This window comes from Calliopsis andreniformis, chromosome 10 (genome assembly GCF_051401765.1).
Source record: "Calliopsis andreniformis isolate RMS-2024a chromosome 10, iyCalAndr_principal, whole genome shotgun sequence".
Lineage (NCBI taxonomy): Eukaryota > Metazoa > Arthropoda > Insecta > Hymenoptera > Andrenidae > Calliopsis > Calliopsis andreniformis.
This window is the reverse complement of record NC_135071.1, coordinates 19,075,341-20,195,563: the sequence shown is the minus strand read 5'-3', so window position 1 is coordinate 20,195,563 and position 1,120,223 is coordinate 19,075,341. Positions and strand designations below refer to the sequence as shown.

At 40.0% G+C, this 1,120,223-nt stretch overlaps 115 protein-coding genes and 9 long non-coding RNA genes across 247 annotated transcripts; 67 read left to right on the top strand and 57 right to left on the bottom strand.

Moving 5' to 3' along the window:
• The first annotated feature begins 3,871 nt into the window (after positions 1–3,871).
• On the top strand, positions 3,872–118,907 carry Carpa (Carbonic anhydrase-related protein A). 2 transcript variants are annotated; one of them, XM_076387438.1, is made up of 10 exons: positions 3,872–4,481; positions 64,890–64,937; positions 82,980–83,116; positions 93,745–93,936; positions 106,588–106,683; positions 109,681–109,747; positions 117,719–117,870; positions 118,220–118,345; positions 118,616–118,664; positions 118,769–118,907. In XM_076387438.1, exons 1-10 carry the CDS (start codon positions 4,427–4,429, stop codon positions 118,816–118,818), a joined length of 972 nt encoding a protein of 323 aa, XP_076243553.1. In that variant the 5' UTR covers positions 3,872–4,426; the 3' UTR covers positions 118,819–118,907. The 2 variants fall into 2 exon arrangements, with proteins under 2 accessions (XP_076243553.1, XP_076243552.1); XM_076387437.1 differs by having other exon boundaries at positions 118,751–118,891.
• Positions 118,908–177,157: 58,250 nt separating this feature from the next.
• On the top strand, positions 177,158–180,460 carry Rpn1 (regulatory particle non-ATPase 1). Its single transcript, XM_076386288.1, has 4 exons — positions 177,158–177,332; positions 177,461–178,188; positions 178,268–179,838; positions 179,906–180,460. The coding sequence occupies exons 1-4, from the start codon at positions 177,255–177,257 to the stop codon at positions 180,205–180,207; spliced, it is 2,679 nt and encodes an 892-aa protein (XP_076242403.1). The 5' UTR covers positions 177,158–177,254; the 3' UTR covers positions 180,208–180,460.
• A 318-nt stretch (positions 180,461–180,778) lies between these two features.
• LOC143184260 (VWFA and cache domain-containing protein 1) lies at positions 180,779–185,237 on the bottom strand. The gene is made up of 3 exons (XM_076386287.1): positions 182,646–185,237; positions 182,180–182,558; positions 180,779–182,097 (listed from the first exon to the last, which is right to left on the bottom strand). The coding sequence occupies exons 1-3, from the start codon at positions 185,235–185,237 to the stop codon at positions 181,565–181,567; spliced, it is 3,504 nt and encodes a 1,167-aa protein (XP_076242402.1). The 3' UTR covers positions 180,779–181,564.
• Positions 185,238–185,941: 704 nt separating this feature from the next.
• Positions 185,942–188,991, top strand: LOC143184374 (transmembrane protein 64). The gene is made up of 4 exons (XM_076386565.1): positions 185,942–186,185; positions 186,381–186,979; positions 187,052–187,213; positions 187,290–188,991. The coding sequence occupies exons 2-4, from the start codon at positions 186,449–186,451 to the stop codon at positions 187,452–187,454; spliced, it is 858 nt and encodes a 285-aa protein (XP_076242680.1). The 5' UTR covers positions 185,942–186,185; positions 186,381–186,448; the 3' UTR covers positions 187,455–188,991.
• A 137-nt stretch (positions 188,992–189,128) lies between these two features.
• Positions 189,129–198,051, top strand: LOC143184373 (uncharacterized). 4 transcript variants are annotated; one of them, XM_076386562.1, is made up of 16 exons: positions 189,580–189,654; positions 189,771–189,865; positions 190,030–190,427; positions 190,502–190,642; positions 190,714–190,930; positions 191,018–191,137; positions 192,150–194,845; positions 195,294–195,440; positions 195,520–195,688; positions 195,752–196,544; positions 196,616–196,933; positions 197,003–197,201; positions 197,263–197,423; positions 197,485–197,610; positions 197,690–197,836; positions 197,911–198,051. In XM_076386562.1, exons 3-16 carry the CDS (start codon positions 190,058–190,060, stop codon positions 197,995–197,997), a joined length of 5,691 nt encoding a protein of 1,896 aa, XP_076242677.1. In that variant the 5' UTR covers positions 189,580–189,654; positions 189,771–189,865; positions 190,030–190,057; the 3' UTR covers positions 197,998–198,051. The 4 variants fall into 4 exon arrangements, with proteins under 4 accessions (XP_076242678.1, XP_076242679.1, XP_076242676.1 ...); XM_076386563.1 differs by lacking the exons at positions 189,580–189,654; positions 189,771–189,865 and adding an exon at positions 189,129–189,430; XM_076386564.1 differs by lacking the exon at positions 189,771–189,865 and having other exon boundaries at positions 189,550–189,654.
• A 1,108-nt stretch (positions 198,052–199,159) lies between these two features.
• Ms (neuropeptide receptor myosuppressin) lies at positions 199,160–204,597 on the bottom strand. The gene is made up of 3 exons (XM_076386566.1): positions 204,432–204,597; positions 199,813–200,033; positions 199,160–199,558 (listed from the first exon to the last, which is right to left on the bottom strand). Exons 2-3 carry the CDS (start codon positions 200,021–200,023, stop codon positions 199,470–199,472), a joined length of 300 nt encoding a protein of 99 aa, XP_076242681.1. The 5' UTR covers positions 200,024–200,033; positions 204,432–204,597; the 3' UTR covers positions 199,160–199,469.
• Positions 204,598–208,766: 4,169 nt separating this feature from the next.
• Positions 208,767–214,639, top strand: LOC143185306 (acyl-CoA synthetase short-chain family member 3, mitochondrial). The gene is made up of 12 exons (XM_076388232.1): positions 208,767–208,887; positions 210,975–211,140; positions 211,211–211,500; positions 211,950–212,046; positions 212,145–212,353; positions 212,830–213,058; positions 213,197–213,307; positions 213,374–213,573; positions 213,644–213,789; positions 213,904–214,126; positions 214,191–214,366; positions 214,453–214,639. The coding sequence occupies exons 1-12, from the start codon at positions 208,773–208,775 to the stop codon at positions 214,546–214,548; spliced, it is 2,058 nt and encodes a 685-aa protein (XP_076244347.1). The 5' UTR covers positions 208,767–208,772; the 3' UTR covers positions 214,549–214,639.
• A 1,474-nt stretch (positions 214,640–216,113) lies between these two features.
• Positions 216,114–220,293, bottom strand: Erf3 (eukaryotic translation release factor 3). 6 transcript variants are annotated; one of them, XM_076388239.1, is made up of 7 exons: positions 220,011–220,293; positions 218,446–218,633; positions 218,059–218,179; positions 217,511–217,973; positions 217,121–217,427; positions 216,600–217,032; positions 216,114–216,448 (listed from the first exon to the last, which is right to left on the bottom strand). In XM_076388239.1, the coding sequence occupies exons 2-7, from the start codon at positions 218,533–218,535 to the stop codon at positions 216,405–216,407; spliced, it is 1,458 nt and encodes a 485-aa protein (XP_076244354.1). In that variant the 5' UTR covers positions 218,536–218,633; positions 220,011–220,293; the 3' UTR covers positions 216,114–216,404. The 6 variants fall into 6 exon arrangements, with proteins under 6 accessions (XP_076244354.1, XP_076244349.1, XP_076244350.1 ...); XM_076388234.1 differs by lacking the exon at positions 220,011–220,293 and adding an exon at positions 219,193–219,783; XM_076388235.1 differs by lacking the exon at positions 220,011–220,293 and adding an exon at positions 219,360–219,779.
• A 43-nt stretch (positions 220,294–220,336) lies between these two features.
• On the bottom strand, positions 220,337–224,487 carry Dis3 (exosome complex exonuclease RRP44-like protein Dis3). The gene is made up of 13 exons (XM_076388231.1): positions 224,307–224,487; positions 224,059–224,232; positions 223,837–223,994; positions 223,578–223,756; positions 223,274–223,500; positions 222,922–223,200; positions 222,550–222,834; positions 222,239–222,476; positions 221,891–222,149; positions 221,361–221,825; positions 221,109–221,277; positions 220,752–221,030; positions 220,337–220,617 (listed from the first exon to the last, which is right to left on the bottom strand). Exons 1-13 carry the CDS (start codon positions 224,358–224,360, stop codon positions 220,450–220,452), a joined length of 2,934 nt encoding a protein of 977 aa, XP_076244346.1. The 5' UTR covers positions 224,361–224,487; the 3' UTR covers positions 220,337–220,449.
• A 288-nt stretch (positions 224,488–224,775) lies between these two features.
• Positions 224,776–233,497, top strand: Sara (Smad anchor for receptor activation). 4 transcript variants are annotated; one of them, XM_076387168.1, is made up of 13 exons: positions 224,776–225,504; positions 225,707–228,004; positions 228,077–228,156; positions 229,180–229,357; positions 229,819–230,037; positions 230,104–230,226; positions 230,300–230,464; positions 230,526–230,685; positions 230,751–231,166; positions 231,241–231,484; positions 231,566–231,686; positions 231,789–231,950; positions 233,196–233,497. In XM_076387168.1, the coding sequence occupies exons 1-13, from the start codon at positions 225,447–225,449 to the stop codon at positions 233,349–233,351; spliced, it is 4,380 nt and encodes a 1,459-aa protein (XP_076243283.1). In that variant the 5' UTR covers positions 224,776–225,446; the 3' UTR covers positions 233,352–233,497. The 4 variants fall into 4 exon arrangements, with proteins under 4 accessions (XP_076243283.1, XP_076243285.1, XP_076243284.1 ...); XM_076387170.1 differs by having other exon boundaries at positions 224,777–225,504; positions 229,243–229,357; XM_076387169.1 differs by having other exon boundaries at positions 224,777–225,504; positions 229,846–230,037.
• Positions 233,498–234,421: 924 nt separating this feature from the next.
• On the top strand, positions 234,422–237,801 carry LOC143184546 (peroxisomal N(1)-acetyl-spermine/spermidine oxidase). The gene is made up of 3 exons (XM_076386864.1): positions 234,422–234,825; positions 235,125–235,665; positions 235,745–237,801. The coding sequence occupies exons 1-3, from the start codon at positions 234,642–234,644 to the stop codon at positions 236,586–236,588; spliced, it is 1,569 nt and encodes a 522-aa protein (XP_076242979.1). The 5' UTR covers positions 234,422–234,641; the 3' UTR covers positions 236,589–237,801.
• Positions 237,802–237,937: 136 nt separating this feature from the next.
• On the bottom strand, positions 237,938–243,991 carry LOC143184547 (excitatory amino acid transporter 1). Its single transcript, XM_076386865.1, has 8 exons — positions 243,797–243,991; positions 243,150–243,412; positions 241,132–241,532; positions 240,860–241,054; positions 240,593–240,779; positions 240,095–240,523; positions 239,874–240,008; positions 237,938–239,789 (listed from the first exon to the last, which is right to left on the bottom strand). Exons 2-8 carry the CDS (start codon positions 243,167–243,169, stop codon positions 239,642–239,644), a joined length of 1,515 nt encoding a protein of 504 aa, XP_076242980.1. The 5' UTR covers positions 243,170–243,412; positions 243,797–243,991; the 3' UTR covers positions 237,938–239,641.
• Positions 243,992–249,068: 5,077 nt separating this feature from the next.
• Atg10 (Autophagy-related 10) lies at positions 249,069–253,537 on the bottom strand. Of its 6 annotated transcripts, none has more exons than XM_076387961.1 (5): positions 253,435–253,537; positions 250,457–250,578; positions 250,104–250,344; positions 249,266–249,434; positions 249,069–249,193 (listed from the first exon to the last, which is right to left on the bottom strand). In XM_076387961.1, exons 2-5 carry the CDS (start codon positions 250,562–250,564, stop codon positions 249,103–249,105), a joined length of 609 nt encoding a protein of 202 aa, XP_076244076.1. In that variant the 5' UTR covers positions 250,565–250,578; positions 253,435–253,537; the 3' UTR covers positions 249,069–249,102. The 6 variants fall into 6 exon arrangements, with proteins under 6 accessions (XP_076244076.1, XP_076244078.1, XP_076244075.1 ...); XM_076387963.1 differs by lacking the exon at positions 253,435–253,537 and adding an exon at positions 251,805–251,859; XM_076387960.1 differs by lacking the exon at positions 253,435–253,537 and adding an exon at positions 251,542–251,755.
• Positions 252,803–267,692, top strand: Ssdp (Sequence-specific single-stranded DNA-binding protein). 3 transcript variants are annotated; one of them, XM_076387954.1, is made up of 14 exons: positions 252,803–252,994; positions 253,954–254,026; positions 254,111–254,172; positions 254,248–254,332; positions 254,411–254,452; positions 254,535–254,621; positions 256,456–256,563; positions 257,318–257,392; positions 257,467–257,515; positions 258,242–258,271; positions 259,289–259,500; positions 259,615–259,785; positions 259,893–260,093; positions 267,487–267,692. In XM_076387954.1, exons 1-14 carry the CDS (start codon positions 252,939–252,941, stop codon positions 267,589–267,591), a joined length of 1,356 nt encoding a protein of 451 aa, XP_076244069.1. In that variant the 5' UTR covers positions 252,803–252,938; the 3' UTR covers positions 267,592–267,692. The 3 variants fall into 3 exon arrangements, with proteins under 3 accessions (XP_076244069.1, XP_076244070.1, XP_076244073.1); XM_076387955.1 differs by lacking the exon at positions 256,456–256,563; XM_076387958.1 differs by lacking the exons at positions 256,456–256,563; positions 267,487–267,692 and adding an exon at positions 261,260–261,586.
• A 4,472-nt stretch (positions 267,693–272,164) lies between these two features.
• Positions 272,165–272,626, top strand: LOC143185185 (uncharacterized). The gene is made up of 2 exons (XR_013002874.1): positions 272,165–272,429; positions 272,494–272,626. It is a non-coding gene; the product is annotated as an uncharacterized LOC143185185 (long non-coding RNA).
• Positions 272,627–273,827: 1,201 nt separating this feature from the next.
• Spz6 (Spaetzle domain-containing protein 6) lies at positions 273,828–278,912 on the top strand. Its single transcript, XM_076387705.1, has 8 exons — positions 273,828–274,109; positions 275,787–275,979; positions 276,057–276,174; positions 276,245–276,355; positions 276,424–276,531; positions 276,628–276,894; positions 277,096–277,378; positions 277,507–278,912. Exons 1-8 carry the CDS (start codon positions 274,086–274,088, stop codon positions 277,612–277,614), a joined length of 1,212 nt encoding a protein of 403 aa, XP_076243820.1. The 5' UTR covers positions 273,828–274,085; the 3' UTR covers positions 277,615–278,912.
• Positions 278,913–280,760: 1,848 nt separating this feature from the next.
• On the top strand, positions 280,761–291,106 carry Glcat-p (Glucuronyltransferase P). Of its 4 annotated transcripts, none has more exons than XM_076387708.1 (5): positions 280,761–280,828; positions 285,931–286,139; positions 286,727–287,123; positions 287,401–287,558; positions 287,966–291,106. In XM_076387708.1, exons 2-5 carry the CDS (start codon positions 285,939–285,941, stop codon positions 288,362–288,364), a joined length of 1,155 nt encoding a protein of 384 aa, XP_076243823.1. In that variant the 5' UTR covers positions 280,761–280,828; positions 285,931–285,938; the 3' UTR covers positions 288,365–291,106. The 4 variants fall into 4 exon arrangements, with proteins under 4 accessions (XP_076243823.1, XP_076243822.1, XP_076243825.1 ...); XM_076387707.1 differs by lacking the exon at positions 280,761–280,828 and adding an exon at positions 281,105–281,132; XM_076387710.1 differs by lacking the exon at positions 280,761–280,828 and adding an exon at positions 281,327–281,462 and having other exon boundaries at positions 285,931–286,109.
• A 30-nt stretch (positions 291,107–291,136) lies between these two features.
• Positions 291,137–293,470, bottom strand: Alg10 (alpha-1,2-glucosyltransferase Alg10). Its single transcript, XM_076387704.1, has 4 exons — positions 292,869–293,470; positions 292,408–292,750; positions 292,195–292,334; positions 291,137–292,120 (listed from the first exon to the last, which is right to left on the bottom strand). The coding sequence occupies exons 1-4, from the start codon at positions 293,043–293,045 to the stop codon at positions 291,383–291,385; spliced, it is 1,398 nt and encodes a 465-aa protein (XP_076243819.1). The 5' UTR covers positions 293,046–293,470; the 3' UTR covers positions 291,137–291,382.
• Positions 293,471–295,415: 1,945 nt separating this feature from the next.
• On the top strand, positions 295,416–298,646 carry LOC143185017 (annexin B11). 5 transcript variants are annotated; one of them, XM_076387700.1, is made up of 9 exons: positions 295,426–295,511; positions 295,744–295,802; positions 295,996–296,733; positions 296,853–297,029; positions 297,094–297,298; positions 297,373–297,525; positions 297,598–297,771; positions 297,859–298,040; positions 298,116–298,646. In XM_076387700.1, the coding sequence occupies exons 2-9, from the start codon at positions 295,785–295,787 to the stop codon at positions 298,164–298,166; spliced, it is 1,698 nt and encodes a 565-aa protein (XP_076243815.1). In that variant the 5' UTR covers positions 295,426–295,511; positions 295,744–295,784; the 3' UTR covers positions 298,167–298,646. The 5 variants fall into 5 exon arrangements, with proteins under 5 accessions (XP_076243818.1, XP_076243815.1, XP_076243814.1 ...); XM_076387699.1 differs by lacking the exon at positions 295,426–295,511 and adding an exon at positions 295,518–295,655; XM_076387703.1 differs by lacking the exon at positions 295,996–296,733 and having other exon boundaries at positions 295,416–295,511; positions 298,116–298,642.
• A 210-nt stretch (positions 298,647–298,856) lies between these two features.
• Positions 298,857–301,804, top strand: Taf5 (TATA-box binding protein associated factor 5). The gene is made up of 11 exons (XM_076386806.1): positions 298,857–298,988; positions 299,130–299,315; positions 299,393–299,595; positions 299,670–299,866; positions 299,931–300,135; positions 300,209–300,328; positions 300,393–300,538; positions 300,619–300,756; positions 300,827–301,020; positions 301,090–301,381; positions 301,475–301,804. Exons 1-11 carry the CDS (start codon positions 298,926–298,928, stop codon positions 301,687–301,689), a joined length of 1,959 nt encoding a protein of 652 aa, XP_076242921.1. The 5' UTR covers positions 298,857–298,925; the 3' UTR covers positions 301,690–301,804.
• A 932-nt stretch (positions 301,805–302,736) lies between these two features.
• On the bottom strand, positions 302,737–338,831 carry LOC143184574 (uncharacterized). Its single transcript, XM_076386908.1, has 11 exons — positions 338,693–338,831; positions 309,734–309,950; positions 309,137–309,243; positions 308,647–308,783; positions 307,828–308,028; positions 307,067–307,410; positions 306,780–306,999; positions 306,351–306,656; positions 305,682–306,257; positions 304,873–305,603; positions 302,737–304,789 (listed from the first exon to the last, which is right to left on the bottom strand). Exons 2-11 carry the CDS (start codon positions 309,937–309,939, stop codon positions 304,414–304,416), a joined length of 3,204 nt encoding a protein of 1,067 aa, XP_076243023.1. The 5' UTR covers positions 309,940–309,950; positions 338,693–338,831; the 3' UTR covers positions 302,737–304,413.
• A 7,551-nt stretch (positions 338,832–346,382) lies between these two features.
• Rfc3 (replication factor C subunit RfC3) lies at positions 346,383–348,098 on the bottom strand. The gene is made up of 8 exons (XM_076388078.1): positions 347,928–348,098; positions 347,802–347,866; positions 347,601–347,728; positions 347,363–347,525; positions 347,137–347,296; positions 346,855–347,066; positions 346,705–346,782; positions 346,383–346,639 (listed from the first exon to the last, which is right to left on the bottom strand). The coding sequence occupies exons 1-8, from the start codon at positions 347,963–347,965 to the stop codon at positions 346,497–346,499; spliced, it is 987 nt and encodes a 328-aa protein (XP_076244193.1). The 5' UTR covers positions 347,966–348,098; the 3' UTR covers positions 346,383–346,496.
• Positions 348,099–348,278: 180 nt separating this feature from the next.
• LOC143185241 (26S proteasome non-ATPase regulatory subunit 6) lies at positions 348,279–350,478 on the top strand. Its single transcript, XM_076388073.1, is given in 2 exon segments — positions 348,279–349,461; positions 349,602–350,478. Coding segments are annotated over 2 exon segments (1,890 nt in total). The 3' UTR covers positions 350,309–350,478.
• Positions 350,323–355,895, bottom strand: Spd-2 (spindle defective 2). Its single transcript, XM_076388080.1, has 18 exons — positions 355,795–355,895; positions 355,575–355,702; positions 355,379–355,507; positions 355,162–355,313; positions 354,782–355,092; positions 354,551–354,723; positions 354,028–354,486; positions 353,717–353,962; positions 353,427–353,635; positions 353,107–353,370; positions 352,564–353,036; positions 352,318–352,494; positions 352,035–352,248; positions 351,788–351,964; positions 351,540–351,723; positions 351,120–351,457; positions 350,862–351,046; positions 350,323–350,779 (listed from the first exon to the last, which is right to left on the bottom strand). The coding sequence occupies exons 1-18, from the start codon at positions 355,893–355,895 to the stop codon at positions 350,443–350,445; spliced, it is 4,257 nt and encodes a 1,418-aa protein (XP_076244195.1). The 3' UTR covers positions 350,323–350,442.
• On the top strand, positions 351,311–352,564 carry LOC143185246 (uncharacterized). Its single transcript, XR_013002884.1, has 2 exons — positions 351,311–351,444; positions 352,238–352,564. It is a non-coding gene; the product is annotated as an uncharacterized LOC143185246 (long non-coding RNA).
• Positions 355,896–356,206: 311 nt separating the features above from the next.
• On the top strand, positions 356,207–358,569 carry Dus2 (Dihydrouridine synthase 2). Of its 3 annotated transcripts, XM_076388075.1 has the most exons (6): positions 356,207–356,527; positions 356,611–356,824; positions 356,897–357,410; positions 357,503–357,748; positions 357,826–358,167; positions 358,236–358,568. In XM_076388075.1, the coding sequence occupies exons 2-6, from the start codon at positions 356,635–356,637 to the stop codon at positions 358,345–358,347; spliced, it is 1,404 nt and encodes a 467-aa protein (XP_076244190.1). In that variant the 5' UTR covers positions 356,207–356,527; positions 356,611–356,634; the 3' UTR covers positions 358,348–358,568. The 3 variants fall into 3 exon arrangements, with proteins under 3 accessions (XP_076244190.1, XP_076244192.1, XP_076244189.1); XM_076388077.1 differs by having other exon boundaries at positions 356,207–356,824; positions 356,897–357,313; positions 357,511–357,748; positions 358,236–358,569; XM_076388074.1 differs by having other exon boundaries at positions 356,208–356,824.
• A 217-nt stretch (positions 358,570–358,786) lies between these two features.
• On the top strand, positions 358,787–362,955 carry Hay (ATP-dependent DNA helicase hay). 2 transcript variants are annotated; one of them, XM_076388072.1, is made up of 16 exons: positions 358,787–358,951; positions 359,125–359,336; positions 359,409–359,519; positions 359,601–359,750; positions 359,823–359,993; positions 360,070–360,261; positions 360,338–360,435; positions 360,504–360,610; positions 360,678–360,974; positions 361,043–361,311; positions 361,427–361,591; positions 361,672–361,858; positions 361,926–362,074; positions 362,152–362,268; positions 362,349–362,485; positions 362,557–362,955. In XM_076388072.1, exons 1-15 carry the CDS (start codon positions 358,918–358,920, stop codon positions 362,475–362,477), a joined length of 2,388 nt encoding a protein of 795 aa, XP_076244187.1. In that variant the 5' UTR covers positions 358,787–358,917; the 3' UTR covers positions 362,478–362,485; positions 362,557–362,955. The 2 variants fall into 2 exon arrangements, with proteins under 2 accessions (XP_076244187.1, XP_076244186.1); XM_076388071.1 differs by having other exon boundaries at positions 362,349–362,955.
• A 1,947-nt stretch (positions 362,956–364,902) lies between these two features.
• Positions 364,903–366,212, top strand: Glct (ceramide glucosyltransferase). The gene has a single exon (XM_076388079.1). It carries the CDS (start codon positions 364,906–364,908, stop codon positions 366,100–366,102), a length of 1,197 nt encoding a protein of 398 aa, XP_076244194.1. The 5' UTR covers positions 364,903–364,905; the 3' UTR covers positions 366,103–366,212.
• A 21,675-nt stretch (positions 366,213–387,887) lies between these two features.
• LOC143184519 (uncharacterized) lies at positions 387,888–389,347 on the top strand. Its single transcript, XM_076386813.1, has 2 exons — positions 387,888–388,337; positions 388,821–389,347. Exons 1-2 carry the CDS (start codon positions 388,178–388,180, stop codon positions 389,276–389,278), a joined length of 618 nt encoding a protein of 205 aa, XP_076242928.1. The 5' UTR covers positions 387,888–388,177; the 3' UTR covers positions 389,279–389,347.
• A 139-nt stretch (positions 389,348–389,486) lies between these two features.
• Positions 389,487–392,322, top strand: Eaf (ELL-associated factor). Of its 2 annotated transcripts, XM_076386811.1 has the most exons (7): positions 389,487–389,971; positions 390,040–390,441; positions 390,802–391,033; positions 391,121–391,354; positions 391,511–391,797; positions 391,886–391,988; positions 392,052–392,322. In XM_076386811.1, exons 2-6 carry the CDS (start codon positions 390,291–390,293, stop codon positions 391,984–391,986), a joined length of 1,005 nt encoding a protein of 334 aa, XP_076242926.1. In that variant the 5' UTR covers positions 389,487–389,971; positions 390,040–390,290; the 3' UTR covers positions 391,987–391,988; positions 392,052–392,322. The 2 variants fall into 2 exon arrangements, with proteins under 2 accessions (XP_076242926.1, XP_076242925.1); XM_076386810.1 differs by having other exon boundaries at positions 389,487–390,441.
• A 186-nt stretch (positions 392,323–392,508) lies between these two features.
• On the bottom strand, positions 392,509–395,929 carry Chpf (Chondroitin polymerizing factor). Its single transcript, XM_076386809.1, has 7 exons — positions 395,787–395,929; positions 394,911–395,682; positions 394,536–394,843; positions 393,874–394,464; positions 393,524–393,799; positions 393,266–393,449; positions 392,509–393,178 (listed from the first exon to the last, which is right to left on the bottom strand). The coding sequence occupies exons 2-7, from the start codon at positions 395,554–395,556 to the stop codon at positions 392,865–392,867; spliced, it is 2,319 nt and encodes a 772-aa protein (XP_076242924.1). The 5' UTR covers positions 395,557–395,682; positions 395,787–395,929; the 3' UTR covers positions 392,509–392,864.
• Positions 395,930–396,247: 318 nt separating this feature from the next.
• Ecsit (evolutionarily conserved signaling intermediate in Toll pathway, mitochondrial) lies at positions 396,248–397,628 on the top strand. 2 transcript variants are annotated; one of them, XM_076387784.1, is made up of 3 exons: positions 396,375–396,393; positions 396,500–397,207; positions 397,275–397,628. In XM_076387784.1, exons 1-3 carry the CDS (start codon positions 396,390–396,392, stop codon positions 397,574–397,576), a joined length of 1,014 nt encoding a protein of 337 aa, XP_076243899.1. In that variant the 5' UTR covers positions 396,375–396,389; the 3' UTR covers positions 397,577–397,628. The 2 variants fall into 2 exon arrangements, with proteins under 2 accessions (XP_076243898.1, XP_076243899.1); XM_076387783.1 differs by having other exon boundaries at positions 396,248–397,207.
• Positions 397,629–398,828: 1,200 nt separating this feature from the next.
• On the top strand, positions 398,829–399,710 carry LOC143185069 (uncharacterized). The gene is made up of 2 exons (XR_013002866.1): positions 398,829–399,209; positions 399,362–399,710. It is a non-coding gene; the product is annotated as an uncharacterized LOC143185069 (long non-coding RNA).
• LOC143185066 (uncharacterized) lies at positions 399,514–401,197 on the top strand. The gene is made up of 8 exons (XM_076387790.1): positions 399,514–399,575; positions 399,640–399,757; positions 399,857–400,118; positions 400,182–400,304; positions 400,380–400,470; positions 400,610–400,743; positions 400,836–400,968; positions 401,032–401,197. Exons 1-8 carry the CDS (start codon positions 399,555–399,557, stop codon positions 401,080–401,082), a joined length of 933 nt encoding a protein of 310 aa, XP_076243905.1. The 5' UTR covers positions 399,514–399,554; the 3' UTR covers positions 401,083–401,197.
• Positions 401,198–402,224: 1,027 nt separating this feature from the next.
• LOC143185142 (uncharacterized) lies at positions 402,225–404,415 on the top strand. Its single transcript, XM_076387878.1, has 12 exons — positions 402,225–402,247; positions 402,283–402,356; positions 402,408–402,577; positions 402,655–402,780; positions 402,843–402,960; positions 403,013–403,274; positions 403,349–403,450; positions 403,484–403,615; positions 403,707–403,878; positions 403,959–403,971; positions 404,067–404,212; positions 404,291–404,415. The coding sequence occupies exons 1-12, from the start codon at positions 402,225–402,227 to the stop codon at positions 404,342–404,344; spliced, it is 1,392 nt and encodes a 463-aa protein (XP_076243993.1). The 3' UTR covers positions 404,345–404,415.
• Positions 403,926–406,567, bottom strand: Mus81 (mus81 structure-specific endonuclease subunit). Its single transcript, XM_076387780.1, has 5 exons — positions 405,832–406,567; positions 405,553–405,766; positions 405,259–405,471; positions 405,061–405,174; positions 403,926–404,992 (listed from the first exon to the last, which is right to left on the bottom strand). The coding sequence occupies exons 1-5, from the start codon at positions 406,542–406,544 to the stop codon at positions 404,747–404,749; spliced, it is 1,500 nt and encodes a 499-aa protein (XP_076243895.1). The 5' UTR covers positions 406,545–406,567; the 3' UTR covers positions 403,926–404,746.
• Positions 406,568–406,757: 190 nt separating this feature from the next.
• Shc (SHC-adaptor protein) lies at positions 406,758–410,446 on the top strand. 2 transcript variants are annotated; one of them, XM_076387781.1, is made up of 12 exons: positions 406,758–406,898; positions 406,959–407,150; positions 407,263–407,388; positions 407,480–407,550; positions 407,713–407,773; positions 407,851–408,024; positions 408,097–408,260; positions 408,335–408,570; positions 408,650–408,802; positions 408,885–409,012; positions 409,086–409,196; positions 409,287–410,446. In XM_076387781.1, exons 3-12 carry the CDS (start codon positions 407,290–407,292, stop codon positions 409,419–409,421), a joined length of 1,332 nt encoding a protein of 443 aa, XP_076243896.1. In that variant the 5' UTR covers positions 406,758–406,898; positions 406,959–407,150; positions 407,263–407,289; the 3' UTR covers positions 409,422–410,446. The 2 variants fall into 2 exon arrangements, with proteins under 2 accessions (XP_076243896.1, XP_076243897.1); XM_076387782.1 differs by lacking the exon at positions 406,959–407,150 and having other exon boundaries at positions 406,760–406,898.
• A 402-nt stretch (positions 410,447–410,848) lies between these two features.
• On the top strand, positions 410,849–412,117 carry Frg1 (FSHD region gene 1). The gene is made up of 5 exons (XM_076387791.1): positions 410,849–411,064; positions 411,135–411,211; positions 411,292–411,584; positions 411,655–411,854; positions 411,932–412,117. Exons 1-5 carry the CDS (start codon positions 411,006–411,008, stop codon positions 412,077–412,079), a joined length of 777 nt encoding a protein of 258 aa, XP_076243906.1. The 5' UTR covers positions 410,849–411,005; the 3' UTR covers positions 412,080–412,117.
• Positions 412,118–412,233: 116 nt separating this feature from the next.
• Positions 412,234–413,040, top strand: LOC143185068 (uncharacterized). Its single transcript, XM_076387793.1, has 2 exons — positions 412,234–412,714; positions 412,820–413,040. The coding sequence occupies exons 1-2, from the start codon at positions 412,235–412,237 to the stop codon at positions 413,024–413,026; spliced, it is 687 nt and encodes a 228-aa protein (XP_076243908.1). The 5' UTR covers position 412,234; the 3' UTR covers positions 413,027–413,040.
• Positions 412,875–415,051, top strand: LOC143185064 (mitochondrial thiamine pyrophosphate carrier). Of its 4 annotated transcripts, none has more exons than XM_076387788.1 (5): positions 412,875–412,959; positions 413,512–413,675; positions 413,734–413,889; positions 414,155–414,357; positions 414,423–415,051. In XM_076387788.1, the coding sequence occupies exons 2-5, from the start codon at positions 413,556–413,558 to the stop codon at positions 414,889–414,891; spliced, it is 948 nt and encodes a 315-aa protein (XP_076243903.1). In that variant the 5' UTR covers positions 412,875–412,959; positions 413,512–413,555; the 3' UTR covers positions 414,892–415,051. The 4 variants fall into 4 exon arrangements, with proteins under 4 accessions (XP_076243903.1, XP_076243902.1, XP_076243904.1 ...); XM_076387787.1 differs by having other exon boundaries at positions 412,916–413,036; XM_076387789.1 differs by lacking the exon at positions 412,875–412,959 and adding an exon at positions 413,288–413,408 and having other exon boundaries at positions 413,734–413,770; positions 414,207–414,357.
• On the bottom strand, positions 415,052–416,778 carry LOC143185063 (glyoxylate reductase/hydroxypyruvate reductase-like). Its single transcript, XM_076387785.1, has 4 exons — positions 416,281–416,778; positions 415,789–416,109; positions 415,254–415,711; positions 415,052–415,191 (listed from the first exon to the last, which is right to left on the bottom strand). Exons 1-4 carry the CDS (start codon positions 416,466–416,468, stop codon positions 415,064–415,066), a joined length of 1,095 nt encoding a protein of 364 aa, XP_076243900.1. The 5' UTR covers positions 416,469–416,778; the 3' UTR covers positions 415,052–415,063.
• Positions 416,779–416,859: 81 nt separating this feature from the next.
• Positions 416,860–418,618, bottom strand: LOC143184590 (bifunctional methylenetetrahydrofolate dehydrogenase/cyclohydrolase, mitochondrial-like). 4 transcript variants are annotated; one of them, XM_076386926.1, is made up of 5 exons: positions 418,479–418,618; positions 418,209–418,367; positions 417,908–418,092; positions 417,466–417,834; positions 416,860–417,379 (listed from the first exon to the last, which is right to left on the bottom strand). In XM_076386926.1, the coding sequence occupies exons 2-5, from the start codon at positions 418,280–418,282 to the stop codon at positions 417,030–417,032; spliced, it is 978 nt and encodes a 325-aa protein (XP_076243041.1). In that variant the 5' UTR covers positions 418,283–418,367; positions 418,479–418,618; the 3' UTR covers positions 416,860–417,029. The 4 variants fall into 4 exon arrangements, with proteins under 4 accessions (XP_076243041.1, XP_076243044.1, XP_076243045.1 ...); XM_076386929.1 differs by having other exon boundaries at positions 417,472–417,834; XM_076386930.1 differs by having other exon boundaries at positions 417,466–417,753.
• Positions 418,619–424,075: 5,457 nt separating this feature from the next.
• Positions 424,076–486,751, top strand: LOC143184482 (uncharacterized). 4 transcript variants are annotated; one of them, XM_076386741.1, is made up of 4 exons: positions 424,076–424,239; positions 425,814–426,020; positions 485,405–485,735; positions 486,163–486,751. In XM_076386741.1, exons 2-4 carry the CDS (start codon positions 425,945–425,947, stop codon positions 486,749–486,751), a joined length of 996 nt encoding a protein of 331 aa, XP_076242856.1. In that variant the 5' UTR covers positions 424,076–424,239; positions 425,814–425,944. The 4 variants fall into 4 exon arrangements, with proteins under 4 accessions (XP_076242856.1, XP_076242860.1, XP_076242858.1 ...); XM_076386745.1 differs by lacking the exons at positions 424,076–424,239; positions 425,814–426,020 and adding an exon at positions 475,097–475,318; XM_076386743.1 differs by lacking the exons at positions 424,076–424,239; positions 425,814–426,020 and adding an exon at positions 477,792–478,016.
• A 3,444-nt stretch (positions 486,752–490,195) lies between these two features.
• Positions 490,196–497,032, bottom strand: LOC143184332 (RCC1 and BTB domain-containing protein 1-like). 4 transcript variants are annotated; one of them, XM_076386472.1, is made up of 11 exons: positions 496,912–497,032; positions 492,452–492,944; positions 492,130–492,329; positions 491,890–492,030; positions 491,597–491,828; positions 491,403–491,530; positions 491,078–491,347; positions 490,883–491,007; positions 490,727–490,824; positions 490,536–490,666; positions 490,196–490,471 (listed from the first exon to the last, which is right to left on the bottom strand). In XM_076386472.1, the coding sequence occupies exons 2-11, from the start codon at positions 492,537–492,539 to the stop codon at positions 490,331–490,333; spliced, it is 1,554 nt and encodes a 517-aa protein (XP_076242587.1). In that variant the 5' UTR covers positions 492,540–492,944; positions 496,912–497,032; the 3' UTR covers positions 490,196–490,330. The 4 variants fall into 4 exon arrangements, with proteins under 4 accessions (XP_076242587.1, XP_076242589.1, XP_076242590.1 ...); XM_076386474.1 differs by having other exon boundaries at positions 490,536–490,657; XM_076386475.1 differs by having other exon boundaries at positions 492,738–492,944.
• On the top strand, positions 492,938–496,728 carry LOC143184331 (transcription initiation factor TFIID subunit 6). 2 transcript variants are annotated; one of them, XM_076386471.1, is made up of 9 exons: positions 492,938–493,355; positions 493,443–493,761; positions 493,825–494,228; positions 494,297–494,500; positions 494,568–494,750; positions 494,827–495,043; positions 495,128–495,480; positions 495,542–495,648; positions 496,710–496,728. In XM_076386471.1, the coding sequence occupies exons 1-8, from the start codon at positions 493,176–493,178 to the stop codon at positions 495,635–495,637; spliced, it is 1,956 nt and encodes a 651-aa protein (XP_076242586.1). In that variant the 5' UTR covers positions 492,938–493,175; the 3' UTR covers positions 495,638–495,648; positions 496,710–496,728. The 2 variants fall into 2 exon arrangements, with proteins under 2 accessions (XP_076242586.1, XP_076242585.1); XM_076386470.1 differs by lacking the exon at positions 496,710–496,728 and adding an exon at positions 495,749–496,234.
• Positions 496,895–506,371, top strand: Cib (thymosin beta cib). 2 transcript variants are annotated; one of them, XM_076386477.1, is made up of 6 exons: positions 496,895–497,034; positions 504,755–504,907; positions 505,040–505,153; positions 505,833–505,946; positions 506,036–506,149; positions 506,233–506,371. In XM_076386477.1, exons 2-6 carry the CDS (start codon positions 504,778–504,780, stop codon positions 506,262–506,264), a joined length of 504 nt encoding a protein of 167 aa, XP_076242592.1. In that variant the 5' UTR covers positions 496,895–497,034; positions 504,755–504,777; the 3' UTR covers positions 506,265–506,371. The 2 variants fall into 2 exon arrangements, with proteins under 2 accessions (XP_076242592.1, XP_076242593.1); XM_076386478.1 differs by lacking the exon at positions 505,040–505,153.
• Positions 497,419–498,222, bottom strand: LOC143184334 (uncharacterized). The gene is made up of 3 exons (XR_013002758.1): positions 498,112–498,222; positions 497,644–498,030; positions 497,419–497,573 (listed from the first exon to the last, which is right to left on the bottom strand). It is a non-coding gene; the product is annotated as an uncharacterized LOC143184334 (long non-coding RNA).
• Positions 499,211–502,958, bottom strand: LOC143184335 (uncharacterized). 2 transcript variants are annotated; one of them, XR_013002760.1, is made up of 5 exons: positions 502,757–502,958; positions 501,746–501,946; positions 500,662–500,868; positions 499,916–500,468; positions 499,211–499,305 (listed from the first exon to the last, which is right to left on the bottom strand). It is a non-coding gene; the product is annotated as an uncharacterized LOC143184335 (long non-coding RNA). The 2 variants fall into 2 exon arrangements; XR_013002759.1 differs by lacking the exons at positions 499,211–499,305; positions 499,916–500,468; positions 500,662–500,868 and having other exon boundaries at positions 501,550–501,946.
• A 1,353-nt stretch (positions 506,372–507,724) lies between the features above and the next one.
• Positions 507,725–508,066, top strand: LOC143185193 (deubiquitinase otu-like). Its single transcript, XM_076387975.1, has one exon. The coding sequence runs from the start codon at positions 507,725–507,727 to the stop codon at positions 508,064–508,066; it is 342 nt and encodes a 113-aa protein (XP_076244090.1).
• LOC143185190 (uncharacterized) lies at positions 507,983–511,371 on the top strand. Its single transcript, XM_076387971.1, has 12 exons — positions 507,983–508,299; positions 508,378–508,516; positions 508,588–508,757; positions 508,827–509,201; positions 509,276–509,435; positions 509,517–509,583; positions 509,656–509,899; positions 509,973–510,074; positions 510,145–510,185; positions 510,258–510,330; positions 510,407–510,721; positions 510,794–511,371. Exons 1-12 carry the CDS (start codon positions 508,083–508,085, stop codon positions 511,357–511,359), a joined length of 2,469 nt encoding a protein of 822 aa, XP_076244086.1. The 5' UTR covers positions 507,983–508,082; the 3' UTR covers positions 511,360–511,371.
• A 1,170-nt stretch (positions 511,372–512,541) lies between these two features.
• Nfrkb (nuclear factor related to kappaB binding protein) lies at positions 512,542–518,668 on the top strand. Its single transcript, XM_076387969.1, has 12 exons — positions 512,542–512,679; positions 513,222–513,470; positions 513,538–513,770; positions 513,845–514,110; positions 514,245–514,597; positions 514,685–515,019; positions 515,104–515,349; positions 515,430–515,663; positions 515,727–515,948; positions 516,019–517,729; positions 517,808–518,140; positions 518,222–518,668. The coding sequence occupies exons 1-12, from the start codon at positions 512,674–512,676 to the stop codon at positions 518,666–518,668; spliced, it is 4,635 nt and encodes a 1,544-aa protein (XP_076244084.1). The 5' UTR covers positions 512,542–512,673.
• Ip3k2 (Inositol 1,4,5-triphosphate kinase 2) lies at positions 518,669–526,558 on the bottom strand. 2 transcript variants are annotated; one of them, XM_076387974.1, is made up of 5 exons: positions 526,079–526,558; positions 520,984–521,064; positions 520,497–520,871; positions 520,209–520,421; positions 518,669–519,905 (listed from the first exon to the last, which is right to left on the bottom strand). In XM_076387974.1, exons 1-5 carry the CDS (start codon positions 526,427–526,429, stop codon positions 519,573–519,575), a joined length of 1,353 nt encoding a protein of 450 aa, XP_076244089.1. In that variant the 5' UTR covers positions 526,430–526,558; the 3' UTR covers positions 518,669–519,572. The 2 variants fall into 2 exon arrangements, with proteins under 2 accessions (XP_076244089.1, XP_076244088.1); XM_076387973.1 differs by lacking the exon at positions 526,079–526,558 and adding an exon at positions 521,265–522,368.
• Positions 526,559–526,795: 237 nt separating this feature from the next.
• Positions 526,796–529,228, bottom strand: LOC143184683 (uncharacterized). Its single transcript, XR_013002800.1, has 2 exons — positions 528,960–529,228; positions 526,796–528,856 (listed from the first exon to the last, which is right to left on the bottom strand). It is a non-coding gene; the product is annotated as an uncharacterized LOC143184683 (long non-coding RNA).
• Positions 529,229–530,130: 902 nt separating this feature from the next.
• LOC143185191 (uncharacterized) lies at positions 530,131–535,324 on the bottom strand. Its single transcript, XM_076387972.1, has 5 exons — positions 534,986–535,324; positions 531,832–532,826; positions 530,886–531,207; positions 530,569–530,809; positions 530,131–530,381 (listed from the first exon to the last, which is right to left on the bottom strand). The coding sequence occupies exons 1-5, from the start codon at positions 534,991–534,993 to the stop codon at positions 530,229–530,231; spliced, it is 1,719 nt and encodes a 572-aa protein (XP_076244087.1). The 5' UTR covers positions 534,994–535,324; the 3' UTR covers positions 530,131–530,228.
• Positions 535,325–535,601: 277 nt separating this feature from the next.
• LOC143185141 (uncharacterized) lies at positions 535,602–544,929 on the bottom strand. The gene is made up of 54 exons (XM_076387877.1): positions 544,599–544,929; positions 543,833–543,973; positions 543,262–543,756; positions 542,915–543,181; positions 542,608–542,830; positions 542,248–542,534; positions 541,884–542,017; positions 541,589–541,684; positions 541,478–541,541; positions 541,352–541,431; positions 541,195–541,299; positions 541,003–541,142; positions 540,859–540,935; positions 540,781–540,803; positions 540,714–540,716; positions 540,581–540,593; positions 540,461–540,535; positions 540,408–540,411; positions 540,333–540,357; positions 540,208–540,284; positions 540,093–540,142; positions 540,010–540,028; positions 539,870–539,897; positions 539,794–539,817; positions 539,697–539,719; positions 539,511–539,594; positions 539,421–539,457; positions 539,231–539,308; positions 539,092–539,161; positions 539,021–539,032; positions 538,938–538,949; positions 538,790–538,869; positions 538,697–538,748; positions 538,572–538,640; positions 538,496–538,524; positions 538,380–538,450; positions 538,342–538,344; positions 538,283–538,287; positions 538,232–538,236; positions 538,089–538,180; positions 538,003–538,040; positions 537,920–537,951; positions 537,727–537,868; positions 537,608–537,631; positions 537,530–537,537; positions 537,406–537,477; positions 537,332–537,363; positions 537,227–537,270; positions 537,080–537,184; positions 536,838–537,032; positions 536,630–536,766; positions 536,409–536,550; positions 536,206–536,327; positions 535,602–536,130 (listed from the first exon to the last, which is right to left on the bottom strand). Exons 1-54 carry the CDS (start codon positions 544,729–544,731, stop codon positions 535,693–535,695), a joined length of 4,836 nt encoding a protein of 1,611 aa, XP_076243992.1. The 5' UTR covers positions 544,732–544,929; the 3' UTR covers positions 535,602–535,692.
• A 653-nt stretch (positions 544,930–545,582) lies between these two features.
• Positions 545,583–551,274, top strand: LOC143185224 (putative RNA-binding protein Alsin2). 4 transcript variants are annotated; one of them, XM_076388032.1, is made up of 5 exons: positions 545,583–545,740; positions 545,916–546,010; positions 549,780–549,878; positions 549,969–550,669; positions 550,756–551,274. In XM_076388032.1, exons 1-5 carry the CDS (start codon positions 545,680–545,682, stop codon positions 550,832–550,834), a joined length of 1,035 nt encoding a protein of 344 aa, XP_076244147.1. In that variant the 5' UTR covers positions 545,583–545,679; the 3' UTR covers positions 550,835–551,274. The 4 variants fall into 4 exon arrangements, with proteins under 4 accessions (XP_076244147.1, XP_076244150.1, XP_076244148.1 ...); XM_076388033.1 differs by lacking the exons at positions 545,583–545,740; positions 545,916–546,010 and adding exons at positions 548,240–548,276; positions 548,353–549,315 and having other exon boundaries at positions 550,756–551,265; XM_076388034.1 differs by lacking the exons at positions 545,583–545,740; positions 545,916–546,010 and adding exons at positions 549,052–549,118; positions 549,267–549,315 and having other exon boundaries at positions 550,756–551,265.
• Positions 551,275–551,602: 328 nt separating this feature from the next.
• Positions 551,603–555,362, bottom strand: Pli (E3 ubiquitin-protein ligase pellino). Of its 2 annotated transcripts, XM_076388030.1 has the most exons (8): positions 555,141–555,362; positions 554,130–554,298; positions 553,464–553,646; positions 553,159–553,390; positions 552,887–553,087; positions 552,524–552,811; positions 552,098–552,429; positions 551,603–552,035 (listed from the first exon to the last, which is right to left on the bottom strand). In XM_076388030.1, exons 2-8 carry the CDS (start codon positions 554,162–554,164, stop codon positions 551,909–551,911), a joined length of 1,398 nt encoding a protein of 465 aa, XP_076244145.1. In that variant the 5' UTR covers positions 554,165–554,298; positions 555,141–555,362; the 3' UTR covers positions 551,603–551,908. The 2 variants fall into 2 exon arrangements, with proteins under 2 accessions (XP_076244145.1, XP_076244146.1); XM_076388031.1 differs by lacking the exon at positions 554,130–554,298.
• A 794-nt stretch (positions 555,363–556,156) lies between these two features.
• On the bottom strand, positions 556,157–559,532 carry Cbp80 (nuclear cap-binding protein subunit 1). The gene is made up of 6 exons (XM_076386736.1): positions 559,418–559,532; positions 558,670–559,138; positions 557,917–558,583; positions 556,855–557,835; positions 556,663–556,776; positions 556,157–556,585 (listed from the first exon to the last, which is right to left on the bottom strand). Exons 1-6 carry the CDS (start codon positions 559,455–559,457, stop codon positions 556,472–556,474), a joined length of 2,385 nt encoding a protein of 794 aa, XP_076242851.1. The 5' UTR covers positions 559,458–559,532; the 3' UTR covers positions 556,157–556,471.
• Positions 559,533–559,943: 411 nt separating this feature from the next.
• On the top strand, positions 559,944–561,264 carry LOC143184690 (uncharacterized). Its single transcript, XM_076387111.1, has 4 exons — positions 559,944–560,261; positions 560,341–560,519; positions 560,622–560,805; positions 560,887–561,264. The coding sequence occupies exons 1-4, from the start codon at positions 560,163–560,165 to the stop codon at positions 560,926–560,928; spliced, it is 504 nt and encodes a 167-aa protein (XP_076243226.1). The 5' UTR covers positions 559,944–560,162; the 3' UTR covers positions 560,929–561,264.
• Positions 561,265–561,860: 596 nt separating this feature from the next.
• On the top strand, positions 561,861–562,491 carry Cpr4 (cuticular protein 4). Its single transcript, XM_076386577.1, has 2 exons — positions 561,861–561,901; positions 562,071–562,491. Exons 1-2 carry the CDS (start codon positions 561,881–561,883, stop codon positions 562,458–562,460), a joined length of 411 nt encoding a protein of 136 aa, XP_076242692.1. The 5' UTR covers positions 561,861–561,880; the 3' UTR covers positions 562,461–562,491.
• Positions 562,492–564,174: 1,683 nt separating this feature from the next.
• Lds (transcription termination factor lodestar) lies at positions 564,175–567,678 on the top strand. The gene is made up of 9 exons (XM_076387876.1): positions 564,175–564,338; positions 564,424–564,593; positions 564,638–564,883; positions 564,933–565,114; positions 565,190–566,537; positions 566,603–566,946; positions 567,020–567,187; positions 567,263–567,462; positions 567,531–567,678. Exons 1-9 carry the CDS (start codon positions 564,175–564,177, stop codon positions 567,676–567,678), a joined length of 2,970 nt encoding a protein of 989 aa, XP_076243991.1.
• On the bottom strand, positions 567,556–570,694 carry LOC143185216 (cationic amino acid transporter 2-like). The gene is made up of 11 exons (XM_076388020.1): positions 570,665–570,694; positions 570,301–570,547; positions 569,862–570,146; positions 569,566–569,670; positions 569,101–569,479; positions 568,888–569,027; positions 568,720–568,822; positions 568,500–568,648; positions 568,263–568,429; positions 568,087–568,195; positions 567,556–568,023 (listed from the first exon to the last, which is right to left on the bottom strand). Exons 1-11 carry the CDS (start codon positions 570,692–570,694, stop codon positions 567,896–567,898), a joined length of 1,842 nt encoding a protein of 613 aa, XP_076244135.1. The 3' UTR covers positions 567,556–567,895.
• Positions 570,695–571,726: 1,032 nt separating this feature from the next.
• Positions 571,727–573,175, bottom strand: LOC143185213 (UPAR/Ly6 domain-containing protein cold-like). Its single transcript, XM_076388018.1, has 4 exons — positions 572,677–573,175; positions 572,501–572,620; positions 572,195–572,373; positions 571,727–572,120 (listed from the first exon to the last, which is right to left on the bottom strand). The coding sequence occupies exons 1-4, from the start codon at positions 572,726–572,728 to the stop codon at positions 572,034–572,036; spliced, it is 438 nt and encodes a 145-aa protein (XP_076244133.1). The 5' UTR covers positions 572,729–573,175; the 3' UTR covers positions 571,727–572,033.
• A 511-nt stretch (positions 573,176–573,686) lies between these two features.
• Positions 573,687–601,390, top strand: Pkc53e (Protein C kinase 53E). 12 transcript variants are annotated; one of them, XM_076388001.1, is made up of 14 exons: positions 573,687–573,817; positions 574,897–575,108; positions 587,244–587,275; positions 587,916–587,998; positions 590,685–590,796; positions 598,104–598,232; positions 599,215–599,368; positions 599,467–599,707; positions 599,818–599,949; positions 600,014–600,279; positions 600,352–600,553; positions 600,728–600,916; positions 600,986–601,126; positions 601,191–601,390. In XM_076388001.1, the coding sequence occupies exons 2-14, from the start codon at positions 574,912–574,914 to the stop codon at positions 601,341–601,343; spliced, it is 2,031 nt and encodes a 676-aa protein (XP_076244116.1). In that variant the 5' UTR covers positions 573,687–573,817; positions 574,897–574,911; the 3' UTR covers positions 601,344–601,390. The 12 variants fall into 12 exon arrangements, with proteins under 12 accessions (XP_076244116.1, XP_076244122.1, XP_076244120.1 ...); XM_076388007.1 differs by lacking the exons at positions 573,687–573,817; positions 590,685–590,796 and adding an exon at positions 594,879–594,987 and having other exon boundaries at positions 574,769–575,108; positions 599,467–599,695; XM_076388005.1 differs by lacking the exons at positions 573,687–573,817; positions 590,685–590,796 and adding an exon at positions 594,879–594,987 and having other exon boundaries at positions 574,769–575,108; positions 599,821–599,949.
• Positions 601,391–610,242: 8,852 nt separating this feature from the next.
• Cv-2 (crosveinless 2-secreting protein) lies at positions 610,243–627,092 on the bottom strand. The gene is made up of 11 exons (XM_076388019.1): positions 626,943–627,092; positions 620,140–620,286; positions 617,441–617,526; positions 615,710–615,812; positions 613,702–613,878; positions 613,453–613,635; positions 612,922–613,181; positions 612,424–612,583; positions 612,157–612,344; positions 611,534–611,928; positions 610,243–610,586 (listed from the first exon to the last, which is right to left on the bottom strand). The coding sequence occupies exons 1-11, from the start codon at positions 626,959–626,961 to the stop codon at positions 610,331–610,333; spliced, it is 1,974 nt and encodes a 657-aa protein (XP_076244134.1). The 5' UTR covers positions 626,962–627,092; the 3' UTR covers positions 610,243–610,330.
• Positions 627,093–635,834: 8,742 nt separating this feature from the next.
• LOC143185139 (protein PTHB1-like) lies at positions 635,835–642,912 on the bottom strand. The gene is made up of 13 exons (XM_076387875.1): positions 642,638–642,912; positions 642,429–642,517; positions 641,863–642,127; positions 641,324–641,610; positions 641,002–641,132; positions 639,799–639,976; positions 638,803–638,855; positions 638,610–638,748; positions 638,304–638,543; positions 636,966–637,252; positions 636,668–636,838; positions 636,198–636,335; positions 635,835–636,074 (listed from the first exon to the last, which is right to left on the bottom strand). The coding sequence occupies exons 1-13, from the start codon at positions 642,910–642,912 to the stop codon at positions 635,835–635,837; spliced, it is 2,493 nt and encodes an 830-aa protein (XP_076243990.1).
• A 700-nt stretch (positions 642,913–643,612) lies between these two features.
• On the top strand, positions 643,613–644,620 carry LOC143185212 (dynactin subunit 5-like). Its single transcript, XM_076388016.1, has 4 exons — positions 643,613–643,753; positions 643,818–644,005; positions 644,162–644,273; positions 644,350–644,620. Exons 1-4 carry the CDS (start codon positions 643,706–643,708, stop codon positions 644,545–644,547), a joined length of 546 nt encoding a protein of 181 aa, XP_076244131.1. The 5' UTR covers positions 643,613–643,705; the 3' UTR covers positions 644,548–644,620.
• Positions 644,357–650,613, bottom strand: LOC143185209 (ionotropic receptor 75a-like). Of its 3 annotated transcripts, none has more exons than XR_013002877.1 (10): positions 649,943–650,119; positions 649,619–649,782; positions 647,816–648,163; positions 647,401–647,516; positions 646,271–646,441; positions 645,939–646,180; positions 645,675–645,883; positions 645,337–645,614; positions 644,575–644,923; positions 644,357–644,496 (listed from the first exon to the last, which is right to left on the bottom strand). XR_013002877.1 is itself a non-coding variant. In XM_076388013.1 (10 exons), the coding sequence occupies exons 2-10, from the start codon at positions 650,106–650,108 to the stop codon at positions 644,632–644,634; spliced, it is 1,986 nt and encodes a 661-aa protein (XP_076244128.1). In that variant the 5' UTR covers positions 650,109–650,119; positions 650,560–650,613; the 3' UTR covers positions 644,528–644,631. The 3 variants fall into 3 exon arrangements, 1 of the variants encoding a protein (XP_076244128.1); XR_013002878.1 differs by having other exon boundaries at positions 644,361–644,496; positions 644,571–644,923; XM_076388013.1 differs by lacking the exon at positions 644,357–644,496 and adding an exon at positions 650,560–650,613 and having other exon boundaries at positions 644,528–644,923.
• On the top strand, positions 646,039–656,798 carry LOC143185214 (uncharacterized). 3 transcript variants are annotated; one of them, XR_013002879.1, is made up of 4 exons: positions 646,039–646,121; positions 655,335–655,734; positions 656,414–656,576; positions 656,663–656,798. It is a non-coding gene; the product is annotated as an uncharacterized LOC143185214 (long non-coding RNA). The 3 variants fall into 3 exon arrangements; XR_013002881.1 differs by lacking the exon at positions 656,414–656,576 and having other exon boundaries at positions 656,663–656,762; XR_013002880.1 differs by lacking the exons at positions 656,414–656,576; positions 656,663–656,798 and having other exon boundaries at positions 655,335–655,833.
• Picot (putative inorganic phosphate cotransporter protein picot) lies at positions 656,710–677,902 on the top strand. 2 transcript variants are annotated; one of them, XM_076388015.1, is made up of 8 exons: positions 656,710–656,922; positions 673,557–673,747; positions 674,593–674,829; positions 675,409–675,496; positions 676,253–676,479; positions 676,677–676,826; positions 676,921–677,295; positions 677,600–677,902. In XM_076388015.1, exons 1-8 carry the CDS (start codon positions 656,838–656,840, stop codon positions 677,783–677,785), a joined length of 1,539 nt encoding a protein of 512 aa, XP_076244130.1. In that variant the 5' UTR covers positions 656,710–656,837; the 3' UTR covers positions 677,786–677,902. The 2 variants fall into 2 exon arrangements, with proteins under 2 accessions (XP_076244130.1, XP_076244129.1); XM_076388014.1 differs by lacking the exon at positions 656,710–656,922 and adding an exon at positions 666,819–667,050.
• A 3,852-nt stretch (positions 677,903–681,754) lies between these two features.
• Arp10 (Actin-related protein 10) lies at positions 681,755–683,886 on the top strand. 3 transcript variants are annotated; one of them, XM_076388089.1, is made up of 6 exons: positions 681,755–681,864; positions 682,196–682,374; positions 682,454–682,606; positions 682,679–682,963; positions 683,040–683,319; positions 683,387–683,886. In XM_076388089.1, the coding sequence occupies exons 2-6, from the start codon at positions 682,295–682,297 to the stop codon at positions 683,720–683,722; spliced, it is 1,134 nt and encodes a 377-aa protein (XP_076244204.1). In that variant the 5' UTR covers positions 681,755–681,864; positions 682,196–682,294; the 3' UTR covers positions 683,723–683,886. The 3 variants fall into 3 exon arrangements, with proteins under 3 accessions (XP_076244204.1, XP_076244203.1, XP_076244202.1); XM_076388088.1 differs by having other exon boundaries at positions 681,788–681,952; XM_076388087.1 differs by having other exon boundaries at positions 681,788–682,374.
• Eif3f1 (eukaryotic translation initiation factor 3 subunit f1) lies at positions 683,880–685,489 on the bottom strand. The gene is made up of 5 exons (XM_076388090.1): positions 685,298–685,489; positions 684,841–685,010; positions 684,590–684,772; positions 684,208–684,423; positions 683,880–684,130 (listed from the first exon to the last, which is right to left on the bottom strand). The coding sequence occupies exons 1-5, from the start codon at positions 685,404–685,406 to the stop codon at positions 683,957–683,959; spliced, it is 852 nt and encodes a 283-aa protein (XP_076244205.1). The 5' UTR covers positions 685,407–685,489; the 3' UTR covers positions 683,880–683,956.
• A 72-nt stretch (positions 685,490–685,561) lies between these two features.
• On the top strand, positions 685,562–691,757 carry LOC143185248 (DENN domain-containing protein 1A). 4 transcript variants are annotated; one of them, XM_076388086.1, is made up of 15 exons: positions 685,562–685,917; positions 686,460–686,615; positions 686,705–686,842; positions 686,901–687,036; positions 687,106–687,159; positions 687,242–687,499; positions 687,571–687,672; positions 687,772–687,999; positions 688,076–688,252; positions 688,362–688,394; positions 688,748–688,802; positions 688,868–689,048; positions 689,111–689,243; positions 689,701–690,387; positions 690,572–691,757. In XM_076388086.1, exons 1-15 carry the CDS (start codon positions 685,901–685,903, stop codon positions 690,986–690,988), a joined length of 2,772 nt encoding a protein of 923 aa, XP_076244201.1. In that variant the 5' UTR covers positions 685,562–685,900; the 3' UTR covers positions 690,989–691,757. The 4 variants fall into 4 exon arrangements, with proteins under 4 accessions (XP_076244201.1, XP_076244200.1, XP_076244199.1 ...); XM_076388085.1 differs by lacking the exon at positions 689,701–690,387 and having other exon boundaries at positions 685,628–685,917; positions 689,114–689,243; XM_076388084.1 differs by lacking the exon at positions 689,701–690,387 and having other exon boundaries at positions 685,629–685,917; positions 686,901–687,033.
• Valrs (Valyl-tRNA synthetase) lies at positions 691,709–697,091 on the bottom strand. Its single transcript, XM_076388081.1, has 18 exons — positions 696,730–697,091; positions 696,271–696,444; positions 696,052–696,179; positions 695,816–695,980; positions 695,542–695,743; positions 695,190–695,478; positions 694,992–695,116; positions 694,764–694,909; positions 694,485–694,689; positions 694,240–694,413; positions 694,056–694,177; positions 693,884–693,992; positions 693,528–693,803; positions 693,123–693,458; positions 692,886–693,041; positions 692,612–692,815; positions 692,267–692,542; positions 691,709–692,185 (listed from the first exon to the last, which is right to left on the bottom strand). Exons 1-18 carry the CDS (start codon positions 696,895–696,897, stop codon positions 691,970–691,972), a joined length of 3,471 nt encoding a protein of 1,156 aa, XP_076244196.1. The 5' UTR covers positions 696,898–697,091; the 3' UTR covers positions 691,709–691,969.
• Positions 697,092–697,434: 343 nt separating this feature from the next.
• Nup133 (nuclear pore complex protein Nup133) lies at positions 697,435–702,315 on the top strand. The gene is made up of 19 exons (XM_076386891.1): positions 697,435–697,588; positions 697,663–698,002; positions 698,082–698,399; positions 698,490–698,660; positions 698,734–698,863; positions 698,937–699,113; positions 699,188–699,347; positions 699,451–699,619; positions 699,685–699,844; positions 699,921–700,033; positions 700,101–700,207; positions 700,289–700,505; positions 700,571–700,714; positions 700,785–700,986; positions 701,056–701,215; positions 701,273–701,468; positions 701,546–701,740; positions 701,815–702,031; positions 702,115–702,315. Exons 1-19 carry the CDS (start codon positions 697,491–697,493, stop codon positions 702,246–702,248), a joined length of 3,408 nt encoding a protein of 1,135 aa, XP_076243006.1. The 5' UTR covers positions 697,435–697,490; the 3' UTR covers positions 702,249–702,315.
• LOC143184564 (uncharacterized) lies at positions 702,312–707,950 on the bottom strand. The gene is made up of 16 exons (XM_076386892.1): positions 707,821–707,950; positions 707,684–707,757; positions 707,484–707,598; positions 705,473–705,665; positions 705,119–705,387; positions 704,889–705,059; positions 704,661–704,819; positions 704,424–704,591; positions 704,186–704,364; positions 703,892–704,118; positions 703,674–703,816; positions 703,406–703,606; positions 703,220–703,345; positions 702,977–703,128; positions 702,699–702,900; positions 702,312–702,630 (listed from the first exon to the last, which is right to left on the bottom strand). Exons 4-16 carry the CDS (start codon positions 705,493–705,495, stop codon positions 702,482–702,484), a joined length of 2,169 nt encoding a protein of 722 aa, XP_076243007.1. The 5' UTR covers positions 705,496–705,665; positions 707,484–707,598; positions 707,684–707,757; positions 707,821–707,950; the 3' UTR covers positions 702,312–702,481.
• On the top strand, positions 706,270–710,172 carry LOC143185138 (uncharacterized). Its single transcript, XM_076387874.1, has 16 exons — positions 706,270–706,449; positions 706,568–706,617; positions 706,705–706,900; positions 706,984–707,149; positions 707,219–707,391; positions 707,468–707,626; positions 707,702–707,862; positions 707,941–708,278; positions 708,363–708,474; positions 708,561–708,690; positions 708,766–708,905; positions 708,982–709,182; positions 709,283–709,432; positions 709,501–709,655; positions 709,734–709,950; positions 710,027–710,172. The coding sequence occupies exons 2-16, from the start codon at positions 706,578–706,580 to the stop codon at positions 710,170–710,172; spliced, it is 2,484 nt and encodes an 827-aa protein (XP_076243989.1). The 5' UTR covers positions 706,270–706,449; positions 706,568–706,577.
• Positions 708,711–712,531, bottom strand: LOC143184565 (RCC1-like G exchanging factor-like protein). Its single transcript, XM_076386893.1, has 8 exons — positions 712,267–712,531; positions 711,807–712,067; positions 711,449–711,737; positions 711,202–711,374; positions 710,926–711,087; positions 710,715–710,842; positions 710,525–710,656; positions 708,711–710,463 (listed from the first exon to the last, which is right to left on the bottom strand). Exons 1-8 carry the CDS (start codon positions 712,373–712,375, stop codon positions 710,386–710,388), a joined length of 1,332 nt encoding a protein of 443 aa, XP_076243008.1. The 5' UTR covers positions 712,376–712,531; the 3' UTR covers positions 708,711–710,385.
• A 517-nt stretch (positions 712,532–713,048) lies between these two features.
• Positions 713,049–717,097, top strand: LOC143184779 (uncharacterized). Of its 2 annotated transcripts, XM_076387242.1 has the most exons (4): positions 713,049–715,443; positions 715,558–715,609; positions 715,691–715,894; positions 716,084–717,097. In XM_076387242.1, exons 1-3 carry the CDS (start codon positions 713,561–713,563, stop codon positions 715,892–715,894), a joined length of 2,139 nt encoding a protein of 712 aa, XP_076243357.1. In that variant the 5' UTR covers positions 713,049–713,560; the 3' UTR covers positions 716,084–717,097. The 2 variants fall into 2 exon arrangements, with proteins under 2 accessions (XP_076243357.1, XP_076243356.1); XM_076387241.1 differs by lacking the exon at positions 716,084–717,097 and having other exon boundaries at positions 715,691–715,971.
• An 84-nt stretch (positions 717,098–717,181) lies between these two features.
• Positions 717,182–730,026, bottom strand: Hyd (E3 ubiquitin-protein ligase hyd). 5 transcript variants are annotated; one of them, XM_076386358.1, is made up of 30 exons: positions 729,281–730,025; positions 728,209–728,409; positions 727,809–728,121; positions 727,526–727,734; positions 725,980–727,451; positions 725,746–725,900; positions 725,378–725,663; positions 724,999–725,289; positions 724,782–724,914; positions 724,474–724,696; positions 724,165–724,403; positions 723,967–724,088; positions 723,655–723,884; positions 723,426–723,589; positions 723,019–723,347; positions 722,534–722,942; positions 722,048–722,396; positions 721,740–721,956; positions 721,617–721,655; positions 721,188–721,420; positions 720,612–721,115; positions 720,236–720,418; positions 719,719–720,090; positions 719,439–719,624; positions 719,025–719,147; positions 718,731–718,940; positions 718,283–718,641; positions 717,994–718,200; positions 717,534–717,912; positions 717,182–717,414 (listed from the first exon to the last, which is right to left on the bottom strand). In XM_076386358.1, the coding sequence occupies exons 1-30, from the start codon at positions 729,340–729,342 to the stop codon at positions 717,202–717,204; spliced, it is 8,412 nt and encodes a 2,803-aa protein (XP_076242473.1). In that variant the 5' UTR covers positions 729,343–730,025; the 3' UTR covers positions 717,182–717,201. The 5 variants fall into 5 exon arrangements, with proteins under 5 accessions (XP_076242473.1, XP_076242470.1, XP_076242471.1 ...); XM_076386355.1 differs by having other exon boundaries at positions 721,617–721,956; XM_076386356.1 differs by having other exon boundaries at positions 721,617–721,956; positions 725,005–725,289.
• Positions 730,027–730,314: 288 nt separating this feature from the next.
• On the bottom strand, positions 730,315–733,474 carry LOC143184919 (mitochondrial import inner membrane translocase subunit TIM44). 3 transcript variants are annotated; one of them, XM_076387520.1, is made up of 7 exons: positions 733,418–733,474; positions 732,749–732,913; positions 732,436–732,681; positions 732,161–732,365; positions 731,950–732,098; positions 731,510–731,873; positions 730,315–731,428 (listed from the first exon to the last, which is right to left on the bottom strand). In XM_076387520.1, exons 1-7 carry the CDS (start codon positions 733,418–733,420, stop codon positions 731,181–731,183), a joined length of 1,380 nt encoding a protein of 459 aa, XP_076243635.1. In that variant the 5' UTR covers positions 733,421–733,474; the 3' UTR covers positions 730,315–731,180. The 3 variants fall into 3 exon arrangements, with proteins under 3 accessions (XP_076243635.1, XP_076243633.1, XP_076243636.1); XM_076387518.1 differs by lacking the exon at positions 733,418–733,474 and adding an exon at positions 733,103–733,227; XM_076387521.1 differs by lacking the exon at positions 733,418–733,474 and adding an exon at positions 733,103–733,227 and having other exon boundaries at positions 732,436–732,659.
• Positions 733,475–733,547: 73 nt separating this feature from the next.
• On the bottom strand, positions 733,548–736,150 carry LOC143184927 (uncharacterized). Of its 2 annotated transcripts, XM_076387535.1 has the most exons (3): positions 735,731–736,150; positions 733,997–735,656; positions 733,711–733,893 (listed from the first exon to the last, which is right to left on the bottom strand). In XM_076387535.1, exons 1-3 carry the CDS (start codon positions 735,931–735,933, stop codon positions 733,861–733,863), a joined length of 1,896 nt encoding a protein of 631 aa, XP_076243650.1. In that variant the 5' UTR covers positions 735,934–736,150; the 3' UTR covers positions 733,711–733,860. The 2 variants fall into 2 exon arrangements, with proteins under 2 accessions (XP_076243649.1, XP_076243650.1); XM_076387534.1 differs by having other exon boundaries at positions 733,548–735,656; positions 735,731–736,149.
• A 3,114-nt stretch (positions 736,151–739,264) lies between these two features.
• On the bottom strand, positions 739,265–746,147 carry LOC143184851 (popeye domain-containing protein 3). Of its 5 annotated transcripts, none has more exons than XR_013002826.1 (10): positions 745,959–746,144; positions 745,565–745,739; positions 745,204–745,465; positions 744,684–745,051; positions 743,922–744,079; positions 741,811–741,913; positions 741,547–741,687; positions 741,292–741,454; positions 740,344–740,610; positions 739,265–739,874 (listed from the first exon to the last, which is right to left on the bottom strand). XR_013002826.1 is itself a non-coding variant. In XM_076387372.1 (9 exons), the coding sequence occupies exons 3-9, from the start codon at positions 745,424–745,426 to the stop codon at positions 739,807–739,809; spliced, it is 1,221 nt and encodes a 406-aa protein (XP_076243487.1). In that variant the 5' UTR covers positions 745,427–745,465; positions 745,565–745,739; positions 745,959–746,147; the 3' UTR covers positions 739,265–739,806. The 5 variants fall into 5 exon arrangements, 2 of the variants coding, with proteins under 2 accessions (XP_076243487.1, XP_076243486.1); XR_013002827.1 differs by having other exon boundaries at positions 739,265–739,871; XR_013002828.1 differs by lacking the exon at positions 745,565–745,739 and having other exon boundaries at positions 745,959–746,145.
• Positions 746,148–746,345: 198 nt separating this feature from the next.
• On the top strand, positions 746,346–747,490 carry LOC143184786 (centrosomal protein 20). Its single transcript, XM_076387249.1, has 4 exons — positions 746,346–746,459; positions 746,646–746,706; positions 746,970–747,179; positions 747,269–747,490. Exons 2-4 carry the CDS (start codon positions 746,679–746,681, stop codon positions 747,409–747,411), a joined length of 381 nt encoding a protein of 126 aa, XP_076243364.1. The 5' UTR covers positions 746,346–746,459; positions 746,646–746,678; the 3' UTR covers positions 747,412–747,490.
• A 104-nt stretch (positions 747,491–747,594) lies between these two features.
• Positions 747,595–759,337, bottom strand: LOC143184514 (uncharacterized). Its single transcript, XM_076386807.1, has 16 exons — positions 759,010–759,337; positions 758,205–758,388; positions 757,883–758,117; positions 757,542–757,781; positions 757,288–757,454; positions 756,842–757,207; positions 756,501–756,762; positions 756,172–756,415; positions 755,732–756,041; positions 755,592–755,661; positions 755,219–755,506; positions 754,863–755,135; positions 754,464–754,757; positions 751,036–751,284; positions 750,716–750,949; positions 747,595–750,564 (listed from the first exon to the last, which is right to left on the bottom strand). Exons 2-16 carry the CDS (start codon positions 758,368–758,370, stop codon positions 748,137–748,139), a joined length of 5,826 nt encoding a protein of 1,941 aa, XP_076242922.1. The 5' UTR covers positions 758,371–758,388; positions 759,010–759,337; the 3' UTR covers positions 747,595–748,136.
• Positions 759,338–763,108: 3,771 nt separating this feature from the next.
• Positions 763,109–765,069, bottom strand: Sccro3 (defective in cullin neddylation 1 domain containing SCCRO3). Its single transcript, XM_076387054.1, has 4 exons — positions 764,900–765,069; positions 764,463–764,631; positions 763,983–764,290; positions 763,109–763,849 (listed from the first exon to the last, which is right to left on the bottom strand). Exons 2-4 carry the CDS (start codon positions 764,542–764,544, stop codon positions 763,250–763,252), a joined length of 990 nt encoding a protein of 329 aa, XP_076243169.1. The 5' UTR covers positions 764,545–764,631; positions 764,900–765,069; the 3' UTR covers positions 763,109–763,249.
• Positions 765,070–765,764: 695 nt separating this feature from the next.
• Positions 765,765–773,765, top strand: Obe (activating signal cointegrator 1 complex subunit obelus). 2 transcript variants are annotated; one of them, XM_076386688.1, is made up of 13 exons: positions 765,765–765,783; positions 765,917–766,037; positions 766,147–766,302; positions 766,419–766,510; positions 766,571–766,719; positions 766,832–767,080; positions 767,175–771,362; positions 771,449–771,940; positions 772,009–772,199; positions 772,273–772,441; positions 772,518–772,775; positions 772,857–773,205; positions 773,308–773,765. In XM_076386688.1, the coding sequence occupies exons 3-13, from the start codon at positions 766,172–766,174 to the stop codon at positions 773,403–773,405; spliced, it is 6,366 nt and encodes a 2,121-aa protein (XP_076242803.1). In that variant the 5' UTR covers positions 765,765–765,783; positions 765,917–766,037; positions 766,147–766,171; the 3' UTR covers positions 773,406–773,765. The 2 variants fall into 2 exon arrangements, with proteins under 2 accessions (XP_076242803.1, XP_076242802.1); XM_076386687.1 differs by lacking the exons at positions 765,765–765,783; positions 765,917–766,037; positions 766,147–766,302; positions 766,419–766,510; positions 766,571–766,719 and having other exon boundaries at positions 766,892–767,080; positions 773,367–773,765.
• A 224-nt stretch (positions 773,766–773,989) lies between these two features.
• LOC143184452 (protein MEMO1-like) lies at positions 773,990–778,209 on the bottom strand. 5 transcript variants are annotated; one of them, XM_076386692.1, is made up of 10 exons: positions 777,901–778,209; positions 777,456–777,511; positions 777,104–777,366; positions 776,830–776,911; positions 776,688–776,756; positions 776,445–776,557; positions 776,209–776,320; positions 775,891–776,110; positions 775,670–775,774; positions 773,990–775,556 (listed from the first exon to the last, which is right to left on the bottom strand). In XM_076386692.1, exons 3-10 carry the CDS (start codon positions 777,153–777,155, stop codon positions 775,419–775,421), a joined length of 891 nt encoding a protein of 296 aa, XP_076242807.1. In that variant the 5' UTR covers positions 777,156–777,366; positions 777,456–777,511; positions 777,901–778,209; the 3' UTR covers positions 773,990–775,418. The 5 variants fall into 5 exon arrangements, with proteins under 5 accessions (XP_076242807.1, XP_076242806.1, XP_076242805.1 ...); XM_076386691.1 differs by having other exon boundaries at positions 777,456–778,209; XM_076386690.1 differs by lacking the exon at positions 777,456–777,511.
• Positions 778,210–778,577: 368 nt separating this feature from the next.
• Rga (CCR4-NOT transcription complex subunit regena) lies at positions 778,578–782,459 on the top strand. 7 transcript variants are annotated; one of them, XM_076386840.1, is made up of 10 exons: positions 778,583–779,063; positions 779,379–779,419; positions 779,770–779,832; positions 779,941–780,419; positions 780,575–780,801; positions 780,933–781,175; positions 781,253–781,514; positions 781,603–781,710; positions 781,787–782,012; positions 782,077–782,459. In XM_076386840.1, exons 4-9 carry the CDS (start codon positions 780,094–780,096, stop codon positions 782,004–782,006), a joined length of 1,386 nt encoding a protein of 461 aa, XP_076242955.1. In that variant the 5' UTR covers positions 778,583–779,063; positions 779,379–779,419; positions 779,770–779,832; positions 779,941–780,093; the 3' UTR covers positions 782,007–782,012; positions 782,077–782,459. The 7 variants fall into 7 exon arrangements, with proteins under 7 accessions (XP_076242961.1, XP_076242960.1, XP_076242957.1 ...); XM_076386846.1 differs by lacking the exon at positions 779,379–779,419 and having other exon boundaries at positions 778,578–779,063; positions 780,677–780,801; XM_076386845.1 differs by lacking the exon at positions 779,379–779,419 and having other exon boundaries at positions 778,582–778,887; positions 780,065–780,419.
• On the bottom strand, positions 780,944–784,982 carry LOC143184529 (malonyl-CoA decarboxylase, mitochondrial). Of its 2 annotated transcripts, none has more exons than XM_076386836.1 (11): positions 784,690–784,982; positions 784,478–784,618; positions 784,272–784,412; positions 784,042–784,194; positions 783,820–783,973; positions 783,611–783,750; positions 783,403–783,538; positions 783,127–783,339; positions 782,945–783,050; positions 782,684–782,862; positions 780,944–781,082 (listed from the first exon to the last, which is right to left on the bottom strand). In XM_076386836.1, the coding sequence occupies exons 1-10, from the start codon at positions 784,894–784,896 to the stop codon at positions 782,742–782,744; spliced, it is 1,512 nt and encodes a 503-aa protein (XP_076242951.1). In that variant the 5' UTR covers positions 784,897–784,982; the 3' UTR covers positions 780,944–781,082; positions 782,684–782,741. The 2 variants fall into 2 exon arrangements, with proteins under 2 accessions (XP_076242951.1, XP_076242952.1); XM_076386837.1 differs by lacking the exon at positions 780,944–781,082 and adding an exon at positions 781,891–782,016.
• Positions 782,608–783,660, top strand: LOC143184533 (uncharacterized). The gene is made up of 3 exons (XR_013002772.1): positions 782,608–782,775; positions 782,951–783,075; positions 783,170–783,660. It is a non-coding gene; the product is annotated as an uncharacterized LOC143184533 (long non-coding RNA).
• Positions 784,983–785,474: 492 nt separating the features above from the next.
• Positions 785,475–789,235, top strand: LOC143184530 (uncharacterized). Its single transcript, XM_076386838.1, has 7 exons — positions 785,475–785,668; positions 785,762–785,922; positions 786,670–786,823; positions 786,894–787,433; positions 787,495–787,785; positions 787,864–788,099; positions 788,445–789,235. Exons 1-7 carry the CDS (start codon positions 785,611–785,613, stop codon positions 788,481–788,483), a joined length of 1,479 nt encoding a protein of 492 aa, XP_076242953.1. The 5' UTR covers positions 785,475–785,610; the 3' UTR covers positions 788,484–789,235.
• A 679-nt stretch (positions 789,236–789,914) lies between these two features.
• On the top strand, positions 789,915–799,450 carry Raptor (regulatory associated protein of MTOR complex 1). 2 transcript variants are annotated; one of them, XM_076386949.1, is made up of 23 exons: positions 789,915–790,235; positions 790,336–790,438; positions 790,724–790,965; positions 791,040–791,186; positions 791,253–791,437; positions 791,515–791,574; positions 791,667–791,767; positions 793,007–793,140; positions 793,232–793,615; positions 793,699–793,773; positions 793,853–794,110; positions 794,189–794,332; positions 794,414–794,669; positions 794,765–794,806; positions 794,998–795,143; positions 795,225–795,322; positions 795,401–795,503; positions 795,584–795,747; positions 795,822–795,992; positions 796,078–796,319; positions 796,390–796,554; positions 796,633–796,915; positions 796,994–799,450. In XM_076386949.1, exons 1-23 carry the CDS (start codon positions 790,077–790,079, stop codon positions 797,187–797,189), a joined length of 3,858 nt encoding a protein of 1,285 aa, XP_076243064.1. In that variant the 5' UTR covers positions 789,915–790,076; the 3' UTR covers positions 797,190–799,450. The 2 variants fall into 2 exon arrangements, with proteins under 2 accessions (XP_076243064.1, XP_076243063.1); XM_076386948.1 differs by having other exon boundaries at positions 795,395–795,503.
• Positions 799,451–801,281: 1,831 nt separating this feature from the next.
• On the top strand, positions 801,282–833,326 carry LOC143184537 (putative phosphatidate phosphatase). 4 transcript variants are annotated; one of them, XM_076386852.1, is made up of 8 exons: positions 801,282–801,577; positions 814,535–814,686; positions 819,677–819,778; positions 820,461–820,660; positions 825,475–825,532; positions 826,081–826,257; positions 827,293–827,388; positions 833,064–833,326. In XM_076386852.1, exons 1-8 carry the CDS (start codon positions 801,514–801,516, stop codon positions 833,106–833,108), a joined length of 894 nt encoding a protein of 297 aa, XP_076242967.1. In that variant the 5' UTR covers positions 801,282–801,513; the 3' UTR covers positions 833,109–833,326. The 4 variants fall into 4 exon arrangements, with proteins under 4 accessions (XP_076242967.1, XP_076242966.1, XP_076242968.1 ...); XM_076386851.1 differs by lacking the exon at positions 833,064–833,326 and adding an exon at positions 832,695–833,034; XM_076386853.1 differs by lacking the exon at positions 833,064–833,326 and adding an exon at positions 827,460–827,577.
• Positions 833,327–842,574: 9,248 nt separating this feature from the next.
• Positions 842,575–926,371, bottom strand: LOC143184540 (uncharacterized). Its single transcript, XM_076386857.1, has 15 exons — positions 926,250–926,371; positions 909,085–909,257; positions 871,010–871,174; positions 855,200–855,336; positions 853,555–853,843; positions 852,217–852,485; positions 851,004–851,162; positions 850,126–850,320; positions 849,223–849,611; positions 848,520–848,753; positions 846,276–846,455; positions 844,957–845,104; positions 843,849–844,118; positions 843,305–843,639; positions 842,575–843,062 (listed from the first exon to the last, which is right to left on the bottom strand). Exons 2-15 carry the CDS (start codon positions 909,089–909,091, stop codon positions 842,723–842,725), a joined length of 3,117 nt encoding a protein of 1,038 aa, XP_076242972.1. The 5' UTR covers positions 909,092–909,257; positions 926,250–926,371; the 3' UTR covers positions 842,575–842,722.
• On the top strand, positions 863,258–865,643 carry LOC143184765 (uncharacterized). Its single transcript, XM_076387222.1, is given in 7 exon segments — positions 863,258–863,518; positions 863,520–863,699; positions 863,772–864,047; positions 864,113–864,281; positions 864,646–865,299; positions 865,379–865,533; positions 865,566–865,643. Coding segments are annotated over 7 exon segments (1,773 nt in total).
• A 24,094-nt stretch (positions 926,372–950,465) lies between the features above and the next one.
• Fng (Fringe glycosyltransferase) lies at positions 950,466–1,013,963 on the bottom strand. Its single transcript, XM_076387370.1, has 9 exons — positions 1,013,007–1,013,963; positions 1,011,517–1,011,759; positions 1,008,393–1,008,441; positions 1,005,385–1,005,487; positions 983,648–983,807; positions 967,139–967,224; positions 955,944–956,109; positions 954,229–954,314; positions 950,466–952,558 (listed from the first exon to the last, which is right to left on the bottom strand). Exons 1-9 carry the CDS (start codon positions 1,013,289–1,013,291, stop codon positions 952,501–952,503), a joined length of 1,236 nt encoding a protein of 411 aa, XP_076243485.1. The 5' UTR covers positions 1,013,292–1,013,963; the 3' UTR covers positions 950,466–952,500.
• LOC143184906 (uncharacterized) lies at positions 967,731–968,729 on the bottom strand. The gene is made up of 2 exons (XR_013002839.1): positions 968,164–968,729; positions 967,731–967,755 (listed from the first exon to the last, which is right to left on the bottom strand). It is a non-coding gene; the product is annotated as an uncharacterized LOC143184906 (long non-coding RNA).
• Positions 1,013,964–1,014,420: 457 nt separating the features above from the next.
• L(3)mbt (lethal (3) malignant brain tumor) lies at positions 1,014,421–1,021,713 on the bottom strand. Of its 2 annotated transcripts, none has more exons than XM_076386600.1 (17): positions 1,021,129–1,021,713; positions 1,020,552–1,020,759; positions 1,019,571–1,019,865; positions 1,019,237–1,019,476; positions 1,018,527–1,019,152; positions 1,018,294–1,018,453; positions 1,018,040–1,018,211; positions 1,017,780–1,017,957; positions 1,017,511–1,017,697; positions 1,017,219–1,017,436; positions 1,016,918–1,017,146; positions 1,016,647–1,016,836; positions 1,016,447–1,016,568; positions 1,016,016–1,016,379; positions 1,015,856–1,015,930; positions 1,015,477–1,015,786; positions 1,014,421–1,015,399 (listed from the first exon to the last, which is right to left on the bottom strand). In XM_076386600.1, exons 2-17 carry the CDS (start codon positions 1,020,756–1,020,758, stop codon positions 1,015,274–1,015,276), a joined length of 3,699 nt encoding a protein of 1,232 aa, XP_076242715.1. In that variant the 5' UTR covers position 1,020,759; positions 1,021,129–1,021,713; the 3' UTR covers positions 1,014,421–1,015,273. The 2 variants fall into 2 exon arrangements, with proteins under 2 accessions (XP_076242715.1, XP_076242714.1); XM_076386599.1 differs by having other exon boundaries at positions 1,017,511–1,017,709; positions 1,021,129–1,021,712.
• A 1,155-nt stretch (positions 1,021,714–1,022,868) lies between these two features.
• LOC143184408 (uncharacterized) lies at positions 1,022,869–1,026,320 on the top strand. 2 transcript variants are annotated; one of them, XM_076386609.1, is made up of 4 exons: positions 1,022,869–1,023,835; positions 1,023,916–1,023,971; positions 1,025,753–1,026,081; positions 1,026,190–1,026,320. In XM_076386609.1, exons 2-3 carry the CDS (start codon positions 1,023,924–1,023,926, stop codon positions 1,026,008–1,026,010), a joined length of 306 nt encoding a protein of 101 aa, XP_076242724.1. In that variant the 5' UTR covers positions 1,022,869–1,023,835; positions 1,023,916–1,023,923; the 3' UTR covers positions 1,026,011–1,026,081; positions 1,026,190–1,026,320. The 2 variants fall into 2 exon arrangements, with proteins under 2 accessions (XP_076242724.1, XP_076242725.1); XM_076386610.1 differs by lacking the exon at positions 1,026,190–1,026,320 and having other exon boundaries at positions 1,022,869–1,023,971; positions 1,025,753–1,026,035.
• Positions 1,026,191–1,040,241, top strand: LOC143184400 (uncharacterized). Its single transcript, XM_076386598.1, has 22 exons — positions 1,026,191–1,026,344; positions 1,026,633–1,027,208; positions 1,027,285–1,027,395; positions 1,027,471–1,027,562; positions 1,027,742–1,027,834; positions 1,027,984–1,028,087; positions 1,035,525–1,035,589; positions 1,035,727–1,035,886; positions 1,035,960–1,036,102; positions 1,036,170–1,036,374; positions 1,036,434–1,036,595; positions 1,036,669–1,036,950; positions 1,037,174–1,037,422; positions 1,037,497–1,037,672; positions 1,037,738–1,037,887; positions 1,037,963–1,038,245; positions 1,038,301–1,038,510; positions 1,038,581–1,038,731; positions 1,038,803–1,039,025; positions 1,039,088–1,039,217; positions 1,039,285–1,039,405; positions 1,039,482–1,040,241. The coding sequence occupies exons 2-22, from the start codon at positions 1,026,652–1,026,654 to the stop codon at positions 1,040,186–1,040,188; spliced, it is 4,374 nt and encodes a 1,457-aa protein (XP_076242713.1). The 5' UTR covers positions 1,026,191–1,026,344; positions 1,026,633–1,026,651; the 3' UTR covers positions 1,040,189–1,040,241.
• Positions 1,028,261–1,031,659, bottom strand: LOC143184410 (electron transfer flavoprotein beta subunit lysine methyltransferase-like). The gene is made up of 2 exons (XM_076386611.1): positions 1,031,053–1,031,659; positions 1,028,261–1,028,877 (listed from the first exon to the last, which is right to left on the bottom strand). The coding sequence occupies exons 1-2, from the start codon at positions 1,031,534–1,031,536 to the stop codon at positions 1,028,540–1,028,542; spliced, it is 822 nt and encodes a 273-aa protein (XP_076242726.1). The 5' UTR covers positions 1,031,537–1,031,659; the 3' UTR covers positions 1,028,261–1,028,539.
• On the top strand, positions 1,033,942–1,035,412 carry LOC143184407 (uncharacterized). The gene is made up of 2 exons (XM_076386608.1): positions 1,033,942–1,034,284; positions 1,034,594–1,035,412. The coding sequence occupies exons 1-2, from the start codon at positions 1,034,232–1,034,234 to the stop codon at positions 1,034,919–1,034,921; spliced, it is 381 nt and encodes a 126-aa protein (XP_076242723.1). The 5' UTR covers positions 1,033,942–1,034,231; the 3' UTR covers positions 1,034,922–1,035,412.
• Positions 1,040,242–1,041,550: 1,309 nt separating the features above from the next.
• Positions 1,041,551–1,048,213, bottom strand: Madm (MLF1-adaptor molecule). 2 transcript variants are annotated; one of them, XM_076386605.1, is made up of 11 exons: positions 1,048,085–1,048,213; positions 1,047,107–1,047,193; positions 1,046,372–1,046,596; positions 1,046,152–1,046,282; positions 1,045,960–1,046,054; positions 1,043,857–1,043,940; positions 1,043,484–1,043,771; positions 1,043,249–1,043,408; positions 1,042,973–1,043,159; positions 1,042,774–1,042,893; positions 1,041,551–1,042,678 (listed from the first exon to the last, which is right to left on the bottom strand). In XM_076386605.1, the coding sequence occupies exons 1-11, from the start codon at positions 1,048,211–1,048,213 to the stop codon at positions 1,042,373–1,042,375; spliced, it is 1,812 nt and encodes a 603-aa protein (XP_076242720.1). In that variant the 3' UTR covers positions 1,041,551–1,042,372. The 2 variants fall into 2 exon arrangements, with proteins under 2 accessions (XP_076242720.1, XP_076242721.1); XM_076386606.1 differs by lacking the exon at positions 1,047,107–1,047,193.
• A 235-nt stretch (positions 1,048,214–1,048,448) lies between these two features.
• On the top strand, positions 1,048,449–1,050,483 carry Elp5 (Elongator complex protein 5). The gene is made up of 2 exons (XM_076386607.1): positions 1,048,449–1,049,339; positions 1,049,604–1,050,483. Exons 1-2 carry the CDS (start codon positions 1,049,279–1,049,281, stop codon positions 1,050,407–1,050,409), a joined length of 867 nt encoding a protein of 288 aa, XP_076242722.1. The 5' UTR covers positions 1,048,449–1,049,278; the 3' UTR covers positions 1,050,410–1,050,483.
• A 62-nt stretch (positions 1,050,484–1,050,545) lies between these two features.
• Positions 1,050,546–1,054,828, bottom strand: Anchor (integral membrane protein GPR155 homolog anchor). Its single transcript, XM_076386604.1, has 11 exons — positions 1,054,671–1,054,828; positions 1,054,283–1,054,405; positions 1,054,085–1,054,207; positions 1,053,723–1,054,012; positions 1,052,842–1,053,653; positions 1,052,551–1,052,765; positions 1,052,346–1,052,485; positions 1,052,110–1,052,272; positions 1,051,870–1,052,038; positions 1,051,604–1,051,790; positions 1,050,546–1,051,511 (listed from the first exon to the last, which is right to left on the bottom strand). Exons 3-11 carry the CDS (start codon positions 1,054,183–1,054,185, stop codon positions 1,051,198–1,051,200), a joined length of 2,391 nt encoding a protein of 796 aa, XP_076242719.1. The 5' UTR covers positions 1,054,186–1,054,207; positions 1,054,283–1,054,405; positions 1,054,671–1,054,828; the 3' UTR covers positions 1,050,546–1,051,197.
• A 1,429-nt stretch (positions 1,054,829–1,056,257) lies between these two features.
• Positions 1,056,258–1,062,609, top strand: LOC143184403 (uncharacterized). 6 transcript variants are annotated; one of them, XR_013002769.1, is made up of 7 exons: positions 1,056,258–1,056,986; positions 1,057,613–1,057,867; positions 1,057,959–1,058,151; positions 1,058,343–1,058,556; positions 1,058,627–1,058,769; positions 1,058,856–1,061,492; positions 1,061,879–1,062,609. XR_013002769.1 is itself a non-coding variant. In XM_076386601.1 (6 exons), exons 1-6 carry the CDS (start codon positions 1,056,646–1,056,648, stop codon positions 1,061,415–1,061,417), a joined length of 3,708 nt encoding a protein of 1,235 aa, XP_076242716.1. In that variant the 5' UTR covers positions 1,056,258–1,056,645; the 3' UTR covers positions 1,061,418–1,062,609. The 6 variants fall into 6 exon arrangements, 2 of the variants coding, with proteins under 2 accessions (XP_076242716.1, XP_076242718.1); XR_013002768.1 differs by having other exon boundaries at positions 1,058,856–1,061,580; XR_013002766.1 differs by having other exon boundaries at positions 1,058,856–1,062,083; positions 1,062,188–1,062,609.
• Positions 1,062,610–1,067,112: 4,503 nt separating this feature from the next.
• Yme1l (ATP-dependent zinc metalloprotease YME1L) lies at positions 1,067,113–1,071,753 on the bottom strand. 3 transcript variants are annotated; one of them, XM_076387260.1, is made up of 13 exons: positions 1,071,579–1,071,753; positions 1,070,918–1,071,046; positions 1,070,417–1,070,836; positions 1,070,127–1,070,334; positions 1,069,967–1,070,061; positions 1,069,632–1,069,875; positions 1,069,387–1,069,519; positions 1,069,056–1,069,293; positions 1,068,716–1,068,958; positions 1,068,480–1,068,626; positions 1,068,131–1,068,295; positions 1,067,807–1,068,044; positions 1,067,113–1,067,668 (listed from the first exon to the last, which is right to left on the bottom strand). In XM_076387260.1, the coding sequence occupies exons 1-12, from the start codon at positions 1,071,603–1,071,605 to the stop codon at positions 1,067,856–1,067,858; spliced, it is 2,238 nt and encodes a 745-aa protein (XP_076243375.1). In that variant the 5' UTR covers positions 1,071,606–1,071,753; the 3' UTR covers positions 1,067,113–1,067,668; positions 1,067,807–1,067,855. The 3 variants fall into 3 exon arrangements, with proteins under 3 accessions (XP_076243375.1, XP_076243374.1, XP_076243376.1); XM_076387259.1 differs by lacking the exon at positions 1,067,113–1,067,668 and having other exon boundaries at positions 1,067,796–1,068,044; XM_076387261.1 differs by lacking the exon at positions 1,067,113–1,067,668 and having other exon boundaries at positions 1,067,796–1,068,044; positions 1,069,967–1,070,049.
• A 525-nt stretch (positions 1,071,754–1,072,278) lies between these two features.
• On the bottom strand, positions 1,072,279–1,074,148 carry LOC143184440 (uncharacterized). 6 transcript variants are annotated; one of them, XM_076386667.1, is made up of 5 exons: positions 1,074,094–1,074,148; positions 1,073,571–1,073,735; positions 1,073,276–1,073,486; positions 1,072,914–1,073,030; positions 1,072,279–1,072,824 (listed from the first exon to the last, which is right to left on the bottom strand). In XM_076386667.1, the coding sequence occupies exons 2-5, from the start codon at positions 1,073,724–1,073,726 to the stop codon at positions 1,072,625–1,072,627; spliced, it is 684 nt and encodes a 227-aa protein (XP_076242782.1). In that variant the 5' UTR covers positions 1,073,727–1,073,735; positions 1,074,094–1,074,148; the 3' UTR covers positions 1,072,279–1,072,624. The 6 variants fall into 6 exon arrangements, with proteins under 6 accessions (XP_076242782.1, XP_076242783.1, XP_076242785.1 ...); XM_076386668.1 differs by having other exon boundaries at positions 1,074,089–1,074,147; XM_076386670.1 differs by having other exon boundaries at positions 1,074,118–1,074,129.
• A 103-nt stretch (positions 1,074,149–1,074,251) lies between these two features.
• On the top strand, positions 1,074,252–1,076,813 carry Kpc2 (Kip1 ubiquitination-promoting complex subunit 2). Its single transcript, XM_076386663.1, has 9 exons — positions 1,074,252–1,074,523; positions 1,074,731–1,074,879; positions 1,074,947–1,075,140; positions 1,075,222–1,075,382; positions 1,075,450–1,075,661; positions 1,075,747–1,075,940; positions 1,076,066–1,076,256; positions 1,076,318–1,076,456; positions 1,076,544–1,076,813. Exons 2-9 carry the CDS (start codon positions 1,074,740–1,074,742, stop codon positions 1,076,690–1,076,692), a joined length of 1,380 nt encoding a protein of 459 aa, XP_076242778.1. The 5' UTR covers positions 1,074,252–1,074,523; positions 1,074,731–1,074,739; the 3' UTR covers positions 1,076,693–1,076,813.
• Positions 1,076,814–1,076,964: 151 nt separating this feature from the next.
• On the top strand, positions 1,076,965–1,078,826 carry LOC143184441 (coiled-coil domain-containing protein 25). Its single transcript, XM_076386672.1, has 5 exons — positions 1,076,965–1,077,093; positions 1,077,226–1,077,273; positions 1,077,356–1,077,447; positions 1,077,530–1,077,912; positions 1,077,995–1,078,826. Exons 1-5 carry the CDS (start codon positions 1,077,069–1,077,071, stop codon positions 1,078,074–1,078,076), a joined length of 630 nt encoding a protein of 209 aa, XP_076242787.1. The 5' UTR covers positions 1,076,965–1,077,068; the 3' UTR covers positions 1,078,077–1,078,826.
• Positions 1,078,410–1,080,385, bottom strand: Tgt (tRNA-guanine transglycosylase). Its single transcript, XM_076386665.1, has 7 exons — positions 1,079,916–1,080,385; positions 1,079,763–1,079,852; positions 1,079,533–1,079,686; positions 1,079,310–1,079,442; positions 1,079,066–1,079,227; positions 1,078,828–1,078,996; positions 1,078,410–1,078,754 (listed from the first exon to the last, which is right to left on the bottom strand). The coding sequence occupies exons 1-7, from the start codon at positions 1,080,066–1,080,068 to the stop codon at positions 1,078,410–1,078,412; spliced, it is 1,206 nt and encodes a 401-aa protein (XP_076242780.1). The 5' UTR covers positions 1,080,069–1,080,385.
• Positions 1,080,386–1,080,496: 111 nt separating this feature from the next.
• On the top strand, positions 1,080,497–1,081,514 carry Lamtor2 (Late endosomal/lysosomal adaptor, MAPK and MTOR activator 2). Its single transcript, XM_076386673.1, has 3 exons — positions 1,080,497–1,080,698; positions 1,080,796–1,080,958; positions 1,081,240–1,081,514. Exons 1-3 carry the CDS (start codon positions 1,080,631–1,080,633, stop codon positions 1,081,387–1,081,389), a joined length of 381 nt encoding a protein of 126 aa, XP_076242788.1. The 5' UTR covers positions 1,080,497–1,080,630; the 3' UTR covers positions 1,081,390–1,081,514.
• A 2,033-nt stretch (positions 1,081,515–1,083,547) lies between these two features.
• Inc (BTB/POZ domain-containing protein inc) lies at positions 1,083,548–1,086,689 on the bottom strand. Its single transcript, XM_076386980.1, has 4 exons — positions 1,086,492–1,086,689; positions 1,085,856–1,086,152; positions 1,085,604–1,085,732; positions 1,083,548–1,083,956 (listed from the first exon to the last, which is right to left on the bottom strand). The coding sequence occupies exons 1-4, from the start codon at positions 1,086,687–1,086,689 to the stop codon at positions 1,083,927–1,083,929; spliced, it is 654 nt and encodes a 217-aa protein (XP_076243095.1). The 3' UTR covers positions 1,083,548–1,083,926.
• Positions 1,086,690–1,087,280: 591 nt separating this feature from the next.
• Positions 1,087,281–1,090,265, top strand: LOC143184620 (glucose-induced degradation protein 4 homolog). Its single transcript, XM_076386981.1, has 4 exons — positions 1,087,281–1,087,575; positions 1,087,971–1,088,138; positions 1,088,219–1,088,451; positions 1,088,771–1,090,265. Exons 1-4 carry the CDS (start codon positions 1,087,429–1,087,431, stop codon positions 1,088,832–1,088,834), a joined length of 612 nt encoding a protein of 203 aa, XP_076243096.1. The 5' UTR covers positions 1,087,281–1,087,428; the 3' UTR covers positions 1,088,835–1,090,265.
• Positions 1,090,266–1,091,246: 981 nt separating this feature from the next.
• On the bottom strand, positions 1,091,247–1,092,598 carry LOC143184621 (uncharacterized). The gene is made up of 3 exons (XM_076386983.1): positions 1,092,094–1,092,598; positions 1,091,675–1,092,009; positions 1,091,247–1,091,606 (listed from the first exon to the last, which is right to left on the bottom strand). The coding sequence occupies exons 1-3, from the start codon at positions 1,092,419–1,092,421 to the stop codon at positions 1,091,415–1,091,417; spliced, it is 855 nt and encodes a 284-aa protein (XP_076243098.1). The 5' UTR covers positions 1,092,422–1,092,598; the 3' UTR covers positions 1,091,247–1,091,414.
• A 1,376-nt stretch (positions 1,092,599–1,093,974) lies between these two features.
• On the bottom strand, positions 1,093,975–1,096,227 carry Rab40 (RAS oncogene family member Rab40). Its single transcript, XM_076386702.1, has 4 exons — positions 1,095,778–1,096,227; positions 1,095,405–1,095,598; positions 1,095,086–1,095,308; positions 1,093,975–1,095,022 (listed from the first exon to the last, which is right to left on the bottom strand). Exons 1-4 carry the CDS (start codon positions 1,095,935–1,095,937, stop codon positions 1,094,715–1,094,717), a joined length of 885 nt encoding a protein of 294 aa, XP_076242817.1. The 5' UTR covers positions 1,095,938–1,096,227; the 3' UTR covers positions 1,093,975–1,094,714.
• A 279-nt stretch (positions 1,096,228–1,096,506) lies between these two features.
• On the bottom strand, positions 1,096,507–1,098,414 carry LOC143184503 (developmentally-regulated GTP-binding protein 2). Of its 2 annotated transcripts, none has more exons than XM_076386790.1 (5): positions 1,098,276–1,098,414; positions 1,097,694–1,098,001; positions 1,097,172–1,097,602; positions 1,096,884–1,097,085; positions 1,096,507–1,096,809 (listed from the first exon to the last, which is right to left on the bottom strand). In XM_076386790.1, the coding sequence occupies exons 1-5, from the start codon at positions 1,098,337–1,098,339 to the stop codon at positions 1,096,723–1,096,725; spliced, it is 1,092 nt and encodes a 363-aa protein (XP_076242905.1). In that variant the 5' UTR covers positions 1,098,340–1,098,414; the 3' UTR covers positions 1,096,507–1,096,722. The 2 variants fall into 2 exon arrangements, with proteins under 2 accessions (XP_076242905.1, XP_076242906.1); XM_076386791.1 differs by having other exon boundaries at positions 1,097,253–1,097,602.
• Positions 1,098,415–1,098,729: 315 nt separating this feature from the next.
• Eif3l (eukaryotic translation initiation factor 3 subunit L) lies at positions 1,098,730–1,100,754 on the top strand. Its single transcript, XM_076386635.1, has 3 exons — positions 1,098,730–1,098,869; positions 1,098,941–1,100,401; positions 1,100,474–1,100,754. The coding sequence occupies exons 1-3, from the start codon at positions 1,098,849–1,098,851 to the stop codon at positions 1,100,606–1,100,608; spliced, it is 1,617 nt and encodes a 538-aa protein (XP_076242750.1). The 5' UTR covers positions 1,098,730–1,098,848; the 3' UTR covers positions 1,100,609–1,100,754.
• On the bottom strand, positions 1,100,653–1,105,229 carry Elg1 (enhanced level of genomic instability 1). Of its 3 annotated transcripts, none has more exons than XM_076386634.1 (6): positions 1,104,207–1,105,229; positions 1,103,832–1,104,133; positions 1,102,381–1,103,569; positions 1,101,891–1,102,308; positions 1,101,647–1,101,799; positions 1,101,318–1,101,441 (listed from the first exon to the last, which is right to left on the bottom strand). In XM_076386634.1, the coding sequence occupies exons 1-6, from the start codon at positions 1,105,097–1,105,099 to the stop codon at positions 1,101,436–1,101,438; spliced, it is 2,961 nt and encodes a 986-aa protein (XP_076242749.1). In that variant the 5' UTR covers positions 1,105,100–1,105,229; the 3' UTR covers positions 1,101,318–1,101,435. The 3 variants fall into 3 exon arrangements, with proteins under 3 accessions (XP_076242747.1, XP_076242749.1, XP_076242748.1); XM_076386633.1 differs by having other exon boundaries at positions 1,101,432–1,101,519; XM_076386632.1 differs by having other exon boundaries at positions 1,100,653–1,101,799.
• A 164-nt stretch (positions 1,105,230–1,105,393) lies between these two features.
• Positions 1,105,394–1,107,930, top strand: LOC143184870 (chitobiosyldiphosphodolichol beta-mannosyltransferase). 4 transcript variants are annotated; one of them, XM_076387422.1, is made up of 7 exons: positions 1,105,394–1,105,695; positions 1,105,832–1,105,919; positions 1,106,031–1,106,174; positions 1,106,241–1,106,488; positions 1,106,556–1,106,726; positions 1,106,805–1,106,919; positions 1,107,021–1,107,930. In XM_076387422.1, the coding sequence occupies exons 1-7, from the start codon at positions 1,105,419–1,105,421 to the stop codon at positions 1,107,232–1,107,234; spliced, it is 1,257 nt and encodes a 418-aa protein (XP_076243537.1). In that variant the 5' UTR covers positions 1,105,394–1,105,418; the 3' UTR covers positions 1,107,235–1,107,930. The 4 variants fall into 4 exon arrangements, with proteins under 4 accessions (XP_076243537.1, XP_076243534.1, XP_076243536.1 ...); XM_076387419.1 differs by having other exon boundaries at positions 1,105,832–1,106,174; positions 1,107,021–1,107,279; positions 1,107,648–1,107,930; XM_076387421.1 differs by having other exon boundaries at positions 1,105,832–1,106,174; positions 1,107,021–1,107,279; positions 1,107,589–1,107,930.
• LOC143185137 (uncharacterized) lies at positions 1,107,382–1,107,873 on the bottom strand. Its single transcript, XM_076387873.1, has 3 exons — positions 1,107,579–1,107,873; positions 1,107,445–1,107,507; positions 1,107,382–1,107,389 (listed from the first exon to the last, which is right to left on the bottom strand). Exons 1-3 carry the CDS (start codon positions 1,107,871–1,107,873, stop codon positions 1,107,382–1,107,384), a joined length of 366 nt encoding a protein of 121 aa, XP_076243988.1.
• A 102-nt stretch (positions 1,107,931–1,108,032) lies between the features above and the next one.
• LOC143184871 (NHP2-like protein 1 homolog) lies at positions 1,108,033–1,108,947 on the bottom strand. The gene is made up of 2 exons (XM_076387423.1): positions 1,108,771–1,108,947; positions 1,108,033–1,108,578 (listed from the first exon to the last, which is right to left on the bottom strand). The coding sequence occupies exons 1-2, from the start codon at positions 1,108,771–1,108,773 to the stop codon at positions 1,108,198–1,108,200; spliced, it is 384 nt and encodes a 127-aa protein (XP_076243538.1). The 5' UTR covers positions 1,108,774–1,108,947; the 3' UTR covers positions 1,108,033–1,108,197.
• A 3,258-nt stretch (positions 1,108,948–1,112,205) lies between these two features.
• On the top strand, positions 1,112,206–1,120,014 carry Sf3b3 (splicing factor 3B subunit 3). Of its 2 annotated transcripts, XR_013002812.1 has the most exons (14): positions 1,112,206–1,112,279; positions 1,112,739–1,113,194; positions 1,113,399–1,113,571; positions 1,113,657–1,114,153; positions 1,114,229–1,114,394; positions 1,114,645–1,114,813; positions 1,115,632–1,115,783; positions 1,116,032–1,116,187; positions 1,116,399–1,116,690; positions 1,116,769–1,117,435; positions 1,117,546–1,117,662; positions 1,117,842–1,118,220; positions 1,118,297–1,119,519; positions 1,119,623–1,120,014. XR_013002812.1 is itself a non-coding variant. In XM_076387181.1 (13 exons), exons 2-13 carry the CDS (start codon positions 1,112,798–1,112,800, stop codon positions 1,118,783–1,118,785), a joined length of 3,654 nt encoding a protein of 1,217 aa, XP_076243296.1. In that variant the 5' UTR covers positions 1,112,206–1,112,279; positions 1,112,739–1,112,797; the 3' UTR covers positions 1,118,786–1,119,568. The 2 variants fall into 2 exon arrangements, 1 of the variants encoding a protein (XP_076243296.1); XM_076387181.1 differs by lacking the exon at positions 1,119,623–1,120,014 and having other exon boundaries at positions 1,118,297–1,119,568.
• Positions 1,120,015–1,120,223: the final 209 nt, after the last annotated feature.

Below are 1,120,223 nucleotides of genomic sequence, written 5' to 3'. Positions count from 1 at the left end.
TAAATTCTAATGCTCATAAGTGAATATTTCAGTCGCGCAAGCTAATCGGTTATTCTTGATTTACGTAAAATTAACCGATTTCATCCTTTTCCTTTTCCCTCCCGTTTTCTCTGTCTATTCCTCGGCAAATGCAAAGTGTGGGAGCCAAGAGTTGGGGGTCAGGGTGGTCAGGGGTCCGTAGCAGGGTGGCTCATCCGAAATTTCGATTAAATGGGATTTCGATATGCGCGAAACATGTCCCGAAGGGAAATTTACCGGGTGTTGTAGAGCGAGGTGTGCCCCTCGAACGGAAACTGGAGAGGGTAAGGGTGGGGGGGAACGAGGCAGTTTTCGCCGATAGAGTCGTTGGCCATTCGGCTGGATAATGCGAAATGAAATTGTCACAATAATCGTTGGCGAACGGTATACGTCGCGGCTGGATAAACTTCGACAGTTATACGGGGTGGTCAGTTTATCTGAACAGCATTACTGTGGTAATTCGTGCGATCCAAGGGGTGAAGCAGGAATTTCGAGCAAGGGAATAATTTCCCTAGACCTCTGATCATTTTCCACAGACCATTCGTCCTACTCTTATATCGAGAACTCTTCTCCTCAATTAATTTTCAGTTTCAAATGAGTGGATGAAGAGAAAAAAAAGTGTATGTTTTCCGATTGTCGAAAAACCTTGTACCATTTTTCACGGTTTTTGTCCTATTGAGAGGTTTTGGAAATTCATGAAACTTTACACCGTTTACTAACTTTCTGCTCCATCAATATTTATATTTTTATGGACCCCCTATTTTGTTCCAGTTTACTTGGCTTGTAGATATTTTTAAATTATATGGATTATCTGGCAGGGGTGTGGGACCGGAAAACCCGTTTGTTTTTGCCCTCCCCTGCGTCGCAGTCCGAATTCGGTGGACAGCAACGGTCGGGGGCCGTTAAAACATTAATTTTGTTCACGACTCGGAACAGTGTTAACGCGTCGCGTTAATTATTAACGCCTCTGCTTTCAAACAACCCCTTCAGCCAGGGAAATCCAGCAGCCTGACCGATTCAATATTTCACCGCGTCGTGTTTCTTTATTGCATGTCGTAAACGGATTGTTTTCGGTTTATTTGCCAAGATATTATTATCAGCCTCCCCTCGCTGATGCTTATCCACCTTGAATAATTCATCTCCTGGAATTAGAAAGCGCTATTTTCTTTAGGATTAACATATATAAACAGAGACAAAATTTGGAGCCTCCCGAGTCACAAGACGTGGTTAGTAAATGATAATAGATCTAGGCAATGTTTGAAGACAATGACTGAAATAATAGGGGATGTTATTTGCCAAACAATAATTGTTCGATAAATTAGTAGCAGTTCAATTAACCAGATAACTAATTTTTTCCTTAAGTAGTACTTTATCAATTAATTATATTAGAGTGTTATGTAACTCTTTATCGCATTTCGTATTTAAACAAGCCTACGAAATTGACGGTGTTAATTTATTTATTTCTTCTAGCAAGTTTCAGTTCATAACGTATTAAATTATTGCTATAGACTGAAATTACATACAGGCAGTTGCCCGAAGTGTCAATTAATAGAAAGTGATCCATTCACAGTAAATTAAATTATGAAAGTAAACAAGCTCTAAAGTACCTATATCGGGAAATTGAATAAGATTGGGAGTCGTAATTAGCGGAACAATTCGTTCGATAATCGTTTCGAAATTTACTTCCTGGTTCAACGTGTTTCGATATCGACGGGGAAATATTGTTCGGGGACGGTTTCATCGAGCAATTTTGTAATTTATTCCGTCGATATGCATGCAAATGAATAATACGCCATAAATGTATGACCCTTGTGGAAGCGCGACCGTGTCTGCTGTCAGCCTTTACAAATATTATCTGGACTATAATATCACGCACATTTTGTTCAATTTTACGCGATCATATTCGGACTGACACTTCGTGTTTGACTCTCTTGACCGACATATCCCCTAAAACAGATTCAGGTTCGTCGCTTCTCTCCTGTATCTATTCGAAAAATTGTATAGATTTAATAAATACTATAAAATTTATTTGAGGCGATTTCGATTAACTCTTCACAAGCATCCGATCCTACGGTATAAAATTCCGCCACTGAGCGCGAAAAGGAATTTCACGCCCTCTTATGCACGTGGCTCGAACCATCACGGTACCAGCACCGATTAATGAGAGGGTTGCTTTTTATATTTCCCATTCTTGCGTACATTTCCCGCGCGGATCCGAAAATTGATCGACGTCGAGGGCGCGAATAAAGGGAACAGGGTGAGCGAGAAAAGGCGGAATATCGATATGCGGGTGAAGTAAAACAGAATCGAAATGAGACAGGGGCCAGGGCTTTGGAGGGCCTTCGATCAAAGGGAGAGCTATGAGAAACTTTTTTTGCGACAAATTCGTCTGCGCCTCATTCCGCTCGGTTATTGCGCGAACTGGCTAAATCGTAGCGCGGTAAACTGCTCGCCCCTTGAAAGGATTATCGAGGAATTCTTTCGTCGAATCAGATAAAGCTTCTTTTATTTTTTTACATATATTTCCCTTATGGTTTTCCCATCAAAACAGCGACAGATATTCACCCTGTAGCCTGATTGTTGGAAAACCAGATAACACTGACAGTGGATTATTTCAATTCTTCCCAAATTGGATTTGACTGTGTTAGAACATAACGAACCGTTCCTTTGTTAAATCAGGTACGTTTATATAGGTCGGTGATTATCAGTCACACTAGCACAGATACCGAATAATTATTTACATCTATGGAGATAGCGGGGTTCACGGCGTTGCTTTGATACGGAGAAATTAATTATTAATTACATTGATCGTACGTGATGTGCGGCTCGTTAGTACACGGCTAGCTTCTGTCACTCTCGATACGCGATCGTGTTGTAGAGATTAATTAGCGATCGTGATGAATATCGCTACCAGCAGAATTGTTCTTTCGCTGAAAATGAACAAGATACACAATGAGGTTGCTCTTTGGGAACAGGCAACATCTCTGTCCCGACTTTGCTCCATATTTCAGTAGAAAAATCATGAAAATTAGTAGCAGAGGAGTAGCCAGGCCCATGGGAACACAGAGCTCAAGGTGGTTGGGTATACGGAGTCGAAGGGAGAGGAGTGGCCGTTATACTAATTCGGAGGGTGCTCGTTAACGACCCCTTTGAGGTCATAACTTTTGCCGCTCGTCGTAGATGTATGCGTGCGCGAGTCTGGTGGCTGCGCTTTACGTGCTTTCTCTCTCTTTCGCCCCTCCATCCGCCGCCTTGACCGCTACTCAGTCAGTCCGCTCGTCGAAAAGCGTCGCGACGCTTCCAGCGGCGAGACGCGCGTTACTCGCTGCCACCGAGGGCGCATGACCGTCCGATCAGCGCGCGGACCTGTCGTGTGGCGGCCAGCTCCGACCTGGTGGGGGTGAGAAACGTGCTCGTCACCCTCGAGGAGCGCCTCGAGAGACTCAGTAAGCGCCGCGAGTTCGCCGTCGCCGGAAGCGTCTCGTGGCGTCTGCGTTGGATGTGTTCGCGTGCCGCGAATCTCCAGCGCGCCACTTTTCGACTGTCTTCTGTTAGGTGGAAGTTCCACGAACAGTAGTGGCTACTTGTTTTGGAATAATCGGTGGGGAGGCAGCCAGTCGATTCACCGAGGGTCTCGGTCAAGTCTCTGGAGAGGCTAGACAGGAGGAAAATTTAGTTACTCTTCAGTGGTCACGGATAACAGGAGCCTGGCACAGCGTCCTGTGATGCACTCTTGGAAGACCAGGTCTCTGGAGCCGTCTCCAGGATCCGTCTCCATCGGGTTCCTTTGATCATTAAAATTCGAAGTGATAGAGACGCTGTGGTAGAAAGTAATTACATTAAAAGGTATCCCTAGAGCTTGACGGCGGAAGTCTGTTCTCAATTCTTGAGGAAGCCGAGGACCGCGGGGCAGTTGGCTAGCTGACATCATCAGGAACAAACGAGCAGATCGAAGATTTGGAGAGGATATCATATTCGAGGGTTGAGAGACAGTATACGAAGCACCGTGGACGGAGCGTCCCGTCGAGGGTAGAAAAGCAGCAGTGCCTTGGGGGGACGAGCTGTGGAAGACTAAGCGCGAGGAATCGGATTTCGATCGGCTCTCGAGCAACCAAGTCTCTCTAATTAATTATCGACCCTCTCTGCTAAGGCCCCGTGGAGCCCGTGGGCCTGGAGCCGCTGAGACGTCTCTTCCAGGATGATAACAAGCGTCACCGCCACGGCGAACCTTCCTGCGTCGTTGGCAGACTGATCGCTAAAGATATCTCGACAGAGAGCTTCCCTTTACGGCGATTGAACAAACGATGTCCGACAGGGACAAGTGAGAGGCTCCCTTTTGCGCGTGTTCACTTTTTTTCTGTGCTCTGTCCGTTTCCATCTCTCTTCCCCTCTGCCCCAGCAGCGGAAGATGCGACCGCGACACTTGCTGCTCTGCCTGCTGGCAGCCGCCGTCGTCGTCAAGGGTGAGTTTTTGTATACCTTCTTCCACGTTCTGACCGCTGCGAAGGGGAGACTTTTTCCCAGCCGTAGGATAGGGAAAGATGAAATCTGCGTATTGTCGTCGGTTGCCACCGAAAGCTTCAGAGCGTCTCAGTTTCCTCGGGTTAGGAAGGTCTTCCTTCGTCCCCGGTTTTGTACGACGTGATTTATCGGGGAACTTTCGCGAGGATATTTTGCGACCGTTCCAGGGGAATTGCGTTGCGACTATGAGGTGTTTGCGAGGAGTAATTGGGAGCTTGTTTTAGCAGGCCTTGAAGAATGGGGGTTAATGCGTCTTTTAGTTTGTCAGCGATGCGTTCTGATCGTCGGCTGCGGGCATTGTCTGCCTCAGATTTGCCAGGAACGCGAGGGATGGAGTTAATTTTTCGCTAAAGAAATGCGAACTCGAAAGTACCGTAAGGCGGCAGGGAAGTTTGGATCTGAACCGGCTTGCGAGTGAAACTTTTTAGGGGTTACTCTTTTTTTCGCGCAGTTTCTTCTAAATTACTTGATAAACTTGCAGAAAAGGGAGCTCCAGTTTATTTCGGGGAAGGAAAAGTGTGATTCGTGAAATATTAATAGGGTCAGGAGTGTTTAAAGTGTATTTCTGTTGAAGTTTGGTGGGAAATTTGAAAAAGACCGAATGTTGATTTCTCTTAAATTGATAGGTAATTCAAATATTTGGAATACCCCAATCATATATTTCCTCTGCAGTTATAAACGTCGCTCTCATCTTCAAAGCGATAACAAAGAAAAATCTAAAAAGAAAGTTTCTTAACCACTTTTCAATATCTGTTACGGGAGTTTTCAACTATTCTCAATTGAGTAATACTGAAAGTTTCCGAATTGAGCGGAAATACGCGAAGTAACGAATATTGTCTAATCCGAAGTTTTTGATCTCGAAAAGAAGCCAAGTACCGCTCCTTGAAAAAGTGTTATAAAACAAAGCTAAAACACGAACGTCGGTTCTTGAACGCGGACGTGTCTCGAGGAAAATGCTTCGCGAGTGGTGTCGGTTTACAACGAAACAGTCAGAAGGAAAATAAAAGCTGGAACATCCGGGGGAGGGGGTTAACGCGCGTCGTTTTTACACGCGTCGGCAGATTTTACGGCGTGCCGACCCTCTCCTCGTAATCTAAGCGAGAACGTGTGGGCCCCGCGGTGAGGGTGCAGAAAGGGTGAGCCGTGGGGCGGGGCGGGAAGCAGCGAAGAAAAGGGGATTGTAAAAAAAGCCAACGCGGATCGTGGGGTGTTAACGCGCGCATTAACGGCCCTCTCGTCCGGGGAAATAAAAAACGATATGCATGGATGGACGGTGGATTTTCACGTCGACCTTACAGGGATGAGATAAAAAAGGAGCGAAATCCGCAAGGTGAAAAAGTACCGCGAATCCGTGAAAGTGAATCAAAACGCGTTGTTTTTCCCCGTTTTTTCCCCCTTCCATTTTTTTCCTCTCTCCCTTTCCCTCTTTGTCGAGAGAACCGATGTCGATTCGCTTTTGCCGGGGAATGAATGAAAACGCGTGGCAGTTTCAAGAGTCTGTTTTCCAACTGCTTTTCCACCCCTCTGTTTCTGTTTCCCTTTTCACGTGCACGTGTCTGCCTCCCTTTCGGCTTCGTTTCTCCGGGAGATTCATTTAGCTGATACTTGGCTAGGGGGATCGATCGTGTTTCTAGGAAAATCGACCGAGTAAACGTAACGGGGAAAATTGCGCAGTTTGCATTCAATTACTTAAGAGTGTTCCACGCAATAAACAAGGTCACTGTGTCTAATGAAATATGGACTCCCGACTGGTCGTTTAATTTCGTTTGCCTGACCATTTTCCCCTTGCCGATTTTCAGGGGGTTGTTCATTTTCTCACGCGGGGTTGTTTTCGCTTTACTTTCGAAGGATGCCGCAGCTGAAAATAAATTTTCGCTGTTGTTCAGTGGGCGTGATTGCCAATTCCATTGCAAAATGTTACATGATGTGATTGCGCTGTACTGAGAAAGAGGGGAAACAACTTTGTAGTACTTTTCGTGTCATCAGGAAATTATGCTTTAGTTTTATTCAGTCACCTTTGACACGCTAATTTCAGTTTTGTTGGATCTTGTTAACTTTTTTCAGATTCCTTTTTTTTTCTTTTTCAAAATTTCGCGTGCCCTGCAAAATAAATGGCCGATCAACTGAAAACGTCCATTGACTGTCAGGGGTAAAAAATGATTCGTTATTGACTGCGTGTGCAAAAAAGAGTGAATAGATAACCGCGACGGAAATCAATCTAGATAGAGGTTGATGTCGGCAGGGTAATCTCAGATTTATTTTTATTAATCCTAGGTGATCGTTCTGGTTGGCCATCGAACCGCGAATCCTATCCCGTGAAATTTACCAAAATATTGCGATCGTTACGGTGTTTTCGAATATTTGGCAGCGTGCAAATATTTATGGGGAGGGAGGAGAGTTCCTCTAAAGCTGCATACTGTATCCAGTCGAAATGAAGGAAGTAAATTTCCCTCTATTTTCAGGCATATCGACCCTCAACCATTCGTCTTTCCTACATATATTTCATCGAAGTCTCTACTCGACTTTACGATCCGACGAGCTTGTCGATCGAATAGTATTTCCTCCAATAACTGTTCTACTAATAGTATAAAAGTATATGCAATCTCTGTTTTAACGTGAACGATTTTTTGTGCATATCATATTGCATATAAAAATGTTTCTATTTTTCCCCAAGTACGAATTTCCTGTAACAAGTGTATCGCCGCCTTGAAAATGAAACAGTGAGGCACATTAATATTTAAGATGTAGTGGTTGCGTTTAAAAAGTCCCTAACCCACGAATGGTCCGTCTGAAGTAGGTACTTAGGTAGTATTATCTGTAATCTCTTACCACTTTTCAGGCCGCATAAACCGACGCTAACTCGCTCGCTAATGTGATTACGGTCTTGTATTTCACTCTTTCGTGCTCGTCTCGTTAATAAATTGCGTGAAATCAGATTTTTAATGTCGCTAAGACTAACCTAGTGGAATATCTTGATAAGCACGTATCTTGATTTTCCTTCCATAATAGCTTTAGATCAGAATCATCGTTTTTGTTACTGCAATAGTATTTTATGTCTGACGGAGGAAATTGAACAAAATTTCCATATCAACAATTACGTTTTCAAAATTGTGAAACATACTGCAAAACTAAAACTTTTATTTTCTTGAAAACATTGCGTGCGATTCACTATCTGTCCTGTCTCTGAGAGCATGAATCATCGGGATGAGCTCATCAAGAAGTACCTCTGAAGATGGAGCTTCATCCAGACACGTTCCCACTTTTCCCTTGTCAGAACTCGTAATGAAAAAAGATAAGGGACGAACACAGCCAGCGTCATTGTTAAGTCTCTATTTCGTCTGAATATTCAGGGCTTGGCCAAGAATAAATGTTGCGTCAGGAAATCGAAAAATATGGTCAACTTCAAAACCTAGCTACGAGAAAGTTTCCGATGAATTCTGTGTCTGTTCGTCCCGCTTGCAAAACGTAAAAATCAAGGCTTGCGAAGAAAATTTATTTCCTTCCGCAAAGAGAAAGTTCGAACGAGTTTCTCCAACGCTGTTGTGGAATTTTCGGAAGCAGGACAGGCAGATCGATTCTCTGACCTCGCGAGCGAGTATTATGACGATTCCAATAAAACCTGAGCTCTGGCATTTAAAGTTTTTAACGTTCTATTCAGAGACTAAGAATTTTATTCGTTGACACAAGGAGCTGAATAACGCTCGAAGCAGTACTTCGATAAATAGGACCTCTTACTGCTCTCACGAAAGAACTGTCGATTATACTCGATAGATAAGAGGGTGAAGCATAGATTTGCGAGGGCAGAGGTGAAGCAAACATTACGCGATAGAAAAGATCGTGATCTGTCGTGAGCGTTCCGGTTTAACCATGGAGTAAAACAGGTTACGCGTGCTTTGGGTCACTTAAAACTTGAAATCGAACTACAATGGTAAGAAGCAGCATATTTCTGCAACGAAAGGAAACGCGCCCCATCGACTTCATACATTGAAACGCATTCAAACAAACAGTTTTCCGAAACGCGATACAGTATTGTCTCGCGTGACTTTGCCAGCGTAGTCTGCTGCTAGAATATCCGGGGAACATCCGAGGATCTGTCTGAGATTCAGACCTTCTTGCTTCTCTATAATAAATTTCGAGCTCCCGCATTATCGCCTAAGCGTGTTCTCTCGATCGAACCTTGTCGATTGTTATCGTTGTTATTGACGCGAACCACCCCGTAATTAGACGTGAATGTCGCTAAAACGACCAGCTAGACCAAGGCGTGAAGTGGCTTCTCTGAATATTTCGAGTGCAGGTGTTGTGCAAGGATCGTTGCTTTGAATGTTGGCTCAGCTTTCCTAGCATCCAGTTACTAAGTCTAATAGCGAATACCGCTGAAACCTAATCGGGTTATCGCTAGTCGAAGGTATTTCTGTCTAAAGGCAACTGCAGTGGACGTTTAACATTAGCATAGCCAAAAAAGCAGGGCTTAGCAGTTCCTCAGGGACAGGGTGTTTGTAGACAGTGTACTCGAGTTTTCAACCAGCTTCGAACCGCCTTACGCAGGCCCAAATCGCTCGCCAATTTGAAATGATAATGCCCCGAGGGTGGTCGGAGATAAATAGCGGTTGCATCAGCGTTCTTCTCCCTCTTTGAGGCCCTCACGAGCCACTCGAGGCCACTCGAGGCATCGCGTTGCCAGTCTCAGGCCTCCGTGATGCGCGGCAACTGGCGTGGATTTCTGCTCGAGATCACTGATTACGCTGATAGCAGGGCAAAGTCGCGGTTAATGGCAGGCCCTCGAGATCGATGGGAAACTCGCGCGTCGAACACAATAAAGTTCAAGCAAAGAGTGAAGATAGGAAAAGGGGATCCCTTTGTGGGACTGGGAGAGACGGGTCAAAGGGCTCTGTTCGAGCCAGGCGTTCTACTGTAGCTTGGGAATAGTAGCTTTCGAGAACAATCAGGAGTATTATTCGCATCATTATTTCAACGCTTTGGTTATTCATAGTAGTCTTCTTAATAAGTTAACAATTTTTTTTCTCGACGAAAGATGAGACGAGATGAGAGAGATGAGAAGACAAACGACAAGAGAAATCTCTTATTATCCTGACTCCCATTTTTTATTCTTTTTTTATTCTTTTTTTTATTCTCGTCACATGTCGGTGTTCCTGATAAGGCCACATCGCGTAGTAGCGTGTTTACAAAACGCAAGTGCAGACATAAATGTTCTAGGCTACTGAGAAACCTAGAAATCCTGTCGGTGCGATCGTACATCACAGGGAATGCAAAATGGGCGTCGTTTCTCGCACGGAAGTGTTCACCTGTAACGCGTGAGAAACAAGGGTCGTAGATGGTTCGCGAGGCGACTTTAATTCTACACTGAATTACGAAGCAAGAAGGGAACGGAAATGAGAGGAAATCTCGGGACGACGGAGGGTTTCATAAGCAAGCAGGGATCAGAACGAATTCTTTGCAACGCGGCGAGACGTCTTCGCTGTAATGCGCAGCATGTAATATGCAGTGCGCAATATGCAAGCCCGGTAACCGAATAGAGTCGGAAGGACCCTGTGGCATTCGTAATTCAACGACGACGCGATTCGAAATGGCGGGCTGGAGGACGTGAACATAGGGAGCGTGAGAAAAAGTACCTATCTAAGTCACCCTAAAATTGACTTACACGTGTGTTCCTTGCTTCGCACAGAAAGAGATAAAAGTAATGAAGCAATATTCCGAATTAAAAATTGTTAACTTGGGAGGTAGATAAAGAAAGTTCATCGTTCCTGAACGGCTGGTTTGCAGCTTGGAATAAATCGTGGCGACACTCGCTAACTGGCGAGGGTGGAACCTCTCGAAAAAAGTGAACAGGCTCTCTACGGTATCTCGTATTTTTCAATTTTCCGCTTATTCCGAAGCCGCGGCTTAGCGCCTTGTTTTTTCGTTCTCCTCTCGCGAAATCCCTTTCATTTTCATGCGTGTTCGAGCGCGTTAACGAGGAAAAAAGAGACAGCCGCGCGTATCGATCCCGTTCAAATGCTTCGCTCGCCTAATATGCTCGGCTGCCTGGCCAAATAACGCCGATTCGCGACGTCGAGGGAAAAAGGTGGCTGGCTCCGTTCGTTATCGCGGCGTTTCGCGTTTCGAGCGCGAAAAAACTTCTTTCGGTCCCGTGGGAACCCGCTGGATGAAGCGATTCGACATTGACGCGATAATTCTGCCTTTTTTTGTGGTCCATCGGGTAATCTCGTAAATATCGAAGCTCCAGCGTGTTAAATACTGACTAAATGCACTTCAAAATTTGTGATGTGCTGTTTAGGATGAAATTTGTTAAATGGATGATCATTTTAGTTATTAAAATTGTATGAAACTCGATTGCTTAGCACATTAGTGGCATGCCTGACCAAGCACGGGTTTTTTTACTTGCTCTATAGGCTTTGCTCTTTCTTTTCTTTGTCGTGTTAATATAACTAATTATTTTTTTTTATTATTTTTGTAACAAATATTTCTGTGCCCACTAAAATTATCTCTGGTAGTGGAGTGATTCAGTTAACAGGTTGCTGGCACGATAACTCATAGTTTCGCGGGTTGATTAGGGATCGTGATTTCTAATTTATCGTAGGCGCGTGGGTATGCATTCCCTGATAACGATTCCAGTACATAATTTCGGTTTAATGTAAACGATGCGCTGCACCTAAAATTATGAGTAGTATTTATTAATTGGAGGCTTTTGCGATTATGTACCGTAGAAATATTTGCAGACAGAAATATCTACTTGACGAAAATATGGACTAATCAAGCGTCCAGAATTTCGAAAATTTCATATATTTCAGCGATACCGCTCCTCTATTAAATTTTATATGAATTTATGCAAGAACGAAATCGTTTGTTTCTTGTCCGTAATTTACGTAAAAAAAGGCGAGAAGCTCATTTTCTCACGGCTCGTTTGATTGCCGCGGCGTATCGCGTTTTCAGCTTGGAAAAATTCGTCGAGTCGCTCCGAACCACGTGCACCTTCTGTTGTTTTACGGTACGTTTCCTGCCAATATTCCTGCGACGTTCCTGAACGTGCTACGCCTGGGTTTTCACCTGGACGTGTTACCTATGTAATCCACCGCGCGGAGAAACAGCCCGTTGTACCTCGTGAAATTCTACCAAAAAGCAGTGTTCGCGATATCGAATCTTGTCGTTGCATTTCCTCGATTGCCAGGCTTTTCAATTCGCAGTGTGTCCACGAATTCATGCTATAAATCCTGCATAAGGGATGTAATAAAACAGTTGGTGAGTTTGGACAAAATTTTATGAAACAATTGTACAATTATGGAAAAGATAGGGGCGTTATAAATTACCATAAAAGTAGCACTGTGTCTAGTGTAGCATTAATTTCCTGTCACGTTAAAACGACCACTATTACAGTCGCAATTTGTGGCTAAAATTCGCACGCAGCCTCGGTGTTAATCTTCGTTTCGCCATCGTCGAGCCTTGGTTTCATGTGTTACGTGTCGTTGGTAACAGCGTCAGATATAGACATTTCGTTAAAAATTCTTTGCAAAAGCTAACTTCAACTCTGGCCACAAAAAAGTCGTATATTTCTTAAAAAATTGAAACCTGCCTTTCGCAAAATATAAATTCAAGTTTAGGTCCCTTTCTCACAAAAAAATTCCACCTTCGAACTTTCAGAAACTTCCAGCGAACGAAGATTATTCTTAAAAACGTTCACTCGTTCGTGAAATTTTCCATAAAAATCTGCCTCAGCATCACAAAAGGGAAAGATCCTCGAATCGTTTTCGCGCCAAGCCCTAAGTTTCCTCGCGAGAAGCAAATAAACTAAAATTTTCCTGTTGGAAATTCGCTATTCGACTTCCACTCGGCGCCCCCTGTAAAAATCCTTCGATCTAAATTCCGCGCCGAGAAGTTGTCTAAGTCCGAAGCTCGCCCGTGAAATTCATTAAATTACTGAGAATTCGCAGCGGAGAAAGGAAACCCGCTGACTCCCGCAGATTTTATATATCGTCTCTGCCCTCTGCTTCTCTCTCTCTCTCTCTCTCTTCCTCCCTTCTTACGAGTACATATCGTTTCTCCCGAGATTCCTCGCGCTCGAAACGATTAACTGAATTCCTTGGGATCGCCGTGCACGTAGCCACCGGGGGCGAGAGGGGGAAGGGTTGGAGGGACTGCTGGCATCCTTCTTGCCGCTCTTCCATTGAATCCTAACCCCTTGGTTCAGTTTACACGGTCGGCATCGCGTGGACTAATTAATTTTCCCGGTGTCCTCGATGGAACAGCGTCGTTCGCGTTCACCGCCATCAAAGATGATGAAAACGTAATAAAGGCGTTATTACAACGATTTCACGGCTTAGTCGGGGCCGAGCACACGAGGATTATGGTCACGGATATAGGATAATAAGGATCCGAGGAGGTAAGGACGAGAACTTGGACGCACGTGACCGGAATCGTGGTCCGAAGAAAGCTCGAATTACTTTGACAAACTCTCGCCCGACGATACGTGCTTGCACGCGACCTCGCCCTCCCACCCTGTTTTCTTCTTCCCTGATGCATCGGAGGGGATCAACCATGTCTATCCTGTCCTCGAGCTGGTATTAATTTCTGTCGTTGAAGGAACCATACTCTATTCGAGGGTTCCTGCTTCTCTTAGAACACTTCGTGACAAGTCTCTAGGCGCCCTTGATTGGGGTTCTTCGGGATTGAGCAAGAAATGTGATAAACGTTAAGACTGGATAAATTATGCTTTTAGGGTCGCCAAAGGTGGGCTGAATAGTTTGATCAGAGGATATATTAGCCAGGAACTTTTGACTCGTTCCAGTTCCGAAATAAATCCACTATCATCGTTCTATTTTTCCCTGACCAGCACCGCGCACCCAACCAGCTGCGTGTACTACAGCTTCTGGAGATGCAGCCGTTCCTCCAACTCGTAAGTCGTCAGACTGGGAAAGGTTGGAAGAGTTACAGCGAATGGCAGCCGTGGAATAAAAGTAAGGGAGTAGAGGGGCGGGGAACACTTCGAACTATCGCGGATGTAAAGTTGCTATCGGCGGCAGACAGCCAGTCAGACGCGGGGAGCGCACTTCCGCCTCTATCGTGGAAGGAGCAAGGCTGACGGAAGGGGCGGCAGTTCGTTCATTGTTTCGAAAGAACTTTTCGGCGGGAAAAGTTGGCGAGGCGATACAGCGCGGGCAACGACGATGCTTTTTAGAAGTTCCATACATTTCCCTGGGAATTCGGGTCGCGGTGTTCCCACGGGGCGGCTTTTAACGCTTCGACTGAAAGAATTATCGTCGAACCTATCGCCGGGGACGCGGGCGACTTCCCGAGTCACGTATCCTCGACGAGGATCAGATTCCCTGGTACAGGGTTCTTCTTTTGCCCTACGAATAGACTAGATAAGATATTCCACGCTTTCACGGCCTTTGCCTTCTTAGAATGGATAGTTCGAGGTATGTAGCTGCTGGTTCTGTCCTCTACGGGACAGCTTCTTTTTGTGTTTCGATGGGTTCGATAGAATTGCAGAGGCACAGCGACGTCGATAGATATCTCTCGCTGTTATCAAGAGTTTGGGGTTTTAGGAGTAGACTTCTTGTGCATAGTGAATTATTTGGTATGTAATTGATAGGCAGAAGAAATGCAGAATGGTGAATCGGTCAAATGTAAATGTAAATACAGTTGTTGAATATGTGTGGTACATTTTTGGTTTCTATTCTTCCTGGAAGAATCAGGAAAAATGAGCTTCGATGGTCTTCCTGGAAAGATCAATAGACATTAAATCACTGACCTGGTAGATTACGGTGGAACATGATTTTATTCTCGTTTTCGCTCATACCTTACTTTCCTCTTAGAAGACACGCTTTTGATTTACATTCTACCCACTTGATCTTCTTTCTTTCTATTTTACGTGGAAGCAAGATGAGTCCTTCCCTTCGTGGAATGAAAGGTTCAGGAATCGTCGACGAATTTTTCACGCGGTGGTGGAAACAGCTTGGAAAAAATAATCGAAACATTTTCGTCGCTTAACTGAGATTTAGCGAAAACAGATCCATTTTGCGTAATGAGTTTTGCATATATGAACGTATTTCTGTTCGTTATTATTATGATAAATCTCGCGAGCGCCATGGAAGTCTATAATTTCTGGCTCGGTCTTTTGTTGCAACTTCCACCTCCGCCCCGAAGCTGTTGTTACCACCCTCTTCGTTTCCTCATACCCCGTTAGTCGACTTACGACTTATCCCCAAATCCCATTTCTCCCTATTCAGCAGGAAACAGGAAAAGCTACAGTTTCGCAGACATTCACGGTTGGATGTTCTATCACAGGAAGTAGACGGAATAAAGTTTCAAAGCAAGATTTCGCTGACCCAACAGTGGAACCGTTTTTCCCTGTCCGTTTGAGGATAATTGTAATGCTTTAATTGATTGTTTGATAGCGATAGTAAGGAGCTAACCCGATGTAAATAATTTGATAACTTTAGAGACTCGCGTCTGGGAAAAATTGCAAGAACACGGTAGAGAGAGAGAGTAACGACTGAAATTTCGTGAAAAGACTAACTGGATTAATAAAATTCAGCTCTACCAAGTAACTTTCACCAGAGAAATTTAGTTGAAATTTGCTTGGTCGGTGAAGTTCCTAAAATTAATTTTACCGAAATTAGCTTTTACTGAAATCCTCTCCAGCAGTAGATAGTCCCTCAATTTTGTCGTAATTTTCATCTAAAATGATTTCATCGTCGAAGATTTCACCCGTATTTGTCTTGTATTAGTCGGATCTCCTTGTAAGCAGTTTCGAGGCAAAGTAATTGTTATTCGGTAGATCGTAGAGCTCGCTGGGATAAGGTTCACTATCAGCAGCGTGTCGGAGCGCGATTGCCAACGGCGCCCGTTAATAGCGCCGAGAAAACGAAGGTGGAATTAACCAAGGAACTTTTAAAATCGATGGACCTTTAAAGCGAAGTTCGCGGTTATAACCCAAGTTCGGCAATAGAATTCCTGAGTTATGGTTTATTCGCACACGCGAGTGCTCTCCTCGCGATGAAAGGCAGAAAGAAAGTAGGATGACGGTCGAGGCGTTTTGCCTTCTCTATTACTTTTTACACTTTCCTCTCTATTTTCAACGCTCTCGATTCCTCTGAAACAGACAAATTAACAGACACAATGCCAGAATTAATAGAGTAATTAAGAAACCTTATAAAATAACGGTCTTATTAATGCTCCCTCAGCCGTAGTTAATAACTTCACAAATTCTCAACATTTCTGCCCCACCCCGTGATGACTCTCCTTTCATCGCGAAGAAGGCAGGGGAAGAATAAAAAGATATGGCTATCCTAAAAGCGAAGCGTCTTTCACCGCAGACACTGTGAAAGAAAGATCTTCGAAGGATCCAGGATAACGCGGAGTGTACCTTGCAGCGCGTAAAAAAACTCATCGGGAGTCTGAAAGGAGTTCGGTTTAATTTCAAGGGACCGCTGGAAAGAGTCACAGCCGGCGCTCGGGCGAAAAGCAAACGGCAGTGAGTTGGGGGTGGGAAAACTGGAGGATGGCTCTACGCAGACGGACACGGTTCGCGTTGTCTCCTGTTCCGTCACCGTGAATCCACGGGCTAAAAGGGGACGAGTGACAATAACGGCGGAAAACCATAACGTCGTAACGCCAATAAAACCGTACTGCCGACAGCCGGAAATGAAACGAGGCAGTAAAGCTGCCTCGAATGCGCCGCGATGCATATAAGTTCCCATTTGTTCCAATTTGCCTGGCTTCATACGAGCCCCTTGTCCGACTTGTCTTCTGAATTGTATTTTTTGATTGACAGACACTCTTTGCTTTTGCGCTCCGCTTAGCGAAAATTCTAGCTGCTGTCAGGGTGTTTAGTAGGGTCCTTCAGGTTGGTTGAAAGGGTATATTTTGGTCTTGAAACTTGAGAGGGAGATTTGAAGAGGTGTATGAGAAACGTAAGAGCAAGAAAAGCTCGAGATGTTCGAGGAACTTTAACGTTATACATTTATGAGAAAAAGTTGTAGTTTTATGTAACATCTTGTTTAGGTTGGATGTATCAAAGCAAATGTCAATCATGAATAATAATTATTTCACTTCAGTAGATATGAATTAAATATAGGCAATATTGAATTGAAACGATTCGAATGAAAAGGACCGCAATTCACACTTGAAAGGTTAATGAGTAATATGTCATGAGTATAATTCCTCGTCAATTTCATAACCATGTGCTTTATAAAATTGATTTGAAACTAAAGGTGCAATTGGCAGGAAGCTATGTAGCGACCAATTTTGATTTTATATTATTCGAAGTGGGAGTAGTCGATACGAGGGGTTGTAGACGGCTTAAGAAGACGCGCCAGCAAGTGTCGTTCGAATTTAACTAGCAATATCGGGCGTATATTGGTGTCGTACGGGCCCGTATCAAATACACGATAAATTTTTAGTACCCGATTATTCTGGGGTCGATTTGAGCGCGGCTATCCAATAAGTTTGCATTATTTATTTATTACCCGGGTCCCGTGAAAAGGGATTTGTCGAGAACCTCGTAAAAGTAGTTCTAGAAAGGGACGATATTTCAAGCGATTGTATCGCTACCCCTAATAAGAAACTTGGAGTTATTAAATAACGCTCCGAAGGTTATCGATAAAATGATGTTTTAAAAATCCTCTCTGTATTCACGTGTAAAACAATTGTCGTTGATTTCACTTATATTGCAGATTATAAGAAATATGATTACGTTAGGAGATAATAACAAAAAAAATTTACTTGGAGCAACGACAATCGAGGGCTAGATGGATTTCAGTGGGTGTACAGTGTTCTCCAGCGTGAAAGAAGTAACAAGAAAGCTTGGGGCATTGTTCGTTGCATTGCCATGGATAGGTTTCCGATCTACAGAATTATTTTCCAATTATTTTCCCTCGCCCGATCGCTCTACCGTGCATCGGCCCACGAAGAACCTGGATCGAACGAATTCATTTTTGTCCCATGAAAGAAAACGCCCCTTTGTATCCCTTTTCCTCTGTGAAGTTATTTTTCTTAGAAGAAAGGTCCAGTTTGATTGGATCGTTTCGGTTCGACGATGCTTCCGCAGCCCTTGATGATCATTTGATTGCCTTTACTTCGATAATTAGTGCAAGAACTACGCGTTCTCTTGTTTTAAAATCTACTTTCTCCCTTTCATTCGACTATTCGAAAGTAAAGGCCTCTTTAGGAAATATTTGATAAGGACTGCATGAAGCCAGCCCGATAATTAAAAAAATATGTCCTAAAATAGAATTGTAATTTCGATTTCCGATTTGCTCTTAATAACAACTGCAACTGGAATTTTGAATATGAATAAAACTTGACAGAACAGAGAAACAGTTTTTAGTAATTGAAAAGTTAATTAAAAAAGCTACGTTTGTTTCGTTGACCATTACAGTGCCCTCCTTTTTTCAATTAAAAAGAACCAATACACAATGAACCTTCAGTTCGAATCATGATGTATCGCATGTTCCTCGAACTCTGTCGGTGACTACGTGTCTTCCGGTTATGGGGGTTGATAATATTAACGGGGGTCGTTTTCGTGGGCAGGATTCGAGAAAACTGCGAAATTGGCAACTCGATGCGACTTGATGACATCAGCAGCGGTTCGTTCGTTCGGATATCGGAGTTAATGGGACAAAATATCATCTCCCTTCCTCCCCTCCCCGTCCCTGGAACAGATAAAATGATACGGGGATGCTTCGACGGAAGCGAGCGGATGCATCGAATCGACAACTCTCATGAAGCCGGAAGTACTTGATATTCGTGGCCAGTTCAATCACCGACATGCTGATTGGATCGTACTTATTAAATCCCGCTCGTCCGGCGATCGATAAAATATCGTCGGTTATTTATTTGCTCCTTTCCAATTAAAGTTCCTCCGTATCCTCGCGGCAATCTGTCGTCTGCTCGCCGATAGTTAGTCACGTGGAAAATATTCTGAAGACGAGTAATCGCCGTCGTGTTATTTTCAGTTTCTTCAGAGCAGTCCTCTGACTTATCAATATCGTATCGAGTATCGAGTTGATTTCATAAATTGATAGTACAGTAAGTTCTCGTTATATGGACACCAGATTTTATTCGATACATGTTCATCGCAATCTTCGTCGGTTGGAGCAATCAGGGTTGCCCTTGAAACGTGATTTTAATCACAATCAGTTGGCTCGAGTCTGAGGAAGGTGGAAAATATAGGAAATATAGGGAAAGGGTTCAGGTATCTGATTAAGGCAATTTAAAATAAAAGAAATAAGTTAGATTTGAAAGTTAATTGTCCATTTCAGTAGACCAATCGATAGTAATATAATCCATCTTCTACTGAAGCTTCCTTCTGGCAATACTTCTCGTCAGATTTGGAAGCCTCGGTGGTATTCCGTGATTAGACTGCCCTATATCAGGGCTAGCATGTATCGAAGGCGAACGATCTCTCGAGTGGCCGTGCTCGAGTTTCGCAAAACGGCGCTCGTCGAGATCGTTGATATCGGTTGACTGATCGACCGACTCCAGCTGGCCGCCGTTGAAAAGCAGAAAATGAAGGAAACGCGCAATTCCGCGGGCAATTTCGTCAGCTTCGCCGTTAATTCACTTGCGAAGCTATTCGGGCATCTCTAAGCCATGCGGCAAATGACTTCTTTCGGGTTCCCTTTCCCCTGTGTCGCGCCGAGAAACCACCCGTCCACGGATAAGACTGCTGAAGCGTGCAACACGTATCCCCAGCTCCTTCTTTTTTCTATTACGCGACATTTACCCCGGGAAAATAATGCCCGCGCACATTTCACTTGCGTTATCTACCCGCCCGACCCGCTTCCCACGTGCGGCCCCTCGTTTTTCGCTGGCCCGCGAGCTGAAACATGCCAGCCGACTCCTACCTGCGTCGTTATCTGACGAGCACCTAGCAAAAATCACGATTCTGTGACGAGTTTCCCTTGAAAATCTGTTGCGGACCGTGTAAACTCTGACTCGCTGGGGAAACTTCACTCTGCTATTTTCTGAACTTAGGAATATTGTAGTAAAATGGAACAATAAACAGTGCACGAGTTTTTGTCTTGAAAAATGGACACAGAATCTCTATAAACTCTTATTGTGAACAAATCGCATTGTGATAGCCATTTGGCCAGGCAGTGAACTAGTTGAACGGTACGAGAAAGAACTCGCCTAAAACGAAAGCTGAACAATGAAATAAAGAGGGCAGAACGAAAATCCGAGGAACGATACAATCGTATTAAACGTATGGAAGACAGGGACCACGAGCAGTGAGAGAAAGGGAAGAGGAAAAAACAGTTTAATTGTAGCTCACTTCACCTTTTGTCTTGAAACGAACAATTAACAATTGTGTGTTTCTCCAACCTGGTTTTGTTGCTCGAGCTTATAACGTTATGCAAATTTGGTGGACCACTGGAGGAGAGGAATTTTAATCAGAGGTAGAATACGAAGTCTCAATGTTCTCTTTTAGCTCTTCGAATATCTGTCAGCTGCCGTTCGTCTTCCGTAAATGGCACGAGGAACATGTGTGTTTCCTAATCTGTCTTTGTGACGTAATGAACGTATACACTCTCAACGATTCGATGGCAGCTACAGAGAGTGGATAGTGTGAAGTCTTCTTGACACGATCCATTTTTGGAAGCGCAATTATTAGAATATGGTCCGTTTTCTAGATGAACGAGTCTGAAGTATTTCAAGGGTTTTCCAATACTTTAGGAAAGAAGAGAAAATAAGATATGCTGACAACCACGAAAAAGAGATGCAAAAGTAAAATTTAAATTCAAAAATTGGAAAATTTGAATATTTCAATATTTGAATATTTGAAAATTTGAAAATTTGAATATTTGAAAATTTGAAAATTTGAAAATTTGAAAATTCGATTATTTGAATATTTGAAAATTTTTTAATTTAATAATCAAGTTGTCAGCTCCAACTCGATGTCATTTTCAATTCATCCAACAATATTGTTCCCACAAATTGCAGTAGAAATGGCTGTTTGAAGAGTGCTAATGGAAAATATCGCGGCTACCGCCTATCGATGCATTCTGTCTAATTAAAAATACATCAGAAACCAGCTTCTTATGATTTACACACGGGCGAAATTAGATTTCATTTATCGAGACGTGTTCGAGCCTTCTTCACTCCTTCGAGTTTCGTCGGATTGGCTCATACATGCGCCTCGATTATTTATACCGAAAACTGCCCCTCGCGTGAAATTAACGCGGCGAATTCGATTTTAATTCGCGAGTCGCGAAACTCGCCGACTACTCGCGGGCTACGATTAATTAATATTTTTAATTAACGCCGCTGAGAGAAGGAGAGGTCGACCAAACCGCTTTCCGACGATTAGCGAATTATCGCGCCTGGTTTGGGTAGAATTAATTCAGTTAATTCGCATGATATGATTTTCCAAGTTTTTTCGAAGTGCCATTCTAAAATTTTTGGAGTTATCACCGTTAGTGTATTCTTATATTTCATGGATATAGTACGTCAGAAGTAAATCTTATGAAGTTTTGATCGCTGCGGTAGCGTTTGCGGTAAAAAAGCTAACGCACTACTTCTTGAACCTGTTTTATTTTGCAATATATTAGGCGTTGAAGTTTTATTCGACAATATTTTATCCTAGTCTGATGTGGCTTTTATCGTCAAAGTAGAGGAATACGTATACGTATTTATGATGACACGAAGTAGTACAACCAAGTATTAAATTTTCCCAGTAGAATAAGACAGTACACAGTCAGCCATTGCTTATTCCCTGGTATAGCAAGTAATAGCAACTAATAAATTAATATTTGCAGATGGTTTAATATAACTAAGGAAAATTTATCGCAGGAAAGTAATTGTTTATTACATATACTATACTATTTACGAATTGTTCTCTCTGAATTCGCCATACGTGACGTGTTACAACTGAGCCAAGCTATGTTACGTTAAAGAGAGATTAGGAAAGCCAAGTACTCGTGAATGCATTGTACTCCCGTGGCAAGATGAACGTCAAGCGACAGATATTCAGCGTGTTTGCAAGGTTGTCTGGCCAAATGAAACCTCTGAGGAATTATGACGAAGAGGGACAGCCCAGGAATGTTTCACTTTTGCAAATTGTTTGTCTACATTTTGAAATGCGGAATTTTCACAATTACAGTAATTTAATATTCTAATATAGTATAATACAAGACATATATTGAATTCTCTGACGAATGAAAAGAGAATCCTATTCAAACCTGAATGCTTCTTTCAGTTGTGATTCATTTAGAAAAGTATTGCTTCTACTGTTGTTTCCTGGGATTTGTTTTTTAAACAATAAATATATGGTACCGATACGTCACTGAAGACATTTAATTTCTTCCTCTGTTTGCCTTTTGAAAAAGCAGCCTGTTTAAATTGAGGCAGGAGCCGATGGGGATCATCCCTGAAAATGTTTTGAAATTCAATAACCCGTGTTGGGTCGTATAAATGGGCGAGTCGTAGTCGGCCAGCGACGCGATACGATTTATCACAATAATATCTCGCATTTCGGTCGATCACGGTGAACGCTCGATTGTTAACTGTCACGTGACGACGCTTGTTTAGCGTTCCACTATTTCGAGCGCAAATAAAACCGATCTCCAGCCTTTCACTTTATCTTCCTTTTTTTGCCGCACTGTCGAATTGCTCTAGTGGACGTGCAACGACACATTTTGACCAAAAAAATTGAATAGAGACAAATAACAATGTTCATGTTGAATCAGAAGCTATAGAACTTCCACAGAGTTCACTTACAATTTGATACAAGATACACCAGTGGACAATGAAAAATACGTTTTGTGTAAATTTCTTTTTGGTTCAACAGTTGTTCACGAATCTTTGAAGCATCGAGCTTAAAAGGGAAATCATCGTTCTCCTGTTAACAACAAGAACTGTACTTTCACTCTTTTATTGTGAAAAGGTATTTCATTAACAAAAGGATCGTGAACACTTTGAACCGCTTACGAGTGACTTCCTCACCTGTTAACGAGCCATTGATATTTTTCACCTTCGACTTTCCCATTCACGATATTCCCGTCGTTTCGAATGCCTTGTTAAAAGACCCTCGTCCCATTATTTAAAGGCAATCGCTCTGACAGCGCAAGAAAAATGCAACGCGTTCTAAGAAGGCATCGACAGTTCGTTCACACGAACGAGGAGAGCGCGACCAAGGAGTATCACGCCCCAGTAGAATTTGCATGAAAACATAATCGATCAACAGTACTGCGAATTTGGAACGAGCTTTTTAAACGCGTACACTTTTCTCGTGGTCAAACATGTTTTGTCTCTTTTTTACCGATGCATGTTTTTTCACATTGACTAAGGGAAGGGAGCAGGGAAATTCAGTATTCAGGACTTCGCGTGTTCTCAATAAACTACATGCCTGCGCGCGCATGGCATGAATTGTGGCGGGAAAGGGATTGAAATATGAAACAGGGAGGAGTTAGAGGGAGCAGGAGCATCGAGAAATGTGTAAAAGGCGTCGAGGGAGCGAGTAGGATGAATTTCTGAAATATTTTTGTGAAGAAAATTTCGGGAATTCGTTGGGGCGCAACATGCCACAAATTCTTGCTGGAAATTTACGGATCCTCGACGAAGTCTCGGTCGAGCTTCGCGTGAGGCAGAGGGGATATAATTACGACACTGGACGTTAGGCAGGGATGGCGGAGGGGTGGTCGGTTAGGGGGTGTACAGGAAAAGAAGAGGGTCTCATTCGTTAATACCGTGGCAGAGTTACGCGGAGGGGGGTTAAAATAACGAGAGTAAATCGATACAATAAAGCCAGAGGGCGGTGTTCAACTTTTAAGCAAATGCTTAGCCGCAGTTACCTCGATAATCGTGCGCTAATGGCGACTAAGGACGACTCGTTATTCGCGTGTAATTCTTCGCTAACGTGGGGCAATATTTACATAAAGATCCCCTGGGATATCGGGCCGAATAACGATTACTGCTTCGAGTAAAGTAGCTTGTGGTTCATAAATTGATTAGCTTGGGGAAAATTTATTTGTGGAATCAGTTTTTCTCTGCAGACTGGTTTTCATCGACAATTCACATTTTTCATAAGTCAAATCGTGTTTCATTTATTGTCAGAACTGAAACGACCTGTTAACGTGTTCGTGCGAGAAATTTAATGTTCATTTAATTACTAGAGATACAAAATTTATTCGATCTCGAAAAACGTTACACCCAATAAATCTTCGCTTATAAAATATTTGAACGACGGAATGAAGTGACTGGCAATGCGAGGTATTCATTCGTCGTGGCAATGCGCCACAATATTCCTGGAATAAGTAGTAATACCCTGGTCAGAGAGAAGGCTAGTCGATAATTTGAGGGATATGCTATCGGGCTGGTTGTTAATGCAAAGGAGTGGTCGTTGTTCACCTTAGCGTTCGATGGAAGGCTTCGAAACTTTATTATACTTCGATGTCCATTATCACCATATAGACGAAGTGTTATTGTGACTTTATTATGCGATAAAGAATAAGACGTCGGGATACATTTTCGCGAAATTTTACGTGCTTTAAAAAAGAGGGTATAGTGACACGAGAAATTGTTATTTTATAGCAAATTATCTGTTGGATTCTTATTTTATGGTATTTTATATTGAGGTTTAATCTTTGAAATGCAGCAGGATCCATATTTAATCAGACGCAGTAGTATAACTCAACACATGTCGTCCGCAGTGGATGGAGCTGTATATAGTCAGACCAAAGTAGTATCTTTAGACATCGACCAGAGGGAAGTTAATATTTGGAAGTGAGTTCGTATTAAATTGTTAGGAGAGCTACTAAATTCTGAATTTGTATTAATTTACTCTTGGCAGTGGTATAACATTTAATTAAGCAATGGTTAGTGATCTACATCATCACTTTTGATACTCCTTTTTTAGTACTTTTACTACGCATTCTTTTGTGAATCATAAAATTCATAACAAACGCAGTTAGATTGAAGCACTACCAGTACGATTACGCTATTCAATAAAATTTCTACGTTCATATACGAAAATTGCAAGAATATACACAATTGCACTGATAACCAACCTCGCTAAACCACTATCTCTGTTCTTTTCGATCACTTTTATTTCTGTCTGGCCGCGGGCAGTTATTTCAGAACTCGTTTCGCTGATATCGCGTATGGACGTATTCTTGCACTAAATATAGTCGCCAGGGATACGTGATGTCGCAATTTCGTTCATTGGGCGTCGAAAAATAACATAAATCCTCCTGCTACGAAAAGATTCATCGGTGACGACGCCACTACTTCCACGTCACCATTTCTGTAAACTTGTCGAACAAAAACTGCGCATAAACTCGTAGCAACCACAGCTAGAATCCTCTCCAGTATTTTCCTTCAACCTCATCTGGCCTGACGAATAACGCGGACAGGCGAAAGGGGTGGAAGGGGCGATGACAGCAGAGATGACGGAATTCGGGGGCAAGTTTCATCGCGGGGGCAAACTGCAAGCATCGTTCATCGAGACGCGCAAGAAAGTGGAAGGAAGCGGAGCAAAGGGCGAGCAATGTTTAAGGGAATGGGGAAATGGCGTGGTGACAGAGCATAGGGTGTAGGTTTACACTTGGCCCGTTAAAAGGTCCGCGCTCGGTCGCCTTTATGAGAGACCAACGAGACGAAATGGAATTGTAGGTTCCCTTTCACGACACTCCCGACCCTGCTTGCCAAACAAGAGGATCGAAGCGGGCCAATGGCCCCCTGAACCGCGCCAAGATTTCTTTGATCGGCTTGCCGCGTTCTAATCGATCCGCCGAGCCGTGGGAAGGGTGCGAATGATCGTCGAACTCCAAGACGTTCTGTCTGCCTCCCTCGAATTCGTTCATTTCGTCGTTTTGCGCTCTGGTAGAAAAACGGGAAGGCTGCCTGAGGGAAATGTAATTGAAGGCGACCGTTGAACGCTTGCCATGTCGTCAGTGTAAGGCGCTGACGATTTTGCGTTATTTGCTTGTTAATAGCCTTAGCGAATATTCTTCGAGGCATCTGATGGAGCTGATCAAATATTATGAAAGCAATAAATGACAAATTTATTGGCGATAATGCAGCTTGAAATTTAGTTCAGTCTTTCTACTTCTTTTTATTCATTTGAATATTAGCTTTCGAGGAAGCGAATATTGAAATACCTTATTCCTGCGTCGTATACATTTTTCTGTAGAGTTCCAGTTTAAAGGAACTTGTAGGAATCGTTGTGTATTCGCCAGGGTTACATCCCGCAAATAGTTTTCACCGTTTGCATCGAAATTCTCGTTCGGCATGGGCAAGAACCTTGAACGCGTTAATGGTCAAAGAAGGGCGAGCGTCATCTGCATGCACGTGCGGTGATTTTCTAATCAGCTCTCTTCGTCGTTGTGCATTCAGCTACGGTGAAAAGGGTGAACGCTGAAAATATACGGTGAATTGGGTTGGCCTCCACGATCCTGTTTTATTGTTCGCGTAATTGCGAAAGGAGATGTGCGTTTTCGCGCGATGATAAACTTGATAGAGTAGTATAAGAACGTTTATGGTCAGACGTGGAATTTTACTCCTCAGAATATTTATCAGACATGTAGAGTCGAAGAAGTTTGGAATTGAAATATTTTAGAACTTATAAATGTATCGAATTGTTAGTTAATGCAAAAATATGAAAAACGTGTTTGTTTGAAATTTGATATAGCTGAGCTAAAATTATTTGAAGACTGCCTAGTGCCTATAATTCCCAACAATATTATTTGATAATTTCTGCGAAGAGGAACGTTACGAAACGAACGAGGAAACCTAATTATGGCTCGAAACGCGTCTAAAAGTTGAAGTGCCAATGAAATTCAATGAGCGAACATTGAAGGATCGAATAGAAATGGTCGGGTAAAAATCTTGGGAAATGATTGTATGTATGCATCGATTGGACAGGATGGTGGATAATTAATGCACGATTGTACAATCTATGAAGACGTGTTCTCGCTCGAACGAGGTGTTGAGAATTCATAGTAGAATATTGAACATCGATATCGAGAGTATCAGAATGTATCGTTCCTTTCCTCTTGTTAAAGAGAATAAGTTCGCAGCAGCCCAAAAAGTTAAACCCGACAGAATTTTTTGGCTGGGCGCATTCTTCTTCTGTAGCTCGAATTTTTAAGTAATGGCTGTGAAGATAAAAATTCTGAACCAAGATGAGTTCATCAAACCTTTTACTACACTATGGGCAAGTTTTTACTGTGAAGAATAATTTTAGGAGAGATAGAGAATAATACGCTGAGGCATGGTTAGTTTTAATGGGATGCTAATCTAGAAGTTTAGCTGCGTATTGTTGGCATCTGGTTCAAAGTAGTACAGTCGTCTCTTCCTTAAACGAAACCTCTGTGCAAGTAATGTGAGAAGGTGCTGTATTTAACGCGAAGTTCTCTCAGAATGGAAGGTCGATGAAGTTCTTCTACAGCCACACCTACAGCAAGAATATCGAAGCACCTTCGATACTTCTCAGTTTCATCTCAAACAGATAGACTTTGCCTATTCTGGCTTCTATTAGTTTTATGATAATTAATTTTCTTGTTTGAGAGTAAAGTCTTGAAACTACAAGAGCAGAAAACGAAGGTTTGTGCATCATTGAGTTATACTACTGTATCAGTAGAAATAGTCAGTCATAGACAGACATCGGCCAGTAGCGAATTTTCAAGATCAACCATCTTGAAAGTGAATCATCGTAGTCAAAGGGTTTATTTCGTATATTTTCCTTTATTCTTCTCCATATTTTTATTTAGAATCACTTTTACGTTCAGCAAGTAAATCATCAAATCCATGATCCGAATAGGAGACAGTCTCTCTTAAACTCTATTTGCGATCCTCTGTTAACTGTCCGCGTTTCGTTTTTATAAATCCTCTGCGCCCATAAATCCACGATCTTCGCAAACAAACAAAAAACCTGGAAGTACATGCATGTGTAGAGGGCGGAGACTAACGAACACGATAAGTCTGGCCCTGCAAACATTTTCATCGCTGAGATACTTTTCCATTATTTCGCGAGGCGAGCGAAAGAAACTTGGCGCCACTAAATCTGTTCCGATACCATTCTCAATAGTATTACCAAGAAAAGCTCCATTCATAAACCATTCGGCATCTTTCGAACATTCATGGACAATGGTATAAATAAACATTGCTGGTACGAAACGTGCGCGAAGCAAGAATATACGATCGCAAAAACGTTGAATTATTACGTTTGCAGTTTATCTGTAGCGGCTTCAGTGGCTGAGCTGACCGAGTGCTCGTCGGATATTCATCGTGGCTGCTGATTCACGAAAAACCGACTAATAAATGTCATTTTGGTTTATCAGTCAGGGTTCATTAGTCCCAAGAACAGCGTGTCTGTGGACAGCGTTGACGACGAGCAATGTGAGCGGAAGAAAAACTCGCTGTCGCGAGGAAGTATGCAGGCTACATAATGGTACTGGCTACCAGGTGAAAACAAACACGAAAAACACGCTAACGGGATATCGGACGGGATGGTGGGTCGGCCAGCCATCCACGCAGCCACTGGAAGGGGTTGCTGGAGCGTATCGCTGCTAATGCATGTACAACGACGCTGAGAAGAAGAATTGGTAATGCTTGCGTTGCTGGATACTGCTACAGGAGTGGTAGTTTTGTTAACTTTTATTGAGAAAAAAATCGAAATGCATTATTCTGAAGTGCGAAAATCCTTATTTATAAATGCTTAACGCCTGGAGAATTCTTCATACGGTAACTAATGGAAAAATTAATGCGATTTCGTTGGAAATGAAGGTACACGCGCCGAGAGATTCAAGCGTTTCCAGCAGCTCCGTAAGTCCACAAGCATGTGTCAACTCTGTCGGCTTAATTAATTCTCCACTTTTCTCTTCCGTTGCTTCTAAGGTTCCCAGCTCGCTCGTCCCTTTTTACCTTTACAAACTCCCTTTAGCTGCTCGAGCTTACCTCTAAGTTGCTCCACCAGCAGTTGGCCAAGATGAATAGGATGTTTCCCTGCATCGAGACAAGGAATGCGCTATTTAATTCCACGATCTGTCAGTCTTCTAATTTATTACAGAACTCTTAATTATCGCTTCGACTGGAACACAAATAAACAACGAGGTAAACAGTCTACGTCGAACACGCTTTCCACTCGATACAAATTGTTCATCCTGTGATCAATTGTTATTCAACTAGATGAAACTCCTTCGAGAGAAAGACAGACTGAGAACAGAGTGTCTACCTCTAATTAACCACGAGAATTCTTACTACTCCTCTTGCTGTAGAACAAGCATAAGCAAAGACATGGAACATGAATAATTCATCGCCAACATGTTACTCTCGGAAGAGAAAACTGTTTTCATCGTCTGCGAGAAGACATTTCCCAGGAAACAAGACACAAAGAGGAAACGGAAGATTCTTTTAAGTACACCAAGACCTTGGCCTTACCTTAAAGGAGACATCTGTCTTCTACATGTCCTTTGCCAGACCAAAACAGGATCCTCCACGTGTTCTCTGAGTGTAAACAAAAATCAGAGCGCACTGATCTCCCTGGAAATAAAAGCAACGAGGGGTCAATTCGCGACAAGAGAAGGCGGAAATTGAAACTGAGAGGAAAGCGGAACCGATGGCTTTTAAAACGATTTTAGCTCGACGAGACGAGCTAGTTAAAAATTGAAGCGTAACCAGTTTCCCCGGCAAAGGAAGTCCGGAATGCGGGGCCCGCATTGGAAATAGACTCCTACTAGGAAATCAGCGAATAATGAAACGGCCACCGTGAGACGAACGTGCATGGGCGGATGTGTTTCCAAGTGTGCACAGGGGTTCATCGGTATGCGCACGCATCGCGAGCGTACGCCTCGGGGAACCTGTTTGAGTCGACTGGCAAATTGAAACCGTGGCTGGCGTGTCTGGCATTGCGCCTGGAACCTCTCATCGAACGTATTAATTCGACTGAAACGAATCAAAAGGGGAAAGGTGAGAGGAAGGAGTTGGATCTCTAGAATCGAGATTTGAAATCCTGAAGGGAACACCTTAGAATTCGAAAGCATCTTGCAGTGATACCGGGAGCGCTTTGAAGATGACTCGAACCTCTTCGCCAGACTAATGGAATTGGGTTCGTCATTATAAAATATAATTTTTCTGGAATTTTGTTCTGAGAAAAATCAGCTTGGGAAAAATAATTTGTATTCCATAAAAATGATGCTTTAAGCCGAAAGAACACGAAGCGAATCGCTGTCTCTACTAATCTATCTATCAGTAAGCCTCTTTCATCTTATCTCTACCCCTAACGGAGAATAATTCTGGGTCATGTCATGGACCCGAGCAACAACACGTTTCCCCTGACAGTCTCATCCCCACAAGCCGACAGAGGACGCAGGGATCTCACCTAAAGGGAAGCGCCTCTCTGATGTTTTCATCCCCTCGTTTGATCGCGCATAACAGGAGGTTCGAAAACGGTGGCGTATCTCTCGACGAGATGAAACGACGACGTCGGTGCGGTGTGTCCATCAGTGGCAGCGAACCGGCAAGCGGTATCGCGAGCTGGTATCGTCTATCGGCCCTGTATTATCTCGGGCAGCGCTCGCGCAAATGGCGCGAACATCCGCGAGACGCCTTCCTAACTTATCGTCATAGGAAGTGGCCCACCCGTCCTCCTTGTCGACGAGCCTTCCCCTCCGTTCCGTTCGCCCCTCTCTTCACCCCTCTCTTCACCCCTCTCTTCACCCCTCTCTTCAACCCTCTCTGCTCCCCCTCTACCCAGACCCGCCAGCAGAAGAGCGTTTTTCCGCTTTATCCGGCGTTGGCGCGAAGCAAAAGGCCCTCCAGAGGTGCTGGAACCTTTGTGAAATACACCCCGAGCCTCGTCACCCCTCCCAAAAGGGAAACGCTATTTTTCTCTAGCTCCCGTGTGCAGGCAGCACGGGGGTGGGATGGGGTGCAGTGAACGAGGAGGTTAATATTTTCTTACTTGAGTGTGCTCTCTTTGCGTTATAGCAGCGAGCTGCTGTTTGTGGTTAGGGTCGCCTTGTGAATAGATTCATCGAGGGTGCGTTTGAGATAGAGGGTCGATCCTGAGTGGAGTTTTCGAAGGAGTGCGAAGTGAGAGCGCTAGGGAAATTGGCTGAATGGGGAACGTTCTATAGGGTGTGACGGAAATAACGTTTGAAGCACGTGGTGGAGGCTGAGGGAAACGCTATCGGAATTCACGTTTTCGAGAGTAACGCGGTTAATACTGGCATTATGTTTTATAGGGATCGTGCGAGTATATGGGGGGTGTAAGTCTCTGGCGCTGTGGCTGGCCGCGAGTTTCCCTTCCGTCCGTTACCTACTCGTATTTCTCTAACTTCGTTACCACAAAGAAGCGCGGAGCTTCTTTTCCCCTCGTACAATATTTTCCAGATGCTTTCCAGCGCTCAAGGAAATCTCGGTTCCGCGCTGCATTCCCTTCCGAGAGTTTCGGTGTGTACCGTCTGATAAGTCAAGAGCAGAGTTTGATCAGATTACTTGGAATTAATCGCGCGTCTTTTCTTTCTCTCGCGTCCCTTCTCAGTTCCTCTGTACTCGAACTAATTTTCCAATTTTCGAGATGAAAAGAGCTTCTCCCTCGCGTGATAACCACTCTTTGTTTGAGATTTCATAAACTCCAGGGGAAGCCTATTGTGCTGGTCGTGCTACTTTCAGTTTAGAAGAAATGATCGGCGATGCAATATTGAAATTCATTTTTCTTGCTAGTAGAGCCTTTAAAATGCAGATAATACATGTACGATGCTACTCTTTCGAGAACAGTATGCGTTGGTTGCTTAAATAGGTTGCCTTAAATAGAGGCAAAGACGATAGCTGAATGCTGCACCGCAGTAAGTAGAGTCGACTTGTGATCCTAATTGAATAGCTAATACAAGATAGAAGGGGGAGAGGTTTGACTGGAGAGCTGCATGTATCTGGGAAGAATAAATTGGTCAGAGGGGTCCTGCTTAAGTAGTACATTAGCTTTCGGTGAAAACTTAATTCACCGTCGCTAAGGGGATCCACTTATCCTGTCTAGCAAACGAATATATAATCTCTCCGCTCCCTTTCCAACGCTTCGCAATATTCTTCTCCCATCTCGGCGTCATCTTTTGCATTCCTGGCCTCTTATCCGCTTTAGAGAAGAGAGCCTTGAAAGAAAGTCTTCGGGAGCTTTCAAGTTCTCTCCTCCCCTTCCATCGTTTCTCCCTTTTCTCTTTAGCTTACGTGTAATGAACAATATCAGTCACAGTTAGTTTTGTCATGGTGAATATTTGTTTACTTTCCTAGTGTTTCGCGACTAGTATTCTCTCTTCTTGTTCTCTTTGTTCCTTCCTCGTTTTCTGGTTCTCTTGGTCTCCGATCCTGTCCGCTGCTTCGACAACCTTAGGCTGGCGCACTCTTCAGATTATCCAGCTTAGCTGAAACCGGTGAAAGTCAACGAAATCTTCCGAGATGTCTTTATCTGGAGGAGGAATACCTTTTAGAGGGAGAGATTCTTCTTTACGTGGTCAGAAAAAGAATCTGATATTTGCGGTCAGACAGAAAGAAAATGTTGAGAAATTTTTTATTGAATCGTATTTGGGACTGTCGAAATCTCTAGATCTAATAGTGAACGTGAAATGAATAATTTGACTTCAACCTTTAATATTTTTAATATTCTACTATTGTTAATTTAATACTTGTACCGTAATGTGTTTGGGTTGGCAGAGTGATTCCTAACAAATGAATAATTAGAGGTATATAATGAAGTTAGAGAAATGAAATGAATTATTTTTGCAGCGACCCTCTGTATGGTTAAACAGTAGCAAATAATCTCGTTTTATGCGAAATGCAGCTGAATTAAACTTATACTTGGCTTATGATATGGAAGTGTAATTCGAGCTCTAAAATGTTCTAAAATGGATTTTGCATAATAAAAATGTACTATTCTCAAAGTTTCTGTGAATTAACACTGTTAGCATACCGAAAAATATTCAAGTTGGAACAAATCTGTTAATCAAGTTAGTAGTAACACCCTAAGTAAAGGAAGAAGCTGGTACAAGATACACGTTCCACGCACATTGTTCTAGTACCAAATATTTTTAACAGAAAGGCAACATTTAGTAATTTCAGAGGATTTTCTGAGCTTTATAGCTTAAAAGTTTTCCGAACTCGCGTTCCGCGTAATTCCGGAGTTAGCGAGCGTGTACAGAGGACGAGAAATCCGGCAACTAATTGCTTGGAACGTTAAAACGAAGCGAATTGCTAAAATCTCAAACACTGTAGGGTTATGTATTTAATTTACCCATATCTGAATTTTTTCCTCGCTTATTAAGAAAAAATTCGACAGTTTCTAGTAAACAAATATGTTATATAATACCGGGACATTGCTGTAAAAGACACTAATTTATTCGTTTTCATAGAAGTACAGATTTAACTTCGCCCAGTAGTATAACCCCCTATACGGTCGGACACTCTCTGAGTAGTGTAACCAGAGTCTCTGTTCTGGCTTCCAGCAAGTAGTACATAATTAAATATCTCATACACCACAAAAGTAGGTATCGCTTTCGTATAATAGACATGTTTTTTCTCTTCATATTTTTTATTGCTGCCTGACTTTTGTTACACCATTAACAGTTAGAATCATCGAGACACCAAAGTACGAATAATTCCTTAGAATCTCACCAACTACGAGTACCTTTGTATTAAGCTATTATTTTCCCGTGACGGTCTCGGTCTGTGCATTATTCCCGTGGCATTCTTAACAATCTGTCAGCGTGAAAGGGGCGAGAAAGTCATTACGAGAGAAAGGAGGATTCGCGCGGCATAGTGACTGAAGTATCAGAATGTATAGACGCAACGGGTGAGAATGGCGAAGGGTACACAGGCAGGGAAGAAGAAATTCAAAGCGCATTATATAACAGGGAGAGAAATTCGCCTTCTGAGAAAACGTAGAGCTTCTGTGTATTTTATTCTCGCTGCGGAAAAATTTCTAGGGGCACACGTGCTAACTGTTCCCACTTCTCTTGAGATCACGTGGAGACTGAAGCTAAAATTAGAGTAGAACTCTAGAAAGTTGATTAAAACATGATTATTTAGATTTAGTCGACTAATTCCCAGCAGGTACCACAGCTCCATCTTCTGGTCTTCTCTCTACCCTTTTCTCATCTCCATTTCTGCTTCACTTATTCACCCCCTCGCTGTTTCTTTCGATCATCCCTGTATAAACTTCCTCCCATTGGTAACACAGCTCCAGCCCCTCGATGCGTCCCTGCAAATAGTCGTCAGTGGAGCGAGACTCCGGGGTTTAGCATCCAAATGGCGGCAATTTGCAGCAGGTGATAAAGGTGATAAAGGTGACACAGTGGTTGCGATCCTGCTACCAGCCGCCCAGCACTGCTACAACAGCCACCCCTCCTCGACCGCCCGCCGAGGTGCTAAGCTCCTAAATAGCTACCCCCTAGGTTGGGTTCGGCGGAGGAGAAAACGGCGGTTGGCTGTACCCAGGAATGGAGATAGGTCTCGGTCACACCACTCGATGAAGTAATTTTCTCCAAGACACTGTTGATTTATATTGAAACGCTTCGCTGCTTCATGAAGATAGAAGGAGAGGGATAAAGTAGGCGGATGAAAGGTAAATGAGGTGAAGGTGAGGGATGGAAGATGAGCTGAGATTTCTTCACTCGAATACTTCGACTAGCACGCTATATTCACTAAAAAATCCCTTCGTAACATACACTACGATTCTGATTTTAAATGTATCTTTTTTATTTACGAATACTTTGAGGAATTGTACATTATTTTTTTACGATACGCTGTCAGATATTGTTGAACCTAGAAAGAGATGGAAAATGGATTAGAATGAAGGTGTTAGAAAATTCTCTGAAGGTAATTCTCAGGAGAGAAATTAGGGAACAGATAAAGTGCGAACACGAGGATGGGAATTGCTAGGTGGGGTGCAAGACGAGGCATCAGAAAAGGACCAATATGGTGGAGGGAGAGGAATCCCTGTATTGGAAAACAATTGAAGTTGGTAATCGCAGGTTCGGCGCGTGCGAATCACAGTGTCTCCTCTCTTTCCTCTTCTCGTTCGTAGCATCCTTCCAGCCCGTGATGACGTGCAAACCTAATATCCGAGAGGGTTGGCTGGCTAATTTTGGGCGAAGCCTAATGACCTCGAACGACGCCGGTGCTCATAATCCTCCCCTTAACTGATTATCAAAGCCAACCACCGAGACTCGTCTCAAACACTATCTTGTCTTAAGCTGTTATTGTGTTCGTTCTCGTTACAACATGTAAGTTCTTCTTTTATCTTTGTGCAAAACAGCAAGAAAGATACTTGAGAGGGGAAAAGACATACCGGATATCCAAGCATACATTTTTTTTCATTTAGAATGAAATGCTACAGCTGCTTTAAAGTCTCCAGGCCAAGGAAATAATCTGAAAATTGATGCGATGAGTGTTCAGCGTTTGCTGTTCATGATCAACCATCCTGTCCATTGTCCTGGCCGCGTCCAATTACAGGGCACCGGCTAATGAGACGCTTGTTTCCATAACGTTCTGTTTAAGCGATAACCAGACCGCCGTCTCCAAGTTGCCACGAAATTCAAGGAATTCGCATCGTCGAGGTCCTTCTGAGGATGCAATTTGCACCTCGAGTAGTAGTTGCACAGATACACGCCAACCTCGCCGCACCGCCTCTCTCGCCGACTGACGTTAATAATACTAGGCCCTAATTTAAATTCCTTTGATCGTTAACCAGTTCTGATTAATTGCTTTGCGCAGAAAGGGTGGAAGGGAAGGGGTCTTTGGGCTGCCTCGAAATGAATCGATACTTTGTTCCCGCGAACGGGGTTCCCACCACCTTGGAGAGTTGGGCTCTTATTGTCCTCCTTAGGCGGATTTCCTGCTTCTGTGAAGGTGTGAGATTAAAAAGAAGGAAAGGACGAAGACTCAACTCGCTCCCTTGTTTCTTTCTCTAATTCGTCGTTCTCGTAAACGACATTTTGGAATTAAAACGGACTAGTGGGATCCCAGGGGCTTATCCCATAAGAATCTTTCTAGTTGCTGCCCGAAAGCATAATACATGGTAATTTCTAAGATAGGAAATGAGAATGCAACGTCGTCAACGTCGATTCAACGAGTCGAAGAATAATTTCCACCGGTCTGAATCGCGACGCCTGTCAGAATTTCGCCACATGATCAAGAACGTCGTCGTTCTGACTCGCGTCGCCTTCCTCGACGAGGAATGAGGACGGAATACGAAACGCTGAGGGTCGTCGAGGGTTGTCGGGCCGCGGGTGGGGTGGGTCTCGAGCTTTTCGCACGGATACCCCCGTGGGACGCGAAGTTCGCGAGGCATCCCGTCCCCGCGGCTTCCGGAAGCGTAAAATGTTTTCGAGAGAGGACTAAGGTCGGCTGGTAGCGTTGTCGCGTGAAATAAAACCCGCGCGAGCGCGTAGGGACGCGGCTGCGAAATTTCTCCCCTTTTCCACCCTTTTCCACCCTTTTCATTCTCGTCTCTTGCGGCTTTTATACTCCTCGCCGCGATATGTTAATTCGACGGAAACTGTGGAACTGTTGCGCCACAGGGAAAGGGGCAGAACTGCTCGACAAGTTAATTTGGGTTAGAATGAAAATTCTTGTGGATTTGACCACCTTGTCGACGTGAGAAATAGGAGAGACTCTCGACATTAGTGACTGTAATAGTTTCTACGAAGATATTTTGTATGTATTTTTAATACATACAATAATAAGGGATAATAAGGGAGGGCACAGTTGCTAGGATTAATGTAAGAAAGTAGGTAGTATAGTTAGTATGGTTCCCTGCGCAAGTGCAAGCTGTAGCTTCCTGGATCCAGAGAGAAATTGTGTATTTCGAAGTATCTTCTCAAGGGAACCCTTCGCTCCTTCCAGAAACTTCCGATCACTGTTTGTCTTTGCGATACTTAGTTAACCCTTAGACAAACGCCATAAGCTTATTACCAGCGGAAGACTACAGGCATAATCACGCGTAACAAAATCAGATTGCTACGTTAAGCGGAGTAGGATAAAGCAAACACCAGTAGTACCATAGACTTAATTATCAGGATTTGTAATTTTTTGTCAGCTTTATGAACCACCTTCTTTTTCTCGGCCCGCATTTGAGAAGAAAAGCATCTTCGGAGAATTCTCATTCAAGGACGTAAAAGTAGACGCTTGACTCTTATAAATGAGACCTGGCTGAGTGTCTTACGATTTGTTTTCACGAAGTTACAGCAGCTCAAACATTGACCATTTTTTCGGCCTCTGGATCATCACGGCATTCTGGTGCCTGTGGCCCACTTTTCCTTCAAAGTGCGATAATTCGGCGAAAAAAAATCGTAGATCACTCATTCAGGTCTTATTTTAAAGGGGAGGCTTCAGGCTTGTAGCCTACTGTAAAGTCAGTTGTAGAAAAAATTTATCAAGCTCCTGACAAGCTTTTGAACTTGGAGGATTTTCGGAGGAAAACCACCCTCTCTTTTTTGGTTTCTAACTGAAGAGAAAAATGATCTTGGTCCAACCCTTGGACTAACCCTGGGTCAGTTCTGTACCTCATCGGTAGTGGGATCTGTAGGAAGTAGAATTTCATTGCATATCTCCCTTAAAACAGGCGATTGGAAAATTTGTTCAACCCCCTTCGTTTCCTCTTCGTTGAGTCTCCCTTTTGATGTTCCATAATCAGTTAATTAGAGGGTGAATTTGATGAGATTATGATCATTTGGTTCAAGCGTGATCGTGTTTCGATTGTATCACCGCGAAGTATATAGTAAACCTCGTTTGTATCGCTTTCATAATTTCACGGGCTTCGTTTGATCACGTTAATTAGCACTCGTTGACTCCGCTGTATCGGATCTGTTTACGCGACGTGGCCAAGAATCGGAAAATTCTTGCGGCAACTGCTAGCTCATCGAAGCGAATTGTTGACACTGGAGTTACCGATATCTACCAAAGAAATTTTGTTGACTCATATAGATACCTCTATTATGAATCGTACAGCCCCTATTTCGAGGGAAAATTGGAACAATTAAGCAAACAATAACCATAATAAGCTATGTGTCTCTGTGGATCGTTTTATATTGTAAATACGAACGAGCTAGCGTTATTTGCAGTGGCAAATATTGATCGATTGCGATGCAAAAGTGATTGACGCGAGCGTGATCGATGGCGTACGTGTTTCGAACTTCCGGCCCAGAGAATTTCGAGCTTCGATAGAGGGACAGTCACGGATTCTATGGGAAATTTTGAAATTTTATCAGACCCGTGTAACCGGCCACGTGGAAAGTATTTTTCGGGTCAGCAGCATCGATACTCATTTGTCATCGTTCATTAAGGACTCGAGAGTGCCCGCAGTGTCTCTCTATTAATTAATTGCGAATGGAGTTTCCACGAGTTGGATTCTTCTGGGAGTAATGGATCTCTATAGTGACCAGTTGAGTTCGATTTTCTCATTCACTCTAAAGTAGCATTAATTTAATTAATATTTTATTTTAGATCGTCGAAAAATTGACTATGATGTCAGCCGAGATATGTATACACGAGGACAGGCCACACGACCGATGCATTGAAATAGTTAAAATCCCTATACACCTGAAGGAAATGGACTCGTTTAAAAATGTAGGATCTTCCGGTTAAAACCTGGAGTAGGGCGAGGGGTGGCAAAACATACGGCGGGGAATGCGAAAAACGCGTTTAAGTAAAACTTTTACGAGAGTTTTTCGAGCACTTTACAGAGAGAATTCCTTGTTGGTTTTATTCGAATTCCTTGCCCGTTCTTTAGTCCCTCTATTGCCGACCCATTTTCGTGCCTGCCGAATCTGGTTAACAAGAAGAGCAGAATTTAACGAGATACGTTGAGCGTATTTATTTGCAAATTTCAAAATACCATCGACGTGTTACATGACCATGTTGATGTAAACGAACGAATGCATTATGTTCGATTTGCAATGTTTTCGTTGTATAATAATCATCGGGAGCTCGGGTGCAAGCTAGCCGAGCTAGTTTTCAGTTATACAAGAGAAATATTGTGTTACGATAGTACAGTAAAAACACGGCTGTATGAACAGAAATTGGCTCGTATTGTTATGTTACAGATATTTCGGGGGATTTACATTTCGCAGCGGCGCATCAATTACGCTATCGTTTATTAAAACGGCGTCAGCTACAAGCTTTATCTGGGGTCATAAATTTTATTGCTCTCTATCTCGTGTCGTTAAACTGACATTCAACCCTCGATAGCTGGAATTCGATTATCCTGTCATATTTGGGTTCAAATTTCACCTCGCGATTCTAATCGTCCTCCTGAAAGTGTATTAATCTTTGAATGACGAATAAGAGATCGTGTTTTTATTGATATCCCCCTTCAGAGCGATGCAATTAAAGTCTTGGAACGCGTCTCCACACTGAAACCTGTGAATCCCATTTTCCCTGAGTTTTCCAACAAGGTATAACCTTGAAATTGCCTGGTTAGCACGTCGGATACAAAAGCTGCTGAAAAACGCAAGAGGCTTTGCACTCACTTTTTTTTTTATTCGACGTGTTTGGACGAAGCAACTGGGGGTGGGCAGATGGGGTAGGGGAGGACTGAAAGGGTGTACGCGTGGTGGACGTATAATGGCATCGTCGAATGTTCTTTGTACCGAAGGCGAAAGGGACGGGCGCGGCGAGGGAGCCGCAAAAGGCTCGCGTCCTTTCTGGCGTATCGCCAGTGCTACGTATTTGAATGCAAATTCAATCGAGCTCCGGTGAATTTTGCAACGTGATCCCTCACGGGACCGAAGCGAAGCTGGGGGTGGCTGGGGTACGGGGACGTCATTAATTCACGAAAGATTCGCATGGCAAAGGTGGCGGTGCCTGGGTCTTTAAAGAAAAATTAATCCTGCTCCTCCTGGAGAGGCTGCTGGATGAGATTCAAGGCGTCAAAGAGTCGGAAACACCCCTACTAGTTTCTCGGGGAGTTCAATTAGGCGAGACTTCTGTGAGAGGTTCGTGAAACTTTTTTTCAGGAGGTCCTTATGCGAAGAAACATGTTTTAAAGAATACGTGGATTATAGATACTTAAGAAAGAAATGATAAATTCAACAAATATTTAATATTAGCTTACGGGATTAGAAATGGTTGAAAATTTAGAGATAACATTCGTTTAGTCCATATTTCTGTACCAGCTGCGACAAAGTTGCTACCTTGCCAAGTGAAAAGTCATTCCCCTGCCCCAGTAGTAAATACTGCCTCAACAGACAGTAAACAGACAGTCACAGGTCTGACAATCTTTTCCAATACACGGGAGGGGACTGCCCCTTTTGTAAGGTCATTGTTATTCGACAAAGTCAGTCGTACTTTGACCGCCGAACTAACAACATCTCTACAGTTTAGTGATGTTATCGCCTAATTTATATGCATTAAATGTTATCCATTATGGAATATAATTGCAACTATTAATCCTAAATGTATCTAGTAGCTATTGTTCGACATAAACACATTAATGCCTCTAAATTAATTTCTACAATTGAAATACCAGCACAATCATTAGCAAATTATACATTAGGATTGTTCATAATACAAACCACTGAATAAATCGAAGAGTACATAGAGTTTTCATGTGAAATAAAATTTCATATAAAAATGGGTTTATACATAAACTCGTGGAGATCAACGAACGTCATTCATAATCTATGCGAAATAGCCTGCATCACGTTTATGTCATATATTTGTCATAGGCGTCGTTCGGGTAATTTATAGTCGAACATTATCAATCGCTTGCAAACTTGATAAATTGCGACGCGTGTTTTGTACATTAAATAGTTGACCTTCGTACGATATGGTCATTGACCTCTGAACCAGTTTGTTCCTAGAGGCAATAGGTTTCTGCCTAAACTTTTTCCTGTATTTCCATCTCGTATTTGGTACTTATATCTCCTGTTCACAGTGAAATTAGCTTTCTTTCTTGAAGTAGTCACGTAACAGATACTTGTGCCTATCAGTCGATGGCCAGCGTCGCTCTGACGCTTCTTGGATCGTACATAATGCATAGCGCGTGAATGATTCGCGATGAACGAAGGAGGAAGCGCGATCCTTCATACGTAAGATAGTGACTTCTGGTGCAGCGCGCTTTCGCATGACCGCGTGGCTGTCCATCGCTCGGAACGAAATCGCGCGGTTCAATTTCACGGGTCAGGGATCGCCACGCGTGTGAAATTTTCCAACGATATACCTATGTGCTCGCGCTCGCGCAAACGTTCGAAGGCCAAGGCATATCGTACGCGGAAAAATGTGCCACGTTCACTGAGGAATATCGATATTCGCTGGTTCCTCCTGAATTTTTTATACGCTTAACACAGCTGGAAACCAGAAAATACAACCTTTGGTCCGAAGTTCAATCACAGAGGTATAGAATGAATGAGCGTAACGTGTTGGGGAAAGTAATCAGAGTTATGGAAAATTGGAACATTATTCAACAAGTGAAGATCGTGTATCCTGTGAATTCATCTACGAAAATAGGTTCTTTGAAATTGTATTTACTGCTCGAACAAAATAGCTTCTATCCTGTCAGTATAATCGACGTTCCGTTTTCAGGAAAGAGAATAATCGCGATTATTTCGCGAGAGGTCTCGCGTTCAGCCTGTGCCCTCCTGCTGATCGAACAGAATCGAGCTTTTCCGGCCAAAGGATCACAATTTACAGTGGTTGAGCGTTTCGCGGGCCGATTGACGACTTCTCTGTCGAATCGGCGAGCGCGTGGAACGAGAATCGAATGGGGTTGCAGTGAACGAGGCCAGTCGAATTCTGGGTAAAATTTGAGCGGGGGAAACGTTTTCAATGGGCCTCTGTGCCCCTTTGTTTTTACATTTCACCCTTCTACTGCCCCTTCGTCTTTCTTCCCTTTTCTTTCGCCTCTAATTCACAGTTTCGCGAGCACCAGCAACGAAATCGATCGAGTCTTTTTTCCACCGTTTAGTTCCTTTTTTTTCCTCTAGTCTCGTTTGTTCTTCGCTTGCCTGTGAACGGGTTTAAAAGGGTTCCCAGGCGCGGCTTAAAGCGTTACAGCCTCGAATCCCAGCGTAACGAAAACACTTGCTGGGACCTGGAGTCCTTTCTTTTTCGCGTTCCCCCGCGAGGTCCACCCTCTGTTGCGTTATTTATTTTTGATTGTAATGAAACGAAGGGGATGCTGGGGATCGCGTGCCGTGCTTCGTTTCGTTGCAGGCGTTCATTTTGCTCGGTCACCGCCCGTTGGCACGATGATAGCGCGCGGAAATTAACGATAGAGCTCGGGTGAAATGTAGGTTCCAAAGAACGTATGGCTGCGCTGCTCTGCGGTGTATATTTTTGATGATTTATAATGGACGAAAACGAACTTCCGTGGTTGAGGGATGAGAGAAGCACTGTGTTTTGCGATTGGAAAAAGTAGATTGAAATTGCGCGATAATTTTGTTGCTTTTCGCGAAAGGGTATTGTAGGACTTTGAATATTACTGTGAACAGGTCGTTTACAGGCGGTATACTACTTTTGGCTTATTATAAATTTCTAACATTCGAAATGTTGAATTCGACAGGTGTACTTGGCGAGATTTTCTCTCTCGTTTGCTGCTCCCGCCGTCTGTTCTTTAACGTTTCAGTTAATCTCGTCGCCGCACAGTTTGGCACGTCATTAGCATAATTAGCGGCACAGTAATTTCTGTTTAACACTTATTTCGAGGGAATTTCTGCGTAGCGACCCTTAGAGAATTGGACTTTCATTTCGTTGTCAAACATTAGCTGTTTCAAGGCTAATTGCCTCCCTTCCATGTTGGCCTGCTTCGTGTTACTGAATTTAATTGATTCTAAAGTCAATTTGTCGGAATTATTTCGATATGAAGGATCGTTGAGATAAAGTTGACTACCTAGAACATTTCATCGCGATAATTCACTCTTATCATTTGCCGAATTAAACACTTTTATTTCACTTTTAGTTAACTTCTCTTCATTTCGAGAATACCCTGAAATCTCCTGTAAAATATTCCGAGAGATTAAGTCGAAATCCTTTGTATTAAAGTGAAAAGAAAAATGTATTCAAAGACTGTCCGAGTGATCCCTCTTCTCGAATCCACAAAATGAAATTGTCCATTTCTTGAAACGGTGGTTAACCTGTTTCATAGATCAGAATCGCTGAAAGTTCAAAGGAAATCCCGCTCACAATTTCATCGATATTTCTGAAAATTAATTCTCGGTGGATTCGGAGTTTATCGTGGCTGAATGAGCCAGTGCTCGAAACAACAACGGGTATTGAAGCGAACTTTTCAATCTGGAAATATTGCGCAGTTCCGAATCAATCAGCTCTGATCGCGATACGAATTTTGACGGGACGAGGGAAGCTCTCTCCGTGGATATTCGCGATTGCGAAGGAGAGAACGATATCCGTGGCTGTTGTGTGTATATAAAGCCAACTATATCAGACACGGTTACCCTGCTGGATTTATGCTCGCATAGAATTCAGCGTCTGCTACGCGGCTCGGTGATTTAGTTTGCATCGTTCACGAGGGGGGGATTTACAGCTGCCTGAAACACCCTATTTTCGAAAATTGACCTTCAAATCGAACTTCGACGCGTATTGATTGATAAGCAATAACCCCGTGCCACCGCCCGGGGAGCCGTCGTCAAATATTTGGTCGTGTGTTTGCGCAGGAGGGATATTCGAAAGCGTTTGTACGAAAACAAAGCATGGAAATCGATGCACGTCCCGCGAAATAGCTCGATTTTCCTAATTCAACCTCGAGTTCTCGTGCGATTCGCGACCCACTCGAAATATAAATTACCTCGCGAACCCTGCACCCCCTGGCCTCGTCGAATTCAACTTTCCTTTCTGCGAGTGACCGAATTACGATTTCAATTCGATTCTTCGATCGAGTTTCGCCTGAAACTTTCTCAACTGACATTAGCTTCGATCACCACCGCTGTTATAATCGATCAAAGTCTGAAAATCGTTTTCAGTCGACCCATTTTCGAGATAGCTACAGGCTTCAAAAGATTCTCTAAATTATCAGTCAGTTTAGCAACCCTTAAATACGTTTGACATCCTCAGGAGATAGTTAGCGCCATAAAGACAGCTCGAAAGTCCCGAGGAGACTAAATGTTCTTGTCCAATGAGCCAGGAAGTAGTCAGCCAGCTAACCATTCGCGAAGGATACTGGTTTAATTGGAAAAAGGAGACGAAGGATAATTTCTCTTTTCGGTTCAGAGGCACTGCTCTCCTTCGCCCTTGCAGTCTGCTCTCTGTGTGCCTCGCAACCGTGGAGAAGTAGTTGTCGAGGAAGTATTTGCAGGCGACTGTACAGAAACCCAATTTAGTCTGCGGTCAACTAATCCTATCCCACTACATACCATCAGTCGATAGCTTCGGGCTGAAGTTTCTCTCGCCTCTAGCTGTGTCCTTCTTTCTCCTTCCTTCGTCTTCGTCCACGCTGTTTGTTCTGACTGGGCGAAACTGTTCGATTGCCGCGGGCTTTGGCGTTTTCTGAGACCTCGAGATTTCTCTGTCGATACCCTCTTACTTCTCATAGAAATCTTTGCTCCAAATCGCGGTCTGGGTGCATCAGAAGGTTCTGTAAAATTCTAGATAATCGAGAGGTCCAGTGCTTCTCTCTGACGACAGGGAAATCGTAGCAGCTATGAGTCGCTTTCGACACTCCACAGTTATTTTGTAAATTATTGCTTTACGTCTATGAATCACTTCGTGCTTAGAGGACGCTTGTATTCAGTCGTAAAATTTTACCATTTTGGTCGTGCACCGTTTAGTCGTAAAAAGATATGCAGCCCGACATAGATGCAGAGAAATAGACGGGTCAAGATGGCAGAATACAGCATATAAACGGATATGGCATCAGTCGACGATGACCCCAGCCACTGTTCAGGCACGCTGATGCGACATAGTTGGTGAAACGCTGGCGAATAGTTTCGCCAACAATTTTCCCTCCCTATTTTACGGCGCGACGCGAGAACGGGCTTGTACGTGATACCGCTAAACCGACGCGGAAACGACGGGGTCGCATTGCGTGTTTCCTAGCTCGCGGCTTTTTCCTCCTTTCCGCGGAAGAAAAAGCGACGGCTTTCGTGCGACCAGCGAGCTTAATGACGCCGAAAAATGGACTTGCAGAAATTACGCGTTTCGAATGAAACTCGCGGCAACTCGCTACACGGCCATCAAAGCGCGCGAGGGTGCACTCTCGCTTGCAAGCCAGTCCCTCCGTGCCAGGTGATTTATGGGAGACCCTCTTTTAAGCTTCCGCGAATTTTTTAAAGTGGAGGTCGGTTGGACGTGCGAGGATACCTTTCTTGTTCCCTGAACGTGAGTTTTTGGCGAACCTTGTGAAAGAACTCGATGGAGTTGAAAGTAATTGTTATATGTGGTGTGTAGGTGGGATTCGTATCAGCGTGTAAAAGGGAAATTAGACAATTTTTTAATCTGAGAGTATTTGAAATTTCAAATTTTCCAATTAAATTTAAATTTTAAATTTTAAATTTCAAATTTCTGTAACGGGTAAAAAGCTTTCGAAGCAAAAAACCGAGCATTCCAATTCCATTGACTGAGCGTGCATAATTAACACAGTCGCGTGAATTTCTTTGCTAGGAGTTCCGAGTTCCATCGTGGGATTTGTTTTTGTAACGGCACACGAATGCTCAGGGAAGCATTGTAACTCGATTAACTTATCGCGGGAGAAGGTCTTGGTCCCTTAACCAATCAGGTTCGATTATTCTGCCGGTTTACCGTGACTAACTAACTCGTCAACAGTTCACGCGTTATGCGCGCTTGGATCGATCGGATCGTGTAATCGATGAAGCCGATTACCTGGACGGCTAATAGTTAACCGTATAAATCGATCAAGTAATAAGTACTATTGACCGAGTGATTTGACCTCCTACACTGTCCTCTCTGCCCTGTTCTGTAATTAGTTGATCGCGTTAGTGGGATCAATTGACATATTGGTCGCTTAGTTTAACCAGTCAGAGCAATCGTCCGACAGTATTATCTTCATTATTTAACTACTGCGATGTACACAGGGGGTACGTAAATCTAAGTATGCTGTATATGAACGAAGCATAGTATATTTTTAGAGAACAGATACCAGAGAATATTGGGAAGGAAGACGAGCTTAGAGTGAATCATGGTGGCGAAATCCTGAGAAAATTTGTATATCGCGAGATGCAGAAGTATCTCGTTGTATTCCGTCACTATCCCCTTGTATTTCACTCTCCGCGATTCCCATATCCCCGTGCACGATAACGTCCTCCATAACGCGGAGCATCCTCTCAGAAAGCAGGGCAAAAGTTGCGCATGTTTCATCATTCGTCGCAAATCATTTTACGGCATTGTCCCCCCTTCCCATTTCCAAGTCAAATGCTCCCAAGCACCTACTACCTCCAGAATCCATTTTTCAACGGGACGAAGACTTGCAAAGTCACCTTCGCGGAGCTGGATCTCGATGCAAGAACAACTGTGGTCGAATCGACTCTGGTCCCCTTTCAAATGAAACGGCGCAGTAGTTACCCTTGAGAGAAATATTTCCTAGGTTCGTCCTCGCAGTCAGAGCATTCGGCGAAAAGTTTTCTAAAGCTTTCCTTGGCAGCTTCGAGCTTTCAATTTCCATTCACGTTGTTATAGCTTTGTCAGAAGGGTGACGGTGGTCGTAGGGTTGAACTGGCGCAACCATTATCGTTATTATCCTCGCTAAGCAGCTCCATCGTTGAAACCCTCTTCTCGAATTCTCGGGAATCCACGAGGAATTTATCGGACTCGAATACCGAAGGGGACGAGGGATCGAAGGGGTGCGCGAGAAAAAGGAAGGACGAAATAACGGTGCGCGACCTTATTTCGACGAGGTATTTGCATGGCTCGCAGGTATTTCTGCAAGGGAAACGAAGCTGCGCCCCGGAAGCTCGGGGGTGGAGGGAAGAAATTGCGTTCCACGTACGCGCGCGCTGCCTCTGGTCACCCTGTTGTGCAGCCCTTCCGACGAGGAATTATCCTTTAACGTCGACGAACGATGGTCGACTTTGCGCATGCCGTTGCCTTCTCTCTACTCACTCGACCTCTTAAATTGGGTACCATCGAATATCGTTTAACTCCCGATTACTTCCAGTGCATTCTCTACTTATTTCAGAGTTTATGGGCTGCCAGTATCGGACCAATGTGTTTTTCTGTATTTCTTTTTGTTAGAGGTATAGAGTACAGACTGCATAGACTGTTTTATTAACTCTTCAGAACTGAATCTTTCGGACTCCATAGAATTGAAAATAATGTTACAACTCTTCGAGCTACAATGTAGAATGCTTCCAGGTATTCGCGCGTCTCGAAAAGGCGAGGAAATATTTCTCAACTGACTATAAATTCTCGGTTTACTCGATGCCAGGCATCGGAGATGGCGATCGTATAATCCCCTGGACGACACGGACGTTCCAGCGCGTTCCATTGGCACCGATAATAATTATCCAGGCGAATGGCTCGAAAATGTGTAGCCACCGCGGCGAACAGTAGTTTCGTCGGTTCGAAACTGCGCGTGATACGAAATTGCCAGCATTCTCCTGCGATCGCCGCGTCGAAGAGCACTGTGGGTGCGCGCTGGCCGCGAGACAGGGGACAAGGTTCCGCCAGAAATTATCCTACATTTCGAAACCCTTGGATTACCCTTATCGCGCGACCCAAATTCAAGCCCTTCCATTCCCAAGCGGATTACCGATCCTCCCTGCGTGCGCGGGCCCGCGCGCTCTAACATTCCCGAGAAATCCCAGCCCGAAACATCCTGCGAGGGTTATGGAGATACACAACGATGCCTGTACACGAGCAATCGTCCGCTCCGAGGTACACCCCTGTCACTTAGGGAACGGAATCGAAGCTGCATGTAGTCTGTCGCGATAGCAGGTCTGTGAGGTTTGTATAAAGTGAGGCTGAAAGGGAGCGATGTCTTGCTGTTTCGGGAAAACAGAGAGGAGGTAAAAATAACAGGGAGACCCAATGTTGTTGACAAGTCTCGGAGTGCTTTTAGGGTTGTCTGTCTGAGGTATTTGCGGTCTCATGTTTTGATGCTGTGTTAGAGGTAGGGTCTTAATGTTCAGTTCAGAATGTCTGTAAAGAGACCTCACGGTTATCTCTAGTATACAGTAATAAAGAAGTTTATCTTATTGAACTTTCGTTTCTCGCGAGGCATTTGATAGAGAAAAACTCGAACACCGTGTATAGGGGATCGCAAATAGCGTCGGAGGGGTGGGAACGTGCACATGTGGGGAGAGTTTGCGCGCGCAAACTCGCGACAGACGGAACCACTCGTACGCATTCGTAAGCGGCCACGCGGAGAGAGGGCGTAGGGGAAGCGGAAATAGAGGCATATGCAAACGTATGCCGTCAACGAGGGTATTGTTGCCGACTCCCCGTTGGCATTATTGGATTAAATACACTGGAGTATCCGAAACAGTGAGACAAACGGCTGGCCACAACGAAACCGCGCTTGTCAGTGGTAATTGGCTCGATGAGCAATGATGATTTCCGGTTTGAATCGTGGTAATTTAGTCGTGGCTCTCTGCAAGCGATAAAATGTTGTCTTTCGGTATGCTCAGGCTGCTGGATTTGAGAAACGAAAGAGCTTAATGTTACTTATGTGGGGAGTGTAAGTTTAAGTAGTATAAGTCGAACATAGTCAGACGCCTCATAATATGAAGATCTACGATTTACTCGTATAAAATATTTGCCAACTTTTGCAATCATACATCGGATGCGTGTGTGTGGTAATTGAATCCAAACTTTTGAAAATTCCTTCAATGCACTAGAACGTATTTGCCAGTTGCGTCAAGCAAATCAACTGCATCCGTCATAATCCTGCCATGTCAATTGCAGTGTATAGCCTTTGAGGTGTTATGGTTGAAATGGTAAAGGACTGAGGGACAAAGGACAGAAGCTCGAGTCATAGTCAATGAAATGAGTCTCTTTGTTTAAATGATGTGAATTAATTGTCTGCTTCCTCGTTGGAGTACTATTCTATACTATCAAACTTTTAAATAGCTCGGTGACAACAAAAGTTTTATCATCGCTGAAACTTCACAGTGTAAAATAAACGTAAAATGTAGTAGCTGCATGAAGCAAAGGTACGACTTAATCATCAACTATTCACTTAACTCACGCTTATATGACTTTCATCGCTATAAGCTGCATACGTATCTAGGTGATTAAGTAGTATATGGAAGCATAAGCCAGACATACTGACTACAGCATTAAGCTTGATTCACACATTACGCTCAACCAGCAGCTGGCAGCAACTTCGTCTTTGATGTACGCTTTCCTTTCAGCAGGATTATTAATTCTAAATAATTCGAATTTAAATATTTCCTTCTCTATATTAATAACACTTCTCTGCCCAACTTTCTCTCCTTCAGTGACGTTCCATGATACAAATACTATTGAAAAATTCACGTCACTGACCACTGCTCAAAATTTCAAGTCCCCAGTGTACAGCACATTCCCCCAGGCTAAGAACGAAAGCTCAAGGTAGTTCCGCTCCCATCTTACTACTTTTCAGCCCACAGAACGTTCACTGTGAAGCGACCCTTAAGGGAGCGCACGATCGTTCGGCAAATATACGCGACAGGAGAGGCACAGGACCGCGCGTGTACATAAACACGCGTTGAATACGTAAACTCTCATCCCCGAAACAGGTACTCGCGTATCAGGCGTGCTAGAAACCCTCTCGTGCTTGCCAAGCGGAAATGGACGCGTGCGCGTGCGAACGACTGAATCGTCGTCGGTCCACTTACTACTATTGGATTAAATGCACCCCTAATACTGACAGACGTCTAAATAGAACCACGATTCGTTGACCGTGCGGCAGGGCGATCCTCGGCGCGGGTTCTTGCAAACACCAGAACCTTTCCACCATTTTCTCAGGACTCGACAACGCGGGGAAAGGAGATCGCCGTAACTGTATGGTCCCTCGACACGGTTTCTCAGAATTTTCATCGCGAGCACTCGGGGGAAACTTTGTTCCATCGAAGTCCGTGGAATTGGCGAATCGAACGGTTATGTTTATTCTTCGTGACGATGTTGGGAGAGCAGCAGCGAGCTGTAAGCTCCTCCTTTTTTGATGAACGCAGCGGCGAAATTGCTGCAGCACGTGTTTCAGCGTTTCTACTGAAGGGCGATATTTGCCGAAACGTTTTGCATTAAAGATTTCGTTAAACCAAAGGCTGGATTAACTTCAACAATTCTTTTTTTCGTCCGTGTACAGGGCGTTCCAAAAGAAACATGTACACTAGGTTTCTTCAACCCTTACTTCTTCTCTGTCAACGGTTTAAGGTACAGCTAATCAAGTATGTAACTATATTGATATGCACAAGCTTTCTCCATTGATTCCTGCACTTAGGCCGTCTGTATTGAGCCAGCCTGTACATAGTAAACCATCCGCGAAATTTAGACGAGGATGGTGGGAGATTTTTCGGGCATTCTAGAGTGGTCTAGTTTTGTAACGACCACCGGGAGTGTATAGAAAAAAAACATAACGCGTCGTATGAATAGTCACGGTTCGTGAGAGCACTGTTAAGCGCACGTGAAACGCGACTGGAATCGAAACGACGAGGGGTGGGAGCGCGTACGTGCACGTACGCGTCGTCGTCGACGGGGGAATTGTTGGTGCCGTCGGTCCCGTTAGTATTATTGGATTCTGTACAGCCGAATAAGCCATCAGCGAGGACAAGCATCCGCTCGAAATCGTGTTCGTTACGCAAATAGTCGCGCGTCTTTGTTATTACACGCTACTTCGCCCAGTGACGTATTCGCTTTGTGCCCAGGACGTGTTCCGACGTACGGCTGGTTCCACGCGATGGACTCCTCTGCAGATCGAATTAGCCCTCCCTGTATGCTGTACGTCCTTGGAGTGTTTCACCAGCAGAAATCGTTTCTCTTCGACTTTGTGCTCCCATTTGCTGCAATAATTTCCTAATAATTCAGACAAGCAGTGTTCTTGTCCCTCTAACTTTAAACCAGCTACACTGTGTCACATAGAAATTTTGATCCCCTCTTCACAGATGCATTTACAGTCCACGGGTACTTGAGTCATTTGTTTCTGAATTGCTGTGATTTGTTTAAATTGTGTTCGGTTATAGTATGGGTAGAATTCACACGTAAAGCTCCCTGGAGGTGGGAAATTTGTTTTCCTCTAATTAGAAGCGTGATGTGGTTCAGTTGAAATTTTGAGTAGCATGTGCGACTCGTTACAATGCACGGATTTACAGGCGTGCGATTTGCAGCAAACGCTTTGTGTGTGCGCGTTCGCGCGAGCCAATTCGACGCACGCTTAGCGTCACTGTGGAATGAACAAAATTGGATTAAATACACATAGGCGATCGAGTGCGTGTGCAACGTAGTGTCGCTTATTATCCGCGAATAATCATGGGAATCCTCTATACAGTTGACTTTGATATTTACAGCAAAATATCAATCCTACATAATTAGTTTATCGTATTACCTGATCCGTGGAGTTCAACATTGAGATTGGAAAAATGAAGAACAGAATATAAGACCGAATCATGGTTAATTAACTTCTATGTTTCTTCTCGATAACACACTACTTGGAAAGAAGCATGTTGTCTGATCATAGTCGGCTCATTTCACTGAATTACTTTGCGCATCTATTACGTTGTCACGTTGTCGAGCTACATCCTTTAGCATACGCGAGCCGGAGACTTGATTGTGTTAAGGCGTACGTCAGCAGGAGAATCATCGTCGTTCCCGTCGGGATTATTGGATTTAATGCACTCGAGTAACCGATCGTGTAGACAGCAAACACTAATGCTTCTCGTTGAAACGGGGTTTGTCATCCGCAAATAGTCACGCGACCTGGCCATTATAACTCAGACAGTGTGACAACGAAGACAGACACGCCTGAGACTCCCCTGCTAGAACATTGATCGCAAAATAGTGTCTGTCCAAGATAAATAATAACAATATACTAAGTCCTTCCCTTGGAAAACTAAAACTAGAAAAAAACGATCGCGTAATCATTTTCTGTTTTTTTTTAATTGGTGTCTGTACCAAAATTTTATCTACAAAATTGTAATTGCAAAACGTCCCGTTTATGTTAGCCACCGCGAATTTACTCTCAACGATTATTGTAATGGAACGACGAGTAGGTACGTAAAAGGCTGGCGGGACCGTCTGTTTCGAGAAAACGTTCACGCGAAATTCAACGAAAGTGGCTAGCCGTAAAAGGGTTAGATCCCCATCTCGATCTCAGGTAGTTAACATTCGCGACGCGTTTATCCCTTTCTCGTGATGTTTATGAAGGGGATGAAGTGCGCTGGCGTTCCCGCAGAAAAAGTAACGCAATGTTTGTCGATGGTCTATGCTAATCGAGAAGCCCATAATTTCTGAGTAGCGGGCTCAGCAAGGGTGCTTTGACTCCGCCAATTTTCACGAAACCAGGAGCTGTTAATTGGATGATCAGTACTTGTGATCGGCGGTCTCGAGTGTCGCACACTTTGCACCGACGATCCAATGAATCTTATCAAAAAGTGACGAGACTTCAGAGGTTTTTTCTATAATTGTATTTCTATGTTTATTAATACAAAACGATATTAGTGACTGAATTACCAGGTCGAGTTTCGATTGTTCCACATCGTTGATTAACAAACTCACCTTCCGCTAATTAATATTGTTACATGTTCAGTCTAAAGTGCTCCCAGAGCATCCTCTAATAATCGAGACACTGTACTCGTGTCACTACATTATTGTGCACTGATTTTTTCCTTTCAAGCAAAGGGAAGTAGCCAAGTATTTGAGTATAGGTCAATTATCGTCGATCTATACTACTGAATACTATATAATATGAAGTCTTTTCACATTATTCTGAACATGCCATCAGTTTCCCTAGTCAGAAACTGAATTCGTCAAATCGAGGGACCAATCCCCCGTCTTCCAGCCGTAAAATTCGAAAGTTTTCGGCGAGTAGGAAGGGACAGGTGTCATTTCGCTAAAGGTTAACGGAGTAGGCAGCGCTCGGTAGGGGAAGGCTCTCAGAGCGCGAGGCAACGTGGCGTGTGCAGTCTTCTTCGCGAGGTGTGCCCATGATGCGTGTTGTGGGCCGTGGGCAGAGATTGCCAGGGACGACGGGGATAACTTCGTTCGGGTTAGTGGTGATTCGATTTACCTGGAAGGCCAGTCAGGGCCAAGTGTACAACACGTTGCAAGCCGGGACAGCAATATGTAATCCACTTTAACCACACACGCCGCCTCTGCTCCCCTCTTCCTCAGTGGATGTTGTTACATCAACCGGGGACCCTTCCTCGACCGAGTATCCTCTTTTCCCCTCATCCATCCCCCTCGTCCCGCTGCTTCTTCCGTCGACCTGACGGGGTTTAAGCATCTCGAGAGGTTCCTCGCGTTACCCAACGGCGGGAAATTGATTTCCATGGTAGCGGGCGAAGGTTAAGGGAATCGAGAAGTGCTGGACGATGTGATCCGTGAAAATATGAGAAATTCTCAAACGACGATGTCGACGCGTCTCTCGGCGTCTGTGGAAACGTTAAGAATACCTTGCTGGTTCTAACAATTGGACCTGTGATTTGCTGTTGCCGATTGGTGCTTGTCTACTAGGCGTCTGGAGGATTTAATAGAACCTTGATACTCTGGAATGTTGTGTCTCAGATTTCAAGCCCGAATCTCAGTACGATTTGGATTTCGGACGGCGACATTACGGGTAATTGGTATTGCCACAGTTGCAAGGGTACTCCCAAGAACGCATAAGACCAGCACGTGATTGAAATTTACATTGCCTTCTTGCATTAGCCGTTTTCGAATGCATCCAGTGCGCTTGGACGTGTTTTTCCTTTTTAGATTTGCGATAAAATTGTAAAGGGGAAAAATGAATAGTTTGGAGGACGAGTTTGATGTTGGAGAGATAGCAGAAAATGTTTTATAATATTGAAGAATTCCCCTCTATTTCGTTTTTTCTTCGAAATCAAATTTTCGTGGAATACAGAGCATCCTTCGTTGATAAAGTCTTCCTTAATTCTCGAGAACCGCTGGCTCTCCAGTATAATCCCGTTTGTGTTGGGGGTTATTCGATTTATCTGGATGGCCAGAGAGGCAGGGTCAAGTGTGCTGTCCGCTGCAAGCTGGGACAGCAATATGTAATCCATTTTAGTCCGGTCCCTCTCCTTGTAGGCTCGAAAGAGCCACCTGCGAGAACTTTCATTTATAACGCTGGATCAGCGCGTAAAGCTGGCATCTTCCAGCAATTCGTTTCCTTCCAAATCCACATAGTAAAGTAATCGCTGGAAAAATTTCTAATCTTCCATTGGGTACACTTGAGTACGAGAGATTCTAATTTGTAATGCATATCTTTAATCTGACATTTTTTTAAGTCCTATATTTTAGTGCTATCTACTTTTTGGACAGTTTTAGAAGATAAGGTACATTAGTTGAGAAAATAGCTGCGACAGAAGTAGTGGTATCTAAAGGATTGAAAAGTTAAGGTTCGAAACAATCGATAGGAGCTGAATCGCATGTAACGCGATAGTGTGCAATAGTGAACTACGCATTGGTGTCACGGCTGATATCGGATACCCGTATCACGGGTCTTATAGATAAATCGAATTGTTGGTAACGCGCACGACGTTATCCTCTTTGTTCCTGTCAATCACTTTACTCAAGCGCATTGTATTTTACAGCTATGATTGCGGGACAACAGATTTATGCAAATAGCGTGAACCGAAAATGCAAGACCAAAGCATTTCCTGTCATTTAGAATATTATTAAATAATTCCACGTTCAGTTGTTACAGTTCTCTCACTTTAGAAAGAGAATATTATGGAAACGTGGAAAGTATTATGAGCAGTGTCAATGTCACTTACTGAAATTCGAGCCGTGCAACATTTTTGCATTTACTATTCATTATATACCGCCTTTCTTTGATTACTATTCAAATGATAATCTGTCCTGTGCTTCTTAATGGGATGGAAATTCATGACATGCGGCTCCGTAGTCGCGAAGTGAAGTTTGCGAGTAGAAATGAGGGAGAGGGAGTGGAAATGAGGCTCTGTCCTTTGCCTAACTCGTAAATTCTAAGCAGCTTAAGTCACAGACCGCGCAACTCGATCCTTTTCTACGTTTTAATACTATTGATCGTGACAACTATCGTTGATAGAGATGTAGTTACGCTCTATCACTTGTTCCCTACGCCGATGTTCTTATTGATGTTACTACTGAATTTACTCGTCCCTTATTTTTCTCTGTTTGGAATCGTCTAAATAACGTACGTCCTGGAATTATGAATTCTGAGGATCGTCATACGCGTAGCAAACGATTGTTCTAAGGAAACAACTGTACGTAGTTCGCATTGTGATTCATAGCAGTATAGATAGCGAGCTGAAGACCTTGAAGATACACGGATGTCTCAATAAAGCAATATTCGAGCACATCTACTATTTCCTGCGTTTGAAATTGCACTGGGGAAAGAATAGGATTTTCTACGTCTTCTATAGAAGAATTTAGATATAGATGGAATCCACGTAAAAAATAACATTTCTCTCAATGAATATAAAATATACTTTCTCTATAATTCAGCAATTTTATTTAAAAAAAATTAGACCGACATATTTCTCCTTCTGACTTTTTCATTCATCGTCACAATCGAAGTGAACCACCTGTGCCTCCTCTGAAACAAAGATGGAGAAGCCTCGCCTATGGCACAGTTTGTGAAAGCATCGTCGATTAAGCGCAACGCCAGCCTTCAACTAGTTATGATAGAGTTCACCCTTCGTGTCGACTCGAAGTTTTCAAGTGTTAGCACTTGTCACTGGGATGCTTCAGCCCTGATAGCGTGTAGTCCGCAAACACAGATTCCTTCCACGGTCGTTTGCTGAGAACTTGAAGGATCCACCTTGCGGTCTGAACTCCTGTCAGCCGAATTCCTTGAGTTCTGATTGCCATGGATCTATCTATGCCTCTGATTGACGTTGGCCTATCGATGCGACTTCACCTCGACCTTGCAAGTAATTTCTGTGGGCTTGAATTTCAAGAAACTATAATTTCATATACAATGCTCAGATATTTTTTGACCTCCTTAAATATAACAATAATTTTAACTAAAATAATTTAATCAATAAAAGTTCCTCGTTCCTCTCACTTTCCAATAATTTCCTTTTTATAGAGCAGGGAATAACTGAGCGTCGTATGTATGATCCTATACTTCACGAAATGTAATTCAGACCTGACTCGGTTTCTATACACGCTGAATGAACTTTAATACGAGCTTGAATGTTCTATATAAACCCGTAAGAGTAGACATGGCGAATCTCGTCCATTCGTCGAAATAAAATGACCATGTGCGCACTGAAGACATAGCTCACGAGCTCATCATACATTTGTAATTAGGACGACGCCCAGAAAGCACTTGTCGCTGAAAGGGTGAGATGGGACACGATATTAGTTCATTTTCGTGTCTTAATGTCATCACAGTGGCACGTGTTTACGAGAGTATATTTACGGGTATACATTGCAACACCACTTTGCCTGTTTCTCGTTTTCTTATCGCGCAGTCCTGCTCAGGAACACAGAATTCGGGGTGCTGGAAAATTATCAGGTTTCAGAGAAGAGAGCTTCGAATCACTTGGGTCAGTGAAATTGAATTAAATCGTGGAGTTTATTAGGGAGTTTGAGAAGATTATTAACAGAGTTTATAATTTAATATACAGTATTCTATAATATTTATTATAAAAGGAATGATGAGAATGCGCAGGCACGGTGAAACAAAATTTCCATAAATACCTTATTTACAATAAAAGGAGACTTGTTTACAGAGTTCGCTAATCGAAGCCATTGGCGCGACTCGTTATCATCACAGACATGTTTATTGGCGGAAACCATTTTACCAGTACCTCCCGATATTCTCCACGTGATTGCTCCACCGACGAAGAAAGCACAAGATTAAAATTTCATGATCGAACCCACCGAACCCGGAAAAGTCGACTTTTCATGGAGAAACCTTAGGTATCCACAAACACCCTTGTCAACATAAATTTTCTCGTAAGTTCCGTCTGAGTTTCGATTCAGCCCATGAAGACTGTTTCTAACATTAGTAATTCTAACATTATTAAGATTGAGAACTGTGCTTTGAGCAACGTACCTGTGGATATTCTACTGTTCTCAGTAGTACAGTCAATAATACAGTCACAGTAGAACAGATCAATTTTAAATATCCAAACAAATTCTCCACAAACATTGTGCCATGAAACTAACATTTCTTTTCAAAAATTACATCAGCTCCCGTCGATCCTTAATATTTTATTAGCAACAAAACAAACCGTATAGGTTTCACGGAATGCAAATACAGCAGTGAATCTCAGCCCCAAGCACGACAGCAAGTGTACATTGAGGCGAAAACGTTGGGACAAGGCCACTTGCGACTGCGGTTTGACCTCTCAAACTTCGCGCATTGCGATTTCGAGGGTCGAATTGGAACCGTGGTCCCCAACTATCAGCCTCGATACTCAACACGGGCGGAAGCGAGCCATAATAAACAACGGATCTGATTCCGTGGTAATAGTATTGTTCCTGGCGGCCGAGACAGTTCGCAGAACTATCTTGGAGAAATTGTTGGCTGCATGGAATGGTGTTTGGCAACGATTACCCGTAATAATTTAAACATAGAGGATGGACAGTGTCCTCCACAAGGGAGTGCGTTTATCCAGCTTCGTTCTAGGATGCATTTTAAACGACAACTGCTCCAAGAGCTCCACTTTCCTCTTTTAAGTCGAAGATACCTTCGAAAGCAACACTAGAACTGGATAGTGGATGAAAGCTTTGCCTCCCTCAGTAGAATAGAATTTGGACCAACGTTTGATGTTCGCCGACTTTAAGCTGACGCCCGACGATATTCCAAATCGAGAGCAAGTTTGTGTTGCAAGTTTGCAAGCTTCTTAGGTGTTTGGTTAAAACAGGATTCAGCTGAAGCCTCACGGCAAAAACAATTGATTTTCTTGGCAGCTTCTTCTTTAAGGGATGCTGTCGGCTAAACGAACGTTCGTAATGTTGTTTGAGAATTCGGCGTTTACATTAATCACAATACTTGAGTGGAAATTAAAAAATCTAGTGTCCTCAAGGCGGAACATGAATGTCAGCCGCATTAATTGCACGTACTTTCATCGAGAACGATTTTTTCCACTGACTGAGGGTGACGAAATCAGTTCGATTCAGCCCTGAATTGCCCTCTGACACCATACTCGACGGAGGTGGAAGAAAGAGTTGAAAGAAGGGAGCGTAGAGGAGGGAGAGCCCTCGAGTAAACAAAGGAGGAAATGGGGTAAATAAAAAGCAACCGTCGGGAGGAGGTTGAGATTCGAACCGTTCCGAAGGCTGCTGTGTGTGCGCGAGCGAACACGTCACTCCACGTACACAGGGTTCGTACATTAAGAAAAGCAAACCGGTTGGGGAGCACGACTCGCCACACGCTGGCGCAGACATAAACTTCCATCCCCTGTCCTCGCGGGGGATGAACAGGACCGAAGGAAGGGGCTAAGACGCGGCTGAGAAAGGAAGGAGAGCCTCTGGCTTCAGAAACGTAGCACGCAGAAACAGCGAGGATAGCGGGGAGAGGATGGAATGTGGGGTTATATAAGAGGTGGAAGGAAAGAGAGTTGGTCATTGGGAATGGAGGAAAGTTGCGGCGAAGTAATCCGAGCCGTGGACTTTATAGTTTTGTTTATTCCCTCGCATACAATTACGTTGATGACGTGGAGTGAAACCAACTCAGACCTTTTATCCCTCGACTCACTCGACCCCTGTCTCACCCCTCAGCAACTGTTCTCCACCTGCTTTCCACGGCTCACCAGCGACGGTTTCGTTAAAACAGTTATACTAGCAGCGTTTCAGACGAGCATTCCGAAACGAGATGATTAGCTACGTTGTCCTCGACGAATTCTCTGAGTTATCTCGGAGACCTTATCACTTTGAGTACAACGCTAGAATCATTAAATATCTTGTCACTCGTATTTCAATCTCTTTATGTAAGTAGATTCCATATTAACTTGATATATCACATATCTGATATGAAGTCGTTGGCAAGCGATGAAACAGTGATGGTAGACGTCTTCATCTGGCTTCAATTGTACTTTGATCCAGAGATTCGTCAGCAATGGTGCGTGAGAGGGTGACTCGCGACGTGTTACAGGGAAATAACGCGTCGCCGGGAGCAATTCGACTAACTTTTAGCGTCGGAATTGCGGGGCTCGGTCGGAATAGTTAGTTGGTACGATTATTCGCGTAATGAATATCGTTTAATTCATGGCGTACGCGCGTCGAGCATGGGCTGAGCCGGAGGAAATTGTATTCCGCGGCAAGATGTAATGCGCCCGTGCGATTATGTTACCCAGCAGGCGAAACCAACTGCGCTCTGGCCCTTTAGATTACAGTAGTAATCGTTTAGACCAGAAAAATGTTTATCGAGAAACGTTTCCATTGCAGCAACCTTCTTTACTGCTGCTCGAATCATAAAACCATAGATAACGTGTTCTAACAGTCGTATTGTCATAGTACTTGGGAAGGGAAATGACGCAAGTTAAATATATAAAAATATGGGTTCATAGAGAAGAAAAAAATATAAGGGATGCCTTAAAGGGAGAGAGTGTAATGTTCACAGATCGATGGCTCGTTGTGAAAATTGTAATACGCTCCCGGGGGTGTGCGTAAGGGTGCAGAAACGCTTACCATGCTTAAGTTCACAAAGTCAAATAGAAAGAGTTGCGATACAGGAGAAAATGAGGGTGAGTGCTAGCCGAGAAAAGGGTGCGGAAAAGTTGCGAGCTGAATTGTAAACCACCCTGAACTTTCTGCCTCCTCTGGTCGTTGCCTGAGGACGGGCTGAGCTCGGAGTTCGAAGGGCGATGGGAGAAGCTTCCTTCTTTAAATTACATTTGACCACTCGTTTGGACACCCTTCTCCTTTCAATTCTTCCCTCGTCCGCCCGTCCTTTCTTCTCCTCCTATGGTTCTTTCATTCCAGACAGACCGAGAATTCGTTTACCACCACCGTTTCGTGCATCTATCCAAGAATAATTTTTACGTGTTCTTTTAGGTGAAAGTCTGAATAAAAAATGTTAGGAGAAAAACGATATAGGTCTAAAATTTGGATGAAGTGAATCATCAGCACAGTTTCCAATCTCGACCAAACGATGCAGATAAACTGCAGCAAAGGAAAGAGGGGCTCGTTTCCATAAATTCCATCATCAACGTCTCTCCGAGCCGCCCACGCGATCGCCCTTATTATCGTAATGTTGCAAACGCGTCCGGTAATTTCTGGTCGGCGGATCGGGCAGCAATTAATATCACGAAAATGTTTCGTGCAGCTCAGCTCGGTAGAAGTAACGAGCATCTGCTCAAGGATACGATCTGCGCGGGGTTAGTTATAGACTTATTTGATATGCCCGGTTGATAAAAGAAAGAAGGCAGAACCGATAGGTATCTACGGCCCTGTTATTTGCCGAGTCTTATCTGGGTGAAACGGACCAGCCCAGCCGGGACTATGTAATTTCGCGTACGTATGGCCGATCGATATCGTGTTTAATCGGTATATCAGCCACACGGCTTGCACTTTCCTCCATATCACGGAATATTTGCTTAAATCATCGCTGGGGTTGCTTTAATTCGTGCCTCCTCCATCGGGAGCCGACTTTCGATACGTGATTCAATCTACCTTCGGCTGCGGCCACCGCGTGCTCACTTTCGCCTGCGTTGAATTAATTCGCGAGATTGTGGAAGCTGCGATTCGATTCCGTACCTCCATCCGCCTTTCGTATCTTCGATTGCTTCGATCACTTTGCTTCCAATTTCGACGCCGTCCGCGCGTACCCGTTTAACATTGATTTCAAACGTTTCATTTAGCAATAAAAGTTACGAATGCATCTTCCTCCGTCTGCCCCTTTCTCGCCCCTTTCTTTGTCGGCAGTTTCCAGGGAGAGCGCTTTAAGCATTCACTCTCGTTCCTTTGTGTCTCTAACCCGCGCATCTATTCATTTCCCCGCGGATTAGTTGCGCAAACTGTCGGTTGTTTAATTATAATAACGGGCTACGCGGTAGCCGCAATTTCTCCGAAAGTCGGAGCCTGGCTGAAAGAGAGGAGCGACTCTGCGAAACGAAAATCAACCGGTAGCGGTGGATGAGGGTAGGGCGGAGGGGGATGGAGAGAGGTAACCCTCTCGCCTTCCGCTTTCAGCCGACGTAATATGATTTCCCGTTGGTAGCGCGCATTTTTCACGTTTCACTTAAACGAATACCCCTGAATGCTGCCCCCTCTGCCGACCACTTAACGTAGCAGTTGCCTTTTTAGCGGCAGTCGTGAAAACGTAATCAAGAAAAAGCGTGGCCCGTTACGCTGGGAGCGGCGGGGACAGGGGTGGGATACGGTTTTGCATACCGCTGTACCGCGGGAATTTTTGGGAAATTTCCTCCATGCCGTTGGGCCTACGACGGGAAAACGCAGCTGCGCCACCCTCGAGAAAAAGTGGAAATAATTTCGGGGCTGAAGGCGCCGTATATTACCCACGCGGTATTCGCTGAGTTTTCTTCGTCTGGACTTTATCTTGCCTCTGTCGCGGCTGCGAATTAAACTGTGCTCCTGAAGGTTTCCCTTGGTTGATACAACTGTGAGTAGAGGGGGATTAATTTCACAGGGGATTTAGTGTGTAGAAATACACGTCTGAACACATAGAGACCTTTACTACTTAGGCAACAATTATTCAGAATTTTCAAAGGTTTCAACTTTTCAGTTTTCAAATATTCAAATTTTTAAATATTCAAATTTTCAAATATTCAAATTTTCAAATATTCAAATTTTTAAATATTCAAATTTTTAAATATTCAAATATTCAAATTTTTAAATCTTCCAAAAAGGTACGACACATTCGAATTATCGAGACGTTAGTACGTTATAACGTATTTGTACACTACTCGCAATAACGTTAAATTATTTCCGCAATTTTCCTTTTGCGAAACGCAACAGCTGCATAGGAATCTGTATCTTACAATTATGGTGTACTGTCGACCAAACAGCCTTACCTTCTCCACGAGCGAACACAATGAATAACGCAGAAAGTTTCTTCTATATTTTAACAAAATTTCACTCGAAAAGTATTCAATCTTCAGACAGCAAAGTGTCATTCGTTCGTCTGCAATTATTTTTACAAGCACTGGCAGCGATGGTACTTGGCTAATTCCGTGCTATGTAGTTTAAAACGCGGAAAAGTCACGCGATGGGGAAACGTACGAATAGTGAATCGAGTTGAATCGAATCGGTAGTTAACAGGTTCGACACGTCCGTAAGTTAATCTAAGCTGTTGCGTGTTTCCATTTCGCATTCGATTCGCGAGAAGAAATTCCATCTGTTTCGACAACAATTCAATTTAAAGTTTAGACGAGTCTAGATACCATCAAGCGCTGCCACTATTATCGATCGAGGATACTAAAACCCTTATGTTTATTTATTAGAAGAAGTATAAATTTGGACAAACCAAGAAACCCATCTATCCCCTCAGCAAGCGGAAGAGGTCAACGACTGAGGCGACAGACGTCTGAAACGCCTGACGTGTCGTGCACGCGAGGAAATCCGCGACACCGCGATTTCGCAGTTACCCTGCTATCGCGCTCGAACGAATAACACGCGTATTGCAATGCGTGAGGACGTACCGTGGCGCGTGAAACAGCTCGCGGATCGTACGGCGCGGAGAAATGGGCTGAGGGAACGACCGACGGAAGTTTGAGGGAATTACGGGGCCAATAAACCTCTTTACTGCGTTACGAAGGAAGCCATCCACTTTATTCCGCGGCGGTAGTGCCGTTTTAATAAAAAGTATCGCGCCGCGCGCGTACCAGGAGGTGCGAAACGGAGCGGCAGCTGGTGACGCGGGGTGGCGCGGGGCGTCGCGGCGCGCGACGGTGTTACGTTTAATCCGACCATAATTTCGCCATTAAAGTTAACAACGTCTCCCGAGAGCCGGCAGTTACTTCACGGTTGTCGTTGAATATAGAAATTTTGGTTAACCGTAATTATGCTGCCTGCGACCCCTGCACACCTTCCGTCACGATCCTCTCCGCGAGCGGAATTATTAATTCCTCGACCTCGATCTCGCAGTCGGACGCTTATTTCGCTGACCGTCGGAGGGATTCTGCGGGGACGCAGATTACGTTCCCTTAACGCGATTATCTTGTTTTTGAGACGGTTTTAAGTACTGTGGATTTTCGAATTGGGTTACGTATAGGTTTCGTTACTGATTTTCAAGCTATGAAGCAGTCGCAAGCGTTTCGATTCTTCTAAGAGCGATGGCGGACTAATCATTCGTTAATGGATTTTTTAAATAATCACGTGGCACAGTTCGAGGGAAACCTCACGCCTGCATTGTGTCGAGCGCTGAGCGGGCGACGCGTTGTCCTCTAGCGCGGAAAATATTATTGAACAGCTGCGAGAAAGGAAATTGCAGCGAAGCGAACAGGTTTCAGCGCGATACCCGTGAAAAGTGTAGCTAGGGTGAAATTACTGCGCGAGGGAAAAAAGAGCAGAAAAGGGAAGGTATCTCCGTTCTCCGTCGCTTGACTTTTCTCTCCTTTCCTTTTTCCCAACCCTCTCTAGCACGCTGGAGTAGACGTCTCGTCGCCCATTCATGCGTTCGATAGATACGCTCGCGCGTTTATCGATGCTCCTCCCCTCTTCTGGGTTTTCTCGGCTAAACATGTCAACCCTGATTTCCCTCGCTCGACATTTAACGCCACTCGTTATGAGGGTAACCGACGGGGAATGCGACGAGGAAATGGCACTCGATAATCCCTCGCACCTTTTCAGCTCCTCGTCTTTCGAATCACCGAGTTACTCTCCTTGAAATTTATCGACAGAATCGACACGTCACATTTTTCAGTCTCCACAGTTTTATCCTCATTTTAAATAAAAACTACTTTCGCTAATGTATTTCCCTGTAACACAGAGGAGGCACGAAATGATTGCCAGTAGAGTAGCAAGATGATACGTCGGACGTTGGTGTGTGGTTGTCGTACGATGAAGAGGGTAGAGAGAGCAGGGCAGGGAGATCAGGATAGGCTGAGAAAGTTTTCCAATTTGAGGCAATTAGTTTGCCGTACGGGACTCTGGATGGCATGCATCCAGATAATCGAATATGGGTCACCGTCCGAAGTGGAATGGGTCGCGCTTTGGTCAGACCGAAGAGTAGGATGGCCATTAGACAGAGAGGAAGCGAGAGAGTTTGACGTGGGCGCGTGGACGAGGGTCAACTAGAAGCCCAGCCTGAAGCAATAATTGTTCGAGGGAATCTCGAACTATTCGATACGCTTAGGGCATTAAAACGTGGCTGCGATCGAGCGTGGTCTCGCGGAGGAATTTGCATAGAGAAAAACGAGGAGCTGGCTCGATACTAGTGGCTGGATCGGTCGCTTCTAGAATAGGAAAAGTAATGAATATTGAACCAGAGGTGGTAATGTGGAAGATAAAGCGTTCATTCGAACGAGAATTCAATTTTGAGAGAGTCACGGTGTTAGAAACGAACCTCTGTTCCAATGCGCCGAAGGGATTCCGAATGGAATTTTTTATAGGGTTTTAACGCTGCGAAAATTCTGGACAGCGATTCCACTGAGCTGATTGCTTCCGCTAACTTTATCGCCAGTCTCGAACGGACGGTGCAACAAATTTAATCTACTTGTAAAACAAGTTTTTATGAACCATTACAACTTTACGAATTACAATATCTTCTACTGTCTGCAGGATTCATAGTCCTTCATATTTTGAGCGCAACTACTCTGGAATGTTTCGAACAGTGTTCTAGTAAAATAAAAGCCACCTATATAACCAGAATTAAAATTCTCTGACCTACAACGAAATGGTAGTTACATATTCCAACAATTTCGCGGATGTAGAGAAAAATTCTGTTGCAGTTTGCTTCATAACTCAATTCTACTCCCAATTGGATAGCCTCGATCGTCCAGCAAAACTCTTGAGAAAATTCCCAGCTAAGATCTCTTCTGGATAATCGATCGATCGGTCACTCGATACTTAGGATTACGATTGATCGATCATGGTAGTGTGCCTCGTGATAGAGCCTCAAAGTTTCCCTCGACTCCTTCGAAGTTTCTCCTAGCTATGCAGGCCAAGGAAACTGGTAAATTGCTAATACAACGTGCAAGGATTTACCAAGAAAAATGTTCGGGTCGCGTTCAAACAAGAAGTACAGTACTACTGGGATCGTTCAGTGTCACGCATGAAAGGCAGAAATCATTCCCTTAATAGCGACTCACTTCCTTTCGACGAATCCATTCCCCCAACTTCGTTATTTCGTGCCACTTGTTAGAGCAGCCAAACGTTCACTAACAATTTATCTAATTTTGTTTCAGAATCCCAGGCCAGTTGGGACGAATGGTGGACGTACGACGGGATCTCGGGTAAGACTTCAGAATCCAATTAAATAATTTCCATGACTTGAAAAAAATTTCATCGTAGGGGTAGGGGAGGAGTTCCACCAATTTTCCGCGTTATCAGACCGAGCAATCGCCTGTGTAATTGCGAATCGATAACCGTCAACACGAAGCCCCCTATAGAAAGGGAAACTCTTAATCGGCACGAATTAATTTCCATTAATATTCGTGGATTTCACGATCGATTGCATGAAGTTCGTCGAAGCGACTGCCAACTGGCTTCCGAAGGCGAGTGTTCAGGGAATAATGAGATATCGGAAAGACTCCGTTTGAAAATAACTCTTTCCCTTCCCTTGTCCGCGAAACGCGCGGGTTAATATTGGAAAAGTTTTATGACGAGCCGATTACAGAATTACTATTGCGCCTATGGCGAACAAACCTGTTTATCTGTCGAGTAAATTCAGACAGAAATACGCTAACATTTCTGAGATTCCTTGTCGAGAGGTTCTTCACGCTCTTTTCCCTTGCTTCGTCCGGCAAAGCGTCGAGTTAGACTACTAGCAGAGAGATATAATAGAGTGAGGCATAAATCGCGGAGGACAGGAGACGTTGATCAATTTCCATCATGGTGCAGCATGGCTGCCGCGCATGGGGCTCCTTAATTTACTTAATTCTAAGTTACGAGCCCATCGAGTAGCTCGTGGCGCCTGCACGAATTTTTTAATCTCGCCCGTCCTCGGGCAAGGCGGGTCGCGGGTTTTTATTAAAAATAAGGCGGCTGCCGATAGGGTAGCACTCGGGCGCGTCGAGTTTACTGTTGTTTCCCCATGTTGGCCAGCTGTCACAAGAGAAACAGTGCCGTATACTCAGCCAAGGAGCCGACGTATAAAGCCCCCGAAATTCTCCTTCCGTTCCTCGTTCGAATCTCTTTTTATCGCGCCAAAGTTTCTCAGGCTACCCTAGTTGGGCGATCGCGGTGAAACGAGGATGTAACGTCGACTTGCCGAGACGTCGTTAAATGTGAACTGGTTCGTGGAAGCGAGGGAAACAGTGGTGTTTGGACTTAACCACAGGGTGATCTTCAAAGATAAGAAATTTGCAGAGCTGCCATACAAGTAGTTACTTCTTTACTTATTGTAGATTAAAATGCTTACTGTTTAGTTTCGTTGGTCGTTCTTCTCTCGTCTGGCTACCACTGTACACTCTACTTCCGAGAACTTCATAAATTTCCTCCTTTTCGAATCTCTGTGCAGCGTCAGATCCACCAAACCTCCTGCTGACTTATTACACCCCCTCGTGGGAGTTTGGGAGTAGATTTTTAGGGTGCATCTAAGCCACGAGTCTCATATCGGGGACAGATGGCTGGGCCGTTTTACAACCAATAACAGACTCCCTGGTAGAGGCATGTATCTGCCACGACCCTCTACCTGCAGCGCGTACATCCTTGATTTCGAGGCTGGAGAAAAATATCGCTACGGAGTTTGCTCTTTCCATACGCGCAGTGCAACGTATAAATATGAGCAGAGAGGAAAATAGAAAAGAATAGTATTCAATACGAGGAAGATAATTTGCTGCAGCATAATACTCTTAAAGTAAAAGCATAGATAAAATGAGGGGAAAGTGTTTACTAGAAACTTCAAGATATTATGGTGTCATAACTTTGAGCGGCCAAGAAAAAATATTCTTTCCACATTTTATCGAGCCCTTGGAAAACCCAAATAAAGTATTTTGAATGGCTGTGATACAGAATTGCCAGTCCTTGCAATGTGTGGAAAGAAAATTTGCAGGTCTCGTTTCGAATGGGAAGAAAGGAAAACCGTAGGGAGAATATTCGAGGGCAAGAAGACGCAAGAACGAAAAATGCTTCAATAGCACCGGAACTTTTCTACGAGCAGGATTAAGTCAGCCACTCCGTCGGGCTTCTCGTCTTTCGCCTTGGTACGCAACTGGTAGCACTGCCAGGGCGCTGTGCTCTGCTACTTGAAGAGCACTTTTCCGGCCCCGTGAAAGTACTATTCCAAAGTGAAAATGAAATTTCTGCCGCGAGAGAAGGGCGCCACTCTTTGCCCCTCTGACATATCCAACCCCAAGGGACTTAATGGTACGCTTGTTAAATGTGCCAGAGACCGGCTGCAAGAGGACCGAGATCTTACTTAACCTTGTAAATAAGAGAGTTAATTAAAAATTTCTTTTCGACGGGCGCTGAGGGTGTTAATAGAAAAATCGTATTACAGGCCCCTTAAATTCTCGTGTTGGGATATTTAATTAAAACTGTTATTTAATTTTCCTGATGATACTTAATTTAGAAAGCTAATACCCCATGAAAATTAAAATTTTTATTAATTCATGTATACTGGCAAGTAGTAAAGGTCGACGGAATTCCAGACAGATTGTTAAGTAGAATAGGTTCGTGTGTGGTCAGACGCTGGAAACGCAACTTTTAGTGTTTACGTATTGATTGTAATATTTTTCTGACGAATGCATTCTACTTTTTCCATTTTCAACAAAATTGTTATATACTAAATTAAAAGTGTGCAATCTACTTGCACGAATTTATCGGTATCAAACAGCACAATCGCGTTACCTGGAAATATCGACTGCGATGGGGTTAAAAAATGTTCTATCGGCGATATGTACAACGTCAATCGTTATAATCCCGGGTCGAAACGGCTGAATGGAAGAATCCTAACAAAATCACCTCTCTCTGCTGTTATTAATGTCGAAATGGACGATTAACTTCCACTAACAGCAGAAAAAAGAAAAAGAGCAGGTTTAATCGCGGATAATGTGAAAGGACGCGCGATAATTAAAAGTAATTGCACATAAATAACACAAACTCGTCTAACTCTCCTTCTCTGCGCTTCGATATTTTCAGAATACGATTCATTAACACTCTTATGTTTCCTCCGACACTTTTATCACGTTTCTTTATTGACAATCTATTTTATGCGATATTTATCCTGAGAAAAATAACGATGCACAGAGATTTAAAAAACATTGAAATGAAAAGGTAACATTTCGAATTTTTGTGATCAGTCCAAGATACTGTGCCCTTAAATCTGAAGTACCAACAATCTTTTTCAGCAAGCTCGTCTTCACCGCGATCAAGTTCCCACTCATTGTTACGAACAACAATGAACATTAACGCGATATCATTGTTACAGAATGCCCGCTTTCTTCGAGTAAAATGCGCCTTCTCCATTATAATGGGATTGTCTCGTTCGCGTCAGTACTTTCGTTCGCGCGCAGACCGCCGCGAACATTGAATTTTTTCAAATATTTCAAAGCGGCGAACCGCGAACACGTCTGGCCCTTTTGAAAACTTATTAACCGCGCGACTCTTTGTGAATCTAGCTTCGTTACCGAGTAGCGGGCCACGATGAAAGCTGTGCCGCTGCCAGAGAAGAGGTTTATTTTATAAATTTGAATGAAATGCAACAATCTCGCGTTTCTGTTACCACGCTGGAACAAATAAATGTGCGTTGGCCTGGTTTCTGGGAAACAGGCAAGATTGGCGGGCTCTCGCTTGATAATACGCTTTTCAGCAGCTCTTCTCGCGATTCGCGGATCGATAATCCCCACGTTACCTGGGATTGTATTCATTTTCGCACCGAGGAAATGCTTGACAATAGGAAGGACAAGATTTCGATTGCTTCAATTAAGAAATCAATTTTCCTCGCATTAGTTTTCTACTATTGTAGGCCAGTTAGGCGTGGCGTTTTGAAAATTTTCATTTGAATTTATTCGTAGCTGGAATGGAGGCTGGAGCTTTTTTCTATGTATGGAGATCGATCTCCATGCGCTATCCAATCGATCGTATTTTTTGGAGGACATAGCAACAACTCACGGGTTGTGAATAATTGAAGGGGACAAGTTGTGTTCCGTTTCAGTGAGTAGAAAGAGCAAGAATTTTCCTTCAACGTTAACATTTCAATGACATTTGACAGCGGCTGAGGGAGTCTCTATTTTGCTTCTACGCTCGCAGCGTTCCGATGAATATTTGATATTACATGTCTCATTGCTACAGCGACATTAGACCTTTCGTTCGAGATCGTGTCCTTAGCGAAGAGGCAGGCAAAAATGTCACCAGCAAATATAGAATCCTCTGCTTGGCTTTTTCACGTTAGCCCTCTCAATTAAGAATTTAGCACGTTTTAACTAATCCTTAATTTCATTTTGGTTTTCAGTTTGCGTCACTTCCTGTCGACATTTAAATTATTTGTGCGCTGCAAATTCATTTCTGTATCCTGTCTTTAGTATCTCTATTAATATTCTGAGTTACCTGAGATCCCAAAATATTTTCACGCGATCTCGTCTCCAGGATATCATTCGCTGCAGTCTCACGAAATACCCAGGTGTCATGGTACAAAGTGTCTGTCAACGTTCTCGAAAGTTGCCACAGAGCATCACATAAGTTGGCGTATTAAGACGCCAACTGAAGGCAACTTGCTCGCGTACGCGGAAAATAGAATGTAACGCCCAGTCACGGAACGATCGGCGCTAACAAACCGAGAAAATGCAGAATTCGTTGAAATTTAATTAAACAACGGAGACAATTACCAGTCTATAGAGAATCCAACGCGACTTTCCTTGGATTAAACCTTGAATACTCCAGTTCACGAACCTGCTTTCGGCGAAACTTTATATCGGATAGCTTAAAATAGCTTTGGGGGAAGAAATAATATTGGTAACTTTTATATTTCAGAGTATCACCAATGAAAAATGAAATCTCTTTAGAAGAGTTCTCAAATCTTCTAAACCCTGTCCACCATGACGACATTCAGATGGTTATGCTGGTACGCGTTCCCCTGGACACCGTTCCGAGGATAGAATTCCGAGAATGTCACTAATTCAGCAAACGGAGTGAGAGTTGACCGCGTGCTTGCATATGGCAATGGTGCTATCGATAAATAATCGAATTTGCCTCGGTAGGTACATCTTATACGCGGTTTACGTCGATAACAAATGCACCATGAATCATCGAATCTAGGAATTTATCTCGTGAGAAGTTGTTATTGAAGCTATGCAGAAAATTTCTAAAGAATTGGAAAAATCAGGCAAGAAAACTATTCATGTCTTGAAGAAAGCTTTTAGCTCTCAATATTAAGTTTGAACTAAGCATCATCCAACTATTGGAAATGCATACGATGCATCCATTTCCGTAGGAGTCGGGCCAGATACTATTTTTCCGAAGCGAGACGCAACAAGAGTTTTTGAAAGTTGGAAAGTAGGACGAATCCATGAATAATAGAGGCAAATGAATATTCGAATAGCTCAGAAAGCATGGAGGGTGAGGATATTCGTAGACGGAATGCATGAAATAAGATGAATGCTTCCGAATGATCCCGAGAATCTGTAAACGGAACAGGATATCTAATTCAATGCGATACGATACCGACGTTTATCCGACGAGAAAATTCCAACGAGAACAATAACGTTTCCCTAGCCAGTCGTGTCGCGTTTTTTGCGAAATAAAACTGCACCACTTTTACGAGATACGTAAAATTTCCTACGGACGCATTACCAAATACGAAAGAGAGTTCACCTCGTGATCCCTGGAAAAATCAGGAATTCCTAAACATTTTATTACGGTTTCCTTGCTTGGCTATGTAAATAGAGTCTTCAGAATTGTACAGAAGCCTTTCAAAAGTAGTTCCTCCACTTCACCTTCCATCCCTCCGAATATCGTTATCCAAGGCTCTGGATTGGCTCTGGATTCGATCTAACGACCGAAGCACCAGCCAAAGTTGAGCAGTAATTTATCTTCCCAGCAATGTGTCAAGCATCAGAGCAACATTCCAGTGATATAGATCGATAATTCTCCGAGCACGTTTCCATTCCAACATGCATCCTCGATGGCAGGACAATCGAAACAAATGAACTGCATGATGAATGCACCAGAAAGACTATCAGAGTCGACAAATTCCATCTTCCAATTATGCCAGTGCAAGTAGGTGATCTAAGAACAATGGGAGTTTAATTCTTCTGAACATTTATCGCATATCTGTTCCATTTGCAAACCCTTCAGAATATTACTTCAGAATATTATTCAGAGACGGTGCATTGGGTAAGCTCTTGCCGCGCTCCTATTGCGCCTTTAGCTGGACTTTTCAGCTGGGCCTTTCTTCCCAGAAACCGTAGCGAGCCTTGAGTCAGCACGCTCGTATTCAGCGCGAAGTGATAAAGATGGAAAGTGGCCCGGCATTTGCATGTTTATTCCGCTTCTTTAATTCTGCCCTCGCCGCGAGACTCGACTGCGCCGTTTCCATCCGGAAAATATGTACGAAAGTGGAAAACCCGCTCGTTTCACGTTCACGGGGCCACCCTGACGCTGTTGTTTCATCCTCTTCGCCTCTGAATGCGCGATCCCAGCGTATCGTGGCATTTTCTCACGCATGGAAATTAACAAGCGACAGCTTGCACGCGGAGACTGAATAGGAAAACGATGCACGAAATCGGGGGGAAATAAGCACAGTATTTCCTAATTGCAGCTACGCTTTTCCTCTTTCTTATATGTGCATACAACAGAGATGAAAAATACTCGAAGAGGAAGTTATCAATATTATACAAGTACATGTTTGCAACTTGGATTGTGCTTCAACATGGTTTCTTCTGTCATGTGTAATTCTGTGGGTAATAGCGGGTAATAATCCAGCAAGTTTAATTAGTGGTCTACTCCACCGCAGGACATTCGACTTTTCTTTCCGTTTTCGCGGCCTTTCCGCCCCAACACGAGCGAAACCCGACAGAACTTTTCGACGACCGAACCAGCCAGCACCGACGAGCACTTCTGAACAACTTCCCTTGATTAATTCCTGTAATTTTATTTGTCCTAAAACATGGTCCTTTTGTCATGCGCCGTTACATTGTTCCCCGAGCAGTCGAGTTCGCGTTTACCTTTAACTGGTGTGTTCGGCTGCGGAAACTTCGCTGGAGGAACGCAGACGGCGAAAAATAACAGTCATCGGAACGACGTGACGGTCCACTCGAGTGGACATTAATAAGCGGGGACAACTCGCAATGGGGTGGAAAATTATTCATAAGAAACGTTCAAGTATCCCTTATTGATTCTGACGAAACTTTGTGGCTCTTCAGAGAGAGAGCTATGATCCATTTACCTATCGTAAGCCAAGTTTAGAAGGTAAAATTTCTTCGAAAATGTAAACTCTCGTAGGTGGTTCCTAGGGAATTACTTGAGGAAGCTAAAAGCGTTTTTAAAATAAGATAAAAGCGCCATCGAAAGTTGCCCACCTTTAATCCCTTCTTGAAGACAATTCTCTCTCTGTAGCAGTCCCCAGGCTATCTGTTTACAATCACACCGCTATGCCAGAGCCCCCGAGGAAACCTGCCTCTAAACACACCCTCTAAACCACTCGCTGGCTCGGGGAATAGCATCCAGCAAAGGGAGAGAGCTAGCTAGCTGGAAATTAGAAAAGTCCTCTCAGAGCTTGTTCGAAATCCGCGCACCGCGTATTTGCCCTCTCGAGTACGTCGCTAGTAACGTATGCGCGCAATCCAGAGCAGCTGGCTGGATGAACCAGGAGAGCTGGTTCTCCGGAAACATATTCTATGCATACATGCATGTTCAACACCTGCGAAGCACTGGCCATCGTCCGGCCAGGATGTGAAATTACGGCATTTAAATAATTTCATTTAATCTTCGCGCTGGCCTGGCTTCACCCCCACCCTCCTGGCTCTTCGCGTTGCGTTCTTGCGTTTCACGTTCGACGTCCGAAATGTTTTCCTGCTGTAATTTCGCGGTCAGCCGAAACAACGATGGAGACTAGACACGGTGAAAACGCCTTCACGCGTTCGTTACTCTGCCTCGTTTCGCGGGGATTAACTGGCAAGCCGATTTCCTCGCGATCCATTCCCAAAATATCGCTGGAATTTCGACAACTGCTGCATTAACGCGGATTTAACCCTTAATTGATATGGTCAGGTCACAGCATTTATTCTATACCACTTTTAATGCTTCTTGTATAAGATGTTAATGAAAAGAGGATTGAATCTGTAGAATCTGTAAACAGTGATGTCCTTTCTTAGTTCGCGTCTTATATTTTCGTTCTTCCACACAACTTGGATAGTTTCTTGGCATCGTTGTATTAATTAATAATTTACTGAGGCCATTTTGGTCGTTCCCCAGCTCGATCGATATTTTCCAACGAAACTTCCGACTCGGCCCTTATAAATTTTCCTTTTACAACTTCTAAATTTCCCGTCGAAGCATCTTCGCGACCTGGCCAGGCCAACAGAGAAACGAAGAACAGAGAAAAGGCGTTGTGCAAGTTTCCGGCTGACGAAGAAGAAAAAAGCTGGAATCCGGTTAGACCTGGCCGTCTTCTTGCCGGAAGTTTTCGTAATTAATCGGACACAAAGTAGTCCGAGAATTCCACCAACTCGGTTAATTTGATCCATCGGATCTAACGTCGACTTTGTTGATTTCCTAGCCAGCCACCGACTGACTGGATTTTCCAGCATCTTTGGCTGCTTCGTAGCGAAACCATAGTTACATTTAGGAAATGGAAATTATCACTTGTAGGTTAAAAAAGTGACTTTCAGAATTTTATTGATTTTATAGAAAGTTAAACGCTTGAAAATATTTCAATATTTAAAAATTTGAATATTTGAAAATTTGAAAGTTTGAAAGTTTGAAAGTTTGAAAATTTGAATATTTGAAAATTTAAATATTTGAAAATTTGAAAATTTGAATATTTAAAAATTTGAAAATTTGAAAATTTGAAAATTCGAATATTTGAATATGAAATTGAACAGTAATCCAGTATTAATTTTCGCCCACTAGTTATTATCTCCTCCTACGTTCAATTTCGGAAATCTTCCCTATTGAATTTTCCCAAAATGTTAGGGAATTTTGTAATTTGGTCGGTCAACCGATGCAGCTGCTGCTTACATTCAAATTCAATTCGTTCGCGTCGGTGTTTCACCAGCCGTATGATGCGTGTTGCTGCCCTATTCGGGAGGGGAATGCATTACTGTGGCTACAGGAGCAATTACCTTAGTTAATTAACGAATTTACAACTGCGACAGCGACGGTGTGTAAATCGGCATGTTTCGCGTAACGCCGTTCCGCGAATTCGGATCGGACCGATATCGTTATCGCGCGCGGCCGTGTAAGCTTTTCGAGGGCTTGTTGTTTGTATACAGCTTTTCGAATTGCTCGTAATTCCAGCCGTTACTATTAATTGCCTTTCTACGCAATTTTTCTACTCCTCCCTCGGCTTTTTTCGCTTTTGCGCTCGTTCTATTTCCACGATGATTTTTCTAGTTGACAGATACAGAGGAGACTCTTTTATAGGAATTTCAGTTTCGCCAAAAATACGCGGAATTGTTAATAAACATCCTGTATTTCATTTCGACAGGCTTTTCGAGGACAGTCACGTTGAGATGACTGTAACTATTCAATGAACCGTACAATTCAATAGAAATTAAATAGTCCAGTGTTTGTCATTAGAAGAAGCTCGATGAAACGTCAACAAGACGAATAGTTTATGCAAATATCCTCGTTGTTCGATGGAAAATCGGCTCTTCAATGATATTGTCATTTAGCCGTGGGCTGCGAACACTTGCGATGCAGCGACGTTGATTAATTAGACCGCGGTCATTAATTAGAAGCTCGACAACCTAAATGGCGCGAAGACTAGAGACGTGATCCACAGAACGTTGCTAGCCTTTCCAAGTATTTCATTTCAAGCCGTTATCTGTCCTTCAATAATCTCGAATCTAATCGTCGAAAGATAGGACAGTCTGGACTCTGCTTCCTGCACGAGTGCTCATGAAACTTTTTTATTGGCCACTCTGAAATTTTTCAAAGCCCGACCCCGTTACCTTTTAAACCAGTAGACAAATGCGACTGGTCCTTGCCACTTAAAAAAACTGCAGTTTTTTTTTACTGAGCACTATATTTTATTATCTTAATTGCTCACTCGCTATCAAACGTTTAACTAGCACAATTACTTCATTAATTCCTTCAGCGTGTGCAAAAGTTCCTAAAAAAATTGTCGAATTAAATTGTAGCTTGTACAATTGTAACTTGCGAGCCTGTAGAACAGCTGTTAAAGCGTTAACACACAGTGGATAGCAGTTCGAGGCGAAATATTTTTCCCTTAAAATGGAGCTTTGTTCCAGGGACACGTTCTAAGAGGTCCACGACAAGTTTCGCGGAAAGTTTCGCCCGAATCGGGATAGCGTGAAGTTTAAAATTATTTCGAATGTTATCCGAACCGTGATGGGCTCGGGAGCTCGAAAGTCTCCGGAGCGCTGCAAATCTTGAAAGCTTTGAATGCGTTACCCGAACTTTCGTGGCTTTGACAGTCTCAAAAATTCTGATCCCGAAACTTTTCACCGAGCTTCCACTCGGGGAAAAAAGCGAAACAAGAAATCCGTAATCGTCTGTATTCTTTCCCTGCCAGTACTCGATTCCAATATACACTCTCCTACAGAGTATCTAAAAAATCATATTTGATCCCTTGAAGAAGTAGAAACCATCACCATTCTTCACTCCCTCATTTTTCCGCGCTATAGTGTTTATCAAGACAGAAGGATAAATCTTCTCATTAGCTAGCAGCTTGACTAAAGACCAGAATAATGGGAATTACCATCTACTCTCGTGACCATTTAATTTGGCTGTACCTGTACAACAAGGATACGCGAAACAAATCGATTTCTATCGACGAAATGAGACGCCCCGCCGTCAAAATCGAAACACGTTCCCATGGAACGGGAGGCAGCAATGTTCGAGAAAATTTTTCTTCGAGACACGTATATAGCTTGCTCCATCGGTGGCTCCTCGATTCCATGGGAGAGTCTCGTTTTCACGGGGCCAAGGGGAAGAGATTTATCGTCTCCGTGAGAACACGAAAAGTGTCGCAGCCGACCAACGAACTTCTGCCCAGAGACGGAGGGTGCAAAGGGTCGACAGACTTGCCCGAATCGTGGGACTCATCGATCGCTCGGTTATCTCTTTTTCACAACCGTGCCGACCCTCTCCTTCCTCGGGCTACTGTTTGTATCGCGGGGCGAAGCAGACTGTCAAATTAATCGAGGATATTAATGAAGAAGGATGAAAGCGATGCCCCGAGAAATATATTATCAGGCGTAATTTAATTAAGCTGGCGACTGGTCTTAGCGGAGCTCGATTTGGCGAGTGTTTATTTATTATTAAAATAATTGAAAGATTTCCTCGGACTGCATACTAAATACTCAAATGAAATGATTGAAAATAGAGTTGACTGTAACATTGTCCATTGGATTAACCTCAGGAAGTAGTATAATTCCCTTATAATCTCACGCTCAGTAAGTGATACAACTACGTACATGGCCGTACTTTGTAAGTAGCGTGTCGTAGAATAAGTAGAACAGCCTCGTGCGTGGTCGTACAATTTGTGACTGTAAAGCAGTAATGCATGAACATTTTTAAAGGCATATAGAACTCTTCAAAAGTCTTGGAACAATTTTCTTTCATATAAATCAAGTGTTCCAAAAACATTTCAATTAAACAGTGGATTATATTCCCTTCACTTCTAATTATAATCGCAAATAAATTGAACCAGGGTCGAATCTTCCCCTAAAATTCAGATCGGCGAGAATATTCCCCACGCCTGCGGGGCTTTTTAACCGTCTTATATTCGTGCTTTTGTTTCGCGTCTCGGCTCCGTGAGCCGAGGCATCCCCCTCGTTATTTTAGTTCCGCGTTCGCTCTGATACTTCCGCCTGCATCGCCGCCTTTTAGGGTGTAATCATTTTGTTTTTGAATATTTCATGCATATCGAGATTGATCCGGATGGGATCGAGATCCGGCAAGGGGAGGAAAAAAAGGTTTATGGAAATAGGTCCCTCAGCTTTTCCATGCTTTAACGTAAGTAATCCTTCCGCCGCCGTATTTGCATACATTCCATGTGCGTTCCCGGAATGCCGCGGCGCATTTCCGACTCTTTTCTCCTTCCCCCTTTTCCCTCCTTCGTTCCCCCCGGCCGATAAGACTCGATCTCGGGATGTAAAAATGAGAATTAGAGATAAGGGACAAATGCAAACGCTCGGTTGTAATACGTTCGAAGCACGGATCCTATTTCTTGTATGCCCTTCTGCTTCCTTTACTGTCGCTTTCCAGTTTTCTGCCTGGAAGAAATTGTGGGATGAACCGTCACGGTTTGGCGGAATTATTCTATTCGAGCTGAAGCTCGGGTAACGATCGAAGGGTTTCGTTACGATCTGTGATAGAAAACTGAAATTTCAAATACTCCACGTTATGTAATATATTCAATATAGGGTGCTGCTGTATTATTGGGTCCCTGGGTTGGGTAAATTTTCGTGTTTGTTATTTCAATAGACCGGCAGTACGAATTTCCGCGGCAGCGATATCGAAAGAACAGCTCCGCTGGGTTTTATCTGCTTTAAGAAAAGTATTTTCTTTCTCGAAGCATTCGCGACCGTCTCATCTGGAGGAATATTGCCTGCTGTCTGGTTATCGATAGGGCTCGATTTTGAGAGCAAATAGAAGGGTTCGATGTATCGTGTTACGTATCGACCATACTTATGTGTATCATGAACAAATCGACTCGAAAGTGAACTTCTTGGTGGTCGGAAAAGAGGGGTTATTTTACATATTGCGATAAAAATAAAGTAAAACTCCAAATATGGCTATTCAAAAGTTCAGTAGATTGTATCAATTATTCTAATTGCTCCGGTATTCCTGACGTACGCTTTTTGAAGGTCATCCAGTTTCCTGTAGGTGTATAAATCATTCACGCGGCCCATTGTATCGATTCACTGAAAATTACCCGGTAATTAGCTGCAACTACGAATAGAAGAAATGGAACGAAAACCACGGTTACCTAAAATTGCCTGAAATGTCAATTGATTCCAGGAACGCCGACTGGCAATGAAACTTTTAAAAAGTACAATCATCTCCGTCCTCCAAAGGTAAAACATTTTCGCAGAACCGTTCGTCCTTGGTCTTCGTTCACTAAAAATACCAAAAGCTTCGGAAAGCTACCGCCCACTGATCCTCCCAGAACCTTGCGTCATCGTCCAATTGCGAGCACACAATGCTCCGACATCGAAGTGTAAATATCCCCATCCATCAAGGGTGTCGCTCGTCAGCCCCCTCCATCGACGATGAGTCGCAACATTTCCGCGAAATTGACGGAGAAAAAAGCTGCGAAATCCCTGGGAGAAAAAGCCTAATTAAAAGGCGGTGGATTAAAGGAGGGAGAGACCTTCATTAGCGTGTAGATTTTCAGCGTTCTAAAAACTACCACCCCCGTCCATCCCCGGACAAAAGATCCCCGGCCTGGGAAGGAGGTTGGTTGATTGGGGCGCGGCAAAATGTATTCATGTATGCATATGAATTCAGTCGTCGGTAGGCCGAGGCGTCGCGACGCCTAGACACGTCGATGTCTGCGGGCTAAAGCCCGATCCGCTGAAAAACATCTTAATTGGACTTGGCTGGCCGTTCTCGCGATACCAATGGACCTTCTATCTTTCATGGCGGGAACCTCGAGGGCTGGCTTTCACCCTCTCGGGGTGTCGACTTATCTTCGACGATCCTCACACCTCCCTGAGTCGAGATTCTTCGATAATCTGGACGATCCTAGGGGCGCCGAATATTTCAGACCTCTTCTCTTGGATGAGAGGATCTTGTGTTAGGATTTCTTGAGGCAGTTGTTGAGAATTGGGGTAGTTCTTCCATTGATAGCACGTGCTTTTTTATAGGGGATGAATCGATGGAATTGTTCACGATCTTTCAATCCTTTTTAATCTCGTTTCAAGTACTTATCGAGAAGATTCTGTGTACCCAAGGGGGTGAGAAAGTGACGCTATGAAAATAAATTCAGGACAGCCTGTAATCACGTTGATTAAGGAGAGCGAATGCAGCAGGGTCGGTGTCCCCTCATTACGAATTATTAGGTAGCTGGATGGAGTCCCGCGAGGGGGACAGGTGGATAATTAAAACAGGTGTCGCTGCAGCGGACCGCAGAAGGGAAACTACCAAGCTGAAAGGAGGGTGGCCCACAAGAGGGATCAACATGCGTCCAAGTCGCAGCGGGGAGGGTTTCGAAGGGGTTGGTGGAAGGGAGTAAGAAGAAGGGAGGTCAGAAGGTAAAAAGGAAGGCAACAGGATGGAGGGAGACTAGAGAGGAAGGCCGTGTTAGCTTCTACACTTAATCACTTTTGCTAATTGCAGAATGATTGCTCCGCGCTTGAAGTTTCAATAATGGGGTTGTTACACCCCTCCGAGCAGAGCTTCGTAACTGGTTATACACTGAGCAAGGCTCCCCAGCTATCACCCTTTCTCCCGTTATCTACCGCCCTGTCCACCTCCCCGTTCGACCCCCTCGCTCTCTTTCCCGACTTCCTCAGGTAGCGGCTGATGAATGCCATAATAGTCTACCTGCCTTCGGGTGATAAGAAAGTAATCATTCCATCTGGCCACCGTTATTCCATTACTCTGGGACGAGTTCTGCCTTCTGCCTCGCCCCCTCTGGTCGATCCTCTTGCTCGCCCCCCACTCCCTCCGCGTGCAGGCTCCCACGGAGAACGGACGGTTGGTGCTAATTATGCAATTATGGCGGTGAAGGTGGGCTAAGAGGGTCCCTCGGAGCAGAGGCTGCCTTCGAAAATGAAATTTCTCCGCGGTGGCTAGCAACGACGTCGTTATAAATATCGAGTTAATGTTGCGTTGCCTGATGAATAGCGACCTCTGAACGTGATACGCTCCCGCGATAGTGTAAATCGTCGAGCGTGTTAGTCGGTGAAAGCCTCTGTTTTGAAGTGCTTCGGACCTGTGGACGTTATTAGTGAATCGTTTCGTAAGCGACTTCTCGCCCTATCTCGGTTGTGCTAAATAAGTGGACAGTGATAGGTTAAGTGTGTGTATTTACATGTATGTGTGATTCTGTGAGGGTGGAAATGCGGGAGAAGATTAACTTCAAATGTAAGCAGAATTTTATTACATAATTTATTTACCGAACTGCGTCGCCAACGTCATCTTTGGTATCGCATGAATCGTAATGAATTTCTCTGCGGAAATTACGTGTTACATAAAGCGGAATATGATAATATTTATTTTTAATCAGATAGCCCGTGGTCACGGGCAGAGACAGATGATAGTGAAACAAAGATATAGGAAATTTAATAGGTTATATATAATTTACAAAAAACCGGCTTTTCAATTTGTGATACTGTTCAGAAATTAAGCAGATACTGTAATACAGGTTCTCCTGTGTTTTAAATGAGAGCGATCATTTTGATCAGGAAAAAGAGGCTGTTGTTTAAATGTAAATTTTACAAGTAGCGATTGAAAAAAGCAAATCGAAGCAATGCATCGGGCAGAACGAATTAAAACGGTATATCGAATTTTATTAAACGCAGATGAAAGTTAAATGCATAAAGCGTGCTTCTTCGAAAATGAAATTCGTTCGAATAATAAAATTGGAAGTTTACCAAATACATATGTTGGAAAATATTTTTCATCGATATACATGAAAACATTTTTCGAAGCTCGTGTATTCGATTTATTGACATTTACGACTGTTTGTTAAATTCTCGATTAACTTTTTGATATTACCGTGAAACGGATTAATTCGTGAGGAATAGCAAGCATTGAATAAGTATAAGAATTCGTTAAAATAAGACGGAGATACCGTATGGTTATACTACTTATTTCTTTAAAAGTCGTCCTTTAATTACTTCATTCACGGCTTGAAAATAATTAGACACAAATGATTACTATTCCACTCCGTCTATATCGAGAGAAACATGAAATACCCTGAATTTCTGGATTTCTAACTAGCCCCTAAAGTAGAGTCAACATCCCTATTGCAAATTACTTGGCTGCTTCATCGTACAATGCGTTTCGTTTCACACAGTTGTTTGCTTACGTATGAATATGTACATGGCTGAAATTGTGCGCCATATAAGCATGGTATTTCATCCCCTGGCTTGTCGTAATTTCGCATTTGGCTCTCGTAATTGTGTCCTCTCTGCAACCCATCTACCGCGACGCAAAAGATTTCTTAGTGAAGGAAGAAAGTTTCCAAATCAACTTCCTCAATACTGAAAAAAACCCTGTGCCATCAAAAGGGACCATAAAATATTCTTGCTTCTCTTAAAAATTAAATTTTCAAGACCACTTATATAATTCTGTACAATTTTTGAAAAAGGGTATTGTTTTTTTCTTCCGTTCAAAGGGAACAAGGGCAAAGGGTATATATATTGAACGTGTCGCTCGACGAGGGCGGGTATTGCACCATGAATGGGGTCAGTTGCGTCGATATCGCAGCGATAAAATGTCCCAGTGCAGGAACACGTAACGCGAATTGCACGCAGCCGCGTGTATCGACATTGACCCCCTATACAGACAGTTTATCAGAAGGGATTGTAATTTTTAATTACTCTCGCGTGCCGCGGTGTCGTTACGCTTCAACCCCCAACACACTCATCCCCGCTTTTGTTGACACGTGAAAGAATCACACACAGATATCTAGCCATTCTACATGGGGAGCAATATTCCTCTGATGAAGAGAATGTTGAACGCTGAGTGGATTTCGAGTGGCTATCGGAGGATTCGCGGTGGCTAATGAGGGAATCAAGGATGTTAAATGTGGCTATTAAAGTGGCGCATGATTGAGCGATTCGATGGGGTGAGAAGGTTTAAAGGTGGAATTCAAGGATCGTGATTGAAATCGACGAAATTTTAAACTTAATTTACGCGTAATTAAAAAACGGGAAAGCAATTGTTGATTGAAGAATTTGAAGGAAAATTTGCAGTAAATTTTTTGCTAAAATTATTGAAGTACTTTTTTATGGAATAATACTATTAAAAATGAAAATACTGATTTGATGGATACTCCAGAATTTCCTTCGCTTAATCATTCAAGAACGAACGTACAAGCTTCAGCATATGGCGAGTTATGTACCGAATGAAGATGAGGAGGCATTATGGAATAGTTTGCCAGAAAACCACAGCATGTATGGATCGTAGCGCAAGAGTCTCTTTGTGTAGAACGTCGCGTGCCGTCACGGTGGCAAATTTCCGTGCTGACGTGCCTGCCGCCTCGGTTATACGAGTTGTTTATACGAGCAATAATTTATTACTTACCCCTATGACGCTGGAGATCGTTAATATCATAGACGTCAGAAGGGGAAGATGGAGAATGCTGCGGAATTGTGCTTAAGCAAAAGGGTGCCTCAAGTGCATCTGCTCAAGTTTTAATACTCTTCACGGCCTTCACCATTTTTTCTACACATTTTAAATTCTTTGTAATTTATTCTTATCTCGCGCTCTCAATCATTTCAGAGTAGTAATCGTAATTCACATTTCCTTTAAAACTAAATCTCAACAACTAATCGATTACTTAATTAATTATATCAGAATGATTAACAACATGTTAGAAACATCAGTCTACAAGTTGTCGCGTTTCCAATTTCCACGCCGAAGTTCTTAAAAGTTTGAGGTGAACCACGACCGTGAGTATTCCCAACAGGTGCAACCGTCTCCCTTGGGGTAAGAGCCGTCTTGTCGTATGTCAGCCGTTTGGAAATTCGAAATTTCTATAATTTCAACTTTTCCGGCTGGCCAGACCTTTGCTTGCGTCAACTTTTATTCGGTAAAAGGGGTTTCGAACTCGTTTCACCGTGGTAGAGCCAACAGGGACCCAGCATGGAGCCTGCGGCCTCCTTCCGCTCGCGTTTTCCGCCGTCCCTCTGAGAAATTTAACTTTCCTCGCGTCGGCCACGGGAATCGATACCAAGAATGCTCTGGCTAACGAGTCGTTCTCTCGAATCAGCCCTGTATCTGTCCTTGCTCAGCAGTTCCCCTTGTATCGAAGCTAATGATTCCATCATCGCTGCGACGATTCGTCGGATATCAGCGATTTTTCTGTCATCTTCGAACTATTAAACGACATTCATCCCCTGAGGGTTTTAAAGGCAGGGATTATTCTTCAGCTTCCTTTTATTCGAGGAGTCAATTCAATCGCATTAATTCAGTAAAAATAATCTCATCTGCAAGAAATATTAATTAACTGTGCATTTTCATTCTGCTTGCAGGTCCTTCGTTTTGGGGTTTAATAAATCCTCAGTGGTCGCTGTGCAGCAAAGGGAGGAGACAGAGCCCCATCAACATCGAGCCCGACAAGCTCCTCTTCGACCGCCACTTGAGGCCGGTGTTGGTCGACAAACACAAGGTAATTGATCGAGTGTTTCTCTTTTTTTATTCTCGACGTGCTTTAGTCTCGCCATATCCCTTTACAATCGGCGCAGTGAAGGGTTGGATGTCCCTAGATTAAAGAAGAGATCTGAACGTTGAGGCTTTGACGCCCAAACAATATTTCGTTGAATTTATAAATATTTCCTCGGGAAAATTTACGAACTCCTTACTAAAATCTACTTACATTGTTTCTGTTTATTTGTTTCTACGCGTAAGCGTACAAACTTTCGCGAGAAGGGGCATTCGATGGTCCATCAATTGCAGAGGAGTCAGAAAAAGAAAAAGTATCGTCACTTCTGTCGGAAACGGAACGTTAAAGTGAAAATTAACATTTTTCGGATGATTTATTTTACTGGGGACTTCTATCGGAGGGCGGGGGTGGGAGCGTATTCAACTCGGTACGAACAGCTTCGCCAAGGGTATTCCCAGAGCTGTCGCCGTCTAGTAATGGATTTCGAATTCACCGTGGACTGCTCTCCACTTTCTCTCTGTCCATTTTTCACTGGCTGGAGTTCGTTAATTCGATAATAAATCCATTAATTACTAGCCTGACTATTTAACGTCCCTCCTCTTCTTCGCTCGCCCGCTCACAGCGGCTGTGTCCGCGGTAATACCCTCAAGGCTTCAGAAACACTAATCTTCCATTAAGTAAACATTTATTCATCCCCCTCCCCGCGGTTCGTCGTCCCCCTCCGCGAAAGCTCGCTGATCTAGAATTATTCGGGGGATTCGCTGTCGATCCTACCGACTGTCACAATGACAGAGACGATGACAGTGGCTGACTAGAGATACAAACATTTTCAAAAGGATCGATTTTCTTTGAATTATTTATCGTGTGAGGTGGAATTCTATATTCATTCATATTGATTCCTTTACAGAATTACTGTCACATGAAATATTTATTTCTGGTTTATAGAGGACCATCTCAAGTATCTCAGATTTTAGTTTTTAAGGTGATTTTATAAAAAAAACGCCCCTGAAACAGTAGCCACGAACAAATCAGGCAGCAGTGTCATTAATATCATTGGAGCTTCGACACCTACCGAACCACCGTCAATTTCCCCGGTTTTCCTCGCCTCCATTTTTTCCCCGACGCATTCCATCGAGGCCCAGTTGCGTGAAAATTAACGCAAAAACCGATTTACGCCCGGCTGTTTCGCGACCCGAAAATCGATGCAAATCGAAGTCCGTGGCCGCGTAAATATGGTAAATCTCGTCGATGCGACTTGCAAACAGCAATATGTCGTCGATTGATTAATCGTCGAAAGGTAATTAATGGTGTACAGAAGGCGAGGGAGGAGGAACGATACACGGCGTGCAATTTTATTCGGAATTTTAATATCGTTGACTTCTATCCCTGAGAGGAGCGAGCTTTTCGCATCCCTGAATATTCATCGAAGGAGATTGGAGCTCTGCTTTTCGAGCTGCCTCTCTCTCCTCCAGGCTACGCGTATTTGCAGGAATTCTTGGATCGTTCGAGCCCCGTCTCGTCTACATTCAGACGCTACGGCAATTTGTTTAACGGTTCAGCAACGATCGCCCGCCCCGAAATGATTATTCGCGAACGGGACTGCGCTGCAGCACCAGTCACGAGTCGAATAAATATTTATTCGACGAAGAACGGGACTTTTTACGCGGGATTGATCGACTCGTCGACATTCACGAGGGTCAGTTAAATTATTTATAATTCCTGATGAATTTTTACACCCTCTTGGCCACAGTGTTCCTCCATTTTTGATTGGGTACAATATTCGACATAGTCGGGTTGAATGGCAACTTGAAAATAAAAAGAAACTTTGAAAATGACGAATGCACGTTTATAGATACAGTGACTCGCTAATTTTCACACAAAAGATTCTAGAGACAGTTTTTTATATTAACATTGAGGCAACTAGATGAGTGGTAAAGAAAAGGGGTGAAAACTTGGCAGGTAATAGAAACAATACACCATATTAATTCACACTTCAAGGAGTATAACAATGTCGATAGCAAAGTAGGTATTAAATTAATGTACCATCAGGCTATGAGAAGGGGTGAAGAAAGTTGGTAGCAGTCTCATTCTATGTGATCCTTATACAAGATTAAGGTCTCCTTCGTAGGAACTGTAGGTAAGGCTCTATCACGAGATCTCACGCGCGTGCTTTTATCGTGCACTTGCGTGAGGTAACGCGACACGAGAATTTTACGTCTGTTTCAGCCTCCGAACAGATGCGAAAGTGCACCTACGGAAATTGTTTTATGCAAATCACGCGCGACTGCCTCGTGTTCTTGACGAAATGAACGTCGATTCCCTTCGACGCCTAGGAATATTCAAAACCGACACAGAATCGCCTCGAATCGATGAAACTAGTATTGCATCGACACGGTTTGATTTCGTTTTTTCTATCGAGCGAGCACAATGCACGATATCAAAATTACAGAACAGATGGACGTGCCGTGGAAATTCTGTTTTCCACTTCTCGGTTTCGTCCCTGCAAATTTACAAATGGCTGAATTCTAAACATCTATTTCGCTCGCGAGATTTTCAAACAGTAAACTGGATTGGCATTCTCCATGGAGAATTGTTATTCCAGTAGCATAGGGGAAACGTAATATGAAACATGTTAAATGGTGCGATTTCGCCACTCTTCTCTTATAGCCCTCTCCAAGCCGAAAAATGGACAATCGGGGGTGACTTCCCGTCTCGATCAGCCTTCTACTCACGTGCCAGCAATCAGGGAGTCAGCTGAGACGTCCACGTGATTCGTTTCCGTCGCGACGTGATTCGCGTTGGCACGTCGTGTATACGTAACAAACGGAAACGTTCCGCCTTTGAGATAGCGAATTCGCGCGTCTATTCACAAAGGCTGGACAAAGCGCACGTGCAGCACCCAGCGCGGAACACCGACGGACGATGTTTCTCAAAAGACTTGTCGGCTGTTCCGCGTGCTTTCCGCGACGAAACGTTTCCGCTTGGCGTCGCGAGGGAACTTTCTTTGAACGGGCCGCGAAGAAAGAAGGCTCTACGTGCCTCTAGCGCCGAGGAACCTCGCAAAATTGTTATTCGCCGACAAATTTACGATGAATGCTTGTGTGACCCATTTCCACGTTCCCCGAAAATATTCTGCAGCGATCGTGGAAAACTGGGAGCGATAATTCTGCCATTCGAGTCCTTACGCAATCGAATCGATTCACGTAACTGAAAAACAAATTAGAAGAACCTGAGAAAGGACTAAGGCAGAAAGAAAGTTTCCCACGTAATGAAATAATGTCGCCTCGGAGCGCCTCGTGCCTCGATAATTACACAATTTCGTGGACTTCATCCTCCCCCCTGCAGGGCTTTATTGTTACGCGTTCCAGTTGCACATCGAGGTCTGCTCGACTTCAAACGGCGCACAGGCGTGTCAAGTTCCGCGAGTTTATCGAATAATAACACTCGGCGAAGTAGCATTCGCGCAAATACTCGACTCGCGAACCTTAGAGCTCTAGCTGGGCGACTGTTGTTTACATCTCTACCCTTTTCTTTATTATTAACCCGCTGCTTCGTCATTCGCGGCTAACAATTCTTCCATGATACCAGAATCCTTCTTGCTTCTTCTCGTTACCGTCTCGAGTTTCTTGCTGACGCAGTAATTAGCACGTTGAGGTCTAATGGGCGATTTTTATGGAGCTACTTTTTACTTGAGCCAAGCTGTGTCATTACACAGGCGATAGTAAAATTTCAATTCTTAAAAAAATATTCTGCCACTTTCTAAAGTTTGAGAATTAAAATTGTCCAATAATCTGAATTACAATAGGACTGAAATCCACCATCCTCCTCGAAGAATTCTTCAGCAGTTTCGCCCGTCCCCTCGTTTTTGTGTAAAGAAGGGTGGAGGGAAAGGCACTGGGCAAAAAGAATCGCGCATAGTTCGAATTTGTCGGGCAGGACACAAAGTGCCTTCCGCGGAAACGCCCGTGAAAAGGTTTAAACGCGCACCCGGGGGATCGTTTGCTCTTCCTCTCTTTTCTTCTTTCCACCCCCTTCAGGCCCGACGCCCCCTCGGCGCAGAGTCAATCTTTCCGGGCGTAAGTAGCCGACTTTCTCACGAGGCGAGCTCATCGGATACATTCTGCGCTTTGAAACGAGCCACGGCCCGGGACTCATCATTGTTTGGCCCACCCCCAGCCACCTGCCGTCACAAAAGCGCCAAAGGGAGCGGCCACCCCTGAGCACTTGAAGCCGCATCGGTTAGCCACCCTCTCACGCGTTGTTTAACCTAGAGAATCGAGGGCTCGCGAAAAAGGCGCGCCACTGACGCGTTATTTCGACGGATCGGCACCCCTGCCACTCGTTTTTCGCCACGACTCGAGACTTCCTGCCAGGCTTCGTTCTCCACCCCCTCCCTGGGGGTGGTAAGAGCACGATTTCTGAGGGAAGCTCGGGCTGCGTGTGAATATGCGATGAGAGGGGTGTGGGATCGTGGGTCGTGTTGATGGTTGTTCCGTGTTCTGCCTTCGTGTTTGTTGTGGAGGCTGATTCGAGCACTTGCTGGTGGTCGAGGTTATTGTTTTTAGAGGGTATGGGGAAGTGGCGGTGAAGGGTGAGTTCTATAATGAGGACTGTTTTTTGAGATTTGTAGAGAGTATATGCTCTAGATAGCATTTTAGGTGGAATTTTTTATTGGAATTTTTTTATGTTTTTATTTTTATTTATTAGCCTTTTTATTTAGGGTAACATTTTCATTGAATTTTCCTGGGACTCGCTGTCCGGAGACGTCTAACTATCCGTGGATTATTAATGCGACGAGTCTCCCTGGTGTCCACGGGAATTAATGTGCCGTTTCGAATATTAATTTCTAAGGAAGTATCGCGATGGGGGACCGAATGGATCCAGCCTGACGCATCCCCGTAATGTAACTATTAATCTTCCTTGGTATAAGCGCGCATGGTAACCGAGGGCAACACGACAATGGACAAAACCTTGATATCTTCAACTTGTCCCGTTCCATTTTGCCCTGCTCCACTTCCATTCCAACGTCTCGGTGGCCGGGATTGCGACGATAACGAGGACAGCTTTGTTGAGGAACAGCAGAGTTCTCTATGGTCCCCTTTGGCAATGCTGCAGAATTCAAATTTTTATTTGGCGAAGCAGATCGGAGATATTCGCGAACAGTTTACTTCGTTTCGATTATGTCTGATCATATATAGTTTATTCTACTGAACGACGTTCGCGAAACGCATTGACTCGTTCTACTTGGTCTAACGCATACGCAATTCTACCTACTCCATTTAAGTGGTTACCTCCAAAATTCACCCTGAAATGATTGATGCAGGTCTGTAAAATGACGTTCAAAAATGGGACACAAGTTCCCTCGTGTATGTCTGCACAACACTCGTCCTATTCTACTGAGCAGTCTTACCCAATCACGTAGACCAAGTTTACTCGTTGCAACTCAGTTGAAACTTCACTAGCGTTGTAATTGTGAGTGCACTTACTGTTTTAATACAATTTCAACTTGTAGAAATCGAAAACCTCTTCTACCCTCGTTTCTAATATACAAAAAGTAATATAGAGAAATACGTTCGTTGACCTGTAACCAATTCAGAATCCAATACAAGGCTAGTAGGAATTAGTGCTAAAATACCGAAACTCTGGCCTAGATTAATCCGAAACGTTGAACCCCTCCATGCCAGATTGGAGTCACCCTCGGATGAACTGAAAGACACGAACGTGACGTCCGCTACCGCAAAGAAAAAACCCAAATCTGTCGAGATTCCTCGATCGTCGACCATTCGAATCGCCCTTAGTCGGCAGAAGTGTCCTCGATCTCGTCGGGGGTTGGAAAAAGAGGCGGGAACGTCGTCAGGCTCGACTACGGGCCGGAAACCGCAGTGACGTCACATCTGGTCCCTCGCTACTTAAACACAACCGCCGGTCGGTTTCGTAGCTGCCCTCTCCTCCGCCCCCGACGACGAGGGGGTGGCTCGTGGATTTATACGGCGTTTAACCCGGTTTAAACTTTGGCACTTAAATTAAACAATAGAACGAACCGCGCCACCCGCTATCCGAGTCGAACGTACGTCTTCGGCTGAGCTTTCCTCCCCCTGCCCGACCTCGCGATCCCATCCACCCAAGCTGATTCGTTCCGATTCACAGGAACGTCTACGGTCGCTAACATTGTCGGACAGCGTAATTTCGCGATCGAGCCGCACGTTTCAAGGGAGCCTTGATTCTCTGGACTTCCGGTCGGGGGTTCATTCTCGTATGTGTGGCAGCGGGACACGGGGCGTTCTGAAATATCTTCAGGCTCAGCTCACGACGAACCTGGGTCACGATTTATTGACGTTTCGTTTGAATCTCGGCTGGATTTGCCGAAAATTTCGCAGGTCTGGCAAACGATGTGTCTTTTCACTGAGAGAGTAGAGAAGCTGTGGTGGTAGAATATCAATCGGAGTGATTATGTAGGATTCAATGACTTTACTTTATTGGACACTGGAAGGTTAGTTAGTAGGAAGTTTAACAAATACAGACATGGAGACGGGAAGAGGGTAGGGACCTTCTATTTATTTAACATTTCCATTTCTATCTTATTTTCTGGGGCTTGTCCGACTATACGTTGTCCTCTTCTACCTGGAAGTCTGTCTGGTCCTGTAGAGTCTCATTCTACTCGCTCGAGTGAGAATAAACGGCCGTACTTGCCCTCGTGTCTGACCGTACGTGGTCCTATTCTACTGAGCATCTGTCCACGAATATGTAGAGATGTTTTCCTTACTACATGGGTCACTTCACCAAATTTATCGTCGAAAGTGTACTTAATGCACAGTCTCTTAGCGCTTAGTTTCATTTTTTATTCAAGTTATTATTGGTTTATTTAAAATTTTATGGATAGAAGCGTAGATCTGTGCATTTTGTATCACTCGAGTAGCTCTGGACTATTTTAGCAAATCTTTTCCATTTGCATAGAAGAACCTATAGAATAAGGAAACAACAGAGATGCTGAAGTAATCCAATTTAAGTGGCAATTGTGGGTATTCTTGAAAACTTAATTTCTCAAGATTCATTCGGAGAAGTATAGTTATCGAGCTGTCCCAAGTTTTGCAGCCATTTACACCCACCTCCCGTCTCAGTTACAGGGGTGGCTGTTGTTTAACCGCGCTGCCCGCAGGCAAACAAATACAGCTGTCTATCAGACCGGGTCTGTAATCTTCTTTCTGCATCTCCCATTTTCCTTGGCATCGGCTGTATCTCTCTTACGATTCTCCTGGAAATCCAAGTCAATTACACCATAAGTAGAGCCGTGAAAAGCTCCTGTATAAATTCAGCTCAGTACTGGCCATAATAGAGACCACAATAAGCGCCTCCTCTCTCTCCGCCGCTCCGACGGAATTCTGCGGGCATTCTTTATCTATCGAGGGGGGTAATTGAAGCCGTGCGTTTCGATAAACTCGAGCAGAAGGAACCTTTGCCCAGGAACTGTTGCGTATATAAATCGCCGTAACCGCCGTATAAACAGAAATGGTTGTTAGTTAGCCCGCATTCCCATTGTTCCATTCCTTCGAAATGGGCTTCGTCGAACTCCATGCTACCTCTTGCTTAAGTTGAATCACGGATAATGCGATTGGGTCTCGATGTGATTGCATTGTTACCTTGGAGGGATATTGAAAATGGCCTTCGAGAGATTCCGAAGTGGTGTTCGCTCGAATTGTTTGCTTTTGGGACGATTAACTTTATCTAAGGAAAGAAGTAGGATCGTTTACTACTGTTCTGGTTTCCGAAACAGTGTTCGCCATCCTCCAACTTCTCCCGACAAACTTTGCTATACGTCACACGATCACAAGCGACATGTCCAAGCATTACTCCCCAGAGAGAAAAAAATATTCAAGGGGTAGAAAACTGGCATCACTTTCGATTCTTTTCCACCGTCGAGAACCCAATTCTTGAACCGCCAATACCCTCTTCGCTCTCCATCAGAGGGGTAAAGCCGCCCCGTCGATCGCGGCTGAAACTTTCCTTTGATCGGTCGGAAACTTCCCAGCCTCTCGCCTTCAGCCCCCGAAAAGAAACTTGCCAGTCGCATTAATCACCGACGCACCGATGAACTTAGCAAGCGAAAATTCGCCAAGGTGGGCCACCCCTCTTGAATTTTCCACTCCTAGCGAGGACAAAACGTGCGAATTTCACGATGACGATTGTTCACCGGAAACAGGGGGCGTTAGAGGGGGCGGTGGTGCGAGGGATGATCCAACCATGGCTGAACTTTGAGCCTTCGTCGGAAGAACGGCGCCCTTTGTGCGAATTCTGCCTCGCAGAACCGCCTCGCGACTCTTCTTCCGGCATCCTCATTGATCCTGGTTCGAAGTTAGCAAGAATGGTTCGCGAAAGGAGGGAAAAAAGTTCAGGATCTATCTCGGTAGAGAGAAACGAAGTCGTTGGGGAACTGAGATCGCGAGGGTGCAGACTTATCAAGAAATAATGAATTATGTACCTACCACTGGGTCTTCGCGTCTTGGAACTGCTTTTGTGACTGCACAGGGTATCTGGAAAATCAGAGATTTCTGTGGGGTCAATGATAACGAATATAATAATGAAATTCTTATTATTGATCTGTTCTACTGATTCTGACTACTACTACTTATTTCTTCTGTCATACTCAGATACGCAATATTTTTTCAGTCAAAGGACAATCCAGCAGAATATTCGATATTTTCAAAGGGCTACCCTGATATTTATAATCAGAAATATTAGAAACGAAGAACTTCTTTCGTCTCGTAGCGTTGACAGGCAGAGGACGAAACAAGCGCGATGAAACAGAAAGGACGAGGGCGCCTGGGCTAATGGGCGGTCAGACGATGGGTGGATAAAGGGCAGAGCTCGTCAGGAGACGGAAATCTATTGCAAAATAATAAGTTATCTCGGCCCCGGGTCGGCTTTTGCCGACGCGTCGTCCGCGGCTGGTTCCTCGGCCGAGGTTACCTCATTATTTCTAACTGATGACGCCATAATTCAGCTTTTCGCGACGTACAAGAAAATGGACTTCCCTGCCTCGTCTTGCACCCCCAGCCAACCAGGCGCCGCGCGACACGCCGTGCACAGTGTCTCTGCCCTTGCTATTCCGTCCAATTAAATGCCTAATCAATTATCCGACGTAGGTTAGTTCGCCGCGCTTCTTGCTCGTACCACCCAAAACACGTCCTCCCCCGTTCCACGCTTGCTGGCTGAGCGTGAAGGCCGAGAGAATTGCAGCGGCATTGAAAGGATCGTCCTGGGAACGATATTTTCCGCTTCGATTAGAGATTCAAGATATTGACCCATACACGAAAATGGGCTGGTTGTTTGGACACTGATTGGCTCCATTTTTAATTTGCGCTTGCCCCTGGAGGATGGGAACATGGAAAAATACACACGAAGAGCTAGTGTTGAGAGATGTCTTGAGTTATGGGAGATTAGTTCTAGAACATCTGAGGGAGTAATAGATATTAGGGGATGTCTGACTACATGCTAACCAATTCCACTTCAACTCTATATTGCGTTACATCAGAATTTTACTTGAAATATTTTTACCAACATAGTACACTAACGAAGACTGCTAATGAAATTTAACGAAACACTCTACCTGGATTATTGCATCGTAATGAAGGTTCGACGGAGCAATTAAGGAAAAATTAGGGAAATTAGAGAAGCTCGAGGGTCGAGAGTGAAATCGATCAAGAGAGGCTCATTGAAGATAGCTTGATCGTCTATTAATTTTTGGTTGAGTTACAAGTGCGCCGACGAGATTTTATGGTAGGAGGGTCGTAATTTAATGGACGTGGCTGTAGATTGAAATTTTATGGGAGCAACGGTGATTTAAATGAAAATGATTTGCACGGAACGCGTAATACGGGATAATTACGTTTCGTGCAGAACTTAATAGAGTTACGCGATTTTAATTATATCCCGTGGATCCGTGCTTTTCTTTTCTGCGTTCGACCGTTTACATCCACCGCTATCGACAGTTTTATTTCCACAACTCCGTGATGGAGTCAAGTGGCAACGAACGTCGATCATAATGACGATATTTAATGGTAAAGAAGAGCCTGAAACTTTCAACAAGTTAAATATTATTTGACAGTCGACATTATACAGAACCGTATAGGGCATGATCAAATATTTCTTTACCATATATTATCATCTGCCTTATCAGTATCTCTTTTTCAAACAGCCTCCTTTCTGCTCTACCCATCGAACAATCCAAATATCGCTCTCCCCAGCGAAGATCATTATTTCCAATTTCGGTGTCAATAACGAAACCAGACACATGTATCCGCAGGACTCACCGTCGAAATTCCTGAATATACATTTCTCTCGCGATTTCACGCAATTAACGTACGTTCCAATTTCCCGTTGGAGAAACGTCGCGACGCGGTATCAATACTGCGAACGCATCCCATTAACCGAGAACCGATTTAACATTATAGCCTGGATACAGCCCCGCGCCTCGTGATTTTCGATGCCACCTGTGTTGCATGATTCTGTATTCCAAAATACGCGTAAGCTGCAGAATGCATTGTGCTCGTATATTCAACTTCTAAGGTTAATTAATCTTTTAGATTAAGCTTGTGTTGAGTTTAAAAATTTCACTCACAGTAGTTCACTTTTTTCAGGTTTCTGGACACCTGCATAACACAGGGCAATTTTTAGTGTTCAGAGCGGACCGAGAGGCAAAGGTACGAGTCAATATAACGGGAGGCCCACTGGCCTATCACTATCAGTTCGAGGAGATTTATATTCACTATGGGATGGACAACGACCACGGCTCGGAGCATCGCATCAATGACTACGCTTTTCCTGCCGAAGTAAGTGGAACTGAAATAAAATTTCAAATACTTTAGTTGAAATTCCTTCAGATTAATATGAAATAGCGAGACTTCTATGAGACCATAAACAGAATTTAATATCGACGATCGGCTGTCCAATAAAAACTAATAGAATTCGTAGCATTTAAGGGAAAAATAAAAATCGAGGTGATGTAGAGCGGTAAAAGGATTTTTTCTCGCAGTGACCGAATTGAGATGATTAGAGGGAATCGGTGATTTGGCTTTTAGAATAGCTGAAAACCATGATGTCGGTCTTTAAATATAAATTAATTAACGAAAAATTAACGTCAGCTTCGATTCCGAGAGGGATCTCCCTGCGTATCACTTTTAATCGACTGGGGAACAATATAGGTCGCGTATTTCGGCGGTCTACGTTCCATTTTCCTGGCCAAAAAGTAAATTCAATCCACTTTTGCTTTCAATTATCAACACAATGAATCATTCCTAGCGCTCGCGTTCTCTCGGTTGAATCCCTCTGTTTTTCTCTTCTCTTATTTTCCCCTGGTCCCAGATTTTTCATATTCGTTTCAATCTTTAGAGGTCAAAGTAATTTCGGGCTTTCCAATTGCCTGATGGAATCGAACTAGAAAGTCTAATAATTCTCCGTTCAACTAAAATCTTACTAGTTAATTGTGAAATGGAAGTTGGGTAGTACTAGATCCGAAAGATATACTCTGGAGGATTAACCACGAATGAACTAGAACCAATCGCTGGATCCCGCACAATGACGGTGGCTGACGTGGGCTGATGTTGGCCAACTTGCCGACACAGTTAATCGAAATTAATCAGGGGTACCAGCTTGACAACGGGACAAATTAAACATTCGTTAAACGCCACGCGACGATAACCCAATTAACCGCGGCCCCATCATCCCTCCGACGAACAAACTCTCTCTAAACGCGACCCAATTTTCGTAAACGTCGTTGGCCCGCCGACGGACGTCGTACGCCACAACTATGGACACTAGTTTGGTCGAGTCAGTAGAAATTTGCTCGTATCAGATATTTGATTAATGATTTTTATTTCTCTCGAAATTTTCACAAATTCCATTTTTGCAACAGTCACATAAAATAGTCTCCTAAAGCTAAAAAATGTCATAACAGGAACCGTTTCAATCAAATTAATATCAAATTTTTCGTCGAATATCAATGAAATACTAAAATAGCGCGACTCGATAAAACTCTGTCAAAATTCCTCGATATCCATTTACAAAATCGATTTTTAATGAACTCTCCCGTGGCAGGCATCGAACACCGAATTTTTCTCTCAGACGAACATGCTGGTAGCAATATCATCTATTATCTCAATCTAAATTCTAGTTTAATATTGAAGCAAAACTGTTCACTTTTGCAAAATTGTAGCAGCTCAGAGATCGAAGTTTAGAGATCAAACATTCAGAGATTAAAATTAGTGATGGTTTTTTACTGGGAAGTGTATGATAATTGATACCCATGTGTATAAAATACTATTTTATAGTGTATTTGCAGTATTTGGCTTTCGAGTATTTCTGATAGGTGAAATATGACTTCTGTCACGCCAGGGTTTACCCAATACTGATATAAACGTTTCACAACAAAGGGGTACTTGCTCCCAGCTACCAGCTTCACATAAATACAGATTCTCTGTAATAAAATTGTCACGCAAGGAAAAAGCAAGTTACCTTCTACACCGGAAATCATTATTTCTGGCTCGACTCGTCGCATCGACGCGGAAGAGATCGATACGCGGTTAATCGAGCACATAATTCAACCGCGATACGCGCACGGATCGTACGTGTTCGCGGGAGCGAAATCCGCACGCGAGCGGCAGCAATCAGCGACTCCGCCCGCAGTCCTCTGCGCTCTTCCAACGCTTCCTCCTCTTTTTCGTCCTGTTTCACGCCGCGAACAGCCTAGGCGCTGTAACTCGCCCGCTTGACGAATGAACTCGCGAGCGTGTACCAGCGGAACGATAAATTTCCGAATGCTCGTTGCCCGCACCGCTGGACGCCTGCATCGCGCTGGACGCGGTCCTCCTCGAAGAAAATCAACCTGCGCCGCTGTGTTATTAATTGATTCTGGGTGGTGCTGCTTGCCAATGCGAAGTCGTGGCTTTTTGCTCTGGATGGAAACGTTTAATCCGTGAGGGGTTGCTGCTTGACGAGAGATTGATTCATTCGCTTTTTTTATGTGGCTGATCTGAAAACTGATAGTATATTTCAAGGCAAAGTTTTTGTCTGAATAGCTTGGCTCCATCCACTGGAAGAGGCTGTATTGTATAGCTTCTTTAGATATGATTGAGGGCTTAATATTGGTCAGAATATATTAGTGTGAGTCGTTATCTAAGGGTTGAAGTATTCATTGATACGAGATGCCACTGCTGGGTCCAGTTTAGGGTTTTTATTAATCAATATTATTCTGAGTAGTGGGAAATAGTATCTACAAGTAGTACAGATCAATCATAAATGACTGATGCGCTCCCACTGCTATGAATAAATATCATGCCATTAATTTCCCAATATAGATCACCATATAAATCGCCATATATCGTCTCTAATGTTCCCAGTAGTGCAAGTCAATAAATATTGAATCATTAATGATTCCAATTAGCAGGAGTCAATCCTATAGCACTTACTATAATTATTAATGGCTGTACGCACGATGTGTTTCGTGGAACATTTCCATCGTCACTGGATTATCATATGTAATCATCTTCATAGTGCTTCTGTCTTCCTTATGCTTTCCATGCAACCCAATTTATTCAATGCTATGAGGTATGAAAAACTCAAGCTTATAGTTTGAAGTCTAATATAAAAGCAATTGAACTTAACGATGGAAGATAACTAGTCAGTTACAATAAACTAGAGACCATTTTGCCACTGTCACTCAACTGTTTTTAATGATTCAGTATTCATTGGCTTAAAGAGATTCAGAAATGGGAACAAGGGCAGAGCAATTTGAAAATCCGCTAGAGTAATTCCTTCCCCCTAATTATTTATTCAGTTACACGCACACCGCCTCTAATTGAGATAATGGAACCACTACATTCGAGTAATCGATACACCAAAATTAGCCACGAGCAACAGTAACATACGCTTCCTATCTCTCCCTCTATTCGTGTAAAAAATTCACCAGGGTCTTTCGTCATTAGGCGATAGATTACGATTGTCTGAGTAAAAATAAAATTTTAATCCCGAGTGACAAGGTAGGAAAACTGCGCCGATTCTCACCGTAAACCGTCCCCGTAATTTCCATTTTTATTCGAGCTCGCGATGCACATCTGCGCACAAATTGGACACGATTTAAACTGGAAAAAGAAAGTCGACATTTGACCGCTGCACGAAAGACACGGGAAACTGGAAGCTCCTGAAAGTTGACGCGAAATTAAAAAGGAAATTGAAACGAAAGCATCCGACGTCTCCGAGTGCATTGGAATTCCATCGTAAAAAAGATATAAAATTGGAAAAAGAAAGTGAATCCTTTCCCGAGGAGAGGTTGAAGAAACCACCGAACCAGTCGAAGAATCTGTACCTGGCCTAACGAAGGTTCGCGAGTTGTCTCCACCTTACCCTCGATCGGGGAAATCAACGAATAGGGATAGAGGACGAAGACAGTAGTGCAGACGGTAGGTCAGAGGGAGGCGAAGGGTCTGGTTGAAAGCCCTACGAGGACAAGAGGATTCTCAGAGGCAGCAGCACTCGAGCGAGTCTGAGCCATTACCGGCATGTTTGAGGGACGAGGCCGCTTTGATGCCGAAAGCCTACTCGAGAAGGAGCTGATGGAGCGGCTCGAGTGCCTCCTCGAATGGCCCATCCTTGTCCCCGCGCCCAAACCGGATGTCCACACAGCGCGACTCACGAATTTATGGGCAGCGCAGCTAAATTGGGGCCTGCCTCACACCTCGGTATTATTGCCCATTAATTATCGCGGACTAACTGGACCGCCTCAGCGTTGATCAGTTCTGGGAGGATTCGTTATCGAATGGGGAACTTGGGAATTTTGTGAGATTGCCACTTCAGGGGATGCATGATAGGTTAGGTGATTTAAACCAGATCTATCTGAGATAGAAGCGAACCGTAATGCAGAGCTAATTTAGGCAAAATTGAAATATAGCTTAGATCCAACTCATATCCAATTCAAACCTGGCTTAGACCCAACCCAGATTCACTGGCTAGATAATGTTAGACTCTGTACAGCGACATGGAAATATAATTTTGAATCACGCTGTATATATAATCTCGATCACAGCCTACCTATATATTCTTATCGAGATCTGCTTAAATGACGAAGCAATTTTCAATGATCAACCACGCGATTGTGTAATAATTACATGGGAATCGTACCATAATTTCGAGATATTTCCGCTGTTACGCACAGAATTTGCTTTGTAGCGTTCTTGTTTACAGTCTGCCGCGTACTGCCCGATATCCACGCGGATCCATGTTCTCTTTATCAGCAGCGCCGATTACCGCCCTTGTTTGCTATAAATACCGATATGGGGTGGATCAAAAGCTCCCGATTCGGAATGGAAAAAAGGGAAGGGAAAACGCTAACCGTATCGCTTCTTTATTACCTCTGCGCGATAGAAACACCGAAAGAATTAAAAATGCAGGCCGATCCACCAGTAAAAAACATCGAATGGCAATATTCTGTCCAAATGAACGTCAACAATCCCGACTCGCGAGTTTGGCAAATGATTGAAAGGTATTTGTGAATTTCAATGGTTTTTCAGCGTGCGCGAATTATCCTGCTCGATGTAATTTAGCCACATATCGAAATCCACTATTGATACCTTATTCACTAGGTTCCCGATTTATCTATCTCTTCGACGCATGCAAAAGAAACAAAAGTTCTATTCTCTTAACAGGCTTTTCAGCAAGGTGGTAGATTGGAACAGTTACGCGTATTCTGGTAACGTTTTTCTACCATCTCTGTATTCACCAATTTATATTCTAATATCGTCTGAGGTAATTAATTGTGGTCACGTCCAATCGTAACTCGCTTTTTGTGTCCTCTCTGGACATAGCGCAGTGAAACGCAGTCTCCACTCAAACGTTATTTAGATACCGCATATTATACGAGAGGAATCCTCATAAAAGAATAAGCTCCTTAAATTAGATGGTGGCATAACGTGGACGAATTTCGGGTCGGGAACCCATTGGGCGTAGCTGCGTCTAATATTCCGCGGAATTAATTTCGTTCGACTAGCGTAAAACTGAAACGCGCGATCGATGAAGCGCGATTACGAATTAAAACGAATGCTTCGACGTGATCCAAATATGAAATAAGAAGGCTACCCGTGGTCAGCGTAAATATTTTAGAGATCCTCACGTGACAATTTATCACGGGAGGAAGTTAATAGTATATCTGAACCGTTTGACATTTATCGTCGAACGATATGAAGATAAAATATTGTCGATGATACTTGACAGAAAGACGGGAGGAAGTGGAACGAAATGGTATTTTTAATAGCTTAATGCCTTGAAATAGTTACCCCGTGAAATAAAAATAAATAAATAGAAGAGTAAGTAAGTTATCTCCATCAAATTCATCGAGGCACATTATTGGATTCTTCTTCCAGTGATCGAAGATAATTCCTCTGTTTTAAAATTCTAAAAAAAGCAAATAATAAAGGAAGCAAATAGATTACATTACTTTCCAAGAGTTTCTATTTTCCCAAAAAGTTGTTGAAAGCACTGGTGTCTCTGTGACAAGAGAGAACAACATCCTTTCCCTGGCGCACATTTCTCGTTGGGGATAGGTCCCAGTTCGAGTTTTCGCGCGGATGTGACGAAGGGAAAGGCGAGCTCTCGAATCCGGAAGTCGGTTCTTTCGGGCACGCAAGTAGGTCGAAGAAGAAGTTGAGTCGGGTTGGCTGTGCACGGTCGGGCGCGAATGAAAAGCTTCCATGACCATTCTCGAGGAAATTCCATCAGACACGCGAAATCCACGGCTCAAGGGTGCCTCGAGTTCCTCGACTTTGTCGTCGAATTCTACACCTTTGAAGCCTCTTCAGCTTGGCCCTCGTATCGTTTTCCCCTTGCGCTAAGTTCGAATTATGTAACCTGTCGACGTGGCTGACATTCTTTCCATTGATTCGTTAGGGGATTCCACAAAATAATGCAGAGATTAGAAAAGGAAAAAGTTACCTATTATTTCTATACGAGGTTCAACAATGAAAGAACTTTATATCTGGGTTAGTTCATTGGGTTCTTAAAGACAAAATCACGGCCGCAGAATCGATCGATTAATTCTAGTACAGGTCAAAATAGATCAATTGCTATGGAAATCGGGACCCTGGGATCCTGAGAACCCACTCGTCGAGCATGGGCATTTGAGTGGAGGCTGTCCACCCTGGTATGCCCCTAATGGTCAAACAGCGTGCGACAGGATTCGAGTGCTATTATTATAGCAGTAGGGAGGTCGCAAATTGACAGCCGTAATTGGTTTAATCTCTACGCGAAGTTGGTCCTGGGATCGCTTGGAAATCATTAAAACTTCCACTGACCGAACATGGCTAGGAATCTCGTCACACTCTCAATATTATATGAATATTTTAACCTACCCTTGTTTCGTTGTTTTACTAACAAAATGAAATTCTCAAACGTTCTACGTCTGTTCGAGCCTCTCTCTCTCTCCTACCTCGTGCCCCAGATTCAAACACAATTACGAATCGTCCGCGCAATTTATGCGATCAGCGTCATGGAATAATTAGCAACAATGTTGCAGCTCTCGTCGATAGTCGGATGATACGAATCCCTCCGAAATAATTCTGCAATATTTGGTTACTTTTTGGGCACGATAACTCCTTTTGCGTTATTACCCACGTTCGCATCGACAAGATTAAACCATGAAGTTAAATTACACAGAGGTCAAGCGCGACGAACGGAGAGCTCACGTATTGAAATCAGAATATCCTCGATAACACGTCCACGTGCGATAACGCATATTTCAATGATAAATCACCCTCCATACCTTTATATCCACGCCGAATACCTTTCGACAAACCGTTGATTACTCAACGATCCATTCGGTACCAGGCATCATGCTCGTGCCGCTTATTACCCGCGAGTAGATTGGAAATGATCAGTACGCAATTTATGCAGACTACTCGATCAATTGCCATCATTTTCACTAGATTTTTTTCTCTAGGGTGTTCACAGAATACCAGACTCACCAGACATTAGTTGATAAAAAAGAAGAGAGAGAAGTAAACAGGTTCCTAATCTGACCGTACCTTTTTACTTGAGAATCTCTCAAAGTACAGATTCCAGGTGTTTAGATATCTATGTTTTATTTTTTTGAGGGTGTACGTCAATGTCTGAAGATTAAAAAACTGTCGGTGCACGTATAGAAATGGGCAGACAATAGGTTACAAGTACATTTTCAAGGATCAACCTGCAGCACTTGTCAACACACTAGTCAGACAAGAGGTAAGCGTCGACGAGGGATTCCCCACTTAGCGGCGAAGCGGGGAAGAAGTTAGATCAGGAACGGTGGCGCAAATTTGCTTAATTATTCCGCGCAGAGCGTTAACCAGTCGAGAGGGCAGGCCGCGCGTTCCCGTAATTGTAGTGGTCGTTTATAGTTGAACGACTCTCGTCGCGTTGCAATTGTCTGTTGTCAGGAGTGGTACTCTTACTTCCGGCCGGCGTTGAAAGGCTATCAACTCGAGAACGCCACGATTTTTTCCCCCTCCAAACCGTCGAACCGCGACGGTTTACTTTGAACTTCCGAGCGACCGTTCAAGGGAAGTCCTTAGAAGTTCTTTCTTTATGAAAACTCGGTTATACGAGCCCAAGCAGTCAGTGGTTTTCTGCCTGTCCGTTGAATTGTTGTTTAACGAGTTTGTTTGTTGAAATAAATTACTGGAAGGCGTCTTCTGAAGGGTTTTTGCTGTTAGACGCTCAGAAAAACGTGGCAAACATTTCTCTGCTTAACTTCTATCCAAGGAGTCTCGGTTTAGGAAGCACTATTGCTCTTATTTGAGTTACCACTGTGATATTCTGCACGGTGTCATAACCGTAATTTTTTATTTTCATTTTGTGGTTGCAATCGGGGTAGCTAACTCTGCTTGACGATGGAAACACCCTTTTAAGAACATAAGAGCTTTCAAATATTCAAATTTTCAAATTTTCAAATTTTCAAATATTCAAATTTTCTGCTCCGCTTTCTTATTTGCCATCTGGCCTCCACCGCACTTCGCGCAACCTTTGAAATAAGTATGCCAGTGTAACCTTGCAACGATAGCGAGCCCTAGCTTACTTTTCCCCAGCTAAAATCGTACGTGCACCACGGGGATCTACATATGAATGTCAGAATCCCAGCGGCTGCACGTACACATGCATCTACATATTAATGCACGCGCGGGCTCTGAAGCGCTGTGCGCATTGTCGCGTCGCGTTTAGATGCATAGGTACACGAGTGCCTCAGTGCACGCAGCACTCGTGCGTTAATATAGAGAGGCTGGCGTGTAGCCGTGGGGTGGGAGAGGTTGTACGGGATTACAGCTGTATATCTATCACGCTGGAATACAGCATTGTGCGAGAAATCCTGATGGCATGCCCATAGGCCGCTAGCGACGTCGTGACGTGCCGTCCCTAACGCCCGAATTATCCTTCAGATCCTCAACTCTCGCGAATTTCCACTGGAAGACGACGAGGGGATGTTTTCGAAGCGATTCCCCACAAATATCCACGCCAGTTTCTTTATTCTTCATTTAACCCCTTCATCCTAGACATAAATCGAGATAATATGCTTCGCATCCATGTTAGGTAGAAATCGTGAATGGCTCGAAAACCAGCAGAAAAACTAGCTGCGAGTTACCTGTTTTCCCAGCGCGCGAAGTTCGTTACATCGATCGAATTTGCCACGGTCCGTTCACTGGCTGACATCGAGATTCGTTATCGTCTCACGGAACAAGATCTCGTCGCGCCATCGGGGCGCGGAACAAAGGGGGTTGCTTGAAATTCGCCACGTCCCGGGAATTCTGGATTCAGATCGGATACGTAGACTCCATAGCTCTACCGAGTGTCTTCGCTCGGTGAACCGACCGATAACCTCGTGCCACCCTCAGAATTTCCTACTTACCTCTCGTCCATGACTCAGGGCCTACTCCACGTCCACCTTTTGCTTTGCCTGCTACTTTGCTGCCGTTACAGCATAATCACTCAGCCTGAAACAGTGGCCAAGATCTGCAAACGGTTCGTAGAGTAGCTGTGAAACGTATTGAGTCGATTCAGACCCTTCCCTTCCATTGCTTTCGAAAGCTGACAGTAATTATGTTGACTCAGGTTTGATCAAGTGTATATAAAATACCAATTTAGAGATGAAGGTTACTGAATTTTTCCAATTTTTTTCGCTAACAGGAAAACTTCGTTTGGTAGGTTTCACTTTGATTCTTTTAATGCACAAATATTGTGTTTTATAGGAGAAACTGTTTTCTTTTCTGCAAATTACAGCTCTTGGTACACGCGGCGCAGCTTCGTTAAAACTTTATCGGTACATTATTAGGTGGATTGGAAAATTACGCGGATGCTCCGTATCAATAAATTAACCGCGCCGCAGGACGTTCTAAATTGCATTTACTATTTCCCTGCAGGGCATTAAACATAGAACGACTTCCGTAATCGCAGTTGTACTAGGATTCGATTACACTGCTACCTAAAATTTAATTAAATCGACACACCACCCCTCGGGCTTGGACTTTTCGGGTACTGTTCAATGGTGGAACGAAAATTGTAAAATTCCATTTGCAAACTGCAGATATGCTATTTATTTCCCTTGTTAACCATGACTAGTCTTTTTCTCTTACGCTTTCAAAAATATTTCCATTAAAATAGCACGAAATGTAGCAGACAGTTTAATGAATTTCCTACATCTATTTTTCCCTAAAACGTTCCAAAATTATGACCACTAATTTCTGTGGTAGTATAAAATAATCTCCTTTTAAATATACTACGCGTCTGGTCATTAACCGACTTGTACTACTTGCTCCCTTTACGTCCCCTTCTTTTCTCACAAACTATTTCAAAATAAATCGTACCTTCTAATATCTTCCAAGAATACCATCAAAACAATTCCAGACAATCCTCATAGTTAACTGGGAATGGCGTATAAAATTTCTTATCAAGCAAAATTACACTAGCAGCGATGGTCGTAACACTCGTTAAACCTCTCAGATTAAGCAGAGTGTTCTCCGTAACCAAGACAAACGAACCACCCCTCGCACTTAACTCTCCCTCCTTCTGGGCACAGCAACAGCCAAGATAAAAGTGCAGCCGACGCGCAGGGGAGACTCCGCATTTTCTTCTTACGTTCTGCGTGAGCAGCCCTCCGAAAACGGAAGGATAATTCCGTGGGGATGTGGCAGCGGCTCGAGAAGGCGACACGGGCGCTAGAAGGGGTGAGGAAGCGAATCCGTGTAGGATGCGGGGAATCTTCCCCTTTTCTGAGTAGCGCTGGTCGTACTTTGATCAGGCGCAGTGGATTTACGCTCATCCTCGGCAATCTGCCGTCTCTCCCTTTCTCCCTTTCTCCCTTTCTCCCTTTCCCTACCCATCGCCGAGTACCACGCTCGCTATGCCCCTCGCACTCCCGACGTCCCGTTCTCCGTGTTGCAACAGCAACGTCTTTGAAGCACGACCCGTCGCGTCGTAGGCATCTCAACAAGGCCGAAGCACCGCCGGAAATGCCATGGCAATACCATTACCGGTTGAAAGAGATAGCACTCGGGGTGTGGGAACAGTGGTTAAAAGTCGATCTCTGATTTTTCGAAGCGTTAGCGTCATTTCAGGAGTCTGGATCGCATTGCTTTCTTAATACGTGGCTTGTCTGATTAATTGTAGGGCTACTCTACTTAAATTGATGAGAAAGGGAATAATGGGCCAAAGGATGAGTTTTAATATTTTTCATAGGTGATAAACGTTTAAAGTAGGATAGGCTTTCTCAGGCTCTTGCAGTTTTGTTGATGCTGGAAAGAGGTATAAATATTATCCTTCAATGAATATTTCAGTCATCGAAGAATTCGTGCAGACGTTCCACGCGAATACTTTTCTCTCAGAATTACTTTTCTCGACCACGTGAAACACGGAATTGAAATAATTGCCCGCGGCGAAGTACCCCTCGTTGCAAATGATCATTCCCCGAGCAAAGGGGTGGGCGTTTCGCGGATGGGTAGAGAAAGGGATGGAAGGACGCTTCAGTTTGTGTTTCCTCGTCTCCCTTTCGCCTCCATCCTTATTTGTTCGCGAGCTCGAGGCTTGTTTAAAAATTCTGACCGAGTGTTTGCGCTATCGAGCATCGTCGCGAAAAATAAAAGAGGACGAGGGTTTCGCTTTGAGGATGTGGCAAGTAGACAGACCAAAGATTTATGGCGACGAGTAAGTCTGGAACCTCTCAAAAAGTATGGATATAAATAAGGTGCATTTAAAAGACGCTGAGACTTGTTTATCGTCGTAATGAATTTTCCAGGAAACTTCGCAATATCTTCTGTAAGTCACTGACGAATAAGTGTCTGAAATATCTCTTGACTTTCTACTTAATAAAAGTAATCAAGAAAGTCGCAGGCAATTGAAGGTTAATAACAGAGAATTTTCTGTTTCTTTCGTGCATTTTAATATCGAACAAGCAGCATATTGATATTGTAACTTCTCATTTAACTGAGATCAATTTAAAGATTCCTTATGCAAAGAGTTCATAAGAACAGGTTGCATTCTTTTTTCCGTAGCTAGAAACTTTCGGCCTTTGCCTTGCCAAAAAAATATAAACCCTAGTTTCTTAATTTTACGAGAAATAACGGAGTAGCAAGAATGCAGGGGAGAATCTGTATTGATCCAATATTTATCGGACAAATACAAGGCGGAAGGCGTTTCCGTCTTATCGAAACAAGATTCTTAATAAAAGATCGTGGCATGTCGTTGAAAACAGTAGCAATGAGTGGAATGTCTCCAGGAATTTTTATTACTATCCGAAGTAAAAATACACGACCAAGTATCTGAAATTATAATCTAAAGTGCCCCTGTTTCTATACCAACCTTTTAATATACGTTTCGCAGCAAAATTAAAAGGTCATTAATTTTCGACCAAAAAATTGTCCATAATCGAACTACTGTAACTTCGTGAAAAAATATTGTAAAGAGGTGAGCCAAAGCTCATTCTAAAGGCCAAACCCTCTGCTTTCTCACCCCTAAATTGAATTTTCTTGGACGCCCCTGTATTCTCGGTTGTAGGGTAAAAAACAGAGGGTGATGTCTTCTCAAACATCATCCAAGTTCAAACATTTGTACAGAGCTTCATTTTTCGCGATCCGTTTGGGGTGAAACTATTCTCAAGTATTCTCTGAATGTATTTACGCAAGCGTTCACAGTGAAAAGATCAACTCCCTTAATATACGAAACCCTTTAGAAATCTTTGGAGGATTAATTCGTCGGAAAATTAATCGCGCAAAACGAAGCAAGTAGCAGGGTCTCGGCGAGACGCAACAAGGGTATTATATATTGTTGGACAGCACAAAGCGGTGTTGGTCGGGCCGGAATTCGTTCGTGCGAAGACGAGATTTGTCGAAGCAATTACCCCTATCCGTGGAAATACGCGGAGGACTCTCGATTATACGTGGAAATAATTCACCCCCTGTTTTGGTGTTCCATTCCAGATCCAGGTGTATGGCTTCAACGCGGAATTGTATCACAACATGAGCGAGGCGCAGCACAAGAGCCAGGGCCTAGTCGCGATCTCGTTAATGGTGCAGGTAAGGTTTCGCTAATACCATATACATATAGTACCAGTTAGTCAAGGATGTATCTGTCGAAGGTAGAGTTGCTTTTCCATCTCGAAATAGTAGAAATAAATAATAAATAAATGTTCTGAGAAAATATTAGAAATGTAAAGCCTGTGTTACGACTGGAAATATCTTAATACACGAGTCACATATCAAACGCTCACCATAATGTCTCAAAGATAAGGGGAACGTTTCCTAACTCCAAGAACCGATGCAAATTCTCAGAAAAGTAGAGCTGGCATTACGTAGCAGCGTCTCGTTTCCGTGATCGTTTCCAAATCGTTAACCAAAATCGTCGGTCGCGAGCCGCGAAATTAACGACGCGAGACGAGCGAAGCGAGGCGAGGGGAAAAAGAGGAACAGAGCAGGAAAAAGTGTCCTCGTCACGCGACAGAGATTTCTCCTTCATAAAACATGCAATGGGTTTTGCGGTCTATACGGTGTTTACTCACGGAATAAATCCCGAAGTTCCGAAGGCACCGGTCCGTCTGGCGTCGTCTTCCCCCTTTTCCACGGTCTTTAGCAACTGCAACTGCCGAAACGTGCGACCGTGAAAGAAAAGGAGGAGCGGCAGAACGAGGGTGAACAAGGGTGCACAATAGAGGATGCATCACAACGAAATCCTTTGTCCAACTGAGAAGTTGGAGGAATGCTGGTGAAGTAGAAATTGAGGAATGTTTTTCAAGGCATTAAGACACTTCTAAAAGCATATTCTCTTCTTCAAATGAACTATATTCATCCACATTCGTTTCAGTACGTCCTACAATATTGTATCTACTCGACGTCTGATTGCATACAGGTGTATACTACTTAATGTCTGTATGGAGGGATATGGATCGATTCTACTGAAGCGAAATATTTACTAGCGGAGTTCCTGACTGAAGTCGATCTCCTAGAGTACCCTAAAAATTTTCTACGCACGATTTATAAGTCACAGATGGCCTGACAGTGGAGTATACCTGGTGTGTCTTGCCTTGGAAATGAGCAAACCTTGCTCATCACTTGCTACCAGAAAATTTCAGCACACATGTACGATCCATCCCCCACGGAATTACCACTCAATCGCCTCTAGATTCAAATTCGAACCACCAGCAAAATCCACTTAAACGGAATCAATTAGCCGAAGAAATCGCATTGGCGATAATCCACCCTCTTGATTCTCGAGCGATTACGAGCGAACGGAACGCCAGGCGGGAACGTATTAATTAACAACGCTCCATGGCTGGAATAAATTAACAAACGAAGTTGCGCGGCCGCGTAAATTATCAAATCGATGGGAACGGGGTTGCGATAAATTAACGAATGCGAGAGTGGGAACGAGAAGAATTTTCGAACGATCCCAAAGCGGTCGACGCCGCGGCGGCGGCGCCCCGTTCACGGCGAGACTTTAACAGGTGCTCGATCTCTCTGGTTCCGAGGTGAAGCCTGTAAAAGTGTGTCGCAAGGAGAAAGGGGGCGAGGCTGTGTGTTGACGGCTGTAATTCAAACGGATTATACCCCGGGGGTGTCTGAGGGATGAGATCCAAATGAGTTGGTACTAGCGCTGCCTGTCGGTGCTCGAACAATCTAGGACCTAAATGAGCTCCCGGTTATTTTCACTCAGAGGCTTGCACCGTCCTGCCACCGTCGACCCTTAGAAGGCTCGTAATGGTCGTTTCCGTAGCCTTTTTGTTGGCTGGAGGTTGGCGGTTTGGTCGGTGTTCCTTGACGCCTGAGTGTTGCTCGGATCATAATGCAGAACACAGGGTAAACTCGGAGGGGTCGAGTGCCGCTTACGTCTATTGGAATTTGCTGTCGCGGCAACGAGCAGGAAAATAGCAGAAGTTTAATTTGAGACGGTGTTACAGAATCGGTAATTAAAACTGTTCGTGCGTTAACTATGTTGAAAATGAAGCAGTAAGTCTCGCTGGCAGACTCGGAATTGTAACTCCAGCTTGCCCTCTTAATATTTACTGTAACATCTACTCTTGATAGTAGTCAGCAGACAGTATTTATCCATATTGTTGGTTTATAAGATTAAGTTTAAATTAATTCACAAGAGGAAATGCTTCCAGAAAGTAGAATATCATGGCCTCTCGTCTCTTCGTTAAATTGTGCAATAGAAATTCCTTAGTAAATTAAATTACGAGGACGAGGGAGATTAAAATGACAGCGTTTGTCGTACATTTTTAGGAAGGAATGAAGACATCTTTACCCTGAAGTTACGCTTCCAGAGAATAGCATAGTACTTCAGTAGTATCGTCCAATATCCCGCCAGACATCGATTCAGTAGTATAACCCAGTGTGTGGTCAGCCATCTAACACGTATAATTCTATAATACGTATCAAAATGAAATTCCACATGAAATACAGATCTCTATAATGCATTTTAAAAAGAGGATCTGCTTTTAGAAGTGTCTTAAAGCCTCGTGGAAAATTCCTGAATTTCCACTTCACCGGGATCCCTTCATCAACTTCTCAGCTGGATGAGGGATCTCGTGGAATACCATGAATTCCTAAAGTATAGTTAGCCTACACTTCGTTAATATAGTTAAGTACAAGTACCGAGGAAGTAACGAAGGGGTCCAAGTTCCGGCAACAAGACACTTTGCTCGAAACAAGGACCGAAGAGAAAGAGGCTGCGTGTGAACAGTTAGAGGGCCGTTCCATCATGGAAACGACGAAACTCCTTGATCCATCGCACCGCGGCGGTCGGATGAGCTTTTATTATTTATCATTACTTTAGAGTTGGCCGGCCAGTTTAGGTCGCTTTTACGGGTTACCTTTAATGGCGGGCAGCGGGGAACTTTCGAAACGACTCCTCGCCTTCGCCTCTTTATGCGCTGCACTTAGCAGCGTCGAATAACCCTCTTTTCATGGGAAATCGATGGAAAACGTATTAGGGTATAGAGGGGCTGGCGAATGGGTGTTGCATGTAGCCGATATGTCGCGTCTCGACGCTCAAAGAAATCTGCTTGTCTGTTTCAGCTGGGCGAGAGGCTGAACCCGGAATTGCAGATCATAACCAGCGTGTTCAAGAAGGTTATTCACCGCGGTGAGTACAAATATCTGTATTTCACTCAGTCCTACTTTCGAGAGGTTCAATTAACGTTACACTTTTTCAATACACTAACAGCTGAGTGAAATTTTAGTTTTTTCGTTCGCGGTTTGAAAAAAAAAATATTGCGTTCCAATGAAGCTTGCACTCGAAAAGCTTTTTTTGCGAATCGTAAGCTGATTCCATCCCCTCTGGAAGCGACAGTAAAAGGGGGATTAATAGGGCGTTATTTTTAACAAAATAACCGGTGAATTTTATGCAGACCAAATGCCAAAATATTTGTTGTCAAAGAAAATTCCCATTGGCTCGCTGCCCCTGATACATCGCAATTCCAGGCTTAGTGTCAACACACTTCTTCCTTTCAGCGAGCCATCGATACGCATTTACGCATTAACCCGACCTGGAGTATCCCTCGCAATTATAGGCTTTCAACTCGCTAGCAATCTCTGTTAGTTTCTGCTCTCACGATGGAATATTAATAGTTTCGTTCACGCGATAGTGTATAGTGATTACGGTTTATCTTCTGTTGTGTCTATTAGCGATTCTGAGTCGCTGTGGCCGACTATTCGCGGGGATTAACGGCAAATGCAGTGCATCGAGGCCTGGCAGGCCTGCCCAAAGAGAACCCGTAACACATCAGGCTCTCAGAATACCAAATGCAATGCCAGTCAATCTCATTCCCTATTTACGATAAAAATCCCACAGCTCGATCCTCCGATGATTGCCCCAGCAAACGTTCAAGCGAGAGGTTCTCAAGTGAATCTCCCGCGACCGTAGTTAATCTACCCCAAAAGACTTTCCTCTGCGTCCCTCTCGAAGGGCGTTGAAGTCGTCTCGAACACACGGTCTAAGACACCCTCGCTAACTCCCGTAATTCGGCGAGCCTAAAAATCCCCCGAGCGACGGGGGTGGGCGGCTGAAAAGGGAGAAAGCAACGATTCAACGTCACGTGTCCGCGGTTGAAAAGACGCGACCGCAATTAGTGGACCGTCAAAAGGCCTTGCAAAACTACGCGGAAGAGTCCCTCTGGGATGGGAACGGCGAAAGGCGTGCCAGGGTGGCGACAAGGAGGAAATGGGCGGAGAGGGGTGGAGAGGGGTGGAGAGGGGCGGAGAGGGGTAGGAGAGAAAGTGGCGCGCTTTGCGATGAATACGCGGGTTCACGCACCAAATACCGTGTGGGCCGGTTCAGCGAGCCGCGGTGGAAAGTTGGCCGCAGTCTGTCGCTGGGATAACCCCGGATAATAAATAAAATGGTGCCAGGAAAGGGAGTGTGCCGACGCTCCCGGCTACGAGGCTGGCTGGCGAACAGGGGGGGAGGCGAGGAACGACAGGGGGACGGGAATGCCGCACGACCCGCTGACTCGAGAGGGTGAAAAGTCGAGGGAGGGAAAAAAGAGGCGGAAGAAGAGGCGGCGGGGAGAGGGACAGGGAAAATGACTCTCTTAAGGTAACGAGTCACTTCGCCGCGGTGAATATCCGTGCCAGGTTCCTCGAAAGGGCGAGTTTATCTCGTCACGGGACTCGATATTGTGGAATATTTCGCATAGAAGTGGGAAAAGGGGAGAAAGAAGGAGGCTCTGCGAAGAGAGGGTAATCAGATTCAAGATGGGATGGATTGTTCAGATACGGTATTTTATTTTCAATTGCAATTCTCTGGAATTAGGATCAGATTTTCTTGAGATTGCAGTCAATTCTGTGTCTGAGATTAACCCTGCTAGGATTCTCCTGAAATCCTTATTACCAGCGCCTCATTATGAATTCAGTTGCTGAGCTTGTAATGTAATATCTATAGTTCCACATTTTTTTTTGCACATACTAGTAGTATTAATAATAATAGCTATATGAACCGCTAATGAAACGAAGGGTAGTCATGAACAGACAGACACTCCGAATATAGGGATGGGTCACTAAACGGTTCGTAGGGGTCGAGGGTAGTGTCGATATTCCCAGAGGGTGTCCCCTGTTAAACGATTCGCTGTAGAAGAGTGGCTGTGCAGCTTTTTACCCCGTACAACCCGATCAACACGGCAGGGGCTCGATTTACAAGGGACAACGATGTCACCATAGCCATTCTGTCTTGTGTGCATAAATCCACCTACGCGAGCACCGCTTCGCGCGCGTACGTGTGTGTATTTTAATCAATACCCTGTTGACACCGCGACCACGGGACATAAATCATGAGACAATGGGGAGTGGATCGGGGGTGGGGTTGCAGGGAGGGATCTAAGTATTCCATTGTCGTGGACATACTCGTGGCGTGTGTGGGCGTCAGGGGATAGCGACTACAATGGGGATGGTGGTTTCTCGAAAAGTTGCAAGGTATTTATTGCGAAATTTCGCAAGATTGTATCGGGGCTTCCAGTTGCAAAGGGGTAGGGTGGTTCGTTGCGTGATTCTACGAGATCCCTACTCATTTTAGGGATGCTTATCTGGCTGAAGAGATCTAACTCGATAGGGACGAGCTTTTTAAGCTTTAATATGCGAATAGAGGGATACCTACCCTTAAAAATAGGATTGTCTCGCGATTTCTGTGATAAGTTCTTCCATCTGGCGTTGACGATAGAAAGTTATATAGTTATATACGTATAAAAACTGTGTTTAATTATCAGTCAACATGGTCGAACGAGAGCGCAGAACGAAACCTTGGCCAGCTGCTGCGTTCTCGTATTTACAGACAAAATCGTCGAAGTAGAATTCAATTAACGGCTGGAGATTAAATGAAAACAGGATTAAATGCTATTGTTTCGAAGTTAGCCACGATTACTTTGAATACAGCCCTCTACCCTCTCGTTCCAGAGATTTTCCATTTCCATCGAAGGGAACAATTAAACCATAGCCGATGAAAAGAAAGCGGCAAGGCTGTTCCTCGCCAAGGCTTTTCAACGAGATGAATCGGGGCTTCGGAATTTTTTTTTAACTACCAGCAAAAACGCGATATCTTGGATAAATTCCAGCGAATGTATGCACTTTACATCATTGTCGAGAGATTATGTCGCGCGCACACAATCCGCACGCGTTCCAGATCAAGTATAAGCGTTCCCTGGTGTATCGCGGGGGCCGCAATGTAAATACCAAGTGTTAATATTTATGAATCAGTTTAATTCAAACGTTTCGACCGACTCGCAACAAGCGCGCCGCCAACGAACTCGTCGATTCGCGGCCACGATATTCCTGCCTTTAATTCTGTGTTCCCTCTTAATCGCTTTACCAAAATGCCCATTAACGACGTACTTTTTACGTGATCTCAAAAGCACTCTGCTAAAAATTCGATTACATTATTTATTCAGTAGATTTTGAAAATGATATCATGAGCAATTGCGTGTAAAATAATAAATAATATAGAATTCGATTACCTTGGAGTGAGAAAGTTATGAATGAAATTGAATGTGATTTAAACAATTAGAGTTGAAGATTCTTATTGATCAATTTTGAAATTATTTAGCAAGGTTAGCGCACCTAAAATAAAATTGAATAAATGTCGGTGACATGCATATGAGAGTTTCGCGAGGTCTGTCTTGAAGTATGGCAGAACCTTGTGTATCTTTCACCGTAAACGGCTTCGTAATATATAGGAACAATAAAATATCTGGGGAGACGAAGGCAAGCCACTGGGACCGAATATGAATACAGCGCGCGTCTATGCGTACCCTTTTCTGAAGCGAAATGAAAAATACGACGCGTTACTCTGCCGAGTCTCCGAGCAAATATAAAATTTCTCACAGGCGTTTTGATCGTCCGTGTGATTTCCTGTAGCGTTGGCGTTTATATTAACTTCCCTTTCGAGAAATAAGAAATAGCACTGAAATAGCAGATAAACTGTATTAATCGTTTCAAAATATCTACTCGACATATCTTTCTCCCAATTAAATTCACGAAATATTCATGCAAAACCCTCTACAGATTTACGCTAGACTCCGCAGAAAGAATACTGAAACACGGTTTCACAGTTGCATGGGAAATGCTACGGTTTTCTGGCCAGGAAAACGGATCTGAACCAGAAAAATCCTGTCCGTCGTCTTTCCGAGCCACTTTGCGTTGAAAAGCCGTATTATCTTCGAACGCGAGTCAGCCATGCCACGTACAGCATGCATACAACGTGTATTTCCACTTTGTCTCGTCTAACTAATGGCCGAGCTTTTGTCTCCCGACCCTTCCGCTTTCTTACTCGCACCCCCTTTCGAGCAACTCGATCGTCTCGCTGAATTGAAATTCACCAATTCACGTCTCTTCGGAATTCCCTGAAATTCAGCAAAACAGGTACTCTAGAAAATATTAACCAAAGAAAAAGAAGTCAAAAGACGCGTCAGAACCTAGAATATTTTTAATTTTTTATTCCACGTCAACTTCACCCCACCCCCACTCTATATTTGAGATTTATTCAGAACACAGAAGGCGTCTCGAAAAATAGTGAGCAGTTCTCTGTTCACGTCTCGCAAACTGGCAGCCCGAGAATTTCGTGAAAGCTCTCTAAACGGTAGAACCGCGCCCCCTTCGTTGTCCAGGCCAACAATGACCGCTTGACGCGCTGAGGAACTCGCTGTCATCCAGCTAGTCAGTAGGGCACGTGAGCCATTGCTGTTGGGAGGTCCCTGAGCGTTGAGGGGCGCATGTACACGTATGAAACGCAGATAATAGATGAAATATTCGTCAGGAATGCCTGCTATTAAGCGAACACCTCTGGCACTGTGTTTTACAACCACCCCCGCCACTGACTGTTACACCCTTTGCTAGAATAGGACCTGTGCATCACGTAGACGCCCTTTACCCCCTTGCTAATGAGGTCTAAGACTATACATGTATACATGTATATACATATGTATACATGTATATATGTACTGTGCCACGATGGTTAGATGCAACCCTCGCGAAGGGAATGCATGACGAAAGGCAAGATTGCGAGGTATCCATTCGAAGCGTCTCCATCTTCTCCCCCTCTTCCCCTGTTCCTCTTTTCCTGACTGTTTCCCTAACGCGGCTCCAGTCGATAGAAATATTTTCCACAGTCGTCGGGGATGGGTCGAGGAATTTATCACGGTGACAGACCATTCTCGTGAACCGGAGGCGATTTTTTTCTTCGACGTGCTGCGGCGCTTCGTTTACGAGGCTGAATGCGTCTGGTGCAAACTTTTCGGCGGATTTTTTAACCATCGTAGGCTGCCTTTGAGTAGGAATTATGGAGACAGCGTAGAGCATGCTAGCAGAGTCCAACTAAATTATGCAAAGTGTTCGACAGGAGGTTGCACAGTTTCAGAGGTACTTCTACATGCCAAAGGAAGACGAAAACCAAGGATAACAAAATTGTATTTGAGGCTTCGTTTCTAAGTTATTAATTGTTAGAGAGACACGTAAACTGCGCGTGGAGTGTGCCTGACTTGGTTATCTATTCTACTGGCATCGCTGCGACTGACCTGGCTACTGCAGGCGGGCAGTAGATTAAGTCCCAAGTCAGACACATCTCACGCAAACTTTATTCTTCATTTTCCTCCTATTTCGGCAACATTTCTGACATTTATTTCACGTTTGGTAATCTATGAGGACCTTAATCCTCCCTTTTATGAAAAAAAAGTTCTTCCATCGATTTTGCAAAATCCCACTCTCTTTATTAGATTTTTTTCCGTAAATTGACTCGACCCGATTTCAATCTCCCGCAGGATGCACGCTATCCGAAAAGATATCAAATATTCTGATCAGCCGGGAAAATTAGAGAGCGTGAAATATGAAAAGCCAAGAAGTGGAACGACACCCTCGCAGAGGAGCGTCCAATGAACAAAGCGTATCCGTTTTCCCTGCGGCGAGGGCGACGAGAAAAGCCGCGGGAAACGAAAGCATTCTACCGGCGTAAATATTTAAAACGATTCTGAACACGGAAACGCGAGCTGGTCTCGCGATTCGAGAAATCCCGCTGGGAGGATTCTCTCTCGCGCGCGCCACCGATTCCGAGTAATGAACGCGAAAAATGCTCCATGAATCATTGGGAACGTTCCGTCAGACGTGAGTGGAGAGGCGCGAGTTTGCTTTCCCCAAGGCTCTCGACTTATTGTCTAATTGGATATTCGACAACAGGTGGGAAGAATTTTAAGAAGCGATTCCGTTGGTCAAGGAACCGAATGAAAGTCGAGGAAGTGAATTTAAGTATTGAAGTCTTCGCTGTTAACATCGTTGATTGCAGACGGTTCGACTGATAACAGAATCCTGATCCATCGAGCAGGAGTTTTGAATAGACTTGTAAGGGGCTCGTTCGACAGCGTGTTTCCTTTAAGCAGAGCTCGTTCTGTTGGAACTTTCACTCGAAAAACTTGCTTGTCAAGCCGTAGGCTAAATCTGATTGTTGGAAAGTTCTAAGTTGTTCCTTCTGCCTCCTCTCAGCGAAGAGGAGATCCATCCGCGGAGGGAGGTGAAAGACGAATGAATAAATCTCGAAGTGAATAACGTTAAGCGTGGAAACAGTAACTTCAACGCCAATTTATTGAAATGAAGTGTATTCTCGAAACCACTTTAAAGGAAATTTCATATTTTTCGGCACGTTTAATAAAACATCAGAGTACCTGTTGCGCACCTTCTGCATTATCATTTATCTTCGAATTATTTGTTTAAATATTCCATTCAAATTTTATAGCAGCGAGTATTTATGAAACGTTCCCTGAAATAATTATTCAACGTGTGTTTAATCCAATGATTATACAAGTTACTTGCATTTTATTTACACGCTTCCTTCGTTAATCCAAACACCTAGCTCGAATTTCTATCGAACAGGGATTTGCGTCGACGTACCGTCCATATATTGCGATTATCGTCGCTGTCATCATCATTATCCTAGGTGTGCTCCTAGGCCATTAGGGTGGGTCAATTTTCTTAAGAGCTATTCGCGTTGTCCAGAGCGGTGCTCGAGCGCCACGCAAACAGCTGGACAGCAGGACGTGCGCCCTGGCCGAAGAGCCCTCGTCCAGCCGGAAATATCGGCGATGGTCACGGCTCAATTTGATAATAGATAAAGGGAACAGCTCCCCGTGAGATTAGCCCTGGATTCCATCCAGTGGTGTTCGAAAAACCGTGGAACGTGCCCTTTGCTTTATACCCTCGCGCAGGTCCCTCGTTAGGGGGCGCTCGAATGACCTGAACGACGTATAAAAGTCAAAGGAGGGTCCTATGAAAAGAAACCCCCTTGGAAGGTCGTTAATCGAGGCTTAATAAAAATCGTGGAGAGTGAGGAAAGCTTCCTTGACGCTCATAACGGGTTGCATCTGTCGCGACGTCGCGACGCGAGCTGGCTATTACTCGTATCGAGTCCGTGACATTAAGGAGAGAGGAGCAAATGGTGGCCTGACACAACGGATAAATGCGCAGCCCCCAACCACCCCCACCCAGCTTGTTCTCCTCGTTCTCCAAGGGAGAACATTTTTAGGACACCATTCACGCCGCTTAGAGTAGCAGGAGAGCTGTCAGCCTTTTATCCGCGAGTACTGCTTCCTCGACCATCCCTCTGCCCAACCCTCAGACCCTTTCAAACCCCCCCTTCCGCCATCTTAGACGCGCGCTTGCTGCTTCGACGCGTGTCTCCGCGTTTATTTTTATTTATCGCGCGCCCTGATTCCCTTCTTTCTACAGACGGGGTGGAGAGGAGAAGGACGGGATTCCAGGGGATGATAAATAACGAGGAGGAAGAAAGACGACGTGGAAATATCAGCTGTCCCACGAATCAAAGGGAACGGGAGTCTTTATGATTAATGAGACGCGAAGGGGAGAATTGGGTAGCTGCTTGCGTCAGAATGTTTTTAAGGGATTAATTAATTAATTGTCTGTGATAAAGGGAGAGCGCACAACAGAATATAGTACTGTTTATTTAGTACACATAGTGTAATAGTACAGAAAAATGGACGAAAAGCTTGATGACATGATAATATTTATTTTGGAGTGAATATTCGAGTGTCGCGTTGAATTCGAATGAGAAAAAGTGTCTTCTGTGTAGGGGATGCAGCGCCTGTTCACTTATCCCTGAAGAATCTCCTCCCAGACACGAATGGTTACATGACTTACGAGGGTAGCACGACTCACCCTGGTTGTTGGGAAACGGCAGTGTGGCTGATCCTCAACAAGCCCATCTACGTTACCGCGCGAGAAGTAAGTGATCTCGAATGCCAATTTATTATTCAGATCCTCCTGGCTTTTACTACCCTTCTATTGATTTGTCAGACTTCCTGACTTTCGTATTTGGTTTGAGTTCCTACTCTGAAATTAGTGCTCAATAATCTCAGTCGTTTCGGTATTAATCCCAAAAAATAGTAACCACAAAATCTTCGGTTAATCCTTGCTTTAATGAAAACTGTATACGTTTGGAAATGCAGTAGTCTCGCCACGCTATTCCTGCATTTAGCTGCTTGCCATTACTTAACAAGCTCCACTTTATGGTTAAATATTGAACGAGCTGAATGGGGGCATCGTTACAACGTAATCCTAATCCCATTTCCAGCTTTACGCACTAAGGAAACTAATGCAAGGTCCGGCCGCCACTCCGAAAGCACCCTTGGGGAACAATTCGAGGCCGCTGCAGGATCTTCATTACAGGACTATACGAACGAACATCGATTTTCGCAAGGTGAATTGCCCTTCTGCTTTCTCTCCTATCCTTTAGGTCTCTGTGCACACTAATTTTTCATCGGCTAATACGAATAGTAACGCGAGGCTAGAATATCGAAATACACCCTTGTAAAAATCCAATAGTATTCAAAATTAAAGAAAAGTAAAATGCGAAAAAAGTTGGACTCTTTTGATGAATTTTTAATGAAATCCTCCTCTTCCTTAGTTAGTATTTTTCGAGTGAATCATAGAGCTAATCGAGAACTGTGCTTTGCCTTTCTGTCAACAGCGGCCGGATGCAAAGTGTCCATCGATGGCGCAGGACATGCACTATAGAGGTAACCCAGGACATTATCCAGGCTCTAGAAGCCCCCGACCTTCCTACCATCTCGCGAAGGGATCGTCTCGATGAGAGTCTGAAAAGATGACTTTTTCTTTCCAGCGAACACGTGGCAGGACGATGGCTCCCTATCGCATAATCGCATCGTCTGAATCGACGTCGACTCGTGGCCCACGGCTAGGAAACAGTATTCTTTCCCGAACGAAAACGGCCTGATAATCTCCCTACGAAAAGAAAACCGCAAAAACGAGTCGAAATTAATGTATAAAAGTCAGGGTTCGTGGTTCAGGGAGCTCGATCGTCCAGTGACAGACGCTTTCGAATGGGACAGAGAGGGCAGAGGTACGTGGTCACTTCCAGACGTATTAATATCCCTGCTGAAAGGCTGAGAACTGAATAAGTAAACAGATAAAAATGGAACCTGAATCGCGTCGATGGCAAGGATGAAGCCAGAGTTTCCTTGGCTGTCGACGCGACGATTAGAACGAAGGAATAACCAGCAGAGCTTTACGTGTTTCGATAAAATAACGATTTGTGGTCGATCCTGCCCGTCCTAGTTGTGAAAAGGGGAAAACCGACGAGCTGAGAAAGACGGGCACGGATTCCGAGGCCGATTTCCTTTCGAGATCCCCGAGAACCGATCCTTACTGGGATGATAAGTGTGTTCCCTTCGCGACGGGAATTTGTATTTGCCGCGCGAATGCGTTTAGGAAATCGTTCCCGTCATTCTTTCGCCGCTGCCACGATGGATGGACGCAACGAGTGCGCTGGTGAACAACGCTGTGTCGTGCGACGTTTTTTGGTGTTTCGAAGGTAATTAATCGTTTAACCCTTTGCCCCGCGTAATTATTTGTGCGTCGTATTATAGAAGTGTAAGGAGTTGAAGCTTCCTAAGAATTAATAGAATAAGACATTGTTGAGTTCCAAAGATAGTCCAAATATTCTTCACACGTTGGCTGTCATTGGATATAATAATATATAGTGAAAGCAGAGTTCTCAAATTTGTGTATTTCAATTCAAACAGTATAACATATTATTCAATTTTTTTTAAGAAAGCAGTGACAAAGAATTAAATTGTTGACTGGTGTACTACAGGGTAACAAAGTTGCAACATAGTTAAACATGATTACAATGGCAGTTAACATGTGGAGCTGTACATGAATATTCTAAGTACCAATTATCTCATCGACAAACAATTTCACTGATAGGTGGTGCAAAGCAGACTGATGGTGTTAATTTTAAAGTGACAAGAACAAGATTCCTAAGCTACCATCCATTATTTCTCTTCTTTCTGTTTTATTTCTTGTGGCATTTGGTTTCTGAAACAGCTGAAGTTGAAAATTCGTGAGGTAAGTGCACCCTGTTAAAATTATTTTTTTTTAACTTCTTTTTCTAAGTGATAGTAACATTACCACAATGATAAAAAACCAATCAGTTTGTCTTGAACCACCTGTTCACTTCGAACCGACGACTACCAATGGATTTACTATTAAAGTAATGTGACTTTTCCGTGTCCCTAATTTCTGTAACCCCAGAATCGAACAGAAAATCGTGTGCCTGTCGCTAGCAGCTAAAGAATAACGCTCGGTTCGCTTCCCTAAATATTGTGTACCCGTACGTTCCTCGATAAAGAAACACCGTGCGTCAGAAACGAGGGGATAAATCGTCGAATTACTTGACAAATTTTTGTCAATTATTTTGTAGCCAATATACGTAAACGAGATGCAGAATGAACGATTAGAAGCGCGTAAAGACGAACAGAAAAAACGATAAACAAGCATGTATATGTATGTGAGTGGAAAGAGGGTTGCAATAGACAGACAGTTGAATTTCACGAACGATTCCCTTGGCGGGAGGAGCGATTCCGCGAAAAATGGCTCGATTGTTTTGGGGATGAAACGGGGGAAGATTCGGGGCGAGGGAAATAGAATGAAAGAGTCGTGCGCTAGACCAACCGAAACGCGAAAAATTATTGGGTTGTTCGTAGCTTAGCCGATGGACGAATGATCCAGCGCTTTTGTATATAAAGACACACAGAAACACTACAGTGTAAGAAAACTCGTAACAAAGAAACTACTATCGACTAGGCATAAGATTAGGGAGACATGAGCAGAGTGTGTATAGAGACTAACGTTGTATTATACGAAAGTGAACGTTTAACGATTGTGGTTAATGAATAACGATAATAATAAACGCAACGTTATATTGTACGACAGTAGTATTCGTGCTGTTAATTTCTCGTTTTGGTTTATTTTTCTATTTTATAGTGCATCTCCTCGAATAATTTTCACTGAAAATTGAAATAATTATTCGAAGATATGGTCGATCCTGAAGGCAATTTCTTTACCGAGGACGAAGCCCGGAGGACGAACGAAAAATCCGAGTACATTGACAAATTGTCCGAACGAAATTGGGTCGAGAGATGGGCAAAGTTCGCGCTTCGTCCTGAGACCGCACCTTATCCTTCATTAATTATCCTTCCTGGCCATGGGGATGAACTTCCGATGACACTCACTCGGGGACCAAGGTAAGTGAATGTTATTTTCCAAAATTTCATACTTCTGCCAATTTGTATGAAAATTTATTTAAATGTACGTAGAAACACGTACATAGTTATCGCAAAATTAGATTAATAAAAAATATCAGCGCGAAGAATAAAATGATGCCTAACGTTATTAGATGCTAAAAGCTATTACTAAAGTATGTCGCATCTATTTCATTCCCGCTAACTTGTCAAATAACTCAAAAACGCTGTACGCGAATCCCCAAGTGCATCATCAATCCAGCCAAGAGGCGAGTAGTCAGAAACACCTAGGATCGATCGTTCGCGTTTCCAGCTGCATGCCGCTGGTCAGATTAGCGATGCACTCGTGGTAGTGTATAACTCTGTACGCAGAACAGTCGTCGTAAGTGAAACAGGAAGTCGATCGACGTTAAAGCAACCGGTCTGAACGTCTCTGTCGCGATTATGGTCCCGAAAGTGGCAGTGACAACGTTGACTGTGTCAACGTTGCTCGAGTTCCCTCCCGACAGTTGTGACAAACGAAACAGCCAAATATTCAATTTGCGCGCCGCTCCGGGACAAACCCGCGGAGAATAGTTTACGTCAGACAATCCTGACAGACTTATCGGGATGTGGACAACGTTTGACGCGCTGAATTAACGTGTTCGTAGCCGTGGAACCCTCGATCGCCCCACGACCGATCAAACACCGACGTTTTATCTCGTGCCTGTCAATTAGTCGCTTCCTGTTTCTGCTATTCGTCGCGTTTGGCCACGCATTATCTATTTTCAGGCTTGTCGAGCTCTACTAACTTGCTTTAAGCTCACAGCAACTGATAAATTGTGTTTGTTTTCATTTTAATTATGTCTTTCCATTTTGGTCGAGTCTTTTATTGAGCTTTACTACTTGTTCAATATCCTGAGGGAGTAATTGACGCGCTGTTCTTGAGCAGTTTGAAATTTTGGATGAAGAGGGTTAATCAGCTTTCATGCTAGGATTTATAGAGTCAGTTGTAATTGTAAAATAGAATTTTGATTGCCGTCGAAAAAATTCTGATGATCCTCGATTCTTCTAAGCACTTAAACTCCAGTTTCGTCTTCGGTGCTATCAGCAATTATCTTTAACGAGAACGTTGGGGCTTGAGGAAATTCGAAAATCTTGCTGACACGAATAAGGGTTGCGGGAAACTTGGACTTTTAATAATATTTTCTTGGAGTTGCTGAATCTATGTTGGGCAACGAAGTCCGCGGGTATTTTATTGATTAACTACTCAGTTGCATTGACCAACCAGGAAAGAATCATTTCAGCAAATCTCCACTAAAATCAAAAGTAAGAAATCCTTGAGAAGATCTCCGTCAAGACTCCTTTAAAAATCAGTAGAAAAGCCTGCAGAAAGCTCTCTCGATAAAGAACGACCACCTAAAAGAACTGTAATATAATGTTTCAAGAAGAACCTAGAGAGTAGAACTCTGAAGGACAATCGATACACGAGCAACCTTATTGTCGCTCATGCAAAGTAATGAGCAACTAGATCCCATTTGCGTCAGTAATTACACGTTGTGACCTGGTCTACCAGGGGAAGAGTTTCCTAGCCAAGAGAGGAAGGTCGAGGATGTGCTGAGTGGCAAAGTCGAGCGCGCGCGCAGGAGGTAAGAGGATGGACGAGATATGCTTACGAAGCTTAGCAGTCTTCCGTGAGACAGAGAGACCACCAAGGGTGAATCCGCCGAGGAAAGAGGAAGAGATCTGAAGGAGGAAGAAATAAGTGCTCGGTTGAAGGAGGGAGGAAGAGGCCCTTCGCGATCTTTTATGGAAATTAAGGATGTGATTTCGGTTCCCGCGAGAACAAGTTTCATCCAGCTCCTCTCACGCTGCCTCCATTCGACGATCCTCCGAGGCCTGTTCGTGTCTGCGGTTCGCCATTTTTTAGAAACCACTCCGTCGACCTTTGGCGTCGATTTCCCTGAAACTGTAAATTGATTTCTGGTTCGACGACAGTCTGGAAAACGTGGCTCCGAGGAATACTCTCTCTCCTCGTATTCACTGCAATTATCTAGCCCCGTCTTACGAAGCCATTATATTACTTATGAACAGACTTTAAAGAAAAGTCGAGGGTGGAATATAATTTGAATTGAAATTTGGAAATGGACACCGCGTAAGCCTGTGAAACGCTCACAGAGTCGAATTGTTCGAACGTGATAAATCTGTTAGGGGGACTTGGTCCCTTTCAAGGCTGCTGGAAAATCGTTTTCCAGGCGGCCATTGTGGCGAGTAAGCCGATTCCTCGTTGTTGAATAGAAACGATTTGGTCTCCTGCGATGTACACGCCCCAGAGTATCGAGGGGCTTCGTGCAGCATCCAAAGGATCTAAATCACGTTTCTGTATTATGCCACAGAGGTATCGATAAGCGGAAGAATGCTAGCGTCTTTGTTCTCTTTTGATCGTTCGCAACGAGGCTGTCGAACGAGCCTCAACCTCTTCCACAAGTTACAGCAGCGAATAGAGTAATTCATTAGAGGGTGAATTTAACAAGAAACCCTCTCCCTCTAAACTATGCATGAGACAACATTCATTTTCACAGAAATTTTCATCATGCCTGAAAGCCAAAACCTAATTCATTACTATTAAAGCTGAAGAAGCCACATATAATTTTATACCTCAGTTTCCACAGTATGTGATGCTATGAAAATTACCTTAGAAGGATCCATAAACCAACAATCGAGCTTCCACTGACAAGACCAGGATCGACACCCAATCGCTGATGGCGCAGGGTCCATGAATCGCCACCCCATAAAGTCTTAATTTTCCGAATCCGCGAGAAGCGTGAATGCAGAGGGGGTGGAACATCGAGGAGAAGAGGGATGTCCTAGGAGTGTAGGAGCAACGCTAAAACTTATCGTCGTCGTCCTTTACACCCGATAGACATGGGTAGACCTGGGTCTGATCTAGTCTGGCGAAGAGGACGACGGGGGATGGGAGCGTCGTCGGTGGTTGAATGGAAGGGGGTGGCCGATCATGACTCCACAACGCGGCGAGGAATTATGGATACCATTATACGGAGGAAAGATTAGAGGTCCTCGTAATATTTTTATTACCTCATTTCACACGTACGGGGCCGCACACGGACCTGGTTAGACACAAATTGTGTCGGAGTAGATCGTATCGGGGGTGGTCACCCCCGCTTCGGTTCCTCTCCGCGCCAAGGAGAAATGGAACAGTCGGCGAAGTAGAAGAGAGGGATCAGAAATTTCTGGTTTACTCTTCGCGATTGAACGTAGACCTCGTTGATCATAATGAATTAGATTCTTCTCGTTAACCGAAGGTCAAAGTTGGGGGAGTTAAATAGAAGTTTCCATCAGTCCTTCATAATTTTGGCTCTGCGACTGTCTTGCGTGTGATGTTTCTGTAAAAATGGGAATGAATCTGTGGAAACAGCAATTTGAAGGGGAAGTACAGGCGAAGAAATTCGCCTTCGATCGCGAATGACAGGACTGACAGCGACACGGTAGCAGTGTTTTACGTTAAGAGGGGACAGTGAAGACGCGTCACCGCGGAAAAGCATTGTAAAGTTTCGGTCGTTACACCAGCCTCGTCGCTTTATTACGCTTTATGAAAAAGCACTACGGCCCTGCATGTTTACGGCACTTTTATTACCAGAACAACTGTTCATCGCAAGCCGAAAGCTCCCGATAGTTTCCCTCGCGTTAAACTTCTATTAACTTTTACGAAACTCCCGGTTCCCATCGTCGCGAGTGCATTAACGTGGACCCGCGAATTTTTCGCGAGACGCTTTACTGGGCTTATCTCGGCTGCTGTGGTCCCTGGTGGAACGTGTACTTACGTGGGTCTTGTGTCAGGGGGAGAATCGATTGACTTATACTACTAGCACTGAGTGAATGAAATGAATTTATTAATCAATGACATAAATTTCAAATTTCCATTATACTTTCAGTTCCCAGGGGTGTCTGATTTTATTGGAAAGTAATCTCTCAGACTGCCAGCTCTAAAATTCTTATTCATTGTAAAATTTTTTATTATAATATTTGATGAATATAATACGTAACTGAATATTGAAGGTAAAATGAGATTCATTTTGAATGGGAAAGAACTTTAAGGTGGATGGATTAATATAAATTTCGATGTTAGAGAATAATAATTATTAATAATTTGTGTTAAACAAAATGAGGAAGTTGGTAAAAGCTTTTGTAGGTAGAATTGTAAATTAGAATCGCTATAGATAGAACATATTGAATTTGCGCGCCTGTTTCCTCGTAAATTGATTCAGCGGGATTAATTAGCCAATCAGTTATGAGCACCTCTCCACTTCATTCTTCGGTGAAGGTATAAATACAAATTCGGGACCGTCAATTTCTCAGTTCCTTCTCTGGCTTCGCCAGGGACGGATCTCCCCGAACCCTCGGGTTCCCTTGAGTGGGCATCCCAAAGGGTGCTCACTCAAGGAACAAGGGTCCTGCACACCCACCCGACCCCCACACCCACCCCCCACCTTTACCTCAAAAATCATCTAAGTCTTCCCTCTCTCCTTTCTCATCTCCCCTCTTCAACCACTTCAACCTAACCCAGACCTAACCCAGACGCACCCCCGCCCCCACCCCACCCCCACCCCCCCCACCCCCTTTACCTCAAAAATCATCTAAGTCTTCCCTCTCTCCTTTCTCATCTCCCCTCTTCAACCACGAGGGAGGAAGAGAATAGAGGAACAAACAAGAGAAGAACAGAGCTTCCAAAAAAAGAAGATGAGGGACAATAGCATATTTGTAATGGAAACTAGACGTCTAAAAAATAGTGGGAAAAGTGAAAATGAAAGTGAAGGGAAAGGGGGACATGTAGAGTTTCGGAAGAAGTAGAGCTAAAACTGTTTGTGCGAACTTGAAGCTGAATGGATTAGTGTTTGTACCGATGGAAGCATTCTCGATATCATTTCCAGCCTATGTGTTTAGTCGTGTTCACCTCAGTAATCTATTTTCGTATATACATCCATTACTTCATTCGTCCCCGCGCTGCGTGACCAATTAAATAAATTGCACGATAGCCTGTAACAAAATGGAAGAAAAATTCGTCCAGGCCAATTTTGGATAATACCTACCGGGTATCGACACGTGGCAATACTCGAAATAGTACTTTACCAACGTAACAAAAAATGAACGATGGAAATACCAGATAGAGATGAAAAATACGACACAATCAATGGTGCACGGTCGACGTCCCTTTATTGGTAGAGCACGCACTCGCGTTTATGTTTAAATGACTTCTTGCGACACTTCATATTCGGTTCGTTAAATTGAACTACTCATGCTTTCAAATGAGATTACAGAAAGAATCGTGATCCATAACAACAATGCACAGCGTCTAACGTATTTATAGTGAAGTAGCCCATTGGTAACATTCCTCCTTGTTCTCACAAAAGAGTAAATTCAATTCAATTTGTATAAACGACAATCCAGCGCCAGCTATTCTAAGGAAAAATAATTACTTAATACTGGGGGTTTTAGTGAACAGGAGTTAGTCTTTAAAATATAAATTGTAGAAGTCCTGTTTCGCTCGTTAAACAAGTAAATCTATTGTTCAGTAAAAATCGTGCTATTTTTTTATTGACCACTGTTATTTTTCATTTAACGGTTGTACGCATTTTTCAAAGCGTAGTTTGCGACGAGCCAACTGTGGAAATAAAATATTAGCTGTGTATCCCATGTCCTAGTAAATTTTTTTCTTCGCAGAACGGAAAATTTTAAAAATTGATGTTTCGACCTGTGGAAAAATTGCACTCTTGCTTTAAATCGTAGTAGAAAATTGACTCTGCCAATACAAATCCTTTTAAATTTGCTTCCAAAATTCTGTTTGAAACATTCAATTCTGATGTCAGTAAATATCCAAAAAAGAAGATTGGAATACAAGTAAAAGAAGAATTAAATTGTATCGAGAGGTTCTCGCGGAAAGTCCTCGTGGTGGCTCTTCCCCGAAAATACTCAGAACTTGTGCAAAACAACTTCCTCGAAGGAAACGTGGAAAACGCTGAACGAAAAAGAGACGGGAAAAAGAAGAGGGAAAAGCAGAAGACTAGGAAGTTTAGAAGGAAAGTTTTCAATTCTCTTCGCCACTTGCGATCGACAAAGAGTATCTCTCTTTCCTTTTTCCCTATCGCTGAAACTTTTCAAACTGTCATGTTTCCGTGTGGCTCACAGCTCCTTGAATATTTTCCGAACAACAACGATTACTAGAACACGTGTCGTGACGCTCTTCCTAATTTTTGCTATGACATTTCCACTGGCAGGGTCACTGGATCGGAATTCCAAAGATGAAAGAATCTTTTCCAATAGCACTCAATCTGTCTTATCCCATATCCCTCAGATATGGGCCCTCTTAAAGGGCCCTCAGATCTTGCAAAACCTTCGTTTTAGGAAAAAAAGTTCGATTTCGTAAAAGGAAGTAGGTTTTGAACCCTTTTCGGAAATGAGAAACTGGATTTAAGTGGTATGGGTATGGCTTTAGTCAGACATCCTTTCTACTACTTTTCCGCGTGACTTTTCTGTTTTAGGATTATTTTAAATTACTTTTGGAAGTAATAATAGATCACGTCTCCCACAGAGAGCTCTTACACGTCTTTCATTGCTAATATATATGCTTAACTCGTAAGAAAACTCGTTTTTCGCGCACCGAGCGCGACTTGCTTCATTTTTGTTGTCTACGGATCGAATGAAGACACGCGTGACTGAAATTCACCAAATAGACGATCAAGCCCAGTGTTCGACTTCATGGAGTACAAAGGGAGCACGTGAAATAATATTATATTCGCACGGTCGATCGGGGTGGGTTGCATGCCTTAACGAGTCGTCGATCAACAATTTCACGGATTCAGCAGCGGTGAAGCGGGGGGGAATTAATTTCCCTGGAATTTACGGATCGTTACTCTGTACAAATGAATGTTGACGCGAATTTTCATACAAGCGTTTCGAGTGCTTTTAACCAACAAATCGGGGTGAATTTGTAACGTTCGACGGGCAACGGAACGCTCCCCTGCACTTCCAATAATTAATTCGCTAAACGTCGAAATCGTTCGGCCGTTACAATGTAAAATATTTGACTTGGTGGAATTTCTTGAAACGCGAAATAAAATTGATGCTGATCTCTCGAAAAAAAGATGAAAAGGGAGCGAGGGAGACAAATGCACTCGAATGAAAAAGTGATTGGAATTCTTCGCGGCAAATGTTCAGGAATATTTTGCGCGACATCGAAGCTATCCAAAATATTTTCGGCCCCGCGTGCCTGAAGTTTGACAAAACATGAACCCCACTTCCAGTTCCTCCGCGCTGCTGGTTACTGCTGCAGTTTCTATAACTGGGTTACAGTCAATGCGTTTTCAGGAAACAGTAGAGTTTTACGACATCATCGTGTTATTCGAAAAACTTCTCGTTAAATGTTCAAGCATCCGTGAGGAAAGCTCATTCTTCTGATCACCTCGTGTTGCTAGCCATACCAACAAAATTACACAAACACCTAGCAAGGTATTCGATAAACGTCGTAGGTTCTCGAAGCTCTCGAATATCAGCGCGACGCATAAATTACGCAACGTGGGTCCTTGATTCGCAGGCGTTTAAGGGGCTAATGGAAATTTAATGCGCGCTCTTCCTTCGCGGTAATAATAAATAACCCCGAAGATAAGGCGGTCGATAAGAGTGCCAATGAGTCGAAGCAGTCAGGTTAAGGGATGAACAGGGCAGAAATGGCGGCTCGATAGGGAAAGCTCGGCTTTCAGTAGCGTCCGTCGTTGCGCAACCGGTCGTCCATCGGCCCCGAGGCGAAAACGACAAACGAAGATAACTCGAATAAATGTAAGAGGGGAACGGCTGACTTTTCTCTCTTAAGTGAAAATCGATGGAGTCTTATTGTGTGTGTCGAAGCATCCGAACGTCTTCGCGAAAACTCGCCGACCCGTTTCTCTCTCGTTTTCCTCTTCTCATTCAGTTAGGGCTCCTTTTCAGCCGTGTCCCCTCGTAAAATGATCGAAATTCGATAATAGTCCGGGGCTGAATAATTTCGCGCTATTAAGCGCTTTTCTTTTCGCTCCTCGTCCTTTCTCGATATCGCGTCTGCATTATTATAGGGGTCTTCCACTGTGGAGGATCGAAGAGGAGCATTTTACAAAATTAGAAACTCCATTCATCGTGATCAGTTTATTTTATTCCCAAATTTTATACAGTATGTGCAATCTGGACTCTCGATATTCTGTTCTTGGAGAAATATAGAATACACAGTTGATTTGTAAACGCGCGTCGTACAAGCAAGACGGGAGAGTTTCTCGTTTTTTATTCGTCGGGTCGGCCGTTACAATTTTTCGCGTTTCCACCGTGGAAGGAAAATTCCTCTCTGGAACGTCGCGACCGCGCGTAATTCTGTCTTTTTTGAGCTCCCAGCGAAGCGCCTGAACTTTGAGCCTGTCGACGCGGGCAATATTCATGCACCGACCGATGTGTGAATTTTACATTTCAATCGAAGCGAACTGCAGCGTAGGAAGGCACGGAAACGCGTTCCCGTGTCGGAGTAAACCAACAGACGTCGTAACTTTCGTATAAAGCAACAACAGTTGCCATCGCTAGGAAATAACGGTAAAACTGTTCTACCCCGCCTCCTGGAAAATGGCCTCGAAATAACGCTAACTGGCTCACCAATTAAAATCAACGTAGATTAATGTAGTTCGAAACAATTGAGAGAAAAATGTACTCTGTAAATTACGTGAAATTAATATACCGCAGGGAGTGAAATTAATTGACAATTTCAGGCTCGACAGTGTTGTTACAATAAAATACATGTGCAGAGCAGGTATTCGTTTCCTGTGCAAGTGTTTTATGCTGGTCTTTTTAAATATGCTACTGGTAGAATAGGCACATAATAAAAGTTTATTACCATCGCTACCGAAATTTCTACAATACAGTGTCATTAAAAAATGTAAGAAAATTACAATTTTTTTGGCACAAAGCAATTCAAGCAGAAAAAGATTTTAATCATTCAAGCATTCGTTAGTGTTCTACAAACGAATAATCGAAATACATAGAGATTGTGTGCATTAATCAACAACAAAGTTTCGGTTTCAACTAGGGAAAAAATCGAAAATTGGGAAGGAATGGGAGAAGTTTATTATCGGAAGACGATCGTGGCCGGCCGAAAGATCAGAACTGCTAGATACTTCTTCTTCTGACGGAGTTTATAAAGAAAAAAGGGCTCCTTTCGAGGCTGTAAAAATTTTACGATGGCCACGTTATTTCGTGCAGTGGTCTTTATTTACCCGTAAAAGTTTCACGGTGTTATCACACTTCGCTGCTCGCACCAGAGGGACGAATTGTTTCATTGGTAAGTGCTCGGCCATTTTTACGGGCTGACTAGAGCTCCCCATCCTCGTCCTCCACTACAAGAACAAAAGGAACAATTTCGGACCTTCTTAGGAATTAATCTTCTTCTTTTTTTTTCATTTATGTGCAAAAAATAGAGAAATTTAATTATATTTATGTTCTCGCGGGTGCAGTTTGCTCGTGAAAATATCGTGTAATATAATGTAGACTCCAAATATAATCCATTCCCAGTGGCGCAAGGTGATCAGACAACAAGTATTCAGGTCATTCGAAGTATCTGAACCGTATTCGGTATTCACGTCCACGCTATGTCAGCGATCCCTCGATTCCGTTCGGCCATCGTGCGATCCAGGAATGCGAAATCCCTGAAACATTCTGCGAGGAGGACCATCAACGCAGACTATGAGATCCAGTGTTGTTGGAGAGAGACTGGACACGGTCACGTCTCTGCAAACTAAACCGATTATTCGATGACATAAACTATTAGTTCCTCAACTAATGAACTCGCTTCATTTCGAGTGTAATTCTTCGAAAAACTTGTACAGAGTTCATTTGTCATTAATTTTTCTCGGGTATCGAACTGGCATTCGAAATTGCGAAGTCGATCGCAATTATTTGGATTCGCAGGTCCATTTCAGCGTGCACGCAACGCGTTCTGAAAACAAGTCAAACGAAGCTCGAAACAATGAAATGTGCGCACCCCCTGGCGCCCCATTGTACAGCTCCGAGGAATCGGTGATCGATTTGGCAGAAATTCTGCTTGTTCGGCTCGATTCGCGAGTTGTTTCAACTACAGTCTGTTAAAAAAATAAAAGTGACACTAACTCCGTAGGACACAAATGTAATTAACAAAAATATCTCTTATTACTTGAATGAAAATTGTCTAAAAATTAAAAAGAAATTTATGGAAATTCAGATATTGTCTTGTGGGAAACATTTTATACGAAACGCAACATTATCGAAATAACTCGATTGCAAGTCTCGATAATTCTTGGACGCATTGAAGCTCGAACGAACGAATGCTCGAGTGTCTCGCTACACCAATGGAATTTTTTCCCTGAATCGCCTACCGTACCGAATTTCCTGAATCTCGATCCACTAGCCCCAACCCATGGGTAGGTGTTTTTTGCGTTAACGCGACGGTTGGTTGAAAATTTCGCTCGGACACGTAGTACTTTCCCTTAATGGGCCACAATTTCCCCCGACGAGGAGAAGCGTTTCATAATTGACGAGTATTCGCGCTTTAACCCTCGTTACCCTTTCTCTTTCTCTCTCGTAAATGTACCGCCGAGTTTCGCGGCGCTTCGAAAATCCAAAAAGTCACGTTTCTAGATAGATAACGAAGCGTCGCTTATTACCGCAACGCTTAATTGTGCTGGGAGTTTTCCTCGAAATAATTACGACGCTACTCGAAAATATTCGCCCTCGTGGTAGCAGCAGGGGTTCATTCTTCTATTAGGTTCTCTACGATTAACACTGAACTTAAGACGAAGTTAGAACTGGAGGAACTTTCGAATTCGATTGATTGGGCATTCCACACGCTTGCTTCTTCAAATCTATTTGCTGAACAAATGAATTGAAACGCTTTCTGAGCTGTGGCAGAAAGTATAGAAGATCCTCGACAATTAAATGGTCATAAGGTCGATCATACAATCACGGTGAAGGAATGAAACCGGATGGAATTAAGCTCTTCGTGTTTCCCTTGGATGGATCGTTTCCATTGGCGGTGTTTTCGCGATGCACCGGAAGTCTCTACGGCGTATATAAAGAACTGGTTATAGAGTATCCGGCGCCAGGTTTTACGACGTGCTTCCTCCTTTTCCACTCGATCTTTTCCGCCAGAGTCACCCTCGCTTTTCACTCGGTGGCTCTTCATTAAATCCACGGTGGGATTTTGAATCGGTAGTCTAGACAAGAAAGGAAATAGTCGAAAAGTAAAAGTTGGTAAACATTTATGAGATAGAAGGAACTAGAATTCTCTGGGTTTTTAAACCTTTCTAAAATATTTGGGCTACTAGCATAAAACTAACTCATTCGTTGTATAGAAATTTATGAAGAGCTATGAAATATATGGAACGTTTTGTTTAGCGAACTATAAACTCCTGGCTCGTAAATTTTTCTTTCCAATATTATTTACCAAGGCAATGTCTCTTTTTATATCCTTTTCAAGTCCACAGTTTCCTTTTTATAAACACGCTGTAGCAACCGTTTTCACGCTTAACGTTAGTCACTCTGTCAGACGATGAAGTTTTATCAAGGAAAGTAGGACCTTTCACGTAGCAACAAGCGTGCAGGCTTCCCATTAAATATCTCCTCATTTCCGCTGAACCGTTCGCTTCGCGAGGGAAAAAGCTACTCATTTTAATTACAAGCCTCGACCACTGTGTCAGCAGGAAATACAGCTGAAGAGAAACTCTTGCATAATTCACTCCCATAAACGCTACTTTATCCCTCGATTTTCCATCTTCCATAAAACGCAATCCACTGTACAGTTTCCTTCCATTTGCGTCAGAATCGAACGACCAGCGTTCACAATCAGCTACAGAAGGGGTCAGAGGCTCGCAGGACATCTCGGAGCCAGCCAGCTTCGCCAAGTGGTGGAGCATTCGAAGAACCATGGAGCATCCGGCGCCAGGATGACGGCAAGTGGCGCCTTTCGGTCTGCGTCTCGCTGTAACTGGCGCCAACGTGGCTCCCCATGGATCCAGAGCTCACACCCACCCCCGCAGGATCCCCAGAATCCTCCTTCAGCTCCGTCCCTCTTTCTACATCTCCCTCGATCCAGCAGCCCTTCAATCCCTCGCTCAGGAACTATGCTTGGGCTATCCAAACGCATCCAGCCAGCCAGGCGAGCAGCCATTCCCCCTAAAACAAAATCTCAAACTCTCTGGAACTATGATCCTACCAACTATATTGCGTGATCGTTCTGTTCCCGTGCCCTTTCGACTCTAACCACCCCCGTCCCCTGGCGTTCTTATCACAACAGGCTAGCTCGTCTTCCTTTGGTATTCGGCGTGGTCGAGGGCAAAAGGAGCCAGCGTCGACTATCGATCGTATTCCACACGGAGAATCTGTTTACCCGAATTTCGCGCGTCTTGGCGAAGGAAATATTCCGTGTACGTGAGAGCGCCGTGCTGTGGTCCACCCCCAACCAGCCCCCGACACATTGAAGCGATTCTTTTTCACCGGGTCGACGCGACGCCCGATCCCCCGCACGCTGATCGTGCTCGACCTTTCTCTTGCCTGGCAGTTCTCGATGCCAAGTTTCCTCTATCGGGGAATGATGAATTCGAAGCTTTCGGGAGAATGATATTTGCGACAGAACGCTGCAACCAAGGGGTGAAACGCTCGGCGGGGGAGGTTGTGTGGCGCCAGGCTGCGTGGCTAGCGATTCGCGTGGTGAGTGTTCTTCTGGCTGTTTCTTCGAGCTCTTGATCGTAGAATTCTTACCTTTTCAAATTTCTTACATGTGTTATGGAACAACCTGTATAGACATTTAAATATTCAAAGCTTTAAAATTCGAAAATTTTCAAGTTTCTCTCGCTGGAAGCACTGAAAGGACTAATGAAATTCTAGTCTTGCGCTCTACTTAGGTGGAGTTCACTTTTCCTGAGTGCTTTCAAGTGAATTCGTTTGAAATGCTCCTGGCAAATCGTTAGAGCGATTGACGTCTAAGAAATTTGCTCAAGTAGCGTGGTATTGTAATGCACGTAGAGTGGGCAAGCGATCGAAAAAGGGCAGTCACGTGGCCGTACGTGCAGCTGGGAGACCCTTTGCTTAGGAGGCTGCATTAGGCGAGGGCTAAGTATTCCAGCGCGTTTAGTATTCTGCCGCCATTTGATTCCTCGGCTTGGGGTACGTGGGCCGCATTGTTTTCGAGGCTGACATCTCGCCGAGTCGAATAGAGAGGGTCGAATTTCGCGGGAATTCGCTCGAGGTATATTATCATGGACCCAGCTACAGCATCCTTTTGCGTTCTTTGCTCTCTGGTGCTTTGTTCGCTCTTCAAGCCTTCAACTAGCTCTGTGGGAGTAATCAATAATAATAATAAGCGTCTTTGTTGCATCGTGCATGTAATATGCGTTGATGATTCCGGAAAATCTGGTGAATGAAAGCTCTCTTGAGACGTAACTAGCGATAATGTTCTTCGGAGCTTTATTTTCTTTTTCTTCGAATCAGAACTACTGCGCTTTGGGTGGATCGTCCTCTCGTTCCACATTAGACGAACTAAATTATTCATGAAATATAACGAGTGCATACATTTTCCAAGACAACGCTTTTGCGTTTCCACAAAGTGCTAATTAAAGGTGCAGCGGGCGCGGCGGCACGTGAGAAAGGAGGAAGAACGCGAGCGCTATTTTTACACCTTTATTTCCTTGTGAATTCACTTTGGAACAGGGAACTTCGTTCCACCTTCCCTTTTTAAACTCTTTCCCACGGATACGCGAAAAGCCTTGATAATTTTATACCGTGGCGCGTCGTTCTTTTGCACCGCAATTAAGGACAGGCATTGACAAGCTGTGAAAGTATTTCTTGTCTGTGATAAGCGTGATTAAAGGTAACGCCCTCCTATTGGTAATCTTATTTCGTGTTTCGATTGTATAATCAAACCATTACTCCGTTTTTAACCCAATAAGAAATGCCAAAAATTTGCTTCCAGAAAAACTGTCTGTGATGTGGGTAGAATAAAAACCGATTCTTTGAGTCCTTCTTCACGCGCGCTGCACAGTAAACCCCACAAATAGAAATGCAAAGGTAAAATGCAGCAAACTGCGCCAAAAATGCAGACTAAAAGCAGGGCAGGCATTTAAAGAAAATCAAGTAAAGTGTAAAGACCGCTTTTGTAATCCAGTGTTTGCAGGACACAACTTCGAGTAATACGGTTAAAAAATTGCCGCAGTTCTCGCTCGGTGCCATAAAAGAAAAAATGACTCGGGAGAGGAAAAAGAATAATCTAGAATTTTTTAACGAGATATATGTATAATACGCTCCACCCGAGCGAAATTTGGAAGGACGCAAAGTACCAAAAAATCTCTAATGCGACAGAGAAAAAGGTATCCGTCATTTGACCAACAAAGAAGGCCATCATAAACGAAGAGAAAACAAGAGATTGAAGTTAGTGAAAAAGTGGTGGGAAAGGGATGGAAGAGGAGCAGGAAGACACGTCTGGTGCAATTAGTCGAGACTGCAGCTGAGGATCCATCATTTTTTATCTGACAAGCGACGACGCCTGTAGGGAGCTAGAGTTCGCACACAACGGGGAATTAATGGAGCACGCGGAGCACCTCTGTTCGTTCCACGCGACAAACACGACAGCAACCAAAATCAAACAGTGTTCCATCAGTTGTCAGCGTCGATGACGTCCCTCGAGATGGAAAAACGTGGCTTCCACTGACGCGAATCTCAACTCGTTAATTGCTTCAGACAAGAGCTTCATCAAAGGTACTCGTTTAAACAAACTCAAATTAAATATCAGATACTCCAACTATTTGAAATCCGGAAGCACATGGCAGCATAGAAGACCTCCTACACGCCCAGAAAAATACGTTTCCATAACTTTCTCCCCCCTCCACGTGCCCATCTTCCAATTACCCTCACTTCACCCCCCTGGATACCATGAAGATCCCTCACTTTCCCCCTCCAAGAGGTGGGTCCTCGAAGATTAACGTATCAAGGAACCTGGGATCACGTGGCGGCCCCGCAAGGTTAATCTCGCGTTTAATCGACGAACAGAGGCACCGAGGCAAGCAGAAGGTCGCCAGAAGCAGAGAATGTTCGCCAAAGGGGTTGGCGCGACAAGTTTCGGCGGCCAAAAGCAGTCGCGGCCGACAAGGCTCGCGTTTTCATCCCCCGTACCTGTTCATCCACGTTTGTGTGCACGTGCCCCATAGTTACGATGCAGGGATTGCGGTTCCTGGCGCAGGGGTTGGGGAAAGAACAAGGGGGTAAGAAGACGACGGAGTGGGGCACGTACGCACGGAGAAGATTTAGTATTCGCGGCGACCGTGGCTGGTTTATACTAATGTCTTGGGCAAGTTGAAGCTACATGACCCTGGAATTAGTATAATGCACCCCTGGCGACGGTTTAGGCAGAGAAGCTGCTACAAGCTGTTCCATTTTAATCTTCCCTGGCAATTACTGCCAAAGCGATGCTTTATCTGAGCTTTTTCAATAGTTCACGTCGACCTTTTATCTTAGTAACATGTTTAATTAAATATAGTTTGGAATAGTTGTCTGTTGAAGTATCCCACCGTCAAAGAGTTGACGCAACACTCGTAAGAACTAGTTATTGTTCTGATCTGAAGAAAAATTTCTAACTTCTTGCACGAACAAGCGAGATCTCAAACGAGGAGGCAGAGGAGCATTTCAAGGAATTTTTCTGGCCCGCGGAAAGAAGCTCCCTGATTTCCATTTCACTGATCGCGCACGTCCGATCGATAATTATCGCTACAATGGAGCCCCGTTCGCATAACAATCGGCGGAGCTCACAAAAGGTGTCCACGGGCGACTCGTTACGAATAAATTAACCAAATCGCGAGCCAGAGTGGACGTCGGCGACATTATTATTCGCGGGATGGTCGTGGACCATTCCCACCCCCCCTTTCAGCCTCTACCGTGAAATTCCCTGTGGCACGACGCCTTAACAAATCTAATTCCGGTTCTCGAGACGCGTCTCGAGCCTCCTTTTCCCATCCCCCGACGCCCACGCCTCCTGCCCCTTCACCCCCGTTGCGACGCTTAGAGTGCGCTCGAAATCACCCTACCCCGATGCTCCTCCTCCTCTCTCACGATCTTATCCATTGCCGCATCGAGATTTCAAAGCATTGATAAAGAAGATGCCATTCACCCACCCTTTGCCCCTCTCGGCAAGACGATGGAGGTGGAGGGTAAAGTGGAAAGACGATCCGAGGATGAAGTGTGGTGGGGGTGGAACGGCATGGAGACGATACAAAGAGCCAGCTGGGGTACCCGGGGGTAGATTCTAATGATGCCGATGTACCCCACGGCGAATACCTTCGACGATAGCTGGAAAGGTGGATACGACCCCCTTCACAGGGACCTTTGTACCCTCTCGCGACGATACTTTTCTCCGCTCCTCTGTCGGACGTTCTTCTGATTTATTTGTTTCTCTGCTCGAGGGGTTTGTCTTCGTTATTCTGGACCGTCGGGAATAATGGTCGATCAATTTATTGTTTAATGACGAAACTGGCGATACATTGTATCAGTAATTCGTACACTACGACTCGATGTAGGCTGAGTGCAGTTTTTTATTTTCTTAAGTCAGTTGAGGAGAAATAGCTTGAGGAATCTTTATAATTATTTGTTATCTTCCACCCCTTTGAATAATAATTTCATTCCTTAAGGGCAAGTATCAGCCCTTTATTTTTTAAGAGGTATGCGAACTTCCTGCGAACAGCAGGAAGGTATCGTGATCGTTCTCCATTGGTTTTAGTTCTAACATACGCGCAGGGGGATTAAAGATCTCTGTGCAGGTAGCGGGAATGAAAAGTAGCGTTTCAACGGGGTGGGATTTAAGCCGGCAAGCGTGTAAAACGCACAAAGACGTCGCGGACAACGCGAGTACCGAGGTAGCAAAATGGACTGTATTTACTTGGAAGAGATTGCAGGTTTTAAATCCGTGGAATTATAAGAGATTTTCCACGCGTGGTGAATGCCGCTCGCTATTTCGCTAAATACATCCACGACTAAGATTTACCTTCGAGCAGGCGAGAAATTTTACTCGAAATGACAGACACGACGTTGAATCCATCAATATTCTATAAAGAAATTCGATATCTAAGAAAATCCCTGCTCTCCAGCCTTTTATTGAAGCATAGCTTTTACAAAATTATTCTGAATATTTAATCAGTGGCTTGGAAAAATCTACAACCAAAAAAATATCATTATTTGCGATAAAATTCTCAGAATTATTAGTATTAATACGTAGAAGGCGTGGAATGTTATTTTTCTAGTGTCTGACCTAGCACGGGGATATTCTACTTACGATGCGTCGACCCATTTACAGGTTTATACTACTTCCTTCATTTAGAGTCAATTATAGGGTTATACTACTTGCTTATTGCTTAATCATACATGATGTTATACTACTTACGAGTTGTCTGGCATATACAAGATCATACTACTTCATAGATCTAATTAGTCTTTCAGCTATTTAGCTGAGAAATTTTTTGTCATAATACTAACACGAATTAACCTTAGAAAAATGTGTCACTCCAGCTAGTTCAGAGGAAATGCGAAGCCATAAAGATTGTATCATACCTGACGATAGGGCACAGTGGCAGGTGCCATAACAGTTGTACTGCTCACCTAACGACAGCCGATTTAATGGACAACCTGGTTCGGCGGGCGCGCGTTACTCCACGAGCGAGCTGTCGCATTGCATGCGACGCATGGGACGACGCGCGTTTTCGTTATTACGCCACACACCGTCCGGAACTTCGTTTATAATTAGGACGGGGCGAATGGTAATCGGTTTATTTAAAAAGCCTTTTAGCGAGGTGCACTTCAGAGCTTTGATTTTAACACGAGTTGAACCGCGACTCGCGACGCCAGGGAAAAACAGGAAATATCTGCTGGAAAACGTGAGATCAGAGAAGAGACAAGAAAGATTGCAATCATTCCGCTTACAGAAAAATTTACCCTCGAAGTTATTAACCTCCTGGATGGCCTACTATATGCTGATGATTATCTAGCAATCAAATGTGTATCCTCTGCTCTTTTCAGAGATTGGAAAGGGTTCAGAAGCTCGCACAGATGCTCATTTCTTCGGTTATATTCAGAAGAATTCTTCTAAATAATTTTTCAACCCTTATAAAACACGTATGAAGCATTTCACTCAACAAACGCAAACTTTCCAATAATATAATGTTTTAGTTTCCCGTCTACAGAGCTTGTACACAGAAAAAAGCTTAATCCTCGCAATCTTTAGCAGACATTTCCTCGGTGAAGGGTATATCATATTTCCCCTAACTTCTTACCTAAAGACCGCTCCGTTCCAAAGTCCACGCGTTTTTCCTCGGCCGAAACACTGGCGATTGCGCCGCGATATAAATTTACCTCGGTGGCTGCCGTCGTCTCGCATCTGCATCTCATTCGCTTCATCTCGCGTCGCTCTTCAACCCCCATCGCCTTTTTGTTTGTCCTTTTATTTGACAGTTGACACGCGACGTGCGTAATGGAATAACGGCACAGCCGAGACGGCAGCCCGCGTGACGATCTTGATTCCCTGTCGGAAGGCAAACTTCAATCACTGCCACCGAAGACGAAGGGCGAAAGTTGATTTTCCCGCTAGCCGTCGACTGCCAACGAACGAATCTGCGGCAAAGATTCCGCGAGGAACTTCGTCTAGTGAAGGCTGCATGCTCTGCCTCCGCGAGATACCTGCACGTTTGCAACGCCGCGAACATTCTCTGTGCAATGGTCTGACAGAATGGAAAAGAGCGAAGTAACTGGTGAACGAGTGTACGCGCCCCTGGCGTTCTGTGCGATCTGATATTCGCTATGGAATTGAACTATTTAATCGACAAACAAAGTGAGGAATGAATTTTTAATATTTTTAATACTTCGTAGAAAATTGCTGAAAGTGCATGGAACATGTGCAGTGGAAGTAAATTTGCACTTAAAAGTTTTGTGGAATAATATTGGATTACAGGTATTTAAAGATAGCTTTCACATTCCATTTGATTTTCAAATATATATTTTCCGTATTGATATTTATGCTCTGTATTTGCGTTTATTTTCGTGGTGTCTATCGTTTTTATAGAATATTTTATAACATTATCATGCAGAAAATAGTCCTAGTTTAAGCTAACCGAAAATTGACGTTCGTTGGGAACGAGAGGAACCGAAAGCGAGCAGGCTCCTTTCGGAAGCGGTCGTGAAAATCTCGTGGCACGTGCCGATTTTCATGGTGTCAGTCTGCATGACGCGTGATTCCTCGCTTTCCAGCCGATCGAGCTTGGAAAACGGGCCACGTTTAACCTCCCCACCGAAAGATATTTCCCTCGACCCGCTTCCCTACGTGGATGCCTTCCCGAACAGACTAGACGCAGCGCCGTCAGAGAGAAATCGGCTTTTGGAAGAAGCCGATTGGGAGCAATCGTTTTCGATACACCTGCAAGGTCGTAGTCTTCATTTTTCCTGTGGAATTCTAAGCCTTACTCTTTTCTTAACATTTATAGGGGGACGATCGTTTCTCTCGTGCCTCTTGTTTATTAGCCTCCTTCAAGTTACAGGTACTTAAAAATATTATTTAATGAGGAGTAGTCTTCGCAAGGAGCTATAAAAATGTCTTCGTATTTTTCTATTTTCTGGAGAATTCTGGTCAGAAATATTTAAGCCTTTCAGTGCAGAGTTATTGAATAATTTTATATTTGAAAGAGGAAATTCTTAGTGGAGTCTGCATACGAAATTAACGAGATTATCTTGCTTTGCAGGGGAAGCCCGAATCAGACTCAATACGATCGTCGTTTGTGATTCATTTCTCGCCGATAATCAGTCCTTTGGCAAAACTTTTAATCCGATCAGCTTCTGCCGGGAAGTGACTCCACCCCTTAAAATTGATCATCTAACTTCTTATCTCGAGGTTGGCGCGGCTTTCGCGCGAAAAACTATTCGTGGACCAGCGCGAGCAGAGATTTATTTGCGGCGAGCAGAACTCCATCGCGATAACGGGGAATGGCTACCGAATCCGAAGGAATAATTACGTGGTAATTAACCTGAAACGTTGGACACTGTGAGCCCATTACGCTTGCACTAGGTTCACTGGGAACTGGATCAATTCCCTGAAATTAATATATTCGGTACCAGCATACTATCCCAGAATTTCAGTAAATTCTTAACGATTAATCGACAACTTAAATTACAATATCTGACGTAGCTACTTGCGATTTCACATTGATATTTCTACCTAGAAATAAAAATCTGAATAAAAAAGAAGTAAGACAAATGCTTCTATACTTTTTTCTATAAATTGAAATATTTGTTTTAGTCGAGATTCGTCTGAAATATTTCCAATAAATTTCGCTTGAAGTATATCCAGAACTGATCTAGACTCGACGCAGTATCACGTACGCTGTTATTAAAAGTTAACGTCCCCTTTATGCTTCCCAGGCATCGTCCATCGAGGCGGGGGGTTCGAAGACTCAACAAACAGTGTACATTGAGGAAAGAATTTCATCCAGCGCCGCGTAGAATCGCCGTTCGTTTCGATTCGAGCGAAGAAAGTGGAAGATGAAAGGGGATGGTGGCTGAGGGATGAAGGGGTGAAAGGAGATACCCGTCACTGGGGGGTCTTTGAACTCATTCACCGCGCTCGCATATCCTCTGATACGAATTCGCGACGTTCGCTTTCAGAAACGAAGCCCCATCCGCCACCCCCGTCGCGGTTCTCGCCGCGAGCATACGTGCAACCCTTGTCGCGTGCGAGACGCCGTGGAAATGTGAAAGCGCGTGTCCCGACGTTTCCCTTAATATTCCTTTTCCCAGTCCCCTCTCGCCGAGGGATGTTCACGTTCGTTGGTAGGAGGTGGATTATCGAAGAGATCTAGGAAAAAACGAATTCGTCGAGGGAGACTAGGCTGGGGAAACTAAAAATTAGTATAATAAAATGGGGGGAAATTGAACTGGTCCGCGAAATACCAAGAGGCAGTAGTCGAAAGGAGGGAAAAGGGGACCTAGACTGAAAATGTCGCCGACATAAAGCAGATAGAAAAAGAGGATGAAGGAGCTTCCGCGAGTGTATTATCGCAAGAAGTGTGAGACTGTGAAAAGAAAACGTAGCAAGCAGCGTTATAAGAAGATTTGAAGAGAAAAATCTAAGTCGGAGGGTTTGAAGGAAATAATACGAAGAAGCGTCCGAAAGAATAACGAGATATGACTGAAGGAAGCCTCGGCGGATAGTCGAGAGAAAGGAAGCGAGGATCTGCGTGACTGTGCTATCGCTAGAGGCAATTGAAAATTGTGGCTGAAAATAATCGACCGAAAAAATACAGAAACTGGAAGACGACGCAAGTAGAATCGGACGGTGATGAACAGACGACGAAATACCGCTCCAAAGAAAGAAATCCAAAGCTACAGGAGATGAATAATAGATTGCCAGGTTAACGACATAACGAAAAAGGAATGTGCGTGTAAATGAAAGGGAGGGAACGAAAGCTGGGAGAACCCTAGGAGACTATGATATCATTTACGCGCGTCTTTGCTTCTCTCCGAGATAAAGGGAAAGGAAAACTTCTGAAAGGAGGAAGGGACGAAATAAGAAAACAAAAAACTGGAATGGAGGATGCTGGAAAGGTGGAACAAGAGCGCCGAGGCTGGCGCTGGAGAAAGATAGAATTTATCAGGCAACGAAATAAAAGGAAGTACAATGCGAGAAAGGAAGAGGGGAAAGCAAAAAGCTTGAAGATAACAAGATGAGGAAGGAATGGAGAAACGCGACAGAGGTTCCCAAATTTTTTTAAGAATACATCAATCTCGGATACACCAAACTCCAGATACTTCAGACATGAATTTCTTACATGAAAGATATAGAATTTGTATTGCATCGTTCTAGGATTCCACGATCAGAAATTTCTTTTTTTCTTCCATTTCTATGAAGGGATTGTTACGATAAATTTAAGCGTTCAGTGGAACAAGTGCTTCGCCGTTAATTTCACTCGTCGTGTAGACTCTCGAATCGCTCGAAATTTGGATTTAATGCGCCCCTCTAATGCGGAAAACATGGTCCCCTGTATTGCGAACCCCTGGAACAGACGGTATCTGCATGCGTTTCTGTGTACACGTCAATTTGCGAAATAAGTAAGCCGCCACTGGGGCGCAGATGGTGCAGTATCGAGGAAGCGCAGCCCAACATCCCGCTCGCGGAAGCACGCCACTCGCTCCTCCTACTTAGTTTTAACGACGCGCAGCGCTACTTAATGAAGATAATTAAACGGATCCCGTCGATGCAACGGCAGATAAGGTAACCATCATGGGTATCAATCAACAGGAATAGAGATGTTATTACTGATCGATTGACTATTTCGCGAAAGCTGTTTTCAACGACGAATCTCCCATTTCGGGAGCCATTGTCGATTCCTCTAACAAGCTCCAAAAAGAAATGAAACGAAGAAGATATTCGGTGGATCGATTCCTCTACTCCTCGAGAAATCTTCGCTTTTAGAGATCCGTTTGTTTCGTTCCAAGGCAATAGAGGGCTGGCAAATGCCGCTGCCTTCGTAATCTGATTAAAAGCTTAAAGAAACATTCCATTCCCAGCGATAATAACACCATATTAGCGCCTGTTTGATACGGGCAGCTCTTGGTTCTTAGAAACAGAGAATCGTGCATTGCTGAAGTGCTCGCTGAAGAGAAACGCTTTACTTTGACTGCCAATTACGACTGTGCCATTCGAAGGGTACGGTTCATTGCAGGTATCATTTAACCGAAGAAAAACGCCTGGAGGCCCCACTAGTCTGATGGTTCTGGAGATTCTGAAGTTCCCAGCATCCTCTGTGTAATCGCAGCACGTGAAAGTCTTCCAGAAGAGCCGCGTATTCTTTGCCTGTAGCCAGGGAACGCGCAGTTGTGTACAATATACATGAAGAAATGCAGGAGCCACGACAGGGCTGGAAGGAAGGGTGAGAGACGAAGGGTTGGGCTGAGTTAGATGGGTATTTTACGTTTGAGGGGTCGGTAAGCTCCTGATGTATTACTGGCTGAGCCTGCGGAGTCAGCGCTGCCGGTCCAACAAACTGGACAATCCGATTTTTTCCTCCTCCTCCAGCTCTCTCTTTCCCTCTGCCGCCCCTTCCTATCGCCCGTCCGCAAAAAGGAAGGAAAAAGCGGAAGAAACGAAGAGAAAGAAATGAAGATCCATCCCAGGGAATCTCGAAAACGTGCAAACGTACCTCAGCGCGTGAAGATTCCCAGCAAGATACAAATTGTAATCCGACTCGATTAGATTTCGAAATTAACGACGCCAGTGGTTGGATTGAAGGGTTTCGCAAGAGGAATCGAATTTCTGTTGGAAAAGCTTCTCAGGATTCTTCTTTTGGGTTTAGCAAGCTCGATTTTTTAGACCCGTGAGTTGCAAGAAACTTTTATTGTTAGTGACGTCCATTGCACAATTAGTTGAAGCGCAAACGAGTGATGCTGGAGGTTGACAAAAGATTTATAGCGGGCGTACTGTTCTCGAAGGGAATTCTGGCTAGAGAGTTTTAAGTTTTCGCAACGTCGGTGTTGGTTTACTGCTGCGCACGGGATTTTGTCAGCAGCGTCTCGCAAACACTGCAGTTTACTTCATCAGAAGCTGCTCGACACCGATACACAACTTCAGAATACACGGGAATCCTGTGGGCTTCTGAAGGGATAAAGAAACACAAACATTCCAAACCACTTTGTTTTAAACAGTATTGTTCTAGAAAAAATATTCTTTGAAAAGGAATATTACTATCAAGATCTCTACAATAATATAAAATGTAAAAATCTAGAACTAATTAAAGCAACCAGACATTTAGGATATTTAAGAATATCAAAACTCTCATCTAGAGCTCAAGATTTACTGCATCCTCGCCGATGAAATTCTCGAAACACGTATCAGACCGAACGATATTAAACAGAAGTACGATAATCGTCGTTGGAAGGCTACATCCTCGCTTTGCCCGTGGAGATTTGACCGATGCAACTGATATAACTGAGAGCAGTCCAAACTTCCTTTTCCTGCAAGGGAAGTTCGACGACCTCGATGTTGCCATCGGGCTACAATGAGCCTAAGGTAACCACGAGCAGTGTCAGTGTTGTTCCTGGCGTAGTTGGATGACGCCTGACCCCGGGTTTCCGTCGCTCGCAGAGCCACCTTTGAAGGGAGTCCCTAGTCTGACAGCATAATGAGTCTTTCTACTTAGACTACATCCTTCCGCGAATTCTCGCTGAGTTTGCCCTTACGTGGTTCCTCCGCTTGAACATCTCGTCCAAGAACGACGAACTGCCACTGAAAGAATGGCGAAGACTGTGACCCACTGTGACTTGGAGCAGCTCCGAGAATTTTGTGGAGATCGAAACGAATCTCTGAGAAGAAAGTGATCTCTCGCTTTCGGTGAGAGTTTGGACTTTTTCTTGAACATTTTTCTCCTTATCAAAAACACGTTGTATACAGGGTATACTTCACCGAATGGTAAGACAGTAAATGTCAGGAACTTAATTCAGTGGCGAGAGAAATGAGAATTTTAAGGGTGTTAATCTTTTTAGCTATAGTTTATGTATAGAGAAGGTTTAGATTTGATCCTTTCAATGGGGAGAGGAGTAGACGTGTTTGGAACTGTTTAAAATGTTGCACAGTTTATGGAGCGAGAAATATTCTGAGTTCCTTTTTTTTTTGGGTTGAGGTTCCTGTAAAGAGTTCTTTGAAATATCGTTCCCATATGTATCTTCTGACGACCATATTTCCCGCGCTGCATTGATCTGTAAAATGCAACTGCACTTTCCTTCGTCGTTTTTCTGCCTGTCTTTTCTAAAAGTGTCAAATATAAAATGTATAAAATTTACCATACTGATAACATTTCGGTATCAATTCATCACATATCTTTTTTACAGGAGAGAAAATAAAATATAATACCCCGATGAATATATCACGCGCTAACTTTACAATATGGTGAAGCTACTTTATTAAAGGTAGTATTACTGCCGAGTCATATATTTCTCGAACCTACGACACGCGTTTAAGAGCAGCTTCCTTCGATTACCCCTCTCCCCTTCTCGGTTTCGACAGACCGCCATGAAAATGCTCGCGAAGAATGTTCCCTCGATAAGACCGATTGGACAGGTCGTTCTATGAGAACGTTGTTCCCTTGAATGGCGTGCGAACCAGGGGCCAAGAAGAACGGAAGGATCGTGAATTGGAGGTTGGCAAGAAAGAGGACGCAGGAAAGAACGAGGAACGTAAAGGGACGGGGTCGAGGGGTGAAAGGGCAAACGTGGCTGGGCACACCGTGAGATTCTTAGATAAAATATCCAATTTAAAGTTTCATCGTAATTTTACGATTCTTGGAAGTAAATTAATAGTATTATCTGCCTGGTGCCGCCGACCCACCCCCTTCTGATCCCCACCCCCCTTCTTCGTCATCTTCGTTTCCGTGGAAAGTCGCCCTACCGCGGTGAACCCGAACTCCGCGAAAGGAACTTCGAAAATAAGCAGCCTATTACTCATTACCCGTCGCGCTTATCGGAGGGCGTTTCCGGGAGATCCTTCCGATGGCCAGGAAGTTGGGAGTTCGCGGAGGGTGTTCTGGCCGAAAGGCTTCCGTGGGACTTTTATAGCGGCCCCTATTGCCGAGCCCCTCGAAAAGAGTCGATCGTGACTCCGAGATACTCGCCCCGTTTTAGGGGTGATTTATGGTCTTGTTGTTTGGCAAATTGAAAGGAATTTTGGGCTCCCGTTTTGCCTTCGAGGGTGGAGGGTGAGTTGGAAAATTGGGGCTCTCATTTATAATCCAAGCTTGCTATATTAAAATCGCTGTCCAAGTAAATGGTAATTTCGAAGTATTCATAATAGCTTGATTATCCACTGTATACGAAACTATAGGTATTTATTAATTGCAGCCCTTTAAGGGATCAAAGTATTTTCATCTGTTGAACTATGTAGCAAGTGTGATTTCTAGTTAAAGAGAATTCCTAAAATACTTGCAAGGCTAGCCCTCAGCTATGTAATACCTTAAATATAGTATTTCGCAAACCCTCGCGAAATCTGCTCAATTTTCATGGGCAGAACGCTCTCCGTGCCGAGGAATTTCGCGATTTCTCCTCGGATGACCCTCCTTGTTCAAAATTCAATATCGTAGAAACACGTCGCCCGATATTATGATATTTCTAAACTCGTAATACCAGGCTGGATAACATCCCCTGGCATGACGTGAAGACGCTATGGGAAGGGGTGGTTGTTGGTCGGTGAGGGTGCACAGGGGTTGAAAGTCAGAAGTCAAGAGACGGTACCATATTGGGGAAGCTCTAACACAAAGTCACTGTAGCCGAGGCTCGCTCCATAGCTGGCGAAAACATTCTGACTACGTTTAATATCCACATAGCTGTTATTATAACGGGTGGCTCGGTCATTTCCAACATCTATACAGACTGCCTCGCGGGAAGAAAGTCTCTGTAATAAAATTTTCTCGAGGTAGTAGAGTGTCCAGATCGCATTAGCGTCTCGACAGTGGATAATTACTACGTTAAGTCTGTCGAACGCGAGAAGAGGTAAAGAAGGATGTCGTTAAAGAGTCGGGACACGTCTTCTTTTCCTTCGAGCAGTTAAATTCAATTTACACGGTCGTCGTACACAGAAGAAGCACGGGGATGGGAACGGCTATTTCACCTGGGGGACGCCTTTAAGCCGAAACGTGCCGCGATAATGTAACACGGGTCGGATAATGGAACTTATGATATATCATGGCGACGGTATGGATGGGATGATCCCGCTTTCACCCCTATAGCCCTCTCTACATGTTGTAATATCTTCCTATGAAGAGGCGCGGATGGCTTTTACTCGGCGACATTGTGCAAATTAAAATGTATCTGACGCGAAGCACCAGCCTCCACGTCGATTTTCTGCTCGAATTCGAGTCACAGAATATTTGAAAAATTAGTTTAGTGTAGATACTGAGTGATACAATTTGCAGAAAAGCTGAGATGTACTTTTATGTACATTTTTCAAGTCCAGAGAAGACTAGAACAGTACCCAGGTATTAAGACAACGTATAAAAAGGTCCCTGGTCAGGGGTCATCGGTTATCAGCAAATTAACCATTGAAATCGGGGGTAACGAACGCGCTTACAAATCGCGCGACCGCAGAGTTAAGCTCCATTCATCCGTCGTTGAACATCGGCGCAACCGAGTCCTCCTCTCCCGTGGCTACGTGAGATCCGTCGTCACCGCAGGGCTTAAACGGCTTTAAGGATTTCTCTGGAGGCGCGAAACGTGCCCCTTGCCCCGTCGACGATGCTCTCTTTTTATACACGATGCAAATCCCCTTCCACACCGGCTACGTAATAACGAAATTTGTCGAGAAGGATAAATAGATTAGCAGCGAAGAAGGTGCTGGATGAAAAGGAGAAACAACCAGGGGTAGTAAATCCTAGGAAATTTTAAACGGGGCTATCGAAAGGGGTGGAACGTCAGTAGGTCACATGGCATTACTAATAATAATATCTAAAAATTTTTACTGCACTAGATTCTATTTTTAAGCCCCCTCTTTGTTACACCTCAGCTCCAGAGAAAACCTCAGCAGTACTAGGAGATTCTAGACCAGGATTTCTCAATTCTATAACCCCCTCCACTATTTTTTCTTCCTATCCGCATTTGTCTTTCCTTCGCATGGCCCGAAAAATTCAGTATCAGTACCCTTAGGTTCGAAATGGCTAGAGAAGCCCTGGCCTAGTCGTGAAACTCAAAGTTGCCTCGAGATAAACTGAACGCCTGGAAACGCTCGGAAACTATCACGGCCGACTTTCATCTCTCGAAATCACCCCAGTAAACCCCGTCGTTTCCCCCTCGTCGTTCATAACAACGCTCGAATCAGGCGAAGTGTAACGAGCCCGTAATGCGACGAGCATGACGAGATCTCTCGGTCGCCAGTCCTCGAGCAATCCTCGCGTTAGTCGAACACGCCCCTTCCGACGGGGGCAGTCGACCCCCCTCTCCATCGAAATGAACCGCAGACAGACAAGCGAGAGGCAGCGCTTTCAGGCCCTTGGCTTCTCGCGGCGCATTAACCTTAACGACCTTTTAGCGAGTTCTTTTTTTGAAGCGCACCCGCGGGGATGGGTCGGATTTTTTCCTGCCAGTTCCTGAGATTGCCGTGTCGCCAGCTCAGCGCCTCTTAATGTTGCCTTTTTCCTGTCTTCCCATCCTGCCCTGGCCACCCACCGACGCTCATTTTTCCTCCGCCCAGCCTAACACGTACACCGTGGCCCGCGACTCCGGTTTTGATGTACTATTAGCGCTTTTTCTTGCCCCCTTCCGCCCCCGTCCTATTACTCAACGACATTGCCGCGAATTTCGTGTTTTAAAGGGAGTCGAGTGGCACGGTTGCGCCTACTACTTTGTCAAGGACATTCGGTTCAGTGGGATTTTGCTGGTAAATGGTATTTGAGAATTGGGAACGAGAGTGGTTTGTTAGGATCACTGGAGATTCTTCTCAGACACTATTAGTACTATTAATATTCAATACACCCTCCGTTAACCGACCCTGGATTATTCACAACTTCTGTTATTCGAATTATAAATATTCGATGTACAAATAACAATAGCCTGGGAGAGGTAAGCAAACTAACAATCAAAATGTTGCTTCAGGTTTGAATCTCCTGGTATTTCAGATAATCGAGGTTCTACTGTATTAGCAATTCCGTGCTCTGGGTCTCAGAGGGTGGACTCTGATTCCCAGAAGCGAAGAATCATAAAAAATGTAAAAATTGTCGGAAGATCCATGCAGCGAAAGTAACAGAATTGGAGTCTTCTGCAAATTCCTTCCCCGCATAAATTAACGTCCCCTGTTCTCGGTTGGAGTGCGTGACAGGCGAACAGTTACTAGAACAGAGGAGAAAAAACATCCTGTAAGAAAGGGTAAGAAGAGCTGGGAGCATTATGCAAAAGATCGTTTTCCCACAGATCGTAGGAAGGATACGGGGCTATCCTCGCTTCCGTATAGGAGATAAAAAAAGGGACGTGGCGAGCGTGGCCAAGGAACCGAGCCTAATGGGAAGTGGAGGCTTAATTACAGGTTGGGGCGGATATTAAGGGTATGCACGGCAGCTCAGTATAAACGTTGCAGCTGTCGTGTGTGTCTATCGGCCGAAATTGACTGCGATACGTGCCAACAACGGGAGAGGGGGCTAAATAAAGAGAGGGAAGGCAGCCGAAAGTGAGGGGGTGGAGAACAACGCGGATAAATTGACAGATAAGTGGCTCGGGGGAAAAGCTTGGTGCAAATGGCAAGGTGATAGCGCTTGGGGATGGAGAAAGAGGCAGAGAGGCGCGGGGAGTGGTGTTTTCCTGAAAGATGTCGCCACGGCATTAGATAGCCATAATTCAAATCCAGTGGCAGCGCCAAAATAAACCAATTAGGCTCGTGAACAGGCGGATATTAAGATCCAGCCGCGTGATAGGGACACGCCTGACGCTATCGTCTTTTGTCGCGGCGCACATCAATGGCCTCGCGGTCCGATTTTACACGCGTCCTCGCCGTCACGTGCCGCAGAATACACAAACAAACGGGACAAACATTATTGCGATATTGGACACATAGGCGCGCGACGAGCAAACCTCTTTAGCACAAAGCAAATGGGGAACGTTGATTCAACAGGGGAGGGGTTAGTGGAGAAAGGACTGCACGGTCCCCTGTGATTCACAGAGGGATACCAATTTTGGGGTTGTTCAATGGTCGTTGTTACATTTGACTCTTTAGACGGATATCAGCCACCTAGCTAGTAGTATACTCCTATATATTATCAGCCATCCAGCAAGTAGTATAACCGTATATAGGCTCGAAGTTTTAGGAAGTAGTATGACTCCGTATATAGTCAGACGCTCCCTGAAACGCTATTTCTAACTCTTTTTTGCTAAAACCAAAGGTCCAAATTGTTTGAAAATTTATATCAGTGCTTCCTAGTTTGTTTATAACCCAGACACTTACAGTTCAATCTCCTCTGTGGTCTTAATCCCCTTGATCGTCGAATAAAAGGCGAGCGTACAAATACTCTCGATAAATCGTAAGCAAGATCGCCCAAGTCACGCGAAAAGCTCTTCCTCCATTACCCTAATGCGATTCCTGGCAATCATTTTATAGTATCCGTTTCACTGTAAATACAAGATTATAGACGCATAATTACTTCTCCTTTTGTAGTTCATTTAAAATTCCATGCATCCCGGAAACGATGCGAATATTTCTTGTGAAGATGCAATTGACAACACAAATTTTGATTCACTCTGATATTTAGTGTTCCCTGGGTGTATAGAGATTACAGACATTTAATTAACTGTTTCAACATCAGTCAAAAGCTTATCGTTTGTCTTTAATTTTTTAATCTCGCAACAAACTCCCTCTATGGAACCATGATGCGTCCGTCACACTGTATTAAGGTATAAATTTCGACGCAGCAGTGTAATAATTCTGCTATTAATCTTAATTTAGGCGCTTCTTATATCCCCCTTTTCTGGACTCCATTTTACTCATCGTAAATAGCGCAGCCATCGCGTAGATAAGCCGCTGTAACGTCGTTGCAGAAATTGTGTATGAAACTGTGATGTCGTTATAAAAGTTTTATCGGATAATATTATTTAGCGGCTTATCCAGATTTTTATCCGTCGCCTGGAGTATATTATCGCTCGTGTAGCTGCGCCCTACGATATCTTCAAATTAAGAGCTGTAACAACTTATACCTCCCTAGCAGACCATATTCACTTTCCATTAAAACTATTGTTTAAATGCTAACACCACTAGTTTTCACCTTCTGCTGTTTATTACGATTCAAGAAGGTCTGATTAACTCAGAGGTGATTCACTGCTGACAGCTAAAAAAAGCAAGAGTAGCAAAAGCGCTGAAGTATAAGGATACTCGAGGACAGGGATAAAAATTACAGATCCAACTCGTATATATGCCGTGAAGATGGTCTGCTACTGACTCCTCCTGCTAAGCTTGCCAACGCCTTTCGTATATAATAGCCATATAAGTCTTCTAGGTCACCGTACAATGAATCGCCCGTACGTATGTGCCCCTGGAAAGCTCGATTGTCTTACTGTCACGCGCAGACAGTATCCAACAATAAGTAACACTGCCCCCTCCCATATAGAACCATTTCACCTGCATGAGAAGAATTCCTCTGCATTTCTTCGATCAATTACCAGAATAATTTAAATTATCAGGAAATAGTAGGCGTCGGTAAGTCCTTTATTTCGACAAGTATCGATAAAAACAGAAACACTAGCGGTACGTAGCCACATAAAGTATCCCCTAGAGTGTTCTTGTCGTTCGAGCCGAAGTGCGAAACTATCGAGGAACTCGGCGAGAAATCGCCAGAGGCTCGTCCTTCAGCGACGTCGTCGAAACAAGCATAATCTCGCTTCGTTTCGTGTCAATGCAACGAAAAACTTCGAATAGATCGGCTCCCCCCTGGAGACTTCTTAATTGCGAATCTTTCCAAAGAAATATCGCTACTGTACAACAGTCGATCTGCTGCGACAAAAGCCTCCCTCCCCTAACGATATTTCTCTTACCTGCGGTAGAATCATTCCAGCTGAGAAATTGGAAAATAACATTTGATACATACGTTTCGAATGTTTATGCCGAAGATGGATAAGGTAGCCTCGTTCTGTGGAAGCTTTGTTTAAGATTAGAACCACTGCGCGACATCAAACACAAAGCTCAAGGAACACAGCGTAGTTAAGGTGTTGAAACCTACGAAATTGGATGGCCTGACAATCAACAAACCCTGGCTGAGTGAGACACTGGGAGTCTTGGTTCAGGGCGACACACGACCGCCGTGGGGGCTCCATGAACGGGTCAACTGCATTAAGCAAATCCTCCAAAGGAAGGACACCCTTTGGGCAAGCCGAGTGACCGATCGCCCCCAAAGCGATCACAATTTTTCAATCCAGCTTTCGGAAATTGAAACTCCGCTGAGAACTTCGCGGCGTTTGGCGAGTAGAAGCGGAACGAACGCACAAAGGCAGCAAGGAGATAACGGGGAGCCACTGGCCGCAGCAAAAAGGGCAAAAGCTCGCGAAGGGGACACGAGCGAACTCTCCCCCACAGAAATTGGATATTGAAAGTCCGCAAAGTACTGCAATCAGAGCTCCGATTAATAGTATCCTTTGATTTACACGCGGTCTAACTTGCAAAAACTTGTGGGAGGGACTGGAGAGGCGGTTGACAACGAATCAAAGGGGGTGACGTTTCGGAGAGAGGAGAAACGCAGAGGTCTTTCAACTTTTCGCATCTTTTTCTTGGCGCTTAGAGGGCTCCTCGAGGTCTGGCTCGATGGCAACGAAAACGGGGAGGTCAGGGGCTGGATCGTTGAGCTTTCGTTACATTCTTGGAAGCTGTTCAATTTCTTCCAGAAGATGTGCGAATGAAAATGGAAACTGACCTTGTGGGTAATATTAATCTAGGTGGTCATGAATCATACTAGTGGTAGTTCGGAACAGAGGCCAGAAAACAAGTAAGAGAGTTGAAATTTATAAAAATTTGAATATTTGAATTTTTGAATATTTGAATATTTGAATATTTGAATTTTTGAATTTTTGAATATTTGAATATTTGAATTTTTGAATATTTGAATTTTTGAATTTTTGAATATTTGAATATTTGAATATTTGAATTTTTGAATATTTGAATATTTAAATATTTGAATATCATTGGCGCAATTCGTCAAACATTTTTTCATATTTTATTAATGAAAACTGTCTGTGCAGGGTCCGAAATTCCCTCAGAACGGTCGCATTTGTCCAGAGCAAAAGGTTTTCAAGCCTTCTGTATCGTCATTTCCATTCCTCTCTCTCCCATGGCAGTCCCTCCATCTTTATTCTCGAAGGGAAGCCCAGCACAACTTGTCGCTATTCATTTACCCTTTTCCAACCCCTGGGGAAAACGATCCCCTGGCACTCCTGCGGGACACTTTCAGCCGCCAGGCTCTCTGCGCAAAGGCGTTCCAAGAAAGCGCGAACGATTGGGATTGTCTCGTCCTTTGCCGACGAAAAAGACGGCCCAGCTCGACACGTCGGAAGAGGAACAAAGGATCGCGAGCGTTCCTTCGGGAAAAAATCGATTAAAACAACCGTCGATGTTCCCTTTGCGAGGATCATTAAAATATCGCCCCTTTGAGCTTGCCTTTTTGCGCACGTTCCAAGGGCCTTGCTTTGCTTGCAAAGTAGAGGATGTTCCCTTTGAGGTGGGACAATTTTTAAACTTACCACGGCAAGTTTATTTCTTGGCCATAATTGACGTAGTAATTGGTAGCTGTTACCATAACTGTAAGGTCTGCGAGAAATAATAAGCAATTTGCTGATAAATGAACGAGAATGAACGCTTCTCATATCAGCCAAGGGTTAATCAGCAAATCGATCCCTCGGCTGCGATATCCTCGTGATATCGTGTACTCGAAAGTAACGCGAGCGGAACGGCAGGTTCCTTAAGTTTGTCAGGGTCTTTTTCGAAATCCGTCCCCCGTAATCCACCTTCGCTGAGTAGCCCCGTAATCAGGTGAAGTAGGGCGCTATAATTACAGACGCAATTTGTTTCGAGCGTCGATGCACGACTGCTTAGAAGTAGCTCAAGGATCATCGTCTGCGCTCCGCCTCTCCTGTTCCGCCTCTCTGAATGCGAGGAGAACTGGGAGAAGTAAATACCTCGGGGTGAAACACTTCTGAAATAAACGGTGAGCTTCGATCGGTCGGCACTCGTGGCTGGAGAACTTCTGGAACTCGAAAAACGAAGGAAAAGCCTCTGTACCCTCTTAAAAAGAACGAATAATCTTGCACCGACTATTTCTCTGACAGTCCCTCGCTTCCTAGTTTATCTCAGGCACACGTGAGTTTCACGAATCGACTCCTGACTTCATCTAGAATTCATTTCAGCGTTTACTTTTTTTGGACGTCTTACCTAATATTAAAACAACATACTCAAATGGATTTCGACGATCCTAGTGACAGAGATCAACCTGTCAAAGAGGTTGAGTCTGAAAATAAAAAGTAGTGGCTTTTTATGACACAGGAAGTACACGATACCGTTACAAACGTCGATGACTAATTTCTACTCAGCGTTAATGTGACGTCTGAAACGGCCAACTCAGGATCAGTGGCCTCTCCGAGAGGCCAGCCTTCCGCTGCAACCGGAAGCCTCGTTAATCAACGAAGAGTGTATAAAGTTTGAGAGCAAATAAAGTAACCGCGAGACGTGTCCCGATGTGGAAAATTACTTTCGCGATGATGATGAAGAGGGGACTGGATAAGAGGGAATGGTGGGGGAGATATAAGACGAAGTGTCGACGGGTTCCTAAGGAGCGACTGAAAATAAGAAATGTCATTAAAGTTTCTCCAGAGTACATCCGTCGATTCTTTCCCTATCACGGCTCCCAGTTTCGAGTCGCAGTTTTTCTTTCGGTTGCCACTTCTTTGATTATTCTTCGGCCTCATCGACCACCAAGCCCTGACTGTCAGCTATTTGCATTGGAGATTCAGGGAGATCAGAGAAGAGAAGGGAGCTGACGGTGGTTACCGCGACCAGACCGCGACAACCCCCTTTTCCTTCCTTCTGCTCGTCCTTTTTAAGTTCCTCCTCCACTTCTCGCCGCCAGGAGACCTTCTAATTGCGAGCTTCTATTCGTTATTCCGAACACGAGAAGTGTGACACTGCTTTTGTCATGGCTGAAGCTTACTTTAATATTCCACTCTCTTATATCTCGTTCTCGGTTTTTACGTAACGTAGTATCTAGTTTAGAGAGGGTTGAGTCTACTAGATTTCTTGATTTTCTTTTTACTTTGATCTATGGAGTGAGCCTTTATCCTATTGATTCCCAAGATTGCGTAAACGCAACGAAAAAGTCAATATTTTAGAAGAGTAGATACTATATCTCTATATAAGAGTAGATACTAATGTAAATTCGCTAAAAAAAAATAGCAAGTAAAATGTCGCACTTATGCAACTTTAAGCTTTAGTGTATTAAATTGCCTCGTATGATTATTTCTAGTAGATATTTTACTCTTCGATAGACCTTACGCTTTTCTGAACAGAAAGTAGAAACGCTGGGACAGAAGTATCGAACACAGCGAATCAAGTGAGAAGCAAAGGCGCGTCTTTATTACCGCGACGCGTTATCAGAGGCGCGCGTCGCTCCATAAATACGCAGAGAATTAAATTTCACGGGTTCGCGTTTGTAAATCACGCGCAAAACGTCGGCGCCAGCCAACAGGAAGGGTACGAGTGATTCGATTCATCCCCCGTCGACGTCCTATTCCACGACGGCTCTCCCGACGTCTTTTTTCACCCCTCGGCATTCTCCGCCCCCTTTTCTCAGCTTTCGCGTCTAATAATTCCCCTTATCCGTCGACGCAAGCTTGCTGATAGGATTCGCAGGCGTGGAAATACGTTCTGCCTTCTGATACAATATGACGTCATGAATAATAATGTTTATGCAGGACTCTCCCGACAGAGGAGGCTGGTTACACCGGAAGTCCATCGACTTCGGGCGTCGAATTAGCAATAGAGACATCGCGAATGTTAAGAAATATTGTGGGATTCTTAAAGATGATTGTGGAAATAGAATTGGTGCATTGTGAGTGGTTTAAGCAAGCGATATTTTCGAGTATACTCCAATCTGGAGGGTCTAGGTTTGGACACTCTATGATCCTTCAGAAGATAAGGGTAGTGGTTCCAAGTAGCACCGAAATGTGAGTAAGTAGTTTCTAAGCTTTCTGGAGTGGTCTCTTTAGAGGATGATTTACCAATTCTGCGCTTGTAGCTCAAAAATGAAACTGCATATATCAAGAAAAATTCACTAAAAATACATCACTGACCGTAATAAATATTTATTACTAGACATGTCTCGTTCTTATGGAAATGTTGTTTCTTCTTTTCTGATATATTAGTAATAGTCTGGTATTTTATTATAAGTCTATAAAGGCACTCTCTCGAGTGGAACAATGAAATTTACTCTCGTCCCCCAGTACAGTAGTTTATTGCCCGCGGTTGCAAGCCAAATTTACTTGAATCGCAACGAGAAAAGAGGCTGCGCCTCGTGGCGAGCAGGGGCGAACAGCAATTCCGTTTCGTTAAGCAATTCCGACGCGTTTCGTCCGATAACGTCTGACGGTGGGCCCCGCTCTCATAACAAATGAATTTATTCGGGCGCGCGTTTACGCGGCCGCCAGCCACGCGGAAAATTTACAGGGGAACTGCGCCAGGGGCACGCTTAGATACCGGAACACGCCGACTCCGCGAAATTTCCGCTCCCTTTTTGCCCCGACGCGGCTTTGTTTGGCTATTTTAAAGGCACCGAGAAGTCGCGGCGATTTTTCACTTTTAATCTCACGCCCATCCCGCCGTCCACGTCCGAGCGACTGGCTGCGACCCAGGGAGGGAAACACTGTCCTTGGAATTTTTTAATATTAATGATAATTTGATTTATTAATGCTGACTCTGGCTCAGCACGACCGTACTATGTTAGAATGGTAATGGGAGAATAGATTGACGATATAGGAAAGAGAATGTCACAAATTTCGGAAGTTCATGGGTAAAAATCGTCCTTAAAGGCCAGATTTATTGATTAAATATTACCATTCCCAATATACTGGGGATACGTTTGTAATAGCTATAACACGCAACGATAAATATTATATTAACATCGTGCAATCGGGTTTAATTACGTTTCCATCGTTGTTAACGTTAATGGGAAATAAATATCGATGCTCTTTCGATTTCTATGAAAGCCGATGATTAATTGTTAATCATTAATGCTAATATTAAAATTAACGAGGTCGCTTAATGCCGGTGATTCGATTCGTATTTGGCTGTGGCCGATTAATTTCAATAATGCATGATTTTTGCTCACTTTTCCCAGCTTAGTTAAACTTTCGAGCCAATAATGTTCGTGGTGACAATTTTGCATGCACCACGCGTGTCATGCACAAAAGAACTAGGAGATAAGACTAAGAACTACAGGAAGGAACTAGGTACTCGAGATCGTTCGAAATCGGCTCGAATCGATGGAACTCCATTGATCCCCAGTAATCGATGGAAATATCATTTCCTGGGCATCCTTTTCGACCCTGCTGCCAGGTATTTTGAGTTAACCCGGCAGAGATCTCGAGGAATAAGTTTGTCCCAGTCGTCTCTCGATATTCCGCGCGCGTACGTTGCAAACGAGATTTCGACCAGGGATCGTCCTGGAGAAAAATTTTCAGCTGGTTCGTGAAACGTCGTAAAAACGGACGTTACACGTACTGCAAACTATCTTAGGGTATTCTGAAAGGACGTGTCAGGGGATGGCCCCCCTCCGCGATTTGCATCATTATCGGCCGACTCCCAAATGGGTCACGACACGTTCTGGATCGACAGAAACAAGGGAAAAATGCTTTGAACTGTCGCTGAAAGACGGTTCTAGGCGACTTTTCGCTTCCTTTGGTTATCAGTGCATCTTCAGTTCGGTGCAGAGGAAATAAAATGAAGATTATAACTTGGGTAAGGGCTTTGAGGAAGAGCTCTGAAAGTTCTGGCTGCTCCAAAGAAAGTTTATCCAAAAGATTTTTTAATAAAATTGAACTAGGAGAAATTAGAGGTAGACGCATAGTGGCATATCCAGCTCTCGTCTGACCACACGCAGACTTATTCTACTTGCGCCTCTGTAGCTTTTAATTCTCTCATGTTTTACCATACTTTTTTATTACTTTCTATGTTAAATATAACTCAACTGGCAATTTCCATTCCCACAGAAATGTCCAATATTTAACAACTTCAAACTTTCAACCCCAGAAGGCGTCGAATTTTAAGCTTATACTACTAGTTTTGAACGATTACTGTTTCCTTTATTTTTGGTACCTTTCACAGTCTAAAACTTGTACAATTAATAATAACTACTCCCTATAATCTTCCTCTCTCCATTGCGAAGAATTCCAAATCGCGAAATCTGTTCCTTTGTCGCGTGTTCTGAAGTCGGCGCAAGGGGAATGAGAACGTAACAGACAGATGACGATAGACGCGAGGACGATTTTAACGAAAGCAGTGCCAACTGTGAAAACAGGCTGCGGCCGTCTTTCAGGTGGCACTTCAGGTGTATAGTTTGCCGAGATTTCTGAACAACCACTGTGGTAAGGTCAATATTTTCCTTGGGAGTTGCGCCTACCTCGAGAGCTGCACCGCACGACTGGAACCGTGTTTTATCTCGGCCTCCTCCGAACGGGCAACGTATGGCGCGAAAGAGATAATGAAAAGAGAAAAATCGAGCGTGTACCGTGTGCCTCTATAGAGAGAGCAACGCGAGGAAAAAAGAAATTTACTCGCGAGAAAGGCCTGAAACGATCAATACGCGAAACGCAAAAGCGAATGGCATTGAGTGCTGCTATTACAATCTCTTGAAATCCTTGCCATTCAGCGGATAGTCTAAATTTCCTCGAATAACTAGTCGTTGAATATTCCATTGCTTCCCTAACGATTCTTCCTAAAGAGACATTCTATAATAGCAGTAGAAATGTCCCTGCCAAACGTCCCAAATTTCGGTAAAGAATATTCTCCTCTCTCAACCCTTCAGAGCAAAGAGAACTGTAGACTAGAAAAAGTTCCAGCAGCTCGTCCACTCGAAAGACAGACTCTGTCGATCATCCCCCAATTGTCGACCTACCCTCAAGCGAAAGTGATAACCACGAGATTCCAGGAATATCCTTCTGTCAGGATCGATAGGGCAACCTTGAACTCCTGCGTAATCCTGGCGGTGTAATAAGGCAGTCTCAACAGAAGCCTCCTCTGTTCGCGGTAAGAAGCCACGGGATTATTTTCCGATGGTATCGTCCGGTTTGGATAACCGACGGCGCTGGAGGGCAGGGCGGGGTGGGGATCAGCCGAAAGGAAGGAAAGACTCTATCGTCGCCAAAGTGGTCTCGAGTCAATCGACGGGAGATTTGAATCTCGGCCGAGGAAAAGAAAGGGCATCAGACAGAAACTGGATTCTCCCGAGGAATCGAATTCACTTCCATCCGGCGAAAACGTTCTCGAGAACTCGAAGGGATCCTCGACTTAACCGGCCATTAGACTTGCGGCCCTGGCAGAGCTGAAATACGGCCGGCGGCCGATCTGATAACATGCACGAATCTATTACACGTGAACGTACACACGTTGCGAACGAAAATTGATTATCCTACGGCTCGGTGGAAATTAGTTGACACATTGAACATTAGGGTCAGTCGTGTGCGGGAGAAGGAACTGATTCCGAGGAGGCTGTTGGTCGAGCAGTGCTAGTGCCTTGGAATATAGTACTGCCTTGGAAATTCATCAAGAGACCTTATCCAACTGGTTTTCGAGGGTGCTAGATCTTCTAGTCTTCGAATAAAAATAGCATACTTTTTGAATTGAGTGTCAAGGAAATAAAGGTACCTTACAGGGGGTAGCAAGGTCCTAGCATCTTTGATTGTATCTCATCTCGATCTATTTCTTCGAGAAAAAAATAGATGTACTTTTTTGTAGGGATCGTAGAGCCACCTGTGATTCAAAGTGAACGTATCAGAGGGGAGACACGTACCTAGTTGTGGTTGGGGCATCGAAAGAAAGGCGTTTCACGGATCGTTCGTCTCGGAAATCCCTCCTCGTCGACGATCCTGCGGATGCTCGTCCCACGGCTGGTGTGTCCTCGGCTAACCACGCTACCAAGCAGAAAAGGCCTCGACACATAATCGATATTCAATCACGTACGACGACATCTTCGTCGGTTGCCCTAGTTCCGAAACAGGCGGTGGTTGGCGACGGTGGTTTTCGTCGTTGGTAAAACCGACTGAGACGAAGGGGAGGGGAACAGGCCCGACTGAGGGTGAATTCTGGAATTCCAATATGTCTCGCATAGCTGCCTAATGGTGTCTTCTCGGTTTCCTCGACGACCCTTGCACACGCCAGAACAATTTTTCAGAATGTAAGGACGAAGTGAAAGTGAAATATTAAATTAATTTATATCTATTTGTATGTGTAAAATAATGCAATTCTACCTCTCATAAAAGGCATTTGTATTCTTCGTTCCGTCAATCGAAAATAAATTGTATGTTCCGAATTCCCATTTATCTGAAATTTAATTAAATTCGTTCATTCCAAAATAAAGAAGCAAATAGCTGACGTTAATTGTACGCTGTGCAGGAATTAGTTGCGTTTAATAGAATTACGTAATTGAAAATTGTTCAATTAAAATGTGGCCTGTAGCATAAATGAAATTAACTCGGACTCGATTACCTTCGATCGGAAATATCTGACAAATACACTCTATTTTTAATTATTTAACAATATTCTGAATGACTTCGTTCGATTCAGGCTCTTTCAACGAGACCTATCTCGACAAAAAATCGCCCTGACGTAGTTACAATTTTTGTCTCCTATAGTCAGGGGAAGTAAAAACTAGAAGAACGGAGCACAATTCGCGTCTTACCACCTCCTCCCTCGGTTTACGTTAAATCAAGCAATCAGCTAAAGTGCACCACTTGCCAGCAGTTTCCAGGAGAATGCCGATTCGACTGGATTACCTTTAATCCTTCGAACGTCGATATCGCTATTCTTCGAGCGCCTTCCAAAACGCGCCTATCCCTAAATGTTATAACAGTTGTGCAGAATGTATGGAAGACGTACACTTTTACCAAATATTGCAAAGCTAACCTGCACATTAATTGATAAGCCATAAAAACGGTTAGACAGAGTGCTTAACAACAGGTGTCAGAAATTTCAAGGGATGAGATCTCACAAATTCTACTTAGTAATTCAGTAGATTAAGTCGTGCAAGAGTCAGCCACGTTGAAAAACTTATTTCAGGTTTGAATTGCTTGTAAATAAGAAGTAGCTATCTTTTAGAAGTTTACTGAATTTTCACGAGATGTCGAGCACAGGACTCAGTCAGCCCTCTATCTAATCATGCAACTCTGTGAGGGTGGAAAACAAGGGTTCCAGCAGCCCCCAGTATAACTGAAACGTTGATTTCTACCACGAACGGCTGTAGATGGATATCGGGATGGCGAATTTAATATATGTGGGGGTCGATTCACCCGGAATTAATTAAGACTGTTCCGCTAACGTCGATTACTGTCATTTAGCAATGGTCGATAAGGAATTGCTTCGGTGGTCCCCGAGACGGCACCTCGGAAGATTTACTCGCTGGTTTCTTGCCTGAGACTCAAAAATAATTAGGGCACATGAGGTGGATCGATTGTGCGTTAATCTCGACTGGGAATAGAAATAGACAAACTCCAGATTTCGATCATTTTCCTATTTCCATTCCTTCTCCCACAGATTACAAAATGTATTACATAGAACATAGATGTATATATCGCAGATGATATATGTTAATTATTTCACAGTCGCATAGTTGACGAATGATGAATACTACCCAATCCATATTAATTAATTACACAGCCAGCTCTCGATAAAGTTCCCGTGATAGGTGATCTGCGTAATTGGCTTGACGCTTTACATAATTGTAACACGAATGAATATTTTATGAATATCGCAAACCCCGATGAAAATAGCTCAATTCTATTTATAACAATGCCTCCCACAGGCTAAACGAAATACGTATAGTCTCGTTCTTCGACTAGGAGCTCCCTTCTTTTCAGATTCACCCATCGAATCGATCCAATCCCGATCGACCAATTTCTCATCTCAAAGAAAGCCTGCCATCTTAAGTGCGAACAGAGGAAGGGGAGAGGCGGTGAGGGAGTAGTATTTAGCGAACGCCAGGGCATCCGTCGAAGAGGAATCAACGAAAGAGTCGCGTCATCGTGAAAAGCAGCGACGGAAACAGCAATGACCCGTGGAAAGCGACGAGACATTCGTACGGCAATCAGGCTGAAGCACGAGGGACCATTCAAGTTGTGGGCTTTCATCGTCGCCTTACAAGTTCCTCCACTTTCCCCCTCCCCCTCCTCTTGCAGTCTCTTCGCGGCTTTCCGCTGTCCATCCACCGTTCCTTTCTGCTCCTTCTTTCCAGGCGCGGAACCTCCCTTTCGTCACGGCTTTCACGCCCCTCCACCATCCTCCCCCTTTGAGAATCCCTTCCGAACTGTATATAAAGTGGCGCTAGCTAAATTGGAAACCGCAGCTTTGTCGATGCCATTGCTACTGTCCCCCCGTTCTCTTTGCCCCGGACAGTTTCTTTCCTCCCCATTGAGCGCCTGCTCCCCACTCGAGAGCCAGCGACGCCGTGGTCAAGATGGATCGTTGTTAGAGTTGACATTGGGGCTGGATTTATTGGCCTGGGTCTGGTCTTCGAACTTCCCCCAGCCACGGGGCTCGACACTGGAAAATTCGTCTGTCCCAACGCTTTGATAACTTTTTTCACGCCGAGGAGCTTCCGTAGGTGAAGGGTCGCCCGATGAGATTCTAGGCCCCCTGGACTTCGTGGCTGTCTGAAGATCTCCTGAAGTCCCTTAGAGGAAACCATTTCCAGGCATCGTTAATCTCTCTTTTCCCTCCAATTGTGCTGCGATATTTTGATAAGAACATTTCTGTACATATTTATATAGAAGAGGGCAGTTTTGCGCACGAACTGCACTCTTTTTTCAAATGGAATCATTCTCCTCTGTGAATACCTCTTTTTAGTTATGACGAGATGAATGTATAATTTAATTGAGCATAAAGGCTCGTGGAGGAGGGACTTCGAAAGCACAGTATATTCTCGGGGTTCTCCAGCAAAATCTATTCGTTTGGTGGTTGTGAATTCTTGGGTAAAGACTTCTGTTCTGTTGGCCACTGTAAAGATTCCACTTTATAAACCGAGGAGCGTTCGAGTGCTCACGTTCAAACATTGCTCGCTTCAAACAGCCCCCGCTGGCGCAGCGAATTAGTCGCGTCCTTCTGCAAACCCCTTTCCCCAGCCGCGTGGTTCCAGTTAAGTTCCGAGAGGGTTGGGAAGCCAGAAAGGTGGTCGCGAGGTGCGAAAGCGTACTCAAAGTATCGAGAAGCTGGCTGCCGCGGGAAAGGGAAAGGGAGAGGGCGTGGGAGGGAGAAAGATGGCGGAGCCACAGCTGATGGAGGCGAGAGAGAGTTTTCCTCGGGAAAAACACGTCTTCGTCTATTTCCCGAGGCGGAGGGAATTCTTTGTGTTTTTAAATTAAGTTAGCCCACGGGAAAGGCGTACACCCAAACTTTTTCTTCTACCCTCGCCTTTCTTTAACCCCCTTTCCTCTCACAGGATATCGGTCTCCCCTCCCTCACGAATTTTCCGCGCTTTTTTCCAGTGGGAAAGCCTATCGCGATCGTTTCATAGAAAGTGTCTGCCCCTTTGCTCTTTATATCTAGGTAAATTGCTAGCAATTTGCGATAATTTCACGGAAAACCAATCGATGTTCCCTTTTCTTCTTTTTTTATCAGTTGTCGGTTTTATAAGAGACGCAGGTGGCTTAGGAGAAGACACAAGGATGACAGGTTTTTCACTTGCAAACGAGACGGGGTTCATAACGTGACGATACCAGATTCCAGGCTCTTAGGATCACGTTCGTTTATATTCAAAGGTCCATTAGCCGGCTGCGTTAATTAATATTTAACTTCCTGACTGGGGGCAAAGGCTAGGTATTTATTACGCTTTGTATCAGGTGTCCGTAAACTAAACTCGACTACGTGGTTATGATGGCTTACTTCGGTTAATTTCCAATTTGTACATTACACAGAAGACGAGGGAGAGCCCCATGTACCCTGTATTTCGGAACTTTGCTTAATTCTCAATCAATAGCTTTAGTAAACACGCGAGCGCCGGGGATTCGTCACTAGAGCGAACCAATCCATTTTCAAAATACCATATAATATAATATAACAAACAAGGTTTCCAATTGCCTAAAAGCCTAGAAACGTGGAATAAAATGAGTCACGAGTAGATTCGCTGGGCAAAGTATGCTGAAATCTTCAGAGCAGAACTGAATAGGAATTTCTACTAAACTGTATAAAAATTCCCAAAGTTCTTACTGTTCCAAAAAAGGTTTAACTAAAAGAATTTTCAATAAAATGCAGGTAGGAAAAATTAGAGACTCGTATGTGGCTTGTCTGACCACACACGGTCGTATTCTACTTACAACTGCAGCTTCTCATTCTCTCGTGTTCTACCGTATTTTCCAATTATTTTCTACCTCAGAAACGGGCCGAATTAGAGCAACTCTTCTAGCGCGCCACTTAAACCGTGTCTGAGCATAGACGGATCTATTCCACTTGACCCCTACAGCTTCTCATTTTCTCGCGCTCTGCCATATTTTTCTATTATTTTCTGTCTCAAAAACAGCTCGACAGGCGATTCCTACTCGCACAGGAATTTCCAATTTTGAAGCTCCAGCAGCAGGAATTAAACTCCCCCGTTTCAGCAACGTCAATCGCCTCGATTCCGATTCGAAAGAAAAAGAGAAGAAGAAACGGCAAGGCTCCTTAGAGAGAAAGAAGAAGGCAGGAACGGAATCAGGCTAGGTAAACACGTAAAACTCGCCCGCTCCCGCGAACCTTCAATCTCCTCGCGTAAGTTCCCGCTCCTCGGCTGTTATCTTATCGATTGACTTTATTACCTAAGTATACTCGCTACGCGAGTAGCTCTGGGGAAACGAATCGATCCCCTCCCCCTCGATGGCAGACATTGAATCGACCATTGGCGCGGCGTCTAGTCATACCGTCCAGGCACCGCGCCAGATGAATGGCACTTTACGAGACCACGGTGCGTTTTCTACGTTTGCGATGCCTGGATAATGGCCCCTCGAACGGAAGTTTCGATTAATCGAGGGGACGCCGCGGCGTCGCCTGGCATTTCGAAATACTTTGTCTGGCTATAAGAGGAAAATAAAATTTCACCATTTTCTGTTATTGAACTATTCAATTTTCGGTAGTGGAAATTGCTTGAATAGTTGAAATAAATGAAAGAGTAATTAGAGTTATTGCGGATGCCTGTCCCCTGAGAGGAGACTGGAATATTTTGGGAAATGAAGCAGCGAACGGAATAATAACAGAGGCTCATCCAAATAGGATACATCAGCACGCTTCTTCTCTGAGGCGTCATTCTCTCTGCTCACCGAGCAGAAAGGCTCGCATAAGATAAAATACCAAGAAATTCCATTCGTAACGAACCGTTAAACGGTTCCCTTCGGTCGATAAGTAACTCTGATCGACTCCCTTCCGTCTCATCGCTGCCATTATCTTCGATCTTGTACGGAATTCGGCTCTTCCTGGCTCTTCCTCGCCAACTCAGTCGACTCTCGATTATCAAAGATCTCGAGTCGAAATTTCCCTTTCTGGGAGCACCTCTGACGATTCCTTCAGACACTTTGTCTGACAGTTAGTTTACCTTCGAATCAAGTGTTTCGAAACTTTCATACTATCTTAAAGAACGTCAGAAATGTGAGAGTTTCAGTGCAGGTGAAAAAAAAAATGAAAAATAATTCAATTAATGTTTTAAGATGAAGGAACTCTGGCTCTCCCACGTCGATACGTCCACCCACTTGATTGATTACTTACGGCGGAACTCCGTGCCCTTCTCGACACTTCAAATTGATGCGGTTAATAATCCACGGGACGATATTTCGCGCCTTAACACTACACTCTGTTAAGTCGTCGACTGATTTCATCTTGTTAGCAGCACTTCACTCGTTATTGACGGCGCGATTTAATGCGGTCGGTGCTGCAGTATTGATAGCCGTGCATTAATCTTCAGAATGTATAAACGTTTAGAAACGGAATATCGAGTTATTTAAACGAAGACGGTTCCGCGGGTTGAAATTCATAATGAAATTCCGTCGTCGTTAACCAAATGGAACTTAATCGGTGCCTGGCGGACTCTCGCGAACGAAAAGTTAAACGACTACTTTGTTCCAGACTTTCTTCCGTCTCATCGCTGCCATTATCTTCGATCTTACACGAAACTCGCGAAGTTCTCCGCATTTTGGACGCTAAACCTGGCGAATGATACCTGATCACGCGATACAGTCCTGGAATTTATGCACTCAATAGAATCCGAGTGTATGTCAGTCTCAAGTTTGACTTTTTCTGTCCATGAGGGATAAGTTTTTAACCCTTAAATACACCTTCTCTTGAAAAAATTGTCAAATGTTAAACCCTTTAAATTTTCAAATATTTCATTTACAAATTTTCAAAGCCTTTTTATATATTTTTTCGAGTTCTCTATATCTTACTTGTTGAGGTATACACCTTGGCGTAACGAGTGTCAGTGTCGTCCCACAAGTGGGAACGCGGCTGAAGGAGTTCCTCCGTCGTCGATTTGTGATAGCAAGCATCAAGGTATTCATCAGAGTCGACCGTGAAGCGTGTAGCAAGGTATTCGCCAAGGCACAGGGACCAGAGGATGGTCTAGGAGAGCGATTGAAACGAAACAGGAAGGAATCGAATGGAACGGAGCTGTCTGGTTCGGGACATGCCTTTGTCTGGACGGTTGACAGAGTTCTTTCCCTCGCCGTTTTCTTCCTCTGGACGGTGATTCTCGAGCTTTTAAACGTGTCGTGACCAACACGCAACGAAGCCTGCACATGGATTTCCTTCGAGACGCTTCTCCTTGACGCTCCTCGTTGCTTCGAGACGGTCAACGAATCACCGGCGGATAAATCTCTCGTGGAGGACGACCGAGAGAGATTAAAAAGGCACCGATGGAAAGGCTGAACGAGGCTACGAAAGAGAGGAGAAAAGACGAGAAATCTGAACGTTAAGCCACCTTCACGATTACAAAAAGTACTCATTAGACCCCCAAGATACTATACTAAACAAATTGCAAATTTCTAGTTTCATTTTCTAGGCTCAGAAAAATATACAACACTTGGTAATTCACTAAATACCAAATTGCAATACTTCGCCAAAGATTTATCACTGTTCCTACCATTTCGTCGAATTATCCTCTTCAAGTAGAACGCGAAAAAGCATCCATTTAGTTTTTTCGTAATAATTACTGTACATCCACAAATCAATACAGCAATTCACAATGTTAGTCCACCAATAGAAAACGGGTGCATCCAGCAGGGAGTCTAAAACGATTCGAGGCATATTTATAGCGAAGGTAGTTGAAGGAATCCGCGGTATCTCCGCATGATCGAGAGTCAGGCTCTTCAATTAAACACAGCCGTCGATCTCTCCCCCCTCCTCGGCTCGCAGAACGTTCGAAGGGTAGGTCGAAGGCCGACAGAACTCGTTCTGGCAACTTTATGGAGATCGATGCCTCGGAAATAAAAGCTCCGCTATAACCGCGCTTTCGAGCAACTCGCAGACGCCCTGGTCCAGCGAGGATGGAGTGCCGGCGAAGATTTGCCTATTCCATTACTGGGTAGCAAGCCCCGACCCTCCTGTTCCGATCCGATATCCTCCTCGGGCTTTCGAGCATCGTCGCGCCTCGTTCGAGGGAGCTATTCTGCGGCGCACAATCAAACTTGCCGATGAATATAAATGCCAAGGGCAAAGCGACTTAATGCCACTTCGCCGAGGGTCTTGGTCGACTTCCAGGCCACCATCAATCTCACTTCTTCCAGTTTGCTGCCGCTTTGTATCTTGCGACCCCCCGCCGCTGCTAACTGGAGAACCACTTTTGCCGAACCTATCGAGCTCCGTTTCTTTCATTCCCTGCGTTATTGTTGCGCGTTTTGCTTCGGGACTTTAATTGGCGGTTGTATAGAAGAGGCTTCGTGTCACATGAATGACAAGTATACTGACTGTTCCCTAACAAAGAGGTCAGAAATTGTATTTGAAGCCTCGTTTCTGTAAAAAATAAAGCTAAGTACGGGAGAATTGGCTGTCTGACTTCGATCTTATTCTACTGCCGCGGATATCAGTAGAATGGGTCCTGAAGTCAGACACGTTTCGCGTGTAGGGGAAATCGGATGGTGGATTTTTTAAAGCAACCCCAACCTAAATACATGTGTGCCCCCTTCTATGTGTAGAATCGTCGAATTTTTTAAGGATTTTGTAGAAAATTACAGGAATTTATTAAAAAGGAAATTGGTCCGAGTGACCGACACAATCGATATTCCTGAGTCATAGCCGAGGAATGATTACGTCAAATAGGGGTATTCGTTGTTGGAAATTCGATTGAAGTGAGCATCGTGGGACATAAGCGCCTCGAAAATTTGAACACGCCATCGAGCGAGGTTTTATCGGGTTTCGACAGAGGGAGCGGAGGAAAGACGAGAAGAACGCTGGAAACATGCAGGAGGCGGCAATAGGATTTCGTGACAAGTCGATTTGCCATGGAGCAAAGTTCTCGGATTCGTCGCTATCGTCAGCGTCCTCGTCCTCCTCGTCGTTGTACTTTACGCGTGCTTTCACGCTTCCTGACAACGTCTACGGGCAAATTTCAGGTATTCCAGGCATTCGATCGGTGACAGAAAATGGAACCGCGATAATCGAACAATAACTCGAGGAACATCTTTATTATTCATTTTTTCTCTATGACGTCTGTCGTGATTTATGTTCCTTTTACTAAAAAAAGTTAAATATCTCGACAGAATCGCTACGCTTTCACAGCTGTAGACTATAATTTTAAACAATTTTTGGCAGAATGCTACAACTGTCTTCAACATAAATGTTTATGAATAGACGAAGTGAGAGATCGTTTTTTATGGAAGAGATCTAGTAGAGAACAGTGAAGAAGTAAATGATATGCGATTTGGTGAAAAATACACACGTTGCACGGTTTCAAATGAATTTTCATGAAATTTTACGATGAAAATTCATAGAGGAGGGGTTGGAATCTGCGTTACGTATCTCAGACACGATATTACGGCATACAGTACGCTGTTCGCATGACGCGCGAAACGACGTCGCGGGCAAAAAGGATTAAAGAAGAAACGTGACTTTCTTCCTTTGTATGCGAAGCACAAGAATGCGCTTTAAAATTCAAATTCGCGCGAGGCGGTCGCGGTACGCGTGAAAACTCAGGCTCAAAGGAAAGAATATTCTGCCTTTGCACCTGTCACGTAATTAATAATAACAAACTGGTGCAATTTTCCGCAACTTTGTTAACCTAAAGATTCATTCTATCTTTACATATAAATCACATTTCAATTTAATAGTACTGCAGTCAGTATTATAACAAATCTAAACTCAGTAGAATAAGTCTCAGATCAGACATAAGAAAGCTAGTAGAATAAGCTCCAAGTCAGACACAGAAAAGTCAGTAGAATAAGCATCAGGTCAGACACAAGAGAACCAACAGAATAAGCTCCACGTCAGACACAGCAAAGTCAGTAGAATAAGTCTGTAGTCAGACACAAGAAAGCCAATAGAATAAGCCCCATGTCAGACACAGTAAAGTCAGTAGAATAAGTCTCAGGTCAGACCTCAGCGAAGTCCCTGTATAAAATAAACGCCGAGTATCAACGCAATGATAAAGACACAGCCACGTCCATGAACTATTATCACGTGTAATCGCATCAAGAAGAACAATTGACATTTAGGAGAAAAAAAGTCAATGGGTAATTAATGAAACGAAGAGAATAAACGACCCAGAGAGCCAATAATGAACGCCAGGTTTAATTGAATCCTTTCTGGGAAGTTCATAGAAGGCGTTAAACAAACTATCGTCATGCCAGCCACGTGGGAGAGCGCATTCCCTGGTAGATCCCTATAAATCCTTTTCTCTCCTCGCGCGTCTCGACCTCCATCTTCTCCGTTCTCCTCGAGCAAGGTTTTTCACTGCACCCGTTCAACCCGCGACTGCCAGGTTCCGGTCTGGAATTTCCGGCTTAACTTAAGAGCTAATAGCACTGCTACACTTTCTCCTGCAACTGCTACAACTGATCTAAACCCTTTCTTTCCCTGTACCTTGACTAATAGTCAGTCCATCGATTAATATTCTATCTTCCATCGAGAAATATATTGAGTTTGTAAAATAATTTGATCACAAATCAATGAATGGTCATCCTAGAGCAGGGTTTCTCAATCTTAGCGGGCTTTGGCTTTTGACTCTTATGATATCTTTCTTCTTTCTTTTTATTCCTATCTTGTTTTCTTGTCCCCATCCTTCTTTTCCTCACGTCACCTCGAAAATTCGTGACATATGGCCCTCATTGAGAAACCCTGGATAATCTCGTGTTACAGTAACACCATGGACAGGTCATTTTCAGGACTGTGATCGTCAAGAAAACAAGGACGAAGGGAAGTATAAGGGAGATCCAGGATAAAGAATGGCAGAGAGCAAGGTCTTGCTGAATATTCCAATGCACAGAACGATCGATAAATAGACGCGATTCCTAGGAAGCCATCCTACGGGACCATTTCTCTGTCTAATCTCTCTCCTATCCATTACCATCGCTTTCCTATTCGAAACGTCATCGATGGCTCCCTTTCCACTCCCTCGATGACAAAATACCCATATGCTGAAGGTGTATCTGTCATCAAAGGACAGTGATGACACGGTGACGTTTAATGTTGATGGTGTTAGATGTGTGGAAGGATTTGAGGATTTTCCCTTTAGGTTGTTGAAATGCTACTGAAATTAATATATCATTTATTTTTTTATTCTGACTCAGAACATAAAATTGATATTGAAGAAACAGATTTTCCACACAATTATTTATTTCTGTATAAATATAAAACTCAACTGAACAGTTAAAATAGTTAAAGATGGCAATCTTGTCCAAGTGATTACAGTACAAGTTACAACAATTTAAAAAAAGAATGGAGGACTGTCGAACCATTTTATAAAATCGTTTGTGCCTGAAAATCTTAAAAGTTTTGCAAAGTTTTAAGAGCCTCGGAAGTCTTGAAACCCTTGAAAGTCTCAAGTATCGCAAGATTGTTAAGAATCTTGCTGAAAAGAGGAATTGGAGTTTGAAGAAAATCTATAAGTAACATAAAAACAAGACGCTATCTTTTCCCTGTTAGAAATATTCTTCAGAGAGCACAAAGATATTGCAACTCCTCATAAAGTTCGAAAACATTAGATAAGTTAGTCCTCACCTCAATGCTTTAGGATAATCAAATTTTCCAAGCACTTAAAAATGTCCAACTCTGTTCTCAGAATGACTAAAAAATTACCAATGAAATACATGAAAATAAAAAGTCACATTATTAATCAAAAACAAGTCTACTGCCATCAGCAACCTCTTCCTTCAAACCCCTTCTTCGACAAATAGCATTTGCAAGGTACCTCGATCTTTCTATTCGATCTGCGATCTATTCCACAATTCTTCTCGTTAATTACATCCTTGATAGAAGCACAGTCTCTTTTAGAAGATTCGTGAGTCGTCAGACGATCCTCCTTGGTCCACTCACACTCGGTGCACCTCTCCTCGGTGCAAGGTGCATCCAGCTGTTTATTCACAAAGTGATCCAGCGGATTAAGGTACTCAATTTCCAGTTTCCTCGACACGGGTCCATTGATCGCAGCCTCGTTCTCTTTGACGAAATCAAACAGTCCAGCCACCTTCGGATCTACGCTCGTCTTCGAGTCGAGCAGATTCAGCTGCATCGAGTTCAGCAACACTTCGCCAGGAGGATACTTGGCCCCATAGTGATCGCGCAGGCAGGCCTCGAACGCCTTGTACCTGTATGAACTATATGTCCAGGTGATATCCACCACAGGTAGCACCTGGTTGGTCTTCACGAACGTGGAGGAGTGTCTTGGCTCTTCTAGTTGAGATTCTATGGGTTCTCTCTCTCTGACCGATCCACATGCCACTGCTGGTGAAGACGAAACTGTTCTCAGATTGCTTAACAGTAGTTTAGAATCAGACTTCCTTTCAATCATTGCTGAATTGTTTGAATAGTAGCTTATGAGGGGTGTTGACTGTTTATCTGCTTCATCCTGGCTCGCATAGTAGTGAAAAACTGAACACAGTTTCCTGGGATTCGCCTGGATAGAGAATATTTAGAGTGAGAGTGATTTGGAAAAGTAGAATATTCCTCTGTTATGGGATATTAAACTGTCTCTAATATATATAAAAATTCGCAATCTCGTTATCATCTAACAAGTGATCAATGAAATGAAGAATACTAGGTTAAAAAGGTGACAATGACACACATGAGCTCCATTACCTAATCTTTTGATAAAACATTCTCAGGCTGAGACTCATTCTCTCGAGAACTTCTCGATATAACACTGGTTAACATTAATGCAAACTGATGTGCCATCGAATACTCTTTGCGATTAATCAAATCTATGACAGGATAACCTTCGAGCAGACTTCTCTGAAGAAAAATCTGCTCAGAAGTCATGGGAATAGTAAAGACAGGCGAGAGGGTTACGTACAATTAGCATCTGTAGCTGGATGACAAGGGGGAACATCAAGATTAAAGTGAATATTAGGGCGCAGATGCTCTCCATGATGAAAGTGACAAATCTTCTCGCTTTTATGAAAAGACTGAGATTTTCCCCGATTTTCCGGGCGTCTTCATCGCCTCGCCATTCTCACCATCGATGGGATACATTGTAAGCTTTTATTTAAAAACCCCATCGAACATCGGGCGCCATCGGTCACCCCCGGGGGTTGTGATCGATTTTCGCGACACGGAGAGACACACCGCGGCAGGATGTAAAAATCTGTCATTTGTTTATGGAAATTCGACCCGAGTACACGCAACGAAACGAATTCTATTCCCTTTTTGACCGTCCACTGGTCAAACATTACCTACTACATATTTTCTACTATTGCTAGCCAGGAAAAATGACAAAACGATAATTAACCCTTTATTGCACAATTAGATAAACAGAAATATAATGAACTACTACTATATTAAAACTACAAGTTTCTAAAAAAGTACATAAGTACATAAAAAGTATCGTTTCCGTAAAGCAGCGGAGAAACCCTGGCAATAGAGGGCAAATAGAAGCCGTGGAAAATTGCAACAAAGCAACGCATTCTTCTTAGTGCTCGTGGAAAAAAGGGGGGACAGCGTCCCCGCCGAAATTGCAACCACTATTGCGAAATGAAAGTTTCGAAATGAAGATTTCCAGCTTAACCTCGTCTCCCGGCGTTTGTCATCCCATTTCATAAACATCCCAGGGGAGGACGTTTTCATTCGCGTTCGGTATTCGCTGTCTCGTCTTCCCTCGGTGTACACGGGCCGCGGTAGAGGGTGAATGGGGACACGTGAACACGTCAATCAGTCTAGAGGAGGGCAACAGGGTCGGAAGAAGCGTCTCGCGTCTCGTCAACCAGCTCCATAATAGGTTGGCAATTTAGGATAGGTCGAAACAGACAATACCGCGTCCTTCGAAGCGTAAATCATGCCAAGGGAGGCGGGAGGGCACTGTAAGAGGAGAATGGAGGGTAGCAGTGCATATCTTAATTACAATATTCCCACGGGCTGAACACAGAACTCTTGCCCAGCCCCGCTCTCGCCCCCTCCCAGCTTTTCCAGCTAGCCTGTAGGAATTTAATTAATTTGCCAGTGGCAAGCAGGCTTGCTCCTTGTCGCCACCCTGAAATATTGTATCCTTCCCACCCTTTAAAAGCCAACGGCAACCCCCTCGAGCACGCCGTATCGCTTTTACCCTCTTGACTCGGCCACTAGTGGCTCGTGTTCGCCTGCGACGCTGGATGCACACACGCCAGACCGACTTAATTGTCCTCGGTACTATTGAATTTCGCTTAAGATATCGACACGGGAGCTCTTGTCCACAGTGAGAAGGACATTCGAGGCCCTAGTCCTTTTAATCCTCCCTAGTACTCCTATTCTGATAGCTTTCAGTCATTTGCATAAATTATCAAATAGTAGATTTATTTCTTACCTCTGCATTTTTTTTCGGAATTACGTGATTTTCTGAGAGCACAGGGGTTCGTTTCGTTGTAGAGGGTATATTTTTGAAAGAAACACCTGTTTACTTAGATGTACGACAAAGAGAAGTTTAATTCGAGAGGCATGCAAAGCAGTGGCGGATACAGCGAGGTAATTCTTATGTCGTGTATGAAACGGAATACGGATAGAACGGTTAAACATTGTTCCCCTGGAATTAATATTGCGTGAGAGCAGGACATAAGCGGCGTCTGCGGGCTGGTACCGGTGCTCCACTACTTTTTCTTTATTCAATCTAAACGTCTTACCAAGGACCATGTTATCCAGATAATCGCTCGACCGTTTCTGCATACACCATTAGCTGGAAAAGAGCCCTCATTTCCTAGAAAAAGTGTGGGAAAGTTTATACTAAATATTCTTCGTAAATAGAAAAGTTCACGAAACAGTTTTCGATAATATCAAACTAAAAGAGTTCTAAACTTTTTCTGAACATCCTCTATAAATGGCGAAAAATTCCAGGAAAATCAAAAATAAAGACGCATTCATTGAAATCGCTAATGAGCCAATCAGCCGATCGTTAATAAGTTTTCATTATTTTCCCTTCATATTCGCTGAATTGATAACAATGAATCAACCCCTGTAACACGGTCTACTCTGTTTTAAAATCAGGGAAAACCTCAGTAGCTTCATCAACCTCTAAAAAAATACTAAATAAGAATTAAAATTCACTGTGTTTCCTTCCTTCTTTCGTCTCTGGGCCAAAAAATCGTCCTCATATGAGGGACTACCGTACGAACGCTCCCAGAAGATTTACTCTCAATTGTAATTGCTCAGATTACCATCATTCCCCACCAAGGCACCTCCAAAACGAGGAAAGTCAATTCCACCGCCTACGCATCCATCATCGTCGCGTCAATCTCAGATTACCGCGAAAGAAAGATCCTCTGGAGGACAAGATGAGCACAACCTCCGTGGCGCAGAATTCCAAAAAACTGGCCACTTAGTCGATCCCGAAAAAAACATCGAGGTCCTGAAAGGGCTCAACTCGAGAAAGCAAAGAAGGGAGGATGGATTGTGGGCAGGGGAAGAAGTGAGGGTGAGATGGAGGGTGTGAAACGACGAAAAGATGGATGAAGAAAAAACGACGTGAAAGCGAAGACGGTTGGCCATCCGCCTCATCTGCCGTTGAAAAGGTGAGAATCTTGATTTGAGTGAGCGCTTTAGATCGGCCCCGGCAGGAAAACCCGTAAAAAAGCTCGCAGAACGCCAGGAAATCCTTCGGCCGAGCCATTAACGGTGATTTCACCTTAAGCCATCGAATCCCTCTTCTTCCGTCGGTGTCTTCTAGTGTCAACCTTATTCCAAATCGTCGAGGCGCCTCTATAAGCGCGCTGATAACGAAAAAAATAAAAGTTAGAGGCGAAGTGCAATTATAGACAGGGCTATTACTTTTCGAGGAGAGCTAGTGCAAGGGCTAATCCAAGAGCTGATCCAAGGGCTAGACCAGAGATTCTCTCCCCAGGATCCCTAGGGCCATTCGGACCCGCTGGAGGCCCCGACACGAATAAGATACTCCTCGTGTTCCCCCAAGAGTATTTATACCCTCTTGCCAAAAGAAGGGGACCAATGAGACAAGTCCCTCAATAGTGGAAGTTACGAGATCCATGGAACGAGGAATAATTAAAGAAGAAATTGATATTTCCCACAAAATAATGATTGTAGTTGTATTGTTTCTAATAGGGTTTAAATGATAAACTAATCCTAATTATGAATTATTCCATTTTAAGCATGTACCATATGCGCCACCTGGTCAAGGTAGATGGTACTAAAGTGTTCCTTACCTCGGTCAGATGGCGCACGTGAGTTCTTCTCAAAGATGGCACAGTTGAAATGATCACAGACTATACGTAGAGATGAGTGTTAAGCATCGAAAAGGGCTATACTAGCGCCACTGGTAACAAGGAAGAGAAGCTTGTCATTAATCATGAGTTTCAATAAAACAGCTCAATATAATATTATGCTTTCAAATATTTTGAGTTTATCGCTTTGCGATGATAAATTAAAGTATCAAACCCAGAACTAATTAAGAAGTTCATTTCTCTTTATATTCTCTTTAGTATGGTTTACATGAAACAGAAGCGTAAAAATACACGATACACTTCTAGTATGTTTGTAGTTTATGCTAAGTAGCAGTGACTCGCAGTTAGACTCTACGATTATTTTAACCTAAGTTAAACCAACAGTTCCTAAAGGAAGTCGAGGTTTCTTACTTTATAGACATTTTATGAAATAATTGAGGCAAAATGCCGGGAAGCGTAAAGACAGAGCCGAAGGCAAATAAAGAAGTTAGAAGCGGAAAGGAGGCAGAGAAAAATGAATTGGTAAGTTCTGAGCCACTGTACTACCTGACGTTAAACAATTTGTGAACAAAAGACTTTCCCAAAAAGATAACATAAATGTTCCACGTCCATGGAGTATTTCTATTATATTCTTTAACATCATATTTTAGTCGGAAGAAGATAAACTTTTACAAGAGGAACTAATTCATCTTGTTGAACGTCTCCAAGATTCGAATACCAGTTTACATTATCCTGCATTGGAGTCACTAAGGTCTCATATTCGTGCATCAACTACATCCATGACTAGTGTTCCAAAACCGCTAAAATTCATGAGACCCCAATATGATACTATGAAAGCTATCTACGAAAAAATCACAGATCCAAAAGCTAAGAAATTATGTTCAGATATTATTTCTGTTCTTGCTATGACAATGGGTGAAGGGAGAGAATGTCTGAAATACAGACTTACTGGATCTGCATTAGCCATCGGAGAATGGGGGCACGAGTATGTTAGGCACCTATCTGGAGAATTAGCTGGAGAATGGGATGAGCTTACAGATGATGCAGAAGCTGTTAGCAAACAGTTGATTGCTTTAGTACACCAGATTGTACCTTATAATATGGCTCACAATGCAGAAACCGAAGCCTGTGATTTGCTCATGGAAATTGAAAGGCTAGACTTATTAGAACAATATGTCGATGAAGGTGCATATCAAAGAGTTTGTTTATACCTAACAAGTTGTGTACCTTATGTAGCAGAACCAGAAAACAGTACTCTGCTTCATGCTGCTGCTAAATTGTACAGGAAATTTGGTCAGTACCCTCAAGCAGTGAGGTTGGCCATGCAACTTAATGACTTGCCCCTTATTGAGGATATATTCACCAAATGCACAGACCTGTGAGTGCAATCATTATTAATTAGGTATTTATATTAAATTTATATTAGTAGATTAATAAATTTGTAATCCTTCTTACAGGTCCATACAGAAACAATTAGCATACATGTTGGGAAGACAACAAATTTTCTTAGAATTGCCTGAATCTACTCCAGAGTATGATGACCTGGTGGAAATAATGTCAAATTCCTTATTAAATTACCATTTCCTCAATTTGGCGCGTGAGTTGGATATAATGGAGCCAAAAACGCCCGAAGATGTGTATAAATCACATTTAGAGAACTCTAGACCTTCTTTCGGCAGTGGTCAAGTAGATTCTGCCAGACAAAATCTTGCAGCGAGCTTCGTTAATGGTTTCGTGAATGCAGCTTTTGGTCAGGACAAATTATTAATCGAGAATGGAAATAAATGGTTGTACAAAAATAAAGAACACGGCATGTTAAGCGCAACAGCAGCCCTTGGTTTAGTGTTGTTGTGGGATGTCGATGGTGGTTTATCGCCAATAGATAAATATCTTTATTCCTCAGAGGATTACATCAAATCTGGTGCACTATTAGCTTGTGGTCTTGTTAATTGCCGCGTACGAATCGAATGCGATCCTGCTCTAGCTCTTCTTTCCGATTATGTTCTACACAGTAGCAATACTATGCGCATCGGAGCAATCGTTGGTCTTGGCTTGGCGTATGCAGGTTCAAATCGGGAATCTGTTTTGAGTCTTTTAATCCCCGTGCTTAGTGACCCGAAATCCAATTGGGAAGTAATAGGTGTAACAGGTCTTGCACTAGGAATGATTGCAGTTGGTTCTTGCAATGCTCACGTCACAACTACGATCATGCATATTCTTATGGAGAAATCGGAGAGCGATCTCAAAGACACATATGCGCGATTCCTGCCTCTGGGTCTTGGTTTATGTTTCCTGGGGAAACAGGAAGCAGCTGAGGCTATAATAGCAGCTTTGGAGATAGTACCTGAACCTTTCAAATCAATGTCTACTACGCTGGTAGAGGTATGTGCCTATGCTGGCACTGGAAACGTTCTGAAGATTCAACGTCTGCTCCATATCTGTTCGGAGCACTATGAACCATCTAATGAAAAGGAAGATAAAAGTGACCGCAAGGATAAAGATAAGAAGGAGGAGAAAAAAGAAGAAAAAGAGAAAGATCTTAGTTCCAGGCAAGCAATCGCTGTGCTGGGTATTGCATTAATAGCGATGGGAGAAGAGATCGGTGCTGAAATGGCGTACAGAACGTTTGGTCATTTGTTACGTTACTGTGAACCTGTGATACGGCGATCAGTCCCCCTGGCTCTTGGACTTATATCTGTTTCTAATCCAAAATTAAATATACTCGATACATTGTCTAAATTCTCCCACGATAGTGACCCTGAGGTCGCTCTAAATGCAATTTTCGCGATGGGTCTGGTCGGAGCAGGAACCAACAACGCTCGGCTGGCTGCTATGTTAAGGCAACTCGCTCAGTTTCATGCAAAAGATCCAAATAATTTGTTCATGGTTCGCATTGCACAAGGTTTGACGCATCTTGGCAAAGGAACATTGACATTATCTCCCTATCACAGTGATAGACAAGTATTAAGTCCTGTAGCCCTGGCTGGTCTCTTGGCTACCCTCATTGGTTTCCTCGATGTGAAAAATAGTAAGTATATTATGGGATTTTTTCAGGCACATCAGTTACTCGAAACTAATATCATTTTTGCTTTCAGTCATTCTTGGCCGATCACATTACTTGTTATACACGTTAGCAGTTGCTATGCAACCTAGGATGTTAGTGACATTCGACGAAAAATTGAATCCTCTCGCTGTGCCTGTAAGAGTGGGTCTAGCTGTAGATGTTGTAGGCCAAGCAGGAAAACCAAAAACTATCACTGGCTTCCAAACACACACAACACCTGTTCTGTTGGCTTACGGTGAACGAGCAGAACTTGCAACAGAAGAATATATTCCCTTAACACCAATCATGGAAGGTTTTGTAATTTTAAGAAAAAATCCAGACTTTGTACCTTAATTACAAGACTAATTATTAAATGGAAAAACGTATTTCATATTATATCGATTCTAATATAAAAAATTAAACGAAGATTGTTGTGTGTATGCAGATCATTCTCTGACATATATCATTTATACATTAAACAGTAGACTTCGAATACCACGGAAACTTATTTTCTACAGGAATCGCCGAAACAATTAAAAACAGAATAAATCAGTTTTGATAATTTTTGTATTTTATTTACTATAATAAAATTATAATTTTAACAGCAGTTATATCTTAGTGATTGAAATACTGATAAAAATGTTCAGAAAGTAATTATTTTATATTTATAAATTAAGTATCTTCGTTTATAAGAAACCTGCACTTCGTTTGTAACAGATACCAAGATATTGGCAAGATACAATTACATGTAGTCAATCTAGCACGCGTATACATATAATGTAAACCCAAGACAGTGAATCTTGGTACATGTTTTTCGTAAATGCATTACAAAAGTTAGTGTAAACCTTTTTCAAAATGTATCTCAATGTATAAAAATGTAAATAACTTCATTATTAATCATTATAAATTGATCATGATTTTGTATCGATCAATAAAGTCTTTAATAAAAGTCTTAAAACAAAGTAAATCACGTACTATACAAATAATTCATTTGTGGTAGACTATTTGACTCTTAAAAATTCTGTAAATATAAAAATATATCTATTCGTACGTTTTATATCAATTCGATATTATATAGTATATTGTGCTGAGTATTTAAGATCATAAAAGAACAATTTTGATAATGCAGGATGATAAAATGCAAGGTTTGTTTCTAGTTGATAGGAAAAGTATATGATTGCCACATGTTATTCGAATACTCGAGTACTCGATGTATAATTAATGAGAACAATGTTAGCTCTAAACGTAATGTCTAAGAAATGAAATAATATCGAGATATCAATTATGGCCACTTAATCAAGTTTTCATCTAGATTTTCTATTCTTAATATTAATTGAATGCTCATGAACTATATATACATAATTGCGCGTCATGAATACTTATAACGATAAGTTTAATTTCATCGTTTAATTAGGCAAGATATCAATTAGTAAAAAAATCATCGTTCATTCCAGTTATTTAAAATATAACTTAAACGATTACAATAATACCAACAGATGTACGTATCTACGTACTACTAGACATTTTAGAAAACTAAGTACTTTATAAACAACGTTATAAAAGTAATAAACTCTTCTAAAAATTAAAAAAATATTTTACACGTGCTCCATAATGGAAACTGCTACAAAATTTTCGCTTTTTCTGTGTTTCTGCTTTCCTTTTATAAGGAATGAAACTTGGATCAAATTTCTCTTATTGCGTCTTACTTTCGTTAGCAATAATTTGCTTCCATGTTACAATGAACTGTAACAGGTGCTAGAACATGATGTGGAGATCCTAAATGAGTTGTTGGGGAGGGAAGACAACTTGATCGCCTTCTTAAATCAGGCTCCGTATTACTACCGACTACTAACAATGGCTCAGCGAATGTTTGCTGCTCAGAATCATCGTGAGGAGTCATCGTACTGTATCCGTGATCGCTGTCACCACTAGGTGGCTTTCTGTAGTTCGTAGAAACTCTGTATGGCGATATAGGAGCTATACCATCCCTCATTAGAGAATCTAAATTATTTTTTGTTTGATCCAACTCCATAGGTTCCACATCCCCCTCCAAATGAGTCATACGTAACATGTCTGGTGAAGTATGAACATGTAAGCACTGATGTTCTAAACCTGATTGCACGGAACGTAGTCTATAACAAAATAGTATAACTCCTAGTATCAATAGAAATGCCAGTATTCCACCAGCTACTGGACCAACTGATGGCCACTCTCGCACTGTAAATTCTTCAGTCGATTGGGAATCTACAAAAGGTAAAGTATTGTATGTATAGGCAGACAAGAAGATACTAAAAAAGATTAACGATTAAAAAACATTCATATTTACTGTATGTTCCATCGCTGAGGGGCATAGAAGATCCTAAGAGACCTCTAAAACATCGAGACATATCGCTACAAAACGGAGCATGTAAAGGCGTTTCTCCGTCATTATCTACATGGCACCACTGACAACCCACAATTCCTAGGCACTCATTTTCTGTTTTAAATGCTTTGCAATCAATGGACGGACATGTTTTCAAGTTAGCAGACTGTGTACAAGATATCTGCGAATTCCCTCCTTGTTCATACGGTACTGGACAAGGTTCTAAATCATGCATATCGTGTATATTGTACTCTGCACAGTTTGAGAAGTATAAGGCGCACTCGCACGGGCATTCACATTCAGTTTGCTCCATTCTTTTGCAATTTAAGCACGAATGATCCAGCTGTAATATAAAGTATAATATTAATATTTTTCTTCATTTTTTAAGGGAGCAAAAATATCGTTAGAGTATAATTGTGTTGTTACTTACTGTGCTACATGGACAAAAAGCTCTCAATAAATTACAAGTCACGTTAACAACACCTAAAAATACATTAGTTCCTGGTACTGCTGCTACTTGGTATTTAACACAATGTTCACCATGAACAATATTTGTAAGAACTTCATCTAAAGATATATTAAACTGATAATATCTTTGCACAGTACCATCTAAGTAATTTGCACAGGCTTTTTTCTTTACAAAAAGTTCATGGTTTAATATATCGTTTGCAACTAGTAACTCTTTATGAGTCAAGTGTTGTTGCTCAATTTTACCAGTTGGTTCTAAGAAAGTTGGATGGGATACTAAATATCCTTTGTCATCCATCAAAAAGCACTTTACTGTAGAATTATTACAAAATGGAAACATTTCTTTCAAAAGTCTTGATATAAAACCTATAGGTACATCCATAGACAGAATTGCTACAGTATCATCATGTGTATTTGACTTAGAATTTCGATGAACTGTGTGACTCAAAGTAACAACATATCCTGAACCACCAGCACCGATGTATGGAGGTGTGAAAATTAATTTCCCAGAATGTTCCAGTGCTTTCCCATACCACATCCTTCTCTTAGGATCAAAACCAGAATCAAACATTATTCCTGGATATATTTCTAAAACTCCACTGACAGTACCAACAATATATCTTCTTATTATAAATTTATTTAAAGCACTTTCTATGTGTCTACTTTTAAAGTATCCCAAAATTTGAGCCAGCATGGCTACATCTGACTTTACAGATTGATGTAGGCCAGGATTGGCAAGAAGACCTGTTAAGTCTTTTAAGTATGCCATATAACTTTGCATAGTTACAGTAGATCCAGTTTCCACTAGCTTCAATTGTTCTAGTGGTGATTGGAAACACCATGGAGAGAGATAAACTACTCCAGTTGACAAAGTTGAAAGTTTATTATTGTAAGTGCACAAAATACCTTCTGGCATATCATGCATTAAAAGATCAAGACGATGATGTAAAATATTTGTTGTTAATGTTGGCACAAACTTTGCAACTGGCAATGTACTTCCATTTGTTGCTGATACTAAACATACTATTAAATCTTTGTACACCAAGTGTTTCCATCTATACCATTTCTGTTCCCCCAGCCTGGTTTTTACATTAATGATACCTTCTTCTTGTTCAGTCATCATTGCTACTGTTTCTGAACTAATATTTTCTATGTGTTGTAAGTTAACTTTGAGAGGCTGATCTATCATTGTTTCTACTCTTGGAAATTGCTTGTGAATCCAAACTATACCTTTACTATCAAACAGTACAGGATATACATGTGATCCAAAATTGAAATATGTTAAATCATCAACAAAGTTTCTTAAATGAACATCTAAAAATAACAGTGCTGTATCACTAATGTGTCCAATTGACAAAGTCATTGTTTTACTATATAAATCAAAGTATGGATCAGACAAATAATAATCTTTCTTATGGTCCTCAGAGCATTTCAGATCAGCAAATAATTTTGATATTTCATATCCTAATATGTTTTGTGTTGGACGAACTATAATACTATCATTGTGCTCTTTAATATTCATATGTGGTCCTTGATCAGATAGAATTAATATGGTTTTCAAGTAACCATTCACTTTTCCTTTAGAAATCATGTTATTTATTTCTTTTATATGCAATGTCATTTTAAGCGTATTAGTCAAATGTATAAACACTATTTCACCCTTCACATTCTTCAGTAATTTACCAAAATCAAATGCAATAGTCTCATTTGTTTCTGTTCTAGTTAAGCTATGAACATAACGTGTCAACTGAAACTTATTCACATCTGTAGCTCTTAATAAACCATCTTTACAATGGATAGAAGCATTGTTAGCCAGACCAACAATATTAACAAAATCTGTCTGAGACAATACATCAATTATTGTTTCTGCAGTTATCTGAGCCAAAGTAATATCTCCTTCAGACATAAATGTACCATGCTCAAGTAGCAAAAGTACATTCTTTTTTGGGCAATACTGAGACAATAAAAGAGGCCCAATATTGTGACCTAAACTAGGTGGACCACACACAGTAGCAGGATACATAAAGGGTAGTAGATGTAAATTTTTCCATTCCTCATTCCTCTGATTAAGTGCTAATGTTTGTATAATCTGAGAACAAAATTCTGACAGTTTACTCGATATTACATCGAATCCATTCACAGAATTGGTATAAATAAATTGGTCTCTGTTCTTCTCAAGAATTGGCAGTATAATATTGTAACTTTGCTTAAGAAGGTCTGCATAGGATGATAATTTGTTGTTCAATTTATCAACCAACAAAGTCAGTCTCATGTTTAAACTGCTCGTTTCGTTCACGAACTCCATCGCGTCGAGCATCTCCTGGAAGGACGCTAAACCGAGTTCTGCATCTGTGATGGACCGAAACTCATTTGACAGCCGAACCACGATGTCTCGCAAACAGGTCCCATTCAGCGGTTCAGCATTCACTTGTTTCCGAAGGGTTTTACCAAATTGACACTGCACGTCAATGTTCGAATCTTCGCTGGCTAAACTGTGCAAGTTCACGAGCACAGTCACGACAAATCCAAAATACAGAATCCTCTTGACAACCATTCTGTTTTCTGTCACTTTACGTCTCTTGCGTCTCGTAACCTTAAAAATTCGTTATGGTACTGCACCGATGCAACAACCACCACAAAACAAGGTCGACGAGTGTAAAGCCGAGCAATAATAGGGCAATGTAACCCTGCTACTTTCTAACTGAAATACGATCGATGTGTCCTTCTTATTACTGTATAATATATCCTGAGGTATTAGAAGTTTACAAACCTCTCTTTTTTGTATCAGTATTCCCAGCAATTTTTTTCCAAATTCTTCATGTCGACTAGTTGAAACCGATATGGAAACCAGAATACATAATCGCGATTATAATTGAGAAATAATAGAAAGTTTCGCACACATTTCCATTGAAAGAAGTGTAAATAATGTTTCCCTCCATTGACCATAATCGTACCTACACATTTCGATTTTTATTTTTTTGGCGCAAAAAAAGACAAGTATACGCAGAATTTCTAGCCGAAGACTGTCCGAATATTTATTAAAATGAAACAGTTTTAAAGAAAAATGCTAACTAAATTAACGCCAACTCTAATTGCTACAGGTACTGACAGATATGAAATACCTTCGTAAAATCAAATCTCTTGTTTTGCTGATTTGAATATTCAAATAGTGCATACGTAAGGCGGGAATATTTAAATGAGGCTGAAGATTTCCATTGAGAACTTGCGAGAATCGACTTATGTGCGTGGCCCTCTTGTGACAAATCCACTAACTATTTTTGACACCCTATACAGTTTGATGCAAGCAAGAATCGTAAACGAATTTTCAATTATTCTTTGACGTGGTTATGCGACTTGTACTTTTTATTGGGGAATTATTCCAATAATCAAAGTGAAAATGCGTAGAAGCATACCGAGAGAGAATAACTAATACATTTCTTCTCGTAATAGTGATGAGGAGACACAAAGTTTATGAGATTCTTTATTATGATAGTGTGATGAGGTAAAAATAGTTTTACTGCACATTTCTTATTCAGACGATTTTCTGCCGATGTATAAATTCTACTTGTTTTGTTCCTATGTAATAGAAATTTATGAAAACATTTATAATTATTAGTATTTTGTACATCAGTATGTATCAATATACTTATATCCTATATATTTCAATGTATCATTTAATATTATTTTTTTTAAATAGGTTGTAGCAGAGGGATGACAATTAAATGACTGCTTCCTTGTACATAATGAGGGATAAGTACAGTGGACATGGATATAATTAATATAGAGGATATAGATACTGGTGTTCGTCCATCTAAAAACTCTACATCAATACATTGCAACTGTATAAATTCTAATTCAATATGCTACATTGTTGTAACAGTTGCAACTCTGGCCCTTTTAGGAGCAATCGTTTTTATATGCAGAGACTATATTAAAGTGTTACTCTATTGGATTGAACATCAGAATATATGGATTGTTGCTATAATATTTATTGCTCTCTTTACAGTGGTCTCATTTCCCATTGTAATTGGCTATTTATTCCTCATTATTGCTAGTGGATACCTCTTTGGTATTTTGAGAGGTATTATGATGGTAGTACTATCTGCCAATCTAGGAATAGCCATAGCCCATGTTACCCTTAGTGCATTATCATCAAAATTGCCTATTGGAGCACTTTTACACAATGATACTGCAAGAGCTATACTCAGAGTTATTTCTGGACCACAAGCTTTCAAGGTTGTTCTGTTTGCAAGATTAACTCCTATCCCTTTTGGTCTGCAAAACACTATTTTTGCAGTATGTACATCTCTTAAATTAAATTACATGTAAAACTACATGATAAAAACAATAATGTTTATAAATATTTAGGTGAGCAACATGGGTGGTATTCAATATCATTTGGCTAGTGCATTAGGCTTATTACCTGCTCAAATCATTAATATTTATTTGGGTAGTAGTTTACGATCTATGCAAGATGTTCTTGAAGATAGATCAACAGCAGCAACTGGTTATGTTGTATTCTGTTTTCAGGTAAATGCAATATAATTTTTGTCTAGCCTCCAATTTTCTTAATAAAGGCAATAAAAAGTACTGTTTCTATTTTCAGATTTTAATAGGTATATCACTGATGGTATACGTTGTACAGAAAGCAAGAAGAGAACTTCAATTAGCATTATTGGAAGCTGATCTTGCTTCAATAGCTGACTCCTCCCATTACCTTCTTGACACACTACCAGATACTAAAGTAGTTTTAACAAATTTGATTGCCTAAGACTTACTGAAAGTTTTACTTCTTCAATGAGTACCTGCATGATTCATACCTAGCAACATCATTCACATTGTTCATGGCTAGCCAAAGAAACAAGGTGTGGTATATGTTTAATATTAAATTTACATATTGATACTTTATCATTCTTATTTAGATAACAATTATTTTGTTCAATCAGTGTTCCAACTAATTTCATCAAATTATGCAATTTAGTATTTCAATTTAGTATCATTTATTCATTAAGTAAATAACTACACAGTCATTTCCTCCATGTATGTATAATGTTACTGTAAAAGAACTGAATATTTTGTGATACAAACAATAAGTAGAAAATAACTAATTAAATATGACATTCAGAAATCACAAAACAAGAACAGATAGCATTTCGCATTTACACATACTTTCTGCAACTAATTTAAATATTTACAATTACTAGTTTACATGTTTTGTGCCAAATCTACTTTGCAAATATTAAAACTTTTAGAAAATTGTTTTAGTTCAATTGAAACAATTTTGCTGCATTTATTACAACAAATTGTTTAGGTTTCTATTTTTTTTTGCCTATCCATTATATTACGTATTTATAAACACGTCTTCCAACAACTTAAGTAGCTAAAAAAATCGGCAAAAAGAAATTGCAAATTACATTAAATATCGAGGTTGCTAAATGTTACAAACGGAATCGATTATTTGTCTTCAAATAATAAAAAATAATCTATGCATAATGTAAACTGAACTTTTGGACTCAAAACAAAGCATGTAGGATTTGAAAGAAGAGAAATTGAATCATTGCTCTGCTATATATACATATAAATGATGATAGATAACATGTTAGCTTACATATTTAAGATGTAGCATGTAAAAAAATATTTATGTTTGTGAAACATATACAAACTCTAATTGCATTTGTGTGAACATAAGTAATCTCAATATGCATTTGATTGGAAAGACTGACACTACAATAGTTGATATCATTAAACAATTTCTACATTATGTGTATCAATGTATGTAGTATTATTCAGATAACAATGCTTGTTCTTATATTATTTTATTCTTTTTATTTAATTTGTGATTTCAAAAATGCCGAAGATCATATTCTAAAGATACTAGAAGATAGAAGAATTCTGTTCCATAAATTAGGATTAAAGAATTAGAAAATTATAAAAAACTTCAATAAGATACGTATTTGACTATTTGAAAAATTAAATATATGATAATTGTATTTGAAAACCTAGGCACTTGTAACAAAAAGATACATATTTACATCTAATTATTCATTTTCATTATCTACCAATATTGTGACCAATTAGTTCCTGTACAAAATGTTACAGTTACACAGTATGCATGCTAATTAAAGTGTCGATAACAATAACAAAAAAAAAACTGCATTGTATAAAATGTAATATAAATTATGTAAAACATACATAACTAATTGTACCAAATAAACAAATAATTCTTCAGTTACATCGAAATTTGTAGTAATTAAGATAAATGATTTGGGTGCAGCAAATCAAAGTTGAATATTCAATAAATTTAACAAATATAATTGTGTTTTTTATACTTTATCCTTCTCCCTCTTATCTCTACCATCAATTTTAGTTGACAAATACGAATACAGAGCCGGGTATGAACTTCCTAACTTTACCGACTTTAGTGATCGGGTTGTACGTGATTTTCAAAGTCAACATTTGTAAACGAGAGGGCGTAAAAAAGTCATTTGTATTTTTATCAATAAAACTTACTCGGCGGATAATAAAGTTTAAAAACTTTCGAAACAAAGTACAATATGTGCAACATTCCCGTAACCTTAAAATAGAAGTATGCAATATATGAAGATTCAAATCACACGATGTTTTGCGGTTAACGCAATGAAACGTAGAAATTCCCTAAAGAGCAATAATCTGGATTCTTTCCAATTCCAATTATAATGTTCTTATATACAATATTCAGATTTCGAATGTTATTGGTAAAACAGTAGGGTAAGCTCAAGGATACTAACGAGGATGTAGTAATCAATAAACTTAGTAGTTAATATCGTTTGTAAAGACTTCACATTATATTTGATCGTGTTCATTAGATTAAAATATCATTTAGAGTTTTTCATTTCACCTGCATGGTAAAATTTGATCAAAATGAACTAATCAGTTTTCGTCGGGTGCCTCTATAAAGATAAACAAATTGTGTGATGCATCGATTTGAAAATGTAACTATAAATAAACGTCAGTTTAAAGTTACGCGTAAGAGTTAGATTGTAGTTTGCTCTAAAATAATTAACGCGATGTGTTCTATTAAGTATTAAAATTATACGCTGTGCTGCAGCTTTTGCAATAATATCACATGTAAATATTTACTGGCTCATAAAATGCATTCGCAACGGTAATTGGTGATGCACTTCACCAAATGTTTTAACGGAAGTGAGTATTGCACCAGAACCCCAATGCATTTTATAGTTTTGTTTCATACAAATAAACATGATTTCTGAGTTTGCAATATATTGATATCGTATGTTGCAGTAAATGCTTTGTTATTACATCACAAATGATTACATATTACAACATTTCTGTGTTATTATTTACAGAGTTCTGTTAACAAATCCATTGATCATAATGCCCGGTAAAATAAAAGTAAAGGTACTGGCAGGACGTAACCTACCAGTAATGGATCGCTCAGGTGACACAACAGATGCATATGTAGAACTGAAATTCGGCAATGTAACATATAAAACAGATGTATGCAGAAAGTCACTTAATCCTCAGTGGAATTCAGAATGGTACAGATTTGAAGTTGATGATTCTGAATTGCAAGATGAACCATTACAGATCAGATTAATGGATCATGATACATATTCTGCAAATGATGCAATTGGTAAAGTCTACATAAATTTAAACCCATTAATGCTGCCTGGAGTTCCACCCACAGTCAAAAACATTTGGACTTTGGAAGCAGCTATGAGTACTAATGCTGGTTCTCAGGGAGGTCTGTAAATAATCTTCGTACTATTCAACATTAATAACAGTTGAGTAATTTTAATAATTTTGTCATTATTCTAGGGTCAGTCATGACTGGATGGATACCAGTGTATGATACAATGCATGGTATCCGCGGTGAAGTAAATGTTATAGTTAAAGTGGAATTGTTTTCTGATTTTAACAAATTTAGACAATCCTCATGCGGAGTACAATTCTTTTACTGTAAATATATGAAATATTTATTAAAAGCTTAAAACTGTCTCTCAAAATTAATTTGATTAATGGTGTTTCAGCACCAAACATACCTCATGGATATCATACACAAAGTATACATGGTTTTGTAGAAGAACTAGTTGTTAGCGATGATCCTGAATACAAATGGATTGATAAAATAAGAACACCTAGGGCATCAAATGAGGCACGTCAAACATTATTTTTTAAACTTAGTGGAGAAGTTCAAAGGAAGATTGGATTGAAAGCTCTAGATCTTGGTGGAAATGCTGTTATAGGGTATGTTTATGATAGTGTATTAAAAATTACTTTTTAGCTATATTAAAAGTTATTTAGAGACTTTCCAAATTGTTTCCTAATATATAGGTACTTACAAAACTTTGATCTGGAAGGTGAATCTGGTATTGTGGCTAGAGGTATAGGTACTGCTGTTACTCTTGTAAAGTCACAAGATATTTTAAACCTTCCATCTGAGAATATTGAAGAGTAAGTACATGTTACAGTTTCCATATTTTTAAACACTCTAACTTTTCATATTCCAATTATGAATTAACAGTATTCTAAAATCCTAACATTCATTTAAGTGTTTTTTAACATAATGAAGCCAATAGTATTGAAAATATACTAAAGTGTTCTGTGTTGTGAGTTGTAATGCTGATTATTTAATTGATATATCTGATACTTTTGTAGAAATGTAATATTCGATTGTATACACTGCCTTTTATTAACAAAATGCATGTAATTAGGAATGTCCAGCAATATGAAAATGAGCATTTAAATTTTATGAAACTAGTTCAGAATCTGGTGCGTATATTTATCAATTAAAACAAGTTTTATGAAAGCTTATATTATGCAATATACTAGATAGAAAGTAGCTGCTGTTGAATTTATTGAATTCAATTAATTTTGCTATATTATGTAGCGTTCTATTCCATACAGTTCATTAATGACATAGAGTGCATTAGATCTCGTTTGAACTTCTATATAGAGGGTGTCCTAAAAAAATGTTATCTGTGTAAGGATTATGGAATATTACTGGAATATTTTATATGATATTTTACATTACCGTTGAACTTTAAGAAAAATTTGATTCTAAAAAAGTGTGCAAAGAATATTGTAGTAATATTTTATAAAATTCTAATCAGAGTATCGTTTTTCTAGGACACCTGGTTAATAGACGCTAGATCGAGGTCTGATGCGCGTGCATAAAAACGAGGGCGAACTGTGTAAAAAACGGAGCACTACAGTGTACTGGAAGTAACTAGGTATGCTACACGCGCATCCAACTTTGATCACTATGAATTTAAAGAATTAATAATGAATGATTCTTTTTGCAATGCTTCTTTTTTTCTTTGGTTTCTTCTCTTACAATCTATTTCAGATACTCAGTAAACCGATCTCATTTGTATTTTAGAAGAGTTACATTTTACATTTCTATTATTTCAACACATAAATTAATAGGTATTTGTCTTTTTATTTATCTGCATGTGTTATATAGGGCATTCTTTTCACAACACAAAGCACAAAAGGAATGCGGACTCGATGAGAGTATGCCGGTATATCCTTTTACTCCTACACACATTTCTGATCCTCATGTTGCGAATGTGCGAGGTACATGCACAAGACATAATCTCCCTCATTCTGCAAAGACATTTAAAAATCCCAAGCAAACTACAAAAATTCATCATTCGTGTGACGAGTCCGAAGATACAAAGATTGTTGAAAGATTTCCGAAAAAAGGTGGTTTAAAAAAATCTGCAGTCTCTTATACAAGTTTATCTGAATCATTGATTCAAGATGAGCGTATAAAAACGATGCTAGCTCTTGAAGATGAAAGAGGCGAGGGTAATAAAAGTATATTAGATGTTCGTATGAAAAATTTAAAAAAATTATTCAATTCAAGTGACAGTGAAAGCAAAATTATCGGTTCACGTATGAGTACTTCAGCTAGATCTTCGATTGTGAGTATTCAAAATCCACTAAAAGAAAAATTGTCCAAAAAAAGTAAGAGTAAAGAAGGTATAACTGCTCTGCTGATTAAATCTTTACATAGTGTACCTTTGGAAAATGTTACGGAAAATCATGACACCTGCACAGAAATTTCTCCTAATAACACGAAAGGAAATATTGATTCCCAAGAGCAACAAAATGTCTCTAATAATCATAAAAATGAAGAACAAGGGGAAGGAGTTAATAACAAGAATGATGTTCATGTTACTGAATCAAAAGTTCAAGAAAAAGGAGAACATGATTCTTCATTTGAAGAAAATACACCTAGCTCTGATGGATTCTCGGATGACTCTTCAATCGATAGCACTAGCTACGATATTCTGCATGATTCAAAATTTTCAAGTGACAGAGAATCAGAGATACATAACAAATTTATTAAAAGTGTTACTAGATCTAATACTTTTCCTCCATTGAGAACAAAATCACAAACTAGATTGCAGAGAGTAGACAGTGATACACGTCCCCTTCGCGAGGAGAGCATACCGCATCTCACTAAATATTTATCCACAAATCAAATATTGCCTCATTTAAAATTCACTATAAAATCGCAAATGGAATTCGTGAAAAATTCATGTCCAACAGTGGACAAAAAAAGAAGGAAAGGAAAGTCTACAGTACCACTGACTATAAATATTACCTCTAAAGTTGTATCAAAACCAGAATTTACTAAAAATGTTGAGGGCGAATCTTTACAAAGTCAACAAAGCACGGATAATTCACAAGACTTCAGCTCTCCCCTCGCAACAAGTACACCAGTAGAAATTCATCCTCCTTTTTTTGCAGAGGTTCAAGAACGTGACTCTGCATTAATTAACACTGAAAACGAATCCACTGTTAATATTAATGATTGTGCGAAACGTGAAATATTGTCCAACCAACACAATGAAATTCCTGTCACACAAGTATGCACAAAAAATGTTTCTGACTACATTGAATATAATCAACATACATCAGCTGATACTGATAACATAATCGATGATTTATCTTACGCTGATGAATCTGAACTATCTGTTTCTGCATATTCCTTACTCCAAAGTGCAAGTGACACAGACAGTAAGGATAATAAACTAAAACTTAGACGCCAAATATACAAAGGGATAGGAAATTCTTCCTTTTTTGAAAAGAAAAATAATTATCGCCTTCAAGACTCTTGTGAAGATAATGAATATTTAGAAAACTTTATGGCATCAGCGCATTCGCTTCCATCAATACATAAGATCCAATTTCCTTTGGCTATAAAATCTAATGAAAACGAAAACATGGATAATAAAATGGTAGAGTCTGCATCTAAAACTTCATCTAGCATTGAAAGTTTAATACAATCTTCGTGCAATGATATAAAAGACGTAATGCATACAGATAGACGACATCGTATGTTAGACTTGATGAGAATTATTGATACAAAGATGATGGAACAACCAGAACATCCAGAGGGTAATAATGACCGACATAAAAGGAAAAGACGAGATAGAATAAATAAGAACATCACTCATAGAAATTTATGTAAAAGTTTGCATAATCGATGTCTAAGGAGACGTCTTGAACATTATAGACACGCTGAAGATATGCACCTATCGATAAATCTTCCCGGAAATGAATCCATGCCAGCACCACTTACACCTGATTCCTCCTCATATAATTCCTCTCTCGAAAGCATAATTACCAATGACATGTTAATTCAATCACGCTTACGCAAAACAAGAGAATCATTTCGATCAAAGAAAGGCTTTGTCGCTAAAGGATCTTCAGTCGATCCAAATCTTCATGAAATTACTGTCAAAGAATTAACCATAGATACTCAAAGTAGCGATTCACTTCGAAACAACAGTAGCGTTATAGAAATGAAAGAACTAAAGTCAAAAGACACTAATGTTTCGATATCACCCACATCCATAAATCATGCCGCGCATAAGAGTCATAGCATTTCTAATATGAATGAAATATCAGATCACAACGAATTTACTAATATTACTAACAGCGCTAATATGACTTACAACTCGTGTGTGTCCCGTCCTTCCCCAAATCACAGGCAACACGACGAGGCATCTCTAAGTCCATCTTATCCACTTCCGGCTGTTCCTCCTATGGTCTCAAAAGTATGTCAGTTTTCAACAACCAAGACTCAACCTGCTGCATCATTACATAGAAGATCCAGTGATTCTGATTTGAGCATCACCCCCAAAGGTGAGCTTCTGAATTATATAAAATAGATACAATTCCAGTAATGCACTTCACCGCATCTAAGTTTTAACTTGCTTTTTTAATTAAGTATGTGTCAGGAATAAATAGAGCTATTTCATATATTCATTGCATTTCGGTAACTTATTGCAGGCTAAAATTACAGGATGCCTCATAAAGTGAATTATATTCAACTGAGAAGAAATTCCTGAATATAGGTAATCATTTTTTAATTTATGTACGATTAAAGTTTTATATTTAACGTTCTTATAATTCCACATTGTTTGCTTTGTTCGTTTTATATTCAAATGTAGCAAAGGGAAAAGATATTACATTTTTAATCAAGGAATCACTTTATGAGACATTCTTTTTTAAAGAACTGTTTTATCTTTTGAAAAAGTGTGTGTACTGATGCTTTATGGCAACTGAAAACAAGTAATAACATATGTTATAGGTAATTCTTTTGGAGCAAACGATAGATCAATAACTGGACTGAAGGCATCTGCTGTGATAAGAACTATGAACCAAGACGCATTCGAAATGTTGGAGTATCCATTTATCACTATGCAACAGTATCCACCAGGGTTTATTCTACATGTCGGTAAGCACTATCCTTGAACATTCACAATTAAGCCTCCTGTAGGCGTGTATTCTTTAGCGTTATCTTTTTATGGAGACAGGTGGCCTTGTAAGTTCAAGATCAGTTAAACTGCTAGAGCGGATCAGTAACTTAGAAGAACCTGAAAGTCGTGACGCGTGGTGGAAAGAAGTCAGAATGGAAGTTCGATCACATGCAAGAGCACTAGCGTGCAATGTAGTTATTGGCTATAGAGAAGAGACTAGCATTTGGTAAAAATTCACTAGAAAATATATTTTAACCTTGCGCCTTACTCATCATCTGCTTTTTTACAGTGATGATGTTTGCGTACTGAATGCATATGGTACTGCAGCAGTAATTAATCTTCACAACTCGAATCAAGATACAGACAACGTTTTCTTCAGCAAAGGACAATCAGGATCTGTTACAAACCCTGCAGAGGTGGAACGTGAGAAAGCACAGCAGAAACCAATTCCCGTAAAAGCAGAGAAAACTGAAACCGATGCTTCTGCACCAGCTACAACGCATCAAACTGGCAAAGTGAGACTTACTTCGGAGAGTAAAGATCAAGACGTTCAATCTCAAAGCAAATGTAGCTTCTGTCATCTACCGTACAACGAGGCAAGCGTTCCATTTCGTGTGAATGTCTCAAAATGCGCTATATGCAGACGCGCTAGAGTACCAGATGTGATGTTTACTACTATAGAGCTACCGGACAACTTATCAACGACTGGACGAGGATGCATTATACAAGCCACCACATGTAAAACGAAAAAAGATTTGAGGGGTGAATTGAACGCCAAGGAGATATCAGACTGTTTGCCTTTTTTAGAATACGAATTGCACAGTTTGCTACTGAACAAACTGAAAGTAAAAGGAATGAATGCGGTGTTTGGCTTGAAGCTGCAAGTTTCTGTTGGAGAGCGGTTAATCATAGGGATGGCAGTGGGGACAGCTGTTTACTTAACCGCATTACCTGCTCCTTCTGTCCCACAGATTGCATCTGGCAATTCTTGGCACAAAGAGGAACAATTAGCAGAAATTCAGAAGACTCTAGTTGATACTGTTATGCAGAATAGAGAATTTTATCGACTTAAACCTACTGGGGTAGGTGTACTGTGTATTATATAACTTTCTTAAATGGTGTAAAACATTGACGAAGGATTTGCTTATTACAGGATGTAGAAAATGGACGTGTTACAACTTCTGATACCGATGAATCGGACGAAGATTTGCCTGATTTAGATTTTAGCGTCGGTCCTAGAGATACTTGTGTGTTGGAAGTGGATGATATCGAGGATATGGATAGAATATCATTGCTCATGGACGACAGACCACCTGACGACTTCCACGTCGTAAATACTCAATCGATCCCTGGTCTCGACGATCTGGAGATCGTTAGAAATCTACAGATGTTCACTCAGATCTCAAGAACGAAGATTCCTGCTGGGCAAATTGCATCAATGCCCTCAAAATATTTTGCTAAGTTACTGCAGGTACTTTCAGATCACTCAGCGATCAATTTCCAATCGTTAAACACTTAATACATTGATCTCGTCTTTTAGTCTGTATACTTCAAGCTAAGAAGAATGATACCCTGTGCGCTTTGCGATATGCAATTTAAATTGGCGCTTCCCGAACCGGATGAAATACAGTTCACAGTAATTGGCATGGCACTTGGACTAGGGGATCCAATAAAAATAAATAAGCCCAAGAAAAAATTAATCAGCCATTCTGTTAGCAAAGATCAAGTAAAAAAATCAGGTATGATTAAATCACATTGATTCTTAATATACTTCAAATACTATGTGGAGTACTGTTTTAGATGATAGTGAAATGATATTTAATCTTGACGTGGACCATGCTGAGGTTTCATCTGACAATAGTATTGCACCAAACCCTCCTGCTTTAATTAATACGTCACTGAAACCCAGACCCCGCTCACCAATGCGAACGAAGCTTCACACGACGTCTAAACATAAACATGTAAGGTTCGATTTAAATGATTATTTTACAGAATAATTTCCATCCATTTCTCCTTTTACAGGTGCCTTTAAAAGGAAGATACGGTGTAGACATAACACCCCTATCTTATCTACCGGGTGGTCGCATCGAGAGGTATTTGGGAAACTTAAATTTTTTCTTTATTCGTGAAAGCACGTCTATCAGAGAGGTTCGTTTTGTGCTTCAAAATTAACATATAATTAAAGCGATAGACCTTGTAAGTTTGAGGAATTCCTTGTTCGTTTCAGAATGGTGGTTTGAGTGGATTTACGCACAGTTTTGTGATGGAAGTTTTAGCGATTGTTCGTGCGCACATTACAGCTTTGGGAGGCAATGCAATGGTGGCATTTTTCATGAGTAAGTGTGTGCTTCTTCACAGTCCCCATAAGAATCAAGTAAGTATAATAATTGCTCTTTCATCTGTAGAGTTATTCCTGATCGTTCAAACATATTTTTATGTCAATTCTAGGGTCAGTGTTTGATAAATGTAGGTGGAGATGTGGTGTCGGTGTCGTACTTCGCGGATGAAAAGCATTGTGGAAGTTCAAATTGCTGACCCCAACCTCCTCATTCTGCACCTCCATAGCTGCATGCCGACAAACAATTCCGAGAATTCGATTTCTCGATTAGCAATATCAGTCACCTTGGACGAAATATAACTCGTGATCCTGTGATAGGATAATAGGGCTTGTAAATATTGACATTTTTTAGTATAAATATGTGACTTCTTGAGTCATGAGAATTCGGTCGTCAATAGATAAGCCGATGATTAAGTTTTTGTCACTTAGCCAAATGTTTTTGTTAATGGGCATTGTGTTCACATGACGCGCACATTCGATTCAAGTGATTCACGAGAGACACTCGTAAAAGTTCTGGAACTGCTTTGATGATGATCAGGTGCCTTCAGAATTGTACATAAAGTTTGCAGATAATCTTTTCATTCAATGAAGTAACTGTTGTCTGTTGCATAACAGTGCAAACTCTATGATTCGGGCATCTGAGTGTGGCTCAATTTTTTTGTTAAATGCTAACTAGATGAGACTAGTTGGCTTTTTATGATGTAGTATAGAATTTCAATATCATTTTAGGAAATTTTGGTAAAGGATTAAAGTAATAAGAGTTATAATGATCTTATTTTTAAAAAAAGTCTGTAAATAATAATCTTATCAGTAAATATCTAAAAAGCTAGCGAACCGAATTCTTTGTAATTGTATAGATAGGGCATTGAAAAAATTTCAATTTTACAATCTTTATCATTTCAAAATGGTTAACTATGTTCTTAAAATTCCAATTCCTTACCATTTACGAGTTGTTCTATAAGATATTGGATTGTTATGCATGCACCTTGAATCTCTTATGTTTAATTGTTGAAACAAAAATTAAATCCATACTGCATATTTGCATCATAAAATGGGTTTACCTTTTATTTTTGAACAGTCATTAATTATTTTTCCTTTTTATAACAGATATCAAATAAAATTGTCATCAAAGCAAACTATCTACTTGTGTTATTATTTCTTGAGGATGCAGATAATTGAATGTCTTTCATAATTTGGTTTCACTTAATAGACATATATTTCTTTCATTCAATAACTTTATTATTTGAATTATTTTAAAATATTCACTGCAATATTTACTTTTTTATATTAAGTTATATCAATGTTAAAAAGAAGTTCAAATGAAAACTAAACAATTACTTATACCCTCAAATCACATCTTAATTAAATCCTAATTTTATAAATATCTGTATTCCATAAATATCTAGTACTTTTTTATAAAAATACAACTAACTTCAAGTGAGGCAAAATAACTTTCATCAATTCAAATTGTTACTGTTTTGGCCAAGGAATTTTTTAAATACTCGTGCCTTAAAAAGAGAGACGGGGCACACTAAAACAGATAATATAATTTGCATCCACAAGATTCAAGGGTCGAAAGAAACTTGAGGCTCGATGATCAGACAAATCGAATGATGAGAGTTAAACTGTTAAGTACCATCTAAGGATAAAATATAACTTTTCGTCACGCCTAACGACGCCTTCCAAAGCGCAAGAAAACATGATCAACATCCTGTCTTTTGACGCCGCTGTCCAGCAACGGGATGCTTTCATGGAAACCTGTGAATCATAACACAATTGTTTCAATTCTACCATTTCTTTTACTCATTTTCATTCCTGGTTATAGTTACGCCTGGTATCCTCTCCACTTTTGTATTTCCATTACGAAAAACTCCAGATTTCTTACTCAAATTTCAATCTTCAAGTTTCCAAATGATTCAATTAAGCACAATTCTTAAAATCTGCTCGCTTCTTTTCATTTCTAGATTCCAATTCCTGTAACTATAACCAGACACCTCTGTACAAGTTTGTACCTGGTATATGATTTTCTTTTTCGTCGATGTAGCTTTCCATTTCTGACCCAAATTCGTATATCCTGGACAAAGCAGCGCAAACTTTGCGAATTCTTGGAGGAAGGTCGTCTAAGAATCCAGGATTGCATTGCGTAGGCAAAGCTGCCAAGGTGTTGCCGTATAATATAGCCATGGTCATCATCAGGACAAAGATTGGATACACCGAACCCATAGTTGTTTTCCTTGAATGGAATATTCATTATTTGTAACACAATACCGCAGGAATAATCTTCATTTCTCTAACTAGTTTTTCACTTTTTGCTTCTTCAGAGTCTTCCAATGCCTTCTTCCACCGCAATTACTCGGGAAATTTTATACAACGTCCACGATAAGTGGGCCAAACTCGTCGGATTGTAAAAAGCGGGGAACGTAGAGCAGTTACAGCACTCGTAAACATTTTATAAATTAATTAAGCGTCGGTCGCGAAATTACATGACAGGGGGCGACGCGCGAGGGAGCTTAAGAAAGAAGTGGACGACAAGAAAATTAGCTCGTTACTTATGAATACGTGACAGCCAAGGGAAATCAATTTTCTCCAGAGAGAAGCCTCTCATTTTATGGAAGACATCAATTCGTAACTAAAACTAACTCTAACTCGTTTCTTCCTCAAAATTGGACTTAAAAGGCAAAAAGAACGACCTAAAATATTCGACGCTAAAAGATCTGTAACGGCTCGAGAATGTCGAAGGCAGTATTGAATTCGAATAATGGTCGATAGTTCAAGGAGACGGTGGACGCAGCAGTGGAGGAACGCAAGTTGAACAGGTAAAATCGTTTAAGAGCGTCGAGTGTTTGTTGGCGCGACGGGACACGACGAAGAAGTATCGCGTTGCACAAGACGGTGCACGGAATATCGAGCAAATAAGGCTCACTGATCCGAATGTGATCTCGCAAGTGAGCTCACAAAGTCGGGAAATCGTATTACCGGACGTTACGTGCTCAGAATCTCTGATAGTTTTCGCTTTGCCGCGCGACGAATATAAGGAATGGCCACGCCAGCTAAATCCTTCGTCGCAGAAAAACAAAAGAGAATATACAAATGAGGAATGTGCTCGTGATACCTATTAGCAAGGGACTTCAATTACAGAAATGTTATCTGTATTCGAATTTGGAAAATACTTGGAGAAAAATCAGCTTCCCTTTCTCGCCTCGCGACCGAGTAAAACAGCGTCTTCGAGGAAGTTCAACTCAGGGATTAGAAAGTAGAAGCTTCGCCCTTTAAAATAAGCCCAACCTCACTGCTGTACGATTTTTTTTCGCATAGCTACAAAATAACAAAAAAGGATTTTAGCCAGGTTGGCTCTTTGGTACAGTTACGATAGTCTATCTAAAACAATGAGACAGTGTTCTCCAGCTTTGAGTCTTCTGTTAAGCCGATTAATCGAAAAGGCAGAACAAACAATTCGGCAACGTTATCAATAATTAACTAGTCCACATCAAATTACTCCGAATTACTCCAACGATCTTCTGGCGATCCCCCATGGCGAATTGTCTTTCCCCTGCTTCCTGATCCCCGAATTAAAGGCCAATGTCGTGTCCGAAACGATTGCCTTTTATCAGTCGAACCATTAATCGTATCGTTTGTTCAACGATCCAACGCGAACAGTTCTTAATCTACCAACTACCTATGTCCTACTTCTGGCGAACCGGAACTGGAGGATCCTTCAACGGGGCGGAGCGTGAATGTGACAAATGTAGCTCCGCGAGGGAACTAGTGTTCTCTGAGTCGTATCGTTTTTATAAATTCTAACTTAGTCGTAATTTTTGTTTCGTGAGCTCGCTGTTGTAGCTTTAATGGTTCGCTGTAAACGCAAGAGAAAAGAGGAAACGTTATTTAGGTTATTTACTTAACGTTATATATCTTAAGGAATTACTGTGTTTCTGAAAATTAGATAGCCATGGAGAATGGGAATAGTTTTCGGTTAATTGAATTCGAGGAACGCATCGAAAGAAAATGAAATTCACGAGGACAGCAAAGCGAAAGAAAAATTAAAGTCCTCGAAGAAGGCGAAACTTTTACGAGATGAGGTTGATATAGATATTCTTGAATATCTTGGGAGGTATATTCACAGTTACAAAGCGACTAAGAAATAATAAAGGTTGGTTTACTTTGCTTTCCAAGTTGGGAGAAGGGTCGCGTGGAAAACGAGACTGTCTGACCAAACACGACTCTTACTACTAATAATTCGATGTCTCTTCTGGCAGATCAAACGGAGATCGAATACAAACAATTGGCTTTCTTTCATCATCCATATCTAATCATAACTCCAAAACAGATCAAATAGCGAATGTTTTCTACCTTTCATTTAGAGGCACGAAAAAGAAATATAAATTCAGGAAGTTTCTAGAAAAGAAATAAATGAAAGTCAAATGAATTCGAGTGTCTTCCCCTGAAAAAATATTTGGCTTAATTGCCACCTGTGTCTTAAAGCTCTAATATATTTAAGAATCCTAAGAACACCACCCTCTGTTTCATTCTAGGAATCTTTAAATTTCCAGCAGCAGTGGGAAGCAACGAGTGTTTATCTCCCGAATATTTCACAGACACCAAGGATTGAATTTTTAAACAATAGGTAGGATTTGTTCGATCACCTACATAGCCTTTTGTTAAAGACCTACGCGAATCTCGACAGACCGAAATACTTGGACGATCGATCAAGAAACCCAGAGAGATATCGCGCGCGGGATTGTCAGAGGAAATGAACGTCAGTTCTTAATCGAGTTCGTTTCTGAAATATTTCCATTGAATTCATGGTCCCTAGAATCGCGGAAGGAGCCAAAACGCGGGGGTGGCTCGAGGCGAAACACGAATGAAGAGTGTAAAAAACAACGATGAAAACGTCGATAAACAGAAACGAATAAGACTGCATACAGTAAACAATAAAGAGCCCATATTAATCTGAAGCCTTTGTAAAAGTGTAAAAATAAAATAGTCTGATATTCTTAAATTGCTCTTTTTACTAAAACTGGAAAATTTCATAAAATTTCTCTGCTAATTCCGTAATGTTATTGAAAAAGAAATTAAGCTTTGAAATATTATATAATAGTTCTTTCTTTTATGATTAAACTCTATTCTCAGAAATTATGTAACAATTGCTTTATTCTACCAACTAAGAAATTAAGAAAGAGGGATGCCTCTCATAGGGTGCTTAATAAGAAATTAAACTGAAATTTTTCACCCCTCGAAGTTTTAATCACCGCGTCACGTACAGCTTAGCGTACAGAATGATGATGCGCCTACACCCTCATCAAGAGTGGCATTAAATCTTGAGTATAATTGATCGGCTTCTCTATAAAATCGCAATTCGATTTGGCGTCTATAACGACGAAGAAGAATGCGATACATAAGATCGCTATTGAATGATTGTTATGCATGGAAGAATGCATCGAGGCATTCGCTTAGAGATAATCGTACGAAAAAGAAACAAAGAGAGTATTTGCTGGTATGTAGGCTTGTCAGAAAGGATTTGTTCGAACAGAACGGTACGCACAATTCCATTATGCGAAGGATAATGCGATTTACAATACGATTTACAAATTGATGACATTTTAATTCTGCTCCACTAAAAATTTTGCATCTGAGAACTCCAAATGTTGATAATCCTGGTTTCTATTTAGAATCAAAATAAAAGTTGAAGGGAAGCTTGATGGAAAGCAATTTGTTCGCGAAAAGTGGAGAGCAAGAATGAGGAGAGTTCGAAGATTCGATAAAATACCGTAACTCGAAGTTATGCAATAGAAAGTGTATTCGAGAGCGTCTCCTTGACGCATTTCGTAGCGATGGTCGAATTATTCCGATTCAAGAGGCCGCGAAACGTCGCTGCAGCGGCGAGAATACATTGGAATTTGTTTCATTCTCCTGGAGGTGTTACGACGAGGACAGTTTGCAGTACAAACTACCCCTTGGGACCTGCAACATTTCCGTGGATGTTGCGACCGAAATTAATGTTTGTGCCCGCAAGGAAACTTCGTTCTTTACCTGTCGCGTGTGAAATGCCCCTTACCATGAACATATTTTACAATTTTCTCAATCCCTTTTCGACAGAATGCTATCCGAATGAACCACGTTTTCTCATCAACTCTTGCAACAAATTCTCTTGTACACCTGCCGTGTTCGATTACAGGAGAACCTTGTAACAGGACTAATAATGAATGAAAACTGAAGAAACCGTAATAACTTCATTAAGGTGTATCGAGGGCTAATAACAAAGTTGGTCAAAGTATTTAAATGGATATCAATAACGAGCCAATGTAAAACTTAGATTGAAGAATTGATTAAGAAGGCTAATGAAGACTCAATAAAGAAGCGTATGACGTACAGGGTGCTTCAAAATACAGGGCATATTTTTTTCTTTACAAGAACTATTCCACCTAATCTGATGCACTCTGTACAGCATCAAATCTGAGATTGACGAATCCTTCAAAAATTTGATTGTTCAATACGGTTCAGTATCGCGTGTACTCTTCTCAGTACACAAGACGCCAATGAAAAACTGGCAAAATTGAGCCAAAGCTGAACATCAATTTAACAATATCGCTCTGCCTCGAGAAGCCACCCAGTTTCCCGATATATCGCTAACCTGATTGCCTGGATCTCGAAGGCAGAGAGGTCAAGTTGGTCCTTCACCAGGTTCAACCGCAGCGACGATGGTCCTCGACTATTAGATGCACACGATTGGCACGCGAAGTGGTGGAACACGAGCGAAAAGATGATCCTGTCGGTCTGACCGTGGTAAGATCCAAGGGTGCGATGATAGTGGCGAGATTCGCGATGGTTCAGCCCTTAAATACGCGCCGTTTCGAGCGGCCATGCGCGGTCTCGCCGCGGCCAGGCGAAATCGCACGCATATCACACCCTCTTGTCCCCCGTGCTCGACGTACATTTTCAATTTTCCCGTGACACGTCGAATACAAATTTCATGGGAACAAGGACGTTGCGTAACCGCGCGTCTTCTTCTTAGGCCCAGCATCCCCCGCGTATCCCTTGTCTCGCACCTCCTCTCTCGTTCCATCGCGCAGCTTGCAAACGAGATTTTAACGGTGCAACAGTCGCTTCGGAACGAGACAACTTCGGAGAGACAGTGAATTTCATCAATTTTTTAGCAGTCTATCTTGGGACTGGTCTATTAAGTTGTTTCTCCTTATTTTATGGATAAATTGCGTATCTCATTCGAGGTGCGTCAGCAACTGAGAACTTCATGAGTCTATTTTTGTAGATTTTCTGTTTGTGTCATCTGGTATCTAAAAGGAAGTGATTTTATATGTCAGCATTTTCATAACGAATGTAGAGGAAATAATTTGACAAGTTCCTGTCAAATAGAAGAATAATTTGATAAGTCAACGAGAAACTCGAAGTTATTAAATAGTTTCTAATAATTCTATTGAAGATCCTTGGCTGCACTGATTGCATGATTCGTTTCTGTGAGACTGATTTAGAACATTTCAAACTTTAACAAGTTCTTCTCTTATAGTCTTCATATGTAGGAGCACGTAAGTTTCAGCTAAAAGAAAATTGATTCGTAAGTAAAATTAAGGAAACTTCATTCAGTCTTCCAACTACTTTCAATGAAGATACGAGTTTATGCTGGTTTTTCAGACATCTTCAAAAGAATGTATTTCACTTCTTCATTTTTCCAAAAGATTCTTCGCTATCCTCAATGATAATATCTTGTCTGAAGTTTCTTGTAATGGGTATATTATGGAAGAACGCTTGACTTAATAACTCGATTTTCAATGGTTAGATTTTCGATGAAGTAATCCAGCCATACTCATTCGATAGGATCCAGTTTGCCAGCACGAATTTAAAGCTCGCCGAAAGCAAGCATAAAATGCTTCGAAGATACTGTAGAGCAAATTGTTCGTATGCTTTGCAGAGAGTAATTCTACCAACGACGAAACCGAGCATCGTTAAGTAAAAAGGTTCAACATGGAAGGAAGACCAAGAAAAGTTGGTGCCTTCAAAACTTCTCGTTTAAGGACACTTACGTTCTCGTCGGATCTTATTCGAGACCTCTTCCTGAGTTTCGTTGATTTCTCGACGATTTTCCATGAATGTTTCAAAAATTCTCAAACCTCACATTCACGAAACTTAAACAATCGAAACTACCTTAAATCTCAATGAGAGTTGAACATTATGTGGTTTCACAAATAATCTATACTTGTGTAAACCTTTAAATTCGCTCATTTTCGTTCGTGATTCACCCTTGCAGGAATATGAAATGAATATCGGCACACCCCTCGAGATATTTCTCTCCAATCGAAGGAGCAAACAAGGGAAATCGACCAAGCCATATCGAATACATATCGACCATTGACTAAATGATATCACGTATGGCTATTAACGAGTAGAAATCCAGGCGAAATGTGATGCAATAAAACGAGGTGGCGACGGAACGAGTAAACACGTAAACGTTAATCGTTCACGCTTATGTTTCTCCGTAAACAGAGACTATTCATTTCGATACTAAATATATGTATACGAATAAGCAACCAAGGGATGATTTCTCATAACGAAAAACATTTGCAATACTTTTGCATGTCCGAACAGATATTCTTTCTCGATTTTTCCACCGTATTAGACGGTCAAGGTGGAGTCCAAACCAAAGGAGAGCCATCCAAGCAAGAAATACGAGATGAAAGTTCGTCCTTTCTCTCACGAAGATGAACAAATTTTCAGAAGGATCACTTCTAAAGTGAACGACTTCGCGAAACGGTCGTTTACAAAAATTAAACTACTTTTTCATACACTTGATTCCAGTTGGGTTGACGACATATGAAACCTCATATTTTTTAATAGAACCTAAAACATACATTATTTCGAATAATTTCTATATAATTTGAGGCACTTTTCCTACGACCAATTCCTTTATTCAAAACTAAGAATTATCAAATTCTAGAATTAAAATATCTTGAGGTCCTACTTTTACAACTCCTTTCTTTAGAAATAATCTGTTAAAAAATTCCTCAAGTATGTGAACAAAAAAAGATGAAAATAAAAACGAATAAGAAAATGAAAGAGCGTATTAGATAAAAAAGTGGCGATTTCGTTCGTCGAACAACGACAGTGCTCCATGCTCAATTAAATACGACGACCTACGGATCAAGATTGATTCAGGAAGTAGATCCATCACGTGACCCATCACTTTTACATAGACCAGTGAACTTGTACCGTAACTCGACAATCTTTCGATCGTGGTCAGTACAACGAATTCGTCGTCACCAGAATAACCGCGACACCCTCGATATCTTCACCGTGAGTTTTCTTATAAGCTTCGTCTAACGCGGAGAAGGATCTCGCGAACAAGGAGTCCCTTTGAACTTTAATCGTAATGGATTACCTGTATAACGATACGCAGCAACATTGACGAGAGATGTTTCAGACAAGGTTTTTGTTCTGCCAGTGATCGTACAGCGAAAATCGTTCTATCTGTGGGCCAACGGCTGAAGGATCTTCAGGATTGATTGGTGAGTGCCCTGCAATAGAAAGCAATTGTTAAAAATCTTTGAATTTTTTACTACTATTTTATAATGCTTTATTACAATAATAGCTTTTCATCGCTCGCAAATATGATTATAGGTCACTAAAAGTCTGTGAATAATTAACTTCAACGAAATGAGAATTCATTGTTTTTCAACTAGGTTTTAATAGAGCTATTGTTCTGGAAATCTATCGAAATTTTCCGTAGTGGATGTAGTTTTATGAAGAAGTTAAGATGATATACTGATTATATGAATAAAGTAATTTTCATAACAATGCAGAGAAATATAATATCATATAATTACATGCGTATTCACGGACAGCTAAATTATATGGTTTCAGGACAATCGTAACAAGGCAGTTGTTACATCATTGCGATTGTTGTTGATTTAATTTCGTTTGCATACTTTGCCCGATAAACATCAACGATGTGTATAATTTTTCGATTATGCGAACATAAGCTCTATTAGGTTTTTGCTTTAAATTTTTACTTTGACTTTTATTTATTTGGACATCAGTAGCGATATTTTTAATGTATTTTAATTGGTGTCGCAATTGATTAACATTATCGATAGAACTCTCACGCAATGCATAAAGAACGATCTGGTGTTAACATAAAGAATAAATTTTCGCTTCATTTCCGTTCCAATACACGAATTAATATCTTTTCAAAATACATAAAGTCTCTTTCCAGTCAGAAAACCCTTTCAGTGTGAATATGTGCTTCATACGTTTTCTTTTCAAGGGTTACTACCATCGAAAAACGAAATTTCAAATCTGATAGACGTAATTCGGGTCGAGAAAGGAGATAAACTATATTTTTGGCAAGCCCCTGTGAATCGACAAAATTCCATCAAAATGGTGGGTGGAGGTTTATTAGATCAGGTATACTCGGGCTTGTTTGTGATGTTATCTCCTTTTCTCCACAATAATATTTTTTTGCGTAGAATCATACGTGGTAAAATTCGATATCAGAGTCTTCAAATAAAATCATGGTTACAATAGTAAACATTAGACTGCGGATTTTTATGCAGATGCACATTTCTTTAAACATAAATAAAGAAATGGAACTTAATTAAAAATATGATTCATCCCTCGAATCCTATAATTTGTACGAACTTTTTATATTTTATACATTTCTCCATGTTATATGCATTAAAATTTCCATAAATGTATAAAGATTCGCAGTTTAATAAAAATATAGTGTAAAAATTAGCACAGTTGAAAAGTTATACAAAAAGCTTTCCAAAGATAAATGACGAAGTTTTGAGAATGCTGAGAAGGAAATATTATTGTACCATCTTCTTGTAGTGTATCTTCGGCTGAATCCAGGCGACAGGAAGTGGTGCGGTAGATATTGTGAATGGACCCTCCTGTGCGAGCATATACACATTATTGGTCCCCATAGCCCGTAACGTAGACAGCATAATTCGTGATTTCAGCGATGCTGCAGCAATTAAACACCGACTTCTTTAAGTCTCAGTCTCAGGACTCGGAGAAGACCAATTTCCAATCGCTCATCGCCGATTCGAGGACAATCCAAAAGGGCCAAAACAATGGTGAGCCTTTCTCTTTTTTGGCGATGAGCTGTTACATACCATATCTTACAATTAAATTCCTGGAATGAAGTTTTGAAGGTTGCATCCACCCGCGACCCTAAAAAGGAATGAAAAGTATAATTTCCACTCAAAAATATCGTAATGCATTTCTAGTGAGTCGATAGTATTGATGACGCATTTTGCGCGCTAACTCGATTTCGCACGTTCGAATGCCGAGATAAGTATTAAGGCGTTCCGATTCTGTGTACGTCGAAATTTCATTGTTAAGTACACGGATAATATCCATTAACGTGATTAAATTGTCTGATTGCACCTGCGAGTTTCCAGACGCTCTGTTACTGTAGCTGGAGGCATCGTAAACAATACTGTCGCGTTTCAGAACCTGGAAAGCCAATTTTTTAACGAGCAGAATAGAAACGATATTATAGGATAACAGTGTTATAAATTTATTGTCAACAAAATAGTACCCCTACGTATTTCAATGCGGAATCAGTAACTTTTTTAAGTAGGTAAAGGTATTACTGTACCTATTTAAGTTATGAGGATTTGGAGGATGCGAGTGGCAGACTCCACGACTGTCTGACTAATCCTGAAGTCTTCTACTTAAAGCACTATTCACTCTCAATAAAATACTGTTATCACGAGGCAAGTTGCCTAATGAAAATATAATGTTCTTTTTTAGTAACTCTTCACTACTCTCTAGAACTTACCTAGCTCTCCAAAATTTTTAAATTTAAATATTTAAAATTTTGAAAATTTGAAAATTTGAAAATTTGAAAATTTGAAAATTTGAATATTTGAATATTTGAAAATTTGAATATTTGAAAATTTGAATAGTTCTAACTTTCAAATCCTTGTTACAAGTTTTTTGTCAATCACCATGTATTTCCATGGAATTAACACACTATAATACTTAATTTTAGTACTTCGGGGCAATCGAAATGTTTCGAAAAAAATAGAATGCCAACCTATTCCGCACTTGTTTGCATCTTTAAACAGATCGAAAGTAAAATTTCGATTACCTTTCGCCCGATGCCGCTGTGACGAGGTATTAAGGCCTATTTCGCGCGATGCTCGTAACTCACGACACACGGAAACACAAACACGTGGGCGACACGTTAAAGGGGCGCGGGTAGCATAGGAAATTACTATGAACTCGGTACCCGTCGACGCGTAATGAATTATTCATAGGCTAAGGTAAAAAAAAAGAATATCAGTAAGACTGTTCCCAGCGCGGGACCTTTAAATATTCATGAAACACGGCCACATGACGCAGATTACAGAAGTCAATGTTACCTTAAACTCCTAATCCGATCTCTATTTGATTGTCGTTGGCGGGAAGCAACTTTTAAACAGGACTATACAATTTCACACTTTTCTGGAATTTTCCATCGAAACCATAACGAATTCCTACTTTTCTCTAACCACTTCCAAATCCTAATACTATCACACAGAAACTTAAGAATGCAGAATCGATTTTGAAATATTTTAAGCACGTTAGCGAACATCGTAGACTGTTTCATCGATCTCGCGATTGAGAAGATCGAAGATGATTAATAGGTTAAGTGCGATAGAGAAGAAGTCCATAATTGACCCTGCGTGTTTTTTTCATAATTATGATTGGTTGTAAATTTTGAGACTGACTGTACACCAATAGATGGCTCATTTCTTTTCAATTTAATCATACGAGGACCATCTATAATCTCGTCACGACAAATACTTCAATCCCTTCCCGCCAATTTTCTCGCAGCAACAGGTGTCAACAATCGATGCCATTAGCCCCCTAACGCTCAGATTTTTTTCACGTTTACCGTCTAAAAATACACAAATATATCTCCGTAGATTTATGTTCTATAAACACTATATAGAGTGCCAATAATTCTGATAAGTTATAGAATATTAATACCACGCCAGTTTAAGGTTATACTAAGACGTAAAATTAAAATATACAGATAAGGTTTATGTACCTTTTCTTATGTTCAATAAAGAGATACATAGGCTCAAGAAAGGCCTAAGTAGTCAACTATCGCAAGAAAGACAATTGGAGGTTAGTTGATTTTAGAATTTTCCCTCCAAAATTTTCACAGATTACATCCTCGAGCCCGAACACGTTCGCTGTTCTGCCTACGAAGAGGCTCACAAGAATTCACTAGAGAATCCCGAAGAATTTTGGGCCGACGTAGCGCAATGCATCGACTGGAGCAAACCTTGGGAGAAGGTTTTGGACAATTCGAAACCGCCGTTCACGAAATGGTAACGATCTCGTCGTCGAAAAGATCGTGTGAAATCGTTACTAAAATTACGTGCTCATAAAATATTGCAGGTTCGTCGGCGGAGAATTGAATGCGTGCTACAACGCAGTGGATCGACACGTTCACGCGGGAAACGGAAATAAAACGGCGTTGATTCACGACAGTCCTCAAACGTCAGTAATTCGAAGGGTGACTTATAGCGAGCTTTTAGAGAAGACGTCCTTGTTGGCTGGAGCCCTCGTTGACATGGGTGTCCAGAAGGGCGACGTGGTTATCATCTACATGCCACTGATTCCCGAGACGATAATCGCGATCCTTGCCACGACACGAATTGGCGCGATTCACTCCGTGGTATTCGGTGGTAAGAAACATATTACAGTTAGTAGAAATCATGGAACTTTTTAATCTCGAATGTGAAAGCAAACCACTGACGCCATTGACATTTAGCGCGATTTGAATTTACCGGAAGTGACTCTACCGGAAAACTTTGAACCGTTTTGGTGACGTCACAGCCGCGGAATTCAAATTCAAAATCAACAACTTTTTAGATTATAGAACGATACGTCGAATTGAAAAGAACGAGTAAAAATAGTACATAAATATAGAATAGATGGATTATAAAGTTCACATTCAGGAAGCAGAAAAGGCTGACCTATACTACTTCTACTTGCAAATAGAAAAAGCTGATCTATACTACTTCTACTTGCAAATAGCAAATAGTAATTATATTCGCAGTGAATTATACCTAGTTTATTAATACAGTAAAATTTGAAAGACCTCAAATAACTGCCTTTATTCTCTAACTTTCAGGATATGCAGCAAGGGAACTGGCTGCCAGAATAGACCACGCGATGCCAAAGGTAGTGATCGCAGCTAGTTGCGGTCTGGAACCGTCCAAAATCATTCAGTACGTCTTACCTTCTTTGAAACAGTAACGTGTTTAAGATAGAGCAAAAAAAAAGAAATTATGTAAACTATATACGTATCTATAATCCCTAAACACAGGTATACTACAATGCTCAACGGCGCCCTGAACATGATTTCAGTAAAAAAACCTCAGTGCATCATATTTCAGAGGAGAAATATATGGGAGAGTCCTTTGCTACATGATCAAGTCGACTGGGACGACGCGATGAAGAGGGCAAAGCCTCAGCCTTGCCAGCCAGTTGAAGCGAACGAGCCTTTATACATTCTATATACGTCGGGAACGACAGGTAGCTCGATATGAAATTACAGCGGCATCCGATTAGCAATTAGAAGAAGAGAGAATAAAATTCACCTCGCGAATCGGGACCTCCAATTTTATTAACTACTTATCGATCAAATTCGAAATGATTGTTCTAACCGAGATTGTCACTATTACAATATCGTTACCTTGTAACTTCTCTCGGCGTGAATTCATTAGCCAATGTTTCTAACAGCTCTTTGTGCCTGATAAACACTGTTCGAAATTCGCACTTCAATGAAAAATCACACGCGACACGGGCGAAAGTAATTAAGCAACTGAACGAACCAGGTCACATGCTTTCAATCACTTCTGGCAGTATTATCGGAGGCACAAAGTTGAGGGAAACGATTGGCCAATGAGACACGAGTGCAAGACAAAGGATTGCACTCTAAAGTAGGAGGAGGATAATAAAACCTTCCCCGAGCGAAAGGTCAATTATTAAAGTAAAGTTTCTTATCGAAGGTCAACCCAAAGGAATCTTGAGGACGGTCGGCGGACATCTGGTTACAGTTTGTTGGACAATGAAAACAGTTTATGACATGGACAAGAATTCTGTTTGGTGGGTGGCTTCCGATATGGGCTGGGTCGTCGGACACTCTTATATTTGTTATGGTCCCCTTGTTTACGGCGCGACCAGCGTGATGTATGAGGGGAAGCCCGATAGGACACCAGACGCGGCCCAATATTTCAGGTTTAAATTTGTCTAAAAGTATGTAGCGGGTGGCGGTGCACAATGAGATATTTGGAGCACACTAATTAAATTCTCTGTCTTTAGCTTCTTAAACGAATTAATTGTCATCATATCAGACTATATTCTAATTCATTACAGATTGATTGAACAGCACAATATAAATGCACTATTCTGCGTGCCCACTGCACTCCGAGTTATAAGACGCGCTGACCCAGATCTGTTGTTAGGCGGAAAGTATTCAACGAAATCGTAAGTTCTTTTAATTAAGACAAACGCCGATTACCATGAATTAGAACGCACACTTGTCTTCGCCAGTTTGAAGTACATCTTCGTGGCGGGCGAGTTCTGCGATTATGAAACCAAAGTCTGGGCAGAAAAGGCATTCAAAGTACCGGTTCTAAATAATTGGTGGCAATCTGAGACTGGTCACCCTATCACAGCATTGTGTTTAGGATACGGTCAGAACCCTAGTTTGCCAAAAAACAGCACGGGTCTTTCACTTCCTGGCTACGATAGTATGTCTTTTATTCTTGTTTATTTTCATTTTATCATGCAATTACTAAATGAACTTTATTGTCTTCTCAGTTAATATCTTACGAGAAGACGGCAGCAAGGCTGAGAATCACGAGCTAGGCAGAATTGCCATAAAATTGCCATTACCCCCTGGTTGTTTATCAACCCTCTTTCAATCCGACGATAAATTTGAGGAAGTGTACTTCTCCACTCACCAAGTAAGTTTTCTAGAACCAGAAAATTTGCAAAAGTTCGTGAAAATCGAAGACCTTCTACCTTTTTTACATTAAATAGAATATTGTCAATAATTGAATTCCTTAAAAATATGTCAGGGTTATTATGACACGAAGGATGTCGGTTACAAGGATGAATGGGGATACATTTACGTAATGGCACGCGATGACGATGTCATCAATGTTTCTGGACACAGGCTATCCACAGCAGCTTTGGAAGACGTCATTATGTCACATCCTGATGTTGTGGACGCTGCAGTAGTCGGAGTGCCAGAGCCCACAAAAGGGGAGATTCCTTTGTGTCTTTACATAATGAGACCAGGTATAGTTCATTTGAAATTATGAAATACCACGAGTGGAAGTAACGTGTCCAGTTTTGTATACAGAAACGACAAAGAACGAAGAAAAGATTAACGAGGAGCTAGTACAAAGAGTGAGAAATTCAGTTGGATCCATAGCTTCGTTCAAGATCGCTGCGGCGGTAAGGGCACTACCTAGAACTCGTTCAGGAAAAATAATTCGTAAATCCATTGCTACTATGGCTCGCTCGAAGCTAGTCAAGGTAAACCTATATGAAGTATAAAGAGATAATGCACGAAAAATATAATTTACTGTGCGTTTTTGAATTTTGTTTCGTTTTCTTTTTAGATTCCCAGCACGATAGAGGATGGGTCAGTCTTACATGAGATCAAAGAAGTACTCCAAAAACTTGGTTACGCAAAGTTAGCGCCAGATCCTCAGTGATACATGTAGTTTTAAGCTTTTACCATTCTTTTTTTATTATAAACTTTCCAATAATCATATATAAAATGTAATAAATCTATACATACGATATATAGCTGATACGCATAAAGAGTATGTGAACAAGAGACGCGTTGAAAATCCGATTACTTTTTCCTTTAATAAATATTCTTATCAGTTGCGTTAAAGAACTATTTTTGTATTGATTTAGCAACTCAATAAAGAAAATATCAAAACAATGAAGAAGAAACATCGAAGCAGTTTGAAACGGCTCATTTTATTGTTAGGCTTCTGTTCGTTACGATTCAATTAACTATTGTATAAAAAAGAATTTTTCTATACTCTGTATCAACAAGGCTATTATACATTTATACAAAACAAGTATAAGGGTAAAGGTGAAACGTGTGGCCGTTTAATATCCCAAGTATAATAATATCATATGAACAATGCTTTTTACATCTGGCATAACGTAATGAGTGTTATTAAAGGCTTCATAAAAATAAAATTTATTTTATTGTGTTTTGTTAGTAGTTTTATAGTCTTATCAAATTAAGCATAATAAACGATCTCAACAAGTTAAAAGTAAAAACGAAAAAGAGAAGAGAACAAAAAGCGAGAGCATGTCTTTAATATCCTGTAAAAAGAAAAAACGGAAAAAGAAGAAGCAGTAATAACGTGTAAAGAAAGCACTCACACAGAATGTCTGCTTTGAAAATTCTCTATATTAACTTTCCTTGCGGGTTAGATCTCGACATTAATCCTTCTTTATCGCATTATATAACGCTATAAATCATCGAAACCCTTCACGGAGAAGCACATCAGTGTGTAAGAACATCTGGTGTTATTAGAGACACGTATAGTACATCGATACAATACACGAACCTTGGCGCCGTCGAACACGAATCGTATTTAACAGAAACAGTACGTGCAAGAAAAAAGCAAATCAACCGACAATATAAGCGAGAATCCTCCTTACTGAAAATTAGTAGAGCACAATTTTTTTGTTGCAAATTTGTTTTTAATGACAATGTAATAAGAAACAGTATAATAATAATATTAATAATAATAATAGTAATAATAATTTTTATAATTATAAATTGTTGTATAACACTATTTTGCTGATTTAATTAATAAATTTCTGCATTTTTTCATTTTTTCTTTTTCGTTTCTTACCACCAATTTAATAATAATTATTCAATAATCATTATAATAATATTAATATTTTCCTTAATCTTTCTTTTATCTCGATAATCGGTAATCTCCCTTAACGCTCGTACTTAATGTCTCGCACCTCAGAAGAATAAAAATATCGTGTTTTACAATATCAAGGAGACATCGCGTTCATCGTTTGATCATCAATTAAATTCATTTGTGATTAAACTCCGCTGCGAGTGTGCTGTCATTTGTCAGCTTACCTAGTAAAAGGAACCACGCGCACTTGAGTTTTTTTTCTTTTCATTATCTGTTTTCCATTTAACTGTCTCCTTTTATCTATATAGTCAAATCTATTTGCTTTTTTTCTTTACTTCAGGTTATAAATACCCTCCCCTCCCTCCCCACCCCGAAACCCCACAACCCCGGTTCAACTGTTTTGTGTGCATACGACGCGTGTATATGTATGTGTATGTACGCCTTTGATGTAAAACATTTTCGTTTTTTCATGTGTATACATGAAGTGTATGTACGTAACATACTATTAACGATAGTTCGCGGATAGTTCATGCCGGTTCCGTTTTCGTTTTCTATTTTCTTTTTCTCGTGCGTACTGTATTCGGCTCACATCTTTATTGTATTCATCGTTTCTCGAAGTGTGATTCTTTTTTCGTTTAATCCCAATCCGTGGTCACAGTTGAGCAACTTTACTCCACCACTTTCAGCACCTTACCAATCGCAATAGTCTTATCTGAAAAATACAGGATAGAACCAGTTAGCTTTATCATCGATTACTATATTTAGATTTCTAATGCGTCCAGATTTTTCCCTCTTTAGATATCTTTACGAAACTAGAGCTGACGAATTTTATACGTAGAGAACGAATGTTTCGAGATACTCACTTTCATCCCTGAGGGTGAAACGTCCCATCTGTGGAAACAATTTAAATTTTTCAAGGCATATGACACCCGCACACTCGATTCTCATTATTGCCACTTGGTCCTGCTTGACAAACCTCGGCCTGGTTTTACTCTTGTCTCCCGTTTTCTTGTCCACCAAACAGATCAGTGCTTTTACTCTAACTTCTTCCGCAGCACAGTGAATGTGCATTACGGCACTGTAACCGGCGCAAATAATGCTTTTATGCTCCAAGATAACAACTTGCGCGTCAAACACTTTTCCCGTTTTAATAGGATTGTTGCTGTCGCACAAAACAAATCCAGGACTGACGTCCTCCTCTTCGATACCCTTCAGTTTAATCTTCACGTTTTCCCCTGGTCCAACCGATGTCACTTCTTCATCGTCCGACCACAATTGGTCTACCGTCACTGCCGTCTAAAGAAACAGAATTAAGTGCCTGAGTATTAAATTGAATTACTGATGTAATTAACAGAAAGTGTCTATTGAAGGAGGGTAATTGTACCCTATTTGGCATCACAAGCAGCGACTGTCCTTTCTTTGCTTCTCCAGCTTCGACTTTTCCCATCACCACTGTTCCCATATCCTTGTATTTGTCAACGATTGGCATGATGAAGGGTCCGTTGTTTTTGCGATTAAGCGAGGGCAAAGAATCGATGAAGGAAATGAACGGTGGGCCAGTGTACCACGTGCAGAGATGTTCGGGTATTGGATCTTTCAAGCCGTAACCGAGTTGTCCTGAGACTGGCATGAATGTAAGATCCTTTGCAGGATTGAAACCCAGTTTACGAAGATATGGCAGTATTTTATCTCTAAACGACACAAAAACGTTTGTTATCTCTCAAACGATAATGCAAGTAATTAGAAGTAATAAATAAAAGTATATTTTACATACCTGCATTCATTATACCTTCCCTCGTCCCATTCCACAGTTGGATCATCCATTTTATTTACTAATACAACCAGATGTTTAACACCAGCGGTCTTAGCCAACATAGCGTGTTCTCTCGTTTGTCCGCCTCTATCGAAACCTGTTTCGAATTCTCCTTTTCGCGCGGAAATAACTAAAACAGCGAGGTCGGCCTGCGCTGCACCACCAATCATATTGGGTACAAAACTCTTATGACCAGGCGCATCCAAAATAGTGAAATGTTTTCGTTCGGTTTCGAAGTATGCTCTACCGACTTCTACCGTTTTTCCTTTCTCTCTTTCTTCTTGGTTTGTGTCTAGGGCCCAACTCAAATACCACGTTTCTCTACTTCTTTCCTTCGCTTCTCTTTCGTATTTTTCTAAAGTTCTCTTATCAACCATACCCGTTAATGCCATAATTTGACCACCAATCGTTGATTTTCCTGCATCTGTAACATGCATCATATTATTAGCTACGTTTGAAGCAAACAGAATTAATTGAGATTTCAATCGAAAGAAAACGATGTTACTTACCAACGTGTCCTATAAAAACAACATTAACATGCTCCTTTTTACTCTTAGTATCTTCTGTTACTTTAACAGGCTTCTTTTTAGGTACTTTAACAACCATCTCTTCATCCTCTTCATTGTCAGCCTAAAAACAATTTAGATAAACAATGCCAATCATAATTAATGAAAAGATGACTAAATATTGAATCACCTAGTCAAAGCTGGTTCCTAAACTCATTTTTTTTTTTAAAATCTCAACGAAATTTACATCAGTATCAATGGATATTTGCTTCCTATTATTCTTAGGAACAAAGTTGAAAGTAAAACTATGTCGATGAAGTTTAAATAAATCAAATGCTAGACAATGCTCTTCCTATGTATGTCAGGCTATTTATAAAAGCTTGAGCATACTTCTTCATTTTCGGGAGTTAAGAGAGGATCTCCATCCACTGCCGCTTCCTCCCAAGAGTCAGCTGGTTGATGTTCGGGGCTAATATCCATTTGATCGGTAACATCCGGAGGTGGAGCCCCTCCTCCGGCAGGTGGTTCCTCCACACGGCTGCCTAATGGATCTGGTAGAATCACTGGAGTGGCATTACCTATAACACATACCATTCAAAACCAAAATTAATGTCATCTAGATTATGAATACAAATAATATACTACCCTATATGATCAATTATCTACAGTCATAAACATTACTTTATAATGTAAATAAAATATCTCTCATATCGAGTATTTATTAAAGAATAATAGATATTAAAAGAAATATAATTAATTTCAATGTGTACACATTTATCAAGTTCATAGTCTTATGGTATGTGTAAACATCTTGAGTCTAATACTAACATAGTCATCGTTGAGTTAATACTGAACGTACATGTGTTGTTTTAGAATTCTTTTTGTACAATGACTAATTAATGGATTCGTAATGAGAACAAAAACAGACATCAAAACATGAAGAGAATCAACACATCTTTAAGCATTGTGAAGCAGGGACCAAGGTGCGAAGAAAGCAACAGGGGTTAGTCACAACAGCTATTACGGAGTATCCACAATGAAACTGTATCCCAAACTGAAGCTTCCCTCAAAGAAAGGATTGGAAATGTTTCGATAAAATAAGACTCATGATCAATCGAGTTAATCCTGAAGACTAACCATGATGTATTTCAGGGGGCATAGAGGTGGTTACAGTATTCATCATGACAGCGACATTGCAGGAACTGTCGGCCGTGTTACTGTTCTGCGGCGAGGAGTTAATGCAGAATGAAGGCACGAATTCCGCAGCATTCACGTTTAGGGTGGAGAATTTGCTTTCGATGGACTTATCCTGTGGCGGAGCGATGTCTCCGTTGTCCGCCTGCTGTTCCCACGAATCTGGTGCTACACTGTTCGCCATATTTATCAGAGTTCAGTAGTCGAGCCGGCCTCGTATATTAATCGAACACGAAAATCACGCTACGCTACGTGCAGGAGTTCGTTAATAATCACGATCACGATTGGGACGGGGCTTAAAAAAATAATTATTTACGGATATCCGCGCACACACCGTACACGCGTATCGGTACCCCGCGTGCGACCCCCGTGGTCTGTTTCGTTGCTCCACTTCGCCGGAACTACAAACATCAAAACACCAACTTTCAACCTCTCGAGAACGTTCCGTTACGTTGCACTTCGCCGGCTGATTCGACGTCGCCACGAATCAGAAATCAAAGAAATTCGCCGGGACGAATTTTAATTGCGCCCGAAACAACTGACGTTCTAATTTTTCTTAAGCCTGATATTTAATGAAATATCTCTAGCTGACGATAATGTTGGCACTACCAGAATTCCACTCTTGGCGCAGCACCAAAAACTCATGATAGTGCGGAATGAACCAGGCGCGAGGATGGGCTTATCGTCGAATAGATTTTTACAGTTCGATTCCTGAAGAGTTAAAACCCGATTGTAATTTTTATTATCACTAACGAAGTTACCAGCGGATTGTAAAGACAGATCATTGTGGTTGGCCCGTGTTAGAGCCTATTTTAATGTATTTTTGTGGATGTATCGTCATAGACTATGTATGCACATAGACCTTGCGCCCTGTATGTTATTTTCTGAGACTCTAGGTGACACCAGATGGCACTAGTTCTCATTTCTGTGTCACTAGTAATATTATTAATGAAACCTAGGGTTCATTATGGCGGGAATTCGAAATTTAAGTGAAACGAATAGTGATCCTTGATTTTTACCTATTCAGTACTGCCACATTCGCCGTTTCTATGAATTTTACAAATTTTTCATGAGAAAACTCTAGGAATACAAATATTCTCGTGTTTTGTATTAATTAAACCTTCCTTTACATGTTTAAAAATCACACTGTACAAAATATAATCAGAAATAGAGCTTTGCAGAAAGAAATATGCAATAGAGCTAGTGCTTTCTCTTCTTTTTCTTTTTCTTATTTCCTCCACTTTTAGCACTGTCATCTATCGTTTTTTCTACGTCTATTTTTCGTTTGGACACCTCTGTTGTATTTTTGGTTTGCACAATACTTGAAGACTGCGCAGTTGCTGCGGTTTCTACACTGAAATCTGGGATCTGTATAAACACAATGTTACAAACATATAGAACAGATTATATATATATATATATATATATATATATATATATATATATATATATATATATACAAATTATTTATAACAAAGAACTTAGCATGAAGGACTACTTACGTATGGTTTAACAAGTTTGAATACTAATTTTTCGTGCTGTACATTAGACCTATCTAATCTTATTTGCACTAAAACAGGATCGAAGGAACGAAATACGACACCATTACAAGTTTGAGTGTGATCTTCAGCATTGTACGTAAATGTTGCCGATGACTTTTTATTGTTGTTTAAATATAGAGTTCCTTCTAAACCATATTTCGGAATTAACACTTGCAACGCATTCTTTCGTACAAAAAGTATGTACCCTTCTTCATCTTGAACTTTTTCCCTAAAGAATAACTGAAGAAACAATATATAACAGTATTAGTAAATTTAAAAGTATAGAAATCATAATTTTGGAGTATAATAAATACGTACATGTACGTTAAACGCAACTGATGCTCGACCAGCATACTGTGCCATCCTGTTTCGATAATTTAGATTATGACAAAGCTGATGATTTTTCTTTTTATCCAATAGTTCAGGGTAAGTTGCATCTGCTCCTATACAAACTGCTAGTAAACGATGTACCATGATGTCTGCATACCTACATAGCAGACAAATTATTGCTAAGATTGGAATTAAGTACCTGTACAGTATGCTAAATGCTAAGAAAAATTAGGTTCTTACCTTCGAATAGGAGATGTAAAATGAGTATAAATAGGACATGCTAAACCATAGTGGAAGTATTCACTTCGTTGATGCATTCCACTAATAAAATACACAGCTTGCATCATACAACGTGTAGCTAAGATTCTTAGCATAGTGTTGAAGTAAGGATTATCTTCTTTGTGGCACCTATCCAAGGAATCTGCTAATTCTTTACCACTATTAGCGTTTATGTCGAAACCTTGATGCTTTCCAGCTTTTATGAGAGGGTCGAAATTAGTAGGTGGTGGTTCCGGATGTCTTCTGAGTACTGCGCACTCTGGAAACTCTTCCACAATCTTCTCGGCAACCGAAATGTTTGCTAGTAACATGAATTCTTCGACCATAGAATTAGTTTCTTTTAATTTTTTTGTTTCTACGTCAATGGGATCGTGCGTTTCAGAATCAACTTCGAAGCGAATTTCAGGAGACGCTAACACTAACGCACTGTAAAAAAATTCTGTGTTAGATGAAAAAAGATATAGTGCTTCAATAAAAAATAGTATACATACCCATTTTCTAAACGTCTTTTCTTTAATTTTTTTGCCAAATTGTTAAGATTTCTTAACGAATTTGCAATCGAATCTTGTTGAAGCGCATCATCGATTTTTAATTGAGCTTGATCATAAGTTAAAGCTGCTCGGGAACAAATCACAGATTTACAGAATCTTGTCTTAATTATATTTGCATTCTTATCCATTTCCCATATACAGGAAAACGCTAGTCTTTCCTCATTTCCTCGTAAAGAACAGAGGTTTGTACTGAGCAACTCTACAGACATTTATATATTTTATTACATAAGGAATATATATAGCAAACAAAAGCAAACGTATATGTATTGATAAATAAACAATCTGTACCTGGAATCATGTGAATCCTTGTATCAACTAAGTACACAGTCGTAGCTCGTAAAGCAGCCTCTTTATCCAATGCTGTTCCCGGTCTAATGAAATGCGTTACATCCGCAATATGTACACCTACTTCTAGATTACCATTTGGCAAATCTCTACAATGAAGTGCATCATCGATATCGGTACATCCTGGTGGATCAACTGAACATATATCTATATGCCTGAGATCCTCTCTTTGGGCTATGTCCTAAGAAAAATTGAATTATTTATTTGATTCAAATCTATAGCCTATTATTTCTCCCATAATCAGCTATACATACTGCCTCTGTGATCACCCATGGCATTTTCGGTAGCGAACTGAGGACAGCGTCCGAAAATCGGCTGTGTGGAACGTCATGTTCTAAAAGTATTACTTCGTTTTCAGTGGCTTTGTCTCCTACTTCACCTAACGCCCTCACAAAATGACCGAGAGGGTATCTCGAGGTACGTGGCCATGAGTCGATAGCAACGATGATTCTCTGTTTACTCAACACTTGATATTGCCTGGTTTCAATTCTAATTTTAGGGATTTTTCGTTCAGCAGGGACAAACAAGTGCCTCACATTCTAGTTAAAAAAAAAGATAAGGTTATAAAATGAGAGTTATAAATGTAGTATACACAAACTAGCAATTGCAACTTTGTGAATGTTTACCCCTTCAATGTTGCTAGGCTGTAGTATTCCACAATATTGCCTCCAGTTTCTTCTAATTATACCAACGACGTTGCCAGTTGGCGTCTTTTGCATTTTGTTCGAAGAGACAAATTTTTCTAATACTTTTTCCGTTTCTAAAACATCGTCCACGTCTGCTTCTTCTTCATCTTGCAAAATAATGTCACTTGGAGATGACCACTGGTCCTCTGCTAGAAGTTCTACTGCAACTGTGTCACCATCAACTGCTCTATTAAGGTTGCTCCGACCTTGAATAAGAATCTGCATCCAAATATATGTAATAATTGCATACATATTGAGTCAAAAATAATGTAGGAAGTAAATAAGCGCTTACGGATTTTTCCATCCCGTCGACGTTAACATATCCCTCAAGAAAGTTTTCTCTTGATGGTTGAAATGTTCCTTGTAAAAGTTTTCTGTTTTTTATCCCTTCGTGTAGTTGATGCGGTGTAAGATGACATGGGAAAAATTCTTGACCACCCATCTCTGTATCATAACTCCGTTTGCACAATTTGTCAACTAAAAAGCCTGAATTTTCTAATGACAAGATGTAGTCCTCCACTAAAAAATATCAGTACAATCTGAAATAACGATCACAACTCATCTATGAATAAAAAATACAAAAAAATGGATCTTACTTGTCATAGCAAGTATTCCTTCTTTCTCTGCTAGTTCTCTATTTTTTACATCATCTGTTAATAGTATAGTCTTAATGTCAGAACCTAAATGCTCATTGTACCATTTTGTTGCAACTCGAATTGCTCTATCATTTCTATCATTTGCACTTTCCCCTGGATTTCGTGCAATATAGGTATCCCTTATCAAAATAATAAAAAATAATTTATAAAAGACTGTAAATTATATTTGATAAAGCAGGCTATAATATTTCTGACATACTTATGATGTTCATTAACAAACACATAAAATCTTCTATGTGTGTTGCTAATTATATCCTTCAACTTTTTGTACACATTGGAACTCCTATGTTTCACTTCTTCCAACACTGTTTGCAAAATTATAACATTGGCAATAATATCCTCTTCTAAAATATCAATCTGCAATCATACAATTCTTTTGTAACAACTAATGATCACAAAACTTAATGAAAGTTATACATACTTGATCTAAAACAATGTTAGTATCCAGCAACAAATAATAAGGATGCAACAATTTGGAGCTTGTGGCACTTATATCTTCACTGTCTAGAATAACATTTCGGTTCCTATGCTTGCACTGAGTGCAAGCTTTGGAACCACAGTGAATATCATCTCGAAGATAGTGTTCTCTAACAGTCTAACAAAATAAACAAGTTTTAGACATTATAAACGTAAATCCAAAAAAGGATACTTTGGATCTGTCTACAGTACCTTAAATACATTTCCACCTTTAGTTTTTCTGAAGAAAACTTTTGTCGTTAACATATTTGTTACATTTATTGAATATAAAGATATTTAAACAGTAACACATGTATCTTTTTGTATCAATAGAAAAAGAATATATCGCTTCTCAAATTCAAACACGCATATACATCAACCGACTGACATTACACGTGCATCGAGCTTTCATTCGCCTCCATGATGCAATCGATCATGGCAGACAACTCTAAGATGCGTAATTCCATAGCGAAATTATACGCCACAATTCTCATAAATTCCTTCAATCAATCGAAAATAAACAATATTGTAAGGAATTGTAAGCTCAATCTACATATATTTACTACGGTAGAAAAAACATTTAATCCCTTGTCATTATACGAAATCATCAATCCTATAGTGACTTTCAATCGGTAAACTACTACGTAACGATACATAATAAATTGCGTTTGATCCTAGAAGTTACATTCGCGATTATGGTCATTAGAATTTTTACATATTCATTTTCTTGTTTTTTCACTCGTCTGCTGCATTTTCGCGTAAGAAATTTTTAGATACTTAAAGTGATCGATCGATCGAGAATCTCAGAGTAGTTTCGATTCATCGATAGATTATTCATCCCTGCGCTCGTATAGAATGACAGTTCTATGGACGAGTAGCGTAGGACTATGTAACGAGGACGTATTTCGCTGTCAATTATTCCACGTGATGATCGGGAATTCATGGTTATTCTTCTGAGCTTCACGTTTCACGCTGCCGAACGTGGTTCAGGAAGTCTCGTTTACCGATGTTACGACTACTCGTCATGGATAATCGGAAAGGACCGATTCGCAAAGGCGCACGTATTAACTGAGGATACTTCGATGCAAAGTGATTCGTAACCGAACGATTTGCTCCTCGTGAGAAGCATATCGAAATATGAAAATGTTGAGGTGCTGACGCGACTGGACGCGAGCAACGGTTATTGTCTGACGTTTCGTGTCTCAGAACGTTCTCAACAGGAATAGTCAGCGAGAAATTCCAAAATTTACGTCTCAGTCGTCGTTGATGGGATCCCGTGTCTTAATATCGGAGGTAGGATAGGAAAGCTTATTAAATGACCACACGATCAGTGTGACTAATACTAACGACGCAATGGAAAAGTTTGCCGTGGATTTGGACAAGGTTCTCGACGATTTCGAATTTAACGAAGGTAAGATTTTATTTAAAAAATAGATAAGTTGTTCAGCGATTTTATTACATGTGTTCAGCGTGTTATTACGCATGTTCAGTGATTTTATTACATTACCGAAAAAAATTAGGTCCAGTGGTTTTTCTGAGGAAAACTCTTCTGTAATTATCGTAAGTTTTCAATCATCAGAGTAGGTGATTAACATATTTCATGCATTTTGCAGATTGTGCAGAGCAAATAGCATCTGTAAATCCTCCTACAAACAATGCATCATCGTCTACTATCAAGTGTAACTTGGAACCATCAGCTTTAAAAAATTATAATTACCTTTTGATAGACCCTAGGAAAGCCAACAAAGAGTTTGATATTATATCTCCTTTGGAAAGGCATAAAGATTCACAGCAAACCATTTCAAAGAGCAAATGTGTTGGGGAAAAGAATATAAGTGACAGTGTTAACTATAGTAAAGATGAAACAATAGATAATACGGATAGTGTGAATCATTTTTATACACAAGAAAGTGCATGTGATGATAAATTGACACAAAAACAGCCTGTTCCATCTTATGATACAGAACAGGTACCTCTAACAGTATACAATGATATATCACAGAAATTAATGCAGAAACAACAGAATGGTAGTAGCAGTCCAAAAATTGACAACAGATATGACAAGAAATTGAATCAGTTTAATCTGAAACCTAGTGTCAGCAATGTTTTCAGTAGTTTAAATGAATACATAAATGCTCCACCTGGAAGTTCAGATTGTATTCATTCAGTATTAGATGAGGAAGACGTACAGTCTAGCACAGAGCACAAAACCATTCTTCATGAGAGTGAAGCATCTCAGTTAACTCAAAGTTCTGTTAAAGATACTGATAAAAGCATAGCATTTCAGCAAACTGATGTGATTAATGGACGTAAAGAAGCTTTCAATCCTGGTCATCAAGAAATTCCAGTACCTGTGTCACTAGAATTGCCTGTTGCATGTAAAATTAGTATAGAAGAGGATACTACAAAGAATATTCTTGCAACAAGTTCTAAAGAAACAGAAAATGAAACTGAGCTTTCTAAAAATGTGAGTATAATTCAAGCAGATAGTGAATTAAATACTGATGTTGAAATTGTAAGTGAGAATCCACATGAATACAGTTTGGATCATGTACATGAAAGTAGTAAAGTCACAGACCAGAGAAGTGATTCAAAAGATGAGTGTGTTTGCACACAGAATTATTGTGGAGATGAATCTCTAACACAGTTAGAAGAAAGTAACAAGCAATTAGATACCAAAAACACTGGCTTCACTGATGAATATGAGAACAATGTAACTCCAAAGTTCAAACCTCTTGGATTTAGTAATATTAATGATTTATCTGAAGATGAGTTGACTAAATATTTGACTGAATTAGAGGCAGAAGAGAAATTAAACGAGGAGAGTAAGAAGTACGAAAATGTTTCAATGTATAAGTCAGATGAAACTATATCAGGAAATGTAGTCCAAAGTACATCACAAGATCAGAAAGATCAATATACAGTTATAGAGTTGCCTAAACCAACACAAAAGGAACTAGATGATAACGTGGTGAATGCTTCTCTGATTGATCACAAAAGTGAAACTGTAGATAAAGAAATATCAAAAGAATCATTAGAGAAACAAAGCCACCAACATAATGATGATCAGAGGAAAGAAAACAAATATAGTGATATTTTAGATGACACAAATAGTAAAGAATTTAAGCTACTGCATACAAATGAAGATGATACAGTAAAGCATGAAGATATGAAGATTCATTTGTCTTCAGAGAGTGAATGTATGTCTAACACAAAAAGCATTAATGATACTCAAGAACATTGTACGTATCATTCAAATATTGTTCAGGGATCATTAAGTAGCAATAAAACTACTGAAACACAGTTCGAAGAACAGAAGGAAAATTCTGTACAAAACAATCAAGTCTATGAATTAAATATGCAAAGTAGTGCAGATAATTCTACTGAAGACAAAAACTCAATGACACCTGAAGTAAAAATAGTAAATGATAAAGGAAAACATTGTGATGACACAATGCCTAAATCTATGGATATTTCCACAAGGTCAAGTATAAGTGACACTAGTGATGAATCTGAAAAACCAATACGTCCTCAGACTTTGGATATTGTTTTGCCAAATAATACTAATGAACAGACACTTGGTTCTATAAGTGATACATCAGTGGGTCAACCACAATTGGATGCTGATAGTATGAAGGAAGATCAAGGATCTTCTCCAGATGTGTTAGATAATTCCTTGCCAGAATCAAATTCCGTTCTGGGAAAACAGCCGCCATTCTGGGTCCCTGATAGTTATGCACAGAGTTGTATGCTGTGTGATGTAAAATTTACAGTGCTCAAACGACGACATCATTGTCGAGCATGTGGAAAAGTGTTATGTAATAAATGTTGTAGTATGAAATATAAATTAGAGTATCAGGGGAATATTGATTCCCGTGTTTGTGTTTCTTGTTATCAGCTATTAACAAAAGGTAATAAATAATAGTGCTTTGCATCTCATTAAAAAAGTCATTGTATGTATAACAAAATAAAATTTTTTTTAGTTGAAACAGAACAAGCTATGGGACAGTGGTCTTCTAATTACTCAACATGTATGAGTAATAATGATATTAATTCGCCTCAGGTATGTTAAAAGCAAAAAAATTGTTATAAAAAATCACCGTTTTTCTCTTTTTTAATTCCATTAATGAAGATTAACATTTGATGATCTCATATTGCTATGTTCAATATGAACTGCAAGTAGTTTGTTGCATTCTGTTGAATTACATACATATACGATAGTACAAGTCTCTTAGATTTTTGTTTAATGTAAATATTTAGAAATTTTTTTTTATCTGATCCTGATTTTTCTATTAAAAATATTTGCACTGAATAGGAAATTGTTAGGCTTAATTTTTGTTTCTATTTTTATCTTACAAATAACATTAGTGCATTTTAAATGTAAGGGAAATATGTTTCTTAAGTTATTTAAATACTAGTATAAGTTTAACAATCACCTATAACAACTTGTTGAATACTTCTTCCTTATTGTTTCAAGTCAGTTTGTAGAAGAACAGATTTAGTATAGAAACTTCACAATTTATTGCAATTATGAGATAAAAATGATTTCTGTTACTTACAGTTTATGATAAAGTCATAGTAGCATGTTTAACATGTTTGCATTGTTTTTTCTACATACCATAGCTGTACCTTATTTTTTGTCAGATATTCATTTACATACTTCAGATATAAGGCATGTTTTTTTTTAACTGTAGCATTGTTTGTGAAAAATTACTTGCCTGCTTTATATTTTAATGACAGTAAATATCCAGTAAACACAGAAGATAATACAAATACTCTATATGCTATTTTTCTACTTAAATTTTATTGATTATTCTTTATGGTATTCATGTTTTTTTTTCTTCTTTCTTTAAAAAGGTCTCATAAAATGTAAAGGAATTTTTTCATAAAACGAGTGTGACACATTAAAGAAACCTGAAATATACTTACTTAACATTAGTACATTTGAATATAATTAATGCATTATATTATCCTACTATCTTAAAAAGTTATACAAGTACATAAAAATACTGTTTTACGTGTGATCTGTGTTTACTGTGTGAAGACATAGATGTAAATGTTAGGAGTATTCGACAAATGGTTATAGGGGAGACAGCCTAATCCAAATAATCCCATGGAGTACTGTTCAACTATACCACCCTTGCAACAGTTAGCTGGTGGATTGCCGCCACCACCTACAGTCATGGTACCTGTCGGAGTTCTTAAAAGGGAAGGCGGTACAAAGAATCGACCCGAAGTTTCGAAATCTGTTATGTTCAGTGATGGTAGGTACAAGATTCATGTTATGTATTATAACTTAATATGTTGAACATGAACAGAGTTTAAGCATGAAATTTATTTCACTACGAAGCTTATTTCTGCTTAACTATCAAACGCGCACTTCATATAGTTGGTATCTATTTGGGACTATTATTCTTTTACATATCTTCTAAAAGATCTTAAAATTTTTACTTATTGAATGATTACGTAACAACGTTTAAAGAACTATTTATTCGCCATTAATATTACCTACTATTAAATCTCTAAATGTGGTAATCCTACACTTTCATCTATACCTAACACACTGTGCATCATATTTTTGGTTTTGTTTTGAGTTGAAGTTATATTCCCTTACCCAATGCAATTTTATTTTTTATTTTCTGCCTCTCTAAACTATTTACCCCTGTCACCAAGCCTGCTCCTTCCTGTTTGTTTTGGTTTTATGCACCTCTAACTAAAAACACAGGAATAAGGCCTGGCTGTGACCTGACAGAGCTAGACATGTCGTGGGACTTGAAACCATCTTACCGGAAGTCGGGAAACAAGCGGATACCGACGCCTGGGTCATCTGTGCCGAGTACATCCGTGAAACGACAGAACTTACCACGTCTGGATCCAAATACCGAGTGTTACGTGCCGCAGGATGCTAACGCCCTTCCACCAACTGTAACGATAGAATACGGAGGTGAGAATTCTATGCATATACTATTATTAACACATTATTACCATGTGTTTTACTTTATTTAAACAGAAGTAACTTACCACACTGTGATGTACGAGAGTTTCCTGTACAAAACACTCAAAAGTGAATGCAGATCACCTGTTATGTTCGCGATTAACCGGAATCTTTACGCCTATGTGAAAATATTGAATCGTGAGTATAAATAAAAAAAACCAAGTACTAAATTAAACGAACACTTTTAACAAATTCTATGCATTGCTTATAGTAAATTGTTGCATAAATAAGACGTGTTGGAACATTACATCAAAAGGACTAGCCTGTGTTGGACAAGATGAAGTTGTATTATTAGTTGAAACCTTACCCGATGAAACCCAAATACCAAAGGATCTTCTCATCTTTATTAATCAATTATATTTGGAAGCCATTAAAGGTACTGTTGGTATCGTGTATTTACCAATATACAGTATAATTTAATGACTATTTCAATATAGGGAACACTATATCTGAGTTGGGATTTTCACTATATCAAGGAGGAAATCTCTTGGGTTCTCGAGAGCATGCAGGATTCCTTTTCATACGACAAACATTGCAGTGTTTACAGAAAATTATTTTACCTCCAGCTCCCTACCTATTCGGTCTTCTAATACACAGGTTTGTTTCAGTGATTGTCTTGATGTTCAGTCACGCATGTGATTCACACTTTTCGACCATTTTAGGTGGGAAACACCGTGGGCTAAAGTGTTTCCATTACGTCTTGTGTTACGACTCGGCGCAGAATATCGTTACTATCCTTGCCCCCTGTTTTCTGTTCGATTTCGGGATGCATTATACTTCGAGATAGGGCACACGGTCATGAAGGTTTTGGCAGATTTCAGAAACTTTGGGTACACATTGCCAGGTGTAAGAGGATTAACCATTCACCTAAGGAATAGAATGACAGATGTAATGTTCCCGAAAAATCGATACGATCAAGTGATAAAAGGTTTAAACAATTCGAACGATCACGTATTAGCGTATGCTTCAAATTTCAGCATATTAGCTGATTCGCATTTAGTCTGTATACAAACGAACACCGGTGATGAAAGTAGTTATCAAACGCAGGCGATTAGTATCAACAATAAACCTAGAACAGGTATTTAATTGCGAAACATTAGTTAAATATTTGTTATGACAAAAGATACTAAAAAATTTGTTGTACCAATTTAGTTACAGGAACGAGTTTTATTGTGATTAATGGTGCATTGAAGTCATCAATGGGTCTCTCAGCCAAGTCCAGTATTGTTGAAGATGGATTGATGGTTGAAATAATGCCAGAAAAAATGGAAGCCTTAAAAGCAGCCCTGAAAAATATGCAAGACTTTTCAATCGGGTGTGGACGACAAGGAGCACCTGAGCCAGATGAAACAGTAAATATAAAATGGGTGGATAATGATGTGCAGTTCAATCTAGGGTAAACACCTCGGCAATTACTTTCACAATTCATTATGGAAATTATTAACAATTATTCCTGAAGTTTACTATTCAATTCCAGTGTTAAAAGTCCTATTGATGGGCAACAAATGGATGGTGTTCCATCAATTCGAGTGCATAATGGTACTGACTATAAGGGAACAAGAAGATTCATTCGCTGGACCGAAGTATTTATTATTAAGGTACAGTGAATAATGATGGGAAAAAGATTATATTTTTTTCTTCAACTATTACAAAAGAATATAATGCTAAACTAATACACCTTTCTTGATTTTTATTTAAAGTCTGATGATCATCCAAATGGTGTCCACGATCCTGTGGACATAAACAAATTATCTGGAAACATAGCAAAAGCAACTTGTACAGCTTTAGTGAAGTTATTGGATCTTTTAGCTACTGCTGGCTTAACAAAACTTGCTGTGAGGACAACCATTCATCCTGATAATGTAAGTACATCAAATATTGCACTATCCAACAAAATTACAACATAGAAAAATGTTGGCAAAAATTGGTCAACTTTGACTGACCACAACTCCACGAAAAGTCGTCGCAGGTTCATGATTTTTTTTTTAAATTAAAACTTGACATCTTTACTTTAAAACACTATGTATAAATTTTAGGATTAATGCATCCCTAGCACAGTAACTCCCTAAAATTATAAGGCATGTTCGTCACATTGGAAACTGCAAAGTATGATGAAATGCACAGACTTGCTAGAATTTTTTTCGGAAATGACACTTGTAGAAGCATAAAGTTCCAACCTTCCCCTTTAATTTAAAAAAAAGATCAAGTCGCTGCGATTTTTTTTCGCCAAGTTACACTAGTTCAAACAAACCCTTGCATTTTTCCACCCTATCGGGTAGTACCAATATATGACATAAATGCAAGGGTTTCTTTGAACTGCTGTAACTTAGCGAAAAAAAATCGCAGCGACTCGATCTTTTTTTTAAATTAAAGGGGAAGGTTTGAACTTTATGCCACTGCAAATGGCATCCTCGAAAAAAATTCTAACCAATCGGGGCATCCCGTCAAACTTTGCAGTTTATCATATAGAAAATTGCCAAATTTGACGAGATGTACATACTTGCTAGAATTTTTTTCGGAAATGACACTTGTAGGAGCATAAAGATCGAACCTTTCCCTTTAATTTAAAAAAAAGATCGAGTCGCTGCGATTTTTTTTCGCTAAGTTACAGCAGTTCAAAGAAACCCTTGCATTTATGTCATATATTGGTACTACCCGATAGGGTGGAAAAATGCAAGGGTTTGTTTGAACTAGTGTAACTTGGCGAAAAAAAATCGCAACGACTTGATCTTTTTTTTAAATTAAAGGGGAAGGTTGGAACTTTATGCTCCTACAAGTGTCATTTCCGAAAAAAATTCTAGCAAGTCTGTGCATTTCATCATACTTTGCAGTTTCCAATGTGACGAACATGCCTTATAATTTTAGGGAGTTACTGTGCTAGGGATGCATTAATCCTAAAATTTATACATAGTGTTTTAAAGTAAAGATGTGAAGCTTTAATTTAAAAAAAAGATCATGAACCTACAACGACTTTTCGCAGAGTTATCGTCAGTCAAAATTAGCCAATTTTTGCCAACAATTTTCTATGGTGTAATTTTTTTTAAGCAGCATATATTATTCTATTTGAAAAGGAATTACATTATAATATTCTTATGTGATAATATTAGGTGGGTTACGAAGCGGGTAGCGAAGGCATGAAATTAGCACCGATCTATATGAACAGTTTGGACAACGAATTGATTCAAGTTTTGCATAAAGCAGCGCAAAGCAGCCAGGATACACATACTGTACTTGAATTAATTTTTTATATACTTGACAATTAGAGTTTGTCAAATTCCATTTGTCTCTTCATTTTGTTACACAAATACGAGACAAGATATAGAAATAGAAGAGTTGCAACATTTGTATACTGAAAATGTACAATTCATCAAGGAATCCGTGGGAACTCTTGAACCAAGAGTTTGGAGCAAGAAAAAAATATTTTATATCCAAATACTAACCAACTACTGTAGGGCAACAGAAAAGCGCTTATATTATAAAATGTAAGGAATCGTGTCCATTGAAGTTAGAAAAGCTGCTATACAGATATCACTAGTAACTGCTAAATGGGAAGCGTTGTGAATTTAAAGTTAGGTAATTGAATTTACTTCAACTTATGCTAGATCTAACATCTTGAATTCTGGAAATTTTATCAAGTTTTCGATTGTGTATTTTATTTGAGGGACATCCGTAATTTCATATTTTTTTGTACATTATACCTAAACACAATTTTATAACGAAGCTTAGTAAGAATTTTCCGCGGCTACTTAGAACCAAAATGAGAAACTATAATTTGTTATTTACATTATGTATATATATTCGTTTTGCTGTTATTCATGTAATGTTTGTATAAAGATAGGTAATAGTACTTTTTTGATGATAAAGTATTAAAAATGTTAACATAAAATAAATAAAGAAGTTTTTGTTAATCTTCTCGTGTTTTGCAATTTTTTAGCCAATCGTCTATATTATATGTAAAAACCCATTTGTAGTTCAATGAATATTATACTCTAAGGAATCAAATAAACGAAATGATTGCACGAATACTAATTCTACTACAATCACGCTATCTAATTCATGTCTGAAAATAAAATTGGTAATTACCTAAAGCCTTAAGTATCTTAAACTCCCTCCAGTGCTTCTACTCGAAAATTATCTTCACCACGCGTTCTATCCATCAAATCAACTAGTATGCTCCAATTAAGAAGTTTCCTAATAAAATAAAATCAGTTTTTAAATTAACACACGTATATATGCAATAGGCAAGGGTAAGTATACATATTTACGCACACATACACGATGTCTGAATTGCGACGCATCATCGTATCAAGGAAATATGCAAATGTCTGTAGGGCGAATTTGTGTCACTGTCCTGTCCGATGTGCGCAATAATGAGAGCGATTAAAAGATCTTGAGTGCGTAGCAGTGCATCCAGGTACTCCAAGAAAGTACTTTCAGGTTGTAGAAAGTACACTGATCGCGAACAGAATGGAGAAACGCTTGAGTCGACTTATTCGTAGATAAAATTTGGAAGAGCTGTCCAGTTTCGTTTTGTCATTGACAGCTGATATGATATGATCATGGCGGAATCTACGAAGAAGTCGGAAGATGATAATGTTAAGTGTAAAATCTTGATTGTCGGTGCTGGTATGGCTGGATTGTCAGCGGCGAATCATTTACTGAAAAACCACGAAACGGATTTTTTAATCGTCGAGGCACGGGGTCGAATAGGTGGTCGTATTGTCGCGACGAAAGTCGGTGAGTCCTTGCTTAACCTGTCCAGAAATTTGGTTAATAATCGATAAACCTTTGATCCATCCTTCTCAATTTTTATTTCAATCGGAAGAATCGTTTAGTGTCTCTGAGAAATTTTCTGTGATCTGAAAAGTGTTCAGACTGTTTTCCAGTGACTGTTCTGTTAAAATTTTGATGAGTGCTGTGTTCATCAGAGAAACAGATTTGTTAACAAATACTTGGTAGATTCAGAGACACTAACTTATGTAAAGAAGATTTAATTTCAACTTGTAATTCAACAAGAGTGAATGTTTCCAATTTAGGTAATGAAAAAGTCGAATTAGGAGCAAATTGGATACATGGAGTCCTAGGAAATCCAATGTTTGAATTAGCTATGGCAAATGGATTAATAGATATTGTACGTATACCAAGGCCTCATAAAGTTGTAGCAGCTATGGAAGATGGAAAACAATTACCCTTTCCAATTTTACAAGAGATCTATGAAGCTTATATATGTTTTCTAAGACGATGCGAAGAATATTTTTTAAGTCCTTATAGCCCTCCAGATGGCATAAACAGTGTTGGCGCGCATGTAGCATTGGAGGCAGAGATTTACTTGTCCTCTCTACCAATTGAAGAAAGAAGAATTAGACAATTGTTATTTGATTGTTTACTTAAGAGAGAAACATGTATTACTGGCTGTGATAGCATGGAAGATGTTGATCTCCTGGAAATGGGTTCATACGCAGAACTACAAGGTGGAAATATTAGTCTTCCAGATGGATACAGTGCTATATTGGAACCAGTTTGTAAACATATACCAAAAACTAGCATTCTTATTAGGCATGCTGTTGTTAAAATTAGGTAAGGAGAACTTTGATGTTAGTAGTGTGTAAAGAATTTAAAAACCATGAGTGTCCTAACAAGAAAGATTTAATTATAGATGGCAGAGAAAAAAACATATGGATGGTTCCACAAATTCTAGAGATAATAATTGTTCCAATACGAATGATTTTATAGAAATACAGTGTGAAAATGGGAAAACAATACTAGCAGAACATGTAATTTGTACATTACCATTAGGAGTCCTTAAGGAAAAAGCTAATGATATATTTGAACCACCTCTGCCTAATTATAAACTTGATGCCATAGACAGACTTTTGTTCGGTACTGTGGACAAAATATTTTTAGAATATGAAAGACCATTTTTAAATCCTGGGGTGTCTGAAGTGATGCTCCTTTGGGATGATAGAGGACTAAAAGAAGAAGATAGGCAAGATCTTAGCAAAACGTGGTTTAGAAAAATCTACTCGTTTACCAAAATCTCCGAAACCTTGTTATTGGGATGGATATCAGGAAAAGCTGCCGAGTATATGGAGCAATTAAGTACAGTGGAAGTGGCCGATATATGCACATCGATACTGAGGAAATTCCTTAATGATCCATTTGTGCCAGTACCAAAGAATTGTTTACGCACTTCATGGCATTCCCAGCCATACACACGCGGTTCCTACACTGCTATGGCTGTCGGTGCAAGTCAATTAGACATTAATCGTCTAGCTGAACCTATAGTAGAAGAGAATGATCCTTCAAAAATCGTAATAGCATTTGCGGGAGAGCATACACACTCCTCCTTTTATAGTACTGTACATGGGGCATACTTAACTGGTCGAACTGCTGCTCAAACTCTCTTGGAATCAAGAAAGAATGAAAAAAATTCTTTGAGCCTCATTTGCGAAGACACGAATGACCTTAGCTCATGGATTCAAGGAATTTCCTTGAATTGAAAACTATAATTTATTCGAGAATCGAATCGGAAGTTTGTTCTCTATATCGACGTTTTCACATTCATGGAGCACAATTTATTACTGAGGTATGAACGATATTTTACACATTGTCGGGATGATGATAATTGTAATTCATAGATATTTAGTATTATCGCGAAACTCGTGAACTGTTTTGATTTTGTAAATACTAGCGAATTGTTTATATTATGTACATAACGATGCCTGTTTAAAGCTATTAAGACTTCTTGAATGTGCATTTTTCAATTGTACACACCATCATGCCTTTTTTTTCAATGGTTGAAAAAGGTATGATGGTATCAAATCGTATTGCAGAATAATGCTTCATTTTATGGGATCACCTAAATGTAGCGTAAAAGTTGTATATAATTCAATACCGTCTGGAACGCTTTTTATTCCTAGAGAAATTTATTGAGATGTCTGCGAATCGTTGTTAGTCATTATGACGATATAACGAAAATACATTTATCATATAATTTGCGTTTATATAATAACGATTAGAATAATATTAGAATAACATTGTTTCAGTCCGTACACAATGCAACAGAAAAAACGCAATCAAACAATGGTGTTTCCATAGAAAGTTTAGCAGTACTAATTGCCATTCGCATATGTACATAATTATGAACATATGATAAGGGCACAAAATCATACAAAAAATTGCTAAGTCATCCAAGGCTTACAGCGATGAAATTATTTTTTTTGTTCCGTTTTTAATGTTTTTATATAGAAGTATTATATACAAAAGCGCATTTTATCTAGTCATTGTATTAAGCAATTTAATTTTTAAAATACGAAACAGAGCATCTGTGGTTTTTTATGTTCTCCTTTTTTAATATATAGAATGCATCAGTCAGCCTGCAACAAAATCAATCACTGATAGGAATTTACTATGTGAACAATTTTGCATATACTTTTATAATAAAGACAATAGAGTAGATGAAAGGTCTTTTAGAAGGGTCTTCTGTGTTTGAAATGTGATAGAAATGTTTGCAATATTACTGTTTTGTTACATATTACCTTTTAAAACTTCTTTTTCGTATTTCTCAGATCCCAAACATATTTATTTTTCTGCAACTGCCACTTAATGTTAACTTTTAACAGCGCAAATCTAAAAAACAAGCGACAAAACAAAAAAGGAATGTTATATTATGCACAGATAGGACTACAACTAAAATAAATAATTTTCAGTAATTATCGTAATTAATTATTTCATAGTCAACCTAAGTACCTTCTATAAGATGGAGAAAAAGTGCAAAGTATACTTAACATTTTTTAGTAGAGTATTTTCTTTTTTAATTTAATGTTTTTCTATTTGTATTAGACACACTTTCACTGTGATAAGAGTTGCTTTATTGTTACAATTTTTCACTTACTCATCTTTGAGCAAAGACATTTTGGTACTTTTATGTATACATATAACTTTGTTTAGAAATAAACAATAACATTATTGTTACATCAGTTTGTACATTTATTGTACAAATAAATATTATACAGCATATTTTTAAGCAACTATGGCATTATGTAATTACGTACAGGTACATAACATAATAACAGGTGTAACTGTACATCAATCCGCGAGATTTATAACAATAGTACGAGTATTACTAGTTTTTGACAACATGCCTTGTCCTTGTGAGGAAAAAACTAATTTTTTCAACATATATCACGTTTAGTAAAGAAGGTATTTTATAATTAAAACGTCACTTTATAAATGTTACACATAGTACTTAATTTTTCTTAAGTTACCCCTAAACAAAGTGTTAAATAGTGAATTAATTAAAAATATAAATTGGCTATTCAGTTACATCTATTGCATGCATGGATGTAACTGTACAAAGGAATATATATAATGATAGACTTTTACTAATTTTCACTATATAGTATAATCAAATACACTTCTTTACTTACTAGTCAATAGCTGAACGCTTTTTGTCGATTCATAAATATATTTTGCTATGGAAAAACTGAACACATTCAATTGTTTCGTATGTTCTCAATTCAAATGTTATGACTAAATTATATTATAGATGATATCTTAGCAATGAAGACACAAAGATTAAGAGTATGTGCATATCATAATTTAGTATAGATATAAATTCAATAGTACTAATAGTGCCTCTAAAACAACTGTATACAATTGAATTTTATACATCCCAAGTATGTAGCTTAAAAATATGTATTATTTAAAATTGCAATTGCATCCTCTAAAGATATAAGAAAAATATCGATTTAAAAAATGCTTTTGGAATTGAACTTTTTGAAGTAAGAACACTTAGGCAGTAACGTGTTTATTGCACAGCTAATCTGTTGTAACACCCCTAAAAATATATAGTCAGTAACATAACAGATGAGATTTTTCAATTCAAAGTATGTTCTGAGTATTAAACAATTAAAACAAATTTAAAAAATTGGAGAAGAAGAAAATTTGAAAGAACAATTTTAAACTATGCAACATATAAAAAAATATGATATGCTTGAACCCCACTGGATGCTTCTTCAAATAAAACATATTAGAGAATATGGCACATAGATTATGAAATTAGCGAATTGACTAAATATTCAGTTCGACTCGCATACAATATCTCTGCGCGTTCCCACATTCGAACTTCGAAAGTGAAATTTAAATATTTCAATTGTTTTTCTTCTTACTATATTGCAATTAGAAGTAATAAATGACTACACAACCAACTGAAAGCGACCATTAAAACATGATCGTATCATTTTGTACTTCGATTGAACAAAATTCGGATCAGTGTAATTAAATATAAAACATTGATACTTCTCCTAAAATTGAAGAAGTAGAACAACTGTCACGGTAAGAGATTTCTGTGATGTCACAGTACTCGTATCTTTACAAGCTACCACATTATTGCTGCTTTCGGAAGACTATTACGTTTACTATGATTCCTCTACAGTAAATTTAAAGTTCGGTGGGAATGTGCGAAGTGTTTGAGAAAAAAGGAAAACCCAATATTTTCAGTATGCTTACGAGATACAACCTCGGATTTTGATAGATAACAGCGCTATGAATTTCATATAGATGTCGTGGTGTGATGATCTGCTCCGTTTTGAGACTGAATATTATGTGGTAGCGAAGCTAACTCATTTCTGCTCAAGTAATTCACAATTCCAGCTCCGAGGGAATCCCCTACTACGTTCACTGTTGTTCTACAGCGGTCTCTGAAAATCCAGGAAACAAGATTTAAAGTTTCATGACAATCTTCAAGCGGTCAAGAAAAGTTTGCAAGGGGAATTGAAACCTACAGCAGCCAGTCAACTGCAATGACTAGAAAAACGTCATCAGCAGGCAATCGAACCGTATCCAGAACCATTACCATCGTCACCAGCCCTGCCTGCGGAATTCCAGCTGCACCAATGCTTGCAGCAGTTGCCGTAATGCTAGAAAAGTAACCAGAATTATTTCTAGTGCCCAGAGAAATTTGAGTAATGTATGCTGCATTCAACATAAGATTCATTCTCCACACCTGACTGCTACCAGTTGCCCAAAGGTCAGGCTAACTTGTCGCACTTGTGCAATGAAAATCGCAGCGACCGCTTCGTACAAAGCAGTACCGTCCATGTTGATGGTAGCCCCGATTGGTAAGACGAATCTGGTAATTCGAGGATCGACGTTGTTTCCCTCTTCGAGGCAATTTATAGCAATCGGAAGGGTTGCAGAACTTGAGGATGTACCGAATGCCGTAACTAGCGCTTGTGCCATATTTGATATATACACGTATGGGTTCTTTTTCGTTATTACGAAGTATAACAAAGGAAGAATTATGAAACCGTGTATGAATAGGCCGATAAGGACAGTAAGGAAATACATTCCTAGCTGACCGACAACTTCGTCTAAAGACTGCATTTCAGTAATTTTGGCAGCTACTAGGAAAAGTACACCTATGGGCGACAACCTGAAAAAATTAGATTGTTAGATAATATAATATGCACTGTAATTTGTAATTACAGATGTGAAACTTTACCAAATCACCCAATGAGTTATCAACATCATCGCTCCCGACAGGGATTCGAAAAAGACCAGCAGTGGTTTTCCTTGCTCTTCCATTTTTCCTAGCGTAATACCCAAAGCTGTAGCAAAAACTACCAGGCCCATAATATTGGTTCCTGAGACGCTCTTCTGCACCGGTTCCCAGAAATCCATATTGTCGGCTGATTGAAAGAAGAATATTGAAAAAATTCATAGTTGAACAGTTACAGCTTTCCTTTTTATAAAAAGTTTTAATCTTCACCTATTGATTTGTTTTCTGGCTTCTGCATTTCGGTTCTGTGTTGAGAGATACAAGCCTCCACCAAATTCGGAGGAAACATGTTCCGAACCAGATCCATCAAAGTGTCAATAGTAGAAACATTTTGAGGAGATGATTTCGTTTTAACGTCAGGGTTATTTCCTACACCTGGTTGGATTGTGATTACTAGGATAATACCTAAAAGACATAAGATAGCGTTATGATTCACCTCTGTACCATCTTCACTATTTGAGACACTTTCTATCCTTACTGACCTAACACAACAGCACTGATTGTGGTGATCATGTAATATGCGATGGCTCGTCCTCCGATCCTGCCACTTAGAGATAAGTCCAGAGATCCAATAGCTGAGACTAAACTGGATATAATCAGTGGTAGAATCAAGCTCTTCAACATCCTCAGGAACAGATCTCCAAAGTAATTGATATACATGATTTCGCGAGGCGTCCATCCTTGTGTCCTAGCATTTCTCAGTATAATACCAAGAATAACACCACCGGCGACACCACTAACAGTCAGGATAGTCAATGAATTATGCCTCAGGCAAGCTCGAATTTTTTCTTGCCTCGTTTTTGGCCTTTTGTTTGGCTCCTGCGGGTAGTACGAAGTTCGTTCGGCGATTTTGCATTGTGTATCAGAGCCCGACAGGGGAGACCTAGAATATCAAATGAAATATCCATACTATTAGAAGGAAATAGTATATCAACTAAACGTTATTAATAGCTACTAAGTTAGTATTACATTATATATTAACTTCCTGTTCTTGATTTATCTATTACGCAATGAGTCGTAGGTTCAATCGAATAAATTACCGGTTTGAAAAAAATACAGTTCTAGGAAAAATAATCTGTCGTCCCGAAAGGAGACGATTCACACCAACAAAGGGTTAATTGCTGGTCTTAATTCCCTAACGGTGTTAACGAGACATGTCTCGTATCGCGGCTAGCCCGCTATTAAAAAAACTGAATAACCACTTCATAACTCAAAAGAAACTATAGCGACCTTAACATATCGTCATCTTGCGTATCTTCTCGGCGTTTTGCAAGGTTTGCAAATTACAAGGTGGACAAGTGTCCTCTCGTTTCTGTAAGTTACATCAGACTTCTATTTTCCTTTCATCAACAATCGAGCTACGTTCATTTGCAAAGACTTTACATTTTCATTCAATCCATGGAAAAAGAAGATCACGCAGTATGGAAATGTGTGGCTTAGGAATTTCAATGCTTAGGATGGAGTAGAGTCGGTCGACTGCAATAGTAGACAACATTCCAGATTTGAATGAATATTTTCTTTAGAGAGATCGGGACTGCTGTTTCTTCAGAAATTAATTAATTGAAGTCATTTCTGTTAAAGTTCTGGAATTCTTAATCCTCCAGAAAGACAGAAATTTTGCATTCGAGTTTTCGACGATGTGACCCGATCCTGAAGCCAATAAACGTTATTTACTAGACGTGATTAGTAAAACGTCGAGCATTGGCGTACGTGTATGCGTCCAGCGTGTAGGAAAGCACGACGATTGATAATGACTTCGCTCAGATCTATCATTACATCCCCGCGCACGTTCCGTTTCGTTTTAGCTCAACCGTACGCGAACAACGTTTCAATCTAATCGAATTAAATAATCGTTTAGGCTAACACAATGAGATTACATCTTGATTACATTGAATTCGGACTGTTCGACAATTTTGAATGAACTTCCAATTGAAGTTACTATTAACGAACAAAATCAAATGAAAAGTAATCAAAGAATCGCTCAAAAGTGGTTGTAAATTGTAGAAACACGTATGTACTCAAATTTGCTCCTCACTAAAACGAAACACATCATTTCCTCATCGTCGTTACTACGAAGGAACTCTGGTCTCTTGGCCCATGATTCGATTGAGTCTTTACAAACGACCTCGCGTTAAGTAGGCCTAAGGAGAGACGATCAGTCAAAAGTCTTGCTTACGTTGTCGTCACGACGTGCATCGTTGTCTTGTAAAGACTATTTTTGACTCTCCATGCGATTTCGAAATTCCCCGATGTAGAAATTCGCATCAACGCATCCGTCGTCGCCAAGGACGCGTCACACTGGCATATTTTGACGACACAAAGCATTGGGCAGCTTGACACTGAGCTTAACTAGCCCGCCAATTATTAAATAAGATGGTACTTTCACGACAAATCTTCCAGCGGCGTAAGCAAAACTTTTAGAAGAAGTGGGAATTATTCTTGAATACAGATATCTAATTTAACTAGATTAGAAGACTGCAAGAGAAAAGACACTACGTACAGTTCAGTGGCGACTTCCATGGTAGCTGTGGTGCTCTAGACTACGTCCGTGGTGTCAATATCACAGCGAAAGACGGCGGTCACTCGTTCGCATATAGTATCACCTCTGGTTAGCCGGAAGCGGCTGGTGCGTGCCGCGGTTCCGGTAGGGAAGGGAGGAGAGCTCGAGAAGCTCAAAAGGGATCGACAATAATCCGTTGATCCGCTGGTTCTCGATGCTGCCGACCCCCGTTGTCCAATGGTGCAGTAGCACTTCTTCGGTCACTGTACGCAACATTAAAGAAGGGTTCGTTAAGAGGCGAGAATAAGAATTTAAATGGCAAACTTAAGAAAGAGAACTCAAGAAACGGAAACAATATCTTCCATGTGCGATCTGTGCCCTTTCAAGCCGACCTAATATTCGATCAAACTATTTATTAACTTCTTTAATGCCCAAGATACAGCCTCCTGAGTCCTGCTTGCTAGAGGCGAACGCAGGTTGCGAAAAACCAGGGCACGGCTCGCACTGTGAAAGGTCAAAGCAAACCGAAAGAGTCTCAGCCGCGGAAAACTCTTGGTAATCGGTTGATGGAGAGCCCGCGGACGTAAACACGAAGAGATGCGACAGGCCAAGCAGTGTTAATGACGGTAACGTAGGTACACGCGTACCGGCTCGACGCTGGGTCGTACTTGCTCGACCAGGAGAGGATGTGTGCTGATAAAGCTCTCAATCTGTGCCACCTTGGGTGGTACGATTAGCTATGGCGATCCCCCTACGACGATCTCTTCCTGCCGTGCTGGCCTATCATCGTCAGATACATTACAAATACGCGCAACTACGACCCCATCGGGAGCACCGGGTTATGTGTCTATTGTTTGTCGCCTGTCCTGTCCTGGCCTATCTCTCTCTCCGATCCACTCTCCTCTGATCACCTCTGCCCTTCCTCCGATATACACGCAGGCGATCCCTTCCTTCCGACTTCCACTAAATTCCTCTTCCTCCGGCTTCTCTTTTGCGCGCCCGCCACCGACACGCTGATGGATCGACGCGCGCGCGACAGCACCAGCCCTCGATCGCCACCGATCTTTTCTCGGCCACTGGATCGCGATCCTCGCCTCGACGGTCCTTCTTCTTCGACCTGTGCAAAAAGGACTCGAGTCAGTTACACTGATTCACTATTTTACAGAGATGTGGATTTTTATTGGCTATCGTATTAGGTCATACTATAAATAAGGCTTCTGAGAATCATTTCATTCGCACAGAAATTAGTGGGCACTGTTCTTTGCTAGAGTCTTCTTCGCGAAGTTCTTAATTGTTTAAATTGTAATGTAAAACAGTCTTCAGTTTTTCCTTCAACAAATAAGAACAGAAAACGTATTTGTTCTCTGGAAATACAAATGGTACAGCAGTAAGTGTAATAGAAAGAGGAAACGTGTGTAGTTTTTTCGGTGGGTGGTTGTTCGAAGGGAGGAAGGAAGTTATAATATTTTCAAGTGTTTCTCGTTGGCGAGAAGGGTCGAGATAGGTCAAGTTTGTAATTGATTTCGCTCGGGTCGTGCTCTAAATCGAATAAAGAAGGATGGTACTAGAGTACCCAAACATCCTACAGTTCTTTAGAAAAGCACGACTATTTTAATCAATCTTCCCTTAGTACATCGAAGTCTTCCCTCAAAACTGTTCATAGTTGTTTAAATCGGCGCGAAGTGGGTTACTTTTCCGACTCAAGAGGAAGAAAGCCTTAAAAGATTTGCGAAGTGTTCAGCATCCATATCATTTGGAAGCATCAAGAGATTGCATCCACCATTCAGCTGAAAGACATGCCAACAAAAAGTCAGTACTTTTCAATCTGAAAAAAATCGATTTTTTTTCTTGTCTAGCTTAGAAAGTAAGATTTGCAAAGAGTCTGACGTTAAAAATTAGTTGTTTCATTTGTAGCTGAGAAATTAGACTTCAATAATCGAAGAAGCTGATGAGCCACGATCATTATTCCATAACAGCTGAATGATATCAGTTGTTCGCTGTAAATAAGCATACGAACAGCATTCTGAATAATTATTCGTTCACGCGTATTTGCAATTACTTGTCCTTGCATAATCATGATCGTAAAGTCTTCGTGTCAGCTTCATAAATATTAAACGACTTGAGGCTAGAAACTGACCAAGTTGAACCACGCGTTTCATTCTTGCGACTTATGAACGTGTGAAAATTAGATTCCCTAGAATCAGAGATTAACAGATTTTATACGGAATTGCTTCGCCTATAAAGATACAGACTAATTTCTCATGAAAGAAGAAGTTGAGAGTACAAACAGAGCTTTGTTTTCTAAAAGTTTGTTTCTCCTATTAAAAAATTTGTTGAAAATCAATAGGTGATTCATTGATTAAGCACCAAGAAACAAATAAGTATAGTAAAAGTATTCTTCTACAACACATTAATGAAGCACTTTATGGGGGGTAGAAGAGTCCATTAATTAAAATGCTAAACAAGTCCACGTGCACCCAACCTTCAGATCCAGCTTTTTTAAAAAAGAAAAAATATCTATGATTCTAGAGGGCTCCATAAAACTATTGCTTCGCTTTGAATCTCCAAGGATCGATCAGGATCCAATCCTCATTGGGATTCGATGCATGTTAGATCGGCCTCAACATGGATCGGCTTCAAAGTGTTACGCGATATATAATGTTCATTCATTTATACTACATAAAATAGCCCCACAACCACGAATTACCGGCAATTTAATGAACTATTATAGAAGCGGACCGTGACGCAATCAGCTGATGATACACAAGCGGCGATGGGATCGAATCGTGGGCGGAAACTTCGGGTTTGTCCTTTTGCGAACACTTTCCATAAACACATTCAAAGCAAGTCGGGCCATTCATAGCTAGCTGAATTCGCGAACTGGAACCTGATGCCCTATCTTATGAAACAATTCAAATAATGAATTCAATTAATATAATAATTAAAAAACAAATAGATAAGTCATGATGAAAAACGACTTACACGTCTATAGTAATGCAGAACTCTCAGTACAGTGCATCGATAAGCTTAATGTAATCAGGATACTCTATATTCGTTATCATATTAACTGACTAAAATGAATGCTTTATTGTAAGGTTTAATCGGGCAAATGGGCTATTTCTGGTGCAAGTTTTAATCGAATGGGGACATGCTACCCTTCATTCATTACAAGTAATTATATCGCTAAATTGCTTGTCCTATATGACGCAGGTAAATTTTTAAACTGAATTGAAAGGAGCTTCCAAAGGTGGACAGCGAAAAGCTCGGTGCCTTTTGAGAGGACGAAGAAGAAGACAAGTGATGCATGGCCTCTGAATGATTTTCAGAAGTGAAATTCTTAAATGCTTTGAAATATTGTACTGTCGAAATCAAACGCCCACGAAACTGCGTCAAATTTAGCGCGCTTCGACTTAGAAAATTGTTCGTTCTTTACGCATGCGCAGTACTTTCAGGTACGTCGTAATAATACTTCTTAAAACTTGAATTAGCCAATTACTTTCAGTCGCGGCACATTTATACTATAAAGTGCTATAATCATCAATTTTTCACGGATCCTTTGATCAATTTCAGTGGAGCCTTTCGGTCGTAATTTTCAATTTCGAGTAACCTGTAACTATTTTTCTCTTTGACGATCCCTGAATGAATCAATTAAAGAATTGTTATTGACCACGCTATGTAGTTTGTAACAGTATCTCCTACAGAGTGGAATCGCATCATTTGGTGCATTCAATTCGAACAATTTAGAAACAGCATGAAATCAGCGAGCGCTAATAGAGTACACAGATAATTGTGATTCATGAACTCAATTGCATTCTTGTGCAACGCAATTTATTTGTATGTACCACTATTTTCAAATTTTTTCTACTTTTCAATCTTTTCTTCCAACTTTTTCCGATTCAGAAAGAAAAAAAACTAAAAGAGCATTCTCATACCCGCTACCTCACATAATATTTATTTGAAACAATTGCTCTAAGAAGAAAAACAGAGATAAAATATATGAACGATGATTTACAGGAGGATAACGTATCTCCAAGATAAAATTAATAGGCGCCAAGAGTGTGCACGTTTGAATAACTGATATGTTTAAAGAGATCTTACGTCGTGCTCGGCACGTTTTATTTCCTTAGCCTTGCCAACGAACAGAAGTCGGACACAAAGTGAATTAAACAAAAGCTCAGACATTTTTATTTCGATATTTATTGATGCACCGAAATAACCTACAACAATCCTGTCACTGCGCTTTCCTTGTCGCGCTAAGGAATTTCAAATAAGTTAAAAAGTGTACATTTATTTTTTCCTCTCATTGAAAAACTAACAAAAATAGATGATTTCCACGTTATCTAAAGTGATTAATTATATCACACATAATCAGCAATTATTTAACCTCGAAGATCTTCCCGTTATAATCGCCAATGATGATGTCATTTCTGCTTAAGCATCAACTTTTCTTAAAATTGAAAAATTCAGCTAACGAACGAACCGATTGCAGTAGAAGTTACATAATACGCCTAATGCCGATGATAAATGAGACTAAACGATTTCCTTTAACTCGTTTGTCAACATATCATTTGCATCTAATAAAGAGACAGATGTGTGTACCTTCTATCATTGGCATGATCGTAGCGCAACTGTTTGACCATGCACAAATAGATCCAGATTGCATTTCGAGACACAGGGTACAACGCACTGACCAGAAACGCGAATAATAACCGCTGTATCCCTTTGGATGCTTACTTTCGCGCGACAAGAATAACAGTACTTTTCGTCTTGAGCTATGATTAGCTAGATTCGATCTACTGATCTCGAGATCGGCCGATAATTAGGACAGATTGTTCGATATAAAATACCGATTGGACCAAAACGCTAATAGAAATCAGGCTTTAGCGTCACCCCCCAAATTTATTGTTGGTTGACGCTTTTGCATTTTCCTATGTAATTTGATCCCTGACATACTTTAAAACTGCAAAGCTTCGAAGTACAAAATTCATGTTTTTCTATGTTTATTGAAAATATCCAGCTTATCAAGAGGCTAGCGCAACGAGATATGTTTTCAAGAATTTTCCTATACTAGGTCTGTTTTTTATACAGTTGTTTGCAAGGAGTAAGGTTGTAAAGTGTGACCCTAGCGCCTTGTGACACCTGTGATCCTGAACGAACTAATAAACATGAACTTTCCTAGGTTTAGAATTGATCTTAATCTCTCTAGTGTAACTCGATACATACACTAAAAGTAAAAATGTGAGTTTCGCAAATGTGTTGTGTAAGTTGAGTCTCTTACCTGTAACAGCTTTATCGAAGGGCTTTCCTTCGGACACTTTGGGGGCACAGTAAATTCGCACTGCTTATGCTTGCAACAGAACGTACGCGCGAAGATGATCGTGTGGATTTAACGTGTGAATTGTTACAGGCTTGTTTCAACTTGATTTAAGAAACGAAAGGTTCGTTGCAAACACGGCGATTCACTCGTTGTGTATCATGCTTTCGTGTATACCGTACGATGACAGTCGCGGGACTGTGCCACAATGAGGAGCATGTAATTTGAGCCAAGAGTTCGAAAAGCGCGCGGGTGGTGGGGAAAGTGAAAAGAGGGGAGCAAAGAACGAGTATCATGAGCCGCACGATGCTATTGGCGTTCATGAAAGTTGCTCCGGCAATTTGTCCAATCGTGTGTCGCCGTTTGAGCCAAGGCTCCGCCGATCATCAGCGCGCATTCTCTGCGCAAAGGCGGTAAATCGACAGTGAATCTACCGAAATTTTAATTACTTTTATGAAACTGCAATTGAGAGAACAAAAAGAGCGAAAATACAAACTCTGTGAGTTTGGACGAGAGCTTGACTTTGATAGGAGTTATATTATCTGTTTATTTACAGGTATTTGAACCAAAATCTTAATGAAGTTATAAGACATACTGCATAGAAACTGTGTTTGGCTTATAATACTTTATTGGAGTATCTTATAAAGTCAATTCGCAGTATTCAGGTCGTAGCTTGAGACAAAGTGCAGCTGGAGCAACAGTACTTAACCAACTCACCAGTTTGTTCTTGCTAGAAGAAATATCATAGTTAATCTTCCCTTTAATAAACACTTTAACATGTAATTTCTATTTCTCTGCTTACCTTCTATTTGTAGCTTGTAAAAGTTCACGAGACATACAAGGATGCAAATGTAAAAATGGTGTATTTAATATGGGGTGCATGGCCTGCGATAATTCCATGTACTTCAACTCTGCACCGGGAACAAGTAACTGAGCTTCTTCCACAGTCACTAAATTAATACCAGGAAAATCTATAGAGAACAATACATATCTGTGTTAAATGTTCTACTTCTCAACACTATTACAGTCTCAATGATTAACAATAAAAATTCGTATATGTACAATTATTTCATCTTCATTTTTTCACTAGAAAAGAAATAGCGAAAAAAATTTTAGTTATAAGAGAAATATTTTTTATGAAGCTGATTTTCGATCGAAATTGGCGGTATAACCAATAATCAATGACATCAAAAGAATACAATAACACAGAAACAGAAGAAATTGAGTTTTAGATATAAGCAATAGGTTGAAGAAAAGGGTTATGCATCTCGTAAAACGTAGATTTCCTTTGTTTCTTGTATTCTTCTTTTTTAGTCACTCTTGTTCTCTTTGCTAGCTGCTTAGCCTAGTTCGAGATAGGCTACAATCGAAGGAACAATCAGCATTATGTCGCCCGCCACTTCCAACAGTCGGTATATACCAGATTAAGGTCTAGTGGTGATCAGAGACCGATTGTAATAGAAGTTTCATATTTTGATGAATAGACGTTATTAAATTAAAAACATATTACATCAGGCTTCGAAAAATATATTGTTAGAAATGAATCGCGATCTCGAAAAATACGAGAGAAGGGAATCATAAATTACTCTTCATAGTATTTTTCTTTAATGAAAATATTTGATTAAATACAGTACAGTCACCTGACTTCCATCCATTAAAATATAATACAGGAACGCCATAACTCATTGACCATAGGATGTGATGTTCTGTGACCAATGGTTTTTCGATTATGGAAGGGGCCTCGAATGGATCTTGTTTTAGCTCGAAATTCAAATCATTCTCGAAACTGTTGCTTTCTACCGACGAATAGTTGGAGAAATCGATATTGTCAGCAATAAAATGCTTCCTTTGGCGAGAAACATATGCTTGCCCAGGTATATCCTGCAAATTATGTAAACATTTTCGCTGCTTCAGAAAAAAGATATCAATAATAAATTAGAAATTAGATTATTTGTATCAATTTTTTTTATAATCATTATTTAGCAATTTTCACCTTATTACCCTTCAGTTCCCATCCATCTGCAAGTTTATTTGACACATTCACGAAACTTTCAGCATTTTCAAGAAATTCCTCCCACGTAATTGTCCCTGGACCGTCCATTGGAATTTATGAAACTGAAGAAATTGTAAGTATTTAATACTTCTGACGTAATTAATGAAATATTACCTCCTACGCCTATCATCTGTAACTTTGAGACTCAAATTATGGTGTTAAAATGATAAAAATGGGAAAATAAAGGCTATTGCGAAAGCTGCAATAATGATTATGCGATTTTGCTTAAGGAAGTTCCATTTCTCAGTTCAGGAAGCGATAATCTTCTACTAATAAAACGAAAAAGAGTGGAAATCGATTTTTTTTCCATAGAGTATTTTATCGCAACTCTGGTCATTCGATAAGGAACGTAGGACGAACCTATTACAGAGATGAGCAATCTCTTTAATCATAATTGCTTTTTCTCGTTCTTCGTCGAGGGAACGACGAATTATCAAAAATTCTGTATCGTTCGACAGAAAAATCAATGGCTTATTAACTCCATGATAAAATTGAGAAAGGGGAAGCTGTACACCCGAAGGAATGGCTTGTCTCTTTTCTACCCGACCCCTCGACGCTCAGTCAATTGTCGGCTATTTTGCATCGGCAATGTTCGGTACTGTTCGGTCGTGTTCGGTTATCCCCGCTATCGGTGTACATGCGCCGATAGCTTGTATAACGTATGCGTGCTGTATATATACGTATATACTCTGCATGCAGTGATCGGCATCCAATAGCACGTAGAGTTGCAATCAGGGACGTAGCATTAACAGGTGCACTCGTTAAAGCCCTATCTACTTTTTTCTACCATTTACTTATTTGCCTGAACGAAGGAGTTCTCTATCGATCATAGCGGTATATAACAAAACCTCAATTGATTAATGATAAACGCATAAATGTAGGTTCAACATAAAGATATACAATGAAAGGTGCCGATATTTAATAGATTTGAATATACAAGAAGTCTAGATACAAAGAAATATAAAAAAGTGAAAGAAATTGTAAGGTAGAAAGGCAGCAGGACTTTGGCTTAACACAAGACTCACATCTGCAACACCTTCTCGATGAATATTTTTATTAGAGAAATACTATTAAATCATAGTCCAATTCTAAATTGACCTTTCGTCATAGTGTCACCGAATATCATCAACTCTGACTTAAAAGAACCGTAAATACTTGAGACTCGATTAAACAAGGCTCTAGTCCACCCTGAAACTCAAGCAACTCTGAAAAAAGAATCGCAATAGTTGATTCGCCGAGTCGGTCGACGAACGTAGAAAATCGTAAAACTCGGACAAAAGGCACAGACCTGATACGTCCCTGGCGTGAAAAGCAATAGCTGCGCGCGCACCCTCGAGTATCATACTGACGCGGTGTAGAGGGGGAGAGGAAAAGAGAGACCGACAGCCGGTGCTTCTATCAGTGTCCCTGCTCGCGTGTGTACGTGAGCCCACCGAGCACACGATCAAAGAGAGAGAGCGAGAGAGAGAGAGGACGATTCCGGGGCTCGTGCGTGTTTACACGAAATAAGTTCACTCGTGTCACGCGCGCGCGAGAGCGTGTGTAAAAGCGACACTGCGCCTCGTCCTCGTTCACTACCGGATAGGTAGCCACGGCTAGAGAAAAAAAACACGGGAAGAACGCGAAAGAGGAGAGGGAAATAGCAGTCGAGGAAGCGCACCGATAGTACGAAAGGACGCGGTATCGGGTCGACGGCGTTATCGTTAAGGGTTTCGAGGTATTCTCAAAGTGAACTTGAACGTGGTGGCATTCGTCCGTATCTTTAATGAGCAGAGGGACAGGGGAGTGCGGTGAGGTGAAGTGAGGCAAAGAGAGCGAAGAGAGCGAAGAGAGCGAAGAGAGCGAAGAGAGTGAAGTGACCGAGAGAGCGCAACGCTTGGGTTAGAGGACGCGCCCCTGGACACGTATTAGCACGTATTAGGCCACCGCGAGGTGGCATCAGGAGGTCGGGGAAAAGGAAAACTGCGAAAACCGAGCTGTCCTATCCTGCTGGTCGAGAGGAAGGGGGAGAAAGAGAAGAGCGCGAAGTCTGCGAACGCGATGACGACGCGCGTTCGTTCCGCGGTCATGCGTCCGCAATTCGTCGAGCCATGATGAGGAGTACTGTATCTAGTATAGGCTGCTGGCCGCGGCTGTGGCGCGACGTGTTCGTGACGTGTGTGTGACCGAAAGGGAACGATTCACGGTCTCGCCTCGTCTCTCTTTCGTTCCTTTTTTTTCCGTTTTCCGTTCGGGAACATCAGTGTGTGCGTGCGCGTATACCACCTGCATCGCTCCTGCCGAAGGCCGAGGGAACACGACGGGTTACAAAATTCGAGTTCTTCCTTGTTGCCCCGATCGGTGCGGGATCCAGTGTCGGACATTGGGACAGTGGGAACGCAAGTGCTTCTATTTACGCCGAGGATATTGACAGTTTTCAAGAATGTACGCGAAGGGGAAGGGGTCCACGGTCCCTTCGGACTCTCAGGCGAGAGAAAAGTACGTATTCGTTTATGTTGTATGTCTCTTTGAAGGAAGGGGGGGACAAAAAATTTGCCGATTGATCGACCAGTGACTCCATTTTTTTCTCTCCTTTCCTTTCTTTTCTTTTCGCCGAGCGTGCGTACCAGGTATTGGTCGGTCTGAGACCGGTGAATCGGATTCGTCAAATGATTGCTGATTAGAATATTCATGAGCTCTCGATCGGTCTCGCTCCGGAATTCGGAGCCCTCGGTTCGGGAGACGTCGATATGAATCGCGGCAAGAAAACATGACGAATGGGTCTATTTATCGCGTGACTTCTTGTCATTTTTACGGGAGATTGAGGAGATTCGAAATAGCAAGCCTTTGGACTAGTTTCCAGCGACTTTCGAACAACCGCTTCGACGATCGGCTTCTTCGGATTTATTTCGAGAGAAACGCGAAGGCGAGTTGTTTACCTGACAGCCTTCTGCAACCTGCTTTCTCGTGAATTCGACTTGCACGCTATGACTCGCTAGAATTACTTGTCTCTCGAGCCTGGCCGATTGGGCGCCATGTTTTTATCGTTTGCAAACTAAGGAGCAACATACGCAAAATATTGATACGATGACATTCGATAAGGTAGCGCTGCTTCCTCGTACATTATCATGGGGAAGTTCATTCTTTGTAGGAAAAATTCTCGTTGCGTATTACTGTTTCTTTTACGATAGAATATACTTTTAGATAGTTTTTCGATCATTCATGCAAATGTAAAATAGAACGTATTACGTAGACATCGGAGTAGGAATCAATTACCGTGTTATGGTTTACGCGTGAATTGTAGCATATGTAAATATTATAGTATTTGAAGAAAAAAAAAGGGTCATGAGTATATGTCTATTCCATGTCATTTTTTCTACATTTCTTAAAATAATATTGATTTATGTTATGAATTCTTGTTTTCATACAGTTTATACATTTTTCTTGTAACATTTCAGATTAGCCTTGTACGTGTATGAATATTTATTGCATGTTGGCGCACAAAAAGCAGCACAGACATTCTTATCAGAGGTAATCATTTTAACTTACTCCAAATCGAGCTATTGGTATAAACAATTTAGATTTATTCTAATTGTATGTCATTTTGTGATACAGATACGATGGGAGAAAAATATCACACTTGGAGAACCACCTGGGTTTTTACATTCTTGGTGGTGGTAAGCATTGTGTTATGTTAGTTTATATATATGTATAAATAACTAGATATAATAATTTACTATAAAATATTTCAGTGTATTCTGGGACCTATACTCTGCAGCACCAGAACGACGGGATTCCTGTGAACACAGTAGTGAGGCCAAAGCTTTCCATGACTATGTTAGTATATATTTGCATTATTGTATGAATGTAATTATAGTATTATGCGTTTTCATTAAAAATTTCTTTTGTTATTAGGGCTTTGTGAACAGTGGTTATGGTGTAAATGGCATTGCTCATGTAAGTTGAACATGCCTATAAATTGCTTTAGTTAATTGTTTGTTATTGATTTGACTGTTGGATAATTATATAATAATTACAGAATGCTGGTCCAGCGCCATCTCCCATAGGACAGATGCCACCCAATGATGGTATGCCTGGTGGTCCTATGCCATCTGCATTCTTTCCAGTAAGTTTTTATATATGTATAATAAATATTTCTTCTTCAAAGTGACATAATTAAAATCTAGAAAAAAATTTCTGAAGAAAATTCTGCTGTTTGTTTTGTATATTATGTGCATATATTAATACATGTATACAATTACATAAAGAGGGAAGTGAGGAAAGAAGCAAATACTTTGAATTCATAGTGAGCATTTTTTAAATATATAAGTGAATTAACATATTACATTCATGTCTAAACTGAATACAAATTTTAATAGTATAATTAGTAGATACATTTTATTATTTCAAGTCTAGAGCAAATGAAGAAAATATATTGACTGTATATAGATACACATATTACTAAATAGTGTTCATAAGTATATGTATATACATAACATGTACAAATATTTGTTATCATTGTTATGTCTAGTTACAACTCTTCATCCATTGCAACTCTACACTTGATTCAAAGCTTGTAATATTTTTTTACGACAATACGCTTGATATGTGTTAAATAACGAAACAGATTAGATATAAAAATCGAAATATTCTCACGAATTCTTTAAGCTGGAAATAGTTCTTTTATGTTTTTGTGTACCCATGAAGCTGAATTACATAAATGCACTACATGGATCATATTTAATGACTATAGTTACAAAAAACATGATCGCCGTTAAAATGTAACAAAAAAAACAGTCAAAATAATATGTAATAACATAATATTACACTCTCTAGTGATTATATCTAATGAATATGAAATGTACACATAATCAAAGTATATCAGTTTTGAAACAAGTGTACATTAAATAAGGATCTCATTGTCATGCTTGTCTACACTGTATCTGTGTACTTACTTTCTCTCTGCTATGTATCTAACACTTGTATGTGCGTTCCTCTATCATTTTTATTCTCTGATCTCCTCTTTGCATAAGTCAGGTTTCCAAAATATAGCAGGAAAGACTTGTATAGATGTTAGAAAATAGTGTTAGTTCTAACAATTTTATATAGTAGGTATACAATCAATAGCATTCTACCTTGTGCTGACTTAATTTTCATGCAAAAACCTTAAAAAAATCTCTTGAATCAATAGATTATGAGTTGCATTATTGGTTGAATTATAATAACATTCGCATATTTTTTTTTCTTTTTAAGAAATTTAATCTACTTTCATAATTTAACATTTTGATTAATAGACCTGTAATGAATGTTACTATCTTGAATTAAAAGTATTAAAATGGAAGCATGTACTAATATTCAGAGTAATCTAATTTCGTACGTGTAATATTTAAAATGCAATGATTCTTATGAACATAAATATCATGTGCTAAAAAAGTGGTGAATGTCAGCTAAGGTTGCATTTCTTAAAACATCTAATATGTTTAATATGAAAGCCTGCTTAGACAGTAGCCTAGTATCCAATACAAGCAAACCACAATTTTTTGTAGATACTACTTGTATAGACTTAATAATAGGGTACAATAAGAGAATAGAAAAGCTGACAAAACATACTATTAATGCAGTTTTACTTTGAAATATCTGTATAAAGTGAAAGATATAAATTATATTGTAAAATTTTTGTTTTAAAGTGAAGTGAAATGTCATCAAACAGTACCACATTTCATATATAAAGTCGTAATTACGAAACAGTATCGTTTCAACTGCATAAGTTGCAACGGTATCGTTTTTATTAAAAACTTCCGTATAATATTGTAAAAATTTCATTTTCGTAATTATAACTTCTAGATTTTTAAGGTGCTGACCAACATAGTATTAACACAATCATACCCGAGCCTTCTAGTCTAGCTGTTGCCTGGATCGCAGTGTTGCTACATGTCTGTCGTTTGCGTTGCTTGTTGCAGAACAACTCGACAATGCGACCATCTCCGCCCACACACCCCTCATCACAGCCATCCCCCCAGCACCCCCAGCCACCCCCGCCCCCACACTCGCAGATGATGTCCACTCAGGTAAGCCTCATTCGACACATACACTGTCACTCATGGAAAATCACTCAATCCACTTTCATTATACCATATCATTGTGTACCTATGACTGTTTGCTCGAATTTGCTTCGTCCCTATCAAACATACTTCTACTCTATAATCTTCGGCCTATGTTCTTGTAAATCTTTAACGAAACATTTAAATAGGATTCATTTGAGGATGCTTCAATGGATGCGACATATAATGTTTCTTTGCAGCACAAGCTATTTATGCTTTAATAGATTTCTTGTACACAATACATCAACACTGTTTAAAAATAAAAAAGTATTTGATTATAGTATTATCAAATAAAATTTACGGCTATTGTGCATATCTAGTTTTAGTAAATGCAGAATAGTCCTGTCAAAATTGTTATGTAAGGTAAGAAAATGCAATTACCATATAGTTTAAGAAGTTAATTATCATGTATTCTTAAGGTAAGATTTTGAAGTAAAAGTACCTTTTATTTCAGAACACTGCAACCCTTTCTTTATTGAGTATGAACCCTTATTATCTATAATCTGATTTGTGCATTAATATGTCATATACATAATGTGCACTATGATGATTTTCATCGAAGTATAAATATATAGCCTAACGTGTGATTAATTGCTTATTGCAATTGCCTGTTGTGTCAGTTTTGTGGCGTACAATGGCTGTGATTTATAATTTTGGAGTTTTTTTATACAGCAGTGTTTTAAGTGATTACTTAATTGTGAAAATTTTTAACTTGTTGCAGTTTATGGGTCCTCGGTATCCCCCTGGACCACGACCTGGAGTACGTATGCCACAAATGGCAAATGAGTTTAATGGAGTACGTATAATTATTATGTACACGTAAAAATAACTTCCGAATATTTGTTTACAAGTCTTTTTTTTTTTGTTCAGCCACCCGGACAACCAATGATGCCAAATAGTATGGATCCAACTAGGCAAGGTAAGAGTTCATTTATATGCTAGATTCACATTGATTTTTTTTCTGGCATTGACAATAATTGCGAGAGGAGAATGGCATAGACGCATGCATACCAAAAACCACACAGCAATAAATAAATCAGTAATTATTAAAAGTGGATTGGATTGCTGTGATGTGGAGTGGATTGGTTTTTGAATTGTCTAGTTACATGCAGTGGTGTAGTTTTTTTTAATTAAACAATTATAATTTATAGTTCAATCTTTACATAATGTAGTACATAAATACACACTTCTACTATCTTTCGTATATTAGAATAGATTTCGGCGTTCAAAAATTATGTGTCCAAGTAATTTTATAATTTAAAAAATATACTGTACACGAGAGGCATTGTTGAGTTTTTATAATACTTTATGATTGGACAGTATTTTGTTTCTGAAAATATTGTGCTGTTAGCTATGATATAAAACATTGAAATATTTATTTTATCTAATTATTCTATTTTACGAATGAGCATGTTAGCGGAGAAACTAACACAAATACGATTTTCAACCTTGAAAATTAGAGGTCGATTTTGAAATTAGTGTTTGTATATACAATTTTTTCAGTATTCGTCATAATGGTCTATTTTCACAGTCAAAATGTATTTACAACAATATTTACTATGCGACCGCAAAGTAACTAGACCTTACCGCCATCAACCTGACCTTACCTACCTGCCGTACTAATGTGTGCTCTTGTGTTCCTCAGGCGAAGCTGGAGAATTTGTAGGGTGGCAAGGTAGGAAGCAACCCAGCAACCAAATCACACTCACATGACTTAGTCAAGCCTAACTTTTATTTTTTCTCCTGCTCGTTTTGAAGTTTTTGTTTTTCACTTTCATCAATAATTGCACTAGCTTTGTTTCTTTGCAAAATACTTGCTCACCCGATCTTGCATCCAGTATGCCAGATACCATTCATTAAATGTCATAAAATGAATTCAGCTTTATTTAGAAAAAGTAATTCATGCCTGAATTCATTTATATAAATAATCAATACATACTTCAAACAAAAGTTGCAAAGTATTATGTAGGAGGCGTAAATAATGTTATTTTTAATAACCACATTGTAGCTAACAAAGTTACTCAATTTTTAATTACAATTATGAATTATTGTCACCCAAGTGCAATGTCAACTAAACACATAAACACTGAAATGCTTCAGATTTAAAACTCATTTGAAAATTATTAATTATTAATCAATATATGTATATGATGAAAAACGTAAAAAATGATGACTTTTAATCGAAACATTTTGTATAAACGATCTATTTTACATTGAATTAATTCGATGCACATATTGCTGTACCGTAGTGTGATCATTTTATTTAAATATGTATCAGCTGAATGATTGTCTTGTTTGTTACGTATTTGGCACATATCGCACTTCTCTCTCTTCATTACTGATTTTGAAGCTCAACAACTTGCAAAAGTTATTCAGTAGTCGCTATTTTCATCCTTTGCATGAGCTTAATTACTTCATTAATTTGTGTAGCCGCAATTACAAATTAGCATGCCATCCACTCGCTTACTACGTTACCCGACTTCGGCAAAGCATGATCTTCGTATTCATGTCTCAAAACGAGAAAGGGTAAAATTACGATACTTGGTTCTAATGCTGAATAATTCTTAAATTCACATGATTTGCCTTTAGTCCGAAAATTCACGATTAGTATTTAGTATTAACATGAAATTAGAACAGTATTAATATTCGTGTATTTAGAAGCAAATATATCAAAGATTGTTTTTGTTACTAGCTCCTCCAGGTATGAATCCTATGAACCCACGGATGAATCCTCCGAGAGGACCTGGAATGGGTCCGATGGGACCAGGAAGTTACGGGCCAGGTATAAGAGGACCACCTCCTAACAGTAGTTTAGGTCCAGGAGGGCCAGGAGGTCCTGGGATGCCACCAATGAGTATGGCTGGTCCAGGTGGGAGACAGCAGTGGCAACCTAACACATCCACGGTAAGCAAATAACTATTGATTCAACTAAGTAGACTACAACTAAGCTAACTCCCTATAACGTATAATAAATAACATTTCAAATTTGAAGAAAACGTATATTTGATTTATTTTTAGCCAATGAATTATTCATCGTCATCGCCTGGTAATTATGGAGGTCCACCTGGTTCAACAGGTCCACCTGGTCCAGGTACACCAATCATGCCCAGCCCACAAGATAGTAGTAATAGTGGTGGCGAAAATATGTATACCATGATGAAACCTGTACCTGGAGGAAACATGCCTGGTGTAAGTACAACATATTTTACTTTATCTATTGATACCTAGCATTTATTTTCATTTATCGAAGCACAGAGTTTACAGTGTTATTGATAAATCAATTAATTTTGTATCAGGACTTTCCAATGAGTGGCGGACCAGAAGGTGGTCCAATGGGTCCTATGGGACCGAACACAATGGGTCCTGTTTTAAATGGTGATGGTCTTGATGGAATGAAAAACAGTCCAGCTAATGGTGGTCCTGGAACACCACGGGAAGACAGTGGAAGTGGAATGGGTGACTATAATCTGGGTGGTTTTGGAGGTCCTGGAGAAAATGTAAGTATTAGTAGGTTCTTTAATAATTCCCTATGACAGTTACTCGACGTGTTAGTATGGACTTATATGTAATCATTAATTTAGTGATATATCAATTATACTTTATTTTAATAGGCAATTGTATGAACATTTTATAGAAACAGCAGTACTTATACAAAATTGACAATTTAAAAATTGATAAAACTCACATTAAAGCATATAAGTTCATATCGTAAATTATCTTTCTTCTAATTATTCAGCAATTAACAGATTCAGGTGCTTTTGTCCGTGAGACAGTTAGTTATTTATTCCATTAAAATAATTTGGGTGTTATTACATTTAGAAATCTTATCCTAAAGCTTACTCCAATCAACCTGGTTAATGCTTATTTAAAGTTACCAATATTTTACCAGAATTCAAAGTGCCCTCTTTAATCATATAGGCTTTTTGGGAAATTTAATTTAGATTACCTACTCGCATCTAATATCGTCATAATTGTTTGGCTCGTATAGTGTCTAACTTATTATCATACTAACAATACAGTTAATGATACAGATATAAAGTGGGTATAAAAATCATGAGATTTTTTAAACATTTAATATTAAATATAGATATACGTTAATAATTCAAAAATTCGTAGAACACATTTTTTGCATTAAAAAACCAGTCTTGGGAGAAAAATAATATCTATAAAAAGTATGTTCATTCATTGACTTTTCTACTCACTTTTTATCCAAATAAAGAGTATGAAGTAACTCTGGTATGATAGTATGCTAGGTATTCCATAAAGTGTACTATGTAGAATAATGAAGAGATTTTCGAGTCGAGAAAAAAATGACTACCCAATACAAATCCTTCATATTTCGAGAAAAAAATGTTATTACAATATAAAAATACATGGTTAAAAATTACTAGCAAATTAATAAGAAATTATGTGTTCCATGTAGTTCAAATTAAAAGCCATTTTATTTTTGACCCCATCATCTCTTATTTATTTGAATACCAGTCGCTTTATGGGATACTTTATACATGTAATATAATTGAATCCTTTAACCGTCCGCGCACAAACGGTACTACTTTATTTCTCCTTTTTTTTTTTTTACATTTCGAATTGTGAGTAGGAATTCTGAATCAAAGAAAGTATAATCAGTAATCTCGCACGTGCGCCTTCTGTTCATTTCCGACAGTTTTTTTAAAAAGTCACAAGTCGCCTTGGATCCAGCCCCAAGTTCATAGATGCCGTAGATTTCCCGGTTAATCACGCAATGTGGAAAAGAGGATCATACGCAAAACGTCGAGTTTTAACGTCGTAATCGATTAGGTGTTAGCATTTAAGCGCTCATTACGCTATTACTACGAAAAAAACAACTATGATACTCAAATTATCATAACTATATGCGCCCGCGCAGCATACACTATATCAATTTTAAAAGTATATATATATCTGCATATATATGCTTTGCTAAATACTCACAAGGTTGCAGACTAGGATTTTATTATTCTTTTCATTTTTTTTTTTTTTTTAATATATATATATATACATACGATTATTTCTATACACTTTATTATCGATATTACGATGTCCTTTTTTTTTATCGACTCTTGTCATCGTCAACGTCTGTTATTTATATTTATTTGAACATTAGCTTGTAAGCAAAGGTGCCTGAAAAACACGAACTACTGTGATTATCAATCGCATAATTGTTAATCGATTTCTAATTTTTTTCTCTGTCCTCTCTTTTGTTTATTTTTTCTTTCATCTAATTTTCATTTGTCTCATCAATCTCTTTTATTTCTAATTGCACCGCTGGATTGCCAGCTAGCGACTGTGTGGCTTATTTTTCATCCCATTATAGAGTTAGGTGTCTGAGCAGTATTAGGTTAGAAAAAGATAGGTTATGTAAGTTCATGACAAAACAATAACTGCAAAACGGTGTTGATCGAACGAGATTTCCGTGGCGTATAGTCAAACGAAAGTGATTTCGAGTTGTGTGATTATTTATTTATCTTTTTTTTCCCCTCTTAGATGTCTCCTTGTCATGTCAACAAACGTGTTCATTAATCATGCTTGCCTAACCACTCGAGTAGGATTCATTTCGATCGATTTATAAACTCTGTAATGAGGTGATCAAATCAGCCGAACTCTGATCGAGTCCCTCCATTATTTGCTCACAATTCGCTATTCGATAGCAACAAGTTTGCGTACCATCTATCTATTCACGCAACCATTGACATCGCAATATCTCGCGTGTATATTATTAACTTGCTATCTTTTTTGCTAGTGCCTTCACAGAAAGCTGCACATAAATGTATTATATTCGAAACCATGCAACGCATTTGCAAATCGAATCAAGTCGAATCAAATTTGCCAGATCTGCATTGGAGTTATCTTACGATCGGTTCCCGAAATACGAAAAAGTATAAGATATACAACGATAGATGGCGCCAGTAGCCTCTAATCGCTCGACAATTTTTCTATGACCAAGTTCCTACTAGAAATTAGATTGATATAGAAGAGACCGTGTTAATTTGTGATTGAGTTCTTCATACGCTGTAAGTTCCTGTTTTAGACCGTGATTATGTCGATCTTTTTTCCTTTATTTTCATTACTCTTTTTCCGTTCAGTCGAAACGATGACATACCGCTGAGTATTGCGAAGCGAATGGTCTTGCGATTAACTTAACGAAAGAGTACTTGGAGAAAAAAATAGCTATATATACATAATAAAGGAAGGTGTTATATATGTAACGTACGCATATGGTTACAGACGCTATATATATAACGGTAATTATTTTTGTATGGAATAAGAGTCGTAGACGGTGTATAAGTACTGAACCTAACGAGACAAATGCGACCAGACAACGAGAGAGAGCGAGAGAGCGAGAGAGAGAGCGAAATAAGTATATAGACGGGTCGATAATGGAGAAAATATCGTGTGAACCTCCCGGAATCCATCCGTCCGTAAAAATATGGTTATAGGTCAGTACCGGACTATACTGTGCTGCTGTTAGTTGTCTTTAAATTAACTTAAAATACGAAACTATCGATCGAATATATATATATATAAATATAAAAATATATATATATATTTATGCGTGTGTGTGCGTGTAAAAAACGGTTATAAGAGGAGAGAAAGAGAAAGAGCGAGAGAGAGGGAGTGAGAGGGAGGGAGAGAGCGCTAATTGCGTGTGCATGCTCTGAGAGCATCGGCAAGAACCGATGGTGATAATCGAGAACGATCAAGATCTATGATCCAAGAGCACGGTTGTGACTTCTCGAGAGACACTTAATACTTGGCACTACGTGCCATGTTCTTTATTATTTTTTAGCTTACGGTGCATTTATCCTTTTATATATACATATATAAATATATACCATACGTAATATTAGAAGCACGGCTCTTAATAATTATAACATTATCATTTAATAGAAGGGTTACGGCGCTACGAGGATTTTTGTATCGAGGAAGTACGGGTTACCAGCGCAAATTCTGTGTACAGTATTGCTTTGGAAATTGATCGAGGGAAGATATCTGGTCAGTTTGTAGGAGTGGCAGATCTTCTAGGAAATTCAGAGTGTGGTTTTTTTCAGTAGTTTATTGAAATAAACGTTCTCAGCTGTGGAACAGGCCTTAGGTGTATTCTTGTATATTTTAGATACGAAGGAGACTCGCTAGTTCCAAGAACTGGTTGAGATAAGATGTTCAGTTTCAAAGGCAAAATCCCGGACAATTTCCAAGGCATCGCAGTACTTTTTGTACTACTCGATTAGAGCTAGGTCAACCACTCGAAAAACTCTCACCGCTAGTCGTACGAGATGCAGTAGAACCTCGATTAATCGGGTCTCGATTATTCCCAGTCTCTTTTTTATCCAGAAATACGTTTATTCGCTACGCAATGGCAGTGAGGGTACAGTAGAACATCGGTAGAGACTTGAACTCTATATTTGAATACTAGAATTGTTAGAAAAGGTTCAGGATCGAGTCTAACCGGTTCATCGAGGTTCCACTGTACACGTATACAGAGGTCTCCGGTCCTATTTACGTTTTTCGGGTACGCATTCGAGACTGTCCTATCTGAACCTTAGAAACCCATTCGCGCCAAGGAAATGGAAGAAGCGATAGGAATATTACGAGCCAACCATAGCGCGAGATGAAAATCGTAACTATTACCGGGGGCATCTCTGTACCATGCCATTTCCTTTCGGCTCCGAGTTCAAAGAGGAAATCGAACGTTGCCGTGAAAGAAGACTGTATTAGTTCTCGGTAATTCCTGTAATATCGCGTCGTTTAGAGAAATGAACGCTTGCCGTTGTTCTGGAGTATTCACTGTGCCAATTAATGCGTAAATATTCATTCAATTGGGATAAAGGAGGCACACGTACACACACATACACGACACAGGAAGGAGAGCGAGAGAGACGACGACACCCGCTATATACATTATAGGATCCATGTATCTTCTCCCTCAAAGAGTACACGCGAAAGTGGAACGTTTATCGCGTGAATATCGAACGAAAGGTTTCGCGATTTGGGGCTTCAAATTCGGCACGATGAGAAATTGTGTTAACGATAAGGAAACGAATAGTGGTAGTAGTAGCCTTTTTGTTTCGTTTTGTAATAGGACGGAGAGCGTCCTGCGCTCCCTGTTCCCACGAATTTCGAGAGAGCGTGCTTCGATCGAGCATACGTGGAAGCGAATCATACTTTTCAGTGTCGATTTTACTTTTAACAACACCTACACACATATAACAGACACGTAAACACGCACACGCACACACAGGCCCACGTTGTAAGCCGCGCACGAACAGGCGAATGGCGAGAAATATTAAAAACAAAAAAAAAAGAAAGAAAGAAAGAAAAGAAAGAAAGAAGATGAAGAAAGATATATGCCTAAGCCAGGGGAGATCGAGACAATAAATGTAAATCTGTTTACACTGATAATATTGCGTTTTTCTTTTTTATTTGCTGCGTTCAATTCCGCAGGGTGCTGGCTATTAGAACGTTTATATATGACTATCTGTTTTCGTGCAATTTTTATTTTCCTCCGAGTTTTTACGCTCTCTGGTAATCACATGCCACTTGTGTTTCACATTGCGTTCTCGACCGATCACAGTTGCCCGATCGAGCAGATATTTTTGTTCGCCGTCCCAGTATCCGCGTCGATTTAAGAGTCGCTGTTCTGAATTAATAAGTCGAGTGGCTAATTCAGTCGAAGCTTCGACACAGAAACCGGAGCGTGACCTACCGCCGCTAGATTCAAAGACTGCTTTTATTCGGAGAAGCTTCTCTTTCGTCGCTGAGGGATTCAAGTCTCGGGACACAGTTCGTTCTTTTTTTCCTCTAATTTTTTTTTTTTTTCTCTTTTGTTCCCTAATCACGATGAACATGTCTATGTTTTAACACGATACACCGCAAAATTGTATCACGCTGTGCAATCTCTGTTGTATTTGTTATTCACCGAGAGGAAAGAGCACTTAACTATCATTGGCTTTTTGAAGCGAGTCTATATGTATTTGTTTTAACGTTGCTTATGTACCAGGGCGTACGAGGTGTTCGACAATAGGTGTCAGAAGTTTTGAGGGGTCATTGTATGTGCCAAAATGAGGAATAACGAAATCGCGTTCCAGGCTTCGTCCCAGAATTAATGCAGAAACGCCTAAGTACGCGTCAATTGTGTCTGAGTTGTCTTATTCTACTGATATGCCTGTGTTTGTCACGTCTTATTCTACTGATATCGCTGTGCCTGACACGTGTTATTCTATTGATACGGCTGTGTCTGACATGCCTCACTCTAGTTTCACGTCTGTATCTGGCTAGTAGATTATGTATCCAAGTCAGACATACTTCACACTCAGTACTTCACATTTCAGATGTACCTTTAATAATTCTGAAACAAGGCCTGAAGCGCAATTTTCTTATTTCTTATTTTGGAATTATTTTGGCACCTAGAATCATCCCTTAACATTTTTGACACGCTGTCATTGAACAGCCTGTAGATACACGAGTTTTGCCACTAACACCGAGCACGTACTAAGAAAATTAGGATATCATTAATGTCCGGCTGTCTAGTAGTACAATATACATGGGATAATACTGTGGAACACAGTGTTTTGTGATATACTAAACGGTCGTAAAACGATGGTTCGTGAGAAAAGCGAAAGGAATATATAATATATACCTGTAGAGACGCGAATGAAAAAGAAACAATTGAAATCTGATAGCTGTATATAGTACTAGCCTGTACTGACCTGTAGCACATGGATGCGTGAACGCAAAGCGATTGGTGGATTGCGAGATCGTATCGAGACACGATTCAAAAATGAAAAGAAAAAAAAGTATTTTAATCTGCAAAAAGAGGGATAAAAAGACATATATTTCTAGAAAAAGATACTTTATGAGGGATGACACGTCGAGTTTCTCTGTTTACATGATTTTTTCTTAACTTACAAATAATATTCTGATTCTGTCGTTCGCTCGGTGAGGTGTGCGTGAGTTGGGGGGCAGGCGACGCGCACGGATAATGGCGCAAGTGAAATTTTGTTTGTCTAATTATTTTTTTCTCTTTTTTTTCTTTGTGTGAATTTTTTTTTTGCTCGATACGGGCTTCACTTTTTTACATAACGTCCATGTGTTGTGGGTCAGAGCGCCCTTGGAAATTGTGGAACCACGATTCGTTCTTCGCACGGTTCCCGATATCGAAAACCGTTTCTCTTTCCTAGTTCTTTCATATCCTCTCTTTAAGTTCTGTGTTTCACGAGCCCAGCCCCTTCACGACGCACCGTCACCGCTGCGCTATTTATTTACGCAGCATGTCAGCGTTTTTTGATCCGAGGCCACGTGGAAATCAGCGAGTCGTGACGAATTCTCTCCTGTCGTTGCCGAACACTGTAGAACCTCGATTAATCGGTTCAACACTTGCATCAAACCTGCAACACCTTCTCAATGACCAGTTCTATTACATTATTTTTTTCAGTACAGTGCTTCCCCGATATTTAATCTTTGTTTCCTCACGAATTTATACCGAGGGACACAGCTTATCCTAAAGATACAAACTTCACAAAAAAAAGGAATGAATTAATTTGCCTCCCCAAACGCTCCAATCGTAGTTCCTAGTCTCAATCGTTGTTCTGTTGTACTCTCATCGTTATTGCACCGAATAATTGAGACGACTAATCGAAGGTTCTACTGCGTTCTCCCTTGGCACGATTGATAGCATTGTGTTCAGCCTGTCGTTCTTATCGAACAAAGTTCTTCACTTCTACGCGACCCAATTTGCCTGGCTAAAGAAGCAGTCTCGACTCGCTGGTGAAAACGCTGAAAGCAGACCAAAGAAAACGGGCAAGATGTTACCTGTGAGACGGTGACTTGCCTGACCTTTTACGTGTAACCGGCCTGGTGTTGGTTGATTCGCAGGATCAAACCGAGTCAGCGGCCATACTCAAGATCAAGGAGAGCATGCAGGAAGAGGCGAAGAGGTTTGAGAAGGACTCGGATCACCCCGATTATTTTATACAATAACTTGTCACGAGTCGTTGGACTCCGAGACCAAACTAACGTTCTCAAAGAACGAGACGCAAAACGATCATCCCTTCTCTCTTCCTTAATCCGGCACTCCTAGCTGCACTTGTACCTCCACCGCGAACCACCCTTTCTCTCCCTACTTTGCAAACGAGACGTTGGAAAAAACGCTCGAAGGAGAAACCGTGAATGGAATATAAAAATCGCAGGGAGAGAACAGGGGCAGCAGAGAGAGAGAGAGAAAGAGAGAGAGAGAGTGTGTGAGAGAGAGAAAGAGCGAGAGAAAGGTTAGCGCGTGCGTGTGTGATCTCCCTGAGAAAAGTGCACAAGAGAGAGCAGAGGGTAAATGAGTCTTTTCTCCCTCTGCGAAGCGAGGGTGCCTCGTCCATAATTTTTTCGTCTTCTTCAGATATGGAAGGGACGTACCATTTAAAGTGTAAGAGTTGTGAACTTTCGAAAGCACCGTTTCATGCAATCTTTCGTATATTTTCGCGTTGACGTACATTCTTAGAACGGTTGTACATACACACGATCATCCTAAATCGTCGATCGATGACCTTCGTTTACAAGTAGCGACAGGTAGAGCTTTAAGGTCGGCCCGAATTTATCGCCAGTCGTACGACCTTTTTCTATCATTGTCGAGACCTTCCCCAAGGGATTCGGACGGTCCAAGACTTTCAGACATTTTTTATATAGAGTAACGTTCGAAACGATTCACATATTTCTACGAGCATCAATTGGTTGAAGGACGTTCGATACCCGTTGCTGTTTGCCAATCGCGTTTTGATGTTTCATTTCGACCATCGAACCATTCGGCCATTGTCTTCTCAGATAATCTCGCATCGACCCTTCCTCGTCTCCTATTCGCGTAGAGATCCCGTTTTTGTTTCCTGGAAACGAATCAGTGCTTCCTTATTGGCTCTAAGTTTCAAAGAAAATGCTATTTTTTGTACGTGTTCTGGAAAACGTTCTAGCAGTGTAATATGTGTGATCTTTTATACGAGAGCAGTAGTTCTCCCTCGTCCATCTATATTGGTTCGAATAATTGTAGACGTTTCATCGGTTTCCTTTATCGACGGTACACGACGAGAAAAACGCAACTGTGATAATTGAAATCCACGCGGTAGACTTCTGGCACATCGCGAATACCTTGTGTTTTCGAATATTGACGACAAAACGTGCTCTCCACTTATTCTCAAGCCTGTAGCTAAAAGTCGATGAAAAGAGATCTTGTGCGCAGTAACTCTCGTTAATACTCGGAGATGATGTGTCGTTTCAAATGGACGGCGAAGGTCTTAAATAAACTGAATCATAAAGTTCGTAAAACAGGCCAACAGAGATTTGATCAGTGTCGAAATATTAATGAAAGTCGGTGTGCATCGATCAACAGGGAGCCTCGGCACAATCCCATCTCGGAAAGGAAACCTGTCGCGGTTTCAATAGAAAGCAACTCTTCGATCGTTTCGAACGACTCGTGAAGCATAGAAGTGTTCTCTCGGGTCCCACTTGTCTTTCGAAACGATGGAACTCGTATGGGTGATCGATCCCCTGCGCAAGATTGTACGTCAGCGCAGCGAATCCGCGAGCAATCGGTGGCCATCGTCGTAGCGTCGTTCTACGATCTTGTCGACTGTATTCCTTCCGAGACTAAACGCGTGTGTCGATATCTTCCACAGAACTTGTGCCCTACGATCCATGGGGAGTGCAGCGCAAAAGTTTCCCTTCCCTCCAACACGAGAGAACGCGATTCTGAAGGGGTCCCGACAGATACCAATCCTAGAGATCGGTTAACGGTGTACCATCGATACTATCGCATCTGAGGGACAGAGGAAGCGTTATTCTCTTAATTTATTTACCAGAGGAAGCAAGCTACTGGCTGTACTTGCCTCGTCTCACGTATACACAGTTCACGGAGGTATGCTTCGTGCTTAATCAAGAATAAGAGAGAATAGAATAATAAAAGGCCAGATTAACGATCGGTTACGGTTGTCCTGCGTCGATACACTCGTGTCTACGGAGGACCACACGGGCATTGTTAGTGACGTTCGAAACGTTGCGATCTCTCCCTTCCCACCCCCTCTAATCCCCACCTCAATAATCGTTCTGCACCGTGGATCGGTTTCTTACTTAACCCGAGAAGCGCACAGTATTTCAACGGCTGCGATAAGAAGTTTAAGGATATAGACGTTCGGTTATATAGAGTATGTACGATTTCATTTATTCGAGGGGAACACGAGAATTATTTGTCCAGCTGTGTTCGAGGAACAAGGGGCTACCGAAACGGTACTCGTTACGTTTAATCACCCCTAGGATTCTTGATCAGCCGTAGAGGGAATCAAGCTGGAGGCCAGTGCGCGTCGATACACCTTAAGGTATCCTCTGCAGGGTGAGACTTCAGTTCTTTCTACCACAATTTTTTTATATTTTTAACAGCGGCGGATAGAAAAATATGAAAAATTTGTGCGTTTCAAAAAATTCTTACAATTCTAATTTTTTCGTACAGAAAGATATCGACTTAAGTCTCACCATGAAAAGGATATTTTTTAGACGAATTTTTGTCGGTCGCCATCAGACGTAAAGTATTTCCTCGTTATAGCCTCCTATTTACTGTAATAGACCTGGAGAATGTGTCCCACACGGTAAACTCGCCAGCGAGCCTATACTGAGGAAACACTGTATTACGTAACTGCCAGTGTTCGAGGAATTCTCTTTTCTCGGTTTTCGTTCACGTTTCTTTCAGCGCTGTATCGTTACGTTTACGCGCTGATAGAATTTCGACGCTTTTCGAGGCCTTTACGATTTCGTGCAGTTAAGAGTCGGCGTTCCGATTGGCCATTCGCGAGTGCATTAACATGACGATAGTGAGGCGAAGCAAAAGGATCGATCTTGAAACACGAACTTCTCGCGTGACCACGAACCGCACGTAACTGTGCCTCGTTCTTCAAGTTGGTGAACGGAAATTTGGTGACCTGTACGTTATGTTTTTCTTTCTCTTTTCATTTTTCGCTGGTTATTTCCCCGTGCCCTCGAGAATCGGGAATGGCGGCGTGTGTATACTGTATTTCGACGTATCCTGTAAATGTATAAGTTGTACAAACTTGTCGAGTGCAATTCGGATTAGATGGTCTATATTGCGTTTGAATACGCGGCGGTTCCTGCATAATCACGGGACAAGTCGATCAAGTATCGAGGCCTGTTGTTAGAACCATCACGACTTCGAGTTCGGATGAAGCTTCGACGTGTACAGGGTGTTCCATAATGGTGTCAGAAATTTCGAGACGCGATTCTGCATACTGAAATAAGAGGAAAATCAAGAATATTTGAAATCGCGTTTGAGGCTTTGTCTTCAAGTTACTAGTTGCTGAAGAAATGTGTCTGACACGAGAAGATCATTCTACTGATGTCATTACGTCTAAGTCGGCTTAGGCGTCTCTGCAGTAGAATAGGTCCTAAGTCAGACAGACAATTTTCCCACATTGTAGGTATATTCTTCACGATTAATAACTCAGGAACGAAGTCATTCTTAATTTTCATCTTATTTTTTCATGTAGAATCACTCTTTAAGATTTTTGGTATCTGTTATTGAACACCCTGTATAATTCCAATTAGGAATCAATTAATATTTGGCTAACCGAGCAATTTTATTCATCTGTTATTGAAGTAAGATGCAACAACATGAAATTGATTACATTTTTTATAACTTGATATAGATACTTAATTAATGATTTTTTGTTTTATTATTTTTCCGAATTCGAAGGCACTCCTGGCACGCTATCGGGCGTCGATATTGTCGAGAATGTTCCGTGTTTGTTTTTAATGTATATTTAACTTCCTGAGAGGTGTAAGAGTTAGATAATCACAGGAAGCTCATATTTTTTTCGATGTTTCGTTTCCCGTGAATATATGTTCGATTTTACGCAATTATGTTCCGCGACGAGGAAAATGAATTTTTTGTGTGCGGAATGATTGCGGAAATTTTGCTTCTTCGATTAAAATTCTATCTTGGAAAAGGGTCAAAAGGAACGATGTATTACGGATAGACCAAAAAGCATAGCGTATCTCAATCGTCTGCAATTGAATCGGCCGTGAGCAGGTGACGAGTCTAATCGATTATCGAGATAACGAGAAAATATATTTGTACATTGTTTAAATGCGAGAGCTTGACTCATCGTAACTAGGGAGAGCAAGATAAATAAAGAATTAATATTCGATAAGGTAATTAAGTATTATAAGGGTGTCAGGTTGGCAGAAGAATAGAAAGATTCGAAGAGGAACGAGGAGAAGGAAGGAAGTTACTCGAACGAACGAAAGAGGGACTGAATATTCTACCGTGATCTAGTGGTATAAAATCGAGACGTGTGTAAATTAAAATTCGGAATCAAAGGAAATCGATGAGCCGCCATCGCCCCTAATCCACCACCACCACCCGAACCTCCATCCCCCCCAACGAGTATTTGCATCGACCGAGTAAAAGAAGTGTAATTTCGTTCTGTAATTATTTACCTGTACGGATCATTGTAACACTGACACGGGCTGTACATCTTGCGGCTGACCTCACGTATTCTTTAAATTCATGCATAATTATCGACATAATTATAGATACCTATACAAGTATAGCATTCAAGTAGCAAGTAATAACGATAAAAATAATGAAATAAATGTCATCTATCCTACAAAAAAAAATGGGAAAAAAATGAAACCTGTCTTCCGTTGTACACCTGCTCTCGTTAGAGGAAACTCCTCGACCGTTTTTCCTCCATCTTCAACGTAGATAAGACACGGTTTACGCTCGAAGACACGAAGAAGATATTCATCGTCTGGCTGCATCTTATTCACGGGTAAGTCGATCTCTTTCATATTTATTTTAAGAAAATGACAAAAGCTGTGCCTCCGTGCTTTTAGCATCCAGGTCTTTACTGGAATTGGAACAATTGCAGCATGTCTTATACAAATTTCAATGCAGTCTTCCGCGCTCTGAGTCTTTATATTTAATCGTTTTATGGGACTATAAAATATCTTGGGAGGAGGAATATAGTGAGAATTAAAAATTAATCTAAATATTGTGTCCCACAGTTTTTAAGCTTCTTGTATTTGTAATGTTGTGTTAAAAAATGAAACAGAAGAGTATAGTTCAATTACTAACACGTAGACTTGTCGAGTTACTGTTCCACATTCTTCGTTATGCTCGCCGTGGAATGATGTTCAATGAGTCGATGGCCTTGACCAACTCTTACAGCGATGTGCACTTCCGGCAATGCCCTGATATTCACTATGTACTGAAATTATTAAGAATAAACGAGTTCTGCTTAAGAGCTACTTGTATACGATTTGATATCAGAAGCATCTCCCTAAATATAAACTTGTCAGCGAGCCGTGAGCTTATAACGAAGAACCACTGTATCTTAACAACTTTTTGAGTACGATTGTTCAGAGACTAACGAGGAAAGTTTCTCAGATATTAAATTAACTTTAATAAAACTAGGAGTCACAGCATTCTACCTCTCGGTAACTGAAATGTTTTATTTTCCAATTTCTTGTAGGTAGAAATAAATTAAAAAATAAGTGAAATTAGAAGAAAAATAAATATCGATCTCGGTGATCAGGGTAAAAAGTTTTGAATGATCGATTTCACCCAAAATTTTACTTAAGGCATATATTTATTTATTTGAACGTAGTGTTAATTACAATCTTCCCCCACCCCATGTGGAAACCTGTTCAGACATTGCGTTGCATCTGGAAAGTGACGATTGTGTTGGAATGCAACGACAGTTACAATCACAACCAGCGGGGATGGTCCAAAGACAAGGACACGAAGTGTTAGCGTCTTCATCGGCGCAATCACTTCCCGCTATCTTTCGCTTCCACCGGCAGTCTATCGCGCGGGCGCATGCGCATCACTTCACAGCGCGCAATTCTCAATATTTTTCAAAATTGTCTGCCCCATTTCGATGGGATTTTTATAAAAAACAATTTAACGAATTTGAGTCTACCTTTTCGCGTTACAACCTGTACAAAAAGACAATTAAGAAAAGGTACCAGAAAGATCACTTGAATCACCGCGAAAACTGACTCACACGACACGAATTCATTTTTTCGGAGAACTAGCTTTACAGTACTACGATTTTACTGTATGTTTCGAAGCACGTAAAAATGTGAGGGACGTGGTTCTGACCTCGATTTTTTTGAAGGTCGACATCAAATATCCTGAAAGTCGTTTGAATTTGAAATTTGAAATTTTGGGGAACGTGGGTAATTAGAAGTTCTTAGTTAGTGGTAAATAATGGTGATTGGGAAGATCGTGCGGATTTGATGTGGGATGGGTTACCTTTCACGGTGACGAGTATAGGACTGAAGGCAGGTGGCTCCTTATACCATAGCACGAGTTCAATGTGTTCAGTTTTGCTATGACCGTCGACTGGTCACCAGACATCTCTGGAATAGGTCTCTAACTCTTGAATGGTATTCGATCCCACGTCGAAGAAGAAAACAAGGATATGATGGAGCTCCGAACAACTATCGTAAGTACATATTTATTTTTTAATTTAATTCAATGCTTATCTTGTTTCCTAACAGACTGCTTATTCTCGACATTGAGCGATTGAAGCTCAACGCATCGTAAATTATATTTATCTCCTAATTTTATTTTTAATAAAAACAATATCGCTGCCGAAACAGTGCAGGAAATTTCGAGAAATTAAAAGAATTTTTATAGAACAAATTGAATTTAGAATTTTGCGTTGAACAGTATTTATTTTATTTTTAACATGAATATTCAGTAGGTAATTTGTTGAACACACTGTGGTCAGATGGGAAATGAATTTTAATTAACGAAGAGGTATAATGTTTCGCCGTAACTTAAATTACTAATTCTAGGAAGCGCTCGCTCATAAATTATTAGCATAAAAAATTTGACAAATTCGTTAGACTAACGCTGCTCAATGCTTATTATAGAAATGTCCCGTATTCAGTAATCGTTGGGAACCGGTATAAAGTAATACCGTTACGCAAATGCGTAATAAACGTCATGACGGGAAAAGTCGTCTTTTTCGTCCCCTTAAATATCATTTTGCGTGCAGAAACATCGAATATTCGGTTGGTTCCGTTGGACCCAAAAAATGCAGCAATACACTGCACAGAGTTTTCAAAATCAATTTTGCTCAGAATATCCCACAAAATAAAAAATGTCAAAAAATCGCTAATATATTATTAAATTAACACTCTCGAGACTATTCTCAAACACCAACTTATATAATTTCTAGAGATATTCTTATCTTATCTACATTATGTATTTATTCAAAATCAATATGAAGTAGTGCATGTATAAGATCTCTTTGAACTCCTTGCATCTTGAGTGAGAATTACGATGATTCTTCTCTCGATGGAGAATAGAGGACAGACAAAATAGTCATGGACAAGGATTTTTATCCTCGAAATTCCTGAACGTTAAAGAGCCGAAAGAATGTAACGGCCCATGGAGCGACGTGTTAGTGGGGCAAGTCCAGCGTGCAAGACTATAGTCTCGAGTATTAATAGTCCGCAGAGCGTGGACCGAGTACCGTTAAGGCCGAATACGATACGACGTATCCTCACTAACGGGGAATACCTTGTGAGACCGAAACCGCTTAGAGATGGATCATCGACTGACACCGTGGTTCAAATGAACGATGTTTCTGTGTCATTACTCGATGACCCTGACCCTCTCCATTAATCTAGGTGCAATCATAAATCCCTATTTCGTGTCCCAATTGCAGCAAAGATTACAGTTGAAGAAGGAAATGAAGGCCAAAAATTGAAAATTGGGATTCTGCTGCTAGTATGCTAGATCCTTACCCTACTTATCAAGAGCAGTCTCCAAGGGGTCTAAATCTTTTCTTCTATTCCCTTTTTAATCCCTTGCCACACTTTCACGAGTCTGGCTCGTGCACATTCTACAATACCTTTGCTGCCGCGTGATGAGGAGTTTCCGCGAGTAACCGATCACGTACCATCGCGTGAGAGATCTATGTTCGTTCAATGAGAGCTCTGAGGTTGGCAGTTTGGGATAGTCATCCGTTTCAAATCGGCAGGGAAGGTGGTAAGATTAGGAAAGAGAATTGTACGCGAAGGAGTTCAAATGATCGATTCAATTAGGCTGTGGAAAGAATTACGTTAGAATTAAACAATGTTCCGACACGAAAACCTTGCTGGTTTTCCAGATAATACTTCTCTGCGTGTCGTGTTTCGCGGATGAATTCCACGAGATGAAGCCCTCGAAGGCAAACGACAGTGACTTGTCTGTGGAGTCGAATGAACCTCCAGAAGGATATTATGCTTTTGTAAAGTCACCGAACGCAGAACCGCCCAAAGTAAGACCGCCGCCGTACATAGAGAGCGACAAAGAGTGTTATGGTATGCATTTGAACCTCACGTGTTATTCAACTCGCGTGAGAGCCTTGAACAGTTAGATTTTTCATCCATAATTGTAGATACGGGTAAGCAGGGAAAGGGGTACGTCTCCGTGCACAATATCTGCGGAGATTTGAATAAAGGCTACATCCCACGCAATCCTATGAATCAATACTTCAATGGATCTTCTTACCCATTGTGAGTATATTACAGTTAGGATTTTCTAGTCCCCCCTTGGCTATGAGGATAAAGTTACTCCTGCTTGCAGCGCTCTGTTGAAGAATCATACCCTAAAATTCTTGAGCAAGGCTTTGCCGATACTGAAGGCTGACGATTCTTTGCCGAAGGTTGCCACGGTTCAATCCTACTCCCAGAATTCGTGAGTGTCTTTGTCTGGATAGACTAAACATTATAAATGATTTTTTATTCGTATTCTATTAATTGTAGCGTCGACACGGACGAGAAACGAAGCAGAAGCAAAAGATCCTCCGAATCAGAGAGTGCCTTGGACTCTCTCCGAAATGGTCGAAAGTTCTGCGAAAATGGCGGAGGAGTGTAAGTTGCAGAATTTTTTAAGCTTTTTTACCTTGTACACTGAACCTTTCCAATCGATTAACCACCATTTCTTCTGCCTTTTTTTATACACCCAAGGGTCTGCATGCTGTACAAGGCTATACAAGGCGAGCCACTAGCTACGTCAGCGGCTGAACGTCGGGACGAGCCATCCACTCCGGAATACCGTCAACGAACACCACCACAAGAAAAGCCAGAGTACACTGGACCACCCACACCTTGTCCAGCCAAAGTGGAGTACGCGACGCCAGTCTTCGCGAAGAATTATCAGGGAATCTGGCGTTACGTTGTACAAATACCCTATGAAGGCTACTTTACGCAGACCATCGAAGTCACCAGATGCATGTAAATATTTCCATCAAGATTCTACGATTTCTTCTCCCTTTCTCTTCTTGTCCAGAGCTTCCTCTTCTTCATCTAGCCCCAAAAAATTGGTATTGGTACCCCTAGGGGGCCATATGACTCTTGTTGAGAAACGCTAAACCTAAATCCCAGTATTTTCAAATTTTTGTCGACCAATCTCACTGTCTTGACGATATCTTACAGGCAATCGAGATGCCATTACCTGGATGGTGGCTGCCTGTCCTCGCCAAGATGGACCAGCCTGTTAGTGGCGGAGATTTTTTACCCTGAGACGATTCTAGAAGAGAACCAAAGCTCCAGGATCAGTGGAGTCAGGGACTCCAGCGTTGGCGCGCCGCCTCCTGTCCACGATTTCCAAAACTACCAGCAGTATCTGCAAAAACGAGCAGGCGAGAATGAGGTCCGCAACAATGGGGGCTCGCAGCAGCATCATTGCGACGGCGTCGACGAGATGGGATGTTTCCAGGTAAGCAAGCCATGCTTTCTGCATCACAATCAACGCGGAGTAATTGAACGAGAGACGCTTTGCGTTTCACTTAAACCAACTTGTATGGAAATTTGGTGTGTTTGCATACACTCGTGGTTTTGTTGCAGGTGAGGTTGTACTATGATTGGTTCTTAGTGCCAGGTAGCTGCAAGTGTTGGCGTCCGGATTACTTTAATCGATACGTCCGTCGAAGCGGTTCGAACATTGAATTGTGATCGAATTACCTCGGTTTTGGATTGGAGTCAAGTTCAGATCGAGAGAAAGAATCAGGATAGAAAAATGTGATGTGCCTAGGACAGGGCATGATCGATATTTTTGCACGATTACTGAATACCAGTCTTTTAACTGTTAGATATTCTTTATGGAACGAAAGGTGTTTTCAAGTTTGATATCGCTGAAATATTTTAAAAAGGAGGACGATAAGAACGCGAAACTTATCAACTTCAACAATGCACCGACGATGATTTAGCACTGTTTGCAATGTTTTCAGAAATGCTCTTTTTCCAATTGTATTCCGTATTTCGAGAAATATTGCAATCATGTGAGAACGGAGTAATGGTCGTCGATTCACGCAACTGTAGCTTTAATATGCGCGATATTCTGTTGCACTAGATTTGCAAACATTGTGCGCCTTAAGACTGAAGAGAAGTACCGTTTTTCATTGTGAACGCTGTGCGATGCACTCGATTGCATTTCATTACTAGTAGGTATATTTTTCCTTCTTTATTTACATTTCATTTGCATTTTATGTGTTCTATGTTTCTCGTAAAGTATTCTCGCATGGACTGCACATTTTTCTTTACGAGTGAAAAAAATGATTTTATAAATACAATGTAGAGCAATATTTTTATTTATTACTAATGATAAATTAAACAACAGTTAAAAGTTTTCATGTTTAAGTTGAGTTAAGGGGACTCGATGTTTCATATATTATATCACTTGTAGTTAAAACTCAGGGCAAATTTTAAACAACCTTTCTTGAAATGATTTACACTAATTTTGATATTAATTCATAAACATTGATCCCTAGTGTATAATGTGTACACATCTATGTTTTCTACTTTAATTTATTTATTATAACTAATATTAGTTAACGCAATCTACGACATTGGTACTCTGTAATATATTTATAACATGTCGAGATGAATAAAATATCAAATAATATTATAGCTATCACGAACGATGTAATGATACAAAAATTCCATCGTATTTTACAACTTTACAACTTCATCCTATTATACATATGATAGTGTCCCTTTTGAGATAAAAATTATCCAACTTTAATTGACGATAACTCCATGGAAAATCATCGTAGGTTCATGACTTTTTTTCTAAATTGAAGCCTGAAGTCTTTACTTTAAGACACTATTGTCCTGAGTTCAAGTTTAATCCACCTCTACCACTGTAATCCTTGAAATCCAAGAGTAAGTTTGTCAATAAAAATTGTAAAGTTTGACGGGATGCACTGATTTGGACAAATTTTTTTGGAGGATGCCGCTCACAGGAGCATAAAGTTTGAACCTTCCCCTTCAATTTAAAAAAAAGATCAAGTCGCTGCGATTTTTTTTCGCGAAGTTACAGCACTTTAAAGAAACCCTTGTATTTTGGTCATGTATTGGCACTACTCGATGCACTGCAAAAATGCAAGGGTTTCTTTGAACCGCTGCAACTTTGCGAAAAAAAATCGCAGCGACTTGATCTTTTTTTTATGTTAAAGGGGAAGGTTCAAACTGTATGCTCCTGTAAGCGGGAACCCCCCGAAAAATTCTAGCCAGTCTGTGCATCTCGTCAAAGTTGGCAATTTTCAATATGACAAACTACAAAGTTTGGCGACTGGCACAGACTGGTTAGAATTTTTGGGGGGAATATCGCTAGTAGTAGCATAAAGTTCGAACCTTTCCCTTCAATTTAAAAAAAAGATCAAGTCGCTGCGATTTTTTTTCGCAAAGTTACAGCGGTTCAAAGAAACCCTTGCACTTTTCCACCTTACCAGGTAGTACCCAATACATGACCAAAATGCAAGGGTTTCTTTGAACCGCTGTAACTTTGTGAAAAAAAATCGTAGCGACTTGATCTTTTTTTTATATTAAAGGGGAAGGTTCGAGCTATACGCTGCTGGAAACCGTATTCCTGAAAAAAATTTTTACTCGTCATGACATTTCATCAAACTTTACAATTTTCATTGACAAACACACTTTTGTATTTCAGGAGTTACAGTGATGAGGGTGGACGAAACTAAAACTCAAGACAATAGTGTCTTAAAATAGAAATTTCAGGCTTCAATTTAGAAAAAAAATCATGATTCTACGATGATTTCTCGCGGAGTTATCGTCAGTCAAAGTTGGTCAATTTTCGCCCAAACTTTTTCAGTGCCCTAACTTTTTTGCGCAATGCAGTAACACCTAAGCGAAAAACTTTTTCAGATTATTCAAATTATTCGAATGTGAGTCACTCGTATTCAAATAATTTGACTAATCTAAAGGAGTCTTAACGACCAAAAACAAGCATGTCGCAAACCCGCAAAAAAAGCGACGCAACTCAAAAAACTGAATTTTACCTAATAATTACTTTCGTTCCGTCTACATAAAGAGTCCCTCATTTCCCCCGAAAAACGTACATCGAGTTACGTCACTTTCTGCAAAATATAATCCGAGGGTAATATCCAGCAGTGAAGAGATTCGCCAGTACCCCGTGCCCGTTCATAACCCTCCACACACTGTACGTAGCTATCGTACAGCTGGATCAATACTTCGGGGCGCAGAAAGTCGCGGCGAGAGGTAGCAGCAATAGCGCGAGGGGGTAAAGAGAGGTGTCTCCATCGCGCGGTGTCTCCCAAGGGTTCCACTTGTTACGAACTCCTCTGAAACCAGTCCCAAACTATCCACACTTGCTGCATCCTCTCCGTCCGAACTGAAAACGCGTAAAAATCAATCACACCTTCCCTCCACATCCGCCCTCAGCTCCAACCCTTAACGAATCCCTCAGGCAAGCAGCAGCGATCGCACGCACCTGCTCCTAAAATTGATCAAAACCTGGCCTCTGCGTCAAACACATTCACCCACGTGATTCAGTGGAACGCGCGTGCATTGGCGATACCCTCGCGCGATATGCACACGAGACACGGTGACAGCGTCGGCTGCTGCGCCAGCTGAAAACGGAATAGTGGGGGGCAGAGCTACGCGGACTTAGGAACGGATATTGCAAGGAGAACGCGACGAGGAAGCTAGTTCAGTGTCGACCGACGAAGGAGGATCATCGGCTACCCTCGGGGCACTCGCTGCACCGCGGTCCCTCGACAGCCACGGATCGAAACGGCGACAGTGTAACGATCGACCGCTCTGCTGCTCGAACGAGAAAGGGAAAAGGAACGGACATGTGTCGGGGCTTTTCGTCGCTAGCTAAAAATACGTTTCGGCTGTCCGAAGACTGGTGAGAACGAAAACCGCGATGTCGGCGCGAACAGTCGCTGCTCCGACGTCGCTGGCAACGTGCTTCTGTGGGTCGTCTCCTCGGACGCAGCGATAACATGGGGATCACGTTCGAGCTAGAGCTGCTACCTTTCTATCCATTCTCTTGTCACAAGTGATTTCCAGTGATCTCTCGAAGCCACTGGGGAACATGTCAATGGGGATTATCAGGGAACCCCTTGGGAAATGTGAATCTAGGGATAGTGAAGACTCTAGGAGCAATTAGTCAATGGGGATTATTAAAGGTACCTTTCGGGAGAGGTGAGGTAAGGGTCAGTGGAGTCTGTAGGAACTATTAGTTAAATATGAGGGAAGAGATGGACTGCTGGTCCCAAATGTGCGTGAGTCGCGGGTTTCCTCGAACGCGGTGAGTCGGGACACGCGAATCGCCGTCGAAAGTCGCGAACGAGACGTTGTTAACGAGGCTCGCGTTCCTCTGTGCTCGTTAATCGCGCGAAATGACTGTGATACCTTGGCAAATGTGAAATTGTTCCTTGACGTATATAGAACACGCGTCTGTGTGCTCCAGTCGCGAGCTACATGAACGAGCAGAACTAATCGCGCCTCGTGAGTGGAGTATGAACGCCGATTATCAGGTGGGTACTAATCGCGGCTCATGAATAGGGAGTTGTGTGTTTCGTGCTTGTTGTATCGATAGAAACGTCGAAGCGCGAAGATTAATCGATCGCCGAAGCTTGTGGCTTGAAATCAACTGTCTTGGAGAATTGTAGCATGGGTAGATTGACTCAAAATAGTTACTATGAGCGAAGTTATAGAAGAATAAACTAGGAATTTCGGGATTATCGAAACGTCGAGAGGTAGAAAGCCTTCGAAACGTAAAAGACTTTCGAATTTTAAAAATTTGCAATTTTCCACTTTTTTGTGATTCGAAATTTTTTAAGCCTAGGTAGTAAAAGGAACCATCATTGAAAGAAATCGTAAAAAAATATATTTTTATACCATCAACAGTGGTTTCTGAAAATTGATTAAAAGTATTAGGAAAAACTTATACAAAATCTTATAAAATTTCAAATTCCAACTTCAAGAATTTCAAAATTAGACTCCAATCTACCCTCACAATAAATTCATTAACCACAAGGTGTACCAATCACTGTACTCCATTATGCAAGGTAGAATAACTACTATCGTATACGCAACAAAATGTAATATAAGGTAAAAAGCACAGATTTCCAGACGTTTAATGGAAGCCTGTTGATAATTTTAGGAAGCCTTCTAGGTCTTCTAGCCTTTTTCTTGCCCTCATCTGATGAGGCAAATGTAAACACAGATGTGCTGGGTTATACTTAAGATTCTCAGGCAAACTTGGGATACGTGAAAGTTGGAGTATTTGAATATTCAATAACTTCAACAGCCTGGAACATTCAATATTGAAATATTCCTAAATTTTTAAGTTTAAATATTTGAATATTTTATCGATTGTGATAGCAATAAAAAAGTAGATGTAGGTAAAATTACACTTAGTTCGTCTTTGAATGTGGAGTTCGTTTGAGGGAACAAAAGACGAGGGGTTCGCTGTACGTAAACGGAAATTCGTCGGTGCTCAGTGGCGCCACTGAATTGAGAAGATTAACAAAGGGTTGAAGAATCGTCGCTTTTCATAACCTACATTAGTGAACCGATGCTGCGGCAAGTAATTTCTACCTTATCGTCGAATTAAATCTATATGATCGTTTGTTGTTTTCACTTTTTTATGGTATTCTACACCTACACTATTGTTCTATTCCAAGGTGAGATTCGAAATCAATTGTATGTATTAATAGCATACACTATAGTTCGGTAAACGAATCTACTTAAAATTCCCGGTAAAGAATTACCATTTCTATTTTGTAGCAGGTTTTATATGGTTTAGCATACTATACATTATTTTTTGTAAACTATTATTGCAGAATATTATTCTTCTACTTTTCACACTTTTTGTTTTATTTTTCTTTAGGGGGGTGTTTGCCCATATTTCTGTATCTTGGGATTAATAATTACCCTGACGACTTTGTAGCGTAAAACACGTGTTTGAAGTAAATTCAAACCCTTACCACCTCATGTTAGTTTCATGGAAAATTTTAACAGAGCTCGCAAATTAAACTCTGTTGCTTTAAACCATGTCGAACTCCAGGGATTGTAACAGCGAAACTATGACGAGGCAAGAGTGTGTTTACTCAAGTTTTGTCATTTCCTCCTGCTAATTAGCGTTTGATCAGTTTCACAGCTGTTTTTTACCTATCCCCTCTCTAAACTATACACCTGCGCCTTGAGATTATTCACAGGCGATTGCATTCGATTTACAAATGTAAATCTAAACGTTTGCACAGAGGCAAAATTACGAGACACGCGCGATTAGTTACGAAAACGTGTAAGCTTTACAGTGGCACGTATGAGTAAGGTACGTGGATCAAATTAATAAAGATAAAGTAGCATTTTTTTATTGTTCGGTAATCGTTCGTGAGAATCCGCTGAAATTCGTCGCTTCCTCGCAAAGTATGTTTACACAAAGTCTACATAAATTTCTCTTTGGCATCGTGTGCCTTTGAGTCGGAAAAATATTGAAATTTTATCGCGACGTTGAGAGCGTCTGGAAAATTTTCTAGGAAACCGTCGGATAAAGAATGATTTATTTCCACCGATAGTTCCTTTAAATTCGGGCTGACATAGTTTCTGTTTTTCTCCTGACCCGAGTCGTAAATAAGATTGCAAGTAGACTTGGCATTGTATGCGACAAATATATGACAATAATTTATCTTATTTGGACAAGATTTCGCGTGTTAAATAGGTAAAAGAAATATTCTGCCGCTGTACTCATTTAAAGGTTGCAATTCCTGATAATGAAACAGATACGTAATCTATTTAATATGCTATAAGCCATGTACAAATATTTGATGAATTTCTCGGATGTTCCACTGATAATGCATTTGGTCTTTATAAGAACGATCATCGCTATGTGTATACATTCCGTCACGTAAGAAGTCTTTTGTCAATGCTAATTTCAATGAAAAAGGATCCTTAATTTGGCAAACGCCGAATGGCGCACATGTATTCCTTTTGTGACATGAGAGGCACACGTGCATAGTATTAACGTTGGTACAATACGGCAGGAATTAAACACTGCAAATTCAAATTGATCTAAAGAGAGGCATTTAAATGATCGTTATAAAACAAATAATTGGAATATAAGCCGCTCATATGCCAAATCGATTAACTCCACAAGACAGATGTATTTATATTTATTTGAAATATAAAGAATTAAGCGTCAATTAAGCCCTTTGGCACTCAAATTTTAATAAATTCATAACTTGAAGTTATAACTTTGGTCTGTGAATGACAGGAATATGTTTTCCAAAGATATATTTAGTAATGATTGTAATCTAGAAAACATAAAAATTATAGACATGTAACATTATCGCTACTTATCAAGACTATTACGTATAATTTGATGATTAATTTCAATGTAACTACTATACACCTAAGCATTTAATGCACTTAAGCCCTAAAACATTTCGTTTCCATTGAGCTACATATAAATACCTGCATGGAATTTTTTCAAACATAAACCGATAAAGTGCAATATGCATTCATATACTCAGTATCAAAGGTTCTCCGAAACCATTTTCCTAGTAAAATCCTTGATGTTCTATCTATTCAGATAAACAATATTAAACTTTATCTAATCGAAGACGTCTAATAAATGTCAATGTAGAAACTATTATAAATATAGTTTATTACTTATACGTTACACACAAGCGTCTTCTAAGTCTTGTTCATAAACTACTTTAGTTGTGCCGCAAGGTGAGTGTTGTTTCATTAAACAGCCCTTATTAACTATCAGTTATTTGAGAAGATCCTTTAATTATTCTGCCCGCAACTTCCTAAAACTGTGACGGATGTCACAGTCGTGATAAGATTTCAATTGTGACGTACTAAAACGACGCGCGAAACCGAAGTTTGCGAGAGAAGTACGTAATTTGTTCTGCAAGACGCAAGAGTAACAGTTGCGTTTCAGTAGCTGTGGCAACGGAATATATATCACGTCCACGCTGGTTAAATTAACATTTTCCACTATCATCAAAAAGGAGTATCGCCGGAAACTGGTATCTTATCGTTTCCCTTTACAGCTTCGGTAGACGCTTCCCAATTTAAACCGCTCATTAAGCTCTCTCGTTAGGGTGCAATTAACGCGTGACCTCGGGAACAGTGATCGTTAACAAAGTGATTTATATTAAAGAGACTTTTGTTTTTGGAGGAATAGGTTTCTCTGTGACCCCTACAGTCGAAGGGTTTTCCAGGATTTAATCCTTCGAGTACGTTCAATCAAGAAACACATAAATACATAAATCAATCGAATGTACCTATGTTGAGAATTAAGAAAGAAATAACTGAAAATAGCGTAACATACATATTAGAATCGCTGATTACAGGGATGTAACGAGGTCCAGATGAGGTATTAGAAATCGGGTGTCGCAAAGAAAGGTCAGTTTAATGTTGTCTGTCCTAAGAAGGACAGTCACTCAGGCACTCAGATTTTGAAGGCGTTGAGAGCTCAAGAGTCTGGTGTCCAAGCTACTTGAACTCGTTAGGCTGTTCTATAAGCGCTGAATTCCTTGCGACCTATCGAGCGATTGGTGCAAGACTGGTTCTCGAGCTCGAGTGTTTCCGCGAAAGCGCGGAGCACCCGAAAATCCGCTATGCAGCGCTCGCTTATCATTGTCTGTCTGTCTCTAATCTGTTACGGTTCCACACTCTCTCTCTCTCTCTCTCTTTCAGGCTCCGATATTTCCACTCGACATCGAACCTGAGATTCGAAAAGCTGATCGAAATCGCTCACCTGTTCGAACATCAATTGTAATAGCTGAAAAATGAGTAATACGTCGAGTGTACCGTGTCTGTTGTTAGCGCAACTGAATCTCCTACCGAAAGCGACTTTCGGTCGGTCACGTATGCTAATAGGCAACGGTTTTCGCGGACGAGACAAGGACTCGAAATATTACCGCTTTTAAACAATACACATTTTTATGTTATCTATAATATGTTTGAAACTGTGTTCAAAATTTACAGGTGCTGATATGATGAAGCCATCCATGAAAATGGGGGTGATAGCGTTGATAGGTGTGTTCGTGGTGTTCTACCAGTATCACTTGTCCACTGGCGTCCGTTTCGAACAGATGAATGACTTCAACACTGGTGGATCTGCGGAGGACACCCCTATGATCTCGCAAGAGGATGTAGAGAATTATGTAAGGACGTCCAAGTTTACAGAAAAAATGGTAAACTGTCGATACATCGAAGCTCTGTACAGTATCTCCTCGATATAAGCTCGCTTATGGTATAAGTCTTAGAGCGCTCCGTAGGTAAAAATCGAAAGGTATAAAATTGGGTAACTTGGGAGACCTAGTACTGACCTCAACCAATCCATCCTTCTGACTATCCACCTAAACTAGCCAAATCAATATGATAATGTCGACAGATAATACAAGCACTATCTGATGCCCTTTGTTGACCAAGGAGAGATAACATTGTCATATACTTTAGAGTTCATATTTATATCGTGACTTTTTAATAAAGCAAGTGGACTGTTTTACAAGATACTTTCGTGCGATTTTTATCTAAAAGTGTAAGAGAAGCTTATTCTTCAAACACTTTTTAGCCCGATTTTTATAGAAAATTGTGAGACAACCCTTTTCTTAAACGATATTTTAGTCCAATTTTGGTCTAAAACTGAGATAGCTCTTTATAGCTAGTGTAATAAAGAGACTATAACGAGGAAGTACTGTATCGCGTGGAATAAGTTATTTAAACCTACGAGATAAGTGGGATAAGTTATCCAAAGTTGACAAGTTCCTTCTATTTGTAGATCAAAAGCGCGGTGCGCAAAGTTCAAGAAACGAACGGACTGAGCCCAGATGTAGCGGCGTTGCTGGTTCAGGAGTTGGTGAATCACTTGAACAAGAATATCTTCGTGGCGTCAGAGAACAATACGAAGACTCTGCGACCGCAGACTCCAACCACCGTCCGAAGCGCGACGCTAACGCAACAACTTTCGAATAAGTCTGAGGAAACGGTGGAACCGCTGTACATAATCACGCCGACATATCGCAGGCCGGAACAGATACCAGAACTGACTAGGATGTCGCACACCCTGATGCTGGTGAAGAACGTCCATTGGCTGGTCATCGAGGACGCGAACGTCGCTACGACGCAGGTTACCAGGCTGTTGGAACGAACTGGATTGAAGTTCGAACATTTAACGGGTTATTGTTAAAGTTCAGATTATGGTGGAATTGAATCTGTAGTTTGGAGAAGGGAGTCAAGACCAAAAAATTGAAAATTAGGATACCCAAGCGACATGAATCTTCTCATGAAATTTACATGAGTTTGAAGGAGGAAACAGATTCTGTGATTGTTTCCTTCTTTAGAGTACTATCGTATTCTTGGACTTATTCCCTTCTTAAAACTATGCAGCGATTCAATTCAAACTTGCTTCCGGCAGGTTCTAGCCATCTTCTGATACCCCTGTGTCTCTTACAGCACCTATGCCAGAGAAGTACAAGCAGAAAAAGGGCGCGAAACCGCGAGGCGTCTCGAACCGTAATCGTGGCTTACAGTGGATCAGGGCGAACGCGACTTCCGGTGTGTTCTACTTCGCCGACGACGACAATACCTACGACATAGCCCTTTTCGAAGAGGTACAAGCTAGCAAGGCTTTTATTATATCCTTAACTAAGTCCTGTGGCTTGCACATAAAATGGTAGAGTACACTGAGGAGAGGACACCGTTAATTTCGAGTTCTGAAATGCATGTGAATTATGTCTGATTTAGGACTTATTCTACTGTTGCGTGGTTTAGTCAGGTTAGACACAGTGAAATCAGTACAATAAGTCTCGAGTCAGCCACAGTGAAAATTAGTGGAATAAGTGTCGAGTCAGAAATGACGAAGCCAGTAGAATAAGTATCAAATCAAACACACTTCACCTCTAGACATTTCTGACTTGAGACTTTTAAACCATATGCATTCTCGCTACCTCAAACTATTGCTATACTTGAAAAAAATTGTACCCTTCTCAAACTAACAACCCGATGTGAACTGTTTCAGATCCGCAAAACGAAGAGGGTGTCGATGTTCCCCGTGGGCCTGTGCACGAAGTTTGGCCTGAGCTCTCCCATTATTAAAAAAGGGAAGTTCATCGGATTCTACGACGGCTGGATCGCGGGTAGAAAGTTCCCTGTCGACATGGCAGGATTCGCCGTGAACGTAAAGTTTTTGCTTCAAAGACCGAACGCTACAATGCCATTCAAAGCTGGATACGAGGAGGATGGTTTCTTAAAGAGCCTTACCCCCTTCGAGCCAAAGGATATTGAGTTTCTCGCGGACAATTGCACGAAAGTTCTCGCGTGGCATACGCAGACGAAAAAGAACGAGCCAAGTGCGCCTCTAGATATGAAACTCTACGGTGGGACGAATCTTATTAAATTAAAGCAGCAAATAGTTTGATGTTGGATACGTGAGACTGAAATTGAGAGGTATTCCAGTTCGAGTCGATTTTTCGAGCTATTTAAGGGGTGTCGTTTACGAAGATCATTCGCGACTAATGTGACAAAGTAATTTAGTGCCTGAAGTATTGTAAAGTACGGTCAGCGTAGTAATGATCTTTTTTTAATTGATTACAAAGAATCCAAAGAAACCTGCCTCTCTCTAGCGGCTAAGAGAAAGGACAGAACACGGAGCTGATATCGCTAGCACCTAGCTCGTTTATAGGATAAAGTTAGGAATTATTTTATATGTATATTAATATTTAGGTTTTATTTTGTACGATAATTCGTACGTATCCTGTAGGTCAATGACCAATTAGCGCAAAAGGGAAGTAATTGAGTTAAAAACTAGTTGAAGGGAGAAAATAAGATGTAAGGAACAATGAGAAGAGTACAACATTTTATACACGTTATTTCTCGTTTACTATTGCATCGTAATTTGCATTCTGTAGATGCTTGAGGATAAGTCTGATACATGAATAATTGACGTTACATGATTCATGAATGGAAACGATTATGATTTCTTAAAGTAAATGAAAAAAATTGCTGTGTTTTGTGTTTAGTGTTCTATGAATATTTTTCTTCAAATTATTATTTGAGTAACGAAGAGCGAATTATTTATTTCTCACAGTACAATGCTTCCATCACGTATCAGACAGAAAATCCTAGTGAATCTACAAGTTTATTGATAAAATAGCATTTATTTGGATGTACAAAAGAAACCAAAGGACTAGTATTTCTGATTCTTTCAATTCACTTAATTATTCATTCCTTCGAATTTATTTGATGCAAAATGCATTGCCTATATATGTATATTGTGGTAAGACAAAATAGCCAATGGTGAATGGAGTGAAACAGATGTCGACGCGAAGAAACTCAGTATACCACTTTTCCTTTGAAATTTCATAAGAAATTATAGTAAGAATTGTTGTACAGTTCACGACTATATGGGTCGTGGAATGCGAATATTCATATCGAATGCATGCTTAGGTAGGATAATCAAAGAAATATATAATACAAAATACTTCGAGAGATCTACAGCAACTCTGTATCGAACAATCTCGAGCTGTTTAAGGATTTTAATTTACAGACTGACACCGCCGAAAATTTAAGTAATCATTTTAGTTTCAAATATCGTAATACAGAGTTGCAATAGGCGACTTGAATTAATATCTTAACACTGATTACCAAAATAATATGAGTGATACAGAATATCTCCATATACTTATATCTTTGAGCCATAGAAGTTTATCGTCAGTTTTTAATTATTCAAAGTTGATTGAGGATTTATTCTCTCCGCCCTTATTGTTAAAAAAAAAAAAAAAAAAAAAAACAAGAAAATAGTTTAGATGCTATGCTTTTAGTCCAACACCAAAACTAAAATAATAAAAATGTATCGCCACTAATGATCGTGTTTCTTTAAATGTGCGATACTATAATAATTTTCCATTAAATCAACATAGTAATTGTCAAGTAGCTTGGCATATTTATTATGTAAATATTACAAGATTTTGTTCAAACATTTACGATCGCGAGATAGGGAATTGTTAAGCCGATTACATTTGTCATTTTAAGCGGAGATAACTTGTGAAAGCAATAACTTGTTGTTAGGTAAAATTGGCTTCGTGCAGGATGTATATTCGCGTGCGTGAATGCTGACTTCTAAACACGATCATAAAAAGCGAATGGTACTACAGTGATGTTTAAAGGTATTCGAATTATGTTTATATAATCGCGCCGAAGCAGATACGCGCAATTTAAATAATATTGCATATCAGGTCCAAGCGCGTGATTTTTTTAATTTCATTATTTTATTTCTTTCACGGGGCACTAATAGTTAACTTGGACAATAAATAGCGACTTTTTATTTCTATAGAATTTATGAATCTATTTAGTAGCGCTTGTTATTTCTTATTCTTTAAAAGAAAAAATATTGAACGAGATGTGACAATATTTTAATCATAGGCATCGATTTTTATGAATTTAATCGCACGCTGGACCATGCGTGTGTGCTATTATAGAGCATACGAATATTCTTTGTATTAGTTGCCAATGTTTCTTTCGATTTCTTCCGACGCTTAATACAAGAATGATTAAACGAGTCTTGAAATCTCAATCGTTGTATTTCACGTGGAATTTGTTTGGCTTATGACGAAAAGAATGTTATTGGAATTAACTTCCACAGATTCTTGCACAATAAAGATTGCGTCAGACAATGGGGAGTAGACGACGATACTCATAAAAGCAAGAGATAAAAAGGTTTAGGCATAACAGTGCAAATATGTGCGATGCACATTAAAAGACTGAGATTATAAGAGTGAATTTTTTGGTAAAGTTTTTCAGAGAGTAGGAAAGGGAAGGTACAATTAATTACAGAACTATAGAAATTTAATATTGTCCAGAAAGTCCAAGTCCATCCAAGTCATTTCTATTTAAGCTCTGTGAGTATCGTTGCCTCGATTAAAACATATCCTAATTACGATATTAATGGCATTAAATTGTATAGCTGACAAAATAGATAAAAGAATGTTATACAATATATATGCAAAATTTTAATTGGCTTTTTCTTTTGTTGTTACAGTTATAGAGAAACAATTAAGTAATTGAAAAAGACTACGAAATATGAGCGACAATTCACGCTTAATTAGTTAGTTATTGTTCCTTTTAAAAAAATGTAACGAAGGTAATAAATGATGATGTGATATTTTGAGTTAGATCACCTCTATCAAAAACACCCTTATACTTTGCTAAAAAAATTTATCAAGCACATCCCGATTATTCAATGCATAATTAATCCAATAAAATGTAATTAACTTTTAAAGTACACTAAACACTTTTTGCCTCTGCATTAATTACGAAATATTTACATGTTGAAGGAGGGAATATGAAATTGTTGAAAGTCTGCTAATTTTTTAACAAAATAATATTTTTATTACAATTAAAAACCTTTTTTAGAACATTATGCTATTTGTCCAATCTGTTACCAAGAAATTCTTTGAGGGTGAGGTTGATCACTCCAATAGAATTCTTTATTAACAAAAATATAGAACTGTAGGAAATTGATTACTAATGTAGTAATGAATTCCATGATAATTTGCCAGTTTTTTGGCTTCTCAATGAGTACACGATACAAAATATATGGAATGATAAAATAGCGTGGTTCCACGAGCAACTGAGGAATGAGGACCAGAGAAACCATTAAAACATAGTTAATCTGTGTAGTGAATCTCAGATGCTTGATTCCACGAAACATTGTATACAAAGTGAAGAAGTAAACAGGTATTAACAGATACTTAAATAACTTATATCTTCCCATAAACTTATTCCAAAAATAGAACACATAATGTCTATTGTCAGCCAGCACATATGGATGAACAAGAGTATTGGAATGAACTATTACAGTTAAAACTAATAAAGAAAAACTTCCAAAGATCCAATGTTTCTGAATGAAATTAAAATAATCTTTCCAGTGAACAATCATGTATGGCCACAAGAAACAAAAGAGGAAAGCAGAATAATATAATAATTGAGGGACATGAACAGTGGGAATATGAGCTGTTTTATCTCCAACTACAATACCCCTGTTCCAAATGATAAATGCAAGAAATACTAAACATACTGTTGCATATGGAAGTAGTGCTATGCACATTTGAGCAATAAATTTTACAAACACTGTCCATCCACGATTCCATTCTTCTACTATCTTTTTCCATAGTAGCTAAAAAGTATATAATATTATGTACAAATGATGATGTTATTATTACATGATTCAAGTTTATCCTATTTACTCACTTTCAAGTAAGTTATAGAACAGGATTGTTCACGTGAAATTGATTTATTCATCTTATAATCTAGCAAGTCAAATGCATGTTCTATTGCAATAAATGCAACCCAAATAATATTTGTTTGTCGAATTAAAACAGCTAACAGACCTGTGTAACATAAGGCATGATTTTTTCTTTTGAAACTAATAATGCATTGTAATGCAATCACTTTTATACATACCTACAAAGGCTGCCATTTTAAACATTTTACGTAAATGTAATAATAACATTAATAATACTGCATTAATAGATATAATATCTGTGTAATACAGAAAATGCCAAAAGAATAAGGGTGGAAAAAACATAATATTATAGGCCACTGCAAGCCTTATCCAATTGTTCCATCTTTGCGTTAGGCCAGTTATTGAAAGTTGTTTAATTATATTGTTTGCAAGATAAAAATTTAGGAATACACCAAGTAAATTTATGAATCTCATGTAAAATATATTACAAAGACCCGAAGGTGACAAAATTAGAGCAGCTAGTAAGTATAATCCTGGTAAAGTTGTAATTTTAGGATTCCACTGAAAATGAGATATCTCTTGAATGCAATTTTGTGCAATATTGTGTACAGGAAAATAAAGTTAACTTGTTGCAAAATAAACTCCTGCAACAAAGTCACAAATAATAATAATCACGTACCTGGGTGAAATTTCCGGAACAATATTGCAATGTTTGAGGTACGTGAAAAACTTCATCAATGAAATAATGTGGTTGCACATGATTTAGGTAAATAAATAATGCAAGGACACTCGAAACAGACAATATAAACAATAATATTTGAACACGTTGAAACTGAACCTCAACTTTATGTACCATTCTTTCATCAATGAAAATGAAATTAAATGTTAAATTCTACATAAACAATATCAATTACAACTTCATGCATTCAACCAGCACACTCATATTTAATTATTTTTCCTGAATGTTCTCACTTCATTTATAATTTATCATATCGAAAAGATACACAACCATCTAGTGGAAGAGAATAGAACCTCAAATGTTTACTTTGTTTTTGCTAAAACAGGAAAATATAATTATTTAGTCATTTATTCGCATACTAAAGCTTAAAACGAAATGCAGGCACATTGCAAATTCTTATGCAACAATATAAAGCGACTATATTGTTTAATATTCTCATTCACAGCATAAATAAGTACAAACTACTTGTTCAGTTAATTATTTATACGTATGCATTCTAGAAAATTGGATACTTTGCAAAAAAGGAGATTATTATACAATATTATTATAAAGTAATAACAATGTTAACTACTGTCTATCTGAAAAATGTACGAAACTATTTCATTGTTAGCGCAGGTGTAGAGACACGGAGAAATAATAAAAATTCCTTTATTAAACATTTATCGTGTTATTTATACATAATCCAGTTAAATTTTACACAGTAACAATGTTAATTTATTGCTCTTTATATTCTTTTTAAATCTTATAAAAAGGGGCACCAGTCCTTGATGATACGATCCTACGATCTCGGAGCCGCTAGTGGCGCCATCTAGATCGCGGAATATTTTTGAGTTTCCACCCGCGCCCCCCGCGCCGACAAGCTGTCACAAGGGGAAATTAGGATCGTATCATCAGGGGCTGGTGCCCCTTTTTAAAAAATTTTTGAAATGTTAAATAAACACTGTAATAACATTATTACTGCAAAAAATGATACTGGATCGGGTAAAAGTAGTATAATAAATGTTACATATATAAACAAATCCTATAAGGATCAACTATATAGGCTGTAGCAATTAATTCATTACTTTTTTATTATTTAAGACTTTATTTGTTAGTCTCTCAAAATGTACGCATTGTTTATAGTTAACTGCTGTGATTTGCTACTGTTTTTACTACTAATATTGTTTATTTATCCATTTGTAAGCATTTAAAATATTTTTAATATTGGGGCGCCGGTCCCTAATGATACGGTCCTAATTTCCCCTGATGACAGCTTGTTGGCGAGGGGGGCGCGGGTGGCAACTGAAAAGTATTCCGCGATCTAGATGGCGCCACTTGCAGCTGCGAGGTCGTAGGATCGTAGCGTCAGGGATCGGTGCCCTTTTGCATAAAATTTAAAAAATATTAAATAAACACTGTATTTAGATTGTTACTGCAAAAAAATGATACTGGATAGTATAAAAATAGTACAACAAATGTTTAATATCTAAACAAATGCTTTAAGAGTTAACTATATATGCAGTAGCAATTAATTTATTACTTTTTCATTATTCTGAGACTTTATTTGCCATTCTCTCAGAATGCATGAATTGCTTATACGCAATCTGCTACCATTTTTACTACTAGTATTGTTTATTTATCGATTTACAAACATTTACAGGATTTCTTATATTCGGGCACTGATTCTTGATAATACGATCCTAGAGGATTTAGTTCATAGGTGCCACCGCTAGGTGGTTATAGTGTTTCACTGTCTATGTTTTGATTAAATTTTCAAATGCCTTTTTTTACAATAAATAAACAATCTTGGCGCTTGATATGATTTTGTAACATATTATAAGACCCCTACAATAATTCTGCACCCCCACGTAGCGAATAAATTAATAAATAAGTGAGTTTTTTGATTTCTGTAATTAAGAGGCCGCCGCTTGGTGGCTGTAGTCTCATAATCCATGTTTTGATCAATGTTTACAACTCCTTTTCCCAATAAATAAATAAATATTTCATTTAGATATATTGCAAAATATATTACAGAATCTCCACAAATGTCGAAGGCCCTGTCGAATTGCAAATAGCAACATAAATAAATTAACCAAGCCTGCATAGGTTAGGTGTAACGTGAAATCACTTTGTGGCAATTATCAACAATTTTTATTCATTATTTCATCATACAAGGAATTGCAATAATTTTATCCTGCAGTTAAATCAATACAATTGCAATTACAAGAAATACATTATTGTGTACATAAAGAATTATACAGTTTTGTAACGATTTAATCCCTTGAAATACAAAAAAAAATCAAATAAAGTAAGAACGTTTTTAACAGTGTATTGACAATTAACGTTCTATTCCCATTGTTAATAATCTCTGTTTTTGCCTTTGAGGGAAGTTGCACGTCATTGGATTTTCTCCTGCAGAATCTGACGTCAGCAACCGGTAAACGATTGTTTTTTCTTTGTCTCCCACTACACTCCATCCTCTTTTACAGTGACGTTTCTTTTAAAGCGGCGTTGCAATCTGTTCTGGTCCTGCACCAAATACAGTTACCCAGCATTTCGCGCGAGTTAATGATATTTATAGCATTTATTTCCGTGAAAACTTAGGTAAGCCTTATATCTCGTTGATAGTGTGTACTATCCTGAGTATAAAATTTGGTCGGACATAGCTTGTTTGTCAGTGTTTCGTAACAGAAGAGCAAAACACACGTGATTATATTTTCCCGCTTGGGCGTCACCAGTCGCTATCAGGTTTAACGAGTTTTCTCTCGATAAATTGTTCCAACCACTCCATTATTACTTTTTTACGTGATTAACAAATTGGATTTTTCAATTGTAGTTACTTTGGATACTGCTCTTGCCTTCTCTAAAACAAGGAAAATGAGTTACGGTTATCAGGTAAGCAAAGTTACTACTTAAAATAATAATTAAATATGTTATAGTTTTTGCATACAATTGTATACAGAATGTTGGACATATTTTTGACTTTATTTCAATAGGACATTGAATACTTATCAAACATTCTGCATTCTTGTATGATATTAGTAGAATTAGGAGGTTTAATGTTTAATTCTGTGCCTTAATATCAAAGGGACCACCAGTGATTCAGTTCCCAGGACATGCACCGCCACCAACGTCATTTGGGGCTCCACCTGGTACACCCTCTGCCCCTGGTGCTGCCTCTGCCCCCAATGTTCCACCTTATCCTCATAGTGGCATAGGTTTCACAAATGTTCCTCCTACATCTTTTGGAATGCCATATGGAACATCTTCTACTCCTTATCCAACCCAACCAAATCATCCTGTGTCTGGACAATATCCTCTTTCAGCACCAGGAGGTCCTCCACAACAGGCACCTTACCCTATGAATCCTATGCCTTATCCACCTCAACAGCCACAGTCTTATCCTCCTCCACAACCATCTTATCTACCTCAACAACCACAATCTTATCCACGTCAGCAACCACAACAGTCTTATCAACCCCAGCAGCCACAACAATCTTATCAGCCCCAGCAACCACAACAATCTTATCAGCCCCAGCAACCACAACAATCTTATCCTCCTCAAACTTCCACCTATCCACAGCATCAAAATTACAACATGTACCCAAATCTTCAAACTGCACCAGAAGCCCGGGAATGCTTTACTGGATCTTCTTCTTATTCTTCTGGTCCAAATACTTATTTAACTAATTCAACCTCCTACCAAGGTGGAAGCTATCCTGGGGGGCAGGGTGTAGAATTGTATTCTCCATATGGAGGTAAATCTGCCTCTTTCCAGCCTTCTGGCCCAGCCCCAGCCCCCCGGAGAAATCAGTTTGCGCCTAAGGTGAGATTGGAAAATGCATGCTAATAGCTGCTCTATTAGAATACTAATTCTTTTCAAACTATTTAGTTCTAGAAAAGCATTGTAATAAATACAAAATTGTTTACTGATTTTTGTTATAGTTGTCCCCTACTGTTGTGCCCTATCCTGATTTCGATCCCAGGGCAGATGCAGGGGCCTTGAGACAGGCAATGAAAGGGTTTGGTACAGATGAAAAGACGATTATTAATGTCCTTGCTAACCGCAGCAATCTGCAACGTCAAGAAATTGCCGTTCAGTTCAAGACTTTGTATGGAAAGGTAAAGAAATCATTTTGAGTCAATAAACAGAAGTGGAACTAACGTGTATCTTTTTTTAAAATAGGATCTTATAAAGGATCTGAAGTCAGAGACCTCAGGAAATTTTGAGAAGCTAATACTCGCTATGATGATGCCTTTACCTCAATATTATGCCAAAGAATTACATGACGCAATGGCCGGTATTGGTACCGACGAGTGCGTGCTCATAGAAGTATTATGTACAATGTCTAATCATGAAATTCGTGTTATTAAACAAGCTTACGAAGCAAGTAAGTTCTTCGCGCAACAAAATTCGAAGTAAACAATAGATACTTAAAATAAAACTTATCATTTTTGTTTCTAGTGTATGGAAGATCATTGGAGGATGATTTAAGAGACGACACATCTGGTAACTTCAAACGCTTGATGGTGTCGTTGTCTTGTGCCAATAGAGATGAGTCATTCGACGTAAATCCCGCTGCCGCGGTAGAAGATGCCAAAGAACTTCTCAGAGCTGGTACATCATTTTCTATAGATATACTGATTTCTTAACGCACCCCAAATCGTCAACCCTCGATTTTTGTTATAGGTGAACTCCAATTTGGGACTGATGAATCAACGTTCAATGCAATTCTGGTTCAAAGAAACGTGCCACAACTAAGACAAATATTCCACGAGTACGAGAACATAACTGGTCACACGATTGAAGATGCTATCGAAAACGAGTTCTCTGGCGATATCAAGAAAGGTCTCCTTGCGATTGGTGCGTGGCTATCTCGATTGCTGATCGTGTTTGTCGTTCAGATAATCGATAAATACACATACTAACGTTAAATCATTTCTGCAACAGTGAAATGCATCAAAAACAGAGCTGGCTTCTTCGCGGAGCAGCTGTATAAAAGCATGAAGGGCATAGGTACCGATGACGATCGCTTGATCAGATTAGTTGTGACACGCTCTGAAATAGACATGGGAGAAATAAAAGAAGTATTTTACCAGATGTATAATGAATCCCTAGAAGACTTTATATCGGTTAGTAAAGCTGAAAGAAGTATATGCATTGAAGAAATGGTTATATCTTAGACTAATTCTGAAATCCTTTTTCAGGGTGATTGTTCCGGTCATTACAAAAAGTGCCTTCTGGCTCTCATTTCGTAAAAAGGTTCTACCACCTTTTTCGTTGCATTTAACAGCCAATTTTCAAAAGCAAAAGTGTGTACCTCTATTTATTATTGGCTTATAATCAGTGAATGTGTTACAAACGCAAACCCCACGTGTTTCGTGTTCAAAAACTACGAATGCAATGTTCCTATTTACAAACATTTATACTCGTATGTTGACGAGTCACCTAAAATTTTTATATCCATTTCATATTGAATTTGCAAATATTATGCACATATATAGCTACTTGAATTCTTACAGAGCCAAAATATTGATGAATATATAGCAAAGATTTGAGAAATATATTCTTAGATATTAGAAAATAATTCGATACTTCTATTTTGTATTGTTTACATATATACATAGTATCTGTTACAATTATTTACACAAATAGATAAAGTTATGTAGATAGAATCTGGATTATATGAAATCTATTTTAATAATGTTCATTATATTTGGTGGGAATAAACGTGAATATATAGAAGTCTTGTAAGTGTATGATTACCTTCAGTCTTTGCGAATAAAACCAAAAGAAAAGTTGTAAAATTAAAGAAACTGGATTACAGTTTACATTTTTTATTTGAGGCATAGTAGTGCGATAGTGGCGCCACCATAGTTAGTGATGATGAATTAGAGCGCAATAAACTGTATGCACGCGCCTATGTACGCGTTCGGACGCGAGAGAGAGCGGATGTGAGTTTACGTCTAGTTGTGAACAAGTATTTCAGTTTTTTTGACATAATAATTTGAGGAAAAATGGAGAACGACAAAAGTACTATGCTGGCGGTTCTACAACTGCTCAGAAAATATAATCTAAAGGTATGTCATAAGGAATTTTGTTTACAAAATGTTTTCTAACCTCGAAGATTCATATAAACATTGAGTGTCATTTTAATAAAAATTGTTTTTATAGTGTACAAGGGCACATTATAATAATTAATGAGTATATTATCCTTTCAGGGCACAGAAGAATTATTTAAAAAGGAAGCAAATCTGACAGATGTCTCTGCAGATGAGACTCAACAAACGGATTCTGAAGTGAACAGTGTACTTTCTGCGTATAAAAGTGAAGGAGACCCTGCATTGTATGAAAAAGCGTACAACGAGTTGAAAAAGTTTGTAGAAGGTTCCTTGGATATATACAAGGTAAGTTACATAGAAAGAATATGAAGGATTATAAGACTTGCACAAATGATAAAATGTATTTTTGTTATCGAGAACAGCATGAATTGGGTACAATATTATACCCAGTGTTGGTACACATGTACCTTGAATTGGTTTATAACAATCACTCGGAAGAAGCTAAGCAACTTTTAGAAAAATTTGGTGGAAATCTGGAAGAATATTATCAAAATGATTTGAAGAGATTGTCTAATGTTACCAAGCGTGAACAAATGGCAGGAAATGAATTGACTGATACTTTTAAGTATGTAATCTCAAGTTTCATTAATTTTTAATTTCAAGAAATGTTCCTAGTATAACATATGAAATGCCTTGCAGATCTAATCAATTTATAATTAGAATGTCAAGAGATACACTGTCAATATTAAAAAGACACTTACAAGAGAAGAAACACAGTGTATTATTAAATATTATACAGGAACACCTTTATTTTGATATGTATGAAGGAGTAGCAAGAAATAAGCAACAAATTGATGCAACATCAGGTGCTATGGTTGGAGAAGCAACAAGACAAGGTAGGAGAAATATTTTAACTTTGATAAAATGAAGGTGTTTCATAGAATCTGATTTCAATTTCAGACAATAAAGCAAAAGTCTATTATGGACTCCTGAAGGAGCCAGATATTCAGTGTATGCCTCCAACTGAAGAAGAAGAAGATGACACAGGCGGTGCAGATGGAGATAAACCAAAAAAGAAGAAAGCTAAAAAGGATCCTCTGTTTTCTAAGAAAACCAAATCGGATCCAAACGCGCCACCCGTTGGCAGAATGCCTTTACCTAACTTGTAAGAACGTTTTTTAACAGCATTATTAATTATCTCGTTTACATTCTGATTAACGATATTTGTTCAAGTACAGAAAGGATGCTGATAAATTGGAGAAAGTGAAAGCTTTAAGAGAAGCTACGAAACGAGTCGTACTTGGTCCAGATACCTTGCCGTCTATATGTTTCTATACTCTTCTAAACACGGTTCACAGGTAGGTTCACGCTAAGATTATCCTTTTTATGTCGAAACGAGTATATATATAACATAAGACTTAGTGTAACAGCGGCAGAAATAGCTGAAGATTCGAGTTTGCTAGCTATTGGGTTCAGTGATTCCTGTATAAAAGTGTGGAGCTTAGTTCCACAGAAATTAAGACTGATGAAGACTGGCGAGCAATTACAAGACATTGACAGAGAAGCAGGTAATGCTTATGGATGTGATAAATCGTCAAATCTTTTACAATAGAATGAATTAAAAATGAATTTAATCGTAACATGAAAGATGATGTATTGGTGAGGATGATGGACGATCGCACGGCAGAAACGTCAAGGTCTCTGTTCGGGCACAATGGTCCAATATACAGTTTGTCATTCAGCCCAGACAGAAATCTTCTTCTTTCGTCCTCAGAGGATAGTACAGGTATAATACAATCTTCACTAAATATTTACGAAGGTACGCGATAACAGAGTGTGTTGTTGCTGCATTATAGTCAGACTGTGGTCTTTACACACATGGACGTGTGTCGTGTGCTACAAGGGACATTTATTTCCGGTATGGTGTGTCAGATTTTCGCCACACGGTTACTATTTCGCGACATCCTCCCACGACAAGACTGCCAGACTTTGGGCTACCGATTCTCATCAACCTCTCCGAATATTTGCCGGTCATTATTCGGACGTAGACGTAAGTGCACTTTCTTTGTCGCTTAATTATCTGTAAAAAAACTATGACCGTGAAATTGAGCCTTTCCAGGTAGTGCAATTTCATCCAAACTCCAATTACGTGGCGACGGGTTCCAGCGATATGACAGTGAGACTGTGGGACTGTGTAACCGGCAGCCAGGTCAGATTAATGACTGGTCATAAAGCTCCGATCTTTTCCCTCGCTTTTTCCGCGGAAGGTCGATTTCTGGCGTCAGCTGGGGCCGATCACCGTGTTTTGGTTTGGGACTTGGCTCACGGTCACCTTGTTGCTGCCTTGTCAAGCCACTCTGGCACCATTCACAGTTTGTCGTTCAGCAGAGACGGGAACATATTGGTGTCAGGTGAATATTCCATCTTTTAAGTGATTCGAATGAGTGAGTTCAAGTGATTTGAATGAGTATGATATTTTTTTATCGTGGATGTTGTGTTTGTAGGTTCATTAGACTGTACAATTAAACTATGGGATTTCACTAAGCTCGCGGAGGAGATGAGTTTAGAGGACGTGAACGTGTCGCACAATCCGGACGTAAAAACGAACTCAGAAGCTTATTTACTCAGAACGTTTGCAACGAAAAACACGCCTGTCTTGACTCTGCATTTTTCGAGAAGAAATTTACTCTTAGGAGTTGGAATGTTCGAATCCACGTAGCTAACACTATCATTTCTCGTCATCGATTTGTGGTGTTACAGATGGGATACGATCTACCATCGGTTCACTATTGTTGTAATATAAGAGCGTTTGTTAATATACTTTTTCACATTGATTACACGACTAAGCTAGTATTATACCTGTACCTGACGTTAACTGCGTTTGCTCAAGACGAACGGAAGTCGACAGACAAAGCAAATATCATAGAACTGGGACCCTGATTGACAAACTGAAATTATGACCAGAATATGGATGGACCAAGGCTGGACAATTCCATATTCTATTCTCATGATTAAGCAGCGTACCTGGTGCTGTACAGTATCATCGCTCATCTAGGATTCCAGTGCTTCCTGTTGCGTTTTCATGAGCCTCTAGATTGATGGAATGAGATGACGTTAAACATTGTCATCTTACGTCAATACAGGAATCTGAAAAGTGCATTTGTTTGAATCGCAAACTACTGTAAGGTAAAAACTGAATATCGCTAAAAACCCATTCTTACCAAACTTATTCGAAGAAAACGACCCTTTCTCGGAGAACTTAAAATCAACAAATTCTTCTCAAAAAGACTGAAAATAGGATGTAAAATGAGACCACGGTTTCAAGATAGAGATAAAAGCCTAAACGAAAATAGGAACATATTTTTAGTGAAAAGTTGCAGCAAGAAACGAGTCAGATACTATATTGCTGTTAAAAGGGATTCCAGTGACCGACATTGAACGTGTTGCGCTTATGCTATACGGCATTCATAGTTGACCGACTTTAGTCTTCAAAAGTGCATCTTTTTTTAGCAATGGATCGGTAGTATCACACAGTAAGTAAACGAAGATTTAAGGAGCTGAATGTAACTCGTTAGCTTTCAAGGTCGATAGAAACATTTTCCATTCCACGTGCTAAACAGTTCAACGCAAGGATTCATGAATCGTGTACACATGAATGCACTTTTTGTGCCATGCAGAATGAAAGAAAAAGTCGAAAATAGGGCATGAACAAATTCAATGGTGATCCAACTTTGTAGGAGTCAGAGGGTGCACACGATCAACCATGTTTTACGCGAGAAATTTATTTCCGATTGTTGATACGCTTACTTCTATCACAGCATACAGACGTAAGTTATACGCGCTTTTTATCATACGTGTATGTATGTATATGTGTACGTAGATACGTGTCCTCCGTTCTACGCTTGTGTATGTATGTCGTGTATGGTGTCGCGTGTGTGTATGTGTTTCGTGTGCATACGTGGAAACGATGACCTTTAGTAGTTAACACTTTCTCGTAACAGGATTACAATGTATGCGTTGTGTCGTTTCTGTCTCGCTCTTCCTTTACTTCTCTTTCACGCTCATTTTAAACGATAATCAACTATACATCGATCTCTACATCCCGGTCACAAGCCTCGCGCATCGATATCAAACCTAGGTTACATGTGTGGTTGTGATTTCACTATATGTTATGTCGCTATATGTTAGGTTTAGGATCGCAGTTAACGCGGGAGCATAGAACATCGGGCATCGGAGCTTCCGCTGAGCCTCGAGAGAGCTCGACTAGTTTGATACAGACTCGAACGTATTAGTGAGAAATGACGCGAGATCGTAATAGCAACGAACGAAGGCATCCTCTATGTTCCCGCATTAACAGTAATAGCTTCGTGTCTTTTTACAAAAAGACGATGAAATTATCGACGGATCGACGCAGATTTACGAACAGATCTAATCAAATGGTACGGGGTGTCGGTGATAACGCGACAGCTGGTTGATTTCTTGGTCGTGATGATTCTTAGAATAAATCGCGTTTGAACACGACAATTATAAAATTATTATAGAGTAAATAAAAGTTCGAAAGTAACAAATCGGTGAAAATCATCGGTTTTTGTTTTTTACGTTTCTAGTGATACGTAATTAGGCTTTCTTTTTTCTTTTTTTACTTGTTTCGAGTGAATCACAGTAGTTTCATTTTTCCTGCAATACGCCCCTCGTGTTTTATCTTGCCAATTCTATTTTCTGCGTCGTCTCCCGTCGTGGACGTTTCGTGGCACTTTCCCTCGGCAATCAACCGTGATAAAAATTGTATTTTGATACGAATGATGTTTCCTACTTCGTTTTAAAAGCATGTACTTAACGTTCGCTGTTTTTCCCTTCCCTTCTCGTTTTCGCCGTCACGCGTCTTTTAATCTAAAACGTGTGTTCCTATAACTACTGTGATACCGTAGCGGTTTCATCGTGAAAACCATATGCACGAGCGTTCGAGCGATTGCTTTCCCTCATTTCCTTTCGATCTACATTTTTGTGCCCGCTTTATCGATGCATCCCGAAACTCGTGAAAGTCTTTGAATCGTTTAAAACACTAGAAAACCCGAAATCTTGCGCATATTGATATATCGAATTTAAAAGTTCCATTGCTCGATCGTTACGCAAAGAATGTGTGTACGTTTCGAGAGAATCGAATGACGGCTCAACAGAGACGTAGATCATGCTCTGAAAACTTGTCGCTCGTTATATAAATGCCTTCAAATTGGTCTACGGAGTTTAATACGAGATTATTGCGTATATGTTCTTCGCGCGTCAGCGCCCATTGATGATGGTAGGGGAACCTTGGACGATTCGTCGTTCCTTCGTTCCATTTCAGTTTCCTTCGTGCGGGAGAGTCCAAAGGCCAGCGAGGTAGGCGCAATTAAAAATCCTGCATTATTCACACGGTGGTCTCGATATCAGCGATGGCGTATTGTCAACAAATACTGTCCTTTCCATAGTTCTCCAGGTACATCTCCTGGGGCGTAGCGAGGTTGTAGCGTCCGCTTAAACGGCTTCCAGTCAGTCCATTGTTATGATGAGTATGATTCACATGGAGGTGGTTCACGTTTAAGGCGACGTTTTTCTTCTTTTTACGAGCCTTGTGTCGGTAGAGGCAGTATTTAAGACAGCCAGTGGCTAACAGGAGGATGAGGAATATACCCAGGGCACCTGCGCCCACTGCTACGTACAGCAGCGTCACGCCAAAGCGATAGGAACAGTTGGCTTCCTCTTCGTCGAAGCCAGAAGGACAGTGACGAATGCCATCGCACCACAGCACTGAACTTATGCAGGCTTGAATCTCTGGACACCTGAAAAGTAAAATCGACAACAGAATCAGAGTTCTATTCTGTTTGTAAGCTCCAAGAGACATTCTAGTTGAAGTCTGACTCACCTGTAAGGACATTCCTCTTGCGGCAGTATCGTAAAGATATTAGGACCCGCGCTTGGATTAGGAGATCGCTTGGAAATAGCCATCCAAGTGACAGCATAGAATCCAGGCTCCCTCTGAAGGAATTCAACCACGAAGCTTCTGGAATGCTGCGCCATAGCCACGGTGGCATTGATGGCGCTATAATTCCAGCCACCTGAGAAGAAGTCCACTGTTCTGGCAGTGTCGACGCCTCCTTCAGGGCAAATTACACTACGCTCTTTCGTATTGGCCGCCGAATAAACGACGATTCTATTCAACGTTGTGCACTCTTCGACATTATCCAAGGTGATGCTGTATCCAGCGGTCCTCAGATAGAGAAAGTTAATCCGCGCGTCCTCTGGCTCGATTAGCCAAGGCTCGTTCACGCACTGGGTCGCGGTGAGGTCTTCTGTGTTGGTCAGGATCTCCTCCACAGCCGCCACGCCAGGGAGTCCCCGCGGAAGAGGACTTCTAAGGGAGATTTCCCCGCTGGTCCCGCGCAATCGCCGCTCTTCAAGCTTCTTCGTCGAGCATGCCTGCTCGCTAGTCTCCGCGCCTAGAGCAACGAAACGGTACTCTCCTTCGAAGAAAAAATCCCTGTAGTCCTGGGTAACATTCATCAAGGTCACAGTAAAACGGACCTCGACCACGTTGGACGTCAGTGTTTTTAAGGTGATCTTTTCACTTATATTCGAACAGAGGCAATCGCGAATCTGGACATAAAAATTAAATGAAATCAGGTTAATTTATTTCTCGACATCTTTCATTGATATCGACTGAAATAGACGTACCAGTTCCACCCCTTGCCAGGGATACTCGGCGACAACTAGCTCCGCAGTGCCAAGTTTGGCAGAGTCGCCAATTCGTCGGTCGCAAGTCCACCGATTGACAAGAGGGTCCACGTACGAGGAACATCCTTTGTCTCCGAATGTAGCTCTTGTGAGGGAGAGTTCTATTCTGTGGTCTGGTTCGGCTTCAAAACGATACACACAGCTAATGTTCTGCGCACCACCGCGTCCGTAGAAGAACACACTTTTCGGCGACGCGAACTTGCCCACCTTGGACGAGAGCGAGGAGGATGAAGAGGATAAGGAGGATGTGGAAGACGTAAATGAAGTCGACGTGGAACCGAACACGTGGTTGCAGGATGCCGCCTCGTGCACGAACTCGTAACGCAGTACGAAGCTTATAGGATAAAGTGCACTTCCTTGACGCAGAATGTGCTCGAGGGTGAGGTCCCTACCAGTCGACACGTAGCTTTCGGCGAGGCTGCAGGGTCTGGCGTGGCGACTCCCGTTTCGCAACAGGCTGTGGTCGCATAGCCTGGGAGTGTCGTCTTTGCAGAACTGTCCCATGAGGGTGACATTCTAAACAGGAAAAGAATGTAGTTCTTTTGAAGATAAAAGAACTGGAAGCTAGTCTAAGTAACAAAAAAGAAGAATATGAAAGAAAATTTGTACCTTACGCGTAGAGGATAACTTATCCAGCGTGTGATCACCGTCCCAAATGAGGAGCTTCGCATTGCAGTCAGACGCAACGTTGATAGTGGCTGCAGTATCCGCGCTAGCAGCATAATACTTAATAAAAGACAACCAAACGATCTCATTCGGTTTGCCCTGGAAGTGATAACGACAAGTCGTATTCGGGGGCAACGAGTGCTTCAGGTTTTCCAGGATCCCTGACGAACTTTCATCGCTGGATATATAGAAGTCACAGTTGCTGTTCTCCTTTACGAAGCTACGTGACTTCTCGTCCACAAAGAGCACCTGTGAATCAGTTTCCATCGCAGAGTACATGCAGGTGGAAATTGCCTAGCATCTAGAGTGCTATGTGTCGCAACCGCATTAAATTACCATTAGAAATTTAATCAAATGCAAGCAGAAAGGTACCTGAACCTCGAGCTCGAAGCCTGGCAGGAACGACAAAGGGACAGGATGAAACGGATTGTCGTAGGGAGACGTGTGGAACTCCAGGAGCATCGTGTTGTGGCTGCTGACGATGTCTGGCACGGCGTCCCCTCCGCAGAGTCTGACTAACACCTTGTCAGAGGTGGAGCCTCCGTCGTACACCGTCAAATAATCCTGTACTTCGTTGCATTGATCCCAAACTCTAGAAGAGAGAATCAGAATGTCATTTACATTCAAGAATATATTGCAGTATTGGAAGATGAACTTACCTCAGTATCCTCTGGCTATCGTCGTAAGCGTCGACCTTATTCTTGATGTGTATCTTGTGACTGTTCTTCTGACTCACAGCCAGCAGGGCTCGATGACCAGGCGGCGCTCTATTCTGCTCCACCCTGTAGTAACAGGTGACATTTCTGGGATAAACACCTGGGTAATTGGGTGACTGGAGTCGACAGGCTCGCGTGTCGCACTTAGTCAGTACGCGGTCGCAGTACGTCCCGTTCACCAGCTTCCCTCGCCACGTGGACATGCTGCTGTTGCCATATCGGAGATGAGCCTCACTGCGTTTCAGGAACTTGTAGGACAGTTTGAAGTCGAAGTTGTAGTCGATGCCCTATATCGAGGAGAAAAAAGAAGTCTGTTCAATGCCTAGGGGATTTGTAGGTGTGAAACCACTGTATCGTACGTCCCTAAAATATAGTGACTTCGTGAAAACAACAAGGGTTCAAGTTCTTTAAGGCCTCTGGCAATGAGATTTTCTGTGGTAGATCAAGTACTAGTTCTTCTAGGATTTGTACTAGGGTAGTACTAAGTCTACTAATTTAACAGTTTCTACCTGTGATACTAGAGAGACAATTTTTCTAGGAGACTAAGAAAGTAAACGTGGCCAAATAAGATACAGCCCTGGAACAGATAGAAAACATATTTGGCGACTTGCACTCACAAAGTTATCGCATAACCACTTGAATGGATCTCCCCTAAGTCACAATATTTCTGAAAGGCACTGTATTACCAATATCCTTCACATCACCTGCTCAGACAATCGAAGTAAGTACAAGGTCAGGTTGATGGAAGATGTCTCGCTGTAGTAGACGGTGTATCCCCAGGCACTCCCACACCATTGCCCTCCAGTTGCTGGGCGACCCTCTTCTCGAATGGTCATGTAACCTTCTGGACATCCTTCCGACGTGTCGGGCACGAATCGACCGACGGTGAAGGTGTCAAAGGTTAACTGTAACATCGTCTATTTTAAGCTGGAGTACAGAACAGCATACGAAGGTTTACGACATACTTTTCCTCAAGATATTATACATTGATCGATGGCGCTAAAGCTAGGCTCGCAACACAAGTGAGAGACAATAGCATCCTTTATCGAAGAGCTAAGTGAACCACATAAAAAACCACACACGAGTGGAAGAAGTTCCGCGTGAAATTACTGGCTGGGCCTGGGTGATTAAACGCGTAATGTCTTGAGTGAAAAGTTGAGGAAACTTTTCATACGCGGTGCTGGAAACTAATGCTCTGTTGCAAGAAGTTGTTCGTCGTTAAGACGGCGCTTTTTTATTTCGCTTTTAGAAGAAGAATCCCTGCAGCGAGCCGATACTGCACGATTAATCGTCTCGAAGGCGCGAAGAAAATTCATCCGACCTAGAAAGACAAGGGCAGAGGAAAAAGGGACGATGACGAAGTATGAGAGAACAATCTACTTTCTCTGGAACACAAGGTGTGCGTGAGTGACCCTTACAAAAAGGAAAATTATTTTATCGGAGACCAGAGGAACCTAGGCGGTTCCTGACAGTCTTATTCCACTTGCCAAAGACAGAAAACAGGTACCCTTTTCTTGCCTCACCTGAACTAGATCCCCAAGATCGGCGCCCGCGGCGGTGAAGTTGAGATGGCATAGAAATGGCAATCGATCCTCCCTCGGTCGACGGACTTCCACCCTGTAGGTCCGACCAACGTCGCCGTACAAGGTTCTGTTGCACACTGAAAGTCCACCATCTCTTACCATTCTTCTCTATTAATACACATCTAATTTTGAGAGGCATGTCCACAGAATTTAATTCTAAATTTATGATTCGATTTTAGATAGTGGCTAATTTAGGTGAACAAATTAAAAATATCGATTTCGTGGCGTGACTGAGATTCCTAAAGTACGAAAAATATAAAACAAGTAGAAGATCTCGGTTCTTAATAAATTTGTCCCAGGTCGTTTCAGCTGACCACTGCGCGACGTGTTGAGATATTAGAGTTGCCCGAAAAGTGGAGCGTTTAAGCTGCCAGTGAACTCGAATCCCTCGGAGGATAGAAGCCTGGACGAATCGAACGGAAGTACTCACGGGTGCAATATATCGGCTCGTCGGACTTGTCGTCACAGTCATTTCCACCGTCGCAGTATTTGTCCTGGGCGACGCAGTTTCCAGTGCCGCATAAGTACTCGGACGGTCTGCAAATGAAATCCAAGAAGAAATCAGTATTATCTATAACTCAGTGCTCAGTATTTCAAAAGAAAAGAAAAACTTCATACAATTGAAAAAACTCTCCATATTTCAGTATAGGAAATCTCAAGAATTCTCTCGAACACCATCATTTGAGGTGTCCAGCCATTAAAGGGATAACACTCAGGCCACACTCCTTACTAACCTTGGCCACACTCAGTACGAAACGAAAAAATTCATGCAATCGAGGGAAGTCTTTTCAATTCAGAATAGAAAGCCTGAAGAATTCTCTGGAAAAGCAACATGTGAAGAGTGTACGTATTAAAGGATTAACACACTTGGCCAAAAGATATTTCGCCTTCTGACACAAGTGCACCCAGGGATAAAACCACGACTCATTTGCGGCGCTTGAAGGGGCACCGTATTTTCAGACCCTCGTAACGTTAAGGCTTGACATGTCCCATTGCCGCAAAGTTCGTCTCGCAAAGATAGTTGTACCTGCAGACAGGCGCATTCTCCAAGTTGTTCGTCGGCGTGGTGGTGGCGCTCGACGTGGTCTCGGACGACGTCAGGCCCGGGTAGACCGCGAAACCCGAATATCCAGCGTAGTCGGAGGAGATTCCAGGATGGTAACTAGCGGAGCCAGCCTCGATCGAGGCCGTGATCGCGGCTGCGATCAGCAGCAACCGCCGACACATCAACATGCCCCCTCACCCTGAAAAGTTATGCCGTGAACAGACGCAGGGAACAGATAAGATTATCGATCATCTTAATACGTTTACTGCTGCTGGTTTTAGTCTTCATTTGGGGAATCGTAAAGAAGGCGAGGATAAAGACGAAGTTTTAGAGTACTAAATTCGTTATAGAGGATTTGGTTTGTGGGGCAAGGAAGAGTAAAATGAAATGATGAGGAAAAATGAAATATTGTTTTATATACGCTATTAAGCTGTTCGGGTTTGGATAGTTTTAGTTTCTAAGAGAACATCTGTTTTATAATCTATTAATTATGGTACCTTCAATGAGCTTCGTATAAACTTGAATGATTTTAAAGTTCAGTACTATTGGAAGATTGATGTCTCATATACGCAACCATACAAAAGACAAGTATATCAATTCTTAATTCTCTGTCAGCTAAAATGAAACGTAAAGGGATTAGTAATCCTATGATTATGTGAAAGCTTCCTTATTAATATGGAAGACTCTTTCTGTCAGCTTTCAACACAAATTACCCCGTATATGAAGCACCTTCAGTTAATATATTAAACAAGAGGTTCCATTGTGCTACGTCACGCAAGAGTTTCTCTATTCTCGAAGAGCGAACAGACCATTCATATCATTCGCGATTTCTCGTGGCTGGAGGAACCCCGACGCAGAAATCTCGTAAAAAGATAACCAGATTGAAGTAGTGGGAGGCTGCATCGCACGCGTGCCCGTTAAAGGCTCTGTTTATTAAGACTACGAGGGAGAATCTGGGCCAAACCCGGCCGGGAACGCACAGACCCGTGTGGAATATGGTAATTCGAGCTGCTGGAAGCTGCCTCAGCCCGCGAATATACGGGTACACGTTCTACGGAGTGTCGCCGGAATTGCGAGAGGGAAGTTACGCGCGCGCGCATGGTCAATTGAATACGTACAACTAGAACAGGGTTTCTCATTGGGAGGACATGGTCTGCCTGGGGTCCTGCCATCGAAATTTTCAGGCCATGTGAAGGAACGGAAGATGAGGACAAGAAAAAATGGGGATTGGAAAAAAGAAAGAGGAAGGAGAGTCACAGAGGTGATCGATGTTTCGAAGAGAGCCAGAAGTTAAAAAAGATTGAGAAACCCTGGTCAAGAGATACCTTTGGAGGACAGAGACCTTGTTCAAGAGGGACCTTTAGTTGAAAGACACCTCGGTCAACACAGACCTTTGGTCAAGAGAAGCGTACCTCAATAGCGGTGATATCGTCCCTAGATCCCCGACACCGAATTTTGGGGGCCACGAGAAAAAAAAGTGACGGAGACAGGAAAAAGAAATAAGGAAAGAAGAAGCTTCAGAGGTAACCCACGTTAACGAGAAAGCCACAAGCCAAAAAGGATTGAGAAACCCTGAACTCGAAGAGGAAGAAGCAAAGACGAGACACTGAGCATGTTAGATCGGGACGATTTTCTAAATTGCTCACGACGAATTATGAATGCAAGCCACGTCGTGGGTGGCCACGGTCGAACAAAGAACGACGAAACGAGCGACAACAATAACGTAACCGCTGATACGCTGCATCGACCACGTTGCCGAGAATTGCCAATGAATTTCCCTGCAGTGGTGGACCAGGAAGACAGCTCTGGAAATATTGTTTCTTCCGTTCACGATCGAGGGGTGGGGTGCAAGATGGTAGGAAGGCAGAATCGCGATGCATCTTTAAAATCAGGCTGGACCGTTATTTCACGACAAAAAAGGGGATCCAAGGGGGCGACAGGGGGAAGAGGAGGCAGACGCGGGTTAAATTGCCCGCGCAGACACCAAAATTGGGTCGGTGCACGGGAAAATCGACTGGCAGATTGAGAGGACCTCTTCGCGGCGGATCAGCCCGTCTCTCCTCCAGCTCTGCCTCCTTCTAACCCGCTGTTCTCACGCCCCCGCCAGCCCAGCGCCCCTTAGGTCGTTTTCATCGATGCGAAATTGGGGCCGGTGAATTGTCGGCCAAAAATAGGCGGGCAGGTTCGAGGATCGACGATTTCCACGGTTCCGCGGCTTCTGATCGTTACACTGCCAGGGCCGAGATGCTTGGAGAACCGGGGGAAGGAAGGGCTTCCGGTAACAACCGAACGAACGCTCCTCGCGCTCCAGTTAGGCTGTGCGCGCCATTGCAGCGCGACCAGCCGATCATGTGGATTTCTGGTTTCGCGTAAATTGAGCGTGTGTCGCCTACTCGACCCTCGTGATTGCTGTAATTGTCCCCACCTTGACGATGGAGGAGGTGGAGAGTTCTGGGGATCGTGGGTGCCTTTAGAGTGAGATATTTTTTTTCTAAGGAGGAGGAGGAGGGTGCTTAAGTGTACGTGTAAGGAAAGAACCGAGATTTTGGAAATTTGATACTTGGTAAGTGTGGACATTTAGAAATTTAGATATTCAGGAAATCAGAGATTTAAGGAATTAGATATTTGTGTACTTAGAAATTCGAAAATTCAAAAATTGAAGAATTGAGAAGTCTGGAAATTTAAAAATTCAAATATTCAAAAATTCAAAACTTCAAAAATTTAAAAATTCAAAAATTCAAAAATTCAAAAATACAAATATTTTAATTTTCAAACCTTTCAAGAGAAGAAAGTCATTAAAAAGTGAGCATTACACTTGGCGTGCTCTCTTCGTTAGTCCCCAATAGAGCTTAAGAAGTAGTTTTTATTCTTTAACTCTCTTCCAGAGTTCTCTCATAATTCCCAATCCCTTCTTCTATCTCTGAACTACGAGATATAACGATAAGAGTCTGTTAACTCTCCATAGCTCTTCATTGGACGGTAAAACCAAGGGTCACGACCTACCTCCGCGTCTCGGTTCTGTTCCATTAACATTTACCATCACTCTGTCCCTTTAATCTCGCAGAAACGGGGTCACGAAATGGTCGCAGGGGTAGGGGGATCAACTTTAAAGTCAGTTTTAGTTGGCAAACGACATGCTCCTTCTGCGTTATTGATCACCGCGGCCCATGCCGCCCTTTTCTCAATCAATCGCACGTCGGTCGATTCTCGAAAGCCCCTCGCGATGGTTAAGCGGAGGCGCAGGAACGAGGAGGGGGATTCAATAAAACGAGCATCGACGCTTCTCATAAATTCTCCCGAAGAAGCCGCTGCAACCTGTTGCTTAATTATAGCTTCTCGCGCGAGACCCCTCTTTCTGGCCCAATTGGTATGCCGACCTCGAATAATCGATGGCTCCTCTTCGTAGGTTCGAGCTCGACATGGCGCCTGAAGAGTCCATCGCGGTTCATTCTGACTTTCGTCGCTGCGTACACTGGCTCCCGAGCTCGATTCAAAAACTCGATGTGCCAGCTTTGATCTATTGAACCGAGGACACGATGGACCCCGATAGCCAGAAGCTATTCAATTCGCAGTGGAATACTCGACGTTTGACAGAGTCCACCTGGCCACGCCACTTTGTCTCGGGGATTAGGGAAAAGTGCCAGGAAAAAGCGACGATATCCTGAGAAATAAGCGATTCGACTGCTATAGAATAAATCGTACTAAACGTCGGTCGATTTTCTAACGAGCTTTTCTATTGCTTCTATACTTGAAGCCTTGAAGTGCAGTGACTTGAATTATTATCGAGTTACCACGGTCTTTGAATATCAAAATCGTGCAGAGAATTTACACCTAATCTAAAAATTCCAATTTTGATGAAAGTTTTTGTACACGTGGTGTATAACAGATTATCCATACAACAGTTGTCGCAGAAATTTGCCAACACTGTGGTGTCTAAATATTAATACGACATCTCTGTGACTTCTAAGATCCTCGAATCATATATCTGAAACTCGAGCTGAGGCATTTCCTGAGTAGGAACGTTGGCCAGCAACTGCTTCGCAGTTTCACGAATTCGACACCGATAAGGGGATTTTTTATCGTAACGAAGCGTCTATAGATTCTCCCGGTTCCTCCAGCTCCGACAGATGCAATGTGTCTAGCCTATTCTACCCTGGCGCATATACGGTCGAACGAAGTTGGACGTTGGCAGGGAAAGGTGCCAGGAGTGGGTGAAAAGAGGGAAGGAAATAAGCACCCGTACGTGGCGGAGGCGTTTCCACGTTGCCAAAAATCAAACTTTCTGGACGGTTTTCGCCGCTGGCGGCGCTCACCGACGCTTGTAAATAAAATAAAAATCGAGCCCGTGAGCCACCGTGCTTGTAAATAGCCGCATACGCGCATTCCGCGATATTATATTCAACCAGCGCTTTTCAATTGTACATTAACCGTCGGCGAAATATCCCTGGCCCTCCCCGCCGCCCTTGTCCAGACACGGTTGATTAATATTTGCCCGAAGGCGCGAGCCATTTCGCGCGGATAAAAGCGAGCTATTTAATTACATCGCGCAGGACGGGTCATTAAATAAATAAAACGGCGGCAGGAGCCGTGGCGAGATAAAATTTTCATCCTGGCAACGTGAACGAAATTTCGATGGCTTCCTTGGTCGCACTTGATCCTATCGTCGTTATCACGATGCAGTACGAAACGCACCAATTTATTCATTCGTTGCTCGCAAATTCCTGATACCGAATTTCCCCCAGCTTCTGCGCTGTGTTTTTCTTTCCCTTTTAGTATGTATATTCGGTGTTACATATGGACCTGGTGCCAAAACTTTCGTTCGATTAATTGAAATTCATTACAGTTGCGATATTCTGGACTACAACGATGGCCAAACAGGGATTTGTGATATGCGTGTGGGTCCTCTGGATACCCACTGTGGCTCCTATATTTTGGGAATTTTACTAGGAACATTTTCGGGGATCATCTTCACTTTCAGGTTTTGCATCCAAGAAGAAAAGTTTCTTCGGGAAAATTCAACTTAGAGATGAGAAAGTAGAGGCTTTGTCCTTTAAAGTGAGCCCAGGCTCACTGTCCTGCGATTATTTTTCGCGAAGTTATAGCTGTTCATAGATTGACCATTTTTTGGACCTCTGGATTTTGATACTGAAAGCACACTTTTCGTTCAAGGTGCAGTAACTCGGCGAAAAAAAATTGTAGATGAATTTTTAAAGGCTCGTTAGAAACGGGAGGCTTCAAACTTAAAATCTATTGCAAAATTAGACGCGAAAAAAATTTATCAAACTCCTGACAAGCGCTTGAACTTGGAGAATTTTTTAAGGAAAACTACCCTCTTTCTCTCGGCATGTCGTGAAGTCAAAAATTTTTTTCGGACAAGTTCAATTCAGGGGTAAAAAAGTAGACGCTTTGCCCTTTAAGATGAGCCCAGGCTCATTGTCCTACGATTATTCTTCGCAAAGTTACAGCAGTTTAAAAATCGTCGGCAGAATCAGTAGAATAAGTAAGTCTTAAGTCAGACACGTCAAAGTCACTAAAATGAATCCCCAGACACACAGATTATTATTATTATTATGTAAATGTAGTCTCTGAGAAGGATGTAAATCTCGTCCCGGAATTGTCTCATCGATCGATCTCGATAAATGAAACATGCCTCCCTTTTTCATCTAGCCACAGCTGAGTAAGTAAACGCTGGTTGGCGCGACCTGACATCATCAGGATTTTATCTGGTCAGTAATTCCTTTCCATCGACTTCACGGCGACGCGCAGCAAAGGAAAAAGTGAATTTATTCGGTACCGTTTGTAACACAGCCCTGACGAATGGCCCTCCTCGAATTCTACGTGACTTGTTTTCCGCTTACGTTGCCTTCTATCATTCCGCGGAGCCTCTCCAATTATGCGACACAGGCTCGGTTTATCCCAACTTTGAATAATTGAAATATATTTCACGCGTGACTATAACCGGGCACTTTTGTGCAACGTGGAAACAAGTCGATCCTGGCTATCCAATTTTCGTCTAAAAGGTGTTCCCAGAAATTGGACCTTGTAGAATTTGCCCCCTCTTATTAATCTCGTTGTCGAAGTTTCGACGCGGAGACCTCCGATAATCCGATACCGACACTCGATATCGAGTTACAACAGCGAAATTGAAAAATACGGACCACAGAGGATTTTTAGATTTCAAGGGCTTCCATTTCTCTCGGCTACTCTCTTCCTGGGCTTCCCATTTTGTGGATTCCCAATTCTTTGGATTCCATTTTTTCGGGATATCCCATTTTTAGGATTCCCCACTTTTCGAACTCCTCATTTTCTAAACTCCCCTTTGTCTACGCTTCCCCTTTTCGACTTCTAATTCCGTCAAACTTGTCATCATTGATATAGCAACACGAGCGAAACTTCTCACAGAAGACACTCGAATTTCTACGACACCAGTTCCCAAGTCCCGGCAAGTCTAATCTCTGTTCCACGACCACACGCACTGAATATCGATTCCCCGAAAGAACCGCCGTCTTATCGGCGTATCGCCTAAAACGAAAACGTCCGCTCAGCAGGACCAAGCCACGTCCGCGAATCGATGTCCCCCGAGTACATTCATCTTGCCGATTTCCGTAGCCAGCGCGTTTCGGCCCTCTTTTCAATCCTCCCCGCGTAATTTATATCGTCGGGCCCCCGCGCGAACGTATCGCGATCGTGCCGACGAAACAACACATGCATTACTGGGCTTGTCTATCAGAAGGTGGATAAGAGCTAGCGGCGCGACCTGGCATCATCAGGATCTTATCTATCGCTGGTAATCTCGCCCCATCGGGCTTGTATCCCGGTTCCGTGCACGCGTCATACATCACCCAGCCATATATTCGCTGCGGCTGGACCCTGGCGTTCAGCTTTTTGCGGTGGTGTCAGCGGGAACACACGAACGCGTACACAGGCTCGCCGAAATGTTATCAATTTTTTGGGGTAGTGTACCATCGCGAAAGGAAGACATGCCCTAATATTTCTGGTACCAAACCCCAAATAAATGTAAATTTTAGGACAAGGTTTAACCCTCTTGGCGCCTGCTCTTGTTACCCTTTTTATTTTGTTCATCCTCCCTTACTGATAAGTAGGGTAAGGCCTGAACATATCAGCGGCAGAATCCCTTATCCCAATTTTCGGAGCGTCCCTCCTTCAAACTACAGCCTCGCTCGAAACTCAGTTAACAAAGATCCCTTTATTTTTATTGCTAACTGACGTCAGAGGAGTTCACAGCGAGGGAGCACAGTGTTCGAAAGCGATGGTAGAAGAAAAGTTTATTTCGCATATTTCCGGTCTATTCTCTTGAAAGGGGCCCTCCCCTCCATTCGGGTCGCGCCACTCATTTCGAGGCACGCCGTATTTTCTTCAGTCCCGTTCCTTTTTCTCTCTTCTCTACATTTCCCAGTGTTCCCCCGGTGTTTCGGTCTGGTCGAATACAGAGGCTCGTCCTCCCGCGCGGAAAAGAGGAGGCGTGGGGAGGGGGGAGGCGCACGAACGAAGAATACCATGCGATTGTTAGGCGTCCCCGATTAATCTACGACTCCTTCTCCCCCACCCCTCGTACCCCCCGACTCGTCCTCTTGCCCGTGGTCGTCGTCGTCGTCCCCGATGTCAGTATAGTTGTGTCCGTCTCTCGTGATTGCGACCGACACAAAGAAACACGGTTCTGCTCGTGCAGGCGCGTTACGAAGGACGTGGATACAGTTAAGTGGGTGAGTAGAAGCGAGTGCAAGCGAGTATAAGCGAGTGTGGGTGAGACGTGGGTGCCATCGACAGCGGGGGAAGATAGAAGCAGAGGTAACTAGCTCCTTTTCTTCTCGTAGACCGTAATCAAAGTACCACTGTCCGCCTCGAAAAATACCGAGATGGTGAATTGATTGGCCGAGCTTTGTCGATCGTAGGAAACAGTGAAAGGACGAGGGGGGTGTTTTATATTGATGACCAAACCCTGTCGTGACAGGGGCCATGTTTCGTTTGTCGGGATACTTGAAAGTTGCATTCTCTATTGGAATAGTGCTTTATATATATATATATTAGATACTTCGTTGCATAATTAAAGGATCACTTTGGGCTGAAAAATTGTCGATATTTAAGCTGCTGTAACTTTGTGAAAAATAATCGTACGGCAGTGAACCTGGTCTCATTTTAAAGGGTAAAGCCTCTACTTTTTCACCCCTGAATTGAAATTATCCGAGAAAAATTGTACATTCAACGACACGTCGAGAAACGCAGGGTACTTTTTCCACGAATGTTTTTCAACTTCAGACGACTCTCAGAAACGTGATCAATTTTTTTCGCGACTTCTCTTGAGGGAAAATCAAAGACGGATCTCTCTACTTTCGAACGAGACCTTAGCGAACGATCTACGATTTTTTTTCACCGAGTTATTCCACTCTGAATGAAAAGTGTGCCTTTGGGATCAGAATGATGCAATGACCCAGAGGTCGAAAAAATTGCCAATCTTTGAGCTGCAGTAACTCCGTCAAAAGAAATCGCAGGGAGGTGAGCCTGGTCTCATTTTAAAGGGCAAAGCGTTTACTTTTTCACCCCTGTGTGAAACTTGTCGGAAAAAAATTCTTGACGTCACCATACGCCGAAAGGGAGAGGATGGTTTTTGTCCCGAATGTTTTCCAACTTCAGATGATTCTCAGGAGCTTGATAAATTTTTTTCGCGACTTCTCTCGACAGAAATTCAAAGCTGGAACCCTGCCCTTTCGAAGGAGACCTTAGTGAGTGATCTACGATTTTTTTTCGCCGAGTTATCGGACTTTGAAGGAAAAGTGGGGATCTGGCATCAAAATATCTCAATGATCCAGAGGTCCAAAAAATTGCCAATCTTTGAGCTGCTGTAACTCTATCAAAAAAAATCGTAGAGAAGTGAGCCTGGTCTCATTTTAAAGGGCAGAGTATCTACTTTTTCATGCCTGAGTTGAACTTGTCCGAAAAAATTTCTTATCTCCACGACACGTTGAAAGGGAGTGGGTGGTTATTCCACGAATGTTATCCAACTTCAGACGACTCTCGGGAGCTTGATAAATTTTTCTGGCGACTTCTCTCGGGGGAAAATGAAAGATGGATCCTTCCACTTTCGAACGAAATGTTAGCGAGTCGTCTACGATTTTTTTTCGCCGAGTTATTGTGCTCTGAACAAAAAATGAACTGCCAGCCTCGGAATCACGCAGGAATCCGGAGATCAAAAAGATTGCCAATTTTTGAGCTGCTGTGACTTTGCGAAAAAAAATCGTAGAATAGCGAGCCTGGTCTCATTCTAAAGGGCAAAGCCTCTACTTTCTCATTCCTACGTAGAATTTCTCCTCAAACGCTATTATACTCGGGTGCGAGGCGTCAAAACAAAGGTGACTTTTTTACTCTGAAAATTGCTCTAGGAGAATTTCCAAAACCTGGAAGTCATTTTAGGTATAGAAAAGCCACATGCGGCTCTTAAGCCACGGTTTGGCCATCGTTGCGTTATGCACGCGGCTTGTTTTCCACGATTTTTTGCCGCAGTGACGTTGCTACAGCCTCAGTGGAATTTTGGCGCGTGCTCGGTTACACGACGGAAGAAAAATAGATGATAGAGGAACCGCACGGTTGGTAGGAACATTTTAATCACGATGGAACAATTTCTAGCCTCCGAATTCTGCAAGGGATGGCGTGGACTGTCCCCCTTTCATTTTTTTCCCCCGAAATTTGAAGGCAAAACTGAAAAACCGCGGGAGTCCACGCTACTGCGGGAACACATTTCCAAGGGGAAAGGGTAAAGCTTTAATCATCCAAGTTGAGCACCAAACGGAAGCCAACCATCGACGGTGGAGGGGGTGCGTGTAAAAACAGTTCAGTTATTCTTCTGTTCGAGCGGAACTAATGAATTACGAGCGAAACTGTTCGGGTGTTTGATTGCTCGTTCGTGCATAATGTTTCCCTTTTTTATTTTTTATTATCCATTGAACTCTCCGGCGCCTCTAACAAATCGAATTTCCTGTGAAGAGAAGGAATCGAACGAGAAGACGATGACAGAACTCGCGGAAATTTGGGGCTGATTTTGCTTGTCATTTATGCGAATAAAATCGAGCCAGGGCACTTTGTCCGCTGACACAATTACGAAGCCAGTCGATATATCGATTATAGAGGGACGGGGTAACGTATCCGATAACAGTTCACCTGTTAAATTTTACCGTTCCTGTACAATCTGCTAAACTCACCGCCATAATGCAGTCGTCACGTGTTTGTACGGGATTAATACGCGAACGGTGCATTTATCGAGCGCGGTTATTTATTTTGCGAGATGCCCCGGGGCCCTCGCGAAATTTACAGCCACCCCTGCTGCCGCTCGTCAAATAACCCCCTACCCCTTTGCTCCCGAAAAATCGATGCGCAATCACGAAACCCAGCTACGAAATTTACCCGCGATGACGTTCCGCATGCTTTTTCCTCAGGCTTAGGGGTGAACGTTCATCGACGCAGTGAGATATGAAGTGAAGAGGGATTTCGCGATTAGAAAAAGATGATAGGAGGAACACAGAGAGAACCCCAAACTACAAGCGTTCTTACGTCGAATGACATACGTACTTCGCACAGTAAATTAGTAAATTCTCTAATTTCGAGAGCAGACTTATCAAAATTGAATCTCAAGTGAGAAAAGTGATTGATTTTCAGATTATTATGATGTATAAGTAGTTTACTTGATATTTTAGATAAGAAATATTAAAACTGAGGCAGGATGAATACTATGACTTTCGTCATAACAACACTTTGGTTTAGTCGGAGAGAATGTTTTCAGTAGAAGTGTCTCTGACAAGTCAGACAGTCACTCGCGTTCCCCAGATCGTTCTAACTTAGGTACGCATTATTCAAAGGATTATCGCGGGGGCGTCAATTCAGACGATATATTCTTCATTTTATGCTGCGACTTGTTTTCACGAGCAGAGACTTGGCAAACTAGCTCGTCGTTGAACTCTCGGAATGAACATTCGCGTCGTTCCTTTGTGTTTCACCCAGATTCGTTTGGAAACCCGCGAACTTACGTAGCCCGCGACAACGACGAAGATAAAAAGCGGTGGTGAAGTATTATTCTTGGGGAAAGAGAGAAATTAGCAGCGAGTGGAGGAGGGACTGTCGCGCGCAAGACACTCCCCCGGCCACAAAGAGGTTGACAAAAGCGTGGCGGTTCGCTGAAGAAAAATTTCTGGGCCCTCGTAATCAAGGACGTGACTAATGGACCCTAGCAGGCTGTGTCGCGAAGTCAAATAGAATGCGTGGTGCGCGCGTTAGGGAAGGTAGTTTACTGCAACGACACATTATTTAGAGCTGGGTTATTGATCACCTCGCGTTTTACCGAGCGGAACGGGAATTGCGTTTTATGAAAAAGAAACGACACGCTTTGGAAATGGGTGGCCGTTTCGAGAGATCTATTAGCTAAAAGGAAATCTACGCTCCGAGAGGAAATTATTAGACACTTATGGCTTCGTGGCAAAATTCTTCAAATTCTTTAATTATCAAATATTCAAATATTTAAATTGTCAAATTTGTCAAATATTCAAATATTCAAAGATTCAAATTTTCAAATATATTAATTATCAAACAGCCTTCAGCTCTTACATTTCTTCCTCCATCTGGAATGCAATTTCTGAACCAGAATCGTCTGCAATAACTATTTTTACTAGAATAAGAGGGAACTTGAAATAATATTCTCATGAATATCGTAGACCGAGCTCGCGAATATAACGGATCAATGATACTTATTTCGGCTTCCTAATTTCGTGGATAATTAAAATGGGCACAGCGACCTACCGCCAGGTAAAAAATCGTTATCCAATAATCTCAAGCTGCGTCAATTTCAGAAACAGTAATAAAAGCAATCAGAGAATTGCTTGAGGAGAACGGAGAAAAACAAGCAGAGGAAGAGAACTGGGAAAGGAGTACAAGCAGCAGGCACTCGATTCCATCTTTCGCGAGTTTCCAAATCATGCAGTCGTTTAAGAGTTTGAATCGCTACGAACGTTCGTCGGATCGAAACACGTCCCAAGATTTTTAAACAACTCTTGAGACACAAGCACTTCGTCAAAGTCTTGAGAGGGATTGAGCTATAAGCCAGCGAGAAAGAGGCACGAAAATATGGAAAGCGATAGATTGATAAGAGGGCTACAGGATAGGGGTGAGAGACAGAGTAGGGGAAGCAGTCTGATTAACTTTTCACCTCGCGTCATTGCTTTGAAATGGTCTGAACCACATGATTCGTGTCCCATAACTCGCTTTTCAAAAGCTGAATTGAAACATCCGATCAATACGCGGCCAACTTCAGAATTTGGGTTAATTTGCAGCTAACAAAGTTACGTTTCCTGCTTCTTACTATTTCTGGCAGAAATTCTTACAGATTTTGATCATATTTCTCTTTGTTTCGCGTTAATTGGAAAAGTGATACTTTCGTATTAAAAGATACAGTTCACATCGGCTTTGGTTATGCAAATAAACGAAGAGTAACGAAGAAATATGTCGATAAATACGGACAGATTTCGCCAACTCGAATTTATGCAACATTTAATATCTTTTATATTACTCGAAACGAGAGCGGATTATTCTGAAGTTCGCTTTAAATTTAGGCAGAAATGGATAACAAAAGAGGGAATCCATTACGCTGTGCGTATCTTTCCCAACGAATTGTGAACAAGGAGCCAGCAAGCGAAATAATTCGTTGTTTCGCAAAGCCATTGGTGCACGAACGATACACAGAGAGGACATTTCTAAATGGTTAGTCGAAACACCGAACAGAAATTCCATGCGTCACAACGCGGCGGGAATCGTGGAATCGAAACAACCTAGACGATGACCAAATATTCAAATTTTTAAACATCCAAATTCAAAAATTTTCAAATATTCATATATGCAAATATTCAAATTTTCAAATTTTCAAATTTTCAATGTTCAATTTTCAATTTTCAAATTTTCAAATTTTCAATTTTCAATTTTCAAATTTTCAAATATTCAAATATTCAAATTTGCAAACATTCAAATTTAAATTATCCTCCGCCTTAAAAAAGAACGTTTGGTTTTCGAAATCCTCTTAGGAAGATTTTCAGAGAAAATAGTACCCTCATTTTAACTCCTGGCAGCCGTGTAGAAAAACGTCCTTGGAAAAGTTAAATCCACGAGTGAAAAAGTAGATGCTTCGCCGTTTAAAATGAGCCTGGGCTCACTGCTGCGCAATTTTTTTCCACCAAGTTACAGCAATTCAAAAATCAACTATTTTTCGTCCAAAAATTCGAGAGCTCGATATTAATTAATACTCGTATGTATAAATTACTGCTCCGATAGAGTATGTGGCTTTCGATTATTTCTAATGAACGAAAAATGACTCGTATAGCAACAGGGTTTGGGCCTGTAATACCAGTGTATTACGATGCAGTAATCATGAAAGTAAAAGAGAAACCTGATCTCGTACCGAGAACGTTCGCGGGGCGCAGTAGCAATTCATACGCGAAATTTTGACCAAGCTTTTAGGAACATCCTATACACATATGATTGCCGAAGTTAACGAACAGCTTGTAGGCGAACAAAAGCCCGTTGTTATCCGGGAAAGGGTAATTGTTCGAACTGGGGCTCGCAACGTCGAATTTCCGTTCGTTAAAATCTACAGGCAGAAGCGTTTAGCCGGCGACTCTTGCCGCGCGTTATTATCCTGATAGCATTGGAACGTAAAGCAGATGGGAGAGGCGAGGCAGCGGCAGAAAAATATAACGAAATGATTAATTCCTCTTGGGTGACACCATTCAACCGATACGGGCAGGTTGAACCGCGACGAGCCAGTGGATCAGATGGCGGTTGGGAACATTTTTGAACCGATCTAATTCTTCTGCGTCCCCTCCTCCTTTCTCTCGCGGGCGAACAATAATTTATCACGTCGTAAATTTTTCAAGAGGATTTTATACAAAGGAAAGTCCGCGAGCGTAGGAGGGTATAATGGAGATAAAGAAAGAAAAATAGAAACTGAAACGGCTGGAGGACGACGGAGGGTGACGGAGAAATGTGGGGCAGAAAATGAGGGACGTCGAAGTGGGAATGAAAAGAGGGAAAAAAAAGGGAGGGAGAAGAGAGGGAGAAGAGAGGGAGAAGAGAGGGAATGAAATACAGATAAATGGACGGATAGATGAATGGATAGATAGACAGCTAGATAAACAGATAGACAAACCGATAGACCTTTTATTTCGGGGATCAGGAATAAAGGGGCGAGGAGACAGGGGAGGAAAGGGGGATGAAGAGGGTGAAGAATAGAAGCGAGAGAGCGAGGAAGAAATGGTCGAGAGAGAGCACTGCTAATATCCCGGGGGCGGTCGTGGGATAGGGTGCACCTGCGCGTATGACAGATACGCCCCTGGCATAAAGGCGACATTTAGGTCACTGGCTTTTACCGCGGCAGGCTGCACATGCAGTGGGGCCTTGCCAGTGATCGTTTTCGCAACTAGCCTTGGCGATGCCTTCTCTTACAAAAAATTCGAACTATCATCCCCCAGGATCGCTCGTTATCCCTCTTCTGTAATGAGCGTTCTGGACCGCTTGCTCGTGATACCTTCCACCCTGGAGTTCAGCGAATCGATTTCTCCCGAGTCGTTACTGGCTTAATACTATTTCGATTTAACGCTGAACATCTGATGCTATTGCTTAACGCAAGACTTTTTTCAAATTTGCCGCTGCAGAAGGCACCGCTATTTTCAGAGGCAAAATTCTACGAGTTCAGACGACTGTAGGGAGCTTAATAAATTTTTCCCGCGATTGGTTTTGCAGGAGATTTTAAGTCTGAAGTCTCCCCTTTCCAACGAGACCTTAGAAATTGATCTGCGATTTTTTTTCGCCGAGTTATTACACTTTGAACGAAAAGTGTACTTCCGGGATCAGAATGACGCTACGATCCAGAGGTCCAAAAAATTGCCAATCTTTGAACTGCTGTAACTCCGTCAAAAAAAAATCGCAGGGAGGTGAGCCTGGTCTCATTTTAAAGGGCAAAGCTTCTACTTTCTCATACCGGAGTTGAACTTCTCCAAAAAAAATTCTTGACGTCACCATACGCCGAAAGGGAGAGGGTGGTTTTCCCTCGAAAATCCTCCAAGTTCAAACGCTTCTCAGGAGCTTAATAAATTTTTTCGGGGACTCATTCTACAGTGAACTTCAAGGTGAAAGCTTCCCCTTTCCAACAAGCTCTTAAAAATGGACCTACGATTTTTTTTCACCGATTTATCGCAGTGTAAATGAAAAATAAAATCTTTATAAAGAGTGAAGTTAAACTGCCCTCTGAAACGCTCATATATCACAGACATAAACGTTGAAGGACTAGTCGTCTTATAAGGGCTCGTTGAATTTGAATTAATTAAGCATTGATCGAGGCTATAAAGAGCGCGACCCTCGTGATCGTTTGCTTAATATCTAAATGATCGTTACACCTGCACGCAAGTCACCTTGCCAGTATCGTTTCCACGTTGTATATAGCTAGAGCAAAGCCGTGCTTAGTTACGTCGATTATTTTTTCGTCACGTGCGGGGAGTGATAGCGTTAAACGTAAATAACCAGAAATTATAACGTCGATCAGTCACGTCCGACTTGAATTTACTTTAGCAAGGACCCAGTAGATTGTGCCAGCAATACGGTGGCACTTTAACGCAGCAGGCTCGGATATCTCTTCTCCCCTCACTTTCATGGAGCATAGACCAAGCTATTATATATTTATCCGTCCGATAACGTCGCTCAATTATAGAGCACTCTGCCGCGGAATATATTACACGAAGATAAATCGTCTAAAATTCACTCGTCAATTCCAATTTTCATTGGCCAGTGCATCTCCATATCAAGTTTGAATAATGTATCGCGATTAAAAAAGGCTCGCGGGAGGGCACGAAAAGCAAACGGGTCGATGAACGTGCAGGAACCTTAAAATGCAAAATTGTCCTTTCCCAGTAAATCAGGCTGACCTGGAAAGATCAACCTCCACCGTCAACTCTGCCGACCCCAAAAATTCTCCGCCCCCACCGTGAAATAAAGTGTCACGTTTCGTGTTTATCGTTAATTATCCTGCATACACGTTGGTTATGCATGCGCCGCGCCCTGTCGAAATAAATATTGAATCAAGAAATTATTGCCTATTTGCTCTCGACCTGAACAAACTCGTTTCTTCACCGCACAATAAAAAGCTGTGGGAGTTTGGGAAGGTCCATCTGGGTTTTGACAGAAACGTCTTCTTAAATATTTATACAGTTTGCGTCTCAGGAAACACAAGAAAAATTGTGGGAAGTACTTGTGTCTTTCTAATTTTATAGAACACGGAAATAGAAGAAACGAATTTCCTCCGTAGCTATTCCACAGTCTGACAACTACTCTCTTTCGTTACTTAAGGAAATCTATAATTCAATGGAAGTTTAATATTAAATGTCTTCGTAATGAAAGCTGATTCGCACAAATGCTCGAACATAGGTCAACTTATTTTTCTTTTACAATTAGATTTGATCAAAATCGGCAACCGAACTGCTACGACTGTACGCGACAATAATTCGACAATGGAGAATGGGAGGATGGTGCAGCAAGGAGGAGGGAGAATTATCGTCCCGACGCCAATTTCTGTTCTGACAAGGCTTTGTCGGCAACGACGACGCATTCCGGGACCTGTAACTGTAAGCTTGGAGACACTTCCGGTAAGGTAACGACTGTTCGTATCTAGACGCCACTAAGTTGACATCTCGAGAATGCAACTTGTCAAAAGAACGTAATCTCTATTTGACTGAGTCACAGGATATCGCTGATGCTCTCTTTAACCCTTTCGTGGCAAGTGAGACTTATATGTCCCACTAATTTTTTTCTGTTATTGCAGCTAGAATGAATTTCAAAGTCTAATGAATCAAAACAAATTGAGAATAAAAGATGCTGAAGAAAAAATCATTCAGTCACGAAAAGGTTAAATAGCGGCGTTATGTTGAAGAGTTTAACACGTTCAGATTCAAAGAACTTCAGGACAACTAGAAAAAGCTGACGTCTTAATGATGGAACGCGGTGCCGAGCGTTCTTTAACGCAGGGGCGAATGGTCGAACAATATATGGCGTTATCGATTATACGTCTATCCGCGTGGAAAAGCGAATTTCGATATCTGAAATGTCTCGCGGACGGGGATTGAAAAATGAACTGTGGCGGGAAACAAAATCACTGTGGCCTTTGAAAACGAAAGCCTCGCAGGTGGGGAACCTTTGACAGCTGAACTGAAATTAATTAATAATTCGCGGTTATTAATGTCGTTTAAATACTTTACGAAAACGCGAAGAGCGAATCGAGAGGAGAAAGAGATGTGAGAATTTGTATAAGTATTTAACCCCTCAATGTCAGTGCAGTTTTATTTGGAAAAACAGGGCAGAGGGAAATGAAAATGAGGCGAGCTATCAGGAGTTAAACAGCGAAATATTTGGACTTTTGAAAATTGAAATATTCGAACATTTTCTTTGGGAGTTCGAAAACGATTGCGTTTAGTTGGAGAAACGCGCACGCATCGTCGTTTCCAATCGAACGAAGTAAGCGAGGGGAGAGGAGGAGTATCAGAAAATGTCGACAAAGTAGAAAAGAGAGTATCGCGGATAATGGGGGCGGGTGTGTATCAGTGTGCGATAAGTTATTGCTGAATCAGTCGTCGCTCCATAGCGGGGATCAATCCCGGCGGAATAAAGCGAGAGAAACCTCGTCGAGCTACGATTCGCTTTTTCCTCTCCGACAAAATATAGCTTTGATCGTTCGAGATGAACCGTTCCCGTATATTTTTTGTATTTCTGTTTTTCAAAACACGATCGAAACACAAACAAATACCGGAATTTCTCGTTGTAATAGCACGTACCGTTTCGGCTGCGATCGGCTGCAACCACCTACATGAAAAACCTGCCCTTTGGGATCGTTTCATATCCGCGCGTCACTCCCCACCACAAATCTAGCTGAGCTTTACTTAAAAAAATATCAGCTATCGATCTATTATGGACGAGGAACATCGAGGACCGTATATCTCTCCCTTTCCTGTCCGTCCTACCAGTTTTTCGAATTAACAAATTAACAAACGTTTTAGGTCAGAGGGGCGAGGAGGCGGGAAAGGTACACTTTCAATCGACACTACTGGCCCCTTTTCCCAGCGTCCCTCTGAACGCCAGAAACAACCGCGCAACCCGTTTATCCAATTTGCCATAAATTCTCCAAAACTGACCGAATAATAGCGGGTCGCCTGGGAGTGGGGATAGGTGTAAAAGGAGCAGTCAGCTAGCTTTTTGTCAATACGTTCAACGTTATGTAGGACTCTCTGAAAAGGCCAACCGAATCAACAATGATAAATTCGATATGCGTGACGGGAATGATCATCCCCCTTCTCTCGCTCGAAAAATCGTTGAAACAAAAGAGGACGAGAGTGTTGAGGGGGGACCAGGGAGGAGGGAAAAAATAGTGGAAAAATGGCGACTCCTCCATCGGTTCCAGAACGTTTAATTCGTAGGCAGACGCTGGGGATCGCGAGCGAATTAATGCGAAAATTTAATGCAGCTGTCACGTGTCCGCTCCCACCCCCACCTCGTGGCCCACCCCCGCGATCGTCTGGTTACTAAATCTACGTATAACGTCGTTAAATCGTTGGGAAATCGTCGCGCGTCGAACTCTCTGCGCGCGTTTTGTATCTGCGCCCTCGCCGTATTGTAAACCGTGTGACCTGTTTCCGTGGGCCGCTAATTGTAATAATTTTGTGACTCCCTGGTGGCCCGTAAACGCGGCGAAAGGACGTGAATTTGAATTTCACGCGTTGTACAAGGCGTTGCAGAATCGCGGGCCGAGCGTTTCATTGTTTGCTATGGGGAAACAGGAAAGAGACTTTGATAAACGATCATACGTGTGCGCTATGTTTTGTGGTTGGCTGTGGATAGATGTGGATAGCTTAAAAGCCGAGGGACCATTATTATTTAAACGTGAATCCTCTGAGCCAATTAATTGTAGTTAAGTAGGAGAACGTTTGAACGCCACGGTGAATACTTTCGATTCGGTTGAAATTAATGTAGAGGGTGTTGAACAAGTGTCAGAAAGTTTAAAAAGTGATTCTTTCAAGTGAAATAGAATAAAAATTAAGGAACAACGAAATTACGAATAGAATTTCGTTTGAGAGGTATTAAATGCTCTTAAAACTTCTAAAATTTCCGTGAAATGTGTCTGACTCGGGACTTATTCTACTGACTTTATCGTATTTGGTTTAGGGCTTACTTATTTTACTGACCGCAGTGTGTCTGATCCATGATTCACTTATTCTACTAGTCGCGGTGTGGCTAACTCGGGGCTTACTTATTCTACTGGATTGGTGCAAGACTTACTTATCCTACTAATTTTGTTGCATCTGACCTGTCTAATACATGCTAGCAGTAGAATAAGTCTGGCACACTTGGCACCTGCAGTCGACCTGTGCACCGTTTAGAGCAGCTTCTGTGCATATAAACCCCCCTCTTTTTCATGTCGTCGTTAAATGTATATTGCGTGCACCATACCCTAGTTCAGTACGAAAATTTTCCTAAATAACGTGCAGGAGCAATAGACCAGTACGATTAAAAAATGTCACTTAAGAACGGTATATCTACAGAAAACCCAGCTTCCTTTCTGAGACATCCAAAAAAGACTAAAAATTGTGCAACAGCAAAAACAGCGATTTTGAAACGTCCTGTATAAGGGTTGTTCTCTCAACGGGCTTTTCAACACAGTACACGACAGCAGGGTCGCGCAGAAAACTGCAAGTAGATGTATTCACCCTCTGCTCCCGTGTCCCCCTCCTTGTCCATTCGCCGCCCATTCCTCTGGAGAACGCGAGCATTACCGTTTCATGGAGATTGGCAATTCGCGCGGCCGGAGAAACTTCGAAATTATTTAATTAGGAATTCTTGTTGCTAGGAATTTTACATGTGGCCCTCCCCTCCCGCCACCGTCGACATAAGTACGAAAACTAAATATGTACTTTGCGCTAAGCGGTCGCGGATTTGAATACTTCAAATCGCGAGCCTTCTCTCGCTCGACCTCTCCACGCCCCTCCTTCGCGACCTGCGTCTACGTTAGCACGAAGAATTCGCGAACTCCTACGGCGAACGTTAGCCCCGATATATTTGGCGCAATTAAAAACTTTATGCCGCTACGCTCTGGTAAACTGTTGCCAAGTGTACTTGCTCTTTTTTCCGACGCTCCATAAACTATGGGGTGTTCCGCTATTGGCGGAGCCCAGTTTAAAGGTGGACTCACCACTCGAAAGTAATAACTGAGTACGTTCCGGTTAGAAACGCCTCGCGTACGAGCAAACGAATCGATAAAAGTCACTGCGCGTTTTCCGTTTCTCGTCCGTTGAATTTCGAGGCAACTGCGAAATCTGCGCCCGAATAAATAGGCACTGCTTGATTACAGTCTCGATGGTCCTTTGGTTCGAGTGATCTCTGACGCTTCAAATTCTCAGATATTCAAATTTTCGAAATGCTTTCGTTTCGAAATTTGACGAGCCTCTGCTTTTCAGCTTCCAGATTCTGTGATACGTGGAACGAAACACCCAGACAGAAGCTTAACTGTAATTTGCCAGCTCTGTGTACAGGGTGTTCGGTAATAGATGTTAGAAATGTTAGGGAGTAATTTTAGTAGTTTCTGAGTTACTAATTTTTTAGAGAACGACGAAAACTCGTGTGAAATGTACAACTTGGCACTTCTATTGTCACCGTGCATTAATTAAGTCAGACACAGCGAAAGCAGTAGAATAAGTAAGCCCTGAATCAGACACAACTAGGCCAGTAGAATAAGTAAGTCCTGAATCGGACACCACGAAGTTAGTAGAATAAGTAAGCCCTTAATCGAACACAGCGAAGCTAGTAGAACAACTAAGTTCCGAGCCAGGCACAGCGATGTCAGTAGAATAAGTAAGTCCCGAGTCAGACACCTTTCACGCGAAATTTCGACATTGATCCGCGTAAAAAAACCATAGCGTGACCATCATATGTATCTATTATCTTTCTTTTCCCAACAGAAATATGTTACACGAACCCCTTCTCTCTCGATAAAGAAACCGCTACAGACTTAACGTGTACTATCTCTACGCTCACCCTACAACCTCATCGAGGATGAAATTCAATCCAGCCTCTCCCCTGGAATCCCACTTCGGTATATCGTTCGCAATCTTGCCCCCGTTGCTCGGCAATTATAAAAGGGGGATGCATAATTCCGCGCACGAACGCGGGAACCGCAGAGGCCCGATGGTAATCCTCCAGCTTTCTTATTTACTACGTGGGCCAGAAGACGCTGGGCGAGAGGGGTCAGGGGTGGTCGGACGCAGCGAGTCAAATTGGCCGATTCCGCGACCAGTCGAGAAATCAGATTACCGAATATTACCGAGCGCCACGGTCTGATATACGAGCAGCGAGTTCCACGTTTTACTTTTGCACAGCAATTCCATCGGTGCCCGGCTCGAAATTGTAATTGTAATAATTCCGAGCGTAACACCCCTGGGGGACGGGCGGCGTAATTATATCCGCGTTAAATGGATTGAAATTCGCGGGTTGTGAAAAATCGCGCCGCACCGTCGATAGATTCTCGGCTGGGTCGTTCTAGGGATCGCGCGTGAACTGGGAACGATTTTTCCCCGATTTTCGTACGTACAGGTGTGCACGCGTAAAAAATTGGAATCGAGGCTTGTGTATCTACGCGCTGGAGAGATTTGTACGCTGCACGGACAGATCTCGAGTGCGTCCCCTCTGTGTGTATCCTCCCCCATTGGGAAGGGCAAAACACCGTGAGAGGGGATACATATGTTCGGCGTGAGCGGGGTAATCGATCATGGAAATCCTCGTGTAAAAAGTACTCGGGGATGTGTCGGGCCCCATCGGTCTCCAAGTGTCAAACGAGAATTAATAGTTCGGCCGAGTAATGTACAACGTGTACTATAGGCTTGGCCGGTACACGATGAATAAAGATGAACCCTGGGGTAGGATAGCGGGCGAGGACGGTGGAGGAGCGGCGAGGGGGTGAATCGCTTCATCGACGTTAGAGAAACAAAGAACAAAAAGAAGCGGTGTCGAGTTGGGAGTGAGTGTTGCCCCGAAAAAGGGGAGAAAAAGAAATTAATAATCGGGGCGGGTCGCGGGTGACGCTGAGGAGGATGTAGTGGCTGAGGGGGGCGGGGAGAGGAGGGGTGGGGACGAGGATCGCGACGGGGGGAGTGGGTGACCTTTTTGAAATTCTAATTTCGTTGAAAGCACTTCGAAGCAAACGGATTTTCATTTTTTTCTCTCTCTCTCTTCTCTCTGTTTTTTCCTCTTTCGCTCCTCCACCCCTCGAACCTCCTGTCTCCTCCCCCTCCCCCCTCTCTCTCTTTCTCTCTCCTTTATCCGCTTCTCTTTAATTTTTTTTCCTTTGTACGCGCGCGCGCGCCCGCGATGAAAGACGGAAATAAACGCTTTGACGAGCGCTCGAGGCGGGTCCGAGGCTAAATAGATTAATGAGGAGAGATCGTTTCCGGGGAGCGCGATTTTATTAAAGGTGGCTCAAAGGGAATCTCGATACGCCGCGCTGTATCCTTTGGCTCGCTCGCGACGCGCTCTGTGGATTTAAATACGACGGGGGGTAGGGGGCAGGAGGGCAGGAGTGCCGCTGGTAGGTGAATGGAAAGGTGAACCGGAAATCGAGACACGCGTCGCGAGTGGAGGACACTTAAAGAGGGGGGTTGCGTGACATCTGAGCGACTTCGAAAAGTTAGAATTCCGGTTGCGCGAAGCCTGGGCTTGCAGCCTTGAAAATGGCGCGGAGATGTCATGACAAACGGGTGAAAGATATGTTTTAATGAAATTAGATTAGGGGTAAGTCTGTCGATACTTGGATAATTGAGATGTCATGTGTCCCTCTAGCTTCATATACTATTTTTTCCCTTTTTTGTTTTGTTAGATATGTTAGAATTTATGTTTAAAATTAAATAAAATTAGCATTGGTGTTCAGGTATGGGGGCACTCGCCTTACACGCGGAATTCAAATAGCATATTCACAGAGAAATAAAGTTGAATGGGTGTCTACAGAAAAGTTTATATTACAAATTTTTTAAAATGAGTTTTGACACGGAACAGGAGCCAATTTCGTGTCTGCAGATAATACATTACTTTCACTTTATTATTCTTTATTTTTCCAAACGGAACAAGGACGTATGTAACAGCAGCTGCTTCTGTAATTGCCACAGCAAGTAATGAATCGTTTTCACGTTTTTCTACACATTTTATGAAATGTAACACACGCCTTTTTCGTAGACACCGATTCAGTTGTGAGATCCAACAATTTGCTCGGCTCTGAATGAAAAAGAATGGAGAGAAACGTGACGCTCAGGGTGCACTTTTCAGAAAAGCAGTATTCGTTTCATTAACCCTTGGACGCGGAACAAGCTAGAGCTCTCAATCTCTCTGCAAACAAGAAGGCGGCCGAAAGTTTAAAACAAAGGCGGCGAAAGCGAGGCTCGCGACGCCTTAATGAACAACACTGGATCACAGTGCTACCAGAACAGACTGAGGGGTTAATCTCCCGCAAATTGTCTCATTCTTCGTCCATCGGGGACCAGCAACGTGACAAAATTGCATAAACCTTCGAAAGAAGCGTCCCGATACGGAACGATACCGAGCAGAATCGCGAACTTCCTAACTATTCTCATTTTACGCTTCCCAGATTCCGCTCCGCTGCTGTTTCTTTTCGAACAGGACCCCCTCTTCCTCTCTCTCTCCCTCTCTCTGTCTCTCTGTACACATAATCCTCGCGTTCACGAGCCCTTTGTACGTATCGGTTCGTATTCTCGGCCGCGAGACACGCCGCAAAGCTGCAAGCCTCTGGCTTTGATCGAACCGCGGATTCGGCAACTTCGCCGATCCTTTTTTTCCCTCGAGTGAGCACCACAGCACCGTAACAATGTAGAGTTTCTGCTACGTATGGGCCCAAGTGAGGACTCTGGAGGGAAGAATTCACGAACTACTCTCAGGGCCGAATCAAGGGTTTGCGAAGCCTGAGACTGGGAAACGAGTGAGGGGAGTTACACGATATTACTTAATTTTTTAGAGGAAGTTTTGAGGATAACTATTCTTTAATATTTAGATTACAGTTAATTCTGAAGATCGACAGTGACTTTTGGAGAAGATCATTATAAATTGAAATTATTTTCTTGAGTATATGGAAAAATGAGGCCCTGTAAAGGATGAGGCTTAGGGTTACAACTCCCTCTAGACACTCTTTTCGATCCAGACCTAACTACCCTGAGAGCTTTGGATCTAGCGTGTTCGCTGCCCATCTGAAATGACGAGCCACCTCAAAACTGCCAGGCATGCAGCTTACCATAAATACCTCACGCAATAGTGCGTGAGAGGCTACTTACAAAAGAGTCCCTCGCGTGATCGACACCACGAGACGCGAGAATGTTAATCCTTTCTAAAGATATAAGCCATCGACGGTCCATTTTACACAAAGATGAGACTGGAGGAGAAACAAGAGGGAGAAGAAAAGAAGGAGTTCTTCAGCTAAGATTTACGCCAGGCCGTCTGTAATTTAATACAGGATACTTCGCCGCGAAGTTCCTTCGAGAGTTACCTGTTCTGGAGAGTTGGGGGCGAGGAACGCCGCGGAACGTGAGCAGACTTTGTGTCTCGGGCATATCGCGAGAGAAATAAAAACCGAGAGAAAAGAGGATTGCAGGAGGGTTGGGGATCGAGCTCGGTGTCGTTATTCATCGACATCCCCCTCGTCCTCCCGAACATCTAATTACGATGAAAGAGGCTGTCCACGTAGCCGCGGACCCGATGAAAAATTCAATATGAAACTGCGATCGGGAGGCTGCGTTTATTCCCGCGAATCATTATCGACTCGAGCCTCTCGGCCATCCTCCCGTGATTTATAGATGGCCACACGTAACGCGCATCGGCTTGAATAATTTTCCAAGGGTCGGGGGCGGGCGAGGGCTGATGTACGATACTTTCCCATTCTCATCGATCTCCAAGTGTCAAACTGGCATTAGAATCGGCGGGAGTGGCGTACGGTGTCTTATCGAGTTCTCGAACGACTCGAGCCCTGGATAACTCGCGCCCCTGGATCACTCTAGCTACCACCCCCTTTTTGGTAGACCTGCTACAAGTGCTACAGCGTTAAGGGATCGAGCTACTTCGAAATCTGTTTCACTTGGAAATACGGAAGCGTGTAGAGGGTGAGCTTCTTAAGTAACAGGTCGAGATAACGCAAGTGGAGATGGATAGTGAAATCTAATCATCCGGATGCAGAGGGAGTTCGAGAAATTGCGAAATAGGGTGGTTTCTCGCGAAGAAAATTGACCTCGCCACTTTCGACCCACTTTTTCGAGAATGTATGAATATTAGTGTAACGAACCCTCGCCACGAGGATACCTCTTCGACAAATTTCATCCCTCTCCCTTCTTGCCGTGTTAAACGAGCCGTGTCGGTAATCAACCGCCTCATTTTCACGGTCTACACACGCTCTCGAGGCCATAAACTCCTCTGCTTCTTAAATTCGGGGTATTAGCCCCCGCTGCGCTGCAACTAACTTCGAAGACACGCCGAAATGGGGGTGAGTTCGATGGAAGTTGAATTGACTTGCGTGCAGAGAATTTTTTAACACTCCTGGAAGATGAACCACTGTCCTAATGCAGAGATGATGAGGATGGACGAGAACAGAAAACTGGGCAGTAAGGAACCTTTTCCTCTGAACAAAAAAATATGTCTGATAAAAAAGCTTGCAGAAGTTAATACATTTATGGAAAATCGAAAGCTGCAACAAAGTGCAGAAAGCACTTCCTACATGTAAAACATACAAAGTACTCGAAGTACAATATAGCCACTGTATTTATCCTACGTATCTCCAGCAAATGTTACAATTTTATTGGCCACTATCATAAGCACCTATCGACACGATAACTAAAGATTCCTTAGATTCCATTTCTCTAGCTCCACTTGTTTACATAAACATGCGCTGTGATAAAATACGAGCCTCTTCCTAATCCACGTCACCATAAATTCAAAAGCAAGGATTATTATTGAAATTACATGGCAGTCAGCAGTGGACTAAGACAGTTGAAGCATCCCGGATCCAGAGGGGTTGAATAACAGTTCGATCGGCGTCCCTGCATCCGAGGAACCGATCATCGGGCAATAATTCGTGCGTAGAGCGTCGGAAACGGTCGGGGGACGTCTGAATCGCATATCCGGCTATTTCGGTCGGATACGAATCGGGTGTCAGCTCTGGGAATCCGGCTGGCTGGTCGATCGGTCGATTATACTTGCGGTAATAGACCGTCACACGGCTACCAGAATCCGTTGTGTACCAGCTAGCTTTGAGCAGGCTCGAGAGGCGTCAGTCAGAAGCCTCTGCTCCTATGGATCCAAGATTTGCACGGATCAGACACGTGTACCCTCCCCAGTCGCGTGTCTTCGACGTGGAATTAACACTACTTCGGAGTCAAAGGTTACTGCTCCGCCATTGACTCTTCGAAGCCTCGCAAGTCTGACGTTCACGGAGGGAACATGTTGCAAGGGCAATCAGATTGCAGGGAATAAGGAATTTTAGGAACTTCTGTGTTAGGTCTTTAGCAACTTCTGTGTTGTTGTTGGAAATAATTACAGGACAATCAAGGCAGTTCTACTTTAATGGTAAAATTACTTGAAGCATCATTTGAATTCTTGTCTAACTGAGAAATTAGCGAAGACAAACATTTTACTTGTGTTAGAAATACAGAAGGGGTTTTAGTTGTTGCTTCTAGATCGCAATTATCCTATCGCGTTATGTCACGAATGTGATCACTGGCAAAAGTGAATGTACAGTTAACGAGAGCTCTGGTTTATTAAATTTCAACTCACGATTAAATATCTAGAATTGGCATCGCTAAGAAACGAGCTCAGGAACGTCTAGACGGAATCAGATTCGACAAATGAACGCTGCGAGATCAGTTCAGTCTTCGATACAACTTTGACCAACCAGTCGAGAGGAATCGAATCGGTCAATTACCGGGCACAGGTATAAACCGTGCAACGAGCCGCGTACACGGCGGAAAGGAAATGGGAAAACCGACGGGCTCCAAGGTGGAAGGCAATCGTTCTCTCTCGCGGCTCGACCGAATCGATCGTTTTCCCGTCGATTCGAACTCCCGAGCCCAAGACTCTGGCGAATTCCCTCCAAGCGAAGCAATTCTAAGATGGACCTCCACCTCGAAAGGAAATAGTATGTTGAAGAGACAGAAGGCTCCCGAAATTTGGAGAAGCTAGCTATGGCCAAAATCGAGAGTTCAACAGACACTGTGACCAAGAAGATTCTAAATATGAGATAAAATACCATGGAGCATAATTGCAAGAGGATTGAAAGCTTTCCAGAATTCAATCTTCATTGAAAAAATATCTCCACCTCGAAAGGAAATAGTATCTTAAGAAGACAGATCTTGAAAAGTTTGGAAAGACTAGCACGGACTAATTCAACAAATCAACAGATGCCACGATGAAGAAGATTCTAAATATGAGATAAAAAGAGCTTCCCAGATTGAAATCTTCAATTAGGAAATACAGAGGAACTTTAGATTGCCGGTTCGTTTTGTTAAGAAAAAATTCTCCAGTGCAAAGGGTTCTTTTCATCCTCCTTGGATTCCTGAATGCCTCGAAGAGAGGTCAAGATGAGAGCCTACAACGAATCAACGAATATACCAGGATGAAGGGTTCGATTCGGCGATAGTTATCGGAAGGTAAAAACGGTTGTGGCGATGGGAAAGCAGAGAATGAAATACTATCTTGACCCTATTCACGATTCCATCGGACTATGTGTTACGCGCGAATGAATTGCGAGCATGGAAATGCGGAGTTTTCTCCCATTCATCGCAGAACAATCGCAATAGATTATTTCAGCCAGCCCAGTCGTGTGTAGTCGTTGCGTCGATTACAAGTAACGAGGACGCTGGTCTTGTAAATCATTAGACGCAGAGATTCTTTAAGCACTCAAAGACCTGGGACGAATGAAAAGATCGCAGTGAATCTCCTCCACTGAAACTAATGAAAAACGGATCACAGTCTATCTAGGTGACAGTGGTACATTTGACTCTCCAGAATATCTCACGGTACTCATACTTCCAAGTGAACACAAAGCCCAAGAATTTCAAAGCAATAAGACGATCTAAATTCCTAATTTCTAATTCTTGAAGCGCGTGGAATCCTTCAAGAAAAATTGCTATTTTAAATTCGCTGTTTTGAATTTCGAGCAGCCTTTGAAGGGACGTCGCCTGCACACGGAAATTCCAAGGTCTAACACTAGGACAGTAGCAACCTCCTGTCAGCCCTCCCATTCTCTGGTGGGTGGCAGTCGCGCGTAATCGAAGGTGTCTCGAAGGAAAGCCCAGTCGTCAAAGCGTTCGCGTAGAAGGCTCTCGGATCAAAGGTGATCGCGATGGCGGCGCAGACGGGAGGACCGGCGTATCGGGGCTAGCAGGATATCTTGGCCCTTCAATTCTCTTTTTTCAGCCCCTTGGTCGCAGTTGCGCAATCTTGCCGCGGTTTGAACCGCTTTTCCCTTCCTTCCAGGCAGAGCCTCGGTCCTGGAAGTCATCCTTATCGCGACTAGAAATCCCCTGTTCCCGAAGTCCACCGACACCCCTTCCCACCCCCGAGTGTTTACTCGCGTGTTGGAGGTCTGTCAGCGTCGCACGCTCTCCGCCAAACAGATCGATCCCCTACGCTGTCGCTTTCCACCGATTCTCACTCGGCTTCCGACCGAATCGGTCTCCCGGGAGCTCGAAAGAAGGGAACGAGATCGAGCCGATGGCAGGGAGTATCTCTCTATCTGGCCTCGATCTCGGCCCCTTCGAACCGCGATTCGAAAGAGGCTGCTCCCAGGCTAGAAACTACAAAACGATCGTGCTCACTTACATGTCCAAGGATCGGCCACGTTGAACGACCGGCCTAGGTAGGAAGCACTCGTCGCCCAGCTTGGTTGAGGCTAGAGCCGGCTTGGCAACCGCTGACGACACGCGTGCAAACGTCCCCAAGTCGCAGCGTGCACGCTTATATTCCTCTCTGGAGTCACTGACGCGTCGTCCTCTCGGTCGTCATCTCGTCACTGAACGTTCTGTCATAAAACACAAGCGTTGATAGCGGGTGATAGCGGGTGATAGCGGCTGATAGACACTCGGTCGTTGAGGGCAGAGTCGGTAGCCAGCCCCTTGCGCCTCGCCGCGAGGAAACGGACGGAGGGTGGCTCGAGCGCGAGAGGCAGGTCAGGTTCGCGAGGACGCGGATGCTGGCCCTGGGACGCGAGCCCCGCGGGCAGAGGAGACACGGGCGAAACACGCAGCGAACACTGGACGCGACAGGAACGGAGGCCGGTGGACGAGCGAGCGAACGGAACGAGGCGGCTGAAAGCACCAGCGAAGGAGTAGGAGTGCGAAGAAGGACGGAGAAGAGGGGTGTACCCGAGTGGTGGCTGCGTGGGTGGGTAGGGGAGGAGGATTCGGGTGGCGGGCGAGGGTGGCTCGCAGGCCCGGTGGTTGTGCCTGCTTCCTTGCCTGCCTGCCTCCTGCCTGCCTCCTGCCTGCCTCCTGCCTGCCTCTATGCTCGCTTTTCTGCTTGCCTGCTAGCCTGCCCGCCTGCTTGCTCGCCAGCCAGCTCACTTTTGCTCGCCTCCGCCTCTGCCTGTGCGCCTCTACCCTCTCCTCCGTGTCTCCGCTTCTGCCTCCTGTCTCTTTGGCTGCGCAGGACCCGCCGCGACCCGGCCAAACCCAGACCCAGCGTGTAGGTACCGCGGGCTTGCTCGCTCGCTCGCGTTCGAGGTAGCTCCAGCCACCCCAGCTGCTCTATCCCCACCAGCACCCTCGGTCAGTGCTGTATCGAGGCGTCTCGGAGCCACTGGGGACCCTTCTGATGCTCTCTGCTCTTCTCTCGGACCGATTGCTGACGACTTCACCATGAGAGATGATTTCTTTCAAAGAGGTTCCTCTGAGGAGGGTAAAAGGATTTTGAAAACGATCAGGGAGGCAGCTAGCTGGACGGGGGGAATAGTTTGGAAGTATTCTAAGCTTCGAAGGTTGCTCAAGAATTTCAACTGTAACCACTGAGAATCGACTTGCTACAAGTGCTCCTGAATTTCAAGGACTCGGCTTCTAATCCTTGGAAGTTGGCTTAATGGGAATGATGCTCGTGGAATTCGAGGATTCTACTTCTAAACATTGAGAGTCAACCTGGTGGAAACAGTTCCATTGCGATCCGGGGATATGAGCCGAAATCTTTGAAAATCAATTCGCCAGAAGCGAGAGTCTGATGTTCCAAAATCCTGAATCCTGCAGCTTTGAATGCTTCTGCGTTTTGAAACTCTGAATTGATTAGGATCACAATTTCTCGTGAATTCAAGTTCTCGTCAGAAATCACACGCAGAGATTTCAGTACTCTAATCTCCGATTTCAAGGAAATACAACTCTCTCTCGAATCTCGGGCATTGGAATCGAACAGAACTCTCAGAACGACCAAGACAGGAGAAACTTGCAAGGGGGTGAGGCGTAGGCGATTAACGACGACGAAATTACGATAGGTCCATATCGTTGAAGCAGCATCCTTCTGGAGGAGGAAGTGGGGGAGGAGGATTATTAGGAAAATTTTATTTCAAGCACGCGAAAACCGGCTATTACCCTCTCGGCCGAGGAAAAACGCGAGAGCAGTCCCGACTGCTCGAAGGAGAAGCAAACCAAGACATTGCTCGTCCTACTTTCTTGCCCACTTATCCCCCACTCCTGCTCCTTCACCCCCGTCTCACCCCCTCGCACTTTCCCCTCCGTCTCCGTGCCCCTCTCCCTACGCCTAGCAGAGCTTCTTGTTTCTCACCACCTTCGCAAATGGTTCTCTTCGAATGGCCTGCAATCAAATACACCATACATAAATGGACCGTTCATTCATTCCTCCGCCGCCCTCCTCGTTCCAAGAAATTTTCAAGCGGAGCAACCTGGACGGAAGGAAATAATTAAAAGAGACCAGACTATCGATATCCGTCCAACGAGCACGTATTACTCGCCTCGCATAAATTCCCGCCAGAAGAACGACGCGAGTTTTCTTCTTCCACTTCCACCCAGCCCACCTTATCCTCCCCCCATCCCCTTTCCCCTCCCCTCCAGCCGTTCGTTGCTAATTAATTAAGAAGAATAATCGTCCGCGTTCAGTCGAGAGGATAACAATTACCGATATCAAAACGACGTTGATAAAGCATCGTTAAACGATTCGAGCGCGAGTATTATCGATTGGGAGGAGTTAGGAAGGGGTTCGACTCTTGAATTAGTCAGACGACAAGCCGCAAAGCCGAACACCGAGTCTCGATCGGACCCGAGTAATTGGCGCACTTTGAGCCTTACTTATGCAAATACGACCGGTTACAGACGGGCGCAGAAAAAGACGCGACTCGATGCAAGTTCCTGCTGTTGTTTCTTCGAATTGATCGGGATCGATCGCTGTCGAGAGCATTTGCTTCGACACTTCAATCGCCTAATATTGTTTCGATTTGTTCCGTAAGACAGTTTATGGAATTAGTCGCTATAAGCCCTCTCGCTATCTCCAGCATCCCTCTTCCCTGAAATTATTCTCATTTTCTACCAGTTTTGCCTCTGGAAAGATAAATAGGAATGAATTACGCAATGAATCAACTTCAGAGGCTTGTCTCTCACACTCTATGAACTCGTTGCAGCCAGACGCGAGACTATAGCAAGCGGAAGCTGTATCGTTGACGCCACGAATCCCGATTTCTCTCAGCCAAAAACCATTTCGAAATTACCTCGGCCAATCGTCCGTAAAACGACCCCACGTGCCAATATCTATATCGCTAAATCCACTGCTATCGCTAAGGAGTAAACAGAGTTTCGGCTCGCCTGTATTTACTCATACACGAAAGATATCCACCGCTATCTCCGCTGTTGCATAATTTATTGGGAATGCTCGTGCCTCGTAGCCAACCGCGAGGCGAAACGCTCATCCATCCGCGACAATGCCACGGAATTGTCTCCGTCTACCGCTCGAAAAGTACATAATGAGACTAAATTCCGTGGCGATGAACGGTGAAGTGCACCAATATTTTTCGAGGCCCTGCTGAAAGTGGATAGCGGAGGGGATCCACGCGTAATCATTCTTAATCGCGTTTCAAGGGCCGTGGAGAATGGAGCGTCGATGAAGAAGTAGAAAAGTCTCGTATGAACAGAGAGCACTACTCGTTGAAACGAATGGCGCACCCCTATTCTTCCATATAAAATGTTTAACGCAAGAGACGTTCCCAGGCTGAAGCAAAGCTTTCGCTGGAGAAAGATAAAACTCGATACGTCTTCCGATCAGTTCTTCCTTTTGATCCACTTCGATCAGAGACTCCTCCTGTTGTCTCCAAATAGGAAGACGCTGGATCCTGGTAGCAGGGAAACGATCAAGCGTCTTCCGTTGCCAGTTTGGAGCAGACTCGACGAGGCACGTCGGAATTGGTACACGCCAGTGCGGCTCGATGCTGATCGCGGAGCTTGACCTGGAGAGAGGAGGATGACGAAGGGGTGGAATTCGTTCGGGAGGGGGTTGGCGTTGTCGTTAGTGCCGTAAGGCAACGTTCAAGAGCCTAGGACTACTCTACCGATGACTCGGGCTCCTGCCAGGCCCAGCAGTTCCAAATTTCACGCAAGACTCTGCTCCAACTCCACCTCTGAACATGTTATATTACTGGTCACATACATCTGGCTAATGTCAGCCTTTCCAAAGCGGATTACCACGAGCACTTAAAAAGACATCGACAAATTTCTTTACAACAAGCGTCTTTAAACTGACATCTAAACACTACGCCTACGTCTTAAGTGTGTTTCAAGAAATTCGAAGCTCGAGAACCCAAGTCATTTGGATACTTTAGTCTTCCGAAGAAGGCTGATAGAAGAGCTGAAGAAAAGACGAAGAGACTTCACCGATCCAACTACAAATCCTATCAATTTTAAATATATTTGAACGACTTCAAAGCTTGAGAAGTTGGGAGTCAGTTGGGTGTTTCGGTCTTTGGAGGGAGGCTGACGAAAAGTGGGAGGTAAAGACGAAGCTGGACTATATGAATTCAACTATAAATCTCATCGATTCATCCCGCGGCAACATTTCAATCTCTAAACCATCGAGAAGCGAGATACAGGTAATCGAGCGTGAGCGTCTCCTCTGTACACGGTTGTCGGTGATATTCAAGCGACGCCTTTGTGCCTTCGTTCCTGACCGTCGGCGATCTCGCGCTCTACGCTCACAAGCCCGCTTTGTCCGCTCCCGTTAAATGATGTATCGCTGGCTGGCTGGCCAGCCAGTCAGTTCAGGCCAGGTAAACCCCCTCGACGAGTCAGTCTAAAAATTTACCTTACAAAACCGATGACATTTCTCTTCGTTCCCAGGCACGCAATAAACGGGGATGAATGCAAACGTTCCCCGATTTTGACGAGGCTCTCGCCCCTCACCTATGCTCTGCGCCATCGATTCTACCACGGTAAATCCTCCAGCGTTGCTTTCTGAACGCGCCACTGCGATTGGAGCTGAGAAACGAACTTTTGAGCCTGGACTAACTCGCTCCCGAAGAGCCTGCAATTCGAGAAACAAAAATAAGATACGAAATAACTTATATTTAGGTCGGGCGTAATACATAGTCGTAGGAGGACTTTCAAATGGTCATATCGATAATTCCTTTTATGATTAATGGCTCGCCTGGAGCAACGACTCATTCAATTTCACTAAAGCATTACTTTTAGTGAAATTAAGAGAGGAATATTTTTAATATTTCCATGTATCGCGTGAAATATCTTCAATTGTGTAGGAACGTAATCTTAACTGGCTAGTAATGGAATTATTTAGCTATTCTAGCTCGTTCGATTCATTTAAAAAGGAATGAATGACTAGGTTTGTGGAGAACGGTTCTCGAATAAAAGTTGATTCTGCGGATCGGACTTGAAAGGAGGATTAGCAATGTCAGAGTTAACGTTAGCGCGAAGATTAGATACACTGGCAAAGATGTAGTTAACCCGCGGGTCTAGCAACGCTGATATACTAATTGAATTAGTTATTTCGAGGCGGAAAGTTAAGGGCACGTCTGCGCCAAGTTTTCAAGCTGAAATAACTCGGAGAATCGACGTGCACTGCTGCCGAGGCTGCCGGCAACTTCTTATTAACCCGAAAGTTTCGTTTGATATCGAGCATGAGTATTATTTAATTATCAATTCAGGGTAGCGGCGGTGACGAGGAGTAGCGTTCCCCGTGTGCAAAACAGATCGATTCCCCGGCGAACATGTACGTGCATACGAAATAAATTTGTTTCGCAAATATAAAAGCAATAGCTCGAAATCGATTTTTATGAAATTTACATCCGAGCATTGGTCAAAGCATTACGTTTACAGCCCCCTTGTTTTTTCAGCGGACTCGTTCGTCGATAAATCGATCGACCGGTTATGCAACGAGAGTTCCAGTTAAAATATTTGAACGCTCCGCCAATTGGGGAAAAAGTGCAAGCGCGTAAAATTACGAGATATCCACTTCCTCCTTTTTTCTTTTTCGCTGTTCACGTCGGAACAGAATATTCGAGCAAATGAAATCACGTTTTTATTAAAAACTTTAACAATTATTCTCGACGAAAAAACTCTATATCTGTACAAATATTAAAAGATATAGCGTGCACTTGATTTAAGTAAACGCTAGAATCAAGCAACTTTTGCAGGAGTAATTACTTCAATTCGTGAATGATCACAGAAATAATTTAGTATATTCACTTAAATCAAACACGCTGCGTGTAGCATTCACAATGAATAGATTAATCTAGATAAAAACTTGATAAAAGTAACAGTGAAAGTGTACTAGACGAAAGTGTTGGGTAAAATAACAGAAACGAGAATTACGTACGAGAGCGCAGAAGAGTCGACAGTGTGTTGAAGCAAGAGAAATTGCGTGACGAGAGTTGAAAGAGAAGGAGAGGCAGCTAATGGGATGGCGGACTAGAGGTAGGTCATTCCACTTGCACGGATTGGATACAGCGATGCTGGGACGATTTTAGCGGTTTCGCCTCACTTTCAGGAGGCACGGCACGTGTAGTAAGCATCACGGCTGGGCACTTTCCATTCTCCGCTGTAACATTAGCGTGGAGCATTAACACAGTGCTAGCAATGTAAATTGACTCGCGCGCCGAAACCGCACGGTTTTTCGATGTACTCGTTAACCACGCTAATCGAATGATTAACATCCTCCCGTCCCGCTAATTTGATCAAACTCTTGTTGCGCGTCGTTAATTACGTCGGCTAATTACGCGAACAACTCGAATGTTTTATGGCGGTCGAGACACAGGAAATACGCGGTTAAAGCGGAAACTCTATTTTAAATCCACGGGATGACCGAACGCTGGCTCCTGCGACGCGCCATATCTCGACGAAAGTTGCGAAAATATCTCGAGTGGGAGGGACAATTAAAACACGACGCAACATTTTATTACTGCGCCCGTTAATGATCGCAGACCATTCAAAGAAACAACCACGCTCGCTTGAAATGGATTTCTGTCGACGCCGAGCTTGAATCGGGAGAATTGCAGAGGAATTACTGTCGCGTGAGCAATTTGCTGCGATACACGTCCAATAATTCGCTACATGACTAGAAGATCGAACCAGCGGCGCTGTGAAAGGATCCTTGAAAATGAGAACCTGTTTCTGAATAAGAAAATTTCACGCGAGATGAAATTCTGCACTACTTGATTCATCTGTTTCTGAACGAAACTTCAAGCTGCTCTTCTTTTTCATCTATACCAACAACTACTGAACATCCCGTGTAATTTCAATTGCCGCTACAAAAGGAACTTTGTTGGCGTGATGGGAAATATAATAAACATCCACGATTGCCTAGCATCCTGCACCAGCGTCGCTCAATCCGTCTCTCCAGAGGTGCATGTGTCTCCCTCTTTACACACCGCTGAAAGCAAATAACGCCCGATAACGCCTTGATTCAATGAAACTTTGATCGATTTGCGAAACCATACGCTTTGGACTTCCGGGAGATTTCTCCCGCGATATGATCTAGCAAGAGTTTCGAACAGCGTAAACCAATTACTAGAGTACTCTGGGGGGATCAGTGAGCATCGCTGCCACGGAAAATAGTGGCATTGCATGTCTGGCCTTTGGATATGTTTTCGCCGGCGCGATGCTCGAGCGATCGCGTGCTGATTGGGCGGTATTTGTCGGACCGCTGTCAGACGCTGTTCCACTTATACGATCGAGTACAGGCACACAATCGCATCGAATGCGGCCGAGGTACGCGGCGCGGAGAACTTATCATTTCGAGGATGAGTTTCCTATAACCCTCTCCCTCTCTCTTTCTCTGTACGCGTGAAAGGATGATCGCGATTACACGAACAAGAGGAATTTATGACCATCGGAGTTCGTAGTGACTCAACTGATTTGTGACCAAGACTTTGACAACTTATTTTTCAAGATTCATCGTCCAGATAGGACTCACGAAAGAACGTAATTTATTACGAAACAGAAAAAAAGAGGTTGGATGGAGAAGGACGGACAACGGAACGTGGAAGGAACCGTTGCGTGATGCACAATGCACTTCGTGTTGTACAAATATCGTCCTTTTTATTTGCTTTCGTTTTTTCGTAACAAAATATAATATGTTAAATTAGAGATTACCTTAACATTAATTCAGATCCGCGAACGCAGTCTACGCGCTAAGTCTCGATATCGCGGGCTTTTTGAAACGCTGAAACGAGTGCGTTCAACTGTACTGCTTCGCTGCAACCGATGGCTACTCTCTTTTCTATCTCCGCCAGTTTGATCACCAAGTCGATGAGTATCGATTCTGGGAATTCAACTGAAACGAAATGATTTAGTATTCTGTACTATTTCATTGAAGGCAAGTTGCATTAAAGTACATACTTTTATTAACAAATAAATGAAGCTCTGTTAATATGTCTTGCAACGCGAGACCTTTCTTCAGTTTAATGTCTTGTATTTCTATATAATGTATGTTAAAGAATACTGAATTCTAAGAAGCAATAATGGATAGTCGTATAGTGAAAAGGATACTGCCATAACATAATTCATATGACTCATTGAGTAACCAATTGACAATATTTTTTACGTCGATTGGAAGAGGATGGCCAACACAAGAATAAACATTGTCTTCTGTGACTGCACCAAAAGCAAGCCACGTACTCTGAAGAACATTCAGAACTTTTCTCATATCTCCTCCACTCAGCGTCATCAATGCTTGCTTTCCATCTTCTGTGACATTCAAACTGCACCATTTACGATTATATACAGGAGTTCCATTGCTAATATGAAAATTAGTGTAAAAATGTTACTCACTTCTCTTCTTTGATGATAGTCTCCAACCTTGGCAGAATTTGCTCAGATGACAGTGGACCAAATCTGAATTTTGTGCATCGAGATTGAAGAGCAGGAATAATCTTACTTAAGTAATTACATATGATACAAAATCGTACATTATCTGTGTATTTCTCGATGACTGAAACATAAACTCTGGATAGAAAATATTTTTCTTCTATAAATTACTGCAACAAACAAAACTTACTTCTTCTGAGAGCATTCTGTGCATCATTTGTCATAGCGTCTGCTTCATCAAGAATGATCAGCTTGAAGCCAGATCTATACATAGTACCCGTACTAGCAAAACTTAGAATTTGTCCTCTGACAATACCAATACCTCTATCATCCGAAGCATTCATTTCTAATACCTATACAAAAAGAGATGAAAGAGTAATACAAAAACTACGATAATTAAAGATAATATTGCAGAAGAGAAACCGAACCATTGAATTAAATTGTGCTGGAGTGTACAATTTACGAGCACAAGCAAGTATAGTACTAGTTTTTCCAGTACCAGGTGGTCCATAAAAGAGGAGATGAGGAAGTTGATTTTCATCAATGAACTTGTTTACTGTAAAAAAAAATAATCATTAGATAAATATTTTGAATCTCAGTGAATTAGCTAAATTAATACAACTACTAACTAGTCTTTATTATCTCCTCGTGAGAGATGAGATCAGTTAATTCTTTAGGACGGTATTTCTCGACCCTGAAAAGAGATGTTAGTAAGTATTTTTAAGAACTAATGCTACGGAAATTATAATTCTCACCATGGTAAATTCGTAGACGTTCCAGATTTTGCTGTCATGGCATATATTCAAGTTTTCTCGAAATTCTTTCAAAAACGTGACGTCAGGTTATAACCAATGCGTCTTCACCCGCGCATTTACTAGCATTAACTTCAAACATGGCGACAAAAGCGCGGTACTGTTTTTTTGAATCCGATTTTACGATTGGTCTATTTAATAAGATAAATTCAAGATAAATTATCGATGAATACTTCGATACTCGATTGCTTTTTGTCAAAAATAAGGTTAAAAAAGATTGCGACAACTCGAATGACATTACGAGAGATTTCTACTTTATAATTAAGATCTTGCATTTACATCAACAACACAATTATGAGCAATATGGAGTTATGCCACACAACCCCTGCCTACATCTTATTATCTAAAATTCGCTTCAAATTAGCCCTAAGAGAATTCCAAAACGATGCTAATCTAATAAATGAGTTTCTTGACATAGTGATTAGCAAGAATATGTCCAAATATTACGAAGAAGTGTGTAAAGAATTCGATTGGAACATCGACGAGGATCTGTTAAATACGATGAAGCAGGCGAACGAAGTTATCTGGACGAATCTCGAATCTTCAGATAATTCGACTCTGGAGGACTCCACGAGGAAAAACTGGCGGGAAAAGCTAGAGTTTCTCTGCGAAATCGGCGACCTCAACCACGCGACAGACATTGCTAATTCGATCTTCTTAGACGAGACAAATTCGTCCAGCGTTAGAGTCGAGGCTGCCTTCGGTTTATTTCGCATAGCTTACATGAGGAACAACTTTCGTCAGATGGGAAAATTAATCAGAGAGATAACTACTCTAACTGAGGGAGGCTGTGGATCAGGTAGCAATTGGTGTTGTCGCAATAAGCTAAAGGTCTATGAAGCTGTTTATTCTCTGGCAACACGGAACTTCTCGCGAGCCACGTCCCTGTTACTCGATTGTATTCCCACTTTCGAATCCTACGAATTATTAAGATTCAAGGATGTCGTAGAGTACGCTGTACTTTCTGGAATGATCTCTCTATCGCGCTCAGATCTCGATCGCCAGATCAATAATAATGGACTGTTGCAACAAGCTCTACTCACCGAGTCCCAGAGTTACAAGCAATACTGTGATTCACTTTACAATTGTCATTATAAGCAGTTCTTCCAGAATCTCATGTGGGTGGAGTCCGAGCTGAAGGGTGATCCCTTGCTTTATTCTCATTATCGTTATTACGTAAGGGAGATGCGTCTGAAAGCCTACACTCAGCTTCTGCAAGCCTACAGAACGATTAATTTAAATAGAATGGCAACGGAGTTCGGTGTGACGGAGGATTACATCGAGCAAGAAGTGGCGCGATTTATCACGAGTGGTAAGCTGCATTGTAAGATCGATAAGGTAGCTGGGACCATCGTTACTGTTAGTGCAGCTGGCTGCGACAGAGGTCAGGCTCCCGATGCTTCCTGCGACCGGGGACTAACCTATCAAAACACCATCAAGAGAGGAGATGCCTTGCTCAATCGATTGAAGAAACTTGGTCAAGTTATTGATTTTTGATTGCGAACAAAGATACGACCGTGGAGATCTTTGAGCAACGTTTGAGGTTAACTTTATTCGAAGTCAACTTCGCAAGTACCTTCACGATTTGAAGTATTTTTCGCTATTTCAAATCATCAGTGCCTCGATGAAATATGGCTCATCGGATTTTTAGAAAGTATCCTAGGGCCATTTATAAATCCACGATGGAGACGAAGCAGCATTTTAATTACTTGCTCGTGATAGACTTTGAAGCCACTTGTAAACAGTATGAAATGCTGGAACCCCAGGAAATTATCGAGTTTCCTTGTGCAGCGGTGTCTACGAAAGACTGGAAAGTAAAAAACGTTTTTCACGAGTATATTAAGCCAAGAGTTCATCCGGTGCTTACTCCGTTTTGCACAGAACTGACTGGCATTATACAGGACATGGTGGATCAGCAGCCACATTTTCCAGAAGTGTTTGAGAAGTTCTGTAACTGGTTAGATGAGCACAATTATTTTAAGGATGATAATAAGTGTGCCTTTCTCACATGTGGTGATTGGGATTTGAAAGTAATGTTGCCGAATCAATGTAATTGTGAAAGCATAACACTACCTGATCATTTTAAAAAATGGATAAATTTGAAGTGTACATTTTGCGACGTAACTCAATATTATCCACGAAGTTTGAAAAACATGTTTCAACTCATGGAACTTCCAATGGAAGGACATTTACATAGCGGTATTGATGATGTGAACAATATGATAAGGATAATACAAGAATTAGCAAAACATAATGTAGAATTTAAGATAAATTCGTCGCCTGGTGTTCTGAAACAGTTACTCAAACATGATAAAGTAGCTTAAGCTTTAATCAAGGAACAAATTTATTGAATATTTGTCTATTAATAATAAAAATATCGTTCGTACAAAAATGCAAAATTATAGTTAACTTCATATAATAAATATGTAGATAAAAGGCTTAACACTAACATAACAATTTACAATCGTTTTACGTTAACTCTGATTTGTACATCGAATTTACTGTTTTTTGTATAAATTTCAAGTACTGCATTCAAATTGCGTTCGATCTTTCGTTTGCACTGTATTTTCAATTGAAAGTCTCTTCTAGTGGGGATCATCCCCTCTGCAGGAACGACACTTAAGTATTCAGTATTTGACAATATAGTTTCGAATGGTTGAGCCACTGTGCAAGAACTCTTTATCGTTACTATTGCTTCCGTTCTCGTTGGCGGAGTTAAAGTTACAATACATGGATTAACTATAAAATTGTCAATATTCGCATCATGTTGGAATGTATTGCCCTCGAGGAGTGTTCTGAAAATTGTTTAATTAATCTTAAACATCTTAGTTTTGGAGCTACAAAATTCTAGGGTCAAAGAGATGCGATAAGACGTACTTTGAGGGTAAAAAACTTTCACCACTTCCTTCGTACATATGACTGTTGTCACTACAGAGAGAGTAAAACATCTGTGACTCGTCTGCACTATCTTGAAGAACGGACAAAGTTTCGTCAGCGCAGACTTCCATTGTTAGCAGTATTTCATGTTGACGGATTCCTCGACAAAGATCTCCAAGATTTTGCTATGGATTAAATTATGAAATTAATAGAATCAATTATTAATTACTAAAAATTTCTAAGTTTGTCATAGTTTACCACAGAATCTCGAATGACATTTATGTCTGGCATTAATTGTTCACTGGGAAAGGCTTTACATATTGGGTGAACTATATTCCTAAATACTTCATTCTCATTCCCACTTAATTCACCGGATTCTTTCATTTTATTGTACAGTCTACGAATACGCCAACGAGAAGGTTCATCTCCGTGAGTGATTAGTATTGTTCCCACATGGGATACATCTGATTTTCGTAACAACACTAGGTCTTCCTTTCTGGGGTGAAATTCTAAAGTCACCCATTGAATTTCCTTCGGATTCAGTAGCAACTCCGTTGGATTTACTTGCCAACTCGAAACCATGGTAGGATATACAGCTAATTACGGAATAATAATTAGAAAATAATTGACAATAGTAATAATCCTGTTTATGAATAAGTTGTTCATCTAGCAACAAACCTTTTGGTGTTAATTTGATTTTGACGTACGAACACAAATCTCCAGTGTTCTGTAATTTAATTTTGGCATTCAAGGAACCTCCGGAGTTCAAAGTACCAAGTGATAGCCACATTTTACCACTCGTATCTTTAAATGCCTCAGAAATTTCAACTTTGCTATACCCGCCGTAACCATACAAGAATAGCTGAAAATAATATATTACTGACTGGTTACAAGAATCAACTTACAGATTTGGTAGAACTATTTACCACTTTTGTAGGACGAGAATCATTATCTTCCCTTTTAGGCTCATAGTGTCTGAACACTATTTTTCCACTAGATGCACCCAACTGATGAGGACTAAAAACAACAGATAGTGTTCTGCTTTCTGAGCCCTGCAAGACTAACACAGTGGATGTACCAGCAGCTTGTCGTTCTCGTAGAAACTGAAAAAATTCGTAATATTTCGGAATGTTCGAATCATCAAATAGTTCTACAATGATCTGCATACATTACCCGAAAGTTTTTGTTATTATCTGATATAGTAGCCTGAATTTTTATTTTATTGTTGCTAATATTGCGAATAGTGAACTCTTTAATTTCTGATTTTCCCGTTTTTATACTGTTCCATACTAGAGCAGCATGAGTTGTCCTTATTGGAATTTTATCGCCAGCAACAGTCGAACCTGATACCGTGCTAATAGGTGAATTTCTTCCAGATATTCCTGATCTGTTACACTTGACATCAGTAATCAAGGGATATTAGTATTATCAACTACAGAATGTACGTTTAACTTACTTATTTGAGGCTACGCTGTGTGGAGATGATGGAGAACTAACAGATGGTAAAAACTGAGGGGTTTCACAACGAGCAAAATTTTCATTTTCTGGTTCCATATTGGAACAGAGATTCGATTCTCCAATTATAGAATACTGATATACATTATTACCAACAGTTAACTTAATCTTTGCGTGCCTAAAAGCATGTTAATATAATACAAAAAGTAGTAATAGAAATCCTGACAAATATAAAATGCTTACTTACATTTTATGAGTATCTAAATCCTGCTGTTTGTATGTTATGAAAAAGCAACCTGTTTCATTAGGCTGTAAAAGTAAATTTTCAGGGTGAACAGAAAAGAGCTTGGTGACTTTTACGGATTCATTATCTGATACAAACGAAGTAGATATCATTACAGGGATATTTCCGAGATTAATCACAGTCAGTGATTTACTTTGCTTGTTAGAAATAATCAAAGGCAGCTCTGTATCAGTTACTTGTATTCTACAAGTTCCTACTTGTACGCTAAGAGGAACTTCTTTAAGTATCATAGCATCGTCAGGGCCATTTTCCGCTTGAATGATTAAATTTCCATCATAGTGTTGCAAAGAACGCATCTCTGTATTCGTTGGTAAGATGGCTTTGCATCGAATATTCGTGGTAAATGTTTCTTGAGGCTTTAATGTCACAAATTGTACTTCCTCAGAATTGTCTAAGCTAAATATTAATGGCCCATCCTATATTAAATAAATTAATAATGAAAGATTCATAAAGCCAAGGCTGTAAATTCATTCATGAATTTATTACCTGCAGTATACTCAGTTTAATGGGAACATCAACACTGTTTTTATTCGTAATTGCAATAGGTGCAATCATTTCACTGTTTTCAATGATGCACTGAAAGTCTAATTCTTTTTTCGGGGAAGGTACTGAAACATTTATATTAATTTCCTCGGGTTTGAAGCAGATTATGTGTTTCATGATCCATTCAGACCTAGTTACCATGTCTGATACTGTTATATTTAAGACTGCTATAATTGGTTTACACATCTTCAGTACTGTCAGTGAGATCTACAAAAATTATAATACAGTTTTAAATTAACGTAAAATTCACGTGATGTAATTACCTTGGCATGCTGTTCTGAATTTGGTTTAATAAGGATAACATCTTTTGGTAATATGAGTTGAACATTCTGCTTATCTCCTTGAACTTGATTTATATTCAATGAACATATGACCCATCTATCACTTTTATTTAGAAGTTCAATATCAGTTTCTCTTGACATACCCACAATGCAATTGCATAGTTCTTCTGTATTTTTTCCAATGACAACATCTTAAAAAAATAGTAATTATAAATAACAAGAAAATCGAATAAGTGTAAAACTAAAAACACTATATTGTTACAATAGCATACTATTTAATTGAGATTCAATTCCTTGAAAATTTGAAAGGTCTTGGACAAAAGTTTCTGATTTTTCTTTATAAGAAATATTTTCCTCTTTTATAATTTCTTTCTTTCCTATTTCTTCGTTTTTTGAATCAACAGACTTTTTCTCTTGATTCTGTGTTGTGTTAATTTTTGGTACACGAGGTGATGAAATTTGTTCTTTATTGTAATGCGAAAAAGATAATTTAGGGTCTTCCAAGAGTGACTTAAAATCTAAAATTGATAATTGAAAAAGCGTTTTGAACTTATTTATTATAGTCTTTTTGAGCAAAATGTACCTTGATTAGACGGAGATGTCAAGTTTCCATTTTTTATTTCCTTTTTCAGTTCTTGGCCACTTGGATTAGAGCCAAATGATAGCATTCTGGGAGCCGAATGTTTAGCATCTACTATTTCGTTCGCAATTTTACTATCTAGGGATAATTTTGATGAAAGATTTAATAATTCTAAATTTTTTCCAAAATTCTCTATGTCCCTACTTGGAGTGGCAGGCATAGATTTTCTACTTGAAGGCAATGTATAAGTATTTCTACTATCATCCATCTGTACTGGCTTTTTCTTTTTCTTCGCCATTATAAGTTGATCCACTAATCTTCGTGGAGTACCATTTTCAATGTCCTGTAATGCTTGAGCAATACTAGTTAAACTCATAATACTTTGTTCTTCTATATCTTTCGTTGTACTTGGATTGTTCTGCTGAGTTTTATCTTTAGTAATAAATGATCCAACAGAAGATTCTATAAAAGGGAATTTTTCATATAGAACAGGAAGAATTTGAAAGTAAATTAATACCAATAATACCTTCTGTCACTATAGTAGAATCAACTAATGGTATAAGTGGACCTTTCTTTTTAGGGCTATTTATAGACAAACCAAAACTCGGTCTTTCCCCTGCCTCACCTGACAATTCTCCAAAATTTCCGCATTTTCTTTGGAAAAATTCATCAACAGGTACTTTGTGCCCAGCACAAGACCTGAAATTCAATTGCATCATAAATATAATATAAAATACATAAAACTTTAGTAACTTACTCTACTGATAAGTCCAGTTCACCAATGATACCCGAAAAACAGGATAGATTTAAATATTCCTTTTCAGTAGTTGTTGTTGGAAGGGCATATGAATAATTTTGCTGCCAAGATACTTCATCAGCTAGCATCTGACTAGCCATTTCAGAAGCAGGACGAAATTCTTCATTATTGAACTGAGCCATCAATTCAGCAGTAGTTGAATCAAATGTGATTGCATGTGCATTTTTGCTAGATGCAGTTGACAAACGTTTTTCTGAACTTCTACTTAATCCAGATGACCGTGCAGAAATCTCATTTGGCTCAAAAACAACCTGAAAATATAATTCTATAACAAGAGAAAGCCTTAATATTAGCAATTCTTTCATAAAGGTAATGCTTACATTGCTTGTTTTATTAGTGCTTGAATATAAAGTACTTTCATTTTTAGATTTTGTCTGATTGGAACATTCAGAATGACCTTGCTCCGTAAGAGTTGATGGTGTTATATCATCGGATAAATTTGGAATATTTACATTATTTTCTTTGTTTGTGTCTACAAGAACAATATCATGAATGATACTCATAGAGACAAAAACATATAGCTATAAAGAATTTTACCATATATGGCAGATGTTGCTTTTATGTCACTGCACCTCTGAAGCAATTTTCTAGCAAGTTCGCGTTCTGAGTCCAACTTGTTCTCATTCTGTGTCTCTGCATCTCCCATTTCACTCATTTCAGTTAAAACTACACAGAATGAAGTGTCAAGTATCAATATTAATACAACTTCTATGCAAAAATGAAACATACTCACAAGAATTTATATTGTCAAGTATCCCAAGAGAAGATTCATCTGATCTTTGTGCTGCATCGTTCTTCTGTACCACAGACTGTCTATAAATGGCTTCATTAATGTCACCATCGAAAAACTTACTTTCCAATCTGAAGAACAATGCATGAATTTTTATCGTAAATTATATTTCATTCTCATTTAAATCTGCTATGGTATTACACGCGTAAAAAACGAAACTTACGTGCTTTTTCTCTGAACAGTTGAAGTTGCTTGTGGTTGAGGAGTGTTTAATACAGTCACATCAATAAAATTCGCCCCTGTGAGTTTCGATGGTGTAAACATTGTCGAATTCTTCGTTTATCGCCCAATTCCAAACGCGTAAAAATTGCTCAAAGAAGAAACACAATCAAGCAGGCTTTGAGCGATTTCTGTATCGCTGAATTGCTGAAACAAAGGGGCGATTGTACCATATTACACTGTTACACACCAACGTATTCTTTGACAGTTGATCAATTTTGGCGTTTAAATTTGAAAATGTTCTCCAAGATCACTGATCATAGAACAGACGCGTATGCATTGTTAGATTGACAACCATCAAATTCTCGCATTAACGTGAGAAATTTTGTTAAAAATCGACCCTAATGAATTTTCTTTTTTATTAGTATGTCTAATTACTGCAAAAAATAATCAATTCAAAACTATATTATCAGAGGATATCTTTAAAAAAGAACTTTTCATTTAGGGGAAGATTCAAAACTCTTAAAAAATGTACAATAAAATGATAAATCTATTCTACATTTTGTCTATGGACATAGAATGTAATGAAATTGCCATCGTTTCATTGCATTGCACATGTATCAAACGATATGCAATGACAGTATGATGGCATGAATAAAATCTATGAATGCAAGGTTTTTTAATAAAGTGTAACAGTGATATTTGGAAATGTAGGAGAGAATAAGTAAAACTCTACAGTAGGTAGTTAATTATGTATTTCGTTCGGTAGTTATATTTATCTAACCACTGATTCCGTAAGTAAAATTACAAGATTCAATAGTCCTTAGAATATATTGACAATACGATGGATGAAAAAGTAACGACAGTGTTAGAACGAAGGAGACTGAATTATGAGAATAAACTCATATTAGCACCTATGGTACGCATTGGAACATTACCCATGCGTCTCTTGGCTCTCGATTATGGCGCTGATATAGTATACACAGAAGAACTCATAGATTGGAAGTTATTACGATCGTTTCGTCGTGTAAACGGTAGACAGAGATTTGTATTTTATTGTTACAAAAAAAGAAACAAATGATTTACTTTTATGAATTTATTTTTAGATGTTTTAGGAACAGTTGATTATATAGACAAAACAGATGGTACTGTTACTTTTCGAACTTGCCTCAAAGAGAGAGACAAAGTGGTTTTACAAATTGGTACATGCGATGCAACAAGGGCATTAAAGGTGGCTAAAATGGTAGAGCAAGATATTGCTGGAATAGACCTTAATATGGGCTGTCCAAAACTGTTTTCTATGTTAGGAAAAATGGGAGCTGCTCTTCTACAAAATCCAGACACAGCAACAAACATCTTAAGAACATTAGTCGATAATTTGAGCATTCCAGTCACCTGCAAGATTCGGGTTTTACCAGACACAGAAAAGACCTTGAAACTTTGTGAACTTCTGGCATCAACAGGCATTGCAGCCATTGCAGTTCATGGGAGAACTGTTAGTGAAAGGCCACAGCATGCAAATCGTAATGAAATTCTGAAAGAAATTTCTAGTAAACTTTCAATACCAGTGATAGCAAATGGAGGTTCAAAAGAAATACAGAAATACTCTGACATTTTTAGGTAATAGAATAGTTTCACCCTTTTTTGCCCTTATAAAAATGTTTTATTCAGTATTGCTTATGCAATATGAATAAAATTCTATTAATTCATAGGTTTAAAGAATTAACAGGGTGCAATAGTGTAATGCTTGCCCGAGCAGCTGAATGGAACTGTTCAATATTCAGAAAAGAAGGGTTGCTTCCTATGGAAGATGTAATAAAATCATATATAAAATATGCTGTAGATTATGACAATTCACCATCTAATACCAAGTACTGTGTACAAAATATTCTCCGCGAACAACAAGAATCACCTTTAGGAAAGAAATTTCTTAATTCTCGAACTATGGAACAAATATGGTTAGTATTATTTTCTGAAGAAATAAAACCACTAACAATTCATTATACTCCATGTTGTAATGATTACGTTATTGTAGTGATGTGTGGAACTTAAGCGATTATTGTCGTGCAAAGAGAAAAGAATTTGATGAGAAAGGATTATTAGGCAGATCTCAGGCTTCACCAATGGAAGATGACGAGAAGACTGTTGCTCAGGCGCCCCACAAAAGAAAATTGGCGGATGATGATGACGTGGTGCTAATGAACTGTGCATTTTTTCGAAACAATTACGGCACAGATCTTGAATTGCCAAAATCCATATTGCATAAATGGACAGTAAGCCTCAGGAAGAAAATGCCTTATTACAATACTCAAAACGAAGGAAAACTTTTTCGTTCTATTGTAACTGTCGATGGAAGGAAATACGGATCGTCTTTCTGGTAAGTGCATAAAAATATACGTGACGTTTTATGACGAATATGACTCTTTATCTTGAAAACATTTTCAGGGAGAAAAAGAAGAAATGGGCAGAACAAGATGCTGCATTAGTTTGTCTTTTTTCTTTAGGTTTAATCAGCGAAAAAGCTTTTGCTGCAAGTGGCAATGTACCTTCTGTATAATGAATGAATGGAAAACACAATGGAAATGATTTGTTAAAGCTCTACAAAGTCCTATAAATGGTATACATGAAGAAATTTTAAAAGAAGAAACACTTATGAAAGCCATTCTTATATTTTTTTAAAAGTTTCTCCATCAATAAAAGGACTTTTCTGTTACATAATAGTATGTAATAGTAATCTTTTATAACTCCTACTTATAATTTTATAATAATAAATAATAGATAAAAGAATAAATCCTACTTATCGCTTGTTTTAGTTAAAAAAGAAGTTTTTGAATTTGGCGGTATTTTGTTACTATATCGCCATCTAGTGGTGATATATAGGGACTAAATTATCCGTTTTGTGTTACAGTTTCCATTCTCTCTCTATCAGCAAACCAATGAAATTAAGGTTAAATGTGATTTTACCTGACGTGCGGTTCAGTACCAGTACGGTTTGTTGGTTACAGGAAGTAGAAGGAGGTTACCACATTATAAATGAAGTTAATTTAATAATAAAAGAGTACCTTCTTAAAACTATTATAGGAGCCGAGGCAGAGTGTTCACGGTTCAATAAATATATTCATAAATAATGGGTCCACCGAAACGTTTTAAAAAAGATAACGGTACGATATTTTCCCCGTAAAAAAAGTTATAATACCGAATGAAAGATGTTTTGTACCAGTTAAAATAATTTCTGTAAATAAAACTGTGTCGTTTAATAAGTTACTTCGTGCAAATATATTAACAAAGCAAAATGTATTCATTCAAAAATCATAATTGCTGTTTGTTATCATAGACAGAGGTAAATGGAAAAAACGTAAAGAAGATCCTGAGGAATATAATGATGATGATACTGTGGATGACAATGAAGCAGATGGTGTACCAGATGCAGCTAAAAATGATGTTGAAAAACAAGATGAAACAGCATTAGAAGATGAATTTGGTGCAAAAGATTATCGTTCACAAATGATTCTGAAGCCTGACTGCGCTTATAGGCCGCTTTGGGTGGTAAGACATTACCGTTTCTTTCCTCTGTTTAGTGTTATTACAAGACCATTCTAACAAGAATCATTTATTTAGGCACCAAATGGGCATATTTTCTTGGAATCCTTCTCACCTGTTTATAAACATGCTCATGATTTTTTAATTGCTATCTCAGAACCTGTATGTCGTCCAGAACACATTCACGAGGTAATTTTTACTGATTCAAATGTTGAATATGTGTAGATCAAATCTACAACAGCTATTAATAATTCAACCCTAATTTTACAGTATAAGCTGACTGCTTATTCTTTATATGCAGCTGTCAGTGTGGGTCTTCAAACACATGATATTATTGAATATTTAAAAAGACTTAGTAAAACTAGCATTCCTGATGGAATTATAGAATTTATAAAATTATGTACATTGTCCTATGGCAAGGTAAATATGTTAGCTATAAATTATTCCACAGTATCCAGTGCAGTGAAATCTATATCCCTTACTTCATTTTAGGTAAAACTAGTGTTGAAACATAATAAATATTTTGTTGAATCTCCATACCCAGAAGTATTACAGAAATTACTAAAGGACCCAGTCATACAGGAATGTAGGTTAAGAAAGAATGTGGAGGATGAGAAGGAGGAAATAATTACAAATGTTCAAAGCAAAACAAAAGTTCCACAGGTATTGATACTGGCATATAAAGATAGTTACAGTAACAGTTTGATTAAACTGAGAATCAGTTGTTTATTCTTTACAGTTTGGAGGAAAGGCGATGACTAATGTTCCAACTGGAACAACAAAACCAACTGAAGTATCCAATGACCAGACTCCAGCAGAAACGGCTACTGTTCCTGAAGATATAACCACTTTTTATGATAAAATGGATAAAGAAGATGAAGATGAAGAAGAAGAACAAGAATTAAAAACTGTCAGCTTCGAAGTAAATCAGGTAATTTTTAGTTCACATTACAAAACGTATTTACAAAACTACCTCGATGCATACATAACAATTTTTTTTTTTGTAGGAAAAAATTGAAGTTATACAAAAAAGGTGTATAGAATTAGAACATCCACTATTAGCAGAATATGATTTTCGTAACGATACCGTAAATCCTGACATAAAGTGAGTATAACTACTACACTTATACACAATCTAAGCAAAAAAACAAAAGTTAATGTATTTTATTATAGCATTGATTTAAAACCATCAGCTGTCCTGAGGCCTTATCAAGAGAAAAGTTTAAGAAAAATGTTTGGAAATGGACGAGCTAGATCGGGCGTTATAGTCTTACCTTGCGGTAAAGATAATTTTATTACCGAAAGTAAAATTAATGGCGATTACCCTAATTCTTATATTTTTGTTAGGCGCTGGTAAAAGTTTAGTTGGAGTAACAGCTTGCTGTACAGTAAGAAAACGTGCACTAGTATTGTGCAATTCGGGTGTATCAGTCGAACAATGGAAACAACAATTTAAGATGTGGTCCACTGCAGACGATTCGATGATCTGTCGTTTCACGAGCGAAGCCAAAGATAAACCGATGGGTTGTGGAATATTAATTACTACATATTCCATGATCACGCACACTCAGAAACGTTCTTGGGAAGCTGAGCAAACTATGCGATGGCTTCAGGAACAAGAATGGGGAATTATGGTTTTGGATGGTAATTCATTTTAGCGCTATGAGAAATGATTATTGAATTAAGTTGGTTACTACTTGATATATTTCTAGAGGTACACACGATTCCTGCGAAAATGTTCAGAAGGGTCTTAACAATTGTTCAGTCTCACTGTAAATTGGGTCTAACCGCAACGTTGCTGCGAGAGGACGATAAAATTGCTGATCTTAATTTCCTAATTGGGCCTAAGCTCTACGAGGCAAACTGGTTGGAATTGCAAAAAAGAGGTTTTATCGCAAGAGTACAGTGTGCTGAAGTTTGGTGTCCTATGACACCAGAATTCTACAGAGAATATCTTGGCTGCAAAATGAGCAAAAAGCTTGTGAGTAACACTTTCATTTTAACATACTATAATATAAGAAATCATTTTTTAATGGCTCTCTCTCTCTCTCTCTATATATATATATATATATATATATATATATATATCTTTGCAGCTACTTTACGTAATGAATCCTAACAAATTTCGTTGTTGTCAATATTTGATACGGTATCATGAAAGACGTGGCGATAAGACTATTGTGTTCTCAGACAACGTGTTTGCTCTGAAACATTATGCCATCAAAATGAATAAGCCATATATCTATGGTCCAACTAGTCAAGTAAGTACAAACTTTTGTCGGAAAGAAAAATAACTATTCTACCGACTTAACAATATGTAACACAGTAATGTTAATTTTAGAGTGAGCGAATACAAATTTTACAAAACTTTAAATTCAATACCAAAGTGAACACGATATTTGTGAGTAAAGTGGCGGATACGTCTTTCGATTTACCGGAAGCAAATGTATTAATTCAAATATCTTCCCATGGTGGGTCTCGTCGACAAGAAGCACAACGTTTGGGAAGAATTTTAAGAGCTAAGAAAGGTATGTGCTACTGAAACATATTCTTTAAGTCAAGCATAAAGAACACTAAATTATTAATTTTTTACAGGAGCTATCGCGGAGGAATACAATGCATTCTTTTATACATTAGTTTCACAAGACACAATGGAAATGAATTATTCGAGAAAACGGCAAAGGTTCCTTGTAAATCAGGGTTACGCTTACAAAGTTATTACAAAGCTTGCTGGAATGGATGAAGTATGTATCAGTGATTAGAAATTTCATAGAAGTCATGTAAGGAATCTGAAATTTTACTCCTTTAATTTATTAAATAGGAGCCAGATTTGATGTACTCTTCTCGGGAAGAACAGGGTCATTTGTTGCAACAAGTTTTATCTGCTAGTGATATGGATGCAGATGAAGAAAGAATTCCTGGAGAAGGACCAAGACCCGTAAGATTTATAATATATTAATAGAATACTATTCAGCAAACATGATATTATTTCTCAACCTACTTAAATTATTATTTCAGATCATGCGCAAAGCTGGTAACATAACATCAATGTCTGGTGCAGACGATGCAGTTTACTACGAATACAGAAAAGCTCCTAGTTCGTCTACAGCAAATAAACATCCTCTATTTAAAAAGTTTAGGACATAAAAAATCGCGTATGTGTATATTTATTTTCGTAGCTTGATTAAAAAACAATTTTTTACGTTGTACAAAATTTTCATTTCAGACTATTTAACTAAGCTTAACTGCACAATTTTCATATCTAAAAAATACACCTTCCTAAATTCAAATGCCATATCAGTTTTTTCGTAGCATTTCCAAGAAACTGTTTTCGAGCCATGTTTTCCAGAAGTGACAATCAATATCTTGCGAAATGTATATCAAGCATTTCGTGCATATTAGCTCTTGGTAAACTCGATATGACTGCTTACACGGTTTAACACGTTCGTCGCCACGTCACCCAGATATGGGTGACGTTGTTCTTGTTAAACACAGAAAAGGGCGACACTGACGAAGTCGTTCTCACGGCTAAAACAATGATCGAAAGATCATTCTTGTATGAGCAGCCGTCATGACTGGCAATACCACTAATAAAGACGAACATCGTTCTTACTGTTAGCATAAACGCCTGCAAATTCATTTCGTGTGACCGCTCATCGCGTCGATCCTGATTTACCCTTACAGATTCCAGGCAGTCCTCTAACCGACAAGCTTATCACATTTCCATTTTAATATAAAACACTTTATTCTTTACAATAAATCGAAGGTAATAATATAATCGTAATACTCGAGTTACATTGTTCAGATTCCTGCTTATCGCTTCTTTACGTTAAGCCGCGCCGACAGTCGGATTTGAGCCTGGCGAGAAACTCAACCGAATCGCGCTGGGCGAGGAACATGTGAAGAGGCTATAATGCAATTTAAGCAAATATAAATCCATCGCCCGGTCGACTCGAGGTAATGCGATAAAGATATCCCCGATAAATTTGTTAGTTCAATGCGATAGCATTCCCTGCATACCTACACCACATCGCTATTGTATTCACACAAAAGGCGGAAGCGTATTCAGTGGGCAACCATAGAATTCCTTATTTAATGTAGTTAGAAAAACTACAATACTTAAAATATTAGAACAGAGCACAATAAAAGCAAAAAGAAGGTAGAAAAATCACTTCATCTTTATTCATCAGTTTACTCAGTCTCTCGTTCCACCGCTTACTCTCCCAATATTTAAGTCCAATCGTAAGTAGAACTCCGTGTAGACAAACTTCCCCTTCGCCAACGCAAGGAAGCCTCGCCTTCCGATTTCGTTAAACCGTGATTCAGACCGTTTGAGACGCTCCCCTTGACTCCTCTGATTAGACTTAGAGCGTCGAACTTTCCAAAGAGGGGGCGGGAGGCGTCGAAACGGTCGGTCTGGATTTTTCATAAAAGTGGTGCGATTCGCACGCCAGATGTCAGTTGACACCTGAGCCTCGGCGCCGCGCTCGTCCTGAACATAGTCGCGAGTCCGCCGTGCGAGAAACCGGCGGCTGTCACATGCAGCCAGTTATCCCGTCGTCCCGTCCGACGCCTGCCGATGCGTCGTTGCGTGTGAGAAAGGTGCGCGAGTCTCGCTCGTGTTCAATCGCCGTTCCATCCATCGACAATTTTCCCTCTCGTGAACCGCCTCGTTCTGTGCCTCCGTACTTCGGACGTGACCACGGCCTTCGGCATGACGTGCATCGACACGCGACGCCAGTCTCGTAGCCGCCGCCGAGCCAGGGCCAGGTGAGTCCGCGTAGGCGCGTCGTCATGATGAAAAAGGCGAAACGTCGTGCAGCGTTGACGTGAGCGTGCCGAGCGGCTAGACTTAGCGTCAATCGAAGAAGAGGCACCGCCGAAGCGAGCGAGATCGAAGTAAGAGAAGAGAAGAGAAGAGAAGAGAAGAACAGAGCAGAGCAGAGCAGAGCAGAGCAGAGCAGAGCAGAGAGAGAGAACGAAGGAGAACCGGTGAGGCTGTCGCGTGGAAGGGAATAAACGAACGAAGTTGAATGCATCGGTGAAAATCGGGGAGGCTGCATCTCGCACAAAAGAGGGTGCCTCGACGTGTGCGCGCGTATACGTCAGCGATTGGGTGAAACACGGAACCTTGCCTCTTGGAAAGTGAACGTGAGTGCGGCTCGAGAAGAGAGAAGAGTGGTGAAGAGTGGTGAAGAGTGGGAGGGGAGGAGAGACCGAAGCGTGCCGGCGAATCGGTCGAGAGCCACCCCGACCGCGAGGGGGAAGCTGGCGTTTGAATGCGTTGGAAGCGGTGCCCGAGCGTGGAAGTCGCCGTGGAGACGCGCCGATGGCCCCTGCCAGGCCGTCACGACGCTCGTGATCGCGGCGCGATGGGAACGTCCAGGATGCCGCGGACGGGGCAGGATGGCGGGCATCGAGATCGTCGCTTGGGTCGGTAGAGAGGAGGGCGTAGAGCAAGATTAAACTCGCGTGTCCCCCGTCCCTCCCGCCCCTGGAGCCCCCTGGAGCCCCCTGACACCCCTAGGTCCGCGGAGGTTAGACCTCCGCGATACGCGAGAATTCTCACTCGAAGATGAACTCCATGATATATACCCTGTATGGGTTCGCGATATTCTTCATGATATTCTGGTCGGTGATGTGGATCCTGCATGTGCTGGCTCTGATAGCCGGTCGATGGAAGCTGCACCGCAAAGTCACGCAAGTGCCGAGCTACGAGACGCCTCTGCCCGGCGTGTCGATCATCAAGCCGCTGATGGGCGTCGATCCGAATCTGTTCAGCAACCTCGAGACCTTCTTCACGATGGAGTACCCGCGGTACGAGCTCCTGTTCTGCGTCGAGGACGACTCGGACCCCGTGTTGATGCTCGTGCGCAAGCTGATCGAGAAGTATCCCGAGGTCGACGCGAGGCTGTTCATAGGAGGGCGCAACGTCGGCGTGAACCCGAAGATCAACAACATGCAGCCGGCGTACGAGGCGGCGAAGCACGAGTTCGTGTTGATCAGTGACAGTGGGATCAAGATGAAGGAGGACACGCTGCTCGACATGGTCAACTACATGACCGACAACGTCGCGCTGGTGCACCAGATGCCGTTCACGTGCGACCGCGAGGGTTTCGCCGCTGCTTACGAGAAGATCTTCTTCGGCACGGTCCAGTCGCGGATGTACCTCGCCGCGGATCTCCTCAGGATAAACTGTCACACTGGTATGTCCGCGCTACTCAGGAGGGCGCCCCTCGACGAGGTCGGCGGTCTGAAGACGTTCGGCGTTTATTTAGCCGAGGACTTTTTCTACGCCAAGTCGTTGACCGATCGCGGCTGGCGCATCACCGTCTCCTCGCAGCCGGCGTTGCAGAACAGCGGACACTGCGAGCTGCATTCCTTCCAGGCGAGGCTGCGAAGGTGGGCGAAGCTACGGGTGGCCATGCTGCCCACCATGATCGTGCTCGAGCCTCTCAGCGAGTGCTTAGTGTTAGGTGCCTGTGCTTCCTGGGCGGCCAGCGTTCTCTTCGACTGGGACTCCCTTGTTTTCTATTTGGTACACATACTCTTGTGGTTCATGTTCGACTGGACGCTGCTGTGCGTCGTGCAGAACGGCTCGCTGCCGTTTAATAAGTTAGAGTTCGTGTGCGGATGGTTGCTCAGCGAGATCACCAGGCCCTATTTATTCCTCCAGGCGGTTCTAGATCCTCTGATACAGTGGCGGTCGCGCGTCTACAAGCTCAAGTGGGGTGGCGTCGCGGAAGAGGTTAAGGCGAAAGTTAAATGCTGAATCAGGCGAATGGTAATGGTCTTGATTAGGGCTGGGGTGGAACTCTACTCTCTGCCCTTTCGGTGCTCACTGGAGAAGGTGATTCCGAGTGAACGATTGAGTATCGTTTTCTTCGCCACTGAAAAGGTTCAATTCTCGAAACTCGAGACTTGAAACTGCCTTGTTTTAACCTCTTCACTGGGTAACAAGTCAAATCCCACAATAATTCCTCAGTTAAGAGGTTAGGAATTGGAGTTTCAGCGCAATTCTTGCATATATCTGAAAGATACAGGATCTTAAAAGAGAACACTAACCTACAAACTTTTTCTAATCTAATCTACTTCTCTTTCAGAAGTACCGAAATATCTTTCAGAGATCACTCTTAATGGTTGCATTATGGGATAGTTTCCTGATCACTTTTTTATCTGGATTTCTGGATTTTCATAAAAACAATGCAATTCGAAGTTTCGAGAAACCCATCCCTAGTGTTGATCCTTTTTTCGTTAGCTTTCTCTTTCTCTCTCTCTTTCTATTTCTATTTCTCTCGCGTTCTTTCGGTGCTTACAATTAGCCAAGCTTGATCAATCGCTGAGGCTCGCGACCAGTAAACGCCCATCGGCGGTCATTGAATACGCTTAACGATCTGTGATCGACGGTTTCCGCACACGAGGTACGCTCAGCGTTCAAATCTTAGCACCGAAAGGGTTCGATTAACGCATCGTGCACCGACACGTGCTTTCCTCGGCCAAAATGCATCGATATAGTGCAGAGATGGGGAATCATAAGAAAGGAACGCAGGCACGATTGGGACTAGGAAGTAACAATCTCAGACTCTCCATCTCTGCAGAGTACTTTAACCCTTGTACGCTATTCGGGTGAATCTGTTCCAAGGCTTACTCTTCATTCTGAATGCTTTTTTAATGAGAAATCAATTTACATCAACTTCGTCGACTTTACAATACTATTTACAGTATATATATATTCTTCTATGGAAATACAACTTGCGCTGTTTTCTGCGATAGAAATTCATTCAGCTGTACTGGAATAGCGCGCAAGGGTTAACAGAAGATCCGAATGAAACGGTCGGCACGATGCGTGAAGATTGATCAAATTCGCATAATTCCAGCGAGGGACAGACGGACCTCGAGCTTGCCCTTTCCCCTTGCTTTCCGAATATTCCATAAATTTATTCCAAGACCCTCGAAAGAGAGACATTCTCAATGCGAGGATAAGCGAAGCTCGAGTACTTATTATACATCGTGTCACGTCAGAACGCAAAAAATATACGCCGTATACGCAAGCCATATACGCACATTAAATAGAACGTGCACACGTGCGTGTGTGCCGCGTACTTACGTAAATACGATGACCGTGTGCGAACGCGGGCGCGCGCGCGCGCGCGCAACTATGGTTTTCATTTATTTGGCACATCGTTACTCCGCCAGCTCGTGATAACACGCTCACCGACTCGTGCAATATTGTAGACGTATTTTCTCTTTTATCAGGTGATAGGTTACATTAGCGGTAACAAAGAATGATCGATGTCCCAACCTTTTCCGTTTCAGAAGGGAAATGGAGGGTATCGAGGCCGACCTTAAGGCTTTTATCGGAACAGATCTCTTGTGAAACATTCAACGTGTTCTAATTGATACGTTTGCCGTCTAGATACGATTCTCCCGGCAACGTAATCAACTTGACGCCTCGTTGACGTAGTCTGGCTCTTCGGTGTAGACGCTCCGCGCTTCTTATTCTTAGCAATATCAATTCAACTTTGTGTTCGATGAACGCATTTACTGTTCTACGGATCCAGTTTCATGGAATATGAAACTGGAGCTTAAGGTTTTCTTCGGATAGATAGCATGGATAGGGACTGAGATTTTTGGCCACTGGTATTACTCTTATTCTATTTCTTCATTTGTATTCTTCGAAGATGAAGCATTTTCACCTCCACAAGCATTGTGCAAGATTCTATCGTTAGGAAGATTGTATTTTTTAACTTAAAAGCATGTTATAATTCTTGTGAAAGTATTTAAATTGGGATTGGCAGAGGGTTTACTCAACACTGGAAAATTCCTTGAATAGAATCAGAGGCTTTAATGTATTCTGGTTATATTTGGAAATTCGACCATTAAAGGTTGAACAATCATTATCGGTATATCCTTATTTTCCCTTCCAGTTATTAAATACGCAGTCGTAAGCATATTATATATAATCACTGTGTAATTTGATGCGGCAAATTGACAGCCTTAGTGACGTGTGGGGGTTTATTTCGTTTTATTTCACATTTTCCTTATTCGTATGTCGCAGAATGCCTCCAGGCCTTCGTCTTATCAATGGTAAATCCGTCACTATAAATTCCTATGACCCAAAAAGATTGAACCATTTGTTTTCAAATCTAATCTATGGAAAATAGTGTGACATAAGAGTCACACGAGTTGGAGAAACTCGCCTTCGGGAGTAAAGAAGTTCTTTGTTCGTTTCTGTTACATTCCTCGCGTGTCGTGACTGCTGAGGCGAAACCAGTGACCCTTTGTTTCCCATTGTCTTCAAGGCGAGGACGAATCGCCAATTGACGAGCGCTAATTATGTTTTTTGTTAAGCGCGTTCTTCTGGGATTTCCACTTAACGAAGGACACGCTTTCGTTCGCCTCGAGTCGAGCGATTGGAAACACCAAGTTATCCAAGGCTCATCTTCCGTGATCTTGAAAAGAATCACACTGAAGCTTCACGATCACGCTCAGAAGGAAACCTCGATACTCTGATTCTTCCAGTTTTCTTCAAATTATGTAGACTCATAGTACTTTTTTAATGGCTCTACAGGGTGTAACAAAAATGTCGCAGTTCCTTAAAAGGGGTGATTTAGGGGGTGATTTGAAACAACTTTTTCCTTAGCGAAAATGTAAGATGAGGCTTCGTTAACGAGTTATTAACGAAAAACACCGGCCAATGAGAGAGCGAGTTTGCCGCCCGAGCGACCGCGGTAGCGTTGGGTACGCGCGCTAGATGCTACAGTTGTACTCCGAACAAGAAAGTCGTCATACATCGAAGAAAATAGCATTAGTATGAAAACTGAAAGCGGCATAATAAATAACACCGAGTCCTTTTTTTGTTTATCACTTGAAGTGAATAATTACTTAAAATCGAGGAAAACTACGTGCAACGTAAAAATACGAATATGTAAATCTCTTATTCGCATAACGTATAAACGAAAAAGTAATACAACGAAAAATAAAGGAAGAAGAGAACAAACTTCACCTGTAGTTTGTAAACCTGTGTCACTGGGTCACTGTACCGATCCTGGTCATCGACCGTCGAAATGGTTTATGCTAGGGCACGCGTTTAGGTAATTTATGGCTTTATTGCTTTGGTTTCGAAGGAGACATGATCTCGGAGTGTCCGAACAAAGAAGGTCTGAGGTGCTTAAACTACGTGGGGGGTACAAGGAGCTTCTTTGGAAAAATTCTACCCTGCCATAAACCATTCCAGAGGTCGATGACCAGTATCGGTACAGTGACCCAGTGACACAGATTTACAAACTACAGATGAATTGCATTTAATTCATTAATGATTATTATTTTTTAAATCTAACGCAGACTACTTTCAACGTTTCTATCTTCAACGTTAATTCTCCAATTCTCCGTTCATTTCTTTTGTTGCATTGCTTTTTCGTTTATACGTTATGCAAATATTTTCACACTAATGCTATTTCCTTCGACGCATGTCGACTTTCTTGTTCGGAGTACAACCGTAGCGCCCAGCGCGTACCCAACGCTACCGCAGTCGCTCAGACGGCAAACTCGTGCTCTCATTGGCCGGTGTTTTTCATTAATAACTCGTTAACGAAGCCTCATCTTACATTTTCGCTAAGGAAAAAGTTGTTTCAAATCACCCCCTGAATCACCCCTTTTAAGGAACTGCGACATTTTTGTTACACCCTGTATATATTCTACGAAACTGTAAAATGAAATCATTTAAAATTCGTAGGCACAGAATTTTTTTTATTGAAACTACGAATTTTAGATAATTCATTGCACAGTTTCACGAAGCATAAAAAAGAAAAATTTGAATTTTTTAGAGTACCGAAGTTCCCTTATCAGCGAGTCAAATTCCTATTTTATTCGTATTCTATTATTAACTTTTCTTCGAGATTAATTTATTCTAGTGATCGAGTAACTTAAGAGATCAACTGTTATCTATAAACAAAGCGTTGACTTTTGAGAGATTTTACAAGGATCAAAGAGCGATATCTAATAAAATGGTTGTTATAGATAGAACATTCGAGAGAGGCAGACTCTTGTTTTTGAAATTCGAATAGAGGGGACGGCGTGCACCGCCGCAGGAGAAAGTTGCCGATTCAGTAAGTTTACAAGCAGAGTAGAGGCGCTTAACGATGAAAGTGAATCTAAAGCTTTTGAACTCTGACACTGTTGTCAGTGAAGTAGTCAATTAATCGCAGTGTTTGTATCGCCGAACTGATTCCATCGTCGAGAACGTTCCAAAAACTATGGCAGCGTTAATGTCTTCGGTTGAATTTCTTCCGCAAGATCGAATCGTGAGGTACAATACTCGCTACGTAAACAATACATTGAACTGCCGAATTGAAATCAATTGTATTCGTTAACGTGCCCCTCTGCTGTCCAGGAGTTTCATGAGAAAGTGTCGCCTATTGGATTCATCTGGATTTATTGAAACGCAGGCTTTCGAAGCCATTAACAATCGATAAGCCGTTTGGTCAATCGGGATTAGAAAAGGATTAGGAGAAAAACGAGAAATAATTCTATCAGATTTGAATATGGTAGGACCTCGATTAAACGAATTCGGAACATTCGAAATTTTTGTTATTTAGAGAGACGTGTATTAGATATAATAATAAGAGTACAGTAGAGTATCGATTAAGACTTAAATGGTAAAGTAATCAGAGCTGAATTAAGGTTTTCTGAGGGTTTGAGAATAAAATATTTTCAATTCTTGGGTCAAATGGTTCATAATTTTTCAAGAAGACCATTAATAAATCGAAAATAATTTTTTTTCTAAAGTATCTGCAGAAATTTATTTTAGTATATAAAAAAGACTTCGAAAAGTTCCAAGATTTCAAAATCATAACTTGTATGTAAATGTATAGAAAATAATATTGTAGCAATAAAATATCGAAGATATGTTGGATCAGTGTTATGGCCTGTGATGTAGAAATCGCGACGAGAGAGAATATTTTAAGCAAATTGCTTCGCGACGATGAAAGGGGTTCTTTGAAATATCGCATGTACTTATACGTTCCTAGATAGGATTAAAATTTACTGTCTCCCCGACACTTTCTCGTAATCATCGATCAGTGGTCCTTCGCGAAGTTTCGTTAGGCTCGTGAATTGTTTTTGCTCAAAGACAGCTTCGATTACCCTACTTCTCTAACTAGCTCTGAATTTCAATCGAAACATGGAATTAAGCACGTAGCGCCGAATATGAGCTACTTAAAGAAACGGGGGTAATGTGTCGAGACATCTCTCCAGATTACAGAGTTAAATGCACGGTATATTCCATTCATTCCAGAAATTCAGTTCATTCCCCCTTACTTGCTCAGTAACGCAATCTCCTAGTTGCCTTTAGTCATCATTCTTGGTTCAAAGCATGATAAACGTGTCACACGCGTTGTCTCAATGTTCTAACACCACAGGAATTTCTGAATATGATTACTACGTGACAAATATAGCACAGTTTCAGTTTAGAGCTCTATCAGAAGCAGACTTTTGTTTCTTTGAAAACACAGATAAAAATCATCAATATTTGCGCAAGCAGTTTCAACCTCTGATAACAGTTTGAATCTCCCTGTAAGTAATCATTCTAATTCTTTCGATTTCCGGAGATCATCTCATGACATTTCTTGCTAATTTCCTGCCCCTGATTAAGATTTCGAGGAATTTCGAAACGTGCTTATCGTACAAGTAGACTTGTAATATCTGTAACAATTGATAGAGTGGGCGATGAGATGGAAGTCGATGGCACCTTGAAGCCTCGTGTACAGCATGTGTATTTTGGGGATACTCGAAATTTGTGTACACGAAACAAACGTGATCAAGTAATAAGTGGCGAAGAACACATTTGACAATTCGTGTCATCGAGAATTTCGAGTGGTCTCGAAGCACAATGCTGTGTAGTTGTTCTACGTGGGATGGCTCCTCTACTTTCCTTCTATAATCTTCATTCTTCGAAAGAGTCTACTAAACTCCTCGGAATTTTCTGATTTCCAAAGAGAATTATAAATAAAGCTCTTCCTGTTAGATTAAATATTATATCAGGATGAATCATTCTTTTCCTCCCTAGATTAAGATATAAATAATGAATACGATGTAATAATCTCTTAACGATTCATAACTTTCCATCTCATTCGCCACACGTATTAGCTAATTGTGAGTCACGATATCAGAGTGTCATGTTTATGGATGGAATATTTTCAGAGCTGGTCTTTTTAATCAGAAACGTATCCGTTCGATCGTTCCTGCGAGAAGATTAGCTTTTGTTAGTTTATCTGTAGTCTTATTTATGTAACTTCCGTTTTATCGCATTTTCCATGAACCTATGGACCTGGAATAGTCGAAAAAACGCAGAATTTTAAAGCAATGATAGGAGGACAGTATTTTCACGCCAAGCTCGCTATCTCTGTTTTCTTGAACTCTCGTTTCTTGTTAGTTTTCGTCGAGACAAGTCTACGACTCGTCAATGCATGATTAACCTCAAGACCATGTCAGACACTATAATAAGCTCATTACTGATAACGAGATTACGACTGAATCATGGCTGTTTCTAGGAGGCACACTGTTTTTCCTCTGTGCAATTACATAATTCCATGACGTGTCAGAGTAAATGATAGCGACGTTTTCCCTCGATTTTTCGCAGATAAATTTTCAATAGATAAGTACAAGACGATGGTACGAAGGGTGTTATCATAAAAGAACTATGAATTCTCATAATACGCGATAGAAAAATAAAATCAATACGGAATGTCAATATTGAGTGTCGTGTGATGAAGTAGTCGGAAATTTGATTCCGTGGAAATTTCAGCGCAAATCAACCCAGATACGACGAAAAGTGATATTGGAAATTCGATTCGTGATCGTCCACGGACCGTCTTTATATTCCAAGTTTGCGTATGGGATTTGCGCAAAATTCTCCGCGAGGGAATCACTTTCTACGTTGAAGATGGGCCTTGTATCTTTCACCAATTACTCGCCTCCGGATTGATGCATCTCTAGCGACCAACGATAAATTAACAGGCGTACAGTGGTAATTGCATACGTGATAAAGGCCATAACACGAGGCACGCTTCAATTATCTCTTGGCGACAAAGGGAGATAGCGCGACAATTCTTTTTCCTGTTTATATCGTGTGCTCTCTGACTAAACAGCCACGTCATTTAATCTCAGGTCTTCTCTGGATCTTCGCAGAGGCCAGTCCAATTTTTCCTGTATTCTTCTGTTATGAGTCAGAATAAAGCTATGGCTCCATTGAAAAAAACAACGAGGAGCATCTTGTATGCTCCAAAATGTACCCAATGAACACTGGTTTGGAATTTAAATTCCTAACTTTTCCACAGAAATTTGTTATCAAACTAAATTTAATGTATTTATTCAAATTGGGTCCTTGACTGTACGTGGAACAGCATGAAAAGATTCCTCGTCGTTGGCTCAGTGGGGACATCGCTTAAAGTTCACGGGCGAAAATCTTGGAAAGTATTATACGATTCAGTGTGAGTGTATATCTTCGACAAGCCTCGGTCTATACCATACGTGTCCGCAATTATGCGCCCATGCAAACGTCGGCCACTAGGATCGGTGCAGAGCAAGTAAGAACGAATCGAACCGCGAGTTCACGTTCGCTATCATTACATAATTGAATATCGTCCTCGAGCGTGGCTCGTTCGGTCGAGTAATAAGTATCGTGTCTACCTCGCGAAGCGCTTGGTTGAATGGCTGAATGAACACAGTACTTGGCCAGTGAACAAAAATCAGAAAACAAGTGCCCTCGTGAATGTAGCTGAGCTGACCTCGTGCTAAAAGTAGAATCTTCGAGAAAAAAAATACGTTACCTAATTAGAGATAACGAAAAGTGTTTGCACTTCTTCACCAGTGTCCAGCACTGTAATCGATTGTTTGATAAAGGATACTAGGAATACCGTGATATCTGTTCTGATTCTTTGAAAGATAAGGTCGATTATAGCAACAAACGTACAGATATTGGAAAGCACTCGGAGAACAACTTATTCGTTTTCCGTTTTATTGAAAAAAATATATTTCAAAACCCTCGATACATCAATACAGGGTATAGTAACAGGAATGGACTAGAATTCTATTGCAGTTGAAAATAGAAGAAAATGTACTGCAGAATTTCTCACAGATGTATCAGTGGCTTATCTTTGTACAGTTTTTTAGTTTGAATTGGAGTAGAGTTATAGCACGTCCCAGTTGCTGGAATCGCCCTCTGCATAAAGCCCTCGGTTTCGATTTTTGGTCGCTCCGTTGGTTGCAGAACTGTTTGCGAGACCAAAAAGTGGAGGCAAGTAAAATTAGAAACGCTCTTTCCAAGTGCAGCCTACCAACAAAGAAAGCAGACTTCCCCAGCCATGTTCCGATGGATCGTCAACTGAAGTCACTGCCACGTGATGATGCGTCTATATGATCTTGCTAAATATATATATACATTCTACGATTTTCCTTTAATATCATTGAAACAAAGTTTCTCAGTGATTCTATTTTCGTGTTTACCTTTGTCATATCTGCTCCTGATAGAATCGTTTACGTTGGAGCACTTTTCATCAGTGAATCTCGTTTATCATGCTTTATATGACTCGCGTGTGTAGTAGCTACACAGCTTAATGAACGAGGAGAATAATAGAGCCCTGAACACCAACCATGGTGATTCTACACGGCTCGTGCTTGGCTATTGTTAACTCAGTCACTTAGGGGCAAGGTTTTTTCAACGTCGATTCTGATTGCAGACCGATGGCTCATTCTGTAGAGAGTAGTAAACCATTATCTTCTATCGCGATAACACCTAAATGCGTACGTTTGATCGTCACTATCGATTTCTCGGTCAAACTCTAAACATGAGACACGAGCTGGCGGTGATAAAAACGCTATAACACGTACATGCACATGCACGGACGTAGGCGCGCGCGATGCACCCAACCGAGACGCGATCTAAATTTGAAGTATGCTTAACCTACCGCATTCCAGACCTGACCACGAGCTAACAAACTCCACTCCGCGATTGTTCCAGCCTGACCCGATCAAGGTTTGACCTATCCTTCGGCTTAGACTTAACCCAGGCCTAATTCTACTCAGCCTAACCCCTGACCAAACACCTGTGCGTCGCGCGCGCGTACTGTGATACACGGGCTTTAGGGAACTTGGTCGAAAGACGTTTGACCGAACATGTCTCGTCGAATGGACGTTTAAAGGCTTAACCCAGGCTTAACAAAGACCTAGACCTAGACCTACACCTAGACTAAAACGTAAATCTAAACGATATCCAAAGTGAAACCTAAAGCTAGACCTAGATGAAATGTCCATTCGACGAAATGTCCATTTTCGATGAAATATCCTTCGACGAAGTGTCCAGCTACACGTACTGATGGAACTTCGAAACTCAGCTTGAAGTGACTCAAATTTTTCGTCATGTATCTATACAGGTTCGAAGTTGCCATCACTAGATACACGCACGCACATGTAGAGAAGTATACGGCGTTAAAGGGAGAGAGGGTTTATATTCGTTTCTGCATGAAATCAATCGCACACTGCGCTGCACCGTATACAGGGTGTTTCAAGGTTGAAGATGCTTGGTCAACGTGGACTGGTAGATTTATATTTCCAGAGTGAACTTTTTATTCGAATTCTGTGACTTACCTATTCTCATTTATCTAGTCAACAGTGAAGTGGTTGCCTCGTTAAGTGATCGTAAGGCGAAATGGTTCGGGTCAATTAACGAGGTCTCGGTTTCATTCAAAGTCTTCGTTGACTAGGCTCTTGTTTCTTGATTTACTGGACTAGTAGGGAGTGAAAAGGTTCTGAAAATAAGTGTTATATAAGCCTTTCATGGGCTAAACTAATTAACTCCAATTTTGATCAGTTTAACATCTGAGAGACTATAAAGATTCGAAGTGAAATATGTAGAACTGAAATGATACCATTACGAGTGAAAAAGATTCTGGCCGATATCGATTCCACAGCCTATTTTATCGGTTCTCAAACAATTCTGTATCAGTTCTATATCGGTTTTATTGGACCCATTCCCATTGCTTTCCACTACTCGGTGTCCCGAGTTCTATTTCATTAAACCCCAAGGCTCTTTTCTTTAATTTCGATTCTTTATAACTGCTTCAAAAGCTGGAATTAATATCCTAACTATTTTCAGCCCCTGCCTACAAGTCTGCGAAATTCTGAACCGTCTTTTGGAAACATTCTGTATACGAACAAGCGAAAAGAGGATCTAGAACAGGCATGCTCAACAGGAGTCCCAATCCCCACTTCTTAGGCCTGTTATAGCTACAAGCGTACTCTTGATAGATGTACAAGACCAAGACTTAGCGAGAATGTACAGTATTTTGTATCATATTCGGAAGATTAATTTTAACATATGTAAATGTTAACATCTTTGTTTAACGATATGTAACAATAATGTACATTTACGAGAAAAATTTGAAAATTCGTACGATGAATATGTATATACACGTGTATATATGTATGTACATAATTTGTTAATAATTCATAAATCGTTGAATCCTTCTTTTCCTTCAGTTCTCTAATCTTAAGTGTCCCTCGATGGATTGCAGTAGCTCTGGTAAAACATCAGTATTAGCTCTATTGCTTTACGAACTTCATTGATAGAAGGTTTCAAGCGACATAAAGCGGAACATATATTTTTTTTATCCATGTAACCGATCATAATTACTCTTTAAGGCTGCGAACGAATCGACCGTGATATCGATTTATAATTGTGTCAGAGCAAACGAATGCCCGCGCCCGCCGAGAGAGGCCAGTTGAGCATGTCTGATCTAGAACATTCGCGACCGTGCGATAAGTGGATTGAAGTTCGTGTTTTGTCTGCGGGCAATAATTAGTGATACGAAGTCTTTTACGTACGAAGACTAATTCCATTTGTACGTCGAGCTGCTCCGCGAATCGAGTGGCTCTCTCAGGACTGAATGGTGCACTCGGAGGGAAAGGAACAGGGGCAGAAAATGCAGAGCCGATGAGGAGGATCGCCGATTCGAGGAGGCAGCTCGATCGAAACGGTTGAAGTTTCCTTTATTTTTTCTTTTTTTCTCGTAAGGCGACCAGTATTTCGTAAGCACGATGGATGTATACTTAAGAGCGATCCGAAACGTGGCCAAGCGGAAGCAGCTGTGATCTGCTCTTTAGATAGGATTTCCGCGCCTTATGTAATATATGTCATCGCGACACGTCGCTGCGTCCACAGGCGTGCGTTCATTAGAGCTCTAATCCGTTCGTTCTACCCAGTGGTGTGAAGGAACCGAGCATCATGCCGCTGGCAACCACGTAACTGACTCGGGCAGCCATCACGTGGAAGCGTGACGTTCCAATACATATCCAATTCATACTTTTTTCTTCGTACATGCACATACTATACATGTTACGATTAATATATTAATATTGACGTTATTAACGAACGTTAATAACATCAATATTGCTGCCAATTGTACGATAATATTATATACAAACGCGTACTGTGCTTCGCTGACAAGAGCCCTGAGACTAACATATTTACGTTGCTGTCAAGGCTCTTATTGTCAGTGGAGCACTATACAGGGTGTCCTCGGGACCTCCCGATCGAATTAAGTCAGTGTTTCAAGTAGAGTTAAGGAGCCGTGTTAATTTTATTAGGTTTCGTAGAGAACACTGACGTACTTCGATTTCTCTTTGAGACACCTTGTATAGGCTCAATCACCACGGGACTTTCCCTTCGCTTCTTTCTTTCTTTCTTTCTTCGTTTTTATAATGAACATATTTATTTTTGCGCCACACGGTATGTAGGGAAAGCCTATTGACCCACTAGTCATTTGTTCGAGGTATCATTCGCGCATCGTAATTTATTTCTCCCAGAACCATTTCAATCCCATCCGGGACCATAATGGTGGCCTGTTGGGATTTAAAGGTTCCAAGGGAAACAGTTTGCCTGCGACGCCCACGCGGTTATCGTTTGCGAACAATTTAGATCCCGTTTGCAATTGAGCGCGTCCCAGTCGTGTAGGATTCAAACGCTTAACACGTTTCCTGCCTGCAAGCGACTTCCGCCTTCTAACTTCTTCCCTCCCCCGAGGAAGATTATGAAGTAAATGTCCCAGGAGTCGACCATGCCTCGATACTTAAAGTCTGATAAAAAAGAAACAAAAAATATATGTAGTTACTGAGGTGCAATTCAAGTGTTAAGATACGTGCACTTTTCGATTGTCCAGTTACTGGGACATTTAACATCTTAAGCGTTGCTGGGACATTTATCGAGTTACCCTCGGACTGAGTTCTTAGTATCTCTGTTTTTATTCCCAGCGAGCTCGGTCGATACGAATGCTCAGCTCGTCGAATCGTATTTGGATTTTTGCTAACCCGAGGTCGATATTGATTGGGACAGTGAAATGTTTCCATTAGGGAATAATGAACTGTTAACTGGGCTTCTAATACATCGGGCAAAGCTGCGCCGCTCGAATCGTGATTCGTTTACCGATTCGGTGAATGCTTGCTCGAAGCTCGGTCTCTCGTCCTGAATCAGCGACCTCTCGATTCGATCCTATTACCGTCATTGGCAGTAAACCGTGTTAAGAGGATTTCAAATCGCGTTACTGCACGTGTGGGTGTCCAGTCTCGTTAAACATTCGCATCGAAAGACTTCTTTCCTCTAAGCGTCGCGTAGCCGTAAGTAATCGTTACACAGCGGCTCCCCTGTCTACTTTGGGCATCCCCTCTCTCTCTTCAGCGTGGCAATAGTATGCAGAAATCCTTACTGAATCATGTTAACACTTTGGCAGCCACAGAGCCCTAGCTGGATGGCGCCTTCAGTTTCTAGAAGTCTATAGCTACTTGGCAAGGACGTAGTTCTACGTCATTTTAAGGTCGACGTAGAACTAGGGTCTCAGTGATCAGCTGTAGACTTGAAAATGACGTTGAACTACGCTCACAGTGACCAACTATGGATTTCAAAATGACGTAGAACTGAGGCCCCAGTAATCAGCTGTAGATTTCAGAATGACGTAGAAATACGTTCCCAACGCCCAACTAAGGAATTTAAAATGACTTATTAAAACTAGGTTCTCGACTGCCAATGTGTTAATTTGAATCCGCGCCACGCTGGAAGCGTCATTAACATACGACTGAATCAGAGAGGAGGGAGAGGAAGCGAGATCTCATAAATATGTGTTCGATTTTTTGTCGAAGCGACAAGTAGCGATGATTCATCGATTCCTCGGGTCCCTCGGTTCTTCCTTTCGATGGCGTTTTAGTTTCGCTAACGATCTTCAAACCGGTTTTGAACACCGAAATCCAACCAGTGCAGTCCATAAGCTAACTGTCGCTCGATCGAACAAGCTCTTTGCTACGATAAGATTATTGTCGCATTTCTGAGATTACTTGAACGCAATCGCAGCTGTTCATTATTCGCGGATTGAGAATTATTTTTCATTGTTTTCGATGCTGCTATACATTCGGGCTCTGCGTAGAATGGAACTTAAAAGTTTCCCACCGTCCTGTACGAACAAGTAATTAGGTTTATTAATTATTGGAGAAATTGTTTTGTTGATAAAGAAAAAATCGACTTGGGTGCTGGTCACATGATGGCGTTATTTATAATTTTATATTCGAATTGGTAATGGGTTTGAGTCACGCGACTGTTTGAACGAATGTTGAAAATTTTACAGAAGTGTCTAATTATAATTATTCTATTTTATTTCCCTTGGTTCGTAAATTGTCAAATACACTAATATTTGAATTCTCGATAATTATAATCAGACACTTCTGTATATAACCTTGTAAATAATTATCGCAATGAGAGATCCTTTATTATTTGTTACTTTTTATTGGGCTATTATTCGAAGAGTGGGACCAAAAGAAGTTTAACAACTTGTATTTAATTTAACAAACCGTACTAGCACGTATAACCTCTGCTACCTCCACTCTTCATTTGTTAAATTTGTTGTACTTTTAATTATTTAAAAAAAAAGAAAAACGAAATTTAACTTAATTAAGATATTTATTAACATTCATCACCCAGGTCGATTTTCCCCACCATCCTCACAAGGGTACGCGGAAGTCTCGATATTTGCCAAACATCGCCTCGAACACACGTTCTCTGTATACAAAACAAAAGCCAGTGTCCCATCAAAGGAAGAGGTCGTGTGAAGAACGATTTATCAGTCGACTACGTGAATTCGAGCGATCGGCATCTGTCGTTTAGACTAAATTATGCAGAATTGACTCGGCTGTCGCTAGAGTGGATGGGGAATATATCAAATCGACTTCGTCTGATCATACCGCCGAAGAAGGTAAATCCTCTTTTATTTTCATCGAACCGTTCCTATACTTCATATAAGCCGCGTGTGACGAGCGTAGCGAATCGAACTCGTGGAGTTCTTGCCTATCGCGTCGGTTCCAACGAGATGGTAAAGAGTTATGTTACACGGTGTCCTGAGGGTGATGCATGCCACAGGAAATAGGGTGTTCCAAGACCCACGGGTGGGAACGTAGCATCGTTACGTTGATTAACACTTTCGCTGCGATACGTACGAGTGGCCCGTACCTTTATTCCTACCTTCATTTTTCACTTCTAATGGCAACTCGAGCCGCGGTCTGAATTAAACTAGTAATTTTGAGGAGAGAATAAGTCCACGATAGGACTCTAAAGAAGGAAATAATTGTATTTATTTATTTCTTCAAACTAATGTCAATTTTGCAGCAAGATTTGGGCCCCTTGAGGACTTTTAGTTTCGAGCTTACTCGAAAATGGCTAACTTTAGACCTTATGACTCTTCTCCAACTTACGTTTCAGATAGAACAGTGGCCATTATCGTTAGGAGTAACGTGACAGCTAATTTCTTACTAGCCACTAGAGAAAGCATAATATTCTCGCAGCGAAGGTGTTAAGAGACAGCAAAGAGGCAGGTCACGGCCATTAGGATCAGCTAATAAGGGCGCGTGTGCGTCGTCGGTGTCCTCTGTATCGCGAATCGCTTGAAACATAAATAAATAACAGAGGGGAAGTGGAACTTGAACTTCGGTAAACGTTTAGACTGTGCGAACGGGCAGGAAAGAAGTGGTTAAAAGGTTGTACGAATTTTTGTCGCAAACAAAAGGAGCACTTGTTACTGACACGTAGGTTTTACGCTCTTCTAAGTCAGTGGTACCACGAAATGATTTTTGTTCGCCGATAATGTTTATAAGCGTCGATCTCGTCCTCTTTCACAATTTATCCGCGACTGTTCCTTTTCAGCTGGGGAACGACGGAGCCTCAGCCGATTCCAGATCTTTCCCCAGCCACCCCTTTTCATTTCTCGAACGAACTTCTTTACGTAGAGCGCTGATGTACATAGAACAAATAGACGAGGAGATTGCATCGGTGTAGAGGCGTAAATTCCGTGAGATTAATTCCTTGATTTCTTTACTGCCAAATGAGAGAAGGTGGAAACCGTCACCGATCGAGTGTCGTACGCTCTGCTGAGAGATACCGATAATTTGTTGTAACATTCGATAGCAATATTATGTATCTACCGTTCGTTGGTGGAGCCTGAAGCGTGAATTACAGAAGCGAGCTGTGTGATAAAGTGGTGCGTGCTTATCTTTATGTCACACGTATGGAGAGAGAGATCGTGTGTGTGTGCAACGCATAAAGTAATAGGGATATCGTGTGAGCGCGTGAACGTGTGATTTAGCTACTAATACGGGAGATCGTTTGGAACAGGCTGTTTCGAGGATCAAATTTTTTCTCGATGTGAAACGGTGGACAATCTACAATTTCGATTTCAAATTGTACATTTTTTTCCTTCTTTGTTTATAATATTTATGAAGTCTGTACATACATCTGTGTATTTATAAACCGTACTGTTTCTCTGTTCATTTTTCGTCACAGCTGGTTAATGATTTCGCCGAGGATTTTCTTTCGGCCTGCCGTTTACGTTTCTACGTTTTATCGTTCTCGCTTGGAACGTCGAAATTGCTACGAAAACAATCTTGGAGCAGTAAAGTTGAGCAATGAATTCGCTCATGCCTAATAGAGCCAATATAATAGAGTATGTACCATTTTTACCGACACGGATTTTGCGCAGCGTTCTATCGCGTAACTCTCAACGAAAATTTTCCTGCAACATTAATGGGGAAAGACGTAGCGGCAGAGGGAGGCGTTCTAAAACAATTTTCACTAACTTTTCTACAAGATTGACACGGCACGCTGCAACAGTCTCGCGAGCCTTTTTTATTAGCATCGAAGGGATGGTAAGGGAAAGGAACACAAGAAAAAAAAAAGAGAGCAAAAATAATGAAATTCCTTGCCGTAACTTGTAACACGCAATACATTGCCAATTATAGTTTATAACAATTGAATTCGGTGATGCATATATAGGCGGGTTCGAGGTCGTTTTCGATCGTTTCACTGTGTTTCCTCGGTCAATGTGAGATGACTGTAGAGTCCGCCCGTGTTCAAAACGTGATATAAACATGAACAAATAATAATAATAATCCGTTCAAACAGAATTACGTTCGACTGTACATGTTTATTAAAGTACCTGAATGGAAAAGCATCAAGCCTGTGTTTTCTCTTCGACACCGAGAGACAGATCGTGTTCTCCCGTGGCGTGTAAACGATACCATTATGCGCACTCGAGACTCCTCCCTTTTTTTGTCTCTGCATTACGCTCTGCGTGCATGTGTGAACCTGCGTGAGACCGTTTCACCATCGTCACTTTCTTCTTCTCTTATTTCTCCCCGCAAATGTACTTTTTCATGTGTGCACGGAAGCAAGCTCCCTCTTCTCCTTTTGTTTTCTTTTTTCTCTTTCTTTTTTTCATGCTTTTCTCGTTTTCTCTCTGTTCTCATATCGAGGCATAACGTTGAGTGGCCGTCACAATAGCGAGCTAATTCTTTAGAAGAAAACAAGGACTAGACGCTCGGAAAGAGTCGAGTGAAAGGAACGAGTCGTTACGTGGAATTCGCGGCTCTCGGTGTCTCTGCTCTTCCTCTCGGCTCCCCTCTCGGCTCCCCTCTCGGCTCCCCTCTCGGCTCCCCTCTCGATCATCGGCCACGAATTCTCGCGGATCCGATCGACGCACGATTGGAATGTACTGGGAGGTCTCGAAGCACCTTTCCTAGTTTCTACAGTTGTACATTATTATCGATTTCTACTATTTTTCATACAGAAAGGTAATTACGATGACTTGGACAATCCCTGATTATGGAATTAGGAATGTAGAACCATTTAAGTACTAAGATAAATGTCCCAGTAGCTGAACATGTCTTAATACCTGAACGCTAACTCTAATTTTGTTTAATTTTAAGCTTCAATTCTAATCTAGCCAATAGCAAACAAAAAATATACTAAATATTATCAAGTAGTAAGTATATTTAGCGACTGGAACGAAATTCAAATGTCAGAACATGGAATTTTAGACTGTTTACTTTTACTGGAACATGTGACATCTTAAGCGTGCAGGTACAGGGACATTTACCTCGCTGAAAAATTGAAAAGCTCATAATAAAAAGTGAAAATGGTCCTAATTCGATAACCAGGGAGTAGCAGTCTTCGAGCATCAATCAAATCATTCAAAGCACGTTTCATTCTTTTCTTCTTCTCTTTTCTATGCGTTCTTCTGACGCCTGGTGTCCTGGATACATTACACGGCTATTGCTACTTCGGTCATCGATCTGATACGTATCTGCATACATCGCGAGTTATGTTTCACTGCGGATCGCGTTACACACTGGCCAAAGAAAGTAATTTGTATTAATTTTTTCTTTGTCGTAACTCCTGGTTACACGACACTATCTCATCCGCCTACCGCAATTAACGTGACCTCTTTGCGATCCTGCGTCAACGGACGATGTTATAATAAGTTTTATTTATAATTTGGCACGTTATCGCTGCACTTAGAGTTTAGGGGGCGCCTAGACATTCGGCTGTTGAATATTTTATTATCGAGGGCTGCCCCAACGGCGAATCATCAATAACCGAGAGAAAAAAAACCAATCTCTCGTCAGCGTCAATCACGCTGCTTGCCTCGCCACGAGCATCGTGACTCACTCTTGTCAAAACAAGACCACGAGTAACGAGAACGTTGTATACATCTGTTTCGGCCGACATAAATGCGCGATGATAGGTGCTTTACTATCTTTAGAAGGAAGAGACAGCTCTTGTATGGACCGTCAAATGGTATATCAATGTTCGATAATAGTGCAACCTGGTTCCCTCCTTTTTTTTTTTTTTTTTTTTTTATATCGCGAATAGTACAATGGATATCTTCTTGATGGAGGCTCCAGATTCGTACACGATTCCCTTTCAATAGGACTTTTTCTGTTAGTCTCGTTAAAGGAGCATTGTGCATCCATCGTCATCCTCTAAATCGCTAACGAACACTTGGGGATGCACTTCTTTCAACTGAGACGAAATCCGACTCGCGGTTCGACTCATTTCCATGGGCGATAAACTGATTTTCAGTAACGACACGCTTTATTCTGTTACTCGTTTATTCACGCGATAATTCCCGCTGATTTCTGTTGTCAAAGAAAACACGGAGTGTGTATTTTTCTTTCTTGGATACGCTTCGCGGATCTACGTACGAATCGATGAGTTGAAGAAGAGTATAAGTCCAACATTAGATATTTTTAAATAATCTTTAAGTTATTTATAGACTCCAAATCTGAGGGGTATTAAATTACACGAAAAACAAGTGAACTGTTCTTCAATTCATCGATTCAGACATCCAGCTTATTTATCAAATCAAATAAATTATTTTTTTTTAGGATCTATTATTATTTTTTTATTATTATTAACCTTTAACTGGTATGGTGTCACTGTAATAATATAATGTGGTATAGTTGCTGCCATTCCATTATCAAATTAATAATGATAAATTCATAATTTTCTACTTCATTATTATCTATAAGTAATTGACTGACATTTAGCACAATAAGGTCTGTGATCCCACCATACCAATCAAGAATTAACTAAGCTTCCAGCGTTATTCTAAGTTCAATAACAGATAAAAAAATAAGTGGGGCATATATGTCCACGAAAGGGTTAAAAACTTCAAAAAGTGAGGTTAATCATCTCGGCTTGTGAACAGCTGATAGATTCGTTGAAAGAAGCTCAACGAGGAAATTACTTCAGAATGTATCGGTGACGTTGAAAGGAGGACAATGGTTTGTAATACAGTCGACGATAGGAGTCCTGGCAGCGTTTATTCGAAAGGTGAAAATCCAGATGAGTATCGTGTTGGCATTGATAAAAGAGGAAAAACTGACGCGCGTTTTCCCCGTCGCGTAACACAATTGCAACAGCTTCGTAATTTTGATCGCAGTAACGAGCAATGAGCATTTTCCAGTGGAACGATGGGGGGGAAAAAAGAGATATCCGAGCATTATACGAGTGCAGCGCGGCGTGAAGGATTGCAAACGAGGAGAAAACAATGTTTACTCCACCGAGGAATTAAACACAATCGAAGAACCGTTACGTAAGAAAGTTGAAAACCGCTGAAAGAATTCATTAACACGTATCCTAGACTTTAAGTCCTAGACAAATATATCTTTTATTTCTCAGAGAAATCGTGCTCTAATCTCAACGAATTGCGGACTTTTCAAGGGCCCATTAATTTCGTGTTATAGTTCATTGTCACAGCGAGCAATTTGAAATAGGGTTGCTGGCACCCAATGTAAAAGTGTCGGAAATTTCTATTTTTAGTCCCTCGTGGTTATAGAGAAGAAATACTTATCTAATAAATAGCGTTTAAACGTATAAAAACAGAATTCGTGTTGAATGACCAATTTGTAACCGTACATAAATAGTCTTTTAAATGATTTTTAAAAAGGGGGGGAAATAAGAGAACGATAAAGTAACGTGTGATTTCGATTACTTCTTTTGCTATACCGTAATAAAATTTGAATAAGAACGTTGTGCCAGAATTGGCTTGACGATGATTAAGTTTAACGATCGTAATAGTACGATGAACTAAAAATAATCACCTTTTAAATAATATCGCTATAGTTTTAGATACGAAGTAGTAACGACTGTTTTTGTGAATGGGATTTTTACTGGCGCGTTATTTACTATTGGACAAAGTGCATTGATACACTTGAACGTTATCTAATACGATTCCGGAGTTTGAAGGTTAAATGAGAGCCACTGACAGAAATATGCTGTATCTTTTTCACGTTTACATGACATGGATGATCATCGCGGCCTTTAAAAATGTCAAAATACGTAATCGTTGCATTAAATGAGCATGTTTAGGCGTGAATATCTGTGAGACTCTACAAACTGTTTTCCAAATATTTGAATACCTTGTTTACCGTGTCAACGCGAGAAATATGTTAATTAAAGTGAATGGTTGTCACCATTTCTAGCAATTGTGGATTTTAACCTGTGAAACGTTTGTCGCGAGATTTTTCGACCCATTAGATGGCAGCACTGAACAGATACTGCGCACCAATTCGTAAGTGCCAACACTATTCAAATGTGCAAAAAAAGTAGAAAGAAGTTTACATTCATAGTATTCTTATTACTATCATTGCTCTCTATGCATTAAAAATATTGAAGATTTCTCAACTATCGACTATCTCTTTGAACCTCCGTAGTCTATTTTTTGTTAACAGTGCAAAGTATGCAAGTTTTCTCATGAATACCAAAACATGTATTTTTCTGCCAAATCACTGGCTGCGCATATTCGTATCTCAACCAGAAATTTCCTCTACAGTAGACGTTTTCTGGTAACGTAAATTACAAACGGCAGCTAACAGAAGCTTTAAGCCATTTAATACCATGATAGTATCTAGAGAGGTTATCTAAAAGAAATAATCAACGATCGTTACCATTCGTGGAATACTGCTTATCGCTTATTTTAACCGCACGAAATCGATATTTCGCGTTGCAAAATTTGACAGAAACACGTAGAATATGGTTATGGTCCTTTGCCCTCGGTTTGAGAACCCCTGCAAACGAAATCCGAATTTCCAATGTCGTGAAGTTGTGCAGGGTTTAGGGTGGTGTAACGATTTCACGTCGTGTGCGCACGAACATTTGCCGCGATTACACGACAAGTTGTCAAGGGTAAAAATACTGCAGTACTGCTGCAAAACTTTTAGCGGAAGCGTCAACGCGCATCGGTGATGTACATATTAGTCACGCTGTCGCTTTTAATGAAAGGAAAGACGTTCACCCTCACATAGTGCATATCCTCAATGTCCCTTTTTTTCGCGTACAAAAAGCTCGCTGTCTTCCATTGCTTAAACGTCCTCAGTTTTCCGCTGCCAAACCGCCTGCCAATTTACCTCCTCTTTTTCATATACAACGATAGCTATACTTTCCATATCGATTATCTTTCAGCTATTGATTTCTCTATATCGCACAATTTCTACAAAGTATAAGAATTCTAGAATGTTTGTACATAGTAGAAGTGTATACTGCGTTGCTCGGCCTCATTTTGAAACGAGTAGGTAAAAGTTGTTTGATTTATAGTCGTCACTTTACAAATAAACGAATTGAAAATGCATATACGCATCAAGGACGAGATATCTAGTGAGTCATATGGAATCTGGATCGAGATAGACACACGTATCTGTGTCTGATTGCGAGTAGAAAACGATGCTCGTGCTGCTATCTGTGTTAAAGTTCGTGTTTTAGCGAACTTTAACAATTCGGATAAAATGCATTGGAATTCTTTGCCAAGTGCATAACCTCTCTCGATGCTTAACTTAAGAGGAAAGTTGTTTTTTTGAAGAATAAAGTAGGGACACTGTTTTGGGGCCACGTCCTTCCATCGTGATCGCATGGAAGTTTTGATGGGATCTAATGTATCCTGCGACACGAGATTAATCGAGTCAAGGAGCAAGGAAAGTTGACCATGGTTTGCCCGAGCAGCGTTATAGCACATCTAGCGAAATTTCTTGTGACGATTGGTTGCATGGCAACAGTTCGCGATCCTTTTGGTAAAACGAGCCCCTGGTCTTTCCGTGTCTTCCAAATTTTGCTATCGCACTCCATCCTAGGGATACTCAGGTTTGGTAAGGAAGCACCTTTTGACGCTTTGTATCTTGCATCTTGATACTTAACTAGTTGTATTTTTAAAACAATATTATCTGTACAGGGCCCCCTAAAAGTTACATCTTGATAAGTTAGTGGGGGTCAAGCAAAGGATTAGTTGGTATGAAACAGCATAAGGGTATTGTACTTGTCTTTTGGATATATAAAGTTCAGAAGGTGGAAAAATTATTTTTAGTTCATAGAGTTACAAGCAAATGGCATCGTTTTTGCATTCTTGCTTTGTGTCGTCAAACATTCTTATAGATTGGGTGAACATTCCAAAGATTCAATACTCTTGTAATACTATTGAGAACTTTGAGAATAGTTAGAATGTGTATTGTTTGCTTTATTGTACAACAGAAAGTTCATTCACGCCATAGTTTAGAATAAATGTAGCTGCACTTATTTTAATACTGTGCGTATTCCTTTTAGAATAAAATTATTTTGAAGAATATTACTTCCAGGAGCACCATTCGTCGTATCTACAACCAATGTAGCAAAGTACTTAAGGATCTTTTATGATTGGTATTCCAAGATCATTGACATTTTACCCTTGGCATTATTTACTGCTGGTTTTCTAAATGGATATGGGATTAATGACAAGATTTGGCTCATAGTACTTTCTTTAGGTCTTTTACCGATATTTTTTCAGTTACAACTAAGACGAAAAAAAAGCCACATACGGAGACATCAGTTATTATTGAATATTACTTTCATATTACAATTGTTAATGATTACATTAGTAGGCTTACGAAATAGTAACTACAATGTCATAAGCTTAGTTGTCTCGTATATTTTCGAACGTTTTTTCATCGACGAGTTTTGCTACTATTATAATATCCCAAGTACCGATTTAACCCAATATTGTTTGTGTTTCACAGAAATTTTTATGGTTTTGACCTTAATCGAATTATCACAGTAATTATATGAATGTACAATTAATACATTTTTATACCTTTACAAAAATAAAGTGACTTTTTATCTGTGTGCATTCTTCGTTTTAAACTTTACAGTATTTCGTAACGTACTAAATTCCCTAGTAACAGAAGGAAAAGATTCGCGAAGAAATGAAAGTCGCAAGAGAATAGGAATATTCAAAAGTTACTAGCCTCTAGAAAGCAAGAAAAAATGTGTAATTTTTTATGTCAGCAAAAAGATAAAACATACAAACTTTTTACAGAATATGACAATCATTAAAAAATTCAGTAAATATTATTTATCATAAACGAAATTAAGAGAAAACCAATAAGAATCTGTTTTTTTTTTTTTTTTTTTTTCGAACGTCATATCCGTCAGACATAACTCACGTATATGTATCCCGTCTGTATTAAGCACAGATCCTATGATAAACTTGAATTCCTATACATACTCGGAAAGTTAATTTTCGATTGAACTGTAGAACGTTCGTTACGATGCGTCTCTTAAAAGACCGAGGGCAAACGGACCATAACGTATGTTACATCGAATCAAACTGACGAGACGTGTTCGAGTCGTTACAACCACATTTATTCAGTAGCTCGTATTTCGGGGCAATAATAAAAAACGAATTAACCATAAGTGTGGATTTTCATGAGTGCAGATAACCGGACAAATTAGGTCAACGAAGAATCGTATGGTGCGAGCTGTGATAATTTCGTTTGATTTCTCTATGCCTTAACAGTTTGATTGATTATTAAAATACAGTTTCATGGTAATCGTTTTTGTACACGTGACGGATCGAACGATCAAAAGAACGAAGGGATCGTGACAGTATAAACCCTCCAGTTCCCGAAGCAGCTGTTACTGGAAAATGCGATTTCGCATCTCTGCCATATTTTGGCAGGCCAACGAATAGAACGTGCCACGAATAATCTTGATTCCCCGTGGATCGTTTATACGTCGGGCACGCTGCTCGTTCACGTTTTCGAAAGGTGAATCGAATAAAAGTGTAACCAATGAAATCGGTTACTTCAGTCCCCGAAGCAAACTTCCAAGGTATCGGGCGTGACATGGCAGAGCGACTCGGTTTGGGCCCCGAAATTCGGGAACTTAAATTGGGTCCAACTTTTACTAACAACAGATCAACAGCTTTTCATACCCTGAAATGTTAGTATACCAGTTTATTCAATTTACAAACTGAATCTATGAATCCGTTCCATGCACAGTGCTGTTTTCATACATGTAACTTTAAATGCCCTTAAGTTGTCTGCTGTTTATGTTCTTATCATAAAAAGATGGCAAGGAAAATCGTTGTTTAGAAAAATGTCTAGAACAAGTATTTGAGAAACTGGAATCCAGTTTATTTGTGTAACATCTGTTTCTCATTCATGAGCAGGTGTAATTTATGATTGTTAGGATTCAAATAAATTGTATTAAAGTGTATGGAAACGTGTCATAATTTGCTATGAACTTAGTCTACAGGTGCAGATTTGTATGTAGAATTAATTGAATACTGCCTTGTTTCAGATGATTTCAAACCAGCTAGTGTTGATGTTTCTAAAGTGGCAAGAGTTGATGTTGGAATGAACAATACAATGACTGTTACTGTACCTCACTTAGATGGTGCTGGAATACCTCATACAGTGTTCAAGGGTTCTCAAAGACCTTATCATAAAGAATGTGTTTTAATAATAGACAGAGTTACTGGAGAAATTACTTTAGAAAAATTAACAGCAAACATACAAGTGAAAAAGACCCGGTATGATTATATTTTATTATTCGTAATATGTTACACTGTAACACCTTCATTTTACATATTATCAATAGATGTTTTATTACCCTTTAGAACAGAACCAAAATCTCAATCCCACTTGAATATTCCTGGGGGAAATAGTAGCAATAGACCTATAACTCCAGTCGAAACCAAAAGAAGTCCTACACATGGAAGAGCCACTGGGAGAACAAAGGTTACAAGTGGGAAGAAAAAAGAACCTAGTGCTCAGCTACATCCTAAACAGTATAGTCCTCTTCGAGTTTCTCCATATCATGGCAAAAGTCCACCTTCTACAACAATTAATAGGTATATAGATATTCCTTGATACCAATAATTTACATTACCTCATTTGAATGCTTCAGAAATGATCAATGCAATTCCTTAGTCTTTGTTCATGTAATAATTTCACTGTAATATATTAAGATTTTATTCTAAACGTACTAAAAACACACAGAACTTTAGTTCACCAGTGCAACCTGCAATGGCACCATCGACTTTGGCTAGTTTGCCGATGATCGGCTCCGATAACGATGACTGCCCTTTATCGTCATCTGGATCATTCCCGACTATGAACCCGTCTGTACCTTCGAGATCGTCTCCTGCAATAAATGCTCAACCGATTTCAAAACCTCTTACCGCTGATAGTGATGAAGGAGCTCTTAGCGATTCTACTACAAGTAGCTCAAGTTCAGATAGTTCAGACAGCGATTCTGATACTGAAAACGTTCCTGTTTTGCCAGGAACTAATGGTATATCTCTTAAATTTTTACGAAAATTGTTAATTTCTTTAATAAGTATATTCTGAAAGTAGTAAAATCTTGTTCTTTCCTTTTTTAGGTCATTTAAACAGTACAGCTTCATCTCCTACACTAATAATGCCAGATAATCTTTTAAATGATGATTTACAATTATCTGAATCCGAGTCGGATAGCGATTAATGGTATGTATATATAAAAACTATGTAATGTTATTAGCTTTAGTAACTACATTTTTGTGATAACAGTTTTCAGAAATACTGAAAGATCTTTTGAAGATCGTGTTGCCAAACAATTACATGTTTTCCTTTGGTGTATCTTGTGCTGTATCAAGGGATTAAGGAAGATGCAATAAAAAATTGTTGATTTTGTCTTACATTATATAAAACTATGTGTACAAGAAATTTGAGAACATTACCTATTCTCAATATATTGCAGTAAGTTACGCCATATACAAATACAAAAACATTTGCTTTTTAAAAATAGTAAATATATGCAAAAAGAAGTAATGAATGCAGATGGTAACATAGTGTATGTATTTATTTATAAGGTATTAGGGATTGTACAATTGCTATTGATTAATATTTAGTGTAATTATATGATCTTTACTTTCTTATATATTTGGAAGGTAGGAATCTTGCCAAAACATTTTACATACTTTCTAGGAGAGAGACAAAGTTACATTAATTTTTTTTTTATTTTAAATCAATCCTCCTAGTTTTAAGATAACAGAAAAAAATAAATACACTCAATATTTAAATTTTGTACATGGCATATCCAATTTGTTCTTTTTGAAGTTTGTTTATGATATAAAATGTCAGATTTTTCAGATTGTGATATATGTATGCAAAACGATTGAATGACTGTATTACTTACAAAATATTTATTTAAACGAATTGTATAAATTTAATAAAGTATTCAGTATAATATGAATTTTATTATATACACATGCAAAATAGATATTTAATTATTCTATACTCTTCCAAGCTATTCAACTTTTGTACTATATAATTATCTTTAATTTGGTAATAATATTAATATATGTTATAACAAAGTATAGTTTACACAAGTAAACTGTCTCTATACGTTTTATAATCTAACACTAATCTGGCGAGTTGACTGCGCCGTCCTAAGTGGAAGTTCTTCGATCGTATACAAATTTTGTAGATATTATTATTGTAGGTACCATTGCAATCGATGTTTTTGTATTTTACTTTGAGTCCCGGCTCTACTGCACGTAGTACATGTATATTACTGAAAGACACAAACATTTCGAACAAAGATGTAACAGGAACATCTTGGGAAAGTTTTAAGAGAGATAGAATGTCTCGATCGGAGTGTACTATTGGAATGCTAGTCTCAACAGTTCTTCGCACTGCAACAAACGTGCAAATATATTTACTAAATGAATAACATTTAAGTACATTATTGATAAAACGAAAATACACAGAAAGGATCATACTTGCGTTGTAATCTCTAACATAAAAAGCTATATTATTGTAATTGTATTCATCGTATCTCCCATGATTACGATTAATATCTGTTTCAATCCCTTTCACATCATTCATGTGAACAATGTCAGGATGGAATTCAACAAATGGAATCGGGCTGAATATTTGGTACTGACTGATGGTATTCATACGAATCTGAATATAGAAATAGTAATTAAATAACGTGCGCGATTAAACACAGATTACCTATGGTTTAGTGATAGACATACTCTGTTTAAATAATCCAATCGAAGCTGTATTCCAGTTTCAGCAAAAAGTATCAAACTCTCGGGTGAAAATTTTTTTACACATAAATCTGCAATAGCGACATCCAGCATTGGATTCAAGTCAATAGTTGTCACGTTACTTGGCAAACGTATGGAAAGCCAAGTAATTTTTGACTGGTTCTTTTTATACTTCTCAGCCACCATCAAAGCATATTGTTTAATATCATAAAATATATCTCCTTTACCTTTTGAGGGAGAATTAAAGTCATACAGAAGGACCTACATAAAAGTCAATGATGCTATAATAAAACTTGGTGAAATTTTTATAGAAGTATTTAAGAAACTGAAATTACCATCATGAGAAAAGTTTTGTACTTTTTCTCCATGCACTCTATAGCATATTGTTCTAAAAATTGTAACGCAGCTTCCTTTTTCGTCGAATCGATATTTAATATTACATTCACTCTTGTATTCTCTGTTACATATGGTACAGGCAAAATTTCAACTTTACCAAGTGGCTTGCAAACTTCTATTCTTTTCCTTACTTCTTCGCCAGTGATTAAGTTAACAAATGCTAGATCAAATATGTAATCCATTCCTCGGGAGGCGTCGAACCTCTGATAACCATTCAATAATTTTTTAAATTTCAATTTCTGTTCGGAATTATAGATCACGTTGGTGGTCGTAACGTTAACTATTCTATTTATATCGGATTTCGTATCAGTTTGTAACTCTTGCACACTTGAGAAGTCTGTACTAAAAAATGTGTGAGTTTCGTTAAAATACGTCCATCGTAAAATATCGAAACGTCCAGCGGCTTTGTTCCCTGGCTGATTACCAAGGGGCCAGGAAACATCTCGCTTTTGTGATGGACTCAAATGCGCCATATTCAGAATTGCGTTTCGAATATCAGAAATCTTTTCTTGAATTTCAATGGATTTCATCTAAAATTGATAAATGGATAAAATAATACTGTTTTATACAATTATCACGTTTAGGTTTACATTGAACTTACTGCCGCAAAGTAAGTGTTAAATTTATAAATCAGAAGGTGATCATATATTGGATATATTACAAGGGAGTTTTGAAGCTCGTCTGTCGCTACTAGATCTTTGAAGTTTCGTTCGAATAAAAATGACGATTTTAACTTAGTGAATGAAAATTTCTGCCCTTGTATCTGATTGGAACAAGGTGTTGATGAAGAGTGGACAATACATCTTCCAAAATTGACATCATCTGAATCAGAGTAAGCATTTTTCACACACCAATCTAAATTGTTCTTCAAGTCCTGTACTACTGAATTGCTCAAAAGAATTCCTGAATCTGAAAGTTTATCACAAATCATTAATTTTATTAGCAAGACTGCTTAATGCAATGTTACTTATTTTACCTAAAGAACAATAAGTTGAAATATCTCCAAAAACACCCACATGAACATTTTGACTTACGCTAATTTTGGTAACAAATTGCATTAATTTTTTAGCATTGACATAGCTGGTATCCTTTATGAGAAAATAGTAATCATAATTTTCAAGATAATTGTCAATGATATATTTCAGAGTATGAAATGGTTTTAGAATGCTTCTAGTATCTGTGAATCCAACTATACCAGGGAGACTCACATTAGGTTTTGTCCCTTCAGGTATAGAAATAAAGTATCGTACTTTATCCACAATATGAGCAATTGTTTTATTGATTGCTGTATCTCTACTGTGCAAATACTGCTGACTTGTTATCACTCCCACAAAGAGCTTTTCTCTTATTCCAAGTTCTGTAGAATAATACCTTGGGCGTATCAATGTTTTTGGAACCTTTTGTGCTTGCTGCGGTTTATTATTTGTGTTTATCTTTGGTTCATATTCATCCAGATCCTCTTGATAATTTGAATAATGCAATAATTGTTCTGTTTTATCGCTATAATCATCTACATCAATTGGTATCAGCATCATACTGAAGCTTAAACCCATGCTAAGTCCAATTATTAAATACATATTACTCCAGCAATGGGACAAGAATATCTTTAGTACTGGATTCATTTTTATAAAATATGATATAATGTGTTTTAGATTTATCACAGACAATAGAGGCTTCTTTGTTTTGTTAAGAAAATATAAATTATACTTTTCGTTTAATTCTTCGAACTTTCATTTTTAATTATGATTCTGTAAAATAATACGAAAAAATTGGTTAAACTTCATTGATGATTTTTTAAAGAAGTTAAATATGAGGTACCGATTTTATCAATTCAAAAAGTAAAGCATCTTACCTCTATTTAAGATCTAATACTGTAACTGACATTCGATTCGATTTAATGTTTCTATTCTTTTTAGCAGCAGGGGTTCTCAGTGATATTTTTCATTGTTCTGTGTAAGAATAGAAGAATGCTTATTAGACAAAATAACCATAATCTACATCATAAAACGTAATAAAAGCAAGAAAAATAATAAAATAAATGTTACAGCGAGTGTAGTTAGATAAATAGAAAAGTATGCTAATTTTGTATGATAGTACGTCTGTTCTTGTATGTAACTAGTTTGTGATTCTATCATGAAATAAATGATAAATAGATGATCCAATATACAGTAATTAGATACTGTATGTATTCATTACAACAGTATGTATTCATTACAAATTTAATTATTGCTCGAACATAAAGTATAAATAATATTTTTAAAATACTAACTGCACATATATATATATAAAAGAGTTTGTTTACGCCGAATTTAAAAGGTTATATACATTAAGAATATATTGTACAATGAACATTTCAAAAAAGTAAATTTAAATGTAATTGTAAAATCCGAAATGATAGTATGAATTCACTATTAAAAACGTCCTATTTATTAAAGAACATTTTGATAACTAAAAAATGGGTAACACCGCAGTTTACATTCATCAGGTGTTTTCATAATAATCATCAAGTTTTATATAAAGATAAAGAGCCTAATGTTAACCTTATACCTTATTCTTTTGATGCAGTAAAAACAAAAGAAAAACAAGCATTTATAGATATTATACGTTTATACATTAAAGAGAATAGATTAAGGACAGGACATGTAGAATTTATTAAGAAAGCCTTGATGTATATGGATGAATTTGGTGTGAATAAAGATATAGACGTTTATAAGGCACTGTTGGATGTATTTCCAAAAGGAAAATTCATACCAACGAACGTATATCAAATTATGCTTTACTATTATCCAAAGCAACAGGATGCAGCACTTGAAGTACTTCGCAAAATGGAAGAAAATCAGGTAATACCTGACTTTGAGGTACAGCAGATACTGTTAAATGTTTTTGGTGAAAGGGGTTATCCATTAAAAAAGTTATGGCGTATGATATACTGGATGCCTAAATTTTCAAAGCTAAATCCTTGGCCAGTTCCTGAACCTATACCTAAAGATTCAAAAGTGCTTGCACAGTATGCATTAAAAAAGTTGGCTAGTATAGATGTTCAATCTGAAGTAACTACATACGAAACTAAAGAAGTGCCAGATGCTATTGATGATACTTGGATTGTATCGTCTATGAGTAAATCACAGTCAGAACTACTTGCTTTGCAGCCGACAAATAAACCCTTATTCATAGAAGGGCCTTTCATGGTTTGGGTTGCAGATCAATGCATAGACTACTTTGTATTGAAAGGAGAACCGATAAAAAGGAAGATTATATATGAGACTTTTGATGGTAAGAAAACAATTATAACGCTTTCTTTGTTTTACGCATTCCTTATGTTTTATTATTTTGTTTCCAGATGTTTCTAATTTGCAAATACCATTTTGGGAGAAGCTCCACATTAATATGCCTGTTACTATCCATGAACAAGATGATGGAGTGTATTATGCAATGTGTGCAACAGGTACATCCTCGAAAGACTCGTTGCTGTCTTGGATAAGATGCTTGCAGAAGACGAATCCAGTTTTAGAAAATATACCAATAGTCTTCAAGCTAAAATCGTCAGTCCCTCCTCTACCATCGTACATAGAAGAAGGCAGTTGTACAGACAATACACTGCAAACGTCTCAGAATGTGAATGTATTGAAGGACAAAGATTAGTATATGTAAATAATCGATTTAAATGTTATAAATGAAGTTGATTTGTATCTTATTCGTCCGCATTTCATTTACCATCTAACTACAACCTTTTAAACCAGCCACTAAAGCTTTCGAGCTTGCAAGCACCAGAGCTTTCGAGCTTGCAACAGGCAGAGCTTTCGAGTTTGCAACAGGCAGAGCTTTCGAGCTTTCGAGCTTGCGAGCGATAGAGCCTTCGAGCTTGCGGGCACCAGCGCTTTCGAGCTTGCGACAGGCAGAGCTTTCGAGCGATAGAGCTTTCGAGCTTGCGGGCACCAGGGCTTTCGAGCTTGCGACACGTAGAGCTTACGAGCTTGCAAGCACCAGAGCTTCGATCTGTGCGGCGGGTAGAGCTGTCGAGCTTGCAAGCACCGGGCCTTTCGAGCTTCCAGGCTGCAGAGCTTCCGGGCTTACTACTAATAGAACGTTTAAGCTCTCAAACTCTGAGCTTTCAGGTCTATAATCACTAGAGTTTTCGAACTTGCACCCAGTAGCACTTTCAGTATTGTTCACGCTGAAGTTTTGGACCTTGCGAGGCGCTTGAAAAAAAAAATGACAGTTAAGCTTTCATTTATTAATTAATGCGCCTGGAACTAGACAAACCGAATGACACCATGCTAGCGAGAAGCCCTTGGCAGGAGTTAGGCCATGAGAAATGATTATCATAGGCACTGCCACATACTGCCTGGTATTTAGGCAGGTAATAATAGGTGTTTTCCAGATACTAGTAATATTCCATTTAACTCCACTGTTCAACCATCTGTTGAACATTGTTCTACCATTACATGAAACTCGGCCGCGGCATTAAACATTGGAGATATATCCTTTAGTAAAGCCCGGGGATCATTTTTATTTTACATATTTTCACACGTGCTGGTATACAATCATACACACAAAGCCTCTACATTGTTCGCCATATGCGGGTAATTATCACTATGAAATAAAATTGTCACTCTAAGTATTCTATACAAAAACAAACTAAAGAATAGGTATAAGACGAAGATGAGTTTTCTATTCTGTTTTGCAGAGCTTTCTCTAAGAAAAAAATTCTTACCGACACATATTTGCCTAATGAACAATGTCTGTATAAATTATATATCTTTGCAAACAAAGCAAAATCTGGCAAATGAAGCTTTTTATTGTGTGTCCTCGATAGTCTTACCGTCACTGAACTTTTCACGCAGAAACAGATTTCTTCGCCAATTCAATCGACTTTGTTATTTTCAAAGCAAAAGAAAATGATTCTACAAGACACCAATTTTCTTATCCACCTTACAGTAATAATGTACTTCGAACTAATACATACGTAGCCAGGTGATCAGTCGATGAATAATAAAAGTTCAATTTCGCAGAAGAGAAAAATGGAAGAAAAGAAAGATTAGACTGTCAGTCAAAGCACTAGACATAGTAGAACTCTTACAGTGAGGGCATGGCAAATATTGTACGTACAGGGCTAGCCCCAAAAAAAGTTATGGATATCACTGATAGTCAATATTGTAAAACGACTAAAACGTTAATGAAAATTTACGGCCTGTGGTCCTATCAAAATTCTAAAGAACGTAAAATTCGGATTGTTTTGTCATCTATCGTAGTCGGCGGCACACTATTCCTGGAGGTAAATTTTACTGGCAACAGTACTATTGCATTCGGTAACGGTCATTTCACGAGAGATTTTCAATAAACTTACCAATTTTTGGAAGCCTTATTTCTTCGAACTGTGCTTCGTCGCACTATAAAGTTTGAAATCACCAATATCTTTTTTTCTAGCATTTATATGTTCTCTTAATGCTGTTTGTCACTTGAAATTTCTTCCACTAAAAACTGTGGATCGGAAACAAATTTCAATGTCACAAATATTTCTCAGTTCCTGAAGGTGATCCGAGACTTTCAAGAAATAAATCTGTTCGAAGCCATTCCAACGCTAATAACGACGTTTATCTGTTTAGTAAAATTGAATATAATGAACTGGAATAAAGAAAGGGTGCGTAATTACTAACGAATACATAAGAAAAGTGTTAAATTATTGAATAATTTGCAACACACAGCTATATAATCTGACGAATGAGATAGACAAAGATTGGAGGGAGCAAACGGTCTCAGACGAGATAGAGATTATAATAAATTATATGAGTAAAGGACGACTATACACTATTGTATACACAGGTAATTTTAATTTCGCACTCTTTCAGTCAATTTCTTTATCGCGATGTTACCCAAGGAAACCTCTCACCAGAAGCAATGAATACTGCGTCTGTTTTTTAGGTTTTTTATACCTAATTCTATTAGTGTATTTCTCTGCCTTATTGTTTCCGTACGTACTCAATATAGTTTCGCCTCTGAACGAAACTCGTTCTCTAAACTACATATATCCAGCGGAGTATTTCATCAATGAGGAGGAAAATTTTGTTTGGATACTAACGATCGAGACGATATCTTGTTATTTCGGCATTGGAATTTTGCTTGCACACGATACAATGTTAATTTTGTATGTGCAATACATATGTGCTATGTTTGCCATTGTTGGGTAAGGTGATTGTAGCAAGTTTGAATTATAATACTAATACTAATTAGATTTTAATTACTCTAGACATCGGTTGGAACATACTCTGTACAAACTTCACGATGAAAATTACTTATGTGTGGCACGTAAAAAAAGGATGTACACAGAATTTGTCGGAAGCTGCGTTCAAACGCACCGAAAAGCTCTATAGTTAGTATTAGGAATGATCTACGTAATAATGTACTCGTTCTTAGCACTCAAAATAATCTTTTACTTTCTGTTAAGTTTTGTGGATCTCCTGGAATCATGTTTCATGCTATCTCAGCTTATAATATTGAGTTTAAATGTGGTCTGCTTAGCTGTTACTTTGGCGAGTGTGAGTAGCGTACTTTGACTTGTAATTTTCAAACTAAGATAATTGAGGTTTTCATCTCTTAATAGAGATGTCTTAATAGACAAACTATAAGAATTGTGGCAAGGTAAAATGGTCGTCGCCCTTTTTTTCTTAATTACAGATAAGCACGTTGGCTGGTTCGATCGACTCACTTAGATTCATCTTGTACGCTTCTGGACAATTGCTTCACATATTTTATGTTAGTTATCAAAGCGAAAAATTAATAAGTCACAGCTTAACTGTTTCTAAATCTGTGTAAGCATACTTTCGTACTAAATCATTAAGATCATGCTCATTAAATTTATAAGAAATCGAAAAAAATGAACAGCACGGTATTTCTTTCACAGGTACAATGGCACTTGGTATAACATACCGCAAGAAGTACAAAAAATGTTACTGTTTATATTAAGGAGGGCTAATATCCCTTCGTATTTAACAGCTGGAAAAATTGTTGTATTTTCCATACAAACTTTCAGCGTGGTAAGGAATGCATTATAATAATGTAAGAATTATAGAAATATGAGGGAATTCTTCTTTTTCAAGGTGGTTCAAAACTCCATGTCTTACTTCATGGTCCTAACGTCATTAAATTAAAGGAAAAATGACAAAAAATATTAACTATTAGAAATATTCACACATTTGCATCTATGCTTCTATATGAAAAGATAAGAAATGAAATGTGATCAAATAAAAGCACAGAAGTTTTTGTATATAATTGCGTATTCATTATACTAATATTAAAATTGCTCCAAAGATTATAGGATATTCTAGGATCATCTTTTCATAACAACTAAACAGTATATATGTATAATGGAATTTATAGTAAATCCAAGTTTAACTTATAACTTTGTTATAAGTAATCGGAATCATTTCATTCGGGAGAACAGGGGGAATTATTTGGTATCTTAATGTATCAGAGATTTGTGGCTTTCACGGCCAAGCATCATACAGTTCTGATTGTTGAGGCTTTCGGGTGTAAGCCGTGTCCTTCTGGAATTGTATTCCCAACGTTTAGCCAGCATTGCAACTAGCTTCATCAGGGAGTCAAGAGACACACTGATACTGATACTGTACTGTATCAGAAGGACACGGCTTACACTCGAAAGCCTCAACAGTCATCTTAACTTATGTATTTCTTAATCCGTAATTCAATACCTTTTTTTTGCTCTTCGCTAAAAGGCAAAGAAAGCTGAATAAAGTATAGTCACGATAGAAGCTCGCGTCCACATCCGACTGCCCCGAGCTGCGGCTCTCGATCGAGCAACTATCATACTTTTTGCATATTTGACTATTCTCATTCTTTTGGTTCTCGTTCAAATACTACAATTAACCCCTGACTCACCCAAATAAGCACTTCATTCTCCTTCACACACTATTCTACCACTCTACCAGCATCGCAATTACTTATTTCACAAGCTACTTATACCTAGGTGTACCTATTTTTTGAAGAAGAAAGAAACATCGATCTTGAACAAGTAGGTAGAATAAATTGATATAAGTATGGGGGAAGTCAGAATATACGTGTCTACCTATCACACAAGACAACCTTCATCTACCATAATTTCGCATCACCTCTGTTGCCATTACGCATTAAAAATTTAGGTACGCTTATTCGACAGACTATGCTACTTCTTTTTCATCCGTATAAAACCATTTTCTTACTTTCTGCAGACCAATTTTGCGAACATCATTTTCCCTAATTCTGAGTGCAGCGCATTTCCAAGAAATACTCCGATATGAGCAGTAAGGCGAAAGCCACGTTTATTGTAGTCAGCACATTGTTCTGCAACATAGTTTCGCACAGTTGCTACGACTAGCAAGAAAAAACATTATTCATAAAATTAATAAGAATAAATGTATATATTCTTGTGATATTTAACTCTGTTCAAATGCTAAATAATCGTGTTCAAAATGTACAGTGCTTCAGAGAACCGGAAACGAAATACACGACATATTCGACATCCATCATTACAGAGTGTTGAAAACGTATTTGACACTTGTAGGGTATTCTCCTTTTGAGAAAGACTTACGCAGTAGTATCATCTCAGTTGTACAAATAATCAGTTCAATGCATTTGTTAGCAATGACGGTGAGTAAAACGTGTTTATACTGAATAATTACAGGAACTGGAGTAAATTATTTAATAATACATCCATGACTGGCTAGATAATACAATTTTGGATCCAAGTACACAAGAAGAATTTGGACGGAGCCGTCGAGACTCTGCCACATTTTGCGTCAGGCGGTTTATGGCTAATCCTAGCAGTAAATTGCTCTTTTAATAAGCACAATGTACGTACAATATGTTAGTTGATGTTAAGAAAAGAGAATCGTAGAACTTCGAAATATTATAGTTTAGAAAACTATTTGTTGCTGTGGAAGAAGAATGGAGACATCAATGCGAAACTGACAATGTGCAGATTCTAGATAAGTTCACCACGAAAGGAAGTAAAATTGCCCTACTATACAGAAGTAGGTACTTCTTTTTTTGAGAAAAATGGGCATCATAAATGGTATTTTCCAGGTGCACTGACAGGGTGGGCTCTAGTATTCCAGTTAACTCCTTGGTACAATCCTCTGATGGATATTATTCGACCATTAAACGAAACTCGGTCGCGAAATCAAGTACTTGAGATATATCATGTACTGGATCCCGAGACTCATTTTTATTTCACATATGTTCACATGTGTTGGTATACAGTTTTTACTGTCGTAACGATAAACGCCATAGATTCTTTAAACATCATTATAAGTCACCATATCTCTGCACTGTTTGCCATATGCGGGTAATTATCATTATGTAATAAAAAAGCAATTATATTCGGTAAAAAGCGAACTAAAGAATAATTATAAGATGAAGATCAATTTTTTTCCCATTTCGCACAATTTGTTCTAAGAAAAAAATGATTACCGACATATATTTGCCTAATGAACGACTGCCGTATAGATTATTTATTTTCATGTATATTATTTGCATAAAAATATAAATATCGTTTTTTGATTTAAATTCTTATAATGAACACAGAAGACAAATTCAAAAAGCGACAGAAATACACGATCATGTCTCGGTGGACTATGGATACCAACAAATTAGGCAATGCGTGATGATCCACAAGAGAGCTATTCAGTTTGTACCGATTAAATAAGTCTAAAATTAAACAAAGAATGTAAGACTATTACTCCATGCTAATTAATTCATATATGTTTTCTACTTTAAGGTCTTTCGTGCTTTGGGAGTCAATAAATCGGAAAACGTTTTTGTTTACGATCATTCTTAATCTAATCGGTCTCAGTGCTATAGCCTTTCAAGTAAGAACAAATTTTCTGTGGATAATGTCCACCTATAAAAGCATTGACAACTTTTGTTTAATAGACTATTATGCATCTGCATGAACCTGTAATAGCTCTTAAACACTGTCTTTTCTTCTGTGGCCAAAACTTCCATTTATTCTTTTTCACTTTGGTTGGAGAAACTATTACAGAGCATAGTTCAAAACTACTCGATGATATGTATGTTTTTAATTAGAAATAAAGATTACAATTTCTAGAATTTAAAGCGACAATCGTAATGTATTGAGGATTTTTGAACAGCTCTAGCTGCAAATGGTACCAAACGACAATGAAGGCGCGAAGGATACTTCAAATAATGCAAATACGGTCTTCTAGACCTTGCAAGTTGACTGCTGCAGGATTATACGACCTCAATACTATGAATTTTGCAGTGGTATATGCGTATATAGTAATATACAAATCTTTATAGCGTAACTTGAATAATTAATAATAAATTTCTTTTACCTTTCAGACTTTTAAAGCGTCTATGTCGTACTGTACGATGTTGCTCTCATTAAAAGAATGAATCTGCCACATTACTTAAAAGAAATGTCTTACAATTACAAGCTGCACCTATTTTAGATGAAAAATTAAAAGAAATTCGGAATATGAGGTTTAAATAATATTAATATAAACCAGTCAATATCTAAGAAAAAATCTGTCAAATGCATGATCACAAAGGAAAGAGACTGTTTTGACGTTGAGAACGACGACGTGTCATCATTTACACTTCACAGGTTCTACTCTATCATTATACCGCCCATCGCTCTGTAAGAGACACCGTCAATTTTTTTCCATGTCAATCAACTTACACTTATTTATTGATCATTCTTTTAAAGAGAATATGCGAAGAGCGTCCCGAGTTTTTAGCGTTGAAACAGTTTTTAAAAGTAAAAGAGGTACCTTTATTTATGTAAAATATTATTTATCAATTTAGGTTTTTCTTTGTATATAACTGGTAAATTGTTTTACTAAGTGTTATACCAAGTTGACGTTTTTTGTCACCACACTCAATGCTAGATAATAACATTTCCCCATTGCAATCAGGCTCTTGCAAAGCATCGATTAAGAGCTGCGGTGTTGAGTAACGTTCCGCGATTGCAACAGCTTTGTCTACAGATATTCCTTTTAATTGTAGCAAGTGACGAATAAACATCTCGCTTACCTTAAACACCTAAAAAACGAGAGATATTTATTCACACGATCGTTAATGCAATTTTTAACTGTATAAGTTTGATATACTTTTTGCTTAGATGCTGCTTTATTAAACTCTTGAAATTCCATGAGATTGAGAATATTACTTGAAATATCTGCTTGTTTAAGAGTTGCTTTTTTACAGCCTATCAAATTTTTCTCCTATAACAAAAGCAGGATTCTTCATGAGATACAATAAAGCAATTTATTTAGAATTATAAGACTTTTACCAGAAGAATTACATACTTTAAAAATATCATGCAAAATATTTGTCAATGATGATAAATAAAACATAGAATCCTTATGATTCTTTGTATATTTGACTAAAAATCCATCTTGCATTAATGTATTAATAGAAGCTTGCATCAATGATGAATGTGGTAACATTGATCTTTGACCTTTGTCATACTCTTCAATTATATACATAAGATTATCAATTCCAGATTGTTTCAGCCGGAACTATAATGAAATAAGTTCTTTCGTGATCGTACAAGAATATATAATAGGTAAAATGGATTAAGAATTTAATCATCATATTACCTTCTGTTCATAATATCTTCCATCTATAATACTAGCACTTAAATCATCTATTCGTTTTCTTTCTATTACATAGGGTAGAATTAATTCACTATTTGTAATCCTACATCTTGCAATCCATGCAAAATCACCAACTTTTAAGTGGCGTACTTCAAATAATATGCCAAGCTGAGATAATTCCACCAGTGTAGCATCATGCTGAGACTTTGTTTTACCACTAAAATATAATCTTTTAAAGTTACCATAATAAATTTAGATATAGTACAATGGAAGGAAACATACCCACAGGTTTCCTGCTTATCTACTAGTAGTATTATATCAAATTTATTTGCTTCTAAATAAATATCCTTCTGAAGACTATCTGTAGAATTAACTATACTACCTCCTGCATTATTTATTGTTTCCTTACTTGGATTTTTTGTTTTTTTAAACTTTTCTTGCAATTTCTCAGTGTGAATGTTACTCTCCTTAGTCTTCCTACTTACAAAACACTCCTCAGTTTGTTCAAATCTTTCACTAATTATTCTTTCTACAGATTGAGACCTCTGACTCTGTGTAGGCTTAGTTAAATTAGTCTGATTTTTTCTATTATTCTCAAGGTAATTGTCATTAATAACACGTTTAAAAGCATTAGCCCTTTTCTCTATACAATTCGTCTCCACTTGTTGCGATTTATATTTTTTTTCGGGCGCATGCTCTTTAATAGAATTGCAATATGTACAGGTAAGATCATCGGTACTCGAACCTTTATTTCGAGCCTTATGTTTTTCAAGTTTTTTATCTAACATGGAACATAGTTTCGTGCCAAAATGTTGTAATATTATGCAGTCTTTTCCAGACTTCAACGGTAATGGGTACTTTTTCAAGGAAACAAGCGCTTTTGAAAAATAATGTTGCAAATCGGAGTTTCTGGAGACTGCTTCTTTCCTCCATTCTTCTAACCACAACTCGAACAATGGATTCGGCTTCTCCGATTTAAGTTTCACTCTTTTCATATTGAATTACCTTTTCTGGCTTAATATCCTTAGCTCCATATTTTCATATTTTATTGAAAAAGTCAAGTTTTCGTGGGCACTGACTCAATGGTTGAGAGGGAAAAAAAGTTTCGGCATGTACAGTCGGTGAGAAAGGCAGTTCAATTATCGATAATTCGCATTTAGTGTCCATGAAATTCCGCGAGACAGCGAATGTAGCCAATGTTTGTGGTGTGGCAGAAAATGCAGACGAATACGCACTTATCGTAGTGTTCCCTTATGTCAAGTGATCACAAAGGATTCCTGTGAAATGATTACTAAGTCGAACGAGTGTAATTGTATTGTGGATATACGATACCGTTGATCGTTCACGAGGTATGATCTCATTTCCTGGTAGATCATACGAATAATAATCAAAAGTTCCTTTTTCCCCAGTTAACAGAACGTTTCAATCAGCTGCATATCCTTGTTATTCTGACGAGCATGTTATAATTATAAAGTTATCGGTATTATATAATAAATGACAACTGACAGAGCTGTTGAAATACTACTGTAAAGTATGGAGAAATGCCAGTGCAACTAATTTATACAACTCAACTAAGAAAAGCATAGAAATCTTGTTCCTAAGTATGCACATAGTTTGGGTATACATTTCTGTGTGAAATGTTTCAATTTGGCTTTAATTATTGCTGAAAGGATAGAACTATGGTTTTGTGTGATGCTAGTGTGTCTGTTACAGTTATATGAGCGTGCATAGAATTTAAAAATGGCAACTGGAGGTAGTAGTTTCATAAGTAAGCCAGCCAGAGGATGGTTACACCCAGACCACTTAGTGAGTAAAGAAGGAATTACATATACTGTTAAGGTAAGCTTTCAATATACTGCAGTAAAATATGATATCCGAAGCAATTGTAGAACTGACTTTTATTGAGATCTTTTCTCTATGAATTTTTCAGTATATAGGTTGCCTTGAAGTATACACATCTATGAAAAGTTTAGATTTTGAAACAAGATCATGTGTTGCCAAGTAAGTCTTGCAATATATCTATAAGCATATATATTTTTCACAAGCGCATCAGGCTGTATACTAATTAACTTTTTAATTATAAATTGATGAGTAGTGTTGATCAATTTAACTATTATGAGAGGGTTAGCTTATTGCTTATAATGGAATTTCATGTTTTTTTAGAGAATGCATAAACAGAGTTTGCGAAGCAGCAGGATTAAAATCTGCAGACAAAAAGAGAAGGGTATCTATTTGCAATATACTGTCTTTTTTACTCTAAAAAAGAATAGTAAACTAATATTTCTAATTCTCATTACTTAGGTAGACAGAAAAGTGTTAAGGGCAATAGCGGATAAGCCTCGCATGGAACACACAGGTGCTACAATAAATCTGACTATTAGCAGCTGTAGTTTAGCTTTGACTAACATAGACACAGGTCACATTATTGCTAAACATGAAATGCCGCGTATATCCTTTGCTTCGGGTGGCGATACGGTAAATTATCTTTCATGCATACTTCTAAATTTATAATCCCTGAAGTACTAAATGGATATAATATTTCTATAGGAGATACTGGACTTTGTTGCGTACGTTGCAAAGAACATGCAAGAATGGCGCGCTTGTTATGTATTAGAATGTGGAGGAGGATTGGCACAAGATGTTATATCCACCATTGGTCAAGCTTTCGAATTACGTTTCAAAGAATTCCTTACAAAACCGTCTTCACTACAGTAAGTGCATACTTCATACATGTATAGCATACTGTAATTTTTCTTTTATTTTGCATTTATCATTTTTCTTCCAGTCCCATGTTGAATGGCATGCGAGAAGCAGATAGAGATTACTATAACGATTTACCAGGCAAAGTACCGCCCGATATCGGTCCTCCACCTGTACCACCATTACCCACAGCATCAACCCTACCCAATTTAAAGCATCACCATTCTGGTCAGAATCACATATCGAGAAGCAATGCACAGAATTCTGCTTTGCACGATTCATTCTCATCCAATTCCGATAGACATCATCAACAATGGGCAGGTAATACTACAAAAAGATAATCACGATTATGCGATCATGTCGTAAGTTATATCACGATTTTTATTCGATTGTGTTACAGAAACTGGTAACTTAATTGACTTAAATTCGGATGGAACGACTACTGCAAATTTCAATTTACCTCCTGAACATAATTACGTGAATGATAGCGTTATAGCAGCGAATCGAGAAAGTCATCGCGATCAAACATCACTGTTTGACGTGTTTGATATGCGTAAGTGATATTAATACATTACTTCTATATTTTCTTGTAATGCAAAGCTGAAGATTTCTTCACGAACAACTGGAATTTTCAGAGCCATTTAGTTCTGCGATATCGGATATGAATAGATTAAGTCCACACTCTCAGAAACAACAACTAAAGCACGAAATATGGTTCCATGGAAGCGTGAGTCGCGCTGAAGCAGAATCTATGCTGTCTAGAGTAAGATGATTAAATAAACAGTACAATAATAATATCGTAATAGTAATGCTGTAACAATATTCAATTTTAATAGGATGGCGATTTTCTGGTCAGAGAGTCTCAAGGTTCTCCTGGACAGTATGTCCTTACGGGTATGAACAATGGTACACCAAAACATTTACTGTTAATTGATCCAGAAGGTGTAGTAAGTATTACGGCAATATTGATAGTTCAATAATATAGGATACTTTCTACTTAAAAAGATATATGTAATTTTAATTCGTTTGAATTTCAGGTACGCACAAAAGATCGTGTTTTTGATAGTGTAAGTCATTTAGTAAATCACCATTGCGATAATGTACTACCAATTATATCAGCGGACAGTGTTTTAGTACTTCGATATCCAATTCCTAGACGTATGAATAATTGATTTTTACAAAAGTAACAAACAGTGCCCGAAAGAATAAGTAAAGCTGATGTTTAGTATCGGATGATTCTGCGTCGATACTTATTGTGGAAAGAGTCAACGCCTAATACGATGCTTTCGATAGTAATTACAAAATCCGTCATTCGACATGAACGTTAAACATAATTAAAATTTGATGCTATGACTGTTTTCCTTTTAAATTATAAATGTGCTGAAGAATAGTTTATGAGAAATTCTTCTCTATATTCTTATTAAGATAAAAAATCGTTAAACCCTTATGAATAAAAAAAAGAATTAAATGTCATCTTAATATTGATAATAACGTCAAAATGCACAAAAAAATATGTGGATTCTATTCACAATGTTAAGAATTATTTCCACTTATAAGAATTGCCTAATGCAAAAACCTTTGAATGCATAAATGGCCTTCCTGAATAATTCTATCTGTGAACAACGTATAATTATTTAAAATAACAATCTTCCACTTTTTAAAATACCTTTTAAATTATTTTAAGTCCAAATTCTAGTACATAAACATCTAGAAGCTCGAAGATAACTAAAAATTGTCATGAATTCAAGCATCCAAAATTGAATATGTAGCAAAAAGAAACATGATACTTGCATTTATCTGATCCATTTGCTTCTACAAGTCTGAATATAAATTTTCATGTATGGTATTCATACACCACAAAGTGTGCCACAATTTTCTAGTAACGTTTCAGTACTCATTACTGAATAGAATAGAAATATATCTTTAATTTTATATGTAATTTGTACCATGTAGATCATGGCTTTTACGAGAAATGTTTTTGTAACTTTAGTCACTTCGCATACGACTCATGCTAGTATCAACGTGGAAAAATATATAACGATATATTTTTACGACTTTGTAATTTCCGTGTTGTATAATATTTTGATTATTCCGTATTTACAGAGTAATCTCCATTTGTAATCTCAATTTTAATAGAATAATTATACTATTTCATATTTATATTGCTTTATATTCAAAAATATATTGATTAAAGCTAGCTATGCATTTTGCTTATTGGTTCCCAAAAGTATTGGAACTTAATTCCGATGAAATTGCAATTAATTTGAGTTGCTGTAATAATATTTAGATTAAATAGATAAATACCTGACAAATATTCAAGATTAATTCGGAGGAAATGAATATTCGAATTAAAAAAAATGCACTTTTAACTTATTTCAATAAATATTAATGTGTGAACTACTCGATGTACGCTACGTATTTAACGAATTTAAAAACCAACTTCTCGGCACATATTGTGAAATATGAAGAAAAGAAAATGGAACTTGAAATACAGTATAGGAAACTTACTAAGCCAAAAGTAACTAGTTCATATGTTCTATTTGTTGTTACTGCTGTGCCTAATAAATATTGGCCATAAAAATATGCAATACCATTGAAAAAAATATTGTTCATTAATATAATTACAGAGATACGATTATTATCTAGACACGTACATTAATACAATGGAAAGACTTCTGCCTATATTATAACATAACATTTTGCAGAGGTTATAAAGTTATTAACAGTGTTAAATGCTTCAAAGTTAATCCAAAAAAATGTCAGAGTACGATAAAGTAAGAACGGGGAAACTTGTTTTGAAAGGCGAGAAAGTAAAGTATGTGTTGACTTTATCACTAATATGTTTCTGAATTTATACATCGTAATTTTACGTTTATTTTTTACAGGTCGAAAAAACGAAAATCAAAAAGACAAGAGAAAGAACATGTTACTGCTACTGATGATAAGGACATTACAGCTCATGGTATTTTAATTAATGTGAATATTACTTACATTAATCTACTGTATCATATTCTTACGAGAATGTGTCTAATATATTTATAGGTGGATGGTGGAAAGCCACACAAGTATCAGAAGTCACAGGGACAGTGGCAATAGAGTTTGGAAATCACACATATATGAAAGCTTTGGATAATGGGCTATTCACATTAGGTGCACCTCATAATGAAGGTGAAGGACCTTCCCCAGAAGAAATTTTAACAGCATTCCCAATAGGAGAAACTAAAATTGCATTGAAATCTGGTTATGGAAAGTATTTAGGTGTTGATAAAAAAGGAATTGTTGTTGGAAGAAGCGATGCAGTAGGCATGATTGAACAATGGGAACCAATTTTCCAGGTACCTTAAACTTGAAACTTTGTATGCAATATATGAAGTTAAAACAGAATATCATTTAATATATTTGTAGGACAATAAACTTGCTATTTTGAATAGCAACAACTGCTTTATATCCCTTACTGAGGAAGATGACATTGTTTGTCAAAGTAGAAAAGCTGGATCTTCAGAATTTTGTACAATAAGAAGCATAACTCAGAAAACACAAGATCCAACTAAAGACATCCCAAAAGAGGAACAAGGATCACTTCAAGATGTTGAAGTGAATTATGTGTAAGTAATACAAATAATACATAAGAAAGATTTACAGGAATATAATGATCAGATATGTCATAATACCTGTTTTTTAGGAGAAAGTTTCAGAAATTTCAAGATAAGAAGTTGAAGATATGTAAAGGAGATAGTTCAGAATTAGAAAGAGCAAAACGCGAGGGAAATTTACATGAAACTTTGTTAGACAGGAGGAGTAAAATGAAAGCGGATCGATATTGTAAATAATTTTATGTAATAAAGAATCTATGTACCTTTAACTTTAACTATTACAATTTTAATAAATTACTGATTTTTAAATATGTTCTCATTTTTAACACGCTAAATTCAATGGCTCTGTTTACGAATCATCTCGTATTATCGATCAAACGAGCACAATAAAAATGGAAGAACCGGTACGAAAATCGGTCCTAGAGCATAGTCGAGAAATCAAAAGATTTCATTTATGTAGACTTATTTTTTGTGCAAAAATTACGAGCTGCGAGGATATCATACAATTGTTTGATGCATCGATAAAAGAAAAATTGCAACACATCACAGGATTACTTCTCATTTATTCTGACTTTATAATTAATTTGATCGAAGCTTCAGAAGACGAAATATTTCGATTTTGTAACGAAATATTCACCTCTAATACAGAAATCATAGCAAATGCAAAATGTTTGTACGTACAAAACGATTCTAAAAAAAGATTTTTTCAGAAGTGGCACTATAAAAGAATGAACGATCATACCTTGAAAGAAGCAAAATTGAAAATAATCGATGATACCTTCGAAAATGCTTCTAGCATATGTAAAACAATAATTTTGGATTTGCATAAATTATATACTGAATTATGGGACACATACGTTCTGAAAAACGATGTATGTCAATATGTATTAACGTATTAAACAATTAAGAAAAAACCGCGGCAAAAACTACTATATGAAATGTATATCAATTTGTAAATATAATGAATTTTTTTACAGCAAAGTTTCATTGAACAATTAGATTTAATATCCAAAAATGGTCACTCAAGTATTCCATCTAAATCGAATGTAGAATATGTGCTCCAAAGTCGCTGGGGATGCAATTTGGCGACACTGGCGAAGGATTATTATCAATTACGGTATCCGTGTAACTTTGACGATTATTCAATAGTTTCCGCAATTATAGAAGAAATAAAATACAAATAAGTATATAAACGTATGGAAGCATGACATTTATAAACATATATAGTTGTATACTTTTTAATGATACCTTATCTGTGCTTGTTCTGCGATTGTTTTCGGAAGAAAGGACTATTTGCAATGAACAAATTTTTCATTTTATTTTTAATAATAAGTTATTAAAGATGTGATGCAATAAATTGTCATATTTATACAAATTTTGTATCGTATGCGTATATATTCTTAATACATATAATCATGTTTCGTCGTTTCCTTTATTAATGCGCAATTTTAAGTAACTTACGATAAGTGATTAAAATGTTTATACGTGTACATTTTCGTAATTTAACCGAGGTTATATTTTAGTTTCCTTGTACCAAAATAATTACGTTTCTGTAACACGTAACTGGTAAAGTATATATATTATTTGTTATTATCCTTTTGTTAAACGTTTATTCTCAAATTTATTCTCAAAAATATAATTTTTTATTAACTAATTTTTATGTTTACAGTATATCAAATCAATTAAATGTGATTTTGACATAGAAAAAAAACAATGGGTAGTTTGCTAAAAGCAGATGGTCATGATACAGATCATGCTGTGGCAGGAGCTATTAGTGGTTTTGTAACAAGATTTGCTTGTCAGCCCTTAGATGTTGTCAAAATTAGATTTCAGGTATACATAAAGCAAATGTGATTCATGATACTCTGTATTGTATTGAAAATTATTGCAGTTACAAGTTGAACCGATTGCTCATGATCATCATATCAGTAAGTATCGTTCTATAACACAAGCATTTTTCTTAATATTCAAAGAAGAAGGAATTTCTGCATTTTGGAAAGGACATGTTCCTGCCCAATTACTTTCCATTGCATATGGAATGGGTCAGGTGAATATACAGCTATTTAAATAAGAGAATTATGTACCAGTCAATCTAAGAAGATGAGAATAACTATTGTTACCTTTACATATGAAGAATAAACTGTGTAAAGTTTATTAAGTAAAACTAATTACTTTTAAATATGTTAAAGGTGATAATAATTATTACATTACTATCTATAATACACACTGGAAAAATGATTGGTAGTTTTTATGCATTCTCATAACAATTTTGATGTATAAAAGTATGTAATTGTGTTGTTAATGTTTTGCAGTTTTATTCATATCATATATTTATGAAAGCATCTGATAATTTCTCATTACTAGATGAGTGGAAATATTCCATAAAATTTGCAGCTGGAGCTGGAGCTGGTTTTGTAGCTACAATTGTATCCTTCCCTTTTGATACTATCAGAACTAGATTAGTGGCACAATCAAGTAATCATCAAGTATACAAAGGACTTCTACATTCTTGCAGGCAAGTTTTTAAAAACTGATGATATTGTTGTAGACATTAAATTGTCTTTAAAAATATCTTTTCAGTTGTATAATCCGACATGAATCTCCAAAGACTTTTTTCAATGGATTATTGCCAACTTTATTACAAATTGTACCACACAGTGGTCTGCAATTTGCGTTTTATGGATTTTTCACTGATCTGTATAAAAAATATTCTAAAGAAACTAATACAACTTTTTCTAATTCTATGGTATCTGGTAGTGCAGCTGGTCTCCTAGCAAAAACAGCAATATATCCACTTGATCTTAGTAGAAAAAGATTGCAAATACAAGGATTCAAACACGGTAGAACAAATTTTGGCACTTTTTTTCACTGTACAGGGTTGTTAGATTGCTTAAAAATGACAGTAAAAGTAGAAGGAGTAAGAGGGCTATTTAAAGGCCTGGTACCAAGTCAACTGAAAGCTGCTGCAACAACAGCATTACATTTTACTGCATATGAACAGAGTATAACAGCAATCAAAGCAGTGAGATTGTATATTTCAAAAAAGTAAAATGATTGCTGTGCTAAGCAATAATGGAATCATCTAGTGAACACATTCCTCTCATTGTCATCTGTATGAAGTTATACATATACATTATGAAATTTCATTTTATAAGTGTTTATATATTGAGATTTATACATAGGAATAATAAATGTTTCTTAATTATAAATCACGATTGTATTTATAATTGAAGTGGAGCAGGCATTTCAGCTGGTGCTCCTTTCAAAACAGCCAAAATATTCTTAGCAGTAATCTTTGACATTTCCTCTCTGGTTTCAGTAGCAGCACTACCAATGTGAGGTAGAACCACTAAAATAAAATAAAATTTGATATGGTTCTTGTATACACTAAAGCATTATCATCACACTTACCACAGTTGTCTAATTTTAATAGTTCACTATCTAATGGGATTGGTTCAGGAGTCATAACATCCAAACCAGCTGCTCTAATTGTTCCATTTTTTAAAGCTTCTATCAGAGCAAGTTGATCAACAACTTCCCCTCTACTGACATTTATAAATATAGCAGACTTTTTCATTTTCTCAAATGCATTTTGATTAAATAGCTGCCTTGTTTCTGGTGTTAAAGCTGTTGTTACAATTACAAAGTCACTGTTTTGCAATAGTGCATCAAATTCTACACGTTCTCCCCCAAATGCAGATGCTTCTTGTTTAATGCTTCTACTTGTATATAATATTTTACCAACACAGAAACCTTTTAAATTTTTTGCCACCTGAATACCAATACGGCCTAGTCCTACTATTCCAACTGTAGATCCATATAGACCTGGACCACACATCCAAGTAGGTGCCCAAGCCTTCCATTCACCCCTATGAATTACATTTTATAAAAAAACTTATACTATAGTTGCTCAATATTTTTTTTAAATTTATTTACTATTCCATACTTGTAAATGGCTCTGTTTGCTTCTATTAATCGCCTAGAAGTAGCTAATAATAAAGCCATAGTCAATTCAGCTGTTGCATTTGTTAAAATTCCAGGTGTATATCCAACCCTAATATTTCTGCTTTTTAAAGCTTTTAAATCTAAGTGATCAACGCCAACAGACATAGTGGCAACAATTTTTAACTGAGGTCCTGCTGCGTTTAAAACTTCATCATCTATCTTATCTGTTAGTAGGCAGTAAACTGCATCTACGTTTTTTATTTTTGACAATAACACAGATTTTGGAATTGGTTCAGGCTTTTCCCATAAAATGATATCACAACTATGATAAAAAAATTTATATATAAAACTACATTTATTTGGCTCAATATTTAAAAAAATGTTAGATCTGTTAAATATACATGTGCATTAAAAAAAAGCATGTGTCGCTCGTAACGATAAAAAAAAAAGTAAATATTTCTAAGGCTGTTTAAAATATTTTAAGAACACTCACTGTTCTTTGAGTAAATTTAATCCTGCTGTTGGAATATCTGGCCGAGTTATCAAGACTTTTGGGCGACTCATTTTTGTTGAGCTGCATGTAAAATACTTCGTGTCGTTCCACGTTGAAAGTTTAAGAACGGTTGACAGTGGCGGTCTTTTAGATTGTCTAGTGAATCTTGCGAAATTGGATAGAAACATATTGCTTTCGTGTTAAGGAAATATTACAATATCTTTAATATCTATTTTTATTTACAAGATCTCTTAATTGGAGCTGATACCGAAGATATAACCTTACTTATTATCATACTAATACTTATTGTAAATGGTTTACAATATTAAAATATAAAAATCGATTAAATGAGTTTCTGCATGTTGTCAATCGTAATAATAACAATCATTACAGAAGTTATACAATAAATAATATGAGGAAAATGTAAGAGCATTTACATGATACTATATTTATCTAAAGCACGCGAAGCATGATAATTAAAATTTCGGATAATTTAATGGGCAGGAAAGAAAAATAAAAAATAGGGCTCAAGAATTATCTATTTTGTACAATATAAATTATTTAAAAATACTCAGTTACTGTGCTTTATATGCTTTATTTTATCTTTAAAAAAACTTTAAAGTAAAATAATACTATTCCATTTGTAAAATACTTAGTGAAATGCATGTTCAATATGTTAAAAATCCATGATAAGCATTGAGAAGGCTGATAATGCTTCCTTAGGTTAATGTTTTATAAATAAACTTAAACTATTTTGAAGTTAGATGATTTTTCATAGCAAGTGAAATTGTATTTTTCATTGCCATTGCTACAGTCAAAGGACCTACTCCTCCTGGCACTGGAGTTATATATCCAGCAACTGTTTTCACGTTTTCAAAATCTACATCTCCTACTAATTTATATTTATTTCCTACTTTTACTCTTGTTATTCCAACATCAATTACACATGCTCCTGGTTTTACCATCTCTTTAGTGATTAGACCAGGAATGCCAGTTGCTACTACCAATAAGTCTGCTAATTTTGTAAATTTTTCTAATTCAGTATGAGGAGTATGACGATGGCATATAGTTGTGGTCATATCTAATGCACCTGGATAATCTAAAGAACAATATATTGTTAAAACTTTATGTTTTGAGCTCTGACATAATATTTCTTACAACTGTAGTGTTTGTAAAGCCATGTACCTTTACCATCAGCATGTAACTGTAATGCAACTGGTAAACCAATATGTTTTGATCTTCCCACTATTACTGCATTTTTGCCAAATGTTTCCATTTTACTCCTAATTATTAATTCTTTGATAGCTAAAGCAGTTGCAGGAACAATACCACTGCTACTTACTGTTAATTTACCTAAGTTTTCTAAATGAAAACCATCTACATCCTTATTTGGAGCAACTGCTTGGGATACTTCATATTCATCTATATGTTCTGCTAATGGCAATTGTACAAATATTCCATCTACAGCTTCATCTGCATTTAAGCGATTAATTTCATTAATGAGATCCTGTTGTACTATAGTATCTTCTAAATGAAGAGTATAGCTTTCAATTCCTAAAATATTGACAAAGAAAACAGATTGTCTCTAATATTATTTTACTTTCATCTATTTTTAATAATGTGTTACCAATTGCTTTTGCAGCATTCATTTTTCTTTTAATGTATACTTTACTAGCTGGATTGTTTCCAACTAATATAGCTACCAATGTTGGTCTCTTTTTATTCTCATTTATCCAAGCATCAACAACTGTCTTCAGTTCATTCTGAATTTCATTAGCTATCTGTTTACCATTTAATACTACAGCCTCTTTTCTAAAATGAATATAAACTTTGTGTTTCTCCAATTCAAGAAATTCATTAAGAATATTATAGAAGTTTTATAACAATGAATATTCTTTTATATAATTTGTAATCAGAAAGTTACTCACAGAACTTTTGAAGTATGGAGTTGCTTTACAAGTGATTGACTTGTTGCTGTTAAAACCTTTCTCCAGGGCAACATTATGTTTAGAACTAAGGAAATTACTTGAATAGGAAACTTTTTAAATAAAATTTTGCAATTTCAATTACTACTTTTGTTCCCCTAGCTACGAATTAAATTGTCATATCTTAATTTTGTAAACAATGTAGTAACAAAATGCAATACAATCGGTGCAAGCAACAACGTAAAAGTGTACCGAGTGTTCGGTAGAAATTACCTTTCGCATAACTAGTGAAAGGCAGTCTTGTTCTCTATTTTCCAAACGAGTTCTGCGAGTTCATTACATTTTTTCTTGCTTTATTTCCCTAAAGAAATACATGACAATATTCTCTCCAAGCGTGATCGTAACATTGCAATGTTTATATTTTACTGGCTCGGTAAAGGGGTATTGAATATCATAGCACAGACAATTGTACAGGATAAACTGAACGGGCAATACCTTCTGTCCCATGTACCATGCTTTTGGAACTCTAAAGCCCTATTACCATTTTTGTGTCACGCACAACATTAGCAACTGTGCATGAAATAAGAGTGCAGCGCTATACGTGGTAAGAATTCAAATCATAATATCGATTTGATATTATTCTGGTACACATATTGTTAATAACAATCACACACAGTGTGCACTTGTGTAAATGATTGATTTTGTAATTGTTAGTTAACGAATATGGAAATTATTAATTTTTCGTATATTATTCTTCGTTCGATTATTCTCGCAATTCAGTAATTCTTACTAAGTCTTACTAGTTTATGATGTAGACTTTAAAATTTTTATAGAGACGAATAAAAAGTATATTTTAGTAGGACACCCTGTATATTCGATGGTATGGTAGGAAATATGTCTTCATTTGCTGGCATTACCAACATCAGTGACGAAAACAGTGTTTTTTGAGCGCCCTCTGAGATTTTTAAGCGGTGGTTGTGGTAAACACATTGTGTTTTCGGCACTGCCGCTGGTAATACACACTGTATTGATAAGTATAGTCACCGCTAGATGGCTGATGAATTTGTTGGTGCTAGAATGTCGATAGATGTCTCTCGCAACTTCAATTTTTCAATCTATTATTTCTACACTGCTTAATTTAAATCCTCATCAAAACTTTACGCGTACATGCTTATGTAACTATTACATGACATAATTATATAATACTGTATTAGAATTATCTGAAATCATCTTCACGCAAAGAGTATCACAAATACTAAATACCCATCCAGGAAGTGATCATTAACAGTTTCGATATCTTCGATAGATTCTAAACAACGATCTCGTTATCATTTGCTAGAACGAACCAAGAATAAAATTCTAAAATCATATTTCCAGTAGATTACTGTAGAAAATATCACGATGCTTCAAATTTCGTAAAAGGTAAAACACCGCAATCGCGTTTCACCGCAGTCACTTCAAATTCGACCTACGTTCGTGGCCTACTTCCAAGGTCTACACGTAACGCGACGAATCCCAGCTACGATACTGTTTTTAAGCAAACACTAAGTACTTACATGTATCATTGCGTTGACAGCTGCTGAACATAGCGATGACAACCCACGTAAACGAAATAAAATGACATTTTCGACGTACGTATGCACACATTTTTCTCAATAATCACTCAGAATAGACTTCATTACACTGAAAGTTCGATTAACCAAACTTGAATTATTTATTGTATTATCGATTGAGAGCAGAATTCCAACTATAATTTACTAACAGCGTAACAAAGTATATAGGAAAATTATAATACTGTTCTATAATAAAACCCGAGCAGTTCTGGCGAGCAGGGTATATTTTTCCCGTGACGTAAGAAGCGAAAAAATGATTACGGGGGAAAACTTGTCAATCGACTCGTCGCGTTCGCGGGGCACGTGGTTGTCCTTTCTAAACCCGTGACGTCACATCGAAATCATGGTCACAGCGACCCGATCACCATGGAAACTCGCATCACGGGGTCGACACGAGTACGCCCACGAGATTTTAAAGTTCGACCGATGTACCACGCGTCGCCCACAGCTTCACGGGTGAAGTCCTTGCGATAGGTCGGGGATGAAAGCACGAGGACAGCAACAGGTAAAAATCTATTTTAAAAAAAAAAATTCGCTTTCGAATAGAATCACGGGAGCTCGCTTTCATTCGAGAATCGCGAAGTTGGTAATCAGCTCATGAATAGCGGCCGATTCTTTTATCTCATATGTTGTAGAGTAGTTAACAGGAAAAATAGAGGAAGAAAGACTGAAGAATTCCATTAAAATTTTTTGGAAATAATTGAGATTCTGATTCAATAAATCGAAGTCTTATTATGTATAAGCGAATTGTGACTCTGTTAGTCGAGGTTATATTGTGTTTCGGAACATCAACGCTTTGTTATGAAAATTGAAACTCTCGATGAACAGAAAGGCGGCCTTTCAGCGGACACTATACTTTTTTGCTGTTGCATAAGATCCGACAGACCTACTTATCGTCCACGATTGTCGCGTTATGAGCTCCCCCGATGAAGTTCAAAGAATTGGTTTCACTTCCCTTTCTCGCTCGAATGGGACTCTTTGTTCCCGAGGATGACGTGTTGCGGTAATGTCAGTAAGAAGGCCAGTATTGGAACGCACAAATTTGCATGCACTCCCTCGCTCGGTCGATAAAACAGAGTCGGCGTTACGTACGCATATTATTATTCTGATTCACGCAATAACGATTTTGTTTGCTCACGATCTTCCAACGTAGCGCCGTATTCCAATATTTTTCACAATTGCTGCGAATATGTACACCTTAGCTTATATATATTAGAGAAATGACTTTTTTACAAAAAGGGCAACGTTCGAATAACAGTGCATAAGTGAAGATAAAAGAAAAGGTTAGGGGTTCATGAAGGTCGTCTTAGCGAGGGAAATAAGGGACAAGTCGGGAAGAAAACAACGGGATTATAGTGTTCGGTCTGTAATTGTTATACTATTTTACGAAGACTCGCTTTAACGTGACTACACCGTGACGAGGGGTTTCACTTTGCCGCAATGTTGCCCGTTACTGCCAGTTAATGCATTTTCACTCGTGGGATGGTGACGTTAAATGATACGGTTTCCTGTTCGCAGGAAACTCGAAACTCCGTGAGTACCCAAAACTCCACAGCCTAACTTTACTGGAATACCCAAAAATATAGCTGGCACAAAAATCGCGCGACGACAGTCTTCTAAATGTCTCCCGTGAAACAACGTTCCATGAAAAAGATTCTATATTCGTGACTGTAAGGCGAAACGCCCTATAACGCATTTTCAAAAAATTCGGGTTAGTACCTTAATTGAGATCAAGAACATAGAATTTATACTTTTAGAAATAAAATAGAATATTAAAACAATGTTTTCATTTAGAATTAAAGGTACAAGAAAACATGTTACGTCCAACCATGGATATCAATTCTTCGATTAGTAATTGTTCTACTGCCTCTGCAGATCATAACCAATTAGATAGAAGATGTATTAATTATGGTAAATTTTTCAAGAAATGATAGTCAAGTGTCTACTCTTTAACGACTTAATGTATGAATGAGCATTCTTGTCAAGCGTCATAAATTCTCGTCAACGATAGAAACGCATTCGACGGGATTTGACGTTCGTCGGCTTGTCTAGATTATCCTCGCCGAAGTGCTTACTAGACCCGAGTGGAGGAGGTTGTCGGCACTGGCGAGCATCGGCGACGAAGAACAAAACGCTCGAGCGAGAAGGAGCGTGGACGCGACGAGGAGGGGTCGATTCGTGCGAGAGGGAAGGCGTACGTACGTATCACGGCACGCGCGACGAGGAGGGAGAAACCTTACGCCGATTCCTCTCGAGGTCGAACGAGGAACGAAACAGAAAAAGACAGACCGGTCGGTCGTTCTGGCACGTACGCAACAAACGCGACTCCGCGTCTCGGTCAGAAACGGGAGGGAAAAAAAGAAGCGATCGTGCAGTCGTTTATCTCGAACTGGTGTCGAGCCTGCGATAAAAACGGCGAAGATGCTATGGAACGATTTCCGTGTCGTAATGAAATTAAATACATATGTACGTCAAGAAAAAGCAGATTATCTGACGTTTAACACTCGAATGCGTGACTTTTTCAAGTTACATACTTTGAGTGTCGCATTGAGTTCGCTAGAAATTCTATAACCAAAAATTCTTTTTCATTCATTTTCGTGTACAGTCTATAGTGTTCCTTTTCATCTAGTAGCTTCTGTTATAATTGTAGTAAATTACTCGACAACAGACACGACAGTCTACGTACTAAGAATTGAGTTGTATTTTTGCACACAATCAGCCAAGTACGAGGTCATCGACAAGTTCGAATCTGGTGCTCGAACTTTCTCAATCGCGGCGCGTGCCCGAAAATAATTAACTGACTCTTTATCTACGCTGAGAATCGCAGCGAATAAATCTTAGCCACCTAAATCGATCGAAAACGATTCACGCATGTATGATCCGTGATCGACAGAAGAGCGCGCAAAAGCAAGGAATCAAAGTTGAAATGACGGCAGATGCGATCGGAGAAAACAATGCAAGATGGAGTAGAGCGATGGTTGCCTCGACGTAGAGAGAGAAAGGAACGTAATCGAGCTCTGTGAGGAGAGGGATAGATAAATTGGTAAATGAAGAGAGATAGGTGTAGAAGGGAGAGTGAGAGGGTTAGAGGTGACGCGAGGGAGGGAGCCGAGGGTAGAGAGAATGGAAAGGAGAGAGTACCACGCGACGCGTTTGTGCAGAGAGAGAGGGAGACGACTGAGTGAGTGAGCGAGGAGAACGGCGCAGAAGGAGAGGGGGGAGTAGATCAAGTGGCTTGGTGAGCGGCGGACGGTATCCTGTGTGGGGCAGGGGCGCGGGGGGCGAGGACAAATGACGAGGCGCGCGAGCCATCAGGGCCGTATGCTAAAAGCACGCGACATACGTTCCGGGAGCTATGGCTTGCGTGCGCGACCTTAACCCTTAACTGATACGGTTCGTAAAAGTCACGAAACTGCTATGGATTAACGCGACGCGCCGAATCGCACAGATTAATACAAAATTTCATCCATTAGGAATTTATAACGATACCTGTTCATGCTAGGATACTATAGACAGGTAACACGTACTTTCCCACTCATACTCTTAACCTCTCTTCAGAAACAAGTAACAATTCTCCACAGGTAAACGTTCCAATATCTGGACGCGTAAGACATCAAATGTTTCAATAAGTGAATAACCTAAAAATACGCGTCCCTACTACTACTACTATATGATAAATACTATTTCTTGTTCATCCATCAAAACAATCAATTACTGATAGTCGGTTACTTTATATCATTAGAGTAACCATATACAGATGTTTAGTATACATTTAGACATATTCAGTACGGTACAGATTCTTCTTTTTTCGCAAAAATTGATCGCCCTCAAAGACACCTTCTGAAAATCACACGAACACATAAGTACATATTCTGTTCGCAGAAAATTCTCCCGTAACACCATTACGAAATGACCAAATTTTAGCACGAAAAGAAACAATGGAGCAAGAAATGTTCAACCGTGCAATATTGGTCAGAAGGCTGAATCTGCTACATATATCCCTGCTCCCAAGAATCATGCGAAAAAGTAGTGGGTTAAGACCGGGAGACGCATAACTTTGCGTTTACCGGCCGGTTACCGGTAACCCGTGCTAGCTCATAACCCAGAGGACGAGGAACGACGGTGGAGCCTTCTATCGAAGGACAGAAAACGCGAACCCGCGGCTGCGCGAGAGAGAAAGGAGACGTACGCGTCCGAGGTTAGAGCGGGAGCGCGCGCATAGTGGAAGGAAGATGGCGAACGATACGGAACGGGAAAGAAGGCGGGAGCGCGAGAGAGGAACTGAAATAGAGAGTGGAAGAGGATTCACGAGTGCCTCGCGGAGTTCTCTCTGCATTAACGGTCGCAGACTACAAAGTACGAGAGAGAAATGAGAAACGTGGAGGCGCGTATACACTCGCCGATGAGACCAATACTCCTCGGTGAGTATCCACTGATTTAACCTCCATCGTTCCTTTTTCTGCGCGTACGCATTGCGCATTCATTTTCGAAAATTAATGGGAACCAAATGGATACGCGTTCTCGCGAGAAAGTCAAGGGGGGAAACGTTAAGTATATTGTTAGCGTGTACTCGATAGCGGGGTAAAAGGTGATTAAACGGGGCCGTTAAACTGTTCGGGGCTACAAACGTTCGTAAGAAACTAAAGTTCGTAAGAACGGTTACGGTCGGTTGGTAAATGCGACGTAATTAACCCCTTTAGCGTTCAGGTTTTTTTTTTACAAATTTATGGTTCGAAAAGGCACAAATTTTTTTCCATGTACTTGTATTTCGTACTTTCGCCATATTCGTGGTTGTGCCTGAGGTTTACGCAAATCAGGAATTATTTTCCGAGAAAACTAAACCTGTACGCTCTTCTTCCTAAAATTCGCAACCTTTAAATATTTTCGATTTGGAGGCAGTATGTATGTACCTCGAACCAACCACAGATACCACAAACGGTTCCATAAGTCAAGTGACAGGTTGAGTAGGTCGTCAGTCGCGCAGGGTCAGAGAAACAGTCGTCCTACGTGCACTGTATAAAAACATTGTTATCTGAACCTTGGCAAGGTGTGTGCGTACCTCGCTTCATTTCCAACTTATCCAACAAAAAGATAAAAGATTTATTTTCCAGCAAGAGAATCACCCTGCCCCTGCCGCGACTTTCGCCGTACGTACACCTGTACAGAGGAAAGGAGAGGGCAGAGACCAGCACAAAGTGGAAGTAAGACAGGGAGAGAGTGAGAGAAAAGGCAGAGGTAGAGAGAAAGGGGTGTGGGTAGGCGGTGAGGGGAGGGTCAGACGTTCTACCGTTGCTTGGAACGAGCAAGCTTGGCGCGCGGGATGCGCGGGGGTGGTGGTGGGGGTTGTAGGCAGCCGATGGACGGGTGGGGGAGACTAGTGGGTGGCAGCTGAGCACCACGGAGTGATAGGGGAAATCAGTCGCGGTTCGAGTACCGCCACGTATGCACGTTAGCGAGTTTGCTCGTCCTTTGACTTCGTGCGATAACACACCTCCCCTTCCCTTCGTGTAACCCGAAGCCCTCTTAGATACAAACACGCGTCGTTCTCAGACCTGGTCAGGTACCAAGGGTTTCCCGAAAAGTAAAAAAAAAAGAAAAAGAAAGAAGCGAAACGCTTGCGCCGTTTTTCGGCGACGAGGGGACCGCCACCAGACCAATCAGAAACATCGATGTAAACAGAGCGCAGAGTTCGGAACGAGAAAAAGAGCGGCGACGATCGACGCTCGCGATCGAGAGAGACCCTTTGTCTCGCTCTTGCCACTTCCCTCTCTCTCGCGCTCTCTCTCTACTCCCCCCACCTTCTCTTTCCCACTCCGACTCTTCTCTTTCTTTCGCTCGCGACGAAAGGACGTTCGAGATAATCCGAGCGTTTCTTCGAGGGGAAAGTCTCTCTGTATTTGATATACCAGTTTTCAATTGTCGCTCGAGAGGATTCCGCGCGCGATCGAGACCCCGTACCACGACAAAGCAAGACTATCGTTCGCTCTTTTGGCAGATCTCTGTCGTCTCGGGGGCCAAGCTCGACAGTTCAAGCCGGCACGCGACACTCTGTGACAGTTCCGTGGAAAGTGAAGTGAGAAGACTATCCGAAGGAGCCGCGAGAAGCCTGGGACACCGCGGGTCAAGATGCTCGACTTCGAACAACAGGCCAATCAGGCACAGGCTCTGGCTTCGCTCGACGAGGACTGGCACCTGCTCGAGGGTGAGTGCACGACCTTCGCAATTTTCCTTCTCTACGCTTTGCATGCTCGATAGGAGTGAGCGGGCACAGTGGCGTCGACGTTATCGGTGCAGCCTGGTTCAGGCTGGTTCAGGGGAGCCGTTGACCCTTTCGGGCATATTGCTTTCGTGGTTCGAACGTACGCCCAAACTGCGTGGCGTATTAGATAATTCCCTTGAGAAAGTTTCAAAGCACAAAGTGCTATAATATGTACAGCATTTACTTGCTACAAAACTCAGAAGTTTCCAGGGAATGGGGAATATCTTTCCGAGGTGATTCATTTCTCTCTTATCGGAGGTGAAAGAGAATGAGAGAGTAGTTCGACGAATAAGGGGAATAACGTGAAGTTTGTAATGAGAGTATACTCCGTGTATTATTCTTTACGAGGTAGCTTTTTGCCCGAAAGTGTCGAATATTCGACTAACCAGCAGCTCTCCTAGCTTTCTAGGTCAGGTTAGGCTTCTAAGACACTCGGTCATAGAATAGATATTTGTGTTGCGTCACTTGGTAGGTAGAGCCGTGTTACATGGTTCCCCAGCGAGAACATAATCGTATAATGGACGAAATTAAAGGCCCGAAATAAGGATAGGGAAAACATTAACGTTCGACCGTGGCTGAAAGTAAAGGCCCAGAGATTCGCGTATCTTATCGAACGGAGACATCGTTGAACGAAGTAAACATTAGAGGAACACGATGCTTCTCGAGGACGCGCCATTCGCGCCAACCAAGGGGCTACGTAGGATAAGACCTGACCTGCGTTACAGTCTATGGAACTCACGCGCTACCAACGTTTTTGTTTCCTTGCGCGCGGCTTAAGGGGCGGTCTTGGCGATAATTTTAAACGCGTGTCGTTTACCAACCGAGTCGAGTCTATTAAAAGAATATTGGACCGCACTAATAGTTCCATTATACGTGTATCTCCTTGCACGATACCTTCCACTTTCAGCAACTTTTTATTCATCGGTCCTTGGCGCGTATTTGCCTTTCAGTATTACTGTTCAATCCTTTCAGGACCATAAGCATTACGAGCTGGTGTCTTAGGTTTCTATTTTTTATCTTTAAATTGAAATTCTGCTTGATGTGGCTAGGGGTCTAATATAGTATAAGTCTAAACTAGGGATGATGATAAAAGTGAATGTATACGTGTATTAGGTAACTAAGGAAGTTCTGTGGCTTTTGAACTTAAAAGGTCGCTTATAATAAAAGCTCTGAGTTTTATAAAAAGGGAATTCGTAAACAATCTTCTGTTGTGAAAACACAGTTCAAAAAACAAAATTTTATTTAAAAAATATAAGTAATCTTATACTGATCAGTTTTTATTAATTTCCTCAAATTTTGGTCCACTGTAAATGTATGGAATAAGTGCATAAACCCATTGGTCCTGAAAGGATGAACCCCCTACCTCCCACATGCACTATATCACCCGCCCACATTGCGAGTTCATCAGAATTTATAAGTATAGATATTTAAAATCCTTTTTATTAAAGTTAGCACTTGCACCAGCGATCTAAGGCTATTTAGATTTTGTATCGAAAAATTGTATTAACGTGGCGCAATAGAGTGCCAATCGCGCAGCACTCGTTCGTGCAGTGTTCGAGTATTCTTTTTATCGAACAGCTGCTTCCTTGGCTGGCCTTTCGACTTCACTGTCCCTTTTTCTGACCACACGGTCGCCTGGAACAGCGTTCAGGAGTTTCATTGTGATTTCTTAATACCGACCGTGGAAAAATAACGCCAAGGACGTGAGTTTCCTGTCGCGTTTTCGACGCTGCTTCGACGCCACTGTCCACTCTGACGCAAGCTGTAACCTATTATTCTGCTATTTCCTAATGCTTCGTTAGACACGTGTGTACTACATTCAAATTATATATTACTACTGAGGAAAAAGTGGGGTTCGAGAAACAACAGAGAATTTATTTTAGATTATTGATATTCATTTCTGGCAGGGATTTCGATCGCGTGAACAAGATCGAATGCCAGCAGGGCAGACATCGTTACACTCGCCGATAAGAGGTAGCTGTGAACGCGCGAGAAACTAAATACATACGTAGTCAGAAATGTTCTTGGCGCGCTTCGAACGCGCCGCTGGCTAATTGACTTTTAAATCTGCCCGTACGTTCCATAAAATTGGGATCTGTCGTTATATTGCTAGGAAAAACGCAGGGGGGCTTTGTTCCGTGAACAATCGGACCGTTTATCGATCACTTTTTATACACCGAATTGCACTACAGTGTTTACTCGTTCTAAGCTCCTCGCTGCTTTACTATTTCTTGGAATTACTGTCCTACTTTCTCTCAGGTTCACTTCTGACGAGACGGACACGTGTATTCAATATGGTGCAATGAGAATATCACAATCCTGTGATTATTCTTTGCTAGCAATAAAAACTTGCCTTTAGTCCTCAAAATTAAAAGTCTAGTTTCTATATTAAAAACCACTTTCAATGGCGAAAGAATTTTTTAAATACCTCGAAGGTTTTATTTTCTGTTTCCTTAAATATGTTTCAAAAATTTGAGTTATCGGTATTCTCCAAAATTGTTCATCTCTTTACACGCTTCGCAAGCAGGCCATATGACGTGATAAGGTGTTATCGCAATTTTGAAGTGACCTCGGTAGGATCCACAAAAAATAAATATAGAAACGGCGTAGTATTCACAAAAGATATTAATAGTCTAGTATTTGCGTGACAAAAACGAGTAAACACTGTAGCTTAAAAATCTACAGCCTAGAACATCCATAAAATTTCTCCTTCTTTCCAGACGACTCTCTTTCGTTCCTCAAAACATGTTTTCTTGTTATATTTAGTAAACGTCATACTCTTATCGCAAGAAATACTCGTTATCACTTCTGAAGCGTGAATAATCGCGACGTGGCGAGTCGATCCGAGTGTCGTAGGCGTCGTCGAAGAGTGACGATGAAAAAATCATCAGCTGCCTAGGCTGGTCGAGTTTTAACTCGGGCAACTCTTTTTGCTCGCAATATCTTGGGAGCACTTGTCCGTTATCCGTGACGCGCGTGTCGGTTCGCATATTGCGCCACGAAAAGCACGACTCGCACCTGTTTCACAGTGCGTAAACATTTGCGAGGACAATATCGTGTTTGGCTGGCCCACCTGTCGGCCAGACACTTTTGCCTGCCTTAACGCTGGGCAAATCTTGAAGCGCGAATCTTGGGTACTTAATGGATTGGCGTTGAGTAGGATTCCAATTGAAATCAGTGCTTTTGGGTTGGCTAATTCTCTTGGGTCAAGCCTAGAAAATCGTAAATTCCATCATGGCTATTATAGTAGGCTATTGTAGAGACGTATCTTGAGATGTGTCTTTGTTTTTAAGAAAAAGACTCATCTGGTGAGGCAGCAGTATTATTAAGTGTCTGAAGATTATTTTATCCCTGAGGATATTAATATTTGTGGATATATTTAGCCATTGAGACAGAAACTAATATTTTTTACAGTCAGGCTTCATTTCTGTTAGGTTTGAATCCTCTTCTTCCAAAAAGTTTTCACTCGTCTTGAAAGCAAGTGCAATCGGTTACAAAATATCTTCCTTTCTCTTCATCAGTGGACCAAGGACGTTCCTCTGATAACTCTCGTGCAGTCGGACATCTCAGAATCTACTGAAAACGTGACATAGTTAAGAAATTGATAAAAGAAGACGCTGGGAAATTAGTTGGCGTTCGGCGAAGGTCAGAGGGTCGTCCGAATGGGACCAAATTTTTCGGCGGGTCATCGATTCGCGAAGGCATTGGCCTAATTGTCGAGTCAGGGACACACGGCAGCGTTTACGGATACGTCGTTTCGATCGTGGCTCGTTCGTCTCAAGGACCTACGAGTTCGTTCACATCTCGTCCCTCCCTGGGCCTGCCTTCTAACGCGTGCATATTCCTCGATCTCGGGGACCGTCTTTGCCTCTCGATTCTTCTTCTACGAACGTTCTCAGCGGAATCGTGCAAGAAGTCCGAGAGTTCCTCGGTCGCCGCGAAAGTCTAGCTCGTTTTCGCTGGGAACAATGAACGCGGAGAAAGGCGAGATTTTTAGGTAGGAGATAGGATCGTCGTCTTTCCCGCCATGGGGAACTGTTTATGCCATTCGTGCCCGTTGAATTTTCATCGCGCGCCAAGAGTTAAAATGCATCCGTTCCACCGAACCTGTGCCCCCGACGACCGAAACGTTTTGATGAAAAAAATGCAAACGCACGGTGGGAGGGAGAGAGAGAGTGAGTGAGGAACAGAGAGGAGAGAGGCTGCATGCGTTGTGTATGTGTTCGTGTAGGAGAAAGGGTGGGAGAGAGAGAAGAGGGAGAAAGAGAAGCGGAGAGAAAGGGAGGCAGGGTTCAGCGGCAGCACTGCGGCAGAAAACTGGTCCAGGTGCAAGCTCGATACTCACGAAGACCGTGATTCGCGTTGAATATTCGCCAACTGGAATTCCTTATTCTCGTCATCCTGGGAGCGAAACGGTACCTCTCGCTTTTCGACAATTCCACGTTTCATCTATTCTTAATAGGAATATTGTGATTAGAAATCAAAGGGAATCTTCTGAGAGTCTGTTTTCCCACAATTTTCATATCTTGCTTTAGGTGTAACCACAGGGTCCACAGGGCATAGTTGTGTTACTAATAATTAACTAATTTATAATTTTTATTTTTATTGAATCCTTTTATGACTACTGGGACATTTCTTTTTTGCTATCGAACTTAGTATAATTTTAAAAGACTAGGTAAGGAAAAAATAAAAGAGACACTAAAAAAATGTGAAATTTTTGGTGCAATCAAAAGCCTAATGCTCGATTTCTAAATGTAGGAACTTGGATCGATTATTTCAGTTTCTAAACTCGTCAATCGCTCGTGGCGACTATTTCGCAGTCATTTTTTCAATAAGAGGGAATTCCTGGTTTCAGTCACTCAAGGTCGGATCCTTGAGACTGCCAAGTGACGTCTGCTGAGAGACTGTTGTCTCTGTCCAGTCGACGGTTTCGTCGAACGTCGTTGCAGCCTATGACGCGTGCCGTGTTTTCCCCGTGCGGATTATTCCATTTTCCCGAGCAGATAAGATTAAATTGCGACTGAAGCATATTCACTTGCTACGAAACGGGGAATTTGCAGTAGCGACAAGCTTATAGCGAATTGGACATATTTTTCTTAAATTAATCTACGCGTTAGTAGCTCGTTTTCTAGGCATTGGTAACTCGTTTTATCGAGAGTGAGAACGAGAGAATACTTTCAAGAAGCGAAGGAAATACTGGTTGGTTTCGTGTCCGAGTTCTGCACGAATCGATTCCAATCCAGAATATCCAATAAGCCAAGAACCATATAGCGCTGTTATCTAGAATTATCTGCATAAGAATCTATGGAATCATCTAGCCTTTCGATGCCATTTTGTCCCACTCGATCACTCCACGACGCTCTGGCTATTCTCCATCAATTTTTAATGCTGCAAGCATGCATATCCGCGACGCTGGTAGTCCCCGAGGTGACTGTGGAAGGTTACGCAGAACAAAGATGCTGGTAGCGTAGGAAACAAGGCTCGTGGAGAGGTGACGCCGAAATGTAGGGAGACTCGCGAAGGCCTCATCCTCGGTGACGCAATAGAAAGTGGAGTCGCAAGGCTGTTTCCACTGCCGCTCCGTCTGAGCACATGCAATCCCATCGACCAGTTATTATACTATCTACTGGCTTAACTACTGCTTTGCGACAGTGTGAATAGTCGAACCACCGAATAATGGAGTGTGTAGATAATGGCCGAGGTAATCGAGGCTTTTACATTGTTCAAGAAAGCTTCACGCATCGGCGAAAGTGTTTCCCCTGTTAAGCGTTTCCCCTCGTGCCACTTATCGGGATCTCGTACGCAACCGCTGCTCAGCCGGACTTCCGGGGCGACACAGAGCACCACAGCTCTTTTTCGCCTCCCCCTTTTTTCCTTTCCCTTACCACACGATGACAGGATACTCTTGGAACTCCTTCGTTATTAGAGTCCACTTTTTGCAGAGTTTGCCTAGGAATATAGCGTGGTGAATTTAGGGCTAATGAATTGCTGTCTAATATAAACAGATAGTAAGAATTAATTGTGGTTCTCCAGAAGCCTGAAATCCTCATCTTCCAATATGTTTTTTATTCTCTGTCTGTTTAAAAATATGGGAGTCATCTCACTGTTTCATTAATTGTCCATCCACGCTGGATCTCTGGACCAGCTATATTTAATCGTACTTGCGCACAGCGGAGTTCTAAGCTCTGAAGACAGTCTAGAAGTCCTCGAGAGGGAAATCAATCAGTCTTTGAAGCGTCTCCTCTCGCGATTGAAATTTTCACCGAGCCAGTTCTTGTTACGCGACGTCTCGTGGACACCTCTTGTCACCGTTGTACGCTCGCTACATAATCGATATCTCGCCGTGCCCAAACGCCTTATAACACGGGTTATTGATTCGCAACTCCGCCTCTGCCGGCGTGTACGCGCACAACACTGGCATAATAAACGCTAGCATCCACTGACTGGCGTTAATGTCGATCTAAGAAAGATAACTCCGCCACCTGCTGACAGTTATCTCCTCGTCGGCCTTGGATCGTGCAACATCCTGGAAAGTCGATACTGTCGTGTCGCTTCTCCGCGAGATCCAGCAAAATCGCGCTTGGACATCGCTTAAATAAAACGTTCCCTTGCTATGGACTCACTGACGAGTTTATAGTAAGGTTGAAGAATTCCTTTCTCTTTTCGTTTAACGTGGGTAGTGTAGGAGTGATCAAATACGACAAGCTCCAAATACAGTCATGCTCAAATACTCCAATCTCCAGATACGCATAGATATCAAATACCCTTAGATTCCAAATACACCTAGATCCCAGATATGTACTCGTAGGTCTCAAACTCCTAGGCCTCTAATTTTTATTATTTTAATGAACTTTCGTGAATATTCCAAGTTCGGTTAATCGAGGTTTTACCATAACCTATTTATATTTCACGTTGTCGAATCGATGGATAAGCGAGCCGTCTACAAAGGGTCGTGTGATAGACGGAGGAACGGGAAGGGTATGTCGAAAGGATTAATGAAAACGAGGGTCTCGAAGTTGGGTCAATGGCGTAACCCGAGGGCGTGTAACTTGCTTCGGATTCGGCCGTCTGGATAGCTGTAATAGAGGCCTCCAAGCTTGTGTTTTTGCTCAGTGTTGGGTAAACGGGCCAGTTTTCTCATCGAACCGATGAATTATAACAAATCGCAGCGTCGAATCTGCGTGGGTGTTTTAGACTTGAGTCCCCTATAACCTTTGAACCCTTGATTGTAGGATCGACAGACTGTCCTCAGTAGCTCTAAAGTTTGGTATTAACAGGCTGGCAGGCTAATAAGACACGTAGTTCTACGGCAGTGAACCTTTTACGGCGTCAAAGCGAATCCATAATTACATTTGCATCGGTAGGGCGTTCACGTGCGTACTGGCGAGGCCATGTGCATCACGAGTCGCTAATCAATCGCAACGACCGACTTTGGGATACTGATCGATAGATCTGAGGCTCTGACGAGCTCCTGCAGCCACGTCCATTTTATGCAAATGGGGCTCAAAGCTCCAAAATCTGAGTCTCGATGCTTCCGCTCTTGCCTCGTATATTTCTCCGATGAAACGATAAAAAGTTTAAAAGTGTAATCGACTACAAATTTAATCGGTTGTAAAAATCGAAATAAAATGGTAAATGGAGAGAAAGTAAATGCGATTTAACATAAACCTGAAAAACGCAAGTCGGAGGGTTACTATATGCCAACGAGTTTATAACGAGAGGATACCTGGCAGTGTGTATCATTCGAGTGGCATTAATTGGGCCTCGGAGATATGCAACGGCTTGTAGGCCGCGTAATTATGTCGACGGTTGGCCAACATCGTAAAACATCGAATTACTATCGAGTCGAGGCCCGTATCCAAAGAGAGGAGCGCGTGTAATATCGATCGTGGCGTGGTTCCACCAGCCGATACGCGATATATCTCTCCTGGAGCCGCTCGAACCGCAGCTTTCATTAGATTTTATTACTGCCAGTGCGTGAACACCTTCTTATCGTGCAATCGAGGACAGGCGAGGTCGCGGCGCTGATTCCCAGCGTTTTCAACCTTTTATCGAACGCTGCAAAACTTCAGTGCGTCGATTTTCTAAATAGAACTCATTAGGATTCACTATCTAAAGCACAAGTGACTTATGGACGACTCTTAGAAGCAAAAGATTGTACTGTGTAACTTCTAGAACTGTGTGTTTGTCGAAAACGTAGCAACATTGAGAACGATGATAAGGTTGGAGGCCACGGAAGCACGCTTATCAGAAGACAAGATCGTCGAATCTATCGACGAACAGTGTCGAGGAGATTTCAGCGTTCTCGGAGGCTGAACAGAGCTGTCTGATCGATCGGATTCACTGGCGGAGCCGTCTCCCTCGAAACATCCTCCTATCAGTGATTACCATTGGTTTGTGGGCGTTTAGAATCACTGAATACCATCCCCCGAGATCTCAAGACGTTCGGATTATTATTGACGATAGGAGACTTTTCAGTGTTCTGAATCTTGTTAGGCAGTATTTCTTCCATATTAATCAAAAACGTGAATAGCAATCCATGATAAAAATAGTTTCTCCTAAATAATTAAGAATTGCAGTGAACATAAAATCGAGTCCATAACGAGGGAATATTGTATGTATATGTATACATATGCATATTTTGTACAAGTTCTCCAGTTCAGGGTAGTCAAAGAGTCGCTCGAGCAAATTCGAAGAGGGTGGTCGTTATACGAGCCGTGCGATCGTTTAACGTTAAAGGACACATCGTTTGTACGAGGAAAAAGGAGACACGAAAAAGTGCGCGACTGGAAAAGCTGGGACAACTATGCAAAGTTTGCAGCTCCGGTGGCAGGAAGTAAAGCGACCACTCGAAACTCGATCTTCCGGTTATCTCCTGCCCAGCGTTGTAAACCTAGTGAATTGAAACGAAATTGCCCCCATAATTGGACCCATTAAAAATATTAAGGATCCTTGAAGAGAATTTATTATTTCGATTTTTTCAATATTTCATTTCAATTTTATTACAAGCCTTTCGGTAATAAAAATAACAGACTGTACTATACCGACTCTGATTACCCTTAGAAATTGTTTCGCCAATTTTTCAACCCCAATTTCAGTTCTAATTCCATGTGAACTTGAGCAAGTGCTCAGTTGATGAATGAAAAGACCCTTTCTTATGACTTGCAAGATGCACAGCGGTCGCGAGAGGCGCGCAGGGACTCGGCAGGTTGCAGCAGGTGTCAAGACGCGACGCCGCGACCTTGACTCCTTTCGGCTGTTGTTCTTAGGAGGTCCGTGGGCGGCGTCGGGGGTGGAGGACACGTGGAACCGAGGGTGGCGATGACACGACGGTATCGGTGGCTCCATTCAAACGGCTTTCAAGCCGGATTTGAATAATCCTCGCTCCGGGAAATCCTCTTTGCTGAGCGGGCCCTTGCATCCTTCGTGTAATAGCGGTCGGATCTTTTTAACAGCTTCTCGGTTCGACGCGCACTGTTTGCAGTGACGCACAGGTATCGCTCGAATTTCGTTGATCTATTCCAATAGAATAATGAGCTAGACTCGTGGTCCTTAAACGACTTCATTTTACAAGACAAGGTAACTGAAAAAACCTTTGCAACGTAAGGCTTAAAAAATTGTAAGAATAATAAATTAATATATATTACAGCAGGTCTGTTAATAAATTAATGTATAATACATTAGGTCTGAGATTTTTCATCGATCGTATATCTTATTTAGCGCCTCTTGTCCATACTGAGTACGAAATAAATGCCCCCAAATGGGTTAATATCCGGCAGGTGACGGGATTGCTTCGCGATCGAACGAGTTGGCTCGTTAGGGCGAGCTACAAATTGGCGACGGCCCGATGTCGCCACTAGAACAGACGTTTCTTTCATTTCGAACGCGAGGCCCACTCTGTCGCGAGCCCTCTGTCCTGACGCCTTACGTTAATTGTCAGTGACGCAGAGACGTGACAAAACGCTGGACCATCTAATTATGACAGAGAGAGAAGGAAAGGCTGACTAGGGCCGAAAGTCCGCATCGTGTGACACTGTGACACGCTAAATAGGTCCTGGTTGGAGGGACTCTTTGTGGGAGGGTTCCTAGGGGGAAAGGTACTGGGGGAAAATAGAAGCTAGAGAAAAGCAGAAGAATTAAGGCGTGAACACACTATTATCACGTCACATGAACTTACGCCACATACTATATCGGATGCATTGCGTGAGTCGAGGTTTTTTCCTTGTTTTAGACCTATTTTGCTATAATATCAAACAAATTTGCTATAGTATGTAGCGTGAGGTCACGTGACGCGACAGTAACGTATTCCCGCCCTTATCTTCATGTATTAGGTTAGTGGGGAAAGCTACTAGGGGAATATAAAAGATAGAAAAAGGGGAAAGAATTATTTTTATACGTTAGATTACTAGGGAAAGCTACTAGATAAAAATAGAAGCTAGAAAAAAGGGAAAAGAATCATCTTCGTGTATAGTACTATCTCTTTTTAGCCTGACCTAGCTGGATCTAAAGAATGATCCTCACGGGAAGGCGAAAGAGCATCGTGAAAGCGAGCGGATGCGTGGTCGGTTCACAGCCAGTGATCATCGATAGAAAAATGACTGTGGGCCTGGCTCGCATTGGTCGTTGCAGTGTAGAGGCGCGTAAGCTCGGAAATCGTCGCGTTTAGTAGATCGGGGACGCGTATTTCCGCTGCTCAAGCGCGTGCCTACTGTTTAACCTCGTTTCTTCCATATCTTCTGCCTGTCCTGTTCGCGTGCTCGCCTTTGGCCACTCTTCCGATCCTCATTTCTGTCGAATATCAGTACTGGACAGTACACCATGAAAAACAATCAGACGTTACTCTTGATTTTTTTGACTCCTTATTTTGTTTCGATTCTCAAGAAAAGACTTCGATTTTGTTGGCCCCTAGATAAATATCCTGCGGATATTCATTCATGTGAACGTCAGTTTTCTCGGTTTTAAATGACACAATCAATTTGAACGAGACCATGTACACAGCCTACAAGAAGGCAAAATTTAGTGCTTTTATTGGAACCGACAAAATTGTTCACCGACTGTCGGCCGTGTGCTCCTGGCCTAAACGAACATCCGCAGTGTATAGATGACAGTAGACAGATGATCCATTTGGCCGGGCGTATCTAACCGAAGCCACGTTCACCGATGTCGCTTTTAATTCGGTAAGAAAGCGGGTTTCTGGGTCAGCACAGCGATACGCGGACCCAGGCGAGCGCCACAGGCGAACGGCTTCGTACGACTCTCGAGGAAACGACTTTCTTCGGAGCAGGCCTCACCTCCTTATAGTTTGTTACGCTATTAACATTGTTGAGCGAATATCACTGTTCATAGGGGATCCCAGTACATAATCGGGGTCATTTCGTCGAAGCAGAGTGTTTCCGCTGAAGACGGGATTGAGAACGTGACCGTGAATTGCGTCGCGATTGGTTTCGAAATCGCGCACAGATTCCTTCGTATTTGTTCGAAGCATTAATCGCCTTGCTCGATGCCATGTGGATAACGCAGAAAATTTGGTAATCTTGTCTGTGTAATACGTGGCCTCTGTAAATTGCTCGGGTTTCACGGCAGAAATATTTTTGCCGAGAGTGAAAGTCGTAGTTTCGAGACGGGGCAACACGCTTCTACGTTCTCCAGTGAGGAATGCGCACGTCGAATGGGGACCTAATCCTCGCTGTTTAACCTTACGTAAATTCGACGCAATGCTGGGTTATGCGGGGACCTGCTTACCAAGCATGGTGGACTGTACTCTGTCGTTATGAGCGCGGTATCATGTTCGTTGTTTCAAATTTTTAAATATTATATTCAAAAATTCAAAAATTCAATAATTCAAATATTCAAATTTTCAAATTTTCAAATTCAAAATTCAAAATTCAAAATTCAAATATTCAAATTTTCAAATATTTCAGTTGTGGAAAATTCAAATATTCAAATTTTCAAATATTCCAGCAGTAGAAAATTCAAATATTTAAATTTTCAAATATTCCAATAATGAAAAATTCAGATGTTCAAAATTTCAAATATTCCAGTACTGAAAAATTTGAAATTTCCAAATCCTCAGATCGCAACCTCTATAAGACATTCCAATTGAAACTCATCGATCTCCGATGTTCAAAGCAAGATCGAAGGCTCGTTTGGCGTGGCCCATTTCTCGCCACGCGCCGTTCCATCGATCGCCACAGATATCTCGTAGACCGTGTACATACTACACACACGTACATAAACGCCGTGTCGCTAGGAGTCACGAGACCTTGTGATTAACTCGTACGGTGTTTGATCAGCGTTCACACGCCACGAAATTCGTTTCGTCAGAAACGCCAGGACGCTTCTCGTGGTTTTTGAGAAAGACGTATGTATCCACGGCGGGCAGTGGTTCGTCGACGCGGTATGCGGCGAAGCTAGAGACCCGAGATCTAACTGTACATGCTCGCGGACGTTGAGCGAGGACAGGAGGAGAGAGAGGGATAGACAGGTAGGATAAGAATGTCGGGCAGCACACCGGTTGGGAAATGAATTGTGACGTGGCCTGGCATTGAGGAGAGAAAGAGAGACGCGTGCTACGCTCGAAACGAGCGCATCCACGAACGCGATAAACTGCGAGCGCAGAAAAAGCAGCGGAGAGGAGCCGCGTTATCTAATTATCCGCGCGGCCTGATTTCGCCTGCGATGACTCCACAACGCTCAACGCGACGCCCTTTTCTCTTGGCTCTACAATTTTATGATACAATATTCGAAGCGTTTGCCTAGAAACATATGGATGTACCTGGAACGATCAAGGCCTAAAAGAATTCTTTTTCTATAATTCCTTAATTTATACTGAAAAGCGCAGAATCCACAAAGTATACCTACAGAAATATCTATTGCCTGCCATAAATGGATTTCACAGTACGAGCGATTTTTCACAGAATGTTGAATTCACCCTGGCTATTCCAAACTCTCCAAAAGCCTCATTTTGTTTCTCTGTTTTTGTCGAATCGAGCCATCAGTCGATTCGACCAAGGTCCATTTGACGATTTCATTCAATTAACCTGCCGAGCATATGTAGATTACGAGAGCGTATATCGTGTCCCGCTGGTGTTTCGCGACATAACCGAAGCCCACGTCTTTGTCTCGATGTATGTCCTGTTTGCACGCGAGTCTGTGAAACTGCTCTCTCCTTTTGACGAAACGGTATTGGTACGATAAGGGTTGAACCCTACAAGGGTTCCTATGTTCACTCCCGTGACTGGTGGATATAACAGCCGGCAAAATTCTCCGGGGGAACGAGGCGAACGCGACCCACTTAGCTTGTTGATAGATAATAAAACACGGTTCCGACGCTGGAAGGTTAATCGGTAATTAAAACTCGATTACCGTCCGCGTTTCCGTGGAATATCGACCGATTTCAGTTTTCCTTCTCCACTGCTTCTTGTATCCTCTGCTCGATAGGATGGAATTAAATACGGGGACAGAATTTATTTTATCGTCCATAGTTTTTCATAGTGGACAGAGATTGTTTTTTATGGCGGCGTTTAAGCTTTCAGTATCTGGAGTACAATGACAATTTTTTAGAAACTTTCCCCAAGGCTATAGCGTTCATGGTTCCCAAGTTCTAGATGCCTCGTGTCCAAGAAATACACCGAGTCCTGAAAATACTCCGAGTTCCAAGAGCAGCCTCAGGCCCCAAGAGCAATGTCAGGTCCGAAGAGCAACCCTTCAGGTCCCAAAAGCGTGAAGTCCATAATACAGAATGGGGGTTCATAAGCCTCCGAGCTTGTCACTATCTCAAAAACAAAAATACACACCTACATGACTTAAGCTGTTTTCCCTTGTAACTATAGATTTATTTGCCAAGATAGTTGGGCCCGTCGCAGGTGGAGGGTAGGAGCAAGGGTGATCCGAAATGGCGCATACAAAGCTGCCTCCAGCCCCCTTTTTGATCTTACGCAGTCGAGACACAAAGACGACGACGTCGACCCCTTTTAAACGGAGGACGCAGGATTTCTCTGTTGACGGGGTGTGCCAATCTCAATGGCCGTGTATAATAGAGGGGTGCAGAATTACTTAGGTTCGATAATGGTTTTTTTTATTCTTTGCCCGGTTACACGTCAGCCTCTGACCGATCGATATTGTTTTATTTCGCCGGATGCCGCGACGCGAAACTCTTCTCTTTACTCTTTCGTTTATCTCGCCCCCTCTCCGCGACCACTCGAGACGCGGTAAACGCTCCGAAAGCCGAACCCTTTGTTGCGCTTAGGAAATTCTATTTCTGGGAGCACACTCCACACTCGCCCCTCTGGGATCGACATCGAACCTCGCGACTCGATCACGTATTAGTTTCTTTTGCAGCTCGAACGGGAGCGAGATTCCGACAGCAATCGACTGTCTGGAAATTAATTAATTAACTGCGTCGTGATTGACTTGAAAATATTCTCCCTGAGGATTTCCAGCTTGATAAATCGATACACGAAATATTTGAGGAAGCAGAATCGACGCCCAAGCCTGGAAGTGGATACTTTTCCAATTTTACTGTATTTAGACGTTCGGATACTTATAAAGCCTTCTGTTATTAAATTATCCACATAGCCCCACCTCTACTCGACACTTGGTCGATAGCAGTCTTGTACATAATCAATAGTTTCACTCGTGTTTCGCAGTTTTTCAGCGGGATAATAGCTATGTAAGAAAATCGAGGCCGAGAAAGCGAGTGTGTGCGAAGCAGCGAGTGGCTAATCGTCGAACGATTAATTACCAGTCAGTGTAGCGATTAGGCTCGAGAACAGGCCGAGTGATTTGCTCGCGTAAACAAACTGTAGCACCATTACGTCGTTCCTCGGCTCGTCTTAAATTTACTGGCCCCTTCCTAGCCGCAGATGTTGATTGGGAAGGGGTGCGTGTACATCAATCTGTCCACTGAGCGTATAATCGAGTTTATTCATGTGCAGGGAGAGAATTTTTGGTTCGTCCATCGAGTACGATGTTGTTTTAATCACTTGTCAGTCGCTCGTTTAACTTCTGAAGTGATGGTCTTTTGAGTAGCTAAAGTTGGATGAAGTTTTTATGTACAGTTCAACTTCTCAAATTAACATATTTCCTAATGCCTCAACTTGTAATTGCTCAGATTCTCAAATACCCTATAGTTACGAATGCCCCATTTTCATAATACTCCATTTTCCAAATACTCTATTTCTCAAACACCCAAGTTTTCAAATATCCAATTTCTCAAGAGGTCAGGTATTCCAACTATTAGGTATTCACCAACAATTCTCAACTCCACAAAGTAGCAAACACTCAATTGCATGAATATCTAAATCTCCAATAGTCACTGAAAGGAGACTTAACAAGCGGTTCCATTGGTATAATTACGGGAGGGGACGACGTAGATTTCTCAACAAAAGACAAAATTAAATCGCGAGTCACAGAGGCTAATCTCTGACTACATGGACGGCGAAGAACGAATTGCGGAGGGTTCGATACATAATTAAGGACAGCTCGATATTCCCAGCTAGGGGTTCTCCTCTGTTTCCTCAAACACCAAAATAGAGCGAGGGCCTTATTTCAGGCTGGATTACTTCGAGCAAAGGCTCCGAGCTACAGGAAGCTATGGAATCGCCTGGAATCCCAAAATCGATCTTTCTTCCATTCATTCAATCTCGCTTTCTATCAGACATTCGATCCTTCTCTGTATTTACTCTCTATAAGCTCGTAGCTACCCCCCCCCCCCCCCCCCCCCACATTCCAAGCTTTTTCTTCTTGGCATGACTTTCATTGTTCCTCTCTTCCTTTTCCCATGAACCAAATACAAATTCCCATTCCATGAATTAACTTAGCGTCTCTTGCTTTATCGCAACGAGTCACAAGACTGTAGCAGCCAAGGCTGAAGTCTTGTAATTACTCGAATATGCCAATTCTTTAAACGATAAACCGCTGCTCACGTCATCGCAATATTTCGCGCGTATTTTCCCCGATGCTTTCGCGCTCACTCGTTTATCCACGCCAATATGCAGTTCTCCGAGTCAGTGTGGCTACGCGTGCACGCGCGCGCAATCGGTCGGAGCAACTTTCAGCGTGATTTAGTTAAAACAGATAGCGAGGAGCTGAGGAGATTGCGATTGCGGGTCGACCTTAAAATGGAATTCGTACGAATACAGATGCAAATGGACGGTTCCGCGATCCGCTCAGCGCAGAACAATATTCACTCCCGTCGCCTCGGCATTAGCTACGTGCCTCCTTATCGCGATCTGACCGCGACGTGTTGCAATGGAAACGCGCGTTTGAGTCCGTATTGTTTAACTATTTCGCGACTGTTGTTGGGCAAACGTTGCTCGCCACGCAAACGAACTGAAGGCGAAGGAACAAATCGAGGGGCTTCTTTAGACAATACAGTGTCTGCAGCATGAATGTATAATTTTATTTTGGCCTCAGAGTATTCTGGAACTCGGGGTATTTGGGGACTCTGAAGGTATTTGGAGACTCTGAGAGTATTTGGGGAGACTAGAGATATTTGTGGACTCTTGGGGCATTTGGAGACTATCAGGGTATTTTGGATGAGAGGTATTTGGAAGTTGGGGTATTTAAAACTTGGTGCATTTGAGAGTTGAGGTATTTAGCTGTGGTGTGTTTTGAATTTGGTGTATTTGGAAGTTGTACAATTTAGTATTTTTATTGGGAGTATTTGAATATTAGGGTAACTAAGAAGTGTGGACATTATAGCAGCAGGGTTTTGTAAATTGACCCACCTTTTCTTGAGGAAGCATATTAATACTGTGCGTGGATGGTCGCTCGCTCGCGGGAAGATAAATAAAGACGTCTTATTTAAGGCTTTCCAGAAATTTTGTTGCTCCCTGTGGTTGAGCATTCTTTGTCGAAAACTTATTAGGTGGACCAGCCTTCGAAGGTTTCCCAGAGACCCTTTAAAACGTCGTATCTTCGACAGCCTTGAGACTACTAAAAAACCAATCGATAACCTCGTCTAAAGGCGCTCGTAAATCCACCCTGTTATCGCTAAAGCAGGACGAATTTTAAGTCTGTCAAGAATTCGGTCAAGTTACGCTTCTTCCAGGCATTTGCGTTTCGGTAAGAAAAAGACCCTTCTGTTCCTTACTTATGGAAAATTCTTCCTTCTTATTCCATGCTTGAAATTTAATTGTGAAACTATTATGTCGAAGTTTCTTGTATTCAGGTTTTCTTGAATACATTTCATTTGCATCTTGAATATCCTGAAATCCACCAAGTCTCTCATCCAAGTAACAAAAATACATTTCCTATTCTACGATTCTTACATAAAACTAGACCCTTATTAAAGTCTCGTATGAACGAACAAGGATCAAAATTAATCTATTATCTACACGTGTCGCTAGGAATGACCACCAATTGTGTCGATCATCAATGACCATGGTAGTGAATCTCTCAAGAAATCGTCCAGGAGAAAGAGAATCGAAGATTCGTGAAGCACAGCCAGACTAAAAATCGTGGCGGTCGCTTATCTCGAAAATGTGCCACATGTTATTCGGATCGTCCGTCTTTGTCCTCGTCTCAGCTCGCCTGGTCGATGTCCCTCCTTCCAGCGCGGTTCCCGCGTTTGATGGAAGCGCCAGGAAGGGAAGGGGGCAGAGGCTAGCTCCATTTTCGTTCCGCTCGTGCGAAACTTGTTTCTCCTTCCTGCACCCTTCAGCCCCGCGCTGTTTCTCCTTTTCCACAGCGTTCTCCGTCCCCGTCCTTCATGCACGCCCGAGGTTTCTCCCCTCGGCGAAACGGTGCACACACAGGGTGTCTCGAAAATGCCTCTCGAGCTTCGAACCCACATCCAGGACGTCTGGGAGACAATACTCAGACTTCGAACGCTCCCACCCGACGTCAGTGAATTTAGGATGCACATAGGAGGCATTTTCGATAGAGCTGAAATGGATTTAATGCTCGATATTAATCGAGTTTGCGCTTAAGGATACTTCAGAGTGGTCCTTGGCCTCTTGGCGTGTTAGATGCTTAGAACGTGGATTTGAATATGGAGTCTTGCTAGGTTCCTTCGTTCCTAATTCCTCCGTTGATTGTGACATTCTTCCTCGGCGGAAATAGAGTCTTGAGAAGGTGAGATCCATCGTGGAGGGAAGGAATTTTGTGTTGGTCGAAAATAAACTGCGAGGGTATTCGAAAGGGTTCGAAAGCAATTGCATCGCTATCTTTGGATCTCCCTACTTCCCGGACGCCTCTTGTGCAGCCGTGTAGAAGGGTACACGTACACGCGTGCAATATGCACGCTTACACGCGTGTGCACGCCTGCATCCTTTGCCTCGGCCCGTCGTGGCCGGCGTCGTCATCAGGGGACGCCTCGCTGAACCAGCTACACATACGTTCAAACTACAGTTAATTCTACCGATGGACGCGTGGCGCTGAAACCCGTGCGCACGTAAACGCGACCATACGTGACGATTCTTCTTCGATAACGGCACCGTTTCTAAGTGACTTTCGATGAGCGATACAGTGACTCTCAATTAGGCCACCTGCCGAATTTCCCTCTACTCGAATGTTTCAGCAGTACTGGAGGAACTTCAACGATATTGGAAACCAGCGGCTGAGGCTAAAAATCGTTCTTACATCCGCGTTATTTACATACGCCAGGGCTGTTATCAGTCTCGCAGATAAAAAATGTTTTCGAAGTAGCGGGACAGCGCTTTAATTGGTATCACTGGCGCGGTGAATATTACCAGCTTTGGCAATTATTTCGTATTTTATTTAAGGGTTTTTCTAAGATAAATAGGAACTTAAGAGCCAAAAATTCAGAAGATTTTAACTTTTTCTGTTGTCAAGGTATTAAACAATTAAGAAATGAATTTTCGAGTACCCTGATTTCTAAATACTTAAGTTCTTAAGTACCTGAACTGATTAGAGAGATTCTAATTAGTGTCTGTCGTCATTAGTCTTTTTACGAATAGCTTCTATTACCATTTTCCTACATTTTTGTGGGCGCTAGACTCGAAAACGGCCAGTAATTGAAGCAGAAAAATCGGAGTACTGCTTTTTCCTAACTCGTTTGCGAAATCCGTGCACGGTGCATCGCGAGTGGATTACTTGAAGTTATAATGCCTAGGAACGACGAAATAGAAGCGGGGAGTCGACGCAAAATCCATCGAGAGCGCACCGCCAACTTTCGAGCTCGTTCTGAAACCCTGCTCGACGCGTTCCCGGACGCGCGCGTATATACACTGTCTCTCAGTGTTTCTCCGTGTGTCTCCAGTGCTGTTTATGCTGCCGCAGGAACACGGGGTTTGGTTATTTCTGCATACATTAAGTGCCAGGACAGCCAGGTACACAATACAAGCTGATACGTCGGCGCGATTAACCCTTCGTTTTTAAAGTGCATCAAAATGTACTTTCAAATAACTGGAGAGGTATCTTTCTAATTATTTCAGGTTTTTAGGTGTTGAAGTATTTTCAGTTTTTAATATTCATATATTTTAATATGTCAATATTGCTTCAAATAATCAAATTTTTTAATATTTGAATTTTCAAATATTCAAATACTCAAATTTTTAAATGTTCAAATATTCCAACTCCCGAATTCCCTAATTTAAAATATTTGAATACTTAAATATCCTAAAGTACTTGCAATAATTCCGCCAAACTTACGTAAACTTCTAAATTTCTCAATTTTTTTCCTACTGTGTCCACCTAAATATTGAGACTCCAATTTTCGTACCAAAGCCCCGTTGGAACCATCTTACCTCAGCACAGCCTCTCAGTTCAAAATCTAATACCTCGGGGTACCTAAGGTTACCAAATTGTAACACGTAGCATCTTGGAAAAATCCTCTCGCTAAACTCGATGCAGCTCTCCCAAGAACTCGACACACATCGAATCAAGTACAAGACAAACGGAGTTCCTCGAGCGCGTTCCTTCAGTCGAGTTTTAAAAAATCACTCGTGCTGGTGTACGCTCCACGGACGTCGAGGTTACGAGGGCACACGGATCGGCCACGGCGAAACGAGTCAGAGAGAGACGAGGCAACCCATAAGCAAAGGAGACAGACAGAAAGACGAAGCCCAAGAGTAAGAGAGATCTCCACCTAGGAGGTTCCTAAAATCGAGAGGGAGATGTCCCCGAGGAGCGAAGGAGTCCAAGAGACAGGAGGAAGCCGAAAGAGATCCATCCTGAGAAACGTCAGAGCGACGAAACTTCTGAAAGAAAGAGTGAGAGAGAGCGTTGGAGAACGGAAGGTGGAGGAACGAGTGAGTGGGACCAGGTAGAGAAAGATGGAGGGGAAGACTGAGTAGCTGAGAGAGAGAAGGGAGCAAGTAGGAGGGAGGGTGCAGCGATCGGGAGGGAGAAAGGTTGCAGAACAGCGGAGACGCAGGTAAGAAAGGAGCGACCAGCTGTTTCCTCGTGTGACGTCACGCAGGTGCCTCACGGCCGGCTGGGGGAACGAAGGTTGACAGGTGGACAATGCTCCTAGCCCTCCGCTCGTATCTGAATCCTGTTTTTCGTCGCGCTCCTCTGCTCCGCCATTTTTTCACTATCGCTGGACACTGCTGGGACAATCAGAGGAGATACAGTAGAACCTCGGGTCATGATTACCCGCGATATTTAGCAGCCAGATTTTTGAGTATTCGTTGCACTTATGATAATCCAGGGACTGATAATCTCTTTGGCAATCTCGAGAACCAAGAACCTACGAATCGCCTTTGCTCAGGGTTTAGCCCTTTTTTCCTCTTTCTCCTGGTGGACGGTAAACAATACTGTCCACGCTGATTTGCTTATTTCATAATAGTCGAGTTTCATAGGCAATTTGAGTCTCTGAATGCGAAGGAATTTGCGAGAAATTCTAATCATGGGAAGGATTGGAATTATCGAAATCTCGAAGAGTACCACGAAGTAGAATTCCAGCTTTCTATTCTGCAAACGTTTGCCCCTTCGCTGCACGCGGTTCAATGGGTTCCATTGATCGACCAGGCTGCGCTGGGTCGTCCCATAAACATGGGGGCCCATAATGACGTGCCCAATCGATGCCAGAGACATTGTCTTTTCATACCAGCTACTACATAGCACTCTCATTTCGGTGATATTGTTCAGCAGGGTTTCTTTTACTAAATATTAACCCTTAATTAATTATGTCTCTAATGTAACTAGATTCGCCAAAAAATATGACTAATTTATGCGAGTATTTATACACGTGCATCTAAGTAATTGAGAGTTAATATTATTTTATCATGGTGAAGGATTGTATCAATGCATCAGAATCGCGCAGAACCGTCTGCACTTTACTCCTAGACGTAATTCATTCGAAACGATAGCGCGCGATCGCATGACGAAACGCGTGCACTGGCCAAACATGCGTCGCTCGCGTGGCTCAATTAATAAGCTCGTCGACGTGGATAAAAATAATTACTCAGGAGCGCGGCGTCCCGAGGACTCGAGCTCCGATCTCCACGCGAAACTTGCTCAGTCGATCGATCACACGCCTGGCTTTCTTCTGCTTTCGCTGCAAAGATCTGACTCGACCTTAACCCCGAAAATAGTCCTGCACAGTCATCTCAATATTGTTACCTCATAACATATTTTTACACCGACTTCGTCGAAGCAGAGCAAAACTGAGTCACTTCCCCTGTTAGGGCAGCTTTCTCGACGAGAAATGGACGATGCTTATCGAAAGCCCGAAATTCGCAGTGACCTAATACGCTGTGTCATTGACGCGTCACGCGACTGCTGTCATGGTCATGGGGAGGCGTACTTGTTGCGTAATCGAAATTTAGACTCTGATAGAAGCGAGGATATAGGAGGCAAAGCGATACCAGTGACGGAGAATCGTCGATTTGAGAAAACTCGATCTTATCTAGAGGAGACTTGCAGAGTTACGGCTCTCCTCTAGATAAAAGGCACAGATAATTTGTACTCTAGATAATTTGCTCCAGAAGGATCTCTCCTCTGTCTTCCATTTTTTTAAAGAAAAAATCACCTCTCTTCAATAACCATAAAAAAGGGATTAGTATCTCCCATCAAAAGTTACCACATAAATAGACCTTGAACCGAGGATTCGCGCGATCGTCAGGGTCAGGGGTCGAGCGTACGAAACGACAGTAAACCATCGATTTAAATAGCGCAAGGTGTTGCCATACTTGGCTTCGAATTCCCTGAGCAAGTAGGTATGCGTATGACTAACAGTGTGTTTCTTCGGCGAACAACGGAACGGGTCGGGTCACTGTTCTCCTTGTCGGGGTCGTGTGGACAGGTATACGGTCATCCTGCTCGCGCCTCTGTGCCTGCTCGCTTACAATTAGTTGCCTCCGAGGTATCCGAAGGAGGATTACTCATCCAAGCACATTGTTTTCATTGTCCTCCGAGTTATGATAGCCACAATCGATGGGGATCGATGGTGGGGGGAAAACAGGGGACACAGCTATCTGGAAGTTTCCGAGCCAACTTTCAGAGTAACAAAAGAAATTCGTTTTCATTTTCGAGGTAAGGTATTTGCCCCAGTAGTCGATCATTTAGTATAAATGTCGGTTCTTTTAATGAAAAGATGCGTTTAAAATGAAAGGAACTCTTTTAGTAGTCAATTTACATCGTTTCAATTAATAATATTTATTAAAAAAGAACTTAGTAGCTATATCTAAGGTAGTTGGCTCGATACTCAATAGCCTTATATTAACTGTGTAAATTTTGTGCTTCAGAGCCAGAGTAACCTAAGTCCATCTTTTTCGAAATTAATTTTTTACAAGATATTACCTTCCCTTTGTTTTATTAAAATAATAGGAATTTAGTCAAGTGAAGGAAATTTAGTGGTATAAACTACTTCGAATATCATGTTAATAAATGGGTAATTGCTCTCCCGAAAAATAACGAAAAAAGACTTGCCCAGGACACTGTACTTTATTAAAAAGTGTTCATCAATTTGATCGATCGCGATGGGACTTCGCGAAAGTGTTGCATTGGCGGGGCGAACGTGTGTCGCTATTTAAACAGCTGCTCCGTGGAATCTCACGTTTGACCTATAATTAAATGCGCTATTTTTCGCCGCGCGCCGATTTTGCTTCCAATGCGTTCTCGAAAGCTCGCGCTCTTCGCAGCAGCGCATCGAGAAGGTCACCGATGAGCCCAAGACACCAGGAATTTACAGACGAAATTTCGCTAATTTTTTATGCAACTCCTTTTAAAGAACACTTGACCAAAGATAGGAATTTTATTCAGTGTCGTAAGATTCGCGGAAATCAGGGAGAGGCCTGAAACAGAGATGCGCCAATCCGTGTCAACGGACGTAAATGGAAGGTTAACAAATTCTGTGTGAGTTTGCGAAAGAAGCACGAATGTTGCGGAAGCTGGCGCAGATAACGCGAAGCCAGATTCTGTAAACACTGTTATCAGTCGGCTGATCGTACGTCCCTGCATTGTAATCATGCTAGAGAAGGATAGGAGAAGAGTCGCGAGAGTCTAGCCTTTATGGTTGCTACTTGCAACCGCAGCGATATTGCTATAGTAGAGGAACCAGTTTCTCCGCTAGGGACGACATTGAAATATTGGAATAAAAAATTGATTTGTGCCTGACAAGAGTAATTTCCTTCAAGTTAGTAGTCTGTGTATTTGTACGCGCAATTTTTGAAGGAAATTGTGGCCTGTATGGGAAGATAGCTTAAAGAGAATCATACCTTGAATATGGATTTAAAAATTTGAATATTTGAGTATTTGAAAATTTGAAAATTTGAAAATTTGAAAATTTGAATATTTGAATATTTGAAAATTTAAATATTTGAAAATTTGAATATTTGAAATTTTGGACATTTAAATATTTCAATACTAAAATATTGAAAAATTCGAAAATTTTGAATATTGAACCACGTACATATTGGAATATTTGAAAATTCAGAAGCCCAGAAATTGGAATTTTTAAATATCGAATGACATGTTTCTGATTTGCCAAGCACTGTCGTGAATCTATGGTCATTAAGTAAAGTGGTTCGGGCTTCAATTACACCAGGTTGTAGTATCGATGCGTCGAACATGCTGTTTGACGAGGAGGCGCTGTCGAAGATGACCAAAGCCGTCTAAAAATAGCTGTGGCTGCTACTGAAAATAAAGACGGGAGGAGTAGTACTCATTCGAGAAACGATTGCTCCGCTTTGACGCGCTGAATCGTCTCGGAGCATCAGTTCCCGAACAGCGACGACTGCGACGAGGGAACGCGTCGACGTTTATAACTTCGCGCATCGAACGAGCCACGGACAATGGCAAAATCTATTTAACTCGAGCCTCAACGAGTCCCATCGATCGCACGCGAAATCTCGTTCATAATATTTACGGTTGCGCGCACAAAACAATTGGCAAACACTTCCATTCCGACGTGTAAACAAAAACAACCGTATTAACCGAAAATAGTTTCGATCTCTATTTTTGTAGGACGTCAATCAATCGAAGCGATCCTTCGATAAATATTATTTATGCGACTGAGAATGCATACTCGGCGCGTGAATCTTCTAACAGTAAGCGATGTATCCTACTATACTCTCGTGATATAAATTATCACAGAATTTGAATTAGTATAAATCAGGGTATTACTGTATTCTTAATATAGACGTTGACTGGAACTTCAATAAATATTCCTTTTTCAAGACCCTTAGAATGATCCTGTCAGTTTAAAATGTCACCTGCGACTCCCTCAGCACTCAACAGGATAAAATGATTATTGTTTAAAACAGTACTTCGATTGTGTTTCGTGTCAGTTATTAAAAAGGGATCAAAGAATCGAAGAGTAGAGTGTGGTTAATTGTAACGTGGAGGGTTTGATTAATGCGTTCCAGGGAAGAAGTTAATGTTGACAGAGTACACATAAATGGTAGTGGCTGACTGACGATAAATCAGGATTGTTGGCACACGTTCTTTGACACGTATTAATAACGCGAGTACAGCGACGGCGGCAGCAGTTACACGTATGGTCGTCCACTGAGAAAGATGCAAAACGCTTCGGCGCGGATCGATTACGTAACCGCGGTTTAATGATGCCCCACGATGGGATCTATCATTTCGTTCAAAACAATGATCGGCAGATTGGCTAACTATGCAATTACGCTTTTGTAAGCTGCACGTTAAAAATGAACTTTCACTTCTTTCCGTCCGCCTCGAAGGAAACTGTATCTTGGCTCGCAACTTGCCTCGAACCGATTTCTAGTCCGATACGCCTATTCCTGCTATCGCCAGAAGTCAGAAAAACACGAGTCGAATATGAGCTCATTTGCCAAATCGATTAACCCTAAACGATAAAAATTGGAAGGAAAAAAAATAAGAAATTTAGTAGTGGGACTGGGTTACTAGAATCTAAATAAAAATATTTTTTAAAATTCGATAGAAATTGAAAAAGAAGAGTTATTCACTTGACCTGTGAGCAGCTCAGATTTTTGTTTTTGAGATATCAGTACTCTGTTAGTCTCTGTTAGTTATTAATGAGCGTTACTCGTTATAATTTCGTGATTTGTTACCAGGGGGAGGGTTAAATAGCCCAGGTTATGAATTCTTAGGGTTCTTGCGTTGACTCGTTTTTATCGCCTTGAAGGTAAAACTGTAGGATTGTTTGAAGAAGTGGTGGGGAAAGGATGAGTTTATAGCGGGTGTATAGGGCGCAGTAAATATTGGATGAGGCTGAACTACTGTGTTTACCGTGCTTCCGTTAATACGAGTTGTCGAGTTCGTTTTCTCGTGGAAAATATGTTATGTATCTTTTCAACAGATTTCGAAAAGATTTGAATATTTGAAATTTCAAATATTCAAATATTCAAATATTCAAATATTCAAATATTTCAATAGCTAAGTACTTATTCGTCATCGCCCGAATTTTGACTCGATAGTAACAGCTTCCCAGCGCCCTTATGACTGAATACGAGTAAAATAAAGAAAAAAAAAATAGCGAAAACCAATGCGGGGGAAGAAGACTCTTCTCAGAAAATTTACCAGTGGTTCTAGCCACGGTACAAACATCACGGGCGCGCGCCTCTAATGAAAACGGTCGAACGCAAGTGGAAAGCCGTATTTCGTGTCGCCTCCCTGGCTTTTCTTCTCTCTTTTTTTCTCTCCCCCCCTGTCCTCGCCACTCCCTCCTCGTCGTGGCGAGCGCTCCCCTCGTTCTCCTTCTGGTCGCTCCATCGACTTTCCTAGGGATCTCACGGATAATGTATAGCTTTCATTCCTAAACCATACAGACCGCGTTCCCGGCAACTCGTGAGCCCTAATAAACAATAACTTTGCTTCGCCGGTAATTGCACATGCCATTTGCATCCTCCATCTACTCTCCTCCCTTCTTCTAAATCAAACCGAGAATATCGCCTGGCCAACGACGCACGACGTTATTAAATAACGATTCTATGCTTTAAATATTGCTTGGAAAATAAAGGGTTACTCGTTTCTAGTCGATACAATGTTTCTTTGATATGGATTCATGGGTCAGTGTGGAGTTTATGGTGAGAGACGACAGTTTACTTTGGAGTGTTGTAAGTAGATCCAAGAATCAGTGAAGTAACGATGGTTTTAGAGTCGAAAGTTTCAGAAAATTCTATTTTTATTTTAACCCTTGCATTTCCCAATGGTCTTTCAATTGCTATTGTTAAGAAATAATGGGTTAACTATGGTTTGTGAGATAGTCTAGTGTCTCAAAGACAGACAATTTTTTAGTTATGTAATTACGTATTGCAGGGAATGAGCAGTATGCGTCACAGAGAATGTTAATTACATATCCCTTAAAATTTCGAAGACTCATGACTCCCCTTCATGACCTGGAGTTAAACGTCCTCGCCGTGAAACCTGTAGAAGAATGAGGAACAGTGTTTCAGTGGCATGATTCAGGTAATGCAAGCGTAATAAGCATATCAAGCATGAGGCCATCCAAGCTGATCGATCTTCCGGCGTGACTAACTGTGAAAAGCTGTCGGCGCCGGTAGCGCCGCCGTATTCGTGTTCTGCAGTCGTACACCTCGTCTTGTAGTCGTCGCCTTCCCCCCTCTCGCAGCGTCGTCCGATAACGAGCGTGTTTTACGCACCACACCAAAATAATCCGATTACCGGGCCAAGCTGGCCTGGAAAAGGCGCCTTTAGAGAGGAAAAGGGCGGGAAAAAGCGGGAGGTCCTTAACCTCTTTCACTCGTTGCTGTTTTGCCGCTGATTCGACATCAAGTTTTAATGAACTCGCCTCTGGACCGTTTCTCGTAATCAGATTCGTCTGTTTGAAAAATCCCTTGGTTCTACTCAACATCATCCCCATTTTTTGGTTAGCATTTTATTATGATAATGCTACCAAAGCTTTCGGGGCGGTTTAACCCTTAGAATGCCAAGGTGGGATCATACTGAGGTCTCTATATACCATGGGTATTTAAATTTTCAAATTTTTAACTCCTCGAATTTTCAATTCCTCAAGTTTTCAATCCCTCCAATTTTCAACTTCTTGAGTTTTCAATCTCTCGAATTTTCAACTCCTCAAATTTCCTATATTCGAATATTCAACTTTTCAAGTTCCTGTTCGCTCGAATTTTCAGCACCTAGTTTGCATAACGCTAGGTGAAAGTTGGACCGAAGTGGTAAGGGCCGGATCGGTTGGAAGATCGAGCCTCTCCCGTGGAAAGTGAAACTCTTCTTTTCTCTGTCTCCGCGGTGCACAATTTTAAAGAATCTAACGAACCTTCCTTTTTCGAAGCCAGTCTCAACGAGAATTCATTTCCATTTCCGAAAATGAACTCTCGATAGGAGACGGAGTCGAGTCGTCACGAGGAAACATGAAGTAGCGTGAGGCAGTAGGTGCGCGCGAAGAAAGAACCCGATGTCGATAATCTTCGGGACGCCTGTTTATCGATTTGTCAAGGGACTGGTGTACAATGCCTCTTGCTGCACAACTTGTCGTCCCGAGGAGGGAACTGGGATCAGATTTCGAGGGATCGAGCACTGTAACTTCCCGTGCTCGCAAACGCGATACTCACCAGCAAATATTTGCTGATCGTCGCTCTCATCTTCTTCTTGGCCGATTCAGTTGTTGATGACACCTAGAAGAGCAGAGAGGAAGAACCTGATTAGTCCTATTTTTGTCAATTTTCTGATTTTTATATCACCTGGTACCTACAAGCAAGTGATCGTTAAAAATTCTTTGAGACCAAACATTGTTCGGTCATCATTTCTTAAACTCGCTCTGAAAATACATTGTCGCTATCATATATTAAATTTTCTAGGACTCCAGCGTATCATATCCATATGGGTCTACAATAAATTAAAATCCAAAGGGGTTAGCTAAAGAGAGCAAGGTTTGCAACTAGAAAGAAGTGTGATGAAAAATCCACAGCGTTGTCTTAAGGGACACACTACATAATAAACTGTAGGCATTTGAAAATTGAGTCGTGGAAAGTGCAGGATCGTCGGCTGGTGAGGAAGGTTAGTAGCCTAGATATAAAATAGGGGTTGGCGCGCAGAGAGCAGTGGAGCCGAGGTTCCCATTGAGAACCGTCAACGCAGCCCCTACAATCAGTGGTGGAGGCAGGTCGAGGGTGCGCCTCGGTTAACCCTGTATACACGGCATTCAAAATAATAATTTCCCACGTGTTATTAATCCTTTGTGCGTGCCACTCGTCTCCCTGCATCATTTCGAAAACCGAGTCAGGATTCAATTTTATTTCCAACGATACTGCTCCTCTTTTTTTACCTTTGAACATTGGCTATCCGCTGGCAGTTATCGCGATAAGGAACAATCGTTTTCATTCACGCAAAAGATATGGTTTCGATATAATTATCGCACGCTCGGTCGACGCTTTATCGAACTTGTTTTAAACGGTTTGTGTGACGGTATGAAGTTCCTGCTTTTCTTAAAATTCGAGCGATAAGAACTGATAATGGGATTCTACTGTGGCTTAGTACTGTAGATGGTCGAAATTATGCATGATATTCCAAATATTCACATATTTCAATTTTCAATTTTCAAATTTTCAAACATTCAAATACTCAAATATTCAAATATTCAAATATTCAAATATTCAAATATTCAAATATTCAAATATTCAAATATTCAAATATTCAAATATTTTAATTTTCTGCTACTGGAAACTTCAAATTCTTAAATTTTCAAAGTCTTCTTATGAGTTTCAATTTGTGGAACGGAGTCATTTACCTACTAGGAAATAGTTTCGCGTGCGGATTCGATGAACGTGGGTAAAATAAACAAGTGAAAAAAAGTCTAAACGCGCTCTTCAATATTTACGAATAACCGCGTCAGATTAATCAGAAAGCCTGCAACGAACGAGCCTTGCTTGAACCAGCGTCGTGCCTGGAGGGGTTGAATTGACCCCGTAACGAAATACAGTACTCGGCACACTGTAACAGAGGCCAGTGAATCGTAAAGTGATCTCGCGGCACAATGGTTGCAAATAAAGCGTAACAATATCGCGACATGCTACTATTTCCCACTTTGAAAACATTCGATTATAATTTTACTACTATTCCTCTACACAAAACATCGACACTGTATGTACTGACAAAAAATTTCAATTTAATTGCCTTTCGACTAAACAATTTCGAACACGTTTCTTCTTCAACTTTTCAATCCTAGAAAAATACCGCGAAAGTCGATTCCAGAAAGTCACTAACTCGCTAAAAAATGAATCTTCGGAAGTAGTGGAGGGGGCCTTCGCTAAATCTTAGTTTAATAAACACTCCATAGAGCGTGTTAGTGGAATTACCCGGCATTAGCCCGCTCGCAGATTAGCCGAGAGCTTAACGATCCCCTCGAAGTCCGATGAGGATCGACCGTGCGACTTGTTACTCGGCCAACGAGATGATCGCATCATTAATTCATTTGTATAATAGAAATCAAGCTGCCCGAGTTCTTCTTCCTTCTATGAGTTTTCTGCTCTGGCTCTCGTCGATCTTAAACCACGGGATCTAATTGACAAAGTGGTTGAATCTTCATCAGTTCGGATTCTCAAGTATTAGAAGTCTCAGATACTCGAATCCTCAGGAATTTTAGAACCCTCAGGTATTCGAATCTCCAGGTACTGGAATCCTCAGGAATTCAGAATTCTCAGATACTCGAATCTCCAAGTACTCTTATTCCCAAGTATTCGAATCCTCAGAAATTTAGAATACTCAGGTACTCGAACTCTCAAGTGCATTTCCATTCCGCCCATCACTCTCCCACCTCTGACAATCTCAAGTCAATGCTCAGCTTGAACCTCAGAAACATGTGCCTCCCAACAATCTCATGAATGCCCCATGAGCTCATATCGAGAGCACAGTGCATCGTCCAACGACGTTCAGCCCCCGAAGGATAGCAATTCAGCTACTAAAGAGAGAATGATTCGATAGCTGCGACACTGGTGGTCACGTCACAGTACAGGGAGCATATATAATCGTGTCGTCGTATTGTTTTCTACGAGTGGCTTGTAACGGTAGCAAAAGGCTCCGAGACGCGGCACGGGTGCCTTGCCATCAAGGTTAGGTCGTTGCATTTCGAGCGGATCGAATATGTATCTGCAGTGATCGTAATGAACGAGCAGCGTTAACGGTGCTCCCACTACCCGTGTTGATCTGCAACAAATACGCGAACTTTGTGCACACACGCGAGAATGTTGCTCGCGATGTGTGTAGTTAGGCTTGTACGTAGGTAACGTTGTGTCGATGGCAGAGGGTGGGAGAGAAAGAGAGCGGCGAGAGGAGGGTAGTAGAGCAAGGGAGAGAGAAAAGACGAGTCCATGGACTAGCGTTGTTCCACTTGCACCTCGTCCTCTCTTTTCCTCCTTTTTTCCAAGCCTCTCTCCTGCGAGCAGAGACCAAGGGGGAAAGAAAGAGAGAGAGAGAGAGAGAGAGAGAGAGAGAGAGAGAGAGAGAGAGGGCTTTTTGTTCTGGTTCGTCTACCATTCTTCCTTATACGATTGTCACGTGCCTCCATCCTCCCTCTCCCCCCTGCCTCCATCATCTGCCCCCGTCTCGTTCGCACGCTCATACGATTTTATTCCTCTTTCACGCGCACCGCCTCTTATCCTTCTCATCGAGTTTCATTCTCCGTTTCTCCCCCATGCTCTTCGCTCTTCTCGTACACACCTACTCTCCTCTCCTGCATCCCTGTGTCTCTCATTTCTCCTCCCTCTTCCCGATCGTTTCACCCCCCGTCTACGTTTCTCCATCGTTCCGCTTCTATTTACTCCCGTGTCCTGCTCAGCCCCTTCGTCAGACGTTCCTTCACCCCCTCGTCGATGTTTTCGCTAGTTCTCCACTCCTTGGTCTCATTCGGTCGCCTGCTCTACAGGGCAATTAACCCAATTCGAACGTCTCCGATCGCCAGCGAGCCTCAGCGCGGGAAAAATCGCCTCGACGAAGCCGAATCGCGACGAGGACTCGCGACAGTCGGTTCCACGGTTTTTGCATCGTGTTTTCTCCCTGCGACACTGAGCACAGTGAACCACCCGGTAGATTTTCGTTCTTCGTCTTTCGCTCGACTCCCTTTGTCCGTCCTCCTCCTCTCTGTGGTACACGCCACGCACACAGGCGACGCAGTTGCGTTCTCGACGTGTCAGTGCGGACCGGCAATCCGTGAACAGCCGGTTTAAGCCAGGGAGGAGGACGAGGAGGACGAGGAGGACGAGGAGGAGGCGCGCCGATCGATTTTCATCGTGTTTCAAAATTCTCTATGCGGATCTTGGACCAGGAACGCGCTAGCTGAACCGTGTTTCGATGTGTATTGCGGTTACTCGCTGTAGACTCGCGGGGTCAAGCTCCAGGAGTTTATAGGGAGGGAGAGGTTGGGTAGGGTTAGATGACCGATTAGTGGAGGCTGGGTCGACTTTGTCAGAGGTGTGTGATCGTATTAGGTTTTCTCATATGTAGCGACACTTGTATTTCATATTCTGTCTCATGTCAGAAGACATTTTTTTAAGAGGGGATTAAGAAGACATTTGGGAGAAAAGAGGTTGTAGAAATTAATACACTGTGTATCAGTAATTAAGTATATCCCTGAATATTGATTTTCTTGTACATGAGAGTGGGGGCAGCAGCTTTGTCTCGAGGGTCTTTGAAATTTGAAGAATGTCTGAAATTTTGAATATTTAAAAATCTGAATATTTGAAGAATATGGAAGCGTAAAACCTCTCTTGCAGGGAGAATAAAAAATATCAGAACTGCAACGCAGAATTTCCCTATCCCTCTCTGCTCCTTGAAAATAGCAACGACATTATAACCAGAGAATATCCACTAGATCAATTCTCCAGGTACACTAATCTTGGCAACTGGTGACTGAGACTAATTAAAGATTCCTTTCCCCAAAGTTCATCCCACCATATAATCGTTACTACGTCGTATTTCCTGTCTCGTCTTTCGAACGAAAATGATGTTCGAAGACGACTCGTGGGCGAGAGAGAGGGTTCGGTCGATCGGCAGGAATTAAAATATCGAGCGTCTGGAATAGAAGAGCGCGGTAGCGGCTCGAAAGCTGCGTGCAAGAGCAGCGCGAGGGAGAGGAGAGGACAGAGAGTATCGCAGAAGGAAAAAGGAGAGAGTAGTCAGGACTACTCGACTCCTCTGTCCTCGTCGCTCCTATCAATTGCATCCACTCTCTCCTCCCTCGGCTTTCTTTCTCGGCCAGCCAGGTAGCGAAAGAAGGACAGAGCCTTTTGTTCTGGCTCGTGCGCTGAATAATCCCTGTTTAAACGATTTTAGCCGATGCCTTCGTGTAATATTATTGGACGGCGATCCTTGCGCTGAACGTGGAGCACCTTTTCGGTGGGCCCTCGTCACCCTCGAAACGCCAGCGATAATGAAAGTTTCCTATGTCGTTACGTAAAGCTTATTGATCATTCCTTCTGCTGGAATAGGTCAAACCCACCTATTTAGATGTGTGGTAGAATATAGCCGTTGATGTATTGATTCGAGGACTCGTGTCGTGTGTGAGCGCACTTGGTCTTCCAGCGCTAGGTATATTTAGAAAAAAGTAGAGTTAAATATCACATTAGCTAAGTAATATGCATCCCTCGAAGCTGATAGAAGCAATGTGATTGGATCAGGGCAGATGAGTCATAAGAAGAGTATCCCTAAAGAGGTTGAAGGTTTACCCAAAAAGCTGTTCCTCCCGAATTTCGTTCTTTCTTTTCTTCTGTTACGCTTGTATATTAACGCGAAGGACTCGTAAATCTAATAAGGAGGGAATCGGTGAAAAAGTAGCAGTAGAGCGCGTCGAATGGGCATCGCTATGCAGGCAGGCTCGCGGAGCGACGAGATCGAAAGAAAGGGATGCAGCGTGAGACGGAGAAGGAGGATGGCTCGCGTGTAGCCATGGAGGAGAGAAAAACGTGAGTCAGGACTCGTTTCGTAGCGGAGCTGTTGGGAGCGTTGTACTCTTCGGGTGTCTCGTAATTGAACAGACACGAGCCACCGCCAAACTTCCTGAGTACGTTCCAGCTGGCGAGGGAGGAAAACCGTGTCCCTATTTCTGGCCTGATTCTACTCCAGCAACCCTAGGATTAGAAGCTTGTTTGTCCTCGGCCCTGGAATCCTCTTGGTTTCCGCTTTTGACCAACGATCTCCATCGTGTCTATTTTTACTTGTTGCGACCGCCTGCTCGTCGATAATCCTTGCCATCGACCGTCCACGGAATACCTTCTTATCGGGGACACGTTTTTCACTGTTCTGAGAGAACGTACCTAGAGACTGATCAACAGAAGCTTCGGTAATAAACCGAGTATATTAAATCTGCTGCTGGTAATGGATTGAACGATGCAATGACTCGTTCTTGGTGCCAGAAGTTTTGTTACCATTCGTGAAATTGAAAATTGGGAGGGAGGTTGAGAAAAGAATCGTGCAAAATATGTAGAAAAGTGTCACGTTTTATGAACTTGGAATATTTGAAAATTTTAATTTTTGAAAATTTAAATATTTGAAAATTTAAATATTTGAAAATTTAAATATTTGAAAATTTGAATATTTGAATATTTGAATATTTGAATATTTGAAAATTTGAAAATTTGAAAATTTAAATATTTGAAAATTTGAATATTTGAATATTTGAATATTTAAATATTTGAAAATTTGAATATTTAAATATTCGGAGATTTGAACTCTCAACTTTCTGATTTGAAAAAGGATAATTTTGCAGAGGACGTTGTCTCCAAAAGAAAGCGAAACTTGGACATCATAGTATTTGTTTGGACTGTACGTTTACACTACAGCTTGCGTTCGTCGAAGGCCACAGTTTCGAGGTTGAGCACGATTGGACTAATTTATTCGGAAATATTCGATGAGGATGCTTGACATTCGTGACCAACCGACACACGGATTACGATATTTCTGTCTTTTCCTACGACGCACTCTGTTCTTTTCCTAAAAGCTCAATCCTCAGCTAGTATGATCTTAATGACAAATTTCTCACACCACGCACAAAAGGCTGAGTTAATACAAATACTGTGACATCACCTGGTGATTTAAAATAGAAATCAGTAGCGTCATCCTTTCTCGAAACGACAATTAAGTCGAGATCGAGACGAACGTAGCGTAAGGAACGCCTCCAAACAGTCTGAACTTCACTTTCCACAAAAAGAGTGGAGAGGGGTCGGTTTCGATAGTCAGAAAGTCCCTCTATGCTCGACTGAATCGAAAAGTAGACTCGTCCGCGCGAGGCGCGCTCGAAAAGCGAGTACAAGCTTTGACCGTGTCTCCGTGGGATCCTAGCGGGATTACCGAAGGGTTAAAAGGGTTAAACAGCCAAGACCTTTCGAATTCGAGGGGTCCCCCTAGCCGAGAACCTTCTGCTCCTCCTTCTCCAGTTCCGCAACGCTGAGAGAGCGGCTGCTCGTCGACTTTGCAGGAAACATTGAGATTTAATATCTGCAGAAGGACGCTGTGGTGTGGCCACTGGCGGAGAAAGGAAGTTTATCGCACACACAGTGCCTCCTCAGCCACTGCACACGGATTTTTACTTCATAATTGCACCTGGTCGAAATTTATGATACCTAATAGGTACTCGTTTATTTCGTATCTTCAACATCAGATATTATTCACGTATAGAAGCCTCTACCTACATGACAAAGTCTACTAACAGAAAGTGAAAACTGAGAGATACATATAAAAGCAACTAAAACTCGATTTCAATTCAAACAGGATCCCTTTGTACATCATAGAATTTTTACTAAATATAGCAAGGCACGCAAAGAGCTGCCTTTAAAAAGAAGAGTAAACTTTCTTCAGAACCAAGATCCACTATCCACAGTCTATACCCAGTAAATACCACAGCTGGTTCCCGCGGTCCAATATTTTCCATGCGTAAAACACCGTCGAAAAGGCATCCAGAATCCCAGAATCCAGAAAGGCGAGCCATGGACATGGTCGAACGCGATAACGTCGAAAGGGGACCAGTTTCCCGTTTCGTTCCAGGCTCTCTTTCGGCGCGAACAACAGCGGCGCACGGTCGGAATCGGGAATTTCCTTGGGGTTTGATTTTCATGTTTGGCCTCGTCGACCCCGGCCGCTAACCGAGAAAAATTGCAGTGTACTCACGAAGGACGCTCGAGGAAGTGGAGGAGCCTGTGTATATAGCGATGGCGAGGCACCAGCTCGGCCCCGGACCAAGGGGGAAGGGAGAAAAGAACGGTGAACGAAAGGAGAAGGATCCCGAGGAGGACAGGCCGTGACGGAGGGGGAGGGGAAAGTAGCAAACAGCGTGAAGGGGAAAACGAGTCGGAACTCGTGTCGTAGCGGTACTCGTTTTCTTCTTACCAGCGCGTATCTCGTTGCCACGAAATTGAATAACCGCGCAATACACTCCAGGAGTGGCAGATTCCTGTCTATCCAGCGATTTCTCGATGCGCTGGTCGATTCCTGTTTATTCTATGCTCGAAGAATGAACCTCCTAGAGAGTCGTTAACGGGTTAACCTTTGACCCCTGGCATACCAAACTCCAGTACTACCGAATCCAAGTTCTGAAATTTTTAAATCGTCGAATTTTCTATCAGTGTTATTTCGTAGCGCAGACTAATTGGGAAATCTGTCTTCTTCGTTTATTCAATATTTGGCCCAGTATTGTCGATATCAACCGAGTTCATTCTCGGTCCCGTCGCATTGCGATCGCGCACCTAGTCCTACACCTTTGACTGTCATTATTCGTACACGAAACTCCGAGGAGAAAGCCACCCCTCGTTCCCTCGCTCGGCTAGGCTCTTGGTCACGTGCTGCGCGGCACAGAAGCGCGTGGGTCAGAACGTCGTTGACCGCTCAATGCGACGGATCGAACTCACCCTTCTGCTGTGTTTATCCCGCTTCCGTTTTTCAATCGGCGCCCAGGCTCGCGTAGACGAAATCGTGGTGTCTGCCGCGTACCGCGATATCGTCGAGCTTGTAACCATGGTATCGGTGGGACTCGTGATAAACACTTACTATCGAGATTAGATTCGATTCGCTTCATCGGCCAGATATTACACTGGTTTATGGACGCCTGCGTCACGCAGCGCGTGATTGAGCGCTTAGCTTTATTGCGCTATAAACAGGGCGGCGTTAACAATGGAATTAACGGGTATTGACAAAAAGTAGCCTATGTGACCGAGCTATGGTTGGCTGTAAAATGTGTCTTCGGTACATGGGTATTGGCGTACGGTGATTCTCATTAGTATTCAGACTCTACGCGTGCCTGATTTTTAAGGGTACATAAAACTCTGCACAACTTTCACAAATATATACTTGTTAACCTAAGACATTATGGTACTTGTTACTGACATTTTCTGCAATAATGACTAATTACGCTTACTTCAATCTTACGAAATTATTTGGCGTGGTGAAGAGATTAAGTAGCTGGTAACGAGTCGTGAGACTATAACACGTGGAAGCCTGTAACTTCTGCCCTTTTGTATAAGTTTCGTGCTTATATCGATCGAAGTGTATAATCTTTTCTTCTCTGTGAACGCCCGTAAACTGCCAGTGAATACATTGGGCAGGTGTGGAATATGGGCATCCAAAGGGGACGGTCGACTACGATTGTGCTTCGCCTACAGCTCCCTTCCATGCCTCAGCAGCGTTAAGCCTTCGCGCTGTACGAGCGTCCACAAATTGCATCAGCTTCGTCGAGTGGCTATAAGCTACATATTAGATTGATCGGAAACTTTCATAGAAATATCAATTCTTTTCAGGTATTTTCAAGTGTTGAACTTTCATTCTATATTATGCATTTATGTTCTATTAAATCCACCTTTCTAAGAGAACAATTCTTCTTTTATACTTCAGTGAGAACGCAAGGTAAAATTCTTTGAAAGCGTTCATTAAATTATTTTGCTTCACAATTAAGGATATACAAGGTGTCTCAGCTAAATGAGATTATCTAAATATCTATCTCATTTTTTTTGTATAAAAAAAAATTCTCAGGTTAAAGTTACACTATTTGGAAGGCATATGTAATTACAGAAAAATTTTGTTCTGTAGCTTATCTCTATTAGATTTCGTACACCGAAATCCAATGGACAAAAAATATTGGTAACGCAATTTTTTGCGTTCTTATATGCAGCGAGCTGCGCAACAAAGGCGTCGAAGCAGTCTGGCGAAAGGAAAGCGAGCGACGTCGATATCGCCTGCGAAGTGTGTCGGTCCGAGGCAAAATGAATACCGCTAGGTACAAACAAGTACGAACTCGATGCGTCTATTTTGCGCCCGTACTGCGCATCGTTTCTCCTCCCGCTTCCCTTCCACTGACCGTCTTCCCCACCTCCCGCTCTAATCGACCCTTCCTCGTCCTAACACAGGATAACTTTCATTCGAGCTCTGACTGAAACGTTACGTCATGGCTCGAGACAAAAGGCGGGCACCGAAAAGTTGGAGCATGGAGCCCCGTGGCGGCGCGTTCCATTCGATATAGAATTCCTTTAATAATGCATTCACCGAGGAGCAGCGTCGCGTTTTCGGTGCTGTCTGCGACTATCCTTTCTATGGTTTCGAGTGATTCACGCCGCTCAAGCTGCTAGCCACGCAGCCTGTCCTATTGTCTCCCACTAACCACTGCCAGCGCTTTATTATTTTTTTTCATCGATCTGTTGGTACATTCGTAAATCTTAGGTTAGGTGGAATCGTTAGACTAGGTATCTAGAGGGAAATAGAAATTTTGGATTTTTAATATTAAGATATTGCAATAATTGAGCGTTTCTATATTGAGATATTGCGAATTTTGGCAATTGAGTATTTAAAACTATGAAAATTGATATATCTGTGAATTCCTCCCAGGTCAACAATCCATACAATTATTTAACTACTCGTATCGTTGAAACTCGAGACTCAATTTCGGCTGATTTTTGTGTCGAGTATCGATCGGCCGTAATTTCGCGACTCGACGTGTCCCGTATGCTGTTCATAATTATTACGTATCGCGTATTGCACATAATCACGTCCTGGCTATCCAGACCGAAAAGCGTAACCCGACTCGTGAATGATGAGGCCGCTGTGAAACGTTTTTCACTCGTTAATTTATTACATAATTAACGATCGATAAATCCCCTACTATCCTCCATTTTTCTCAAATAATTCCCACGCGAATCGAGTCAATCGACTTTCACATATCTAGAACCTCGTTTTGATTACTTTCCCCGAGTATATTCTTCTCTCAACCAACACACACGCTTTGGCGAAGCCAACGTCGAAGACGTTCCGAGCTGGATCAGTCTCCTGAAGGAACGAAGTATCGTTTCCTCTTCGAGAGAGAAAAACGATCCCCTAGGAGTGAAGTTTTCCGCGGAAGCTTCTGAGCAGAGGACTCCCTTAAAATCGAGGAAGAAACACACGCGTCGCGTCTCCGACTTGCCACAGAAGTTCTCTTAACCCCACGTTCCTTTCCACCGCCATCCTCTGCCCTCGGTGGCTCCCCTCCGCCAGCTGGATTCTCATTAGATTACAGCGACGACGAGGAGCAGCGTGGAGAGAGAGAGTGTCCGTCATTGGAATTCGTGCTGAAGAGCAGAAGCTGTGCTTCGGCTCGAATTGTTCGGTTTTACCTGGTGAAAGGAAGAGGAAAGGGACAGAAAGGCAAGAGGCCACACAGTTCCGCCTTAATAACTTTACGAGACAGTTGAGTCACTTTTCTTTTCGTTCGACGCGTGAGTTACAACTCTGGAGAGCCTTCTGTAACATAGAGGGCCATGTTTGAGACCCAAATCTTGAAGATAAAATTCTGTGTACTGTGCACAGTTGAGCATGACTACAGACGACATCGGGAATCGGAAGGTTAGCTCGATGGCCACGATGAATATTCATCGACCGAATTATCAAACGTAATTGTAGAGTCCCTAGCCAGCAGGCGTAAAAGTGGGATCGGTGAAGGCGCATCGAGCCGACTGGAATCGACATTACCAAACAAAGGGTCGAAGGGGACAGGTTTAATGTTTCGATACGAGCGAGCTTTTTCTCCTCCTCGTCCGCGCGCAGCGCCGAGTGCCCCCGTACGGCACTCGCGTCGCGATATTTCACGTGGACGTTCGCACAAAAGCGCACGGCGCATTATCATATCGCATTACGGCACTTACACGCGCGTACATCCACTAAATTCCGCGTATGCACCATCGAGTATAATGTACCCTTCCTATCTGTTCTAAATCAAACGCGGACCGCCTACTGGTTCATTCGGCTCCCTAGTCTGCATACTCCAGTCAAAAATTCGAATCGGTCGAAGACGAGGTTCTTCGTATTTGCTACTGAACGCTGCTGTGAGCAGAGGGAACCATATGGTAGAAAACAGTTTTTTATTCGTATAAAAAAATCAATTTTTTTAGTAAGAAGACGTCTTAGTGTACGGAAACGAGTTTCATAGCATTACTGGAAATGCAATACACAGTACTGCTCATAAATATTCAAATGATTTCACAAGTTTGGAAAATTACAGGTTTATTGCTGACCATTGCTAACCATTAATTACTGCTAAAGATACAATTCCTGTAATTATTATATACTTACCATGAAGATATAATAGAAATACGAAACAGATATACAGAATATACTTAAGTTACTACAAAGAAACCTGTATTTTTCTCAACATACGACACCATTCGAATACTTACAAACAGTAGTCCATGTACTCTGATGAATATTCTCTTAAAACCAACCAAACAAAAATCAGTAAATGCTAGAGTATTTTCCTTACTCTCCCAGAAAAGGAGAAAACTCAAGAAGGCTAGTTTCCCTCATAACTTCTTCTACTACCATTACAAGACTCAACCTCGTTCAACCTTCGACTCCTCCTTACGCCTCCCTCAAAGACGTCCTAAAAAAGAAACAATCGAACGATAATTCGATTTTGACTATAGAGCAGCTTTAGGAAGGCATTCGACGGTGGTTGTCGAAGGAAAAATCGCGGTGTATCTCGTATATACCGAAGGACGTGTACGGGTTTAAGCAGGAGATATAGAAGCGACCGGTGACAGAGAGGTAGGACGTGGAGCGTCGGTGGGGGACTCTAGGCGGAATGGTCGGGGCCAGGGGTCGGTCGGCTCGTCGAGGAGGAGGAGGACAGAGAGGGGAGGACTCGGAACTCCTGTCGTAGCGGTACGACGCTCGGTCGGGTATCTCCGCGCCGCGAGCCACACGCTCGGCCGGTGTCGGCTCGCATACGCGCTCAGTCGTGCTCCGACCTCGCTAGAGTGCGCATCGTCGGTCGGGAGCTGCTCCTCAGTACACTCGACGTTGTGTTTTCTTCTATCGTGTGTACGTGACCGCGCGACTCTGTGTGCGTGCGTATCGCAGAGACGTACCACGGCGAGCTCGCACACTCACACGTATACGAACATACCCACACTCCTGTCCTTTCGCGCTTCTGCTTGACTGATCCATCGAAGAGCCTCTCTTTAACCAGTCTCTGTAGACGGTATCGAGGACTGTCTTGTGTCGCGTGCCAGCGTGTAACTGACTTGTTCTTGACGTCTGCACGAATATCGAAGGAACGAGGGACGCCGAGAGACCTAACGTGCTCCGATTAACTTCGTTCCGTTACTCAGCGGAGCAGTGTTGTGTGTACATACCGTTCCCGTGCGTGCCCCGTCGCCGTCTCTGTGTGTGGCGAAGCCGCGAGGGAGAGTGGTTGCCAGAGCAGGAAGGAAGAACAAAGAAGCGACGTCCTCCTGCCAGTGGAAGAAGAGGAGCAGCAGCGGGGCTGTAGCGAAGACTTACACTGTCCCCTCCGCGAGTACTCTCTTTCTCACCCCTTTCCGAGGATCCTCATCTCGCCGGTGTTCTCTGCTCCGCCATCGACACCGCCAGGGGAGGGCAGCGCTTCGTTTTCGTCGCAGAGGTAAAGAGATTTCGTCTGACGTCACGGGACCCGATGTCAAGTTGAGCAACCTCCGCTCCTCACGCACACGCGTCACCTCTCGCTCTGCCTCCCCCTCTGACCTCCCCTCTGACCTCCCCTCTGACCTCCCTCTCGCCACCCTATTTGTCCCCGCGCGCGCGACGATCTTGCGACAGGAGTAAGCGATACAATTACGCGGTGCGCGAGTATGACACAGCATCTATCGCCGAGAGCCAACGTAATTCTGGGAAGAAACGTCGGCGCTCGGTTTTTCGCGTGGGCGTGTTACTCTTGGGGATTGATGAACCGTAAGGCCGTGCTCCTCCGCCTGGGAGCTGCTCGAAAAATGGGGTGCAACGTTCCCTCTGCTATCGAAGGGGACGCGGCTAAGATCGCCGTTGCGCCTCTCGTGCGGGCATCGATTGTTGAGGTGCAACTTGCGATTAAGTTCTGCGACGTTGGCGGTTCGCTCGATTGCGACGAAACTTTCCGAATTCTGATGATGACTTCATTGCCGCTGGAGGATGATTGACGGAGCTGTTTTGTTGCGTGCTTGGGTTTAGGTAGAGTCTCCAAGTGTTGGTACAGAGAAATCTGGATTGAATGGTGCGAGGCAGTTTTGAAATTAGTCTTGCTAATGTACTCGATAATCGATACCTTGAATAGTAGGGAATTGTAGATCGAGGTGCTACTGTACTGTACTAATGAGAGCCTTTCGACTTCCCTTGTAACTTGAGAGCATATCGTTTTACTGGATATTATTTTCGACTCGAAATATACTTTTCAATTTTAATTACAGTAAATAACAGGTTCGCCGTTGTGGAGTAGTTTCAAGTTACCCGAAACCGGGTAACTCATAATTATTCGAAATCATTTTTTCCTTTAAATATGTTTTCGAGTTTCAACTGAAGTAACAGGTTCCCCCTAACCTCTAATGTAGTTTCACGTTATTTGCAGTCAAGTGACTTAAACGTTTCAGTAGGAGTTGACAGTCAAATTGAGTTTAGTTGGACGAAGTTATACATGGTTCGGTTTCTTCTGTATTGTTGGGGGGGGGGGGGGGGGGGGGGGGGGCAACGAGAAGCTGTTCGTTAACGTTTTATCTCATCTCTATCTGCTGTACCGACCGCTCAATATATCGTAACGGCATATCTAAATAGTTTGCAACCTTCGATTTATCGCGCCGAGCGGCTGCTTAGGGAATGCCCATTAAGTGGATTGCTCGCTATCGATTTTATACAGTTTATAGTCGGTAAAACATGATCTTGGTCAATCCGCACCTCATTTCGTACTTTATCTCAGCCAGCTTTCGAACTTGTGCCGTTTGGAATTTTTAATAGAGTCGATCGATATTGTAGAACTATCCTACTTCTGTCGCTAACCTATCCGAAACTGAACTGCGAACTTCTTTCCGTATTAGAATATGCATCGATAAAATCAATATTGAAATTAACAGAAATATGAATAAACACGATTCTTAACTGAAGGCGAGGCATTTTTCTAAATTCGTCGTTCAGTGTCAGGTTAGGTTAAGGGACGAAGAGGGATAATCTCTTCTCAACGATATTCTCTCGAAGTTGATGAGTCAGAATAACGTATCTGGATCCTGACAGTATCTTGTCTGCAGGCTAAGTTACCCTTCGGTTTCGAGCATCGACGTAGAATACTCGCAACTGACACGCGAAACGAGGTTATGAACAGAGCTTCGACTCGCTACTCTCATTTTATTTTTGCCATCTTTGCCGCGCTATGTTCCTTGAGTTCTATATTATGGCTTCAATTCTTCGATCTGAGTATGCTAATACCTCGAACTTTGTAAAACTTTAATGTTCATATTTCTGTAATTTCAAGTTATCGAGTGTTTTAAAATTTCAGATATTAAAATTTTCAAAATTTCAAATTTTCAAATTTTAAAAATTTCAAAATTTCAATTTTCTGCAGATTTCAATTCCGAATATCTCCTAATCTATTTGTACAAATTGTTTGAAAACCTCGTGGACGATATCTCCAAGTCAGCAGACTTATTAAAAACTGATCATTCGAGATTTTTCCGCGTCAGCTGGATGCAAATATTTCCGATGAACAGAAATCGCAGTAACGTAAACTTGTTATTAACGCTGGCACTGTATTAACCTCTGCTCGACCGGTAACAAGGGTCACCGATACCACCGACTGTCCAAATCTATTTTACACGTAACATAAAATGTCATTGGCCACTTAATCGTTGCATGGTCCGCTCGCCAGAAAACCGCAGCGAGTAAGCATCATATATCGAAGCCTTTAAGGTTCCCCCCTACGTACGTATGTTCTGTGCTACATTCTTCTGGTTGGTTCGCTCGCGCCTTGTCTCCGCTTACATTCAAGGACGATTTAGACGTAACTGTTCTCGCGCTCTCTCTTGCGCACGCCGCAAGATAGTCTCGACGTACTTCCAGCCTTTGGGGAGATACGAAAAGGGAATAGGAATGGTCCAATATCGATTAGAAGATTGAAAGCTTAATGAAAATAAAGTATAGATTTATCGAGATAAAGTTAATTTTAAGGACTGTGGATCGAATGATCTAGTATCTGTTTTTATTTTTGTGGATAGCCTTAAAGGGTTGCTCGACTGAGATTAGAAAAGGTTGCGCAGATTGTGTGCGCTTTCTAGTTAAGGTTACATTACAGGCCTCCTTCTGTGTCAACTTGCGAGGACGTGATCCCCGACGACTTAAAATTCAACGATGCATCGACGTAACTATTTACGACTCCGCGGAGACAGTCCCTCGCGGCGTCTCACACTCGGTCAACAGTAGATAGAGGCTTTAACGCGCATAACCAGCCGCTGAGATAATGCATCGGTCATCGAGCGCGTTTTAGCCAATCGCGGTTGAGACGATTCTATCGCGAGCATAAACCTTCCACTTTCTTCCCGTCCTCTTGACGACAGTTGTTTCGGTATTAAAATCGATTCTAAAGCTTCGAGGTTAGGAAATAGTAGAAACTCGACTACAATTACAGTGGATATGCGTTCTTTGACGAATATGTCTGAACTTGTCTCACTCATAAATAGTTCAAAATTCGTATCCACTCTAACCACAAGTTTAATCTGCACTAATTAATATCTCGTTTGAATAAATGCAATCGTATTGTACCAGCTTCTAAGGGGAATCGAAGTTCGAAGTTGGAGGGGACTAAGAATCCATGTGTTCGGAAAAGCACGGAAGCCTCGCGGCCAGATATCGCCTTGTATCGCGAGGAGCAGACGTTAACTCCCCTTTAAAATTCTACGGCAAGAGGCTCGTAACTATTTACGTCCCGGTCGAGAGAGCATATATGTAGCCACTTTCATAGGGCTACGCGACGCATCTGTCTGTGCGACTACCGAACACACGTGCACCATCAACCGTTTCTCTGTCCCGTGAACGCGCGCGCATCGAGACGACGATCTGGACTCTAAACAAAGGTATTATCGCGCATACCAGATCTGCGTTGAATTACAAAGTGACTTACGAAAGGGCATCCACACTCGGTGCTCCGCGTGTAAACGCTTGCAAAACAATCGGAGAACAATGGACGTCGGAGGCCTGCGCTAATTAACGGTACGAAAATCCCGTTTCCAGCGCCACGCTTTTTCTCGTGCGCCTCAAAAGTGTCTGTGGCTTGGACAACTCGCGAAATAAGACGAGTCCCGTTTTGGCTGAACGAGATGCAAGCTGTTCTACAGAGATATCAAATGAAATAATTGGAGAAATTAGGGCAAAGTGAAACGCTTAAGATTTAACGATATGTACGAAGTTGTTGGTGATCACAGAAATGGAAGCTACTGTCTTTTCTGAAATATTAGGTTTTTAAATATGGAGTACTGAAGCCCTGCTTCTTTCAGTATTTTTTAAAAAATTTTTTTTTTTTGGAATGAACTTAAATCTATGAAATAATTAAAATAAAAATTTAATCAAGATATTAGATAAAATAGAGACCTAACTGTTGGCAACCTATTATTGAAACAATCTGTATTATGTTTTTTGATCCGATTCGGCAACTTTTGGACAGCCGTCGAAACACATTTATTATTATCGTTTCGCGCGATAACAGCGACGCCAGACGAATCGCATCTTTTCATCGTCAGGCAGGAACGTGTTTCACAACGGGCAAGGACGTTCGATAACGATTGACAATGCCTCGCATTTATTTTGCGCCTGATTACCCAGCGCCACGTTGTTTTTTATCGAGCCTCGTGTAGAATCGCTTTTATTTGCATACAGTTCGTTATCACCGCTATCTTCTCGTCTCTGCAAAACTTGCAAATTTATGAACTATGAAAATTGATTGCGTCTTCCAATTATGCCATTCTTCATTCCTTTCTGCTATTTTGAGTCTAGATCATACGACTGTTCAGATAGCGCACACATGCTACATATAATTATTAATAATATTAGTTTGGCAAGTAAATTCGCGATCCAACTTCTCCAATTTTCGCCATCATAAATCTCGACGTGAAAAAAGTTAATTAGAAAATGTCGATTAAATTATAGACAAAAAATAAAAAAAAAAATCTTGCATCATTTCGACGAAAAGTCGAGTTCCCACGGGAAAAACTGGACCCTAAATTTTAGTCTCATATTTCGAAGCTCGACCTCCTGGTTCGAGCAAGCAGGAGTAGCATCGTTAACGTGGTTATCGAGCAAGAGGCACTGAAAACACAGAAACTCGTCGTGACGCGTTTTCCCTTGGCGTTCGTGCGAAGGAACGAAAACCCGTTAGAAATTGTTCGATGCTACTCTTGCATGTCGCGAGCGGGCGTACACAGCTTGAGTCGACGGCGCTGCGACTGTGGTGGTGGTGGTGGTGGTGGTGGTGGTGATGGTTAGCAGCGCGCGCGTGTGCACTGACAGAACAAGTATGCACGTCCGCCATAGGGCCTTTCTCGTCGTCGAGTTACGAAGCCCGAGTGGCAAGCGCGACGAAAGAAGAACGACGGCAGCGTGAAAGTAAAGAAAGTGGGCCGCTCGAAGTAGAGTTCAACTTGGTACCCACCTTCTTCTCCCCACTCCATCTCGATCTTTTCCTTCAGTTTAAGGCTCTCGCGGTCTCGCCTAATCGCCAGAAATTACGCACGGGACTATGACACCGCTATTCGAAGCATAATAATTAGAGAATAATTAGAGAAGCTTAGAAGCCTGTGAGCTGACTGGGGCCACGAGGTTATAGCGAGGTGACGGTGTGTAGAGGCGTTTTTATTTTAGCCTTTGCTCGTAACTTAATCTTCTGTTCGCGTGGAACAAAACAAACTCGTGTTAATTTCTTGAGCGATTGAAGCGGCGAGTTGGGTACGGGAGAGAGAATGGGAGAGGGAGAGACTATCGATTACCGATCGGGGTCTCGAGGCTCTCTGTACGCGATTTTGCCCTGACGGTCAGCGAAGCGAGTCTCGGCGAGTCGCGTCACTTTTACCGACGAGCACGCACGATACAGGCTCGTTACGCTGAAATGCAAATTAATCGCGTTCCATCGGAGACTGTAGAAAGTTGTCGTCAAGGTGATTGTTACGAGGTTGGCCCGGGGCCAGCGTCAGCGTCGTTAAACGCTACCATTGAAGATCCTGCTGGTGTGTATACGCTTCGTGATTATCCGCGCACGCGTTAACGCGTCCGCTTTATCGAGTTTATCGTAATGATAAGATCGGTCGGGCGAGAGCGCGCCGCTAGAATGACGTCTGTCAACATCTGCGCCCTTACCTGTGCCCCTGTATCGAGACTGTCTTCGTTAAATCCAACTCGTGCGACCTTTCGAACTGCTTCGCTCGCTAATTGCGCGTTTATTTCGGTTAATGAGATTGGAGACGACACGGAATGTCGAATCATTTCGTGGCCTGGATCGCGAGCATTTATAATTTATAATTAATCGTGTCTCGTCGCGGGAGGTGTCGAACGTGCTTCTGCAAAAATATTTGCAACTTTTCAAATATTTTAATATTCAAATACTTGATAATTCAAATATTCAAAAATTCAAAATTTCAAATATTGGAAATATTCCAATTTTTAAATATCCGCGGTAGTACTTAAAAATACTGAAATTATGCTCGAGTAATCACGAGACTCTATTACTTCCAATTGGCATATTGAAACTAGTGCAAATAGACGAACCGTAGCAGAGTTAATTAACGATTTAGTGGTAGCTGGAAAACTGTATATATTATTTGTGATCGCACGAAGCGTTTCACCCTGCTTCATTGTTTCTGACCTCTTTGAATAATATCGTCGAGCAATGGATTAGTTGGCACGATTCCATCCGTTGGATGGCTTTCTCGGGACTCGTGATTGTTGCATGTTACGAACACTATTTTGCCCAATATCTTTCTCCGCGTGAAAGAGAAATTGCTCGTCTTAAGTCTTTTTACTTTACAAATCATCTTTTACACTTCAATTTTCAGGCACGATTCTCTGTTATTAAAAGTAACAAGCCTCGCGATTAATCGAGCCCTTTGAGAGGGTTGGGCAAGCTTTAATTTGGAAACGCAAGGTTTCGGACAGATAGCAATATCGGCTAATTCGAAACTCAATTCACAGGAAATTACATTCGACGAAAGCGCAGGTTTTCGGATCGATCGTTCTCCAAGCTAACCGTTCTGGCCGCGCGTAAAATAATTCCTCGAAATATTATCTCAACGTTTTTCCCCGCAACGATTCGCGCGATTTTGCGTTCCACTGAATCCACATTCAGAACCTACGCTAATTTCCATCTACAGATTACTTCTGTTAAAACACAGAATGATCATTCGTTTGGTGATCATATCGAAGATGCAGATTATAATTATTACAGATTATCGTTCGAGCAGAGCAGCTCCTCTTTATCCCAATGCCTCTCGCCTCTCTTTTCTTTGTCACGACCACTGTGCATTGCGACGCGAAGTTACGTCCAGTTACTTCGGGCTCGCACGCAACGCACACGCGCATAATGGAGCGACGCGCACGTCGCCTCGCCAACAGCTTGACGTGCACGGAAACGACCAGACGGAAAGCATTATCCTTCATTCTTTTCGCCGAGTGGTTCGATTACTCAACCACGCGCGTTTTCTCATTCGTCGACGCGCGGACTCACGATCCTCGGGAGCCTCTATCGATTCTTGGTTAGCTTGTGTTTTTTTTTTATCTATCTCTTTCGCTCGCGCTTCCCTGAAAGTCATTACCGATTCAATCCTAGCCCGATGGGACAACGTGGAGTGGCTTTTTTTTTATAGCCCGCTAGTAGAGGCTCTTCTGAGGAACAGAAACAACATCCTTTTGTCGCTTTGTGCCTCGTGAGCGCGGTTAACCGAGCCTCGTCCACGCGACGCTCAGCCGATGCACGCTCGCTTGACACGCACGCACGCTGAATTCATTAGGCCGCGCACGTGCGTGCGTTTAACGCACGCCACTCGAGCGTCGTCTTTTTAATGCGATCGGTAAACGTTTTGTTTGTACACGCAGCCTTTCTGTGTGTAGGGAGGCGCAGCGTTTATTGCAATTCACGATTAACCTTAAATTGCTAATTGCTTGAAGGGTTAACCTTAAATTGGTTAAAGTGTTAGCGCTTGAATTATGAGTTAGTGGGAAAAGTCGTGAAATAGAAATTTGATTAGGTATACGCATTAATTCTGAGTTGTTAAGTGAAACTAGTCGTGTTTCTATTTTGAGGTTAAGTTCGCTGATGAATATTGAAGCTTGTGGAAGAAGCACATGGTTCATTTAGACACATATTAGGTTCTATTTTAAGAGCAAGGGGTATGGGTGATTTGGAAACGGTTTATTTAACGACGAAAACCGAGCGAGATCCAGCGACAGTGAGGATAACATTCCAGGGCGTAAAGAGGGGCCCGATGTAAATTTAGCGCGCTGATCTCATTCTATAGCGAATCCCTAGACGAAAATAGAGCGAGTGAATGTGTTATTAAAGTCGCGTTTAGGCTAGTTCGACGCGCGAGTGATCGGCGAGCAGCGGTTGAATCACTCGAAGAAGACGTTGAACGCGTGCTGCGTCTGTCTATTTTTTACAGGTACACAATCTACTACCTATACTATCTACTTCTGTACAGTAAAGAAAGAACTTTTATACATAAATTAATTGCTTATTTTTTCATTCTCAAGATTAAAAAAAAAGTATTACACTCTGAATAAAACCCTTTTGTTTCTAAACGATTTGAATCCAGAGGCACAGAAGTAGGGACAAGCATCCTAGTGTAGAAAAGGGAGCTCTCGTGTTTACGATGAAGTCTCGGCGAAGCAGCAGCCGTGCGTACGCGCATCCGTTCGTTCACTCGTGGCACGGGTTACGGGTTCGAGACAAGTGTGGTGTAAGGCCAGCAGGCAGCGCTGCAATCATATCGGGCGAAATTTCGGGAGGACGATGACTGGAAGCGCCGCTCAGAACTGATCTCGTTTCTCTGTCACTGACCTTCCGCGAGCGCCGTCCGCGCGATCCATGCTGCGTGCAACCCCGTGTATCGATCGACCGATTAATCGGGGACAAAGTAGCGATCGAAGGTTGCTGCGATCTTTGTTGCCGCTTTGCTCTTTGCTTCTGCGAATTCCCTTGGGGCCTCGAGTATTCCTTCCTCTGACGTGACGCGATACAGTCGTCGGTGACGCGTCACGCACGGCCATTATGCGTTAATTGCTAATGCTTGTATTACGTCATACTTATATACGCGGAGCTGGCTTCAGGGAAATCCTGGCCGCGTTAACGTCACTACCTTCGCAACGATCGATACTGCCGATTAGAAGAGGACAATTTTTGGGAAGCTTTAACTTCTATAAATTAATACTACTTTCTTTCTTTTATCCATTATTTAACAACTATAAAGAAATATATGTGTTTATATTTTAGGCACTTAGCTTTTTAGACTTCTTGGAATGAGCTCGATCTGGAGAAAAAATGATCGCTTAACTGATATCTATACATAGCTATAATAACGACATAGTATTTATTCGAAATCAGAAAAGGTTTCCATGTTCCACTGTTGAACGCAAGTGAAGGTGAACGAGAAAGCCGTAGTTTTACCGTGGAGCAAGTCTCGACGCAGTCAAATCGATTTGCCTCGATCGAAAATGGTGCTCGTCTCCGGCAGGGAGCGACAGGATCGGATATCTGCCAGGTGTTCTCTATTTCCTCAGGTTACGTGTAACGAGGGGCTAACACTGTCGCAGTGAGTTTGAGAGCGCGCTCCCACCCTTCATTCCCCGAATATTCTCTAATACCTATACTGTACAGAACGGCGTTATTAATAATATCGTCGGTTCATAGTAAAACTCTCGACGCGATCAGGAATGCAGTAGGAAACTGTCAAGGACGGTGAATAATGCTCGAAAGCTTCAAGCTCTCGGCATTAGGATTATTCCAATCGAGAGCGAGAGAACCAGATGGGCAACTCTGACGCACCCGCGAGAACTGTTGGTTAGAAATAGAATATGACTGGCTCAATAGCGACAGTATGCCCTTTTAAGTAAACAAGTGGCAAAATAATTCCCTCTAGTACAATGTTTAGCAATGTCTACACTGAGGCGACGAGAAACATTTTGTCATGTTTTGTGCAAAAAGTTAGAAAAACGTAGAACGCTTTTAAAGAATAGGTTCTAAATACAAAGGCAATAAAAAATTGCAATGCACGCATGCTCGAGAACGCACGATTTTGTAGTTGCACGCTATAAGCAACCAGAGGCGACAGAATGTTCCTCTTTGCCTCAGTATAGATGTAGCTTTTCATTCCCACGATGCTCTGCCACCGTGATCGACTTGTTTGAATTACGCGCCAGAATACACTTGCACCTTCGGGCCCGGAAAGGTTCGTGGATCCCGCAAGTGCACGCTGACCCCCCTCCCGAGCGTCATCGTGGCAAAAACACGGGCATGGCAACAAGAGGAGAGTGGTACGTCGTTTCCCGACCAGCTGGTGGAACGCGTGACGTCACTCGTCTACCTACACCGACGCGCCGCTGCTGGTCCTCACCCTCTATCGATACGTTTTCCTATCCCCACCCGAGCCTCCTCCCTCTCCCTGTCCCTACACGCGCGCCACGGTCCCTTGGCGTGTGCATGCACGCGCACACCGATGCACCGTGGCACGAGACACTTGTCAGGGCCGTATTTTCTGTGCTGAGACTCGGAACGCGAGCTCATCGAATCCCCTTGCGCTGTAATTCATTTCAATCCATTTTATAGTTATCAATTCTACTCGTAGGCTCGAGATAAATGCAGCCAAACACTCACGCGAATTTCATTTCATTCTAAGTCTATATTCTGATGATACGAAGACGAAAGAGTAGCATCATAAAATAGTGTATTTGCATAGCTAATGGTATCATAATTTAAGTATCAGAACATATATTTTTCGGCTGAGTAGTGTTCACTTAGTGGGACATTTGGCATCTTAAGTGTTCTGGTATTGCAACGTTTACAAGCTTTGTAAATTGTTGTACCTGGAATTGCAGATGCAAAGAAATTATCGATAGAGAAGAATGAAATGGTCTCGCGGTACGAGCCTGGTTATTCGTAGTGGGTACACGCGCCAGTCGGAGGGGGGAGCCGAATATCGACGACACGAGCCGACTCTTCCCCACCGCTCGACTGATCTCTCCGCGACTCGAGTCTAGGAAGCACAGAGGGGGGATGCTTCTGGCGGGGATAACATCTGCTCTTAGCGTGATTGCCGTGTATTGATATGGCTTTGCGACACGCGGCGGGCTGCGGGCAACAAAGTAAGCTTTACTGGTCATTAATGTTCCCTGCTACGTGAAATTCGAGGCCGACGAAATTTCACAGCGTTGCGATGCATTCTCCGTAACCTGACGAGAGAGGAGCTATCTTCTTCTCTTTGAGTTAATAAAAACTTGGGCTTACGTACTACATATTTTGACCCTTTGTCTTCGGTTCTACCGCTCTTTTATTTTCACTTTAGATAGTTCAAGGACAGAGTCATATGCAGAGTGATTCTTAAAGTTATTTTTTGTTCCCTTTTACATTCATTTTATGGGTGATGAGACACTGCAAATGTTAAAGTATCTTCATGGCACAAAGGGTTAATCCAAAGGCCATTAGCCACGGGACGAAACTTTCGAGTGGAGCATTTTTATCAGGTTGACTATGTGCAAGGTCCAAATCGATCCGCGTGGGATGAATCGTGTCCATGGAAGAGCATTCCAAGCGATGTCGCAATAGATCCGTGTAATAGTCGCCGTTAATGCCCCCTCACGATTATGTAATAGTTTTTGAAAAGCTGTTATACAAAATACGTCTCGTACAGTATGCCGAGTGTTACGCAATGGCCTCTGCTAATAGAAGCTGTTCTGTAATTATTGTTTTCTTTGTGCCTTTTCCTTGCAATTAATCATGCTCCAGATTCGGCGATTTTCAGGAAGCTATCGAGCAATCCTTTTTCGATCCACTTCTGTGTCGCTGATAATACGATATCTACGTACAATTCGAGTAATAACACTAGGAAGGAGGAGGGAGAGGTGATCGATTAGGGAGGGAACCCGAGGCGTATTCTGCTTCTCGATTCGTTCACGTTCGCTCTATGTGAAATCAGTGATTCGGAGAAAGTGAGGGGCGACATTCTTTTCGCGCGTTCTCCTTGCTTCCGTATCGCTGAACCATTTTTTTTAAAAGAGATCGCACGTATACACGTGCATACAGCGTGCAGAAAATTGCCAGATATTTATCGAACTTTTTAGCCTATAAATTTTTCAACCTGTTGCGTCGAGTGCATTAGTTTGTCTCGATACCCCTATTCAATGTAGTCTCTTGTCAGAATTGAAAAAATTAAAAAAACAAAAAATGTACGTAGGTAGAAAAATATTTTTTTCAAAGTAGAAGGGGAAAGATGTTACTCGTAGTAACTTTACCAGCTTTATTTATTATTTATTCTTCATTTTCGATATTATTTTTTTATGGAGGATCATTCTCCGCTCAGTTGCCCATGTTCTGACACACTCCACAGAAGGTAGCTTCTCCTATTATACAGGAACACGTATTGAAGGAAAAGTTTGCACGCGAATCGCGTTTGCACGGTGGGTGGTGGATGCAAAATGGTAAAAAGGCAAGGTCGCTTAATCGCCGCTCACGCCTCGTAAACTTAGCAAATGCTGTTCTCGGATCGATTCGATTTTACGTAAGACAGCCGTTCTTATACGTCGTGTTGCGCATGGATATACGTAATAATCGTAATCACGCGTTCCCCCGTTTCGTGCCCTCGTCCGCCCTCTTCAATCAATTTCACGATCGTCCACAGCAGCGATCCGTGGAACAGTATTGTCTCGACGCAAGCTCTTTGATACACTTGCATTTACATACTTGTGGCTAGTACCCAAATCTGTCTTAGGAACAACCAGCAACAATCTGGTCACCGTTTCGGAAATTCCTGTGCAGAGTTGAATTACTTGAAATTACTCTAATTAGCTCCGTGAGGACATAAATATTTGTATCGAGTATTTACGCGTTGTCGGACACTTTCCGTTCAGCAAGTAAAGAAGGAATATTAAATTTCATAACAATGGCGCGCGAAGCAGGCGATTCTTTTGTTGACTGGCCACGAATTGGAAACAAACGCAAATATGCTTCCGTTTCAGTCTATTTTAAGAAGCAAGTCGACTCGAAGAATCGTCGTGGTTTTGCGTTACATTTCTCGGCCGATAAGATGCCGCTGTCGTCGCGGTGGCATTATCGCGATGCCCCGCGACACTTGTAACGGTCACTCGCGACGAACAGAGCGGTTCTAAATGCGAGCAATTCTTTTCCACGATGTCTTCGCTGGCTGCGGTTATAGGAGAAAGTCGACCGAATGGTCACGGCCTATTTAACGATTGCTACGTGCAACAGCAGCCACCGTGTACACTGTGAAACGGATTTGAAAAAGGATACGCGGGGAGCGTGGCAAAACTTGCGACAGAATTTAGGAAAACACTGTGGAAAGTCGGCGATTCTTCGTGGAAAGAAGCCTAGTGCAGTCCTTCGTTAACTGAACACAGATATGTCACGCGATAGCGCGTGGTCGGTACTTACGGAGGTTCTTCTACACGCGTCAGTGCGTGTCCAGCAGCGAGCGTGATAAAAGAAAGATGTATCAAGATGAAGTTCAACGCACCAAAGCGGAGAACGGTCGAGCGCGCCTCGGAAAGGAAACTCACCCTTTTCATTATTCGAGCCGAGTAAAAGTAGTCGCGTTGGCGCAATTAACGAGCTCCGTGAATCCTCACAGAGAGCGCGTGCGTGTTTATGCATACACACGCCGCGGTACCTGTTTCTCTATCGCTCTACTCGAACTGTGGAGCGCCTCAATCGTTCTCTACAGTAAGGTTAACCTAACCCTCAAAGAAGACGCAAAAAGAAAATGAAAAATATCGAGTCCTTAAGTTCTCCGACGTTCACGCTGATCTCTGCATTTCCTTAAATTCATGAACTGAAATGAAATGATGAGTCATTGGTCGCAAAAAGAGAAAGTGATAGCGCTCCGATCGGACTTGGACCCAGCCTCGTCGCTAAATGTGCTCGCGCGCGCCTCGCGGCACGGCGTTGCGCGCAGTTGCGCGGCTGTGTGCGTACGCGCACGCTCCTGTAACCTGCCGCGGCTGCCGCGCTCTGGGCGAGGGAGGGGGGGACGGCGCGCATGCGCGAGTTGGGCGGTAGTACACGCACGGCCAGCGGTGACGTCACACGGCACCCGATAACACTTTTGTTGTCGTCGGGCTGTCGTCGTACGCGTACGCTGCGATCACGCGTGACGCAGTGGCCAGTCCGAGACACTGGCTGCGTGTCGCCCGCGAATCGCCAGTTCTACGCGAGACGAGTGCGCCGCGGGATTTTTCGACGCGATCTCCACGACGCGTGTGAACGTATGAACAGTTAGGAGCGAAGGTACCGTTGCCTCTCTGTGCTCGTCGGCTGCTCGTTTTCTCTGCCCGTGTCGCGCAGAGGAATGTGGAAAGTGTAGCGAGCGTGCGTCCGACGATACGGTTTTGCATAGTTCGAAAGTGAGTTGTAACCGCCGACGTACAATATTGTCGAATCGTGTATCGCTTTCCCCTCTGACGGCCTCTAGAGATCCCGAGCTAAGCGCTGTTACTGCCGTTTCCATGTGGATTCAGAGGGATCGAACCTGCTACGTGGATTTAATGTATCCTCCCCTACGCTAATAAAGTCGAGATTTTTGTATATGAGAAGGAAATACGAAGAAAGAGACGAGGATATTTGATGCGTAATGCGAATTGAATTTTGCTTTATTTGGAGAGACCTTTATCGGGGGTCGAGGAAAATGATACGCGCGTCGGTAGATAATTGTCGCGAGCTGAAGCGCAATAGAAGCCAGCCAGCGTCGTTGCGTGCGGACGCGCTCGGTTCACCGGCCTTACGTATTTAGAAGCGTGCAAAACTTCTCGCCGATTTCTTTTTAGCCCGCGCATTCCTTTCAAGGCCCCTGCAGGGAACGGAGCGATCTGACCTGGCCGTCTCCTCGTGCACAGACCGCTTTCTACTTTGAACGGTTCAATATGGTGGCTTTTCAATGTGTTTCCGCGCCTCGTCCCTTATCTTCCGCTGATATATCTGGTTTAAGTCGATAAAAATGATCTAGCGAGAATGTCTGCAGTGGTCTCTTATAGATTTGTGTATACTGTGTGAAATGTATATCTAAAATGATTGTCCTAGTAATAGTTATATTTGTTATCTAAATTTTTTCTATCGACAGCTTGTCATCGAATAAAATTATTCAACTGAACGTGTATTTTGTATGATAGGTTATGTTTGAAATTTTTTTTTGTTTTATGAAGATAGGATTTGGAGACAGGTTGAAGAGAATAGAGTGGATTAAAAATGTAGAATCGTTGTGGAACGATCAGCGTGATTTTTCAAGGGTTAAGTATGTCTGTTTTGAAGTGACGCGTTTAAATGGTTCTAATTCCGGCCGAGGTCAAAGCTTCGTTTAATTGCCAAACACTAACGCACGCTATGGTGCGTGATGTAAGTTTAGATGTAACGGCGCCGAAACGGTAGACATACATTGTTGCTTTGAGAACTCCCGTAAGAAAGCTGTCAAACGTTTTCATGCGTTCAAATATTCAAATTTTCAAATATGCAAACTAGCCAACTGAAAACTTGTCCAAACCATTATTTATTTTATTTATTGAACTCTAAATTCTCGAGTTATAGATGCATTATCATTCAATTACGATATGTTCACATATCGTTTCTATGTTATTCCCCATAGGAATCTTAATCGTGTTCTTTCGTGGAATAACTGTACCAGATAAAAATAAGTGGGGAGAGAAAGAAGATAGGATGCGAAGCGTGCGTATACATGTCTATAGATGCAAGTAAACAACGCACGCGAGTCAACGACTCTAAAGCAGATTTTACAGGTTAGGTAACTTCTTGTATCCATGGTGGTTTTTCCCCGCGGAGAAAGTTAGCTTAGGCGCACTTGTTAGAGCGTAAAATCGTCTCTTAATGCGCCATGCCTTTTCCCCATTTTCCATAGAGTCAAAATTGGATAACCTCGTAATAATGATCACTGTTTCAATAAAAACGGTGCGATTTACGTGGTCATCGTTAATTAGCACAATTATTGAGGTCATAGCAATTTAAATATCATATTGAAATATTGAAAAAATTACAATCCAAAAAGTGTTTTTTCAAAAACAAGCAAAAAACCAGTACTTTAAGGAATTTTTTGAATAGACATTCGAATTTCAAAGTTGAATTAGCAAAGTTTTTACGATGAGAGGTATGTTTAATAAATTGCTTTACGGCTGTTCTTTAAAAATTGCATTTTTCGAATTGTTATTTTATAAATATACGTACGATGTACTCTCAATGCTTCGTGTATTGCGACTAATTGACGAACACAACCCCCCTGTCGATTAATACCTAATACAAAGTGGAAGAATGATTTAGCAACAAGTGTCATGCGAGAATGTCGATAGACTGTCTATTCTTTCGAGGAGATAAGTTGGACGGTCGGCCATTTTGTTGTTGGCGTGCCACGGTATTTGAAATGCCATCTATCGGTCGATCCAGGAATTCCTTTCTGGAATTATTTCCGCTCCCCATGACTCAAACGGTCATTCGTAGAAAATAATTTCGAGTAGAAGTCTCGTCTTCCCGCTAAATGTTAATTATTGGCAACGGAAACGCGAGTATGAATCATTTCACGCGAATAATGTTTAAACGCCCTCTGGTCCTAGAATGTAAAACACGAGTCGGTTGAATTTTCTGTTCTAATTATAGGATTCGATTCATCCAGTATTCACATGCAATTCCTTTGATCCTCTATTCCAGTGAGCAATTTGAATGCAATTTTCAAAGCCAGCCTTCTATAACATGACTCGAATAAACGATAATGCAAAATAACATGTACTAGATTTCCGATTTCCTGAGTAATCAAAACTCTGAATAACTGAGAATCTAGATAATCAAGATCCTGTTAATCGAGGCTCTACTGTAATTACCAGCGGAATAAAATCCAGACCATGAACTGACGACTCGATGCACAGTAGTTTGAAACGGTAAACGAAACCTTTCTTCGTACGTGCAGTCGCACCGGAAGTAACCCAATCAATCACGAGACCCCAGCTGTTTCGAAATGGATGCATAGTACATTTTAAAATGTCCCACATTAAAGTAGTCCGCCACTGTTGCTTTCCTTTCTTCATTCAGTTGCTCGAATTTCGAAACGCAGTAGAATCTTTGTCATTTATAGGTTAGAATGGCGTTTCGAAGGCAAGTTTGAATCGAAGTACATGGAAACCGATCTTTCTGCGAGTTCAGCGTATTTCAGACTTCGCTTAACGAAACTCGTCGCGCTCGAGAATCCCGTTGTTTCCGTGCGCACGAAAAGTGTGTACGCTCTATAAATAGTACATTACGCAGTCTCTTAATCGACGCATGCTCGATGGTTGCAGGATCATTGACATCCTGTGACTATCTCTATGGAACCGTGTCGACATCTTTGCCTTACCGTTTTTCTTTACCTTATCAGAGTTCGTTTAGATTTTTAGGTTCGAGAAAAATATGTAAATTAGGTACTGGAAGTATTTCTAGGTTAACTTCGCAATACTTCGATATTGAAATTTTGGGAAATGCACTTACCTTGGAGGTCACATGATAATACTTAAAATGTAGATATACAGTAGAGAGAATGTAGGTTAAGGGAATTATTATTAAGGTTAAGTAAATGAATGCGAAGAATACGTGGTTTCTAAGTGGAAGATGTCCATTTCCCGCCACAGCCATGTATAACCTATCTTCTTTTATCATTTTTTATTTCGAATAATTAGAAATATCATTGTTACTATTATTAATAAAGTCACGAGTTTCATGTTCCTATTTAAATAATAAAAAATACTGTCTTCTTCTTCTATTTTGCAAATCCCTTGCTTCATATTTCATTGACCCCAACAGATTCGGAAATTCTGAAACGAGTAATTTTCTCTGATTTTCCAAAGCTCGCGGTTACGAAATACACGCTGCGGTCACGAACAGTTGTTTGCTCAGCTCGCGACAGCCCATTGTCTGTTATTTTGTTAAACTATACGCTTGAACTGTAGCATGACGAGGTATCGTCACCGATAAGATATTCTCGAGCGAATTACGCTTGACGAAGCGTTCTTACCATCGATGACAGTAGCTAATCGTTATTCTCATTCTGATCGCGCTCCTGTTACGGCTGCTAGCTTTACCAAACTATTAATATCGTCTTCCCGATATCGTTTACGTTACTAAAAAGAAAGAAAAAGGTCCTTAAAAATTTATTCTTCGATACCATGCAGCTGATACTATGAACTAAATACAATTCTTGAATTTGATTCGATCTCGTGATAATATGATGCATGTTTCGTCGTCACGTTGGTTACTCTACACATAAAAATAGTAGGACCTCGATCAATCGGCTTAAGATCAAATTCGAAATTAAAATATTTTTTTAATGCTCCATTTTGAAAATGTTATTACACTGTTTAAAATTATGGTTCTACTATCAATTTTACTGGAGCTACCCGTATCGAGGTTCTATTGTAGCGATGAGGTAGAGTGGCTCGAGAAATATTCACAGTCTTGAATAAAATTGACTAACCGACCCATTGTTTCTCTGTTTCAGACGCTAAGATGAGATTAGAGGAGGACCTTGTGATACGTAGGAGCCGACCCACGATGATTTCCGCCAAGTATCGCGCGCGAGAGGAACGTCGTCGCTTGTTGAAGATCTCCGCTGGTAAATTGAGGAGAATCGAGGACCCGGAAGCTAGCCTGTGCAGATCTGTTCTAATAAACAACGCCGTCAGGCGGCTGCAGCGGGAGAATCGGGATGAAAAGACGAGGAACTACGGTCTTCCAGTGGTCACGTATCTGAACGACTCCACCAAAGAAAACAACGTCTCCAGCAACCTTATTGTTGGCGTGACAGACGACGAGGCATCCTCGAGGAAAAGGTAAAAATCATAATTCGCTTCTTCCCTATAAAATCGAATCTTCGAGTGAACACGAATCACCAAATGCCGTAGAGACCCTCCGCGAATTTCTAGAAGTTGAGATTCAGAAAACTGGCAAAAACATGTATCTAAATAGGAAATTTGTAGATGTATGAATACAAGAGTCAAAGAACTTGGAAACTTAAGTTCATTTATACCGAAGTCCCCCAACGACCTCACCTTGGTTCGCTAGAGGTTAAAAGGTGAGCGAAGAAAACTCGAAGATCCGATGCGTAAGATCGTCTTACATAATACGCATTACGCAATTGACATCGAATCGCAATTGCGCAATATCTTGGAGTGTGTCGAGACCATGACGCGTGCATATAATATTCAGAACCATCGCAAAGCCTACAGAATCATTCTCACCGATACTCGTTGATTCCAGATTGAGCGAGGACGCGAGGAATGAGGTTCTCAGCCCGAAACGGCAGAGGCACGACGACCTGGACCTTCAGGACGACGTATTCAGCGACTTCTACATCCTCCCGCCCACGCCTCGACTGCTCTCTCACATTGACGAGGTCCAAGAGCCAGAGTCCCCGCACCACCATCACCTGGCCTATCCAGAGGATCGTCTGAGCTCAGTGGACGTGCGATCGGGAACGACGATGATCAGCACGAGCACCACGAACACGGTAACGAACAGCAACAGCGGCAGCAACAGCACGTCGACGAGCAGTTGCTGCAGCCCCGTCATGTTCCCTAACGAGCTGGACGACTCTGGCGCTCAGTTGACGAGAGCCAGCGACGTCGGCATGATGGAGGCCTCGGACGTGGTTGATCCCGACAGAATCTGCGACTTCACCAGGTTCACGGAGTCAGCGAAGAGCCTCGAGGAGCGTCTCGTTGAGCTTCAGTCCCTGGACGAGCACTTTGACCTGGCCAAGTTCGAGAGGAACAATAATCAGAGCTGTGGCCGAGCGTTCCACGACATCCAGACTTTCCACAGTCTGGTGCCAGGTCTGGAGACCTAGAAGGGAGCCCCGTGCCTCGAGCACCCGCTTCTCGTCGCGCCTGGCTCGACCACCAGCAGCCACAGCGACGATGATAAGGGCAGACGGCTTCGCGGCACACAAGAGGAACCACGGCGAGGATGAACCTAGAACTTGGACGGTGGAGACTTACTCCATACAGCTATGGCAACGCTCCGATTGCGCGTCGACCGAGACAGCTGCTCGGCTGCTCGGCCTCGGGGCGCGAAGGATGTGTTTGGTACCGAACACTCGAAAGCAGAGCCTTCCTCCAGCGGCTGCGCTTTTTTGGAACGTGTTCTTTAGAACAGTGCGAGAACTGGGAAATGTCGAGGACTCCATGCTTGGGATGGGTTGAGAGGAGATTCTCTAGTGGTGATTAAAGACTGCGGGGATTTTTGAGGATTTTGTGAACCTGAGTCATGTTTCAGGAGGACTGATATTTGAAATGAAATGTTGACACTGCTGTAATTGCTGAATATCAGAGATAGTCGTATTTGAAAAGAGGCCATCTTGAAATGTGATTTGGGTTCATGAAATTTTCGGAAATCTCGACTCGATACTGAGCAAGATTCTTGACCTGCCTCGACAATTTCGGGTTCTGGCACACTTGTGATGTTTTTGGTAATGCAGCTTGCGTTTGTCGATAGTTCTGCTTCTTCTCTGTTCTGGAGCTTGGAGAGAGCCAAAGCTATCGAAGAGATTGAACTTGGTCGTTCGGCCGCCTTCCGAACGATGGAAGAATAGAGAAAAGAATGAATGGATTTCCAAAGAGCGCAAAAGGTCACGTCAGTGGGTGGATTTGTTGGATGTTTCTCTAGGATTTCCTGGAATATTCGTATCGCGTACAGGCTGTTAAGAAAGAGTAACCCTCTGATTTTCAAGGGGCAAGGGTTGCTCATCACTTGAGAATTCAAGTTCAAATTTTTCTTCCCGTTTTCTACAGATTCTATTTATCGATCTTCGATGGCAGAGGATTGAAATTGCAACGCGTACAATTTGTCCTTCTTATTTTTCTTAAAATGCAACGCATGAATTTCACGATATCTCTGGTACATACTATTGCTCGGCAGCCTGTACATCTGGAGGATGAATACCGAAATTCGGTATCGAACGTTATGCGTACGAGTGACGTACACGGTACCAAAATGTCCCGAACCACGCATACTTTTATGTAATTTGTATATATTAGAATACGTTTATATAAGAGCACGTTAATAATATTATAAACGAGTAGAAGGACGTACTTGGGAGAAAAGGTTGAACAAAAGACGGGCGAACGAGAGACGCGTCTGTATAAAAATACTTTTAGGATAGCCGTGAATCTATGTGTAAAAGTGGTGTGTGTGCGGTCAAATGGAATAGAAATTCGGAACTGTTCCACGCGCGGTAATGCCACGATGGGCCTTAATTGTTGTTGTGCACGTTCTTCGATTTCCGTTAACGATTTTCCGTTCTCGTTCCTAGTGGCTTCCTCGTAATTCTAACTTTCGTGAAAGAGAGTTCAGCGAGAAGACAATTCTGAACGTTCCTCTCTGTTGTCGCGTAAGTGTGTTTCCAGCCGATCGTGATTGATCTAAGAAAGAATATCCCCGAATCAAAAGCATCGATGAAAATGTACCGCGAAGTGGTCATTCGATAGTATTCTTTTCTTCACGCGAAAGTATTCCTTTTATACTTCGAGAATTTATTAAGGAGGGATTTTGTTAACGTTTCCTAACGAAGAATGCTCGCAATTATTTTGTAAAAATGTTTTGTTACGATAAAACGCAACCGTGTAATGAATTTGTATACATGTCCTCTTGTATATAATTGTATTGTTTAAACGATACTATAAGTTCGAGCGATAAGGTATTAGCGTGGATTCTGCAGACACTGTACGGTGCAATACTTTGTCCTTTTCAGTTTTCCTGCACGGAGATATGTTGGGGGAACCGCGGGATTCGGTGTCAAGCGTTCGTTGCATCATTGTATAGTTACAAGAAATGCTTGGGCATCGAGTCGCACGAGTGCCACTGCGTCTTTTCCCCAACTCACCTCCCCCTACCGTTCACAAAAGTGCTAAAAAGGAATTGGATGTTCGACGACTTATTGTCTCGCGTGAATGGCGTCATGCGTGTGCTACCCTTCTTACGCGTTCTAATTTCAGTGGAACATTTTTCTACAATTTTCTCACAGCAGTTCACCTTCCATGCAAAAAGAGAAATGTATTTCGACCTCTCGGTGGTTGAAATAATTTTGGTTCATATTTCTCTCTGCGCCTCAATCAATAGTAAAAGGGTAACGCGTAACTAGGTATTATTAATCAAAGGAAGCAGGAGCAAACGATGAAGAGATGTGGAAATAACGCGAAGAAATCCAATCTTCCTTTCGGAACGCTTGAACCACGTATAGAGGAAGCTCGATCTCGATTCGATACGACGTGTAATAAGGTCGACTCAGTCTCGTGGTTCAACGCGTTATACTGTATATAGCTGCCTTAGCACTCTTAAAGTAATCAGCTATGTATAAAGTTTCATACGTTGTTTAGGTTTTTAGTACTAGTTATCCGAAATCAGTTACCAATTATACGAACAAATTGCAAATAAACTGCAAAAATATTAATACCGAGTATCTGTTACTTTTCCATTCTTCTAGATTTGTGTTTTAACATTTTCAAGAGTCGTATGGTCCACGTATGAGTTAGGACATGTTGACCGACGATTACTGACGGTACTTCCATTTCATATTTATTTAATTTACGATAGAAAAGTGTGCGCAGGTCTCGTTTCTGATAACAGCAACGCCTTCAGCAAATTGCCTTCAATATTTTCAGGATATAATTCTTTATTTTAAAAGTCAGTGATTATCATAGGAATTGTATAAAGGAATCATAGGTATAATATTTAGTAACAAAATCTAGCTTATGAAGTTATAAGTTTATTTATTAGTATTAGTCTATTTATTTATTTGTTTATAGACAATCTGAGACTCCGTGGTATTTATAAAGTATAAATATGATTATTCATTGCAAAAAAGGATTTAAACAATTTGGTCAAAATATAAACCGCAAAATACCTAGCCATCTAGCGAGAATTTTCGAACTAACGCTTTCATAAAATGCACATGAAGAAAGTGACGCCTATGTACAACTTTCAAATTTTTAGCGACGACACCTATTGCTAAAAAAATTCCAATAGATGGCATTAGTAAGACTATTCTGGAGAGTTAGTTCCTACATATGGCTGTTAGATGGCGACAGAAGTATTGTTTAGCAAGAAACTTTAATTCATAGATGTCGTCACTAGGTGGCTAAACACATATTTTCACAAATATGTAGCATAAAGATGTGGTCATAATGAATGAATACAAAGCACAAATTATGACACAAGAGACAAATGTACATGATGTGTTACTGTGTTATTGTGTAAGTCCTGGTTTGCTTAAATTGCAATTAATTTACACATATTATAAAAATCAATTAATTTTATTTAAAACAAATGATCGCAACGAGATCGTGGCTCTTAGATAATGTACTTAGATAATGTCTTAGATAACGTACTCTTAGATACATCACAGGATCAAATGAATAAGGATTATAAATCATGTTTTAAAAACACCTGCTTCAGCAGCTCTGATCAAAACAGTTTTCATTAGAGATCTATTTAGTTCAAAAAAATGTGGCGACAGTATCGCCTTAGTCATGTGTTTTAAAGTAAAATTCAAACAGTATTCCTCGAATTCCTAAAAATAAATAATATATTAAAAATGTTGGTGATACTTTGAAAAATAATACATGAGACTTTACCTTAGCGTTGTATTTAACAGCTTCGGTATACAAAATAGATACATTCTCTGCACTAATATTGTTTTTCATTATTTCTATGCAAACCCTCTTCAACCTGTTCTCGCAATAAGTATGCGCCAATTCTGCAAGTTCTTTTTAGGCAAACATATAATTGCATAATAGGTCGTGAACTATAGTGAGAAAATATTTACCTACTACATCTTTTACAGATAGATCAACTTCATCCGTATATAAGTACTTCAAGAAAGCTTTGTACACGTCGTGAGAAAACTGATCATGTTCTAGAACGCTGTAACATATATGTGTAATAAACAAATTCCATTTATAGATTAAACAAATTAACTTACTTCTGATTATTCTCTGCCCACACTCCGTGGAACATAGCTCTGAAATACTGACATCGTATTTTCAAAACACTTTTGTGGACAAATATAGATCGTCCCTCCACTTTTACAGTAAGATCGCTACTAGTCTAAAAAACAAAAAAGTAGAAATAGTACTAAAGTAAGAATTGTTCAGATGAAAACAATTATTTTACGTACAGAATCATCGAATGCTTTCCTCAGATGAACTAGTAAACCAGATTCCTGGCGATCGTCAAAGATTAGCGGCTGATGCATAACTCTGGGTGATGAATAAAGCGCGAAAGCGTCGTGCAAACATGTTAGCGGAGTAAGAAATGGAGATTTGAATGCTGTCCCTTGACACCTACCCCATATAAACACCTTTCTACATACTCCCATAGCTATGCTGATGTTGCTTTTATAGGAAGCTGCTATGTCCAACACTTGCCCCATTTCTTTCAGTTTTAACTGGTAAAACATTTATTGTTCTTACTTCAGTTGTATAATTTTATTATGTCATTACCTCAGTTGGAGGACATCCAAAATTAGAGGTGTTAAGACCAAGTTCTTCATATGTATTGGAACCCCAAACATATAGGCCTCCTAGGTTACTCAGTGCAAGAGTATGTGAATATCCACAGGCTATTTTCTCTGTGAACACAAATGGTTAGTATTTAGTAAAATTTTCATTTATCTATACACATAATGATTCAATACCTATAAAAATATCATCAGGGCGCTCAAGTTTTCGTAGGGATATATTAAATGCATTCAATGGTACATTACTTCTTCCCACTTGTTGGTTTTTATTAGTATACACTTCTCCATTATTTGTAACTAACACGATCGAGCTATAGGTACAACTAATGCAAACAACATTTAGATTACGTAATAGTGTACTACTATTAGGAATTATTTGCTGACAGTTCATTTCACCCCAAACATATACCTAAACATGTGACTAATTATTATCAAAAAAATAAAAAGCTATTTTTCATTCAAAACTGTACCTCTCCATCACTTGTCAATGCGAGAAAAAAGCTAGATCCACAAGCTATATCCACAATAGGTCTTCTAATCCAATCGAACTTTAGAATGATTGGTGTCAATTGTTCGTTGCTGGTACCAGATACATGTCCCCAAGAATACATCTTAAGCATAATTTGTGTTTTTTAATTAGTATGAAATTAATTTGATAATTCCTTTAATCATTATAAACTTAATTTTATGAATAAACAAACTTTTAATACCTCTCCTTCTTCTGTGACAGCTACAACCTGTAGTTGGTCATTACATGCAATGGTTTTAATGTTTTTATTACATAATTCTTTAACTTCCTGTGGGACCCAAGTATCAGACGAAGTGCCTATTCCAAGGCAACCTGATTCGTTATTTCCTAGGCCATATACCATTTTATCATGCGTTACGATTAAAGCACTTGTGCCTTTGCCTGAAACAAGTCCTTAAGATGTTCTAATCAAAACTTACTAACCATTTATTGTTTCATAAAGAAATTTAATGAAAGCATAAAGAAAATATATCAAAATAATATAATAAAAAAAGAAACGTTACCATACACAAAAACCATATGGATGTTTAATAACATTTCTGGCTTTAATCGATCAAAAATTGGCCAGAATCGTAACTTTTGTGGAATCATATTGACGTTTCAAAATATGATGTAAAATACGTGTAATAAAATGATTTCAACAGAATTTAAATGAATCACTCTAATACTTTAATATCATCTTATGTTTGCATCTATAAACAACGCATATTACTTTCCCATCGTCTTTTGTTTACATTCCATCCGTCCGTGATCGCGCGAATGGGTCCCATGAGAACTCAATATACATACAGTGTCACTTTCTTCATTATCGATAATTTTTTGTAAGCTTCGCGAAGTTCTGACAGTCACCAGCAGAGCGTACTGTGTATCCAATATCCATAAACGTAACTATACCATATCATAAACAGTTACTGAGCGCCACTGAGCGCCAAACAGCGCCAAGGATCGTAGGTTGCCATTTGTTAGGTTAACATTTTGTTGAACAAGATTGAAAGTCTGCAAGTGACATACAATACATTATTTGTTAACAGTGTTCACGTTAAAATATTTTTTGATACAATACTTCTTGTTACAAAATGTGATAATCCACACATTTCAATTGATGTTTGTAGCTACGCAATTACGATGAATATTATACGTGGAGGATTACTATAGAAAAGACGTGCATTTGTGCATTATCCTAATAAGCTTGGAAGTTCACAGAAAAATAAATATTTTGTGTATCGTATGGAATGCGACGAACAAAATACTTTCAAGATGAATGAAAGCGAATCCATCTATGGGACCACATTGTCTCAGGAATCAATAAAAGTGATCGCAGAAAGTATAGGAGTCGGAAATTTTCCTGATGAAGCTGCTAAAGATTTAGCTGAGGATGTTAGTTACAGACTTAAAGAAATTATACAGGTTTGTATGTTATTATGTTAAAAATAAATTGCATTCACGTTTCATCTATAGAAACTATATTTTGTAATTTTTATGCTCATATGACAGGATGCTGCTAAATTTATGAGACACGGTAAACGCCAACGTATGACTACTCATGATATTGACCATGCCCTGAAAGTGAAAAATATTGAACCAACTTATGGATTTTTTGCCAAAGACCATGTACCATTTCGATTTGCTTCTGGGGGTGGTAGAGAATTACATTTTGTAGAAGAAAAAGAGATCGATCTTAATGAAGTTATATCTATGTCTGGTGGACAAACATGGCCCAAATTACCTCTAGAAATTACATTACGTGCCCATTGGCTTTGTATAGATGGAGTTCAACCCACCATTCCAGAGAATCCGCCTCCAGTTTCTAAAGGTAATGATTTTGGTTCTACAGTATTTTTATATGCTACTAACATTATACTGAATATTCAAACAGATGTTCAAAAGTTGGAGAGTGTTGATCCAACGAGTAAGCTAGCAAATAAGAATCAAAACATGGGTGTTGGAAAACCAGGTGGAGGTGGCAAGAGTCAAAAATTACGTAATGTAGAAACTGTTCACGTGAAGCAATTAGCAACTCACGAACTGAGCGTTGAACAACAATTATATTATAAAGAAATTACGGAAGCTTGCGTTGGATCGGATGAGGCACGCAGAGCCGAGGCACTGCAATCCCTTTCCGCTGATCCTGGTTTACATGAAATGTTGGCGCGAATGTGCACATTCATCGCAGAAGGTGTACGCGTTAACGTCGTCCAAAATAATCTCGCGCTTCTTATTTATCTTATGCGCATGGTTAAAGCTCTTTTAGATAATCCCAGTCTCTACTTAGAAAAATATGTACGTATTCTTGTTTTATAATCTATAATGAGTCTCTTGTTCAACTATTTTAATGTCCACATTTATAGTTACATGAACTGATACCATCCATCGCAACTTGTATAGTTTCGCGACAATTGTGTATGAGACCAGAAGTAGATAATCACTGGGCTCTGCGTGATTTCGCTTCGCGACTAATGGCCCAAATTTGCAAGAACTTCAATACATCCACGAATAATGTGCAAACCAGAGTTACTAGAATGTTCAGTCAAGCCTTGGCTAAAAACAGTCAGGTAAATTAATAATAAATATAAAATGTGGTCAATTTAGAAGACAGCAAAGGAATAATTATTTTTTCAGACTCCTTTAGCGTCTCTGTATGGTGCAATTGAGGGATTGTGCGAGTTAGGTCCAGAAGTGATCAAAGCTCTAGTCATTCCCAAAATTAAATCAATTTCTGAACGCATTGAATCATGCATCGAGGGGCCAGGTTTGTCGAGCGTAGATAAAAATGGAGCAGGTCATATAAAGACTTTAATTGTGGTAAATAGTTTTACTACTTGCAGCTTTATTGCAATTATGAAATACCATAATACAATGATACTATACTGTTTTATAGAAAGCAGTCGCACCCGTTTTGAAGACGTTACGATCTGCGCCTGATTACGTGGAAGATTACAAACAGGATTATGGTTATATAGGCCCTGCATTATGTGCAGCTGTTGCAAAAGCTCGAACACAACCAGCAACACTAGCAACAACTGCATCAACAACGACAGCCCTAACGACAAGTCAACAAGGCCCCACTTGTACAGGAAAAACCATTGTGCAAGCCGGTAATTTTACTTGGTATAATATCAAATTATTTGTATCTACTTTAATTGTACCGATCTTTGCTCATTTCCTTTTTGCTGTTGAAGTAACAAGTTCCAGTCCTGGACAACAAACTGGACGTACAATAATGTTTGGTACAAGCAGGACTGCTGGCGGAACAACAACTAGCGGTGGTCAGAAATTTGTCATCTTACAATCACGGTCGCAAACACCGACCGCCACCAACATCAATGCAAGTACGATACAACATCAACATCAACAGCAACAGCAGCAACAACAACAGTCGCAACAACAGCCGCAGCAACAGCCGCAGCAGCAACAAGTGAAGATCGCCCAAACCAGTGTCGCCCAACAGAAAACGCATATACAAAGTGGCGCACCGAAGTTAGTGGTTGTTTGTATGTCCAGTAGTAGCCACGCTACCACTACAGTGACTCAGGTACGTATAGTGCATTGACAAGTACAGCAACAGAGAATTATTGGAACGGTATTGTTCACAGGGAAACATGACGGCAAAGACGCAGAGCGTTTTCGTTGCGCAACAAAATGTTGAGTGCTCGCTTAGTCCCGAAGAGGAACAACAATCCTTTCAGTGATAGAAACTGAGGTGATTCATAACAGTCCAATTTTCGATACTTTGTACAGAAGTAAATTCTTAACATTTATATGTTTAGTATAAGGAAAATAAAGATTTTTTATAAGTTTAGAAATATAACAAGCATGAGCTGTGGATTCGAATATTCAGTGGAGTGGAAGGGGTATATGTAACTTAACTTGAGGCGAATGGTCACAGGTCATTTTGGTTCGTGCAATCGAGTGAATCGAATCGGCATAAACGTTTATTTCTCATTTTAAGCAGTCATCATACATCACTAAATCTCTGATTTCTTTCTAATATTCTTAGTTTTATATCTTTGCTGCGTGAAAGATATTAAACGCGGAAATAGAATAATTAACTTTTACTCATATCTATAATTTCAATTCTTGTTCAAAGCCAGAAGTCTTAGACTCGAACATTTATCAAAACTGAAAAGAAACAGCGATTTCGAATTCGAAGTTGAAATCAATTTGACTTTAGAAAACATATTCAATGCGTCTCTAAGATTACTATTTTAGCCCAGCTCAAAGATAGCACAGGGTATCCATTTTACACGTCCCCAAGAAAATCGATCTACCCCAGTAAATCCTACAATTCCCAAGCACTGGAAACACCCAACGGGACTGCCATATGACATGCAGCTGGGATAACTACACGATGAGTCATTCGAGCTCGTTACCCCCTGAAAGTTTCACCCTACTCTCTTTTCTCTGTCTGATATAGCAACGGTGCTCCCTGTCCTTAAACAAATTCTGAAGCAACCTCGATATATGCTCATATTTACCAGATGCCGCGAAATATATAAGGTAAATATCGCAATACCTAAACGCCTAGGATATCAATTACCCCAGTAAATGAACAACTTAAAATTGCGTTTCCCGATATTTTAATTATATGATCCCAGAAACAGGATACCATTTCGTGACACCCGTTTTTATTTTTAAGCCTAAAATTGACTAAAATTAACGGTTATTGGGACAAATCAGGCAAAAAAGAAAATCATGTTCACGCTGAAGAGAACGTGGACTTGTTTTTCGTGCGACGAATGTGAAATCATTCTCGTCGCGAAGGGTGAGTCAGCTACCCTCGGATGACGGTCAAGGAGACGATTGGAGGAAGCGTTCAAAGGATGGTAGGAGATGTCTGATAGAGGGGAGGTGGTGAATGAGAGAACGCGATTCGCCGAAGCTCGGAGTCGGAATTCGTGGTGGGGAGGAGCCGAACACTGCGAGCGTAGGATCAGCAGAGGGAAGAGTGGCTCGCTGGTGTTACCTGGTGTTACGTGCCGCGGCATTGCTAGCCGGTCAGTCAGTGTACCGTCTCCTTCCTGCCCTTGAACGTTCGGCTGGACGGTGTTCCTTGCGCTCGCCTACCTCTCACAGTGACAACTGACAGGTCAGTGCTCTTTCTATAATATATATGTACGCATACGTTATTTCAATACACACACACACATACACACATTTTACACAGCAATTTCATGCAAGAAATTTGTTCTCCGAGTGAACGTTCTATCAGCTCGCGTGCGACCGGCTTTCTTCACCGACTCGAAGAAAGGCGATAAACGATTGTGCATACGAGTGCGTGTGTGTGCGCGCGCGCTTGTATGTGTGACTTTAACGTTGCGAAAACTACATGCAGATGATCGTTCTCGATACGCGGTCGTTCTCTGTCTTTTCGACCAGCGAGCTGGTCAAGAGCTTACCGATACCTTTTTGTCCTGATATTGATCGACTTCGTTCGGCGATCGAAAACTGAGGGGTGTGGTCAAATCACAGTACGCGTTCCGTGCATTACGAATCTCTTTTCGGCGCTGACCTATTCCGTGATCGGTTATCGGCGATATTTTTAATCGAATTATTCTGTGGTGGCCAGTCGGAGGATAGAATTAATTGTCATATAGTTTCTGTCAGATGTTGGCATGCATATTGAATCTGAAAATGCATTCGAATCTTTTAGAAAATTGGAGTAATGGAACTTTTACGAAAGATTTCTTGTATTTACCTTAGGGATGAGATATAGACGAATAATGTTTCTGCAAATTGAGAGTAACATAGTTTCGGTGTAAATTTCCAGCTGAATTTTTCGTGGAATTTTGGATGTCGCGTCCCGTCACGGGTGGGTTTCTGTATGTACATTGGGATACGATAGGATGGGCAAGGGCGTGGTTTTGACAGATGCACTCCGCTGCGCATCGGCCGTACCAATGCGTTTTTCGTTGCCGAGTGGCAAGCACATCTCCCTTATGGTTGCTCGACAATTTCCTGTCTTTCGCTGCGACGCAGATTATTAGAAAAATTAATCTGCTATCCAACCCATTCGCTTTCAACACTTAACTGATACAACTCAATCAGAATTATTTATTGGTAGGTAACAAACACTGTCGAGCATCTAAAAAAGAATTCTAATGTAGAACATAAATCGAATTACATATTACTGTAATTAGACGCGCGTAATTTTATGTATCCATACCTTCTCCGAGGGAGATTCCACAAGTATTTGCATCTTATCATGTCCCGAACGAGTTTGGTTCACTTCAAGGCGAACGAGAAACTCTTTGGAATAAGTATTCCGCAAAATCTGTTTATCGATTCACGTTGCGTCGAGAAAATCGTAATTGAAGAAAAAATCGGATTCCACATCGAGATTGGAAGTCCAAGGAAGGGCCTAAAACGAGTCGACTCGTAAGCTCAGTCTCATGAATATGTGTACATGTATCTTTTTTGTTATTGGACGGAGCGTGTAGTCGGCTGCGGCGAGAAGGAAAGGAGATTCGTGTCGATCCCACGCGATCTATTAAAAATCGCCTTTTTACCCATGACCATGAAAGCCGAGGTCGTCGATACGTTATGTAGTACATACAGATAGTTGCGGAGTTCACGAACCCCACTCTTCGACCCCCGCATTGCCAATCGATGAAACCGTCTGCCACCAGTCGACCTTCCCTCAATGCAACCCCTTGTGTACGAGCTCACGTACACAGACGTACCTGCGCGAGAGCTAATTTCATTCACGTTTCGCGACAGAAATATCCTGATGCATTTTAGAAGATTTTCAAGGTTGATCCACGCGGAGGTCACGACACGACTATTATTCGTTTCAATTTCGAATTTTCCAAGGTGTAATTAACGAGCAGGATGCAATTGGAACGACCTAAAACTGATTATTTGTTGAAATATATTTCTCAGGTCAGAAAATTAGTTTTTTAAAATTCATTGCTGTAAAGTTCTTATATCTGAATTTTAGTTATTTATACCGCACCCCCGTTAAGTATCGAGGCCGCAGGATGTCGCTCGTCGCACGGAAGCGTAATGGCGAGAGCAATCTACGATCCAGGAGATTGGGTCAGAGGGATTTCTTTGGGGGCTCTGTTCATTCACGGTGCATTCCTTGAGGCACTCGTTTCACGAGCCTTGATTGTAGGAAAAATCCCCTCACACTCGTATTCAGGCACAGCTTATTGTATACGTAATACAGCGTACCTCGTATTTCGTTTTGCTGTTTCTGCAATAATTCAATCGATCTTTGAAGATTTTGCAATTTTCAAACTCTGTCAAATATATACAATAATCTGTACTATAAAGATTTGTAATCTAGTTATCAAATATCCATCAGTGGTTTATTAGAAAAGCGACTAAAATCGCCTAGTCATCAAACTTGAAGTACCTGAAAAAATGAAGTCTAATTTAATCTATTTTTAACTAAAGTGAAAAGAGTACAGTGCAATCTTGATTATCCAAAGTACCACAAGATTAAAACCTGACAAGTAAGGTAAATCTCCCAATACCTAGACGCTTAAAATCTCAAACATCCCAGTAAGTAAACAATCTAAAACTGTATGTCCTGAGGTTCCAGGAACTGTGGATACTATTTTATGACACTACTTTTTATTTTTAACAAGATTATCTAATACAGTAGAATTGAAGCCTAAAATCGCATAAAATTAACGTTCAGATTTAAGTGTTCAGATATTGGGACCTGGTCAACTACTGGGACATTTACCTTACCTCAGTCCCAGTCGTATTCGCGGGCTGGATACAAGCGGCCGCGCCGCTTAGTAACACGTAATACGCCCCTGAACGTACGCGCCACCGCTCGATACGATACGCGCGCGTCCAGGGTTCGTTAGCCGTCACGGTCGCCCAGGAGCGAGAGAGAGGCAGGGAACCGAACAGAAACGGAAGGGAACGGGATGGGAGGCAGGATCGCGTTTACCTCGGGCACGAGCGCGACACGGAATCGCGTCGCACACGCATTTTCTAGGCGCACGACGTACCATTTTACGTGGGTATCACCATGAACACGTAGGTGGGCAGAGTGCAACCCACCGGTCGATACAGACTGTTCGTTTCTCGCACCGAATCGAACGGCTGCATACGTCACCGAAGGCCCTCCATTAAACGCGATTAGTCCTGGTTAATTGGCGGCCCGCGCCAACTCGTTAACGACCGACTGTAAAGCTGTCTTCATTGAGGCAACGAGGAACATTTTGTCGCCTCTGGTTGCTGCGTGCTCCAAAATGTTTTTATCTCGCGAAAAGTTAAGTCCACACTGAAAAACGTTTGAGTTCTGTTTCGATTTAGGGCGGCACATTCGGCAACGAGCGTTGACTTCCAGGATATATATGGAACGCTAAAAAAATTCTTCTTTCTTGCTTTAGTGGAGACATAGCTGAAGGATACGGGACCACTTGAGAGTACAACTGTCGCGAGTTGCTTTTTAGAGTCTAATTTATGAGTATACGCAGTATTAAGGGCACTCTCAGATGTATATCCCTCAGTGATCGAACGTACTTGCAGCTGGATCCAGGCAATTGACTGGCGAGGTACCTGAAATCGATGAATATTGTAGTTCTTGTATTTTTGGTTATCATTTGTATTCTGTACAATGGGCAATATAGAGGAAAAGATAGAATATGCAATGGGTGCAAGGTTTCCTACGAAATTGGCCATTTAAACGTGAATTTCGCGGGAGGTTCTATCAATCGCGATGAGCTTGACTTTAAAGCGTGGCTGTACTTACACCAACGCGTCGTGTAAACCGGCTAGCGCGTCCATGCGAGCAACCTAGTTTCCTTATTAACTCACAGACCTCTTTTCTCCTTGCGAGATCAAGTAGAATTTATCGTGATTTCTCCAGACACCGTACCGAGCATTTTCATTTCTCCTTCCGTCGCCACGATAATCCAAGATACACGTTCGAGCAGGCCACCGTTCAGCTTCCTGACTCCTGTGAAATCGACCGACTTAATGCTATAACGCGCCGCCAGATTTCACGACTCAAAATGCAGTAGAACCTCGATTAATCGACCCGAGACCCAAATCAAAGATCAAGCTGTATTAGAGAATTAGTATTAAGGTTCTCAAAGGACTTATCTTGATATACCAAGGATTAATCGAGGTCCTACGGTACAGGCATGTATATACACAATAAAAAGAGTTTCAAAATTGAACACAGGTCATACTTATTCTTAAAAATAATAAGAATATAAGATATAAGGAGCATGTACACTACTATGCATTACTATTTGACCATTATCACATTACTTAACACATATGGAATGCATTTGCATGCTCTTCTATTTGTACTAACTGATATCAGATGTTATTCTCATCGATATTTGTAAACCTCATACAGCCTGTAGACAAAACCATATTAGAAAATTCTACTTGAAGTGTAGTTCATACATTTCCAATAATGTCCATCTCCAACTACTTATGCACAGTAGTGTATGGCATTGGACATAGTAGCCTTTAAAGAGATTGATCGAAGTGAGTATCGTTACGCTCGATTCGCGTGTACCACGCGTTTTACCCGACCATGCTAGCCGCACACACAACTAATCGAGGTATCTCCTCTTCGTTTTATTACCGTTACGTGCACCGCGTGTGCGCGGATACGTTGCGCGTATGTATGTGTGCATGCACTCGATGCAAGACTCCTACACGCGTGCTACAGGGAGAGAAGAAATATTCAGCAAACAGATACGTAAAGGACGCGAGTATGCTCCATGATTGCGTATTCGTCCTCTTTCGAGCTCTCTCTATATACAGCCATGCGACCAGCTACCATATAAGGACCTATACACAGCCTTGTCGATGCTGACCCATCGTTGGAGCATGTATCCCTCGAAACGCGCCGGAGCCATCGCTTCTCGTTCGTTTACCCAATTTTCCATCGTAAATCGACGTTTTCTTCGACTGCTAGCTGACTTTCATTTAACACATTTTCTTGGCCGCTATCGACGATGCAATTGTTATCTTTTTCTTCGATTCACCAGAGTAGATATCTATCTATCGTGTTATCACTGGAATGAAATCATTTTCTAACGTGAACATCGTTCAATTTTATGAAATAACAACGAGTTGTGACTACGTTACTATGTTACTATGTATAGTAATTAATTAGTAAGCGTATAGTAAGATGGCTTAATTAGTCGTTTAGAATGCAGAAAAATCTTGCGATTATTTCGTGCAATCTTCACCCTCTGACATTTGTTTTTAAGAAACAGTCGTCTAAACGTGGAAAGTAAAACACAGTGAGTAAAACAGCGATAGAAATGATGGGGGAGAACTGAACGAGTATGAGTCATTGTGCGCTCAGTGGTGCACAAACGTTTTTAATTAAATATCCACTCGCCTCTCGTTGAACCTACAGACATGGATTTAGCTAATTACGTTCACCTTTTTTTCGCTATGCAAAAAATGAATTTTACAAAGCCTTGCTTGGTAAAACTGTTACCACGAATTCCTCGAAATTTCGTAAACGTGAAAAAATGGCAATTGATTGTGTGTCACTGGTTTAACACACACGTAAAATAAAACGCTATAAGCACCAGATTCAAAATATCATACATTTATATACGTACAAATATGCGACGAGAGTCGCTGGAACGTGCGAAGACTATAAATTATTTTTCGACTTGCAGCGAAGGGACTTTCATTTGCGTCGCAGTTATTGTGAATGCACGTTTTTATAGACAGAGTCAGATATAAAAAATAAATATTGATCGAAGATATTTCACATTATTTTCGTAAAATTTTACCTTAATTTTCCTCAGTTTTTCAAATACTTATGGTTATATGCGAGAAAGATTCTGCGTTGCAAGAATACTTACAATTCAGTAAGAAATAACGTGAAGAGGCGCGTATGGCAAGAAGCGAAGTGGAGGGAAGCACGGACCGGAAATCGGTCGTGCTTCTGGCCACTTCCGCTTCGTAACGATGATACATTACAGCAGGAAAATTTAGAGAGGAACAGCGAACACATTTTTCCTTCATACAATCTTCTCTTAATTTACATAAACACATGATGGTCCACTTAATTCTTCTGTGATTTGTGGCACACATATCTCCACTTACTTCTCTCTGCGCTTAAAATAATATTAGAAGCTTAATTAACACGAAAAAAAAATAAGAATAGAAGAAGTTCAAATATATTCGACCACGAAAGGGTTAACGCGTACACTGTTTCCTATTTTCTAATTTTCAAGGTTACTTTCGACTTTCTCAGACATAACCTTATAATTTTAGGTAAAATCCTGCGAATAATAAAAATGATCGCGTTGCATGATCTACCCTGTAGATTTCTTAATAATTAAAGACGAACACTGAAAAGGTGTTGTTTTAACACGATTTAACGCATTCAATTTCAAGGAAACGTAATTACAGCAAATCCGTTATTTTCGCTCGCAAAAAGCTGGAAGACCGGAAATACTAGACGAGCAACGCTTACCTACCTTTGCATGCGCCAGACAGTGCCGTTACTCGTTCGGAATTTATGACAGTTAAGTTTTTTTGATTTGCATCTCGCGTCAAGATGAGAAATCGTTTGTAAGTTGCATTTTTTTCGATCGTTGACGCGGGTAAACGGCTGTCCTTACTAAAAAAAGAATTTCAAAAGCGTTGAATAATGTACTTTACGTTCGACCACACATTCCAACATCTCTGACAATGAGCTTCGTAAGCTTTACGTGGAAATCTCTACTCTATCGGTATACGTGTCGATAAACACGCACACACAGAGAAAACGCAACCTTGTTTCATTCCCAGTAACACGATACAATGAACTGTCGCGTTCGCTGACATCGACACATTCCCTCGTTTTGTTATTTCCGATGTGTTTACACTTCGATCCTTGCTCAATTGTGCAAGCAACAATTCGAGCAATTACATTGTTAAGTTAACCGATGCATTTCCGGTAGTATTTCAATCGGCAGATACAAAAAATACGAAAATCATTGAAGTTGCTTCCAAATATAACTGTATGGAAAGTCGATGTATAAAAAGAGAACACAACAAATATCGAGTTTTTTAAAACAACCCAAATTAATACCCAAAATAATCTAAATTATTAGTCATTGATAGATTAACCCTTTTGTGACTTGTGGGATAATATTTACTATTTTTTCTGTATCTAGGAATTCTAGATTGACGTTTAAAATCTAGTTAACGAAAAAAGAGAGAATAAAAATAAAAATAAGAAATGCTAAAAAAATCATTTAGTCACGAAAGGGTTAACTCGATAAAAGATGAATTTTATTATCAATGGTAGTAGAAACAGAAACGTATCGCGTCTATGAAGAAAATTCAACGGTTAAATTCAGATTGATTCAAGTTGTCAATGTCATTTTTGTAATTGGAACTCTTCTCGCCACGTAATTTTATTCTCTGGATCCTGGCAGCCGAAGCGGACTCTTACGGACTGCAAAGTATAAAAAATGAAAGAACACGCGTTATTTTTAAATAAAGAATGTCACGTAGTTTATCGTAAAATCTTGTGGCATTTGAGCGTTAATAGATTCGGTTATAACTCCATTCATTGTTAACGAATAATTTGTCGAGGTTATACCTGCTCGTGGCTGCCGCGAATCACAAATCTCATGGAAATTACGTCGATTAATCCTTTCGAGTCGAATTTTTTTAAAAGACATTATTGACTGTATATATTAATTTTAAAACAAGCCAAATGGGGATATATTTATTCCATTAGGCATTTTATTATAACACGTGGCACGCATGTGTCTTGACAGACTCGAAAGGGTTAAATTACTCGCAATATGCGATCTAATGGAATGCTTTATTAATTAATAATAAGAATCTGCTTTTTATTCCAGATTAAGGGGCACAACACAGCACCATGTCGAGTCCATCGTTGAAAGACCTGCCAAAAGTAGCCTTAGACTTGAAAAGCGAATTAGAGGGATTCAATCACGGCTGCATGAAGAAAGCCGCGACCGCTGAGAAAAACGTTTTACCTTCCGCCGAAGGTATAACCGCAAATCACGTCATTTCCCGGCGTTTTTTGTTTCGTTAAAGCGTCTTTTTACATTAAGAAATATATGTATAACCCCGTGATCAGAGTCCTAACGCAAACAGTAATTCGTTTATTAAAAATGTAGACGTACGACAAGAGCGAAGGCATTCTGAATTAATTCACGATGTGGAGTCTTTTAAGCCAGATCAATTGAAACACGCCGACACGAAAGAGAAGATTATTTTACCCAACGCCAAAGGTATCGCAATGATATGTCGACCGCTGGGAGAACATGCAATCGACCAACAAATATTTTGCATTATTCTTTTCAATATTTTTCTTCACAAGCCAATACGATTACTTTCACTTTTGGAATTTTTTACAATTTTAGTTTCAGGACACGTGACTTTTAGACAACTTTCTATATTTAAAATAAGCATAGATATTTCTGCTTTGCGGAGTTAATTGATTTAACAAATCAGTAGCTAATGTATGAGAGACACGATATTTTTTGGCCGATTGTGCCATTCGGATTGTGTGGTGTCCCTTTGGTCGGTGGTAGGAATTTCTTGTGGGGCGATTCCTGGCTTCTGGTGCTTCGATCGGAACATACACGATGGAAGATCATCTTTTTTACTTCGCTATGTTGTTTCAGTAGCTTAGGAGGGGTTATTTTGCATGTACACGGCCGTTGGACGGTCGCGTACCCTGCATTATCGTCGATAATGGTGCAAAATTATGTACGCCTCGGTGATAAACGGTTTCAAAGTTATCGCAGTACTAACACGTCATAGCTTGGACTTTCTTTGCTAGAAAACGCTTGGGAACAGTTAAAACAATATTGCTTAAAAGATGTGCTCTGTTTCTACAGATTGTACAGATCTTCTTATAGCTCTTCGTACAGTTCGTTTTTCTGACATTCTTGTGTTATTTTGTAGACGTAGCCGCGGAGAAAACTCAACAAACGCTAATCGCTGGTATCGAGAAATTCGACCCGACTAGTCTGAAGCATACCGAAACTCAGGAAAAGAATCCGCTACCCGATAAAGATGGTACAGTATCGCGTTTCCAATTCGTTATACGATTTTTTGAAAAAAATACGAGTATAAGAAACTAACGCGAATTGATTTCTTTGGTGCAGCGATCCAGCAAGAAAAAGGAAAGCAACAGTTAATGTCTGGCATTGAGAATTTCGATCCTGCGAAATTAAAACACGCGGAAACGCTTGAGAAGAATCCCTTGCCGACCAAAGAAGGTGAACAAAGCTGAAATTATATCTATGGAAAGACATAGAAAGGAAAGATATGAGTGGATTATAAGGAATATTTTCTGTTTTAGCGATCGACGCGGAAAAAATACGCGCTGCTTAAACGAAGCTTTGAAAATGAAAAAAAAAAAGCACGGAAAGGAAAAGGAGCAGCGACTCGTCATTTCTTCCATTTTCTATATCATGACATTTTATAATAATTATTCATACATTGCCGACAGGAAAAAAAATAAGGAGAGAATGCGAAAAAACTGTGTTAATGTAATCTTATGATTATACTTATCCTACCGCCATGAGCGTTCCTTTCGGCGAGATGTACAAGTCGATTTTTACACGGTACTATTAACAGCGAAACGCTGATGAGGATTTGGGCCCAAACTCAACTGAAAACATGAAGTCTGATAAACGATCAGCTCAATTCCTAACGTTACCAACGTTGCATTATTTTGGGCTCGATTCAACATCCGTCTCCTTAAGCACTAACTCGCCAAAGGATGTACTTTTTATACTAAGAAAGCTCTGCACGCAGGCAAACGTTATTTTCGATAGCAACAAAATTGGTAGCATTGCATGCGTTACAGATATATCGCAATGGTACAGCGGTTGATCTTATATTTCTGTAAAAATCATATTTTATATAACGGGCTATTGTACTTTTTTAATATTTCGTACACATCGCATTGTCATTCCGATAAAAATTACGACGAATAAAAAGGTAATTTGTAAAGAAGTCTTATGATGTTTCAACCACTTCCGTTTCATATCGTATTGACAAAAAATTCGACAAAAAACTCGATTTTGTCGGGACACCGTTTCCTTTGAAGATTCTAACGTCGTTTGAAATAACGCGCGGAAAAGTAAACAAAGGAAATGTTCGTAGCTGAAACAGATTATAGCAGTGGAGTCCTTTCTGATGCAAAAAAAAAAATATCGATCACGATTGGTCGATGAGTTCGCATCCGTCCAATAATCTCATAGAAATCGATTCTAATAACAACTTCGCGAGTCACGAAAAAGGACCTGTTGCTAGTCCTTTGGTAGCCATGCTGGTATCGCGTGTGCAAAGTAATTTGTAGTAGGTTCTCAAACGTTTCGTTATCATTGACAATACCGGCTAAGATCAAGGTATCGACAAATCATTCATTTTTTTCCTAATCAGGTATAAGTGTGATTCCTTTCAGTATTTTTTCTTAATTTATTTTCGAATTGGCTATTCATAATTCAGTACACATATCGATGTCCATTATCTTTATTCGGTCGAACGAAATCACTATCGTAGATATCGAATCTTTGATAAATGTGACTGTCCCCTTGCCCATTTATGATTGTTGAGTGTTTACGTTTATTAATTAATGACGCACTTAGAGAGCGGAGTTTACAATCGAATGTCTGACAAAAAAGGGAGGGAGCCCTATCGTAAAATTTCGGTATTTTTATACACAAATAGTTTACTGAATTAGATAGTAATCGTATGTACGCAGGATCTGTATTTTTAGATTCAGTTTGATAAGTGAATGAAAGAAATGAACAGGTTCCTTAATTCTTTATTTTAACTTGTAGAAAATGGAAATATCACCTAGGAAACCTTCAAAACGTGCACAGGAACCTGTTGATGAATGGTTGCAAGTTGAAGGATATTTTAGGAAACATGCACCTAGAGATCCAACTTGTTTGTTCAGAGCAGTCAGTGAACAAATTTATATGACGCAACATTATCATATAAGAGTTAGGAAAGAGTGTGTAGAATTTATGAGAAAAATGAGACATTTGTTTGAAGAGGTAGATTTCATACACACAGTAATTGAATCATTTTTTTTTACTTTCGTTTATCAATCAATACCTGAGTGGATCATTTTCATATTTTACCTTCAATTTTATTCCTTAGAATGTACCCATTCCATTTGATGATTATCTCGAACAAATGGCATGTTTTACTGAGTGGGGTGGCATGAATGAAATTCAAGCCATGTCACTGCTTTACAAGAGAGAATTTATAATATTTAATGGTCAAAAGCAAATTCATCACACTGTTACTAATAATGGTTTCAAAGATGCAATATATTTATGTCATACTCCACAGAAGCAATATGAAACTATTTACACTAGAGATTTTGTTGCATCTGCTGCTTATTGCCAATGTAAGAACTTTATTATCTTCATAGGTTCTTTGCTTTTTAAGGTCCTATTTCAGTTTTATTTCACAAAATGATTTGCAGCTATTGTTTATCGGACTTTGTACAAGGATGTCTTTCAAATGAGTAATATAGAATCTACTGTTTATAAAATGTTACATGACCGAAGTGCTACATTCAGGCATGACAAATTTTTTCTTAAGGACAATGTTGAAATACGAGAGTAAGTTGATTAATACTTATGTTGCTAATACTTAATCAGAAACAATATAAACTTAAATTATGTGTACTTAGTCGGTTGACTGCGGAAATATATAATAAGGTTGAAAATGGAAGCTATGAGGGGGAAGATGTACAAACTATAGTAAAAAATATACCACCTTTCCCTTATAGAGTTGCAAAAGCTCTTGATCCTAATATTTACCGTAACACTGACTTTGATATATGGCATGAAATCAGAAGAGGTAATAAAAATTTGTATTAAAAGTTCTATTATTGCATTACAGAAAATGACATGCATTTAAATATTTCAGAGGTGAAAAATGCTGGGTGGACTAGGCACAATAGTCATGAATTACAAATTGGTGGTAAATGCTTAGTGCAAATGGACTTCAATGAAGAAGAATTCGACAAAGCTAATAATAATATTGTTTGCGTATCTTCTCTTGAAAAGGATATTAATAGTAATGATGCAAAAGCATTGCAGAAGAAAGGCAAGCAGGATCCCACATTTTTCTATGGTCACATTCAGGAAATGAGCAAAAATCAAGGTCCTGTATTAGTTTTTATAGAAGAATTAGGGGAGAAGAGAATTGTACCATACTGTGCTCTTAAACCACTGCCTTTAAAGAAAAGTAAACACAGTAATTGGTTACCAGTATGCAAAAGAAACGTCCTTATAGAAACAAGTTAGTTGATAATGAAAATATAATCACTATTTACACATATATTTTTATAAAACATTGATTGCATATTTTAATAGCTCAAAAATGGAAAAAAATGTGTGGCCCATCTCCGCGTAAGTTTAAGCAGTCACTTGTCAACATAAATATTTTATCAAATGATACTGATAGACATGGAAATAATAATGATAATGTTAATGACATTAACAAAAACAACTTTCAGTGGAATACCGAAGCACTGTAAATATTTCACCTGTAGTAATTAATTAGACCTGCATATCATTATTTCATTTATGACTTATTCAATAATTTTTATTCTAGAAAGTTAGACCAACAACAGGCGTATGATAATTATACCGCAGAAAAAGGTTCCAATTATTCAGTTCAGGTAATTCGAAACGTTTAATAATCGTACAAATGAGCAATACATCAAAATTAGTAAGAACGTTTCTCTTTTCAGAATTCTTCAGAAATGTATTCTACGAGAATGATTCTTGACAACGGTCAGTCTTCCGCAATAGACGTCAGACAAGAGAATGGTAAAACTCGTAAAGAAAGAAACTCATTCGCGAATAAAAATTCTGAGAATAAATTAGGTAAAAATTCAAAGTCTGATGATGTCATGAATATGGGTAATAATGATGGATTGAACTCATATTCAAAACAAAGAATACAAAACGAAGCTTACTGCCCTCCATATCCTGGTGTGTAATCATAAAATAGTTATTTTATTTTAATTTTACTAATTATTAATAATTGGTAACATTAAAAATACAGGAGACTCTGTTTGTGCATCTCAAATGGATCAAGCGCTACGCTCTGTTAATTGTTCTGTACAAAAGAGCGTAGATATAAATGGCAGTGACCTACCTCTATCAGGTATCTAAATAAATATTTTTTTCTCGTACAAATTGGGAAGATCGTATTTACAAATATCTTCTCCTTTTAGATCCATTTACATTGAGATTTTTTTACAACTTAGGATTAGAGGTATGCTTCTTACATTTAAGTTACTATATATTACTTTATGAATTAGATGACCTATTTTCAATTATTTCACAGTACTTTCGAGGTAACAGTAATTGGAATTATTTAACAAATGGACAATCACCTGGTTTCGAACAGTGGTACCAAGGTATACTGAACTTCACATTAATATAAATGTTATATTTATACATATATTTATTTTCCTTAACGAATGTGTTAAAAAGGTGTACCTCAAAATGAAGACGAAATTATGAATATTACCAGTGCGATGCAAAATTGCACACTATCACCGCAAAAGCGAGAACACGGCAATGAGCACAAAGATATTGGAATTTCATCGCCTTGCCAGGAAAATGGAGATAAATGCGTGAACAGTGCGAAAGATGGGCAAATACAGAAATCAGAGAGTCTAAAAGAAGATAGTAGGAAAAGTGGACCGCAGTCTCAGCCAGAGAAAGTAAAAGAACAGAATCCTATTAATAAAGACTCCCCTCGCATAAATAAAAATGGAACAAGTGCACGATTTAAGAAGAATTCAGGTAGTATACGCCAATGATGTTCATAAGTTTCCTGCTTCATTTAATTTCACTATAAATTAGTATTTTCTGCAGATCGACAACGTGGTGGTCAAAACTTTCCACAATCAGGCAATCAGTATTCATCCTGGGGATCGACTGCTAAGTCTCCAAAGTCACAAGAGAAAGGCGATGCTTCAAACTATCAACGTTCACGCTCACTACCTCAGGTACACGCTCCTCCTACAAATCCAGTGAACTCCTATCAAACCCCGTACATGCAACAAGGCATGTATTCTCCATTGCCGTACTATGGAAACGAGGTAGACGCGTTTGCCAATTCGTATTATCCCCCAAATCCAGGAATTTTCCCAATCTCTTGTTTACCACCCTCTGACATGCCCGATAACAACAACGTGCAAACATTTACACCGCACATGTATCCTGGAGTAGATTATGCACAAGCCTATTCGGGATTATTCCCACCATTTATGTGTCCTCCACCAGCTTCATATAACGTTCCACCACCAAACATACAAGAACACTGGTATGCAGTTGCTGGGCAACCGCATTATATGCAATATGCACCTGTGTTACCTGTACCTGCGGAACCAACGTGCAATGGAATTGTGCAAGGTGTCAACCAGAATACCTCACCTTAAACAACGTAAATTGAGTATCATCACTTCTATGTAGAAAGATATGCATATAAGAAGATTTGATTTCTTTGGGTATAGTCTTAGCGAACTCTTCGTTAATGTAAGATCTGCGTATACAATGTTACAAGAGTATTATTCAGTGATATTTGTGATTGATATTATTAATACTTCAGTTTAGAGATAGAACGACTGAAGATTCTATCATCAAAGATTTTTGATGGATAAGATTGTTAATGTTATTAGTAGTTTTGAAGCAGATATGAGAATATTCATGCTTAGAAGTTCCTATAGTGTTAATAATGTAGAAATTCGATGCCCAGCGTTCGAAATGTCTATCATACTTTATACGTTAAGTGGTGAGAGTACAAACATACTAGAGTAAAATATTAGTAACTAAAACACGAAAATATACCTGTATAATTCGGTAGATTTTTCATTAGGTACAGCTTTATCGCTGCACATATGTTGTGCAAACTAAAAAAAAAAACAAATACTTTTCTGAAGTTTTATACAGGTGACTTTTCAGTTCATTAACGTAACTTCGTAGTCGTTTATACTTTTATTTCATTTGTTACAATACTTTTTTGCAAATAAAGAACTATGCAACACGAAAATACATATCATATCTCATACCAATACATATTATAAACCATAAAACTTCTAATTGGTCATCTCTTACTTTTTTAGTGTCGGTAAGAGAAGTGATCCTCAAAGATTCACTCATTTTCAAATTAAAATTCGCTCCTTTTTGCTACCAACAAAGAAGGCTGGTAAAAACTAAATATCCCTAGGACCATTTCACGCCGTTTCAGAAATACTGTATCCCATATTTTTCACAAACAAAAATTTAACAAATATATCATCGTATCAGTTAGAAAATTTAGAATTTATTATGTCTTCCTTAATAAGAATAGATGTTATTTTATTTGCGTGAATCGGTACTGAATCAGCCCTAATCCTCCGCCATTAAGCAGCCGTGGTTATAAACCGGCAAAGAAGGTGGGCGCTCTCGAGATCCTTCATATACAAACACCGTGGTTCTGTTCGCTGTATTCCACGCCATGACTAAAATTTGTCGGAAGAGTAGGAGTGCAGTAGCTGTGACAGGTCAAACGGTGAATAGCGAGATTACTTAATATTCGCTCGATACAAGAGAAGAGTTTCACGTATCGGAAGAACGCCGAGCGATTTTTCCACAAGCTTTGGCTTTTCTCTGTTCCGTGAATTATCGTTTGCTGGCGGAGGATCTGGCTGTTCTCGACGGGACAGCAAAACTCACGGAACAAGGGTAGAGCAAGCGCAGAGAAACTGACAAAAATGGAGGTTGGTTGCGATTAATTATTTTGAAATAGATACCTGCACGATCGATAACACTGTATACGATAGAGACGCGTCGTGCATACCCTGTGTCATGTTACTGCAGAGGGGAAAATAATATTGTTTGTCCCTCGAATGTTTCTTCTGTCACCTATAGTCGAACAATTATTCAATGGAATAAATATTCGTAGAATACACTTAGACGTATCTTAGATGTTTTCCTTAGTACCTAATAATATTTGTTTTTCTTGTTAGGTATTATCTGTGTTTGTTTTCCTTCACTTATTTTCGAGTTGCTATCACTTATGTCAGGGGTGATGAACTTTTTTGCCGAGAACCACAAGAGCTCCACTACTGAACAGTTTTCCTATACCTGAATAAAACAAAAAAGTAAGGGAAGAAGGTGACTTGTGAGCAACTAGTTTCTCACCTTTGACATAATGTTGATATGTTTTCTATCAAGAATATTAGTATTCCAGCTCAATCCTGATTGCCTCTAATTTAGGCTTAATATTATGTAACTAAGTGGATGTGCATTATTTTTGCAGGTAGATGAATGCTCTGCTGGCGGAGATAGTGGTGCAGAGGAAGATGAAGATGATGTGTCTTCTCATGGCTCCAGAAGTAATAGTAGTAGTAGTAGCATCAGTGGAAGTAGTACTTCCACTGACAGTGGGGACGAGAGTGGAGAGGAACATGGTACAAGTGGCAGTGAAAGTCACAGTTCTGGAGACGATGATGAAGATGAGAACGAGAACACGGAATATTCTGTTAAAGCTGAGAGCCCAGATACATTGGTAAAATTAATTTTATTTTTAAAGTTTCCCATAGTTTTATTTTTATTCACAAATTCTTCATTTCTAGAAATGGGAAACTTGTGTTGCTGCAAACTCCAAAGTGAAGTTGCCACAAGATCTTTGCGAACATGCTGCAATTTTCAGAGAACTTATGGATTATCCTTATATCTGGAATGAATGTTTGACTGAGAGTCAGAGAGAAACACTGTGCAACTTTTTACCAACTTTCCCGAAAGATTGTGACGTTAAGGCCGAAACAGAGAAGACTTTGCGCATGCTATTTAATCGCGAAAATCATAGGTATATAAAAGTATATTTTTTTTAAATCTTCTGAATCTAAGAAACACGTCTAAATCAATCTGTATTTATTACAGATTCGGTGTGGCACCTCTGGATGCATTTCATAGTCACTTATCAGCTGGTCATTATCGACCAGATATCAGGAGAATGTGTAGCTTAGTACGCAAGGCGCAGCAAAGGCGATTACTATTCGAAGAACGGAAACGGTCTTACGAACTCGCTAGTCAGTTACTGAAATCCAGGGAAAGCTTACTATCGAACGCTTACAAGCAAGGTTTCTGTCAGCCAGCGCCAAGAACGATGTCGAAAGTTCAATGGAGAAAACCGAAGCCTGCTATGGGTAAGTTAAGCGACTGCTGTGAATCGTTTTAAAAAATTTTCTGGCTGTTTATACTTCCCCCACGCTCCAGCCGTTTGGCAGAGAAGTATGTAGTAACTTCCGAGGGACAATACTAACAAGCAATGCACCGACAGTTGAAGAGAAAACGCAACTGCGCTATTTGGAGGAACTGAATACACTGAGGACAGAGCTTGGAGTGAACGCCAAGTTAGCAGCCGACACGACATCCGAGAATGAGGAGAACTACCCGCACTACCAGCTGTCTGGGGCGAAGCAGAAGAAGAAGAGGCGTTCTTTCATGAGTTCCCAAGGATTGTCTCTCAGAGGCTTGCAACTGGATCATGAAGATGAGACGATTCGGCCTGTCTTCTCCACGTTGCAACGAGTGGAGTACCCAGCGAACAGATCGTTATTTATTCGCGAGCAAACGGAGGAAACGTATCGTGAAATGTTACTCGAGCATAAGAAGCGAAGAGCGCGTCGCGATGTGCGTTATATCATCCTTTCTTGTTAAAAATAATATGTTCTTTCCTTAGATATCTGGTTTGATAAAAGATAAATTCCATTATTTTAGATCCACCCAGAATTGAATACTCAAGGTATCGCTCTTGCCGACCTTACTCAAAGAGCACAAATTGGTCAGAAGCACAAATTATCAATTGGCTCCCTAATGCGTACTACACCAGCGAAAAAGCGAATTAAATTGGAACAATCTCCGCTGTGTCCACCAGCGCCACGGCTAATGAATTCCAATTCGATAAAGCATGAAAGCGACAACAGTGATTATTCCCATACCACGGATGACAACAGACATTCCAGTACATTGGATATGGATCAGAGGATGCTAACGCCAATTAAGTCAGAGCCTGCAGATGGATACGAGATGCATCAACTATCCAGGAAAAAATTGTGAGTATCTTTTATACTATGTAATATTGCTCTGAAAAGTGATTGTCTCATTTTTCTTATATTTTCATTTAACTTGCATTGTAGAAGTCCTGCTACACCAAAGGGTAGCAAACCTTCAATGATAACTACGCCAGAGATTAAGAAAGAAGTTGAGGATATGGAGTACGACGAAATTAAAACGGAACTTAGTACAGGAGTGAGCGAAGATGTTCCTCCTGAAGCAGAGGAAGACGAGGAGACTGACAAGAAAGAGCTTGATCTGGACAGCATCGACATGATGCAATTACCAATTCAACTTGATGATGGAATTGACATATTGGACGATGTGAAGTATGTTTTGCTTATTTTTCATGCCTTAATATATCTTGACAGAATTGGCATCTGTATTTAACATATTGATATTATTCTAGATGTGAAGATGAAGGAGTTATATCGATACCGGATAAAGAATTGAACGTTCCAGCGAACGATGATACTATAGACATCAATAATGGAGCAGAGTTGATGCAAGAAACTCACGCTTGCTTCTTTTCGTTATTGAGAGATGCCTTCACCTCGAAAGGCGAGTACAGGATGAGTGCAGGGGAAATGAAAGACGCTGTGACACAGTGGCAAGGAAATCCCATTTCACCATTAAACGATTGGTAGGTATTTAGACAGCAGCTTTATACCTAGAATCTGTATATAATCATGAATTATTAACTTAGGTATTCCTTGACATCCTCTTGGACAGCATTGGTTCCACTGGCATTAGGATTCCTTGCTGGAGAGCTTACTTACTCCCAGGACTTAGGCGATAGACAGGAACGCGAACCAGACTTGGTTCCTTATTTAGAAAACAAAGGAAGTGGAGTTTATGCGTGGATTGGAGCTGGACGAGACTCGGATTCCCGTCTGTCGGATTTGTGCGCGAAATTTTTTATGCACAAGTACGTAACAGGACCTATGAACTTATAGAAACTTTTCCTAGCGAATGAAAATTAATAAATTACATTTCAGAGATTCGTTGGCCCCACCCTCAGCATCGATTTCTTGCTCAGTAGTGTCTGTGAAGCAGCAGTCTCAAATGGCTCAGTCTGTTGCTAGTAATGTTACTACTAGTTCTGGGAATGGAAACGTAAACTCAGGTGGCAGAGTCAGCAGTCCGCCAGTGGAATCGATCAACGTCGACGGCGGTTCTGCGAACACTGTTGCAGAATGGGAGCCACCACGTGCTCTGTGGCCAACAGAATGGAAAGTGCGGCCATCCACGCAAGAAGAGCGCGAAGAGTTTAGGAGACAGGAACGTATGCGATACGCTGCGCCTCATAAAGCATTTACTTACAGGATGCATGGTTATGCATCCGTCGTGGGTCCTGTTAAAGGCATTTATCAGCATAATGTCGCCTCTGGGTTGACTAAAGCGCGAGGACACTCGTTGCTGGTGGCTGATAGGCCGAATTTTGTAACGATCTTAGCGTTAGTCCGAGACGCAACTGCAAGACTTCCTAATGGCGAGGGAACTCGTGCAGATATTTGTCAGTTGTTGAAGGATTCTCAGTACATCAGAGAGCAAACAGATAGCGATGACAAGGAAGGGTACTTACATTCGGTAGTGTCTGGTGCTTTGGACAGACTACACTATGAAACAGATCCTTGTGTTCGATATTATCCGCGGCGCAAAGAGTGGCTGTACCTTCATCGAGCTCGCTCAGAATCTGAATTCGAAATGTACCATCAGCAGCTGCAAGGTGTTGCAAAGAATAAGAAAAATGTTGCCAGTATGTCGAGAAGCAAAGCATTGCCACCTGTGATAAAACCTTCTAATGTTAATAAAGAGCAGTCTCCAAGTAACAGCAAAGACTCTACGCCGAAGAAAGAAAGGAAAATCGCAACTGCCTCTCAGCCTGTTATATCGAGGAAGGAACAGAAAAAGATCGAGGAAAAGATTGTCGTGAATGATCATTCTGCGTCGACCGAGCAGTCTGTTGTTGCTACTAGTGCAGTGACAACGATCAGCGCAGCGATTAGCTCGGCTGTTGCTGTGTCTGGAACCACTGTTCCCATTACGACTCTCCCAACTTCTACATCTATTAATACTGTCACTGTAGAGAAGGACATAACAAGTAACGAAGTAAAGCCACAAATTACTACAACAGCCACAGCAAAGAAGGTGACTAACATTGGTGGAAAACCTGTAGCTGTCGTGAAAACGAACGCACAGAGTCTGCTGCAATCGAATCAGCAACATTTTCCTCATCACCAAATTCAGGTCTCAACTTCTGCTGGCTTGCAAACGATTCGATTATCAGGGCACTCTGTGCTGCATTCTGCTCAATCAGTTGCAGCCAGTAGCGCTTCAAATAGCGCAACAAACGTGACCACCAATTTGACAACACTATTTCCACCTTCGAAAATACAAAATCAGCAACAACAGCAACAGCAATCGCAGCAGCAGCAGCAGCAATCGCAACAGCAACAGCAACAAACAATCGTAACGAATCAGGGAGGGAAGAGCATTCTGCAGACGGCTAATATAAAGCAACAGCAGTCTCAACAGCAACATGTGCTACCTGGAAAAACTTTACTGGCTTCTCAGATCAAGCTGGTTAGCTCAGGGCAAATTAAATCGTTGCTGACGGGCCATGGGCTTCAGGGTCAGACAATATTCATAAAACAGTCATCGCCTTCTGGTAATCAGCCACAGCAGTTGCAGCAGCAGCAATTGAAGGTATGAAGCTTCGCGTAAAATATCTTCGCCATGCTGTAAGATTTCTGTATTACCAAAGATTTTCTTCTTTTATTTCAGCAACAGCAACCACAGCAACAGCAGCAACAGCAAATGCAGCAACGCGTCGTAACGAATCAACAGCAATCGATACAAACCTCTGGTATGCAACGCATAATCGCGCAAATCGGAGGGAAACCGATCGCAGTGCAGATTCAACAGTCCCCTCACCAGCAACAGCAACAGCAGCAACAACAGAAGATACTAGCGAAGGTTTTAACTAGTTCAAGTGGAGGTCAGCTTATCTCTGTAGAGAGTTTGCTCGCTCAGAAGGGTCTGAAATTAGCCACCACGACCAGCCACGCTAATCAGCTTAACAGACAGGGGAAACAAGTAATACAAACGCAATATCAGGTACAGATTTGTCTTCTTGTAGTTCCTACGAGACGCCTAGACTGATATTTAACTCTACCCTGAATTTTGACACAATTTTAGGTGGTGTCTCAGGCGCAAACTCCTTCAGGACAGTCGAAGATAATAGTCAGCACGCAACAACAGCAGTCTCAACCGCAAGCCCAGACTGTTCGAATGGTGACGGCTCAGTTAGCTGGAAAACCAATCGTTTTAGCCAGTGGCAACAAGAATGTCGGTGTTGGAGTGAGTAGTAGTGGGAACGTGGTGCTTGGTAAGCAGCAGACGTCGCAACAGCAACAACAAACGCAACAGCAACCTATCATTTTACCGAGCCAACTGCTGAATATAAAGACGTTGCACGGTTTAAAAGTGATACCAACTCCGGCAGGGTTGAAGACCACTGGAGCTGCGGTTTACGCGCGAGTAATCGCGCCGACAACGATTACCTCGTCGACACAGTCGACGGGGAATCAACAGCAAACTGTTCAGACCCAACCATCGAGGAACAGTCCTTACAGCACGCCTTGACAGAATTGATATATTTTATTATGTTATTATTTTTATTGATCGTTCTATGTTCAGTTTAATTTCATGTAGGACGTTTCTGAAATTTCGTGAGAATGTAGGTGTCGCGATTCACGTGTAAAAAAGACGGAAGTAATAAACATTAACGAACCGGAATGCGTAGAATTAAGGCGCAAGTGAAGGGAGATCGCTCCTTTCATTAACACGCAGATTTGGATCAAGGCACGTCGATATATAGGCACCTAATGAAAAAAATACAGGTGGTCATTGACCTTCTTTTGTACTAAGCGTCGAATTATTTACAAATGCATGGTACGATTTTAAATACAAAACATAGTTCTTTCTTTTTCTCTCTCTCTTGTATCAAGAAGATTTCGCAGCGTCGCATGTAATGTATAAATAAAGTTAACGTAATTATGGTAGAACATTAAATTATTTTTACACAGGTTCTCTTCGCGATCTACGATGTAAGGAGCAAGTTTTACTATGAATATAGCTAGGTAGCAAGTAGCCACCGCGTCTTTGGTCCGTTTCTTGCAAGGATATCGTCCCGGGAATATCCTACCAGAATAATTCGAGGAGATTTATATACAAAATTATGCTATGTCGTATAGCGTCGTTAGGGAAATAAAGAGGACACAAACACGAGCAGTCCACATACGTGTGTCCAAGGAATAGAGGTACTTACTGCACACTCGAGATTAAAACTATTATCTCTGAGGGTACAAGCAATTAAATGCGTTTCTTGCCAGTCGTCACAGGGTTCCAGCCTAAGATCAAGTAGGCTGTGAAAGAAAAGAGCCTTCTCCGTCCCGTTTCACTGTATATCTACAAGCCTGTACCCTCAGTCGCGATATTTTGAAGCACTCTGCTAATACAATCTTCCCAAAAGGCAAATAACACAAAGTTACGTCGTTTCAGAGTTCCGTATATCTTCAAATATGTCTATCAAGTTATTTACGCCTATCAAGTATCCATCCTCGTGGTTTCCCACTTGCCACTCAGCATCGTGACAAATTCGTGGCAAATGCTGCGGCAGAGGTAGCGTCTTCGCGAAATCGATCATCCAGATACCAGCGTTTTTAGCGTCGTGGACGAACAGTAAACTAGATCCGACGACCTCGTGTGAAGCGAAGAACGGGGACGCCTTCAGCGTAGCTCTGATAGCCTTCAGACGCTGAATATACTTCGGCACTGCATGTGGATAGCCTTCGACGAAGCGTCTTAGTGCTTCGGTGACCTAGAGCCGAAATTTAAGGCGCTGTCAATTTATTTTCTCGAGAGTCGTAACTTCTGGCTATAACTCGCGTCTTGAGGCGATTTTTTATCTGAGAGCTAGATTAACCCAAGTTCACTTCTTTTTGAAAAATAAATTTTATATGGCGTTATTTTTTCTAAATCTTCATCAGACTAAAAGGAATCTATTTAAAGGAGATTTAATAATATAAATTATTTTAAATAGTATGCTTAGAAATAGGTGATCCCCTCTGAAGAATGATGAAAAAAGACTTGACTTAGGTTGGCTCTCAAAATTATGACGAACCTGGTCTCGAGTTCTAGTGGTCTTGAAATCTTTCGACGATCCTCCGTGAGCGAGTTTGATGCCTTCCACGCGAAAACCTAAAGTGGCAGTGCTGGATATCGTTTCGCGCCAAACCATGTACCTTGGCTTCGTGACCCCTTGCACGCGACGTTCCTCAGCGCTCGGTGCACTGGGGTCTACCTGCACCATCTTCTCGTACATGTCTTTCCGTAACTACATGAACATTTTCAGAGATTACAAGCTTTTCTAATTCCTTTTTACTCGAGCATTTCATAAAAACGTTTGTACCTTAGGTCTTTCTTTGGCCTTCGCCAGTTCAGACTCCAGGTACGTCCTGACACCAACTTTGCAGTCCATCACACAGGGCTGCTCGAAGTCACCCAAAAGATCCTGCAGCTGCAAGTAAGTCGACACGACTGCCCTTTTGTTCCCAGCGTCTTCGGGGGAACTCTTCTCCACTGCTTCACCCGCATCGCCGTCTTCAGCGTTTCCTTCATCCGTTTCTTTCACATCGAGAACACCTTTGAACTCAGGCACGTAAGGCCTCAAGACATCGTTCATTAACAGTCGAAAACAGGCTTCCTCTTGAGGACAGAGTTTCTTCAGAATCGTTCCTGGAGTGGGCCCTGCTCGAAAGTTGCCTTGATGTCCAGCCAATTGCACCTGAAGAATTGCGAAAGTTTCGGTGTAAATAGACTTGTTTCGTTTTACAGAAGTTGTGGGACTTTAGAGTGATTAAAATACAAATAAAAGAGGTGACTAATCGAAAACTCACCCATGGATATCGCTGCTTCTTGTACGTCTGGAAGAATGGCGTCCAATGAACAATATTCCGGAGCTTCCTCCATCCTGAAGACTGAAACAAGAACAGAAATAGCAGCTTTACTAATTTGCTTGCGTTTTTAAACCTGTATCGAGGTTCCTGTAGGTCGAAGGAAAACAGATTATGGAATATAATTATAAAAATGATTTATTGTAGGAAGAGGATGCACTAGGTGCTTTAAAAGAATTAAAACTTGGTCTTTTCGAAAGATATTTTCCACCGAAGGTTGTTACCTTCGCCGTCCTTCGATCATTCGATTTGTCCGTATAATCGGAGTCCCACTCAGAACTGAGATCGTCACCGCTACCTTCTCCCCATTCCAAGTTGGTCTGCGGCACCTCAAGCAATCGAAGATACTGCTGGTACCCTGAACAACCGTTCAAACAAACCTGTTCTCCACTGATCAGATCTTTGGTGCACTTGTTGCACCTCGAATGCCTGCTTTCACAGAGGCCAAAGTTACCACTTCCTGTGGATTTCGTATTGTTCACGTTTCCTTTCGTTTTTAACTTACTTTCTGCGTTATCTTCGCAGTTCGGCTCAACCAAACGATTCTTCTTGTTATTTTCAGTATCGAGATTATCAAGACTATCGCGATCTTCGTTGTCCATTTCATTATTTGTCTGGCTCTGAGTATCACGATCTTGTTCTTGCGACTGAGAGTTCAGGAAAGAGGGTGAAGGACTCCTAGAAGAGGAAGGCGATCGACGATCCATGATGCTCGTTGAAAATCGTTTCGAGTGTCTTCTACTCCTTGACCTGATCATCTTCCTGTGGCCAGGTGATTTCTTATCGCAGTCGTCCAAATCTGTGCAGTCTTCTAACACTGATTTAGAACAAACCACTATTTTTGGTACTGTTATCCTTTCGTAAGTCTTCTGCATTGTTTATTCTACTTGGCTCAAGTTGAATCCTACTTGGCTAAGTTGAGAACCATTTAGAATATAGTCGATTCATCTCTCAACTTTTATTCGCCTTGTGATCTTATTACATATCGCGTGAAGATGAAAACAGCTTTGTCACAGTATAATTAATAAGGCAGCGTCTGCTATATTATATACTGCAATTTGCTAAATTACTCGCTAATTTTTCCTAGTATCCTTTAAGACCGACGACCACGTCAAAGTCGTTTATTCCAATTTCATCGTATTAGCTCGTACCGTCTTTAAATACCATTAATTGCCATCCTCGATCACATTCGTAGTCATTATTTCGAACAGTTATCTAGCTTGCTTTCCCTTGAACATTCGCGATTAGCTTCCTCGACCTTTGACTCTGAACAGCTTACAGGTGACGTCTATTTTCCTTATCGAATCGTGTTAATGAAGATTAAATATCGCGTTAATGGAGATTCTTAAAATTCGTTGACTTTCGACGTCTCCCACCATCACAGTCGAATTGTTTGTCAACCGTAACCGATCTTCAGATTCCTTCAAGCTTCCAATATCTTTCTACCAACTTCTATTCTCTTTCCTAGAGAACCCAGCTATCTGATAGAGCTTCAGACGATTTAATGTGTAACAGGTCCCACGATATCACCGTGATCGACTGGAAACGACACTTTTCTCTCCGATCAACTTCGATCCTTCCCACGACGACGAACGTAATCATGGTTTTTTGCAAACTTACTGGCCAGATCTTGACCACGGTTCAAAGGAGGGGAGAGAAAGGAAGGGGAAAGCGAATGAATCCAACCGTCGCGGAATTGGAATTATTTTAATCGGCGAGATACGACCGAATCGAGACACTTGGATCGACTGGACGCGCCTGTTTGTCCACCCACGTCGAGGCTCTTCCTTGGGCCCTGTTCGAGCGTGGAAAGCGAACAGTGTGCCACTTTTCGTTGGGCAATGTGCCTGACTGTTTTCGATCGGGCTCGTCTTACGCAAAATCGATTGACTCTGCCAGTGACGTGACCTGCTCTTCCTAACTAAATCATAGAACAATACTTCAGAGTCCCTTATTAGATAGTATTCGAGTATCCAACTTTCTAGCTGCTCTTGCTTCAGTTGGCTCTGCCAGTGACCCGCCCTGCTCTTGCTAACTTAATCAAAGAACGATACTCCAGAGTTCTTTTTCAGCTACTACTCGAGTATCAAACCTTCCAGCTACTCTTGCTCCAATCTTATTCTCTCCAGTTTCAGTGCTGGTCCTATTTCTCTTCCCATTGGTCCCCAATAGATAAGCAGCTATGTGGTGGTCACTGAATGAATTGCATTCTGTCGTGGTCGCAACGCCATGGCTCCTCTCGGGCAACTAATGTCTCACGGCCTTCGAGATGTTCGCCCGAACTCATCGGTGATAACTGAGATGCTCGAGCAGTTGTTCAAACGCAGTCGCGATTCACCTGTTGCCCGTTTATCGGCCCTCGACGCTCCTCCCCAATAAACTGGCACTCGGCTCGCGCGGACGTCTTCGACACTGGATTACATAATTCGATTCGAGCGAACGTCACGCTTTCCAGCGGCGATATATTCATTTATTTTCCGTGTGTGACCGTTTTGCGTCAACGCGCTCGGGATTCCTCGGCCTTCCATGGCATCGTCGATCGACTCGACTGGCGAAACCGACCCCGGATCCAGGTTGCAGTCTACACCTGGACGCGAGTCGACGCACTCTTTTCGGTAAATCGCGTGCCTTGAGCACGTGCAGCTCTGATCGCTCACTTACGTAAAGGTGAACCCTGGAGCAGGGTTTCTCAGCGAGGGCACGTGGAGCCAGGGGGGTCTGACGCAGAGAAGTTTTGGGATCGTGTTAAGAGAAGGTGAAGGGGGCAAGAAAAATGGAGAGAGAAAGAAAAGAAAAGTGGAGAGGGACCATAGAGGTGATTGATGTTGGGAAAAGACAGCTACTAGGTAAAAAAAGTTGAGAAACTCTGTTTTAGAGCGTGGATTCTCAAGGTGTGGGTGGTGAGCCACTGGTGGGTCACGAGCAGAGTTGAGTATATGTATCTGATCTGATCTGTACATCATGAGATCGTGGATTTAAAAGAACTTCCTCTCACGATTCACCTATTGATAAGATTAGCATTCTCAGGAAAAAAACACTTGTCGAGATGGTTTTTTCCAAGAGGACAGTTTTTCATCTAGATTTCTTTACTGGAAATCTCAAGAATAGCAAGTCCAATTACTCCGACTTGGGCCTCAGTCCGTCATATCTTTACTTGTCTTTAAATTCAGATTCTTCTTCTTGAGAGTAATATCTGTAGACGTAAATTAAAGCAGTATAAGTCACATCCTCTCTTGCAGATTTCAATTAAGATACAAACTCGAGTTTCTTGACAATGTGACTTATGTCTTGCCTTAAAGCCAGAGATATAAGAGCTATTCTTCAGCTATCAGTGAGAAGATCGAAAACTCGACTCAGTCTGTCCAGTTTCGCTTTGCTCGCAAATTTGCCGTGTTGGGAACCGACGCAACGTCCATCGAAATGCGTCATCGACTAATTAACTAGCGCTCGCTGGCTGTCATTAGCGGAATTATCAGAAGCGAACAGAACGCTAGGTCGATACAGTACTAGGCTGTCTCTATGGGATTCGAAAATTGACATCTCGAAAACAGTGAACAGGCATTTCCCCTAGAAGGAATACAATTTCTCTGTAACTGCATAATCTTTCCTCTGTGAAAATTGAATTTTCAAATGACTTCGTGGAGGAATTCTCAAGTGTCCCTGATACATAAGTCGATCCTCGTAATGGTGCACACTAATGCAGCAAGTACGTGATACGCCCGCTGATTCGTTTTGCTCTTTTAAGTGTCTCCTACGCGCCTGCCACGTTTTACGACATATTAACGTCTATAAATAACATTAACGCTAACATTAATTATTCAGCTTTACGTGCTTGACAATCACACCGCTGAATTTGCGCAGGACAGGCCCGCCGCGATTCGATTATTGTGTAATCGGGCAGAATTTGGGTCTTGGCTTTATGGAAGCTTTACGATACTCATAAATTCGCAGGCGCGACTGCGCAAACTTTCTCCACGCAACGAGGGTCCCTTCGTCTTTTTTAATTGGCAATCTTCTTCTACGCTGTAGCGCTTTTTCACTCCGCCAAATTCGAACTTCAAACGACCACGCGCGCGAATTTTACAGTCAAACCTGCAAGAGCAAAGAGAGAACGTGAGAAGAAAGAAGAAGAGGAGATGATCAAGGCGAGAACCCTTGACCCAGATCAGTCTTCCAACGAAGAGATATTCAATAATATTTTCCAAGGCTGCCGTGGAAACGGCACTGGTAAAAACTGAACGCGCGTGACCGCCCGCGCACAATTAAGCAGAATCCTTGGTCGAAGTTAATTCGAGTCGCAGAATGTCAAGGTTCAAGCACAGAAGTAACCACTTGTTACGCATGAATAGCGTCCATGCTGAAGTGTTAACATCGTTAGTGCTCGAGCGTTAACACTGCCTGGTATTAACATTGTTATTAGTTCCACACGAGTCAAACTCTTTATGCGTATCGGTGAACTAATTGAAGAGCTCATACAAAAGTAGCTTTTTTTTTTGCTACGTCCTCTTCAATTGCATCACAGAGCAATCGTGCAGAATTTCCCGATGCGTTTCCAACGCCGCCGGTGGCAGAACAACATTCCAATTTTGAAGGAAACTAGAACAGGCGTAAGTTAATTGGTTCGCGTCGCTCGATTGACCAACCAGTTCGAAACTAAAAGGGAACGCCGCTAATTGAGCCTGCAGCACCGCGGCGAGAACGCTTTGAAATCCCGCAGAGCGTTCCTCGTCGCGATAATCGAAGGAAATGTCGAAGAATTTAAGGCTCGACTGTTGCACAATCGTCGATCATAAGTTTCTAATCGATCATCGAGCTGTCGGCGGCGGGTGTACATTAAATTACTCGCCAACTGTCTCACATATGGAATGAAAGTGAAACGATGGCTCGCTTTCGAAACTGTTTTCGATCTACTTCTAAAGGAATTCCGCTTGATCCTGGCTACCCTGGAAAAGAATCTGGACCTGTAGCGATCTTTCCTAATTTCTTTGGCGTATAAATATTCACAGATTTGTCTGAATTTGTTCTGTTAAAGTTTTACCTTTTTTGGACCAATCGGCGGTGGGGTTTGCTCGTCTGCGATCCCCAGCAGGCAATCGTCGCACTTGCAGTAAAAGTTGCTGCTCGAGGAATCGTTTGACAAGGCAGAATTGTAAGTGCTCGTGCTCGTTTGACTGTCCATCGAATCGGTCCTCCTCAAAGGGAGGTTCCTTTTTGCCAAGGCTCCGTGGATCTCCCCTTCGCCATCGTTCTCGCGGAGACTGTGCTTCTCTATTTTCGCGAGCAGAAGCTGCTCCATCAGGTTCAGCGTCGGTGCAGTCGATAAAGGTGACGTTGACATTGGCGAGCTGCTCTTCGCGTCCGAGTTTCCGCCTTTCTTTTCTTCCTCCATTCTTCCAATGATTCCTTTCGATATCTTAACTAATTGAAAGCTTGAGTTCTTCGAAGTTTAAAGAAGCAACTGTTGCTACCAGACACCAACTCCTTTCAGATTTTATCGTTAGCATTGTGTATTCAAAGTTACTGCAAAGTGAGTCAACTACGAGGATCAACTTCAGTGGAGTTAGGACTCCTAGAGTTCTCTATAAAGATCACTTGCAGCAGCACAAGCAAGGCAATTATGTGATCGTTCGTATTAGCGAGTGAATCCCTTTGCTGGTTAATGTTATCGTCCTTGGGAAGGAGACTGCAAAATATCTACGAGGACATGGAACGCCAGGGCCAGCATCGAACAGGCCCGGTTACACACTTTTCCTCTACTGACCCGAATTGAAAGCTTCCTGTTATTAGTTAGCCACGTATTACTCGATCACCTATCGTATATATCGCATATGTATATAGTATAACGCGCGTACGTCTCGCTGGGAGAGGGACTCGGCATTTCTTTCCTAATCGAGCCAGCGCAAGGACTTTTCCAATGATGAATCGTCTATTAGCGGAAAAGTCAGAAGCAATTTGATTATAGTGCTTCCTCTATAGTGACTTAGGTGAGACTGAGTCGAGTGGTCTGCTGTGTGATAATTTTGTGGTTGTTAAGTCTATATCTTATTTAGCCAAGTTTACTTTCTTTGACTCCAAAGGACTCGCGAATTCTCGTTTAGATAGCTGCTCTAGGATTCCGAAAAACTAGCACCAAGACCAGTCTATTAGAGTAGAAGACTTAGTACCAAGTTTAGTAGAAGCAAGACTAAAACTAGTACTTGAATTCCTACAGTTTTTACTAACAATATGTCCCTATATTTTGGGGAGGCAAAAAGAACTAGTATTTGATAGACACTGACCTCTTGAAAAGCTTGCTAACTTTTTATGATTTAACAATCTAGGAAGAGTCCTATTCAATCCTACAAAGTTTTCAAATTCCTTCAGAACTTCTGACTTCTAATTATGTACGATTTCAAAGCGTTCATTAATATTCTGTCGCAACTAATAAATCATCGAACCATCGTTCCGGCTTTCACTTATCGCTCGATTCTTGTTTCATGTTCTGCTTGATCATGTTCAATCACGGTCCCTCAGCGAGATAGTCATTAGCGCTTCGTGCGTCTTTTGACCGAAAGAGTAGAGAAAGGTCACGTTATCGACAAGGCTGTGTGGAATTATCGGTGCTGTCGATTGGGTCGATCAAGAATGTATAAGAAGAACGTACAACGAAGCGCAGAGTGAACAAATACTCATGAATATTCTAATTAATTTCACTTGCAAACACAGTACAGAGTAATTATCGACCCTTAACACCAGCCAGCTCACAATATAAGTGAATTCTGAAGGCGTGACGACTCCCGTGGATCAAGACGCGTGCTGCGCCTCGCGTCGCCAGATCTTATCGTAGATCTTCATCGGAATAACAACAGCTTATCGATGCCGTCGCTATCAAGCACTGTTAAGCATATCATTGCCTGGAATTCTAAAGATTTTGCCGCTGTAAATAACAACACGTTGTCTCTTACATTTTCCCTACGATTTCATTTCCTTCACAATTCCTCAAATGTGAATTAGCATGATTTCTTCAGTCAAGCTGAGTTACATTGACCATGGTCAGTGTTTCAGCACAAATACAGCCAGAACTTGTCACTTGTCAAGCTTCTAAAGATCAATTTACACAATTTTACGAACCGAGGAGATTCCTTTAGCAAACAAATATACCTGGAGTAGTAGCCTGTCGTGATCGACATCTCTGTCCAATATCTGATGTAGATCAGCTTTTATCGAGCCGAACAAACATTTGCTGGATTCACGGGAAGCCTCTTTCCTTCCTCGTTGCTGCGAGCTAAGGATACTCGCCGAAATCCTCGATCGAGTCGCGTCTCGTCGCACAGTGCTTCTTCCCATATCTGATCGTACACGTTCGAATCGAGAAACTGGCTGTAATTGCGACTGTCTCTGAACGCTGCATATTATCGCGTGGCAATATTTTTCGATAAAACTTCTCGTTCCCAGATCTCGCGCACGCGACAAAGTTCTTTCTCGAAATTCGAGCCGTAATCCTTATCGTCTAACACGGACAAAGGCTTTCGACTAACTGCGCATTCGGAGTAGTCGCCAGTGAATGAAGCTCACGAGAATCGTGATATCTATTCCTCTGCTGTCGAGTTGAAACTATTGAGATTCTTATCTCGTATGAAAGAGCCTATCTTGTTTACCGCTGATTTTTTTCGCAAATCTAACGTGTCCCTCGTCTGAACGATCTCCCGTCTTGACTTCCTCTTTTTTAAGTCTCCCAAGGGAAAGACGCTGATACATGATATTCTCGCTTCTTGGAAACGGTTGTGGGTGTGAATCTAGAGAATCCTGTTTTCGAAATCCTCAACGATGTTCGTATCTATAAAGAAAAGTTCACGCAGAAATTAATCCTCGTTTTCTAGTTGCTTACAAGGCTAGTTCTAAGTAAGCGGTGGGATTCACTCGCAAATGTTTTTCCAGACCTTGACAAAAATACCCGCGTATCCGAAATACATTTCAAACGAAACTGGACCAGGCGGGATTTATTTAAATCCTATCCCAGCACTTCTCACGCTCAGTCCATGCGATAAACCTTCTTCACTCTCACTGAAATCCTATTCTTTTTTTGAGTCGATAACTCAACGAAATTAGAGGATTTGGAGAACATTTTTTTTTTAGCAATCCACTGGTCACGGAATCACATCTCAACAGGGATCACTGTTCTACATTTTCTCTGTGGTTAAAAAATGCAAATTAGTTAATTTTACAATTCATTTGGTAGAGTGTTCTGTCAGAGGAACTCGGCGGGAGTCTCAATCTCGCGTATGAAATCACGCACCGCGGACTACTGACAATGACAATGAGCTGCTATGTTCTGCAGAGATGAGAGGCTCACAGCAACTGACCAGATCCCCTGGAGACAGTCACGAATAGAGACTGGTTGCGCTCACTGTCACTGATACATTTCTTAAATGGTCACGGCTACTTCATCAAGCCCTCGGCTATATTTGCACAACTTGAATTTCGATACAATAATTCGATAACGTAATACGATAAAACTTTGATTTTCTAATCGACTTTCTAGCTCACACTCCGTCATATGAAGTATGTAACATTTTTACTCAGAAAATATGATATTTAAAGGGGCAACCCCAAGCTTGTGAAATTGTTGAGTAATCTCGTTCGACGTAATGTAATGTACATTAGAGTTGCTATTTTTCAAACAGTAAAATTGTTTACCAGCGTAGACGTCGATTGAACTCGTGCGAGGAATGCAAGAAGCGGATACATACGTGCGCAACGGGTTTGAAAACACCTTGCCATCCGTATGTTAAACGAGTATGCAGATAAAGAAACAAGTATGGTCGTTTATACGTACAAAAGAATGGAATGCACAACAGATTTCAAGAGCTGCGTAAGTTATGCGCCTCCCGTCTGTCCCATTCTTACGTGACGTTCGTTGAATAGGTATACGAAGTTGGAAATGTGCAAGGTTCGCGAGTTTGCATCCTCTACTGTTCATACAAAAACGTGTTTACTTCTCTGAAGCTTCAGACTTTTTTCGGTAAATAATTAATCGTTTCTGTGACGCCGTACGTCGTGATAAGAAAACGAGAATAAAAATAGAAGAACGAAAAAGACGGTTTAGTGCATCCGTACGTAAATATATTCTGTTTAGTCCTCATTAAGCATTTCTAAGTAGGTATGCGCCGAGATGAATTCCACATTGAACGATTGAATGGTTCGTTTGTTCACAAATTGGAGCAGAAGCGCGCTGTTGCGTAAGATAAATTACGCGCGCGTTCACCGACGAAAAGAAGGGGAGAGAAACAATAATGCATCGACGATGTCGTACTAAACACAGGTTTTTCCTTCAGTGTCACAGTATTGAAATATTTATACACCTGAAATGGAACTGCGTCAGAATGGCAGACAACAAATCATTCAATACGTTCACGTAAATTCTATTCATCGTTTTTCTCGTTCTCCCCTTTTACGGCATGTTTTTCTAAACGTAACAGAGACTATCTGTACCTGTTTCTTATACATCTGTTATGAATAAAAGGTGAATAACATTAATGTACAACTTACCCTAGAAGGTTTGACTTGCTGAAGTTCAGGGACATCGGATTCGTCTCCACTGAGACTGGAGGTGGAACAATCAGAAATCTTCCTTGCTGGTGGAATATCCAGAAATTCGACCTTTGTCTTTTCTTGTAATTCTGGGGTGTCATCTTGTGTATATTGCAGGAACTGAGAGTCTAGCTTCGAGTAATAGGAATTAGTAGTGTCCAAGCACGAGTTCCTTCTGCTTCCACCTTCGTTAATATTTCTGAAAAAGTTCAGGGTACTCTTTAATACATACAGAACAATGCAGAGCTTGTATAGGTTCGTAGAAAAAGTTGTACCTATTGGCAGTGGTGCTTGCGGAATCAAGGCACAAACAGCAGGAGTCAGAATGCCGCCTGCTACGGCAAACTTGTAGGAACTGATTATCTAAAGATTCTCTTATTTCATCACAATCCAGGCAGGAACAACTACTGGCTTGACTCGGAGTTCCACTAGTCCCGTCATACTTCTCAAGCTCTAAATCATTCCTCTCCAGTTTCTCATCCAGGTAAGAGTAATCAGAGTAATCACTGACAACAACGCTTGGTGTCCTCCAATACCTGGGCCTTCCCTCATGATTTTCTGACTCGCTTCCTTCTACCATGTTTGAACCATCCCATCCTGGAAATAATTTTTTATAAACAGGTGAAACAAAGTTAATTACTATCCAGGTAATATTGCATAAAACACACTACTAATGGAGCTAGAATTATTAAGAATTAACAGTCTTAAAAAATAGCAGAAATTAAGGGACTATTTTTGTAGAGTTATAGACTGTTTCATAGAGTGTTTTAAAGGGTTTATTTTAAACCACTTCTGTGGTTAGGTATTATCAATTTTTCTGAGAGTCACACCAACTCAAGTCCACTTCCTTTTTTAAATTAGATTTTACACAGCATCTTGCTGGTTTTTCTTAATTTTGATGGAATAAAAGAAATCCCCCTGCTCTTTTGAAAAATAGTAAAAACAAATTAAGACCACGTTCGCTCTCAAGTACACACAAATGACCCTACATCTCTTCCACAGACAACAGCGTGCCTGAAACCTCATTGAAAGGACCGCAAAAAATTCAAATTCTACCGCCAGAAACTAAACTCAACAGGTCACCGCGACGAGCGATACGCGGGAAAAAAAGAGAAACAAAGGAAAGCGTGATGTCAATGACACGAGACGCGTGGGTCAGAGAAGATTGCCCCCACCGCGGGTCGAGCAACTGGTGGTCAGCCGATATTCCATCCCCCTCACCTTTTATTTGATCCTCGTCGCTCAGTACCGCGCTGTCGGAGCTACAGCACCTAGTGACCCGTAGTTTGTGCCGCTTGAACTGGTGCGCGGTCAGCGCGGCGTCCTCGTCACTGGCCGCCGCGGAGTCGAGGCTCCAGCACCGCGCGACGGAGCCTCTCCTCCTCTCAGGGTCCGCCTCGATGCCCTCGTCGCTCTGAGGGCTCTTGCTCAAAGACCTGACCACCGGCATCCTGACCGTGTCGAACTCGTCGTAGGTCTCGTTCGCCTCGACCGGATCGACAGCGGTCTCCGCCTCGGCGTCCTGCTGCTTCTTCGACCTCATCGCGCCGCTGGCTCCCCTCTCGCCGAACAGCCGCTCGAGGTCACGCGCCAGCTCGCATACCGAGGACGGTCCGCCGTCGGTCTCCACCACGTACCGATTCTCCACGATCCCGACGCGCCGCTTCCGCGAGCTCTGCGCCACGGTCCGCGCCACGCTCGGCGCTCCAGCTGCCGAATCCAACAGCTGTTTCCTCGGCTGCCGCCTCCGCCGTCTCAGGGCCAGCCGACGCTCGTTCTCACGTCGCGAGCGAGCTCTCCGAGGGAACGAGCATCCTCCTACCGACACTACCCGGCCACCCGTCGTTCGATTTGAAATACGGCAGACGCATCGCGCACCGTGCCTGAACCAATCGCGGCCGCGTCGACGCCGATGGCCCCCGCCGCCATCTTCGATTCCGTGGACCACGCGGGAGCTAGACGGGAAACGCGGCGAGATCTTCTGACCCGCTTTTAGCGATCGACCGGTTGAGCCTGATGGGGACAGGTCTTCGGTATCATTTTTCGATCCCCTGCCTTTCGCCTCCTCGCCGTGGCTCGCTTCCAAAGGACGTGGCTTCGAGGAGGATGCGTTAGTCTTCGACGAATTCACCCTCTTTTCCGCCGGTTTTTCGACACTGTCCTCGGTGCTTCGCTGTCGACCGGCGACAGCTACGTCGTTCGATGGTGACGCTCGACTGGAACGAAGAGCTTAATGAATTTCGGTAATGTCCCGCGATATTTTCCAATTTCTATCGTGTCCCGCTTTCTTTGAGATCGAGGTCAGAGCTATGACGTGATTGTTCTTTCTGGGGAAATGATACTGTGTGTCTTTCGGAGCTGAGGTATAGAAGTCTCATCTTTCTAGTTCTGACAACCTTTTTACGGCCGCTTATCTAATCTAGGAATTATGCTATTGGAGATGTTTTCTATGGAGAGGAGATCGTTGACGTTCCATTTTTATCTTCTCTGCTTTTAAGAAATTGTTTCAAGAGTTTTCTAGTTCAGAGCTTGACATATGCAAACTTATTTTTTATATAACGCAGCAAACTAGATCGTTTATGTTCAAGCTGAATTTGTTTACTGTTCTAGTTTTGTCAAAAAATCAGAGAACATATTGTGATACTTATTGAAGCTACTTTTCTTCGATAAAAATAAGAATTTGGAGAAAGTTCTGAGAAATGTGTGATTTTGTTTGTACTGTCAACTGTTCACAATCAGGTTTTAGTAAATACAGATCCATTTATCGTGGGTGTTTCGAACACATACATGAGCCATTCAGATTAAACACTATTCAGCAGTCATGCAGCAATTATACCATTATTTCTTTCGATTTTTGAAAACAGTATCACTGATTACGTTCTTCGAAGACGGAATTAAAAATTTGACAAAAACTGGAATCGATCAGTGTGGCTTCTGAAAGGCCAAACTGTACAGCAGCAAGTCCAAAGTCTCGGTGAATGATGACCCTCGCATCTCGAAACGCGTAAGACGTGTGATTTTACGAAAGCTGATTTTTCATGAGATGAATGAGTCGCAGAAAGTGGCTGGAGTCAAGGATCGAATACCAGCCGAAGAAATGCGGAGGGAGAGATGCATAGAAGGTATGCCAGGGTTGTTTCTTGCTTCTTCGATTGACGTCACAAGTGCGTCATCAGTGCGGCAAAGGAACAAGAAAGTGCGATTGAATGATCAGCTCGGCGGTTGCAGCGACTGTGCGCGCCCGACGCTCTCGTCCTATGAAGCGTTGATTCTTTCTCTTTCTCGACAATCGGTCCATTATCTTGTCAGCTGAAGTGCCACTTGGCCACTTGAGCCTATCTGTGCCCGCGACTGTTCGTTCGTTCGTTCCTATATGACTCTTTCATTAACGGAATAGCCCGTGGCAGCGCAGCAACCAGAATCACGAATATTCTCTTTTTTCCAAGTTCCCTCTCGTACCGCCCACGCGGCGCTTTTATCAGGCTCTGATGATTTTAATTGCACGCAACGCAACGTTGCACCGGTAGAAAGATAAGATTGCTGAACAGGATTTCCATTGTTATTTTCGAGACAAGGAAACAGGGCGTGAAGCGGTAAATAGAACGTCAACACGAATTCGATAAAAATCTATGCCAGGGGCTGTCAACCTAGATGGTGGCGAGCACCGGAAGTCGGTCGATCTATCGGTCATGCGCGCAGACGTTGCTCCAAAAATTGACGAATAAAATTGTACTTGCTATGTTTTTAAGTTAAATAAAGAAACTGGATGTGGTATATCTTATATTATTTATTTATTCTAATCCTGTATCATTGAACTAACTCTGATTTAATATTTGAAAAGGATCAGCGCTTGAGAAAGTTGAGAACCCCTGTCCAATTGTTACACGTTTCGTAACTATTGTAATTTTTTGCACAGAATAATCACATCTTTTTGTATTTTTAATGGACGTGTTCGTTTACCATTTTTGTACATGAAAATTCGAAAATAAGATGAGGAAAGGCTAGACGAGGCTAAACGGGTTCATATTTATGACGAAATCGGGTCAATGTCGGCAGAAGGCTACTGACTTGTTCATGTTCCAGATAAGCAGTGATGAAACACATTCTTACATCAAATTCTACGCGGACAATAGGTTTTGTAACTAATTTCCTTTCCTCGGTGGAAAATAACCTTTCAATGCTTCGATGGAAGAGAAAGAATGCTACAGATGTATTGTACCACTCAACACATTTTTCAAACCGATTTAACGGAACAGCGTAAAAAACATGAAAACTGCATATCGTTATCAATGCACGTAAAATAGAAACTATCATATTATGTAAAGTGTTTTGTCTTAGAATATCAATTCCACTCTTCTTCAATTTCTGTTCTTACCTGTTCATATTGATGCCGTGTCCTGCGTTTCATTCTCGATCGAGGATGTAGAAATAAATCGTCTCAACGGTACCGATACAAAGGATTGAACAGACAAGGGGAAATATCGATGTTCGATTTTAACGCGTAACAGATTTATAGCGCGATACAGTTTGATTTTTGTAATTGGAATAACAGCGATTCGACCGGACGTTCGCGACGTTCATTGTTAATCGCTGTCCGTGGGTGTTAACTTTGGCCGTGTTAACAGAAAGAAGCAATGTATATAATGATTGTACGTCAATCGTGGTTGATGGCTGACTGAACTCGCGATTTGAACTTGACCACTCCACGATGACTACCTATACACGAGTTCCTGTATCAAAGGAGGGGATCGATTGCATTAAAATCGGTTCTCTTAGTAGGGAAGCTTTCCACCTACAACTATAAGCGAGTTGTAGTTACAACAGAACACCTGCATCGCTAAATTTGATGCGATGCTATCATCGCGCTAGTTTCCTTCCCCAGTTGACCATGAAAATTTAATAAAGTGCTTTGAAGATTATGGCTTGGATAATATTCTTCTATTTTTACCTAGCATAACATATTAAGTAGATTAAGAAGACAAGTGGGAAAATGTAAAAGATGTTTATTTGTAACACACAAAAAGGACATTCAATTTTTTATGTACCGTTTGCGTAAAAATTCGTTTTGTCCTAAATGTTCTTTTAAAGAACTTTGTAAAACTTAATGTCAAAATGTTCTTCAGGGTCTACCATTAATGATCCAAATATTTGAGGATTCTGTGTATTCTTTTTTGATTCATAGGGTTTCACCCATTCTTTTATGGATATTCCAGTTTTTAGAGTCTCAAAAGTTGTTTCAATAGGTGGTCTGACAACAAGAATTGTCCCTTTTTGGATATTAGTCTTTAAAAATTTCCATATTTCTGTGTGTACAGATTCTGAGACATAAAATTCGAATGGATTATTCATGATAATGACATCACTATTCTTTATAATCTCAGGACACTCTTCGATTCTTTTATTTACAATCTCAATACGATCATTCATTTTGTACTTGTGTATTATGTCATGCTGTAACATGCAGAGTTCTTTATTCATTTCAACACCAATGATTTTTTGAGCATTTGTAAATGTATGTGCCTGAAAATGTATTCCCAAATAGTCAGTATGTTATATTATACAATAAAATCTAGGCTTTGACATGCTAAAACTTACCCCATACAAAACAGCACCCAATCTAGATCCTATATCAAGTACAGTTTTTCCATTTAGAGGTGGTAAAACTCTTTGGAAGACATGTAGCATAGCAGATACTGACATGGAATGTGATATGATTGCTAAAATAATGGTTGTCTATTAGCTGAATAACTCTAAATGGAGTATAATTTACTCAGTTTATGATAATACATATTACTAACTGTATTCTTTAACATTGTGAGATCCACAGTCTGCACAATACAAATTGTCCAGCTTTCCTTCGTCTATTAATACGTCAACTTCCCTATTGTCATAAAGAAATGCATCAATATGTTTGGTTGATGCAGGTTTGCAATCCGAATTCTAAAGAATTATTGAACTAATGATAACTTTTCATCTAATTACACAGTTTTAAAGTAGATCACAACACCGAATAGCAGACCTCGCCAACCAGTGGTGGTGCTATATGTTCCGATGGAAGTATACCATCGAATGGTATTTTATTTCTAATGTCAAAAATAATATTTTTTAAAAATCTCAATTGGTCCTCTTCTAAATTACATTCATTATGATCACTATCTGTAAATAATGTCAAACTGCATTAACTGTCAGTATAATTATTTATTACACAATTCCAGGCTACCACAAACCTGTATAATTTTGAGACAGAAGCTGGATTTTGGCTTCTTCAGGCCTCCAGTTATCTGCGATAAACGACAGAAAAGTTTGTTGATCAATTGCACTTAAAGAGCGCATAGTATTTGTGAATGATTTCATGGCATCATCAACAGTAGTATTACTATTAATCGAATTCATTTTTCTATCGTTTTTAAAGTTCCACTTTACTTATGATAATCGTTATTGAATGATATCATGAATTATTAAAAATAACACCATTCACTACTTTCATTAAAGTATAGTACGAAGCAAAACGAATATGATGTAAATACAAGCATGCGCACAGGGTTTAAATGCCACAATTGACTAGAGGCGACATCTATAAAATAGTACCACAATGTATCGATATAAAACTAATGGCGCCATCTATCAGACATTTCATTGAAACTATATTTTCTGCACCCCCTCGACATCATATAAAATTTCAAAAATCATTTTCGTCTTGTAATTTTCAATTAATTAGTACATCCTAATAGGTCCATTTATTAAGTGCTCGTTCTACGTTAGAAAAATTGGATGATTTGTAACTATACAGATAACGTTACTACTCTTTACTTTAGCTTCAATGCAAGGAAGTTTATCGCAATTTGATTTAAATCGGTATGTTGTTAACTAAATATTGGGAAAAACGCGTTTTTTATTTTCGATCGTATCGTTTCATGACTATATGCGCTTTACAAATTAAAACGTTATTAATTATTATGCTTCGTATGTATTGTTAATGTTGAATAAAAATGGATACAGTAGTAGAGAAAGCTCCAAGTCACTGTAATGATATAAAACATTGATACAAATTTGTAAAATCATATCGAGTGTTTAATTAAAACCAAGTTACATTAATTTTGGATTTTGCTTAGTCACGTTTCGCAACGAAGAATCCTGTACGACATATTATTCTTCTTGTTCCTTGTCCATGTGCCATTAAATAGAGTTTATAAATGCAATGGTGTATTAATGTAACGCATACTGATTTAGTTTGATTCCATTCTACCTGATTCGCTTCCTAATGCGCAGGAAAATCCTGATCGTATATCGAACTTTATGGCGTATTCACCTGAGAATAATTACAGGATAATTGTCGGTGCACTAAAATGTAGAGTCAAAGGAAATCCTGTCAAAGTATAATAAAGTGTATACAAGCAGCCCTTACTATTGTGTACATGTAAAACGCTACACTTAGGTATTATACATAAAAAACACACAGATTAAATTGTATATATCACGAGAAAAGATGCATACACGAATTCGTATTTGTGTATGCATTGTACAAAGCTGAGCACTTATTTTCTTTTGGGATCCTAGCATTACCTAGTTCCTGAATGGAGTGGCATTATCTTCCATTTTCAACGAATCTAAAGTAATAGACCGGTTCTTGAAAACAATTTCAATGTTGAGCCTACATACGTACACCTCCCACTTATTCTTTATAAAGTACAATAAGTCTTAAACATACGTAAATGTAAAAACTATTGTCACTTCCTATAAAAAGAAAAAAATAAACGGTATTATATTACGTGTTTCTTGGCAAAAAATATGTTTCATTTACAAATGAAATGATACACAGCAAATATAATGACAAATAATTCTGTATAAAAGTAAGAATTTAGTGAAGACAAAATTGATCGATCACTTGACTAAAAATGCTTGTACTTTTTAAATCTGTTTGATTGTAAAAAAACAGTTATCAGTACAAAGTTTTTATGCACGGAATGAATAATGTACAAACAATTTTGATTTATTGCAATACAAATTGGTAAATGGCAACGATATTGAAACTAATACAGTTATTAAATATTGTAAATTGCAAATAGATTATCTAGTACAATATTACCGAGTAGTAACAAATCGACTGACGTACAATTATTGAAAAATGATCGTCCGAACTAATACGTATATGTATTTATTTCATTTGATACGATAATACGATATTAATTAAGTTCAATACTATGAATGATGTATGAAATCTTAAAAGGGAGAAACTTATTTTTACGTGTAATCGTAATTCTTAATAAGATGAGCGTACAAATTAAAGGAGAAAATAGTGAAAAACGTATAAACATCATATGTCAAACTGACGTGACTACCTGAGATAATTAGTATCTTTCAGTCGTTAAAATTCTCTAAAAAAATGAAAGAAAACGACGTAACGAAGTACGTACGCTGAACACTGAAAGCAATATCTAGAAAAATATCAAAAGATATGCTTAGGTTTACTCAATCTTTTGCCTCTCCTATTGAAAATAAAAGAAGTATCGTAGTTAATATTTTTTACAGGGGCGTTTGATTCTAAATATTGCTTTTAATGTTTTCATTTTCCTTGAATGAAAGAAAGAACGATACACCGGAAGAATCATATTTTTGTTACAATAATGAATCGTATAATGTTAATTAGCACTTGTGGAATGCCTGCGGTCGATGTGATTTCGAATATTAAATACGAATGCTAAAAAAATTAACATGTCCCGTTTCATAAAACTAATCACTGCCCACGTAGACATCGTAGAATATTACGTGAATTATTTACAGTTTTAATATTATTCCACTCAACGCAATACGGTATGTGTTTTTAAAAAGAACATGGCAAAACACTTTCTACTAATAGTAAATTGTTAAAAACTATCGTTCCAGTAAAAAATATAATACACCCTTGATTCTTAAAAACGTAAACTGTAATACTATTAGTTGATTTTAGACTGAAAAGTCCGCCGTTCTGCAGAAATAATGTATATCTAGTGATTTTGTAGACTTGAAAAATGTTTATAAAGTATACAAAATAGAGCAGCATATATAAAAACATCTTAGAATGGAAAGCAGAGGATTGTGTAGATTACAAATAATGAGTACTCCTTAAAAACTAATGAAACTTAAGCGTTATATGGAGATCTGAACATATAATCAACTTAGAAAGATTAAGCATGATATATGTACAACTATTTTATGATCATAGGTAACCTTTTGATAACAGAAGAACTTTAATTTATAAACTTTTTCAATAACTTTATACTAAGAGGCAAGACAATCTTTGAACCATTCTTATTACGAAGTTTTGTTAGTTATAAGTTTTGATTTTAAAGCTATATTTCCCTATGATTTCTATATGCAATTTAAGAATTTCAATCCACTGGGAATGAAATATAAAAGTACTTCGTTATCAAGAGATTACCTATATCTTTCATTTAGAAATACATTCCTACTCATTTGATAAAATTAAATAAGTCATTGATTACTTCGAAGGTACAAAAAAGCCTTAACTATATTTCCCTCTGTATTCTTTGTACTTCCCTTAATTGATTACTATAAGAAATGTGATTCAATTATGAGAAGTAAAATTAATAAAGCGACAAGATCCAATTTCTTTCGTTTCGGAAAAGTAAGGTTTTGTTGTTAATCTGTAAAGTATCTGCATAAGCTATAGAATCCTAATACAATTGAATTAATTCTATTAATCGAAGGCCGATATGTAATACAAACGCTAGAAATTTGAGAATGTGCCTGTACATGTTACTCTAACGCCTGTATATTACGATAATACAATAGTTAACTCAGCTAGAATACAATTAGTAACTTAATTTATAGTCATTTTATTAAAATATACTTCTTTTCATACTTTCAGCGCAAATTATACCATTGAAACAATCGATTTGTTTGATTATATACAATATCTTTTCTCCTATGGATCATAAATAGTTAACGAAGGACATTACTTGTTTAAAACGAAAAGTAGTAGACTAAAAATTCAATGAAATTAAGAATGAATATACTGTATGTATTTTTCATAGTAAAAATTATTACTGTTTTTTATGCTTTAATGGAAAAAAAAATGTAGAAAAGATACGTTAAATTAGCACCATCTTCGAAACTCAACAGATAAGTTACAGGCAATGCCACAGAGTGCTCTCAATATCGCGTTCTTACTGAATTATTGCTTTTCTGCATTTCTTAAAAAATATATGAAATATTATACATAACTCTAAAAAGTCGTGTAAAAATTGCTCCGGATCGAAAACCAATCAAGCCAGACAATATTTAATTCAACTGGAAACATTCGAAGTACGTTTTGAATTAAAAAGCTAGAGATAAGAAGTCGTAACGTGATTACTACATAAGTTGCTCTAGTTAATGGAGCGTTCAATGTACAAAAACGATATCAGGACCCCATAAAATAGAGTGTCGCGTGGAACATTACGCACAGAGTGAACTGTATTGTCGTTAAAAAATATCATTTTCATTGGGTACATTTGGCAAGTATGCGCTTCTGGGTCTGGAAGATCGAACATCTTCGAGGGATAATTAAATAAAGGGCAATATAATAGGGTATTCGAAATTAACGATAACTACGAGAGAGGACGGTTCGTACTCTTCTTCAACGTGCCTCCCATTGTGACTTATTCCTTCTAGTGCTCCATCCGAATCCGAATCCAGAACCAATGATAACTTTGTTGAAACAAGCAAAGTCGTTATTGTTATTACTACTGCTGTTACTGACGTAGCCAAGGTTCGCATCGAGATTGGCCAAATTAACCGCGTGTAAAATTCGAACAGCGGACGAGAGTTGCAATTTATTTGCTGGAGAACTGAACACCAGTTTACGGTTTTGTTTTGTTACTGTTACTGTTGTTGATGTTGCTGCTGTTGACAGTGTCCCCGCTACCGCTAGTGCTATGGCGATCGTTCAACTGTTTCGCCGTTTGAGAATAATAAATATTAATCATTGCCGATACGCCTGAGATGATATGGTGTTACCAGGTGTCACGTAATCGCCGATCATCAAACTGGTATTCACTGGATAATGTGATGTATTGCCAAGGACCAGCGATTGCTGGAAAGTAACACCAAGCTGTAGCGCGAAAGACACGCAGGCAGGCGTACGCTTTAGTATCCTTTTGCAAACTTTAAATCGATTATTTAGCGAGCTATTCTATCGTACAGAGATTCCAGTGGAAACAACGGATACGATATTGGTGCAATGGTAAAACTTGGAAAGTAGCTCGCTGAAAATTTAGTCATTACACGCTTACCGTGGCTGGGGATGTGAACATGTTTGGAGTGATTCCACCGCCAATTAATTGAGCTGCCTGTGTACTTGTTGCTGTTCCTCCTACTCGACCTCGTCCTGTACTCGAAATGGAACCTGGATGAATGCATGGTTGTCCTGTGAAGTACATTCCGAAGAAAATAAAAAGGTAAGACCTTGGTTATTAAAATAAGTAATTAATATTGATAAGAAACTTATAATACAAATATCCAAATGAAAGAAATCGTGACCGTTAATAGTGTACTTAAATTTATCCTAGTATAAAAAATCGCATATTAAAATAGCACTCCTTGGAAAAAGTTATAGACACTTATACACGTAGTTGTGTTCACTAAATATTTTCTCACCTGTTCCTAATAAATTGCTAGGATTCACTGTTGCAGTCGCGTCCATAGACACTTCTCCCCACCCATTAACTGACATTCCATTGACCATATTTACTGCTTGCCTGGCTCCCTGTGCATCTAAGGTTGTCCAATAGGATTCGCTGGGTGAAGTATTATTTAATCCTGGCGGCGGTTGCGCAGCTGCTCCTGTATATCTAAAGTAAGGATTTTTCAAATCCAAAGTATTACTACTACTTTGCATGTTTGTTCCTTCCGGCCTTAGTTCTATTGTCACGTCGTAAGATTGTCTGAAATTTATACACGATATGAAGATATATTTGTGATGCATATTAGTAAATATTTTTTGTAACATAGTTTTACCTTTTGTTTGCAATAAGAATTACTTTGCCAGATAACATCTGACCACTTTTACAGAATAAAGGATGTTCTAAAAGGCAACGAACTTGGTACCAATGAGTAAGAGGTTCTGTAGGAGCTGTACTTAACCAAACCTGTTGCGTTGACCCAATAAATGCTACATCAAACCAAAATGCAAGCCCATGGCAAGTGCCACTTTCTAATATATGAAACTCAACGTCAATTTCTAAAAAATCCATAAATCAAGTATGTTATTCACGTTTCTAAAAACAAATAATATAAAAAACATGTGAAATATATGAATTTTCACCTATTTTATGTAAATCAGTCTCATTAGCAGTTTGGAAGTTTACTATATGTCTAATAGATTTAGCCATACAAATTCTGATATCAAAGGTATCAACAATTGGTTGCCTAAAGTATTCTTTAATTGCATTGTTTCTCATTGCTGAAAGATCTACACCATGGAAAGATGTTTGGTACCAAAAATTGGCTTTATTAAATTGCTCCATGTAAAGATTTTCATCAGAAAATGGAGCAATATGAAGATCTCCTCTTGAAGGGAACATCCTTCCATCTATACAATAATTATTTAAATATTATTAATAAAAATAAATAAAACAATAATCTGAACAAAAGAAATTTACGAGTGTTTACCTGGAACTAACCACTTCTTTGCATGGAGGTAAGTTTCAAGCATTCTTTCATTATACAACATGTAACCCATAGGTTCACTTACTATGCAGTCTACTTTTTCAGGTAGCTCAATTTCTTCTATTGTACCAGCTATGACAATAATCTTATCCGATAAATTGTTTGCAGCAACTAGTAACTCTGCATGATTTGCCATATTACTTGCTTCTACAGCGTACACTTTCTTTGCACCTGCCTGCACTGCAAAGAAAGATAGGATTCCAGAACCAGCACCTACATCCAATACAACTTTGTCCTTAAAATCAGACAAATTTCCTAGGATTGCACGTTGGTATGTACTGGTTCTAATATAATCTTGCATCATATTTTGTTGCTGAGAAAGGTAACCATAAAACTGGAAGTACTGCATAGCTGATGACTCTTCAGTCCTCTCATTAAATGCAGAGATTCCTTTGCCATGTTTAAGTTTCAATATTTGTGAGTGGAATTTTTTAAAATCTGTGTACAAAACATCATTATTCTTCTACTGCATCTGCTTATAATTTTATATAATAATCACATTTTATATGCTCACCTGTTTCATTGGCAAATGTTACAAGTAAACTATCGGTATCTAATGTGAAAACATAACTCCGAGATGACACACTAGAACACTCTGTACTGGGAGTTACTGGGAATTCCAATAATGTTGTTTTATCCTTCCCAGCTGAGTCTCCTATTGCAACACATGAAAAAAGAAAAACAAAAGCATTAAATGGTTCAAATCTACACAAAAACATTGCAAATATATTGTACAATCTTATTATCTTAATCTTTAAAAACAATTATCAGACATAACAAGTAGTTTATACAACAAACACAGTGTTCACATTAAAGGACAATATCAAGGAAAAGAAAGAAACAAACATACCAATTAGCGCGCGTTCTCCCCTTCAGAAGATAACAATAAAAAAGACAACGAGCTACAAATTCTACTTAAAAGACAAGCCAGAATAAAAACCTACTCGTTTAAAAAAAAAAAAAAAAAAAAGAAAGAAAGAAAGAAAGAAAAAGCGCGAAAATGAGATCATATCATGGGAACAAAAAAGATCGCGCTGTCTATAATAAAAACACCCTGGATTTATCAGAGACAACTAAGAATAAATAATTCCTTTGCATTCTAGCCTAAAATACAGTCGAAATTTTTCTAAAGATTCTATAATCATGCAGCTAGTGTGCTCGTTGCGTGTTCAAGAAAGAAAACCCGGATAAACGGTCGATCGGGTATGGTTATGTTGCCCATTCCGAGGCGACGCTGAATGGGACTCGCGAAAAGGGAGGATTTACCACTAAATCAATACCTGCGAGGAATTCGATGCTAAGACCCTGCGGATCATAGTTGATATTGAGCGTGACCGGCTTTTTGTACTTAACCGTTGACTGTCCATTGTCTGACAAAGTCGATACTGTCACCGCGCGAAACACTTTCGCCATTTTTAGACACCGCGTGCGTATTGTACACTGCAGCCCTGTATTCCGTTTATCTTGAGACACCCTCCTATCAAAACCTCGATCCCCGATGAATGATCAGCCGAAAAAAAGGTACACTCTAGGTCGCCCCTTCAAGTGGAGATCACGCAAGTGATATCGAAAGGAAACACGATTCTAATTACAATTTTTCGTGTTCGCACACCGAATTATCGACTAACCACCCTCGGCGCGTATTACACACGCGCACTAGGGTCACTAGCGCGCTAAATATATATCTAATTCAACTCCCTAGATTTGCAATAAATGTAGAAGAGACTATTCGACATGGACCGATCGGCGGGTGTAACATGCTCCGCGTATAAGCCACTGACTTCGACGGAATCTAATTGCAGTCTAAATTTTCTCGAGTTTTTTACTTTTCCCTCCTAACCTCGAAGTTAAAATATGAATTTCTGCTACATTACTGTCAATTTCTTGAAAATTGATGCTAGATTGATGGCAATTCAAATAACTTGGAAATCTGATGACCTATGATTGGTCCTACGAGTTCCTTTTGATCTTGCGATTGGTCGCGATGCATTTGGGTTGTAGCATGAAATGTATTGATTCATTAAATCTTCATTAATCGAGGATTTTTTTCTCAGATATTTGAGAGGAAATTCAGTGTAGAATATCCGTGGTAATAGTGAAACTGATTGAAATGAACTTCTAGATATGTATCAATATAAGTTCTGCAATGCCATTGGTCAGAGGACTATAAGCTAGGTCTTATACATATGCTTTCTAGAACGACCTTTGCTACTCACGCGCATACGATCGGTACCTTGGCGATATTCTGATCGATAAATACGCGAGTTGGACGATAACTCGAAACTCGAAGGCTGGCGGCGTGGCTGATCGCTCTCCCCCATTTTTGACAGTGCAGCGGAAACATTGCATTTTCTTGCAAAAATGACTGCTCACGACCAAATGCGAGCTATGCTTGATCAGCTAATGGGCACAGGACGAAATGGTACGTATTTACTGCTTCTCTAATGAAAGCACGGAGAAGTCTGTTCGATGCTATGTATTTACAATTGTCTGAGATCCTTGCACGAAAATACAAGATGGTGGCCTACATCTTCTGTTACTATATATTGCATCTATTCACTTATGGAGTATTGTTGTCATGAATGTCTCATTTACAGGTGAAAATAACAAATTTCAAGTGAAGTACTCCGACCCAAAGGTCTGCAAGAGTTTTTTGCTGGCTTGCTGTCCGCATGAAATCCTATCATCAACGGTGAGTGTACTTTCATCATTGCATATTGAAATATCAATGATATACGATTGGCACTTATGCGCTACCGTAGAGTATTTTTATATTTCCTCCCAATACTTCATGTTAACAGAAAAGCAATCAGACAATGTCAGTATGTTTGATGCTGCACCGAGTTTTTAGTTTTTCTTATCATACTTGTAATCTTTTTAGCCCACTCTGGTTACACGATACAACTGCTTTAATTCTGTTTGTAAACCCATTTCCTTTAAGCTATAAAAGAGTTATCTTAATTATCCTCATATGTAACATTGCTTTTATTGATTGTCATTTAACACAAAGCATAAAGTAATTATTTATGTTTTTATTTTGTTACATATTTGCAACATGTTCAGAACTTTGTATAATATGTAACAAAAAAATGATGAGAAGCACAGTTATTATAATATTACTACAGCAGTTAATTTATATATATATATCATAGAAAAGTTTCATGAGCTTTAGTACTACTAGCTGTGTAAGTACTATAATTTTTTTTGTAACAAAATTTAGTAATTGTGTTGCTTGATTAGCATCACATTTTATTTTAAGTATTATAGTTTGAAAAATAATATATTAAAAATATAGCGAAAGTTCTATTTTTAAATTATATAAACATTTATAAAAAGAACACAATTTTTGTTTCAGCTTTTTTTTTCTTTAGTTAAAATATAGTAGAAGAGATCTATATCTTATGTACATTTAACATCGTGTAACCATAATTACGTAGATAAAATGGCAGAAAAAAGTCTGGTTGCCCAAATTTGATAAGTACCATTAAAATCAAGTACCTTTCTTTCTCACGTTGATATGCAAACAAACCAATACTTTCTGATACACACTGGCAAATCCTTTTACATATTTTTATATACAAAACTGTTTCTTCACACAAAACGTGCATGGTACTCCTTTCATCAGTGCCGATTGGTGTAATCAACCTTATAGATTGTATAAGGAATTAGGGAATTCGTCAATTTGCGATGCGCATACGACAGCCGCGTAATGTACTTCACGAATTGATTCTGATCAATTCACACTAGATAGGCGTTGAAGTGCAATATGGGGCAGCAAATTAATAGGGAGTGATCCTTTATATGCTCAATAGATAGGTAAAAGTGGGATAATAACACTAGTGTGTTTGCTTATTCTGTAAGTGTACTGTTTAATGTTACTTATCCTACTTTTCCTCTATATCTACGTAGAGATGTATTAAAACATAAACTGTGTACTAAGGATCCTATACACTCGTGATATAACAATAGTAGCAGGGAATAATAAATGATACAACCGTAAGGTTTAAATAGAAACAATGTTCTACAAGTAAAAATAAGTCGTGACTTTTAAACGATATCATACCGCTCACGTTAGTACTGCTTCGCGCATTTCTTTGTCATCTCGTGCGAATTGGTCTAAAGGGTGTTTGTTAAACTGAGAAAGTATTTCGATTTTCGTTTCATTTAATAGACTGTCACAGCAACTGAAGCATGGAAGTAAAATACACGAATTCATTGCTGAATCTTGTCTTAAATTTGTAGTATACACTACCTTCAAATATAGCTCTTTTATACTTACAGAAAGCACTGGGGAATAGTTGAAAATGAAAATGTAAAGTTCCTTCGCGGTTATAGAAGCCAAACATTACACTTTAATATAGTGAAAAGTATTATTCTAGATAAGTTCAAAGAAGATTTAGAACCTAGTGTTCGCACAGAGTGAGATATCCCCTTTTATAATTAGCAAGCACCCTTCTACATTACTTATGTAGGATTTCCGTGATAAAGAATCGAAAACAGCTGAGTTCTGAACCAGAAACTAAACGAACAATGTAAAGATTATTGAAAGAAAAGAGAAAGGAAAAAAAACACAAAATACTTCTGGCAAATACTCGCGAGAATGACCGATACACAGGTTCACTAATGTCAATGTACCTACAGTTCTATTTCCAGAGTCTCTGGAAAAAGCAATTCCAATCAGATCCATTGTACAATATTGTTGCGAGTATTGTCCGCTCATATGTCGTGTTGTACTTGTCGCTCTCACACGCGCGTTACTGTAAGTACTGAAAATCGAAGAGGACGTACGTATTACATTCTACAATTTGATTACCTTAACATAATTCACAAGTACTAGGTGTTAATTCGATTGAGATAAAGGCGGACGGTTACCTCAGCCCCTCTACCGGTTCACCACGGTGGCGAGGCTGAGTGCCGAATGTTAATTCCGAGATCCCGAATGGCCAGTATTTGAGTTGGTGAGTAGCGCCACATTGCTGATTCATGAGACGATCTCTTATTGTCGCTTCTTACTAATAATGCCGTTTACGGCAGGTAGAAAATCAAGTTTACTTTGAAAGTATGTGTGAAAATATATGTCATCCTCGGGAGATGTAACGGGTACAGGAAAATGAAGCAGTGATCTGTAAGTAAGACCATGCGAATTGCCAAGAAACGTCCAAATTAATCAGACATTCAACTCTCGGGATTGTTCAGACATTTCCCATTGTTTCTCTCAATCAACCCATTTGTCCCTTTTTATGATTGATATGCAGTGAAACTTCAGCTAGTTTCAGCTAGTAATTGAGTAGAGTATCGTATCAAGTTATGAGATCTTGACGCAAACCATAGCTATTATATTTGGAGACAGTTCAATAGAAGGTCTTTGAGCTGGTTGACGTTTCACTGTATATTAATTTGTATAATGTTCGAGATCAGATATGACACTCAGTTTGACCTTTAATAATAAGGGATTTTGCTCATTTTTCAACGATTACTAGGAGGATTCGTATAGCACAGAATAAGATCATAATTCTAACTTCTGCTATTCTAATGTGCATTAGATTCCCCTTTGTCTGACATAAATTTCAATTCTAAACGTACCATTAAATTCATATGTGAACTTGAAATATCCGTTTTTATTGGAATAAAGAAAACCCTCGAAACCAGAGAAGAGAATTTGTTATTTTGGCAATTTGCAAAACGACAAAATGTCCACGAGAAAACGTGAGAAGTGGCATGAAGCAGAGAGAGACAATATTAGGCGGCATTACAGTACAGCGTGCCCGTTCCGTTAAAAAAATTTTCTTCAGCATTGGATGTACGTATTCAATATCGTTTTCTAAATCGTCTAGAAATTGATCATCTAAGGCAACTCGTGCCCTACGTAAATAGTATAATAAACTATTAGGCTGTAAGTTGTTTCATAGTCACTGAACATTTGAAATTAAGGTGTGTGCTGATTGTAGCTTCATTGCCATCGCATTGTCGTGTCAGGCGGAGAGGTGTTACCACTCTGTAAGTGAACATAACAAAATATTTATCTGTAAAATTGCATTTTTACTTTGTCCAAGAACAAACTGAAATATGTCAGTAAATCTGTACATACATACGTGTACTTATTAGTATATAGAAATATATATACACGTATACATATTTCTACCTATGTATATTTTCATATACGTCGTCTCTAAGCGTATACCAGAAGAGCAACTGTTTAGAAGTTCTTGCATTAAAAGCATCTTTAGACCGTGTCTTCCTGGACAATTAGGGACTTAGCTTCCGTCAGTCTAAATTATTTACCTGATTGTTGATTATCGATTCAATTTCCTATTATGAACAGCGAATTAAGAAAGTCTTGTTATTATCAAGTAAGATCTCATAGAACAAGTCGGGAGGGATTTACGTGTAAAATAAAGCCAAATAAGGTCCCATATGATGAAATAAATACAAACTAATATGTAACGATTTGTAAATCGCAGCGCATGGACCTGGGAGAATGCCCCCAGATTCACGACTTGGCCCTACGGGCTGACTACGAGGCTGCACAAAAGAAGAAGGACCATTTTTACGATATTGATGTAAGTATACTATTATATGAAGAATTACACAAGAGAATCCTACGAACTTCGTTCAAGAATCGATAAAATCGTCTCTTACTCTCTCTTCAGGCCATGGAACATCTACAAAACTTCATCGCTGACTGCGATCGTCGTACAGAACAAGCGAAGCAACGACTCGCAGAAACCCAAGAAGAGCTGAGCGCAGAGGTGGCGGCAAAAGCGAACAACGTTCACGTTTTGGCCGAAGAAATTGGTAAGAAGTTGGCTAAAGCCGAACAGCTCGGCGAAGAAGGCTTTGTGGAAGAGTCGATGAAGCTTATGGGCGAGATAGACGAGCTGCGAAAGAAAAAGAACGAGGCCGAGCAAGAATATCGGAATAGTATGCCAGCGTCTAGTTACCAGCAACAAAAGCTAAGAGTCTGCGAAGTGTGTAGCGCTTACCTTGGCATTCACGACAATGACAGAAGATTGGCTGACCATTTTGGCGGGAAATTGCATCTGGGTTTCATTAAGATCCGTGAAAAGTTAGCAGAGCTACAGAAGACTGTGGAGGAGAGGCGCAAAGAGAAACGAGAGTCGTTGCTGGACAGACGTAGAGACAGAGACGACCGTGACAGAGATCGAGATAGATCAGATAGGCGAGGTGGATTGGGTTACAGAGACAAGGACCGCGATCGCGAACGTGACAGGGACCGTGATCGTGACCGTGATCGCGACCGCGATCGAGATCGTGAACGGGATCGAGACCGTGAGCGCAGAGACAGAGACAGGAGAAAGTCAAGATCTCGCAGCCGCAGTCGTGGAAAAAGGTAACTCGAAATCGGTGATCATTTTGATTCTTGAATTTTTCTTATCATAATCACTCGATGATAACTCATCTTGCTGTTTATTTCAGGTCAAAACGTTCACGCAGCAATAGTCGCAGTCGTCGGTCTCGTTCTCGTCGCAGTGGGTCCAATGATCGGAAAAGATAAAAGTAATTGTCGTTAATGATTATGCTCAATCATTATTTCTCTTACGAAACTTCACGTGCTTATTTGTGCACATTACATGTAAAGAAAAGGAAAACGCGTTCGTTGAACATCTTTTTTTTTCTCAAATACATTGATTCGCGAATCTAAAATAAGATTTGTATATGTCTGTCACTTTATTTTATAAATAACTTAATTTTAATAAAGTGACAGAAAAGTGGCAACATCAACCAGTTTCAAAACACATTTCTGTAAAATTAGGCACACATTCCTGTTGATGTAAGAACAGGATTGAATTTATTAGATACTAATATACTAATACACATACTTATTCTATTTGATCTTGATATACTTATATACCTTTTAAACATAGTTAACTATTTCGTGTACATAAGAATAGTTTAGAAATGACTCCATGGTATTTGGAGATGTTGCATATTTATATGATTATTTGATCTTACGTAATTATCAATGAGTAAAAATGAAAATATGTTTGAAAATATACACATTTATGTAAGTATCATTTAAAGAATTGTAATCTTACATTTTCATACGTCCTTTGCTTTCTCACAAAACCTTGTTATTATATGTTGCAAATGATTGAATTAAAAATGCAAGAAATTAAATCTTTAAATGAAGGATTTTTTATTCATAAAGTATATTAAACTAGGAACTAAGGTTGAAAAATAAACATAAATAACAATAACAAAGTTTTCCTCATTATTTTACAAAGAAGAAAAAAAAATAGGCGAATTAAAACATAAAATAAACTTTTCCCTCATGTTCGCATTTTTAAATTAATTTAATAATTTCCTTAGAAAATTAATACATGTGAATAATACTGTCGTAAGAAAGGATGTATTTATTTCAAGAGCTGCGCACGTAATAATCGTCGCGGAACTATTTTGTACATACAAAAGTTGTACAAGCTTAAATTTCTATTGAGGGAGAGAAACAGAACTTTGTTTATGTACTGGTATTAAGATTATTTACATTTTATTAATTTTAATAATCCTTGTATTTTATAAGAAGTTAATGATTTCTACACATACTCACGAGCTTATGATTAAACGAACCTCAATCTACATTGTCCTGGAAAATGAGTTTCACGTATCCTGGTGTGCCTTCGAGGGGAACCGCGCAAAACGGACAAATTGCAATGTAACCATTTGTACCGTGCGGTATTGCGACCTTTTCCCAATATCTGAAACGAGCACAGTATAATAATTGTCTGCAGCCGATCGAATTAGTATGCTCAATACTAACTTAACGGTTTTCTCTGTAGCCATATGGCCGCAAGGTCTAAATGCGTAAGTAGGTGGGCCACAATCGACGTAAAATGCAGGCTCTATCCCCATGGAAAGCTTAACTACCGAACCAGCTACTAAACACATGGGGCATCTTCTCGTGGCTTTGTCTTTCTCCTGCCCCCAATCATGGTGGCCTTGCACGTGCCCACATTTCAGATACACATAAGGCTGCTGCTGAGTCGAGTCTGCAGCTGCTTTACGTGGTATAACTAACGTGTTCAGACCCACTGGACATTGTGGTCTGCCAGCATTTATAGCGTCAACTAATTCTTCTAAATCGTGTTTTGTCTGTATGAAAAATTGTAACAAATGGCTTGGTCATAAATCCCTATGAAAAATAATATCATCGTTGGTTATTAGTATTTAAGATCTGTGTAATTACCGGCGATTTTGCAAGACCCTCTGCCGATCTCCAAAGTAACGTGGCACCACATAAATCGATGAGTGTTCCATCTTGCAAAATGTTATTTTCATCTTCTACGACGTTCCCTTTCTGTTGAGCACTTCGGCTTTCCCTCAAAGAGAACACTCCACCACCTACACTGACTTCCCTCCAAAAACCACACTGTGCTTCACCACCACAGAACTGACCCCGAGGGTGCATTATTAAAACGCCATTTGTCGTGAGTCCATCGATCTCACGATTCTCCTGCCATTTAGTTGCCTTTTCCTGAAAGAAATACTTCTCATTGCGCAGATACTTTTCAATTATTTTGTACTATCAGCATATGTTAACGAAACTCACTCCTAAGAAGATATTTCTTGAACTATCGAAACCTGCGGCGTATATTCTTGCAATTCTTGGATCCGATCGATCAGCCAAAATTCGACAAGCAAACCTGCTAATTGTACTTTGAGCAACGCGTCCTTCGTTCAAACCATCGCTGCCACCCGCGCACGTGTCCATGACAACGAAATCAATGGGAGATTCGGAGGACCGTCCAACCTGTTGCATTATTTATAAATTGGACGAAAAAGGTACACAGACCATGTAAAAATTCGGAAATGCATACTAACTTGAAACATATCGGTTCCCTCATCTTCAGTGTACTCTACAATGACTGCTTGTGTTCGAGATAAAGTATAAGAAATAGAATGTTGTTTCGTATTGAGAATAGCTTGTGAACTGTGAGGCGTTTTGACAATATAATGTTTACTACGTTTTACGCCGTTCGGTACAGGCCTTTTCAAGAGAACAAACTTACTCCTCCTTCTTCCTCTGTCCCCTGGTGGGAGGAAACCATTATACCTGCCCAAATAATTTCCATGTGTTAATATTTATGCTGAAGCTTACTATAATCTTTCGGGAAGTGATATCTTACCCAAGAATAACTAACTCTCCATATTTTACTAACTGTTTTGGCTTCTCATGACGATAGCTATGAGATCTATGTGGATTAGCATGTGAATGACTGTGATTGTGTTTACTACGTGGACTGTGGGGTGCACCAACTGTTTCTCCTTCTTCCACAAGTAATGGGCTTTCACTGCTACCACCGTCAGATCTATAAACAAAAATTCTATTACTATAATTTTCCTGTGACCTCTTACTCTTTATAATTAACATATTGTGCCACCTTTCAATCCTTTCATTTTTTCCTGAATAAATAAATAAAAAATTAATAATTTTATACATGATTAGAATAGAATCTTTGGGAATAATCTTAAGATGGTGGAAGTATTTTAATTTGTACTTTTTTAAGCAAACTATTGTCTATATTGTAAAATAAAGGTAGACTGAGGATGGTAGATAAATTATCCCCTATATTCCAACACTGAGAAGGTGGATGTCAGTAACACAATTTCCATTAAGCCAGAAACTATAGTTGTTATACATTAAAGTGAAAGAAATAGTAGAATAGTTTGTGAATGTAATGATTGTTGCTGTACTATAACAGATGCATACACAATACATAATACTAAGTGAACTATTTCTATGAATTTCTCTTTTTTGCCTATAATATGTAATACGTAAACCACTTACTTACCGCGAAGGGCATGGAATACGTTTAGTTACTGGCATCCTCCTTTGAGTAAAATTTATAGACTACTACTTCCACCGTACTTCAAAAGGTATTCATAAGGATAAACAGTCTTAAGTATCTTCACAAACATGAGCAAGTACAACGCGGGAAGCTGCAAATTGGTATTTACAATCTGCAATAAGAAACAATGATTGTAACAACTTGTGGCTAAACTGCTAATGTTTTCACGTGTGAATATTTTATCTTTCTAAAGTTACAAATATCTCTGATATATGTTTTTATAAATTTCCTAATTCAATAAGACATATCAGTTAAACAGTATTAACAAATTTATTTTTTAAAAATTATTTACGAATATTACACTGTTTCATAAGTGAAGAAAACTCTAAATTACTTCTTCAGCATGTCATAATTAATCATTTTTTTTGTATTAATATTGCCAAGTGTTAATAAATACACAGTTTGTTATGAAAAAAAATTACTGTCTCACTAGATCAGTTGAATAACAGATTTATTATCTTATCCAGGTAGTCATTCTTATCAAAATACTGCACCAACTGATCATATCACTGTTTGTCTGCAAGATAGAGATTATATTAAAAATATCTCCACAATGAAACTTATGCATGCTAAATTTATCAAATGTTTATCTCAATGAAAAGTACTTTTCACTGGCATTTATCTAAAATCAAAATAACTCTAACTCGATTTATCATACATCTGAATTGTCCTAAGAAACTTCAGAAGCAAGCATTTGAATTCTACCAAAAAGAAAAAAAAATGATACCTAAAAGGCACAGAATGCAGGTGGCATAGTAAATACAAAATAAGAGACCTATGTACGTTTATCTTTCTAAAACAAAATCATTGATAGATCGATCGGTCGGGCGAAGGATGGAACAAAAAAGAAAAGAAGAAAGGAGTGTTGACCGATAGGAATCGAGATCGCGAGGGAGTCGCGGCGTACAAACAACGATCATTAACCTAGGCATTCAGAAACGATGAGCTATTTACCGTATCACCATGCTGAGCTGTCTGCGTTTCGAGAACGGTTTTCCCTGCACGTTCGGGTTCACGCGACAACAGTCAACCGTTCGATCGTTTTCACGAGCTAACGGTGTATAAAAATCATTTGTCCACTCTATAATCCTTTAATTTAATTATCCATCTCTAAATTACACTGTTACTATGTTCATATGATATTCCACCAGCTTCGCGCTGACGATCCTATTATTCATGATTACAGCACACACCGGGGAAACGCGGCCGACATCGATGACTCCCGATAGAACAAACACAAATTAACCCGCCTCCGAGAGACGTATGTATATCGTGAGATCTTACGGATCAAACGAAAGGGACCGACTTTATTCTTCCGATAATCGTTCGAAACGCACTGATTATTTGTGTGTATCTTGCATAAACTATACCCATTGAGATGGCACGGGCAACTGGGTACCAAGAGTGGAAACTCATGGGACAATGCTAACCTTAAGTTGATAATTTCAATTTTGTCATTTGGGCGGGAATTTTGAAAAGAGAGTTGGTACAGTGCCATCTAGAAAACGTGATTTCTTGGTTATTTTAAATATGTAAATAGTGTATACTAAGTAATGATATTTTTTTCTTAAAACTATATACTTTTATTATGTCTTCTAAAAACTTTTCCCCAGAACAAACTTATACGTATATTGTGTACTTTCATTAAGTGAAACCAAGTTACGTATCTTGATAACAATTGTTGTTTTTAAATTACTCAAAGGCAATCAGTAATTTCAATATCTAATCAAAGTTCTTGTGTATTTAACGATTTTTTTCATCTAAATGCAAAGTTGATTTATTTACCTTGCAAAAGTTATTAAAAAATATTTCTCGCAAAATAAAAAATATTTGCTAGAAAGTAAACACACAAAACTAGATATTTAATTACCATTATGTTAATTATACTAGATACTATTTAATTAAATACATAATAAAAACTATTAATAGAATTTTTTTTCTTCATGAACATGATTTACATTGCATTTGATTACGACTTTCAGATTACAACATTTTACAGTTGTACTTGAGAAACTTCGATTAAAAATTTACTTAAAGATAGATAAGTATGTATATCGATATTTACACCGAGATGCGATAAACCTCAATATAAAAACCGTAAACATTTATATATGTTATGTCACAAAAAAAAAAGAAATGATTTTTGTCTTATCTCATATTACAAATTTTCATAACGTTGAATATCGATTAATCATCTTACGAAAGAGATATTAACAGAAACATTGGATCCCTATTTTTCTGTTAACACAACTTATATGAAATAATATGATTATCGTAAGGAACGTTCACGCTCGTAGAGAGACGAACTGATGAAACACATCTAAGATGTGAGGGTCCAGATCTGGCGTGAAAAGCAACGTCTCCAAAGTTGATGAATACTTTTGAACTTGCTCATGATGCTGGAAAAAAACAAAAATAACAGAGTGATCGAGATTGAACTTCCTTGCTCTAATATCGAAATTATTTTACAACTTACTGTCAAAAACACTTGTTGTAATCTTCCTATAGTCCATTTGTACCAGTGAGTATTATAGTCTATGCCATCTGTATCACAGCGAACCAGATGCTCAGATAAAATCATTATAAAACGCTAAAAGAAAATGGATGTGTTATTTTAATTTGTTTTAAAAAGTTACTATTGCTATACGTTTAATATAATTGCATATACCTGAAAAATAATGAGAAATAGATTCTTCTGGTCTGCTTGCGCAGCTTCGAGCTTCTCTTCCATTCTTTCTACAACATCTTCCGAAGGTTTTTCCCTATTTTTGTCTTTATTATTATCCTCGTCCTCTGACGACGATCCTGATCTGCTTTCCGCTCTTCTCAATTTTTCTCGTGCTTCTGCTAACTCCGTACTTAACTTAGTCACATGTTTGTTCTTCTTTCGAATTGTCAGATGAAGTATTTCCCAGATATATAATTTGGTAAATTCCGATGCCATCTCTTTGGAAAATATCCAATTAGCGATTGCACTACATTCAATAATGCCAGTTTTCAAGAACTTGTCCGTCAAAACCACCATCATTTGATAATGATTCTTCCACAAGGCGTACATATTCCTTAAAATGCATATTTGCGCCTCTTCTGTTTCCGCGAGAACTTTAAAAACATAGTGAAATTTTCCTATAGCCGCAAAACTATGACTAAAACTCTTCGAACCTAGATTCAGTAAAGTCTGAACGAAAACATCGATTTTCAAAGGATTGAAATTATTGGTCTCCTCATTTTCCCTAGGGCCTGGTAACGTGTTTAACACATTTAGCACTTCTTCTGGAGTGCATTTCCGTCTAATAGAAACAACCAATTCGTGAGCTGCTGCTGTGCCAGGTAACGAACTGGCTCCTTCGGAGGTGTACTTGTAAATAGGTTCTGGCGGTGGTGGGATTAGGTCAGCGTACGATTCTGGCATCATGTCCCGTATTCTTTGGTAATACGATAGTCGCAGGGCTTTAAGAAGTACTTCTCGGATGAATTTTGGACGTGGATGTTCGGTATCACGTTGTAAGCAAGAATCCCAATCCTCCCAAGACCAGCGAAATTGGAAATTACTTAAATGATACGCAAACCACCAAACGAAACGGTCGAAAGCAGCGGCAGCCATGCTGTCTATGCGACGAAACAAGATTTCTGTTGCTTGAGCCAAAACCTGTAGTAAATGTAAGAGAGTGGCCACGTTGCAACAAGTTTCTTTGATCTTTCGAATTTAAGTGCTTGAAAAAAATCTCACCTGTGGCATTGTCGATGGTTGCAACTTGCAAAGTTCAATTAAAATAGACCCATAACATATTTCTAAGTGCTTTGGCGATGGTAATCTGAATAGTTCACCAAATATTACTTCTACAATACAGTAGTCTAAAGGTATCTTTGCTTTGTATGGAAAATTCAACAATTGGGCTGCACAATCCTTCCTCTCAAAGAAGTAATTATTGATAATTTGTCTTAAATGCTCTTCTATAAGAAATCGTTCAATAGCATGACTTCCAGGTAATAAGGGTCCTTCAGCTGGACAATCTGTGTAGTCAAACATTCGAAAAACTACTGTAGGTAATGGATAAAAATAAGATTCATGATGTGGTGGTGCCATTATAGTAGGTAAATTATGTTGCAATGCTTCACATAATATTGAATCAAATGCAAGATACGGTCTTGGAATATGTTTTTCTGCCCAGTTGTCTTGTCTAAGTTTTCTTACTTGAGCCCATAAACAATCCAAGTATTCCTCCTGAGGATGAGGTGTGTCACTTGACCAGACTCTTAATGCTGGTTGATGCTTTTTACTTCGTTTATTTAAAAATATCTCTATTGTCACCATCAGGTGATCCAATTCCTGTTCTTTCTTTTCGTATAATTCTCTCCCAACCCATGGTAATGTTGATAAAACAGCGTATACATACCTAGGAAACAATAAAGCGTAGATATTTACTTGCACTCATTCTTGAAGTTATACTGAACTTTCTATTAAATTATTTCAATGACATACCAATCACGTCTTACTTGAGGAACACCATCTTCATTAGCAGCATCTAACATATTGTCAAATAGCTGCATTAATGAACCACATGATAGTACATGACAGTTTACTAAATCAGCAAGAAATCTTAATGAATATCTAGCTACATCCCATTCACAAGCTTTCAATGAATCCTTAAACTTTTTCACCATGTAATCAACAAATTCACCACCAAAGTTGAAATTCTTTGCATTTAACAATCCCACAAGAGTTGTATAAATTGTACATTTTTCAGGCATTCGAATGGCACATTCAGTTAAAATTCTGAGTATCTTGCTCCGAAATAATCCAAGATCAGCTTCTAGTACAGAAGCCAAACCTTCTAAATTACTTTCCAATGAAGATGTAGATTTTTCTCCAACCCTCAGGATAAGTGATTCAAGTCGATCCTCAATCTCTTGATTCTCGGATACCCTTCTGCGTTTTTTGTATGCACGTTCTACAAATATTTACACCATTGAAAAACAGCTTTTGGATAAATGAATGAAGTTGTACACTGTCTTTAGTAACTCTAATTCCAACTTTTAAGTCAGAATAAACGAAACAACGAAGCGTGAAATTAATGTAAATTTTTTTGATATACTTATTATCCTACAAGTACAAAAACTATACATAAAAACAGTAAAACAAATGTATGAAGACAACAAATATTTTTCTTGCAAGACTCACGTAATATTAACGAGAATTATATAGTAATAAAAGAAATATATAAATTTACCGTATCCATCCTCCTCTTCATGAACTCTTCTACGACTCATTTTCAAAGTACTCAAAGTAATTTTATATCAATATAATTCTTATAAAGTGATTTACACTGTCACGACTACACTTTCATAAGTTTCCACCATTGATAAATAATAAAATTTTATAGATGACTGTCCCTCCTAATAAAGCTGGATTACATGCCGCGCCACAGGTGTCAAGGAAGCAAATTAAACTAGACAGCGTGGAAAAAAGCGGGAAATCTTTGGCTGGTTTGAATTTCTTGATGATTCAAACACAGAATAATTTCTTTTAAAATAATCATTAAAGAAATAGTTTCTGTTACGCGTATTGTTTATAATAAAATGGATATTTCAGATTTGAAATATTTTATTTTAAACTGAACTGATAATGTAGGATGTGACACGAAAATGGTAATAGTTCTTGAGCGCTCCGAATGTGGCGCAAGAATACATTGGACATGTCTACTCTTACTTCTATTTAGTTTATGATAAAAGCAAACTTGTAAACAATAGAAATTTTCTCGCGCTATTGTTAGAGGTGTAGGTTATCTTGTAAGACTTCCAATAATTTATGTTAATAGCATTCTGTTTGAGAATTATGAACTAGAATTGAGATGTAGTAAAGGATTAAGCATGCACATACAATGATATTATAAAATAACAAATGACAACTTGGATACATCATCGTATTTGCGCACTGTATCAGATGATTAATACTGAACATAGTTTTTAATATTAATGGATCAAGTAAATAACAAAATGTTAACACTTGCAACTTTTCAATTAACTCACCCTGAAGCACTGTCAGAGACTGAGCTTCGAGAAATTTTAGAAAATGTGAGTAATCAAAATTGTATTAGATATAGTTATTATTATTTTATCTATATTATGATTATACTTTTTCACCTATTTATAGAGTTGCATTGACTCCAGTACTTATAAAAATTTATCTAGACTTGAATTAATTGATCTGTATAAGCGAATTGCAATGCCACTTCCTCAGAGACAAGATGAACATATCCAAGATTCAGATACAAAGAAATGTGATGAAAAACAATGTTCAGTTAAAGAGTCACAGAAAAATTCCATTTCTTTGTAAGTGAAAGTATTCTTTAAAGTATAAAATTATTTCTTCTTACTATTGCTTTCAAAAGAATGTTGCTTTTGTTACAATACAAATACAAAATTTTGTTGCAGAAATAGAAATATTGTTGAAAGAAATAAAAGTGAAACAGAAATATCTCAGTCATCTCATATGAGGAGATTAAAATCTCCTGTAAGTGATCTTAAACAAACAAATAAAAGAATACATTTGTTTAATTCTAATAATTTAAAACAGTCGAATGGTATTAATAAACGTCTAAACAATGAGAAGCACATTGTATGTATATTAATCATTAATATGCATTTTACACTACACATTAATATCACTGAAAATAATGAAAAATTCTTTTTATTTCAGGATTCTCCATCAAAGAAAAGACAGAAAATTACATGGCCATAATAATATTACTATTTAGAATTATACTTTAACTATTTGAAAGTAGCATATAGATTTCAATAAACTTTTTACTGTACAGTAGCAATATATTTGAAGAAAAATATATCAATATTAAATTGATTAACATTTCTTAGCAAGTATGACTGATTTTACATGATGTATGGAATAATTATATTTATATGCGCATAACAATGTAAATAACTGTAAATAATAAATATTATAAAATAAATATATACAATGATTTTCTAATAGCTTGTAATTTATTCCAATCTTATGTCCCTTATTATTATCCCTAGAGAAATCTTAAAAATGAGAGTCCAAAATTGAAAGCGAAACGCGAGCATTCCAAAACGGATAGTTCCGACTATTTAGTATTCTTCGCGTTTCGTGTTCACATGACGGAAATGTTACAATTGCAACTGGGACTAAAATCACTCCAAATTACGCAATAGTGAAAGCACAATCATGGTAAGCCGGAAGAATTATTGATCAATTTGATCTTATTTTTTTCTATTCTGCTTCAAAATATTTGTAGCTAAAAAGAGTATAGGGAATAGCAGATATTTTTTTATCTCATCAGAAAAGAAAATGCGGGGAGGACGACGATCTTCTGACTAGAAAACATCGAGTATCTTCTCTGGATATAGCGCTTAACATTTTTTCGATTACACTGTGCAAAAATTGCCCTTGTCATAATTAATGAATGCAGCGTTATCTGAGATTTTCTTAGCTGATCTTTTCAACAGGCACGTGTGAAACAATACAAAATGAGAGCAACACTTTTTCTGCGGCAACGAAGGCGTGTCACGTACGCGCCTTCGAAGCTGTTTGCGATGCATCGAGGGCTGCGAGTATCGTCACCGTACCCCTTTCTTCCTATAAATACGTTTGCCGCTGAAATCCGAACAGTCAGTTCCCCTTTCGACTTTCGTCCAGCAGTAGGATTACTTTAAGCATGATAAAGATGGCCATCAAGGTGAGAAAAAAGTATCTGCGAAAGCGTTTAATTAGGATTAGTGACGTTTCGATTTTCGTCTGTCAATTTTCTCGTTTTTTATTTTCATTTTATTTTATCCTATAAAATATCTATAACACAAAATAATAGCATATCTTATCTTTAAAAGCACCATCTTGTAACATTGCAGAAAGTAATTGTCCTGATGGCAATTGGAGTACTTGCAAGCTGCAAGGGTGCAGCATTCCCAGTTGCAGTGGCAGCTGCGCCAGCTTTGCCAGTGGCTAAACTCGCGCCTGTCGTGCCTATTAATCCAGCGCTTAATTACGACCCCCACCCGCAATATACTTACGCCTACGATGTGCAGGACAGCTTAACAGGAGATTCGAAGAGCCAACACGAGAGCAGAAACGGAGATGTTGTTAGCGGAAGTTACAGTTTCATCGAAGCTGATGGTACCAGAAGAATCGTCGAGTACACGGCGGATCCTGTGAATGGATTCAACGCTGTTGTCCACAGGGAGCCAGTAGCTGTTATCAAACCTGCTGTTAAAGTAGCTCCTGTAGTGTTTCATCCTTAAGTCGGCTTCGTAATGTATCTAAGATTGAAGATACAATAGATTAATAGATGTAAGTAGTATCGCTGCGTGATATCACGGAATTTTTAATTTATATTAACGATATTACGTTGTTCACTCAATGTGGACGACGTATTAGCTTGATTGCTCAAAGAAATTTCACTGCTGACTTCGTTTGATTGTGTGTACAGTATCCTATTAATGAAGACGATTATAAATGAGTATATTAGCGCAGCAAAGAGTGATCATTAGCTTCCATGGTTCTTAAGATGTATTATTTTGCATGTAACTAGTCATATCATAATGTATATATTACAATGATATTGTAATTAAACATTTATAATAAAATTTTATATAACCTAATATGTGTATTTTATCTCTGATTGTCCATACATATATGTATATCGCGTATACATTTGGGAAGTAATCTGCTGTAAAATTGAAACTACTGTAATTTGTAAAAATAGGTCAGTTCTAGTCATTATTCATATTAAAATTTAATTAATAATTACAGCACAAAAAGATAAAATATAACATAGGGTTAAAATCTTGGTGATCAGCGAAATAATTTCAAAATTACGAGGTTGCAAATTTCTGTATATTTCTGTTATTTAATAATTATAAATATATTAATAATCTATGAAAGTCTCTACATACGATTGTTATTAACAATACGTGTAGTGAAAATTGTTGCTACGATGATTATTTTATGAAAACTATCAATTGTTCACGAATTATCAATCGTTCGATCTATCTTGCAAGTTTGAAAGGATTTTCAAGATTTCCCACCACCCAAGAATTAAGTTCATTGGTTGTCCTTTCTTCGAGGAAGTATAAATACCTCTGGAGGAGCACGAGTGTCTCACTCGCTGTGGGTCCTCCAGCGGGTATGGACCCTCCTCGGGATCCTGGAGGAACTTGTGGACACTTGGACTCCCCTGATGAGTGGGTGTCCTGGTCCATTGGATGCCTAGACTCCCCTGACCAGTGGGCAGCTTGACCACTGACCACTGACCACTGGTCAACTTGACCACTGACCACTGGTCAACTTGACCACTGACCACTGGTCAGCTTGACCATTGACCACTGTCCACTGGTCAGCTTGACCACTGACCACTGGTCATCATGGACCACTGGTAAGTTTTGCTCAAATTTAAAATTTATTTCTTCTATTGCCCATACCTGTACTGACCCTGATCTAACCCTTGGACTAGCCTTTGGTCTAGACACAAAACAAAATTTGAATATTTAAACTGTTCGTAATTCATGAACAGAGGTCGCTGAAAGCAGTCTTAAAATTCTGGATCGGTAAAGCAGTTAGACTGGGGATACAAAAGTCCATGAAGCAATATGTCTATCTTTTATTTGGTTTATGGTTCGATGTTTTTGAAAATCTTGGTTTAAGAACATTGTTAGCACTGGTAATAAGTATTAAGTGAGCTGTAGGGTAATTTTAAGATATTTTCATTTGCTTTTACACAAATAATTAGCATAATTAACGTTTTTAACTGTATACATCCGATATTACGAGTGCTGTGAGTCAAGTCATGTTAATATGTAGTCCATGTTCGCGCCATATTAGTCAATTCAAAAAGTTCGTTTAATTTCAAGGGGACGATTTGGTAAACGCGATTACATAGAACGCAGTGTTTGGCAAGAATTTACTTGGTGAGAGAAAATTAGTTAGTCAAGAGTAGTAGAACATTTAAAGGCTAGAATGGATGACAGCTTTAATCAGTGGCGTGATTCGCCATCCAATAGAGGAAGAAATTCCTTTGTTATTTCTGATAGTGATGAGGACTTGACTGAAAATAGTAAACAAGAAAAGGCCATTGTGATTGACAGTAGTGGAACTTTTTCTAGGAATTCAACGCCAACGAGGTAAACAATTTCCAAGTATCTTTACAGTGCTAGCAATTATTGAAAATAAATATTGTAATGTTTGATCCCTTTTTGCAATGTTTAGGTGGTCTTCACCTAAGAAATCCTCACTAACAGAGAAATCTATTAAACGTGGAATTAAAAAATATATTTTTGATGATTCTGACGAAGAAGGTGACAGTTATGATAATAGTGGTAGTTTTGTTTCACCACCCGATAGTGATCAAGATGATACGCACAATCATACTTCCAGTGGTATTATATTTTTGTTTATAGTGCAATTGCTTTATTCCTTTCAGTATTACAGTTTTATGATTTGTTTTTAGGTTCATATGAGCAGCATGTTCTTGACAGTAGTGATGAAGCAGGAGATGAAGATAGACTTCAAACTGTTACAAAGAAAAACAAAAACCATTTGGAAAGTAGTAGTTACAGCACTATGTCTGGAAGTGAGTCTAATAATAATAGTATTGTGCAAGAAACTGCATCCATCAGTACGAATACACCCAAAAATACAGAAAAACACTTTACATCTTCTAGTTTAGGTAATGTTATATATATTTTCAAATTGTAATTCTGTATAATTTGTTATAGAAACTTCCTGTTTATTTCTAGGTTCCAATATCAAAGATGAAGAAGGCACAGAAACTAAAGTTGCAATATCATTAGCAAAACAGGAAATAGGTGTTGGTAATATAGATCCACTGGTTGCACAAAAGAGAGCTCTTCTTGTTTGTAAAATGGAGCAGCTACAAAATCAGTTAAGCAAGACCAAGGTAAATATTTTATTTGATTGTTAAGGTACAAGAAAGTAGATTAAACCCATCAATAATTATACATTCTGTTTCTAGTTGCTGCTTACTGCTGGTAATATTGAGTTATTGCCAGATAAAGGTGATAAATTGCGTGAAAGCATTGCTCTGCAGGAGAAAGAATTAGAAGATATTGCTACTGAGTTAAAAAATACACCTTTGATCTCTACTGTTAAAAGTGAACCACATTCTGCTAACGACGAAGTAGTTTTCGTTACAGAAGAATTCAATGCCCAACATGAATCATATGATAATAAGTTTAATCTCTACTATGGTATGGATAACAGGTCAGGTCATTCAAAAGCATCACCTAATGTTAAAGAACTTGGAAAGCAGGCCCAAGCAACATTGAGCAAAGAATTAGCTTTAACAGTTGATAGACTGGAAGATTTGCATGGATCTCTTGTGACTAGACCTTCTGAGGATGAAAGGGCAGAGGATCCACAGGGCTTGAAAGTAAGATTGATGCCCCACCAGCAACACGCGTTAGCATGGTTGATATGGAGAGAACAGCAGAAACCTCCGGGTGGCGTTCTGGCCGATGATATGGGTCTGGGTAAAACTTTAACAATGATATCATTAATTATAGCTAGTATCGTTAAAAAGAAAATGAACGAAGGGGCTGACGATAGTGACGACGAATGGACAGATCATAAGAGACCATTGCGACATAAAGGAGGTACATTGGTAGTTTGCCCAGCATCTCTGCTGTCTCAGTGGCAAAATGAAATACTCAATAGATGTAAACGGGGAATGCTTTCTGTCGAAGTTTATCATGGTACCAATCGAGAAACTGCGCCAAAAAAATTGGCGAAATACGACGTGGTAATTACAACGTATAACATATTAACGCGTGAACACAAGAGCAACTCTACAGCGTTTAAAATTCACTGGGAACGCGTAATACTCGATGAAGCTCACATTGTTCGAAATCACAAAAGTCAGGCTTCTGAAGCTGTATGCGCTCTCATAGCGAATAAACGATGGGCCCTCAGCGGTACACCTATTCAGAATAAAGAAATGGATTTATATTCGATCTTGAAGTTCCTGAAATGTTCTCCTTTCGATGATTTACGAGTATGGAAGCGTTGGGTAGATAATAAAAATGCTGCTGGACGTCAAAGATTAGCGACTGTGATGAAGACATTAATGTTACGTAGAACGAAACAAGAGCTTCAAATAAAAGGGGAATTGGAAAGTTTGCCTGAAAAATTTATAGAAGAAGTATTCGTGACGCTCGATCCACAAGAGCAATTGGTTTATGAGAAAGTTCTGATTTATTCGCGTACATTATTCGCTCAATTTCTGGCTCAAAGAGCGGAGAAAGACCATATGTATGACTTGGCTTCTGGAAAATACGATGCACCAACGTTTCTGTCGAATCCAAGTACGTAAATCAATTAAAATTTATATTAATTGTACGCTTTATTAATCTTCTTAATTTATTTTCAGATAAAAATACACAATTTACTAAAGCACAGAATAAATTACTGGCGGTACATGCTGATGTTAAAGCGCACGAAATTTTGGTTCTCCTTTTGAGATTACGACAAATTTGTGTCCATCCGCCACTTATTCAGGCAATGCTGGATCAGGAGGACATGAAGGAAAGTGGAATAATGGAAGCAGAAAACTTGGATCCGAATCTATTGTTACAGTTGAACAACATAGCGTTAAACGATTCTCAGGAAAATGTAGAAGCGAATGAACAGGAAATAGGAGTTGATCGTAGAGTGGCGACCAATTTGCTCACATCCAAGAATCCTGTTTTTAATTCTGATCGTATAAGTTCTAAGGTGAATTGACTTATAGAATATTAAATTCTAAATTATAGTATTTGTTTCTTTAATTGATATTTTTCGTATATAGATGAAGATGGTACTGGAAAAAGTCAAGGAGATTGTAGAGAAGAACGATAAATTGATAATCGTTTCTCAGTGGACAAGTATGTTAAATTCTGTTGCGAAGTGGTTACCCTCGATAAAAGGTGCGAGCTTCAGTATGTTTACAGGCAATGTGCCCATTAAGGAAAGACAGGTATTTTGTTTTAATTCATTTTCCATTTTTCATTAAATAAATCATATAATTTTATACGGTGTTATATTCGTATAGGGTGTAATGGATGCATTCAACTCTCCTAATAAAGATCCGAATATATTACTACTTTCATTGACTGCTGGAGGTGTAGGATTAAATTTAGTAGGAGGAAATCACTTACTCTTAATAGATATTCATTGGAACCCGCAGTTAGAGGTGCAAGCTCAAGATAGGATATATCGTTTTGGACAGAAAAAGAATGTTTATATATATAAGTTAGTGGCGTTTTATATTGTTTTCATAACTGATATGTTCAACACATTATTTGATGAATATTTTTTAGGTTTATGTGTAAAGATACTATAGAGGAACGCATAAAACAGTTACAAGAAAAAAAAATGGACATTGCTCGGCACGTTCTAAGTGGCGACAAGAACTCTGCCGCTTCGAAACTTACACTGAATGATCTCAAATCTCTATTTGCTCTTTAAAGACAGTCCTTATAGTGTGATAAATGTGTTATTTATATAGTATAGTATTGTAATAATGTAAGAAACGTTTATTTCTAATTTCCAGTTTCTAATAACTTTTAGAACATGACGATATTTTTGTTGCAATTGTTCGATCGAGTGGAGTTTCATTGACGAACTAAGTGCTTTACGTTATACAAAAGTTTTATTTTTACATTAAAGTATAAAGAATAGAATGTTAAGTAATCCTGGGAAAATTATTATTTGTCCACGATTCTTGGTTGACATTATCCTCGATTAGTTTCGCAGGATTCATTCTCCTCATTTTACTGTGCCATACACCGTAACAGAAATATATACCGAGTCCTGCGAGATGAAAGATTATACTCGTAACATATTTTACGATTTGTTTGAACAGTAAACACTTACCAACTACCATCCATATTAAGAATCGCACCCACGTCATTACATCTAACATCATCATCAGATAAATATTAACTAATATACTGAGCGCAGGTAAAAATGGCACCAATGGAACCTATTACGTTCACATTCGATAAAAAAGTTTAATTAAATACAATTTACGTAATGAAAATTGTACTTACCGAGAATGCAAGTTTCTTTCCAGAAACTGGTTGAAAATAAATGAATGTGAGAATGGTAACTAAGAGGATTACGAGTACCCCAAGTTGAATTATGACAGCAAGTTTGCCAGCCATGATGTCCTCAGAATACATTGCAGCTATGATACCGACGTAAACGCATAGAAGAACTGCAAAGTAGATGTGATCAATTAATGTACGACCCAGGAAACGCTAATTAAAGATCTACATATATTCTACCATAACACATGACGAGGTACGTGGCGATTTGCGACGTTAATTTAGTAGAATGATTTAGTTTGTTAGCATTAATTAATTGCTTCATTATAAACGTGAACGTTCTTGGATCATGATCTCCTTTTTTTTCGTACGCTTCACTTTCCTCGTATCTGTAACGATCAAGAACTGTTTAAATACATATATTTTCACAGATAAATTGTAGATAAGTTAATCTTCTCACCGTAGTATGAGGACACAAGCTGCCACGATGGAGTAAGCTAACAACGTTCCGATACTCATCATATTCACAAGTTGAGTTAATTCGAATATCGCGGCTAATACACCTGCAGCGATATACACAGTTAATATTATTCTACAGTCTATATCATAATAAATGAGAAATACTAGCCTGTAAGAATTCCTGCCGAGAAGGTACCCATGAGTGGTGTGTGAAAACGTGAGCTGATCTTCCCCATCCATTCGAATATAAGCCCATCAGAGGCCATCGCATAAATCACTCGCGGTAAGGGGAACATCGCGCCCAGTAAGCTGTGAAGACAAAACGTAGATGCTTTCCCCAATGGATCATATTATTATACTCAATCCACTGAATGAATATTACCTCGCGCAGAGCCCACAGATAGCGCCAATCGAGACGACCCATTTTGCCCAGTTCCATCCGATCTGTTCGAAAAGATACGGGAACGGGGCATCTGGATTTTGTTCATAGTATGGTAAAACAGTAGTCAAGACTGTCGAGACGCCGAAGTAAGCTAGGAAGACCACGGTCAAAGAAGCAACAATCGCTATGGGAATGGATCGCTGCGGATCCTTGGCTTCCTCGCCAGTAGTCGCGACGCAATCGAAACCGATGAATCCATAAAAGCACGTTGCCGCACCTCTAATGATACCAGCGATACCATAAGGCGCGAATCCTCCAGTTCCGTAATCACACTTTTCTTCGGTACACGGAGGTTTCGTTTTCCAATTCGTTACATCAGCTTCGAGCGCGAGAAGTATGAAAGTCGATTAGTTGAAACCTCGAGTTTCCGCGTAAGTTTTATATCGTTCGATAGGATGAAATTACCTTTGAAGGAGCCGGCGATTATCACGAATAAAACAACCAGAAGGTTTCCCAGAGTAAACACGTTATTCGCCACCGAGGATTCCTTCGCCCCGAATGCTAGCGCGGCTGACCAGAAATATTCAGTTTCAATTTAATTGAATAATAACTCTTGATGCGCTCAAATGCGCTGACGTATACGAAAGAATGTTGATAAAAAAGTGAAACAGATAAAAATGATAAAGATATAGGGGCCTACTTAAAAATGTTTTGACTGGAATATTAGAAGCTTTCCTGCTACAGGTGGTGAGATATCTTACCAGAGAAGATTAAGGTAACGCCGAAAGCGAAAAAATCTGGGTAGGAAGAGAGGTGGTTGATATCGATGTGTGCTGCCGATTCAAATGCATTTCTCATGGTATTGTTGAAGAGAGCATCCACGTAAGTGCTGAGTCCCCGCACCACGCTAGCTGAACCGATGACATATTCCAGGATTAGAGTCCAACCGATTAGAAACGCTGTGAACTCTCCCATCGTTACGTAGCTGTAGACGTAAGCCGACCCAGCACGTGGAACTCTCGCTCCGAATTCCGCGTAACAGAGACCTAGATAAGGAATGTAATCAGTTATTGAATCATGGTAAGGTTTATACACCTTTTCTCTGGAATTCGCTCCTGTTAGATATCTTTCATTGAACAATATTTTTTGTCACAGTTTCAATTGTTTAAAATCAACAAGGCGTTTAGTTTTGAGTCATACCTGCGAACATCGATGCAACAGCGGCTATGGCGAAAGAAATGATTACAGCAGGACCTGCAGTAGACTTTGAAACCGATCCCGCGAGAACGTAGACGCCTACGCCGAGAGTCGAGCCGATTCCAAGTGCAGTTAGATCCAAGGTGTTTAGACATCGAGCAAGCTTTGTGTCCTGTGAAGTATTTACTTCTTTTTTCCGACTGAAAGCCTTATAAAGATTCTGAAGTTTCCAAGTCCTCATGTTGTACAGCTGAAAGAAAAATGTTTGTCTCTTTTTATATAAGAAAAATAAGAATCTTCACCCGGTAAGATCTTTTAATTGAAATGATATTCATGAATTAATTGCAATTTCTTTTTGACCACTCACCATATGAAGTGCAGTCGAAGAGAAATCCATTTTCGAATCGATAATGTTGAGCACATACACGACACACGAATGACTGACTATAAATTGAGTCTTTTGTTCGCGGCTAAAGGAGCACTAATTAAAATGTCTTTAAACCATGCTCGAAGATCGGTCTTCGCGCGACCAGACTGAATCGTTCAATTGGTTGGAATCGTTCCTTCCCCGCGAATAGATTAGAACCTCTCAGCTTGAACTATATCGGTCATCCACTTACAATATTGCTCTTAACTGATGCGAACCGATTCGATCTTCTTTTTATTTTGTTCGTTTTCTTGATAAGCTTCGATAATTTGTACTTAAATTGTTCTTTTGGCATTCTGTGACTATAAGTATGACTGTTTTTTAACTACATCCGCGTTAATATACAAATATTGGTACAGTGACTTTATTCAATGATGAAACTATGTATTTTGCGATATGTAAAACATTTCTGAAGGTGCTCCACGCGTTATTATAGAAAAATATTTTTTTTCATAATTAATTCGAAATACGTTCGTTTTCTAACGCATAGTGTCATGATCCGGCATCGACTGCACTTAAGTTTGTTGTAGAAACAAATATTATCGTTTACTTACCTGTTTTTCATTCACGTTAATTCTGTACACTCTGAGTTAGCTTTAGAAGACACTGATAAGTATGCACGAACAGTGTGAGCTCATCTCGAGAACTGCGTTTCTAAATAATGATCTGTTCGTTACATTTCTTATCTGTGCAGATATCGATTATCCTCTGAGCGGGTAGAATGATACATAATCCGATCATAAAACGATACGTTGTCACAGTTTGTTGCTCCACAGCATTCGAACTAATAACAAAGTATCAATTCTTGATTTTATCGGAAATTTTAATGCTAAAGAGTTAATTTCAAGCTCAAATAATTATTTGTATTTTCCACGAATAATTCAAAGGTTGTTTGTCTTTAATTAAGTTTATTTAAAAAATTGTGTATTACATGTATCTGTGGACGTTACACGTATTTATAATATAATCGTAAAATATTTAATAAAATAATACTAGCATCAATAAAAAATATTAAATTTTTATATTTGGACGGATATTTTGTACACTTGAATAATGGCGTAATTAGATTCATCACTTTCAGATCATTATACAGAGCATTCTATGTTCTAAATCTGTATTACTAAACATGTATAAATTAGCATAAATGGTTCTGAATGCCTGTTTATGCACAAACACAGTTTAGAGATCAAATAGCAAAACTGGGATGTACGTTAAGCTTAGCTGCTTTTTTAATCTGTAAATAAAAACTGTTGTTCTTTCTAAGGACGGAGTTGTTGGTAATTTAAAAAAAATGTTATGCATCTATTTGTCATTTCATTCTACTCCATAAGCTATACAGCACTGTTGTTGTAACAGCAAGCAATGTCCACTGTGCATGAGTTTCTTTGGCGCCAGACTAAAACAAGAAAATTTCCTATAGAATCAAGCTTGCCTTAAAATCCTAAAAATTGTATTCAAAACTCTACTCACAATAACATAATAGTTGCATTTATCTCCTTGGCAGCAGTCAGAACATTTCCAATCTTGATACCATATATACGTGCAATCATTCATATTATTCTCCTTTATTCTTTCACATTCTTTCTTAGTGGAGCATCTTTTCGATACATAGAACTGTTTCTTCGCTCCTTGAGACCAATAAGGTGTGCCTAGAAACAATAATAAAGCTTTAGTATACTAACTCATTCATCACTTCGTTCTTCATGAGTGATGTAAACATAACCTCGTCGCGACTGTCACAAGCAGAAAAACGAGTGAACAGAAAGACAAACTTACTTCCCCATTTGATTTCCGTGAAACACACATCCTGGCCTTGTTCGCAAGTTTTTGTACTTTTTAAACATTTCTCTCTGTTACCCTCCTGATCAGTACAAACGTAACATTCCAGGGTGTGGCCTAAGAAAGAATATTGATAAAGAAATACATCGAGTAAATATTATCATTGAACATACCGAGGGTAACGCAGCATGCGATGAAAAGGAGCTGATATATTAAAAATCTCATTCTCAAGTACACTAATTAAAAGAAGAAAATAGAAAAAGATACAAAAACACACGACACAGTGAGACACTCATTTAAACAGAGAGCATAGCAGAGCATAGGAAGCTATTCATTCGTGGTATTGGCAGGCTTGAAGATACCAACTTTCTGTCTAGAGTTCAAACAGGTTCAAACAAGTATCTTGCACCAGAAAGATTGATACAAATTTGAATGGTGTGTAGAAAGATTCAGGTGGAAAATTATTCACCAAATAGCAGAGATACTGCTAATCAGTATTATTTTTAATCGTTTTAATGTATGTGCTTCTGATAACGCTTTCAATATTGACTCTTCTTTTTGTTGCAGTATCAGTGCATTAAAGCATAACCACAAACAGACGATCATTAACTCATGGAGCATGGTATCTCGCAGAATATGGGCACAGACACGTGCATGGGTTTTATGGATAAGTGAGAAGTTCGTGCACGGTTACGTTATTAAAAATAGCTCGGAGGTATTATTGACCCGCGCGTCAGAACTCGGATTATAGGCTTTCCAGCAGACCGGCTTCGGGAATCGATTTGCGATCTTTAACTTATTTCAATTACGCGCCTGATAAATGGAACACACGATACAATTGCGATCGACAATTGGTTAGTATCATCAAATTCACATTTTCACACATTTTCAGACGACGCATAACCATATTCGCGAAACTGTTTTGTTCATTCGTGTTACAGGTAGCTTAATACTTGCAGATTATTCGGAATATTCAAAAGCAGAATATTTCACTTAATGCAAGTGGGTTAATGCATGCCAACCTATAGAACTTCCTTGGTCAATTAAATTCTGCTTCGGCGTTCCGATACTGCAGGTATAATTCAAAGATAGACTGCAAGCTACTTATGAAATTGTCAGTAGTATATTAATGCTCAAGAATTTTAGTAGAAATGGTCCCAGTAATGATCAAGATACGAAGAATACCGAATAGTAAAAAACAGCGAGGGCTCTGCGTTTGGAGGGATTTGAAAAAACAGTGGCGATAAAGTGGTCGAAAGGAAAGGAAGAGAAGGAGAAGTCCAAGAGAAAGGGGAGGAAGAGTTGACATCAGGGGTAGGTATTCGCTGCATATGCCTCACTCTCCCCTCCCCGGATAATTTGAACTATCCCTCGGGGTTTCGATGAGGTCGCGTTTGTTCGCGGTTCTCGCGGTCCTCGGATGTCGATATTCGAGTGCGCGGCGCAGGCTGAGCAGTGGCAGTGCCGAGCCACTGCGCCGAGAATCTAAAATTATCGGCCGCCTGAAGAGAGAGAAAGGTGGAACGATAAAGAAGGAAACCCTAGGCCAGCGAAAGGAAAGAGAAAGGGAGCAAGGGAGGGAGCTGCATATTACGAGAAAAGGGAAAAAGGGGTGGGAAGAAAGGAAGAGACAAGAGAGTCCACAAATCCAAGAAAGAGGGGAAAAGCCAGGCACGAAAAAAAGGGAGCAGAATCTCGAGAAAACGTAACTCGAACCACTTTCCCCCTTATTCCCCTCTGCTGCCCAACACTAAGTACCGAGGAAAAGGGTAGCAGAGAAGGGATGGTCGAGCGATCGAGAAACGAGATACGAACAGAGAAAGAGGAAAAAAGGAGTAGGGGGAGGAAAAGCGGGGCTCGCAGGTGGGGGTCGCGAGCGTGCGCGAGTAGGTAAGAAGAGGTGGAAAAAAGGGGGAAGGTGGAGGTGGTGTAAGAGGCTGTCGAGGGGAGGGGCAAAGGTAGCGAACCGTGGCGGTGGCGGCCTCGGGCAGAGTCGCGATCGTCGTGCTCGTCTTCGGTAGCCGTCACGAGCAGAACGTTACCTGCTGCTCGTCGCGCGACACCTCCGACCAGCCTTTCGATCCCCAGCTGCCGCGTGCACCAGCCAGTCAGCCTTTGCTCCCCTTCGTTTCCTCCCTCGCCTCCCCAGTGTCGGCGAGTCTTCTCCCCTCCTTCCCACCCTCTGGATCCTCTGCGTCACGGAAGATCGGCCGTCGCCGTCGATCCGCTCGGTCGGCTCGCTCTGCTGCCAGACGAGCCGAGGCAGGGACGAGCTGTGCGCGCGCGTGACAGTCGCGAGAAGGCCGCGGGGAAGAGTGACGCGGAAGTGTCCGAGCGGCGAACAGGCCCGCAGAGGTACATACTCCGTTCAGAGCACCGTTTGCGTTTCGTAGAAACACGAGCTCGCGATGGCGGACGACCAGGATGCCAACAACGCGGAGGACTCCCTCGGGCCCGCGGACGCGAACACTGCGTTCGCGAAGAAGATCCGCGGCCGAAAGGGGGCCCTCAAGAAGAAGAATGTTTACGTCGTCAAGAACCACAATTTCATGCCACGGTTCTTCAAGCAGCCGACCTTCTGCAGCCACTGCAAGGACTTCATATGGTGAGTCGGTCTTTCAGTAACAAGCTTTCGAGTGTTTAGGCGTTTAGGCCTCGAATGGCGCGGACCTCGTCAATTGGCCCGCACCGATGACAGTCTTCTTTTCTTCGGCTCGTGTGTCCTGTGTGCGGTGTCTGTCTGTGGTGTCTGTCTGTGATGTCTGTCTCTGATGCATGTCTGTAGGGGAATCAATTGTACGATTGTTTTTGAATACTTTTAGTAGCGAGTGTACAATGAGAGTTGCATACTGGGGAAAATAGGGAAGGAGGAATGTATTATGTACTGGTAGAGGAGAATGGGGAATATGTCATATATCGATAGAAACATATGTTGAATGTGAGATTTGTATTTTATATATGACGTTAAAAAATTGAGGCTTCTAAACTGCGAGGAGTTTAGAGAGATCGTTTAGGTGTTCTTTTCCCTGCAGTGCTGGTTATTTTTGTAGAATGTAGAAAAATGTCGACTACTATATTTTCTGATCGAAGATACTTGATCGCTTATTATTGTTTGATTTTTAAAAAATCTAACGTCACCTTTTCTCTATGTTTCTGTTTATTAACACGAGTAACTGTTATCTGTGCTCTGAAGCGTATTTGTATCTACATTCTATTAGATTCTCGATGATCATTTAATATTCAGTACTCCTCGCCTGAGCCATTTTGGTGTTTGCAGATCGCTCCATATTCACTGACGCAGGTCAGTCATTCCATTTCTCCGTATAAGCAGCTGAAATCATTCATTTTTCCAAACACGCTGATTTCCCGCGGATCTACCTCTGTACTCTTTCGTTTTTCCTCCTCGATCGATTGTTCTGCTTGTTTCACCTCGAGGGGCATCGAGCCGGGTCAAACCCAGGCTCACGACCCATCTCTGAACGTGCCAAATTTTCCTGTTTCGTCACTTCCTGACTCGTTTCGACCATTTCTCAGTCATCCAGGCCTTTTGGAGTGTTCCTGGAAACATGTCGTTTCAGAGTTCGCAGTTACTCGATCTCTCTTTATCTCTCCGCGCGGAGATACGTAAATCCAGCGGCTAGCGGCCGACAGAGTGGCCAGAGCAATGGTTAAACGGTCTGTCCTTGAGGATGCTCACGCTTCATCCGAATTAGAAACGAGAGGTCAATCAGGGAACACGATATTTCACGAGGTTTCCATTTTTCATGCTTCACTGGGGTGTCCTAGAAAACTGGACCAAACGTGGACATACTTGATTTCGTGAGTGCAATGATTAACATGACAGGTGATCAAGTTCCTCGTGTTTGCATTTATACTTCGAGTCATCGGGATTGTAGAGCATGGTTCAAGCTGCTTCTGGTGGCACAGTTAATCCTTGAGCTATATCTGCACTGAAGCAACAACGAGGAAGATACTGTCACCTCTTGTTGCTGTGTGTTCTTAAGTGTTTCCAAGAAATACGAACATAGAGAAATAGTTTGTTCACACTGAAGTAACATAATTTGAAGAGTATTTGGATCTTGTAAGAGAAACACGAAGATACTTGGAGAAATAACAATTCAGCTAGACAACAAGTGGCAACTTTTTCAAGATACGTGGAACAGCAAGAGAAAGTTCCTTCTTGTTGCCTCAGTGGAGATGTAGTTTTATCCCAAGATGCCACTCAGAGCTGAACTAAAGAGTTCGAAAAGTTCCAAGAGTCTGAGACCAGGAATTAGATTTGAAAATTTAGAAGTTCAAGACGGGAGAAGTGAAGCTCGAGAAACGAAAAGTTTGTAGGCATCCTAAAATAGAATCTATTCGAAAGTCGAAATTTGGAAACAGAAAAATTTGAAAATTTAAAGTCAGTTCTGTGTTGAAGTACAGAAGGCTCTTCTATGATCTATGCTTCAAGAAGATCTAAGATCTTCCTGTTTCAAGGTATCTCGAAGATTAGAAAGTCTGAAGAGACTTCTAAATAGAAAAATTTGTAAATTTGAGGAGAGTCTCTTTGAAACATAAGAGATCCTCCTAAGACCAGAGGTCCAAAACCTAAGGATGCCTAAGGTCCTCCACTGGTCCCACTCGACTATGCCACGGGTCAACAGAAGCCCCTGGAGTATCGTGAAGCTCCAAGGAAGGCAACGACTAACCCATAGCACGGTCACTATAACATTTACGTTTTGTTGAAACGCAGAGGCTGCTGGCGTTGACGCACAATAGCGCGCGACCCACTAACCAAACTAACTTGTTTCGCTGACATCGATTTTACCGCTGAGAACGGACGCAACAGACGTTTCCGATGTCCGACGATTCCGTTCTCGCGAGAGACTGCAACGAAAACCCGCGAAACCCTCGATCCTCCTTTTATACCCTCGGCTCGCTCCAGTTTCATTTGGATAACGAGATCGCCTGGTAATTGGGTTAAATTGTGACAAATGCGGTTAACCGTGATCCTATTCGGTTCTATCCGATCCGATCCAATCCGATCCGACTCGAACCAGAGCAACAGAAGCGACGAACGCACGCCTCGACCCTCGGCTCGCCTTTTTCCTCCCGTTCCAGCGAAACTCTGGATCAGACTCTGCGTTATTCATAGAGAAAGTTTAGACAGGCTAACGAGCAGAGCAAACGAGCATCGATCGACGTAGCATAGGTGAGCACCGAGAGTCTTCTCTCCTTAGAAAAGCTTCGTTTTCCGTGTTCGGTTACCTAACAGGACGAAATCACGTTTCGGAGGATTGGTTGCGACTGCTGCGCGAGCTCGTACGGCTTCTATTCGCGACTCACGTGTCCCGATCGACGAGCGTGACGTATTTAAAACCGTAAGTTGCTATCGCGTTATGTGGTTTCGCGTGACGAAATTTCTTTTATCAGCTTTTGGACGCCGACTACTCGTGTTCTGCGGCCGTAACCACGCGATCGAATCGTTCCCCCTGTACTTCCAGAATAATCTTTCCCCTTTGTAGAGACATTACACGGGTTTTTCAAACAGGCTGGTCTGTTAGCTGCGTCCCACGTGGAACGTATCCACGAAAACTAGCAGTTTTATCGTTCCACTTTGCTGGCGATATAATGGAATTAAATTCCATTAGTCTGGGGTAACGTTACGAGGACTGGGAACGAGGAGCGATTCACTTGCTCGAGCAACGATGTATGAAATTGCGTTCAGTTCGAGGGGAATCGCTTCAGAGGAAAAACGTATCTTCGAAACAGCGCTCACGCAACAGTCTTAAACAGAGGAAAAAGAAGACAGGGAGTGGAATCCTGTTTGCTTGGCTTCTCTACTCCCATCGATCTGTCGATCTAGAACTGATTACACGGAAGTCTTCACTTGACGTGGGTCGACTCTGACAGAGGCCAGTCAATGTTGTCGAGTTTAGCCAGGCGGAAACGAACGTTGTCAAGTTTCCTTTTAATCCACGAATTACTGTCCCTCGAGCTTCTTCACGCTGGTAACATTCGTCGAGTTTAGGAACCGGGCCACCCAGTTTCTAGTCGCCGAAAAATTACGCGATCCACGTGATCGTTAAAATAAAAGGGTTCAGTTTCAGATGAGAATCCTTGGAAAATTGAAACGTGGAAGGTTGAGCGTGGTCGCGAACACCTGCTAGGAAACGAGGATTAAAGTTGCTGGATTATAACTGTCCCGTCGGCGATGAGGCCGTCCCATGGGATCTTTCCGGTGGCTTGGAAATTCATTTACACGGGTGAGATGTTAGGGAAGGCGTCTAGAGGAAATCGAACGATCTTGATTCGGTGAAACGTTCGTTTCGAGTCTAGACGACGTCGGTTTCAATCCCCTCACGCAAACGCGCGTATTCCATGAATGCAAATCTCTCTGAGTTATTCCTGTTCATTGGAGAACCTGTTTCCCCTTATCAGAAGCAGAGGAAATAGAATCGATCGGTTTCGATATGGTTGGGCTTGTGAAAACCCATGGTGCAAGGGACGATAAATTGGAAAGGACGAGGGAAGCAGATAAACGTACTTTGTCAGAGCCTTCAAACGACGAACCAATTATTTTTGGATCGGTGAAAATATTTTTGGGCTGTCGATCGAAGACCTCCACATGGTAGAACGCTGTACGATCTGTCGAGGGAATAGTTTGTATAAAATATGGGAAGCTTCAGTTATTGTAGTGGCAATCTTCTTCAATTCCTACTGCAGTAGAACTCTGTTTATATGAAGTTATTTATGGATAAGTGGGTTCAGATGACCAGGTCGTTCATGTAACAGAAATCCAGTTGATTCGTTCCACTAGTTATGATATTTCGGTCAATTAATTGGAGTTGACATCCTTGTAAGTGGATTCGACTAAATATTTACTCGTAAATAATGATGTTGAAAATGGCAAAGTTTGGTTGAATGAGCAGACTTCCTACAATTTTTTTGAGGAATGGCGCCTGAAGGAGCATAAAGTATCCACCTTCCCCTTTAATTTACAAAAAAGATCAAGTCGCTACGATTTCTTTTCGCAAAGTTACAGCACTTCAAAGTTACCCTTGCATTTTTACATAGCGCCAATGCCGACGGTAGATGGCAAAAATGCAAGGGCTACTTTAAAGTGCTGTAACTTTGCGAAAAAAAATCGCAGCAACTTGATCTTTTTTGTAAATTGAAGGAGAAGGTTCGTGCTATATGCTCCTATGAGTGTCATTACCGAAAAAAATTGTAGCAAGTCTGTGCATCTCGTCAAAGTTGGCAATTTTCTATATGACTAACTACAAAGTTTGACGAGATGCATGGACCTACTAGAATTTTTTTCAAGAATAACACTTGCAGTGGCATAAAGTTCGAACCTTCCTCTGTAATTTAAAAAAAAGATCAAGTCGCTGCGATTTTTTTTCGCAAAGTTACAGCACTTTAAAGAAACCCTTGCATTTTTGTCATTTATTAGCACTACCCGATGGGGTGGAAAAATGCAAGGGTTTCTTTGAACTACTGTAACTTTGCGAAAAAAAATCGCAGTGACTTGATTTTTTTTTTAAATTAAAGGGGAAGGTTCGTACTTTATGCCACTGCAAGTGTCATTCTCGAAAAAAATTTTGGCAAGTCTGTGTATCCTGTCAAATTTCGCATTTTTCAGTATGACAAGCATGGTCTCAGTTTTAAGGGTTCACGATGGTAGGGCTGCACTAAACTCAAAATCGGGATACAGTTTCTTGAAGTAGAGATTTTAGGCTTCAGTTTTAAAGAAAAATCATGAGCTTGGGATTATTTTTCGCTGAGTTATCGTCAGTCAAAGTTAGCCAATTTTTATCCAAAAGTCTTCCATGCCATAATTTTTTTCGTCAGTATAATTGCCCCATATTTCACATCATCCAAAATTGCAATCACTGCAGCAGGGGTTGCCAAGTTTTTCGTACAGGAAGAGGAGACCTGGAGTGAACTTGTTTTGCAAGGATTCTGGCGTCAGCTCCAGATCGCAATCGATTTACGTTAGAGTTACAGAACCGACATTTCGAGAAGATAGACGCCGTATTTTCTCCATGTCCCTTCATCCCCGCCAGGGATAATTGAATATCAGGACGCAGATTCCACTGATCCCAGTCATTCCTCAGAAATTCAGGAGAATCCAGTCGTGTCATTGACCGCGCCTGCGTCGAGCGCTCGTTTCGCCAAAATCCATTCGATCTCGATTGTCAGAGCTGTCACAGCGGTTTCATTTTCGACAGAATCGTTGCTTTATAATTATCCGTCTGTGTGGTCGTTTCGGGGCGAGTTGTGTCGCGACGCAATCTAAAAAAGCACCTCCCACGAAAGCGAACGTGCTCTGGCTGAAGGCCAACGCGAACTGCCTGTTGAATTCTCCACCGAATGCCACCGACCACTTTCGATCCCCCGTTTATTGTTCTCGCGACGCAAAGCCAGCGAAACGATCGGCTTCGAAACGTCTTCGGGGACGCAGAACAAGTGCTCGATGTATTGTATCCCTCTCGCTGTTTGTTGTTGACCCACCGTGTCTCAATTGCGGGATTCTGTTTGGGATGCCTGCACGAACAGAAACAGGAACCCTGTGTTCAGACGCGTGTTCGCTATTTCACAGCTTCTATTTAGCTAACATTTTGCACGGTTGCTTAGAAAACGACACAAGCCAAGAAACGCAATTTTCGAGGATGGTGTAACTTTGAAGTAGCCTTATATCGAGTAGGTGAATTCTGATGAATATACTGTTTTGAACTCTGTCATTTTCCAAGCAAAGCGTGCAGAGTATATAAATACAAAATTAACGAAGGGGATAGGGGTCCCTTTGATTGACAAGGGTGTAGAGTGATTTGTTTGAAAGCAGTACTTTGAAGTATTTGAGGCATTAAGGACACGAGTTACATTTTAACAAAAATTTGTAATAGAATACTGCTTTTCTACATAGAAACGTTCTTCAAGATTATTGCAAAAGCCCTGACAAAACTTGTCAAACAACACTGAGAATCGACTAAGTAGGTACAAAATGCATAATGTATGCGCATAAATCCATACAAAACATCAAGAGTAAAATAGTCATCACGGAATTCAAAGAACAAAACTGGTTTTCTCTCAGATACTCTTATTTAAAATACAGGTGTCTATGAAGTCTATCTCCACCTCTCCCTTCTCTGTCAATAGATAATACTCCACGTACAAATGTTTACACGCCCGTAAACATTCCCCATTTATGTGTCTCTGTTTCCGTGCATCCTGTCAGGCCAGCGAGGCCTCAGCTGACAGCTTCGAAACAGCTCGCGTCGCGTAATTAGCGAGAAGAAAGACACGTTCAATAATTGTGGGAGTTTTTGGCGACTGGCCAAGCATCAACCGCCTGTTGGTCCCGAAACCTTCGAACGATTCCGCGTTGCATCAACCAGCCGCCCACGCATCCTCGACGCGACCCTACTATTTTTCGCTCGCCATTCGCAAACAGCCTGGCCCACCTACGAGAGAAGGCAAAAAGATAGCCTCGACTCGGTACTAACAGACGAGTGGCTTCTGTCACGCTCGTGGACGAGGCCCCTGGACCTCTGGATGGCGAGCTGACCCGCTCCAGATCCAAAGGTTCGCGCGGACGACTCGCGGTCTTTTCGTTGGCACGCGGGAATTTTCGAGGCTGTCGAGCCAAGGGTTCCTCCTGGAACTGGGTCAGCGGAAGGGAACGAATCGAAGCTCGATACCTTGCCGCTCCACGTGCTGTTGCAAAACAGTCGCCACTCTGAAAAGCAGGGTGCGTTAGGAGGTTGGAGGAAGCTTATTGACCAGCGGTTGGTGGAGGAGAATGTAAAACTGCGTTTGTGAGGCTGGGTAGATCATTCAGTGTGTTCAGATTCGAGTGTCTAATTATTCTTTTGGGAAGATAACCCATTGAGGTCCAGAGGCATTAATAGAAAATTGATTAGTAGTTACGTTATTAAAAAAGAAAACGTGTGTATACTCGTTGTAAATTCAGCTGTTCTCAATTTTCAAAAGTGAAAAGGAAACTGAAAAGAAAAACGGGACTCAATAATGTAAATTCGCTGGGAAAAATAAATTGAATAAAATATATTTGAGCAATTTTGGGCATCTGTAGGGAGGGATCTATCGAGTGACAAATCAATAAAAAGCGAGAGGACCCAATTAGTCTGGGACAAAGCGTTTCGCTGTACTCGATTGTCTATAGAAGTGCTCTGCGATGAAAAGTCCAGAAGCGTGGGTGACGCGTAGCGTGCAGGAGACGTGGGAAACCTGACGAGGTTTCAGCGCTGGTCGCACGAAAATATGATTTGGCGATATTGGATTTCTTTAAAAAGTACTTTTAACCTGACGTTAGCCGATAACTCGATTCTTGACGGATTGGTCGCCTGTCTGTCGCGAAAGTGGCATGTCGACGAGGTCAGTGGAATAACATCAGGTCGACTTTGCATCACATTGCAGAAATTCGCTCGCGCCTAATAGCGACATTAGAAGGTAGAAATGCAAGGGCCACTTTAAAGTGCTCTAACTTAGGGGAAAAAAATCACAGCGACTTGATCTTTTTTTTAAATTGAAGAGGAAGGTTCCAGCTTTATGCCATTGCAAGTGTCATTCTCGAAAAAAATTCTAGCAAGTCTGTGCATCTCGTCGAAGTTTGCAATTCTCTATATGACAAACTGCAAAGTTTGACAGAATGCACAGACTTGCTAGAATTTTTCTCGGAAATAACTCTTACAGGAGCATATAGTTCGAACCTTCCCCTTTAATCTAAAAAAAAGATCAACTCGCTGCGAGTTTTTTTCGCAAAGTTACAGCAGATCAAAGAAACCCTCGTATTTTTACAGCACATCGGGTAATGTCAGAAGATGAGAAAATGCAAGGGTGCCTTTAAAGTGCTGTAACTTTGCGAAAAAAAATCGCAACAACTTGATCTTTTTTTTAAATCGAAGGGGAGGGATCAAACTTTATGCTTCTGCAAGTGTCATACCCGAAAAAAATTGTAGCAGGTCTGTGCATCTCGTCAAACTTGGCAATTTTCTATATAACAAACTGCAAAGTTTGACGCGATGCATAAACTTGATAGAATTTTTTTCGAGAATGACACTTACAGGAGCATATAGTTCGAACCTTTCCCTTTAATTTAAAAAAAAGATCGAGTGGCTGCGATTTTTTTTCGCAAAGTTCCAGCACTTTAAAGGAACCCTTGCATTTTATCATCTCTCAACGTTAGCCGATATGCTGTAAAAATGCATTGACAAGTTTGAAGTGCTATAACTTAGCTATAAAAAATCGCAGCGATCTGATCTTTTGGTTGACTGTCTGTCGCGAAAGTGGCGTATCCACGAGGTTAGTGGAATAACATCGGGTCGACTTTGCATCGCTATGCAGAAAATTCCCTCGCTTTGAATGCAGGCATTTTCCACGGGATGTTTCGCGAATCCGCTCTCGAGCGATGCAGCCACTTTTTCCTTCGTTTCCGGGCTACCGTCGATCGATCGCGTCGCCGGGGTCACAGCGGAAAATTGTATTCGAAGCATGGCGAATTTCCATTGCGCTTCACCTCCTCCTCTTTTGCCTCTGCTTTCGCCGCTCTCCACTCTTTCGGCTGACACAGTAGCCACGTATCGGGTTTCGCTTTGAATTGAGCTAATTTCGCCATAAAAATCGGTGCTGACCGAGAAGAATTCTTTGTTCGAGCTTCAGCCGCCGCTCTGAATGATAGAGTTTAATCTGGATCTCAAGCTGCGTCGTGCAGAGATTTTTCAAAACAGATTTTCTATCTATAATTACAGTGGGACGATTAAGGGAAGAAGGTTGGCTAATTCGACTTTGACTTTCTAAAGGGGGCTCGTGGAAAACACGCGCATGACGCCTTGAAAATAGAAACTATCGACTGGGTATCCCAGTTGCTCTTGAAGCACGTTGGAGCAGCCGAAGCATACGGTGGCTGGGAGGGATTACGAGCAGTTGCCTCGGGAATTCAATCTTTTGTGGATGTCTGCTCAGTAATAAGGTTCTTTTGGATCTTGATACTCCTTAACTGATCTGTTTTATACAACAAAGTTAAGAAATATTTCTTTGGGTAGACAGATTTATTATTTATTAGATTTATTTAAAAATTTGAATTTTTGAATTTTGGAAAATTTGAATATTTGGATACTTGGATACTTGGATACTTGGATATTTGAATATTTGGATATTTGGATATTTGGATATTTGGATATTTGGATATTTGAATATTTGAATATTTGAATATTTGAATATTTGAATATTTGAATATTTGAATATTTGAATATTTGAATATTTGAATATTTGAATATTTGAATATTTGAATATCTGAATATCTGAATATCTGAATATCTGAATATTTGAATATTTGAATATTTGAATATTTGAATATTTGAATATTTGAATATTTGAATATTTGAATATTTGAATATTTGAATATTTGAATATTGAACTGTTTGAATATTTAAATATTTGAAAATTCGAAAGTAAGCAGCGTTTCATGCTTCGCTTGTCCATGTTCTATCATCGCGAGCGATCAAAGGGCAAAGTTTCGCTGAGTAGGATCAATCGCCTTTCGTTTCCGATGAATCGTTGATGGACTTCCAGCAAACAATTATGACCTGACTTCTCGCTTCGAGGTAGCTTGCCTGTGGGGGTGTCCACTTTCGAGAAAGTTCCCTTGTTGGCAATGCGAAGCTCATCCACGTCAGCGTGGAACTACGCGCGTCTCGACTTAAGCTTCCAAGCAATGTAGGCTAATAGCGGATTTGCTCCGTCTTCCTCCCTTCCTGGTCTTCCTTCCCTTATCCTCTTCTTCTTGTACTCCACTCGCCCTTACCCTCTCCCTATGGCAATTTGTTGCGTGCCTCTGCTCATCGTCCCCTTTCTGCTCTAAACCTCGCGTTTTGTCAGCCTTTTTCCCCTTCAAAATAGGTACTGAGGGTGAGTGAAGTCACCTGGCTCCATTGCAACCTCTCTCTTCTTGCCCTAGTCTCTCTTCTTCTGTAATGTCTACTCGTAAAGAGGTTCGAGAATTAGAAAGGGACTATAATTAGGCAGAGATGTCAGTGAAGGTATAGACATGAGTATCCCAAAAGAATGCTTTCTATTTTTATTCTACAATTTCATCTCAGTATTAACTACGATCTCAAAGTATTGGTCGCATCGATACTGACCGCGGCACAGCCGAAACGATCGAACGAGAGCGGTGGATAGGCAGATTGCCTTGAAATATTGATCTGCTCGTTGAAGCTGATTTAATCGACGGCCCAACTCAGAAGCATCGCTCAGTAGAGGCCGTAAACAAAGGTCGACGTTGAAAATGTGCTTTGGCTTAGACTACTGCAAGCAGCTAATACTTCTGTATTCCTAACATTCTTCTTCACCAAGTGCTTCCAAAGTCCTCTTCTGTATTTTATTTTCTATGACTCGGTTGACCCACTCGTGTCCAGGTCAGAGAGCAATCGAACTTGGAGAAAAAGTTAGTGCTTGTTATTTATTAAAATAAAGTTCCTCGTAAACGAGTCACTTCGCTGGGGCAAAGTTCCCAGTCACCATGCTGAGTTCCTGGGAGCAGGCAACTGGACTGCGAATTTTTATGCAAATTTCTAGTTTCATGGACACAGCCAGGAAAGTGGAGTCCAATTACAGATTCCTTTCGTCCTAAAAATATGTATTACATAAAGAGCCAGTGCGCGCGAGCGATATTTTGACACAAAATTTCGTTGCGATCATTCTTCTCTCTTCTCCCAATTATAAACAATGAAGACAGATATACGATCGCAGCGAGATCCTGCATTAAAATATCGCTTGTATGCATCGGGCCAAAGTGTACGCAACTTCTAATATTCTATACATTTTTGCACACTCTATGGATTCTATTTTCTCTGTACTCTTTGCAAATTGAAATTTTGCATAAATGCAGAGAAATCTGTAGTCAACTTCTAGTACGTTTAGAACGTTAGTCAGTGTATCGTGGAACTTTGTGTCTGATTGTTAAAGGGTTTGCCAAAGACTGAAGCGGCATTTCCTCCAGAAGGTGTCCTACTTTTCGAACAGATCTAATTTCCTCGACACCTGCGAAAATTACGTTCGAATAGCAGACTCTCGGTCCAGAGATCACTTGTCTCAGCTTTCCTTGAAATTATCGAAAGAGGGAACTGCATTGTGATCGCGTCAGCCGCTCCGAAGGCCTTGTCGCGACTCTTTCACGCTGATATAAAAACGTGTTGCGCCTGTGTCGCGCGGCGTTCTACGCGTACGCGCTATAAAAATATAGGAAGGGTCGTCTCTACGATGCTGCTGGCACTCGTCTACGACAGCGAAGTTGGGTAACCTTGCCGAGTGTCGCGTTACATGCTCGCCGCACTTAATTTAACTCGCGCATTTAACCAGCTGCGCTGGAAACGCCTCTGACTGCCTCTGTAGTCAGATGGCAACACCTGATACATCATCTTTTTTTCAAATCGAGACAAGGACTGATCCGTGTACACCTAGGTGAGATCTACGAGTTTGCAAAAAATGGTACTTGTATATTAAGTAGCTTAAGAAAAAAGCAAGGTGACAATTCATGACTTCTGGGTGTGTTTTAATAGACAGTAAACCTAATGGTTTCAATTTAAACTTGAGAAGAATTAGAAACTTGCGAGATATCAGGTTTTGTCATCTGACTACAGATCTCATGATTTAGGTACTTGAGAATCGAGTTCCTGAATCCAATTACCTGTCGAACGAACTTGAACACTGATTGGGTGGCAATCTTCTGTTTCAGGGGGTTCGGGAAGCAGGGATACCAATGTCAAGGTAAGGCGGAATCGATGAGAAAGATGGAGCATTGCACAGTGTTCCGGAAGGGCTGCCTGCTTGCGAAAAAATCAGAATTACCTATTATTGATTAGTCAATTTTTAGAGTTGGTGTATTCCTTAAACTTGGAGGATTCTTATTGTGACCACTCATATTACGTCTGTGGTTGCAAGGCAAAACGACCTATATCATATATTTAGATCAGTGCTTTCCAGTTATTAATTGCTGTGAAAACATCTAAAATACACGTGAGATGTCTCATTCAGGACCTATTCTACTGATTTTAGTATGTCTGACTTGGGACTTAATCTACTGGCCTTTCTGTGCCAGATTCCTCGCGGCTTATTCTACTAATTTTCCTGTGTCTAACTCGAGGCTTATTCTACTGATTTTACTGTCCCTGTCTCAGAGCTTTTTCTACTGACTTTTCTGTGTCTGTCTTGGGACCTATTCTACTAGCTTTGCTATATCTCTACCTGGAAAACAGAAATATATGACTCAGATTATTGTGCCTTGCAACTACAGATCCATTCTCAACCTAAAATATCACTTTTCGTGGTCAGACAGTCTTTCGGAACCGCCTGTGCATCGTCGAGCTTCCAAAGCAACCTGGACGACCGAGTTCTGCTTGTGTTTCAGTCTGTAGCTTCGTGGTGCACAAGCGATGCCACGAATACGTGACTTTCACGTGCCCTGGAGCTGACAAAGGAGCCGACTCGGACGTGAGTATCGACCATACGCATCGATCGTTCCACACGATTCTTTTGATTTATCATTCTTCTATCTCGACGCAGTTTTCTCGCGCCTTTCTCACGTTCGCTCCAAGCCGAGGACGTTCTATGAGCGATGCACGTTTCGCAGGAAAGAGGGAGAGAAAGATCGGGACGTAAAGCTTGCGTGGCCCTTTCCTCGCGCAAAAGGCGTCAGAGCAGAGGCGACGGGACGAGGTGTTAGCATCGGCGGTGCACCGACGTCGAGGTTGATCGAAGCGCGCGAACGCTGTCGAGCCTGTCGCGGTCGTTGATTAGATTACGTTAGCTCGCCTGCTGCGAGACGGACTCCGAGTATGCTTCTTCGCCAGCGTGCTCGACTAAATGCGCGCTAATTAGCGAGGAACGCGAGCACGGAATGCGTCGAGCGATCAGAGGAGCAGCATCGACGACCGACTGCGTTGGAACCTCGTTAACGCGTTGCTGACGAGGGACGTGAATCGACGTCTTTCGTTTTTGTGGCGTTGGTATAGATGTTTGACAGCGGGCTGTCAGCAGTGTGGTAGGCTGAGGTACCCAGTGATTGAGTGGGAGGAGATGCAAGTGGGGATGAAAGAAAATTTAAAAAGTGTGCTAAGGAAATGAAATAGGTACACTAATTAGAAAAAATGGTGAGCATTTGTCTACTAGCTTTTCTGTGGTAGACTCCTCCAAGCTCATTCTACTGATTTTACTGTGTCTGACTCAAGGCTTATTCTACTGATTTTACTGTGTCTGGCTTACACTCTTTCAAGATCAAGATCCTCTTTCCTGGATCTTTTATATCAATCATACATAAAATATTTGTTGTCTTATCATAATTGAAAGAGATGCTTAAGTGCACCAGTCTGGTGGTCTAATTTCCAAACTAGATCCTTAATTTTAAACTAAACACGCGGAAAATATTCATAACTGAGTCAAAGTCGATTACTGGGTACTTCACGCTGCCACACTTAGCGCGTCAGGTTAGCGATAGAAAAGTCAAACGTCGATAATAAAAAACATTTCGCTAATGTGTCCAAGTGCGTGAATCGATCAGGGAGAATCACAATGAATCAGACATCGAGGTCGTCTCTGTCGACCGCGAGGTATTTTTACGACACGATCAATTCCAGGAATTCTACTTTCTCTTGTTTTGAGAATTGGCCCAATCGACCGATGCGCGATGTTCGTTCAAACGTGCAGTAATATTCAGCTTGCGATAATTGGAGCAAATTGTGGGGCACTGATGTGTCGTGAAGGGGGAATGGATTGGTTCCAGTGGTAGTCAGAGGAAGGAAAGGGTAACGAGCTAACGAGTCGTTAAAGCCATGAGATGAGTAGGTAACCAGATAAAGGGCAAGAAGGTCCTCGGCTGGAGCGAACGGAGAAAGGACACCCGGGGCTAAGAGCTATATATTTTTCCACGTTTTCTCGCACCGCGCACGATTGGCCTAAGCGTTTTCTGCGCTTCGTTTAACCACGCTTGTAACACGGAACAATTATGCGGACGAATACAAGAAGATTCGTTGCAACGCCCGTATCGTTCCAGCGGCAGCGACGTTCGCTACTCGAGTAAATTATTCAGACTCTCCTCGAGTCGTATCAGACTCCTTGGACGCGCGGGGTCTCGAGGAGTGGCGAACGTCGCTCCGTCTACCGCGGAAGGAAGTGGTTTTTAGTTACTTTTGGAAATTTCGACTAAAACGATCAATGTCCTAGCGTCTTCCTTGGCCCTGGTGCTGATTTCCTCGTGCTTCTGTGCTTCGAAGATGACTCTTTCTCTACACCTCAACCTCCCACCCTCCGATCGCTCGTCAATTTCCCTGAGCAGCGATGACAACTCAGTCGCTTCGAGTCGCTTCGAATCTGTACATATGACGAAGAATTGGAATAACTTCGAACATGCTTCCAAGCTTAGGACTCCTGAAAGTCTTGACAAGTCTTGAATCTCGGGTTTTGTTACATCTTGAATCTTCAAAGTCTTCGTGGATTTCAAGCTCTCGAGGGATTCGATAACTCTCGAGAGCTGAGTAATAATTCAATATCTCCGTATTTTTAAGATAAAGTATTAAAGTCAGAAAAATTCCAGCTGTCATACAAGACTTTCAAGGATCTCTAGCTTCGAATCTTGCGCTTCGAAGTGTTTCATACCTTCCTAGTCTTGAGAAACTTCGAATCGCTTCGTAGCTGAGTGACGGGGGTCATCGCTGTCCTCGAGAGTCAGCGTCGACAGCCGCGAAAACAAACGACGAGGATCGACGCGTTTGGGTGTCGGTTATCGAGACGCGTTCAATTACCCTTAACAAGGTGGTCTGGGGAATAATCGAGTTGTCGCTTCTGGACTCTAAAAGCTGTTTGTACCGTCGACGATTTAATGGACGCGACGTAGTTCGTTTGGTCATAGGATCGCGAGACTCGCTGACACGGTCCACCAGCCCTGTTCTTTCCTGTTGTTGGACCATTCGTCGCTGTCCTGGGGAGGGTAGAAGTCGGTTGCCTATGATGTCGAAAGTTCTTAAGCTCGTTTGGCGAGGGACTGGTCTTGGGTATCAGGGAAATTGGCCGACGTCGATCCCATCCCTGGTCCACGTGAAATCCCCTTGTCACTGTCCCCGCGCCATAACTCCCCTCCGAGAGTCTGCGTGTGTGTGCACGGTGTAATGGTGTAATAACGCAGGACACGCGGACGAAGCACCAATTCAAGCAACACACGTACAACAGCCCGACCTTCTGCGATCATTGCGGTAGTCTTCTGTATGGTGTCATCCACCAGGGCATGAAGTGCCAAGGTATCATAATTAAAACCAACGAAAATGAAAGAAAAAAACGAGAACACGCAACCAGTCACACGCACACAGACACACGAAAAGAAAATGGACACAGACACTGTCGCACATATGTATAATTGATCGTACTTATCTTTTTTCTCCTTTCTTTGGCCCACCGTTTGTTCGTGGTGTTGCTTTGTCTTCGTCTTTCTTCCCTCTAATCTAACTTCGTTCTCTTCTAATCTTGTTCTACTATTCTTCTTCTACTACCACTATCGCCACTTCTGTCTGTCTTCCCACCCCGCCACTGTAAATACTCTTTCGCGAATCGACGCTTGGCCGTCTCTTGGCTATCGGGGTGCGTGTGCAGTGATCTGGCTAGCGAAGCATTTTGCAAGTACGGTCGAGGAGAGGGTTATTCGAGGAAGCTTCGCAATGTTCGCCCTAACTTCCATCGTACTTTCGAGTATTGAAGGGAGAGCAAAAAACGAGTAGCCTTTTTTACTCGCAATGAGGACTTTATTACTCTCTCCACACGCACGGGGACGCATCATTCATTGCAAAGGACATTGTTCTATCTGGCTGATCTGTGAGTCGAGAGGTAGCGATTCTTGTGCACTCTAGGGTCATCTGGGAATTTGTAAGATAGGCGATCACAATTTCGTCATGATAAGGTTTTCAATCATTTATAGTTTCTAAATAAATACATATTTAGTTCCCCAGATTTCCCCTGATATCACCAGGTTTCTCTAGACACCACTATATTTCCCCAGATATCACTAGATATCACCATATTTCCCCAGACTCTCCAGATTTTCCATTTTCCCAAATCTTCCATTTCTTCAGGCTTCCCATTTTTCCCCATGAATCCACAACTGGTCCATACATTTCTCATGGCTCGGGTATTTCAAGCCACTGGCGAATGTATGGTCACCTATCTTACTTCAATAGAGATGAAAGGAATCGCGAGATACGGGATTACATGACAGTGGAATTTGTCACTTTTCCAAAGGGGATTCCCTCATCGAAAAATGTTGCTCCGCAGATACAGAAATCGCTGCACAACTCTCAGACCATGAATCACTCAGCGAATCGAGCATCGTCCTCTTTCCACGAGCTTGCACCGTGCACGTCCTATGGCGGGAGGCTTTTTCGTCCTGATCCCTTTTCCGGTCCTCGTATCCGCTCTGTTCAGAGCAAAGCTCGCTACTTCTTTCTCTCTGTATATGTGTACACATTGTGTCTCGAGACGTGTGTATCGACATTACGCATTAACACGCATACATACACATATACACGGACATACACACACACACACACAGATTTATTTCTATGTGCGCACAGAAACGTGTACCTATTTACTTTTCCGGGAGAAAGGGAAGGGAGGGAGAGAAAGACAGGGCGGAGTGGTGAATAGCGAAAAGGGGAAAGGAAAAACGGGACGTGGGACCATGGGAGAACATGGAATATAGTTGGCCTTCTGTTTCTCTCTCGCTTCCTCTTTCTCTCCGTTTCCCTCTGTTGTGATCGTAGTGACGAATCTAGCGATGGGAACGACGCAATTCAATTCTCTATATCTCTCTGTGTCACCTTCGAACGATCCCATCGTTCGACAGCCGATGCACCCATCGCTAGATGCATCTTCTTTCTTTTTTTTGAACCACACTCTCACCGTTCTCCGTTTTTTTCTTTATCTCGACTTGTTGATGTGTTTCGCGTGAGACGTTTTCTTCCTTACTCACACGTTTACAGACCTCTTTTCCTCGTTTGTTATCTTCTTCTACATCGTGTGTGCACCAAGTCTGCCTTGTCCGTTGGCGTGTTCGCGGTATAGTCGTGCACAAGGTGCTTGTTTCAAGCTTGGCTTCTGGATGACGAGGCTTGAGCCTATTCGTTACGTTACTTACGTTTCTACGCGACACATAATCTAGTTTTCCCTTGTAGCTGTTCCTCGATATGGGAGCGCATAGTCGAGCGTCCAGGAACCTTGCCACGAGACCATCACATGTTGGTCGAACGCATGGGGACCCTTGACACTGGTAGAATTAGCTGCGCGATTAGTGAGTTCTTTACATGGTATCTGTCGTTGGAAATATGTTAGTTAGCCAAAATAAAGAAGCTGTAGGAAAATAGAGGAAACTGTAGGTGCTCGTGGGGGGTTGATTTTAGGAAAGAAGTCAGTAGAAGAAAGCATGATGTGATTAAACAGCGGAAATGATAAAATATCTTGGAATGATAGACTTCTTCGACTTTTCAAGACTATAGTTTTTCCTCGTCGTTTTGAGATCTTTCTTCAAATCTTTCGTTCACCCTATATAGTAGGATCTCGATTAACTGAGTCATAATTATCCATGAATCATAGAGACTCCCCTAATAATATTCTGCGAAAGATAAAAAGAATTGATCATTAACAGGGTGTTGAATGGCTCAACCGAGGTCCTACTGTAATTACTTCCGCGGTACTCGGTTTCTCTGTCCATCGAGGATACGTATAGTGCCTCACCGAAATATAGCAAGATAGCTACTGAAGCGAGACCCACTCAAATGATGTGTTATGCAATCCCCTTGAAGCAGGAGCCTCTAAATGTGTCTGCAACTTGGTGTGGTGCTGTACTCGTTTCAAGAAAATACGTAAGTGCAGCACTATACAGGGTGTTTTATAGCAGGTGTCTGAAATTTTAAAGGGTGATCTTGCATGAAACGATAGGACGAAAATAAAGAATGACAAAATTAGTTTCGCTGTGTCTGACATAGGTCTTATTTCACTGACTTTGGTGTGTCTGATTTGGAACTTATTGATCCATCTGTGTCTGGCTCAGGTTTATTCTACTGAGTCTTCTGTGTTCACTCTGACTACTACAAGTTAGCAGTAGAATAAGACTCCAGTCAGACTCACTTCATACGAATTTTAAACATTTTTTAAATGACTAATAACTCTGAAACAACGCTTCAAATACAATTTCATCATCCTTCATTTTTATCCTATTTTGGTATGCAGAATCGCCCCTAAGAATTTCTGACACCTGTTGTCGACCACTTCCCTTACACTACCGAGGGTGTAATCAGTAAATTCATGGTTCCTCCTGATAAGAAGACGACGAGGGACAGCCTTCACGCTAAGTAAATTCCGTTCAAGTCGTCCAACACGTGCGATCGCGATTATTCAATGAAACAAGTGGCCCGTACTCGAACAGTTCTCCGAGAGGGAAAGGCGAACGACTCAGGCTCGTAATATCGTCGATTTTTCTTCGTTTCTCCCCCGACACCTTTCGTTCTCAGCAGGCGAACGAGTCCAAGGCACGGAGACAAATTACTCGGAGAGGGTTCGTTACTTTGTAGGAAAGTTGGAGCTGTTACGGCAAGATGGAACACCTACAGCGATGCCGCGAGTGCCGAGACGGGGAAGAGAAAGAGCGAAGAGCACGGGTCGGAAAAAGAGTGCCGTGGAAATTAATTAAACGCTCGAGTCTGCGAGACGGAAGAAAAGCCTGGAAAATTGAGGCGAAAGGCCCAGTTTTCTTCCTTTCTCTTCCTCTTCTTTTCTTTCTTGAGGGCTATACTCTTCTGGCCTTTTCGGTCCACGTAGACAATGCTCAATCGAATTTCGAGAGTGATTACTCTGAGCGTGTTCCAGGATCCATGAAACCAGAGACCAAAAGTAACTATCTTGAACATTTTTTGGAACAGAGTCATTGAGACAGGATCGATCCTCATTGAAATAGAAACCAGAGTAAACATTATGAAGGATTAGAAAGAAGACTACTTTAACTAAATTCTAGTCACCCTTTTTTACTATCACTGTATTTAGAGTAGCAGAATAATTACTTAGTACTGTAATAAAGGAGACTATTTTAACAAAATTCTAATCATTCGTAATGATTATTCACATGCTTGTAAGGCTTGTGGTTTCTGGATGGAACCATTTTAAAATTGTAAAAGTTTTCTTCTGCAAAGGCTAGTCGTTTGTCGTGTCTCTGTCGTCTCCTCGAGCTTTACAGAGAAAAAGTGGGCTTTTAGCTTCGAGTCGCTTAGGTGGGACCTATAGACAGTCTCGATCAGAATGAAGAACTGGGTTCCCTCGGGCCCATCTTTCTTGTTCCCAGCTGAACACCGCACACAAATGGGAGGTTTTCACCTACGTGACGCCGACCTTCTGCGACCACTGCGGCTCGATGCTTCACGGTATCTCGCATCAGGGACTTAAGTGTTCAGGTATTTAAGAAATATTAACGCCAGTGGAGCGAACTCAGCTCGCCATATATCTTCGCTAAACGACTAGACCTCGCGAGCGTTTCGCGCCCCTCTTCGCTTATAGAGGACGCAGCTGGCTCCCTCTTAGCTTTAATCAATTTCCACTGAATTTATCTGGAGAACAATTTCACGGAATGATGGATGTGCGGAGACTGATGATAGAAAATTGGAGAAAATTCAAGACCTCGTAATAAAAACAGCGCTTTTCAATGAGAATGTATTCTGATGATCAGAGAAGAGATTCGGGATAAAATGGAACATAGAAATGCAATATTAATTTCTCTTATGTGTAAACTGATCGACTCCATAAAGCAGAAAATAGAGAAAGTATAAATATTTTAAAATTCAGCTTGAAATAAACGATCAAGGTGAAATGAAATTTTTACAAAACATGGAGTTTATCATCTTGGCTTCTGGATGCTACAATATTTTTCTTCCTCTCTTAAGAAGTAATAAAAATTGTCAAGGGCGGTTTTTCTTACGAGTTCTTCAATTATTCCACTAATAATAACTAACCTTGAAAGCTTATCAATTTATTATCACTCTGAATGCACAAAAACTGCTGAAATTAAAGAACCAGCTGTGTCTCTCCTTCTCGATCCGCGTCTTCAGCTCTCGATCGACAGCCCCTTCGATCTTGCGTTTATATACCCAACATACGTAGGCTCTTCCAGTACATCGATACCGCTTAATTTCGCCAAGTACCCCAGCAAAGTGGAGTTAGAAAAGCTAGAAAGCTCTTGTGCCCAATTTCGTCAAATCGCCTCGGAGGATTAACTCGAAAATGAAATTCCAGCTCTCATCGAGAGGGAATGCCTCGTGTAGTAGCCACTCTCATTTCTATGCTCCCAAGCCCGTGACCTCGAGTCCTTAATAAAGACGCCTCGCAGTAGACTGTAATCGATTCGCTGTTTAATCGCTCGTTAGTGTACCGTGCTTTGAAAAAGAAGCACAGACCTTTCGTAATTCTCTCTCCTCTGTGAACCCGCAGTATTTCGACCCCTGTAATCGTTCCTCTCGCGTAAAGGTTCCACGACGGAGCTCTTCCACCCCCGTTCACCCTTCGTTCATCGTTCCCTCGAAGCCAGCGATTCTGGAGCGAACGCTTACGACCCAGAAGGCGATTACAATTCGGGAAAGGTTTCGCTGCTCTTTCGGCCGCCTCCACTTTTTTCTTCGTCTTTTCAATTTGTCTGTTTTCTACCCCCTGCTGAGCTTCCCACGTAAAAGCGCAAAGTGCCAGGATACTGTTAGAACAGACTGCAAGGTACGTCCTCTTTCCCCTTGTTTAGCTCGTTTCGAAGGAAGAGGGGAACCTGCGTGTCACAGTTATGGCCCCATAGAAGTCCACGGCTTGGACAAGCTGTGCTTTTATTGGAAACGGTACACATATGGGCTGTTCGGCTACGAGTGGAGGGAAGCTTGAGGAGTGATTCTAGGCTTGAGCAGAAGACGAAGATTGGGGAATAAGAAAATTGCTTTTGTGCCGCAATTTTGTTTCCTAAGGAGCAGTCACGCTTAATCATCACCTCTGATCGACAACTACTGACCAGACTTCAGACATAGAAATGACAGATTTAATACAGTAATTAAATATAAGAAATAACACAGTAGATAATTTGTAAGTAATATTATTATTTCTTAAATATAATTACTGTACTCAACCTATCATTTTTGTGTTTCAAGTTTGGTCTAAGGCTTTCAATTGGTGCTGATAGTTGAGCATAACTGCTCCCTTATCTGATAACGTAAAAATAACTAAAGTAGTAGCTCTGATGACAAAATTATTGCTCTTCATAGCCTGACACCTGTTACACAATTTTCACACTGAAGATTCTGCTACTTAATTAGGGGATTCTAGTGTCAAGCAATTTTTCCCAATTTTTGAATCATAATTAACGAATAAACGCTCGATCAAAATTGCACCATTCTCATTTTAGAGTCCAGAGTCACTCTCTCAAGTTAATGAAATTTTCCCTGTCTGTGGTCGAGTATCCCATATACCAGACATCGTTATTCGCCTATACGCTCCTCGCTCGCTCACCGTCGCTTCGTTACCATCCCCAGCGCACAGTGTTAGAGGATTTTGTGACACAGAATGCCCCCTGCAGCGTTTTTGTACATAGGACACATTCCTACGATGTGGTACCTGTTTAGATAGTGCATATACGTGTTACACGTAGCTGTCGTGTCCTGCATGCTCGTAATTATCGTACCCCTACATCTATATATATTGTATGCACACCGTAGATTTGCCCTGCAGCTGGTAACGGATAATACATCCCCCTGGCCGTCATGCAACTTAATTGCACACTATTTGCAAGTTGTCTCGACCGCGCGATAATTACTCGCGTCGGCTGCAACCACTAGATCTGACTCGATTCTACACGTATGTCGACCATGTTTAACACTCGTGGACCTCTGGAAGGAGCATTGATCGACCATGTTCCATTTTCGGTACTTTCACTTTTTAGAATCGACAAATTTCAGTGTATGCAGATTTTCGCACAGTTGACTTTTCGAGTACTTGGGGGGACACATGGTTTAGAGCTTGAAGAGTCTCATACATGGAGTGTCTCATTTGAGTTTCTTCTAATTTTTGGGCCAACAAATTGGGGGATCTGATGAGCCTTTTATATGGACGATCGATGGTCCCTGGATGATTTGAAATATTCATTAGTTTGAGGTTTAAGCACGAACGAATCCTCCCGAGCATGATTTCAGAAAGATTGGTCGTTGAGTCTCGTGTTACGCTATTGGAGTGCAGCTGCAGTCTCGATCTTGCAAGATAGAACGGTTGAAGGGAAGAGAACAGAGAAGAAGTCTTCCCGTCTTGTTAAGAACGTGTCGTTGACAATAAACGAAGTAGAACTAGAAAAGAGATGCCTGTCAGTTGCAAATCCGATAGCGAAGAGCGAAACGCGTAAAGAACCGTGCCTGTCCTGCACCCCGCTGCTCGAACCAAGACTCTGAAAAGAAAGGTGGCAAAAAATCGTGCCGCCAGTCTATGGTTGCAACGCTACTTGTCAGAGAACCGAAAGCCAATGATGATAATCGATCCTGATCTAATGACGCAGCATGTGACATGAACGTACACAAAAGATGCGAGGAGAGCGTGCCAAACCTCTGTGGATGCGACCACACCGAGAGACGTGGTCGTATAAACTTGAACATCACCTGTTCTGGAAACAAGCTCACCGTGGAAGGTACGTCTTTTCTTGGAGATCACCTATATCGTGTAATCAAATAATGTGTGAGCGTTTGTGTACCTTCAACTTTGATTATTTGTTCTTGGGATTATGTTTCTCGAGATCTGTCGACCAACGAGGAGAGTGAAAGGGATTTTAAATATTCAAATATTCAAACATTCAAATATTCAAATATTCAAATATTCAAATATTCAAATATTCAAATATTCAAATATTCAAATATTCAAATATTCAAATATTCAAATATTCAAATATTCAAATATTCAAATTTTCAAATTTTCAAATATTCAAATATTCAAATTTTCAAATATTTAAATATTCAAATATTCAAATATTCAAATATTCAAATATTCAAATATTGAAATTTTCAAATATTCAAATATTGAAATTTTTAAATTTTTAAATTTTCAAATATTCAAATATTCAAGTATTTAAATATTCGAGTATACCATCTATAAATTCTTATTAGTCCATATACTTAACTTCCAATTCTTGAAACAGAACTGTTTGCCAATGGTTCTAAGGCAATGTTTAGAAAACACAGCAATGATGGCACGTTATTAGCAAAATGTTCTAACAACTGAAACGCCATGAAGAGCTATAGGGCCATGATTATTTATAGATCACGATAATCCGTTCTGCTCTATATAGGCTTCCGACTCGATCGACCGTATGCGAAATGAGTTTATAGTTCGTAAACGGATTCAGTGTTCCCACCGCTTTCCCGCGATGATTGTTATTAAAAATATCTGGAGGTCGATTTATCGACATTACCGTCAAACGTCTCCCAACGACATCAGCGGAGTATTATAACGAAGCTAAGTCTCGGCGAATGCGAGATCTTTATTATTAGATGGTTATTATCAGCCCAATTGCACAGACGTATCTCTCCCTTTCTCTCTCGCTGCTTGGGCTCGTAGAGGGTGACTTGCTTTTGCGTTTAGAACGCGAGGAATTCCGTCTGACCCCGTGATTACAGTGAAGGAGGGTCGGAACCTCATCCCGATGGATCCCAATGGCTTGTCGGACCCTTACGTCAAGCTGAAGTTAATCCCAGATTCGGACAGCGTGAAGAAGAAAACAAAGACAATCAAGTCCTCGTTGAACCCCGAGTGGAACGAGACAATCACTTTGTAAGTGACGATTTATTTTAGGATACTGGATCAGAAAGTCGTTCCGAGGAGGAATGGACCCAATCGATTGGATAACTGATAATTTCTTCTTCTTCCAGCGACCTGAAACCCGAGGACAAGGACAAACGACTTCTGATCGAGGTATGGGACTGGGATCGAACGTCCAGGAACGATTTCATGGGGTCACTGTCCTTTGGAGTCTCAGAGATCATGAAAGCTCCTGCCAGTGGATGGTTCAAGCTGCTCACTCAAGAGGAAGGAGAATACTACAATGTACCTGTGCCAGAAGAGGGCGTAGATCTTGCCGAATTAAAGGCCAAGATGCGAGTACGTTCCTCTGTAAGAATTTTTCCATGATTTTAATATTTCATAGTCCCAAATTTCAAATTTCAGATTTTGAAATTTTAAGTCTCACAGGCATTTTGACAAAACGACATTTTTATTTCTAGAAGACATCAGTCACGAAGAAGTCCACGACCACTCAGGACAAGGAGGTACCGCACAACATGGGCAAGAGCGACCTGATAAGAGCGAGCGACTTCAACTTCCTCATGGTGCTTGGCAAGGGCAGCTTTGGAAAAGTGAGTATTGTCAATTGTGCACATGGTTGTCTACCACTTGCTTCATTTTGGTAATTGATTCCAGGTAATGTTAGCGGAAAGGAAAGGTACCAACGAGCTGTACGCCATCAAGATCCTGAAGAAGGACATCATTATTCAGGACGACGACATAGAGTGTACCATGGTGGAGAAGCGCGTCCTGGCGTTGTCGCAGAAGCCACCTTTCCTCGTACAGCTGCACTCCTGCTTCCAAACTATGGATCGTCTGTATTTCGTAATGGAATACGTCAATGGAGGAGACTTAATGTACCAAATTCAACAGTGTGGCAAGTTCAAGGAACCGGTGGCAGTGTAAGTATTCCCACCTTGCGCAGAATATACTTTATAATTCGCTCTTTATATTAAATGGTACCTCTTTTGTAGATTCTACGCTTCAGAAATAGCGATTGGACTTTTCTTCCTTCATGTACGCGGTATCATTTACCGAGATCTCAAGTTAGATAACGTTCTACTAGACCAAGACGGACATATCAAGATCGCTGACTTTGGCATGTGCAAAGAAGGCATCAGCGGGGATAAAACGACTAAGACGTTTTGCGGGACACCTGATTATATAGCTCCTGAAGTGAGTTTCCCTTGGTTTCCTTGAATTTGTCGATAGTTAGAGTAATTGGCCCAATTATCTGCTTGCTCCAATCACTGGATAATGAATACATTTCTTGAAAATGCAGAAAGAAGTATGTGGGCCTTTTCTAGGCCCAAACCCTATACTTATTTAAATCTTCTCGTATTGTTACAGATTGTATTGTACCAACCATACGGAAAATCAGTCGACTGGTGGGCATATGGAGTACTCTTGTATGAAATGCTAGTAGGCCAGCCTCCCTTCGACGGAGAAGACGAGGACGAGCTGTTCTTTGCCATCACGGACAACAATGTTAGCTACCCGAAAAGTCTATCAAAGGAAGCCAGGGAGATCTGCAAAGCAGTGAGTGACTTTCTAAGTTAGTCTGTTTGATATAAAATTAGAGGATTTGCAATCTGGATTTTCTTCTAGTTCCTCACGAAAAATCCAGCGAAGAGGTTAGGCTGTGGTCTAAGGGGCGAAGAGGACATTCGTAGTCACGCGTTCTTCCGACATATCGACTGGGAGAAGATAGAGAACCGTGAGGTGCAGCCACCGTTCAAGCCAAAGATCGTGAGTATCACTGTGTGTCGATTAAACAGAAGGGTTTTAATGTTTCCACTCTGTTTTCCTTCAGAAACATCGCAAAGACGTGAGCAACTTCGACAAACAGTTCACCTCAGAGAAGACAGACTTAACACCCACGGACAAGCTGTTCATGATGAACTTGGATCAGACGGAGTTCATGGGTTTCTCGTTTCTCAATCCAGAATTCGTGCAGCACGTTTAAATCGATAGTCTTTTTCTCGATAGTTTAAACCTCGTCGTACGTTTTCTCCCTCTCCATCTCCTGGGGTTCATCTTCCTCTTTGCTACTCAGGGCTTTCACCTTCTCATCTTCTTTCTCCTCCGTCCCCTTCGTTCCTGATCGCTCTCTATCGTTGCTTTTGCTTCGTACCTTATGTTCCCGTTTAGTTGAGTTTCGACATTGGAGCGGTCAGAATAATTTCCGTCTTCGCTCTCTTCGAAAGGCAAACTTTGGACTAGCGAACAGAGAAAGGTCCTCGGTTATCGTTAACCTAGGGATTAGATTCGTCAGACGGATCTGAAATGACAAGATGTCGAGGAAAGTATGCTGAACCAGCTGAGAACAGTCCGAAGGAAAATCGTTCTGTCCGCGGTTAGACGAAACCGAGAAAAATTTCCTAATTGCAGTTCTCGATCTCCACGTATATTTATTGTTATGCTTTTACTTCGGGTAGATTTTAATGATTCTAATAGATTCCACACATAAGACACAGATACACGTACGCAACACAGTTACACGTACACGTACAATATAATATATATATATTAGATGAACGAACGAATACATTATATACGTATACATGATACGTATACATACGCTTACATACACTGTTACGATTTATCATATATTACACGTTATTCAATTTCTATCCGTGTTTCGTTAACATTGCACTTCTCGTCGGTTCAATCTTCCTAAGATAGCAAAGAAATACGTGCGTAGAATGGAGTCGTTCGACGATTCGTTCCGAACGATCAGTTGAGATTTTATTAGCGATATGAACCGTGGCAAAGGATTATCGGCGCGCGCTAGCCGTCGAGATAAGAACGAGCACGACCATTTGCCCGTTCGATCGACCATTGTTCTCGTTTAAATCATATTACTAGTTGGCTCACGAATCGGTTCTTTCGTTATCGCGGGACTAATTCGTGAAACGTCGTTGTCGTTTGATAGCCAAAGAAGAAAAAGTAAGAGGGAGTTATCGCGTTGCAGGCAACGAGCGTTCTTCACAAGTGACCCTCGTTTCTCCCCCGGTTACGTTATTCGTTCGTTCGGAACCATGGAAGGGCAACGCCTCGGTATTTCCTAAAAGCTCTTCTCGTGCCTGAAATCCTCGCTCCAGTGATATATGCCTTGTCGTTGAGTCCGTTTCGGCTCGCGTTAATATCGAGGACGAGAATGATCAAAAAGCAAGCTGTTAAATGGGAGAATATAGAAAGAAAGAAGAGGACAGTGGATAAAATTAGAGGAAATAAGCGAAATATTCCTCGATCCCATGATACGTTCTCCTCCTCGAACTTGTCTTCTTCGGTCGGCTTGCTCGCCGACGCTCGACCGTAGGATTAATTATTATAATTATCGATTAACGCGCGTAAGTGTGTCGTAGATGTAGTCTGACCAGCTCGTTCGACTTCGACGAGCGTCTCCTTCCTTTTTATACGCGTTGGTGTCAGCGACTGGTCGAGCGATGACCACAAACGTTCAGCGGTGGACGTCGAGAACTCGAGATTACGCTGGTCCCCCTTGTTGAAACATTGGAAAACACGGAGGACGTCTGTACAGGGCTGGGATACATCGGGATATGGCCGGAAACGGAAATAGCGTTGGCGACGCTCGGGGGATACTCGCGGGAATGAAACGATATTCCCCAGAGACTACTACTCGTGACCCACGAGAAGTCCTCTGAGAAGCACTGCTCCTGATGGGTTCCAGCTGACTTCTCGTGAAACACGAATGGTAATTGTTTTTCTCTCCTCGACTCTGGCACTTTTTTCTTTCCCCGCTCAAAGATATCGTTGGATTCAATCTCGAGCGAATGCTGTTAGCTTAAGAATAGAATATAAATAGCCGCGGTACGCGTGCCGTCGGTTTAGCGTTTCGGTGACACGATACGAGTCAACCAAGATAGTTTATTCCGTTGCTGTTGATCTCGTGCTAGAATTCTACCGACTGTGCGGAGAGTAGTTGCAGCGGTTAGAAGGTTCGCAATTGTTGTATTCCCCTTTTGTCCCCTTCGACCACCCCGATTGTCCAGCAATGAGAAGACACGAGTTCGCGAGTTTCGGAGCAAATCGGCTATACTGATTACGTCTCGTTTAGGGGTGTTCCAATAAATGGAGTATATCGTAACGTAGTTCTCGCCCCCTTATTCAACGGATGATCTAATCTCGTTCTTCGATTGGGCGAAATCGCGTGGCCTCGACGATCGAGTCGACTTACGAAACATGGAATACCATAGATCCTCGAGGAGCGAGTCTTAGACTTCTCGATCCTCTTGCGGTTCTGGATCGTGCTAGCTATACGTTTACATTCCAGACACGTTTTGGAGCAGCGAGGATTTTCGGTTCGGGTGCTGTTCCGTCTCGAGGTTACGCGATCTGCGCTCATGATCTATTTTTGTACCAAAAACGATGGAAAAAAAACGAAAAAAAAAAAGAAAGAGAAAGAGAGAATAAAACTCGAAAGAGAATCTGCCGTGACCATTCTAGCGATTCCTCTTTCGCATACTCGAGCGGAAACTGGGCAGAGTACTTTTTCTCGTCACGTCTGCGCCGTGACGTCTTTCGTAGCGCTCTTTTAGCCTCCACATGATTCAAAACTCGTTGTAAAAAGGCACTGATATCCATAATCGATAAACCGACAGCTACATATATCGGAAGAACGCCGACCATGTTTCACGGCCGATTTCGAGGAACGCAGCTACCGGCTAGCGTCAAAACGGCCAGGTCCAGCGATCGAGGATTTTCCAGTGGGTCCTGCAGAGGGTCCTGGAGAGCCTGGCTCGATCGCTGGACGAACAATCCAGCGTAGAGATTAAGAAGAAACCAGAGACCAAGCGACAGAGCCACGGTTTATGATTTCTTTTTCTCTCGATCTCCACACGCCTATTGCTTTCTTGTCGTTCGTTCTTTCTTTGGCCGTTGGTCGCCAGTTCCCTCCTTCCCTGCTTCTTTTTCGCTGTATGCATCCTGTCCACTGTACTCGTTAAACTTCCATTTCAGAAGGTAAGGGGTAGAGAACGATACCGCTGATATGCAGTTTCCGATAGCGATCACGTGCAATCTTGTTCGTTAAGCTCTGCATGGTTTAAGGATTCATCCTGGAAATATTAATAAAGGGGTTCCTAGAGCCCACGACTCGAAAGATATTAAATTTGATATTTCCTTTTGGTAAAAAAATTCTGTAGAAATTGTTTACTATTATATAGACTTCAAGTTTGATGTTCCAAATATCTCGAACTAATTTTTTCAGGGTTGAGAGGCTCAGTATTATTAGGGTTGAAGTCGCTGCAGCAAAGTACAGGGGTGCACGCTTTAGTGTCCTCAGTTTAGAGGTATATCTGAACAATTAGAGAAGAAGAAAAAAATTAGGATTTTATTGACCTTGGATACGAAGCTTACAGGTCATTGCAAGACCTGGCTTCCAAGAAATAAATAAAAATAGTAGTAGAGTACAAGGTGAGCAAAAGTTCGGACCCCAAAGCAAGCACCACTGTACTTCCTTTTATTTACATTCGATTTGTCTCAAATAAAACACAATGTACCAAGTATAATTGAGAAATTATAAGGTAAAATAATCAACGAGCACATTTGCTGGCTCTATTCCACTTTATTTTAATGAGCCATCGTCCAGATGTTAATTCGTGTCCTTTTCAAGGAGTGGTACCCTTCTTCCTGAGGAGGACACGATTCAAGAGTTGGCGAAACTTTGGCGAATATTAACTGCGATACGAAACTGACATTACTGATGAAATAAATGAAGATGAAAAGCTGCAGGATACTTGGAAACCTAGCAAATATAATCCGCGTAGCTCCGTTCGTTCTCGAAGCTGTAATCAAGTCTGTTGTTCTCTCGATTACACGTCGTATGACTATACACGTTCACACGTACACACACCCACACACATATTTTTAAGATGTTTTGTGCATTTATAATGTCGTAATAAAAGTTTCGAATCGTGTCATGAAATTGTTTTCTTCGTCTGTCTGTGAGGGAGAAGAAATTCGCGCGCTAGGATTTGATTTGAATCTACCGCGCGATTCAAGTCTACCAATATGGCTAACTTCAAAACATGTGACCACTTCATTTTCGTTCTAATATTAATAGAAAAAGTTTACAAGTTTTTTAGGCGTGAAATCAAAATTCTAAATTGGAAAAATAGAAGTCATTCGATTGAGATAATTCTCCGAAAAGTAAGAAAATTATAAAGAAGTTTTGAAGAAAATGGCGATAGTAGCGCCGCCTACTGGTCCTATAGCTTGATCATGCAAAAAGACGCCATTTGTGTTTCCGCTGCGAACAGGGAACGACGCTTGAACCAGCTTGAGCAGACTTAGCTCAATATAGTGAGTTTTCTCTTTCATTTGCTTTTTATTTTCAATAATTCTTTTGTATTGTGCTTCTTCTATACAAATATCTATCTGAACCTAACAATTCTTCACTCTTAAATACATAAAGTCGTTTTCTCGAGAGTACGCAACCTCATGTATTCCATTTGAAATTTAAAAACACTCATTTTAATCTTCAATGCTATTTCAGTAAGAATTCAATCTCCATACAATTTTCTAATTGCTTCTAATACTACTTAAGCCATACATTATTATTAGTATAAAATTTGTGTCATTTGATGCACAAGGGCAACTGTAACGAATAAAGATGGCGTCCCGTGTTTAATTTGGCGCCCTTTTGCCCCTTAGTTGCAGCACAGTCCGATAGAGCACAGTCGAGGCGCCACCTCGACACTAGAAACATCATTTCCCTGGTCGCAAGCGTCGTCGAAAGTTTGATCGTTCGAGCGCGGCAAACGTCTCCTTCTCATATTTTTCTCCGCGATTTAAACAAATTTTCCGTGTCGTAATTACCCACAGTGACCATAGTTACCAGTGTCGTGTCGCGAGTGATAAAACCGAGTGAAATCATTGCAGTATTTTCTCGTACTTTCTTTGCTATTGCTGGTCCCTCTCATGCAGGATGCCGGGTACCATATACCATTCAATGAAATCGTCGTTTTTAAATCGTTCTGCCGCGTTTCCGCTATTTGCGTTTTCAGTGCTGGGTGAAACGTTTACTAACGACGGTAGCGAAAATCGTGCATATTTCTCGCGAACACGCGTGAAACAATCGAAATGAGCAATCTAAAAGTGTTTCGTTGGAATGAAGCTTTCGAGAGGCTCTTTGAAACTTCGCTGGAGAGGAAGGATGACTTTGGAATGACTGCAGCTACCGAAGGATGAGGAGTTTATCGGTGAGTGAAGAATTTAATATAATTTTGAGCGCCAGACTTGCGCGAATTTGATCTGAAATGAAAATGAAAGATAACCTATCTGTGTATCTATATGTATGTTATTTGAAATGTGCTCGTGGTTGCTAATATGCTTTTCAATATGGTTGCTCATTTATTTTTGTGGAAATGATTTTTCCTGTTTTGGTTTTTTTAAATAATGAAAATGTCAAGGTTACGAACATATAAGTCATTTATTTCGCTTGTATTCGATTGGTACCAGAGTACACTCTACGCTACAGTCGATAAAAATTGGCTAAGGCTTTGGACTATCCGGTGTATTTGCGATCTCTCGCGAAAATTCGACGGCTACGTGCGTCGTACGTTTCGAGTGACGTGCACACGTGTGTCCATACTCGCGCTATGTACAGTGTTTCTTTAGTGAGTAAGATAAAAGAATAGCAACGGGAGGAGTAGAGATAGATCGAGGGTGGGAGGCAGAAAGTAGTACCGCGAAAAGGACGAAGCGAAGGGGACGCTAGATGGCGTCTCAGTTTAGAAGGCAAACAGGACGAACAGATAAAAGCATATCGCTCATTTGCTGCAGCAGCGACGTAACTCGAGTACAATCAATTTTTGAGAAATAGGGCAATGAGCTTATTCCATCTAATCTACTAATAAGTCAATAACAGTCGAGTCATTATTACAGCAAATGAGTGATCTACAGGGTGCTCGGCAACAGGTGTTTTTAAATTTTAAAAAGTGATTCAATATGAGTATTAAAGAAGGGGAAATCATGGACATCGAAATTACGCGTGAGGATTCGTTCCCATTTAATTAGTTGGTGAGAAAATTCCTAAAATAGACTGTGAAGTATGTCTGACATGAAGACTCATTCTACTAGCCTCGCTGCGTCTGACTAACGCAGTGAAATCTAGTATCTACTCAGCAGTAGAATAAGCCCCTAGTGAGACACAATTCTCGCGCACTTTAGGTGTATTTTCAGAATTAATAACTCAGAAAGGAAGCCTTAAACGTAATTTCGTCATTTTTAATTTTCGTCTTATTTTAGCTTATAGAATCATTCTTTAAAATTTCTGACGCCTGTTCTATTATTGAACACCCTGTATATGAATAAAAGAGACATTTTGTCTCGAGTCGCATTATTGGACCAAGTCCACGCATATTTATATACAATCGACAACGCGTCGTGTTTATCTCGCGCTAGAAATCGAAACGGTAACATCGACAGCGTGGAGCGAAATTTTCTCGCTACAAGCATTCGTGTGAGTGGCAGATTTTCATCGTGCATCGATTAAATAATAATCCTCGCGCGAAAGACTTCGTTCCACATCTTCGACACGGAATAGGCTCGTGCTTTATGTACACGTCATTGATGAAACTGGTATACAGGCTGTTTCAAACTTAACACGTTGACTGCTGCAGGATTTTTACTAAAAACAAAATAAATTCCATTATTCCAGTAGATGGAATACTAATCCTCAACTTAGCTATTTAAAAAAAAACATTAAATAATAATTTAATAAAAAAAATATTAAAGAGAAGCTATAAAATTAAAAGCAGACAGAAAGTATACCTTCGCTGCCGATCACGCGCCAGCGCGCGATGAGGCTCTTCCTCAAGTAGCCGACCACGCACTATCGCGTGTTAGATCTATGTTAAATCAATGCCAGCTGTGCGGATGGCATTTCTAGAACTCTACGTCGTTTCAAATGGCAGCGAAGGCGTTGAATCAAGACATAATTCTAAATCCATCTTCATCCGAGCATTATGAAATCCAATCTATTGTTTATTTCTAAAACCAATACAATTATTGTTAAATCCTGAGCTCCAAGAACACTTCACGCTTACTCCTTACAAGTGTCTAAAAAAAAAAACAATAAAAAACCAAGTACCAAAGGGTCCTTGTCGCTAATTTCCACTAAAATCCTTATCATTAAGTAGCCAACGTGTTAAGATACGAAATGTTCTCTCAGACCTTCCTAAAGGTCCAAGTCTGAGTCTAAGGACGCTCGCTATACTTGTTCCATCGACTACAACTATCTATACACTTAAGAAGACGCGGCTTAGAACGTGTTTCGCTTAAACCTAGAGGGTGGATGGGGATGGGGCGCGTTGGGGCGCGTCGGGGCGCGTCACCCTGGGATTGGTATGCTATGCCGCGAGCCTGCTCATCGGCCGAAATACTGCACGGTGCTCTAGAAGCTTTCGAGCGTCGAGGGGAATCGCGAGGGCGGGAGAGAGCCGCGAGCTGCGAGCTACCCTCTCGAGGAAGGGGCGTCGGGCGCGGGAACTCGCGAGCACATGGAAACTCTCGGCCGAGAGGAACGGTGACTAGTAGCTTTTGCGTCGAGCAGTCTCTCGCGTTCGGTTCGTTCTCTCGGAGGGAGAGGCAGAGAGAAAGACAGAGAGGCGAACAAACGGGGAGAGGAGGGTAAACTTGAATCCAGCTGGAATTTCCTATATTCGAATGTCGTTGCTGGTTGCCACGAAGTCCAAACACGCAGAATGTTTCTCAGCGGCTAGAGAGTGGTCCGTGATAAGTGGGCAATGCCATAGGGAGAGAATGAGATATCTGGGGATGTTTGAAATCTCTGGTGGACGCCAGGCCTGTTCAACCCAGGATTGAAGAAGTGTTATGATATATAAGGATTTCAAGAAATATGTTTATATGAACATTTGTCATTGCTTTTAGGAGCTGAGTTAGTTCCTGAATTATTGCCCACTTATTATGGGACAGTCTGTATATGTACCTATGATCTACTGTGTTTATTTTCTTATTATTTTTATGGTGTGTGTGTGGACCAGTCGTATAAATAACCGCAAATGTATAGAAAATCCCAGCTTCAGTCTAGGCGCACCTTGGACACAGGATCCTGTAGAGCAGGCTTTTGTAAACAGTGCCACCTTGAAAGCCTCTATTTAACACTTTACTGTGGCCAGTCGTTTCACTGTAGAGCTAATTGTTCTTTGATTGCTAAAGCTACGACTCCATTGAAGCATCAAGGAACTTCTGTTTCTCTGAAGAAGTCTCTCTTTGTTGCTGAAGGTTCCTGTAGATTTCTTTTCCTTCAGACAGAAACGCAACCTTAATATTGTTTTGATTACACTGCCAAAGGTCAGTATTGAAACCTTCAGCAACAAGAGCCAACAAGACGTTCCTCGTCATCTCTTCACTGGAGATCCAGCTTAAGTACACATCTACCAACAATAAATGACTGATGGAACTTTGGGTCTAAATGTCGATTACAGAACAAACCTTCTTTTTCCATCTAATGGACAAGAAGACAATCGACATATCCGTGCCTCAGAGTCAGACAAACTCCATTTTTGTTGTATTTCAGAAGAATCGAAAAACAAATGCGATTACTTATTACTTAGCACAGTAATGAACTAAACTGAACTAAATTCCTATTATTCTAATAAAATAAAGAGGAAGCAGTATGATCCTGTAGAAAACTAAATTTCGAAAAAATGGACTCGAGTTAGCCAGGCTCTGAGGTGCAGACATGGAATCTGTAATCGGCCTTCAGCCAAAACCGTCGATCGCTATTGTTGGTAGGTATGCGCTAATGGTTAACGAAAAGAAGCAGCCAGCAGTGAAGATTCCTAGAAGGTTTCTAGCCACTTAGCAAAGTGCTAATTTGCGCCTAGACTCACGTGCCAGCTCGCGCGATTCCCTCTCGGAAGGCACATCGTTCGCGACTCTCGAGTGCTCGAAAGTCCTCGTTCAAGGCAAACGCGGGCCGAGGGCCGTCGATCCCAAGGGCTGGTCCCAACCGGTTCGACACCTGGTCGCCTTCCGCCAGTGGGGCAGCTGGATGCCCAGTCTCTTGCACTCGTGCACGTACGCGGTGAACGACTCGCAGTAGCAGTTCTCGCTGGGGCACTCGCACATGTCCTGCAGGCAGGCCTTGTAGTACATGTTCGGGTTCACCTTCTTGTGGCACGCGTCGAAGATCTGCGACCTGAGCCGGTTGCACAACCTGCGCATCCATCACGAGTTTAGTGCTCGAAAATTCAGTTGGATCACCAGACCAAGTTTAACGTATTCGTAGTGTCATTGGGATTCGACATGGGGGCGAGACTTCACCTGTTTGCTCTAGGTATGGCAAGAAATAACGCCGAGTTCATCGAGAATTAGATGTAATTGCCTTGAGCAACGTGGAAATGTTAATTAAATTCGAAGAAATTTGCTTTTGAACGGAGCAAAGCTTTGCCATACAAATGCTTTAAAAGAAAACGTGTTCTCAATTTATTGTTAATAATGTTTTTCTTTTATGCCACCAGACGTCGTGACTTTTGTGTGTCGAATCCCAATATGTAAGTAGTTCAAATGTAGATATGCCTAGCTATCCATAAGAGCATAGTAGTTGCTGTGTCTAGGTGAAGCTACGTTTAAGTTACTTACATATTACAGTGTGAACTTGTTGAAGTTGGTTTGGTGTGGTTCATATGCAGTGCTTTTAAGTGGATCACAGTCTTAAGGTTTATATCTGGACCCTAGATCCAAGGTGTATTAAATCCATTTGCTTTCTACAGGCTGATCAGTTTATCTGGAAACCCTTTGAGAGTTTACTGTTAGCATTGTAAGTGCTGCCAACACCTATTAGAGGGTTCCCAGTTAAACTGATCATCCTGTATGTGACTTGATAAATACACTTTGACTCTAGGGTCTAGATATAGACTGATTATGAGACACAATCCCTGAAATCTCTACTGAATAAGAAGACAGTCGATACACAAAAACTTCCATCGATTCTATCTCAGTCTCCATCAATTTCTACCAGTCCTAACTTCTCTCAACTTAAGTCTCTGCTATACTTCATAGGCTTTCGTTTTTCTCTGTGCCATTTTGCCAAGAAATTCCTGCCAAAACTCCTGTGCCACCTCCAGTGTCTTCTTCCCAACTCTCCATAGCAAATCCACTCACCGATGATCTTTTCTTCCCCTGCATCGTCGCTCCCTGTCCAGGTTTCCTGGCTTGGGCCTGATGCAGCCCTTCTTAGCGCCCACTGCCCAGGACTGGCCGAAGGGCTGAGGGTCCTGGACCAGTCTGCCTCGTCGGTTTGTGAAATCATCCTTCGGTACAGAGTTGAAGTTACCACAGAGGCCGCACAATTGACCTCTGTAAGAGGTGGGCGCCGAAACTTCTAGGAAACTGATGCCATCCCAGAGGACCTTGATCCCGATTTCCGTGCTGACGATTATACTGTCCGCTGTTCGGTTCACTTCTAGTCGGTTGGCCACACGATATGGCACTGCCACCTTCTTTCCATTCACTTTTACTCGCATCCTCTGGCCGAGATTCACTTTGAGGTCGCCTACCTATGATCACATTAGTGGACACGTGAGTAGAGAGTAGTCTGCTCCTTTGATATGATGGGATGGGATCAGGATGCTATTTCGATGCATAAATATTGATAATATTCTATGGGGGGAAAGAGGGTAGAAATAAGACGATTGAAAATTAGGTATTTAGGTATGTAGGTAGATAGATACGTGTCAAGTTGATATTTCGAGTCGATTTGCATACCTATGGATTCGTTTCCCTACCTTTATCGCGATAGTTTTCGTCCACGCAGAGAATCTCGTCGCCCTGGCGTCGTTTGTCACGCGAATGCTGAACGAGTGTTGCGCGCAATCGCTGGCTAGTTGGTACTTGCAGGCTCCTTTGAAGCTGTAGAACTTACCATCGAAGGTTCGATAGTGAGGGTCACCAAACACTGTACATACGCCGTCGCCTGTGAAACGTAGTCGTATTACCAAGAATGTTCTCATGAATCTCGTGTAATTCTAATTCTACGTGTAAACGATAATTACTTTCGACGCAACGTGGACAACATTGGCCCTCAGGGTGCTCCAGTCTAGAGTTCGGTGGGCAGGGTAGATTTAACGGTGGGCACATTGGCATCGCGCATCGCACCTTTCCTTGCGTGCAAGCGCACGCCTTGCAGGAGTCAAGCTTCCAAGTTTCGCCATCCTGCCTAGGACAAAACAAAACCTTTAAACCACGAAAATCGGAATGGGATACGATAGGTTTATTTGTAGAGGTTAATGAAGTTTAGTTACAGAGGTGTTAAGGAAAATTTAAGTTGCTTTTGGGAGCTCACCTTCTTCAGAGATTAGAAGATTGAGATATTTCTAAGTATTTAAAGTTTCAAATATTTGAATATTTGAATATTTGAAAATTTGAATATTTGAATATTTGAATATTTGAAAATTTGAATATTTGAAAATTTGAATATTTGAATATTTGAATTTTTAAATATTGAAAAATATCTAAATCTTAACGTTCAAACGAAAGGATAAAATACTCGCCCCGTAAGTTTTCCCCGCATAAGTGCAGGAGGGTCGAACTTCCTCGACCTCGGGGCACTGGGGACAGCATCGCCCTGGTAAAACAATCTGGTGCTCGCTGGGGCAGTCATGGACAGGGCAGGTTTCTCTGACACACGACACAGCCGAATTGGAGCAGCTGCATCGTGTGCACTGATCCGCGTAAAACTGTTTTCCAGAATTGTAGATCATTGTTCCAAGCAAGCATGCGCCTTTGGGCGGCGACATGTGTCTTCCGCTGCCTGTTCAGTCGTTACGATCATTCAGATTATTCAGAACAGTACACTTTTGCGTGTTACTGCTATAACTAGACCGCAAGGGCGTGTGCAATTTAGAAAAATACATGAATCCACGAGTGGAAGAACAGTACAGGTCCATAGATCACATTTCGAGATACTTCATCTCAGTCTTTGCTTATGTATCTGGACCACAGAGTAAAATGGCGTATTTGGACTTGCACTGTGCTTCAACTGAGTGATTCTTCTAAGGATAATCGTAGAAATATCCAGATACCTTTGCATCGCGGGCAGCACTCCCCAGGATCGTGCACGATCTTCGAAGATGGGCAGTGCAGCACTGGGCAGGCCTGCTTGGCGCACGTCAGCCTCCCAGCGTTGCACCTGCACGTGACGCAGGGGTCCTCGGTGGTCGTCACCGATCTGTCCGCCGTCACCATTTGTCCATTCACGTGGCACCCTGTGGAACCAGAAAGACACGTCGAGAGTGCCTCCTCGCTGGATGGTTTCGCCTCGCGTTACGTACCTGAACACACTGGACAGCACTGGCCCGGGGCAGGTGGGATGGGTTTCGAGCACGGTGTGTAGCAATGCAGTCGGGACTCGGTGATCACTCCAGCCTTGCAGACGAAGATTCTGCAGGGTTCGTTCCCCTCCGTCCACTCGGTCTCCGACTCGTGGTACACGCCGTTTCTGACGCACCCTTTTCATGGAAACGCACGAGAATTTAGAAGGAATCGGAATTGGGGAAAGTTACAGTACTGTCTCGATATAGCCTCGCGAATTTAAAGAACTTCTTTCTAGTTAAGATAGTGGTGAACTTTACTCTGCTGGAAGACTTGAATAAGATCCAGTAGAATAAGCCCTGAGTCAGACACAGTAAAGTCAGCAAAATAAGTCCCAAGTCAGGCACAGTGAAATCAGTAGAATATATCCCGAGTCAGACACATTTCACTACTACCTATATTAATCATCTTCTGAACAACTAATAACTCCGAATCCAAGCCTCAAATACAACTTTGCCTATCTTCCTTTCCACCTAATTTTATCATGTAGAATCACCCCATAAAATTTCTGACACCTGTCGTCGAGCACCCAGTCCAGTAAAATAAAAAGAATACCTACTATCGAGACAACACTGTACACTGTACACAAATCGCGTGTAAGATTGCTAGAAATTCTCCGAAGCGACTGAAACGCGAATCAGTCGAAATTCCGCGGAAAAGTACCGGCGATAAGATCAATTCGGTCGCAGACTGTGAATAGTGTCGAAGAGCTAGCCGAGATTAGGCTTCTTTCATGGATTTGGTCGTGGCTCGTACGGAAACAGGGACAAGCTTGCGTCACAGGAAGCGTAATTAATAGAGAAGGAGATAAGGGGTCGGAGCGAAGCATCTGTCATGTCGATCGACGGTGTAAACAGTCGGACGTGAGGCGATGCCCAAGTTCCTCGGGTTTATCGGCGTATCGGCGAACAGAAGCGTCTTTGTGCCCCGGGAACAATGCTCCGCCCGGCCATTCCTCTCGCGCCGACTCTGTCTTCGTCCCTTTAACGCACGCTCCCCTCACCCTCTCACGATGGAACCAGAAAGCGCGAACTTGCCACCGAGTCGAAGCAATTAGAGCGATTAGGACGATTGACCTCTTAACACGGACTCTTGTTTCTTATTCGACATCTTTTGGGGAATCGCTAAACTCTGAAGCGTTGTGCATCTTATGGGGAATTTTAACATAGGTAGAAGAAAATGTACACTGTATATAATAGGTAAAATTGTAGGAAATATTGAAAATGTAGTAGAAGTTGTAATATTTGGGAGAATTTTCGGGGAAGAAAAACGATCTTCTCTTTTCTCGATTTGCAGTCGAGTAGAAAAATTAATTCGGGAAATTTCAATACGGGGACGAAAAAGTAGAGGCTTTACCCTTTAAAATGAAACCAGGCTCACCTCTCTGCGATTTTTTTTGGCGGAGTTACAGCAGCTCAAAGATAGACAATTTTATCGATTACTGGATCATTGTGGCATTGTGATGCCTGAGACACACTTTTCACTCAAAGTGCGATAACTCGACGAAAAAAAATCGTAGATCAATTTTTAAGGTCTCATTGGAAAGGAGAGGGTTCCAACTTTGATTTCCCCCTAGGAGAAGTCGCGAAAAAAATTGATCAAGCTCCTGAGAGTCGTCTGAATTTAGAAAACATTTAGGGAGAAACTACCTTCTCTCTCTAGGCCTGTTCTGGAGTTAAGAATTTTTTTCGAACAAATACAATTCAGGGATGTGAAAGTAGAGACTTGGCCCTTTAAAATGAGACGAGGCTCACCTCCCTGCGATTTTTTTTGACGGAGTTACAGCAGCTCAAAAATCGACAATTTTCTGTCCAAAACTAGTGATTTTTTAGTCTTTCTACAAAGCCTGTAATTAATACTCGTGTATTTAAAGTATTGTTTCAATAGAGCCAGTGCTCTACATCTTCCTTTCCTCATACGCCCCTCTTGTTCCAAAGCATGCCTCTCCTCCCCATCTCGTTGACGTACCTTTACACCTGTGACAGCATTCGTCCTCCCTCGGCTCCAGCAGCGTGTAACAGCCCTCGATGCTGGGACACTCTTGCTGCTTCCTGCACTCGACGAAGCCATTCTGCGGGAAACAGAGGAGACGTTGAATCTCGACTCGTTTCGAAAACGGCCGACCGAGCTGCAATTATTTCTCTGGCGGCTTATCGCGACCTATAATTAAACCCTTGGGATGGATTTATCTCGCGCGCGGATTGCGTAAAGCAATTTAATGCGCGGGTCAATGGGTGGTCGCGGCGCGTACGCGAGAAGGTCGCGGGTACTCTCGAAAATAACGAAGATTACAGCTTGGCGAAGGCGCGTTCGCGCTCCCGCGAGAGCCAGGCTTCCGTCAGCGCGCGCGCGGTGCCCGCTAGCGAAATCGAAAGGAACGGGCCCGAAGGAAACGAGCCTCGAGGTCGAGCGATCGCGCGATCGCTACCAGACCCCGATTTACGACCGTTCCGAGGCGATCGATACTCTTAGGCCGTGTCTACACTTATGGAACGCGCGATGCCTTGAGGGGGGATAACCGATACGTGCACTTTCTTCGTTTTATTACTTCTCAACGACTCGACGTGTTTTTTACACTTTTATTTCGTTTCGAGTATTCGACAGAATTTCGAGCGTACTTCAGCAAGGATTCAGCGCAAAGAAATGGTTTCAGGAGTCGTACAGGTCTTACTGGACCACCTGTTTCTGGATGGTGGCCCTGAAAATGCCTGTACATCGTAGGTAAAATGAAATAGTGAAACATTACTTGAAAAAAGACTCTAATAAAGGTGAAGGAATAGTGGTTAGCAGAGTTAAGCAGAGTTGAGTTAGTCTGTCTCTCAGGTACAGAATTGAAGAAAGAATTTTCCTGTCGAAAGGGTCTCCATTGTCATTCAGTCTTACGATGGATCTGTGTCTATGCAAAATTTGCAACCGAATAATCGCGCAACTCGCAGCTGGCACGGTCCATTCGACGAACCTTGTCTCGCGCAACCGGAGAAAACGAGAATCTCTCCTCCGAGAGTCGGCAAAGTCGAGTCAACGAACCAAACGCGCAGATAATTGCCGGTTCACCGACAGTGCTGCTAACATCGCGCTTCGAACAATTTTTGCGACCGATAGGTCTAGATAACTCATCCCGAACCGCCAACCGAGACGACCTATCCGCTCGCTTTTTTCTTCGAACCACCCCGCGAGAACGTGCGATCTTCCTCGGCCAGTCGATCGCCGAGGACCGCTGGATTCTTCCATTCGACCTCTCGAACCCAACAGAGCCACTAACTTTCACACTTTTAGCTATTCGAGCAGTCTTGAGATTCTACTGAAATTATTTCCTTCTTGCTTATATGAAAGCAGAGTTTCAGGGTTTGCGAGGAGTTTCTCATGAAAATGAGCCCAGAGAAGATAGAAACTGGAAGAGGTTGAAGCTTTGATCAGTAACCTCAGGTAATAAGTAGAAATGTATTTTTCTTTTAATATTTAGTGGATTTCTATGGAGTTTGGGCTCATATTTCTTGGGAAAAGCTCAGCAGTCTATTGATCCTGTTTTCAGAGAAACAAGTTGAGAATTCTAGGATATAGAATTTTGTCAGTCTTTACGAAACACTTTGCACAGGCTGTCTCCAACGCAGATGCAATAGAGATGGTATTTTCTCAGAGATGGATCCAGAAGGCCTGGATCTGCCGCTGTATCGATCTCTGAAAATGTGCATTCTTTACCTTGCATATGCAGTTGAAGCACTTGGTGTTGGGTATCTTGTCAACAGTGAAGTCTTCTCCTTCGACGTCGCAGGTCTCTCTGCTGCCTGGAATCAGAACGTCGCGTCGACTCGGATCACCATTGAGGAAAAAGAATACTTAAGCCGAGGCGCGTCGCCGCGGTCGCGAGATATCGATTTCGTGTCGGCGATCGTTCGCTCGATACGCCGGAAACGGAGGGTCGTTCGCGACGATCGACCTTCGCGTTCCTCGATCGAAACAAGACGAGGGGCTCGAGGCGATCGAGCGCTGTATGTGCTTGGCTGCTACTTACGTGTCTGTTTTCCCGGTTTCGGGCGCACGCTCGATCGAGAAATCGGCAAGAATCAACGAGAGATCGGCGATGGCACATGGGGGCAGCCTGTCCCAAGCGCGCTCCACCGAATACGATCTCCGCTGCTAGCTGGGCGAAGCCATCGTCAACGTCCCTCTCGGTTCCCTCGCGCACGTATTCCTGCACACTTTAAGCAACTTTCTTTAAAACGTAACCTCTTCGCGGATCCTCCCACGCACGAATTTTCACTTCGCTTTTGTGGCTTTCTCTCTAGCCCTTTTTCTCTCTCGCTCTCGCTCTCTCACGCTTCCCCTCGTCCCCTGTCGACAGTGATGGGAATTCGAAGACTCTGAAGACTCGAGGTCTAGCAAAATTGAAGCCTCAAAGCTGATCAGACTCTCGAGAGCTCAAAGCTCCGAGACATAGGTATTCGAAGTGTTTGAATTGCCATCACCTATCGCTTCCCTCGCATCTATCGCGGCTCGATCGAACCGGAAACGAAACGCACAGTGGCACCGATGGCCGAGTTCTCACAGTTTCCTCGAATCCAGGAGCCCTCGGGGTTTCGAGGTGTCTCTGGAATGTCGGGGACATGAGTCCTCCTGTCTTCGTAGAACTTTTCTCTCGTGTTCTCTTGTTTCTCAAGTGCGCAGGAATGCGTGCGAGAGGACGCGGTCTCTCGTCTCATCTTCCCTCACCTTTGTGGGCTCTCGTGTCCCCCGAAGCACGCGAGAAGGATAGGGACCACTTGATGTCGTCCTCTTCCGGTCGATCGATCGACCGAAAAGACGATTGCTCGATCGAGGAGAAACGTTGCGATCACGAGACGGTCGACGCGAGATGGTAAATGTCTCAGTTGATGAACGTGTCCCGATACGCGAACATTAATGCTAATTCTACTTTCTTTGAGGCTTAACCTTTTGAAGGAGGATGGTACATTTGAGAATATTTAGTTTTTCTTAAATTTATATTTATATAATTACGAAAGAGACAATGAAAATTTGTAGAAATAGCGTAGGAATCATCGTAAGAGTCTTTTAGTTCGCGTAGGAGTCTCCTAGTTCTGTTAGGAGCCTCCTAGTTCTCATAGAAATCCTCTAGCTCTTATAGGAACCGTCTAACTCTTATAGGAACAGTCTAACTCTTATAGGAACAGTCTAACTCTTATAGGAACAGTCTAACTCTTACAGGAACCGTCTAGCTCTTATAGAATCCGTCTTAGCTCTTCTAAAAACAGTCTAGGACTTGTAGGAATACTTTAGTTCTTATAGGAACGCTCTAGCTCTTACAGAAACCTCTAGCTCTTAGAGAACTTCCCTAGAAAATTTTCTATTGTCTGCTTTCTTTCATTCGTTGATTCTACTTGGCCTTAAGCAAACTCCTCCTTCAAAAGGTTAAACTCTAATTCAATTCAAAAGCAAAAACATTAGACTCAACAACTAGGACGTCATAATCCACACGTCCATATATCGGGACAAGATGCATTCTCAGATCGTTCACTTACTGAGACACTCAACATCTTAATCCTTAAACCTTCGACTATTAAGTCACTTCACTTACTTGACCCCAAAGGAACTTCAGAATATCCATATTCTCAGTCTCTTCGACTGGCTCCCTCCACGACGAGAGGTCCCTATACTCACTTTCTTTTACGCTGCAGGAAAAGAGTATCTGTCCCATTCTCTTCGCTCACGTCACCGCGTCGCAAACACTGTGCAGATGTTCAGAGTCATGTGCCACGTGAAAACGTACCTTTACCTCGTGCACCGTGGTTTCCCGCGCGCTGTCCGCCGAGCGAGCGCGGAAATAGATTCGGAGACGCTATTGCGCCGTAAATCGCAGCGGCGTCTCAGAGGGGCGTCTCTCGGGAACCGAGTCGACTCGCCGTTATTTCCCACGGCGTTCAAAGCTTCCGCGGGGCTGGGACCAGTCGAGATTTCGGCGGAAAGCGAAGACGGATCGGCGTCGATCATCCACGCGATTGCGTAACGCGTTGGTATCTGAGGTTTCGACTGGACCTCGCGGCGCGAGCACACGGGAGCTGCCGAGAGGAACCTCGGCCCTCCTTTTCCCGAGCCGATTCGCGGGCCTTTCTTCCTCGATCGCGAGGGAGGAGAACACCCGAGCCGCGAGCGATACGTCGACCGGCTCTCTCGAATCATCGAGCCGAGATTCGACCTGACTCGGCGCAAATAGACCGGCAGATAATGGAGATAGACTAAGAATAGAGCGTTTAAAACTCGTAAATGGAGCGTGACGCGGCTCGCGATCGAGTCGCGGCTGACTTTCGATCGCGGCTCGATCGATCGATCGACGCTGAATCGCGAGTCGCTGCTTCGAAACTCGCTGCGGTCTATTGTCGAACCTGTTGGAGGGTCAGACTTACCTATGATGCTTTCGGAGGCCTCGCAGCGACCCAGGGACGAAAGGAAGGCCAGGGCTAGAGAGATAGCTAGGAGTGTTGAAGGTAGTCGTCGAGACTCCATCTTCAGGTTTGAAGTTATTCCGATTCGGCTCCCTCGGGGACCACTTACTGAAAAAATAATGTCAGACGATAGATACAAGCGGAGTATTGAGAGGAAAGGAGCACGACAGTTATCGGGGTACAAAGTTGCTTCGTTATTATTAAGTATTTTGGATACTCAGGAGTGAAGAGATAGGTGAGGCTGGTGTGGAAAGGGAAGAGAATGGAATGTGCTTCAGTATGGTAGTATTTCGAAAATTTGAATATTTGAATATTTGAATTTTTGAAAATTTGAATATTTGAAAATTTGAATATTTGAAAATTTGAATATTTGAAAATTTGAAAATTCCAGTATTTGCGAATTCCCCTGTTTCAGAATTCTCCTATTTGAGAATTCCCCTATTTGAGAATTCCCCTATTTGAGAATTCCTCTGCTTAAGAATCCCACTACTTGAGTATTCCACTATTTGAAACGTCCGCTATTAAAAAATTCCTGGCTTCGAGAAAAAGGAAAACACAAGCAAATACAAAGCGCTATTCTAATTGTTTGAAAGGAGTCGATGGAGGGCGCGAGCAGCGAGCCGCGAGCTCTCGCGCGGTCGCCGATTATTGTCGTAACCTTCTGTCCGTGAGTATATTTGCGCTAGATCTCCGTATATTTTCACGAGTCATGTGCCAGCTGCGGAACCTTTCTTCGGAAATCCGTAACAGCCGGTTCTCGCGGTGTTTCCGAGAAAGACGACGCAGTTACGAGACACCGCGTCCTCCATCGATCCTCCGTGAACCGATTGACCGTTCCGATCTCCGCCGATCGCGCCTACGTTCTCGTTTCAGCTCTCCTCGACTCGATCGCGATCTCTCTCAGCCCTTCGCGAAACCGTTACGCAACCTTCGATTCTCTTATCATTACACCACTTGCACGATGTAAGCTCGAGTATCGAGTTCACAGAGAATAAGAAACATCTGAGGTAAATTCACTCGTTAATAACTCGCGAAATTCAACAGATGTGAAAAAAGGGAAAAAAGGGAGAAAAATTGAAAGGGATAGGAAAATCTTCAAAATTCCTATTTAAACATACTACTAGTAATAATTCCAAGAAGTCTTCCACTAGGTATATTTTACTTCACGTTGGCAACACTATTATGTCTCATTCTTAGACATGTCCTATCCACACAGCATAAATATTTTATAGATCCTGTTTCTATAACCATTACGGTATCTCTTCATGTCCTTTACTTTCCAAATCTAAACTTTGTTTTATCCACTGCTATATTAAAAATTGTCAACTGTAGAAGTTGGCGACTGGAGGATGGAAGAATCGAATCGGGTCGATTGTGGACGATTTCGCGGGTGATCGGAGAATAGGCGAGCGGGCCGATAGGCGTTCGATTTCGCAACAGCGCGATTGATCCGCGTGCACTCGTGGCCGCGACGCGCGGAATTTTCCCTCGACCGTCGCTTCGACTCGATCGTGTTTCCGTTATTATCGTTACCATTCTATTTATTACGCGACTCGAGAATGAAGCTGAAGCAAGAATACGGGAGAAAAGGGATCACAGTCTCCTAGTTGAACGAGGAGAAATGAATCTAGGAACGACAGAGGATTATGAACGCAAGAATGTTCGTAAGTAGATTGGGAATTGAAAGTAGATCGGATAGAAAACACAGCTGGTTGACTGGATATATATGAGAGGCCAGGCGCGATGACACAGGGGTCATGTGGAAGGCGAGGGTAATTGAAAGCAGAAGGGATCGAGGAAGATAGACGCTTGAGATATGGATACTGTCTTCGCTCGTTATAGTCTCACCTCAAACGAACTTTATTTCATATTAGTAACACTGATTTTACCTCAGACGAAGTTTACAGTAGAAAACAATTAGTTACATATACATATTCCGATATTTCACTTTATGTTGCGTTTAGTAAACGAGTTTTATGCCTTTATGTTGTAAGTAAACGAGTACTCATTCTTCTCTCGCCTTCAGAAAAATTTAATGAGTGCATAAAATCGACAACTGGACGAAAGAATGCTCGTGTCGCTTGAATTTCGCTGAAGTTGGGGACGAGCGAGTGTTCTTTCACTTTCTTTGAACGCACCATTACGTGTGAGGCTGCATAAAGGAGCTTATATCGAGTGAATACTGTACAGACCACCCCTCGATCCCTCGGTCCAGCGTTCCCCTATCGAGAAGTCATCCGGAGGCGATCCACCGTCGATATTAGCATAGAATCTCGCGCGAAGCTCTCCTACGGGCAGGAAAAATGCGGCCAAACCTACGAGCACCGAGCCTAGAAAGTCGAGCGAAATTTTCCGTGATCTGCGCGCGGAGAACGCAACTCGCCTCGCTTCTCCTCTCTCTTCACTTCTCTCTCTGTTCTTCTCGTCTATTCTCTCAGAGCGTGTCAGTAGTAATTGCAACTAGAACGCCTCGAATCGCCTCGAATCTGTACATTTGACCAAAAATTCGCATTATCTCGAACATATTTCGAAGCTTAGCTTGTGAAACTCTCAATCGCTTTAGAAAATTTGAGAGATGAAATAAGTCTTGAGAAATGCGTAATAATTGAAAGTCTTCAATTCAGTTCAAAGCGGTATTATTAACATAAAGTATTAAAGAGAGTTTGAAAAGTCTGAGGTGTCTTCGAAGACTTTCAAGAATTTTACACGTCGAATCATGCTCGAGGCTTAAGAGCTCTTGAGAGTTTTGGTAGCTCTAGAAGTTCTGGGGGATTCAATAGGTCTTGAAAACTGTGTACTAATTCAAAATCTTAGAAGAAGCTTCAGTATGTATCTTTGCCCAAGCAGTACCATTAACATAAACTATTAAACCCAGCTCGAAAAGTCTGAGTTTTAGACTTGGAATCATCTTCAAAGCGATTCGAATCTCCACAATCTCGAAGAAGTTGGAATCCCTTTAAAAACCGAGATTCGAACTCCCATCGCTACGTGTCAGCCTCGCTTTCCATGGTCTCGCGAGTGCCTAATGGACGGGACGAGTTCCGTTTATCTCCGATTTAGGAGCCGAGAGGATAATACGCGAGGACGGTTCGCTGGTCGAAGAAGAATGCGGCCGACGACGGACGAGGAGGAGCGGATCGGGCCAGCGGCCAGTATTCCGCCTGTTCGCGACTTTTTGGTCTCGCTGGTCGCGAGGAGACTCGACGGCGCCGCACAGGCGAGCCGAGGAGCGCGAAAAGTCCCGACCTGCGCTCGAGTTCGCCTCGGACACGATAAACAGCGAGAGAGGAGCTATCGCTGGCAACACTCGACTCCGAACTCGATTCAAATGGAAATGAAAACGCGAACGCTGGACGATACAAAGAGGGCAGATAGCGCGGCGATTATGGAGCTGGAAAATGGCGAGAAGCTTCCTTGGGATACGCTCTGGCACTGGGAAGACCTAAGGTCTTTTCAGAGAATATTCTTTGAGAGAATTGGATATTAGAAGCGTGCAGAAGTGAAGTATCATAATATAGTAGTAGTTTTCCATATAAGGGGTGTCCCAGCTGAGCTAGACGAAATGAATGTCTCGCAACTTCTAAATCAATTTTTCCGCGATTCGTTTTGCATGCTGTAGATAAACAGATTCGCTGTGTAAAAAGAAACCCAGGTGTACAAGCTTGAATATTCAGAGGAAGAGATACATTTTGAATAAAGTTCCTCTGCATTTATGGAAGCAGGAATTCGCATAAACATCCGCAGTCTAATCATTGCTATGTATACCAAATGCCGAGCACTAATGCGGGCGATTTAATTCCACGAGGCGAACGAGACGCGGCTCGTACGTGTTTCGCGACAGGGAACTCGGCTCGCTCCAGCTCGGACTCGTCGCAACTCGTTCAGACTTATTGGAACCTGTAGCTGATGTTACAAACCGTCCGGGACCGATGACTCTCTCGCAGATACCGAATCTCTGGCGCCGCGTTTGCTTTGGCACGTGCGCTCGAGAACCATCTGGCTCCGACCCACTGTTAACCCAGACCCGACACGTCGATGCTAAGTAGAGTGTCGAGAGAGAGGAACAGCTTGTGGGCAAATCGATCCTACGATTATTTCTCACTGTGATCTGAGTCTCTATTCGATATACCATTCTCTTGCTATAGAGCTTAGGATTCATTTAGGAGTTTATGGTGAGGGACGTATTTCTAGGGTGAACAGTAGTAGCAATAGCAGTTGTACTTCTTGATCCATTGTTACAATTTTCAGGTGATCTTTAGAGTGTAGAGTAGCTATGGTGAGAAACTCTCAGGTGGATGTGATTAAAAATACTGGAGAATTGTTTCTGTATTTGTTATGAGCATCGTTGATGAACCTGCTGTTGCTGCAGCAATTACTTAGGGTGAAAAGAATGTCTTGGTTTTTTATTTGGATGGTGGTACTTTGACACAAGCTTGCTTAGGATACTTCAAGTCATGGCAAGAAATGATGATCTGTGTGTACTCAGTTGGGTGACGAAGACTTTAGTTAATGAGTGCTGGGCCACTTTATTAAACTGTACCAGAAGAAAAAGAGACAGACATTCGCGAGGATAGTAGAACTTTAAAAACATTGCATGGAGTTAAAAGAGCTAAGAGAGCTCTCAGTGTTAGTCACCAAGTGGAGATCGAAACTGAATCATTCTTGAGGGTGAAGATTATTAAAGATCCTATGACAGATCTTTCTCAGCTTCCTCATGAACCAAATCAAAATTAAAGTATGGAACCAAGCTGACAGCCAAGGAATACCACAGAATCACACACTTGCTTTTACCTCGCAATTCCTCAGCAGTTCTCGAGGTCTCCCAAAAGCGCGGGAATCCACCATCGATCCATCCGCCAGGCGATCTTCTCCTCAATTCGACAGAAGAGCAACGAAATCTCTACAGAAGGAGGAAAGAAGAATACTAGGAGAATCAAGATACAAGAAAAACAGGGAAAGGCAAGGCTGCGATCTCGCGTGCACAAGCACTCGCGAGTTTGCCAGAGCACTCGTGATCGACTTTGCCTCGAAGCGACGCGATCGTTTACTCCAAGACACTCAGGCGTTCATCGCCATAGACTCACTACTCCCTAACGAGCTCACACTCTGGAACACAATCCTAATGTCACCTCACTGACCCATCGCGATCTCCCCAAGGACCACGAGTGACAGCACATACCAAAGGAAACTCAAGGTGCGAGCACATTACTGTCACGCCACGTGAACCCACGTTACATATCACAACAAATTTCTTTCACACTATAGCAAAACAGATCTAAACCAATCGAGAAACCTCGGCTCGCCCTATGGACTTGCTACAGGACGCCACGTGAAATCACGTCACAAATTTGTTTCATATTCCAGCGAATAGGTCTAAAAGAAGGGAAAAGCCTTGGCTCGCGCTATAAATTCGCCATGGTATGTAACGCGAGTTCCCGCGGCGTGACAGTAACGTGCTCGCACCCTCGTTCGATCGTCCAGCAAGCACCTGTGTCCGATTTCGCTGGTGGATCGTCGACGACGATTTCCAACGACACTAGCACCGCGACAGCAACAAGACAGCAACGCTCTGGAGGGCGGAGGAGGCGAGGCGCGCGCGGAAAGGCCGGCTCTCCGAGAGCAACTGGAAGTAAGTGGCACGAGCTGTCGCGTGCAAGCACGCCGCGGCGGAACGACAACAACGGAACAGGTGCGTGGAACGAGAAGGGCTCGGAGTGCGCGCGCGCGCGAGCGCCTCGACGAGCGTGCGTGCGAGCTGGCTCCGTGTGCGTCGGTATGCGAGCTCCCGTGCGCGAGCCGCGCACACAGAGACGTCCACTTCGCCGCGACGACGCGTCCCGTCGCGTCCCGTCGCGTCCCGTCGCGTCGCGTCGCGTCGTGGGCGAGAAGAGCGACGGGTCGGGGACGGGTCGGGGCCGAGAAGGAGCTGGGCCGCCGATCGCGACATCTAGCTCCGCATACTCAGCTGTCAGACGGCTACGCGCCGCCTTCGATCCGAGATCGCGACCGCTCGCGAGATCCTCTGTCCTCGATGCCGCGGGAAACCTGCTCGCTCGCGGGTTCTGCTATCCAGTAGAGTTCTTTTCTTATGAAGAATCGTCTCGGTGGAAGCTTGCTGCTGCAGGTACTCGATCTTTCAGTCGCTGGATACGTGGAACCTTGGCTTGTACGTGGAAAGTAATGAGGAAGATATGACGATTTTGATTCAAGTTGTTTACGAAGGGTCTTTTATGGATGCATGAAGTGCAGATAAGTGTTCTAGGGTTGGGATAGGAAGGATAGAATCGTGGAAATAGAGTTTTCAGTGGCGTGTACAGGGAGGTTCAAATATAGTGTTTTTTGAGGATGAAAACAGTTCTGAGTTCTTAGAGTGGAGACATCGAACATGCACAGCGTTTTAAATGAAGTAGTCTGTAGATGAGGAGGTCTGTTCTTTTAGTATGTAGTAGATTTCAGATTGGGGTATGTACAGGGTGGTTCAAATGAAGTGTTTCCTCAGAAACCACTGAAGACACTCATATACAGAGGGTCTATTCTATCTCTATACAACACGCTACGTTTCTAGGACCACTGCTAAGAAGGAAAACACAGGAAACTAGATTCCCTTAAAAATTGTACAAACTCAAGAGACCCCAATCTCCGTACCCATCATAAATCATCCTAAAATGAAGCTTAAACTTCTCTACAGGCCAAACGTCCAACAACTTTTCAGACACTCCTCCATAGGACTCCGTATCTCAAAATCACAAAAAGCAAGAACTCACCCGAAACTCGCTTCCCCATCCACAGGTAAAAATTCAGCCGAGCAAAGTACAGTCTCGACTCTATCCTCTAATCGAAGCTCTGAGAGTCCATAAAGAAGGCACAGAGTACTCTCGCCGCATCCTCAGCACTCACCGAATTCGCTTGGCCGCGGTCCAGCGTTCGACGGTCCTCTCTGGCAATCGGTTGCGAGCGCTGTCGCTCGCAGCTCCGTCGCTGCGCCGTCAGCGCTCGCGACGACGGGGCTACTTTCTCTTGGCCGCGGTCGAGCGTGCGGCCTCCGTTCATTTGACGATCGTTGGAACGATCCTCGGGCGAAACCCGCACTGTTCGGCGCGCACACGCGGCGCGCGGACGCCTGCGACAGCCTGCGACAGCCTCGCGAGGAAAATCGGCTCGGAGCACCGAGCACCGCGCAGCCCACGATTCCTCCGCGTCAGCTGCTCGGCCGCAGCTGCACTGAAGTTCCGTTGCGACTTCGACCGCTGCGCGCCGCGCCGCCTGCGTGGAGCAACGAGCTCCCCGTGGCGGGCGAGAGCCACCGCGGGGAAAGGCGGCTGGAGCGTCGAGCGGAGCGGAGCTGAGCGGAGCGGAGTGGCGGGCCTGCGACGGAGGCGGCGGCGGCGGCGGCGGCGGCAGCGGCGGCGGTGGAGCGAGGCTGGAGGAGCAGGAGGAGCAGGAGGAGGCAGATAGAGAGTACGCTCGCGAGGAACCGGAGAAGAGAACGGCGGAGCCGGCGGAGGAGAAACTGCGCGAGCTGGGGAAGGGAGAACGCTCCAGCGAGCTCCCGCCGCGCGCCTCCAACGACCAGACTAATTCAATTATCGTTCGAACCTTTTCAGAGGCGATCCTTCGACGATTCGTGCCGAAAGAATACTTGCTCTAGCGGTCGGGAGACACTTCGACGATGGGAAGCTTCTGGGGAGACGGATGAGGAAATGGGACGTGGTTGGGGGAGTCTGGGGGACTGCTGGGGCCACGAGTTCTTATTTCCATATGGCTGGGAATGCTAGAGGTACTAGTCGGTATTTCTGCTCTGTTTTTCGCGTGGAAAATCGTTTGCATTTGTTGTGGAAGGAGAGTCGATCTAACAATCTAACTCGAGAACAGGATTTTTGGTTGCTGATGAAGTTTTTTGGAAGAGAAACTGAGATAGAGGCACACTTGCCACAGTAGGGCAATTGTATAGTAGATATTGGATAGCAATCGAAACTTGCAAGCGAAAAAAGGGAATCAGATTAATGCTACAAATAAGTTAAGATTAGTGCTAAATCATTATCTGTACCTCAGAGCCGACGTGACTCAAGCCTCCTTTTCTTATTTCGATCAAAGTATTTCAAATAGTTCATCCTATTAAATTTCCTTCGTGTACACCTTAACAGAACCAAATTCCTCTTACTCGAACAATCTAAAAAAAGGCAGAAAAATCCTGCAAAAGCTCAATCATGAAAGAAATATGCTTACGTTAATCTGGCTCCGAGCCAGATTTTGCAGTGATGCAACTGCAATACCCCCTACCGTAATTACCGAATCCCCCCGCGATAATAACATCGCTCCAAATGTTTCTGTCTTTGCTTCTTGCATCTCTAGCAAGTGCAATCTTCCTCCCTCCCCAAGGGGGCAAGGACCCCTTGCAGTGGCGGGCCCTGAAATCTCGTTGACAAAGGCTGGCGAAGCAGAGGGAAGTGGTACTTCACTTCCAGGGTCCCCCTGGATTGATAACGGCTCAGTCGAACTGCCGTGTATCAACCTGTACACCATTATACGCAACGAGTTTATAATCGATTCGATTCGATGCGAAAGAAACGCGCGAGGTATGCGTCTCCCTTTCTTGATCCGCTGGATAGAGTGGGTGGGAGGGGTGGGTCGAGGAGAGGGGCTGAGGAAGAGAGAGAGAGGGAGAGAGAAGGAGAGAGAGTGAAAGAGAGAGCACATTACTCCCTCGGCTATTGTACATATCGAAGATGCTTATCGATGGTACTTGGCCTTTCTTCTCCGTCTATCTCCCCCTCCTGCTCCCTCATTTCTCCTCTCTATCCGCTTGCGTGGAGTACAGAGCGTGGACCGCGAGGAGCATCCCGCGTGGCCGTTCGTAACGAGCACCTGGCTCGTTAGGTCCGTTCGTGGAAGCGCGCTCTCTAGACGAGTCGAAGAAAGAATGCAAGAAGCCGATACACAGGTGCACAGCCTGCTCCGTTGTTCGCTGGAACCTCCTCGGTGCTTTCGATAATGAATCGAGTTAGGTATGCGCGGGGAGCCGAAATTTAGAGTCCTGGATGCCTCTTCGCGTCACAGTTTTTCTGTCATACTCTTATCTGTAGCGATAGCTTATAGCTTTTTTATGATTCTTGCTCTCCAAGAGCAGCCTCAGTGCCGTCTGCAATTGGAAAATTTGCTGCATTATTCCTTAGAATGTATTAGAATTCGTTGAGCATATGTGTGTATGGGCATACTTTGGTGATCTGCATAGAAATGTGTAAGAGAAGCAGGAAGGCAGCACGCAGGAGCACCGTTCTCTTTTAATGTGCCTCTGACGCTCTGCTCGTTACGTTCGACCGCGTAACGAATCGCATTGAAGCTCGGTTTAATCCCGTCGCAGCTTCGTTAGTAGACATTGTTCTTCGTCGTCCTAGACTCGATCCTTTTAGGAACGAGTCGATTCAAATCTAATCAGGTAATTTCAATCTCTGACGAAACAGTGTCTATGATTATGGAGAAAAAAATTTTCAAACTTAATTATTTCCTAAATTACCTACTAATTTTTAAGTCTTTGAATTTTAGAATCTTTGAATTTTAAAATGTTTGAATTTTCAAATATTTGAATTTTCAAATTTTTGAATTTTCAAATTTTTTGAATTTTCAAATCTTTGAATTTTCAAATCTTTGAATTCTTATGTCTTTAAATGTTTAAATCTGTGAATTTTTATGCCTTTGAATTCTTACGTCTTCGAATGCTCAAATCTTTGAGTTTTCAAATTCTGAAATATTCGAATATTCTAATGAAATATTGTTTGGACCTCAGACGAAATTGGAAGAGCCTGTACATTGAACTTGATCGCATCCCTAGTGGCGTTCCGGGTGAAGCACCGCAAGCTATCGGATCGAATCGGGGCGAAGGAAGGCGCGATCGCGTATCCGATATCGATCGCTCGTCTAGGCAGATATACGTGGCACATTGTAGCTTGGTTTGCTGGCGGCAAGGTCGTTTGAGGATTTCGCGCGCGGCGAACGCCTTTCGCAGCCTAGTAAAGGCGAAACCTCGAGCCTCGGTTTCGCGATATCGCTGCCATCGATTGTGTTTTAACTGAACGTGCACTTCTTTTCAAGCGCGTATTCGTGTTATGCTAGGCGAAAGGTAAAAGAGAATTTATGAAAAAGCGATTAAGCAAAGCAATTACATTTGCAATTGTACTCTTTGTTCTCTGTAGCTTCTATTCCTTAAAGTCTCCTACGTTCGTAAATTCCTATTTCATAACAGTATGATTTAGTCAGAATTTAACAAACTTCAGACCAGTCTTCGAAGAGTAAGAAGCTACTCTTTAGTCTATCATTTTTTTATAAAGCTTTTATTTTGAACTCTTAGAATGTTTACTTTGTAACCATTTACTTAGCTTTACTTCGTAAGAAGTAGCTCGAATTCCGCAGTGAAGAATCTTTTGCGATTCTCGGCCACGATGAAATATCGTATTATCATCCACACGGAAAGAAACCACCCTGCCCAGCGTGAAAATGTTCCAGCCGCCTTGTAAACGTAATCGAGTGGACCGCGAAATTTGTTTGAACTGGCAAAATAAACCGACTGAGGACGCTGAGCAGACGTTCCGCGTCTCTTTGCCGCGCAATTCGCCTGTATAGGCTGGATCACGAGAATGCTCGAGTATTCCCCTCGGCCTCCACGATTACGAGAAACACTCTCTGTAACAATATATTTAAACGTTCTCCCAGAGGTATTTCTCCCGGAGTTATAAAGGTCACGAGTATCTGCTCCAGTGTATAGTTCGAGTGTATCGCGCAATGCGAGTTGGAATTGTAAACGTACTTAGAATAGTTCAGCGATGGTTAAATCGTGGCTCGTGAGATCCATGTAGCTGTTCTAGATAGCACCTGTAGATTATGGGTTTTGGAAATATTCCTAGGAAAATTTTCAGAGGGAAAAACTACCTTTTCTTTCTCGGCATACAGTTAAGTATAAGAATTTTTCTCAGAACATTCAATTCAGGGATGACAAAGTAGAGGCCTTGTCCTTTAAAATGAGACCAGACTCGTTGCTGTACGATTTTTTTTCGCAAAGTTACAGCAGCTTAAAGATCGACAAGTTTTTCGATCTCTAGATCATTGTATCATGGTGATGCCAGAGCAACACTTTTCGTTCAAAATGCCGTAACTCGGCGAAAAAAAATCGTAGATCAATTTTTAAGATCTCATTCGAAAGGAGAGGGTTCCAACTTTGATTTCCATCCAGGAGAAGTCGCGAAAAAAATTTGTCAAGTTTATGAGAATCGTCTGAATTTAGGAAACATTTAGGGAGAAACTACCTTCTTCCTCTTGGCCTATCCTAGAGTCAAGGATTTTTTTCACTCAAATTCAATTCAGGAGTTTGAAAGTAGAGGTTTTACTCTTTAAAATGAGACCAAGCTCACTGTTGTACGATTTTTTTTCGTGGAGTTACAGTCACTCAAAGATTGACTATTTTGTCGATCTCTGGACCATTCACGACTCAGTCGTCGAAGTCAAACTTTTCACTTAAAGTGCCATAACTCGGCAAGAAAAAATCATAAATCAATTTTTAAAGTCTCGTTGGAAAGAGGAGACTTCAGACTTGAAATCTCCTGCAAAACTAGCCCTGAAAAAAATTTGTTTAGCTCCGTACACACGTTTGAATTTAGTAAATTTTCTCAGGAAAATCATCTTCTCTCTCACGCGTTGCATCACTGGAATAGTTTATTCGCCAGGTCGATTTGCTCGAAGTTCCGTGAAGCTTCAGTGCTGACACTCAACCTCAAGTTAGACGAGCCGTAAATTTTGCGAGGGTCGCGAAAGGGAGTCGTTAGCGCAAGCCTCGGCTATCTCTCGGTTCATCTCGCCAGCCCCCGCTGCAACTCTAACGATTTTCGTCGGATCTCCGAAGCTCGTTGGCCCCCGTGTCGAGACCTCGTCCGTCCGCACTTACGGATGATTTATGGATCCATTAGCAGAGGATCCTCCTTTTTTCTCCTTCCCTCCTTTCCACGCGAGCGAGAACGACCCGTCGCTCGCGACGTTTTCGCGTGGACGCTGGCCAAGTATCGGGCCAGCGGAAAAAGGGAAAAAAGAGGAGCGACGAGTTCGCGCGACAGCGATCGCTCGGAGGGAAACGCAAGGTCAGGTAGACGAAAACTCGAGCTCGGAGGATGGACTATTCCCAGGGGTCCTGCGCAGATATCGAGCTTCGAGGAGAGCCAATGGGCATTTAGGGTAGGAGAGACAGGGGGAGCGGGGTAATTGGTCGGAACGAGAGTCCTGAGAGGATTCTAACCGCGTGTTCCCTCTGGCCCCCTGGCCTCCATCCCCCTGCCTCGTTATCCCCGATTACCGCTCTCACGGTGACTTAGTCCTCTCCTTGGAGCTCCATTGGTGGTCCAGGAGATGGAGAATTTAGCGAGGTGGTCCGCTTTTAAATCATGCGCGCCGACAAGGGGAGGGCGCATCCGCCGAGATACGTGGGGAATTTGAAAAGTTACTGAAAGATGGAAACGAGGAGGTACTGTGGATACGTCTGATTTCTAACTTTCTCTGAGGGCCTAGGGACTCCTATCTCTTCCCATCTGACCCAGACTTTTCTGCAGAATTGATTCCCTACAGGAAGTGGGCAAGCTTTTCAGGGACTTTAATGCACGTCTCGTCACAAGAATTGCGCCCCTAGTAGCTGAATATACCATTTGGCTAGGGCTCGTTGTCGACGTCTGCAAAGACTGTCGTCGACGTGCTCCGAGGCCGAAGCGCGGTTTTTTCCTCGACAGGCTTTCGAGGTCGCGCGAGCCCAGCGACGCAATCTCGAGCGTAAAAGGAAGAAGGTTGCGGCGTACCGTTCGCACGTAATCTCGATCGCGTTTCCGGAAACAACGTATCCTGCCTTAGCCTGGCTGGCTAACGCGTGCAGCGAACAGACGAGGAACAGAGACGGGGACTCGTCGAGACAAAGAGACTCGGTTTATCGGTATGGCAAACTAATTAGCGCTGCTTGCAATCTACTGCTGAGGTGCCTGATTATCTGTGATCGCATTTTTCGGCTCCAGGCGCGAAAGTGCTCGCTGAGAAATTGAGGACTTTGTTCTAGAAATATAAAATTGAAGCTTGTCGCCAAAGAACTATAGTCTGACTCTAAAATTGAGATACCAGCAGCTCCAAAGTGTGAACGATTTTCGAATCTCCAGCCAGCGTAATCACCTAGTAGATAGCAGTGTCAGCTATTAGCTCTAGGAAAACAAAGAACTCCTTTACGGTCACCGAAGTGGCGAAGTATCGCTGCTGGAAGCTAACAGCGATCTTCAATCCAGGCGAAGTCTGTCAATTCTTGCGTAACCAAACACACAGTTTCCTCTGAAAAACAAAGTTAGCCTCGAGATCTTCAAACTGCCTCTGGCTACCAGAAAAATCTTCCAACTATGTCCATAGTAAAATACTATTCTCTGCTATCTGAATTCTAGAGATAAAAACCACAGAAACAATCAGCTGTGTACTTCGCTAAAAGTGGACCCACAGATTTATCATATTCTCAAAGTCTAGCGATCTCAGGTGGACTAGGAAGCTACTAGTGAACTACTAGTAAATTACTAGTGATCTACTAGTGAACTACTGGTAATCTACTAGTGAACTACTGGTAATCTACTAGTGAACTACTGGTAATCTACTAGTGAACTACTGGTAATCTACTAGTGAACTACTGGTAATCTACTAGTTATCTACTAGTGAACTACTGGTAATCTACTAGTGAACTACTGGTGATCTACTAGTGAGCTACTGGTAATCTACTAGTGAATTGTCAGTGAACTGATCTAAACAACTAGTAAACTACTAGTGAGCTACTAATAAGCCATTAGCAAGCCACTAGTAAACTCTCAGGTAAATCCCCAAGCGTAACCTAAGCAGAGGCAGCAGCAGGAGGCCTAGGATGGCGCGCATGTCAGAGATTACCAAGCCAGAGTCGCGACCATAATCGTCGGTGAGTCGGGGACCGCGGGATGAGAAGCCATCCTGATCGTTCTTTCTTCCGGGAAGGTCGATTACAAAGCCGCGGGCGAGTTTCCACGTAATCCGTGCTCGACGAAGCCACCGACACCGACCATCTTCGAGCCAGAAGAAGCAGTCGTGGGAGGGGCGGCGGGGCACGATCAAAGGAAGCGGGAGCGCGCGATAGGAGAAGAAGCCGAGATCCTCGGGCGGCCGCGAAGCCGCGGAGAAAAGAGACGAGAGGAGAGCGAGAGAATTGGCGCGTGCATTTGTCACTCGATGCCTCATCGAGGATGCGGTATTTCCTCTAACGCGCCGCTTCCGACGATGAATGCTCGTTCCTAGAATCGGCCTCGAACAAAAGCCTTGCTGACGCGAGGAAGCTTGAACATGGAACAGTTTTCGATGCTTTTGAACCAGGTCAATCGCTGAAGAGGAAGGGCAGAGACTAGAGGCACATGAAATCGTATGAAAAATATATAGAAGAGCACATTTGTTCACTATGCTCAATATAGCTTCGTATTATTATCTTGTTCGCAGCAGTGAGTACTGTAAGGAGCTCAGAAGATGTCAAAATATGCTGGGTTAAAATATATCGCAGCATGCGTAAAAAGATAAGCAAAAGGTGGGACAGTTTGTAACCCATCTAACCCCAAAGAGTTGACCAGTTGGTCTGGAACGTGCGTCTAGCTGAAACCTTATCAATAAGCTGCAAGAAGCGGAGCCGTCGCCAGCTGAGCACTGATGAGAGCAGGAATGCGTGATAGAATTCGCGATCAGCGCGTAATCCGCGTTTGGCGCCAAGCGGATTTTCCATAGGCGTAGCTATCCAGGACACAGAGACTTCGCGCGATTCTTCTTGCGACTATTGTCGCGACGCGTTTGATATTGTCCTCGAGTCCCTTCTGTCTACCAGATTTCTCGCCAATTAATTAGACGATCTCGAGCTGCAAAAAGGGAACAAAGCTCGCAGTGTTATCGGCCCAGGCGAAGACAGAGCTCTCGACTCGCGTTCCTTCTATTAATTAACCTCGGAAAAGCAGAATCGCGGCGCCAGAATGAATCACCGCGGCGATTCGAGTCGCGCGTTTCAGCGAGTTTGTCGGCTTGGTAGGCCGCGGATCGCGGGCCACAGACCGCGGAATAAAATTATCCTGTCGTCCAACGTGCGTCGACTTACGTAAAGGTTACTGCGTCGATCAGCATCTCGCTTCTTTTCCTGGACTCGCCTCGAGCGAATGCAGCGAGCTCTGAATTCGCGACACTCGGGGAACCTGACTGAATTGATCAGTTGATGAGTTGGAGAACAGTACAAGTCCAACGTCAGCCATTTTTAGATAATTTTGAAACTACATCTGGACCTGAGAGCCAGAGTGTATTAAGCCATAAATGGATACCAATGGAGCTCAGAGTCAAAGTGTATTAAATGAAACAAAAAGCAAGCGGGGCTTAATGGATTCACCTATCAGGATACCTGGCTGGACCCTAAAGCTAAATACTAAATCACAAAAAACAAGTGGATTTAATACACTACCTCTGGGGCCCAGACATAGAACTACAGGTTGCAATCAAGTATCTAAAAATATGGACTTAGACTTCTACTACCCTTCAACTCATCGTTCCTATGTACCTAATATCTTACAGTTCCCCAAAATTTTATTCTCTGTCATTTGTACAAGCGATGATCAAGCAGAGGCGAGATCGTTTCCTTCTCCAGGCTCGATCTCCGCGATGTTGGATCCCCTGGAGTCATCCAGTCGCTCGATCGCGTGGCCCAGTCGCTTCTTAAGCTTTCCCAGCTCTTTGCTCGTCACGATCGGCGTAATCGTACTCCACGTCAGGGACTTCGACTCCGAGGTCTCTGGTTTCCGCGAAACGAACCTGAGGAGGCTCATCAACGCGACGTCGGCGATCTCTTCCCAGTCCTAGCGCAGCTCGAACAGGTGGCAACGATCAGATTAAACTTGAAACGCGCGAAGCTCCGCGATGTGAGCGGAAGAGATCCTCTCTTCTACCTCGTCGTTCTAATTAGAGTTACGTGTACTTACCAGTTGATCGCAGGCTCGCGGTTCGAACCCTATCGCTGCCTCGATTGTTGCGTACTTTTCTTCACTTGTATTTAATCGTAGCAGTAGGAGCAGCAGCCTCATGCTGCACCAAAGTTCGTGGCCAGTTCGCTCCCTTTCCTAATAAAGAAAGTATTTCTAGATTAATGGCGAATGGTGGACCAGGGAAAAATGGACCTGGGTCACTTTTGTCCCAGACGAATGAATATTAACTTTACAATGCGTAGTGAGACATATGAACGATAAGACATATATATTTCTAATACAAAAATATGATGAATAATTTTCTCTACTATCTTTCCCTTATTTTCAGACACACTTTCCAAAGAAAAATCATTCTTTTCTTTAAGCATAAAAAATTGTATACTGTAGAGTCAGGGCTATTGAAGTCCCGAGCGCTCCACCTTTTGCCAGTACCTAAACAATGTTTCAAGTATCTCGACATTAGTTACCATTCTGGCTTTGCTAAGTTCTTCCAAGCACGTGAATGTTGCCCGATAAGTGCAGTCAAAGAGGAAGGGTAGTCCAGTATCGCTCAGAGATCGACCATTTCGTTCCCTAATAGCTCGCAGCATCTTCCTCTGTATGTTCCTGAGCTGTATCGTCAGTAGCTTGATCTCGTTCTGCGGGCACGGAACGAAAGAATGTAGCCTGTTATATCTGCTATCCAGTCGGCTGGAGGGGATCTCCATCGGTGATCTATTGGGTCTCGAATGGGGTTAGACAGCGGTTACGATCCAAGGGACGCACCGTTATCCTGTCGATTTCTCGACGAGCGAGAAAATGCGCCTCGATCCTCGAGTGCAGCAGCTGAAGGTGGTTCTGACCGATGGTCGCCGACAGACTCCCCGTCGACCTGTCCTTCAGCCGGTTGATCAGCTGTTGGACCACCAAGGTCGTCGCTAGCCCGTCGTTCGATTGCACTCGATACCGATTGCTCGCGTTGCCGGAAACGATCGTGACCGCATGCCCGTTCTGCGCGTGCCGCAGTCCCAGGGCGTTCCAGTTTTGCTTCTGGGACCGATCCCCTGTGAACTCTGCAAGCCCCTGAAGTTGTTAACAGATCCACTGCCAAGATATTTTTCTAATATTAGGCAAAGAGATACTTCGTTCTTTAAAATTAAGTTATCTGTAATTTGATGTAGAGATGAGGCCCTGTAGGAAATGGGGCCTTATATGTTCGTTATAGGAACGAGTTCAGATTTTTCTGGTATTTTATTTATTGTTAGGCAAAGAGATACTTCATGCCTGAAACTACACTTATGTCTGTTTTGCTATGGAGATAAGGCCCTATAGCAAACAGGGACTCATAGATTCCCTACAGCAAAGAGATCATAAGGAGAATATCTAAACTTCTTCGGAGCCTTTTCACATCCTCGTTCAACAAAGACGTTATTATCACGACTGTAACCATCATCGTTCACGGACCCATCTCAGGGCCCGCCCACACGCGTTTGGGTCCCCTTTTTTTCCCTTTCGCGGTCCCTGTTCGATGGGCACGATTAAGTCAACGAAAACGATCGACGAGCGCGCTCGCCGCGTCGATAAATTACACGGCGAGGAATCGGCCAGGTGCGCGGCAGGCTGCGTGCGTCGAGCGACCGAAAAAGGAAGAAATCGCCGCGGCGGGAGATGGAAGGGCCCGAGGAAACCGGGCCCCAGCTTCGGTTATCGTATTAGGTGGCCCCAACGGGGCGAAATGTCCCGATTCCTCCGATCGTAATTCCCTGAACTGTAATTTTCGAAGATTAAAGAGACCGACCAGAGGAAAGCTGGCCCAAAAAACAGAGGCCCAAGATTCGCTAGGAACATTATTCAATTGATCATAGAAACGCATACATCCTCTTATATGAATCACGAGAATAGACAAGCTTCACAGTAACTGGTTTACAAGTCATAAAAAAGAGAACTTAAAATGCAGAATAATGTCACAAGAAGTCTGAGCGTCACAAATCCTCTAAAAATTTGCATCGTCTGAGGTTTGCAGTATGCTATGGGATTCCATCATCGACTGAACAATCTTCCTCCTCGACACAAGATCCAAGGAATTCAGGGCCTAATCGGTCCCCGAATTCCCGACGAATTTACCAGGAAATAGCTGGGTGAAGCCCACCAGGGGATCGCTTCGTTTAAGTACAGTCGTAAAGGTGGTCGCGTTCTCAGGTGGGCAGCTCTTGAGCAGCAGCTTGGCAGGCAGCTGGCCCGACCTCTGGACCACGCGCAGACCGCCTGCGTCTGTTCGATAGGTCACCACCACTTTGACCTCAGAGCTAATCGGAGGCAGGTCCCCATCCAAGTACACCATCGTCTCTGCCACATATCGTTCGCCTGGAATCCTCATGTTCATAGTTCCATCGAATTCTGTATTCGAAAATGAATCCTATTAATGCTTACAAAGGTTGGAGATGGTGTAAAAGTCCTGAGTGACAACCAGAGGCTTGCAGACGTCGACGACGACCTGAACATCGCGGAGGGTGGCGTAGGAGGACAGCTCTATCGCCACTTTGCAGGAGAATTGCTGGCCCTCGGTGTCCTCGTCCAAATTGCGGTTCAAATTTCGCGCGCTTATTTCCAGGTCGGGGGAGACGTTCACTGAGACTATTAGCTCTGCGTCCACAGTGGCGTCGCTGGTTTTGTCGTCTATTTTGTGAAATAGTTTTGTTAATTATATCCCTTTTAGTTTATAGTTTCGATTAAAGTTTGGGTATCGTTTGATAGTTTCTTATAAATCCTTCATTTTTTTGACCAACTTTGACTGACGATAACTCCGCGAAAAATCATCGTAGGATGATGATTCTTTTTTTAAATTGAAGCTTGAAATCTCTGTTTTAAGATACTATATTTCGATTTTATGTTTAATGCACCCCCATCATTGCAAGCCTTTAAAACTGAAGGTATGTTTTTCGTATTGAAAATTGCACAGTTTGACAGAGTGCACAGGCTTGCCAAAATTTTTTTTGAGGATGCCGTTTGCAGTGGCGTAAAATTTGAATCTTACCCTTTAATTTAAAAAAAAGATCAGGTCGTTGCGATTTTTTTTCGCAAAGTTACAGCAGTTCAAAGAAACCCTTGCATTTTTACAGTAGATCGGGTAGTGTCAATATATAACAAAAATGCAAGGGTTTCTTTAAACTACTGTAACTTTGCCAAAAAAAATCGCAACAACATGATCTTTTTTTTAAATTGAAGGGGAAGAATCAGACTTTATGCCACCGTAAACGATTACCCCGAAAAAAATTCTTGCAAGTCCGTGCACTCGGTCAAACCTCGCCATTTTGAATAGACCATACATACCCTCAGATTTCAAGAATCGCAGTCGTAGAAGTGCAATAAACTCTAAATCAAGTCATAGTATCTTATAGTAAAGACATCAGGCTTTAATTTTAAAAAAAGTTCATGATCCTACGATAATTTTTCGCTGAGTTATGATGAGTCAAAGTTGGTTAATTTTTGCTGAAAATTTTCCTATGCCAATTTTTTTGAGTAGTGGAATTTTCACTTCCATCTGTACATATAGTGCTTCCCCAGTTGAAAATATTCCATCCTTCAAGGGTCTAGGTATAAAAAGGCATGGCGATCTCACCCGTAGTTTTGCTCTTCTTGAGCAGGGCTCGCAAATCTGAGAGCTGTTGCTCAGCAGCTGCATAATCGTACCCCCTCGGATGAAGGGGTGGCGCGACGAACAAGCCTGGTTCAGAGCCCAAGTAGCAAGCCTCCAACAAACCGTTGTCTGACAGAATCACGATGAGACCTTCCATATACTAAGAACAATTCAGTGGTCTTTACATCTGGACACTCAGAGCCAAAGTCTAGCATTAAATCCAATATTCATTCAAAAATGGCATTTTACATATTCTTTTTCATTTATAGTTACAATTAATTAATGGACAATCCCCTTGGTATAACATATAAACAGAAGAAAAGGGTATAAGAGAAATTCAAATACTTTTGCTCTCCTCTAATTTGGAAAAGTGTCTTTCAAGATTCTCTGACTTTAGGACCCACATATACATCGTTCCACGGGGACAATTGTCCAAGAGAAATTGTAGGTTTGCGAATAAAAGAGAAATGAAAACTCTTCTCTTCGTCGAGGAATTGAATTAGCGATCTAAGTTGTGCCGTGCTCAAACTGCCTGCCCTTGCATCGCGGATGTCGCGCGAATCGCTGACGTTTCTCGGTATCGAGCCAATTAACCGGCAGTTGGTCTATCTTCCGGAAAGACAACAACGGCAACCTTGCTCAGCTCTGCGCGCGACGATAACGCAAAGATAGCTTTGGAACGATAATTACCGACGACGTTCGTCCTTCTCCGCCCTCCCTCTGTCACCCATCCTCCAGTTAGTCCTTGGAGAATGGGAGTCAAAAGTTAGAAGGTTTATCGAATGGGTATCACCCATTTGTAAATATAATAGAATACAAGCACACTTTTTTATTTTACCTAGCTAAAGAGCTTTTGCCCATTAACAACAGACTTATCTACTTCCAATTATAATCCTTTTTAGAATAATTGTAAGCCTTGTAGTTGCGATATTAATTTTTATTTGAATGTCCTAAGATTAGACCTCTCAGGTCTTGAAAAATTGAAGGGTTTTGTTATTGCCCTCTGGAAGCAGTAAATTTCAATTTGCACAAAAAAAATACACAGGATCTATTTAATATGGAAAACAGGACACTTATCTTAATTTCTACATCTTATTTAGGGTAGAAAAATATAGAAAAATAGGTACAGAGCTAAGTAGCTAAAAAGATAGAACTGTTGGTAATTTCTGGACAGATTGTTCGTACCTGTAGATGGGCTCTCGCGACAGCGACCGGAACAAAAGGCAGCTGCGCCGACCATCTAAGCGTAGTGCCCTCGTAAATCATGAGAGTGCTCGTGTCGGCAATTACCAGCACCATCAGCTTCCCATCCGGCTCTGAAAGTATCGCGGTCAATTAGCGCGCTCGTTTTCTAGCTCGTTCAGACTAATTAAACGCGTCGCCTTATTTTCCATCGATCGTTTACTCTCGAGAATCGCCGCGGTAATAGTCTTCAGTAATTTGTAATGCTTTTCGCGAATCGGTCGAGGCATTCAAACAACATTCCTTTCAGATATTCGCTGATTACCGATAATGTACGCTCGAAAGCAGAGCGGCTTGTATTCGAGTCTCTTCGCGTACTTGACCGACGTGCAATTGTCCCTTAGACAGTACAAGTGCCTCTCGCCTAGGACTACTACCCCGACCTCGAAGCTGCTTAAAGTGACCGTTTGGATGTCGAGGATGGCTTCTCCGATGTTGTAACTCCAATCTGGTTCCAGGGTGGCGGTGGCTGCTTTGGCAAGAGGAGGACTGTGGTCGTCATCGTTCTCGGAATTTTGTTTGGTTCGCGCTGACTCTGCCATGCTTTGATACCTTTATAGAATTTGAAAATTTGAATATTTGAAAATTTGAATATTTGAATATTTGAATATTTGAATATTTGAATATTTGAATATTTGAATATTTGAATATTTGAAAATTTGAAAATTTGAATATCTGAGAATTTTCAGTATTTGAAAATTTGAACATTTGAGAGGATAAGAAACTCAGAGCAGCCATAATTACAAATATTCCTGGAACTTCTACAACAGATGCAACAAGTTTTACACACATATGTCAACATGCCTATAACACTCGAGGAACCAAGAAGAGCTGCCAGTGACGAACAGGTCGTTCCGCGAGATGTAGACGATCGGCTCTGGCAGCAGCCGATTCCTAAGAACTTGACTGAACGCAAACACTTCTTGCTCGTAAAAGAGAAGTGTGCCATCTAGGCATTGCACGCAGAGGAAGTCCCTGCCGCGAACTCCGCCGAAAGGTCCAGTTGTTAGGGATGCTGGGAACCGTGGCAGGGAGTGCTCGTAGGCAATTTTCATATCGCAGCGATTGACTATTGAGAAGAGGAATTAAAAGATAGATATAAATTTGAATAAAAGGGAAGGGTGGTACAGTAGTCTTCGGTTAAGGGATCTAATTTTTTTTAATTTTCCTCATATGATCTCGTTCTGTATTCTTCAGGAAACTCCTAATCAGAGGCCAAACTCATTACTCATCACTCACTGAGTCACAGGCGAAGACAGAATAATCTCCTGAAATAGAGACACAAAAAACAGGCCTCGATTAAGTGGCCATCCACGAGCCCTTAACCGCAGAACCATGTTACTCTCACGAAAAAAGGTGAACCATCGAACCATCTTCCGTGGATTCATCAGCAACAGTTGCATTGTACACGAGCAGTTTAGTAGACGTCAGCACAGCTAGTCTAAGTTCCTGCGAGCCCCTGAAATCAGGCAAACTCTGTGTCTTCCACTGAACTCTTAAAGACCTGAGTACTGAAGATTTATATATATATTTAGTACTATAGAATCATAGTTAACCGAGATTCTCGATTGCTACTCACGAGACGAATCTTCCCGCCTTCACATCTACGATGCAAGCCCCGATTCTAATTTCGATCATCAAGTCCATGGACTTGTAATTGGTGGGACTGTTGGTCTCCTCTGCCCACTGTGAGGAGGGACTGTACATTCTCAGGTAACCATCGTGGCTGCCCACCACCAACACGTCCTTCCTTTCCTCACCAAACAACGCCACCACCAGCAGACTATGTCGGTCGAAAGTCTCGTTTGCCCCGCACACTGTTCGCCACCACTCTCTTGTCTTGAACAACGACATTGTTCGCTGCTGGGTTCTGCTCGTTCGCGACACCTTCGCGGAATGCAATACCCTTGCACCGCCTACCAACTCGACTCCCCTGCCTTTCGTTGCTATGGCACTAGAACTGGAAAACATTGGGTTAGAGTCACTAGAAGGCAGTAGAAGCTCAGTTCACCTATTGCTATAGTGTCAGGACTTGAAAACACTGGCAGAGAATTAATGGGAGTTCAATTCAGTCCTTTTTCCTTATGATAGCTCCCTTGAGAGATATCGATGAACTCTTCATTATGCTCCGTCTAGTCAATTTTAGAGTTCATATTTAGAAGAATTAAGGTAATATATAATAAAGAAAACTATTGGATAGTGTTATAGAGACTTGGAAGAATATTTAAGAATTTTTTCGAATTTTTTAGAGCACAGAAACATTAAAAAATTCTGTGGACTCAGCTTACAAACAGAGATGGGGAGGAAATAAAAGTAGTAGGACATGAGTATACTAAAAAATATTGTGTGAGTTTGTATGGGAAAGTCGTCTATAGAAAATTCCTCCTTTAAGTGTATAGTTGTAGCACAGTGGTCTCGCGGAAAATTAAATCAAATTTAGCGCCACGGGCTTTCTAGTTTCTGCGCATTCCTGCAGGCGGCGACACTGTTCGTGGAAAGTAGACGCTAGGTGTCGCAGTAGGTGCTTCAGTAATCAGCTGAGTTCACAGTATACTGTGACAGGAGCGTCAAAGGGCGTCGGTTCTCCGATTTTTGTGTATTGTCAATATAGGTTAACTATAAGCGAAAGAATCTAAAAGCCTCAAAAATGGAACCACAAGATATTTATTATAGCAAGGCGGAATATGTGGAAACGGTAATGCAAATCAATAGATTGTTGTATAATATTGATATAACCTCTCGCGATTCTTGTCTTGTAGGCCTCTGGAAATAAGGTTAGCAGGCAGACTGTTCTGTGCGGTTCGCAGAATATTGTTTTGCATGGGAAAGTGATCGTACAGTCGGATGCTATTATTAGGGGAGATCTGGCGAATGTTAGGACTGGTCGTTATTGTATTATTAGCAAGAATGCTATCATAAGGCCACCATTCAAGAAGTTCAGCAGAGGGTTAGTAACTACCGATATTACTTCACTTTAAATAGAGATTGTGTTAAGACTGTTCGAGTTTGGGTACAGACTCGGACAACGTAACTTTCCACCGTGTTAACTTTTGAGCCATGAAGAATGTGTGTCTGAAATCTTTAAGAACTTCAATCTCCTCAGTGTCGCCTTCTTTCCTCTGGCAATGGGAGACCATGTATTCGTAGGAGAGCGAGCAGTGGTCAATGCTGCAATTGTGGGTTCTTACATATACATTGGGAAGGACGCAGTAATTGTATGTATTGAAAAGCAATGTATTTAACCATATTGTGTAGAGAATATATAACAGAGGTGCGCCTTGAACTACGTAGGGAAGGAGGTGTGTCCTGAAGGACTGTTGCTACATAGAGGACGGGGCTGTGGTTCCTCCGGAGACAGTGGTTCCCTCATTCACTCGATTCGCTGGCAGTCCTGCCAAATGCGTGGAAGATCTACCTGAGTGCACGCTCGACCTCATGCTGGAATTCACCAAGAATTATTATCAGCACTTTCTACCCGCCCGCGTTTAACACGACCCATTGCCTGTACATACATACTCGGTGTATAGAAGAACGTTTATTTATTACAGTTGATTTATTACAATCTCTGCGCATTTACTCTATCACACCGAACACACAATCTGCATCATTCGGGGGCACTTTAGAGGACGCCACGTCCATTGTCGGCTCATCCTCCTCCATCTGCTTCCGCTTACGATGCCAGAGATGCTCCAGTGTCAACACCAACAAGCTGAGGAGCGTCCCATAGCCCATGGAAACCAAGGCAAAGTAGCACTCGGTGAACCCTATACTGATGAAACTCGTTTGCCCGTGACACTTGGGCTTCTCCGTGTACAGTCGATACTCTTCCCTGAACTTCAGGCCTGTCTCGGTCATCAGTAAGGCTCTGGAAGTAATTTGTCATTGAGTGTGACAGGAAAACCTGAGGATTTTACTTTTTTCCACGGATAAGTTCCAACATTGCAGTTTCTAGAGACGATTTCTCAAGTTCCAGAGGTATTTTAGTGTCTATTAACACTACCTAGTGATGTATGCTATTGAAAGTCTATTAATAGGCTTCTGATAGGCAATCTGTTAAGGAAACTGCAGTGAATATCCATCCCTGAGCAACCACCACAGCCATGCATTAAAAGAAGAAAGAATTAGGACTCCCCTTTTACTAGAATCATCGGAATAGGTCTGGAAGACTTTACTTCATCCTCTTGGCTGTAAGGATTTTCGCTCAGGGCTGGATTAAAAAGGAACTCAGCCCCAAAAAATCCCCAGAGATTCCTCAGTAGCTTGCTAGTGTCTACGCACGTGTTCCTGAAGATCTCCCTATACGGTGACCGCCTCTGCATCACTATCATCGGGTACAGAATATTAAGAAAATTGATCTCCGTGATGCCACACTTCTCTTCCTCCTGGTACGTCTCCTGCATGACTTTATAAGCCGTGCTGCATTCTCCAGCATGGAACGCGAACAGCTCAGTCCTGATACGACGAAGCCCCTCCTCAAGACTCATCCAATTGCTTTTCTGACCCTTCGGTTCAATCTTTTGATCCACTATGGCTCTCCTCACTGGGTCTTGGAGCAGCTAACATTGAAACCACTGGTGAGCATGTTTCCTTAAAGAACCCAGCCAAGAGACAACTACCTTAAAATAATATCGATTATAGATAACATCCTGGGCACCCAACTTAAGAGGACCTTCGAGCAGATCAGTTACAGTCTTGATCGAATCGGTTGTAGATTGCAGCAGAGCAACAATATTGGCCGTGTAAGAGGCGTAGAGGCTCAGAGCTGCTATCAAGAGCATCAAGGTGACGATTCTAGGAGGGACCCTGTAGGGCTCATAGTAGTACCCTATCGAATTAGACCCAAGTAAGCCACCATCACGATCTATCGATAGAACACCCACCTTGCTGAGCCACAGCTCCCAGTACCACCAGCAGGTTGTCGCTGAACGTCTGCTGCGCTGGATTAAGCGACTGGAAGTACTCTGAGGTGCCTGAGCGGTACTCCCACTTGCTGGAGAGGCGGAGCAACACCAACACAAGTAACAGGAAAATGCCAATCGCTAGCCAGACGGACCGATGGAACGGTAATGTGAATATATTGCTGACAGTGGACAGCAGCGGCTGACGGAATATAAACAGCGTTCTATGCACATTCGTTTTCCCGCGATTAGCATCATCCTAATTATCTTGGGACATTATGTATAATTGCGAGATGCTTTGGAATTAAGCTAACCTGGTACGCGTGTACAACTGTACGTAATCGATGACACCGATACGAGCAGAGACGAAGAACGTTCCCGTGCCTCCTATGTCGATTTCTTGCCTCTGCAGCATTCCGGTCATGCCATTCCACGAGCCGTTCTTGTCAGGGTAGCCCCAATTGTTCGTCACTTGGAAACTCACGCTAAATCGTGAAATAATATTGGACCATTTTCTGATAAGGTGGATTCAGAGGTTTTTCTTGAGAAGGGGGACGAAATGTTTAAAGTAACTATGTCTTTGAACTCTCTTTTACAGGATTTGAAACTTGCTGTAGATTTGGTAGATACGAATTGTGTCGTTTTGGTTTTGGAAATTCACTTAGGACAATTTTCAGGGAAGAAAAATCATCTTCTCTTTCTCGACCTGCAGTCGAGTAGACAAATTAATTTGGAAAAATTCAATTCAAGGTTGAGAAAGTAGAGGCTTTGCCCTTTAAAATGAGACTAGGCTCAATGCTGTACGATTTTTTTTCACGGAGTTACAGCAGCTCAAAGATCGACAATTTTTTCGATCCTTGGATCATTGCGGTATTCTAATGGCTGAGTCACACTTTGCATTCAACTGCCATAACTCGGCGAAAAAAAATCGTAGACTAATTTTTAAGGTCTCATTGGAAAGAGGAGGCTTCAAACTTGAAATCTGTTGCAAAACAGGTTTGAAAAAAAATTTATCCAGACCCTGAGAGTAGTTTGAATTAAGCAAAAATTTAGGGAAAAACCACCTTCTCTTTTTCGACCTGCAACTGAGTAGACAAATTTTTCTGGGAAAAATCAATTCAAGTACGAAAAAGTAGAGGCTTTGCCCTTTAAAATGAGTTCAGGCTCACTACTATACGATTTTTTTTCGCAAAGTTACAGCAGCTGAAAGACTGACAATTTTTCGGTCCAAAAAGTGATCCTCTAAATTCACATTAATTCTTTATGCAGTAAGTCCATAGTTAAGAAGTTTTTCAAACTATCACACAATATTTTCAGATATTATTTAATCTTAGAAGATCCTCTCCTCTGAATCCGCTACTGTTTTCTGAGAAAGTTAGCAATTTTTCAGGGAACAATCAAAATCACAGAGGCAGAACTTGTGATAAAGGAAACAAGGACTCACGTCGCGTTCATTCGTTCCACGATGTTTAGTATCCAGGGATAATTGGCCTTCGTTATCGTGTCTATGTGCTTGTTCTTATAATCAGTTAGGTGGTTTATCGTATCGGGATCCGTCATCTGCAAGCGCAAATGGATAGCTGATTTATCATGGAAATCTACGCTCATGAATTTCCTATATTGGATGCTCGCTGTAAAAACGATTCGTTCCATACTCGAGTGTAGCGTTAGAAAACTTAAGCACGATTACAGATCAATTTTATTATCTTATCCAAGCTCACTTAGACGGCTTTATTAGTCTTAATTGCTTCTTCTGTCTTCAGATAATTCGTGTCCCTTGATCGATCGATCAGATGGAATTGAATCGAGTTTATTTATCGAAACGATCAACAAATTCGTTACTGTCATTTCGTAAATACCACCAGGCAGGATCTTAAATGCGTTCCTTGGAGATCCATCCTGCGTCGCGACGCCACCTCGAAGTCCTTCTGCCGCAAACCTCGATCCATGGTCCAGTCTCCTCGGTCCTCCACTATCACGTCATGATAAGGACTCGGTCTATAGATCGACGTCACCTCCATGAAGTCGTCGCGAAGTCTCGTTACCAACAGTACCTCGCTGTCGGGAAACACGGTCATGTCCTTGAACATTTCCGCTATTTCATTCGTTGATCGCTCGTGGCTCGAGGAATTTGCATCTTGACCAGTCCTCCGATCGCGAAGGAGAAGCCACTTGATCGGCGCGATGAATAGGTTGCTTGCGTTCGCCTTGAAAATGGACACTCTTTTTATGGAAATTCTACTTTAGAAGGAACTTGGAATGTTAACCCTGAAACCTTCTAAAAGTAGTAGTGTTTAAACAAGAGAAAATATTGGAAATATCGCGCTGTGATCGATATACACGCCGCAGTAAAAAATTAAAAGATCACTAATTTTTGATCGAAAAATAGTCGAACTTTGGACTGCTGTAGCTTCGTGAAAAAAAATCGCACAGCAGTGAGCCTGGTCTCATTGTAAAGGGTAAAGCCTCTACTTTCTCACCCCTGAACTGAATTTTTCAGGAAAAATTTGTGTACTCAGCTGCAGAACGAGGAAAAGAACGTGATTTTTCATCGAAAATAGTGTGAGTTTAAACGTCTGTACGGAGCTTAATAAATTTTTTTTCGTGATCCAATTTAGGGTAGAATTAAAGGCGAAAGCCTTCTCCTTAAGATCACCACTTAAAAATCGATCTACGATTTTTTTTCGTCAAGTTGTCGCACTTTAAATGAAAAGTGTTCTTGGGTACTGTTTCATCAAAAATGTACCTAGGGCGCCACTTCATTCAAAGTGCGATAACTGGATGAAAAAAAATCATAGATCGATTTCTAACGGTGCGTTGTAAAGAGAAGGCTTCCAGCTTTAATTCCACCCTAAATTGGATCGCGAAAAAAATTCATTGGGCCTCTGGGAGTCGTCTAAAGTTGGAATATATTCGGGAAGAAACCATCCACTTCCTCCTGGCGTGTCGTGAAGTCAAGAATTTTTTTCGATCAAATTCAATTCAGGGGTGTGAAAGTAGAGTCTTCACCCTTCAAAATGAGACCAGGCTCATCTCCTTACGATTTTTTTTGACGGAGTTACAGCAGCTCAAACATTGACTATTTTTCTGTATCTCTGGATCAGTACACTATTGTGATGCCTGTGGTACACGTTTCATTCAAAGTGGAATAACTCAGCGAAAAAAAATCGTAGATCAATTTTTAAGGTCTCGTTGAAAAGGGGAGACTTCAAGCTTGAAATCCACCATAAAAAAAGTTTAAAAAAAAATTTATCCAAACCCTGAGAATAGTTTGAATTATGCAAAAATTCAGGGACAAACCACCTTCTCTTTTTCGACCTGCAGTTGAGTAATCAAATTTTTGCGGAAAAAATCAATTCAGGGACAAAAAAGTAGAATCTTCGCCCTTTAAAATGAGTCCAGTCTCACTCTTCTACGACTTTTTTTCGCAAAGTTACAGCAGCTCAAAGATCGACAATTTTCAACCCAAAATTAGTAATCTTTTAATTTTCCTGGGAAGTGTATAATAATCAATACTCATATGTACAAAATCTTTCGAGCATTTCTGGCACATAAAATATGGCTCTTGTCACAAGAAGATTTAGTCACTGTGCTGTAGACAAAATCTCGATTGAAAAGATCGCGCTCCCATGTCAGTGGCCTCGATATCTGTTCGAACGCACCGCCAGCAAAACCTGCGTCGCATAATCGCAGTCGAGATCCAGCGCGTACAAGATTCGATGATCCCAGTTATCATGAGGCTGCGAGATAAACCCCTCGAAATCGCGGCTAATCGTGTGGGCCAATTGTCTCCTCGACAGATCCTTGGACAGGTCGATCGCCTCCTCTGCAACTCGAATCGCGCGAAATCACCTTGACGCAATTACTCGTCAGCTGGTCTGGGATCGAGACACTCGGGGCGCACTCACGCTTGCACGCCCACCAGCCAGCGTCTGAGCAATTAATCGTTGCGTAATTCGGCGATTTTTATCGGTCAGTTTTCTTACCTTGCTCGAGTCGACAGAGATGCGCCGATATCCTCACAGGTGGAACGAGGAGCCCAATTGCATCGTCCACGAATCGCACGAACGTGTCATGGCTGGCGACTGTTTCGACCTCGTGCATAGATAGACACGCGAGGGTCCACGCAGCGAAAAATACGTGTCGTTTCATTTATAGTTGATCTAGAAATATAGTGTGCTAGTAAAATTAACTCTTAACTGGTATTAATATAACGAGGTAGAGTCACTGTTATTCAATTATCAGAAATAATTAATGATAGTGAACAGAGAATTTTCAGCTTTTTAGTTCACTATCGTCTACAAGTAATTCAATGATATTTTACATAAGAAATATTAAAAATAGGGTAGGGTGAATGCTGTGACTCTATTATATTTCCTATATGCTATATAGTTAAGGACAATTCAATAGATAAATGGACATATTTGAGGCCCTAGATAAATGAAGTCTAGCGAAGCAGACAGGAGTATTAAAAGATGAGGGTTTCAACCTCTTGCAAGATTACGATTTATTCTTCTTATCCGTTTATATTAGAGGACACTTCCACTCGATGCCATAATTTACTAGGCTACATGTATTTCTGAAGCAATTGTGCCTTGATTACCTTTTCATTACGCCATCGTTGAAGCAGGAAGATACAATGACGCTTAGAAGAGAGAGCCTCGGTTGTTGGGACGATGAAAGGTGTCTCGATTTTCCTAGGAACAATGTCGACAGAGACACGCCCCCGTCTATCGTGGATTTTCAAATATTCAGGCCCTAATGCTAGACAATAGCCAGGTTCTATGGAGCCAGTCGATCGAGTGCTAGCATTTTTCGATTTCATTCGACGATTACCCATCAATTTCCCTTCCTTCGTTCAAGCAATCTCCATCGATTCCACGACAAACCGTCTATTTTGAAATGGAAACGTTCGAAGGCGGATATCTAATGAACGAGCATGAGGAACACGAACCGAGTCACGTGAACGGGTGCACGGAGAAATAGTGTATCAGATCGTGTTTGTAATATGTACCACGCTGCGCTCGTATTTTTAGATTTCCTCCCAAGACACTGTGCGATAACAGTGTGTCGATGGATTCTCGCTTTTGTGACTTGATATGAAGCTTCAGGAAGAAAGGTATATTCCATTTGTAACAATAGATCTCTAGCAGAATTTTGAGCGGAAGATGTCTCAATAATTTGAAATTAAGAAAATTGGCAAATGTCTGTTTTCTTAAATATTTGAATATTTAAATATTCTTTTATTTCTAGACATTTGAATTTTGTAATTTTTAAAATTTGAATATTTAAATGTTCGAATTTTTAAATACTTCAGCATTAACATTTTTTTAAATTTTAAATACTTGAATTTAAAAATTTTGAATACCTGCTTAAACGTTCAAAATTACTTGTGGTTTGAAATATTTGAATACTTAAAAATTCAAACAATCTTCGATCTCTTTTCTCATGACAGACTGAAATGCTCCAAAGATATGAAACTAAAAGCAAAATAGTCGTTATCGGCGCATCGATTAGCAATGGGTCCTCAGTCAGCGACGATATTGCTCTCGCTCGCGACTGAAATGGAAGGCCATCGATCTCGATCGAACAGTATCGCGACTCTGGCGAAATACCTTGTCGGTGTGACAAAGCGAGGTCTTCTAATACCTTTAGGAAAGTAATACTCATCGAAGTAGAGAGATTCGTTCACTGTCGAGTGGATATCCAGAGTCGGTCGCATTGAGGGATCGCGTGACGAGATAGTGATTGACACGTGCGTCGAGCCCACCGTTGCCAGCTTATCAGCGCGCTGTTCGGCGGCGGAGGTGAAGAGTCGAGAGTGTGCCCCGGCGGTGCACTACGCGTGCTCAGGATTACTGGATTCGCGAGAAAGTTTGCGCTGCTCGCCCCTCGTTGCGTATCGTATCAACGTCTCTGTTCCTCGATCCCTCCTGCGATGCAGCTTCCAGTGACGCACGTTGCCTCTGAAGCATTACCAACGAATCCAACTTTTCCACGAACAACCGACGATTACTATTCGGTTATCTTTTTCGTTATTTTGCGCGTTGGGAATCACTCTACGATGCAGTTTATCGCTTAAGGGGAACAGAAGTAGACAAGTACTGTTCGAGTCCTGAAAGAAGTCCTGTGGGAAGCATTGCTTTTATTGCGATCCACGAGACTTGCCTCGAGACGCATAAGAAGTCTCTTGGGAAGCATTGCCTCTAATGCATTCCACGAGTTTAATACTCTCTGAAGGACTTCTTATGGGTCACGTATAGTACTTACCACTGAATATTTTTCAGTTTACCACTGTTTGAATCTCAGAGTCTCCAAAATTTGTTTTTCTTGAAGCAGCAGAAGCAGCTTGTTAAGAATAAGTAAGCTCTTTGAACATAAAGACAGACGTCAGCGATTATCGTCATCGCGTACAGCAAGCCTGACGAACTTCTTCAAAGTCACTGGCTGTATGAACCATACCCTTAACTCTTTTGGGCACTCGGGTTTTTCACGAGAGAGGTTTTTTTAAGCGTGAGAGGGTCTAGTGGGGACCTACAGTGGGCGAGTGGGTGCCTGGTGAGGACCCCTCCAAATACCCAGCACTGTGAGGACCCCTCCAAATATCCTACAGTAGGCCCCCACTTGACCCTCATTGGCTTAGTGTAGCGTATTTGGAGGGGTCCTGACAGTGGACTCACCCTAGGCGAGTGGAGACCTAGTGGAAGGCTATCATAGTAGTGTTTGTTGCTTTCTTACACATTGCCAATGCCAAGTCGAATTCGTCTTAGAATTTCTTTCGCGACGAGCGCGTTATCACGACCAATCGCCTGCACCTCGTCACGTTCATCTGTCGCAGTATAATTATTATTTACTTTCGTCGGTTATCACGCGCTTAATCGCAGGAACGACCTCATCGACTGACTAATCCTTTCCTCTCTTTTCTCCTGCGCTCCTAACGCGTCCATGATTCGCTGTTTACTCGTGAATGAATCGTCGCAAGGAGAATTGTTCGTAAAATGTCGTGCTATACTAATACAAATGTGTCGCCGATATGATCCAGTATGAATTATTAAATAAAAAAATGATGGCATCAACAAATTTTGGGCAAAATTTCACAACTTTCACTCATAATAACTCAGCGAAAAATTATCGTAGGATCATGATCTTTTTTTTAAATTAAAGCCTGATGTCTTTACTATAAGATACTATGACTTGATTTAGAGTTTATTGCACCCCTACTTCTGTAGTTCTCGAAATCTGAGGGTATGTTTGTCGTATTCAAAATGGCGAAGTTTGACTAAGTGCACGGACTTGAAAGAATTTTTTTCGGGAAAATCGTTTACAGTGGCACAAAGTATGATTCTTCCCCTTCAATTTAAAAAAAAGATCATGTCGCTGCGATTTTTTTTCGCAAAGTTACAGTAGTTTAAAGAAACCCTTGCATTTTTACCGCAGATCGGGTAGCGACAATATACGACAAAAATGCAAGGGTTTCTTTAAAGGGCTGTAACTTTGCGAAAAAAAATCGCAGCGACTTGATCTTTTTTTTAAATTACAGAGGAAGGTTCGAACTTTATGCCACTGCAAGTGTCATTCTCGAAAAAAATTCTAGTAGGTTCGTGCATCTCGTCAAACTTTGCAGTTAGTCATATAGAAAATTGCTAACTTCGACGAGATGCACAGACTTGCTACAATTTTTTTCGGGAATAACACTTGCAGGGGCATATAGCCCGAACCTTCCCCTTCAATTTACAAAAAAGATCAAGTCGCTGCGATTTTTTTTCGCAAAGTTACAGCCCTTTAAAGAAACCCTTGCATTTTTGTCGTATATTGCCACTATCCGATCTGCGGTAAAAATGCAAGGGTTTCTTTAAACTACTGTAACTTTGCGAAAAAAAATCGCAGCGACTTGATCTTTTTTTTAAATTAAAGGGGAAGGTTCGCACTATATGCTCCTACAAGTATCTTTCCCCTAAAAAATTCTAGCAAGTCTGTGCACCCTGTCAAACTTTGCAGTTTGTCATATTAAAAATTGCAATCTTTGACGAGATGCAGGGTGTAGCTAAAATTTTTTTGGGAGATGCCGTTTGCAGGAGCATAAAGTTGGAACCTTCCCCTTCAATTCAAAAAAAAGATCAAGTTGCTGCGATTTTTTTTCGCAAAGTTACAGTAGCTCAAAGAAACCCTTGCATTTTGGTCATGTATTGGCACCACCCGGTGTGCTGCATAAATGCAAGAGTTTCTTTGAACTACTGTAACTTTGCGAAAAAAAATCGCAGCGAGTTGATCTTTTTTTTAAATTAAAGGGGAAGGTTCGAACTTTACGCCCCTGCAAACGGCATTCTCGAAAAAAATTTTGTCCGGTCTGTGCACTGCATCAAACTTTGCAGTTTGTCGTATTGAAAATCGTGAACCCTGACGAATCCATGTACAAATGGATTAAAAAGGCTGTTGTGTAGAGAACGATCGGTAACCACAGAAGAATGCAGTGAGTGGAAGACTCCCCGTGTTCGGTGTGGGCCGTTTACGACGCAAATTGCCTCGGCGTTGAGCGTTTTGTCGACCCACCCACCTACCCACGAGGTCGCGACCGCTCCTCGAGCTGGAACCACGCGGGAATCGTTTGATTTCCATTAGCGTCGCTCTCGTTAAGCGAAACTGTTCGTGCTCCGAATACGAATGCATTCAAGGAGCTTTTCATGCCGAGCGCGATTTTTTAGGAGAATCGGATCCTGGGTAACGCTCTGGATTTTTCATGAGGCTTCGAGATAAACGATGAGACTGAAACTTCTAGTGATCTTTAGAGCTGAGGGTACTTGAATACTCTGAGTACTCGAATGAATTATTATAACTTGAATTTGGATTCAGAATTGAAGTGTGAATATGCAGGGTGAGTCTTCTAACTGTGTATCACTACAATTTTCTTTATACTCTTTATTGCATGAAACAATATTTCAAACGAAAGTTATTTGCTATCGAGAGTATACTTCTTTTGATACCAAACAACTTCCATTTGAAATGTTTTCTCATGTAACAAATAGTTTACAAGAAAATTTATGTGATACAAACGAGATTCACCTTGTATAAAGAATGTATAGAGTGTTACAGAGAAAGAGGAAATTTCTGAAAACTGTGTTACTAGCCTGATTATTATTACACTTATCAAGTACTATATTTGTAAAGATATTTCAATTCCAAAATTTCTTACGTCCTGAGACACTCTGTATTTTAATATTCTTTAACTTCAAACTAAATTCACTTCGTATTCTGTTATTTTTGCGCTCATCTCGTGCTTCTATGTACACATACGCGCGTAAAGGGTTACTATAAAATTATCTAGAAGCTCGATCGCCTTGACCGTGCCAGCCAGCTGCAAGGTATCGATCCTCTGCACAGGTGTGATCAGTACATCGGTATCCACGACTATCTCGAGGCTGCTCTGAATCGTATGCAGTCGGTGCGTCGACCGATAATCATTCTTACGCAATGAAATTCGGCTGCGACGAAGCCATGACACGAGCCACGAAATTGTGTCTCTTTGGAGAAAAAGAGTCAAGAGAGGGACGATCACGAAGATCGTCGAATCGTAGAGCAGACCATACCTTCGCCTATTGGTCGAGCTCCAATCGACGATTGGATCGAGGGGACTCAGTGTTCTTGAAAAACCTGGATCCTTTGTGAAAGTTCTGATAAGATAGACAACTCGTTTTGACGCGCCATTCTGGATTCCTCGCGTCTTTTCGAGCAAACGGTAGAAAACGGAGGAAGGAGAGCAGAGAAGGGCAGTTTCTAGAAGGTGAGCTCAGTGCTGTGAGTCTCTTTGTTGGTAAGTCTGTGGTATTCTAGAAGTTTTTAATAGAAGGGTTGAAGAAAGTTAGTGGAAGAATAGTGCAAGTCCAAAATTAGCCATTTTTACATCATTTGAAAATTATATAGGTATGGACCTAAGAGTCAAAGTGTACTAAGTCACAAAGAAAGTAAGTATACTTGATACACTTTGGCTCTAGGGTCCAGATATACAATATGTACCAGTAATTCAATTCAAGTTTCCTAGATTGCATGAGTAACACCCTGTGACAATTACTCTTTAGCCTCCAACATGTAGGAAATCATAGATTGATCAATTTAATTGAAACCCCTCCAAATATTGGCAACATTTATTACAAAAATCGATAACATTGTAACTACTATCAACACTCATCTCATGGTTTCCAATTAACTAATCACCCAGTATAAGAAACAGAATCTATATTCCCCAACATAAATCTATCTTACATAAAATCTAGTCACCATAATCTCCCATACTCAATCTAACACGAAGCACAATCACGAGTCTAAAGTAATCTAACAGAAAAACAATTCCTCCTTGTACCACCCCATATATCTCCTTCCTTCGACACACAGAACAATTTCCATTAACAACCCCAACCACAACCATAATTATAACCACCATTCATCTCGACTGATCATTCTAGATCCCCCTCGTTTCTTCGAGCAGCCTCCCGAAGGAAAGATCGCGACGAAGGGCGTCTTTTAGAAGGTGAACTTCGTATCAGCAACCACGAGGGAAGGGAATGCAGGGGGAGGGAGAAGCGACGACGAAATCCTTTGATTTCGCGCGGCGATCTTATTCACTGTGTAATTGCTAGGGATAAGAGTGTAGAGGGGGGATATAAGCGACGGTGGGGCTGGTACGCGTCTTCTAATTGGTTAACGTCCGCCAGGTGTTTGCGGCTAAGTGTCGTGAGTTCGGCTGCGTTCCCAACAGTGGCAGCGAGACCGTGCGCGCGCGAACTTCTGGGACCGCGGAGCCCTACAGTCAGACGTTCCTTCGACATCGAGCTGTTGCGATCGATCGAGTTCAAGGGAAGAACAGGCCAGTTCGAGGACTGCCCAGACATGACCGAGAACGGAGTCAAGATTGACAGCAAGGCCCAGGCGAAGAGGCCTGAGGTGTTCGAGGCGGAAGTGCCAACTCCAAAATGTGAGTCGTTTTTCAATTCAACGGTGGAACTTCGGAACTGAGTGGATCCATTTTTCAACAATTCTGAGATATCTATTGCAATCTATTCTGGTAGTCTTCCTGACTTTATTATAGATATGAAAGAGCAGTCTGAAAAGTGACTTCAATCTTCTCGGAATATATGTAGACTCAAAATTAGGGTTATCGTTAAGAATAATCAGAATTGTAGGAAAATTCGTGAATATTTGAAAATTGCCACTTTCGAAGTCACATTCGTTTTCTACCTGTTGCTCGAGGGAATGTATTCAGAATTAACTCGGTGATTTAATATGCAAAAATATACAAAATAGGAAGTTAGATACACTTTGTAGTACTTGAAAGGTGAAACAAATTTTCTAGCAGATTCTGCTTCTCTAAATGTAATTTCGAGAATGGATATTTGCATAAACGTAGACAGTCTATTGGTGACACGTGGGGAGACATTTTTGGAAGATTGATACTCTTTCACCAAGCATCGTGATCCTCAACAATTGAATCGGTTGCGCCCAATAAGTGTTTTCGATTATCTGCAATTAGTTACTCCTGGGTAGCTATAGGTGCTAATGGTTATATTCGTGAGAATGAATAAGCAAACACGGGGAGTAAGCTTCCTGGCGTGGAACGGGTGTTGTGAAGAAAATCTCGAGTTGTGAATTGGATGAGACATGATTTTATTGTTTGGTCGAGTACCTGGGAATTAAAGGGGACGAAGAATTGATTGTGTACAGTATTATAGTATTTACTTGGTACAAGCTCGCGAGTTGGTGCTCGTAAGCAGTCTGTAAAAAATAGAAAGTACCCCTGCGAGGTCAAGTTATTGATAACTCGATTCTGTTTTATCAGATGTAGGGCTTAAGAATAACGAAAGTGTAATTATTTCGAGCTACCTCTGCGTATTTTGAACCTCTTCTATGATAAGTGGATTAATGTAGTCTAACATAAGATTGAAAATCTACTATGCCATTATTTGCTTCAAATAAATAATCAAAAACTCACTTTTTCCATTTAACTTATAACTTCGAGTCCATGACAGTGGTCATTAAAATTGCACCACCTTACAAATACCAATGTTTTTACTCTGTCACGTGAGAAGTAATCGTCTCTATTATTCGTCATTAAAGATAAATAATATTTTTAATGGTTGTTGCGATTTTATCGACCACTGTTGTAAAAGTTTCTTGACTAGAATTCAAAATCACCGTAAATCTAAGGGGAACATTAGAAGAGATAAGGGGTCTAGTAGCACATAAAAGTGTACAAAGTAGTCACTGTTAGGAACAAGTGAAATTAATGGTTATATCGCATAAACACGTAGACACGTAACGAAACGAATTTCATTTCCCCCTGTCACGCGAACAGGCGTTCCTCTCCTGTGATCAACCGAGGCATCCAAAGTGTCCCAGGCAAATCTTCTCTCAGCTTCGCTCCAGAAGAGAAACTACGCGAGAAAATTGCACCCGCTTTACGTAACGTCGTTATTTGCATAAGATACAGCTCTCGATTATCTCGGATTAAAGTCACGAGACAGGTGAAACCGAAACGAAAAGTCTACTTTTTCGCCACCGTTCCACGCCATCGGATCCAGCCTCTCCAACCGTGACTATCGATTCCCTTTCTATTAAGAAAATCCCCAGTAGCCTTTCAGCTTCCAATTGCATCGATATTGATGGCTTAATCCTTAAGCCAGGTTGATAACACAGAGATTAGCCAAGGAACATGAACGATGAAAATCGAAGGCAGTCTTAGCGAAAGAAAGTTTCTCGCGATATGGCGTTAAGCTCGAGGTATCCTTATCGATCCTCCGAATCGATAGCGTTCGCGACGCACAAAGCTGAGCTTCACGATCGACCGAGCAGGTGATTCGATTTACGAGAGATCCAAGGTTCCTGTGGTCCAGATGCGACTGGGATCTATTCTTCCACGATTAGTCCTTCGCGCTCCTTGTGGATCGATCGGAGACACCTTTGCTCGTGTTGTTCTGTCTGGATCTGGAATAGTCTAGTCTTCGACCTACTTGTTGCTCCGGGAGAGATACCCCTTGGCAGACGTGCAATGCAACACGCAGATTTGCCACGTGCTGCGAACCTTCGTTAACCCATTCAGGCTCTAAGTTGCGTCAACACATTCCATTCAATATTTTTTTTATAGCGAATTTCTTCATAACACTCCTGTGTAAAAGGATCTCAAAGATTAGTTTCATATTTTTCTTCTTTCTGATCTAGGTTCTACAAAGTTTTGAAAATTAAAAAAATTGGAGTATTTATAATAATAAAGGATACCAGTTTTTGTAGGCCAAAAACATTCTTTTCTGAGTCGTTTTTATTCAGTGGATGTCTGTATAGGGTGTGATAGAGTGAACATTGTCGATTGATCTATAAATCTGAAAGAGATCTTCTCTTCTAGAGACACAATTGCACGTTCTCTTGTCGAAATTGAAAACTTGAGAGACCGAAATGTTCAAGATTTCAAGTATCACTCAAATAGACGAATTATCAAAACATTGAACAAGAATTAAAAGGTAAACGTAACATAGGAAACTGTCCTGAATAGAATGGCACAATGAACATTCTCCCCTGCAAATGTTGCTACTTCGATTCGAGGAATAATAAACTTTCGTCTGAAGTAGCCGTTATCACAGCAGATATGAATCAGAAGAGTTGTATGCAAATTTGCCACGCGATGTAGGCGTGTCTGGATAGGAAAGAGCGTGTAAACTCTCGAGTGTAATATTCGAAAAGTGTTCTACGTCTCTGGACTACCTATTCGTTAATAGAGCCCCGAAGGCCACCACCTGCTGCTTTTTACGACTTCTTTATATCTCTGCGAAATACATACACAATATCATCTACTTCCGTTATGCTGAGAGCTCTATCGTCTCTTCGAGCGACTCTTTTCCAGTTCCTTTCGTCCCCAGTAATTTCTTATCTGCGAACTTTGGAAAACAGCTGTGGAAAGCAAGACGTGACTCATTCTTCGCGAAATAAACGACCACGAACATGACCATTATTAACAAGAACACATGTACGTGACTTTGTGTCGATTCTGGCAAAATTCTGGCGATCTCTTCCCGCCACTTTTTTTATCTGTCTCTCGAGGGACCGCCGCGAGGTTCTATTGTTATCTTATCCGAAGTCCCTTCTTAGCTAGACTTACATAAGTGGCTGAAAATTATAGTCACGATAGACCCTCATCTTTCTGATCTTAATCAACTTGGAGACTCGTGACGCACTTTTTCTATGTAGTTCTTTTTTATCGATAACAATGCCTTGTAAGAAAAATTTAGTCTGAATAGGGTCAAGTACCGAGAAGCTTGATTATGATTATGATTGTCGAGTCCATTAAGAGAATTCGAGGAATTGTGGTTGTAAGGGAAAACAGTGTCTATAGAGTCCAAGTTTTGTGTTCCAGAAGGAAATGTTGAAGTGAAGGAAGTCTCAGAGTTCTATTGGATACTCTGTCCCAGATGCAGACCACTGCAATGAGAGAAACCGGAATAATCGCATAGAACCGTCTCGGAACTCGTTCGATTAGGCACGTGTAAAAAAGTTGTCACCTACATGAGCGAGACAAGCGTAGGCGCTCCATGAATATGCAGCGAACTAGTTTCTCTTTCGTAGCCCGACCTTGTTGCGATATGCTTCGCGTTTGTCTACGCCTTCTTCATCTTTGTCGTTCGTTGCCACGATAGGGAAATTGACCAAGTTCTTGACTTCGTTCTTCTAGTCATTTGGAGCGTATTCTAATCACCAAATCGCGGTTTAATCTGTGTCATGATAAGCTGCAGCCACTCAGAATTCAAATACCAGTTTTAAGGTATTGGAATTCAGGAAATGTAGGACTTCGAGAATTTGTCAATTAAAAATTTGGAGATTTGAACGTTGGAGGAATAGAAAATTGGGAGATTAGAAAATTGAGAGACTAGAAAATTGAGAGGTTAGAAAATTGGGAGGCTAGAAAATTGAAGGGCTAGAAAATTGGAAGGACTAGAAAATTGGAAGATCACAAAATTAAGGGATTAGAAAATTGGGGCACTATGAAAATGGAGGACTAGAAAATTACAGGCATTAGACATTTAAATATTCATAAGTTAGAAAATTTCTACGTTTGAAAATTTAAATATTTAAATATTTTGAATTCAGTCGTGTTTAAAAAATAAGATTTCAATGCCCGAGTGACGCTTGAGTCACTAAGAGCCATAGACGAAACCTCCATCAACGAAATCTCTATTATTCAGATATTGCTTAACAGCAACAGTACGATTAATAGGCTCTTATAACGAGGTGGCACAGTACGGCAGAAGGTTGAATGAAACCGAAAGACCGGGCAGGAGGCGTTGAACGCAAAGTAGGAGAAAGAAAGCGAACGTTAGTCGATTGGTTGCCGACATAAAAGCTTCAAGTGTCTGGACAAAGTACTGTTGGAAACGGATGGGTTTTAACCTGATTCTATTTAGTAGGATGCAAACTCTATGAAATAATATCGTTCATTGGCTAAGGCGTTATCTAATATTATGCACATGAATGAATAATGAATGGACTGTAAATATTTATGCGTTTATAGGCTCTGTATTTTTAAATTCACATACTATGCAAATACATACAAATTACTGTAGTAGTACTCCAGAATTACGTCTCAATTAGTCTTTCAGTAATCAGCATTCGTAGTAAAGATAAGGTACATACGTATCAGTATATTAAGAATAGTTTCTTAGTTTATGAAAGTTACTGTCTAAGCAAAATTTACAATACTCATTTTGTATCCAGTTTTACCTTTTTCTAACAATGTCCCCACAGAAGTAGTAATTATTATTTTAACCCTATATTTAGTATAAAAAATACATAAACCACCTTACATCTCGTATATTGCAAATTAATATTACCACAGCAAAATTAAAAAACATTTCCTCTTGCACCATACTATTCTTCAAATTAAAACTCATCTGCTCTCAACATGATCTCGGCCAGTTTCGTTCTGGCATCTGAAATATCAGCTGCCATCGGGATCCGTTTCATTGAGTTGAATAATGCATATGGCAACGTGCGCGTCACTTGTCACGGATCTTCTTAAAGCTAAACGCCGAAGCCACGCATAGGTAATATTAAACAGAGCTAACTAACCGTAAATAATTAGACGGTGGCAAATTGCCGCGGAATTCTAGCAGAATCGCGACGTAATCGCGTCTCTATTTTGCCTTCCGCGCCAAATGGGAACAAAGGAGAACGAGACTCGCGCAAACGCTCGATCGTTCGCGATCATTACGCGCCAGTGTTGGATTTAACACTTGCTGTCAACTGGAGGGGCATCGGTGCAAATACAGTTCGGCTTGTGCATACCGATCATCTGAGTGTGTTGGTACACAGACATGTAGTGTTCGAGAGGTTCGGTTAATAAATATGTTTGCTTTGGAGCAGGGGTCTGCGATAGTTGGCCACGAAAGTATGTGGTCTTGTATAAACGAAGAAATATAGTTTATTTATTTTTTTCATTTACCTTTGTTAGAATGTGAAGACCACAGAAGAAGAACTCAATGAGTCACTTATGAGTCTGTCGATTTTCTCTTTTTTTATGCGATTAATTCTGAAAAATTTATTTTTTAAGAATATCGTATCCACTGAACTTTAACGTATGTAGACACTCGAAACAGGAAAGTAGAAAGTTTCCTTAGAGCAATCGTGTTACGAGTGGTTCCTCGAGTATTGGAGCAGCTCCTCGAGCGTTCGAGTTAGTTCCGCGAGCCTCGAATTACGTGGGCCATAGAAGACGATTAATCGACGCCCACGTTCAGCCTTCGTTTTGATGGATCAACTTGTCGAATAGATCTCTGCTTGCACCGACAGTGACGACAAAGGCCGATCGAAAAATGTCATCGTTTCCCACGTGGACTCGGGCTGGATCGATCGATCGATTTTTTAAGGAGCATAACTAGACTAGAATTCTACAAAGTGAATCGGCTCGTAAAGTCGCGGTGGTTCTAGACTTAGACTGCTTTGTATTCCGAGCCAGCCACGAGGTTCGTTTAAGAAACTCGACACATCGCGGATCCTTCCTTGTCCTAGACACTCATGACCTCAGTAATATGTATACTGTTCGTGTGCTTAAAAACTGACACAGTTGAAAAGAGTGCTTCTCAGAAAAAAATGGCTAGCTATCCGTAAGCTTAAGCAAGCATTATCCACTAGACTAATTAAATCAGCGAAAAAAACTAGAATTATCTAATAGCAGTTATCTCAGAAGTCTGAAGAAGCCAATCATTACTCGCGATAAATGAGTTTTACAATAAATAGAAGTATGTTTACTAAACTGCTTCACGATAGTATCTCAAAAATCGTGTTTTTGTGATATGTGTCGCAGGTGACGACAGATTCCTCGAAATTGCAAAAACTATATATTGTTCGTTCGATTCTAATATCATCTTTATGTCTCTGTTTTTGTGTTATTGTGAATGGTCATCTTTATTGCCATTGTTTGTTCCGATCCCTGGAACCAGAGTGTCAAAAGAAACGGGCCTCGGAAATGGCTCTCACGTAAGGATGACATCGTCAGGAGTCCTCCATATGAGCATTCTTCGAATAAACACTCTGAGCCTTGACACGGATCGTTTCAGGCGAAAGTTCAAACGCGAGCTAGCCTCTGTTTCTTGGCTGTTCTGCGAACTTCTACTTTGAGTGAAGTTTTTCCTCGTATTTGAAGTTAGCTGTTCAAACATACCTCTTGTTTCCTACTTACTATGAAGTACTATTGTTTTCTATTTATACCTGAATATTTATCAATTCTTTGTACAGCGTTAATAGTTTATTAAACAAATTTGATTGAACTGTGTCTGACTTGTGACTTATTCTACTGCTGACGCGCAGTAGTTAGGTTAGACACAGTGAAATCAGTAGAATTAGTCCCCAGTCAGGCACGACGAAGTCAGTAGAATAAGTCCTGCGCCAGACACATGTCAAACCTATTTCAGGCACTTTTTCAATAGTTAATAACTCTGAAACGAAGCCTGAAATGCAATTTTTGACACTTGTTATCGACCACCCTCTATATTTGCATATTTGTGAATGAGAGGACTTGGAAACAACTCTGTGGCAGTCAACGTGTTAAACCCTGCTTCTGAAAGCATCTTATGTCTCCATAAGGCCCTTACGTGACAAATGTCCGACTGGAACATTGCACTTTGACCTACATACCAAGTCACGAAACATCCAAATTACTTTAAATTTCGAGTTCCGGCAGAGCTTCCACTGCTACGATGTCGCGTGCAGTTTGTTTCGTATGTCGTCCGAGACGGACGTTATTTTCCACTTTGCCAAGTGAATAATACGTTTAAGGGTTCGGGCGTTTCCTGTTGACAGGCGTCCAACCAAGGATCGAGGTCGTACTGGGAGGAGGGGATGTGACCAAGTTGAAATGCGTAAAAAGACAGTATTTCGAAACGTAGAAGAAAAATCAAATTACTCTCCACGCAGAGTGCACCTTTTCTGCAGTCGATAAATAGACAGCCTGCATCGATTAGGCAGGTACCTGTTATATCGACAGTCTCACTAATCAGGCGTCGATAATACAGAGAAATTGACTACCATCGATACAAGCGATCCCTTCTCTGCTCGTCGTCGATAACTCTCTCTTCCTTATCGATCAATTCGAGCGCGAAAACACCGATAAGATTACGCAACTGAAGTATCAGAGTCATCAAAGCTGCCTTCTGTACCTCCATTGTAATTAGCGCTTCGCTTGACAGCCTTCTAAAAGCTTTTCGCGGAACCCAGGAAAAGATGCTTGGTCACGCTTTCCAGCGAACCGTGGCAGAGCACTTGCGCAATGTCATCGCAATGATTCTGAAATTTCACAGACTTCTTCGAATCGAATTTTCGCTGTAGATGCTCGTCATCGATGCACAACGATCGAAGAGGATTCTCGTTACGATCGAGGAAGGGCGTCAGACGACGCCTATGGCATCGCGCTCACGAGATGCAACGCACGATTTTTGGCACGCGAAATCTCGCGCCCTATTAATAGTACGTCGCGTGCCTTTATTTTCGTCGACGATTTGGCGGCGCGGTTAATACGAACGATCGTTTTCTTCCCGCGGAGAGGCGGATCGATCGAATCGATGACGCAGCTCGCTCGTCGATCGCGGAAAGCAATTTCGCGCGATCGTTCGTCGAGCCTCGGTGACCTTGCTCGATCGTGCAACGAGCTTCGGTTGAATAGACGCGACAAGAAAACGTCGCGGATGATTCACTGTTCGCCGTGGCTGCTATCGAACGAGACCAATTCTCGCGGGCTGATAAAAAACGAGGAACGATATCGCGCGGAACAAGAATCGGTCGTATTTTTCAGCGGGTCGTCGGTGTGATTGAGGATCATCGTAACGCAAGCCGCGACGCAAGCGTAATTGCGTAATTTCCAGACTACGCTGACGATGATCCGATAACGGGAACAGATAAGACTCAAGGATCCAGCGGGGATCGGGTCAGATGGGAGAGGATCGAAGCGGATCGATTCGATTACACCTGATCGCGCCAGTAAATCCATTGTTTTTTATCTTTTGATTACTGGTACTCAGTTTAGGGATAGGGAGACTGTCAGATTTTGGGTAAAAGATATTGTAACAAAATACAGTAGCGTAGTATACATACACTAGTGCGTATTACAAGCGTCGATAGTTGTAAAAGTGGTCTAAGTCAAAAATCTAAGAAATTTAATTTATCAATTATTCGGCATTGTTTCAATTTGCATTACAAAATAAGCGATAGCTTCAGCTCCTTTAGACTTTTTGTTTGGATTACATTCGTAATTAGCGACACGCGTATCTATATATCAATCGAAATAAAAATCTTATTTTCATAGAATATTTCTTTAGTTCCATAATTCTACTTAATAATAAGAATGAACAGAATCAGGATTCGAATGATAAAAAAATATCAGAACATCTTCACGAAACGCATGTTCCACCCTCAACCTTCTCAAAACAGAAATATAACACTGCAGTCTTTAAATAATTTCTCAAAGAGAGTCTTAATAAGACATTGTCTGGTTTAAATAAATAAAATAACCGTGCACGTGGGCGAGCTTTGACGCAGCGTCGCATACGCTTCATCAATTCCGCGGGCAATTTTTCGTTACGTAACTTTCGGGTATTTTTGTACAAACCACTCGCGTCAGCCAAGTACGGAAACTCTGCATAAAAACCCTCTCCTCCAAACGAATTCCCTCTCAGCCCCACAAACAACCCTACCGCCACCCAACAGAAAGCAAAACCCAAAACCCCCAGGAAAAGAAAGAATTTTCCTAGCCACAAGCACGAATCCTTCGCCAGCAGGTTTCCCTCGCTTTGAATTTCCAGCGCGAAAAGCAGCAAGCGTTGGCGCGCGACGGCCCGATTGGCGGGATCGGCTTGCCAGGGCAGATGGCGCAGGCGCGTCCAATCGTCGCGCCGCCTCGTCGAACGGCCGCGCTCCATTGGCCGCGAGCCCTCGCCCCTCCGCGCAGCCGCGGTGCCTCGCTGCGCCCCGCGCCCCGCGCAGCGCCAGTTCCCCGGAAACGCCGGCAGACTGGCACGAGGGCGCGCGCGAGAGAGAGAGAGAAAGAGAGAGACTATCGCTCGCTCGCTCCCGACCACGGGTCCGCTGTTAATCATCGTTATCGGTGCGCACGAAACCGTCAACCGATTTACCGCGAGCAAAGACCGATCATTAGCGCACAGCTCGCGTGAACTCGCGGCAGAACGCGACTCCCGAGTGTCGTCTTCGCGTCGTCTTCGTGTCGTCGTCGTCGCGTGTCACGTCGTAACGCGTGCGTGAACACGCGCCCCGCTCGCCGAACAGTTTCCGCGAACGATAGGAGACGTCCCCTCGACCTCTTCGCTCCCGAACCATCGTCTGAGCTTCGTTCGTTCGTTCGTTTGTTCGTTCGTCGGTTTCAGGGAGATTCCGCGGCGAGAAGTGTCCCGCGCGGTTGTGCGTGTACCCAGCGTTCCGCGTTGCTCGCGTGTCGAACGCGCGATGAGCAGCAACGGCAGAGCGAACGGCGAGAACAGAGGACGGAATGGCCACGTGCTTGTATGGGAGCAGCCAGGCTTGGAGGAAGAGGACAGGCCCGCGCGCAAAGGGAGAAGTATGCGCTCTTTCCATACCTTTCCTTCCTCTGTCGCTTGGCACCGTGCTATTTCCCCACTCGTCGCGACGAGTTTCGCCCTGCATTGTTTCGAAGCCGGCTCGCTTCGGGCTCGACGCTTGGACGAGCTGATGAGCTTGTGCTGCGTTTCGTTCGTGGACTTTGAACTCGATGAGGTCTATTAGAGATGGGAGTTTAGGGGACTGATTGGCCCAGAGAAATTAGTTCGGTGCTTGTACTCTGGGGAGAGGATTTCGATTCTTGGAGGTTTCGGTGGTGAGAAGAGTTCTGCGGAACTGAGAGCTAAATTGATCCGAGTCATTTGTGTTATTTCGCGGGAGAGTAGAAACACGAGTCAGCAATTTTTTTGAGGTATTACTGGGAAATCTTGTTTGATTATAATTAGACTGCTGAGCTTTACGTTTTTACGAGAAACTTTAGTCTACGAGAAAATATAGAATCTTTATTGATACAGGAAGGAAAACAGGAATTTACAGTCTACGTATACCGTAACTTGACTAGTATTTCTACTATTTTATCATGCTAAAACGAAAGCAGTAGTATGTACCATAAAGCTCAGTTTCAAAGGAAATAAACTTGAGTCGCTTTATCTCTGAAGTACAAGCTTGCAAGTTGAGCCAAGAGTTGCAAGCTCTCATATATCAAGGCGTAGATGCCTCGTGGAACCCATCGAACCACGTGCTCCCGCTGTCGCTAGGGAGTAGGGACTTTCGTGGCTGCCCTTTCCTCCCCTTAATGTCACTCTTTTGCGTCTGTCTTCGGTAGGCAGGGAACGAGACGCGGTCGATTTTATGCGTTCGTTGATGCAGTCACGCTGCCTCGGATTATGGGGATGGCAATGGCAACAGGCGAAGCACAATTTACTTGCATGGACGTAAAAATAACCACGTGTGGGTGTACTCGTACGTTCTTGTCGCGACGCGATGGTTTCGCTCGTTTTTCGCCGACTCGACGTTTCGAGCTCGGTTTCTGCCTTCCGCTGCAGCGGTCTCTTTGAGTTTTCGAGAGGGGAGACAGAGAATGTTGCAAGGTTCCGCGAGTTGATTAAGAATAGTTTCTTCTTTAGAGATGAAACTTTATCGTGGGAGTAAAATTTGGGTGAATTCAATTCTTCTGCTCTCGTTGAATGAGATTCAAGACGTTTGGGGTCTTATGACCCATATCTAGGTCAGGGCAATGTAAACGATCATTTCTGACGATTCCATTAGGTTGTTGTTCAGTTTCTGATAAAAAGATGCTTGAGTCTTGTCGTGGCTGTTGGCATACTATTTTCACTTTTTATTCGATAGTCTTAGTTACATTTTTAAAACTTCTATCGCCATGTCAAATGTCAAGTAATTCTTTTTCAGTGGATTTTAAGCTCATAAGGTCCTTCTGACGAATTGTAATTTTTTAGTCGATCTAAATGGGAGTATGTAAATTGAAAAATTGTCTTCTATCCCAGCAGCAACCCCTGACCTCGTGCTGCCACTTTTTCCCCCAGGTTCCACTGAAAGGAACCAGAATCCGAACACCTGGAACTCGTCCCAAAGGGGAGAAACTCGCTTCCTCGTTCTTTCCGCTGGCATTCGTTGCCAATTGGTTCGCTTCACAAAGTAATTTCTCTCTAACAACGAGCTGATCGATTCTACTTTTTATAAAATTGTTTATTCGTCGGCCAAACGCGTAAAAGTGGAAAAATTTATTCGCATACTTATGCATGTATCTACTGACATAAAATCATACTAAGTATTATTAATGGTTGCTAAAGTATGATTAATAAATCTGTAGTTATAAGACAAAATGGCAGAAGTCACAGCTGATAGCCCCATTTCAATGCTACATATGAAAATTTGTAACTTCAAACGTGAATTTTGAGTATTCTTGAATCTACTTCCTTTGCTCGATCACGCGATTTTAATAACCATGTCCAGAAAATAATTTGCAGGTGTTATTTACAGTTGACGAAAATCACGTATCAGGCTTTGATGTTTGCTGTTTCTAATAGCACGTATCAGTCAAATTCGAGTACCACGTATGAAAATTGAACGTGCAAATATTCAAGCACTGATATCAATTATGAAGCTGACCTGAAATAATTTACTGCTTTGCTCTAAAATTTCCTTTTCGTCATATTTGCAGCACGTGGGTATTAATATTTTTATTTTCGATGTATTTGCGAGAAAAGAGTGTTTAATCCACTATACTCGTATCACAAATATAAATTTCATTTTATAATCCTCAATTAAGGCATTAAAAGCTCAAGGCTTTCCCAAATATGTGATTCACACCATTTTGTCAAAAAGCCACAGACAATTGTTGAATAATACTAAAGTAGCTTTCCACTAAAATAAATGTAATTACCATATCCCTTTGCACGATACTTCATCAGATAAAACAGCCCTGTCCTTGAAGGATTAAAGTCCAAAATCAGATTCGTTCCACAAATGCAGATCATCTAATCAACGCAAAAATCTCAGTTCTAAAGGAAGTTTCTAAAGCTTTGATCGTTAGACTTCTCAAGAGGAGAGACGACTCATTTCATAATCATAATCGCGATAAGCCTAGATATCTCTTCGATCTCTCTCTTTCTCTGCCCCTCCTCCTCGAGTCCTTTCAACCAAGGTGAGCAGTCAAAGGTCGCCGAATACTCAGAAATCGCTAAGGGCGATAAACGTGCGAATTACGCGAAATTCCTCAGACTACGTTTCTCCACGTGGACTTTGACATTCGCTACGATTCGCTAGCCATACGAGGCGATCGTTTGACGCGGCACAAAGTGTTCTAAGCAACAGACAAAATTCATATAATTTATACATGCACGAGTAGTGTTACGTACACAGAGTGCATCGTGTAAATGGTGCCACAGTTTTCAGGCATTTCAGGCTAATTCGATGATAAATATTAATCGGTAATCAGCTGATAGCAATCTGTAACAATAAATGCTGCAGAATATCCTCAGTGGATAAAAAAATCAAGATGACCTCAATTTTTTTGCACGAAACTTTATCTTACAAAAGTATTTATCCATTTAGAGGTTTGCTTCTTCAATACACTAGCAATTCTACAAGAATATACATTAATTAATCCACACATATACAAAGCCCTACCAGTACTACAATATTACCTATGAGGCATTGAGAGTAACCATAGACTAACTCCATTACATACTAGGAAAAATTGGAAGAAAAAAGGTGACCTAAAATATAGAATATCTTTTTAATAAATGAATTCTACTACTACGATTTCAAAAAAAATATGGCATAGTGCACTTCTGCCCTGCCTCCTATAAACGTGCCTGTGTTGCAAAATATCCTCGTGCACCGATCGATGCATCTGCCTATTCTCCTCAAAAAAAAGTCCCTCAATGGTGAAGTAAAAAACTGATTAATTTATACGCGACGAATTTTTTTCCTCGCGCCCATCTACATTCGCGAAACACTGCGTCGCGCGCGTGAATCGAGACGTTCCCCTGTGGCCCCCCTTCAGCTATTGGCTCACCGCCTCTTCCGTCTTTTTCCCACTGGCAGGCGAGTTCGTCGAGGATCAGTGGTCGACGCCGTGGCACGATACGCTTAAGCTATTTCCATTGGGCGACCACGTGCTCGACGGCTGCTTCACGCCTGCTCGCCTGTTTGTCCTCACGTCCACGACATTGCCGACGGCCACTGGTTCTCGAGGTTGCGCCCAGCTTCGACGCTTCCAATCAGCCTCGAACTTGAAATCGCCGAGGCACGCAGTCCTTTCGATCGTTGCCTGCCTCCCGACGAGATTCTGTCCCGAGGGAACTAGCTTTCGATTAGGCAAGGAGATTCTGCAAGCTTTCGAAGCACGCTTGTGGGAGATAGCGTGAACGGGAGTGGGAAGAGCTGCGGGCACTTCTTTTTGAGGGAGGTGTAGGGGAAAGGAGGAAACACGAATGGGGAATGATAACGAAGCGATTTACTTATTGCCAGTCTTTTTACGTCCGCTTTACGAGGTACTCGTTTGGAAAGCAGGAATTCGTGAAGACTGTTTCAGAGCTGTGGGCACTTCTTTTTGAGGGAGGTGTAGAGGAGAGGAGGAAAAGCGAATGGGGAATGATAACGAAGCGATTTACTTATTGTCAGCCTTTTTACGCTTGAATCATGACTCGCTGATTTAGAAAGTAGAAATTGGTGTAGATTGTTTCGGAGTGATGTAACGTATACTAGGAATAATGAAATATGGTATGAATACAGAATTATTAACTAGTATACAGAAAGTAGTTCTTTGGTGTGAGTCATGTAGATTCAGATTATGAGCGCAGACCTTTTTGAGTCTATATCTGGACGTATGTGGAGTTCCTGCATATCTTCAGTATTCCCTGATTACAAGTTCCCTGTTATACAATATTACCTCATTAGGAGATCGTTGCCAACTTGAGATTATTCAGAGCGAAAGAGTTCGATTTGTCTGCAGTTTAGCCGAAATGGGCTATCGTAAAGATGAATTAAACTCAGGAGTACATCTCTCGTTATAAATTCATCATTTTTATACGAGCCTATATCGAGACAACACTGTACGTCCTATAGCTAAAGCCTGTTCAGATAAACAGTCTTATTTTTACATACTGGCACTTGTCTTCTTCATAAGATCAACTCATACTATGGATACCAGTTGACCTTAGAAACATTCCTCTCGATATAAACTCGTGAGTGAGCCATGAACCTATATCGAGGAAACCCTGTCCTGCATCGACTTTGTCCACGTTCTTCCCAGTCGATCGAGTTAAACGAGTTCAATTGAATATCTTGACTGTTTAACCCGCGACCAGGGATTCACTTGGACCGATTTTCTTCAACGAGCGAACGCCCTGTTGAAACGATCAAAGTTCAGTCTCGCTAGCCGAGCTTCGACGATCGCCACCGCGATGGAATTTCACGGTCGCTTCGAATTTCTCTGGGAAGAGGAGTCGGAAGTCGCAAGCACGATTAATCGTTGCGCGCACGTGAATACCGAGTCGAGATATGGCGCCTTAGCGATACCCCGCTGTGTCGCGATCCGAAAATAAAGCTTGCAACGTGTCTATTATTAACATATTATTATCCCGCGATCTTATTGTACTAGGAATTATAAATAAGCGACGTGCGTTCTGAGTTTCGTCGCTCACCTTGGACCATCGAACTTGCATCGAAGACTAGGATCAATTTCAGCTTAAAAATCAGCTAAACTTGCTAATACTTTATTACCTGCTCTCTTAACTTCTCTTATTAAAAGCTGGACATCCTCGTTGAAAGATATCCTTCAATTCTTACAAGAATCCTGCTGCTCGATCCTTTGGGTACGTTCGCTGCCGACAACGCGATGGCGCGTGATGGAAAAAAGGTCCTCAAGTAGCCGCCCACGCGCCATCGCGTGTGGCATCTGTGTTTAGTCAATAGCGTATTGCGTAACTGGCACACGGGAAACGACACGTCGTGTCAGACAGGTGACGTTCGTATCTACTCGAAAATTTTCTCACCGACTGTACCTCTTTAACACATCTGGCGGAAACAGGATAGTTAATCTTGACCAGAGTTTGCGGCAACTCGCGGTTCTATTAATCAATTTATAAATAAGTAATAGATGAAAGTCAGCGGTGCGAATTTCTAGCGACTTAGTGTTAAGCAATCCTGCAGTGAGTTCATAATTTTATGCAACGTCTTCTATATACAGCATGTTTCAACACCCCCTGTTTTCTTCGGTGGCGAAACGCTTGATAGGCGATTATCCTGCTCGAATTTCGCTAACTTTGCTTCGCGGCTTCTAGCGGAAACGAGCTTAGCCCTTGTAGCGATTTACGAGCACTCACCTTGTTTGCTTTTCGTGATACCGAAGATTCGTATCTTGAAACAAGCGATAAGGGATGCTAGAGTGAGAGGAAAGTGCGTTCTAGTCGATGTCTGAAACAGAGCTACTTCTAATACATTATTCTACATGTGTAAGCCTTAAGTCTGACATAGTAAGACCAGTAGACTAAGTCCCAAGTCAGCCACATTTTTACCTATCTTCATTCTCGTCTCATGCCATCATGTAGAATCACTCCTTAAAAGGTCCCTGACATTTGAACGCGCTGTATAAAAACTGTAATCATAATCCGTTACCTCCGTACTATCGACTCCCATTCAACCACTCCAGTGATAAGAGAAAGAAGTTCCATCTCCTTCGCAATGATCGAGGCTGTTACCAGCAAAATGACGCAACGATACGGGGTCGCTAACTCGATCCCAGATAATGGATAATCATTAAGAGGAAACCGATTCTGGAATCGATGTGCCGCTGTGGATTCACCCCAGCATTCGATCCACTTCCGACCATGATTAAGGAGCCAAGTGTCTTTCTGTTTGCGATACACTCGATCCCCAACTCTCGTTATCAGGCATCACGCTCCACGCTCAACGTCAACGATGACGAGCTTTTTCGTCACATCGCCGTCTCGTTTCGCAACTTGCCAGAGGCTGATGCTCGTCTGACCTGACGTAACGAACAAATATTTGCTGTTGCAGCTCTGGTGGGATCGCGTCACATAGTGACATTCATGCTGTTCCTCGGCATGGCGAACGCTTACGTGATGAGGACCAACATGTCCGTGGCGATCGTCGCGATGGTCAATCACACCGCCATCACCGAGACTGAGGAAATACCGACGAACGAGTGTGGATATGAGAACACTGTCAACGCGAGCCACAACGCAGCTGTAAGTCATCCCCTGGCTCTTCCCTCAGGTCCTTGCTTTCTTAGGAATCCTCCAAATTATGATACTTTTTTAATATACCCTTACCAATTTCTACAGTGTGGCGCGTAAGTCACTTCTCCAGGAGAAAATTGAATATCTTTTCTATTTTTCAATTTTTTCTGTTTCTTGTAATGTGAAACGTAGAAAATGGAATTTTCCTTCTTCCCCCAAATGGCTGACTCCCGTTTTCCATTTTCTATAGTCACTGTCAGTATAGCAGGAAAAGTTGCAAATAATTCTTGAGAAATAAAATTTAATAATTCCTGAAAAATAAAATTTAAATATACCCCTATGAGGTGATATTCTCTATATTGATTCGTCACAAGATACCGAAATCACTGATGTGTACAGGCCACTCAATGTCGAACATCTACGTCGCAATCTTGTTCCACTCTGAATCGATCATGTATAAAGAAATTCATACACGTGTAAAAAACTTCGCCTCTGATTAAAACTTTTATCTCTTATCCGTTTCGATAGCGATGCATTAAGAGAGCATTGTACAAACACAGACGTAGATATTCAGCAATTCGAGTCTCGTCATTTCTCGTGCCCCTCAGATTCCGTTTGACCCTTTTGCCTATTCGCCAAATCAATTACTAAACGACTATAGAAGCTAAAAAGTTCAATTCTGTACAGCATCTTCCTGCTTTAGTAAAGAAAATTTAATAGTATAAAGTACTTCAGAATCTGAGGTGTTTCAGCAAAATGCTACACAAAATTTCCATCGACTGTATCCCAGTCTGTATCGCTGTAGATGTAGCATAACTGTCTGAAGAGATAAGTAATGAAATTTTCCATTGCAGAGCGATGGGGAGTTCGTCTGGGACAGCACCATGCAAGGCTACCTGTTGAGCTCTTTCTTCTATGGCTACGTGATCACTCAGATACCATTTGGAATCCTGGCGAAACGCTATGGGTCTAAGTACTTCCTAGGCGTTGGGATGCTAATCAACTCTATGTTCGGTCTATTGGTACCGATCTCCGCTCGCGGAGGATATTACTGGCTTATGGCTGTTCGGTTCATCCAGGGCCTGGGTGAGGTAAGCGTTCTCTTGGACCCTTGAGAGACCTCTTCTTAAGGGGGTATTCTGGTCTAGACACTCATTCTTAGAAGCTTCTTTGAGTATTTTTTTTTTTGAAAACCAGTAGACTGTTTTATACTGAGCTTTTGTACATTTTAGAGTAGGTGTATAGATTATTTTTTTAAAGCAAAAATAATTAGAAGTTTACTTGATAGATACAGAGAGGTTGTACAAGGACACTTGTCGTTTGAAAAAAAATAATTTGTATACTATGGATATCTGTAACTAAATGTGCAAAAGCTCAGTAAAAAATAGTCTGCTGATTTCTCTACGAAAAAAAATGGCAGAAGAGTCTCTTAAGAAATGAGAGTCTAGACCGGAACACCTCTTTAATCTATTGTCGACCTCGCCCCTCATCTGATCTCTGGCCACGCGAGAAACGCTGTAGAGAAAGAAAGAGGAGGACTAGATAAAGATGTAAAGAGCGAGAATATGTAAGAAAAACGAACATAAAACCCCGCGTCTTCACGTTTTGAACGTTTTTTCATCGTGCGGGTGTATTTTCCTCCCCCTAGGAATGGATTATCCCTATTGCAGGGTCCAATTGTGCCTTGCACGCACGCGATGCTGGCCAAGTGGATACCGCCAAACGAACGCAGCAGGATGGGAGCCTTCGTGTACGCCGGTAAGCGAGGCCACTGCCAACTTTTAAGACTTCTCTATAGATCCTCTCGCAACCGTCTTTTCCTGGACACTCCTACTGAGGTGGAAATGGGATCTACCAGGCTGCTTCTCTCTTCTTTCCAAACTGACCGTCTCTCTCTTCTTATTCGCGCACCTCGAGGCTATTAACCCGTGAATGACTCCACATTTGTAGTGATACGTTGAGAGAGGGTGGTCCAAAAATTTGCAGACCTGTGCTATGTGCACTGAATTCAATAAAAGATGCTTAGTTAATGGAGTGTTTCGTAGATATAGTCTCGTTTGGCGAGTTTAGAGCGTGGGTTGCGTGCTCTTTCACTGTGAATCATTTTAAATTATAATCTATGAAACAATTCAGAGACAAAAAGTAATTTTTCATTTCGACGATATAAAAGTCACCCAATTTGTTCATTGATTACGATATAAAGGATTATTAGGGATTAAAGAGAGATATTTTGACACGTAATTTATTATTATCTTGCACAGGAAATTTACTATCGAATTTCACATTTTGTTTGTTAATCACTGATACAGATTATCGTAATAGGACGTCATTGTGTAGGTTGATGAGCCTGATTAAGCATCTTATATTTCATTTAATGAGTAGCATATGAGTTTGCAAATTTCGGAGCCAGTATAGGTAGGATGGAAAAATGACGGAGGGTCATCGTTACTGTTTTTAATTATCCCTTATCTGGAAATGGAGCTGTATAATGATTTTTGTTCATTTTCACCGTAGGTGCGCAATTTGGCACAGTAATATCTATGCCGCTGAGTGGTATTCTATCTGAATATGGATTTGACGGAGGCTGGCCGTCTATCTTTTACGTATTCGGTGCAGTAGGAACCATCTGGTGCATTGCGTTCCTGATAATGGTCTATGAGGACCCAGAGAGCCATCCTAGAATTGCTGAAGATGAAAAGAAGTACATTTTAAGCGCTTTGTGGGGCAGTGCTGGATCATCAGTGAGTATATCTCTTAGCCTGTGGAGATGAGAGCGGTTTTACTTGAATCTAGAAGGAAATAGGTTCATTTAATTCTTAGCATAAAAGGTGGGGTTACTCATGAACGCCAATACCACTCAGTTCCACTGTTCGAACCTTCATCCTCCACTTCCTGTCACGATTATACTTTCATGACTTTGAATATTCTTTCTATTTAGTCTCCTCCAGTACCATGGCGATCGATCGTCACCTCGCTACCATTCTGGGCCATCCTGATAGCGCACATGGGTCAAAATTATGGCTACGAAACGCTGATGACTGAATTACCCACATTCATGAAGCAAATATTGCACTTTGATATCAAATCGGTAAATAGAAATTCTTGTGCATTCTTAGCGACTCAACCGCGGTGATCTTAAAAGTCCTAAGCCTGAACTAGATAGATATTTATTAATATTTCAGAATGGAACCATTTCTTCGCTTCCCTATCTAGCCATGTGGATATTCTCGATGGTGATTTCCCACGTGGCTGATTGGATGATCTCGAATGGGAAATGCACTCACACGATGACCCGAAAAATCATTAACGGTATCGGCCAATTCGGGCCTGCGATTGCGTTAGTGGCAGCCTCCTACACTGGCTGCAACCCCTGGCTAACAGTTAGCCTCTTGACCATCGGTGTTGGTCTAAACGGTGGTATTTATTCAGGCTTTAAAGTAAACCACCTGGACATCTCGCCCAGATTCGCTGGAGTATTGATGTCCTTCACCAATTGTCTGGCTAATCTTGCTGGACTCCTCGCGCCAATCACAGCCGGCTACATAATCGTCGGAACGGTAACTAATCTTCATCTTTCAACTAGGCAGAAATTCTTAAGTGTAACGTTGATTTCTTAGCGAGATTCTACACAGTGAACTCGAGACGGTGGAGAAATTGATTTATACTCTCATTAGCGGGTTTCCAGTTAAACTGATCACTCTGTACTAGGACACTTATCCAGTTTTCTATACTTGGAAAAAAGAACTTCTATACAAGTACCGTGTATTACTGTGAAAAAGCTCGCTGAAGACTTAACGTTATACTCTGGAAGCTTCCCTCGCCAGTTTAGCTCGTGTATCACGACAGGGTTCTCGTTTTCAGCCGACGCAAGCAAAATGGAGGCTCGTGTTCATGATTTCGGCGGGCGTTTACATTTTATGTGCCACGTTCTACATAATATTCGGCTCCGGTCAAAGGCAGTCGTGGGACAATCCGGACAAAGACGAGGAGAGGCACGAGAAGCAGGGCTTGGAAAGCGTAAAAGCTGTGACAGAAACGCAACATTGACGATGTGGGTGTCTTCGCGCCACGGACACTCTTTCTCTCTTTCTTCTTCTCTGTTTCTCGGGTACAGTGTCGAACGCGCGCGCGCGCTTACGGTCGCCTGAGACGAGCCGACCAGATATTGTTCCCCGACCGATGTGTCGTTCATTCCTGCCATGCTCCTCGATCGTGCCAACGGGAACCAGCTGCGAGAAGGCGTCGAGAGCTGTCGCGAGACGAAAGCGCCGCGCGCCTTTAATCCGTCACACACACGCTGTGTCGTTTTCGCGCTTCCCTCCTCCTTATTTATTTTTTTCACGCGAATTCTCGATATAGCTACGATAAGAACGTGTGTACAGATGCCAGAGACAATTTGTATGTAGGTGTGATCGAAAGAGTGAACGAAGGAACCGTGTATCGAGATCCGTGCGCTCTTTCTTCAGCTCAATCGTTATTTTCCGCCTTCGATGCGTTCTTAGCGCGGAGGATGCATTTGGTTATGTCGATCTTCGTCGCTGGGCCCGCAGAGAAGCCATTCTTTCGGAACACGCGCGTTAAATCGCACGGTCGTGCGACAAGTAAGTCGAATCGAACGCTTTGAACGACTTTCACGACTAGAATAAGGGATCTAACAGAGAATGTGTACGTGTGAATGTTGAGTGAGAGGCAAGCGAAAGAGAGAGAGAACAAGAGGAATAATTTTACATTTTTATAGCAATCTATTTTTGTTCGATCGAACAGTTTCAAATGTGCCTTGCGATAGTCGTCAGAATTAGCAAATAATCTGCGAGAGTCAGAATAAAGATGATACCGAAGATTCTCTTCGAGTTTAACGAATCCGTTGTCGACGGGTGTTCCGTTACGCGCGAGCACCTTGAGGCCTGGTACACGCGTCCATTTCTTGGACAAACTGTCCATCTGCAGTGACAGAAATTGTACACGTAATTTGTAGTATCTCGAGTCGCTGTCTCGTGTCCAGAAAATCCATAAAAACGGTTGTGTGTACCGAGGTTAAAGAGGATCAATCGATGCAGAACGCGATCCGATCGCTTTCTGGCCCTCGAGCGCGTTCTCGGTCGTTATTGCCTCGTCCAAGGTAGTAGTGCATCGCCATCGTGTTTCGATCATTGACAAACGTGTGTTATCGCGCCGTACCACGCGGACAAGTGTGGCAGCAGTATTAAAAGAAGTATCCTCGCGTTCGTGTCCCCCTTTTGTTACACGCGTCGCGTTTTTTATCGCCGACAACTGCCATTTTGTATTGTACGATTGTAACATTGTTGGAACTGCGGGAAAACGCGGAACGTTCGACGAGAATTTCCGGTTTAGCCCTTATGTATATGAATGATGTATACTTTGAGCACTTCCAAAGCGTTTGCGTACGACACGATGCAATACAACAATGGTTTACACATATACATATTGTAGATACTATTACCGAGTATGTTTCTATTAAGTTATAAATATTCGAAAAATTATCGCGCCCCTACTTATTTATACAACGTGTACAAAAAAAAAAACAGGAAGAGAATTTACTTCGAGCATAGTAGAAAATCGAAAAAGACATTTCGAAAGAAATTCTTGTATCTGCATAGTGGAATGCATTTCCTTATCTTTTTTTTAAATTACTATTGTTGTTGCCCTTGCTATTATTATTAATACTATTATTACTATTATTGTTGTTACCTTTATTATTATTTTTATTATTATTATTAACGTGTCATCAATACCATCATTGTTATCATCGTAGTCATTCTCATTATTATTATTATTATTATTATTATTATTATTATTATTATTATTATTATTATTATTATTATTATTATTGTCAAGTTTGATGATGATTATTATTATTATTACACACGACAAACGTCCATCGAAGCGTTATAGATATGTTACTAAAGCAGGATCTTTAATTTTTCATTTTCTTCCGTTTCCACGGATCGTCAGATGCGTTCTCCCTTCTCGCGTTCAAACGAATACTTGCAAAATTTTGCTCGTAACGTTCGACACTCGTTCTAATTGATCCGCCCGTGGATCGATTTAAAGTACCTGCGTTCTCCTGTGATCATGTAACCGAAAAAAACGTGTGCCTCCAATTACATTTTTAGGAATACCCATTTAGCTTGCCGACAATTTCGCGACTTCTCGATCTTCGCGTTTAGCCAGACCAATGACCCTAATCCATTAAGGCCCAAAGTTACTAAAATGCAACATTTCGCTGGCTTATTTTTTAAGAGAGAATTTACATGATTAAATTTAGCTTAATATTTTTTGGTTCTCTATTTCTCCTTTCTGATCTACATTCTACAATGTTTTTTTAAAATTGAAATATTTACAATACTAGAGTATACTAATTTTTTGTAGATCATAGACGTTTTTCCTGGATCTTCGACATTAGTGGGACACTTCATATACTGTCTATTATTACAAAATGTATTTTTTTGTTCGATAGAATAATGCATAAGGTGTATATTGTATAGGATGTAAATTTTTTGTCAACAATACTGCATTCACGCAGCTTTGGGCTTCAATGCATTAATCGCGCGTGTTTGAAAAAAATTCCTTTACGCGTGTGCACGCTTGCATACTTGCCCTCTCGTCCGCCCGAGAATATTTAACTCTTCGTTATACGTTCACCGCGAATCACATGGAATTGAAAAACAAGATTGTTTTCGCGAAACTTTTGTACGTGATCGCGGCTCCGTGTATATTGTAGATAACGATTTGCGCGATCTGTATTTTATTTTTGCGTTCGCACATTGTACAAAACCGATCGACCTTCGTCAGGAATACATTAAATGATCGATCAATTACGCTTCGGGATCGATATTTTTATACAGAGATATATGTGCACGTTGTACGTAAAACAAGAATGACGCAATCTGTTACAATTATAAAAACACTGTATTCTTATTTTTCCGTCGGAATGGTAAAACATGCGCGGTAATGCGCGGCACGGTTGAATAAAATGTCGTTTAATTTATCAACAAATCTATTGTGTTTGATCTTATCTTTTCCCGTGACGTGACGGTATCATGCGATCGCTGCTGCGAAATATTCGCAGGAAGATTCCTCTGACTGATACGATTGCATTCTACTGAAATCTGCACGTTTCAATCTAAATACGAGAATATAAAAGTCTAAAATTGGGTACGAGTGATGCCACGATGTTGATCGCGAAAGTTGCATTCCTTGATGTCACATTTTGAAAATAGATTGGGTGCAGTGGTGACGCTATATCGCGTGGTAGAATTATGAAAAGGGGAATTAATACCTGGTAGATTGATAATTAGATTGAAACATATGAGAATAGATATCATAATTAAGATTTTGTCTGACAGTTGTAGCATAAGAATATATACACCAAACATTAATATCGTTTAGCTGTGGTTAAGAATTAAGAAATATTTAGATTAGATTAAAAACCTTTAAAAAATACTGATTATATTCTTATGTGAAAGGACTAGAGTTACTCAGTACCTCAAAATCAGTTGTTAGTTGTTAAAAAAGGGTGCTAACAATCTCCATACCAACACAAGCAGAAGATATATTAAATTGATTGAATAAACCACTTGATGATATAGAATTGACTACAGATTATTATACAACAGTAAAAACTCGTAGAATTTGTTTATTTATTGCAAAAATTGCATTGGAAGAAAAGTTTCCAAAAAACGGTATTTGAGGCGCCATCTGGCGATGGTGCTTTGAAACTAGACTTCTACCTGTAGAATTTAGTTCCAGGACGCCGCCGCTAGGGGTGCCACCAGTATGTTTTGTTTTCTCCGATTTTTGAGAGACAATACTAGTGGCGTCCCCAGTGGTGGAACCAGGAATTAAGTTTTGAAGTTAACTTTTAGTTCAGAGGCGCTACCGCTAGATGCCGCCACTAGTTGTGTCTCTCAAAAATCTGAGAAAACAAAACTTACTGGTGGCGCCTCTAGCGGCACCGCCCTAGAACTAAATTCTACACGTAGCTCTTAGTTCCATGGTGCCACCGCTAGATGGTACTACGTGACCTATTTTGCAAATATTTTGAAATGCAATTTTTGCAATAAATAAATACATTCTGCGGACTTTTATTGTTGCATAATGCTGTGGTGAACCCCCAGAATGATTTTTCATTAGTAGATTGCTTATTAACTCTTAGATTATGTATAAATGAGTCGATTATTCAGATTTGCTTAGGTTATGTATTGAAGGAATAGATAAAACTACTTTAAATAAAGAGTATTTGACTAATTCTATAGACAATGTCATACGCTTGCAATATGCAATCAGTTTTATGTGCTTTCTGTAATATTTCGAGTGTATTACAGCACTTGTCATATGCAGATTGACGCAAATAATTGATTTTCCATTGACGATAATGAGTTCCAGCATGTCGTCGGTTGTTTGTGGTTCTTTGTCAATTTCTGTTTAATTTTGCAGGGCAAATATACTGCCATCAAATTGATAAACTCTTTACTAATCGTACCATAGAAGTGGATCTGTTTCTACTGCATTTAATAGAAAAAAGAACTTGTCAAAATGCTTCGCAGTTACGAAAGCATGAGATTTTTGATAGACAGGCAGATGGTCATATTTGATATTGGCAGCGCATACACAAAGTATGTTTCCATTTACTTTTCTATTAAATATTTAATGTTCTGTCAATTAAATAATTAATATATTCAAATTTGAAACTAGGTTTGGTTACGCTGGCGAAACTACACCGCGTGGAATAATAAAAACGGAAGTCAAATGTCCAGAAACCAAGAAATTGCGAAAAATTTATGATTACACGGATACAGAAGATTTGTATCAGCTGCTCGTCGAGTTTATCCATTCATTATTTTTTAAGTAATAATGTTATTTACTGTATGCTATTCTTTATGTCATACAGGATATTAATGTTGCCTTTTTTTGCATTAGACACGTTGTGGTAAGCCCAAAAGATTCGAGGATTGTTGTTTTGGAATCTCCTTTGACTCCATCACAATTTAGGGATACATTAGCTAAAGTACTGTTCCGGCATTTTGAGATTGGTTCTCTGATGTTATTACCTACTCATTTGGCAACAATCAGTACTTTGGGTACAGATACTGCTTTAGTTTTAGATGTAGGATACACAGAAGCTACATTAATTCCAGTTTTTGAGGGTATACCCATTTTAAAAGCATGGCAGGCCCTTCCTTTAGGTGGTTACATTGTGCACAAGTAAGTTGAATAGATAATATTATACTCTTAGTTAATAATGATTAATACTGCAATAATATATGTATGTGTTTAATAGATACCTAATGGAATCTTTGAAGGAGATTTATCCAAATGTAGATATAACAGAGAAACTTGTTGAAGATATAAAAGTAAGAACATGTTTTGTTACTACATTAGAAAGGTCTGCTAAATTAGGAACTGCAGAAGCTCCTAATCCTCCTCCTGCAGTTAAATATCCAGGAATTAAGAATATTAATATACCTGGTGAAGTTAGAGAAAAAGCATTTGAAGCTTTATGGGAAAGAGATAATGATAATCTTAGTATACCTACCATGATTTTAGATTCCATCCTTAAGGTATGGTGTGAAAATAAATATTCATGGATTTTTCTAATGCTCTAACTAATTGTAGTCCTTGTTGCAGTGTCCAATAGATACTAGGCGACCTTTAGCTGAAAATATACTACTAATTGGTGGTACAACAATGGCAAAAGGTTTTGCTAGTCGACTGAAAGCAGAACTTTTAGCTCTGGTTAAGAGTCCATTATATTCAGAGAAATTAAAAATTCAGACATTCAAGTTCCATACTGCACCCAGTAAACCAAATTATACAGCTTGGCTGGGAGGTGCAATTTTTGGAAGCATAGATCTACCATCAAGGTGTCTAACAAAAGAGAACTACTTGAAATCTAATAGAGTCCCTGACTGGACCAATTTAATAGATAATCAAAAGGAGGATTCAGTGAATGGTGAATTTTGAAATGTCATTAATTCACCAGATTAAATTAAAAGTATTTATATGTACATATAAGAATGTATAATTTTATTTATTTTCTATATTTTCTATATTTGAATCTAAAAATATCATTTTTACAAGTGTAAGCTAAGTGAGAGATTAAAATAAATACGCGCAAGAGTGAAAATTTGGAATTTTTATTCATACAAATTGTATTACAGATTTTATATTACAAATCTCTCGATTAAAATGTCGGTATTATAGAGTCGTTAGTAGTGTAAGTTTCTCATTGAGTTGAAGCTGTGTTTTAATTAATTGTGAAAGTGCAACAACCATCAAGAGATCCTTAACATTACTATTGAACATTTCGTCAAATTGGTCGCTCGACATTTTCGGAACAGAATGTACCATATCGAGAAGAGCACGACCCACCTAAAAAAAAAACATCAATTTCTCAGTAACAGTTTTACTATAAAAAAAATTGAAGTAAAAAATAGCTAAACACATACTTGATTGTCTGGTGGCTGTTTAGAATTTAATACATCATCAACATATGCCAGTACTTGTTCTAACATGGAAGAAAGCTTTGCACTGGCTTCTGCTATCTGTGCAAGGTCCATCATTGGTTCTATACCACCACTTGTTTTTATTCCAGGAATCTGTGCTGGCAACTGGGTCTTAGAGCACAGCTGTAGTCCAACAACTTCTGGCTCATAACATGTGATCTAAAGAAATTATTAGAATTATTAGAAATTATATTCCATGTTCAGATAGACTAGGCAGTCCCATAGCTCCTTTTTGTTTTCTTATTAAGCCCAGAGTGTATATTATGAAAAGGACTTATGGGATAATCTAATATGCATATTAAAAAAATATCAACAAGCAACATACTTGCACTTTAACAGGTGTAAACATGGAACCTTGTTTCCCATTAGGTACTCCCAATGGAACACACACATAAGCCTTAATTCCCATTCTTGTGGTATTGGCCAATGTTGTATCCACAGTCAAGTGAACAGGGTTATTGCATTCACGAACATAATACTCATGAATAACAGAAGAATGAGTGGTAACCTGTAAAAGTCATTCAAGTACAAAATATTGCAGATACAATACACACAGAACATGCAATTATAAATTACCTCATTTCCAGTTGCCCACCAGCCAACAATATTTTCTTGCGCATTAACTCTATGATTCAAATCATACAGATCAATTCCATATGTCAAATCAGCTTCTACTTGACTTTCAGATTCTTTATGTGGCACACAGAAACAATTTGTGACTTCAACTATTCCTTTCTCTGTAGTACCTGCAGATATTAATTTAGTTTTTACTTTCGTTTCATTAAATACTGCTGCAGCTGATACTATAAGTGAACTTTAACCAGCTTTGCGCTCTATAACTAAAAAAGCTTATTTAATATATTTCTAAAGGGTAAAATGCGTATAATTGTTAGAATAATTTATTACATTGATCACATGAACAATATTAGCAGGATTTTCCTGGTAAAACCAAGGTGCTGTCAAAGTACTCAATTCAACAATCCCTTAATTCGATCACTATCACGTGTTGAAAGACATAAAACCACTAAATTACCTAATAACGTTCCAATGACTCGATGGGATTCTGCTTTTCGCCGCTCGTAAGCGTCGACAATTTGGAAAAGCACAACAGGATGCACTTTTACGGTCAGGTTAAGCGCCATGTTTCACGTTAGTTGGTTACACTTCAGTATTATCACGAGGAAATCGTAAAAGAGTCTCTTCGCCTACGTTACTGCTCTACCTTGAAATAAAAGTTACAAGAGGATAGACAAAGTATAAAATTCTATTGAATTTTAGGGCACCTTTCAAACCAGCAAGCTGCATTCTCAATGCAGTTTTGGACAACTGTGTGCTTTTTCCTGTGTGTAGGTATCACAGTCTAGTAGGCGTGATTTCGAAACGAAATGTTGCTGCTATAGTCACTTAAAGTTAATAGCTGTTATCGTGCTTGGCAGTTGTGACTCAGGAACGCGTTGCTGTTGAGAAAAAAGGGAAAGGCGAAGACAGAATATTTATAACAATAGCACGTGGAATAGTAGTAAACGAGATGCGACTGAAATTGAAGTGAATGGAATGTGTTACTGTCATGTAGCGCATACAATGACGTATAGACGTCAAGAACACTTGAAGTACTTATTTTTTTTTCACTGTTATCATGGGTTCCAGATTGAGGTAAGTGAATTTCTCGTATTCCTCTACTTGCTATTCGATCGACATCACTTTCTGTGCATGTCTATCTTGCTCTGCTGCTAGTGTCTTCATTGCATTGCACTCCTTTTTTCTATGGCAAATAAAGCAAGTGAAAGTTTACCTTTGTTTGATACAGTATTGCTCAATTGCTTTACTCAATTGCAGTTTGATGCAAGACGTTTACTAATTTGTACTTTTTCTTTATTGTTACGTTCTGGTGAACGAAAGTGAGAGTTATGATTGAATGTATGCTCGCTAGGTAGATCTGTGTTGTGTAAGAGAGACTAGAGTAGAACTGTTTTGTAGCTTTTTGCAAAGAATTTTTACTAGAGAACAAGCTATATTGATTACAGAATTGTAATGTTAGCTTTTCTTAGAACATGTTAATCAGTTCTCTAAATGGTTTGTTTAACACTGTTGTAATACCTAGTACAATAATACATACATAGAAATGCATCTATGTATGATTATATATATAAATTATATCAGACTGACAAACTAATAAGATATATGAATATTTCTAGGGACAATGTGCAACATTTATTTGAATGTTTCTGTGAAGTAGCAGCACCATTAGCAGAGAAACCACCTTGGATACTCCAAAAGTATCCTAGCTCATTCTCTGATGAGGAAATACTTAAATCAGTTCCAAAATTTGCATATCCATGTGAAATAGAAAAGTAAGTTGTTAGAAATTAAAATTTAATTGATTATGAACTAGATATTTGCATTACAATTTAATAATACTGCATTTTTATGTTTGTTTCAGTTTGTTGGTGCAGCACTTCTCATTTGTGCTCACCAATATAGACTCAAAATGGACATTTGGATTTTGCAGACATGATCCCAAAACAGATACAGCTTTGGTCATTTTGAGTGCACTACCATGGCATGAAATATTTTACAAGTAAGTGGTCTGTAAGGTGTGACATGATAATTGAATTAATATTATTACATTTGCATAGGCTTCTAAACAATATCGCAACTTTAATGAGCACTGGCACTGGTGAAGATCTTTGGAAATTTCTTGAAACTGTACATAAGTGCATAGTTCCAATCCCTGGCAGTTCTATATCCATTCCTGTTCCAAATTCTAAAGTGGTAATTAATTCGATTAATATGTTCTGTATGTGATACCTTTTAAGCAGTACATTAATTCATAATTTTCAGAATTTTGTTTGTCAAACTCCAAAACAATTTCAATTACCAAGTATACCAGAAAATGTGAGTAATGATAAATTTGCGTTGAATATTCTTAAAAAAATATTTTAGACAATATTGCTTATATATTATTTTACTATTTTAGAGAAATTTGACGGAATATTATAGCGCTGTCGATTCTCACAACATGATGATAGTGTTTGCTTCGATGTTATACGAGCGGCGAATTATCTTCACTTCAAAACGTCTTTCGAGATTGAGTGCTTGCGTTCAAGCATGCAATGCATTAATTTATCCAATGATTTGGCAACACATATACATCCCAGTTTTACCATTATCTTTAATAGATTATTTACTAGCGCCAATGCCCTTTTTAATTGGTGTACCTGCACCAACACTTCAGGTATTTAATTTATGCATACGTGTAAACCACAGATGAATAATTATATTTACATTTTTTATTATATGTTTTAGAGAGTGCACAAAAATGACTTGGGGGAAGTAGTTATCTTGGATGCAGATAATAATACCATTGAATCACCATTTCAAGACTTGGAATCTCTACCTCAGGACGTAGTTCGTATAAAAATATGGTTTTATTCTCGGAATAATGAATTTATTCTTAAGAATCGAAACACATTTTAAATAATAAAATAAAGAGTTTTTTTGTCCCAGGTGGCAAACTTGAAAAAGGCATTACGTAATAGACCAGCGCTTCTCGGAGATGGAGTGTCGAGAGCATTTCTACGAGCCTTAGTGCAATTGACTGCTGGTTATAGAGACGCTTTAACCTTGGAACAAGGACAAAGTATTACTTTTAATCAGAATGCATTTGTAGAAAGCAGGCCGTCTTCTATGCAACCTTTTTTACGAAAAATGTTGGAGTTGCAAATTTTTCAACAGGTACAAACAAAATTACTTAAGTACGCAAATATGTGTAATGGTTTATATTTATTTAATTTACTTGCGTGGATTTTAGTTTATAGAAGAAAGACTGAATATGCTTAATTCAGGACTTGGTTTCTCAGATGAATTCGAAATGGAAGCTTGCAGTTATTCCGCTAAATCTAGTAGTAAATTTATGCAACAGTATCGAGAATGGACTTACACAATGAGAAAAGAAAGTTCTGCGTTCTTCCGTAGCGTCAAAGATAAGGTGCATTAATTATTTTTCACTTCTGTTTAATATTCTCAGACATCATTTTTGAGTCGCAATGCGTAAAGTCAAAATATCATTTTGTATTTTTGATTGCCTTCGATTCCAGGCCAATCCAGCAGTAAAGTATGCAGTTAAATCAGTAAGTTTAGATGGATATTTATCAAATTCGTCATATTTTCCTCCTCGCTAACCCACACATTTATCAAATATTGTTTGTGTTATTAATTGTACTAATTTTATTTTCAACTCTAAGAACAACTTCTTTCTTACGTGCATATGTAATCATTCATTATTAAATATCATGTCACACAAACTTATTTTAATAATAATCCTTAAAAAATCAAAGTTAATGAAACATATAGTAATAAATCTAATATTGCACTACTTTAACTATTAATTAAAGCTAATTATAATTGTAGTACTATTTGGTGTGTATCTCTGCACAATTTTAATCATATTTCACATCTATTTTTATATCAATTCTGTCCACAGGTAAAAGATAAAGGAAAAGACATGAAAACAGCATACAAAGGTTTAAAATGGAAAGGTATATATAAATTTAAATTTGTAAAAATAGATATTACGACAATTTCTTATTTCATTTCACATTAGGACGATCAAGCAGAAGTGATACAAGTATGAGGTTCCATCAACCAAGATCTGCGCCTAGTTCACCTTCATCAGACAGAAGGCCTATTGATTTTACGTCTCCACCAAAATCGCCAAATGATTTTACAGCTACCACAAGTTACAGAAAAGATCGAATGCGCAACAGTAATTTCGTTGATTCGAGGTATGATTTGTATGATCTTTTAATGGTATATTTATACTTTTTACTAATTATTTATCTCACAGTAGGAAACAGTATTCAACATTGAGTCCCAGTTCTCCGGAAGAATCTGATTCCCCGCCAGAACGAGTAAACATTGATCTTATGCAAGAACTTCGTCATGTAATATATCCATTCACGCCTCCAGTCGATAGAACAGTAAGTGTATCTCCATGATAGATACTTCTTCGTGAAGTAGCCCATATAGAAACATACGTGCTCAGAGTGCAAATGTATTGTAATGTCTTGCTTACTATAATTTATATGTTCTTGTGATCGATCAGCATAAACAGCATGATGATTCATGATATACATATACTGAAATCGAGCATTTAGAATTAAGTATCACGCATGTACCGCATCTTTGAATGTTTTTCATCTCTTTTTTTTTATACTTAATAGATTTAGTAAACAGTGTTATCGAAATAATTTCCCAAGGTATTGAGAAATTTCGAAAAGGACAATTTTGAAATATTATATGCGCAAGATGTACAAGAATTAAGTATACGCCGATGAAGTGCTATATTATTTGCATACGATTTATGATTATTTTTTTAATTGAGTCCATGAAAGATCTTCATTCAACAAATGTAAAACTGTCATGCATCACTTTCAGTTGAAACCAGTGCGCAGTTTAGACAGCTTGAGACCTGCATGGAGTGGGCATTTGCGGCACGGCCCTCCACCTAGTGCAGTTATTACAAACCCAATTGAAACCTCTTCCACAAAACCTTTACCTTGTGTTCCACATTCCACCTTAATTAGCTCACTCGATCAATCAAATATTATATTAAACGTTAACGACACGTTAGATACTAATTCTCAAACCAATGTAAGTGAAACATTTTCATTCGATTCTGTAACTTCGCAATCAAGTAAAGCAGAAGAAGCTGACAAATCGCTGCTTTTAACTATTTCACAAAAGGATACAAGCAATACACAATCAAGTAACTTTTTACATGAAATTCGTCCAAGTGATTTTAATACGTTCTCATCTTTACAAAAAATGAACTCGAAACGACTGAAAAGCGAGTACGAACGTTGCTCAAAAAATGTCAAGTTTTCTACTGACGATATTCTTACAAATAATGATTCAGATACAAGCAACAATTCTTTCACCACGTGTTTAAAGCATGTCAATTCTGATTCTCCATCAAAAGAGAGCGACCCTTTTGATACGAGTAATGTATTCATACCTCCCTATATGCAACCATCAGTCTTTCAACCCACAAATGCATTGTCTCTCAATTCTCACGTTCCACCCCACACATTCAATAGAACACCCTACTCTGCGCATTCAAAGGTAAATTTCATCGTTCATTATTTGCTATGTTTGTAAATTTATGTTCGCTTCTCAATTATCATGATCGAATCTCGTTCAATGTATAATACACGTTTCTACAATGCTTTTGACTGCTGTCTCCAATAATTCTGTTACATGAAATCGTCTTATGGTCTTAATTTGTCTTTATCGTTGTTGTTTGCAGGACTCTCCTGAAGTGCCAGATTTAATTAGATTAGATTCGACAGGGAGCAATGACGATTTTGACCCGTTGCTTTCGAAATCCACGGATTTCTCAAGCTCTAAACAAATGACGCAGTCTTTGCATATTCCGGAGATGGGTGAGGGTCTTAGCAATCCCTTGTATTCTTATTTTCAACCGTTGCACAAAAGTATTGACACGCAACACAAATCTTCCGATAACATTGGCGATTTAGATCTATTGCAAGCGTACGGTTTAGATTTTAATAAATTTCGCGTGAGTAATGGCGACTCGCCGACGAAAAGTTCTACAGCGTGTAACTCATCTGAGAGCAGTATTAATAATGTTGATAATACGTTCAGCTTGACGCTGAACGCGCCTGCCATTAAGTCGCAAAATAATTGGACAAAATTTGAGTAAATAATGCAGCAAATTAACAATCACATATCACAATTGTATATAGAACGTTAGTACTATTTTTTTGTCATGCGCATATGGATAAGTATTGTCGAAAGTTTACAGGAAATAATAGTCGCTGAATGAGAGTTTCGAAAGGAACTAGGATTAACTGTATCATCATAGTCCTTAGCAGAATTGAAATATAATGATTTTGCTTCATAGCACAATGATAAAGTATGTCCTTATACAGTTTTTACATTGAGAAATCTAACAAGTAAGATTTACAACGGCTTAAAACATTTAGTATTTGTTTTTGTCGATACTTTGAATTGTTACTACGTGCAATACAGAATACAGAGAATGAGAGGGATCAAGAATTCATTGGGTGAAGAAAGAAATACAATTTCGTAGTACCTAAATAAATTCTTAAGGCATCTAATTTATATACATTAAATTCATAGTAATCATTATGTAAAATGTAGTAACATGGCAGGTAATACTGACGATGTAAAGACTTATATTATTATTTGTATATAAGTGGATGCAATTCTTTCTGTGTGATTCAGGTAACTGACCTCTTGTGTTATCTTTGATAACAAATGAGGATTAAATTGATTACCTCTTTATTACGTAATGATTATTAACAGATGGAGAAAATGATGAATTGAAGCGAATTAAGTACGATCATTGAAATTATTAGCTCATTCTTGTTAAATATTGAATATATTAATTTGCAAGATTGTTGCACATTTATTGATAATACTTTATAATAAACAAATATCAAAACCAATTTCTTTTTTACAATGCCATGATTATGTCTACATTTTCTCCTTTTTATAAACCCACCTTTATACTTCGAAGTTATTTTAATCTATAAGCTGATTATTAAAGGACAAAACTACCAGTTACTTTTCCTTTTTGGTCATAAATACATAAATTAATAAATAAGAAAAAAGTAATGTAAAAATTAAATTCTCTAACTTACAAAATTTTAATTTATTTTTACATTGCTCGTAAAGCTGCTATTGCATCACTGATTCGTTGCAATTCTCCCTCGTTGTTTATCAATTTCTCTTTGTTACTAGTTTGTACATCAAGGGGTACTTTAGTATTGTAATCAGGAACTTCCATAGCTTTTTTTGTGTTTTGTATCATTTCTATCAATTGTTCTTCTTTTTTCCCAAGCTTTTCCAACTCTTTTTTTGGATCGATCAAACCCTTAAGTATTCAGAAATAAATTAATAGAAGTTTAATCAAGCAGTTGTTTCAAGAACATTTACAATTAAGTCAGATTGTTACCTTCAACAGTAGATGAACTTGAACTTTATCAGTCACAGTGATAATAGCACATCCTGCTGGTGGTTCGTTAGTATCAATCGTCGAATAAGCCAGAGTTTCTATTAACAATCGATAGTTTGTAAGTTTCTCTTTCAGATCATTATCACTGCACACAAGAAATGCTTCGGTTTTCACTTTATTCGGTAAATTGTAAGTCGCGCGTGTGGATCGAATACTTTTTATTAATTTGTTGGCAAAATCGACATCCTTTTCTATCTCCTGATTTCTCCAAGGACTCTGCAAGAGAGACTCTTTAATAAAATACTCCCCGAGTAACTACAAAGTGATCATAAAAAATAAAAATACCTCTGAATATTCTGGATAGGGACTAACACAAATACTAGGATAAATTTGGTTCTTGCGAGGTAATCGTTGGTATAATTCTTCTGTTAAAAATGGCATGAATGGACTCAGCAATCGTAATCCAATGTCTAGTGTTCTAAATAAGGTTCTTCTTGCTGCAGATTTCATACCATTATCGCTACCTTGAAATACTGGTTTCAAATATTCCTAAAATAGTAATTAGTATTGGTATCGGTGCCTCAAAAAAAGATTTCTCGTCAGTAATTTATATACGAACCAAATAAACGTCGCACAAATCGTATAGCCAAAGATTATAACACGCGGTAGTGGCTGTATTGAAATCATACTGTGCCATTGCTTCATCACATGTCTTCACAGCGTAGCTTACACGCGAAAGCATCCACAAATCAACATTTGACTCGGTACCAAATTCCTAATAAATAAAAAATGTTGAAATATATAATCTTAGTTATAACAAATATTTTTATTTTTACTTAAATATTTTATAACATACCCGTTTTTTACTATTTCTGTTATCAACTATTTTGCACGTGCACTGAGGTAATATTTTCCCTTCTTCTGCACGAAACGAGGCTCGTTCTTGTTCGCTATACGACAGAATATGTTTGTACCAACGACGCAAATGTGGATAACTTGATACATTAACGTTCAGTTTATTGAAAGTTTGATGAACCTTCACATCAATTTGAGATGGACTATATCCATCGAGATAAGGATGATCACCCAAATAATTGTTCATTGCATCTTGCACGCACGTTTCGTTCAAGGTACACTGATACCATTTATTATCACCTATTACATCGTTGCTGTTCTGTGTGTCATTATTCACCTGTAAGAATTAGACTACGATAACTTCGATATACTTGAATACTTTTCTATGAATTATTAATACTCATACCGGTGCAATATCATCGTAATTGAAACTAGAATCGAGGTACGTAAAAGCGAATTTCGCTGCGTTCCAGATTTTATTGCAGAAAAATCGATAGCCTTGCACGCGAAGAATATCGAGATTGATATCACGACCCTGCATTGTGTAAGCGCACAGAGCAAATCTTAAAGCATCAGTACCACATTCAGGTATTCCTTGCGGATAATCTTGCTTCTGTCCCTCCATAGCACGTTGAAGCTCTTTTGGATCTAAATTGGAATCCATCAGTTGCTTGTGCAGTTCCTAAATTCACAACTTTTTCTTTAAGAAAAGTTAGCTTACTTTTTAGAAAAATTAAGATCTTGCTAGATATACATCTATACCTCCAATGATATTCCATTAATTACACTCGTAGGATCTATGACGTTTCCCAGGGATTTGCTCATTTTCCTTCCATGAGCATCGCGTACCATGGCATGCAAATACACCTCCCTGTAAAAAATAATTGTGATATTTTATGTACATATTTTTTAACACTCGAAAAAATATACATACTTAAATGGCAATTTTCCTAGTAACTTTTGCCCCAGGAATACCATTCTTGCTACCCAGAAGAACAATATATCGTGTCCAGTTTCTAGTAATGTACCAGGGTAGAATGCTCTAAGTTCATCTGTCTGAAAAAAAACTTAATTGAGATACATTAAAAAATATTGTTTAAAATAAGATTCCTACATACTTCATCTGGCCATCCAAATATCGAGAATGGAAATAGACCAGAAGAGAACCATGTGTCTAAAACATCGGGGTCTTGTTCGACAGTGATGTTATCTGCAGTTGTATTCAATTTCTTTGCTGCTTTCTCTTTGGCTTCACTTTCCGAATGGCCACTCACCCAAAACTTACTATCCACCTAAATCAATTTTTTCAGACATTTGTATTGAATTTATTAATTAGTACCATGAAATCTCTTTCAAAAATTACCTTGACACTTGCAGTTTCATTAATAATTTTGACGGAATAAGCAGGAATACGATGACCCCACCACAATTGACGCGAAATACACCAGTCTCTTATATTTTCCATCCAATGATACCAGATTTTTTTATACTGATCCGGAATGATTTTCAATTCACCACTACGAACCGCTTCCATTGCTTGTGCAGCCATTTCATTGCATCTTACATACCTATAAATACGAAGGGATAAGTATGCAACACTTCGAGAATTTTTTCCCGCTTTTAATAACATAAAATTGAATACCATTGGGGTTTCATCATTGGTTCAACAACATCTTTAGATCTGCTACATATTGGTACTACCATAGGATTATCCTTGATCTCAATGAACAAATTTCTTGCAGTCAATTCCTTTATTATGGCTGCCCTAGCATGGAATCGTTTCATACCCTGTTTAAGGTAAAGTGGTTATAAAATAATGTTATACAAATGAATCAATATGTTATGTAATTTTATGGGAACTCATAAATACCGTAAATTGTCCGTAATTCCCAATAATGGTCCCACTGTCATCAAAAATGGTAATAAATGGCAAATTATGCCTCTTCCCTACTTCATAATCATTGGGATCATGAGCTGGTGTGATTTTTACAGCGCCTAGGAAAAGGATTATGCAATCAACATAATTTATATAGAACAATTTATGTTTTTATATGCGTGTGATATTTACCTGTTCCAAATTCCTTTTCAACAAATTCATCAGCTACAATAGGTATCTTCCTATCACAAAATGGATGTTGCACATATTTTCCAATATACTGAGTGTATCTAGAATCCTCTGGATGCACAGCAATAGCTGTATCACCTAGCATAGTTTCAATACGAGTTGTAGCTACTATTATTTTTTCCTTACTGCCTATTATTTCATATGCAAACAATACCAAAACGCCAAATTCTATCTTTTCTTGATATCCTGGAATTGAAAGTAAGGTCCTGCCAGTCAATTCCATTTTATCAACCTAAAAGCAATATAAATTGGATATTGAAATTTAAAAAACTACTTCCTAGCTAAGAATCCTTACTTCTATATCAGAAATAGCACTTTTCAGGGTACAAGACCAATTGACTAAACGGTTACTTCTGTAAATTACACCTTCGTCGTGCAATCTTATAAATGCCTCTGTAACAGCACGGCATAATTTTGGATCCATAGTAAAGCATGCTCTATCCCAATCAAATGAACCACCTAATTTTCTTAATTGTAAGTAAATTCTATTCCCTTTCCTATAATGTATATATATTGTATACAAATGTGTTATATTCAATTGAAATTTTATATAGTTTATCTTTCCTTACTCTTCTTTCCACTTCCAAACTTTTTCTATAAAATTCTCTCTTCCAATGTCGTGACGAGTTTTTTTCTCTTCTTTCCACAGTTTCTTTTCTACTACTACTTGAGTAGCAATACCTGCATGATCACAGCCTGGATTCCAAAGAGTTGTACGCCCTTTCATACGATTCCTTAAAAATTATAAAAATCATTTGTACAAAATTATTTTTCTTTACATATTATATACAGAATATTAGCATACCATCTTGTTATAGCATCTTCTACAGCATTGGTTAAAGCATGTCCCAGATGAAGGAAACCAGTTACATTAGGAGGTGGTATTACCATAACAAATTTTCCTTTAGGATTTTTCTCCAAGATATTTTTCCCCTGTAAGTAATAATAATAAAGGAATACATACTCTTGAATCTTAGGATATATAAAATACCAAAGAAACTAAAACATTTCTCTGATTACATACACCATATTCAGGCTTAAAAAAGCCTTGCTTTTCCCACCATGCATACCATGCTGCTTCCACATATTTTGGGCTATATGTATCAGGCATTGCACAGGTAACATCCTTCTTTTCTCCTTCTGGTGTATCTATCCTATATACAACAGCCTCTTTGCTTTCCTTTTTCTTTTCATTTTTCTGAAATGAATACAAGTGTCATAAAAAAAACTGCTCACCACAAAAACTTTATGTTAATGTTATTGCATAACGATATTGTCAAGCCATAAATACTTGAACTACAAATTGGAACTTCACCACAGAAATATTTAGATTATAATATAAATGAAACATATGTACTTTTCAGCTGCATAATTATTGTTTCTCCATTCAGTATGAATGAAAGACCATATGGATAAAAAAGAAATTCAAGAATCAAGGACAAAAACATGCTCAGTTTCAAGGTAATGAGATTACTATTCTTACTTCATTCTTTTCTTTTACTTTAGCTGTTTTCTCAGTCTCCTTTTTCTCCTGTTTCTGTTTAAACTTCTCTAGCTTAGCCAACTTCTTTGCCTCTTTCTGCAACTGTTTCGCACTTTTTTGGGGGGCTTCGATCTCCCCATTAATTTCTTCGTTTTTCATATCAACCATTTTAGCAACAATCCTCACGCTCTTTTCTACTAAATGACTGAAGCACTATTTGACTGACGACACGATTTGGAAAGTTACAACGTCAGCCACGCGGTTTCCCTGAACCAGACACGAGGTAGCGTGTAGAATTTGGTCTCACATACTTTCGAAATACGAGAACCCATTTACTATTCTCCTCTCGTAACGTTATCGAATAAGATTGAAATAAGATGGCAACGCTTCAGGTGGTAGGAACATTAAACAGTTTTTTAAATTGACTCCTGAAGTGCCTTAATATTTAATGATACTCCCCTGGATCTCTGATACGCATTCTGATAGGATAGGCGTGGAAACTTATTGAAAACATGCCTGCAAATTTTATTTGATATGCTTTTTCTGGTATGAACTTCATCTACACTTTTTTATTTCATGCAAAGCACATGGAAGACCGTTTTGCCGGTACAATAGGAAAATGTAACCTAGGTGGTCCTTCAAATGTGAGAAAAAACAGCAAATAAATCGTTATTTAATACTTTATAAAACAGTTTAAGATACTGATGCGTATATGACTGGTTGATCACTTTTGTAAGAAACTCTGAAATAAAGCGAGTACGATGGATCGTACGAGTCTAGGAAATTCCTTAGGAAGGAGTAATTTGACGTCTCCTAAAAAACGAATGTCCATAGTGCAATCTTTAAAGAAAAATAATTCGTAAGTTTGTTACCTGTCGTGTTTTAATTATGTGAAATTATGTCTCAAAAGTACTGTCCTTTTTATTTTTACAGAGCTTTAAGTGTGTCAGGACGCTCAAATCAGTCTGTACAAATAATATGTAAGACACAGAACCACGTAGTGGAAAGTTTTGGATCATCTCTACCTGTTCTTGTTACGGAAGCTCTGACATATGTAGATAAAAATACAGCTGCTAGTGTCAATATCTCTGCAGATGGATGGGCTTGGCTTGTGTGTGGTCGTAGACTGCTTATATGGCAATGTAAAACTACAATTCATGATCCAAAACAGAAAAGGATTTTTAAAAGTCAATGTAGAGAATTATTGCTGCCTCAGAGTGATTTAGCTCATAAAGCAGACTGCATAGCTGTTTGGTTACCTCCAGGCCACCAGGTTAAAAAACATCAGTGATTTGTTTTAATATATATTTTTTTATAGTTACATATGTAGATACGTTATCTAATGTGTATAGGTGCCCAGTTGTATGGCTGTTTCACCTGAGGGTATTGTACGCTTTTGGACCAGCATTGCTCATGAAGGTTCTTCTGTTGAAACAAGTGCAGAACTGGCTGGACAAGAAGTGAATTGTCTTACTTATGTACCTGGTCACGGTTGTATTTTAGTAACAACTACATGTACAATAGCTCTGTTACAACCACAGTTTGCTAGTGGAAAAAGTAGTATTTCTTGTCAAGTTCTTAGAACAAGCCAAGGATGGCTAGGAGGTATAGGACGTAGAATGACTTCCCTTATTTTTGGAGCTGTGCCTCATTCTCCTGTTACAGAAACAGTAAGTACTAGTATTGAATTTCCTTCTCATATTTTTAAATTCTTACATGACAGAAAATGGAATTGAAAAGTATTTATTTTCAAATTCTAGAAATTGGTAAAAGTAACTTGTTCAACATTGGGAGATAGAGGGTCAAGAGTTCTCATTTTAGCTGGCTCATCTTTACAGTGTTGGTCTTTTCCTCATAATGAGCAAGAAAAAATGGAATTTGATGAAGATATTGGGCATATTGTTTTACAAGCATTTCAAAGAAAGTTTTGGGTATGTGCTTGAAATTTTATTCATGTACGAAAGGAATTTATTTTATTTAGGTCAATGAAAAATATGATTTTAGGAAAATAATGTGTGTAATCCACAAAATGTAAATACATGGTTGGTTGACATACAACCTTGTGATGAAGGAATAGTACTTTTAATGGCAGCATATCATGCTGATGTATCACCTCTAATTATTAGTGCACTTGGTAGTATCATATTAGAATTATCTCTTAATTTATTATACTTTTTAGTATACTAAAGAATTTAATTATATTATAGGTTTAATAAGTTTATCTTCTACAACGTTAGCAAATACATTCAAATGGTTTATACCAATTGAATATAAATGTGTGTTCTATAACGAGTATGTTGAATTGAATTTAGTTTCTTACCGTTTTATATTATGTGGTGGGGAAGCTATTGTATACGATAAAGATGATATATTTGTTGTAAACTGTAAGTTTTATTTGGTTATTACTAATTTAATTTATCACTAATATTGTTGGATCTTAAGAATAATATTTTTACAGGCACATCCGAACATGAAAAACAGGAAATGATAACTTTACCTCAAGGTAGAGATCGTATTCTTGGCGGTGCTTTATGTTCAGGAACTCCTGTTTTATTCACTAAGAATTTTGGATTGATTTCTATCATACCAACGGATTTTGCATCTCAGGATTTTAATACGTTTGTTTTTTCTTTATACATTGATTTATTTTATTTACTCATAAATGACTGTCATACAAATTTTAGTAATATATATTTTTATTAATAATATATTCATGTATAGGAGTTACGTCGATACTAACGTAAGCACAGATTACAGTTATCGTCCTAGTCTGGCATTGCAAAATTTTACTAGTCTCGTAACTAATGAAGAAGTTCAAGACATGTTTTATAGTTCCGATGCCGCCACACAGTTGCGTGCTGCATTTCTTCTAAGTTTACGTCAAAATAAGGTTCGTTTTTTCAAGCAATTTACCTTTCTTAAAAAATCATGTTTAAAAAAATTGTTCTATTTCAGACCCAATGTGAAGAAATTTTATCGCAACTATTTCCTTTACAAGAAGAGCCAGTTATGGATATAGATGCTAGCCTTGATACCCTAATTTTGAAAGTTGCTAAGGATTTAATAGATGACTATCCTGCAAATGATCCACGTTGGTCCAATCACAGAGACTTGTGTAATTAAATTATCTTCTTCTACATTTAAATTGAACACTTTTGTATATGTTTGAATAATTGTACATTATCGTGCAGCCATAACGATAAACGCGGTTACATCTATGCAAATACCTCACCAGTTGGAAGGAAAACAGAAAGCATTAAGTTTATTCGTAGAATTTTTAAAGGAACATAATTTATGGAACAGAGTAAGTCACTCTCTCATGTAAATATACCATAAAAATATGTAATATTAACATGTTATTTTCTGTTTAGTTTTGTGCTGTTACATATAGAGGAGTAATTATGTCGACGCCACACGTTCTTGCAGAGTATGCAGAAAAAGTAGTTGCTGCGTTAACTATATATAATCTGCAAAATAGGTATTCACAGATAATTTGTTGCGTACATATATTTTCATTATGCTTTAGTAATTGAACTATATCTTTTTTAATTATCACAAGATACCCAGATATGATAGACACCATAATAGAACAGACGTTAAGCCCTGAATCATATGTATCTGAGGAATTAACAGCGCGCGATGTATTTTATCGCGAAGTAAGCACAGTACATCGTTTTCTCCTGACTTTAGTCAATAATACATGCGAAGTAACTCAATCTGAAAGACCTATTCAACAAGTAGCACATTATATTATGCAAGCAAATGCTATATTATTGGTAAGTAGAATATAAGTAGTAATAAATTTAAGGAACAGTAAATAAAGTTTTAATTGATGATCTAGGGTGTACTAAATGAGGTGGTAAAATATAGACAACAGAATGCTGAACAATTCGTTCCCACGAGATGCTCGAATGGAATAACAGAATATCTTCCATGGACAGCAGCAATGGGCAAACATGGCTTAAGAAATTGTTTAACTACGATGGTATAACTTTTTTTCATAGTAACTTTACAGGTCGGTAAAGGAAGAAGTATAATTTAATTTTCTATTACAGTATAATTTAACTCTTAAACACGGAATAACTGGTACTAACGATTCACAAGTGAGAAACGAATTATGCGAGCAATTAATCAGTTTTATAGACTTAATATTGGATGGTAAGAAATGCCATTTAGAAAGTGTTCGTGGTACAGAGAAATTTGAGATATTATTAAAGCAATATGAAACAGATCGAATGAACCTGATCCAACCTCTCAGTAAGTACTTCTAATTAATAATAAATCATCTTCAAATAAGAAAAAATATATGTGTGAAATAATTTGCAGTAAAGGAAGAACAATATGATAGCGCTGCCATGTTAGCCGAAAAGTATTGTGATTTTGCATCCCTTATACAAATATGTGAATTAACTAATAATAAAAATCGATTAGATGGATATATAGAGAAATTTGCGGATCAAGATTTTGTAGGATTTTTATTTTCATGGTAAGTAAACCTTCTAATTCTTTTGGAAAAAGCTATTTGAATTATACTGAATTCTAGGTACGTAAAGGATGGCCGACAGGGCCAATTAGTAGAAAAATGCACACATGGTGGTACTGTTGAATTAACAGAGAAATTAGCAGAACATCCTTCATTATCGTGGGTGCAAGCTGCGCTTACAGATAATTTAACAGTTGCTGCTTATACCCTGCGTTCTTTAGCAATGCAAGAAAGTGAATTAGTTACTCGAAAAAAGGTGAAATAGATTAAATACGAATTTTATTTGTTTCATTCCTTTATACTTATTAATAAATTGTTAACCCTTTTTTGTAGTCCATGCTGTCTTTGGCAAAGTTGGCCCTTCTTGCTTCGGATGATGTTGACGGAAAGGTGAAAAGCGATGTCAAGGAAATAAATAGCGAATTGGCGCTCGTAGCTTATCAGGAAGATTTACCTGCACAAGTACTTATGACGTATGGCTACGACATAGAAAAATTACGAGTTTTTACGCCCACAGAATTAATCACGGTATTTATTTTTTCCTTATAAGTATACATGCTTTGCAAAATGCTTTGTATAATTATAATGTAACTATGATGCAGTTATACACGTCTGAAGATAATGTTATTGCGAATGAGTATGACTTTAAAAAAGCACTCGATCTACTTGAATATGTGAAACAAGACAAAGAATCTTTGAAGTTGCGAATCTGGGCGCGAGCCGCGAAGCGAGATCAATGGGACAATATAGGAAAGAATCCTGAGCAACAAGTACAAGAAACAATATTCTTTAAATTAATGGATCTTGCACACTTTATGGGTACGTTTTTGATAAACAGAAATAAGAGATTATCAATATTATATAAAATATTAAATTATAAAAGAAGCATTTTTATCGTACAGGTGGCGACGTGAATGAGTTTCTTCCACCAGTGGATGCATTATTAGTAGAGCCTGAATTAGGAAGTCTTGCTGCATCGAGTAGTTTCCAGTTTTTGATAAAGTTTGTGTACGAGTATGCATATCGCAACTATTAATCTAGCAAACTAATTGTAAGTAAGACAAGAATTTGTATTTTTTTATCTAATAAAACACTACCGTATATTTAACTCGTTTAGTAGCAGATTATATCTAATTTTATAGTCAATAAATAAAGGTAAAATATTTTAATTGTTTTATCCAATTTAATAGTTCTGTTTGTAGCATAAAAAAGTTATACAAGTATTTATCAAAATTAAAAAATTATTTTTTCACTTGTTTTGCGTTTATTCTATATACAATTCACACAAATATTAGTAATGAAAATAAAAGAGAAAATTAGTGGAAATAACATTGTATTCTTACTTGCTGAACTTCCGTAATGTAAATCTGATATTCTTGTGATAAATCGTACCTGGTCTGGTGTTTTACACTCAATTTCTGAAATGAAAAGTAACTTCAAAAAAATATATAAATCATAAAAGCGTCTTAGTATAAGCAACATTTACCTGCACATTTGTTCAAGGAACTTATATTTTGTATACGAATATATGTATGAGAGCAAGTTGGAGTGTCAGGACATACAAAATTATCGGATAAAATGATTTCTTTATGACCAACTAATTCGGTACAATTATAGTTTTGTCTTTCATTAGGTTTAGTTTGTGTCCATAAACATATTTTCATTGCACCATAGCCAAAACTATGAATCTAAAGAATCAACAGTGTAATAAGAATGATTTATTGTACTAGAATTATAAAAAAATTCAGTATTCAAGGTACACACCGTGGTTACCATTTTTTTGATATTTCGCTTCCAATGCGAGTGTAATCTGTATGTAACATATTTTGAAGGACTTACATAATCTTCAAACTGAGGAGTGAAATATTTAAAATTGCTTGTCTCCAGCGATATTGGAGGCCGTAATATTCGTGGTACTAAAAGTTAACATATAAAACGTTTTTAAATATTCTTATTTAAGAAACTACTAAACATGTTGCAATTAATACGAAAGTAGTAAAAACATACTTGTCGAAAGATATTGAGTAATGGCATCTATATTAGAATTGCTTATTAAATGATCTTCGTCTGATATAATAAATGATTTAAACAAATTCGAATTATATGGTGATGTATAATACACAAAGTAAACATCTGTAAATAGAAAGGAATTTTATCACTATTAACTACTTATAAAAACTTCATGATTTTTACCTGGATGATGGTACTTCATCTTTTGCAATAAAGTTATTGATGATTCTTTATCATCAATAGACATGTAACTTAATGGAATTAATAATACAACTACTTTCCCTAGGCTTCCAATTATATTATGTTTTTCATTGTTTTCCCAAGTTTCATTTAAATAGACAAATATTGTCTCCAACACTCTAGTATAGTTTAGTTTTGTAGGCCCTAAAAAAAGATGTAGGTTTAAGTATTTCAATAGAAGCTATAGATGCCTTATTATGAGGAAACTTACATGAAATATTTGTGAAATTGTTTAGTGTTTGGAATGCAAGTGATGGACTATTTGTAACATTTAACAACCAGTCTCCTGAAGTACCATGTATTATTCCCATTTTCGAACCATACATAGATATATCCAAATCCTGTATCAGGACCCTAATAAAGTGTATTTCAAAAAAAAAAGGTAAAACTAGTTGGTAAAAAATTGTATTCCTAGATACTGTAACTTACGCTAAAAAGTCTATTGTATATTCTATAGACCATGCACCATCAAATACAATCAATGCCTCTACTTGAGGTTGATTTATATGTTGGTAACAAGGTAATTCAGGAAACAGATACTTCTCTGCATAGCTATAAAATTTCTCAACAGTATTGTCGACCATTCGTTGCAGCGCTTCGGGAGATATGTATGCAATACTTTTGCGATAGGCTAACAGCTGAGCTATTGCATACGTCTGTTACAAGCAGTATTGATAGATTAAAATAGTAAAAATTTTACTTTTCGTTTACATCATAACGAACCTGTTCCTTTAATATGGTTTTCGGCACAGCGTGAAGAAAACTTTGTGCTCGATTACAAGCTTTAATATTTGTATTGAAAGCAACACCTTCAAACGAGTAATACATATCTAAAATTTGGCTAAGTCGAAGACTATAGAAACTTTGAATCCAAGTCTGCAAATTACTTGCAATAATCATACCTAAAATGTTTCATAAATAATATATATAATTATTTTGTTTGTCATTCGATCGTATTCACCATCAATGCCGCCTATCAACTCAGCTCGAGTGGCATCGAAATTCTCATTTGTACTTGTAAGATAATACATAGTTGGTCGTATTGTACTGTTCCAAAATCCTGTTGCTCCAAGACTTATATTAGATCCTAATACAGGTCCTTGGTAGGCTACTACTTCTGCTAAATCACCTGATTAAATAATATTTTTAAATAACAATATTGCATAATAAAAACATAAGTACTAATTGCACGTTATACCTGCAACTGTAGCCAACCATATGTTATCCAATTTTACATTTGAAATCTGGAGAGTATGAAACCACATAAATGGTTCTTGAAGCATTTGAGTTTTAGGTACAACAAAGTCAATTTCTTCTTCATTGTATTTTGGATTTTGTGTAGTTGCAACATTTGCACCTGGTAAAGAAGTAGATATGTAATGAATAGTATAAAAGTGCACTGCAATATTTTATATTAATTCTTTACTTGAGGAGGATTCGACTAAATCAGCAATTAATTGATTCACAGCAACATTTTGATGCTGAAGAGATGCAGCTATAGCCCCTATGATTGCTCCAGGGGTAATAGTACCATATGGTGTTAAAATTACTCCTTGTTGCCTTGGACAGTCCCATTGGTCAGCAAACATAATTTTACCTATGTAATTAACATTGTGTCTTTAATATTGCATACGACCGTCTTCTTCAATAAATTACCTCTTATTCTTTCAGTTTGATCAATTCGATTACATGATTTATTTTCAGTATGTATGTAATCATCTTTTATAATTGTATTTGAAATAGTCTGATGAAGTATACAGCGTTCTACTTGCGTGAGTATATGAACTGGTAGAGCATTTGCATTGCCTGAAATAATTTCCTCTATCAATCTGTGTTTTGTACGTTGTGATCCAGTCCCACTGAATGGGATCACATTGTCAGTGGCTTTTATATTCTTTTGATATTCAACACCATCAAATTTGAATCTATAGTTTATACAAAATAATTGTCATCTACAGTAATAAAGTAAGGTAATATTAAACTATAAATATGGCTATTATATTTAGGAACCTATGTAATAACGATGTCGCCATTATTCTTATATCTGTTGTGGAATATGAATGTTTTTCCAACTTTTGTATGATGTCCACTACTATATGTAAATTCAATGGAAGTTGAGGATTTAATGTTGCATTGTTTTTATAACATTCTCTGAGCCATTCTGGTATAGCAACTTGTGCTTGTGACCATATTGATTGTAATCCTACAAAACAGAGACAAAAAATGTATTAATTACCTTTTTAGTATGTTATTGCTATTTTATTATATTATAAGTTTAGTACTAATCATTTTTTAATCAATTTACAGGAAGTTTCCTGGCTCCATATTTTATATTCTAGTTTATAACTTACCACAAAGCATTAACAATAATATGATTCTATTAATAGCCATGTTTTATTTATTTTCAATTATGTTTCATACCAGCTATTAGAAATCCATGACACATGTTATTGGAAATTAAACACTAATGTCATATTTCTGGTATCTTCTTAAATATCTGTTATGACTCACAGGTAGGTATGAAAAAAGATTATGTCTTCTACTAAACCTGATAAGATAATCTTTACTCAAAAGAATTAAGTATTATTAAATCAATCTGTGACTGATTTTATTTTGTTATTACTGATTAAATATTGTTTTAAATATTGATTTAAACTTAATGTATTTGAAAAATTGATACTATTTAAAAAAAAATATTTTTTCTTATGCAGGGTAGTTTGTTAACACCTTACATAAAAGAATTAGTATAAAGTTAATAAATAAGAGTTTAATATAATATTTATTTTCAGGTATTTCAACTATTTTACGAATTCTGAAAATACTTCCTTCAACAAACACACCTATGAGTGGGGACTTGTGCTATATCATATTATCTTATCACTTTAGTGATGATAGGTTTTGCTATATCTCTGAAAAGGTGTGGTGTTGTACTTTATTGTATGAGACCAAAGGGATATCATTCAGTCTGCATTAAACGTGTGTAAAAAGTAATTATTCCATATATTTTACAGTGTTTCAAGTATTATTATTTATAATAATACATGAATTGTGTTTATTCTCTACATTATACTATCATCTATTAATATTTTTCCATATTTTATCCAGATCTAATGAAATGGCAAAGTTCTTCTATTTCTTCATTTTTACTATATTAGGTGAGTATTTTATCAAACTCTTAAGTTACTATCTTCTTGTAAGATTACTATAATTAGATTAAAAATTTTGGTTTTATTTCTCTTTAGCTGTACACGGGCAAGAAAATGCCGTTCGCAATCTTTCCCCATCTCTTCGAGAATGTTATGAAAACAAATATTTATTGCAAAGGGATAACAGACTACCACATACTTTAAATACATTTCTTGCAATACTCCGTAAAATTGAAAATACACCGGGCCTTAATATGGATTTAAGAAGTCTATCTGTGGCGCTTTTACATCGGTAACATATTTTAAAAGAGCAGTGCTTCTATCGAAACTAATTATCTTATTGAAGTAACATGGAATGTACTCTTTAATTTACAGTTTTCGCCAAGATGGAATTGTACCAAATCCTACTGTTGTCATACAAGATGGAGTAACACCTTATGCACCAAATTCTTACCAATTCTTTCGACAAGCTCAAACTCTTCGTTTGATACCAGGGAATGCTATTTCATTTCCTAACAATAGTATCACAGATGTTGAAAGGGTACATAAAAACTTTAGACCTTCATCAAACCATGCAGGCCTTTACCTAATATTTAATTATTTTTTACAGTGTACCTTACACTTCATGTTATCAAATAGCATTGAAATCTTTCAAAGAGGAGACGAAGCAAAAGTGTGCCGAGTCGCGGGTGCATACAGATATAGAAGAAGCAATAAGAATGACGATAAAATGACTGACGATACTACGATCAGTGATGTGGAAACTTTATCATCCGGTGAAATGTAAGTAAAACCAGTAATGACACAAGATTGCGAAGATAAAAAAGAACTAAGATACGTTTGTATTATTTTTATATAGAAAGACAATGACTAACCATAAAGATGGAAGTACTCGAGTCACGGTTGATCCAAATTCATTCTATCCGGAATTACCACTTAATCATCCAGATATTGCGAGATTGCTTGCATTACCACCTCGTAGTAAATGTCCTGTGGAGAATGGTGTGATAAAGACTCCGTATGTTACATATTCATTAAATTATACACAAATTATATGCAATAAGTTATATCATACTTAAGTATTTTCTTATAGATGGGGTGCAGTATCTCCTGGTTTAGTTCTTGCTGGAATAGCTTCTGCAATGCAACCTGAAACCGTCAGACTTCAAGACCTACAGCCAGACACATTACAATTTAATTATTCAAACTTACCAGAAATGCCTTTGGATAATAAGTGGATCTCCACTTTAGCTGGTAATATTATTTTAACTTCTCTTAAAATATCCATGATTGATGAATTACTTTGTGCAATGTACATATCGTTCATTATAGGTGATTTAGCAGAGGTGGCTTTAATACAAGGTCCTACAGGAGAGAAGCTTAGCGTCGGTGTAACGGGCAATTGGAATTCTACTACTTTACCACGATGGTATTTCTTGAATTCCAATGACAAGCTAGAAATGACGACTGCAGAAATTAGAGGCGGTTTGGATGGCTTAATATTGGCAAATGAAATCAGCAAATGGTACACCAAAATGCCCAGCTTGAAACTCTCACAGATTTTTGATATGTACTACAGCCCACGAGGACTTTTTGATTCTCCAATTAAAGCATGTAATCGCAGAACATTATTCACATCTGTTGCTCCAAACGAAACGATGACTGCACAGGTGATATATCTGAGTATTTGCGTGAACTTTTTTATTGATTCCAAGTATGATTTCCTCTATATTACATGTGCATCTTCCTCATAGGCATATGCTGCTGCTTTACTATTAAATCCCGATCTAACTAAAGCAACACTTGAGATGGCAGCAATAGAGAAATTCACAGTTCAAGCGGTAAATGAATTAGTAACATACATACGTAAGTATTCGTTCTTAAATATGATACAATACTTGTATGCTTCTAGAGACAAATGTATGCAAAAATTTTATTTACTTATTTTATAGCTACATCGATGAACAGTGACCTTTCATGCTCGAATACAGATATGTTAAATGATTTCAATAATGTATCTGTCGATTTAACAATTATTTTGGATACAAATTGGGCCTTCACTGCTATACAACCGATTCTTGCGTAAGTTTCGAAACGTTTAACATGAAAATTTATTCATGAAAGTGTATATTAAATTATGCAAAACATTTCTTCTAGAAATTTATTGGAAAGCATAGAAGTAAATCAGTACAATAGCAATTTCACGCTAATAAATGGTCGTGATGGTACTCCAATGATTAACAGTAGTTTCAGTATTTTGGAATTCTATGCTTATAATTCGTCACATTATGAAAACAGTAGGTATCAGAACGAAATATTACAATGAATGATAAGCTAAGGCGTGGTCGAATTACTATAAAAAATATTTTGCAGTTACTAAAGGTTTTGATTTACCTTTGTCACTCGATAAATTGATGTCGCGCCAGGCAAATAAATTGAATAATGAACGTAATCAAGGCGTTGGGGGTGCAAGATCTGACGTCGTTTTAATTATTCCATACATTTCACCTCTCTCTGAATCTAATAAAGAATACTGTTTACATGTTATATCACAAATGCGAGAGCAAATTCCAGGTAATAGTGCAAACTATATTCTTCCCTATAATATTTGAATATCATTAATAAAAATAACATAAATAGAAACTAATATACATATGTCATAATTTGGTTTCAGATACAGAAATATTGATCATGACATATGGATCCAAAGACACGTGGTCCAATTTGGTCCGGGATTCTACAAAAGATTTGTTTTCGATTGGTATCGGTGATACAAAAGGCGCTTTACAACCGATTACTGGTTTAGTTTCAAGAATAAAACAGGGTAAATAATGTTAATTTTAAGTTCTACTCATAAATTGAACGGATATTAATGTTAAAATATTATTACAGTTCCAAAGCGTTTGATTAACACACAATGTGGAGCAGATTACATTGCAACTGGACCTTCAAATTCATATAGTGATTACATAGTACCAAATGGTGTTAATTTCTATAAATTACATCCTAATTACTTCTACAAGTCTGAAGGTGTTGCAACGATAAAGGTAAAAAACATTTCTCCTTTATATAGGTATGTATAATATATGGAATATTATTTATGCAGTATGAAATAATTTCTTTAGATTGGAGGCTCTGGTTCAGATAGTCTAATTGTATGTTCATCGCGGGATCCACTCTATATTAATGCAACGAAAAGTACATCTGAAGAGTGTAGATCTATAACTGGAGACACACATAGCATTACAATTTCTTGTGCTGATGCTGCTTTTATTCATGAGTGTCCACCACTTTATATATCAGTGTCTGCTAATAGCACAAGTGATTCGACTCAGTGCACTGGTATGAAGATATGACATGGAAATATAAAAATAGTTCAATTTTTTGATACATTTACTGAACTATGCATTTTTTTCAGATCCTGGTTGCAGATTTCCTCGTATGATCAAATTCACAATATCCTACGAAGATTTATTATGCACAAGTGGTGCAAGTACAATTGCATTTAATTCTCTCATTTTATTTGTACTCTTAGGTTTTTCCAAAATATTAAATTTCATATGAATTGGTTCATAAATTTTAGAGTAAATTGCAAATTATAATTATTAGAGTTTTATATAGAATGTGTTCGACCTTTATGTAATAACATATATGTAGATTCAATTCTAATAGTAGATGTGTATACTATTTATGCATTAAGCTATGTAAACAAATCGATTTATACAGGATTTTTATAAATAATATATTAACACATTTCAATTAACAGTATTTATAAATTTAAACAAAAGGTTTACAGAGAGTAACTGTATGATCTATACCACAGCTAACCTTTTTCACTTGACCTCCGATAGTTACCTATAATATTGTTATATTCATTTAAGTTACAACTTTCTAATTATAAGTAGAATGAACTTACCTTCAGTGGAAAGAATTGGTCTTTGAAATGATTTAATCCCAGAGATCCAAACTTATTACAACCCCACATATATAAATCACCCACATTAGTCAAAGCTGCAAGCTGACTCATTCCACAAAATATTTTAACCACCTGAAAACAAATATGTAATTAATCCCTTTTGTATAAATAAAAAGAAATTTCTACTTACTTTGGTGTTTTTTTCATATGCATTTTTTCCAAACAGGACAGATGGAATTAAGGTGGGCTGTGGAACTCTTTTAACCTCAGGACCAAAACCGAGGATACCATAGCCCCATACATAAACTTCACCTGTATCTTATTCAAAAGCACAAATATATTATATAGTATAATATAAAAGCAATAATTTAATACAAAAAGCTTTTTGTATAAATACATACTATTCAAAATCATACAGAAACAACCACCACTTGCAATGTCAGTAATGTGACCAAACTGTTGTAGTGTAGTTATTTCTGTGGCAATATTTACTTGCTGAGTCTCATCCTTGATAGGTAATTGTCCATATTCCGAATTGCCCCAGCCAAACACTTTTCCTTTATCTACAACATAAATATTGGTCAACAGACTATGCAATACACTATCATTAACTAAATTATAAGCAAAACAATATTATATAATTTATTATAGTATCAATACATGAATATTGCAGATACCGCTGAGTGCTAATACACAATCTGCAACACAGGCAACTTTTATGATGTGCTGTCCAGCCAAGTCTCCTTTGACCAAACTTGGTCTGTATTCATTTCGATAATGTGCCAAACCAGTTTGTCCATCTGCTCCCCAGCCAAAAGTATAGACTTCACCAGATTCTGTCAAGAGTATGCTATCATATAGCGATAAGGAAAGATATTCAATTGTTACAACAAACTATTTCTCATGCATTAGAAAGTCTCATACCTGTGATCTTGGCCAGCCGTTACAGCTTTAATTTTTGTACCCTTGATATTAGCTATATGATGGACAACTCTACTGCTACTATAATCCTCATTTGTTATTATAGGTCTACCACATTGCCCATATGAATTGTTTCCTAATGTAAATAAACCTTCACTAGTTAATACTAATAAATGTGCCCTTCCAGCTGCTATATCTATGACTTCAGTTGAAGACTCCTTAAGTGGTAAAGGAATAGGTCTTGGTTCAGTTATTATGGCATCAGAGAACTTTTTGTCTAAGTCATTAAAACCTATAAATATAATTGTAATTAAAATATAATGTCTCACATTAAAGGATACCTTTAAATTTTTATTTTTACCTAATTGAGAGTCAGTGTTTATTCCACTTCCATAAAGGATATCTTTGTCATTAGATCGTACTGCAAAAGCAGTAAAACCATAGCCACATGCAATATCTGTTACATTGTGTCTTTCCCCAAAAGGTAATCGTTTTGGTATTGGAATATATGCAAAACCCTTTTCGTGCAAACTTCCTTTCATCATACCAAGTGCACCATGTTCTGCCATACCCCAAACATACACTCTGTAATCTCTTTGTTTGCTCACTGGGTATTGAAATACTGCAAAAGCATAAATGAATTTACACATTCAATTCTCATAAAGATTATACTTTTATGATTGTTAAGCAAATCGTTAGAAATCGTAGTGTTTCTGAGATACTGATAGTGATTCAATTACAGTTGATTCAATCCGCTTATGTCTAAAACGTGGCTTACATCACTTTAATGTCTATGTAACTCCCATTTTTGATCTTTTTACCTGGTAAAGTATCCGAAACTTTCTGTTTATTCTCCCCTTTGTTTAATCGTACATTTTTACTTCGTTTTCGTACGCTACTCTTCAAACACGTTTTTATCATATTCATCATGGTTATTATTTGTTTCTTATTATCGAAATGGTAAACGAAATTATAAAATTTATAGTTTCAATTTAATTTTACCAATTCACAATTCAATAAATCATATACAGTATAAAAAGTATCCAAAATTTCAATCGTTTTACCCGTTTTGATTATTTCGTGATTTTCAAACCCTCTTTTTAACGAGCCTAAAGGCTTCTTTTTATGTATAATATCGTTACTCCGCAGAAACTATACCTCGAGGCGGGAAATATGAATAACAAGCGATAAGATGACTCCATGACTAACATTCGAAATTCATTTCATACGAAAACGTTCTATGCCGAAAGAAACATCCAATGCCACATAATGAAATAAAAATTTGAACGTCTGTTACATTACCTGCAATTATTTATCCTCTTTCGAAAAAATATCTTAAATACATTGGACGAAATTTTTAGTTACGAACCGAATCATCAAAGTAGTCGCTCTCAGAATGAAAAACTTGAATTAATTGTTCGAGTTAAAGGAACCTGAACGAGCATTACCAGAGGGGATATTAGAAAACGCTTTCGAAACTGAATTTTCATAAATAATAAGGTCAGTGGAAAGAACGATCGCGCCCATTTGTTTGCGATACGCCTTGCCACCATCGATAGATGAAAATAGATTTTTAGTCGTCACCGAAGTCGAGCACACGGATGCTCTAGATATATAATTCGTGGCAATTCCGCGAGTGAATTGGCAGCCATTTTTAAACCGCTCGCTCGTCATTGATAGAGTACGAAAAGGGGATATGGATACTGAGAAAACGGGCTGTGGTATGGTAATATGCGAGCGAAATAAGAAGTTAAATGTAGCGTGATCGTCCGTGTCGATACTGGACGAGGGGAGAGGATTTCGTGATCGGTGCAAGGCATATATAGGTGATTCGTTTCGAGTGAATGGACGGTGCTCGAGCGAATACACTTCTTCCCCGTGAAATTGATGGAATGAACTGTCAACACCTCCCGCAGAACGAGAATATGAATTCGACCCGGATTACAGTGAGCAGCAGGGATCGGCTAATTTGAAGGCTGACACCGAGGCGAATCACTATAGGGGTGAACTGTTTCGAAAGTCGAAAGGCCCCGGCTAACAGCGATGTCGGTATTAACATGCAAGAGAACAACGAATGCAAAGATCGTGGCTCTCGAATGCTAAGTTTCTATAATAATGGCAGATAATGTGCACAGAAAGTCGCATAAGCTGTCGGATGGTAGTAGAAAAACATCTGCACCAGTGCACCGTACGACCACCGAGACGATTCGGTTAGGAGAGCCCGAGAAACTGTACCAGCCGGTTAGTCTGACCACTTCCAGCAACGTGACGGCGAACCAGTGTCGGAAGAAGACATCGTCCTTTCAGATTACTAGCGTCACCGTCGGCTGTCGCATGAGCAATGACGCCGGCGAGGATTCGAATGACGACCTGGACGAGTCCCACACGGAGGACAACTCCGTGGAGCATTCGCGTATCACCGACATCGACATCGAGACACCCAGCTATTCTGAGGACACCTTCTCCAAGGAGGATGTATTCTTCAATACCAGTAACGCTGCCCTTAGTACTGCTCCGGTGATTCCTACCAGTTCTCAGTATGGTTTGGCGATTGTTCCATCGGAGGGGAACAACGCGAACAACTCTGTGAACGACAGCAATATCAACACGTTGGACATTGCCTCTGTTACGGACAACAATATTATTAACTTATTGTCGAGTAATGCCAAGCAAGATGCAGATCTTCGTGAAGTACATTCGCACGGTAGGAATGAACGGTTCAAAGTGGTTAAAATTGAGAGTACTGAACCCTTTAAACGGGGCAGATGGACTTGCATGGATTATTTGGATCACACGTCGGTCAATCAACCTACTGCAATTGGTACCCCTAAAGTGTCGGATCCGAATGAGGTGTGCATATCCTACGGGGTGACGGATAGCGGAATTGTTGTACTAGATGCAGCTAAGCAATCGGTTGTGTCTGAAGATAAAGGTATAAGTATTGATGCTAATGGACAAGTGTCTGCACATCCAGATGTGCATACAATCGGTGTATCAAATAATCCTACAGCAGTTTCCAGTGCTAATTATGCTGTGAGCAATTCTATTCCTCCCAATGCACAGCATAATCCTTCCCAAGTTCAAACGCAAGCCAAGGTTCAGGCACCGTCGCAGATACCTCAATATTTTCAGTCTTCTGCTCAGCCTTTAGCGTCGCAACAGCAACAGCAACAACAAGGAGGACAAGGGTCCACATTACCTTCTAATCTGCAACCTACCCACCCAAACAATTTGACTCAGCCTCAGAGTATGCCTCAAGGTTCTATTCCTATTATAACACAGACTGGTAGTAGTAACGTGACAGCCCAGCAGAGTATACCTCATTCTAAAGAAGACGCGTATGTGACTGTCAGTACACAGAATCAGTCGTTACCGGTTCAAAATGTTTGTCAAGCTTCTGTTCAACAGCCACCTGTCCCAACATCTCAGGCACCTAATATTCTGGTTACCCAGCAACAACAGCAACATGTTCCTCCACCTCCTCAGCAACAGCAACAGCAGCAGCCACAGCAGCCACAGCCGCCGCAACAACAGCAACCGCAGGCGCAGCAACAGCAGCAGCAGCCACAGCAACAGCCATTGCAAACCCAGAAGCCGATAACGCAAATCTCTGAACCATTGACTGCCATACAAGGAATGCAGAGCATCCAAAACATTCATAAAGTTCCTCAGACAGGTGCACAGCAGACTTCGTCGACTATTCATGCTCCTGGAGCACCGGTACAGCCACAAGTTATACCGCCGACCCAGATGCAGCCCCAGACATCTGGAAGCAGCGCTCAGGTGCAAATGGCACAGGTGTCAGCTAGCTGCCAGAATGTTGTAGGCAGTATACAGCAAGGAAGTATGTCGTTTCATCAACCCGATCCGGAGCAGGACTCCATCCCAGGCATTGTAGGTGCATCCGCAACTCAGTCGGCGGATTCTGCCCTTCTAGAGTCTTTAACTGAAGTTACTCAAGGCAGCGACGAACATCATACCCTCGAAGATAATGAAAGGTATATTTCCTTGAACGTTCGATTCTATGAAAATGAAGAGTATTGGAAGAATTTGCGAATTTCAATTACATACATGGTCTGTAAATGAATTTTGCAATGTCATCTTTATTACAGTATGTCGGGGACTAGCGCTGTAGCAATTGATAATAAGATCGAGCAGGCCATGGTAAGCGTTCTTTGCTGGGGGCAATTACTGAATAAAGGTAATGAACGATGATGTTGGAGTTAACAGGGAATCTTTTTGTAGGATCTTGTTAAGAGTCATTTGATGTTTGCTGTACGTGAAGAGGTTGAGGTACTCAAAGAAAAAATAGCAGAGCTTATGGATCGCATTAATCAATTGGAAGCTGAAAATTCAATCTTAAAAGCACACGCGACTCCAGAAACATTGGCTCAATTGAGCCAATCAACTGCAAAATTACCCCAAAACAGTTCAGCAAGTGGTCAATAGGTAACCATTGTACATAAGTTTCTATTAATACTTTGTCAAGTACATAATGGATAATATAATTATTGTATATACCTTCACGATTTTTAGAAATTTATAAACAATGAGATTTATTATATTATACATATTAGCGTATTAGCAACATTTTTTTTAAGTAAATTAAAGATAATAGATTATTTTTTACTATTTCAGTTTACTGTTTAGGAAATATAAATAATAATTTAAATCTGTAAATTCAATTTCTTTTCAAAATGATGATCATTTTGGAAATATGTACTGTTAATGATCCTAGACAGAAACAAGGACATATATTGAGTGCATGCCAAGACTAAGCAGCATAAGTAACGGAGTTGATATTGTTTTACGATAGATTCAAGATTCTCTGAACATGTTAAAACGGAATTATATAACGATACAAAATAGGCAGCTAGACATTCCCAGATTTTTTTCCCATTACCCTCGCATTTGGTCGATTTCATCCGTGAAATTAATTGAAAAAAAAAAAAGAATTGGCAATTTAACAAAATATTTAATGTTCACAAAACATTTGAACCTTTTAATTAGATTACATGTGATCGTACGTTCTCTTATCGTAACTTTCATTCATGAAAATGGTTTTTTAAATGAAACAATGTATGTTTCATAGTTATTAGATATGAAGCCTCATATTTTGTAATCTGTACTCATGTTGTAGTCTGATTTTTTTCAATTATATGTATCATAATTAATAACGTGTTGACATCTACAGAAAAGTTACCTACTACTGGTGTGCATTAAAGAAATTTTCGACTTTCTGTCAACATTTTATGTTAAATTTTAAACATGCCTAATAAAACAATTTTTAATTGTATAAAAATTTCTTAAGTTCTCTGAAAAATTGTTAAGAATTCTTGGTGATAAGGAAGGTGGGGGGATGTTGTCAGTTGATTCATTAAACTACGATTTTTGAGAAAATTTTATTCAATCACTATATAAAGACTAAAAGATGATACTTTTTAACATAAATCTTATCTTGATGAAAACCACATTTCTTTTTGTTTTGTCAATAAGAGAAATCAGAGAATTCATAATTACTCCTTATAAATTTATAAATGTTATAAATTTTTTTCTAGGAAGGAAAAAAATAACAACGTACAACTTCTTTTTGTTTCATATCATTATCAATAATGTGACTTCTTTTTAGAGCTATTTCGCACAAACATGGTCACATAATATATATATATATATATATATATATATATATATAGATAGAATATAGATTATATATATTATTATATATATATATATATATATACATATAGATTTTTTTTTCATACAAATCCAAAGTTCTTTGTCTTGATAGCAAGAAGTAGTTTATGTCTTAATATGTGACGAGAGCTGTACAATGGAACGTATATTCGAGAAATACATGTATTTGCACTTGGTAGATGAGCATCGTCTGCTGGTCGTAACGTAATGCTTGGATTCGGTTGAAAACCATCTTCGCTGGCTGGTAATGCTGGAGATCCTGTCCAGAAATATACCTATAATACGAACAATTAAGTAAATAAAATGAAAATGCATTCTTCCTAAACCATAGTACGTTTCATAAAGAATGAGATTTAAATGTTAGAACATTTACTGCTTTAGCCACAATCCTTACCAAATCCTGTCGTTCCGAGTGCGACATCTTTTCAACGATAGACCACAACCATCGCTTGAATTTCGCTAATCTGTCTGCGGATTCTCCTGACTCATCGTTGAATGAGGTATAGGATATCAGAACAGAAACATTAATATCACCGACACCGTTTAAAAGAAGCCTCAAATCTTCGGCTGTTAAACCATCGAATGCTCCCTCCGGTAGCACGTCAAATACACCCTCTCTCATTGCATGCAAAGCTTTCTCTTGTACTTTAATCATACGAACTTCAGCATACTTTCGTACGTAATCGTAAACATTACTCGCCGTTACTTCAATGTCTCGGCCATTTGGTATAAGTTCGATCGATCCTCCCCCTTCTTCGGGGCACAAATCAATACTGAAATAAATAAATACATATTACAGGAGACCAATTCAATTCGTTATAAAAATACGAAAACCATCTAGTAGATTTTCTCACCTGAACGTAAGATCGAGAGTAGAGAATAAACTGTTACTATCCTTAGTCTCGGAATCGACAACGAGTTGCCTTAAGCTTTCGTAAATTACAGAATCAAAGAATGCAAGGTCGTGGAATCGTATAGGTCTTCCCAGAATATATTTTAATACGTGACGATTCAAAAATAATGGACACAATTCATTTTGTAGGAGACACAAGCCTATGAGTCTGAAACAAAAGTTTTCATTAATTCGCACAATTCATTACAACATTATCTTTATATTATTCTTTCTTTTATCGCATCACTAACCTGCCCACGTTCCTGAACGCGTTAAGTCGCTCATAACTGGCTCTTCCTTGTCGTGGTGTATAGAAACCTCTTTTACCAGGTGAATAGAAAAGAGGAGCATTGTCTTCTGTCTCGTCCAAAATGCTGTTCTCAATTTTCTTTTTGTTCGTTCCGCAGCGTGCTGTTAAACTGAACACATCGAGATCTAGTAATGCCTCGCTTGTGAAATCGTGACTGTGACTATGAATTAATTCAAATGCCTCCTCTACTTTTTGTCGCAGTGACTCTTCTGAAGCTTGTACCATTAACAACTGTGTAGGAGACAGCTCCAATAGCATGCCAGTTATTTTTTCTGCTAATGTAGGTCGCAAAGCATAAACCTGAAAATAGAATATCGACGATTACGTATTTGAAACGGTACCTAGAATTTTATCAGAGCATCAAAAAATGTATTTAATCAATAACAAACCTTTGGGTACAGTCTGTCCCCGAGTTGTTGCTGATGCATAGTTAAATGATTGTTATTTGAATGGCTAACAGGTAGCGGATGAGAATTGGATGATGAACTGCCAGGTCCAGAATTATTGCTTCCTTCGATAGGATCGGATGGTTGGAAGGAGCGTGCGTGAAAAGATAATGCTCTCCGCGTTTCGCGACACTTTCCCGAAGATCGAAGATTCTAGGATAAAAAAAATACCTCGTATAAGAACGAAGAACAAATTAGAAATGATTTTGTTACTTCTTTTACAAGAATCGAGCTTACTTGTCGCCTTAAATGACGATCACGATCTCTACTTTTCAGCTTCTGAAGAACATTATTATACTGATATTTTGGTCCAACTTGGGCTGCTTCAAGATTCGGCAGTTTTTCATTTGCAAGTAAAGCCTGCGGAGAAATACAGATTTGTGTTAGTTCCTTGAGACAAGCAGAAACGTGTTGACATAGAAAAACGTTGAAATACTGTGAATAACATCAATCAAAAAAAATTTCTGAATAACATTATTTCCATTATTGCAGCGTCAGCAGTTTTCTACTTGTCCTGTCATCACTGTTTTTAACATTTTATTATATTGCACATATGTAGTAAGTATAAAAACTTAATTTGCGCTACAAAAATAAAAAACGATTCTACTTCACTGGAGCGACAGTTCGTAGAGGTAACTTTTCTTTACAAACCTCTGCAATCGCAGTATAAAAACTTCTAGCAACTCCAGAACCTTCGCCAGGTTCATCCTTAAAGAACACTTTAACACGATTCACTGTCAATGGCGGCATGTTAGAGGCACGTCTATTATATACATTATACTGTGTGTTTAATTCTTTCATTGTTTGTACTAGTAGCTGTGTTCTATCTCGTTCGATCTTAGAAAAAAAAAAAAGAAAAGTATATTAGAATATAATGCATATAAAAATGAATCCTTTTTCATTGAAATAGTGAAACATTCAAACTTATTACTTTTAACAGAGTAAGATCTCTTTGTTGGGAGTTTCGAAGTTTCTCCATTTCTCTGCGGAATTTTGCTTCTTTCACGGAGAATCCTCCTAACTCAGATATAACTGAACCAGCTTCTAAACCAACATCTTCCATGAAAACTCGTCCGAATAAATCGAGAGATGTACTCCAACGTCCTAGCAAGATGTTATGCGACATGTTTGTTCCAATAGATGAAATAGCTCTGGCGTTTTCCTGTGGGCTCGTTTCAACTGTTTCGTGAGCAGATATCTCGTGGCTTGAACCAGTTGGATCAACATCCTCTGATCCATTTTGCGTTTCAACTGTTGACACAACTAGTACTTCTGGCGCTCCTGCTTTATTTGTACTTGTCTCCTTTAAGATTAAAAATACAAAATTATTGATCCGATTTATATAACATGCATTTAAAATTATTTCCTGAACTGATAATGACGTCTTCTGTATGTTTTAGTTTGAATGGAAACAGTTTGAGTAGAGACATGTATGTGTTCATATTTACCGAGACAGTTCCAGCTCTAACAATAACGCTTCTATTCGTTTTAATTACATCCTTATTGTTTTTGGTACTTCCTGCTGCTTGATCATTTTGATTATTAGTAGATACTATAATCGGAGCTCGATCGATTTGCTCCGCGACAACCGAATGATTTTCGTTCACCTGATTAAATGGTTTTGCTTTCTCCTATAACGTGCAAAGTAGATCCACATATTTTACTATCTAACACAAGATCGATACTTCATTGTAAAAACAGAAAATATCAAGGAAACGAACTGTAAAACGAGCACATCATTGACATACAAAAAGAAACAAATTCTGAGGATAAAGAAAGAAAATGAAAATGACTGAATCAGCTTTTCTATATATAAGACATTACCGTGGTTTTCGTGGATGTTGACTCTCCGCTAGCAGAAACTGAACTACGTCTTGCATCAAACGATGCCGAAGCACCAGGTCCATGAATCACTTGACTGAATGATGGTGTAGCAATATTTTGGTTATCCGTGTTTCGTACAGACAAACCAAGTCTCGTAGGTAATCCCGCCAATGGATTTTGACTGTTGCTAGCATTCGGCTGTTTTGGAGTACCAAACAGGTCCTCGCGTTTCGAATGGGGTTGCAACAAATGTGGTTGATCAGCAAGTGGCAAGGCTTCGCTCAAAGCAGTGTCAAATGGATCGACAGGTGGACAACCGAGACACAATGTGGAATCTGATCTCTGCAAGAAGGGATGCTTCCTTCCTTTTGGCGTGTTGCTGCTGTTATTGCCTGATCCACATATAGGAACTTGGAGTAGATCGGGATAATCGACAGAATCTGTTTCCAACGCTGCTGGAACTGGGGAATTGTATTCTTCTCCCTCGTCGTTATCATTCTCATCCTACGATATACACATTATTGTCAAGATCGACGATTAAACGTGACGTTTGATGAATAACGAACTCCTACAAACCTGATCGTTCCACCCAGAATAGTTTGAAGACTCTTTCTGAGATTCTCCACGCGATGACATCGGTTCTGATAGTGAGCGCATGTAATACGCTAATGCATCGAAAACGTAGGCTACATGTCTTAAAGAAGAAACATCTAACACGGGTAGGCTGTCCCTATGCTCAGCATTGTGAGCACGCATCAAAGACAGACAATAAGACAGAAATTCACGTCGTGCCAATTGTACGTCGCTACCTAGAAAACAAAATGCATCAATATTTTTTTAATAATAAAGTAAACACAATTATTTTGAAGTCATTCAAGTATTTCACAGGGTAGAGAGCACTAACTCTGTTCACCTGAAATACCTCTACTATTTTTCTACACAATAATTCTAAGTATTTAAGACACATTTACTATGTTATAAATATAGAACAAAGATGATACACACCTTCACGTTCTCTACTGTTTCTTGAAGGTTCGCCAACGCCTGCAAAACCAACGGTGAGTCTTGTAGAAGCTTGTGGAGTGGAGATATTGGAGCTCGTAGCGATACCACAGCGCTGATTCCGACCTGTATTAGATTGTAGTGTCAACGACAGAGCCGCCGTGTTCAGAAGCCCAGTAAAATTGCCGCCAGACAGCGATGGAGCATTGTTCAGTGGATGTTCCGGATGGGTGGGATCCGCACTGCGCGTTAGAGATACGCCAAATCTCAGCTGAGCTTCTGTTGCGTCCATCACCGTCAACAACCACTCCCATGTGGGTTTCAAATGTGCTTCCAGATACATCTGTAATTGTTTCAAACGTTACCATCATTATCATTTTTTACTTAAACTCGTCCAACTTATTACTCAATTCAAATTAAGCTAAAAGGTGTACCTGTGAGTTCAACGCATCCTGATAGGTGACTTCCATGAGTCGTGGCAAAAACGGTGCCAGCGTTTTGTAGTCTTGCATCATAACTAAAAGATCAGCTATCTGTCGAATAACTATTCCAAATGCGCGTGCCAAACAACTAGTAGTAGTGGTTATAGTAATGGGCTCTTGTACAGCTGCAACAGCGGACGTTGCAGCAGTGCGTCTTAAAGCTCCGGAGTCGATAAAAACGAGATTACTTCCCCCTGTCACGCGTAATCCAGCTGTACGCATACTTGATTCGCGGTTACGTATTGCCCATTGCATAGAAATGGGCGCGAGATTATTACGATGTAAATGGCCAGACGAACCACTGGAATAAAAGCGTATTAATAAAGTAATATTACACTTTGAAACAGAAAGGTATTAAAACCTTACCGATGCAAGGATTTTAAAGATACCTATATACTGTGCATACTAGTTATGCTATACTCATAGAAATATTTTTACCTTCGACGCTCCAGCTGTTCGTCGCCCATTTGAAAGTCTTCGTTGTCTTGTTCGTCGGTTTCACCAGCTTCGCTTTCATCGTCTTCCTGCTGACTTGATTCCCCAGATTCATCTTCAGGGAACAACAGAATGGATCCCATTCCGCCGTCAGAACCTGCTGTTGCACCAGTTTGTACACTGCGCTGTGCAGATGCCGCGTCTTGATTACTGTGGTTGTCGTCAGAATCTGACTCTGTTTCCGCTTCTGCCAACAGGTCGAGTTCTGTGTCGGATTCACCGTCTCCAGGTTGTTCCTCGCCTACACCTCCAGCATTACTGTCTATTTCACCCAGTGGCTGACCAGCAACTGTTCCAGAAACTCCAGATTCTTCATGTTCACTTATGTCACCATCTACGTCCATAGGAACTTCTGCAGACGAGTATTATTTTTTATTCATTGATAATATTAAGCGAGCAGATATCAGTTTTATTCGAGTAAGACATACCTTCTCCACCTTCTGTTTCGTCCATAACTGAAACGTCTCTGGCCATGTTTATATTGTTTCCTTGCTGTGTTTGCAGAGCAGCGTCCAAAGTCTGAGAGCTAACACCGCTGTGGGGTATTAAAGGATCTATGCAGAATAGTTCCTCTGAACCAGCGATCACTTCGATTGCAGAACTGGTTAATGTGAATGGTGCTGTTGGACGAGCAACGCCCAATCTTACAGGCGCTATTAGCGAGTCTGCTGTTTCACATAACTCTTCCACTGCTAACTTGATCAATACCTTGAACACTTTGCGACATTTCATCAAAGGCTGCGACGCTTGGCTGACACTAGAATACATAAGTTACAGTTAATATAAGAAATTCGGGAAATTACACTTTTATGGTTAAAAATGACTTCGTGTCTACCTTCTTCTCTTCGTATTCGGCGCCATTTCCGTCGTGAAGATAACAAATATTCGTGCAATGGATCGAACGAAACGACGTGCTACATTGTTCGCTTCTTCTTGTCGTCCAGGGACAGAATCATTTTGTAATTCTCTTATCAAGGTCGTAAGAAGGGTATCCAACATCTAAAAAAATTTGTATCGCGTTTAGCTTCTGTATTCAGAGAAAAAGTTTCTTCCTTTTTATTTACCTCTGCACTGGATTTGACCAACAGTGAGTGAGTGAATTTGTCAAGTAATGCAGTGCCGCTTTGACGGCACAATTGTCCTTGGTCACCGAATAATTGGTCATTGCCGTTTGTAGAAACACCTGACATGATCGTGCATTGAACAGCTGGCCAATCGTTCAATAATCTTTCTAGAGCTTTTCGGCTAAAACGAGGAGGTTCCAGATCGTGATCTGGCATGTCTGAATCAGTTGCTGTTGACAGAAAAAATATAACAATTATTTCTCAACTGAAATCAACGTTAAGATTAACTATACTTAAATATTAGAGAATTACCATCAGCCGAAGCTCCTTTGCGGTTTGTTGTCGTTTGACGCGCTCGAGCTGCACGGCACTGACGTTGTTCCACCAGTTGCCTTCCTACTGTCTGGACCAAGAACAGTAAGATACTCTCTCCTCTGGGGACAATACAAGATTATTAATAACACTTGTACGACCTCAACAATTTCATCAATTCTTATTTTATTAACTCACCGTGAATTCATTTTTGTGGCAAGATTAGTATTCACTACCAGACGACAGAGAAGTTGATACCTAGCACCTTGATGGCCAGCAATAAGAGCACGGCACTTGCACTTCTCCCAGCAGTCACAGTAAGCAGTGGGAGAAGTGATTTTTATTTTGCAATCGTGCCCTCTGTGACAAACACGAGCACATTCCGTGCAGCAACATAATGATCCAATTAAACCACAAGTTCTGCACTCGAAAATGTCCTGAAGAAAACAGAGAATAAATAATGCGCTAACAATGAGCAATCGTTCAAACATGTTAGATAATACATACTTGATTAATATGATCTGCACCAGTCCAAGTGAAGCTACATGTATCGTTACAACAAGTAACGAACAATGGTGACAAATCTGGATTCGCATCAGGAGGAAGTATCATAGCTGAACATTCCTTTTGATCTTTTCCAACTCTCTGTATAGTATCCAATAAAATAAGAGCTGCATGATACGCACGGACAGATACAGCAAGCATTAATGGTGTTTGATCCTGAGCGTCTCTGTTAATATAAAAAGTAATTTTTAATGAAATATACACATATTATATAGATGTTTATTTCAACAAAATTAAATCAAGGTAATTACTTTGCTGTGAGTAGTTCCTTTAGATAAGGCGCTAATACATTACTTTCACACATATACTTCAATATAAGCAATGCATTATTCCTTCTTTCAACAGAGTCTATAATGTAAGTATTATTCGAAGTTGGCCCAACGCCTGAAAACAGTACAGATAATTGTTTAATAAACGATATCGTAAATTGAGAGGACAAGAAGCAAAATAGAAAGGCGTTCAATACACTTTTACCTGATTTATTCATCATAGAGATACTGGCAGCACCAATACTGAGTAAGCTATCTTCTTCTCCTGATGTGTTATCAAACGCTTCAGGTGGCCAACTTAATGTTGGAATTGGCTCTTCAATGGGTGCAGATGCGCCGTCAACAGTATTAGAAACTAATTCACGTTCAATACCTTGATCATTTTCTTTATTAGATGTTGGTGAACACATACTAACACAAGCGTGCAAAATATTGCGATTACCATCGCAACGTTCTGTTAATATAGCTTGAATTTGTGCTGCATTGTTTTCTAAAAAAAGGAGTAGATATTCAAACTTTTATATCATTTGTTCCATACTTTTATTTTTTTTACAAATGTAGGTGATATTTATACTTACTGTGATCTTGTTCTAAGTTACAGAACACTTGTTTAACGCTGTCATAATCGCATCTTAGAATACGTGGCATGAGTAAAAGATTATCAAAAGCCAGCGCAATGACTGCAACTTGATTTTTCATATTAGTCGAATTCGAACAGTTTGGAATTGGAATAGTTGAAGCACCAATACAATGTACTGGACCCAAATCTAGCCAGTTTGGATCACGAATAGCGTTGGCACAATCTTTTGCTAATGGGTAGATAGTGCTATTTCCATCTCGAAGAATCATGGAACATTCAATACTCTGAAATATAAAACAATTATCGTTTCGGAAATTCTAAGGTAAATTTTGATATTTTTGGGCAAAGAATTCTAGTATATACTACCTCTCCTGCACTTGTGAGGCTAATATTCTGAGGTTGCAGCCCCAAAAATGATGAAACGTCTGTTGAAATATAGCAATCCTGCACGTATCTTCCGGTACTTAAATTGTACACCACGTAACTCAACTTATTCCCATTTTTCACTACCGCATGAATACCTGAAAACAATCATTCGATTGTTAGTAAAAATTCTATTAATACTATCAAAATAATGTACAACAGCTTCATAAATTGTACCTTGTCCATCAGTAGCAATAGTTAAAATACTTTCGTTCGATCCTTCCGCGATATTCACCCTTCTAGGTGTTCGCTGGAAACAATCTGGGGCCCTCGGATTCATAGATGATTTTATTACTTGCAACTCGTCTTTCCTTAATAGCCTACAGTCGGCTAACAATTTAATCCATTCTTCAGCTGTCAAATCTTTAAAGTCTGATGTATTGAAATCTTTCTCCTTAATCTCCTTCTCTTTTTCTTTCGAATCTTTCGAAAAGAATTTTACAGCGACATAAAACCCATCAACTTTTATAACTTTACCAATGGGAACAGTTTTAACGTCCTCTACGAAAACGACATCCTTCAGGTGCCACTCTTCTTCGTCTTTCCGATCAAATTCTCCCTCGCTTCGGGGCGCAACTCGCTTCTGTCTCTTGTGACTTGTTGTAATGCTGCCAGTGTCGCTACATGTGCTTGAAGCTGGTGAAGGTGGCGGAGGCATGTCAAGACGATCAGCGGTTTCTTTATGATTTGTTTTATTCATAGTACCAGTTCCGCTGCTTCCGCTTGTTTCGTGCTTATCAGCTGCAGCGCTGGGCAAATGAGTTCCAGCTGGTAATACTTTAAATCGTAAAACAGAATCTAAATTCCAAGCTGCTGCTTGCAATTGGCCTACTTTCGGAACACCATTGGCGATTGTAAATCCTATAGCTCCAGGTTGATATATAGGGCTATTCTTCATGCAAACATGCGTGCCGTAACTAATATCGTTTGATGATGCTGTTGATGCTCTGTGTTTACGTGACTTGGCCTTATACTTTTCCCATAATTTTTTACGTTGTGTGAAAGGTAATACACCCCACCAGTACAGGGCACCACTTTCAAGTCTAGCAACAGTATACAAAGCACAAGTGTGGAGCGATACTATTTTATCCAATGTAAATTCAGTGAATGTTTGAGCTGGATGTTCGAGGCGTGAAGCGACATGCCCCAAAAGTTCATCTAGCCAAGTAGCCACTTTGCCGCTTTCGGTGCTGACAGAACATCGAATTGCTGTTGCAGATATATTTACTATCGTTTCTGTTGCTAGTGATAAACTAGCGCCTTTTGGATGAAATATATTTGGATTCTCTGGGTGTCTATATGGTTCAGCTTCAGACCATTTCCATTGATACAACCGCCCTCCAGCAGAGACAGCGATTAACTCGCTGTAAAGAGAAGCAATTTGTACAAAGCTAGGAGCAGTATAACTGCTGCGCTCATGCCACCATTCCAATTCTTCTGAGATCCATAATGGACTCTGAGAAGCTAATTCTTTTTTCTTATTATCAGAGTCTTTATCCCAAGAATCTTTAAGCGCTGTCTCTAACCAGCGACGAGGTCCACAGTACTGACGATCCCTCCATCTACTGAAGCTATCGCGATCTCTGTCGCGTTCAGATACACGTTCACCTTCCCTATCGTTGCCTATTCTACGCGAAGAACTTCTTTGACTGAAAGAGTATAAAAATATTTGTAAGTGATCTCTTCTATCAAACTAACCAAGAAAGTAATAAAAGATATATACTTTCTCATTCCTGGATATCCAAACATATCTTCAGAAAACATAGAATCTGTATCAAGTATAACAGAATGTTCATTGTTAAATCCACCATCTAGCAGAGATATGAGATCTTCTGGGACATAGGTATCTGCTGCATCTTCAGCATCATCGCCTTCTTCATCATCTCGAGATAATAAATTATTCACCGCTAAGTTTACATCTAGATTTGTACGCTACAATATAAAATAAAATATTTAATTTTTTTTTACAATTAACACATACATTCGTCGAAATTTTAATGACAAACCTGTAATTCTCTAATGATAAGATTACGACTCTTTCCCTGCAATACTACTTGAGCCTGTGTAACAAGGTCTTCTGGCACAAACGGTGCAGGCACTGGAGCAATAGGACGCGAGCTACTGCCACTTCCTCCTCCCATAATTACACTTGGAGGAGGACCTATTCTACCGCTGCTTCCACTCCCCCCACTGCTACCGCCCCGTGCACTACCACGCACAAGTCTTGCTCGGGTTCTAGACATTCCTCTACCTCCGCTTCCACTGCTTCCACTGCTGTTTGGCGCAGAGTTAGAATTTCCAACATGATTTTTGCTTGTACTATAATACCAATAAAACGGGTGTTACCCTAGTATTTTTTTCTATTTGCAATGGTCTAAAAGAAACCTCTCATTCGCTTCAACTTACTTCCTATTTGGTTCATTTTTGCTTAAGTCCAATCTATCAGACAATACTGTAAATGCAACTCTACAAATTTTACGGTCCTCCGTAAGAAGAGCAATATGCGTTGGTCCAACGACAATCCGCTTCACTGTAATTTTTTGTCCACTAAATGCTGGTAAGGTTGTGAATCCATATCTGTTGATTTTATCTGCCACTTCTTTCAACCTAAAATGTATATATATAAACATAAAAAAAAAAATATTAAAAAACCATTAAGGAATTCAATTAAAAAAATGATTAAATTAAACACAGTCCAAAAATGCAATTATATATTTCACAATATTTATATCATCAATATCAGATAAAAAATATGACAAAACCCAATATACAGATATAAAAAATGTAGAATAATAATTGCAAAAAAGCTTCTACTTTTTTATTAGTATTAAGTAATAACAATAATAAGTATGCTTCACTTTTTTCTAGTACGATTTGTACCATACATGGAACCTGACCCATATATTCGGGTCATGGGATGCATGCATCGGAATCGCCCGACCCATATACGGATCAAGGAATTCTGAATATATTCCCATCAAAACCTGTAATCATGACTCATTTCCCACAATATATTTGTCATAAATCATAAAGTTGGCAAAAGAATTGATTTCATTCGTGATTCGGAATAATCGAACTTTTTTTTTGATATTATTCATATGCGGATCATAGGTAACGAGAAAAGAAAGCAAAAAATATTCCTTCTCTCGCAGCCGAGCATCATTTTACAGAAAGCATCGATGCTAATTCTCCAAGTTACAAAACGATATCCGAGTTTCGTTGAAAAAGTAACGATATGACAACAAAACTTAACGTTCGGACAATGGGCATAGAACATTCGCGTCGGATCCCCAAGGTTCGAACGCAATATTTTCCAGGAGAGCCGATGCTGGAACGAGAAGGGACACGTGCGAGTCGAAACGAAAGAGGTGCATAATCGAACGGTGGATCGTTTCGATGCAGAGGGGCAAAGAGACAAAGATGTGCATCGAGACGATACGTTAATGGGAAACCGATAACGAACGTGTTCGTCCCTTACCTATCGTTAAGCTGGTCATCCGTCCCCGGTAACGGATGCACCACGTAATGTATCGATGTCATTTTGCTCGACGGGATGAACGTTCTCAAGAAATTGGGGCGTCGTTTTAATAATTCTGTACACACAATTTCACCACACCGTCGGAACGATATTCAGCCATGTTTCTGAGGAAACAACCAGTTACGTGTTCTCGAAAGCGAACGGACCGGACTGCGTTCGCGTATTCGTAAATGCACTGAAAGTTCTCGCTTCGAACGAGCTCGACGTCACGCACGACGCTACGGAAAATAGCACGTGAATGGAACGTTTCGCGTTCTTTTCCTCCTTCCTGGAACAGGAGCCTCTAGTCCAGATGTTTCTGTGCCGTTCACGCAGAGCTTTATGGCAATGCAAAAATATGTATCATGGCGACTCTAGGTATCGACAATGGCGGAGTCGACTTTTGCGATTGTTTGCACAACGTAGACTTTGGATCGTATTCGATCATAGACTGGATTAATGGAATGTTCTTACGGTTAAACGAATACGGCACAACATTCTGGCGATTATTAACGTTCTGGATGTTTCATTGGGTTCTTTTCACCAACGACTGTCATCTATTACTCGTATGATTCGATAGGAATATCAATGGAATACCAATCAAATAGAACTATGGAGTATCAATGTTCGATTAGATAGTTGAGAGAAATTGCGCAATCACACTTCGATAAACTTATTGCAGTGTGTGTTTGCAATTGATTGTTGCGTGCAGTTTATTAGGATGACTACACTAAATTTTTGTAGTAATATTCTAGAATGAGAGGAAATCGTTTATACGAAGCAGAGATGCATATATCGAATTGTAACTCTTGTACGATTATAAAAAGACCCAATCAGGAGAAGGCTTCTTAGCACTTTTAAATGCGCGCGATTTTCAAACGGAATTGAGCATTATTTGAAACGTGATAAATTATTTTTTTTATTTATTGGAATAGTAAACATGAATAATTGTTAAAAGTATGCAGCTTCAGGAAAAATTAAACGCATAAAACAACTGTTCGTAGTAAGAAGTTTATTATAGATTGAAAATGAGTAACTTTAATTTATATATTACAATCTTTAAAAAATAATAGATAGCTTCTTTTCAATAAGCTACGCACTGTACAGTGTAACACTATAAACACGAACTTGTACATATGTACACTTATATGTATCGTAATTTGTCCTTTCATTGAACTTGTCAAACAATTTCTAATACATAACTTGTTTCAATCATAAAACGCTTACATATTTGTTGTTGTTGTTTGAAACGTATATACTCATGATGAAAGAAAACATTTGGTGTTCAATACAAGTCATTATATGTTCTATTACTTAACATTTTAATGTCAAGTTTCAAATATATACAGTAATAATTTCCCTACAAGATTTCCATTTTGCTTACGCGCGTTAAACTATGAAACATAATTGAATAACAAGCAACAATTTGAAAATAAAGGACTGTAACGTACATGACATTTGACGCGAACGTACACGGCAGTATTATACGTGCACGCTAGAAGAGTAATGTTTTATGAATTTTTCTTTGTTTTCATTTTGTATTCGTATGATTACATATGGATATACATATGTATATATGTATATATGTACATACATATACCAACCAACAGCTTGCAGAGTTCATAAAATTTCTGTAGTTCGAACTACAGTGTTTGACTGAACATCATTGTTCCATAAAAACTATAAAAGTTTTTCAGACATCTGTCAACGATGAATTAATATACACATTGCAGATCCTAATCAGGATCATTCTTTTCAACATAATCAAATTGAAAATTATGAAGAAGCACACGACGATCTTCGGTCATATGATCACGTTAATTTTTTAAAGTTCCAGTTAAACATACATACGAGCTGTACACTATACAAATTGCTCCGAACTTGTGGCACTAAGGTCAAGCAAGCGCCAAGCGGCTTTCGGATTCAGTTCTGTAGGATCACGACATAATACCCAAACGTAATTAACGCGCATTACTTTCTCTGGATCTCCTTCTACTACTTTGTTTTTTGCATCTCTAACGCACATAATTTGTTGGCACTGGAAACTAATCATTAAAACTGGTCCTTGCTCCATAACTTTACCCATTATCAAATCTACGTTATTAATGTCTGGAAAAATAATACATTACATGTTATAGGTATTGAAGAATAATACACGAGAATTATAGGTATATGTTGATATAAAAGTACCTAGAATTTTACTGTCTAAATGATATCCCAATTTTTCTACTTGCATCAATGGCTGTGCTATTAAATTATATGGGGCTTCGTGACACCAATCTTTTAAGATTTCAAGGTTTCCTCTTACCATAGCTTCAAGAATATTTGGTATAATGTCTGTTTCACAGTCTTTTAAGAATTGTACTCTATCGAAATTAGGATCTAGTTTACAAATTTCAGTCAATGTTTCTGAAAGCTCTGTTTTTTGAAACAGGCCGCCCATTATATCTGTAACCTTATCTGTTAACAATCTGGAAGCCCGAATTACAGGATTATCAGATTCTTCGTATTTTATTTTCCAGTCCAAAACTTTATTCACATAGGGATTTTTATCCTTTAAAGAAATATAGTTCTTTTGTATTCGTGTACTAGTAAATATATAATGTAATTATATTATTTCACATTTGTACCTTAAAATTTTGCCACGATTGATAGAACTTTGAATCTTTATGTAATTCAACACCCATAGCTTCCATATTTGGCTCAACTCGTTTATCGTCTACAATTTCAACTATATCTTTCCGTTTCCTCAGTTTTTTAGGCGAAACGTAAACCCGCCCTATAATATTCCATAAAAAAATTATATCACATTCATGTATCTTATTATCAAAATTATTTTACCATGCATTCCTTGATGATCCAATTCTTCTCGTACAGCTTCTGCTGTTTGCGATATTGTCTGAAATGCACTTGTTTTTCCCAAAGCTTGACTTTTTTCAGAAATTGTTTCTGCTGCTCCTTTTGCGGATTTCGTTATTTCTTCACCTAATTGTCCAGCTTTTTTACCCAATTCTGATTTGCTTGCTTCCTCCAGAACTTCTTGTACCTACATGACAAATCTTATGTACTACATAGAACCAAAAATTATAAAACATAAATGAAAGTTTTGGTCATACCTTTCCCTTTAAACTATCTAGTTTCTCCTTAATAACTTCAGAACTTTTATTTGCTTCTGATTCAACTGCTTGAAACTTTTGTCTTGCTGAACGTAGTGCATCTGACTGTTCAAGCTTCTCTGCTTCTTCTCTGAATTTCTTTAAGGACTCTTTCATCTCTTTATTCTTTTGCATTTCCTGTTTGATATTCTCAACAAACTGAGAAAAAAAACTAGGTCTCCTTGCTGGATTAGAATAAAAACGAATCTAAAAAGTTGAACTATTATTAATTGCATCTATACATTTTTGAACAATAGTTTAAAATGAAACTTACTGATAAACCTCGTAAATCTGTTATTTGAGGTAATTGTGATTGTACCAAAGCATTGTAGCTACATGCCATCGAATGATCTCTGGAGCCATTTCCGAATTTCTTTTTAACTTGTGCAGAGCGTGTAATGCCAATCAGACTGGCTCTACACACTGCAAAATTCTGAAACTATAAGAGAAATATAATTTTGCATTACTTTTTATAAAGCATAACCATCAATTTGTTTCTGTAAACTTTTTCTTTAAATATCCTATGTCATTATTGTATCTAACAACTCTGTTTTTGTTTATTAAATATGTAATCCAAGCCAAAAATCAGTCTTTTTATTATAAAATAATATGTAAGGACGACTATTACCGCATTGCGCGAATACATTGTAGTAGCGTACATAATTACTTAATTCATCAATATTTTTTACGAGATAGAAACGAGAGAGATCCTTATGCAATGTGTTTTAAAATATTACAATTTTATGATGCAATGACATGAAGAGTATGATAGTAAAGTTGCCTGAAAGAACATAACCTTAGTAGAACATGAAAAAATAACCGGTTCCATAAAGAAACATACATGAATGTGCAGATAAATAGAAAATAAAGAAATAAACATAATTAATTTGTATCTTCATACGGATGGAAAGCAACCATTCAGTTAATAATCAAAGTTATTTACCATTTTACGATTGATTTATCTACAATGGCATCAAAAATCTTCATAAAATATGCTGCAATACGCTGCAACTATGAGAAGGACATCTATCGACAAAGAGTAGGACACACTATATATAATACAATTCGACATATCAATACACAAGCAAAAGTTTTACTCTTTATTTGTTCTTTAGTACATTTATATAAATAAACATATAACTTCATAGAAGTAAATATTTATTCATACAGAAAACTGATGTAACAATTAAGTTTTTAATCCTGGTACTCTGTATAAAAATTCACCATCATCATCATAATAACAATCCTGTACCCTATAGGTCATACCTTTTTTATATATATTCCTGGGTATCTTTATGGGATGTACATAATCACATTTTGTTTCTACACTGGACTTCCATTCTTTTACATATGTATCTAAGCTGCTGGATTCAGCATCAATTACAACTACAACTTCTGATTGGCTTTCATTGTTATTAACTGCAAATGAACTTTCATTAGGAGTAATATTCAATGCTAAAACATTTATCTCTTGAACATTAGCTAGTTTTTCAGTATTATCTGATATATTTGATACATTCACCTCTTCAGCACTGGCTTGTTTTGTCCTATCATCTAGTGCATATGAAGCATTCATCTCTTCAGCACTGGCTTGTTTTGTTGTATCATCTAGTGCATATGATGCATTCATCTCTTCAGCACTGACTTGTTTTGTCCTATCATCTAGTGCATATGAAGCATTCATCTCTTCAGCACTGGCTTGTTTTGTTGTATCATCTAGTGCATATGATGCATTCATCTCTTCAGCACTGACTTGTTTTGTTGTATCATCTAGTGCATATGAAGTATTCATTTCTTCAGCACTGACTTGTTTTGTTGTATCATCTAGTGCATATGATGCATTCATCTCTTCAGCACTGACTTGTTTTGTCCTATCATCTAGTGCATATGAAGCATTCATTTCTTCAGCACTGACTTGTTTTGTTGCATCATTTAGTGCATATGATGCATTCACCTCTTCAGCACTGACTTGTTTTGTTGCATCATCTAGTGCATATGATGCATTCATCTCTTCAGCACTGGCTTGTTTTGTTGTATCATCTAGTGCATATGATGCATTCATCTCTTCAGCACTGACTTGTTTTGTTGCATCATCTAGTGGATATGAAGTATTCATCTCTTGAGCACTGGCTTGCTCTGTCCTATCATCTAGTGCATATGAAGTATTCATCTCTTTCGCACTGGCTTGCTCTGTCCTATCATCTAGTGCATATGAAGTATTCATCTCTTTCGCACTGGCTTGCTCTGTCCTATCATCTAGTGCATATGAAGTATTCATCTCTTTCGCACTGGCTTGTTTTGTCATATCATCTGGTGCATATGAAGCATTCATCTCTTCAGCACTGGCTTGTTTTGTCATATCATCTGGTGCATACGAAGCATACATCTCATCAGCACTGGTTTGTTCTTTGATATCATCTGATATCTTTGAACTTATATTCTCTGAGTTGATGGATTCTATTCGTTTTCTATATGTATGTAAGAATGTTATTGCTTTTTCTGGGGATGTCTCATAGAACTCCATTAACTTTGTTTTCAGAAAGTCATCTAAAGTTAATTTTTCTTGCTTTTTATTTTCTTTTTGTCTGTCATTAACTGATCTCTTAGAACTATTTTTTACTATTGATGTCTTTGTACTTTCATTTTCAGTTGTAGTCAATTTATTTTCATTTTCATTAGAGTTCTCTTGTGAAAAATTTTGTGTTTCATTCTGTGTAAACTGTTCTTTATTCCTATATTCTTTTACAATATTTGAAAACACTGTACTCCTTGGTTTTGGAAATTCCATTTTTGGTGGTATAAACTTCTCAGTCAATGTTTCTTCACTAGCTAAACTAATTTTTCTGTTTTTGAATTTCATTAAGTGGTTAGTTAACACAGGATCTACTACTAATTTACCAGATTTAAAATTTTTCCAGTTTTTAATCACTTTACGATCATAATTGATTATTCTATCAGCGGATGTGAATGTCAATTTTGACTTCAAAATTTTTATTATAGTTTCAGGCAAAGCTGGGAAACTTTGACTCAACTTCTCTGGTGTCCATTCATCAGGATTACTTTCATGTAACTTTTGTATTTGATCCCTTTCAGTATATGTAAGAAATTTTGGCTCTATTTCTTTAAAATATTTATCTCTAACAATATTGTGTTTCAACTTTTCTTTGGTTACTTTCAATTCCCTAAAAACAATATAAACATGTTAGTAATATATAATACTACGTTATATTATGCTTTCATATTTTTTATGTCTTACCTTTGGTACTGATTATAAGACTTGTCTATAGACATAAAATCTGATTCAAATTCATCCATATCATCCTGAAATTCTTCAGGTACCAATTCAGAGTTTTCCGATTCTGCTAATTGGAGTTTTCCTCTAATACCAGCAGTTGCAGATGAATGCTTGGTAGCATATGTTCTTAATAATTTAAGTATCACTGTTCTCACATTATTCATTTTGTAATATGAAAAGTTGTAAAACTTTATACCTATTTCTATTTTATAATACAGTTTATGTCAAGGTTAAAAAGAGTTTCAATGTATAATTGTTATACGAATATCTATATTATAAACATTAAATTGATTCTTCATTCAATTTTTCTAGTTTTTTTCAGTAATTAAGTTCTATTTCAGTTCCTCTTTCTTGTTAGTATAATTACAGTTAAATAACACAGTTAAATCTCCTTGGACATGTGGGCTTGTGCATGTACGAAAATTGCGATCAACGGGATCAATTCAGTTTAAAATAAGATTACAGCGCTACGAGTGTTAGGAACTAAAATTAGTTTTTCTGTGCATTCTCGAAAATGCGCGCGCAGTCCATTTTAAACCGAATAATATCGATGCGGATTTCATCATAAAGATAAGTTTCATACTACTTATTCCTCCTAGTATTATTTTGAAATTCTTAAATCTTTGTATGAGTTATTAAACGATAAAACTGTACATATCTTCTGATTTATAAAATGAAATTATTTATTTAAGAAGTCCAAAGGTATTTGTATTCTAATCACGTGATTACTACTACGCATTTACGTAATCACGTGATGGATACTGCGCATGAGCAGAGTCAAAAACCTACTCTTGCGCATACACGATTGTGCTGCTTCAAACAGTTTCTTCGCGCCTGTTCAGATAACAAGTTCGTCTTTCGGTTTTCGGTTCATTTTTTCTAAAACAAAAGTTTGTTTTTTCGCTATTAAACTTTATTTCCATTTTCGTAGCTTCTGTTTTCGTTATTTTGTGTTTTGATGTGAAAGTTGTGTTTGTTATGCTTTTGAGAAAGCTCTAAATAAGAAAATACTGGTAAGTGCTCGCGACCGTAGTTTTCTTAGCTTCAAGAATTTCTCACTTTAATGCTTTTGTCACTTAGTATTATACGTATCAAATTTAGCTGTTATTGTTAAATTGAGGTTTACGTACTAAGAAATAACAATATTAATAATATACTCATTGTGTGAGTTTAGAAAATCCTAATATTTTAATTTTCTACGCGCATATATCGGTATAAGTGGTAACCAGTTTCTTGCTTTGAGAATTTCTCATATGCATTCTGCTGTCACGCATAATTTTCGTGTACAGATCTCAATTATTATAATTGGATATAATTTTATGCGAGAGCATAGCAATATCGAAATTGTAGCATCTAATTTCGCGCGAATACAGGGGATATAAGTATTTATCTCAAATTTGCGTTTCTCCTCTGTTACAGATTTTTTAGTGCATTGAAAATAATGAAGACGAGTTCCTGTGTGAAGACTTCGGGTGCCGGAACGCGAAGAATAATGTAAGTGTTGTTTTATTTTATTAGAATTTGATATCAAATGTAAATCTTACTGAAATTTTGAATTTAAAATTTTAAAACGACCGTTTCTATTTTTTTTTTTTTTTTTTCAAGCCCAGCAGACACCCCCTGGGTAATTCGTCGAGCTGCCTTCATCCCGTGGGTGTTAAGGTAACGCATGTTTACTGTTCCTCTAACCATTCAAGCATGTCGTAGGATATAAAGGTCCTAATCGGCACGGATGGCTGGTTGTATTTTTGTTATTGTTTTGCGAGCATAGTAGTGCTCGTAGGTAAAGATACATCGAATCATATTCGGGAGTAAACACGTTTCTGTTTACTAGTAGTAGAGGAAAATGGATAAGATAACAGTAGGTTTTCTCTAAAACTAACTTTCTTTATTCCTTCCATCATTAAATTCTTCAATTATTGTATTCAATGCAATTAAATTTTCTTCATTTCATTCATATTTTTTTGTATTGCCTACCTATATTCTAAAAAAAGTCGATATATAACAATAAGAAACAAGAAACAACAAAGATAAGTAACAAGAAATGTACATTCATTGAATCAAAGCACTTATACTTCTCATACATACATGAATGATTGTAGAATCAAATAAAATTGCACTGTCTTCAACTTTATCACTTCAAGACTGCATAAAAACAGTCTAATTATCCAATAGAGCAAATCAGATATGCTTGGAAAGTTAAAATAATTATGAAGATACACTTTACACATATGATAGAACAATTATTATCCAACATTTAAACTAGTTACAATGTTTGGAATAGAATATACTCAGAACTATGATTTTACATATAAAAAGTCTTAAAGTATATATTACAACCTTAATTGGGCATGAATTCGATAATTAGCAACATTTAAATTTTTCTTATGCACTTTACTAAAGACTAGACAAAACTGTCTTAAAGGGTTTCTTTACTTTATTCTTTCTTTAAGATGGTATCCAATCATCAAAACCTGAGATGTTTATTTTAAAGTTTAATACGTAATACTTTCACTATTTTCATTGAAAATAATTAAAAAATTACATTTTTTTAAAGAAATAAAAATCTTCAGAAATGCTGCACACAAATAATAAAATATTCACCTTTCTGTGCGTATTGATTTCTTTTTGTTTATGTCACGTAATATTACAATAATTAATTCTAATTATACGTATCATTAAAAACTAAATTACAAATAATGCTAATGCTGTTTAAAAAAAGGTGAATGATAATTGTGATTATAATATTATTGTAATAATTTTTGGTAACTTTACAATGTTAATCATTAAAAGTTACATGTATTTTTATGTCTCTATTAGCAATGTATATCAATATAAATATTCCATAATGGTAGCTCATGTTGCAATTTTATTATCATCCAGTGCCTTTTGGCGTAACTTCCTGTTTCGTTCTTTAATTTGAACGCCATTATCTAATGGTATTATGAAATATCGTTATGACCCGCGCAATAATCCTCCAAAACTATTTAAAATAGTTTGGAAGTAAAAACGATTAATTGCCAGTAGAAACTAAAAAATATAAAATCAGATACATTAATCTAAATAAGATTCCATATTTATTTCTAGATACTTTCGTCAGATTAATTTTATTGTTTAGTGTTTAATTATAGAATCAAACTTAATATACTTAATAATATCACAATAAAATTAATTGTGCTTGTAGTATCATACTGTTAAGTAACTTCTATTGAATCACAGATGAAAATTATAAAGTACAGATGAGGTATATGATCATACATGTTGTTACAGATAACATAAAAGTAATGATACTAAATTTTATAGATAATAATCTTCATTATTTTTTTGTGAAAAAGACGATCATGTTAAGATAGTCCTTTCTAGGAAATACCAAAAAAATTATATGTAGCTCACTACATATAAGTTTCTACTGGCAACTTTCTTAAAAGATATGAATGGGCATGTAAATTAGTACACAATAGTATTGTATATATCTTAAAAAATGAATAAATGAAATGCAAGTAAAAAGGCACTATATTTGGGTATGAGAAACAATTAGGTATTTAGGCCTCCCTAATTTTTTTTCTTTACCACTTCCAATAAATCACAGATTTTTTACTAATGAAGTTACGCCTCCTTGATCAAACAAGTTCCGTTTTATTATGCGTGTAAAGTCTTATTTCTTTGATATTAAACAAATGTACGTAAAAAAAAGACAATGTAAATTATAAATACTCATTCTCAAATCAGTTTCAATGGTATTCAATAGCATATTGGAAGCATAAAGTAATATTTTAGCCATATGTCACTTTATAAACTAGAATGGAAACATTATGCTATGAACGATGAAATGTCCTTTCATTATTAACAATATTTGACTAGTTGTGGGAGAAATTATTAATTGGCAAGACAATATTTAATTGTTCCACACATAGCACTTCATGCCACGTTTTGAAAGATGTCGAATACATTTCATTATTTTACTTTATGTTATTTAAAAGGACCGATGCTGTATTGTATTGACTGTTGAGGATGACATTCATTTAACAATCATTGCATTAAACAGGTGTTTCATGATCAGTCTCTTCAATTCTTCCCAATCTCCATGCATTTGGATCCGCTGCTGCTGTAATGCAATAGTGTAACAAATTTTTAACTTATTTTGTACTCAACCTGCATTTAAATATTTGAAATAATTATAGAATTTTAGACTGACGGTATATTTTTACATAATTATAGTATATTCTACCACAATACATATGTATAGTGTGCAATACATCCGTACATATATAAACATATATAAAGAAAGGCAAGGGGAAAAAGAATTATGTGAACTTTCAGAAACGACAATCAAGAAAAAAGGAAATAAATATACATAAGGATAGTGTATTACTACCAGAACTTGTATTTTATTTAGATGGGATTAATTGTATTCACAATTTTGACAAATGAAAGTATAGTTCTACTTAATAAACTTTTGATTTAATGACAATTAATATACATTTAATATACACTTTACAAAGTCTGATAGCAATCTTATGTCTCATATAATAACATAAACAACAATAAAAAACAAAAGTATACAGGTAACTCACCTGAATACAACAACCAGAAGTAAATAACAAATGAAGTTACCAGATGATATGTATATAACTTATGGATCCATTGTAGAAACATAACATATATATCACGTACAAATTTGTGCTAAGCAATCGCACATACTGTGTCACAGGGATATTATAAGGAAGACTGAACATTGTTGTGTTGCACAGGATCTAAAGCAAGTGTACGTGGGTAATTCATATGATGCAAAGTGTTGTTCAGCACTTCTTGAGTAGTATACAGCAGCGGCATTCTCTCTTCTATCCAAAGCAAAATAAAAATATTGATGCACATTACAAAGAATATATGTTACATTAAATTTGTAAATGTGTACTATTAATACCATCACTAATCTCCGAGCACATGCACTAATTATCATGCAACAAAGAATTCTAAAATATACTTTTTATCTTTCAATTAATTGTGCTTTGTTGCACTGAACATTGAATTTAAACAATAAAAAGAGTTCAGATGGTACTTATAGTTTATATAGTTTTCAGTAATTGCATTATTGCATATTAGCTTGTTTCTCATACCTTCTAAGAATTATATTGAGAAGTATAAAATTATGTACAAGTGAAATTGTGCATTTTTAAATATTATATAAAATAAGTATAATACATGCTCATGCATAAGTACAAATTACAATAAAATTTCATAATTGTCCTGTACATTAGTGATATACAAATTTTAAACTAATTAATTATTTTTAAAACCACAATTCAAGAAATCCTTTTACAAATACAAATTATTTAATATGTACAAGAATAACATGTATAAACAATGTGAAACTTTAATAATATAAATAATGTAGTATGTTATACTCTTACTGTGAATCATGTATACATATTAATATATGTATAAGTAAACATATTATAGTATTAGTGTAAGATCTTCCATACATTTTTATTATAAAAAATGGTTAATTCAGTACTACTTACCTTGAAGTTGACGACTGATGAGAGCAGTAATACCTTGACTGTCACCAGTCTTTTTTACAACAAAAAGTTTTGTGTCAGGATCATTTTCTAAGGCGCCAATACCACCTAAACTAATTACTTGTCCATTTTGTTGTTGACTGCTAGCAGCCATTGTTTCGCTGACCTGAAATTATTGTATTTATATAGTGATTATATTCAGTCAATTTTTTAATATTTCTTGAACATTTTATACAAAAATTTTTTAACAATACACACCTGCATCAATTTTTTTACTACATCTCTTCCCAAAATATGATCAAACACTGCCTGCAGAAATTGATCACTAATTATGCTTAATTTTAATTTGTCTCTATGCCATAGTAATATTCTTGATTCCTCCATGGCTGTTATTGATACCTATAAAAATATATGGTTACTTAAAATTCGTCTAGATTTGAGGCATATTTGAGATAAAAAATTCAGTAGAATCATGAGGAACATTAGAAGAAATATACATAATTCTAAAAGTAATAGACAAACCTGAAAGTATTCATCCGTGGATACACCAAACCATTCTGGAGAATCCAGGAACTGATGTGGGAAGACAATATGTAATGCTTTTCCATTTTGTGATACTACTAATCTGAAAAAATGTATACAAAATAATAAAATCTAATCTTTTGTTTTAAAGATTCAGTAAAATACATTTCGCAGCAAAATTGAAGGGTCATTAATTTCGGGAGGAAAAATGGTCGACATTTGAGGTGTTATCATTTTATGAAAAAAAATCGTACAAGGCTCGTTCTAGTCTCTTTCGAAAGGGAAGGGATCCAGCTTTAATGTCCCACCTGGAGAAGTCGCGAAAAAAATTTATCAGGGTCCTGAGAGTCAGCTGAAGTTGGGAAACATTTGGGGAAAAACCACCCTCTCCCTCTCGGCGTGTCGTGAAGTGAAGAATTTTTTTCGGAGAAATTCAATGGAGGGATGTTAAAGTAGAGGCTTTGCCCTTTAGAATGAGACCAGGCTCGCCTCGTTGCGATTTTTTTTGACGGAGATACAGCAGCTCGAAGATTGATTACACTGTTCAACAAATTTTGACTTTTTTTCGATTTTGTAAACGTGAATAAACATTTCTTATAGATTTCGACGTGCTGATTACGAATCTGCAAACCGTTTTTTTCCAGAACGTACAGTTTTTGAAAAAATCAATTTTGAAAAAAATGACAAATTTTCAACTTTGGGATTTTTCTGTGCTTTTGCCGTAGTAGTTACTTAGTTGCTCTTCGCACGAAATGATTCTGTGGACTCTCCCGAATAAAATAATATAAATATTTATTAGATTATAAACATCGAAATAGGTTTAAATAACAATTAAAGTGAAAAGGACACCCAAAACGCACCCATTTTTGCTGATATTTTTCACTTTATTTCAAAAAGTAAGGGTCTAGGAGAAAATTTGAATATAACACGCGATAGAGCAAACCTTTCTACTAAGGAAAGCATCAAGCGAATGTTCAAAATTATTTTTGTTTTCAATATAGAAATAAAATAGTTTGGCGAAACGCGCGGCGGCGACAGTGGTACTCAATGACGGCGACGCGCGCCGGTGGACGCCTCGCCTATCGCCTGCCGTTCCGCGGACCCTATACGCATTGACGTCATTGAGTACCACTGTCGCCGCCGCGCGTTTCGCCAAACTATTTTATTTCTATATTGAAAACAAAAATAATTTTGAACATTCGCTTGATGCTTTCCTTAGTGGAAAGGTTTGCTCTACCGCGTAGTATAGTCAAATTTTTTCCTAGACCCTTACTTTTTGAAATAAAGTGAAAAATATCAGCAAAAATGGGTGCGTTTTGGGTGTCCTTTTCACTTTAATTGTTATTTAAACCTATTTCGATGTTTATAATCTAATAAATATTTATATTATTTTATTCGGGAGAGTCCACAGAATCATTTCGTGCAAAGAGCAACTAAGTAACTACTACGGCAAAAGCACAGAAAAATCCCAAAGTTGAAAATTTGTCATTTTTTTCAAAATTGATTTTTTCAAAAACTGTACGTTCTGGAAAATAACGGTTTACAGATTCGTAATCAGCACGTCGAAAGCTATAAGAAATGTTTATTCACACTTACAAAATCAGACCCCTGTTGAACAGTGTTATTTTTTCGGGCTCTGGATCACTTCACGATTCCGAGGCTGGTGGCTCACTTTTTACTCGGAGCGCGATAACTCGGCGAAAAAAAATCGCAGAACGCTCGTTCTGGTGTCTTTCGAGAGGGGAGGGATCCAACTTTGATACTATCCCGAAAGAAGTCGCGGAAAAAATTTATCGGGATCCTGAGAATCAGCTGAAGTTGGGAAACATTTGGGGAAAAACTACCCTCTCCCTCTCGGCGTGTCGTGAAGTGAAGAATTTTTTTCGGAGAAATTCAATTCAGGGGTGTTAAAGTAGAGGCTTTGCCCTTTAGAATGAGACCAGGCTCAGTGTCTTATGAATTTTTTTCGCGAAGTTACAACAGCCCAAATATCGACTATTTTTTGCCACAAAATAGTGATTCTTTAATTTGGCTGCGAAGTGTATTTACTAGATTTATGCTATAACAGCTTATGAAACTTGATGTTCTCCTGTAACATATCATAAACTTACTTTCCAGAAAGAACCAAAGACAAAGAATCAACTTTGGTCACTTTCTCTTGGGCATAAACTTCTTGATATTTCAACTGTCGTATAATCTTCATACAATTTAATACTTTTTTGAATTGATGACGTGATACTCTTAATGGCTGGAACACTGCTACATATACCTATATAGGAAAGAATGAATATGATGTATAAAATTGATATAAAATTGATTGAAATTTAGCTATTGCATTAATTAAAGAAAAGACTATAATCTTCAACTGTTTTTTATGTAAAAAGCATCATATAGGTTTTATATGGTAAAAATATTTTAATACATTCACTGCTTAGTGAACTGCAAGTTGCATTTACAAAAGATTTTATATAAAAGAAAGTATACTGTATAAAGAATTCTAGCATAATGCAAGTGCTATAGCCAAACACATAAGCAGTTTATAAGAGTTATTAAATTTCTAACATGTCTATCTAGAGGATCTAAGACAATAACACTAACTAAAATATATATCATACTACTAGTAATACTTATAGAAATAAACATGTGGTACAGTATTTAAAAAGCTTTAAAATTTGAGTCTTTCCATCTTAATCTTCTTAAGAAAACCGCTATCCATTGATCAACTTTAAATATTAGATTTGAATCATGTTAATATTTGAAACATGTTTACAAATCCTACATTTAAATGAGAATTCAATATGTGCAATATATATGAGCACTATTCTGTGACATCAAGTCAGAGAATAATTCATTTTACTGTTCTCTGAACTTACCTCTTCAACTTCCTTTGAGAACTTGATAGGCCTGAGCTTGTAAAGAAGCGTGCATACATGGACGAAGTTGATGGCAACAAATAGAGCATTCCAGAGAGCAGCATCCAGCCAACAAGCTATTGTCCAGCCCCACAAAGCAAGAAAGGCACAGCCCACGAGCAGAGTGCACCTTAAATAGAGTACACCATGTATGCCACTCGGTGCAAGGTGTGATAATAGAAAGAAGGCATTTGCTAATTGAAAGTAGATGTGGTTCACAGAAATTCCTTGATAGGGTTGGCAGGTAAGAACTCCGTACAGAAAAGTTGGAGGCACTATCGGCGAATGAGGAGAACCAGATCCTTGACTGACTACTGATAAACCAGTAGCTGCAAAATATATTTTTAAATATTAAATTTGATCGAATTTAAATATACTGATACCCATGGCAAAATAATAATTAAAACTACTTTAAAAAAAATTTAATAAAACACATGAATTCTTAGTAACACACTTCAAATGCACGTATATGAATATATACCTGCTTTATTATCTGTAGTCACATTCCTACATTCGTCGTCTTCATGATGTTTTGAAGTTGGTAGTGATACTTCTGATGTGACAGTATTGTGAGGAACATTAGACGCACCTGCATTTGTTAAACTGGCATCAATGCCAAAAAATGTCCAATATAAGAATGAAAGAAATAAGACATAAACACGCCAGCCTTCTCGGCTTCCTATAGGATCAAAACAGATCCACATCCCCGCATCACCACCAAGCTAAATCAATTTCGTCTTACTCTGCAACATTGAAACAAATATTTCTGAACTATAAAACACTGAAAGATGCAATGCACACATAACTCTGTTAGAACTGATATCAGAAAACATGTATCATACTTGTTCATAGAAGATGTTTAATTCAATATTATACACCACTCGTAAATATCCTGTCATTTGTTACATTTCTACTCTCAGCTAAAATTAGAGCTCAAAGACAAATACCATCTCGTAGATTTCAAATTAAGGAAGGGTATTTGCATTACCAATAGCTGCAGGAAGACTATGGAAACATCTGTAATATAAATTAAATAAGAGAACATGAATCCTGCTATTGTGTACAAAGAATGTGAATTTAGAAAACGTGTACAATCTATCATCGAACATCATTTACTACACTTCTAATTACAAAATGAATTTTGCATAAATTCATTTCAGGCTCTTTCACGTATAAGCAATCAAGGATATTGACGTACGTAATAAAGTATCGTATTGAAATCAATAAATAACTTACTCATGGAAAATTTGAAAAGATGAAAGCGTTCGCAAGGCATACAGATAAAAAAGCAAACTATAACGTCGAATAATTTGATAATCGAGATAAACTGAACTCGTATACGAAACAAACTTGCTTATCTAATGAACGTCAAACTAGCAGAAAGACGTTACTTTAGCAAGGACGAGCACAGGCAACGGTGAAGAACTGGGAACCAGAAGGGGGATAAAATAGGCCACGCGGCCCCTAATTTAGGGTTCGTTTGAAAATTTACTAACAAAAATTCAACTGCAACGAGATAGATTATAAGTTGGATTCCGGTTGTTAAGCAAAAATTAACTGTAAATTAAGTTATATATGGTGGGAAACATAACGGGATAGAATCTCGTATATTGAATTACAAACTTTCAACTGCGTTACGAATACGAATGATCTGCAATTTTATTAGTAATTAATTACAAATTCACCGTCAATAACATCGAACTTCAATTAAATTCTGCAAGTTCGATAGAAAAAAATGTAATTCAATTTTATCTAATATTCATTATGTATTCTTATTCCTATACGAATCACATTTTAATTTGAAACATTTTGTACGCATTTGAATTCGATCGTATACTTGAAAATAGCTTTGAATTGTATATATGTGTATGTTTGTATATACAGCACTACAGTAAACAAAAATTTTTTGAACTTCCTTTTTAGCTTACCTTTTTATTTAAGATTTACGGGATTACAATGGCAACGGAAAAGGATTTAATCAATGGTAATTATTAATTAGATAATTTAGATTCTGTCCACAGTTATTAAGCGAAAAGTCTTTAATTAATTCATTAGAATCATTTAAAAATAATTATTTTATTTCAATTTTGATATAATTACTATAAAATTCTTTAAAGAGAGCTTTTTCTAAGCTGTGATCAAGGAACTGTATACTTTTATGTTGAACCAAATCTTAATTGTTCTTTTCTACTTGTACAGTTTAAATAAAACTTTCTAATTGTATAATTAAACGATTTATCATTACAGCGGTGAGGGACTCACTTAAAGTTGATGGAAAATTAGGTTTTATAAAAGCTGAAATGCGTGCAGAAGTCATAAAATTATTAGATAGTTCTAATAAAGGAGATAAGGGAAAGATTCCTAAGCAGACACAGGACATTATGCTTTTAAATGAACTCATTAGAGAGTATTTAGATTGGATGGGATATAAATACAGCTCTACTGTATTTATCTCAGGTATAAGAGTCATAAACCATCATATACACTGAGCATAGTATGATATATTGCAGAATTTAATTTTTTAAAGTATGGCATTTTCATTTTAGAATGTGATTTATCGAAGCAACCTCTTGACAGATTTTTACTTGTGCAGAGTTTGGGTGTAAATGAAACTGATAGCAGTAAAAGTGTACCTTTACTTTGCAGTATGATAGAAACATTTAAAAACTTAAAAAATGCAAAGATATAAAATTACATTCAGATAATTTGGAAATAAGTATTACACAGATTTAAATGTGCACACACAAAATTACTCATGATGAAATAAATATTTTGCAATTAAATTGAAACTTATTTAAATATTAATTCTTTTTAGTATAAATATACAGTATTTTATATAATAAGCATAGAAATAAGTTAAAAGAATTTTGTCTTTTTATTTCATGACATCTTTTACATATTGACATTACATTATGAAAGTATAATATTGAGATATTAGAGATCTTAAATATAACTGCTGTTGCTTTCTAAAAGTATTGTACCAGATTTCTTAAAGATATAATCACCTACTGAACGCTATAATGTACATTAGTTATTGTAATGAATTTACTTACAATATTAGTGCTGAAATCAGAATGTATATAATTATGCAAAGATGTGAATATTTCAAAATCAGATATAACAATTTAAATGACATTTTATTCTCCTATTTATCATTTCATTAAATTTGTTTAATCCCAAAAGTGTTGTCCATTAAAGTAATGAATGAATAATGTCTGTTCAAAGAATCTTTGAACATTGTTAGAACATTACAAATACAAAATAAAATCTACTTTGTCTCACGTCAGATAACGATCTGGGTTTGGTGCATACAATTGTAAATAATTCTGATAGGGAATCTTATATTAATAAGCCTTCACAAAGAAAAGTATCTGTCAAAATCCTATCATTAAATAGTAAAGACACCTAACGATATCATTTATGTTTTGACTTCTTTTTCTTCTTTGCTTGTTTATTCCTACTCTTTGACTTCTTGGATTTCTTTTTATGTTTCTCCTCGTCACTACTCGTGTCCGATGAGTCTGAATAAGAATCTGAATCCGAGCTACTATCTTTTTTAGTAGACTTCTTCTTCTTGTGCTTCTTGTGTTTTTTCTTCTTTTTCTTGTGTGATTCGTCTGAGCTTTCGGTATCACTACTTGAACTATCTGAACTACTAGACGTATCCTCGCTAGTCGTGGATTTTGATCGTTTCTTAAAAGACTTAATGTCTAATTCCTTTTCCATGTCTTGTTCGTCAAGCTTAAGCTTTTTAGCAGGTAATGGCACTACTTTGCCATCTTCACCGTCTGACTCTGAATCTGATGCGCTATAATCAGGTTCAAAACTAGCTTCGTCAAGCATGCTACGTTTACGATCGGAGACAAGTCTAGGGTTCTTTCTTTGCTTCTTTGTCGATTCTACGACCGGAGGTTCAGGATTTTCGTAACTTATTTTATTTTCACTAGTGTCCAGTTTATCTTTCGAAGCAACATTTTCCTTGTGCTTCTGTTTTTTTTCCAAATTCTTCTCTTTATCTTTCTTATGCTTCTTCTCTTTCCTCTTCTTGTGCTCTTTGGATTTGCTTCTACTTCGATGCTCCTTTTTCCTTTTCTTGTCTTCTTTCGGTTTCTTCTCCCTTCTTCTATCATCTTCATCATCTCTACTTTTCAAGAGACTTACCTTTGGAATTTCATTTCTTTTAAACGTACAAGAGGATGGTGTCCTTCCTCTTCGTTCTCTGTCCCTCTCTTTCTCTCTGTCTTTATCCACCCTGTCTCCTTTAGACCTGAAATCTCCTCTAGAATCAATTCTTGGGTCTCTCTCCGACCTCATGTCATGTCGTTCACTTCTAAAATCGTTTCTATCTTTCGAACGATCACCACGATCTTTATTATCTCGTTTTCTATCATCAAGAAATACCTTACGTTCATTTCCTGGCAACAGTGACGAATCAACGCGTCTATCTAGAAGTGGTGAAATTCTCTTGTCTCTGCTACTTCTAGGAGATCGACTTCTTGATTGATTTTCACTTTTCGTTTCGCGTCTCTCTAAGAAACTTTTAATAGGACTGATTTTTCTTTCTTTATTTTCTTCCACCTTTTCGCCAAGTCTTTCCTTAGCAGAAAGCCTCGTAGGCGAATACGTTTCTGGAACTGGTTTAAATTTGGTTCTATCTAATTTGGCCTTTTTCAATGGTTCCGTAATTTCAACATTTCTTTCATTACGCCCAACATTTATAGTGACGTTTACACTTTTCCTCGGTTCCCTGTTAGCTTCAGGTTCAAGTACTTTGGGCTCTGGATTTTGGTACAACACCTTTCTACTCTCACTAATCTTTTTAATTTCAATAGGTCTAATGGCATTAATGGCTTTCTGAAAGATTGCATTTTCAGCGCGTTTCAGAACTTCCGATGTAACTACTTTCGTCGACTTGTGTTCATCCAGTTGTATCTTCTCTAGAGGAGACTCACATACTTCGTCTGATTTTTCTATCGTATCATCCCTTTCCCACTTAGAAAGTTCAGGCAGTGGGGCTAAGAATTCATCTTTTTTTGGAGACTTTTCTTCCAACAGAGTAGGTTTATCTTCTGTTTCTTTTTCGGAAAGTAAGGAATACTTTTCTGTGATCACAGTATTTATTTCTGTATCATCTAATCCACTATAAAGACTATCAATAGGTTTGATGTCTGACTTTAACTCTGGAATTGGCTTGAAATTAGGATTAGGGGGATTTGTTCCGAACTCGGTATGATCAATTCTTTCAGGACTGGTCTCATTGAATTCTGGAGGTTCTGGGTTCATGGCTAAAGATTTATCTTCAAATTCTTCTTTACTTGATTCTTGTATAGTAGTCTCGGGAGGGATACACTCTATCCTGCTATCAATATTTTCATCTTCACTGCTAGGTTTTGTGATATCAGGTTTCGTCGGTGATATAGCTTCCTGTTTAGTTTCTACTGCCAAATTCTCATGTTCTGTAGACTTAATGGGTTCATCTTTTGCAATCTCTTTCTGCCCTGATTTCTTTTCCTTTTTCTTCTTCTTCTTCTTTTCTTTCTCTTCATCCTTCTTCTTCTTCTTCTCCTTAATCTTCTTCTCTTTCTTCTTCTCCTCACCCTTTTCGTCATGATCTTTCTCCTTCTTCTTTATACGTTCAGGAGATACATCTTTTATGTCTGTTCTAGATTTCTGTGAGTAAGGTGTCAAACTTTTCCTACTCTTCTTTCTTTCTACAGAACGTCTTTCATACCGATCATGCCTGTCTCTGTCTTTTTCAGCTTCATATTCTCGTTCACGTCTATCTTTCTCGCGAGTACGACTTTTATCGTCTTGTCTATGGCGGTCCCTTTCATCTCTGTAACTAAAATAATAGTTAAAAAGTGTTAAAATATATATTACTACTTTCTTATGCGACGAGAAAATAGTATGATTCGGCTTGCCACAGAATTAAAAAACAGAATTGCTTCTTAAGATCAATTTAAGTGATGGAAGATATCAAAGGAAGTACATACCGATCTTTTTCATAATCCTTCTTTTCAAGGTGTCTATCGTCGTCTCGTCGGTCACGAGTATGCCTATCATCTCGTTCCTTTTCTTTCTCCCTCCTATCACGTTCATCTTTTTCACGTGTCCTATCTTCATGATCTCTGGATAATGGTTGTCTATCGCGTTCTTCACGATCCCTATTTAACACTCTTCGATCTCTATCGTCTCTTTCTCGCAGACGGTCATCGCGTTCGCGACCCCTAAATGAAACAATAGTTTTTGCGTAATTTAGACAATTTAGCAAAAGGGAAAAGGTTTCAAATTGTCACTGAAATTGTTCCATTACCTATCTTCTCTTAGGGATAATCTATCTCGTTCTTCGGTATCATGATCCTTAAGAGAATGATCACGATCTTCTTGATCTCTTAATATACGTCGATCACGATCATCACGCAGAGATCTATCGGAATGCTCTACACCTGGTGGTGAAAGATCATAGTAACCTTCTGTTCCTGGAGGTGCAACATCATCAAATCGTTTGTGAGAGGTATCTCTCAAAGGGCTACCAAAACGTTGTGTCGAAGGTCCAGGATATCTGTTGACAGAAAATTCATAAAGGAACGTTTACATATTTATTCAGTTTCTATTCAAAATATTATTTAAGTATTAAATTATTTTTCAATTTAAAATAAAATTAAAAATTGTTACATTTTTTATTTTATAGATTTATAGTGAAGCTATTATAATTATTACAATTCTTATTTGTAGATTCCTATCTTTTTTAAAACTTTTGTTTAATAAAACTACTCGTTAAGATATATTATTACTGATTAATTATGTAAATCAAGACGTTACAATTGTTTCAGATGTAAAAAAATTTAATGATTTCCTTACTGAAGAATTTCCGTGGTAAATTCAAACCTTTTGTATAAAAATTGCACTAAAGCTGAAAAGGTAAAATCACCTAATACCAAATATATTAAATTTATAGTCTTGTTATATCATAAAAACAAAAAATAAATAAATCAACATTTATAACTTTAATTATATCTTGAATACAATGAAAATATGTATTCATATTGATTCTACTTTATAGTATTACATAACAAATTTACTCACCACAAATGCTACCAAGCCATATAAATACTACTAAATTAATGAATATAGTATACAATACATTTCTAAATTTTAATCAATTTTTTAATTATTTTGTGAGGCAAACATTTTGTAATCACTTTTTACTTCAGCCACTGAAAATAGACAAAAGTAAATGTATTATGTTACGTTACAAATGTTGATTTGGCCCTGAATTCACCTGATTCAGAAACCATGCAGATCTGTCAACCAGCTGGCTTGCTTCCACAATCTCCAAACAGGTCCACGCTGTATACTTTATCCTTGCTTCTGTCTTCTTTCACTTTTGGTTATTTGTATATTTCATAACGTAATATCATTATGTACATGTATAAACAATATCTTATATGCATGTAAACGATAAAATTATTCATTTAACAACATAAATATAATAACAAATTAAAAAAAGGAATGTTAACAAAGATGTCCGTATTATTTTCGGAGTATTGCCTTATATCGCGTATACAAAATTACATTTTGTGCACGTAATACAATATACCGGGATATTAAAGAAAATATAATATTAAGAAATACAGTATTAAAATACCTAGTCTGCAATAAACAAGAATAAAACTCAATATTTATATAGATCTTGAACCACAGACATAATTTAATTTATCATATTATGAACCTAGTTTAGTAAAACTGATATTATAGCTTGAGTTCATAATTTTCAATCCATTTAACACATATAATAATTACTTGTATGTAAAATCTATATCTTCCTTTCGTTAAAAATGTAGATGTTAATGACATAGAGAATTCTTATACGTATCCATAGAAATTATGGAATATTTTGATGAATTTCTCCTAATTTCAATCAATTTTGTAAATATATCACAGCATTCTGAACAGCATAAGACACCATGTCCATTTCGCACTTCCTCCATTATTACTAGAGCACCAGTAGTTTGCTAATAGTAAGTAATGTAACTTACTACTTTTTTAAACTACTTTTCTCTAAAAAATTGTCTTAAATTTGCCTATTTTAATATATTTACATAGACTGATTATAGTTATTATAGAATCATTGAAACTAATTTTTCAGTTTGTTCATTTATGCCATTAAAAAAGTAATTTTATAATCAGATTCTATAGTGTTAATCAGCTATGTAAATAAATCTGATAAAAATTATTACAGGTACTGTATTAAGTAATTCGAAATTATATCAGTTTTCTAAATTACGCTATTGCAAACTGAAGCATTTAACATAGTGTAATTCAATAACAATCACAGAATTTATATCGAATAACATTCAATTAAAAAGGATTACAATAAAAATTGTAATAGCTTATCACAGTTCAGAAAGTAACAATGAGATTAAATTACATATATTTATATTAGGCCTTTTCAATTAAATGTTTTCCAATTTACATAGAAAACCTGCAGTAATAGATTAGTAAACAGTATATATTATTTTACTGTATGTTTTAATTGTACTTGCATCGTTAACTGCAAGTACTTTTTGGTGCTAATTTAATCCTTGCTCGTCATTTTTTATATCATTATAATGAACAGCTGCTACATGTACAAAAAAAAGTACGATAAAAGAATACAACAGAAAATATATGTACATACTATGTGCGTAAGTCACGCATCCGTTCACACACACTTCTGTCACTTTTCATCAAATGCATAGATCAATTTTCGAATAGTTAGAGAAGTATTGATATGTACTTTTTAGCATTATGAAATTTGTTTCTACTCTTTAAACTGAACAATCTGAGCTTTTAATATCTTCAGCATCTCTGAGATCAATTTTGATGTTGTACCAATAACTTGATAAATTCTTCAATTGAATAACAAACAAAATAACAACTGCAGTTTGTTTAATAGTGTATCTACAAAATAATCCTCAAGTTCACAGCCTATAATTAAAGTTAATTGTGTATCACGTATTTGATCACAGTCATAATTCTACATAGTATTACTCTAACAGTACGTTATATCAAAATATAATATCATTAATAAGTAAATAATTGAATAATTGATCGAAGTGCAGAGCTTCAATAATTTTTCATATTAGCCCACAGTAAAAAAATATCACAGCACACTATTATTACTATATCACTCTTACTAATTGTAAGATAAAAAATTTGAATAGTTGTATAAATCAGTTATTGTTCATTCATACCTGCAAAACCTGCTTATCAAAATTTCATTTCTATCATCGCATGTATCAACTACTTTTATACAACTATTTATGTGCACGCGCGCGCACGTATTCTGTGTATTTCATACATCCAACCAGAAAATATCTTACACTCTAACACAATTTGATTAATTATAGAGCTGAAAGAAACGCATAGATCCAATAATACGATATGTTACTACTAATGCACTCATTTTAAAGTGTAAAATACTTTTTAGTCGACTGTACTACACATGTAGAGATGTATGTATATGAATGCTATTGTATACACATATATACAAAGTATATATACATATACATATGCATAGAAATATTTTGAGAATCATGTCTGCACACATATCTTCGTTAAATATCATAAAATTATGATTTCGCTCTTGTTACATTCATCTTGATTCGGAAGCGGTCTTAACCCGGACAGCGACATAAGATACGGTAGACTGTCTGCTTAGCGTGTACATGAATTAAAGTACTATTGAGGCGGAAATACCTGTTGTAGGAATCATAATAGTCTTTCCTGTCCGTAGGTGGAGGTCCCAATGACATAAGTGGCGGTGGGTGACCACCAGTGACTAGATGTGGCAGCAAAGGTGGTATATTATGTTGAATCGGTTGGTTCCTTATTGGATATCTCGGTACTGGTCTGTCTCTAGGTGGTATATCACGCTCTCGATCCCTGAATTGATAATCATGCGCTGGTGAATCGTTATAGTAACTACTATATCCTTCTCTAGGTTCGCGTGATCTCGGACGTTCTCTGTCACGATCTCTCTCCCTTTGGAATCTAGAAACAAGTGTAGTTACGATTTCTGTCTCTACGAAGTAGGAGGAAACAATTTATTCGATTATACATCAAGTATTAAAAGCTGAATTATATGAGAACTGTTACCTTGGAGGTGATCTAGCTGGTGACCGATATCTAGAAACTATTTCTCTATCACGATCACGATCACGATCACGATCACGGTCACGGTCGCGATCACGATCTCGATCACGATCACGATCACGATCCCTATCACGTTCTCTGTCTCGATCTCGATCTCGATCTCGATCGCGATCTCGGTCTCGATCTCTTTCTCTATCCCTTTCTCTGTCTCTGTCTCGGTCTCTATCTCGTGATAGGGATAGTCTAGGAGATTGACTACGTGAATAAGATCTGGATCTGCAACGAAAATAGATGCAGCATATTTGTGGCATGTTCATCGTAAATATTGGCGCTTGAATAGTAGAGAGAATTTTACTTACCTACTAATTGAAAAGCTTCCACTTCTCGATCTACGTTTTGGCGTACGACTTCGCGCTCGAAGAGGCAAAGGCGATCTTGAAGATCTTCTCTTTGAAGGAGGACTTCGAGATCGACTTAAACGAGCTGGAAATGGTGATCTGCGACCAAAAGAGCGTGATCTAGATCTACTGTAGCTACGAGATCTCGACCGTGTTCTACTCCTTCTTCTGTGTTTCCCCAGCCTTCTATCTCGTTCATCTTTTTCTCTGAGCATTCTTTCAAAAGCTTCTAACGGGTCATCGATTATACTGAAAAATAATAATGGTATATACAGAATTCTGTAGATCATTTAAGTAATTAAACATAATAATCTAGTGAAATAAATTAACTTACCCAGGTGGATTGCCATTATGAATATTTCTACTTAATCCTGGTGGTGGTGGTTGTATTCCTCGATAACCAACTGAAGAAACACATTAGTCACATTGAATTATTAAAACTGTTCACATTTAAATGGTTAATATACTACTTACTATGATGTAAACCCCTCATTGGTCGTGGTGGTCCATTATAATTCCGAGGGGGTTGGGATGGTCTGTATCCTTGCTGTTGATAAGGTGGTCTCTCATATCGTGGAGGCCCATAGTGTGATCCTTGTTGATGGGAATACATAGGTATCCTATGACTCATATATGGGTCTGGTAATAGAGGTGGATTGTGTGGTGGTACATTAGGCGGGGGTTGATTATAACTTGGCGGTGGGATACGGTCTTCTCCTGGTGGGAAAGGTAGAAGGGGTGGTTGATTGCCTGAAGATGGTACATGTAAATGCGGTTCGTCAACCTGAAATTGTTATGGTCTATTAGTTGCTGATAAATAATTAAGAGATTATGTTAAATATTTGTGGAATCAAATGAACTTAATCTTAGGACTTTAAACGAGAAAATTTGTCAAATAAATGTGTCACACATACTGTTGGTGTGCCTGGGCGATCTTCAGTTGATCTACGCATAGCATTATCATAATGCATATTAGGTGGATAATGTGCATCGTCATGTGGTAGCCCTTGATAATTTTTCGACGGTGGCGGATTCATTAAATGTGGCATTGGAGCTCCTTGTGGACTATAATCGCTATGTTGAGAGTGTCTAGGAGATAGGGACCGCCTCCGACTTAATGGCCGTAAATTTTCTATTCTACGACCACGCTCTCCGCTTCTAGAGCATAACGAAGAAATTAATTTCAATATCGCAATCACTGTAAGGCGATCATTATTCTCATTTTATGTATATATGCCTTTACCTATCCCGATGACCATCTCTACTGAAACTTCGTCTGCGTTCTCTCGGTTGTCTTTCTCCCAAATATTCATTTTCACGTTCTTTTTTCTCACGACTTGGTGGATCGCTTCTTTCTCTGTCTCTTTCTGGCGAACTTCCAATTGCAGGAATTGGAAGTAATGGTTCTGTCCCTGGAGGTGGTGGTACTTCTGTTTCTTCATCTGTTGTTAACTTTGTTACAGTATCATTTTGCAAGTCAGATTCTGATGTCGATTCAGGAAGAGCTATTAAAAATATATAAAAAAGATATTTTAGCAATGTATCTTCGAAAAATTTAATTTTTAGCTAAAGCTAAAGACTTACTTGTTTGTTGTTGCGGAACTGCAGTAGGGAATTGTTGTGGAGTAGGTTCAAAAGTTGTTGGCTGTGATTCTGTGTATTCTTGAGAAGGTGTACTCGTAGTACTAGGGGCTTGGACAGGTTTAGTTTGACCTGATGTTTGATTTGTAGTTTGTTCAGTTTTTTGTTGTTCCACTTGTGCTGCAGATGGCCTACTTGCTTGTGTAGGTTGTCTGTATGTCTGTCTTTTTGCATATCCAGTTTCATTTTTAAAATTCATTACAGCATTTCGTAGGAAACGATTCGGAATAAGCGTTTCCGGCGAAACGTCTTTTTCATTACAATCTGGACATTCGTGTTCCTCAGATTCTAACAAAAATGTACGAATACCTATCGCAAAATACATACATGAAAAACAAGTTTATGTTAGATTATAATAATTAATAGTACATCAAAATTAAAATAATTACATTCATCACAAAATGAATTTCCACAACATGGTATCATTACAGCATCGGTTAACAGATCTTTACAAATATTGCATAATAAATCCTCTGGAATTTCTGGTTTTTCTACAGCAGGTTCTGGGTCTTGGGAAAATGGTGGTCGTTCCTTTTTGCCTTCTTTATATGCTTGACTATGTAAATAAAAAATTTTAAAAAACATTAATATTTTAAGTTTTAGTTCTTTAATTCTACTAGTAGTGTTTTATTATAGAACTCACTGATCAATGGCTGGAACAGCATATTGTCCTGTAGGGGTCATCATAGCACCAGGAACTCGTGGTCCCTCTACAGGAACCATGAAGCTTCTTGGAATACCTGTACTTTTCTTAATTTCTATAGGTTCTTGATTTGTTCCAAGTGGACAATTTTTTATCCAGTGACCAGGTTGATGACATTTGTAACAACGATAATTTGCAGGCACATCACCAGTTTGATTAGCTCCACGTATCTTCATATAGCTATTAAAAAAGAAATTTTTTACAAAGGGAAAAAAGTAGTTTTTTAAACAGAAAACTTGAACAAAAAATACAAAATAAATTTTATTTGCTAATTTGCATACTTTGATGGATCATAATCTTGCGTTGATTGAGTCATCATTGCTCGAATTTTGTCTTCTTCAGAACCATCAAGCCTAGTAAGATCAACAGCACGACCCAAATTGGTTTCGTCTTTTAAATTACTAAACGAAGGAGCTTCATTTCTATCCCAAGATCGTTTTTGTTGTACTGTTAATGGAACTCTAGCAACAATAAGGCTAGTATTTTTTGCAATCAATGCATTATCATCAGTATAATCTGGAAAATTTATATTTATATTAGAACTATTCTGAAAAAAGTAAACAATTAATACCAGACAATAAAAGATTCTTAAATGATATTTGCCTTCTTTAGTTTGTGCATTTGTTATTTGTAAATCAAAGTCTGTATTTTTTCCTATACGTTTCTGATGAAAAATAGCCTTTTTTAAATCTGCTACAGAAATGTGCAATCCATCAAAGGACACAGTGTCATAGTCCAAAGTGGATTTAAATTTATAGTGTACAGACATCTTTGTTATTTATACGTCCTGAAAATAAATATTAAGTAATAAAATTATATACAATCACTTACAAAAATAATATTGAAACAACCATGAACACTCAAAAATTAAATTTATGTTCAGTAAATGTTATACAGCTCATGATACAGCTTTAGATGCCAATGGTTACATAAATCTGTTAATTAATTTTCACAACTACATTAATCTAAATGATTAATAAATGAAAAACTTATATCAGTATACAATTTTAAAGAATAGTGAAAGAAATATGTAAGTGAAATCAGGAATAAACTTAATAAATTCGAAAATTGAAAAATGATAAAAATTAAAATATGAATTATATATTTTTAAATGTTTACATCTATCAATTCTTTAAGCTTTTCAAACAATACAGAATGCATGTGCTAATATATATGTACACATTATATCGATACCAAAAAAAAAAAAAAAAAGAAAAAAAAACGAAAAAACTGTAGAGAGGTAATACATTTTTTCATCATAGTAGATTAGCCGAAGTAAACAGAGAATGAGACGCTGTGCATCATCTAATTAAGAACATTTCGAACATCTATACAGGGTTAGAATAGTGTGTTAAAGAATAAAAGTAAATGAAAGTAAGGATGAAACGAAGTAGAAATTACTACTCACTGCAAAATGAGTGAATTCAAATGATGCAAGTGATATACGTATTTTTCTGAAGATCATACAAATATGATTTCCAACTTCTGACATGTTGCAAGGAATAATGAATTCTTATGATATCTCGTAAATCTCGAAACCGTCACATATCTAACCTGTACGCATATACCTGGGACTAACTCTGATAAAATCACGACATTACGAACAAAACACTACGACTATATGCAACATACATATAGCGTACACTGAAAAACACTAAGTGACTATAACTTAACCATGTATAATTGAGAATTGAGATGAAGCAGATTCAGATTATAGATGGCACAATCAATAGCACATAAGTATCGTTTCCTGCTTTTAAAAACAGTTCATGCAACTATCCTAATTTACTATACTTTTCTTATTGTATGTGGAAAGACTTATCGCGCAGTTAATATTGATGTGTTTCTAATGCTATATCAAATGAATGAAGTGAATTATTCGGGATTTATTTTATTATTTCTTTCGTACTGTAGAATTAGCAAAACACAAAACTATTTCGAATACACAACTGCTTCACACCAACCAATTACGTTGCTGAAGATCTAGGGAAATATATTTAATTGTACTATTGGTACAAGTTATTCACTAAAAATAACACGTAAAAATGATACCTGTTTTAACTTAAATTTTCCAGTAATTTATATAAGAATTATGTGAATAAATGCTAACATTTATTGCACAAAATATTTAACTTCAAATTTCTAATATCAAAATTTACATATACATAATCTGATTAGATATGTATGCACATAAGAATAAAAGATATTCCAGTTAACATATCATCCCAATTGTTTTTGTTGTTTTCAATAATATTTACAAGAAACTTGTCGAAAAAAAAGTTATACAGTTTGAAGAGATGTATATTATAATGAAGACATTGTTTAGATCAAAGTAGAATTAAAAATAAAGTATTTCAACATCACTTGTTTTTAAATTGAAGTTTAACTTTATCAAATCTCGAAATTGATGGAATGGTGTACATAAGACATGACCTTTAAATGACCTTGAAAGAAAATCTTGAATTTTTTTAAATGAATCATTTATCATAGAAACTAATACGTAAAAGAGAAAATATTGATCGAAATTTTTGATCAATTGTTATCAAGTAATAAGCATAACATATACATATATAAACAATTATTGTAAAGATTATTATAAATGGGATTAATGAATATCATTTCACCTTATTTTTTTATGATATTTATTAAAAATTCGTTATAAGCAATAAAAATATACAATGTACGATTAAACCTACACGCACATACGCGACTTATATTTTGTGTATGTATGTATGTATACATATGACAGCAATTTTGCAGAAGTAATATATAAAACATTGTCATATAACTTTACATATCTATAAATTTCACCTAATGACAATAAAGTAGTTGTTGTTTCAAAAGTTACTATTAGAAAGCTGAAATTTTAGTATAGAATACACACATATAAATTGAAACTACAAATAAGAAATAAAAAATAGATAAAAATTGTAAACGAATTCTAAAAAAATTTATTTTTTGTAAAAATTAAAACTCTACTTCACAAAATTATTCAGAAGAAAATTCGTTGCTAAATTTTACATAGTTATTTGTAAAAGATAATCACATAATTTGGTTAATGTTGAATTTTTTTATTTTGATTTTTTGGAACTGTTAACTGTCGATTTCTAAGATATAATATGAATATTTACAAGAAATTGCAGAATATTCAATTTAGAAAAATAATGTTATCATTTACGTTAATATGGAAATCAATGTGCATTTTTGGAAAAATAGTTTTAATACTGTACTTCTTGTCATAAACTTATCAATGATTACTTGTATTAGTTTCAGATTACATGAAACAGTCGATTTAAGAATTTTGTAAGTCATGATTTTTTTAAGATTTTAACTAAACTGTTTCTTGTAATCAAATATTAATTATATAATTAAGTTATTATGAGATCATTAGTATAAAATAATTATTTAGATAAATTTGGAAACAAAAAACTTAAAATTGTACCATGAGCCTTATTTTAGAAGTTGACTTTCTGTATTTCTCATTAAGAAAATATTTATGAAACTATTATTGTAAATTTTTATTTTTAATTTTGTCATAACAGTAAAATATATAATAAAAATGCATATTCTGATGCATATTATTAAAATTATGCCAAATTTTTAATATAATTAGCATAATATATACACATTGTTTACAATAATAGTATTAATATTCTACCAATGGTTCAGTTATATTAAATAATAGAACTTATTCGCAATACATATCAAACTATTGTAAAAAGTCTGAAAAAATTATATTTATTGACATTACCAAACTCTTTCAATTGATCATTTTTTCTGTATCATTTATGTTACTATTAAAAAATCAAATCAATGTATGAGTTCTAAGAATTGTACATTTTTTATTATAAATATCTAATGTATTAGCACTCAAGTTCTACTTATATTTATCACTTGATTTTTTGCATTGTTACCAAACGTATCCCTTAGTACAATGCATTTACAATATTCAATCTGATTAGAAGTTATCACAATAAAAACAACCCTATGTACTTCTTAAGACTGTTTCTGAAATGCTAAAAAGCGAATGTGTTTAATAAAATACATTTCTGGTGTACAGTTTTTTTTTACATAAAGCTAACTCTTCGGTAAGCCTTCAGTCCGAACACAAATTTAAGCCCTTATTAAGTCACAAAAATAAATTAATAATATGTGTGCGTTTTCTGACTTCAAAATATGCATGTTTGCATAATTTGGATTATTTTCTATAAAATAAAATTTTATTATTTTATACTAACACAGAGGGACTTCTTTAGATATTACAATTAATCCTAGTAAGTTATTTAGTGTATCAATAAAGTTTTTCACACTGACATAATAATAAAAATTACAATCAGTGTAAAATCAAATAGCACAATACTAGAAAGTAGAAAGGTAATAAAATATTTGTCATATTTTTTGTAATCATGGTTTATGTAATATGTATTACATTGTATATTTTTTCATATCTTTGTAATGCACTGTAAGTTGTATGAAAATAATTAATAGATACATACATTATTTTATTGTTACAGATTTTTATATTATATGTAAAATAATTTCTTCATTACATAAAGAAAAGCTGCCATATTTTGATTTGCTTTTAAAACACAAATATTATATTGATCTCATCTATTTTAATTGCATTGTATTAAACTGCATAAAAAGATATTTGAGACATTACATTACATTAACACACAAGTTTATAAGTCCCTCTGTGTAAGTAATATTACAGCAACTTTTTAAATGATCAAAAGTGTCTGCTTTTATACTGTACTTCTGACAAGTACATGAGGGAAAAAATGACGATGGATATATTTAAACAAATTCTTAATAATCTAAAAGTACCACTGATTAATTGATAAAGTGAGCTTATGTGAATCTAAAAATCATTTGTAGTAATCAAAACTGTAATGTATGCATATATGTAGCATATTTTTACAAACGAAAATTAGTAACTCGCATATTTTTTAACGATATATTAATTATTATTAATTTTAGCAAATAATTTTTAATATTTTCGAAAGACATGGCACTATGTACATGTGTCTAATCAATGTTATTACTTTCAAAATATGTTAATCAAAAACTCATAATAATATTTACTTCTGTTTCTAAGTATGATTAAGACTTCATTGAATCTATTGAGATTAAAAAAGGACAAAAATATAAATAGGAACATAATTTAAATAAATCATATGTCTATTTAAAATATAGACTATGATCATAAATAACCAAATCTACTTCATACTAGTGTGTTCACATCAGTTTTAAGCAAAATTACATCATGTATTTTAACAATATATAGCTTGTGAGATAAATTTTTCAAGAATCATAATATAATATGAGATATATTATTTTTTACATTTGTTCCTTTTTTCTTTTAGTACCTTCAAAAAGTGTAAAATATTAATGCATTGAGAGTTTATGTACTCATACATATTGTATCACAAATTTAGATCATAGAAATTCTGTTTCCTAATGTATTCATAAACGAAATTCTTTAACAGAATTTTTCTACAACATTTTCATAAGAATAAATAAGCAATCTTTGTAAAGAAACTATTTTTATAAAGTGGATGTCAAAGAGCTTTAAATGATTTTATACAGAAGTTAAATATGAGGTGATAATACCTTGTTATGATGAAAATTTTTTTAGAATATGAATATTAAGCTTTCTCAATAGAAACATCTTTTCTGATATCATCTTTACTAATATTCTGGTTCATTTGATCATTTTCGTACTCCACAAAGTCATCGAATAAACTTGGCCATGCTTCTGTGTCATCGTAAGCGCCAAGATCGTCGCCAATACTTTCAGCAAAGTTCAAAAACATATTCCAAGTATCTCTCGGGATGCCCCGAACATGGTGACATTCCAGAAACTTGAGCCATCTTGATAAAAGAGGTGGCTCGCGTATTGTAAAGACAAGTTTCCATAAAACAATTGCCACATCAGCGGGTAATATTCTTTGACCAGAATTGACATCCAAGCCAAAACGGAATGTAAATCGATAAAGATCTTTGAATAAATTACTATTTATGGTTAACTCTTGAACAATTTCTGGCAATCTTGTTTGTATAGCAGGTATACTGTCTACTTTCATTGCTTTTAAGCCTATCACAAATTCTTGACGTGTAAATTGGCACATCTGTTCAGCATTCAATTTCCAAGCAAGTACAAGTACTTTGAATTCATCTGGTGAAAGTTGTAAATCATTGCAAAGTCTTTCTATACCATCAGCTAAAATTACGTCTTCATATGGATCCTGTAAATGTAGAGAGGACAAAATATGAGATAGAAAAATGTTTTAATCCTTGGCAAATAATACCTGGGTCTCAGTGGGCTCACAGAAACCAGAATAGTTAAGACTAGAATAAAATAAGAAGTTAAAATTTCACCTTATATTGGTCAAATAAAGCATTCAATTTACTCTCTGATGTCTCTCTTTGTTGCTTTGAATCAGATGTCACACTAAAACTGGATGATGTTCCAGATTTACCCAATGGTGGTAAACGTGCATAAAATCCTCTTGATAAACACAAATTACTTTGTATACTATGTACAGATCCACGATTATCAGATCCTACATTATTGAATGTTGATAACGTAGATATTGATTTTCTATTTCCATTTACATGTGTTTCAGGTGCTAAGGTCCCAGTTTGTTGGCAAGAACTTAGGAATAAATTCCTAAGTTCCATTGTTTCTGTGAACATAGCAATAGTACAATGGTACAATAGTTTAGAATTCAATTTATGGACCTAATAATTGAATAGTCTCTATTTTCCTTCTTGAATACAAGTCCTTAAAATTACTAAGCTTTCCTTTTAACAACCTTTATAAATGTAGGTTTAATAAGTCACCAATGTAACAATTACCGTCTTTATGTTCCAATGACATAGATTGATCAGTGGAAGTTGGTGAAAGAGGCACTTTAAAGCACGAAAAACAGTTTCCCATTGATGCTGCCCGTACTTAAAATCAAAGGCAATTATTCCATGCATCAGTAGTTTAATTCAGTCTTACATTGGCAGTGTTGATCAAAAGCTAAACAAAAAAAGGATCATTTTGCACTAAAAGTGACAAAATATTGAAACATAGAAATACATTAGAAAACATAACATGTTAAATTTTACATCACATTAACTAATATCTACAGACTAAGCAAAGCAATGGTATTATAAAAATGCTTCATATACATGTGTGAATCATACAATTACAATGTCGAAATTTCAGTCTTTAATAAAAGATATTTGAAAATTTTTAATCACGGAAAAGATATGCAATACTAAAAAATACTAAAAATGTTCTTTACCTTATCGTTAAGGCGGATTTTTGGTCTACTTGGGTCGCTATAACCCCAGTAGAGACCCACCGCGAAATATCTCGCTTTCCCCTCATTCAGAAATTTTCACGTAATATTTAGATCTCGATTTACTCTAATTAAAATCAGTAAAATGCCGCGACTCCAATCTTTTCCAGCATTTCTTTTACATAGGTCTCTGGTTGAATTTGTACTTGGCTGAATGCTACTGTCATTTGTAGCGACGTAACCTCACCAAATAATGCAATGACAGGTATTGCTCTCTGGATGAGCTATACATTTGTTTCAACTCGGTTGATGATACATCGGTGAAGACTTTGTTTAAAAAATCACAGCAAAAAACGTACGTGTGTTCTATGTATTTCAATAGATTAACGCGTAAAAACCTTTGCGCATCAAAGCAATAACGAAATCTTTTTCATAAGTTCAATATTGATACGCCATAAAAATAATAATCACTAGTGAGGGGTATGTGATATTCACCCTATACACAAGATTCTAAATTTCGTGGAGAAAAAGACATATCGTATTGATGCATCATTCATTTCTTTGGGATTAGTTTACGACTGTATATTGCACGTATAGTTCCTTTTTTTTTTTTATCACTAAACAGATAATAGTTAAACGTTTTATTTTATTCTTGTCAAGGTATATTTTTAAATGTTTTATTATTGGTTATCATAATTTAAATTTTATTCAAATATCTCTATAATAATATATGATAATATTATTTTCTAATTATTATTTTATGGCATGAAAAAAAAGCACGTATAAGTAAACGCATACATATGTTCATATATATAATATAGTCGTGTTGAGAACGATTTTTTATAGATAAAAAAACAATAATCCATGTATCTGCATGTATCTATACAGTAGGCATGACTTTTATTAAAATGTTTTGTTAATTGTAGTATTTAAATAATGCATAAAATGAGTTATCAATTGTTAGCTATAAAATGATGTATTACATTTAATTTCTAGTATTTAAAACCATTTTATTTCTAGTGATGTTATATTAACGTTGGAAAAAAATATAAAACCACGGAAAGTCAATCGTTTAATAACTAGTATGGTAATTGCATCAGAATATAAAAATTCGCAAAATTAAAGCTGTTACATGTTAGAAGTACATAAGTATTTTAATGTTTTAATGTATAAAATGCTACCAAATCAGTAGATTTGATAAATTACGTAATTTTAGAATATTAATACAACTTTTATGCTACTTTTAATAGATAGTGACAAGCATTTTAATAAAATATGAAGGATTTACCACGAATTACAAAAGCATTGAGAACATATACAAATCTTGGACGTATTAAAAATACGCTTAATTTAGAACCAAATGATTTACTTAAAAAAAGAAATGAACAAACTGGAAAACTCAAAAGGTATTTTGTTGTCTAAGGTCTTATTTTGAAGATATTAATTTGACACATTTATTTTATGACTTATGGTAAATGTTAAACAATATGTTAATAAATGTTTATATGTTTGCGAAATGCAGTGAATTCAATTGGTATAGTTTATACAAATCTTTGTCCAAGGATGCTGTGGCACATATTAACAAATTGCAGGAAATTGTTAAAAAAGTAGTTGGTATGTATTAATTTGTTGTTCCAAGTGATAAAAGTATAATTGTTTGTTTCTTCATTTTAGATGATTATTCTCTTGAACTCATACATGATTTTACAATATTTGTTTTACATTTATTAATTGATGAGAAATGGATGACACGGTCAAAATTTAATATTTTGAAAGAAAAATCAGCAAATCTAACATTTCAGGATGCTAATGCTATGATGGAAGTAAGTGTACATTTTTCAAGCAATTATAATTAACATTGCATCATGCAGTTTTAATTCATTTCAGGAAATTACTAGAAGTACTGTTTATATTTGTATTTTGTATTCTTTACAGATAGTCTTGATGATTCAAAAATGTATAGATGAAGATACTTTAGAATATTTAAGAAATGGAAAAGAAAATATTAATATTACTAAAGTTCCTGAATCTGATGTATTTGATACAAAATTTATTTATAAGCCTGCAAGAGTTTTATGGCCAGATACAGCAAATCTTCGTCCTATGTCTCTGAAAATCCTAAACCAAAATGCTAATAATTTTACAATGAAATATGCAAAAGAGATTACAAACTTAACAACAGAAGTTTGTATTAATGTTGTTTGTTCTTATACATATTTTTAATTATAGTTTAATGTTTCTTATATTAGCATTCTAATGAACTATATTTTTATTTTAGTTTAACAAAACAGAATATAAAAAGAAATTGAAGTTGTGTCATATGAAATCTTTAGAGAGTACGACTTTTGAAGAATTTGAGAAATTTATAACTAATAAATTAAAGCATTCAACAAATTTAGAAAACGAATTACTTGACATATTAGGCTGTGAATACATAGAATTTATACAATATCTTGTACAACACAAGGAAAATATTATAGCTTTAAGTGTTTGTTCAAAAATACAGAAACAGTCTACTGTAGAAAGACCTGTGATTAGTGATCAGGTAACAGTACATTCTGAAAAAGAAAAGCAGTTATTGAAGCAAAGGCGAAAACAGGAAAAAAGGTTGAACAAAATGTCGGGTAAGCGCGAAGGAAAGACAGATTTAACGGAAACTGAATTATACTTAAATGAAAAGGAACTGCAAGAAGAAAGGCATAAATCATTATTCAAGAAAGATGTTGTTTCAAGTAGAAGCATGCGAGAAAAATATCCATTTGTATTTGATTCAAACGTAACCAGCAAGTGTACAAGTGGATATATATCAGGACAGAAAATAATGTTACCAGAAAATGTTGTAAGAAACGATACAACATTGTGTGAAGAAGTTTATATACCAATTCCAGAGTCTCAACCAAATGATGTTGAGTACAATCCTATTAAGATATCCTCTTTAGATGAAATTGGGAAAATGGCTTTCAATGGTGTTGAGTCATTAAACAGAATACAAAGCATTGTATTTAATACAGCATATCGCACAAACGAGAATTTATTAATTTGTGCACCAACAGGAGCTGGCAAAACTAATGTTGCCATGTTAACTGTAGTACATCAATTGAAGCAGCACATAATAGATGGTCAATTAATGAAAAATCAATTTAAGATTATTTATATAACACCTATGAAAGCTTTAGCAGCAGAAATGACAACAAATTTTGGTAAACGACTCGAATGTCTTGGTATATCAGTCCGAGAATTAACTGGAGATATGCATTTAACAAAATCAGAAATTCAACAGGCACAGATGATAATTACTACACCAGAAAAATGGGATGTTCTTACAAGGAAAGGTACTGGAGACACACCCATGATTAACATTGTGAAATTGTTAATTATTGATGAAGTACATTTATTACATGGTGACAGAGGACCTGTAATTGAAGCATTAGTTGCTCGAACTTTGAGACAAGTAGAATCATCGCAAAGTATGATCAGAATTGTTGGACTTTCTGCAACTTTACCAAATTATGTTGACGTTGCAAACTTTTTAAGAGTAAATCCTGCTGTAGGACTATTTTATTTTGACAGTCGATTTCGTCCAGTCCCACTTAGTCAGAAGTTCATTGGTGTAAAAGCAACATCAACCTTACAACAAATGAATCACATGGATCAAATATGTTATGACAATGTTATAGAAATGGTACGTGCTGGACATCAAGTCATGGTATTTGTACATGCACGTAATGCTACTGTTAAAGTAGCAAATGCACTAAAAGAATTAGCAATGAAAAATGAAACACTTAAACTATTTATCCCTGAGGGTCATGCAAAATTTGTAAATAAAGCTTTTGCCAAATCTCGAAATAAATGCCTAACTGAATTATTTAACTATGGATTGTCTGTGCATCATGCAGGTTTATTACGTTCAGAGAGAAATTTAATTGAGAAATATTTCGCAGAAGGATTAATTAAAGTGTTAGTTTGTACAGCAACACTGGCTTGGGGGGTGAACTTACCTGCACATGCAGTTATTATAAGAGGAACAGAAATATACGATTCAAAACATGGCTCATTTATTGATTTGGATATATTGGATGTTCTACAAATATTTGGACGTGCTGGTAGACCACAATTTGATGTATCAGGTCATGCTGTTATTATTACTGCACATAATAAATTATATCATTATTTGTCTTTATTAACAAATCAAGGGCCGATTGAGAGCAATTTTATTACATATTTAGCTGATAATTTAAATGCTGAAATTGTACTAGGTACAATATCAAATGTAGAAGAGGCCATAAAATGGTTAAGTTATACTTATTTGTTTGTTCGAATGAAATTAAATTGTAATGTATATGGAATTCTTGCAAAAGACGTTCTAGAGGATCAAAGTTTGGAAAAAACAAGAAAGGAATGGATTGATATGGCAGCTAAGGCATTAGACAAAGCTAAAATGATTCGATATGATATAAAAACTGGAGATTTTAGTCCAACAGATCTAGGACGTATTGCAAGTCATTTTTATCTGAAATATAACACTGTTGAAATTTTCAATGAGATAATGAAGCCAATTATGACTGAAGCTCAGATACTTGCTATGATATCTAAATCACAAGAATTTGAACAATTAAAAGTAAGAGAAGAAGAAATTCAAGAGCTGGAAAATTTGTATGAAAGTTACTGTACGTTTATTCCAGAAGGTGGAGTAGAAAATCTACATGGCAAAGTAAATATTTTGTTACAAACATATGTGTCACGTGGTCACGTTAGTTTATTTTCGTTAATATCAGATCAAGCATATGTTACACAGAATGCAATACGTATATGTAGAGCATTATTTAAAATTATGTTGAGACAAAATAATGCAATAATGTCAGGGCGCCTATTAGAAATGGCGAAAACGCTTGAATTAAAACAATGGAATTATATGCATCCTCTTTATCAGTTTTCTTGCTTGTCTCCAGAAATTATTGATAAATTAGATCAGCATGATTTAACAATTGAAAGATTACATGATATGGAAGTGAAAGAAATTGGAGATATTTTACGTAATCAGAAGGCAGCAGCATTAGTGAAAAAATGTTGCACAGAATTACCTGCATTAAGAATGGAATCAACTCTACAGCCTATTACTCGTACAGTCTTAAGAATTCGTTTGATAATATACCCGGAATTCCGATGGAATGACAAAGTTCATGGAAAAACCTCAGAACCTTTTTGGATATGGATAGAAGATCCAAATTCTAATTTCATCTATCACCATGAATATTTTGTTATGACAAAAAAGATGGTTTGCAGTAATCTTGAGCAAGAGCTTGTGATGACTATACCACTATGTGAGCCATTACCTGCACAATATATCCTAAGAGCAACAAGTGATCACTGGTTGGGTTGTGAATTTATGTTACCGCTCACATTTAAGAATTTAATTTTACCTGAAATATATCCTCCACATACCGATTTGTTAGAGTTACAACCATTGCCAGTTAAAGTCTTAAAAGAACCAAGATACGAGAGACTTTATAAATTTTCTCATTTCAATCCAATACAAACACAGATATTTCATTGCTTGTATCATACAGACAACAATGTTCTTTTAGGAGCTCCAACTGGTTCAGGAAAAACCATTGCAGCAGAAATTGCCATGTTTAGAGTATTCAAACAATATCCTACACAAAAGGTTGTATATATAGCGCCTCTGAAGGCTTTGGTTAGAGAGCGAATAAATGACTGGAAGATTAGACTCGATCAAGAATTGGGTAAGAGAGTGGTAGAGTTAACTGGAGATGTGTCACCAGATATTAAAGTTATAGCTAGTGCAAGCGTTATTGTTACCACCCCGGAGAAATGGGACGGCATCAGTCGAAGTTGGCAAACAAGAAGTTACGTGAAAGACGTTGCTCTCATAATTATAGACGAGATTCACCTCTTAGGAGAAGATCGTGGTCCTGTATTAGAAGTTATCATTTCAAGAACTAATTTTATTTCCTCTCACACTTCTAAGAAATTAAGAATTATTGGGCTCTCTACAGCATTGGCTAATGCAGTGGATCTAGCTAATTGGCTTAGCATTCGAGAAATGGGTCTATATAATTTTCGCCCAACTGTACGACCTGTGCCGCTAGAAATTCACATAAATGGATTTCCTGGGAAACATTATTGTCCTCGAATGGCGACAATGAATAGACCAACTTTCCAAGCGATTCGTCAACATTCTCCGTCTAGTCCAGCTCTCGTATTTGTTTCTTCACGTAGACAAACGCGTCTAACTGCATTGGATTTAATTGCCTATCTCGCGGCCGAAGATAATCCTAAACAGTGGTTACACATGCCACATGAGGAAATGTACAGAATTCTAGATCATGTGCATGATTCGAATTTAAAGCTTACGCTTGCTTTTGGAATTGGACTTCACCACGCTGGTCTTCAAGATAAAGATAGGAGAACTGTTGAAGAACTATTTGTCAATAATAAAATACAGGCATGTCAGATAATTTCATTCACAATAGTACTGGTACATTTGAATCCGTAGATAGAAATATTTTACAGTAATGTTTAATGTTTTAGGTACTAATTGCTACAGCTACGTTAGCTTGGGGTGTTAATTTTCCTGCTCATTTGGTAGTAATAAAAGGAACAGAATATTATGATGGTAAAACGAAACGTTATGTAGATATGCCAATTACGGATGTTCTTCAAATGATGGGTCGTGCAGGCAGACCTCAGTTTGATAATTCTGGGGTAGCAGTTGTTTTAGTACATGATTTGAAAAAAAATTTTTATAAAAACTTTCTGCATCAACCGTTTCCTGTGGAGTCGAGTCTATTAGCGGTATTACCAGATCACATAAACGCAGAAATTGTGGCTGGTACAATTAAAAATAAGCAAGAATTCTTGGATTATTTAACATGGACCTACTTCTTCAGAAGATTAATAAAAAATCCTACATATTATAACTTAGAAGGTTTAGAACCCCATAATATTAATCAATATTTATCGTTTTTAGTAGATAGTACACTACAAGTGCTAATGGATTCCCACTGCATTGATTTTGATGAGGTATAATATTACATTTATATTGTTAGCGCTGTTAACATCATTAATCATTTTAATACTGTTACTTTCAGCAAGAACAAATAATAGTTCCACTTTCATTGGGTAAAATAGCATCCTATTATTATTTGTCACATCATACTATGATGATGTTTGAACAATCATTAAAAGATTCGTTAACGCTAGAACAGTGTTTACGCATTTTATGTAATTCCCACGAATATAACGAGTTACCAGTAAGACATAACGAAGATTTATTAAATGAGTAAGTTAATAAATTTATTAATGACAAAAAATAAAAATTTTGGGCCTCATTAACATACGTAATAATTAAACAGGGAATTAAGTAAAATGTGCCGTTACTCAATAGAGAATTATTCATACGATTCTCCAAATACCAAAGCATTTTTGTTACTACAAGCACATTTCTCACGTCTTCCACTACCATGTACAGATTATTTCACGGACTTGAAATCAGTTCTTGATCAGACAATTAGAATTATTCAGGTATTTTAATAAAAACAATTTTTTACAATAACAAAATATAAAGCCTCTTAGACTGACATAATATATTTATTTTTAGGCAATGATAGATACAGCTGCAGAACATGGATGGTTAGCAAGTACACTTATGATAATGCAATTGCTTCAGATGGTTATTCAAGCTCGATGGTTTGACGAATCTGCAATCACTACATTGCCTCACGTAAATCCAGAACATTTACGGTTGTTTTTAGCTTTATCGACAGCTCTTCCAAAACTATGTGCCATGACATATAATAAATATAATTTACTTGTGCATGCACTTAGTAGAGAGTTTCAAGAAACTGAAATATATCAGGTAATGATATCAAACATTATTAATAACAATGTTAAATGATAATTAACCATTACGAATATAATTTGATGAAAATTTGAACAGATACACCAAGCAATACGCGGAATGCCAATACTTTCTGTGGATCTAAGTTTGGAAGGGGCTTTGTCCCATGGCACAAAACAAAAATCTATAGTATTACGACCTGATAATCCTAATTATATAGACGTATACCCGGATGAGGATTATATGTTGAATGTTGGGATGAAAAGAAACAATAGATCCAATAATTTGAAAGCACATTGTCCCATGTTTCAGAAAGGAAAAGACGAAGGGTGGTTTTTAGTATTGGGTACTATCCATGATGGAGAATTATGGGCTTTAAAACGAATATCTGGAATAAACGATCAAAAGAAATCTCAACAGTTATTATTCACAGCACCATCGAAACTAGGTAATTTTTTTACTCTTTATATATCTTTGTAGTTTTTTCTTTTAGTTTTCTATAATGTTGTGACTCGTTCTTTTTTTTATTAAAATTGAAATACTTCTTTAGGGAAACTAACGTTAACATTTTATTTAATGTCCGATTGTTACATGGGACTTGATCAACAGTATGATATACAAGTTAATGTAATACCTAAATGCAACTAAATGAATGCACAGGGAATGAAGGACCATTGAGAACATAGATACAGGGTCAAATGTCAAATTTATTCGTTTTAAAACATAAGGTAGGAGTGTACTTCCGCATACAAACTTGATTTCTTTATAATGTTGCATCCTAAAATATATATATGTACATAATATATATATCTACCATTAGAAAAAAATCGGTATGTTAGATCTTATGATAGTCATCTACCAGTATTTTTTGTTCAAAGTGTAAGATTGTTATACATATTACATAATAATAGGAGGAAGTAAGTGTGCAAATCTGGAGGCTAAAGATATTTAAGAAGTAGTTTAGTAACTATAGACATAGTAACTAAAACAATTTTTAAATGTAAGTTTTAAGCATTTATTTTTTCTAAATACGCATATAAATTTTTATATATTTTATCTTTCCTTGTTCTTTTTGTCGTGGATCTACATTTTTCATACAAATGTAAACTTTATTAGTATACAAAGATAGAAAAAGTAATATTTGAAGGATCAGTTTTATAATTTCATACAGTTCATAAATAAAATTGTCTAATCAAACTGTTAAAAGGATGTTAGTTCGATTTATTACAAACCAAGCTTTGTAAATTACGCGTAATATTTAATATGAAAATACTCTTTGTAATAAAATAATAATCCATTAGTAATAAAAGGGTAATAGTATTGATTAATATAGACTGTCCATACTAATAACGTAAAAGAGATACACATTGAATCATGGTTTTTATTTTTAACTCTCGTTTAGCTCGGGCGGAATATTCGAGACCCATTAATTAAGTATTAAGTTGTATAACAATTTTTCATTAACGTTTGATAAGACTTCTATATAGAATAAATTATATATCAATGAATCTAAGAATTACAATAATTAAAAGTTCGTAAACATATATAATTAATACGGATTATAAGTCTTTCTACTATTACCCTCCACAGTTCGCTATACGGGAGTTAAATACATATATTTCCCTGAGATAAATAATGCAATTTCTCTTAAAATGCAATGGTGTACAAAAATTTTATATATATAGAATATACTCCAACTATTTGGTTCTGCGTAATTTTTGTATAAAAAAATGTCTAAAGCAATATTTTTAAAAATGATGAAGTATTAGTACCTAATATTCTATTTCCTACATACTGAATTTGGTTTTACCCAGAAGGTACACAATTTTAATTTGCCATTCCTCTCTTGGTTAGTACATCAATACTCAGCAAAGTGCAACAAGTTCGGTACCATACAGATAACATTTGCAAATTGTGCAGTAACAAAAATAATGACTTAAAAATAAAACAGGTTTTAAACATAACAAATAATTTCATAGTAGCAGCATATTTTCAAATCACAATTACTTGATTCACGCATGATATGAAAAGATGTCATATTGTTGGATTTAGCGTTTTAACCTTTTCGTATTTTAGTCTAGAAAATAATATGGAACATAAATATACAATTTACTTTTCAAAATTATTTTAGTATATATTGATAACTTGAATCATAAGAATTTTCCTGATGATAGTTTATCATTTTATTACACTGCAAAAAGGTTAAAAACCAAATTGGCAACATTTGTAACAGATACTTTTTACAATGATCACAATTTTTTTAAGTAATAAATTTATTAAGTATCAATTCATCAACTATCTCTTCTCCATCAGTAGAATGAACTGTCTTCTTATTATCTATAAAATGCACTTTATGTTACCGCTATTTTTGTATTTATAAAATGAATTGAAGCAAAGAAATACATAAGTTCCTTCCATAACTGAAATCTGGAAGTACTAATTATGTCTTATAAGTATTGAACTGAAATGCTTTTAAACAAAATACAACAATTGACGACTACGTACGTGTATCCGCATTTAATTATTTCTCACGGTGTATAATAAGTTGTAACTCAAAAGAAAAAAAAAAAAAAAACAATAAAAAATGTCACGCTTTAGTACTTTCCTTTCTTTTGAGAACTTTTCATTTGATGATAATATTTAAAATGTATATGCATTTTATCACTCAAGAACTAAAGAAGCGCTAGCGTAACTAACAGAACTGTCATTCATGTTATTGCACTGACTGCTTTGAGCATATTTCAGAAACTTCAAATTCATTCTTTGGCCATTAGCATTCCCCTTTAAGCTATGAACCGCCTGTCAACATATTTAATAATCTTAAGATTTTATTACACTTAAGAGTGATCAATATAATTTATCAAAGTCACAAATAATTTTGAAAATTTATCTAAATAAATGATAATTATTACCTGTAATAAAACACTAATAGGATGTCGACCACATATAGTGTTACCATACTTTTTAAGGTAATCTGTAAACATTACTGGATTCAAAGTTTCTATGATGTCCGTACCCTATAAAAATTGATATTGATGTACTTAGTATTATATGAGCAACAAGATCATGTGCCATATACAGAACATAAAATAAGGAAAAAGTAATCAATATTTAATTTTAATATTTCACATACCATCTTATCAAGATTTTGAATTGATCTATGAATAGGACCACATGATCTATCATAATAAGTATAACGAAAACGTTGTCCCCAGTGGCAAAAATCTGAAGAAATGATAAATAATGTTTGTGGATCAGCCAGATATGGTGCTAATAATCTCCCATAGAGTGCTTCCCTTTCTGGGCTCAATGATCCCACTAATATAGGAATTATAGTAAAGGAATCTTTGAACCTACATTGACATAAAATAGAAACTCACAAATTTTAAATAAAGAAATGAATGATTCTAATATATAAGTGATATTAACATAGTAAACATAATTAGCATACCCTTCCATAACTTTTGCTATAAATGGCAATTGCATTTCAATGCTATGTTCCTCTTCATCTGTGTTTAAGTCCATCCATTCAAAATGTCTAGTCTCTTCAAGTTCTCTGCATACTGTCATATGAACAGAAACCTATGTTTGAACTATCTTTGATAGTAATTCATATTAATATTTTATTGATTGAATAATATATATTTTAAAGATTACTTTTAATGTTCTAAGGCATATAAATTATACCTTGTTGATCAATATGTAGATCATATAATGGAGTTTGATAAATTGAAGCAGAAGATAAAGCACAACCTGCTAGTCTCACATGATGTGAAGGGCCCAGTATAAATATTCTGCGTCTATAGAATAATATAGTATTAAAAAGAGAAGCATTTCATCCTTTGCTTTCAAGTTATACCAAGTTAACTGATACTTTGCATGAACTTGAGCAAATAAATAATAATAATATTAATATTCTTGGAAACTTACACAACTACTGGACTAATCTGGCGATACGCAAAACCAGCACATGCTCCGCAATAGCTGTAACCTGCATGTCTGTGAAATTTTGTATTTCAATAAATATCTTTAAATTTATTCGAAAAATATTTAATGTACTATATTTACTGACGGGGCAATAATTGCCCTAGCAGGTCCATGCGATAAGTCTGCAGCATTCAACCAACCCTCTAACTGCTTATTCAACTCCGAACCTGTACAGAATATTAAAAATATTTAATCTTATCAGAGATCATTCAAATATCATAAAAGATTGATATGAGATTTAAAAGATTAAAGTGCACTTGTAAAACAACAACAAAGAAATAATAAATATTGACAATGAAATTTCGAATGTATAATATAAAAAGTTATATCAATTAAAATGCATTTTGAATATTACTTACCAGAGCCTGAGTACCAACTACCAGCATGAGTTGCTCTTCTAACTAATGCCATTTTTTACTGTATTGCACTAAGTCTTATTTTTTCCCACACTTTTTATAACAAATTAATTCTTAGTTTACCGATAATCTCATAAATGATTCATATAGAGCACTGGTGTTTATTCCTATTTAAATATAAAATGTTCGTAAAACTCTATCATAAAACTATTATTTAGCCACGAACCACGCACTTCTAATAACGTCGTATCATCCGTTTGCAGATGCTGGAATGTTAAGTATGCCTTTTATGTAGAATAAAATAAAGACAGTTTCTAATGTAGTAGAATAACAAGGAAACATTTAATATATCTACATTTCAATTACGATAATATAACCATCTTCTTAGACTCTGCGAGTGTGATTAAGCCCCTTTCAACGACAGTAACAAAAAATAAACACGAAATTATTGGAAAAAACAGAAAAGATACACCGTACTGATTAACAATAACAAAAATATAATATTTATCTGTACCCCCTCCCACTAAAGCATCCTTAAAAACAAGATAACAGATGTTGCTCTGTCAAAGAAGCCGCGAACTCCCCAAATACTCCGTCTGACCCATCGATCTCGATTCCCTATCTACACTTGATAAACCACATCAAGAAAACAATGAAAGAAGACTGGAACAGAATTTGGAATTTTAACAAAAAAGACCTAGTCAACTCAATCCAATTGAGGACTTCTTCGATCCAATCCCCGATGGTACAGAAAATAAAAGAGAACGGATTGTAATGACTAGATTAAAGACGGGCCATACCAGGATCTCCCACGATCCACTACATCTTAGGCAAAACAGGACCACCTCATTGCACCACATGTGACAAACCTCTTACAATCGAACATATCCTATCCAAATGTAGGATATTTGAGCAAGGCAGAAGTAGCTGCGACATAAATCCAGAAACGGTCCTTACCGCTGAGGACTAAACAGGAAACACAATCACCTTTCTGAAGAACACAAATCTCTACCAGAAAATTTAAAACATCGGACCTTAAGTCGCTAATGACCAAGATGTCGATGCGACGAAAAAAATAAAGAAGAAGAAGAGGAACTTAGAAAAATGTTTGATGTAAAGTGTTCTTTTATTTAGCGATACATATATTATGTTCATGTGATAATACATACATTAGCAACGAATATTTATAGTTATTGACATATGAAATTTATGACATGATAAAATAATAATCCCTACAGTTTTGTATATGTACATCCTTTGGATTGGATGCTGTTTAATTTGGGGTTTTTTTCAAATGTCTTGTATGTTTATTTATAATCAGTGCATTTCAATCGAAGATACTTAAAAGAATCTAAACGTAGATTTATGGTATAATTATTAAATGAAATGTATGAATTTCTTCTCAGTTATATTAAATGTATTAATTGTTCCTAAAACATAACTGTTCTAGAGACAACGATCAACGATTTCATAGTCATATTCGAGATTAAAATTTTCTTATTCGTTGAAACGTGTGAAGAAATTCCAGAGTACTGAGATTTTCTTAATTCAAAAAATATATTTTTAACGATCACTAGAGTTGGATTTGAGTTACACTCTGTGTGATATTATCGGCTCCAGTGTATTTTGGTAGTTAATTTGAATACAATTGTAGAAATGGTTAATATGGCAGAAATTCGTGTCTCTAGTGTTGTTTAAGTTTGTGTGAAACTGAATGACAAAACAGAAGTCTATTTGTTGAGAGTATTATAACGTGCATGAAAGTTTGATCTTTCGGGGCATTTTACGTAAAAATCATTTTTGTACGGAGCACTAATCATTTCAAATAACTTTTCCCTCATCGTATTTTATTCCAAATCAACATCGACGTTTTTGTGTTTTTTTTTATGCTCATTTACTTTGTTTATTATGAATTTAATGGGTTCTTTCGTGCAGTAACTTAACCACGGATGCAATAATATAGGTAATTAACTTCAATTCATTTTTCCCTCAATATTTTGATTACATAGGTGGTATAACCTTTGCTTTCTTTGTGCTTCTTGCTAATTTCTATCATTGCAATGTCAAAATCACTGACTCTCGGTCGATGCTCCTCTGTAAATTGTAAGTTATCCATGTTGTATAATAATAAGCGTGATTTTGAAGTAATAACGAAGGTGAGAAAGAAAAAGATTCTATTAACTGTTTTCACTATATGATTACACTATCACTTTTAGTCAATCGTATCAGCAAGCTGTTACTGTTACAGTTGACACTGTACTAATTTTCATGATTATAGGTCTATATAAAAATATGAAAATTTTCCAGAATAGTACTCAGGTTAGTTGGAAGTATTTGTAAAATAAAGCATATTTTAAATATAGATTCTGAAACATCAAGATATAACGTGTAGTATAAAGAGGTTTATGTTTTATGAAACGATTAGAAGTATTTTACTTTTTAGTAAAAAATTACGTTTTAGTAAAAAATTATAAACCTCTGTGATTCTTTTTCATATAAAATACATAATTTGTTCATGAAACATAGAAAATTTAATTAAAATTATGTCAATTAGCAAAGAAGCAAACAATTTTCAAACATATAAAGATATACATACATAAACATATGTACATATTTTTAAAATAATGTTAAATATACTCATAAAAATAAATTTTTTGCTTTGATACTAGGTCCAATTATATTTCCTGTCTTCAATTTTGATATGACCATTGCTGCAAAACTACGATAAAGAGGTAAAAATTAAATAAATATAATTACTATTAAAAAGACTAAATTTTGAGTCATAAACGATAGATTATTATTCCCGTTACAAAGTTTTTGTCTTTGGCTCATCGTTACAGGTTGCTACTAGGAGTTATTGTCATGGATTTTCCTCACTTCCATGAAATTGAACAACTTACAAGTGATGCAATAGAAAACAAGTGATTGTGGTAATTGACATAAAAGTGTGTTGGTGTGCCCTAGCAGGTACTTTGTAGTGGAGCCACCAGGCTATGGCCAACCTGAACTTTGAGCAGCCTCCACGCAGTATTGCGAACGCAAGCCTTACATCGCGTGCGGGTGGTGGGGGGGGCTTAAATTCGTCGACCCTGACGGGTCATGTCACACCTACCTCGGGAATGTTCTCAGGCTCATCTGCAAGCACCTCAAGTTCAGCTAATTCTGCGGTAGTAGCTACTAACGTTTACCCTGGAGCATCAGGAACAGGCGGTGGACAAAATAGTCATCAACCTCAGCAGCAGCAGCTCTCTCCTATGGGCAGCAGGGGTCTGTTTGGGCAGAGAGCTTTCACAGATAGACGTACGATGCCTGCGGTTGGGTTAGTTTCCATTCTGGGTAGTTAAGAAAATTCATTACACCTTTATTACGTATCTAGAATATTTTTATTATAAGCTGATACCTATTGTTAAATGTTCTTATTGCATGCTGATATTTTATGTAGAAAAAATGAAAATATTTTATATGAATTTATAGAACCTCGAATCCAATGGGTAGCATGGGCACTTTTGGAATACCTCAAAGTCGTAATTACGGAACTCAAGGACAAATCAATAATTTTCATTCTGTTTTTGGCAGTGGAGGAGGCGGTGATACAAGTACTCCTCCATTATTGGATCTGTCTGAATTTCCTTCATTAACAAATAGAGGACAGGGTGATTCTATGCCACAACCTAGTCCTATGCCAGGGAAACAACCTTATGGTTTGTACCAGTCGTGACTTCAATATTGGGAGAATTATAGGGGATTAATTAAATAGATTCTGAATAATAGACTATATGCAAATTTAATGAGTATAATGATTGTATGCCATAAATATTTGTATAAATTGTAGTTGGAATGGTAAAACAACCCACGTCTGAATCAAGTGAATTTACTATGAGTTCCGAAGATTTCCCGGCATTACCAGGAACGCAAAATAGAGAAGGTCCATCACCAGGTGGAAGTGTCTCCGGAGATAAAAGTATACCTGTTGGACTTGGTCCTGAAATTGGACAAGATGTATTACAAGCGAATAGAGCACCGGGATCTGAAAAGTCTCAATCATCTAAACGAGGCATACAAACATCTCCCGATGGTACTTAAGCTTTATAGTAGTTCATTAGTTTCAAAATTCTGTGATCTTTGGAAAACTTTCATTGTTGTATTTTCTAGGGAAAGTTACCAATATACCACTGAGTATGGTGAAAGATCAATTTGGAATGGTTGGACTTTTAACATTTATAAGGGCAGCTGAAACGGATCCGAATTTAGTATCTTTGGCGTTAGGTCAAGATTTAACTGCGTTAGGTTTAAATCTTAATTCACCTGAAAATCTGTATCAAAATTTTGGTGGACCCTGGGCAGAAACACCGTGCCGACCTCAAGATATTGATTTTCATGTGCCACCAGAATACCTTATTAATGCCTCTATTAGGTATCCTATTTTCGTTACTACAAATGTCTTTTATATAAATATTACAATTAAATTTTATCTATTTTTTTTTACGTTATATTTATTTTAGAGATAAATTAGCACCAGTTAAACTAAATCGATACAAGGACGATTTATTATTTTATATGTTTTATACAAATGTTGGGGATGTATTGCAATTAGCAGCCGCGGCGGAGTTGTAAGTATCTAGTCGGTTGAATTATTTTCATATGCTGAATGAAATCAGTTCTATACGGTTTTATGTAATTATGAAGGTACAGTAGAGAGTGGCGATATCATATGGAGGAGAAAGTATGGATAACCCAAGCGCCAGGTTTGGGACTTGTAGAAAAAACATCAACATATGAACGTGGTACTTATTATTACTTTGATGCGCAAAGTTGGAGAAAAGTAGCAAAGGAATTTTATTTGGATTATACAAAACTAGAAAGTAGACCTCATCTTCCCACAAACTTTCACCAAATCCTGCCTTGACTACAGGTACCTATAAAAATACAATTCTTTTCAACTGTCGTGTTTAATAAAAAATTCGAATTCGTTTCAGATCTGCTTGCAGACCATTGTGCTGTCTTTAAGCTGGACAGGAAACAGCTATTGTATAAATGAACAAATTTAATAATCTTTAATAAAAACATAAAATTTGAAGAGTAATAAAAATGAAGTTCTTTAATTAATTGTTCATAATTAGAAATGGGAATGAGCTGGATGTACACGATATTTATACTACAATATAATTTATGTAAATGATTTTGATACACGATAGCGTAGGTTTGAAATGTTTAGGTGCTTATACATATGTAGAATGAAATACTTTCTGATGATATCATTTACGAAGGTGTTTAAAATCTTTGTAATGTACATAATAAAAATAGTACAAGCTATGAGACTAAATTAAATTTTTCAATTAAAGAAATCGAAATTCACTATTTTCATAAGTAAACCCATACGATTGTTTCTTATTCAGTTTTTTTAATAAATAAATTGCATTTTTCTGTAAAATATTAATAAATAAATTTAACTTGTGTTCTTTGTTTTTTTTGTTTTTTGTTAATTTTTGGTATTATTTTATTTGGAACCTAATTAATAAGTATACTTGTTCATATTTGGTTCAATCCCATTTCAAATAAAAGAAATAGAATTACGTAACTCACCTATGTTGTAAAATTTTAGCATACAAATATATTTTTCGGAGGAAAATGTTTTCCGATTCTAAAATTTGTGGAACAGCTTTTCGTGCTTTTTGGTAAGATTAATTACTTCTTCAGAAGCATTTATAAAGTAATTTTCAATATAGTTCTGGCCATTTTCCTCGCTATCGTTTAAGTAATACCTATGAACAAAAAGAAAACAGTGTGAAATGGACAAGTTATATTAAAATACATTATAGTAAAATAAATTAATGATTATTTTACCTATAGTTCACCATAATACCACAACTATTTGCGATACCACGCGGTGAAGGGTCAGCCATCCAGTTTACTCTCCACATAACAGCTCCATTACGAAGGTGAAAGTTCGCTACAAGAAAAAAAATATTAGTTTGGTAATCGTTTTACATATTATGATTATAATTAAAATAATCCAATGAACATACCAACTTTATTCAAAGCATAATTTCGTCTCTTTTCTTTGTACAGATACCACGCGCATGCTCGAAGCAATGGTTCTTTTAAAGCTTCACACAGCTGTTCATCATTAGTCCACAATGAATTATTAAAAGTTTTTTTTAGACTAGTTGGAATATTTTCTGCTTTCAAAATATTTTGCAAAGATTTGCATTCTTCATTTGTAAAAATGCTATTCACGTCTAAAGAAACAGTTAATTTAATATTATTAATTCTTATACTTTACAAGCAGTAGTGAAAATCACCTTGTTTTAGCTTTTCAAGCAACCAATTTGTAAAACTGGGTATTGGAGATAAAGTGGATAACTTTTGTATCCTAGGAAACTCAGACACTACTTTATTTGCTACTTCTTTAATTAAATAGTTGCCAAGTTCAATCCCCTATAAAGGAAAGTAGGTATTTAAGTGTTTATGTGATAAACAAATTTTTTTTAATTATAAATTCTTGTTTACTTGTAATCCTTTTTGTGTAGAAGTAATTGAATAAAATATTGCAGCTGTTATTTTACATTTATCTTCTTCTAGAAATGTTATTTCTTGTTTCTTATCACCAGTAATTCTAATTTTTGCTTCTTCAATGCCTTTCACAGTGTCTATAAATTGATTTAATAATTATAATTTATATTAAATACAAAATATTATTTATTGATATTGTTACATACCTGGTATTGTATCACACAATGCAGTGTGTAATACAACAAGTGGTTCTCTAGGCATAGATGGATGTGTAAAAATATAGCATCTCCTATAGGGTCCAACTCTTTGCTTCAAATCCAGCCAGTTTCTTACAGGATGTATTGCTTCATAATCTGAAACCTTAGCATTAAAAAATATTGTTTATTTGAATCCTCACTTTCTTGAAATGGATTATATTAAATGTATACCTTTTGCAATATGTCACATGCACTTTGCCAAGTTATTCTTTCCAGATGCAGAAATCCTACTGAAAACCAGAGTAACAATAAATCACGTAATGTAATATTTAACTGTTGTAGCATAATGTTTTCATCTGATTCTTTGGTTTCTAGCATTAACTCCTAATAACAAAATTAAAAAGAAATATTTATGTGTTATTCAAATTCAGAGTAAACGTGTAAAAATTATAATTACTTACTATGATATCAGTTCTCAAATCAACTAGAAATTTCACACCATGTTCGAGTCTTCCAATCATAATGAAGAGCCACTGATAATCAGGGATAAGGATACTTCTTAAATTTCTCTCATAAGAAATCATTCGTCTTTCATTGTCTGGCTAGAATAAAAATAAGATCCCTAATGAAATAAAAAGAAAGAAAATTATAGAATTATTGAACAAACCTCTGTAGAAATTAATTTTTTTGCTATGTTATATATATTGTCGTGTTGAACACCATATTTGGATGCCAGTACACGTAAAATTTGTTGTTTACAGTTTTTATTACTTCCATAGTATTCTGTGCACAAAGCATGAGCCTTATTCTGAAATTTTGTATTAGAACTTTAGAAGTAACTTAATAATTTAAAGTAATTTATGAATTCAAAATACTTACTTCAATAATCCAGTTACTGACATTAGTATCTTTAAATTTGAAAATTTCTTTCAACTGTTCTTCTAGAAGTACATTTGCATGAAAGCTAGATGACTGACGAATATTTCGGCTAAAGAAAGGTCTTGAAGTTCCTCTGTTACAGATCGAGGTAAATTTATTAGCGTAAGTAACACTTAGAACGTTTAAAAAAATATGTTTGAACGACATACTTAATGTCAATAAATATAACGAATGAAAGGAATGAATATTTCAAAATAATTTGAACCGAAAACAATTTATTCCGTTTATTGTCAATCAATTCATACACCTCTCTTTGAATAAAAATGATTAGATTCAGACTAGCAAAGGTACGATAACGATAACACTACACTACAGTGAAGTGTAATGTTTATTCATGTATCAAAGCACTTGTTGATTAAAACTGTAAGTTACGATTTGCATTGAACTTGAACTGACCAATAAAAAGTATAAACGACATTTTAAAATCTAGTAGGCATTTCTCTCCCATCAGGATAATGTTTCTATTTTGGGAGGAGATTATGAATGGTGATGTAAAATACACGCGGTTAACAATAATTTAATATGTCAACAGTTGTCAATCTAGAGATCTTGTCCAGTGTGAATGAAAATGTGAATCGTAACGCACATAACATTTAAGTTATATTCTAATTCAAAGGGAAGCCAATGAAATTTGAAAATAAATTTCAAAATAGAAATTTAAATATCTTGAAACGTCTTTTGAAAATATTTTAATAAATCGTGGAAAAGTGTGTAAAGCGATACAGTTGGCAATCTTTAACACTAAAACGGCATTACTGTCAGGGACGTTATGATACGTGCGTATGCAATTGCAGATCGATTGAAAACAATTTCACAGAGTGTATTTTTTTAAATAAATGTGACCTTCCACTAGTATACAAAATGCAGATAGTGCATTTTTCTTGGTGTCTGATTTGGTATCTTCTGTCAACTGTTCAAGGTACTTTGACTGATTTCTACTCAACTACGCGTTTCATTATTCATTTTAGTTACACTGTTTTCTGAAAGCTTTATCAATTCTCTTGTGTTGCAGTTATTGTTGCTGAATATAATGCTACATTGACGCATAACGGTCCTGTAGTATTAGGTGGGACTATTACATTCAAACTTGACTTGTATGAGAACGGTGAAAGACCATCAGGACGTTTTAAGTATAAATGGAGAGATAATGCGCTAATTCCCCACGAGTATGAGGTTAGTTTGACATTTTCTTATAAAGTAGATACTGTTGTCAATTTGTTTAAGTGTTTTGTTGAATAGTGCATATTATGCTGTTAACCTTTCAATTGCTAAGGCAGTGCACGCTTAACTTCTAATAGAATACCTCAAGGGTCTGTGCAATTGAAACCTATTGAAACCTGTTCAAACTTTAGTTTTTTCCTGGAATTTGAACCTGTTATGTCAGAGTTCTAATGCAGATCCCTGACTCTATTGGAATTTAAGCATGTACTACTGTACGTAGGTATTTTTTTCTGTAGATATACTGTATGGAAGTAATTTTAAATTATATTATTAGAAAGCTTGTTTTCTGTACTTTATATGATATGTACAGTGGTGCCCATTTAGAAGGCTAGATTTCTACCCAGTTAGGTGGCCATTAGTATTCTTACCAGTTGTTGGAACTGATCTTATCAAATGACACTCAAGCATGTGCGTTTTTGTAATTTGTTTTGACTTAAGATCTTGTTATCTTGTGCCAGGTACTGGTATCTTACTTACACTCAATGTTTCCTACTCGAATTCCTGGAAAATTACCTGCCCAGATAAATGATCAAAAAAGGTTCTGAGTAGCCAACTAAGCGGACACTACTGTATATTTGACTGTGACATGTGAAAAAAATCGAATCAAATGCTATGTATACATATTATAATAAAATATGAAGTAACTAAGTAAAATTGTAGAAACTTATTTAACTCAATGTTGCTTTTATCTTCTTATAGACAGAAGGAACATCAGATACTAAATATTGGACTGTAACTTATCCATCTGAAAATTATAGTGTTGGGATATATGAGGTTGAAGTACTCATTGTTTCTAGTTCCATTTGGTCATTCTGGAGTCATACTAGTGCTCATAGTAGCTTTTATATTACTGGTAAGTTATACAATTTTTGTATTTATCTGTTGTTTGCTACATAGATACTTTGGTATAACATATTTTTCAGAATTTCTGAATGGTGAAATTGAAGTTCTACAGCCTAATAAGACATCAGAAGATACATATGTTTCTTCTGCATCTGAGACAAATGTAACGTTGCGTATACGCGAAGGAGACATGGACGCTTTAAAAAAAGCCACAGCAGTATCAACTTATTGGTTTATAGATTGCAAATATTATGGTGTAACAGATGAAATGAACTTTATCTATAATTTTACGAGTCCCGACGTGTCGCATGTTGTAGAAGCTTTAGTAGTTGCATCATATGATTCACCAGCAACAACTACTTTGCCACCAGTAACTACTACTACTTCATCTGCTACAAATGTATCAGAAGAAGTATCAAATACTACAGTGCTTGATACCAGTGAAACTGTGACTCCAAGATTGACAACTACAACAACACCTATACCTTTTAATACTGCAGTGAATACTAGCACCATAAATACGAATATTTCCTTGCCCTATGTTTGTTCAAACTCCTCAATAATTCCTCCAGATCCTAATAAAACTTATGGATACTTTACAAAAAAAATTAATGTTCGTGGTAAGTAACATGTAATTCAACAATCCAGGTTTGGCAAAACTTACATGTTTGAAATTTTCAGCACCTATAATGAATATAACAGTAGAGGGTACAAATTGGATTCAACCATGGGACATGTTATCTCTTAATGTAACATGCAAAGGTTCAGGACCTTTCTATAAGTGCCTTCACTTTCATAGAGGAAAATACAATGTTACTGGGAACGAGACATGCGATAGTGGAGTTCACCTTCAGTCTTGTAATTTTTCTATCATCCATTATTTTTTGGAACCCAGTGTATATACTATATTAATTGTAATGAATAATGATGTCAGCAAGCAAATTTATCCTTTGACAATAAACATTTACAAAGGTATGGTATTATTATATACATTAATTTTAATACGTTTTTTTTTTGTACGTTTTGTATAACTTATATAATATTTTACAGTTACAACAAAACCACAGTTGTCTGTCATTGTTGTACCTGTTGCTTGTTCACTTGCTGCTGTAGTGCTGATTGTATTCGGCATTGCATATTACATACAAAGTAGAGCGAGATTTACGGTGGAAGTAGCAGACTTTGATTTTGGTCAAAACAATCCAGAAATGGAATACAAAACATTCACGGAGCGATTACGAGATTCATTCAATAACGCGATAAGGCCTGGAAACAAACGGATAAGTGTACGCCTGCCCTATTATGGCAGCATGAATCACTAACAAGTACAGATTGTGCAAACCTCATAGTTTTTAATCGCCATTTACAGTTTTAATCGCACGTTGCAAGAAACTATATTATACATTCTCTCTTTTTTTTAACATGTTTGCAATTTTAGTGCATCAATTTTGTAACTGCTTTTTCAATTTCATGCCACTTTTGTCACTACTATTCGCGCATTTGTGTTTGCATTTTATCTATATAAAGAGTTGCACATACGAATAGTATGTTTATCGTTTTATGTTGGGTCATGTTACTTTAAAAGTCACGATTTTAAATCAGTAAAATAATCCTTACTAATTTATTTTCAGGGTTATAAGCCTCTTAGTAATCCTGAAACTCTTCAATAATTTTCAAAGCAGAAATGGAAATAAAATGATTGAACACGCAGTTAAGAAATTATAGGCAATATAAAAAAAACTAAAACAGGAATTAAATAAAAGGATTCGAAAGAAGATTCATTAAATAATATCGTACAGTATTTTTAGGTACCAAATAACTTATTCTGAAAATTATGATCATATAATTCATTATGTGATCATTCCAATTAATTCATTAACGAAGTCAAGATTGTACATAGAACAAGATTGTGTATGTAGGCTGTGAAGATAATATGCACCAGAATATCATCGATGCTTTGTTTTTTACAATTTCCGTGAAATCTGAAGGAATACGCATCCTTGTATTTGTAGTATGTACATTTAATTTTTGTTATTGGATTTATAAATACACTTATTTCTTGTATGTTGAAATAAGTACTGATACATATTTATATATAAGTTTATAGGTCATTAATTTAAAGTAGTTTTATAAAGGCAAAATATACATAAACGTTTATAAACAGTAATAAAAACTATAATGTAATTTTTCTGACTGTATGTGTGTTTGTAAGCACATATACGCAAATGTATGTACGTGTGTAACGGACACATGCACACGCATAGTATTAATTTCGATCAGTTTTTTAAATATCATTAATATGAGTTATTTATATATAATTTACTATATAAATCGAAATATTAGATTTTATGATTTCAAGGACTGTGTTTAACTCTATTTCTTAATTAGTATTTGATGAATAAAAACATTCTTGTAAAGATTACTTCTGTTAATTTTGCGATTCATTGATTTCTCTGTTTTGATTATAGAGTTATAAATACTCCCGTAAGGTCGATGAATTCTTCATTCGCTCGGGAGCCTCTGGAGGGTGCGGAGTGTTTTGCTGATCCTCTGGGCGGTCTTCCCTGACCCTATTAAGTCTTTATTCTTTCTTGAGGCTACCTTTGCCATGGGTCATCCTTGGTTTACCTAATTTTATCCAAAAGTGGTAGAATGTTTTGATTGTGAAGTTATACTTTTGTGAAAGGTCATCGAGTTCCTCATTCGTTCAAGGGCCTCCAAAGAGTGCGTATGGTTCTTCTAATCTTATAGAGGAACCAAAAGTGGCAGAATATATAACTATAAACATTTTTTATTTATTGTGAGATATGTGTAGTGTATACTCGTATGTTTTTAGATCGATTTGAAATTCAAATTTTTCCCGCGAAGATTTAATTTTAATTCCCTCCACTTGTGGCGCTGTGAATATATTTGAAAAGGAATCGATAATGTCGGACGCGACACGAAAATGGTAAGAAGGCTGCTATAGCTGCGTGTCCTTCTAGTGTGAACATAAAAATACATTTGGGGCTAGTTCTATCATATATTTCGTCAATGGTGAGAGTTTATTGGTAACGTCGTCAGAGATGTAAGATGGCGGCCGATGAAATAAACTTACGAAATTGTGCTCTGTTAAAATACGTTTGTGCATTTGCAGTTTATTGAATATTGTCAGTCGATAGCCTGGATTCTTGTTTAAGCAATATCGGCTTGGAATCGTCGGCAACCGAGGCGTGTCCCTTGTAGAATCACCAGAGAAATTTTTCGAAAGTGACGAGCTTACAATGTCAGTAATTGCATCAAAGCCATGCTACGAGGAAGAGAATTCAAGACTGACGGAGGAGGACGATTGGAAAATACAGCTCGCATTTTGTAAGCCGCGGCATACTACGCCAATCGAGGGTGTAAATTGCATTACACAGACATGGAGAATGAAAGAACGAGTTTGTTTTCTCCCCATTTCTTTTCGATCATTGCGTCCGAACAAAAAAATCACACGTTCCAGTTTGCATAATGGTTTTTTTCTCAATTTGTATTTTTTAGATGAAAACGGTGAGCGTGGCTCTAGTTCTGTGTTTGAATGTTGGCGTGGACCCACCGGACATTGTCAAGACACAACCATGCGCACGTCTCGAGTGTTGGATCGGTATTTATTCGAGTTTATTTACATACGCACAATTCCCGCTATCATTGCCATTATGTAATTGTGATTTTGAGGTTATGCATGTGCATGACAGCAGTTTCCAAATGAATGTCGTTTCGGCGAATAACTGATAGGTGGCGCCAAATTTCCCATTAGTTTAAATGTTGAATGCACTATTTTTTTTTAATAACGTTTAATTTGCATAGAATTCCTTTTTTTTAGCAAATAAGGTAAATCTCTCTTATAGTAAATAAGTAAAATTGTTAAACTTATTTTTTCATTTCACAGATCCTTTATCAGTGAGTCCACAGAAAGCTCTGGAGACCATAGGTTCTAATTTACAGAAACAGTATGAGCGATGGCAACCAAGAGCTCGTTATAAACAGAGTTTAGATCCTACTGTTGAGGAAGTCAAGAAATTATGTACTTCCTTGAGGCGGAATGCAAAGGAAGAGAGAGTCCTTTTTCATTACAATGGTCATGGTGTTCCTAAGCCTACTAGTAATGGCGAAATATGGGTATTTAATAGGGTAGGTTGAGCTATTATATTTCTTATAATAATAGGTTGATGGAGATACTGTTAACATTGGATTATTTGTTACAGACATATACACAGTACATTCCTTTGTCTGTATACGATTTACAGACATGGATGGGTGCACCTAGCATTTACGTATATGACTGTTCTAATGCAGGTATCATTGTGGAATCCTTTCAACAATTTGCAGAACAGCATGAGAAGGAATATGAGGTACAAAAAGTCCACAGACACTTTGGATAAGGGTACAGTTTATATATTGGAAGTATTGCTTCACAGATGGAAAAGCAAGCAGTTCAACAGAATCGTGCGACTAATGTCGCGGGTACCACAGCACCGTCTTATAAAAATTGTATTCAGCTGGCAGCATGTGCCGCTAATCAGATTTTACCTATGAATCCAGATTTACCTGCAGACATATTTACTTCATGTCTTACAACCCCAATAAAAATTGCGTTACGATGGTAAGAGAAAAGTGTTCAAGTTGTTAAAAGTAATGAATTCTGTATAATAATCTAATTTCTTATTTTTTTTTGTGAAGGTTTGTAATGCAAAATACATCTAAATTGGTACCAAAAATATCTTTAGATTTAATTGACAAGTAAGAATACTTTGCTTGTTTGTAATACTGTATATTTAATATTTTTTTAATAAAAAAGGAAAGCATATAAATGAATGATGAATAAATTTTAGAATTCCAGGACAATTGACTGATAGGAGAACGATGTTAGGAGAACTTAATTGGATATTTACAGCAATTACTGACACAATAGCATGGAATACTTTGCCAAGAGGTAAGCTTATATTACACTTCGAAACAAAGTTAAAGGATCATTAATTTGTCAAAAAATGACCAATCTTTGACTTGCTGTAACGTTGCGAAAAAAAATTGTAGGAAGGTGAGCTTAGGCTCATTTTAACGCGCAAAGCCTCTACTTTCATATCCCTGAATTGAATTTTCGCGGAAAACCTTGTACACTCGTCTGCGGGACGAGAAGTAGAGGGTGGTTTTTCTCCAATTATTTTTTTCAAGTTCAAACGTCTGTACAGACCTTAATAAATTTTTTTCGCGATTTCTCTCAGGAAAAAATTAAAGTTGGAAACCTCCTCTTTCGAATGAGACCTTGGCGAGTCACCTATGATTTTTTTTCGCCGAGTTATTGCACTTTGAATAAAAAATGTCCTTGGGTATAATATCATTCAAACTGTTCCTTGGGTACTACTTCATTCAAAACGCGATAACTTGACAAAAAAAAATTGTAGATCACTCGCTAAGGTCCCATTCCAAAGGGGAGAGATCCAACTTTAATTTCCCACCAGGAGAAATCGCAAGAAAAATTTATCAGGGTCCTGAGAGTCTGCTGAAGTTGGGAAACATTTGAGGAAAAACTACCCTTTCCCTTTCGGCGTGTCGTGGAGTCAAGAATTTTTTTCGGAGAAATTCAATGGTGGGATGTTAAAGTAGAGGCTTTGCCCTTTAGAATGAGACCAGGCTCGCCTCGCTGTGATTTTTTTTGGCGGAGTTACAGCAGCTCGAAGATTGGCTAGTTTTTCGGGCTCTGGATCACTCCACGATTCCGAGGCTGGTGGCTCACTTTTCACTCGGAGCGTCATAACTCGGCGAAAAAAAATCGCAGAACGCTCGTTCTGGTCTCTTTCGAGAGGGGAGGGATCCACCTTTAATTTCCCACCAGGAGAAATCGCAAGAAAAATTTATCAGGGTCCTGAGAGTCTGCTGAAGTTGGGAAACATTTGAGGAAAAACTATCCTTTCCCTTTCGGCGTGTCGTGGAGTCAAGAATTTTTTCGGAGAAATTCAATGGAGGGATGTTAATGTAGAGGCTTTGCCCTTTAGAATGAGACCAGGCTCCCCTCGCTGCGATTTTTTTTTAAAGATTTATAGTAGTTCAAATATGGGCAATTTTTTGGATGAATATTAATGATTTGTTAACATAATTGCGGATTGTATATTATTGTTTTCAGTATATATTATGCAATGTAAGATAGTTTATATTAAATGTATTTGTTTTTTAGATTTGTTTCAGAGATTATTTAGACAAGATTTGTTAGTTGCTAGTTTATTTCGGAATTTTTTACTTGCTGAAAGGATACTCCGATCTTATGACTGTACTCCAGTTTCTTGTCCAAAATTACCACCTACTTTTCAGGTAAATATTAAAAAAATATCTCTTGACGATAAGGATTATCCATTACATTTATGAAGAAGTGTATTAATATTTGTTCTTCTTATCGATTTAGCATCCTATGTGGCAAGCATGGGACTTGGCACTTGATCTTTGTTTAGCACAATTACCATCCATTTTGGAAGATGAAGAGCCATTTGTACATTCTCCCTTCTTTGAAGAACAACTTACAGCGTTCCAAGTATGGCTTACATTAGGTTCCAAAAATCGCAATCCTCCAGAACAACTACCAATAGTACTTCAAGTGTTGTTAAGTCAAGTTCACAGGCTAAGAGCATTGGAATTGCTAGGTCGTTTTCTTGATCTTGGCCCATGGGCAGTAAATCTGGCTCTTAGTGTAGGCATATTCCCATATGTTCTAAAGTTACTTCAGAGCAGTGCAAGGGAGTTACGACCACTACTCGTTTTTATCTGGGCAAAAATTCTTGCAGTTGACAGTGTAAGTTTCAATATCTTTAACTTAGAAGTATTCAGAATTTTATTTTATTCTTTCAGTTTTATAATTCTGTATGTGGATTCTAGACTTGTCAAGCAGATCTTGTACGAGATGGAGGACACAAGTATTTCTTATCTGTACTTCAAGATACTTCTATACCGGTACTGTCATAGTTAAATCTACTATTGCAAGAGTATAGAAATTCAACTTTTCTATATGATTTCATTTCACTTATTTTAGAGTGAACATAGAACGTTAGCAGCGTTTGTCCTGGCAAGTATTGTAAATGATTATCGACCAGGTCAGGTGGCTGCGAATCATGGTAGTCTTGTCTCAATTTGCTTGGAACAACTTGGAGATTCGAATTCTTTACTGCGACAATGGTTGTGTTTATGTCTTGCCAGGCTTTGGCATAATTATGATAAAGCAAGGTGGTGTGGAGTTAGAGACATTGCTCATGAAAAGTTATTTATATTATTGCAGGATCCTGTTCCTGAGGTATAAAATATACATAGTTTTATTTAGTTAATTCTGTGATACATAAAATATTAATAATATTATTACAAACTAACATAGGTTCGAGCAGCTAGTGTTTACGCTTTAGGCACATTTATAAATAGTGTAACAACTCGAAGTGAACATGCAAATAATATTGATCAAATTATTGCTATAACACTTATCAATACTGTTTCTCACGATATGTGCCCTTTAGTTAGAAAAGTATGTAAGTTTATTACGTAATGATATAATGATATCATGTATTCGTTTATTCTAATCTGAAAAAATCTAAAACTTTTACAGGAGTTAGTAGTAGCACTTCAATGGATGGTTTTACATTTTGAAAATTCTTTTGTAACTTTAGCTTTGGCTGAAGAAAATACCCGAAAAGACCTTGTTGTAGAAACTTTGTCACCATCTAGTGGAATGAGGCGTATTAGTTCTAGAGATAGACTAAAAATGCTTTCTCCTAACAACACGTATAGCATAGACAGTACAGATGGATTCAATCAGGATCGAATTAAAAGGGTGTCGTCGTCATCGTCTATTAGTAGCTTAGGTAAGTAAGAAAGTATGTGGTCTTTAGCTAGAGTTACTATCTGTACTGTCCGAATTTGGATAACAGTTCCTTATATTGTTTCATTCGTGTGCTAGGAAATAATTGGGAGTTCGTGAGGAAACCTTGTGAGTCACTTGGTAATAATGATTGGAAATTCCATTGCATGTTCGTACATAGTTCATCCTTCATTTTTTTCGATTTTGTAATCTTTTATTTATAGCTAATATTAATTTCATTATTTTATTATCTTGAAGCACCTTATCGTAAAAGTCAAATATTCGTACACATTTTAGAGAAAATATAACACACTGTAATTTATGGTTTGTAGGACACAGTTCTCTTGGAAATCTACCGAGCCTTTCTTATGGTAGTGTGTATATGAAACTGTGGCATGGATTATGCAACCTTGACAGTGATCCTCATCCTGCAGTTGCTTTAATGTCTCAAAAAGTCACCAATCATATTCGATATCAGGTACATATGAAACGTTTCTGATATCAAATCATATTTGTATAATTTCTTCAATAGAATCAATGCAATATTCTTTCACTATAGGTCAAAGAATCCTCAGCACCGAAAGAAGTAATTGAAACAAAGATATCATCATCATTATCTCTGCCACCCTCTCCATCTAATCGCACAATTTATTTAAGGTCAGTTGATACCTAATTGTTTTCGCATACAGTTTGCAAAATTTTTATTTGATCTATTTGCATTTAATAAAGCAATAGTAAAGGAGAATCACCACCTACAGTAAATTCTGGAACAGACTTATTACGTTCTTCAAGAATGCCATCTCATGGCAATCGATCGAGAAAACCGATTCCCAATACAGTAAGAATGACTATTTTATTATATATAACGTTTTTCATTTAATTTATAGTACTACCATTTAAATAATAATGCTGTTACAGATATCAGAGGAAGCAGACGAGGTTGCTGGGATTAAAACACCATTAACAACTTCACAGTTCGTTGAATGGAGCTGTGCTCAGTTTGCTCAACCTGTTAGCTTAGAAAGTGAAACCGAATCGATGAATGACATGGAAAGCAGAGCTCATTACGAGAGAGAGTGGCGGTAAGACTCGATAATATTTTATCCAGAAATGTTATAGTATTGTTTAATACGAAATGGTAATTTAAAATGTTTAGATACTTGAGAAATAAGAGGCAGAGACGCGAAGCAAGAGAGGAACAAGCTCGAGCAGTACAAAGTAGACTGGAGTCGCAAGTGTTTCATGCAAGATGTTCAAATTCCCCAGATGTTCTAACATTTCACCCTTTTGAACCTCATTTGGCTGTGGCGTTAAGAGATTTCTTCGGGTATTTAAGTTTTAATGCAAAATATTACTACATTTAATACACAATGAAGACTCATTTTTATTATTTTATTTTTGTTATTTTACAGGGTTTGGGATTGTCAAACCGGCGCGAAACTAACGTACTGCGCAAGTCGTGGAAATAAAATGTCACGGATTACGAGTCTTGAATTCATTAACGCCCACGACGTAACTTTGTTAATGGCGGGTTCTGATGATGGTTCAATAAGACTATGGAAGAATTATAATAGCGCGTTGAATCGTGATCCAGTTTTACTTACTGCTTGGCAAGCACTAGCCGATATACAACCGACAACAAAAACAACCACTGGTATACATACGCTTCTATGAACAAGTTACAGTGTCTAAAAGTTGCATACGTTAATTAAAATTGCTTGTAGCAACAGCTGGATTAGTTACAAAATGGGAGCAGAAGTCCTTAACATTAGCAGTCACAGGTGATGTTCGCATCGTTAGACTTTGGGATGCAGAAACTGAATTAAAAAAACAGGATATACCGACTGGTGCTGATTGTTGTGCTACATGTATTGACGTTGATGGAGCAGGTTAGTTATTTGTTTATTTGTTGATGTTTCTAGGCGAATGAAGTGAAAAATTAATTTATCGTCTAAACATTCGCATAGGTGCAATGATGACAGTGGGTTGTGGAGACGGTTCTGTTCGTTTATTCGACAGAAGACTACCTCCATTAGAATCAAGAGTCATGATTTGGCGAGAGCATACGGCATGGGTCTTGGGTACTTCTCTGAGGAAATGTGAAAGATCTGCGCCACAGTTATTTACTGGATCATCTTCAGGGGATATTAGAATATTTGACCTTAGGAAAAATTCGTCTGTAAGCACTGTACAAATAACGCAAGGTATCACAGCATTAGCGGCGCATGAAATGGCTGATATTTTTGCTTGGTGAGTTTGATATGTTCCTACAAAATGTGATGAATGCAAAACAGAGTAATCGTGTATAATTTATTATTTGTGTTTCAGTGGATCGACAAATCACTGTATAAGTGTATATAACACGATGGGGCAACATTTAAATACAATAAAATTTCATGAAGGATTTATGGCTACTCGTATTAGTTCTGTAAGTTGTCTAAGCTTTCATCCTTATCGCGTAGTTTTAGCAGCTGGATGCGTGGACAATACTATTACAGCATATGCATCTGAGCAACGCAGATGACTAACAGAGATGGAATTGTTATAAAATTATTTTCATAAATATTTGTAACTGGTACTTGATATTCTTAGCTAAATAGTTAGCTAAAAGACATTGAAGGGAATCGTTAGTCTTCAATTATTATTTGAGAATTTGTTACTGTGCTTCGTTTCTTTGTATAAAACCTATTTTTTAACATTAGTTTTATATAAAGGAATTAATTGCAGCTTTTGTGATTAAAAAATTTATTCAGTAACTGACATCTTTTTGAGATGACCAAAGAAAAGCGTGTTGATGTGTTTGTCTTTCTATAAGCATTATAATTTAAAAGAAAAATTCAGTCGAGATATAGTGTTCTTAAAAACAATGGTGCATAATACATGCCAATGAAATGCAACGAAACAAATATGAATGCATGTGTAAATATGTTCAATGTTTAATAAAGCTTCTAAGATACACAAGGAAGCAATCTTAATTATTGTGCCATGTACAATTGGTTTTGATTGAATTTGAGAGTATTTTCGCAAGGTTTCATCAATTGTAGTGATGAATAGTTTACTTTTATGAATGACATATCTTTTCCTTTAACTTTTTTATCTTCAACTATTTTTATAGAGCGTTAACAAGCTTCTATAAATATTCTTTTAGTTCATTACGAGTATGATATAAGAAAATTAGAGAAACAAGAACAATGTTATGTAAATAATTTAAATATATTATTTTAGTTTATGACTTAGTGCAATAAATTGTGATCAGAGGTGGTCAAAAATCTTAAATAAGTGACTCTAAAGAAGGCAACTACGTATAAAAAATACATTTTCATTTACGGACGATCTTTTCATAAACAATTCATCTTACGTTTTTTTCATTTTCAATTTCATCGCAGACTTTTTCATTGCAAGCTTAAATAAAATAATTTATGTAAATATTAAGTGTCATGTACGTGTAAGAAAATGCCTTCTCAGGTTACTGATGATTGAAAAGATTGTACATAGTTCATATTCAATTATTAAATCACTGTTTCGAGCAGAAGGTATTCCACAAAGTAATATTTATAAACATTCATTTATTGCTAGTATAAACATTTCAAGAAAAAGCTAACACGATGCATATGAACATAAAGCAATCAGATTTCTGCTATACGCTAGTATAATATTGAAAATAAATTATGTTGCATATTATAAGTAATCGATAAAAAAGAGAAATTTAGTAGCTAGTGGGAAAACAGAACTGTAAATATATATGCGTATAAAACATTGAGCAGAAAGTTAAAGGAACTACTATACAAAGATAAATTTATCTCCTGAAATTATATAATAGTTTTGTTATTAACGCTGACGTTCGAAGACGTGATAAAGACATACGTTGCAGCATTCAGAACGAATGAAACAAAGATCCTCTGATGCAGATGTACGTGTAAGATGTTCCAATAGTCAAATGCAACAATAATTATAAATATAAAATAATGGATTAACAATTTCACTGCTACAAAAGACAAGCTGTAAAGAGTTTTAACTGTGAAATAAAAATAGAATTGTATCATAAATATAATGTTCATTTGAGCGGCAAAACAGAGGAGAAATGTTCACTCATGTACATAGATTATATATAAGTTCCGAATGTATTGTAACTTAAGAAAGAACTATTTATTTCTACGAATAACATGTTCTGAAAATTAAGTTCACATAGCATTATGCGTTTTCGTCTTATTAACATATGTCTTTATTAATAATACGTCGGATACTTTAATAGCGAATTTTCGAAATATTTTATTTAAGCGATTTGATGCATTATCAAGTGTGTCAAATGTACTTAAGCGTGAGAATTAACATTAATTGTTACAGCATAAATAGCTAGAACTATTCTTATGTATATACTATATACGATACACTAACTATTCGACGGTAGTTAATAACTATCAGAAACACCGAACGTTTGAAAATAATTTAAGAACAAATATGTATCATTTTGCACTGTACCCGTCATTGTATATGATCGCCTGATAATAAATATAAAATAGTCATGTTATTTGAGTGCATAACCGATGCATTCATGATTATTTCAGATTCAATATCAGCGATTATTTCACTTAGAAATGTATAATTTAGTATTATCCACTTCCATTTTTTACGAACATAAAAAATGATTAATGTAAATCGCGTTAGAGTTCCCAAAGACTTACAAATTATACATTTTTTATTCCATTGTCAAAGAATCACAACGCTAGATATTATGCAACCTGTTAAGCATGGCTGTACGATCGTCCATCATCCACAAATGCATACCATTAAAAATTATACATTCAATATTGATACAGTGTGTTTCAAAAGAAAATTTATAATTTCTACAGCCTCTATTAGCATCGAATAAGTGTTTGTTGTTTCATATTTACAAGAATAGAGTAAGGTAAACGAGTCTAACATGAAAAGATCTATCGTATCGCCTATGCATCTCACAGAAAAGATTTTATAGTTTCTGTTTGTTTTTCGATCCTTGAAGAAGATGTAGTCCCTGGTAAACTGCATGGGATGTTTCAATGATGTTTATGGCTGTATCGGCGTGCAAATATCCAGAAGGTGCATCCAGGTATGCCTCGCCTCTGAACCGGATGCGAGGAAAGGTAGTGCAACGCTCGTCCTTTGAACAATATTTACCCTTACTCCCATATTTTTCCTCTAATCTTATCTCCCTTCACTTTAGAGACAGTCCCGACGATTTCCTCGACCTGTAATGCGTATTAGCAGTGTTGCTATATATTCAGATAAGAAGAGCTTAGGGTAATGACCTTATTTCAAGACATTCTAGATTCGGTATCAGCTTAATGATTTTGATGGGACTGAGATGACTTCGAGACCGCGATGCTTTATCGTGAAATTCAATTTGCATAGCTTGGTTATCGAGGCTGTAACATATTGAATAGCGTGTAGCAGAATAGCATAGTTAATATAGTTGATTGTAAGTTGAAAATTCTTTCGTTTAGATATTAGACTGGTTATAGATTATTACAGAAGTAGTTTCCAATTTTTATGGTTTCATTAATGCATCATGTTTCATTAATTGTAAGTTCTTCGACGTGGAAATTGTTTGGAAACTTTAAGTGCTTTCTGAAAGATAAACAGGTGTAAATGGATAGCAAATTGAGATCCAGGAGTATAAAATGAATCGAAGTTCTCTTAGCTTTTCCAGAGAGTATTCTGCAGTAATTGAATTTATCAGTTTTTAGCATTAAAGCGAACAGGTCTTTTTTAATTAACTGGAGCTAGTTATAAAAGATAAACTTAATAAAGAGAACGCGTGAAAAATCGGAAACAATGGTTCACTTCACAGGTTGCGCCAGATCGTTATATAAAAGTTCAGCAAACAAAAGTTACATAATGGTACTGTTATAATTATATAACATTTTACTTCATTTAGAAGGAAATGAAATTAATGTAATACTGATTTAATTGATAGTTATTTATTTAGGAATTGTATCTAAAACAGTATTTGAAGAATTATTGAAGACTCAGCTATAGCTGTGGCTACAATAAAAGTGAAAGTGGCATTTTAAAGACAATTAGTCTTCAACAGAAATAAAATTCTAAAGATAATTCACCTTTCTAGGCAGAATTTTTTTAAAACCAAATACACTAACTGTATTTTATCATCTAAAAGTATCCATATCTTAAGACATATTCAAACAATTCAAAGATAATAGACAACATGAAATTCCCCCAAAACTTCTCACTCTCTCTTTCGTAATTACACACAAATTTACGAAAAATCAATCCCACGCAATCTCATTCGCTCACTCAACCGACACAACTAAAACCTCATAATTATCCAAGGAAAAACCTCAATAAACCTCATTTCACAAGCCCCATTTCTTTCGTACTAACAACCCAAGAACACTTATTTCTTGGTTACGTAACTGTCACACTAAATAAACGACACGCGTCGCTCTCCAAGATATTAATTAAACGAAATCCATTCATGCTTTCCGCGTTGATTTCGCGTTGCAGCGAGCGCCCATTATTGAAGTTGTCGCGCCTCGCGAGCAGGCACGTGCGCGCCATGCGCAGCGAAGGCGCCGCGCACGCGCGCGGTAGCGTCCGAGTAGTGGGGACACGAGGCGAGCCGCGCGCAGCCGCAGTCGTCGCTCGGCTCTCGGTCAGCTCGGTGCGCGTTCCACTCGCGAAGGCATCGTTCGCGAAAACCGAGCGTCGCTCAGTCGAATCCGAACTGTTCGCCGGGATGGTCTGTTCTCCAGTGTTTCTAGTGAACGACGCTTAACCCCTTTGGCGTGCCAGCTCCATCGATCGTTCCCCAATCCAAGAGGACTTCGAATTCGCCGCGACTCGCAATCGCCATGGATCGATCGTCGAAGACGATGCTGCGGCGGATCATTATAGATTTCGCGTGTCTGCTCGTTGGTAAGTGGATCTTTCTAAAAGCCGCGCATGCTTGTAAACAGAGTCGAAAGTGGACGTAGTGTTCCCTCGTTGATAGCCTGCTTCTCATATTAAATACAATTTCGTCGAACAGAATTAGAGGAGCGTTCCATTTTCGAATATCGCCAGATTTTGAATCTCCTCGAAATGGGATACTGTGAGTTTGCGCTGATACCCTGCATCTGATGCGGCAGATGCGTTTGGTGGAGTGAATTCAGTGAATTCAGTGAATTGTTATGGGAAGAGCGACCCTGCATCGAGGACACTGTGTTTCCGCGATTCGACGAGCTGCGAACGAACGCGCTCCGATTCAGAGATTCCTTTGTATCCACTGTAGCAGGGTACGATGAACGGTGATTACGTTATATCGGGCGGCTGTCAGATTGACAGTCGAGGCGCCGCACGCGGCTCGTTTCATGTTTAAGTGAGCTAACCTTTAAATTGGCAGGTGCTCGTCGCGGCCAGAATAACATTAGGGTTTCGTCTCTGCGCTGTCATTAGGGGGGATCGAATGAAACGCGGAATTTTCAATTACCAGCGAAATACCAGTCGTCTCTTGAGTGATAATTTTATGGTATTCATTGAAACTTTTTTACTTTTTAAGCTTTTCTATGAATAAGAGACTTCTGTTTTCTGGAAAGTGGAAAAAGATCTCGCTTAAATGGGACTATTTATGCTGTATTGAAAAAGTTGAAATTCTGGCTGGGGAATTCGAAGGTTGAAATTGAGATTTTGAAATAAGCCTTCGATTAATAAAAGTCATTTCTTATTTTTATCTTCTATGATTATTTATGGAGTAGTAAATGTATTCATTTTTGCTAGTCAAAGATGTTGGGCAATATATATTCTTTATTTATTCTTGTTTTAAGTTTATTATACTGATTATTAGTTGACTACTAATTTCAATTATGTAGCTATTCTTCATTTAACTTAAAACAGAATAGGAATAATTTGAGAATTAAAGTTCAGTAAATAACTTCAATTTAGAAAAGTTAACAGTTTTATTCCTTCCAGTAGCTGGCCATTACGTCGCATGGTCGAGCATTTTCCCTAATTAGCTCGATTAGGTGCATTTTTACCGCGAAATGTTCTCGATGATTTGTGTACTTCTGTCGCACTCGAGCAACTTTTGACGAGATATCGCTTGGAAATATGTGAATGGCTAATTTGAATTTTATCGTTCGATACGTTCCTTAATGTCACGTAAAACCTATTTCTGCTGCTGCATTTTTAAGGCTGATAAACATGTCGCAAGTTTTCGTAGGTATCTTTCCACGTGGCGCTCACTGTGATGGTTTTCGATGACACTGACATATTTTTCATATCTTTTTGTTTTATGAAACTTTTTACGCAGTTTCGTATCCTGAAAATTAGTTGCTTTTAAATATAGCATTTAGCGAAGCAGCTTTGGAGTCATCTTTCGCTATTATGTTGCTAGCATTTCCCAAATTCTCAAATATTCATGTCTCTTAATCTTCAAATAGTGTTTTAAGGAAGAATTCTTTTATCTTCGACCACCACCTGTGTGTGCAGAAATTCGACTGAATCTGAATCGCCTGTGAAGTGCTATTGGCAAAGGTTTTTGGACGACGCATCTGTTTGGCCTCTAAACAGATGATATCGCGCGAAGAAAAAGTTTATTTTCAAATTTCGTGGTAAATACATAAAGATAGTAGCACCCTTTAGCCTGATCGATTTAATCTGAGAAACGGTGACACGGTTTCGTTCAACAGACTATCTAGTTCGTCGCAGTTACTCGATATTCTTTAAGAATAAGTAGACAAAACATAGTTAGGATTCAGTATTTCAAACACACCTACAACTACTACATTTTAAAGTATGAGAGTAGAGTAGAGATATATACTCAAAATTTACCGAAACCATTTTAATATTTTCACAAATATAAATCATTTTGTAGACTGTGTTGAATCTTGTTCGATTTATTTTATTCTATTTAAATTCAGAAAAATGTAATGTTGTAACACGTAACATCTTATAGAGATAAGGCAGTTATTTGTGCCTTTAGCACAGATAAAGATAAATGTGCAGGAAAAAAATAGTTGATGCCTTGGCTCATGCAAATCAGACAAAAATATTGGAGAATCTCAGTTGGAGTTATTTGTTGGTAAAGCGAGACGCGTTGGCGGCAAAACGGGGGCCGCGAATGTAGATGAAAACCCGATAAAGCAAAAATGAGCATTATTCGCTGGGGAAAATAGGTCGAGGGCATTTCTGCGTCGAAAGTAACTCGCTCGCTCAGGTGTCTATTTATTGTCCATTCTCTGTTTACTCTGAAGTTCAACCTGCACGGACAGGAACCGCACCTTGCTGCCTTTTTCATCGTTATCGGAGCAGGTCTGTTTATCGCGGAAGCGTGTCACTTTGCCATTTAAACGCAACTAGCCTCTTCTTCGTAAAAATAAAATTACCTTTTTAATATCTCGATTGCGTCATATCAAACCCTCATCATTTCTAGGTTTAAAATACTTAAAAATCTCTCGATTAAAAAATTTGGATATATGAAGCTTCAAATGCTCGAGAATTTTATATATACTGTGCAAAGAAATTTTGGCTAAAATTGGTCAACTTTGATTGGTGATAACTCTGCGAAAAATCATTTTTATACCATCATCTTTTTTTTAAATTAAAGCTTGAAGTCTTAGATTTAAGATACTGTGTCTGGATTTTGGGTTTAAAACACCTTTGCTACTGTAGCACCTTAAATCTGAGTGCATGTTTATCGTATTGAAAATTGTCAACTTTGACGGGATGTACAGAACTGGGAAAATTTTTTTCGAAAATACTGCTTAGAGGAGCATAAAATAGGAACCTTCCCCTTTAATTTAAAAAAAAGATCAAGTCAATATGATTTTTTTTCGCAAAGTTACAGCATTTTAAAGTAACCTTTGCATTTTTACAGCACATCGGGTACTGTTAACACACGACAAAATGCAGGGATTACTTTGAAATGCTGTAACTTTGCGAAAAAAAATCATAGCTACTTGATTCTTTTTTTAAATTAAAGGGGAAGGTTCAAATTTTATGCTCCTGTAAACAGCATCTTCGAAAAAAATTTTCCCAAGTCTGTGCATCTCGTTAAAGTTAGCAATTTTCAATTCGGTAAATTGCAAAGTTTGACAAAATGCAGGAACTCGCTGAAATTTTTTTCGGAGATGCAGTTTACAGTAGCACATAGCTTGAACCTTCCTCTTCAATTTGCAAAAAAAATCAAGTCTCTGCGATTTTTTTTCGCAAAGTTACAGTACTTCAAAGTAACCCTTGCATTTTTGCCATATACCAGTACTATCAGTTCTGCTGTAAAAATGCAAGGGTTACTTTAAAGTGCTGTAACTCTGGGAAAAAAAATCGCAGCGACTTGATCTTTTTTTTAAATTAAAGGGGAAGGATCGAACTTTATGCTCCCGCAAACGGCGATCCAGAAAAAAATTCTAGGAAGTCTGTGCATTTCGTCAAACTTTGGAATTTTTAATACGATAAACATGCATTCAGATTTAAGGCGCTACAGTAGTAGAGGCGCACTAAAAGCAAAATTAAGGCATAGTATCTTACAGTCAAGACTTCAGGCTGTAATTTAAAAAAAAGATCATGATTCTATGATTATTTTTCGCGGAGTTATCGTCATTCAAAGTTATCCCATTTTTGCCCAAAATTTTTCTTGGCCATCATTTTTTTGAGCAGTGTATTAACTGAAAAAGTATAGGGAAAGTATCGAGTTTTGCATGGATATAATTTGTCTAGAATGTTTTCTCTTTTAATAGCTGTGAAGAGAATATCGATTATAAAGTTGATGACTAAGCGCTGTTATGTTACGTAACATTCAATCAGTCGATTGGGTAGATATCATCTAGGAGTGGTGAGATTATTAAATGTTTATTAAAAGATCTTCGTCACGAAATGAACGAGATTTCCTGTTACTTTTTTTAAGAATTGAAGTTTCTCATATCCCATGTTACAAGGATTTTAGAGTAATCTTTTATCCTCATTCACTCTGTCCAATAAAAACAAGAAAAGTAAATCTTCAAACTTATCTCAGATTACTACATGCTCAATATTTGTAACATAATACATTTATTTTATCAATGATATACTATAATTGCCAATTGTGTTTCAGTTATTAATTCATTCAGAAACTCCCACGTTTCGTATTTTACGTACACATTCGTGTTTTTATAGCACGAATAATGAATAAATTACACACGAGACGCTGACTATAGATAGAAAAGGGACTAGGTGTAATGGAATCTTGTTAATAATTTTATTTGGCCTTCCTTTGTGTAACGTAAGCGGAATTACGTACTTGGGTGACGTTAAATAGAAGAATAAGCATGTGTCTCATGTGTATGACTCGCCTCCGCTACGTTTCACAATCAGTCGACTGCCTCTGAAACATTTGAACGCCTCGTTCGATGAAAGACAGCTGGATTATGGTAATCCAGTTACATACGTGCTTATCTCGATTTCAACCGAAACGTTTCCTATTTATATAGCCACCTAAAATCCGTCAGATATTTCACTGTGGAATTTCCACGCCAATGTAAAGTTTACTATGTAAATACAATTGTTAAGTTGTATCAGTTGGTGTACAATGCCTATCATATCGTAACAAATCGGTCAAGTGTTTAGAGAACGACTGATATGATTTATTGAGGCACACGTGGCGTTCTAATGCCGCCTTTGATATTTATTGGACAGGATTATTCTAAATATACGTTTTGCAACAAAATTAAATATCACTAATTATGGGTCGTAAAATTGTTAATCTTTGAGCTACTGTAACTCCGTCAAAAAAAAATCGCAGAGATGCGAGCCTGGTCTCATTTGAAAGGGCAAAGCTTCTACTTTAACACCCCTGAATTGAATTTCTCCGAAAAAAATTCTTGACTTCACGACACGCCGAGAGGGAGAGGGTGGTTTTCCCCCAAATGTTTCCCAACTTCAGCTAACTCTCAGGACCCTGATAAATTTTTCTTGCGATTTCTCCTATTGGGAAATTAAAGTTGGATCTCTCCCCTTTCGAAAGAGACCAGAACGAGCCTTCTACGATTTTTTTTCGCTGAGTTATCGTGCTCCGAGTGAAAAGTGAGCCACCAGCAACGGAATCGTGGAGGGATCCAGAGCCCGAAAAAATAGCCAATCTTCGAGCTGCTGCAACTTCGTCAAAAAAAATCGCAGGGAGGCGAGCCTGGTCTCATTTGAAAGGGCAAAGCTTCTACTTTTAGATCCCTGAATTGAACTTGTCCGAAAAAAATTCTTGCTTTCACGACAAGGCGAAAGAGAGAAGCTCGTCTTCTCTCGAATGTTTTCCGACTTCAAACGACTCTCAGGAGCTTGATAAATTTTTTTCGCGATATCTTATGACGAGATATTAATGCTGGAAGCCTCCCCTTTCGAACGAGACCTTAGTGAGTGATCTGCGATTTTTTTCCGCCGAGTTATCGCACTTAGAATGTAAAGTATCCTTGGGTACCATTTAATTCAAAGTGTTTCTTGGGCACTGCTTCATTCAAAGCCTGATAACTCGGCGAAAAAAAATCTTAGATCACTCATTAAGGTCTCATTCGATAGGGAAGGGTTCCAGCTTTGACCTCACCTTAAAAAAGGTCGCCAAAAAAATTTATCAAGCTCCTGAGAGTGATCTAAAGTTGGAAAACATTCGGGGAGAAATCACCATCTCCCTCTCGGCGTGTCTTGAAGCCAAGAATTTTTTTCGGACAAGTTCAATTCAGGGGCGTGAAAGTAGAGGCTTTACCCTTTAAAATGAGACCAGGCTCACTGTCCTACGATTTTTTTTGACAGAGTTACAGCAGCACAAAAATTGACAATTTCTTGGCTCAAAATTATATTCCTATTATATAAAACATGGCTCTTATTACAACAAACTTTGGCTACCACTCCAATATAGCGATCAAATTATTAATAAATATGTATACACAGTGAGTATCTCATCAGCAGAAATATCTCAGGAAATGCATTCACTCTTACAGAAAAGCTAAAACATCTTCACGACACTCTCTCACATTCTTCCTCACTCGCAACTCTCTCGAAGGAAAAACTGTTTCCAGCAGCGACGATTAGCAAGAGAAGCTCTCATTCGTCGAGGTATCACGCGATGCACGACCTTTCGAAAGGAAGCATTCTTAGGCGCGTCATAACGGTCCCGAAGCAGTGAAATTTGCATGGTATGTATCGCGTTGCCTCGCGTTGCCTCGCGTTGCCTCGCGTTGCCTCGCGTCCTGTGCGTGTCCTTTTCGCCTCGATATTTCATCTCGCCCGCGGAGAAGCGATTCCCGCCGCTTCCTACTCTCCTGCGCGCGGGAACACACATCTTCCCTGTCAAGGGTCGACGTTTATGCATGGGCCAGAGGATCACGTGGAAATACCGCCTGTTAAAGGCTCGACCATAAATACCGAGCCGAAAATGAAAATAGTTGCCACGGGGATAATAAACGCCCCAGTCCCACTGAAAATGTAAGGGAAAGAGTTGTCAACGAGGCGCAAGTGATTTCGATATGAATTATAGAGCGAGTCTCGCTGAATGCCGAGGCGATACCACGCTTTTTCCTCCGCGAACGATCCTTGCGTCACCGATTGCGCGAGAAAACCGATACGCTGCGATTCATGACGAAGATATTTAGCACGTGCATCATCCCGCTGTGAAATCATTCTTATGTATTCTTCAAACTGGGAGCTCAGAACGAAAACAGCTCTTGCTGTATTTTACATATATTTCATTTTATTTCTTATTTTTTAACTATTCTTGTTGTCATCTTTAATACAGTCAAAATCGATTTCTGAGGATTGAGGTAGATGTAGAAGCTGTAAGGTAGTAGCCCTAGAATTAGAAAAACTTTCGAAAGGACCTAATAGCTCACTTCTTAATGAGACTTATTTTAATATTTGAATATTAGATAAATTGGAAACTTGAAAAGTGAGGCGCAATTTTGCATACATTATTACCCATCTTATGCTGTAAAAAATGGTCGTTATAACCACTTGGTCAATGACGTGCGAACAGCACACTGTAAACCGCTCTAACAGATGTACCCTTTTCACGTCATGTTAGTGAATGGCTTGAGTAATAGGTAATAGATTTTCTGCGCATCACGTTGCATTTATGCGCCTGTTAGTATAATTACCACAGTATCAATAACGTCGTAGCAACCCACAATTGTGTCCAACCTGTAATCGACACCTTGAGCTTCAGCAAATTATTTTCTGTCTTCAATAATTTAGAGTACTCCCTCCAAATATCGTCATGAAATTTTTATAATCTTTAAATTAGTACCTCAATTTGAACCCTTCAGCTCTCTGTGTTGCATTATCGCAATATTCTAAATATTTAACGCTATCTTCACGTAAAGTGCAAGTCTGAAAGGTTCGAAGAGATCGAGGAACCGATTATGACTTCTGTTATACCACAAGTGGTCAGCAGAGTGTTAGTATCGCCAACAGTCGTTGCTCTGGTCTTTCATTCGGCCACTGAATCGACAAGATTCCGAGCAGCTAATCTCCTCTTGCCACCTTCTGAATGGGGTTCGATGTGTGTGTACACCGTTTGCTAAAGGGGCAACCCAGCGTCACAGGTTCCGACGAAATTGCCTCCAATTCTCCCCAACGAGTCGGACCTGTTTCAGGCGCTTAACGAAGTTTGAAAGGGCTAGTTATTAGACAGAACTGTGAAAGGACGCTGCACACTGACAGTTACCTTCGGGGCGAGCGAAAAATGCTCGGCTGAAAGTAGAGCAGTCCCTCAAAGGCACCGAAAGACTGAGGATTTCTATTACACTGACGCTTCGAGGCCGAAAAATGCAGTTTCCATATTTCGAATTATTGGCGTGAGAGGAACTCTCGAAACATTTGAACTGAGTAATTGAGAATTATGCTGCATCTAATGTAGTCGTCCCAGTCGATGGATTATTGTTTGTTCCGCTCTCTACAGATTTTTTAAGACAGAAAAACTTAATCTTAAGAATTGATTTTTGTGCTCTACTAGCTAGAAATTGTAATAGAATATGGACAGCGATGAATGTTTGTTATTTTAACGTATACTTAAGTAGGCATATGCAGTCTAGGTGAACCGCAACGTTCGAGGTTCTTATGTAGGATATCCTCTTATGGTTTAGACCGCTTTCCCTTTCCTTTTTGGAACAGTAGCAGCGAGGGAAATCGTTGACATCTTGTTTCACGATCAGTGTCACGCCCTGGAAATATATACAATTATATATATTAAATGAAATAAAAAGATATAGGATTATTCATGAGCTCTAGAAAATAGAAATCGTTAAATTAATAGAATTGTGTAATTTTTCGTGTAAAAATATCTTCCAGATTTATCGTTCCAGCGTAGATAATCTAAAATCTTCGTATAGTATAATTCAAAGGAAGTCGAATTACTGTAACAGTATCTTTTTTACTATATACGTTTCGAAAGAGATGAAAGCTACCTGTTAGATTGCTAAAATTATAGCGTGACACTAGGCGTTGAAGAACAATGTGAAGAAACATATTGTTTCGATTGTGCTTATGTAAATTAGTATTAGAAAGCGATGTTTAAGGTTGAATTTAGGTCGATCTAGGATATATGAGTCAGTGACCCTTCACGTGATTATATATATCTTGCGGAATAGTTTTTTTGATACCTTGTAATTCTTTTATGATAGAAGATTGATATGCGAATGTGTACCGTTGCGGATATCTCGTACGTCACGCATATATTATCGATACAAAAAAAAAAAACTGTTTTGGAGAGCGAGATACAGAATATCATTATGACTTTGTTTTCCTTCCATACGCAAATATATTCTAGGATTTTAATATTTGAGTATCTAAAAGTTAAAAATTTGAACAGTTGTAGATGTGTACATATGTACATTTGTAGATATGTAGATATGTACATATATACATTTGTAAATATGTAGATTTGTAGATTTGTAGATTTGTAGGCTTGTAGATTTGTAGGTTTGTAGATTTGTCGGTTTGTAGATTTGTATATTTCTAGATTTGAATATTTGAGTATTTGAATATTTGAATATTCACAGATTTGAATATTTGAATATTCGCAGATTTGAATATTTGAATATTTGAAAACTTGAAAATTTGAATATTTGAATATTCGCAGATTTGAATATTTAAATATTTGAATATTTGAAAATTTGAAAACTTGAAAATTTGAATATTTGAATATTTGAATATTTGAAAATTTGAAAATTTGAATATTTGAATATCTGAACTTGAAATTGTCTACGGAGGAAACCCCAATAAAAAATGTCTTTACCTTAAATTACCTCAAGATTACCTGATTAATTCTCTCATTAGATATTTCCTATCTTGCGTAGCAATTGCTCTAGCACGGTCTCTCTCATTCTATCCTTCTCCCTCCAATAAAAATCCCCCTTCACCAATAGATTTATGAAAGCGAAAGTAAAAGAAAATGCATGCATAAATAACCTCTCAACCTTTCAACAACGAGCGTTCTCGAGATTGCGTGAAATTACAAGGAACACCCGATACATTCTAATAAATTGATGTTTAATCTGCCTGCTCGGAAGCTAGAAAAGCAATCTAGAAAACGGAGCAGCGATAAAGCAAGAGCGTGCAGATTTTTTGCATGCCTATCTAGCGCTCAGAACAAATACCTTAACCAACTCATAAATCCATCAGCTTCCTCTATTCAGCTACTTCTACTTCTGATATTAGGTTGACTAAATATTAGTAATGATTTAATCACTTTTGCTACTCGAAGATGCTTCCATACTGAGATAAATGTCCCAATACCTAAACGCCTAAGATCTTAAATGTTCCACTACTTGTAAGTAAACAACCTAACCTATATTCCGATACTTTAATTAACAGGTCCCAGAAACTAAAGATGCTATTTTATGACACAATTTTCTATTTTTCATTAGGTCACATACGTCAGAATTGAAGCCTAAAATTGAATAAAATTAGTGTTAGTGTTTAGGTATTACTTTTATGTCCTCTAGTCGCGAATACTATTAACTCTTTCCCGCTTAGTCATCGGGTCCGCAGAAATTCGTAGCCCTGACGAGCACAGTGACGCACCTATGCTTTGAAATGGATGTCAAGGTGGATCTAAATCCGTTTTGCTTAGACTGTAATACTCGATTCCTCGCAGCGTCGGTAATCAGAAGGAGCATACACACGTATTGTGTTCATTATCAGTCCTTGCATAACGCGAGCTCGCCGAGCGCATTCGAACCGCGGTGATTACATCAGGAAGGCTGTCGACATGGATAGTGTTACAGTAAATTGTTTTCTTACGCGTATCGATTACATTTATTAAGTAGCGGGGAGAAAGGCGAGAAACAAGCAGTTTGCTATTCCCTCTCCCCTTCGTGTAATAGCGTTTCTTGTAATAATTGAAAACAGAGAATGGGGAAGCTCGTAACAGAAACAGCTCTTGTCATATTTCACGATCTTTTTTAATAAGAACGCATGCTGGTGGTCAGAAAAGAGACGAGATGAACATTAATCGATTGAACAGGAATAAAAGATGCTATTAAAATGCTCTTTGAAATTGAATTTAATAAAAGAAAGGGCACTTGGGTTGGCTCGCCTCACAGATACACTGTTTTTACGTTTTTAGTCCGTCGTGCTCGTTTATTGTTGCAGATTTAATATTCAAAATCGTTAAGATAAATTTGAGCGGCTTTTAAAACTTTTAATTAAGCAGCTGCATCCCTGAACGACCATTTTATGGTATGCCCCACCGTTTGATTATAATACGATCGATCAAAAAGGGCAAAAGATAACATCCTGTTTGAGGGAAGATACTGCGGACGCACCTTATGAATAATAAAGTTCGCCTCGATGAAGCCCATAAACATGTCCGTGCTGAACTTTTTGCTAGTTAAATTTAACCATAACGCCAAATAAAATGCGTAGATATTATCTGAAGCGGATGTTACGACATTAAATGGCGGTCAGATAAATGTGCAGGCTGATTGCGTGAATGACAGAATACACGTGATAACGTGTGCTAATTATCATTAATAGCCATTACATGGATATATCGTTCGACAGACTGTAAATTAATCACGGTACGATTCCTCGCTTCCCGTATTGGAATTGAAATCTTCTCGCGCGAGTTTCGATAACTTCAAGCATTAAATCCACCTTTAGAAACACTAGAAATAGAGTTTCTAAAGTCGCAAGGTTGTCCCTTTATGCCTCTAGTCCAGTGACTCAAAGTTGCAATGTTTTTGCCCTGTATTTCTAGCGTTTCTAAAGTTTCCAACTTCTTCCCCTATGTCTCTACCCTAGTGGTCCAAAGTTCCAAGGTTTCCCCCTATATTTCTAATGTATCCAAAGTTTCCAACTTGTTCCCCTATGTCTCTACCCTAGTGGTCCAAAGTTCCAAGGTTTCCCCCTATATTTCTAATGTCTCCAAAGTTACAAGATTGCTCCCCATATTCCTAGTGTCTCCAAAGTTGCAAAGTGTCAGCACCTTCGACTCTCTCCGCCCCAGCCATCGAAATCTGTGACTGACTAGACTCGAACAGTGGGGTTCAGATATTTAAAGGCGTTGAACCAGCAGCTCGTTAAATTTCATCCCGTATCGTTTCGACGAAACGATGAATGTTAGGTTCTCGGAACCAGTAAATGCATGCCAATAGCCTCGAAAACAGCGGTATTGCATGGATGCATCTATTACCGGTTCCCTCGCGCTGCTCTGCGCCCAGCCATAAATTTTAGGCGCGATCGCCTCTGAATGATCGCGGAGCTCTAACCAGCCGCTGAAATATATGCAAGGCGAGGCTGAATCCAGTCAGCTACGTAAATAATAGCCACGTGTGATCTTGCAAATTGTTGCAACCTGTTCACTCGCGTATTAACTCGCTCCGCGTAAACCAGAGTCGCAATTATCTTAATAGCTGACTCGCTTCAGCGGGATTTCTGAGTGGCGAGGGCGCAGCGGGCTCGCTGGAATTTTCGTAAGCAAACGTGAGGGATCTGCAGCCGTTTCGCGAGCACGCCATCGTTTTCCAGTGTTATTAGCGATTTTCACCCGTGGCGCAGGATTTGATAGCAGGGTTTGATAAGGCGAGGATCGTCGGTGGCGGTCGGTGGTTAGCGGAAATTATGGAAACTCGTTACTATAAAGACTACGTGCGTTGATAATAGAGTGGCGTTCAATTTTCGAATTATCGTGGGCTTGGGAGCTCCGTGGAGAAAATAAAGTGGGACTACTGAGGGGAAAAAAGGAATATGTGTGTGATATGGTAATTGGATATTAGGTATTTGATAGTTAATACTTGGGCTGTGAGTAATTGGGATGTTAGTAGTGATTTAGATATCTGTATCATGGTATTATCATGAAATACTGGAGTATTTGAGAACTGGAATATTTGGAAATTGGAATACCTATTTGAAAATTTAAATATTTCAAAATTTCAAAATTTCAAAATTTCAAAATTTAAATATTTCAAATTTCAAAAATTTTAATATTTCAAATTTTTAAAATTTAAATATTTCAAATTTTTAAAATTTAAATATTTCAAATTTTTAAAATTTAAATATTTCAAATTTTTAAAATTTAAATATTTCAAATTTTTAAAATTTGAAAATTTGAATATTTGAATATACTGCAATTTTTGAACAAAATATCTGCATCAATTTTTGACTGCTTGGAACATACTTATCATTCATCAGGTTCCTCCAAAACAGCTTCTTCCCAATTTAATGCTGCTCGTATCGCGCAAATGACGAATTTGTCAGACATTGTAGATATGATCTCCCAGCGCAACATCTTGTGTGTACCTTGTGTCAGAGTAATATATAGCTCGACTGTGAGCTCCATAAATCTCTGCTTCACTCTGCACCTACGCAGCTCCATAAATTGAATTAGAAGAAAACAGTGTGCGCGGATTAAAAATGAATTCTGTTTTATCGTTTCAGTGGCCCTGACCGTGCTGATGTTCTTCCTCTTCGGCAAACCGTACAAACGAGGATTTTTCTGCAACGATGAGTCACTGTATCATCCGTTTCACTCGTCGACGGTTACCAGTACGATGCTCTACGTCATTGGCCTTTTCCTTCCTATATGCACGGTGAGTCGTCTGCTGCAATTCATGATCCTCCGCTGCGGAGGATGAATAGAAATTCATCGATAATTTTAGAGCTGATTCGCTTCGCCTTGTCTTCATCCTACTTTAGTCTATTGTCTCCTCTTGGCCCTCTTGGCTATTATTGAAATTCATTATTTAGCCAAAATGAAATTTTCATTTTGTAATATATTAGAAAAATACAATTATGTAACCTACAGAATTACATAATCCAGTAACAGGAAAATTCTATTTCTCGAGTAGGTATTTTCTAATTCTAATTAATTAGCGAATTCTAAGTAAAACATCGAAGAAGAAGACACGTCTTATCAGTATGTAATAATTTCGAGGATTTAAGTAATTAGGTAAACGATTAACATCTGTGCAAGTAGAGTACATTAAACGTACAATTTACTCAAGAAAGATTGTTGCACACTGTATCATAAAAATTCCCAGGCATAAATACCTTCTTCCAATTCCACGATCACGGATTTCCTTGTTTCCCAGGGCCGTCTAAAAAGTCGCGAGACGTATCGCGCTTGATCTATTAATACCGAGAAACTATCTGCGGAATTCGAACGATTTCCCCTAAGGCCTGTGTATAGGCAGAACCTCTCGACGAGGAAATATGGAAATCCTTCTTCGAAGCGTAGAGGAAATCACAGAACAGTTTCCTTCGGTGGCTAACGACCTCTTGGTCCAGCCATCGTCGGAGCGCCGCTTCCAAGGATGCAAATAGGGGATAGCAGAGTCTCTGGGCTCCAGCTCGGCAAAAATATTTCGGCGTGCACGTGCACCACTTCCAGATACCGTAAATCGATTCCCACGACCACCGAAACTTAACGAATGCTCTTCTTTCGTTGTTGCATCCCACATGTGCTGGCGTCCTCCTCTACGAGAGAGCCTTCACTTGCCCCGATTACCTTCTCTCGCCTGCGTCTAGACAGGAGAGGCCGCTTTCAAAGCGTCTTAGTAATTATATCGGATCGCCGCTGGGATTTTATCTGTTTAGACAAGCAAAAACCAGATAAAGGACAGCTGGCGGTGTCGTCAGGAAATTAGATAAAAAGATAGGAAGTTTTTTGTTTCCTCGGGTGAGTAACACTTGTCAACGTTCGCGGCACCAGACGCTGGAGGGTCGAAGATGCTTTGGATCGTTTCAGCGAGATGGAAGGGACACCTCTGGACAAAAGTATTGAGACACGTGTCTTCAATGGACTTGTATTTTATGAAAAATATAAATTGTCAGTATTGTCGTTTTTAGCAATTTTAGGGCGGGGGATTCCATTGTGAATATCTAATATTGCATAATAAACTGTTTAAAAGATGACTAGTCTCAGAATGACTAATATCAGAAGAATTCAAAATTCGTTAAAATGCCTTTAGAAATATATTACAACAAGCTTTTTAGCAACCACAGTTAATGTTACTATTGCATAGGTATTATTAGACAATAGGTATTATTTTTTAAGATATCTTTGGTTCGCTAGCATATAAGGATAGTATTTATGGAAATTGGAAATACATGCAAAGTCACAGATATACATAATATTCACTCACAGAAAATGTAGAACCTTGAAAAATTGACTGCAAATTATAGTATTTAAAAAACAAATCAAATTTGTATTCAGGTTCCATTTCTTCAAAATCAGCTATAGATCCTGCTGTTTGCTTTCAAGAAAGCTAATCATTAATCACAATCTCCAGCCATGAAATGTTCACAAAAACCAGAGTGAATCAATTTTTCTCCTAAGAGGCTGAATTACTTCCTTTACCAAAAGCCTCTCTGCCCTCTTTCGCAGTCCTTCCACACGCGAAACATATCAAAATCTATTTCTCGTGTTCTCAAAGGGAAACGAACAGTCTGCGAGCAGTCTGTCAGTTGAAAGGCCCTCGCGATCCTCGTCTCGCATTATTCCCCGTGCACGCGCTCGTCCCAGCGAATTTCCGTTTTGAAATCGGACCCTGTAGGCAGCTCCTCAAACGTCAGACCCTATTTTGCTCTTGCCCATTTCTTATCCCTCGGTTCCACGATGTTCGAATTAACGCTGTCACCGCGGGCGAACGAGACGGGGGACGGCAGCCGAATTCTTCGCAAAATGAGATTTCGTGGCTTGCAGTGGTTCAGCCGCGACAGCAGTCAATCAATCTTTCCAAAAGGTAATTACGGTATAAAGGGATTCTATTATAGCGTAATGAGAAAGATTAAAGGGTGTCGTGTTTCGGGCAACCTCGTACAAACGCTCGCAGCGGAACAAGGGAAAACAAACACGACGATTTGTAATGGAACGATAGATGGCTTGTTATATTTTTGGGCGGACACGGTGAGCTAGGGATGAGTGTCCCTAGATACCCATGGAGAGAATGGAGCAGAATGTTATAGAATAGAGTGCTCTATCTGTGAGACACGTGTTATGAAATATCAAATCTCAGAGGATGGGACTTTACAGAGAGAATCATTTGTTGACTTAGATTCTTAGCTGTTGGACAATAGGAGAGACACTTGATTCTGTTTGCGTTAGTATCGATACGTCCATTGTCTTCGTGCCAATATTTGGTACACAGGAATATCAGATATCAATATCGAGTACACTTGTCTTTATCTGATTATTGAATTAAAAAATATTATGAAAAAAAAGGGGATCACGCCCATTGCTAACACTCGCTTCATTTAAGACACTCCTGACTTAGTTAATTGCACATTTAATACAGGAAGCTCGAGATTCACGGGATTACAATTTAAAATTAGGTAGTAAATTCTGTCCACGTAATTGGATTCCGTGTTTAGCAAAGCACTTGGCGAATATGCTGCCACAGGGGTTAATGCTCACTGATAATATGTTCTGGGTCTAGGTAACTTGATCCGCTTCAAGTGGAAGTATGATGTAAGCGTTGAGGAAGTTCAATGTTTTAATTGAAATGAATTATTGATTGAATCTTGAGACAAGAGATAGCCTTGTTTTCGCTATACTGATAGGGGCACTGGAATATATGAATCATATATTAGGGAAACGAAAATAGCCAATTAATATTCAGCAGGCTCTCAATTTGATTTGAAAAATTGAATTATAAATTGAAATGTATACCTCTCTGTTAATTCTATTTAAAAAATTGTAGAATCCACTTTTTACGATTATCTTTGCCATTTCTAAAGACAATCCCTTTTTGTCTTCAGTTAGAATTGAACTCCATTCGATCTGTTCGCGAAAGTGTGCAGTGGCACTTGAAATAATAAGCGGGCCCTTGTTAGCAGCGAGCCCTCTTCTCGGTCCATCCGTTCAGGGGAATCTTCTCATCCTGAAGTCGTGGTCGTGTTTGCCCTCTTCTTCACCGCCAGACCGCTTCACTGGCGCACGAATTTTCTACCTGTAGCTCCTCAGGAATCCAAGAAGGGTTCATGACACCCTTCACTTCTCCATTGTGGCTTGGGAGCAGAGCTTTAATCTCCCCTACGTCAAGCTCGTGGAAAACGAAGGAGCTTAGAGCCCTCTAGGTCCATGGAAAATTGATATTTTAATTGTTCTGCTTTCCTATAATATGTGAAATTAAATTGAAGCTCGTTTGGGTTTTCATTTTTACTAATTTGGATTCCAATTTTTCCAAATTCTGTATGGTATCTATTGAGAGATTCTGAGTGGGTATTTTTTAAATACCTGCTTGTATGTGAGTCTTATCATTGAAGTTTGACTACAGTATTGAGTACATATCAGTACTCCTGATATCAAGATATAAAAGATTCCCTCTGAGAATAATATGCATAATAATATACGAGCGTAAGTGTTTGACGTAGTTGCCGAGTATGACACTCTCAATGACGTAGTTGCCGAGTACATATGTACATAATTCAGGTAGTTCAAAAATGGCAAAGTTAATACAACTAATGCTCGTGATCGGTGTAATAATTTGCAGAAGATTAATTCCATTCGTCATAAAAACAGCTGATACACTTAACTGATATTGTACTTATCTTAGGAAAGAAGCAAAAGAATTCAGAGATGCAGTTATTCACAAAAAAGTTATTCTGATTGGCGAGCAAGAGATTTGAACCACAGTGTCACTAATTTTCTTCATTTCATTAACAATTTCTTCTCAGTGGTTTCTGATCATCTTGGATCATGTTTCTATACAATTTCCTAGATATCTCAATTCTTACTAAAATATAGCTAACCCCCTGTTGCCACGAATATTTTATTTAATCCCAAGTAAGTCCATGAAATATTAGTTGCAACACCCTTAATCCCGCTGCCTGGCCGCAGAATCACTCTGATCCATAAAAATACTAAAGGAGGTTTACGGGCAGCATAAGACGTTTCAACCTACCGCACGATGACTGCCTGCACCGTGTCATAAATAAGTGAATTGTCCACGGGCACATGACTCGACCCTATCCGTGGCCGTTTCCCCTAGGCAGAACGAAGGGACGTCGAAACAGGTAAAAACGTCCCCGAACCTGCCTATGTATTTCATTCACTCGAACTCCTCGGCTGCATCACCTGGCGCGACCTTTATCTGGAATCTGGCTGGTTAACCCACTTTTGGGACCGTGACAGATCGGTCGAACCCGCGGGAAAGATTACCAGTTCTGAGCCTCTTGAGAATTTTAGAGTCGCTTCTTCTCGTTTCTTAATCGTGGATTAGGTGTGAAGGCATCTTGGACGCATTTTGGATGCGCTGCCTTTGATTAACGCTCGAAGAGGAGGCTTGGGATTCAGTTCAGGACTGTTATGTAAGGGGGACTGTGAGGCGTAGAGGGACCACTCGATGTAAGCTCGTTGCTGCGTTTATTTATTTTTTGGCCTCGGTAGTGGGGTGGATCTTAATTTTCTGCGATGCGAAGAAGAAACTTTCTTATTTAATTCCTTATCGAATTTCTTATATAATTTATTTATTATTCAATACTTTATTTAGTTCCTTATTTAATTTCTTATTCAATTTCTTATTTACTTTCTGGATATTGTTATCTCTACTAACTAGATAAATTTGGATTCTGTTGCAGATGATAGCAGGCGAGTATCTTCACATGAGACACAGCAACGCAGATTCGAAGATGCTGTTTGGGTACACTATTCCTGCTTGGCTATGGGGCGCCTATGAGAAGGTATATTTTTAAAAATATTCTCAGTCTACGAAGAAATAGATTAAGCTTGTGTACCTTTTCTCTTTGCTCTGACTTTTCATCGATGATCCTAAAACGATCCTAAAGAAACACCACGGAAATAGAAAAAACTTGTTACGAAGCTGCACAGGGGCTCTCTTCCCCTGCTGTTAACACCTTCCTGCCTCTTCCTTGCATCTGCCAGCAGAATTACGAAACGTTTTCACTGTCAATATTTGAAGCACACTTTTTATGGCGTTGAGAAAACATTTTTAAACTGTCGCTGCGTTCGCGGAGTTTGTGTTAAGTTGAAAGGTAAATGTTTTTGATATTGAATCTAGAATATAATTATGGAGAAAACATAGTACATCAATTATTCGAAAATATGAAATTAAAGAATTTGTCGATCGAGCAAGAGGGATAAACAGGAATTCAGATATAACAAGGAAAGAACATTAGCACAGCAAATTGAGGGATCAATGAAGGGGGGTCAGAGTATCAATTCAATTAGGATTAATTGTAGTACAGTACGCTGAAAAGGCATTTCTTTAGGATACAGTTACTTACTAGGTCATCGTTATACAAGCTTTAAACCGTGTAATTTGGTTCTTTTTGCAATTATTAATAGTACAGGGAAAGATAAAATTGTGTAATTAGAATATTCGTCACATTTTCGATGTTTCAGATTGGGATATTTGGTTTTGGAGCAGCTACTACTGTTTTAATCACTGATATCGCGAAGTATACAATCGGCCGTCTAAGACCTCACTTTATGAGCGTTTGTGTGCCTAACGTTAATTGCAGTCTGGCCGAGAATCATCACAGATACATCGAAAACTACGTCTGCACTGGGAATGTCCCATACAAAATGCTGAAGGAAGTCAGGTAAATATTTTTCAGACCATAGAACGACGAAAGACAACTGTTTCAGATTTGTTTAATGGACAAAAATGTTAGAACCTGTTGTATCATAAAATCCTGACGATTTCCCGAAATTATCCCAAGTAATTCGATGACTGTGAGAACTAAGACCCAGTAACAAATAAAACCTGCGCCCTACATCGTTAAACTAATCTACTCGAGTCGTTTGTCGTTGAAATTCCTGAATCGTGATGCCCAAAGGACAATACCCTTTTGCTATCTCAGATCACGAAACGTTGAATCGCGTGACTCTAATAATTGCAGACTCTGCCACAAAACGGGGAATGTGGAATTGGAGTTGATGGAAAGGGCACCCGTTAGGTTTTTCTTCGGTAATGAAATGTATAAATGAACTGTGAAAGTTGGTAAACTGCGCTTGAATCTTAGCAAATGCACTTGAAAAGAACTAGATACACAGATTCATGGAAGAGCCTGATATTGATCTGTGCTCTAAAGTTCAAGACTTTTAATACAAGCGCCTAAATTTTTAAGTATTCAGATATTTAGATGTCTCAAATGCTAAGGGGATTCAGGTGTTTAGAGCGATTTAAGTATCCAGAGACATTTAGGTACCTCGAGGCATTAAAGTATCAAGGGGGATCTGGGTACCCAGGGGGATGTAGAGGATTATAGGGATTCAGGTACCCAGGGAAATTTAGGTACTCAAGGGTTTCAGGTATCTAGGGGCTCAGGTACCAAGATGAATTCAGGTACCAATGGAATTTAGGTACCAAGAGGCTCAGGTACCAAAATGAATTCAGGTACCCAGGGACTCAGGTACCAATATGAATTCAGATACCCGGGGGAAATTCAGGTACCCAGGGGAAATTCAGGTACCCAGGGGAAATTCAGGCACCCAGGGGAATTCAGGTACCCAGGGGAATTCAGGTACCCAGGGGAATTCAGGTATCCAGGGGAATTCAGGTACCATTATGAATTCAGGTACCAAGCGGAATTCAGGTATCCAGGGGCGCAGGTACCAATATGAGTTCAGGTACCAAGGGGGATTCAGATACCCAGGGGAAATTCAGGTACCAAGGGGAATTCAGGTACCCGGGGGAATTCAGGTACCACAAGGAATTCAGGTACCCACGTGGATTCAGTTATCCACAATGAGTTAGGTACCTGATATCCTTCAGGGGGATTCAGTTACTCAGGCGACTCAAGTATTCATCTATTCAGTCATCCAGGAACTCTAGTCTTCACAGGACTCAAATCACTCAGATATCCATTTTCTCAATCGCTCTGTTACTCAGATATTCAGGTACCCAAGCACTTAGACGCTCAGCTCCAATACTCAATCCCTAAAATTCACGTCGAAACGAAGATCCTCCTGCATAATCCCTTCAACCCGCAAATGGCCACCGCGGTCCATTTTGTCAGTGGCATAATGCCATTCCAGGAGCCGTCTCGTTCGATTTGCCCTCGTCCCGCGGTAGCTCCTTAATCGCTCCTATCCTCGGGCGGATTCGATCGGGCAGACGTTATTTGCCTTGGCTTGCTTTATTCGCGAGGGAAGCTATTCGTCGATTTTTTTGCGAGGACGGTGGCTCGGTGGCCGGTTTCAGCGGATACGAGCAAAAAGGGCAGGCGGCGCGGCAGCAAATGACAATGAGGGAAGGCCGCGCTCGGTGGCGATTCGCATGAACGGAATTCGATTCGAATCAAGGAGCTCTCCCTTCGCAACGAAAACACTATTACACGGACGAATTGCCGTGGAACACGCCCTAGTCATTGTCACTGTGGCTACAATGCCTCAGTATTGAATCATTCGCATACACCAGGCCCCTTTCTACGCCGCCTCGTGCAGACGTTTCTCTCCTGATATTCTGTGAGCGATTTCAAACGATTTGCTTTTTAGTAATGGCTGCATAGGGTGTCCTGCTCGAAATCGAGTTTCTGTTTCGGCTTCTATGGCTGTTATTTCGGTGGTTTTCAGTGAAGGGAGCTTCTACTTGCTGTTTTAAAGAAATAGTATGAATTTGTTTTTCGAGATTCGCTCGTTAGGCTGTACAGAGTAACTTAACGCGAGGTTTTCATTGTAGAGGGTTTATTATAATGGAGCAACTTACTGTAATTGTGTATAATATCTTGTTTAATATTTATTGTCGATTGCCTGGCGATCGAAGAACGTAATTTTAGCTTCCGTTTGACATTATGAGAATCAACGAGGCGAGGATTATTTGCGATATGGTTTCAGAAGTACTTTTTCGATCGTCATGTATGATTGAGTTTGAAACTCTTGGGTGTTATCGCGTATGCACGACCTCGGTTGAAATTGCAACTTGTGAGTGATATTTGCATACATCATACGGGAAAAAGTGAATCAACGATTCTGTCTTCTTTCTTACAAACCTTAAAAACTTAAGAGTTTCTAAATTTTCAAATATTCCAGTTCTCAGATAGCTATTTCTATCTTCCAAATATTCCAGTTACAAATTTCCAAATATCTAAATACTCAAATTCTGAAATAAAATATTCAAATATTCAAATTTTCCAAGGAGGTAAAAAGTAACAAAATGAAATATTAGCAATCGAGTTTAAGGAGTTCTAAAGTCAGTCAGACGTCTTTCTTCATAAAGACATCAATCTGAATTCTACCATTTGTTTGCCACTTGGGTTTGGGAAATCGTGGATTCATCATCGACGAATTAATGACATGGTTCACGGGTTGTCTTTTTGCTGGGGAGTGTACTGGTGGCAAAAAGGAAGGACTCGGTCGGTAGCTCATTTAACATGCAACCACTCGGCCGTATCGCGGGTCATCCGCCCTTTGCGCGAGCAGGGACAGTTTTATGTATAGAATGATTTGAGGAATTGGACGATAAAGGCTCTCTCTTTCACAGAGAATTCATTCATACGTCCCACCCCCTGGTTTCTGGTTCAAAGAGGGGACTCGTAGAGCAGCCTTTCCCGATCTTCCGGACTCCCTGCGCTGCCACTGTCCATGACTCTCTTAATTAGAGCTTCTGTGAATCACTTCATTTCGTATCTGATAAGATTATGATTTTTAGAACTGGCACGTCGTGCATTTATTCACGCTGATTGTAGATAAGTCGAAGTCATTCGTGGTTTCTCCTGTGAGTAATAGACTCTTTAAAGAAAGGTGCGTGGAATTTCGAAGTCGTGGTACTTACTGAAATGTTAAAATATATCAAATATGTTTAATAAATGTGGGTTGAAGCTTGTATAAAGATTTAGTCAAGTATTACAGTTCATAGCTTGATAGTAATTTTTGTTTGTTTAGAAATTCACCAGGGTATTATTCTTTGTTTGACACCAATAAAGAGGAGTCAGTTCGTAAGTGAATCTTGATTCTTTTTGCATTTGTATCTGAATCTGCTCCCACATTTCTTGAAATCGTTTTAATGAGTCGCATCCTCAAAAACCTTAATGGATTCTGGGAAAATTGTGACTGTCTAGACATCTTTTATTCGACCTCAGGGCCCTTCGTTTTTATTGATACAAGAACACAGATATCCCTTAGTTTGTCAATGGCAACTGTTCAAGGGGGAGGGAAATATAAGACAGAAGTCTAAATGATATGTATGTGTAATGTTTACCAAATTATGGTCAAGCGAAAGTCCGATGTATTAATGCATTACTCGTTGCTTATCTGTTGTTATCGTGTTTCGTATACGCAACATGATAACGTCCAATAGCAGGTGGCATTGACGATGATAAATCAAGTAAACGAAAACTGTCCTTAGTTATCGATACCATTTGGAATTCAGTGTATTTGAACCAGTTATGAAACCTACATAATATATCTTTGATAACAGATTTTGTATTCTTTTCAAGTGAGTTTTAAATTTCAAATGATTGAAATTTGAATTTAAAAGTTTTCAAATCCTTTAAAAAGACAATTCTAATACAAAGAAATGTTATTCTTTAATAGATATTAGTTCTCTACAGTTTCTACGCCATATACACTACTGCTTATATAAGTATTCGAACAGTGTCACATGTTGAGAAAAATACATGTTTCTTTGTAGTACCTAATGTATATTCTTTACACTTATTTCGTATTTCTATTATATCTTAAAATTAAGTATATAATAATTATAGTATAACTGTATTCTTAGCAGTAATTAATAGTTAATCTAAGCAGTAAACATCGTCTGCTACCAATAAATCTGTAATTTCCCAAACTTCTGAAATCGCTCGAATACTTATGAGCACTACTGTAACTTCATTTCTGTCCAACCACAAGATTATATGCCCTCAAAAACCGTATCAAGGCCCAACCTGATTGAGACATTTCTCCTTCGAGTCTCCAGCAATTAATCGGAGCAAAGAAGATTACAATCGTATACAATATAAAATATTATTAAATAATATAAAGCCTCGCTAAGGGGGAGAGGATCGAAAGATAAATACAAGAAGGGTCGAGAAACCCGATCCAAGGCGTAGCTTTTTCGATGGCCAATTACTCTACCTGATGGAAGTCCTCGGGTCCGCTCTTCCTCTCGTATTTTTCTTTCCCTCCTCTCTCGTTCCTCTTTTTCTCGCGCTGGTAGATCGCTGGATCTTCCGCCGAATCTTTACGATCCACGCCTCGGGCTATATGCGTCCGTCGATTGTAATCGCCACGGTACACGCCCCGGAATTAATCGTGATAAAATTAATAGGGACCCATTACCGATCACATATGCATGGACGATGATAGTGTGTTACGCTCCCTGGGACGATAGAGGGGATAAAGAGAGAGATTTTTGTTAGGAACGATGAATGAGATTTATTTGACACCGCGCAATTTATAACATTGATCGTTTCAGATTATCCTTCCCCTCAGGACACTCGTCTTTCTCCGCCTACACCATGGTTTACCTCGCGGTAAGTTCCTCTTCTCTTTGCGCGAATTTATGGACGACTCTTTGCTCAGTATCCCAGAGTCAGATCTTATGGTAAAAGTGGGAAGAGCGCTGGGAGGAAAGCAACATTATTGCAGTCGCTGTCTTTAACCCTTTCAGGGCAGAATTTCTTCTTATTTTGGTAAAACAGAAAAACAATTTTTTTTCAAGATTTTTTTTAACGAACAAACTGTATGGTATATATTATTTTCAGACTTTTTGTATGTTTTTATTACATGTTCAAGTAGTCACATTTTTTTTCTTTTTAGAGAAGACTGGTTTTATTTATTCACATGAGAATTTGCATATTTGTGAGGGAATGTTTAGGGGTGTTTTTGTTTTAATTTTTCATGTTCTGATTAGTTTATGTGTGTTACTGTGTTTTTGAATTGGTGGTAAGATTAAGTTACAGTAGAAGGAAGTAATTACGTGATAGTAACAGTAGAAGTGAAGGAAGGAACGAAGGCTTGATGTGAATGAAAGGTTTTAGAGGGGCTGTATTAACGAGGTGTTAATTATTCTCTGTTTTAGCTTTATTTACAGTTAAGACTGACATGGAAGGGCAGCAAATTACTGCGACACTTCCTTCAACTCGTGTGCCTCCTAATGGCCTGGTTCACTGCGCTGTCACGTGTGTCTGATTATAAACATCATTGGAGCGATGTTCTGGCGGGCTCGACCCTTGGTACCATCGTGGCACTAGTCGTGGTGAGCATTATTCTCCTTAACTATCCTATTGTGCGACCATAAGTTGCACACGATCGTAAATATGAAATGTGTTGCACCCACTTTCCTTTGGCCGTGCCTAAAGCTGCGAATTAGAAGATTTATGCTACAGAATTGCGAATTCTGAGTTCTTGAGTTCTATTTTATGATAAGTGGAATGAGTAAATATTAAATGTCTCAACAATTTCCTTCCTGTAAGTGTAAGAGATAGGAAGAAGGAAGAGATTTTTCCATATTCCTCTTTCACCATGTTCTGCTTTTTATAAAATCACGGCTCGAGGATTCCATTGAGGTTCGAGTTTCCAGTTGCTTTCAAATACCAATTATAGTAATACCATCGAAAAGAAATCTCGCGAAGTCGCTACGCTTTCTCGCTTAACGATGTTTACCGTTTCACTTGCTTTATAAATAATGCAACAGAATCGAAAGCAGTCCAGCCTTCGTGAATTCGCTATCTCGATCAAACCTAGACATAAAACTCAGCACAGATCGAGTCATCAATTCCAGGCACATACAGCAAGCCTTCTGCAGAGAATATTCTCCACGCGTAGTATCTACAAAAAATGTCAGACTCCAAAAATGATTTTTCCAAACAATTTAACTTGTTCCTTAAAACGCAAAAAAAAAAAAGAAATTATTTCACTGGCTTTTATTTCTTGAAATTGACTAGTTTGTTATCTGAGTGGCTCATTTGTGTGTTCAAAAATTGACAAAATCTCCCTGAAACTTGGTAAATTGAATGTACTAGGTCATTTCATAAGTAATGCTGCCTTGTCTTTTATATTTATTCAAGATCTTAAGAGTCCTTCGTAGGAGAGCTTCAAAAATAACCTGATACAAGAAATGGCGATACGATGTAGTATTCAGCACAGCAGGTACTAATTATTTTGAAAAGAAAATACTTTTCGGAGGCATTATATATGAAACGACCTAGCGAATCTACGACAGTCTATGTCCTGTGTTACTCTCGAATGCAAATTGAAAGTCGCCACTGAGATATTTCTCAATTGTTCTCAGGCGAACTGCGTGGCAGACCTGTTCAAGGAGCGAAGGCATTACCCAATCGAAGAGAAGCACCGTGCAGGGGATTACGAAACGGGAGGCGGTACACAGGTGAATAATGGCACTCCTAATCGCAACTGTTGACCTAACGAGCTCGCTCTTCGCTTGCTGACCGCGCCCAGGCCGTGACTGTCTTCTAGTTGTCCCTGGGAAGCTAGCCTAATCTCGTGGAACAAAACGCTGGGGTCCTTGGATCGGTCTCAAAGGTGTCCTAGACCTTCACCAAAAACCTCTTTCACTCCGACAGCAAAACTGCCTTATGCTGGGAACGCTCAACAACAATTCCAGACGTTGTCAACGCCATCGTCGTCGCTCGTCATCGAGAGATCCCATTAATCCAACGCCTCCGTGACTTTCGATCGTCGATGATTCATTTCTTTCTCCTTAGAACCCCGCGATTGTTTGCGACGTCGAGGCTTCCTACAGCAGCATTTGTTCGGTGGAGGTTCTGTGGTCAGCCAAACGTTTGGTAGACACTGTTTCGATGGACGATTGGGGAGGAATTGCACGTGGCGAGGAGCGACGATTTCTTATCATTGCCTTAGCTTTTACCTTCTTGCGGGGAGAATGCGTGTTATTTTGTATTTCGTCCACATTGTTCGCAGATACTTGGTAGGGCAAGGGCACCGTGAAAGGGGGTGAATAGAAACCTAAGGGTGAGAAGAGACAGTGGATACTATTAAAATAGAATTTAAATAGCATTTACTATCACTAGTACTGCTAGTAATACTGTTTAAATAGTATTAATACTATTAAATAGTATTTAACGTCACCTAGACTTATCTTTCCAGCCACCCCACTATCTCTATTCACCCCACTTTATGCTACCAATTACTCTGTGTTGATCAATTACTCTATCTCCCCTTTTATTTTCACACATGCCAAGATATACCACTATTAAAGTAAAAAGATTTGATTTTGAAACTACTACATATCCAGTTCTATGTGAAAATAAAAGGGGGGAGGGCAGAGTAATCAGTCAGCACGCAGTAATTAGCACCCTTCTCCTATGTCTGACTTTCTTATTTTATATGTTAGTGGGGACAGTGATTTCTTTTATCGGTTCGCAAGATATTTAGGGGAATTGAAGCTTGTATAGGGTGGTTTATTTTAGCGATGCATCGGGGTATTGTATAAGCAAAACCGTGTTTGTAATTTTCGTTGGGGATATATTTATTTCTTGTTGAGCATTATTTATTTATAAGCTGAGGCGAGATTTTTTCTAAAAAGTACTGCAAACGCGGTATCGACTTATTCTTGTACTATAATTAGGGATACTCCTACTGGTGCTTGGTGCTCTTCATCTTTCTATCACGTTGAAATTGTTTTATTGGGAACGTATACGTGGATACTTGGGGAGGAACGATTTTGCCTTAACGATTTTGAAAGTTCTGGTAACTTCACTGGTTCTCAAATGAGCAGAGAAAAGGAAGCCTCTTTAATCATTGACGCAACAAATTTTACTTATCTTTAGTTAATTTTAGTTATCTTGTTAAAGGCCAGTAGTGGGCCAAGATCTGTAGAGTGTTCGACGAGTAGAGGGAAAGTTTGAGGCTCATTCTGCAGGAAAAAATGAAAGAAAAATCAGGAACGGCGAAGTTAACGATCGCTGTACCGTTTTCTAGTAATTAACGTTTTAAACGTTCTGCTGGAAAGCGCCTGAGGCTTGGCAATCCGCCTGTCATCCTGTTCAGTGGGTCAGTAGGTGAGCACGCCCTTTGTCAGAAAACATTGAACGTCCTGGAGTCAGAGAATTGAGCGAGGTAAGGTCCCTTTAATTTCCTGTGTTTGCAAAAACTGAAGTTTGATGGACATATTATTTGTGTCCCTCTTTTTATGGTACACTCAGTCGTAGAAATCTGCACAGGTCTTTGGTCTTTGTGCTCTTTGTGATGCTTCAGGAAATGCAACAGTGTCTTCCATGACACTATCATTTATTTTTATTAGCGTCTTGTTAAAAATGACTTAATCTACTGTGATTTCGTACGATAAAATATTCTTAATTTTAATTGTTAGATAATTTAGTATCTATATTATTATCGAAGCTTGTGTATTTTCTATGATATTACAAATTTATGGAGTGTATATACATATAGAAACAGATTTTGTAAACTTTAATACATCTATATCATTGTATAGACTTAGCGATATCCTATATTAAGTAGTGTTCTTTTAATATATGAAATCTAATCCTTAGGACATTGAAAGTTTCATACTTCCTGTAAGATTACAATTTTCAGAGTATCTCTAGATTTTAGCGACTGATTGTACATACCAAAACTTTTAAATTCTTGAAAAAATGATTGCAAAAATATTGCTAATTACTGTCTCAGGTATTCAATGGTTTTTGTAACAATAACTATACTTTTCCTCACTGATAAAGTAAGGATAGACGGATTGTCAAGGCCCAGACGAACCCTCCTCCATTTTCGACCACTAAAAAGACATAAATATCCCTTAAATTTTCTCCACTGATCAAAAGTCCCACAGAAATGATCGAAAGAAGCAAAGTTATCGAAGTTTGAGAACAAGTGATACTTGAACAAGAAGGTTTCCCCTCTGTATAAGCATTCAATTATACAGTATTGAATATATCGAGACGTTGCATCATGCGTTGCTTGCTGGACAACATAACACAATTAATGAATTAAGTATACAAATTTCTTAAGAACTCTGGGGGTGGAGTAATTTGCTCATCTACTGGGTACATATGCACAATATTATCCTAAGAGTAATTAGAAGAACATTGAGAGAAAAAAGAGATCTCCTGCGGGACTGAGATTCATCCTTGAATCTCGTGCCGCGTAACGAGCAATGTAACTGTTGATAAGGAGTTTCCTACCGCAATAAGAATTTGATGGTTCGAGAGAACGTACTATAATTAACAAAGTATTACGTCGTTATTTAAGCAACTAGTAAGTTCTATGAAAATGAATAATTTAATCTAATTGAATTTCTAACTAGATTGTAATGCCATTTCGAAACGTGTATATTTCTAGATTACGAAAGTATATAAATTATATATACATACATAGATTCTTATATCTAGGCACGTTTATTGGACAGAAGTTAATCGTCCTTCTCAATTGATTTTCTATTAAACTTTTTACATAATTAGCCAGGGCTAACGAGGTACATCCGCCTTGAGACTAAATCCTACTTCGATAGTATAGTATCTTTATTATAATAACTGTATGTATGGTTATACATACGAATGGTGCTTGAAATGTTTCTAAAACATACGACAGTGCTGTATTGTTAACTGGAAGTATTGCGTACCTGTACACCGTTGATAGGTAAAAAAACACTGTGTACGTTTACATGTTAAGATAGATATCTTTATTTATTTTATAAAGACTATATCGTATATTCGATTCGCTCGCGAAGGGTGCCTAATTGTAAGAGAGACCATTAAGTGTTTCTTTCACTTATCCCAGTTTAAATATACATACTATGAAAGTTGACAGGATTTTTTACGTCAAACATTCCCAGCTCATTAAGGAAATTATATAGTAGACGTTTCGGACTCGTAGATTATAGAGTTTCAAATTTATACTCGAATCGAGACGATATATATTCTTTTTTTGTATCAAGTTGAACTCGTACAATTTTCTGGATCGAATACCCTGAGGGTTTTTTTTAAATGTAATGTCAATCTGTTATTATTTAGAATAGAGTATGCTTATTAAAGCGATTTCCTTGTTACTTGCATGAAGGATTAATTTTATGGCTGCGTTTTATATGAAGCAGACTGTGTACATCAATTTTTATTAACTGTTATTCTTTTCTCTGCTTCTATTTTGGAATATTTGATTGGTATCGAATATATGAGCATATATTTTTTTTAATTTATGGATATATAATATCTGAAGATAGTGAATTTGATAATAAACTGATATTTTCGATGGAAACGATATAATTTAATTGAGAAAATGAATTTATTTAATGAAAATAGAAGTCCTTGAAGTTTATCAGAAGTTTTAATAACATGTTATAGTGTACGTTAATTATACTTATACTATTGTATTGTATATTAATTATATTTATATTATAGTTCACTTGTCATTTTTACTACACTATTTTCTTCTTTAAAAATGATTGTCAGTAAACTGGCAATATGTTTTTTTATATGATATTGTAAGAAATATAATTGTAAAAAAATTGTTTACAACGTCACGAGACGGTCATACCTAATACATTATTTATTCTTACGATAATTATTAAATTGCACGTTATAACTGATTATATTCTAGTTTGTTATTTTAATAACACCGTCGTTTATATTATAATGCTTTGCATTTACTGACACAAGAAAGTTCAAACACATTTCTCATACTCATATGTTTCGAAAGATAATTTGAGAGAGGAGTATCTACGCTGATTTCGTTCTCCATTTCGTAACAATAATAAATAATGACGAGCCCTTTCAATGCTGACCTGGCAATTCATTATGTATTCGGTGATATAACGCAGGAATATGAGTATACTTTTATAAATGTGGTCACTGGCCGCTGCTTAATCGGTGTCAGACAGTGGCGCATCTGATCTTTCTTCGTTAAGGCCTCCTTATGTTTCCAGGAGGAGACTTTCGATCAAATCTGTTCGTACCACCATTAATAATATTGATAAATCTTCAGTTATAAATGGAACTCTGTTATCTTACGTACGTGGAAATGCTAATGACAACGTCGAAAGTAAACATGTACTGCGACCATTATGCGATGCAAAGATTAGTGTACTTGGAACTCTCTTGTATACGAAAACTTGAAATAAAATTTCTGTATGAGTATTATACTATCGATAATTCTGAGTGTCTTATGTTTATTTGAAAGAAATTAGGTTTGGAATAACAGACATTTAGAGCATAGTGTATTAATTATATTCTTCGCGGTGCTTCCATTCACTTTTAATCGCTGAAAATTAGAGCAAGTTCGAATTTGGAGTGGCTTGTTGACCTGGTATTTGAGCTAGTTAAAAAAATGATGCGAGTTTTGGAGTGCTCTTAGGAGATCCATAAACAGTGAATCTGCCGCTGTAGCGAACCACTGGGTCAAGAAGCTTGACCCAACAGAAAGAGAGGTCAACTGTGCTCTTTTGTACGAACACCTCAGATTTTTGTGAACAGCTTTGTCACACTTCGTTAGAAATATTGGTACTGAAAGTAATTGTAGAATATTGAAACAATTTAGAGCATAAAAATGTAAGTATAATATGAAATTGACTCTCATTTAATGTAAAACCTCGTACATGTTGTTACCTTTGCATGTACTGCTTTCAATGCTTAATACTGTGTTTGTCTAACGAGCATTATAAAAGAAATAATATCGTAACTAACATAAAAACTGTTTAAATTTCAGAACGAATTAACATCACTCCAAACGGCAGTGGTATCTTACAATGCAATCGAAAGAAATGCAGATAATTGCCTTTAAGTGGTCTCCAACTACTGTCAATTATTCCTAATTAATTATTTTATTGCATGTATGATGCCTAATTTTGATTTATAACTTATACTATATAATAAATAACGCACATATTCTATTTAGAAGCTTATTAAAATATTCTACAGGACAGAAGAACTCAGCAATTTGATCATATGTTAAATATGCTCGTCTAATTACGAAATCTAGGATTCCTTTATCTTGTCTACATCAAATTAGCTATCTCTATGTCATAAATTGCTGCTACGTTTATTATTTTATTGGAAATGTCAACTTATTGTAAAGCAAACGGTTCGTCCCCCCTGGCTGAGAAGGTATAAATACGACTGAGGGAGCGCGCTTTCGTCAGTCGCGCCCGAGACTTCGCAGGGTGCGGATCGCTCTAGAGGCCTTCGAGGGCTTTCTGGAATGGCCTCACCTAAGTCAGGAGCCCTGATCGGTAGCTACGGGACATGGACACATGGACGATCTTGCTGGCAGTGATGAAGATAATTTATACTTTTCTCTTGTAGATATTATTGTTATATAAAAATAAAGTGTACTTTGTAATTTCAGATCTCCTCTTGTCTTTTTTCTTCACTTTTTCCCTATCACTGCTCCCTTTACTTCACTCCTAAAGCATGCCAACACATTCCCACTTCGTAATCCCTTCCCTAGTACTTGCTTAGTACTTTCTTAGCACATCCTTGCTCCCATTACATGTATCCTTCATCCCCTAACACATTTCTAATCCTTCTCTTCATGTTTCTTCATTCCCCTGTCTTTGCCTGCTCAATCCTTACCATTCCTAATTTCCTACCTCGCAAAACACTTGTACTCCTGTACCAAATTTTCCCGATTTATCAATTTTTGAGAGACAGAATTATACCAGTGGCGTCATCTAGCGCCCATGACCAGGAACTACAATAAGAAATTAAATTTTTAATACCTGCCGCTACATCTAGATGCCGCCACTTGTCAATTCCCAAAATGCTCCACACGAAAATGGGAATTGACAGGTGGCGCCCTCTACCTGTAGCGGCAGGTACTAAAATTAGAACTGAAAGTTTTAGTTCCGGCCGCTACAGGTAGATGGCGCCACTTGTCAATTCCGAAAATGCTCCTCCCGAAAATAGGAATTGGCAGGTGGCGCCATCTACCTGTAGCGGCAAGTACTAAAATTAGAAATTATATTTTTAGTTCGAGCCGCTACAGGTAGATGGCGCCACTTGTCAATTCCCATTTTCGCGAGGAGCATTTTAGGAATTGACAGGTGGCGCCATCTACATGTAGCGGCAGGGACTAAAAATAAAATTTCTAATTTTAGTACCTGCCGCTACAACTAGATGGCGCCACTTGCCAATTCCCACTTTCGCGAGGAGCATTTTCGGAATTGACAAGTGGCGCCATCTACCTGTAGCGGCAGGAACTAAAAAATAAAATTTCTAATTTTAGTACCTGCCGCTACAACTAGATGGCGCCACTTGCCAATTCCCATTTTCGCGAGGAGCATTTTCGGAATTGACAAGTGGCGCCATCTACCTGTAGCGGCAGGAGCTAAAAATAAAATTTCTTATTTTAGTTCTAACTTTTGTCGGTTGACGGCGCCACTTGTCAATTCTCATTTTCTAGGGGTGCTATTTTTGAAATTTTTGGGAATTGACATGTGGCACCATCTAGTGGTGAAGACCATGAACTAAAAGTATCAGTTCTTGATTTAATGTCTGGTCTTTGCCGCTAGATGGCACCTTTTGTAATGTCCGCGTGGGGCAATATGGGAATTTTCATATTGCGGCAACTGGTAGCGATGTTCATGACCTAAAATAACAAGATGATCTCTGTAGTTCCCGGTCTCCACTGCGAGATGGCGTCACTTGTATATACCTATGTTCGAGTCTTGGGAAAGGAAGCAATTTCGGAATATACAAGTGGCGTCATCTAGCGTCAAAGACCTGGAACTAAAACTTTAATTTTTTGTTTTAGTTCATAGTTTCTACCGTAAGATGGTATCTCCAGTATTGTTTGGTGAAGTAAGTTGCCTAAACTTGTTAAATGTTTTTTTTTAGGGATAAATAATCAATTTTTATTACTCTCTAACATAAAGAATTGGCAAGAGTAAAGGGATAAGGGTAAAGGTTATGAAAGATAAACGAATCAGACGATCTTCAAAATAATTTATTAAAAATGTCGCGTACTCGATATTCGAGTCGATAATCAATAATGGTATAATTAGTAACTATACGCACGTTGTGTGAGCATGTCTCCGGAGGTTCTCTTCATTATTCTCTTGTACGGTTGGCTGTGATTTATTCGCCACTTGTTCATATCAAACATCCCCATAAAACAGTCCGTTAAGTCGAACGACACGAGCTCATTATCTTGTATGTAAATCAATCGCGCAATCAACGGCGAACATTACATTATACAGGAACAGGGAATTTTATAGGAAAATTTCAGAGCGTACGAACCGTGAAATGTGTCGTTATTGAACCGATTGACCTCACATCGCGTCTCTCATCGTTGTAGAAGTGACGTGTAGGCGAGTTTCATGATCGAGATTATCAATTTCCTATTTTTCTCTGTGCATCGGCGTCAACGCGTGTCGTTGACCTGGCAGGACATGTCCACAACCATGTTGTGTACGCTTTAGCATGGAGTATCTGTATGCGTGGGTGTGTGTACTGTGTTATTGTCCTGTTCTTGACCTCTAGCTCGCCGTAAATCAAATTATGGGGTCGAGTCGTAAATAAGTTCCGATGCAGATAGGATCTAGTTGTCTAATTCCGAGAATCTTACGCAAGAAGAATTAACAAGTTGCAAGATGGCAAAGACCTGTTAATAACGACGGGGAATATATTTTAGATTTCAGTCTGATGCTACACATTTTATCAATAAATTTCATTTAAGAAAGAAAAACAGAACTTATTTGTGACTCACTCCAGCGTTTCCTCTGCCGAGGAAATCCAAACGAGATTGCTTCTTCGGGACAGCTGGTGTCAGGAATCGAGAAAATCGGTGCTTTGAGCTACAGTATTTCCTCGTTACAGCCTCCTTACATTCGTTATGGTTTGGAATCAATTAGAGTAGAAGAGTCGGAAGTCAGTGAGCAGTGAGTCAATACCGAGGAGACACTGTATAGGAGTGTTTCTCTTTTTTATAATCTTCTTGCATCGTGCAGTGATTAAAGCTGCTCAAGAAATGACTAAAATGATTTATGAACGTCTGACTTGTGTCTTGGAAAAATGAAGTGAACGGCCCTTCGAATCGAGGAAGCAGTCGGCAATATCGCGTACTTCTACTTAAACTATTGCAATGGAAACAGATTGAAAGAAAAACAAAACCACGTATACAAAATAAAGTCTAAATAAGCACAAGACAGAGTCAGTTTAACAAGGATCGACGTTAACACAATACTTACTTCTCGTTAAAAAGGCAATGCAGTTTACCGACTGCTGGAGAACGATCTCCAATTTCGCTGAGGAATGACGACGATAGGAGAAAGCGATACTTAATTGCTTATTTGTTATGTTAATCGTTTGTAACGTTAATTATTGCGAAGCGCCGAAGCGTTCGAGACAATAAGCGTTTTCGGCAGTCTTCGGAACGAGTTCGGAACTTGGAAAAGTTCTGTGCGAATTGATAAAACAGGCCTGTTCACTCGGCGCTGACTGCTTTATCGACTGTGACTTCGTGGATAAAGCAGGGCATGGTAAAGAAGTTTCCTCTGATCGACTGCGTGCTATTTTATCGACTATCGATATGGTTTACGAAATGAGAAAGAAGGTAAGTCCAATGGATTTAAAATTATATGTACAGGGTGTCCTAAAAAATTGTCTAAACACTTTGCAGCCTCTGACTAGTGGTGGACACTAAAGTGGGCACAATTATACACCAAAACTGTAACAAAACACAAGCTACAAAAGTGTCTATACGTATTTCTAGGGTCCTCTACATTTCTGATCAAAGCTAGAGTCCCTCGAAAGGAACCGCATCCTCCCACGCGTCGCAATTCCGAAAATACAGTCTAAGGAACTTGCTACCGTCTGCCTTTCCTCATGTCTCTCTCTAAATCTTTTTCTTTAAATACAAGGAGTGCTCTCCCCTCATGAACAGGCCTGAAATAAATGTTACACGAGTCAGTCGATGAATCCTGAACTCCCTACTTATAAATATTTCTCTCTACTTCGGTTTCTGCCCATTGCTCGTTCGCTGCTTTGCCTTTTCCCTACAACGTTCACAGTTTCTCGAGGAATGATCCACTCGTCTTGTGCAATTTCTCTGTTCACGATTATCGCCTCGGCAACACTTCACGCGTTAACATATGTACATCGAACCGTTCGAACCACTTACTCTCCTTCTATCCTCTTTGATGTTGTAATTAACTTAGCAATTGTCTTTCGTCGGCACTCCAGGATCGATCCACCTTAAAGAGGTGAACGCTGGAGGATCGAGGAAAGAGGCTCAGAATATTAAAAGTATTTCATCTGATGCTTTCGTTCCAGTACAGAACGAAAGACAGTTTTTCCCCGCGGCTTAATTCCAGCGCGCTCACGGATATGGTTTACAATCGTAATTAATAACGTCTAATCGACTACATTTGTTATTTGGTAACTTAGATCGTGATCTAGTGTTAATTTAAAATCCATACGTGTACAGTTTACGTTTATTTACAATCGAGTCGCTGACCACTTCGTTATTTATTTACAAATACACCGCTCGAGAGGACCATCGACCAGAATTCGCTGTGAACAATTGTTTTCTATAATAATTTCTACCGCTTAACGATTCAATTACGCAGGCGATTTTGAGGCTGCACAGTCCACTAGAAAAATTAATTTCTGAATCACCCTTTAGCCATAGGAGTTATTCCAAAAGCTATTTTTATGAATAATATGGAATCGAGTTTCCTGAAAACTGAATTGAAAATAATAGAAAACCGCCATTTATATTTACTTTGCTTCGCTTCATATTTCACTTTAAAGTAGGAAAAAATCCTGAAACTCACCAAGTGCTGTTTCTGCTACAATCTCTCCCACTTATCCAACTATCCTCATCGACTTCAGTTCCATCCAAATGAAGCACAGCACCAGAGAAACCAATTGTTCCATAATCCCAAAAAATTCCTGTGCACAAAAACTTTTGTCTCCCGATTAATTCGAATACAGGAAGCTCGATTTCATAAAAGAGCATTGTTTGTAGAGGCAAAGGAATGTGCAGCAGGTGCACGAAGGGCAGGCATTAATGCTGCAACCAGCCAGGCAAACAAGTCACGCGGGCAGGGGGTGTTCGTTTACAGTCCACGCGATCTGTCGATCAATGGCCCTCGCGCTCGGCTCTCTCTAAACAAGGTCCGCGTTTTCATGCACGATGTCAATAAAGGCATGCACGATGAATCGTGCAACAGGACCAGCATGATCGGTCGTTTCGCGTAGCGTCGATAAACCCTTTACCCTCATCGTGCACGCCAACGCACCCCAATAGGGGATGTTTTCGCCAGCGCGCTCGCTTACGCTATTTCTCCCTCCTTTATCATTTTTAAATCGTCGTTGCCGCGTTGCTTTTTCGCGATCGAGCATTTAACGTTCACGAATCGCAGGAAGATTCAGATGAAGAGTTTTGTGCGGCTTGATTCTTAACTCGTCTTTTATTCTCACGATTTTATGTCCTTTTCGCTTTAGTATCATGACCCTTCCAGGCGTTCGACTCGTATATGAAGAGCTGTTAACGACGACGATTCGCGTGCAAATGGAAGCATCGTTGGCAACGAAGCGTGAGGGGACATTTTCGCGGAGGATCGTCGTTATGGATTGCTCGTCGATGAAAGTCACACTCGAGAAAAGGGAACCGTGCTCGTGATTCATCCGGCAGAGGGCTGTTCGTTTCAATTGAAAGAGAAATTTACGGCGGAAGAACAATTCGACTTTGTTTTATCTGGAGAGAGGGTGAATGATGTGACTCGCTCGTTGTCGAACTTCTCTGATAGGATTCATTCCTTTTTCCTCTATTGTATTAGAGATATGCAAGCTCTCAAACTTCTTTTTTAAGCTTCTTTTAGTTCAGCTGTAACATAAGTACTAGGAATTAATTCTGAATATACTTCTTCTCATTAATTAATATGTTTTCTCACCCTTTTTGCTGGTTTCAGATTTCATTGAGATAAAAATGAAAAGAGAAATCTGAAAAAAAGTCTGCTGCATATTTTTGCATATCCCTAATAAATTCTTATGCGCAGAGAATGGGTTTTTCCTACTCCCAGGAGCCTTTCTTCGAGTACATTCTGGCAGCCGATGTGCGTCATCGATTTGTACACTTTTATTATAAATTAATGAAGACGGTATACGCAAGAGAAATGAAATGGCAGTGAGCTGAAGTCTTCCGTCCCAGAATGACTCTTGTGTATAGAATTTCGTGGTGTTTCGAGGTGTCTGGAACGAGAACGACAACGAGGGACGCAAAAATAATTCAGTCTTTGATTCTCTGTATCATTGTACGATACTGGAATTGAATCTGCGAGCTGAAGAACAGTAAAAGACCAAGTTGGCCATTTTTAAATAATCTTAAAATTATATGTAGACCTTGGAACCAAAGTGTATTAAGTCAGACAGAAAAGAAGTGGCCTGAATATGCTCTGACTCTGGGATTCAGCTATATAAAACACAGAAACTTGAGATAAAACATGTTTAAACGTAGTTTTTGGTCTTTTACTTTTCTTCAACTCACTCATTCAATTTTTGAACGCCGGAACGGAATCACGCGAGCCTAATAGAACCAAGGGAAAGACTCGAACGTCGCATTTGGCACGGCCAGTACCAGCGGTCGTACACATTGGTCCCCGCAACGCAAGAAACTTCACATTGATTATCAAAAAATGGATTTCGTTGCACGAGCGAGCGAGATCGTTCGAATATGCGACGATTCAACGAAAAAGAAAAGAACGTCGCGCAAAGACGAGTCTTCTCATAAGGACGAAATCGTGTACACATTAAATTTGCAAAAGAAGTTTGCAACTTGTCTTGTCTCCCCCGCGTTCGACGAGATACAGCGACCACTCCTGCGCACAAAATATTACACAATATCGTTTCCTTAAAAAAATTTCGAATGAAGTATCCTGTATAAATATTCGAATGTAAATGTCCCTAATAATCGTTCATAGAACTCGCAGATTTTCTTTCGCGTACAGAAATGGTCGATTGGACGAGCGGCTTTGAAGACAGATGCCCTTTTGGCACTACTTAAAAACCATACAATTAAAAAATGCATACGTTATAACGATTGTCTTTTGTGAACGTATAATGGAGGGTCGGGGTTTCGATTCTTACGGTTCGATTGTGGCTTTCGTTCGCTGAATTCCCCGATTTCTCTTTTTTCCCTTGCCTTTTTAGTCGTTAGCACGGGGTGAAAACTGCGAGAAGGTGGCGGTGCTTCCGGCTAGCTGACAGCGACTTAGTTGTGGCGCTGTATTTTTCTTTGGTTTGTTTTGTACCTTCTTCCCATTCGGTTATTTGCGACTGAATCCCTGAAGGTTCGCCTTCTTTATCCTTTGAAATCCTATGCTTAGTGGCTAGTAGTAAAGCAGCTTTGTACAGGTCTCCGTTCGCAACTTTGTTTTGCAAATATATCTATAAAAAGAAGAATTCAGTGAAAAGAATACAGACTACTGTGTCATTCTTAGAAATATTCATTACTGACTTTTCAGGGCTCTCAGATTTGAAAGGATCTGTAGACTGTGAGGACACAAGCCTGGAAACGACAAGGCAGATGAGTCTAGGTAAAATTCCATAGAATCGCGTGCGAACGGAGACGCGTGCTCAAACGCCGTATCTCGATACAAATAGATAAATAATTAATTATGTACAAGTATGAACAAGGTGTACAAGTAATAGCTGGGTGATCGATAAACCTTGGATCCTAGAACCTCTCAGATTTCACTTTTTATAGATCCTCGTCGACCACCCTAGCCTGGTGTGTAACAATTCTCAACGGAGCACAGCTCCGCGTGAAAACAGTATTTTTCTTTTTATATATATCACATAATCTCCGGCTACAAATAGTTTTCTACCTTTCGTACTCTTCTCGAGTTCTTATCACTAGCGTAAGGTAATTTTATAATTAAGTCGCCTAAACGGTAATCACTCGAAACGATTTGGTCAGTATCTATAGTTCGAAGTTTCTGCGGCTTTTCCATTGAGGTAAACGCAGTCGACGATCTCCTATTTCGTTATTTTCGTACAAGGTTCGTCACTTGAACTGACAGTACAGAGGTTTCGAGGATTTCGTCGAGCTACGTTCTCCTCGACGGAGTGCCTTCACCCAAAGAACGTCGCATCGTTCTTCGATTTCCTATCTTTTGATCGAGCGTTCTGCAAAGAATCGTTCTACAGGGTATAGCAAAACAGGAGAAGGGAACAGTGAAGGAGAGAAAGAGGAGCCATTGGCTCGCGCTCAGAATCGCGCCTTCGGTGTCCATTTAGTTTTCGATGAACGACTGAACGACTGGTGCGAGTTTCTTGCTTGTTATGTGCTCGTTATCTGCTCCTTAAGAGAGTCGACAGGTTTGAGGCTTTCTGATTACCAGTGTCATCGATTCAAGAGTCGCTGTTCGCCATTCGATCAATCTGCTCTTTCTTTTAAGCGATCTAGGGATCTTTGATGCCCGATTTCTTGCATTTTTAATACAAGGTGTTCCGTAAAACCATTCAGGTATATTTGGATTTGAGGTTATGTTTTAATATAAGAACCTTTGTGGAACACCCTGTATATCGGATTCAGTTTGATCTTCTTATGTGATCGATCGACTGAGACCTGGTCAACCCAAGACGCAAAATCAGCGCTAACCTATACTACCAGCGAAACGATGTCATCTAGGATTTCATTACTTATTGTCCTCGTTAAAGTAATTCGATACCGCGCCTCAGAAACGCGTTGGTAGACTGAAAATCGTTTATTTTCTAAGCCAACGTGTCTCAGAGGCCAGATTTCACGAAGTTGTCTTCTTCAACGTGACCATTCTGCTTATTAGACATTACGTGAGCACTTTTTGTTAAGGATCCATGCATTCTTATTAAAACTGATTGAAGACAAATTCTATAATCAGATAGAAAAACCTAATATGTCATGATTTTCTGATTTTTCGGTACAGCAATTTTAAGATTGGGTAAACCAATAGGTAAACCTACCTATCATGAATTGCCACTTGGTTTTCTCATAGACTGCGTGATGTACAGGCATCTTTTGTAAATTGATGGATTTTATTAGAGTATATATCTTCATTGTGAAAGAAAGCGACATCAGGTTCTACCATCTGACTACAGAACTATTCCTTTAAAGGATAATCACGTTGAATAAAACACTGTTTCCAATTCCAATCAAAAACTGAAACTTCCTTGCTGTCTTCGAAGTAGCTCGAGCCATGGAAAGTCCAAACTCTTCCCAGAACACATCTCCCTCCCATTGAGACTTGGGTATTGCATATGAATTCATTAAAAACTTATCCCTCATTTGAACCAACCATTCCCAATATTCGATTCTCAGGAGGGATCTATTCTAGGAAGAGTCTCGACGAAGCAGAAGATCCAAAACGCCTCCAAAACCTGTCGACCTCTCTCTGAACCAAGCGCCAGACGCAACAAGTACTGTTCAGAGCTCAGAGGATAGTCCCCAGAAATAATACAGATCTGATTAGTTCCAGGGACCACAGGATTCTTCTGAACTCTGAACAATACTCCAGTGATCGAGCAACAAACCCCACAGCTAGCATTCACCTCTGTAGAGGCGCGTTCTTCTTCTCCTTCCTCTACTTTTTCTTCCTTTTCTAAGGGAACAGTTCTGCGCGTTACGCGGAGACGATCGCCGCGATGGTGTCCGATTCAAGAAGACACCAGGCAACGAACAAGCGAGACCAAAGGTGATCGTCACACGGTGGTCACGCGGTCGACCTCCACGTACCGCACAGAACTGTCGCTGTGTCAGCAGATCACTTCTTTCCCATCGATGATGGCCGTCTCTGAGGAGATGCTCTTCAGTCGGTGCTGGGATATCGATCGGTTGGTCCGCTGCCTGCAGATGCGCCAGATCACGAAGAAGATCACGCCGAGGATCGTGACGATGGCGAGCAGAGCGAGGCCCAGGTGGAGGGGAGGTAGTCGGAGGAGCATGGAACAGTGGGTCAGGGCCTCGTCGTAGCCCGAGGGACAGTGGGAGATCCCGTCGCACCATAGAGAAGCGTTTATACAGGCGTCGAGCTCTGGGCAGCGCTGCACGCAGTCTCTTGGCATTTGGAGACCGGCTGAAGAGGTCACCGATGGCCTGAAAATTAAAGTTACAATTTTTAGAGACTGTTCTAGGGTGCTTGTCCTTACTTTTGTACCTATTCCTATTTCTGTGCCTTTAAATCATAATAGTTTATAAAAAAAGAGGGATTTAATACTTAAATTCAGGGATTATTTTTTATTTAAGGTTAGTTATAAGAGTTTTAGATTTACAGAAATGGGATTAGGTAGTCTAGTAATAGGATACTCGCTGAGTCTTTAGGAAATATGATATTTTACCTTCTGGTGAGCTCGAGCCACGTGACACTGTATGTATCTGGCTCTTTGATGATAAATTCCACTGCAATGGTTCTGACTGGGTCCTCACCTGGAGCCAGAACCATGGCGTTGCTGCTGACGGCCCAGCCGTCGCTGAATACCTCCACCACGTGGTGTCTGTACTCTGGTAGTGGCTTTGGACACACTGATACGTGTATTGTACCGCCTGTGTGCACTACGATACGGTTCTTGGTTGCACACTTGCTCGAGTTGGACATTATAGTCCCGTGCAGCTTCACGTACAGGTACTGGTTGGGGCCTGGTTCGATCAGCCAGGGCTGTTTTTCACAGTTTTTCTGGAAAAGAAAAGGAATTATTTGACTGGAAATATTTTTTCAAGTGTTTGCAGGGATCTTGGGAAGTAGAGATCTTGGGAAATAGAGATCTTATAAAGTAGAGATCGCAAATGAAGCCACAGCAGTCTCCCAAACACACAGACTTCACAGCCTCATTAGATCTCTCTCTACTGTACCCTACTCACAATTAACATCAAAAGGGCTTTTACCTCTTCGTCATTATTGATAGGCGATTTGTACTTGATCTCCCCAGAGGGTCCCTTAACTCTGCGCTTCTGCAAACAGGGGTTGGCTTTGACAAAGTCCCAGCTGCCCTCAAAGAACAGATTATTATAATCATCCAAGGCATCCATGGTCAGCACCACAAATTGCACTTCGACAATATTAGACGTGGACTTAAGGTTGATAGGCAGGGATCGATTGGAGCAGAGGCAGTCTCTTTGGACAGGCGGCGCATTTTGCCAAGGCAGATCGAGCACCTGTGGATACGGACGTGTCATTTCTAAATTAATCACAGCCAAATTGTACAGATTATCATAGTTCATGCGCGGAGGATCAAACAGACGTGACAAAGCGTTCGATCGTCCTACCCTAATCACGCATCGAAATTCCGATACACATTCCCCGCGTTGATAACGAGCTGACGACGAAATTGCTCGGTCGTTATCGGAATTTTAGATTTATTCGCTCACTGTCAGGCTTGGATTAAAGAGGGAGCCTAGAGGATGGGGCTGTAGCCCTGGATCTCATCCTTTAAGGGGTCCAAATTTTTCATACGCTAGAATACATTTTTGTATCTATTCCAGAAAACAATTATTTTCGATTTTTTAATAGTTTTCTTTAAAAGTCACATTTACTGTGGAGCTTAGGAGCTTCCTTTGATCCAAGGATAAAAATTGAAACTAGTTATCCTTCACAAAACCCTCTTAAAAGATAGGGAATATTTTAGTATAGCCCTTCGCTAAAGTTTTAATCTTCGGTTCTGGCGATCGTTTCCTCCGCCCCGATTGATCACCATTTATAAGGGCAAATCTTGAACGAGATTTCGTTCGAAAACGCGGTTCCGTTAATTACGCCCGGCCAAACGTTAATGGGGAAACTATCGATGGCATAGAAACTTCAGAATGAAAGTCGCTATCGAGGAAGCACGAGCTCGAATGAGGTTTCCTCCTTGGAAACTTGTTAGATACACTTTGGATAAGGGGATTCCCGTCCTGATTAACGACGTTCAGCGAACATACATATTTGCCGAATCTATAAGCTCCAGTCGCTTCTTCAAGCGACTCTCGATGGGCTGAAGAAAGACTGAGGGGGTACCTTCACAGAGAAGTTCTGAGAGCCGACGCAGAGGAGGCGATTGAAGTCCTGGCTGGAGACGCTGCGGCAGGTGCGATTCCCGTTCAGCAGCTTGTTGAACCTGAGCTTCACGATCTCGTCGTGCTCGCCTTCGAACCGGTACACGCAGCTGGAAAATCCGTCAGTGGGCTGCACTTTCAGCACTTAATCGAATTTACATGGCCGGTCGGCCACGCAAAGGAGCCTAGCCTATCCCTGGATCGATAGCGAGGCACGAGAGAGATTACGCGCGCCGAGAATCGAACACGACCGCTCCGCTCGTCGGGGTTACGTTAATCGACGACAGGGCAAAGCGATTTTGATGTCAGACATGCTATGTCCGCCTCGCCGCTCACGGGACGCCACGACTGGATTATCTCGCGCCTTCGAGCGGACGTGCGCCGATTCTGGAGCGACTTCCGGTATTCTCAAACTCAAACTGCGATTATATCGAGGCAGAGTTGGGTAGTAATTGATTGCTTTGTGATTATTTAGGGTAATTGGAAATCGTGAATTCAATTTTGTGTAGTCGTATGATGAATGTTTAAGTTATACTTTATTGGAAGTACTAAAAGGTATAGGATGAACATAAAGATGGATGGAATTGTGTTTCGAGGTTTGTTTCGGAAGTTATTAATTATTTAGAGGTTTTTACAATAGCTAATAACTCTAAAACGAAGCCACAAAACAATTTTGTCACTCTTGAGTTTTATCCTATTTCGTCACTCCGAAATTTCGGACACCTGTTGACGAATATCCTCTATATGCGAATGAACTACACGTAAATAAATTATTTGCTTCTACAATTGCGTATTAAATCTGAATTCCACAGATTCACTGTACTATTATTATTATATTACTGATTCAATCAAAATCTAAAATGCAATAACTGGCAATTCGATCTCTGATAACTAATTTTAGCGAGCTGCTTAAATTATTTGGGTCGTTTTTTAATCATTAATGAAATTCTCTGTTACCCAACTCTGTATCTAGAACGATCCATCGTGAGTACAATTCAATCGGTAAGTTGAAAAGCAGTACAAGTTCAACAGTAGCTGTTCTCAAATAATCTTGAGACTATAACTGTATTCCAAAGTCAGAATGTCTTAAGTTCACTTGTTTTCTATGTAACAGGGTACAGTAATTCAATTTATTTCCCCTGTGACTTAATATTTAACATTTATTGGTCCTGGGTTTCAGGCATACATCTAAAATTATTTAAAAATATCTCATTTTATACCTGTTCTGTCTCTCAACTCATCGATTCATACAGAGTACAGAAGCGCATCACACAGATTTACCTTATATTTTTCGCTCCACCGCGACCGTACAGAAATATATCACGGGGTGCCTGGAACCTGCGATCAGGGTAATGATCCCGATTGCGGCTATAGAAGACCCTCGAGCAGGGCCCCGTTCCATAAGGGTCTCCGTCCTGGTGCAGGTCCACGAACTCATAGAGAGCGCGAAAATTCACTGGCCTGGAAGAAGAGAAATTCGTGAAACTTTTGCAATCGTCGCCATTCCTTCGATCGCGAGCTGATTTATCGCGACGAAACAAATGGATCTCTCGAGCGAGGAATTACAGAGGTTTTAACGGGTTAATAAATCCTGGGGCTCGTTTCAAGTGGAAGGGATTAACTAGACCATGCGACGCGCTCGCGCTCCACGCTTGAACACGCTCCGGGCGTCCTCAGAGGCTTCTATGAAAAATAAAATGCAGCTAACCCCTTTGGCGGGGCCCCTTACGCGATGGCGACAACCTGCCGCGATAATTACGGAAATATCGAGCGGGACGCTCATCGACGCGCTGCTAAATCTACACGGATGATTGATTGGCTACTTTCAGTGTGTTTCACGCGTTAGAAACGACGGAAGGCTAAAAATGGCCTAGGGAAAAGTCCTGGGAAGAAAAAAAAAAGTACCGAATTAACGTTCTTTGTGCGCCAGAGTACCTATTTATCTCTCCTCTTCTATATTTAATACAGTGAACCGAACGCAACCAGGGATCAGCCGATGCATCTCTAATGAAACGTCTGCCTCCTCTCTGTTTTCCATTTCACAGCGATTGAAACAGCTCAGCGAGCAGAGAGGTACACATTTTTCAATTAATAAGCTCGATTGTTCGAACGAAAGGCGTAACGAGCATCCCCCGCTCGAGTACGTATCGCGATCGATTGAAAGGGACAGAGATGCTGGAGCAGGTCTCGATAGAAGAAGCGAATCGGCTAATTAAATGGGAATTAACTGGAATTCGCTTTTAACGATCCCCGAGCTTCGATGATTTTTTATTTCGCGGAGTCAGCGTCGTTCTTGACTTCCATTTCTCTGTTATAGCTGAAGCGGTTTCTTGTAAATAACCGATATCGAAGAGAAGGGAAGAAAGACGAGGAGGGGGATGGTATTCCTACCTGTCAGAGCAAAACCACCGCCATTCTTCCTGTGTAACGTTCTGTATCGATTCGGGGTTGATGTCACCAGCAAATTTTCACGGAATTTATATTCACAAGTTTCAGGGGCGAATCTGAAGGAAACCGTGGCCTCTTCATTGTGGGAGATATATTGACAGAATCAGGGGTGGATTAAGATATACTGAAGCACCAGGTGCGACACGAAATTAAAATGCTAGTAACAAGACTGGGGATTTTTATGCATTTGTGAAAAATTTCAGTGTTAACAAAATTGAGAATCTATACGTTATCTATATGTTACATATGTGTAACGCTGGTATAGAATCTGTAAAAAAATAATACAAATAAGGGACACTTTTGAAGAAAAGAGACGTTTAGTTTTTTAGTTATTCTGTATTCAATGTTATCCAAAGCACTAGTCCATTACTTTCATCCACAGTGTGCTATCCTCTTTAAAGTCTTGCTAGGCTCAGAGATATTCCGACCTCATGAATTATTGGCACATAGTCATGAATCTTAAAGAAAGTATCACACCATATATAACATAAAATAGCTTACAATTAAAAAATCAACCACTTTATGTCTAGAATCTATCCTCCAAAAATGTCCCACAAGTTTAGAATCACTCTGCACTTTTCTAACTAAGAAAAATATAGAAACCATTGAAAGAGAAATCCACTGTACAATATTCGAAGCTCTAAAGCTCCTTATCAATAATCCCCCACTGTGCAGAATACATGAATTAACCGAGACCCCGGGGGACGAAATTGGAAGAGTCTCGATTCGTCCCCAGGCACCTCAGCTCTTTAATTAATCGCTAGTGGGTGGTTTCGGAGGCTGCAGCGTTGGACCCGACGCTAGATCTCCAAACGGTTGGAAAATCAAAGTTTCCCTCTGCAGGCGTGCAAATTGCGAAGGTGCGTCGCTAGGTGGGCCACTGAAATCTCATTTCCCAGGGAAAATCTCTTTACATCGGCGCTCGAGAGGGAACACAACAGCGAGGCTGGTCGATCGATACCGCGGAGCGGACGGGGGATGAAACGGCACGCGGGCCGTGTTCGAGAGGGCTTGTAATTGAAACGGAAACCGCTTTTTTCCATCCCGCCCTGCCACCCCCGATTGAGTTACACTCGCCTGAGAGCCGTCGACTCGACCATCCGCATCTCGATGGTCAAACTGCTCCCGCTGGAAACGAAGCTCTCCCCGAGCGAGCATGGCCGACTGGTGTTCTGCAGGATCGCGTGGTCGCAGGTCTTGGGCACCTTGTCCTTGCAGTAGCGGGCCAGGAGGGTGGTATTCCCAGCGGGACGCGCGACCAGGGGCCGAGAGCCGCTTGGCCTGTCTGTGAACCTCTGGTGCTCCTTCTCGCTGAAAGAGGAACAATATACGCTATGAATTAAGGCATCAATATTTTTTAATATACTGGGAAGATAGATAAACTCGTGCCACGCCAAGTTTTCTCTTTTTTTTATATATTAGATATGTTCCTCATCAACGAAGAAAGATTGTTCTGAATCCACTATGCTCTACATACACTCACTCTACATACTCTTTCATTAAAATCAGAATTCTCGAACCAGCTAAATTTTCTTAAGATATACTGTCTATAGATTTCTACAACTAATTATACCATTTGTCTACAGCAATACTAAATACCCTAAATGATATAAATCTCGTTCCAGTAGGCCACAGACGCCCCAGACCGTGTCAATAATTAATAAACTATCGACAACGAGTTCTTATCAAGCAATCACTGACCCCAGAGCTATCGATCCGCGAGAAAAGCGTCTACCAGGCGACAACTGTTAGGTAGCGATTAAACGGCGGTTAAACAGACCAGGCAAGGTCGTTGCACTCGGACAGCGGCATCATCTCTCCGTCCCACACCATCAGAGTCGTCGAGCAGTCCTCGTCGCTGCTGGACAGCCCTGTGCCCACGTGGAATTTAAGGATCGACAGCCAGACACGGAACTGTGGCTGCGCTGGCTTCGGGGCTGGCCTCCTCCACACTGTGCCTGGCCTCTGCTCGGGGAACTTTGGCAGAGGACGTGGCGGAGTGGGGCTGGGCATCGTGGGCCCAGCCCCTCGAAGATGGTACAGGCAGGTGCTGTTCCTTGGCAGAGAGTGCCTGGGAGAGGCTAGCACCCCGCCGCCGTTGCCCTGTAGCCAGAACTCGCAGTGCTTGTTCTTGGCGTAGGTGGGAGACTCTGCGTCGACGAATTTCACCTGCAATTGTGGGGTTGGAGTTTGGCAATTCGTCAGTCTGACATTTTTAGGGGAATTCACTTGAATTTTGAAGCTTCAAATAGCACACCCCTTGGTCAGTGAAAAGGAGACTCTCAGTTTCTAGTATTTGACTCTAAAATAAGTCGCCACCTCGACAATTATATTCTAATTAAAAAAGCATACTTTGTATACGTGATCTTAATTCAACGATCAGCTCACAGAAACTGAAGTCTCTCAAGCCCAAGGCCGATGCTTTATTTTCCCTTAACACAACTCGAGTTCCAAAATGTTCCTAATTGAAACCACGAGAAAGCAAGATTGATTTCCCCACGAAAGTCAGTGAATTTTCTCTCTCGGCTACGCGTGTTCCCCGTTCCCTGAAAAATGGAGGTCGTAAACTGGAGCCATCCATTTAAATGCGATCCATGAACAGGCCGTACTTTAACCGGCGGGTGTCTAGGTGTAAAGCACGCTGTTCCACCTCTCTGAATGTTTGAAGAGAATTACCACGTACTTGCACTTCTAATTGAAAGCCGTGGAGGGAGTGCGGGGGCGTCGGGTGCAGGAACGTGCCGTAAGGAGACGTGGTGAACTCGACGAGGATCTCCGTTCCGCTGCTGGTCGCTTCTGGCACAGGCTCTCCACCCCCGCAGAATTTCAGGATCACTGGATCACGGGTCGTGTAGCCGTCGTATACAGTCACGTAGTCCTACGACGTGGAATACGTACAATTCCCTATCTAATTTCGATACAAGTAAACAGGAATGCCTGTGCTCCCATTGAAAACGTTGCTCAATTATTCCACTCGCATAAAACTTTCAAAGGCTGATCTACGGGGGAGCTCATAGATTTTCGCGTCTGTTTAACAAATTTTCCTTATCGTCCTGAACCAGGCACGTAGACTCAACTTTCGGATAAAATTTAGTTAAGGTAGCTTTGAGAGAGATGTATCGCATTTTAGTTCGTGCCTTTAAAAATAAGTGAAAACAGAGTTAAATATAGTTTAAGTAAAATAAAATATAACAAATATAGATCTTGATTAACATTTATTCTTCATCAGTCTACATCTTACTTGAAATCACATTAACCTATTCTTCTTTTTGCCAAAAATCGCCAAAATAAAAAATAGTGTGTCTCACCCTACGTTCCATCTCTCCCAAAATTACCTTACACCTGCGTTCTCCTTTAATGCGAGTCAATGTACTCACGAAGTAGGTCCACATAAAAAAGATGTACGATTTAAGAATATCGCCAGGCTTGTGCATGCAAACGAACGAGGAAATTCGGTTTTATCGGTAGGTCGGTCACGTGCAACCGTTTCCCCTAGCCTCTGCCACCACCGAATTTATACACAGATCCAGCTAATCCAATTTTCCCAGAGTTTTCGCGTACCTGTACCACGTCGCAATCCTTCCACAGCCGTAGCTCTCGCGGCGATGACTCCGCCTGGTTAGAGTGGCCTTGGCTCGCCCTTATGGCGACCAATTGTCCGCGGGGCTGTTTCACCGAAATTAAGGCATGTTTCCCTGGCGGCACGTCGTGCTGCCTCACCTGCATCACACGCGATTAAAGTGCTACGAGGGTCCCCCTGGCAATTGCGTCTAGAAATTGCCCCCGAGTTCTACAACCGCTTCCATTTTCATCTAGGAAGCCTCTTTCCTCCCCTACCCTGGCAATTCCTTCGTATACAGAAGGAGCAGACTCGCTGAACGACTCGAGGTGTTCGAGGGTTACGCAAGCAACCGGAAACCGACCCATTTTCCAGAGAGTTTCATTCTTTTCTCTGACGGGGATATAAATTTGAAAGCAAGCTTGTGGGGAAGGGAATCGTTATGGCCTCGAGATTTATAATCCTGCGGTGTCTTTGAGGTCTCTTAGAGAGGAAGTAACGAAGGGGAGGATTCGCTGAAGAATTGTTTGTGAAAAGTATGGTAAAACCCTGATTATCTGATTGAAGGATTTAATCACTGTTCAGCAATCTGGGTATTTTAAGGCAGAGGAATTTTGAGAAATAGTGAGAAGTAATAGAGAATTTTTGTAGATTTCTTGAAAGCCTAGAACATGGAAAAAAGTCTTTGATAAAGATAAACGACCCACACTGCCGATAGTATCACTAAAAAAGTTAAATACGAAACGACTAATAACTATTAAATTATCACTCATAATCGAAGAACCTAGACACTAGAACTCATAAATATTCCTCAGATAATCAAGCTTCCAATATGCCTAGGATCACAAGAGAATTGCAATCCTCAAGTAACTACTCTATTCAATCCCTTTAGGTCCACTAAAAGTCTGCAGTTTTTCCCTCAACGCCTCATTGCTTCGACTGCAAACATTATCTGCCATTTAAAGCGCTTCTTTTACGACTATCCAACATTTTTACCACCCTTTGCACCCGGGAGTTCAACCGCAGCGAATAAGAAGTTTCCTGGCGCTATCATCCGAGCCGAAGAACCGCGTCGGTCCAACGCAACTGCAATACTTCTCGACTAAAAAACCTCGAAAATGGCGGGGGCTCGCGGTTGTTCATCCTCGATACCGCATGTTTACGGCCACTCACGCTCGAAAGTTTTCAGTCGTGAATCCCTAGGGGCTTACTCACCGCGTAGTAGCAGGTGAGATTGCGCGGATACAATCCGGGAAAGTTGGGCGACTGCAGCCTGCACTTCTTCCGGTCGCAGTCGCTGAATATGCGCGAACAGTACGTTCCGGATATCAGGTCGCCGAGATATTGCTCGTTGCTGGGCTTGGTAGTCGTGGCTGGATGCTCCACCATCTGCACAGGCATCGCCATCGAGCTGTTCGCGTACTCGCTCGAGGAGGACGTCGTAGGCTCCGTCGACGCTGGCGTCCCTGTCGCGTGTGTTATCCCTGAAAATGAATTCATTTGTTAACCCTCGGTCATGAATATTTCATAATTTCAGTTTATTTGTACACAGGGTGTTTCACGTAACTAAGTCAGGAGTCTAGCGAACTCCATGCTAGTGGCTGAGGGTTAATATTGTTATTATATGATTTATCGATTATGCTGGAGAATGTTTCAATAAAGGGGACTTGAGGGATTTTCATCGAGGTGGAGGGGATTCGGTTGACTAGTACTACTTGCAGCGTAACAGAGTTTAGAGGAACATTGTATTTCTTGGTAGTTTGCTCTGCCCCATAATCTTGGGTTATTATTATAGCTTAAGTGTGTATCTTGCGAGAGAATAAGTGGGACACAGACATGGTCAAACTTGAGGTCAACATGTGCTGGGCAAAGTGTTCTTGCAAAGGATACATGAGCCCCCGGTTGACCTGGACTGTGCTAGTATGGACTGTTCTACTTATGGGAGGTTGCAAGTAAAGTGAGTAAACAGAGGCTACTAATTTTCTATGAAAATTCTGTTTCCTTAAATATTTCAGAGAAAATCGAAAGAAAGAAGTGGAAGAACCATCCCACGAAGGCAGAAGGATTCTTCTGGATTTATTCAAAGTGTAATAAGTAGATATATATGAGACTTTTCATTTTAGAAGGTGACTCTACTTGAAAAAATATCTAGGATTTCATCTGTCAATATATGCTAAAATGTACGTATAATATGTCTGACTTGTCTTATTTTACTTCCTTATTCTACTGAGATTACTCCGTCTGGTCTGACGAATGCAGACCAGCAGTAGAATAAGCCTCAAGTCAGACACATATCCCTGCAAACTTTAATCCTTCTCTCAGTACCTAATGAAGGCTCGAACTTAATTCCCTTATTTTGAATTTTTCTATTACTTTAACACGTAGAATCACTTTCTAAAATGTCTGTCACATATCGAACATCTTCCAGACACTTCAATACGTTAAGAGTTAGCTGAATTGAGAAGCTATTGAATTTCTTGTCGCTCACACTTGTGCTCCTCTGGCAGTTCTTAACATATTGAAACCCATATTTGTCACAGCCTGTACACGTACCAACGAAGGGATTCCCATAGCGCACCACGGCGTCAGACTTCCTGATCATCTTGTACGCCATCCTGAAGTCGAAATTGAATCCCGTCTGATCCTTGCTGAGCCTGAGGAGCTTCAGCGCGATGGTGACGGTGGGTGTCTCGCTGTAGTAGATCGCGGGACCCCAGGACGTCCCGCACCAGAGACCGCCAACATCCGGCCGCTGGGCCTCCGATATTTGCAGGGAACCGTCGGGGCATCCCTCTTCCGTGAACGACACGAATTTCCCCAGAGTGAAGCTGTCGAACGTCAGCTGAAACGAGAAGAACACGCGGAATGTTGATGAAAAATCCTTTAACCGTACCGAACGCTTCGAACAATATTGCAAACTCTGCTCCTCCCTCAAAACATATCGCTTCCTTTCGTTTTTCACATTTTTTTTTTTAATTCAGCAGAGGGGAGAACCGAGCGCTGAACTGCGTTATCAGTAATTAACTGTTCGTTCAAGTTCCCGTAATTACTCTCGTATCGAACAATTCTCGTTACTCGTAATTAAAGAACTTTTAGTCCAGGGAATAATTTTCATTCGCTGAATTTTTTGTTCATTTCGGTTATCAATTATGCTCCCTAGAGTTAGTAGATTGCATTTCGCTTAGCTCCCTTGAAACAGTCGAGGTTTCTTTAACGGGAGCGCGGAACACAGTCGCGTAAATAATTTGGCATCGCGCTGGCGAAGTTTCATTCCCCGAAACGGAACTTTTCGGGCACAGAAGCTATTTTCGAGCGGTTTTCCATGTAGGGCCCGCGCAATCCTAGCAATTTGCGTTATTAAAAATTCCACCGCTGCCAACCGAGCCTCTTGTCCTTCTCTGGGAGGATTTTTTCTTCCTTTTTCGTTGAGCGCTGTTTCCACGGGAAACTGCGCTCCCTCTCGTTGCCATTTTAGCGGGCCGCTCTGTGCTCCCCCGAATTTACCCGAATTCTCGCACGCTTCAAACGAGCCCAGGGTTAAAGGAGTCCTCGCAGAACCGTGCAAATTAGTGGACTGGCTCTTTTGGCTTGGTGCCATCGATGGAAACATTTTTTAGGAGAATCAAGCACATATACTTTGCCGAGCTTTTAACTTCTCTTGGTCTTTATGAACCTTCTGCTTTTATTTCATTGCCTTTTATTTTTCATTTAGTGAAGTATAGAAGCTCTTGTAATTTTTATAGAAGGTGTTTGATGACGGGGATAATTCTAGATATCAAAATAAGACGAAAATGAAAAATAAGAAAATTAAATTTGAGGCTTGCTTTTAGAATTATTGGTTGTTGAGGAAAGGCCTAAAATTTGCGTCAAATGTCTAACTTAGGACTTACTCTATTCTGTAGAGTCAAATGTGTGTCGTCAAACACACTGCAGACAGAATACAGAAGAGAATCTACATTCGCTATAAGCCTTAAAATTACTTTCATTCTCGTATCCCTACTTCTTTCTACAAATTTTATATTTTAAGTATACCTACACATAGTGCAAGTTAAAGGCTGTTTCCCCCTCTGAATAAACAAAGATAATCAAATCATGGCTGGATCTCTGTCCCCCAAACACTATCACAAATTCATGGGTTCCTGAAAGGGAATGAAGAAGAAACTCAGGGCAGAATCGGAGGATTTTTCCTGAAATTTACCTGCACGATGTCTCCGAGATCGCCTCCCGGTGCGCTGAATGTGAGCTTGCAAAAGTAAGGCACCTTGTCCTCCTTCGGTCGATGAAGCTCCAGGTCGTACGTTTTCCCCACGTCGCCGTAGTACGTTTTGTTGCAAGCTGCGACAGAGGAGAGCAAAAGGGGGGCCCTTTTAGTCTCAATCTTTCAAGGGAAACAGTACTCTATCAAAAGTATTACTCTACCCTGAAATCGGAATTCTTCTTTTAACGCGAGGGGGCAAGGGAGGCGCGAAGGGAAGAGAAGAATGAGCACTTTCAGCCTGGGATGCAAAAGCTAGTCTGTCCCTTTATCAAAAGAACCTTGCCTTCGCGGAGCACGCGACGATTCTTCGACTAAATATCCTCGGCGTCGAGTACTGTCGGGAGCTCAGATGTCTGTGGATCTGATTGCTTCCGTGGAAAAATAGATAAAGGTGGTAGACACGCATTTCGTTTATTGGCTGAATTGGTTACACCTATCACTATTATCAGATCACTTCACAAAATGTCTTTTTGTTTTGAATTTTGTCTGAAAGGAGTTTTCTAACACGTTCCATGCCGAGATGAAGCTGACGCTTCATTTGGAAGCTGCCAGCCATGCAGCTCGTCTTTAACTAAACACAGGTGTCTCACGCGATGCCGCGTGGGCAGCAGCTTGTTAAAAATGATATCTGAAAGATGAGACATGGCCTTGAAAAGTATTAATCTGTGTGTAAGTACTTAATTGAATAGTGTAACTATGAATACTAATTTTCTTAAGACTAACTAAATATCCCTGTTGCTGCTGTGCCACCCCGCTGACATCTTCTGAGCCCCCAACGCTAGCTCCAATTCAAATTGGATCGAAAATTGTGCCAATTTCTAATACCGTTTCGAATCCTATTTCCCCCGTCTGTAAGGGGGATCAAATCGAGCCGGTTTGTGTTACAGTCCAATAAAAATCTTCCCCACGTCAAGCGCCTCGTGTAATCACGAATCGATGGCGGAGGAGGGGGATTATCGAAGCCGATCCCGGGAACAGATCAGAGGGAACGCCGAGGCGAAGAATCGACGGGAAGTGTCCGATGAATTATCGATGCCCTTGGGTGGTTTCCTCCCGGATCGTTTCGCTGTTTCGTGGAAGAAATCGAATCGAGTTGGCGGAACCGTCTTCCCTTCTGTCCTCGTTCAAATTTAATTGGAAAGCGGGGAAACTGGGCTCTCGACCAGAGTCCAATCGGGGAAACCTCGACGAGAGGGTCCAGGGGACGCGTTTAGCCAGGCTACCTATCGATCACGCGCGTTTATCGAGGGTAATCGTCGCGTCGCGGTGATATCGAGACTCTCGACGCTGATTCACTCGTAAACACCCGTATCGTTTTTGAAACTCGTCCAGCTTCGGAGGGACTGATTGATCGAGCACGTCAACGTTTTTCAGAGCCATGATTCGATGGTGGGACGATTCTGTTTGGGGTGAGGAGGGAGAAGGTTTGTGATTAACTTCGCTGCAGGTGTAGATTTGTGGGGCTAATTGCTTCTTGGAGGGTTTGAAGATTTGGGAATTTCAAGGTTTTAAATATTCAAATATTTTGAAGTTGAGGCTTCAAGTATTCAAATTTTTAAAGGTTTGAATTTTCAAATATTCAAATTTTTAAAGGGTTGAATTTTCAAATATTCAAATTTCCTGGGGGTTGAATGTTCAAATATTCAAATTTTTAAAGGGTTGAATTTTCAAATATTCAAATTTCCTGAGGGTTGAATTTTCAAATATTCAACTTTCTTGAGGGTTGAATTTTCAAATATTCAAATTTCCTGGGGGTTGAATTTTCAAATATTCGAAAAGGTAATACCTACATGCATTAAATCACTGTCCTATGCCCTCAAACATGATCACCCGCTGCCACACTTAACTAAACAAATTCTGCAACCTATTAAGAAATCACCAACAGTGTTCAAGGCACTTAAGGAGCTCTCTTGATTATATGACCAGACCCAGACCACCTCGGTTTTAATTGTTGAGATCATTCTCATCGCGTTCGGTGGGAAACCGAAACGTGGCCGACGATCGAGTTGCTTTGGCTTCCTATCGCATGCACTCCTCGCGCAGAATCACATTGTACAGAACGGCTTGATTACGATGCCAGTTCATTGTGGGGCTTCAAGGGCTCATCACGGACGTATACGATGGAGATCGAGTCTACGTCGATGGGCGCACGACCACTGGGGAGGAAGGGGGTGAATGGATCGAGAGCACAATGCACGCCATTTACAGGCATCGGGGTCTCGCTCCTAATCAGAATCCAAGTTTGCCAGGCTAATAGCTAGCCTGAAATCTGGCTATCTTCCTCTTTTCATCCTTAACTCGATGTAACTCGATAGTCTAACAATTCTGAACGAATCCACTGGACAATATTCTTCCTCCAAAAATCTCTCCCTAAAAATAAAACTCCTTTTCCTTTCTCCTAAACCCTCTAGAACTCATTATAAACTCTATAATGTAAGACCATATCGTAAGACGCTGAGGACGTCAAAATGGACAGAAAATAGAAGTCTCCAAGACGTCGTCTGCTATCTGGGAACGATACCACCTCCATCCACCCCCATCCTCCCCTCGACCACACGAAAGCACAGCGTGAAATAATTGGATGCGGGCGAGAGGCGAGGGCCCCAACCCCCAGAAAATCAAGAGTCGAGAAGATGGTTATTCTTCGGGCAAATAGGCGCGAGAGGATTCCACGAGGCGTTGTTGGCCCGGGTAGGGAAATCGAGGCTGGTTGGCGCGGTGTAACTCAATATACGTCGTCGTTAGGTTTAATGACCAGGATCGGTATCGGAAACCGATACGCGCCGGTTCCCGAGCATTACGAATTCAACCTGGTTGCATCTGTTACGTCAAATTACGAAAGTTCCCGGCTCCCCCGCGGGGCGCAACGTCTCCGCGGCTGACTAATGACTGGCATCAACTACTTCGCCGCGTTTCAACGCAGGACGCGCCGAGTCTGCCTGTTATATCCCTGCGGCCTGCGAGCAGACTGACGAATTGCGGGCTTTTGTCACTGCTCGAGCCCTGGTCGGCCATCAGCCAGGCGCACAGACGCCCTGGCAAAAACAGGGAAGCGTTTCTGGAACGTCGTGATTAATAATTCCTCCCGCGTCTGTCTCCTCGCGCCACTTTTCTCTCGCCTTGTCCTATTTCCCTCGACGTTTGCCCTTTTTCTTCGCCGTTTCGGTTATCTCGCGCTACGATTCTGGGGATGGCTGTGTCCCACAATTTTAAGGTGGACGTTTTTATGAGGGACGCAGTTTGGGATATTTTTCGGTGATACGGACGGGCGTGGTTTTTCTTTCATTTCTTAGGGGGTGGTCTATTAATGGGATCTAGAGATGTGTTGTAATAAATAGGTTATTATGGAAGTGGTCTAAGTCGACATTTAGAATAATTTTAGTTGTCACTTAGTAGATAGTATACAGAAATACTAGTCGTATCATAGTTATTCAATAGTTTTGAAGATATGCACAATTGTTAGTCCATTTTCTTGCTATACTACTAGTATAAATATACTTTACTTTATCTTCCCTGTTTATGTCACTAAATATCTAATCCTTTTGCCTATATAATGTTATCTTCTAAGCAGTACAACAGCGATTCCAAGTGGAACTAGTGTCAAGCTGGTATAAAATTCCTATCGCTCCTAAATCCAAGAAAAATCCCCATTCCTTTGCTGCCACAATTTCGGCCAAGCAGATTGCTAAAATATAACCCTCTGTAGCAGTGTCCCGAATCAGAGTTTTTCGGTCGTCCGTGTGATTATCTCCAGCTTGATTTTCCTCGGATTCCAGCCTGGTTCGCGTCTTCCCGACCCAGTTTCCATGCAGCGACTCCTGGAGCCAGTGCTGGCGCAACTTCGTGATAAATCCTCGACAGGCGAGCTCTCGCGACTTCCCCGCGGGCTAATATTTTATTACGCAATAAAATATGGACTCCCCGCGGCGCGGCGAGCGCATTTGTCATTTATCATACGGTCGATTACGAGGAGAGAAGAACGACGGGGTTCTCGAGACGGCGGCGTCGACTTTTCAGGGGGTCTTTCTGGCTGAGAGGTCGAAAAACAGAGACCTCGTTGACAATTTGCTCAGAAGAAACCGTGAGACTTTTTAATACGAGGGTTTCGCTCACTGTTTTATTCACTAATAAAAATTGTCAAGTTATGTAATGATATATTGCATAATTAAACAGGAACAAAAAGCAGAGATTTCTGTCTCTGAAAAAACTGTTGATTATTCTCTAAACGTGAATAAAAAAGTGAGGGAAACCATCGTATTGAAAACTCTCACGGTTTCTTCGGAAGAAATTCTCAAAATGTCCCTATTTTTCGTCTTCTCAGCTAGAAAAGATCCCCTTAAACCGAGGGGCAGATCGTCTAGGTCCATAATAGGAATTCTCGAAACTCGAAGTGGATCTATGCCTTTTGAGGCCCTCCTGAATTCACCGACGAATGCATCCAATATGGCGTCAGTATCCCGCGGCCTCCCGCTGAATCCCGTTCCTCCGAGGATCAATTTGCAAGAGAGATGTACCGACAGCGCACGGGGGAAGCCAATGGAGGGTTGCCGTGCGATCAACGGCCTATCAACCGGAGTGCTTTTTGCGGCTTCCCTTTGAATAGAGAAGGAAAGTCATTTCGCGGGTATGTTTGATCGCGGTCGGTGCTCTTATGCATCTTTCGACTCCTTTTCTTCTGCTATGTCCGATCGATTTTTCGTCTGGTTCTCTTTCAACGATCCCTTTCCCTTGGTCGGAAGCTTGGATAGTATTGCCATTGAGGGATCTGTTGGGCCAGTTCTAGAGGGTCATAGGGAAAAGAACTGGCCGTATACATTCACAATGGTCATTTGGAGATGATCTGGGGGGATTTAGATGGAGATATGGGTAATCAGTGATTGCGAGGAAGTATGTAAGTATTCTAAATTTTTAAATTCTGAATATTCGAGTACTCAAATATTGACATACTTAAGTACCTATTGGAATCTTTAAGTATCTAGTGGAACATTCAAGTACCTATTGGAACACTCAAGTATTGAAACACTCAGGTCTTCGTATACTGAAATATTAGTGTTCAACTATCAGAATACTTAAACACTAAATATACAACTATATCAAACACTAGCCTATTAAAAGACTCATATATTAGAATTTTCGAGTTGTTACCTCTCTAGATATTCTTATTTTTAAATGAAACACATGCCAGTCAACGTGTCGACGTTCACCTGTCTCGGAACAGTAACTGCGAAGAAAGAAAACCAAGCAAAAGAGGAATCGAACACTGGAAACGCGTGAAACGTTCGACGAGCCTCGGCGACAGGTCCCGAAAAGCGTGTCACTTTAACGCGTCGCGCGAGCCCGCTGTTCCGTTGTCGACGAGAGGAGGAGCTCGTCCGTTTATCGAGGGGAGCGAGTCAGAGGCTCGCAGCCGATGGATAAAAGAGAATTCAGAGATCACTTCACGTTTGAAACGTCCGAACACGTACTTCCAGCGGCGGCGAATGCGCGAGCCAACTTTGTCGAGGATCGAGCCGCGCAAAAAACAGGAGGAAAAAAAAGAAATGGAAATAAAGTATGAGCCGCGGAATGGACAAACGCCGGGAGGATGCTGCAGGCACAGGGGCGGCAACAACCCCTGCGGTCTGCCGCGAGCGTCCCTTTTCAAAAGGATGCGCCCTGCTCTTTCCCACTATCGTTCCCCAGGGATCGAACGCACCGCACAAATTGCAATTGGAATTGAATCTGGGAGATTCTCGAGAATCTGTGGGCTCTTATCGAATTTGTTTCGGGAGTGCTTGGGAAATGAATGCTGTAAGCTCTTTGGGACCCTTAATGGACCTAGGTGGGGTTGCTCGAGAACCTCAGTGTGTCTTTTCTCCAGCGCAAGCAATTTCAAATTTAAAAATTTTCAAATATTCAAATTTTCAAATTTTTAAATATTTAAATTTTCAAATTTTTAAATATTTGAATTTTCAAATTTTCAAATCTGAAACTCTATATTCAGGTTTTAAATAATTCCACCTTAATTTGGCAAGTAAATTGTAAAATTGAAATTTACTAATAAATATAGTAGAAGAACGATTTGCAAAACTGAGGACACTGGCGAACAATAAAGCATGTACCTATGAATCGCGAGAGGCGTATTCCACTGTTCCTCAGAAACGGTAGAAAAATACATTTTTCGCGCCACGATCGGGATAAAGAGTCGTCGCGATCGACAGAAAGGACGAGACAAGGAGGAAGGGGGTGGAAGCAGCGAGCCTGTGGGCGCGTTCCCATTGAAAGCGATGCGTTCTCCCGTCGGCCTGTGGTGAAAAGGCGTCGAGCACCCGTCGACGACGCCGGCGTCGCAAATTGTGCGCAGTTGCGACCGTCTGCCACGCGAAAATCCACCACTCTCTGCGGCACAAAAATGCGTGCACACGTCCGCGGTCGCTGCCACCCCATCTTCCGTCCTTTCACCCCCGATGGTGTCTTCCCGCCACCCTCTGGAACCCTTTCTCCCAAAGTTGCTGGGGGAAATCGTGCGTTTCAAAGGAGACGAGATATCCCAGCAAACACGCCGTTTGCTGCGTTTTTATAACCCTCATTCGATTGGTCGAGTTCTTTTCGCCTTTGTTTTCTATTCGTTTGTAAAATCGATAGCCTCGCCTGGCCGGGGGGAGAACAAACGAGGCGCGTGTTCCACTTCCGGTTAAACCGATCACGATCCTCCCGTCACTGGATAAACTGACACGTATGAATTTAAATATATTTCCATGGGGATGCATTCCCCTCGACACACGCCGACACTGTTTCACTTTGTAACGTATCTGTCGATAAAAACTTCGACTCGTTTCTAACTTACGATCTTCTGGCACGAACGTGTCGATTACTCTGATTTTTTCTAGTGTATTGAGATTTCTGAAGTAGAAGAGTATAGAATTGATTACACTTGGTGTGTGAATATAGACGTTTTATGATTGCTGGAAGATGAAGCCAATCTTTAATTAGCTTCTGTTTGTGACTACATTTTTCATATGTTCTGAACATTTCTCTATTTTGGCACTGAAAACCCCTTCGATACAAAAATTTAGCGGCCAAGGGATTCACAGATCGATCAGCTTCAACAGAATCGATTTCCACGATTTGAAAACACTGAAAAATAAATTCTCCCGCTGAAATTCCATTCTTCCTGTTTCGAAGTGCATTCAGCGAAGCTGGGGCGCGACTCAAAGAGGCGGCCCCGCAAATTGTATGGCGAACGGCGACACGAGGCGCGGTGGATTCTACTTGTTGGCGCTTAACGAGGCGCGTGAATCGAGAACTCGAGAGGAAACGAAGCCACTCGTCGCGGTGCCGCGATCCTCGTCGTATTTCGCGATAGGAAAAAGACCCGCAGCGCCGTCTCTGTCGTCGTCGACGCCAGCAGAACACCGGCGAAACTTCTAAATCGTGTCGAATGCCTGGGCTCGGTCGTCGTTGGTTGAAAGGTAGAAGCAAGAAGCTGAAGGCGGTGCTCATTCTTGCCACAGCACAAAAACAACCCCCGCTAGCACCATTAACTGAACAAAATGGTTACCTTCGCGGTACGTCTCCTTTAAATACAGCACACCCTGATTTATTTAATACGAATCGCGAACCTACTCCTTCTTCGCCACTCTCATATTCCTTGGGAACAAAGATGATTCTTATGACGAGTTTTTTGACAGAAACTGAACTTTAAGGTTCAAAGAATTGTGTAATATGTTGTAACTTGTAAGTAGATTGTGAGCAGCAGTTAATTTTTTGTGAAAATATGTTGAATTTCAATCAAAATAACGCTAATTCTCTAAAGACTAAAAAAGTAAGACTTTTCAAAAATCTGGACTCATATTTTAGACTTACAAAGTTTGGATACTCGACAGTCATTCAAATTTCGCGCCCTTTGTTATGACGCTCAGCTTGAGCCAATAAGAGAAAGCGTCTCTAATAAGGACGCCTGGCTCCTAGAGTTAAACAAGTCTAGCGTGCTGTTCAAAATTACAAAGCGAAATGAGTATGGAAGACGAAGTCAGTTGCGATGATCCTCAGTTCATGAATATGTTAGAAACTTGTCTGCGCGTGGAAATCGAGACGGCGAATAATACGCTGAAGAGCCTCGAGAATGAGATAAAAGATTACAAGGGCAAGGTGCAGCTGCAGTTGCAAACGAGGAAGGAAATAAAAGAGAAAATTCGAAATTCTCAGGAGAATAGTTTGATCCTGACAGACTCCTTGAACAAGTATATTCATTATAAAATAAATATAAAAAGCCTAGATAGTGACTTCTAATCAATTTACTATATTTTTCCATAGACAGAACAGACAGATTAATGAAATTTTCGAGAAAATCGGGTTAGTGAAGCTCAATTTGGATAATGATTACAAAATAATAGAGCAGGAGCGCGAGAGACATGAAAATATCCTTAAAGAATATGAGGTTACATGGAAGACATATCGTGTACGTAATGGGGTTAGATTACTTTAATGTAAAACAATATCTGAAAATTTAATTAAAGAATTTCTTACCCAGGCCAAGTACGAGGAATATCCACTGGCGAAGGTGCGACAGGAAGCCAGAATAAAACTGGAGAGGCTACTCGTTGATGGAATGGTAGTCGCGCACAAAATTGAAGAGCTCGAGAAGATATTAAAGCAGAGTGACCACGTGACCTGGCTGCGCCTGCGCGAGAAGATCGTCGAGCTGGCGCGCGCAGTTTCAAACAACGCGCAACTTCGACAGACCCTGCAGGATTTGAATAAAACCATTGCTCATCGCAAAGAAGAATTAAATGCTATTGACAAAGAGGCAGTTTTTGTATTTTCTAATATTTTTATAGTAATTTCATTACTAATTGTTGTTTCTCAATATAGCTGGCGAGACGAATGAAGATGAAAGAAGAGGAGCGAAAGGCACGCGCTTTGAAACTGTTGGAAATGCCGCCACCTAAGATTAATTTCTCGTACGTGCGCGGAATTTATGGAAATAAACCCAAAACGAGTTTCCTGGAGGGCTGGAAGAGGAATTATGAGAATTCTATAGGTACATACCTGCTGAAATGGAATCTAAATGAATAATTTTCTAATTTAAGGAAATAAGAGGCACTTGCTTTACTCCTTAGTTTCCTTAATCTGTGACTGCAAGGCAAAAGTTTAAAGTTTTCAGCTCCAATTCTCATCTAGCCTTATGGACTCGTATTCAATTCACCTTCTTAAACTCTTATTTCATAGTACAGAAACTCTTTCGATGCCCTCATTCCTCTTTCTAAACCTACAAATTCTACATTCTACACCACAACTAAGGTCTTCATTCAAATTCTCTTAAAACACGATACAAGTCACTTTCCTTTACAGTTAAAGATCTAATTTTTACTACAATTCCTAATATAATTAAAACTCAAACTCAGATACTCTATCGGTGGACACCATAACCCTAGAAGAAATGTGCAGCGCCGAGGACACCGCCATTGGAAAGCGTCCCAGAAATCAGGATCACGATCTCACGATCAGGAAGGAGCGGAGCTCGAGCACAGCGATCGATGATAATAGTCCTTCCCCCGAGCAGGACCAAGAGGAAATGGAGCGCGAGGAGGCAGCCAGCGAGCCAGACGAGAACGTGGAACCGGAAGTGATCGGTGGTCCGCTCGAAGAAGTGGAGCACCGAGATGAGGAGGAAGTGGATCAAGAACGGTCGGAGGAGGCCTTGTGTCGGTCGAGCGTTCACGAAGATAAGCAAACGGTCGAAGGGGGTGAAGATCGCGTGGAGCAGGGTCGAGATCCCCCCTCGAAGAGGATGAAGCTGATTAGCGAGGAGGATAAGGCCAGAGCCTCGCCAGCGGCCTCGTTGAAAGGCTCTCGATCGCAGGGAAAGAGGAGCCAGTTGGCTGGTCCATCACCCAGGCCGAAGATCACGAACATCGAATCGGTTCGTTACAACCTGTCGCCGATAGCCAAGCCAGCGAACCCTAATCCCTCTAATATGTTCACGTCGGGTCACTACAACTACTCCGACAACAGCAACTTCAGTTTCTGCGTGGACAATAACTTGGCTGACCTGAAAGGTATTCCTGTCTCCACCATCGCTCGAGTCTGACAAAAGGGTCTCGATTTTCTCATCCTTTTTCTCGTTAATTGCCTCAGTCGACCAGGTATCACTGTATGGAGGGTCTGTTCACGAGTTCTGTGAGTACTCCAACGTGACGCCTATAAGGAACCTTGAAGCTAATCCAGAGGAGCACGAAAATGCGAATCTACCGTCGACTAGCAAGCCACAGAATTTTCCACGTAATTATGGAGTCTTTTTTTGAATATGCATTGCCCTTTGCAGGATTCTATAACTCTTTTTCTTACAGAATTTGACTTCAGTAACATTCTCAAGGGGAACATGAACCGGAATCTCTTCTAAGGTCCATTACTCCAGGAGATTTTCTACTTTTTTTATCGTTAAATACTCGAAGATGTAAAGTTACGTATCTCATAAAAGTCTGTTCGGAGGAAAAATGATTCTTCTTTTCTGTGCATGTGTGTGACCTACCCTCTCAAGCTCTGAAGACGCTTAATTTCGCTCGACTGGTCGTTCATTTTCGTTCGGGAGTCTAAGTAATATTTAGCGCAGAATTACGCGTGCTTCGAGGCGAACGCTCGCTAGAGCAATTTCTGTCGGCGGGGTAGTTGGCTGCTCGCTTCCACTCTAAGAAACCAGAAGGAAGCACGAATGATGCAGGAGGAAAGAAAAAAGGGTGACTGTGGAAGGAGGAGAGGAACAAAGAGAGGAAAAGGAGAAAGGAAGAGCACTCAGCTCGACGACTGGGAAGTAGGTCCTTTAAAGCGCGCCCCTTTGTGCGCCACCCTTTAATGACCATCGCTACCGACATTTAATCTGCGTCTGAATGTTTATGAATTATTTAGGAGAGCGAGGAATTGCGCGACAGAGTTTAAGTCGATCATTTTTATCGACGCAAGGGTACTAAAAGGAAAGATATTTGATCACTGCGTCTATGTATAGGAGATATGTTCGGCCCATGGAGTGGAATAGGATCGAAACTTCGATTGAACTAGAAGAAACTTCGAAATAAATTGTCTGTCCTCTCGTTTTTCATTTCCTGCGCTAAGTTCGACAAACGTGCGCAGAATACACTGGGCAATAGGTAACTTCTCAATAAAACTCGATATCCTGCTACCTCCTACTCCCTTCTTCTCTCGTTTAATTACTTTAACTGGTATAATTGATAGAAATTAACTCGGTGGAGGGAGGAATTCATTCGGGCCGCAGGAAGAATACGAAAGTTTATTATTGCCTATCGTAACTTTCCTCGAAGGCGACTTCCTTTTATGAATACTCTTTAGAAGACCAACCCGCCAATCGCGATATATCGAATCGACTTCTTAACTTTTCTATTTCCTTGCAAAAATGGATCGAAGAAGTTAATAAAAAGGGAGATGGAAGAAAGTCGAAAGCATTCAATTTCGTCGAGCAAACTCTTCTATCTATTAATGTGCAGAGTGTTTCGTAATCGATGGTGAAAGGAAAAGATGGCGATTCTAGATGAAAAAAAGAAAGTTAGTTCAGAATATAGAATAAACTTCTTTCTTCGTGTTTCGTTTTCGAGAAGGGAGAAAATTGAATTGCAGGCTTCGGTCGAGGAGCATAGGAGAACTCTCGTAGTCTGACCACTGACTCAATCTACTGTGAAGCAGAAGCTTACCCTTCTCTCTGTGCACCTCTCAAGAGTTTAATCCTCCACTTGCTGGTTCTCGAATTTATTATAAACTAATATACACAACTTTTTTAATTTCTATCTGAAATGCTATCAGAATATGGTCCAAAGGATAGCTTAACTTTAAAACTAATTTTCATTTCTTTCTCTTCAGCCTTTCTCTAATTGCTTTCATTTTAAGAGTAATAACATAAATATCCCAATAACTGGACACATAAGATATATGTCTCAGTAAGTAAAGCCTAAAAATGTATGTCTCGCTACTTGAGTTTCATTTCAATAGCTCAATATTCTATTTCATGATACATTTTTATTCTCTAGGTATTTTTTTTATTAGATACATAAGAATCTAAGATTAAAATGAAATAAAATTACCGTAAGTATCCAGGTGCTGGGACATTTACCTTACAAGACAAGAAGTAAAATGTCTCCAAAATTGTAAGCTCTATAGAATCACTATCTTTCCCCTTACCAGTCCCTCCGATTCTAAAATACCTAGCACATTTCATTCGAGGATTGCCTTCTCCATCAAATTCTTCCCTGGCTCACGAAAGACAAATACAAGTGACACTCTAAGCCAAAGCTTCAGAGGTACTAGAAGACACATTCCCTGCAATTTCTCCTTCGACAATTCCGCTGACACTCGTTCTTCCGGTCCACTACCAGATTTCTATCTCATTTCTGCTGGACCTCGAGACTGGTCGCCTGGATACGTGACCAGAATTCGAGCTGCTCGTCGGCAAGCCTCTGGCCAGCTCGATGCAGGGTGCAGGAAGTCCATCAGCCCCTGCTGGGGTTGCCGTTTCACGCGGAGGCTCGTGAGGGTTCATCGGATCTTGCGACGTCGTCGGTGTTTTATCAGCGCGCTTTTTTACGGGCCAGCAGCAGCAGCATTAAGTAATAAAAACGGTGGCAGCGTAACGTCTGAATCAGGTCGCCCGTGGAGCGTTTTACGACTCGCCCGTTGAATTACGATCGCAGTATAAAAGTGGGGATCTAGTCACTGAGTCAGCTCGAGGATGTTCCCTCGAAAACGACCATGCGATGCCTGTGCAGTCGTTTCGATCGCTCGTTCGAGGGATTCCGGAGGAATCAATTTCTGAGGAACCGAGGGATGCATGTCCCACGCGCATCAGCTTGTGAAAATTTCATAGAGATTAATGCGGAAACTGTTGGAAATAGCTAGATCGTTTGGGTTATTGGAGAAATGGTTTGGAAATACATTTGCAGTACTGTAAAAACTTATCGAAATTTGAACTGCTGTAATTTTGAGAAAAAAAATTGTACAGGAGCGAGTCTAAGCGTATTTGGAAGAGTAAAGTGTCTACTTTCTCATCCCCCAATTCAATTTTCCCAGAGCCCCTTGTATACTTTGCCGCGGAGCGAAAAAGAGAGGGTGGTTTTCTCCTCAAATATCTTTCAACTTCAAACTATTGTACGGAATATGATAAATTTTTTTCGCGTCTAATTATGCAGTACATTTCAAGAATGAAGTCTCTTCTTTCTAATGAGACCTTAAAAATTGATCTACGATTTTTTTTCGCCGAGTTACAGCACTTTCAGTGAAAAATGGACCACCAGGTCCAGAATGACGTGATGATCCAGAGATCGAAAAAATCACTAATTTTTGAGCTGCTGTATCTCCGCCAAAAAAAATCGCAGGGAAGTGAGCCTGGTCTCATTCTAAAGTGCAAAGCCTCTATTTATGCATCCCTGAATTGAATTTGTCCGAAAAAAATGTTTAATTCCACGACACGTCGAGAAAGAGAGGTTAGTTTTTCCCTGAATGTTTTCTAACTTCAGACGATTGCCAGGAACTTGATAAATTTTTTTCGCAACTTCTCTTCAGGGTAAATTAAAATTGGAACCATCCCCTTTCAAATGAGACCAAAACGAGCGCTCTGCGATTTTTTTTCGCCGAGTTATCGCTCTCTGAATGAAAAATGAGCTCCAAGCCTCGGAATCACGCAGTGATCCAAAACTCGAAAAAATCACTAATGTTTGAGCTGCTGTATCTCCGCCAAAAAAAATCGTAGGGAGACGAGCCTGGACTCATTTAAAACGGCAAAGCCTCTACTTTGTCGTTCCTGAATTGAATATTCTCTAAAAAATTTGTTCGCCAGGTATTCGTGCCTCGAATGAAGTGCTACCCAAGGAACACTTTCCTCTAATTTTTCCCTTGTCTCCACCCCCATACCTTCCACTTCCCTCAAAGCAGACCTCTAATGGCGCGACGTGACCCATGCACCTCGTAATTAACCTAAGTTATGTGCTGGGTTTGCGCGAGGATGCGTGTAAACGCTGGCTAGATTTATTTGCGGTCGTGACTGCGCTCGTTCCCTTGTAAATTTCTTCGCGATAACGATGATTCATCGCTGGTATCCTGCACGTAGTCGAACCACCCCCTCTGCAATGTTCACACGATTATTTCACTATTAGCGCACCGATTACGTCGCGAGTTGCCTCGTGCTCCAGCTTATAGAACGACTACAGCCTCACAATCGAAAAGCTATACGAGACTTGTCGCGTATTTTCTATCCTCGCCACCCACCCCCGCGTTTCCGCTTCAGAGTTCCCCCAGTCGTTAATTTTTCCGTCTGCTCCTCTGTCGACGACGAGCGGCGCAAACAAGCAAATATTTTTCCTTAACGCGCGACAGTCTCCGCGCCGCGAGACAAAACTTCCCTCGGGCTCCTCCTCCAGCCAGCGCGTAAAAAGTTGTACGTTTAATTGAAGAAGCTGTTCATAGAGTTACCGAAACTTTCAGCAAACGCAAACTCTTTCTCCTTCCTCCAGATTCGACCAGAGTCGAAATTTGTTTTTCAATTTGGAAAGGGACTTGTCTTGCCAAGCTTCTGGGGATTCAATTTATCTCGAAGCTCTCTGTAATGATCGAAGTCTTTATCCAGGAGCTGCGTTGGAATGATCGACGTAAGACAACGTTAAATCCCGAGCCTTGGCTGGGGATCCTTTTCCACCAACTGCCGGATAAATCACGAAAATTAAAGGATCCAGGAGAACGTTTTTCCTCCGAAGCAAACTGCTCTATTTTATCACGGTCTGTCGATGGCAGGCCTGAGTAAGGGGAATACTACTGTTCTTTACAAATGGACCGATTCCGTCAGAGCTGCTGTCGCACCCTATTTTTGAAAATCAATTTCTCCTTCGACACTCACCGTACCCATCTCACGAGAATTCAAAGATTTTTCCTTTAGCGAGCTGGGTTTGTGTGCCACGTTTGAGAAGGATGGGACTTGGATTTGTTCGACCCCTCAATGACTGCTTTCCTGAAGTGAATTTTTAGAATATTTTTCAGTAATTGTGGGATGTTATCTAACCCTTTTCTGCGTTAAATTGCAACTATACACTATATTATTTATTTTGTGGTAATTGTATTATAGCTAATATTTGGCCTTAGCATATTATTACAAGGTTTTAGAAGAATAAAATTGTCTCAGAACTAGTTTAGTATGTATCACATCTGTATTCTATCTTTCATATTTTTCTGATTTTTTGTATATTGGTACGGGGGTATCCCCCATATTGGCATAAAATAAAAAAATAACTCGAATTCTAGTATCACTTTTCTATACTATCTATCATTGCCTAATACAGATATTACTCTCCTATTATCCACTATTTCCTTCTTCCATTATTTAAATATATTCCTATTACATACATACTCAATACTACCCCTCACAAAAATACAAAACAGTCCTATCACCAAAACACTTGCTCCAGATACAATCTTCGTCTTCCCTTGCACAGAGGTTCAGCTTCTTCAGAAGGGTCGATCAACCAAACATACCCCGTGTTTCTCCCTTCGCGTCTCCACGCAGGAAAGATCGATTCCCCAGCTGTACGCGCGGGTAACTCGATTTCCAGCTCTTTCTCGGCGTTTCCGCCGAAATCACAGGCGAGGCACACGAGTTCGCGGTGCTCGGGGAAAGCCCTCGCGAAATAAAAGTCCTGAGAGGGTCTGTCTCGCGTTTCGCCGATCGAAACTCTGGATGGCCCTTTAGGCGGGATCAGGGAACGGAGGGGTTTTACTCACGCGAGCACTGCCGCGGCTCGTCGGTCCCGTCGCCGCAGTCGTCGACGACGTTGCACACCTTGTTCAGGGCGACGCAGCGCCCGTTGCCGCACTGGAACTCGCTCTGCCGACAGGAAAGCGCCGTCGTCGCCATGAGAACGCAGACGAAGGCTAGCCAATGGGAGTCTGAAAGCAGAGAAAGTGGATTGAGTTAGTGTGTGGCCTGGGGTGGGTCTGGGGTGGGTCTGGGGTGGGTCTGGGTCAGGGTTGGACTAGGTCTAGCTTAAAGAGTATATCAGGGCCCAAAAATTAGACTGTAGACGAGGCTATTTAGAAAGATTACTCGTTGAAGTCGGTGGGAGTTTGGAGCTAAGCGAAGTAGATTAAGTACATGCTTGGTCAGACAAGCTGGCACGATGAAAGTAACCAGTTTTCTCATTAGCTTTACTGAAATATCTAAAGTAAATGTATTGCAAATATCTCACGGTTGATAAACAGATTCTGTGTCACATCCAGTGGAATAAGTTCGTCCTTGATCAGACAGCGCTGTCACAGTGAAGCTACTCAACTTTCTGGCTACTTTTAATTAAATTTCTGGAGTAAATATACAAGAAATTTATAGAAAATATCTCACCACCGATGGAAAGATTCTATATTCATCCTCTTTACTCTGAGTACATTTAATCAACTTCAACACAAGAAACTGGGAGCACGAATGCTTATGAATTCCGAAGAATATTGGAAAACTTACCGAACTCTGTGAAACTTTCGAAGACTTACGTTAATAGCCCTAGTAAAATTACTGTACGTTCCGTCAGGGATACGAACACTGAACGATAGAAGCTTGTCAAGAGATCGAGCTTCGAACCTACTGAAGGTTGCTACCCAGAAATATTCTTTCAGGCGAGTTGAAATCCCATCGAGCGGGGAAGTATTATTTACGCGGGTGCTCGTTCAACCCGGTAGCAAACAACGCATTCGTCTTCATAGTTCCGAGCGAAAACGCGTAGAATTTATTATTCCTGCGCCTGCTCCTCGGTAAATCTATCTCCACTCGAATCTCCGATTGATTTAACCCGTTTCCAGCGCTGAACCGATCCGAAGAAAAGAATAAGATAAACGATTTCGTCGTTTGATGGATGGCGAAACGGATTCCTGCTGATTTATTCTCCAAAGAGACCCCAGAGTCTATCCATCGAGGAATTAACGGTGACGTTCGTTTCGCGAGAGTTTCGCGACAGAGGACAGACTTTCAGGGGAAAAACGATGGGAAGATCGAAGGAGATTCTTCGGGTGGAGATGTTTCGAGACCTGATGGCGACGAAGAAGGGTAGGTAGAGGAGTGTGGTAGGAGGTCAGCAAGGTCTCGCGTCGAGTAGCAGAGTCGAGAGACCGAGGATCGATGGAGAACCGGATATCGAAACGCGTCCTCTTGATTTCCGGCACCAGCTGAAAGCGTTGCCGATGGAGCTCCAGATTCTCGACGAAACTCGCCAATATCGCCTGCTCCCTTCTTGGTATTTTTAGTTACTTGGGGTAGGTCTTTATTAAAATACGAGGGCCGGCGATTTCTGGAAGCTGGAGCTTTTTTTAGGAAGCTTAGTGCTCTCATAAGCAAAAGAATGAGGAATATACACTGCTGAAATAAATTGTGCTATAGAAAAATTTTGGGTAAAAGTTGGGTAACTTTGACTGACGATAACTCCGTGAAAAATCGTCAGAGGATCATGATCTTTTGTTAACATTAAAGCTTTAAATCTTTAGTTTAAGATACCATGTCTCGATTGTAAGATTAATTTATTCATCTCACTTCAACCCCGTAAATCTAAAAACATGTTTTTTATATTGGAAATAGCAAAGTTTGACAGAATGCAGGGTCTTCAGAAAATTTTTTTCGGTAATGCGGTTTACGGTACCTTAAAGCTTGAACTTTCCCCTTTAATTTAAAAAAAAGATCAAGTCAATATGATTTTTTTTCGCAAAGTTACAGCACTTCAAAGTTACCCTTGCATTTTTATATAGCGCCAATGCAGACGGTAGATGGCAAAAAAGCAAGGACAACTTTAAAGTGCTGTAATTTTGCGAAAAAAAATCGTATTGACTTGATCTTTTTTTTAAATTAAAGGGGAAGGTTCGATCTATATGCTTCTGTAAGTGTTATTTCCGGAAAAAAATTGTAGCAAGTCTGTGCATGTCGTTAAACTTTGCAGTTTATCATACAGAAAATTGTCAACTTTGATGAGATGCACAGACTTGGTACAATTTTTTTCGGGAATAACACTTACAGGAGCATATAGATCGAACCTTCCCCTTTAATTAAAAAAAAAGAACAAGTCGCTGCGATTTTTTTTCGCAAAGTTACAGCACTTTAAAGTTGTCCTTGCATTTTTGCCATCAACCGTCTGCATTGGCGCTATATAAAAATGCAAGGGTAACTTTGAAGTGCTGTAACTTTGCGAAAAAAAATCGTATTGACTTGATCTTTTTTTTAAATTAAAGGAGAAGGTTCAAGCTTTATGCTTCTGTTAATAATATCCCTGAAAAAAATTTGTCAAACTCTGTGTATCGTGTCAAACTTCACAATTTTCGATATGACAAACATTCCATCAAATTTAAGAGGTTACTGTAATATAAGTGCACTATATTTAAAATCTAGATGAAGCATCTTAAAGTACAGGCTTTAAGCTTTAACTTAAAAGAAAGATTATCATTCTACGATAATGTTTCGCGAAGTTATCGTCAGTCAAAGATGGCCAATTTTTCTGTGGTACAATTTATTTTAGTAGGGTATAGATGACGTAGTAATACCGATGCGTGACTTTATGAAATTCAACGTGATCCATGTAGAATGTCGTGGAGTCGTAAAATTTGTTACTGGCAACTCGAGATTATGTCATCTTCAATGGCTGACGTATCTATGACTTTTATGTTCGTTTCTCTGGTATAAATAGAAGTTTCAATGCAGAAGTATTATACACAGGCAATAAATATGAAGACTGTAACTTTTTTAGTGAACCTGATAGTAGTTTTCGCGATTGTTTCTCTTTCTGTCGCCATGGATGATTCTGTTGCTGTAAGTCTATTGTAGCCTTTATGTCTCTTTTAACGTGGTGTCCCTACTATGATGTAATAGAATAATTTTCAAAATTTTAAGCATTTAAATTTTCAAATACCCTAATTTTTTCTGCACTAAGAAATCCAAGCTCTCATAGGTGGTTGAGTCTAGTGAAATATTCAAAGAACGGTGAATATTCTTAACATTTCCGCAAAATGTAGATCTCGCTTTGCCCCATAATTTATGACTCACAATGCAACGCAGAAGAGTCCCGCGCAGGAAATACACAATTCTGTTCCCATTCAGGATGCTCCACTGTCCATTAACCACAACATTGTGGGACATCCTGCTCGCCGCGGAATTTAGTTGATGGAATATTTCAAGCAAGTATAATGTCCCTGGCATTTATGGACCAATATATAAAGAAGAAAGTAGAAGCCTCCCCCTTGTAACAATTTATAATCTCGAACATTTCACTAAAGTAAAGAGCTCCGATCGTTGAACTGCATTCTCCTAATTTTGAACAGTCTCCCAAGTAGAACTGGAAGGCTGACTCCAGCCCTGACGTCCCGAGAACCGCTGCAATTTCTTTTCGAGCGCTGCTAGGCAGCCACTCGTAGGGAAACGAGAGGAGGCAGGAGAGGCAAAAAGAAAGGCGAGAAAAAAGGGAAACGGGGGTGAACGCAAGGGCGAGGGATGGAAATCGAGAATTCAGAGGCCAATTATTCAGGCCACTCGAACGGCACGTGGAAAATTAAACGGTTTGAGGGCACTAGAAATAAATACTCGCCCCTTTTCGCGCCACCCCTACTCTGTTCAAGGGTGCTAGAAAATTACGACTATCGAGAAAACTTTTACAGTTTTTTTTTTTTTCTAAAAACAAGGAAATAACATTTTCACCCTTCGTCACTTCTCGCGAAATTCATCCCGCTGTGATTTAAAACCCTCGCCACGCTGTCCCGTTTGATTTTACACATTCATCAAACACCCTGTATAAAAATGTCACGTAAAAATTCAGCGTCACGTCGGCAGGAAAGGACTCGTAAACCTACGTTTTCCAATACTCCTTTTTTTTTAATAATAATTGTTATTTATTTCTGACGGGTAGATCTATGGGTACAGGAGAATATGAAACGCAAACAGGGATACAAAAATTTGTCCAGAAATAAGCTGTTTCAAAACTGTCAATTTCTACACCCGAAAAAAGCCATAGGGAACATATAACTATCCTGGATGAGTATAAGAACACTTTCACGTTATTGGAATATGTAAAATACACCAAGTAAAATTTATATTCACTAAAGAAATGTGCAGTACTGCTCATAAGTATTCAAACGATGCCACATATTCAGAAGAACACGCGCTTCTTTGTAGTAACTGATGTATATTCTTTACATTTCTTTCGTACTTCAATTATATCTTAAAATGAAGTACATAATAATCACAGTAATTGTATTTTTATCAGTAATTAATAGTTAACCTAAGCAATAAGTATCGGTTGCTACCAGTAAAGTCTGTAATACTTATGAGCAGTACTGTCTTCATTTCTGTCCAACCACAAAATTATAAATACTCAAAAACCATATCAATCCCCAACCCTATCGAGACATTTCTCACTCGACGACTCCCCTCCAATAAATCAAACTAAACAAAAGCTTACAATCGTATACAGCCTATACATCCCAAAAACATTTACGATCCACACCCCCAAGAACCAGAAGCTGGTTCCTGGCACGTGTCTCGCGGAACGACCGCCAAGATCTGGCCAGTGTCCCCGATCTCGATCGAAATCACAGCTGCAGCGACAATTTATGCCAGCCTCTGTCCTCCTCGCGGACGTTTCACGGCGATAAAAGCGTCAGGGACGCTTTTCGTCACGGGCCACGGGACAAAAAGGGCCTCGGGAAGCTGTATCTCCTTCAGAGTCAGCCCCTTCCCACTTCCCTCCGCCCCTCCCGCCGTGGCGTTCTTTATCGTGGAAACGATGACAAAAGCTGGCCAGAGGCTCGAGCCTCGCGGAAAAAGTCGTCGTGGAGAAGCGGCTGCGTGGGTGTGAAGGGGGTGGGAGGGGGCGACAGGGGGAGGGAAAAAGGGGTCGAAGCACAGGGCGATTCTGATCTCGAATATATCGCGAGCCCGCCCACGACGTTCCCTCGGCTTCTCCCCCGGATCTTTTGTCTCGCCGATTCATTCTTCCCAGAGAAGCATACTGGCAACTCGTGCTTATTTCGAGATGAGAAAGCACGCGCGATTTCCCTTCGGCGAAAGAACCCCTTTCGAAACGATATTCCGAGTAGCGAGGCTTTGTGTATTATGTCTGGGAATGGTGGGGATGGATGGGTTCTGGGTATGGTGGTCCTGTGTTTTGAGAGGAAGGCGCGAGGGAAGTGTCTCGATACTTGGACACTTCAGGCAAGGAATGTTTTGGGAAGCGGGCAGTAGAGGGTGTATGTTTGCCACTTGAATTGTGATCCAGTAAGGAATATACTGATTTTTCTTGCAGCGGAGTTTAGGTTTAGAAGCGAATGAGATTGGAGATTTGGCTTGAACGAGAATATCTTTGCAGTTATTTCAGTGGAATAAGATTCTTTAAATGGGGGTGGTTAATAGGGGCCTTGGAAAATGTTCGAAAGCTCGAGAAGATAATTTGAGAGGTACCAGGGGTTACAAGGGCTGTAGTTTGAAGTACAAATGGACTCACCAGGAAACAAGGGCGACCTATTTCTTTTCGCGGATATCGATCAATGGCTGCACAGCTTGATGACACTCAGACATAGTCTGAGAGTCGATGACACTTCAGACTTTGACTCTGATCTCCTTAAAAATTCACTGTTACACAAATACAGAGTGCTTCGCTTATTAACTTCACTATTCAGTATCACCTCACTATAAAAATTAATAAAAAAATTCCACGAACACTGCATTGCTTGCGTTTACATCAACGTCTCGCGAAGGACTAGCGCCAGTGGGTCTCCCACCCCTCCAGAGATGCTCGACTGGGAGGAAGGAGTAGAGGGGGAATTGGGCCTGGTGGTGGCTTCGCGCATCTCCCCAGTCCCAGCTCCCCACCAATGTCACAGTTCCCCATCAACGTTATAGTTTCCCACCAAAATTATAGTTCCCCACTAAGGTCACAGTTCCCTATCAATGTTACTATACGCCAAAGCAAGACTTCCTGGTAACCTTACGCTTCTCTAACAACCATAACTCTATGTTCTTACCACCTTATCATGAAGCTACTATTGGTCCCAAGTCCCACCCTATTCAATTATATCAATCTCATGCTCGACATTGGTATTGCCCCTCTCACCATTATTCATTTCAGCAAAGTTCCTCAGCTGTAAATTAACTTCGCATCATTTCAGAGATTAACCAGCCTTCAATTAATCCACCGATGCGAGAATTACGATAAAAGGAGTCGAAACGAGCGGTTGAATCGGTCATTGGCACTCTTCCAAATTCCCCACACTCCGATCCACCCCTACTTTCCGCTCTACCTGCTCGAACATAGCGGTCTTTTAATGCTAGACGCTGCGAAGGGGCCAGCGAGCCATGGACGAAAATGTCATGTAATAACGATGGAGAAACGCTGGCTCGTCGCTTTCAACGACACAGGTGACAACGTTTATTACCATTCGGTGGGTCGGTGACTTATTACCAGGCGCGGTAATAACCGAGCAAAGATTTATCGTGGCTGGGTGTTAACCCGATATGAATCGATATACTGAACGTATCCATTGCGAGAGACGCTCGTGGAAGCGTGCCAATTTTCATGCATGAAATTACGCTGCCAGAGTTTATTCCATGGTGAAAGCTGCAGCTCGAGAGTCAGCGACCAGTGATTGGAATCCACGAGGCGGACGAAGGGGCCGACTCACGAATTATAAGGCTTTATCATGATTTAATTAGATCCTCTAATGGCTGGTTGCTTTTATCGTTTCCCTCTTCTTTCGAAGGAACGAATCTCTCCAGCCATCTATTACTTTATCTTTCTTTTTCTTAGTCTGTCAAACCTGTTCTTAAGTTCCTACTGCTTTTTTATAACCAAAGGGTTTTAGTTAGATCTGGATTAAATTAGGAAAGATTTCTAGTCAGAAGTACTGCCCTTATTACTGTATCCTAAATTTATCTTCAAGTTGCTGCTTTTTGTACCCAAAAAATGTTCTCATAAATAAATAAATAAGTAAATAAATCTGAGATTTTTCCCTAGATGATCCTTCTCTCCCACGCGATCCCATTCACTCCGACATTTGGGGCTGATAGGACGCCCGCAGGAAGAAGCTTATATCCTCGATAAAAAGGCATGGATCTCGTGACGAAAAGCGTGTATCGGAAGGCCCCCACGGTGAATCGAGTGCGAAAGCGTGGGTGTCTGGCGGTAATAGAACACAGAAATAGAGGGGGTGAAAGGGTGGCCCCAGGGGGCGGTTTAGAGGCGATGCAACGACTTCGTCGATCGTGGAGACGAAAGAGAACTCTTGTTACCCTCGGCCCCCGTGGCTCTCTGCCTCCAGCTGTTCCACGGGGCTCTAAACTTTTCAGTAGAACGTGGTGTGTCTGTTAACGGACGAGAAAATCTCCTAGAGATTCCTAGAGACTCGGTTAGAATCTACTTCCTGTCTGTCCAAGATTAAATACGAGCCCCGAGAAGCTTTTCTCTCGAAGATTGGAAAGCATATTACCAGAGGGAGAGCGAGATCGATTTTTTAATTTAAAACGATGAGTTATAGGGAGAATCTTCCCGGGGAAATTGATTCACGGCGGACAGAAATAGAGAAATATGGGGGAAGAGTAATAGCTCCTAGCTGGTCGAGGAGCAGCGACTCCAGCGCGAGAGGGCCACTCGCTAGAGTTCTGTATCGCCCTTCTGCATGCGTTCCCTTCGGTCGCCTGTCTTCCGAGTGCTAAACAACGGGCTACGCAATAATCTGCGTGTATAATCTAATAATTCAAGATAAAGGAGACGCGCAGACGTGCAGCTAGGAGCGATAACGAGTCTGTTTTATACGCTGAGAAAATATGGGTGAAAGAAGGGTACTATAGGGCGAGCAATTTCGAAGGGAATAGTAGCGAAGGGTGAGCTATAAATCGGTGAGAAATTGCTGTGTTATTTTATGTATTTTAGGAAATACTGGGATATAGAACTTGCGGAGAAATGTTATCAGGAATAAACGGACTTTCAGAATTTATGGAACTTCGAAATTCGAATATTTTATAGCTTGAACATTTGGGAATGCAAATACTTCAAAATTGTAGAATTAGGAATACATATTTGGGAACTGGAATATTTGAAAATTACAGAGCTTTTTGTACAGTGACTTCAAACTAGCTTTGGTGTTTTCAACACACCGAGAACTCGAAGGTTCCCAGCACAACTAGACCTTAACAAAGAATCCTTGAAATTGATTGAGGCTCCGTCTAGTGAAAAAAGGAATCCCCGGCAGCTGTATGTGGCTGTGATATAACTCTTCTGCAGGAGGGCACGGGAGGCGGGGCGGTGTCGTGTAATCGGGGGAGGAATTTTCCTCGTCGCGATAAAGACAGATTGGCGAGGTGGAAAAGACTCCTCCGAAGAAGCTAGAAGGCTTTCGGCCGTATCTAAAGAGGATATTCTCCTGACGGACATATTCCAGGGGAAAATGGCTATTCTTGGCAAGGCTTGCGAGAAGATCGATTCGTGGCAGGGCCTCTCGCATGCTGGATGTTTCTCGAGCCAGACGCGAGCTTTGTTCCTGGCGCAAGGGGATCGAAAAATCGAGGGAATTCCTCTGGCATGTCCGAGCACAACTCTTTCACCGCTAAAAGCATTCATCTCGCTGGGATTCGACGAGAGCTTGCCTTCTAGGAAAAACCGCCGAGTCGTTTCGCTTGTTTTCTAAAGAAACACAGGACGAGGTAATTACGCTCAGGAACCGGCTCGCGGACAATGGGCTCCGAGGGTGGCGGTGCGCAGGGACCGAATCCAAACGATTTTGAACGACCCACCGTCCAATTACACGCTCCATGCCTCGTAATATGAATAATACTGATTAATTATTACTACACAGCTGCTGCTGAATAAATCCTGTGATCCGACGCTGGGAATATTGTTGTGGAAATCAGGAAATGATTGCTAGTGGAATCCTACTGCCTGCGAGAACGGGGAATTTTCCACATGGAAACGATTTAAGTAGTATAAACCTATCATATAGTGAACGAGTCCCGAGAGCAGTGTTCTAAGTAGTAGAAATCAATCATAAAGTGGATGGAGTACGACCACCGTTATGAGTAGTATAAACGTATCATAGAGTGGACGATGCAAGACTAAAACTCTAAGTAGTATAAGTCTATGATATAGTAGACGACACATGGACAACTCTGCAAGTAGTATAAATCAATCATAAAGTGGACGAGGCACAGCAACGTTCTAAGTAGTATAAATCAATCACAAAATGAACGAAGCACGACCAAGTCTCTCAGGAGTGTAAACCTATCATATAGTGGACGGTGTGCAAGCAAAGCTCTAAGTAGTATGAACCTATCACATAGCTGACGGCGTGGGACCATCGCTCTGAGTAGTATAAACCTATCATACAGCAGTCGGCGCGCAGCATCTCTGGAGATGGGATTTGAAACGCCTCAAGCTGCTTCGTGCCTGTGTACGCGATACAAAATTCCAATCCCTTCAAATATAATTCGAAACTAAACCTTCTAAGGAAGAATTATTGAACACCTTAATCTTGACAATCTCAAATTTTACAAGTCTTAAAAGTCCCCAGATTTTGGGACCTTGGCGAGTGTCTAATATCTGAGAAGCATTTTGAGATCCCTGCCCAAGCTGCACAAGTATCACATTTCCCACGCCTGAAGGCTGAAGACCCAGAATTCAAGTCTTATCCAAACTTTCAAGAGTGTTAAGCTTCGAAAGGGTCTTCGAGTGGCATCAAAGTGTAGAATCGAATCGCCACTAGGGATCCCTTCCTATCTGGCGTTCCAGCCAGCTAGACAGCAGTTTATCGCGAGGGGAGGTTAACCCCAGATTTACCGAGCAATAAAATCAACGCGCATAATTGCAGAGGCGGTTAATAAAGCGCGATACGCGCGCGATAGGCGTATAATACAGGCTCGGGAGGACAGCCCGTGGCAATTACGTTGCCAAATCTATTCTCGTGTTGAGCTTGCCTCGGAATTTCGAGCGATGAGCTTTGATAGCGACCACTGGTGATTAATTCGATCGGGATATTGCTGGAAAATCCAGCCAGACAGCCGATCGCCCTGGGCAGCGTCACTGGATTCCTTCCAGTCGAACTTCTTCGTCGATCACTCCACCCCCGCGTTTCATATCCAGTTGTACACGACTCGGTGCAGGCGATCCGATGACCCGTCGATAACTCAGAATCGGGGCCAAAGCGTTCTCAAATTTCCACTAATTACCGCCGACTATCCTCGGGATTCGAGAGAGATCGGATCTCCTTCGATTCGACGCCGGAAATCGAATAGCTGCGTTAATGGCTGGCGCCCTTGTCTTATCAGCTGCCATTGTTCCTAGACCAATTAAATCGACCGTCTGGCCCGCGGTCGCGTTATCGCAGTCAAGGGCTTCCGCTGACTTTGAAACGTTCCCGAGGATACAGGATGGATCGGCCTCGTGGACCAGCTAGGGAATTAATTCGATCGAACCACGCTGATTCGGCTGACTCGTCCAAGTAATTTCCCTTCACTGCTGTCTTTCTGACTGTTCCTTCTCTTATCGAGGCTACTGGATAAGCGTCGAGATTGGCCGAAATGGTTCAGCGATGGATAAAATGTGGGGGTGGGGCGTGGGATTTTCTGAGACTTCGAATTTTCAAATATTTATATACTCAGATATTCAGGTATTCAAAAATTCAAATATCCTTAAGTGCAAGCATTTAAATTTCTAAATATTCCAATTTTACAATGCTCCAAGTTCTAAATATTCCACTTTGAAAGTTTTCAATTTTCTAATTCTGAGAAATTCCAATTTGTAAATATGCATTTCTGAGACATCAAAGCCTTAGAATTTCTCAATCACGATCAGCTTCCAGCTCCTAATATCTACAAAACTATTACAGAGGAACATTAACAAGCGAATCCTCCTCCGATTGATCGACAAACAGCGAGTCCAGTGTCTGTATCAGCGACGTAATTGCCCGAGGCGGCGGTCAATGCGCAATTTCGAAATGAATTAATGTCCGAAGAGCGTCGTTCGATCCGCGAATGAATAGTTCGTCAAGAGGACGCTAACGTGAAGTGCTTCGTTCACGGGCGTTCGATAATCGCGGGAAAAACTGAGGAATTATTCATGGCACGGTGACGGGCTGTTAAACACACCGTAGTCTTGCATTATTCCAAGATAATTCCCCGTCCGATGGCGTCCCAATACCTTCCGATGAATTTTCACAGCGCGGTAACAACGAGAGATCGTCGAAGGCAGCAGCTCGGTGATCGACATTAATTAACATTTGTGCGACCTGCATCGGGAATAAACGAGCAACACGGACGACGAATTCAATTAGTTCCGTACTACGATTCCATGTTGACGGTAATTAATGGCATCCTCTGATATGAAAGCTCGAGGCCATTCGACCGATTCGAGGCGATTTTCGAAATGCTTGGATTCTAGAGACCACGAAATTACTGAAAAACTGGAGAGTTTGAGTTGCAGAGGGCCGTTTTGGTTTCTAGACGATGTAGCCTTTGAATGATGACTCGAGGCCATGCAATCGATTTCAGACGATCTTGGAAGCGTTTGGATTTTGGAGACCACGAAATCGTTGAGAAGATGGAGAGCTTGTGTTGCAGAGGGTTCTCTTGCTTTCTAGGTGAGGCAATCTTCGAATGACGACTCGAGGCCGCGGCAAAGATAATGGTAACGAAGGCCAGTAATGTAATAAGGCGGAAGTTGGCGAGGGAAGTTAGGGGAAAGTCGCGGGACAATGTTTCCGTTCGTCCTTCGCCGCGGAGTTTCCACGGAGATTAAATTTCCAAGTTTACGCGCGCGACCGACCATCCACGCCGAGAAATTAGATCCCCGGAACCTTCACCTTCGACAGCCGCCTTTCTTCCGCTGCGGTGGAGAATCTTCCAGGGCGAGGCCATTATCTGGATGGAATTTTCGAGTCGCTTGAGATGGGGGCGTTTAGTGAATAGAGAACAATGATGGTTGAAAGGACTGTCGCTATGGACTAGGTTATTTCTTCATCTCGTGAGGGCAATCTTATTTCATGTTGCTTGGGTTAGATAAAATTTAATTCAGGGACGAGAAAGTAGAGGCTTTGCTCTTTGGAATGAGCCCTGATTCAGTGTCATATGATTCTTTTTCATGAAGTTACAGCAAGATAAAGACCGACGACTTTTTCGATTTCTGGATTATTGGGCTATTTTGGTGAAAGAATCACAGTTTTCGTTCAGACCGCGATAACTCGGCGAAAAAAAATCGCAATTCACTCACTAAGGTCTCGTTCGAAAGGGGAGGGTTCCACCTTTATCTGCCCACTGAAAAAGATCGTGAAAAAAATTTATCAAGTTCCTGATAGTCGTCCAAAGTTATGAAACATTCGGGGAAGAACTACCCTTCGTTTTTTGACGAGTCGTGGAGTGAAGGATTTTTTTCGAACAAGTTCAACTTAGAGACGTTAAAGTAGATACTTTGCCCTTTAAAATGAGTCTAGGCTCGTTCCCCTATGATTTTTTTTGACAGAGTTACAGCAGCTCAAAGATTGACCACTTTTTCAGGCTTTGGATCACTGTGTGATTCCGAGGCTTGGGGCTCACTTTTTATTCAGAGAGCGATAACTGGGCGAAAAAAAATCGCAGAGTGCTCATTTTGGTCTCGTTCGAAAGGGGAGGGATCCAACTTTGATATCCCTGCAGAAGAAGTTGCGAGAAAAATTTATCAAGTGCCTGACAGTTGTCTGAATTTGGCAAATATTCGGGGAAAAACCACCCGCTCTCTCTCGGCGTGTCGTGGAGTGGAGAATTTTTTTTGGACAACTTCAGTTCAGGGATGTTATAGTAGATACTTTGCCCTTTAGAATGAGACCAGGCTCACTTCCCTGCGATTTCTTTTGGCGATGATACAGCAGCTCAAAGATTGACCATTTTTTCGATATTTGAATCATTGCATTATTCTGATGTTAGGTGCTTACTTTTCATTTAAACTACAATAACTCGGCGAAAAAAAATCGCAGACCAATTTTGAAGGTCTCGTTAGAAAGGGGAGGCTTCAGGCTTAAAATCTGTTGTAGAAACAAACTCGAAAAAAATTTATCAAGCCCCAGAGAGTTGTCTGAATTTGAAAAACATTTGGGGAAAAACCACCCTGTCTTCAGTAAAACCTTCACTTACACAGCTCACGGATATTATTGTGTCCCAGCGAGTCTTGATAAATTCTAAAAGCCTCCGTGCGAATTTGTAACCGATCAATCGGCGGGATGCTGGACGTTCGAGTCGATTAGTTGCAGCAAAAGGTGGAAAAAGCCACGATAAATCGTAGACAAAGGATCGCGTATCTACGATACGGCTCGACTCACCCCTTGCACAGTGGGGAACACTAGAAGGGCGCAACAAAAGCTCGAAAGAAGGGAGAATTCCGAAAGGATCGATCTTGAGCGCGAACGGTAATTAGCTTCGGTCGGAAGTCGATCGATCTCTGGTGATGGGAAGTCGCGAAGCACGTGGGCGGATAAGAAGACAAGGAGAACAGGGAGAATATAAGGCTGGCGAAAGAGCAAGCGGGACTGCGATAAAAATTGTGCCATAAAAATAGACAAATTTCGAAGAGCCACTTCAGTCACGTCACTTTATAGTCAAAGCTTCACTGTAGTTAATTTAATCTCCACTAAAGTTAATGATTCGTGATTTATCGTATCAGAGATGTGAGTTAGGTCTCAGAAAAATACTACTTTGCAAGAAAATATGAAAGTGGTCTATATAAAAAAATCTGAAGAAATTTAATTTACCATTTATTTGATACTGCAAAAATTGACTTGTCGAAACAAGTGATAAATCCAATTTCTTTACATTTTGAATCTAGACCACCTTCACTGTAATCTTATATTTTCTAGTTTTTTAAAATAATTATTTCTTCCTATATAAACACGACACAATTTCATCTAAAAAATTCCTAAAAAGTATTCCTCACGAATAAAATGTAATTCAACATTCTTCGAATCCACCTACACTACACAGAAATATCATGGACAGGGAAGCAGGGGTGGAGGCAAAGATAAAGAGGCCTGGAGACAAGGTACACCGGTTGGCTGCTGACAGAACAATTTCATCGTTCCATCAGAGAAGGAGGGGCGGAAGTTGCACCCTTCTGGAGTCCCAGGTCTGCAGGGGTGCGGCAATCGATATCTAATACTTGCGAGTTCTCGATCTCGTCGCCTCTCCACTATTTTCCGCGGAAGGCCCGACGCTTTTCCGCGTGTCGGAATGAGCGCCGAGCAATTAAAGGAATTTCGCTGACTGGCGAAGTTGTTAGACCGAAGAGGGTTGACAGTACTCCCGAAAGAGGGAGAAAGATTCTTTCGTCGATGTAATTATAAAAAAATCTCCAACTTCCTGCGCGCTTTTTTCAATCCAAATGGTGGAAGATTAACGTCTATGAGAACTTAAAACCAGAATCATAATTTAGGATTAAATTATATGTATTAATATCTATTCTGATTATATTAAGCCCAGGAGTATTATAATTCATTTCCTTTCCTCATAAGTTCTGTTCTCCATCTTACTTAAGAAATTTCTTTCTTTATCCTTTAAATATATTCGTCTACTAATGGGTCTTTTACCCGTATAATTAATTAATAATAAATAATAAATAACAAATTAAAAATACAGCCTGGAGACGAAACGAATCAACTGAATTAATTAGAATTAATGAAGGTATGATCTCGGAATATCGTCGCGCGAAAATTGAACGCCTCTCGATCTGCTCGCGAGCACAATCGTCGTAGTGCAGGTTGAACGTTCTGTCAGGGAACAGCCAGCAGAAACGTACGACTTTCCTTCAGGGGGAGAATCGAAGGTACTCCATCCAGAAAACTTTGCTGACTGGCGAAAGACTTTCGAGGCGGCCTGGCGTACCTTCAACAATGGTAGTTTTGTACCACCGGCGGATTTGATTGAATAGAAATTAGACCATCGATCAGACTGGTCTAGAGGCGTCGTTGAACCGTTCCCGCGCGTTTACCCGGAAAAATGCTGCCAGACGAGAACTCCCGCTTTCATCGAGCTTTCTCACGTGTGTACTGAAAACGTCTGCTAGAAGGATTCTAGAAAAATTAGATGTGAATGAGCTTAATTATAATTAGGAATTGTAAATGATAAGGTTTTTGTGTTTGATATTGCTTATTGAGAAGTCAGTTCTAGGTAGTTGTTGACTTTCATAGTCACTCAGGGATTTGTATTCGAATTTTCAAATTTTCAAATATTCAAATTTTCAAATATTCAAATATTCAAATATTCAAATATTCAAATATTCAAATATTCAAATATTCAAATATTCAAATATTCAAATATTCAAATAGTCAAATATTCAAATATTCAAATATTCAAATATTCAAATATTCAAATATTCAAATATTCAAATATTCAAATATTCAAATATTCAAATATTCAAATATTCAAATATTCAAATATTCAAATATTCAAATATTCAAATATTCAAATATTCAAATATTCAAATATTCAAATATTCAAATATTCAAATATTCAAATATTCAAGTATTCAAACATTCAAATATTGAAATATTTAAATTTTCAAATACTCAAGTACTGAAATACCCAAATACCTAAGTATTCAAGTTTTCAAATATTTTACTATATAGAGCACGAAATCTGAGAAATGAAGCACCCATGCGCAAGTTCCAGGTATCACATTTTCAACCTTAACCCCCTACTCTTACCCCCTCGAGTCACCCAATCAATGTTCTCCCAAATTCTGCCCATCAATTTTCCAATAAGTAACATCAGAACTACCAGAGCTCGACTGTTACCAAATTCCTACTCAATAATCCCTCGAACATCAAAGACCCTCGTATCAGCTCCCGAATCTCCGCCCAGAGACAGGAGTTAGACAAGCCTTTCCGATAAACCTTTCTCCCTATTTCTCCCTCTCCCAGCTCAGGGCAATTACACTTTATCTCCTCCCCCAGAGATGTCCGAGCCCCAACGCTCGGTAAAGTTGCAGAGCTATTTGCAGTCTCCACTTCGTGACCGAAAATCATCGTGCGAGAAGCACTTTTTCTTGTTAAACGTGTCCGAGGGGCACGTGGACACTACGTAACGACGCCTGGAAAATTGAACAAGAGAGAACGAGGCGCGCGAAACGGTGGACAAAGAATGCTCGAGACGCGGAAAACAGGATGGATAATCGTTTCATTTCCTTCTGTCGGAATTCTGGACGCTTGCTTGGTAACAAGTTGGGCGCAAGGATAATCAAATGCCAAGATGATTGAGAGATGCAGTGCTCTGAGATGACTGCCCCATCGAGAGAAAATAAAAACTTTGGGCGTTTCAGATTATTTCATTTTTAGTGGAGTTAAGTTTCCAGATTTTTGGAAATCCTTATTTGGAGTACTATTTCTTTTATGAAAATTGTGTAAATAAGAACATTTTTACACAGAAGGTGTATAGAGAGATGTCCTTAACCCTTCGTCAATAGTCTGGGAATTTTAAAGCAGATGCCTTGTCTTGTTATTCTCTTAAAGTCCTCCATGGAATCAAATTTTAACTATTAGATGACATTCCAGAGGTAAACGATAGATAACAGAATTTTTATAGATTTTCTAAAAATGTAGAACATTAAAAGCATCTTTGGTGGATATAAAGCACCACCAGTTAAAATGCCATTTGGTGGGTAACGTTTCTCTAACTCGTTCTCAATGACTTATGCACCCTTAAAGTGAAATATGATTTTTATGGTCAGACGTTCCTTCCGAAACACTTTAAGTCGAGGCGAGGTCCACTCGAGAGGAGTCTGGCAGCGTTTCATTAATATCGTAAGCTGGGGATGTTCGAGACGCATTCCTCGATCGGCCAGCGAGATATCGATCAGCCGATAAATTATTCCCAAGGAAGGAGTCCTAGCTTGACTCTGTCTAAGCGCAGACACGCAGGGTTAACTCTTAGGGGATGATCGCTCGATCATCTACAAGATTGTCGAATTTCGATGAGAGGAAGGTCTGGAATTTTTTGAAACCTATACTAATACAAAATTGATACAGGTTTAAAAAATAGAATAAGTATAAATTTGTTCACCTGAATACTTAAAATCAATTTGTACTAACATAATATTGGTACCAACATAATATTAAGAAATAGAATAAGTATAAACTGGTTCATTTAAATCGTCTAGATCAGCCTCTGCAATGCTTTCCTCTGTCCCTGCACAATAGAAATCCAGCACTTGCAGGGTAAACCAAAATCCTCGCGTGCCAGTTGTCCAATACGAGCTGGAAACTTGCACTCATTCAGCCACGATAACTTCAGGCCCCCAGCACAGGGTCCCTTTGGCTTCTCTCGCTAATCCCGCGGCCACTGTTTGATTCTGATGCGGCCAACCTCTGGACAACTAGTTCCCCTCGCTTCAAAGCCAGATTTAAAGCGGAGGAATTCTCTGAATGCTGTTGCTCCACTTTTTTTTTCCGCGCAGCGTTCTCGTCTAACGCGTCTTCTCAGCAGAATAGAGCGCGAAACTCTTCTAGCGACATTTTCCCCAAGCTTTACGAGGAGCATCCCTTTGACGGTACACAAAGAGCCGCGGCTCACGAGTATTGGATGCCTCTAGGTAAATTTCAAGCGACGATTCGGTTGGCTCCAGTCCTGGCTCGGATCCTGGCACAAACACGCGGCCAGTAGAAAAGCCAGGAAATTGTGCGACCTGTATTAAACGCTCCTGGCGATCGCGGGACTGTTACGTCTTTCCGGAGCTCGCGCAGAAAACTCGCAGCGTGACGAGGATGCTAGGAAATGGCGCGGGGCTAAACGTCCCTGTTGTTTCCGATAGCGAAGCGGAAGGGGAAGTTTGAGGGGATGTGGAGGTAGTATCCAAGTTGCGATAAGATCTCGATTCAGCTGGAGAAAAATTCAGAATGGTATGTACTGGCCTCAGGAAATATCTCCTGTGTATATATTATGGATTCGTTCTACTGAGTTTAGTATGCTCGGCTTCAGGTTTATTCCACTTAATTTCGTGTGTCTGACTTGAGAATTGTTTTACTGAATTCTCACGGTGTCTGACTCGTGAGACTTATTCTACTAATTTTCTCTATGTCTGGCAATTAACGCATGGTTATGGCGTTAATTACTAGGTTAGAAATTCACGTTGCTGAAGCTATCACTTTGAGCGTCACCGAAGAAATTAATGACCTATCGCCTGCAGTTTTAAGTGAAGTAATGGCAAATAAAAAAGAGCTGGAATCTGTGAGAGGTTAGAATTTTCCCTACCTAATTAAAGAAAGACCAACTCGATTCGATATGTACATAATTTTGTAATTAAAATACATTTCTCTTTATTTTTCCATCAGTTTCCACTTCAGAAAGGTCAGAAATTGACTTCTGATATTCCACAGACCGTAACAAGATTCCTAAAAGAAATTCCAACTGAATTCCAAATAATTTCTCGGCTATATAATTATTCCCAGAGGTCCTATCGTTTAATTTTCCACTGCATTCCCTTCGATTCCGTTTGACGAGGTTGGAACTCCAGGATTCCAAGGCAGCGCGATCGATCGTCGCGGTGGAGGGTCCCAAAATCGACTGCCGCGAAGAATAATTACGGTTTGCCAATTAATTTAGTTGGCAGTCCGAAGGGGTGGATTGGCCAGTAGTCAAATAACGCATCGACGAAAAGGGAGCCACGGTCCCTCGACACGGCTGCCCGCAAATATAAATCCCTCAATTTGAAAAGCCACGCTCGACCGAACGTTTAATCTAGCCACGCGGTTCATTTCCAAAAACGTTTTCCCTCTCGAATTCATGGAACCGTTTAAAATTCTATGCAACGTTACTTCCCCTCTTCGCAACCTTTCCCAGGCGCGACCAAATTTTCGAATATTTCCGCGACATACTCCCCTAAAGCCTTGCCCAGATTACTCAAGCTGCTTCAATTCAAGCCACTCGAGTTCAAGTAACTCGACCAATCTGAACGTGCCTAGAGAAAATAGAAACCTGAAGGGGTATTTCAAGTCACTTAAAACAACGCGTTCACGTTGGTCAAATTACCCAAAATCTCTTACGTTCGAGCCACTTGAATTCAAGTAACTCGACCAATCTGAACGAGCCTTAACCCAGGACAGGTGATCGCGATTCCGCTCCGATTTCACGAGGAAAATCACGAAAAGTTGGACAAAGGGCGAGAGAATCGTTACGTTCGCTGAATAGGGGCTCGGTTCCTCGAGCCAACTTCAGGCGTGAATTAAATTCGTCGGAAAAGCGGCGATAGAAAAATGCTTTCGAATTATTCGGCGAGTTGTCGGGCAGGCGACGGCTCAGTCACCTCTCGCGATCAAAAGTTCCGCAGGCCCGTGCATGAATATGCGATTATTCAAATCCCAGTTGCATATATCGCCCGATAAACCATTTGCATGCGTACTGATCCACGCGAGGGAAACAAAGACGCTCCTCTCTGCGCTACCATCCGATACCCGAATGCTCCATCGAACGATAATGCCGTCTGATAAGCTCCCACCTAAAATGGATCCTCCGTCGTTCCTTCGGGGCAGCTTGAGCTTTCATTAGAGAGAATTTCATAACTGGCAGTGAATTCCTGCCGAACAGTGGAGAACTATTATCTTGCAGAGTCGAAATAAATAATCGCGGATTCATCGATTATTCGCTCTACGGGGGAGGTCTTTCAATCTGCGCTTGGTTGGCTGTTTGTAATTTATGTAACAGCCACAACGTCTCTCGATGAAGGAGCGATTCACGGGGTAAAGTGATTGACTCCCCTTTCTGAATTTTTTTCAATTTTAGTGCCAGAGGACTTGATCGATGCTGAGCTTTCTGTATCTAGAATAAATATGAATATTTAGGTTTCGTGGAGTTGATGCATTTTGCAAATGAGGGATATTATACGTACTTGGAGAGTTCCCTCATTGACCTGAGGTAGTGGAGAGGGACTAAATATGAGATGCTCTACTTTATTTTTTTAAGAATTTAAGAGAGCTTTCTCATAATTCGAAAATCGCTTAAATATGTTTTTTTTTTTATTTTTGAAGGGACTCTTCCCTTCTCGAGCACAGAGGACAATTGAATCAAGTTTACAAGGGAAGAGGAGGGACAGAAACACGTGTCGAGCCGTCATCGGTCATTTTCGTGGGCAAAGGGGCGAGGGTGGAGCGACGGACAGGCCTCCCTTCGTGCATCGATGAAAAATTCATCCCCTCGTTGTGAATACAAATCGAGCCATTAAGATTCAAAGTGCACGGGACACCGTGTCGGTGTGACGCGAAAAATTCACCGAAACCGGGGAGGATTTAAAGCGCGAGAAACTCGCATCTGACGCGTGTCAGTCTCGATCTCCTATGGGCCCTTTCTTCACTGTCTTCCCACGCCCAAGACCCTGTACTTTCCCATGAAATATCATCGTGTATCTACTGTTCAGAGGCCAATAAAATTGCAAACCTTGATAAAAATACTGTTTCTTAAATATGAAAATTGTATATTTTTATATTTATTTCATTTTGTCAAGAGTAAGCCCTCTGTCTACGATTGAAGGAAAGGGAATACAGAAAGTAGAGCGAGAAAATAGTGTCCCAGGGACAGAAGATCTTCGAAGCTAATTCGGAAGTTGAATTTCGGTGAGAGAAAGCAGAGGGAATGGAGAGGTAATGGCAAGTTACGCAGGTGACTCTAATTGATTCATGCATTTGGAAACGCGTCGGAGCGCGGACCAGGAATTACACGTCTGCAGCTACGTGACCTTTGCGCCGCTAAGCGCGTCAAACTCGAAAGGCGTTTCCCTGTAACGCGATCCGTATTACCCCTCGACTCGCATAATATCCTACAGCACGATCCCGCTGCTAATGCTACCCAGAAGGGATTATCTTGCGAGGATAAATTGTGCTTAGCGTGTCTCTGAATGCTAGGTCCTCCACGAGACGGTGGCAGTTGATGTTTCTTTTTCGCACCCCCGCTGAGCTAAATTAAATTTTGATATTTGTGTCATGTAATTTAGTTTGTGGAGAGTGATGAACTTTCTGGCGAGGGAATAGTTAATTACGGAATTCGAATTTTCAAAATAGAGAAATGATTCATTTTTAATTAATTTTCAAATTTTCAAATATTCAAATATTCAAATATTCGAATATTCAAATACTCAAATACTCAAATACTCAAATATTCAAATATTCAAATATTCAAATAATCAAATATACAAATATTCAAATATTCGATTACTCAAATTTTTAAATTTTCAGCTGGTCGAATATTCAAATATTTAAACATTCAAATACTCAAATACTCAAATATTTAAACATTCAAATACTCAAATATTCAAACACTTGTTCTCTATTTCTGTAAAAAATTCATCACTCTACACGTACATAAATATACCACACAATCTCTAATTCAATCTCCCACACCCCAAATCTATTTTCTCCAGTACTAAAAAGTCCCCATCGCAGCTTCTTCCGGATTCTCGCTCCCGTCCATTGCCAGATATTCTCCTCGGCACCCAACTTGCCAAATTAAGTCGTTCCCAATACCATTCGCCCTCTCCAGTTCCAAATTTTCAGTCGAATCTTTTCGCGACTGTCTTTGCAACTCCTCAACCAGTTCTCTCTAATGTTATTTTCCACACCCTCTGGTTCCTCGAAATCACCTTCGAGGTATCGACGTAAGAATATTTAGGAGGATTCGCAGTGCCGCGACGACGAGTTATTATCGCTAATTGCCGTTGATATCGAGCTGGATAATTAAGGGATTAGGCAGGCTTCCGTTTGTCGGTAGACGGTGTAAATTAGAAGCGGCCTCGGAATTAGTGGTGTGTTTGTTGGCAGAAGGGGGCCTCTACTGAATACTAGGTTAACAGCGATCCCACAGCGCTCTGATTTATGCAATTGCATCGCCAGACTGCGTGCCCGAGACACTTGGAGCTTGATCGGCCTTGCAGTGTTGCCTCGATATAAGCTCGCGATTAGAAATCAGTTAAGAACTCATGAAATTCAATTAAGAGGTTTCTCTAATTTAAAACTTTCAAAAAATCGACTTTTTGCATTTTTTCCAAAATATATATCCTTGAAAATATGCACTATATGGTCCCTAGATTTTCTCTTTAAAAAGATTCTATATGTTCTTAAAATATAAAGAAATAATCTTTATAAAAATTCGATAAAAAATTTGTAATGAATCCCTTGATGAAAATTTTCCAAGTAGACCTATAGAATAACTCTATAAACTAGAATATCCTCTTAATAAAGAATTACTAGAATCAAGCTTCTTGAATATAGTACTCAATACTTTGAGTAGACTGGATTTTGATGCATTTATAGAAATTCAGAAAAGTGTAGCAAACATGAAAATTAAATTGTAGATTACACTACTTAGAAGATGAAGCAAATTTTGATCTAGGTTCTATCTCTTGAACTCTGCTTATGAAAATATGGACTCGCATAAAAATGCAGTCTAGTTTAAATTACAATATTAATAAGAGAAGGTGACTAATGTCAGTCCACACACTGTTAAGCGAGTGTTCCTCCAGGCCACCGTGAGATTTGAGTCGTTTCTCAAATCGGCTCTCGGGGGCCGATAATAATTATTTTAATTAACGGCGGAAGTTTCCAGTCGGGAAACGGGGGCAAGATATATAACGCGGTCCACTTTCAGGGCTTGGTAATATTTATCGAGGAAAGTTTAGTAGCCCGGGCGGAAAAAAGAGGAGAAGGAGGTATGACGTACGGAACGAGAACGGGGAATATTGAAACGAGCCTCGCGGCCATAAATCCTGCTGTCCGACCAGTCGTACGGCTATTCCACTTAGGAAAAATTAAAGAGCTCGGATCTCCAGCGCTGCGAACTTTACCGAACTGCGATTCATTTCTTACACCTATGGCGGATGATTAGAAAATTTAATTAAGGAGAGGACCATTCTTCTTTCGCCTAGAACGATCTCCCAGTTATGAGAACCCTTCGAAGATTAATCCCCAGCACATTCCAGAAAAGATTATTTCAGTTTATTCCAAGAAATAAGCTTCGAGTAACTCGAATAGTTAACCTGAGTCTACATCAGCAACGGTAGTTTCACTATAAGAATTATATCTGAGAAATTATATTACATAGTAAATTATTATTTACTAGGAATTATTTCTTAGACATAATTACTGTATTAAATCTGTAATTCTATTCCAAATTTAGTCGATGGCTGAGGATCAGTAGGGATTGCTGATGGTCAAGCAGGACTGCTGTCTGAGTAATATATACAATAAATAGAGGCCTACAATTCTACAATTTCAATTAACTTGGCTAGATACTACTCTAACCAACTATACCCACATCTAAATTTACCGCTTCGTTAATATTCTGAAATTCCTCCTTTTCACGATTAATGACCCTGTTCTGACCCACCAGGAGCCGCTTTCCATTTAAAGTCTCTCGCGTCCATCGTTCTCGCGTCTCGTCGGCAGCGTCGCGACGCGGCACGCGTCAGGATTAAGTCTCATCCCCTAACGCAATTGTAATTTAAGCGTCGGCTCATTATACGGTCGCGTCAGTAATTAATACCGACGACGCGGCGACTGGCAGCCTAATTAATAGCTCGTCGCTCGAAAAGGGGTCGCCCAGGGTACAAAGAGTCGCGGGATCTCGCGTCGGTTCGCTTCAATGCGACGAGGATTACACGCGACGCCGATAATCTCTCCACCCCCGCGCCCCCACAGAGTTCCATTTTTCATCGAGCAAGTTTCGCGCGGAGGCGACGCTCGCGATGGGATCGGTGGTTTCGTTCCCGCCACCTTCAGCGCGGCTTAAATTAATTGTAACTCCCGTCGAAGTGCATTGTTCCTCGTATTGCTTGGCCATTAGACGGAACAATGGACGATAATCGATTTTCGGGGAGACCCATTCACGATCATTTCGACGACCAGGACGGGGACTGGATTCGTTGGGCAATCAGAACAGCATTAAAATCGCGGTTACTGTCTTCGTTCCCTGGGGTATTAACATTCATTAGGAGCAATGCATTCAGAAAGTGCAGAAGTAGCGATTCTATACTGTTCGAGAAAATTATGGTGTGGAAAAATTTGAGGCAAAAATCGGGAAACTTTGAGTGGTGATAACTCGGCGAAAAATCATCATAGGATCATGATTTTTCTTCTAAATTGAAGGTTGAGATCTTTAGTGTAAGGTAATGTGTCTCTATTTTAAAATTCATGTATTCGTTTTACTGCAACCCCCTAAAGCTAAGAACATGTTTTTCATATTGGAAATAGCAAAGTTTGGTAGAATGCAGGGTCTTCAGAAAATTTTTTTCGGTAATGCGGTTTACGGTATCTTAAAGCTTGAACTTTCCCCTTTAATTTAAAAAAAAGATCAAGTCAATATGATTTTTTTTGACAAAGTTACAGTATTTTAAAGTTATCCCATGTAAATTGGGTAGTACCAATGCGGGCGATATGTGACAGAAATGCAAGGATTACTTTGAAGTACTGTAACTTTGCGAAAAAAAATCGTATTGACTTGATCTTTTTTTTAAATTAAAGGGGAAAGTTCCAACTTTATGCTCCTGTAAATGGTTTTTTAGAAAAAAATTTTAGCAAGTCCCTGCATCTCGTCAAACTTCGCAATTTTCACTATACCAAACATGCTCTCAGACTTAAGAGATTCCAGTTCCAGGCGTGCATTAAACTCAAAATTAAAACATAATATCTTCGAGCAAAGGCTCCAAGCTTTAGTTTAAAAGAAAAATCGTGACTCTACGATGATTTTTCGCGGAGCTATCCTCAGTCAAAGTTGACCAATTTTTATCAAATCTTAATATAATCTCTCGGGGCTCCTAAATTAATGTTTTTGTACCATTAAATGTACCCAAGAAGCCTAACCATCACCAGCTCATCGAAGCTTCCTTTTCCAACAAGTAGAAACGGAACGATTAGACACCGTCCAGGTCTGGGTTAAGTAATCAAGGTGGCAGGATGTTTGAGTTCGTTCAGGAGCTCTGGCCCAAACCAAAGCAGATCGAAAGCGAGCCTCGAATCAGTGGAATCAGACAGTTTCGGCACGACCACAGGCAGACGCTCACTCGACGAAGTAGTTTCGGATGTTTGCGGGCAGACATGCTGATGCGGTCGTTCGATTATGCTCTGCCGCAAGGATTCTTCGTGGAATCGATTAATGGACACCTCTACGATCGATAGATCCTGCCGATCACCGATCCACTAAATATTAACCCTGTTCTGTCAAGCCAAAGAGGCCAAGAGGGTCGAGAATATTCCTCAACGCTGAAACCAGATCCTCTGGCATTTGCAATTCAAGCAATCTTAGCGCAGACGAAAATGCAGCAGGAACTCAGGAAAACTCGATCGAAGCGCGGCTGACAGGGAAGCCTACTGGCAGTGTTCGAGGCGACGTGCTACTTCGTTTTCGAGACAATCGTTCGAAAGGATACGCGCATTTGGGCGGCTGTCACTCGCACGCGAGGCGCAGTTGCGTCGCATTAGAGCCAACGAGCAACCATAATGTGGTCCACATGAATATGCCACGAGTCTGTCTTCCCTGACACTCGATGATAGACATCGAGCAATTTTCCATCGCTGCTCGTCGATCGGCGGGAAAAAGGGGGATGTCGATGCTACGAGGTGATTAAAGATTTAAATACATAATAAATTTCCAAGTACCTCCTATGGTGTTTCGTATTGCAGAGGGTGCTCGATAAGAGGTGTTCGAAATTTTATTATAAGGACTTTTGTGTCGAAGTAGGATGATAATCAAGAATAAATAAATTGCGTCTCAAGCTCCGTTTCGATTAAGGGTTTTAAAGCGAGTGGAGCTCGTGAGAAACGTAACTCGAGACTTATTCTACTGACGGCGTGCATTAAAGCAGGTCAGGCGTAGCTAGTAGGATGAGTCCAGACACATTTTAAGAGTAATTTTAGATCTACAAGATTTATTATTCTGACAAGTGAAATAAATGTATATAAAAAGACCTAGAGAATTTGAGAATATGAGAATTTGAGGAGATGAGAATTTCAGACTCTAAAAATTTGAGGATAATATTGAACTTCCTGTCATCGAGCACCTTACATACTCCAACCTCTACAGCACATTTATATGCACCCTTAGGTACACTAAAGGATTACCCACCCCTACAATAAACCCCCCAGAAATAAATAAATAACTACAGCCCATTCCCCTGAATCCACGTATACCTAAGAACAGCCATCAAGGCGAGATCAACCTTATTAGTCCGCACGACGTCGTAAACGAGGGATGTTGGCTAACTAATCCCTTATTTGTCGCTCGTCGCTTTCCAAGAGTCCAAACTGCTCCCAAAAGGGGAAATTAGTACCAGAGGATAGCGGCAGCTAACCGATTCACTCCACCGTAAATTCAGTAATAACCTTCACTTACAAGCCCAGTAACAGCTTCCTCCAGAAAAGTTCGCGTCAGGCTTTCCAGCAGGGTTTCTAACACCGAGGAAAATAGGTCTCCAGGATAGCAGTCAGCCAACTCCTCGTCGAAACACAGACACGGGGCAACTTTCCCAGGGAAAAACGAAGAACGTCGAGCAAGATTTCAGTGTAAAGGGAAACTCTCCCCCCCTTCACTCTCCTCCCTTCGCTCAGGGGTGAAAGGAAACGAAGGGAAATCGACGCAAAGGGGAGAGAAAACATCGATGAAACAGATACGCGTGGAACGCGGAAAGAACAACGGGCAACGAGCACTCCGAATGGAAAAGTCGCAAAAACACGGCAGCCTCGGAGGGAGGCCGTGGAACGGGGGCAAACAACGCGCCCCTTCGAAGAAACGGCGCGAGGAACGTTGGCGGAGAGGGGTATGGCAGAGAGGGGTGGTGGGGAGGGTAAGAAGCGAGCGGCGTCAAAGGAAGAGAGAGGGACCGAGAGAGGATACACACCGACGCGAACGCGGAGCGAGAGCAAACCCCCGGTCACGCTCTGGGGGTGGATCAATACCACCACCACCAAATCGTGACGGTGCACGGGGATTCAGCAACCTCAACCAGGGGGCTGCTTGTGTGTCTTTCGGCTAGGTGCACTTTGACAACGACATCTACCTTAACCACCTCCGCAACCCTCAAATCTCTCATCCCCCTTTTTCCTCCCCTATCTCTTTCTCTATTTCTCTCTCTCTTTCTTTCTCTCTTTCTCTCTCTCTCTCTCGCCCTTCCTCCCTCTGCACGCGGCTCGAGCAACCCCCGTGTGCCTCGACGCCGCTTCGAGCACGCCACGAATTAAATTACACGCGATCCTGGCCCCAGGCTCTTTGTGGAACGGCCACGCTCGGTTACTTTTCGGCGCACAGCCAGAGCGGGAAGGGCTTGTTTTCCCTCGATTTTCGATGCTCCTGACTTTTGCCCGACACACACCCTCATTTACTACTGAATTAGTCGTTCGATTTCTTTTCTGCTCTGGGGAATTTCTCGGTGGATTGTAGATTCGTCGTTGTCTGGGGAAAGTGGGAGATATTTTGTTATATGTGGCGACCTTGTTTCGAGGGAAAACCGATGATAATCGATGCGTCGATTGTTCTTTAGAGGAACGAATTCGATGGCAACTGGGGGTAGAGCTGAGGACGAAACTGCTGCGCCGCGGCGACGTTTGCATATTTAGGGGCTGTCGACGCCGGGCGACCGATAAATTTCGAGTTTCATTGAAAAGAGATTTACTTGGGGAGTAAATAACTGTTGCGAGGCAGACGGAAACGTGCGCGCGATTTGAGGGAGGTTTGAGAAGAAATTGTGAAGGTGATATTTCTGGGGAAAAAGTACCTTCAACTTTTCGACCCGTATATGAGTAGAAACACGTGTCCAGGAAAATTCAATACAAGGGTTAAAAAGTAGAGGCTTTGCCCTTTAGAATGCGACCAAGCTGCCGTCCCTGCGATTTTTTTTGACGGAGCTACAGTAGTTCAAAGATAGACCACTTTTTCGGGGTCTGAATCAATGCGCGATTCCAAGGCTGGAGACTCGCTTTTTACTCAGAGTGCGATAACTCGGCGAAAAAAAATCGCAGAACGCTCCTTCTGGTCTCGTTCGAAAGGGGAGGGTTCCAACTTTGATATCTCTTCAGAAGAAGTCCAGAAAAAAATTTATCAAGTTCCTGACAGTCGTCTGAAGTTGAAGAACATTCAAGGAAAAACCATCCTCTGCCTCTCGGTGTGTCACGAAGTCAAGAGTTTTTTTCGGCCAAATTCAATTCAGGGATGCATAAATAGAGGCTTTGCACTTTAGAATGAGGCCAGGCTCACTTCCCTGCGATTTTTTTTCACGGAGTTACAGCAGGTCAAAGATTACTAATTTTTTCGATCTCTGGATCATTGGGCTATTGTGATGCTGATGGAACACTTTTCATTTAAACAGCTATAACTCGACGAAAAAAAATCGTAGGTTCATTTTTAAGGTCTGGTTAGAAAGGGAAGGCTTCAAGCTTGAAGTTTAGTGCAGAAACTGTCGTGAAAAAAATTCATCAAGTTCTTGACAATCGTCTGAACTTGGAGAATTTTCGGGGGAAAACCACCCTCTCTCTCTCGGTGCATCCTGGACTCAACATTTTTTTTGGGGCAAATTCAACTCTGGGATGCTATAGTAGAGACTTTTGCCTTTAGAATGAGACCAGGCTCGCATCTCTGCGATTTTTTTTGACGAAGTTACAGCAGCTCAAAAATTGGCAACTTTTTGAGGCCCTAGATCACTGCAAGATTCTGAGCCTTACGGCTCAGTTTTCGTTTAAAGCGCGATAACTCGGCGAAAAAAAATCGTAGATCACTCGTTTTGGTCTTGTTTGAAAAAGGAGGGTTCCAACTTCGATATCTCCTTGGTAGAAATTGCGAAAAAAATTTATTAACTTCCTGACATTTGTCTGGATTTGGCAAATATTCGGGGAAAAACCACCCCCTCTCTCTCCCGGCGTGTCGTGGAGTGGAGAATTTTTTTTGGACAACTTCATTTCAGGGATGTTATAGTAGATACTTTGCCCTTTAGAATGAGACCAGGCTCGCCTCCCTGCGATTTTTTTTGACGGAGCTGCAACAGCTCAAAGATTGGCAAATATTCAGCCCATACTGAGTAACCCTAATAGGAATTATAATAAGGGTTGCAGATTTCCCAGCTATAAAACCCATAATAATAAAACACATTTTATACAAAAAACGGCTCTAAGATCGACAGCTCCCAATATTACCTCTCCTTAATACACAATAATTAGAAAATTATGCAGAATAATGAAAATATTTGAAAATGAGAATCACTCTCAGGCACGCGATAAAATTTGAAGTGAATCTAGCGTTTCCCTCAAAGCATTAAAATGTCAGTATAGCCTCTACTGCTTCGCCTTTGCGAGGTCCTCGTACTTTGCCCAGGGCAAAGAAAATCTGGCTGGCGAGAAGGGAAGCGGACATCGGCGGCGGAAAGACAGCGATGCCTTTTTCCCACGGAGAAAAGAAACAAACGGTTCGAGATCCGCTCCCTAACGAAGCCGTCGGAAATTCGTTCGCTTTCAGGCATCCCTCCCCCGAGGTGGCAACTCTCCCTGTGCTCGTTACCATGCTCGACGCCCGGATGAGCCTGGAACCGTTCACCTTTGATTCTTCGCCGCGCGGCAAACCTCGATATTCGCGCAAACGAGACACCGAAAGTCGATACACGCGGCTAAACGCTTTGTGCAGCCGTCGGCCGCGCGAATCGGCGAAACTGTAACGAGCGAGTGAGGGATCGGTGAAATAAAAGTATCGCCGCTCAAAGCGTGTACCCTTTTGTAAGCCGAGCGCGATACAGAGTCGACGAGTGTCGGACACGGCGCGAGGACGAGTCAATACCCTTCTGTTTTGAAAAACAGAGAGAGTTTGGGGGATTTTCACCGACTCTGAAGGGATGAACTTGTTTCGCGAATATTCCCCGCGGGGAGGAATTCAGACACTTGCTATGTGGATCAGAACCAGGTTCCATTTAGCACAATCGATAATTTTCAAACATTAATCAATTTTCAATTCTTCAATTCCACAAATATTCGATTCCTCAAAAATTCAGTAGCTACACTAACCCTCTTACTTTTCTTTTTATCCTTTATTATCCTAACTCTTCTTCGGCACTCTATTAAGCGTTTTTCATGTCACGTTTTATTTTCCCTCGTGTGCACTAATGGTGTGTTCCGCTTATTTGAATAAAATAAAACCCTTCAGCGCCTAACTTCAACTCTTGTATCTCGCAACGAGACTCCCTTGCGCCCTCGTTACTACGATTAACAATTCACGAAACTACCGAGGCACCCTCCCACCAAACTCCCTGACTCGGAAAATCGTCCCTCCGCTCGAGGACGAAAACACTGGACTTCTCGCGAGAATCGCTCATCCAAGTTTCACCGAGAGCCCGGGTCTCCGTGTTTTCGAAGTATCAGCTTGGAAAGTTCAGCTCGTTTGTTCGCGAAATTCCGCGTCGAATAACTCGGAGCGTTCCTCGAGGAGGCACAGGTTACAAGTCCTTCGGATTACGTCCCCGTGGAAATACGCGAGCGAGGGCGCAGAAAATTCCTCCTCGCGAAAAACTGAACGCAAATGCTCCCCTCGAGGAGGCGTTCGAGACAGAGGGGAGGCTTCGAGAGTCCATCGAATCTCCCTGCGCAAGTTCGCGCGAGTCCTCGATCCTGGAATATCGGTGGCTGGGTCGCCAGAGCCCAAGGCGAGCCACCGAGCGTATAATCCCATCGTTCCACTCGAAATTGCTCGAAAATTCGAAGCTTCCGGGGTCGGCAGAAAAGAAGAGGGGCGAGTATCGCGTGGAGGGTGGCGTTCGTGATGCAGTTATGGGAGACGGCGACTTGTCGTTGGTCAAAGGAATTCCTGGCTTTGAGGATAACGTCTCGGACCTGTTCGTTATCCGAGTAGCGTGGAAACCGTAGAAACGGGGGGTGGCTACGATGCGCTTTGCATCCCCTGGAATGTCTGCTAGCCCTTTGCGGAGCCGTCTCGCGTCATTTGTTCGTTTATATATCTCTTTCCTGGCTTCGGCGATATCGAGAAATACCAGGGATTTCTCCGCGACTGACGTGAAATGGAAAAAGTGCTCCATTTAGTTGGAATCTTCCCTCCACCCTTTCACTGTTCGATGAAAACTTCTCGTTTCGAAGGGAACACTTTCGTAATTTGTCTTCCAGGAGTTCTAGATACTCTGGGAGTGAGGGACTATGGGATACTTGGGGTAGCATTTCTTCGATGCAGCCTCGTCGTGATATTTCCTGTGGCTTCGGATTGGTTAGAAAGAGAGCTTCACGCGAGGGTTTGTGGTATGGTCAGAAGGGGTGGAATGAGCTTGAGTTAAGCAGTGGAAGGTCACCAAATAGAACAGACAAAGATTCGACAGAATTGACAAAAGTTGAGACTCCTAAAATTGGAAGGTTCAAAAATTCGAGAATTAGAACACTGAGAGTCTCACAGATCAATAGTGAAAATTAACTCCTACACAAATACCTCAAAATCTGAGTACTAAAAAATGATTAAATTATAAAATTCCCGAGCTCCTAAGTCCCTCAAGAAGCTTCCTATAAACTCCCCAGTGATTCACGAGTCTATATTAAGGCTACACTAAACAGCTCGATCGACGTTCAGGAAATGCCAGACAAATGAAAACAGAGTGTCGTTTCCGCGGCGATTCGCCACCTTTCTTCTTCATCTTCGTTTGTCTAACGACATTTACGATCGCTCGGGCCAGTGGTCTGTATTTCCCCCGGAACGAACGGCGACAACACAGAGCACGATTGTCGTCGATACGTGCCGGAAGCTCGGCCCGACTTCTGCAGCACGCGATGCATCGATCGCGTCAGGTAGCTCCAATAAACATCCCTTTTCGCGAATCTCCCACGTACTCTCCCCTGCGTCGAGCTGATATCGTCTCCGCCAGGCTGGCTGCGTCAGACAGCAGAACAAACTACAGTAGGAGTGAATGACTGATAAAAAAGAAGGGAGAAAGAAAGCTCGAGCAGCGTGGGAGGAAGTAGGTTACCCCTGGCGAAGGGAAGAGGCGCGTGCAGCTAAACGCTGGGAACGATCGAACGCTGGGGCAAGGGATAACAGAGGGAAGAGGCTCGCCGTGGCGAGGATCTCGTAAATAAGAAAGCTCTGGCTATCCTAGCAGAGCTACGACTCTGGCGGGGGAGGACAGGCCATTTCATTGGAAGTGCAACAAGAACAGTCGAAACAGAAGCTTCTGGGGGCCGATGGCAACATAAGCTTCCACAGTTCCGCGTTGGATCGCGCAGAGGGACGAGGTCCAAGTGTCCGCGAGGGAGGAGGACAGAAGGCGACTGAATTGTGGAGACAGAGACCGAGGGACGGGGGAGAAAAGTAGAGACAGAAACAGGGAATTCCAGGGAAACACGAGGGTGGCAGAGGGGGGAGACAGGAGGCGAGAGGAGAGAATTGTAAGGGGGTTGGAAGAATGGGAAAAGTTGAGAGGGACGGGGACAAGGCTGAGGGAAAGGGAGATCTTTGAGCGCTTTAAATCGTGTCCGCGAGTTCGAACATTCGTTCACGTCCACCCAGGAGCCATCCAGCTTTTGGATCGCTCGACTACAAATAGCGCAGTAAATATAAGAAGAATAAGAAGAGCCAAGAAGAGCCACGAAGAGCCACGAAGGGCCAAGAAGGACCAAGAAGAAAAAGAAGATCAAGGAAGATTTATTTTCAACATAAATTTCACTCTTTTTGATTTACTTCGTGGTGGGATCGTATAATATATCTAATTAAAATTAATATAGAAATAATTGTGGCTTCGTCTGTTCATAGTAAAACACATTTCTAAATAAATATGTCTACTGATACGAAAAAATGCATTTCTTATTACCTAATAAAATTCCCAGGAAGTGTGTCTGACTAAATACTTATTCTACTGATTTTCTTGTGTCTGGTTAGAGACTTATTCTACTGATTTTCGCATGTCTGGCTACAGACATGTTCTACTGAGTTTGTAATGCCTGGCTAGAAATTTATTTTACTGATTTGGCTGTGTCTGATTTGGGAGCTTATTCTACTAATTTCACAGTTTCCCTTGGGATTAATTCTACTCATTTCTATGCTGATCCGATTTCCTAGCATCTGTAGCCAAACAGCCCTGTATATTTCATCATAGTCTCCTATTATTATTCAGTCTCCTATCGCATAGCCTGCTCATCATGCATAGGACAGTAAATGTTATTAATAATTTCCCAAAAATCCTGTACCTTCCTTAAAGTGACTCATCTCAGAGTAGCCCCGAGGGGTTGAAACATCGACTCGGGGGGTGGTCCAGCAAATTGATGGCGTGTCAAGAGTTTTGGAACAGCCTGTATTTAGGCAGCGATCCAAAAGCAAGGGAGGAAAGCTCGCTAACGACCTGCCTAAAAGCGTTCAGTCGTTTAACCATCGAAAACTGGACGTTTCGCGGCGAAAAGCGCACCCCCCGACCCTCGACCTCTTCCTGCCGCGACCACGGCCATTAGTGAACTTGAAATTGAGCCGATTTACGCCGATGCGAGAGTCGCTAAACCGCCTGGGCAAGACGAACGGGGTAAATAGACAAACCAGGGGACAGGGTGGCGAAGGGCGAGTTGAACTTGCTGGATTTCGGGAAACGCCTCGACAAAATGACCCCGAGTTTAAGGGATCGGGGAACTGCTTGCCAGTTTCTGGGTTATAAGCCTCGAAATGGGGGCTGAGGAGTTTCAAACTCGGCGAATTCGGTTGACGGTAATCGCTACTCTCTTAGATAATTCTTAATGAAAGACCTGACCAATTGGGGACTATGTTTGCTTATCGCCACTGGAATTTTCAGGCTTGATCGATTTCAGAATAAGCTTGGGTCGAGAAGCAATCTTTCAGGTACTGAATGCTTCCAATACTCCAATGGTCCCTAGTCTGAATCGAGCAAAACCTTGCCTGAAATAATGATAACCACCAGCATACACCATTACGAACACAACTAATAAGCTTCCACTACACTACCAAGGAATCACAAATATAGATACAAAGAAGAATTATTCAACAGCTTTCTCAAATTTAAGAAAACTGTCCAACAAAAGAAACATCTCAACGTTATCACAAAAAGACTCAAGGAACGTAGTAGACTTAAACTTGACTCTCCCAACAAGAACCCATTCACTCTACGAATGACTATGCATCCTGAACCAAGTCCCCAGGAATTTCCAAGGAATCTGCACCCCCTAAGATCCTCTCTTCCCAGCCACAAGGGCAAGGAAGAGTCGCGAAGTCGCTGTCAAAAACCGAGGCTCGCCAAGTGGGTCAAGACGTGACCGAGGTGAAAGAAGAGGGTGTCGAGGGGGATGAAAAACGTGAGGCAGTCAGCCACGACTGCGTCACTTGAAAACGATCGAGTTGTTCGGCCAGCCTCGGCTGGAATCCGGAGCCGACATTGCGGCTGTGCCGAGCTATGACGCAATCCGAGTATACAGTATACGGTGCACAATGGCCCGTATCTGGGTCGTGGTGTCAGTGCTACCCCTTGCTCGCCCGCCAGGGGGCTGCAACCTCGATTTCGCTTCCAGCGTGCCTGGAAAATCGCTGCGATATCCACCGGACCAGACCTACCCTCTGCCCACCCTCTGCCCACCCTCCTTACCTCGCCCACCTCGCTCCTTTTTTCCCCATCGTCCCATTGCGACGGGAGTCCTTTAACCCCTGCCCCAATAACACACTTCCCAGGTTCAGAAACTTCGGGCCCAGATTAGATTCCAAAGACTAAGTTTCTCGGCTGGGATTATGTCAGGCCAGGCTTGGGCCTAGGCCAAATCTAAGTTGTATCGAATTAATTTCAGGATAGACTCGGGCCAACTTTCAATTAGATTCAGGGGAGCTTCGGTTGGCTGGCTTCCCTGGGATTCTCTTTGCTCTTACTTTGACTGAGCTTTCGGTTACTTTGCTAACGTTTGTAGTAGAAGCTATGGAGAGAGCTGTCTACAAATCGAAGAACGCTGCTTTGATCCTGCAATGTGCAATTTCGATTTCATTTGGGGCGAGAGTTAACAGTTGCGTTCGATTCAATAAGGGGATGAAAAGACGAGGTAATTTTTGAAAGGGATTAAACTGGTCGTATTGGAGGCTGTAAAGATTATTTTGAATCGAGGGCGGCTTGAAAATAGAGGTTTATCTGCAGATTTGCGTAGCTCTGTTTTCGTGCAACGATTGGGAAACAGCCCGATCGCTGTTCGCGGATCTCGAACAAGGGGTGAAAGGGTCGGTTTTCGAGCGTTTCACAGGGACACAGGTTCACCGATGTTTGGAGCTAGGGCGTTCTTACGATATAGGTTCAGCTGTTTTCCCTGCGGTCCAATAAAACGGCGGTTCGATTAAAGCGAAAACTCGGGGAACTTTTCGATCACGCTAACGGGGAAAATTGCAGCGAGAGTTGCTCGGATTCCACATCAAACTTTTTCCTCTGGCAGAAAAGGCTAAAATTCGCATCCCGAGGGTGCTTCAAACTTATCGTTCAGACTTTCAAGGGAATGATGCTAGGCTCTGGATGGTCGCGTCGGATGCCATTTCAAGTCGTTCCTTCCAAAGAACACAAGACTCTTTAGATTAAATTTGGTTCGAGTCGTACGGCTCCCAGATGGTGGGGCACAGTCCTGGGGAATTCATCGTTTAATACTGACAAGTCCAAGGCAAGAGCTCAAGAAATATACGAACTTTTAAAGAGCAATCTATTTCTCAAGTGACTCAGGAAATTGTTCATGAAGAATTAGTCACCTGAGAGGTTCTACTTCTCAAGATACTGAAGTGGCCTACATTTAAATATTCATATTTTTATTACAATCTTAAATTTTAAATTTGAATATTCAAAAATTAGAATATTCAAACGTTCAAATATTCAAATATTCAAATATTCAAATATTCAAATATTCAAATATTCAAATATTCAAATATTCAAATATTCAAATATTCAAATATTCAAATATTCAAATATTCAAATATTCAAATATTCAAATATTCAAATATTCAAATATTCAAATATTCAAGTATTCAAGTATTCAATTCTTCAAATCTCTAAATTTCCTAATTTCCAAGGACTTAAATTTTCGCATTTTAGCAGTCAAATCCTATCGCTTCAAAGCTCCTCTGACGAATTGATCCCCAGAATACCTACCCTACCCCGAATATCAGACCCCACAATCAAAACCCCAGATATCTACAGCCACGAGACGTCCCGAAAAATGCCTGTCAAATCGTCGATCAGCGGTAACAAAACGACAGACAGAAAGAGTAGACCAGCAGAGGAGCGTTTTCTGCGACTGGGACGACCGAGAACAACGAGGACCTTTCCCGTGGTAACGATCGCAAAAAGCGGGTCACGAAAATGAGAGAAGAGAAAGGGCGTCGAACGCGTATCCTGGAATTACGCTCGCAGCGATCCCTGCGACCCAGATCAACCGAGCACGCAGATTGCTCGCACGCAACCGTCACTGCCCCGTTCCACATTTCACTCACGCTCTTTTCCAATTACACACCACGACGAGTGATTAGATCCGACCCACTGTCGTCGCATTTTTCCCCAGTCGCGAGTGGATTCAATTTCGCAGCCTGCAAAGAGAGCCCCGCCGCGGCGCGCCGCTGTCCTTCCAGCGATAGGGCCTCGATCGACTCCCAGCGAGCTCAGCTATGCGCAATTTCCGAGAAACGCGACAGTCTCGCGACGGAATTCCAAAATTCATGCATGCCTTTCTCGACGCTGGCGCGCATCAGCGAATTTCAACCCTCAACCGAGGGGGATGGGGAACTCGCGTCGGTTTCGCCTGATATCGCGATAAGCTTCGCGGGGATCGCGCCTGCTACCCCTGGGGATCGTCTGAGGCAGAGGAACCGAGGAGATCGTTCGTTTCGCCGAGTAAATTGCGAAGGATGTTCTGCTCTTTTTTCCACGGGCCGAGGCTCGCCGAGAATATTCCATTTTACGCGGTCTACGAGATTACGAGGGGAGCGAGTTGCGTCGTGCGATAAATCCGACCTAGATTCTGCTTTTTTTTCCCTCTTGCTAAGTGTGAAATGTGGGTCGAACGATTAAAAGATAGCGCGGCGACCGCTCGAAGGAGATAAAAGGTCGATGGTGGGTCTAAGGGATGGAGGATTAACCGAGATCCCTAGCCGACGGGTATTTTCCTCCAAGTTTAAGAAGCGTTCCCAAGCTGTCGATCGCCGCGCGGTTTCCTCCAATTTCCGCGAGAACTTTCAGAGAGGTTCCAGAGATTCGTGGGACGCGTTTTCGCTTGGGAATCGATAGGAGCGGAAAGGGGTTGTTTTCGCGGGATGTTCGGTTTTTCGAGCGAGTGTGGAAATCGATGGCGCATCGACTCGCCCACGCATGCTCCAATGCGGTCCAAAATTGCATTCGAAGGAGTTTGGGGCAACAATTCTTTGGGGAAATTTTGGTTCTACTGTGGAAGGATAAGGGGAACGCGTGTTCGCAGATTACTAAAATTTCGATCTAGCTAGAGGCGATTGAACCTTGTCTCTACTTCAGGACTTGCCTCTACCTTAGACTCTTGGTGTTCATTCACTAGAATCTGCAATTTTGCCAACACACTTTCCAAACAGTTACATTTTTTAAGCAATCTCGCTTCAACTATACTATTTTATTTTATTTTTGTGTAACTAAAGGGTCTCATCCCTCAATAAACCCCTCCTTATAGCAATTAAAAGTTAACCACAATATTGAATTTTGTTACTATTCATTAATTTTATCCCTTTACAAGGAAAATGGAAAACTATGTCGTTACTTTGTTCCCCTTTGCCTTGCTTTCGTTTGGGGATCGAGCGGTCAGAAGCGATGGTCATCGATTCCCTGTATATATTGAAGTGCACGGAAGCAGACTTTCAAAGGACTCACCCTTCATGCCGAGTACTTGCGCTCTCCTCCGCTCGAGGACTCTTTCCTGTGCCTGTTGGTTCTGCCGCGGTGACTATCGATACACGCTCGAGAGAAACAGTCTCGAAAGTCCGGGGATCACCTCGTAACAGGCTACTTTGATCAGGAAAATACACAGGAACATACAACACTCCCTGTAACAAACGAAAAAACCATTGGTTAGAAGCGCGTCAATTTTCGAAACGAATTATATTACAATTACTGATTATTAGTAGTTACCCATTGTTAGATTTTGTTCTGCGAGGGTATTAGATCGAGGAAATGAGAAAAATAATTGTGGTAGATCAATTACAACGCAGAGAAGACTATAAATATCACGAGAATAATTTCGTCTCGCGTGCGCCATGACGCCATCTTGATTCGACCACTCGACGCATGCGCAACAGCCTGCGCGATAGACCACGCGCAGGCTGCGAGTGGCCCAGGAATATCGATTGCGCATCGATTTAAATGCGATATCTGTGGCGGCAAGGGAAAGATATTTCAAAACTGATTTAATTTGTGTCATTATTAATCTCTACAAGGTATAATTTTGATGTTTTTAAAGACCAAGATTGAATTAAAGGAACACTTTCCTTGGAACTTTAGGCTCATATATGTTTCTTAAATTGAAATTGTAATGAAGAAGCTACAGATATTTGAGAAAATATTATCCACAAATAAAACATGCATAAAACAGGAAAACAGTAGTTCTATTATGAAACACCGACACTTTAATAAGACGCAAGTTTGTAGCATGGAATTCAGCTGCAAAATTTGAAACAGCACCTCGAAAATACAAACACACACTGTACGGTGTTTTGCCTTACGACCTCAGTCGTATACATTTTGCAGAACCACAAGAGAGGCAGGAGGCCAATACAATTGAATCCACTAATTAGAACACGAAAGAACCCTCCAAGCTAAACCATGTTTCCAGGAAACAGCAGATCCTAAAAAACAAATTAGCGAATGGCACGGATGCAATTAATTAGGTCACGTAAGCTATAATTCACATAAACCGCTTTTAGAGGTTCTTCTACTCGCTTCGACGAGAGCCGCGTAATGCACGAGAGCCAGCGTCGGATTGGATTTTTATATTAAATTGAATACGTCGTATTCGAAGGCATCGCTCGCGTGAAAGTCTCGCGAGGGGAGAAACGCGCGAGGGAAAGTCATTTCTCAGACAGATCCTTCGAAAGCGCGATTATTAAAGTTACGTTCTCCTTTTTCCTTTTCCCGCTACCTCGGATGGCTGCTCGTCTGATTGGACGCGAATCCCGCCTCCTCGTCCTTGCTTCTCCAGTTTGCAAAATTGCTTCGACGCCCCCGCTGGTAATTGTAGCTACAAAGAGCGAGGGCGTGGGCCGAACGCAATTTTCCTCCGTTCTGAAAATAAGGCACCTACAATGGCCTCTCTTTCCTCGCCTCTCGGACGCTATAATCCACTAGCCGCGTCTGGCGATTTAAATGATTCGAGCCGAGCCAATGGAGCCTCAAAAGGAGAGCTCGTTGAAAAGCAGGAACATTCGATCTGATTCCTCTTCGCGTGTTCTCTGCAACCAGCTGATCTCTGTTGCCTCAAAGAAGAGACCAGGCTGTTCGAAATTTTTCAAGACCAATTTCGAAACTCTTTTAAAAGCTCTGATATATAAGCGTTCTAGGATTCGTGCTAGAAAACTTTCAGGATCGATGCTCTTTAAAGGCACTGACATACGAGTCGCAGGATTCGTGAGAGTCATCTTACCAAAAGGCACCGTCTACGACAACTCAATCAAAACGTACCGTGCAGGGTTTATCGAATTAGCTCAAGTTGGATTCGACCAAATCCCACCTCGATTTGGTGGGATTCGACGAACTGCCTCAGCAATTTACGCCAGCCTCGAAACGCTGGGAGAAGCTTCGCGAGTCGAGTTGGCTGGTTGTGGAGCGGACAGACAGGGATGCGGTGATAAATCCAGCAGCGAAGGGTTCGCGATACGTGGACGAAGCTAGGACCGAGGAAGCTCGATTTCTGCGGTCCCAAAGGAATCCTTGAACCTTCCGACGGAACGCATTACTCTTGGAATCGGAAGCTCACTGTCACTGTGGCTCGTGCTGTCCGTTTGCGACCAACTAGGCGCATATTTCACGGCTGATTTGTGGCCGACAACAATTCCAGACGATCGAGGAAATAGCAACCAGCTTTCTACGAAGTCTCGGACGTTGCTGGTGGATGTTAGCCTGCTGTGGAACGAATACAGTGGTTCCTTGTTGAAGGCTCATGAGCCACTCACGAGTTTATACTCAGGGATATGCTTGTGGGGGATAGCAGTAGGGTGATTGAAAACGATATGTGTAAATGTGTAGAGAGGTCTAATGAGAGGCTTCAATGGTAGTTACAGTACATGAAAATTGGAATATTCCGAGTTATGAGTTATTTGAATATTTGAGAATTCCAATATTTGAGAATTGCCATATATTAGAACTAGAATATTTGAACTACTAAACTAATTTAGTAATTTAACTAGTATATTTGAACCCTAAAATTAATTTGCACCAAAGAAAGCAGAAAAGATCACATCCCTTCGAGACAGCACGTGACGCAACCTTTCCCGCCTCTTTTCAAACGCTGAAGAGAATAGTTTACGCTCCTCGTTTGCCGAAAACACGAAGGGGTTGGCGTTACGCGGAACTTGGAGTAATAGTCGCCCCCTGGAAGCTTCTGGTTAGGATCAACCCCGTTTATCGATCCCCAGCCCCGTTTGCTATCAAAGAAATCTCAATTTCCTTCGAGTTGTCCGCGCACAAAAGCTTCCTCCGCCCTCCTCGTCGGCGTTGTTGCCAGCCAGAAGCCCTCTAATGATTCAGGATTACTGTCAGTCGACTCGTGAAATAGTTGTCTAACGACCATCCCCATTCACGTCGCTCAACCCCTCTGCGTCATCTTCCAGCGTGTACCGCGGGAAACAGGGTTGCCGAGTAACCCAAGTTTCGGGCTCATTAATTATCGCGCGTTCGTCTTATCGCGGACTGGAGGCGATAGTTGGCTGTAATCAACGTTGCTGCAATTAAGACGACCAGCTTGCGTGTCCTTTAGACTGATGCTACAAACGCGACACCCCTTCAGGGCGTCTGAAATCGCGCAGGAAACTTCAAAGCGAGCGACAGGGATCATTCTTCTTCTCAGGATAGATAAGCACGCGAAATGAAGCGTTCGAGGATCTCGCGTGGAAACTGAGGTCGACTGGAGAAACGTTGCTGCCTTGCTCGCTAATGTCTTCGTCTCGCTCCCTAGTAGCTATATCTTCCTCCTTAGTAAGATAGAAGTCTATGTCTTGCTTCCTAGTGACTATACCTTCCCTCCTAGTGACTATGCCTTGCTCTCTAGTGTGCACGCCTTCCTTCCTAGCGACTCTCGCTCACTAGTAGGTGAACAGCTTGCTCATTTTCCTCGTGTCAAACGACGAGCCTCGATTAAAACGCAGCAATTTGCATCGCTTAGCGGGACAGCGCGGAACCTAGTGAAACGATGCAACACGAGGTAACAAATCTGAGCACAAACACGGAGACACATTCAATTATCTCGTATCCGATTTCGGGGTGTGCCGCGACAGATAGAGGGGGAGAGAGGTACATGATGGCGGTGGATGAAAAGCGCAAAAGGGAAAAGCGAGCCGACGTTCTCTGGAAACGTGCAGGCGTTATCGTTTCCGTCCTCATAACGTCCCGTGTCTCCGCTTATCGCTCTTTATCAGCGGCGATTCGCTGGAAACCGAGCCTTACGCGACCGTTTCGTTACGGTTCTCGACCCACCCCCGTCCTCAATTTTTTTTTGTCCCTGCCAGCTCACCTGTCACCCGATTCTCTGCCGACTCGCTGGATATTTGGAGCCCTCGTCCTCTTTCGCCCACGCCCACCCTGTCGAGATATCGCTGCCTGAACAGGCTGCTGATATTCGCGTGTCATCGATCATTGTGGCCTCGGCGGATGCAGAGACGTCGCGGCTCTTTCAGGGGTAAATGAACCGTTTTAGCGAGACAGCATAAATAACTGAGCAGGAACGTTTTATTAATCCCAGGGAGCAGCTAATGACAGAGCAGTATTGAAATCAAATTTTAGTAGAATAATTATTCCAATTTTGTGGCTTGTCATTCGTTTATATTAGCCAGGGGAATATTATTTGAGGAGCTGGGGGTACTGAGAAATGAATTATGTAGGGATTTTATGATTCGCGAAAAATGAGCAAGTAAGAATTATTTTATGGAAGAATCTCAGTTATTTAAGAATTTTTTTAGCATTTTTTTGCCACATCGGTTTCGAAATTGAATAGAATTAAAGATACAGGTTTGAGTTCGAAGGGATTCTCACATTTTAGTATACACCCATTTAGTCGCCCTGCCCTCTGACCCTTCGCTGCTTTATGTTGGCCGAAACAATAGCCGTCTCGAAGGGCGCGGGACGGAAGTCAGGGGGGCGAAAGAAATATAGGAGGAAGAGAATTCGTCCGAGTTCTCCTGGGAGGCTTCCCTCGTTGTAAAACTTTCCAAATCGTATTTTTACGCTGCTCGTTTCGCGCGTGTTCCTGCCCTCTGCCACCCCCTCAGCTTCATTCGTCGAAACGAACGCGCGAATTCTAGGAACGAGTAAGATTCTCTGGGTGAAAACTGGTCCAGAATACAATAATTCATTACTATGATATTTTCAAAAAATGTTACCTCGCATGATATGTAATATATTTGTGAAGATACCAAAGCTATTGTATAATTTGCAATAAATTCAAAGAAACAAAACTAAAATAAAAAAAGAACTGAAAATAAAGGGTAAATAATATTCACTATTTTTCCCATACAGTGGCAGACAAAAAAGGAAGTTTAGAATTAAAATATATAGGTATACTGGACCCTTAGTAATTTCCATAACTAGATATTCTATCTCATATTTACGACACTCATCTACTTTGGGATGTCTCTCCAGCCCCGTAATACAAACTTATACCTTCCTTTTTTATGAAATTTTTTATCTCTTCCTTGCTTTTAAAAGTTTCATTTGTCCGCCACAGTATAACGAAAATCCTCAGCACACGAGAACAAATCTCCCAGCCGCAGTGTATTATTCTAAAGACACCAAGCCACCATTTCACGAAAAAAAGATCCCATTTTTTTCGAAGCCACCAGGGTGGTAGCCCCTCAACCCCCAAATGGGCAACAGTATTATCGCTATCCCGACGTTTGCTCGGTCCACGCGTGTAGGCCGCAGGAGTACCATCGAAATGAAACTGGAAAAGGGGTAGAGCAGACGAACGAGAAGAGGAAAAAGCTCGAGGAGCAGAACAGCCCTAGGAGAGGGGGAGGTTTCCCTCGGCGGAGAATTAACTTCTGGCCCGTTAGCTGCGAACGGTCTCGTTAAAACGGTCGCCAAAGGACCAGGCGGAACACGCGATCCACGAAAAAACCGGGGATAATGGTGGCGAAAAATTGGAAGCCCGCCCGCAGAAAGTCACCGGATCGCTCCATTATGCGAGCAGGGGTTCCACGGAGGACGAGACGCCCCGCTTCCGTTCGATTTATGCGCACGATAATTGAGTCCATTAAATTTCAGAAACCATTATAATTCTGGCGAAGGAAGGAGCCGAGTCGAGGAATCGATTAAAATTTAAACAAAGGAGCGACTTCCACCGCGTCACGCCAGATTCAATTACAACTTTCCACTCGGAAGCTCGCGAGAGACTTAGGGGAATCGTGGAAGTGAGTTTATGGGAGATGAAAAACCTGGTTGCTCAATTTTCGCTGACTTTAAGAGATCGACTGCGCTTCACTTGGAAGAAGAATCGGTTTACCTGTTTGGGGTAATCATTTTTCGCAGGTTTAGAGGTTCTATGATGCTTCTAGTGAACGTAAGGAACGTATAGATAGAAGCTTTAGAGTTTCTAGATACTCCAATACTTTCAGTACCTAGTGAATCTACTGAATCTGGTGATTCTATTGAAATTGAAGATCCTAGTGATACTAGTGATCCAAGAGATCCTAGTGATCCTACTAAACCCAGTGAGCCTATTAAAACCATTGAACCTAATGAACCTAACGAACCTAGTGAACCCAATGAATCAATTTTTCCTCCCAAATGAATCCTGTTTCCTTTCCACGTTTCTTCCTCAGAGCTGGCGATTCGAGCTTCCTTGGCGAGCATCAATCATCGCTGACTCGTCTCCAGCAAAGTCGGAGAAGAAGGAAGACCGCGGCGGGGGAAAGTTACCCTTAACAAAGGGGCGCTGACGTGGCCGACGTCGAAGCCAGACCAGTCGACCAACCTCTCATCCCAGCCTTTTCACCCTCCCTTCCCTCTTTTCACTTTCTTTGTGGTCGTAAAAAGCGTCTCCGCTTTTCTTCCACCGCTACTTCTCGCAACTCTCTCCCTTTCTCAGGGTGAAGCTCCGCGAAAAGCAACGTTTTCCTCCTCGCCTTGAACCTCTGACCACGGGAAATATTTCTGCCCAGCTGGACCTGCTCTTTCATCTCTCGATACCGACGCGACGATCTCGCCACCGAATCGATTCCAATTTTCTCTTTTACAGAGGTACATGTGCTTCGAGAAACGACCCAGATGTGGACCAACCTCTGGAGGCTATTATTCATTTATTGACTGATGATCGTAAAAATGTCTGGCCATGTTAGAGACTCAATAAATTGTATATAAATTGAAATCCAGCTGGAAGATAACGAGGGTACTTTATTCCTAAAAGCACCCTAAAATATTAACAGGCAATTTCGCACTTAACTGGATTTATTTAGTAGAAATATTAAGCATAAACCATTTATAAGAGTAGAGAGTACTGAAAATTTGCAGTTAGATGTCGCGCAGAGATAAATAGAAAGATAGTAAAAAGAGAAAATAGTTAATTTTTACCCAAGGAAATGAAAAAGGCGTAAAGTTTGAAACGAGTATATGAATCAAAATTTAAGAGTGTGTCAGACAATTGTAGATAATTGTAGAGAAGGGTTATATGCCACATAAAACATGATATTATTGGAAGTGTGCGTAGTGGCCACTTAAAGTGGAGGTCCATTTGATATTTGTAGTTACCGATATGATAACCGATGTTCGAAACGAGTGCAACGATGCAACAGCGAATGCAGTCGAATTTCCTGTCACCTTTTATCCAGTGGCAAGCTCGTTTCCATGCCGCGTGCAATCTATCCTGGAAACCGAGCGACAATGCGAGCTGATACCGCGTATCCAGTTTATCATCGACGGAAATTAAACTAGTTTCGGGGGAGGAATGGTATTAGCCGTGGCGAATAATCGCAGCTCGGAAAACTGGGGCTGCTTTTATCGACAAACCGAGAGTCGATCGTTAACCATGATACGCGTTTATGATTCGTTTCTCGTTTGCTGTCAAACTGTGTTAAATGATTCAGGAATAATTAAGAGATCTATCTCAGTAGACGATTCAGCTTGGCAGGCAAGACGTAATAATGATAACAGGACTTCCAAAATTGGAGAATTTGAGAGAGGAACCGAAGGGAAAATTCGACAATTTTTATATTTGAAAATGTGAAGAAACTAGGTATTGTAAATATTTGAAAGTTTGTTAATTTTGAGGATTTTAATATTTGAGAATTTTTAAGATACAGAACTCTGAAATTTTCCCAATTTTCTCTGTCTGAACTCATCGTCTACCCTTTCAAGAAATATTCCAAGTTCCAATATTCTGCTCAAGCAACCTAGCTTCTATGTTAGTCTATCATCGAGGTAATAGGATGTAGAACTTGGAAAATTTCTGATGTCGTGTGAGACCAGATAGGGCTTGGAATATTTGAGTATAGTAGAAGCATAGGAGGAGCTTGGAATATTTCAGGGCACTGCTGCAGCAGATAAGACTTTGAAATTTTTCAATCCTGTCGGATGAGACTTACAAATTCCTCAGAATCTCACCATCTGTCTTAATACCTTGATAAAATATTCCAATCCCCCATTCTAGGCCCTCGAATTTGCCGCTTTCAGAAGCAACACTGAAACTTTGTCTACTCTGCAGTGTTAAAGATACTTCAGCAAGTGGTAGCCTCGCCGAAACTTAAGTTGCCTGGGAATCTAAGCTGTATGAAAGTCAACTTATCCCAGCCACGACTTGTATCACGCGTGCTGTTTACACGGACGTTAAACTGAACAAGAAGAGCAATAAATAGAGGAACGAAGGGAACACGCAAGTTACACAGCATAACCTTCCCTGGTCCGCTCATTACCATTCGCTCCCTAACACCGCGCAACCCGACAATTTCCACTGTGCGCTGGCTAACGAGTTAATGCCAGCAAAACGGCGCTACAGTTTTATTAATTACCGACCGTAATGACCGCTTAGAACGTGGCCGATGGTAATGGCCACTCATTTCCTTAGCATCTGAAAATATTCATCTGAAAGATATTTCCTCTCCTCGAAACTATTTCCACCTTAAAAATTAAATAGAAATTACTCTCCACTTAGGAGGCTACTTTCAACATCTCTGTATATAGACGTGTTTGTCGAGAAAAAAAATATATATACTGTATATTTTTACTTAGTGAAACAAGTGTCTCATTACTTGTCCACATTATGTTCAAAATGATAAAAAGACTCAAAAAACTCAATTGTACATTTTTCTTGTAGTTACACCCTTCCTCCCTGCTTAGGCATTATTGAACTATTGAGACATTTACCTCAGTAGTTTCACAAATTCGCGAAGTTCCATCACTGTCAACGTCTGTCACTGTAGCACGTATCCCTAGGAAATGGGAAATTCCTGGAGAAACTTAAACGATCCGAGGTAAAACAGCCGTAGTCCTGAATGGGGGACGTAGGTGTTCATCCCCCGAGCTAACTAACCAAATTCCCGCAGGACAATCAGCCGTGAGCGGGGCTGAAGAATCCAAAGAGCGAGGAGAGGGGCGAGTGATCGCAGTAATTGAAGGTGCGCGAGTAGATAACCAAGGGGGTGTGACGAGGGAGCAAAGGCACACGCCGCCGGAGCAAACACTTCTCCCGTGGCTTCTTCCGCGCCTTCTTCTTCTCCTCCACCCCCTCCCGAGGGGTCTGCGCTTGTTCGACGTGTCGAGGGGCGTTTGAATGTGCTCCACCTCATGACTTATGGATCCGCGTTACACTTCACCGATCGACCAGCCCGACCACCCACCCATCGGATCCCTCGCCTCCATCTCGGTTTCATCCTCCCCTCAACCCCTCGCGGGGGGAAGCCACCGCTTACTCTGTTTGCCGACCTACATGGAGAACGAGTTACCAGCACCTTGCGCGTGTTTGTCGCGGACCCACTCACCGCAGCCACGGCCAATTTGTCCTCCCACCCTCGGCGCAGCGAGACAAAGAACCTAACACGGGGGTGAACACCCCTTCCGCTGGATACGACCGAATTTTCGGGTTACTGTGCTCGCCACTTTTCGGGGGATGAACTGGTTACACTTCGAGCGACGTCGTAGTCCTACGTGCGTCATGGGTTTTTGTGAGCGTGTGTGACGATGAGTCAGAGGGTTGGGAATGAAATTTTTAGGTGAATTAGGGTACAGGAAGTGTGAAGAGTAATTTAAATACACTGAGCAAATTTTGGGCGAAAGTTGGAGAACTTTGATTGAAGATAACTTCGTGAAAAATTGTCAAAGGATCGCGATTCTTTTTTTAAATTAAAGCTTAGAATCTTTAATTTAAGATGCTGTATCTAGATTTTAAATTTAATGTACTACTATCACAGTAACTCATTAAATCTGACAACTCTTCATACTGAAAATTGGGAACTTTGACACGATACAGGGAGTTTCAAAAATTTTTTTTGGAGATGCCGTTCAGGTGACCATAAAGTACGAACTTTCCCCTTTAATTTAAAAAAAAGATCAAGTCAATACGATTTTTTTTCGCAAAGTTACAGCACTTTAAAGTAACCCTTGTATTTATGTAGCACTTCGGGTAACATCAATGATGACAAAAACGCAAGGCCTAATTTAAAGTGCTGTAACTTTGCGAAAAAAAATCGTAGCAACTTGATCTTTTTTTTAAATTAAAGGGGAAGGTTGGAACTATATGCTCCTGCAAGTGTCATTCCCGAAAAAAATTCTAGCAAGTCTGTGCATCCCGTCAAACTTTGCAGTTCATCATACAGAAAATTGCCAACTTTGATGACATGCACAGACTGGCTACAATTTTTTTCGAGAATAAAACTTCCAGGAGCATATAGTTCGAACCTTTCCCTTTAATTTAAAAAAAAGATCAGGTCGCTACGATTTTTTTTCGCAAAGTTACAGCACTTCAAAGTAACCCTTGCATTTTTGTCATATACTACTGTCACTGACACTACCTCATTTGCATGGGGTAACTTCAAAGTACTGTAACTTTGCAACAAAAAATCGTATTGACTTGATCTTTTTTTTAAATTAAAGAGAAAAGTTCGAACTTTATGCTTCCGTAAACAGCATTGCCGAAAAAAATTTTCTGAACTCCCTGCATTTTTCCAAACTTTACAATTTGTACTATGACAAACATGCTCCTAGATTTAAGAGTCTGCAGTGATAGGAGTGAATCAAACTTAAAATCGAGGTGTAGAATCTTAACCTAAAGATTCTAAGCTTTAATTTAAAAAAAAGATCATGATCCTACAATGATTTTTCACAGAGATATCGTCAGTCAAAGTCAGCCAATTTTTGTCCAAAGTTTTTTATGTCTCCATTTTTTCAGCAGGATATTTAAAAATTTTTATCTTTAAGAATTTGAATATTTAAAACTTGAGGTACTCAATAAACTATCCTACAAACAAAGTAGAGCATCAGTTGTGCAAGGAACACGCTCGCTCCTTGAATTTTGAGGAAACAGTAGATATGGAAATAAGGTAATCGCAGTAATGGCGATTTTCCGAAGTGATCGAGCCAGACCTCATTAGAAAGTTCAACGAGGTCGTTTCGAGACGTTAGACCCTCGGGTGGGATCACCTGCTGTAACCATAGATCACTCTGCGAACGGATGCGGCTCGCAGCGTCGAAGAAGAAGAGGACACGGAAAGAAGAGCAATGGGAAGAAGAAGGGCAGTCGGTTCCGTGCAAACGTTATGCAGGATCCCTGGGTTAATTTGATTTGCAGATAAAAAGAGAAATAGAGAGCCTGTCGAGAGCGCCTCGAGGATCGCGAAGTGGCTGCTCTCGAATTCGTTCGATGAACATTTGCAAGTAATGCAGCGCATTTTTATACATATAATCTACTAGCACCATTGAAAATCGACGAGAAAAATGTCTCCTAGAGACATTTCAGTGCTGGCGCCAAAGGCTGGTAATAATTCGCCGAATTTATACCTCTGAGCGACGAAAAAACTGGACACGAAACGACTATGTATAAAAAAAAAATGGAATCGATATGACCCTCCACTAAACTTTGACCCCAGATCATTTTTCAGAAGTCGCGATAATGGCTGGTTCGGTGCTCAAAGGGTTAATTAACGATCGAAACGCGAGTTCGTGCTTCATGGGTGCGCGATTACAGTTTGACGATTAAATACAACGCGGAAAAGTGTCAACGAAGAATGACGAATGGGTAGACGAGGCGAAATCGCGTCGATACACTCGGACATAAATAGATGGATTAAAGCGAGAGAGGATTCGTCGCGATATTTTGCTCGCACCGCCGCATCTGTCAACCGAGCCACCCTGACGAATCGCGTCATCTATAAACGGCCCGTGCATTATCAGTAATTGCTGGCGCGATAAAGCTACGCCGCTCCAAATTAAGGGATAATCTTCAGGGGAACATCGACCCCTCTATATCGTCCGATTATGAGCCACTGATCGCTACAGGGTTTACAACGAAAACAGAGTGGAATACTAATGACAAAATTTTCACGAATGATCCTCTGAAATCGATGGTTCTTTTCTTATAAACAAATTTTTCATGGATGTAAAATTGTAGTTCTAGGAACCTGAGGAAGTTGTCTAGGGTCCTAAGGAAAATCTCTAGGGACTTGAGAAGATATCTAGGGATCTAAATTTCTACAAATTCGAAGAAGATTCTTAGGCACTGAAAAAAGATTCCTAAGGATCCAAGAAAAATTCCTAGGCACTCAAGAAATATTCCTAGGGATCCAGAAAACATTCCTAGGTACCTAAGGATTTTTTGCTGATGATTCGAGGCGTTGCATAACTCTAGTTGCCCAGAATTTCAGTGGCACGTATCAAACATCGTGATGTCGAGGGGTCGAGCACGCGTCCACGACGATCGATCGATTATTTACTGAACCGCGTTCGTCTCGGTTCACCGAGAACCGCGACGCATTACGCGAAACGTTCCACGGTTTCCCGGCACGATTCGGACCTGGAATTTTCATCGGCCGCTTATCGATCCGGCCTCGAAAATGGAACGCACTCGAAAACACGTACCACGAGATCACCTACTTGTGCAATTTCAGTCACACCAACCTTTTATATCCTACTATGTTAAGAGTCTATTAAAACGTTCCAAATTGGCGAATGTCTTATTTTTCTTTTCCTTTCTCTTTATGTTTTAATCAATAAGGTTGCTAGTGCCTCATGAGAAGTCCCCTGAAAAGCATAAGAGATAGTGCTTTCCAGGGGACTTCTCATAAGACAAGTATAGTACATGGTGTTTATTCTTTCCTTTTCTTAATAAGTCTTCAGTCTAATTTCCCTAAGTATAATCCTATTCTGTTTCTTATCACATTTAGACAGGATAGATTCCAAAACCTTGGCAGTGCCTACCCTCCCACGCAATTGATAAAGCTCATGCATAACAGAGACATAATAATTGCCACTCTCTCTATTACCTCGACTTCGTTTAAAACCCCTCAGAAATTATTCCATAAAGAAATCGATGAGCACTTTTTAAAATATTTAAATCAACCAATTTCCCTCGCGATCTCTCCGTTAAAAGATCCACTAATTAACGGGGGCGTTAACTAATCATCGGTACCCAAAGTCAAAGGAATCGACAGATTCTGGAGCAATTTCTCAAACGTCAGACCCGATCATTCCGCGGGCTACTACCCAGTTACGGTTCATCGAAATAGATTAACGAGGGTTCGAGTAGCTCTGCGCATTTTAACCCGATTATCAGGGAGGTTCCAGAGTCTGCGCGAGTTGTAGCTGCAGCCACCAGACACGGGATGTCATAATAGATTCAGGAATCCTAAATCCCGATAACAACCTCGAATCGCCCTCTTAGCTGGAAATTCGAAGGAAGTATTACACAAAATTCCAGTAAGTCTGAGACTCTGCATAAGGCTCATGGAGCGAGAACAATTACTGAGGAACTCTGCACTCGCGGCGAAGTCAGGGGAGGGATGAAGAGGCTTTCTTTGTAAAAGTCCCTGAGGATTTCTGAAGATTTCTGAAGATTTCTGAAGATCCAGCGAAATCCTCCAAGACCTTCCGAGACTTCCGCGAAACTCACCCTGTCAGAATCCCCTCGCCCCGTCGGAGTCTCGAATTCATTAGGCGCTATAAAATTATCCCCCCTCGCGCTTAATAAGCGCGCGTGCTGCGAAGTCAGGGCTGGAAGCTGCTCGGATGGCAGCGGGTCCGTACGCGTGACTAAGATCGTAGAATTTAATATTTATGATCCTCGGTTGCCCCCTGGGAGCTTTGCCAGCAGCGAATGGGAAGCGCGACGACGGAAAATCAGAGAGCGTTTTCCCGACGCGTCACGCGAGGGCTGGCCTATGCACAGGATGTCCAAAAAGTAGGGAACTGCGAAATAGATTCGTTCGAGCATTGATTAAGAGAGCTTTCTAGCTTAACGTCTAATTTTTTAGGTCGTTTTTGGAAACTTTTTATTAGGAATCCATAAGACACTTTTTCTCGAGCTTTTGCGCCCATGTTTCTTCGTACATATTCAGGTATATCTAGGGTGTTCAATAGATGTCAGGAATTTCGAGGAGTGAGTCTACATATCAAAGTAAGAGGAATTTGCGTTTGTGTCTGACTTAGGACTTATTCTACTACTGGCGCGCAGTGGCCAGGTCAAAGACAGAGGTGTCAGTAGAGCAAGTCCCAAGTCAGACACAGAGAAGAAGAACCAGTAGAATAAGTCCCAAGTTAGACACAGACAAGAATCAGTAGAATAAGTCTCCAGTCAGACACATAGAAAAATCAGTAGAATAAATCCCTAATCCTCGTCTTGCTACCCCCTTAACATTCTCTGAACATGTCAAAACATTATCAATCCCCCTTATTTCTAGACATACTGTGTATACACGGACACCATTCCAGAATTTCCAGCCAAGAGGATTAAAACACTCGTATAATTGTCGCGAGGAAAAAGTGAGAATTCCGCTACGGGAGTGGGGTAAGGCGTGGGCCGCGTCAAGTTATTAAATTGAGTGCAGGGGGAGCCTCGAAACGAGTGGACGACAAAAACGAACACGCGACCGCGTTGCCAAATATTTGAGCTTTCGCTCGAGCTCGCCGAAAGCAGAAGCGAGTCCGATGGACGAGTTGCGAACTTTCGCGTGGCTTCGAGGGGGATCGAAAAATCCGTGTGGAGACGTAACCGCGTCGATGGAGGAACGAAAGTGCGAAGACACCGAGTTCACGCTTTCTCGAGTGCTCAACATCGGATCTACTCGTGTCTCGAGTGGCTTTCGTTATTAACAAAGAGTCCCAGGCCCAAGTTACGCAATAATTACCGCGCGGTTTCCGACCACCAGGCGAGAGGAACTTTTCCACCTTCTCCTCGAGTTCTAACCGACGCGACGCGATGCCTGGCTTCGCCAAGTCCCGCGAGAAAGGGGGCGAGAAAGGGGGCGAGAGCCCGCGAAACGCGAACATTTCTCGCTAATTTGCACGCCATTTTCTTTTCATCGTCATCCTCGATGAGGGACGACCGCTCAGAGAACCTCTTCGAATATCTCTGCCTCGTGACCCGCCACTGTGAAGGTTCCCCGAATTATGCTGCAATTTTCTAAGTGCCTGCGCAATGGGCAGAGGTTTTATGAGATTCAGTGGGGAGTATATGTACGTAATTTATTATCGTAAAAAATTGAAAGGTTCTGGGGTGTGAAAGTACTTGCCCAGAGGAGAGGAATTTTCTTTCAGACTTAAATATGTGGATATTTTTCAATCCCAGTGTTCTGGAAAAATCTGAGGCTCTTGAAAAATCCAGGTTTAGGAAATTTCAAGTCTCGTAGAATCTGAGTCTCTTAGAAAATTCAAGCCTCGGGAAACCTGACTCTTGGAAAATCCAAGTTTAGGAACATAGAAGCCTTGGAAAATTAGAATATTTAAAAATTCATCTACCTGGATAATCAAGCACCAAACGTTCTGAAAATCCGAATTAGCTGGGACAATTTCGCAAACAACTCCTGTTTCCAGGAGTTTCGGTAGCGAGGGAAGCCAAAGTCTCCTGGCGAAATCCACCGTTTCGCGCAGCGGACCGCGTTTGCTTTCCAAAGCCGTCGTTTCAGCCGCTAATTGCTCCGGTTCTCGCGTTTCCCATGGAAGCAAAAGCGTGTCGCCGAGCCGAAAAAAGGAAAAACAGCCTGGGAAGGAGAGGGCGGGGAAAGCGAATTTTCAAGCTCGAAGGTCAGCCACTCTCGCCCCTCTCTTTTTACCCCGGGGATGGAATTTTAATTTCACCAGTGGCGGGTAAATATAAAAAAGTAGGCGAGCGAGCAGTTGCCAGATTAAACAGCCACTTTCGCGGTCTCCAAGCGAGCTGGGATAAATATTTGCGCGGCAACCACGTCAACGACTTCTGCAACCCTCTACAATTAACTGCCTATTGAATTTGGGGGATAAAGGATCGCTCAGAATCGGAGACCAACAATAACAGTAATTAGAATTATTAATCAATTGATAATCAAGTGGAAGGGGTGACCATTTTCCTTAAATATCAAACAGAAAAATTCTCGATAAAATGAAATATCAGGAAATTGGAGAAGAGAAGGGAGAGAATTTAATTATCTCGATAGAATCTACCTATATTGCTCTGACGTTAATTAGAAGGGAATATTCAGTGCAGTAAATCACAAGCTCGTCATGGGGGACAGAGGATGATTCATCGAGATCGCGAGAGAAAATGCGGCACGTGTGGTATCCATTATCCAGACGATCTGGATGCTCGTTTTCGACTGGACCAGGTTAATCGCGGCATTAATCTCTCTCCTGCCAATTTATCGTCTCGACTATCTAACTCTGCAAAAACCTCTGCTGCAGGCCTCTTTGGGTACAGATTCGCGAGAAGTTTTTGGGGACAAGTGTCTCATGGACCACCTACAGAACTTATGGAGCAATTAGCCCGACAGAAATTATATTTCCCTGAAAGAAGACCATGACTTCGAGGAAGAACACGAATAGCGCAGCTCTCAGGAGACAGAGGGAAAATGCAAAGCGGGGGAAATTTCGAAAGTTGGTGAAAATTTCGAGACCTCGCGGTGTTCAGCAGTCGCGAACAGACGGTGTGTCGTAACAGCTGCTTTGCATAACCTAATTACCCAGCGACCTGGTCGAAATTAAAACTGCGCTCGGCGCTCGGTCCAACAGCTTTGGCATCGAGCACGGCACTCTCAGGCGACCTTCAACCTTTCGGTGATCACGGATCGACGAGTCTTTTCTTGGCTTATTTAGTTAACATGCGAAAAGCCTTCGACTCGATATCACTACACTGCGGATTTTTATGCAAATTCCTGTTTCCATGAATACCATTCGAGGATTGGAATCCGATTAAAGGTCTCCGTCATCTTGTAAATATTAACTTCCGATATTTTATACATTTTTGCATGGTACATGCATCCTGCAGGTTTTTGAATATTGAAATCTCCCACAAATGCATAAAGATCTGCGATCTAAATATCACTCAAGGTTTTAAGTAAAATGATGCAGGTCACATTTGTGTATACTCTTTGATTAAGAGCTTTCAGATAGAAAAACTGTATTTTTCGTAAAAAATAGAAAATTAAATGAAAGCAACTATGTTAAAACAATATTCAAATTAAAAGAAATATGTATAACTTGAAGCAAAAAGCATTTTGTCACCTATTTATAATAAATTCTTTCATTATAGCAGGAAACGAACGACATAACATAATCTATATCTAAATGAAGGCCAGCAAGTGATTCGAATTGCCTGGCAGATAGCGCAGGTTTTATTTGAAGCCTAGGCAGAGTCGAGGACAGAATTTCAAAGGACTCACCCTTCATGCCGAGGAGTAGCACTCGCAGCTCAAGGAGACGAGAACGTTTCACCGATCGACGCCTCTATCGATACGCGCGAGGAACAACTTGGAAACTCCACGATCACACGCGATACCGATTCGATCACGGAACCGCGCACAAGGGATCAGCCAAAGGTTTCAGGAACATTAAACACCCTCTGCAACAAAAAGAAATGAATCGATTATGAAGCATAATTAAACGCGTTAAATCAAGCTCTGCGTCCTGGCTCCCCCTTTGCGTTTCACCTCCTAGGGGTATCAGGTGTGCTAATTAATTCGGTGTCCTCGGGTTTACACACTTCCGATATCTAGCTACTTTACATACGAATATTCTCTCGCTTTAGGGATGCACAGACTGAAAAAGGGACGCCAAAGAATTTCCCTTTTTCCTTCATATAGCAATATGGTTACCTATCGGTTTAAATCGTTAAGTTCTTCATTTCTCAATGGTAAAAAATACTGTGCATAAGTATTTGGACTCTTTCACGTTACTGAAATATGTGAAATGTACCAAATAAAATTGTATAGTATAGATTTGGCTACAAATCTCATCTCAAATGGTAGGAAAGTGCAAATATTTGACACGTTTCTAACAGTGTAAAAATGTCCAAATAGTTAAGCAGAGTAGTGTTACAATTATGCTGCAGGTATTTATGAATTTATGAGAAATTTCAATGTATGAACAGGAATTTGCATAAACAGCCACAGTCTAGTAATAACGAATACAACGAAGACTTGAATGGGTTGAATGAGTTACAAATATAAGAAAAATAAATATCTTTCTCTAATTATTAAATAATTTATTAAATAAGGGATTAAAATCCTGAAATACTGTGAACGAATAGAAAATAAAAATCCTGTTAAAATCTCCAGCCCAATTTTTCAATGTTCTTGTAAGAAACACAGAATGAATTTACAATTATAATGTAATATTAACAAAAAGGGAACTCTCTATTGCCGAGGCCACGCTGATCCGTTCTGGCCACAAAAGTTGCAAGTCACAGCGCTCCATTCTCCTCTTTTCTTTCGCCCCGCGGCAGAGTTTCGAAATCTATTTACCTTGGCTCGAGCAGCGAGTTACAATTATATTTATGTAGCCTTTTTCCCTTTCGTTTCGTATTCATAGGGGAGCTTCGAGACGCGGCCACGCGAGAATCTACTCGTTCGCGCGTAATTAAATACAGGACTCGACTGCCGTGGCTACCTGAGTTTTCGCCGCGATTCAATTATCCAGTCACCTCTTTTTTCTCGAACTCGCTGAACGCTTTATCTCGCGAAATAACTTCGATGTGTGTCCACCGAGGACGCAATTACCTCAGCAGTGCATGTTGTATCTGCATGACCGTTCCAGCTAGACTGGATTACCTGGAACGACCTTGTTAATGCGCTGTGGTGGCCGAAATTTGCAATTGAGATCGCGGGAAATTAAGAATGGACACTTCTGGGTAATCAAGAGAACCTAGATAAAAATTTGTGTCATCCTGCATGTACTATAGCAATCATGGATAAATTACGACTTAGCAGCAGTATATGAATCATCTAGTTGCAGATATTTAAGGGGGTTTGCAGCTTTTAGAAATTCCTCTAGAAGAATTTTCAGGAACAAAAACTAACCTCTGTTTTTCGGTGCGTAGAGGAAGGAAGAATTTTTTTCGGCCAAATTCAATGCAAGGGTTAGAGAGTAGAAGCATTGCCCTTTAGAATGAGACCAGGCTGACATCCCTGCGATTTTTTTTGGCGGAGGTACAGTAGTTCAAAGATAGACCCCTTTTTCGGGGTCTGGATCAATGCGCGATTCCGAGGCTGGAGACTCACTTTTTACTCAGGGTGCGATAACTCGGCGAAAAAAAATCGCAGAACGCTCCTTCTGGTCTCGTTCGAAAGGGGAGGGTTCCAACTTTGATATCTCTGCAGAAGAAGTCGCGAGAAAAATTTATCAAGTTCCTGAGAGTCGTCTGAAGTTGAAGAACATTCAAGGAAAAACCACCCTCCCCCTCTCGGTGTGCCGTGAAGTGAAGAATTTTTTTCGGAGAAATTCAATTCAGGTGTGTTAAAGTAGAAGCTTTGCCCTTTAGAATGAGACCAGGCTGACATCCCTGCAATTTTTTTTGGCGGAGCTACAGTAGTTCAAAGATAGACCCCTTTTTCGGGGTCTGGATCAATGCGCGATTCCGAGGCTGGAGACTCACTTTTTACTCAGAGTGCGATAACTCGGCGAAAAAAAATCGCAGAGCGCTCCTTCTGGTTTCGTTCGAAAGGGGAGGGTTCCAGCTTTGATATCTCTGCAGAAGATCTCGCGAGAAAAATTTATCAAGTTCCTGAGAGTCGTCTGAAGTTGAAGAACATTCAGGGAAAAACTACCCTCCCCCTCTCGGCTTGTCGCGGAGTCAAGAATTTTTTTCGGCCAAATTCAATTCAGGGGCATAAAATTAGAAGCTTTGCCCTTTAGAATAAGACCAGGCTGACATCCCTGCGATTTTTTTTGGCGGAGCTACAGTAGTTCAAAGATGGACCACTTTTTCGGGGTCTGGATCAATGCGCGATTCCGAGGCTGGAGACTCACTTTTTACTCAGGGTGCGATAACTCGGCGAAAAAAAATCGCAGAGCGCTCCTTCTGGTCTCGTTCGAAAGGGGAGGGTTCCAGCTTTGATATCTCTGCAGAAGAAGTAGCGAGAAAAATTTATCAAGTTCCTGAGAGTCGTCTGAAGTTGAAGAACATTCAAGGAAAAACCACCCTCTCCCTCTCGGTGTGTCACAAAGTCAAGAATTTTTTTCCGCCAAATTCAATTCAGGGATGTCAAAATAGAGGCTTTGCCCTTTAGAATGAGACCAGGTTCACCATCATACGATTTTTTTTCATCAAATGACAGCAACTTCAATATCGACAATGTTCCTATCTAAAATTAACGCTACCACTGTACTGTATCTTATACTTTACTCTCTATACGCTGCATATTTCTGCATATAATTTGTATCCTGTAACTTTCTAGTTATATCCTCCACTTAAAATCCTCACAAACAGAGAAAAATTCTACGCATCACATTTTCCCATCCCACACATCCCTCAACTATCACAAACTCTTCCACGCCTACTGCAAGCTTCAAACGAACCACCCAAGAAAATCTATAAACGAAGCAGTCTCCTCGCAAGAGACAAACTGATTCACCGCCTCGAAGGAATAAAGGTGGCATGTAGAAAAGTAGCCGCGGGTAATGAAATTCCTCGGGGTGTCCGTGAAACGGAGGTAAATCCGATAAGTCGGCGCGAGTACGGCGTCCCTCGCGCTGCTGCAAGACAGAAATTCGAGGGGCTGGCCCCAGGGATGGGCCAATTTACGACGAGGCTTACTGCCCGACGCGTCCCGCTCCAGACTCGAAAATGGCCCAGCGTAATCGTCGTATATTTCCCCTCTCGACACGCAAGAAAAAGGAGAACGCAACAACAGTGGACCCGACGATTCCACGAGTCGACATACGCCCTCAAAGGATAGGGGTGTAAAATTTTTACGAGACCCTCGCGAGCCTCGTTCCTTCCCATGAAAAATCGCGATTTCACGGAGGACGGCGAAGAGCACTTGTCGATTCGATTCCTCTGATTGAGAGAATGACACTTCTGATAGATTTTGTTACTTGAACGTATATTACATGCAAAAATAAGCCACAAATAACAAGTAAAATACAGACTATATTTATATTAGCTATATTAGTGAAAATCTGCAATTGCGTAAAAATCTGTAGTCTAGTGATTGTATAGGGGTAAGAGACTCACCTTCGAAGACTCCAGCAAGAGGAGCTCCGGTTCCACAAGGAAGCAAACACGTCACAAAACCACACGGCACAACGTCATCGCTGGCGACTGAACCGAGAGGGAGAACTGCGTCAAGTCTACGCGTATCGTGAACAAATGACACCACTTCTCATCTTTTCTCTTCGAGATTCCATTCATAAAGCACCCTAGGACAGTCCAAGTGTCCTTCACGCTGCCCCCTCGTCACGTCTTTTCTTAAGCATGTCGAAACTGACCTATCCTGTCTTGTAATCCTCTATACTGTCCAACATAATTATTCCTCTATGCGTATATTTCGTCAAAAGACCATTTTGTTAGAAAAAAAAGCACTAATCAATTGAACGAGAATTATTAACAGAACAATACTCCCAGAAAAAGACTAAAACTGTTAAAAGTCATGCTTGTTAGGAGCCCTTCACTTGCTTCGCAGTAGACTAGTCACCACTACCCATACAACGAACCCTGAAACATTGCCTTAGTCAATGTTGACAGGCACACGACGCGTCAGACCCGAGTGCTGTCTCGCGAAAGACTGAAAGGTCAGCGCTTGTCCTCGACCATTCGAACCCCACCTTTTGATTAATGTAAACAAGGACGCGGGGCAATTGCCATTTCTCGAGAGGGTCGACTGCTCAAGAGAGGGCAAGGGGAAGGGGTGAACCCGTCCTTGGACTTTTCCAAAGAGTTTTCGCCCGTATTTTACCTGCACTTATTAGGGTGGAATAAAGTACGAGGACAGAATTTTTTTATTATGATAGAGAGTAAAAGCTGCCTTTGATACTGGGATGTTCAGCTGACGACATCTGAACTTAAATCAATTTTGTTAATTTTTTTTAGGTGAGCTACTCGGAGGATGTCTCGACTATTTTATGATTTAGCAATAATTTCTCTGGGATTTATTTTTAGTGGAAAATTTTGAATATGGGGTAGATGTATACATAAAAAATACATCATAAATGAATGGATAAGGTGTCCTGTACTCTGAGACAGTGCTCTGTGGCACAAACGACGCTATGTTTCATTGCACATCGAGGACAGGCGTTAACGTGTTTTCCAGAGAACGAGGCAAACGATAGGATGAGATGTTCCAAAACGGGACAACGAAGGCACCTCGGGGACCGATGATTATTGTCAAAGGCGAACGACGAAGCGATCCCGAAGGAATCCTTGCCTCTCAAAGAGCAACCCTTCTCGAGCAACTCTCTACTATTCTCTTCTTTTGATCAACGACCGTCGAGTGTCGTCGAGGTCTTCGAATTTCGAGTCTTTCTCGCTGATACGTTCGCGAAACTGGCGCAAAGTGAATACGGGGCAAGTTCAATCTGAAAAGAGACTGTATACGATGATGAAAAGCAGACGATCATCGTTCGACAATTTGATTCGGAGCACAGTGGCTGAGAAGCTCGAAAACTGTCAAGCTTCTTGCTACTTGATAGACGTGTGAAAAAGCAATTGAGTATATGACATAGAATCTTCTATTCTTCATTTTTCAGCTTTCTAAGTCCATAATTCTGTACCCGAGAGCCAACGTGAGCCCAAGTCCTTTTTATTATTTTTCAGGAGAGCTGAAAAACAAATGAGATTACCTATTTTTTAACACAGTTTTCGAAAGAGTTTATATTACTAAATTTCCTTCACTTATAATGGAACTTAACTAAATTCCTAGTATTCTAATAAAACGAAGGGAAAGCAGTAAGGTTCTTTAAAAAATGCATTTGGGTTAGTCTGGCTCTCAGGTACAGAATTATAAAATAAATCACTCAGAAAGATGAACTAGCTCCAGAAAATGGAAATTAGAAAAAAAGAGATAAGATAAAAGTAAATTGGCTATTCATGTATAAAACCTTATAATAAATAGACTAAGAATATAAGAATGTGTCCTGATTTAAAGATCCCTAAGAAAACTGATTTTTCACAATTTCGTCAAGTTTTCCATATTTCCGAGCCACAGTGTGCCTTGCAAATATTTGCCAGGTATCCATAAATAATCTAGCAGATCCGTCGGCGCTTTTGCGCCGCCCAGATTGTTCCATTTTGGTCGTAATTGATATTAATCTCGCGCATTCCCCGAGCTTCACCGATAGCATGATCCATCTCGCTCCAGCCTCTGTATCGAATTAACGTGGAGTCTACCAGACCCAGCGTAGTCAAATAAATGTTCCAATTATTTAACGGCAAATATTTTCTTGCGAACACTATTATCCGCGGCTTAATTGATCGTTTTGGTTACAGAGCGTTTACACTGCATCCATTTGCTGGATTAACTTTGCCTCTCATTGGGGGTCGAACAACGCTCCCAATTTCTCGTTTCACCGAATGGAGCAATGGATCTGCGCACTCGTCACGGTGATTCGACTTTTCGCGATATTTTCCTCAGTAATTTCGTTCCCATTTGCAAAAACGGTGCGCAGAGAGCCCTTCGTTACTTAATCGAGTGGTAATAACTCTGTTCTCTGGGGGGCGAGGGGCTCTCGAAACTTTTGAAGATTTCTGAGAGGGGTAAGTTCGTTAGAGCTATTAGACCCTTGCGAGATTTTCCTTGGATTCTTAAGGACTCCAAGCTTGGGGAATATCAGGGACGATTTAAACCTTTGTCTTCTGTAGCTACTGGGAAATTTATTTTTGCAATATCCTCTGCGATCTGAGACGAAGCTCGACGATGGGGAAGTGTCAGAGATAGATCTCTCTTTGAAGATATTTTGAGATAAATATTGGACCATCCTGAGAGTAATATTACTCGAATTTATTTTGTATATTAGGGAGGCAAATTGGTTGAGGGCTGTTCATTGAACCAGTTACATATACATTCGTTTTTAGTTTGGATTGTTTATTCCACCCTTTTACGATTTCCATGCATCAATGTTTAAAGTGGTAAATGAGGCAAAATGATTGGAAACACTGAATATTATTTGGAATATTGAAACTGTCCTGAGTCCTCTATAGATAAATATTGAATTTCACGAAAAAAGAGGCTTTTGAAAAGAGAATATTTGGATAGTACTAAGCTGAACAGTATTCTGTATGTCTACGAGTACCTCAAATAGTAGTTGAACCTCTGTTTAAACAACTTCTAATTTATTTCAATATAAAGTACAGCTGAGATAACTCTATCAAAAATATTATTTCTTTCAATTTTAAAGCAACAATATTGTATTTCATTTCCATAAATAATATTGAAAACATACATACCATATAAAAACAAATATAATTCAGAAAATGTTGGAAAACCCTGGATTACCAAACCACAATTATTATCTCATTCCCTCCTCTCGAAATAAAAAAATCGAGGAACTCATGTTGCCTGGATGCCCTAGATTAAAACCCAAAACGAATAAACACATAGACACTGCCCGAAAAATGATTCCAGGAGTCGATAAACCCCACCCAAAGCAGCCCTCAAAGAATTCAGCCGAGCTGATTCGGTCACCGGAAGCTGGGCTTGAGAAAGGAGTCGAAGCGTGCGGAAATGGTCGCAGGGAAAAATTAGGTCGGATCGAGCGTACCAACAGAGAGGAGGCTTCCTCGCCAGGAAGTTGCCAGTCGATAGCCAGAGCTCTTTCGTGCCAGCCAGAGAGCTGGGAGAGAAAAGAGAATTCCTCGGGTGAAAGGTCAAGAGAAAGGCGACTGAACAACGTCGTCTAGCGCGGCAGAGCGGAACGCTCGAGGAATGAGATCGAGTGCGCAGTGCGGAAAGAATTCCGCGTCCTGCACCATGAAGGTCATCGCTGTGACGAGCACACTTGACCTGGTTCTGCGACCAGGACGAAGGGGACTCGCGAACACTCTGCACCCGATTATTCCACCTCTCCTGTGGCAAGACAGCTCCCCCCATCCTCGTGAGAAGAACACCCCTTCCCCACTGCCAATACCTTTCGCGTCACCAAGAATCTACGCTACCCTGCATGTCTGTGGCCAGAGGGCAAAACGACCTATGTCACATTTTTCAAAAATTTAACTTCAGGCCTTCATTGAGGTCTAGAATATAGGATTTATATTTGTAGGAGGAAGAAGAGTTGCTAAAAGAATTTTTTGAAATCTCTATCGAATTTTCAGGGATGCAACAAAAAATTGTAACGATTCGTCAATGTTCCAAGCTAAATATGAAAGTCAGCGTAGTGGGGGAGATACAGAAAGAAGCGAGCGTTGAAGAAAGGGTAATCTGAAAATGCGCCTCGCAGCGGTATTCTTTCGCTGATTGAAAGTAGTTTGTCAGGGAGCAGAGCCTCCATCAGAGAGATTGCTCGAATTCTGCTAGTCAGAGGCGCGCCGCAGGATTCACAGAATCATCTTTAATACCGTGAAATCTTTCTAGTGGTGGAGCAACCTATTAATCAGACGACCAGCCCGCGGGTGGAAAGGCTACCAAGGCGAAGGCCTAGCGCGGTGTCAAAGTCGGCGAAAGGCTGTTTGATCCAAGGCGCGCGTCTTCAGCGCAGACGAAACGACGTTTTGTTTCTCGCGAGGGCGAAAAGGGTCGAAAAAAGCGCGCACACGAAGCGACAGTCATTTTCGAGGATCCTTTGCTCCGCTTTGAGGGAACTCTCATTTATCCCGCGGGACGAATTTCCCTTCTTTTCGATGAAATTAAGCCGACTACGAGTGCTTTTTAAACTCAAAAGAGCGTCGCGCTCAAAGGGAGAGGGGACGCTCTTTCTGGTTGGACGAAACGCTTCGTCGCTCGATCGAGATCTAAAAGGAGTGTCCAAGTCCGATTCGCAAAGCAACTTCCTTTTCAGCCATAGAAAGGCTGTCCACTTCAATGGTGACCAAGATCAAGAGACTGCCCCTTTCACAAGGGCAAAAGGAAACGATACGAATCCTCAGCAAATTGCTCCTCTGTCGATCCTCGGGACCCATGGGGATCGATAATTTCGTCAAGCTGCCTTTGATTCATCAAAATTACTCACGCCCCAGATATCAGGTTTCGAGATAGGCTGCTCAATGAGACACTCGTGTCATAGGTTACTGTTCTAATTTTCACCCCTTCTAGATAGAGCGCACCCATTATAGTGATCTATGATATTGTGACACTACTCCAGGCACAGTGGAAGCTGAGATAGGTAGTCAGACACTTGGATCACAAATTATTTAAGGAAAATTAATTCTATTAATTATTCAAAAACAATTCGATGGAAATTTTCTGAGACCTACTCACTCTAATAACCAAGAATAGTATTAAGTCCCCTTTAAGTATTGAACCACTTGCAATTTTTAACATCTAAGGTCAACCCAGGGTCTAGTGACCCAGGATACCCTGACACTCGGGTCAAAGTCCTGGCTGGTATTAAGTCTTCTTTCAGAAATCTCACCCTTAGAATTTCTAACACGCTCACTCACCCCATCACATGTGACACACACTCTAAATTATAAGCACTACACTCAAGAAGTGGACCCTATTATTTCTAGAATTCGAGGTCCCCTTTTTATTTAGGGGGTACGTGTATACTGAAAATTCGAATGTACTGTAATTCTAATTGACTTAAGTCTGCTATGTATACATACAATGAAGATAGAGAAGTCAGAAAAGGCTTTCAGTAGAATTTCCAAAAACCGTCACTCAAGTAGTATAGTCTTAACTATCCTTGTCTCGAGACTAGTGATGAAACCAGACCATTCTCATTCGGTCTTCAAAAATGCAAAGAGATACGAAACAACTCCATGTAATCTCAATTCCACGCTTGCCAATCATGGCATGTCTCAAGGTAAGTAGGAGACACTTCAACCTCGAACCCTCTGACCCTAGCAAGTGATCAAAACCCAGCTTCCGTCACCTCAAACATAAACTAGAACCAACAGAGAAGCCACTGATCACGTCTCAAAAGAAGAAGGTTGTACTGTCCTACATCCATAGGAACCGACCTTCTGACCTTAAAAATCTGCGTCGAAAGTGTCCAAAACCCACCTTGTCACCTCAGACATGAACTCGAACCAGCAGAGAAGCCACTGATCTCTCGAAGGAACAAGTTTCTACCCTCGTAGGTCCATGAGGACCGAGGGAACCGATCACTTGTCGTCACGGCGCGAAAAGGGAGCACGGGGGCGCGTTCTCGGCTCCTCTCGGCGTGTTTGGTCGCGCGCGCGCCTCGCAACTGGCCTCGGTGGCCGCGGTCCGCGGGGAAAACAGCGTCCCGTCGTTCGAGGGGTTGACCCAGTTCGAGTCAGGGCTGGAGAGTGCGCGGTACGGACGCCAGCACGTCGCGATACCTACTGAGCCGACTACCCTCTCGCAGCGCTGCGCGGACCCTCGTTCCCCCACCCCTCGCTGCGTGCCCGACTCGTTCTGCCTCGACGTTTAATCGTTTCACCCCCGCCAACCACCAGCCACACCGAAATCATCTTTTGCGTCGGTGGAAACGTACGGGAGGCGAGAATATCCTAATATGGGGAACTTGCTTTAAGGGCTGGATTTCGGGCCTACTTCGAGGTTTAATAGAAAGTGCGATCGTCCCACCCCTGAGGAGAAAATTATATTGGGAGAGAATAGAGAGAAGGGGAGAGTTGGAACTCTATGGTTTTATGCGAGGTGAACTCTGGATCCTAAGGGGTGAAAGTTGCTAACAAATTTTGCTTGACAATTCTGCGGTAAATAGAAGTGGAAATCTAGGTATTGCACCCCTTCTTTCAATTTTGTTTCTTTTGGATTTTGGTTAGCTGTCCTGCATCACGATGCGTTTGATCGCGAGCTGGCCGAATTCGCGACAGGAGCGAACCAGCACCGTCGACGGGCCACCCCTCTCTGAGAGGCTGAAACCAACCCCTACCGCTTCGAACACACTCCCCTCCATATTGATTAGTGCGCGCAAGTCGGCACAGAATTCAGCGAGGAGCTCGCTGCCACACGCTGTCGACCTGCCTGCCAAACCGAAATTCGAGGGTGACAAGCACCCCTCGGGCCTTTCCAGGGTGCTTTCTGGGGGATGGACGCGCGAGGAGTCTGAGGCGCGTGTGTCCTTCCAAGAGGCCAACACTGGGGGTCGCTCGAGTGGAGTGGAGTGGACTGATGGGGTGGTTGGATGAAAACACTGAAGGGTTGCGCGCGGGGTAGGAAAACTGGGTAACGTTTGAATGAAATTAGGTTTCGGACACTTGTTTGCTCGATGAATCGAATTATTTTGGTGCCAGCTGGGGATTATGTGTTTGGAAGGAATTTATGGGGAATTATAGCTTAATCATGGAATTAACTCTTAGTGTGTAAACAGAAGTCACTTGGGGTAGTTTAAAAAAATCTGGAAAAATTCATGGAATATGTTCAAACATTCTAAACTGACATTCGAATAAAAAATAAATGTCTCAATTATAGAGTAAGGGTTAATACTAATGGAGGAGACATACTGTATTGGTGAACAAAGAAATTTTCACCCTCCGACTCTAAAATCCACCCTCTGTCTTGATATCACTCAGTTTATCTAGAATCAAGTAGTATAGCTCAATAAAGTCTGCCTCTTCTCTTCGTTCAGGCAGCGCTCGACTCTAAGTAGTACGACCCTACAATAGCTGCGCCGTGCTCCTCCATCTCTAGTTGAAATGTCAAAGGAATGGTAAATATCCCAAAAGAAAGGGTTACAAGCACCAGTATCCCAGGTGGAACAACCAACAATTTTTCCATCGAACCGAGGGCAAGCCTATCCTGCGATCAAACAATTTTCGCCGACCAAAATCCACCTCGGAGTGATGACGATTCGTTCAAAGCTGATCGATCGCTCAAACATTTCAATTCACAATGGCTGTAATCAAACGACGTCAGACACTTCCACCAGTTTCCAAGCGAACAAAGGGGAAAGCATTCCGACAGAGAATCGTGCAACCGCTTTTTAATATCGCGACCAACCCCTGCCCTCGTTACCCACCCCTCACGGTCGCAAATTCGCGGACAATAACAACAGACGACGCGCCTCAATATTACAGAGGAGTCTGCGAGTATCTCCCTCGCCACAACTGTTCTCCCCCAAATTAATTAATTAAAGTCCCACGACGGCCGCGACCAAAACGGGCGATATTAATATCGTCTTTGTCGCGAAAACACCGTCGATTTCGCGTCCAGCACGGGACAGGGTGGGAAAAAAGGGCGAAGGGGTTGAACATCGGGTGCACGCGGGCGGTTTTAATCAATTAATAAATGCGCTCGATTCGCACCTGCGTCCCGCGGTTATTGCACGCGGGACCCAGCATCGACACCAGAGATTCAGCTGTTTATCGCGCTGTGGTGTGAGCTGTAATTTGCATATTGCACAAGTGCCTGGTCACGGGGCGACTGATATTCAGAGATGCAAATGTTCCAACATAGAACACTCTAATTTTCGAATATTTCAATGTTTAAATATTCAAATATCGTTACATTTGAAAACTTAAATATTTCAATTTCTGAAACTTTAAACTGTACGAGAATCATAGTATTCAAATACTGCAAGTTTAAAATAACATGAAATTCTCAGTTTTGAGATATTAAAATAACTAAAGTTCCACATCACATATTCCAACATTAAAATTTTGAAATATTAAAACTTTTTCATTCTCAGGTATTCACATTATAGAGTATACAAGTAAAAGAAACACTTATACAGGGAAAGATAAAAAATACAGAATATTAAGAAAAACAGACAACAACACATATACAGAGATAAAATTTATACCTCAGACCCAAACTAACTCAAGTCCATGTTTTTCAAAATTAAATTTTTCACAGAATCTTATTGCTTCCTCTCAATTTGTCAGACTAAGAGGGATTTAGTTAAGTTACGCTATAAGCGAAGAAAATTGAATAGTATAAACTACTTCAAATACCATGCTAAGAAATAGGTAATCATTTTTGGCTTTCCTGAAAAATAACAAGAATGGACTTGGGTTAATCTCACTCTGAGGTACAGAAATATAATTAATTAGCACCGCCACTGGCAGCGATTTTGAAAGGAAAGAAGCCACTTCCACGGCTTTTGATAAGATTTCAGGCATTCCAGGCGACTCTGCTAAGACCACAGAAGAGGCTCCACAGAGCAAAAACCAATTGTCGAAGTAGTTTACGCGAGGTTTGTGGGGACAATCGCGAGAGTGGCGATCAAGGAAGCGAGTCGAGGACGTCGACCCCTCCTTCGTTAACGGGTTTCTCCCGAGGTCGGGAGGGCTGGCAGCCGCGCGAGGGAGGCTGTGAAAGAAAATCAAGTGCATCCCCTGAAGGGGATTACACGGCCCTCGAGCGTTTCGTCGTCGACCTTCTTCGAAATGCATGTCTCCCGGTGCTATCCGCGGCGGCGCCGTGAAAGGAACCGGATTTCACTTTCGTTCACGGGGGAGAGCCCTCCGAAGCGGAACTTAAAGTCGCCCGCCTGCCACGGCTTCCGAGAGGGGAGTTATTCTACCTTCACCCCCGAACTGTATCTTTCCAACCTCTGTGCCGATAAACGGGGCCAATGAGCAACGTTTCGTCTTTCCCCTCTGCTGTTTAAGCAGCGACAAATTGATAAGGCTGGAGGAAAGAAATGAAATTGGGTGAGAAATTGGTGGTGGGAAAGGGAATCTGTTTTGGGGGTTGAAGAGAAGCTCAAAGTTTATGTAGCACTTGGAGCCTTCTAAGGAATTAAATTGATGAGTCTATATGTGAATAAATAGAAGAAAATGGTGAGTACATTTTGTGGGGGTTATTTTGGAGGTTTGAGGGATGAACCATTTCTGTAATACGTGGAGCTTCTTCAGAAATTATTAAATATCTCATGCAAAGAATATTTCGATCAATCTATAGATGAATAAATAGAAGAAAGTGGCAACCAGAGAAAACTGACTATTACTAAGTAGTACAGGTCAATAATTCCGACGACAGGCCCAGTATTTCTCTAAATAAACTCTATTCCACTATTTCCCTCCTTTCCCTTTCCATAATTCTTACCTCTCTTGCTCTCAATACAATAAAACATCTCACTCAATGCATAAAATAGTCTGAAAAACGTACTTTCCAAGTTTCCACTCACCCTTGACCTGGCTGCCCCTAGTCATCAAGCAAGTATACAGCCAATATCTTCCAATTGAATACTCCACCACTATCCATCAAGCATCGAATTCAAAGTCAATATACAGGCGAATGGATGCTGCCAAGACATAGTTAACCGTTTCGATTGTCCCAGGGTTTGCGGGGGCGGAATATTCAGCAGAAAGGAGCAACAACGAGGGCAGTCCTGTTCCGGCCACAGGGGCAGGAAACGAACTCGTTTGCAAGGTAAAAGAGAGCAAAGCGACTGGCTCCTTGCTCGTTTACGTCGTCCCCCGTTATTGCGACAACCTCTCGCGTTCCAGGATTATTTGGTCAGTAGCGCGTGGCGATTCGCGACGTCAGAGAATGGAATAAGAACGGGCAGGAAATGAGATTTCTTTGCCGTCGCGGGATGCAATTTCGACGGGGGGAGCGAAGAAGAGGGTGGGATGGTTAACGAAAGAGAAAGCTGTAAAAAATTAACGCTCCTCTCGGAGGCCAGCTCTGAACAATTTAATACTCGCGTTGGAGAGGTATCTTGCGTTCAGCCGCAAGGTAAATGGAAGAATAAGGGATGAAAAACGACGAGCGAGTGGAAAAGGGTGCACAGTGTTCTCCTAGGTCTACCGTGCGATTCGCTGCTCGCACGAAATGGCCACGCGAGTAGGACTCCCAGAAGGTGACGGTCGAACAGGAATAATGCTGTGATATCTATAATGAACATCGACTCGAACCAACGCGACATCGTCTGGCCGCGATAAATTAATTAAACCGCCGAGCGCTGGACTGGATTTCCCAAAGGCTGCGTCTGCTTAACACGCGACTTGCATTCTGATCAATTTCTGATAGGCTTGAGTCCTGGCGATACTGTCGCGCGGGAAACTAGCCGAGAAGTGGGAGTGGCTTTTAATGAGCTTTGATGGGCGAAGTGAAGAAGCGAGAAGACTGAGGGAGTCGAGAAAATTGGAGTTGAAGAAGTAAAGAAGTGTAGAAAATAGAGGAAGAATTAAAGCAATGAAGAAATATACGTCCTCGCTCCAACTCCTGGTCAATCCATACCTCATCGCGAGAATTTTCACCGCAGAAATTTTCTGTAATTTATTATAATTAAATGGAAATAAAATTTGAAGCCCGAAAGAGGTCGACTAAGCTCCTCCTTCCCGTCCAACGCGCATCCAAGCAAATGCCTGCAGGAAATTTCCTCCCATGGCGTGGTTCCCTGCGGAAGTAGCAGCTGACACGCGGCCGTGGGAGCGCGTGCACGCGCGAAATCGCCTGCGATTAGAGCAGGAGAAAGAAGAGGACCCAGAGCCACTAGAATCCACGAAAAGGCCGAGATCTTTGAATATTCAGACCGTCGTTCGTCGTGGCCCAGCGAGGGTGCAGCTCCCGCGTCCAGAAACGGATCTGTCAGCTTACTGGACAGAGGAACACCATCCTCTGTACAGTTTGCGAAGGATCAGAAAGTAATCCGACACCGCGGCGAGCGGAATGAATTTGTTCGATCACGCTCGTGAACGTTAACACCTCGACGAGGCTGGTCCGCCTCACTGATCCTCGAGATCCATTCCACTCTTGACCCTCTCAAACTCCTCTGTCCCATCGTCACCCCGCGAGCTCTCACCTCTGCATGAATCAAGACAGGTTTCGGCACAGAAGAAGAGCCGAGCCACTTCTAGTCGACACGAAGCACCAGCGTGTCGACAGACCTGGGAAACTACGAAGACTCTACCTCGACGAGACACTTCGCTATAATAATCTCGCGTATTTCACAGGGGCTCCGTTTCCAAATCGAATTATCGAACGTGCTCGAGTCCTTTCGCGAGGTGAACGAACGCTCCAGCGCTCGAGAGTGTAACTATTCCGCGCAATGACTGCGCGATATCCGAACCGAGTAATTATTCGGGATAATTACTTGGTGGGAGCTCGGCGAGTAGGAATATGTTAAGGGACCGCGGAGCACTCGACTCGAGCGTGACTCGGAGCGCGTGATTCCCTCGGCAGATGATTCGAGAGATTCGAGGCGAAGGAACGAGGGGACCATTGACAGCAGGGTTGCGTTAGGGCGGGCTGACGACTCGCCGCGAACTTTTCGAGCGTGCCAACTCGCCTCGACCCGAAATGGGTCGTTCGAGACTCTCTCGATTCTTGAAAACTCACCCCTCGTTCGCTCCCTTTAAAACGAAAATCCGCTGAAACGGTGACCGTGTGAGGAGGGTGGAGGAAGGGTGCGGTCAGAGCAGGGAACTCATCAGGGAAAGAGGTGTGTCGCGAATAATACAGCATTATGACGTGGACAAGGGGGAGTGGAAATGTATTTAGGGATTTGCAGAGCGACCGAGGTGACGCAGGACGACGCTTTCGGGGATGATTCTGGGTCCAAGAGGGAGGGGGCGAGGGGAGAGCGAAACCAGGTCGTGGCACTGACAGTACGACCTACATACGATTGCCTCCTCTCCTCCCCCGCCTTATCTCTGCTCCTCAGTTGCTCAGTGACGTACGCGAGCTGGAGTTTCGCAGCGCCCCGCGAAATTTCTTCGCGAAACGCCACGGGCAACTTTCCGAACTGTCTCGAGCTCTCGGACATGTGAAGGAAACTTGAATATTAGTTCCTAGGTGACCCGAGGCGGGAACTTCGATCACTCGCCAAGAACACATTTTTTGGGAGACGATTCCCTTGGATCTGGCCTCCCTTCTCGCGAATTATTTACAGTGGAAATAAATAAACTAGCGGGATAGAGATTGAAGGTTCCTGAATAGGGAGCCAGCGATTCCAGTGCCAGCCCTGTTCTTACATCATTCCTCTTTATCTGCCACCTCCTCTGCAGCCTCTTGCGTCATTGGCTGCAACCAAGGCTTTTTTTCTGAATGAGATCTCGGGGAAAGGGGTGGCGGTGCAAGAATCACCCTGAACTCGCCGATTAGCCTCGCCTGTGATTCCTTCGAGGCCAGAGGGAAAGCAGAGGGAAACTGGAGGGGAAACGGTGCACCAGTTTCGAGGGAGTTTCATTCTCACCTTTGACCTTTCTAGTTGCCGATGGGGGTGGATACTTTCCCGGCAGAATTTCTGACGCTCGAAGACACTATCGATTTAAAAAACGATGGAGAGTCGGACTCGCCCAATATTGGGACATCAAATATCCAAGTTACTTTTGAGAGTACTCCACAGAACGTGTAGAGAAACATATTTTTCGAGAGGGAAAAGTTGCCCTTTTTCTCTTGAAGATTACAGGTCTTCTTTATTCTGAAATCGTTTCTTTAAAGCAAGTGTCAGAAAGAAAAAACAGAAAGACACTACAATTTCCTAGAAGCAAAAGGACCAATGACTATTTTCCCAGTTCAGGAGTAAATTCGTAGAAAAAGGGGAGTCCACCATTGGCTCCAGAAGCTGGGCAAAACAGCCCAGCTTCATCACGAATTGAACTCACGCACGCTGAACAACGCGTGCGAAGGAAAGAGAATAAGCGTCGAAACTGGCGTTTTCCTGCATCCACGTCGCGTCGCCTCTCCTCGAGAATTCATAAATATTCCACTGGAGACGAGAGGGGTATCCACGTTTCTGACTGGCCTAAAAATTTCTTTACAATATCTCCTACGTTACGTGAACCAGAGGAGGCTGGGCTAAGAGAGGGTGCATCGCCTGCGTCAGTCGACATAAACATCTTTTATTGGAAAACTTTCGTTCCTGTCTGACTACATCCGGCAATACGTATCCAAGCTGCAATTTCGACGGTGTATCCCCTTCAACCAATCGCCTCATATTCTACTAGCTGATACAAAATAGATACATCTACTCGTTTACCCCCTTCGAGTAAGGAAATGACAGAATATTTTCAAATCGAGGGTGTTTGCTACAAGTGGAGGATAATTTCAGAGACTATTCTGAAGATCAAAATTAGACGAAAATTAAGGATAACGAAATCGTAGTTGGACCTTCGCTTATCAGCTATCAAGATTTGATAATTTTCCTCATATGTCAGACAAATGAGGGTTACACAGTCTTCATGTGAAGATCAAATCAAGAAACAAGCTCTTCTGCTTTCATTACTATATCGAGTAATTCAGTGGCTGGGATACTGACAACTCTTCCCACAAATATACCTATAATTAGTATTATATGCAATTTACTTACACTATGTACTTGAAAAATTGTATCTGACATTCAATAAAAAAAAATGAAAAAAATCTTGACGTGATTAGGAATATTTATTTATTCCCAATACTGACTACTGCTTCCCTCCTCATTCCTAATTTCGGTCTTAATGAAGTCTAGAATCGTCCCTTAAATTTCCTCCCACCTGAACAACCTTTACAAAAACGTTGCAAAGTGTTTTCCTCCTCAGTGGAGGCGATCGAACCTCCGTTCCCTCGCCGTTCCGATTTTCTCGAAGCTAGTAGGAGTAGAGTGAACTTTTTAGCGAGTGAACTTCCTCTCCCCCTATTTCTCTGCAATTTAAGAAAGCCGTGACTTCGCATTTTCTCCAGGACCATTATCGCGGTTCTCGATTCGCCAACCTTTCCCCTCCGATCGCGTGCCCACCGCGTTTCCTGTTAAATATCGAGCGAGCAGATTCTTCGGAAAATGCGAGTCCTCGAACGCGATGCACTCGCCAGGGAGGAACGCGAGCAGATACAACTGCGATACTCGACGCGAATAACTCGGATCTCTGCGAGAGGGAGCGAATAAATTTTTGCAAACAGCCTCGGGTAAATATGTGCGAAGGCACGTGTTTCGCGAGTACACCATTGCCTAACTGACCAATGGTCAAGCTGTTCATTGGTCAGTGTGATTCAAGCTCAGGAAAGTCCAACATAGTCCAGGGAGTTCCTTCAGAGGATCCCCAGAACGATCCACACTCGCTGCAAGCTCCAGAGCGAATGACCAAAAGGGGAACAACCAATTACTGAATTGCGAGATTAATCGAACGAAGAATATTTCCAGAAAATTAATATTTCTCATTGAACAAGCATTGCAATAACAATTTCTGCTACACATATTGTTAATAACAATTGCACGTAATCACTGGTATAAATTATTAATTTAAACCTGGTACAAGTTATTTATAATTGTTAGTTAAAGAACGATTAAGAAATTTTCAAGAATTTCGAGATTAATCGAACGAAAAATAATCGCGGAAGAATTAATATTTTCCATTAAATAATTGCTTCAACAACAATTGCTGTTATAGATATTGTTAGTAACAATTGCAAGCAGTGACTCATGCAAATTATTAAAATTTATAATTGTTAGTTAAAGAGATATTAAGAAATTTTCAAGTATTTCGAGATTAATCGAACGAAGAATAATGTACGAAAAGTTAATAATTTGAGCAATTGTTAACTAACAATTATAAATATCAATTATTTACACAAGTACACACTGTGTGTGATTGTTATTAACAATATGTGCACCTGAAATTGTTGCTAAGATGATTATTTTATAGAAAATATCAATCTTTCGCAAAATATTGTTCGTTAGATCAGTCTCGAAATTATAATTATCTACTGAATTTCTCTGATTGGTTCCCCGCTCACTTGGAGGTAATATAAATACTCCTGCAGCAGCACGAGTTCCTCAGTCCCCGCGGGTCCTCCGGCGGGAAAGGACCTCCCAGGGCCTCCTGGGTCTCCCTGGGCCTCCTGGGTCTCCTGGGTCTCCCTGGACCTCCTGGACCTCCCTGACCAGTGGTCAAGTTGGCTGACCAGTAAGTTTTTGAACAAATTTTGAATTTATTTTTTCTGTTGGCCTTATTTTGCATATATGTTGCCCCCTTTCTTCTGCTTCTCCCATTTTGCGTGTACTAAGGCCTTCTCTTCTACTTTCCCCTATTTTATTTATATTCCCTGCTCTGCATTATTATCTACGGATAATTTTGATTTATTTATCAACCTTTACGGTTCAATATTTAACTATTATTTTAAAACCACACATGGTTTAAATAACCATCGGATCAATATGTTAAAAAACGAATTCGATTAATATTTCGAATTCTTACATTTGTTTTCTATTCATAACTTTAGTTTACTAGTTTTAAGTTTAGACTTTAAGATTTTTTTAAAAGAAGATAGAAGAATGAAGAACTACTTCATTCATTCATACATTACACTTGATTCCTTGCTCTTGTTTTTACGATCATTAATATGCTTCTGTTATTCGTTCCTTTTTTCATTGCTACAAGTCTATCTATTCTCTTGTGAACTTCATCGCTGCATACCATTAGCATTCCTATTTCATTCACAGGAAGAACATTCATCGAACGAAGACATCGTATCCCCCGTGGGATTTCAGACATCATATCCCCCGAGGGATTTCAGACATCACATCCCCCGAGGGATTTCAGACATCATATCCCCCGAGGGATTTCAATTCGATTTCTAATTTTTAATACTTCAAGATACAGGTGAACATCGAATTAAGTTCTAAAAGAAGATATCAATCAAATGCCAACGTTGTTCAATTCTGTTTTGTGTTTAAATATGTTCTCTCTTGGTTCGGAGTACGGATTGTTCTGTCAATCCTTTCTCCTTTCTTGATCTTCGCGTGGGTTTCCACCACAGCAGCCTCCTCGCGGTGAGACCCGGGCCGGTTCTGTCCGGGCCAATGGTTGTTCCAACGTTGGGGTATTCTTGGGGAGGCTCCCCCAATCATGGATATATTACTGTTCATACTCTTCCTTCACTGCTTCTCTCTTAACTCCTAACTTGAAGATTGAAGAACGAAGACTTTCCATCCACCGAGGGATTTATTACTTCCAACTCACAAGTGTCTAATTCTAAAAATCGGTTTAAGCTCCTATTTTTAAGTTTCTTTTCAAATCCATGGTTTTTCTCTTCTTCCTGAGGAGGCTCGCCCATCTGTTCATATATTTTCCTTCATCTCTCGTTGTGCTCTTGTTCTTGGAGCGGCTGCTCCAATCTTTAATATATTTCACTTCATATTCTTTCGTTTCATGACTCGTTCTCTTTTTACTCTTTATTTGAAGATCGAGGATCGAAGAACGAAGACGTCGAACACACCGAGGGATTTACCGCTCCTAGTTTGTAAGACTCAATCGCATATAATATATGTAAGTCCCTACTTCTAAGATTCTATTGTAAAATCTTTGTAACACTGCCGAGTAATCACTTTTTTGTTTTCTTTGCTCGGTCACTTCCTCCTCACCTTCTGTGAGGAGGTAATCTCTGCTTCTCTTAGTAGAAGCAACTAGCAGCTGTGGAATTGGCAGTCGATGGAGCTTGTTCTTCTTCCCTTGGGGGTTTGTACTAACGAGAGACGATGTGGACACCGAATGGTGTGTGGTATGACACACTTGCAGGTGGAAACCCCACAGTTCAATCAGGCAACTGATTGTGCTGTGAGGTGCCAGTCGCCTTCTCCTAGTACCCGCCTTCAAGGTGGAAGGACTCGCACCACCGATTGTCCATTTCATGGTTGCCTTTCGCGGTAGACTTTAACTATTCCTAATCTTTTCTCAATGATTACTTGGCACCTCTCTACTTTAAGGTCCAAGCTAATGATATGGATGGAACTTGATTTTCATCCATGTCTTTGGTTTACTAGTTTAAGATTTTTGTAAAGGGAGATCGATGGAACTTTGTTTCCATCTATTTCCCTATGGGTCTCCAGCACAGCAACCTCCTCGTGGTGAGACCTGGGGCGGCTCTGTCCGTGCTAATGGCTGTGCATCTTGTATTAGATATAAGGGTAGCTAGGTAGGGGTGGCTCCTCTCGTGTTTCTGCGATCAGTGATATACTTCTATTATTCGTCTCTTCTCTCTTTGCTGCATGTCTCTCTATTCTCTACTTATCATTATCATTCCTATTTCATTCACATGAAGATCATTCATCGAACGAAGACATCGTACCCCCGAGGGATATCATTTGTATTTTTAATTTTTAACATTTCAGGATTTAGGTGAACATCGAAGAAGAATTCAATCGACGTTGATCTATCTTGTCTTCTGTCTAAATATGTTCTGTATTGATTCAGAGTACAGATTGTTTTGCGAATCCTTTCTTGTTTCTGTGATTTCTATATGGGTCTCCAGCACAGCAACCTCCTCGTGGTGAGACCCGGGCCGGTTCTGTCCGGGCCAATGGCTGTGCCATCGTTGGGGTATTCTTGGGGAGGCTTCCCCGATTATTCGTATATTGCTCTTCATACTCTTTCTTCGTCGATTCTCTCTTTATCCTCAACTTGAAGAGTGAAGAATGAAGACGTCGCATCCGCCGAGGGATTCACCGCATCTAGTATATAAGTCGCGATCGCTTAGAATATTTTTAAGTCCCTACTTTTAATATTGTATTGTAAAATGTTTGTAACACTGCCGAGTAGTCACATCTTAGTCATCTTTGCTCGATCATTTGCTCCTCACCTTCTGTGAGGAGGTGATCTCAGCTTCTCTTAGTAGAAGCAACTCGCAGCCGTGGAATCGGTGGTCGATGGAGCTTGTTCTTCTTCCCTTGGGGGTTTGTACTAACGAGAGACGATGTGGACACCGAATGGTGTGTGGTATGACACACTTGCAGGTGGAAACCCCACAGGTCAATCAGGCAACTGATTGTCCTGTGAGGTGCCAGTCGCCTTCTCCTAGTACCCGCCTTCAAGGTGGAAGGACTCCCACCACCGACTGTCTATTTCATGATTGCCTTACGCGGTAGACTCTAAATATTCCCAATCCCTTCTCAATGATTACTTGGCACTTTTTTACTTTAAGATCCAAGGCAAAGGCGTGCATGGAACTTGGCTTCCATTCATGTCTTTGCCTCTTTAGCGTAAAATCACTGTGCAATTGTCGAGTTGTCATTTCTTAACTTCTTTTCTTGAAATTTGTTCCTCATCTTTGGTGAGGAAGTCACCTCTGCTTCTCTTGGTAGAAGCATGTGACCAACCGTGGAATCGTCGGTCTGTGGAGTGTGTTCTCCTCTTGGGGGTCTGTACTAGGAGTGACGCGACGGACACAGTAGGGTGTGTGGAAAGACACACTCGACTGTGGAAACTACACGTTTCCGCCTTTTGCACATTCTCTTTACCAGCCTGTCGGAATTAGGTCTACTTCGGTAGCTCCTATGTGGCAGCAGGGAGCAATGGACAATTGACTGAATCATGTAGTGCCGTGCGCCTCTCCGACCTACCGGCCTTCAAGGCGGTAGAGCTCACCCTGCCGCCCGTCTATTTCACGGTTGCATTAGCGGTAGAGTCTAACTTAACCAACCCCTTCCTAATGATAACTCGACAATTTCCTACTCTAAGGCCGAAGTTAAAGGCATGCATGGAACTTGGCTTCCATGCATGTCTTTGGCTTGTTAGTTTAAGATTTTTGTAAAGGGAGATCGATGGAACTTTGTTTCCATCTATCTCCCTGTGGGTCTCCACTCGCAGCAACCTCCACGTGGTGAGACCTGGATAATCGGTTCTATCCGAGCTAATGGCTGCGAATTGTCAATAGATATAAGATAATAATTGTAAAAATAAATTTGTCACAATAATTAAAAGATCACTAATTTTGGTACTAAAAATTGTTGATCTTTAAACTGCTACAACAAATTTAGAAGCTTATTACGAATAATTTGTTCAAGAACTCGAGCTAATTAAAATGTCTCTATAGTTAGAAAAATTGAAATGTTAAGTTTCATACCAAGTTCGTCTATCTCTTGATTTTCTCCATATGCTTTATCGATTTATTATTAACTTATTAGGATACCCTGTATTCAATTTTCCGTCGGTATTGTAATCTTAATTCTGACCGCTCAGAGTGCTGCGTTCTTATTTTGTGTATTGCCGCTAAAGTTGAGCGTGACAGAGAAATGGTAATGTGGTTTTAGAGCCCAGAAAGCGTGGGTAAGATAAAACAAACTGAACATTATTTGTCTAGTCCATTCTGTATACTCATCGGTGCCGCTATTCTTCAATTTTTACAAAGATCGACAAGCATTTGAGATAGTTTGAAACTACTTTCAGTAAGATCACAGTAAACTGGCACAAGAATCAGTAGGGTCAATCGTTGAGGATCGAAGGCAAGGAAAGAGGACAGCTTTACCGACTTCATCGCAGGTTGCTTGTGGATTGGAACAGATGGAGGTACCTACTTGGATGAGAACACCAGGGTGGATCACAGCCAGTCGGTTCTCTCGATCGATGGATCATTTCTAACAGCTCGATCTACTTTTTCTTTTTTCAAAATCACAGCTCTTTCATCGCGATGTAATTTCTCAACTCTGCTGAGATTCAAATTTCTCTGAAATTAAGAAAGGAATTCTTTACAATAACTTTTCGATTTTAATAGCAATTAAGTAAAGGCGATTAAAATAAATTTTCTGGCTACAAGAGAATTAAAAACTGTGAACAAAAGCAGTGTCTATCAGATCTCCCATTAAAGAAAACTACCTATAACAAAACGTATGATTATAGCAGAGGAAAATTATATCAGGAAGTGAACAGGATCATATCTGCAATATAGATAATCGTGTATTATATAAAACATCGTTGTTACAACATACAATCCTAGGTGTGTCGTTCTACTCGATAGAATCCTGCTTCTTTCATTTCTTTTTCCCGACGATCGACGCAACAGGTGTACAATCGTGTATTCTCCCAAAAGAAATAATCATCTCGCGTATGAGAACACTATAAATCCTCTTTTTCACTCTCCCTCGGTATTGCACACTGATTCGATTTAGCGTACGCGAAAGTAGAACAAGGAAATCGGACGAAATCCCTCAACATGGTTATAGAGAATAACTATATCTAAAATCTAAAAGAAAGAATTGTTAAAAATGCAAAACTTCAAGAAGCTCAAGAACCAAATTAAATATTTTTATAAAATTTAAAGGGAATCGATGTTTATGTGAGAAATTATGAAAGTAATTCAAGTAAAAAATATAGAACAGTGGAATTTATGAATCAGTTTGTAATTTAAATCAGCGCCACAGAAAATATGTGATAAATTCTACTCTTATTACATTTTTAACTCACACCATTTTCGTGACTGCCGCATATCTAAAGTCCCACGCAAGATTTTGCATCCGATTTCCCTTGCTGCGATCCTCAGGGAACAGAAGCACGCGAAACACGAACCACGCACCAATTAAATATCACATTGTACGGCCATCCGTCTCTTCGCGCAATAGACTAGCTTAAGGTAATTTCACGTCATGGCGACGACAACGTCGCCGAGTAATCCTTCTTATAATACAATCTTGTCGAGACACTTCACAGTATCGATTGAGTTACCCTATTCTATACTTCATCAAATTTATTAGAATTTATCAGACTTAACACATTCGAGCCCAGTGTATTTCACAAAAACTGTTCTCAGTTTCTCTGCAACAGTCTCCTAAGTATAAAGATGTCTCAAATGTGTGCTCTGCTAATGATGGAGTCATCCCCTGATCCAAAGGATGGGTCATGGGCCTCTAATATGTTAACACGTTCACTGTCCAGTCTTCCACTGTGTATTATTATATCATCATGTCCCACATTCGTTGAAAAAGCGACACAACTCAAGGATCGTGATTTCCATATTACGATAAGTAGTTTGTAAAATTGTTTGGTGTGAAGTATATTTTAGGGAGCATACTTTTTTCGAGTTGTGTCACTTTTGGAGCAAGTGTGCGATATGGTGTATAGACACACTGCATCTATTAATCGCCAAAAGGAAGGATAACTCAGAACGATACTATTTCATGCCCCACGCGTTTTATATACAAATACCAATTACTCTATAAGGTGGTCCACTTAAATAAGGCCACCTACATATCTATTTCAACTGTGATGATAGAAAAAATACTTTATTTGAAATTATTTCATTCAAGACTTCGAAAACAGACATGCCTTGTAGTATATTAGTTCCTTGGTACCATTCAAATTGCGTGTAAAATATTTTCTGTGTCATCACACTTAGAAAAAGAGATATTTAGCTGGCCTTATTTAAGTGAATCAGCCTATATACTCTTATATACAATCTTCGTACCCGAAACTCTTGCAAAGAGCCTTCCTTCCTATCACCTCGCTCCAGGAAGAACAGAGCTCGAAAAAATATCCGAGTCCCTTGGGACATACATAAATAGAATCTACCTCTAGAATCTCGATGGATAACAATAGCAGATCTTCCAGGAATAGCCTTACACCTTAATAGTCCATCTGTTTCGGAGATTAGAGCCTCTCGCCTCTAGCAGAGGCTTCCTAACAGCGACTTCCCTGATCCACCATCGATATCCAATTTCACGAGCGCCTGGGGCACCCAGTCACCGCGTATGCAAATTGTACGCGTCTCTGTATACAGGTGGACGCGACCTGGACACGAGAACGAAACAGGAAGCGCGACAAGTACGGTGGTTCAAGGATGGAACACGCGGATTTTCACCGTTTCGCTCCTCGACCAGAGAACCCTGACCCCTGACCCATGGGGGCTACAAACAACGAGAGATCGTGTAATCTTCGGCCTCGTTTCCTTCCTCTCCGTCGGCTCGTCCAGCTGCTCATCATCTGTGCGGACAATTGGCCACGTGGGGGAAGAGATGACAGTGGATCGACCTGAATCTGTAATTAGAAAACACCGACACGTCGACAAAGCGAACTGGCTTTCGTTCATTGGCTCGATTCGATGAGGATCTTGCTGTAGGAGTGCGTGCTGGATCGATGAGATGAAATGCTGGGGAGAGTTCCAGGAACGCTTGGAATATAGGATTATTGTATAATAAGTTAGAAAATTTGAGGACCTTAGATTCTACTACGCTACGATTCTATAAAATTCAGAGAATGGAGTTACTCTTATAAGCCTGTAAGTGGCTCACATCTACTTCAGAAAGAGCTCTCTATCCCCTATGAAGTGACGTATACCAACCCACGAGCCTATACCGAATATCTACTGCTGCGCCATAACTCAAAGACCACCAAGGCCTCCAGTGTCCCACCCCCTTGATACCCCTCGAGAGGAGCCTCGTTAATATTCATAGGCAAGGAGGGCCGCTTATTTTTCCAGCGTCGCGTAGTACGGAGCAGTGGCGTCAGTCTGGCAGCTAGCTCGCGACCCAACAAAACAAACTTCCTCCTGCTTTTTCCCTGTCCACCGACCGCGGCGAGAGAGTTCAGCGGAAAAAAGGAGCAGAGGGAACGCGACGAGGCAGCGGAGAGCGGTGAAAGGAGAAATGGGCCTCGTAAAAGTGCCGGACCAGTAATTATAATGAAGTCAATTAAAAACGGCGTGGAGGCATCTTTGTTATTGCCTCTCGAGCTCCCGTCTTCCCGTGGCTTCGTTGTCTAGCCGCACGGGCCTGGGCAATTACGCGAGCAATTCAGGCCTTTATGGAGGAACGCTCGGAGACGCGAAGCGGGTCAAAGAAACGGGAAAATGATGCGAGGAAACCGAGAAAGAACGCCGCGAGAAAGGATTCAGTTCCACGTTGCCACTGCTAATTGCTCCTTCTGCGCGCTCTCTGCTGAATGGGGAGAAGGATTAGAGCTGGGATCGCGGAGATCGCGGAGATCGAGATGGCTTCCGGTCGAGGATGGAGCTGAGGGATATGGGGAAAGGCAAACCCTTTCGAAGCAATAAATATAGAGTGTCCAAGGTGAAGGAGGCTGCCTAAGTATCTCTTTCGAGTTTACTCGTTAATATGTAAGATTTTTTAAAGAAAAGTATCACTTTCAATGAAAATTCTTTTCCTTTAAATTACTTCAATTTAATATAGCTGCATTAGCACTTTGAGAGTCACGCTAAATTTAGTAAATACTTGATTCTGTGTTTCTATCATTTTCTAATGGTACTCAAAGCGTTAATTAAACATACCCACAGTTCAGTTATTCTAGATGTAGTGTATATTGATCAGAGAAATAAAAATAGAGGTTGGTAGCAATCAAAGAGTCAATTATCGTATCTCTTGATATGGACAGGAACGAATCTGGCCAAGATATATTTATTACTATGCAGGGGGAGAGTTAATAAGAACTGCCAGCTGAAATAACTAGTTATTTGTGGACGATCGATGAGACACGTCACCTTTTCTGTATCGTATATTTTCTGAGACATCAAAGCAATCTCTAGCTGAAAATACAAATTTCATCTCATAGATTCTGCAAATATAATCACAGAGATGACATGTTACTTCAAGGCTCAGTTCCTATTAGCTCTCCTTGTACAAATCGAGAATTATATTAAAGGATTCCTCTAAGCCTCTAGCTACTAATTTCTACTCTCCATTTTTAATTACCTTTTCGGGTCCTCCTTCATGTCGAAGCCATCGATTTTGAGGATGTTCAACTCGTCCCTCGGCCCCTTCGAGTAGCTGAACGACACCTGCAACAATCAACAAGAAACCAAGGCATTAGAGATTGAAATATCGATGAGCAACGAAGAAGTCCGTCGAACGCGACTTACTTTCCAAGGCACAGTCGAGAATCAGCGTGATTATGGCTAGCGTGAAATGTGAGACGAGGGCTGATCAAGTTCTGCCCACGACCGAAACGAAAATATTTGTTCTGCGAGCGGTTTCGCGATACGATTACGTTCGAGCAACGGGAAGGCATCGTTTTTTACGTTTCGTGTTTCTATGCGATCGTTTTCCATTTGGTCAGCTTCTAAAGTACACCCATACGAGATTCCACGCGCAAACACGATGATAGAATGTTCGAGGGACGAGCCTCGAGGCGATCGAACGATAATCAACAGCTGGCCACTATCACGCGAACAGTTCTCACCTGGTCTGCATGAGTCAGTCGAGTAATTTCCAAACGACATAGGAATATTAAGTCTGTGGCTGCAGGGCTGACCAACAAGAACCATATGTTCGAAAAATTTGATTTTATATGATAAAGTCGCTAGTGTAATAGAGATTCTATAAAAATGAAACAAGTAAACTGAAGAGCAAGTTGAAAATTAGCCATTTTAAAATAATCTTAAGACCATATCTGGACCTCAGAGCCAAAGTGTATTGATATCAATTCTCTCAAAATATGGTTTCTGAACTTTCTGTGCTCTTCATCTCATCGATTCAATCAAGGAAACTCATCCCTTAAGATGAGGGTATAATAAGACACAAGTTCTTGTTACAAAACTAAGATTCAAGTCTTAGAACGTCAATGTCTCGGAAATAGGAACGTGACTTCTGCTCTGCCTTGCAAGCACAGAAATAATGGCCATTGTGCGTCAGGCGAAGGAAAGCAGCCGCGGTGATTCACCGAGAAGATTATTCTATTATCCGCGATTAGACTTCACACTGCGCGACCCGTACGATCTTAATTCCCTCCCCTCGGCAATTTTTTTTAATCCCCCGCTCGTACCGGATCAATTAATCATCGCGCACAACACGGGCGAGATTGAGCGCTCGAGCGAACAGTGGCGTGCACTGGGCGAATGGTCCTGCTCTCAATTTGCCAGAAACTTGGAGTAGAAGGCAGCGAGACAGAAGACAGTGAAACTGAGGAAAGCTTCTACCAGTGAGATCCCTGGAAACTTGGAAATTCTGATTTCCCGAGGCTCTCGATTTTCGTAGTTTTAGAAACCCCCGATATGCTTTGAAATTTTTAGTATTAATTAATTCTTGAAGCTGGACTCATCGAATTAAATGATTAACTACAGAAAAAATAGATTGATATAATTAAGGCACATCGCGAGCTATTTTATGAGAAGGCTGCATTTTATGCACAAGACTTTACGCGCTTATGGGAAATTACACTCGTGGAAAATACTCAAGTGATATGTAATATGCAAACATATATGCACCAACTGAATGTTTAAAGTAGAATATATAGGTACAGCTTGTTATAGTCTTTATCATTAGAAGGCGAAATGAGTCTCGAGCTGCTCCTTTAATTGTGGTTATTAAAATATCAATTTGCATAAACATCTGACATCTATTTGTAAAGAAACATAAAGTGCAATACTACCTCGGACTTCCTAAGGTTTAATAGGAATCTTTCGTATTACCTGTTCGCTGAAGGTGTCCTTGTTGAGGAACTTCATTGGCTCCAGGTGGGAATGGAACTGCTCTACCACGGTGAGTTGCTTCTTCAAGAGGTACTCGATAATGTAGCCCATCGTCACATCATCTGGCAACCTGATTCTGTCGCCCACTGTGATGAACTTGCCGCCCCTGCAATCAGACCCAGACGCAATCGTTATTGGACATTAAAAGACTCTACGCGTGGCATACAATTTTTTCCAGTCCTGGAATTTGCTTAAGTACATAACATTAAGTAGAGTGACTCAAAGAATTTCTTCATAAAGGATTACTTATAACTTCATGGGGGTAAAATTTGAAGGTACAGAAGAATCTAGAATTAAGATTTAAATATTAGAATTTTCAAATATTCCAATTCTCAGATATTCGAATTCTCAAATTTTAAAACACTTCGATTTTGAAACTGTCGCTTTTAAATTTGTATCATAGATGCCACGAACTCCTCCACATCCCTATGCAAATAACTACATTTCATTTTCTCAATTTTCTGAGTACCCCTACCACAAACAAATCCATGAATCACTCAGCTGCTCAAAAGCGACACCTCTGGTAATATTCTAGCGAACATTAATTATCTCGATTTCTCTGGAATATATACCCTAGACTTCGAGGAAGTCGAGTAGACTGGCGACGTCTTTCCATAAAGTCAAGCAGTCGCTCGTACCCAGCAGTAAAGTTGAACGCGGTGCCAGCGTATGAAATACAGAAATACTCTCTGCGCGTAATACTTTTCTGGCGTGGCGAGAGCAGAGTCCTGGGGGAGGCGGATCTTGGTCGCGGAGGATACCCTGGACACGGTGGCCACCGTGTACCAGGATTATCTGGTGTTTATTACCTCGCCGCGTCGGGTGGCCGCGAGCGAGGCGAAAGAAGGGCGGAAGAAGAACGAGCTGGGCCGAGGGCGAGCAGCGAGAGACTTTCCGAGGATAATAAATTCCTTGGTCTACGAGCGCTAGCTTCGCGTGCACAATGTTCGGGAAACGTGGACATCGGGACTCGTGAGTACCACTGATTATTATTTACTGCTGCCACGAACTCGTAAATCTCGGGAATATTATTTACAATTTATGTCGAACGTTAGTGGTTGAAAAGAGGGCTGGATTGAGGGCGTGTGAACAGTATTACGCTTTTTATTTATGGGTTCTGATCAGAGGAGGTTTGAGATTAAGGGTGATTCAGGTGAGTATTGGAGAATTAATCTGTAGCTGCATATACATTTGGCGTGTCGCGGAGTCAAGAATTTTTTTGGGCAAGTTCAATACAGGGGCGTGAAAGTTGAGGCTTTGCACTCTAGAATGAGACCAGGCTGACCTCTCTACGATTTTTTTTGACGGAGTTACAGTAGCTCAAAGATTGGCTACTTTTTCGGGCTCTGGATCGCTGCGTGATTCTGAGGCTGCAGGCTCACTTTTCGTTCAAAGCGCGATAACTCAGGGAAAAAAAATCGCAGAACGCTCGTTCTGGTCTCTTTCGAAAGGGGAGGATTCTAACTTTCATTTCCCCTGAAGAGAAGTCGCAAGAAAAATTTATCAAGTTCCTGGCAGTCGCCTGAAGATAGAAAACGTTCGGGGAAAAACCACTCTCGCTCTCTCGACGTATCGTGGAGTCAAGGATTTTTTTCGGACAAGTTCAATTCAGGGATGTGAAAGTAGAGGCTTTGCCCTTTAGAATGAGACCAAGCTCGCCTCGCTGCAATTTTTTTTGACGGAGTTACAGCAGCTCGAAGATTAGCTATTTTTTCGGGCTCTGGATCACTCCACAATTCCGAGGCTGGTGACTCACTTTTCACTCGGAGCGTCATAACTCGGCGAAAAAAAATCGCCGGACGCTCGTTCTGGTCTCTTTCGAGAGGGGAGGCATCCACCTTTAATTTCCCACTAGGAGAAGTCGTGAAAAAAATTTATTAGAGTCTTGAGAGTCTGCTGAAGTTGGGAAATATTTGGGGAAAAACCACCCTCTCCCTCTCGGCGTGTCGTGAAGTGAAGAATTTTTTTCGGAGAAATTCAGTTCAGGGGTGTTAAAGTAGAGGCATTGCCCTTTAGAATGAGACCAGGCTCACTTCCCTACGATTCTTTTTGCTGGAGTTACAGCCGCCCAAAGATTGACCATTTTTTCAGGTTTTGGATACTCTTGGTATTCTGATGCTGGATGCTCATTTTTCATTCAAAGTGCAATAACTCGGCGAAAAAAAATCGTAGATCAATTTTTAAGGTCTCGTTAGAAAGGGGAGGCTTCAGACTAAGAATCCACTGCAAAGCCAGTCCCGAAAAAAATTTATCAAGCTCCGTACAAACAATCGAAACTACAAAATATCAGAATCAAAATCATCTCGTTCCACAATCAAATAGAATATCTCATTGTCGTCCCAAAGAAGAAGGCCAAAAGAATTTTCGCGAATTTAGCCTGAGAATGTAGCAGGACGTTTCCCAAGCAGTCGTGACGCTCCGGCGCGCGTTTCCTGTCGATCTTAATCGCGCATGCGTGTCCCCAGTGACACGCGAAAAGTTTAAGGACCTGCGCTCCGCATCGCGTGACTTCCCGCGTCTGTGCCGCATAATTTATTCGCGGAGGGGAGTCCTGAAAAGGACTCCGCTTTTTTTTCCCATAAGTCCGTCGGGAGAGGGTTGCCACCGACCCGTGCACGCTTCCGTGAACGCGGCGACCATGGAAATGAGTTAATTGCTTCATACAATGGAACTGGGGCCCTGGACTTATTCCAGTTACAACAGTCGCAGAGCAGTGCTATCGGCTCAGGGAATCAACAGCCTTTCCTGAACTGTTTGCTCGGGGAAACGAGTCGTAGCGGAACAAGAAAATATCCAAATATGCATAATATGTGAACGTTAAAAAAGAGATCTAATAATTCTACTGAATATTAAAAAGTAGCAGTCTCAGCTAATTTCCGACTTCAGTCTAAATAACAACACACCTCAGTTTCCCTGTTCCTTTCTCCAAAAATTCCCCACTAATCCCCCTCTCTAACGCAAAAATAATAAAATAAATAAAAATTCCTTCCCGATTGCAAACACTGCCTCCACTCTCAATCCAATTAACCACGACCCCCTGAAAAGTGAGCGTTCCACACCTGGCGACGTTTCGTTATCGCGGCAACTAGTCCAGCATGTTCCTTCGAACGGAAAAGAAGGATCCACGTAATCGAGGACGAAATCGCGGCCGGGGAGGGTTCCTGTCCAGCAGGGAGCAGAATATATCGGCGCGGGAGGGTGGGGCGAAGGGAGAGTTTCGGCCGCGAGAAATATTAGAATCTGATAATGGGAAAGTAACGAGGGGCCCAGAACAGGCGGCGGATCGTTTAATTGTCGGATTGCGCGATGCGGTCGAGGCTCCTTAATTTAGCCAGCATTCCACGCATGTAGATTAGCGTTTGGCGAGCGTGCACCTGCTGCACCGGCTGCTGTCGTCGTCCTCGTCCCCGTCCGAGAACTGGTTGCTCGTATTAAAGCGGCTCCCTCGGCGCATTTATTACCGACCCGACGTCGTCCTCCGCCCTGCCCTAACGAATTTCCATCGACTCCACCGATAATACGACTTATTAAGGGGTCAAACGAATTCACTCCTCGTTTTTTACGTATTTCGAAATGAAAAGAAAGAAAAATACTCTCGAACTTAGTACAGCTAGTTTGTTCTTCTAGGTGGATGTAACCCTTTAATTGGGCCTCTCTGACGTGGCCGGTCTCGTTCGTTCTCCAGTGAGCCGCGACAAGCAAAGACGAGGAAAGACGAGGAAACGGGGCACGCGAGTGTCACGCTGGCTGATACGCCTCGACACGCTTCGACGGGCCTGAAATTATTTTCCACGCCGCGGAAGTCTCGTTACAACGAGGAAAGATTTCATTTGCCCACGTGACAAGCGGTATTGAACGTGAACCTTGGAGCATCGATTCGTCACGGTGTCCACGCTCGGAGGAGTACACGGTTGCTGCGCGGATGCAAATGAGAGCAAGGGAGTACGCCTGAGATAGAGGATTATGATATCGGTGGGTCGAGAGGAATTCGGTTTATCGGGAGACGGACGAGAGTTTCGGGAAACGATGGACGAGACGGGGACACGTGGACATAAATCGTGCCAATTAGGGCTGGTGGTCGCGGGTTTGGTCAGCGAGCTTGTATATCAGCACACCTTCCGTGAAGGAACAACGATGGACGAGTGTCTTCAAAGGACGCCGACAGGGTCTGTGGAATGTCTTCTAGATTGGGACGAGGTTACTCGGTACTATGCTCATTTTTTATATAAATTAGACAATTCGGAATAACTCCTTGAAAAGTGGAATATTTATGAATTGGGATACTCGAGAATTAGGATATTTCACAGGTGGAGCATTTGAGAATCCCAACAATTGAGACTCTCAATATCTGAGAGATTCGAGATCCTAGAATCCCAATATTTCGCAACAGGAATACTTGAGAATCCCAGCATGTGAAAGTGGCATTACTTGAGAACAGAAACAGCTATTTAAAACCGTACAAAATCTAATAACTCAAAATCCAGGCATTATCCAAAGTTCGAATACTCAAACCCTGGAGACCTAAAACCAACGAAATCATCGAGGTCCCCCGAATCCCTGAAGCATTCAAATCACCGAATTCCATCGTCTCCCTTCTGCTGCATAAACTCGGAAGGAACGACCGCAAGCTGGCATTCGTTCCCGACGATCCCAGTAGTCGATTTAACGAGGGAGCGCGGCAGAGAAATCATAAACGGTCGCCCGTGAAAGCGAGCTCGTTAGACTAGGTCGCGCATTTGCAATGCAACGAAGGCTTCCAGCGGCGTTGCAGCGAGGAGGAAGCGCAGGTGCGCTCCAGCTAAGTGAAACAAGGTGGCCATGAGGCGGAGTGGCCGATTAAAATCTTCGTTTACCGCGTTGCGTACGGCCCGCAATAAAGCTCGTTCACCTAGCCGTTTCGCGGCTGAAATATATCGCCTGAGCTCGAAACGCGACCGGTTCAGGCCGATACAGGCTGGGATACAATTGCTGGGAAGTGGAAACACGCAATTGCAACGACGATCCTTCTTTCCCTGTCGAATAGATAAGAAGAGAGCCCAGCGTAATCCAAAGCTGATGGTAGAAGCAAAAAGGTAGCGATTCTCTAGATGGGACAATAAATAGAAAATATACTCTGTACTCTAAAAGCACCCCTTCCCTGTCCCACCAACTCCTTAACCCCCTGAACGTACAAAATTCCCAACAATTCTATCTCCACATGTGCCAGCCTCCCCTCGTCTCCAGTATCCAAAGACGGTGCAGTTATTATTCCAAGATCTCGTTGCCAGTAAAAACCCAGAATCCCCACCCGCGAGGTTCCAGCTGTGGCGCCGAAAAATCGACGGGGGCTGCTAGTAAACAGTTTCTTCTGTCGGCGCTTGGCAGTCGGTTTTCTCACGCTTGGCCCGCGATCGCCAAAATTTCAAGGCTATGCGCGTCCAATTAGCAGGAATCCCTACGCGTCCGCGGCACCGCGGCGTCTAATTAACGTTTTCCAGGAGTCGATCGGCCGCCTAGAGAGCCCTCACCAGAGGGGGTGAAAAAAGCCCGCGGTGCCACGGGAGACGAGAGAAAATGGGATCGCGGGAGCGAGCGAGCGAGGCGGCGAGCAGGGACAGGAGAGGAGAGAGCATTCATTAGCGAATACCATCGGCGGATTCGAGAATCCACCGTCTCGCTGGCTTCTTTTTAATTGGCCAGATTAGTCCCCGAAATCGCGTACCCTTTCTCCCTCTCGTCTTCTTCTCTCTCACTCTTCCCTTCGTCTCTCCGCTTCTCTCCGTCTCTCTCTGCTTCTCCCCGCGATTCCCTCCTTTTTTCCTGCGCGTCTCCTTCGTCGTTGCACCTCGGTCGTCCTTTCGGCACCGCCGACACGGAATATCGGCCTCGTTAAAATACCTACGGCCAACAGTCGAGAAATCGAAATTTCGGCCTTTACCCGCGCGGGAGGGAGGGAGGGCGTCGAAAGGGGATCGCCCTTCGTGCCTAGCCTTCCGTCTTCGTCCGGTGCTAAATAACCAGGGGACAGATTTCGCTGATACCTCTCCGCCGAGCCCTTTGTCTCTGGGGACATTCCGAGCATTCGCGCGAACGAAAGCGAGTTAACGAGGGAAACCTGGATACTTGAACCCTCGGGGCGGATGGGAACGCTGCGCGAACCTGTCACGGTGGAGGCTCGCGAAGAGAGACGCGAATAGTGGTCGGAGATTCGCTAGAAAGCAGATGGGGAGAGGAATTAGGGGAAAGTATGTGGAAGCTGGAAGTAGTGCTCGGTGAGAGAGTATTGCCCACGGAAGGGGTTGGGATTGGAAAGAATCAGGGGGTTTAATAGTCTGTTGAGGGGAATGAAATTAGACTTGAGGAGAGTACCTGATGTACCTGTTTTGCGGGAAGTCTTCTGGAGAGCATTAGGGACGACGGTTTCTAGGGGACTTCTCATGGGACTTGATTAGTATGTACAGTGTTTTCTCGATATTAGTTTACTGGCTACTGTTCACTAGCGATTTTACAGTGTGAGACACGTTTTCACACAAAATTGTGAGCGATAGTGCACGCAAACGCAACCCTAGCACTCAAAATAACTTTAAATTATAACAAATATATCAAGGAGACTATAAAAAAGGTAATACTGTACTTCAACTTTGAGTTTCACGCTAAGTTAATTAACTCTTTCGTGGCTAAGTAGGTCACAGAATTATCCCACTCACTTTTTTTAAATTACACCTAGAATAATATTAAATCTCTAATTAAAAAAAATAAAAGATACTCAAAATAAATCCTAGAGCCACGAAAGGGTAAATTAAGGTCCCACAGGATCTCTATTTGAAATAGAAATAGTTGTTTCAAAGGACAGAGGCTCACAGGTCCAGAGACGAGTAGGTGATCCAAGAGTTCGGTGATCTATAGATCAGCGGAGATCAAGGGGCCATGGGATCTTGCACGGCCCACGTATAAACGTAGGAATGCCCAAATTGGTTTCACGAGTCGCGGGTTTATAGATGTACGGGCCGCGATCGCGGAGAGGAATCCAATTAGGCGAGCAATAATGGAATCAAAGAGATCCCTGGATGCGAGCTTCGCCCCTACCTCCTTCCTCGGTCTTCGCCTTTTTTCTCCCTTTCCATCGACCCGTGGGATTTCGACGACACGCTTATTTATTTATCTCGCCGCCCCACTGCCAACTCTTTCGGCTCGCGTACGAGCAATAAGTCTGACACAGTGACAGCAGGGTAACCCTTGGCTACTGAGGGAAGTCACACGAACTGCATATGGCACATTTTTTAGCATTCGCAGAAAATTCTTCCTTCGCGTAGCTATAGGTATACATATTTCCTGGGAAAAATTGGTGGTAGTGTAATATTAAAATTACGTTAATTGAGGTATAGCAATAGAAGAAGATTCCTCTAAAAGTATAAACATTAGCAATAGGAGAATTGTTCGCTTCTTCTCACAGTAACCTCACCAAGAACTTCAACTTAAACCTCATCTGCTACCAATAGACTCCACAGCTCTAGATCGTTCCCTTTTTACATATCAGTCAGCTTTAGAACTCTTCAGCCCCCTCTCAATGACACATTTATCGCCTCCTAAGAGGAAGCTGATCCCCCAGACGAAAAACTTGGGAACTTCCTGAAGGGAAGCTCCACCAAGTCGCAGCATCTTTTTCTAGATCCCCTTTCTAAGCTATCTCCTCCTAAAATTGACAGAGAAACGCAAACTCCATTCTCATTCACTGCATCTTAGAAGAAACATTCTTTCTTTCTAGAGTTCTAGCCAGGTTCATACAGTTCTAGCGAGCTCTTCCTCAATTTCCAATCACTTTGTCCGCCATCGGGGCGCGCAAAGTGGAACGATGGACGTCTGTAGGTCTCCCGATCGCGGGGAACACGTCTCAATTCCGCTCGAGTCGAAGGAGCATTCATGCGTCGACTCCGCGATCGATATCGATCCATCGTGTCTTCGCGGGATGCTCACGACGCTCTCGGTGGCTCCGTGCGTTTCTTCCATTTCTGATCGAGAACGATCGGCTTCGATCGGCGACGAATGAAGTGCTGGTACGTGCGCGCGATAGCCAGAGAGTGGTCTCGATCCAGGCTCCGTTTCAACCTCGAAACCCTTCCACTCTCTTTGATTGCTAGAAGAAAACACTGTGCCTTGCAGGAATATGAGAAGTCTAGAGCTGGGATAACTGACCCGATGACACAACTTAAAATATTGGAGAAAGATCGAGAGGAGCTCTGAGGACCAATAACATATCTGTAGTTCAAAGCTAGGGTAACCCAAGTACTTTTTTATTTTTCAGGAGAGCCGAAGAACAAATGCCCAACACCAATTATCCATTTATTAATATAGTTTTCGAAGGAGTTTATGGTAAGGAACTTAATTTTGAATCAGATGGACTTGAGTTGCTCTTGCTCTGAGGTACAGATATATTATTGAAGATACATTAGACTCTATTGAATGTCTTGATTCTAGCATAGATATTTATGTATAGTAGTATATACGTATATTAAGTCATCCCATAAGTAGTAATCTTCTTTCTCGCTTCATATTCTGTCTTAAGACAAGAAAAAATTGTTCAAAAGGAAGTTGAAAAGATATCTAAAAGATATCTCTAGCTATCGTGTTCTGTCTTTGCGACGAGGATAGGTGAAAATTTGTAAGATTTGGAAGATTCTGGTCAGTCGAGAGACTCGTCGCGGAAGAAGTGATGCGAGTAGAAGAGGCAAGCAGAATCTCGAGAACGTTCAGCTCGTATCAGACGTCGATCGAGCTCGAGGAGACACGACAGACTGGTTCGCCGGTGGATCTCGTGGAGATGGGTCTTAATTAACGACGAACGCAACAGGTCTGGTCACAATGGGCCTGCACAGGCTGATCGCCACCCACGTGCACGCACCACCACAGGAAACGCGATTCCACGACAATATATCTGTGTTTCCATCATTTCCTTGTTACCAGCCTGCGGAGAAGTGGTGGGCACGTCGACAAGGGAAGCTCGTTTCTGCGATTTTACTCGACACATGGACACGAGCGAGCTTTTAGCCTCTCATGGGGATGATTCATCATATTCGGGTAAGAACAGCGTCGGTGCCAACGAAACTGATGGACTTCGACCTCGAATATTTGATAATCAGATACTTTAAAGTCGAATATTTAAAAGTAAGATATTCGAAAATGAAATATTTGAAATTGAAATAGAAGCAGAATCGAACTCACCCCGTGCTCAAGATTTTTCCGTCTATTAATAAGCGTCGCGATACAAGGCGGGGATAATAGAAAATCAGTCGGAGAGTTACGATCTCGGCGCGATAGCTTTCAGTGCACCGTTATGAGCGGCGGCAGTCGTAAATAACGAACGGCCGAGCCTGAAAATAGATTCGAGTGGAGGGCAACAGAGGCAACAGGAGTCTTCGCCTCGGTTCATTAATCGCGAGGCGCTCGAAACGAAATAGCAATTGGCACGAAGTTGCGTCTCCTCGATCCCTGAACACTAGAATCCCTGCACATCTCTATTGAATCCTCTTCTAGCTCGACTAAGGCTGGAGTTACAGAGGATACGTTTCGTGACAAACGAATATCCTGAGGAATATTTCTGACCTATTTTATTTCCTTACACTAGTAAGCAAATTTACCTGTCTTCTCTGTTTGATCATTACTGCGATTTAAATTGTATGACAAATGAATAGATAAATAAAGTTCAAGCATAGTCGTCGGATCATCAGCTCATCAGAGAACGCATCCACTGTAGCCTCAGCCCAACTCCTCTCAGCTATTTAGTCTCGACCACTGTTCCACCCTAGGAATCTCGCGTTTTCCTCGTCACCGTCTCGCTTTCCCGTCGATTGGCCAGGTGGAAGGGGGGAAAAGTGGAGCATCGGATGTAGCAGTGAATCGGTCTCCTGGCCGAGACGGCAAGAAAACAAGAAAGAAAGGAGGGAGAGTAGTGGCAACGTCCCTGAATGAGAAAGCGGTTCGATGCACTTGCCGCTCCTTCCTTCTCTCCTCGTCGCTCCGCTGGTCAGCTCGCTTCGGACGGCTCGCTGTTCCGCGGACGTGTTGCAACACGAATGGAACGAGTGTACAGGAGGCAGGATAATGCCAGGACCGTGTATATACGACGGAGCGGACGGAAGAGCGTGGACAAGAACGGCAACCGAGAGCCGACTGATTCGAAAGCCCTACCCCTCCCCATACTGCTCTGATCTGTTCTGGCTTCTTGCCAGATCGTTGCTCTGCCTCGTCCCTCCCTCTTCCCCGCGGTCTTCAATGAAAAGACGAGCATATTTCAGAGGGAGGACTGAGGGGTGATGGGGTTTCAGCCTCGTCTGATATGGTGTCAATAGTATAACACAGGTCTCAGTGTCTCAAGTTTATATTTACTGAGAGTAGATTTTTTAACTACTCAAATTTTTAAGTACTGGAATTCTCAAGTGATGGGAGTCTCAAATAGTAGAATTCCCAAATGATGGGATTCTCAGGTGATGGAACTCTGAACTGGGGGAATTCTTAAGTAACTGGTATTTTGAACTGGGGCAATTCTGAAGTACCTGACATTCTCAACTGGAGTAATTCTGAAGTACCTAAAATTCTCAAATCTTCACATACCCATTTTCAAATGTAAAAGCTTCTATAAACTCGCTTCTCTATGGAGTTATCAGGCGAGCCTACGTCGAATAAACGACAAGCATAAAGGACTGTTTAACAGAGTGTCGTTGAAACGAGGTTCGAGGAGAGTTCGCGAGCAAGATGGACGAGCGTTGGCTGGCCAGAGTCGGACGTTAATTGCCCAAGATTTATGAAACGATTCGATCGGTCGCAAGTCAACGACGCGAGTGCCTCGGATCGGGCCCAGCCATTCCACTTAAGATTTAATGACGCGCAATCAGAATGGCTGATCGCAACGCGCGACGTCGCCGACTATCCGCGTTATTATCAATAAGTTCGTCTCGAGGAGCAATCGGCGCAACTCCTCGCGACATAAACGTCGCGAAGCCTATTGCCTTCTCGCTGATCGCGCATTGATCGGTTGTTTGTCCTCGATCTTTTTCTTTAACGAGGAACGCGATACTGATTTTCTCCCTCGACTCGATCTCCACTACTGGGTGCTTCGCATTGAAATTCAAAGTCTTCAATTCTAAGAATCAGACACTTACCCAGCTACGGGAGTCATCTTCAGCGCGAGAGCCCTGCTTATACAGAATCCAGCTCCGCCAGTCGCGAACCAGAACTTCACCTTTTGCTGGAACAGGAAAGACAACCTTAATTAGGTAAAAATTGCATCAGTTCTGAAGATTCTCCAATCAGAGACTCATTGAATAGAATCCCTATTCGGAGGATCGAATCAGAGTGTCGAGGAGCAGTTAAATCGAAAATGAGCATAGACTCTTTGCTTCCCCGACCCTTGGATCATATATTTGCTCCGTGAAATTGCTCTCGAATGTTCATACTTCGAGTAGGAGACACGCGTCGCGAAAGGAGAGGATCGTAAACTTTCCGATCGGCCTCTTCCTACTGACCTGGAAACTCCAGTAGTTTCCTCGGACGCCAGAGACTTTTTATGGGCTCGCAAAAATTTGTCTCTCAGATATCTCGGGCAACGGTACATAGATAGCGACACCTCTACTGGAGTCAACAGAGAATAGAGAGTCACGAAGCCATTTCTGATCGCCAAGGGCCATTAGAGCTTGACTCCTACGAGACTTGGACGCGATCCATGGCCGTGATACGATCTCTGTTGGACAGGATTCGGAACCGTGCTCCTTTCCTTCGACTAGACGTGGTACAGGAACAACTGTACTGCTAGAATTATGCTGCACGTGCGTATCTACGGTGTTACGGTGGGTGGAACACCTTGGGTCAAGTTAAGACTGATTTTCTTTTCTTGAGAATAAACTTTCGAGTTGGGGGTCGCTTTACATTTTCGAAATTCGAGTCGACTCAAATTTGGTTCAACTATTTCTTCACTCAGAGAGGATATATTTCCAAAGGGTCTACGAGTAATTTTTTTCCTGAAAAGAGGGCTGTGGACCAAGTTAATTTAGGAACCCCTAGTCTACAGCGAATTTCCTCATAACTAAGAAATCGAATTTTGTGTCCCTCCCCAATTATTGAACATGGGTGCTAATTTGTCCCCAGAAGACTGGCCCAGTCTAGCCAGGCTACATAGTCCACTCGTTACCTTCCTCAGTCACCCAAACCCCTCTATCTCTGTCTTCACTCCACATCTCTGAAGTCGTGGAAAGCGAGCAGAGAAATCGGTCGAAGGAAGCAGCGTTTTCCTAGCCCCATTGTCCAGCGCGGGCCATCTCAGTTGACCCCAGGATTCCGCGCGCGCCTCGCGGGCCCTCTCGTGACTGCGCGCGCTGTTGCGTTATTCAAATGTGGTTGAGAGAAAGAAAGCAGCCGGCGGGTGGAGATCGAAGCTTCCTTGTTGTACAGCCACGATAGTATCTGGGCCCACCCCAATCGGCCGTGTATATCTAATGCGTTCGTGAGGTCCTGTCCGTTCCTCGGCTCCCTCTTCTCCGCGTCACGCGTCCACTCTCTCACAGAAGTGGCTTCGACTGATACTCGACCAATAACCTGATACTGCATTCTTTATTTGCGTCTGAATCATCTGGCGAACGAGCAATTAACGCTGCGAGATGATGGTGACTCTGTGTGACTGTTCCAATGCATTTTGCGCTGAACTTTGATTGGAGATTGAGTTACTGTGGAGGATAAAAGATTCTTCGTCCTTTCGGTGCCCCTCTCCAGCTTCCAATCGCAAGCACGCAGGTTCCCTAATTAGCCGATTCTCGACGAATCTCGAGCATCGAGTTCCCAGAGAAACCTGTCACACGCGACGACCCGTCAGCGAGATTCACATTCGGGAGGAAAGTGAAAGGAGCTGTCGCCGACACCTGCCAGGCTGGAGGAGCACGCTCGCCAGGGCAATCAGTCACCGATTTTAATTATCGCCGCGCATTTACCTACCTGCCAGCCATCGTTCGATCCCGAGAAATCGCTGACCACTAAACCTGATGGTGGACCCGAAGATCCTCCGCGAAGATTACCCCCCTGGCTAATTACATTCCGCAGCCTGCCCCCCTGAAGGGGTTGATGCGCGTGGGGCAGATTACATGGGCCGAAATCCAATTATGGAGTGTACCAAGTAGTCTTGCAATTTTCGGATGATGGCGCGTACTTCGAGAGGGGGAGCGTTTTTGATTAGACAGAGGCTCTCGTGTAGATATCTCTTTTTTACTGAATTCTTTGGGGTACTTGTCCCTATATCTGTGCCTTCAGATTAGAAGCATTTATGTATAGAAAAGAAGCTCTGGTACAAAAATTGAGGAATTACTTTGTTTTTAAGTTTGCTTATTTAAAGAAATATTACACTCTTAGTAAAAATTGGTGCCTCTTGAAGACGCAGGAATAGGGCCAAGTACCCTACGTTTTGAATGATCAGATAATATATGTAGGAATCTCATAATTCTGAGAATTATAAGAAAATTTATAAATCCTGTTTTTATAAAAGTTCTCAAACATTTAAGGGGACCCTCATCTTAATTTTTATACGCCACTACACTAACCACAGTCATTCTGCGAAAGTACTGACCCACCCTCGTAAATCTGCTTCTGATCACCGTCGATGTCTCTTATCGCTCCAGATACAAGCAGCCTCGTCCCGACCCTTGGTCCTAATTAGAAGATCTCGGCGACGACCACAGAAGGCTTTCCAAAGGTACCATTTATGGAGCTGTGATAGAGCCCCGAGTCACATGGTCCTGGGAATCCCATAAGGACAACAAGTCCCTGAGATAAGAATTAACTCAAAATCCTGGCGCGTCGTAGGGAGGCTCGAACCTTAAATATCTTTATATCGCAAAAACGTCTTCGCAGAGTCGTAAGAACGGATATAAACGAGATGAAATACAGATCGACTTGTAAACAGCGATGATCGTTAAGGCGTTAATTAGTCATAGAACGTCCCAAACCGGAAACCGGTTGTCGAGAGCGCGGAGAGGAAGACAGGATCGATGATCTTCTTCTGACGCTCGAAACAACCGGTCCCGCAGACTCGAGCTCGTAAAACGAGGGCCTGAATGACACGGCGAGTAATATCTGATGGTGAGTGGGTGGCTGACGCTCGATATATTAGGACTAATGAACAGATTAGGGGCCCTGATATCGCTCGATGAACCTGGACGTAGATACGAGACGCTGAGCTAACAGTAGATCAGTCTCCTTTCAACTTCTACTTCTCTAAACTTTCAGCTCCCTACCTCTCCCTACCTCTCTCTACCTTTTGTAGGTACGGTGTTTCCTCGACAGAGGCTTGATGGTCACTGGCCCATTTATAACATGGCACTTATTATCGTGGTCAAGTCTATTGATCAATTCTAAAAAATGGTGAATAACAGATAAGAAATGCAGTCTCCATGACTGGGGAATCGTTCAGTATATCATCTCGACTCGCAGAAAAAGCCTATTTCCAGTTCCATCGTCTCTAGAATCGTATCACTTTACCCTTGTTAAGCCCCCTGGAATCTCACTGGATCGTGGCAATCGTCGATAACGACAATGACCGCGATGTTATCGACGTGAATATTAACGAGCGATAATTGCGGACAAGCCTTGTCAATTTGCATGGTCGTCCACGTGCTGGGCACGGACCAGACGAGGTATCCACGGATGAAGCAGAAGAGCAAGGCAAGAGCAAGGCGAGAACGAGTGGCAGAGATCGGCTAGGCCGCAATTCTGCACCGGATGCGCCTCTGCAAAACGAAGATCCCGCCGCGAGATATAAAGCTTCAGGTATAATAATATCGGAGTAATGGAGGTAGCGTACGTGGCACGAGGAGCGCCTGCCCCTTCCCCTGACCCCTCACCACCAGCTCGCCCGTGGATACGCGTCTTTTCCTCGACCATGGGGCCGTCATGGGTCACGAAACGCCGACGCGCTGTATAGTGCCGCGCCTGCTCACCTGTCCTCCTTCGCCGACGCCCGTTTCATTAGACGAGTAACTGTGCTATCAGGGTCAAACCGAGGATAATGGAGGAAGCAGCCTATCGGGTATCGGCCTCTGCTAGATCGCCGATTGTTACATTGTGCAAATCAGCTGATCCCTCGGTCGCTTTGAAGGAGGTCGAGACACGTTTCGAGGCGTACTTTTCTGCAGATGTTTGATGGAATTCTAGGGTGGAGTGTTAGAGGGTGTGAGGTTCGAAGGTCAAGGTGATGGGGTAGTCTCTGTTTGATGTGAGCTCGCGAGCCTACAAGGCATCATGGAGATATTGGGCGAGGTAAGGGGAACATAGAGGTGAAAGTGACCCTTCTTGGGACCTAGAGATTTCAATTTTTATTTTTTATTTTATTAATAATAACTTCATGCTTAAAACATAGAATATTTGAATATTTGAAAATTTGAATATTTCAATATTTCAATATTTCAATATTTCAATATTTGAAAGTCCCAACATTTGAGAATTCTCAACATATCATTCTGAATTTCAATTTACTTTAAAATTTGATAAAAAGCACGCAACAGTTTCTCACTCCAGTTAACCTCAGTGCATTATAATCCGCACAATTTCCGAAGTTAGAATTTTCACGCGAGGGTCAGGCGGGGTCACGAGTACGTTCTCATCCCATCGTATGCGAACAATGCCTAATTACGAAAGTTCGTTAAAAAACGCGGGAAAACTAGTCTAGCCCGCGTTTCAGTGGGAAGTGATGTCGTAAAAGACCTTGCGTCCGTAATCGGCAGATCGTAACGCATCGGGTTAATTGAACGGTGCCAACGAGCTTCGAGGAAACGACGCGACTTTCCGCTCGCGCACGTACGATGGGAGGCGCGCGTACCCCCCTATAAATACGGGTAATTGCACTCCTGTGCGACCGCTGCAAAGGAAGCGGCCGATCGAGTCTCCGTCTTGTAAATACCCGAGAAGCCTCGACAAGGGAGGATGTTAACGTTTGGGAATCCTGATCGTCAGGGCGAAAAGATTCGACGGTGTGTTCGTGGCGTTGCTCGCGGCGGTACGCAGCATGCTAATGTCGTCGGTTATTACTGTTCCCTGGCGGACGCTCGGGGGCGCGCCGAGTTCCTCCTTAACTGCTCGTCCACCGATTACACGGATCGCTCTACTTCGAGTTCTCGCGTGCGATCAAGTACCTCTGCCATCTCCAACAGACGTTCGAGACGAAAAATACCTTGCTCTGTGAGACAGATCGTCGTCGTATCGGCCAATCACAGGTGTGGAAGAAACTTGCGCAGGGAGCCGCGGGGCAGGGCACTAGGTACTCGTGTCCCTTGAGAAGTCCTCTGGAGAGCGTTACAGGTAATGCTTTCCAAGGGACTTTTTTCTCATGGGACATTCGTCCTGGAATGCAAGTGCAAGGTTCTTTGGAACCTCTTTAACCCCTGTGTCTTCAGAATTTCAAACTTTCAAATCTTGAAATATGCCTCAGATGGGCCTTGTTAACTGTTCCTGAACGATCTATCGCAATCAGTCAGAAATTCCACAAGTGCATCCATGGATCATGCACGCTGCAAGGTTGCAGCCGTGAAAAACTGGCCACGCCCGACCGCGGAAGCAACTCCATCGCGCGTCGATGCGTCCAGGGAGATAGAGCAGTGATTGACGTAGGGAAAAAGGACAGACAGGAGGAAATTAATTGCCGCGCGCCAAGAGGCGAAAGAAGCCAGAGGGAAGAGAAAGAAGAAGCGGCTCGCGCGCCTGCCGCTGGAGTTATTTCACGCGGAATATTGCATGTACCGCGGGAGCCAGGTCGAATTAGCGCCTAAATCGTTTAGAATGATTGATACGTGTGCAGCGACGGGATTGAATCTGGAGCGAGCGGTGCACAATGCAACTCGTTACGCGAATTACCCATTCAATTGCGCGCCGCTGGCTGGACCGCCCTAAGTAGCCCGCGGGAAAATAAATCGGGACAAAACTGAGGCGAGACGAAGAACGTTAATTTACAGGATTCCGCGGCTTTTTCCTCCTTTCTGCCTCAATTCTCCTCGGCAGCTTCTTGCTGCGTTAAAAATCGCATTACTGGGCCTGGGCGGAACGCCTGACGTTCTCTGAGCATCCTTTGGGTGGTCGAATTTTTGTACCAAGGAGAAAATAGCGAAGATAAATCTGTATCAGCTCTGGTGGAAGGTTCCTATAAGAGTGGGTGGTTTTTATGGGACGAATATTAATGAGAGGTGTTATAATTAAGAATTCTGGGGTACTTTGTTCGAGTCTTGGACGCTTGACCGGATGCACTCGTAAATAATGTTGATTTTCCGGGAGAGTAAACAGCAAGATGTAATCAGTGTCAGTTTCACGGCGGCCTGCACTCTGAAAACGATTCCCACGTTCGTAACGCGCTCTGCGTTCTCCCGTGATTTCCGAGGGATTTCCAGCGAACCGAGTTTGCCTTCTATGTGCGTCGATTAATTAGAAGGAAGCGTAATTATTCGTTAATCTACATTCTAATGACGAACGATACAGAGCTGGAGGATTATAGGTGCGTTGGCTGGGTTCGCCAATGAAATTATTGGTTGATACTAATTATTATATTTTACTTTACGAATATGTTCATTTCAAGTATCTTTACTCAGGCAAGGGAAAGACGATAGACAGTAGGAAATTTCTTAGAGCCTAGGGAATATCTCCCAACAATTTTCTGTTTATTTGCCAGTGGAGAATTTGGAGAATTCTCAGGTTGGTCACCTCGGTTGCCAGCCCAAAAGCAGCCCAAAAGCAGGCCAATGTAAACGTAGGTTAAGTTCGAGAAGGCGATGAGCAGAGATCCTCGGTCGCAAATAGAGACGAGAGAGCTGTTCAGCGATTACGGCCCTGGTCTGACACCTATTCCCCCATTCGGCAGAAAATCGCACCCTGTTCGCAGGCCGGAGGCACGCGGATGCGCGCCACATGTCTCACATTCCGTGGACCCCTCCTCCTTCCTGCCACTCTCGATCCTGCAATCCTTTCTCCTCACCTCTTCGTCGTTCCCGGAACTATTAATTAGCCTGTTCGCTCGCCTACCGTTGCAAGTCGCGCCGCATCGATCCTCTCTTTTCGTCGGCCCTTTCGCTACTCGCTGGATTCATTATTCTTCCGTATTTCTCCCTTGGAATATTTCTTCTCCTTTGAAGGAGATATTCAGGTGGCCTGCTTCGACATGGACACCCTGTATATCATGCTGTAAAGTATCCAACAAGATTCTGGCGACACAGAAGGCCTGTGCCTATCAGACTTTGGTAATCTGATATCAACGACCCATTGTGCGCGCAATTTGGCACAGCTGGAGCAGGCTTCCTCCCTCATTAGCCGCTCCTCGATTGGAGGGGCTCGTCTCGCGAGACGCCCTTCCCGCGGAATATGATAAAACGGTCCCCCCTCTGTCTGTCGTTCGATCTCCGTCCCGTGGCCGTGGGCTCGCGACGGATTTAATTAGAGCCGCTTCGCCTCCAGATATACAAGCCTGGACGAACATAATTTCGCCTCACCTACTGGATAACTGAATCAAAGCGACCCTTGATGAGCGTGGAAACACCGTCAAGCGTTCACGAACCTCTCCAGGCGTCACGAACTTTTGGGTAACGAGTTACGGGGTCTCCTGATTGGAAATGGGAAACTAAATGACCCAGTAGCCAATCATGTCCTACTACTTCGACAGTATTTCTAATTATATTTAAATATAAGCTTCAATTATAGTGTATCTAATGAAGAACGACAAAACGCAGAAAATAATCTGTTTTAAAAACACGTCACACGTCCCATCCTTTCGATTCTCCAGGGACGAAGTTTCCACGTTTAAACGCTTCTCCCATCCGTGTGTAACTATGGACGCGAACTTTGTTTGCTCGGCTTTTTGCCGAGGTAATAGGAAAACCGCAGACGCGGCCGCGCAGAACGAGCAGACTTCCCTCGGGAATCAGTGGCAACAGTTGCCTCATTCGCTGACTGACCTTCTAATGCAAGATCAAGGTCGACGCAGCGGAGGACTTTACTGTGCTCAGGAATTAAATCGACTATGCCATTTATCGATGAACCCACCTCGAAGGTGGAACTTCGAAGACAGAACCTCGAAGAATATTTAACCAATATACCAGGAATATTATGAAATAAATTTAAAACGCAGAAGTGAAGAAATGTCCCTTCTCTCTTAGCAGCGATCGACAAATAAAAGTATTGGAGCATAATCGCGACATCTATCGAACTGAATGTTAATGTGTACTGCATCAAAAAGGACCATCGAATTTGACTTACAAGTTCGAGCACTCCAAATCCCCGATTCAAGGGGGGCGGAATAAAAAGAAAGTAACGTAGAAGCGAAATCAATCCCGAAAGCACCAGGGTCTTCTCAATTAAAACGGCTGGTAGCAGATAATTATCGGGCAGCAGCATTTGACGGATAGCTTTAATGAAACGTCTCGTATTTCACGGGAGTCTACCTTTCGGCCGCGCGTTGTATCTTCCCCCTTCGCTCTCCCCTGCTTCGCTGCCCCCTTCTGTCCCCCTTCATCCACGGAATGATTAATACGGCCACTGGAGAGCTGCAGGTTTACTGCTTTCCCGCTGTGGCCACCTACGGCTCCCTTTCTTTCTCCCCCGCCAGCGAGTCTCGCTTCTCTTTTAACCACAGGCTGCCTGGAAAAAGCCATTTTCCACTTCCGTTTTCCTGATTACTCTGACTCTAACACCCCTTCCACTGGCAACGACTCGACAATAGGTATAGGTAGAATTGGCCAGCAATAATCAGACACTGTCCAAGGTGGATCCAGGTGCTTTCGTTTTCAGATTCCAAGGAGAAAAGATCTCCAAAGACAGCAAGTCGTTCCAGCGAGGTCGGAATCCACGGAATTCCTCTTATTTCGAGCAAATCGCGCGATCGGCTACAATGGAGCCATTACGTGGACCCGCGATACTTGGTCGAAGTTTTTCGCGCGGGAGCAACATCGTTACTGATCCTAGATCGCGGGCCTGCCCTCGAACGAGCTCGAGGAACGAGGTAATCAATTTTTATTGCGCTTTGTGCGCCGTGTCCCTCGATAAACGCGACGCGAGTTATTCCCATCGGTCGAAGCGCGAAAAAAACAGCGTGGCGGGCATGGACGACAGGAAAACGGGATAAAATTCCTTTCACGTCGGAAGATATCAGAGGGCGCGACTGCGTACAGTCTGAGGAGATCTCGTTAAGGAGCGCGACTTATTCCTCTGACCGATTTTCTCTATTTTCAGGCGGAGAGAGTTATGGCCTGCTCCGATCTCTCGAATCACCTCCCATAAATGATACCAAGTATCTGCTAAACCAGGCGTCGTTCAAGGTGTAGCCGAATGGAAACTCTTTAGAGGCTTTGGAATTTCTATTGAGGATAGTTAATTAATATGCGTTCGATTACCACAACGCGCTATTAGCAGTAAATCTTGTGTCGATTCTTGTATCCGGACCGAGTGATCTATGAGAAGGCACAGTGGTAAAGTGCGTAATCGAGAGAGCAGATGAAAATCTGATCCACGATAGTACAATTTTTTACTGCTTAAATTCACCAGTTTTTAGTTTGAATATTTTTAAAAAATTTGAATATCTGAAGTATTTGAAATTTAAATATCTGCACGTTTGAAAATTTAAAAATTCAAAATCTGGAATCCTAGAGACATGAAATACTCGACAAATTCGATTTTTGAATAACTTACTTTCGCTCAACTTTCGAGACACAATTCTCTTCTCCATAAATCCCAGTTCTATCTCAACAAAGATTGCCTATTACAACACAATAGCGATAACAAGCCGCCTGGTTTTCAAGTCGTCTGGAATCGGCGCTCAGGATCAGTTTCGTGCGCTCGACTTAATACACTTTGTGGTCGATTTGAAAGCATATGATACGGCCAGAGTAACGGATAAGTGTTGAAACTTGGACCACGAATCAAAGGTCGTGCACCTGGTCTCGAGCGCGTCCCCGCTCGAGTGAGGAGAGTTCGCGAAATTACAGATGCCTGCGCCGTGAATAGCCCCGAGTAAAAAGATTCACGCGAGCATAACAAGAAAACGAAGCTCGGTAACAATGGAACGTATAGAATCGCGGGAAGAAATATAGGAACGTAATTATTAGCGGTCGCTTGGTTCGGGTCGTTACTCGGGTGCAATAAACTCGGCCGCAGCTAATGCACTGGAATAATTCTCGGGCTCGCGTTGCTTTGCCGGAACAGGGGTAATCCCGCTACAAAACCGACGATTCCAGCGATATGGATAATAACGCCGACAAAAACCTACTCGCAAGAAACTGTATTAAATCCTCTCTACCCTCTCCGAGCAGCAGCCCCGCGAGACATTTTTCAGAAACCTTCACCTCCTGTTGGCCCACTGTAGGCCAGTGTTACACAATCGAGACGAGTCCTGTCTCCTTCAGGCTTCAGTTACGTATGTCATGTATCTATACAGTTCATAAATATTGTATAAATTAAAATACACTGCTTATTTAAACCTGAAAACTCCCCACAGTGAATGCTGTAACTAGAAAGTAACTAGAAAGTAACTAGAAAGCTTCTATGGCTAGAATTTCGAATCGATCTCCCGAAAAATGTGCGCTCTCTATTCAGTTCTACCAAGTTGCGCTAACTCGAGGATACCTGGTCGTCGTACGGTACCCTAGGAACACGTGCATCGCCTCTCCTGCAGTCTTAGTGGTCTCTGGCTCTCCTAGTCGTAATAATAAAGCGTCCGCTGGGACGCGCAAGCACAGAGCTCCGTAATAAGTTCCTGGTTTACGGTTCATCGGCAGGTTATCCCGAGGCTCGATCGGCCTACCGGCCAGCAGAAATCACCAGCTCCTGCACAGACTACTCCGTGCACCGGCTGCCCACATTTCCCTCTCTCCTCTTTCACCGGATCACCCTTTCACCGGGGGCGTGGTGCTGCAATATCCCGGTGCCGATGCAGCCGTAATTATACCGCCGACCGAAAGAATGTAAACCAACGATCCACCATCTCTGATTAGGGCTGTCTATACAGACGACGATGCAGAGGTACTCGTTCATCCAATTGCCACTTTCGTCCCGAACTTTTCCTCCTCTTTTAGCGAATGCAACATGGGCGTGGCCGGGACTTCGAGGACAGTTAGGTTAAGGGATAGTTTCGTATCTATCTCTAGCATTCTAATCTTCAAATTTTTGAGTTTTTGAGTGTTGGGATTCTTAAGTATTGGAACTCTGAAGAATAGGAATTTTCAGAAATAGAAATTCTCTAAGAACTGGGGATTCCCAGAAGATTGGAATTCTGCGAAAAATCAAATCTTCAAATATTAGTATTTTGAAAAGATTGGAATTCTTAAATAAGGTAAATGATCCTAGTTTCACCAGAACCATTTTCCCAAAACCTTTTCGCAAGCCGCGCCATTGATTGGCAAATCAACCCCTGAGGGTCCCGCCACCCCGTGGCGAAACAACCCCCTCCACCTTTATCTTTCACGACTTTCCAGGACGCTTCATCGCCGCTCGGCATTGAACAAGTGAACGCTTTTCGGCCGATCAAACGCGCCGCAACGATCCAGCAGTCGCTCAGAAGAATGCAAATCAACCACACGCGCGTGCTCGCGCGAACCAGCCCGACCGTGGAGCTAATTATCCCCCGACAAAGAGGGAGGGAACAGAGAGAAGGAACACACATCCAGTTTCCCGTCACGATTACACGGTTTCCAGGATCGCGGGCAGAAAATATCTGTCGCAATCACCGATCGATCGAGGGGAACAGTAATTGAACGCCTCTGACGATTTCTGGGCTAACGACGTAACACAAGCACGAAGGGCCGCGCTGACGTCGCGGCGCCGATATATCGGGGTAATTTGAATCCCGCTGCGACGACAAAAGTCTGACTAATTACGCCTCGAGCCCCTTTTGTCCGCGAACTCTCCACCTTGTCCCATCCCTCGCTGACTAATTACTTGATTCCGAGGGAAATCCAGATATACTCTATCCAGGTTTTTCCGCGACGATTATCACCGAGCGTATCGAACGCGGTAGGAGTCCTGGATGGGATTTCAATTTGCGCGAGGAATCTCTGCGCTCGTTCGATCGACGATCCCGAGGCTCCTCGCGGGTTGCACGTGCACAGCCTCTAGGTCCAGCCGAGGCGGCTCCAATCGGCGAATAGGATTCCTGGAGAAACGGGACGGGAGATAGGGGAGATACGGAGGAACGAGGAAGCGGAGGAGAGTGCAAGAAAGCGGAGAAGCTCGGCTATTTCTCGGGCAAATATAATATACGAGTACGCGAGGCCCCTGGGGAGCTCGAGTCCACCATACCGAGACCATAATCTCGGCTGGAAGATGGTACCACACCCATGGGGGGTCGTCGCTGGATAGCTCGAAGGACGAGCAGCGTGCAGAAACAGCTACGTCTATCCACCTTTCACCTATACGTGCGTTCGGCCAGCGAGAGTTTTAGAGTCCTGGGGAGGTCTGGTCATACCTTCAACCTGATCGTTTTAGTTATCTGGGAGGAGGTGGTAATATAGAGTTAATGGGAGCTGATGCTGAAGATAAACGCTTTTATCTTCAAGATAAAGATTCGCCTTTAGAGAAGTAAATGTGCAACAGAAATTCTTCTCAGTAAAATGAGCTTTAACACGTATAGCACATCCCATAGTCTTAAAAATGTCGACTTGCTAAGTTAACAACCCAATTAAAGCCACATAAATTTTGACTTCCATTGATTCAGAATGTTGCACACGCCTGTAAAGACATCCACCTAAAAGTGCTTTTAAGTGTAAAACCTGTATATGAGTATCCCTGTCCAGAGCTAAAAAGGGTTAAAACCCTTCTCCCAACAGTTGAACTAACGTTTTACGAACCCAGACCTAAACTTCAGTAGACGTTCTATGTACACACCATGTTCGATATCCCCCAGGCAACGTCTCAAAGTTTCCAAAGGAAATTACAGGCTCGGTCCGAGGCTGGTTTTAATAAAATCGATACACGCTGGGGCGGATCGAGCACGAAGAAAACAGGTTGCCTAGGTGGCCGCTGTAATTGTCGGTGCGAGGCGCGGGGCTTAAGTGGGTTACCATGCGCCTGTTATCGATAGCCCCTGCCTCGATCGACTTTCGAGGGGGTTCCCGCGATACTGGTCCGACTGGGCTGTAGGAACGCTGAATGAAGAGCAGTCCTCGAGAGAGCCGAAAAACGGCGAGTCGAGGCTCCCTTCATTCGGCCCCTGTCTGCCGAACAATGCCCATTCACTCGAAACGGGCCGACCATTCGCTTCGAATATGCTCGCAATAAAACCGGGATAAGACAGCCAGGGACTTCGATACCAGAGATCTTGCGCAAGCTTGCGTAACTGACACGCTACTGCACCGTGCTTCGGGAGTTTATTTCTTCGTCTATTTTGCGAGAAAGTATATTAATGTCTTCGAGGTTGGCCTTGGATATTGAGCATCGTTATTCTCATCAGTTCTTGGAACTATATTAGTTGGAGCGTAGACGAGTGTGTGTTCAGGGAGATTATTCTTTCGAAATTATAGACTCTTTAATGTGTGAGGATATTCGCGGCATGCAAATTGGAAGTTGGTCTGCGGGGAAAGATTACGAGATTTTACCATGGTGATTAATTTGTTAAGAGAGGTATTAAAATCCGAGTATAGGATTCTTTTTATGTGGCTCTTTATTGCTCAAATGAAATCTCAGTTTCAGGAATTAGAAGAAACACGTAAAAACTTAAAAATTTGAAAATTTGAATTTGAAAATGTTCAAAACCAAATTAAAGGATCAGGCTAATTCGAGATTCTTTCCTTAACAGTTCACAAGAATACTTTTAAAAAAAGTAGATGGAAATAGCGTACGCAGCAAGCTTACCACAAACAAGTACTGTACCGATCTTTATTAGAGTTTTTCTTTAATTTTTAGTCCCCATAGAAGCATCCCCAATGGACGACGATGTATAGTTAACATTCCTCGAATAACGAGAAGCCAGGTCCACTGTGTTTCAAATTTTTACAGATTCTCGAGCACAGGTGCCCGAGGAAACCGTGTAAGCGGCCAGCTTTTTACTCTCCGCCTTTACACGCTTAATGGATTAAGCAGTGCCGATCAGAAGGAGCAATTTAAATTCCGTGTGAGCATACTATCGCCTTAAGCAGATTACACGGGTGTGTCGATATTGGAAACGATCGATAGGGTTCCAGAATCGCGATCGACACCTGATTCACGCCTGGGGATCGAAAAGAACGAGGGTGGATTCATTCAAGCCGAATAGTGGTTCGTGGGTGCTTTAAATCAAACTGCTTTTCAGAAGTCGCGGAGAAACGAGGAAAGGCAACGATTAGGAGGGCTTAACGAGCATCTTGATGAAATCGGAGATAGAGATATATTCTGGACGGTTGATGAATTGCCTCCGATCGGTCCTCGGAAGAAACGTTAATCTCCGCGAGAGGGACGAGTCCTCTGGGTTTTACAAGATTTATCGTTTCATCTCGCGGCTGCTGCTTTCGATTTCGCCAGCTTTCTACCCCTGCGAGAATTCAACCAGATGGAAAGGATCCTGCTCGGAATGATTGTTTAGGAGCCCTTCTAGTTCGAGAGAAATATTGTTTTTACTATGACTTTATTACAAGTATGTTTGATAGAAGATAGAATCTTGAAATTTTCATACATGAGGAATTCTCAAATACAGGGAATTCTGATATATTTGAGAATTTTCACATATGGGGGATTCTCAAATATAGAAGCTTCTGAAACATACAATTTCCGAAATATCCAAATTCTCGAATACTAAAATATCTCAATTTCCAAAGACCCTAATTCCACGTATGCTAGCAAAACCCCAGACACCTGTGAGCCCCAGGCATCAGAGTTGCATCAAGAAAATCCCATTTTCCCCAAGTCTCGCGTGTCGCGCGAAGGGTAGCGCGAAGGGTAGCGCGAAAGGGAGGCCCCGTGGATTCTTTGTGCCACCGACAGGCGGATCAGAGCCACTATTAATTTGTCTAAGCGGATGATAAATGCAGCGGGGAATTTTTTCGAGGGCACGAACTGGGGCTCTCGACTGGAAGGCCACCGTCTGACAACGACGATCCTTTTATTTTCCACTCTCCCTTTCTCTTTCTCTGTCTCTCTCTCGCTCTCCTGTCGCTCCTCATTTTTTTCGGCAAGGAGAAAAAGGATTAATGGGCTTATAGGCATGACACTGTCGACCGATAAGATCGCGAGGCCCGTTTTACCTGTCGGCTGCCGGGCTCTCTGGGCGATCATATCGCGGAATTCGAATCGCGTCGTGTATCTCGTAAGTCCGCTGGTAAGACAGGCCTTTTATCGATTTTTGATCGCGCTGTGTCCACTTCATACGCCTCGACGGGGCCTCGGACGCTTTGCCATCCTTGCCATATCCTGCAGCCCTACTTTTGATACCAGATCGAGGGCTCTGGGCCTCTATACATTCAACTGCTTCGTAATTTCGAAAGGGGCGCGTTTGTGGAGTCGAAAATATGTGAGTTAACTGGAAAGGTGGGAACTCTCAAATATGAGGATGCTCAGATATGAGGACTCTCAGATATTGGGACTCTCAAATATAGGGACTCTCAAATATTAAGATTCTTAAAATTTTCAAATTCTCAGATACACAGTTTGTAGAGTCCAACAAGTGAGCCAAGACTTCTAATCAAAGTACGAGCTGACTTTACAATATATTTTATAATATATTTGTGGGTCAATTCAGTACTTTTCTTAAAAAATTCATATTTTATTTATGGATCAAGAATATATGATTCTAGTGACGGTGTTTCTTTGAAATTACTTTAAGGAAAATGTCTGAATTTAAAATTAGTTGCCGGGGACGGGTGGATCTAAAGGCACCGATTTAATTTGCACACTTAATAAAAGGCGTGGAAGCCTCTGAGATGCCACGCTTGCGCTATTCTTCGCTGAAAGGACTACCTACTAGCAGCAGACCTCCCGCAAGCCGCGAGGAAACGAATTTCACGGTACTCGACGATGGAGAGCAAAAAAGAGAACGCTTCTCATTATTGTCCACGCCTTCCCCTTCAGACGACCCGCAATTCGTCATCGAAATCAGGTGGGAAATAAACCGTGGAAGCACGAGCTATCCACTGGGATCCCATAGATCAATTCCTACTGAAGGCACGATGTGTTATGCTTCTGACTAATCTTAAAAGAAGACGTTCTATTTCAAGGAGTCCAGAAATCGAAAATTTATGTGTTTATTAACCCTTTCTCTCTCTGTAATCTTATTTTTACTATTTAAGTCCATGCAAATTTTTTGTATTTGTATGCTTTAATAAATTTAGGTAAGTCTGATCTAGGCCTGGCTTTGGCAAAGCTTCCATGTTATAGAGAAAGGATTAATTTCTACCTCTGAGTACCCAGCACTGATTTTATTTAGAAAGAAATAAAAAATGATTAATTTCTAACCCTTAAACAAAGCTGACCCTTTGACACTTATTCACCCCAGATTTGCCAACAATTTTTCGCTCTATACTCAATCTACGTAAGTAACTCCAAATCGCTGAAAACGCTTCACGAATCGATCGCAAAGTCCCGAAGAGCAGTCGATCGTTAAAACAGGCCAGGAAGCATCGTTTTGCGAAATCACAAAAAGTTGGCCCGCGAGCACGGAAACAGGTTTGATTTTCGGCAGTTCGCCGAATGGATAAACTCACCAGTCGCTTTGAGGGTTCCGGTCCCTGTCTGGTGATCTCCAGGGGTGCGGGTATCGAGGGCCTGCCCAGGTACCAATCCTCCCGTGGATTGTAGTTGTCCAGGAGCTTCAGCAAGCGAGGCACGTTCACGTAATTATCGTCGTCGAAGTGGCAGAACCATCTGAAACGAGATTTAGCTCATAAAAATATATCTTATGTTACAGAAAAAGGAGACGTCATACACACGTCTCTAAAAATATTATCCATAAATGTTATCTAAAAATATTAATACAAAAATATAACTTTCTTACATGTATACCATGTACCACAGACCCACATGAACAAATTCTCCCAACCCTAACAATCTCAAGCGCGAAAATTTGGAATTGCATGCATTGCAGCAATCAGCAACTAAGCAATATCTCCTCCCCTATGAAATACCCGAGTCGCCCCATCACGCTGATTTAGGACAGAGATCAAAGGAGCCCGTTATCAAGCAACGGGATCGTCGATAGTCGAGGCAGCCTCGATAATCGGCTGCTATCGATAATTGCCCAGTTTCCTCGGCTCGCCGCACGGAGCAGCAGATAAAGGTCTAGGCTCACCTGTTCCTGGAGAGGGGGCGATTAAAAATGAAGAGGGGCCGCGTTATCGTTCGCGGGAGAGGCTGACATCGAAACGCAATCGCACAGGCGTTTCCCAGAAGGCGATTCGAGGGGAGAGGTAGCCGAAGCAACGCTAGATAGGCCGAATAAAATCTCTCTAACGAACGGTTCCAGCGTGCCATTAGCGCTACTGGCTGGCCACGGGTGGTCGATACGTAGCTGCGCCGCGGCCCAGCATCGTTAATACACCTGAATTCCAGCTTAATGGCGTGGCTGAGCGCGCTGCCAGCCGCAAACGACGCTGCGGCGCTACGTACGCTGGCGAGATCGTATCTTCCGCGTGAACCGGAACGCTATGGCTCTAGTGACGATGCAAGATCAACCCTGACGATGCCGCGTTCGCGATGGGTCAGCGACTCAACCCTGCGATCCTTGCGGCTTGCCAGGTCGCGATTATTCTGACCGATTTTTTTGGTGGCTCTAGAAACTTTTTTGGTGGGAAGAACACCTTCTCTTTCTTGGTCTGTAGAGGAGGGGAAAGGCAGTCTTGGAAAAGTTTAATCCAGGGGTGTGAAAGTAGAGGGCTTGCCCTTTGAAATGAGACCTGGCTCGGTATTGTAAGATTTTCTTTCGCAAAGTTACAGCAGCTCAAATATCCACAATTTTTCAGTGCATAATCAGTGGATTCTCATATCAATAATAGAGAACATAGCTTTCAAACGTTTCTGATAGGCAAAATATGGCTCCTGCCATCTCAGTGTCTGACCACCAGTGGTATATTCCCTTAAAATTAATGTCCCAGCTTTTCAGCCATCTCTTCCCATTTCTTGTGCCACCCCTTTCCTTCAACATTTCCCCCTTTTCCATTCTTATTTTCCTTCTCCATCCACTTCTAGCGCGCCTCGAACTTAAGTATCCAGCGCAAACTCTACCATGTCCTCTTCCATCGTCACTCGATTTTCCGCTTGATTCCCTTATCACGCGCAAGCTCTCCACGGAAATGCGAATTTCCCAGGTGGAGGGTTCGAGAGCCATCGAACTTCCCACGCATCGGATCGCGGCAAAGACTGCATCGCAGCATCTGGAAGGCCGTGTTCCTCGAACCATGAATAAACCGTAGCCTCGTCGAATCCGCAGGAAGCCGAACTCGCGCGCCCTGGCGCGGAAAGTCGAGCTAGAGGCGCAACCTTCAATCTGCATAGGTATTAAGTCCAGATCCAGCGAACCAGGACGCATGAATCATTTATACGAGGCGCGGCGTCGTTGCCTCTGCAACCTTTGATCAAACTAATTTGAAATTTGCCGCGGAACCAACTTCCGACTCGGGCAGGTCGCGCGAGGAAAAACGGACACTCCGCGGCGGAATGATATTTATTAAGGGACGCCGCGGCGCGTTAAACGTTACATCCGAGGCGGGGCGTCGCTCACGGCGCGTGTAAAATCCAGCCGCTGCTTGTACGACCAATCTGCATATATATTAGCGTCAAGCTGCGGCGAGCTCGTCGCGAGGGGAAGATGGAGGTGCGAACTCTCCTACATTTTTATACGCCGCAATGCAACGCTGTTTTTACGGAGAGGTTCATTAATCTCGGAGGCTAAGTTCGATGGATACTGGGGAAAGTTGTGGTGGTGTGAGCGAGAGCTGGATGTCGTGGCTGTTAAGGCTGATTCTGTTCCAATTTGTCCTAGGCTATATGCAGTATTAGGGGTGGAGCAGGTGATGATTGGTATCTATTTTGAGATTGATTTAGGATCGTTTCAGATCTGTTTCAGGACTGTCTCGGGATACCTTCAGAACAATTTTAAAACCACTTGAGGGGAGTTTCAGGGCATTTTGAGAACAGTTCCAGGACAGTCTTAGAAAAATTTCAGGCCAAGAGTCTTCGAAAGCCTCTTCCATCCACGACAACACCTTATCCAGTACCATTTCGACTTCTCATACCTGTTTCAATTAGACACCTCATATAATAGGCATAACCACTTAACTTCAGAACCTCTCCAAACTCACTCCTGTTCCCAGCCTCAAAATCTGAATTTCCCCACATATTCCACCAGTTAATTTAATCAGAGGAATAAATAAAGGTATTATCTGCGACTCGACTAATCCAATTTGTATGACGATAAATAAAGAAGCAGAAGACCAAGACGCACGAAACGCACCTGCGAGGAAGCGAGAAGGAGAGAGGGGTTCCAGCTCACTCCAAAGCTATTTAGGTCGAAATCGCGTGACACGATACTCGAGATACGGTGGTTCTTAATTAAAGCTCGCGAAGGAGCATTAAGTCGGTCGGGGCGGGCGTCGTGCTGCGAGTTTCGACACTTCGGGTCCTTTGATCGGGCCCAAAGGCACTCGTAAAGATCCGAACTGGCAGGACCAATTAAATAGAACGCGGCCGAAGAAACGAAAGCCACCCTCCGCGAGAGCCTGCTCGCTTCCAGCAAAGATTAAACGACTTTCACGACCGATTGGAAACCATTAGCTCGAACGATTCACCGATACGTCCACGGTCCATGATGGATCGATCCCTAAATCCGGATCTACGATTCCCATCGGGACCGGTCTTCGATCGTTAATAACCTTCCTGACCAGATGGATACTGATGACCCCAGCTGCCGGATTCGATTGCTACGCTCGCGATCGAAACTTTGACGAATGACACCACTCGTCCATGGAATTATTGATTTACGTGAGGAGAATTTCAGGGGGACGGGGACCAATGACGATAAGAAGGAACTATGGCGCTGAGACGTAGACGTGGCTAAGCGTTCGGTCCCCCGAGAAATAGGCTAAGGTTCAGACTTCTATAGCTTTCAGCTATAATAGATTTCACTTTTCTAATATTCTTATAATTTCAGAATTTCTAAATTTGAAGATTTGAAGATTTGCAAATCTGCATGTTCAGAGGTTTGAAGGTTTGAACATTTGAAAATATGAGAATTTAAGTATTTGCATGTTTGAATATTTGAAGGTTTGAACATTTGAAAATATGAGAATTTAAGTATTTGCATGTTTGAATATTTGAAGGTTTGAACATTTGAAAATATGGGAATTTAAGTATTTGCATGTTTGAATATTTGAATATTTGAAAATTTGAATATTTAAATATTTGAATCTTTGAATCTCTCAAGATTTGAATATTTAAAATTTTGAATATTTGAAAAATATGAATACTTGAATACTGAACTATCATATTAGGTCGAATATCCAGTGAGAATTCGTAAATACTTAAGACCACATTTTTCTCCTAATCCACTTAGCAGACGCGTCCGCAGAGTAACGAGCCAGCAAATGAATACCAACATGGTGAAGCCTAATGAGTCGTGGGTGTGCCAGGGACCGTTAATTGCCGTGTAAACGTTAAGAGCCGGTCGCGTGGCTGAAAACCGGACGCTCGCGAGACTCGACCTGCCGACTGTTTTTCCACTTCTGGCGTAGAGACTGTACACGGTGGAACCATCTCTGGCTTACGATCTCTGCGAGGCTTCCCGAGAGGCGGTCGACCGCGGAATTCGATCGTGCGTGAACAAACGATCCGCGGGCGGAAAAATTGTTGCGGGCAGCCGTACTGGGCGTTCTTCAACACTTTGCAGGTGCGTCTATCGCGCTTCGAATCATCACGATCCATGAGAACCTGCTCGTCCTTTCAGCGTATCCCTGCTTAGCCGATCATGTGTGTCCAATGAGCACTGCATATCAGGAAGCACTTTTAATTTTGTGAATCCCTCGAATTTTCGATTCTCTTCGTTTCCTTCGATCCCTCGAATTCTCAATTCCTCTAACAATCTACCTACATCTCACATTTTCAATTTCCTTTATCTTCAACCTCTCAAATTCCCCGCTTCTTGAAGCCTTAAAACCTCTCAGATGGAAAAATATCCTGAACTGTAACGCTTTCGACCAACTCATGCTCCGTAAAAAAAGTTCTCCACAGGTTCAACACACCTTGTTTCTTCAATTTTCGATGGAGAACGCGGGCTTCACGGCAATCCATCGGTTAACGCCAAACTCGTCGGTTTTTTGCCCGAAAACGGCTCCTCGAACTTTCACGATGCTCGCAGCAAGCAATTAGTCGCTTAATACCGCAAGCACCGTGAATCGGCTACTCGGACGGCCACTTTTTCGTTCCCTTAATGACGCCGCTCGAACGCCGCCCGAGGTGCGAAGAGAAACGGCTGCACCTGCCAGAACGCCGTTTCGTTCGCGCCAATTATCTCTCGATCTGCTGCTACCGCGGTGACAATGAATGCTTATACGCCAATACTTCTCCCATAGTCGTTTAGGAAAGTGGCCGTCAGGTTTTCAATCTCTCAAATTTTCTACAGTATCGCTTAGAAGTACTCGAACGATTTCAGAAGTTTGAAAAATTGTACATTTATCGATAGCAACCAATATCTGTTGCTACGACTAATCATTGATCACTGTTAATAATACAATTACTATATTATGATATATGCAGGCGAACACAGTAAAAACTAAAGTAAGCTAACAGATATAAAACAAGAAAAGAGAATTATGAAAAGAGCTTGAATAGTCTCCTCTTAAATAAACTAGCAGCGGATGAAAAGATTATATACTTCATTTGAAGATATAATAGAAATACGAGTGAAATGTAAAGATATACATTAGTTACTACAAAGAAACCAGTATTTTTCCCAATATGTGATATCGTTCCAATCCTTATAAGTGGTTCACCTCAGATTCTGAATTTTCAAATTTCCACTTCTCATACTTTCAAGCGTTCCAATACTCCAATCCTGAAGCATTTAAATCGCTCACGAAACCTCCTACCCAAATTTCTCTCTCTCTCAAATCTCCAACAACGAAACACTCAACCCAAAAGTTCCCGAAATATTCGATCTTGCAAACCCCTTTTATTTATCCATCAACTTCCCCCAGCAGCTCTCCCAGCGCCCTTCCTCCCTCGCCACTTGACAGTTCCGCCTTCGTCGCCAAAAAGCGCAACTGGAACCGAGCGCAGTCTCCCTGTCGTCCATTCCGCGCCACGAGCAGCGTTACGATGGGAACGGAATCGAGAAGAATTCCCACAAAGGCGTCGCCGGGTGGTGTGCACCACCCCGTCGCACGCACCCCTGTGTTTGCGTCGCGGCGTGGGGACAGGGCCGCGGGGCAGGCGGCGAAACGAACGCGAAGCACGTGTCGGTGCACGCGTGAGAGAAAGAGAGTGGCTTCGAAAGGGTCGCCGGACGCGTGGCCGACAGGGGGTTCCCACGGCCGTGGATCCTCCTTATGGACACAGTGGCTCGGAGTTTATCGCGAATCGGTACACATGCTCGCATGCCGTGGGGTTGTTCGCTCCGCGAGCCGTTCTTCACGCAGCCTGCTCACGACACAAGGCGGGCCTGACTTCCTTCCACCAGGTGGTCCCAGCCAGCGTTGCCCCTTTCGACGGGGGCCGAGTTGGGAAACGGGGAGACGGCCGGGACCAGTCGGTGGACGATGAATCACCAGTGGATCGTTCATGGGGACCGCAGTTTTATTTCTTGATAATAGGCCTGCGTTCTATCGTAGGTCAGTGTCGTGGATATAGTTGAAGCGTTGGGGGAAGTAAAGACTTGAGCTACGTTTTAAGGAAGATCGAGGTAACTACGTGGAATCGCGCCCTGATGAGTTGAAAAATTCGAGATATCAGGAGAATTCGAGAAGTTTTAAATTTCAATGCCAAGAATTGAATATTTGAGGAGGTGGATATACGAGGGGTTGAATATCTGAAAAGTTGAATCTTTGAAAAATTGAGGCTTTGAAGAGTTGGATCTTTGAGGAGTTAAATATTCGAGAAGTTGAATCTTTGAAAAATTAAATCTTTAAAGAATTGAATCTCTGAAGAGATGAATATTTAAAGACTCGTTCTGAGTCCCCCACCCTCTGCACCACCCACTTAAACCGCCACTAATTACAAAATCGAATGTTATTATAGCAAATAATAATAAAACCGATAATCGTAACACCATTTAATCTAAAGTAGTTCCACAAACGAAGGCAACATAACCTCGATTTGCATGGTTACCTAATGAACAAGCTAATTAGCGCGATCACGTGCGAGATACCTGCGAGCGCTGGCGTCGTCCGAGGTACGAGAATGCGCGTCCATCGACGCGATTGCGCGTTATCGCGAGCTGTGATCGGTGGACGGCTCGAACCAGCTCGAAAAGGGGAAAAATTTCACGCGAGATTTGTGCGTTCGTCCAAGACGAGTCGCTCGGAAACTCGAGGCGGTCGGAGTTACGGATGGCAACGGTCAGCAGTGGCCGATAATCGGACAGAGGTTCTTCGAGACGGCTCGTTACCTTTACAAATCGAGCTGACCGATCAGATTCGCGGCGAACGCAACACGCGAAATTACACGTGGGAGAAAATTGCCGATCCTTATTGCCTTGCCACGTTCACGATCGCAATTGTAGCTCCTGCTGTTTCTAATTCTCTACGGTCGAGAAAAATCGAGAACGTGCCGCGACTTAACCTCCGTACAATACGAGTAAATATGATAGTAATAAAAATTCACTGATCTCGCGCTTTAGTTCTTTGCTTTGGGCAGTCGCGCGATTTTTTACTTATATTCTAGCATGCAGAATTATATTTGATAATAAAAAGTGTGGTTATTATCGAACGACATACTTGTCAAAATGATGCTTCTCTGTCGTCTTGATTCAGAGGCTTCTCCATCGCAAAGTACACACAATTTTTACAAGAAAACACAAAATACAGAAACACTGAAGCTAGGAGAATCGAAACTGAGTTGAATCACGAAAAATTAGTTCTTTTTTCTACTGGAAAATCGACTGAAAAACGCGGCACGATCTGACGTCTAAACGGGCGGGAAGAAGCTATGCGCGGCATGTATGCGCAGTGGGTGTCACGTGACCACATGCGTGCGCAGTAGCAGCCACGTGACTTCTATTCAAATTTCTTTAGATTCATTTATATATTCCAAGCTCCTACTACCTCTGTTTTGACATCTAAAATCATAGAATCTTAACAGAAAATGGCAATAAAAAACTATGTAATAAACAAGTGAGAAACTACGTGTATAAACGAATGAAATTGTATTTGAAAACCAATTAGAAAGAAAAATTAATCAAGGATCGTATCTCTTTCCAATACTTCCAACATTATACCAAGACTAAAACAAGGAGACAGTAATATCTCTGTAGGAGAGAAATTCTCCATGCAACGCTAGATGATAGATAGAGTGGGTGTATCGTCTAGCAGCGTGTCTGGGCCGGTTTAATTTCCTCGAGCAGTCTGCTCGCTGGCAACTGCGAGCGGACCGGTAAAAGCGATTGCTTTTACACGAAAGGGTCGTGCTCCCGGCACGGATCACGATTTTAATCCGTGGATCGTGATCGCCACGCCCGTTTCGAGCGCGCGGCACACGTCAGCCCTGACCTTTTCGATACTCGCCAGATCGAGCCGATAAACCATCGCTGCGCATTACGATCGTTCCTCGTTCAACCGTGTTAGCCTACGTGCCTGAGCTTGTCAAGTTCGCCCCGATAACGGTGTTATTCTTCCTCTACAAAAACGATCGATGCATGACGCGAGGAAACGTAAAAGCGAGGAGAACAGATCGGTAGGCACACACAGGATTCACGCTCGAGGCGTTCGAGTCCTCGACCTTGAAGATCTCTAGCTAGGGAAGCTGAGGGAATTAGATGGAGGGAAGCCTCGAGGAATCTCAGGCGACAATTAGTATCACTGGTGGGGGAAATGGAGGAAGGAAGAGGCCGAAGGCAGCAACATCTTGCAAGCGGCGCGGCGGTCGATTAGTCACCCGATACAGGTGCGGCCAGGTGAGACCGGAAGCTGCGCTTTATCGGCGCAATCGTGACCGACAGCGTCTCCACTGTCGCCTGCTTCCGCTTTGCCAAGTCCGGTGTACCTTCCTTCCTACTCACACGTGCAGGACTCTTTCGAGGGACTCACGAGGAACTCGTGTGTGGCTTTTGAGGCATTCAGCCCTCACTGACTTGGTATCGGCATTATAATATTCAAATTTTCAAATATTCAAATATTCAAATATTCTATTAAAATCTACAGTTTAATAATCCATTGAAGTTACCCATCAACATTTCGGTTACTACATGCTGAAATCAGATTTAATAGAAAATTTGTGCCTTTGTCTATGCCAGTCGACAACTACAGCACCCTCATGACAGAAGTTAGCGCCCAAACGCTCTACCCAACACGAACCTCGAAACTCGATTCACACACACTGTAGCCTAAACACCGCTGAAAGTTCTATGCATGACGCACACCCTCGTAAATTTCCAAAAATCTGCCCGCAAACCAGCAGATATTCCCCAGGAGGAAGTGTGCACACCTCGGGCGTTGTTTGTCAAATAAAACGAGCGCGATAAAGACCGAGGAGAGTTTCAAAGGGAGCCTCAACTCCGCAGAACTATTGACCATACTGACGGGTTGCAGGCCCCTCTGCAGGGAACATAACTAAGCCAGCGACAGTCCTGGCACGGTCCGTGCACGTGCAGCCTCGGGGCCCCACGGGGGAAATTATTGATTATTAAACTGGGGTCCACTAACTATTCTGGATCGGCCGCGACCGAGGCCCGCGCGGATCGACGCCTCGATCCGCCGCGCTGCCCGAAAGAAATATTATCCGAGAGAAAGCTGTGCTCCAAAACTGCTGCAAGGGATTCGCGAGTTGCAGGGCTTCAAGGGGTACCGCCTCCTGGGATCCCTGAATCGCGTGTGTTCAATGGCCCCGAGAGGTCACGGCCTCTTGAACCCTGAAATATTGATCGGGCCACGGTAAACACCTGCTAATGCAGCTATTACAGGTGTTCTTGCTGTTTGGCGGCGAGTATTGGTAGAAACAGTCTCATGGAAGGAGAAAAGACAGAAATACAAAAGAGGTGCTTCGTGATTTAGAGAGTCTTCAAAGGGTGGAAAATCTAGTCTAGCTTCAAAGGCTAGAAATCCTGGGTCGTCCACACAACAAACAGATTTATAATATGTGCACATACGTGTATTTAAGAAATTCTATTAAGCATTCAATTTAAAAACAAAAAGAGTCTCTTAACTATCAGACGCCGAACGCTGGGTCAAAAGTGACCCTAAGTCCTTTGATGCTGCACATGAATGTAAAAGTCCAACAAAGAGTAAATATTCTCCCAGCTGTTTATCGAGACCAGTGCTACTGTCATTTAGCAGGGGTTGCAGGTGCGATTGTACCTCAGTCGTGATGCACTCTGGTCATGCCGAGAGCGCGGTGCACCGCGGAATTCTGAATGCAGCTCCATTTATGCGCCGCGGTTCGCGTACGTGAACGCTTGAACGTAGAGGCGCGCGTAGGTCTAGGCAAAAGCTAGGTGGCCGCGGTTAATTCCTGCCAAGGCGCGCATAATTCTCGTCCCGAGGCTCGCACAATGCCACCGTCCCGCGGTTCTGCACTGCCTACCGTCAGCCGTTCGGCTTAATTTATACGCGACGATCTGTACGGTGGTCTTCACGTGAAACCTCTGGATCCTGGGGTCAAGGGTGGCGCGCCGCGGACTTTATCAGCTGGTTCCTGGACACCTTTGTTGGTAAATGGAACGATTCGAGGGTGGAACTATTCGATAAGGGAACTATTCGATGGTGGAATTATTCGATACTGAAACGCTTCGATAATAGAACACTTCCACAACGAAGTGTATGGATAATGAAACGATTGATAGAATACTAAGGCAACCTTGAAGAGTCGAATCCCTTCGTGTAACGATTTAATTTGTAAGGTGAGACTGCTTGGGTGGAGAAGGGGGCTAGCTCTTTGCAGGTCGAAAAAAAAGAAGAAGAAGGAATCGAGCGGTCCTGGACGTCGAACTTCTGGTCACCCGATACACAAAATAAGGCCAGACTTATATACGCGACCGCAAGATTTTCTTTCTCCAACCTCGAGGATATTCTGTTACGCGGCTGATCGCGATCTGATCAGAACGCGTTTCATTCCTCCACCGTGCTTTCCTTTTTGTCTCTGATCGCCGCGGACGAACGTCGAAACGAGCTGAGGCCCTCAATGGGAATCTCATTTTCTTCGCGAAGAACGTCTACCTTCGCTAAACGATGCTGCTTTTAGGATAGCTAGTTTCACGATGAAAATATTGCATACTTGGGTTACGTGAATTCACAGATTATGAAATCGCTTTTATACTTTGTAAAAATTAACATGGAATTGTGGTAAGAGAATTTGAGAGAATTCCAATATCTTGAAAAATCCAGTATCTTGAGAATTCCAGTACCTTAAGAATTTCAGTACCTTTAGAATTTCAATTCCTTGGGAATTCCAATACCTTGAAAAACCCAGTATTTTGAGAATTCCAGTACCTTAAGAATTTCAGTACCTTTAGAATTTCAATTCCTTGGGAATTCCAATACCTTGAAAAACCCAGTATTTTGAGAATTCCAGTACCTTAAAAATTCCAGTACCTTTAGAATTCCAATTCCTTGGGAATTCCACTACTCAAAAATCCTAATATCTGAGAATATTTCAGCATATTTGGATATTAGAAAATTCCATCATTTAGAAATCTGGAAACCTCCATCCATCGACAAATGACTTAAGGTACGTAGTTTCCCTAGCCGCGAATTTCTCGAAAGAGGTCACGCAGGTCAGAAGGGCTCCCTTAGTCACCGTCGATTCGCTCGTAAGTGGAGCAAGCTGGAATCGATCTTCGCTGGAGTCGACTGAAAAGAAGGCCAGTTCGTGGCGACAGCCGACTCCTCGAGGAGGCGAGCGTCTTCTCTGTCGCGAACACTTGGAAGGCAATTTCTGTTATCAATGTAATATTCTGCAGCGAGAGAGGCCCCGGAAATGGCTCGTTGACTCTCGCCGCGCCGCTCATTGCTACATCCGGCACGCTGCTTGCCCGGTACACAATATAACTTGATACACTCGAAAGTGGAACAAAAGAGTTCCACGGAACACGTATCGTCTGGCTTATACGTAACCGTACGTGGCTGATAATTGCCCCGATTCGCCTCCGACCTCCTCACCCTTGTCCTCGCCAATTCTGGCCCCAACAAATTTCGTCCATTTGTCTCCACGTTTCCATCGACCATCACAAGCTCATCCATTTCTCAAACTAAATTCCTATGAGCGCTTGTGGACATTAGATGATTAATTAGGCTGTGGTTCGAACACCCATGGGTGTCAAAAGTATGAAAACTGTAAGTCTCTAATTTTTGAATAATTATAAAACAAGTGGAAATCAGTCTAGATAGAGGACACAATCTGTCTAATTATGTAATTCTTATTTTCCTCTGCTCAATGGTTCTACATGGAAGATGCACCGAGTTAACGCCACTATCGGCGATTTCAGAGAATCGAATCGAATCTCGTGAATTCATCGGCGACGTGTCGTCGTCCTCGATCGACGGTGAATGGAATCATTCATGCGAAGACACGAGGCTCTCGAGATACGACAGCGTAAAAAGTCTCCGAGTATCCGGTCGAAACACGCCTTATCGAACCTCGAACTACCTTGTGTCTGTCTCGCTGCCAGTTCAGAGAACTTGTTCCATCGTTAGAAACAATCGAAACGTTGATAGATATAGAATGCAGAACCTCAATTAAGAAACTCAGAATAACTCGTACCGTGTTATATAGAAAAGAGAAGAATTGCCCTTTAATTTCAACCGTAAAAGTGTACACGTTATAGAGACGACATCACGTTTTAAGACTACCACCTATCGCAATTTTTGCTCCGCGATATAGGAGGGCTAACTGTATTCCATAGTCAATGAGAAATAGTTTCGAAGAATGTTCATAAACAGAACCACAGTATGCTGCACATTAAGTAAGAAGTACTCGAAAATAATCTGCGAAAAATGGGGGTACGTAGAAGATACGGAACAGTTACCGCGAGGTTAATAGAAGTTTCTCATTGCTCGGGAACATTATCACGCTGGCAGTTCTCGTTTCGCTTGCCCAACCCTCAGGCAACGAATGGAGCTCGCGAAAGGATCGAAAATGTTAATTTCCTAAACGGAAAACTGCCTCAGCAGTTTACACGCCTCGAATGCTCCGAGTTCCGCGAACCTCGCGGCAGTCTACGACCAATTTATTCGCCAACGAACGCGAGCTATTCCTCGCTCCAGGAAGCAGTTCCCCGCTGAAACGTGGAAGAGTGGCCCAGGGAAAGCACGCACGCCCGAGCGCCAGCTCCGATCTGCTTTAGCGGCAAACCGAACGGCCTGGCTGGCACGGCTATTAACCATGCACAGTCCATAAACTGGCAACTATTCGACACGCTGATAGCGCCGCGATTTGCTCGCGGACCACGGCGAGGGGCTTTCGCAAACGGTCTGCGTTGCGACACGCTCCGCCAAACGGATCGGAGCTGATTTTTTTCACCTATCTGCTGGAACGCACGAGAAAGGGGAATACTCTGGCTCAGGATTACGCTAATCAGACTGTGGAATCGAATGAAGCACTGCTGAGGTATGCTACACTGATTTACATTGGAATTTTTATGAGGATCTTTAGCGATGTGAATTCCTCTTGGCACGATGCAACGTGAGGGTAAAAAGTGGGGGACAGAAGTATTGGAATTCTCAAATAGTGAGATTCTCAAGTAGTGGTATTCTCAAGTATTTAAATGTTCAAATATTTAAATTTTCAAATATTCAAAATTTCAAATATTCCAGTCTTCCTAACTGTAGCAAAAAGTGGGGGACAGAAGTATTGCAATTCTCAAATACTGAGATTCTCAAGTATTTAAATTTTCAAATATTTAAAATTTCAAATATTAAAATTTTCAAATATTCAAAATTTCAAATATTCCAGTCTTCCTAACTGTAGTAATTGCTAACGATCGCCTATTTCCCAATTCGCAAACGCTTCGTAGCTGAGGATCCCCAAAAGCCCCAAGTGTGACAACTGGAGAGGGGGGAAAGGTGGTTCGTTGTGCGCGTGGCTTAAAGTCACAGAGTGGCGATGTTAGAAGGGGGAACGATTCGTAGGCACTTGTTCAGAAACGGCGAGTGCCTGTCGCCATTTGCAGATCCACTGGTGCAATGGTGCACTCTCCTCTCTTGTATGCACCGAAACTGGTTTGCACCTGATACCGGCCTCGCGATCGAATGACGCGTTTCAATGCGGCCCCCTCTTGGTACCCTCATATCCCAGTGTTCTCCACGATTCTTTTTCTTGCTCGTCTCACCGACCGTCCCCTTCGCTTGCTCCTTTTTCCCCACCGTTCACAAAGATGAAGCTCACGCGAGCCCGAGCCCCTGTCGCTCCTCCTCTTCATTTTTTTCTCCCCTTCGCCTTTGCTAGCTGCCCTCGCGAATTCGCCTCTCCCCGATCAGAGCTGTAGTCCCATACAATTCGGAGAAGGGACACGGCCGCGTGTCCACTCGCTGCTCTTTCGAATATGCTCCAAGAACGGATGGAAAAACGGGAACAAAACGCAGATTAGAATGTGCCTTTCGTCGCCAAAGACGCGAGATTTATTATCATAATTCTTGGAGCTCTACTTGCGACGATAAGTGGTCAGTTACGTAGTCGATGGTAAAGAATACTTATATAAGGTACAGTTGGGTAGGGAAGTACCTCCTAGTCACTCTGATACAATAGTAGAAAATGGCACGATATGTACCAGTAATTTGAACTTTTATCCTCTATGTAAAATTACACTGGGACCTCGATTAAAAGAAGCAATCGATTGCTCCAATAATAATGGAATATTTGAAGACTCAAATGTCTTCTCAACGAGTACATGGTACATAGTGCTTGGCCCGCGATTGGAATACATGTAGGCCAGGCTGCAGCACTGTGCATCGCGGTTCACTTCGTCACGGTTACGCAACGATCGATTCGACTAATCGCGAGGCTCCGCGCAACGGGCCAGCGTCATCAAAATCAATTGGCTGCAATGGCGTCGAGTCAAATCGATTAACCGATCAATCGATGCCACTGTGTAACATCTATGTATACGTCTCGCTATAGACTCCCTGTCGACGAGGTTTCAGTCGGCAACAGCGAGATTGTGAATTGAATTCCTCGATCTTTTTTCAAATGTACAATTTCACGAGGGCTGTTTTTGTCAGCAGCTTTTCAATTTCAAGCCACAGGGAGTACAATGAGCCCACAACGAGGGAACGTTCGCCGCCGTGCCGCGATCATTGAAAAATTCAAATGAGAAATCCGCGACAGGAATCGCTGGAATAAATGCAACAGACGCATTCCGATGATGCGTCGCGGCGACACGTACGCGTCGAGTCGAAAGGCTGGTCGCGTGCAGAACAAGAACAAAAGGCGGCGAGCTGGCGAGCAGCCAGACAATCTTACTGCCAAACATCCCCTCCCTCGTTGTTCCATGTAATAGGAGAAATAATATTCAGCGAGGCGGGACAATCAGATTCTTATCACGTAATCGCGTGTACCACCGCGTGTCTGGACCTCTACGAATTGATTGTCGAGTTACGCAAAGGATTTCACTGGGCCCCTCAAGGGTTCCTCAAGCTGGGTTTACAGCAGCTACGATGTTTACAGATAGTTCACAAACTTTTTATTAATCCCACTCGATTTTTTCGCGAACACCACGAAGAGTATATGAACAGACGATTTCTAGGAAATTTAATTTCCATGGACTCATGGTCACTTTTAACCCAGCGTCACCATCCAAGGGTTAAAGAGCTCCAGTAAACTTGTGTATTTATTCGATCTTCGATTTCTAATAAATTCAAGGACTGAAAACGAATGGAAAGAATATCGTGAAAGATTCTGTTTATCAAAGGAAACGTGAAACTCGAACGGTAACGATGAGACAGATTCACCGTCCATCAGGCGGAGAGGTCTAATGAGAAGGTAATCGTTCGCGAGGCAGCTCGGCTCGGGGCGTCGACAGGAGAGCGCCAAGGATGAGGGGCAGAGGCTGAAAACTCGAGGGAGAAAAGGGGAGGTCCGGTCCGCGTCCCTAAACGCTTATTATGCGGCATTACACCGCCAGCTCCCTGCCTATATCCCTGCCTATATGTGGAATACTAAGTCACGCGAGCGTGTTTCACCGATGCCAGGGACTCGCTTCTTCGTGGCCACAGAGAGCCGACTTTTTTGCCGACTTCACCGTAATTGCGATAGCAAAAGATATTTCTAAGGAATCGGGCCTTCTTTCCAACTTTTCACTGACATTTGTTGCACTAGTCCAGGACGAATGAAGTTAGATGAACGAGGCAACCGCAAGCAGGCGAGGTATTATGGAGAAGATGAAGATTGAAGTGGAGAATTGTGCGAGGTCCAGTGGGTAATTTCGAGTATTCACGTATTCGAGTTTTTGAACACCTAGAGATTTTAACACCTAAACTGCTTAACACCTCGAGGTTTTAACACCTCGAATTTTGAACACCTTAAATTTTGAACACCTCAAATTTTGAACACCTCGAATTTTGAACACCTCGAGTTTTGAATACCTCGAGTTTTGAATACCTCGAGTTTTGAACACCTCGAGTTTTGAACACTTAAACTGCTTAACACCTCGAGGTTTTAACACCTCGAATTTTGAACACCTCAAATTTTGAACACCTCGAATTTTGAACACCTCAAATTTTGAACACCTCGAATTTTGAACACATTGAGTTTTGAATACCTCGAGTTTTGAACACCTCGAGTTTTGAACACCTCGAGTTTTGAATACCTCGAATTTTGAATCTCTCGAATCTTCAAATATTCAAATATTCCAATTCTAATCCTAACAATATTTGAAACCTGTTCCCTCGCTTCAATTTCTGCATATCAAGAAATCCATCCCGCATATTCCACAGCCCCTACATCCCCCAAGACATCAGTGGAACAACCTACGTGGCCGCAAGACTAAAGGAACAAGATATGTCCGTAAACACTGGCTCGCAAATACTTTTAAGCCTCGCTATCTTGTTTCCTCTCCCACTCCCGTCTGAAATGGGTCCGAAATGGTCCCGTGTGTGTGCATACGCGCCTCGAAGCCAGCTAGATACGATTCTCGGAGCCTTGAAGTCCTGCAAACCGGCTACGCAATCCGAACGCGTTATTTGAACGAGGTGATACGCATCGCGTATCATTGTGCAAACTATACTCTCGCGGTCAGAGAGTTGCGATAAGACAAGCTGAAATGCCGCACGCTCCTCGTCATCCAGCTCGCTTGATCCTTTCACCGAGCAGGAACGGGTCTACGCGCCGGGAGGGAGATACAACTTCCACTTATAAATCATTCTGTATCGTCGTTACCGATCTAAAATCCTATCGCGCGGAACAATGGGCTGAAACGGCAGCAGGCGAAATATGCTCGACGCGGTCGCGATTTGCGCGAGCTTGCTTGCGCGAAATTTGTCGGCGAGTAAGGTCGAAACCTGAGGAGAGTAGGTACAATTTAACGGAATGAGTAGAAATGGAAGTGAATGTAAACAGATCTTGTAGGGGTAAATGATCGAAACATATTTCCTGGCTAATATTCTGATCTCCTTTCGCTGGCAGGTTCCGCCACTATCTCAGCGAATCTAGCTTCGAAAAGATTCGTTTAATGCAAAAGATTCGAAAACTCTGGACTCGATATTGGCCAGGGGATCGACAGGAATGGCCAGAGCGATTTAGGACGCGGGAATTCAGTACGATTCCATTTCTGGTCGCGTAGTGAGTCGCCGTGTGGTGGCTTATCAATTCCACTCACGTGGTCGCGATCCTCACGCGTAAGAACTTGTACATGTCCGTGGACGAAACAGAGGGCAAGGCGAGGGGGGATTAGAAATCGCTGCGAGGAGAATCACAATTTCTAAATTTCGATCTATCGACGAGAGTAAGTAATGTAAGAATATAGAAATCAAAATCTGTGTGTCGCGACATGTCCTGGTGATTACGAACCTCTTCCCTTCTTCGCCTTCCAGGATATTTAGAGTCTAGAGGCAGGAATTCTTTAACATCTCAGATTTCTTGGAACTCCACAAGTAAAATTCTTGAAGATTATTTGAATTCTAAGCAAGTTAAGTGATCGAAGAATTCCTGCCCCCAAGCAGACACGAAGTCGCTCCAAAAGCACTCAGAAGACAGTCGCGAGAGCTCGCGACGCCAAAACATAAATCAGGAAATATCGCAGAAGGCAAATACCCTATCGCAATAAGAATCTCGGGAAACGCTCGGCAACCTGTCGAATGGCGTATTAAAAAGAGCCACGATTCGATAAATCATGCGTGGTGGTCCCCTCCCCCGGAACAACTTGCTCGACGCTGAAGGGGATGAAGACGGGCAAAGGCAAAAAAGGAGGAAAAAAGGAGGAAAAAAGGAGGAAGAAAGAAGCGAGGAAGAAGGAAGAGTAGGGTTTAGGGAACACAAGAGGAAGAGGATCCCGAGCTCAGAAAGAACGAGCCCGCATGCGACATTCGAGACACTCCCCCTTGCCCCTGCTCTTCCTTCTCGAATGGCTTTGCGTCCAGAGGAGGAGGCAGAGAAAAGGAGATTGAATCGTCTCCTTCGTCGGGCCAGCTGCTCCCTCCTCCCCTCCTCCAACGCCCCCTAATCCCTCGACGTCTCTCAGCCCTCACGAACGAGCATCCCCTGTTTCGTCCTTTGCTTCCTACGCCGCCTGCCCCCTCCTTACACATAGGGACTTTTCGAGAGAAAAGGTGCACAAAAGGATTCCCTTCGTGCACGTGCAACCGCCAATCGAGAGGGGCCATCGAAAACGCGAGCCAGGAGGGAACTAGATCTGCTGAGGGTTTCCAGAGGGACCATGTACAGTGTTTCCTTGCTGGTGTGTGTTCGTGTTTCGTATGAAATTATTTAGAGCACTGGAGCTGTGTTTATGCGTGATGCTGGTCATAGCTTTGGTGAGGATGCCTGAGATGTATTTATGTGGAGAAGAAGGGTTCTATGGAGTTTGAGAAGTTGAATATCTGAGGATTTGAGGAGTCCAGAAAGAGATCTTTGAGAATTTGAACGTGTCTGAAAACCTGAATACAAGAATCTGAATGTTTGCCTGAACCCCTCGCCAAGAAAGCACTGCAAATATGTCCCACTGACCTCGTTCCTCATTCCTGCTGCACATCTCAAGGGACTTCAAAAATCGGAGCACTCAAACCCCATAAAAGGGCGATCCACGATTAAAGTACAGATTCCAAGCCTCTGAAGATCGATCCCCAGACGACTTCTACGCCTAGTACCCGGAAAAGGCAGTCCACGCTCCTCGACAACTCGCGACAGCAGTGACGCAACACGCGCCAAATACGAGAGCGTGGAAGCTGGTCGACAGGTTGCTCGTTTAGGCGATCCACGTGGTACGAGTCCGCGCATTAAGCGTCTTCTCGCGAGACAAGTTTATCCCGACGCGTCCAACTTGTCCCGCTTCTTTTTCCTTTTGCCCAGCGATACCGGTCTTCCACCTGACGCTGCATCGATAATACCCTCGATATCGCGTCAGATAGGGCGTCGATCTCTCGCTCGAGGTACGTTCAGCGCGATCGAACAATACCGCTAACGATACGAGCCTACGAACGCGGCACCGTGAACCAAGGGGAGATTAAATCGTCAAGAAAGCCACGTTATCGAGCAAGATTCATATCTCCGCTAATTGTTTGTCTTCCAAGCGGTTCCACACTCGGCTGCTCGATGCTCTCTGTGAGTCTCGTGGAATTTATTTTTTCCACGCTTTTTCTGCCCTCGTATCCTCGCTGAGAATACACGCACGTGTATACCAGGCCTAGCGAGCTCTAGAGAAACTCTCTATCACGACGGATGCGATCTTTTTTCTGGCGATAAAGAGATTCCTCTGGATTCCAGGGATCGAGCTGCGTGGCGCCCAAGTCATTCTGGAGATTCGATTTAGAGCCTCGAGTGGATCTCTTCAGGCTTTCCAAACAGAAGGTTCTGAGGAACTTATGGTCTCGTGGAAGTCACGAAAATGAGGGGCTCCTGCACTGAGCGAGCAGAATTTCCGGGTTGTTTGCAAACGAGATATTTATTGCCGCCAACCGATGTCGAGAAATGTCCCATTCGGATGAGGATCGTGCCGTCAAAATATTATCTCTGCTCCGAAGTGACGACTGAAAAAACACGGCTAATGGGACGCGTCGTCGTCGTGGACCAATTACCGACTTTTGCCGCCGTTTTCTCTGGTCATATTCCAGGGTGCCTGACGTTTTTCTTATTTATTTATCTCGCTGCCTCTAAGGAGCACGGTTCAAGTGTCGACTATGGTAGGACAGAAGACGAAGTTAGTCAAGCACCCTGAGCTGTTCATAGATGTATTTTAGTCCTCGAATTCTTGGGCGAGTGGGTCCAAAGCTCGTTCAGGTCAAAGTAAAAATGTAGCACACACACATATGCACACAGAGAGAAAGAAATATTCAAATTTTCAAATAGAAGTCTCAAGAGACATAGAATTCTCAAAAGACATGAAATTTAAAAAAAATCTGAGACTCTCAAGAAACTAAAATTCTAAACAAGAAATAGAATTCTCAAGAAAACTGAAACTTCCTCAAAAAATAGAATTCTCTAATACTTGAATTCATAGTATTATACAAAAATGACGAAAACCTTGAATGAATGTGATGTGTCATTCTTTCATCTCTAATTCTACATATTCTGAGATCCTCAAGTCTTATCGATCTCAGTCAGAAACGTCGTCGCAAGTTGCGTGTTGCTCGCACAGGTATATCGACAGGAGGATCCAATTATCGGCACGATGTCTTGATTACGCCGTTCCTGTTTTCATTATCTCTACCTGTCGCGGTTCCATCCCGTAAACGGCGGATGCTGCGATAGCCGTAACCAGATTAACAGCAGCAATTACCGCTCGTTCGGGCAGCGTGTCCTCTCGAGAGGATCCCACAATTGCTCTTTGATCTCGGTCTTTATCGCGATTACATCGTCGTGCGCTGGTTTACGTGTTTCGCCGCCACTCGACCGAGTAAACAGTTTAAGTACCCGACGAGGGATTGTTATGGGAAAAAGCGGCCAGTGGCTTCCTGTTCGACGGAGTGCTCGCCACTAACCGGAAGTCCATCGATGGCCTCCTCTACTTGTGCACCATTGGCCACTCAACTTGCTCTTGACTACCGTTTTAAGGACATCGACGCCAGCCTTTCTTCCTTTCCAATAGCTCTCGACAGAAACTACGATTAGTATTACGAAGATGCAGAATTTTTCTTATTTTTGGAAATCAGAATTTCTTCATCTTTCTAGCACAAGTAAAGCCACACGTTTTTTAGATTTCTTTTCAAATCTTGGTCTTCATGAAGAAAGATTTAAGTCGTCTGCATTTTTAATGTAAAAAGATCTGAGATGAAGGACTCTAGTGAATCAATTCCTTAGGCAACAATGGGATAACCTCGATAAATTATGTCTCTGGCACCTATTCTCGAGAGAATCGCTCGACCCTTTAACACCTTGGCGAGCACCCCATAAAACTTCGACTTTTCCATCGCTCTAGGAAACATATAGAAGGCAAATCCCCTCGCTGGCTCGTAAACGCACCGAAGGAGGTATTTACGTTCGGTAAAGATACAGATATAAATTGCGCGAGTTGTCTGGCTCCTCGCGAGAGGAAGTATAAATTTCCATCGGGACAGCAACTATACTCGAATCGAGGAACATTGCCGTGACGAAAGGAAATCGAGACGAGTCAACCTGTTGCTCAGAAGCAAAGTGTCGCCGCTGATTAACCAGATACGTAATTCTCAATTAACGACCCCTTCCATTTCGTCAGCCGCTTTCGTAATTGAGGCAGGATTTCATTATGAATCGCGCAAGCACAGGGAGAAAACGAGTTCCAAGTAACCGTAATTTCACAGAGCTCTTTATGGAATCCCAAAACCTTTCGTGCAAGCAAATTGTGATACAGAGGTGTTCTATACGATACATTTACGATTTAAGTTACCTATAATTACACTCGATACTCATCATTTTTCCTTGCATTACTTCAACGTGAGTCATTTCTAATTTTCAAACTTTTAAATATAGAAATATTCAAATATTAATATTTTCAAATTTTCAAATATTCAAATATTCAAATATTCAAATATTCAAATATTCAAATATTCAAATATTCAAATATTCGAATATTCAAATTTTGAAGATGCCTCATCTCCTAGCAAATACTTTTCAATACAGCCCAAAGAAAATAACTACAACAGAGCCCCTCTGTACCATTAAACCATAAAATTTCACTCACTTTCTGCCGCTATCGAGGAACCTGTCGAACTCCACGGACATTTTACAGCAAAGGGCCCGCCTGTTGTGCGAGGATGAGCACTTGGTGTTGATCATGTGGCCATCTGCAAGCAGAGAAAGAAAGGTGGTGGTTTCAGTCAAGAGAGGGTGGGCGTGCAATTAATTAAGAGGTTAATAATCATCCTCCCGGGTCGTCGCTACTCAGAGGCTCCAATTAATTCGGCTCTCTCCGCTCCTTCAGGAGCCAACCGTGTATCCAGAGCGAGCTGTGCACACACTACCGTGTTACCTTCGCTTCGAACACGATAACACGCCCCCTCGATCCTCACACGATCGCCTCCTTCACCGATCACCTGCCGTGTATTCTTTACTAGACACCCTCGAACCTAATCAACGATCGCGCCTGCTGGATCAATAGACCAAACGAACACTCAATGTTGGAACCGATGAAAAAAGACATAGAAAATAATTTTTAAAAGAGACAGAAAATATGAACACGCAAGTGTACATAGAAATAGTGGTAGAGATTAATACTAGAGTACTTGTTCTTATTTCTGTGCATTTGAATTAGAATCATTCAAAAAAACAGAAACTTTTATTTAAAGTATAATACCTATACGTCTTTTCTAATCTTACATGTTAATAAGTGAATATCTAAACTCAAATAAAAAGGATAATTCCTCAATTTATAATATATAAAAGTTCTTTATTTTTCTCTAGACAAATTTAATTTAAAAGCACAGAATCATGAACAACTACTCTACTTCTCCTATAGATTCTTGGAAACGACCCCATCTTGCAAAATGATTCCATCTGAGAGACCTCATACTGAACCACATAACATTATAACATTATCATTAGAAAAACTGGGCATACAACTACTCTCTCGGCTCACTGTATTCCCTGCGAGGGTGGATTATGCGAGGCAGATAGAAAGGGCTGAGGTGCAAACCGGTGCAGAGCGCGTGGTGAGGTCAAATGTCGGACGGTGCCCGAGGGTTCGCGTGCTCATCCCTCCTTCGTCCTCCCATTATCCTCCCCCTCAACCTGCGTCCACCCACGCTCCTGCTTCGCGGATAATTGATGCGTCCGTCGTGTTACGAGGCAACCACCAGTTGTTCCAGATAGTCCGCTTAGTCATCGATCCCGAGGAATCCTCCCAAGGGAACCACCACTGCGTCGGACCAAAATAACTTCTAAAGAGACGACGCCCTGCGTCGGGACGTACATTTCCACAGGGTCCCACGATATGACAATTTTAATCGTAAGAGAGATTAGCAATTGTTTTATTTTGGCCTCTTGGAGCTACACTTTCAAGGTGTTCAAATTTCTTTAATTAACACTTTTATGATCGAATTATTTTTTTTGAGTATCTTTATTTTCTTCTTTTTTGTTAACTATGCTTCCAACTTCTTTTCCAACAATCTTTCATGAGGAAAAAATACTACTAATAGGACATATTCCAGATGTTTGGAGTAATAGAAGAATATGTGTTGGCTGCTATAAATCAACTTCATAATGGTTAAATATTCAGATAAGGACAAATATCCACCTCGAACTAAAAATTTAAAGAACGGTAGAAAATGTAAGAACCACCTCTGCTTTCTACTTAATACCTAATTCCCTCGACAAAGCAGTAACAGCGAGAAGGGTTTTCAACGACGAGATTTCGCAGAGTCCACGTTCCAGCGCTTCTTCTAACCGAGCAGTCCAACCTTCCCTCTTTCCGCCTCCTCTCGTCATTTGCATCCGCGCCCGAGGATGCTGTTAGTATGCGCGCGCGATGCCAGGAGCACGCTCGACGATAATATTGCCGAGCTGAGGCCGCCGTTGCCGTTTATCACGGAGGATATTCCGTCAGCGTGCTAGCAGCCTCGCGAGACAGACGGGCCACGAATTTAACAACAGACTTGGCATTGTGAATCGCTTTGGTGGACTTCAATGGAAATATTGAACCACTCCTCCACGTGAAATTCCTCTTTGGTCTGTTCCAGAACAATTTTCAAGTACAATAAGCGTACCTAACACGTGACTGTAGCTGTATTTTTAAAAAATAAAACACAAGAAAGTGATCATACTGCAAAAACGAGGAGGGAATTCCCTGCTAGCACTTCTGCAGCTTGGTCACTTTGTTGTTTCATTTTTTTTAAAGCTGAAGTTATTAAAGTGTTTTGTAGAATTTACTGAAGTACTGTAAGAGGCCTAAGTTAAGCTAGCCTTTTTTAATTTTACATAGGTTTATAAAAGATCCTACAAAAGTTCACCCTGCTTAGATCTACTTAAGAGAGTTTTGCAAGATCTGCATGACCATTACCCTACCTACAGATGTTGAGTTTGACTGCCGATAGGAAATCGTGTGCAAAGGAGAATAAGGAGGCTGGAACTCCTGAAATGATTGAGAGGAAAGATTCCGTGTATACTACACTTTGTATCTGATGGAGGCGCCCTTGCTCTCCTACACGCTTGCGCTCGTTTCGCCGGCAATTATCGCATAAACGAGGACGACCATTAAGCCCTGCCTGTCGTAATTATCTGTGCCTCGTATTGCAACAGAAATAAACGCGCCTCTCCCTCCTTTTCTCAGGTTTCTTTTTCAATGAAGCAACTTGGCGCAAAGAGACACTTTCCTAGGAGTAAAACGATTCCTCTCTAAATCGGATTCTACCGTCTAAGCAGGGAATAACGATTAAGAATCGCGTGTCTTCGATTCGTAAGAAGCTGACACGCGAGCACTATTTCTAAGTCGACGCCTCTGAGGAATATTCTCGGCGAGATCGTGACGAGTGACGACGATTTTCGGCCTCGGGCCTTAATTACTTCCTTAATTAACGAAACGAGCCTCTCTAGAGACTTCTTAACGCGAAACGACCTCGTGGGTCTTGGCTACAGACGGCTTTCTCACTGCTAGAAAAATTACGCGAGAGCGAATTAGAGCCTCTGTTATGGGTGTTACGTGGATGAGGAATGAATTCATAGTGTGGATAGTGAGAGACTGAGAGGAATACTTACTTGTTTGATTTTGGAAGTAGGGGTCGTCTCGATCGGTGAAGAACCACGTCTGTGAACAGAAAAAAGAACAATGGTAAAAATATGGATATAGGTAAGGTTTTTGTGAACATCTGTTGCTGAAGCTTCAATTAGTGCTTTTTAGATGATGATTCATTATGAATCATCTCAAAATTTGAATATTTAAATGCTTGAAAATTTAAATATTTGAAAATTTGAATATTAGAATATTTCTTGAAAATTTAAAACTAAAAATGATTTGGAAATTAGAAAGTGAAAGACAGTATACAGGTTAGTAGCCTGCACATGTTTAGTCGCCTATTTTTAGTCCCAGAGTTCCCTTCAGGAAGCGCACAGCCGCAAGAACGGCGGGAAGAGGGGAAACGGTGGCACACAGACGTCACGAGCATTGTCTCAAGGATTTCCACGTGGTGAGATGAGCTTTCGTCACTCACCAGGGGAACGTAGCCTGCCACTTGTCCAAGTGGAAAGGACTTTGCCTGTCAACGACGACCATTTACGAACAGTCGACTCTAAATATTAACTAGAGATCAGTAGGATAAGACGACTAAAATCTAACAATACGCAACCAGAAGAACACGAAAAACAGACCACTGCTCAAAGTACCATGACCTCTGTGCAAAAAGAAATCTCTAGGTTCTTAGAGATTAATAAATTTGTAAAAGAATTGACTGTTAAGGTTTTAACCCCTTGAGTTTTCGCTCACTTCGCAGTACCATACAAATAGGACGAGTCATAGAAAGGCAAGGGGTTAAAAGGTAACTAGGTGGAGAACAAGAGCAGGGCGCGAGGAGAGGGAAAAGCAGCAGTCAGCGTTCAGAGAAGGAAGACGAATATCCGGCACAGAGGGACGAGGAGTGACAGGGAGAGACGCGAATGACGTCAGTGGCACCGGCGTCGCGTTACATCGACGTAATTACGTTAATCCACGCACGTACCACGCGGCTGAAAGAGTCGTCGCTAAGCTTAGGGAACCCTCTCGCCAAGTCGTTCAAATGTTTCCATTTCAGGGCTTTCCAGCTCCCTGATGCAGAGGCGAGAGGCGAATTAACCCTTTGATTGCTATTGGCGCCTAGAAGTGTTCGGTGATCGACGCACACTGTGCTTTGCACCGCCTATAGCCATCACAATCTTGAGAAGCTAGAAATGTCCAAGGGGCACTGCAGTGCATTAATTCGAATAGAAGGTAGGAGAATCAAACATCGACTGTATCTAATCTCGCTCTCTCAAGCCACTTTGTACGCACCTTCGACACCCTCGGCGATCAAAGCAGGAATCCAATCAATCTCAAGGCCAGCACGACGACAATCATCGACTGGCAAAAGGAAAAAGCGACTGGGCAGGTACTGGTGCCTCCGTCGCGTAAAATTACACCGGCGCAGCCAGTAAGCGGTTTCAGACAAATAAACGACATAATTGAGCAATTATCCGCGAGCGACTGGGAGGCAGCTCGGCTTTTGTAAATTGAAGGGTCGCGATACGAAGCGAGTCACTGAAACTAATGACAATCGTTTCCGCTGGCGATCGATCGCATCCCGAATGGAGGACTTTCCTCATAACGAATTGCTCGACGATCTACCGTGGAACACCTATCTAAACGCCTGGCCAATCGACCACGATGACTGTTCAGCCTATCCATGGGTTCACGCAGTCACACAATAGGAGGGGAACAATTTGTCAGATTTCGAAGGAGCAACAAGTTACCCTGGAACTCCACTATCGAAGAAAACTCGATTCCTATTGAAGCTTTAAAAATAGATATACAAATTTTTAAATATTCAAAACTCTAGCTATTGGAAGTTTTAAATATTCAAAATTCCAAATATTGAAATTTTTAAATATTCAAAATTCCAGGTACTGAACTTTTCAAAGATTCAAAACTTCAGATATTGAAATTTTTAAATATTCAAAATTTCAGGTACTGAAGTTTTAAAATGTTAAAAGTTATACAAACAGTCACCTCGCTTTACCGCTTCGCATTCTTTCTGCCCATACGAGACAGTGAAATTGTACAAGTCTGCGCTAACAATGAGCCGAGTTAAACGATACACTGCAAGAACCAGTATATAGGATCAGCGAGGTCGGAAGACTCGAGTTACGGGATAGCTCGATACGGGCCACGAGGATCGGTTTTATGATCGGTGCAGATAGGGAACGACTAATTAGACAAGGCGCGTTAATGTTCTCTATTCGAAAATCCATCGAACACAAAACGCACCGTGAAAACGAACGAATCCACGGGGCCTCGAAACAAGTCGATTTGCATTTTGAATGAACCCCTATCGTCGAGTAAACAATCCAACGCCGCGGGCACTGTCCCGCTTTCCTACCTGGCTCTGTTCTATTCCTCGCAGTAAATCATCTTTCGCAAATTGGATTGTGAATTCGTAATAGCCTGTGAAGCGGGATACTAATATTTTCGATATTAACCGTCGACGTTAGACAATACGAAAATTTATTACGTCAGAAATTAGCACCAACCAGCGCCAACTACAACTCTAATGAATTCACGTTCTCGATGCAACAGAGTCAGAGGCAGACTCGTGTAGAACACTGGGATTAGAAACGGTAAAACGGAAATGGAGTGAATCCTGTTCTCACGAAGGGTTCCTCGAGTGAACATGTACAAGAATCCACACAGTGAGCGTAAACTAATCGCGCGCACAAAGTCGTGTTTGTTTACGACAGATGTTCACTCACGGACGCTACACTTCTTCTGAAGCATAATTACCCTCAGTCATCTAGCGGTCACCTAGCAACTTCTGTGTCTCTATGAGGCGTACACAATCCTTCGCCTTACATGAAACTGTAATATACATCCCTAAAATAAGAAAGAAAGCCACAGGTATATCACTCAACAACCAACATTTGCAAAGCTACTCTCTCAAAGATCGTCCTATCAACTACTCAAGATCATTCCTCGCAACGTGTGTTGCCCAATCTCAAGGCAATCTTAAAACAAAGCATCGCGATTCGATTTTCACGCTTCACTGCGTAGAAGGGTATTATTGCAAAAAACGTAAGACCTCGTTTTATAACATCAATTAAACCTCTACTACTGTTGCCACATGAGCATGGTCACATGCATGAAGGATTCGTTACGTACCTGTTCCTTGGCGAATTGAAACCACGTGTTGATGATCGCAGGCAGGCGAGAATGATGGTAATGCTTGGTGGTTTTCACGCTGATGAACACGTCGTCTAAGTTTGTCGAGGGTGGTGCCATCGTCGCTGTCGCGATCGCTGGCGTCACTGACGACTCTTCACCGTTGCTGATCAACCTTCTCGACGCTGGCACCTCCACCAGCACGCTTCTGCTGTTCACTTCGACTGTCATCTCGTCGACCCACTAGAAAAATATGACACTTATGCACACAATGTCATACTCAATCAGACACTGTTTCGTCATGAATGACCCCCATCTTAAAATGGACTACAGCCTTCTGCTTATAACATATAATATATTAAACTGTGTTGTCAAAGGTCACAAAGGAGGCAATATAGGTGGTTTCAATGTCTATTTAAATACATATATTTTTTACCTGTTTTTTCTTATTCCCTCTCTCTATCCTGTTTATCGTCTTCTCTTGCCTAACCTTCTTAACCTCTTTATTCTATTTCTCTATCTCTATTCTATAGAGAGTTCGAATTTAGTATATTCTACACATAAAAGTCTGTGGAATGGACCCTGTTCGGTGTAAACATGGCGTGGCAATAGTAATTTGATCGGTGACACGAGCAACAAGACGATTCTCGGAAAAGAAACGCGCACGTGCACGCAGGAAGAAGAGTGTTTAGCCCCTGTGCTCGAAAAATGAAAACAAATCCGATACTAACCTGGTGCTCGACCGATTTGACCATTTTGTTAACGAGTTCGACCAGGCGAAATTAATTCGCGCCTTTCTCGAGGCTGACAAGCACCGACGAGGTCAATTAGGCGGCGCTTACTACGCGAATCAATCAGACGTACTTGCTAAGTACTTATGAAGATGCTGGGATTAATGAAACTGTCGTTATTAATCATATTGATCTCGTATTAAAATTCTAAATTTGAATACTAGGAATGAGATAGTAGCAATTTGAAATTGATATTTAAGTGATTGGAACATGTTTAAAATTGCAGACTTCCGATTTCTTTCAGGAAATAAGATTTCAATATCCGGCGGAAGTGCGCGAGTAATGTGACAAGACGCTGTGACGTAGATGGTAGAAATTTGCGCAGCATAAGTTTTGTCCATCTACCTATTCCACAATGGACTCGTCCATTTAATTAATTCGAGACTAACGTACAAATAAATTTGTAAATTCGATTCACACGTTCTTTCTACATTTTTGTATTTTAAACAATCGTTTAAATTCTTAAATGCTTTCCCGAGATTCTCGACTTTATAGCTACATGTCATCTTAATTTTTAAACAAGACAGAAGAAATTTCAAAAACAAAAATAGCCTGTATCGTAACCCTTATAACACAAAGATATCTTTAAAAAATCTTAAAGACATCCTGTAAAGTTCTAAAAGCGTTCTAAAAACGTTCAAAAAACGTCCAAAGCTATAAATCAGTTTCTTTAAAGACGTACTGCAAAGAAATTCTTACCTGTCGAGGTGCAACGGCCTGATAAAGGAGGATCGTAGCATAGGCAGTGGCGAGGACAAGTGCCAGCGTTTGAAGGCCTCGTCTAGTCGGCAGGGCACGGGGCATTTTAGCGCCAGCGGTGCTAGCAACCACCGACGAACGAGCCTGCGGCCCACCGCCGCCCAATTTCACCGATCTGCCCTCCTCTTCGTGGCCCTCGCGATTTTCCCGCGCGTCGACGATCAGCGGCAACCACCCCGCATCGTCAGTCCCCTCCTTTTGCCGCGCGAAAAATATACCAGTCATAACACAGACCACCGATCACTTTCCCTTTTCACTTCCGTCGAACCCTCTGACGACCATCGATCGCCGAAAACCAGGCCGATCGCTTTCGACAGGTTCTTCAAATCGGACAACCTACAACCTCGAACTCACGTCTGCGCATGTCACTGGCTCACGTGAATTGCGAGCCCAAATGTACAAGTAGTTACCAAGGGATGTTGTTCTTTGCGTGTCTCTTCCTATTACTTCGTGAGTAATTTATCGAGACGACAGGCACAGAGTTTTCGCGAAAGCTGCAAAATTTTCTATCTTCTGTCAGCGACAGTGCCATCCTTCCATTCCGCGAAAATCCACTGGCGAATTTTGAACGTCGATCGAGGGAGCGAAATTTGAGGTTTGTGTACCCTGAGAGTTTTAACTTCTGATCAGTTTTTCTTGAGTTAGTTCACTACGAAGGTCCGAGATTTTTTCAAACTTTTTTATTTTCTTAAGAATTTGTGTAGATTGTGTTTTGCGGCGGTTGTGACACTTGTGTTCTTGTGAAACTTGGAAAACTGTGAGACAGGGGCGAGTTCTTTGATAGTTTGGTAGCCAGTTGTCACTCGTAAACTACGGTCACACGAATAACAGCGAAGATAGAACAACGCGCAAGAGCCCGCGCTGTTACCCGACGCGCGACGAGCCACCGACTGAACACATGGCTAGTCGTCGTGACTACGCTGTAAACATCGCCATAGCAGCCACTTTGCCGGTTGGTGGGAGGAGAATGGTGAACAGACGGGAGTCACGTAGGGAGGGAGGGACAGCGCTTTTCAAATGGAATGGAACATCACCTCTGTTGCGTGTATCCGTGAGTATCAACACTGTGCTAGGATTTCAGTATTGAGAAGTATCAGGTGAACAAAAAAGTTCTATCATTCTTAAAGCTACTGTAAGGTCGCTGGTATTTTTTAAACAAAATAATTTTCCTTCTAATTGGAATTGAAGTATCCTTCTACTTCTAGGAGAAAATTCTTTATAAATTTTATTATTTGTTTTAAGCTACTTTTTAACTTGAAAAGCTACAGAACTTTATTGATTACCTAATAGGTACTTCATTATTGAAATTTGTTCATTCAAGGAAAGGAACTTTTGTATACGATACGAATACCGATACATGTTCATGGTTCTTGTTTATTAGTTACGTATTTGTATACTTCTACTTTAATACAAACATATTGACTTCTTGTCATTTGCACGATTAAAAACAGTGCTCTCTGTGAGCTTATGTTGTGTTAGCGTATGAAACAACATAACAAAGCATAAGCTAAGTTGAAACTAAATCAATCGGTCGATGAAAACCACTGTGTTTTCGACTGAGAATTCTGAAATCGAAGGATATGGCTTTTAGTGGTTTCGATAGACTAGTTGATTTCGTTCTGATTTCTTGTAACCTACAATTCATACGTTATATCGCCGTAAAAAATAAACGATTTCGTTATCCTTAATAAATTCATTTCGAGAACATCGAATTTTCAATTGTTTAAGAAATTAACAATATCGCATGTCGAGAGAATTGCTTCGGGACACTTTGTACACTTTTGTATTACAATATTTAATTAATTAAGATCATAATATTTACATTTGTACATGATTGAATGCACTTCACTGTATAGGAAAAATTAGAACGGACAATTGTAAGTACTTAGCATACGCGCTCTCTGAACTATATAATTTTATATATATATATGTATATATATCTTTCACGAATCAAATGGAACCGTCGATTAATTTCCAATACGATCATCTTCTCTTCTCTACATCCATAATACCAATATTTCATATCATTCTTTCTTCATCTCTCTCACAAAACATCAACGTTCCCTCAATTACGATAGAAAATATGCTTTCTACTTCCATGATTCACGTTCAAGTTTTCGGATACATATAGTTCGACATTATCGTCACGATAGTTGCCACTTTGCACTTTTCAAAATCCAGTTGTATGTGCGTTCATCGCACGTGATTCACGTCGCTCTTCGACGAAGGAGAACGATACTATTATACAATTTAATGGCGGGTCCGAGACGTAATCCTAACAAAGATACTAAATCTTCTTGGGTTAACATTAAAAACGCCTCACCATCGATATTCTGTAAAATAAAATTCACATATTAAATCCAAATACAAACATATTTGTATAAATTCATAAAGCTACTTCAATACATACATGTTTCCTAAAAATATTTCCAATTTCTTTACAGTTGGGTACACTTTGTATAAACTTGATCACTTCCTCGTTTGACCATCGTCGTGGATTTGTGTTTTGTTTCGCCACTACCCTATTTAAAGCATTACTATGTTTTGCCCATATGTGTGGTGCATCTGGCAGTGGATTATATCCAGGGTTGTATACAGATTGATATAACTCCGTGCGTAATTGCTTATCGGGCATGTTTGCAGCATACGGTATTGCAGAGAGTACCGAATCACCGTACGAGTTTGAAAGAGGATACAAAGATTCTTCGGATATTTGCCGTCTAGAAAAATACGAAAACATTAGAATTTCTGTCTATATGGCTAAAGAAATAATGCCAGGAATTACAAACCTTTTCTTCCTTTTCCTCATCAATTCGTCGTCATCTGTTTGTCCATCACTGTGATGATGTTTTGATTTACTAGACCTATAAGTCAATGATAATTCACTTTTAGAAATCTATAACATATATAATACAATGAAAAATATTCGTATAAATTTATAGGCCTTACCTTTCCGAATTTTCAGACCTGTCGTTTTTATCAGAGAAATCGCCATCTTCTTGCTTGATATCTTTCTCGTTTTTCAGTAAACGATCATCGATGAACAATGGTTTGTCAAGTTTCTCAGACTTCTCCATCTTTACTCTCTCAGTCTTTTCGAGTTTCAACTTTTCCTGCATATCTTCCTCGAAATCACAAGTCTCGTGTTTTAAGTTCAGCCTATCAGAAAGTTGCCTGACTTTGTGAAGATTCTGAGGCGAGTAGGGACAACCAGATGCAGAATTGTGCGTTGCGTATTTAGGTCCTTTCACGTGTCCTATTCCTCGACAACCATACGTCCCACACTCTGGCCTGTCATTTAGATTATCAGGTGCTAAAAAAATCATAAATAGAGGAACAAATTCTATAGAAAAAAGTACAAGAAAATCTGTAAAACATACTTAATGGTGGCTCTAAAGGATGACCAGTCTTCAAACACCAACCCATAGGGTGTATATCAGGAGAATCATCATCCACCCAGTAAGCATGGTTCTCTGGCCATCCATCGAATCGAATTTTCAACCTGTAATGCAAGAATTTATATAATTTCTCTTGATCGAAGAAAACCATCTACAGCAATGAACATTCGTAATACACTTACATGTGATCTTTTACGTCTTCGACTGTTGCCACTCTTATGAGTTGAGGAACACGCTTATCGACTGCTTCCAATTTCATTCCACGCTTGAATCCGCAAGGTGGTCGTTGTTTGAAAGCTCTCGCTGGTGCGACCATAGAACGAGTTTCTCTCAGATACGAGTCCCACGTAAAAGATTTGGGGTCTTTATAGTCTGAAACAATAAATACAATTTATGTATTATTCTCCTTGCAAAAGATTTGTAATTTAAATAGATGCATTTAAAATTACTTACTATTTGGAGGAGTTAGGCTGTGACCATTATGATGACACCATCCCACAGGATGAATGTACGGTGAACTAGCGTCTGCCCAATAATCGTACACTTCGTCCCAAGAATCGAAATGAACTAATATACGAGAATCCATTAGGCCTGCTATACTAGCCACGCAAACTAGCGAAGAGTGTTTCCTGTCTACTGCTTCTAGTTTCATTCCTACTCGAAAGCCAGTTGGAAAGACCGACTGAAATGAACAAATTTCATCAGTCTCATTCATTTGCGAAATGATTGATTTAAATGGAAACCTGTGGCTTACATTTTTATTTGAAAATATATTCTTCGGAGCTGCAGTAGCCTTGCAAATTTTAAGGTACGCGTTCCAATTGAAATTACTAGCTACGTAGCCCTTTGGCGGGTCTAATCGATGACCATTCTTCTCCGCCCATCCCACAGGAAATATGTCCATACTGTCTGCATTCACCCAGAAATCGTAATTTTCTGCGTATCCATCGAAATGCAAACGTATTCGATAACCTATTGCAAAGAAATAAAGTTAAACATACTATTTGAGGCTATTTGAAGAGCGAACAGAGGTTTTTAAAACTCACCCACTACTTCAACCACTGTGAGTACGCAATAACGCGACGGGTGCTCTGGATCTATCCCTTCCAGTTTCATCCCAACCTTGAAGTGATTTTTGCCATAAGGAAAAGGATCCTTGAACAGTTTGACGGGTGCTGCCTTCGCCTTGCAATGCTCCAGATACTTGGACCACGAGAATCCGAGTTTTCCTGTCTGCCAAGGATACTACATACAGGAACACATTTATAAGCAGTACGTTTCAATAATACTGCAAACAGAGTTTGCTTGCACTTACCTTCGACTCAGTGGAGTCTCCCTGGCTTTCATCATCCATTCCAATAGACTCTTTCGTGTCTTCGTCTGTTTCTGATTTTGCTTTGTCTTGTGTTTTCTCGTCCGATTTATCTTCCATTTCTTTAGACTGCTGTTGTTCTTGTAATAATCTTTTACGTTTTCTCTTTGCACGCAAGTCCCTACAGAAAACACACGGAAGTACGTGTTAAATGTGGTTGATTAGATAAATATAAAATTACAAAATGTTACGCAGCAACTTACTTTAAGTCTTTCTCCTTCCGTATCGTCGGCTGTTTTTTAGATTCTATTATTTCTGTACACGTCGGACTACACGATATTGGACTTTCAAATTCTGCAGCCAGTCCGTAACACCCGCAACCTTCGCAATGATACATGGTATCGGCCGCGACAGTTCTCGATTTTCTATCATCAGCTATAAACGCAAGTACAATTACGTAAAATGATAACGAATTTTCCAAGTAAAAAACTGAGTAGCTTCGAACATTGTTACTTACGCTTTTTCTCAGGATTCACATTATTCATAGTGGTGGAACTAGATTTTGAAGAATTTTGAGTTAAACAAACATTTTCTTTATCTCCAATACCATCTTTACTTTGCTTATGATTTTCATCCTCATCTACTACTTCCATAATGCCGAACTCATTCATACAGAACTGTAAAATATACTTAGGATTTTAGAATACAAATTCTTTAATACGCTGATTCTTTTAAAATTATTTAACATACCTTTAATGTACTTCCAGGGAGAGTGCCCACACCATCTTTCCAATCTAACACTTTTGCAGCATCAAAATTTGAATCATTTTGGTGGCTCGAGTTTAAATGATCTTTAAGTTCTTCGTGATTACTCATTTTAGAATCGTTTTTATTGTCCATTATAGGCTCGACACCACAACTCGTACGTGTTTTGATAATTTCGATTTTAATATCATCGTCCATGTTGGTATTAAACTTCACAGATTTGTCCTCACTAGGAACTACCTTGATCAAGGTAATATCATCATCGTTTTGCACTTTCTTGTCTTTATCCTGCTCCGATTCCGGACTGCTCAATGCATAGGTCACATCGACCATAGCCTCCTGGGGAGATTTTGAAAGATTCTGCTTCTTCAATCTTTTTTCACTGGATCCCCTTAATATATTACTTATCGTCTTTTTTCGCTTCTCAGGCATAATAGTATCATCTTTCTTTGGAATAGGTGTAATTACAGCAGAATCTGGATTTTCCGTTATTTTTATACTGTCGGTAGAATTATTGTTTCCTTTATTTGCATTCAGTAAACTCATTTTTGCAATGGGATGCAAAGGTGGTGGATGTGTAGTCGAATTTGATGTTTTTGACTCTCGTAAAACTAAAATGTAAAAGCAAAAAGAATTAAATATAGTTCGTATATTTTAAAAAAGTACAGCAAAAATATTTTTTTTTAACTTCATACCTGTAATAGTTCCTTTGCTTTCTGTGCTAATTTGACCATTATTAATTTTTAAATTAAACATACTGGGCTTTGTAGGTCCACTTTGTTGAGGAATACTGACTGGTAATAATAAATTTGTCATGTGTTTAGGGGTCTGATTTTGAGATCCGGTAGTAGTACTTGTAGATGTTTGAGCTAATTGTGATATCACTGGAGCAATTACCAGTTTTGGTTTACTTATTTGAGTTGTTGTTAATGCACCTATCAGGAAGCATAAAAAATGAAATGAATCTATTCTTGTGAGAAAAAAAATATTTTATTAACTATAATTTTATTATTAAGAAAAATTAGTTACCTGCTGGAATAACAACAGATTCGCGTGATTTATTTGGCTTGATGAGAGTTCCTAGATAAGCAAACGTATGCTTGCCTGCCTGAGCATTGGTTTGATTTCCCTGAGACGTACTTAAGGGCACAATCTGAGCAGTAGATGTATTAGATTTTCTAAGCAATATGTGCTTTTGGCCTTGTGAAGTTGTTGTGGTGCTGACAGTATTAATTGGTCGATGTATTACAATATGTTGTTTACTCTGAGAAGTAGTAACCTGACTTGGCCCTTGTATAAATACTTTATTTTGTCCAGTGACAATCTAAAATAAATATAAAACAAATGTTTGATAAATAATAGAAAAATAACTTACAGATCTCAAGTTTTGGTTCAGTATTTTTTATCACTTTAATGTATACTAACTGTCTAATGTCTGATTATGGATAGTTGTGCAATTTGATGTACCATGTTACATTGACACAAATTTATTCTTTTTGAAAAACATACCTTAAATATCACTATTTTAATACAATAAAATAATATTTTACATTTATGAATGCTCTATTTAATCTATTATGTCATTTTCCTTTTAATTCATTATAATAAATATGTTCAACAAATCTATATTTACTATAAAGAGATACTCTACTCACTACTACCACCTACACATGAAATCCAATAAGAAACATCACACATTCTACATATACATTATATATTAATTCATATGTGGCACAACAAAAGTTATGTATTATTCACATCATAAATTTAGTGCCTCAATTATTCTACATCATTTTAGACAATTATAGGTTACTCTGACCTCTATATGTAACCATGCATTTTATTGTATAATATAATTCAAACTATTAATTCCTTTACATAAGAATCAAATTTAATAATTTCACAAGCTTTATAATAAAATTTGATAATTTTCATTTAATGTACCATGCTTGTAACAAAGTAGAATGATTGTGTTCCAATAGAATTTAAATCAAATTTTAATCAAATCACCTGATTATTAACAGGATTGATGATGGCAGCAAGTTGAGTAGCATTTGGTGAAACCAACGTCTGATTTGTTGTCGTTGGTGGTGCAGACCGTAATTTGCTCTGCTGAATATATAATAAAGGCATAACGGGTGTTGCTGGATCGTCTGATTGTGGAGCCTCCGTGCTACTATTCTCATCTACATCATCTACTACTATTTCTTCCTCCATTCTGTTGAGAAAAGATAACAATCTATATTTTTTTTACAAACACTTTTTTCTTCAGACAAATTTATCAATCATTTATTAAGAATAAAAAAGAAAATTTCAGAAATGGAATCTATAACATAAAAAAGAATACGTGAAATACTTTATTTGTTTAAACTATATTGTAAGGAACTACAAATAAGAATATATTATTAAAATAGGGCACAAAGTGTGCTATAAGACAATAGCTTGTAGTTCATCTAGAACTGGAGAACTTCAGATCAATATGAGAGGGAAGTTCATAGAGCACTTAAAACACAAGAAAATAGAGGAAAAAAGGAAATTCCAGAAACAGCACACTAAAAGAATAGGTGTATTGTAACTTTCAACAAACCTAACAGTATACAATGTTTCCCTGTTACCACGTAAAATTATTGCCAGTTACATAATTTCCAAAGAATTACGATCGCTGATAATCGCAACGTCGAAAAAGTTCCGTGGAACGTGTGTTAAACTAATTTGCAGTGTTGAAAAGTTAAGGTCGTCGTGTCGTGGCTAGCCATAACTGGGCGTAAAGGGAGTCTCTAACGCGATTTGAAACGCGCGCCGAACTATTATTGCTGAGTAGAGTTACGTTATTATTTTCCACACTTTTAAACCACTCTCCCGATCGGCATAAATTTCTTTCTGGCATCCTACAGGAGACCAGGAGCCCTCGAGGACGCAGCTTTTCCCCGAGTGCGGGCACACATATCCCCGTTTGAAATACTTTTACGAATTCGTCCGTCCGTCGCGCATCACGGAATCAACTCGAGGGTACACAACGCGCACGCACACTTTTCACTGGGAATAAAGAGACAACGTTGAATCAACGCGTGAAAACCGACCTTTTCCCGCCACGAGTCACAAATGCAAGACGACCGATTGCCACACTGTAAACGTGGAACGAGCTGAATCGAAGTTCCACGGCTTTTCAAACGATCATTCTTGCATATCTTTCAAGCGTTCGAACCTTCATTCTCCGTACGCTACAGCTACGTCCTCATAGGCTCTAACTGTAGTAGCGACGGCGCAACAGGCCGCTCCCCATTGGCCGAGCCTCGCTACAGCGAAGAACGAGACCGCGGCGGCGACCAATCGTAACGTTCCTCGGTGCACACTACTTTGCACCGCAGCCGACGTACAGATTTTTCCTGGCCACGAGTAATTTTCAAATCATTCAAGGATCGTGGCCAGCCGATCGATAACACCGTGCAACACACTCGAAACTGTCCTCGAACCGATTCACGATCCCATAGGACGCCACTGCATCGCGATTTCGCGATTCCCGATCGTTCTCCCGCGCAAATATCCACGGAGAAGAAAAAAGGACAACCAATTTGCGTCCTGCTGATCGATGCAAGCCGAGACACTGTACACTTTTTTAAAACGACAAATCACGTACACGTCGACCTTCGTTCCGATATTTTAACGATTTTTTAAAACTCGAAATAATTGGCCGCAGACGGTTCGACGAGGCTATCGAAATGAGAAATTCTTTTCCAGCTTATTTCGAGTGAGTACTGCCATGGTATTAAATTTTATTGCTTCGTTTTGGTAGAGTCTCCGGTTTTGGCCAATGGCAACAGAGAGTTTCGTGACGTAGTTTTGTTATCGTTGTTGGATTGGCTCGAGGAGCAATATATGCGACCGGGGAAAAAGGATTCTTGCTTTTGAAACAAGAATTTTGACGAGTCTTGGGGAAATTAAGAAATTTAACGATCAATATTTTCGAGTGTACAGTCTATCGAAATGCTATTTACATCGACTGGTGAGAGACGCTGATTGGAGTACTCGTTTCGCAGAGCAAGTGAACGCTTAAGTTTCGATTTCGATACTCTTCTGCATTAACCTCTAAAGTATGAAACTAATGCACGTACGCTCCATGTATTATCGATTCGTATAATTAATTCGTGACTTGTAGAAATTGTCGAAATATGGAAGCATTATTAATTTTTTCATTCGAAAGGTATCGAATAGGAACGATAAACAATGATAAACTGCGTCATTGATTGCAATTTGTTAATATTCCATGAATTTAGCATAAATTAACAACAATAATAACGCATGATCATCGATTACAAATTTCTTTCAAAGTTCATAAATGCAATGTTAATCTTTTTTCTGTTCAGAAGCAATTTTTTAATTGTTTCCTTTTTTTCACCACGTAAACATTACTAGTAATTCCATTGTTTGATAAAGAAAACAATATTAGAATTCACGTTGCTGCAAAGTACGCGATATTTAGTGTAGCAGATATCGAGGTTACTCGAAAACTTTTGAAAAACGACAATAAAGCAAGGGGCAACCCGTTTACCTCGACTTTAACGCGTTAAATTGATCGTTACGAATATGTGGACGTAATCATTATCAAAGCACCGAAGTCACGATGTTGTTTTAACTATCTTGATAGACAGTGAATTAAAAGAGAATAGAAACGGAGATTGCCGTGTAAAACCGTGTAACGTGTCGTTAAAACGTTTGTACAGGTTCTAATGCGTTTAGAAATACTTTGCAACTTTACCTTCAAGTACACCAGCGCGAGAAGTTATAGGAAGCTTTATAGGTATACTTACTAGGATAAGTGAATGTTGGTCTAACGAATAACGAGCGGTAATTTTAAGGATAATACTCTATCAAACGGTGACTGTGGAAAAAAATTACCTGATCGATAAGAATCTGAACATTTAATAATACCACTATTACATTTTACACGTGAACAGCACATTGTATACATAAGAAATTATATGATAATAAACTCACGTTTTAAAGTTGTCAGTCGCCATCATATGCGAAGAGACGGTATCATTCTAACTGCGCGTGCGCATCGACCCATGTTGCTTCTGCTGTAAAGACTCGTTCACATTTGTACGCCTTAGAATGGAACCGTGATAAAAATATTCAATTGCTTCAGAAACATGCATGTTCAATGGCGCACGTAATGAAATCGTCTCATCGGTATTGTCAACTACGCGCCTACTGAAACGACAAAATATTCCTCGAATCTGACTTATATGAATTTAACATGAAATATCTATAATTTATATTTATGATCACATAAAGTAAGACAATTGCATATTTCCCTTTGTATACGTACTCGAAATATTGCCACGATTAAAAAAATCATTTCTCTTAATTTCAGCTTTAATAATGAAGCATTACACGTTTTTCTTGCGCCGAGTTTCGAGAATCACAAAGGTAATTAGCATTTTTAATTAAACCGAACTAGAATTCTGTGTTATTCTCTTCGTTATCGATTAGAATGAAAAATATAAACAGAAATAAACCAGAATGAATAGATTTGTTGGAAAAATTGGAAAGTGTACTTTGCACTTAATCCCCGTAGCAAGAGACTAATGGCGATTTTAATCCCCTAATTTAACAGTATTCGCCCTGTGTACTATTGCTGCTATATTAAATTTCTTCGACATATTCTTAATTCTTTATTCGACACATATTTGAAATGTGAAACGTCTACAGTGATTATAAACGCGAGAATAAAACTGTGTTTCGAAGTCGTTGCAGTGTAGGCACGAACATAGTAAAAAGAGAACAGAAAAGGAAATTGGGGGTCACGATAATTTTGTTTCGGCTCGTAAATATTGCGTTTTTAAACCTCGAGATGTAGCCGTGAAGGCTCACAATGGCGTAGAAAGAGTTTACGCGATTCATGCGGTTCATTCCTTCACATTCCATCAGCTGGACATGATGAACCTTAACAAGGAGAACGCTTTTACGTGTTACAATTAAGGCTGAGACTATAGCGCCGTCTATCAATCTGGTATAAACTAAAATATGTAGATGTGAGCACGGTGAGTATAAAAATGTGTCTAATGGATTGGTTACTGTGAAAAAGGTAAATTAGGGAAATTATAAAATTACGCATAAAAGTTAGAAGTTTTTTTATTATTTCAATTACTAATATTTTAATTTCACTTTTCAAGCGATAAAAATCTTTTAACGTGCCTTTGCATTTTCTCTAAAATACGTTTTCATAATTTAGTTCATATGACATTGGTAGATGGCGCTATATACATAGCTCCGATTTTTAGGCAGAGGCGACAATCTTGTATATTACAAGTTTATGTCACATTTGCAGCGCCACCTACAATTATGGGGGGAACTAAAATGTGTGAACGGGGTATGTGTGTGTATATACGTATAGTGCATCGAGTACTTTGGAGAAAATTTAAATGCATAATTTTAATTATTTCAAAAATTAAAATACCAATAATTGGAATAATAACAATTTTTTAATTTAAATTTAAATGGATATATTTTTGAGAACATATTGCTTGACAGAATAAGAGAACTGCTTTAATTAAAAGAACTTAATAGGGAAAGGGGTAGTTGCACATTGTGTACGTTCTGATGTCTTTCCTGTTTGCATGATCGTAATATTCTCATTGAAGTTGTACATAAATTACGATCGAGGTAAAATAGTTACAGTATTCTTATTTAGGTCAATAATTAGGTAATTATAAACATATATACGTAATAAATAATACATATATGTTTATTATATTTATCAAAGCAATACAAGAATAGGTATGGAACTTAATATCTCCTTGTAATGTTTATTTAAATCAGCATAGCAATTATCTTATCATATTTAATTCCGTATTTAAACTATTGTCAATGCCTCTCTGCCTATTGTTAGTCCGTAACCTAGAGATACCGATAAATCATGAGATAAAACAGTTTTAAACTGGCCTACTCGTCAGTAATATCAGTTTTTACCAATAACCCTTTTCTTTCTTTAGTGTCTATACAAAAACGCTAAAGGGGCAAAGACAAAAATTTACGTCGAAATATATATCTTTTTACATGATCCTTAAAACATCATTTATTTATTGACCAACTATACTTTCCAGTTATTTAACATCCTTAAATATCCAATCTAAGGAATTTGAAATCTATTTCTAGGATGCCTGTTTCTCTTGAAAGACATTATCTTTTTCATCATTTTTCTATCTCAGAAAAGCCAGAAAAGGAGGGATGCATCTATAGATGTGTCTAAATACACCCCTCGAGCTGATCTTAGCAGTCAACGATCATCCTCCGCTTCGGTCGCGAGCAGGAACTTTTGGCGGGGGCTCTCGGCAGCAAGTTACATATTTGCTTGTATGCGAGGAGGGTGCAGAGAGGGTGCGCGCTGGGAGATCAGTCGCGCGGAAGAGGCTAACGCCCAGCTGCCCGGCAGATCGCGACTTCGTGTGTTCGCGATAACGACCTGACGAGTTCTTCTGATCCGTCTTTGAATGACCTCGAGGTGCTAGATAAGATCGATCACCATGCAACCTCTTTGGTCTGTCTCCTTTCCCCTTATCTAATTCGTTTCAATAATATCAACTCTCTCTTTTTCCCTTGTGCAGACATTTCTCATAATGCCATGCCACGACTTTCATCCCTTTAGGTCCACCAGTCCACTCCAGCGATGTATCCTTTAGTCACGAGCGAGACCATCCCCTGGAGTGTCCTTCCTGTGCGAGAATAGTGTCAACGTCGATTTTAACATAAGGAACATTACGCCTGGCGGAAGGGAAGTCGACTGTTCTTGGAATTCGAAACGTAAGCAACCTGCACGATGTATATTTACTGATTGATAAAGAGTGACTTAATTAATTAGCAAGATCGAGGAGAAAGTTCTCGGTTTGTTTGTTTGTTCTGTTGAATATGTTTTGAAAGTAATTAACGTCGACCCTTGACAACAATCTGATGCTTCAGATTATAAGTAGCTGTGTAAGAGAAAAAATATTTGAGGAAAAGTTAAACCCTAAGTACGTTTGGGATCACAGCCGCGACTTTTACGTGTCGATTAATATTTCTGGAAGCCTCATATTTAATAATTTTTTTTAGACGTCTGACTTTCTCGAAGATGCCATCCTCGATATTCAGAATTTTTCTTCTCTCCTGGATCTGTTGTGTGACCTTCGTTGACGGTTCCTCTACAACAGAGGTGTCGTGTGGCGATCACCTGACAGCACCCAGAGGAGTGATCCAGACCCCAAACTTCCCAGGACCGTTCCTCGTTCCCATCAAGTGTCGCTGGGTGATCGACGTGTCCGACATCCCCGCGACTAACAGCTCCATAGTCGTTTACTTAACGCAAGTCTACGTGTACAAGGGACTTCGTTTCACCGAGTACGCTTACTACGAGTCGGAGAGCTCGTACTATGGCGCAGCGTTGGTCAAGGAGATCACCGAGGGCAACGTCTTCGAATTCCATTGGTTTCGCACCTTCAGGCCCTTCCTCGTCGTCGAGTTCGAGCTCGATCGACTCGAGGGGAATCATGTTCGTGTGCTGAATGATCTGCTGGAGGTGTATGGGTTCAATGTTACTTATCAAATGACCGAAGACGAGCCGCATCCTGATTCCTGTTCCGTCCAGCGCTGCTCCTTTACTGGCAACTGCTTGATGTCTTCTGATTATGCGTATGTAGTTCTGTTAATTGTATTAAATGAATAACAATCATACAGATAAATAATGAGATTTCCTTCTTTTTTGTAGGAACTTTTTTTGTCGGTGTTTCGAGGGCTTCAGGGGGAGGAATTGCAACGAAGGACCTCTTTGTTTCGACGATAGACGAAAACCCGTGTGCCAAAATGGAGGCACTTGCATGTATGATAAACATTGTTTAATATATTGTAGATAAAATCTGCGAATGAATTTTTTATTTTTTATTTTCTTTTTTAGGCAAATTGGCGCGGAAGCAATGAACTGCCTTTGCCCGAATGGTTACGTCGGTCGCAATTGTGAAATTCATCTTCTGGACAACGGGGACACTGGTAAAGTTCCTTTGACTATTAGCCTGTAATCTTGAATGTAACTCACACTCGTGGCGGATAACTTTTCAATGAGTCACATTCCACGCTCGCGGACGAATCGTGATCGCGGGACGCGGCTGACTCATTCACGTGAGACCTAATGTTCTTAATGATAATAGGAGGTCAATGTTTGTTTGCAGAATGTGGGACCGAGGATTGCATAATGCAATGCCCTTACGACGAAGATGAGCAACGACTTTGCGCTTGCAAAAATGGCACGAAGATCTCCAACAGTGAGTTTCCTTTGTTTTTATGTTTATTTAAATGTGATGGAAATTCCTAATAGGAAGAATTCCTGCTGGAAACAGCGAAGGTTTCTATTCAATTTTCCTAGTACTAATATTGTTGACAGTTGAGTAACCGAAATGGGGAATTTTTGTAGATCGATCGAGATACGAATGCAGAATAAAATTGTCCAACGTCACATCTCTGCAGACTGGCTCAATCACGCAACAAGGTAGCTTGGAATCTTATGTAGGCAGACAGGTAAGTGAAATTAATGTAAAATAGATTTTAATGCGTTTAACGTATTTTTACTTTAATCGATACGAACTTAAAATCATATCAGCAGTTTGTGAACTGTTGCAAATAATAAAGAAACATTTTTTTTATGACAACTGTTACGTAATCATAAGAGAATAATCATTTTGTTGGGAATTTAATGTTAGATATTGTAAATACAGCAGTTGAAGAGTAGTAAAGTCAAATATCACCAGATATTACCAGATAGCATGCGTTATCATCTTCTTTCGCAATCAATGCTGTCTGGCTGCCATAAATCCAACTGCTAGATTGTTTACGATCCAGCACGCGGCACCGTATGACAAACAGATGCCTGTTTAACTGCTCTTATTTTATTGAAAGATCTACTTATGCAAATGTCATTTCTTAATAACGGGATCACAGATACTTAATGAATTAAAAAAATAATGTATCAGCTATCCCAGGAATTCCCAAACATTACATTTATCGTAACCATAATTTTCCTGTCGAACATTGTCAGGTAAAGGATACACCTTCAACAATTTCAGTCTCTTTTTCAAGTCACTGGTCAGGCCATGCCTCCCTGGATCGCTCAAATAAATTCTTGATCCACTTTTGCGTGCTTTTTGGAGCCAAGGGATCAAACTGCCAGCAATTTCTTCGTCGTAGAGCATATCACCAATGAGAATAACGTCGACAGCTGTTTTAAGCGGCTCATGCAAGAGATTCTCCTGCGATATCTCAATTTTCACATGGTTCAATGCCGCGTTCATGGAAATGGCTGTACAGGCGACTACAATCATACAAAAATAATTGATCATTATCTTCAGAGGTAAAGAGAATCGAGTTCAGAGCCACTAATCTAAAAGTACAACGAGACCACCGTAATAGACAATAACACTGTGGCCTTTTGATCAATTCTTTTGCTTACAATTGATGCACGGTTATGCGTTATTATCCCAGAGGCGCGTAACCGCGAGTTATTACATAATCACGTGAGTTAGTTTCCACCGACACTTTCCATTGATCGTTTTGAAGTGGGGGAAGAACAGGGAAAATTCTCAGTACGTAATTCGATCCCGATAATCGATTCCTGCTAACGGGTATCTGATACGAAGAATGCTAAATACATGTATATCCACTGGCGACAAAGACTACTCGGATAAGATAAAGCTTTGTAAAAATCGTCTGTTATCAAAGGGGATCGATTGTGTAACGCGGCGATCTTCTGTCGAGTCGTCGGACGAATGTAACCCGGTGAAAGTGAACTTGAGGCCGTCGTAAAATTCTGTGTTACTGGGTCGACCCAATTGGTCCCCTAGCTATCCTCGACTTCTTTCTATGCTCCTTCATTGTACAGGAATTTGATCACGCTCTTGGGGAATCTCTTTGCCTATTTTACAGCACACCTAATCGATTCAGGGTATCCTTGAGTATTCTATTCAGTAGTAAAGTCTTGGCATGTCTCTGTGGCTCTAAGGCAAAACGACCTATGTCAAATTTTCAACAAATTTGAGTTAAGGGCTTAATTTAGATCTCTTTTTGTGTCTTTTATTTTAGGGTTTTTTTTCTTTTTTTAAGAAAAGGAAGGGCATTAAATGTGATCTAGGACGCTTGGGTCTTAAGTCATTTTGTTTTAAAATCACAGATTTATTTCCTCTAGTTTCTACTACCTTTCACCAAAATTCAATGCTATAGAGTTGTCTGCTTTGTTTTGTTTTCCCCCCTCCACCGAGGAGCCAGTTAACACCGATAACATCGCCTACCAATTTATCATCTGTATTCAATTCATCGCTGTTAATCTTAATTTCAGGCGATTGCTGTTATCATCGTATCCGCGGACACGCGATTAAATCACTCTAGATAGGGCGCCGTTGCGGTCGCGAGATCATCGAAGACGCAATGCCTTTGCGTCAGCGATTTATTCTTTAAAATGCAAGAGACGCACAGTGGCCAGGAACAGAGATCCCTTCGCTGACGCACAGTCGCACGAATTCCACTCTGGCTCGTGTCTTTCTCCGTGTGAAACGGGGAAAACCGAGCCTCCTGACCTACATTCTGCATCCTTTCCATATTGGTCCGATCCTATTACAATTGCTGACTTTGGGTGCTGTCCAAAAAGGAACACGCATTCTAGGACTCCTACAGGTAGAAAACAAGGGAAATGTGTTCGAAGAAAATTTAGCTATATCGCTCTTTAATCGAATATTATCGTTAACAAGGGAAAAAAAGTGTTTGGTCGTTCAGAGACCCCTATATAAAAATTTGCAGAACGAAATTAGATACCTGCGCACACAGGTGCACGGGTGACGTCAAGCCGGACTGCAAGTCTTTCTTTTTACCTTCCCTGGTATTCCCAGCGGCTTGTCCGACTGGTTCATCTCGTTTTATCGAATTCCAAACGCAACACGCTTCTTTCCCGGTACAATCGCTTCCCTCCTCAGTTGCCTGAGTATCACCGGGAACTTCCACGCCCCTCGAACGATTTATCAACGAGGGGCTGGTGAATGCATCGCGTCGTATTTAAATAGTCGTCGATGCACCGTGCGTCGTCACTTGCCTCTAATGATAATTGCATTTCAACGTTCGTATGAGGACGTATGAGGAAAATCTAAAAGACGAAACGGAGTCCTGTTTACATGGCCCTATCAGGCGTAAATAATGGAAATATTTTCATGACGCATTAGACTCTTTTAAACGACTCTTTCCTGACGCAGTTTATGAGACTTGGTCTCATTTCGCAATTTATTTTCGATTTATTTTCAGAGAAATCCCTGGATCTGCTTTCTTCCTGGGCCTTAAACGATTCATCTGATATGTATAATGATCGATGAAGTAGCAAGAAAGTAACAAAAATTGGGTATTTTGGAAACAGTCATAAATCTATACTCTTTCAGACTCTGTCTGGCCTAGAATACTAAAGTACTCTATATCTTTCTTACAGTATTTACTCAAGCATCGTGCAAACCTTTATCAATGTCATTAGCAACGACTTTATTGGCCCCAACAAGCTTGGCAGCGATCGCAGCAGCTCCACAGCCAGCCCCAACGTCCAGTACATTCGTTTCCCCTTTGTTCAGGGTCGAGAATAGTCTCCCTCCTTCATCCAGGACGAATCTGGCGAGTGCCTGACCTCCAGGCCAATAAATGGACCAGAAGGGGTTCGTGAACACATTCTTCGTCGCTTGATCCCCATTCAGAATAGTTTGAAACGGTTCGTGGTACAGGGAACAGTTGGCCGTTAGCAGAAACAACCTGATCTCTGGCGTCATGTGTTTTCTGGTCACTTCTGTATGCTTCAGAATCGTTTGCGCCACCTCAAACTCGCTACCAACGATCCCTTCAATGGCAAAGTGGCATCCGTGGCTCCTGCCACGTTCCCACTTGCTTCTGTTCGTTGGAACCGCTGTCACGTAGAGGCCACCCGAGCGTGTAACCCATCTTGTAATCATCTCGTAGCCTAAACAAAAGGTTGTCTATAAAAAGCCAGATTCAAGGGAGGGTCTAATTATAACGCTCTGTATTCTCGAGAGGGGATTATCTGCGCGTTGTTTCATCAAACCGCGAGAACAGCAAGGAGGTATTCGTTTCTTTGACGAAAAGCACGATAAGGTTGTTACCTTCTTAGAACTGTATCTCAAATCGCGATCTCAGAGGCAGATAAACTATCAATTCCGAATTTTTATCGTCTCTTGGCCCTGAAGATAAGATTTCTTAGGCGTTCCAAGACTCGATGACTTCGCGAATGAGTGTCACTCGATTGCAGCGATCGACGAAATGATTGCGCCACTATTTTCTGTTAATTTTTTAAATATAGCGGGTACAATCTTTCGCTTTTTGTCAGAAAACGAAATGAAAAAGCAAAATTGACCAAACCTCAGGTCCAAATATTATTTTGCATGTTTACAAGTATTGGTTTATTTATAAACTCTTATTTATCGCTAAATGTCTGGACACTCGATAACAGTGTAAACTGTGAACAAGATCGATAAGTCTCGTTGATTCTTCATGAGAAGCATTATTACCTACGTAATAGGTTGGGGTCCACGTGCTTTTCTAAAACGTGCCACTTCAACCAAGCTTCAACGTGTCGATACGTCGCGTTTTGCGGTGAACGGACTCTAAATTACGCACGCACGTTTTCGCCGGATATTTTTAGACTGAACCTCGCCGAGAAATACCTTTTTTGCAAAAGGTTTCGAGACTGTGAGATCTCCATCGACATTGGGAATTCCCCGACTATCTATGCGTCTCTGGCAAGTCGTCGCTACTACCACAAATGCATCGCTAATCTGGTTATTAGGATTGATTAAGAAAAACGTTGATATTTATATAAAGAACAGTTTCATGTTCGAAAAACAGCTATAATTCTCTAGACATCCACAATTGTTATACCTTCACCTCGACATGATCTAGCTCTAGTTCTCTAGGCATCCATAATTGTTGTACCTTCATATCAAGATGCTCGTGCTTGTAATAGATATTATAAAACATCACGAGTATCCTTTATGCAACGAATTAACTTTCCAGCTCGTTAGAGTTCAAATAGATCTGTTACGAGCAAGGGATACTCGTTATATACGACGAATGTAATTATAACTATATCGGTCTAAAAAAAGATTAAGGGGAGGCTGAAGGTGAACGTACGAGTGAGATAGCCTGCAATTGGGCATCCCATGTATTGTTAGAAGACGACCTTCGAAATTACCTTGGCTAGAATTCTTTTCTCCTAGCGTTTTTTACAGTAATAGCAACAGATTTGTTAAAACTGTTGCATATCACGTATGTATATCTATATCTCAGTCGTACTATGCGATCATGTTTTATTGACGCGCGTGCGCCGCTGGAGAAAGTGAATACATGTACGAAATTATCGACTTTTCACAGTCCCGTTGACAGTCGGTGATTCCCGCGTAGATTTCCACCTGGGTTATCAGCGCAAACCTGTCCAATTGCAAGGCTGACGAAATCAAGGAGACGAGATGATGCTACTTGCATCATGACTCGGTACATACTCCTCAACCTGCTGGAGTTAAGCTATTGATTAGAGTTGGAAGCTTCTACACACACGCTGGAAGCTTCCTTATTCGCCTAATTAGTTGGCTCCTGAATAAAACAAGTATCCATGCGATTTGACCTATGGACCACGACCGAGCACTATAACATGATCATTTTGCTTCCAAAATAATGCAACGTCATTGTCTACCTATTTCATCACTCTTCGCCTCCTCTATTATCTCTTTTAGAGAGTAATCCTTAAAACGTTTCGACAGGATAGGAGGTCCAAAGTATCAGAGGAAGCAGAGTCCCTGACCCAAACACGATCTCACTTTTAGTTTCCTTCCTAGGACCTCTGTGTTTGCAGCTAACTTATTACGTATCGCGATGTAGTTATTTTCCTGCAAACGTGCATTTCCCGGAAATTTTCCCCATCGGTAATCATTAGGAGCATTATAAATGCAGATGGTTCGCGGGATTTCTGTGGTTAAACTCCAAAGCGCTGTGTTTTCTCTATAGAGATCGAAATTAGATATCGCGAATTGACTTGAAAAACGTATTCCACGCTATAAACTCGCTAGAGAATAGTGAGGCTCTATCGAGAAAACACTATAGATGACCTAAAAATCGTTGCGCAAGTGGAACCAAAAAGATCATAAGTCGCAGAGAAGTTACTCGAAAGCTTCGTCCTTGGCTTCATATGATTTCTTGGTAAAGCTTTCACGGTCGATCGTTGCTACAAAGCTCCGTTATGTGTACTCAGAAAGGCTCGACGCTACACTTTATCTGGAATGCCCCGTAGATTGCAAGACTCGTCGCGTGGTAGGGGAAGAGGTGATATAAAGCGAGGCGAACCGGTAGTCGTGGTTACTCTTCACTGGAGCTTCATTTGGAGTGTGTCTCTCCAACACAGAACCACCTTTCGTGAAAGTCTTTCGCTGTTGCGTAAGGTTGTATTCGAACAGTCGTGCTTATCGATCGTTTGAAGAGGAATTCAGTGAAACGTTGAAACGTCGACATAACGTGAACGTTTGGTCGTGCGATAAGCTGAGAAGCACAGTCGAGAAAATTCCTACGTTCAGTGAAGTGTGCAAACGAGGCGCAACGAGTCGTTCGCAGAACAGAGAACAAGAACAGATACTCACAGATATGACACGCTGCCAGAGCCTGCAATCCTTCGCACCTGCTACGATGACCGAAAGGTAAGGATCTGGGACTTTTGGGAAGACTGGGTACTCGGGCCGCGGGGCACGTGACGTTGCTTTTTCTTTTGCCTCGGTTGCGAAACGAGAGCCGCGATTTCTATCAGGGAGGACGATTTTCAGTTCCCGCGATATCTCCACTTGCCTTATCTTTTCGTTGAAGAATTGTAAGTTCAAAAACTTTCCTCTTCGTTTCTTTAACTCCGTTTCTATTACAACTTCAAACACTTGCGTCGTCGTATCACCGAAAGAATCAAACTTCTAAATTGAATAAAATGTTCCAAAGACTTATCTCTAAATTATTTTCAGCGCAAAACTATCGTGGCCAGAACAGAAGGAGTCCAGGTGTCCAAGAGGCACGATCACGTGCGGAATGCTGCCGACGTTGCGAGCCCTAGCATCCAAGGAATGCGACAGTTACCAAGAGACAGTCTGTCTCGTGCCCATTGACGCACAAATGGACTCGGCCAGCCACCTGCAGATGATACTATTGGAGGCATATTGTCGTGAAACGGGGATCAAAGTGCTAAGAGTCTCCAGAGAGAGGATAAGAGACCACCTGTGTCCTGGAAGCGGGGATTTGTCCTGCGTTCTCATCTCTAGTAGTCATCCATATTTTCTTGAACCACCAGAGTGAAATTGGGACAGCAAAGGTCCTTTGAGAATGAATTATTTTCGACTGGGTGCAGTCAAATGATTGGAAGATTGAGGCCTTACGACCCTATAAACCAGGAATTTGGAAGAAGAAGATCTCTGGCTGATTTTCTACTTACTTTGTGTGGTTTACTATTTTTAATGGACTTTTGAAGAGTTTGTATGATAACAAGTGATGATTAGATTACAACTCTTGAGATAAGAGGAGCTTTTTGCATAGATTGTAACTGTGAGAAGCTTCCTGAATTAGGAAAGTCTTGCAAGGAGTTAGACAATGCAAATAGAGTTTTGGAGAAGGACAGTTATTGTGCATTGGTTCATATGTGTTGTACAATATGTTATTGCTAAAGACATATGAACAAAAACTATGTTGTAATTGTTGACTATGAGAAAAATAGAAGATGATTTTGTGATTGTTACATATACAGAATATTGTCATATATCAAAAGTTATTTTGTAATAATATACATTATACATTAAACAAAATATTTGTTGTTTATTTATTCCTATTTTTCTTGTATAAGTATCCCAAGTATTTCTAGTATCATTCATCAAATATCCATTCACATTTCTTTCTACTGTGTAGCTCACAAAGTACTTAAGGAACTGTAGTATTTCATCTATGGAGGACTTACAAATCCTGAGCGTGACGTGAGTAGGTACATTAAACTATAGAGTTCTGTTATTTGCTCGTGAAGTTTAAAGTACACTTCATAACATAATAGAAGATAACTCTACATAAATCCATAAATATCAAAGGGGAAAATAAAACACTGTTATACATGTAGGCCTACATCAGAGATTACTTTCCACTTTTTTGGGAACTCTGAAGACGGAGATAAAATTAGAGAGTCTCTCAACAAGCTGGTTCAGCGTAGACGCCTTAGCGAGATTTCCCTCGAATCGACTCACTTCACGTTTCAACAGAAACCTGCCCTAAAATTGCAGGTATTCTTTCATTAAGTCTTTTAAAATGTTCTTCCAGACGATTTTTATATATCCAGTAATCATTTTCCGCCAGAGTCTTCGCCTTAATCGAGTCAATGATCACGAAGTCCACTTAGGAGATCAATTCAGTCTGTCCTGTGTTGCTCAAGGAAGTTATGGCATTAATTTCATCTGGTATAAGGACAGCATGCTGGTGAATATCAGCAAAGCTACTAGGTAATTAGAAAACAGCTTCAGAAGAATCTCTAATAAGTATTTTGTCACGACGTAATTTTTTCTTTAGAGAAATAGGGTACAAACATGTTCCAAGCGATGGTTCAGATCTTCATACGTCTCTCCTGACCATCGAGAAGGCAACCTTGCTTGATGCTGGTCAGTATACTTGCCAAGTGGTCGATTGGGGCGTGCAGCAATGTAAAAGTATCTACATCGATGTGAAAGACGAGCCTAATGTAAAAGTGGTGCCCATGAGTGCTACTATAGACAAGGTAATACTGTAATCGATTGACTACAAGTATTAAGTTCTCTAAGTTCCTTTTTCTTCCAGGGAAGTAACATACAATTGACCTGCATGACACCTAACATGCCCAACATTGGAATAGGATTTGGTTGGACGAAGAACAGAGCTCTACTTAAACTGGTGCCTGGGAGCGAGGTGTGGGAGGATCTTTATCCAGCAGGAAGTTTACTGAAAATTACAAATGCACAGGTAGAGAAATCAGTGACACAATAATTGTAAGAAATACTTATCCAGAGTGATTTACTATACGTTTCATTTTCAGAAATCTGCAATATACACTTGCAATGTGGCAGACAAGTCTATGTCCGTTCGTGTGGAGATCGTGAATCGAACTCTCATCCCAATTTGCCTGAATGAAACATCTTGGGGTCTCCATTGGCCAGACACAGCTCCAGGATCAGACGCGTTGCTGGAATGCCCTCAGAACTTCATAGGCAAGAAAGTGTCGCGATTGTGCTCAATGAAGGACGCCACTACACCTGAATGGCAACTACCAGATTTCTTTTCTTGTTTATACGAGCCACTCACCTTACATTATGATAAGGTGTCTATTGTTTGCATAACTCTTAGCTTTATCATCTCTTGACCTCCGTGTATTTCGAGGAATATTCACTGTCCAAGTGTTCACATTAATCGATATTTGCATTTGGCGAATACTATTCCTTGTATCATCCTTTGAATTATGATATAGAGATGGTATCGTCAACTGGGCTGACTCTAAGAAGACTACAACAATCTTTGGACCATTATTTTCACTCTGCTCGCAGTTCAAAAGCCTGACACTTGGTTATCAGAATACAACCGGCTCCAAGACGATCTACACCTTCTGGGAGATCCTTAGATCGCGAACACTGCCTCTCTACCCCGGCGAAGGGGATCGTATCTTGACCATTCTGGCAGAAATCGAGCGTTATCAATACAATATCGATCCTCTGGATCCACATTTATCGACAGAGGCTTTAATACAGATTATTAGCCGTATACTAGCTGATGAAAACTCGATTTTGTGTCAACAGGTAAGCCAAACCTGATCTGATAATAGCCCGATAAAACCGCAAGTAGTAGTGAATCATTTGTTTATGGTTTTCAGAGACTTCTATTACTCTTCCAAATTACGCAACGAAGTTTAATGCACTGGTCGAAGATAGCAGCACAACCTTATAAGCATTTGCCATTACCTTCTCTGGTAGTAGACGTTCAAGAACTCCAACAACACAGTGGAGACAGTATCACACACTCTCTTCAAATTCCGGCAGACGAGTCCACGTAATTATCACTCAGAAGATAAGATCTATTACAGAGCAGTTCTTCACCTAGATAATCGTTTCTAGATACCCATCATGGTACGAAGATAAAGTGACCATACGTTTGTGGAAGAAACGACAACGAGGTGTGAAGTTTAACAGCACTCTCAGTGGAATTGTAATCGTCTACAAAAATGTGTCCCGTTTTCTTCCAACCGCCTATGTTAAAGAACTCGAGTGAGTGATTCGAATGATTTAAAACATGGGTCATTTTTTGTCAACAGTTTCTAACCTGAATACTTTTTTTCGTAGCGATGGTACTGATCTCGAGTTCCGAGTGAATTCCCGAGTCATCACAGTGACAGTGCCTGCCTTCAGCCTGGACAAACATAATAAGATATGGGTGGATTTGCAGATGAAGCATGTCCAGAATCAATCCAACTCATGGAATATCTCCTGTGGACTTATGGACAATACTGGGACCTGGGACCTGAACAGTTGCATCGCAAACACATTGCCAGGAGATACCACTACGCACTGTTTGTGTCCCAACAGTGGGACCTTTGCAGTTTTCCTTACAGCGCGTGCAGTCAGAGTAAGTTCAAATAGGATGCAATAAACAACTGTGAATAAGTGAGTGTATTTTGCAGGTAGTACTCGCGAAGAAAGAGCAAATTACTTTTATAGTAATCTTTGGATGCGGTAGCTGTTTGGTGCAATGTTTTCTGTCTTCTCTGATCCTTGGCACCTTCTGGTGGAAGAACCAAAGCTGGTTGAATTTCCTGAAGCTTCAGTGTTGTGGTGCCTTAGTTGGGGCAATGGCTGTTTTTATCTATGCTGTGCATAAGAATCTTCCAGAAGTAAGTAACATATTATAGTGTACATAATATAATTTTGCAAGTGCCTGTTATTATAATGTCTCGATTTTAGAGCTCCTACGCAATCGTGGCGATAGCTTTAGAAGCATTCCTACTTATTGGAATGTCTGCACCAATATCCGAAGCACTGATTATCTATGCTGGTCTGACACAAGTTCGGTCCAGCCAACATTTCCAGCCTACTGTGATCGCAGTTATCACAGGTTTGAATGAATATATTCAAAGACTCAGAACCTTTTTATGAAACATTAACTAATACTCAGATTTGATTTAGGTGTTCCGATCTTAGCTGTATTGGCTACTGAACTCACTCATAAGAGTACTGGCTGGAGACACGAATCCTGGTGGCTAATTTTCGGCAGTGGAGTCTATAACATATTCGTCACTTGTGCAACAATGATGTTTCTGCTCTTTGCATTGTTATATTTAGGGATCCTACACAAAGCCCACGCCCTCGTCGAGGAAAATGTCATGAAAAAAGAAGCCATAGAAGCAAGGTATGATTATACAACTTCCAACTTAAATCTTCAGTATTTACAGATGATCTCTGATCTCGTAGATTACGAATGCTTCATCGAGCTGCCATCGTCATATGCGGAGTCATTGCCATGGAAGCTTCTTCCATTTTCTACATAAACTCCAATTCCATTATCTATCATTATGTCTTTGCTTCCCTCTCTTCTGTATTGGTACGTATCAATTATTTACTAGAATATTTACCAATGAATCCTGTATCAATGACCTCTGCATTCACAGGGATTCATCATAATAATAGTATACATTGTGAATGGCGAGTTGGCGATTATCGACTTAATTCTAAGAAAACTAAGGTGGAAGCAGGACACAGAGGAAGAAATAACGTCTGAGCCAATCAAAGGTATTTTCATAAAAGAACACTGAAATGAATTATATAGAAGTCTTGGACAGATCCGAATTTATTTTTGTTTTCTTAGTGTGTTCAAAAAGTGGTGCAGAAGTGGACAACGACACGGCACCACCTCCATCATCGCTGACCATCGGAGAGTCCTATTTAGAAGCTCGCGGGATCGCTGCCGGTAGTATAGACATGCGTGAATTCGTGAATGAGTCCTCGACCTCATACACAAAGCCTTCCGTCCCTGTTGCCAGCAGATTCTTGCCAGAAATACGCATCGATCACTCCGATGACATTAACCTCGAGAATTATAGTACAAGCCCGCGCAAATATCAAGACTCAATCGCGTTCGATGTCATGTTTCCTGGCCGAGCATCCCACTGTGTCAACGAGCCATTTGGCAACAGTGAATGTTGCAATTTCCGCGAATTTGGGAAATACCGTGAGCCTCAGGGACAAATTTTCATATCGCATAACTCATCGACTGAAAACTTCGCAAAAGTATTATGCAATGCCGATGTGGAGTCTCGGTTGAGCGCCATGCCAGACGTGACATTGGCTGTAAAAAGCGACGTCGAGCTGTTGTCGACGACAGAACTGAAGAGTCGAGAGCACGTGACTGTCATACCTGACATAGCGAATACGACAGAACGTAAGCAACCAGACGGAGAGGAGAAGGCGCCAGAGATTGTGATTACGAATTGCGAGGCGACGACAAGTGGCATGCTCGATCGTATTTCTCACGATCTTGATTATTTGCTGAATCGTACGACAGACGGAACTTAGGTATCTTTCGATAAATTATTTATAATATTTTATAATCTCGTTAAATGTTTCATAGAATGGGTATGAAATACTTTAAAGAATTAATTCAAGTGCGTGCATTGGAACGAAGCATGTGACTGAAAGGGAGATTGATTTCTTAAGAAATTTCTTGTTTATTTCTATGAAATACTACTCTTTAATTATTCCTGATTGATAAAGGAATTGCAGAGGTATAGGGATAGAGAGGTTTGAATCGAATTTTATTGGATACTTGTTCAAACAAATAAATGAATGATAGTACTTTCTAAAAAATGTTATTATTATCGTTATCGGGTTTATAAAATTGTTTATGTTTATGTTGTTTAACGTACCAGAGATATAGCATTGTAAGAGTGTTACATTATGCTTGCAGTAATTAAGCTAAACAATCCGGAAGATGTACAGTTTCTCTTCGTTTACAAATACAAACATATACACTCGTCTCTTAATCTCATTACACATGTTCTAGGACATGAGTTATAAAAACACTGTTTGTATGTATAAGGACAAACATTTCTAATTACACCTCGTCCATAAGAGTGTTTTACACGAAAGACATTTCATGTTTCTCTTTTCACTATAAATGTCTCGTAAATAAATTTTTTATAGAACGGCGCCTCTTTAGATTGACATTTTCCTACTTCCGCAGCAAAACGAACGATCAACATAGAAAGCACATGGGAGTAGAAGCCGAAATTGTTTAGGAAAAACAGGAGTGATTAGTTAGCAATGAACAAAACAAATTTCAGGCAGTGGAATTCCGAGTTATAATATTTATTTATCACTGTCATCGTACAGCCCTTTCATAATATCCACGATTCAATCGTCGTACTTTTTCCTCGTTTTATAATTTGAATTATAAAGCTATACATTCAATTTAGTTTTGATAATCTACTTACATACTTAAGATCGACGTTTATGTTGATTGGTAATAATAATTACCGCTAGTTATGGTTAGTCGTTTGCTTAATGAAATGCGTCACTGAAATTTACTTTTACCGAGGTATGAAAGTTGGAGCATGTATCTCTTGGCCAAGCATGTGTTATAAATGCAAAAGACATAATAAGATCGGTGTTAGTTTGTTAGCACTCGAATATACCTATATGACTAGTTTTCTGTGTCAACAGATTCTTCTTAAAAATATAAATTATTTACAAGGATTTCAGCTAATTTTATCGAGATTTAATAACCTTGGTTTAATCACATCAATAATACCGAAGTATAGAGAGGGCCGTGGCTGTATCTAATTATTACCTAGAAGTGTATTTAAGTGAGCATTGTATTGTATGATTAAAAAAAAAAAGAGAGAAAGAAATAGAAGGAGAAGAAGAAGAAGTAAAAAAGAAACCTGGTCTCTTTTGTTTATTTCATTCTTGTGAACAAGAAAAATAACGGGATGAATTACAAACATATTTGAGTATTTTAGCGAAATAAAATGTAGTTTTATAGTCTTCTTCGTGTTAATCATTTTTGCATTGCTATATGATCAAAATTTCGTGTACTTAACAGCTAAATCTTTTTCTTCCTCTTCTTATTTCTGTTGTTTAATCTGTCATCTTCTATATACAAAATAAATTTCTACGACATACTTGTCATTCTACGACAGAAGTTAAATTCCTTTTTTATTTCAATTATTATTTCAAATAATTCATTCGAGCTTTCGACGAATTAAAATGTTTCCTAGTTAAATGCCCTTTATCTGAGAAGCAGTAGTTGATTGATTTATAGTAATTTAACACAGTTCAGTACTTGTTACAATCGTAATCAACATCCTCATTGATTATACAGCTTAACTAAAATTATAGAGTATATCCTTCATTCTTTTTTCCAGTTAGAAAAATCGTGTACTCAAAACTCTGGCGTTTGGAAATACCTTACAGTTCAATAATAGACAAAAAGACATTGATCATTGAATAAGTTAAATTTAATATCGAACAAAACACACTATGTTCTTAAAAAATCAATATTCAATAATATATTGCTTTACTGCGTTTTTAGCCTAGCGGTTTAGCCACGGCACCCTTTTCATTTTTTTTTTCTTTTTATTTTAATCATTTAATTCCATTCTTTCTTCCTGTTTACTTAAATATAAAAATACATAGCCAGTCTATACATAGAGCGTGCAAAGTGGCACAGTGAACTGAGTTACCAGATATCCTGGATGGTTAACTACCGCTCTCGATATTCGACGGTGGTTCAACTTCGTCGTGACTTTTGCTCGTCATGTTACTCAACACGGGTAGACCTGAGGTTTTTGGCAGCGGGTTAGTTACATTATCACTATTAGATGTTGTCGCGTTATACATAGAATTATCAAAGTGTTGCAAGCATGGAAACTCTGGACCAGGCAGCAGTAATGTGGTCTGGGTGGGAAGATTAGTTAACGATACCATTCCTGGCGTCATCATTTGCTTGTTAAAGCAACTTCTTAATGCCTCTTCGATTAAATTTGCTATTTTATCACGGTCATTCTGGAACAAAATTACAGGTTACTTACCACACTTTTCATAAATACACTATATAATCGTGGTGTACCAATTAAATGCATGATTATTGAAGTATCTACCTCGTTAATGAATCCAAAATGTACAAGCTCCTGTGCGAGAAGCATCGAAGTGTCTACTTGGCTTACAGGACACGTCAATTGCCTGTTCATTTTGTCATCCATTCGTAATAATATTGTCATCTATAAAATATACCATTGTAAAAAACCGAAACAATGTATTTCAGTGTTGTAACTTTCGCATTGCTTTAGAGTAACTCACTAGTAATTCACAACTTTCTTCTCTAGGCTTAACATTACACATCATATTAACTACTCGTCGAGACTCCACGTCCACTGGTTCAGGGGTGACCGATTTCACCGATTCAGTCACCTCGGGCGATATCGCCCTTGGCCGAACGGGCGGTGGTAGTTTCGCCATAAACGCTGTTAGAGGGTATATGCCATATCTGACAGAAAAAAGGTATGATAACTACTGTTAATGGGCAAACAATCATTCATATAATGTCGACGTACAATTGGTTTATCGTATACTTACTTTACATCTTCGACAAACTTCTCTAACTTTTCCGTAACAGGAATATCACTTAATCGAATCTGTTGGGGCGGTCGTCCTTGATATTTTATTTCAGCGACTACTGTATCTGGCCCGTATAGCCTTTGCAACACTTCGTCGGTTATTGTTTCGGAAATATTAGCTGGAAAAAATGAGCAATTGGTTGAAGTATAAAATGCTAAAGTGATAAGATAATATAAGCATTTATTGAACTTACTGGCCGAGTTCACCAAAGCATGGGCTGCGAGTAGTTTCAATGAATGAACTTCGAATAACACAGGATGAAAGAGAAGTTCCCTTGCACTTGGTCTGCTAAGAGGATCTACTTGAAGACATTTACGAATGAAGTCTTTCTGTTGCGCATCGTCTAAGGATTCTATCGTCTTCCTAACATTCTCTTCTGTCACAATTGTACCACTATCACCATTCCCTTGAATTTCTAACGCAGCCATTTCCAGTGCACACATCCCAAATGAATAAATATCAATAGCAGGTGTCACCGAATCTAGAATAGACGGATAAAGCAAATCTGAATTGTAGGAACATTCAGAGTTTCTATTAAAAGACATGTAATGCTTTAATTTACTTACTTCCATATTCAGGTGCTACGAAATGCATATTCTTCATATTTGCTCTACAAGTTTTAACGTGGTGATGGATTGCATCAGGAGCCACTGCAATTAGAAACAGAAATATCATGGCTTTCATAAATTGTGCATCGAATATGCATACACAAAAGTGATATATTTGTATAAAAGTATTCAACAAGCAATGCGTTAGAAAACTTTTCTGTACGAGGTAGTAGGGATTCTTAAGTCTTCCAGATACAAAAATATAACGCGAAAAAATATGATACATCGATTAAAGTTTTTTTTTTCTTTTTGGAATACCCACCACCTCAGTCACAATAAGTGAATCAATAAACCTCTAGAAAAATTGTGTTGTAACTGAAAAATTTATCCTACGAGTAACTTGAGCCCTCATATGGTTAATACTTCTCGCATATACATATGCATGTACGAAAGTGCCTCTGGAAAGGGGAAAAATAATTGAAAAAATATAACGTACAAAACACAAATGAGTGTTTTAATAAGGAAAGTTTTATACTTGCTATGTTTCCGTTTAGAAGAGGCAATTTCATCCAGCGTGGTGAAATTTTTAGCGGGGAAAATAGGATACAAGGAGATTTTTTTATTGGTGGTCAAGGATACAAAAAAAAAAGTATTAGAATACAATGAAAATGCGTGCGCTGGATAGCTCAGAAGGACCAAGAGACATACAGACGCTTTGCCCTTCTTCGTCATAATTCAATAAATAACTCGGGAGATGAATAGTGCAATGCAATGGCACTAATATGGTATTAAAACTAAATAAACATTAATATTCCGTATTAACATAGAATCAGTCTACCAATAATTAAGATATAGATAAATGTATACATACATAAATGGGAATGTTTACCTCATTACGTCTAAATTACTTAGCTGGCAATAGTCGTTGATTATCTGCCATATTTTCCTCAAATTCACCCTTCATCATTTCACAATTTACACCAACCCAAGAACGTCGATGTCGCTTGACTTAATCCTCTGGACGGACGAAAGTACGATTTTGTACTTCCTCTCTCTTCGAAGACTTTGCTGTGTTTTTTTCATTATCTAGATTAGCCTATCTGCTACAATTAAAAACGAGGACTCAAGTTACTCCTAATATGTAAAAGCAGCTTATACACAATCTTTCTAACAGATTTATGTTACTAATCGAGAGGTACAAAAAAAAGTGTGGAGCAATGTAAAAACGCAATAATATTGATCATATATATGTATCTATATATATATGACTGTGAATCGATTGATTTGATTAAATAGCGAAATACTAGAAGCACGTAAAGTTTCCAGTAGAGTTATCAAGGATATCCAGTAGAGGAATAGTATTCCATGTTTCGTACACATATACCATTAAATCTTAATTGAAAACAAATTTGCAGTATCATTGATCTTATTATAAGACTCAATTAACTTTATCTTTCATAAGGCATATTGCATTATATCATGGAGTAAAACTTTGCCTCGCAAAACATAATCGAATCACACCCTCTTTCACACATTAAGATAGTTTATAATAATGCATTCTTATCAATGTACTGTTTATACATCGTTTAGTCTAATATTAGGTAATACGCGTTACATTATCTGTCAGGCAGAGATTAATCGGGTAATTGTATAAAACTTGTTTATTACTGTCGATTGACTTATCGTACAAGGGCCGAAGAGGCAATCACAGTAATAGCAATATACGTACTTTGCTTGTACCCCATTGTAAGAACAAAATAAATACCAGTTAGGTCACAGTTGTTATTTTAACTTCACTGGTCGGTCGATTAATAATCCTATATTGTCATTTTTTTTTATACTTTTTCTTCCATGAAAATTATGAGAAATAAAACTATTAGCCTCTCATAGTCCTGTGAATAAAAAAAAGGGAAGCGCCTTGCAAACTCCTATTCCAATGTATGCTAAATAATTTCATATAGGGATAAATGCTCTCTTGAATACCTACGAGTAGCTACTTGATACTTGTTAGCAGAATATTTCAGTGTGCAAAGTACAGGTATAATTAAGACTGTATTCTCTTAGACATAATATGTCCTATAAAATGAAAAAGTTTTTAAATTTTGCCACGAAAGTACTTACCTGAACCGATTTTTACAAGCCCATTATGTTGAATAAATATAGTGTCACAAGTAAGATTTCCATGTATAATAGGAGGCGAACAGGAATGCAAATAACTGAAACATTTTTCAATCAATTAACATACATGTTACGACTTCAAAACAGATAATTATAATAATTCAAGATTATATATAATTCAAGGAATTGTACTACCTCAATGCAGATAATATTTGGGTACACCAACGTTTCCATGCTTGCAGCGGTAATTTTTTCACATTACGTTTTGTTCGTTTTAGGAACTGTTTCAATGACCCAGAGGACATGTACTCAGTTATAAATATAACCTGGCGAATAAAAAAAAATAATATAATATCGTTCAGAATAGAATATAATTGAGTGAATATTCCATAGAAAATGTTATTTATCAACTCACTCGAGGCTTATCATTGTGAGTATCTGTCCAATACCTATGAAATTTAACAATGTTTGGGTGTTCTAATTGCGTAAGATTCTCAAATACAAGCTGTATTTTTTCCTCTTGTGCTTTGAAGTTTTTCCTTTCAGAAAATTGCACCTCATTCCAAACAACTTCAACACCTTCCTCTGTATCCATTGCCAAATAGGCACAGTCGATTCCTGGTACATCTCGTTGCTCCACCTAAAGAATAAAAATTCATAAAAATATTTTACATTGTTTATATATAGTAAATAAATTATTTGCATAGCTCAAATTAACAAATTAAGATGCAACAAGTTAGTTCATATGTATTTACAATTCTTCATTATATATATTAATGTTTATTTACAATATACAAATGCTATACAGAGCACAAATGAAACCAGGCTATTAATACACTTCAATGATCTGTATATATGATGGAATATATTACTATAATCACCCATTTTAAAGTTACTTAAAGCACAATTCAGACAATTTCATGCCTATTTGCCACTACATCAATGTGACCTTGCAAGGAATTTGAAGGGGGGACTTGACTCAAAGTAGGGGACTGTCACTATAGGTATTTGTGATAATGCTCTATATCAAAATAACACTCATAGAGTTGTTTTTTTTATTTATATAGACATCATTCAATGAAATACTTCAAAACATGAAACATGATGCACAAAACATAAGAGATAGCCTATTTTTTTTAAATAGACATACCTCCATTTCAGTGACTTCGTTTTCACTGCCTCTGGCTGCTCCAAAGGTAGAGCCTTCGGCTAACGTGGACTTGGAACCTACATATACCTAACATAAAATAATAGTTATTGAACAATAAAATAAGTAAACATTTCTTTTACTTTTCTTTTAATAATATTCCTTTTGCATATTATTTACACACAAAACATTGACAATTTAACTCTGAAATATATAAATTTTTAGTTCAGAAGCTACCTTAAATGTAAGAAAACAGATTAATTTTTCTCTTATTTTAAACAAATATACCTTTTTACAATAGTGTGAAATAACAGAGAAATGTGTTAGAACAAAACAGCCTTATGTTAATGCAAGTAGTCAATAGTCTATGCCAATTTATTTTTAGATAAAATATGAAAGAGATCATTGCTTGGTAAAAGCTTAGTGCCAAGAACTACTTGTAGATCAATCTAGAAGTACTATGGATTTAAAAATATTTCTTTCAAAACACGTATTTCATGTATTCATAAAATAATTTTATTTAAAAGTAAAAAAAAATCAAATTTATTTTTATTCTTGTACACTGAAATTATAGATTAGAATGATCTTTCTTTAATTTTCTTAATACTATAAAAGATATTATATGCAAAACAAAAACCTTTCCTAGCTCCCTTGCAAGATTCATAACAGATCAACATTGGAACCATGATGTTCAATATTTATAACACAAAGGAGAATCATAAAGACCGCATCTATCCCCATCCCACTGTTCAACCACATTTACCATCTTCTCGCAAGGAAACAGATAATCCCAAATCGTCTCTCCCACAGAACCGACAAGTAGTTAAAATACAGACAGAGCTGGTACACGTTGAACGTTCAGAACTATACAAACTGCGATGAATCAGAATCTCGAAGAAAGAAGAAATTATTGGGTATAAACAAATACAATGATCAGTGTCTGGTGAACATAGAAGTCAGATGAACAGTAAAGGAGCATACCTCTTCCCGGCGTTTGAGCCACCGCCCGCAGGGGCTCTCCTCCAGGATTTCACTCTCATCCTCGGAATCTTCACCACTTTCCCGCGGTGACTTGTGCTCTGGGTCCGTGCTGGAGCGACTCCCGGGCATTACACACGCGATTAGTTGAAGGAGCAGCACCGAATAGAGCGCAACGCAGCCAAACTCATCGGTGGTAATTCCTCGAAGTAGATGTTCGTTCTCAATGGTGCATCTGCGTACCGTAGAGCGAGCACTGCCGACGAATATACCGATACACGACACGCGTCCAGAGGAATAGTTAACCCGATGAAACGGACGTCGACGAGGTGAACACTCGGGCAACAGCAGCAGCAGCAGCAGCAGCAGCAGCACTCACCAGTGACACATGCAGCGACAACTCGAGTCGCAGAAAACCCGAGCTGCGATATTTCTGATCTTACGCGGTCACGCGCGCGGATCTGTGGTTTTCGGTCTCCCTCAGGGCTTGGCCAGTGTACCGGACATCGCGTGGCCCCCTCGCAGATCGCACTGTCAAAATAAAACCTCTGTTATGAGCGAAATAGCTTCGATGTGACACACACTCTGGTATTCATTTTCGCTCTGTCTTCGGTCACGTTCGCCCAGTATGGCGATCACCGTGCACCGCACCCCTTTTCGGGCCGATCGCAACGTCACCTCTTGACCAACCTTCCAATCACAATTTCCAGTCCTTATCAACGCGATTGATGGACAGGTTTCGCCGAACGATCATACGCCGCTCCACTGTGCACATGCAGCTCTAGGTCGCGACGTGCTTTATGCTTCAATCGAATTATACAGGGTGTTGCAATTTTTCCGCCAAAACTTTGCCACTTCACCAGTGTTATTGTATTAGTGAAAATAAGAAAAATATCACTGTACACCCATTGATCTGTGTATATAGATCAGTGTATACGCACATGCGTGTCAATTAGTGATTAATCGTCAAAACATTATATTGCCAGCGAAGAATTTGTCTTTGATAAGTTATGCTGAATGTTGAGGGATTCGAGTGAATTGATCTCCACGTTTCTGAAACTAGATCTTGAATGTATCGTGTTTCAGATCTGCCTTGAATAATTGTAGTGACGAAGTTTCAGTAACTGCGTGATTACAATCATTCGGTAGCTCGTTTTATATATATGTATATATATATATATACATATATATAATACAATGACGTCTATAAAGACATTGCCTTTGTTAGAGGGCACGAAAGTGATCGTCCTTGATGAAGGTGCGATAATGTTACAGTTTGGAAAAACATGCGTCTTGTTTGCAAATAGCAAATGATCTTTGATATTAACACTTTGACACTGCATTATTTGAATAGCTTGCATAAATGTTGAAATATTTGCCGCATAGTTTTATCTGTCCTTTTTTATTCGAGCTTGCAATGGTCAAAGTGTTAAAAGGATTAATTATACTTCATATAATTATAAATATTACCTTGTATAGTTTGGAATTGCTTTATAATTACGTACGAAAAAATGTATTTCAGGAGTAGATGCAATGTATGCAAGAAAATTAATTGCAGGGTGGATACAAATGTGGAAACATAAGGATCCTAATTATACAATTGAATTATTATCATTTTCTGATCCAAAATGTACGTTCCAAGATGAACCTGAGCCTTTCATGTCAAGTAATGTAAACATTTCAGATTATTATACTGTTGATATAAATGTAATTGATATAGATGCCATTAGAGAGAAAGACTTCGATACTCTTGATCATATTTTAAAAACTATGAAAGTGAAATCCACAGTGATTATTGATTGCTTGACATCTCTGATTTTGTTTGTTGGTCGGTCAAAAGCTTTGTGGTTTTTAGAAAGATTAAGTAAGCTGGTACCACAAGTAATTTGCGTATATAGAAGGGATTTCATAGAAAATAAAATACCCTGTATTGAAACCTTAGGAACTACTTATGTAAGAATAGAACAATTTGCTGGTGCACCAACTATTAATCAATTTAATTATGTGGTAGAGCTTATTCATCGTAAAATAGGTGGTTCAATTCTAAAACAACAAGAATTAGTTATTCAGAATACTACATCTTATGAGATACAATCTGAAAAAATGATGAAGCAAGACAAGAAGTTACATTTGAGTGAAAATCAAAAACAAAAAATTGAATCTTCATTCAGGATAGAAATGAATGAAAGTGAAATGAAACAAAGAAGAGAGATTGTATTACCATACATAATTAGTACAAATTCAACAAATACATCTAAAATTCATTATCAACCAGAAGATATAGATGACATTGATGAAGAAGATCCAGATGATGACTTATGCTTATAATTAATATCTGTTTACTTAATATTTGTAGAGAAGGACTTGCAATAGAAAATTGAGAAAACATCAAATGGTACACTGTAAATATATTTATAGCAAAATTATTTGACATTTACTTTGCATGTTGTACATTGTTACCATTTACATAAGAGTATATGTTATTGTAGGAATATCATGTAATTAAAATTTCATTCACAGAATATTTGACATATATACATTTTATTAGTATATTATTTCAAAAAAATAATGATAACCGAAATATTTAATTTAACGATTACATGATTTCTAAGATAGCTCTGTAAAAAATACAGTGTTCCAAAATACTACCATCACAAAGAAAGCTCAATACTGTGCACAATATTAGTATTCAAAAACTAATATTTATCTTTGGCATTTTTTGAAGTTATTATGCTATTTTTGTGTTATTCTCGTTTAAAATATTTAATTGTATAATAAAACATATGTGTTGCCACATAATTATTGTAACACAATAAGCACAGCCACAATTATGAAGATCCCTCATAAGAATTCATAAGGAATTCAATTTCATAATCGAAATTCTCAAAATAAATTATACTATGTATATACAGGTCTGTTAAAATGTAAAAAAAATTCTACATAAAATGTAGTATATAAAAAAAGACAAATAATCCTAGATATCAATCCTGGATATCAATCTTAGAAAACAATGCTCCATTTAACAATTTCATATAAACAGATAACATTTCTAAAGACAGCTAAAAAACGTATAAAAATGAACCTAAATTACCCGAGAACTTGGAGATATTTTGCAGTTAGGCATCGAAAGTGTAAAGCAAATTTTGATCATAGAAATGCTGAGTACCATCGATATGTTGTAACACTCTACTATCTAATAAGCAACGACCGTACTGAATAGCGTCATCTCTAGTTTGTGCAATACCAGCTTCGAGTAGCCAATCAACTAAATCAGACCCAGTAAAAACACCTTTGTATACCCTTAATAAGCGTCTACGACATATGGCTATACGAGCACGACATTCAGCTAAATGGCTACGATTAAATTGATCCCGAATAGTCTTCGCCTCAGAACTCAGCTCGTCCTCAGAAGGAAGTTGCAATTCTTTTCCTGCAAATATTCAATTCACATAGCATATTTACAATTAAAAAATCATGGGGAAAAACAAAATGCATAGATATAGAAATAAAGAATGAATTTACCCATGCGCCATTTATGGCACATCTTTCGTATCCAACATCCCAATTTTCCAAGGCCAGGGTCCAATCCGAAGATAGCGAATGCAATTAACGACTGACCAAAATTCAGAGCAACATCTAGAAACGCCAGTTCTGCGTAAATTCCAGTTAATTGTTCCATAATTAATGTTCCAATTGATATAGATAAGCCCTGTGTTGTATGACAGTAATTTGTAAGATTATGCTATTTCCGAAACAAATAATATGTATAATGTGAATGGATAACTCACGATAAACATGGAACACAACAATAAGATAAGAAATACAAGATGACGAAGTATTTGTGGGTCATCTGTTGCATTTCTTGCATTATCCAAATACAAATCACAGTCATCTGTGTCGTTATTATTACTCCTACATATTCCGTTTGGGCAACCATCTGCATATTCACAGCCGATACTAGAAACATTATTCAAGTGTTATAAAAGCGTAATTGTAATATTTATTGAATTACTATGTTATTCACTTACATGGGCGTACGAGAAGTCGACGAAACGAGATCCTCAACATCTACGACGCGGTCTACAACCCTGTGACTAGTAGAATTTTCCGCATTATCTGCTAAGTTCGAATAAGACGCCGAAACATTTCGACGTTGATACCTTTGTTGCAATACTAAGCATCCTAGTGTCACTGTAAAAAGAAGAAAAAAGAGAATGGTAAAAAATTGTATTCTTTATCTTGAATTTATCATAGAGAAACATACCAATGAAGCAGAATATTAAGATGACAGTAGATATTGCAGCTTGAATCCTACCAAGCTGAAAATTTGGATTTGTATAATCAAATTCAGACACTTTTGGAGTTATTGTACTACACAATATAATTGCTATTAAAAATGGAATCCTGTAAATGTATAAAATATAACACTCATTATTTGAAATACTAAGATAATTATTTTTTTTTCTTACCCCCATCCTACAGGAAAGAACCACTTCTGTATACTTTGTACAAAGTCCAAGGAGCGAGAACTCAAATACAGTAAAGTTGCTGCTATTGCCATTGTCCATATGCGGCTAGCGTATACTCCCGTAGTGATTAAAATGAATTGGAAATACCATAGTACTGATCCACTGCTATGCGATTCAAGTTTGGTCCAGATAATTACCCCCACAGCTATAGCTAGCTGAAATTTTATTTTCGATATAAATTTTCGAACTGTGTCTTGCATAAAATTGAAGTCTGTGTGTGCCGATACAAACCTGTGCAATTATGACACACAAAGTGCATCGATGAGTGACGCTTTTATGTTTCTTTTGCCCTAGTCCAAGGAAACAGATAATCAACCACACGCAAACAGCCAGTGAAGCGATACTCACATCAAAGGAAAATATATTTAACTGATGTGTGTAATTGTCTGGGCTAATTCCAGAGGAAACTGCATCAATTAGTTTCGCTGATACAAACATGAGTGGAGCAGATAAGAATGTACAAGCAACCATAGCTGAGGCAATTAAGTCAATCTCGAGATTGTATCGAAGAGTAAAAATAAATAGGGCTGGTGCTGTTGGTATGGTACCATACAGAAATCCGTATGTACTCAAATCTTGAGTGTCTGTAGCGTTTTGACCAGCATGTAAGAGAATGATAGACTCTCTTATAACCAATGGAAGCACTAACAATTTTACCGAGATCAATATTCCAGGTATAACAAGAGCTGTGCCTTTTAGTTTGTGTACTTTCCCAACCATCATTAACCCCAAGAGAAAGAGAGCACTAGCTGAGAAAGCATTGCCAAACACTTCCAGAACAGTGGCAAGTACAGATGGTATTTCATGACTGAAAATAAGATTCCCTACAATACCGAGTACAGTCATAAAAATTACTGGATTTAGCGCGATTCCTTTTAGAATAGATGTAATCATTTCTCTGTAGCTTCTGTGGTTTTCATTACTACGTTTGCCTATTTCTAATAATACAAAACCAATTGGGTTTAAAATAGCTAGTGATATAGGAGCCATTAGATAGAGATATGCTGCATATTCTGGATGTGTATTCCCATATAATGCATCAACTGTAAAAATATATCATTATCAATATAATATCATTGAAAGTTTATATGATATCTTCATTTTTTACTTACTCATAGGATATCCAATAGCAAAATCATTACTCTGAGTGGTAAATATAGCAAAAAGTGCAGCACAACCTAGATTAGATTGTCTTTTAATGACTATAGATACACTGAGTACAATAAAAAATACACAACTTTTAGCCAATAAAACAGCAAGCAGGAACTTCCAGTTAACCAGACTGAAGTCAAGTTTAGCTAATGATATGAAGATCAGAGATGGCAAAGCAAATGTTCCCACAAAGGTGTTTAAACCACTTGCTTCTGTCTTTGTAATCACATCAAATCTTCCAGCAATATATCTAGAAAAAAACAAACAAGTGGTATGATCTACCATATTAAAATTTAAGTAGTTAAAATATTAGGATTTTTACCCGCATAATATAATAGCAAAGCACTGAATCAGTGCAAGATACAGATTATCCATGGGCTGATTTTCCATGGTTGTAAATTGTGCCTCTTCCATTATAGTCATAATTAACAATATTTATTAATTCCTGCAATTAGAAAACACGCATTCAATGACAAGATATGCATTTAAATGCAGGTAAAATCAAATACATAATACTTACTCCTTTTTAATGTATATACAAACATATAAATATATGTGTCCCAAATGGACACTCATATGAAACATTATTTAATGTTAATTTCATCTCATCCTCTATTAAAACTGTTCTGACACTGTATACAATCTGCAGTTTGAAAAACATAGATGTATCATTTGGAGCAACAATTTGTATGTGTCACTTGTTAAGTAAATTACACGTTTAAAAATTAAAATACAGTAATGACACTGTTATCTTCAGACAATTAAATCTACAACTAATTTGAACATAACGCTGAACACTGTACAATGCTTACACATGCAGAAAATTTCGCTAATTCTGCATTCTGTAAAAATGTTCAAACCGATCGTATCTCGAGGATAAAAAATAAGAAAAGGATGTAAAAACTTACCAACAATCCTGATTGGATCGTCAACGATCTAATTTAGTAAAAATCTTTTATGCAAGCCCGCAGCGATAGAACACATTACAATATACTGCTTTCATTACGTAGAGGAACAATTTCAATCTCATCCAGCTGCATGTAAATATCGACAATTCGTCGGTGAGTCATGTGATTGGTGACTTTCAATCACGTGTCTCTCGGTCAGACATCAAACGAATTCAGGGAATATAGTATTGCGTCTTCTAACGAAAAAGAAAATAGATTTTTTGCACATATATAATCAATTTTTAATTATACACAAATTTGAGGGGAAAAAGAACTTATTTATCGTAATTTTTAACATATGTATTGCAAATTGGACATGGTTGCAAGTGGAAAAAAATTTGAAACCTATAAATCACCTAAGCCATGATATTGAGCAACATTTGTGTTAAATATTGTTATATAATGAGTTACAAAGTCTTATTAAAGGCTATGAATGCGCAAGTTGTGTTTTACTACTGTATTATAAAACAGATTCGCTGAAACGTATTTTTAGCGACGAATAAGTTGTATTTATTTCAGGATTTCTTTGCAAGTAGTGGTTAAAATTTTTTATAAGCATTATGTAGTTTATTATACAACTATACGAAGCGATAGCATTGTGCATTTATTATTAAGTGAACATTATATCATCGGCGAAGTATAGGAGAGAATTATCACCCCAATGAATTTTTCTCTCGCAAGTCCCCTTACCAGTTTTATTCCTTATCATATTCGACGTTATCGATTCAGTCTAAAATACAGTTACATACAGTGCTACGAGTGGTAGGAATGAAAATCAAGTATTAGCGGAAAAATTTTAAATGTAAAAGAGTTAGAATATCCATATTTTTCATACATACTACAACCAGAAGAAAAAGGATCCACAGCTTTTGAAGTAACTGAGAAAAAAATAAAGATTACAAAGCGATCACCCATCCTTGCCATGGTTCTCGACTTGGCTGCTTAACTTCAGTGATCGCGGAGAAATGGGTCCTTTGCACCCAGCTAAGGTCGCTGACATTTAGGTTAGGTCGCATAGAAAATCATTGCCCGAGAAAATTTCCAACAGATGGCGCTACGGTACTATTCCTGAGATGGAGCTTCTACGTCTCGCCACAAGATGGCAATAGCGGCTCTGTTTTTAGCGGGAACTTTAGTTCGGCAGTTTTGCCGCTAGATCGAACATTAAATTCACCAATGATCGTTCATCCTTAATCACAAACGCCCAATAAAAAGCCCGATGCATCGGAAATACAATGGGCTGGACCACAACGAACGACATCCTCAATTTTTGACAAACTCCATGAAGAAACGCCTCCACTTAATCCACTTTGCAGCGGAATTCATCACTCTTACGAAATTCCTCATTTAAAAATACTCCTAACGTATGTATCGTTTCAGAATCATAGAACGCGAATACCCTCGCGCAATTCAGAATACATTCACCAATGATCGTTCTTCCTCGTTCTTTTCTCTCCCACTTTTCGAGAATAAACTCGAACTCTATGAGAACGCGGCCGCGACACGTCAGAGAAAGCGATACGAAGTGATGTGCCCATAAGACAAAGCGCAAGATCTATGACGATCGAAGAACGCGCAAAGTTCTCGGATTTTCGTGCCTGGTGAGACCACCGTCCACGGAATCGTTGGCTTCGAGTTCGTCATGGGCCGGGCATAAGTGCGTCCAGTCGAATCGACTATGCGAAAAGGCACGAGCGAACCGTTTCGCTTGAGATCGGTATGACGGATTCGCGGCTATTCTCATATTGTATGCGCTTCGGCAAATTGTCGGTCTGCGCGAGTGGAGGGTCTCGAATGGCGCTTATGTATGTACCACCGGGAGTGCGATGCTAACAAGTAGTCCAGCTGACTCTGACAAAATGGTAGGGTACTCGCGTCCAGCGGGAGCTGATAACTTTCTACAAACGTAATCGAGCCGCCTCCGTTACGGGGTACGATGAGTACTGATAACCATGATCAAACGAAGCCCTGCGTCAGCAAACCACCCGCAAGAATCGAGCTTAACGCCGACGAGAGCGCGTTCGACGGCAGGCGAATCAAAAAGGAACGAACTGACGTTTCCCACGAGAATGGTGACGGCGGCATCGGCGCCGGCGGTAACGATAATAACAAGCAAGTGCAGCCGAGTCAGCGACCGGCTGCCGGCAGATTTTCGAACGGCTTCCATGACGGCGACCTACTTCAAGATATCATCGCGGCCAAGTTCACGACCCTGGCGAATCATGGCACGACTGCCAAACACGACAAAATTCGCCTTATGATCGAAGATAGTATCAGGTTATTTCAATTTATATTTTTCTCTTTTTACCCTCCCCCCTCTTTTTAACATCTTTCTCCCACCCCTCCCGCTCGTCTCGCGTTTTTCTTCTTCCTTTATCACTTTTTCTTTTAGCTGGTTCAAGCGTGCTTGGTTTTTGCGAGAACATCTGTTCTTTCGCTGGAGATTATGTCTGAGGAGGAACTGGATAATATTTTTGTGTAGTATGAGCAAGGCAGTATTCCTTTATTCGAGGAACTGGTTTCGTTCTGTCTGAGGAGACCCAGTATTGGTTGCAACTCTGAATTTTGTTTGGAAATAATATTTGCGAACAGATTTGTCGATGTACGGGATCGGTCTTATGTGGCTTTTAGGTAGATTCAGATATTTGTGGGAATAGTAAAGGAGTTACAATGGAAGAATATTTAATAGTTAGTTGTAAAGGAACTTCAATCATCTTAAGGTGTTTCAAGGTTTCTTTTTTGAATATTCAGAGCTTTGTAGTACTCATGGATTATAATACTCTGCCAACCGATTAAGCAGAAGTACATCTTCTATGAGTTTAACAGATTAATAAGTATATACAATTTATAAAAATTCTTTTCAGTTTTGCTTTCACTAACTTTCTATTGCTTTCTATTTCTAGTGAAGAATCAAAAACACGCATTCAGGAAATCTTCTCACGAATTGAACAACTGAAAATAGAAGAAAAGTTATTATTGTACCTGAAGCTTCCATTATCATTGGCTAATACAGAAGGAACAGTTGATCCTTTGAGGCAACCTTTAAACCCATTAGGAAATCGTTATGAGATTCATCAGACTATCATGTGGATTAAGACACACTTGGAAGAAGACCCTGATGTCTCTTTACCAAAACAGGAGGTTTATGATGAATATAAGTGAGTATTTCAAATTGATATGTTTGGAAAATTATCATATATGTATATAGCAGCATTAGGTTCTATTTTTTTCTCCTTAATCTATTTGCAGCATGTATTGTATGCGGAATTCTATGAAACCCTTGTCAACTGCAGATTTTGGAAAAGTAATGAAGCAAGTTTATCCACGAGTTCGACCACGCAGATTAGGCACACGAGGCAATTCACGTTATTGTTACGCTGGAATGCGCAAGAAAGTCAAATTAGATCCTCCAACATTACACAATATAACTGGCACTCAGACTGTGAGACATAAGATTAAACTTTAAATGTTTCATATAACTCGAGTAATAAAAAATTTATTAATATTATTTTTATGTATTGGGAAAGTTTGATTTAATAATCTTTACAGATTACATGTATATTCCATATTGGTATTATGCATAATAAGATATTTTATTTATGAAAATAATATGATTCGAAATTAAACTTGTAGGGTGATGATGTAGATGAAAATATTACTGAAGAAATGTTGGGAGCTGCATCTACATTAATCAGAGAATGGGCAGAGAGCCTATTGGGCTTAAAATTTCCAACTTTGAGTGCCTTAGCACGTCATCTTGTCGATAATCTTTGTGTTGATATTCGATCTCTAGCTGCTGTATGCATATTATGCGCTTCAGGAGATTCTAATACATCGACAAATAAAGGTTGGCTGATTCTTTATATTTGAGACATAATTATATTAAATAGATTTAAGTAATTAATTTGTATGTTCAGAGTCGACCACGGATTTGCGTGTAACACCTGTAAGTGGAAAATCTGGGAAACTCAGAGAAGCACAGTTACAGTTGCAACGAAAATTACAGCAGCGAGAACATATAAGGGATCAAAAACATCGTCATATTGATACTGTTATGCAGGTACAGATTATTTGAATAGATAATGTAATATAAATAAGAATTACGTATATTATATTAATGATAAATATATTTTCTGTATGTTTCAGAATCAGAACAAAGAGAAGACTGTTGATAATAAACCTGGGGTAAATAAAGGAAATAAAAAAGCCAAGTCCAATCAGTCATCTCAAGGTACAAATATATCAAGTGGGCAGAATGCATTAGCTAAGTTCAATTTATCTGCTGTAGTAACCAACCGGCAGAAGAAAGTTCTTAAAGCTAATAGTCAGCCATGCAACATCTCCCTGGAATCCAACTGTGATAATGTAGTGGTACAATCGATCGAAGACGTACAGAATAATAGCAACCCTAGTGTAGTGATGACCAACTGCGTAAATACACAGCGAGATGTCAAACCTAAAAATTCCAGAAAGCGTGCCAATCCAATCGTATTGAATCAGCCGTCAGAGACCAGCCCTGAGAAGCAAACGAAACTTACGGAACAGCAGTTGCAAGAGAATGTAGAGCATTCCAATGTATTGTTACCTAAGCTTACATCTATACAGCGTCCCAGCAAAATTTCAGTGATACTAGCTGGTAATTTGAAACCTACCAAGTGCAAAACAAACGAGGCTGTTAGTAGCCAGCCTAAAAACTGTGATATGGAATCATCAACATGTTCCAAAAGTTGTGTTAAAGTAAATGGTTGTCCTAGCAGTTTTGATCCTAGTTTGAACACGCCAGAAGAATCCGCGATTCTAACTAAAGATCAAATTCGATTGTTACAAGAAAATTCCAATCTTATAACGAAAACTGGGAAGCTTGGTTCCATTGATTCGGATGCATTGGATGATTATCTAAACGGTGGTAACAATTCCCAAGAACAAGAAGAAGAATTACTACAGTATTTTCAACAAAGTAGCTCATCGAGTTCAGACGTGGAGGCCAATGCTATTGCCATTGATGAACAGATATCGAGATCTGATAAAGTATCACAATTAAGATTAATATTACAACAGAATTTAAAAGCAGGCACTTTGCATACATCCATCGACGGAATCCCCGCAGCTATTATTCGACAGAGCGTTGAAAAACGCGAAGTTACTCAAAAGCATAACTTAATATTACCAACGTTGTTAAACCATTCTAATCAGGGTAATACCAGACGTAGAGTTAGTTTCGAGACAAACGTTGTGGAACACGTGCAAGATTCAAATGTCATTACTAATACAGTACCACAGAGTCCGAATACACGTCGTAGAATATTTAATTTTACGCCAATATCGCCAGGCCCGCATTCGCCCATTAATGGCCGCGCTTCTAAATCCAATTCTGCCAATGCCAGTCCTTTTGTTTCGCCGCGAAATACACCCGTTCCTCGCTCGAGAAGTAATCTACAAGCAAGTAGTTCTAGAGCTCGTGCCCATAAGTCATTGTCACGTTCAATATCCTGCAGCATGCCCTACACCAGCAAGAACGATAATTTTGTTGTGCCCACGAGTGGTCCGGAATTAGTTCGACAAGCATCTACGCCACAGTTACCCTTGATTTCTACTAAATCATCAGAAGTGCAAGTCGGTAGCAGCACAACGCAGGTTTCTATAACTCCAAAAAGAGAAGGACAGGGATCACAGTGTGCTACATTTCTATCGTCCGATTTAGCACCGCAGAAACAATTACTTATTAATTATCCAAGCCAAGAAAATCTGCAGGAAATTAAGAACGTTTATCAGAAAAGTCAACCGGATCAAGAAATCAGTGAACTGTTCCACGGTAATAAACAATTTACGAATGAAATTTATCGATCACAATCAGTTCCGATACATAGAATGGTCGATCCTGCATTAATGTCGCCCATTTCAACGCAGCACTGTTTGTCAACGTTTCAAAGTCAGAGTTTTAATCCGTCTACGAGTAGCTCTATAGCACCCACACCAGTACCTAGTGAATTCAACGACTTTGGATCGATTGGTCAACCCGAAGGACCTTCAGCGTATTTGCTCGACGATGTTGATCCAAATTTTATATCAGACGATCAACATTTTCTCATGAGTGACAAGGAAATCACTCCTGAGAACATAACGAATATATTAAATATTTTGGACGAAGATGGGGCGCAAAGTTTGCAGATGTTGCCAGAACAACCTGCAGAAGAAGGCTTAATAGAAAACAACTCGCTTGTATTAGATGCCTTACCAAATTCGAACTTGAATTTATCGGAGGAGGATATGTTGGATCCATCAAGTGTACTTGATATTCCCGTAGGTGGGGCTCTACACAAAATAATACAATCACGCTCCTACCCCAATACACCGCTACCTGTGCCAGTATCTACATATACACCATCGTATACAGAAGATAGTAATGGATCAAGATCATATCCTTCGACACCACTGCATACGGTTCAATCACAAGAGACTTATCAAGAGACTAATGAACCAATGCTTTCAAGTCCCACTTTAAACTCTTTAAACTTGCATAACGAAACTGTAAACGAGTCTGCTTCTAGCAGTTTGTGTAGGAACGTTGTGGACTTACTTGAAGGAAGTTTTCTAGGTGAAACCGACACAGAAGCAAATGATTTGGACCCACTTGACAATTTTGATGGACTACAAGATGTTGATTCGTTGACACCTTTGTTTAATGAAGTAACTGAATCTAATCGTTGAAAGCATACAATAATTTGTGGATCTTGTGATTTTACATAGTGATCTACCAAAGGTTGGAAAGATTAAACTTAAGTTGTACGTCCACACGACTTTGTTCAACAGTAATAACACTTTGCATAAATATTCAATATTCATATGCAAAGCATTACAGCGGCAGTATAAAGTAATGATAAATAAATCTTAGTTCCTTATGCTAATGTTATGAAATGATTAATATTACAGTGATTAAATAACGATACATACATTCGAGCTTTTAGTTACAACAAATAATTTCTCTTTAATAGGATTATGGTGGACCTCTCACCTTTTTTTCTTGCACATTTCTCTTTCCATAATCTGTTCGAAATTAATAGTTTACCAATTCATGAAAATATTCAAGATTTTACTGCCTAGGTAATATAATAATAAGGGAAGTATTATTAAACAGAACTAACATTATCATTCTGTCTTCTTTATTGCAGTACCATAAAAAAATAATGACGAGAGCAGCTTATGGCGGAAAAATCAAACGCAAGAGAAACATTTAAAACTCTGAACAGTAAATTGAAAATAACTTTGACGCAGTTGTAATCATGCAATTCAATATAAATCTCTAAAGAGCAGAAAACAAAATGGGTAACTGCCAATTATATTCACTTTAGACTTGTATGTCGCTTATTTTGTAAAGTAAGTAAAGGAAAAAAAAACACTGTGATGCAAATATAAATCTCTGAAGATTGTATATTTCTTGAATTTGCCACTAGTGAAATTACAAATGTAAATGTCTCCAGAGGAGTCTTAGGTGTTTTTGATGGAACAGTGGGATTTCAAGTGTGAAAAAATGACGAAGAAGTTGCTCAAATGGAGCGATTGTCGCTGTGACGCATTTGAGATTCGAATAAGTGGAAGTTGATTTTATATAAATACTTTATATTCGTCGTTTTGAAACGTTTGTTTCTAAGTCATTTAAGAACGCGTTATTGCGACTTTGTTATTCAAGCGTTTCTAAGAAATATTTACAATCACCTGCTGGACATTGGTGAGCTTTTTTTTACATAACAATCGGTATTGAACCCAGTACGTAATACTCTTTCAGGCCAGAACAGGTCAAAGAGTAGATTTAAACACTTTTTTAATCTTTTATTATACGTAGTATATTTATAGATTATAAAATTTATATTTAATTGACAAGATATCATATTTTAGATCAGAAGTATTCAAACTTTGTATTATTACTTCATAGTTTTATTTAACTTGCTGTTTTTTATTTGATTTTTAATTTAGCGCTCGAATAGCTGTAAGGCTTAGAACTGTTATAAATTCTTTTGAAACGATATTTCAAACTTTTATTCCGCGTATCACTTTTTTAACCACTGGTTGAATCTCTTAAAAATAAAAATTTGAATAATTTTATTAATAGTTTGAGCACTTCTGTTTTAGAGACAACGATATGTTTTCGGAATATGAAATCGCATATTGAAACCATCGTACTGGATTCTACATCGATAATAATGCTAAATAATTATTGCTATGGCGGGTCTTCCTGGTATGTCGTTTTGTTCGTCAAAGAAATCCGAATTACCATAAGTACACCGCCAGTTTATATTTTTCTATGGCGTTCTCGATCGAGAATTTTATGAATTGGATAGTTTAATCGATTTTTATTCTTGTGCATCGTGGTTACTTAGCTTTCAAAGCATACAAGTTAGATCCTTTATAGAAAATCCGTGTAACGAAATTGTCGTTATACGCGGCCAACAAATTGAATCATTTCAAATTATTTTTCACGTCAAAGTCTTAATGATGCGCTTCACATCGTAAAGTATTAGATTTTTATAAAATACGGAATAAACGTAATTTACTCGCAAATGATCAGAGACGTACGACATTTGCAAACATTCTGTATTATCATTCTGTAAAGAATTATATGGCGTTACAGAGTTAACACCATGTAAAATGTTGTATAGTATGATTTTTGTGAAATCTTATCTTTGAGAGTTACTATTGACAAACAAATAATATGAACCAAATTTCGTATTCTGATATTAATTAAGAAGGCGATTATTGTGACAATAAAAGCTAAAATAACAGTGCTTTATATTTTGCATTTTGTAAAAATGACATTAATTTCTATATATTTATTTACGTTTTATGCAATATTACACTTGAATAAAATATTTTTGAAACGTTATTTGGTTCATGTTATTGCCGTATAAGGACCTACATTGCTAATACCGGTTTTTAATCGCCATTTCACATACCGTAATTGAGAAATTATATGTGAGTATCCAAAGAATTTTGAATCCCGTGAATTTAGAAAGCGCTAAGCATACATTAAATTCTTGAATTTGTAATATGTACATCTATATTAGCCTTTTGAAGCATGTATTAAGTGAACGTAACTATTCAGGTATATTTAAACTATTTCTTTTTTGTTTTATTTTTGAATGAAATACTTTTGAGCAAAAGTAATTTGTTAGCATATCATAAGAGTCTAAGACTATAATAAAAGAAAAAGATTGATTGATATTTAAATTTTAAAAAATTTGCGGTACTATAAAAAATGCCAATGAAGTATATTTTTTTATGGCAGCCTTTATTTGATATAATTAATAATGAAATTAATTAAGAATGAAAAGAAATCTGATTAATATGTTATTAACAATACTTCAAAGGGTTAATAAGTATTTTTCATAATTATAGTACATATTCATATGATGAAACATTGGTTTCTCACAAAGTATGGAATGCAGTAAACGCATTCTATTTGTAAAATGAGTTAAGTATAGTTCAAATATTCTAAACTGTTAAACAAGCATAAGACGGTAATCTTATTGTAAGGCGAGTTATGAACTGTACAAATATAAGAAAAACTAATGAACCAAGTAGTAATTCGAAACTAGTGATTAATTAATGAATGAAAAAAAGGACTCGACCTTTCAGGTTGTGAAAAAGATAATGAAAAAAAGGATATAATCGAGCAAGTACATGAAGTTATTAGATAAAGTAAATAACTTTCATTAACTTGACCAAATGATCGAAGATCTTGAAAATTTCTATAATAGTACTGCTATTTATAACTCATAAGTAAAAGCATATATTACAATATTGTTGTTATACGCACAAAGATTTTAGGTAGGAAATATTCTGTACTATCAAGTATAATCAGGGTTTATCTGTACTGTTGGATTAATAATTTCAATTTATCTAGTTACAGATATCAATACCTTCAGTTTGCAGAAAAAGCGTTTTTACATGATTAGTGCAATACTTAATATTCTTCTTTGTTTATCGATAAAAAGATATTGTCACAAATAGACAGTTATATTGCTATAAATACTAAATATTGCTCGTGCAATTAAATACATGTGAAAAAATACGAATCGTCAAAATTGATACTGGTATTTAGACACATATTGTAACAGCACTGATGTATAAAACAGAAACAAATTATATCGAAACATGTATACATTCATATCTACATGAACAGTCAATAGTTATAGTTACATTTAAGGAAAATAATAGCAGTGACAGTCTTGTCTATATAAAATCATTAAGACCAGTTTGAATACAACAGAATTTAATGAAACGTTGGGCTAATAAGACAAGATTGTTTAAACGGGCATAGTATAACTAAATTACAATACAATCTACCTTTGCACTGTATTTTTTAACTCCATCGGATTATTCATTTACTATTATATATTACTGTCCACATTCGCTTAAGTTCCTACTGTATCAGTGCTTATTGTTACAATGTCACAGAATATTTCTTTAATAGCAGTAATTTTAATTAATTTTCATAATGTACATTTCGAAGGAGAAAAAAATGGAGTACAAATGGACTCTGACTTGGATATTAGTAATAATTGCATGGATAGAAGAGTGTCATAGAACAGTAAAATGTATGTCGTAATTGTAGTGCGCAATAATTTACCAATTGTCACAATTAGAAAATATGTAGAATGAGATACTTTCATGAAACAAGATCCATCGATCATCGTTTTAAAAATATCGTTCAATTTTGTTACTATGATTTTATTAACATTTCGCTTTACAATATTGTTCTATTTATTAGTATTCTATGTACCAAGTGATGATAGACATTTGCAAGAATATGAATTCAGTAGAATGCGTGCAAACTAATGGTATAATGGTTTAAAGAAAAACTCGCCTTGCTTATTTTCCGTCAAATATTAGTAACTTAAATAATCTTGCTATACAAACAATCTGCGTTCTCTTCTTGTCAACAATTTGTATTAATTTCAACATAAGGAAGGTGGACCTGGCGATATTATGCAGTTACTGCTGCTCCAGAGGCTTATCGATCTTTGAAGAATCGTTTTTTTGGATTCTTCAAGATCCTTTCGCTTCATTAATAAATATTCCTCTACCCATTTTGTATGGTCAAATGTTAAGTGGGCTAAATCAAGTAATAGGAAAGCGGTACTCCTATTGCATGTGCTAGTGTCACTGGCAATTTATTTTGCTTTGTAAATAAAAATTCTTTTTTAGAAAAAAAAAGGATTGTTATAGAAAAGTATGATGAAATTGTTCCCTCTTTATTCCTTGTAAAATAAAATAATCCCCACTACTACACATTTTTTAATACATAATTAGTATTATAAAATTTTGTATGGACTAAAATCCTACGTTCATGTATTAACTTTTTTTACTGTCATTTATCATTTTACTCTTATAATTATGAAATTTAGATAGTTTTATGTTTAAAATGATAATAAAATATTTGTATAAATAGAAGGTTGAATGAAGAATTTTTTTGATTAATCAGTTTGTCTTTATTATTTAATATTTAAGGAATAATTTCAATTAAAAAATATCTGCTTGTCAAGATTTCTAATGTTCTAAACCAATTATTTAAACGATTATTAAATTACTTATTAAACAATTAATATTTCTACTCATATGGCTTATTTTTTTGTAGTTTTAAAATTAAAATGTTAAAAAGATATCGTTTCCTGTACTTTTTTGTTCCATATTCATAGTTAAAATTACTTAAAACCGTAATGTATGGCAAATTAAATTTGACTAATTAATTATATAGAGAATCCAAACAGTTGTGATCCATTTCTCAGCGAGTTAATAAACTGTGATATTTATTTAAATACTTGTAAATCATTTTTGTGCATATTTGCTTATTATACATACGTTTTTCTATTTCATATGGTTATTTTATACGTTATTTCTTTGATATATTATTATTCATTTACACAATATGTTTTATACAAATTATTCATGTACGAAAAATAAGTATCAGTTTAACTTCTTAATTGACTTATTACATTTTATAATATTAAACATTATTAATTCGTGTCTTAATATCTATATATTTACAAATATACTAATAAAACGAATAAGTATGACAATGAAGGTATACTAAATTTAAAGGCAATAATGATCTGTAATATTCGTATGTATGTATACATATATATAAAAACATAACAAGATAGATAGTAAATAAATAAATAAATAAAATATATATATATATATATATATATATATATGTATATGTATCACGCACACGATTTTGTATAATTTATAACAACCATATAATGACAAATAAAATGTTAATATACGGCCTAAACATCAATGAATCACTTTTCTATGTAGTACATTACTATTTCTAAACATTAAAATAGATTTCTACAAATATATGTAAAATAGTTACACAGATAAAAAAGAAAATGTGTTAGTTTACTTTCATATTAATTTTATTGGAATATGTTAATTATCAAATTGTTATATATAATTTATAGGTACATTATAAAGATATTTCTTCTGTTAAAAACAAATGTTGATACACATTTTGGTTTAGAAGTATCATGTGGAAGATTTAGTTATAAGATGATACTTATACAAAAAAGTATGATTGTACATTCTATTTATTTGGATATTAAAAAAAAAAAAAACAATAGGGACGTTTCAGATTATGTTAAGTAACTCACCTTATTTATTTTCTCTACAAAAGTAGTTAAATATTTTGGCTAGCAATATTCTACGTCTATGTATCCTACATCTTCTTTTACGTTTTGTCGAGACTCTGTGTATAAATGGCTCCTCATTGTCACAGATAATAGAATACTACAAACTGTAGAGATATCGTAGTATTATCTTCCTTTATGTTTGGTTGCTTACTTATTTACACGAGAGGTCAATGCGAATGCTACCATGACCAAAGACACATGTCAAGAGATCAATAAACCGTGTTAAAGCAAAATTTCATGGCGAAATGTCTCATACCTGAGCATTATCTAACACAAAAAGAAAAGCCTTTGATATCCACACGCCTTCGCCTTTAAGTTCAACGTATTTTATTCAAACTATATATGATTTGAAATTGCAAAATTTAATTAATTCAATGAAACGTAATTATAAAAGTGATAGTATACCAAGTAATTTATTTTAATTTCTATTTCAAATTAAATTCCAGTATGCGAATTATAATACATGTTTAGATGGATCTACAATTGGCGGTTTATTGTGTAATGTTTCGATACTTTTCTTTCCATTTAGTATAGCTTTTACATCTTCCGCGTCTAGTGTCTCATATTTAAATAAAGCTTCTGCTAATTCTTTATGTTCTTTTGCATGAGTCTTTAATAGTGCTTTCGCACGTTCATATGATTCCTGGAAAAAAAGAACAAAAAAATTAATATAAAAACAGTAACAGTAGTAAAATGTAAAATTGAGCATTTCATAATAAAATAACATACTTGTAAAAGACGCTTCACTTCATTGTCAATGAGTTCAGTCGTACTAGGACCATAGTCACTACCACTACCGTATGCTTGTTTCTTTAAATCTGTGTGTGTTCTAAAACCAACTTTATCAGACATACCAAAAAGTTTTACCATTTCTTCGGCAATTTTGGTTGCATTCTGAAAAATATAATTAGAACTGATATTGTACACATATAACATATATTTCAATATTTATAAAAAAATAAGGTTGTAAATTGAAGATCAAGCTCTTATATATAATCGTATTTCTCTCAAACTTGAGTCTACATTAACATTACTGTATTAATTTTAAATAATAAAATATTGATATAAAAAAAAATACTTCAAAATCATTTGCCGCTCCCGTTGTTACTTTATCTGGCCCAAAAATTAATTCTTCTGCAGCACGACCACCCATCATTGAATCCATAACAGCTAATAACTGGGCTTTTGTTCGAAGATAAATGTCTCTATCGGGTAAAAACGCCGTCTAAAAATATGTGAAAAATATAAATAGAATCATATTTCGCGGAAATAAAGAGCAATGAAAAGAATTATTCTTCATATTTCAATGCTTACATGGCCTAAAGAAGGTCCACGAGGAATAATAGTAACTTTATGTATCGGCGTAGAATCTTTGGTGTAATATCCAACTATCGCGTGACCTGCTTCATGATACGCTGTAATAAGATTGGTTTCTTCATTGTTCACTCTTCGTTTCTTTTCTGGACCCATTACAATTTTGTCTCTAGCGTATTCCAAATCTTTCATAGTTACATAATTTGCATTATTTATAGCTGCTTTTAAAGCTGCTTGATTAACCTTTCAAATTAAACAAGTAGATAACATTAATATAATTTAAAATTAGCATCTTAGTTACCTAATTTAATTATTCATAAAAAAAATACGTAATACATACCATTGTTTCTAAATCAGCGCCAGTAAATCCAACAGTACGGCGTGCTAAACAGTCTACATCTATGTCATGTGTCAATATTCTTGATAAATATAAATTTAAAATTTCTTTACGACCAAGATAGTCTGGTTGTTGTACAAAAACTTCAATATCGAAACGTCCGGGTCTCAGCAATGCTTTGTCTAAGTCATCGCGCCTATTCGTTGCACCTAGTACTATAACACCTTCATTTTGAAGAAATCTGTAATTAAAATAAAGAAATTAAGTATTCAATAAATAGCAAAGATATTAGAACAAAATATATATATAAAAAATGAGAAAATGTTTGCATTACCCATCCATTTCCGAGAGCAATTGATTTATAGTTTGATTTGCATATGGGTGAAGAACTGAGTTAGTTCGTCTTGCACCAACAGAATCAATTTCATCTATAAATATTACAGCAGGTGCCCTTTCTTTTGCGGCTTCTACAAAAAGTTAATAAATTAATGATGATTAACTATATTCTCATAAACATTTGTTAACAAGAGTTTGTTATTTTATGTATAAAAACGTTTCCTCTTCACAAATTTTACTTACTGAATAAATCTCTCACTCTACGTGCACCTTGTCCTACTAGAACTTCGTCAAATTCTGCTCCAGCTGCATGGAAAAATGGAACACCAGCTTCGCCAGCTACTGCTCGAGCTAAGAGTGTTTTCCCTGTTCCTGGTGGTCCTACTAGTAATATACCTTTAGGTAATTTTCCACCAAGAGCAGAAAACTTTTCTGGGCTTTTTAAAAATTCAACAACATCTCTCAGTTCCTGTTTAGCTTCTTCAACCTAATATTTAAGGGACCACATGCATAAATAAAATATCCTGAGAGAAAAAATGATGTGAACAATTTTGTTTTATTTGCAATAGTTTACTTACCCCTTTGACATCATTGAAAGTTACATGAATTGCCTCTGGACTAATCTGAGCTCTTTGACCCATTGAAAATCGAAATACATTTCCTGGATTGTGAGCTATAATATTAAAAATGTATGGCACATAAATGGCGCTAAAGTAAGTATACTACTGATTTGCGTACCTCCATACCAAAGCATTAGTACAAGCAAGCAGGCAAACGATATATTGAATACTGTTTTGTACAAAAGAGAACGTGCACGTAATTGACGTTGAAGTCCCGCTTCGTATCCTTCAATGAAAGCTTTCTTTATTTTAGTATTTTCCTCAACTGAAGAATTACTAATTTTAGAGGTAATTTTTTCCATATCTAAAGATTTTATATGTATTCCCTGTATAAGAGAAAATTAATCATTACTTGTACAACTTAATTTATAGCTAAATTTAAAATTAAGGTGAAGAGTCTTATCTTACTGTTTCTGAATTAGAGAAAAATTTTTTAAATCTGCTTATATACCAAGGCTTTGTTTCCAATTCTACATTTATAGTACGTTTTGTTTTAAAATTACGAATTTGTACATGATAATTAAATGGATTTTTAACATAAACAGTACATAATGTTTTATAGCACTGCTTTGATGACAAATATATAGCAGGTAAGATAATTGGTTCTGTGAATTGTGCGCAAGGAAATTTTTGTTTATTTTCCATAAAATTTGATCCGCTTATGTAAGATACTTTCCACTTATTATTTTCATGTAGCCTTTCATGTAAAATTTTCATGGAAATTTGGTCTAATACTAAACAAACATTATTCTTTTTTACATTAAGTACGGTAATAACATTATCCATATTTAATTTATTTATTAATGTTCCTATGTAACTTCTTGCCACCTACAACAAATTGAGAATTTAATATTATGTTACATTTGCAATTGTATAAAATCTGACACATGATTCATTAGATTATCTTACTTCCACTGAGCTATTGTATGAAATCTCATCCTTAGGCTGTTTGAACTCATTTTGTCTTTTGACTTTAACTGGAAATGGTACAGATTTTGTATTAACTGTTGAAGTTAATTGTGTCAGATGATACAACACCTAAAAATATGAAATGGCGATAATTGTTTCTTGCCTACACGTGGGTATAACAACATTATATGACAATATTGATAATACAAGTATTTAATTTCTTTTAAAAGCACTGTAACTCATTAATCAAATACACATGTAATCTCAGAAGATTTTCAAAATCTATTATCTAAAAAAGCAAGTTGTGCGTAAAAAAAGTTTACAATTTTAATTTAAATCAGACAATGTACTTTCGTACCATCACCCTAGATAATTTTTTATTTAAAAAATTTGTACAAAAGAATGATTGGATCAAAAAATACATTAGAAATGTTAATTATTGCATTGTTAGATATAAATAAAACAATATAAATTTCGTCACCTTGTGCAAAGATAATGGAACAAGGTTATGAAATAAATCATTCGAATAAAGGACAGTCAATATGGATTTCATGCATGTACTTATGAATATAAAGCGTAGAACTGCTAAAATATCTGTTAAAATTCGGCAACATTCGTGTGAAATCATAATTGCACTCATATATACGTAAATAATACGAACCTGATTATGAGATTGAAAAGAAAACATTGAAAATCAATTCTTTTAAACAGATACAACGAATTAAATAGAATGGTTGTCCTTTAAACAGCAATTAATTCAACTGTTTGTAACGTTTTCGTTCGTATATCCTTAAAAATTAAATTACATGACACCATTAGGTTTTACGAGAAACATAGCTTTGATGCTATGAGGACAACGGAAACGGCTGCGTTCATATGACTTCCGAACATTTAAAGTTAGTTATGACGAACTAAAATTAGGTAAAATATTGTTTTCGAATCTTTTCTTGAAAGGCATGCTTATTTTAAACTCAAGATTTATGTTTCATATAAAAACGAATTTTGTTTCATAATTGAATATTTTTGTTAGAGTAATAACCGCATTTCAAAACAATTGGTTTATAACTATTACTTCTGAGTGTACTTCATTTATTTTAGAATACAATTTTTAATTAAATACATGCTAGTGTACCATGTCAATATCTGAACTGTTACTTTAGAACTATTTTAAGATGTAAATTACTTAAATATTTTTTTATTTATAAAGTACATATACTTCTACATGCTTTTTATTATTTTCATTTGTTTAAAATTTAAATATTTGTCATTTTGAGGAAAATACTTCTTATAAAAAGCACTTATTATACGACGTCCATACAATGTGGAAAAAAATACACAGATACTTAACGAAAATGAATATTTAATGAAGCTTTACAACTTACGAGAGTGACAGTTTATAACAAGAAAATATTGTATTTGTTTCTTTTTTTAATATACATACATATTATAACTATATTCCCAAGTAAAGTAATTTTATACATATATACATAGAAAAGCATAAGAAGTGCATAATTAAAATAACTTCACTAGCAAAAAAGTAGTAACATTTAAATGAATCATACAATAGCAATATTAAAATAAGGATATCCAAATATAAAACTGTTTTATAAAATACATTATCCTAATAATTCTCATTTCATACATAAAAAACATACAATTTTTCAATTGTTTTTAAGTTATTTTTTATAAGTCCTATAAATTTTGTAATTATTTACTATGTAGTTTTTCAATACAAACACTAAGCTGTTGAAGACGGTGTAATAAATGACGCATATTAGCGATCGAATGTCGAAGACCTGATTGTTCACCACCAATTTCTTGCCTTTGACCTAACTCAAAATGAAGTCTAGCTAATCGTTCTTGCTGTTCTCTTATCTCTGTCATTTGTTCCATGCTACAATCTTTACCTAAATAAAAATAAAGCGGTTTATTTGAACGTTTCAATTGATATTACAAAACAAGATTTATACTTTATATTTCAATGCAATTAACTCACCAAATGCTCGTAAATTACCACTATGAAAATCTTCCAAAAGCTGTAATAAAGCTTGCTCCATATGCCGAACATCAGGAACCTCTGACAAAAAGCAATGATGTTTGCATGGCGCCATACCTTGATTTTATAATGCCAAAAAGCAACCAAAAAGAACATAAGGTGAATACATAGAAACGTGAAAGAAACATGTGTAAAAAATTGTGAGTTTTTTATGAAAAAGTATAAAAACAAATCAAAAACAACTTAAATTAAAATAAAGTAATATGGACATACATAAACTTAACAAGTTTTATATACTAAAGTAGGAAATAGTTTAGTAATATTTACAGTAATTATTCTTGATCTGTATTTTGTAAAGATACCTCTATGTTGACGATTAATTCTCGATGGTTCAGGACGATTTGGCTTCTGTTTTTCTTTCTCATTCAAGTACACAAGGCGGGATTGATTACCATGATTTGAATGATTCATAGCTCTGCCAGAAACCATAGATCCCTGACTTGTTGCTTGACCAGAACTTCCTTTACTAACAATTGGTGATGTCTGTGTATTACTTTCCCATAGTACTTGTTGCTATAATAATCAATATTTAGTTACCTGTATATAGAGAACACATCTTGAGATAGACAATAAGAAAAAAAAATATGAAACACATACCGATACATGAGAACTGTGTGTATCATTTTTACTTGGATGTTGAGATCTTGCTGGAGTTGAAGGTGGTGTGGCTTCTCCGCCGTGACTTAGTGGTTCTTCACATTCTTCTTCTTGAACTAATTGTTGTAGTTCACCACATCCAGATTCTTCAACCATTCTAATAATCTATGATTTTAATAAACATTCTATTACCTTTTTATCACTAATTAAGGCAACTTATCTCTTAAAAAGATATATAACAAAGCAAACAAAGTTAGTGTAACATTTTTTATATTATCTATTCTATTGCTATTAAAATAAATAATTTCCAAAATGAAGTTTCACAATATTTTTTATTTATAGCTAGAAACATTATGATCTAGGCATGATAAAACAGTCATGTACATATAATTAATATTTGTTATCAATAATATATATTTTTAACAATGAGCATTTTCATGGCTGTTCATTTTTTCCTTTTTTCTTAATACGTGAACGTAACGAAAAGTATAATTTTTGTTAATAAAGTAATTGTTTACAGAACTGATTCTTGGCAGCTATACACAACTTTTTACAGACGTTTACTCGTGTATGCTCGTGTAGTACTTGATACATACACATATAAACGAATCATCTGATTACTATATCCTGTGTAACACATATGAATGTAGTACCAGGGCCGTATGTGACATGTCATTGTACGATTCTGAACGATAAAACGGTAATGCTTAGTAACTGTAGTTGATTTGTAATCAAGAAGACTTCAACTCTTTTTCGAAACTGAAGTGTTTTATGTTTCTTTTTATATTCGAAAGTTTCTAAAGCATAGACCACATTATGGGAACCAAATCATAGTTCAAATACTTCGTACGGCTCTGAACGAGGTCTGGAGTCCATATCTTACGAAAAAAGTGTCAAACCTTTGCTGCGGCATCCGAAACGTATTAATTTTAGCGTTTCTGCAGATTTTATAGGTACGCTATATCCTTTTTAGGTATAACACTTTCTATGTAGAATTAAAAGTCCTGTAAATAAATGTATTCGACTGTTATGATTCTCGAGAAAATATTAACAAACGTACTTCAACATCTGTTTTGCATATGAAATTTTTCAAAAGAATTATTAATGTGTAATATTTTTAATTAATGTTAATTATAATACTATAACATTTTTTATTGCAGACCTATTTAATGTTTCCATGGATGCGAGAAGTGTGGTATAATAGGAAAAGTTCATCAAGAACTGCTGAACCAAGCAGTTCTAAAGCTGATACTGCAATGCTTATGCCAGGCACTGAACCATCAGAAAATTTTTCTATCAGTGTAGTAAGGTATAATATGTTCAATTATTATAGATATTTATTAAAAGCTGTTAATATATATTCCTATATTATTTAGCCTTGAAGGTAATGTTGCAAACATTACTGTAAAATCAGATTTTACTATTGAGAGAATTAAAACAATTGTAATGAAACATTTTTATGGCAATGATTCTACAAAAATACCATCCCAATACCGCTTAATTCATTCATTTAAATTCAAACAGCTTGGAGATAATTCTAATGTGAATGATGAGGAAATTAAGGAACATGGTAAAACATTAATTTATACATAAGTACAGTATTTTATACTTAATTTATAGTAAAAGCTAACATAATTATTTTTTGTTATAGATGAGCTAATATTAATACAAATTCGTTCTCCACCTGCAAAGGAAGATTTGTCCCAAGATGTTTTGAAAGGTCCAAGCAAGGAGGCAATATTACAAGCAACCCGTGATTTACCTGTACATAATTTGACACAGCCTATTCCACCTTTAAAATGTTTTGATGATGTAAATAGATATATCATTTCATACATATTTATTATATTGATAAAATTATTTACATATCACATCATAGTTTCAGAATGAATTACAAAAGATTTTAATAACTCTTGTAAAAGCATCAGCAAGGATTCTAACATACAGTCCAGAGGCACAAAAGTACTATGATATTTTACAAGAAAAATTAAAAGCACGATGTAAACCTAATATTGATTCAAACGTTGTAAAAACTCTTATGGAAATGGGTTATTCTCATAAAAAAGCTGTAAAAGCTCTTCGTTTACGAAAGTATTACACATTATTAGTTAATTTAATATTTATTTGAAATAACAAGTTACAGATAATTTTGTACAGGACTTCTAATTTTTTATAGGTCGAACATTACGGAAGCATTGGAGTGGCTAATTGAAAATCAAGATAATCCAGATGATTATGATGAAGATGATGATCTAGATTTGTTAATTAGTAGTGAAAGTAATAATAATAAAGATGTTGCGGGTCCGAGTTCGTCTGTTAATGCAAAGAAAAAGTCTTTAAAGGAGGCATGTATTGAATTATTTAAAGGAGGTAATTACAAAATTAATTAAAAACACTCAGGATTATTTTTTCTTACACTTCTCGACAGACTCTCGAAGTCTCGGCTCTTCTCCTTCAATTTTAAAAGTATAATGTTACAAACTTTAATTTTACAGAAAATCAGAGTCCGAAGAAAACTGGAAATTTGATCACCATAGTAGACTTTCTAGTTGAAAGTTTTCAACGTTATCAGAAAATGGATTTCAAACCCAATTCTAAAGCAGTACAGTCACTTTTAGAAATGGGATTCGAAGAAAAAAGCATCATTGGTGCATTGAAAATTACAGGAAATAATCACGTTAATGCTGTAAGTAACGCGATATTGATTATATTTAATTTTATATTTAATTAATTTCTGCTTTTTTTAGTGTGAATGGTTGCTTGGAGAACGTAGACCTAGTTTGCAGAATTTAGGTCAAGGACTTGATTCTGATGGTCCAATTTACAAAGGAATTATGAATAATCCACACATTCAACTTAGTCTCACAAATCCAAAAATGCTTCTAGGTAAAATTAATTATACTTACTAAAAAACATTATAAATTTTTTAAATAGATAAATGATATAATAATAATTAAATTGTTATACTTTCAGTATATTTATCTATGTTAGAAACACCAAGTTCAACAAATGTATGGCTTAATGATCCAGAAGTACAGCCTGTACTAAGTGAAATAATTAAAACATACCGTGTTGAGAAACATGCAATTCATTTCAATCGATATGCAGCTAAGTCATACTGAAGTATTATAAAAAATAATAACATATTTTGTTACAAATTTACATTGCTGTAAATTTTATAAACATACGTAATAGTGTATTTATTCATTAATTATGCTAATAAAATTACAATACAGACCTGTATCCAACAAATTTAATATATTTGTATTGCACATATAATAAATTTATTAATGTTGAAAAGTGTATATACATTTTTTATAACTGAATTAGTCTAAGAAGTTCAGAAATTGCTTTCAATTAGGGAAGTGATTGCTTCCAATTGTTTCTAAAAAGAATAATGTATGTATTACAACCAATTACAACGATTAACGTCGCTAGCATCGACTTCAAGTTTCACGAATATTATAACACGTGTTTATCCAAAATTCGTTCGTAATAATGGTTTACTATTTTACAAGCGAAGGTATTATACATTTCCTTATTGTTTGATCTATAATGTATTGTATGTACTCCAGCATTTGTCTGTAATACTGCATTAATTGAAACAATAACATAGGATAAGGTTAGATTAATTGTTTCCAATTTCAAATTACAGTTGTACAACCACCGGTGACATTGTTTATGGGAGTTGACAAATACGAAAGTGAGTTAATAGTATCATCATTTTGTAAAAAGATTTAAAAAATGATATCTGTTTGTAATTTTTTACACATTTGTTTTTGCAGATGAAGATCTCATAAAGTGGGGTTGGCCAGAAGATGTCTGGTTTCACGTGGATAAATATTCTTCAGCACATGTATATCTTCGCCTTCGTCTTGTAAATATTTTATATTAGTAGTTTGTATAAATACACACACTATTATCATTTATATGAATATATATTTGTGTTTGTGTATTAGGGTCAAACGATAGATGACATACCCAGTACAGTTCTAGAAGATGCTGCACAGCTGGTAAAAGCAAATAGTATTGAAGGAAACAAAATAAATGATGTAGATGTGGTATATACAATGTGGTCCAATTTAAAAAAGACACAAGATATGGTTGTTGGACAAGTTGGTTTTCACAGAGATAAAGATGTTCGTAAAATTCATGTTGCTAAACGATTAAATGCTGTTGTGAATCGATTAAATAAAACAAAACGTCTGGAGCAAGTGAATTTCAGAGCAGAAAGAGAGCAGAGAGATAGGAATGAAAGGGAGGATAAAAAGAAACTTCTAAGAGAACAGAAAGAGAAAGAAAAGGCAGAAGAGAAACAAAGAAAAGAAGAGGCAGAAATGAGGTAAGCTTTAAATAGTTTATTTTATTAAAGGGCATTGACCTTTATCGTTTCTTAGGAATTACATTATATTATATTTTTTCAGGAGTTATAACTCTTTGTTCAATACTTCTAATATGATATCAAATACTGAAAACAGTGGATATGATTCTGATGATTTTATGTGATGAAATTATTTATATTATTCATACTCTGTGCCTAATTCACCATAGTCTTAGACAATAGAAAAGTATCTTTGAAATAGAACACACTTATAATTTATAAATTCAGTACTTATACTGCTTTCAAAAGAAATTGTCACTAAAGTTTATAAAAAGTTATCCATTTTATTCTTTTAACTTGGATATTGTATAAAATATGTAATATGTTAATGAATAACATACATATATATATGCAGTATTGACGGTAAGATATGTTTATATAAACATGGATATACTCCATTACTCTATGTTTAAAGAAAAATGAATTTCTATAGGATTTATACAAATATATTTATTTTCCTACAATAATGTAACATTAATAGCTTCTAATGCATCAATCATCCATGATGGATATTGCTTATCTGGATACAAATTTAACATGTACTGTTGTATAAATTCTGGAAATCTTTGCTCTTTTATACTCTCTCTCATATCTCGCATTAATTTCAGTTGAAATGCAATATTGTGAATAGATAACAGATGGCATGCAACTGTCTCCACTGTTACAATGTGATGTAGATAGGCGCGGGTGTACGTTTTACAAGTACTACATTCACATGATTCATCTATTGGTCTCAAGTCTTTACTATATTGAATTTGCTTTAAGTTAAGTTGACCTGTACGTACCAAGGCACAGCCAAATCTCTGAAAAAAATACATAAAATGTATTATTTAACTTTGTACTAATTTTTTTGAATATATGGATTTGAATAGTTACCGCTGTCCTTGTAGGAAATACACAATCAAACATATCTATTCCTAATGCAGTACAAACAATTAAGTCAGTAGCAAATCCAACACCCATTAAATATCGTGGTTTATCTTTTGGAAGTATGTCTGTAGAAAGGTGCACCATCTTCCAAAAATCATGCTTACTTTCTCCACCACTGTCAGTAATCATTAATAAAGCAACTTTACTGTTACTCTTTGCAGAGATTAATGTCTTAAAGTATTACCTCAGTCCACCTACAGCATATCCATTGACTGTACGTTTTACCAATTGCTGTGCACATTCTGTTCTAAGTTTGGGATCAAGACCTCCTTGTACAATTGGAAATATGCTTTGTTCGTCTGATCTCTGATGAGCTTCTATACATCTATCTAACCACCTAGTAGTTCTAAAATTGAACATTTATATGTTTAGTTTTTAATTAAAATGAAAACTGATGGTTCTACATAAATTATAAATGCAAATTCTACCTGTGCATTGCTTCTTCTACTCTTGGTCCAGTTAATGTACTTTTAACAACATCATCAAGTTGCATAATTATATCTGCACCTATTATATTTTGTATTTGTATAGAGTGTTCAGGTGTTAACATACAATCAGAATCTATGAAATAACATTACAAGATTGAACTTCATTCTTATTTCTTTATGAAATAAAATATAAAACCAGAAAGAGAAGTTATATTCTATCTACCATTATAAGGTGATTTAAATTTAACACCCTCTTCTGTGATTTTAGCAAGCTCTAATAATGATACCATTTGAAAACCACCAGAGTCAGTTAATAAAGCTCTTTTCCAGTTCATAAATTTATGCAATCCTCCAGCTTTTTGCATAACATCAAGACCCTAAAAAACATTTAATTAAAAGTTAAAAGAATGTTATATTTAAATATTTATTAAAATAATTTGATCAGAAACTTACAGGTCTTGTTCCAAGATGATATGTATTCCCCAGAATAATCTGACAATTCAATTCTTCCAATTGTTGAGGTAACAAACCTTTTAAGGTGCCCTATAAAATAATTGACAGTATGAAAAATAAAGTACTCTATGATTATTTCGTAGTTTAATTTACCTGTGTTCCAACTGGCATAAATACAGGTGTATCCACGTGATGATGAACAAGAGTCATTCTTCCAGTTCTAGCTTTTGTTGTTTGACATTCGTGAAATATTTCGAAGATTAATGGTAATTTTGATTCTTTTGCCATTTTTTTCAACTTTATCATTCCTTGAAGGTAGGCGTATTTTTTAAATATTTATAAAAACCTAGTATACTATTTAAAAAACTTCTCACAATACGCAGATCAAAAGCGAATCTTCATTCTTCAATGTAGTTCGTCACTTAATAAACACATACAACAAAAATTATCTTATGCTCTAAATAAATGCATTGTTAGCTACACAACCTATAATTTGCTATAATCCTAGTTTTTTTTCCAGATTTACGATTAGTCAAATCAGCAATGCATTTAAGATAGAGCATAATATACTTTTTTCAATTAAACGTCTGCACTCTTCGTTCTAGATTATTTAAATACAAACTACTTGCTTGAGAGTAATTAAATAACGAACTTGTGTAATATATATTGTATGTATAGGAATAATTGACATCTAGAAACTTTATAATTTTTCACTGCTCTAGGGACATTAATTGTAGTTTCTTGTAGAAAATGTCAACAAGTAATGATTGCACTTTGTCAATGTTTTGAGATTAAACGTAACGTTAATGTAACTGATAGGTGCATCGATTAATAGTCGAGAAAACTGTTCTTTGCAATTTATGAAAATATGTTGAAACCAAAAGCACTCACGCAAGTGCTTAGCCAAGCTAATACAGGTGGAGTAGAAAATACATTGTGAGTAGATAATACATTATACAAATTATTTTTTATTGAAAATTGTATCACATAATAAAATACAATTTTATTAAAAGTTTAAATATAATTGTTTCAGATTATTAAACAGAGACGGTGGTTTATTGGCTTACAGTGGATATGGAGATAAAGATGCAAGAGTAACTGCTGCAATTACAAGTAATATATGGTCAGCTTACGAGAAAAATGGACGGAATGCATTCAAAGAGGATAAGTTACAATTTGTATTAATGGATTGTGTGGTAATTAGCAAACATTTTATTAGTATCTAACTATATATAGTTTTATAATAGTATTCTACATTATCTAAATTTAGGAAATATGATCGTACAATTAGATAGAAAATAATACATATATCTTTGTACATAAACTTAGATATTTTAATACATAAGTTCCTGTATTTATTATAAATGTGAAGTAGATGCTTAGAAAAAAATAAAGCAGAACTAGAATAATAAAGTGATCTTCTGAAATTAAAATGAAGAATATAAGATAATAAACAATTATTTATCCATTTTTATAGGAAGGCAAAGTTGTAATCACTGAAGTAGCAAATCTACTGTTATGTTTATATGCAAAAGAAAATGTAGGATTTGGTTTATTAAGAGAAAAAGCACAAGCTTTAGCAAAATATCTTGATCAGCCACTAAAGACAATAGCTAATATGCCTTAAACAGCATATATTTCATAATACTTTTATTTATCTGTACTATAATATTATTACCTTACATTCTAATCTTTTGTAAGAATTTATGATATGTGTATTGTCCTCTAATAATAAATTTTTAATAAATCAGAGTTTATTTATTAGAAGTTTCTACTAATATATTGACTAATTCTTGAGAGAAAGATTGTTCCAGCAAGTGTGAATGAAATTCAGATTCTTTATTTTCATCATAACAATTTTATTTGTTTCTTCATATTTTTATCAAACAAAAAAGGATATAATGACACGTGTAAAAGACATACATTATTAAATATCTATTGCTTAGGTTTTATAATTATGAAAATTGGGCACATACTATGAACTATAGACAGTCTTAAAGAAAATATATTTTGAATGAATATACAAAAGAAATATTTATATAAAATTAAATATGAAAGACTCATGTTTATATACCAAAAAACATGTACAATTGCAGAAGAAATTATTAAATAAAAGTACTTTTGATAAATGGAATTATTTTTTGTTCACTGTCATGGTTCATATGCAGTGAGCTTATATATAGATATTGTTTATATTTATACACGTTTTTTCCTACAATTACTGTTTTTTGTAGTTTAAAATAATTATCAGTATTAAAATTTCTTTTTGAGTATATATAAATACTACTGTTTTCTCTAACAATAAACATCAAACAGGTAATAGATTTAGAAATATACCTATGAAAGTACAAACTCTTCCACAGAAAGTTTTACATCCTTATGATTAATGTGACAATAGTGAATTACTAATATTAATGAAATTAATGACATGAATTGGAGGATGCAAAACAATACCATACTTTAGTATTAATAACACTGTACATTGCAAGGAATTATTAACATTGGTCCTAATTTTCTTGACATTTTTCAGTATAAAAAGTGATCATTATTCAGTATAAGTGATCATTAGCCAATTGATTAATTTCTCATTGTGTACTCTTATAGTTATGAAGTTTCTAACTATGAGTTCTACAATCAAATTGTTTTAATAGCATTAAATTAGCAACATATTCTGTCATGTATATGTAAAAATATAATAGTATCACTGAACTGTTTTATATTAATATTTAGAGAAAAAAAAATACTTTTTTCATGAAACTATTATACATATATGTACCTATATATGATATATAAAATGTATCATATTATACCATGTGTTATGTCATATTATATATCATATATTATGTAATTCTAATAGTACTTATTAATAATTGTGCTACATATAATTTATTTTCATGAATAATGCATTTAAATATGAATATATTGTCTATAACACTTCCTTAATAGGCCTTTAACAATTGACAACCTATGTTAACATTTACTGTAAACTGTTTTTCTTTTTGTGATTGTAGAAGAGTCATTTATAATGTAAATAGTTAAAAACTTATCTGAAGTAAGTGCGTGCATCATGGACAGAAGAGAAAAGAGAGAGAGAAAGAATAAAGAGAGTAGTTTATCTTTCAACATAGATATACATATCTATTGCTTTTGATTGCATCATTCAGAACAAAATATTAAATAGTAAAAACTTTATACATTTGAAAAACAACTCCTAAATGATGGATAATATTCTGTGTTACTCTGTGTTACTCTTTGCATAGGATCAAAAATTCCTTCAGGTATTTTCTCATCTTACATATACTCTTGTATATTATAAAATGATTTCATGATTTGCTTTTATTTAAAAAATGACATTTTTTTTTGTATCCACATTTTTATATATTAAAATGAATTTTATATTCGTAGATAGAATTTTGTATTTGATAATCAAAATTATCTTGCTAGATATACAAATATTATTTTATGTTTTATAGCGGCAGTGCAAATGTAAGTAATTTAGCTTTTGTTATGATAAAGACATGATTGAACTAAACATTATCTTTACATAGTTTGTTACAAAAAGATAAACTTGTAACTATTAAAGATAGTATTTATATTCATTGTAGAAATTTGTATGAAAAAGATTGCCTTCATGAATGCTATTGTCTCTTAAACTATTTCTCATGAAACTAAAATATAATTTCTACAATTATTGAATAACACTCATCTTGATAGTATATTAGCATTAATGATTTCAAGGTATTAATATTTTAGTTTTAATACATTGTTTTTTAAATGAAAGCTATCATCATTTTTTGGGATAGAAAGCTTAGTTCAGTAGTAAATATTTTTCATCATTACAAAATGTATGATCCCATATCAAATTTCTAATCAATGCTATTCTCATCAAATATTGGTTAAAAAAATGTTTATTCATCAATGTGTAATACTTTTGGTTTTTAAAGCTTCATATCATGTTGTTGCATTATGACTATATATCTACAAAAGGTATTGTACCTTTACATATTATCTCTTGTTTGCATCATCACCATACAGGGAAATGGAGTAATGAAGATTTGCATGAACTTAAACTTTTAAATGTAGAAACAAAAACAGTCTTCATCTTGTCGCTGCACAGTTGATTTAATTAAACGAAGCAAGGAAAGAAAGGGACGGATTTATAGATTACATGCGAGAACCCTTCTGCTGCAGAACCTAAAATACAATTTAATGAAACTTAGGATAACATATAAAAAACTTTATGTTAGAGACTATACTTCTAATTTTTATAAATCTACACAGTACTTGTATTTAATATATCGTATAAATTTCCTATAATGTTTATGAATGACGCGATGTTCAGCCTCTGCATTTTATTGTACACATTTAACTTTAATAAACGTTATATTAAAATATCTTTACAGTTTTTATAAAAATATTTTAATATGAAGATAATTTTTAACGATAAGTCATTAAAGAAAACAAATTGGAGATTGTGACATCATTATTAGTTTCATATATTACTTGTAATAATACATTGTAAATTTATTGTCTTTTAGCTACTTTCATTGAACACCAAATGTTACTGTTAATGTAACAGTAACCATTTATATGCGAAAAAGAAACTAAATATGAAATAACTTGGACATGCAATAATGAATCATGCAGGATATAGGGTAGAAAGTAACCAAACCAATAAAAGGAAAAACTCTTTATTTGATGAATAGCATGCTATACAAAAATAATATCAGAGGCAGAACATGCTCATGCAATTTGGCCCCTGAATTGGCACAAACTAATATAAAGCGCTGTGATGATTAAAACAGGATTAATTACTTGTAATGTTAAATTATATTTTAACTGAAATTATAAAAACTATAAAAAAAGAAAAAGAAAAATACTTATAATTCTCACAAAACAATACAAAATAGATAGTTTACTAATACTTGACAATGTGCACTTTTGTATCTACTATAAGGCACTCTTTTCATTTGTCTTGTATTTTATACAAGTGTTCAAAAGATGAATGTTTAGAAATGTGAAAATGGACTGATTGTGATTTAAAGAATTGTGACTTATAGAAGATCTCTATGACAATTTACACATTTATAACATAATCTTTGGTTTTTAGTTAATTTACTAAATTATGAATGGTAACAATTTGATGCTCCATTTATTCTACTAATGATAATGTCATGTGCCATTTAACTCATCCATAAAAATATTAGCCAAATGTAAAATATTTAAAGCTTTTGTAATTCAGTACCTTAATACTTAATAATCTTAATGTGTTTGTTCTTATGAATTATAGATGAGTAAATGACATTTATAAAAATAAACATAATGATGAAATGTGAGAATACTGATATGTATATCAGAGGTTCTAGATTTTTATAAAAACTATTGTTAATCTCCTGGTTAAAAATATTTTAATATTATTACAAACATGATTCAATGAATACTGATGATAATTAATTAGAACCTCTGATATAGGCGTTTAATCAACATTAGTGACATAATTTCATATTAAGAACTACAGTATTATGGAGAAATAATAAAATTAATAATATAATAGACCCAAAATCAATTGATTACACAAGGTAAGTTCTTTTCAATTTTAGATCATGTCAGACATAAATTGCACATAACTACACATAGTTATAAATTTACATAAAGGAATAAAGGACAGCATGCTGAGACAGAAATATGATAAAACATAAATAATATTTGAAATGGCTTTCAGTAATCAATTGAATTTGAATTAAAAATATATAATTATATATTAAAACCACAAAAACTATGTATGTGATTATTTTAATTGAGGTAATGATCTGGCAAAAGACTTGAATGCGGGAATGATACCTTAACGCGATCCGTTGATTCTTGTTCCTTGCTATTTAATTGGCTGGCCCCATATTCACGACTGACCACACACAAGAATTCAGCATGATCATCATTTCCATAGTTATATTGAGATCCTATGTTGATTAACTAGAATAAATAAAAGTAAATTAAGTTTAAATTTGCAGCAATATAATTCTAATGTAAAAAAAATGTAATCTGCTGATATATTACATTATATGAAATATTGATGCTATAAAAAATGAAATGTACCTGTTCAAACTTCCATCCATCAGACATTGTGGATACCATTTGAGTTAATTCATCTTCGTGACACTGGAGAACTCTATACACATGTTTCTTTGAATCCCGTAATGGTCTTGTATCTCTTAATATAACTCTTTCTTTGACTAGCCGAATTAATTCTGTAATATTATAAAATTCTGCTTCTTCCAACACACCCTCTTCTGTCAAATCTTTATTAATTACTAGTTTTCCATGCCGTAAATAATTTAAAACAGGGCTAAAATATGTTGGATCACGATCTATTAAATATGCTCCAGTGTCATCCTGTATAAAAAGATATATTATAAATTAATTTACAATAACATCAAATCAAACATTGTAAAAGGAATTAACTTCTGATCTATTTATCTTCCATAAGTATAAATAAAGCATATTAATGTATAACAAATACATACAACATCTAAGACACAAACCTTGTAATACTATTTTCGATTTAAGTTTATTTTAGATACAGAACATTTCAAAGGAATATATTAAGTTAACTTTTATAGATATCGTTATTCAAATTAAGTGAAGAGTACAAGTAACACGTGTCTCTGAGAAATCTAATTATACCGAAAATGTGTTTTAAAGTTCGCGGTTATCTTAAAATATCAAACTAACCCTGTCTGAGATAAGGTCAGAATCTTCTTGACACAATCTGTAGAGAAATGAATTAGGGTCTCGGGCTAGAGTAGTTTTTGTTGTCAGAAAATACGTTCCACCAACGTTTAATCGAACCCACTGGTTGTTTCGGACCCATTGTTTTTGAACATGATTTTCTGTCATTTCGTCCGAATTTGTGTCACTGAAATCCGCCATACTTGCTTTGAAATTCGACTATAGTTTCGATACTCAGCTTTTTCTCACGAGTCAAATCAATATCTAAACGTTACACCAATAAATGCAATGGTTATTTCACGATATTTTTTCAAATCAAATTGAAATAGTGTATTTTAATAAACCCTATAGATTACTTCATTTTCAAAACTAGAGTAATTAATATAGTTCCGATATTTTATGGCGCGAAATCGAGCGAAACGAACAATCTCAAAATAACAAATATACACACTTTCTCTTAAACAATTCAAATTTAAATGCTATATAAGATATCGATACAAAGGGCATTAAAGATATTCAGAATATGACTACTAAAATCTGAAAGAATTTGAGAAGCGTAACGTTTAAATTCTTTGCGCACGGCATATAAATACGTCCATACATCCGGCAAAGTATAATCAAAGTTCGTGTATGATATCGTATTCGTAAGTTAAACGAAGCTGTTGAAGATGTTTTTCATTTCAGAAGTGGGCAATTGTCTTTTGATTTTGAGAGGAAACAATTTAAGTCGTTTGCATGTGCATAAAACAGTTGGTTTTGCGCAACGTATGTCGAACGTATCTTTCGCTTAAAAATTACGATCGTAAAGGTGTCTGGGTTCGAGGCTACGTATAAAGACATCTATATCCTGAAAATTACCGGCAGTCATTGCGAGAGTCTTGTGATGAAGAGTTTGTCGGCCAACGAGGGCAAAGTTTAAGAACGTTCGCTTGAGCCGAGAATGCCGGTGAAAGTTGACGTAGTACCACCACCGCCCGCAAACTCGAAGCAGCCGGGTGTTACAAAATCTCTGCTGTACAACGGTTCACGATTTCAAGGTTCACAAAAGTCGAAAGGGAACAGTTACGACGTAGAAGTAGTTTTGCAGGTTAGTTCTCCGTCTTTCTGGAAATTGCGCCACAAATATCATAAATTTCTGTAGCATCTTTGACATCTGTCTACTGCGCTACGATTCACCGTACGCTATTTTTCCATTCGATATTTAACATACGTCGCATCGAAATCAATTGATTATATTGTTTATATATTTTCACGGTCGAAGATTTAGAATAACCTCTAAAGATAGATTTTGAAAGGTTTCTTTGTGCTTTTAAATTTACTTACAAATATCTATTTATATAGTTCGGTATACTGATCAGTTTATCGTGGAAATTGCGCAAACGAAAAGAATAGAATTGAGAATTTTAGAAGTGACTGTTTTAGAAGTGATGAATATTGTTAAATTTGGTTTTCTAGTAGTTATTTATATCCTTTTTGTTGTAGCATGTTGATGAAGAGAACAGTTATTTGTGCGGCTATCTTAAAATTAAAGGGCTTACAGAGGAATTTCCCACTTTGACTACATTTTTTGATGGTGAAATTATATCAAAGAAATATCCTTTTTTAACCCGTAAATGGGATGCAGATGAGGATGTTGACAAGAAACATTGGGTTTGTACTTGTACTTGAAATTGTTGATCAGTTTCATCTGTTACCTTCTTCTATAGTAAATTATTACTTTGTAATTCCAGAGCAAATTTGAATCGTTTTGTCAATATGCTAAAACTTTTAATTCAGACACATTCGATTACGAAGCTCTGAAAGGAACTGATTTTGTTTTTATGAGGTGGAAGGAACATTTCTTGGTTCCTGATCATACAATTAAAGATATCAATGGTGCCTCCTTTGCAGGATTTTATTACATTTGTTTCCAAAAATCTGCTGCTACGATTGAAGGTTTTTATTATCATCGTAGTTCTGAATGGTAATATTATATTAAATGTTCATAGAGATAGAGATGATTCTTAATAAAATACATTGTATATATAAGAAAAAATACAATAATTTACTTGATATGAATTACATAGAGATGTATAGAGAATAAAATTAGTACTAGTTAATAAACTAAATCATTAATATTGATACATTTTTAATTTATCTGATGTTTCAGTATATTTTACAAAGGAAAATATTTGTTGTAGTTTTTGTATTTTTTTAACATGGTCATATTGTTTTTATATCTATGCATTGTTTGTAAATATATCATTTTAAGAAAGTAGTTCAAAATATTCTTATTGTTTCAGGTATCAATCTCTGAATTTAAAGCACGTCCCAGAACATAGTATACAGATCTACGAGTTCAGGTGAAATCAATGACTCTCATTCAATTATTTCTCCAAATTCATATTTCACCCTTCCTAGCATACAGATCTCATAAGAGTCGCAATCTCTGAATTAGTTTAACTCGATTCAAACAAGTGTCTTCTTAAATTATTTACCTTAAGAGTGAGGTACTTCATGAGAAAATTAGTTACTTTAACAAAGTATTTCATATTCCTTTTTTAAAGCTAATACACAGTATATGGCGCATACTATATATTGTTTTACAATCATTGGACACATCTTAGAGGAAAAATCATAAATAAGGATGACGAGGATTGCAATACCTCTTTGAAATACGCTTGATTATAAATTAGTTACTATTAATATTCATTGTAAGATGTTTTACCGAAATAAATTAATTGATGCTTTTTGTCAATTAAAATCAATGTTGTTGATTATTTGGTATTACATATTATAAGATTGTAACATCTTTTGTTAATAATATATATAGTTGAAGTGTATCCTATACTTTAAGTTAGGTATCCCTGATTTTGTTTAAATGAATTCAATAATGCAAAAATATGGAACTTCCATTTGATTGAAAACATAATATTGAAAAATATAAAACTACAAAATCAACAAAATCGCGTTTATATTTGATTTTATATGTGAATTAATACTTTTTCAATTGATATAGCTGCACAAATTTAAAAGTAACATTCATTTACAGTATAATACGTTCCTATATTTATGAGATCTGTTTGCTTGAAAATGATATTATGGTGATTGAATAAATTGTTGTGTATAGAATAAGAGAACAAATCAAGTTAGAAGATGAAAGTAATTTTATCATTTTATGATGTTAAAACGTCAGCCTGAGATTTCTCTTTAATGTCAGTGTGCTTCTAATTAAAGGCAGATAAATTGTTTCACATAAGGAGAATATTATATAGAAAAAATTGTTTTCATTTTGAACACTTTTTGTGTTTTTAAGATCTTTACTTTGTAGAATTTTAATTAAATTCTAAATCAGAATATACCAAGTATACAAAATTCTTTCTTGTAATGTTCCTCTTAAGTGATACAATTTTACTGAGCAGAATATTCATAATACTAATAGGACAAAAAATTTGATACAAGTTGGCTGTTTATAATGTAATGTCAATAAAATATTAAATCTGTTATTGAGGAATAGAATGTTATAGTAATTCACTACAATAATTAAGTTAATTTAACGTCTTCGCCACCAAGATCGACGTCCTGTGAATGCTTTGATTTGAGGCCAACTTATACTAACTTATAATACGTTAAGTATCCATCCTGATTTATAGATTGAATCTCTGCAAATATGTCTGGGCAGCGAAGGTGCTAAATTAATATACTTATTCAGTGAGATGATGTATACTTAACATATGGAAATACTGTAAAAAAATACTTTTGTTTGTATGTATAATTTTAAAGATTGTTCATTTAGAATCTCTTTCTTTTTTACAAAAACATGAAATGTATTATTTTAAATTAACAAACCATACACTAATAACATTATTTGATGTCATCAAAATAATGAAACTTATCCATTATGTAGAATAGAAGTACATACTTACTCCAAAAACAAGCATTGTGTATAACTTATATTAAAATGTTTTTATACTAAAATATCTTTATGTGTTGATTAACGAACATTTGCTATTTTTTATTTTACGCAATAGAATAATATCATGGAAATAGTAATTTGTTAAATACAAACTGTTGACCTTAAATAATGTACTAGAGTGTAGAATGCATGAGTCAGTACAATTTAACTTTCACTACATGATTTATTAAATTTTACTCGTAAGATACCAATTTTAAGAAAGTATTTTTTCAAATATAAGAACTTGTAATGTTCGAAAACAGTATCATGTATAATGTATAAAGTAGAGTGATTTTATGTCTGATAAATCTATAGTATTTATATGTAACATGCATTTTACAACAAATAACTGACTTCTTTTATATTTTCTTCCATATTAATATTTAAATAAACAGATAAATCGATATTAAAAATTTATATATTATGGTAGACTCGTGAAAAGCAAGATTTAAACAACTGATTTAATGTATAATAAAATATTTCTTGTTTAGTGTTCGTTTTATAGTTTTGTGTATCATAGTTATTTCAATAATAAAATAAATGATGAGTAATACTAATAATAATACAAAAATAGTGTAGGCTGCTGTGTTGTAAATTGCTTATCAAATACAACATGTTTATAAAAGTAATTAATAAAATACTTATGTTTAATATAGCTTAAAATTAAAACAAATACTACAAAATGTATAAAATTGTTATGAATCTCTTCAATGTACAAATTCTACAGCGTTTTAGTTAAAATTTAATAAAATTATACGAAAAATAAATGACAGTAAATTATTCTAGTAGATCGTAAATCAGTTGTTAATAATTTAGGGGTAAAATAAAATAATGTACTAATGACATAAAACGTAACAAAAAATTGTTTTTGTTAAATTTTATGAATTACTCATTTCTGTATATGCATGTATATCTAATTAATTTAGTGATATCCAAAAATAATAAAAATTTAATGATCAACAGAGAAGAAGTATGTGGTATTAAAAATCCATTCAGCAGAAAGTTGTTTTTGCTCCATATGAAGATCGATCACCAGCATCACCAATTGATAAAGGTGGTTGCTCCATCTCTTGATTTTTAAAAAATGATTTTGTGGATCTGGTTAAACGCTTTGGTTTTGTAATTGTTCGATTTCTTTGATTGATATTTATGATCCCCAATTTTTTATGTCCACCATGTGAAGTCTAAAATAGAGATACATTACAGTATTTATTTAATATTACAGAATGAATATTTTAACATAACAAATTACCATAGTCCTAGAACAGTATTGACAAAGGCAAACTGTATTGATTGGTGAAGATATAGTTTTATGTAATACAGCTTCAAATCCTAGAAATTTTGTATCAAAATTTACTTTAGCTTTAATTACATCAGTGAATGAGTTTTGAACTAATAATATATTATCTCTAAGATTTTCAGGTTTTCTTGTATCAGTTAAATGTTCATTCCTTAGAGAAGAACAACTGATTGATTCATTGTTAGAATCATTTAGTTCTTTCCAGCTGTCTGATGTGTTAGAACACTGATTTTGTGCATCACGCGTTTCTTTAACATTTAAAACGGGCTGTTCACCGCGCAAAAGAGCTACAAATATTAATAAATTTTCATAGCAATTTTAGTCCTTAAGAATTGTAGTTATTATTTTTAAAGTATATGTAGTTTACTTGCCAATAAAATTTTTTAAATATTCTGAGAAAATTTTATTACAAGAAAGCAAATGTTGAAAAGCTTCATCAAGATTTTTTTCAGGAAAATATGTTCTCGTCAATAAACACTGTTCAAGTGAGTTCCCTTTAACTGCGTTTGAATTAAATATTTTCCACTGTTTTTGGGAAATTTTTGCTTGCCATTCCAATGCACAATCTTCTAATCTTCTGGTGATCGAAGTTAATAATTCATTTGCTTCTAATAACTGTTGGGGAACATAAACACTTCCTTCGCTACAGGAAAGGCAAGCATTTCTTTTGATCATTGGTCCTTCATTACTTGTCATCATTCTTAATAAAATTTCTTATACATAAATGTATTTTATAACAAACATTGATTAAATTTGTTTGCAGATTATACATAAGAAAACCAAAAAAATATAAAAAGCATTCAATATGATAGATTTACATTACATTAGTCTTTTATTAAACAACTGAATATTGCTAAATGATATACTCTGTGTAGTTATTTAATTCTACTCCAAAATATTATGTATTTATTAAGAAACGCTGTAATCAATATGTATGTACTTAAAATTTGATTTTACGTTGTGGGATCAGAAAATATTTACAAATATTAAATTACTATACACTGTAAAATTAGTAATTTATTTGACTTTAAACAGAGTAAAATCTTATAATAGTTATTTTATACAGACATATATATATATATAGAGAGAAACTCAAATCAGAATGTTTCCTTATTGAAACATATTCATAGATATTACTTAACTCTCATAGTAAATGATAAACATTGAAATCTTATAAAATAGTGGTTTTATAATTGTTAAAATACTTATATACACATACGAGAATAATAATTACAATAAAGTACAATATTACCTACTTCTAAAATAGATAAAATATAAGATTTAGATTGTTAGGTAATTGTATTCAATTGTTATAAAAAATTTGTATTGTTACAATTTACGTAATACTGCATCAATTTGATGCAATTTTAAAATGCTTATTTATGCAATAATACAGTCGAATATGATTAAATAGTATTACATAAACGCATTCAGAATCTAAATAATGTTAGAGAAACCCAAAATTAAGATATTTTCCATGAAAAGCATGACTTTAAATTATTTTATTTGGTTGATGTTATAAATTTGATAGAAATAATTTGATTATGTACAAAATTATTTGTAAAAAGTAACTAATTAGTCATTAATATTCTTCCATTCTTTACTTTTCTCCATTTTTCAGATGGCCCCTTTTGCTCAATTCTTAATTATTGATACTTTATTATGTTACAGTTAAGTATATACAGTGACAATGATTCTAACGTTTTCCCTAATATATTTTGTTATAAAAACTCTTACTGAAACATGTTAATTAAGCATTCAAACGAATTTAATGCTACATTTATAAATCCACAACCAGACAACACTAAGATCACTTTTATATCATATTCACCTATTGTTTAATAATAATGTAATTCACAGGTAAATAAATACCTTCATGTTATAATTATATAAAATAATGTTGATTAATAATAGTCGCTTTTATATACACATATAATTTAATTTGAATCTTAGACAATACAAATACATCTTACGTGTTTCCTTAGCATTATTGTAATTCTTAAAAAAAATTGTCATATAAATTGTTACATTTCGATAAATTTCATACAACGAATTTCTATGATTTAACGATATAAATTTTAATTGATTTTTTAAACGAACATTAGAAAAAAAATTGTTTATATAACTAAAGGGTCCTAGTGATACTGAAAGATCACAGCAATCTTCTGTTGTGAAATTTATCAAAATATAATTGTAACATGAATATGTGTCTTTTTATATTTACATAATACACAATATAGTTTTCTTTAACTTACACTGTACAAATAGAATAACATACGGTAATATTAAGTTCTTTAAATAACATAATGTAAAATTAAATAATATGCGTATAAAACGTGTTATTTTTATCATAGAAAAATTTTTCGATTTTGTATAATAAATAAGTCTCAATGAAAAGAATGGAAGAAAAATCAAGCGCGTAATGTGAATGTTGCTCTAATTCCAGATACTGAAATATTATTTATTGTATACTGTATTGTTACTTAAAATTCCAACTCAAGAAGTTTAATGACATTATATATTTAGAAATTTGTTTTCACGTGTTAATGCTTATTTAGCTGCTCTAAGTTATTTAACTTACATTATTTTTAGTCAACACCACAACCCCTGTAGACTTAGTGAACTTGTACTTTTCACTTTAATTTCCTGCTTCAATGTTGTTTCAGTTTAAAAAACACTGTGCATTAATACACTTACAACACATCAGAGTTTTCTATCAATGGCCATAAAGTTAGAAGTACATAAAAGTCCATGAAAATATTATTATTTGTTCAATGATTAAGATTTTTTTAAGATACAATGTAAATAAATCATATTTTCCTGTATTATATATTATCGATAATTATGCACTTACTATTTAAGGAGAAATATTATAAATTCTTGATCATTTCTAATGGCACAAATGTTGTTCAAACACTATACATTAAACCAGGAAGGAAGAACCTTGACCTTATGCTGCATTTACACAAATCAATCAGCTCTGAAATCACTCTCAAGATATTGTGCAAGAATTACGACCAACGCAGCTGGTACGGGAATCTGTTATACTACCAGGTGAACTACCTGGAGTTGATAGTCCATTGTGACCTACTCCGATAAAGCGCAATTTTCGGTGATGAGAACCTAGGCTCTTGCTAGAAGTCAATGATCTATTTCCGTTATAACGTAACTGAGACGTAGTTGTCATTGCATAAGATTTTAAGTGAGACTTAATAGACTTAGGCAATGGAAGCTGGTCAATGCCATAAACTGTTGTCCTTGCTACTATTGCACGACATGCAAGTTCTTGAAGACTGAGCACTAAAAAATAAAACGAAATTTGTGTTAAATTTCTTTCAAAAATAAAAAATAAGTATGTGTTACCTTTATTAGATCGCCATAGTCTTTCCATGCCGTTACGGTGTAAAGCCATACGAGAGAGTTCAGAAAAACTTTCACGTATATTAAAATTACATAAGGGAGAAACTTCAAAAAATGCCATACGATTCTTAGCTGCATATGCTTCTGCATCACGTTCTCCTACTTGTCTTTTAAAAGCTAAGTGAAGACGATTGCCAACAAGTACTTTTGGCACACCAGGAGCATGCTACAATATTTTAAAAAAAGACATTATTGTTTCATTTCGAACAACATTTATATAGTCATAGAATCTAAGATTCAAAGCGTATAATTTATTATGTACCTCTTCAACTTCCTTCAACCATCTATCAATGCCATCAAAAGACCATTTATTGGTAATGTCATAAACTAGAATTATACCTTGTGCACCACGAGAATAAGATCTGATTATTGTACAAAATCTACCTTGACCCGAAGTATCCCATAATTGTAATTTTACTCTTTTCCCATCCAGCAGGATAGTAGTAGTTTTATATGCTAAAAAATATATTTTTAATTACATATTTACATTCATAAACTCATGAAACATATAGGAACATTCTGTTTTTAATTTGCAAGATACAAGAAAGGTTAAATGAATCCTAATACAGAGTAAATGTACCAAAAAAAAGTATCGAAGTTAAAAAGAAATAACAAAGAATTATTTAAAAAATTACCACTGCCGCTGCAAAACGGAGATTCGGCAGCACCATCATCGAGTCCACTCAAGATTTCTTGTTTCCCGACATCACTGTCACCCACCAACAAAAACTTGAGGAGGTAGTCGTACTGTTTTTCTTGACGAGGCTTTGTTGCGCTGGCCTCACCTGCAGCCATAATATTCCTTTATTGTAAACCCTGAGCATACTGCAGGCAGACCTATGAGCACTAATCGCCCCTTGAACGTTTTCCGTATTTAGGATCTCTGGACGGATGGACTTTTCTAATGAATCTTTCTCGTGGATCAAACCATACCGCACTAAACATTAAATTCTTTTAACTCGTCGGCAACGTCCCTTCGGCCCACTTTTTTCGTTGATAGTTCTGCTCTTAAGCAAAATCATAACAAACAACAATGAAGTCTACTTTCCACTGTATTATCTGTCCCACGTTTAATTACTTGGCTAAGGTGTCTGCTGTCATGAATATTTCGAAGGTCAAGTACGTTCGTCGAATAACCACTAACAAGGCGGTTCAGTAATGAACGACAACTCGTGCGAGAATCGTGTTACGAGGGTAGTTCTCATGTAACCTATTTATTCACTAGACATCATTTCCCTAGAATATAAGGAAAACTATTGGTGCACGTTTGAATGGAAATTTATTTGTTGTCTTGCGAATACAAAACAATGATTTTATTTTCTAAATTGTTCTTTGTGTGATTAATGGTAATAAAAAAGTGATATTATTAAAAATTTTATTGAAACAATTCTAAGTCTTAAATCGTTTAAAAATGTACACTTGAAATATCTTGTTTATATTGAACGAATTAATTGCAAGTTTGATTAATCTTAAATATGAATTTTTTTTAAGCGAATATGTATAAAATCTAAAAGAAGCTATATAAAGTGTACTTTTCCAGTTCAATTTTCACAGATAATTTATATAATTTCTTGGGAGCTTCATTTTTTAACTACTTGAATAACGTCCTCATCGTGCATAATATGCTGCAACCCTACTCTTTGAGGTGAATATTTGGTACTTGTACCCTGAAAAAATAAAACAATTCTTATGAACAATATTTTAGAAAAAAATTAATTTATGTAATAATTGTAATTCTCACCCAAACAAGAGCATATTTAAATTGTTGAGCCAGAGTGCGATGAATCGCGTGACATACATGCTCTACGGTAACACCCTTTCGTAATATTAAACCATCGTCGAAGTCAGGTGGCTGTCCAGGTTTCTTTGTATATACTCTTATTAAAGATAGATATTCCCACAAAGTTTCCAGTAGGAAATCCAGATTCAATTTCATATTACAACTACAAAAAAATTACATAACACATTAAATGTACAGTGATTAATATGTAATTTTAATGTAAAATATAAAAATCTTATGTAAAAATACCTAACTACTACACTGTTAGGTTGCCTAGCAATTCTATCCACTTCTTCTATTGATATTTGATCTATTTTGTTATGTACATACAGACATGGCAAATATACTCTGTTAGCATTAATTACATCAATTAACTCATCTGCACTGCAATCTTCTCGGAACAAAACTTCCGCGTTAAAAATCTTATATTCATGCAAAATCATTTGAACTAGTTTTTCGTCGACTTTTGTTAATGGACATGTTGAGTTAAAAGCCAATCCACCACCCTTCTTTACTTTAAAATATATGTTTGGTTTCTTCTTATTAAGCCGTATGCCAACAGATTCCAATTCTCTTTCTAAAAGTTGTCTTTGTACATCCTGTTTAGTGGCATCTAACATCATGAGGACTAAATCTGCTGTTCTAGCAACAGCTATCACTTGTCTACCTCTTCCTTTACCCTGAAATATTTATTGATATTGTTTTTACTATTACTATAGGTAAAATACATTAATACTATTCTGTATACCGATTAACATTTAACATAATTACCTGGGCAGCCCCCTCAATTATTCCAGGAAGGTCAAGAAGTTGAATATTAGCCCCTTTATATTCAATTACACCAGGAATACATGTTAATGTAGTAAATTCATAAGATGCTGCTTCAGATTCTGTATGTGTTAATGTACTTAACAAAGTAGATTTTCCTACTGAAGGAAAACCTATTAGAGCAACTCGTGCATCTCCTGATTTTAATACATCAAAGCCTTCCCCTTTCTCAGATTTTTTTCCTGGTTCTAAAAGTTGTGACCTATATTTTGCAAGTTTTGCTTTTAGTAATCCGAGATGATATTCAGTAGCTGAAAGAATACATACAAAATTATAGATAAGAGTGAAATAAGGAATCGTGTTTTCTTAAAAATAGTTTCTTTTTATTATGTATTAATGATCAAGGATTATTATACAAAGTGATTAAGATAGGTCAAATTTTCCTAAGAAATCTACGACAGGAAAATTGAACAAATTTTGTTCACCCTATCATTCTTTACATATGTCACAAAAATAATGATGCATGTAGTAGTATTTTAAAACAAGGTTAGAAGAAACTATCAATTTCAATAAAAAAATACAAACCTTTATTTTTCTGCGTTCGAGCAATTTCTTTCTCAATTTCAGAGATCTTTTCTAATATACCCATACTGTATTAAAAAATTATTTGCAAATTTACATTTACAAAAAACAACACACACAGCTACGCGCGGCGCGTGTAATATATGTATGATACCGGTTTGTAAGTGTAGGTAACCATGGTAAATATATGAATATGTCACGATATATGCAATAAAGAGAAAGTTTCATTGAGGATCAGCCTTTACGAAATATTCAGCAAAGGAAAAAGTTAAATAAAGTTTTTTAATATTTATATGTATAAAAAGAAGAAATTAGTATAATAATATTTTCACAATATCACATGAAAATTCCTACTTTAATAAACCTAACTCTAACCTGTAATTATCTAGCTACGTTAGACATGATTTCTGAAGCAGATCTTAACTTAGACTACTTTATGGTTATACTACTTCAGTAGCTCACGCAGAGCACGCGATTCTTCTTGGTTATCTCCAGTCTCCAGTTGTTTCGTTTCCTGTTAACCTGTAGGTTGAACAAGTTTGTATTAAACAAAAAGTGTAAATACATTTGGCCATCATGTACGATGATTATACAGAGGTGAATATTAGCTGAAAGGTATTTGTGTAGTTGTATTAATGGATTAATAATTGGATTTATGCAATTTTCAGTACGATGCATATGATGATTATGGCTCGCCAGACGTTCATGGCGATCAGTATGACAGGTTAAGCTACCGTCAAGTGCCGGAAGTAGTACGAAATTTTCTCGTTTTCTTACGGAATTGTATAAACGAGAAGATGATATTTGAGATTCAGAATCTTTACGAAACGTCATTTCCAAGAATTTCGGAGCAATTATTCGATAAGTCTTCCTGGCCAGATGCTGAAACGATCGCTCATATAGTCGATAAGGATCCAGTATTTCTTACTCTTTATAAGGAACTATATTATCGTCATATTTATTCTCGAATGCAGGGACCAACGTTAGAACAACGTTTTGGTTCATTTTATAATTATTGCGACCTTTTTAACTACATTTTACATCCTGAAACACCTGTGCAATTAGAGTTGCCTGATCAATGGTTGTGGGAGCTTATAGATGAATTTGTTTACCAATTTCAATCTTTTACGCAATATCGCGCAAACTTGTCAAACAAAACACCTGAGGAAATTGAGAACCTGAATACACACAGTAAACTATGGGATGTACTTTGTGTCTTAAATGTTTTACATTATTTGGTTGACAAATCTAAAATTAAAAGTCAATTAGAAGTCTATGCAAGTGGAGGAGATCCAGATTCTGTTGCTGGTGTATTTGGAAGACATTCTTTGTACAAAATGCTTGGATATTTCTCTCTTGTAGGTCTTTTACGGTTACATTCTCTGTTAGGAGATTATTATCAAGCCATCAAGGTCTTAGAGAATGTTGAACTTTATAAGAAGAGTGCATATTCCCATGTGCCTGGCTGTCAAATATCAACAGCATATTATGTTGGCTTTGCTTACATGATGATGCGCAGATATGCAGATGCAATTAGAACCTTCTCTGGAATTTTATTGTACATTCAAAGAACAAAGCAATTATTTGCAACAAGAAGCTATCAAAATGATCAGATTAATAAGCAAACTGAACAGATGTATCATTTGTTAGCTATCTGTCTTGTGCTTCATCCTCAATGTATAGATGAAGGATTGCAGCAGGCGCTACGCGATAAAAATTACCACGAAAAGATGTACAAAATGCAGTATGGGGATCTTTCAGAATTTGAATCGTGTTTCCTCTTTGCATGTCCAAAATTCTTATCTCTTACACCACCGAATCTCGATAACCCGAATGAGGATTATGTCCGAGAGGCAATCAAGCATCAAACGCAAGTCTTCATGGACGAAGTAGTTCAACAAAAAATGTTACCAACGATTCGATCGTATTTAAAATTATATACCACTTTACCATTGAGTAAATTAGCCACATTCATGTGCAGTAACGTAACACCCGATGAGAGTTGGGATTTGGATAAAGAAGTTAGTGAACTTACTATTCATTTATTGTGCTTCAAGCATAAGATGAAAAATATTGTTTGGACGAAAGGTGCATCGGGATTGGATGGTAAATTTCAATCTGGTTCAGAGGTAAGTATTTTATTTTTATATTAGTTTTATATATACAAAGTAAAAACAATTTTCTAATGTATGTTGTTACAGTTGGACTTTTATATTGATCATGACATGATTCATATCGCGGATACAAAGGTGGCACATCGGTACGGTGACTTTTTTATTCGAAAGATTCTGAAGTTTGAAGAACTGAATCGAAAATTGCATCACATAAAAATTTAATTATGGTATGGAAAGCATATTCATTAAGAAAAATAAAACATTGATCAGTAATAAATATGTTTTTATTGTATCTAATTATAAATTTCAGAATATTGTAGTCAGTCATTTTATAAGGCACTTTAAAGGCACTATAATACAAGTTTTTACAATAATAATTTTGTGCAAAAAAGAATTAAAGACATTCTTACCATAAAAATAACAAAAATGATAAATTCCCATACCTTTTCATGATTATTCATTTTGTTTAAAAACAGGTCAAACAAATAAAAATACTTTTCTATTTTATAATACTAATAGCTCTACTGTTATCAAATAAATTACATTTTTAAGTATGCTTCGCATATTTCTTCTTTTTAAAACGTTGTATATATTTAAAAATAATATTTGCACCTATAGATTTCTAAATTCTTGCACTATAATTAATAATCACATTAAACTATTACTATTTTCGCTTGTAGATTCATCATTATTTATTTTGTCATGCATTATTTTACATGCTGCTGCTAAAATGTTAGGCTTTAGTGACATAGACGGTCCTTTTAAACTATGAAGGTAATGAAAAAATCGATTTCCTCTCTTATTGTTCATGCCACATTTAGATTCTTCGGCTCTACAAATAGCTCTTACAGATGGGAGATAATCTGTAGATACAACTTGACGATCGAGGGATAAAGAAGTAGTTTGCGACAATGCCAAATTTACTCCCTTATTTAACTGATTTTTTAATGCAATATTCGTTTGATATTGAGATCTTTCATATTCATGTGAATGATCTTCAAGAATAACTTTTTTACCAATCCACTCAGCTATGTCTAAACTTATATTATTTAAACCTGAATAAGGTTTAGTACTTTCAGTTAAAGACAAACTAGGTTGTATTTTTATTTCCCTTAAATTTAACGCAGAATCATCTACATCAATTAAAGATGACAATAAAGCTATGTTATCTAATTTGTTTGCTACATCATCTAATATATCATGATAACTGTTCTTCGGTTTATTGTTTATAGCCTTTTTCGATTTTTGTCGTTTACTTACCTTAATGGCTGGCTTATACAGATAATATCGCATATTTTGCCATAATGAACTTTTGAAGTTCATGGATGGATTAACTGTTTGCAATGGACCAGATAGTAATAAATATTGTAGTTGTAGTATAGCTCTGCGTAAGTCACCAGACTGTAACAATTCCTATAAATTGTTTTTTTTTGCAAATTTTAGTAGTTCAAATAAATTTTGTAATATCAAGATTTTAGTTATTTTTTAAATAAACAATACTTACTGTAACGCAGTTAGAAGGAAGTCTGTAACCAGTTTCTGCTAATGAAATTAATTCTAATAGAGCAAATACTCTATTACCAAATGCATTTTGAAAATAAATTCTATTTTGCTGAGGTGCCATTTTACTTAAGTGAGGATAAACATCTCTGCATGTCATGACAATTGGACGTTTCGTATTTGATGCTAGCTGATATGTAGCAGAGATGAAACCCTCATCTTCTTCAAAAATGAGATCAACATCTTCTATGAGAATAAGAGAATTCTGAGGTATTTTCTTTGGTACAACTTCATCAGAAGCTGAATTAAAAAAAGTAGATGCAGTCTTCTCTTTTTTAATTCGATGTGATTTAGTTGCCTCTTCAAGCTCCTTTAAAAGTTTCTTTCCACTTCTCTTAGAAGATGCATTTACCTCTAATACACTGCAAAAAGTTTGATTTCCGATTAGTATATTAATATCATACTAAATTTAAGTACTAACATTCAATACTAACGTATAACCGAATTCTTCTGCAACAGCATATACACTTGCTGTTTTCCCACTTCCATATGGTCCTAGTAATACAGCAACTTGATTATTTTCATTAATCCTTACATCTGAACTACAGTCTGTTGAATAGAATTCATCTGAGCTACTAACATTCTCATTTGTGAATGTTGCTCTCCACCCAATTAACCATTCTCTTAATTTAGCTGCAGCTTCCTCATTTCCAACTACTTCTTCACTCTTTTTTGGTCTATATTTGTAAGTCCAACAACAATTCTCAATTTGATTTTTATTTCTACACTCTGCTCCTTCTCTTTTTTCTGTTTGTTTTCCCCTTTTAGTTCTTGTTTTTGGGGATACTGCATCAGTAGAAACTCCTTTAACAGCAAGTGAAACAGTGTCCCACATTTTCTTCACATCTGAGCAATTCTTTTCAATTTCTATCAACACTTCTTGAACTTTTGGCTTGTTAATATTTTTTGGTGATTTTGATTTTACTTCGGAGAAATCCATTATAAACTTATAGTCATTTACATTAAAAGTTGGAACATACTGATCAGAAACCTTCTCTAAAATATTAAAACTATTCATTTTATTAGAGTCTGATTTATTTAACTGTGTAATATGACTAATTACTGGAAATGGTAATGTATTACAAACATTTACTTTATGATCTGTACTTTTACTACTCTTGTCTGTTATATCTGATTGTAAGAACAATCGTCTTGCTGCTATAGTTTCTGGGTCTGGCTTTTGTCGTTTTATAAATAAAGGTGCCAATTTATCTGTAGACTTTCTCTGTAAATTATCATCATTGATAATAATGCAGTCTTCTTGATTAGATGTAACACTTTTCTTATTCCTTAAACTAATATCAGTGCAATTATTCATACTCTTCTTATGTACTAAAGTTGATTTATCTTTTACTGACTTAATTATATTATTTTTATTATCGATTTTAGCTTTTAAATGTTCACCATTTTGGATTTTATCTTCATCTTTGGGGCTTTCTTGTTCTTGTCTTTTTAGTTTTAATTTTGAGTCGTTCATTGGTTTTGCTGTTCGTTTTTTACTTTTATTTTTTATTGATAAATTTTCTGAAGGCAGACTTTTACTTAGTTCAGATCTTTTTAAATTTTCCATCCCTAATTTAGCTTTACTTTTTGGTGAAAATAGTTCCTCATCACTACTGTAACCTGTGTTAGAAATCAAACATATTAAAAGACTAGAAAAAGTGTACATAACTAGTGACAACTAAAAATTTAAAAATCAGCGATCAAAGTGTAAACATTCATTGCCATCAACCAAAATATTATATGGGAGACTTAAACATGGTGTTTCATCATGTAATGACCATTAAGAAGATGTTATTTTTTAATTATATAGTATTTACAGCTAAATGGTTAGTCTTTTATATGTTATAGTAGTGTAATAATTCTGCATTATTCATTAAATTACCTGATAAAGAATTTTCATTCTCATAGGTTTGAAGTTTAATCCTTAAAGACCATTTCTGTTTATTACGCTCTTGTTTATTATTAAGTGAAGTGCTAATATTTTCAGATTCTATGATACTAATATCATCTACATGACAAAAGTTTAAATTTGGTCTATTTTTCTTAATTGGTCTTATTTTTGTTTTTAAATCTGAGCTGAGAAAACTAGGTTTGACAGAATCTTCTGATACATGTACATCAGCTTTAACTATGATAGTGGATATATCTTTTGCATTTCTATTTGTTATATCCACTGGAGTCTTACTATTGCATGTAAAATAAAATAAAATTAGTATTACAATTTAACAAAAAACAAAAATTACAAAGTAATGGTTACCTGAAGTAATTCAATAAACTGCCAGGTGGTTGTTTTTGACTTAAAACAGGTGTGTTTTCATTATCATTCTTCTTTCCTTCCATTTTCAAAATTTTTATACGGTTTTGTATAATTTGTTCTACTCTTTCACCTTCTTCTAGTTCTTCTAATTTTCTCTTAGAATATCCCTTCTTATCTGCTAAAGCAATAAGTTTTTCTTTAGAGCGTCTCAACCTTTCCTTAGATTCCTCAGATTTCTTAATGTTTACTTCCTCATTTGGAACAGTTAGTTTTGTTGGTGAGATCTGCTGTGTTACTTTGTTACGACTCATAAGAATCTGAAAGGCATTTGATCCTTCACAATTGTTTCTATCTTTATCATTACTGTCATCACTCACTAAGTCCACAAAATCCTCCTCATCCTTACACATATTTTTAGTGTTCATACTACTGTTAATATTATTCGGATTCCCTAATTTTCTTTTATTGTTTTTAGTTTCATCTACTGAATTTCCCAAATGATTCTTCTTATTTTGTTTGCCTTTATTATCTGAACCATTATTTGTTTTCAAAGATAAATCTTCTAGGTTCTGATCCTCCGACTTCTTATTTCTTGTTTGCACTGATAATTTCGAAAAAGAAGATCTTTTTGGTGTTTCATTCGAATTTTTGTCCACATTGTTTTTCCTGGTGAAAGGACTGGGTGTTTTGTCAATCATATCCTTATTACTATCTATTATATCGCATACCCTTTCTTTCGCATTTGTTCGTGATATCTTGATCTTAACACGGTTACGTTTTCCATTAGAACCTTTTTTAGAATCCGTTTCCTTGATCACTTCACCATCGGAAGTTATTGTTGCATTTTCACTGGGTTTTACAGTGTCCATGAAATATTGTGTAATATTTTTCATTCTTCATTACTGAATGTGAAAGACTGTTGAAATATAATACAGACTGTGAAAATAATTGATCTAAAAAACAGTTCTCTTACATACGCTGTGCAAGATTTTGGCGCCATGACACCATGTTGTGAACGCACTGTGTCTGTGTTGGTGAAGTCGTATACCACGGATTTGATTATAATTTTACCGCCAATTTTCTTGGATATTTGTTGGCAACACTTGCAGACTAAAAATTCCTATATAGTTCCATTTTAAATTAATTTTCCATCTATAAAGGTAGATTGCTTATTTATGGTGGCGGGAGCAGTGTCTCTCATTTTAATTGAAAATGTGGATCATCTGTTTGTTGTGTGTTTTTCTTGTGACTTTATTTATATGTAGAAAATTGTATATAAAGAAATATAAAGAATGTAAAAATGTTTGTGTCGTTGTTCTCGGAGACTTGGGTAGAAGTCCCAGAATGCAATATCATGCAGTATCATTTGCCAAAGAAGGATTTATGGTAGATCTGATAGGTTATCCCGGTTCATTGCCTCTGAAAGAAATAATAGACAATCCACGTATACGAATTTATTATCTTCTACCTCCACCGGAACTAGAGAATAGTATGCTGTTATTTTTATTATAAATTTATGTTTAATTGATTGTATCCAGAGAAAATATTTGTACACATATGTTTCAATCAAGAGCTGCATGTATAACTATTTAAGACTATATAATAAAATTTTTTTTATTTTTTAGAATTATCCCGTCTTGTATGTTATGCAATAAAAACACTGTGGCAAACTTTTAATCTGCTACTGGTCTTGTTTAATAAAAGGATTTCAAAGTATGTATTGCTCCAAAATCCACCTGCAATACCAACAATTTCAGTTTGTTGGTTCTATTGTGTTCTCATGGACTCACAGTTTATTATTGACTGGCACAATTATGCACATAGTATTATGGCACTCAATTTGACGAAGGATCATCTGCTAGTAAAATTTGCAAAATGGATTGAAGTATTTTTTGGCTCCAAAGCACAGAGTAATTTTTGTGTTTCTAAAGCAATGAAAGAAGACTTACAGAATAAGTGGAAAATCAAGTCTGTATTTTTACATTTATATTATATCTTTAATTCATTACTTAATTGTAATCTTTCTATATTTAGGGCTGATGTATTATATGATCGTCCACCAAATGAATTTCATCCCATACCACTGGCAGAGAAACATGCATTTTTGTTAAAATTAGGTGAAAAATATAGCTCATTTAAAGGTTTGAAAGAAAATTCTACAATATTTTCTGAATGTGTATCAAATGCTGTACAGTTATCTCCTAAAAGACCTGGTTTTATTGTATCCAGTACAAGTTGGACAGAGGATGAAGATTTTTCAATACTATTAGATGCATTACAAGGTATTTTTTGGGAGGTTTTATTACATTTAGTAAGTATTCTGATAATTGCAATGTTTGGATTTTCCAGAATATGAGAATGCAATTGTACAGTCTTGTAATTTGCCAGATTTAATTTGTGTAATAACTGGTAAAGGACCATTGAAAGAATTTTACATGAGTATTATAAAACTAAAAAATTGGAAACACATTACAATTGTAACACCATGGCTTGAGAGTGAGGATTATCCTAAAATGCTGGGTAATAAAATATAAGATATACTTCATACAAATTTTTTATATACTTGTACATGTAAAAAATGTCTTTCTTTATCTATAGCCAGTGCAGACTTAGGTATTTGCCTTCATACATCATCCAGTGGTTTAGACTTACCAATGAAAGTTGTTGACATGTTTGGATGTGAACTTCCAGTGTGTGCATATGATTTCAACTGGTGAGCAAATTAATTTCGTATTCACATTTTTAAGTACAAGTACAGGGATGTAAAAAACCTTCCTGTCACAAATTTTTCTAAAAAATAATATCTTTTTCCAGTTTATCAGAACTGGTTAAACATAATGAAAATGGGATGGTTTTCTCAAATGTTAAAGAGCTTACAGACTTACTCAAATTATGGTTTGAAGACTTCCCTAACAATCCTAGTCAACATAAATTGGATGAAAGGTTTCGGGCAGAACTACATAAATTTCAAGAAAATCGTTGGCACAATAATTGGATATCTGTTGCATTACCTCACTTCAATGAATAATTAGTAACATATTTATTTTATTTTTAAGTATTTTTTACTTCAAACGTAAGTAAAATATTTTCAAAATGTAATATTTACATTTTTTGTTATTTTTTATGAAAATTGTTGAATACAAATACAATAAATTATTCCAACAAAAATTACAATTCACGGTACTAACGTATACTCGTAATATTAGACAATACAAGTGCAAAATGATTCAGTACCTACTTGATTGTTTACTCGATTTATTTAATTTTAATAATACAGTTACAAATGCATTAAAAAAAGGATCTAGAATTAATCTTCCATAGTTTTTATGAGGCATTTAACGTGTTTGATTTTTGTCGCAAATAAAGATGCACTTTTTTTTAGAGCAATTACACTTACTTCATCAACAGTGCAGCAGGCTTGACTCAGGTCTTCTTTTTTAGGAACATATATAAAAGGTATCTGTTTTTCAATTGCCAACTTTGTTATATGTGCAAAAAAGTTTAATGGTGTTATTAAATGTGTTGCGTCGGCGGCAAACATAATGAATTCTGTTATATTCTTTTCAACTGAACTTGTTACATCAATTAATCCAATGAAGATCATGGTTTTATCTATTGACACTATTTCTTTTACCAAAATTAAGAGTTCCTCTAATAATGGTCCCATGGCCAGTGGTTTTGTCTCAAACAGTTTCTTGCGCTGTACATAATAATATCATAACATGTAAATAAATTATAAATCTAATGTTTGTGCTTATATGGATGTGTGTTGTAACTTAATATAGATTCTACTACTGATGTGAATGCATTTAATACAGAACATTAGTTGTTTTTATTTAATCATTTATTAAGTCAATTAATTTGTACATAGATCATTTAAGTATTACGTATTTTAACTTTTATAAAACATGTAAAGGTTCACGATCAAAAATACAAATGATAATGTGGATTCTCAATTTGGAGAGAATATTATAAATCAGGTACAAAGTACTTAGACTAAAAGGCGTTCAATTTCTTGCTGAATAGCTTGGATTTGTGGTTTCAATTGGGAACCTTCATTTACTGTTACAGAACAAGCAACAACAGGTCTGGATACTCCACAAGCACGACCTAAAGCTTGTTTGCTTCTAACAAATACATATGGAACGTTTTTATCTTCACAAAGTAAAGGTAAATGCAGCAAAATTTCTAAAGGTTCTGCATCAGCAGCCATTACAATAAATTCAGACAGGCCACGATTCAGAGTTTTTGTAGCTTCATTAGCTCCTTTTCTCAATTGTTTATAATTCATTGCTTGCTGCACTAAGTTCAGTATTTTCGCCGTCAAAGTAGCCTCTGCCAGTGGATACGCTTTTGGATTAACTTCGTCAGTCTACGTAAGAAATATTAACAATCAAAACATAAATAATTACAGTACGCTTAACGCAACTATTTATTATATATTTCTATTATTCCCTAACAGAAATTATACATTTTTTCGACTTAATAAATAAGAAACACGTGTGGAACATAACCTCTATTACTGCACGTGTGCAATTAACATAAATAGTTAGAAATTACTTACCATTTTGCAAAATTAGAGCACAATACAGAAAGGTCTGTAAGAAGGTCGATTTCCGATGAAAATAAGCAGCCTCTCCGCGATTATTTTTCAAAAATCGCTTCACGGAGGAATGAAACGCGCGGTAAACGTTTGATGCACTAAACGCCGCCAATATACGATCACGGTGACGTATCTAAGCGTCTTCACTAGCTCGGTTACATTCTTATAATTATCATATAAATATGTGATTAATAAATTTCATAAAATTAGTAGTGAGATATATTCTTTAAAAATCAAATTAAGCGAAATTGTTCAAAAAAACATGATAATACAAAAATACAATGAAATTATTAACTTGTACAATATGTATGTAGAAGAGGAAATTCTACAAGAGGAAAGGTGATTGTTTTACATGAAAAGTAAGTAAAAAATTTAGATTAAGATTTTTGGATATTACACTTGCAAAATACAATTTTTTTTATGTCTGGTGGGTTGCACAGTAGTAAGGGGATCTTCCCCTTATGCACCTACAACTCTTGTACTTTGATGCATGTACCACTTGTTGCCCTTGTACTTTTGTAAAGTTGCATATTTATGCATTTAATATGTATAAATCTTTACATATTATGTGTACATAAAGAAATGTGAAACTCTTACCATATCTTTTGGTACTTTATGCAAACAGCATGCAGCACAAACACCTTGAATTGCATATTCACGAGCATTATTGCAACACACTGTATTTGAACGTACTCTTTTCTTTTCCATTCTGTAATTTAAAATGTCCATTACACTTTCATTTTATAATTTTTTATCAACAAATCTACAAAATTCTCAATTTGTAATTTTTCACGATCGATTGTAATTAGAGAAACTTACTTGAAAAGATCCGTTGTATATTTTTCAGGTATTTTTTCATTCCTTCCATACCGTAATGTGCTCCATGAAAGTTCCGAAATGCTTGGCATACATATTAATTGCAAGTCATTTGAAAGATCAGATTCGTCGTCGCACGAAGTTACAGAGTCTGTGCTTATTTCGCAGCTTTTACATCCCTCAGAATCTTTTAGTACAATGTTGTTTAATGCAACATAAATAAATTACTTAATTTAATTTCTCTTTACATCTACACTTCGTAGAAACATAAAATGATTACTAATTTAAGGTCGAAAAATTGTCAATATTTGAGTTACTGTATCTTCGTAAAAAAAAATCGCAGGGAGGTGAGTCTAGTCTCATTCTAAAGGGCAGAGCCTCTACTTTGACGTCCCTGAGTTGAACTTGCTCGAAAAAAATTCTTGACTCCATGACACGCTGAGAGAGAAGTTGTGGTTTTTCTCCGAATATTTACCAACTTTAGGCGACTGTCAGGATCTTAATAAATTTTTTTCAGGGTATCTCTTAAGGATATATCAAAGCTAGAACCCTCCCCTTTTGAACGAGACCAGAACGAGCGTTCTGCGATTTTTTTTCGCCGAATTATCGCGCTCTGAATGAAAAGTGAGCCTCCAGCCTGGGAATCACGCAGTGATCCAGAGCCCGAAAAAGTAGTCAATTTTTGAGCTGCTGTAACTCCGTCAAAAAAAATCGCAGGGAGGTGAGCCTGGTCTCGTTTTAAAGGACAAAGCCTCTACTTTGACGCTCCTGAGTTAAACTTATTCGAAAAAAATTCTTGACTTCACGTCCGTCAGAGGAAGAGAGGGTGGTTTCCCCCCGAATGTTTTCCAACTTCAGTCGTCTATCACGAACTTGATAAATTTTTTTCGAGACTTCTTCCAGGGGGATATCAAAGTTGGAACTCTCCCCTCTCGAAAGAGACTAGAACGAGCGTTCTACGATTCTTTTTTGCCGAGTTATCGCGCTTTAAACGAAAAGTGAGCCGCCAGCCTCGGAATCACGCAGTGATCCAGAGCCTGAAAAAGTAGTCAATTTTTGAGCTGCTGTAACTCTGTCAAAAAAAATCACAGGGAGGTGAGCCTGGGCTCATTCTAAAGAGCAAAGCCTCTACTTTAACATCCCTGAGCTGAACTTGTCCAAAAAAAATTCTTGACTCCATGACAGGCCGAGAAAGGGGGGTGGTCTTTCCCCGAATGTTTGCCAGCTTCGGACGACTGTCAGGAATTTAATAAATTTTGTTTGCAATTTCTCTTAGAGGAAAATCAAAGTTGAATCCCCCCCTTTCGAATTACACCAGAACGAGTGTTTTGCGATTTTTTTTTCACCGAGTTATGGCAGTTTGAACACCGACAATTTTTCGTTCCAAAATTAATTAATTTTGCTGCGAAGTGTATATGTGACTCATTAAACTCACTTTGTATGCAAGTATATTGTGGAAGAATTAAAGTGATGTTGTATCCAGATGGTGCTAAATCTTTCCCTTTTATTTGATGCTCTTCTCGAGGATGAGGTTCAATGACCTCAAACTGATAAATACCTATGTGCTCCTGACTTTCATGATTCCCTGTTTCTTTCTGACAGTTTGTTGCATTTGTATCAAAAGAATATGGCTGACTAGATACTTGTTTCCAATTTATTCGACAAATTGAAGATGATTCATTTGTTGCTGCCATTGCTTGTTGCATCCTCTTCAACCACATACCGCACGGTGTTTCGTATTTTTCTATTTCATTATCGCGTACGCAAGTATTGCTTTTTTCTGGTTTCTTTCCGCAAACGGATAAAACGAAGGATTCTGTATTTTTGCATACATTCTCTTCTTTCTTTTCTAGTGTCTTGTCAAATTTCTACAGATATAAAGAACAATATGCGGGGGCATCTATCAGTTCAAATTTATTATAAGTTAAGTAATTAATTCTTTACCGATTCTTTCATCAAGTTATTAAACTTATTGTTAGTCAGTAACGATGAATATTTATTGTGAACATCGCGTGATGATTTTTTCGGATAATCGTAACTACTTTCATCAAGTCCAACTGCTCCACTATATCTCGTTATACCATATGCTGGTGCAGGGCCATAATTTTTTGATTTTTTGTTCACTATTAAACAAACATTTCCCTAAATAAAAAACCTATAGCGTGCTGGGAAAATTATAAGTACATTAATTACTTTTGAAATACTTTTTATTTTGGCTTCGAATAACAAATCATCACTGTTTAGTTCAGTGAAGACCACAAGGGTCGAGATGAACGAAATTTATCCATTTAACATAGTCTGCATTTAATCCTATACATTATTTAGGTTATCATATACAGAATTTGATAGACGTGAAGAGCCTCAGCAGAATAAGCAACGAAATGCAATTAACCTATCAACTTCTGTGATTCTATATCGAATTAAACTCGATATCGATATTTTCTGTCAGTTCATTTTTTCAACTTCAGATGTCGCTGTTAATGGCTCATCCTCAGTTCACTGTAGTTTCCGTTCTATCTGTTTTAAATATCATGGTGGGAATATACTTACCGGAAAGGGATACAATCGGTCATTGCAAATGGTTGGTGAGCTAAGGGTAACGTTAAATATCGACGAGCATCAACGTTAGGAACAGAAGTGCTATTAGATATTAGGTAAAATAATATTCCTTACTTTTCAATCATTTCGAAAATAACAATATTTTTTTGTTCTCTGCCTAATTTATCTGACCAAACGCGAAGCTGTTCGTGGTTAAAGTTTGTTTGTTCTGACCTTTTTTGATAAAGCATTTCCATTAGTAGATTTATAACGCTGCATGTGGAAATGTATCATTTCTACACATTTTTCAGTATTTTATAATATTTTATCATAATATTGTCACTAGCATTTGCAAAGAAAAAAGAAATACAATAAATAAAGCGTCATTTAGTAACATTGAGAAATTTTATGTGACGAATTTGGACGCTTCCATTTTTCTTTCGTTTACAGTTGTTTCTTTTACCGCGAACTATAGAAACGTTTAACGTGTTTATAAATAAAATCATAATATTCTTTAAATTTTTAATTCGTAATAAATGTAGTAAATCGAAGTAATATTTTTTGATATATTACAGAATGGATGCAATTCGTTTATATCAATGAATGTTCATTAATTGAATAAAAAAACGCAACAATGTATTTGTACAATTTGACCCTACAACGCGCCACGGGTATTACCCATGCTGTGCATGGGAATTTCTCTGGTAGCAAAATGCAAGAAATTCTGGTCTCGCGTGGAAAGTCTTTAGAACTTTTAAGACCAGATCCAAATACTGGGAAAGTTCATACATTACTGACTGTAGAAGTATTTGGAATCATAAGGTCTTTGATGGCCTTTAGATTAACGGGTGGCACAAAGGATTACATTGTTGTTGGATCAGATTCTGGGCGTATTGTAATCTTGGAGTACATCCCTGCAAAAAATGTTTTCGAAAAAGTACATCAGGAAACATTTGGGAAGAGTGGTTGTAGACGCATCGTACCTGGACAATATTTAGCTATAGATCCCAAAGGAAGAGCAGTAATGATAGGTATTATACCTTGCATTATTAATTAATTTTCTAGTGCATGAATAGTAAAGACATTTCTGTGCCATATGATTATTTCATTGATCCGTGTTTCAACTGATTAACATTGATTATATCTCAATTCTATGATGGTGCATTTTTGTAATAATTTCTTGAATTTTAATACAGCTACTATCTACAAGCACTAACAAATTATATTAATTCCAGGTGCAATTGAAAAACAAAAGCTTGTATATATTTTAAACAGAGATCCTGAGGCTAGACTCACGATTTCTTCACCTTTGGAAGCTCATAAGAGCAACACATTAGTTTATCATACAGTAGGAGTAGATGTAGGTTTTGAAAATCCTATGTTTGCTTGTTTAGAGATTGATTACGAGGTAACATTTATTTAGATTATTTAGTTTTTACATAAAAGTATTTTATTATTGCATCGTTTTTGTTACAAACGTTCTTATTTTATAGGAAGCAGACAGCGATCCCACGGGAGATGCAGCAGTGAAAACTCAACAGACATTAACATTGTATGAACTTGATCTTGGTCTGAACCATGTCGTACGAAAATATAGCGAACCGCTAGAAGAACACGCGAATTTCCTCGTATCTGTACCTGGTGGGAATGATGGACCCAGCGGTGTCCTTATTTGCTCTGAAAATTATCTAACATATAAGAACCTAGGAGATCAGCATGATATCCGTTGCCCTATTCCCAGGCGACGTAATGATCTAGACGATCCTGAAAGAGGCATGATATTTGTATGTTCTGCTACTCACAAAACTAAGAGCATGTTTTTCTTCTTGGCTCAGACTGAGCAAGGAGACATATTTAAAATTACTCTTGAAACAGACGAAGATATGGTAACTGAAATAAAACTAAAATATTTTGATACTGTACCTGTGGCAGCAAGTATGTGTGTTTTAAAAACGGGATTTTTATTTGTCGCGTCAGAATTTGGAAACCAGTAAGTAGTAACGAAATAAAAGATCGATGTTCCAGTTTGAATCTAAATTTTAAAAACTTGTATTTTTGTTTTTAGTTATCTTTATCAAATTGCACATTTAGGAGATGATGATGATGAACCAGAGTTCAGTTCTGCTATGCCTTTAGAAGAAGGTGATACTTTCTTCTTTGCACCAAGACCATTGAGGAATTTAGTACTAGTTGACGAAATGGACAGTTTGTCACCAATAATGGCGTGCCAGGTAAATTTGAATTGGAAATTTATGTAATTTAATCGTCAATGAATTATTTATGCACCGTTAAAGTAGAAAATCGACGCTTCATAGCGCGTCCTTTTTCTGTGGAACTGTGCAAGAGAAAACTATTCTTAGTCGCCTTCAATTTGTCATTGCAAATTGAAGTTGAACCTAAGACTTACAAATTTATTGAATAATAAAAATACATGTGAATGTTAAAATCTATATTTATGGAATCATTTATATGTCCATACAGGTAGCTGACTTGGCAAATGAAGACACTCCTCAATTGTATATAGCATGTGGTAGAGGACCACGATCAACTTTGAGAGTATTACGCCATGGTTTAGAAGTTTCTGAAATGGCTGTCAGTGAACTGCCTGGTAACCCAAACGCTGTGTGGACTGTTAAGAGAAGAGTTGACGGTTAGTTCAAAAGCATCTTATGCTGTAGTTGTTTGCATGTTATCAGTTTGATGCACTTAATTGACGAAACAGAATAAGATTTAGGTTTATTGAAACACCTTTCACTTTTTATCATTTAACATAGAATCAGTTCCTGTAATATTTGTTTTAACACTAATATTTAACTAAACATTCCAAATATGCAGAAAAATATTAAAATCAAACAGCAGTTATTAAAGAATTGTGGAGATACTTGGAATAAGAATATTTTGTTTAAAATTTTACTATTCATATTTTTATTATTTGTATCGTATCATAAATGAGTAATAGATTTCTCAAAGGATTTATTTTTTAGTTGGTAGTTGGTTTTTTGTATATTTTTATGACTCCACTTTACTAGTTACATTTATTTATTTGTTATATGTACATAGCTGAATCTAATTATTTGAAATATATTATTTTCTACCATTACTTATTCTATTTAACTCTACAATTTTTCAATGTTACAATGCAAAAAGAATTTCGGTTTTTGTAAATGATATTAACGAATCTGGTGGCTTGATACACTCTTATCAAACACCAGTTCTCTCTTTCAGGCTTCCAGCATGCTATTGGTTGAACTACAGAACACAGAGTGACATAAAGGTAAGGGTTGTCGAAATTGGCGAGGGATAAGAATTGATTTGTACCGAAAAGTCCTACCTACTGTTTGTAGGATGAAAGAGCGTGTTCGACTGGCATCAAGACAATCTGTTTTATTCGTTTCTCGAATTATTCAATCGAATGATTTCTAACTTTGCCATATTTATTCAGAGTGAGCTTTATAATTTTGATTACAGAGGAGTATGATGCTTACATCATAGTGTCCTTCGTCAATGCCACTCTTGTACTTAGTATCGGAGAAACTGTGGAGGAAGTGACTGATTCTGGTTTTCTTGGTACAACCCCAACATTGAGCTGCTCTGCATTGGGCGAAGATGCTTTGGTGCAGGTACAGTTACTCAGTCCCACTATCTGCTTATAAAAATGCACTATGGTATCTCCGGCACCTGGTCCTACACGTGTCGGTCGCATTAACTAGTGCTAAATTAAAAGTGTTCATCGCATCGTTGAGTGTTCTCGTTATATCGAAGCATCTCTGGTAATACGAACTCGACAAAACCTCTTAAACTAAGGTTTTCTTTGATACTTCGACTGTTTGTGATACGTTGGAGTTAAATAACTTGTATAATTTTTTAGGTGTATCCTGATGGTATACGTCACATTCGTGCAGACAAACGTGTGAATGAGTGGAAAGCACCTGGCAAGAAGACTATAGTCAAATGTGCAGTGAATCAGCGTCAGGTTGTAATTGCGCTCACTGGAGGAGAATTAGTTTATTTTGAAATGGATCCTGTACGTATATTCACATTTTTCTAAGATTTGTGATCATATCGCATCGATTGTTCTCTCTATAACTCTTGTTTGTTCTTAGAGATGTAAGAGATGCGAAAAATATATCCTTTTTCATCTTATCTCGTTGACTATTAGTTAGTCAAACTAGATGAAAAATGGACACTGCTAGACATTCTTACAAACGTACGAACATTTATTTTATGTTTTTTAGACGGGGCAATTAAATGAATACACAGAGCGAAAGAAGATGCCATCTGAAGTGATGTGCATGGCTCTCGGAAATGTCGCGGTTGGAGAACAAAGGTCGTGGTTCCTGGCTGTTGGTCTCCAAGACAATACCGTGAGAATCATTTCGTTAGATCCATCAGATTGTTTAGCGCCCAGAAGTATGCAAGCCCTGCCAGCAGCAGCAGAGAGTTTATGTATTGTTGAAATGGGTGCTAAAGATGCAAATAATTCTGAAGACTTATCGCCTCAGCAGTCCAGTCTTTACTTAAATATAGGTACATGAAATTACAATGCTAGATACATTTTTATTTATACAAATTTCAATTACAGCTTTTTTATTTTTGTGCTCTTAGGTTTACAAAATGGAGTCTTATTAAGAACAGTATTAGATCCTATTTCTGGTGATCTCGCGGACACACGGACCCGATATCTGGGTTCTCGCCCTGTCAAACTCTTCAGAATAAAAATGCAAGGAAATCAAGCGGTGCTTGCAATGAGCAGCAGATCCTGGCTAAGTTACTATTACCAAAATCGTTTCCACTTAACACCGCTGTCTTACGAGAGCTTGGAATTCGCATCGGGCTTCAGTTCTGAACAATGTCCCGAGGGAATTGTCGCCATTTCAACGAACACACTTAGAATTTTGGCACTCGAAAAGCTGGGCGCTGTATTCAATCAAATTAGTTTCCCTCTGGAATATACGCCAAGAAAGTTCGCGATCCATTCGGATTCGGCGCATTTGATAGTCATCGAGACTGAGCATAATGCTTACACAGAAGAAACGAAGCAACAGAGAAGGTTACAAATGGCGGAGGAGATGCAAGAAGCTGCAGGAGCAGAGGAAGCTGTGGTCGCAAGAGAATTGGCGGAGGCGTTTTTGTCGGAGGAGCCTAACGAAGCTATTTTTGGTGCGCCGAGAGCTGGACCTGGTTTGTGGGCATCTTTGATAAGGATAATAGCTCCTTCAACGGGGCAGACGTTCGAGATTCATCGGCTTGAGCAAAATTTAGCTGCTTTATGGTAAGATTATTAAAGATTAAAGTTTATTGCTAAAAGAAATTCAATGAAGACTTTAAATTCACTATATACTATAATATGGAAAAGCTAATTTTCATAAATTGCTATTGCAGCCTGAGCCTCGTGAAATTCGCTAACCAAGGAGATCAGCAATTCCTTATTGTTGGTGTTGCAAAAGAGTTTCAACTGAATCCTAGGGTCAGCAGTGGTGGATTCCTGTACACATACAAGTAAGTATTAATATCACACTATATTTAACAACTAAAAAAAAAAAGAATAACCTAAATGATGACAACTACACACGATCACTGAGCTTTGATGAAATTCCTGCAGTTCTGATAAAAAATTTCAATAAAAATCTACGATTATTCAAGAAGAAACAGGTGCATAAAATTAATTTTTTTTCCAGAGTGAGCGCCGAGTGCACCAACCTCGAATTAATCCACAAAACTTCTGTGGATGAGATTCCCTTGGCTATCTGTCCATACCAAGGAAAGGTATTGGTTGGTGTCGGTCGAATGTTGCGCTTGTATGACATGGGAAAAAAGAAATTGTTACGAAAATGCGAGAACAAGCATATTCCCAATGCTGTTGTCTCCATCAATGCCATAGGGCAACGAATTTATGTCAGTGATGTACAAGAATCTGTTTACGCTGTCAGATATAAGCGACAAGAAAATCAGCTTATAGTTTTTGCTGATGACACTCATCCGAGGTGGATCACGACTACCTGCGTCTTAGATTATGATACTGTAGCTACTGCAGACAAATTTGGGAACATCGCTGTTGTAAGTAACATTTTACATTCAATTAAGATTAATTAAACTTCAAAGTATATATTCCAATTTTCTCGTTGCTTAATAGATACGTTTGGCAAGTGGTATTAACGACGATGTGGACGAGGACCCAACTGGAAATAAAGCGTTGTGGGACAGAGGACTACTAAACGGAGCCAGCCAAAAGGCAGACACAGTTGCTTGCTTCCACGTTGGCGAGACTGTAATGTCTCTGCAAAAGGCGACTCTAATTCCTGGTGGTTCTGAAAGCTTGGTTTACACAACACTGAGTGGAACGGTGGGAGTTCTAGTCCCTTTCACGAGCCACGAGGATCATGATTTCTTTCAGCATTTGGAGATGCACATGCGGTCTGAACATCCGCCACTCTGTGGAAGAGACCACTTGTCCTTTAGGTCGTATTATTACCCTGTGAAGAATGTTATCGACGGTGATCTCTGTGAACAATTTAATTCGATCGAACCGACGAAACAGAAAAGTATATCTGGTGATCTTGAACGAACGCCTTCCGAAGTGTCAAAGAAACTCGAGGATATTCGTACACGTTATGCATTTTAAGTTTCCCGATGTTGATTCGTGGTCATTAACTCGTTACAAATTATATTCATTGAGTTTGCATTCCATATACACTTTTTCAGCATGTCGTAAAAATAAATACACGTTGACTCATTTCGTAAAAAGACTACGCATGTATTACTCATAGCTTGCTGGTCTAATAATGTATAGAATCTTGCATCTGTATTATGTAAGAAGCGTCACGTTAAGTTTTGTGTAATACTTAATGTGTGACTGCAGGAACAGAAGTTAATTTAAATTAAGAGGAAGAAGAAAAGGTAATTATTTATAGATCGATGTATAAATTTTTGCGTTTTACGATTAGTATTACAAAATTGTGATTCGAAAAGTAAGATAAGAATGTACTGATTAGTGATTCTTTCTTTTCGTGGTTCTATTTGTATATTATTCATAAATGTATGAGCACTGATGAAGCTGCAAAGTGATGCAATATAAAAAGAATACACGTTTTTTTATCAAAACTCAAATATTGTCTTTCAAAGCTACTAGACGAAATTTAGCTAGTATTAATATTAGGCTAATAATGATATTTTTTTTTTAACTTGTGTTACAGTTCATGAAGTATTACTAAACAAAAAAGTTGCACGAGTTGTGAACGTATAGTCAGGAGAGAAAAAAATAGAAAACTGATTACTGACCTGCTTTAACATTATAAATAAAACATATTCATAAGGATATATTGTACTGGATAAAAATAAGATTTGATAACTAGAAGGGTAAAATTAAATTACAACTTACAAATATTTCGGAGTTTTAAATAGTTTTATACTTTATTTTCTTACTATTTTTTCTTACTATTTTTTCATTATTATTTTACAGTAGACACAAATCATTTTAAAATTGAAGAGGAAGATGGGCTCTGATAAAAGTTCCAAAAAAGTCTAACGTTACACACATGCACGACTCCGAATTCATTTTTCTCCCTTATACGTGCTCGCATTCTGCGCTCTTATTACTTTCCAAGCTCATGTGTGCATCCCTTTCGACCTACAATTCATCACCAATAGCGTTTTTCTCCCATAAAGCCTCGAAGCGCCAAGTTAATCCGCTTGTCGAAGCATATCAAGGGTATAATGCAACGTTATTACCCTCGTTTAACCTTCAGACTAATAAGTAGGGTACCAGTGAACTCTAAACGTGTCACCCAAGGTATTAACCGATTAAATAAGGACGACTAGTTTCTCTTCATTTTCAAGGTTCTCTTTGTTAAAGATAAAATGAATTAACACGCACTAGAAAAAAATATTAATAACATTAAAAGGTATAAAAAAAATGTAAACATAGTACAAAGTGCTGTAAGTATTCAATAGATACAAATTTAGACTTTTAACATAAAAAATAATGTAATTCTTATTCTAATTAAAATATCGTTTCGTGAAATTTGAATCTCTGTAAAAGGGGCGTGTAATTGGTATGCACA

Bases quoted from the DNA above. Each gene is read 5' to 3' on its own strand.
- LOC143184574 (XM_076386908.1), bottom strand. From the start codon at position 309,939: ATGTTGATGTGTCGGCGGTTGCTGCTGATCGCAGCCGCGATCACGGCC. The intron at 309,244-309,733 runs GTACAACTATCT...TTTCATTTGCAG, and splicing joins GAGAATGCGCCTGTCTGCAG to ACCGTCCGAGTACTTATGCG. The intron at 304,790-304,872 runs GTGAGTCAGACT...TTTACTTTTCAG, and splicing joins CAAGAGGAATGTCCTTACAG to GTGTCCAGAGATTCAAGCCT.
- LOC143185248 (XM_076388086.1), top strand. The intron at 688,253-688,361 runs GTGCATTAATTA...CTTCGATTCCAG, and splicing joins TCCGTAGCGTCAAAGATAAG to GCCAATCCAGCAGTAAAGTA. The intron at 690,388-690,571 runs GTAAATTTCATC...TGTTGTTTGCAG, and splicing joins CCTACTCTGCGCATTCAAAG to GACTCTCCTGAAGTGCCAGA.
- LOC143184690 (XM_076387111.1), top strand. From the start codon at position 560,163: ATGGATCAAGTAAATAACAAAATGTTAACACTTGCAACTTTTCAATTA. The intron at 560,262-560,340 runs GTGAGTAATCAA...ACCTATTTATAG, and splicing joins TTCGAGAAATTTTAGAAAAT to AGTTGCATTGACTCCAGTAC. The intron at 560,806-560,886 runs GTATGTATATTA...TTTTTATTTCAG, and splicing joins TAAACAATGAGAAGCACATT to GATTCTCCATCAAAGAAAAG.
- Pli (XM_076388030.1), bottom strand. From the start codon at position 554,164: ATGCCAGTAACTAAACGTATTCCATGCCCTTCGCG. The intron at 553,088-553,158 runs GTTAGTATGCAT...ATAATGCAACAG, and splicing joins AGGGAACCGATATGTTTCAA to GTTGGACGGTCCTCCGAATC. The intron at 552,430-552,523 runs GTAATTACACAG...TTTTTCATACAG, and splicing joins AGGGTCTTGCAAAATCGCCG to ACAAAACACGATTTAGAAGA.
- LOC143184374 (XM_076386565.1), top strand. From the start codon at position 186,449: ATGGATATAATTAATATAGAGGATATAGATACTGGTGTTCGTCCATCT. The intron at 186,980-187,051 runs GTATGTACATCT...ATAAATATTTAG, and splicing joins TGCAAAACACTATTTTTGCA to GTGAGCAACATGGGTGGTAT. The intron at 187,214-187,289 runs GTAAATGCAATA...TTCTATTTTCAG, and splicing joins ATGTTGTATTCTGTTTTCAG to ATTTTAATAGGTATATCACT.
- Fng (XM_076387370.1), bottom strand. From the start codon at position 1,013,291: ATGACTGGTATATTTTTCGCGCGGCAAAAGGAGGGGACTGACGATGCG. The intron at 1,005,488-1,008,392 runs GTAAGTATTCCT...CTCTGCTTGCAG, and splicing joins CTACTTCCAAAATCAAACAA to ATGGCCACATGATCAACACC. The intron at 952,559-954,228 runs GTAATTAAAAAT...TTCTAATTACAG, and splicing joins ATGAAGGAGGACCCGAAAAG to ATTCAGGTCGATCCACTGTC.
- LOC143185191 (XM_076387972.1), bottom strand. The intron at 530,810-530,885 runs GTACAACTTTTT...GAACTTTTTCAG, and splicing joins GCAAGCACCACTGCCAATAG to AAATATTAACGAAGGTGGAA. The intron at 530,382-530,568 runs GTAAGTTGTACA...GTTCCATTTCAG, and splicing joins AGCAAGTCAAACCTTCTAGG to GTGTATAAATATTTCAATAC.
- LOC143184407 (XM_076386608.1), top strand. From the start codon at position 1,034,232: ATGACACGCTGCCAGAGCCTGCAATCCTTCGCACCTGCTACGATGACC. The intron at 1,034,285-1,034,593 runs GTAAGGATCTGG...AATTATTTTCAG, and splicing joins CCTGCTACGATGACCGAAAG to CGCAAAACTATCGTGGCCAG.
- LOC143185066 (XM_076387790.1), top strand. From the start codon at position 399,555: ATGAACTGGAATAAAGAAAGG. The intron at 400,119-400,181 runs GTAAGGTGATTG...TAATTACTCTAG, and splicing joins GCTATGTTTGCCATTGTTGG to ACATCGGTTGGAACATACTC. The intron at 400,305-400,379 runs GTTAGTATTAGG...CTTTCTGTTAAG, and splicing joins ACGCACCGAAAAGCTCTATA to TTTTGTGGATCTCCTGGAAT.
- Eif3l (XM_076386635.1), top strand. From the start codon at position 1,098,849: ATGTACGATGATTATACAGAG. The intron at 1,098,870-1,098,940 runs GTGAATATTAGC...TGCAATTTTCAG, and splicing joins TGTACGATGATTATACAGAG to TACGATGCATATGATGATTA. The intron at 1,100,402-1,100,473 runs GTAAGTATTTTA...ATGTTGTTACAG, and splicing joins AATTTCAATCTGGTTCAGAG to TTGGACTTTTATATTGATCA.
- Hyd (XM_076386355.1), bottom strand. From the start codon at position 729,342: ATGACATCGATACATTACGTGGTGCATCCGTTACCGGGGACGGATGAC. The intron at 728,410-729,280 runs GTAAGGGACGAA...TATACATTTTAG, and splicing joins GATGACCAGCTTAACGATAG to GTTGAAAGAAGTGGCAGATA. The intron at 721,957-722,047 runs GTACACCTTTTA...AAACAATTACAG, and splicing joins AGGATGCGTTGAACTCACAG to ATGTATCTGGAAGCACATTT.
- Rab40 (XM_076386702.1), bottom strand. From the start codon at position 1,095,937: ATGGCTGCAGGTGAGGCCAGCGCAACAAAGCCTCGTCAAGAAAAACAG. The intron at 1,095,309-1,095,404 runs GTACATAATAAA...AAAATATTGTAG, and splicing joins GGTTGAAGGAAGTTGAAGAG to CATGCTCCTGGTGTGCCAAA. The intron at 1,095,023-1,095,085 runs GTAACACATACT...TTTATTTTTTAG, and splicing joins ACTATGGCGATCTAATAAAG to TGCTCAGTCTTCAAGAACTT.
- LOC143184779 (XM_076387242.1), top strand. From the start codon at position 713,561: ATGGCAGATAATGTGCACAGAAAGTCGCATAAGCTGTCGGATGGTAGT. The intron at 715,444-715,557 runs GTATATTTCCTT...TCTTTATTACAG, and splicing joins ACCCTCGAAGATAATGAAAG to TATGTCGGGGACTAGCGCTG. The intron at 715,610-715,690 runs GTAAGCGTTCTT...ATCTTTTTGTAG, and splicing joins ATAAGATCGAGCAGGCCATG to GATCTTGTTAAGAGTCATTT.
- LOC143185141 (XM_076387877.1), bottom strand. From the start codon at position 544,731: ATGGCGAAAGTGTTTCGCGCGGTGACAGTATCGACTTTGTCAGACAAT. The intron at 541,143-541,194 runs GTTAATTTCGAA...TATCCCTCGAAG, and splicing joins CGTCCTCTCTCGTAGTTATC to ATGTTCGATCTTCCAGACCC. The intron at 536,131-536,205 runs GTAAGTTTTAGC...ATACATTTTCAG, and splicing joins TGGGTGCTGTTTTGTATGGG to GCACATACATTTACAAATGC.
- LOC143185193 (XM_076387975.1), top strand. From the start codon at position 507,725: ATGGAAATATCACCTAGGAAACCTTCAAAACGTGCACAGGAACCTGTT.
- LOC143184403 (XM_076386601.1), top strand. From the start codon at position 1,056,646: ATGAGTACTGATAACCATGATCAAACGAAGCCCTGCGTCAGCAAACCA. The intron at 1,056,987-1,057,612 runs GTTATTTCAATT...TTCTATTTCTAG, and splicing joins ATGATCGAAGATAGTATCAG to TGAAGAATCAAAAACACGCA. The intron at 1,058,557-1,058,626 runs GTTGGCTGATTC...TTGTATGTTCAG, and splicing joins TAATACATCGACAAATAAAG to AGTCGACCACGGATTTGCGT.
- Eif3f1 (XM_076388090.1), bottom strand. From the start codon at position 685,406: ATGGCGCTTAACCTGACCGTAAAAGTGCATCCTGTTGTGCTTTTCCAA. The intron at 685,011-685,297 runs GTAATTTAGTGG...TAATATCTGCAG, and splicing joins AGTCATTGGAACGTTATTAG to GTACTACAGAGAAAGGAATA. The intron at 684,424-684,589 runs GTATGTTGCTTG...TAATTTCTTTAG, and splicing joins TTACACCTGTTAAAGTGCAA to ATCACATGTTATGAGCCAGA.
- LOC143184537 (XM_076386851.1), top strand. From the start codon at position 801,514: ATGGATCGATCGTCGAAGACGATGCTGCGGCGGATCATTATAGATTTC. The intron at 814,687-819,676 runs GTGAGTCGTCTG...ATTCTGTTGCAG, and splicing joins TTTTCCTTCCTATATGCACG to ATGATAGCAGGCGAGTATCT. The intron at 820,661-825,474 runs GTAAATATTTTT...TGATCGTTTCAG, and splicing joins AAAATGCTGAAGGAAGTCAG to ATTATCCTTCCCCTCAGGAC.
- LOC143184332 (XM_076386472.1), bottom strand. From the start codon at position 492,539: ATGATTCCACAAAAGTTACGATTCTGGCCAATTTTTGATCGATTAAAG. The intron at 491,008-491,077 runs GTACGTAAAATA...TTTGTTTTTTAG, and splicing joins GGAAAGCATTCGATGATTCT to ACTAGTAGCGATCTTACTGT. The intron at 490,825-490,882 runs GTAAGTTAATTT...TATATGTTACAG, and splicing joins TGGGCAGAGAATAATCAGAA to CGTTCTAGAACATGATCAGT.
- Rga (XM_076386845.1), top strand. From the start codon at position 780,094: ATGGCCAACCTGAACTTTGAGCAGCCTCCACGCAGTATTGCGAACGCA. The intron at 780,420-780,574 runs GTTAGTTTCCAT...ATGAATTTATAG, and splicing joins CGTACGATGCCTGCGGTTGG to AACCTCGAATCCAATGGGTA. The intron at 781,176-781,252 runs GTACTTAAGCTT...TGTATTTTCTAG, and splicing joins CATACAAACATCTCCCGATG to GGAAAGTTACCAATATACCA.
- LOC143184620 (XM_076386981.1), top strand. From the start codon at position 1,087,429: ATGCCGGTGAAAGTTGACGTAGTACCACCACCGCCCGCAAACTCGAAG. The intron at 1,088,139-1,088,218 runs GTTTGTACTTGT...TTGTAATTCCAG, and splicing joins ATGTTGACAAGAAACATTGG to AGCAAATTTGAATCGTTTTG. The intron at 1,088,452-1,088,770 runs GTAATATTATAT...TTATTGTTTCAG, and splicing joins TATCATCGTAGTTCTGAATG to GTATCAATCTCTGAATTTAA.
- LOC143184331 (XM_076386471.1), top strand. From the start codon at position 493,176: ATGGAATGCGACGAACAAAATACTTTCAAGATGAATGAAAGCGAATCC. The intron at 493,762-493,824 runs GTAATGATTTTG...ATATTCAAACAG, and splicing joins TCCGCCTCCAGTTTCTAAAG to ATGTTCAAAAGTTGGAGAGT. The intron at 495,481-495,541 runs GTACGTATAGTG...TATTGTTCACAG, and splicing joins CTACCACTACAGTGACTCAG to GGAAACATGACGGCAAAGAC.
- LOC143185138 (XM_076387874.1), top strand. From the start codon at position 706,578: ATGGCAAAGTTCTTCTATTTCTTCATTTTTACTATATTAG. The intron at 706,901-706,983 runs GTAACATATTTT...TTTAATTTACAG, and splicing joins TCTGTGGCGCTTTTACATCG to TTTTCGCCAAGATGGAATTG. The intron at 707,392-707,467 runs GTAAGTAAAACC...ATTTTTATATAG, and splicing joins ACTTTATCATCCGGTGAAAT to AAAGACAATGACTAACCATA.
- LOC143184547 (XM_076386865.1), bottom strand. From the start codon at position 243,169: ATGGAAGTCGCCACTGAACT. The intron at 240,524-240,592 runs GTAAAGTTTCAC...TAATTTTTTCAG, and splicing joins ATAACTCATTGGGTGATTTG to GTTGTCGCCCATAGGTGTAC. The intron at 240,009-240,094 runs GTGTGGAGAATG...TTACTTTTCTAG, and splicing joins GGGCAACTGGTAGCAGTCAG to CATTACGGCAACTGCTGCAA.
- LOC143184410 (XM_076386611.1), bottom strand. From the start codon at position 1,031,536: ATGATTACAAGATGGGTTACACGCTCGGGTGGCCTCTACGTGACAGCG. The intron at 1,028,878-1,031,052 runs GTTTGCACGATG...GTATGATTGTAG, and splicing joins TGCTAATGACATTGATAAAG to TCGCCTGTACAGCCATTTCC.
- Atg10 (XM_076387959.1), bottom strand. The intron at 250,345-250,456 runs GTGAAAATTGCT...CATAATTTGCAG, and splicing joins GGGAACTGAAGGGTAATAAG to GATATACCTGGGCAAGCATA. The intron at 249,435-250,103 runs GTGACTGTACTG...TGTTCTCTATAG, and splicing joins TTTTAATGGATGGAAGTCAG to ATTTTCCTGGTATTAATTTA.
- LOC143184400 (XM_076386598.1), top strand. From the start codon at position 1,026,652: ATGCCATCCTCGATATTCAGAATTTTTCTTCTCTCCTGGATCTGTTGT. The intron at 1,027,563-1,027,741 runs GTAAAGTTCCTT...GTTTGTTTGCAG, and splicing joins TCTGGACAACGGGGACACTG to AATGTGGGACCGAGGATTGC. The intron at 1,027,835-1,027,983 runs GTGAGTTTCCTT...GAATTTTTGTAG, and splicing joins TGGCACGAAGATCTCCAACA to ATCGATCGAGATACGAATGC.
- Spd-2 (XM_076388080.1), bottom strand. From the start codon at position 355,895: ATGTTTACACCATCGAAACTCACAGGGGCGAATTTTATTGATGTGACT. The intron at 355,703-355,794 runs GTAAGTTTCGTT...ATTGTTCTTCAG, and splicing joins ACTGTTCAGAGAAAAAGCAC to ATTGGAAAGTAAGTTTTTCG. The intron at 352,495-352,563 runs GTAAGTAAGCAT...ACATGCTTTTAG, and splicing joins GATTTAGATACTCATAAAAT to GCACGCAAAGATTAAGTTAA.
- LOC143184590 (XM_076386926.1), bottom strand. From the start codon at position 418,282: ATGTTGCCCTGGAGAAAGGTTTTAACAGCAACAAGTCAATCACTTGTA. The intron at 418,093-418,208 runs GTGAGTAACTTT...TATTCATTTTAG, and splicing joins CTCCATACTTCAAAAGTTCT to AAAAGAGGCTGTAGTATTAA. The intron at 417,380-417,465 runs GTACATGGCTTT...ATTGTTCTTTAG, and splicing joins GTTACATGCTGATGGTAAAG to ATTATCCAGGTGCATTAGAT.
- Rfc3 (XM_076388078.1), bottom strand. From the start codon at position 347,965: ATGACAGCAAAATCTGGAACGTCTACGAATTTACCATG. The intron at 347,297-347,362 runs GTAAGTTTTGTT...TTTATGTTTCAG, and splicing joins ACAGAATGCTCTCAGAAGAA to TCATCGAGAAATACACAGAT. The intron at 346,783-346,854 runs GTATCCTTTTCA...TACATTATATAG, and splicing joins ATATGAATTATGTTATGGCA to AAATACAAGACATTAAACTG.
- Frg1 (XM_076387791.1), top strand. From the start codon at position 411,006: ATGTCAGAGTACGATAAAGTAAGAACGGGGAAACTTGTTTTGAAAGGC. The intron at 411,065-411,134 runs GTATGTGTTGAC...TATTTTTTACAG, and splicing joins TTGAAAGGCGAGAAAGTAAA to GTCGAAAAAACGAAAATCAA. The intron at 411,212-411,291 runs GTATTTTAATTA...ATATATTTATAG, and splicing joins TAAGGACATTACAGCTCATG to GTGGATGGTGGAAAGCCACA.
- LOC143185064 (XM_076387788.1), top strand. From the start codon at position 413,556: ATGGGTAGTTTGCTAAAAGCAGATGGTCATGATACAGATCATGCTGTG. The intron at 413,676-413,733 runs GTATACATAAAG...AAATTATTGCAG, and splicing joins TTGTCAAAATTAGATTTCAG to TTACAAGTTGAACCGATTGC. The intron at 414,358-414,422 runs GCAAGTTTTTAA...ATATCTTTTCAG, and splicing joins GGACTTCTACATTCTTGCAG to TTGTATAATCCGACATGAAT.
- Pkc53e (XM_076388001.1), top strand. From the start codon at position 574,912: ATGGCGGACGACCAGGATGCCAACAACGCGGAGGACTCCCTCGGGCCC. The intron at 590,797-598,103 runs GTATCATAATTA...CTAATGACGCAG, and splicing joins CCAGGGCATGAAGTGCCAAG to CATGTGACATGAACGTACAC. The intron at 601,127-601,190 runs GTGAGTATCACT...GTTTTCCTTCAG, and splicing joins CACCGTTCAAGCCAAAGATC to AAACATCGCAAAGACGTGAG.
- LOC143185216 (XM_076388020.1), bottom strand. From the start codon at position 570,694: ATGGATTTCTCTTCGACTGCACTTCATATG. The intron at 569,028-569,100 runs GTAATATTCATT...TTGTCTTCACAG, and splicing joins ATCTGTGGGCTCTGCGCGAG to CTTACTGGGCGCGATGTTCC. The intron at 568,024-568,086 runs GTAAGTGTTTAC...TTCATCTCGCAG, and splicing joins CTTAATATGGATGGTAGTTG to GACTCGGTATATATTTCTGT.
- Taf5 (XM_076386806.1), top strand. From the start codon at position 298,926: ATGGAGAACGACAAAAGTACTATGCTGGCGGTTCTACAACTGCTCAGA. The intron at 299,316-299,392 runs GTAAGTTACATA...TATCGAGAACAG, and splicing joins GTTCCTTGGATATATACAAG to CATGAATTGGGTACAATATT. The intron at 299,596-299,669 runs GTATGTAATCTC...AATGCCTTGCAG, and splicing joins GAATTGACTGATACTTTTAA to ATCTAATCAATTTATAATTA.
- Sara (XM_076387168.1), top strand. From the start codon at position 225,447: ATGGAAAAGTTTGCCGTGGATTTGGACAAGGTTCTCGACGATTTCGAA. The intron at 225,505-225,706 runs GTAAGATTTTAT...TGCATTTTGCAG, and splicing joins CGATTTCGAATTTAACGAAG to ATTGTGCAGAGCAAATAGCA. The intron at 228,005-228,076 runs GTAATAAATAAT...AATTTTTTTTAG, and splicing joins TTATCAGCTATTAACAAAAG to TTGAAACAGAACAAGCTATG.
- LOC143185063 (XM_076387785.1), bottom strand. From the start codon at position 416,468: ATGTTTCTATCCAATTTCGCAAGATTCACTAGACAATCTAAAAGACCG. The intron at 415,712-415,788 runs GTATGGAATAGT...TGTAATTCATAG, and splicing joins GCAAACAGAGCCATTTACAA to GGGTGAATGGAAGGCTTGGG. The intron at 415,192-415,253 runs GTAAGTGTGATG...ATTTTATTTTAG, and splicing joins ATTAAAATTAGACAACTGTG to TGGTTCTACCTCACATTGGT.
- LOC143184540 (XM_076386857.1), bottom strand. The intron at 849,612-850,125 runs GTACGTGGTAAT...CCACAATTGCAG, and splicing joins GCTTTCAATTAGAAGTGCAA to GTGAAATTCGTCGACGCAGA. The intron at 848,754-849,222 runs GTCTGTTTAACC...TTCCTCTTTCAG, and splicing joins GAGTGCAACGACCTTGCCTG to CGAGAAGGAGCACCAGAGGT.
- LOC143185017 (XM_076387700.1), top strand. The intron at 297,030-297,093 runs GTAAAGAAATCA...TTTTTAAAATAG, and splicing joins TCAAGACTTTGTATGGAAAG to GATCTTATAAAGGATCTGAA. The intron at 298,041-298,115 runs GTTAGTAAAGCT...ATCCTTTTTCAG, and splicing joins CCCTAGAAGACTTTATATCG to GGTGATTGTTCCGGTCATTA.
- LOC143184786 (XM_076387249.1), top strand. From the start codon at position 746,679: ATGGCAACGGAAAAGGATTTAATCAATG. The intron at 746,707-746,969 runs GTAATTATTAAT...TTATCATTACAG, and splicing joins GGAAAAGGATTTAATCAATG to CGGTGAGGGACTCACTTAAA. The intron at 747,180-747,268 runs GTATAAGAGTCA...TTTTCATTTTAG, and splicing joins CTCTACTGTATTTATCTCAG to AATGTGATTTATCGAAGCAA.
- LOC143184564 (XM_076386892.1), bottom strand. From the start codon at position 705,495: ATGGCGACATCGTTATTACATAG. The intron at 703,817-703,891 runs GTAAGTTACAGT...ACACTTTATTAG, and splicing joins TATACAATAGACTTTTTAGC to GGTCCTGATACAGGATTTGG. The intron at 702,631-702,698 runs GTAAATGTTGCT...TTTTCATTTCAG, and splicing joins TTCCTTGAACAAATGTGCAG to AAATTGAGTGTAAAACACCA.
- LOC143184870 (XM_076387419.1), top strand. From the start codon at position 1,105,419: ATGTGGATCATCTGTTTGTTGTGTGTTTTTCTTGTGACTTTATTTATA. The intron at 1,106,175-1,106,240 runs GTCTGTATTTTT...TTCTATATTTAG, and splicing joins CAGAATAAGTGGAAAATCAA to GGCTGATGTATTATATGATC. The intron at 1,106,920-1,107,020 runs GTGAGCAAATTA...ATCTTTTTCCAG, and splicing joins TGTGCATATGATTTCAACTG to TTTATCAGAACTGGTTAAAC.
- LOC143184529 (XM_076386836.1), bottom strand. From the start codon at position 784,896: ATGTCGTTCAAACATATTTTTTTAAACGTTCTAAGTGTTACTTACGCT. The intron at 784,413-784,477 runs GTTTGTTCAATA...TTTTTATTCTAG, and splicing joins AAAAATTAATTTCTACAGAG to CCAGACAATGAAAGACGAAT. The intron at 784,195-784,271 runs GTAAGTAATTAT...TTTTGTTATTAG, and splicing joins ATTTGAGAACTGATATCATA to GAGTTAATGCTAGAAACCAA.
- Obe (XM_076386688.1), top strand. From the start codon at position 766,172: ATGAAGGATTTACCACGAATTACAAAAGCATTGAGAACATATACAAAT. The intron at 771,941-772,008 runs GTATAATATTAC...TGTTACTTTCAG, and splicing joins ACTGCATTGATTTTGATGAG to CAAGAACAAATAATAGTTCC. The intron at 772,200-772,272 runs GTAAGTTAATAA...ATAATTAAACAG, and splicing joins AACGAAGATTTATTAAATGA to GGAATTAAGTAAAATGTGCC.
- Eaf (XM_076386811.1), top strand. From the start codon at position 390,291: ATGAAATCGGTTACTTCAGTCCCCGAAGCAAACTTCCAAGGTATCGGG. The intron at 391,355-391,510 runs GTATATAGATAT...ACAGAACTTTAG, and splicing joins CCTTCTACAACAATTAATAG to TTCACCAGTGCAACCTGCAA. The intron at 391,798-391,885 runs GTATATCTCTTA...TTCCTTTTTTAG, and splicing joins TGTTTTGCCAGGAACTAATG to GTCATTTAAACAGTACAGCT.
- LOC143184441 (XM_076386672.1), top strand. From the start codon at position 1,077,069: ATGGTTTACTATTTTACAAGCGAAG. The intron at 1,077,274-1,077,355 runs GTGAGTTAATAG...TTGTTTTTGCAG, and splicing joins GGGAGTTGACAAATACGAAA to ATGAAGATCTCATAAAGTGG. The intron at 1,077,913-1,077,994 runs GTAAGCTTTAAA...ATATTTTTTCAG, and splicing joins AAAGAAGAGGCAGAAATGAG to GAGTTATAACTCTTTGTTCA.
- Glct (XM_076388079.1), top strand. From the start codon at position 364,906: ATGAACTCCATGATATATACCCTGTATGGGTTCGCGATATTCTTCATG.
- Inc (XM_076386980.1), bottom strand. From the start codon at position 1,086,689: ATGGCGGATTTCAGTGACACAAATTCGGACGAAATGACAGAAAATCAT. The intron at 1,086,153-1,086,491 runs GTTAGTTTGATA...CTTTTTATACAG, and splicing joins CTGACCTTATCTCAGACAGG to GATGACACTGGAGCATATTT. The intron at 1,083,957-1,085,603 runs GTATCATTCCCG...ATTGTATTTTAG, and splicing joins AATCAACGGATCGCGTTAAG to GTTCTGCAGCAGAAGGGTTC.
- Cbp80 (XM_076386736.1), bottom strand. From the start codon at position 559,457: ATGAGTCGTAGAAGAGTTCATGAAGAGGAGGATGGATACG. The intron at 559,139-559,417 runs GTAAATTTATAT...AAATATTTGTAG, and splicing joins TGAAGAGGAGGATGGATACG to AACGTGCATACAAAAAACGC. The intron at 556,777-556,854 runs GTATATGCAATT...ATTTTCTTTTAG, and splicing joins TATTTCTCATTATTTTTCAG to CGTTTTATAATGATTTTATC.
- LOC143185209 (XM_076388013.1), bottom strand. From the start codon at position 650,108: ATGAAACGACACGTATTTTTCGCTGCGTGGACCCTCGCGTGTCTATCT. The intron at 649,783-649,942 runs GTAAGAAAACTG...TTCGAGTTGCAG, and splicing joins TCTCTGTCGACTCGAGCAAG to AGGAGGCGATCGACCTGTCC. The intron at 648,164-649,618 runs GTGCGTTCGAAC...TCCATTTTCAAG, and splicing joins CGACGCAGGTTTTGCTGGCG to GCGAACGCAAGCAACCTATT.
- Ms (XM_076386566.1), bottom strand. From the start codon at position 200,023: ATGGGTTCGGTGTATCCAATCTTTGTCCTGATGATGACCATGGCTATA. The intron at 199,559-199,812 runs GTACAAACTTGT...TATGATTCACAG, and splicing joins AAAAGAAAATCATATACCAG to GTTTCCATGAAAGCATCCCG.
- Sccro3 (XM_076387054.1), bottom strand. From the start codon at position 764,544: ATGGGAAACTGTTTTTCGTGCTTTAAAGTGCCTCTTTCACCAACTTCC. The intron at 764,291-764,462 runs GTAATTGTTACA...CTATGTTCACAG, and splicing joins GTCATTGGAACATAAAGACG to AAACAATGGAACTTAGGAAT. The intron at 763,850-763,982 runs GTGAAATTTTAA...CTACATTTACAG, and splicing joins CTTTATTTGACCAATATAAG to GATCCATATGAAGACGTAAT.
- LOC143184440 (XM_076386667.1), bottom strand. From the start codon at position 1,073,726: ATGGTTGAAGAATCTGGATGTGGTGAACTACAACAATTAGTTCAAGAA. The intron at 1,073,031-1,073,275 runs GTATCTTTACAA...TATAAAATCAAG, and splicing joins AATTAATCGTCAACATAGAG to GTATGGCGCCATGCAAACAT. The intron at 1,072,825-1,072,913 runs GTGAGTTAATTG...ATTTTTATTTAG, and splicing joins TGGTAATTTACGAGCATTTG to GTAAAGATTGTAGCATGGAA.
- LOC143185142 (XM_076387878.1), top strand. From the start codon at position 402,225: ATGAGCAGTAAGGCGAAAGCCAC. The intron at 402,781-402,842 runs GTACGTACAATA...GAAATATTATAG, and splicing joins GCTCTTTTAATAAGCACAAT to TTTAGAAAACTATTTGTTGC. The intron at 403,451-403,483 runs GTATATTATTTG...ATAAATATCGTT, and splicing joins TATAGATTATTTATTTTCAT to TTTTGATTTAAATTCTTATA.
- Cv-2 (XM_076388019.1), bottom strand. The intron at 617,527-620,139 runs GTAAGTCTGACC...TTCTGATTCCAG, and splicing joins GGCCTCCGAAAGCATCATAG to GCAGCAGAGAGACCTGCGAC. The intron at 613,182-613,452 runs GTATCTGGATAT...ACGACTGAACAG, and splicing joins GTGCTGCCCGCGATGCAAAG to GCAGCGGAAGACACATGTCG.
- Arp10 (XM_076388089.1), top strand. From the start codon at position 682,295: ATGCTTCGCAGTTACGAAAGCATGAGATTTTTGATAGACAGGCAGATG. The intron at 682,607-682,678 runs GTAATAATGTTA...TTTTTGCATTAG, and splicing joins ATCCATTCATTATTTTTTAA to ACACGTTGTGGTAAGCCCAA. The intron at 682,964-683,039 runs GTAAGTTGAATA...TGTGTTTAATAG, and splicing joins GGTGGTTACATTGTGCACAA to ATACCTAATGGAATCTTTGA.
- Spz6 (XM_076387705.1), top strand. From the start codon at position 274,086: ATGATGGAGCTCCGAACAACTATC. The intron at 274,110-275,786 runs GTAAGTACATAT...CTGGTTTTCCAG, and splicing joins TGGAGCTCCGAACAACTATC to ATAATACTTCTCTGCGTGTC. The intron at 276,175-276,244 runs GTGAGTATATTA...TCCTGCTTGCAG, and splicing joins AATGGATCTTCTTACCCATT to CGCTCTGTTGAAGAATCATA.
- Cib (XM_076386477.1), top strand. From the start codon at position 504,778: ATGTCGAGTCCATCGTTGAAAGACCTGCCAAAAGTAGCCTTAGACTTG. The intron at 504,908-505,039 runs GTATAACCGCAA...TTAAAAATGTAG, and splicing joins CGTTTTACCTTCCGCCGAAG to ACGTACGACAAGAGCGAAGG. The intron at 506,150-506,232 runs GTGAACAAAGCT...TTTCTGTTTTAG, and splicing joins TCCCTTGCCGACCAAAGAAG to CGATCGACGCGGAAAAAATA.
- LOC143185137 (XM_076387873.1), bottom strand. From the start codon at position 1,107,873: ATGGGACCATTATTAGAGGAACTCTTAATTTTGGTAAAAGAAATAGTG. The intron at 1,107,508-1,107,578 runs GTGCATCTTTAT...GATTAATTCTAG, and splicing joins TGTAATTGCTCTAAAAAAAA to ATCCTTTTTTTAATGCATTT.
- LOC143184260 (XM_076386287.1), bottom strand. From the start codon at position 185,237: ATGGTTGTCAAGAGGATTCTGTATTTTGGATTTGTCGTGACTGTGCTC. The intron at 182,559-182,645 runs GTAAGTAACAAC...TTTATATTACAG, and splicing joins CTTTTTGTCCATGTAGCACA to CTGGATCATTCGTGCTTAAA. The intron at 182,098-182,179 runs GTAAATATGAAT...TACCTTTTGTAG, and splicing joins CCTCAGCGATGGAACATACA to ATTCCCAATCGACTGAAGAA.
- Madm (XM_076386605.1), bottom strand. From the start codon at position 1,048,213: ATGCCCGGGAGTCGCTCCAGCACGGACCCAGAGCACAAGTCACCGCGG. The intron at 1,046,283-1,046,371 runs GTGAGTTGATAA...TTTATTCGCCAG, and splicing joins CTCACAATGATAAGCCTCGA to GTTATATTTATAACTGAGTA. The intron at 1,043,941-1,045,959 runs GTAAGTACTTTC...TTCTAATTGCAG, and splicing joins GCTTGTAAAAATCGGTTCAG to TGGCTCCTGATGCAATCCAT.
- LOC143184851 (XM_076387371.1), bottom strand. From the start codon at position 745,426: ATGTGGATCTGTTTTGATCCTATAGGAAGCCGAGAAGGCTGGCGTGTT. The intron at 745,052-745,203 runs GTATATATTCAT...TATATTTTGCAG, and splicing joins GACTACAGATAATAAAGCAG to CTACTGGTTTATCAGTAGTC. The intron at 741,914-743,921 runs GTAAGTTTATGA...ACATTTTTTCAG, and splicing joins TCTTTGGTTCTTTCTGGAAA to ATTAGTAGTATCACAAAATG.
- Alg10 (XM_076387704.1), bottom strand. From the start codon at position 293,045: ATGGTACATAAAGTTGAGGTTCAGTTTCAACGTGTTCAAATATTATTG. The intron at 292,335-292,407 runs GTATGTATAAAA...TATGTTACACAG, and splicing joins TAAAATGGCAGCCTTTGTAG to GTCTGTTAGCTGTTTTAATT. The intron at 292,121-292,194 runs GTGAGTAAATAG...TATACTTTTTAG, and splicing joins GTTCTATAACTTACTTGAAA to CTACTATGGAAAAAGATAGT.
- Carpa (XM_076387437.1), top strand. From the start codon at position 4,427: ATGCGACCGCGACACTTGCTGCTCTGCCTGCTGGCAGCCGCCGTCGTC. The intron at 83,117-93,744 runs GTAATTGATCGA...CACTTTTTTCAG, and splicing joins TGTTGGTCGACAAACACAAG to GTTTCTGGACACCTGCATAA. The intron at 118,665-118,750 runs GTAACCCAGGAC...GAGTCTGAAAAG, and splicing joins GCAGGACATGCACTATAGAG to ATGACTTTTTCTTTCCAGCG.
- Dus2 (XM_076388075.1), top strand. From the start codon at position 356,635: ATGGATGAAAAAGTAACGACAGTGTTAGAACGAAGGAGACTGAATTAT. The intron at 357,749-357,825 runs GTTAGTATTATT...ACGTTATTGTAG, and splicing joins CGAACTATGGAACAAATATG to TGATGTGTGGAACTTAAGCG. The intron at 358,168-358,235 runs GTAAGTGCATAA...AAACATTTTCAG, and splicing joins AAATACGGATCGTCTTTCTG to GGAGAAAAAGAAGAAATGGG.
- LOC143184530 (XM_076386838.1), top strand. From the start codon at position 785,611: ATGCAGATAGTGCATTTTTCTTGGTGTCTGATTTGGTATCTTCTGTCA. The intron at 785,669-785,761 runs GTACTTTGACTG...CTTGTGTTGCAG, and splicing joins TCTTCTGTCAACTGTTCAAG to TTATTGTTGCTGAATATAAT. The intron at 787,786-787,863 runs GTATGGTATTAT...AATATTTTACAG, and splicing joins GACAATAAACATTTACAAAG to TTACAACAAAACCACAGTTG.
- Anchor (XM_076386604.1), bottom strand. From the start codon at position 1,054,185: ATGACTATAATGGAAGAGGCACAATTTACAACCATGGAAAATCAGCCC. The intron at 1,052,273-1,052,345 runs GTATGTTTCTCT...TTCTTTTTACAG, and splicing joins CTTAATATTCTGCTTCATTG to TGACACTAGGATGCTTAGTA. The intron at 1,051,791-1,051,869 runs GTGAGTTATCCA...CATACAACACAG, and splicing joins TGTTGTGTTCCATGTTTATC to GGCTTATCTATATCAATTGG.
- LOC143184621 (XM_076386983.1), bottom strand. From the start codon at position 1,092,421: ATGATGACAAGTAATGAAGGACCAATGATCAAAAGAAATGCTTGCCTT. The intron at 1,092,010-1,092,093 runs GCAAGTAAACTA...TAATATTTGTAG, and splicing joins ATATTTAAAAAATTTTATTG to CTCTTTTGCGCGGTGAACAG. The intron at 1,091,607-1,091,674 runs GTAATTTGTTAT...TCTCTATTTTAG, and splicing joins AATACTGTTCTAGGACTATG to ACTTCACATGGTGGACATAA.
- LOC143185213 (XM_076388018.1), bottom strand. From the start codon at position 572,728: ATGAGATTTTTAATATATCAGCTCCTTTTCATCGCATGCTGCGTTACC. The intron at 572,621-572,676 runs GTATGTTCAATG...ATTCTTTCTTAG, and splicing joins CGCATGCTGCGTTACCCTCG to GCCACACCCTGGAATGTTAC. The intron at 572,374-572,500 runs GTAAGTTTGTCT...TATTGTTTCTAG, and splicing joins CACGGAAATCAAATGGGGAA to GCACACCTTATTGGTCTCAA.
- Dis3 (XM_076388231.1), bottom strand. From the start codon at position 224,360: ATGTTAACGACAAAAGTTTTCTTCAGAAAAACTAAAGGTGGAAATGTA. The intron at 223,501-223,577 runs GTAAGATCCATT...GATATTTTTTAG, and splicing joins AGGAATACTTGCTATGACAA to TGGAGGACTACATCTTGTCA. The intron at 221,278-221,360 runs GTAAGAACCTAA...TCTGCTATGTAG, and splicing joins TTTACATCTCCTATTCGAAG to GTATGCAGACATCATGGTAC.
- LOC143184503 (XM_076386790.1), bottom strand. From the start codon at position 1,098,339: ATGGGTATATTAGAAAAGATCTCTGAAATTGAGAAAGAAATTGCTCGA. The intron at 1,098,002-1,098,275 runs GTTTGTATTTTT...GTATTCTTTCAG, and splicing joins TCGAACGCAGAAAAATAAAG to CTACTGAATATCATCTCGGA. The intron at 1,097,603-1,097,693 runs GTAATTATGTTA...TAAATATTTCAG, and splicing joins TAATTGAGGGGGCTGCCCAG to GGTAAAGGAAGAGGTAGACA.
- Picot (XM_076388014.1), top strand. From the start codon at position 666,939: ATGAGCAGCAACGGCAGAGCGAACGGCGAGAACAGAGGACGGAATGGC. The intron at 667,051-673,556 runs GTATGCGCTCTT...TTGCTGTTGCAG, and splicing joins GCCCGCGCGCAAAGGGAGAA to CTCTGGTGGGATCGCGTCAC. The intron at 674,830-675,408 runs GTAAGCGTTCTC...TCCCTATTGCAG, and splicing joins TCATCCAGGGCCTGGGTGAG to GGTCCAATTGTGCCTTGCAC.
- LOC143185139 (XM_076387875.1), bottom strand. From the start codon at position 642,912: ATGTCGTTGTTCAAGACAAGAGAGTGGTGGCGAACAGTGTGCGGGGCA. The intron at 641,133-641,323 runs GTAATCAGCGAA...CGATACTTTCAG, and splicing joins CTTTCGAGCGTACATTATCG to AGCCGGATGGGAAGCTGATG. The intron at 636,336-636,667 runs GTAACTAATGTC...TTTCTTTATTAG, and splicing joins AACTTAGCAAAGCCAGAATG to GAAAGGGAGCGAACTGGCCA.
- LOC143184927 (XM_076387534.1), bottom strand. From the start codon at position 735,933: ATGAATAATGTGAGAACAGTGATACTTAAATTATTAAGAACATATGCT. The intron at 735,657-735,730 runs GTAAGACATAAA...TATTGTTTTTAG, and splicing joins TCTTATAATCAGTACCAAAG to GGAATTGAAAGTAACCAAAG.
- LOC143185224 (XM_076388032.1), top strand. From the start codon at position 545,680: ATGACTGCTCACGACCAAATGCGAGCTATGCTTGATCAGCTAATGGGC. The intron at 546,011-549,779 runs GTGAGTGTACTT...TGTAAATCGCAG, and splicing joins ATGAAATCCTATCATCAACG to CGCATGGACCTGGGAGAATG. The intron at 549,879-549,968 runs GTAAGTATACTA...CTCTCTCTTCAG, and splicing joins ACCATTTTTACGATATTGAT to GCCATGGAACATCTACAAAA.
- Erf3 (XM_076388234.1), bottom strand. From the start codon at position 219,433: ATGGCGAACAGTGTAGCACCAGATTCGTGGGAACAGCAGGCGGACAAC. The intron at 218,180-218,445 runs GTATGCTCAAGC...AATTGTTTTTAG, and splicing joins TAACTCCCGAAAATGAAGAA to GCTGACAATGAAGAGGATGA. The intron at 217,428-217,510 runs GTATGTAAAATA...TGTGTCGTTTAG, and splicing joins GGAAGGTATAATGAATGCAG to AGATAAAATACTGCCATATC.
- LOC143184408 (XM_076386609.1), top strand. From the start codon at position 1,023,924: ATGAAGCATTACACGTTTTTCTTGCGCCGAGTTTCGAGAATCACAAAG. The intron at 1,023,972-1,025,752 runs GTAATTAGCATT...TTTCTATCTCAG, and splicing joins GAGTTTCGAGAATCACAAAG to AAAAGCCAGAAAAGGAGGGA.
- Ssdp (XM_076387954.1), top strand. From the start codon at position 252,939: ATGTACGCGAAGGGGAAGGGGTCCACGGTCCCTTCGGACTCTCAGGCG. The intron at 259,501-259,614 runs GTAAGCAAATAA...ATTTATTTTTAG, and splicing joins GGCAACCTAACACATCCACG to CCAATGAATTATTCATCGTC. The intron at 259,786-259,892 runs GTAAGTACAACA...ATTTTGTATCAG, and splicing joins CTGGAGGAAACATGCCTGGT to GACTTTCCAATGAGTGGCGG.
- LOC143184482 (XM_076386741.1), top strand. From the start codon at position 425,945: ATGCTCGACTTCGAACAACAGGCCAATCAGGCACAGGCTCTGGCTTCG. The intron at 426,021-485,404 runs GTGAGTGCACGA...TCTCTGTTTCAG, and splicing joins GGACTGGCACCTGCTCGAGG to ACGCTAAGATGAGATTAGAG. The intron at 485,736-486,162 runs GTAAAAATCATA...CGTTGATTCCAG, and splicing joins GAGGCATCCTCGAGGAAAAG to ATTGAGCGAGGACGCGAGGA.
- Raptor (XM_076386948.1), top strand. From the start codon at position 790,077: ATGTCAGTAATTGCATCAAAGCCATGCTACGAGGAAGAGAATTCAAGA. The intron at 791,187-791,252 runs GTACAAAAAGTC...ATTGCTTCACAG, and splicing joins AGCATGAGAAGGAATATGAG to ATGGAAAAGCAAGCAGTTCA. The intron at 793,774-793,852 runs GTACTGTCATAG...CACTTATTTTAG, and splicing joins TTCAAGATACTTCTATACCG to AGTGAACATAGAACGTTAGC.
- Mus81 (XM_076387780.1), bottom strand. From the start codon at position 406,544: ATGAAAAGAGTGAAACTTAAATCGGAGAAGCCGAATCCATTGTTCGAG. The intron at 405,767-405,831 runs GTATGTTTCCTT...ATTATATTTTAG, and splicing joins GATAAGCAGGAAACCTGTGG to TGGTAAAACAAAGTCTCAGC. The intron at 405,472-405,552 runs GTAATATGATGA...ATTTCATTATAG, and splicing joins GAAGATATTATGAACAGAAG to TTCCGGCTGAAACAATCTGG.
- Nup133 (XM_076386891.1), top strand. From the start codon at position 697,491: ATGGATCGTACGAGTCTAGGAAATTCCTTAGGAAGGAGTAATTTGACG. The intron at 699,620-699,684 runs GTTCGTTTTTTC...GTTCTATTTCAG, and splicing joins TAAGTTTACGTCAAAATAAG to ACCCAATGTGAAGAAATTTT. The intron at 701,469-701,545 runs GTGAAATAGATT...CCTTTTTTGTAG, and splicing joins AATTAGTTACTCGAAAAAAG to TCCATGCTGTCTTTGGCAAA.
- Hay (XM_076388072.1), top strand. From the start codon at position 358,918: ATGGGTCCACCGAAACGTTTTAAAAAAGATAACG. The intron at 359,751-359,822 runs GTAAATATGTTA...ACTTCATTTTAG, and splicing joins GTACATTGTCCTATGGCAAG to GTAAAACTAGTGTTGAAACA. The intron at 361,859-361,925 runs GTATGTGCTACT...AATTTTTTACAG, and splicing joins AATTTTAAGAGCTAAGAAAG to GAGCTATCGCGGAGGAATAC.
- Shc (XM_076387781.1), top strand. From the start codon at position 407,290: ATGGCAACTGGAGGTAGTAGTTTCATAAGTAAGCCAGCCAGAGGATGG. The intron at 408,261-408,334 runs GTAAGTGCATAC...TTTTTCTTCCAG, and splicing joins ACAAAACCGTCTTCACTACA to TCCCATGTTGAATGGCATGC. The intron at 409,197-409,286 runs GTAAGTATTACG...TTTGAATTTCAG, and splicing joins TAATTGATCCAGAAGGTGTA to GTACGCACAAAAGATCGTGT.
- Lamtor2 (XM_076386673.1), top strand. From the start codon at position 1,080,631: ATGTTGAAACCAAAAGCACTCACGCAAGTGCTTAGCCAAGCTAATACA. The intron at 1,080,699-1,080,795 runs GTGAGTAGATAA...TAATTGTTTCAG, and splicing joins GGTGGAGTAGAAAATACATT to ATTATTAAACAGAGACGGTG. The intron at 1,080,959-1,081,239 runs GTAATTAGCAAA...CCATTTTTATAG, and splicing joins TTGTATTAATGGATTGTGTG to GAAGGCAAAGTTGTAATCAC.
- Ip3k2 (XM_076387973.1), bottom strand. From the start codon at position 521,915: ATGCAGAAGACTTACGAAAGGATAACAGTACCAAAAATAGTGGTTTGT. The intron at 520,872-520,983 runs GTGAGTTTTCGA...GCAATTCTTCAG, and splicing joins AGAAGCAGCGATATCCATGG to GTGCAATTGGCTGGACATCA. The intron at 520,422-520,496 runs GTACAAACGTTT...ATGTTCATGTAG, and splicing joins AGGCCAAAGAAAGACCTAAG to TTACGGAAAGACATGTACGA.
- LOC143184546 (XM_076386864.1), top strand. From the start codon at position 234,642: ATGATCATGGCGGAATCTACGAAGAAGTCGGAAGATGATAATGTTAAG. The intron at 234,826-235,124 runs GTGAGTCCTTGC...TTTCCAATTTAG, and splicing joins TATTGTCGCGACGAAAGTCG to GTAATGAAAAAGTCGAATTA. The intron at 235,666-235,744 runs GTAAGGAGAACT...ATTTAATTATAG, and splicing joins CATGCTGTTGTTAAAATTAG to ATGGCAGAGAAAAAAACATA.
- Rpn1 (XM_076386288.1), top strand. From the start codon at position 177,255: ATGCCGGGAAGCGTAAAGACAGAGCCGAAGGCAAATAAAGAAGTTAGA. The intron at 177,333-177,460 runs GTAAGTTCTGAG...ATCATATTTTAG, and splicing joins AGGCAGAGAAAAATGAATTG to TCGGAAGAAGATAAACTTTT. The intron at 179,839-179,905 runs GTAAGTATATTA...TTTTGCTTTCAG, and splicing joins TTTCCTCGATGTGAAAAATA to TCATTCTTGGCCGATCACAT.
- Chpf (XM_076386809.1), bottom strand. From the start codon at position 395,556: ATGAATCCAGTACTAAAGATATTCTTGTCCCATTGCTGGAGTAATATG. The intron at 394,465-394,535 runs GTAAGTTCAATG...TATCAATTTTAG, and splicing joins TTAACACTTACTTTGCGGCA to ATGAAATCCATTGAAATTCA. The intron at 393,179-393,265 runs GTATGATCCTTT...CGTTTGTTGCAG, and splicing joins TGTTAGAGATTACAACGCAA to TGCGAAGAACTGTTGAGACT.
- Tgt (XM_076386665.1), bottom strand. From the start codon at position 1,080,068: ATGATAAAGTTGAAAAAAATGGCAAAAGAATCAAAATTACCATTAATC. The intron at 1,079,853-1,079,915 runs GTAAATTAAACT...ATTATTTTATAG, and splicing joins TTATGCCAGTTGGAACACAG to GGCACCTTAAAAGGTTTGTT. The intron at 1,079,443-1,079,532 runs GTAGATAGAATA...GTTATTTCATAG, and splicing joins ATTTAAATCACCTTATAATG to ATTCTGATTGTATGTTAACA.
- LOC143184919 (XM_076387518.1), bottom strand. From the start codon at position 733,135: ATGTACGCTACTACAATGTATTCGCGCAATGCG. The intron at 732,914-733,102 runs GTAATAGTCGTC...TTTCTCTTATAG, and splicing joins CAATGTATTCGCGCAATGCG to TTTCAGAATTTTGCAGTGTG. The intron at 732,682-732,748 runs GTAAGTTTCATT...TCAACTTTTTAG, and splicing joins CAGATTTACGAGGTTTATCA to ATTCGTTTTTATTCTAATCC.
- Sf3b3 (XM_076387181.1), top strand. From the start codon at position 1,112,798: ATGTATTTGTACAATTTGACCCTACAACGCGCCACGGGTATTACCCAT. The intron at 1,113,572-1,113,656 runs GTAACATTTATT...CTTATTTTATAG, and splicing joins GTTTAGAGATTGATTACGAG to GAAGCAGACAGCGATCCCAC. The intron at 1,116,188-1,116,398 runs GTACGTATATTC...TATGTTTTTTAG, and splicing joins TTTATTTTGAAATGGATCCT to ACGGGGCAATTAAATGAATA.
- LOC143185212 (XM_076388016.1), top strand. From the start codon at position 643,706: ATGGAACCACAAGATATTTATTATAGCAAGGCGGAATATGTGGAAACG. The intron at 644,006-644,161 runs GTTAGTAACTAC...CAATCTCCTCAG, and splicing joins TTCAAGAAGTTCAGCAGAGG to TGTCGCCTTCTTTCCTCTGG. The intron at 644,274-644,349 runs GTATGTATTGAA...TGAACTACGTAG, and splicing joins TTGGGAAGGACGCAGTAATT to GGAAGGAGGTGTGTCCTGAA.
- LOC143185306 (XM_076388232.1), top strand. From the start codon at position 208,773: ATGCTGCAGCAATTAAACACCGACTTCTTTAAGTCTCAGTCTCAGGAC. The intron at 212,047-212,144 runs GTACGTCTTACC...CCCTAAACACAG, and splicing joins GAACCGTCCAAAATCATTCA to GTATACTACAATGCTCAACG. The intron at 214,127-214,190 runs GTATAGTTCATT...TTTTGTATACAG, and splicing joins TCTTTACATAATGAGACCAG to AAACGACAAAGAACGAAGAA.
- LOC143184514 (XM_076386807.1), bottom strand. From the start codon at position 758,370: ATGTCTGTACACTATAAATTTAAATCCACTTTGGACTATGACACTGTG. The intron at 757,455-757,541 runs GTGAGTTCTATA...TTATTTACATAG, and splicing joins GCTGTTCCAGCCATTGATCA to TCAAGCATATAAAGAAGGCA. The intron at 757,208-757,287 runs GTAATTATTTTA...ATTTTGCGATAG, and splicing joins AAATTCATTTTGTGATGAAT to GTATTCGTACATTTTTGTTA.
- Glcat-p (XM_076387708.1), top strand. From the start codon at position 285,939: ATGATGAAGCCATCCATGAAAATGGGGGTGATAGCGTTGATAGGTGTG. The intron at 287,124-287,400 runs GTTATTGTTAAA...TGTCTCTTACAG, and splicing joins GAAGTTCGAACATTTAACGG to CACCTATGCCAGAGAAGTAC. The intron at 287,559-287,965 runs GTACAAGCTAGC...GAACTGTTTCAG, and splicing joins ACATAGCCCTTTTCGAAGAG to ATCCGCAAAACGAAGAGGGT.
- Elg1 (XM_076386632.1), bottom strand. From the start codon at position 1,105,099: ATGAAAAATATTACACAATATTTCATGGACACTGTAAAACCCAGTGAA. The intron at 1,103,570-1,103,831 runs GTAATTTAATGA...TTTCTAACACAG, and splicing joins GAATGAAAATTCTTTATCAG to GTTACAGTAGTGATGAGGAA. The intron at 1,102,309-1,102,380 runs GTTAGTATTGAA...AACTTTTTGCAG, and splicing joins GCAGAAGAATTCGGTTATAC to TGTATTAGAGGTAAATGCAT.
- Elp5 (XM_076386607.1), top strand. From the start codon at position 1,049,279: ATGACGTCTATAAAGACATTGCCTTTGTTAGAGGGCACGAAAGTGATC. The intron at 1,049,340-1,049,603 runs GTGCGATAATGT...AATGTATTTCAG, and splicing joins AGTGATCGTCCTTGATGAAG to GAGTAGATGCAATGTATGCA.
- Cpr4 (XM_076386577.1), top strand. From the start codon at position 561,881: ATGATAAAGATGGCCATCAAG. The intron at 561,902-562,070 runs GTGAGAAAAAAG...GTAACATTGCAG, and splicing joins TGATAAAGATGGCCATCAAG to AAAGTAATTGTCCTGATGGC.
- Nfrkb (XM_076387969.1), top strand. The intron at 515,020-515,103 runs GTGAGTATCTTT...CTTGCATTGTAG, and splicing joins CAACTATCCAGGAAAAAATT to AAGTCCTGCTACACCAAAGG. The intron at 515,350-515,429 runs GTATGTTTTGCT...ATATTATTCTAG, and splicing joins GACATATTGGACGATGTGAA to ATGTGAAGATGAAGGAGTTA.
- LOC143185190 (XM_076387971.1), top strand. From the start codon at position 508,083: ATGGCATGTTTTACTGAGTGGGGTGGCATGAATGAAATTCAAGCCATG. The intron at 508,300-508,377 runs GTAAGAACTTTA...AATGATTTGCAG, and splicing joins ATCTGCTGCTTATTGCCAAT to CTATTGTTTATCGGACTTTG. The intron at 508,517-508,587 runs GTAAGTTGATTA...ATGTGTACTTAG, and splicing joins GACAATGTTGAAATACGAGA to TCGGTTGACTGCGGAAATAT.
- Yme1l (XM_076387260.1), bottom strand. From the start codon at position 1,071,605: ATGTTTTCTTTTCAATCTCATAATCAG. The intron at 1,070,335-1,070,416 runs GTAAGATAAGAC...TCTCTTATACAG, and splicing joins TTTTCTCTAATTCAGAAACA to GGAATACATATAAAATCTTT. The intron at 1,069,520-1,069,631 runs GTAAGTAAAATT...AACTTTTTGTAG, and splicing joins TAGAGTGAGAGATTTATTCA to AAGCCGCAAAAGAAAGGGCA.
- LOC143184565 (XM_076386893.1), bottom strand. From the start codon at position 712,375: ATGATGAATATGATAAAAACGTGTTTGAAGAGTAGCGTACGAAAACGA. The intron at 711,375-711,448 runs GTATGAGACTTT...GCTATATGATAG, and splicing joins ACGGCTGGCCAAGATCACAG to CATACTCTTGACAGAATCTG. The intron at 710,657-710,714 runs GTAAGTAGAAAT...ATTTGTTTTCAG, and splicing joins CATATGAAAAAAACACCAAA to GTGGTTAAAATATTTTGTGG.
- Lds (XM_076387876.1), top strand. From the start codon at position 564,175: ATGGATGACAGCTTTAATCAGTGGCGTGATTCGCCATCCAATAGAGGA. The intron at 564,339-564,423 runs GTAAACAATTTC...TGCAATGTTTAG, and splicing joins AGGAATTCAACGCCAACGAG to GTGGTCTTCACCTAAGAAAT. The intron at 567,463-567,530 runs GTTAGTGGCGTT...AATATTTTTTAG, and splicing joins AAGAATGTTTATATATATAA to GTTTATGTGTAAAGATACTA.
- Ecsit (XM_076387783.1), top strand. From the start codon at position 396,334: ATGAATTCACTATTAAAAACGTCCTATTTATTAAAGAACATTTTGATA. The intron at 397,208-397,274 runs GTAAGAAAACAA...TTTTGTTTCCAG, and splicing joins TATATATGAGACTTTTGATG to ATGTTTCTAATTTGCAAATA.
- LOC143184373 (XM_076386563.1), top strand. From the start codon at position 190,058: ATGCCCGGTAAAATAAAAGTAAAGGTACTGGCAGGACGTAACCTACCA. The intron at 197,202-197,262 runs GTATGATTAAAT...GTACTGTTTTAG, and splicing joins AGATCAAGTAAAAAAATCAG to ATGATAGTGAAATGATATTT. The intron at 197,424-197,484 runs GTAAGGTTCGAT...CTCCTTTTACAG, and splicing joins CGACGTCTAAACATAAACAT to GTGCCTTTAAAAGGAAGATA.
- LOC143184519 (XM_076386813.1), top strand. From the start codon at position 388,178: ATGGTTTGCCCGAGCAGCGTTATAGCACATCTAGCGAAATTTCTTGTG. The intron at 388,338-388,820 runs GTAAGGAAGCAC...TATTACTTCCAG, and splicing joins CCTAGGGATACTCAGGTTTG to GAGCACCATTCGTCGTATCT.
- LOC143185068 (XM_076387793.1), top strand. From the start codon at position 412,235: ATGGAAGAACCGGTACGAAAATCGGTCCTAGAGCATAGTCGAGAAATC. The intron at 412,715-412,819 runs GTATGTCAATAT...ATTTTTTTACAG, and splicing joins CATACGTTCTGAAAAACGAT to CAAAGTTTCATTGAACAATT.
- LOC143184452 (XM_076386689.1), bottom strand. From the start codon at position 777,155: ATGGCATTAGTTAGAAGAGCAACTCATGCTGGTAGTTGGTACTCAGGC. The intron at 776,912-777,103 runs GTAAGTAATATT...TATTCTGTACAG, and splicing joins TAGTTGGTACTCAGGCTCTG to GTTCGGAGTTGAATAAGCAG. The intron at 776,111-776,208 runs GTATGCTAATTA...ATGTCAATGTAG, and splicing joins ATAGCAAAAGTTATGGAAGG to GTTCAAAGATTCCTTTACTA.
- Kpc2 (XM_076386663.1), top strand. From the start codon at position 1,074,740: ATGTTTCCATGGATGCGAGAAGTGTGGTATAATAGGAAAAGTTCATCA. The intron at 1,075,941-1,076,065 runs GTAATTACAAAA...TTAATTTTACAG, and splicing joins TATTGAATTATTTAAAGGAG to AAAATCAGAGTCCGAAGAAA. The intron at 1,076,257-1,076,317 runs GTAAGTAACGCG...TGCTTTTTTTAG, and splicing joins GAAATAATCACGTTAATGCT to TGTGAATGGTTGCTTGGAGA.
- Valrs (XM_076388081.1), bottom strand. From the start codon at position 696,897: ATGGTTGATATGAAAAACGAAGAAATTAATGGGGAGATCGAAGCCCCC. The intron at 695,744-695,815 runs GTAAGGAAAGAT...TATACATTATAG, and splicing joins GTTTGGAAGTGGAAAGAAGA to GAAAGGGAATAGAATTTACT. The intron at 695,117-695,189 runs GTAAATATCACA...TCCTTTTCCTAG, and splicing joins TGAAAAGGAATTTGGAACAG to GCGCTGTAAAAATCACACCA.